Source organism: Triturus cristatus, chromosome 4_2 (genome assembly GCF_964204655.1).
Source record: "Triturus cristatus chromosome 4_2, aTriCri1.1, whole genome shotgun sequence".
NCBI lineage: Eukaryota > Metazoa > Chordata > Amphibia > Caudata > Salamandridae > Triturus > Triturus cristatus.
Genome location: NC_140586.1, coordinates 827518809 through 828672241, shown reverse-complemented (window position 1 = coordinate 828672241; position 1153433 = coordinate 827518809). Strand labels below are relative to the sequence as shown.

Sequence of the window (1153433 nt, the reverse complement as noted above, 5' to 3'; positions counted from 1 at the left end):
GACAGACACCTTGCGGTGTCGCCTTTGCGGTTTCCTGGCGCTGATACTCATACTGCTGTGGAACCCCTCCTGGCTTTCCCTGTGAAGTGTCCACTCCTGGGCACCCCCAGGGTGAAGCCAGGCATCCTTAGCGCTGTTGGGGCCGGTGTGGAGGCTAAGCAAGCTATTGCCCAGAGTTGCAGCGTGGGGCCCGTGATTAGAATAGGCACCGAGGCGAGAATAGACAGGTCCGAGGAAATTGAGCCCGAGCCCCGCCGAGGCGGGAATCGAACCCTGGTCCCTGGCCAGAACTCTGCTTCAGGATCTGCCGCTCTAACCATTGAGCCACACTCCTCCACGAGGAGTGTACTAGTACTGCATTTGCTCATAATGCAGTCCTTCGGCAGTCTCTGCCCTCCCTGTTACTGTCACTGCATTACAACCAATGTCGTGAATAACACCCTGTTTGTGATCATAGTGCTAGCATTCATAACCATTGCCACTGGAATTATGCTGCAGGAGAGGACAAAATTGTGAGCTAAAGTTGACTGAATTATGCAACAAGCAAAGACAAATTATGCAGTGCAATGCAGCACATTTTTTGGGAGATATTACTTCATTATTTTGTCATTATTGTCCATTTTAACACTGCTTTAGCAAATGATTCACCTCATTAGTACGATCTTTAACACTAAAATACAGCAATGAGTTACTGAAAGGTGACCAGTCAACCTTTACGAAGGTCCTTCACTGCACGGAAACACAGGTCACTGCATTTTTAGTAACGTTTAATCCGTTTACCCTAGAAACATGTTTTTTTTTTAAATCTTCAAAATAAGCAGCAGTTGATGAATTATTTGACAAATGTGACAAATCCACAATTTTGCTAAAAGTAGCAGCCGCAGAATGTCATAATTCCAGTGGCCCTGCTTATAATGACTTACCTGACGTTGCAGCAGCTGTCATCAGTAATAGCCTTCCTATGAACAGAGGCTGGGGCACATAACCCGCTACCTGTCATTGCATCCATTGTCATTAATACTGCTGCATCTGTTGTTACAGATAATGCCACTAATAACAACCCTCCTAGGATTGCTCCCACTGTCACTAATACTGCCTCACTTGTCATTGCAGCAGTTCCCACAAATAAGGCCATTCCCATCTTTGTAGTTGTTGTCACTACTAGTGCCCTACCTGTGATTACATTCATTGTCACTTTTACTGCCATATTTATCATTGGCCCTGCTATGAATAATGCCTGACATTATGTTACGTCACTAATAATGCTCCACCTATCACTGCAGGAGCTGCCATGCATTAATAATGCCAGGCCTGGTATTGCATTCTGAATCATTAGTAACATCCTATTTGTCATTGATGCCGCTGCCTCTAATAATGCTCTGTCTTTGCGCTAACAGTGTCATGTCTGTCAATGCAGCTGCTGTCACTAGCGCACTACCTGTCATTGCATTCGTTGTTAGTATAAATTCCCTCAGTCATTCCCTCTGCTGTTAATAAGAGTGCCATACCCATCATTTCAGATACAGCCATTGTCACAGTTAATGCCCTGTCTGTCATTGCAACCAGTGTTCCTCTCTCTTACAATGCCCTGTCTATGATTGCAACCACTTGCTCTTACAATTCACTGTCTGTCACTTTAGCTAGACCTCATCACTACACACTCGCTCTTACAATGCCCTGTCTGTGATTGCAACCACTTGCTCTTACAATGGCCTGTCTGTCACGGCAACCACTCGCAGTCGCAGTCCATGCAGGTAACAGCGGTGGGGAGGTGGGGCCGGGTGGAGGGGGATTCCGACGGACCGCCCCACCACTGTTACCTGCACGGACCGTGGCTGACCACTCGCTCTTACAATGCCCTTTCTGTCACAGAAACCACTCACTCTTATAATGACCTGTTTGCCATTGAAACCACTCACTCATACAATGCCCTGTCTGAGATTGCAACCTCTCTCTATAACAATGCTGTGTCTGTAATTGCAACCACTTTCTCTTACAATGCCCTATATGTCATTGCAACCACTCTCTCTTATAATGCCCTGTCTGTCACTGTAGCCCCTCTCTCTTAGTGCCCTATTTATCATTGCAGGAGCTGGTTTTAGCAATGTCTTACATGTTACAATATCCACTATCACTGAAACTACCCTACTTGTCCCTAGTAATGCACTGTCTATGGTTGCAGCGATTGTCACTTATAGTGACTAGTTAGAAGGCTTCTCTTCCTTCACCTCCATCTCTGCCTGGACCCAAACGACCACCGAAGACACCAAATCAACCATGAAAGGCATCCACTCAGGAGCACCCACAGACCCGTGCCCTCCACACATCTTCCACAGAGCTGCCGCCGCCATCACCCGGAACTACGACACACCATCAACACTATGTTCAAAACTGGCACCTTCCCTAACTACTGGAAACTCGCAGAAGTCAAGCCCCTGCTCAAGAAGCTCACGGTAGACCCTTTGGACCTCAAGGAATACTGACCCATCTCCCTCCTGCCCTTCGCAGCCAAAGTCACAGAGAAGACGGTCAATGCCCAACTTACAAAATTAATTGAAGAGAACTCCATCCAAGACCCCTCACAATCCAGATTCCGCAGCAACCATTGCACCGAGACAGCCCTACTCACCACCACAAATGACATCCGCACCCTCCACGAACAAGGCCACACCACAGCCCTGATTCTACTCGACCTCTCCGCAGCCTCCAACACCGTCTCCCACCACATACTCACCGCCAGACTCCATGAAGTCGGCATAAGGAACAGCCCCCGAATGGCTCTGCTCCTTCATCACGGGCAGGACCCAAAGAATCAGACTGCCACCCTTCCTCTCAGAACTCACAGAGATCAACTGTGGAGTGCCCCGAAGAGCATCACTCAGCCCAACAAATTCAACATCTACATGGCTCCCCGCCGCCATCGTCAGACAGCACGGACTCAACATAGTCTCCTTCGCTAACAACACCCACCTCATCCTCTCCCTCACCAAAGACCCCGCCACCACCAGACTCTGCTTTCAGGAAGGTATGAAGGACGTCGCATCCTGGATGTGCAGACGCTTTCTGAAGCTCAACTCGGAGAATGCAGAGGTCCTCGTCCTCGCAACCTCCCCCACCACCTGGGATAGCACCTGGTGGCCCACTGCCCTCGGCAGCCTGCCCACCCCCCACTGACCACGCCCAGAACCTTAGCATCGTTCTCAACTCCTCCATTTCCATGATCCGACAGGTCAACGCCGCGCCTCTACCTGCTTCAATAACCTCCGAATCCTTTGCAAGACCTTCAAATAGACCCCCCTCCCCGAATCAAGAAAAACCGTCAGCCACGCACTCATAATCAGCAGATTAGACTACGGAAACACCCTCTTCGCTGGAATCAACAAGTTCCTACTCCGCAAACTGCAGACCAACAGAACACCGCAGCCAGACTCGTCCTCGGCATCCTTAGGCAAGAGCACATCACCCAACACCTGCAAGACCTCCACTTGTTCCCCGTCGAGAAGAGAATAACTTTCAAGATACTTACTTACCCATGCCTACAAATGCCTCCACATCACCAGACCCCAATACCTCAATGAGAGAATGTCCTTCCATGCACCCAAATGAAACCTCCGGTCCCCCGACCTCACCCTCGCTGAAACCCTGCCCATCAGCAGAGCCAGACCGGGCAGAAGGGTCTTCTCTTACATTGCGTTCAAGACCCGGAATAAGCTTTCGCTTGACATCAGACGCACCCCCTCTCTGAACATCTTCAGGAAGACACTCAAGACCTGGCTATTTGACTGAAGGGAGCTGCATCCCCCCTCCACTTGAGACCCTCACGGGTGAGTAGCGCGCTTACAATTCCCTGATTGATTGACCTCCACCCTCTGGTAAGACCCCCCCCCTTGTCCCGATACTGGTCACTCACTCTTGGAGTTCAGGAAAGAGTTCAGTTGAGAACCTCCTTATTTCCATCCCAGCTTCAATTTGGTACCCTGAACCTCTCACACAGGTAATACAGACAATCTACACAGATGTGTGAACTAATAAGACACCAGACACTCAGACCCTTCAAGCTCTGCTCCTGTGATGCAAATATACTCTGCTCCTATTGATGTATAACCTACCTGCTAATAGCCAAACAACATGTTACCCAGTGCAAGGGCCTGCCATGCACCTGCAAACATCACATGACTCAGTGCAGTTCTATGTTCTGTGTACCCTACTGCACTGCCTTCTGGGGCGCAGTTCCTGCTTTACAATAATCACCAATGACTATAAATGACAGTGCCCTACCTGCCATCACAGTGTCTTTAACTATTAATAGTTAATTGTAGCCACTAGCACTAACCCCTGCTGATACTAATGCCCTACCTGTCATTACAGCCCCAACTTTTGTTAAAAGTTCATTGTAGCCACTAGCACTAACCCCCACTGATATTAATGCCATACCTGCCATTACAGTGCCTATTACTGATAATAGTTCATGGTAGCTGCTGCCACTAACCCTCTGCTGCTAATAATGCCCTCCTTGCTACAGCTGCCATCACAAACATTTCCATACTTCTCATTACAGCTCCTCTACCGACTGCCCCTGCTCCCTGTTTATCATTGCTCTGCAGACATAGTGGTCTATTTACTAAGATTAAATGCCGTATTTGCGTCACAAAAGTGATGCAAATTCTTTTGTTACCTATCTACTTTCCAACGTAAAACCAGTTTTACTCTGGAAAATCAGTTGAAAGTAATGCAAAGCAGCGCATAGCGCTGCTTTGCATTACGTAGCGCCAAGAGGGCATGCTTTGGGTGGTGCATGTGATGGAGCAGGTAAAACATTTTGTATACCTTCTCTAATTTGCATGTAATTAATTACGTAATCATTTTTAAATTAATTTAATTAACATGTCTGCAGTGAAATTTATTAATCCACTTTTGCACCTTGATAAACATGAGCTACACGTGGGACTAAATTGCTAATTGCATGGCAGAATAATTAATTAATTAACTATAGTACTGCTCCAACGTGAAAGGGGGGGCAAATTTACATGTCCTCCCTGTGTCAGAGACCCGTCGTCACGCTAACTCATTCATACAAGCATTCATTGGTGGGGCCCCTTAACACCAACACTCATACGTTTCTCTCACGAGTCTGCACACAGGAGGAACGATGCGCTGGACTTGTGGGGGGGTACCTTATTACCTATAGGGAAGAAAAATTATATTACAGAATATACATATTTACATCAACACCTATAGGATCCCAACCTTAACATCAAGGCACTCCACCACTTGGTCGATGGACCAATTAGTTGGACTGGTTGATGGTGATTTAGAACCAGCTAAAACACATTAAAGCTTCAGAATCCTCTAATAACCTATTGGAAGAGCCACAAACTCATTTTTTCTGTTAATCATTCATTTGTTTCTCTAAATTTTGTTTGCAATCATATAATTAGCATTTCGGTCAATCAAAGTTGAATTTCAGTCAATCAACACAAATTGCATGACATTTTATATTTACCTATTCTTGCTATCCGGATCTTTTCTAGTTCAATTGGCTCTGCATAAACCAAATTCTTTGCTCAATTGTCCCAATAGAAAGCAGGCCAAGACTCAAAAGTCCGGGAAAGTTCTTTGCTCAACACGACACAGTCCCAAAGATCTCCAAAGGACCAGATAATCATGCAAGCATGTCAGTATGCAGCTCGTCTGTCGTTGCCTATGGAGGTGGCGTGAAATGGAATGGTATGGAATGGTAACCCCTCCCTATTCTACTACCCATTTTATAATAAAATTCTGGGTAACATGAAACATTTCTTGGGCTATGAGGGAATTCGATTGGTCCATTTGGCGAAATTTGTAATATCGTCCAGTTTTCCCACTGACTTGGGTTCTCAGAGAAGTTGCTGGGTCACTTCCTCGGTCTATGTCATACTCATGCAACATTGTTGATTCCTGGTTGTGTGTGACTATTGTTTCCTCCGGACAAGCTTCACTGACTGAAGTTTGGCAGTCCTCCATGTTCCTATCCTTGACCAGGAACACTGTGCTCTGAATTGAGGATGCCTGGAGATCTACGGAGACATCCGAGTCTGCGCAGTAGACGTCGCGCTCACGAGACGGTGGCCACTTCCGAACTCCATTTTGAATGTCATGTCTTGGTAGGCCCGAATGCCAACTTAAGCAAAACAAACACAAAGGATAATTAATATGCGGAAATGGAGATTCTAATGTTAAACCCACACTAATCCCTTTATGTATTAGTATTTTCCTAGCTTATAGCGACATTTAAAGCAATAATACTCACCATTTTGCATCAACAGGAACAAAACGTCACCAAAGCAACATAAATCACGCAATATTCTATCACCACACATACTATTGTTAATAGGCGTACCACAATTAGTTATTAGAGTTATTCTGCCATGCAAATAGCAATGAGTCCCGCATGTGATTTGTGTTTACCAAAAATGCAAATTGTTGGTTAGTATAACACAGCACACTGTTAATTCAAATTAAAATATAAATTGATTACGTAATTAGTATTTTCATGCAAAATAGAGAATGTATACAAAATTTTGCGTTACCTGCTCCATCAATCCCCCCTTTGGTGATTTTTAATATCACCATAAATTTCCTTAAATTTTGATGTATAATAGAAATGAATTCAGTTCTCTTAAGTTTTGTTAGGTCACATGATTGTTTCCCCTGTTTCATCCTCTCTTGTCTTTTTATATACATTCTATTTCCATTCTTCTAATTCTATATCTTCCATTTCTCTTTCCTTTCTTTCTTTCTCTCTTTTCTTAGCAGCTTCTCTTTTTATGTGTTTTTGTAATTTCCTTCTTTTGCTACATAAACATCCTAGTCTCAAAATTAATACTAAAAATATCACACATGTTACCGGAATTAGAATTTTACCAATAAATATACTACCTAATTTTACTAAAAAGTCTTTAATAGTAGAAAACCCTTTTCCAATCTTTTCCCAAACACCTTCAACCTCCAATGGAACAATCTCCTCGTGTAAATCAGTTATGTTCTTAATGTATGTCTTTAAATCTTGACTTTCATCAGGAATATAAGTACAACAATGTTGAACCTTCAGCATTCCACAGACTCCTCCCTCTTTAGCCAAAATAATATCAAGGGCAAGTCGATTTTGCATCACCATGGCTCGCATGGCAACCATTTCTGTATTTACTAATAAAAATCCTCCTGCAGTGCTTGTCGATAAGCGAACCACTACTGTAGACAATTTTCTAATTTTGTGTGCATTCAGAGATATTCCAACGGCTGATATCAGTGCACCAAAAATATCCCCTACAATTTCTGACCAACTTTCCCTCCTTCTACGTGTTAGTTGTCTACCTATATCATGCGCACCATCTTTTCCCCTTCCCACATGAAATATCTTTGGGAAGACCAAGCCTAGGTAACATGCGCCATACCAATGGTCCGGTAATCGATAATAAGCTTTTGTTCCCACAGATAAAATATAATCCAGGGAATACCAGATCATTTCCTCCTTTAAATCCCCATCCACCCATGATTCTATAAGTATCATGGCAGTCACTCGCACCTATGAAGTAATTATCATATAAAGTTTGATTTCTTCTAATGCACAATTTCCCTTTCTGAGGCCAATCTAAAGCGATAGCTGGACTAGTTTCTCCTTTCAAATGTTTTTCTCTTTCAATGTCCCAGACTGTCTTTTCTTCCTTTCCCTCAGGTATCTTCCTTTTCATTTGGATTCTCTTTTCTTCTACCATATCTAGAAAAGTCTTTTCTTCTCTCTTCAAACTACAAGTGAGATTATTTCTAAATACTGATTCTAAGGTTAATTCTCTAGTTTCTAAGAAAAAATCACCTACAACGTTACCAGGTTTTACTCTATTCAGTTCAAGAACTACAGGTACTTGTGAAATTTTTTTATCTACATCAGAAAAATATTATTCTAGTTTCCCTGTTTTATAAAACAAACTTGCTAATACACTACATGTTATTCCATATGTCACTGGAAGGTGATGGTAAGTAACTCCCTCAGACACTGATGCAGGTAACTGCATGCAGACATAGCAGTCTCTCACATCCATTGTTTTTACATATTCATACAGCAATTTTGAGAAAACATTGTTAGAAAAATCAGTTATGGACCTATCTTTATGTAAGTAAGTTCTATCTATTCCTTTAGTCGGAAGAATATCATTAATCTTTTCTACATTAGACTTATTCTCGCTATGACCTTCTATCATCTCAAACGTTACTTTGAATGAAACTATTAAAGCTAACGCACTCCACAGAAGCATTAGTAATCCTGTACAACAACAACAACACACCATGCACCATCTTCGAAGGAACACACATGTAGATTTTTTACTTTCTGTGTTTGCCATTTCGGAAAATGATCAGTGTCTTTTGACTTAGCCTCATCTACACACAACTAGTTTTGTCTAAACCCAAGGCTCTAGGCGCCTACTTGGTTCTTTTCGGTTATGTCTCTTATTCGGTATTTTCAAATTTTTCTTCTGGAACACCTTGGTTTCCTCAATTTGGCATTTGATCGTCTTTCACTTTACTCTCACAGTCATGATTCAGAATTTGCTGAACATCCGTCTCTTCCCCGATGTCGGATAAGATAACTCTTCGTCTTCCTCAACCATTTCTGGTATAGTCACCCCTAGATCCCCTTGGCTGTCTGCTTCCTCTTGTACTTCAGGAAGTGCCACGTATGACCATTCTGGTGACTTATACTTTTGGTTGGGTTTCTTAATCCGTTTTCATTTCTCTGATGGTGTCTGTTCAATATCTTTTGATTTCTCTTGGCTAGACACCTCATTCTTTTGTTCAGCTCTAGATGACTTTACTCGTGTCAATTGGTATCTTAATCTCTTTATCTTGTTTGGCCAAACTTCCTCCTTTGCTGGCCTTTTCAACTTATTTCCCTTTTCACTTCTCTCAGTTCTCCATGCTCTTTTCCTCAGAACTCGACCTTCCTGTACTTCTTCATCACTGTCCTCAGATTCAGTTCCACCTTGACTCTTACTTTCAGTAGTTTTTCTTTCCACAACTTCCTTTTTCTTATCTACTTCTGTCCCTCCTCGTGTTTCTTCCACACAACCTTCCTGCTGACTAACTGTCCCTTCTTCTACCTGGATGTGTTGATTAACTACACCTCCTCGAGGTTCTTCCGCAACAATCTTTCCCTCTCTCTCTGTATCTAGTACCTCACCATCTACCTCTGTTATTTCAGGTGGAATTTCTCTTGTTTTTACATGCGGAGCTTTTTTACCAAGAATTTCTTTGACAGTCTATTCACTGTTTTCGTTTACTCTTTCATGTACTTGTACAGTATCTGACTCTGAGCTAGTGTCAGAAATCTGCAATCTCCTTCTTAATGGTAGATTCTCTGGTGCTATAACTGGACTTGATTCTAACTCCGCCCTTTCAGGAGCTGGTCTTGTTCTTGTTTCTTCTGAATCTGACTCGGAACTGGTATCAGATTCTTCAAAGTATTCTTCTTCACTGTTATCCACTGGATTTGGAATTCGCAAGGTATGACTAGCATGAATCCAATTCTTCACTCCTGCACATTTCACAGCTGTCGTCGTGGTCAAGATTACCTGACGTGGTTTACCCCACCGTGGGACCAGACAATTTCTTCTTCTATGCACTTTAACTCTCACCCAGTCACCTGGACTTAGATCATGAGCTGGCTTCTTTTCAAGAGTGGTTGCATCCGATCCAACCTGATGAAACACAGAATGAACGGAATTAGCCAACCCCTTGCAATAATCCAACACCAAGTCATCAGATATAGGCAATAGTTTGTTGACAGGAATGAAAACATGTCTCATTGCCCTCCCCATTACTATTTCATGGGGACTCAATCCAGTATTCCTATCAGGGATAGATCTAATAGTCATGAGCAATAGAGGCAAGACATCAGGCCATTTCAAACCTGTGGCTAAACACATTCTTCCCAATCTATTTTTAATGGTGCCATTTACTTGTTCCACCACACCAGAAGCCTCTGGGCGATAAGCACAATGCAGTTTCTGTTCTACATTCAATGCTTCACATATCAGTTTCATGATTTCATTATGAAAATGCTTTCCTCTATCTGATTCGATCGTGACTGGAAAACCAAATCTGGGAATGAACTCTCTCAATAGTAGTTTTGCTACAGTAATTCCATCACTCCTTCTTGTCGGGTATGCTTCCACCCATCGAGAAAATTGACAAACTACCACTGGAACATACCTCAGTCTATTGCAAGGGGGTATTTCAATGAAGTCAATCTGCATTCTTGTGAAAGGCCCTCCTTCTCGTCCTATCGTTCCTAGACTCACCACTGTTTTCCTTCCAGGATTATATTGTTGACATATAAGGCATCTCTGACATAGGCTCTCAGCTACAAGTCTAAACTTGGCATTATACCATGTCTGTTTGAAAAGTCTGATCATAGCATCCCTTCCTACATGTGCTTGTCCATGATACATCCGTGCCATGGTAGAGACCATGCTATCAGGCATGGCTGGTCTTCCATCCCGATAAACCCAAACATGATCTGTCTCTCGAGGTGCACATCCTGCTTTTATCCACTGTTTCCTTTCCTCATCTCCTGCTTCTTCTTGTAACTACCTTACCTCCTACCATGTATTCACAGTGTTAGTAAAAAGCAAGGGACATGAATTCATTTCTTTTTCCCTTCCACGATGCACTGAATTCTGGTTTCGTGCACAATATTGTGCCATGTCATTGGCAAACTCGTTCCCCGCTGATAAATAGTCAGCGTTTTTTGAATGTGCAGCACATTTTACTACTGCCAATTGCTTAGGCAGCTGTATCGCCTCAAGCAACTTTCCAACCACTTCTGTATTCCTTATAGGAGTTCCACTCAATGTCAAAAATCCTCTTTGGCACCAAATTTGCCCAAAGTCATGCACCACACCAAAGCCGTACTGACTATCATTAATCACAGTGACTCTCGGGTTCTTTCCCAACTTGCACGCTCTTGTTAATGCATATAGTTCAGCAACCTCGGCTGATTTTACTCCTTTCAGACAAGATGCTTTCAATACAACTGCTACAGTACACACTGCGTACGCTGCACTCAAAATCCCCTCATCTGTTCTCAAGCATGACCCATCCACAAACATCACATAGTCACTTTCTGTCAGAGGTACATCTTTTATATCAGGGCGTGGCTTAGTACAAAAATCAAGCACTTCCAAACAGTTATGATCCATATCATCCCTGACTTCCACATTCTCAGCATCAGGTAACAATGTTGAAGGGTTCACATTCAGACACCTCACAAGGCTCACATTCGTTGCACCTAAAATGACTTTCTCATACTTAGTTAGACTATGCGTCATAAACTGTGTGCGACTCCTAGTTAAAAGGATCGCCACATCATGAGGCACAAACACTTTCACAGGATATCCCATCACAATTCCTTCACTCTGTTCCAGGCTTTTACAAGTAGCTGCTACAGCTTTCAAACAACCAGGTAATGCCACAGCTACAGGATCTAATATAGCTGAAAAATATTCAATTGGTCTTCTCAATTTTCCATGTTTCTGTACTAGCACGGAAAGCGCACACCCATTTCTTTCGCTGCAATAGAGCTCAAACTCTTTTTCATAGTCAGGCATGCCAAGAGCTGGGGCTTTACACAAACCATCTCTCAATTGTTTAAAAGCCTTCAACTCCTCGTTATTCAACTCAATAGGGTCTTTCACATCGCTCTTCATCAAACGTACCAAAGGTTTTGCAATCAATGAGAAATTACTAATCCACTGACGGCAATATCCAACCATTCCAAGAAACATTCTCACCTCTCTTTGAGTCATTGGGGCTCTCATTCCTTTGATTATCCTGATTCTATCTGCAGTCACTCTTCTTAGCCCTTTTTCAATTTTATGACCTAAATACTGTACTTCTTTTTGACAAAATTGCAACTTTGATGGGGATACTTTAAGTCCTCAATCTGCTAAATGATTTAGTAATGCAACTGTATCCACTACGCAAGGTTCTCGAGTTCTCGATGCCACCAAGAGGTCATCGATATATTGGACTAGTACCGAACTTTCGGACATTTTTAAATCTTCTAGGGACTTCTTCAGAATCTGATTAAATATCAATGGACTTTCTGTATACCCTTATGGGATTCAGCACCATGCCAAAGTACGTTCACCAAACCGGAACGCAAAAATCTGTTGGCTATAAGGGTGCAATGGAATAGAAAAGAAAGCATGACACAAGTCAATGACTGCGTACTATTCTGCATCATGAGGAATCTGATATAGAATCACAGAAGTATTTGGTACGATGGGACAGCATGATACAACAATTCTATTCACCTTTCTCAGGTCTTGTACTATCCTGAAAGTTATGTAAGGTTTTTTCAGACCCATAATTGGCGAATTGCATGGACTTCTCATTATTTCTCTTAAAATGCCTTGTTCAATCATTCTGTCTATTATAGGAGTAACTCCTGCAATTATTTTCGTGTCAATTTATACTGTGTAATATTTAGGTAACTTACTCCTTCCTTTACATTAATTCTTACGGGATCTACAATTCTCATTAATCCCACATCTTCTCCCGTGAAATCCCATACCTCAGTTTTCACTGTTTTCTTCAATTCCTGAGGCAATTCCTCTGGGTCAAATACAGCAAATGCCTCAGTCACTTCGGTTTCCATATTAGCTATAGTCATTTTGTACAGTACATCCTCATCAGGAGTCTCAAAGTCTATGCCATCAGGAGTACAGAAAATTGTGCAGTTCATCTTACACAGCAAGTCCCGTCCTAACAAATTTACAGTGCTGGTATCGCACACGACAAAACGGTGCATCTCGGAAAATTTCCCTATTTTGACCTTAACTGGTTCAGTAAGATACGTTTTTATCTGTCTGTTTGAAACTCCAACTACTTGCATTGTCTCATCCGAGAGAGGAAGATTTTTCACATCAGCTGATCTAACAGTTGAACGAGTAGCACCAGTATCTACTAGGAAAGTAATGTTTTCGTCATTTACCTTTCCCTCCACAAAAGGGCCTGTCTGGTCTACTTCCAGAGTTGCGCCAAGTACACACTCTTCTTCCTCTCCTCGGCACCGTCAATAACTCTCTTCTGACTCACTCTCATCGCGTTGCAGCCAATACTGCGAAACAGCACTAGCGCGCTGCAGCTTAGTTACCTGTTCTTCGGTGTAGAATCCTGTTTCATTATTGTATCTCTGAGGGTTTATGCTCTGTGGAAAAGGCGGTTTTGGCACCTGACACTGTTGGGCAACAACCTGCTGCTGTCGCTGTGGTTGACAACTCACCTCATTCTGCACCTGTGGATTCAATGATGCATTATCGCCATTAGCACTTGGGGGTAAGTTACACTCGGATTTCCAATGCCCTATCTTTCCGCAGTTATGATATGGCCACTTCTTTTTGGCTTCTTCTAAGGGAATCTGTCCTTTTCCCTTCCCAATATTGGGTTTTTGTTTCATATGGCTCATGCCATTTGCCTGTTCAATCAGTTGGGCTTCCTGTCTTTCTGCCACTTTTACTTGATCCCACATGGCTTTTTCTTTTAACTTACGTTACTTGGCTTCAATCTCATCGCTAAAATATTTTGCATGCCTTAATACTTCGTCTATTTTTTTATTTTGCCAATCCACAGTATGCTGTTTAATCATTTCACTTACTTCAGATTGCAACCCGTACACAAATCGATATACAAAATGACTTAAATCTTTCTCACTCAAATTTCCATCACCATTGTACTGTTTAAAAGCCAATAACAATCTCTCATAATAGGCATGTACAGATTATTTTACTTCTTGGTGAGTTCTATCAATCTTTACCCAATCAGTATCTTTTGAAGGTACTTTATTTTTCAAGAAGGTAACTACCTGTTCGTATTTTCTCATTACCTCTGGATCAGGAGCACCTGTTTTAGGATCTCTAGGGTATTCCTGAGTAGGCCAACCTATTGTAATTTTACATTCTGCCCATAAATCTGCTGGCAAAATTATGTCAAATAGACTGTTCAAATCAATCCACAGTACTTTTGATAATTTGACAAACCTGTCTACCTGCCTGTACCACTCCACCGGCTTGTCGCGCAAACAGGGAAAGTCATTTGTAAATGATAAAATGTCCTGTCTAGTCCAGGGGACATGCACGTAGCCTCCTCCTGGAATCTCCCTCATGGGACACTCAGTTACCACTTTCTCCTTTTCTCTTACTGGAAAAGCGGCAAACAATTTGTCAGTTGCGTCATCTTGTTTCCGAAACCACCTGCTCTTCCATTTATCTACATCGCCCCATTTTCTCAGTAAAACAATTAGCTCTTTAATTTGAGTTATTCTTCCTGCAGTATTCAGATTCTCAATGTCCTTCTCAGCAAAGTCTACTCTGTATGGTATCTGTAATGACTTTATTTTCTCAAAATCGATACCCATTTCACTCGCTACTTCTTCCAATTTTTCATGCAAGTTTCTTGCTCTCCATGTTATACTTTTACATAGAAACATTAGTTCTTCATCCTGATATGCTTTTAACTTTTCTGTGGGAATAGTTCCTACGATTAATTCTTCTAAAGTTATTTTTAATTTTGCCACATCTAAAGGTCGAGGCTCAGCATCTTTTTGCTGTAAACTCCTTAACCATTCACTTAGTTCATCAGAAGTGGGACCTACAGGAATTATTTCACTCTTTGGTGATCCTGGTACTGATTCTGTCGTATTTAGTGTTTTATTCGTTATGCTCTGATTCACTGTCAAATTTTTAGGAGTACTTAATCCAGAAGTTCCTACCACTTTTCCCCATGGATTTTCTCCTGAATCTCTTTTTTCCGTTTCGGCTTGCTTATTACTGTTGTAAGGGATCGTTAGACAATGTTCACTATCCTTTTGTTTATCGAAAATAGGCGTCACTGGTCCTATTGTTACAGGAACAGTTACAGCTTCCATATTTTTGGTCAATTTCCTAATCTTTTCAGTTAATTCCAAAGTAGTTCTGGCTAATTCAGCTGAGTTCTCATTTGTCATTCTACCAGGTTGCGTATTTTCTGATTCTTTAAATGGAATATTTTTCCCTACCTCAGGTGGCGTTGACTCGAATTTTATATTTTGTGGTGCCTCTTTTACTGGCGCACTTGGTGTCAACAACGTAGAATTTGTTTGGTACGGGGGAGGATTTTTATAAAACATGTCCTCGAGTACATCATCCTCCGACTCATTCAAATCATACTTGTAGCCTTCTGATCCTGTATTGTTTCTCTTCTCTGCACATTTTCTACTACTAGTCTCTTCAGCATTTCTCATGGGGAACATCCCATCAGCCATATTCGCACTCTGTCATCTTCTCATTCTACATCGCCCCATTTTCTCAGTAAAACAATTAGCTCTTTAATTTGAGTTATTCTTCCTGCAGTATTCAGATTCTCAATGTCCTTCTCAGCAAAGTCTACTCTGTATGGTTTCTGTAATGACTTTATTTTCTCAAAATCAATACCCATTTCACTCGCTACTTCTTCCAATTTTTCATGCAAGTTTCTCGCTCTCCATGTTATACTTTTACATAGAAACGTTAGTTCTTCATCCTGATATGCTTTTAACTTTTCTGTGGGAATAGTTCCTACGATTAATTCTTCTAAAGTTATTTTTAATTTTGCCACATCTAAAGGTCGAGGCTCAGCATCTTTTTGCTGTACACTCCTTAACCATTCACTTAGTTCATCAGAAGTGGGACCTACAGGAATTATTTCACTCTTTGGTGATCCTGGTACTGATTCTGTCGTATTTAGTGTTTTTTCGTTATGCTCTGATTCACTGTCATAATTTTAGGAGTACTTAATCCAGAAGTTCCTACCACTTTTCCCCATGGATTTTCTCCTGAATCTCTTTTTTCCGTTTCGGCTTGCTTATTACTGTTGTAAGGGATCGTTAGACAATGTTCACTATCCTTTTGTTTATCGAAAATAGGCGTCACTGGTCCTATTGTTACAGGAACAGTTACAGCTTCCATATTTTTGGTCAATTTCCTAATCTTTTCAGTTAATTCCAAAGTAATTCTGGCTAATTCAGCTGAGTTCTCATTTGTCATTCTACTAGGTTGCGTATTTTCTGATTCTTTAAATGGAATATTTTTCCCTACCTCAGGTGGCGTTGACTCAAATTTTATATTTTGTGGTGCCTCTTTTACTGGCGCACTTGGTGTCAACAACGTAGAATTTGTTTGGTACGGGGGAGGATTTTTATAAAACATGTCCTCGAGTACATCATCCTCCGACTCATTCAAACCATACTTGTAGCCTTCTGACCCTGTATTGTTTCTCTTCTCTGCAACTTTTCTACTACTAGTCTCTTCAGCATTTCTCATGGGGAACATCCCATCAGCCATATTCGCACTCCGTCATCTTCTCATTCTGTCATCATGATTTTCCTGACCACACGGTCTACCAAATATGTATTTATACCTTCCGCCACTCTGCTGTCGCTCTCTTTCATACATCTTCCCATTCTGTCAATGATTCAAACTGAGTAGGTCTAGGTCTCGGTTCTAGTCTCATCATCCTTTCTCTTAAGTTCCTTAATACCGCTAAATTAAATGAACCATGTTCTGGAAACGCTAAAACTCCATCATCTTTTGTATACTTTGCCCAATTATCTAGCCAAATACACGTATGATATCCATATTTTGCAACCATGAAGGATACGGGCGATTTTGGTGGAGCAAAGCAACTATCCCTCTCTAGTCACAATCGGTTTATCCTTTTTGAATAAGTTCTTAATCTTTCCAAACCAGGACTTTTTCTCTTTTTCTGGTGGATAATTTTCCTTATTCGGTATCGCTAGATTTCCTCTACGACTATTCTGTGGTCTTATCCAATCGTAGCGCGATTCACACTAACGCACCAATCAGGGGCGTCTATGTCACTTTTGCAACTCTTCCAATCCCAGCGCGACTTACACTAACGCACCAATCTGGAGCGTCTTCATCACCCTGTCACTTCTCCACTCCTAGCGCGGCGTACACCAACGCACCAATCCGGAGCATCTACGTTTCTTAATAGCTGGCCAATCCCAGCGCGGTTTTTCTGAAGTCAGCTTTTCTCGCTACTCCTGCTTCTGCTGACCCCTCCTTTACAAAATTTATCGGCAAAATTTTCTTCACGTTCTCTTTCACTCAAAATCTGTTAGTAACGACATAAAAACAACACCATTGTCCGCTTCGCTAAATTAAAGAGATCGTTTTTGACCTTTTTCACAAGATTTCCGTATTTCTCGAGAGCAGCGCTTACCTCTGCCCTACCACGGAATTATTCCATTTGCCGATAAAGTAGAACTTCCCTCTACCTTACCTTTCTAACAAGCATTAGCTAACCGTTTCTCTGGAGATAAAACACATGTGGAGACTACACTGCTCCGGAGAATTAAGGCCAGAGTTTCATAATAAAGCCGAATGCTTTTTTACTTACACATATTCATACGGAAAATGTAGTTCATTTACACAAGAATCCTGTATTTCTCGAGAGCAGCGCTTACCTCTACCCTTCCACAGAATTATTTCATTCGCCGATAAAGTAGCACTTCCCTCTACTTTACCCTTCTGACAAGCTTAGGGGAGACTTATTACCTTTCCAGTGATAAGCGTAATAGGAGCTCACAATTGACTCCTGTTATTTAAGACCGAAATTTCACAGGTCGCCTTCGCTATCCATACACCACTTTCACACAGAAATCCATACCAATAACACACGACGATGTTACCAATTCGGACCCAGACAATGCGTTGTGCGACTCCAATCGTGACACGTTTTCCCCGTGTACCTACAGGGCAACAAGACAATACACCGTGCGACTTCACTTGTCACACGTTTTCCCCATGTACCTACAGGACATCCAACTTCCTACATCCCAGATGTTTTCAGAAACAACATAGAACGCGATGCGACTCAACATAGAGTGTTAGAACATTAACCAAAAATCACTCAATAATCAATAATCAGAAATCAATAAGCAATAATCACCCAACCAATGAAATAAAAGCATAACTCTGCTACCAGAAAAACTGCTGCAGCGCGAAAGGGGGGGCAAATTTACATGTGCTCCCTGCATCACAGACCCGTCGTCACGCTAACTCATTCACACACGCATTCATTGGTGGGGCCCATAACACCAACACTCATACGTTTCTCTCACGAGTCTGCACACAGGAGGAACGATGCGCTGGACATGTGGGGGGGTACCTTATTACCTATAGGGAAGAAAACTTATATTGCAGAATATACATATTTACATCAACGCCTATAGGATCCCAACCTTAACATCAAGGCACTCCACCACTTGGTCGATGGACCAATTAGTTGGACTGGTTGATAGTGATTTAGAAGCAGCTAAAACACATTAAAGCTTCAGAATCCTCTAAGATCCTATTGGAAGAACCACATACTCATTATTTCTGTTAATCATTCATTTGTTTATCTAAATTTTGTTTGCAATCATATAATTAGCATTTCGGTCAATCAAAGTTGAATTTCAGTCAATCAACACAAATTGCATGACATTTTATATTTTCCTATTCTTGCTATCGGGATCTTTTCTAGTTCAATTGGCTCTGCATAAACCAAATTCTTTGCTCAATTGTCCCAATAGAAAGCAGGCCAAGACTCAAAAGTCCGGGAAAGATCTTTGCTCAACACGACACAGTCCCAAAGATCTCCAAAGGACCAGATAATCGTGCAAGCATGTCAGTATGCAGCTCGTCTGTCGTTGCCTATGGAGGTGGCGTGAAATGGAATGGTATGGAATGGTAACTCCTACCTATTCTACTACCCATTTTATAATAAAATTCTGGGTAACATGAAACATTTCTTGGGCTATGAGGGAATTCGATTGGTCCATATGGCGAAATTTGTAATATCGTCCAGTTTTCCCACTGACTTGGGTTCTCAGAGAAGTTGCTGGGTCACTTCCTTGGTCTATGTCATACTCATGCACCATTGTTGATTCCTGGTTGTGTGTGACAATTGTTTGCTCCAGACAAGCTTCACTGACTGAAGTTTGGCAGTCCTCCATGTTCCTATCCTTGACCAGGAACACTGTGCTCTGAATTGAGGATGCCTGGAGATCTACGGAGCCATCCGAGTCTGCGCAGTAGACGTCGCGCTCACGAGACGGTGGCCACTTCTGAACTCCATTTTGAATGTCATGGCTTGGTAGGCCTGAATGACAACTTAAGCAAACCAAACACAAAGGATAATTAATATGCGGAAATGGAGATTCTAATGTTAAACCCACTCTAATCACTTTATGTATTAGTATATTCCTAACTTATAGCGACATTTAAAGCAATAATACTCACCATTTGGCATCAACAGGAACGCAAACGTCACCAAAGCAACATAAATCATGCAATATTCTATCACCACACATACTATTGTTAATAGGCGTACCACAATTAGTTATTAGAGTTATTCTGCCATGCAAATAGCAATGAGTCCCGCGTGTTATTTGTGTTTACCAAAAATGCAAATTGTTGGTTAGTATAACACAGCACACTGTTAATTCAAATTAAAATATAAATCGATTACGTAATTAGTATTTTCATGCAAAATAGAGAATGTATACAAAATTTTGCGTTACCTGCTCCATCAGTACACAAACTAATCTTAGATTGTGGTGAAATAGTAGGATTGCATAATTTATGTTGCTTTGTTATTGTCTGTGCTTTAAATACATTAAATGATAAGTATTATTGCTTTAAATGTTGCTACAGCTAGGGAAATACTAATACACATTGGGATTAGTGTGGGTTTAAACATTAGAAGCTTCATTTCTATATTTTAATTACTGTTATGTCTGTTTTTGCTTAAGTTGGCATTCTGGCCAACTAGGCCGCAGTACCCAAGATGACGGTCTCTGAAGAAGATGCCACCATGTGAGAGCAATAATTTCTGCGCATGATCGGATGTCTCTGGAGATCACCAAATGACCCGAATTTGTGACACTGTGTTCCCTGTCAAGGATAGGGACTTGTTTGCCTGCCAATAGACGACGGTGTGGGAACAGCGGAAAGGACAATACAGAACCTGTGGAGAGATTACATCTTTTCCTCGAACTGTTACATTCGCTGCTCTCGCCTGGGAGCTAAATGAACCTTATAAAATGTGCGCCTTTTTATGCCAAGTCTTTATGAAGAACCAGTTTTGCCCTGGGAAACTTTTAGAAAATTACAGATAACCCCGAACTGTGCAATCAGAACATTTCTCTACCCCTAAAATGTTGCATGTTAATATGAAGTAAGAGGGAAAAGGGTATATAAAACCCTCATCCGCCATTGGGGGGGTGGTCATCGAGTTTGATTTTCATGGCGTTGGGTCTGCATTGAGCTGGTGGCGATTAATGGCTTGCCTTGGGTTTATTTGGGTTTTGGGAGAGAAGTTTGCAGTGCATCCTATATTTCGACTGACGGTTTGATTCTTTGCTGTGGATCAGACAGCCTGTCCTGGGAGTTGTACCTGAGAAAGGGGATGACTTTCTGTTTGATCAGAATCCATCATCGTTGGCAAATTGGTAATTAATTGACTGTGCTTTCTAAATTCATGTTTATTTACTAAATGCTTGATTTCTTCTTTAAATTATACTAAATTTATATTATGAGCTGAAGTGAATAAATGCTAACGCAGAGAATTTTATTAGATAAACAATTATTGAAATAATAAGAAATTAGTTTGTGGTTCTTTAATTAAGTACAGAAAATAGCTAATGTTTCCTAGGCTTTAATTGTGTTTTAGCGGGTTCTAATTCACCATCAACCAGTCCAATTAATTGGTCCATCTACCAAGTGGTGGAGTGCCTTGATGTTAAGGTCAGGATTCTAAAGAGGTATATGTACAATGTGTAAATAATGTAAAAGAAATGTAATCCTGATAGGTAATAAGGTACCCACATGTCCAGCGCTTTTCTCCTGTGTACAGATTTGGGTGAGACTTATTGAATGGCGAGTGAGTGTTGGCGTTATGGGCCCCACCAATGAATGAGTGTATGAATGAATGTTGTGGTTAAGAATCTGTGACATAGGGAGAATAGGACAATGTTACCACTTGCGCTGCATCACATGGGTGTCCCCATGCAAACACCCAAGATTTCTGACGAAAAACCCTATTTACTTAAAAAAGTAGACAAGGTTTAGCATCAGAAAATAACGTCCATTTCAGATAGGCGCAATGAAGGGGAAATGTTTTTTTCCTCCTTTATTTTCTGACTTTGCACATGTGCTGCACTGTAGAGCACACATACAAAGTGAGAACATGTTTAAAGTTAGTCTAGGCATAGTTTTTCTCCAACGTGTAGCTCAGGAGCTCCTGGTTGCTCGCCAGTACCCTGGAACTAACTCCCTGTAGTGCAGCCCAGCACAATAAGTAATTCAGAAGGTCTAGCTGTTTAAATGATGGGAGCACTACACATCTCTACTCTCAAACAGTGTTTTTTGTTGTTGTCGCCACAAGCAAGATATTCTTTGAGTATACTTACCCAATAAGGAATGTGTGTATTTGAAAGAAAACACATTTTGAAAAAGTAATATGCCAACATTTGAAAACCAATGCATTACAAATACAAAATATATTTAAAGCTGCTCTTTGAAAAAAAATTCAAACTGAGTTGGGGATGTTTATAGATGTTAGTTTATCCTTTATACCAGTGCTCATTTTCTCCTAAGGCTGTTATTTCATTAGTCATGTGGAAGCATTTTATATTGCTAAAGCTTTGCCTGACCATGCTGTTAGTAACTTCACTATTTCTTATGTGTCGGGTGGTTGGTGGTCTTCTACAACATCAAGTTTTAAATATCGTCCTGAAAAAATATTGTATCCAGAGTATCGGCGATGACAATATCATGAAGGTAAGTATTTATAGAATTTTTTTATTTTATTTACGTTTTTAACTCCACTTCTATTCATCTTGACGATATGTGCACCTTCACGGTACGTAGATGTGGAGTTAAGAATAGTAAAACTATACTTATGTATTCATGCATACTTTCATCAAATTGTACTAGTCATGCGGCAGGGTTGTGGAGGTGCGACTGGGCCCTGTGGCATTGATCTGACCTACGCGGACTTTGCTCTGCACGGATGCTGGACCCCGGGTCCTGGAAGTACCAAGCCAGTGATTGTGCAGCCCTCTAGGGCTGACCTGCCCTGACCGCCTTAGAGCTTTGTGTCTGAGTTTGTGGGGGGAGTACGAGGTAAACCGCGCTGTGGCAGTTGAAGATCATTGCTCCGAGGCCACTGGGGACATCTGGTCGAGGGTGCCACTCCCTGAAGGTGAGCACCTTAGAGACATTGGCAGATACAGAATTCCTCCCCGTGATACTTCCACAAGGCCAATTACATTGACCGGCCTACGCTGGCACGTGCTGAGCGGTGTCCGCACCTTCCCTGCTCACCAGAGACAAGCGGTGCCCTCATGTCGTGAGGGGGGCGCACAAAAACAGGTGTCTGAGGTATTGCGGCCCCACCCCCGCAGACCCGGGCCCAGGCTGACAAGATGGCGGGCTCGGACGTAGTGGATACAATGTCGCACACATTAGATGCGGTATTAGCGGCAGTTGAGAATCTTGGGGAAACCATGAACCAGATCCGCACCTCCCTCGAAGACAAAATTGATAAAGTGGCAGTCGACCTCACCCTACTTCATGCAGATCACCGAAAACTGGTAGATCGCACTGCTTCCGCCAAGGAGGTCATTGCTGATGTCTCTCCACGCGTCTCCACAGCAGGGAAGCAGATTGAGAGCCTCCTTGACAGGGTCGACTTCTTGGAGGTTAGGGCTGAGGACGCAGAAGGCCGCTTCCGACGCAACAATATACGCGTGGTAGGCCTACCGGAGGGAATGGAAGGGAGAGATGCGGTGGCCTACACGGAACAGTGGATTCGATTGTTGCTACCTGAGGGCACCCTTTTCCTGTACTTTGTTGTGGCGTGAGTGCATAGAGTACCTGCCAGGCCTCCCCCACCGGGCTCCAACCCTCATCCACTTTTGATCCGCTTACTGAATTACAGGGACAGAGACGCAGTACTTCAAGGTACAAGGAAGCTACAGGAGGTTCAAGTAGATAACCACAAAATCATGTTCTTTCCGGACTATATGATGAAAGTCCAGAGGCAGCGCTATTCCTTTATGGCAGTGAAGTGGCGACTCAGACAATGTGATCTCAAGTACTCGTTGTTATTTCCGGCGATACTCAGGGTGATTGCGAATGGGAAAACTTATTTCTTTAACACCTCGGTGGGGGCGGAAGAATGGCTGAACACTTACAGTTCCTCAGGGTGTGGGACATCTACCGTAAGCTGGAGAGAGTTTTTTATTTTTTTAAATTTTATTTATTAGCATTTTACAGGACTCGCCCCATCCAGAACAATTGACAACATACAGACTGTAGGACTACCACATTCTTCATCCAGTACATTACAAATACACAGTGACACCTTAAAAATATGATCAATTGCAATTTACCATGTGATGCACAATTAAACAGTTTGATTCACTCGTAAATACTCAACCAGATATTTCCAATAGTCTCTAGGCTTGGATCCAGTGGGCAGCTCCTCCTCATATGTTTGTAGAGCATCCTGACAGTAGGCCATATCTTCAAGCCAATGTTTGGTGGCTGGGGCTTTCTTACTACCCCAACATAATGAAATTCTGCTTTTGGCTAAAAGTAAGGCTATGACACAGAATTTACGCTTAGTAGCGCGAACACCCTGGATGAGACCCAACAGACAGGTATGAATCGTGCATTCAATGTTGACACCCACCATCCTCCCCAGCATCTCCACAACTTGAACCCAATATACATTGATTGGCCTGCAATACCATGCCAGGTGCATAAAATTGGCCTCATCCTCACCACATCTCTGGCATCGGGCATCCGAGCGTAAGCCATATTTACAAAGCCTGGAGGGAGTGTGATAGGTTTGATGCAAGTATTTATAATGTAAAATGCATAGATTGCCATTTGGTGTGAGCATGCTCGTTAGAGCGCAGCAATTTGACCATTCCTCCTCCGTGATAGGGTCATCAAGGTTATCATTCCATCTCATTAAAGCCTTATGCGTATTGTCATCTATGTTCTCCTGTAATTTAGTGTATAGTTTCGACGACACCATATGTGTGCAACGTGTGTCAGTGATCAGCAATTGCAGCGTTTTTAATTCCGGCGGTTCAGCGGGGTAAGATGGATATAGCTTCTTGATGGCTCCCTGCAACTTATAATACGTGAATCTAAAGAGTAATGTCTGATTGCAAATATATGTGAGGTCTTTAGGTTTGATAAAGGTGCCATTATTGTATAAATCCCCCAACTTATCAATACTCACTTGCTTGAGTAGTCTTATTCCTACGTATTCCCGAGTGACTGATATTTCCGGATGATGATGCAGAGGCATCGCAGGTGCATATAGTGGCAGTTTACGTGCCAACCTACCCATCTTTCGCCTCGCTGCATTAGTGGCATCAATTGTATTAATGTCTCGGGAGTGCAGTGGGGGCCGCTTATAGGGCAAAATAGCTGTCAGTGGTGTTGGGTGTGTATCACCCTCTTCTATTGCCACATGTGTTAGGTAGGGGACTGTGATACCAATAGTGCGCATACTGCACTTGCGCACGTAAGTAATAAAGAAGAAAATCCGGAACCTTGAACCCCCCTCTGGACTAGGGTAGAGCAAGGGAGCGTAGTTCAATTTGGGCCTGTTTACCTGCCCATATCAGTCGCGTTACCATGGCATTCAATCTTGTAAATACCATAGCCGGAGGCGTGATAGGAATGTTATTAAAAAGGTACAGTAATTTGGGCAATACGACCATCTGAACATTGGCCAGTCGATCCGCCAATGTTAGTGGGAGCTGTATCCAGCGCCTTATTTTGTCCTCCAGTGCATCTATTACTCTCCCGTAATTTGTGCGGATCACATTTTCTGGTTCTCGGTGGTACCAGATGCCGAAGTATTTGACAGGGTCTGTCTGCCATTCAAGTGGGAACTCTGTGGGATGTGGCTGCGTAGTGTCTGTTAGGGGTATAATGAGAGATTTGGTCCAGTTAATTTGGAGCCCAGAGTGATGGCCGAATTTGATATACTCTCTCAGCAAAGGGGCCAGATACACATCAGGGTCCCGCACATATAGCACCATGTCGTCTGCGTATAAAGAGATATGTAACGGCCTTTGTGGGAATTGAAGTGCTGAGTAATGATGACCCTGCCGTATTTTGCACGCCAACGGCTCAAGTGCTATTGCAAAAAGCAATGGGGACAACAGGCACCCCTGCCTGGTGCCGCGTGCAATTGGTATGGCATCTGACACATACTTGTTAACCCTGATTCGCGCTGTAGGTGCTGTGTATAGTATTTGAATCCACCGTAGGTAGATTGGTGGAAACCCCATTCGCTGCAATACAGTGTGAAGATACGGCCCTTCTATTGAATCAAATGCTTTTGCTGCATCCAAAATGACTTCAGCAGCTTTCGTGGACGGGGTCAGGTAGTGTGACAGCGCAAATAGCGTTCTTGTGTTATGAGATGTTGACCTACTTGGTATAAATCCTGACTGATCCGGGAGTACAAGATTCGTCATTAGGGGTTGTAGACGCTTTGCAAGAAGTTTGGCTAGTATTTTAGTGTCCACGTTTATTAATGATAAAGGCCTATAGGAATCACATTGTTCCGGATCTTTGTTTGGTTTCAAGAGGGCAATAATCTTGCCTTCTCTTAATGTGGGGGGTAATATATGTTTGGCATGGGCGTCTCCGTACATTTCTACAAGGTGGTGTGCCAGCTGGTCTGCAAATGCCTTATAAAATTCGGAGGTAAAGCCATCCGGGCCTGGTGCTTTGCCATTTGGGAGGGACCTAATTACTTCAGTTACTTCCTCCACTGTTACCGGCAGGGAAAGATATTCTCTCTGCGTGTCCGATAGCCATGCAATCGCCACATCTTCCATCTAGGTCATAATTTCCGAGGGTGGAGCAGTATTTTGCGATGCATATATCTCACTATATGTTCCCATGAACGCCTGTAGTATATTTTGTGGATTGTTTTGGAGGTCGCCTTTGTTATCTGTAATGGCCAGGACCATTTGTGGTGTGTGGCCCGAACAAATTTTGTTCGCTAATACTCAACCTGGTCTTCCCCCTTCACCGTATGAGCGTGCAATTTGGCGTTTCGCTAAATACTTAAGTTCGTCATCTGCAAATGATTGATATTCCGTCATGACATTTCTAATATCACCCAATGTCTTTGCACTATGTGTGCATGCATATTCCCGTTCCAGCGCTTCTAGTGTGGCCCCCCGCTTGCTAAGTTGCTCGCGTATATCTTTTAATATTCCAGCGCTGGTGCTAATACATATGCCTCTTATGGTGGCTTTAAAGGCTTCCCACAGTAAACTCGAGTCTTCAGGGGATGGCTGATTTAACATGAAATAGTCTGTGATAGCCTGGCTAATTGTTTCAGTGTATACAGAATCTAGCAAAGCCTTTGCGTTGAATTTCCAGATATGCGGTGTGTAGTGTGGAATGTCTATAGTCAGTAGCACAGGATTGTGATCAGAGAGGGTTTTAGGCAGATGGCGTATATGTCGTGTCCAGGACGCTAGTTCCTCTGTTCCTAGCCAGTAATCAATGCGGGACTAGCTGTTATGTATTACTGAGGTATGAGTGGCCTCCCTACCCCTAGGGTTCCAGGTTATCCAGAGATCAATCAAGTGCGTGTCAGACATAAGATCCTGCAACATTCCTACAGCTCGTCTGTGTGGCTCATTTGAACCGTCCGATCTATCTAATTTGTCATTTAAAGCTAGATTTAAGTCTCCACCCCAAAGCAGCGACATTTCGGGCAGTTCATTAATTTTCCGCCAGATTAATTTAAAAAAATTGGGGTCATCCACATTTGGACCATATGTGTTTATTAAAGCCAGCCGCTGCCCCTGATACGTCCTGTTATAATGACATATCGGCCTAGTTCATCTATGATAGTGCTATCTATAGCAAACTGCGTTCCTTTCCTTACCAAAATCATTACTCCCCTACAGTATGTAGAGTATGCCGAGCTGTGAACCGTTTCCTCCCATTTTTTCCCAATATTACTCTTGTGCGTGGGGGAAGATGAGTTTCTTGGAGAAGGGCAATGTCAATATGAAGCCTGTCAAAATAAGCAAACATCTGGCGTATCTTTTTTGGGTTGTGAAGACCCCTAACATTCCATATCACCATATTTATGTGTGTTGGTTGTAATCTACCTATACCCGGTGTTAGGAGCTACCGTATAAAATATAGCTTTCTAGTACTCGCCAAGTGTGCACCCATTGTTACTATTAGCATCTTGATGTCAATAAACATATTAGCAGTAATCTGGATATCCGCAATGTGTCTCAAGCACCACAGTCTGCAGAACAGTCTCCATCCCCATCCCACCCAATACCCTCCCACTTTGCCAAAGCCACACTCCAAACTGCAACAACAACGTACCAAACATTTGGTGGGGAGCACCCGCCTGGGGGGATCCGCCAAGAGTACACAACTTCATCCAGCGTAGTGGATGTGGTCGGGGGTTACAATAATAGTGCATATATAAAGTCTTCCTTAATCCTGACAGATATTGTAGGAGGTACCTCCGATAGTCAGATCTGACTGACATATGGGGTAATACACCCTATAGTACCCTCAATCATTACGCATCTATTTACTGTGTGCCATCTAGTAAGGAAGCACAATCTATGATATACCAATCCGCGAGGGTCCTTCCCAGTGATCATACTTGTGGACCGCATGCAAATCTATAACATTAGTGTGATTTACAATTGTTGTAGTCTTTGGTTTTTCATACTGAATAGGCCGAGCTGTCCTCATACCTAGCATCCGTTATTCCTACTTGGAATATGTTAATGCATGCGCAGTTCATACATTACCACCGCAAGAGGTCAGTGCAGATTGTCTTTACAGCGGCTGGGTCACAAGTCTTACATCAATCATCAGTAGCTATGATGTAGCGGAGTCTCACATCTGTCGCCAAGACCACAGCAACAGAGCATAGTCTGCCGATTGTCCCAACCTGCTGTCCATCTTGTACTCCATAGTAGGTGTCGCATGCCATATGACAGCTCCTGCAATCAACTCCAGTCTCTTCAGACATCCACGGCAACGTTTAGTTGAGGTGAGTGTCCCAGTTTACCATGGATTATTCACCATCTTGATCCTGTTCAGTGCGCTTCTGCTCCTTAAGCTTATTCATCACTTTTTTAAGGAAGTCCTGTGCTGCTTTTGGAGTCTGAAGAACCGTGGTCTGCCCATCTTGCGTCACCCTCAGCCTAGCCGGGTATAACATTGCATACTCAATACCCAGCTCACAAAGTTTCTTTTTTGCAGGGTTGAAGTCCTTGCATGCCGCTTGCACCATCATAGTGAAATCAGGATAAAAGGCTAGGGTGTTGCCCTGATAAGTAATTTGCTGCTTTTCCCTTGCCAGCCTCAGAATTGCATCCCGGTCTCTGTAGTTGAGAACCCGTGCAATGATGCGACGAGGTGGAGTGCCCAGCGGCGGTTTTGGGGCTAAGGATCTGTGTGCCCGCTCTATGAGCAGCATCGCTGAGAAGCTCTCAGCACCAAAGATGTCTCGCAACATTGCTTCCACATACGTTTCCATTTTCCCCGTATTTGTGGTCTCGGGTACACCCACAATTCTAAATCCTCAGCTTTGTTTTTTATCACCTCCAGAATCCTCTCCATTTCCGTACATTTGCGAGTCGTAGTGTGCGATTCATCCTCCACCGCTGTTATGCGATCTTCGGCCGCATCTAGGCGTTCACCTTGTTTGTCCAGCTTCGTGGATATGTTATCTACCCTATGAGTGAGCGAATCCAATTTTCCATTGATGTCTTGCAGACTTTGCTGTATTGCCTGGAGCACACTTTCCATGGCCTTACTCAACGTGCCTTCTGCCTCCAGTTCCGTATCTGAATGCGCCATCGCCCCCTTAGTATTATGCTTAGTTTCAAAAGTTAATTTCGACTGCTGTCTATCTGGCTTACCCATTGCACCCAAAAGTCAGCCCCGCTGGCAGTCACAGCAGACGATGTTTATTTATCACCACTACTGCAGTCCTGTAAGACCTCCGGTTAGGCGCAGTGTACACAACGCCAGTGGTGTGATACGCAATCAAAGGTTAGATCATCCAACAGACATATGTTGATAGCGCAATATGAAGATACAGCAGCAATTACTGGCTAGGCATAAAGGGGCTTTCTGTAATTCTAACTGCTCCCAACAGTACTGGCAATACCGCAGTCTGTGTGGTTCCCTTCAGTGAGCTGGAGAAAATCGCTAACTCACACTGCTGTCATTTCCTGGGCACAGCAGCTCGGCAATAGTGTCAGATGCTCCTTAACCACAATAATGAGACGCTAGCAGGGTGTTCCATCGTGAGGTTCCCATGCAGGCAGACACATGATATAGTGCCTGATAGGCATCAGCACCACCGATCTTTATTATACAGTAGGATCTGGGGCACACTTCCTGAAGTCTATTGTCCGCACCATCACACTTCATCGCTTGGATGAGCCACCTCTGCCCCTCTGTATTGGGTGGCTGCAAATGAATAGGCTCCTCAGGCAATCAGCATATTCTTCGCACAGACGCCTCATGAGTTACCGGCAATTCCCCTGCTATGGCTCTTCTCACTCAGCATGCGCAGCAAGGGGAGCTGTTGTGTATTGAGATCGCACACATGATAAAAATCACAAATGAAACACAGGAACCAGCACGCGGGGCACACCTTGATTATGCACGCTTTCCCGTACCTCCACAGCTGCTCGTTTAAGTCATGCTAACAGACCGCCAGCTCCTTCTCCGATGTACGGGCCCGCCATTTTGTAAAGCCCGAAGCGCCTCTTAGCGTGCAGTCAACGAAGCCTTTTACACGATCTCAGCCACTCAACCGGCCCGTCTGCTGTCTCATCGAGGTTCGCCTAGTGCCAGCAGCGCGAGCCAGCATGAGGAGCGATGCCAGACATTCAATCTGCCCTCGTCTCAGGATTTAGCCGCTCCGAGCCGTTAACTCCCTGGGCGCCGCCATTTTGAAAATACCTGACTTTCACCTCATGCTGATTTTGATTCACAATTTACTCACCGTCTGGGTAGTTTCCGCTCTTCCCAATGCAGTGTTCCTGCTGCCGGGTGATTTCAACGCCTCACGGTTTATTTTGTTGTTAATTTAGCATCCGCATCACGCTCTTTTTTCGCCGATAAGGATCTCGACCGGCGGAGCTGTCTTAAGAGGCAGCCATCCCGCAGTGCGCCCTCTAGTGCCCCCCCAAGCAGGAGAGAGTTGACATCTGATGCCTACTCACGACGTCGCCGCAGGAGACGCAGGAAGTCCCAGTCCCCCAGCTCTCGCTCCCTTGGCCCGGCCCCGGAATTGATCCTAAGTGGCCAACAACAAGCCCTGCAGGCAGTGGTGGACATCAGTGGGACGCAAGACGAAGAGACTAATTCAACTTCCGATCGACAAGAACCGCCAAGTGACGATGAACCTTAGACCGTTTTTTTGCCTCCCAAGCCTCCGGTGATCTGCCCCGGATCACCCCGCAGACTTCTAATGAGATAGTTTGAACCTTGGACGCATCTATGTTCTGCCTTTCATATGTAGCTCTCGCAGCCCAGGACAAGACTGTTATCTACTGTCACGCAAGTATCGGGGTTCCTATATTTGTCTTCTGCATTGTATTCCCTGATCTGAGATGCTGGGGTCTTATTATTGTGCTGCTGCTGTTGCTGCAACGGGTGGGTTGCCGGGGACTGATGGATCGATTAGATTCAGGACATCTAGGCAGGTTGTCGGGTGGCACCTGCTCCCAAGGGAACATCAATTATGTTATAGATGTAGCACCCCAGACAATATGAGTTAGGCCGGGGCAATTGAGGTAGCCAGAGGAGACGTATCCCACGCTATTTTTATTTAGTATATTGCTGTGCATATTGGTCCCCCCCAGATGTTGACTGTATGCTACTTTTGTTCTTTGTTTGGGCGGTTGCCTGTTGCACACTCGTCCATCTGGTATTTCCTATTATATATAGTTTGAATGTTTGCTTTGCCATCCATCACATCACGCAATATGCAGACCACTCGCCCCGTTTGTACAGCAGCGACAACTCTGCACGTATTTACGCAACTCCACTATTGGCTGTCCTCACCCCTTGGCCTGATGGAACATGGTGCGTTGCTTTTTCTCAGTCTCCATGGCCCCAAAACGGATAGGTACATGGAATGTGCGGGGTCTGCATGACCCGTCACGACGATACCACATTTATTCATATCTGAAATGCCACCATATACACATAGCCTTACTCCAGGAGACACGCATACATAAACCTGAGGTGTCCCGGTTACATAGGCATTGGAGGGGACAACTGTATGCTACAGGATACTCGGTGTATGCACGGGGGTACTGGTGTGGGTTAGACCAGGGACCCCTTTTCGAGTAGTAGATTCATGTATTGACATGGAGGGTAGATATGTCATTGTCAAAGGTACCCTAGATGGCAGACCTGTGATCGTTGCCTCGCTATATGCTCCTAATACTGACCATGCTGCTTATTTTGCACTTGTTTCTCACAAACTGGCCAGATGGCATGATACTCGGCGGGGATTACAATAGTGTATTGAATGTCTCATTGGACCGCTCTTTTCCTCCCTTGCCTGGTACAGCCACACACACGACAATGAAAGCACTGAACAACTGGGCAACGCACTGACATTTGACAGATTCCTGGCGCCATCGTCACCCGCTGGACAGGGTATACTCCTACTATTCGGGAGCACATGGCCTTCACGTGCGGCTGGATCGCTTTATGGTGACCTCTGATCTTTTACCTGGAGTTATAGGGTCACACTACATGGGGCATACACACCCAGACCACAATCCTCACGTGTTGGAGTTGGAATGGGAGGAAGGGATCCCACCGATCCCAGTTTGGCGGCTTCAGCCGGATGCACTACTGCATGCACCCTTTCGGTACTTATTGGCCACCACTGTAGCACAGTATTTTGACGAAAATGCCGGCTCTGCCTCAACGCCGCTGCTGGAGTGGGACGCTCCAAAAGTGGTTGTACGGGGACACTGTTTGCGAGCAGGAAGCCGCTAGGGGATCCCCTTGACGGCTTGATTGCCACAGAGAGGAACATGCGCGACTGTTAGAGCGGTTGCGATGCCTTAACTATGCAGCACATTCGGCGCGGACGCATCATATGGGGGACAAGGCGGGGAAGCTACTCATATGGCTTGTCCATCAGAGCTAGTCGTCAGCTCCGATAACGTCGGTACGTATGGCACGGGGGGTATAGCATATACGCAACGAGACATACACGATGCGTTTGTGTCACACTATCGGGACCTGTATAAGTCTCACACACAGGCCTCACCCGAGGAGCTGCGGCTTTATCTGTAGGGGATAGCGTTGCCACACCCCACGCATGCTCAGAAAGCGGAACTAAACGACCCCCTGCTCCCGCTGGAAGTTTGAGACAACATATTCTCACTCTCTAACGGGAAGGCGCCGGGTCCGGCTGGACTGCAGACGGAATTCTATAAAGCGTACACACACATCCTTGTACCTCAATTGCTGAAAGTGTTTGAGACAGCGATTGATGAATCCACTCTTGCGGACACTCAAAATGAGGCCTTACTGGTATCTCCACTCAAACCCGATAAGAATCCTGAGTCCTTAGGCTCTCATCGCCCGTTAGCGCTACTGAACACCGACTACAAGATATTTGTGTCCATACTTGCGACTCGTCTCTCACCCACTGTAAAATCTTTAGTGCATCTCGACCAAAATGGCTTTGTGCCCACTAGGAGCACATCGCTCAACATTCGTAGACTGTTCAGACTTCAACACTACACAACACATACATGGCCTCGATCCGGATGTCTGGTACTGGACCTGGAGAAAGTTTTTGACTCTTTGGAGTGGCCCTATCTGGCAGCGGTTCTCCGCAAATATGATCTTGGAGATCATCACATGAGAATGATTCAACTATTATACCAACGGCCTATAGTTAGGGCCAGGACCGGCAAGCTCCTCTCAGAGCCTATTCGGGTCAGACAGGGGACGCGCCAGGGTGCCCCATGTCCCTGCTGCTCTTCTCCTTAGCCATGGAACCGCTAGCGGAGGTACTTCGTAATGGTAGTGAGGCATTGGGCATTGACTTAGGAGACAGGGAACATGCTGTTTCCCTTTACGCTGATGACTTACTCTTGTGTGTTCCAGATATTCATAACATCCCGACATCTATAGCTGAGGCACTTGCAGCCTTTGAGGCAGTGTCAGTTCTCCGGGTCAATTAGGCAAAATCGGGGGTTTATCCCTTCAGCACCGACACGATCGAGACTGAAGTTCTCTTCGGTGGCACTCGTCTCCCGTGGTATTCTACCACGTTTCGCTACCTTGGTATCTTCATTTACAAAACACCCGAAGATTTATTAGACGGCAACTTAACACAGGCGATATCAGCGGTCAGGGCACAGGTGCACTTCTGGAAGACGCTTCCACTAACTGTCATGAGCCTCATTGCCCTGATCAAGATGATCGTCCTCCCAAAACTTCCATATTATTTCTCAAATCTTCCAGTGTATGTCCCAACCAAAATATTCAGCGAACTGGAATATATATTGTGAGTCTAAATCTGGAACAAGGGCAGGCCCCGTGTAGCATTATGGAAACTATATGCCCCAGTCAGTCAAGGAGGACTGGCAGTCCCTAATCTGGAGCTGTACTATATAGCGGCTCAGTTACAGTGGGTGACAACATGGCTTGTGGCAGGGGATTGGAGGACATGGCGACTTTACACCGACCCTGCACCCAATCACAAATCTGCCACCTCTTTCATCCCATCGCTAGGCCCCCGTGGCCATCTCAGTTCCACCTAGCGCTGGCATACAAGTGCTACAGTCGAGGCCTACTTCTCACCCGGGCAACACTCCCGTACGCCCCAATACTTCCACTCCTGGGGACGCCCAGGGGGAGGGCTGGTACTTCCGAAGAAGCTCTTAGTCATTGGCATGCAGCAGAAGTGGATACCCTGGGCGACCTCTATTCAGATGGCATGCTCCATACTTTTGCTGCCCTGGCAGGGGACAGTGGGCTACCGGCAGGACAATTTCTATTGCATACCTCCTTGATCAGAGACCTGTCAGCCTCTTGGGGAGACATGACGACTGAGCCACCCACGCACCTGTTAATTCAATACCTACATGTCATGGGGGCGGGCTCCCACCTAGTGCACTGGCTAGTGACAGCTCTTCTTACACATACACTGAAACCAATGTTGAGTCTCTGCATCCGTTGGGAGGAAAGTAGGGGCGCACCCTGGACGGAGAAGGAGTGGAATGCCATCTTGGCCAGTTCTGCACGCATCCCGAGAAGCTCTAAATTTAAGCAGATACAAACATATATTGTACAACGAGCATATCTCTCGCCTGATAATATAAACAGATACTTCACCATCAATACATCTGCATGTCCCCGATGCCAGCAACTAAATGCACACCTACTCCATATGTTGTGGTCTTGCGCCTCCTTACACAACTATTGGTAGACAGTAGCCACGATACTTGCACGCTGCACTGAAATCCCCCTGCCACACACGTGGGAAGTCCATATATTAGGGCTCTACGCCAGATCCAAAAAGAACAGAGTCACGTCTTGGTTCTGGTATCTAGGGTTAATAGTAACAAAACGCTTAATTATTAAAAGATGGAAACACAGTACACCCCGGAAACGATAAGCTGGGAGAGATCGCTCATGGTCTGGGCGCAGGCAGAAAGTATCACATTACATAGAGAGGAAACAGCGGGACTTCGCAAATACCCCATCGCACAATGTTGGGATAACATCTTCACAAACTTTACAAATGGGACAGATGAAAACAACACAAATACCCCTCCCGCCAATACCTAACCTAATCTTAGTTGCTCCCATACTTGGAGTTATCACTGCACTCACGGACACGGCCAAGTTTTTGCGTAATGGACTACCAATCACCCTCCTAACTCCTCGGCACACATAACCAAGACTTTGATGGTAGAGGTTCTCAATTCTTTCTGAATTCAAACGTAATTTTGGTGAGCTGCTGCAGAATCCGGATTGAGATGAGCATGTGTGGATTTAGTGATGTTATGTATATTCTTTCTGTTGTAAAGTGATGGCAATCTTTTCTTTTCTTCTTTCTTATTTCTTGTTAATTTGAAGGCTTGATTATTGTATATGTCTTATTGGTTCATCCTGTTACTTCATCTACATATACTCCCGGAATACGATTAGTTCCAATACGAGCCCCTGTATTTCAAGTGACTGTTTGAATCTAGACACCTGTAGTGGACATCTGGGGTAATAGGATGCACTCATTATATAAAGGGCACCACTGTCTGTTAATCGGATTCCGCATAGGACCCCGGATGGTAGCGGGAAGTAGCATGCAGTATTTCATGATCATGAGCCATCTGCATATACAACGTAATAGTTATTACATATTGTTTTTTTCACTATCCGGTACTCTACACTATCAAGATAACTGTTTTCATGCTATGATTTCGTATGTGTAGATGTGCTATTTTTGCAAATGTTAATTTGTTACACGATTCAAAAAGGAAAAATACCAATAAAGATATTTAAACAAAAAAAATCAAATTGTACTAGTCTTTTTTTTTTTTTTTTTTTTTTTTTTTTTGAAACCGTTTATTGCAGTTCGTAAAAGTTACAGGTATGGGCCTACAACCATCCGGCCGGCCGCTAGAATGACAAAAACATATTGCACACATACAGTAAAAGTCTCTAGGCAGTGCAGAGCAGTGAAACAGGAGTAATCAATGGTGCAGGCCACACAGCTCCAAGCCCACAGTACGGTTCCCTTTTCTTGAAACAAAACAACACCAAAAAACCACACCCGCAAGGCAACCCGCGATCCAAAATAACAGCACGTGCTCCATAAGTGGGGGATCCAAACCAGCAGCAGAACTCCGGAGAGGGGAATGGGAATAGATCAGGGACTGGGGGACCGCGCGCCCGCGGCTGAGGGAGGGGGGCCGTCTAGGGAGACGGAGCAGGCGAGGCAGCCGGTAGCAGTGGTGGCTCACAAATACCCCCGCGGTAGGCGTTCCAGGGGCCCCAGAGTTTCACCCACGCCCCAGGCTTACCTCTCGCCACATACACCACCTTTTCACGAAACATACACCAATCCATATGCTCTTTCCAGGCCGACACCGCAGGGGGCCTCTGGGATCCCCACAATTGAGCAATGTCGCGCTTGGCTATAAATTGTACTAGTCTTATTCTGGTTTTGGTATTTTGGCATAACACAATATTTTGTCACTTTATATAGTGAGATACATCTGGGTGGCCACCACTATATTAATTCTGCAAGGTGTGGTCACCATGGGGATTGTATTTGATGTGGCTCTACAGCAGGACCAGTCAAAGCCATTAGTAGCTCAGGGCTGTGTTCATTGATCAGAAGTAGTTCTCGTTATTGAAAAGTCTGGAGACCCCTGATCTTGCCCCTCATGTTTTCATTTGAGGAGGTTCTTGCTTGCTGCCACTGCCTGCACACTCAATTTAAATTTCTTGGGATTCTTTCTTGCTGCGACTACATAGACCATGAAGTTTTAATTTAAAAGGGTTCTTGCTGGTTGCCACCATCTGGACCCTCAGTTTTAAGTTCAATTGGTTCTTGCAGCTGCCACTGTCTGAAGTTCTGAGTTTTCATATAAAACAATTCTGGTTCTGACCTGATTGTGACCATGTACATCTGCCAGAGCTGGCAGCTGCTACCGCTCCCTCGTCCTTTGGTACGTCTGTCACTGCCCTTGGTAGCCAGGATCTCAGGAGCCATCGAGGCTGTGGCAGGAACAGAAAGTATGAAGAGCTTCAAGCCATGTTTACTTGCTGCAGTGTCCACTAGTTGCCCTTTTCTTAGCTCCTCAGCAACAAATAGGAGGCTTTGAGTAGCTAATAGTGGGCAAGACAAGGGGTCACCCTTGTGATGGCCTAGAAGATCAAATAATGCTCTACTGCGTTGCGAGACATTTTTGTAAATATACTGCTAAGATTTAATGGTGTTGGGATCTTGCATGTCGCCAGTGTCAGGGTCCTATTTTTGCTGCCAGTGGGATCTGGCTGGTTGACAGTGCCTGAGCCCTCAGTTAAAATGACAGTTTGGTTTGAGAACGGGACACAACACAGAGACGGCGTTAATAAAAACCACTGAGAAGATCCGAAAAACATTAGACGGCGGGGGGTCGGCAGCCCTTGTTCTCCTCGACCTGTCCGCGGCGTTTGACACCGTGGACCATTCGACCTTGGTCAAATGATTAAAAACCAACGGGATAGGAGGAAGGGCACTTTCCCTCTTAAAATCATTTCTTTTGGCCCAAACTCAAACTGTGCAACTGGGCAAGTTTAAATCAGCACCCTTCATCCTGCCATGTGGAGTGCCGCAGGGGTCCTCATTGAGCCCCACGCTTTTTAACATTTACGTTTCTGAATTTGCCTCTCTGATTAGAAGCTTTAACTTATGTCCAACTTCCTACGCCGACGGCACTCAGTTGGTCATCTCAGCAGTGGATAAGGACATTAACTATTCAACCAAAATCTATGACTGTATGGTTTCTCTGAGCGATTGGATGGGCAGGCACTGCCTAATGCTGAACTCAGGAAAAACTGAGGTGGTGCTATTTGGGAACCTCTCCCCTCAATGGTCGCCAGTATGGTGGCCGGACACATTGGGCATGACTCCTACTCCAGTGGCTAAGGCCAAGAACCTGGGGGTTATTATAGATGATAAAATCAACATGAAGTCTCAAGTCTCTAGTGTGGTTTCCGCTGCTTTTCTCACTATGAAAATGCTGCGGAAAATCCTGCCTTTCCTTCCAATAAATACTAGAAAAATTGTGATGACCTCTCTTGTATTATCTAAATTGGACTATTGTAATGGATTGTATATCAATCTACAATCCAATTTACTTAGAAGGTTGCAGGCAGTAAAAAACGCTGCAGCTAGACTGGTCCTGGATGCCCCTAAATATCAGTCTATTAGTGCAAGCATTCAGGAATTGCACTGGCTACCAGTCGGCCAGAGGATCAAATTTAAAACTCTTTGCACGGCCTTTAAGGCGCTGCATGGAGAAGGTCCACGTTTCTTGAAGGACCTTTTTTATTGGCACTCCCCTAACAGAGCGCTTCGCTCAGCCAATGCCTTCCTTATGCTCACCCCCAGAATTAAAAAGACTAATTGGGAGGAAGGAGCTACAACACTATTAAGGAGTGGAATGCCCTTCCGTTACCTCATAGGAAATCTTCGTCCCTGTTTGAGTTCAGGAAACTACTCAAAACATGGCTTTTCAGATATTAGTTTTCCTATCACATTTTTGGATATGGTTTTGGAGACCGTGAGCGCCTAGACACCTTCGGGTAGTAGTCCGCATAATAAATTGTTGTAACATAACATAACATAACAGTGAGATCTTTGCTGTCCGTGCCTAGGGCCTCATTTTTAATGACTGCAAGATCCTACTTGCTGACAGTGTCTGGGCCCTAATTTTTAATCATAGTTTGGTCTACCTTGCTGATAGTGCCTGGATATTATTTTTAATGAGACTGGCATCTTGCCTGCTGACAGAGAGGTGATTGTCAATTTAATGGCATCAGGATTTTGCTTGCAGACAGTGCCTGGGATCTCAGTTTTAACGATGGCAAAATCCTGCTTCCTGGCTGTGCCGGGCCCTCAGTTTTAATGACAGTGATATCTTGCTTGCTGACATTTTTAATTACTACAAGATCCTGCTTGGTGACAGTGCCTGGGACCTCACTTTGACTCAAAACTGCAAACTATTTGTAATTTATGCTATGCTATTTCTTTGCATAATATCTACTGAATTATGTAGAGTGGTGCTGAACAGCGGCGGCTCCTCCACTAAGGCGGAGGAGCGTCGCTCTACCGCTCTATGAGCAGTGCAAAGGAAAAATAAAATGATAATAACACAACGTTATTATCATTTTATTTTTAGTATAATGGAGCCAGGTTAGGGTGGGGCGGGACTGGGCTCGTGTCAGAGGGAGGAGTGGTTGGTGCACCATAAGTGCGCATGATGGTTTGGCCGGACATCTTGGGCCAGCCAAACCGTCATGCACACTTAGCATGTTCTCCACCCGACTGTGTTGCACAGCCTGGGTGGAGAACATGCACAGGCTCCCACTTCCTGTCTGAGCGCCAAACCAGGCCGCTCAGACCGATCATGAAGCTGCTGTCATGCTGGTGACAGCAGCGTCGTGATTGGCTAGGGCAGTCTGGGAGCCTGGGTTCTGCCGGGAGCTAGGAAAACAGCGAGGATGGAGGAGAGGCAGCATCTGGTGCCCGGCGACCAGCAGGTAAGTCTTCTTTTTAAAAAAAAAATCTACACCCTCTCCCCCCTGGCGCAGTAATGACGCATTGCTGAAGCGTGTCGGTAAACTGAAAGAACTCCAGCAATGTGTCATTACACATGGGGCGAGTCCAATGTAAAAGGCCCTATGTCACTCCTTACGCCTGCATCGTGACACACATCACCCACAGGCTGATGGTCCCAACACAGGGGAGCACCAATATCCCTCCACAGACAAAGCTGCTGACTGTGCTGCACCTGTTGGCCTCTGGTACCTTCCAACCAACAACTGCCAGAGTCGGAGGAGTCTTACAGCCGGCCCTATCAAAGTTCATCACACCTGTCCTGGATGACATCCTCAGCTTCAAACCTCAGTACCTTCACTTCCCCAACACTGCGCAGGAACAGCTGGAGACAAAGCAAGGCTTCTACCCCATAGCCAGATTTCCGGCTGTGTTGGGGGCAAATTACTGCACACATGTTTCACTTGTGCCCCCTGCGCAGTCTGCACACCACAACTGCAACAGAAAGCACATGCATTACATCAATGTACAGGCAATAGTTGATCAACGGGGCCTCTTCACCAATGTTGTCGCCAACTACCCAGGCAATGTGCATGATTCCTTCATCTTCCGACCGTCCATCATCAAACAGCACTTCCAGGATAGGACATATGGAACGGGACTGCTCGTTGGTAAGTAACAAATCAACACAACACACATCCCACAGCCAACTACGCACAAAGCACATCAGTGGGGATGCACACGTGCCCAAGCCACATTCGACATGTCAGACCACCTACCAGACACGACTACATCACTCCATGGTCATCCGGGCTACTCCCTGAGGGCTGGCTTATACTCACCCCACGCACAGCCAGCACAGGCGTCACTGTATTAGTGGGCCTGCCATCACATCCTGCCGAACCAAGTATTGACTCTATTCTCCCTGCACTGTTACAGGTGATCAAGGATATGCACTCTGCCCTTGGATGATGACACCCCTCCGGGACCCGAACACACCGGCCCAGAGGCAGTACAATGCGGCCCACATACGCACCAGGGGCATCGTTGAACGCACATTTGGCGTGCTGAAGTCATGTTTCAGGTGCCTGGACTGCACAGGTGGGAAGCTCCTGTACAGCCCGGACGTCTTTTGCAAGATGATCGTTGCACGTTGTGTGTTGCACAACATCTGTGTTCGCACCAGGGCCCCATGGATCTCAGTTCCAGAGGTACTGAACGATGATGATGTTGATGGGACAGGAGTGCCACATCCCACTGCAGCTGCGGCAGGAATGGCCCGTAGGAACTACATCATTGACACCTACTTCTCATGAGCAGGTCACATTGTGTCGGTCCGTGGCAATCATGGGACAGTAGTAGATGTCCAATTGCACTGCATGTGTGAATAAAACATTTTTGCAGGTTACAGGTTGGAATTGTGCGTTGTCATGTTACATATCCCTGGGGTTACAGATGTGATTTGCCTGGTTGTGCACATTTGCCAAACCAGTTGTGTCCTGTGTTCAGTTGTGGAGGGGTTGCTGTTTGTAGCAGTATGTAGCCAATGTCGAGGTGCCCTTTTGCTTATGTGCATAGGCTGTACGGTGGGTGTGTCACTCCAGCGGCTCAGGTTTGTCTGCCACTGGTCTATTTCATGCGGTGTGCCTGTGGGTTCTGTCCTTCCACGGTGCTTGGATGTTGTGGTGTGCATGTTGTCCTCTGCAGTTGGCCAGGGTGCATCTGTGGTACTTCCCTGTCGCTGTATTTTGTTCAGTGCCATTTTCCGTATGCTGTTCCTGTGCTTGTTCCCGCATTGCGCTTGAGTATTGCTGCCCTCGCGCTGCTTATCCCTGCTTTCCTCATCACGGAAGGGCTCATTGCATATTTTCTGGTGTTGTAGTTTGTGTTCTTATCTCCGTCTGGGTGGTTGTATCGTGGACATTGTACGCGTTATCTGGTGTCTATTGCATGCTACTGCCTTGTTGTGAATCCCACGTTGTCATGGGGTTATTTTCCCACGATGGGCTGCGATATGGAAAGTTGCGTTACGCTACTCATGTGGTAGTTATCACACATTCTTGTGAATATACCCCCAGGTTTTCCATGGTTGTAATTTTTGCGCTGCCTCCTATTTACGCACCCTTGTAAATAGGGGACAACGCCAAAATCAAAGGGTGTTGCGGTGGAACGCCCACCGCAACACCCATTACCCACCCCTTTCACGCTAAGTTTAGCATGAAAGGGGGCCTTTTTTACAAGGTGGCATTAAGCCACCCTAAGTGGCTTAACGCTGCCTTGTAAATAAGGCAAAGCTCCTATCGCCACAGGAACGTCGCTAAAAGCGGCATTCCTGTGGCGATAGGGGCTTGTAAATTTGCCCCGATGTTTTTTCATCATTTTATAAAAATATTCAAAATACGAAATAATCTGCAAAACATCAAAATATATATAAAAAATAGAAGTGCCCAGCAGCCCAGGCGCACAAGTTCTGAAACTCAAGCCCACTCCTTTTCAGGCGGCTGTACACAAGTGATCAAGAAAAAATGCTGTTACTCACAGGGCAGCCAATATATGAAGTGTACTGAGTTGACCCATTGCCCCATGCTGTTAGCTGTGGTGAGCACAAGCAAAATGTGACAGAGAGTTGAACTGACCAAAGGTAAGTAAATGTATATCATAGTCATAATTACTTGACTACCAGAAAATTGAGGAAGGGAATATCGAGGGCAAGTATATATATAATATTTAAGTTTTCAATATTGACTAGTAGCTAATATCCTCTGCATGGTATGTAGTTAGCTTTTCGTTACATTTATATACATTTATATTGTACATAATTTAATGTAAATAACAATAATTCAACATACCTTATAAAAATATATACAATAATACCACACCTGTAATTAACATACCTTGTATATCGTTGTGTTATTATACTTTATTTGGATATAAAAAAAAATATCCTTAAAAGAACTCCTTATAAATACAGCAGCGATACACATTATAAAAGAACCATAACATAAGAATACTAATTCTTAAAATTTCAAATTACATTAAAAAAAACTACACTGGTGAATTTTTGATAAAAGAGCAAGATATGCAGATAACAATATCAATGACAATTAAAATACATTTGATTTCAGGTATTAACAATCAGCCGTAACTGCAATACAATGTTTCATAGAGTAGCAGCAGGATATACAGGAGAGCAGTCAAATAAGATCAATTTTAGCAGCATTAAAATGATTACAATGTAGTAAGGGATAGCTCCTAAAAGGGGGCATGATGGCAAACCCTTCCCGTTACAGCCTAAGGGTGCAGTATGCATGTCGTGTAAAGATTGTAAAAGCAATATTTAGAGCTGTATTTTCTGGCATTAATGCTGCAATAATTGCTTGTCTGCACGACCGGATTCCCAACCTGTTCCACTCAGTTTTCAATTTACGTCTACATAGTGACATAAAAGTGGGACAAAGGCATACTATGTGAACCAAGGTTTCAGGGGTCGTGCCGCACCCTCTGCACATTACATCCTCTGACAAACGGCGCCAGGCGGGCATGTCCTATAAAAATTGCCAATCGCCCAGTCTGACGGCCATAAAGCTACGTTTTAGGTGCCAGGAGTAAGTGCAGGATAAGTAGGAGGCAGGAGATAACCGACCATACGAGCTCATTGTAGCCCATGCGTGTCTGCGTTTGGCAAAGTGGGCTTTATCAATAATCAGGGACCTTATCCGAATACATTTCTTAATGCTAGTTTTAAATGCTAACCTACTAGGGTTAAGGTCCCATAGGGCACACACAGACAGTTCTTGGATCGAATCCTTAAAGAAACGGCTATAGGAGCCGCATAGGTTTTTCTGGGAAATGTCCAGCCAAATTAAAGACTACAATGAGCCTGTATTTGCTTGTCTCATTTTATGGCACAAATTTAAATACGGTCCCGAGCTAGAGATTTCATAGTTTGGTATGCCCAATTCAAGTCTAATCTGAGCAGCAGAGGCAGTTTTGGGCAGATGAAGAGTTTTTTTTATAGATTTTGGTCACATGTTGGTTTAAAGAGGAGTTTAATTTCCCCCTAAAAATCTCAACCCCGTATGTCAGTACCGGCCAAATGTTTGCTCTCATAACTTCCAGTAATGGAGATAGACTTGGGCCGGACAAAGATCTTGAAAGCTTGCAAAAATTCACCTGTAGATTCATGGCTTTTACTGAAATGGCCTTGTGCTGGTTATTGAAGTTTCCCCTGGAGTCAAGATTGACCCCTAGATATTTATATGCATTGCCTATTGTAAGACTCATGTTATTATACAGCCATCCACCTCCGCGGTAACATTTTCTACCAAAGATAACCACTTGGGTTTTCTTTAGATTAACCTCTAGACTATTCGTGGTGGTATATGTGTCTAGTCTATTTAGTAGCCTTTGAAGCCCTACCCGTGTCAGACTGAAAAGGACCAGGTCATCAGCATATAAAAGATTACTTATTGATACACCTCCCATCTTGGGAGGGTGGCTGTTTGTTTCTTCAAGGGAAGAAGGCAGGTCCGCTATGAACAAATTAAAAAGGAGGGGGGCCAGCACACATCCCTGTTTAACTCCTCTAGATGTCATAATTTTCCAAGAGAGATGTGTGCCGGTCCCCAACTTCACTTGCACCCATGTGCCCGAGTGCAATTGGATGATAGCATCCAAAAGTTTGGCTGGGATCCCCCATTTTTTCAATTTTGCCCAGAGGGCAGCCCTTGGTACCCGATCAAATGCAGCTTTAAAATCTACAAAGCAGCAAAAGATCACCCTAGAAGTAACTAATGCTTTGTCAACGATTATGGACAGTGTCAGTAAGTTAGTCAAAGTGCCGGAGTTAGCGGAAAAGCCGGTTTGATTAATTGGAATCAAGTTGTTCTGCTCAGTCCAAGACCTCAGCTCTTCCAGTAGGATTCCAGCATAAAACTTGGACTCGATGTCTAGTAGGGCAATTAATCTATAGTTGTTTGGCGAGGCATGAGAGCCTGACTTATAGACCGGGTGGATTATTGCCCCTCGCCATGAATCCGGTATAGTTGAACTTGTCCACACGAAGTTGAAAAGATTAGTTAGGTATCTTGACCATTGGTCAATGTTTGATTTAAACAAGGGCTGTGGGAGGCCGTTAGGACCCGGAGCGCCGTCTGTTCTTGCTTTTGATAGAACTTTGGTAACCATTTCTAGGCTGACCTGAAGATTTTCACTGCGTGGGTCCAAACAGTCCATGGGCTTGCTCCAGATCAAATGTGAGTTTGTTAATGTTGGGTTAGAAGCACATGAGAATGTAGTCTCTAAGACCTCAGAGGCCCTAAAATGGTCTGTCAGATAGGCGAACCAATCATCTTCTGCAATGTTTGCTGACCCAAATTTAGAAAAGCTGGAGTTTTGGCGGTTGATTAATGCCCAGAATCTTCTAGAGTTAGAGTTTTTGCTCTCCCATAGAAGTTTAAACCAAAATTGACCTAGATGGCGCCTTTTATCAATTTGTATAGCCTCCCTTGTATATCGGTAATTCTGGGTGTGGTATTGATGAAGGGATTTTCAAATAGGACTCATAATTAGCCCAATAGTGGTGGGACCCAACAAAGGAGTGACAAAACAGAGAATATACTAATATCTCTCCAATATTACCTCTTCTGACCATTATCTTGTCTCCATTACCTCTACAGCAGCAGTAAAGCATCAGTCATTGCATTGTGCACAGTACATCATAGAATGGATAAATATAATTAAATAAGGTGATAATTACTGTTCAGTTCTTTCAAAGTAATTTAACTTATTGCATTTAAATATAATTAAAATGCAATTAAATTAATAAAATGTTGTTGAAAATAATATAACAAAATATTTTCCAAAGGTGGTGTTTAAGCTTAGTATTGGGGTTGCATCAAATTAATTATAACTACATTAAAACATATATTTACCATTGGTGGAGTTAGGGTTCAGATTACGTTTGATATTAGAATATAGGCTGGGGATAGCATATAGTTAGGGTTCATGAGTTTTGAAATCTAATGAAAGTAATTTTAATTAGGTTAATATAACTACATTTAATTTAATAAAGGTTCATTTAAATTATTACTGATAAGGCATAACATTAGGGTAAAATTCAGGGTTCGGCATTAGCAATGAGGTAAAGGTCTTGGGGGCATATCAGCAACAACCGGCGATAATTATCGCTAAGCGCACTTAGCGCTAGGGTAATTATCGACGGCTAGCATGGATGTTTATCTCTGAGATAGCGTGCTATTAGCAACGCTTATCTCAAAAGCGATAAAAATCCTCACGCTAACTGCCTAACGTGAGATTATCCCTGGAAACCAAGCGATAATCTCACGAAGTTTGGCGTTTGCTTGATGATAGGGCCTCACATACTTAGCCATGATAACCATCTTCCATAGGATATCATGGCTAAGTCAGTCCTGAAGCAGGCGTAAGGAAAGTAGCTGTTGGACTTGGCCCTTTTTCCCTGAATTTTTTCGTTTTTGTAGTGTTAAGGTGCAGGTGCTCCCTTCACCCAAGATGGCTGCCACAGGCCCCTGCTACTGCAGAGTGGCCTGTTCTAGTAGCACCCTAGCTGCCAGGAGCTGGCTGGAACCCCACAACAATGTTGCGACTCCAGCCCGCCTTTTTGTCCCATAGGTAGAGTGGGGAAGCTCCTGGAATGTGCTGGAACCTTCTAGAAGGGAGGTGTGGTTTTTCTTTTGCCGCCATGGCCAGAGGTCACCTGACCTAGGGCTACTTAAGTGAGGGAGGGATTTTTTTTGTGTTGAGTTGGCCAGTGGGGTGAAGCAGAGCTGGAAGAATCCACCAGGAGTGTAGGCGGTAGGGCCTAGCCAGGGACGTATGCCTCTGAGAGTGACAGGATTTAGGTGCTGCCTCTTAAGTGAGTGAGGGACCCTGTGAAACCCACTGATCTTGCCCAGCAGTAGGAGGACCCAGAGAACCTCTGCCCAGCCTGACTAGGAAGGACCTAGTCGCCTTCTCCATCCCTACCCCCCTGTAACAGAACCCCTTTAAGGGCGCCAGATACATGTGCGCCAACCAGACTTCATCTAACATCTGAGAACAGAGACTTATATGCCAAGCACTGAGACTGCGTATCCAGATTGAACTCTAAACTCATCTGTCAAACACTGAGACTGCGTGTCCAGATTGAACTCTAAAACTTATATGCCAAGCGCTGAGACTGCGTGTCCAGACTGACCCCTGAAGCCGTATGCAAAGCAGATTGAAGAGCCACCGGGGATCGACCAGGTATTAGCGCTGTGACCCCTGCGCTCCCTGACCTGGTCTGGGACCCCCGGCAGCGTGCTCCGCTGAGCGCGGAACCCCCATCCTTAACTTGAGCACCCCCCTGTGACGTGGAAGCCAGCGCGCTCACCGCCGCGGCCCGGAGGCCGGAAGAAGTGCACTGCAGAGTCGCGAGGCCCGTGAGAAGCCCGGGGCCCCGCCGCTGCCGTCGCAGCTGTGTGAGAAGGTGCGCGAGGCCTGGGCCGAGTTTCCCCATCGTCGCTGGAGCGGACGCCTTCCGACGCCGAGAACGAGGTAAGCCCGGAGGCTGGGATTGTCCCTGGTGCGCCCCCTACTGGTTGGGAGCCACACCGCACCCTCCGCCCGGGTCCCCTCTCCTTGGGAGTTCCCCCCTGTCATCGTGACGGAGAGACCCCGCCGAGGGATCCTTTCCTTGTGCCCCCTTGAACAGTACTGAAGCGTGGTGCCCTACGAACTGCACCGGAGCTGGGAGACTCGCTCCGCAAGTCCCGTGCGCTCCCTGCGGACAGCCCCCGTGTGAAGCATTGACTGCCCCGGAGTACGAGTAGCGCTCTGATAGCCCTGTTCCGACCTGAAATGCTAAACACCCGTACTCACGAGTAGCGCTATGTTATCTCTGCTCCGTAGTGAAATGCTGAATGTCATTGCTCACGAGTAGCGCTCTGTTATTCATGTGCCATATTGAAGTGCTACGTGCTATTGATTACGAGTAGCGCTCTGTTATTCATGTTCCATATTGAAGTGCTAAATGTCCTTGACTACGAGTAGCTCTCTGTGCTAGATGCCCCGTTCTGAGGTCGTCACCAATTAGTGCGCCTAGCGCTATAATCACCCCCCTAAGGCGCTACAGGAGAGTGAGGCGCGCGAGTACATATACGTGAATGGTAATTGTATCTCAGGCAGTACTGATATTTCATGAATTGCATCTAGGGTATGACCAACTTTTATAGCTCCTGACTGACATGTATATCGCTAGGAATTGTGTTATCAGCTTATGAAATGTACTGCTACCTCATGAACTGCATCTAACGTGATCTACTTGGATAAACTTGAGTATTTACAGAACTCCTCCAGTGTGGCGTCACTTATTGTGTGTGTTCCGCGTCCCATGTGAGGTGCGTGTTGTATGGTTGCTTTACACACAGACCTTTGGTGGCCCGACCGCTCGTGTCACGTTACCGCCCCATAGGGCCTGGAGACCCCAGGTCCTACATTGTTGGCGAGCGGTGGGATCCTTAGGACCTGTGACCATACAGCACCATTCCGTGAGGCGGAGGGCGCCACAATTAAACGCCTAATTGTTCCAGAGCTCTGAAACCATTGATTGCTGCATTGTTATTTCCACTGTCCAGGTTGAGAGTACAAGAAGCCTGGTTAGCTGAGAACTGTTGCCTATCCCCTAGGAATTTTTCTCCTTAGTGTCTAGGTCCCCACCTGCCAGAATGGAATTCCGGTTAGCTGACCTCGAGGGGTACTCGGTGAAGCAACTAAGGGAGTTCGGGCAGGGGATGAGGGTGCCTGGGGTACGGAGGGCCAAAGGACCGGAACTCCGCACCGCCATTAGGGCATGGGTAGAGGCCCACCCAGAAGGGAAAGAGGATGAGGGACAGGAGGCGCCAGATGCACCTCAGGAGGAGAGCGCCCAGGAAGTACTAGACATCGTAAATGTAGATATGCCGGAAAATGTGCCCCCAGGGAGACGTTCTGGGGCCAGTAGTAGGACAGGGTCTAGAAGGAGCGCGTCTCCAGAGGAGTATGAGGACAGGAGGGAAGAGAGGCAATTAAAATGGGAGCTAGCGAAATTAGAACATGAAAGAGAAAGGGAAAGAGAGAACAAGAAATGGGCAATGGAGGAAAAGAGGATGGCGCACGAGCTTCGGCTGAAGGAGTTGGAACTGCGTGCCCTCCAGATGAATGTGTCCAGTGAGGACACTGGTGGCAGCATACCCAAAGCTCCACAGGAGCTAGAATTTTATTTACCCCAGGATGACATCACCAGGGTGTCTGAGGAGGCATTGGTGGGTGACCCTGAAGGGGGTGGTGCAGGGATCTTCCAACTCAGCGAGGTGGGGGAGGTTGCAGATAGCCCAGCTAGGTCCCAGGGAGAGAGGGTTGTAGGGCCTCACGACCTATCCATAGGAAGGAGTGAGACGGGGAGGTGTCCCGAGGTGCCCCAACCGCAGTCTCAGGGCCTGGAGAGTTCCGCAAGGGAGCCCCAGGTTGGGAGCCTAGGCTGTCCCGATGTGCCGCCCGAGGAAAGGGAGCCCCTAGTGTCAGGAGGACCCAGGGCGACTGTAACCAGCGCGCCTGAGGTTCTGGGGTTGGCCCAGTCGCAGGGTTTAGATCCTGGGCTGGGGTGCCAGGCTCAGGGGTTGCCCGACCTGGCGGTTGGGGCACCTGTTAACCGTGTCCCCCCAGGAGTAACTTCCAGGGGTACCTTTCCAGGTGGGAGGGTGCGGAACTCTGGGAGGGGGTGCAGAGGGAGGAAGGTCTCGCCTCGGGCACCGGCTCAGCCAAAGGGTTTAGGCCCTAGGTTGGGGAATCAGTTGAAGGGTCAAGGCCCTGTACTGAGGAGACAGTGGTGGTCTGAGGGTGCCTCGCAGGGTAGGGTGAGGAACCCCAGAAGGAGAGTTAGCGGGAGGAGAGCCTCGCCCCTGAAGGCTGGTCAGCCTAAGGGTGTGGACCCCAGGTGGAAGGACCAGAGGCAGTTTAGGACTGCAAGGAAGAGTAGGAGAGTGGTCATCGGGCACTACAGGCCTGGGGCTACTGCCCCCCACTCTGCGAGACCACGAGGGCCAGAGACATCTGGATGGCCCAGGGGCCGGTCCTAGCCACAACTAGCTAGGGAGCCCCAGTGGGGTGGTTTCGTTGGTCCAGGAAGGATTGAGAGGGAACCATCGGGTTCCAGAGTGGAAGAGAATCTGCAGTTGCGGGCCTGCGTCCACCTTTTCTCGCCCCAAGCAGGGAAGACCATCAAGGCATTGATCGGTCTACCCTGGCTTTTGGCTGGAAGGGGGTTATGTTGGACTTGGCCCTTTTTCCCTGAATTTTTTCGTTTTTGTAGTGTTAAGGTGCAGGTGCTCCCTTCACCCAAGATGGCTGCCACAGGCCCCTGCTACTGCAGAGTGGCCTGTTCTAGTAGCACCCTAGCTGCCAGGAGCTGGCTGGAACCCCACAACAATGTTGCGACTCCAGCCCGCCTTTTTGTCCCATAGGTAGAGTGGGGAAGCTCCTGGAATGTGCTGGAACCTTCTAGAAGGGAGGTGTGGTTTTTCTTTTGCCGCCTTGGCCAGAGGTCACCTGACCTAGGGCTACTTAAGTGAGGGAGGGAATTTTTTGTGTTGAGTTGGCCAGAGGGGTAAAGCAGAGCTGGAAGAATCCACCAGGAGTGTAGGCGGTAGGGCCTAGCCAGGGACGTATGCCTCTGAGAGTGACAGAATTTAGGTGCTGCCTCTTAAGTGAGTGAGGGACCCTGTGAAACCCACTGATCTTGCCCAGCAGTAGGAGGACCCAGAGAACCTCTGCCCAGCCTGACTAGGAAGGACCTAGTCGCCTTCTCCATCCCTACACCCCTGTAACAGAACCCCTTTAAGGGTGCCAGATACATCTGCGCCAACCAGACTTCATCTAACATCTGAGAACAGAGACTTATATGCCAAGCACTGAGACTTCGTGTCCAGATTGAACTCTAAACTCATCTGTCAAACACTGAGACTGCGTGTCCAGATTGAACTCTAAAACTTATATGCCAAGCGCTGAGACTGCGTGTCCAGACTGACCCCTGAAGCCGTATGCAAAGCAGATTGAAGAGCCACCGGGGATCGACCAGGTATTAGCGCTGTGACCCCTGCGCTCCCTGACCTGGTCTGGGACCCCCGGCAGCGTGCTCCGCTGAGCGCGGAACCCCCATCCTTAACTTGAGCACCTCCCTGTGACGTGGAAGCCAGCGCGCTCACCGCCGCGGCCCGGAGGCCGGAAGAAGTGCCCTGCAGAGTCGCGAGGCCCGTGAGAAGCCCGGGGGCCCGCTGCTGCCGTCGCAGCTGTGTGAGAAGGTGTGCGAGGCCTGGGCCGAGGTTCCCCATCGTCGCTGGAGCGGACGCCTTCCGACGCCGAGAACGAGGTAAGCCCGGAGGCTGGGATTGTCCCTGGTGCGCCCCCTACTGGTTGGGAGCCACACCGCACCCTCAGCCCGGGTCCCCTCTCCGTGGGAGTTCCCCCCTGTCATCGCGACGAAGAGACCCCGCCAAGGGATCCTTTCCTTGTGCCCCCTTGAACAGTACTGAAGCGTGGTGCCCTACGAACTGCACCGGAGCTGGGAGACTCGCTCCGCAAGTCCCGTGCGCTCCCTGCGGACAGCCCCCGTGTGAAGCATTGACTGCCCCGGAGTACGAGTAGCGCTCTGATAGCCCTGTTCCGACCTGAAGTGCTAAACATCCGTACTCATGAGTAGCTCTATGTTATCTCTGCTCCGTAGTGAAATGCTGAATGTCATTGCTCACGAGTAGCGCTCTGTTATTCATGTGCCATATTGAAGTGCTACGTGCTATTGATTACGAGTAGCGCTCTGTTATTCATGTTCCATATTGAAGTGCTCAATGTCCTTGACTACGAGTAGCTCTCTGTGCTAGATGCCCCGTTCTGAGGTCGTCACCGATTAGCGCGCCTAGCGCTATAATCACCCCCCTAAGGCGCTATAGGAGAGTGAGGCGCGCGAGTACATATACGTGAATGGTAATTGTATCTCAGGCAGTACTGATATTTCATGAATTGCATCTAGGGTATGACCAACTTTTATAGCTCCTGACTGACATGTATATCGCTAGGAATTGTGTTATCAGCTTATGAAATGTACTGCTACCTCACGAACTGCATCTAACGTGATCTACTTGGATAAACTTGAGTATTTACAGAACTCCTCCAGTGTGGCGTCACTTATTGTGTGTGTTCCGCGTCCCATGTGAGGTGCGTGTTGTATGGTTGCTTTACACACAGACCTTTGGTGGCCCGACCGCTCGTGTCACGTTACCGCCCCATAGGGCCTGGAGACCCCAGGTCCTACAGTAGCGATAACAGGGGTTATCGCTACTTTTCCTGCCGCTATGCTTCATAGCATGGGGCTTGATGATAGGAGAAATGTCGCTTAGCGACATTTCTCCTGTCATGTCAGGTCAGGAACGCCCACTTTGCATCTCATTAGAGATGCAAAGCTGGGCATTAGGAATTCCTACGCTAACGCAAGTTTTCACGCATTTGCGTGGTCTTGCTAATTAGGCGATAAAATTATCGCCGCTTTTCGGCCGAAAACGGCCGCAAAAGCGGCGATAATTCTATTGCCTCGCCTTGCTGATATGCCCCGTAATGAGGAAATGATTTGGAGGTAATGGTAAAATTGTCGAAGGATAACTGGAGTGGTAATTAATTGTATTGCAACAACTAGACTTCCATATTTTCCTTACTTGTTTAAAATGAAATGGACCAGATACTCAATATGTATGTTGGTATCAAAGAACAGTAGGTATCCGTTGGCAGCACGGTTATACAACACTTCGGTGAGGTTGATAATAATGACAAACAATCATATTTCATCCAGTGGCAATCTTTTGGTATCCCGCAAACTTTTAAAAACTTGGTTGTTTAATATCTAGCCCGAACTCACTTTTTGTTCTTCCTTTTCTGGTTAGCTAATTCAGCAGGACCGCCGCGCCTAGGCACCCTCGGGTATTAGTGCGCGTTATAAATTTCTATTTCATTTCATTTCACTAGTTCATATGCCACCTCATGGTAAGCATATATTTACTATTCTTACCTCTATTTCTACTTTCCTATACTTGCCTAACTTACCTTGCGATGTAGTGGTTCGGTCCATATAGTGGACTCAATATTCTTGTCAGAATGCAACGCGTGCAATATTGCGAGAACCAACTCTATTGACCATGGCAGTTTGAGGTCTACCCAAGGTTAAAAACTAGACACGAGCACTTTGCCTCATGGTTTTTATTTTGGACATTATTACCCACCTTCCACACTGTTATGAGGCGTCCCCCCATCCACTATTTCCATCGCAGTACATGAGGAGCACTTCTTGGATATTAAGAAGAGCCAATATTGAGAAAAATCCACGTATCACTAACAGGACCTTTTGCAAACTGCCAACACACTAATCTTCCAAAAGCGTCACTACTAGCGGAAAACACCAAGCCAGCCCAAGCAACTTGGTAGCACAACAAACAGGCTAAACACTGACAAGGAAGGCACCCACCAAAGCTGCCTGACAGCAACAAGAAGCCAGGGTTAAAAATGGAATTGGCAAACAAGGAGAAAGAGAATAAACAGCAGGGAGTGGGATCCTCCCAGCATTACTTTAGTTATAGAATTTTACTTCTGAGATGTAACAACACACAGAGCATAAGTCCTTTGCCTCTTATTTAACACCTCAAGACTACCCTGGATACCATCAACCAATGACTGAGCAGAATGGCTATAAATGACAGCCAACTTTTTCTGTTCATGGAATGTCCATCTAGCAGAGTCAACTTGCCTGGACAAGGATCTAAAGCTGGAACCACTCTATAGAGACTTCATCTCCCCAAAGATGGCATATTGGCACCACACCCGTAGATGAACTCGGCAACACTATGCCGGCACCATGTTACTCTTCACCTGTCCTTTGCCATCAATTCTGACTCCTCCGCATTCTTTTGTGCGCCGCACGTCGGAACCCTCAGGCTGAAGTTGACCTGCACTCCCACTGCCCATTGGAGAACAGCATCTCAGAAGCACCACAAATGACTCATAATAATAGGTCAAGAAAAGGCTGGTGCAGCCAACCATTCCACCATCCAGCTCTGTAGGTGAGCCACATGAGGCCGCTCTGGTTGGCACTTGCCACTATGGTCCATTTATAGAGACTAATCTTCAACCCTTTTGAAAATGGCGTCAAAGTCAACCTGTGTCAGGAGGAGCTGCTCTTCAGCTTCTCTGGTGGCTTTCATGGGCACCGAGGGCGAAGTCAGTAGGTTTGGGCACACTGTCAGGGCATCATGGATCTGAGCGTGGTGGAATAAGATTTACATGTTGAAAGTCGAACGGGCAAATAGAAAACCCCTGTGGCACTCCACATCCGACAGGCTGTGATCTTTGTGCTCACGACAATCCTCGTGATGACTCAGCACTGACGAAGGCATTGTGATGGATTCATTTTTAGAGTTAGTGGTTTTCATGACAACTTTACTTTCACTTTTTGACAAAATTATAATGCTCTTTTGCTGTAAATGGCAAATTATTCTGTTACTATGAGTAATCGACAGTGACACTTTTCCTTTTTGCTGATTTGCAATTGTGATAGCCATCATTACGATGTAAGTGAAAATGCATATTACCAATAGGGTCAGGGTTTTTCGGCAAAAGGTGGCAGTGCTCCTGTCTGGGATCTCACTCACAGGAGGAAGGATATGATTTAGTCTGAGTTCCTATTCCAGCATGACTGAGCCTGTGCCAGGACCCCCTATCTCTGTACGTAGGCTCCTGAATCCTGGGTCCTTAAGGAGTCCACTTGGGTTCTCTCCTTCTTGGAAACTGAAGTTGTGCATTGAGGGGTTTAATTGGATGATGTTTCTTCTAAGGTGTGCTCTTCAGTGTCTAGCTTCTACCTCAATGACATGGATTGTGACTTGGATCTTGACCAGCCATGGCGGCCATTATCTTGTCCCTGATACGCCACCCATGGGTGGTAGTACAGGGCAGGTGATGCCAGAGGCTGTTGTTTTTCTTACATGCTCTCTGCTTGGCCTGGTCCTGGATTTCTCTGAGGCACAGTGTTAGCACGCCTTTGGAACGCGTACATCCTAGCTCATACGGCTTTGGGTATGCACAGCTCTGGCTCGCCAAGGCTATCCCACTACACATTTCCTCCTGAATTGCTGCTAGGAGAGACCTCCGTGAATGCACACTTGCGGGTTTGTGCCTGTCATCCTTCTCTGACCCTCTCCTATTGGCTTAGTTCTCTTGCCCAATCCTCTTTCCTCACTCTACTGCCTGTCACAGTTCCCTTGTATCTTCCCATTCTTAACCTCTTCACCTTCTCTACCTTCTCTGTGGCAACAACTCATTTTCCTGTTTTCATTTCTTTCAGCTACGTTCCCTGCCAACTTCCTGTATGTTTCCCCTTTTTCCACTGGCACCCCAGTGGTGTATAGCTACAGCTGAGAATTGGAATGTGGGGGCAGAGTTACTAACATTTTGTGCTGGGTTTGTGTAACAAAAGTGACGCAAACCAACACAATATTTTTATTTTGCATTTACTTTTTGTTGGAGGGAGGACCACCGGGGATTCGGGGAGACTATTCCGGGGCACCTTCCTACCGCACAAGTATAGCCGAGCGCCGCTGAGAAGCCCCTGCAGGGGGGGGGGTCCTTCTCCTATGATCGTACTAGGCCCAGTAACACCACCACACAGGACTCAATATCGGTTGCTTGACTTGGTTCTTTATCAGAAAAAGTAGTACGTTCAATATTTACAGTGGGATCGAGGGATCCAGTAAGAGTCTCAATGTCTCAAAGGGAAGAGGGTTGCGGGACAGTCTCAGTACCAACCAGGTACGGGGAAGGGGGCTCTGTGCCAGACCTTGGATGCTGTCTCAGAGCGGCTTGGTCGAGGAGAGCCGCGACGGCGTCAGCAGGGCTCGGGTGGTGGTTCCGCTTGGGTCGAGCCGCGACACAGTCAGCAGGGCTCCGGTGGTAGGTCCGCTTCGGTCGAGCCGCGACACAGTCAGCTGGGCTCTGATGGCAAGTTCACAAGGTCGGGCCGCGACGGCGTCAGCAGGGCCCCAAAGGTTCGTAAAGGTCTTGTAGGTACGAAGGAGCCGCGACGTCGTCAGCAGGGCTCAACAGGTAGTTTCAGGCAGAGTCTTCCTCCGTAGGGTCAGCCGCGATCCGATCAGCAGGGCTCTTGACTCCAGGATACAACTTCTGTCCTGTTGTCGGGTCGCCCCAGATATAGGACTGGAGCCCTTTGATGTCCGGACCCTTGCGCCCAGAGGGGGCGGAGAGGCCGGGTGGGGAGCGGCCAGACGCCCAGCAGGAGAGGCGCCAGGCCCCAGAGAGCTGTGGGGCGATCGCACCTAGGTGTGGAAGAACGGTTGGGGGTCCCATCGATACTGCCCTCCGCCGGGAGTAGGAAGGGTTCACGTGGTATCCCCCGGGCCAGGGGTTGGCGCCTCGATGTCGGGCCTCGCTGGGACGGAGGCCGGGTGAAGCGGGGTCACACAGGTGGTCACGTGGAGTGACGTATAGTCCAAAATGGAGGAGCACCGAGGTGCATAGGACCTCGTGCGGCTTAGCGTGGGGAAACAGGACCACGCCACGAGGCCGGCTCCCACACTTTTCAGTGTCAATCATGTGCTGGAAAGTTACCTGAAAGAAATACAAACAGGCAATGTTTGTGGTATCATCAGGGAATTCAACCGTAAAAACCGATCCACCTAGCCATAAAACAGGCCCACAAATTGCTAAAAAAACTGGCCCACACACTGATCTGTCAAACCAGCCTATCGGGCACTGCATTGTATTCTTATAAGCCACTCCGACCCTGGCACAAGGGAGTGACAAGAGAGTGCCATTAGTTAGCAGATAAGGCACTTTCCTGCTCTCTCCCTTCTACACAACACAGCGAAGCAACACTGGTTGCTACGCAGCACACCATGAGTTTTTAGTAAACATACCCTGTGGTGTCAGTAATGATGCATATGGTCCACATCCTCTTATTGTTGGCTCGGTTCCCTCTGTCGTCTGCTGGGTTGGTGGTTGTGCTGATGTTGGTATTATAATTGCTTTGGCAGTTGTATTAGATGGACTTTTGCCCTAGTGTTCAGTGGATGAATGTATTACAGTGGACTGTGGCCTTTGCAATGATGGTACGAGTGGACATGTGCTAAAGCAGTATGTGCCCTGGTGTAGTTCTGGGGCCGTATCATACATACAGCGCATTTTCCTTTTTTGCGCTGGGCGCATCTTTTGATAGGTCCGCCCGTATTAGGATGAATGCGTTGCCCCCAGGGCAGAGGCGAAATAGCGCTGCCCCCAGGGCAATACATTCATGTAAAAAACAGAGTGGCTGCTTTGAAGTCACTTTGTGTTTCACTGTGGAGGCAGAAACCCGCCTGCACTTTGAAGGGGGATTAGAGATCCCCTTGCAGGTGGGTGTAGTAAGTGACTTGAGCCGTCTGCAAGGGGATATCTGGAGGATCCATGGGATTCCAATTTCCCCCTTCTAGAGGGCTGCCATTAGGGGGCGCACTGACAGTGCACCACATTTTAGGTGGCGTACTGCCAGTGCTGCTTCTGACAGCTTCATTGATCCTGCACACGCATCTATAATACGGCGCGGGCACAGAGGCAAAGGGATTCCCTCATTTGCATGGGGCCATTCCTCCAGGCAAATTAGATAACGCCCTCAGAGGATAGCGCTGGTGCTTTATGTGTGCCAGCACTATTGGTATTACAGAAGGGGACGCACATCGTCTGAGGCCCATTCTGTAATACCAAAGTGCCCGGGGGTGCACAAAGCTGGTGCAAACGCCCATTGCGCCCCTGGGGCACTTCCGTAACACGGCTCCTGGTGTCTACGTGTATGTGCTCCACGTGTTGATATCACTAATGTGCTGTGTGGGGCATGGAATGTACCCATTGGGATTAGTTCAATATCCTCAGCTCTGTGCACTTGTTCAGCGGTGTTGGGTGATGCGGCCCGTTCCTCTGGAATAACGTGGCTTATCTGCGGGGAGAGCCCTCCTCCTGTGTACTCAGCGTGGCATCTGTCAGTGGCCACCTCACTCCTTGGAAGCTGTTCCACCACCTTATAACTCAATAGAGATGGTGGAACTCTTGACACAGCGCTGAGCCTCTGAATCCTGCAGGTGGATGCCATGCAGCCAGTGCAATCTTAAGAATATTCGGGGCACTGGGCAAGAAATATTTTGGGGCCCCCTGTTAGGATGAAATTAGAATTTTATTACCCATTTTCTTCTCATTTAAGCCTAACTGATGGCAAACAATTGTGAATTATATTATTGCATTCACAAAAAAACAGCTGAAGTATTTCCTGGAACACCAAAATTCCTAAAAAAGGAAACTTAGGGGCATGTTTGGAAGACCGGCGAAAAAATTATCGCCGTTTTAGCGGCAGGGAACTGCCGCTAAAACGGCGATAATGGGCTTGCTAATATGCGTTATAGAATTCAAATAGAAGCCCAGGTTAGATGTCCTAACCTGGGCTTCTATTGGAATTCTATAACGCATATTAGCGAGCCCATTATCGCCGGTCTTGCTAATGTGCCCCTTAGTAGTGAAAGTCAGAAGTAGAAATAGGCAGAGAGGGGACTGAGAGTAAAGATCACTTTCCCAGGGGGTAGCTCTTTCTATCTCTCTAACAAACACCCCCCCCCTTCCCCCCCCCCCTCCCCCACCCCCTCCCCCCCCCCCCTCCACCACTCCCCATCACCCTCCTCCCTCCCAGGGCAAGCAATCCAAATAAAGCTGGTCAGGTCATTTCACTTTTTCTTCGTAATGGTAGACCTATTTAATAAGCATAGGTGCCTAGTATTTGTTCAGCAATAAAGGTGCTTCAGAGCGCTTGATCCGAGATGTTAGCACGGGATTGCAGGCAGAGAGTGTTGAGTTGGCGAGTAGTCAGTTCAAGCGGGCCTTTCTGCAGAAGGAGCGGTACCCAAGGGCTCTCGTGCAGCTGCCACAGAGCTCCAGAGAACGGCGGGGGCACGTGTTTTGTGATGACCCTGGCCAGCTGCATGTATGTGTAGACCAAGGGTGCCTGGTCCTGATTGCAGCGCAGACAGTGACGTGGTTCACGTATGCAGTCAATTCCTCGTTATCAATAAACTCGGTCCAGTGTATCATTCGCTGAACCAGCGGGTTCTGTTCCAGGCGGCTGTTCTCTGAGGCGAGCAAACTCCTTCCCGCGCAGAGGCGGGAGTGCCCTCGCAGCCCTTCTGACTTAAGAACGAGGGCTCTGCCAACCTCGGCTGGCATGCTGGTGGACGAGCAGCCGGTTTTAATTTATCGATAAGTGCCTTCATCATTTGGCCACACGCTTGGCATGTTCGTTGATCAAAGCAGAATTGTTCTTGGCGCCCAGAGATGGCGAGGGCTCGCGCGTTGCCCAGGAGAGGAGGTGTTTAGTGGTGGGCTGCAGGGCTGTGCAGAAACCACACTGTATGTGGCCACCCAGGAGGCATGGGGGGTGGGCAGGCTTCCCTGGCGTGCGCTCATGTGTTCTTCGTGCTGCACACGTGCTAACCAGCGCTTATTTACTCCTGCTGATACTTACTCCATCTTTTCACTCAATACGCACCAGTTGTGGCTGATCTGCACATCTAGTTTTGCAGGCACATGCATCAAGCTAGGATTTTGTGAGTCCTTAATTGTGAATATTAAGGATTCGCAATTAAGGACTTGCAAAATCCTATGCATGTAGGAATCGCTTCCTACACATTCCTTATTCGCAACTCGCAAAAAGCGAGTAGCAAATGAGGAATAGCTTCCCATTCATTCCTTTGGGCCTACAGGCCCATAGGAATGAATGGGAAATTGCAAGCGCAATTTGCGAGTACCAATTTCAAGGGTGTCAAAAGGACACCCTGTTGCACCCCTGAAATTCATCTGTGCACACATGTTGCGCACACACATGTCTCAAGGACATGTGTGTGTGTACTGTGTAACCTACAACTTTGAAAAATGCACTTTAGTGCATTTTTCAAGTTTTGGAAAATTACCATGAAGTCATGGTAATTTGCGCCCCCTAATAGCGAAATCGCTACTTCAAAGTGGTTCTTGCATTGCATTTAAGGAATCGCAATTAATTGCGAATTCTCAAATTGCGAGGGCCTTGACCCTTGATGCATTGCAAAAGCTAATTTTGCGATCGCAAACGGACGATTTTTACGAATTGCACTGTTTGCGATCGCAAAAAGCTTTGATGCATGTGCCAGTTGGTGCTTTGGCAGACTGTATCACAGTGGTCTGCAGATGTGCAACCGAAATATATTGTGTTCAATGTTCTTCTTTTCTCTACTATTCAGGATTGGTGCCCAGAGGCTGCAACTTACATCAGATGCCACTCTCTCCCCTTTCGTATAGCTCCTCTGCGTGAGCCTCATTCTCTAGACGCTAGGAATCCTTATTTGGTCTCATCTGCTCAAGAAAGGTACATAACTCCCAGCAGGGCTTACACAGCCAATGTTCTTATCCTGATGGTGTCTGGTGCCATACCTTGGGCCTAGTGCCTTGTGCACCTCCTTCTTTCTGTGAGCTTTACACCACAATAGTTGTTCCACTCTGGTCCACAAGGCACTAGAGAAAGTCAAAGACACCAAAGGACCATATCGAAGCGACCAAGATAGGTTCACCTTCATCATCTTCATATGTAAGGTTGATACCCTATAAGTCGGGGTGTCCAACCTAGGTCCATGGAGCAGATCCACGCCGGAATTACAGGTGAAGGTGCATAGTCAGTCCTTATCCTCAAAACCTGGCATTGAACAAGTCTTCTTCGGTCTACATTGCTCACTTCCATCCTAAGGGATGCACATTCTGCCCCAGAGATAAACAGAGTAGGAAGAGATCACAGTAAAAAGGTGTTCGCTAATCTGGAGCTCAGCAGGTCATGGTCACTAGCAACAGTGACAGTGAACTCCCCAGTCAGCAGGTTTCACATTCAAACAGCCAGTCTGCGCCTTTAACTCCTTTTGTTCAAGGTGGCAACAACCTCAAGGTGGGATCACCTTGAGAAGGCACACCACGGTCAGCATAGTTGACTTGGAACCTCTTTAGATAGATAATCGAAAATGATCTTATGGCCGATTGTGGCTACCTTGAAATCATTCCTGGCCTTCCCTGGCAACAACGAAGTCTGCGGTACTCCGATCCTTGGCGCAGTAGGTGGTGAACGAGGCGCTCTTCTTGTTCTGTGTGCAGCAGAGAGCTAGTGTGGTGTTCCCCTGTCTTGTGTGTGGAAGAAGATGTTGTACAGTGATGTGGTTGATCAGTAGCGTAACAAAATTTGAGGGGGTCCCCTGCAAAGTAAAATGGAGACCCTTTCCCCCCATGCCAAGTCAGGCTAGGGGCCCGCCACCCATGCAGAGTGCCTGAAGGGACTCCCTGGAGCTCGGCCCCCGCACCACAGGGACTGGGGGGGCTAATGTTACACCACTGTGGGAGATGCTGTGCTGTAGTGTTGGTTTATTTCCATGGTGTCTGCTAACCTCTTTATGTTTGTTTTCAGTTATGGGCTAATGAGGTTGTACGCACCCGACTGCCTAAGCTAGTGTCAGTCTGTTGTTCCTGCTTAGGGTTTCCTAAGAAACTTTGGGGCATATCATCAAGGACCGGCAATAATTATCGCTAAACGCACTTAGCGCTAGGATAATTATCGCCGGGTAACGTGGAATTTTATCGCTGAGATAGCGTGCTATTAGCAACGCTTATCTCAAAAGCGATAAAATTCCAAGCACTAACTGCCAAATGTGAGATTATCGCTGGAAATCCAGTGATAATCTCACAAAGTTTGGCGATAGCTTGATGAGAGGGCAAGGCATACTTAGCCATGATAGCCACCTTACACAGGATATCATGGCTAAGTCAGTCTTGAAGCAGGCGTAAGGAAAGTAGCGATAGCAGAGGTTATCGCTACTTTGCTTGTCGCTCTGCAGGTTAGCATGCCCATTGATAATTGGAGAAATGTCGCTTAGCGACATTTCTCCAGTTATGTCAGGGCAGGAACGCCCACTTTGCATCTCATTAGAGATGCAAAGCTGGGCGTTTAGAAAACAGGTGCTAATGCAAGGATTCACGCGATAGTGTGACCTTGCTGATTAGGCGATAAAATTATCGCCGCTTTTCGTCCGAAAACGGACACAAAAGCGGCGATAATTTCTTATCGCCTCGTTGATGATATGCCCCTAGGTGTGTTCCCCATTGCTAACATTGCTATTCCTTCCATGCCCTGCCCTGTCTGGGCAGTGTGGTCTTAGAATGCTGGCGTGTCACTGATACCCTGGGTTGGCAGAGAGAGACTTGGCTGAGTAGGGTGGATGCTGCTCCTGGTAAGTGTTCTGTTGAGAGACATGTCTTCTGCAATAAACCTACTACATATTTTGTATAGCATAACATCCCCCTGCAGAGGGCTATAAGAGGCGTCAAAGGCCCTCTTTCCAAGTTACAGGCCCGAGTCTCAGCTGAGGGACTATAATGAAAGAGAGGGTCTTTACCAACTGGTATAGCCTGAGGCAGAAGGGTTTTAAGGCTATTAGAACACTCCACCAACTCGGGGTAAAATGTTCTAAAATAAACAAGGAGAAAAAGACAAGCATTGGGCATGTTTGAACAGAAGGTCTAGATCAGCCAATATTAGTCCTGAGCCACCCCATTGTCCTCACTGGAGCTCTCGACATTCCTGTGTAGTAATGTAGCGGTATACCCTGCTGCCAAGCGCCGTACCAGTCTTTCCAGGACCTCCACCTGAGTTACATGCATGAGGTATTTGAACAAAATATCAATTTTTAAATACTGCGATACATAAATATCAACACAGAAATATTGTTAATGCTGAAATATTGTGGTACAGAATATCTTTGGCAAGAAGATTTTTTGGGGGTCAAGAATATAGCTGTTTTCTTTAATATAGTATTACAAAATATCGTTTTTATTGATTGACTGTGTTTTAGTTAATTTATTATTGTATGTGTTAGTATTGTTATTTTTTTTTAATATCTAGTTTGTCATTTTAAGTGTTTTTAATGTAATTAGTTGTTTATAGTGTAGTGGCAGTTTGTTGAGATTGTAGGGCAATAGGGTGGGAAGTTATTCAAAATGTAAATAAAAAATATTTAATGGTAATTTGTTTGTAATTGTTAATGAATAATTTACTTGATTTTTAAGTTCATTATTTATTTGGTATATATTTTTTATATTAATTTGTTAATTTCCATTTTCATTTTATGTTTAATAATAATAAGTAAGTTATACGTTAGTAGCAGTTTGTTAGGATTGCAGGGGAACAGGGTGGTAAGTTAATTAACATATAAATAATTACAATTCAATGGTGGTTAGAACACAGCATGCAGGGACACTCATGAACGGGGAGGGGGCACAGCATGCATGGACAATCAGGAACTGGGAGTGGACACAACATACAGGTACACGTGTGAACAGGGAGTGGGCACAGTATGCAGGCGCGCACATGAACGGGAAGGGGGCACAGCATGCAGGCACATGTGTGAACAGGAAGTGAGCACAGCATGCAGGGACGCACATGAACGGGAAGGGGGCACAGCATGCAGGGAGAATCATGAACTGGTAGTGGACACAGCATGCAGGTACACTCGTGAACTGGGAGTGGGCACAGCATGCAGGGACACTCATGAACAGGGAGTGGGCACAGCATGCAGGTACACATGTGAACAGGTAGTGGGCACAGCATGTAGGGACATTTGTGAACAGGTAGTGGGCACAGCATGCAGGGACACTCATGAACAGGGAGTGGGCACAGCATGCAGGGACACTCGTGAACTGGGAGTGGGCACAGCATGAAGGGACACCTCATGAACAGGGAGTGGGCACAGCATGCAGGTACACATGTGAACAGGGAGTGGGCACAGCATGCAGGTACACGTGTGAACAGGGAGTGGGCACAGCATGCAGGTACACGTGTGAGCAGGGAGTGGGCACAGCATGCAGGGGCGCAAATGAACGGGAAGGGGGTACAGCATGCAGGGAGAATCATGAACTTGGATTGGACACAGCATGCAGGTACACGTGTGAACAGGGAGTGGGCATAGCATGCATGTACACGTGTGACCAGGGAGTGTACAGAGCATGCAGGTACACATGTGAACTGGGAGTAGACATAGCATGCAGGTACACATGTGAACTGGGAGTGGACACAGCATGCAGGGACACTTGTGAACAGGGAGTGGGCACAGCATGAAGGGACACCTCATGAACAGGGAGTGGGCACAGCATGCAGGTACATGTGTGAACAGGGAGTGGGCACAGCATGCAGGTACACGTGTGACCAGGGAGTGTACAGAGCATGCAGGGACACTTGTGAACTGGGAGTGGGCACAGCATGCAGGGACACCTTATGAACAGGGAGTGGGCACAGCATGCAGGGACGCACATGAACGGGAAGGGGGCACAGCATGCAGGTACACGTGTGAACAGGGAGTGGGCACAGCATGCAGGGACGCACATGAACGGGAAGGGGGCACAGCATGCAGGTACACGTGTGAACAGGGAGTGGGCACAGCATGCAGGGACGCACATGAACGGGAAGGGGGCACAGCATGCAGGGAGAATCATGAACTAGAAGTGGACACAGCATGCAGGGACACTCGTGAACTGGGAGGGGGCACAGCATGCAGGGACACTCGTGAACAGGGAGTGGGCACAGCATGCAGGTACACATGTGAACAGGTAGTGGGCACAGCATGCAGGGACATTTGTGAACAGGTAGTGGGCACAGCATGAAGGAACACCTCATGAACAGGGAGTGGGCACAGCATGCAGGTACACGTGTGACCAGGGAGTGTACAGAGCATGCAGGAACACTCGTGAACTGGGAGTGGGCACAGCATGCAGGTACACTTGTGAACAGGGAGTGGGCACAGCATGAAGGGACACCTCATGAACAGGGAGTGGGCAGAGCATGCAGGTACACGTGTGAACAGGGAGTGGGCACAACAGCATGCAGGGGCGCACATGAACGGGAAGGGGGCACAGCATGCAGGTGCACGTGTGAACAGGGAGTGGGCACAGCATGCAGGGACGCACATGAACGGGAAGGAGGCACAGCATGCAGGGACACTCGTGAACTGGTAGTGGACACAGCATGCAGGTACACGTGTGACCAGGGAGTGTACAGAGCATGCAGGGACACTCGTGAACAGGGAGTGGGCACAGCATGCAGGTACACGTGTGAACAGGGAGTGGGCACAGCATGCAGGTACACGTGTGAACAGGGAGTGGGCACAGCATGCAGGGGCGAAAATGAACGGGAAGGGGGCACAGCATGCAGGGAGAATCATGAACTTGGATTGGACACAGCATGCAGGGACACTCGTGAACAGGGAGTGTACAGAGCATGCAGGGACACTCGTGAACAGGGAGTGTACAGAGCATGCAGGGACACTCATGAACAGGGAGTGGGCACAGCATGCAGGTACATGTGTGAACAGGGAGTGGGCACAGCATGCAGGTACACGTGTGACCAGGGAGTGTACAGAGCATGCAGGGACACTTGTGAACAGGGAGTGGGAACAGCATGAAGGGACACCTTATGAACAGGGAGTGGGCACAGCATGCAGGTACACGTGTGAACAGGGAGTGGGCACAGCATGCAGGGACGCACATGAACGGGAAGGGGGCACAGCATGCAGGTACACGTGTGAACAGGGAGTGGGCACAGCATGCAGGGACGCACATGAACGGGAAGGGGGCACAGCATGCAGGGAGAATCATGAACTAGAAGTGGACACAGCATGCAGGGACACTCGTGAACTGGGAGGGGGCACAGCATGCAGGGACACTCATGAACAGGGAGTGGGCACAGCATGCAGGTACACATGTGAACAGGTAGTGGGCACAGCATGCAGGGACATTTGTGAACAGGTAGTGGGCACAGCATGAAGGAACACCTCATGAACAGGGAGTGGGCACAGCATGAAGGGACACCTCATGAACAGGGAGTGGGCACAGCATGCAGGTACACGTGTGACCAGGGAGTGTACAGAGCATGCAGGAACACTCGTGAACTGGGAGTGGGCACAGCATGCAGGTACACTTGTGAACAGGGAGTGGGCACAGCATGAAGGGACACCTCATGAACAGGGAGTGGGCAGAGCATGCAGGTACACGTGTGAACAGGGAGTGGGCACAACAGCATGCAGGGGCGCACATGAACGGGAAGGGGGCACAGCATGCAGGTGCACGTGTGAACAGGGAGTGGGCACAGCATGCAGGGACGCACATGAACGGGAAGGAGGCACAGCATGCAGGGACACTCGTGAACTGGTAGTGGACACAGCATGCAGGTACACGTGTGACCAGGGAGTGTACAGAGCATGCAGGGACACTCGTGAACAGGGAGTGGGCACAGCATGCAGGTACACGTGTGAACAGGGAGTGGGCACAGCATGCAGGTACACGTGTGAACAGGGAGTGGGCACAGCATGCAGGGGCGAAAATGAACGGGAAGGGGGCACAGCATGCAGGGAGAATCATGAACTTGGATTGGACACAGCATGCAGGGACACTCGTGAACAGGGAGTGTACAGAGCATGCAGGGACACTCGTGAACAGGGAGTGTACAGAGCATGCAGGGACACTCATGAACAGGGAGTGGGCACAGCATGCAGGGACACTCATGAACAGGGAGTGTACAGAGCATGCAGGGACACTCGTGAACTGGGAGTGGGCACAGCATGCAGGGACACTCATGAACAGGGAGTGGGCACAGCATGCAGGGACACTCATGAACAGGGAGTGTACAGAGCATGCAGGGACACTCGTGAACTGGGAGTGGGCACAGCATGCAGGGACACTCATGAACCGGGAGTGGGCACAGCATGCAGGGACACTCATGAACAGGGAGTGTACAGAGCATGAGAGCGACACTCATGAACAGGGAGTGGGCATAGCATGCAGGGACACTCATGAACAGGGAGTGTACAGAGCATGAGAGCGACACTCATGAACAGGGAGTGGGCACAGCATGCAGGGACACTCATGAACTGGGAGTGTACAGAGCATGCAGGGACACTCATGAACTGGGAGTGGGCACAGCATGCAGGGACACTCATGAACCGGGAGTGGGCACAGCATGCAGGGACACTCATGAACAGGGAGTGTACAGAGCATGAGAGCGACACTCATGAACAGGGAGTGGGCATAGCATGCAGGGACACTCATGAACAGGGAGTGTACAGAGCATGAGAGCGACACTCATGAACAGGGAGTGGGCACAGCATGCAGGGACACTCATGAACTGGGAGTGTACAGAGCATGCAGGGACACTCGTAAACTGGCAGTGGGCACAGCATGCAGGGACACTCGTGAACAGGGAGTGGGCACAGCATGCAGGTACACGTGTGAACAGGTAGTGGGCACAGCATGCAGGGACACTTGTGAACAGGAAGTGGGCACAGCATGAAGGGACACCTCATGAACAGGGAGTGGGCACAGCATGCAGGTACACATGTGAACAGGGAGTGGGCACAGCATGCAGGTACACCCCATGAACAGGGAGTGGGCACAGCATGCAGGTATACGTGTGAGCAGGGAGTGGGCACAGTATGCAGGGGCGCAAATGAACGGGAAGGGGGTACAGCATGCAGGGAGAATCATGAAATCGGATTGGACACAGCATGCAGGTACACGTGTGACCAGGGAGTGTACAGAGCATGCAGGGACACTCGTGAACTGGGAGTGGGCACAGCATGCAGGTACACGTGTGAACAGGGAGTGGGCACAGCATGCAGGTACACGTGTGAACAGGGAGTGGGCACAGCATGCAGGTACACGTGTGAACAGGGAGTGGGCACAGCATGCAGGTACACGTGTGAACAGGGAGTGGGCACAGCATGCAGGTACACGTGTGAGCATGGAGTGGGCACAGCATGCATGGATACTCGTGGTTGTGGCCAGTGGTGGGAAGTGGTGTAGAAGCGGTCATTGGCCCTGGGATCTGCTTATGGTGCTGCTAGTCTAGGGGCACAGCAGTGGCATTTGTGTGATCTGCTGCCGACATGTGTTTATTTGTAAAGAGCCATGTAGTGTGCATGTACTTTGCCAAATGGTGCATTGCTATTGGTCCTGGTTCTGTGTACACACATGACTGTTGTTATCCTTTGTTAGGCCTCTCCCTTGTGTGATGGTTCTTAGCTGTTTAGGACCCATAGGCCGCACCCAGCATTTCTTCCATCACACCCACACATTTTGTTTTGTGAGGGTTTAGCGTTCCAGTCATTTTTCACCTCACTCAAGGCACAGGCACCCCAAGTGCGCCTCCCCTCTGCACCCTGGCTCTGTTCCCATGCATGGCTCGCCCCTGTCCCGTCTGTTTTTTCATGCTCAAATGTATCGAACGAAGCCCCCTCTCCTTCCCCTTACACTTTTTTTCAGAAGCACATTCATTTTTTTCATGTCATTTACACAGCCCCTTAGCGCACAGGAGAATGTGCCTGGTGGTCCCACTTGCACTGACTGACCCGCATGACAATCTTCGTTAACAATACATTGGATTTGTGTTCATGAAACCAATGAATGGTGTCTCCGGGGACGAGGGGCATAGATCATATTACGTAATTCTATTTCCTGCGGCCATACTGTATGTTTGCCGCACAATTCAATAAGAGAACAAAGAAAAGGGACATTCTAGTGCAGATACAAGCAGCGTGTTCAAAAGCACCCTTCCGAAGAAGTTCAAAGCCTGATTAATTAGATTAGTACACAAACACACACCCACACGGAGCCACAAAGGTCTCTCTCTTTCTCTCACACACACACACACACACGCACGCACGCACACACACACACACAGAGCCACAAAGGTCTCATCTGTGAACCCTCCCTCTCTCTCTCTCTCTCACACACACACACAAACACACAGAGCCACAAAGGTATCTCTCTCTCTCACACACACACACACACAAACACACACCCACACAGAGCCACAAAGGTCTCTCTCTCCCACACACACACACAAACACACACCCACACAGAGCCACCAAGGTCTCTCTCTCACACACACACACAAACACACACCCACACAGAGCCACAAAGGTCTCTCTCTCTCTCACACACACACACACACACACACACACACACACACACACAGAGCCACAAAGGTCTATCTCTCTCACACACACACACAAACACACACCCACACAGAGCCACAAAGTTCTCTCTCTCACACACACACACATACACAAACACACACCCACACAGAGCCACAAAGGTCTCTCTCTCTCACACACACACACACACACATAAACACCCACCCACACAGACAGCCACAAAGGTTTAATCTGTGATCCCTCTCTCTCTCTCTCTCTCTCTCTCTCTCTCTCTCTCTCTCTATCTCACACACACACATGCATCTTATTTTGTGTATTCTGAGGCGCACACACATGCCAAAGATCTCATTCTTTGAATCCACCCTCTCTCTCTCGCTCTCTCACACACCTCAATGTTCTCATCCGTTGATCACTCACACACTTAAAGACATTAAAAAATATCTCAATCTGTGAATCCTTTCTACCTCTCTCTCACCCATAACACACCTCATTCTGTAAATACACCGTCTCTTTCTCTCTCTCTCACACACACCTCAAAGGCCTCATTCTGTGTCCACTCTCACACAAAGACACATCACAAAAATATAATTCTGTGAATTTTCTCCCTCTCCCTCTCACACACACAAGCACACAACTCAAAGGTACCAGCTTGTAAATCTTCACAAATACACACCTCAAATGTCTAATTCTGTGAGCTGTTGCACACACATACTTATTCTCGCTCTCATACAAACACCTCATCCTATGAGCTCCCCTACACAAACTCACAGACACACCACAAAAGCTTCTCAAACACGGCTACCTCACGCCCTCATTCTGTGAGTTGTTGTGCTCACATACCTAAACATACACCCATTCACATACACACACCTCAAAGTTCTCATCCTGTGAATCTTCACACATAAACAAACTCACACATGTGTCTTATTCAGTGCTTCAAAAGGAAATGTAGGAGTGCAGGTACTCACTCTTTAGAGTACCTGTTTTCTACTGAGAAGTTACTGTACTCTCCCATTAAATATATTTCAGCAGTGCTGAGAAGTGCAGGTACTCTCCCTTTCAAATTTAAGAAGTGCAGGCACTCAGTACCGGTCAGTACCTGCCCATTTAAAGCACTGGCTCTTATTCCATGAACCCTTACACACATGTCCCCAAGATCTAATTCTCTGAATAGTAATACACGCGTAGCTCCACGCACACATAAACCTAGGGCTCGTTGTGTGAACCAACACACACACACACCTCTAACGTGACATTCTTTGTGTTCTCGTGCAGGCATACACACCAAAAAAGTATCGCGAGTTTGGCTGCGCTAAAGTGCCGTTAACTCGGCGATTGCTCCTTGAGAATATGGCCCACAGAGTATTGCGTGAAAGGGGCACATATTTACAAGGTCATGAAAAGCCACGCAGGGTGGCTTTACGTGGCCTTGTAAATAAGGGCAGGCACACTGCAATGCTGGTGCGTCCAATAAAGTGACGCACCGGTGGCGCAATTGGCTTTTGAAAAAGCCCCTCAGTGTGTGAATTGGTCCCTATATGTCCTTGCATGTATGCGCAAACATTTATGTGGACATACACTCACAAACATACACACACACACCAGCTCCAAGGTCTCATCCAGCGACTCTTTGCCACAGTGGTACAAGGCCAGACCCGTCTCCGGTGAAGGCTTTCTCCCTGCAATGATAAATAACACTTCATCACTATAGGGGTGAGGTGTCCCCTCAAAATATCAAACCTCTTGCAAAAACGATACATGGAAGGAGATTGGTGCCGTATGTGAAACTCTTGAGCCCCTCCAATATTTAACAGCCAATTGGGAGTATAGAGTCAGGGAGGCACCATTTTTTCAAAGGTGCAACTTCTGTCTATAAGTACTCACATACCCCAGTGATCTGCAATAAAGATAACTAACAAACAGCAGAGAGGGTGCAAGCTACAAGCATGTTCAGATACAAAAAGGCACAAAGAAATGATGGTAACTCAAGTCAAATATTCATACTTGCCAACCCTACTTGCTTTTAGATACAAGTTAGTACTTTGGGGCAAAACCACAGCCTACAGAGTTATTGGAGTTATCTTACTGTTTTTGTACTGTTTGGTTGAAGCTGTGGATTTAAACTGTTAGGAGGTAAAAGCCAGCTCTCAGATTTGGTAGAGAATAGGTAAACTCCTTCTGAAAGCCACCTAGTAGCTTGAAATGTGTCCATTTCAGCTACTACTGGAGCTATTGACTGACAACACTGGACGACATTAATGTGTTTGCTGTTGAAGATATATGTTTGTACGGTTAAGGCCGCCCACAGAGCTCAAATGACACTCAATCATTTAATATATATATTTCTTATGATGTCCTTTCCTCTGAGTTGGGCCCAATATAATTTGATGTTATTTCCTGTGATGTCCTCATTGGGCCTAAAGACACAAGCTGTCATCTATGGTGATGTCATCGTTATGCTAAATTGGTAGCTTTGACACCTGAAATCCTATTTCATTTTGCTCATTGTATTTATACAAATCTGGATCTTTCCCAAGACCCAGAAGATGTTCTTCAGAGAAGAGTTGTCTTTCTTGTGCTGAACATAAATGCTATTCCATTGGTTCATGGGAAAAAGAACCAGTGGGCATCAGCTTGTCTGGAACATGCTCAGAGTACATGGTAAAGATATCCATGGACGTATCAGGGTTTCCAGATTTTAGAGATCTGACCTCGCTATTCCACCAGAATAACACAAACCAAGACAGGAGTCAAAACAATGCAGTTGCCATATTCCCATTCAAGCCCACTATCTTTTGTCACTCTGAAAGAGCACCACCCTGCAAGAAGCAAACTGGCCCCCTCACTTTATCACTCTGATAAATCACTATTCAATATCTATTTCCAAATACATGGGGAAATCAAAAGAGTGGAAACTGCATTCCTCAATGTGCCCTTCATCAAAATCTAAGAATGGGTTGAGACATTCCAACAACCATTGGTGGGGAGGAATTTTGTGGACAGCTCTTGGACTTTTTATCCATAGACCTGTCCACCAGTGTGATCCATTCCAATGAGATTCCTGATAGGTTCTGTAGCGTCCTCCCCAGCCCGGTAGCATGTAAATGAAGTGCAAAACACACGGAGCTAGGTATTACACATCTGTATTCTCTATAGTGTAACTGTTAACTGACATATACTGCGTTATGAAGTTTATTAACTACATCCAATCACTTACGAGACTACGGTGTCCATTAGGGACCATAAGGGCCCCTCCCTCCATAATACACAAGACACTACACCTCCCTCTTTGCTAAATAAAAAGTGCAAACTAAAAAAACATGTGTACATCATAGTTCCTCAATGAGTCATCGAGGCGCTCTAACCACTTTTCCAGATCTTGCAGTGTGAGGCTGAGCAAACAGAGGAGAAACAACAGCAGCAGGCACTGGTGATCTAGACACTGATATAGTTCTGGGGCTTTCCTGTCCTTCTGATGACAAAGTCTCACTCTGGACATCGGGAGCCAACAGACTCCGAGGTAGGTGCTTGAAATGTGAGGAGTCCCTTGTTTTTTTTTTTTTTTTTTTTATTTATTTAATAATTTTATTCAGCAGTGTCAGCAATACAAAAAAATCTCATATAGGCCAAAGATTCATACATCTCAAAACCAAAAAAAATCATTTTAAGACATTCACAGATATTATAACTGTTCACCACCAGACAGCCACTTGGTAATCGGAGCCCACAGTTGCTCCCCGAATTGTTTTCTTCTATGTCCCTTTAATTTATATAAAGCAACTTCCATGTGATATAGAGCAAGGATCCTAGACCTCCATTCAGAAAAAGAGGGTGGATCTGAACTTAGCCACTTCGTGGTGACACAGAGGCGAATTACAGCCATACTCAAAAATAAGAAGCCCCTCTGTGGTGCCAGCCTTCTATTATTTACCAGTTCAGGCTCAGTTCCAAATAACACTAAACCCGAATTGAGTATTATCGAAAGTTCTAAAGCAGAGTTCAGGAAAAGTTGCACTTCGCCAAGAAAATGGGTTAATGAGGGACAAAAAAAGAACATGTGTGCAGCCTCCGCTGCGCTCTCACCACAGCGCGCACATTTGTCCCCTCTTCCCACTTTCCATTTTGCAAGCTTGGCTGGAGTATAATAAAGATCGAAAACTGACATAAAGCACTGGCTCTTTAAACTCCCTGAAAACAAGATAGTGCTTGCCATTTCTAGCGACTCCTGCAAGTCTAAATTCTGAATCCCTATCTTCCTATTCCATTTAAGTTCCTGGATTTGGAGGTCATCATGCTGGCCACGGCTAGCCTCTTTGTATAGCTGAGATAGATTCATCTTAAAACTTAACACTTTAAGTATCGGGATTCCCTCTAGTGAACATATACCGTCTGCGATAGCTTTATCTACATAGCTACGCAGCTGTAAGTATTTAAAAAAATCCCCCCTTCCCAAATTAAATTTTTCACTCACTGAAGCATAGGGCATTAGTTGGCCATGTTCACATATATCCCCCAGAGTCCTGATACCGGCCAGCCGCCACTTCCGAGCAACAGAGTCCATAAGGACTATGGACAGAGCCCCAGGAAGCCCAATCGGTGTATAAACATTAACTTTATTTATCCCACACAGCAAGCCTATCTTTTTCCAAACATAAAAAGCTGCGGCCAAGACCTTAAATCTAGTTTTTTTGTAGTAGCTAGGTTCAATAACTCTAACTAGTAAGTACCGTGCTTCAATGCCGAGAATCATTTCAAAAATAGAAGGGGTTACTGCCGAATCCGTAAGAGCCCTTTCACCATAAATCAAAATACGACAGTATTGAAGCATCGAAACATAATAATACAAACGAAAATTTGGAATGGCCCACCCACCTCGACTAAATGGCATAGAGAGCCATTTCATGGCTCTTCTTGACCTTTTATAACTCCAAAGGAACCGAGAGCAGAGTCTATCTATCTTCACAAATAAGGAATTAGGAAAAATTAACGGAATCGCCCTAAATATATACAGAAACTTCGGAAAGATCATCATTTTGATTACATTGCTTCTTCCATAAAGTGATAAGTGCAGGTGATCCAGTCTCTCCAGAGTCCTATCAGACTCTAATATTATAGGGTCAGCGTTCAGGGCTGGGACTTCCTCGACTTTCGCTGAAATTCTAATACCCAAATATACAGCCTGATCAACTAATAAATTAAGATCAGCTGGACATCCCTTTTCTGAATGCAAGACCTGAGTCTTAGTCAGATTTAATTTATATCCTGAATACCTGCCAAAATCACTCGTCAAGCTCTCAATTCTATCTAGCGCTTGAACAACGTCACTAGTCAGAACTGCTATGTCGTCAGCATAAGCTAACACTTTAACCTCATGTAGCCGAGGTTTGACAGGAGTAATTAGCAAGTCGCATTCCAGCTTATAAATCAGTGGCTCTATATACAGAGCGAAGAGCAAAGGAGAGCAGGGACACCCTTGACGTGTGCCCCTCCACACCTTAAACTCCTCAGTTACCAGCCCAGAAACCCTTACCACTGCCTCCGGCTTTATATACATAGTCTGTATGGCCTTCACAAATTCGGGAGGGAACCCCTTCCAACTAAGCACTGCCCACAGGTAGGCCCAGGAGACCCTGTCAAATGCCTTCTCAGCATCTAACAGGGCCACCCCGACCCGTGACCCAGTCGCCTGCGCCCAATCCAGAAGAGATATAACCCGACTAACATGATCTGTGGTGCCTCGTCCTGCAATAAAACCATGCTGTCGTGGTGAGACTATTGACACAATAATTTTCGAGATTCTCACAGCAAGAATTTTTGAGTAGATTTTGCTGTCTGCATTAATTAAAGAAATAGGCCGATATGAGCCTAGTTGGAGCCCGTCTTTCCCTTTTTTCTTAAAAACCATAATAATCGTTTTGGACCAAGACTCTGGCGGAGAGCCCTTAAAAGCATATTGCAACAGCTTCAACAGCTCTGCCCCCAACTCGCCCCAAAACCTCCTATATATCTCCAAGGGTATTCGATCCGTACCCATCGCCTTGCCACAGGGGAGTGAAAAAATAGCGGTCTGAACTTCTTCCAACGTTATTGGAGACACCAAACTATTCCTCTGTTCTTCTGACAGAGAGGTAGAATCAATCCCTGCTAAAAAGCTTTCCGCCTTTTCAGTGCCCTCAGTGTCCTCATTGCGATAGAGATTCTCATAAAATACTTGAAAGGCTTTCCTCACACCAATTGGGGTTGTCTGAGTTATTCCCTGCATGTCTTTAATCTTCAAGATTTTATTCTGAACCTCCCTTTGTCGCAGTCGATTAGCTAAAACCTTGCCAGACTGCTCACCATGCTCATAACATTCCCTTTTGTGAATCTGAAACTTAGCTGCCACCTCCTCAGCAAACTGTTGATATACAACTGACCTATGAATAGCTAATTTTCGTAATATCTCCGTTAAATCCCGTCCTTCTTTAATATATTTATCCAGCTCACATTCAGTATTGTTTAGGTCCTTTATACGTTTATCTAGAACCGATTTATTATTCTTGCGCTTATGAGCGACAAAACTGAGGGTCTCCCCCCTAAGTCCCGCCTTAAATGCATCCCAAACGGTTCCTGCAGATGCTGTGTTCCTATTTATCTCAAAAAAACTAGGTATCCAGGCCTTAATATGGCTACAATACTCCGGATCCAGCAGAACTTTCCTGTCAAACGTCCACTCAGAGTTTCGCGGGGTACCTATATCAAACTCAATTTTTAAGACTACAGGGTTATGGTCGGATATAAACCTAGGCAGTGTAAAGACCCTCGCATTTCCAAGCAGGGAATATGAGACAAAAAAATAGTCCAACCGAACCAGTTTTTTATGGGGGGCTGAGAAATACGTGTACCCCAGTTGATTAGCATTTAATTCAATCCATGCATCGGCTAATCCTTGATCCAAAACCAAGCCGCGCAAACTTCTAAACACTCTAGGTTTCCTGCCATAATAAGCCGGGCGACCTATAGCATCAAATCTTTCATTTAAATGTATGTTCAGATCCCCACAGATTATGAACGGCTGAGCCCAGGTAGACAATTCTAGGTTAATTTTATCAAAAAATTCAGATTCATCCAGATTTGGACCATACACAGTACATATTGTAAGCTTTACACTATTAACAACAACTTCAGCCATTGCCCAGCGCCCCCAATTATCCTCTTTATGTTTCCTAACAATTAATATCCCCTTCTTAGACAAAATAGCCACCCCTCTAAGATTTGTTGACTGGCGTGAGCAGGTAACCAATTCCATTCCCAGACCCCTAAACCACCCTCTATTCACCCACGCTATATGCGTCTCTTGTAGACACAAAACATCCCATGACATAGCCTGGATTATACTGGCCAAAACCCTTCTCTTATTAGGGTCATTTAACCCACATATATTAAGAGAACAGACTGTGAATTTTAATCTTTTATGATACTGTATACTAAGCCCTCCAAGTCACATCTCTCTCCCCAATACTCCCCGCCCTTTACAAACATCTTCGCTTCTCTGGCCAAACTGATCATTGCATATATAGCAAATAACTTAACATTCCTAAACAAATAAGTTAATGGGCTCCCTTCAAACCAAGCAAAAGATTGTGCCTCCACTGCTGAAATTTTTACCCCCCCCCTACACCTACACCTACTACCCCTACATCCCCCTACCCTGTGCAACCCCCCCCACCAACCCCACCACTCCGCCCCCCCCCTCCCCCTCCCCAGTGCCTTACCAACCCCATGAGGCATAAGGGATCTCGTCCCTTGCGATGTAGAGTCGGGCTCCAGGCTTCCCACTCCCCTCGCTTACTAACTCCAAACCAGACTGGCTCTATTGAGCAAAAACCAGAGAAAAAATCTAATAACCACACACAGTCACGCCATTGATTACTTAAGGGTCTGCAGAAACTCCTTAGCAGACAGTTCATCAGAGAACATCATTGTCCGACCTTTATCAACAATCTTCAGCCTGGAAGGATTCTGCAGGTATACTTGTACACCTTTAGCCTGAAACTGCGGGATCAGCTGCCGCATCCTCCATCTGAGATCAACAGTAGGCTGGCAAAAATCAGGCCTCACGAAAAAGTCACAATCCTTGGCATGACCTTTCTTGTTGGGACGCGCAATATCATAAAGGGCTTCGCGAGCCAGAAAGTTATTAAGCGATATAAGAATAGCTCGAGGATAAGAGCTCTCACTCGACTTTTTCCTCTGAACAGCCGGGAAACGATGGGCTCGTTGTATCTCCGCTCGCCAATCCCACTGTGTGAGACCTGGAAAAGCCTCCTCAAATAGTTCGGCAACAAATTTACGCACGTCCAATCCCTCTTTGCCCTCGGGGACCCCCAAAATTCTTAGATTGTTGCGTCTTAAACGGTTTTCCAAATCCGTCAATTTCCAAAAAACGTCATCTCTGTGAGCCTTTATAGAGCCGGTGATTTCTCTCTGCTTTGTAAGATCATCCTCCAAGACAGATATGCGGGACTCGGCCTCACTGATTCTGTTAGACATATCTGTGCATGTCTTCACTACCCTCCGAATTGAGTTCTGGATTTTCTTGGACGAATTCTGCATGCGAATACTTTCGGCCTGAGTTTCCGCCCTATGCGCAACAATCAAGTCATAGATAGTAGCCAGTGTTACTTCACCATTCTCTGCACATGTACCAGCAGCCCCAGCCAGGGATAATAACTGGGTCTCTGAAGAAGGCATAGCTGTGTTTGGGGAGCCCTCATAGTCCCAAGAATGTGACACGTCTGACCCAGGTGGGCTCTCGGCCCCTTCGGCTGTGACCATAACGCCGCTTGTGGTCTCTGACATCTCTTGTTCCCCATGGTTCTGGAGTTTCCTTTGCTTCAGGGAGCCTTTCATTTTGCCCCCACTGATGCCAATACCTAGGCCAGGTACTTCCATCCCCTCATCTACAATGCTCTCATCAGAAGAGTGATCAGATAGGGAGAAGAAATCATCAGCACTAGACAACTTATCAAGGGGCTCACTTAACTCTGTAGCGCGATGTAAGTCTACCATATTTGAGGTGATTAAAGTACCCATTGGAGCGTCAAGTGCATCATATGCCATCCTAATTCTTCCATCAGGACTAGGAATCTCAGTCGAGCCCTGGCTTACTCCTCCACCATCATCCGTAATTTTAGCAATAGCATTATCAATGCATAATTCCATTGCCAGTAAGGGAACTTCATTTCCCACAATGCAGCAGGAAGAAACATCATTGCCCGGCCCTGGTGTTGTAGATACTGCAGCTGCCTCGGCCCCCACCGATTTTGCACTCTCCACACTCACCGGGACCAAGACATCAGTCACCCGATCGTCCACACCCAGAGCTGGCTTCGCGCAAAGTGCTGAGTCACTTCCTCGATTCTTCCTGCTTGTTTTTTGCGTGAACATTACAGGTATAGTCGATATAGGTGGACACCGCGCTTGAGGTGAGCCTAGAGGCTCAGCAGTGAAATCCTTCCGAGGCCCCTTGCCCAGACCTTCCGAATCTTCCTGCTCTCCCGCTACATTGATTGGGATAGGGCCCCCCTTACTTTGTCCCACGGCTGCAGCATTAACGGGGTTAGCGGCATTTGCAGCCAGGCGCGTCTTGATCGGAGTGCCGGTCTGTGCAGCGGTTACTCGCGGTCTCGCTGTTCTCGCTGTGCGAGACGTCGACTTCGCTGCCATTGCTACTACGTCGTAGCCCAGGAATCTTTGTTTGAGACGCCGGCAACTCAGGTAGGTGAGCAAATAAAGGGGGTCAATAACCAACGATGGCAGCCACAACATCAGTTCACTGCGCGCCCAAATTCCATTAGATTAATCCGCTTGGTAGAATAGAGCACAGTATATAATCAGCTAACACCGAAGGGAGTGAGGAGCAACCCGCTCAGCCGACCAGCGATGCGGCCGCCATCTTGCCTCCTCGTGAGGAGTCCCTTGTAATGGATTTTCCAGGATGGTGAGCAGTCACCATGTGTCCCTTACTGGTCACAACTTGCAATGGATCGAATGGAGCATCAGATTTGCATTTATGCCTCTGCATGACATGAACACAGTCTACTTTCTAAAACGTGATGTACCGAGCATGGTGACACATGTCTGCATAAGTCTTCATTCTGGACTTGTGAGATGAATCAGAGAGTCCAACTTTCTGAGGATCAATGGTTCTTTCAGTGATCCACTACGCAGCTTGGTACCCATGGCTCCCACAAACATCAAAGTGGCTTTTGCCAGTTACAAAATGGAAGGTAGATCTGTAGGCACAAAGAGTGGAATGATGAACGGACTTGAGCTCAAGTTCCTCGAGCACAGCACGCTAGACAGTCTTCTTAAGAGTGCTCATAAAATGTTCAATGAAGCCATTAGCCTGGGGCCATAAAGGTGTGCTTTTCTGATGCTTGATATTCAAATGAGTAAGAGAGTCTTTGAATTCCCGACCATTTAATGGTGGCTATTGTCAGATTTCAGAATGGATGGAACACCCCAGGTTGCAAATATGCCTTGAATCTTTCAATTACTCGATTATGAGTGATTGACGAGAGGTCCTCCAGAAGAAACAGGGAGTGCTCATCTACTATTACTATGAGGCAATGACCATTTTCAAGGGCTACAAAGAAATTATTTAAAGTTTTCTCCCAGATTTGTCTTGGACGATCTGATATGTTCGAAGGATGCTGTGTTATTTTTGGGAGGTAAGCATTTAAACAAATGACAAGCCTGGAGTTCTCTCTCATCAAGATGAGGGAACCATACACGGTCTCAAAGGGCTCGCTTTGGGGTGACAATTCCACAATTCCATGATGTCCATCATGTGCCACTTCAATGACTAGCTGTCGTAGACTTTCAGAAAGTACAGTTTTCGACCTTGTCAAGATATTCCCTTCTTGTGTAATGGACAGTTCATCATGCACATTCTTGAATTTCTGATATTCACTGTCATTATCAAGAGATCAGGCATGTGTTCGCCAGGATTGATGCATAATAATGTCTTTGAGGATGAGCATATTCCTGTCTGCATTAGTAGCAGCACTTATTTGCTTCACAGACACAGCTGCAGGAGGGCTGAATTTCATAATAAAGTTAAAGTAGGTCTTGGACATTTTGGAAGGGGTACCCTGGCACTGCAGTGGCACTCGAGAAAAGTAGTCGGCAGGGTTTTGATCTTTTCCCGGCCGGTGCACAATGATGTAGTCAAACTCTTTCAGTCTTAGGCAACTTGGCCTTTGGGTTGCAAAAATAGTAATTAATGCTTGGTGATCAGTAACATGCATAAAATGTTTCCTATACAGAAACACATGAAAGTGTTCACAGGCTCACACTACAGCTAGGCTTTCTTTCTCAGGTTGCGAGTAAGCTCTTTCAGTCTGTGACAAACTTCTGCTAGCATAAGCTACAATACGCCTTTGCACATTTGCATGTCCACTATGTTGGGTAAGAATCACGCCCAAGCCCACTGGGCTGGCATCCACAACAATCTCTGTATGCAATTTTGGATGCAAGTAAGCCATCTCAGTAGAGCTTATGCCGCCTACATCTAAGCCCACGGATATTTGGGCGCCGTTGCGATGCTATCTCCTAGCTGGGGCGACTGCCACGGACGACGTGTTATCGGCTGAGTGATCCCGGCCTGATGTCCTCGGGTGCGGTCGGGAGTGGCTGCCCTGGGCTACTGACATGGTATGCTAGCACTGTGGGCGCTGTAGATATGGGCCGCAGATCCGACCGACATGTTGTGCTCTTATTGTGGGGTGAGTTGTGTTGGGGTGCCCCCCCCTGGGGTGTGGGAGCCATGCGCTGACTTCTTTGGGTGATTAACTGGATGTTGTTCTGCACTGGTCTATGCTGCTGGTCTCGCCAACAATGCCTGAAATGTATTACCTTTTCTTACTCCACGCCTTCTATGTATCAATACTGTGGATTTTATGTACTCTTTGTCACTCTTTTGAATACAGCTGTATGTTTTGCTCTAAAGTTTCAAATATAAAATTAAAAAAAAAAAACCAAAAGTAAGCCATCTCAGTAGCATTTTCAATTGCATGGTTAATTGTCTTGAAACTTTGTTCACCCTCCCGTGACACCTGAATTTAAACATTCCGTTTTGTTCACTCTCTCAATGGGGCACTCACAGTGGCAAAGTCATGGATGTCCCTGGAACAGTAGCTGGCCATGCTAAGAAAAGGACGCAGCATGGTTACATCTTGTGGAGGTGAGGTAGATAACAAAGCCTGAACCCTGGCTGGTTCTGGAGTCATTCTCCCTTCCGAGAAAATGTGGCCAAAGATTTTTTATTTTGTTTTATGAAACATCACACTTTTCAGCATTCAACTTGAGACCTGCATCAGCAAGTGGACAGCACACTTGTGTAAGGGCTCTATCATGTTCCTTTTGTGTGGCCCCAAATTCTAGTATATCATTGCTGTGATTTAAAGCATGTGTGAAAAGCTGTATAATGCGATGAATGACATCTTGAAAAAGTTCGGCAGCTGAAGACACTCCTTTACAATATTTTGACGATTGGCAGCGCAGCAAGCCTTTCTGCTGCACTGCCTTTCTGCTGCGCTGCCAGGAGGCATGAATGAGCCATATCTAGAAAATATGGCGCATTCCTGTCCTTATCCCTTGTCACTGAATGGACTGCCATGCGCCAACGCAGACACCCTTGTGCCATGGTGCAAGGATGTCTGTGTTGTAGGATTGATTGCTTTTGTGCAGGAAGACACTTTCCTGCACAAAAACAATCACAAGAGTTGTTTTCCTCTTTCTATTTGAGCTGCAGAATGCAGCACATATAGAACAAGCATTTACAATGCAATGGTCTCGGCAATATTCTAGGTAGAGCTATTGGTATTGCTCATTATTTTTTTATCATTTTTGTATCCCTAAATAAATGGCATTGTCATTTCTATTGGCATTAGTTTTTTTTTTGCATATGTGATACCTATTGCATTAGCAGAGAGAGAGTGAGGTAGTAAGATAGAGAGAGAGAGTGAGGTATTGAAATAGAGAGTGAGGTAGTGAGAGAGAGTGAGGTAGATTGAGAGTGAGGTAGTGAAAGAGTGAGTTAGTGAGTGAGGTATTTTCTGACGTAGTGAGATAGAAACAGTGAGTGATGTTGTGAGATAGAGAAAGAGTGAGGTAGTGAGATAGAGAGAGTGAATTAGTGAGTTAGAAAGAGAGAGTGAATTTGCGAGGTAGTGGGAGAGTGATGTAGTGAAGTTTTGAGAGAGTGTGTTGTGATATAGTGAGGCAGTGAGAGTGAGATAGAAATAGATAGTGATGTAGTGAAAGAGAGTGAGGTAATGAGATAGAGAGAGTCAAGTTTTTAAGTAGTGTGTTAGAGTGAGAGATAGTTACTGTGGTAGTGATATTGTGTTGCTGTGAGAAAGAGAGAGTTGAGTAGTGAGTTAGAGAGTGAGGTAGAGAGTTAGTGAGAGAGAGTGTAGTATAGTGAGAGATAGTGAGGTAGTGAGAGATAGTGAGGTAGTGAGAGAGAGAGTTAGGGAGAGAGAGTGACGTAGTGAGAGAGCCAACCCCACACACATACAGAACCATCCACACAGAGCCACACACATACAAAGTGTATCCCCCAGACATATATACAGAGCCACACCTACAGAGTCAGCCAGACACAGATAGAGAGCTATCCACACAAATATTCAGAGCTACAGACATCCACATACAGAGCCACTGACTTACACATACAGAGCTAGCCAGAGACATAGTCACTTAACACACATACCGAGCTAGCCACATAAAGATACTGAGCCATCTATACACACACAGAGGCACCTATGCACTTTTTGAGCTACACATACACTGAGACACACACACGCACAACTACACACATAGAACCACACAGACATACAAAGACTTACACATACTGAGCCACACAGAGCCACCAACACACACAGAGACACCCACACAGAGCCACCCACACACACATTGAGCCTCCCACACACACATTGAGCCTCCCACAGACACATTGAGCCTCCCCCACACACACAGAGCCACCCACACACACACAGAGCCACCCACACACACACAGAGCCACCCACACACACACACTTCAATGAAAGCAACTACGATTTCTAATACAGCATTATTTAAATAATTATTGGCTCCGTTACGGAGCTCTCAACACAAACTAAATTGTTGCTGCTAAAGATCAGGAATTTAGTTGCTGACTCACCTGGGCATCCTCCATAATAAATTGACGCCGGGACCCCGAGGGTCTCACTTAACCCAGACAGGAGCGTAGGGTGGGGGGGAGAGCCCAGGAGAAGGGAGAGGCCGAGAGTATGCAGCAGCGCTGAGGCGAGAGAGGGCGAGGGGACAAATCACCCAAGCGGCAGGCCGCAGATTCTCCCGGAGCAGGCCCATCCGTCAGAGCTGCACGTCACGTCACGGGGTAGCTTCGGCCCGCCATGAACACCACCATCTTTAGCCCGAGGAGAGGGAGCGAGCGCCAGGGGGAGGAGAGCGAACAGCGCCAGCCGTAGAGAACAGGGGGAGGAGACCAGAGCAGCAGCCGGACACAGGAGCACTGAGGGAGCCATAGCTCAAAGTAGCTGAAATGCGAGACAGATTGCATTGCAAATGCTTGTTTATACAGTCGGAGATCTCCAGTTCTCTTGTGTTGGTGAGAGTATCTCATTCAGTCCTTTATTTCTTTCTGGCACTTCGAGCGCTGCAGAAGGAAAGCAAAACTACAATTCCCACAATGCAAAGAAAACACACGGTGTGAGAGCACCACAGAGCTCTCTGTAACTGATTGATTCCTGCCCACTAAGTCCAGTTAACTATACTAGTTGCACAGAGAGCCAGTGATAGCGCTGTCCACCTTTGGAGCTGAAATCATTCTTAACAAGTACTCAGTGAGAATTACTTGGATGAAGCACAAAGTTAGGGTTTGCCCTGGTAGAAGGAACCTGCCTCCCAGTGTGCACCCATCTCCAGGTCAGGAGTGCACTGGGGCTCTTAGTGGAGGTTTTGCCACTGACGCCGTAATTTCTTTTATCGGTTTGGGTTTCGACCCGAAAGTTGCATTTACAGAGATGTGGAATACGTCGCTTTAGCCCTGGTCAGAGGCGCAAATGTCGCTGCAAAATTGTCCAGAACGTTTTGAAATTGGACCCTTGCAATGTACGTAATCTGACCCGCGGCTCCCAGCCTCCATTCTCTAGGCGGCTTGTGGCTCATCACCTCGCACTCCCCACCTCCGACTCCCTCCCCCTCTCCCCCCCGAGTAAAGAGGTAGGGATGGAAAAGAAGAATCAGTGAGACATTCTTGGCATATCTGAAGGAGTAAAGAAACCGGCTCTACAGGTTTTTCTACAGCAGCTGATCTGCAAATGCCTAGGTTGAAGATCGCCCCAAGATTAGTACAGGCGGAGAAGGATAGGGTACTCCAACATTTTCAGAGCGAATGCGCCGCTGTGTGCGTCCTGCCAGTTGGTGCTGTGTGCAGTGGGGCTTACACTGGGGCAGTCCTCCGGTAGCGCTAGGAAAATGAGCGCCGATCTATGCTGGAATATACAGGGTCGTAGTGTCTATAGCAAGACAGGAGGAGGCCGGCGTTGGCGGGGGCAATCAGGCACGGTCCATGCTGCGCGAGAATCTCACCTCTCCCACCAGCACTCCAGTAAACGTCCGATCGACCCCCCCCGGCTCACCCACGGACCCTGTCCCCGCGGGGCCGCAGATGGAAGCAAGCTCTGGTGATGCAGCTCCGGCGGTGCTGGCCGAGGCTACGCCGTGCTGGATAGGTGGGAAGGGGGGTGAGGGAATGCGCCGCAAAGGATACGCACCCGATACACTCACCGCACAAGATGTTGAAACCAGGCAGTGAGTCACGTTCTCCGCTGCTAGGAGCGGTGCGGTGGGCTCCTCTGGTCGTGGCGCAGGCAGATGCCTACGTAGGCTGCGCCTCCTTTATCCAATCGGGGTCGGATTGCGATGTGCAGCTCCTTCCGCTGGACCTCGCCAGGCATCGACGTACTCCCCGTTGGGTCAGCCAAGAAGATCCTCGCGGCCAGACGATAGCGAAAAAATGGCGGATGGAAGCTTCAAAACTTTTTCGGATTCGGGGGCGTGTTCCTGCTGTTCTAAAAGGGCGTGGCTAAAAAGTGGAAAGAACAGCACGGAACACGCCCCCGAATCTGAAAAAGACGGAGCCTATTTGGAGGGATGGCTCTCTCCTCCAATGGCTGGCCTCCGTTTAGGAAGCCAGACAATGGAGGAGAGGCGGGCTAAAGAGCCACTCTCAGAAACATTAAATCTCTGACTTCCGGTTCTGCCTTCGGCAGACCGGACGGTCCTCGACCTAAAAAGGAAAAACGAGAAGAAATAATGACATTTCTCCTCATTCAGCCTCCCTTATGCCTCCCCTATGGAGGTGTAGGAATCTGACGCATTCCCAGGTTTACAAAACCTTGTAAATCTATCTGGGAATGTGTCAGGTTACATAGATGAACCATAGGGGCTTATCTATAAACCCTTTGCACCGTCAGTGAGTCACTTTTTTTTTTACTCACAGGCGGCGCAGTGTGCCTGCCCATATTTCCAAGGCCAAGTAAAGCCGCTCTGTTTTTATGCTTTCATGGCTTTGTAAATATTCCCCTTTCACGCATTACTCTATGTGAAAGGGGCATTCCATAGGTGTTGCTGTGGGTGTTCCTACGCAACATCCATGGAACCTGACGAATTCCCAGATATCTGCAGCACACATAGAGAGAGGAAAACACCGCTTGGGATTATTTTTGTGCAGGTAGAGACACCTTTCTGCACAAAACAATCAACCCTACAATGCAGACAGTCTTTTGCCATGGGGCAAGGGTGCCTGCATTGGCAAATAGCAGCCCATTGAGCACCAGCACAGCGGAAAAGGACAGGAATGCACTGTATCTAATAGATATGGCACATTCCTGCCCGATTCTTTTGAAGCATGGCAGGGCAGTAGGATGTTTTACTGTCCTCCTGTTTGGAAAAATATTGTAAATGTTGCATGTGGAACATCCCTTTTACGCATGAAAGGGGGTCCTATTTACAAGGCCATGAAAAGCCAAGCAGGGTGGCTTTATGTGGCCTTGTAAATATGGGCAGGCACATTGCGCCGCTGAGGTGACGCATTGGCGACACAATGGGCTTCTAAATAAGCCCCTTAAACTTTTGTATCTGAACAAACTAACATGAGATAAAAATGTAGCAATGTACTGCAATTTTTTTCCAGTTTGAAGTTGATGATATCCTTTGTTCAGGTCAAGGTGTGAAAAGATTTTGCCACCATTCAACTGGGTAATTCTTTCGGCAATGTGCAGACCTAGGTGTCCTTCTCTTTCGATTGCCGTGTTTGCATGACAAATTTCTACACTGATACGCACATACCCTCCACCGTCCTTTTTAGATGCCATTACTATAGGTGACACACAAGGCATTGGACCAGTAGAGCAGTTCTCTACTTTTAGCAGTGTCTCAATTTCTTTTTCAACAGCTTCTTGTAGATGAAAGGTAATTCGACAATGTTGTTGAGCAACAGAATGAATGTCCTCATTAATATGGAGCTGCACTTCATTGTCTTAAGTTTTCCTAGTCCATGAAACAATGATGGAAAGTGATTCACTATGTCGTGATGAGCTCTCATAGTGTAGTTCACCGAAATTAGTCCCATGTCAGCAGCAGTGCTAAAGCTGAGCAAACATGCACTCAACTAAATACCCTGGAGGACATGGATTGAGGTTTGTACCTTCGTCTTTTTATGTTTCATAGTCGCCATAAATGAACCTTGACATTGCAGTGGTGTTGAGGCTGTATACTTGGGTTTTTGGTGTGAGACGGCACCAGAGAGAATTCATGGTACTTTTGGGCTGGCATGACATTTATCGATGCACCACTATCTATGTTAAACGGTATATAGCAACCATTAATCTTCAACTTTATTTTGGGACAGTGTCCAAATGAATGTTGTGATTTTACTTGTCGATTCTTTTCCAACTTGTATTCTTTCTTGTAAGAAATCAGACGTACATGCGCATAGATTGCAGAAGTCAGCATCAACATCGCACACTCATCTTCTTCACTGTCGCTCAACAGTGATGTCGAAGAACGTTTCAATGAGGAAATAGATGACAATCAGCCTCTTTCAGTTTCTACTTGCCTCGACGGATGTTGACATTTATGTCGGTGGGCATGACTTGAACGCTTTGAGAACTTTCTGGCAGCCATCTTGTCTTCATGGCGGGCCACACTGGCAGCCATTTTGTCTTCATGATGTGACCCACTCACATTTTCTCTTGCTTTGCAAACTGTTACAAAATGGTTCTCTGTACCACAGCCTTTACATATCTGCCCAATGGCAGACATTTACCTTCATGTGGAAAGGAAAATCCACATCGAAAACACAGCTTCTTCTTCAGAGACCACTTTGTGGTCTTCTACCTGGTGTTTTTTCTGGCTTTTCATATTCAATGCCGATTCACTCTGGGCTCCTCCAGCCTCCATGTGAGCGGCTTGCTTGTCGGTACGTTCTACAACTCTGGCCGCCATGAGCACACGCTCCAGACTGAGCGCTTCTCTCAGCATTCGGCATCCGAAGGAATCAGACAGGCAACCATCTATTGCTCTTAGATGAATGGCTTCTTTGTCCTTGAATTTGTTGAAGTTACAGTGTTTGATATGCATTTCAAGTCTTTCGACAAATTCATCCATTGTTTCATCATCTTTTTGTTTCTCTTGATTGAAGATGTATCTTTTACAGTCAACATTTTGCAGTGGATTGAATTTGGTGTTCAGCATTTCTCAGTGGCAGCTGCCACGAACAAAAAGTGGTATGGCGGGGGAGGGGGTGCGTGGGGGGAGTTTAATAATAATTATTTTTTTTTAAAAGGAGACTTACATGAAGCTGCAGGCCACCTCCCACATCATGCCTCGGTGTCCTTCTTCCTGGTAGCATCAGAGGCTCTCTGTGCAATCCCTGCGCTGCTCTCATGCAATGAGAGCAGAGTAGACATTGGCCTGAGCGGGCTGCTATGACGCACCCCTCAGGACAGGAAGTCTGTGCTTTTTATCTAACCTGGCTATTCAATACAGCTGGATTGACAAAACCTAAGTGCACATGTGTGTTTGGCTGGCCTGAAACAGCTGGCCAGACACAAATGCGCACTTAGAAGTGCGCAAACCAGTCCTCTTCACCCCTCCCATGGCCCTGGCCCCCCCCATGCTTGCTGGCTCAGCAATAGGTGAAAAATAAAACAATGATAGCATGTCATTTTATTTTTTTACCTGCTGGCTTTGAACCAGTGGGGAGATGCTCCTATGCCATTGCGGAGGAGCCGCCCCTGGCATTTCTTTCATTTGACGGTACAAGGTTTCCTTATCTCTGGGTATTTTCTTTATCACTTCTTTCACTCCATCAACTTCTAAGTTTTTTACATATTTGATGATCTTTTAGCCATCTGCTTCTTCCAGCGCATTAATAAAGTAATTGAAAGCTTCGATCCAGAAAGTCCATCTTAAGCCAATATTCTGCTTCTTGGCAACATCGAAAGCTGATGATGGTTTTAGGATGGTGGCCGTGCCGTATCAGGCGCTATCTTTGGCAGCCATGAAGTAGTTGACAAATCACACTATTCCGACCACCGCTCACTGCCTTTTTTTCAGTCCAACAGAATTTGTGCTTATGCTTGGGTTGCTGCACCTGGTGCTGCGGTCAGATGACTCTCTTTACTCAAAATTTTGGGTAAGTCGGCACTTGTTTCTTGTATCTGAGGTGCACCGCCCTTGATGTTTCTTCACACTTTCTTACACTGGGTTGAACTCTGCCTCTTATTGCTTATCTACTTCTGCTCGCATCACTCCCTGACACCTGGCTGTCACCGCGTCTTGCGCTTTCTGTACCTGGTTGATACTGCCTTTAATGTTTACACGCTGTATACATGATGGCTCTGTGTTAGGTTGTGATGTTGCTCTTCTTATCTCGGTAGCATTAGCAATTTTCTGACTGACGATAAATGAAACTTTCCTTGTGACCTCCACTGTCTTCAAAGGTCTCGTACTGGCTGGAGTTGCACTTTGACTCAACATATGCCAACCGTCGATTCTTCACTTCAACTGAGGCACAAGTGGCATGCATGAGCAGCAGTCGCGGCTACTGCCACTATGGAGTGGGGGGGGGGAGACAGGGCAGCAGGAGCGTCGGACGAGAATGGGGGGGTTAAATTTTACTTTTTTAAGTACCTGTTCCTGTGGCCGCCTTGCGCTTCGCTGCTCCTCCGTTCTGCTGCTCCAGCAGTCCTTGGGACAACAGACTCCCCATCCAAACCAGATGCGGCTCTCATACTATGAGAGCAGCACAGCGATTGGGCTGAGCGGGCTGGTTTTATACTACAGCCGGCTTAGAGAAACCTAAGTGCGCATGTCTGTTTGGCTGGCCTAGGACGGCCGGCCACATAGACATGCACACTTAGAAATGCACAACACTCCTCCTCCCCCTCCCATGGCCTGGCCCCACCCCCCCTACACACGCTGGCTCAGAGCCAGCAGCTGAAAAATAAAACAATAGTAAAATATCATTTTATTTGTCAGCGGCTGGCTCTGAGCCAGTGGGGCAACGCTTCTCCCCCATTGCGGAGGAGCCGCCGTTGAAGAGCAGTTTGTTGGACATCAGCAAACTCTCTGGGAGAGCACTCTTGACTCTTCGGGTTGCAGGGTTTACGGATCCCCTATCTCGTCGTCAGTTGTAGTGTCCTTCCCAACTCGGTAGTATGTAAGTTCACCATACACGGAGCTCGGTATTACACGTCTTTATTCTCTAGTGTGTATCCGTTCCCTGACACATACTTCGCCATGAATTTTATTAACTGCATCCAATCATTTACATCACTAGCCTACGGAGTCCGTTAGGGTCCATAGGGATCTTGTGCTCTATAACACACAAGACTCTACAGGTTCCTGCAAGAATTTGAACCCTCCACCAATCATTGGGTGAGTTTCATTCTGGTCTAAAGTCGAAGGGGCATATTATCAAGCCCAATTTCGCCGCTTTATCGTCCGTTTTCGGCCAAAAAGCGGCGATTTAAATATCGCACTATTATCAAGGACACGCTAACGCGTGTTTCCTTGAGTTTGCAGCCGTCTTATCTCCACTTTGCATGTCAGCGATATATATCGCTAATGACATGCAAAGTAGGCGTTCCTGACTCCTTAGAAACAGTCGCAAACACAACTTCCCTCTATTATCAATGCCCGCACTTATTGCTGGAAATTAACGCCTGAAAAAAACTTGACTTAACCATCTTTACAATGGGGGGTGGATTGTTAGGTTAAGGACATACTTGCCTATTAGCAAGCTTTTCTTTAGTGCAGTTAATTTAGCGCTGGAATTCTCATGCTATTGCTGGTTTAACACGCTATCGCTGGATTTCCTATCACCTTTGCGATACGCGTTGATAATACCGAGCTATCACGGCGAGAAAATCCAGCGATAGCCGGCGATAAAAGAAACAGCGCTAAGCGTGCTTTGCGATAATTATCGCATATCGTTGATAATATGCCCCCAAGTCTTGATGGACACAAAAAGGCATTTTAGTGTTCTGGTTACGCTGTTGCACAACTCGCAAACTAAAGGTCCATATCAGGGCAAAAAAGATTCTAGGATGACTGGACAACTTCAACGCGAGGCAACTTTAAAAGAATCCTCTGTTCCACACATTCATCTGCTTAGTCCAAAGCTGCCACATGGGGAGAAAAGAGTGACTTTGGTTGGGTTCTCTGACTCTCAGCGAGAGCATTGATGATGCTTGCATGCCAGAATATTTTTAGAATATCATCTGACATGAATATCATATCTTAAATATAGTCTCTTTGGTTATAGATTTTCTATCATTAACCCAAATGGAGGGATAATTCTGTAAATGTATTTAAGACATTATATTCATGTTATACGATAGTCTGTCAATGATATTCTGGTACCATACGTAGGGGCATATTAACAAGCCAGGCGATAAAATTATCGCCTTTTTAGCGGCAGGAAACTGCCGCTAAAACGGCGATAATGGGCTTGATAATATGCTCTATGGAATTCCAATTGAAGCTCAGGTTAGATGTCCTTCACATCTAACATGGGCTTCAATTGGAATTCCATAGAGCATATTATCAAGCCCATTATCGCCGTTTTAGCAGTAGCTTTCTGCCGCTAAAGCGGCGATAATTTTATCGCCTGGCTTGTTAATATGCCCCCTAGATACCTCATTTGTACTCCAAGTCCGTCCTGCAGAAACCAGGAAGGAACTGATGTATTGCATAGGCATTGTAAGAAAACTCCACCTCTTTATGATGTTCCACCCTTTTCTTGTCCTTTTCGAGTCCTTAGGTTTGTGACCACTCATGTCGTCTGAATTGATATATTTGCCCCGCATGAGCCTAGTTAGATCCCTCTACTGGCCCTCCTGTGACCAGCGTAGCTCAAGAAGATTCCAATGGATTCATACTCAAAGCTGAGACATGAGTGGGAGGCCTGGGCTGGGCGCACGGAGTAGCCTGCGTGTACATATTCCGTATGAGAGTGAGCTAGTGTTGCAACGATGAGGGTGGATGAGAGATTATGAAGACGGAATGGAGGTTGGAGTGTGTGCTGGAGCACAACACTCCACCATCTGTAGGCAGTGATGTGGACAGGTGAAGGGAGGAAGATATTCTGACAAGAACTATAAGGCTAACACTATGCTCAAAGCAGAGATGCTTTAAGGCAAGAACAAAGTGGACTCTGGGCCTGGGCCCCAGCTTATTAAGGCACCCCTTGGAGGGGAGGGACCCTTCACAAGTGTCTGGGTCTACTGAGTTCTGCTGACATCATTTGGAAATTTCATGATATGCTTGTTACACAATATTCCTGAAATTGCAGCATTAAGCCACTTTGTGTAATTACACGCCATTCACATTCTATGTTCCATTTGTGGTCAAAATTGACAGCGAAAGTACAGGAACAACAGAATGCGAGCGACTATTGTTCACTATTTTTTTGTTTGTACGTTCTTTTAGCATGTAATGTGCACTTTTTTTTATAACCAACTTTATTGAAGGTTTTGTGGCAAGACACATAGCATCACAGTTCACAAAAATACAATGTACCCGCACAACAGTAGAGCAAGCCCAGCCATCAATATTGCAAAACAATCCAGGGCCAAATCGACAATCCGTGATAGCTACACCATTTCCCCCATATTCTGGCAGGTTTCTCCTGGTGCACACACCAGTCCATCCCCTTGCGCCAACACTTGGCGGTGGTTTTTGCTGCTTCCAGGTACCAGCCACATCCCGTTTAGCGAAGAACATGCCCTCCCCAAAAAGATTTACTCAGCCTGGGAGCCTCCAGTCTCCTCCACCAACCCCAATAGCACACAACAGGGTATGAATGCTAGGGTGTGTCCCAAGACAGAGGAGAGTACACACCCCACCTCCCCCAAAAATGCCTCAACAACGGACACTCCCATGCTGTATGGAAGAAGTTTGCAGCTGGGAGCATGCTTCGCATGCATACTGCCTGAGTGTCTGGGAGCAAATGCTGCAGGCATCGCGGGTGAGGTAAGTCGCGTGCAGATAATTGGATCGAACCATACGCAGCCAATTCAAGGGGTGCCACTCAGGCCTCCCTCCATTCCGCTTCATGTAGTTCTCCCACCCTGGCTTCCCACCTCTGCCAAGCTCACTCAAGGCAGTCTGGGGAATGAATTATCAGCGAACAAAAGATCATAGAAATTGCACCTTTACCTAAACGCCCAAAGAAAACCTTTGCCTCAAGCAGACTAAACTTGGGTAGCAAATCTTCCTCGAGAGTGTGGGCTGGCAGGGCGTAATTAAAGGTAACAAAAGAACTGTGAGATGGTCAGGGAATATCTGGCCTTTAGGTCCTAAAATGTCACAAGGTTGCTTCCCTTGTAGATGTCCTCCAGATAGGAAATCCCAAATCGGTCCCACGGGACAAAGCCCTCCAGAAACGAGAGCTGATTAAGCCAAGTTCCCTGCTATATAGGGGTCATCTCAGTGAGTCAGCAGTCAGTGAGACAGAGAGCTGCCCTACAGCAGGTAAGGGACACCTACACCTGTGTGCTAGAAGGTAGTGTGGTGGGCAGCCATGACCCATATAGAAGATCAAGCAGACTCCTCGAATGAATCTCCAGACGGTATGCCAGGGTCAACCCACCCACCAGTGAACCAGTCATTAATCAGTACCAAGTGGGCTGCGAGGTAGTATAGATAAATGTCCGATAGACCCTTGCCACAGTCAAAGGGGGATCTGCAAACTGACTCAAAAGCTGCCCTGTGCCAACCGCTCGCCCGCATAAAATTGGTGATCTTGACGGTCAGGGAATGAAACCATTTGGTGGGTTGGGGGTGAGGTAGGGATAGATGCCCAGATTATAAAGGTATCCCGACAGGCACACCATCTTAAAGAGGGCAGTACTTCCCATGGAATTCAGTGGCAGAGGTGCCCAGCAGCCCAGGTTGTGCAATGCGTCCTTTTGCAATTCACGTTCATCTGTGCCTAATTTCACATACTTTTGACATAATTCTGCAAACGCGAAATAAGCAAATCCTACACAAAATTACTGAGAATGCTGCTTCAACATAGGTTATTTTAAATACCATTTTCATTTAATATATTGTGGATTATTGGTACAGTGAGGTTGTATGTGGGAATGTGATACAGAAAGTTTGCAGAGAAATTATAAACTAATATTTTTAAAACCGTACAAATGTATAAAACTTTATATGAAAACAGTACCTCACTTATGAGGAAAGGTTACCCCAGTATTGAAGACACACACCAGTAGGTAGCCTTCTCATATATATCTCTCTCTATATATATATATATGTATTTATATATATATATATGTATATGTACATATACATATATGTATACATATATATGCCAATAACAACTGATTTTGCTAACACGAACCCTGTTGTGCGAGTCACTTTCTTTGTGCAAAATGTGCCCACGGAATTTCCGAACACATATATATATATATATATATATATATATATATATATATATATATATATATAAAAGAAGAAGGTTGCCCCTAGGTGAACCGCACTCCCAGGAGGTACGTAATGATCAGGGAGAGTCAGGCTGTGAACCCTCGCGTCTCCAGTCCTGACGCGTTTCGAGACTACGCTCTTCATCATAGATCATAGGTAACTGCAAATAACCACCAACACTCCGAATTTCCAGATCCTTCCCTTTATAATTATTCACAAGCACGCTCAGGTGAGCACATTGATGGGCATTATGGGACTGGAAGTTCATTATCATTGTTTCCCAAGTGGGCTGCTGGCAGATTGCAGAAATAAGAAACGCTACAGCTCCCAGTTCTGCAGTCCAGTACGGTTGCACAACTCTGGCCAGTCTTCCCAAGATCTCAACAGCCCCACTGAAAGCTTGTCTTAATGCGGCCACAAGACTTCTAACTGGATCCCAAAAATTCGACCACATCACCCCTCACTTGAAAGTACTCAACTTGTTGCCTTACGAAGCAAGAGTACAATTTAAGTTGGCATGTATCACTCACAAAGCGATACATTACTATACACCAGTGTACCTAGCTCAGAAAATCACACTATCAGGAGGATGCCGTGTCTCCAGGAGCCATGGAGATCTACTACTGAAACGGGCCGTTTTCATAAGAAAAGAACTTATGACCGAGCGTTTTCTGGTGCAGCTTCGAGAATTTAGAACTCTCTCCATCCTAAGATTAGAAGAATCCCGTCCATCTCTGCATTAAAAAATGAAGCAAAATCTTATTATATGAGTAAATACCTCCCATAATCTCAACAGACTCGCCATCATCATGGATCTTTCATGATCATATACATGCTACCTCTCTTCGAACATTAACCTTTTTATGGTCTTGTATATATGTATATTTGTTTTGCTCTAAATCATTGTTCAACAACTGATGACTTGGTAACATAACTGTTTTTGGAAATGCAAATGTAAAGCGCTCTGATACCCTACTCATGGTCATGTTCGCGCTATATAAAACACCAAATAAATACAAATTAAAATAAATTACAAGGCGGCGTTAAGCCACTTAATGTTCACGCAGGACTTAGCATGAATGAGGCGCGCAATGGGTGTTGGTGTGTGCGTTCCGCCGCAACACCAATTGCTTTGATGCTGCCCCATATTTACAAGGCATGGGACAGTGCCAAAAATATTGCCAGGCAAAACCTGGTCTAAAGCAGGCGATACGAGAAGAAATGTTTCATTTATCCTCAAATTTTGCTCTTTCCATGTGTGCTGCATTCTACAAATCACCTATAAAGATTGTTTATGTGCAGGAAGATGTCCTTGGAAAGCGAGTAAGCCCTATACGGAGGAAATAGATGAGCAGTGCAAGTATCCCAGGGGCATATCACCATCAAACTGCGATAAACATCGCAGAGTGCACATAGCGTGAATTTGCATAACGCCGGCTATCGCCGGAATTAATCGCCGAGATAAAGCGTTATTATCAACGCTTATTCCACGGCGATAAAAATCCTGGAGATAGCGGCGTTATGAGGGAACAGCGCTGGAAATCCAGCGATGCAAGTACAAGCGCTAAGGGAATCCTTGTTAATTGGGAGATGTGCATTTAGGTTTAGAATCCATCCACCTCCCATTATAAATATAGCTAAGTCTGACATTTAGCAGACGTTAGCTGATGGCGATAACCGTGGTTAGCTCCGTTTTTTATGTCGCTATGGGAATCAGGGTCTGACTTGATGATACCGCGATGTGCGGTTAGCGACTTTTCCAGGGTTGTTTCCAGAGGGAATGCCTAGGGAACGCCTACTTTGCATGTCTTTAGCGATTATTATCGCTGACATGCAAAGCGGCATTGACACGGGCGCTATTGCCAGCAAGCCATCGCTAACAGCTGTTAGCGACAGCTTGCTGATAGGGCGATAAAAATATCGCCGCTTTAGCAGCAAAAAGTGCTGCTAAAGTGGCGATATTGCCCTTGATGATATGCCCGCCAGTTCTTTAATCAAGTGCTGGAAAAACTTGGAGGATCTCCACCCAGGGTAGGGGAGGCTCTGTCTAACTTTTCCAAAGTGGACTGGATTTAGCAGAGCCATTTCTGAAGTAGCAAAAAGAAGACAACCTTCATAAAATGACTTTATCTTTTATACCTATTCCCAATTACGTGGTGGGGTGTTTGGAACATGTAGTAGACTACAGTATATTGTGGGGTACACCTACAACATTTCTAAAGGGGCCTAGTTTCACTAGATAAGGCCTGGTGAGAGCAGAACAAGAACTACTGGAAAACATTCCAGAAAGCCTTCCAAATCAGCATAAATTAATAAAAAATGACACATTTGTGCCCAACCCTCATCAACCTCTATGAGGGCAGATGCTCTCTATTGAAAGTTATTGGAGCACTGCTACCTTTGAGTGGGCATGTTTGATATTAGCTGATTCAGTTTTACTTTTGGATACTTTTTCATGCTATCTCCATTATCTATATTTTTCCACTATACATGTTGGCATATAAACTATGGGGCAGATTTACAAGGAACTGACCCTTCTGCACGGATACTCAGTTTCCTTGCGCCAGCGCCAAATGTCCTTCCGCCACCATGGATGCGCTGTATTTACAATACAGTGCTCCATGGTGCAAGGATTAACAGAAGCGTCAGAAATTCTGGCGCATCTGTCGGCCCAAAAGTGATGCATTGCTGGAGTTGTTCATGAAAGTGACGCAACTCCAGCAATGCGCTACAATAGATAGGAGAGTCCAATTCAAAAAGCCCTGCATCATGCCTTACGCCTGGTCTCAGCAGGCATAGGGATTTTGACTCAGTGAAGGCATAGAGGGATGCAGTGAAATGTTGTAAATTTCACTGCATCAGTTCTACATGGCTTTTTGCGTGGAAACACCCACCCTACATACACTATACCTGATGCAGGTATAATGTGACGCAGGACTTTACAACATGACGCATCTCCCTAGATGCGTCACGTTGTAAATTGGCCGCATTTTTTGCACCGCCGTTGCGTCAAAAAAAGTGGCACAATGGCGGTGCAAAGAGGAGCAAGGGGCTTGTAAATCTGCTCCTTTCTTTTCAATCTTAGACATATTTTTCTTAGAACTCAAACAAAAGCCACCCAGTGATGCCCAGATAAGACAGCATATGGCTACTGGAGCTCAGCAGCACCACCCACCAGCTCCAATCAATACACAATCCTATTAACCTACCAGGCAATGCACAAGCCAAGTAACCCAGTAAACATATTGACAAGCCCTCCAGCTACAGTCCGCAAACTTGCATTACATAGAATTATGAACCACAATACGCATTGACTATATTCATTCATCTGCCAACAAACCACAACTCAGAATCAGTGCCACATTCTGGTCTGTGAAGGAATCCTCACAACCAAGGCAGCTGACGCTGTGGACAATAGCTAATTTGTACCACTAATTAAATAAATACAGGGGAACAAGGTTTTTCATAGCAACTTGGCACCAGTACTGTTGAATATTGGCACTGCCGAATGCTGAGGTTGCTGAATACCAAGACAGACGAGTTTTGATTCCACCTTGTTCCTCTTTCTGCCACCTCCATACAATTCCAGGGGTATATTTACTAGGAAATGGTGAAGCACGGTAGTGCAAGCAATTTGCCAGCGCCGCTCTGTGTCATTTAAAAAATGCAGGGATGCACTGTATTTACAACAATACGGCACGCTCCTGTGATTTTCCTTGTGCTAGTGCTAAACAAAGCTGCATAGAGCCAACACAGACACCCTTGTTCCATAGTGCAAGTGTTCCCACATTGCAAGGATGGTTCCCTGCAATGCTGGCACCCGTGCATCATAGTGCAAAGGTGTCTAGGTTTCAGGGATGATTGTTTATGTGCAGGAAGGGACACCTTCCTGCACATTAACAATCTTCAAAGACAATTTGCTCTTTCTATGTGTACTGCAGAATGCAGCACACATTAGAGGGCAAAAGCGAGGAGAAATAAAAGTATTTCTCCTCATTGTGCCAATCTAATGCCTGCAGTTCAGTGGTGTTAGATTTTGGTGCTGCCTCAGATTTACAGATCCTTGCAAATCAGGAGCGGCATAAAAAAACTCTGCGCCTACTTCTATTCTCTCCTCTTATAATCCATCTTGCTCTGAGATACTTGCTTACTTTAGAGTTCTAGCATACACAGCGATTATAAGACACAGCTTCCATGATACCCAAGCTCTGTCAAGCCCAATGAGTTCTATCTTCCAGTGTTTACATTCACATCATTCACCATATCCTCTATTTTTGTATTTCTGTATCCAAATTGGAAAGTGGTTGCTATTTATCAATTATACTTGAAATATGTATTTCTTCATTGCCATTTTCTATGGTTTCTGGGGTGTGCAGCTTCCATTTGTGTCACAGAGCCTCTGCAATACGGCTCCATTTGTATGTGTTTTCTTATTAAATGGCAATAACATTTTAAAGAACAAAAAAAAAAAATCAACGAGTATTGCAGTGGAATACCAACAGCAACACCCATTACACGCCCCATTCACGCAGATATCTGTGTAAAGGGGGACAATATTAACAAAGCGGTATTAAGCCACGCAAAGTAGCTTAACGCTACTTTGTAAATATGGAGCAGGGCATTGAGCCACCAGAACACCTCTGGCCAAGTTACTATTGACTCTCTGCTACTTACATGAAACATGGTTGTCTTTGTGGGTCCTTTTGATTAGGCAGTGTCGGAAATCAGCCACCACCCACATTGAGGCTTTGACTTCTCTCTCACAGGCTGCCAGAGGGTATTCCTGCAAGTCCCTGTTTCTTTGATTGCACAAACATTGATCTTCACTGCATTTAGACCAAGATCTTCTATCATTTTCCATCATGGTTGTGCCTCTTTTGTGGCTTAGGCAAGACGCGAAATGTTAGTTGGTATTTACTAAGCCACGCAAGCATCGCCTTGATGCTTGCGTGGAAGGTAGAGGTGTCCCGAGCGGGACCCATAGCACTGTGTTGTATTTTAAACGCTGCAACAGTTATTTTAAAGTACTTGGCAACATTTGTCATTTTAATCTCTGTTAACATATTTACTGTTTTTCTTGAACCCCCGCATTTGTAAAGAACCCATAGCCGCATTGCGACTTGCAATTACATTGTTGTTCCATTATTAAACAAGCATTGGCATAGCCAATAGGTCTCGCCTTTGGGACCTTATAAGTGTTTAGCCATGCAACAGTTGGTGTTGTTGCACCAAGGATATTGTGCTGCATAACTAAATGCTTATAAGGTCCCAAAAGCGAGACCTATTGGCTATGCCAATGCTTTTTTTTTTTATGGGTGCACATAGAGGCAATGAGGTCGATGTGTTTCAACAATCTAACACCACTTTGTTTTAAAAGGCTCTGCACCACCTGAGCAGCAGAAGAGTTGACAGTTAGTTATCGATTTTGCATTGTAAACTGTGGGGAGTTCATTTTATGCCTTTTTCCCTTTGAAGCCTGTTCATTTCTCATCTCTCTCGCCAACAGTTTGTAAATCCTTTATACCCATCACAAATGCCTCTCTTGGGCCATCAATTCGGTTAATTCTTTGCATCGTGCAGCATGTATCCATTCATCCAAGTGCAAAGGATGGTCTCCAAGATGCACAGAATTCCTGCCTGATCAATATTTATGATCGAGCCTTCCTTCTGCAAACCCTTGTGACCAGCAGACCTCCATCTCTGCATTTGCAAAGTGACATTTAACGGATAGAGGTTGCAGGCAGATATGAAAAGTTGTGAAATGCACAGTTCTCAATGATGCAGAATTGTAAGCTTAGAACCCTCAAGAACTTTGCAAAGGGAAAAAAGCAGGTAATTTAAGGAAAAAGGGGAACAAAGTGGGAAAAGGGCCGGCATCACTAGGGAAAGCATCTCAACTGCTGATGCCCAGTGTCCCGAATACGCCAAGCCTCTCAGCAGCCGCAAGTCGCTTCGTCCTTGGAGAGGTGGTAGTCTGCTATGGCGGAGAATGGATAAGATGTGTCTGTCGAGCCGCCAGCTTTGCAGTGTTTCTCTGCTGCAGCTCATGGCAAAGGCCTGCTCATCAGCTATTTCCATGCAGTCATAGTTCCTGCCCACCTTAGAGAAGAGATCTTGCTGCAGAAGGCAGAGCAGGTCCCAGGATGCTTGTTTCCGGTCCAGGGAAGACCTGGCTTGGCAGTTCGGGCTGGACTGTTCCCATGAGGATCAAGGTCAGGACTGGTTTGCATATGGCTGGATCTGAACTGGGGTGGCAATGGATTTAAGCCAGATCTCCTGACGGGGAGTGAATGTTTGATTTGTTACGCATTCCGTCAATCGTTTGTGTGCCTTTTGCTAAATTTTGTATCAGGTGAAGTCAGGTGAAATTCAAACTTCTGGGGCCGATAGCGGCAATGCTAATAGGTCACATTGTGAGCGGAATAGTGGTGGGGGCTAGTGCTTTAAATGGGCCGGTACTCACCGGTACGGAGTACCGCCACTTTTTTATTTTCTCCCTTTGTGTACCGGAACTTTTCCTTGGCCAAGGAGAGTACCGGTACTCTTAGTCGGGCAGGGCAGGCTGGGGACTGTGCAGCTGCACAAAAAGTGCTCTGCTCAACTGCTGCCGAAAAAGAGAAGGCAGAATGGAGGGAGGGTCAGTTTACACCTTTAAATGGAGCCGCTGCTGAGCAATCCCGCAGCGGATCATTTGCATCACTTCAGGGCTGTTTAGGGTTGTGGATGCCCTGCGGCCCTTTGTGAATGAAAGTGAAGGGTCCAATCAGACCCTGCCCAGTCAATCACACTGTAGGTGTGGGACTCTGAGCCTATCCCCACCCCGCAATCTCATTTACTTACAGCGTGACTCCAGAGATGAATGCACCTCTCAGCACCAGTCTACAGGGAGGTTTGGGGGGAGTGGATTACTCACCGCCCAGCATTGGATTGGGTAGTCGGACAGATGGGATGGTTCCTAAATGGTCTTTTCTTCACTGCTCCCCATCCAGGCTCGCGCCCTGAAGCTATAGTTGGCTGGGAAAGGGGGAGAGTAAGTGACTTGGCCTCGCTGAGGGCCTGTTGTTAGCACCTACGCTCCAGTGTCTTTCAGGCCTTGGTGGGGTGTTTATGTTTGCATAGGCTGTGAGGCATCTTTCCCAGATAGGAAAATTGAGAGGATGTAATGTTAGGGTCAGAGCTGCTGAATAAGGAACTATGGAAATAGGTCTGAGTCCCAGCTTCAGCTCAACATCCTGTGATTCTGGGCAAATGACTTAATTGTCCAATGCCTAAAAAATAAATGAATTTGATTTTCGGTAATGTAACCGGTGCTCATGTAATCTCTGCCCTTGGGCCTAGTTCACCTTACATAAATAAAAGTACAATAAAAAAAGAATCTTCTGTTTGCTCATGCTTTCAGAGTCTGCAAAGGCTGCCACATAATAATGAGAGCGGATTATTTATACAATGATACAAAAGTGTGTATTTCTTCAACATGGCTTTTCTTCCTTTTTTTATCTTTAACCAAAAGTCACGGGTCATTAAAGCAGCTATACACCACATTTTAAACTGCTTTCACCTTATGTTTACTGTGTAAACTTTAAAGTGCATATCGATCAGAGGAGAAAGTACCAGCTTTAGGTGATTTTTTTCATTTTTTATTCCGGCACGGACATTCGAATACTGGTAATGCCGGTTAAAAAACGGCCGGTGTCAAACATAGGCAGATTAGGAGTTGCGGCCACTCTATTTCACCTCGCCCGCCTGGCCAAAATGTAGTGCTTCTAGTTTTCGCCGATATTTCTGGATCTATGAGCTTTAAAATACATAATTTATCAAACATCTGTCTAAAAATGAGCCCAATGAGATTTGCAGTTTCAGGAACAGGCGTGATCCGGGAATGTGGGTGACATTTTTGTTGGTGCCCAGGCAGAATTGTGATCCCAATCCGACGCTGCTGCTACCATATATTGGGGGTTTATCATTCAGCTGGGCTGTCCATTGTAGGGCAGGCAGAAAGTCCATCAGCATGCACACTACTGTCCCTACCCGTCCCTGCCCACCTGTGTCCAGTTGACAAGTATCACATGCTAATCCGAATTGCAGTATTAATCTGGTTAAGTGATGTGCATGCTCCAATTGTCCCATTAACGTTTCAAGGGGCAGAGTGCGCTAAAGCAAGAAAACTGGGAATCCACTACATATTTCTCTAACAGAACTTTGGGATGGAGTAATTTAGACAGACTTGAGGTTCGGAGGAAAAACTGATTCTACAGTTTTGGGTTTAATCCTTTGTAGTATGAAAAGATTTGAAAATACCAAAAGGACCCATTCAAGCAGCGAGTACTCTACAAACATCAATGATATCCACCTACCAACAATTAATTAAATTCCCTTGCCATTAAGTTCAGGGTCGAATGTCTTTAGTTTAGTAGCCCATTGAAAAATGAACTCCATCATAGGTTTTGTAATCTGCAACCTCGTCTCATGTTTGCATGTCTTTTATTGTGTGCATGAATATTGGTTTTTCTGACTTTTGAAAGATTATTGTGGACAAGGGGTGTCCACCATAGGTGCAGAAGGGCCAGTTCGAGTTCAGGTTTTCTGGCTATTAACATGAGGTAATTGTGCAAGCTAATTATATGAATCAAATTGTTTGTGAGTGGTCGTGAATGTGTGTGAGTTTTTTATGTGATGGGTGAATATGTGTGTATAAACATGTTCAGTCTGGGAAGACAAGCTCACAACCAACTAATAGAGTACAGCCGGGTCTGTGTGAACCAGAGGCAGCATAAGTCCATACTACAGGGTTTGGCAGACTGAGGGTGAGAGGCAGATGACCCGCAGAACACAAGATAAAGATCCTCCAGGCATGGGAGAGCAGGCAGTCAATGAATACTGCAGGTGTTCAAGCAAGGGAATGGGGGGTGTTCAAGCACGGATGCTAGGGGTTCAACAGACTGTGGATAATAAACAGGTTTCCTTGGCACTGAAAAAGAGGTGTTGAATAAAATCTCATGGATTTTGAGACACAGAAGAAGATGGCCAAGAAAAACAAAGGGGAATGAGTGGCTTGAAAAAGAATGGTCTTCAAAATAACGCACTCTCATGATACGTACTGACTTTAATGTTTATGACTAGTGTGATTGTTTTCAGGTGTGACCTTCTCACATTCTGGCACTTCCTCAAACCCTTTAAAAAAAAATTATTTTGTCTTTACTGAGCCTCTCACACCATAGGTGATCTTGAAAAGGTGTGATTATGCATGAAGCGTGGTCTTGTCTTATTTTTGAAAAACCGATGACCTCATACAACTTAAAGGACTCTCCAGTATAAGAAAAAACACAGGGGCATATTATCAAGCACGGAGTTAAAATTATCGCCGCTTTAGCGGCAGCAAACTGCTGCTAAAGCGGCAATAATGGGCTTGATAATATGCCCATGAGAATTCCCATAGAAGCCCATGTTCACACCACAACATGGGCTTCTATGGGAATTCTCAAGGGCATATTATCAAGCCCATTATCGCCGCTTTAGTGGCAGATTTCTGCCGCTAAAGCGGCGATATTTTTAACTCCATTTCTTGATAATATGCCCCACAGTTCTCTTAGCCCAGGCCAGCATCTCTCTAAAAAGGTACTATAGAATGTTTGATGTCAGACGGGGTTTTGAGATCTAGTGTGACAGTATTCATTAGATGGCCTCTTTAATTTGTTTGTGTGTTTTTCAATGATCGGTATCAAGACACAGAGGTGAGTTTGCCTGTGTTTCATATTGCAGTAAAGCTAAGATTTAATTACATTTGGTGAAAATCAACACAGCCTTTGCATTCTGTGCCACTTATACAGCCAGAGTCTCTGTTGTTTGAGGAAGTCAGGTTGCGCATAAAGTCCAGACTGCACATAAAGTCCAGACCGTGCATAAAGTCTTTTGTTGGTGATCCATTATTTTGGAAAGAAGAGAAGCAGGGGTGGAACCTTCTTTGTTTTTTTCACCTTCCATATGAAGCTCTTTTCTGAAACCAAAATGTTTTTTCCTCAATGTCTACGATTGTACTATCTGGAGGGATGTTGTAGGGAACACCCAAATGCTAGAAAATTGTACTAACATCTCTTTTGCATCTCTCCAATGCTCAGGAGGCCTGGTCTATGCTACAAAATCTTCTTTACAATCCCATGGTCTCCTGACCTTTAGGTGCCCACTGTACCTACAATGTGATGGATGTATCCATCCTTTACATGCTTTGCACATCTTCAGTTTGCTTTATACAAGCTGTACTTGCCTCTCCCACAGACCAAGATTACTTGCTTTACTCAACAAGTCATCATCTAGGCCATCATGTGCTCACCTGTGCTTGACTCACCCATCCTGTAGTTTCCTTGGCAACCCTTGCGCTTGGCTCTTCCACTCTATATTGACAAACCGTGTTTGGTTTCAACCTGCCTTAACTGCTCCATCCTTTCTCTCCTCACAATTCTCACCTAACCCAGCCAGCTCAAGGCACATTTGCCCTGTGCTTGCCTTGCTTACCCTGGTGCCTCTCGTTGTTCATTTCACATTGACATACGCTAGTTCAACTCATCCCATTGCGTTCATCTCAGCCATTTATATAAGCCATACATGTGTCACCACTCTAGTTCCCTGTAATCACATCACTTGCCCTTTGCTCACTTCGGGTACCTCGTGCGCCCATTGAAGGAGCTGTGGATGGCTTTGATTGACCATAGTGGGTGCCTGCTGTATAATAGATGATGGCTGAGACAGTATTGTAGTCTGATTTGTGTTGAAGACCAGATTGAAAATATTCCCTTTATTTTGGGTTGGTTCTGTGACTTCACTTTTGATGTTTACTGTGTGAAAAGTGGAGGAGGCAACAGAGAGGAAAAGGATGTGAAGATGCAAGGTGCAAGCTGTACCCTAAAGAATGGAGGCCAAAGTGAATAGGCCTACGTTAGCCAGGTTTCTTAGTCAAATTGCCTACAATAGCTGTTGTTGTGCGCAATAAGAACATTCATGACTTTTATGTTTCATATGTGCATAGGCTCAGAGACAATCTGCATTGGTATGCCATTCCCACAATAATAAACGTAACCTTTGGCACATGGGAGGAAAACCAAATACTCTACAGATAGCAGAAATCTTTCTGTATTATCAAGCACAATTGGTACAGAGAAAATGTGGCTCCCATTAAATGTCTGCCTCCAAGCTCCACCTCTAGCCCCGCCCACAATTGCCCTTCCTCCATTCACTGCTTAAATTGATGAGTACCTGCACTTATTTTTTCCCATTTAAAGCACTGGTGGGGGCAGATAGTGGATAGTAGGAATGATACATGCATCCAGAGACTCAAAGCTACCATACACAGGATGCAAGCTGTTTCCTCCATGGCTGTCTGGAAGCTTTCAATCCTTGAGCAATCACAAGCATTGATACATTTCCATGTGAATCACAAGGAATGGGTGAAAGCCGTTTTACTTCCCAATCTCCTGCAATTCACAAGGAATAGCATTTCGCTTTGCAAAGAACTTTGCAAATCTAATTTTTTTTAATGCCTTGCATTTTTGCTTTTATCTCTTGCAGAGCTTGCCACTTTACACACTGCATACATTGTAACAGTGATAAACAATTCATATATTCGACTTTCTTTTTGCCCACTGAAATCTTTACACTCAGGATCACTATGGTCTCTCACATCTTTTCAGATGTTCTCTGTACCCTCTCTTCTTTCACAGCCTGTATTTTTACTTGTGTCCCTCTTTCTTTGCTTCTCTAATCAGTATTGCCCTGATCGTGGGTTTCTGCACAGTAGCACACTAAGAATACAATGGGTCCTGTTGCAAACAAGGAAAATGGCTCCTCTGACCGCTGGTGGGGTGGAGAAATGCAGCAATTTTCAGGGTACAAAGGGCTCCTCAGGGACCTGAACCTCAATGCCACTGCACCTGCTGCACCCCAGCGCCACTGCGCCTGCTGCACCAATTATAACTATGCCCCGGTTCTTGCAGCCCTTGTGTTCTGCTATTCTCAAAAAGGTTCAGACAGGACAAACCTATTGTCAAATGCTTTATGAGAACATAAGCTTTCAGAGTTGTTGATATGTATCAGTTCACCAACTAACATGTATGTATTGTACATGGGTCACCCTCTTAGTCATACTTTGCCATTAAAAAGCATTGCATCAACAGGCAGGATAGGCATGAAGCAAAATTGCTGGAATGACTGAGAAAGGTCCCACTCCCAAAGTGCTTAGGAAACACTTCTTCAAGTCCTACTTCGATTGAAGCTAGCCCCCCTCCTTCCTTGAGGTCAAGTGGTATTTGCCCTCCATTAACTCTAAAAATCTTCTCTTTCTCTATTACTACTGAGTGCTGGCTCATCAATGTGCTGTATGTACATTAGTACCTAGAAGCAATGGAGTCTCAGCAAGACAGCATTCATAAAAAACAATTGTCAATGCATTCATTCACCCACAGTCCTTGGAACAAACCAACAGAAATTCAATCGCAACACAAAAATGATGGGTCTCATCTCTGATTGCCTAGATTGAAACTAAACTTATCCCATGATCACTGCCTTGTATCATCAGTCTGCACTCCTGAACATTATCACTGTAAAACATCCGGAGTCTCTGGGTGCGCAGATCCACCTGGGAGTGCAGATCCTGGACATTTACACCTACCACTAGCCATTCCGTTCTCCACCTGCCAGTTTGTGATTCTTAAATTAAAAAAAAAATCCAAGATTTGCAAACAATCAGCTAGTGTTAGAAAATAACTTCTATCCATTCGCCCTTGTTTCTGAAAACTGTGTAATCCCTGATTTAGTATTCCTGAGTTAAAGGAGATGCAGGAATAACAAATTGCCTGGGTTTCCTACCCGAAAGCTAAGAGCTTGTGAAATTTCTGGTTGGGAAATGACTGAAAAAAGTAAATTTGCTGAGCTGATTGGGTGTGGTATCCAATTCCTGTGGTAATTCCCCACTTACCTAATGGTGTGAATGGATAGCCTCCAAGTCACACACGTTTGTATGCTTGCAGTTTACATCTCACAACTGTAATGTCAGCACATATTGGTCACAACAGGAGAGTTTAATGCAAGATTGTTTGTCATAGAGACCGATCAAAACAGAGAGGCTCTAGTCTCCAAAAAAGCCATCGATTTAAGGTGTTGTGTCTCTCAGGGCACCACAAAATGTCATGGCTGTGTTGCTTGGACGCTCGTGGTGTTCGTCCATACTCACTAGAGAACTGTGGCTGGAGGTGGGGGTGTGGCAGAGGGTGGTGGATAATTGGTGCCACTTGCCATTTCTAACAAGCATCGCGGCACCGACGCTTTACTTTTAATGTTAAAAGTAAAGCGTGGGTGACGCGATTATACCAAAAGTAAAGAAATAGATGTTTTTTTCTATTTCTTTACTTTTGGTATAATCGCGGAACCCGCGCTTTACTTATAACATTAAAAGTAAAGCGCGGGTGCCGCGATTATACCAAAAGTAAAGAAATAGAAAAAAAATCTATTTCTTTACTCTTGATATAATCGCGGCACCCGCGCTTTACTTTTAATGTTAAAAGTAAAGCGCGGGTGCCGCAATTATAGCAAAAGTAAAGAAATAGATTTTTTTTTCTATTTCTTTACTTTTGGTATAATCGCGGCACCCGCGCTTTACTTATAGCATCAAAAGTAAAGCGCGGGTGCCGCGATTATACCAAAAGAAAAGAAAAAAAGCGGCACTGAAAGCGATCGCATCGCGATCGCTATTGTCAACAACTAGTGGTGCGCGCGCACCACAAAAGAGCGGGGGAGGGAGCGCGGCAGCGACAGAAAGGCGAACGTGCGCTGCTGCGTGTGCTAGCCACTGTCGGGAGTGGGCATAGCAAAGGCGGGACATGCGCCCGCCTTTGCCCAATCACGTGCCTTTTTTGTAAAAAGAAAACACGCGAAAGCCAATGCCTGACGGCGAAAGCTGATCACACGCACGACCGTGTGGTCAGCTTTCAAAACCCCATACAAAAGGGCTCTCGCTGTGCGAGCAGTGTTCCGCACTGCAACGCAGGCGCGAGCCCTAAAAACCTTACTGGGTAGCAGAGCGGCGTATGCTTTGCATCGGCTGGTAGGCAGGTACCATAGAGTGCGGTAGAGAGGTAGAGTTACCCCTCTCTACCATAGAGTGCACTCATAGCAACAGAGGTCAGCAGTCTAGTTATTTGGTCCCACACTCTTAAATGAAGGTGGGGCAGCGGCCGCACAGCGGGAGTGCCACTGGCACGCCGAAGGCATGCCAAAGGCAAGCCCGTCTGCTCCCGTTCGCGCCTGAATGGGCCCAGGGGACAGGAACCCTGCCCCAATCACATGGATCACCTAATCCGTTAAGGAATTACACAGTTTTAGGCTTCCCTGTGAAACTGAATGCGAGAAGGGCTGGCAATTTGTAAGTGAGCTAACACTAGATAAGGTTTGTCAACATTGTAACCTGGAGATAAAAATCCCGGTAAAGTCCAAGACAATCAAGCCCAACTTGCACAAGGAGTTGCAGGCATGGAGGCTAGGCTTAATTAATTGCCGCTTACTGCCCAAACACAAAACGAAAATGTTTCTGTTACTAGAGAAATCTAATCTAGATTAAGAATAGGCATAGTTGGAGTACCACTACACAGAATTGTGAACTCTCTCCCAACTCCGTTTGGTCTCACCCCTTTAATAAAAGAGAAACCTCATATACCCTTGATACAACAACAAGTAACTCTATCATTACATGCAAAAATGCATGTAGTCATCTCACAAAAGTGAACATGAAAATAGAGCAAGCAGTGAGAGAGGTGATGATTTTGGTGTCCTCACTAACCTAGGGAGAGAACTAAGCAGATGCCTTGAACACAAAGAGCACATCATGCTGAAATGATTCTGTGGTGGTCCCATCCTCCTAGGACCACCCCAAGCACAGTTATGAGCAATAATACAATCCCAACCAAATGCCCTCCAAAGCACTATGGGACGATATTCTAGAGTGCAGTGAATATTATAGTACCCAATATCAAAACATTCCTCAGGGGGCAGGCTTCCGGGCTCAGCTGAGAGCTAATACTATAATATTCACTAAACTCTAGAATCTCGCCCCATAATGCTTTGCTGAGCCCTTGGTTGGCATTGTATTTTTGCCCATAACTTTGCTTGGGGTGGTCCTAGGAGGATGGGAATCGTTCAGCATGATGTGCTCTTTGTGTTCAAGGCATCTGCGTGCCCTCCCCCTAGGTTAGGGGTGACCCCAAAATCATCACCTCTCTCATTGCCTGATATTTTTCAAAGTTCACTATTGTGAATTGGTTATATGTTTTTTAGCATGTAAAGATAAAGTTGTTTTTTCAAAGGGTTGTGAGTGCAGTAGCTAACTTTGCTACATGATCGAATTTATTGTATGAATTCCATGTTGAAATGCGTAGTTCATTGCTTGCTGTCTTATTTATTACAGAAAGTTGGCTTAGGGAGTTCCAACCCAGACATTGTAATGGCCTTCCCATCAGGATACTAAATATTCAGATTAGACCGCATAGGGCAGGTGGGTGGCAGGCTGGCCATCTTGATATAAAGTGGGCCATCTTGATATAAAGTGAGTTTAACTGCACTATCAATGCCCTCCCCATCCAGCCTTAAATTTTGAATTTCCTTATCACCAACGTACAACTTTTCAGGGCTTCTAATTTATAGACCACCGGGCCCCTATGGAGAGTTTCTAGAGAGCCTGCCCGATTTTCTCACCAGTATCTTGGTAAAGAAAAACTATATCACCATAGTAGGGGCCCTAAACCTACACGTCAAGGACCAGAACCTCCCCAGCGTCAAAAGGCTGCTGCTAGATCGCGAGGTCCTGCAACTCTCCCAGTTGGTCATGTCTGCCACACACATCAAGGGCCATATTTTTGACTTAGTAATATCAAATGACCCTAGCATCTTAGTCGCCCCGACAATACCAGTGCCCTGGTCAGATCACCACCTCATTCCATTCAATCTAGGCAATAGAGCAAGAGAGCAGGTAAAGTCCCCTCCTGCAGTAGATACGAAGAAAAGAAGCTGGGCCAAGTTGAACACAGAGGCCTGGGGGAACGTCCTAGCGGGCATGGCCACACTGAACACCTGAGACACAGGAAACAGTTGAAGAAGCACATTCTAGTTGGGAAACTTGGATCACTCAATCACTGGACTAAATAGCCCCCAAAACCTCTTTTAAATCAAAAGCCAGTCCCAAAATGGTGTCATGGTTTAACATCCAACAAGTCTTCTTAAAGAAAAACTTCAAAAAAACTGAAAGGGACTGGAGGAAAACACATGATCCACAACTCAAAACCAAGCATAAGGTAGCCATTAGACTATATCACAAAAGCATTAAAGAAGCACAGGCCAAATTCTTTGAGGAAAAAATTAGCCAGGCACAGAATTCCTCAAAGGAACTGTTTGCGGTAGTCAAGTCCCTAACGTCTCCAGCTCAAGATACTCATCCAACGGAGGCCTCGGAGGAGAGATGCAATGTCCTACCACCTACTTCCTCACAAAAGTTACAGACATCTACAGCACCTTTATGACTGTGAGAGAAATACCCCCAAGGCAGGAAGGGAATCAGGCGCAGAAAGCCCCCCATAAACCATTATTATTCTCCCCCTAGTTCACACAGAGGAGGTGAAACTACTGATGGATAAGGTGAGGTCAGGCTCGCCACTAGACCCTGCCCAGCTGCACATTCTGAAAAACGTCACAAATACCCTCCTTCCTACACTAGTTAAGATCATGAACCTGTCTCTTGAGTTGGGCATAGTTCTAGGGGCTTGGAAGCATGCTATAATTAGACCTCTGCTCAAAAAACCCAACTTAGACTCAGCACAATTAGGGAACTACCAACCCATCTCAATGCTGCCATGTGTCGGGATGCTACTGAAAAAACACATAAATGGAGTGCTGACAGAGTTCTTGGATATGAACCAATGCCTCCACCACACGCAGATGGGATTTTGTGCACAGCACAGTGCAGAATTAGCTTTATTAACCGTGGTAGAGGAACTCAAAATGTCGCTGGACCAGGAAAGCTCAGCAGCTTTACTACTTCTGGACCTGAGTGCAGAGTTCGACATGGTGGTTCACCACATTTTGCGAAACAGACTTTCGGCCATCGGTGTCCAAGGTAACACTCTACAGTGCCTGGCTTCATTTCTGGAAGGGAGAACTTTTGGAAAACAATCTCCTCTCCAGCACGATGCCTCTGACCTGCGGGGTGCGGCAGGGCTCCTCGCTGAGTCCCACGCTGTTTAATGTCTATAGGGAGCCAATATCATGGATATCCCAAGAGTTCGACGTTTCTATGACATCCTACGCCGATAATACCCAGTTGGTGATTTCCTTAGATCCCAGAACCAACAGGGACTCCGCTAGGCTAGTTCTCTGAATGGAAAGAGTGATGGCATGGGTGACAAACTGCTGTTTAACGGGGATAAAACTGAGCTAATGGTCCTCTGGAAGAAGGCAGGCCCTAGGCCGTCAATCAGCTGGCCCAACTGCCTTAGTAACCCACCCACTCCGAAGGATTCTATCATAAATCTGGGTTTCTGGCTCGAAAAGGATCTATCGATGGTGACCTAAGCCAAGAAACTAGTAAGCACCTGTTTCAGACTACTTAGAACGCTCCACAAAATTCTGGAGCGTATTCCCATACAGCTTAGGAAAACAGTAGTCCAATCCCTGGTCACGTCACACCTGGACTACGGAAATTCACTTTTCCTAGGGGCGCCGAAATACGTGATTAACAGACTTCAGGTGGTCCAGAACGCAGCAGCAAGGCTACTGTGCAAGGTCCTAATCCGGGAGTCCTCTGGGGTACCTACACACCAAACTGTTTTGACCAATGTATTGTGCTCAGAACGTGATGCATTATATGTTCAGTATGATTAAAAATACTCTGAATATGCTTAAATACTGTCTGTAATTCATTTATCAGGTGATGTTGATATTTGATATAATTGTTGTGCTTCCACTGGGCCCATCCCCCTTATTGTATCATAGTTCATCCAGGTCCCAGTGACTGTTTGGGTTTACCCCATTATTGTATAACCAAATCCAGGAGTCAGCCAGGAAGCATCCCAAAGCACTCCACTGGCTTCCGGTGGATACCAGAATCAAATTCAAGGTACTGGTTATGACGCACAGAGCGCTACACAACATGGGTCCAAGTAACATAACATAAAGTCAGAAACCTGGCGACTCTATATGTTACAAATAGGAACCTGAGATCCGGCTCCGAACGACTGATAAAAACGACAAAAATTAGGAGAGCCAGGTGGGGAGGCAGATCCTTCTCTCATCTAGCACCCAAGTTGTGGAATTCATTACCACGCGAATCTTGAATCCTGACCAAGGAAGCAGCATCCGGGAAGTCGATCAAAACATGGTTGTTTAATCAGCATCACTATCTTTTCTCTAGCCTCACCTAGCATCAGTCTCTTAGCGCTGGGAAGCCCTCAGGCAGCTACGCGCTCTACAAATCATTGAATTGAATTGCCTGGTAAAGAAAATGGAACGCAACGCAGCCCTTTGCGCTGCGTGTATTACACTGCATCGGGGGTGTCCCATGGGTGTTCCCAAGCATCCATCCATTGATTCTGGCACATTCCTGGATTTACTAAAGCTAGTAAACTTTGGAATGCGTCAAAATGCTACGCCTTTCCAGGTGAGGCATAACAAGGAGAAATATCTTTATGTACAAGATTGATTTTGTGATGGAAGGTACCCTTTCCTGCACCAAAGCAATCCTGCCTGCATGTAAGCGCTAGGAGGGAGCCTAAGAGCACTATATCCTAGCAGATATGGCACATTTCAGCTCTCTCTCGTTCATTAAGCGCAGCAGAGTATTTTTACTTGCTGCCTTGCTATGCGTGAACTTTTGTTAAATATGCCCCACAGGACATAACGTTGGATGGTGCTTACTCTAGGGTCTTAACACAGGCTCCTGCAGCTATGGGGGCCCGCAGTCATTCAGGGGCCCCCGACCCTTCAGAGAGCCCCCATTCAGCCCAAGCCAAGGAATATTTCTGTGATATGGGAGGCTCCAGGACACCCTCTCACATTCTGTGGGCCCCCATCATTTTGTGTTACTCCACTGGCTTTCTCAGGTGTATCTGCTGCTGCAGATGAATAATGCTTGTGGGGACTCTGGCTGCGACAAACCTTAAAATATTGTATTATTTTATGAGTTCCGTTCCAGAATTGTCTTTATCACCGTGGCCTTGCAGCCACTGTGGGGCTTATTTACAAGCCCCTTACGCCGCTGGTACGTCACTTTTTCCCATATTAAAAGTGACACACCGGTGGCACAAGGGGCTTGTAAATAAACCCCCATGTGTGCACTAGTGTGCTTTAAGAATGCTGTTGGCCAGCCCACTTTCTTCAAATGTTTATTGAGGGAAGCTTAGCCTGCTCATCCTATCTTGCAACAACCCTTACTCACTTGCATGCTCTATGTTTTTGGTGGTTTGGTGCCAGTATATTGTAATCCTACCCTTACAAGATGCATATAAAGCCCAGTCAGTGCAGTGTAGAGCTGGATAGTAGGGCAGCTTCCAAGTGCTGGCATTGGTACAATAGCATGCAGACTGGATGAGCTTCATGGTCTATCTGGGATGTTCCCTTCCACATGAGTGCTTTTGGCTTTCCACGCTTCTGTTGCCCTGAACATGTGCATTCACCCACTTAAACATCGCTGCCGAGCAACTGAATTAAATCAATTGCCCATATAACTTGCTGGTGTTTTTAATTAGTGTGTGCGTTTTTATTTTTCTGCCTAAATGAAATGTATTTAAGCTCAAATATAGTATCCCTCCAGCTACAGAGCCCAGTGTGCAAAACTGCAAAACAGCGATGCATGAAGAGTGAAAAATAGGACAGCATCAGGGGGCATATTTACAAGGGCATTGCACCACAGGAACATCACTTTTAACAACGTTCTGGTGGCGCAGTGCCCTGCTCTTTATGTGAACCCACAATAAGTTAATAGTAAAGCAAAAGCAATATAGGTCTAGAGGGATACTCACTAGTATAGGCGCAGTGCCCTGCTCCATATTTACAAAGTGCATTTAAACCACTTTTTGTAAATATGGTACCCTTTCACGCAGATATCTGCATGAAAGGGCCGTGCAGTGGGTGTTACTGTGGGCGTTCCACTGCAGCGCCCATTGTTTTTTTATGCTGCCACAGATTTACAAGGAGGTGTAAATTTAAGGCAGTGCCAAAAGCGAATGCCATGCAAGAGCAGGCATTAGAATGGTGATACGTGGAGAAATACTTTTTTTTCTCCTCGTTTTTGGTTTTTCTATGCGTGCTGCAATCTGCATCACACATAGAAAGGGCAAAATACCATGAATGATTGTTTATGTGCATGAAGGTGTCCCTTCCTGCACATAAACAATAATTGTATAATGAAGATTTGCTATTTCTATGTGGGCTGCATTCTGCAGCACACATAGAAGTAACAAATCACCATTATTGATTGTTTATGTGCAGGAAGGGAGACCTTCCTGCACATAAACAATCATTCCCTGCAACGCAGGCATCCTTGCACTTTGGTGCAAGGGCGTCTGCATTGGCGCTAGGCAACTAATTTTAGCGCCAGCACTAGGGGAAACACAGGGGTGCGCCATATTTCTTTGTAAATACAGCGCATCACTGCATTTTGGAAATGTCGTGCACGGCGCAGCCAAATTTGTCGCAGTTCCGCGCTCCGACATTTCCTTGCACATATGACCCCAGATTTAGCAAGAGTCACTTGCTGATGATATCACTGGTACTGCTTGCACTAAAAATGGCTGTCCTGCATGATTCTTAGCCTTGCACTATGGAATGTATGATGATACAACGCGTACAATCACAACGCAGTATGTTACATCGTGGTCTTGACAACGCAAGTCGTTACATCGACTTGCGTTGGAGAGCACTGGATTTAGGAATAGTGTGAATTACTATTCCAACTGCAGTCTACGCACAGTAGGGAATTCACACTATTCCTTAGTCTAGAGCACCCTCCAGTGCAAGTCAGTGTAACGACTTGCGTTGTCAAAACCACGATGTAACCATACCGCCTTGTAATGGTTGCGTGGTAAAGGATGTTTCCCTGCACTATGGCCTAAAGGTGAACTAGGACTATAGTGTAAAAGTTTTACTTTAAGGAGCACACCCTCCAGTACAAGCTCTTTTATGTAGGCATTTGCATGTGAGTCACATGTGTAAAATCTGTGCTTTCATGTCATGGAAAGTATACATCATATGCACACGTATATCAGGTGATACATCGCTTAAACCTTTGATCGTGCCTTGTTTCACTTGGCACTAGGATTGACACAAAGCTTTGACCCAACACCTATGCTTTTTGTGCTGTTCTGCCTCAGACATGGCTCCTTTACAGAAACTCTGTCTTGCAGCAGTCAGATGGTGGGTCTCAGTTAATATTTTAACTCTCAGCCCAGCAATGACTTAAGTCTTACTGATACTCACTCACCTCTTTGGGCTTCTGTAAGCTGGCCCACTCTAGGCACCCCATCCCACTCTGGTTAATTCTGAGTGGATTCTAGGTCTAAAGTTGGCCACAAGCTGTCTCTTGAAGACCAAGGCGCTTCAGTATGTCGTCCATGTGGCCCTCATTTAAGAGACCTCCACCACATTTTTGCTTTTCTCGAACCGCACCTATATGTGCCCCTGACAACAGGAAAAGTATTCACTTTGGAGTATCTGAGTAAGCGAGTGATCCATAACGCACGTATGAGACTCCTGGCAACTCAGCAAAAATGGAGCCATATCTTTCCTATTCTGCATCCCTAAACCTGGGGCCAGAATTCCAAAGAGTTCACACCACACAGTATAGCAAGTAAAGTTACTGTGCTGCCTTGCGTGAATGGGAGAGGACAGAACCTAACCATAGGCACTGAGAAGTGATGCAGTTCTGCTCTCTCCCTGCTTTGGTGTACCTTTGGCAGCCATATTCCTAGCGCAACCTTTGGACCACGGTGCAAGGGTATCTGCGTTGTGGTTCTACTGGAAGGGTTGGAAAACTATTAGGCATATTTATAAGCCCCTATTGCCACAGGACCGTCACTTTTAAAGACTTTCCTAATAAGCATGAAAGGGGTGGTCACTGGGTTTTGCGGTGGGCATACAACCGCAAAACTCATTGATTTCGATGCTGCCCCCTATTTACAAGCATGGCGTAAATAGGAGGCAGCGCTAAAATTATGACCAAAAAAAAACCTGGTCTTAACATGGAAAAAGGAGAAATGCTTTATTTTACCTCGTTTGTGCTGTTTCTATGTGCACTGCATTGTGCAGAACACATAGAAAAAGCAAAACGCTGCATTGTGCAGCACACATAGATACAGCAAAACGTCATGCTTGATTGTTTATGTTTATATGCAGGAAGATATCCCTTTCTGCACATAAAAAATCATATTTTCCAACTAGTATGCCCTAGGCCCTTTATGGGATATTTCATGAATAGCCGCCCTTGCCTGGTATATAGGTAGTTTAGTAAGACACCATGACAACAGAGTTCTAATTTAACATCGCAGACCACATTGAGTGATCCTGGGCAAATAATTATATCTTATTTGCCAAAATTCGCAGGTTTTAGGTACAGGTGTCTGACCTGTACCTTGCTCAGAGCACCCTGCAAGAATCCAAATTTGGCACCCATCCCTCCCCCCACTTTTCTTTGGTCCTAAATCATAGGAAAAATTGCTGCAGGAAGCTCAACTGACCCTGCCCCACGCTAACCTCGCCCCACGCAAGCATATGCTAAAGACAGCCCCTAAACAGGTCTATCCAGGCCTAAACAGGGCCGGACTGGCCATAGCAGGCCCCGGGCATTTCCCCAGTGGGCAGCTAGGGTAGGCCATTTCTGTTACCTGGGGCCAGCAATATCGGCCCACTGTAACAAAATCATCAGAAACCGGCTCTAGCAAACAGCTCGGCCGCACCCCCCCCACCCCCACTCCCCCACCCACCGGCAGAGCTGTTTGCCAGGGCCGGTTTCGGTACCCAGTCCGGCCCTGGTACTAGGCGCTATCATTAAAAATGCTGAATAATTCTTGTGTAACTCTTTTCTTCTTAATCATTCTTTTTTGACTGGCTGGGCAGGTTGAGGCTAAATGCCGTGGCCCTGTCCCTGTTGCACAGGGTGTGGGTACAAGTGTTTGTCCTGGCACTTGATTTGAGGGAGACACATGTGGGCATTATGTTTTACTGTACTAGTCCGGGGGTGGGGGGAAGTTTACGGTTGGGGGTTATATGTTTTGGTGTGTGCTGTTGCAGGTGTGCAGGATGGTTGTGTATTGCTAATCGTGGGGCAGTTCCTTGCAGTATTACCACAAACATTTGAGGGATAGGTACAGATTCTTGACTTGGAATATCAAGGATTCGGGCTCGTACACCATGCAATACAGGGTGTTATCTTTTCTGAAACGTCATAACATTAATGTGGCTTGCCTACAGGAGACCCACTTGAGGGTTACAGGAGCCTAAAAAGTAGCTAAGTACAAGTGTCAGATGTATCATGCCTCTTACTCCATGTACACCAGGGGAGTTTTGATTTGAGTGGCGCCTGGGACGCCGGTTTTGCTGACATACTCGGAGGCGAATGTTGGGGGTCACTGTTTGTTTATACAGGGCTCGGTGGACAGGCAGGATGTTTCCATCCTGAATACATTTGCAGCTAATACCAATGACCCCAATTTCTTTTATGGTATTCAAGTGTTGGTCAGTCAGGAGGTGGATGGGCTCTGCTTTGGTTGGGTGACTTCAACTGTGGGATGGATGGTGATCTGAATGGCTTCTGCCCCGGCGGGGTGTGAAGCCTCGCATGAATACTGTATTGAAGGTGGTGATGCATAACCTGGGGCTTGCTTATGTATGTAGGTCGCATTTTGTGTAGCGTCAGGTTTATACTTGTCACTCCCTTACACACAACGCATATAGCAGATTGGATCGGGTGTTGCTGGCTGGGCTCCCAGTGGACAAGAGAGTGACTGTGTCCTACCTGGCAAGGTTTTTATCTCGATTCAACACACGGAATCCTCGGGTCTGAGAACACACATATGTATGCCTGAAGAAGAGACAGCAAAGATGATCTCAACGCGCTACTAAGGGGATCCCTTACTTACGATGTAATCCCATCACCCACCGAGGTGGAACCGGATGCGCCTGTCATACCAATCCATTCAGTTGTCTTCTCGTCTGAAGGATTTATTATATCCTAAATCGTGTAGGAATAAAAAACATCCCTGAGCTCCTCCCTCACAGTGAGGGGTTAGTAGTCCTTGGTGGGGCCGGGGTTCTCCGTCAAGTGGAGAATCCCAGATGATGAAGCATGCCACCTCGGTGGGTGATGGGGTACGTCCTAATTAAGCGATCCCCTTAGTAGCACACTGAGTTCATCTTTCCTGTCTCTTCTTCAGGCATATATATATATATATGTGTTCTCAGACCGGAGGATTCCGTGTGTTAAATCGTTATTGTTATTGGGATACAATGCTCGCTGGTCTTTAAATTCCCTAGGACCCCCCTCATCTGTGTTGTTTCAAGGTTTTTATTTCACCAAATCACTGTTAGCTGTGAGATAGGTTGGGGTGCTGCACCAAAGTAAAGAGCGCTCAGGAGATTCCCAGCGGATGTACTCTACAATGTGGGGGTAGGGAGGCGCTGCCTCTCTCACTGACAGAATATATGTATCACAATTGGGGAAGTAAGTCCTGCAGGGCCAGTGAATGGGAGACTATGAAGGCAGTGCTTCGGGCCAGTGTATGGGATTGACGTGCGGGGTACGGTGGTAATTCGGGAGGGAGCTCAGGGAGACAGAAGCAGAACTTGCGGAACTGCAGACTGGGGAACTGTATGTCAGGGTGAGACAGAGAGAGTAGGCAGCAATGCAACGCCCAATAGCGGACATATGGAACAGATTGGACAGGTTCACTCTGATGCACTATCCACAGCGTCTGCAGAGGGAAGGCAACAAATCGGGGAAGCGCCTGGCCTTGATATTGCATAGGGAAGAAAGGGTGGCCCCGGTTATAAACTTGAGGGAGGCGGATGGAGTTCTGATTGCCACTCCGGTGGCGGTGGTGGATATGTTTTGGCAGCACCAGGGGGTTTCGGGAGATTACTCAGGCAGGAATACAGGACTTTCTAGGGCGTCTCATTTTCCTGAGGGTTGGCGAGGAGGTGAGTCTTGGATCGGAACCTGACTTCACGTTGGAAGAGTTGAGGGTGGTGCTAAATCTGCTCCCTAAGCATAAAGCTCATGGGGAGGGGTGGAGTTCCGGCCGAGTTTTACCATGCTTTTTTGGCCATTCTCACATAAGGTCTCCTGGAAGTACATCTGGAGACGCGAGACAGTGGGGCATTGCCCCAACCATGCAGTAATGGGAAATATGCATAATGCTTATGCCTGGAGGGGATAAGTCAGACTCTGTGGTGTTTCGTCCTCCTACTACATTAAACACCGATGTGGAGGTCTTTTGTAAAATGTTAGCTAGCCGTCTGAGCCCTGTTATGGGAGGGTTAGTCAACGAGGGTCAGGGTGGGTTTATCCCGGGCCGTAATACCGGCATGAACCTGAGAAGACTCACACATATTTTACATGAGGCGCAGGGGCGGATGAGGAAAAGGCCCTAATGGCAGTGGACATAGAAATGGCGTTTCAATACTGTTGACTTGGGGTATCTATTGAAAGTCCAGCAGGTTATAGGTTTTGGCCCAAAATTCCATGAATGGATTCGATTACTTTATACGAGCCTTAGTGCAAGGATAAGGGTGGGAAACTACACTGGCATTTGCTCTGGCATTGGAGCCCCTGGGGATCAGGGTTCAATGGGATCTGTCTCGGTGGGTCATGGAGTTGGGACTGACGAGACACCTTGTATCGCTATATGGAGATGATGCACTGTTGTATCCCAGGGCGCTTCTGGAGTCGCTTAGAGAGTTCTTGCATATTTTAGATCAATTCAGGGAAGTTTCGGGATGGTGATTGAACAGAAGGAAATAACTGTTGTTTCCAAAAGTGGCACTGGTGGGAAACCTACAGGAGGACCTTCTGGACTTGGGTCTCCGGTGGTAGCTGAATAGGTTTCGTAACCTGGGAATTATAGTTGTTCACTCACAGAAGGCCCAGATACAATATAATTTGCGCATGGTCGTGGACTCCCTTTGGTCCTCGGTCACCTTTAAGAATGCCTTCCTCTGTCGCTTATGGGCAGGAGCACTGTCTCCAAGATGGTGCTCTTACCATGTTGTCTTTATACGATATAGCATTCTCTTTGCCCTCTGCCCACTTGGATGTTTAGTTAATTGGATTCCCTGATTACTTAGCTGTTATGAGCGGGCAAATGCAGTAGGTTGGCCAGAGCTAAGTTGATGAGAAGCTATGAGGAAGGAGGGTTTGAGGTACTGCGTTTGGAGTTTTTGTTTTGCAGCAGTGATGCAGCATGCGGCCTGATGGTTAGCGGTGGGAAGTGACTGGGAAAAACATCTGATGGAGGGGACTGTTTGTGGGGAGGACCTACCAGCAATATTGATGGAGGGGTCGGGGTGTTAGCGGACTCGCCATATGTGGTCAGGCAGACAGCCCGAGTGTGACAGAGGTTGGTACGCGTGATACTTCAAAGAGCGACCTTTCATCGAGAAATACCAGTATGAATATTTACTCTGATTTGACGCATGAAAACCAACATGACCTATCAGGCCTGGCGGGAGGAGGGGGTTGTGATAATTGGGGCAACTGATATCCATATGAGACGTTTATCTTTTTTGAGGATACGAGGATGGCATTTGGAGTGTGACCTGATCACTTCTTGCATAATGCGGGCCTGGAAAGTTTGGCCCAAAGGCCTAGGGGACTTTCCCCTTCCTGTGTAAGGCATCTTGGGGGGCATATTCTCAAAGACTCATTGTCGATTTAGCGGCACTTTTCCACCACGAAAGTGGTGATAGATTTATCGCCCCATTCACAAGCCTGCTCTAACAGCCGACATTGTCAGTTTACCTGCGATAGCTGCCGCTAAAAACATCGCCAGGGCTGACAGCGACAACTAACACTAATCATATGCAGAGCTGGCGTTCCCGTCCAAAAAACCACGATAACACCACTTTGCGATATTCTCAACGACGAGCCAGTTCGACGATGCGGGCCAAAAACAGGTGATAAGGTACGTTAGCAGCAGGGACTTAAGACCTGCTTTTTTCTGGTCTTAAGTAGGACGAAAACCTGCAGTAGAAAGGAAGCCCAGCCCAGAGCCACATCTGAAGACCAACAGATGCCATGGAGCTACCAATCATGCAGCTTGGAGACCCAAGAGGGCCACAACCGACACCGCCACCACCCCCAGGACCACCCCCCTGGACTACCACCGAGGCAGTGCAGAACAAGACAGCGGACCTTCCAAAAATGCACCAGTCTCAGAGACTTCATGCCAGAGGATGTCATTGCCCACTACAGGCTCAAAGGACAAACATCCTCCGCATTCTGACCCACATTGCCCACAGGCTGACAGTACCAACACAGTGGGCAACCAATATCCCTCTGCATACAAAGCTGTTGGCTGTGCTGCACTTGTTGGCCTCTGGTACCTTCCAACCAACAACTGCCAGAGTCAGATGAGTCTCACAGCCAGCCCTATCAAAGTTCCTCACACCTGTCTTGGATGCCATCATCAGCTTGATACCCCAGCACCTTCACTTCCCCCACACTGCGCAGGAACAGCTGGAGACCAAGCAAGGCTTCTACGCCATAGCTGGCTTCCCGCACATGTTGGGGGCAATTGACTGCACACATGTCCTACTTGGGCCCCCTGGCGACACTGCACAAAATTACCGCAACAGAAAGCACACGCATTCCATCAATGTGCAGGCAATAGTGGACCACCGGGGACTGTTCACCAATGTTGTTGCCAACTTCCCAGGCAGTGTGCATGATTCCTACATCTTCCAACAGTCCATCATCAACCAGCGCTTCCAGATGTCATCTTTGGAAATGGACTGCTCATTGGAAAGTACCAACGGAACACACCACACACCTCAACTCCACGATCATACAACTCACAACTGTGGGAATGCACACATAAGAAAATCACATACAACATGCCAAACAACATGTCCACCTACCAAACACGACAACACAAGTAACTGTGGTAACAGGGGCCAGAGATGTAGATAAACCATCCCCAAAGGCATAGCCCCTCTGCCACACAATCGCAGAATGTGGGGAGAGGTAGGAACCAAGAATGTGCGAAGGAGGCAAGTGATTCATGAATAGGAATGTACACAATGACAAGTGTGGCGGTGATGTGCTGGACAGTCTTGAGTATGCAGAGCACAGACATGTCCATGTGGACATATACTGCTGGTGTTTGTAGTGTTGTGGACAGTGGACGCAACCATGTTACCTAAGGCAGTGGGGAAGACCTTGGACATGTAGCTTTGTCGCCCCCTCTGTAAGCGTAAGCATAGTGGGCTGAGCCGGCGTACGCCAGTCCAGCATAGGAATGTGAATAAATAGCCCAGGGCTCTGGGCGTGGTTCACTTCCCGGATGGCCACCAAAGTAACTACTGCGGGTGTCTCTGTTGTCCACCATATCCTGACCATAGGCCTACACACACATGGCCGACCACCTTCAATGGACAAATCTACACTGGCCATGAGGTGGCTACGTCACACGCCACCCGGCGCACATCTCGTCATCCTCTGCAGGGGCATGTCTGCCAGGGCGGCGCCCCTCACCCTGCCACGATGCCACCACCGTGACCGGTGGTGCCTGCGTGATCCTGTGCACCTGCTGCACCCCAGCCTGCTGGTCCCCAAACCCATCCGCACCCAACGGTGATTGCCCGCACCTGCTTACCCAGGCCTCACTGCTCACCTGCCGCCACCGGCGTGTCTCCAAGAGGATCCACCACGTGCAAGTGCAATCTTCAAGCTGGAGACCCGGCAGCTTGGCAGCCTCCTTAGCCGATCGCTGGCTTCCACGCAATAAGCTCCCAGCGCACCCTGCGGCACCTCACCGCAGAGTGCTGTGTGTGCTGACTGCTCCCTCCAGCCTACACTGCGATCCAGCAGGTCTCACACAAATCAAATCCAGTCAGAACCTCCAGGCCTACTGCATCAGCGCAGGCTCAAAACCCGCTCAGCTCTTCCGGTGGACCTACCTCAGTGCACCGCAAGTCATCGTCCAGCCTCCAGGCCACTGCATCATCGCAGGCTGCACACCCGCTCAGCTCTTCCGGTGGGCCAATCTCAGTGCACCGCAAGTCATCGTCCCGTGGGACCTCCCCACGAGTCCACCTCCAGCAGCCAACAGCATGTCCTTGGTAACGCCACTGGAGCCCTTCACAGTCATGGGGCCACCCCCGTCCCAGGCAGGCCGCTGGAAAGCCTGGGTGTAATGTCTGGAGACGAACTCCGAAGCGCACGACATCCCTGTGCCATGGCGGCAGCCCACGGTAGGCGTGTGAGGAGTGTGAAGAAATGGCCCGGGGCTCTGGGCATGGTTCAGTTCTGGGCTGGCCACAAAAGTAACTATGGCGTGTGTCTCAGTTGTAATGTCGGCACCACCCGGCCCTTAATCGACAATCTTGCAATGTAGCATGCACCCGGAGGGCGGGCTTGCCTGAATGGATAAATAAAAGAGCGCAAGACCATTCGGGGTCTTGGCTCATACATGCCAACTGTTTTGTGTGTATCTTTATTGCCACAGCATAAGCCAAAGGCCTAGCCCCAATTGCAGCACGAGTTCAGCCAGGCCTGAACTCTACATCTGTGTCCGCCCTATCCTTACCATAGGCCTACACACACATGGCCACCCACCTTCAACGGCGTAACATTACAGTGTTGTCAGGCTTGCGGACATGCTCAGACAGGCATGACAATAGTGTGCCGTAGGAGTGCAAGTGATGCAACCGCACAGCGCACACAAGTAAATAGGCTCGGGGGAGGGAGGAGCAGCTGTGAGGCTACGTAATACACATTGATCCCGCACATTTTCCATAAGCAATACATGGCAAACATGAATCCAGAAGTAGCACAAATCCCACGCCAATAAACCTGTGAGTCTGCCAACACAGCATACAGAACCACCAATTTACACTAATCTCACTTACCTCTCACTTGATCAAGGATATGCACTCTGCCCGTGGATGATAACACCCCTCCGAGCCCCAAACACCCCAGTCCAGTGGCAGTACAATGTGGCCCACAAACGCACCAGGGGCATTTCTGAGCGCACATTTGGCGTGGTAAAGTCACGTTTCAGGTGCCTGGACATCACAGGTGGAAGACTCCTGTACAGCCCAGAAATAGTGTGCAAGATGATCATTGCATGTTGTGTATTGCACAACATATGTGTATGCACCAATGCCCAATGGATCCAGGTGTCAGATGCACTGGACAATGATGAGGAAAATGAAGCAGGTGGACCACACCCCACTGCAGCTGCAGCAGGAATAGCCCGAAGGAACACAATCATTAACAATTTCTTCGCATGAGCACGTCACATTGTGACTGTCCTTAGCAATCACGGAACAGTACAAAATGACCACATGAACAGCATGTGCAAATAAATTCATTAGAAACACACATTCCCTGTGTGCATGTCAGTCCTCTGCATTAACATATCACTCTGACAAGTGTAAGTGCAACATTAAGTGCTAAAAGTCTCACGAATAGCAAAAAGATGGTGGGTATGTCACCTCTGTACAGAGAGACTGTTCAGGGCGTCACGTATTCGAAATGCTATTTCAGGATGTCAAATGTAGTACCAAGTCCCACTCATCAGCGTATCACATGTTTACAAAAACATGACATGAAGGCTGTCATTGGTGTCCAACAAAAGACAACAGGGTGTCATTTGGGGTCAAATATGAACCACCCTGATGCAGAGAAGCACCCTGTAACTCAAGTCCCACAACATGAGCAACATGGACATAAGGGGGATGACGTCAAGGGTTGTTTGTGCACGTGAATGTGTCAGAGTGTGACCTGCTCCTTTACAGATGTGGTCCACACTCAGCCACCTCAGCGTTGTGGATTGCACCATGTCATGATAATTGGACTGCAGCCATGCTAATCGTCATGCAGTGTCACTTGCATTGTCAGTGTGGCTTATGGACCCGGAGTTATGCTGGGTTCAGCACATGCGCATGGGTTTGTTGTGAGATTAGTGATGTGTGGCGAGGGCTCCCTCTGGGCACATTGTCGACGGCAGAGCCGAACTGGCCGTAGCGGGCACCGGGCAATCCCCCGGTGCGCCGCACGGGTGGGTGCCGATTTTGGGCTCCTGGGGGCCGTTTTTGTTACAGGACCGTTTTTGCAGAATAGCTGCAAAATCGGCCCTGTAACAAAATCGGACGAAAACCGGCCCTGGCAAAGAGCTTGGCGGCACCCTCAAGCCCCGGGGGGTGCCGGCCGAGCACTTTGCCAGGGCCGGTTTTGGTTCCCAGTCCGGCCCTGGTCGACGGGGGCCCACTTGCTGTTTCTATGTGTGCTGCAGTATGCCAAGGATATCAGGGACATGATCCAGAGTCATTGTGGGTGTGCACTGTGCTATACTTAATTGTGCATGTGTGCCATTGAGCCCATCTCCCCCCGTCCCCCCAGTCCCTGGTCATTACTCACCCTGTTGCTGTTGGGTCAGGTCATGATGAGCAGTGTCCGGTCCCCCAACTCCTGCCACCGTATCCCCACTGATGACTGTGGACACCATTTCCTCCATCTCATCCAGCTCCTGCTGTGGGGCTGGACTCCCATCTCTGGTCTGCATTGCTGCTTTCCGGTTGTTAGCGAGTTTCAGCCTGGTTTTGTGCTTCACATCATTCCAGCTCTTCTTGGCACTTCACTCCGACTGCATTCACCTTGGCCAAGATGGACTGCCATATTGCATTTTTAGTTGGCAATGACACAGTGGAGGTGATGAACAGTTGTTGGTGGTGTTCTATCACCTCCGTAATCAGGATCTTGTTTTCCTTCGGACTGAATCGCGGGTTCCTCTTCTTCTTCTCCTTGCCCTTCTCCTTCCCCGAGATCCCTAGCTGGTCCTCTGGGGGGTTTGTGAGGTTTTGTTTGGCCTCTGTAGTTGCTCCAGCTTCCTCCATGGTGCTTCTCAGTTGTTTGGTTTTTGGGTTTTTTTTGCAGCTTGTATGGTGATTTTTCCCGCCTGACGTGGGAATAACAAGCCAGGCGCTGCTTATCGCTGTTATTTTTATCGCTGTTGGGCCCATCGCTACTGTTTTTACATTCGGGTTTCCTTTTTGATTAACATCCCGGCAATTTTAACACGGACATTTGATGCTTTATTAAGAAACTATCGCCTGTTGCCAGCTGGTTGACAATACGCTATTAACATGGCGTTAGTTTCCTGCGATAGACGGCGTTGTGTATAATTGCATTAACCTAGGTTGGTGATAATTATCGCCCGTTTTTGAGAATATCCCCCTGGGGGTCATGTTGTCTTGTGAAATGGGGAGAGACCTGGTATCACTGCTTTATAAGGCTATTGGGGCAGATGTAGCCCATGGGCTCTTGTGGACTTGAGAGGCCTTGGAGTCGGAGTTGGGGGAGCCTATGGCAGATGAGGTCTGGGCGAGAGTATGCACTCTGACTAGAACAGTCTCTAGTAATCTGTGGTTTAAGCTAATCCATTTTAACTTTCTTCATCGCACTTACATGACACCATTAGCACTAAGCCTTGTTTATCCGTATAGAGCTTCTACATGCCCCCACTGTAGTTTTGTAGGGGCATATTTTATGCACTTGGTTTGGGGTTGACCGCTGGTGTATGCTTATTGGACACTTGTTGTGGATAGACTTGTAGGCATCACGGCCATGCTGGGTACCCGTACGCCCAAGTTTTGCCTTCTGGGCAGCTTAGTGAGACCCAAAGGGAAGAAAATGGCATAGAAGTTTCTGCAATTAACGCTGGTGTTTGCCAGAAGGCACGTTGCTATTGTACGGATGGGGAAGGGGGCACCGTCGGTGGACCACTGGGAGAAGGATGCGGTGGAGTGGTCAATGGCAAAATAGGTACATATGAAGAGTAGTAGAACCGATGAAAAGCTATAGGATGATGTGAAAGTAGGGATGTCATTGTGTGACAGATTTCTGGCTCCCATGGGAGACCTCAGTGAAGAAGATGTGAACACTGACCCCTAGAGGTGTGGGAGTTCACTCCTGATGTAACACCGTTTATTGCTTGCCTCGTGGCTGCACATCCCTTGTACTCCAATGTCATTGTGTGGATTTATAATTGAACGCGTGTCCTATGTGAAGTACTGTGACTTGATTGATGTGATTGTACCAACTGGCAAAGGTAATGGTGGATTTGTGTACAAACTTCTTGCTGCACCCAATTTTTAACGCACTGTATGTGTGATGTTGTTTGTGCATTATGTCATTGATTAAAAAAAAGTAAAAGCAATATATAGGTATATAATATTTTATTTTGTCTCAATGATATGCACTATATGATTTATTCGAGGTGTCACCTTTTGGGACATTAAGGGGTAGATTTATCAAAATTTCACGCAGGGCAATAAGCCACTATCTTGTGCTGCACTGAATGAAAGGGAAAGGGCAGGAATGTCTGTAGTTAACGCTTCACAGCACATTTTGGTCCTTTACTTACGCTGGTGCCCTTTTGGCTGGCTAGTGCCAATGCAATCAACCTTGCACCGTGGTGCAAAGAGGCCTGCATTGTAGGCAGGATTGTGTTTGTGCAGTAAGGGGCACCTTCCTGCTCAAAAATAATCTTCAGAGGGATTTTCCTCTTTGTAAGTGTGCTGCGATATACAGCACACTTCAACAGAGGAAGCAAAGAGGAGAAATAAAGCTATTTCTCCTCATTGCACCTCCCCTGGGGAGGCGTAGCATTGTGACGCATTCTCAGGTTTATCAGTGTTTGTCAATCAGGGAATCCTCCAAATCCATGGGTGGATGCGTGGGAACACCCCTGCTCCACCCATGGAACGCCTTCCTGGAGCAGAGTAACTCAACGCATCGATTAGCACTTGCGTTACTTCAGATTTATCGAACCACTCAAGGTCATGCAAGGTGGCCTTCGTGGCTTCATAAATCTAACCTGGGTTTTGGTTCACCCTTGCACCCCTTGCGCGGCAAAAGGGTGACGGAAGACCCATGATAAATTTGACCCTCAATATACTGAGGGGCATATTTATGAACCACTTGCGCTGCTGAAGCGTCACTTTTTGTGCAAGTGTGCCTGCGTAGGTGCTAGGCTGACGAAAAGGCTCCAGCTCATGGGCAAAGGACAGGAATGCACCCTATTGCATACATACAGTGCATTCCTTTCCTCTCACTTTTGCGTAGGGCAGTGCAGTGAGCTGACTCCTGTGCTGGCCTATACCAAATCCCCATAAATGAGGGCCTTCATGAATGTATAGTTTTCGTAAATGATCCCCCTGTTGGCCATTTACTTTAACGCCGCTTTGTAAATATGGTACCTTTTACGCAGGTATCTGCGTGAAAGGGGCGTGCAATGGGTATTGCTGTGGGCGTTACACCGCAACACCTATTGCTTTTTTACATTGCCCCAGATTTACAAGGATGTGTAAATCTGAGGCAGCGCCAAAAACTAACGTTAGATTGGCGCAACAAGAAGAAATATTATCATTCCTCCTCGTTCTTGCTTTTTCTATGTGCGTTGCATTCTGCAGCAAACATATGGGCTTAATGCCACCGGAGCGCCACTTTTTCTGACGCTCCGGTGGCATTGCTCTCTACCTCATTTTTACACGGTGGCATTAAGCCACTTAATGTGGCTTAACTCCACCTTGTAAATATGCCCCTTACTGCAGCAGTAACCTGCAGCAAAGAGGTGGGCAAAGGGTGTTGATGGGGGCATTCCACCGCAACACCCATTGCTTTTTGATGCTGTCCCATATTTTCAAGGATGGGGCAGCGCCAGAAACTGAGATCAGGTATAACCTGGTCTTAGGATGGCGATAAGGGGAGAAATTATTAATTTCTCTTCGTATTGGTTTCTTTTTATGCGTGCTGTATTCTGTAGTAGACATATAAACAGTAAATTGTCTTTAAAGATTGTTTAGTGTAGGAAGTTGTCCATTCCTGCACATAAACAATCGCCCCCTGCAGCACAGGCACCCTAGCAACATGGCATGAGGGGGCCTGCGCTGGCGCTAGGCTGCTTTTTCAGCGCTAGGGGAATGCAAGGGTGCGCTGCGTTTCTGTAAATATGGTGCATCCCTGCAGTTAAAAAATTTCAGAGTGTGGCGTTACCAATTTTGGAGTAACACCACGCTCCGACTTGTTATTGTAACCACCCCCATAGAAAGAGTAAAACGCCATTTATTATTGTTTATGTGCAGGAAGGTACGCCTTCCTGCACATAAATAATCATCCCTGCAACGCGGGCACCCTTGCACTATTGTGCAAGGGTGCCTTGTGTTGGCGTTAGGCAGCTATTTTAGTGCTAGGTAAAACACAGGGGTGCACTGTATTCTTGTAAATAGGGCGCATCCCTGCGTTTTGGAAATGACGCAGTGCGGCGCTGCAAAATGTTCCGCAGTGCCTTGCTGCGCCATATCCTTGTACATATACCACCTGGTGTGACTGACTCTTGCGAACCTCCCTGGGAAGTCAGAAGACCTTTCCTATATCAAGATCCACCCATTTTCATGTAGACCATGGCATCTAAAAGCAGGGAAAAAGTGGGCACTTAAAGCAGAGAAAAAGTGGGTATAAAGTGCCGCCTCGGATTGTTGGTTTTGTGAATGATCGGGAGGTGTGATATTTTAAATCATGCCCACCTACCGTGTACTTGTGACGTCAAGTCATTACAGTTTTCTGAAAGTGTATCCGTATTTTCTTTGATACGTCATTCGACCTGTTATTGCAGTGCGTGTTATGGACACTAGGTGTCAGGAGCAGCCTAGGTAGAGATTTTTTCACGCGGTCTCTTGTTCTAGGGAGCGTTTAGTTAACTGTGCTATCATGATAATGATTATAACGATAACCATGTAGCGCATACTCCGCCGTTAGTTGCTGCTGGGCGCTTGAGTGATAGTGTTTTATTATTATCTCGCCCAGTGGTGTTCTTTTTTAATGTAAGTATTCATTAGCGTGCGAACCTAGCACAGTGATGAAAGGATGAGATGGCCCTGCTGGGATTCAAACCTGCGGGCTTCCAGACTCGGGTTGGTGATTCTCAGGGGTGTAGCTTAAGGGGGTTGTTTGGAGAGTTACACCTCCCTAATAAATGTATACTGAAGTCAATAGTTGAGAACATATGCCTTCAGTCAGGTATGGCGAGGTGTCTGTAGGAATTCACCAGGATTGTTTATGCACACACAGTATAAAATACACACACACACAATCTCTTTTTGTTTTGAAGTTCTTTAAAAAAAAATGGTTATTTTACAAAACATTTTGTTTTAAATCCTGCTAGCAATCTGCACTGCTCTCCATTTCCACGGCCCCTTAAGTCCCCCTCATGTCCTGCTTCTCAGATAATGTAGGTAAACAAGATATGCCAGCGTGATTGTTGGGAAATCTGAAGCTCACGGCCCCCGCATTTTTTATGTTTTGCACTTTATTCCACCCGTCACACGTTTAATTTTAGACCCAATGAAACTAATTTAACAAAATAAAAATATTTAAAATATACTACCAGCTATTTTTAAATAATTTAAGCAATTGTATGAGTATTAAACAAATACATTCAGATTTTTGTTAACAGTTTTTATAGTGTGGAAATAATCGTAAATTCTAAAAAAATAAAAAGGCATGAGTATTTTAGGCGGTTTAGCTGTTAAGTAAAACCTCGATTGGGTTTCACTGTCACTTACTGAGTAAGGAAAAGCCCCCCATTTCACCAGGAATTCAATACTGTACTGAAAGACAAAGAAAGTCCTGATTGTGTTCCAATTATCTTCACATGTTTGCAGGTGTGAAAATGTGCAACTTCAGAATGGAATACCTAAAAAGGGAATAAAATAGTGTTGATTTAATGCTTGTCTTTCATACTGTACAGTGCTCCGCTTCCTTTTGGCTAGGTTTGCTCTGTAGAAATGCCACATACATACATACATACATACATACATACATACTTGGATAAATAGGTCATCATTTGACTCAGATCTTGAGGAATGTTCATGTTGCATTTATTTAAATACTAGCAGATATAACTTTCTACAACAAGTTCCATTAATTCATGTAGGACTTGGCCCTCTCTGCAGTGTCACACCCAAACGTTTTGCCTTCATGCCTCCTGTTTTCTGAGCCCGTCCTTGTTGGTTTTAGGACTCTGGGCACGTTATCACTGCTAAAGAGCTTGTGCTCTTGCCTTTCAACATAGTGAAATGGGCTTTCACCAAATTGGCACATTTAATTTACTTTTAAGTCAATAATAAAGTGGTACTACAGGTACACAGGACCTGTAAATTCTATGCTACCAGTGGGCATGTAGCACTGATTATGCCACCCACTTAAGTAGCCTTTTAAAACATACCTCAGTCCTGTGTACACATGTATTGTATTGTAATTGCATTTGTATAGCGCTTACTACCCCTGACGAGGCGTCGAAGTGCTTTTCGGTGAGTAGCACGCTACTCCGGGACCCATAGAGGATTAGTGTTGAATTAGTATAGTGAAACATGCAAGTGGTAGATATGTTAGTCAGTTATTTGGATTCGGAAGGATAGAAGAGGAAAAAAGGTTTGTATTTATATTGCGCTTCTTACACCTGATGGGGTGTGGAAGCACTTTTTTTTGGTGAGTAGCACGCTACTCCGGAAACCCATAAAGGATTAGTGATGAATTAGTATGGTGAAATATGAAAGTAATTTGAGTGGTGGATATTAGTCAGTTATTTGGAGGGAGAAGGATAGTGGAGGGATAGAAGGGAAAAAAAGGTTTGCATTCATATAGCGCCTGTTACCCCTGATGGGGTGTTGAAGCGCTTTTCTGGCGAGTAGCAGGCTACTCCGGAACCCATAAAGGATTAGTGTTGAAAATTAGTATAGTGAAATATGAAGTCATTTGAGTGGTGGATATGTTAGTCAGTTATTTGAATTGAGAAGGGTTCGAGAGGGGTAAAAAAGGGAAAAAGGTTTGTATTTATATATCACTTGTAAACCTGATGAGGTGTTGAAACGCTTTGTTGGCGAGTAGCACGCTACTCTGGAACCCATAAAGGATTAGTGGTGAATTAGTATAGTGGAAAGTGGATTTAGAGAAGTGAACATGTTAGTCTGCAATTTTTTTCGAAAAGGATAGTGGAGGGATAGAAGAGCGAAAGATTTCTTTTTTTTAGGTCATAGCAGTAGGAGGAGGCTTTTGGATGAGTAAAAAGGGTTTTTTGAGGGGAAGACTCAGAGGTAAGAGCTTAGAAAGGTTTGTTTTGGGGGATCGGTATAGTAAAAGAGGTGTCAGATGATGCAAGGAGGGATAGAGTAGGAGAGAGTCAAGAAAGAGTTATTTTGGGGAACATAGTAGTGGTATGGGGTTTGGGATAAATGAGAGAGTGGGTGTAGAGGATATAATGATAGATGTATAGGGTGAGAGATAGGGTAGTGCATTGGAAAGAGTAGTAGAAAGAAGTTTGAGATGAGTCAGACAGTTGGGCTAGAAGATATATTGAGAGAAGAATAGGCTGAGAAATAGGGTAGTGCATTGGAAATGCTAAATTAGAAGAAAGTGATAATTATATAGATCCATAAGTGCATTGAAAGTATATAGATGCATAAAGGAGGTAAGTATATGCAGATTAAAGATATTGATAGAGGTACAGGATGAGAGATAGGGTAGTGCATTGGATATGCTTTTTCAGGAGAAAAGTAACAGACACACTGATCCAAGTACATGGAGGTACATAGATGCACAATGGAAACAAGGACATATAGACCAAAGATGATTTTTTTTGTGTTTGTTTTTATAACATCATTATTCTACATGTTTATACAAAGCAATACACAAAGATAAGTACATATCTGTAGTGAAAATAAATGCTTATATACAGAGGGACACATACATAGGGTAGGCATTAATGAATGGGAAAATGGGCAGCATGGCTGTGTTTGTAGTTTTAAACTTTCATTTCGACCTGGCTACCTGAACCTTCCTTTTTAATACAAATAAGTCACCCCTAAGGTAGGCCCTAAACAGCCCAATCGAGAGGGTGCAGTGTATTTAAAAAGTTGCACAACTACTTTTAAGTTTTGTATGTCCTTTTGCACTACTGGAAGGCCTGCCACTCCTATAGGATAACATTGGGTTACCTTATTACATTTAATAAGTGATAACTTTTGATTGGGATTGGGAAGGAATGTCGAGTTTGGTCTCTAAAGGGCTGTAATTTAAAACCCTCTTTAACGCCACATTTTAAGTCACAATTCTGAAAAGTGCACTTTCTTCTCCTAACCATTTGGTGCCTGAAGCTTGCCCCTGGGTCAGATGACGGTGTGAGTGGAGGCTGGCCTTTGTATATTCCTCTCTGACTGCCACACAATAGAGAGATTGGGTGGTGGCAGGATGGACCATTTTGGCATAATAGGGTAGCAGAGCTGTCACCTACCACACTTGTACTTCAAAGGGGCTGCCTCAGCACACTCACAAAGGGCTTCACACTAAGTCATTGTGCCCCCAGACAACCAGGGCAGGGAGACGGGCAATTCTAGACACTTCTGTAAGGGGAAAACTCCAGAAGCTTCCCCTACTTCAAAGGAGACTCGGGTATAAAAGTAGGACCCTTAGACCCACTCTTCAGTTCACTTCTTGACCTACAGAGGAATAGTCAGATGAGTGCCCTGCTCTCTGTGGCCTGGTGTGTACTTCAGAGGACTGCCCTGCTGCCTGGTGCCGCTGTGTGCCCACAGAGCACTACCCTGCAACTTTAGATCTGCTTTTCTGGTTCCATCCAGGACTTCCAAAGTGACTCCAAAGGCTAGTTGGCTGGCCTCCTGATCACAGCCTCAGGGACAGAAAAGGCTCCATCCAACTTGAACCTGCACCTGGACCAAGCCCGAGTGAGTACTAACCCTCCAGGTGGTACCCCTCCAGTCCTGGAACCTTGGAAGTGGGGTTAAAGGTGCTGTGCCAGCCTAACTGAAGGTTCCACCAAATCCAGCATAAAGTGACTCAAAGCCCCACAAAGCAACACCGCATAGACAGCACATCTAGGAAATACGGTTAACCCTGGGCGTAGCACTATGCTACGCTCACGGAGCATACAAAGTTGGTACTACTACGTCCTACGCTAAATGCACGTAGCACAGTGCAGAAACTGTGCTAAAACGTGTAGCATAGCGTAGCAGCAAAATCAACAACACCCACAAATGCTTTGATTAAGCATTTTTACATGCTAAAAAGCATATCACCAATTCACAGAAGTGAATTTTGACATGGAAATATTAGGCAATGAAAGAGGTGATGATTTTGGGGTCCCCCCTAACCTAGGGAGGACCAAGCAGATGCCTTGAACACAAAGAGCATATCATGCTGGTGAACGATTCAGTGGTGGTCCCATCCTCCTAGGACCACCCCAAGCACACTTATGGGCAAAAATACAATCCCAACCAAAGGCCCTGCAAAGCATTATGGTACGAGATTAGCAGTGGGCAGTGAATATTATAGTGTCCAATATCAAAATAATTCTACAAAGTGAAGTTATTTTTTATTTTATTTATTTTTATTTAGAAAGCGCAAAATTAGAAAACGGGCTCAATTATATAAACCTCGATAGCTTTGAACCCCAACTTTAACTGAATCCCCAGTTATTTGGATCCTCCCTGGACTTCAGGGAACACAGGGGCATATTAGCAAGACCGGCGATAATGGGCTTGCTAATATGCGTTATAGAATTCCAATAGAAGCCCAGGTTAGATGTCTTGCACATCTAACCTGGGCTTCTATTGGAATTCTATAACGCATATTAGCAAGCACATTATCGCCGTTTTAGCGGCAGTTTCCTGTCGCTAAAACGGCGATAATTTTATCGCCGGTCTTGCCAATATGCCCCACATTTTCCCAAAAAACATAGACAAGCTGGTACCAGCCCTCTCTCCCTGCAGACTGTTAAGTGTTTGGGGGAAGTGTGAGCATAGATCCCCTTGCCTACATTGAGCAGGGACATGATGAGTACAACGAGTAACACAGTGATTGGAGTAATCTGTGAGAAATGGATGTTCCTCTTAGGAGCAGAGGTAGTTAAAGTCCAACTATATGGTTGTGCGTTCTTGCAGCTTGAAGAACAATGGAATGGAAAATATTTCAAACCAACCAGTCCTCCAATCTCTAACTTGGAAGCTTTCAAGCAGTGTTACCAACATGTATCCAGCATGAATAGGACACGTTACAACACAAATTTTTACAACGCATGCCTTTACAACACGGTTTTTACATCGCAACATCCATTACAATGCATGATTTTACAACGCATGCCATCACAATGCATTTTTAGAAATGACACTTACAACGCATTCCACTACAACGCATACCATTGCAACGCATAATACTTTTTTTTGCAACAGTAGTGTAAGTGGTGGATAGTGTAGGGGTAAAAATTACAATTCCCACTCCAGTGAGTGCAACAGTAGGGTAAGTGTTGGATATTGTAGGGGTAAATACTACAATTCCCACTCCAGTGAGTGCAACAGTAGGGTAAATGTTGGATATTGTAGTGGTAAACATTACTATTTCCCATTACTTACCTTATAATGCATTGTAATGGCATGCGTTGTAATGGCTGCGTTGTAATGGCATGCGATGTAAAGGATGTTGCGTTGTAATGACTGCGTTGTAACGGTAGTGCGTTGTAATGACTGCGTTGTAATGGTTGTTTCCCATCCAGCACCAGATGCGCAGGAGCTAATTCCCAATCAGTTGATGATCATCTGCTTTCTCCTGAAGTCTAAGGTGGAGCTGCATATAATAAGTGTAAATTTGGAAGATAATGTCATTACTACTGTGGATTTTGGCCATTTTGGCCACATTGGTCTTGAAGCGTAGGTACTTATGATGAATATGGCAGGCAGGGTAATCGGCACCAGGATTGGATTTCTTCTACGTCACAAGGGAAACCCTTTTATTGATGGTTCAATGTGTGAACACCATCACTGAATCATTTCTTACCCCCTGCTTTACTAACAAATGTACTGCAGCATATCAGAAGCCCAGAATATTGAAACGTGCTCAGTTTTTCAAGAGTACTTACTGAGAATCTCAGAATCTCAAACAAAGCAAGCAGCAGACATTTTCCATCTGTGCAGCCAGGATCTGGAACAACATCCCTGTATTCATCAAAACAGCTCCAGTTTAGGAAAGATGAAGAAGCAGCCCTTCAAGGAACACCACACCTCAATGCAATAGCAGAACACTTCTGCACACAGATTCCAGACACCTCTCCTTTCACTAGTTGACTCTATGCTTGCATTAGACCTTGTACAGTGCCCTGTTGCCTTCGGCTAGGCTTGCTCTAAACAAATCCCACATACAAAAATACTTACAATCTCAGTTGATGGGTATCCAAGGAGAATATTGAGAGATTAAAACACTTGTGCGAAGGCTTGTGGGTATGTAATATTGAAATGTTTAGTCCAGTTAGAGGAAACCATTGGGATTCTGGTGTCGGACAGGCAGCTGGCCAAGGCAAAGAGACTCACACAATAATAGTCTGAGAAATTTCTATCAGTATTCAATTAAAACAACATATTGAGGCCGTGGCATACGTCATGCGCAGATTGCTGAATACGTTATGAAATGCCAAGGCAGTCCTTTTTTCAATGTACCCCTATGTACAAGAGGTGGAGGATTCACCATCCCCCATACTGAGGTTTCCAAGCAAAAAGTTATTTCTTTTTCTTTTCCTTTCTGTCTGTTCCTTGTCTTCTTTCTCTACCTTTTCTACTTTCTTCTTTTTTCTCTCTTTTTTGCTTTTTATTTCTTTTTTCTCCCTTCTTTCTCACTTTCGTCCATCTTTTTTCATTTGCTCCTTTCTCTGCTTAATATTTCTCATTTTTTCTTAATTTAATTCCCTTTCTCTTTTCTGCTGTTTCCTTATCGTCAATTAATTCTCTATTTGTCTACTTTCTTCCGATCTCTCTCTCTTTTCTGTACTTTTGTTTTTCTGTTCTGTTTTGCCATATTTCTCTTTCTTCCTTTTTCTCTTTCCTTTTCTCTCTTTCTCTGTCTCTTTCTTTCTTTGATTCTCTCTTACTTTCTACGTTTGCCCTTTTTTTCTCTCTTTTAGTCTCCATATCTTTTTTCTTTCTCACCTTCTTTCACTCTTCTGTTATTGTTTTGAATCTCATACTTTCTTTTTAACTTTCTTTATTGTGTTGTCTCTTTTTTACCCCTCATATTTCTTTCTTCTTCACTAACCTTTTCTTCTTCTTTTCTTCACTACTCTCTGTCTTTTTACTTATTTTTATTTCTTTCAGTACGTCCATCTTTTCTTTAAGAGCGCTTAGCTTCTTAAAGCAATCTCTTCAGCATTAATCTGTGTGCCACATTGCATGATGGGAATAGCCTGTGGTGGCTGCAGAGATTTGTTTACTTGTAGAGAGCCCTGAAGTCTTCATGTGCTTTGGAAAATGTATTATTACTAACAGTTTTAGTTAAGGGTACATTGTAGATGTTAAAAAAGAACTTCAACCAATGGAGTTCAGGGCAACTATCCAAATAGTGGAGGTCCTTTGGGTCCAAGATATCAACATGTATCTACTCCTTGTTGTGAGTGTAAGTTGAGCAGTGGGCTTGGAGAAGCATGGGAGCTCACATCACTCATCACTCCCTTTGGATCTGGATTGCAAGGTCAGTGACGCCCTGATTGATGAACAATCCCGCTCTACAGACAATAAAGCACTCAACTCAAATGCCACTACATGTTGCCTACGTGTTAAAACACTGACGTAGTATGGCACCAATGCCATAGCCATGTGTATCTGGAGTGCTGGCTGAAAGGACACGAATGCACCATATTTTGCAAATACAGTTCATTTCTGTCCTTTTGAATTGGCGTAGGGCAGTGCATCAAAATGACTCGTGGCACTGCCCTGTGCCAATTCTTTGTAAAATATGCCCCAGAGTTTCAAGGACCCTATATACTTTCCTCTGTTTTCATGACCTCTGAGACTAGGTGTTGTAATGGCATTGTCAGGAGTATCGGTTGTTACCCCTCGTTAACCCTAGTTGACGTCCGTAAAGGTTATGAAGGTCATGGCACAGTGGTCCTGGAACCTTTTTAGGTCTCGCCTGAGCCAGTGCATGCGTTGGTCTGGCGAGACATTTAGTGAGTGGGCTTCAGAAATCCGACCACAAGCTTTTGCTTGTGGCCTAAAGTTTGCGGTTACGCGCGTGGGCACGTGCACAGCCATTTGGCTTTTCTCTCTCGTTCGCGGGCAACCTTACACTCGCGGGACGCTGCAGCTGCTTTCACTTTTGCTGCCACGCACGTGTTTTTTTAAATTTCCTTTCAGCGCGCACACACACAACTCCCGGGCTTAGTGCTTTCACCTGATATTGTCAGATTACATTACATTAGGCCACACACACTTTCCTGTCCAGCATAATTATAGCGCAAACTTGAACCAAGGGCATTATAGCCCTTCACACGAAAATCAGCTCCCCTTACACAACAGTTTTTCAGCACAGTGTAACGAAGCGATTTGCACGGAATCACAAGATGCTGCGCCTGAGCTGAGATTCTAACCTAGTTACCCAGTTCTAACATCCGCAGTCCTAGCCCCAACAAGTGTGATATTAGGAGATTTGTCATAAGAAGAAGCACTCCCTGAGCTGTGAATACGTAGTGCTTTCACCTGATATGATCCGATTACATTACATTAGGCCATCTAATTACATTACATTAGGCCACACCCGCTTGCCTGTCCCGCATAATTATAGCGCAACCTTGAACCAAGGGCATTGTAGCGCTTAACAAGGAAATCAGCTCCCCTTACACACCAATTTTTAAGCACAGTGTAACGAAGCGATTTGCACGGAATCACAAGATGCTGCGCCTGAGCCGAGATTCTAACCTAGTTACCCAGTTCTAACATCCGTAGCCCCAGCCGCAACATGTGTGATATTAGGAGAATTGTCAGAAGAAGAAGCACTCCCTGAGCTGTGAATACGTAGTGCTTTCACCTGATATTGTCCGATTACATTACATTAGGCCACACCCGCTTGCCTGTCCTGCATAATTATAGCGCAAAGTTGAACCAAGGGCATTATAGCGCTTCACACGGAAATCAGCTCCCCTTACACAACAGTTTTTAAGCACAGTGTAACTAACTCAGCGCCACCACAGCCTCACTCAGGGCCACCACAGCATCACTCAGGGCCACCACAGCATCACTCAGCAACACCACAGAATCACTCAGGGCCACCACAGCATCACTCAGCACCACCACAGCATCACTCAGGGCCACCACAGCATCACTCAGCACCACAACAATATTACTCAGCACCACCACAGCATCGCTCAGCACCACCACAGCATCACTCAGCGCCACCACAGCATCACTCAGCGCTACCACAGCATCACTCAGCATCGCCTTTGCACTAGTACACCACCACATCATCATCACTCAGCAAGACCTGAGTATCATTCAGCATCACCTCAGCATCGTCTCCGCACCAGTCACCACCACGACCACCACTACCAACTCAGTATCCCTCAGCAGCACCTCAGCCTGCTCTCGAAATCTGGCATCTGTTGATTCTCCCCTAGCGTCTGGCCACTGCTAGTAGTTCCCAACCTTCACCCTCCAATTGTTTATGCCCCCTCACAAAAAAAGCTTTAACAAACAACCATTGGAATAGGCAGAAACAAGTTGCCAGCATTGCAAAAACAAAAGAAAACTGAGAACATTTTTTATTGTAAATACTTTTTTTCATATGGTTGTTCAGTTGTACATAATGCCTTCTTGGTCATATATAAGTTAACAAAAATGCTTCTGACACTTTTTTATTAAAACTTTTCAGCAAGCTGCAGAGCAGCCACACTTCTCTACAGCACAGCTTAAAGACATTGGCAAAGTCAATAGCTCTGGCTAAACACTTATAAGGCCCCAAAGGCGAGACCTATTGGCTATGCCAATGCTTGTTATGTCAAGTCACTCTGCCTTCTTCTATGACAACTGATTTTCTGTATTGCTGTTCATTGACTCTGAGTACATGTATGCAAAGTAAAACATTGCAAGTAAGAACTTCCTCTGTGTGTTCCCAGATTCAAACAGCCCAGCTTGGGTGGGCGAGCACTGAAGTCTCTAGGGCTGAAGAATTGGAAAACACTTACATTTCAGATTCAGGGACATCTTAATTTTAGAAGGGCCATGAAAACTAAGCTGTTCTGTAGATATAAGTCTTCTTTACATTCAAATTCCTTACTTCTGGCTTGTCTTGTTCAGTTCCAACGAGCTCTTTCGATTGTGTAAGTACTTTACCGATAATACATGAAATTAAATTAAATAAAGATTTCAGAAACCTTTTGGGAGGGGTGATATTGATAGACCAAAACAATGCTTTGTGTTGTTTATTCATTCTTTTATTGTCTTACAATCGCATTTCTACAATTTAAACGTTACAATGGTCATGCTCAAAGCTCCCTTTTAAAAGAACTGTCAAGGACCGCCCTTCCATTGCCTAACGTTGTAGATGGTGTTCTTAGTAACTCCTCTCTGTCAATTGGGGAATTCCCTGGAGGCTTGAACACATCCTCCATTAACCCTATTCTAAATAAGGACTTGATCAATTTAAAGTCCAATATCAATCAGTCCCTTTGTAGGGAAACGTATCGCAGTTTTCACCTGTTTTTCCTCCATCATCGAGCAACATTGGCCACTATCTAGTAGACAGACCGACTCAGGCCCACAAGACATATGGAATTACCACGAATCTTCACCTCGGATGACCTCAACAACGCCCCAGCTACTAATGATGTTGCGGTTTTCTTCTACTAAGCCTATCATTTGTATTAAAAAAGAACCAAAGAATGATGGATTTAACCCAGATCTGTTGACTGGGGGTGAATGTTTTGATTTGTTCTGCATTCCGTCCATCAATAGTTCCTTTTGCATTTATCATTTGTATTCGACACATTTGAACGCCAACTATGAACCCAAAGACTCTGTGACACTGGTACCTGGGTCAAAGTGCTGCCATGGATAACACTCTACCTGAAGGACAGATCCCAAGTTAACTCCAAGCCCTATTCTTGTCATGTAGGCGTCCCACGGGGCTGAACAATCGCACCCTCACATTTAAATGCCTTTGTAGCCCCACTTCCTGACCTTGTGACCTCTTTTAACCTCATATACTGCAACTGTGCTGATGACACTTAGACCTTAAAACTGGAACAATCTTCCGAATTTTAGACTTCCAAACTTGCCAAATGCATAATGCCTCTGAAACACTGAATGCTACAGAATCATCTCATATTTATCTCCTAAAAAACTGAAATTATTTACATCCTTGTAGCAACTGGAAATGAGACTACTTCTGGAGAATGAAGTAAAAAGAAGCAAACAGGCTTGATCATGCCCATTCATCATGGACTTAAAGTTAAACATAAGTCAATTGAACTTATTCATATCCATTTATGAACCAGAGCCTTAAATTCAAATCCAAATTAACAAAGTGACAAAAGACTTGTTCCAGCCAAAGAGAATACTTTGACTTTTACTCTCCCACCGAGGCCTCTCGCCCTGTGTACAGGAGTCACTGGCCTTGGTGGTGTCCCATCTGGACCATTCCAAGGAGCTCTACCCTGGACTCTACAAAAGTACTCCGTAATTTACAAAGAATCCAGACCGTGGCCGCCACTCAATTCCTTAACTTGACAGAAACACATTATCCCTCTCTAGAAATAAAGCTCTTCACTGCCTACATGTAGCAACAAGACTGGCCTTCAAAGCCCTTTGGAGAACATAGCTTCTCTACAATTCAAACTCGAAATATACAGTCAAAGGAGTATCCTTATGTCAAGGACGGTCCATGTCCGATTACAGCCCCTCATCAAAAGACACATCTACGTGAAAACTCAATCTCAGAGCAGACATGTAGGTTTAGGGATACTTTTCAAAAGATGATAACAATTGTCAACATCAAAAACAAGCTACTCCTAGAATGGGTAAAGCCCTGGTGTGCGCCACCACCATCTGGTTGCATCTTTGTGTTCTTGCTGCTTGACTTGCCATCCACACTATTATTTTGGTTTCTTTTTAAAATGTTGTGGTTGCCCTTTTAATTCCATTTTGTATTACCCTGACACTTTGACCCAGGTTAAGAAATATTTTTCATTGGGTTTGCGCCACAAAAGTAACACAAACCAGCTCAAAATGTTTTTTTTGCATTTATTTTGGAGCGCAAAACTTGTTTGATGCTGGAAAATTGCCTGAAAGTAACACAAAGCAGCGCAAAGTGTATTCCATGGGAAGATCATGGGCATTTCCATGCAACCACCCATGGTTCTTGACGAAAAACCCTATTTGCTAAAATTAGTAGACAGGTTTTGCTCACAAAAATAACCCCATTTAACCAGGCATTGAAAAGTAGAATTGCTTTTATTTCTCCTAACTCCGCTTTTCATGTGTGCTACACTGTACAGCCTACTCCGATGAGGAAAAAGTTGTAAAGTCTGTCTATGTGTAGGATTTTGCACTGGAAGGACACCCTTCCAGTAAAAAACCCATGGTAGACTCAAGCAGACACCTTTGCACTGTGGCGCAAAGGTGTGTGAGTGGGGCTCGGCAGCCTGATTGTGCGCCAGCGCCAGGGAAATCTGTAGATATGGTGCTTTCCAGCTCTCTCCCTGTCACGCAACGCCCTCAGCAACTCTGCGTGCTGCACTGCGTTTTGTGAAAGACTTAATTATCTGGGCCTCAACTTCTCATTCTTACACTTCATCGCATGACTTTAAGATCTGTAACCCACATTCCCTGTGATCTCTTCACGGAGCGGTAATCTACAGAGCGATCGGTGCTCACTATTACAAGTGCACGAGGCATGGTTTAACAATAGACCTGATAATCATTTTGCCAATTTTTGCAATCCTGTTTCCTTCATTGAATGTGTGTAACAAAGATTTGCTTCACAGGCCACAACAGTCGAACGTGTCCCTGATGAAGGACCTCTAAAAAGGTCTGAAACGTATTGGAGTTTACAACAGAGCTGCTCATAAAGATTTGCTTACTTAAACACAGTTATTGAGTTTATCACATGTGGATTATTGTGTCCTTGACAAGTCTCTATCAGTCATTCATTATTGATGTCTTTTAGTAACAACAAAACAATGTAAAAAAATAATTAAGCGTGAAGCACGAATTAACTCGTATGCAAATAAGGATTACTTATTGCAAATCTTGTGCTTACGTAAGACATATCTGGGGTGCACAATACTACAACCTCACAATAATCAACAACTTTGTCCTATCAATGGACTAGCAAAGTAATATCTACTTATGTGACTACTTCAAAAGTGCTTTGGGGCCTGAACAAGAGGTAGGAAAGTGTTCTAAAACACTACATTACAACACAACACAACACAATACAAGCAGACTTCTCGGTCAGATCAGACCCGGAGGTTGTTTCCACATGTTGTGCAGGTGTTGGGACAACACTTGATCCTTGCCTCTTTGAATGCCAGATTTTCATCGCCTCTGCTTCCGGTCACCAGAATCTTGGGGTTGGCCTCATTTAGACCCAGGAAGTTCTCACCATGTGCCCTAGACACAGAGGGGCATATTTATAATAACTGACGCATCCCTGCATATCAACAGGGATGCGGCAGTTATTTTGCGCCCCAGCTCCGCCACCATGGATGCGCAGCATTTATAATGCGGCGCACCATGAGCAAAAACGGCACAGATGCGTCACGCATCTATGCCGTAAAAGTGGCACATTGCTGGAGTTGCGTCGCAAGCGCGACGCAGCTCCAGCAATGGTCTGGGGGGCCCTATCTGCACAATGCTGCGTCAATCCTTACGCCTGCTTCAAGGAGGCGCAGGGTTTTGACGCAGCATGGGCTCAAAAGTGACTGAGTGAAATCTTGTAGATTTCACTCAGCCACTTTTAGGAGGCGTTCCTGCGCCGGAACGCCCCCACCTGCCCTGGAACGCCTACATGTGGCGCAGGGCTTTACAACGTGACGCATCTCCCAGATGCGTCACGTTGTAAATACCCCGCACCATGGCGCAGGATTTGCGCCGCTGCTGCGTCACAAAAGTGACGCAACGGTGGCGTAAATGAGGCGCAAGTCAAACATAAATCTGCCCCAGAATTTTTGTTTTGATGATGTCCAGGGATCAAGGGAGATGTGTTTGTCATCTTCCCTGGGAGACTGTGTGAACGGTGCTTGTATGGCATGTCAGAGTTGGGCCGTGTGAGCTGGCAAGTCTGCTGCGAGTGGAACACAGAGGTGTGCAGAAGGCATGCAAACCCAACCCCAGGCCTTTCTGCAGGGCACACAGATTGACAGTCCTGCATACATGCCAAGGCCAGTTGTTGCAAACGTGGGGAAGTGTTACATGTGCAGTGGGTAGAAAAAGGGCATGTTTGTCTCATGGAATGAGAGACTACAGAAGAAAACCTTGGAAAGGGATACTGGGAGTGTCTAGGCCGCTACCCCTTCCACAGACCGTTGTACTGTTTTACCCAGTATCATGTTTTGAGAATGAAAAAAATAAACATTTTAGTTTACCTGTTTTAAACCACGCCCTGAATTACACAGACTACGCCTTAGTTACGCTGCTTTCACCCCTCCCCCCAACTTTTTTAATCCTACTTAAAGCACGGACTAAAGGTCACTGGGCAGCCCTGATACACCATTGTGGGAGGGCTCAGTGCAGGATTTTGAATGACAGGTGAAGGGCCAGCCTAGGAGGACGCACTGAAACGGAAGTGCACTTGAGAGTCGGTTGATTGACAGCTCAAGCGTGCACAGGCTGCTCGAGGACACAAAGGGCCTTGAAATGAAATGAGAGACCGGGCTCCTGCGCGACAACTCACGAAGGACAGCACACCCCGCGTGACAAGACATCACTGCACCAGGCAAAGATTTATACTTGTTTAATTAATGTCAGGCATCCTTTACACAAGGGGGACTGACAGGTACCCTTTCTCACGCTTGTTTATGGACTATTCACTGACACTCACTTCGACTTAATGCGTGAAACTACCTTCTGAAATGTGGGTTCGACGGATGTTCTTTGTCGTTTGACTTGTGGGAGAAGAGGTGAAACGCCGGAAGTATCATACATAAATGTAAAAAAAAATGTGGAAGCAATGAACAAAATTGACAGGCTGCAGAAGAGGCAAGTAATATTAACATTATTTTCTCCGGCGTTTAAACCCTTTATTTATATTTTTAAACACGGATTTCATACGGTAAAGAATACATTAATAAATCCATATTTTTAAAGCGCAAACTACTCACCCTTACGGGTCTCAAGGCGCTGGGGGCCGTCGTGGAAAATAAGTGAGCTATTGCCCAGAGTCACATGGTGCTGAGCTGAGCTGCCGCCGGAGCCGGGGATCGAACCGTGAACCCTGTGCTCCGAAGTCAGGTGCGCTGCACCACACCTCGCCAGTGAACTCATCAGTATGTATTAATGTATTTGATGCAGGATGCTGCGCCCAAGTGCTTCAAGTGCAAGCATCAGCGCTGCCTGAGAACGTGGCGGAGGAGCGTCGCCCCACTGCTTTTCAGCAGTGCAAATGAAGGAAAAATGAAATGATAATAACTCGATGTTATTATCATTTTATTTTTTCCTGCGGGGCGGGGCTGCTCTGCTCTACTCACAGAGCAGGGGGAGGAGTGGTGGGCACTGTGTAAGTGCGCATAAATGTTTGGCTGGGCGTCTCAGGCCGACCAGTCATGCGCACTTTGCAGGTTCTCCCCCAGGCTATATTACAGCCTGGGGGAGAACATGTCCAGGCTTCCAGTCCCCATCTGAGCTCCGAACCACGGCGCTCTGACCAATCACAACACCGCAGCTTTGTGGTTGGCTTAGGAGAGCCTGGGTGCTTCCTGTTCCGGCCTGATGCAGAAGAGAGATGGAGGAGAGACGCTGCACTAAGGTAAGTTTTATTTTTATTTTTTCCATCCGCCTGCCACTCCCGATCCGTTCCGGCCGCCACTGGCCATAACATGCTTTCTTTTGAAGGACACATTCAGGGTCGGGCTGGTCTACAAGGCAATCAGGCAGTGCCCAAAAGGCTGGTCTGACAGGTCAGTGTGTGGGTCGGTTTGTGGCTGTTTGCTGGGCCAGTTTTTACTGGTAATGTATCTGATATTACCACAAACATTTCCTGCAGCAAAGGGGGAGGGGGGGTGTGGCTAGCCGGCCATCATGGTGGCTGTGAGCTCGTAGTGCTCTAACTGTTAACCCCAGTAATCCGCCATAATTATCCTTCACGTGCGCCATCCACGTCTGCAACCAGCGGAATCTGACAGCCGAGATGCGGTGCAACCCGGGGGACCCCTCAGGGTGCCGATTTCTTGGAGGAAGACGTTGAAGTAGACAGGGGAAGAATTGCGGCCTGTGAGCAGCGAAGCAGTGAGGCAAAGAGCCCGGCTGGGAGGCGGCTGCCCATGTGGTCAAGCAGATCGGCTCGGAATATATGGAGCCAGTGCAGCGGGGGCTGAGGTACCCTGCCAGCGCTTTGAGAAGGGAGATCGCATGCGGCGACAGCGAGAAAGGTGAGGAGCCTGGTGATGCGGCCCCCAGACCGGGAGGGAGACTGAGTGCGGCGCGTGGGCCGCTGTCTCGAGTGAAGAAGACGTCAGGGCAATCCCAGTCGGTACAGGGAGCGGGAGGCCCCCGAGGGACGTACTGACCCGCCCTGGGTGAAATACGCAGCGGGAGCGGAGTGCCTGACCCACCGAAGGTCAGCACAGCCTACCGAGACTGAAGCAGACCTGGTGGGAGGCACGCCGGGGACGGCGACACTACGGAGGCAGAGGCTGAGGTGGAAGCCGATGGGGGCACTGCGGCCTATGGGAGGTGCGGCGGTGAGATGGCACTCCCTCACGGAAAGCGGACGTCCGCGCTGACAGCCAACTCGTAGTGCGGCGCACAGACCAAGGGAGGCGAGAGCTGGGGCGCGCTCCCTGTGATATCCTGCCCCGGGTGAAAGAAGGACGGAGCAGATGCCAGGGACATCCCAGTAGGTGAGGGGAGTGGGAGGCTCCCTGGAGGCACACCGATCAGCCCTGTGAGACGCACGGAGTAGAATCAAGGTGCCCGACCCACGTAAGAGCCGCGCGGCTGGCCAGGATAGGCCTGGACCTGAACGGGGGGTCCCCAGGGATTGTGACAGTGCGGAGGTAGCGGACGCAAGGGAAAGGAGTCTCCGGGCTCAACTGAGCCCTGCGAGCTGGGGAGGGACCCCGTGCATGGACCTCTGGGTGGCATTAGGGCCCATAGACTGCCACTGAGAACATTGCGTGCCCACACCTGCGCAGGACTGCGGTAGTAGCTCTGTGGACAGGCGGTTTGCACAGAGGCACAGAAGATTGATGGGGGCCCCCTCGACGGTCTCCGGTCACTGAGGACATAAGGTCACAGCTACGGAGGTCCCATGGCTCAGGTGCGCAGGGGAGCACACCTGGGCTGCAGTGGAAGGAGCCCGATGACGTAACTCTGGGTGAGGACTGCAAGGACTGATTGCACGCGTGGGCCGCATACTCCCGGCAGCGGACTACGCCGGGGGTCGGACATGTAGAGGGCACGAGGAGGAGATCGCAAGAGAAATCACAGCTAATACCCTGGGCCCTACAAGGCGGGTGGGATATTCGCTAGCCCACTACACGATGGGGCAGACGAAGGGCACTCCTGTGCAGAACAGTGGCAAGATCTGGATATGTTTGTCATCTGGGGGGCTTCCGAGGCGACTCGGCGACGGACTGGTGGGTTCAGGCATGTGAGCAGAGGGAGCAGGGGTGAACCACTGGGCGCGCCACGTGCACACACTATCCTTAGTACAGTGAATGCGAGCATAAACTGCGAGTTGAAGTGACCTGCCCTCCCCACGTACTGAACTTCACCCAAACCCTGCCAACCACGGGGCTCCGGCATCAGGGAAGCAAACTGCCCAGCGACAAGATGGAGATGCGATGAACAAAGTGACAATTGCTATTGCCACTGGCGGGTGACAGTTACCTCTGATGCAGCAGGCGGAGCGATGGGACGCTTTTGGAGCTGCCTCTGCTAGCCCGCATTGCCCAAATATCCTACACACGCGCCAGAGGCCGTGGCAGTCAGACTCGCAGGAGGTCCTGGTGTGAGAGGAGAACCCCGACTGTCGCAGCTTGGACGTGCAAAGCACATAGCGAACAAGGAGGGAACGAGGCCGGGAACTTGCCAGTTGAGGCCGAGATAGGAGGTAACCAAGGGACAAGTAATACCAGGGGCGCGCGCATCCGTGCCTGTCGGTTTCTTCGTTGGGGCCCCCAACACACTCACGTTGTTCACTGCGAAACTCACCAAGCGGCAGCTGCGAATGCCCTCGGCGCAACAACACGTGATGGGGTGCATGAGAGCCAAAATGCAGCAGGGACCGCTGCGAGCTGGCAACCTGGACTCTCAGCGTACGAGGGAGGAGAACGAAGTGGAGCCAGCGTCCGCAGCACTGGCAGCCAAAATAGATTCCGTTCTGGCGGCTGTGGAGAGAATAGGGACTACACTAGAACAAACCAGGATGTCCTTGGAAACGCGGATCGATGAGGTCACGTCTGACTTTACGCTTCTACATGCGGATCACCGCAAACTAACTGACAAGGTTGCTGCTCAGGGTCAAGTGCTTCAAGATCTTCAACCGGTTACTCACAGTCATGCAGCTGCATTACAAGATATGATGGAGCGGATACATGCCCTAGAAGACAGGCCGGAGGATGCGGAAGGATGCGGAAGGACGCTCGCGGCGAAACAACATTAGAGTGGTGGGATTGCCGGAAGGGGAAGAAGGCAGGCACCCTGAACAGAATATAGAGACCTGGCTGCGAGACCTACTTCCGCAGGGAACGCTATCGAAACAGTTTGCGGTGGAAAGGGCCCACCGGGTGCCAGCCCAGAGGCCTCAACCAGGAGCCAGACCGCGACCGTTCCTGTTCAAACTTCTTAATTACAGGGATAGAGACGCGGTACTGTGGGAGACACAGAAATTGGACGAACTGACAGTGGGCAGCAGCCGCATTATGCTTTTCCCTGATTACACCGCCCTGGTGCAGCGCCGTAGGAGCAACTATACGACGGTGAAGCGACAACTCCGGGAGCTAGAGCTCCCCTACTCCCTGTTGTTCCCTGCCAGGCTGCGGGTAGTGGTGAAGGGTAAAACACACTTCTTTGACACACCTGCGGAGATGTGGGACTGGCTGGAAGAATCGGGTCTCTGGAAGGGGAAGAGGCCTCAAGAACCGGAGGATGGAGACACTGTCGGCAGGAGAGGCAGGCGCCGACCATGCCGCAGGGCGCACCGCAGGGCGCACTGCGGAGCGGCGACCAGAATGGTGGCCCCAAGTCCACAGTGGATGAGAAAGGAGCAGCAAAATGTCCTGGAAGCGGTCACGATCTTTGGCGCACCGACCAGTCCAGCCTATCTGGACCCTTCTATGCAACAGACGGTGGTGTCAAGTGGAGCGTCGACGCCATCGACCGAACTCTCCGAAGAACTATGTATTCCGGTGGTCACCCCGCAAACTGCAGATGATATCATATGATAAGTCTGATGCCATGAACACTGTAGATAGCCGCACACGCAATAACTGTATTGAGGGCTGCGCTGGTTTGGGTGTGCTGTGGAAGGGGTCGGGGGGGACTGGCGGGACACTGGGTGCGCCTACTGGTGGGCTGCTACTAGGGCTCTGCCTCATTCATGTCAAACCACATGGTGGGTCCTTGAGGGGGTGGCCCTTATATACGCGCAGCTGCCTCGTGCCGCCGCTCGAGGGCTGCTGTCTAAGCAAGCTGGGATAATGGGTTTCCATATGGCACACCACATACGTGGGACATGAGGGGGACGGATATGACAGGTTGCTTACCGCGCACACACCCCATCAGCCCATACACTGACCTAGTCCTTTTTCCCCATGCATGGTCACATAGTTTGGACGGACAACATCGAGATGTCCGCCCCACACGTTATGTTCTTGCTAGTTCTTAAGTTGTTATGGTTATCGCAGACTGCTTCGCATGCATCTGGGCGTGCTCGAAGCTTCCAAAACTACATCCCGCCTCTTGTCCCCCAGCAGATAACACACCCTAACAATGGCAAGAGTTAATAAGATCACATGGAACATACGCGGTATGCACACACCCTCGCGCAGATATTCCATATTTGCTTATCTTCACAGACACTCAGTCGGCATCGCCGTATTACAGGAGACACACCTAACACAGCTAGAGCTCAAACGTCTGCGTAGGCGCTGGATGGGCCAAGTGTACTGCACCGTGTCTTCCGCGCATGCTAGGGGCACACTCGTTTGGGTCAGGGCAGGTGTTCCATTTGTTAGCACAGACACGGTAGTAGACCCGGAAGGCAGATACACCTTGGTGCGTGGAATGCTTAATGGTCAGCAAATATTGCTGGCATCGATATACGCTCCAAATGCTCATCAATAGCCATTCCTGACACAGCTGTTGCATGTGCTCACGCCATACGCTGGTCTCCCCTGGCTGCTAGGCGGAGACTTCAACTCAGTACTCGACATACATATGGACAGATCCTTCCCCCCTCTCCGGGTCACGACTGCGAGATCTAATGCACAGGTGCTCACGGATTGGCTTTCACACTGGGCATTACTGGATGTGTGGCGGGTCCTCCATCCAGCAGAACGTGTTTACTCCTACTATTCCGCGACACATGACCTGCATGTCCGGTTGGATAGGGTGGTGGGGCCCCAGTCTCTACTACTGTTAATTGAGGCCTCGGAATATCTCGGCCGGACACACTCCGATCATAACCCCTTGCAGATTCGCATCAGTTGGGTGGCTGATCGACCCCCTATCCCCACATGGCGACTCCAACCCAGTGCGTTGGAAGACCCTGAGTTCCGCTCGTCATTGGGGACGGCTATTCTGACATACTTTCAACAGAATGAAGGCACGGCCAGCAGCGCACTAGTGGAGTGGGATGCCCTCAAACAACAATTAGAGGTCACTGCTTAGGTGCCACCTGGAACGTAAGGAAACAGCTGTCGACGGCTATCGCTCGTATTGAATCCCAATTACTGCAATACGAGTGTGGGGGGGAGGGGGGAGGTAGACAGTCGAGCCGCCTGGAGGACCTTCGGACGCAACTAGTGGAGCTCCTAGAACAACTGCGGTGCTATAATTATGCAGCCCATACCGCCCGCACCCATGCTACAGTGGACAGAGCGCGCCGCTTACTCACTTGGCTGTCGAAGCAAGATAATGCTCGTGCTCCGATTGCGGCGATACGCACACGGGCGGGAGACCTGGTGTATACGCAGATCCACAAGGTCATGGTGGCCCACTATGCACAGCTGTACCGATCACACATTCACTGTTCGGGCCTCGAGCTAAGGGCATTCCTGGAAAGGATCCAGTTGCCCACGGCCTCGGCCGAACATCAGGAGATGCTTAACTGCTCCTTAACCCTGGAAGAGATAGGAGAGGCTGTTGCATCCCTGGCATCTGGGAAAGCACCAGGGCCGGACGGCATACCGGCTGAATTTTATAAAGCCTATCGAGAGTCCTTAGTGCCGCAACTACATGTGCTCTATTCCAAGGCACTGGAGGAGGGCGCACTTCCCCCTTCGATGCGCGAGGCGTACTTGGTGTCCCTGCTGAAGCCCAACCGTGACCCGACGGTCTTGGGATCTTATCGACCGCTGGCGCTTCTGAATGCGGACTATAAAATACTCACCAAAGTTCTGGCAGAGCGTTTGGTGCCAGTGGTCTAGGCCCTAATCCACAGCGACCAAAACCTGCAGATGATATCATATGATAAGTCTGATGCCATGAACACTGTAGATAGCCGCACACGCAATAACTGTATTGAGGGCTGCGCTGGTTTGGGTGTGCTGTGGAAGGGGTCGGGGGGGACTGGCGGGACACTGGGTGCGCCTACTGGTGGGCTGCTACTAGGGCTCTGCCTCATTCATGTCAAACCACATGGTGGGTCCTTGAGGGGGTGGCCCTTATATACGCGCAGCTGCCTCGTGCCGCCGCTCGAGGGCTGCTGTCTAAGCAAGCTGGGATAATGGGTTTCCATATGGCGCACCACATACGTGGGACATGAGGGGGACGGATATGACAGGTTGCTTACCGCGCACACACCCCATCAGCCCATACACTGACCTAGTCCTTTTTCCCCATGCATGGTCACATAGTTTGGACGGACAACATCGAGATGTCCGCCCCACACGTTATGTTCTTGCTAGTTCTTAAGTTGTTATGGTTATCGCAGACTGCTTCGCATGCATCTGGGCGTGCTCGAAGCTTCCAAAACTACATCCCGCCTCTTGTCCCCCAGCAGATAACACACCCTAACAATGGCAAGAGTTAATAAGATCACATGGAACATACGCGGTATGCACACACCCTCGCGCAGATATTCCATATTTGCTTATCTTCACAGACACTCAGTCGGCATCGCCGTATTACAGGAGACACACCTAACACAGCTAGAGCTCAAACGTCTGCGTAGGCGCTGGATGGGCCAAGTGTACTGCACCGTGTCTTCCGCGCATGCTAGGGGCACACTCGTTTGGGTCAGGGCAGGTGTTCCATTTGTTAGCACAGACACGGTAGTAGACCCGGAAGGCAGATACACCTTGGTGCGTGGAATGCTTAATGGTCAGCAAATATTGCTGGCATCGATATACGCTCCAAATGCTCATCAATAGCCATTCCTGACACAGCTGTTGCATGTGCTCACGCCATACGCTGGTCTCCCCTGGCTGCTAGGCGGAGACTTCAACTCAGTACTCGACATACATATGGACAGATCCTTCCCCCCTCTCCGGGTCACGACTGCGAGATCTAATGCACAGGTGCTCACGGATTGGCTTTCACACTGGGCATTACTGGATGTGTGGCGGGTCCTCCATCCAGCAGAACGTGTTTACTCCTACTATTCCGCGACACATGACCTGCATGTCCGGTTGGATAGGGTGGTGGGGCCCCAGTCTCTACTACTGTTAATTGAGGCCTCGGAATATCTCGGCCGGACACACTCCGATCATAACCCCTTGCAGATTCGCATCAGTTGGGTGGCTGATCGACCCCCTATCCCCACATGGCGACTCCAACCCAGTGCGTTGGAAGACCCTGAGTTCCGCTCGTCATTGGGGACGGCTATTCTGACATACTTTCAACAGAATGAAGGCACGGCCAGCAGCGCACTAGTGGAGTGGGATGCCCTCAAACAACAATTAGAGGTCACTGCTTAGGTGCCACCTGGAACGTAAGGAAACAGCTGTCGACGGCTATCGCTCGTATTGAATCCCAATTACTGCAATACGAGTGTGGGGGGGAGGGGGGAGGTAGACAGTCGAGCCGCCTGGAGGACCTTCGGACGCAACTAGTGGAGCTCCTAGAACAACTGCGGTGCTATAATTATGCAGCCCATACCGCCCGCACCCATGCTACAGTGGACAGAGCGCGCCGCTTACTCACTTGGCTGTCGAAGCAAGATAATGCTCGTGCTCCGATTGCGGCGATACGCACACGGGCGGGAGACCTGGTGTATACGCAGATCCACAAGGTCATGGTGGCCCACTATGCACAGCTGTACCGATCACACATTCACTGTTCGGGCCTCGAGCTAAGGGCATTCCTGGAAAGGATCCAGTTGCCCACGGCCTCGGCCGAACATCAGGAGATGCTTAACTGCTCCTTAACCCTGGAAGAGATAGGAGAGGCTGTTGCATCCCTGGCATCTGGGAAAGCACCAGGGCCGGACGGCATACCGGCTGAATTTTATAAAGCCTATCGAGAGTCCTTAGTGCCGCAACTACATGTGCTCTATTCCAAGGCACTGGAGGAGGGCGCACTTCCCCCTTCGATGCGCGAGGCGTACTTGGTGTCCCTGCTGAAGCCCAACCGTGACCCGACGGTCTTGGGATCTTATCGACCGCTGGCGCTTCTGAATGCGGACTATAAAATACTCACCAAAGTTCTGGCAGAGCGTTTGGTGCCAGTGGTCTAGGCCCTAATCCACAGCGACCAAAACGTGTTTGTGCCTAAGCGGAGTACGTCCCTGAACCTGCGGAGATTCTTCAGAGTTGCGGCTGAAAGCGTCAAAGAATGGCCCAGAGCAGGATGCCTAGTGCTGGACTTAGAGAAGGCCTTTGATTGTTTGGAATGGAGGTATTTGTCAGCATTATTGCAGCACTATGATCTAGGGGCGGAATTTCTACTTATGTCATGTTATGTTAAAACGTTTTATAGAGCGCAACAGCTGCCTCAGCTAAGAGGCGTCCCGGCGCTAAGCAACAGAAAAGCAATATGCAAAAAACGATCAACGCCTACAAACACGGGAACAAGAATGTCTTAATTGCTTTCCTAAAATGGAGATAATTAGTAAGCCCCCGAATGTGGACCGGCATAGAGCTCCACAGCAGGGCAGCTCTACTCCGAAAGGAGCGCCCGCCAGCGCGGGCTCTCCTCACTCGGAGGATCATTACTAAACATTGTCCCATAGATTGAAGTGATCGTGTGAGAGTATAAGGTAAAAGAAGATCAGACTAAATATGGGGAGATGCCAGCTTCAGAATTTTAAAGGCAATACAAAGTGCCTTAAACTCAATTTGCCTGGCTACAGGTAGCCAGTGAAGGCGACGGATAGCATTGGTCACTGGACAAGTTAGCCCAGGAGAGATCTAGCGGCCGCATTCTGGACTCTCTGTAGCCTCTGGATTTCAGATTTATTTGCTCCTAAATATAGTGAGCAGGCATAATCAAGCCTTGACAAGATCAGGGCCTGAATAATGGTCTGCCTAGTTGTAGCATCAAAGAAGGCCATAATAGATTTAAGCCCGCGCAGCAGACCAAAACAAGTGCCTGCCACCTTTTTCGTCTGGATCTGAAAATTAAGTGAGCTCTCCATCCAAACCCCCAGGTTCTTTACTACCGACTTGGGAGTAGGTGCTGTACCTAGGCTAGCAGGCCACCACAGGTCACTCCAGCGGCCATGGTTCCCTCCCACCAACAACACCTCAGACTTGTTAGTATTCAGTTGTAGACAGTTGGCGGTCATCCACTCGGCGACAGCCGAGAGGTCGCCCTGAAATTTCCTGGCGTCCTGCTCGGGGTCACTCGAGAGATCCACCACCAACTGAGTGTCGTCGGCATAAGAAACCATGGTCAACCGCCTGCTCCTGGCAACCTCCGCCAAAGGTTGAACATAAAGATTAAAGAGCAGGGGGCTCAAGGATGAGCCCTGTGGGACCCCCTCATCAATAGGAAATGTGCCAGAAGCAAAAGGGGGGCGGCTACCTGAAACGTCCTGTCGGCCAGGAAGGAGGACAGCCATCTGAGAGCTAGCCCAGAGACTCCAGCCTCAGATAAGCGATTCAGCAAGATGACATGAGACACAGTGTCAAACACGGCACTGTGATCCAAAAGGATCAGCGCCGACGTCTGCCCTGCGTCTAAGGCCGTCCACAGATGTTCAGTTACAGCCAAAAGTGCTGACTCGGTACTATGACCGGGTCGGAAGCCGTTTTGAGAAGGGTCAAATCTCCGATGTACAGTAAAGAAATCCGTAAGAAGGGAGGTGATATAGGCCTCAGTGATTTTCGTAACCCAAGGTAGAAGGGAGATCGGACGAAAGCTTTCTGGTTTATGGGCATCTAAGGAAGGTTTCTTAAGCAACGGAAGGACCCTAGCCTGTTTCCAGGCCCTGGGCACAACTGCCTCACTCAGAGACCCATTGATCACTGTTTCCAAAGGGTTAATAATGATAGACAATATTTTTTTAAATTGGTCAGGTTTCAAAGGGTCAATAGGAGAGCCTGATTTGACCTTGGAGCAGAGTGTCAGTAACAGCTCTTGTGTTATAGGAGGAAAATCTTCAAGGACCCCGTCAATAGGTTTGCAAGAGGTCACAGAAAGGCCTATGGGGACCATAGGAAAACTTTTATAAATGTCCTCAATCTTCTTAATGAAGAAGTTGGCCAGTTCTTCGCACTGCGAGTCAGAAGTAATCCCTGAACCTACGGCGTCCTTCTGAGTTTTAAGCCCCGTCACTACAGAGAAGATAGTCTTGGCCGCGTTAGAGCTACCCCTGATCTGCTCGGCATAGAATGCCCTATGATAGCGCTTAACAGCAGCGCGATAGAGAGCCTTGGAAGAAGGGTCAACGTCCCATCGCCAGGCTCTCTCCAACTTCTTACAAAGCTTACGTGAGTCAGCTAGTTAAGCATTATACCAGGGGTTGGATTTGTTAAGCCGATTCCTAGGCACCCTAGCAGGAATAAAAGCATCCAGCGGCCGCAAATCCAATCGGAAAAGATAGAATAAGCCTCATTAGGGTCAGCTGGAATGACCGGAGAGGTAGCTGCAAGATGGCTTTGGAAGTGTTCCCAGCTCAGTTTGTGCCAAGGGCACTTGACAGACGAGGTGCTGACTGATTTGCGTGCTGGCAAAATATCATGGATCACCATGGTGACTAAATAGTGGTCAGACCAATCCATAGGATCCGGAACAAGGACCTCAAGAGATGATATGTTAGTAAAAACAGGATCAAGTAGGTGCCCAGCCACATGAGTGGGGCCGGGGACCCGTTGCACGAGCTGACATGCCATGAGATCAGCCAAAAAAGATATCACAGTAGGGTCAGAATCATTTTCTAAGTGCAAATTGAGATCGCCTATGACAGAGAAATTGGAGGCATTGATCGCTAAAGTACTAACTATCTCAGGCAGGGCAGCTCAGAACTCTGTAGACGGACCCGGAGGACGGTAAATCAATAGTCCTGACATCGTGTAATTGCAATTAAAGGTTGTTTTAAAAGAAGCACATTCACAATCAGCAACAATCTGTTTGATAAAGGTGCAAGGAAACTTGGTTTTAAGGATAATTGCAATGCCACCTCCTCTCGTAGGTCTATTAAGAGTGTGAATCATATAGTCTTCTGGAAGAGCGAGTACTTGCTCCGTCACCATATCCTCTGAGAGCCAGGTCTCAGTAAGAAATAAAACGTCAGGAGACCTGTCCTCCAAAAGGTAATGAACATCAGCGAAATGTTTAACAAGCGAGCGACAATTGAGCAAGCAGACCAATACTGAGGAACGGGAAGAGGGGTTGATGGATTTGACCGGGATTAAAGAAGAGAAGCCGCAGCAAAAACACCCAAAAAGGGCCCTCTAAGCCGCCCTGCTGAAGTTGAGAACACTTCGTTACATGCCTCTCGATTGCAAGCAGCTCAGACTGAGAGTAAGCATACCCAGTTCTACGCAAACTGGTAGCGTGTCCGGCGCCCGGCGACAGTCCGGCGCGGACGGGCACAGACGGGCTTGCCTTTGGCGCGCTGCCGGCACGCCCGCTGCGCGCGACCGCTGCGCGGCCTGGCACCTATGGTGAATTTAAATCAACCCCCAGGAAGCGGAAATGAGGGGAGGGGGGAGGAGCCGCATCACTCTGCCGGGACCGGCAACCCACCAAACCCGGAACTGGAGTGCCAGACAATAAAGCAGCAAGATATGGAGGAGGAGTAGTGAATGCCGGTAAGCCTCTTTTAGTGGTGTATCAGCAAGTTCACGCAGAGCAGGAGCAAGTAAATAAATAAAAACAATTTTTCTAACAACCTCAGTTACAGTCCTAACAATAGTTAAAAACAAAAATGACAGCCTACGATTTAGCGTAGAGCCCTCAATTACAGCGCGGCTGGGCACCTATGGTGAATTTAAAGCAACCCCCAGGAAGCAGAAATGAGGGGAGGGGGGAGGAGCCGCATCCCTCTGCCGGGACCGGCAACCCACCCAACCCGGAACTGGAGTGCCAGACAATGAAGCAGCAAGATATGGAGGAGTAGTAGTGAATGCCGGTAAGCCTCTTTTAGTGGTGTATCAGCAAGTGCGCGCAGAGCAGGAGCAAGTAAATAAATTAAAACAATCTTTCTAACAACCTCAGTTACAGTCCTAACAATAGTTAAAAACAAAAATGACAGCCTACGATTTAGCATAGAGCCCTCAAATGGTAGGCCTCTTATATAGAAACCCCACGGTACGGGTAAGGTTAGGTCGCAACATATTTGAAGCTGTGCCGGTGTGCAGGGGCACTACACAGGGGTGCCCACTGTCACCACTCCTGTTTGCGTTGGCAATTGAACCTCTAGCGGCGGCCCTTCGTGTAATGGGGGGGAGGGTATACTGCTGGGAGACGCAACACATCAGGTGTCGCTATATGCAGATGACCTGCTGGTTTACGTGAGAGATATCGAGCATATCCCGGCTCAGCTGGCACTCATTCTACGTGATTTTGCAACTATCTCGGGACTACAGGTAAATGCCAGCAAATCCTGTATATACGCGTTCGGAGGGGGTAGGCAGGATCCTGGGTACAAACTTAATGGAACGGGAGTGGCGTGAAAGGAGGACACCTTCCGATACCTGGGAATACAAATATACCGTCAACCGCTGGACCTATTTGATGGAAATGTGGGTAGAGCTGTGGCGGCTATTAAGTCGCAGATGCGTTTCTGGGGCACGTTGCCGCTGACAGTCACGGGCAGGGTGGCACTGCCCAAAATGGTGATCATTCCTAGACTATTGTACTAGTTTGCCAATCTGCCATTATACATACCGGCGGCCTTTTTTGCCACGTTCTCTAAGCTGCTCCGGGATTTCATCTGGGGGGGTAGCCGACACAGGTTGTCACTAGCGAAATTATATCTACCCACAGATCAGGGGGGCTAGCGGCGCCCTGCTTAGAGCACTACTACTTAGCAGCGCAGTTGCAATGGATCGCTCACTGGTTTGCAGATAGGGGTCGTGAGGACACGGCGACGGTGCTGCCCCCGTACTCTCTGGAACGGCTTCTTACGCTTTTCCATCCAGCTGTCAGATGCGCGACGCCAACACCGCTCCTCCTGAGGGTGGCGTATAAATGCTATTGCAGAAGCCTATTTCTTACCAGAAATCTGATCCCCTACGCGCCTGCGTTACCATTAGAGGGCTCTCCCAGGAGGGTACAGACACTCACCCCTCTAGCTCTGGCGCGTTGGAGGGAGGCTGATATACAGACTTTAGGGGACCTGTATCGAGACGGCTCGTTGGCAACGTACGATTCGTTAGTGGAGGAGGAGGGGCTTCCGCCAGGGCAATTCCTCATGCATCGCTCCCTAGTCGCAACTCTGACTCCTAAATGGGGGGATATGTCCACGGAGCCGAAACAACACCATACCATACAACACCTTCACGTTATGGGGCGCGGTAGACACTTGGTCCGCTGGTTAGCAGCGTCCTTACGCGCACACGCAGCGATTACACTGGAGCCACTCTGACGCAAGTGGGAAGCCGATCTGGGGAGGCCATTAGAAGACAGGGAGTGGGAGTGGGAGCGGGTATTGAAGGGGCCAGTGTGCATCCCCAGGAATATGAGGCTCCGACAGATTCAGCTGTTCATAGTACATAGGGCATACCTCACGCCGGAGGCTATCAATAGGTATTTCCACCGGGCGGATGCGGTGTGCCCCAGGTGCATGGAGCCTGGGGTGGGTCTTGTTCACATGCTATGGAGCTGCCACAGGATACGCCCTTACTGGAGCGCGATCACTGAACTGCTACGTATTAGTACTGGTCGTAATTTACCCTTTGAAGGGGAGGTGTATCTGCTGCACCAGTTTCGTAGAACCCCAGCCATGAAGGTGACATCTAGGTTTCTGGATCTGGGAATAGTGGTAGCCAAATGATTACTCACCAGACGATGGAAGGCCCGGGACCCGCCCCACGTGCAGGCATGGGGACACTCGTTTTACGCATGGGCTAGGGCAGAGGGGACCGCCATCAGGAGGGAGGAAACGCTGGATTTAAGGAAGGAGCCATTAGTGGCTCAATGGGAAGGGCTACTCCAGGCATTCCAGAGAAGGGGGAAGGGGAACACATAAGGGGACAGCCTGAGGGGAGAGACGTAGGTCCAGGGTAGACACCAGAGTCAAAAAGGTGGGTGCGGATGCGCTGTTCCATGTTTCAGGTTTCATGCTCCATACACGGGTCATCCGCAGCAACATCAGGGGAGAAGATGATAAGTGCCATTGTGGGGAGATAATAGCTTAGTGTAATGCTGGGTAGGGCTGCTGGGGAGGACAGGATGGGGGGTGGAATGGAGACATTGTCACTAGCGCCTGTCTGGGTTGGGATTGTTAGGTGTTAACTGTTTTTACATTGCTGTGTCTGTTAGCCAGTTCATGAGAAAATAACAGAAGGACTTATACACGGGGCTCTTGAAACTATGCAGTCGTTGAGTAGGGATGCATCCCACGCAGAGCAAGAACTGAATGCTATTCCTGTATTCTACCTGGTACGACGGTTGTGCCAGGGACAGGTATGAGTCCAAATATATATGCTATGGGAACTGGTACCTATAGCGATTTGGTGACACCATGCATGAAGTGTAAATTGTTTATGATGCATCACAAGTACCTGTAACCTTTAAAATTTCAATAAAATAGATTAAAAAAAAAAACCAACATTTCCTGCAGCAAATATGCATGTAGCGTCTCAGAACTTGAAAAGCACCTAGACAGCTGGTCTTTACAATCTCAAACTGCCCTGATTTGATCATGTTGGCCACATTTTAGCTATCTGATGCGCTAATGGGGGGCGGACCTATTCTCTGTCCCAGTCTGACCCTGCTCACATCTCCCTGTCATAAACATTTGCTTCCCTTTTTTAACCACGAAGTTAGGAGCGAACACAGGAGATTAAACACTGGATCATAAAATAACAAGTGTGGGGGTGGGGAGTAGCAAATGTTAAATTTTTCTGAGGGACCTTCTGAAACAGGTGCAGGTTACTTGGTGCGCCACGCTTCAATAAAACTTAACATCAGAAAGTAGGGCCCATCAATGTGCGCCTGTTTAAAAAAGCAACCCGGCACTGGGGCGTTTTTGGGAAAAAAAACTATTTAACTGCTATAAGGGCACCACAGCCATGAACGTCGAGTCACCATAATGCTAGGGTAGCGGAAGGTGACATCATGCACATGTGGACCTTAATGATGTTACAGGAAGTGAGATCATATGAACCTTGACCTTGCCAGGAAATGATGTCACATGAGCTTAACCCTGACAACATCACAATAATTGACTGAGCTGATGTTCCATAATAACTGTATAATCAATATTCATTCATTAGAACTTTATTTCAGCACATTTAGCCATAAAAGCACAGTTTAAAATAGTAATTTAAAATTGAATAAAATGGTTAAAAAGGAGAAAAAAAGTATCTACATTCCACGCTCTGGAGCAGCATTTCCAAGCATCAGCCATCTTGGAAGACAGGACATAAAGTGCTTGTGCAATGTGCATTTAGAGGCTATTTCCAAGCAATATTTGGCTCCTTTTTGTGTTAAAATTTTAAAGTTGCGCTACACATAGAGATGGTGACTAAGAAAACAGAATAGCAATGCATTTACTCAGCCAGCATATTTGCCTCCAATTATCAACATGGTATTAAGGTAAAACCACAAACATTAGGGGGCAATGATCTATATACATTCCATGTCAGGGAATGTTGGTCATTAAGAATAATTCTGTTATCTCCAGAGCACCCAAATAAATACAGTATGTGCGAAAATCATCAATTAAAATATATCATAGACAATTGTCATTTCTATTTGCAGACTTATTTAAGATGGCTCTGTGTGTGCACCACATGGTAAATAAAAAGCGTTAAATTGAAAAAACAATGGGCATGCGCGTGTCAGATTTTAGAATCCTATACACGTAGCGAAAATGTCTAGACCCCAAATTCCTACAAAGTTGAAGTAGCCATCGCGACCTTGCCTTCCTGTAGCCCTGACAGAAAAAGATCACATGGAGATCAGTCTCATCTGTGTTGAAACACGCAGGGCACTCTACGTTTGTGTAGCCTTCCCACTTTTTTGTAAATGAACGCAGCGGAAGGACTCCATACCTGAATTGCAGATAAAGCTTCTTAGCCAAGAGCGGCTGTATGTCATCCAACACTGGTTCTAAGATGTATATACTTTTTACTTCCAGAAACTAAGCAGTCAGTCGCCCCACTGAGGGTCTCCTTTCCAACTGGGTGAGTTCATGGTCTCTATAACTCTCTACCAAGGCTTTTCTGGACGTCATTTGAGAGAATTCTTCTGCATTGTGCCACAGACTGCCCCAACCCACATGTTTTCTTGACATACAACAGCCAAGACAACTTCCCTGCACCTCGCAGCCCCATGACATCAATCAGTTCTTCTAGTTCAGGGGTGGACCACAGGCGCCGCCAGTATAATATAGGTCTAAGAGCAGCTTCTTCCTCAATGGGTCTGATCCCTAGATCCATACGTAGAGGTGTTAGTTGTGTGCTAGGTGGCAATCCCATAAGTTGTCTGGCGAATAAATTCTCAGTACGGGCTAACTGGCCAGATGGACAGTGCACCCATAGTTCTGCTCCATAGAGTGGAGCCGTCCTGGCCTGAGTCTTGTAAATTTCCACCACAGTACTCACTAGTTTTTCAGAGCAAGTCCTATATAGTTTTAAAATACTCTCCATAGTCTGGGATAGTTCTAAGCCTATTTTACTGATTTGGGCTCCCCAATCCATTCTCTCTGTCAATGTGATTCCCAGGTACTCAAATATGGATACCCTCTCTAGGGGACTTCCATCCAGACAAGAGTTTGGGCGAGTGGTGTTACCTTCAATAAAACGTAACATCCGAAAGTATGGCCCGTCAATGAGCGCCTGTTAAAAAAAGCAACCCGCCACTGGGGCATTTTTGGGAAAATGAACAGGAACTATTTGACTGCTATAAGGGCACCACAGCCATGAACGTCGAGTCACCATCATGCTAGGTTAGCGGAAGGTGACATCATGCACATGTGGACCTTAATGATGGTACAGGAAGTGAGATCAAATGAACCTTGACCTTGCCAGGTTATGATGTCACATGAGCTTAACCCTGACAACATCACAATAATTGACTTAGCTGATGTTCCATAATAACTGTATAATCATTATATCAACACAATACAAACGTCTATTTTAGATTTCACCTATATTATGCTGCTGTCATGATAAGCCAGGCAACATTACTAATTTTTTTTTATTTTACATGAAAGGTTATGTGTTTGTCTAAAGACGATACAGTGTCACAAAACACCCAACATCTGGTTTAGAGACACACAAAGAAACATTTATATCAATACCCCTATGAAAAAAGCTCACTTGAATGTCCTCTCTGTAGATCCCCAACTTGACATAAACGCTAGCCCAGACTAATTTGATGACTGCATGGAAGCCTAGCAGTGGAATTTGCACCGCTCAAGAGCACGCGCAGCAGACCCAAACTTTCCCTGCCTTGACTCTCAAAAGACGTTTATCAGGAAGTATCTCAGAAAGCAGGAGAAAGAATGGATACAAGCATGGAGTCTGGCTAGGCGGAGAACTGTAGGAAAATGCTACCAAGGTCACATTTTCAAAGCCAAGTCAACTCATATCAGATCCACCTCGGCGCTGCAAAGAACACATCGAAATCTCTATTGGAAGTGATTAGCAGTCCAACAAGCCCTCATCCAGGACTACGCTGATGACTCCTGAGGCCCCGTGCAATGCATGTGCGGAGTCTTTCGACGTAGAATCTATAGTCCTTTCCCTACCGGCCATCTCTGAAAACAATAGCAGAGTATAATTTAACCCTCAAAGCACTGTGGTCCTGGTATCCTTTTGTCCCAGAGTCAGAACTACTCCAGACAACAGCTAAAGTGAAACTATCAAATCATTGTCCCTGGTTCTATCAGTAAACATCTCGCCAGTTCCTACCTTTTTTGGTACACCATGATAAACCCTGCCCGAAAACAAGGTACTTAACTGGACTGTCTAAAAGTTGTCCAAATAGCTCTTCTTTAAAAAATATAAAAGTAATCACTGGCTCCCAATCGCCTAAACAACTTCCATCCATTTTCTATCCATCACTTCTTAGTTACGGTTATAGAAAGCTGCGCTGCCTTCCGTCTGTCATTTCACATCCATACAAAATGACCTCATTAGACACCCTCCAATCTGGCTTTAGATTCTGTAAATCTGATGACTCATTCAGCATCCTTGACTCTGGAGACCCATGTCTTCCCTGGCCTCTCAGCTGTCTTTGACACATCAACCACCACACTTTGTTCTTCATCCGGAGGAATCAAATGGGCACCAGTGGGGTAGTTCTTGACTGGTTCACCTCTTATCTGATGAACAGTTCACAAGTAGTGAAAATAGGAGCCCCGTCTCCAACCACGTCAGCTTGCAACAAGGGGCCTTTCATCCCTCGATCCTATCACCAACCCGGTTTATTCTTTTTTTGAGTCACTATGTGATAGGTTTAGGAGTTCGGGGGGGGGGGGTTCTTTTTCACCTGGATGCTGATGGTACCCAGATCTACATGAAGGTCTTATTCCTGGATGACATCCTCCTTCTCTGTAACACCGTGGCAAGAAGTCAAACATTGTTCTACTCAGCACCTTAAACCTATCCCTGCAAAAACAGAAATCCTTCTAATATCACTGAAGAAATCGACACTATCTGCACAAGTGTGAATAGAATCCCTCCCTGCCCCACACTGACATCCCACCATTGAGCAGAATGCCCAGTCGCTTGTCTCCATCCCCAACAGTCAGCGTGACCTCTACAGTCAAATCACGCCCATGGCTAAGAGCGCTTGCTTCCAGTGAAGGCTTCTCCGGGGATCAGGTAGCTTGTTCCAGAACAAGATTTGCAGTCGGCTGCTCAGGTGTTGGTTCCAGACTAGACTACGGAAACTTGCTCCTTTCTGGCATCCCTAGCACACACTTAGCTCCACTCTTTGCAGAATGCATGCAGGAGCATGCAGCAGTTTGCTTTGTTAAGGGCCACAAGAAATCTGACCACATCCCACCCATCCCGATATACCTCCGATGGCTTCCAACTGAGGCGAGAGCTCAATTTAAAACTGCCTCCACTACAAACAACACCCTACAGGCCGTCCTCTTCGTCCATCTACCCGACTGGAAAATCTCAGGTGTACAAAGGGGTTTAATAAAGGCACAACCCCTTCTCCTGGAGATTTCCCAACTTCATACGAGAACACAACACGAACCAATCATTCTTGAGAAGCACTACAAAAATCTGGCGCTCCCTTCCTCTCACTTCTTGTGAAGCCCCATGCCATGCTGCCATCCACAAAGAACTTTAGATCCTTCTCTTTGAAAGACTCTGGGGCTTAACCTATCGATGCTCTCCCACGCACCATACAAGACACCCGAGGATCCTGCTGTCTGGTTTTTCTCTTTTTCTTGTGCTTTATCGCTAATGTACTTTACTGACGATTGCTTGACATGGTCCACTTGTAAAGCCCTCTGATGCCCTCTGGCCATGTTCGTGCTGGATAGAATCATATGACTAAATAAATAAATACATCAATAACTGTAACTCATGGGTGCTCTGCTAGGCCAAGAATTACATAAAGTATGCCAGTGCCAGAATGTTGCCATTTGAGCCATCCAAATACCACCAGTGACCCTTCTGTCAAAACTTAACTATAGTATGTCAGGGCCAGCATTTTGTCATGCTTGCCTCGTTCCATGTGCCAGGGTGTTCCTCCATTATGCCAAGAACTACCTCCAAAATGCTAACGCCAGCAGTTTGCTAAAGGTGCTCCGTACATCACGAATTTCCAGCAGTATGCCAGTGCCACCTTTGGCCCTATGGCAAGAATTACCTCCAGTATGCCAGTGCCACCATTGGCCCTATGGCAAGAATGACCTCCAGTGTCAACATGTTGCCATGGGTGTCCCATATGCCGAGAAATACTTCTGGTATGCCAGTGCCAGGATTTTGTCACGGGTGTCTGTCTTGCTAAGAATCGCATCCAATATGCCAGCACCACTGTTTTGCCATGGGGCATCCATAAGCCACAAATTACCTTCAGTATTCCACAACAGCAGATTCACAGGCCAACACCACATTCTCACTCACTTTCACCTACATTCACTCACTCATACTCACTCCCTCTTTTGCACTGGCTTTCTCTTGCTCATCTGGTGATCTAAAAAAAATGGATGGTTTGAGCAGTGTTTTAGGAAAGATAATTTGTAAATTTCAGTTTTTGTTTGAGGGAAAGATCCACTTAAAGAAGGAACATTAACAAGTAAAGCATGCATTTCAGTAATGCATACATTTCAGTGACTAATGCAGCATTTTACTCAAGCAAAGTGAAGAAATGATTTGAAGATTGTCTCACTATGCATTGCAAACCTTTCATTTTAGCTTTCATACTAAAAGTATTCAGAGGTGAACAAAATGTTTAGATGAGCTAAGCTTCTGCTTTGAAAGCATTCTTTCGACCTGCCAGCCCTGTCCGCATCAGGTTGAATTAGGGGCGAAGCAATCATTATTATGGGACCGTCTGGCCTATTATTATGCCCATTTGGTCCGGGCTAGTGACTATGGCCCTGACAATATAGATACCAATGTGCAAGTGAGTGCAAAGTGAAGGCATTTTCATGACATTGTGATTGGCGGGGCCCTGTGAAGGGATTGGGGTAGAATGTGTACGATGACTTATAGGCAAGGGCTGCCAACGAGACCTGTTATACTCCGCGAATGGCATAAATACTGTTGCGAAAATATTGAGTTGCAAGAATATCATGTCAACATTTTGGTCATGTCAAAAATATTGTAGAACAGAATACAGAAGCTAAGAATATTGTTTATTTATAAAATATCTTTCAATACATACTATATAGAATATAGTTTACTATAGTTGTGTTAAATATAATTTTAAATGACTTTAATATATATTAGTTATTAAAATAATTGTAGGAGTAGTATGAATATAGTAATTGTTGTATAACATTTTTTTTTAAATTTAATTAGCCATTTATAATTTAGTAGAGAGTTGTTAGGTATGTAGGGGAATAGGGTGGAACTTCATTGAAATTATGAATTATTGTTTTGCATTTATAATTATGTTTATATTAATTACTTATTTAATTGGCAATTAATCATAGAAACTATGCAATTAATTGTTTTTTAATTGTTTAATTGTATTTTATGATTTTTGATGTGTCATTTACATTTTCAATAGTTTTGTTACTAAATTATAATTTAGTAGTGGGTTGTAGGGTCATAGGATAGTAAGTTATTTGGACAATTTTGTGTTTTTAAAATAATTGTTTATGTGAATTAAATATTGATTGGTGATTGTGCACATTTTTTAACTGATTATTTGTTATACCAATAATTTGTTTTATTTTAATTAAAAGTTAATTCATTGATAAGTGCATTTAATAATACACTTTTAAAAATTAATTTTATATTTATTGTTTCATTTAATTTATTGTAATTAATTAATATTGTAATGCTATTGTTGTTTTATTTATACATAAATGTTTTTTTTGTTGGTATTTTCTGTGGATAGTAGCGAGGGAAATGTATTCATTTTAAATGTATTTTGTTTGATAGTTGTTAAATTGCATCTGAATTACTAAATTACATTTTATTTTATTTATGTATGATAAAGATGTTTTATTTTAAATATGTTTTAATTCTATTCATGTTGTTAGGTACTTAAAAGTTATTTTTTAAATGTTAGGAATTTGGTAAATGTACCTTTCCTAAGGTAACTTTTTCACACATTTTTGCGTGGGAAAGTTGTGGCATCACCGGGTTCACACAAATTTCCCACCACCCAGCGTTCCCCCAGGTCTCCCGATAAAAATGGTGCCTCACTTGTGTGGGAGGCCCAAGTACCCGCGACAGGCAAGGGCCCAAAACATTTTTTGATAGGCAATGTTGATGTCGCCTCACCACATTTTGGGCCCTTGCCTGTCGCGGGTACTTAGGCCTCCCACACAAGTGAGACACCATTTTTATCGGGAGACCTGGGGGAACGCTGGGTGGTGGGAAATTTGTGTGAGCCCTGTGATGCCACAACTTTCCCACGCAAAAATGTGTGAAAACGGTGATTTTTTTCAGCTATAATTGAGGTTTGCAGGGGATTCTGGGTAAGGAAACGTTGGGGATCGACGCAAGCCATACCTCCCTGGAAGCCCCCGGGTGTCTAGTTTTCAGAAATGTGTGGGTTAGGTAGGTTTCCCTGGATGGCCACCGAGCAGGGGGCCAAAAACCCAGGTGACCTCCCTTGCAAAACCAGGTGGTTTTAGAGCCAGGCAATTTTGATGTCGCCTCACTATGTTTTGGGCCCTTGCCTGTCGCGGATACTTGGGGCTCCCACACAAGTGAGGCACCATTTTTATCGGGAGACCTGGGGGAACGCTGGGTGGTGGGAAATTTGTGTGAGCCCGGTGATGCCACAACTTTCCCACACAAAAATGTGTGAAAAAAGGGAATTTTTCAGCTAAAATTGAGGTTTTCAGGGGATTCTGGGTAAGGAAACGTTGGGGGATCCACGCAAGCCATACCTCCCTGGAAGCCCCCGGGTGTCTAGTTTTCAGAAATGTGTGGGTTTGGTTGGTTTCCCTAGTTGCCGGCAGAGCTAGGGTTCACAAACTACAGCTAGGCACTTTGCCAAAAAAGGGTCATTTTTCACTGCGAAATTGAGGTGTGACCACATTGCATTTTGCGCCGTTTCCTGTCCCGGGCAATAGGCCAACCCACACAAGTGAGGTACCATTTTTCTCGTAAGACTTTGGGGAACGTGGGGTAGGTCGAAATTTCTGGATCCACGCAGATTTCAGAACTTTCCACCACAGAAATGTGGGGAAAATTTCTTTTTTTTGACAATTTTTTAGGTTTGCAAGGGATTCTGGGTAACAGAACCTGGTGGGAGGCAGTCAAGACACCTCATCCTGGATTCCCCTGAGTGTCTAGTTTTCAAAAATGTATAGGTTTGCTAGGTTTCCCTAGGTGTCGGCAGAGCTAGGGTTTAAAAACCTACAGCTAGGCACTTTGCCAAAAAAGGGTAATTTTTCACTGCGAACTTGAGGTGTGACCACGTTGCGTTTTGCGCCGTTTCCTGTCGCGGGCACTAGGCTGACCCACACAAGTGAGGTACCATTTTTCTCGTAAGACTTTGGAGAACGCGGGTGGGTGGAAATTTGTGGATCCACGCAGATTTCAGAACTTTCCACCACAGAAATGTGAGGAAAATGTGGTTCCTTTGACAATTTTTTAGGTTTGCAAGGGATTCTGGGTAACAGAACCTGGTGGGAGGCAGCTAAGTCACCCCATCCTGGATTCCCCTGCGTGTCTAGTTTTCAAAAATTTATAGGTTTGCTAGGTTTCCCAAGATGCCGGCAGAGCTAGGGTTCAAAAACTACAGCTAGGCACTTTGCCAAAAAAGGGTCATTTTTCACTGCGAAATTGAGGTGTGACCACGTTGCGTTTTGCGCCGTTTCCTGTTGCGGGCTCTAGGCCAACCCGTACAAGTGAGGTACCATTTTTCTCGTAAGACTTTGGGGAACGTGGGGTGGGTGAAAATTTGTGGATCCATGCAGATTCCAGAACTTTCCACCACAGAAATGTGGGGAAATTGTGGTTTTTTGGACAATTGTTTAGGTTTGCGAGGGATTCTGGGTAACAGACCCTGGTGGAAGGCAGTCAAGTCACCCCGTCCTGGATTCCCCTGGGTGGCAAGTTTTCAAAAATGTATAGGTTTGCTAGGTTTCCCTAGGTGTCGGCAGAGCTAGGGTTTAAAAACCTACAGCTAGGCACTTTGCCAAAAAAGGGTAATTTTTCACTGCGAACTTGAGGTGTGACCACGTTGCGTTTTGCGCCGTTTCCTGTCGCGGGCACTAGGCCGACCCACACAAGTGAGGTACCATTTTTCTCGTAAGACTTTGGACAACGCGGGTGGGTGGAAATTTGTGGATCCACGCAGAGTTCAGAACTTTCCACCACAGAAATGTGAGGAAAATGTGGTTCCTTTGACAATTTTTTAGGTTTGCAAGGGATTCTGGGTAACAGAACCTGGTGGGAGGCAGCTAAGTCACCCCATCCTGGATTCCCCTGCGTGTCTAGTTTTCAAAAATGTATAGGTTTGCTAGGTTTCCCAAGATGCCGGCAGAGCTAGGGTTCAAAAACTACAGCTAGGCACTTTGCCAAAAAAGGGTCATTTTTCACTGCGAAATTGAGGTGTGACCACGTTGCGTTTTGCGCCGTTTCCTGTTGCGGGCTCTAGGCCAACCCGTACAAGTGAGGTACCATTTTTCTCGTAAGACTTTGGGGAACGTGGGGTGGGTGGAAATTTGTGGATCCATGCAGATTCCAGAACTTTCCACCACAGAAATGTGGGGAAATTGTGGTTTTTTGGACAATTGTTTAGGTTTGCGAGGGATTCTGGGTAACAGACCCTGGTGGAAGGCAGTCAAGTCACCCCATCCTGGATTCCCCTGGGTGGCACGTTTTCAAAAATGTATAGGTTTGCTAGGTCTCCCTAGGTGCCGGCAGAGCTAGGGTTCAGAAACTACAGCTAGGCACTTTGCCAAAAAAGGGTCATTTTTCACTGCGAAATTGAGGTGTGACCACGTTGCATTTTGCGCCGTTTCCTGTCGCGGGCACTAGGCCAACTCACACAAGTGAGGTACCATTGTTCTCGGAAGACTTTGGGGAACGCGTGGTGGGTGGAAATTTGTGGATCCATGCAGATTCCAGAACTTTCCACCACAGAAATGTGGGGAAAATTTGTTTTTTTCCCACTTGTTTAGGTTTGCAAGGGATTCTGGGTAATAGAACGTGGTGGGACGCAGCTAATTCACCCCATCCTGGATTCCCCTGGGTGTCTAGTTTTCAAAAATGTATAGGTTTGCTAGGTTTCCCTAGGTTCCGGCCGACCTATGGTTAAAAAACGACAGCTAGGCACTTTGCATAAAAAGGGTCATTTTTCACTGCGAAATTGAGGTGTTACCACGTTGCGTTTTGCGCCGTTTCCAGTCGCGGACACTAGGCCGACCCACACAAGTGAGGCACCATTTTTCTCGTAAGACTTTGGGGAAAGAGGGGTGGGTGAAATTTGTGGATCCACGCAGATTCCAGAACTTTCCACCACAGAAATGTGCGGGAAGTGTGTTTATTTTTTTTTTAGGTTTGCAAGGGATTCTGGGTAACAGAACTTGGTGGGAGGCAGTTAAGTCACTATATCCTGGATTCCCCTGGGTGTCTAGTTTTCAAAAATGTATAGGTTTGCTAGGTTTCCCTAGGTGCCGGCAGAGCGAGTGTTCAAAAACTACAGCTAGACACTTCGCAAAAAAAGGGAACGTTTTCATTGTGAAAATGCGGTGTGTTCACGTTGGGTTTTGATCCATTTCCTGTCGTGGGCACTATGCCTACCCACACAAGTGAGGTACCATTTTCATCGGAAGACTTAGGGTAATTCAGATTTGTAAAGCAACTGTTATTACCTATTGATTTTTTATGCATTTCTGCCTTCCAAATGAAAGACATTGTGTAAAAAAGAAGTCATTTTGAAAAATGACCGATAATTCTCATGCTAGTATTTGCACATTTTCAAAATTGGGAATACTCATATGTACTGTTTCTAAACTCTATAAATTTTTCCCATTTCAGAAATACATAGGTGTCTTTCATACCGATTTTTCCATGTATACATTTTCCCACAATAATTGCTATATAACCGGAACATAATAAAAAACCATTGCAAATTGCTGCTCAGTTTTTGACTCCGGGTTCGTCGGGTTCTTGGTGAACCTACAAGTCCTATATATCCCCACAACCAGGAAGGTCCAGCGAATGTAATGGTATATTGCTTTCAAAGAGCTGTCATAATTAGAAGAAGTTACAGGTGAAAACGTTGTCACAAAAGGCTGTTTTTTTCAACTAATTTTCAATTTTTACTATATTTAACTGTTAGTTTCTATAAAGAAACCTTGATGGATTTACACAAATGACCCCTTGCTGAATTCAAAATTTTGTCTACGTTTCTAAAATGTATAGCTTCCCAGGATCCATTATTGCTTTCACACCCATTTCTACCATTAACTGGAAGGAGGTTAAAAGCACAAAAAATAGCAAAAATAGGCTATGTCCCAGAAAAATGCCAAAACTGTGTAAAAAATGTTGATTTTCTGACAAACGTCTGTCATTCCCTAAAAGCTGGGGAAATGGTGATTTCAGCCCCACAAACCGTTGTTTGCAGAGAAAAAAAACTCAAATGCTTTCATTTGCAGCCTGTTTTTCCTAATTTTCCCCCCAAAAACTAATTTTTGCTGTATTGTGGCTAATTTCTGGGACCCCTCCAGGGGAATCCACAAACCCTGGGTGCCTTTAGAATCCCCATGATGTTGGAAGAAAAGGACGCAAATTTGGCGTGGATACCTTATGTGGTCAAAAAGTTACAGGGACCTAAGTGCGCACTACCCCAAATAGCCCAAAAAAGGCGTCGCACAGTGGGGGGAAAGGCCTAGCAGCGAAGGGGTTAATGTACTATACTTTAAGAAATATATATTTTCTAGAGACTATAGACAAGTAACACAAGCTGGCTCAAATCGACCTGGCTTTTGGAAATGTACTAAGTTCAGGGCATGTGAACATGGAACAAACAGAACCACTTACAAGCTGAATATTAGAAACCAAGGAGCACAGCACATGCAATATACATTTTATGGCTTATGTTTTAGAATGCCAGTGTGGCAAACAGTATGAGGGAAGCACTGTTAATAAAATGAAATTGATGAACTTACAACACATTCGAGCTATAATGAACCAGGACTTCTCTTATCCCATATCCAAACACTTTTGGGAAGAGTATGAAGGTAACACCAAAGAGATACGCTACTTTGGAATCAAACACATCAGAATAGAAGACGGGGAAGTGATCGAAAATTGGCATTAAGAATGGAGCCACACCTAATTATCTTGATGGAATGGAAGCTCCCCTGGGACATATTTTGGATGCTGAACTGCACGTTCACTAATGAAATATTTTGATGTTCCTTTGTCTGAATGATCATTAACACAATGTTCGCTTGTGTCTACCTAAGGGATCATTGTAATAGTATAGGATCAACTTAGAAAAGACAATGATTTGGGTGTCCCTCGAGATCACAGCTGAAACTGCAGATTTGTTTTGATTTTTTTTTACCCAGGGAGGGTCTCTCTGGGTCCATCCATAGGGCCTAGGGTGGCAGGGTATCCCTACAGTGCCCCCTTATATATATTTTTTTTTACATAATCAGGACAGGGGACTAAGTCTCTGAGTCATGTAATGGCTGCCAGAAACATTTCTCAAGTTGCTGGCAGCCAGTCAGAGTGCTCATTCCTGCGGAAGTCTGACCCTCGTTGCAGCGGGATGGCCCAAAAGAAATGAAGTTCCCTGGGCCAATGGGGAATGCTCTATTTTTGAATTGTAAAAAGAACAATTGATGGGCAGAATGTTAAACAATGTCACACACTCACCCCCAGTCAGAGATCTGGGCCTAAATCCATCATTTTATTTTGCTCACCAAGTCATTCCAGTTTGGACCCAGTCTTATGCAAATCAGTCTTGACTCTGCTACCCATGGGAACAGTCCAGCCAGAACTGCCAGGCCTCCCTGGACCAAAAACAAGCATTCTATGACCGGTTTCGGGGTGTCACCCCTCATCAGCCAGGATAGCTTGAACCCAGTTGCATGGCGACCACGAGACCCACATCTGGGTATTACAGTCCCAATTCGGGGGACAAATGCAAAAAGAACAATTGATTGAAGGAATGCTGAACAATGTCAAACACTCACCCCCCCATCAGAGATCTGGACCTAAATCCATAATTTTTTGCTCACCACACCATTCCAGTTTGGACCCTGCCATATGCAAACCAGTCTTTACCCTGCTCCCCATGGGAACAATCCAGCCCAAACTATCATGCCAGGTTTTCCGTGGCCCGGAAACAAGCATCCTAGGACCGGTTTCGGGGTATTACCCCATATCAGCCAGGATCTCTTGAATCCAGTGACATGGTGAGCACAGGAACCCTGTTTGGGCATACCCATCCCGCTTTGGGGTGACAAATGCAAAAAGAACAATTGACGGACGGAATGCTGGTCGTTCTTGCTCACAGAAACCCGGGGATGAGTGGAGCCAACCAAGGCGCTGGCTCCACTGCAGCGCTAGACCTCGAATGACAATGCTCCCTCATCTCATTGGAAAACTTTAACAGACGTGGCAAAGTACAGCACAGGGCAAAGTTGAAGACGTCTTTCATTTCTTACTCTTCTTTTTCTTGAAGGACTTACCCGAGTGACCCAACGACTTTGAGTGTGACAAAATTATCGAGCTCCTGCGATGCTTCCAGGACTTTCCTCTCGACTGGGAATGAGATAGTTGTGGCATCGCACATCGAGCCACCAAAAGCTTGAGGGAGCACTCGCTCGACTGGGTCTTCGGGTGCATGGCGCTGCAGTCGGCACAGTCCTTCAGGCCATGTCCGGATCTGTGCTCTGGCATAGTTAGAAAAGAACTGACAGCGCACTGGAGTGGCACCTATATAGGCACCGTGCATGTCATTTTGGGTGGAGATGATGCCACATGGAGCTGAACTATGCCACATACCGGTTTCAGGGGTACGGCTCGAAAACCTTTCCAGATCCATTCTGATGCTAGGGGATAATTCTAAGGTAAGGAATCTGCAGCTAGAGATATTATCCATCAGAAAATATTTTTTCAAACCACAACCGTAATGGAGCTGTGAAAACACGTCCAAAACCGAAGGCAGAAAAAAAAGATTCTGAGGTGGAGTCTGTGTCCTGGTCCACAGTAGGTTTCAGGGGATGTTATCATGAGAGTTTTCAAACTCTAAACGTATTCTCCCAAGCAAGCTCTGAGCCCAACACACAGTAGATGGCAGGAGTGTGCAGAGCATGTGACCTAGTGCAGCACACGCTGCAAACCTAATGCTAGCTAAATAATACAATATCTTTAATATAAATATTTTATTTACCCCAGAAAAGTAGAAGTAGAAAAGAATTCGTGTGACAATGCTACCATACAAGAAGTAATTCGAACCAGAAGGATGAACAAATGACAGCAGGAACATTCAGCAACAAAGTTTCAAGAGGGAGTGAAAACTAATGGTTAGCTTATAAGCAGATGGAGAGTGAGCTTTCAGTCTCAGTGGAAGGACTGTCGATTGCTACAGAAAGGTCTTACTGAAATAAGAGCTCAGACACAGGGGCATGGTAGCAGCAGCAACAACAACAAACATATGATTGAAAATGACTGGTTTCGAGGTGGATTCGGTAGTGGATGAAATGATACCCTGTCATTTATGTTAAGCACTGGAAACCTAATCCACCAGTGAAGTTAATCTTTTTTTTTTAAACAGATTTTATTGGGGTTACACTCATCACATTGTACACATCTGTTTCAGTGAGTCTCGCTCGTATAAATTCTTACATCATTGTCTTCCTCCCTCTGTTATTGTTCGTATCCCAACTCCCACCCCCCCCAACATGAGTCGCTTCACTGTTAACTGTTAGTTCCATGTGTGTGTGATTATGCTTTTGGGGGTACTGTCTGTGGGGGGGGGGGGGGGTCACATTGTAAGTTAGAGGCCATCTTTTCCTACACTCTCTGGTCAATTATTCCATTTCCTTTTATCTCTGGTGATGTAGGACGCGAGGTATTCGCTGCCGCTTCGTCCGAGTCAATTGTCCGTAGGTTGTCTCCTAATCTCCCTCAAGCCCTTGCTGGGTCCAGTGTTCCTATGCCTCGTCCCGCTTCTCACAGCAGAATTCTGCCTTCAAAGTTCGCCCATCTTTCTAGCTCCCTTTTCCATACCTCTGTTCACCAGTGAGGTTAATCATGTGGGAACTTTCAGAACACGCGTTCACCACAGCGGTAGACTTCAAAACACCAATACGTCTGGGCCGTTATTGTTTGTCATTATTGAGGAGTATTCATGGTTTCCCAATGTAGGCAAGTGACGTCACCTTCTACCATTTTAACATTTTTGGGCAAAGTGTACATGAAAAGGGAAAGACAAGTCATTTTTTAAGTCTGACAAAGGGACATCCTTTTGTGGAACAGAATTTAGACCGTTTATGAGTTATACGGGAAAATTACTCCTTTATGGCCACTGGCATGGCTGAACAAGCATTTACAATGCAATGGTCTCGGCATTGGTAAAGTTAGAGGTATTGGCATTGCTCATGACATTATTTTTGTTTATGTTTTTGTTTTTAAAACATTTAAAGAAACGGCATTGTTATTTACAATGTCAATAGCTTAATCACTCTCCAATGCGAGACCTATTGCATTTGCACCCACACACAGATTAAGCTATTGACATTGTAAATAACAATGCCGTTTCTTTACATGTTTTAAAAACATAAACGAAAATAATGTCATGAGCAATTCCAATAGCTCTAACTTTAACAATGCCGAGACCGTTGCATTGTAAATGCTTGTTATAATGATCCCCACAATGCAGAGAAAAAAACTTGGATTGGAGCAGTTCATCATGCATGCATGGGAAGCTTGGCAGGGCAGAGGGAATTGACCCTGTTCTGTACCAGTGATTTGGGCAGTTTCTGTGTACACATAATCCCTGTATTTACCAAACTGTAACATGGTTTTTATGCGTGTCATGTCCTCTGCTATGAACTGTCATTAAGGGTGCAAGGCTGTTGTCCTGGGTTTGCATTTAAAAACTTTTGAATTGCATTCTGGGAGTTGTAGTCCTAGATCAGTTCACTGGATACAAGTGACTGCACAAACTTGGAAACGGTGATTTGTAAAAGAAAAGCCCTGGACTGCAGCAGCACGCCCTTGAATATACCCAGTCGCTCGGTATCCTTAATTTCCACATCTTTCCCGCTGGCCCCATGTCCGGTGTGTGACTTTCAGCCATCCCGCGCTTTTCACTTCAGGCATTACAAAGAAGCATGCGTTGGTGCAGTTGTGTACCAGAACGGAAGTGGCTGATGGACACCATGTGAAGGGGGTGGCGGGGTTGGGGTGGGGACAGTGGTGCTGGAATAATCTTCAGAGTGGCTGTGCTGTCGTCAATGTTATGTCAATCTGGGTAAATCATTTAACCTCCCCAAGCCCATTGACGGTGCATGGATACCCTCACGGGTGACAAGCCGCACTATATAAATCCACAAATGAATTATTTATTGAAATTACAAAAAGGTTTCAATCTCCTTCCATCCCTAGGAGGGTAAAGTGGATTATGCCAGATGCAGGCATGGATGTGGTCTGCTTCTGAGTACATTTAAGAGGTGCTATGGCCTCCAAAGCTGTCACAGTGGGACGGAAAATGGAGACTATTATGAATGCAAAAGACTGGTCGTTAGAAACAACCTTGGAGAAATGTTTACTTCAAGCTCATTTCCAATGCGCTGTCCTTAGTGATAAGTTGGCGTTGAACATGCATATTCTTCTCCTCCAACCCTGACACAGAATGTAAAATTTTCAAGCCATCAAAAGGAATGTTTCAAAGGACACTGAGGCGAGGATTATTTCTACCAGGAAACTTAGGTGAAAGATTTTTCCCACCACGAGTTACTTCATTAAGAATACGTTTATTAAAATTCTGTGATAGCATTTTTGCAATATAAGTCCATGAAAATATCATGTTTTATTATGTAAAATGTTATATAGAGTAAAAAAATTGTTTTTTTATAATGTGTTTATTAAAGATGACAACTGAATTGATATATGTGTGCTGAAAGAACTGGGTTATGGATTTGTATCTTTTTTCTAGGATTGGATCAGAGGAATGAACACTGAGTCGAAGGGAGGTTAAGAATTCCTCGCAAGAAAAAATAAGACATTATGATTTGGACAGGGGAATTATGATGCAAGGACTACTGTGTTTGGTGGAATGCGTGGTTACTGTGCTGCATGATTATTTCCGTGTTCTTTGGAATATGTACTTGGTAACAACTGCTGTTATATGAAACTAAGGAAAGACAGGCATAACCCTCGTCTGTGTCCTTAATCTAATTAAAACTTTCCATCTCAATAGGTAGGATATTTTACATTATACACCTTTACCTGTACACAAATGTGACAGAAAGGTAAAATAAAGTCACGTTGCAATTAAAAAAAAAACATCGGCTGTGTGCAACCAAAATTCAGTGTTGGCAGGACTTAGATCACATACTTAAATCTCATGCTTAGGTTGAACAGATGATTCCATGTCAACAAGACTGTTTTCCTAGTTATGGGCTTTTCTTTTACCAGTAATCACGTTCATGTGTATTAGTGCAACCGGCTTACTAGTATCAAATCCCAGGTGTGGGAAAAGTGTCCGGGTGACAATGAGTCACAAAGGAGCTACTCTGCGATAAAGCGTTGCGAGTCGTGTCACTGAGCTTGAACGAGGATATTTCTGGGGGGACATCTATTGAGATCAGCTTTTATATTGGCCTAGGTATAGTTACCTTCCAAGATAACTGAGGCTGGAATTCTGGAACACTGACTTGGCTTTAAAGGAGCATCGAAATTCTTTCAATGAGTCCAATTCTTGGGTCAAACTCGTGGAGGAGGGCTGGTATGATCTCGCATATTTTGGAAGGATCAGGCGCGCAACACCCATTGGACTGACAGGGCTTCAGCCCCCCCCCCGTCGTGTGTGGCAGCCCGGGATGAGACACTTTCCCGGGCAGAAAAGCAGCCGCACCCGAGCACTTCACAGGTCTTTAGAAAGACCATTTGCATGTTAATGAGGCCGTGCTGTTGTTTCACCCCTTCTAAGAGCCCCTGCAGCTCCACTCTGCCTATTGCTTAAAGTTCAGCCCCCCCCCGAAATTTGGCTCTAGTTGCACCTCTGGGAAGGATCATCACCGTGTCAAGCACTCTGAACATACTTTAACACCCGTCACCTCTCAGGTATTCATTTCTTAACATGCCCCTACAAAAAATGCTCCTCCTACCTGCTGCGGTGTATGGGGGGGGGGGGGTCAACGAAACATCGGATTACTTCCGGTAGTCGTCCGAAAACTTCCGCCCGAAACAAAACAAAGGAGGTATCTGCGAGGTAGACATAAAGAAAGGACTACAATTTTCTCGGTGTCCAGTTCGGAATTGGCTAATTAGGATATCTAACCAGTAGCCGTCCTTTTAGTATGTGGTTATTTTCTCGTGGTATTTTTACAGCAGGGCATGCTTATTTATTGCTGGTAAAATCTCCGAACACGCACGTGCAAGGATAGCTCTTTCCGCTCTCCAACGTTTATCGGGATTTCACTGGCGCTAGTAACTACATTGACCGCACTCCATGACAGGGAAGACGGACTATGGGGCATATCAACAAAGAATACTGATGAATATCGCTGGGCGGGTTTAGCTCGGATTAGCATAACGCCGGTTTTCGCCGGATTTATTCTTCTGAGTTTATGTTTAGCCCAATAACCAGAAACCCTTATAGCACAACGAGATACAACAGAAAGCATTTATAACTGGTCAGATGGAACACTCGCGCGGGCCGGGTCAAATATTTACGTATCAATGCCATACTCGAAGCGTAGTTTGTGCGTGGCTCTCAGTACGCTAAAGGGAGAGCATTTACTACAAAAAGTAAACAACGTCATATGGTGCAGCTGCGGAGTTAGTCGGCTGGCCCTGTGTGTACATGCTGCCGGGAATCGCCCTGAACACCACCGCCTTTCTCCGAGGCACAGCAAAAATGCCTCGGAGAAAGGGAGCGTCCTTTTCGGATTTGGGGGCGTGTTTTGCTGTTGTCTCCTCCCTGAGACTTCTCGCAAAAAACACGCCCCCTGATCCGAAAAGGACGGGGCATAATCGGAGTGACTGGACCTCTTCTCCAGTGGCTGGCCAGCATTTAAGAGGCCAGCCAATGGAGAACAGGAGAGAAGAGGGGCGGGTGCAAGCCCCTCTTCTCAAAGACATTAAATCTCCGGACTTCCGGTCTGCCGACCGGATGGTCCCGAGACCTAAAAATGAATGGCCACCATTAGAAAAAAGTCAGCAAGGCCAGTTAATGCAAAGAATGAGGCATCAAGGAGCAGCTCACGCGCCTTGTGGCTACAGAGCAGCTCCACATGCTTCGACAGAGAAGTCCTCAGAGTTCATGTTTGGTCACACCAGAGACTCAGCTTCGACAAATTTGATGCAACACACATTCTGAACATGAATCTATTTAAAAAATTGATCAGAAAATAACACGCAAATTTAAGAAATAAATATATTGATGCTGAAAGGCAGACAGAAAAATTGGATATCAGAACTGGAGACTTGGTCCCACTACCAGTGAAACAAACTCAGCTGAGAAAAACTAACACACCACTCAGAAGCACATATTCCCAAAAAGCCGCTACCGGGATCTGGCTATGGGAATCAGCTTGCATTGGGCCTTCCAGGAGTGCAGGAAGACACAAGTCTAATATCAGAAGACTAGTAGTTTGCCGAAAAATAATCCCAAGGAGGAAGCTCGTGTATTTGAAAAAAGTCACGTGCGGGCAAGTGGTGTACACATTCGCAAATCTGTGAGAACTGTGTGGTGACCGCAGCATCAAACTCAACAAATGTGATGAAACCAATAGTTGACGATGTTATTTTGTCTTATATTCCTCCTTCTCCTCTTAGTTATGTTGTTTAATTAAAGTAAAAAGGTATAGGGGCATATGTATCAACCGATTTTGTATTCGCAAACGCTGCGAATCGCAAAAAAACAGAGTTTGCGAATACAAAATCGCAAAAGGAGATGTATGAGGCATTTCAGCCTCGCAATCTTAAGGAATCGCTAAATTTGCGATTTCTTAAGTTTGCGTAAGCATTTAAGAAATCGCAAATTGCGATTTCTTAAATGCAATGTAACACGCACCCAAGTTGTGCGATTTCTCCTTAAGAAATCGCAAATTACCACCAACTTCAAGTTGGTGGTAAATTGCGATTTCTTTGAAATATGCCCTTTTTTCAAATTTCAAAGTGCCATGTGGTGCACATACATGCCCTTAGGGCATGTATGTGCGCCATATGTGCACAGATGCTGATTTCAGGGGTGCATCAGGGTGTCATCATGACACCCTTGCACCTTTGAAATTATTCTCAATTTGCGATTAGCAAATAGCGAATCGCAAATTGAGAAGGACTTCCCATTCATTGCTATGGGCCTCCTGACCCATAGGAATGAATGGGAAGGTATTCCTTAATTGCGATTTCGCAATTTGCTAATCGCAATTAAGGAATTTTAAGAAATCGCAAAAGTTGTGCAATTTTTTAACTACATCCCGTTTTGCAATTCTCAAATAGCGATTCTCAAAAAATCGCTATTTGAGAATCGCAAATGGAGATGTTGATACATATGCCCCATAATGTTTAACAACTTTTTGCATTTTTGATTATGACCAAGCTAGAGCTTGCAGCTCTTAAACTTTAGGAGGCATCATCAGGTCTGTAACAAAAAAAGTTCCCAGCAGTTGAGGCCTGGGAGAGCATTGAGAAAACCTCACTTAATGTATCAGAAGTACGTTCACCCTTGTGCACAGCAGCATGCCTCTTAACAGATGAAAAGATATTTAAGGAGTTTTGTGAGTGCAAACGGATGGGACAAAAAGTAACAAAAATATCCACCTATGATATACATCAAACAGACTGTATTTAGTTAACAAAACTAAGCATTTCAGAATGGCCACCACTGTAGAGGCAGGAGACAGGGCTTGCACGTGAGAAGTGACGCAACTTGAAATAAGAGAAAGCAGCAGGACTTTAGACCCAAAGGGAAAGAGTGGGGACAAAAGCACTGATAAAACAATGAAGTGCCACGAAGAGAAAGCCAGTGCCAAAAATTCAGCGTTCGCTGTGTCATATATTTTTAGGTCGAGCCTGGCAGCGCATGTGCTGCTTTGCGAAGCGTGCTGTATTCAGGCTCCACCTCCAGCTCCACCTATCTTTTCAATTGGCTCCTGTTACTGTTGTTCCTAAATGGTTGCTTTTCATTCATGAATAAGCTTAGTAGTCCCTCCTTATACAGCCCTGTATGCATTTGTAACCTCCCATAAGGACTGCACTTTTTACTTGTGTTGTTACACGGTTTGTTTTATCTACAGTCTGTGAGCACCATTTTCTTTAATGATTTTCCCCTATTGCAGGCACAAGGTTTTTTCCTGCAAGGGTGCCCGCTTTGCTTCCAGGCTACGGTTTCAGCACGGCGCCCGCTTTTACATTTTTATTAACAATAGGGGCAACTTAACAAACAAATGCTTATTTTTTGTAAAAGCGCCCCATACCGCGCTTTAACTTTAATGGCGTCCGCGCACCTTTCTTTATATGAGCCGCGACTAAGGAAAGGGGCATTGCCGCCATTAAAGTGAAAGTGCAGCATGGGACACTTAAAAAAAAAAAAAAAAAAAACATTTGTTTGTCAACTTGACAAAACAAATGCGTTTTATTCTGAAAGCGACCCATACCGCACTTTCACTACTCTTTTGACGAGCCACTACTAAAGAAAGGGGCATGCCTGCAATTAAAGTGAAAGCGCAGCATGGGGTGCTTTAACAAGGATTTGCAATGCAATAGGTCTTGCATGTGCGAGACTTTAAGCTATTGGCATTGTAAATGACAATGCCTTTTATTTATGTCTCGTTTAATTAAACATAAATAAAAGGCATTGGCATTTACAATGCCAATAGCTTAAACACTCGCGAATGTAAGACCTATTGTATCTGTCACAAAACGGTTAGATACCGGAGGGTCAGAGGGAACAATTTTAAAGACCGCACAGGATTGAATCCCCAAACAAAGTACTAAAGACACTGGAAATCCTGAGGTCTAAAATGGCAAAGAAGAAAGATGGAAAGGTGGTGTGTGAAATGAGAAACAAAATCCTAATGTACGTGGTGAAAGGGCAATCCCTTAGGAACGTAGTCAATCACTCACCCCGGGTAACAAACCCCATCACATGGGATTTTCATCCCAAAGAAAAATCTCAAACTCTCAGGGGGCCAAAGGCCCCTCTACGAGAGGTAAGAGCTCAACGATGTTTGTGTTTTGCACTGAAAGGTGGACTAAATTCACAAATGAACTAGATAGAAGTTGGTGTTGCCCAACTGTCTCAAGCATTCGGAGCGATAAGCGGTGGTATCCATGATAACGGTGGCGCCACCCTTATCAGCCGGCTTGATCATTATGGAGTCATCAGAGGTAAGGGAGCGCAAAGCTAGGCGCTCTGATTTAGTCAGGTTTTGGTATTGGCGGTTTTCTGAAACACAGGAGGAGGATACCTGTGAGGTCACTGCTTTTTCAAACGTGAGTACCTGTGGAGGGACTTGACTGGGCAAGGGATTAAAGGTGGATTTATTGCGCAAGCCCGTATTCAAGTCATGGTCATCAAAAGAGGTACTGGGTTCAGCACGAAAAAAGAAATTCAAGCGAATCTTTCTGAAGAAATGAGCGAGTTCTTGATTTATGGAGAACATATCTCCTTTAAAGGAAGGAACAAATCCTAATCCTTTGTTCAGGAGGGACTTTTCATCCTGTGTGAGAACTCTGCTGGATAAATTGATGACTAGGTTGTGCTCGTGCTCGTACTCGGGACTACTGGAGTGTCCCTCGAGCTCGATGATGGAGTTCCTTGTTGTTGATCTGCCCAATGGACTTGGTTCCGTCTCCTTCCCCTTGACCTTCCTCGGCCAAACCAGGTCCTGATGAAAGCCGAGCCTAGTTAGGCGCCACGGCTGAAACATGTTGACCACTATCTTATATATTGCTCCATTGATTACATTGAATTAGTGGGGCTCTCACTTCTTTTAATCTAGCATCGGCACGGCGGTGTTCTAGAGAGTCCTCCTGGCCGTCCCGTAACTAGTTTTAACACACTCTTATTGTACTATTATTTCATCAGCACTGCACTCCCTACTCACACCCAGTTCATTTGTGAATTTAGTCCACCTTTCAGTGCAAAACACAAACATCGTTGAGCTCTTACCTCTCGTAGAGGGGCCTTTGGCCCCCTGAGAGTTTGAGATTTTTCTTTGGGATGAAAATCCCATGTGATGGGGTTTGTTACCCGGGGTGAGTGATTGACTACGTTCCTAAGGGATTGCCCTTTCACCACGTACATTAGGATTTTGTTTCTCATTTCACACACCACCTTTCCATCTTTCTTCTTTGCCATTTTAGACCTCAGGATTTCCAGTGTCTTTAGACCTATTGTATTGCAAATATTTGTTTTTTCTTATGGCATGTGGGGGGAGGTAATACAGGCAACAGGAGGGAAAAAGCAACACAGACAATAGGAAGTAGGGGGTGGGAGGAAAGAAACAATACACACGGGTGGGGGGTGGTAGGGTAAGAAGCAACATGGACAAGGGTGGGAGGGAAACGAGCAACACTGACAAGAGTGGGGGTGTGGGAGTCAAACAACCAACACGGACAACGGGTGGGAGGGGAAGAAGCAACATGGCCAGGAAGCATAAAGAAAAGAAATAGTGCCGGACTCTCAGCAAGCTGAGGCTTGACAGTGGAAGGACACTAATCAGAGTAAATCGATCAGTCCTTGGTCAGTGCTCAAAATCAAAGAATAGGAAGTGACATCAGTGCTCACCAATTAGGGGGCAGCAAAAAAGAGGGACAATGAAGCTAATGAATTGTAAGCCCCTTATCGAAATTACATATTGCAGTGACAGTCCAAGCGCTGTCATCAGGCGAGACCTAAAATGAGAATAGTGAAATGGGCAGGTGATAAGCACACCAGGAAGAAGCTCAAATAGTGTGTGCGGTGTGGAGGATGCGAGGATCTCTCTGCAATAACACTAATGAAAGAAACAAGTGTAAACAAAAAATAACAACAGAACAGAGACACAAAAAACACCTTTAAGGTGAAATGTCAGACTCTTGCTGTTTACAACACATTTCACAACATATTTATTTGGACAATTGGAGGCCCGACATTACTGTGCTCCTTTTTGTTATCCCAACAACATGACTATGTATAATCAAATTGTGTGCTCTTAAAAACAGAACCATAAATGGAAGAATGATGAACTATGATGTTTTATGTTTCATATTTCTATTGAAGTGCCATGTGGCCAGGGTTTTAGGTGAGATGTGTGTGGGGGGTGAAGTTCTAAAAGGGACATGGCCTATATCATCAAGGGAATGACTTAAGTATGTAAATTAAAAATCTGTGCTTGCCATAGTGTGCCACACACTGGTATTTTGCTGCTTCTCTGTGCTTTCTCTTATTGCACACAAATATATAACTCAACTGACAACCACAGACAAAGCCTACAGCTGGGCTCGTTTTAGGTGTCTGCTAGCTGTATAAGGTAAATAACAACAATTTGCTGTAAATAATATTGAAAATGATTCAATTCTAAAATTGTGAGACTGAATTAAACATTACTGAGGTTTGTGGAAAAGAGTGTCTCAATTACTCCCGCTATTCCCTTCACACCACATTCCCCTGCAATCTACGTCAGACACGTGCGCCCTTTCCTCTTCACTTCTTTCTAAAACCCTCCATCTGTATATCTCACACCTCAGCACTTTACTCTTCAGTCTCATGTATGTACTTTCTCGCATCTCCTTCACTTCACCACCCCAAACACTTAACACACCCACTCACCTGTAAGCAATGCATTTTCTTTAATTGTCACCCTGTGAATACATTAGCAACTGTCATATGTAACAATTTCTCTGTGTGCTCTGCAGAGAGGGCAAATATCGGATGACCGGGTATTCCGAACACCTTTTTGACCCAGTGACTGCCTCTGTGAGAAACTCCCACTGACTTCAGCCTCAACTCCAGAGCTCTCAATCATAGTCCATTATAAATGCACGTGTGACTCTGTTCAAAGTATGCACTGCATACGAGTAATAGGTTTCACAAACCAAAACTATAGAAACAACATCTTCCAAAAAATAACAATCTTATGGAATGGAAATTAAGGGGCCTATTATCGTGGCAGGCGGATCTCCACCGCACGACCGGCAGTGGCGATCCGCCTGCCAAAACTCCCCTGCCAGACGACCATTTACCCCCCCACCACATTAGCATGACTGGGGTACCGCGGCAGACTGAAAAACCGACCGCCGCTTTTCCGCCGGCAGGCAATCGTCACGGGGTGGAGGGCTGCACTTGGGGGGTACCCATGGTACCCCCCTACATTGGCATTCACAAGGTGCCTGTCACGTTGTGCATGCCAATGCACAACATGCATTTTTAACATTGTGGCGGGTGCTGCTTACAGCACCGCCTGCCACAATGTTAAATATGCAGGATGCGACCGCCAGGGTGGCGGTCGCATCCTAATGGGCACAGCGGGACCGTTACGGCGGCGGGAGAAGTTTGTCCACCCGCCATTGTAATGGGCCCCTAAGTGTTTTCGGTGAAATATACACAGGAACTAATATCGCTGACTTGGATTAGCCGAACATGTTTTACTTTCATTGCTCAGAAATTGGGACTGGTTAGGACCCGCTTCAATATTAGCTTTTAATTAAGAACGAGTATGAGACCAGGAGGAAGCTGGCCCACTTAAAAACCTGCATGTGGAACATTTATTGACTAGAGAAAATATTAAATTGTATACACCCCATCACAAGAATCTAGAGTTCCATCAAATGTTAAAAATGCGGCCCAGCCTCCGAAGACCTTAGGACAACTGGCCACCTGCTTTGAACTTGAAGTTTTGAGCAAATGTTTCTAGCAGCTCCCCAAAAAAGACTATTGTGCAGTTGATGCTCATGCTAACCATTGATCATATAGCGACTGTTTCAAGACTATAGGTGACAAAGTAAACTCCTGCTGAGAAAGAAGTCACTTTTTGGTGACGCAGTCTAATTTCAAATACATGGTTGGAGCTTCATCGAGGGGCACCTTAGGTATATTACTTTGTGCACCAGAGAGCCCCTCATTAAAACCCACGGGGTTGACTTCAGCTGTGATACTTAGGCCAAACTGGGCGGCGTGCCGAAAAAAAACATTTCTTCACCATTTAGCAGTTACCACCCACAAAAGTGCTTAAGAAGCAGTGTGACTTGCATCCAATGAACCCTGATGAAAGCAAGGAAAATGGAGCAGGATCCCCAGATTTGGCAGACAAAAGACAGCCAATAATTGGGAGCCAGTGGCACCTCAGATCCCCTCGACCCAGAATCACTGCACCTGCTGCACTAATAATGGCTACACCCCTGGTGTCTTGGTGATAAGTTTTTAGCTGCACTTTGTAGTGATGTTAATCCACTTACTCATACTAATTCCCAATATGTCGTCATTTTAAGTTTGTGGGTGTGCCAAGAGGCCAAAGTTGGATTGAATGGAACGGCGTTAATGGCTTACCATCTATGGCTCTAAAGCAAATATCCACATAGCAGTAATCAAGCCGAGCAGAGCTGCTGGTAAGTTCTCTCCATGTCACTAACCACCACACTAAATGTGTAGACCCAGCATGGTTTGCTCTCCAGCACAGTTTTAAACATGTCACTACTGAAAGATTTTTTTTTTTTCAATGATTTTCAAATAAAGATCTGAGTCCCCATGTCCTTTTCCACAGTGTTTGGCTAGTTTGGTAGAGGACCGCTGTCACCGGTTGTTACTTCAGTGTTCCCTAATCCTGGTCTTAATCTTCCTTGCCTATGTACCTCAATGTACAGAAGCATTTGTTCAGAAAAACTATATTTTTGGAGTTACAGTTGGTGTGATCACTCTGCTCCCATGGGGTTGTTAAACTGAGGTCATTTGTTGTAGTATTTCTTTTAAAGGGACGAGGGGTTTCTCGAAGTTCAAATCATTACTCGTTGGAATCCGCCAGTTCTTAGTGATCATTTTCCTAACTTCTTTGCAGACGTTACTAGATGTACTTACACAGGTTAGATCTTTTTGTTTCCTTAATCTTATTTTATAAAAGGATCTCACTGTGGTTATTTCTGACCCTTTTATTGGCCCTCTGAATCAATCCCCCGTAGTAGTGTCTGCCTATAAATTTGGTGCGAGTACAGCTGACACTTTTTTGTAATCTTCTACCTTGGAGCAATTCCTCTCAACACGGAGGAACTGTCCCCACTGGCAGGTTTTCCCTAAGCTCAGCGAGGGGTGTGCACTTTCAAAGTGAAGAAGACTATTCTTGTCTGTAGGCTTTGCGTAAAGTTTGGTAATTAATCTGCCCATTCTGCTTTTATAGTTATATCAAGGAAGGGTATTTCCTCTTTACTTGTGGTTATGGTAAACTGTAGGAATTGGTTTTGATTGTTCAACCATTCCAAAAAGGGTGTTGCTCTCTCTAGGCTACCATGCCAGATGAATAATTCATCTGCAATTTATGTACGTCTTGTTCGAAGGGGTTATTGTTCTATATAGGTGTTGTTGTTCAAACCAGAGTACGTACAAACGAGGTGTACTTGCCTCAAACGTGTTGTAAATATATGGTCTTTGAACTTAGAAAAGATTTTAGTTAGGCCCAAGTGGGATAGCTGTATGATTAAGTCAACTGGGGCTTTTGAAGGGACAATCCTTTTCAGAAAGGATGTCTTTGATAACTCATAAGCTATCCTCTAGCGGTATTCTCGTGTACAATTCTCTGCTTGTGAATTTTTGGCAGGGTTTAAAGGTAGGGTATTCTGGGTTTTTAGGCAGTCAAAAACTAAGCCTCTTTCCTAGTAATTCCTTCCTTCATTCTTTGCTAGTACCAATGATGTTGCAATTTCTTTTTGTACTGCTTCAGTGGGATTTCTTTGTAATATCTTGTAGTTCCTTGTTTTCTCTCAATATTGTTAAGCATGCTTTTCTATATTCTTCAGCAGACTGGATCACAATGGCACCACCTTTGTCAGCTGTCAATATCGAGGCATTGTACACAAACATACCCCAAGAGGGAAGCCTACAAATTACCAAAGGCATCCTATCTGAAAAGGATTGGCTCTTCGGGCTCTGGTCGACTGGATCATGCAGCTAGCCTGCTTGACCCCGACTAAAACTTCAAGTTCTAAGACCCAATCTATTTACAACAACATGGAACTTCAATGGCAGATTCGGACGTGTAATAATTTGAACCCTGAGAATCCCCTCTTCTCCTAGCCACAGGAACCCCTCTTTTCCTTGCTTAGGAACCTCTTAGTCCACACAAGACCAAAAGGAAATGTCACTACAACCCAGGACACTCTGTGGGGCTTCCCAAGGGTTGCAGGCGATTACCCTGTGACCAATGTGTGGTGTGTTTCCTTACTCAACACACTACGATGAACTGACCTCAATTTAACAACACCATGGAAGCAGAGAAATCACACCAACTGTAACCCCAAAAATATAGCTTATCTAATCGAATGCCCATGTAAAGTGAGGTACATAGGCATGGAGTAGAGAAAGATTACGGACTGGGGAACAAAGAAGCAACATCCTGTGCCAGAAGTCCTCTACCAAACACTAGGTTATGTTATGTTGTGTTAAAAGTATTTATTAAGCGCATGTACAGCAAGCGGTATCATGGCGCTGAAAGTAAAGGGGATGCTGCATCGACGAGACCGTTGGCTTACTCATATGCCTGGGAAAACAGCCAGGTCTTAAGCTATTACCTAAACTGCGCATAAGGGGTCACGGACCTCAATTCTGCAGGAAGCGAGTTCCAGAATTGCGGAGCCAGGACCGTAAATCTGAGCACCCCCCCCATGCTTTTTGTGTTTAAATGAGGGAGTGGTCAATAGGTTCAGATTGGAAGAACGCATTTCCTGGGAAGGGTTATAGCACTGGATCCTTGAGGAAATGAATGCTGGGCTATTTCCGGCAAGAGGTTTAAAGATGGTACATCCCAGCTTAAAGGCAGAACATTTAGCCACCGGAAGCCAATGTAGACTCTTCATCAAAGGTTTAACATGATGTCATCTAGGCTGACAGAAGATTAACCTGGCAGCTTGGTTTTGCACCAACTGCAAGCGATGTAATTGATATGCTGGGATACCAACATATAATGAATTGGCATAATCAATACGAGAGATTACCACAGCTAGAGTGACCAAAGTCAAGGCCTCAGTGGTCAGGAATCTACTGATCTTCCGGATTCTTCGCAGATGGAAAAAGCAAGCAGAAACCACTGAGCCAATCTGAGCCTTCATGGACAGATCATTACTAATCACAATCCCCAAGCTCTTAACAGAACCTGCTGGAAGCGGGGGGGTACCCAGCAATGGTGGCCAAAAATTAGAATTCCACGGGTTTACTGGTCCTTCTGTAAGAATTAGTTCAGTTTTACCAGGATTTAGTTTCAACTGATTGTCATTCATCCAATCACTGATAAAACTCAAGATAGACTGGAAATTAGACACCGAAAAAATTGAAGAATTAATATCAAAACACCAGCTGTAGATCGTCGGCATAGTTAAAGGTTTCGACCATTCTTTCGCACAGAGACCAGATCAAAGGTAATAGTTACAAGTTAGAAGGAAGGGGCAAAAGGGAAGACCTCTGGGACGCCCCACAGGTCAATTTCATGTTTTTTAGAAGAGAAATTGGCAAGGCGAACAGCTTGAAATCGGTTACTGAGAAAGGAAGAGATCCACTTCAACGCCAGACCCTGGATCCCGGTATTGCAGACACGGTCGATCAGGAGACCATAATCGATCATGGGGGAAAAGGACATGGAGATTCAGTCAGATCTTTATTGGACAATTATTGAAAGAAATCACAAATTTAAAACTCTGATGGAGCGCAAAAAACGGGGGTCTAGACTTGGGACAAACCAATATGGCCTAAACTATTAAATTCCCTGGAATCAGCTCAAATCTCTGTAAAAGTCTTTTTCATAGTAGATTACAGATGAGTGGGCTACAGATCCTCCCCCCATTTCCTATGTCAATTTTTCTGACCCAAATACTTGCCCCAACACCTTGCTAGCCACCAGTACCTTGGGTTTCTAACACTTGATATATTGCGTTCACTACAAGTGCCTATGTATGCTAAAGTATGAGCTTAACCCCTCCACTGCTAGGTCTTTCCCCCCCTGTGCTAAGCCTTTTTATGGCTATTTGGGGTAGTTCGCGCTTAGGCCCCTGTAACGTTTTGACAACATAAGGTATCCACGCCAAATTTGCGTCCTTTTCTTCCTACATCATGGGGATTCTAAAGGTACCCAGGGTTTGTGGATTCCCCTGGAGGGGACCCAGAAATTAGCTAATATACAGCAAAAGAAATTTGGGGGGGGGGGGTGGGGAATGGGAAAAAGTGCCTCAAATGAAAGCATCTGGTTTTTCCCTGCAAATGGTATCAACAAAGGGGTTGTGGGCTGAAATCACAGTTTTCCCAGCCTTTAGGGGCTGACAGACTTTTGTCAGAAAACCAACATTATTTTTACAAAGTTTTAGCATTTTACTATGACACAAATGGGTACAAAAGCAATAATGGATCCTGGAAAGCTAAACATTTTAGAAAAGTTGACACAATTCTGACTTCTGCAAGAGGTCATTTGTGTAGATCCTTCAAAGTTTCTTTATAGAAACTAACAGTTGAAAATAGGAAAAATTGAGAATGAGTTGGAAAAAACCAGCCATTTGTGCCAGCGTTTTCACCTGTAACGTCTTCTAATTATGACAGATGTTTGAAAGCAATATACCATTACATCCGCTGGACGTTTCTGGTTGTGGGGATATATAGGACTTGTAGGTTCACCAAGAACCCGACGAACCCAGAGCCAATAACTGAGCAGCATCTTGCAATGGTTTTTTATTTTGTACCGGGTATGTAGCAATTAATTTGGGAATATATATATATGCACACCAACCTACTGGAAGGTATAAATCAAATGGGAAAATAACTGCAAGTCCCAGCGTGCACCTGAATACCACGTATGGTGAAAAGGCACACCTGAGGCCAGGTAACTAATTTTGAATGGCGCAGGGGACTGTGGGAATCCTGCAAAAGTGTGTGCATTTAAGCTGCCTCTGAGGAAAGAGCATGAGAGCTCTGAAACGCGTCAGGCAAGGGGACAGAAACTATCGGACTGGCAATGCTTGCTCCTTTAAATAAATGATTTTGTGAAATCACTGGCTGGAGGAGTGCGTCTCTTGTTGCAGGGGCACCTTTGAGAAGAGATTTACACACGGCAGGTCCCGCCGTGAAGAGTTCGCACCGCCCTTGGAAAATGCAAAGGGATCGTCTTTCCTGAACCTTTCAGGGAAAGTATGACGGCGCAGCCACGTTTTTATTGTGGAACAAGACTTGGCAGTCTGAAGCCCACTGGAGGGCTGACATTGGTCCTCAAAATCGTTTTTATGCACACCAACCTACTGGAAGGTATAAATCAAATGGGAAAATAACTGCAAGTCCCAGCGTGCACCTGAATACCACGTATGGTGAAAAGGCACACCTGAGGCCAGGTAACTAATTTTGAATGGCGCAGGGGACTGTGGGAATCCTGCAAAAGTGTGTGCATTTAAGCTGCCTCTGAGGAAAGAGCATGAGAGCTCTGAAACGCGTCAGGCAAGGGGACAGAAACTATCGGACTGGCAATGCTTGCTCCTTTAAATAAATGATTTTGTGAAATCACTGGCTGGAGGAGTGCGTCTCTTGTTGCAGGGGCACCTTTGAGAAGATATATATATATATATATATAGTAAAAAATCAGGATGAAAGACACCTATGTATTTCTGAAATTGGAACAAAATATAGCGTTTAGAAACAGTAGCTATTTGCACATTACTGAAATTGTGAGTACCCATACTAGCATGAGAATTATAGGGCATTTTTCAAAGTGACTTCTTTTTTACAGATTGTCTTTCATTTGGAAGGCAGAAATGCATCGAAAGTCAATAGGTAATAGCAGTTGCTCTACAATTCTGTGTTACCCTAAGTTTCCCGATAAAATAGTACCTCACTTGTGTGGGTAGGCTTAATGCCCGCGACAGGAAACGGCTCAAAACGCAATGTGGACACACTTCATTTTTACAGTGAAAACTGACCCTTTTTAGGTCGAGCCTAGCATTGCAGCGCAGGCGCTGCACGCTTTGTGAGGCATATTGTATTAGGGTACGTTTAAGAAGTGGAGTGGAAGCCCGCCCATCTTTTTCATTGGCTTGTGTCATCGTCCATGGTAAATGATGGCTTCCGATTGATAATGAGACTTCTTAGTCCCTCCTTGTTACCGCCCTGTCTCCTTTTGTGGCCGCCCATCAGGACTGGATCTTTTATTTGCTGCGTTACACGGTCTCCTTCATTTGGTCTGTCAGCACTTTTTTTTCATTAGGGGCTTTGGCAAAGGTGGCGTATGTTTATTTTTTTTCATGCACTTTGACCACTGGTCTGGAATTTCAATTATTACACGGACATGTACAGTGTTAGAAGGTAAAGAGAGGTCACTTCTGTGCATCTCTGCTCATCCAATCATTGGCCCCTTTCATAGTGAACGAAATTGTCACCTCCTTGGTGGGACGGACCACAGTTGTCCTGGGCAGATCCATTGATTGCTCGACGACCCGCAGAAGGCAAAGCCTGGGCCCTTCCCTGCCCCAAGGGTGGTGGGGCTGGTACTGTGGCTGCTAAACTGACCCCTCCCTGACGGACGGGGCGCCAGACTCGCTGCTGAGATCTGTGAGCGGCGGTCAGGGCTGGGGGTGCTGGCCCACTCGGCTCCCTCCCATCCTGCAGACAGATGGCTTTTACAAGGCCCCAATGGGGCGGGTGCTGCAGAGCTCCGCCGCTGTCCTGGATACAGGGGTGACGGCAGCCAACTGCTTCCTGTGTGCAAACAGTTTCTTACTGGGAGCAGGAGTGAGGGCAGTGAGACCAGGCAGCAAGCAGGAGAAGAGAGGGGCCTGGGGCTCGTGGACCCAGAGTGAGACTGTTGGCAAGATACGGTGAGTGCTGCGGAGTACGAGACACACAGACACAGCGTGGACCACTGCAGGAGCAAAGCGAGGCCCCAAAAATAGCTGCTCCATGTACAGCAGCCGGTACACTGTGCACCCATGGACAGTGCATGTGTACAGCACAGTGGTGCTGTGTCTGACTGCACAAGTCAACCTTAACTTCCCATTGGTGCAGCAGGTACAGTGGCACCGTGAACCAGAGGCCTAAGGGCCGGCTCAACCCCAATAGTTGTATTTTATAACTCAAACAGCATTTCCTTCCTTTGGCAAGGGCTCATGGCACTGTCCACGCTACTGACACTAGTACTGTTTCACGTTAAATCAGCCTTTTTCATTTGACTATAGAGGTTGTCCCTCTGGTGGATTTGTGACACTCGTCTCCCCCCTGGTTGCGTTTTTCACTCGTTATTTTATTCCCTTGTAGGCTGGGGTGTTTCTGACCCGTAGAAGTTTGTTTCTTTTAGGGTAGCCTGGCGCTTTTGGAAATGTCGATATATATTTTTTTAAATCTTAATTTTTGCAAAGATTGTTCTTATTTTTTCCACCTCAAACCTCCTGTATTATGGTAACGCACACCAGCGATGATAATTAACTTTTATGTGTCACAAGAGCAAAATGGGAAGTTGTTGTACAAGGGAAACTGATGCGAGTTTATTACCCTTCAGCACTCACATAGGGTGGGTTAACGTCAGTGTGATCCAGCACTGTGCTGAACTTTGAGAGCTGCGCCCACCCCCGTATACCAAGCCAGAGCCTCTAATAACAGTTCTTCCCGGACTGTATTCAAATGCGGTGCTTGACATTTTAAAAGTAGGACTGAGGTCCGGTGAAACTTGGAGTGTTTAAAAGCAAACTCCTCCAGTTGTCAGTATATCAACTGACGTTCATGGGGTAAAATCAGGGCTTCTGAAATTATGCGGCAGGGGAGGGTCAAATCATGCGTCCTGGTTGAGCAAATTATGCGGCAAGTAAAGGTAAATTTTGCTGTATTTGTGTGGCAGTATTACTTCATTATTTTGTATTTTTTCAACTTCTAATCACTGTCAGGGCATTGATTGCGCCTCATTAGTACCAGTTTAATACCCACATATAGTAATAAGCTACAGAAAGGTGAGGAGTCAACCTTTGCAAGGGCCCTCTAGTGCCGTGCAACACATGTTGCTGCGTTTTTGGTAACTTTTGAACCATTTGAGGAAGAAACAATTTTTTGGTTTAAAATCTGCAGATTATGAGGCAGATGATGGATTATGTGACAAATGCGGCAAATCTACACTTATGCAAAAATCGCCACAGCATCACAATTACTTAATTCTAGCGGCCCTGGTTCAAATGCTCACTGTAGCGCTCTTTCATGAACGCCCTAAGGGCCAAGAGCATCAAGTTTGTGGTGTTTTCTCCATCCTTGGGGTCAGGGTTCAGGTCCTAAGAAAGAAGTAGGGGGGACTTACTAAGTTCGGCAGAATGGGTGTGACATCACAGGAAGTGACATCACCTTGTGTGACAACACAGAAAGTGACATCATGGCACATGACTTCGCATGTGGCATCACAAGAAGTGACATCGCAATTCATGACGTCACAAGAAGTGACAACCGATCTTAAAACCTTGCCTATGTTTAGCAGTTCTGTCATGAGTACATTTGAGCACAATACAATATTTAACAAATGAGATTTTACATTGTTGTGCCAAAATATTGAGGCAAGCCCGACACAAAATCTGGGCCTCAATTTATACCGTTTTTTAACCCTGCCACAATGAAATTAGCAACAAGGAGAAATGTGGCATAAATATGTCCTGCCTAATTGGTTGCATTGTCTGTATTTTTAAATATCTTATGGGGTTAAGGCACCTGCTGGAGACATCTTTGTGTGCCAGCTAAATCTCAGGGAATAATAATAAGATAACTCTGGAGGATGACTTTTTTGTTGGAGAGATCTGTGTTTTCCTAGTTCCAGCTTTGAATCATAATAGCAAGGAGGGTTAATATGTCTCCTGAAAAGCACATTTTGTAACCTGCAGATGACAGATTTTTATTTTATGTAACTGGGCAAGTGGGTTACTGCTTTTAACCTCTTCCCTGCTAGGCCTCCCCCACCCCCCACTGTGCTAAGCCTTTTTGTTGGCTATTTGGGGTAGTTTGCGCTTAGGCCCCTGTAACTTTTTCACCACATAAGGTATCCACGCCATATTTGCGTACTTTGTCTTTTTTGAAAAAAAGGAGTGACTAATGAGAGCCACGGGCCCGCATACCAGCTCTCAATTAGTTCAGGGAGTCAATACTGGTTGCACTTCTTTTCCCAATGTAAGCACATCACTTACTTACACCGTAAGGATTCCTCGTCGGCACGGTTACTCGTTCCAGGATTCAGAGCTGGTATGCGGGCCCGTGGCTCTCATTAGTCACTCCTTTTTTCAAAAAAGACAAAGTCCGGGGAAAGTGAACGCAGACCCTTGATGCCCTGATGAATTTGCCGCAAATTTGATAAGGCAATGAAACATGTTGGCCATTCCTGAATGTGGTTACATGACATGACCGTGTTTTTAACCTTGGGATAACTCACACAACGGAATAAAGAAATTGGAATTATATATGTGAGCCAGACCTAATTTTATTTAAAGACTTGACGGGTCTTTTTTTGTTCCTTTTTGGTTTTGGGGTTTTCAAAAATTCTTTTTACACTTTTTACACTTTCCTAAATGGGACACACATTTTCCTTTATGAGAAAGATATCGATGATGATAAAATCGTGAGCAAACTGGTGAAAACCTGCCAGCAGCTCCTTTGGTGTTGTGCACGTGAGATACTTTCTCATTTTTCACTTTATTTTTTATTTTATTTTTTGCACCACAGTCACTTATGGAGATTGGTTGAGTGATTCTATACATGGTTGGTTACCTTCACCGTTTTGGAATTAGTAAAGTTTAAGTTGTATGGCAGCAGGGATTTAATGATAGTTCATGAGAAGAACTATGTATGAAGGAGTAAGATATCTTTACATTACCCTCCTAGGAATCCCATGTAATTAATTGATTTAAAGGAGTGCCTTGATGTTACCAGGTCTATTTTGTTGTATTACAGTTTGAGTGGAGGGTGGCCTGGTATGCATTTTCCCTCTTTTGCTCCTAATTTGAATATAAACTTCTCCTAATTATGACAGTTCTTTGAAAGCAATATACCATTACATCCGCAGGACCTTACTGGTTGTGGGGATATATAGAACTTGTAGGTTCACCAATAACCCGATTAACCCAGAGCCAAAAACTGAGCAACGACTTGCAATGGTTTTTTATTATGTAGTGGGTATAAAGCAATTACTCTGGGAAAATGTATACATGGAAAAATTGGTATGAAAGACACCTATGTATTTCTGAAATGGGAACAAAATATAGAGTTTAGAAATAGTAGATATTTGCACATTTCCGAAATTGGGAACACTCATACTAGCATGAGAATTATCAGTCATTTTTCAAAATGACTTCTTTTTTACACATTCTTTCATTTGGAAGGCAGAAATGCATTGAAAGTCAATAGGTAATGATCTCCAGTGTGCGTTTTGGCAAGATGGCGGCTGAGTGAGGTCCTCCGTTACTCACCCCCGCAGCTCTCCCGGTGTTCCCTGAAAGAACGAGGCAATAAGGCTCTCTCACCTGGCGACGCTGGTAATGCGTGAAGGAGGTACCGGTTGGCCTTTGTTGGGCGGATGGTGCAGAGGCTGCCTCCAATCGGCGACCAGACGATCGCTGACGGGAAACTTGCAGGACGCAGACCGGTGGAGACGCTGGGAGTCCCTCGCACGGCTCCTCCTGCCGGCGGCTGCCGGCAGCGGGATTACGGACGTAAGGGCGGCGCTGCTAGGCAACGCAGACGCTGGGAAACCCAGAGAATTCAGATTGCAGCTAGCAGATCAGATGGCGGCTCGCGGAGCTCGCAGCAAGACCCGCTCAACAGTACCGGTAATTTCCGCAGCCACACAACCCGAATCGAAGAAGAAAGCTGAAGGTGACAAGATGAAACATGAATGTCAAACGGGTAAGGGCGGAAAACAAGAAATGAACAAAAACTCTTTGCCAAAAAACTGTTACCTAGGGGATCAGAACAAAAAACAGTTAGCTAGAACAAGCCTGTTTCCAACCAAGAACATAACTGAATCTGAAAAAAGACAAGTCTTCCCAAAGGATTTAAATGACATAACTGATAAATTAATTGAAAACGCTACCCCTTTTAATCCTGAGTTACCTGTCACAGACTTTCTAGGCTCCAGTATCACTCCAGTCAATATGCCTGAGATTAGCAACACGCGGATTTCATGGGGATCCACCGGTGATACAACTGTATTAGATACACCGGGACTGGGCAAACAACCAGGGGAGGTGGAGGCCTGCACCAGAGGAAACACCTTCGATGTGGTCATTCCAGATGAGACCCCAGGTGTAGATCTAGAAGCTCCTATCTCTACTTTCTCCCTTCCCTCCATCAAAAAAGGGAAGCAGATGCTGGGGGAGAACAACCAGGAGGCAGGTTACCTCTCCCCAGACCCTCAAGAAAACTTTTATTCTTTAAACAAGGAGTCCGGAGATTCAGAAAATGTGTCTTTAAGCTCTAACAGCGATGGGGAGCGAGATGAGGATACGTCTACAAGTTATTGTAGCCAGCAAGAGGGGTGGGGGGGGGGGAATACCCAAGAAAACTAAGAGGCTTTCAGACGGAAAAAAGGGTCCTCAGAGACGGAAAACGACGGAAGAAGAGAGAGAGGGAGAGCGAAGATGGGATTATTCAGACACACAGGTATTGCCCGATAGTGGTGTATACGGGAGTGTGAACGGGAAAGTACCCAGAAAACAATCAGCGAGTCTGTCCGCTCAGAAAGACTGACTTACCCTATCCATGATTCTACAGTCTCTTAAATTATTTCAAGATGAAACTAAGCAGGAGAACCGGCAAGCCAGAGTGGCCTCAAAAAAAATACAGGGCTCGATCAGGAAAGTCAGGAAGACCTGCACAGAGATTGTGGAAAGGTTACGTTTACTGGAGAATCGCACCGAGCTGTTGGAAACCACGGTGGAAACCATAAAAAAAACTACTACTTTTCAAGAAAGTACCCTGAACGACGTAATGTGGAAACTGGAAGAGGCGGAAAATCGGCAGCGCCGTAATAACCTGAGGCTTCTCGGAATTCCGGAGAATAGCGAAGGAGAGGACATCAGGAAGTTCACTATTAATTTGTTAAAGAGCTCTCTACCTGAATTGAGTCATTGGGAGTGGGATAGAGAAATTCAGCAAGTCCATAGATTTCCCCTAAACATTTCAAGACGACGCCCAAATGACCAACAGTACCCAAGAGCAATTTTAATTTTGGGGGGAAATTTTCTTATGCGACAATCCGTCTTTGAACTAGCAAGACCTGACAAGAAAAGGAACTGGGAGAACTTTTCATACTTTGTTCGTCCAGATTTTGCTCACGCCACAGTTAAGAGGAGATGGCGGCTTAGACAGTTGATTGCGCCCTTCCAGAAAGCGGGCGCTACTGTCTTCCTACAAAATGCCGCTAAATTAAAAGTTAACTTTCAAGGACAGTACCTGTATTTTACTTCTGAAATTCAAGCGCAGAAATTGTTAGAAGAAATTACCACATGTAAAAAAAAAAAAGGGGGAATGAGAACAAGCAATAGACATTAAGATGTGTAACATTGATTTCCGGTGGTCTGCTCTACAGTTGCCTCTTCGGGACAAGGGTATTTTTTTAGCTGATACTCAAATGTCCGCTCCTCTAAGATACGGGGGGAGAAAGTCGGAGAAAGGAGAGAAGAAGAAGGGGGCAAATTAAACAAAATATATATATATATATATATATATATATATATATATATATATATATATATATAGATATATATAATAAAAGGGAGAAGAAAGGGAGAAGGTGGAGAGAAGGGAAAATTAAAAAAAATAATTAAAAAAAGAGAGGGGATTGAATGATTATAGCGAAGGTAAAAAAAAAATTTTTTAAAAGAGAGCCGCGGGGGGTGGGGTGAGGATGTAAATAGTCGCCATCATAACAGGCTCAGGATTGAGCCTGATTGCCTACATAGTGGTGGGGGTTAAAGGGGGGGCGAGGGGTTGGGGGGGGTGAAGCTCAGATCAGGGTCCTTGCTATTTTTTACAAATCTTATGTCCAACGTAGAAATCGGCACTAAGGGGAGAAAATACAGAAAAGGGATCAATACAGAGAAGTCAAGTAAACATTTATCAGAGATAGAAAAATATCAGTATGGATAAGTTAAAAATCTTGACGATCAACATTTGTGGCCTCAATGATGAAAATAAAAGACAAAGAGTGGCCATCGGGCTACAAATATCTGGAGCTAATATTCTTTGTGTCCAAGAAACACATATGGAGGGGTCACAAATTAATCTGCTTTATAATTTGGGTTTTAAACTCATTATAGCCACAACACAAGGGGCTAGGGCAAAGGGTGTCGCTATTCTGGGGAAAGCAGGTATGGTACAATTTACTCGATCTATGTCTGATAAATATGGTTGTTGGGCTATCACAGAGTGTCAGCTGTACAACGGAGGTAAAATGACAATTTGTACAATATATAGCAATATTAGTGATGACCCCGTAGTCCTGGATCACACATCTAATGAACTTGTACACTGGTCACTCCCTGTAATAATCTGTGGGGATTTTAATATAAATTTACCTAGCGATTGGTCAGAGGAGTCTGGTTTCAAGTATAAAGGCAGAAAGCCAAGAGTCTTTCAAGCTCTTAAAAACGTATGCCTAACTCATGGTCTCAGACAGCTGGCAGGCGGAATATCCAAACAACCCGGGTTGTTCCTATTCCTATCCACATGCACGTCATGCAAGGTTGGATTATTTTCTGGTCTCTAGCATTCTAGCCGCTAGCTGTTCTATTGAAAAATTACCAAGGGTACTTTCCGACCACAATCCTCTTCTCTTAACTATCGAAATTGGACCAACAAGGCATAATAATAAAACATGGACTTTTGAAGGAGCATTATTAACAAACAAGTCGTACTGTCAGTCTATGCGACAGTGAATCCCTAGATTCCTAGTAGAAAATATAGGTAGTGCACCAATCGAGATTGTTTGGGACACCCTCAAAGCTGGATTCAGAGGTGAAACACTTCGATTCTCATTGAATGCTAATAAAAAAGCAAAACAAGAAATGAAAATACTTCACAATAACATAGCTATTGCAGAAGGAGGGTTAACTAAAGCCATCCAGGAGGGAAGAGACATTGAAAATGAGCTAAGACAGATTTCAATCGCTAAAAATGGTGTTATAGATGTATTAACGGCAAGAGCTATCGATAGAGCTGCAACATATAAGGAATAGATTTACGAACTGAATGGACAAGTCGGACATCAGCTAGCAGTACGCGCCCGAGAACTTAGCACCGCTACTTCTATTAAGATGATTCGGGATCCAGAAGCAGGGTTAATGGCAGATCCTGATGCAATTAGAACTGCCTTTCACAAATTTTACCAGGCTTTCTACAGCGATGATGATGCGGATATACAGTTGGATGCAATTAACGAATATATTAATCAAGATAGCCCAATGAGTCTAAAAAGTAGTGATTCAGAAAGTATGGATGCCATCCCGCAATGGGAGGAAATTCTTCTCGCATTGAATAGCCTTGCTTCAGGTAAAGCAGCGGGTATGGATGGGATTCTCACTGAATTTTATGTCAAATTCTTCCCCCAAGTGAAGAATATATTAGCAGAATTGGTTGCACATATATTTCTAGGGGGACGACCCCCAGGGTCATGGTCAATGGCCAAAATTGTAGTATTTCTAAAAAAAACTAAGATCCTACAGAACTCGGGTCGTACCGCCCAATTACTTTAATAACTAGTGACTCCAAAATCTACGCTAAGTTACTTGCTTTACGATTAGCTCTGAATATACATAAAATCGTATCAGTTCGGCAACATGGGTTCATCCCGGGCAGAGACACCACCGATCATATCCAGAGAGTAATCTCATTGTTTGACTGGTGTGCAGTTTCAGGAGACCCTATGGCACTTATACTTTTAGATGCTGAAAAAGCTTTCGATAGGGTCTCCTGGAAATATTTGTGGATAGTTATGGCTAGATGTGGTATCGGGGATTCCTTTATCACAGCGGTACAGATGTTGTACAAGGATCTGTCTGCCGTTGTTATGGTGAATGGGTCAATATCAGAACCATTGTCTATTACCAGAGGTACAAGGCAGGGGTGTTCGTGTTCGCCCCTTTTATTTGCTATATATAATCGACCCATTTATCCGAAGATTGGATAACAATGCATTGATACCACCCATCTGGATAAGAGATCAGGCCACAAAAACGCTAGCATACACGGATGATATCGCGCTGGTTACCAGTGACCCAGTGATCTCGGTCGCGGTGATTGAGGAGGAAGCTATTGGCCAAATATCCAGTTATAAACTTAATCAAACCAAAACTCAGATCGTCCTCAACAGTAATATTGAGATGACTGATACACGGGTAACCGAGAAAGCCATATATCTAGGCGTGAGTATAAGGGCCAAAATAGAGAATTTAGTTAATGATAATATCGATCCATTAATGCAACGTACAAAAAAGGATTTGATTAGGAGTAACAATCTTCATCTATCTATCGGGGGCCGGTGCAACTTGATAAAAATGTTTTTTCTGCCTAGATTTTTATATTTTTTCAGATCAATCTGTCTAGGATTTCCACCACAATTATTTAAAGATATGGATAGCATGTTTTCTAGATTCATATCGGGGTATAAGAAACCACGAAGAGCCTTACGAACTATTACCCTCCCTAAAGATAGGGGGCATGACCTTGCCTAATCTTAAATTATACTATTGGGCTACCATCTTAAAATATTGTATCAAGTTATTATTTACTATAGAGCACCTAGCAGTGAAGGGGATATTCAACTCACCACAAGAGCTTCTGCTAGGAAATTAATCTAGAGGTTGCTTCTGGCGTCATCTCAATGATAATTACTTTAAAAAAGTGAAATTTAAGTCCTGGAATTCCGTGAGAAAAGTTGCCAGTATTGGATGATTATCTTACTATACTCCAATCTATAAAAATAGTCATCTCCCTGGGGTTTTTAATGATTCATGCATGGAAAGATGGGTGCAGAATGGGATCACACAACTTGGATGTTTTTATACGACATTAGGAATCAATTTTTTGGGTGAATTACAGTTGGAATATAAACTAGATCAACGTGATTTCATTAAATTTTTGCAAAGTCGTGATTTTCTCTTAAAAAGAGGGGGGGGGGTGTATCATTCCAAAAGGTTCAGTTAATGGAGAATAGGTCTATGAAAACCAATGTCAAAATAGGAGAGATCTATGAACAATTGATCCTTTGGTACCCCGATGATCTGGGCAAATATATAACTAAATGGCAGGCCAAACTTGGTGTTTCGGCGGAAATTGTCCATCAATCCTTCTTAATATATCAGTCCATTTTAATGTCTACTAAGTTGCAGGCTCAATTTTACAAAACCTTTTTTTCTATATTATACTCCCTATAAGATCGCTAAATGGGGGACTGGGAAGGGAACCACATGCCCTCGATGTGACCTAGTCGAAGCCGACAGCGTTCATATATTTGCTACTTACACTGAATTAACATCAGTAGTGACCGATATTTCAGCCTTTCTTTCGGAAGTTTTTAATACAAGAATAGAAATCTACGTCGAAGAGATTATGTTAGGTGTAGCCAATATTCCAAGACCGAAATATATGCAAGGGCTGTTATTCGTTGCTGTGCCTGTCTTCAAAATATGTATTGCGTCAGCATGGCTTGATACAAATGCGCCAGTGTTTCAACAATGGAGATCTCGTTTGTTGGCCACCTGTAGTTTAGAGGTAGCCATCTATAAAAAAAAAAGGGCTACTGTAAGTGCAAAAAAGGACTCGCAATATGGGATCCGGTTTTGCAATGGTTACAGAGACAGAGGGGAAATACTTAAGTCATACTCGTCTAAATATAAATTACAGTCTTGTATTATGTTATGTTTTGCATCGATTATAACTGTTTTCTTATTTTTTCTTCTCCTCCCACTGTGTTATTCTTTGACCAATATCCAATTAAAGGGAATTCTGTAATTCTTTCTGTTTATATAGGGCCGATCTGATCTGGGGTGGGGGGGGGGGGCGGGGTATCGGGTGGGATTGTATTTTGTAATGGAAAAATTCTTCAATAAAGATTGGTTTAAAAAAAAAAAAGAGAGTCAATAGGTAATAACGGTTGCTTTACAAATCTGAATTACCCTAAGTCTCCTGATAAAAATGGTACCTCACTTGTGTGGGTAGACCTAGTGCCCACGACAGGAAATAGCGCAAAACGCAACGTGAACACACCACAATTTCACAATGAAAAATTACACTTTTTTTGCAAAGTGCCTAGCTGTAGTTTTTTTTAACCCTAGCTCTGCCAGCACCTAGGGAAACCTAGCAACCCTATACATTTTTGAAAACTAGACACCCAGGGAAATACAGGATGGGGTGACTTGACTGGCTCTCACCAGGTTCTGTTACCCAGAATCCTTTGCAAACCAAAAAAAAAAAAAAGAAGTTACAAAAAACACATTTTCCTCACATTTCTGTTGTGGAAAGATCTGGAATCTGCGTGGACCACAGATTTCCACCCACCCTGCAATCCCCAAAGTCTTCCCGAGAAAAATGGAACCTCACTTGCATGGGTAGGCCTAATGCCCGTGACAGTAAACGGCACAAAAAGCAACATGGACACACCACAATTTCACAGTGAAAAATGACCCTTTTTTGGTAAAGTGCCTAGCTGTATTTCTTGAACCCTAGCTTTGCCGGTACCTAGGGAAACCTAGCAAACCTATATATTTTTGAAAACTTCCCACCCAGGGGAATCCAGGGTGGGGTGACTTGACTGCCTTCCACCAGGTTCTGTTACCCAGAATCCCTTGCAAACCTAAAACATTGACCAAAAAAACCCACATTTTCCTCACATTTCAGTGGTGGAAAGTTCTGGAATCTGCGTGGATCCACAAATTTCCCCGCGTTCCCCAAAGTCTTCCGAGAAAAATGGTACCTCACTTGTGTGGGTAGGCTTAGTGCCCGCAACATGAAACGCCGCAAAACGCAACGTGAACACACCACAATTTCACAGTGAAAAATGACCCTTTTTTGGCAAAGTGCCTAGCTGTAGCTTTTGAACCCTAGCTCTGCCGGCAAACCTATACATTTTTTAAAAATAGACATCCAGGGGAATCCAGGATGGGGTGACAGGAAGGCTGTAATTTTTGCTGGGGTGGGGGCATGGGCATGCCCGTTTTGGGCAGCCCCCACCCTAATTCAAATTTGCCCCCCAAAAAACCCTGGCATTTAGTGGGCTTTCTGCCCGATTGGGGGCTGAATTGAAACACTGAATTTAGCCCATTTCTTGATGGGGGGAGCGAAGACCCTTGCCCAAGGGGCCGCTCCCCCCTCCCTGGTGTCTAGTGGGTGGATCCCCACTGGGGAGGGGTACCATTGGAAGGGGGAGATTCTCCCCTTTCCAATGATACCTCTCCCGTCTTTCTACGTGCCCGGGGGGCTGTGATAGCCCCCTGAGCACATAGAAAGTGAAACTGAAATGAGCCTAAAGGCTTGTTTTGGTTTCTGTACAATGACGACAGAGCGACGTGCGCGCTGCTCTTCATGGCACAGAAACCAGGGAGGGGGGCCTCGAAGCTGGAGAAGCTCTTCCCCAGCTCCCAAGCTCACAGGGGTGAAAAAGAAATCCCTCTGCTGTCTGCAGCAGAGGGATTTCAGGCCCCTGGCCTCATGACGGAATGGTTCCATCATGAGCACAGGCGCACTGATGCTCATGACGGAACCATTCCGTCATGAGCATCGAAGGGGTTAAGAAAGAGATCCTTTTGTTACTTTTAGTTATTAAATTTCAATCCTTCTCATATCTTAAAGTGAGGTGTGGAGGACAGGTGGCTCCTACACCTTGTAAATCTCACTGTCTCATATAACATGTCCTTTATATTGCTGTTCACACATATGACCTATTGCCAATGTATAATCTGTACGTGTGATTTAAAGCACTCCGACTCCCTGCATTGGGATGAGTAGGGCTAAAGTGCTCTAAAACAAATACAACATAGTGGCATTTAAATACTGGGACAGACCAACGCACCTGCCATTCTTACAGTGTATACATACCTCTTATATACATGGACAGAACAAAGTAAAAAGCATTTTTAGGTCAAGCCTAGCGGCAGCATGCATGCGCTGCTCACTTTGCGAGGCATGCAGTAGTCGAGTATGCTGTGGAAGCCTCGCCTTCTCTCCGCCCCATATTTTTGATTGGCTGGTATCATTGTGCTTGGTAAATGCTGGTTTCCAATTGATAATGAGGCTTGCTATTCCCTCCTTGTTACTGCCCTGTCGCCATTTGTTACCTCCCATGTGACTGGATCTTTTCCATGTGGCGTTACACGTTTTTTTTCATAAATCTGATAAAACAATTTTTTTCTTTTTTATTGCTGCGTGGTCCGCTTTCACTTTAGCGGCGGTGCTTGTTTAATTAATTTGTTGTGGGGGCCGAAAGGGAGCGTTTCTACTCACTAATCTAACAAGCATTTGCCATGCAATAGGTCTCACTTTTACGCGAGTTTGAGCTATTGACATTGCAAATAACAATGCCTTTTATTTTTGTTTTCATTTTTATAACATAAAGGAAAGGCAGTGTCATTTACAATGCCAATATCTTAAACTTGCTTAAATGCGAGACCTATTCCATTGCAAATGCTTGTTTTGCAAAGTGTCTAGCTGTAGATTTTGAACCCTAGCTCTGCCGGCACCTAGGAAAACCTAGCAAACCTATACATTTTTGAAAACTAGACTCCCAGCAGAATCCAGGATGGGGTGACTTATCTGGCTCTCTGATGCCTATAGGTCTTTCTGCCCCCTACCCTGGAGCCAGATAGGTGTTTTTGCCCTATCTGCCGGGATGGGGAGGGGGGGGGGGGGCAGAAAGACTGTGGCTATTTTGTTTGGGGGTGGGCATTGGCATACCCATTCTAGCCAGCCCCCACCGATACGTATATTGAAATAAAAATTCCTCAAGCCTTGTGGGCTTTCTGCTGGGGGGGTAGATCAGGGGCTACTGCCCTCATCTGCCTCCCTTGGGGGGGGGGGGGGGCAGAAAGACTGTGGCAATTTGGGGGGGGGTGGGTTGGGGGCATTGGCATGCCTAGTCTGGGCAGCCACCACCCCGAACTTTGGAAAAATAAATCCCTGGTGCCTAGTGGGCTTTCTGCCTCCGGGAGGGGTGGGGGGAGGGCAGATAAGGCGCTATTGCCCCATCTGCCTCCCAGGGGGGCAGAAAAACGGTACCATTTTTTTTGGGGTGGGGGCATTGGCATGCTGTTCTGGGCAGCCCCCACCCCTATGTATAAAAAAAAAAAATCAGTGGCTATTGCCCTCGTCTGCCTCCTGGGGGGCAGAAAGTCTATTGCCTTCTTTGGGGGGTAGAGTGGGGGCATTGGGATGCCCATTCTGGCAGCCCCCACCCCTGGCCTATAGAAAGATAAGCCCTGGGGTCTAGGGTGCTTTCTGCCCCCCCCCCCCGGTTGGCACATTGGGGGCTACTGCCCCCATCTGCCTCCCCGGGGGGGGGGGGGGGGGGCAGAAAGATTGTCTGTGCCCAAAATGTATGGGGGGGAGCAAAGGCCCTTGCCCAAGGGGCTCCTCCATGCTCGCAGGTGCTAGTGGGTGGATCCCTGCTTGGGAACCGCCCTCCTGGGGTGATCCCCAAGCAGGGATCCACTATGGAAGGGTACCATTAGAAAGGGGAGATTCTCTCCTTTCCAATGATATCTCTCCCATGTGTTTCGGTGCTCGGGGGCTGAGATAGCCCCACAAGCACCGAAACTGTGAAACTGAAACTAAGTTTCAGTTTCATTTTCATTGCAATGACAATCGCGCTCTTCATTGCAAGGAAAACCAAAAATAGGCCTGGGGAGGTTGGGGAAGCTCTTCCCCACTTCCCAAGGCAAAAAAAGGGGAAATCCATCTGCTGTCTGAAGCAGATGGATTTTCTGAGCCTATGCTCATGACAGAATGGTTCAGTCATGAGCACAGGAGCTCATGACAGAACCTTTCCATCATGGGCACCCAAAGGGCTAATTACTGGAGTTGAGTTGTATTTATCTTCCTCTCCAGACATGGGTCGTATATCTAATGCCTACCATTCATGCAGTCATTGTAGAGCTCTGGCAGTCCTTTTCAGTGTTTTTGTATGTAATATACTGACCGCTCAACAGTTTCTTGTGGTCTGCTCATAAGACACAAATTCTTAAGATCACTGGGGGTGCACACCATCCGCAATGACATGATTACGCCATCACACCCCCCACAAACGCTGTGCATAGGTCAGCTTCTTAATACATTGCCTCTCAGATGTCAGACTATGCCAGAGCCAGCAGGAGCAAGGACACGATTAGGTTTATGGCTAGTGTGACACCCTTGAACACGGGACTACAAGAAAATTTGTTTTTTATCCCTACATTCACCACACTATATATAATGTCCTTTACTTGTTTTGCTTATTGGCATATGTTCTGACTTTACCTACTATCAGTGTGTCACTACAGGTTCACACCTCCCTCCTCCTCCCATGTTGACTATAACAATTCAAAAAGAACAATTGATGGACAGAATGCTGAACAATGTCTTACATGCACCCCAGTACAGAGATCTGGGCCTAAATCCATTGGTTTTTTTTGCTCTTCATGCCATCCAGTTTGAATCCAGCCATATGCAAATCAGTCGTGACCCTGCACCCAATGGGAACAGTCCAGCCCGAACTGCCAGGGTCCTCCCTGGACTGGAAACTAGCATCCTAGGACCAGTTTCCGGGTTTCACCCCTCATCAGCCACTGGATTCAAGCTGGCCTGATGCTTGTTTACGGTTCAGGGAAGACCTGGCATTGCAGTTCGGGCTGGACTGTTCCCATGAGGCACAGGGTCAAGACTGATTTGCATATAGCTGGGTCTGAACTGAGGTGGCGAAGTGAGCTAAAGAACGATGATGGATTAAACTTAGATCTGTGACTGGGGGGCGAGTGTCTGAAAAGTTTCAGCGCTCCTTCCATTATCTCCTTGTGTTTGCCTATAACGATTCCTCAGTAGGGTAAGATTGCTTATATCTATATGTATGTCTCAAGTATGTGTCTTTTATATACACATTGCGATTTTTTAGTCATTACCAATGAAAACATCGATGGGCATGTAACTGTGTGCTTCTCCACAGCATGAATTCACCTACCGCACTGATGAAACGGTAAAAATGTGAGTTATTGTGTTTTACAGAGGAGCCATTGGAGTGCTGTTAACTTATTCAGCATTACTACTGTGGATTTTACCACATTCGTAGAGATAATGAATCCACCTGAATATACATGTGTGTTACTTTCCTTACAAGGATCAAGACTGAATACCGCTGCAGTTGTATGGGCTAGTAAGCCAGTTCTTTCATGTAATCTGTGTTTTATGGAGGTGTGTCCCCCTTTAATTGAGAGGTAGACAGGAGATAAGACTTTGGGGCACTTGTTTGTGCTGATGAATGCCCAGGACCTTAGGTGGCCATCCTTTCAGGGGCTGAAGCATGTTGACAGAAGTATAGGGCAATAGGATCATTATCCCCCGATTTTTACCTTCATATTTGGCTTTCAATCATACCTGAACATGTAGCAGTAAAGGGATACATTGGCTATTCAAGGTATTTTTATTCTCTACAACAGGGGTTCCCCAACCTGTGGTCCGGGGACTCCTGGGTGTCCGTTAAGCCTCCTCAGGGGGTCCGCAAACTACTTAAAAATATATATATATTAACAGTTTAATAAAGTGTGTGTAAATAAAAGTGCACAGTCAAAAAATGTTAAACATACTGTAAACGTGAGGGACCTTGAAATTGGAGGTTAAAAATGTAATTAGTTCTGATGGGTTGTCAAGGCAAGATTAGTGTATTCTGATTCTTGGAGGAAAAAATTCCAATTCAAAGCAAGTTGATTTAAACGTGAGCTAGTCCTTTATTTGCACTCATACATAGGGGTGGGTATGAGAAAAAACCAAGGGGTGGCACAGCCAACACGTGTTTCGCCCCCTACATGGCCTATAGGCCTGGGGCTTCTTCAGGGCTGTTCATTTTAAGGGTAGGTAAAAAACATTTGGGATATGCGAATGCATATGACATGTTAAGCACAAGAGTTAAAGAGAAAACAGGCCAGTGAGTCAAAATGTAAGAACGTTAATGGGAGAAGAAAACAGAAAGAACAATAAGATACACATTTAGGAGTAATGTTTAACAACGGAGAATTAGTAGGGAAAAGGATAGTGCGTTTTATAGAAGAAAGCCAAAGGAAAAAAGAAGGGGGGTTTGTTTTAATTATTTGGAGAGGTCACGTGAGGGTTAGTGTGGACGGTACAGTAGGTATCAAGAATAAGTAAGTTAAAGGTACAGTGTGTGACATATTATAGGATACAATACAATATTGTGCATGTCCATATTAGAGAAAGAAGAATCACAGGACGTAATGGAGGTCATCAAGACCAAAGAAGTCAAAGGTTCCATATGCCACAGATCATTCGAGTGTATACACAGAAACATTGTCATATATCGAGAAAAATACGTTATTTGTATCAATTTACAGGGTAAATGTAATGTGATCCACATACGCGTAACGGTATGAAATTTTCGACAAGTCATAGAGTATGGAACACGAGAGTGAATAAATAACAGTGCCAAAAAAGTATACATTGGTGAAGAACGGCAATGACGAAACGTATATATGACACATTGTGGGCCAACAAAACATTAAAGTTTGGTGTGTAAATAAGTAAAAGTTATATATTTACAGGTTTGTACCGGGTCATGGGCATCAGGGTGATGAGTTGATATTGCGTCGGTAGGGTTTGTCACGAGAGAGAGGATTTAAATTAGTCTTTATAATGGAACTGGTCGTAGCGCATGCAAGGCGAGTATGGTGATATCTCAATTATAGACGAGAAAAGTGAGAAGGCTTAAAGCCAAGTGGTCGTGATTCAGTGATCAGGTAAAATCAGGTGGCGTGGTTGTTGTGTAATAAAAAGCTCGAGGTGAGTATCTTGGTTGGTTGTACGCGAGATCGTGAATAGGGTAATCAAGGAGGGAATTTACAGGCGTCTGAATCATTCGAAAGAGTTCATTAACGTGCACTAGGTATTTCATGCGTGAACTTATAAATCGGCCGTCAAAAAGTCGAGGTCGGCAGCACGGCAAATTGTGGTCCCAAACGGGATAGACGTATTTATATTTACGTGGCGCGGTATTGTGAGGGCATATGTAAAAGGTTGAGCGTGCTCTTGAATGATGAAGTTAAGTAGAAACTGATAATACAGTGGTGACAAGACTTGACGTGATTACAGCAAGACGTGATCAGAGAGGCGTTTTCACTGTGCGTGTTTAATTTTAAATTTAAAAGTATAACAAAATACGAGTATTGTGGTCGTGCAGATTTATATTTTACAGTGATGGTATTCGTGACGAGTGAGGTATTTAAGCGTTAGAGGCAAGGAAGGGCAGAGTAGAGCTTACCGGGTATTACTGAAAATGGACGTTTCCACGATGTGCTAGAAAGATATAGTCGGATTCTAAGGGGAGGGGATCAAAAAGGAGAAAAGAAATCCTTAGTTCAAAGAAGGAGGTAAAGCCGACGGGAGTAACTGCTTCGTTGCAATGCTTACCTCAAATCTTGGCTAATGCCCGGTACGAGTGTTCTGTTTCATTCAGTTCTGTTTGTGCGCTTAGCGGAGGCAGCGTAAATAGCGGGGCTCATGGAAGGACATCCGGGTCGGGACCCGGAAGTGGCCTGGTTCGTGCGGGAGCGCCATTTTGGATAGGGAAGGGGACGGGGGAGGTAGATTGGCCGTTTAGATGTCATGTTAGTAGTCAAGGACAAATAAAGTTTCTAGTAAGAAAAATTATAAGGATTTAGTTGAGTTGAAAGGGGCCAATGGATCATTGGCCATTCAAGAAGGTGCGTAGAAATATAAAGCGAAATTCTAGGGGATACCAAGGGTCGGACTGTGGAATGGTTCTGGATATATAGTGTAGATTTTGTACAAAATACTATTCAGACACATTTCCAGGGGAATGAGAGGAAATTCTAGGTTTTAAGATAGGGATGTTAATCATAATGGTTTCACACCCTAGGGAGAAAAAACAATCAGAAAAGGTGGACATTCAGTTAATACAATTAGTCATCTCCCAGCCATACATGCATTTCTGCATCTTTGTTGAGTCCTAGTTCAGTTGTTTTGAAGTTCATGATCAGCTCGCTTTCGCGTCTGCGAAGTCTCAGTTCTCGGTTTCCTCCTCTTTTGGTCTGGTGTACAATTTCCAGTCCATAGAAGATGAAATCCTTTTTGTGTTGATGTTTGTCTGCAAAATGTTCCGTCAGGGGGTGACCGGATGTGTGTTTGTGGATATTACGGTAATGTTCTTGTATCCGGATACGTAGGGGTCGGATTGTACTCCCGATGTATGGTAGGTTGCATGGACAAAGGATCACATAAATGCAAAATTTGCTATTGCAATCAATCCATTCTTTTATTGTGAATTCTTTTCCTTGTGTCATTGGTATCTTTTTGGTTTTGTCGCGGCTCAGTTTACAGACACTACAGTTCTTGCAGGTATGGTATCCTGGCGGTCTGTCTAGAAAGGTGGTAACTTGTTTGCGTTTATCCTCAAATTCTGATTTGCACAGTATGTCTTTTAGGTTCGGGGCACGTCTGAAGGTTATCTTTGACGGCCGATTTATAAGTTCACGCATGAAATACCTAGTGCACGTTAATGAACTCTTTCGAATGATTCAGACGCCTGTAAATTCCCTCCTTGATTACCCTATTCACGATCTCGCGTACAACCAACCAAGATACTCACCTCGAGCATTTTATTACACAACAACCACGCCACCTGATTTTACCTGATCACTGAATCACGACCACTTGGCTTTAAGCCTTCTCACTTTTCTCGTCTATAATTGAGATATCACCATACTCGCCTTGCATGCGCTACGACCAGTTCCATTATAAAGACTAATTTAAATCCTCTCTCTCGTGACAAACCCTACCGACGCAATATCAACTCATCACCCTGATGCCCATGACCCGGTACAAACCTGTAAATATATAACTTTTACTTATTTACACACCAAACTTTAATGTTTTGTTGGCCCACAATGTGTCATATATACGTTTCGTCATTGCCGTTCTTCACCAATGTATACTTTTTTGGCACTGTTATTTATTCACTCTCGTGTTCCATACTCTATGACTTGTCGAAAATTTCATACCGTTACGCGTATGTGGATCACATTACATTTACCCTGTAAATTGATACAAATAACGTATTTTTCTCGATATATGACAATGTTTCTGTGTATACACTCGAATGATCTGTGGCATATGGAACCTTTGACTTCTTTGGTCTTGATGACCTCCATTACGTCCTGTGATTCTTCTTTCTCTAATATGGACATGCACAATATTGTATTGTATCCTATAATATGTCACACACTGTACCTTTAACTTACTTATTCTTGATACCTACTGTACCGTCCACACTAACCCTCACGTGACCTCTCCAAATAATTAAAACAAACCCCCCTTCTTTTTTCCTTTGGCTTTCTTCTATAAAACGCACTATCCTTTTCCCTACTAATTCTCCGTTGTTAAACATTACTCCTAAATGTGTATCTTATTGTTCTTTCTGTTTTCTTCTCCCATTAACGTTCTTACATTTTGACTCACTGGCCTGTTTTCTCTTTAACTCTTGTGCTTAACATGTCATATGCATTCGCATATCCCAAATGTTTTTTACCTACCCTTAAAATGAACAGCCCTGAAGAAGCCCCAGGCCTATAGGCCATGTAGGGGGCGAAACACGTGTTGGCTGTGCCACCCCTTGGTTTTTTCTCATACCCACCCCTATGTATGAGTGCAAATAAAGGACTAGCTCACGTTTAAATCAACTTGCTTTGAATTGGAATTTTTTCCTCCAAGAATCAGAATACACTAATCTTGCCTTGACAACCCATCAGAACTTTTGCTAAAACTAGGGGGATAGGGGTTTCCCCCTGTCATTGGGCAAGAACCAGTACCTCTCGACTAACGCTTATTACCTGGCGAGTAAGGGATAGGGGCCTTTCTCCCCTCTTCCGAAGAAAAACTAAAAATGTAATTAGTATTCTTAGATTGATTTGTGGGCGCAGTGCAGGTGCATCAAATAAAATATAAAACAAAACCCTGGCTGATAGTCAAGCCCATTTTGGTTTTTAGGGACCAGAATGAGACCCGATGATGAAACATGCCACTACTCGAGAGGATGATGGTCTATCAAATGAACACATTTCTGCTCCAGTGCTGAGGGCATCACCTTTGAGTGTGTGACTATCAGAAATATCCACTGGGCGGAGATATCCATTAGTGTGTGTTACCAGACAGATCCTCCGCCACAGCCAATGACAACATTCTATTGAAAATTCACTATCCACTTCTAGGGATGTTCCAAACGGTGAGTGGAATGGGGAGGACCCGAATTCTCATCCCTGCTTCCCAGTGTGGTCTCCCCTGTGATTCCAAGTAAGACCTTTTGATCTCCTCGAATTTCAGCAGCATTAAAACCAGTCCAACCTTAAATATTTACCAAATGTAAAAAGAACCGGACATTTACAAATTCACTGATGGAACTGGAACCCCCGCCCCAGGGAGCCATGGCACTCCCCAGGCGGCCGGCACAGCCTCACACACGTCCACAGTGCACCCTTCACTGGCCTGTTCAGTTCTTCAGCCGGTGAAACCCCAGTAAGGAAGGTAAAGGCTGCAGGCCCGGCTCTCGGCTGCCCTGACATTACCAGGCAATTAGAAGCAAGGGTACAAGAATGGAGGCGCGCCTCTCACCTGCTTCCCTTCCAGGCCGGAGTCACTGCGAGTAAAATAAATAGTGATGTTTTAAAGTACTAAGCTGAGCAGATACGACCCTGAAGTAATGGAGCGGACCAGCCGCTATAACCCGCAGGTCTCGTATCTAATCACCCGAGGAACATTTCAAGAGCCGTTTGCCATTCCCCCAAGTCATAAAATGAATTTATAGTTTTGTATTAATTTGAGTAAAATGAAACTGGCTCCTTGTGTTAATAGCTGCAGGGAAGGAAGATGCCGGATTCAAAGGGCTCCCCCAAGGCTGAAGAAAATGGTCTTGAACAATTGCTTTCTATGACATTTCCGATAGCGGGAGCCGCTGCGGTTAATCCCGCTAATTTCAACCCTGGCGGCGGGGACATTAGCAGGAGCAGAGCAGTGTATTCTGCACCTTGGGACCGACATCGACCCTAGTGTGCGAATTCTGGGGCAACCCCCAGATCGGGTGACCGAGGGGCTATTCTCCAAATCGAGGGCACCACGGGTACTTTGAGGGCAAGCATTTGACGCCCCATATTATTAATAGTACTGGGATTGTTAGAAGGTGGTTCTGACACTATGGGCCGCCCGGATTTTTTGCTTTTTGAGCACCTAATTGTTGAGCTTTTACTGTGGGGGAGCCTCATAAGTTGGGACTCACCCACAGTGAACTCAGGATGTAAGTGACTGCATGGGGATTTTACTGGTGTTCCCCTGGCTTGACCAGGCCACTGCGCAGCAGCTGGAGTAAGGGAAACCGGGCTGGTTACATGCAGACACATGTGTACATGCGTGTGCACACGTGTACGGGCTGCGCAGGGGAGATTCCTAGCGTGCGCAGTCAAAGGAGCAGCTACAAAGTGAATGGTGTGGCAGGACTTATGCAGTATTGGATGGTGATATGGAATAGGCTTTATACGCTGGAAAGAAACATGCCAGGGAAAGTCAGTGTGTTTTACTGTGTTTTCACTTCATCTTTTCCCTAAGGGAATGTGGGGCCCATGGCTAAATTAACTTCCACAAGGCCTACAGTTTCCAGACATGCACTAAAGTCCATTGTATTGGAGATGAAAATAAATATTCTGCAGAGTCCAAAGTCATATTTGTACTGCTTTTGGGTCATCCAGAACTGTCATATTTCTGTGAGCCAGCCAGGACCAGACCCAGGCTGAGGGCTGACCTCAGCTGGATGGATTGATAACCTTTCTTCCACAAGCTAGGGCCTCCTCTCCACGAAGAGAAGATGGGAGGGGCTACAGGCTCATCAATTAGCAGCTGTCACTGGGTGCCAGGCACCAGGCTGCACCAAGGAGCGAAGGCAGCGTGGGGGATGAGGCTTCAGAAATGTGGCCAGAAACCCTGGAGGACACCATTTTGAACAAGCTCAGAGGCTGGACAAGAAGGAGGGAGCAGGGGCAGGGACGTGATGTGTCGCTGTTTGATAGGACCAACAGAGACTTCCTGCCAGCCCCCTACTCAACTTTTAAAAAGTGCTTGCACAGGAAGAGAAGGGCTCTCTGGGGTGTGGTCTGCTGAGGGTGAAGGTGCTGGAGCCTGGTGCAATGGGCAGTTGGAAGGAGAGACCCCCTGACTGCCCCCAGGACCCTATCAGCACCAGAAGAAGAGCCCAGGACTGGTGCACAGAAGCAGGGGCCTCTGCGCAGGGAGAACAGAGTCCCAGAAGGGGAGCCTGGCAAAAGGCTGGCGCAGGGAGCCAGTGAAGACAGCACACTGCTGAATCTACCCTCTCAGAGTCCCAGAGGGCAGAGGAGAGTGTTCCCAGTGGCGGGGGCTGGTAAAGAGGTGCATGAAGCGCCCCATAATCCGTCGCCGGGCATTTGGAAATATGCCGTTTTGGTGCTTTGTGGCCCCCAGAGGAGGGGGGTCACCCTCACTTGTGAAAAGGTGCTGGGGGAGCCCAGTCTCTCCCCCCCCCCCCAGCACAAAGAAATCTGCCATTTTGGTGCCTGGTGGCCCCCAGAGGAGGGGGTCACCCTCACGTGTGAAAAGGGGTGCAGGGGGGCTGCAGGAGCACGCAGTCTCCCCCAGCAGAAGGAAGAACAGTCCACCCCTAAGTTTCACGGGGCATCTGAAAGAATAACCTCTCAAAGGCTCAGCCAGCCTTTAACACCTTCTTGGCTGGAACTTATGTTCTACAGCTGAGGGTGTACTATGAAGTGCATCACGGAGTGAAGGGCTGAGTTGGGGGATGTCTGGAGAAGGGCATCGCCTGGAGGTGAAGTGGTGTAATTGCACCGAAATGCATTTACTATTGGTTATTTCTTTTTAGGTGGACTGAAATTCACATGTGTAAAGTGAAGTACCTGTGTAAGGTGATGTTAAGCTAAATGGAGTTATGTTGCTGGACCTTCCTGCTAGGGGGGTCTGGCTGTATTTACGTAATCCCATGCTTTTACCTGGGATTCCATTTAAAGTGAAGAGGCACACTGCAGGAGAAGTGTAGTTGCCAGGAGTACTTCTTTTGAAGGGACTGTAAGTCACATGTGTAAGGAGATGTCATAAGCCAAGTGGGGTTATGTTGCCAGACAGTCCTGCTAGGGTGTCTGGCTGTATATGCGCAATCCTGTGATTTCATCTGTGATGCCCTTAGGGGCTGTAATTGCAATGCATTCCAATGGTCAACCAAGGTGATGAGTACTGTCATTCTAAAGTGTGCGTAAACATGGATTCTTGCTGCTGCGCTTAGGTGAAGACCCCAGACTGCTTGCCCTTAAGATATAGAGGTGCATACTTTATGGTCAGTAGGAGATGCTCAGTCAGGGTCATGTGTCACCAAGGCAGGTTTACCCCTTTTTAATGCTTGTTGAGGTAATGGGGTGGGTCGCCACTGGGATGGTGCCAGTGCGCAGGGCCCTCGCTCCATGTTATGTTCAACTAACTGCATTGGGGCCAGTTGATGTGCATACATGGGACTGGTGGTACTAGACCCCCACCACCCCCGCGGGAGGGGTGGAGATGTTATGCAATGTCACAAAGTAATTCCAACAGCTTGTGTATTTGTAAATTGGTGCATAGTATTGAGTGGTGTGTGTGTGTGTGTTTAATAAATGTACTCTTACTTTTATAAAGCAAAGTACAGACTGGACAATCGATTGAGTGTTATTTTTGTGCACCTGCAAATGGCGATTACTAGCCCACACCACCTCCCTTGAGTAAGCCTCAGACTGCTCTGCAACGCTACCCTCTGAGAGTCAGGCGCTACAATTGGGTGTTTGGTTCCTAGTGAAGGACAAATGTAGTCCTGTTATTTGTGCAGGCCTCACAGATGCTGCCTCGTTTTCCAACATTGGTGTCTAGCAGCGGGAAACATAGTATCCCATTCTGGTGTGCATTTATAGCATTTGATAAGTCCAGTTTTGCCACACATTACCTATGCAGCAATGAGCAAATGGAAGAGCGCAAGGCTCTGAGATAGGTTCAAAGTTTTGGTTATGTGAACTAAAGGTATAGGAAAGGAAAGCCCAGCGCCCATATGTGTCATGTGAAGTTATTATGGTTTAAATGTAAGCTGTATTGATATGACTGCGCTATGTTGATTATAATGTGCTAGCGGGATGGTGCTTTACAGGAAATTATTGCATACAAATGTTCTAAGCCATATTGTACACCTTTGAACCCTAACACTACACCTACATGAGGAGGGTGTCTCCTCAAGAGATGGGGACAGACTCTGATACCTACATCACAGGTGGGGGTGTAGGGGTGGATTGACCTTCAAGGGGGACAGGAGAAGTAGGGGTCCTGGGAGGTTCCCGCGCTTTTTAAGGGCAGGGAGGGTTTCCACAGGAGGGCCCCCAGATATCGTTCCCCCACTGGAAGTTTCTTGCTAATGGCGCAGGCCAAAACCACTGGAAGGGTGGGGCAGGAGGTTTCTTTACCCCTGGTAGTAGCGCCCCAGGGGTTCCCATGGTGGGGGACCCCAAGAACCTTTTCCCACAGTGGGAGGAGGGTGTGGTAGAGTTGAGTGTCAGGCAGGTCCCCCAGGTTAACTGGTGGGGAGGTGAGCAACCCAGGGGTGGCCCCTGGTAGTGGGTGTCCCCCAAGGAGGGTAGTTCTTGAGTGATAGTGTGTAGTTGTAGCCCCTAGGTAGGCTAGGTAACTGACCCAGTGGAGATCTGAGTGGGGGCGATGTGCTCCCTAGTTTCCAGGGGAAGGGTTAGTGGTGGATCCTGAGGTGTCGGGGTCGGGTGGCCGGTGACCAGTCCGGTAGGTCCGGTGGGACTTGAACCCCAGGACCAGGAGCTGGTGGAGGGAACCTGAAGTGGAGGCTGGGGCGAGGCCTAGCCGGTAACCAGTCAGGTATGTCCTGTGGGACTTGGACCCAAGGACCAAGAGCATGTGGGTCTTCCCCCAGCTGGAGGCAGGAGGTGGACTTCTGTCAGGTAGTACCACCCTGAACACAGGTGGGGCCTATCTTAAGTGAAGGGACCCTGTGTTTCGTGAAAGGGTGGTGCAGGCCTAGCCGGGATCTTTAGGGTCCCTGGCTGAGAGTGGTAGTACTACCCTGAAGGCAGGTGGGGCCTATCTTAAGTGAAGGGACCCTGCTCTTCATAAGGGGTGGTGCAGGCCTTCCAGGGACCATGTAGGTCCCTGGGCGGTCTCCCAAGGCGCTGCAGGGAGACCAGGGAGAACCATGAGAGGTGGGCCTGGGTCTAGCTAACTCGGGACCCACAGGCTCTCTAAGGGTACTCCGGGAGGAGAGCGCACCTCTCGGAGGGAAGGGTACATAGGCCATGTTCTTGCAGCGGAGAACAAGGAAGGGGTCTAGGTTCCCGGGGTAGTTTCCGGGTGGAGCTACTGACGGGGGGAATGATCTGTAGGATGTCTGATGAGGCACCCTCAGTGTTCCTCCCTGGCACTGCCAGTGTGGTGGCGAGACCGGTCTGAGGTCCCATCAGGGAGCCAGGCCAGTGGCCAAAGAGTGCTTTTCTGTGTGGGGAAGCACAAGTGGCTGTGCTTTCTTTAGGGAAGACAGTCATCCCGAGAGGGTGGTGGCAGCAGAATGTCCTCAGCGGCAGGGTGAGGGTCCAGAGAGATTGCATCTTTGGGGTGCAAGGACCAAACGGAGCGAGGGTACTGGTTGGAACAAACTCTGGAAGGGAGACCAGCTAGTGACCCAGGGGATGGGATTTAGACCTATCCCAGAAGACCGCATCGGTGCTGAGGCACTGGACCCTTGTCCGGAGAAGTGGTAGGCATAGTGTTGCATGCCCAAGGGCAAAGGTGAGCATAGTTAGGCTGAGTCCATGTAGACCATGAGTGACCTAGAGGTATCTAACCTAGAGCCCGGAGGGTTCTTAGGGTAGTCTGGGATCCCTGTCATGGGTGGAGATTTCATGGGTGGGAGGAGTAGGTGGTCTAAGCGGATAACTGGTCAGTAAGGGGGGTCTGGTCAGAACCCCTTATAACTAGTTATCGCTGACTACGGGAAGTGTACCCATGTAGAGTGGCTACTTCTTCCCTGTAGGAATCAGCTGGGCGCGGCGTGTGTTAGAAGGTGGTTCCGACACTATGGGCCGCCCGGATTTTTTGATTTTTGAGCACCTAATTGTTGAGCTTTTACTGTGGGGGAGCCTCATAAGTTGGGACTCACCCACAGTGAACTCAGGATGTAAGAGACTGCATGGGGATTTTACTGGTGTTCCCCTGGCTTGACCAGGCCACTGCGCAGCAGCTGGAGTAAGGGACACCGGGCTGGTTACATGCAGACACATGTGTACATGCGTGTGCACACGTGTTCGGGCTGCGCAGGGGAGATTCCTAGCGTGCGCAGTCCAGGAGCAGCTACAAAGTGAATGGTGTGGCAGGACTTATGCAGTATTGGATGGTGATATGGAATAGGCTTTATACGCTGGAAAGAAACATGCCAGGGAAAGTCAGTGTGTTTTACTGTGTTTTCACTTCATCATTTCCCTAAGGGAATGTGGGGCCCATGGCTAAATTAACTTCCACAAGGCCTACAGTTTCCAGACATGCACTAAAGTCCATTGTATTGGAGGTGAAAAGAAATATTCTGCAGAGTCCAAAGTCATATTTGTACTGCTTTTGGGTCATCCAGAACTGTCATATTTCTGTGAGCCAGCCAGGACCAGACCAAGGCTGAGGGCTGACCTCAGCTGGATGGATTGATAACCTTTCTTCCACAAGCTAGGGCCTCCTCTCCACGTAGAGAAGATGGGAGGGGCTACAGGCTCATCAATTAGCAGCTGTCACTGGGTGCCAGGCACCAGGCTGCACCAAGGAGAGAAGGCAGTGTGGGGGGTGAGGCTTCAGACATGTGGCCAGAAACCCTGGAGGACACCATTTTGAACAAGCTCAGAGGCTGGACAAGGAGGGGGCAGGGACGTGATGCTTGCACAGGAAGAGAAGGGCTCTCTGTAGTGTGGTCTGCTGAGGGTGAAGGTGCTGGAGCCTGGTGCAATGGGCAGTTGGAAGGAGAGACCCCCTGACTGCCCCCAGGACCCTATCAGCACCAGAAGAAGAGCCCAGGACTGGTGCACAGAAGCAGGGGCCTCTGCGCAGGGAGAACAGAGTCCCAGAAGGGGAGCCTGGCAAAAGGCTGGCGCAGGGAGCCAGTGAAGGGAGCCAGTGAAGACAGCACACTGCTGAATCTACCCTCTCAGAGTCCCATAGGGCAGAGGAGAGTGTTCCCAGTGGCGGGGGCTGGTATAGAGGAGCATGAAGCGCCCCATAATGCGTCGCCAGGCATTTGGAAATCTGACGTTTTGGTGCTTTGTGGCCCCCAGAGGAGGGGGGGGGTGGGGGTGTCACCCTCACTTGTGAAAAGGTGCTGGGGGAGCTGCTGGAGAGGCCCAGTCTCCCCCCCCCCCCCCCCCCCAGCACGAAGAAATCTGCCATTTTGGTGCCTGGTGGCCCCCAGAGGAGGGGGTCACCCTCACGTGTGAAAAGGGGTGCAAAGTAATTCAGACAGCTTATGTATATTTGTAAATTGGTGCATAGTATTGAGTGGTGTGTGTGTTTAATAAATGTACTCTTACTTTTATAAACAAAGTACAGACTGGACAATCAATTATTGAGTGTTATTTTTGTGCACCTGCAAATGGCGATTACTAGCCCACACCACCTCCCTTGAGTAAGCCTCAGACTGCTCTGCAACGCTACCCTCTGAGAGTCAGGCGCTACAATTGGGTGTTTGGTTCCCAGTGAAGGACAAATGTAGTCATGTTATTTGTGCAGGCCTCACAGATGCTGCCTCGTTTTCCAACAGGGATGAAAATGAAAGTGGCAGCGAAAGCTCCAGGTGACGTCCGACATCAGACTCGCTTGGAAGCACCAGCAGGCACATGGCCACCAACATGTCTAGCGAACAAACCGCATGCTTTGGCTTTGACAGACTGGTCATGTGCCCAAGGAAATGGTTGTAATCAACCTTGAGGTACTGATGATGCTTTCAATAGAATGTAGAGTGCATCATCAGAACCCAGGCATAGTTGTACTGAAATCTACTTTTAATGTGAGTAGGACGGCCTGGCACCCTGAGCCCGTTTCTTCCATGCTTTTAAGTGGACATATACTTAGCTGGAAAGAGACACTCCTTGCCCACAAAAGTGCCGTGCACGGCAGCAGACCACAGCACAGAAGGTCACATAGTGCGGTGGCAGTAGAGTTTGTTTTTATCCTGGATGCATAGTGTGTCGACTGGAGGACAATACACAGGCTAGACAACATGACAAACGCACATTAAGAGGTACAGTGAGTGCAGCCTGGTGCAAGAATGAGTCCTAAGAATTGTAGCCACTTTCGAGCATGCGTAGGTTTTTAAAGCAGAAAGAGGAGATGGCACGACGGTAACAGAGTTATTTCCAGTTGTATGGGACTAGGAGTGAGAATTAGCGGAACTGTAAGCAGCACAGGGAGGTTTAGGGATACCAAATACATGTAGGTTAGTCAAGCGAAGGCTCCAAGAAGGCACATGCTCTGGCGGCCTTTGAGATCGGCAGCTGGGGGGATAGCATTCATTAGCCACGATAGAGGAGTTTGCAAGTTGCCCTCTTTTGCAGAGTCGGCTAATTTGGTGAGGGCAGATGTGAGAGTGGGGTCATGAGGGTTATAAAGAGCTCAAGGCAGAGTGCAGTGCTTGTTCTGGTGAAGGGAGGAGTGCAGACGAAGGCCAACAAGTTGGCTGTTGCATAGAAAATGGGCGAATGCGATAGGCATGTGAGGGCAGATTGTAGGATTATTAAGAACCTTGGTATGTCGAAGCCGGTCATGATACAATTAACCCTTTTTGAAAGGCAAAATTAGGAAGCAATTGTCTTCCTTTTTAGAATCAGGTGACTGAGTACTCCCCTAGCAACAGCTCAAACAACTTCCTGCTTCAGTCACCCTGTCCTGCAAAGTATATGTACTTAGCTGCTGGCTGGAATGAAGAAAAATACACGGCATAACATTAAACCATTTATATTATTATATGTATATATAACATATATACACGTTCGTTTATTTCCTTTCATTTTTCCCCTTTCCTAATGTCAAAACAATTGCAGAACTGAGAAAAATGCATTTAATGTTCTCGGCTTTTCATTTTTGAAGGTTGTCCTTCAATAAAATGCTTAACAAAATAAAAAATGCAATCAGAGAACAAAAATGCCACGGATTAGTATGTAGTTTTCAAGAGTCTATTCCATTTATACACAACATTGTAAACATATATAATTTATATCACATGTGCTTCGTTTATACACTTGTCTTTACGTGTCCTTTTCTCTTTCTTAGTTCACGAGACGATCGCAAGAAAAGAAGACAACACAGTTACAGGTTACTGACTATCCCCCGGTCGGTCCGGCGGGATGGTACCGTCCTTGCCCACCCCCAGGACTGCGGCACTGTAGCAGCCGAGGACGGCATTGGAGCTCCTCCTCAGATACTCCACGGTTGGCAGGGCTTGAGGTGTAAACAATCACAGGGCGGAAGTCGCGGGGCGGGCCTGGATAGCGGTTCCGGGGTCACACGCAGCATGTGTTTGCACAAACGTCTCCACGACGGCTCCCAAAGAAGTGGAAGATTGTGAAGCCGAGGGTTCATTTGCCCTCTTCTCTGTACCGGTTAAATACACTTCTGAAGTCCCGGCACGCTCCTGTTCCATTGTCAGTGCTGCTCGCTTGGAGTCCTTTTAGGTATAACATGGGCTGGAAAGTCTTGAGCCCTCCCGTCCCTCCTCTGCAGGGGAACCACTCAGTGTCCAGAAGTGAGAGTAGGGGGGCTTGTTCCACGGGTCTGGCCACAACGCCCCCTGCGTCTTTCATAAGTAAATGCGCCGCAGGTCCCCTGGGGATGTGATGGTGTTGCACTGGGGGCACAGCTTCTTTGCACCCTGAAACGACAAAAAAAAACTGGTCAGAAGGTGTCCCCATGGGGGCATATGGACTTCTGGATTTGGGTACATGTGTGGCGCGGTCCTTCGCAAGGCAAGGGCTTATGTCATATATAAGGTAAAATTTACTTAGCATCCACTATGCAGGTATACCAGTGCTCACCACCTGGACCCAAGAAAACGAAAGGTATGGTCTATAAAATTATGTATAGAAAATGATTGCCATCAAACAATGAAGTCGGAGTTTACACGAATCAAACTACACTAAATAAATGATCAGAACGTCTACGAATAAAAGCCCAGTGATCAGTGATGGTCAGTTTCTAGGGCACAGGAACCTCGGTCCCCTCATTCATCCGGGACCTTCCTGAGCACAACCAGATTTGTTTTTTACTGCCATTGATGAGAAACATTTATTTGTATACCTTCATCCACAAGGATCGCAGAATGAGCTATTTATAAAGTAATGACACTTTATCCCCCAGATAATAAAATATTCAAAGCAAACAAGCTTGTGTCATGACCTAGAAAAAGAAATCACCGACATATGCCAAGGCATTTTACAAATTAAAGAAATGCTTATGTCAATTTCGAACTGAATCATTAAATCTCAGGCAGATGTCGATGATACTTTCCAATAAATGTTTCTTCTTAGTTTGTGCAGAGCTCCGATAACTGTTGGAACGTTAAATAACTTAAAATAAGGCCAGTATCTACACACCCACTTAGCCAAACATGTTTTAGGTTTAACAATATTTTATTTGTAATTCTGCCTTGAAAAGTGCAATCAAATGTGCAGCCTGAGAAAAACAGAGCCGTGTTTCTAAGAAGGAGAAGAGAGTGAACTTCTAGGTATCTTTTATTGCTATATACAGGGAATGGGACTTTATGGAGGCGCCCTAGCCCTTAGGAAGGAGGTTTTCCATTCATGGACATAAACAAGTGTGCCACATAAACAGGAGCCGTGGCCTGACTGGCAGCTCTGCATTCTTCCCTCGAATAACCCCTGCCATTTCCTACAATTAATGGTGCTCGAACTACAGAATATTTTTAAAAAACGTAAATATCTATGACGTGACAAACAAGGAACAATGTGTCCGCAAAACACAGAAAAACGCGAACCCATTTGGAACCAACAATTTATCTTATCGATCACTCTCCAAATAGTGCATTGAAAAGACCTAAATCTGATTCAGAAGTTACTTCTTTCTCCCATCAAGTGCATTGTATGTAGCCCGTGGTTGTTGCAATTCACAGCTCTTGAAGTCCGAATTCTGTTATTATCGGAGACTGTGAAAAAACGTATTTCCTAAACCTCTTCTACAGCACTTGTACACTTAAGGGTTGATTTATTTTCTGTTTACAATGGCAGATTTCAGGAATTGCCAATATGGCAACTTTCTGTATGTGTTATCTTTCATTTCAACATCTTCAGTTAACCATTATACAAGAAGAAAACTCAGACCTGCTCAGATTTCCTTGTGCAAACCTGTTTCACAGATTGCCGAGTTACGCATTCGTGCAGACACTCTATTTCAAACTGTTTTTGTATTTCCAATCTTCATAATTTTAAAGCAGTGTTTTCTGAAAGTGCAGGGCTAGATAAGAAGACTTCAGTTTATACAGAAACCGATCAAACATAAAAAGAATAAGGAGTGCAACACCCAGCCGCTCGGTTAACGGCCAGCTCCAATGCCATGGTGGTTTTGACACCAATAAAAAGATATATAGTACATACTGAACATTTTAATAAATTCTAAGGGAGATGCACTCACAGTGCCTCAAAGACAGGCACTTGTTCACGCTCCCCAACGAAGAACGAAACAAAATGTGGTCTGATCGCACAACTAGACACAAACTTGCCCAGAGCAATACGTTTATGATAATGATGATTAAGTGCAGTGCATTCATACCACAATACAAATATGTGTAATAGTACGGATTAATGACGAGAAGAGCAATTTTCTACGTAGTTTAAAGCCACCCAGTTACTCAAGGTGCAACAAAACGACAGGATCATAGCTCCAGATCCGAGGGCCAAGGCAGAGCACTGACGGAAAGAGTCCACCCTTGTCGAGGGCCAGTGCAAGATGCCTTGTACTGCCCACCACAATCAAAGGCTAAGCACAGAGTCTGCAGCCTCCCTTACCGTCGGTAGCACCCTGTCCACTGGATACTCTCATTTAACTATAGATTCCTCGCCTATTGAAGGTCTCCAGGCACCAGAGTGGAGCCGTATTTTTATCAAGCAATTGTTCCTACCCACTGGCAGGTGGGGCCATTGTTCTTTGAGGTGGTCTTGTGCGTGAAGGGCAAGACATAACCTCTATGAATAATATGCATTACCCACTCATCTAATGTGATAGCTTTTCTGCAGCGTAAGAAAAATCGAATCCTGTCCCCTTCTAGCTAAGCATACCTGAGGAAGAGGAAATCAAAGTGGCCTGTAAGCAACTACAGCGGGTGAGGAGGAAGATAAGGGTGGTTGTTCTTGCTGGTGGCCACGACCTACGGCTACCACCACATCCATCTAGAGTCATGAAAAGTCACGGCTAGCTGCTGTACAGGAAGCAAGAGTTCACGCTGGCTACAAGCTAGGCCTTACCAGTATTTCCAGTACTGCTGGTGAAACGGACAGACCAGTGACAGCAAACCCAAAGAGCAGGCTCAGACATGGAGTCTTTAAACCGTTCTAAAGCAGAGTCAGTCTTTTCTCAGAAAAGTCCAGAATAGTAAAAAGACAGGACGCAGAGGGGGGCCTGCAGTCAAATGAAAATCTGTTGTACCTATCCAAGCATGATGCCTAATCAGAACACTGGGGCAAATGGTACAGTCTACAAAATCCGTTGTGTCAATACATTTCACAGTGTCTTGACTATCCTAAATTGGTTGGGCAAAGGTGTCCCTGAAAGTATGGGCAAGATCTTGCAGGCCATGAGAGCGATATATATATATATATATATATATATATATATATATATATATATATATATATATATATATATATATATATATATATATATTTTCTATCATACATACATATATACATACACACACAACACAATTGCTTGCTGTGAAGGAGCCCGACCAGGTACATCTAATCTTGCCATCATTTATTCAAGGAAAGCACATTTTACAGCTCAGTGCTTCGACTGAAATTTAGTCCTTCCCGACGAGTTTCCTGTCACCCGACACTTAATCATGGGTTCAGGGCTTCTGTGAGTTTAGCGGCCCAGCTTGAGCCGCGGAGGAAGCCCCGCTGCACTTCGTGCAGTCCCGCTAGTACGCCAATCGACGCAGTAGCTGATGGGAAGGTGACAGCCTTTTGGAGGATGTAAGCAGCACCTTTTACAACGACAGTGTGTTCGCAACCCACTGGGGATGTATTTAAACAAGTGAACTGAACGGCGGCTCACTGGAGAAGATTCAGGCACTACAAGGACCAACAGGCCACGGGGGTGGCCACGCCCATAGGGGTGGGAGATCTAACCATTATAAAGGCCTGCCTTCGCCAGTTTCAGAACTCACAGAAGCCCTGAACCCATGATTACGTGTCGGGTGACACAAAAGGCGTCGGGAAGGACTAAATTTCAGTCGAAGCACCGAGCTGTGAAATGTGCTTTCCTTGAATAAATGATGGCAAGATTAGATGTACCTGGCTGGGCTCCTTCACAGCAAGCAATTGTTTCGGAGTGATATATATATATATCTCAGACAGCTAGAATCCCACTATATACTGCTTCTGGACACAAAGATGCCTAATGGTCTTTATACTGGGAAAGACATGCATAACTTTCTATAACACTGTAAGAACTGGTTATCTCTGGTGTCTGTGTAACGTTTGATGTCCCCCCCCCCTTTTTTTTTTTTTTTACTGTATCCATGTTTACATTGAGGTATTTTAGTGTTGGCTTTCATTTTATCGTTCTTTTAGCCAGTTCGTTCTTTGGTTTTAACCGATTTTTAACCTATGGGTTGTGATTGGGTTTTTACTGAGGTTTGTATCTGGATTTTTTGGACGATTTTATGGATGTTGCACTAATTTTTACTTCACAGCTTTTTACCACCTTAAAGCATAAAATCTCATCTATTAATTTGTTCTTTACTGCTGCTAGTGTTCTGCTATTTTGCACATGTTTTGCAGAAATATGCACTGGTGCACTTGCACTTTATATTATACTTAGACTTTTATTCGTTGTTTAACAATTGTTTTAGAATGTTTAATATTAATACGTTTTTAGCATGACGTAATCCCTTTATTTATTGCACTTGCAATGTATTGGAGATTAACATTTTCCATTTATTAATTAATTAGATGAGAAAATGTATGCTATTAGCAGCTATATATCAAGCTTAGTGACTTCTATACATTCTATTTTCTATACGAAGAATAATGTCGTCAAACCTTATGGGATCTATTATTTTACCATCACTGTGCATTAAATATACCTAGTATGAAATCTGCAGTAATAAGAAAGAAGAATGAAAATAAGAAATTACGTATTAATGAATATACTTTGCCTTTCACGCTCATTCTCATATTTTGAATTGTTTGGATATATTTTGTCAATTTGAGAGAAATGCTATGGCCTCTCTTATATATATATATATATATATATTTTTTTTTCTCTTATACATTTCTCTTCCTTTAATTTTCTGTTTACTTCTTGTTTACATTTGAGTTTTTTAATTTTCTTGGACCTCTGTAACAGAGGCCAATTTATCTTACCAGTGGATTTGTGATCAGTGTATGACCAAGACTTTAAGAGGTTTAGGTTTAACCACTATGGTATTATTGTCAACAATTTAATTATTGCTTTTGAAACATTATTGTGCTAGGAGATGAAGTATCTCTCATTTCGTTTCTTTGGTCTTGTGACGTTTGCTGTTTGTCTGTCTCAATTCCATTGGTTTACACTGGAGGAGGAATGATGTTTTGCACTATATCTGTCTCGATTGGTTCAAGGTGTGTCATGTGATCAAGGCCGCGGCAACACGGCCGAAACGTGTCATGCCGATTAAGGAATAAAATTGCACTATATACTACGTTCAGCGTGCTGTGGTCTGTACCTGTGCTCTTTTACAGTTTGGACCTGGGGGAAATCCTGTTATCTATCTATCTATATCTCCAATCAGACACAAAGCCAGTGAATATTAACTGTTTGAAAAATGTGAATGGGTTTGATATAAAGACAAGGAATGATTATACATATCCCCGATAACAATGTTGACAAAATTCATATGAAATAGATCGATGTGAGACATTTTACTGAATAAGCTTTCAAAGAGGCACCACTGAGATCAATGGCTCAATTGGCATTATGATTCATTGTCAATTATTACGTTTTTGAGTATATTTATGTTGGAGCACTTGGTGAAATATTGTGGTATAAAAAGGTAAAAAAATAAAAATATTAATGTTTTTTATAAATATGGCTGTCAAATCTATTTTAATGTATAAATTCTGGATAAACTACAACTCCCAGAATTCGTAGTGGCTCACTGCAGGAAGTGATGTATTCACATTAGCAAGCCCTATGTAAACGGAAGATGTTGCCGCCTTTGTGTAATCCTTACCCGTGAACAAGATCTCTGTGTATATTGAAACGCGTTGGGTTGCTGGCACGCTGGTTAATAAAGACTGCTGTAGCAGCGTGAAATGACTCGGAGTTAATTTGTATCACAACACGCATCCGCGAGTAGAATGCTCTCTTGGGATGGATATATATATCCAAGAAACAGTGGTCACAGAGCTACGGGCCAAGCTGGTGGAAGACAACACCCTTTTGCCAAATTAGTCAATCTGGTGGCGCACAAGGGAATACATTAAGGTTGACCTTACTTGTGAAAGATTGGACCACCAAGCTCTAAGAAGTTGGGTGCTGAGTCAAAGGCCGACTCTCCAGTGGCTGGCCTAGGTTGCCTAGCTATTGAGCAAATGACAGAGGGAGCTGTACAGGGTTTTGTCCATGATGCCACAAGAGAGTCTCTTAAGACCTCATTAAGTGGTAACAAGGGCTCGGACGTAGCCGGCCGAGTAGGCAGATGTCCACAAATAGGTTTGTGCTTTTGTCTCAGTTGGCAGTTATTGATATAGTACTTATAATTACCAGCAGAAAACAACCACAGAAGAGGCACTTTCCTCGAGAAATGTGTTTGGCAAGGTAACATTTTATAAATTCATATATAGCTCAGCATCAGTATAATAAAGGGTAGTAAGTTGTCCACCTACTCACTGGCATTGTTATGTGGAACATTTTGGAGCCTTCAAGTACATCGCAATCACAGCTGTACAGAGCCACCAGCATCCGGTACTACTGGCAACGAGGAAGAGGCTTCTTATCATCCAAGAATGGAGGAGGATGCACTTTGGCTATCTCTTAGTGAGACATGGGCCTCATGCGAGCCGATGTTGGCTTCGTATCAGGAATTGGCACAAGCGTGAATCCTGGGCAGGCAACCCTGGAGTCAGGATCAGCGCCAGATCAATCAGGACTTGTGTTGCTTATATGGACCAAAAGGGTCAGTCAGTGCCAGGGGAAGTACAACTAAGGGTCCCTAGCTGACACTGCATCAAAAATCTGCAGCATAAACCTCTTTGAACGCCATCTGCTACAGGGTCAATGATGGCCTGAAAGATTCGGCGCATGCCAGGACCAACCATGGGATGGGCTTGGAGGTGAACGAAACCTGCAGTGTCGTATCTTTAAATTGTTGCTGTTTCACCAGTGCGCGCAAGTGGCGAGAGGGAGAGGAGTGCTCCGTAAAGGCACAAGTCAAGCTTTGATTTATCCGACACCTTGGAGCGAGATCTGGAATCGGTACAGGCATGGCTCCCTGACTTGGAGCTGGAGCAGATCCGTTGATTGGAGTACAATCTGCCCTGATTTTTGTCCTGCAATTCAAAGTGTCCCTTCATGCTTCATGAGTGCCTTCCAGTACATCATGGAGCACATGTCAGATACTACAATTCATGACCGAACCTAGACATCCCAGGCAGACGACGTGTGGATTTGTGTGACCAGCTTCTGCTTCGGAAAGTCGTAGCACGGCTTAAAGGCCGCCGAGACATGCGCCTCCGTGCCATTACTTCCAGAGGCAATAGGGGTCTAGTAGAGCTTGACGGCATCCCTACTGGCACAAGAGCAGTTTTGCAGCGTGAATCTTTCTGGATTCAGTATGCTGTGCATTATTCGCGGTCTGGTGGTTGGGTCCGGAATCGTAGTCTTTTTTCCTTTTTTTTTTTTTGTAGCCCAGGTGGGCGTCGACGTCCCAACATCAGGGGCAAGCCTGGCAGACTCGGCTCTACCCCATCTCACACAACATGATTAAACCATGCCTTTATCACCGGTAGCTGCATTTCACGTCTCTTTGGGCACAATCCTAAGGATGGATGATATCAAACATATACAGTGGGAGCCCTTTGTGACCTCAGCCGAGGACCTGTTATCGCGTGCAGAGTTTCCCAAAGCTCATTTGCAGCGGGTGCGGACAGAACCCCCTTCCTGGGAGTCCACAAGGGTGCTCCAAAGCTTCTCACGTGTACGTGCACGCCAGTGCGCGCAAGGACCAGGGCCGGAAGCGGGACTCCGCATAACGTCAGCACCTGCCAGCTGGCATCACTAAACTGTTCCCTTGAAATACAAATATAAAACACAATGTTTTACAGTAAGTCGCACCTGCCTAAAGCTGGTCCCCTGGGTGTCTGAGTGTGCTTTCATGTGCCTGCTGTAAAAGCACGAGTTGCCAGTACAATTCTCTTCCCCGTTGCTTCTATTAAACTTAAACAAATTGTTTATTGAAGAACACAATGCCGGGGGAACGTAGGAACGCGCTGGCTTTCGCTCCACCAAACCTGTGCCCGGAAGGGGGCGGGTGGGGGCTGTGGCATGCGCTCATATTTTCAGGGAGACACGGCCGCGATTATTAAACACGCTCTCCCACAGCTCTCGGGCTTGTTAAAAGAACAAATACCTCTGTTGGTGGAGGGAGCGAAGAGATACCTTAATTGGAACAATGCAGATTTGGAAAGTTATTAAAGCGCCGCGGCCAGCTGCTCTGTGCAAGTCATTACATTTATAAATGGGGAGGAAAGAAAGTGGGGGCTGCGGGGCGAGCCTGTGGAGGAAACACTCGCCTTAACAAGATTACACAGGGACTTTGATCGGGACACAAAAGCAGCAGGGTATTCCAGGCCTTTACAGCGGCCCCGGGCTCCGTTTTAATGGTTCCATTAGTAACAAGCCATGGCCAGGCACGCTGCATTTCAGCCCTTTAAAAGTGGGAGCAGTGCAAAAGCCTCGCCAGTAATAAAGTGCCGGGCTGGGGAACAGATGAGAGGACCCTTATTAATTGCTTCCCGGCACGAGTGCCAAGTTCTCGGTGCGGCTGGCGGGTTCCACACCCTGCCTGTCCCCGGGCCTTCGTTAACGAGGGATCGGCGCGGCCTCAATCCCACAAATAACCAGCCCGAGAGGAAACGGCGAACGAGCCAAAACGGTTACGTGTGTGGTGGAAAGCGGTGACCGCCCCTGCCGGAGCTGGAATGGGCAGTGCGAGCCCCAGTGGTGGCCAGCTGCCACCGGACAACGCGTGGCAGGGAAGGAGCCCATCAAATCAGAGAGGAAACGCAGACACTTGGAGCTAGAAAGCGGCCTCCTAGAAGGGTTCTGTGCTAACGAACGAACGGCGAGAGAGCAGAGCTATGTTCAATGCAGGACGCATGGGGGCACTATACCCAGGTGGTGGCACTGGAGCAAGGGGTTCCAGTATAAACTGGAGGGGCGGGGGAGATGCGAGTGCTCCTTGGCGGACCTGGTGCACCGATCGCTTGGAGATGGGAAGAACGAGGCGCATGACATCTCAACGGAGAAGAACGGAGGGCACTGTTTGCAGTTAGACCCGCGCTTTCTTGACGTGCTTACCCGGTGAAGCAATACATAGTGGGCCGGATGGCGCGCGCGGCTAATGACCGCCCCTGTAGTCGCCCGGTCAAGTCTCCATTGGGCCATTCTGCTACAATTCACAGAACCTGGAACTGCGCCTTGCAACTTAATAAAGACATTAGTAAAAGTATGGTGTCCTTTACAATGTATTTTCTCCAATGTAGTAGCGGGGGACAGCTCTGCGCTCGGTCGGCACTGGAGAAGCTAATGCAGTCTCTCTAGCACAGTCCTTCCTTTTACTCTCTTTCCCTTACACTTGTAGGGTGATCACTACAGTTTCATGGCTAACTTATTTGTAAGGACAATCCATATGGTCGCTAGAAAGCAACTACTTTTCTCTTTACAGCGCTCTTGCAACGGTTGGACTAGTTGAAATATGTAAACAAACCCCTTTCAACCTCATCAAGACATCAACCACAGGCGCTGCCCGACCTGGCATTCAGCTGAGGTCACCCGTAAAAAGGCCTCATTTTACTACTATTCCTTCTTTGTTGTTGTGCCCAAGAGGTGATACTAGCAGTGCACAAACTGATTGGAAACAAAACTCAAATAGGCCAGAGGCTAGGATTTTAGATGGATGCTGGTAACAAGGCTCACAGGCCATGGCCAACCCACTGCCAGTCAATGGAGCCCAACTACTTCATGTTTCCGAGGCCTGCAAGCCAACCACAACATATCGAAAATATGAGAAGCTATTTCAAAGTTTTACTTCCAGCAGTTTGCAACATCCTGCAAATTTACATTTTCCACATCCAACCAATCCCCTACATTACTCCTGTGCTTGGACTGCATCTCAGTCATGATCTGTTCAGTTGCACCTCGATGCCAACATACTATACTCTACTATTAATGCAACGCGCAGTGTGCCACTATAGTGTTCTTCCAAGGCAGTTCTATCTAAGCCTCCTCTTGATTGCATGAACCCGCTCTTTTTCTCAGTGCCACATTCGGAATACAGTAATGGCAGCGTCTGCTGCACTGCTGGTGCTGACAAGCCCTATGTGGCCTCCTTCCAGACAAGGTGTTCTCAGCAGTTTATAGTGGACTACTAATAATTAGGACAACAAAAGAGACACGCGCTCAAGGCCTGAAGCCCAAGCTGGTTCCAAATAGCTCCAGACTGCTGCAACACCAGTTACACCAAATAAATAATTGAAATATATTTAACTTGACAATAATTTAATTGGAGCAGGACAGCAGCACATACAAATGTTTCAACACATCTGCTTCCCAAACACTTCTTCCAGGTTTCACCAACACACAAATAAGGGCCGGAAAAAGAAATCAATTGTGCCCTCACCAGAGTGCGGAGCCAGCATTCCTCACAGTGTACATGCCAGCACTGGATCGACGTGAGGGGCATCGTGTACGAGTCCTGGAAGAAAAGAGACAGGATGTGTTACTTGAGAAGACAAGCCAAAACCAAACCATTCAGTGTGAGATATATATATATATATCTGCAAGCAAGGTATGGAGGGATTAAAGCTTACCAAAGCAGAAGGTTCCACCTAGTAGAACGAAATTGCTACTTACCCGTAGGACTAGTTTTGCAGCTTAACCCTTTCCATGTGACGTCACGGTGGGCGTGTGCGGAGGACAGCCGGGGGGCCGCTCGAACCACGCCTGCTCATTATTTTACCCGCAACGCGGCAGAATTTGCTCCGCGGTCAAAAGGTTAAAGACCTTTCTGGATTCACATTCTGTGCATTATTCCACCATCTAGTGGTTGGGTCTGGAATTTTTTCTTTATAGTAGGAGCCCCCCCCCCCCCCCTTCCTTTCTTGCGGCTAGGTGTCGGCGGTCCCCACCATTTGGTGCTTGTTCCAGCCTTTTCAGACGTCAGATACCTCTTGTTCACCATCGTCAGATTTTTTGTGAGTACGAGCTTCTTGTTATTGTACTGAATAACGTACCTCTGTTTACTTGTGCTGCCTCATTACTTGCATGTGAATCCAGAAAATTCGTTAAGCTGAAAAACTACTCCTACATGTAACCATTTTGTTTTGCAGTGTGAATCTTTTCTGGATTCACATGCTGTGCATTGATCTTGTAGTGGTTTCTTCATTGTGGTGGGTAGGTTGAAGATGAGGTTGAGCTTGTAAATAGATGTTTTTGAACTCTTTGCCCTACTTGAGCTTTTCTGTTCACTTGTACATTAATGCAATAATGCTTTGTGAAGGTGTGTATTGATGATCACGTGGCGGCCATGCATATGTCGTTAAGAGGAACGTTGGTTTGAAAGGCTATTGTTGCTCCTTGCTTTCTTGTTGAGTGCACTCTTGGTTTGACTTCTAGTTGCATGCCGGCTTTTTTGTGACATTTGAGCTGTTATTCACATTGCAATGTGGTCATTTGTAAATGGTTCTCCTTTACTGTTGACTGCGAATGAAGCTCTCTCTGCTCGAGTCTTTGGATTTTGGAAAAACCTAGTATTCGAATAGCTTGAAATATGTGAAAACGTGAGATGACCCTTAGAAGGAATCGTTGGTTAGTCCTCATGACTACTCTGTCTTTGTGTATTTGCATGTACGGTCCCTGTATGGGGAGTGCTTGTAGTTCACTTACTCTAAGAAGCAACGTCATCGCTGTTAGAAACACTTTATAGCGAGACAAATTTCAAGGTTGCTTTATGGATTAGTTCAAAAGGTTCCTTCATTAAATTTGTCAGTACCACATTTTAATTCCATGTGGGTGTTGGTGTACTCCTTAGTGGTGCCATTCTTTTTGCTCCTTCCAGAAATCTTTTGATTATTGGGGCAGTGAACAAACTTCTTCCCATGCAACCCCTTGTGTAGGCTAGTATTGCTGCCAGATGTACTTTTAATGATGCACAAGTTAGGCTTTCCCCAAACAGGTGTGTTAGATATTGGATTACTGTAGTTTCACGTTTTCTTTTGAAACAGACTGTATATAAGACTTCAATGAGTGCATCTTTTACATTTTGCTGTGTAACATTTTCTAGTTGTGGAGGACTGCCATTGATTTTTCTGGTAGTCCCAAGTGACCACATTCTAAGTCTTCAAGAGCCAAACCACTAGACTAAATAGGTTTGGTTCTGGGTGAAGAACCTTTCCTCCTTCCACAGACAGCAGGTATTGTAACACTGGCAGTGTCTACGTGTGCCATCTCCATTAGATCTGAGTACCAAGTTTGTCTTACCTGCTGTGGAGCTACGAGTAGGAGCGTCATCTGTGATCATCTCCATTTGTAGATTACTCTGGAGAATAGGGTGATCGGGGGAAAGTGTAAGCAAATTTCCCGGACCAGTTTATCAACAGCGCATTCGCTAGGGAATGAGGGTGTGGGTGGCAGGATGCAAAGTATTGGCATTTCCCACTTTTTGAACACTTTTTCTATCACTGTTTGATTCATCTGAGATGGATGCTTGTCTGCCGAGTTGTCTGTTACCACGTTATCTACTCCTGGAAAGTGTTATCACGGTTATTGTTTTCTGTCTCTGAAAGGCCCATTTCCTTATCCGTTGCTTGTTGTGGTAAATCGTTGCTGTATTGCCTGTCTGAATTTGTATTGATTTGTTCCAGAATTGCTGCTGAAAAGCTTTTGATGCTATGAACACTGTTTTCAACTCTAGTTGTTAAATATGTTGGACTGATCCTTGTGGTTTCCATAATCCTTTGATGTGGAGTTTCCCATACAAGTTCCCTATCCAATATGTGAGGCACCTGTGGTAATGGTCACTGTTGGAGCGGTTGTCATAAAGGGTCTTCCTTCTGTTACATTTTTCTTGTTCCACCATCTAAATTTCCTTCCAGCGAACCGCTGCTTGTGACTATTGGCTCTGTATCCATTCTTGGATCGGTTTCATGTGTAGACTGGCATGTGGCATTAGTGGTACGCAGGAAGCAATCATTACTAATAACCTCATCACAGTACTCACTGTCAGACTGACCCTTCCGGTAACGGAGAACTATTTGAGTTATAGCTTGGACTCATCTCGCATGGAAAATCCTTCGCTTGGAGTGTGTTTATTTTTGCTCCCAAGTACAAATTCTGTTGTTCTGGAGTAGGTGGAGACTTCTCCATATTTAACTTGAATCTGTGTAATGGGGCCATCACTGTTTTTATGTAGTTTTTAGGTCGAGCATTCAAGACCTCTTGTATATACTTAAGGACATACTTATATGTGTATGTACTTTGTGGGCTCTGGAGATCAGCCCTAAGACTGGTCTGCTTCCGCTTAGGGACTTTTTTTCTGTTCAACTGCCTCTATTTGACTGTCTTGATAGAAAACGACCAGTAGATGTCGGTAAAATACCAGAATTGATTTGTGCTTAGGGACTCTTTAAAATGTTTTTGGCAACTGCCTCCATTTAACGTTCTTGATAGAAAACGACCAGCAGAGGTCAGTAAAATACCAGAATCACTTTAGCATTCTCTAGATTCCAGTCCATAGAAATGGTCTTCCATGTGCACCAGTAGACAATATTTTTTTCAAATCTTGTATTTTTAGTGATATGACCACCGAAGGCCCTGATTCTATATTAAAAACAGGGCTTTGAACTATAACATTTCCCGCTGAAAGGCAATATTTCTCTCCATGTGCCCCCATACATGGCGTGTAAGGCAGTTTGGTGCTTACTTTCCCTCCATGTTAAAGGACAGTAGATGTTTCAGCACCCAGGCTAATGTGCTGCATAGCTAAATACATATAAGGTCTCAAAGGCTAAACCGATTGCATTGCAAATGCTTGTTGCACTTGCTGTCACCAACCAGTCATCTAATTAGGGTTAAACATGTATTCCCTTTTTTCCCCCTCAGGTGAGCGGCTACAGTTGGCAGGCACTTTGTGAATACTCTGGGAGCTGTCTTTATGCCAGAGGGCAGTAACCTGAATTGGTAATGTGTTTTATTGATCACAAACCACAAGAACTTCTTGTATTCTGGAGTCATTGGAATCTTTAGATAGCCATCTTTAGGTCTATTGTTGCCATGTAATCCCCTTGTTGGAGTAGAGTGTTGACTTCCTGTAGGATTGTCATTTTGATCCATGTGTTCTTATAAAGGTGTTTATAAAGCAGAGGTCTTGTATTGGCTGCAGTTTTTTGTTTAGGTTTGGGATTAGGAAGCAAGTCTGATTTTTCTACAGGGAAAATAGTTTTTCTGCTGTTTGCTTTTATAGCAATTCCTTTACTTTCTTTTGAAGATACGTCCTTTCTTCCTAAATATGCGTGTTGGGTTTTGGGTTGTGTGCTGGTGGGAGTTTACAGTTCTATGCAGTATCCATGTTAGTTTGTCTACGAATGGCGTGTCGCTATGGTGCGTAGAGTTGTCACTTCTGTGACGCGGTCTTTGGATGGTTCGTGGTTTGAAAGGTTTGCGGAGATGCCTCAGTTTGAAAACCACCTTTTCCTGAAGGTCTTCTAGTGGGTGCCGATCTCCTTTGTTGGCTGCTTAACTGTAGGGCCCCTATTGATTTGGCTGCATCATTATCTTTTCTAATCTGCTGCAGTGTCGTCTGCTGACTTTCTGAACAAATGTTTTCCATTGAAAGGGCTGTTGATGTTGGCTTGCCCTTCGTTTTTGAAGCCTGATATTCTTAGCCATGCATGCAGTCTATAATGTGGTTCTAGTTACCAACTGTCTTGCCACTGTCTCTGCGGCATCCAATGCAGACTTTAGGCATGTGTGGCTATGCTTTTCCCCTCCCCAGCTAGGGCATTTTCTCTCTTTTGAGATTGTTCAGGCAGGTCATCAACTCTGCCATCTCCTCCCAGGTTTGATGGCCTTATCGGTTTAGCAAGGTGTTGTAGTTTGCTATTCTCCACTTGGTTGCTACTCCTCTTTCACATTTTCTTCCTACCATGTCTATCCTTTTTCTTGCTCTATACGGAGGAAGCCCAGATGTGGCTGGGATATTTGCCCTCTTTCTGGCTGTACCTACTATGATGAGTCTGCTACCACACAGACCCAGATGTATGGCGGGTCTTTAGAGGAGTATTTATATATTTTCTCCACCATGGGGAGTAACTGACCTGCAGGTTGTTCGCTCCTTTAACGCCTCTCTTCCCTGATACAAGATGCTTAGGAGCATTGAGAGGAATTTTTTTGTTTTGAGGGCATTAGTGCCTCCAGTAAGAATCAGGTCTGTGTCTTTTCTTCGTCCAGTTGTACTGCATAGCATTCAGCTGCCTTTATGACTAGTGGATTGTGCATGGTCAGATCATCAGGGGGCGATGGCCCAGAAGGACATGCGTCTATAACTTCCTTTGGGAGTCTGCCTCGAAATCTTGCCACACTTCTGCGACGCCTTCGGTCTCTTCTAGATCTGTAAAAAGACCATGTTCTTCTGTCTCATCCTCCTCATAGAAGAGTACCTGTTCTTCTTGAGGCTCTGGTGTCAAAGAGGGTCCACTTCCCCAGAATCTTTATCCTCTCCTGTGCCTTCCATCAAAGGTTTTGATATTATTCAAAATGCCTGTAAGGAGGCGTTGAATTCTTTTTTCTTTTGAAGGACAGCAGCTATTTCGGCTACAAGCAGTCTTTTCTTGTGCTCTATTTTGAGTGTGCATTCTTTGGCATAGAGTGCAGGTGTCGTTCTCTTTTTCGACACTGAAGATTCGGCTGCTGTTGGATGAGCCGCTGTCTTTTTTGTGGCTCCGATTGTCTTTCGCGGTGTATGTATTTTCAGAAGCTTTCCCAGCTGGTGTATACTCTGTATGGGACAGGAGGGGTTCTTTGTGCCTTAGTTTGCCTTCGGTTAGTGAAATTTTCAGTGCCGAGGCAGACTTCTGTTGTCAGGAGTCCAACGTTTTCAGCACTACCGCTACCATGTTTTCCTTTTGACTTCCTATATTCTTTTTCAACGTTGATGTTATCTTGTTCACTCGACAACCCCAAATCTGTAAGTGAGGCTTTTTTTTTGCCCCGCCATTGCGTAATTTTGATTGTTATTCAATGGAATCCTCTTATAATACCCCTTTTCTTTCGATATTCCGTAGATTTTCTTTGATGAAAAACCCAGTTTGCTGCTTCTTATTCCTTCTGTAGCTTTTGAGATCTTCACAATGCTTCCAGAACCAATGGCGGAAAAAAAAGAATCTGAAGATGGTAAACAAGAGTGAGACTTCCACGGAGGACGTATAACATCAGAAGAGGCTGGAACAAGCACCAAATGGTGAGGACCGTCGATGCCCAGCAGCAGAAAAAAAGGGGAGGGGGAGGGAGGAAAAATAGGACTACTATATTTAAAATAGTCCAGACCCAAACACTGGATGGCAGAACAATGCACAGAATGTGAATCCAGAAAAACTTTCACGCTGCAAAACGAAAAGTTTCTTACCTGTCGGTGTAGTTTTGCAGCTTGAAGATCTTTCTGGATTCACTATGCTGTGCATTATTCCGCGATCTTGTGGTTGGGTCCGGATTCGTAGTCTTTTCTTTGTTTTTTTTTTTTTTTTTTTTGTAGCCCAGGTGGGCGTCGACGTCCACCATTTGGTGCACCTCCCGTGACGTCGTCGTGCTTCCTGCGGAAGTCCCACCTTTGGGGCGCCATCTTCGGGTTCTTTTTTCCCTGTTTTTTTTTTTTTTTTTTTTTTAACCCTAGGCGATGGATTAATCCTTTTGTCCATATTTCTGTACGTATCCACTTTTTTGATCCTATCCATTTCACCCCCTCTTCCTCCAGCCTCATCTTCCTGGCGGAGGTGGGTGGGTTCGCTAGTGAATCCAGAAAGATCTTCAAGCTGCAAAACTACACCGACAGGTAAGAAACTTTTCGTTTTGCAGCGTGAATCTTTCTGGATTCACTATGCTGTGCATAGATTTTGTAGCGGTTTTCCTATTTTTGTGGTGGCTGGGTGGAAGATGATCGCTGGTCGTTGAAAATGTGTTGTAGCACCTTCTGTCCGACCTGTGCTTCCTTATTCATTTGAATGTCCACGCAGTAGTGCTTTGTGAACGTGTGCACAGATGCCCAAGTTGCTGCGAGACAAATGTCTTGGATGGGCGTGTTTGCCAGGAAGGCAACTGTGGCCCCCTTCTTCCTTGTGGAGTGAGCTTGTGGCCCCTCCGTTAGCTCCTGTCCAGCCTGTTTGTGACAGAATTGGATAGTGAGGGCAATCCACCTAGCGATGGTGCCCTTGGTCACTGGTCTACCCATGAAGCTAGTAGCAAAGGACACAAACAGCTGCTTCGACTTCCTGAGTTCTTTGGTTCTTTCAATGTAGTGCATCACCGCTCTTCTGGCATCGAGGGTGTGCAGGGCCTTTTCTGCATTTGTAGTCGGGTTTTGGAAGAAACTCGGTATCTGTATACTCTGATTCATGTGAAACGCCGACACTACCTTGGGCATGAAGTGTGGGTCCGTCCTCAGGACTACCCTGTCCTTGTGAATTTGAATGTAGGGCTCCTGTAGCGTTAGTGCTTGAAGCTCGCTCACTCTGCGTAGTGAGGTTATGGCCACTAGAAAGGCAGTCTTCATCGTCAACATTTGTAGATTGGCCTTGTGAATGGGTTCAAACGGCGCCTTCATGAGCTCCGTCAGAACCACGTTTAAATTCCATGCCGGCGGCGGCAACCTTTTCGGGGGTGCCATTCTTTTGGCTCCCTCCATGAATCTCTTCACCACCTGCGAGCTGAAGAAACTTCCACCCTTCTCACCTCTGGTGTAGGCAACGATCGCTGCTAGGTGCACCCTTAGGGAGCTCGAGCAGAGGTTACTCTTTAGAAGGTGTGTGAGGTACCTCAGCACCGTTGAGTCTCTTGTCATTCTGTTGTGCAGGCCCTTCTTCCTGCACCACACCGTGAATCTCTTCCACTTTGCGCTGTAGCACTTTCTTGTAGTAGGTTTCCTTGCCTCCCGTAGCACTCGCATAGTGCTCTGAGGTAACCTTAGGTGTGCGAACTCTAGGTCTTCAGGAGCCATGCTGCTAGGTTGAGGGTCTCTGGCTCTGGGTGCAGGACCTCCCCGTTTTGCATTGAGAGCAGGTCTTTTCTTCGCTCGAACCTGTACGGATTGCCTTGCGCCATTTCTTGAATCTGTGAGAACCATGTCTGCCTCGCCCACTGTGGGGCCACCAGGATCAGAGTCATGTTGCTGGTTCTGCACTTGTCGAGCACTCTGTGCAACAGGGGTATCGGTGGAAAGGCGTAGGCAAATGTCCTCGACCAGCTTATCCATAGGGCATTTCCCTTGGATTGCTGATCTGGTTGCCTGGACGCGAAGCTTTGGCATTTTGCATTGTGGCGTGTTGCAAAAAGGTCTATTGTGGGAGTCCCCCATCTCCGGAAGAGTTTCTCCGTTTCCTGGCCATTGAGCTCCCACTCGTGCGATGCTGAGGTCTGCCTGCTCAGCCAGTCTGCCTCCACATTGTCCTTCCCCGGTAGGTGAATTGCCAGTAGATCTATCCTGAGAGGTATGGCCCATCTCCAAATCTCCTGAGCTAGGGATGAGAGGGGAAACGACTGTGTCCCCCCTTGTTTGTTGATGTAGAACATCGCCGTGGTGTTGTCTGTCTGCACCAACACCCTCTGCCCGCACAGGTGTCTCTGGAATGCCTTCAGGGCTAGCAGTATTGTTTTCAACTCGAGGTAGTTGATGTGGCGGACCGCGTCTGCCGGAGCCCATAGACCCCTCACTCTGAGGTTGTCCATGTGCGCTCCCCATCCCATCTGCGATGCGTCCGTGGTAATGGTCACTGTTGGGCTTGGTGGTGTCAGGCTTCTCCCTGTTGTTATGTTGTCTCTGTTCCACCAAGTTATCTCCTCCTGCACTGCGTGCGTAACAACCACTAGATCCTCCCAACTTCCGTTTGCTTGTGACCATTGCTGTTGCAGCCATTCCTGGAATGGTCTCATGTGCAGGCGTACATTCGGCACCAGCTGGATACAGGACGCCATCATCCCCATCATCTTGCTCACCGCCCTCACTGTCAGAGCTCGCCCCTTCTGGTAGAGCTGCGTCTCCTTCAGTAGGGCATCTGTCCTCCTGTCGCTGGGCACTACTGTACTGTTGAGGGAGTTGATCTGTGCCCCCAGGAAAATCTTTACCTGCTCCGGTTCCAGCGATGATTTTCCCCAGTGGATGGAAAATCCCAGATTTGTGAGGGTGTCCGTTACGCGTTTTGCGTGCCTCTCGCACTTCTCGCGTGAGTTTGCCTTGACCAGCCAGTCGTCCAAGTAGGGGTATACGTGTATGCCCTGCTTTCGTAGGTGTGCCGCTACCGCCGACAGGCATTTTGTAAAGACCCTTGGCGCTGATTTTAATCCGAAGGCCAGGGTTGTGAACTGGTAGTGTTCCTGTTCGATGTTGAATCTTAGAAGGCCCTTGTGCCTTCTGTTTATTGGGATGTGAAGGTAGGCATCCTTGAGGTCCACGGTGACCATGAAGTCCCCTTCTCTTATCTGTGGCAGTACCTCCTGCAGTGAAGTCATTTTGAACCTTTGTGTTTTGACGAACTTGTTTAGGTACCGGAGGTCCAGTATGGGTCTGAGGTCTCCGTCTACCTTCGGAACCACGAAGTAGTTTGAGTAGACCCCTTTGTTGCGTTCCCTGAACGGCACTGTCTCTATGGCTCCCTTTTGCAGGAGTTTCCGTGTTTCTTCTCTGAGTATTGCCAGTTCTTGGGCCGATCTCTGTCTTTCCTTCGGCTTTCTGTTTGGAGGTCTTTTCTCCAAGTCTACGCAGTATCCGTACTGCACGATGTTCCGTATCCACTTGTCTGTGGTTATGCGCCGCCACTCCTGAAGGTAGAACCTCAGCCTTCCGCCTACCGGTGACGTATGCTCGTAGGCTCTTGGATCTTCTCTTCCCCCTGATGACACCTTTTTGCGCCTCACCCTTGGGGGCCTGACGAGGGTGGGCGTCTTCTTGCGTGCTGAGTCACTTCGAGGAGGGCTGATCGCCCCCTCTCCTCCTTTGGCCACGTCCGTTCCCTCTCCCTCGAAAGGACTGGCCCCGAGGTTGATATTGCCAGCTTTGCTTCTGCTGACTTTGTCCGTGACCTTCGCCCTGCTGACCTTGTTGGAACGCCTGGTGCGACGTCCCCTGTTGGCTTCCACCCCTACCGTAGGGTCTCCTCGAGGGATTTCCTCGTCTCATTCCCCTCAGCTGCAGGGCCCCCATGGACCTCGCTGTCTCGTTCTCCTTCTTGAGCTGGGTGAGCTTCTCGTCCACCGTTGCTCCGAACAGTGTCTCTCCGTTGAAGGGAGTGCCCAGGATGTTGTTCTGCACTTCCGGTTTGAATCCCGAGATTCTTAGCCATGCATGCCTCCTTTCTGTGACCCCTATGGCCATGAGTCTTGCTGAAGTCTCTGCCCCATCCAACGCCGTCTTTATACAGGAGTTGGCGATGTTCTTGCCTTCATCTACCAGGTGAGAGGCTCTCTGGCGGTATTCTTCGGGGAGGTGCTTTACTAGCTCCCCCATTTCATCCCAGTGTTGGTACTGGTGTCTATTTAGGAGTGCATTTGAATTCGCCATGCGCCAGTGCATTGCGGCGTTCCTCTCGACCTTTCTGCCTGTGAGGTCGATTCTCCTGCTCTCTTTATCTGGAGGTGGGCCCGAGGTTGCTGGCACGTTGGCCCTTCTCCTGGCCGTGGAGGCAATGATGGAGTCTGCGGTGACGCTACCCTTGATGTAAGGTGGGTCCAGGGAGGAGTGTTTATACTTTTTCTCTGTCCTGGGCGTGATCGACCGACAGGTGGCAGGCTCCTTGAAGGCTTCTCTCCCCTGGTTCATCACGCTTTGTAGCATGGGGAGGAACTGGTTCCTAGTCTGGATGGGGAGCAGTGTTTCGACGAGAAAATCTGCTTTCGGCCTCTCCTCGTCGAGCTTGACGCCGAAGGCCATTGCTGCGCTCTTCACCACCATATTGTACACCCCGATGTCGTCTGGTGGCGAAGGCCTCGAGGGGTACGTGTCCACGGCCTCCTCCGGGTTTTCGGTGTCGAGATCTTGCCATTCGACGTCGTTGCCGGTAGATGTCGCCGATTCGAAGAACGATTGTTGGTCTTCTTCCTCGGCTTCTTCCTCATAATAGGGCTCCTCTTCCTCTTCGAGGTCCCTTGTCAGCCCTTCGGCGTCGAACTCCTCCTCGACTTCGACGACGTCCGCCGCTGAAACCGTTGGAATCTTGAATTCCTTCATCCTGGCGTCGAACTCCTTCTTCCTTTGAAGGATGTTCTCCATTTCGGCCTCGAGCCGCCTCTTCTTTTTCTCCATTTCGGAGATGCTTTCGGCGTCGACCGCGGGCCTTTTCGATGAAACTTGCGTCGACGTCGAACGTTCTTTCTGCGTCGATCGGCCCGTTTCATGGGATGATTTCGACGACCCTTGCCTTTCGGCGTCTTTCTGCGCCAGGGAGTCCTTTTGTAAGGATCCGCTGGGCCTTTTGTCCGAAGTTCCCCCTTTGGACGTCGAAGTTTTCGGCGCCGGGGCTCCCTTCGTGGACCTTGACTCAGTTTTTCTCGAGTCACCCTCGTGTTTGAGGTGTTTTTTGATTTGCGCTCGACGATTCTCTTACCTCGTCTTCTTTCTTCTTGTCGGTCTCTACGACCGTGAAGTTTTCGGCTGCCTCGGCGACGTTGTCCTCGTCGTCCGTGTCGAGGCCCAGCGCGTAGAGTGTCGGGGGTTTTCCTTGGCCCTCCATGTTGGCGTTGGCTCTCCTCTGCCTCTCTCTCACCCTGAGTGTCTTCGGCGCGAAGACTGAGCAGGCGTTGCAGTCGATACTCTGATGATCCACCGGTAGGCAGAGGTTGCAGACCGGATGCAGGTCTTTCTGCGCGAACTTGTGGTGGCAGTTTGGGCAGAACTTGAATGGCGTCTTGTCCATTTCGCTCAGGGTCTCTGAGCGTGCATTCTCCAAGGTTGTCGAAGAAAAAGGCTCGCTGGTCTTCTTTCTTCGCGTTCCTGTCGAAATCTGTTCTTTCCTGATGTCTTCTCTTGATTCTATCGATGAAACTCGCTTTTCTTCCTTCTTCCTCCGAGTGAACTTCTGGAGCTTCCCGATGACGATCCAGACCCAACGGCGGAAAAAAGAATCTGAAGATGGCGCCCCAAAGGTGGGACTTCCGCAGGAAGCACGACGACGTCACGGGAGGTGCACCAAATGGTGGACGTCGACGCCCACCTGGGCTACAAAAAAAAAAAAAAAAAAAACCAAAGAAAAGACTACGAATCCGGACCCAACCACAAGATCGCGGAATAATGCACAGCATAGTGAATCCAGAAAGATTCACGCTGCAAAATTCAAGTACCTCCTAATCTCCTTAATGAGAAGAATCTGAGCAAGAGCATCTGTCTGGGAACAATCACTGCTACTATATACAGGGTGCAGCCATTCGAAGGACACAGGAGAAGGTGACCCACCGGCTCAATTTTGTGAAATCATTGTGCGAACCATGCTTAGGTTGCTACAATGAAGGGCTCTATTGGATGGATGAGTAGTAAATAGTAGGTTTGCTATGATAAATGATTATTCATTTATCAGTGAGTGTCGTGTCCCTCTGTAGTGAATAAATAAACTAAGATTTTGCAGAGAGAGATGTGCAAGCGAGGCTCCCTCCAAACACAGCAGTAGAAATGACCTGTTGTCAGTATACATTCATTCCACTGATTCCCAAATGAAAGCAAGTCGATTTTTATGAAGAAACCCATAACTAGTCCCTACACTGCTCCTGGCGCCCGAAGGGCTCTTTTTTGAAGAGACCAGTGCACTGCAACGGAGCTCCAGTACCAAGTAAGTAAAAACTCATGCCTCCAATCGACAAATCAGCAGCATGAGTGAGAGGGCATGGTACAAGGTAGGCGAGGTGAGAGGGTACTGTGGTCTCTGTACACAGTGGCAACTGAAACACTGTTCCAGTATGGAGCCCTTTACAACCTGAGTCCCTAGGATACAGAGCTATGTATTGCACAGATTCTGGGAAGAAGGCTAATAGGCAATGAGAAGCAAATACAAATGACCCAACAGCCTAAGAGCACAAACTGGCCTGCATACGTAGAGGTACTGCAATATGACTCCAAGAGATACTGATTTTAAAAGATCTGAACATATTTGAGTTTACGGTTGCATTCAGTTCTGAAATGCTTTAACAGACTATTGAGGCACATGCGAAAGTTAGTACTGTACGAGTCAAGAGCCCACCTACCAAGGCCACTGTTGATCTGTTCAGAAAGAACAGATCAACTACCATCCAAGGTAAAAGGCTCACTTTGAAAGGCACCATCAACACAAGTGCTTGGCTTTGGTGCAAGTAGACTACTATATGGATTTAGCCTGTGTCGGAGTTGAGATAATGGAGTCCTTTAAAGCACTGTAATTTGCTAAATCATTTTTTTTATAAATAACAGAAAGAGGCTAAAGGGAAGTGCATTAAACCAATCAACATTTCTCTTGATGCTTTCCTTGGATATAATGATTCGACCTTTTTTCATTTTTTTTTTTTTTTTAAACTTACAAGAAACTACAGATGCCTCAAGTCTTCCAAAGAATAAAATATTGCGTACAGCTTTGATTTCATTTGAATAGTGTTGTACCACTCGGAGTTGTATTCACCCAAACATCAAAGATGTTGATAATATTCGAAATGCCTTTAAGAAGGCGTCAAATTCCTTTTTCTCTTGAAGGATAGCAGCTTGAGGCTAGAAATTTGACTGAAGGGAGAGACGTTGAGACTCTTTGGACGGTCAGAGATATGGAGCCTCCGCGTTTCTTCAAATACTGCCATACTTTCACATTAGTGGAAGAGAAAGAAGTTAAAATAAGAAGCTCACTAATATCAACACTGAAATCTAGCCAAGAGGACCCAGCTACTTATGCTGCATTGGGGACCACTTCCATGAAAAACTTAGTAGGCCTCACTGGCTTTTGACAGGAAGAAGAAATATGCTACTGAACTGAAACAATAGTTTGACAGCTTGGCTTTCTGCTTTAAATTCACATCCTGTGCATTATCTGACCATCCAATAGTTGGGTTCGGAAAAAAAAGTTGAGTATTTATTCTTTATATTGAGCATTGAAAATCAGCAAAGTCATTATGACTAATGAGGACGTTAATCATAAGCCCACTATGCCACTGTATGAGACCACTTTCCTAAGATCTCATTTTCAAACCAGATTCTCCGTGGTCAACGAGACCGGAGTCCACAACCTGTGTCCAGGTGCCCTTGCAAAAGCTTTTCTAGTTTATGGGCTAGAAAGAAGGAGGATCTAATTCTAGCAGAATGTTTCATTTCATGACTGATAAGGCAATCTTTCCCAGGTTAAGGAGCACGCTTCCCAATATAGCTTTCTGAGTTGGAATTGAATAATTCTGTGTGTTAACGTGAAAATCCCAGCATGTGACAAACTGGATGGCATGACCTCTTGATTACTGCATAAGCTAAGATACCTTGGGACCCTTTGGTGACAGGTACGGAGATGGTTTTAATTGAGAACTTAATCGGTCCCATCAGTGGGATAAACAGATCACCCTATTGTAGTATGAGGTCTATGGTCACCAAACATATGCCAACTATACATACACACTGTATTACTCGTTTTCCAAAAAGTGGGTGCTCATCATGCTATGGGAATGAGAGAAAAAGTTAACACATTACAAAAGATGATGCATTACCAATGTTTGCCTTTTCAGGACTTCTGTCAAACAAAATTCTTGTGTATTTTTTCTTAAAATCGAGAAAGTGGTCAAATATAAAAGGTTCCGCTGAGTTACGGGAGAAAGGGATGTTTTAGCTATGCACTTTTATAAAGAATACGATTATATTTTTACTCACCTATATGATTTAATAGTCTCACATGTAAAGGAGATCAACAAGACTCGATGTCAAAGTTCAACATTTTATTTTTTTAAGTTTAGGAAGCAAAATTGATTTGTATATAAAGTGGGAGGTTCAATAGGAATATAAAACAAAGTGGTGTCAACTGCAACTAATGCTAAGTAGGTTGTATTCATCCAAACGTCTGGTAGAGTTTACCTTTTTGGGGGCCAAGCAAGAATCTGCGGTGTAGGTGAATTAAGACAAGAGGAACGGTTGGGCCCCCAGTTGATTCCCCCCCTTCCCCACCAGGGTCAGTGCAGCACAGGGCAATGTTACTTATCGTGTAAGCATATATTTGTAGCATGTAGTGCTGTAGATTTCCATGCTCTGGATACTTCTACCATCTAGTATTGAGCTTGGACGTTTGCAAGTTAATTTTCTTAGAAGAAGTCTTCGAGTCAGGGGTTGTACTGCGACTCCTCCCTTAATGGGTAATTGGTATGGGCACCAACTCCGTGTTAATTGTTTTTTTGCACAGCAGGTGAGAGCATTATGAAGTGGTGATTAAACGTGACATGGTGACCACGCATATTTTAAGTGTAAGGAATAGAGGAGATACCTTTAGCAGACACCAGCTCTGGGAAGGAGTTTGGAGCATTTGAATCCTCAGGACTATACGCTACAAACAGATGCTTACATTGTAACATTTTCCTTCATAGCATGTGCGGCTGTGGATGCACATGCTTTGCTTAGAATGTAAAGCTGTAAGGATGGGGACAACTTGGTCAGCCTTGAGAGAATCAGGAATAGAGCCTTGTAGGGGGGAGGCGTTGATTATTGAGGTCCAGGAAGGGATGATAGCCTGAGAGGTGGCAGCTAGGCAGTTAGAAGGGAGAGGATCATTGTAGTGATTGTTCGGGTTTAAGGAGGCAAGAATTTGAGATAGAGTGATTGTCATAGAGTTTAAAGTAGGACCAGTGCGCTTGGTTTTTGGGTGAGGTTTGGGAAAACAGTGCGAAGAGGTAGAGCTGGCAGATTTTGTTGGCGAGTTGCGGATTTAAGTTCATTTCCTAGGGCAGAGATTTTGTCGCAGAAGGAGGACGAAAATTCCCCGCTTGATATTAGGGGTTTAGGTGTTTCTTTGGAGGTTTTCACTAGTTTGTTGGATTGGCGTTCTCAAGTTCAGTTCGGAAGAATTCTTTTTTAGAGTTGAGGATTTTCTTATTGTAGGGCACTTCTGGCCTGGCAGAGAAGTTTTAGACGGGGCTGCTGATGGGTGTTGTTTCCAGTTTCGTTCGGTCTGTCGAAGGGATCTCCTCTCCTTGTTGAGGGATCCGTTGAACCAGGGATTCCTGTCTTTGATCTGGGTTCTTTTTAATTTTAGTGGAGCAAGGTCATCGAGAATGTCGGATATAGTTGAGGAATAATGATCTGCTAGATTGTTGACCAAGGTGCATTGGGGGGGGGGGGGGGGGTGGAGAGTTCTGTCTCACAACTGCCAGTTTCCCGTGATCAAGGTTCTTGGTGTCTCTAACCCATCGTTTGGGAATCACAGGTTGTGGTGTCCATGTCTTGTGAGTGCTAGGCAGGAGGAAGGTGATGGTGTGGTGGTCAGACCAATCCCAAGGGTCAATAGAGATAAGTTTGACTGCCGATTCCTTAGCAATGATCCAGTCAAGGTTGGCACCTTTCGAATGAGTAGGGAGAGAGCAGGCTTGGGTAAGGGCTTGACAACCAAGAAGTCTGATGGAGTTTACTGGAGGGTCCTTAGGATCATTCCAATGCAAGTTGAAGTCGCCAAGGAAGATGTCTTAGAGTTTGGAGAAACCTTGGCTGTGATGATTTCCATGAGGAGGTCCGTGAAGGTGTCATTCTTGCCTGGGGGGTGGTAAAAGATGTGAAGTCTGCACAGTTGGGAGGTTTTGTTGGAAATGGAGAGTGCGAGGTATTCGCAGAAGTCTGTAGGGTCCACCGGCAGTTCCATAACAATAAGGTTAGAGCGGTAGATGCAGGCAATGCCTCCCCCTTTTTTCTTGGAGTGCCTGTCCATCCTCACGATTTTGTAATTGGGCGGGACTAAGAGGTCTAGGTAGGGCGATGAGGATTCCTTTAGCCAAGATTCAGTCAAGATCGCGAAGTCCGATTTATGTCTCAGGATGAGGTTGGTGACATCAGATGCATGCTTTACAGCTGACCGGCAGTTTATTAGGAGGCCAGCTAGCGAGGGGTAGGAGTGAGTGTCAAGGGTAGATGCAGAGATGGGGACTCTAGCTAGGTTGCTACTGACCACCCCTCTGATGCGGAGGGTAGTAGATCTGTTAGGGTAAGTTACTTACCTGTAATTCTAGTTCTCTTCCAGGGGTATCCTCATCAAAGTCATAAGCACTGAATATTCCCGCCCATGTGCGGGGACCCCGGAAATAATAAAATTATATATGTAAAAAACATACATATATACAGCTCTGTATATGTATAAACATATATCATTTTTTCCAAGCAAATGCAGCTCCCATAAAAGGCTAGGCAATGTAAATATACACATCCAATAACACACATATATCTATATATATGTATAAAGGTATAACAATACACCCAAATCTCTTTTTTTTTTTTTTTTTTTTTTTTTAATGAGGTAAACACTCATGAGAAAGCAAAAAATAAAGAGAACAAACTGTGGAAAAACACAGATGTATAACACATTGCCAGCCTGCAGGCTGCATTGCAATACAATACCATAGAGACTAAAAAGCCCTGTACAGGTAAAAACTGGCACCGTGCCTTTAAGGCAGCCCTGACTTCCATATCCCATCATGCCTCAGGGGTGACAGTTAGGTCAGTTGTTCTTTGCGGGACCGTAGTCCTAAACACAAAGATATACCTTTTCCATAATGAATAATACACCTCTTCTCATTTGCCTGGGGAGGTGGGTGGGTTGCTTATGACTTTGATGAGGATACCCCTGGAAGAGAACTAGAATTACAGGTAAGTAACTTACCCTTCTCTTCCAGGGGATCCTCATCAATAGTCATAAGCACTGAATAGAGTAGCAAGCTCCCCTTCCACCAGCAGGCAAATGAAACTAAGGTTGTATCACCCATGGAGAAAAAGAATCATGAAAATGATTATGTTTGGAACAGATTCCTCAAGGAGGCTTGTCCTACTTGAGTGTCTGCCCTGGTGTCCGAATCCAGACAATAATGCCTGGTAAAAGTGTGGACAGATCTCCAAGTGGCTGCCTTGCAGATCTCGGAGAGTGGGACATTATTGAGAAAAGCCGCGGTAGCCGCTTTTCCTCTTGTCGAATGCGCTTTAGGGCGCGCCCCCAATGGTTTCTGAGCCAGTTGGTAGGCCAAAGTAATACTAGAAACAATCCACCTAGCAATGGACCGTTTGGATGCAGCAAAGCCCATACGGACAATCCCATAGTTCACAAACAATTGGTCAGATTTCCTGATATTCTTAGTCCTATCTAGGTAGAATTTTAGGACCCTTCTGACATCCAGAGAATGCAACGCCCTCTCTGCCGGAGAGGAGGGGTTGGGAAAAAAGGTTGGTAAGGAGATGGCTTGGTTTACATGAAACTCCGATACCACCTTGGGTAGGAACGAAGGGTGAGTTCTCATCACCACCCTATTTAGATGAAAAACAGTGTAGGGTTCTTTAGAACAGAGGGCCTGTATCTCACTGACCCTCCGTGCTGAAGTGATGGCTATTAAAAATGCTGTCTTCCATGTGAGGTGCTGTAGGGTAGCCTTATGAATAGGCTCAAAAGGTGAACCCATGAGCTTCGACAGAACCAAGTTTAGCTCCCAGGAAGGAGAGGGAGGTCTAACAGGGGGATAGACTTTCTTGAGTCCTTGCAAGAAATCCTTCACTACCTGCACTTTAAAAAATGACTGCTGTGAAGGCGAACGCCTGTATGCTGTTATGGCTGCTAGGTGAACCTTTATGGAAGAAAATTTCAACCCTGCCCTTGCTAAATGTAGAAGATAGGGCAAAATTACATCCTCCTGGCATTTAGTGGGATCATAATGATGCTGAGCACACCATATATAAAATCTTTTCCACTTACAGAAGTAGGAGTGTCTTGTCGAAGGCCTCCTGGCTTCCTTCAGTATGGACATACACTCTTGAGGGAGGTTCAGATGGCCATACTGGAGGACTTCAGGAGCCATGCTGTTAAGCTCAGCGAGGGAAGGCTGGGATGGTAAATCTTCCCCTGCATCTTGGATAACAAGTCCGGCCTGCACGGCAGCCGCTTGTGGGGGCGGATCGACATGTGTAGGAGATCCGTGTACCACCACTGCCTCGGCCAGTCCGGTGCTATGAGTATCATCTTGGCAGATGAATTCTGTAGCTTGGTCACCACCTTGGGAATTAGTGGGAGAGGCGGAAAAGCGTACACAAATGTCATTGACCAATTGATCAAAAGGGCATTCCCTAGGGATCCTGGTCGATGGTATCTTGAGGCGAAGCCTCGGCATTTTGTGTTTTGCTCGTCCGCGAAGAGGTCCACTTGCGGGCGCCCCCATTCCCCGAAGATGTCTCCTAACACTTCGTCGTTGATTACCCAGTCCTCTGGCTCTTGAAAATGCCGACTGAGCAAGTCTGCTTGCACGTTGAGTTCTCCTGGTAGGTGCACCGCTTTCAATGAGATGTTCCTTGCTAGGATCCAGTGCCACAGGGACTGAGCTTCCAGCGAGAGCGTTCTGGATCGAGTACCCCCCTGCTTGTTCAGGTAGTACATTGTGGTGGTATTGTCCGTCTGTACTAGAATGGTACTCGTCGTTATCGCAGGTAGGAACGCTTTGAGGGCTAGGTGGACCGCCCTGAGCTCCAGCATGTTGATGTGGTACAACTGTTCGCTGCTGGACCACCGTCCTTGAGTTTGCAGAGTCCCAAAATGCGCACCCCATCCCTGAAGGGATGCGTCGGTGATTAAGGTCTGAGTTGGGGGCTCTTGATGGAAAAGAATCCCCACTTGCAGATTCCTTGGCTTCAGCCACCACTTGATTGACTGTTTGGCTGCAGAGGAGAGGCAAACCTTTTCTTCCCACAGAGAGTTCCTTTGATCCCATTTGTCCTCGAGATCTTGCTGGAGAGGACGCATCCTTAGCCTGGCATTGGGCACTAGGAAGATGCAGGATGCCATGGCCCCTAGCAGAGATGAGATTTGCCTTGCCGACGACAGATTGCTGGTCATAATCTGTCTGCCTTTTAGCATAATGGATGACTGTCTTTCCTCCGAAGGAAACACTTTTCCTACTACGGAGTCTATAGTTGCACCCAGGTAGTGTATTCTCTGCGTTGGTGAAAAATTGGACTTTTTGACATTCACTCTGAGACCCAACCTGCGACATAAGTTCAGGCATAGCGACAGCTGTGTCCGCACATTCTGTGGCGATGAGCCCTTTATTAGCCAGTCGTCTAGGTAGGGATAGACGAAGACTCCTGCGCGCCTCAGGGCAGCCGCTACTACTGCCACGCATTTTGTGAATACTCGAGGAGCTGACTTCAGGCCAAATGGGAGGACTTTGAACTGATAGTGAGCGTTGCCTACCACAAACCTGAGAAATTTTCGATGATTCCTTAGGATGGGAATATGGAAATATGCATCCTGAAGGTCCAGTGAACACATCCAATCGCCCATCCGGAGAAGAGGATATATTTGGTGGAGCGCCAGCATGCGAAATTTTTCCTTTCTTATGTGCTTGTTCAGTATCCGTAGGTCTAAAATGGGTCTGAACTCCGCCTTCACACTCCTCTTTTGGATGAGAAAATATCTGGAGTAAACTCCCTTTCCTCTCTGGTTTATGGGCACTTTCTCTATTGCAGATTTGAGTAGTAGCGTCGCTACCTCCTCTCTGAGCTGCTTTAGATGCTGGGATGACTTGACAGGAGGAATCGATGGGGGGTGACTTTTGAAACGAAGCGAGTACCCATGACGCAGTATATTGAGTACCCACTTGTCCTTTGTGATTGTCTGCCACTCTGGAAGATGATGCGCAACACTTCCTCCCACCGGAGCGGTGGACAGCATCGGAGGAAGCGGTTTCTCATTGCTTCCCCGGTGCTTTGTTTCCAGCATTAGACTGCCTGTTGTTACCTCGTCCCCTGGATGGCTTGCGGGACTGGTATTGCTGTTTCTTTTGACCTTGCTGGTCCTGGTTCTTTTGCCAATGAGGGGTTTGAACCCTCTGTTGGTAATTGCGCCTGTCATTTCCCTTGCGGCGTCGAAACTCTTTCCTCTTTTCAAGCCCGACTGCTTTCATGGTCTCCAGCTCTGCTTTCATACGGGCCATTTCCTCGTCTGCATGGGACCCAAAAAGAGAACTACCGGAGAAAGGCAGATTTAAAATTCTTGCCTGCGCTTCCGGTTTCAGGGCCGTCAATCTAAGCCAGGATGATCTTCTGGCTGTGACTCCATGTGCATATTCATGCGCTGCCAGTGTTGCCCCATCCGCCGCTGCACTTATGATCTGGTTAGAGACTAGACTCCCCTCATGCAAAATCTCTTCAAAGTCCCGTCTGTCCTCTGATGGAACTTTTTCAACGAACCTCTGAAGAGAGTCCCATAGTGACCTATCATAGCGCCCCAGAAGAGCCGAGGCACTTGCCACCTTCAAGCTTGAGGATGCTGAGCCGCAAACTTTCCTCCCCCAGGAGTCTTGCGTTTTACTGTCCTTATCTGGTGGCACCGTTGAAGAGCCAGCTACTGCATGCGTCTTCCTGGCAGCGGCGGTGATGACAGAGTCCGGTGGAGGATCTGTTTTAAGGAATAGCGGATCCTCCGGAGCTGGACGGTACTTTTTTAGAATTCTCGCCGGCGCCGTTTTGGTGGTTGCTGGCGTGAGAAAGATATCCATTACCGGTTGTAGCAAACCGGGGACTAATGGCAACAACGGGCGTGTCACTGTGCGCTCATGAAGAGTTTCAAAAATTATGGATGTGGTGGTCTCCTGAACCGGCATAGGGATACTTAATTTTGTAGCTCCTCTACACAACACTTCTTGAAATGTAGAAATGTCATCTACCGGAGATACCCGAGAGGGTGGCGTCTCCGAGAGTGTCGGTGAATAATCCCTTTTGGATGATCTGGAAGAAGGGGAGGTAGAAGGGGTCCTACGGCGCCTTCTCTCTGATCTGGTCGACTCTCTTCTGAGGGAGGCAGACCTGGATCGCCTTCTTGGTGCTCGAGAGTGACTTCGGGATTCTCTTTCTCGAGATCTTGGTCTGATCGGTGTCGCTGGGAATACCACGCCCCTTATTCTTGTTAGCGATGCCTTTATTGTGTCTGTCATAGCAGGGTCCTGAGGCATCTCCCTTACGGGACTTTGAGGCACAGCATTGTCCTCCTCCTGCGAACTTTCTCTTGCAGGAACTGGAGATTGATGTACAAGCTCTGGTGATGCTGACCTTGAACCTGAGCCCTCTGATCCTGAAGGCGAGATAGAAATGATACGCGGTGACTCCGGAGCTGTATATATCAGTCTATGAGGAGATTTTCGCCTTGAGACTGGTCGAATTGTGAGGCGAATATGTGAAACCTCCTGCGTACCCTCAACAGAGGGCTGCCTCGACGGTGATAAGCCTATCACCGGAGATCTTTGACTCGAATCTTCGAGGCTCCGAGCTTCCTGTCTCGACGTCGAGATTACCTTCGACGGAGGCTTCATGTACCTCACCAAAGCTTTGGAGACCTGTGAGGACGGAGGCACCTGCCTCAACGTCGACTCCGACGGAGGCCTCTGCCTCGACGTCGACTCCGACGGAGGCCTCTGCCTCGACGTCGACTCCGACGGAGGCTCCTGCCTCGACGTCGACTCCGACGGAGGCTCCTGCCTCGACGTCGGCCCTGACGGAGGCGTCTGCCTCGACGTCACTCCTGACGGAGACTTCTGTCTCGACGTCGAAAGCTCCGACGACGTCGAAAGCCTCCTCGCCGTCGAACGATGTTTCCTCGACGGCGATCTTGATCTTGACGGCGATCTTGGTCTCGACGTCGACTGTGGAGATCGTCTACGTTCTTCTCGCGACGTCGAATGATGTCTCGCCGACCTCGACGTCGAACGATGTCTTTCTTTCGACGACGAACGATATCTCTGTGCAGACGTCGATCGATCTTCTCTCGACGTCGACAGATGCTTCTTCGACGTTGAACTATGGCGCCGAGTCCTCGACGCCGAGCTTTTAGACGCCGTCGACGTCGAACGCATCCTCTTCGACGCTGAATATAAAGTCGACGTCGATTTTCTCTTTGCAGCATGACTTCCCCTTGACTCCTCACCTCTCAGCGACGATCCCGCCGCTGGAGTCTTCGACGCCGAGCCCGACGTCGATGGAGAGCAAACAGGGACCAACTGCTTCGACGTCGACCGTTCTGCTAGGCCATACAGCCTAATCCTCTCCCTCTCCTTTAAAGTCCTTTTGGAAAGGTCTTCACAATGACGACATGTTGCTGGAGAGTGAGAGTCCGGCAGACAGATGATACACACCTCATGTGTGTCTGACGCAGCCTTCTTTTTTCCACAAGATGGGCATGGAACAAATAAAGAAGGCATTTTTCTGACAAAATGGTTGAAAAATCAGTCAGAAAAACACAGGATACTGACTTCCTCACAGAAATTGTAAGAAGAAGTCCAAAAAAATCTTAAAGTTGTTATAATTTTTGACTAAAGAGTCAAAAAAGAAGAGAGCTGAATTCCAGGGTCCTGACTGAAGGAGCCGGAAAGAACAACTGACCTAACTGTCACCCCTGAGGCATGATGGGATATGGAAGTCAGGGCTGCCTTAAAGGCACGGTGCCAGTTTTTACCTGTACAGGGCTTTTTAGTCTCTATGGTATTGTATTGCAATGCAGCCTGCAGGCTGGCAATGTGTTATACATCTGTGTTTTTCCACAGTTTGTTCTCTTTATTTTTTGCTTTCTCATGAGTGTTTACCTCATTAAAAAAAAAAAAAAAAAAAAAAAAAAAGAGATTTGGGTGTATTGTTATACCTTTATACATATATATAGATATATGTGTGTTATTGGATGTGTATATTTACATTGCCTAGCCTTTTATGGGAGCTGCATTTGCTTGGAAAAAATGATATATGTTTATACATATACAGAGCTGTATATATGTATGTTTTTTACATATATAATTTTATTATTTCCGGGGTCCCCGCACATGGGCGGGAATATTCAGTGCTTATGACTATTGATGAGGATCCCCTGGAAGAGAAGGGCTGGTTGCAACCGTGCAGATAGGGTGTTCTTTCTTCAGGTCTGAGGGGCAGGAGGATGTCGAGGCAGAATCGTAGCTAATGAGGAGGTCACCCACTTCTTCCTCCCTCACTGAGGTCTGATGGGTTAAGCATCCCAGGGGTGGGTTTGTAGGTATGGAGGAGGGCAAGAATTTCCTCCTCCGAGAAGTGGCAGGGCTGCTTGCGGGGGCGCAAGCATCTCAGGGATAGTGGTAGTGGGTGAATGAGGGGCTTAGTGTAGGGGATGTGGGTCGCGTTCTGAGAGAGCCAGAGATTCGAGAAGGAGAGTTCGGTGAGGTGAAGGAGGTGCTTTAGGTCCAGAATGGACTTTTGAATGCTCAGTGTTAATTCGGTGGCACTGCGGTGGAGATTATCAATATCTCTAAGAGAGGTAGGTTCTGGCAGGTAGGGGGCCAGTTGCATGCGAGCGATTCTGATAGAATGTGCTGGAAGCCTAGAGGTGGGTTCAGGCGGGCCGGGTGCCGGTTGCATGCGAGCGATTCTGATGGTGTGCCGAAAACCTAGTGGTGGGGCTAGGTCGATCAGTGTCCCTATGAGAGGGACGATCTTGAGGGCAGGGGGCCAAAGGGGTGAGAGCGATTCTGTCCGACAGAGCTGGCAGCCTAGTGGAGGGGCTAGATCGACCAGAGTCATGGGCACTCGTAGAGTTTTCAATATTAGTGTTGTGGTCCCTAGTAGACGTTTCAGTAGCCCGGAGTGCGGGAAGATTATGCAGGCAGGAGTTTAAGGGTTTGGAAAATGCTGGTAGCGTGATAGTGGGGCTAGGTTGGCTCGAGATGTGGGCCCTAGGGGGAGTTTCGGAAGCCGACTGAGGGGAGCGCTTGTAGGCCTAAGTTCGGTGGTATGGGCGCGCAGTGGTTGGCATGCGTTGGTGACAAGGTAGCAGGGCAGGGTCGCCCAGTGACGTGGTCACTGGCATGTGTGGTTAATGAGAGGCTAGGTGCACTTGGCGGATTAGGCGAGACTGGGTAGGATTGTGAACATATTTTTTAAGGAGGGTGAAGAGATCCGCAAATTTGATGAGGTCTTTGGGAGGCCCTTGAATCAGGATAATGCCACTGTTGTACAAGGTGATGGTGAGGTCAGCACGCAGGTTTGCAGATGGAGTGATCGTGAGTTTTTTTCCATGAGGGATGTTCCTGGCTACCTGTACTTTGAGGAGGCTCGAGAAGGCATTGCGCCAGTGACGTTTTCCTGGAGTGGAAGATGAGGTCGTTAATAACAGTGCCCTTGTCCACGCAGAGACTAAGATCAGATATCAGGGTCTCAGGATGCCTTTTCAGGATGGAGTGTTTGAGGGATTTAGAGGCGGATTTGGAGAGATTAAGAGGATAGATAACAGTGTAGTAGTTGACTCCCGTGGAGGTCAGGCAGGGCTCTGCCATGCTGAGGAAAGTGATGAGACTACCGCCCCAGCGGTCAGTTTGCGTGGTGAAATAGATCAGCAGGTCTGCCCTACCATCAAGGTTTACTTAGGGAATGTGCTACCATGCCAAGATGCCCCATCTTAAATGAGCAGCGAAAGAGCAAATGCACGGGCTGTTAATCATATGCCCATGCCAAGGTGGGGGTTTACCAGGTCTCTTTCAGTAGAATAAGTTAAACATATGCCCATGTCAAGATGGCCGCTACAGAAGTCCTCTTTCTGTTATTATGGGGAGCTTCAGGTTCAGTCCTCTTTCTATTGTTGTGAAAGCTTAGGTCAGTCCTCTTTCACTTACTATGAATAGGGGCATGTGAGGACAGCTTCTATCATGCAATGCAAGCGTCTTCAAAATGGATGAGCCAGCACACAAAAAGTCAAGATGGCCCTCCAAATCAGCCTCAATCCCAAAAGTGCACACAATGTAAGCGTCTCTCAAGTGTCCAAGCCAGCACATACAAAATCAGCCACCAAAGGTTCACAGTGTGTAGCGTGGCACTAACCATCTGTTAGGTCTGGGCAGTCAACGGATACTTCGCAAGTAGGCGTGCCCGGACCCAAGTCAGAGGGTCTCAGGCGAGACGCCCTGCGGTGCGCTCCCGGTTCCTTTAGGCAATTCGGGTCAGGGCGGACCGCCGATTGAAGTAGTCCACAGGGCACGATCGTCCGCACTTCGAGGAAAACCCACAGCCGATCAGCGCACCAGCCGGCTCCTCGCTGGGGCGCCGTGAGGAAAACGGCATCAAAGGCGGGCTCAACACCAGCCCGGGTCTCGGTGAACAGGGGCTGGGTTCCACCTGAAATCGCGGGCTGACTGGCAATCAGCACAAGTCACAACCCCAAAGTGCCACGGACAGCGGGAAGAAGCAGACTCCTGCAACCGGGGACTCGGTCAGTACCTCGCCGGGCGTCATGCAGGCTCAGCCAGTCCAGCTGAGGACGTCGCGGCAAGCAAGGCCAACTCCTCACCGGGGCACCACGAACCCGACAGAAGATTCGCTGGACGATGCCACCGGCAAAAGAAATCGAGGACCCGTTTCACCTCAGGGCGTTGCGGTGTCTCCACAGGAAGCGATCCAGATGGTCGGCGTCTGGGCGAATGCAGCGACCTTCCCACAGAGATCTCCGATGCAGGTAAGCCAAAATTCTCGAAGCTTGATGGTCCAGAATCGCAGCTTGCAGTACTTCTGTGGAGTGCTGCAGCGAGATGTGGATGACAGGGTTATCTGGGGATAGTTACCGATTTTGGTGATCCCCAACATGGGAGCTCTGAGGCAGAGCTCCTACCTAGCGGCCATCTTGTTTGCAGATGCACATAGTTTGGTTAAGGTGGTAAGGGAAGATTATCTTCAGGAGGAACTTGGTATTAGCTCGGAGACTGACCCTCTCCCTGTGCACTTGAATGAAGGGCTCTTGCAGGGTGGGTGTCTGTGCAGCTCACAGACGTGTCTGAGGTAGGTCATGACTATGAGGAAGGCCACCTTCCACAAAAGGAACTGTAAAGGGGAATAGTAAACGTGTTACAAAGGGGGGGGGATCTATGAGCCTGGTTAGAACACCATTAAGATTACATGCAGGGTGGGGGGCACCCAGGGAGGTATTATCTGCTTAAGGCCCTCCATAAATGACAGGGATCCTAAATAAAGAAGAACGCTCTCTATTTTACATGTAAGCAGCAATAGTAGTCCAGTGTAACCGTACAGAAGGGTAGGCGAGTCCAGACTTCTGCAGATGCAAAGGTAGCAAATAATGAATAGGACCATAGGCTATTGAGAGTCAAATTGCTTAGGGATGCAATATTGGACAAACCTTTTACACATGTGGCATAACACACCTGGGTAGTAGGCCCGCTGGCATCAAGCAGGATAGTCATGCACTCATGTGGAAGATGAAGACAGCCAAACTCAAAGATCTTAGGTGCCAGAACACCTGTCTGGGGTCTGGGTACTTAATTCGGACTAGGATCTGGGTGAGAAGGTTGAGGCTGTTTGGGAATAGGTCCAGGATTGACCTGAGGGAACAATCCTTCTTGAGCATGAGACAGTAGAGAATGCAGATGTCCTTACCACAGTGGTGATGGAGCACCCCCTCTAGGGCGCCATTAAAAAGAGCTTTGACCTCTTCTTTGAGTGGGTGAAGATGTTCGAGACCAAGGGCATGTTTTCAGGGGTAGAGGCTGGTGTGAAAGGTTAAGCTGTGAAGAAGGACTACAAGAACCCACAGATCTGAGGTGATTTACCTCATGCAGACACCCTTGGTGTAGCCAATGCTCGCCTGCTGGTGGAAGACCTGCTGTTGCTTACGAAAAGGAGTAAGGCTGATCGGGGAGGTGGCTTTCCTTTTTCCTCGACGCTGCTGCCTCCAAAAGGGGCCCCTAGTAGATGAAGTCTGAAGGGCACCAATTTACTTTGCAATGACTGTGTCCTTCCATTTTTTTCTCCAGCTTTTTGTCCCCAGATGGAAGGTTGAGGAGACTGAGCTGTTGGTCCTCCGGTTTGAACCCCCCTGGGGCTTACTCCCCGGTAGACTGTCTGCAGCATCCGAGGCACAATGGATGTTGACGGAGATGATCGTGCCCATGGACACCCCCCTAAGACCACCACACTACCTTTGTTCTACAGAAGAATGAATATCCAGGAGCCCAACCTCAGACAAGAGAATAAGTGTGGGGAAAATACACTGTCTCTAGAACCTCCAGCAGTAAAAGATTACTATAGTCCACTCATGCAGAATGTATGCTTTGCAGATGTAAAAGCTTGAACGGAGCCAATGCCAAAACCTAGACAGCAAATTAATCAGCACAAAAAATACACCATATTATGTTCAATGCCAAAATGGGGAGAGCTACAGAGGATACAAAAAACACAGGGCACCTATATGCTTGTCCAGAAGTAGCGAGCTGTGCAGACATACAATGGGGCCCAAGGTACAAGATTGGCGGTCCATGCATCCACCGCCCAGCAGCCTCTCACCCACTCTCCTGCCGACAAACAATGCACACACATTTCCTTACTGATGGCCAGGACAGAACACAACTCACCATGCAAATGAGGCATTTGTAGCGGTCCCCGCGGGAGAGCTGCCTCTCGAGTTCTCGGATGCGGGCCTTGAGTGCTTCAAACGTGGTCACGGCAGAGTCTTCTGTAATTCTACAAAAATAACGAGAAAAAAAACAGTCAGGAGAGGCAGCTAGACTAAAAGCAGGACATGAAAACACCAAGGAGAGAGTAGGATAGCGGGAAACCAAGGAAGATAAGGTAGTTAACGGCTTGACTGATCAGTGAAGGCAGTGGACCGCAGTAGGACTGGACTGGCCTGTTGCTCAGTGTAGCACTGCCTGGGGGCCAGTTTTAAAGTGCCAGTGTGTGGGATGTGTTGGTGCTGTGACGGCCCAGAGGACCAAAACACTGGGCATTTCAAACTGGCCCATCTGGCAGCGCCAGACACCCAAGGGGCCAGTCCAAAACTGAACCAGTAAACAAGAGTGAAGGTGAAAGTGTCATGAATCAGTGCTTTGTGAGAATGCTGTAAAACTAACAGCCGACACACAGGCCGTGGTGTGGAATGGTGGAGCAACCAAAAGAATAAAAAAAAAAAAAAAACTTGGAGACACACAGCAAAGAGCAGTGGGAAAACTGGGCTGCGAGAGCTCCAGCTGGCAGGGAAATTAAAAGATAACCCTCAATATCTGCGTATGTAGTTTCCTGAATCAGCCTCTAGGAATGCCTTTTCCAGACATGCGCATTAGCGCGGCAGGTAACCGCTTCTCAAGAGGAAACGCGTGTTTACATCCTGCATCCAAGACAAAGGTGGAAATAGTCGAGAATCAATAAGCAGGAACGTAATGAAGCAGCGAGCTTCGAACTTAAGTACGGACAAGTACCAGCCTCCTCCACAACGAGATGATTAACTTATGTTTGGTGCCGTAAGACGTGTAAAACGGCGCAGATGGAACCTTCCAAGGACGCATTCAAATGTCTCACTCTGGAGCTAAATAAACCAGGGCACTGTTCACCTTGAGGCTCGGTGCTGTGACTGGCTGCAGACTAGACCTGTGCCTCCCCAAGGCACGAGTCCTTCATAAGCAGGCTGTCAGCGGGATCCCTGGGCTCTTCGAGGAGGGCAAGTCAGTGCTAGTTTCTGGGATGCCAGAAACCAGCACTATACGTCCTTCTGTCTACACCTGGACCCTCATTTCTGAGGCTACTGGACAGGCCCTGTATGCAAGCCAATCAGCAGAACGACATGCAGTCTGAGGATAGCTTAACCATTAGACAATCCATCAGATAACCAAGTGCCTGGAAAACAACAAGCAAACCAATAACACACACAAAAAAACAAGCATTTGTAATGCAATAGGTCTCGCAGTTACGAGAGTTTAAGCTATTGGCATTGTAAATTACAATGCCTTTTATTTAGGTTTTTAAAAAGAAAACAAAAATAAAAGGCATTGTTATTTGCAATGCCAAAAGCTCAAACTCGCGTCAATGCGCGACCTATTGCATTGTAAATGCTTATTTAATGCTCTGGGCGACTTGAGAACGTTAATTCCTTCAGCTGCCTTCTAAAACTAGCAAAATTAAGCAGTGATTAATGCGCTGTAAGATATCTGTATGTAACCTGCATGTTACAGGCTCGCCTCATAGAACGGCGGACTCAGCCTATCATCTTTTTACAGTAGACCACAATGAATGCTGCCTCATTTGCTAATAATTACACTTTTTAAGCACCAATGTACAAATCCTTTTGTGATGTGCACTGTATAAACAATCACGACATAAGTGAGCAAAACATTCTCACCGTTATTTACATGACATCAGGTTAACCCCCTTCCTTCAGTTCCTGCCCATAATTCTGTTACTTACAGACGCATTATTTAATATTGCCTGTAATATGAATTGCTTTCCAGAATAATGACATTACTGCCTGCTTCACAATAAAATATACATCTGTCTTCTTTTTAACAAGCCATGCGGCACAGCATCCGTTATGCTGTTCAGCATGGCTTGAACCCTTTGCAGAACCAATAGTACCCATAGACGAGGCCTATTGGCTTTGACAATGCTTCCTTGAGCGCGTCGTCACTGGGACATGTAGATCTTTAATAAAATTCCACATCCTTTCTGTACAGGGGAAAGCCATACCTCGAGAAGAAAGGTTCCCCTTTTCTACGCTACCATTAACGATACATGCCTTAAGCATCTGGACTTTGACGACATACAACTTCCGATGTTTGTGCTATCCAAAGAATGAGTAAATAAAAACACAAAAATGTAAAAATGTGGTTGACAGGATGCTGCATGTTAGATGAGGGGGCAATGTAGGCTGCCAGTTAGTGATCTACATCAGGAAAATAAATGTTAACAATTGATTTGTAAACAGTAGTGCCCAGAATGGAACTGTAAGGGAGCCGTCGAAAAACGATATTTTGGATTTTTTCACTTTTTGAAGTTTTAGATGGCACAAACTCAACCCAAAAGCATTGTGGCGATTTACGTGACCACTTTCCACAAGGTCAGACTCCTTTTGCTTTCCCGCTCTGAGAGATTAAGTGATTTGCCCAGAATCACAGAATGTTGAACGACGCCGGGAATAGAACCTTGTTGTCCACATCCAAAGAAAGCAGCGTCGGACGTTAGGCGCAGCTCATCCTCTGGGTTGATGAGGATTCCCCAATTTCATTATGTATGTTACATTACACTGACTGGACGAAAGTCTGTTATCACGGCAGTTGCTCACCTGACTCAGGACTCCTGAGCGGATACACTGAGTCAGCATTAATGCAGTGGCCGACGGCTGCACCGGGTCCTATGGGTTGGAAGACTCCATCAGTAAACATACAGAGACTGGTCCGTTTCCTTCTCAACAGTCTCCCAAGTTTCCGCCAAGCCTGGAAACAACAAGCTGTCTCCGCGTGCACATCTCCTGTCCGCGCAGGCACAGCGAGCAGGAGACAGGGAGGGACAGGAGATGTGCACGCGTACACATGACCCGTACGGAACAGGAGATGTGCACACGTACACATGACCCGTACGCGTGCACATCTCCTGTCCCCCTTCGGACGCAAAACCCACAACAATAGATCTCGCCAAGGCGAAGAGCGCATGCGCTGCGTCGCTAGGCGAGACCTAACAAGACTGCCTGGTAGGAGGGAGTTTTTTGGTAACTGCTATTGACCAGCTATTCAAGAATAACCAGATGAACCAACAACATAAAAAATAGATGTGACCGAAAAGGAGGATTCCTGGCAGAAGAGAGTTGCCTGGGGGCTGACATATACCAGCGAGCCAGGAATACACAGCAGAGCCAACACCACCAAAACACGACTGCCTGAAAAAGAGGATGCCTGGCAGAAGGGAGTTGTTTGAGTACTGATATTTACAAGTGCGTCAGGAATAAACAGCAGAGCCAACAACAGCAAAAGATGACTGCCTGAGATGGAGGATTCCTGGCAGAAGGCAGTTGTTTGGGGGCTGACATTTACAAGCGAGCAAGGAATACACAGTAAAGCCAACAGCAGCAAAACACGATTGCCTGAAAAGGAGGATTCCTGGCAGCGGAGAGTTGTCTGGGGGCTGACATTTACCAGCGAGTCAGGAATACACAACTGAGCCAACAACAGCAAAACATGATTGCTTGAGATGGAGGATGCCTGACAGAAGAGTTGTTTGTGGGCTGACATCTACAAGCGAACGAGGAAAGCCAACAACAGCTAAACATGACTGTCTGAAAAGGTGTATGCCAGGCAGAAGGGAGATGTTTGAGGGCAGATATTTACAAGCGAGTCAGGAATACACAACAGAGCCAACACCACCAAAACATGACTGCCTGGAAAGGAGGATGCCTGGCAGAAGGGAGCTGTTTGGGGGCGGATAGTTACAAGCGAGTCAGAAGGGGACAAAGTTACTCACGATTCCGGACAGTGAGGTACTGGCATTGTAGGAACAACTATTCCCATGGACTGCTAGCAAAATGCCTGGTTGAGAGGTATTGGATGGAAGCCTCATCAGGCCTATTGGGAGCAGGTATGATCACAGACGCATGCACAGTGGAGGGTGGGACCAGGGCATGAAGTATCAAACAAAATAAAGACACTCCATCGAGTCACCAAATGCTCTAGAAGTATACAGTTCACAAGTCATAAACATGAGGTGCTAGCTTCATCATTTTGATGAAATCCAATGTGCATCACCTTGGAACATTACACTGATAACTCTGTGCATGCAGTGCCTCAAACTGCATGCGGAGATACACTGATAATCCACAAGTGGTCAGATTTATGACCATTCAATTTTGCTGGTCACAAATTGTGATTTTTTGCAACTCGCAAAACGGAATGTACTAATGTGTCTCAGACACATTTAGCGATTCCCAATGAGCTCACGAATGACTTGCCAATATCCATGAGGTAGGTTGCAATTTGCGACCCATAGGGAATTGCCAGAACTCACAGGGATTGTGGCCGGCTGGGGTCAGCAAACTACCATACCTGCGACTGCTTTTTAAAAAAGAAAAAGAAAATGTTTTGGTTTTCTTTTTTAAGAATAGACAGTGGTCAGTTAGATCACTGCCTGCTCTTAAAAAAAACGTTTTCACTGCCAGTCACAAAGGGGAAGGGTCCTGCGATTGTTGTGCAACAGCAAATGCGATAGCAAAACAATTGTTCTTGGCCTGGCGACTCGCTTTTAGGAAGGGATGCCTTTGACACGCCCCTTCCTAATAGTGACTTGCAAACCCTATTTTGGCACTATGTAATAGGTTACGGACTAGCAAAATAGGGTTTGTGCTACAACCCTTTATGGCAGTTGCAAGTGGCCCGATTTTTCATTTGCGACCGCTGAGAACAGTCGTACATCTGGCCAAGATCTCTGCAATGTAAGTTGCGATGAAAGGTCCTGTACACCTACAAGTCTGTAGATTGTCAGTAAGTCCGACGGATGGTTCAATATCGTCAGCAAAGCAAAGAGATGGGGCGCAGAGACACAGTGGAGACCACTTAGCGGGGGGTCTAAAGCCTGACACTGAAGTGAATGAGAGTAGATTGTCAGCAGGGAGGGGGGGGCACTTACTGGAACAGGTTGTCTAGCCTTGTGACAGGTACATAAATGCTCAGATGTCAGTCTTTCACGGTTCCGACAGGTTTAAAGGAGAGATGGTTGAAAGGGAACTGGAGGAGGTGTGAGCAAGAACATCCCTGGTCTCATACTGAAGTCATTACTGTGTCAAGAGGAGGGAGCACACAGCCATATTTAAAGCGACCATGCGGCAAATTGCATCAGGCTGTGGAAGATGGCCCTTGGCGCAGCGTAGTGTCATCCCTCTATAGGCAGCATGCTGGTTCCACTCTTATTTCCTAGTCCTTGGTCCCCACAGGCAGAACCTGGAGCAGGATGACCTAGCTGTCGCCATCCTTCTTCGTTCTCCTCTGCTGCTCACCGGTCGAAGGTTGGAGGGTCTCGTTTAGCACACTTGACTTTTTTTAGAGCACAGTGCCGCACTCAACGTGCAAAAAAGCTGGACAGGGATATTAAAGTGTGCAGAGAGCAGGCACCCAGAAGCAGGTTAGCCTGTGATACCGTTGTGCTTCATGATGTACAAATACTTCACTATTTGCTTCCACGATCTGGGGTAAACACAGGTAGAAAAGCGACTATAGCAGAAACAGCAATGAGGACAATGCTTTAGACAAAAATAATTGTTCCCTATTATTATTATACCACCTATTGGCAGATATTTAAATCTTTCTGCTGATCCCATTTTAAACTATGTACGCATTTTATTGACTACTATCCCCTATTTTGAGAGCTATGTAAACTTTTGAAAATCAACACAAGTGCGGTCTGCAGATTTTAAAACAGAAACAAAGATGTAAAGAAAAAAACATTGATAAAGCCAATAGCTCTCTCTTCTGTGACAGCTATTGGCTTTGGGAATGTCTTTTAGCCATATTGTACAGTTTTTTGCTACAGATGCCCGGTTTCGCCTCCCGAAAAGCACTGCATCCCATGAGCACTTGCGTGAACTCCACAGCACTGCTAGATCTGCGTACAAAAGTGATGGTTGTGTGCTAAGCTTCGATACTTTGGAGCAAGAGGTGGTATGTGCATTGTACATGTGCCAGGAGAAGTTTATTGATTTTGCTTTGCACAGTGCTTTAGGACATTTAAACTGCATGCGGGGGTGAGTGTTGAGGATTTTACATGATGTGTGGTGATGCCACACTGCTCTTGACATATTAGAAGAGCCCTAACCTGATGTTGTGTAGGTGCTGTAGTTAAGGATCTTCACATTGTAAGTGCATGATACAGGTATTGTGGTGTACCTATGCGTATGCGAGAAGGATGAATACCACCAAACTTATGTGGATCGCATGCAGAGTGAGAAACCACACTTTTCTCTAGCATGCAGGCAGACAGGCTAATGCCTGAACACAGCACACCACAGAAGGCTTAGAACCTCTGAAGATTGGGCCCAGCATGGGCAGACAACACCACTGGGGTGTTCGTGGTGAGGTCCTACTAGTGCCTGGCCTGAAAAAGCCTGCTCCAATTGATCATCAGTAGGGCTGCGCAATAGGGCCCTCGTTAGATGCAAATGACTGCAGCTCCGAGCATGTCATGCTGCAGAGAACCTGCGCAATCAATGACAGAGCTATTGATTTAGGTATTATCACTCCATATGCTTCAGACATGGTTAAATATACATTTACTAGCAGTGCCCTCATCACATCTCAAAACGGCATGGACTCGCCGGGCTGGGAGCCGCTGCCGAGCTGAAGGTCCGCTCAGACCCGTCCTCCGGCAGCAAAGGGGTGACCTATGGGCCCTTCACCAGATCCACTGGTTAAACGAATGATGCCAGAGCGAGCTATGGGCTCAACGCACGGTCCTTACACGAAGGGACCAAGATCAGGGAGCAGATTAGATTAGTGCTAAGAGTAGAAGGAGACATCAGTGGAATCATGGATTCTGTGTCCTGTCCGCGAGCAGTGGTGGCAGAGATCATGTATGACCTGTGGGTCCTGCACCTGAACTACTGGTTAAAGGAATGATGCCAGAGCGAGCTATGGGCTCAATGCACGGTCCTTACACGAAGGTACCAAGATCTGGGAGCACTTTACATTAGCGCTAAGAGTAGCCGCCCTGTCTACGTGCAGTGCTCAGACATGCTTCGGTGTGGGATATGAGAGAGGGACGCGCACAAGACAAGGAATCCAAACCCAGACACAGGACAGTGCGCCAGCAGCGGTTATGGGAGATAGGGGCTTCAGATAGCAGACCTGCAGAGGTGTGCCCAAACACCTCTTTAGATGGGAGGTGAAGGCTAGATACGAAGCCACGTAAGGCAGCCCGCAGAGGTGTGCCCCAATACCTCTTTAGATGGGAGGTGAAGGCTAGCTACTGAGTCATGTAAGGCAGCCCGCAGAGGTGTGCCCCAATATCTCTTTAGATGGGAGGTGAAGGCTAGCTACGAAGCCATGTAAGGCAGCCCGCGGAGGTGTGCCCCAATACCTCTTTAGATGGGAGGTGAAGGCTAGATACGAAGCCACGTAAGGCAGCCCGCAGAGGTGTGCCCCAATACCTCTTTAGATGGGAGGTGAAGGCTAGCTACTGAGTCATGTAAGGCACACGTAGAGGTGTGCCCCAATATCTCTTTAGATGGGAGGTGAAGGCTAGCTACGAAGCCATGTAAGGCAGGCAGCAGAGGTGTGTCCCAATAGCTCTTTAGATGGGAGGTGAAGGCTAGCTACGAAGCCATGTAAGACAGTCCCGTATAGGTGTGCCCCAACACCTCTTTAGATGAGGTGAAGGCTAGATACGAAGCCACGTAAGGTAGACCCGTGGAGGTGTGCCCCAATATCTCTTTAGATGGGAGGTGAAGACTAGCTACTGAGTCATGTAAGGCAGCCCTCAGAGGTGTGTCCCAATACCTCTTAAGATGGGAGGTGAAGACTAGCTACGAAGCCAAGTAAGGCAGACTGAAGTACAAACTAAGGACTAGGCCAGAACAGAAAGGCGAGAGTCTCTGCTGAAGGGAGCACACACAAGGGAAAAAATGAAGGTAGATCATGTACTAGAGTAACTCAAGCATAAACAAGGAACAAACTCGGAAGGAGCACCCCAGAGCAGAAAGATAAATAAAATAAAAGGTGCACAGGTGAAAAAATACACCCATCTAAGAGAACAAGGGGCAGGAACACACACAGGGGTGTGTACCAAGGGAAGGACACACCCCTAGAAGATGAAAGCAGGTGTACAGCAATATCCGAGCCCCCCCCCCCCCCAACAACATTGGGGAGTGGTAAGAAGAGAAACGCAAGTGTACAGTGATGGGCACTGATTTAGCAGATTAAAGATAAGCTAAGGGACTCATAGGTGCAAAAGGTTAAAGAGCACAAGAAAAAATATGTTGGCACAAACATCTCACAACACGGGGTGTTTGGACGATGGCATTAGACAATACAAACAGATATACAACCCCTTGACCTGGGTGCAAATGGACCAATACAAAGCAACACTCAACGGGGGAGACATGCAAAGAGATCTCCCCAATGAAAAAAGGGATTAATAGGCATACAAATGAAAGCAGCAGCAGCAGGCGAAGGATGAGGAGAGTTTTGGAGGCTGCAGGTGTACAGGATGTCGCGAAAAAAGACCCCACCCACAGACCTCTGCACTGGGAAATGAAGGTCCCACATGAGGGCCCACTGTGTGCACAAATACACGAATATCAGTGGGAAGTGTGTGAAACAAGACGTCATTGAGTGGTAAGAAGAAAACACACCAGTGTGAACAGTGAAAGGACAGAACCAGTAGATAAGGGGGGGGGGGGGAGCCATGAAAAAGTAAAGTGAGAGTCACAGCTGGAGGCAAGGTCTGTGCAGCAGTACTTCTCAGGAAATGTCATGTGTATTTATCCAGAGTAAATCCCAGTCGTACCAGCACTACCACCGAACCACCCTGCTCCACTGGTCAGCTGGGGCCGGGGGAACTCGTTGCCCAGTGTCTTCCAAAGAGCCATTTGTCAAATAATAGCTCTCGCGTATTCTGGGCCTTCACATTAAACTGAGCAATCCTTGCATGGAGTCCCTGTGGACACCGCAGCCAATTCTCCTTATTAAAATACCAAAGATTTCCATCGACTCAGCCCTAGGCTTGATCAATAAAATACTTATCCAAAAAAAGTTAGTAACGATGTCAAATGTGCGCATTAACCCTTACTAACAACAAAAGACTGGGAATCCAGCAGTGATGGCGCAGGGCTCCGCCAGCTGCCTCCGAACCCCGAAGGACATCCAATAAGTCTCAACTCGGCGACTGCCACAGAGTTCTTGGGCCACTTTCCAACCAAAATCTCATTTCCTCAGCCACTTCCTGTCCCACGCCACAGTCCAGGGGTCACGGGCCAAGCACCAACGCAGGAGTCGGGGGCTAGGACCAGACTGAGGACTCTCCATCCATGTTTTAAACCCTGCGGTCCTTGGAATATAACCTTAGAAGCCAACTAAGGTGAAGTACACAATTTGTGGTCCTTGGATATCATCCCTACAAGGGGTGGCAAGTTACAGATGTATTCCCTTAGGATTTAATTTGAAGTTAAGAGAACCATCAGGAGATTTGGCAAATGCCTGTTCCCATAATGGGCGTGAGGGCCGGAGGGTTATCCTGGCCTGGCCGCGAACTAGACTGTATGCTCAAGGGAAAAAGCATGGAACCAGTGGAATAAAGAGGGCTGTCATAATGGAAGGTGCTAGGTAGCCCCCCTCCTCCCCAATCAGGATACCCCCCACGGAAAGTGGGACAAACAAAGGAAGCAGAGGGTGAAGCCCGCAAAAGGGAGAGAGCGTGCAAAGAACGGACCAATGATTGGTGGGCATGCTAAGCAAATGGACCAATACGATGGGTGGCCCGTAGAAGATTTTAAGGTCACCAAAAGCGGGGATAAGGAAACTAAGGCGGTGGCAGGACGGCATTATGTTGTACAAGTAGCATGGACAAGATTTGTAAGAGCAGAGGACAACTTCATGGAAGGAAAAAACAACAGTACTGCACAACTACATTTCTAGTTGAAGGAGTAGGAACTTTCATATACTTTAAACCTCTCACTGACCAGTGCAGATGGCTTACAGACCCTGTGTGGACCATTGTACGAGGACAATCTGAAACTCACATTCTTTGCTGGGCTGTCATATAGAATTGTTATAAAACAGGCCTTTTGTAATTCAGCAGAAAATTAAAATATTACTCACAATTATTTTTTTTCTGGGAAAAGCAAAAATCGCTGTTAACCAGGCTGGCCTGTCCTGCACAATGGGTCACCTTTTTGTTGCGCTATAGTTTGATATGCCCTTGCAGTCTAGTGAAGCAGAAAGGAACAATTCTAGCTGGTAGTTCCCATTACTGTTTAGTGTAATGGGACAGTTCTAGCTGGTAGTTCCCATTACTGTTTAGTGTAATGGGACAGTTCTAGCTGGTAGTTCCCATTACTGTTTAGTGTAATGGAACAGTTCTAGCTGGTAGTTCCCATTATTGTTTAATGCAATGGGACAATTCTAGCTGGTAGTTTCCACCACTGTTTAGTGTAATAAGGCAGTTGCAGATAGTAGTTTCCACCTCTGCTTAGTGTAATGAGTAGGGGTGGGCAACAAATTCCACTCTGCCGGCGGAGTTTGCAGAGTTTTATCCTCTCTGCGTTATGCTTGTAAGATGGCGTTGCGGCAAAGCTTCACCAGCTGCTGCGTGACAGATGTTTGCTTTGGCAGCTCACCACCTTATAGTTGGTGAGCAAGAATTGACGTACCCAGGCTTGGTTTTCGGAAGCTAGGGCAGCACCTGGCGAGATTTTCTCAACGCGGTAATGGGACAGTTCAAGCTGGTAGTCTCCATCACCGTTTGGTGTAATAAGACAGTTCCAGATGAGTTACCATCGCTGTTTATGGAATGAGACCGCTCCAGCTGAAAGTTTCCGCCACTATTTAAATGTAATGGGACAGTTCCAGGTGGTAGTCTCCATCACTGCATAGTGTGACGAGAGAGCTCCAGACGGTAGTTTGCATCACTGTTTAGTGTGACGAGAGAGCTCCAGACGGTAGTTTGCATCACTGTTTAGTGTGACGAGAGAGCTCCAGACGGTAGTTTGCATCACTGTTTAGTGTGACGAGAGAGCTCCAGACGGTAGTTTGCATCACGGTTTAGTGTAAGGAGACAGTTCAGGTTGGTAGTTTCCAATTTCCACCACGGTTCAGTGTAATGGAACAGTTCTAGCTGGTAGTTGCCATCACCGTTCACGGTGCCACTTCATTCCAGTGACGCAGAAGGGGACAGCTCCGGCTGGAAGTTCAGCCCGGCACCAACATCCAACTTCATATCAAAAAGGAACTCCACGTCTGAACTGTACCGAGCCCCACAGCTCCACTCCTGGGACTCCTGCACCGCTCCAACGACACATGGGACCGGAGGCAGGAAGAGCGCATGTGCACCCCAACACCAGTCACACGTACCAGAGGGCATCCTCTCCTCCACCCCCGGGCACCTGATGTTGCCTCAAGTGAATCCATCCGCGCTCCTTTCCAAGACATCTCACTGAGGCCAGAGCTCAGCGGTGACAGTGGATTTCACACGGCTGTGGGTACCGCATCGATCCGCACTCAAGGAGCAAGGCCACAAATGAAAGCGAGCAGCATCAATGCAAGAGCAACAGGACGAGGACGGGGGCGGAGGCCAGTCCGGGCCCCGGGCAAGCCAGTCATTCGGCGGAGACTGGGGCCGGACTCTGCTCTTGAGGCAGGTGTGAGAAGTTGGCCTGGTATATGATGTTCACTAGTTAAAGCGACCAACTTGTACCATGCCAAGCAACCCTTATGGTGTGGTTGTAAGTCAACCTTTTCGGACTAGCTGCCCTAGTGGTAGCGTAGGCTAAGCAGTCTTTGAGGCTAAACTCGTGAAGCGTGTTAAGTCAGCTGTTTTACCAAATGGAACCCCCTTTTATACCAATGAAAGGACACCACACAGATATATATTCAAAATATATATGTATTTATTTCTCAAAGTAACCCCTAGTCTCTTTATGAGCACAGGAGCACAAATCGTCAAACAAGATTACAGTAGAATACACAGAAGTTGCACTTTATATGGATAGGCCCTGGTGGCCGCTCGAACCATATACTAAAATAGTGGTATAAGTACCACGAACAGAAAAGGGAAAAGGCCTAGGGCCTCTAGAATCGCTGGGCCTACAAGGAGCTAACTTCAGTTAGTGACCAGGAGGTCCACGGGTGGCGTGTGCAGAGCAAATAGTCACACGCGTGCTCCCATAGGTTTCAATGGGTGCGTAAAAAGTACAAAGTTACTGCAAAGAGGATCTTCCGGATGGACTAGGAACTCAAGATTTGGAACACAGGCACTAGAGATGTAATACTACACTTGGGCACAGGAGTGCCAGCTTTACCTCACCCACAGGAAGCGGGTGCATAGGCCTCGAAGTGCGTCGGGTTTCTTCTATCTGTTCCGTGGAGCCTGTGGACAAAGATGCTGCAGGCGGTCGGTCCGAGAGAGATGCGGTGGATCCAAGAGTGGATCGGAGATGTTGAAGACCTGTAAGCAGAGGGGACAGTGTTCACAGTCACTAGCCAGTGACCAGCGTGGCACCAGGTGGGTACCAGGCAATGTCGGGTGCAAACAGGAAGAAAGGTGTAGCTTGTCTCTGCAGCCACGTGGTCCCTGGAGGTCGACGACGTCCAGGAGTCGGTTCACGAGCTGTCCCACGCAGGCTCTCGCTGTCGGCGGTGTCGGCGACTTGATCGAAGCAAACAAGCCTTGGCAAAAGCAATTGTTGTAGGAGATGAAATAAGCTGATGGTTCTGACCAGCAAGGTCAGAGGGACTGCTCCTTTGGAGGGGAGCAAGGGCCAGTCTGGAGCAACCAGACCAGCGGTGTATTTCGTAAAGTTAGTCGCCAAGATGGCTACTAGCCAGCGGGCCAGCAACCGGTTAGGCGCGTCGAGTGGCAAAATGCAGAAGGGCCCCACGCAGATCGTGGAGATGCTGGAGGGCTCACCTTTGGTGCAGATGCTGCTCGAGGGTTGGGCTTCTCAGATCCCAAAGCACAACTTGGAGGGAGCCTCGGTTGTTGCACTTGTCAGCTTGTCGTGGTCGTTTCAAGATGGCTGGCTCCACGTATCTCGGTGCCTCCACGGGTCTCCTCTTTTCAGGGACTGTGGATCGGGCGGTGAGAGGTCTGGAGGTCCAGGTCTTGTCAGTCTCTGGGCTCGGGCTCCGGCGGGAGGCGGCGGCAAAGCAGACGTTGATTCGCTGGATGGTGCTTGCGTTAGCAAGGTGGTCACTCCCTGACCACAGGGGAGATTTCCTTCAGTCTTCTGTGCAGCAGAATGTCGAAGTTCCCGTCTTCTTCTTAGTTTCAAGTTGATTCCAGGATGTCTGAAGTCTTAGGACACAGCTCCTACCTTTAAGCGGATTCTAGGGGCCGGACTACCTGCTAGGTCCCTCCCTAAGGGTGGGACCAGGAAGGGGGGTGGTTACACCCCCAATCCTTTGTCCAGCTCGCCCCAGGCCCGGGACTGGTGTGCCCCAGGACCGGTTTGAACTGGCATATGCACCGAGGCTCCTTGTGAGCCACAGGCATGTCTGGTTTCTTTTAAGCCCTACCTGACCAATACACAAAATCCTGTCTGGGGTGGTGCATGCACCTCCCCTGGCAGGAAACCCTTTGTCCACACCTCCCAAGCTGGAAGGACTCCCAGCAGCAGGAGGGCAGACTTGTGTCTGTGGTGGCAGCATCCATTTTGTGGAGCTGAGGCTATGTCTGATTTTACCCGGGTTTCAGGTACTGTACATGTCGTGTCCCTCTAGAAGGGTGGAATGCTAAGGGGTTAGTATTCCAATTCGTATGACACCTTACTCGACATGTTTTGATAAAGCCAAACCAAAGATGGCATTTAACCGCGAGGTTCATAATGCACTTAAGAGTATATGGTATGACGATATCTGGAAACAGTAGAAGGAAGTTGTTCCGACCACTGCAGACAGGCTCAGCTCATGCCAGAGCACCATCTCACATGGAACCAAGCACTCTGCCTTCAGGATTGTTAAGGCCTGCCATAGGAGTGACTTATAGGTTAACATGTGTCCCATTTAAGGTTAGGTATAGGTATACTACACCTAAGTAAGAGGTGATTACACCAACTTACCCCAGCTGAGTGATCAGCCAGTTGTGTCAAATTGTTAGGCCAAGCCTGGGGTGGCATAATACATGCTTCAGCCCCTGGCAGGCCTTGGGTACACCAATGCCCTGGGTACCTAGTGTACACTGGTACAGGGGCTGACAGGGTGATCCAACCAATTGGGTATGTACCTAGGGTACATGGAGTCCATTTTAAAGAGAGAACAGCCAGGCTGAGATCCTGAATAGCAGGACCTCAGGCCAACTAAGTCGAAAAACCAGCTAGACACTAGGCAAAAATGTGGGGGTAACCATAGTCAGATATCCACCTTCCTACAGCAGGAAAGCAGGCTGGTGGCCCGAGGGCACCTTCCATGCCCTCTTCTATATATTGGTGGTGCTTTGTAGACCACTACATGTCACTTTGGGCTCACTCCAGAGCGCTAGCCCCAACACTCAGAACTATGGGGGCTAGAAAAGAGCAGGTACCCCCCCCACTAGAGCCCGACAGCCACCAGCACATCCCAACAGCCCAGGTTCCCCGGACCGCAGAGGTGAATGCTTCATGGCCCAACTTCAACTATGGTTTTCAAAATCAAGCGTGACACCCGTCTTCACATACCTGCTTTTATCAACTCTCAACGTCGGATGTTTCTGCCGAAGCAAGACTGAGTTAAGTTACTTCTGCGAAAACGGAATACGCGATCAAGGCCAGTATCTGAGGAAGACAGGCTTCATTAGAGGGCATTTTATATTGCCCACTAACGAAAAAAAATAAAAACTATTTTTAGGAGGGTGGGGGGGCGGGGGTCATCTAAAAGCCGGAGACTTTATATGGGTAATTTCGGAGCAGGACAGGACTCAAAGAAGGTAATTGACCACTGGCCAATCACTCACCTGAGCGCCGAGGTCGATAGACAAGCCAAACCTGACAGGGCGCCGAGCATTCCATGATGATCTACTCATCCCACCTCGTGCTAAGACCTCCTGTGAGCAGGCTCGAGAGGGCAAGGGTCAGGAGAAAGGAGCCTCTCCGGCTGCTGCCTGAAGTTCGCGGCTGGGTCAGCTCAGGTCAGAGGGGCCTCTTCCTGCAGTAGAAGCAGCTCGCAGGTACCGATGGACAACCAGCCATCCGGGAGGGCACCATAGGAGGCAATGTGACCCCTCGCAGCGCCGATGCACCGTTCATGGAAGCAGGTCTGCATTCGCAGACGGCAATGGAAACTATTGTCTAGAAGGACCGACAACTGAAAAACAAGCAATGGCAAAGCCAATGTCTGGCGTTGGCTGCCAGCCTTTGAATTTGTCAATGCTTCTTTATTTGGTCATGATTTTTGCAAAAATGTATGACCTCATATTAAAAAAATGGCTCAAAAGGCAACATTTTTTGGGGGCCTCAAAGAGCACACTTAGCACAGTAATCCTTGGCACTGAAGGAACCTACTAAGAGTGCAGACGGCTTCACTCGCTGAGACATTAGCCAATCACTTCAGTGGGTCCTGTACATCCTTTATGAATGAGAACAAGGGCTTCTAAAGTGAAAGGAAATGAAAACCCAGCAGAAGGCCTGCTCACACGAAGCACAGTGGCCGAAACATCATAGGGGGCTTTGTGTAGGGGCAAGTCAACAACATGCCATTGGTGGCCTGAGTGCTATAAAACAGCAACTCGGGGCACTTGGTCCGGAAAAGCAGAACAGGTAGCACAGCAGTACCAAGTAGTGTCAATGTGCCACATTATCCAGATGTGTGGCAGCACCGAGTGACCCACCATGCCCGCTTCTAGTTAACAGAGATACAGCACCTAGCATAAGCGATCTGCAGACATTGATCTATGTAGTCACAAGTATATTTTTAAAAGGTTATCTTGTAACTAACTTACATCACAAATGCACACCCCCTACATATCCCCCCACCCCCCAATATTCAATGCATGCATTCTTCTCTTTGACTCTCCAGCCAGTGATTAATGATCTTGTCGTTCTGATTTATGACCGACCCCCGACAGATTAGAGCCCCTCCCCGCCCTGCCACTGGAAGCACTCTGCTGCCCAACTCTGGGGGCCCGGCCAAACAGCACTGGAAATATGGGCGAATTATTAAATAAACATTCATGCGTCGTGTCTCATGCCATCTTCGGCCCGCCGTCTGGTGGCCCCCTCCCACGCTGACACCCAACAGCTGGTGATTCATGGGGAGGCTGGCGAAAATGTTTCATGTCGTATATCATGCCGCCGGCGCGCTCCCTGCCCTGACGGAGATAAACTGATCGACCACAGCCGGCTGCAATGAATTTATGACAACACAAAATTGAGGAAAACAAATGGGCGCTGACCCGCTGGGGCCAGGAAGCAGGACTCCTTCCCTGGCCTGCAATCTAGTTTGGTGGCAGGAAGCAAAATTGAACATTGGCACTCTGAATTAAGATGCTGGCCTGTAACCTTTAGGGGAGGTGGGGGAGGGGGGCACGTGGGACCCTCCCCGCTCCTGGAGATGGGAGCACAGCCACGGAGACAACTTCGTTAAGGACTGTGGGAAGGATGGACTTCAGTCTGAGGCTGCCAGCTATTCATCTTGAGCCCGACTTAACTAGTGTCACTTCGGGATGATGGAATCCGCGGTCTGCCAAAGGATGACGTGGGTCACGCCAGTCCGAGAGGTGAAGGCGTTCCCAGCCGCACCCAACAGTAACACAACTTTCATTTCCACAGACTGCACAAGTTCCGTGATGTCTATATGCGGCAGTCACTATCAAAGTGCATAAGTATGGAAATGACCACCTAAGCACTGGCACTTTACGACCGCGGGCGCATCCCTCTCCACTGCTTTTGCACACCTGTGCCATTTCAGACAGGACCAGTTTTCTCACACTGCCAGGCCTGTGACCTCTAAACATAGTCCAGTGTTTCCGTCATTTACAACTGGAATGGCATTGCTTGTGGGTCCCTGGCAGAGACCAGTTGAAACAAGATATAAAGGAATGCGCCTACAGCGCTTACCAGTGGTAAAGAAGGATTCCAGACTTTCCATTCAACACTTTAATTGGGCGGTTTACAAACAATTGGTAGGAATTATATGAAAATATTTTTGAAAGACTAAAATAATTACTCTTTTTGTCAAGCAAGTTTTTCAGGACCTAATAAGCAGTGCCAGAATAATTCAAACTAAGTGAATTTAGAATAGGTTCACGTTTTAAAACATGGAGAGACACTGCAAAGATGAAAGCTAGAGTTGGTCTCACAAGGAGGCACACATCCGATCGTTAGATACTGCAACAACGGTCCGGTGGGACTCCTTTCTCACAATAGCGCTCGCATATTTCCAAGGTAAACAGTTACATTCCATCATTCCTAAATGATAGAATGATGCCGAACTAGAGTGCAGGGCACGTTCCTCTGTTCCCACAAGTAATGTATTTGATTTGTAGGGACACGGTGCAGTATACATTGCTGTGTAATAACTGTGCAGAAGACAGTGTTCCAACGGTGAACATGCATTCAAACATACATAAGAGTCACAGTACAAAGTCCAAGATTGCAAGATAATTTGGAACAAATGGAATCGGCGACACTAACAGTGCCTAACATATCTCCTCTTGAAACCAATCCTAAAACAAAGGGTGGGGGTGTCGAAGTTTCGACCCATGTCAAATTGTCAGTCTTCACCAGGAACGCGGTCATCTAATGGCCCACTCGGTGTGTGAGCACAGGGGCACCCACAGTAGCCACCACCAAAATATTCCAAACTATAGAGGATGGGTACTCGCATAGCCTTTGCCCATTCCACACTCTCACGTCTGAGTCCATGAATTCACCACTTGCCACAGAGTGTGCCACCATGTCTTGTCCACACTACCGCCAACACGGAGTTCAATGACGGCGGCAGCGTGGACAGGACACACACTTTGGCAAGTGGCGCATTAGTCAGAGGACCGAGAATATAGGACAGGTATTCTTGGAAGGGAGTCCCAGGGGACAATTGTTGCTTTCTAGTATGGCTACCTTGGTCCTCGTGGGCATATATGGCCGTCCTTCATTGGTTTACATGCTAAACAATGCAGACAGCTGGTAAGGGGAACCACCAAGCTATCCTAAGACAAGTCTGAGATGGCTACACTTACCCGCCAATGGGTCCCTAACAGTTTTGTTTACAGAAGTACACTACAGAAGTGAAATTAGCCCGTTTGATTCAAAAGCTTCCACCTGGTTAAAAACTGAAAAGATGAAGCGGAGAATGCCTTGTGCTGCTGATGGCCCTTTTCCCCCGCTTGCTGATGATCCTAGCAGTGACCCAGCAGAGAATGGGTTTTCATTTTAGACGTGGGGAAGGTGAAGCAGCCTGGTGATGTTGGCAGGGCGCAAAGAAGAAACTTCAAGACGTTAGAGCAGACTGCAAGTGAATGTAGCTTATTCGTATTGTCTCAATGGTGCTGAGGGATCCCAAACAAACCAGGACAGTGGTGACTGTGAGCACGAAGGCTCATACGAGCACATGGATACCAGTAGCCTGGTCGTACTGGGCACTGTACAGAAAACCCTTTTCTTGTCACATGCACAAGCCAAGCCTGAAACTCATGGGGCGGTTGATGGGGCATATGAAAGTTCCACAAGGATAAGTTACTTACCTGTAATCCAAGTTCTCTTCCAGGGGTATACTCATTAAAGTCATAAGCAGTGAATTATCCCCGCCCACGATCCCGGAGTGAGTATGTATGTATGATATATATATATAAATGTATATATACACACACACACATACATGAACATACATATACAGGTGTATGTCCAGACCATAAAGTATATAATACTTCCAAACCCATACACCTACATATGTATGCCTACCTACATATATGTAAACATGCAGCCCAACAATCCAAAACTAGGGCAAACAGACATTACATTAGTTTTACATGTCTGAAAATAAGCCTCTCAAAACTCGTTGTAATAGAGACCATACACTGTAGTGGTTTAATACCTTAATCCTTTATTTTCCAGAAAAAGGATGAACATTTAATTGTAGGCAGTTTGACCCATAGGCTGCATAAGAATATTTGTCCTGGTACAGAAAAGAGAACTTGCACCTGCCTTTAAGGCTTCCCAGATTCTAAACACTTTGCCTTTAAGACCTCCAGGGAACACTCTGCTTCCAGCATGCCCCACAGGTGACAGGTCAGTTCTTTTTGTAACGGCGAACTAAACCACTTTAAACCATGTACTAACATTGCTCGTCCGCGGAGGAGGGAGGGGTGCTTATGACTTTGATGAGTATACCCCTGGAAGAGAACTAGGATTACAGGTAAGCAACTTATCCTTCTTTTCCAGGGGATACTCATCAATAGTCATAAGCAGTGAATAGAATAGGCAAGCCCATACCCCACACTTCTCGGACGAGCAATCCAGCACTAGGAATAAAAAAACAATGATACAGTTTAAACAGACAATCACCCAAACAGATTCCTCAGGGATGCACATCCAACTTGAGCATCTGCCCGAGCATCTAAATCTAAGCAGTAATGGCGCGAAAAGGTATGAACAGACCACCATGTAACTGCTTTGCAGATTTCTGCAATGGGATTGTTCCTGAGGAGGGCCGTAGTAGAAGCCTTTCCTCTGGTTGAATGTGCGTTAGGCCTTCCCTGAAGAGACTTATTAGCCAACTGATCAGCCAAAGAAATGCAGGAAACTATCCACCTTGAAATTGACCTTTTAGAAGCTGCTAAACCTGTATTAACAAAACCATAGTTGACAAACAATCGGTCCGTCCGTCCTTATTCCTTTGGTCTTGTCCAGATAAAACTTCAACACTCTTTTAAGGTCTAAAGAGTGTAGGGCCCTTTCAGGAGGAGTAGAAGGATTAGAGAAAAACATAGGTAAGGTGATCCCCTGATTAATTTGGAAATCTGAGACCACTTTCAGCAGAAAACTAGGATGAGTTCTGAGAACTACCCTATTTGAATGAAAAACAGTGTAGGGTTCCTTACAACACAAAGCTTGTAACTCGCTGACTCTACGAGCTGATGTAATAGCTACCAAAAAAGCCACTTTCCAGGACAAGTGCTGCAGGGAGGACGTGTGTATTGGTTCAAAAGGTGCGCCCATCAGTTTGGTAAGGACCACGTTGAGCTCCCACGGAGGAGAAGGGGCTCGTACTGGAGGATACACCTTTTTCAACCCTTGTAGAAAATCCTTCACCACTGGCATCTGGAAAAAAGAACCCTGCGTGGGTGACTTCCTATATGCCATAATTGCTGCTAAGTGTACCTTAATAGATGTGAACTGCAGGCCCGACTTAGCCAGGTGTAAAAGATACGGCAAAATGACCTGTTCTTGTCCTCTAACCGGGTCATGACCATTATTCAAGCACCATATGTAAAAACGCTTCCATTTGAAAGCATAGGAAGCCCTGGTGGAAGGTCTAACAGCTTCCTTAAGGATGTTCATACAGTCCGCTGGCAAGTCTAAGTGTCCATACTGCAAGACTTCAGGAGCCATGCTGTCAGACTGAGTGAAGAGAGGTTGGGGTGAAACTCTCCCCTGACTCTTGGACAGCAGATCCGGATGGTAAGGCAATCTCCGGTGTGTAACCACGGAGAGTTATAGAAGTTCCGGGTACCACCACTGGCGCGGCCACTCCGGAGCGATCAGAATCATCCTGGAGTTGGTCTTGTAGAACTTGGTGATCACTGCTGGAATGAGAGGCAGTGGAGGAAAAGCGTAGAGTAAGCTCTGAGACCATTTTATCAACAGAGCATTCCCGCTTGAGCCTGGTTGGTGAAACCTGGATGCGTAGACCGGGCATTTGGCGTTTGTTGCGTCTGCGAACAAGTCTATGTCCGGTACTCCCCATCTTCGAAAGATATCCTGAGCCACCTCGGAGTTTCGCACCCCATCGTGCGCTTCAGTGAACTCTCAGCTGAGGAAGTCCGCTTGAACTTTTAGAACGCCTGGCACATGGACTGCCGTGATGGTGAGGTGTGGTGCCAGTAGCCACTTCCAAATGGTTTGTGCCTCCTGGGGCAGAGTTCTGGACCTGGTGCCTCCCTGCTTGTTCAGATAAAACATTGTCGTGGTGTTGTCTGTCTGAATCAAGAGGGAGCTGGACTGAAGGGATGGAAAGAAGGACTTGAGGGCTAACTGGACGACCCTCAACTCCAGCAAGCTGATATGATATCCCCGGTGATCCAAATGAGCACCCTAACCTTGTAGTGAGGAGTCTAACTATGGTCGGAGTCTCTTGATGGAAGGGAACACCTTTCATTAGATGTGACCGCTTTGTCCACCACATGATGGAGTCCCTGGCAGACTGTGGGAGAGTAATCTGATGCTCCCAACTGCCCGACGCTTGCACCCACTGGTCTTCCAGAGCCTGCTGCAGGGGACGCATGTGCAATCTGGCATTGGGGACGATGAATATGCAGGAAGCCATGGATCCCAGGAGAGAGGACACTTGTCTGACCGTCGGGTGGTGTGACTGCAGAAGATCTCGGCATTTCATCCTTATCGATGAAAATCTCTCCGGCGAAGGGCACACGCTTGCCTCCACGGTGTCCAGCGATGACCCTAGGTAGGGAATTTTTGGGGTCGGATTGAGAATCGATTTTTTGAAATGTACTTGTAGATCCAACTTGTGTAGTAATTGGAGACTGTCGGAGAGATTCGTCTGGAGTAGAGATGGAGTGGAACTCTTCAGGAGCCAGTCGTCTAGGTACGGATAAATGAATATTTTCCGCCTGCGGAGAAAAGCCGCCACCACTGCCATGCACTTTGAAAATGTCCGTGGGGCTGACTTGAGACCGAATGGTAGGACTCAGAACTGAAAATGGCGTAGAGCAATTTGAAAACGGAAACATTTCCGATGTTTCCTGGACACCGGAATGTGGAAATGGGCGTCTTGCAGATCTATGGAGCACATCCAGTCCACTTGGTGTAAATGTGGGAAGATCTGGTGCAGGGCAAGCATCCAAAACTTTTATTTTCGGATATATTTGTTCAAGATGTGTAGGTCCAGAATTGGTCTGTACTCCACTGACGGACCTCTTTTTTCGACCAGGAAATAGAGAGTATATCCCCTGGCGCCTCTGATGAACAGGAATGTATTCTATGGCTTTTTTCTGCAGAAGACTGTTTACTTCCTCGTGTAGAACGTGATGACACAAGCAGAGTCCTCCGCTCGGAGGAACCGAAGGTGGTGAGGCCTTGAACCGTAGCAAATATCCATTCTTGACAATATTCAACACCCATTTGTCGTCGGTTATATGTCTCCACTCCTCCATATGTCATGCGATACTTCTTCCTACCCGAGTGGCCAACATGTTTAGAGGAAGCACTCTCTCCTTGCTTCAATGGCTGCTTTGAGGTAGAGGTCTGCTGCTTATTGTTCCCTCTTCCTCTACCTGGTCTCCGTTGCTGAAAGTGAGACCTCTGCTGCTGCTGGGGACCCTGAGACGACCACTGAGAGGTTTGACCCCTCTGTTGGAATGGGCGTGCATCGTAGGAGCGAAAAAGTCTGCAAAATTAGTTCCGTTTCTCAAGCCCCACAGCTTTCACCGTGTCCAATTCTGCTTTCATCTTTGCCATTTCGTTGTCTGCATGCGGCCCAAAGAGAGAAGACCCATTGAAAGGCAGATTGGTGATCTTCCGTTGAACCCCGGTGATAGAAGGTGGTTCCGACACTATGGGCCGCCCGGATTTTTCGCTTTTTGAGCACCTAATTGTTGAGCTTTTACTGTGAGGGAGCCTCATAAGTTGGGACTCACCCACAGTGAACTCAGGATGTAAGAGACTGCATGGGGATTTTACTGGTGTTCCCCTGGCCTGACCAGGCCACTGTGCAGCAGCTGGAGTAAGGGACACCGGGCTGGTATCATGCAGACACATGTGTACACGCGTGTGCACACGTGTACGGGCTGCGCAGGGGAGATTCCTAGCGTGCGCAGTCCAGGAGCAGCTACAAAGTGAATGGTGTGGCAGGACTTATGCAGTATTGGGTGGTGACGTGGAATAGGCTTTATGCCCTGGAAAGAAACATGCCAGGGAAAGTCAGTGTGTTTTACTGTGTTTTCACTTCATTAGTCCCCTATGGGTATGTGGGGCCCATGGCTAAATTAACTTCCATTAGGCCTACAGATTCCAGACACACACTTAAGTCCAATGTAGCGAATGTGAAAATAAGTATTCTGCAGAGTCCAAAGTCATATTTGTACTGCTTTTGGGTCATCCAGAACTGTCATATTTCTCTGAGCCACCCAGGACCGGACCCAGGCTAAGGGCTGACCTCAGCTGGATGGATTGATAACCTTTCTTCCACAAGCTAGGGCCTCCTCTCCACGAAGAGAAGATGGGAGGGGCTACAGGTTCATCAATTAGCAGCTGTCACTTGGTGCCAGGCACCAGGCTGCACCTAGGAGGGAAGGTAGCGTGGGCGAAAGGGGCTTCAGAGACAGGTGGCCAGAAACCCTGGACGACGCCATTTTGAACAAGCTCAGAGGCTGGACAAGGAGGGAGCAGGTGTAGGGATGTGATGTGTCGCTGTTTGATAGGACCAGCAGAGACTTCCTGCCAGCCCCCTACTCAACTTTTAAAAAGTGCTTGCACAGGAAGAGAAGGTCTCTCTGGGGTGTGGTCTGCTGAGGGCGAAGGTGCTGGAGCCTAGCGCAATGGGCAGTTGGAAGGAGAGACCCCCTGACTGCCCCCAGGACCCTATCAGCACCAGAAGAAGAGCCCAGGACTGGTGCACAGAAGCAGGGGCCTCTGCGCAGGGAGAAGTGAGGCCCAGAAGGAGAGCCTGGCGAAAGGCTGGCGCAGGGAGCCAGTGAAGACAGCACCCTGCTGAATCAGAGACCCTGAGGGCGGAGGAGAGTGTTCCCAGTGGCTGGGGCTGGTAAAGAGGAGCATGAAGCGCTCCATAATTCCTCGCCAGGCATTTGGAAATCTGCCGTTTTGGTGCTTTGTGGCCCCCAGAGGAGGGGGTCACCCTCACTTGTGAAAAGGTGCTGGGGGAGCTGCAGGAGCACCGCAGTCTCCCCCAGCATAAAGAAGAACAGTCCACCCCTAAGTTTCACGGGGCATCCGAAAGAATAACCCCTCAAGGGCTCAGCCAGCCTTTAACACCTTTTAGGATGGAACTTATGTTCTACAGCTGAGGGTGTACTATGTAGTGCATCATGGAGTGAAGGGCTGAGTTGGGGATGTCTGGAGAAGGGCATCCCCTGGAGGTGAAGTGGTGTAATTGCACTGAAATGCATTTACTATTGGTTATTTCTTTTTAGGTGGACTGAAAGTCACATGTGTAAAGTGAAGTACCTGTGTAAGGTGATGTTAAGCTAAATGGAGTTATGTTGCTGGACCTTCCTGCCAGGGGGTCTGGCTGTATTTACGTAATCCCATGCTTTTACCTGTGATTCCTTTTAAAGTGAAGAGGCGCACTGCAGGAGAAGTGTAGTTGCCAGGAGTACTTCTTTTGAAGGGACTGTAAGTCACATGTGTAAGGAGATGTCATAAGCCAAGTGGGGCTATGTTGCCAGACAGTCCTGCTAGGGTGTCTGGCTGTATATGCGCAATCCTGTGATTTCATCTGTGATGCCCTTAGGGGCTGTATTTGCAATGCATTCAAATGATCAACCAAGGTGATGAGTACTGTCATTCTAAAGTGTGCGTTAACATGGATTCTTGCTGCTGCGCTTAGGTGAAGACCCCAGACTGCTAGCCCTTAAGACATAGAGGTGCATACTTTATGGTCAGCAGGAGATGCTCAGTCAGGGTCATGTGTCACCAAGGCAGGTTTACCCCTTTTTAAATGCTTGTTGAGGTAATGGGGTGGGTCGCCACTGGGATGGTGCCAGTGCGCAGGGCCCTCGCTCCAGGTTATGTTCAACTAACTGCATTGGGGGCAAGTTGATGTGCATACACGGGAGTGGTGGTACTAGACCCCACCCCCCCTGCGGGAGGGGTGGAGATGTTATGCAATGTCACAAAGTAATTCCAACAGCTTATGTATATTTGTAAATTAGTGCATAGTTTTGAGTGGAGTGTGTGTGTTTAATAAATGTACTCTTAATTTTATAAAGCAAAGTACAGACTGGACAATCAATTATTGAGTGTTATTTTTGTGCACCTGCAAATGGCGATTACTAGCCCACACCACCTCCCTTGAGTAAGCCTCAGACTGCTCTGCAACGCTACCCCCTGAGAGTCAGGCACTACAATTGGGTGTTTGGTTCCCAGTAAAGGACAAATGTAGTCATGTTATTTGTGCAGGCCTCACAGATGCTGCCTCGTTTTCCAACAGAGGTTTGGTCCTTTACTCCGCAGTTGCGGGTATCTTCACCCTTTGATACAGACGGACTTAAGATTGCGTCCAGATCTGATATCCTTTTTGATTATATCACTTTACCACAGCAGCAGCATCAACCTTTAGGTCCAGACGAAAGCTTGGTCCAAATATGGACTTTTTAGGCTGAAACATGTTGACCACCATCCACCACACCAAAGCGGTTTAAATCCATACCGCAGGTGCACTGCTCTTTCAATCCTGACAGTAGGCATAGCTGAATTAAAAGTTTTGTTCCATGCTCGTTAGTTTTAGACTTCACACTTTTTCACAATTAGTTCTTTTTTTCACATTTATTTGCGCTGCGACCTCACTCACACATTTGGCTTATCATATGTGGGTTTAGAATACCCTTTTACATCCTAAAAAAAACATCCCAGAGCTCCTCACTCTCAGTGAAGGGGTTGTAGCCCTCAAAGGAACTAGTTGTTTCCTTTGGGAGGAGAATCCCTATGATGAAGCATGTCACTTCTGGTGAGTGAGGGATATCGTCCTGTTAAGGGATCTGCCCATGGATACTTCTGTGAGCACTAGTTAAGGGATCTTGGACTACCCAACACATCCTTCAATTAATATGGGGAAGTGCTATCAGGTTACAATTTATTAATCATTCATTTTTTGCACGTTTGGACCCTAGGATTTCTGTATGTTTGGTAGTACCCGTGGGCAGCCAGATCAGCCAAATCAGCAGAAGCGCTAATTACCTGATTCGCCACTAGACCTCCCTCTTCCAGTGTATCTCGAAAGTCCTGCTGATCTTCTTCTGGTAGTTTGTCCGCAAAGCAGCTCAGAGAATCCCACAAGGATCTATCATACCTCCCCAGCGGAGCGGAGGCACTGATGACCTTCAAAAAAGATGCAGACGCGTTGCACATCCTTCTACCTATAGAGTCCACCAATTTGCTATCCGTATCCGAGGGTGCCGAGGAGGACGACATAGATGAGTGCGTCTTCCTAGCTGCCGCCACAATGATGGAATCCAGAGGAGAATCAGATCGAAGAAATAATGGATCTTGGTCAGGAGCCTTGTATTTCTTCGCTGTCCGTGAGGGAACAGAGCCCACTGTTGCTGGTGTCAAGAAAGTCTGTGTAGCCAGTTCGATAAGGCCAGGGGCAAGAGGAAGCAAAGGCTGGACTGAAGAGCGGTGATGGAGCGTCTCAAAAATTACTGAGCAGGTAACAACAGGAACAGACAGTGATGTTCAACTTCTTCGCTCCTCTACACAGAACCTCATTGAACGTGCTGAGATCATCAATTGGCGACACTTTGAAAGGAGGTGTAGTCGTAAATGTTGGAGAATAATCTCTGAGCGAAGACCTGGCGGAAGAAGACCAGGTGGGAGACCTCTGTCGCCTTTTCTCCGGAGAAGAATGATAAGAGTGAGAACTGTCCCTTGATCGAACATGGCGGGTATGTAGAGAGCGCAATGTGTGCGGACTCCTTCTGGAAGAAACCACAGACTGATCTTGATCTTCGTGGTGTTCTTCTTGGAGCCTCATTATGGGGTGGAGAATCCCATGACAGACGTGAAGGAATAGGTATGGGAAAAATCCGACTACGGGCTACTGAGAGCCTTACACTTCCTACGTCGTGCCTCCTCACTAACCACCGGAGAGCCCTCCGGGGAGACTTGGACAATATTAAGTCCTGGAGACGATCCAGACCTTGAGGGCGATCGAGATGCAGCTCTAACCTCCTCCGAGGCTTCGACGTCGACCCGTGCTTCTCTCTCGACGCCAACCTGTGCTTCTCTCTCGACGTGGGGGGACGCCTGGAAGGAGTTAGGGACCTTGCAGTCCTCAACGGCGACTTCGCCCTCCTCAAAGAGGACCTCGACAGTCTATGATGTCGTGGTGACTTCGACGGCGAGCGCTCTCGCCTCACCGACAGACTTCAATGCCCACGTCGTCGACTGACCTCGAGACTCCTTAGCCGACAGCAAACTTCTCGACCTCGACCTACAAGGAGGCGATGGAGAGTGCCTCGACGTCGATGGATGTTTAGACGTCGATCGACCCACATCTTGAACAACCTCGAGCCCGAGGCAGTATGCTTCGACGTAGAGGCCTTTCGACGACGGAGACTCACACCGTCTCGACGTCGGAGACTGGGTAGGCCGCTTCTTCGACGGCTGTAACGACGTCGACGGGAATCACTCAGGAATCTGCCTTTTCCTCGATGTTGCAGAGGCAGAATGATGCTGGCGTGGATGTTCCTGATGAGAGGAGGGCTCTTGACACGCAATGCCACTTTCCAACCGGACTGTTCCTCTCTCCAGAACAGCTTGAAGGCGAATCCTTTCACTGTCGCAAAGAGTCCTTGCAGAAAACTTCTGACAGTGATAACAAGAGTCTATCTTGTGACTGGAAGGAAGACAGGCGATACATACAGAGTGTGGATAAGAGATGGCCATCTTCTTTCCACAGGCTGGACATTTGCGGAAAAGAGCCGGCATTCTGGCAGGAAAATATAAAGATGTTCTATCAAAAAATGATAAACCTCTGCCAGCACAGGAACCGCAAAAAAACACCAAGAGGAAAAACAATTCCTGACAGAAAAGTCAGTAAACTGTCGAGCTCAAGCTCCAGGATCCTCACAGAAGGAGCCGGAAAGAAGAACTGACCTGTCACCTGTGGGGCACGCTGGGAGCAGAGTGTTCCCTGTAGGTCTTAAAGGAAAAGTGTTTAGAATCTTGGAAGCCTTAAAGGCAGGTGGCAGTTCTCTTTTCTGTACCAGGACAGTTATTCTTATGCAGCCTGTGGACCAAACTGTCTACAATTACATGTTCATCCTTTTTCTGGAAAATAAAGGATTCCGGAATGAAACCATTACAGTGTATGGTCTCTATTACAAGGAGTTTTGAGAGGCTTACTTTCATACATGTAAAACTGATGTGTTTTTGGCTGTTTGCCCTGGTTTTGGATTGTTGTTGGGGCTGCATGTTTACATGTAGGTAGGCATACATATGTAGGTGTATGGGTTTGGAAGGGGGGTGTGTGTGTACATATATATTAATATCTCTATATATATAGATCTGTATATATATATCTGTATGCTCCGGGATCCCGCACATGGGCGGGGATAATTCACTGCTTATGACTATTGATGAGTATCCCCTGGAAGAGAACGATGCTTAGGGTCAAGAGTTGCTTCAATCTTATTGGAATGAAACACTGAAGAGGAAAATGGGCAAAAGGTCTGGTCAGCCTGGAAGCCTGAGGCAACTAGATTAGGAAGCAAGGATGGGTAAACACATGAACCCAACTTGACTCTTTCTATACATGGTTCAGGAGGTAAGCAGCCTGCAGTTAACCAAGTCACACACTTGAAGTAATGGCCACAGTGGAGGGGCGCTTCCTGTCAAAGGCGTAAAGGACATGCTGACAAGGATTCAAGTGGGGCTTTGTTATCCATCATTGTTAAACAACTTCCAAACCACAGACAATTAGCATCTGCAAAGGACGCATTAAATAACACAAGAACTTTTTATATGGCTAGGCTTGAAAGGGGAATATTCTATGGATCACGCCTGCCAACCCTAGCTGGCAACACATACCTAGCATGTACACGTGGGATATGTGTTCCAATCAAACAAGTGCTTTGCAGTTTTACCCTGGAAATCATTAAGTGAACGCGGATCCTTCAGCTCCAGAACATTGGAATCTTCCCACCAGAGAGCTGATCTCTAAAGACACTTGTAGGACTTGTAGCCAACAAGACATCATTCTGAAAATCTCAATCCCAAGAGGCACAGCCTGCTCCATGAAACCACAGCAACAAGTGATCAGCTACAATGGAACCTCGTCCTCAGAGGCAGAATAATACAGTCAGTAGCATGGGCGTGAGCGAGGCAGGCTATTGAAATGCAGGATATGGATGACGCTAACTCCCAGGACTCGCTCAACTGGGCTGATCCAAGCTCAATGGAAGCAGGGCAGAAGACCACAGCGCTCAAAGTATATTGTACACAGGCCATGCAGACAGCTGCACTATCAAGCCAAACCTCCCCACTGCCAATGCATGGTTAAGTGTAGGCAAAGCCACGGCAGCGACCACATGTGAGCAGCCATCTTGGAGTTATAGAAAACAATGTTACCAGACTGTCTCCCTCGGTGATGATCTTTACCAATGCTTACGACACAAGCACTAGAAAAGCCAATAGGGGCAATGGGAAATAACATCTTAGAGGTGGAGGATAGAGACACAGGAGAAGGTGGTACAGAGGTGGAGAATAGGGATGTGGCGCGAGAGAAATGGCTAGCATTAGCAGTGCTCGATGTTGGTCGGGGAAGACGATAGATGGGGATGGGGGGAGCAATAAGGAGGGAATGAGAGGAGGGAAATAAAAGATTGACTGAGGAGAGCGAAGGGGAGGGAGCGAGAGAGGTGGGAAGGAGCAGGACATAAACTCATTGAATACTAAATTCAAACTGCATGACAAACATGGAAAAAAATTGTCCTCCCAATGTCAGCCGTAGGATACACTCAACCAATCAAAAAATAGGGCAAAAACTAAGTGTTCTGGGGATGTGACAAACACAATAATAGGCAGAAAGGTAGCCGCTCCACTAAGTAGAACCAAATGCTGGAGCTGCCTGATAAAGGCGAACTTTGTTTTTTTTCCTTTCCCAGGAGAGTTTTTTTATTTATTTAGAATGAAATAAATCAGGAGTGGGGCCTGAATGAAGTTCTTCACCCGAGCCCCATAGAAGCTCTGACAAGTCTGGATGGAACCAAGTGTGGCAGGCAACGATCAGCACTTTCAAGAAGGGAATGAAATTGTACATTGGGATTTAGGAGGCGGCAGTTACTATAGTCCAAGGTGCCTATGAAGGGGGATATGACCAGGGTCCTGGGAAGAAGGGATTGTGAAGTGATGGAGTCCAAATTGACAGCTTCCAAAACGAATCACATAGAACATATACACATACACACACACACACACACACATATATATATATATATATATATATATTTATATTTGTGTAACAAAACATTTTCCTAAAGTTTTGAATTCACAAAGCTTTGGTCATGAAACATTGTCCTCTCCAGAGACGAATAAAGGAAACAGAAAGAAAACAAACATATGGAGAAGGTGGAAGGTAAAGCAGAGGAGGCAGCCAGTGAGGAGACGCAAGCCACGGAACGCATGCAGTAAGCTGCCAGAATGGGTGGATACAGAGAGGCTGAGGCGAGGAGAGCCGTGACATTTGCTAGGTGTGTGGAGGGGCTGGGAGGGATGCACAGGTCTCTGCCAGGTGGGGAATGCTGTCCACATGAGCTGCTGCAGCAACCCACACCTGCAGTGCCACGCTGATCTTCATGTTAACACAGCGTGAAGGTACAAGACTGCAGAATGTTTGCATTGTTTAGGTTTCTTTCTAATACTGGACTCAAATAAGCAGCAAAGTGGAGAACTTCATTTTGGAAAACATTGTTGCTGCTTTGGTATGGACACCCTCCCACTCAAAGGACCACCATCGCCGGACCCCGAGACCGCTCCTTGGACGTCGCCGGCCCCCTCAATGTAGGGACGGACATGTTTGGGCTAACATGCTGGCTTTGGGCCGGACTTTAGCTTTCTATTAATATTGTTTCTTTTATTTTGCGCATTTGATACTCTGTCAACATCGGTCCACAGAACAGCAGAACGCTTCACCCAGAACAGATGTGCGACCGCTGGAGCATCTCAACATGCGGCGTTGCGTGGGCCGTTGTGCTGTGTCCATCTGAGACCAGATCACAGAACGAGGATGTGTGGAGGGGCAAAGAGGGAGTAACTGAGACAGACACTGTACTGCTGATGCTTTCATATTTAAGTTACACGTTTACAATCCGAAACTTAGGGAGACCACGTTATTTGCCCAGAATCGCAGGCTGTTCCAGTCATGTTCCATGGGACCCGAGCTCAATAGATTTATTTAAAATGCTGCCCGTACGACCTTTCGAGGGTCCCTCGCAGTTCTTCAGGGGGCTCCTAAACAGCATCGCTATTCAGCGCATGCTCCGTGAAGCTAAATGCTCCCTCTGCACTCCGGGACCCCGGAAACGACCCTCTATTGGCATTTCTGTGTGCTTACAGGGTCTCCGAGCTCAGGAGAAACCATATACAGCACTGCCGAAAGCAACCAAGTCCAAAAACAACCCTACCGGCAGAAACTCCCTCACATCTCCTTCCTTCAGTGGCTGCAGCATAAACTCGCGGGCGAAAAGTCCGCTTTGCTTTGGGGGTCGAGTGGTAGGGGGATGATGTGAAAACTCATCCTGTGTGGGTTGCCCCCACACCCCAACACGTGTCACATCGTCGCACCCTTCAGAGCTGATATCACACCTGTAGTGGCTTCTCTGGCTCACACAAATTACACCTGCCAAGGCTGTCAGCCCAATTCATTTTTTTGACCAAGAAAAAAGAGGGGAGGGGTGCGGGGGCAGCGCGTGAGAAGGATGCAGTCCTCAAAATGCAGTGATGAATAAACACAATTGCTGTGAGCCGTCACCCACAGCTGACAAAGGTGATAAACCGCGGCGCTTCGGAACACTTTCCTGCAAATGCTAATAAGCGCCTACATGTCGTTTAACACGCCAATCAATAATGGCAGGATCTAAAAGCAGAAATTAGAGATATGAAAAATGAAGGCAGGCCATTTCCGACTCAGAACTTCAGAGGCGCGCGCGGCCGAAAACAAGAAAAATGAAACCAATTTAGCTCCAGATTAAGAAACAGAAAACTCAAGATGAATCAATTTAGCCTGCACACTAGGTCACCATACATCACGGCTCTGGGCTGGATTGGGAACCTGCCAGCCGGTGCAAATTCAGTCCTCGGAGCCACCCCATCCCGCTCAATGCTCATGAGGCATGATGATAACAAACACTGCATTTATCAGATGCACACAGACTCGAGGCTACACATCGCAGCGCTCGGCGAGCCTGGCGAGGAACTGGGGCAAAAGCAAGCAGGCCACAGGCAGACCTGCAGCGCCCTCAGAGATCCTGGGGACAGGGGCATCAGAACCACTGAAGGCTCCATGAGCCTCTCCCTTCGTCTTCGTCTCGTCTGCTAAAATTAAGAGCCCTCGAATCTAACCTCCCAAAAATATTCCAGGGTTTCAAGGGGGTTTTCAGAGATCTAAGGGGGCACGGAAGAATCGGACCCATTCAAAAGTCCACGAGCAACCCTCATCTTAGTCTTGCGAACAAGCCCCAGGCTTGCAACAATCGCACCTAGAGGATCTCTGCGTCCGCCCAAAGTAAGAGTCTTCAATTCCAAACTTAAACTATCCCAGGGTCTAAAGTTTTTTCCCCCAGCGATCTGAAGGCAGGAGGAGGCATCAGACCCATTCAAGACTTCACCTACACTGGTCTGTGAAGCATCAGGAGCATTTACGATACTCTTAGTGCGTTTACCCTAAAGGCAGCCAAAGTTCTCTAAGCTCTCCAAAAGTAAGAGCCCTCAAATCTAAACTCCAGCAAATATTCTAGGGTTAAAGGGGGTGTTCAGAGATTGGATGGGCCAAGAAGGCATCAGAACCATTCAAGACTCCGTGAACAACCCTTAGTCTCGCCGACAAGCTCTAGCCTGCCAACATTCACAGCTAGAGGACCTCGGCGGATGCCAAAAGTAAGAGCCCTCAATTCCAACCTCCAACAAATATTTCAGGGTCTAAGGGGGTGTTCAGATATCTGAAGGAACAAGAAGGCATCAGGACCATTCAAGACTTCATGTACACTCTTCTGTCGCTGCGAAGCATCAGCTTGCCAACACTTATGATACTCGTCACGTGTTTACCCTAAAGACAGCTAGAGCACACTCTGCCTGCCAACAATAAGAGCCCTCAATTCCAACCTTTAACTAATATTCCAGGGTCTCAACGAGATTTTCAGATACCCGAGGGGAAAAGGAGGCACCAGAACTATTGGAGACTCCATGAGCGCCCCTTCATTTTAGTTTTGCAGACAAGCTCCAGCCTGAAATCATTCATAGCTATAAGATCTCTGCATCCGCCAAACCCAAGAGCCTTCAATTCCAAATACTCCAAGGTCTCTCAAGGGGGTTGAAGTGGCATGTGTATTTGAGTATTGCACTTAATTGCTATGCAGCTCGCGCTAAACAAGTCACAACAGTCGGCAATGTAATACCTGTGGGTGGGCAGGAATGTGCAATACAGAATGTGACACCCTACATCGCCCTATCTCCCTCCCCCCCACCCCACCGGCCACCATCCTCCCTAGTCTGGTCTCCACTCACTTTTCAATGTCGCTGTTTTTGCAAGTCTTCGGCAGCGGCTCCAGTTTACTGCTCTCACCGTTACTCGTGGAGGGCATTTCTATAAGGCAAAGAGATTTCACACATTATGATCTTTGACCACACAATGCCTACAACTGATGAAGAGCTAGGGCACATGAGATATCCACATTCAGGTCTACATTAAGCTCAAGAGTGTCTGATGCACGCAGCCAGAAGCCAGTGTCCTTAATGCTGCTCGTCAACACAGCGGTTTGGGGCGAGTGTAGTGTATGAGGGTATCAGACTCTCGATGGCTGACGCCAACACCGGTCAAGGATTCTTAGCCAAGTGCATATTAACACAAGGGGAGATTGGGTGCAGATTTACACAGCACACTAACGCAAGACAACGCCTAAAGACCATGCTAAATCATTTCTGGGCACTGCCCGTATACTAAAGATTTTGCATCTTTTGTGCGTGAATATTGCAGCCTCAGTAGTACACTATGTTACAGACTCTGTCCAATCAATGCCAGCCTTTCAGAAGCACCAGCTGTGAGACAAACTGGTGATTCTAAAAACCGATCAGTGGATCCTAACATTACAGGCCTTTTACAAATGGTGTGCCCTGGTGAATGAGACATAGATTAAAGGCCAAAGGGAAGCCCAACGAACCCTGTGCAATCAGGAAGTTTCATGCAATACAACTGACAAGTAGTTAGGCAGGAAGAAAGTCTCTACATGAATGTGCAACACCAGGAAGGTGGAAGGTGTTGGCCCAGGGTGAACGGTGCCACAGTCCAAAAGTTTCAAAGTCAGTGCAGTCTCATATGCAAATTGTAGATCAACATATCCCACCGTCTCTCCCAAGGGGCTACTCTGTTCCCGATGCACAGAAGAACCTGCGCTGCCCATCCACACATCCACATTCACACAACTCAAGCAGCAAAAGCAGAACCCTCAGTAAGACAACACAGGTTTCAACTCACCGTCGCTGGCCCATTTTGAAAATTCTGGGGTTATTCGGGTGCTGGGCGTTCCACCGCTAGAAGGGGAACAAAAAAGTCATCCAATTAACATCTGTACTTAGAGCAGTCTTCAGCCATAACACCTGCTAAACAGAAGCATGCCACATGCGGTGGAACATTTTAAAACTCGCAAGATACTGCCCCCTCCCCCGCAAAACTGCAGCCAAACAAGGACAGCCTTTCTACCACCCAGAACGTTGTCACAGTGCCATTAAACTCTGGAGCACGTCTCCAAAAGAGTTAGCTGAAGATCACATTGGTAGTGGAGACGAGTGTTGACTCTACACGTTCATGTGCAAAACCATCTGTTTTGCTTCGGCTGTTCCAGTAATTGTTGGGCAGCACAGTTACAAACAATCTTTGAGACCAACAGGTAAAACTCAATTTCCTTCTCTCGCACACGTTGCCTCCTCGTTGGCTGCATCTAAGGGATTTGGCATCAGCGAATTAAGCCTATCAGATTATATGCTTTGGCAGAGAGGCTACCACAGCTGTGAAGTGAAACTACTGCAATCTGTGAAGAAGTAAATATCAGGCAGAAGCCTGTTCATTACACCTGGGCTTCCCTGGTGAGTCTCCACAGTCTGGAGTGTGGGCCCAAATACTTCCTTCAGAGCTACCGGCACGCTGCCAAATAACAGGTTACTGATTACCAAGACTACTTGGTCTTCTTTTCCACCACCCTGCACTTCCTCTCCTTACCCAACTCCTGCAGGTTCTGGTTCATTACTGCTCACTCCCTCTTCACCGATTTCCTATAGTTCTCCCTTTGCTTGCTCTTCTCTCCTCCAGATGAAAAATAAGGGCCAGACCCTAAAATGAGTGCTTGTGGCTGCGACACGCCACCACCAGCACAAGTTAAGCACAGGGCATGAGAATGTCGCCTCCTCTAACTCCGCTATTAATATCCCCACTACTTTCTCTGACCCAGACAAGGAACCCAGGGTCAACCTCAGATCGGTTAATAAGGGAAAACCTACTCCAAATAACTACAGCTCATCATGAAGAGATTGACACCTCCCCTCATATTAATTCGATGTTACTCCGCTGCAGATCGGCTGTGAAACATGCTGCTGACATCTCTGCACTCATTATTGCGCAAGATTTGGACTTATTGATTCTTACAGCAACCTGGCTCAACGATGCCTCCTCCCCTGTTCGACATCTTAATCCCGCCTGATTATGCAATTATCAGATGTGTTCGTCTGGTGAAAATGGGGGGCAAGCATCGCATGCATTTATCGCTCCAGCCTATCTATAAAACAATCTCAGAATGCTTTGCTATCTTCCTGTGAGCAACTAGTGACAGAAATTTAGAATAAGGGTAAGATTGTCTGTGTGCTTCACACGATTTATCACCCGCCAGGTGACAATTTGCTCTTCATAAAGCAAATCATGGAGGTCATTAGCTCGTGTTCGGATCAACTATACCATATCTTCCTCTGAGACTTTAACCTACATTGGAATGACACCAATGATCTTTTAGTCCGCTCCTTTAAGAATTTCCTCTCCGATCTCAACTTCTCTCAGGTCTGTAAGGGACCTACCAACAACAAAGGCGCCACTCTCGACCTCATTATTGCTAAAGACAATATCATTCAACTGGGTGACATCCTACCATGTGACTGGTTGGATCATTATCAAATTTCCTTCCATATACTGGATAAGATCACTCGCAGAAAGGGACAACTGTTTAAAGCTAAACAATTGTCTCGCAACATGAGACGTCAACATCAATGCTCCAACTTCCATCACTATGATTAGACATCAATCCCCCTAACATGACCAACCTGGACGATCTTTCCGATCATTACATTAGCACTGTGGCTAATATTTTTGACACCATTGCACCGAAACAACTCAAAAGGATTCCTCTCAAATGATCCAAACCTTGGTTTAATGGTTCCCTAAATGACGAACGCCGTAAACTTAGGCTTTCAGAGAGGATCTGGAGAAATGAGCCATCCACCACTAGCCTCTATCAGCTACGGAAAATGAGAAGTACCTACAACAAAAACATCTGCAATGCTAAAACTGACCATTTCAGGGCACTGTTGGACAACGCTAAAAACAGACCCAAGATGCTATTTGAAATCATCAAACAGCAAGCAAACCCCGCTTCCAACCCCACCTTGTCTCTCTGGACTCCTCTTCCTGAGGGGGGGGGGGGGGGAGGACCTCAGTGCACTTTTGTGAAAAAAAACAGGAAAATTGAACTGGAGCTGCAACCTATCACTCGAAAGGTGCGGCCTCTAATCCACACATCATCAGCGGAGCTTAAGCTTCCCACGGCAGTCTCCTTACTCTCTAGTTGTTCTCTCAAAAATGACGCCTCTTGGAATTCCTTTATCCTCCCAGATTTCACAGAGCTACTCCACAACATGGCAACTCTAAAACCTGCCAATCACTTCAGCAATCCACTGCCTGCTAAATTTTTTAAAGACCTAAATTCGGCCATTCTTCCTCTTTGGTAAAGGATCATTCATGAATCTCTCCTGCAGGGGAGCATCCCTGATTGCCTGAAAATTGGGCAAGTATCTCCCATCCCTAAGAAGCCTAACACCGATTTATCTGATCCCAATAACTCCCGGCCAATCACCAGCATCATGACTCTAGCCAAACTGCTTGAGAAATGCGTCCACAAGCAGCTCAGCAACCAAATCGAAAAAAATTCAGCTACTCGACCTTTATCAATCCAGTTTTAGAGCAGGGCCCAGCACTGAAACTGCTCTAACTCACATTGTGGAGGACGCCCTAAAATCCCTTGATCAAAATGTCCCTAGTCTTCTGATCTTTCTTGACCTGTCCTCTGCATTTGAAACCATCAAACATGAAAACTTGATTAAGCTTCTTCAACATAGGATAGGTCTCTTGGGCCCGGTCCTAAAGTGGTTTACCTCCTTCTTACATAGCCGCACACAAAGGATTAAACTCAACCATTCCCTTGCATCCAGTACCCCGGTCAGGATTGGAGTGCCGCAAGGATCCGCACTCTCGCCCACGCTCTTCAACCTTTTTATGGAACCACTTACTGTCATTCTGAACCATTCTAACATTTATTACCACATGTACGCGGATGACACGCAACTTTACTTGAAGATTTCCTCTCCGGATGACATTAAACTTTAAATGAGGCTCTCTCACAAACGCAAAAATAGTTAGCCCAGAACCATCTTTTGCTGAATACTCTCAAAACTGGATTCCTGCTGATTGCCCCCCACAATCACTCTGCACCTACCCTGGACTGGCTGAAACAACTTACAGCCCTTAACTGCAACTCTCACGTGATTGACTCCGCTAAATCGTTAGGCAGTACCTTGGACAAATACCTTAATATGCAAGCTCCCATCAGTGCTACTATTAGGGGTGCCAACTTTCATCTTAACACCCTTAAGAAAATCACGCCTTTCCTTCCGCCTGAAGACTTACGGCCTGCAGTACAATCCCTGGTGATCTTGTGACTGGAATATGGTCTGGTGACACTTGCGGGGCTTCCTAAAGCGAGCTTGGCCCCTCTCAGAGCAACTCTCAACGCATCGGCCAGGCTCATAACAGGCTCCAAAAAACACAATCACATTACACTTGACCTTTTGCATCTTAACTGGCTGTCTATTAAAGCGAGGATACGTTTTAAAATAGCTTGCCTACCGCATAAAGCCTTGCATTACAACACTCCGGCTTATCTGGCGAACCAGCTTGTTCTTTCTGGCTTGGGTCGGAACTTCAGAAGTACTTACACCCTACTCTTGAAACCTTCCAAATTCAAAAAGAAAAGTACATACAAACGTGCCTTCTCCAGTCTTACTACTAGAATTTGGAATTCTCTGCCTACTGAGATTAGAGCCAATCCTTCCACTGGGTCTTTCAAGAAACAGTCTAAATGGCTTTTCCTGAGTGAACATTAACTGCATCAACTCGTACTCTTTCCCAAGTCCCCTTCACAGATTTAACAATTATTCTAACATGCTGTTCGTAATTTATTTTATGCTTGTTTGGTAAATTGTTATTTTACGCCAGGGCCCTTCTGAAACTATACTAGCTGGGCCGACTAAAGATTTGTAATTTATTTTACTATATTGTTCCGAGTCACTTTATAATTGTTCTGCTGAATGATAAAGGAAATCTTTTGCACTCTTGAGCTCGTCTGTAACTGAACTAGCGGGACCCACTACTCGGTCACGGACCTGGATTGTTTACTCCTTGTTGTTTTGACAGTGTTGACCACCATTGTACTGAGTTTATTCATGGTTTCGCCTCTTTTACAGCGCTCCGATACCCGCAAGTGTCATGTTCGTGCTTTATAAAACTTTTCAAATAAATAAATAAATGTGCAACAGAAGAACCCAGGAGGATGAACTTCTCATGGTTTATCTCATACTGCGTGACCGCAGGCAGTGGCGGTTAACTTATGCGTGTTCAGCTCCTAGACTAAAGTCCTTTCAGTAGGTACAGACCGCTGCAGGACGTAAAATAGCAATCCCTGCCCCAATGTGCCAAGAAAGAAGTCCACCCTTCAGAGCCTCAAGCAACAGACCTCCAGTGGAGGCTGCGAGCTTTGCCTGTGCGCACACAGGGGTCACTTGTAGTAAACCCCCAGTAGAGACTGCAAGCTGCGCCTGTGCGCACACACAGACCTCATGTATTAAAACCCCAGTAGAGGCTGCGCCTGCGCGCACACAGGGGGCCTCTAGTAGTAAACCCCAGTAGAGGCTGCGCCTGCGCGGACACACAGTCCTCTGGTAGTAAACCCCCAGTAGAGATTGCAAGCTACGCCTGTGCGCACACATAGACCTCATGTATTAAAACCCCAGTAGAGGCTGCGCCTGCGCGCACACAGGGGGCCTCTAGTAGTAAACCCCAGTAGAGGCTGCGCCTGCGCGGACACACAGGCCTCTGGTAGTAAACCCCCAGTAGAGACTGCAAGCTGCGCCTGTGCGCGCACACAGACCTCATGTATTAAAACCCCAGTAGAGGCTGCGCTTGTGCGCACAAAAAGGGGCCTCTGGTAGTAAACCCCCAGTAAAGGCTGCGCCTTTGCGCGCACACAGGGGGCCTTGCATGAAAGCCCCAGTAGAAGCTGGACCTGTGAGCACATATGGGCCTCGTGTATTAAACCTGCAGTAGAGGCTGCGCCTGTGCGCACACACGGGCCTCGTGTATTAAACCCGCAATGGAGGCAGTGCCTGTCCGCACACACATGGGCCTCCCGTAGTAAACCCCTAGTAGAGGCTGCGAGCTGCGCCTGTGCGCACACACGGGCATCTGGTAGTAAACCTCCTCTAAGCACAAGAGTAACCCCCATCCCCCCGGCCCCCCCCATTGTCATTCTAAACACGTAGGGCACTAAGTAATAAAAGGAGCAGGTGGGGATGCACATAGAAACATACAAACCACTCCAGCCTGAATGGGGCCACCAGCATCGCTCTAGCGTCATCCACACGTACTTTTCCAAGCGCGTGGGACAATGTCTGCTTTGGAATCGGAAAGGCACAAGTTGAACCCCCGCAATTTAGAATGTCTATACCACATTTCCATTCGAGGGAGTGAAACAAGCAGATCTGGTTATTTTGTGTTTTTTAGGTAACGTAACTTCGTCTTTCACTATACTTAAAAGCGCTGGAAGGGCATTCTACTCATGATCCTCAGTACTACCATGCAATTCATAAAAAAAACATACAAATAAACCCATCAACAGAAAATTGAAAGAAGTATGAAAAGGTGGGACAAAAAGCCACGCAGATGACACAATATTGGTTTATGTGTGGTGGTTTTACAGAGCGTGCGTGCGTTCCGCCCAAGGACATGGGAGCGCTTAACATGTGCACCACATTGCACAAGATCAGGTTCGTGGGTTTTTTTTTAGTCATGAGGATTCCCTGCGGCCATACCCCAATACAAGTATGTAGCAAAATACTGATGAATTGTTGAATGTCGGTGTCCATTCAACTATTCATCAGAAACCATATACATATATTATCATATGAAATACCCCAAAAAGACCTGCACAGCTGCTCAAAGCTGCACGCATACCGAAAAACCGTGAAGTGCACGATGGTCTCAGCACACTATAAACTTATTTTGACTTGTACTTAAGTGGTTGTCTATTTACGTCACCTCTTCGGATAGGTCTGTAAAACTTCCCTTTTGTTCCCAAGTTTTGTCCTGAATTTAGACCTTCTGTCCTGAATGTTTACACTCCCCGTCCTGAGTTTGCACCCATGCCAGTTGGTCACCCTAGTTTCTGGTAGTAAATCGCCAGTAAAGGCTGCGCCTGTGCGTACACAGGTTAAGAGTAGGAGACAGCCACTGGGACCTGGGCCTACGGTACTTCACAAGAGACCACTGGTTCGCGTTAGCCCATCTGCGGAGCAGTGCTGCCACCAAGCGGCCACCGCGCAGAGGCGAAAATGCACATTTTAGTCATAATCGGTTACTAATAACTAGGGCTACAAATATGTGCGGGTTTACAGAATAAAGCAAGGCATTGTACACCAGAAAATGGAAGCATCTCGCGGTTTCACTAACTAGCACTGAGAGACGTCAGATGTAACACCCACTGAGCATGTCTAGTAGGCTATGGGCTGGGTCCCCCTCCCCTTCCTCTGCGCTCTTAGCCTCTTACCTGGTAGAACGTGAGCTTCAGCTCTTCCGAGCAGGAAGAAGGGAGGGTGCAAGGGAGAGACCGGAAGAGGTAAAGAGCAGAGAGACGCGCGCGGTAGACCCTGCTGCCGAGAGCCCCCGGCGACGGATATGCCCGCAGAGAAGGTTGATCTGTGCCTGGCCTCTTCGCTGGCACACACTGCTACTGAAAGGCTGGCACACACGGCTACTGAAAGGCTGGCGCGGGGAAACAACTCGCAGACACACTCCGACCCTTTCTCAGAGCCCACACCCCCCAGCTAGAGGCGGCTGCAGCTTACTTCAGAACAGCTCCGCGGAGGGCCTCCCGCTCCTTGGCTTCGGCGGGCTCCTCGCCCGTGCAGGGGATGATGTCCGCCTCGGTGTACCTGGGCGCAGGTGTTAAGGAAGCATGGGATGTCCAACAGTGGCGAGCCCGACCTGCTCTCACCACAGCTGCACAGGGGCAGGGCTGGGATGTCAGCAGAGGGCCATTACTGCTCCGGCAATTACTCAAAGAGAATCCTTAGTATTACACTTCGGAAGGTCGAAAGCATCATAAAAACGCCCTCAACAAGAACACACCAATATGTAACGCAGTGTTTAGCGCCGTCAGCTACAATGCTTCAACATAGATTTCACCCGTGTCTCACAATAAAGAAGATGTATACAACAACAGGGAAAGGGGGGGGATTATCTCAGCAAAGCTATAGGTCAGCCATACATTACTGGATCCCCGTACATTTCCCCTTCTCCCAGGAACACTCTTCAGACCTTTTCAGGTTAGGTTTGGCCTTAGTGGAGACCCTTTGTTTTCAATAACAACACATACAGGAGTTTAAGCCCTCCCTCTTCGTCCACTGGTCTTCTGTGGCGTCATTCACACTTGCTTCGGCCCACCACAGCATAGAGCCGGAGGGCACAGGGCCAGCCCCCTTCAGCCACTGGCTCGCCTGACTGAGTGACCGCATCATGCACAGCGTGCACATTTCAGTGCTAGGCATTGCTAGTGCAACGTGCGCTTTACATAAATAGTCAATATAATTTGGCTTTTACACAATGTTTGGTTTCATACAATATGTGCCTTTGTACAAAAAAACCAAAAGAACTGGCAAATCCAAAACTTAAACAGCAAAGACCAACTGCCTTTGCCAAAGCTGTTTTGTCAAGAGTTCTAGATCACCGACTTATCGAAATGTAACCATTTTCATTTTCACATAGATAGATCTTTCACATTTTTCTACTTTAGAACACGAGTGGTTTGAAAGATTGATTTTTGTTTTTATCATGACAGCTGATATGAATACCACACACGCTTGAAATCTACCACAAGTCACAGGTGCTCATCTCAGAATGCATTAAAGATTTAACAAATCCATCACTCACTCTCAGACTAACTGGAACAGTTCTGTGACGAAACAACCCCCCCTTACGTCGGACTGCTGAAATGAACAAGCAGTGGCAAAGTCAGTAAGTCTGCACTGGAAAGTAGGTGCAGTGGTTTCATTTAAAAAAAATAGTTTTATTGCAAACGTATGCCATAAAATGCAAAGGAAAACATTCTGCACTCTAAACGTAACAATGTGTTTGAAGTACATTTGTAAAACAAAATAAACAATACTTTCACTTATAATTTTAAAACAGTATGGGAACTTCCTAGCAGGCAGGTTTACTAAAAACAGGTTTAAAATTCTTTTTATTTGTACGGCACTTCACAGGAAATTTACTGATGGCCTTGAATTACTAGAAAATGAAGGCATCGTTTAAACAGGTAAGGATGAATAAAGAATAAAAAAGAATAAAAAAAAAAAAAAAAGGAAAGGAAAAAAGGACAAGATAACTATAGTACTGGCCCACGAGCCCCTGCACTGAAGTTCTATTCTTTTACGGGGATCTGCACAATTAGTAGAAAAACGTCATCACTAAGAGAAAGAGTCAATGGCTGAAGTGGACATGCCCACTCCTCCTCTGTATGCTGTGGTAGGCGGAAGCAACATTTGATTGACGGTAGAAGAGTCCAATGGATAACGAGGACTGACCTAAAGGCCCTCTTCATTATGTAAACATGTATGTATTGTATTGTTTTCTAGAAATTACTTTGAATACAACAGTCTTAAAACCGCAAAAGCTGCCTAGGCCAGACCTAGAGAGGGATAAAAAAAAAATTAAGAGAACGCTTCAACAAAAAGTGTAAGCTCTAAATACAATACCCTGCAAATGTTCCATTCCTCGCCGGATGTAATGCTCTTTATTGGCCTACTTAATAATTACACAAAGATGTTCAACTCCATTAACTTTCCAAATCAAACTCATTTTTGATGTAACACTAGAGACAGGACCCGAGGTGTTGAAAGCTAATGTCCTGGAATACTTCGCCTGGTCCAATAAAAGGTATTATAACCCCCTCAGTATAATTCTGACAGATTAACACATAAAACAGCACGATACAAAGGCCGGTTTTACGTGGTTATTACAAAGCCATTACTCTAGGGACAGCTGCAATCGCATTTTTTAGGCCTGTCTTAGCAGACAGTGCAAGGTGTCTGCTGGCGAAAATACCTGGACAGCTTACAGTGGGCTTAGAGCCTGCCCATTGTTTACCACTGGTTGGATTTCCCACTCATTTTCTTGCTTTTTACTTATACGCTTGTCTGAGCTTCACTTTCCCTTGTGTTTGTCCCTCCACTGGAGCAGGGACGCAAATACGTGTACCTTCCACTGCTCAACTTTAATGCACTCCTTTTTTCCCTTTTAGAGTAAGTACCCCACGAGAGTGCCCGTCTTTCCAGACATCTTACTTGTGCACAGCGACATCCACCGTGCTCCGCGTTCTCTCCCTCGCCCCCTCCATGTTGTTCTAACCCTCATGAGCTTCTCTTGCCACATTGCTTTCTTGCCAGAGGGCAACAGGTTCATGTTCCCACTCTCTAGCCGACGTGCTTCCTCACCCAAAGCTCCATGTTCCTCTCTCACCAATGTTGCTCACCCCGCCCTACCTATTGCTTCCTCCTCCATTTGCACCCACCCTGTGTTGCTTCAGCCCCCTCCACACAGTGTTGATTTTTCCCCCTCACCCCCATCATATCCCTCCGCTTCGCCTCCTACCATCCGTGTCTCAAACTAAACAACCATTTTGTGATATATATATATATATATATATATATATATATATATATATATATATATTTTTTTTTTTAAATGGAAGGATCCAACTCAGATTAGTACATAAAAAGAAGGAAGAAAAGCCCCAGCGCCATTTCGTAACACACTTCTACAAAATGAGGTGGATGGATGCATCATAGTGGCTTTTTCTTGTTTGAGGACTCTTTTTTCAAGCTGCACAGTATCTGGGATTCAGTACATCATCACTAAAACTATTAGCAAAGTCAACAGGTCCCAAAGGCACGGCACTCTGGATAGTGCCTGATACTACCACCTTGCAGTTTTGCAGCACTGCACTAAATACAATCATTTAAAAATATGCAATACTGTACTAGCCCCACAGGCTTTGGAACTTGCAAACTAACTCACCCAGAGATCTCGCAACCAGACACAATAAACCACTAAGTTTTCAAAATGACTACAGACTAGTAGAGCTAGCCCTTACACATTTTGGTTAACCGCCGAGAAAGCCATGCAAGGACATCATGATCTATGCTTGTAGGATACTAATGACTTTAAATGATTATGCTGTCCTTTACCCAGGGATTTGAAGTTGTACCTAGCAAAATTTAAGAGGAGATGCCACGTGATGAGCAAAACTATGATGGATTTAATCCAGATCTCTTGACGGGGGGTGACTGTAATGATTTGTTCTGCATTCTGTCCACGATTGTGTCTTTTTTGCTTTCTTGCCCTAAGTGCGCCGGGTATGCCCAGACGTGGGTCCCGGGCTCACTGTGCCACTGGATTCAAGCTACCCTGGCTGATCAGGGGTGTAACTCCGAAACCGGTCCTAGGAAGCTTTTTTCCGGTCCAGGGAGGACATGGCTTGGCAGTTCGGGCTGGACTGTTCCCATGAGGCACAGGGTCAAGACTGATTTGCATATGGCCAGGTGTAAACTGAGGTGGCATGGTGAGCAAAAGAACAATGGATTTAACCCAGATCTCTTGACTGAAGGTGAATAGTTTGATTTGTCCATCAATTGTGTGTCTTTTACATGCTCCTTACTAACCAGGCAGTTGGGTACTTGGTGTGATATTACAAGTTAGTCATCCAAAGCCTCCAACTTTCCTAACTTAGAAAATACAGGTCAAATGGGAGGTGGTGCACCATTTGAGCCAAACAGAACACAATATATATTAATGTCCAGACAGGTTCATCTTAAGAGAAGTATCAATTTAATAAACACCTGAAAATTTCAATACACATTTAGAAGAATGGTAGAAGTCTCAATGCCCCTACCCATGACGTATTAAAATTAAGGGACATGTTTTTTAGGGTGAAGGTTCTGTTCCATTGTCTAGTTATGAACATGGGTACAATTGGTTCATCCATTTGTGAGGAACAAGGGTTCATAAGCAAATGGCATTAGTGCAGTACTGATACCGTAGTTGGTAGCCACAGGAGCAACAAGAGTCTTGGGTCTCTTGGTGGTGAAACGGAGAGAGTGTTGTCTAATCTGCAAATAGGAAATTTGTAATCTGGGCCGAAGAGACTGCGTCCAGTCCACAAACATAGAATCAAGGGCAGCGGTCAGGCAGACAATGGACCTCTGCAGGTAGCACAGGGGGACCTTCTAGTATGGTTCGCAGACACTTCAATATCCACACCAACAAAAGAGGGGTGGGTTTCAAGTTAGCAAAAGTTATCCGGTGGTGCAGTAAAACTGAACTCAACCGCACAGTTTCCACTACTAGCATCTGATGGTAGCATCCTGCTATTTCTTTGCACGGTTACTGGGTGGGCTTCAAGGTGGTTGGCCTATTGCCTCCTTGGTTTACACTGAATTCAGTGCTCACATTTGTGGTGCCGTCGATCTTTGGAGGCCTTCATTCTCAGAAAAAGATCAGCAGGTGGCTTAGTTTGGATCACCTTTGTGTATGCCAGGCACAAGAAAAACAGTCCCATATAAGGAGTTCCTTTCTGAAGATGTTCGGTAGATTTTATGTTCATTTTAGCACTTACTTGGGGACGCTGTTTCTTCTGGAAAGCTTATGTGTTATCCCACAGAGCAAGAAAGATTTTGTGGTGGGGTTGGGGGGGGAATCAGACACAGGGACGATAGACCATAGACGTGGGCACAAGAGTCAAACAAGGGAACCTAGGTCACAAGCGAAATCCAGTGGTGAGAGGTATGTCTGTAGGGAACGAAACTTACTTTTGCTATGTTAATGATTCGCAGTGTTCATGCAAACAGTCCTCAAACACCCAGAGTGAGGAAAAAGGGGTATTGTTTTGGTGTGGAAGTCGGCAGCACTCACTCTTGTGGACAGCCATGCGATACCGCTACAGGCAAGAATTACAGTCACATACATCAAGCAAGCTGAGGAGGGTTGGTCTTCCAACAACATCTGCAGTTGAAGCTTTTTGTACCTCCAGTAGAACACTAGATTTGGTGCACAGGTAGCACCTTAGATAAGAGCCTCCACAGATGCAGCATAAGAATAAATATGTGGGAGCGTCAAATACGGACGAGGGGACAGGCAGGCCATATTGAAAAAAATGGCAGAACAAAACTAGTATGCCACTGGCCAACTCAAATCTCTCACAAAGAACAGAAGCCACATGTCGCACGTGGAGACTCTACCTATTGTAGAAAACCTGTAACTGCCTAACCTCCAGCCCACAGCCTTAGCAAGGGAATCTGAAACTATCACTGCAAGGGGTAATGGGGCACACTAGCAGATTGTGCATAATTCAATGGAGTACATACATTATTCTGCAGGCTCTAGGGCCTGCCTCCCATTAGCTGGTTAATAGTGTAACTGAGTGACATCACAACCATCCCCTTTCTCAAAGGACTTCGATAGTAACCTCATTACTATTAACTACACAAACATCAGGTGTTTTCTTGTATTTTGTACAGAACACACGCCTAGCCCAGAGAGTGCGCGAGCATGCTTGCTCGTACAGGAGTCAGTCAAAAGGATACTGGGGCTTCCCGTACTCCAAGGTGTCGTCACCATCCACATCCAGGTCAGCATCGCTGTCGTGGTTCTCTTTGCTGCTACACATAATAAACCCCGACCCTGTTGGAGAGACCAAAGAACAGACGAGAACATATTGAGAACCTTTAAGTGACCATCTCCACCAGGTTCCCCACTTTAGAAGTGTTTTTTTCAATGAGGTTCGAGACGCTGGATGCTTGATAAATAAATAAGACAGAAGAGAACTACCTACCTCCGACACCTTTACTATGTCACTCCCTTCCGTAGACAAAAGACCTGCTCAAAAGGCAGCCTGAGGGGCCCTTCTGAAAGTGTAACCAACACCACTGGTCATTGCACCAGTCAACAGGAGCAGGTTACATCATCCCTTTCTGTGGTCCATCAGGTACTTGAAAGCTGCTGAGAGTCCACTTTAACAAGAGAGTTTCAACTAGTAAAAATAAAAATGCATGCACATCAGAGAACGGCTCCGGAACACTTGAAAGAATTTTAGTTTTAAGGGGTAGGGCTATACCCATACCAAGATGTCAGGTTGGTGATGCGCCTTAGAGGAAGAATCCGGTCCAGTGCATTATGCAGCAACCCATGAGCAGAATAATCGAGTCCGGGCACATATAAGCAAATGCAGCATTTTATAGCGCCTATATTGCACACAAATGGTGCAATTCACAGGCTATTAGAGCGGTTTGTGCTGGCCCAGACCCATGTGGAAATGCATTCGTACTGGTCCGAATCAATGTGCTATTTCCTGGCTAGGTTTCCCTTAATGATTTTTAATTCTAAAAGGTAAAGTTAACTTCAAACTGTGGTACAGTCGAGAACATGGCCCAGCCTCTCTCCAGAGCTCCTAGTCGGTAGAGAAGTTATGGAGCTTGTCAGGGTTTATAATTAAGGCTATTTACTCGCTGAGGCACTCTTGATGCCCAAGCCTAAGGTTAAAACCAATCAGAGGCGGCTTAAGGATGACCCTTTCAAGTTTGATGAGAACAGAAGCTATCAAATAAACTGATAAAAGAAATCACTATCCTGGGCAATGACAGCGAAAAAGGTGGAATCACTGGCACTGTTAACTAAAGGAGTTCCTCAAAGTAGCCCGACGAACCTCCATCAGAAGATTTCAGAGATGGTGTCTGCTCAATTCCAACACCTCAAAATGGAGAGGACTGCAACCAGAGCGAGATTAATACAGATTTGCAAGTGATAGGAAAGAAGCTTGGCACAAATGAAGAGGACAATATTCTTCAGAGTCAGGAGATGGAACACACACACAGGAGACCTGCTCAAAGATGGAAAGAGAATTAAAGGACTTGAGAGATAAATGCTTAGATCTAGAAGATCTATCTAGATGTGACAATATCAGCATTTGTAACTTCAGAGAATGGGAGGAAGAAACTCCTGGAGAAATTCTGTGCAAACCTTTTCAGTGCAATTCTGCAGAAGGATGACTCCTACCATATTCCTATGGAAAGAGCACACAGAGTTGCACCCAGAGAGAGGAACTAGGACGTGTCCCAGAGATATCTTGGTTAAACTGGGGTCATCACCCCTCAAGGATACAATCATTCAAGAGTCGAAAAAAAAAAAGATGCATTCTCTTTTGAAGGGAATGTTCCGACTTTGTTCCGAGATATCTCTCAAGCCACTTCAAATAGAAAACATTCTCTTTCCAATAAAAGCAGAATTACGAAAAAGACAGGTTTGATCCAGGTGGACTTTTCCGTCTGGTTTGTGGTTTCAAATGGAACCAAAAACTCCCCTAATATGGTGAGGTATATGAGGGCTAGGAGGTCCCGAGTTTATCAGAAGATCCCAAACCAGAATCACAACCCCTCGGCAGGATATATGGAAAAACCAAGCCCTGAAAAGAGGCAAACATATAAATAGTAAAAGCAGTGACTATGTGGCTGTAACTAATCATTGCCCTTCTGTGTGGACTCAATTTTAAGCAATACATCTTCATGTAGAAAACATTCATATTTTGACAAAGATACACCCCGTGGAGGAAAATGTAGCCTGATTAATATGATACTGCACACAGAACAAGTCATCATCTTTATTCGGTCATATTAAAAATAACCATAAAAGCACATATAGATACATAAATAAAAAGATACTACAAAATATCATAATTTAAAATTCCAAATAATTTCTTCGCAATCCTGGAATAAGATGAGAATGCATAAAAAATATATAAAAAATAAGACATTTCATATCGCAGATGTGGTTACATTTTGATTGCTGGTCGAACTCAGTGGACTACATATCATCCCCTTCCTTTTACTCATGCAGGCCCATAGGAATGTTGCTAATCTCTTTAGGCGATCCGAGTGTGGGAGGTAAATGGAGTGAAAGCAGACTAGGACACGTGTCATTAACTTCGAGATAGATCTATTCCCTCCCTATATTTCACAAGTTAATGTTGATTGTTCGCTATGTTGGATAGGATTGTGAAAGGACAGCCCGTGGGATGCGGGGTTATTCAAGGAGAGGGGTACGAACAACCATAAACTTCACAAAATGCCAAAAACGGACAAGGGAAAATGGCCAGTTGAATAAGAGTGTGAACCATCCTTATTAAACCGTTGAGAGTGAAAATACTTCCATGGGACGTGAAAGGGCTTAATTCACCTGTTAAAAGTCACAAAAGATCGTGAGCTCAGAGAGAAGAGAAACCAGATGTGTTCTGTCTATTGGAGACGCATCGGACTAAACAAGATACTAGATTGATGAGGCTGGAGATGTACACCACTCAATATTTAGCTGTTGTCTCCTCAAAGACCAAGTGCTATTATTTCTATCTACAACCCAAACACCAGTTAAGAGTGGTTTATACTCTCTACATTAAACCTTGTGATGGTAGGAAATCTAGAGACACCTGAATACTTGGGGACTTTAACTTAGTCTCGAACACAACACTAAACAGACACCTTCACGACAGACATACCCATGGAGTGAGAGTACGAGACTGAGAACAGAATTCTGTGAATTATGCCTGGTCTATATTAGGAGGACGACTCTCCCTTATGATTTCTCCGGTACATTTTTCTCCTGCATTCAGCATTCATAATACAGCTGATCTGGGGGGGGGGAGGGTCACATTCACTTTTGAGGGAAACCAAACTCAGGCATTGGATTAATAACTATTTCAGACCACACGCTGGTAACATGTCCAACTGAATTGGATGCTAAACCAAACAAAAAGAGGAACTTAGAAGTTCAAGAGAACCTTTCAAAACTTGTCAAAAAAATTAAATCGGTGATGCGAGCCTTTCAACAATAAGCAGAATGATAACATTTTGTAGGCAGTTCTATGGGATGCTTTTAAGGCCTATGGTTAGAGACCAGTGTATCTCGGCTAAAATCAAACAAATAAGTGTGGGGAAACTAATCAGACAAACAGTAGGAGGAGTTGAGGTAAGATGAACACAGATATTAAGCTAAGGACTTACCCATTTATCAGCCACTGAAAAATGCGAAAAAGCACACCTGTGTTTCAAGTAGAAGTTTTATGATAAATTCAATAAGGCCGATTGTCTGCTGACAAGATGACTTAAAATAGCTGGTACAAATAGTAAGAATGCTGCTACTGGATTCCTTTGTGTGCGGCCGGGCTTGTGCTCCGCTGAGCACACTTGTGCTGACTTTTCCCTTCAACCTCACGACCGGCCGGGCTTGGCTCCGCCGATAGGGACTTCATCTCCCAGCATTCCAGGGTGACCAGGTGACGCTCCCGCTGACGAGCTTTCCCGCGCCTGGAGGCGTTTAAATCTGAGGGCGGTTGCTCGTCCCGCGAGGACGCGCGCGGGACGCGCCGGGCTAAGCCCGGGCAAAGGGCGGGCCCTCTGTGGCCCTCAGAGGCACAAGGAGGCCGGGCTGGGCCACGTCCATTTACTATTGATAGAACACGTGGGTACTGGTTATGTATCACATATACGAGCTTTGGTTGTAAACTTGTGACTATTGTAGTGGTATTCGGACTGTGCAGGATACACACGTTGATTAGTGTGGTGGTTGTGTAGCACATTGGATAACATCGTAACTGATATATATGAGGTTCATTGTTTCTATGAGTAGGTAACTGCTGTTTACCAAACACAGATCAATATCTGGCCACCTAGTTTTAATTATATTGGGTGAAAGTGGGTTGTCTACATAAAGAGTGTCATGGCTACTAAACCGAAAACTAGATCAACCAAGAGTAAAGCGAGCACCCCGCTGATTACGTCAAATGGCTTATCTAATACTGATACTCTTGTCGGGTATCCTGCACCCCCAACGGCCATTGATTTAATGTTGCGAAAGGTCATTGGGGCAGTAAATGGGGAAATTGAACGCACCCAGAGACGCCTATCAATGACCCCTACGCAAAATCCCCATATTCAAACACACAGTAGTCCTCTGCAAGCCTCACAAGTAAATCTTTGTGATAGCCTGCTAGGTAATAGCCCAGATATTTCAATGAAAATTTACCTTGCGGCCAGCAGCTGATAGAGGCCGATTCACCTACTGGTAAGGTAACAAAAAAACTTAATTCTACTAAATCTAGTCTGCCCAAAAGAGGTTCCAAGATCACGCAAGCAAAGAAGTCAAAACCTTCCAATAAGGGTGGGAGGAAAAAATTGATAGAGGATGAGCTTATAGAAGTAGATACACCAACTTCACTAAATCCTCCAGGATGGCTACAATCAGTTATAGCTGATTTGCAAAAACATCTAGAAAACTTCATCACTGCTCAAATAAAGCCACTCATTAGTAAACTAGATAAAATTACTAATGAGCTCCATAAACAGGCGAAGCTGAAGGAAAGTAACTCCAACCCTATTGGAAATTTAACTTCAACTGTAATTCCCTCCTCAAGGCCATTTCCCATGGATAATGCTAGCACTAGAAGTGAGCTATGCGTTACTGCCCAGGTTCATGCTCCATCTATAACCGTAGACCAGTTACACGATAGAGGTCGCCCTGAAAACACTGAAGATTGTCACCCTATAAATAAAGATCAGCCTAGGAGACTGCAGATAAAGCCAGGGCAGGTTGTGTCCCACGAGCAGGTGGACGTATGGCAGAAAGTACCTGTTAGTAAGGGTAAAACCCACCCTTCCCCCCTGGAGCAAACCTACCCCCCGAAGCAAGCCCCTATGTTGTGATTTTCGCTGGGGCTCCTGAACTTGGGGAGGGCCAAATGAGGCACACCTAGAGTTAAAAAACAAGATTATATACTGGTTAAATATACACAGACCTCTTCAAGGGAGGGAAAGGGGAGAAATCATCCATGTAAGAAGAGTACCATGGTTGGGCAATAGAGGAAAAGACATTGAAGGGGATTGCATTATTGCAAATTTTAGGAACCCAAAGCTAGTGGAGTATATACTGGGAAATTATAACAAAAATGCAACCAGCACTATTCGAACTATGCCTCTGGCCTATTTTTATCCCAGAAATGGCCCTGTGCACCCTCTGGCTCACAATTTAGGTGGGAAAGGAGGAGGAACAGATGGAGGTTGGAGAAGGAATAGTGAATACAGCTATTTACCACTATTAAACTCAATTGGCCCGCAGTGGGAGAACAGATTTAGCCCCCTTCAATCACTGGACGAAAATGATTGACTGACTAAGTCAGAGGTATGCTTGGGAGGGAAGGAAATAAAGACACCTACGGAAATAAATGAATTATCAGAGGGAATGCACATATCAAATGACCTAGAAATCGGCCCCCAAAGCCAGACTGGGGAGAAGCTAGATCCACTATTAGAAGGGAGGGAGGTACATGAATTGGTTACTCATGATTTAAGGCTGTCCGGGACACAAGGGCCAAGAGTGAAAATAACATCCTGGAACATTGCAGGCCTAGCTGGGAAAATAAGCAATACAGAATGGAGGAATCAACTAAGGGACTCCCATATAATAGCTCTACAGGAGACATGGGTAGTTGAGCCCAATAATTATCATTTAGAGGGGTATAAGTGCTTTTTTGTACCAGCTCAGGAGAGTAGGGCTGGTAGAGCAAAGGGAGGTCTAATAATATACGCTGATGTTAACCTAAAGGGGAGTTGGGACTGTGTCTTCTTGGACCTCAGATAACTTGCAAGCAGTAACCTTCCAGGGACAGGGGCTGAGGGTACAATTATTTAACCTCTATAACCCGGGCCCAGGAAGTGGCACTAATGCCGTGTTGGAGGAATTAGATCTTAGACTACAACAGGAGTCTGATCTAAGAAAAGGTGGAGATAACCTATTTGTCCTCCTAATGGGGGATCTAAATTGTCATCTTTGCGCACGTTTGACACCGGTAACTACCCATTGGGATCTTTGTCCATATAAAAAGGGCCCACATTTGGAGCACACAGCTGAGGGTATATTCATATCAAAAATACTAGGGAGGCATTCACTAGTACATACTATTGATTTGGTAATCCCAGATCCAGAGGGCATCTTGATACCGACTTTTAAAGGAAGGGGATGTTCGTCTAATATAGACTACATTTTTATATCCACCTTCGCTAAAGATCTGATCGGGATGGTAAATACCAAATGGAGTGCCTTCAGCGATCATAACCCTTTGGTTATAGAAATACCGTATAAGGATTATACTAAAATGAATAAACAGCTGGATATTATTTTACAACCTACCGATCAGGGAAGGCGGTTAAAATGGACAAAAATCAATGCCCCTGAATTCTATATTGCTCTGGTGCAAAAGGGGAGAAAGTGGCTTGAGGAGTGTTTAGACCTCCAAATAGAGGGAGTTGACTTAGTTGCCGCTTTCAGGGAGCTAACGGAATGCGCTGGGAAACTATTGGTGGCAAAAGGTTCTAGAAAAATAGTGACTCACCCAAGATGGTTTGATGTAAATTGTGCTCGAGCACTAAGAAATCTAAAGTCAAGCCTTAAGGTAAATCCAAGGGACATAGTGGAGGTGGCAAAGCATAGGAAAATCTATAGAACTAAGATCCTAGAAAGAAAAGCCACATTAAAAGCGGAATTATGGGCTGATTTAAGAGAGGCTGGTGAAAACAGAGATTTCACTGAATTTTGGAAGATTATAAATAGGCCCTCTCTTTATGATTGTAATACACCGGTCGTCAGCACAAATATACTCCCACAGCAATGGGTAGTTCATTTTGAGAAGCTTTACAATCATCCCAAGGTCTGTAAACAAGAAGGGGAATGGGTTGGCAACAGGAATGAGGCGCAGGACTTTACACTCACTGAGATCACGCAAGCAATTAATGGACTAACTTCAAACAAAGCACCTGGGCCAGATGGTACTCCCCCAGATTTGTATAAAAGTAATGTTGATTTGTGGGCACCTATTTTAATGAGAGTGCTAAACGCAGCCATCAAAACAGGACTCCCGAGGTCATGGTCTACTGCCTTAATAGTTCCTATTTTTAAAAAAGGAAATAAGGACAACCCCCAATGCTATAGACCTATATCATGGATTGATGTTTCGGCTAAAATATTGGGGCGAGTGGTTTTAAATCGTTTAATGGCCTGGACAGAAGAACAGCACACAATAGCTGACACCCAGTATGGTTTTAGAGCGGGGAAATCGACCAGTGATCAATGTTTAAATCTATATCTACTGGTCGCTAAATATACTTGTGCAAGTAATGGGACCATTTACATGGGATTTATGGACCTAGCAGCGGCCTTCGATAATGTGAACAGAAGCAAGCTTTGGGAAATGATGACTTCTTTGGGGATTGATCAGGGATTGATAAACATTCTGAGAGAGCTACACTGGAACACTACGGCGAGGGTTCGCTATAGTATGGAGGGGGGACAAACTGATACCTTCCCATGTTCAAGTGGAGTAAGGCAGGGGTGCATTCTTGCCCCCTTCCTATTATCACTATATATAAATGACCTGGAGTCAACCCTCGTAGCCAAGTTAGCCGATTGTCCTAGGGTAGGAAAGCGCCAAATACCAGTCCTCCTATATGCGGATGACACGGTCCTCCTTGCCCGGACACCGCGAAGTCTCCAAATATTGATTAATGGTTTTGTAGACTTTATGGAAAAATTAGATTTGTCTGTCAATCTGACTAAGTCATTTGCGTTGATCGCAGGTAAAAAAACGATTAAAAAACCAATATTCAATATTGGGACTCATGTTATGGATATAGTAACCACCTTCCCGTATCTAGGCCTACTGTTTGATCGTAAAATTCAATTTGATAAGTTGGTGGAGGAACGCTGCTCCAAATTAGTTTCGTCAGGTGGTGCAATCATGAATTTCGCACAAAGATTAGGTTGCTGGTCTCCCGAGCAAGTAATGACCTTATATAACTCAATAAGTATAGCCAAAGCGGTATACGGAGCAGAGGTGTGGGGCTTCAGGGATGTTAAACAGCTACAAATGGAAGAAGATAAATGTATTCGTAGAATCCTGAAGTTCCCACACACGATACCAGCTGAAATTGCACACTCTGAACTTGGTATCCCATACATTGCTGATTTGGTCAAAACTAAACCAGTTTTGGCTTGGCTCAGCATTTGGGCAAACCCGGATGCTGAACTAAGCAAGGAAATTCTTAATGATTGCTTACAAAGAGATAAAGGAATGTCAATCCCATGGCTGAAATATGTTAAAGTTACTTTAGAATCTGTAGGCCAGAACACACTTTAGCTCCCCTGCTCTAATTTCAAGAAATAGTAAAACACAAATCAAAAGATTGTTGCTGGATAAAATGGAATCCCTCAGGGAGTCTAAAGCGCTCACACTAAAACGCTCAGTGGTAGCGCATTGTCTAGTTAAGGAGACAGTGGGTATGGAACCCTATCTATTCCTGTTGCACAATCAACAGGATAGATTTTTAATGTGTCGTTTTAGGCTCAATTTGTTGCATCATATTTTATCTTATCCATTTGGTTTTACTGCAACTATTGAGCAGAAGGGTGCCTGCGGCTGCGACAACCTGTCTCCGCAGGACACCCTTCATTTTGTATTATTGTGTCCATTTTATTGTTTCCCTAGACGCATGTTTTTAATTGATATTTTAAAATGTGGAAAATTTCGACATGCAAAGGTAGCCTTGTTGTTCCTCCAAAAAGCAAGTGATATGTATACTTTATGTTCAGTGATAAGCTTTTTGAAAGCTGCAGTAAGATTAAGGAACACTAGAGACTAATTCACTATTCGTACTCATATGAATTGTAACAGTTCGGCTGATGGTTATTTTTATATTAATGAAATGTATAATTATACACGTTGTTGTATTTTTAATATGTACTTTTTATGATGATTTTTTTAACCATCGAAATAAAGAATTTGAACTGAACTGATAAATTCAATAAGGCCGATTCTCTGCTGACAAGATGACTTAAAATAGCTGGTACAAATAGTAAGAATTCCCAACATAAAGGATCACGCAGGGGTAATTCGGCAAAGATAATCAACAAAAAGGTAAATATTCCAACATTAGTATAAAACTTTCCAGGCTGAGAAGCGAATGGATGATACCAAAGTAGAAGGCTTTCCTACAATCCCTTCAGTTACCTAAACTAAACACTGCTGTTAGAGAAACACTGTAGCTCTCTATATCTCAGAAGTCTTCTTTGGTTTAAAAACACTAACCCTTAATTAAAAACCTGGTCCCGATGGACTTTCAAACTCTTTTTAATCAGCATTATTCCCCATAGAGACAGCTATCTTTAATTTGTTCCTACAATCTAAAACGGCAACAACCACCACAGCGGAAGTGAACATTCACAACCCTAGTAGATTTGCAGAGCTTTTCTCATTCAACAGACCATCGCCCTTCTAAACCCAGATGTAATTTAAAAAAAAAAATGTTTTAACAAGAATATGAATGAATAGACTTTTACCAGATCACCATCTTTAATTCACCCCGACGAATCGGGTGTAACCCAATAGGCAAGCATCAGATAAAATTAGACGGGTGCTTCATCCGAGACCTCAAATTAGCATTAAATTCACATGGCCATAGTATTTCTTAAAGCAGAAAAAGCACTATATTGAGTCAACTGACAATGTTTGAATCAAATGTTAAAAAAAAAAAGGCCAATTACCAGCTCCATACACCCAAAATGCGTAATAATAGGGTGAAGTCTTCCCTGATTAGACTAAAGAGGACAAAACAGGGGTGCCCTCTCTCACCCCTTATTTTTGCCTTAACTATCAAACAATGAATTGCTAAACCTTGGGATGCATCAGAGGTAGAAGGAATGCCTTTAAGGGATGACCAGCATAAAATAGTTATTTTCTGAGGATGCTTTACTTCCATTGATACATCACAAGCGATCTATTGGTCCCGCGTGCCTTTATAGAGCAATGTAGTGTCATTTCAGACTTGAAAATCAACCTAGGAAACCACTGAGAGTAGGACTAAATTGAACACCCAGGAAGCATTTTTCTAATATGTAGGGGGTCCAATGGGCAACAGATGACGGAGTACACAGCCACTTATATTACCCCCATCATTATCTATGCTATATAAAGCCAACTATCCTTAGACTGTCACCTTAAGACCCACCTTTCGGCACTGGAGTCCTTGGTCGGTCTCCCGAGTGGGAAGGGTCAGCACAGTTAAAATGAGTATTCTACAGTGTTTATATTTATTTCAAGCACTTGCCACAGCAATCTCTCCTAAAACTTTGGGGGCAACTACAAAAAGCAACAGATGTGTTTCTGTAAGCAGACACGAGTCCTAGAATAATTTGAAAGCAGCTACAGAGTCTAGAGGCCTTGCAATGCCTGATCTAGATATGCTCTATTTAGAAGCACATCTCCACATTCCTTTTAAATGGTCACTTTTCGAATGTGAGAAGCACAGGGTACATATGGAAGCTGCAATCCTGAGTAGAAATACATTGGCTGTGGAGTAGTTTTGTAAGAAAAACCACCCTCCAATAGGATATCTCTGTTCTTTTGAGATCTACACCAGAGGTAAAAGGACAGACTGGCAAGACCAAAGGCTATTTGACTTTCTTCTGCACATTCCCCCCCCATGTTTTTAGGTCTCGCCTGAACAGCACATGCACTGCAGGACGTATTGTCTACAATTGAGTGAGCTTACAACGCACTCACGGCATATTATTACTTGAATCCGTTGTCACTCTCACTTGCAGTCTTTTTGTTGCTTACCTCCCATATGCTTCCCTTCCTTTTTTGTGTTAGCTCCTCTCTGGAGCATGAACCACATGTATGCATTCTTCCTAGTCTTTGTCATTCTGCGTCTTTTTGCAATTTTATAAGTGTTTCATTATTATTTCAGGATGTGCAATGTTGTCTTCCTACTTTTAACACAGGCCCAGGTCTTCTTATTTATGATTAGGGCTCAGGGTTTTATGGTATTTATTTTTTGACATTTGCGTCTATTTATCCATTTTTCTTTTTTGCTAATTTTTTCTGTATTTATCCATTTTTATGTAGTATTTTCTGTATAAATAAAGCTGCAATGGGTATTTTTCCACATTTATTTAACTGATAAATGTATACTCGCATATGAATGTCCAACAGGTTTCAGCAGTATACAGGGTAATAGCGTTATCTGAAAACACTTGCATTGTGGAATAGCATAAATAACTTTAGATCTGCAGTAAATTAGGCTTAATTACGAAATCTATTGCCTTTTCCCATCTCTCCTACCTCTCAATCAGTACACCTACTGACCTGACTCATGATTGACAGTAGAAAATAAATTGTCCAAAGAAGGCATATTTTCCGTATTTAAAAATACAGACAAGAAAACAAATAGTTTTCAGTCTGTATTTATCTGTAAAAATCAGTAAAAACTGAAAACTGGGAACCCTATTTATGATGCTTTCATCCGATCAGCCATCTCTATTGATGCTTTAACTATGCTACTGTACACCACACCACTAACTTTTAGCCAACTGAAAAGCAGCCATGCTGTACCACACGGATGGAAGACATTGGCAAAACCAATAGCTCTCAAGCAGGCTTTGCTATTGCTTGCAAAACTCCGATTTCTCTCCTGGAATTAAAGGGGATCATTTTAAGCAGCTGGAAAAAAAAGGGTCTGTCGGATGCAGAGGGAGAGCTCTATTAAGTTGGTGCACTGCAATTTTGAAGTGTGTTGGGTATTGTAGTGAATGACAGTTGAGATCAGTGTCTATTATGGTGGCCCTCATATTCGACCACAGGAAAAATATGCGAATACTTAAAGAACCAACATAAAACTGATCAATAGTTGCTACATTTCAATGAACTGAAAAGGTGGGAATGAGTTTCCTGAGAAAGAGTGCTCGACCATGCTTGCTGCTATACGAGACCGAAAGGGGAACCAGGGAATTAAAAGTAATCTGGAATCGCTAAGTAGATTCACATCACCAGATCGATAAGCAGTGCTGACAGCAGATCAGAGGAATGTCGCTATCTTGCCAATAACGACATCGCGTTGAGGAGCCAAGAGAGAAAACCGTGCTCCCAAATGCAACCCAGCATGAAGCCGCAAGCCCGACACGCAGCTGAAAGCAACAGCATGGTCACTGAGGCCCCACAACCAAAGCAGGCTTATTTAAATAATTAATCTGATGGCCACGCGCCGTTCTGCCATGGATGGGGCGAGGAGCACAAATGTCAGAACCGAGAGATCCTAATTTGAACAAAACTGCCCCGTTTCCCTCCCATTAGCCCAAATTAATTCTAGTTATTCCAAGGCCAGTCAGGACAAACACAATCCAGTTAATTTAATCAATTGAACAGCATATCGATCAGAGTACTGGAGTACTGTTTATTTATGAGCAGGAAAACGTTGAGAAAGAAAATCGCGATAAATGAACATTTACCGTGCACAATCTACTGTACAGAAAATATATTTCTGATAAATGCCGTGCTTTGGGTTACATTTTAATGCAGTTAACATCAAGTGGAAATAAATATTTTCTAAAAACGAAAAGGGAGAGGTACGGCAGATAAGGGAAGTACAACGCTCAGGTCAGTGCAGACAACAGGTACCTCAGCAGCACCTGGGTCACGAAGTGTAATTCGATTGTGGAGCCAACCCCCATCTCGAACAAATATCCAAGGTACAGCAACAAAGGCCGATTCCAGACAGGGTTAAAACGGAGCTCTGAGTTTGGGCCAGAGTGGAGATGGTGGTGGCGGGTCACGGGACAACACACATAATATGGCGCTTTACAAGCGCGCCTTGTAAGTTTCCAAGCGAGATTAGTTACAGATCTGTTCAGGGTGTCTTTTGTAAACTCTATTGATTGGGCAGCTGACAGCCGCGCCGAGTGCGGGTGCTCGAGCGATCAATGGGACCGCGCTGTCACCTGCCTGTTGGCTGAACAGTTGACAATGCAATTATCCAGTGCGGAGACAGGGAGTTGGCGTGCGTCAAACACACTTAGGCAGCTTCCGGGCGCCGCGGTGTAATGCGTCAGTGCGCTGCGCGCGCGGCACGCAGGTGGGCAGAGGGGGCCCGGGCCTGGTCAGCGCCACCGCACGGCCTCAGCCTAGATCTGCCTGATACTTTCTGACAGGTGTGTGACTGCTCAGAGGCACCGACAGCGGTGGATTAACTGGAGTTTGTGTATTCAAATGGGCACCAATACAAACAGGATGTTTGTGAATCAAGTGCCAGCCCGGAGCCCGGGGGAGAGGCGAGGAGGATCTGTGCACGTTTTCATTTGATAATAAAAACTGGCGATTCAATGGGATAGCAACTTCCTGCGTGGGAAGGGAGTACAGCCAGCAGGTGCTTGCTTGGAGCTTCACAGACGTTTTAGGGTGTCTTTTTAAAGTTTATCAAAAATATTAAGAATGAGAATAGCTACGCTGTTCGGAGCATGGCACTGGATTGTATCCTAGCTGACTGAATATTAAAATGACATTAAAATAGTTTTTGGTCAATCCAGCCATAGAGATCAAAAGAACAGGTGCTCGGTAGGCGACTAGATAGTAATAACAAATGATCACAAAAAACAAGCACATTTGAGACCTAGTGGCTTTGTAAATGCTTTTACCCATTCTGTAAAGCATCATCAATGTTGTGTAGCACGCCTAATTTAAAATTAAAATAAAAAGTTTGAGGTGGGCGGTTGCATAGTTTTGTACGCATGCACACCAGACATGCACGCTGCTACAAAATGACACCAATAATGCTAATCCAAGGTGGATCAGAAAACAAATACGGGTGAGGTGGAGCAACGCCGGGTAGTGGGATGAAGAGGGTATGAAGGGGAGAAGCAACACTGTTGTAAGGACAAGGAATCAATACGGAGCACAGGGGTGGGGAGAAAACAACAGCAAGATCGCAATATAGAGCAGGCAGATGGGAAGCACCTGGGTGAGAAAGCAACGGGGGGGGGTGAAATGTGCAGTACAAGTTCTGGAGCTATTGGCAAAAAGCACATGAAGTCAACGGAGTCCAAAAATTAATAGTAGCAAAGGCTGCATATGACAATTCTCGAACAGCACAACACTGATTTTACGTAGGACTAACCCTACCATCCTCTTTAATAAACCACTGACGTTACATTCCTAATGTGCTGAAATTAAACAAAGCGCTCAGAGCTCTATCAGGGGTTTTAAGTGCTTATACAGATCTGTGCCATACATACTGTATGAAAAATGCAGATAATACAAGGAACAAAAGGACAGTTAGGGAAGGATCATCATAATCACAGAATACATGCAAGAGATGACTGAAAGAGACGGGAAAGCAAGAAAGAAAGACTTATTTCAATTCAGATGAAGTAACTTAGAAGTCTTCCAGCATTAGACAATGGAAAGAGGTAGAGATGAAGCAGGTGGAAAAAAGGAAATGGCGATTTGTCTAGAGGTTGAAGAGGCGGGAGGGATGGTAATAGGGTTCTCCATACACTGTAGCGTTGGTAGCATAGGCAACACCAAAGAGAAGTAGGCAGCATTGACATCTGTCGAAGGAAGAGCAGGAGGAACTGGCAGGCAAAATAAACTCAGAACAAACTTAAACGGGAATATTAAAATACATAAAAAGGAATAAGAAACAGAAAGGCGATTCCCGAAGAAGCAATGTCAGGCCTCAAGACACTTTAGGATGGAGATCTGATAGAGTTCATCAAGCCGCCTTTGGGAAACTTTGGAAAAATCAGACCACTACAGCGTAACTCCAGGTAAACGTGCTTTAGCCTCAGAAGCAAAATTACTTCCTGTATCTGCGCACTGGAACTTGGGACCGGGGGTGACCTTCAAAAGTGGTAGGCGTAATCCTTGGCCCGAATTCCAAAGAGCATTTTCTTGAAGGGCTCTGCCCCACTTTCTTGCACTAAGTTTACTGTCTCACTCAGTCTCACTAATTCGCACAGTCGCACTTATTTTACTCAGGCCCACTCAGTTCCACTCATTCTGAATTACTCAGTCTTACTGTCACCCCAGTCTCACAAACAGTAACACTCAATGTCATTCTCCCTCACATTCATTCTCACACATACTTGTCTTACTGTCACTCATTCTCACTCACCTACTGGCTACTTCACTGACTCTCACTTTAACTCACACAAACATGCTCACAGTGCTGGAATGGTGCAGGCACCTTCGTTCACTTGTGTCAGCAATCAAACAATCTCAGTTTGTTGCTGGACCCGACACAGGTCTGCATTTTAACTCACACAAACATGCTCACAGTGCTGGAATGGTGCAGGCACCTTCGTTCACTTGTGTCAGCAATCAAACAATCTCAGTTTGTTGCTGGACCCGACACAGGTCTGCATTTTATTTTTATTATGTCAAGAATTAATAATGAGTCACTCTTGATACAAGAAAAATGGACCGCAAAACAAAGAGGGTGTAGTGTAGCTGTGGAGCCCATAAGGTGGTGGGGGGGGGGGGGGGGGGGAGGTAGTCACTGGTCCATCAAACCAATCCATCCACTAAATCATCTATCCTTTCAATTATCCACACCCTTCCATTCATCCATCCAATCATCCATCCATCCATCCACCCACCCAACCTTTGCTCCATCTATCCATCATCCTCCCTTTGGGTCATACATCTATCCACCCTTTCACTCAGCCATTCACCCATTCCTCCACCCTTTCACCCATTCCTCCACCCTTTCACCCATTCCTCCACCCTTACACCCATTCACCTATTCACCCATTCATCAACCCACCCATCCCTCCCTCCCTCAAGGTACCATTTACTCAGCCATCCATCCTTTCATCCAGCTCTCCATTTACCATTTACTCAGCCATCCATCCTTACATCCATCTACCCTGCCTTTTACTCATCCATCCATCCATCCATCCATCCATCCGTTTTACTCATCCATTTTTACATACATCCTTTAACTCATCCATCCTTTTGCTCATCAATTCATACTTTCCCTCCTCTATCCCTCCACTCATCCTTTCATTTACACATCCATCCATCTACCCTTCCACTCATCCATCCATTCATTCATTCTACCATCCATCAACCCATCCTATCACTCCATCCATTCACTCAATCATACATCATCCCTGCCTTTCACTGTTCCATTCTTTTATCATCCTTTCACATTCATCCATGCATCTATCATCCACCATTCATTCCATCCATCCACCCACTCTTTCTTTCACTCATTCACCATTCCAAGTTAATGATGAGCCTTTGCTTGCCGAGCTCCAGACAGAAGGGGCCCAACAAGAACCCCACTTCACTGTGGCTGTGGTGGGGGGGGGGGGGGGGGACAAGGGGGGGGGGGGGTTGATGATACCCCTGGTGCAGGCAGAAGCTTAACTGCACACTTACCTCTTAGTACATAGGTGGAATTGTTGTCCACAGCTAGTTACTTCACTCTCTTGGGTGTCTATGGCCAAGATATGCAGCTGAGCACAACAGAGTGCTCCTTAAGGTTATGTTTTTTCTCCCATCGTATATCCTTCCCCTCTGTGGCGACCGACAACTTGTTTCCACCCACTCCCTCATTGTCTCGTCTGCCTGCCCCACCACCAGCCACTGAAGTGGATGGAGTTTTGGAACTCCTCCCAGGGCCACTGTTTATGCGCCCCAAAAGTAATCGGATCACTTGTGTTATCTTCAGTTGCTCTGTATCTACGTCCCTATTCTTGCCTCTCCCCGGAGGGTGGCAGGGCAACGCCCCTTTCCCCATGTACACCAGGCGCCCCTGCTTGGGACCTAATTTTATGATCAAGTACAGCAAAGGCTTCACTGAAAGGAGTGGCGCAAAAATACAAACTTTTCTTTTCTGATGACATTTTTAGAACTTTGTGTTACTTGTAAAGACAACCAAACACATTATATTTTAAGACCATAGCCTTCTATCGTGAACTGTACAACTAATTACTTGTGGTCTACGGTTACGAGTTGTGGCAATCGAACACACAAACCATTAAAAAATAGGTACTTGGTATGAGAAACAGAAGTAACACATGGAAATAGTAGTTTCCGATCCGGTTTCCTTTGTGTTAAAGCAAGGAAACGAGTGGTTGGTATTCGATGGAAAGTGGCTTATAACGGGGTACATCTGACAAGTGGGTTTTCTATCGTGGTGCTCTGTTTTTATGTACCTGAATATGGGGTTGAATAATGGATGCAACAAAACAAAAATGTGTGAAACTTTTCACCAACGTTGTAATTCAAACATTCAATTTTCAGAACAATGAAGATACTTTTTCCCCAAATAATCACAATGTGTTGTGACAGAAAATCTAGCAGCATTAACAGGGAGCAAAGAGCTGTCCCGTGCAATCCCTTGCACATATCACCACCACTGCACCGTCTCCTTCTGGTTTGAAATGGTGCCTCAAAACAACGCTTGCGCCGCCAAAGCACTACATGGAGCAGTCACTGTAAAGATGGCCAAAGACTTCTCTTCCAAAAGTCAGGCTTTGCAAGGCTCAATGGCAATGTCGCATGTGCCTGGCAGGAGGTGAGAGGGTCTAGCGCCCAGTCTCCAACCAGAGGCACGCTCCCAAAGGCTCACCTGGGATGGCACATGTGCCTGGCAGGAGGCGAGAGGGCCTAGCGCCCAGTCTCCAATCAGAGGAAAGCTCTGCAAGGCTCACCTACGTTGCCCACGTGACTGGAGGCGAGAGGGCCTAGCGCCCAGTCTCCAACCAGAGGCAGGCTCTGCAAGGATCACCTGGGATGGCGAATGTGCCAGGCTGGAGGCGAGAGGGCCTAGCGCCCAGTCTCCAATCAGAAGCAGGCTCTGCAAGGCTCACTCACCTGCGATGGTGCATGTGCCTGGCAGGAGGTGAAAGGTCCTAGCGCCCAGTTTCCAACCAGAGGCAGGCTTTGCAAGGCTCACTCACCTGCGATGGCGCATGTGCCTGGCTGGAGGCGAGGGCCTAGCGCCTAGTCTCCAACCAGAGGCAGGCTCTGCAACGCTCACCTGCGATGGCGCATGTGCCTGGAAGGAGGCGAGAGGGCCTAGCGCCCAGTCTCCAACCAGAGGCAGGCACTGCAAGGCTCACTCACCTGCGATGGCGCATGTGCCTGGCAGGAGACGAGAGGGCCTAGCGCCCAGTACCCAACCAGAGGCAGGCACTGCAAGGCTCACTCACCCGCCATGGTGCATGTGCCAGGCAGGAGGCGAGAGGGCCTAGCGCCCAGTATCCAAACAGTACCCAGCAGGGATGACAATCTGTTCTATCAACGAATGTCGCACGCACTTTAAAAATGGTACTTGCCGCTTACTGGCTCGTCCCTTGTCTGTCTCCCTTCCAGTGAAGTTGACTGGACGGCTTCCCGAAGCTGGCGTTATCACTCCCTCTAACCGCTCTTGGCAGGCAATCTAATTCCCCCTGAAAAGGTCAGCGCCATTTTAACTGCCTTTCAATCACATTAAGCACGCTGCTGCTCGTGCTGGGAGCGGCGCGCCTTCAGCTCCTCGGTGGAAGGCCGATCGATACCCTGACACAGCGCCTGTTCTCTGCTATCCCCTTTCCTTACAAACTCTGTCTTCTGACGAAATGGAGCATGGTGTCAATCGACCCCCCGGGGTCCCCTACAAAAAGTACAAGGGATGGGACCACTGCCTTGTCCTCGCCGGCCTGAAATAACAAACACGCCTGCACCGAAGGGCTGGCGGCCGCCATCCTCTGGAAGGATCGTGATGCTGCATGAAGAGGAAGATCTCCCCGCCGCCAGCCGATGCCACAGGCTGTGTCGATGCCTGCTTCCTCCAGAGCCTCTGCTTACCCTCGACTCTACATCTGTGCTCGCTACACCAGTCGGCCCCAGCCTGCCTCGCCTTCTTAACGTTCATAAGTCATGACTGGATGAAAAGAGCTTCCAAAATCCTCCCCTCCTTGTATTGTAAGAAAAAACAACCTTCCCATAGTGTACGCTAAACTGATTTTAACCACTGGGCAAACCCGTTAAAGGGATAGACAGAGAGCAGGGGCAGCAGTGCTACAGAGCAGGCGCGCAACACCCATTGGACTCAAAGGGCTTCACCCCCCCCCCACCCCACCCGTCGTGTGTGGCGCCCGGGATGAGACAGCTTCCCGGGCACGCACAGCCGCACCCGAGCATTTCACAGGTCTTTAAAAGACCATTTGCATGTTGATGAGGCCTCGCTGCTGTTTCACTCCTAAGAGCCCCTGCAGCTCCACGCTGCCTATTGCTGAAAGATTCAGCCCCCCCCCCCCTCGCCCCGAAATTTTTTCTTACACCCCCCCCCCCCCCCCCCCCCCGAAATTTGGCTCTAGTTGCGCCTCTGCTACAGACGATGGCATCTGGAGATAGACTGGCACCGGGATACACAGAGCAGGAGGCAGCAGCGCTACAGACGATGGCTTCTGAAGAACAGACTGGCACCGGGATACCCTGAGAGCAGGAGGCTGCAGCACTACAGACAGTGGCATCTTAGAACAGACTGGCACACCCAGAGAGCAGGAGGCAGCAGCGCTACAGACAGTGGGATCTGAAGAACAGACTGGCACTAGGATACCATGAGAGCAGGAGGCTGCAGCCATACAGACGATGGCTTCTGAAGAACAGACTGGCATTGGGATATCCTGAGAGGAGGCGGCTGGGGCTCTAGAGACGATAGCTTCTGAAGAACAGACTGGCACTAGGATACAAATTGAGCAGTAGGCTGAATCAATACAGACAATGGCATTTGAAGAACAGATAGGTACTGGGATACCCGGATTGCAGGAGGCTGAAGCGCTACAGATGTGTTTTAAATAACAGATGGATACTGGGTAATGAGACGCCTTTTGCAGAGGTTGGAGTGTTGGAGCACAGTGTACCTGGGTCCAAACTGGGGTGGTGTGGTAAGCAAAAGAATGATGGATTAAACCCAGATCCTTATCACTGGGGGTGAATGTTTGCTTTGACCAGCATTCCATCCATCAATTGTTTTATTTGTCGCCCTAAGTGGGAAGGGTATGCCCAGACGTGGGTCCCGTGCTCACTGCACCACTGGATTCAAGCTAGCCTGGCTGATGAAGGGTGATGCCCTGAAACCAGTCCCAGGATGCTGGTTTCTGGTACAGGGAGGACCTGGCTTGGCAGTTCGGGCTGGACTGCTCCCATAAGGAAAAGGGTCAAGACCGATTTGAATATGGTTGGGTTCAAACTTGGGTGGTGTGGTGAGCAAAAGAACGATGGATTAAGCCCAGATCCTTGTGACAGGGGGTGAATGTTTGCATTGTCCGGAATTTCATTAATCAATTGTTTCTTTGGCATTTGGTGTCCTACCTGAAGCATTCAAGTCAGCAGAGAAGAGAAATTAAGACTCAAGAAGTGCTGGCACCACTCCGCTCTCTGCTGTGGAACCCGTGCAATTCTCAAGAGCAAACAAAGTGGTCATTAACCGAACCACAGCGAACTCTGATCCAAACAATTAATTCTTCTGAAGCCAGAAATTGTACTAACTGATGCATATACTTCAGGTGTCCCAGAATGAAAACAAATGACCCATCTCAGGAATACAGACGTGTGATCACATTTTGTGAGCAAGGAGTTATTCACTTTGTAGATTTACAAATATCTTTTCCTGGTCTTTGAAAGTGCTCATGACATGCTACTACCTGCCTCACCATCAGGACTGTTACAGACTCGCCTCCCTCTCCTTCACAAGAGGTTCACCTGCAGTAAAGGATTCTGCCTTCAAGAGAAAGAATGAAAGTGCATTATCACCACCTACAAGGTCCCTTGCTTTCCTATACACCAGGCATCGGCTTAGGTAACAACTATTTCATATGGCTATGAAAGAATACATCCTTCTTTTCCCCATTCCATTAGTTGTTGTGTGCTTTGAAGTGGCATGCCTCCTCCGAGTGCTTTCCTTAAGAATTCTGCCCACTACCCAAAACAATTGAACGCCAAGGCATGGCATGCAAGTTCTCTTCCAGGGGATCCTCATCAAAGTCATAAGCACATGAATATTCCCACCCATCCGCGGGACCCCGGAAACATAAAACATATATGTGGAAACCATATATGTAGATATATATCGCCATCTATATATAACAATAAACCCACAAAGCAGCCTTCCATATACTAGAAACGCTGAGCAATGTTGTAAGAATTTCCCTTGCACATAAATACAATTCCAATAAAGCAGGGAGAAAGAAAACACATTTAAAAAAACTGCTTTAATGCACAGCAGAAATCATAATCCTGCAAAGAGGAATGAAAGAACATTGCCAGCACATAGGCTGCATTGTAGAAACATCAGTGTAGAAAGCTGAAATGCTAACCCACAGAAACATACAGAATAAACTGGCACCGTGCCTTTAGGCAACCATGACCCCTAGCTTCCAATCATGCCTCAGGCGTGACAGTTAGGTAAGTTCTTTCCGGCTCCTTCTGTCAGGACCCCAGTAACTTCAGCTCTCAGTTTTTTCCGATTTCTGTCAGAAATTACTACTTATTTTTTGTCACAAACCTTTTGCCTCGACATCTTTTTGCTGTTGAAGCACTTTTCTACCATTTTTGAGAGAGTTGAGCATAATTTTCCATTCAAATATGTCCTCTCTTTTTGACTCTTGACCTTCCTGTGGCAAGAAGAAGGCTAAAACAGACTCCCATCCGGTCTGTATTCTTTGCCTTCCTTCTGATCATGCTCCCAAGACTTGCCAGCATTGCCAGTCGCTGTCCAAAAGAACACTGAAGGACAGAGAGAGGATGCGCCTCTATGGGCTGGCTGAGAAGGGAAAAACACCTTCAAGATGCAGGTCTCCGATAAAGAAGAGGAAAGAGAGAGCCAGATCTTCATCTAGAAGTAAGGTTCCAGTCTGCTCTCCATCGGCGTCGGGCTCGGCGCCTCAAATATCTTCATCGGCAGCGAAAACATCGACGAAGAGACCATCGGCGGCAGGCTCGCCGTCGAGAGAACACCGGTCGTCGATGAAGACTGCAGGTACGTCGGATCCTCCGCCGTCGTCGTCAACCCGGCGACGATGAGTCGTTCTCCATTGGTGTGGGCTCGTCAAGGGATAGTTCTCCGCTGTCGCCGTCAGGTCGGTGTTCGACGGCGAGACATGCTCCGCAGTCGCCGAGTCATCGGCGATTGACATCGAAGCAGGCGTCTCCGTTGCCGTCAACTAGGCAGCGGTCAACGTCGAGACGTGCCTAGATCTTAGTTGACGACGACGACAGACTAGTCGTCGAGAACTAGGGTCAAGTACACGTGCCGTCGTTCGGCGTCGAGATGGCGGTCTCCATAGACGGCGAGAAGTGCTCCGATCTGGACTCCGCTGGCTTCCAGTAGACATTCAGCGTCGAGAGAGAGAGATCTGAATGGCCTAAAGACACGACGTCGAGAAGGATTTCTCCATCGATTCGTACTTCGTTGGGGTCTCCTGCACACTCAACGTCGAAGGCGCAGTCTGTTGGGTCCAGGTGTTCAACGTCACATCATACAACGTCGAAACACAAGGAGAGGTCGATGTCAAGGAGAAGATCCCGCTCTAAGGATTTACCAGAGATGGTGACGCAGAGTCGGTCGACGTCGAGACACTCCCCATCGACATCGCATCATTCATCAAGACACCGATCATGCTCCAGAGGTCGCAGAGAGTCCTCTCATTCTATTATGAGCTCTCCCAAGACGCTCGACATCATGCAACTCTTCTGCTCATTCTACAGAGCAACCAAGAACATCTCCAAGAGGCTCTCCAAGGAGACAGCGGTCTCCTTCCATTAATCTTTCGCCCAGATGGCTTCAACCTCTCCATCACTGGCAGAAAGAACCCTCTAGTCATGCTCCGCGGCCTATGGACTATTCCAGTCCACTGCACAGATCCCCGCTACGGCGTCTGGTGCAGGAGGTGGACAGGTCCCCCACTACTCAGACAAGGGATCACAGAGGCAAATCTCTGGAGCATAGATCAACTCATGCTCATCACAAAAGGCGGAGAACACCACCTTGGTCATCGTCTTCGACGCACTCTTCCAAAAGGGACTACTCTCCTACCCTTACGGATAGCCCTCCCTCTAGAGTGCCACCAATCGATGATGTTAACACCTTCCATGATGTCCTCGCTAGAGGAGCACAGAAGCTAAGCATAGTCATGTCAGCTCCTCAGACCACCACTTCAATCATTCGAGACCCTCCATCAGAGGTCTGCGGCTAGACCATTACTCCCTCTAGTCCCTGGTCTCCTTGAACCGGTAATGGACATCTTCCTCACCCCATCCTCGATTAAGGCAGCTCCGGCTCGGATCCTGAAAAAATACAAACCTGCTGCATCGGATCCTCTTTTTCTGAAATCAGATCCTCCACCGGATTCATTTACCATCCCAGGATTCTTGGGGGAGAAAGGCCTGCGGCTCTGCAGCATCTTCTCTGAAGGTGTCTAGTGTTGCTGCCCTGCTGGGCCGTTACGACAGGTACTTATGAGATGAGATTCGCTGGAGCGTTTTAAAGAGAAACTGCCAAGGGAGGATGAACAAGACTTCTCAGAGATTCTCCAATAAGGGGTGCTGGTAGCCAATCAGGTAATCAGCACAGCAGCGGATGGGGCTTCTTTGGCTGCACACTCATATGCACATGGAATATGCGCACAGAGGACTTCCTGGTTGCGCCTAATAGCTTTGAAACCGGAAGCTTAACAACGTATTTTGAACCTTCCATTTTCGGGTAACTTCCTTTTTGTATCGCACCTTGATGAGGAAATAGCCAGAACGAAGGCCGAGTTGGATGCACTAAAGGCTGTGGGCCTTGAGAAGAAAAAGGAGTTCAAACGACGCTACAGGCCCTATAATCGCAAAAATTACTAACAGAGGGTTCAAACTCCGCAATGGTCGCAAAACAAAACAAATCTCAATACCAAGGTCATCGTTCCTCGAGAGGCAGAGGAGGACATCAACAACAGTCCTCTTCAACAGCAAAAACTCGAGGCAAGCAATTATTTTTTGCTTCCTCTAACACAGTTGCACACTCCAGTGGGAGGCAATATTTCAAATTGCATAAAAGAGTGGCGCAACATCACCAAAGACCAGTGGGTGCTAAATATACTGCGCAATGGGTACGGGCTACGTTTCTGCGCGCCTCCAAGAGACATGTATCCAATAAGGTCACGTCCTCAACACCTGGAACTGCTGCGTCAGGAAGTGTCGACCTTTCTGAAGAAACTAGCCATAAAAGACGTCCCTCCTGCCCAGAGAGGAAAAGGAGTCTACTCCAGATATTTCCTGGTTTTGAAAAAAGACCAAGCAAACAAGTTTAGACCTATTCTAGATTTCCGATCTCTGAACAAGTTCATCCGAAAGAAGAAGTTTCGTATGTTGGCGCTCCATCAAATATTTCCACATCTGAGGAAAGGAGATTGGATGTGTTCGGTGGATCTCCAAGATGTGTACTTTCACATTCCAATTGCCCCACAGCATTGCAAGTTCCTGCAATTCATGGTAGGCGCGAAATATTACCAGTTCAGAGTCTTACTGTTCGGCCTCAAACCTGCACCACGTGTATTCACGAAATGCATGGCAGTGGTGGCGGCAGCATTACATCGCCAAGGCCTGTTTGTGTATCCATGCCTGGACGACTGGCTGTTGAAGGGATCATCTCCTCACATGGTGCAGAACCACTACCACATCTGCCTAGATCTCCTTCACTGCTTGGGCCTTCATATGAACATGGAAAAATCAGTTCATTAGCCCACTCAATCGCTCCACTATCTGGGCTCCACCTTGGACTCCGGCCTAGGAAAAGTGTTTCCTTTGGAGGAGAGACTTATCAATGAGAAACAAAATCAATATCATCCTTCCAGCACATCAACCATCAGTAAGGCAAGTGGCATCTTTACTGGGGTCGATGGCCTCTTGCATATTTCTCATACCCAACTCCAGATTGAGAATGAGACCGTTGCAGCAGGATCTGGAGGACAAATGGGACCAATCCTCGGGTCATTGAGAAGACCGAATTCTCCTCTCTCAAGCAGGGAAGAAGTCCATTCTCAGGTGGGCTCAGCCAAAGAATCTTCTAGTGGGAGACCCATTCAATCAACCTCTGCCAAAACAATCCCTCATCACAGATGCGTCTCTTCAGGGATGGGGAGCGCAACTGGGTCAATTGCAGACTCAGAGCAGATGGACCAGCAAGGAGCAGACCTATCATATCAACATGTTAGAGCTGCGGGCAGTTCATTTGGCTCTCAGGGCATTCCATCCGTCGATTCAGTCCGAGTCAATTCTGATACAAACGTACAATACAACCACCATGTATTACTTGAACAAACAAGGTGGAACACTCTCACCCTGGGTCTCTGGAATCTCAAGCTAACTAGCACTGGCTGCTGGCCAGGAACCTCTTGATCACGGCAGTGCATCTGCCAGGAGAACAGAACGTGCGAGCAGACGCTCTCAGTCGACACTTCGAAGAACAAGAAGACTGGGTGATCAACGATGAGGTGGTGGCGGACATTTTTCATCAATGGGGTCGTCCATCCATCGATCTCTTTGCAGACGATCTAAACAGAAAATGACACGCCTTCGTGTCTCGATTTTACCGATCAGGAAAGAGAGGGAATGTTCTTTTGATAGACTGGTCCAGGACATTTGCATATGTTTTTTCGCTCCTTCCTCTCATCCCGAAGGTGGTGACCAAGCTCATCCGATCCAGAATGAAGAGGATCCTGATAGCACCGGACTGGCGTCGCCAATGGTGGTATCTGGACCCATTACAGCTCTTGATCTGTCCGCACAGGAGACTCCCGTGCAGGCCGGACCTTCTGTCCAAAATGGGAGGGAAGATTCTGCACCCCAGCCTTCCCTCACTGAGCTTAGCAGCATGGCTCCTGAGGTCCTGCAGTAAGGACATTTGAACCTCCCTCAGGATTGCATGGACATTTTGAGGGAGTCAAAGACCATCCACAAGAACTTCTTACTCTTAAATGGAAAAGATTTTACTTGTGGTGTATGCGTAATGGTTGGAGTCCAATTAGCGGGCAAGAAGAGGTAATTTTGCCGTATCTGCTATACTTGGCCAAATCTGGTTTGAAATACACGTCCATAAAAGTTCATTTGGCGGCCATTACAGCCTTTCGAAAATCACCTAACCAACCTGCTTTATTTTAGCTTCAGGTGGTCAAGGACTTCCTTCAGGGGTTGAAGAAAGTGTATCCCCCTGTCTGACCTCCTTCCCCTCCTTGGGAGTTGAATCTAGTTTTGTCAAAATTAATGGGTCCTCCTTTCGAACCCATTCATAAGGCCACATTACAACACCTTACATGGAAAGTAGCGTTCCTGGTGGTTATTACATCAGCACGCAGTGAGTGAAATCCAAGCACTTTGTTCTAAGGAACTGTATACGGTTTACCATCACAATAGGGTGGTTTGGAGGACTCGCCCTTCTTTCCTACCCAAAGTAGTGTCTGACTTTCATGTCAGACAATTTCTTTCCCCTCTTTTTTTCCGAATCCTTCTACACCAGCAGAAAGGTCTCTTCACTCATTAGACCTCAAGAGGGTTCTCAAATTCTATTTGGAGGGAACAAAATCCATTAGAAAGGCTGATCATTGTTTGTAAACTACGGCTCTGTTATTCCAGGCTTTCCAGCCTCCAAACGATCCATTTCAAGGTGGATAGTGTACTGTATTAAATTGGCTTACCAATTAGCGAACAAGCCTCTGTTAGCCTCCCCTAAAGCTCACTCTACTAGGGGGAAGGCTGCTACAATAGCTTTCTTAAACAATGTACCAATGGCCGAGATGTGCAAGGCTGCAACTTGGAAATCGGTTCATACGTTTACCAGGCATTACTGTCTGTATTCTGACTCCAGAGCGGATACCCAAGTAGGCCAAGCCTCCTTGAGGAATCTGTTCCAATGCTAGCTTATTTGGAGTCTTTGTAATGTTTTCTTTACAATGTATCTTTATTGTACACTTGTCACTTGCCCGCAGGAGGAGGGGGATGGGCTTTCTATTCATGTGCTTATGACTATTGATGAGGATCCCCTGGAAGAGAAGGATAAGTTACTTACCTGTAATCCTAGTTCTCTTCCAGGGGTATCCTCATCAAAGACATAAGCAACCCACCCGCCTCCCTGGACAAGTGATCAAGAAACAGGTCATCTCTTTGTGCCCTGGCCTTCAGATCTCCGCAAAGAACAACTGACCTGTCACCCGTGAGGCATGATGGGAAGCTAGGGGTCATGGCTGCCTTAAAGGCACAGTGCCAGTTTATTCTGTGTGTTTCTGTGGATTAGCATTTCAGCTTCTACACTGATGTTTCTACAATGCAGCCTATGTGCTGGCAATGTTCTTTCATTCCTCTTTGCAGGATTATGATTTCTACGGTGCATTAGAGCAGTTTTTCAAATGCGTTTTCTTTCGCCCTGCTTTATTTGAATTGTATTCATGTGCAAGGGAAATTCTTACAACATTGCTCAGCATTTCTAGTATATGGAAGGCTGCATTGTGTGTTTATTGTTATATACATATATATGGATATATATAGAGCTACATATATGGTTTCCACATATATGTTTTATATGTTTCCGGGGTCCCGAGCATGGGCGGGAATATTCATGTGCTTGTGACTTTGATGAGGATACCCCTGGAAGAGAACTAGGATTACAGGTAAGTAACTTATCCTTATTGTCTGAATCTGGTCTTGAGGGTCTTCAGTAAAAATTCAGCGCACACTTTGCAATCTTTGGCGTAGTGGTTCTTTGGCAGACAGATTGCCCACCTTGTGAGGATCCCTCTATGCAAACCTGTGGTTGCAGTCGCAGCAGAATTTTGTGGGGGCATTTTTCATGACCCATTGCTACCTCCTTTCTATGCATTTTTCAGCCACGTAGCACTCCCCGTAAAGATAGAGATGGCTCCCCTTTTCTGCACCCTCAATTCTTCTTGCGGCTTCTAGTGTTTTTTGGTGTTTTCCTGATGTAGACTACCGTCTTGTCAAAGTTTTTCCCAATAGTCTTCCAAGCTCCTCTGGTGGGAAAAAGAATCAGAAGATGGCAACCACACACAGCAACTTCCAGAGCGCCATCTAATTTCACTCAGGGAACGGACTTACCAGCAAATGTTGGCCAACAACGCCCACACCCAAAAATATTCAAGAAAGAAAGAAGAGATAAGGACCACACACAATTTCAGACCCAACCACTAGATGGTGGAATAGATGCAAAGCATGTGAAACCAGAAAACGAGTCATGCTGCAAAACTCTAGTTTCACCTCCATCAGGTACACTTGGCAGCCACCAACATACACTGCAAGAAAGGTTGTGTATGTGTAGTAGTTCACCATTAGTTATACCTCATATATAGTAATTGTTGTAAAATGTCCATTACCATCACACCACAGACACATGCTTCCATCCAACTGCCCAATGTTACTCTGGCTTGTACCATTGACTGCGAGGATTCCGAGTCCACTGGCATCCGCTTGCATATGTGCAAGGAGATTTTAGAGAATAGCATGATGCAGTTTAGTGATGTACATTTTAATTCTGCTCACACGTCCAACATGAATACCCTGGGACAAGGCTTACAGTACAGTGACACCGACTAGTATTAAAGACGACAAATAAACAGACTTCAGACCCATGATCCTTCATAACTAGATACAAGAAATTGCTCTAGAAACAAGAGCTTATTCTCCTTCATCGAGCTGATCATGCATCACCCTTGTTGCCCACACAAACCAGACAGTGCCCTCTTTTGCCTTAGTTGCCTGGTGCAGTAGGTTTGTGTCCTTCTTCCTCTCCTACTCATACACACAATGCCTTAAAATACTACTTCTGCTGTGCATTTGATGTAGCCCTTCATAATGTATCTTGTTAGTAGTCTCACACCACTGTGTGGTGTTGTCATTCATTTCAGAATCCTTGCCATTTCCCCAGCCACAATCTTAAACCAGCTCCACATTCTACCCATGTGAATTTTTAGTGTGCCTGTCATTGGCACCGATATGAAATGAGAAACAAACGTGCTTTTTCTCTTGCCAGTAGGCCCTGCTGGGCCTGCGCTTAGTCAGCCTGTCACCTTGTTGCATCCATTAAAATGACCTGTACGGCGGGAGGGATGACTGAGTGGCAACAGATGGATGTTAATGCATCATTCCAGAGACGTCCATTCTCCAGGCACCTTTCCTCAGTCAGCCAGCCCTTTTTAAAAGAGTGTTGGTTATGTGTTGGAGGAAAATCTGCCATCCCACCTAAACAAAGAAGCTTGTGCTACAGAGCTCCAGTGGCAAGCTCATCTGAGCTAGGACGAAATATGAACACACAAGGTCAACATCACAGAGCAAGCAACATGTCCAGTGAGTGTGTGTCAGCATAGATTTTCATCACACTTTATGTAGTTAACGGCATACCTTTTATTAAGAACTAATTACTTATTTATTTTCTATTTCAGCTTTTATAGGAGTGAAGGGTCTTGCCCACTGTGGCCACTACTCAAGCTCTGCAATCTAGGTACAGTCCTGAAGCCCAAGGACTGGAGACATGAAGTACGTCTCCATACAACTCGTTCTCTCCTGTAGACAACTTCCCCAACTGAAGGAGAAGTGGCGCAATGGGGTGGGTGGCGTGGGTAGCGTGTGAACAAGTGCACAGTTTACCCACACAAAAGGTCGATTTAGAGATTGAGAGATTGAGATGTTTTTCGTATTCCTTATCTTCGTCAGAGATTAAATTACAAATACTTGATGTCAACGATCAGGTACATGGACAGTCAACTACAATCCATCCAAGGACAGAAAAAAATCATGTTTAGCGTTCCAATCTCTTCTCCTGTCCACCAACTTTATTTTCCAAGATGATGTTAGTTATAAATATCCTCCATAGAATTTAAATAAGTCGCGTAGTTTTTAATCACACCTTCACTTTTAACTCAAAACGCTAAGATGACAACGAGGGACTTATTTCAAACCCTCACTTGTCAAAGTGGTGGCCTCTCATACAACAGGACACAGACATGTCTTGAACAACTGTAAAATGAGACATCCAGTATCGAAAAACAATTTCAACATCTTGAAGTAGAACTGGCATTATGGAAGAGAAAAAAACGCGAAAACAGAGAGGAGCTTATTCAAGCACAAATATTCCTAATAGTGTTCAGACAAAAACCAAGAACACTGCAAATACATGCTACCCATGTTCCAACCCACCTCCTGTCACTTAACCAGAGGACCAGATTATAACTCAGTTAGGGCTGGACACAAACACCTTAATTTAAGTGGGCAATGAAAAATGCACAAGTGAAAACTCTGCACGTTACATTTGTGAGACAGGGTGTGGAAACGGCTGCTGCCCGAGCTACTTTGTCCTGTATGCTGAACAATCCACCTCCAAGAAGGTAAGGACAGAGGCTTCATGTTGTCCCCAGTGTGAAAGACACATGAAAACCATTAATAAATGGTGGGAGGAGACAAGTAAAGAGCGTGCTAAGACACTTAAGAACCAGACCTCCATGGGAATCACATACAAGAGGGTGTCAGACCCTGCGGGTCCATCTGGATACAAACTATGGTACGGAAACACACTTAATATTAGCCCAGCCGTGTTAGCGAACATACTAACACAGAGTGAACATACTAACAATAATAGCCAAGTGAATCATATTTACCCCGGAAGCCACCTTCCAGAAGGGTAGTGGCTCGTACCCTCTTCTGGCCACACCATTCATACTCTTCGAAGCGGGTCCCATTCTCATTGTCAATGTCCACAGAGTCGTCTTCGTTCATGCAAGAGCCTTCCCTCTGTAGTAGAGAGGGAAAAAGGAGTGAGCAACAGCAACATGGAGCATTTGTGAGCATTGACTGCAAAATAACTGGCTAGCCTAGAAGTAGTGAAGCCCGCCCGCCTTGTAAGACAGATGTGATATGGCAACAAATAAAGCAGAAAGTCAGGTCAATGGGGTTCTAAATGCCCCATGCAAAGTGAACCAGAGTATGGCAAAGTGAGCCCACTATGTATAATGCCGTGAAATATGCCAGGGATATCATCCTATTTTCTGCTGTTTGCACCAGCACGATAAGTGTGCCAGACACAAGAGGAGGCATTACACATTGTTATCTAAGGCAGAAATGTGCTACGGCAGAGTGCAGCTCCCACAAATAATGTGGTGTAGGGTGTGGATATAACTGTTGGAAGGTATCAAGCAATGGGAAATAAACCACAGCGCGTGTAATGTAACAGAAGAGAGGGTAACTAACAAAAAACACAGATTGCCAAGGCTGGGAAATGCTACCAGTCAGAGTGATGTGCACCAAGGTCAGAGTTCAAGACGTGTGCCATGGATAATCTGCCAATGCTGAGAGGTAGAAACCAGTTACTTACCTGCAATTATAGTTCTGTAGAGCTTCAAGACGTATATGATATGCACAATTCTGCCTTCTGGTGGTTGGGTTCAGAAGGCTTTTAAAACATTTCTTAGTGAGTCTGAGTCAACACAGGCAGAGCCCTTTTATGAAGTCAACAGTAATCCCACAATGCCCACAATCTCCTTCCACGAACATCCTGCAATTGAAAGGTCTGCATGTGAATCTAAAAAAGTATCGAGCTGTAAGCCATAATTACAGGTAACTGCTTTCTTTTGTAGCGGGAAATATCTTCTAGATTCACACACTTTGCACAGACTGTAGTGGAATGGTTACTTACTTCTTGGTATAGTTCTGCAGCACTAAGATTTTTCTGGATTTATATGCTGTCCACTGCCATCTAGCGATTAGATCTGGAATATTTTTCTGTTTGTTTGCTTTTTTAGGTCTCGGCCTGGCGAAAGCATCGCATGCGCGGATTCTTGGAATCGATATGATTCCAGAAGTCGTGTCGCGGCTCCGCCTCAATTTGTACGTGTCATAGATTAGGCAAAACACACAGTAATGATTGCACCGGAGGCAATCATTACACTGAAGGTTGCCACCCTGTCCTATTTTGGCCCCGCCCACCGGGGTTTGATCTTTTACTTGCGGCGGGAGACAGTGTCTCTCAATTAGCCGCCAAGCACTTTTTTTCGTATTACGAGTTTGCCTTCAACAATGGCTGACGCGCTTTTTATGTCTCCATTCTTGGCTTGGTTTTTTTGCTGGCATTGTTTTTTTTCCTAAGAACTCGCAGTATCACCAAGGTCCTGAGGATCCTTTGTACTTTTCCGCAAGTGTGCAGCGTGCCGGACGACAGGACATTACTAACTGCATGATAAAGGAAGGATAGAAAGTTAAAAAGGTTGAGGAGGAATGCGATTGAGACAGTAGGAGGGGGAGATGAAAGCAGGGCACTAAAGGGGTGGATGGAATCAAAAGCAGAGAGCAGGGAAGAGACAATGAGATAGAGAAGTATGAAAGCAAAGGATGGAGAGAGGAGGCGTGAGAAAGAGTACTATGAGTGTCCTGGTCTGTAAAACGGAAAGAGAGGATAGTGCCTCAAACACACTTATTTGGCTTCCTTGTGCTATATCAGAGTGAAGATTTGAGTTAGGAGCCGACGTAGAATCCCCCAATTCTGGAACCAACAATTGGTTTCCTTATCTGATTTGCTTAATCTTTTCCAGATAGTACATGGCTGCCTTATGAACGTCAAGCGTATGGACAATCCTTTCTGCATTTGTCTTTGGGTGCCGGAAAAACCCTGGCAGCTGAATGGTGTGTTCTACTGTCCGCGAGACCTTTCTTGCACCAATGGCCATCCCTCTTCCACTTTGCGGCAGAGCAGTGCCTTGCACATGGCCTTCTGGCTTCCCTCAGAATGTCTATTCTCCAAGACTCAGATGTCCAAACTAGGTTTTCAGGAGCCAAGCTGTTAGGCGGAGGTTTCTTGGCTCAGGGTGACAGACCTGTCCCCTTTGCATGACAGAAGGTCATCTGATGCGGGCAGCTTTATTGCTTTTCCCCGCAAGATCTCCCACAGGTCTCTGTCATGGGAAACTCATTACACTTGTTTATCACAAGCGATACAAGTGAAATTGGGGGGGAAAAGAGTAAGCAAACTTTACTGACAAACTGCATTCCCCAGGGACTAGTGGGGCAGATGCCAAAATGCAAAGTTTTGGCATTTTGCGTTTTTTTGGGGTGTGCCACACTGCTGGAAAAACTTTTCTAAAGCTCACTTTTTTTCCCCATTCATGCGAGACGCTTGCCTGTCTAGTTAGTCAGTCCTCCTCTATGTTTTGTATACCCGATATGTATTTTGCCATCGGGTCTTTGAATAACCCATTTCCGAATAGCTTAGGCTAGTTTTAACACATATGACCATGGTAATCCTTGCTTTTTGAAGTAAAACTATGTGGCCATGTTGTCCATATGAATTTGTACCGTCTTCCTGTTTACTTACGTCTGAAAAGCCATTAGTGCCAGGAAAACGGACTTCACTTTCAGCACATATGTGTGTTTTACTGCTTCCCTTATTTTCCACTGGTCCTTTGTGAGCTCCTCATCCCACGCAAGACAAATCTGTAGTGATGGTTACTGATTAAGTTGGCTGTACAAAAGGCCTGCCTGCCTCTACATTCAAGTTTCACCATGCCATCTCCTACTGTACCTTCTGAGTAACAACCACTCTATCCCCCCCCCCCATTGTTGAGAGCATTAATTTTCAATCTATTTGTGAATTGGTCTCAAATGAATGTCGAATTAATAGGAGTCTGCACAGCGGTCAATGCCTGCATACATTTTCTATGGGGAATGCTTTTGCCCACATGGAATTTTATCTTCATACTAGAAAGATCTTTTCCTACTCCAGTATTGGGGACAAGGTTTCCAAATTTATTTAGAAACCGAGCTGTTGCAGTGTATGAATGACTGCATTTATGCTCCTTCGGCATTGTGTGAACGAGGTTGCCTTTAATAACTAGTCTTCTAGACAAGGGTACGCTTGTGCTCACAGGCTTCTCACAAGAGCTGCTACCACAGTCAGACATTCTCGGTGCTGACATTATACCAAAAGGAAGTACAATGAATTGAAATTTATAACAAATCAACAAAATCTTTTGTGTTTCTTGTTTTTGGCACATGCAGATAGACGTTCTTGAGGTCTAGATCTCAATGTAGAGCTCTTTCCACAGGACAGACGACCTCTTGAAGTGTTGTCATCCTGCATTTCTGTCTCTTTATAAATTTAAGAAACGAAGGTCCAGAATTGGTCTTAAGTGTTTTGTTTCGTTTTGGCACTAGGAAATACACTGATTCCCTAGATAGTCTCTTCCTTTGGTACCATTTATATTGCTTGTTTTTTTAAATTTTTTTTAAAAGAGTTCCTTGGTGCATTTTCTCGTTCTTGGCCTCCTACTTAGAGACTTTTTTTCTAAGGAGTTCATTACAGTAACTGTGTTGAATATTATTCAGTATCCATTTGTTGGAGGTGACTGACCTCCATTACTGTAGGAAACCTGTTTTCCATTCCACCTCCTCCCCCCCACTGCCTAAGTGTGATGTAGCAGCACACTCCTTTGAAGTCACTTGCTCGGAGAAGGGCTGGCAATATGTTGAAGGGAACTGCCACTGTGCTGGTGTTGAAAGGCATTCAACTATTTGTTAGTATGAAGTCTCCTCTTCCCGACGGCTCTCTCATAGCACTGGTCCCCCTTCTCATGTCACTGTGAAACATCAGGGTTTCCATGGTCTTTTCTTGTCATTATTCTTTATATCTGGTCGATGGTGTAATCTAATGCTGATGTAAACAACTGCTCTCCAGTGAAGGGGGAGTTAATAATAAACGGACTGCACCTCATGTATAAAGGCCGATACTCGTAACCAGGTGTGCCTCTTCAGGGTGGTGCCAGCACATGCGTGCAGAGAAGATTTGAGACAAGTACTGGAAACAGCCTTGCTTTGTTCTATTATGGTGTTTGTCTTCCTCCTGTATAGGTCAGGGAGAGGTTTCATTAACTCCTCAATTTCCTCCAACTGTTGATGGCCGCATCAATTAAAGAGTACATTCGAGTTGGCTATCTTCCATTGTGCGGCAACTGCTGTCTCTATGTTGTGTCCCACCAACTCCACCCATTAGCTTTCCTTTTCTGGTGGTGGGCCATTGACATAGGAACACTGGCTCTCTTTCTGGTCGTGGAAACAATGATTGAATCTGCCACTAAAGTGACTTTTATATACAAGGGGTCCTTTGATGAGTGCTTATAATTTTCTCTACCTTTGGAGTTACAGTTCTCTAAACGCCTCCTTATATTGATCAAGAAGGCTCTGGAGCACAGAACAGTATAGAAGGGATTTGTGATGGCAAAGGAGTTTTGAGAAGAAAAGAGGCCTGTGACTGTTCTTCCTCTAACTGCACTCTATGTTTTTCTACAGCTCTTTTAATCAAATCACTTCACATTACGATGTCATTGGGATGAAGACCTCGAGGTGTAGGAATTAATACCCTCCCCTGGTGAATCTGTGTTTGTTTTTTTTTGTTTTTTTAGTTTTATAAGCGCAAACTTGACTTGAAGGCTTCAGAGCGCTTTGCAGGAGCATTAGTTGCATTATAGACAGGCATTTATTTTTGTGAGGCACAGGGAGATGAGTGATCTGCCCAGAATCACATGATTTTGAGCGTCCCTGCTGAAGCTTGAACACGGTTCCCCAGCTTCAAGGTCGACTGCTCTAGTGGTTAGGCCACATCCTCTCCCCCTGTTGATCTCTCACTATTCTTCCGTGACACTCTAGAGGTCTTGAAAAATCCTTGCTCATGCATTTCTTTCTCCCGTTTCCGCTCTTGGGGTTCAGGTGTAATTGGTGGCTGTAGTACAATGTGTTACTCCTTGTCTTCCTTTACTTCATTTCTTTTTGCAGAGATTCGATAAACTTTCATGGATTTGTCAAAATCCCTCTTCTTCTGGAGGATCACAGCCATTTGGTCCTCGAGGAGTCTTTTTTTCTATTGATCTCGAGCGCTCTTTGTTCGTCACCGCGAGTACAGACGCCGCCTTTCTCTTTGGGGTTGGCGTGTCTTGCTTCGGCTCCTTCTCCCATCAGTCCCAAACGCTTCTCGGTGTCAAACCTCCATTGGTGTTCTTGTGTTAGGAGATGTGAGGTTCTTTTTGATTTGACCTCCTTTCGTTTCTTGATGGTTCAGAGTCAAGGGTGTCTTCGAGACCGAATGCTTCAGCTCAAGCCCACTATACCTTTGAGGCGACACCTGAACAGGTTTCTTGTTGTCTACCTCGCTCTGCGCCTTCTTCAGCAGCTCTTTTTGGTACTCAACTGTGTATTTTTTTTTTTTTTTTTTACATCAGACCTCTCTTCTTGCTCTTTCTCAGTGTCCTCAATGTTTTCTTCATCCTTGCTTGAAAGGCCAAGGTCCCTGAGCAAACGTTCAACTTTCTTCTGTCTCGGCATCATGTTATAATGCGTTTACCTCAGTATTTCCCTGGTACTTCATATATTTGGCTGGAACTTGGCACACGTCTTAGTGCAACCTTAAGGTGACACTTGACAGAATCTAAAGGGAGGGGGAGCGGGTATCAATTTCCCTCAATGATTCCAGTCCCTCTGGATGCGCATTATTTGTCCTCACGGTCGACTACCATCATGGTGCAACCACCTTATTTTGGTGATACCTGGTTGGTGGGTATCCTTGGAGAGTACTTTTCTTGAGTGAGTTTTTTTCACAGTCTTCCAGCAGTTCTACTCGATAATCAGTCAAATATTCCCCCAAATGTCAACGATCTAGGAGCTCTGGCTTTTGTGTCTGGAGGGGGGAGAGGGTGTAGGTGAACGGCAAGCGAGTAACCAGAGGCAGATTCTCTAGAGTTACTGCCCCTTGGTTTACCTCTGCCTTAAAAAAGGTATTTAGTTGTAGCTGCCTCTATGTGGATTTTGAAAACTAGCTGCACCCAATTTAATTTTGTGCCTTTCTGTTGTAAACCTGTCTCTCCTGCTCATCCTCGTTTAGAGATTCCTTTTTCGAAGGAAGGTCTGTACACCTGCAGGGCCCCCGTGGCCTTGGTTGTGTAGCTTGCTTCACTGCCTCCTGAGTCAGGTCCACCCCTGGGCTGAAAAGTGTGTTGCCCGTGAGGGACATTTTGATTGACTGGACCACTAGTTTGAACACGGTGATGCGCAGCCCTGCACTCATGCGTGCCTCCTCACTACTGTGCTGGTTACAAGCTGCCTGCTCATTGTATCAGCAGCGTTTAAGCCCAACTAAAGGCAGGAGTGGGCAATGCTTTTGCCTTCTTCAACCAGTCTTCTAGACCTCTTCTGGTACTCCTCTGGGATATGCGACATAAGGTCCTCTACGTCCTTCCAGTGCTGGTGAGCATGATTTGTTTAGCAGAGCATTAGAGTTGGGTATTCACAATTGCGTGGCAGTTGTCTTTTCAATTTCCTGTCCACTTTGTCCCTTTCACTCTCCTCGTCTAAGGCTCCATGAATGCGGGTGACGAGCTTAGTGCCAAAAAATTGGCTTGTAAGCAATTAGAGAGAGTATGGCGTAAAAAGTATGCTGATGCAGATAAGGAAAGATATAAACTTTGCATCACTACTTATAAGCAATCGCTATTAGAAGCAAAAAAAAAAAAAAAAAAAAAAAAAAAAAAAAAAGTTATTTTCAACACAAATAGCTCTAGCCAAATCCAACTCAAAGGAACTTTTTAAAACTATCAAAAAACTGTCTACCTCGAATGCTCCTAAAAATCATGGCAACCCAGAATTCTGAAACAAAATTGCTGATTTCTTCAAGCATAGAGTTGAAATCATTTTCTCTTCTTTTACCAAAGCCAAGAAAATGGCACAGATGAGGTCGAATATGAAGGGACTGAACAATCGTGGTTCTCCATGGATATTTGACCAATTAGCACCCCTGGAGTTATCTGAGACGACTAAGGTCCTGAACTCGATTCAATCAGGAGCCCCTAATGATCCTAAAGGGGATGATGGACGGAGCGTTTGAGCAAATCAAACACTCATCCCCAGTCAACTGATCTGGGTTTAATCCATCATCATTCTTTAGCTCACTCCACCACCCCAGTTCAGACATGGCCATATGCAAATCAGTCTGACCCTGTGCCTCATGGGAACAGTCCAGCCCGAACTGCCAAGCTATGTCTTCCCTCGACCGGAAACAAGCATCCTGGGACCGGTTTCGGGTTCATAACCCTCATCAGCCAGGCTATGAATCCAGTGGCAAAGTGAGCAAGGGACCCACGTATGGGCATACCCTGCCAACTTCGGGCGAACAAAGCGATACCAAAGGGGATGATGGACGGAGCGTTTGAGCAAATCAAACTCTCACCCCCAGTCAACTGATCTGGGTTTAATCCATCATCATTCTTTAGCTCACTCCACCCAAAAAAAAAAAAACGATGGATTCAGGCCCATATCTCTGTGCTGGGGTGAATGTATGACATTGTTCTGCATTCTGTTCATCAACTGTTGTTTTTGCATTTGTCACCCCGAGGTGGAATGGTATGCCCAGACGTGGGTCCCGTGCTCACCATGCCACTGGAATCAAGCTATCCTGACTGAAGAGGGGTGAAACCCCGAAACCGGTCCAGGGATGCTTGTTTCCAGTCCAGGGAGGACCGGTCTTGGCAGGTCATAAAGTTCAGGAACAATCCTCGGGTGTGGACACCGGAGTGGTGGTCAAAGGACCTTGGTTCTGGCCCCATACCCACAAGAAAAGCCGAAAACCTTGGGGTATCGGTGGACAATAAACTTACCATGGGTGGTTAGGCCACATCCTCTCCCCCTGTTGATCTCTCACTATTCTTCCGTGACACTCTAGAGGTCTTGAAAAATCCTTGCTCATGCATTTCTTTCTCCTGTTTCCGCTCTTGGGGTTCAGGTGTAATTGGTGGCTGTAGTACAATGTGTTACTCCTTGTCTTCCTTTACTTCATTTCTTTTTGCAGAGATTCGATAAACTTTCATGGATTTGTCAAAATCCCTCTTCTTCTGGAGGATCACAGTCATTTGGTCCTCGAGGAGTCTTTTTTTCTATTGATCTCGAGCGCTCTTTGTTCATCACCGCGAGTACAGACGCCGCCTTTCTCTTTGGGGTTGGCGTGTCTTGTATGGGCTCCTTCTCCCCTCAGTCCCAAACGCTTCTCGGTGTCAAACCTCCATTGGTGTTCTTGTGTTAGGAGATGTGAGGTTCTTTTTGATTTGACCTCCTTTCGTTTCTTGATGGTTCAGAGTCAAGGGTGTCTTCGGTGTCTTAGAGACCGAATGCTTCAGCTCAAGCCCACTATACCTTTGAGGTGACACCTGAACAGGTTTCTTGTGGTCTACCTCGCGCTGCGCCTTCTTCAGCAGCTCTTTTTGGTGCTCAACTGTGTATTTTTTTTTTTTTTTTTTACATCAGACCTCTCTTCTTGCTCTTTCTCAGTGTCCTCAATGTTTTCTTCATCCTTGCTTGAAAGGCAAAGGTCCCTGAGCAAACGTTCAACTTTTGGTGATTTCAGCATGCTTAATGGTTCTCAGAATCATAAGTAAAATTAAGATCTTTTTGACTGAGAGCAATCTCAAGACAGTGGCGACGGCCCTTATACTGTCGCGTTTGGATTGGCCTATATCTTAATATCCAAAAACAACATATGAATAGGCTTCAACTAGTCCAAAACGCAGCGGCCAGATTGCTGTCTGGAACACCGAAATTTGTTTCCGTGAAAGAAGAGCTTAAAAAATTGCACTGGTTATCTGTAAAACAAAGAAATAGTTTCAAGGCATTATGTACCATTTTTTAAGGCCAGCGATGGAACTGGTTCGGACTTCCTTAGGTAAAAATTCCTATGGTATGTCCCTGGTAGAATGCTATGGTCTACCGGTGCCAAACAAGTGCAAGTCCCTACTTTAAAAAAAGTTAACTGGGGAGGCAGGGGTTTCATTTCCTGTGCCTCTAGAGCTTGGAATGAGCTTCCTTTTCATCTTAGGAATGCCCCGGATCTCCTCTCCTTTCGGAAGGGTTTGAAGACATGGCTCTTCACACAGTAGCATACATTCATTTTCCCCAGAAACCAGTACTTAGCGCCAGGACACCCCAGGGTGCGCTCTACAAGTGCAAATAACATAACATGGTCCTTTTTCGCGCAGTGCTTAATATCAATGAGTCTACCTCAACAAGTCCTTGGATATACTAGGAGTCCTTGGTGGATGCCTTCTATGGGATATATGTGCCCATCTCCTCCTATAAGGAATCTGCCGTGACATCCTCCCATAAGGATTCCTCCTCGAGCATGTGAACGCCTCTCCTTCGAGTTACTCCATGTAAATGTATACTCCTCTTTTCCTGTCCCTGTGTCCTATTCAACATCATGCTAGAACAGTTTTTCCTGCTCTGCAGTCTGTGTGTCCTGTCTCTGCTTTATAACCCTTAAAGCCTTTGGATCCCTGTATGGGGCCATAGTTGCTTTCTTTTTGTACAACACGTTTTCTATTTTCAACCTCCAATACCCTCTTTTCTCTCAACTTAGAGGACGTTTGAGGTTTTGCTGTCCTTTTGGGACTTGACATTCGAAGACATCTTCCCCTGCTTTCTCCTTCGCACTCAATCACCTCACCCGGTAGCACCAACTGCCAGACTGCATTTATTTCTATGCATTAGAATCTCGGCTTTAGGCAGCGAGCATGGAAAACAGACCTCTGTCAAGAGAACATGCTTGTCATTTAGGGCCGACTTTCGGAGGCAGTTCGGGCAGAACTTAATAATCTTTCTTGTACTCTAAAATGGCATCATTAATCTAATAGCATCAAAAAGCCCAGGAATTCCACATGGATTTGAAACTATTTTCAGACTACATCGAATTACCTCCTATATCCTTCTTTACCAACAAACCCTGAAAAACATCTCTCCAGCACAGATGTCGATTTCAGTGACTTCCTTCTAGCACATTCAATTTTTCCCTTGTGGTCTTCATAACTGTCTTAGACAAAAAAGTAGGGATCTCTCGATGAACCTTCGCCCTCAATGGTGGAAAAAAAGAATCTAAGACGGTGAGCACACACATTCTGGGATTGCAATCAACATCATACAAGAGAAGAGATTCAACTATGTTGACGCCCACTGACAAAAAAAAAAAGTTTTATAACAAACACTTTGGGAACCAACCACTTGAAGGCAGAATTGTGCAAAGCATGTAAAAATAGAGATTTCAAAAGTATTTCTTTCTCTCCTGCCTATTTACTCACATTTACTCAGCACGCTTTCCTGTCTCTAACCTGACTCCATACTACAGCAGTCCACGTCTTTGAAGATGGCAAACTTTGCCAGCCCACAAGAGAAACATGTTAAGACCCCTAAATAGCCAACAGCCAGGTAAAATATTTTGTTATGTTAGGATATGCACGTGGACAGCTTGAATCGTATAAAAATTTGAAATAGCCTATATTGTGTTCGTTGCTACCAGCCCAGAGCCCCAGGACATTAAACAGGAAAAGGAATATGGATCTGAATCCATGCACTAAACCCAAATGAGATAATCTGCATAATCAACGCAGGCCCGGAACACCCAACTAACCGGTTTACTGCCGCAAAGACTAAAAATATTTATTATCCAGGGTAATGATCTGAGCGACAGTTCTCATGGACCACCAGTTCCATGGAAATTCTCTCCACCAGCCTTTTAAAATGAGATGCTAGAGAGAGAGCCCACAATACACAACGAGGTTTAAAGAAAAAAAAATGCGTTGAAAAAAGGGATAGCCGAGGTTGTACCATAAAAATGTAAAGAGTGCTTAAATCTTCCATATGCACTGCAGTAGATTTTCTGAGGGTCTCTCAAAAGGCAGAAATGGAACTCATTATTGATGTCAGTGGGGCCCAAGGCCTCATGAAAGGTGGGTGGAAGAACGTACTCCCAAAGCCTCATTTTCACCACCTGAACAGACCATGCTTTTCACATCCCACGAAATCCCATCCTAGCATCCGCATGAGAGTCACCAATTTTGATGAGTGATTGAGCATGTCCTTTAAGTATGAATCTTGTAGTCTGACATACATGTTCTTTGGTACTGCTTTCTATTATGCCCTAGATGGCACTTGAAGAAATCGAATATGGTATACTTAAAATATTGTGGAATAGCAAGATCTGAACATTTACATGAAACATCCATCATACCAATGCAAACATGTTAAAGCAAAACGAAAGCAAAAAGTATGGAGAAAAAGGTGAGACCAAGGCAAATAGTGTGGGCAATAGCTACAGTATTGCTAAGAATGTGCAGCAATCGGCAGGGTAAAGTTAACAGCATGGACAATATTGAGAACAAGGAAATAAACACGAAAATATAAGAGGCCAAAACAGTGTGAAGAAATAGTGGAAAGAAAACAAATAGTGAGATATCAGTGGCACCAAAGCAGTCAATGAGCCCCAAGCAAACAGTCAAGGGTAAACTAAAATCTGAGTGTATGAACTATTGTGACTGCAGCAACCACTGCAAAAGACTAGAGAGATTCAAGGTCAAAGAATGTGAGCAAGAGACCACTCCCAACAGGATGGCCGTAATCACAGGCCACAGCAACAAAGAGCAGAACAAAATCTGCCAGTTCTAAGCCAGCTGAACCGAGCAATAAAGATCCAACGGAAATGCATTCTCACTGACATGACCAAATGTTTTCACTTATGCTTTTTTTAACACTTCCCCAAATTCCCACGGTGCTGAGGAAGTTGAAGATGGACCACTGTTTTATGATTCTGATTGCCCCGGCATGGTCAGAACAATTCTAGTGAAGTGGCCCGTTTAGACTGTCCACCAATATAGTTAAAAATCCATCCCTAGCTCCTCAACAGATGGCAGCTTTTCCAACACAACCTGAAGTCACTCAATCGGACAGCTTGGTTTCTCACCACTTAGATTTTGTTTGCCTCAACATACAGCTGCTTGAAGAGAGATATTTCCTCAAGCACCTGTTACAACAAAGCTTATAACACTAAATGAAAGAGCTTCTGCAAATGGCTCAAGGACAGAGGGCTTAACTTTATATCGATACACCTCATCAGGTACTGCACAGTCTCAAATACTCACTGGTCACAGTTAACCTGGCTGCAATTTCGAGATTTCGGATTGCATTATCATTATTTTCTGAATGGGCACTTCAAACAAATTATGAAGGGCCTTTTTAGGGCTTTCCATCCTGTGCAACAGGATTTAAAGAAAAGTGATTGGTCAGTTGATGCCGCTTCCTTTTGACTTAATCCATAATATACTTCTGAAATACATCTCATGGAACACTGCACTGTTGCTGGCTCTCACTTCAGCAAGTAAGGTTAGTGAGCCACTAGCATCCGCCATCAAAGAACGATACCTCTGTTTTACAGAGGATAAGGTCACCTTAGGCTCATGCCCCAGGTCCAATAGGATTTGTACCTAAATTAACATGTAATAATTTGTTCCCTCTATTCTAATTCATTCTTCGTTCCCTCTTTTCTAATTCATTCATGTCAGTGGAAAGATCTTTGCATTCACTATATGTCCAGATGCAACAGGTTCTGCATAGACCAGACTAACGACTTTTTTCTTAGGATAATTTATTTTGGCTATCCACCCACTCAAGGGCCAATTGATTGTCCAAGCAAGGAACTGCCCCTTGCTGTCAATCTGCATTACTTTTTGTCATAGTAAAGCCAATTCCTACTTCAAGGAAGAGGAGGTGCATTCCATGAGAAGCATGGCAACTACTGCTATGCTGGAGTGTCTCCAAGACATTTGCTAAGCAACCATTTGGAAAAGCAGCAATACTTTCACTAAGCACTATTGCTAAGATATAAATGCAATGGCTAACGCTTCAGTGAATCAAGTAGGTCTACTTAACAGGTTTCAGTAAGTTGAGGCTGGTTCTTGTTATATTCCTATTCAATGTACTGCTTGCTATTTAGATTTAATCATGTAAATCTATAAAAGATCCAATGATGGAGCAGAAAACAGTAACTTGTCACTCCAATTCTTCAGCATTAGGATCCTTCATAGATTCACATGTGACCCATTCTCCTCCACAGTCATAGGGTCACTATCTATTTTCTATATCGCTCACACTTCTGCTGTGAAATCTGAACTATGGGACCCTCTAGGGGAGTGAAGAGCTCAGCACCTCCTCCTAACTGGCTGAAGTATGGGCAGTTCAAATGAGTTAGATGTGCTATTAAACAAATACAGTTATTGGGCCTATGGTCTGTAACACAGCCTATTGCTATTTAAATATTCCATGGATCAAGGAACGTATCAAGAATGTGAATATATGAAATATCCAATGCTGGAGAAGGGGGATAGTTTCCTTACAGCAGAGGCGACCCCTCAGCCTGTACCAAACCACAATCAGACCAACACAGACTGCCATTATTTTAGAAGAAAGTAATATTTTTTTACCACAAATGTGTAGGGCAGCGTTACCCATTTACATTTTTTTTTAAATACATACTTTCGGACCTGGAGTGCTCTCAATACACAGCACAGTCCAATCTGTGCTTCAAAATATACAATTGTGCTGTGAAGTACCCTCATTAAAATGACAATGTACTAATGTGTAGATTTGAATAGTCCAAGATTCAAATAGGTCCAGATGCAGACAAATTGTCCTGCTCGCAAAAAAAAAAAACCCATTCCGAAAGAGCAAATACATTTGCAATAATAATTAAAAAAAAGTTCACAGAACTCAGTCACACCTACCCATAGGGCAGGGTAGTGTTAAGGCAAACGAGATACTGGCCATTTAGGAAACTGTTAATTTACATGCCGTCACGATAAGGCTAACGTAGAAGAGTGAGGAGGAGGAGACAGAAGAATTGATGCTGGCAGGAGCTAGCCCTACGGCAGTTCTACCTGGGTGAGGCACAGTTCCACATGCCTACTCATGTCCTGCTCTGATCCGGACAGAGGACGACTGCAGAGAGGACATACCTGGCCCTCGTCTTGCTTCCTCCGTTTCATTTTCCCAATCCGAGCTGCAGCAAAGGGAGAAAGAAAGAAGGCTGTTAACTGCTATATTTCCACTTACAATGTGCTCTCACATGCAGGTACAATTACAACATGGTAACAGAAACCAACCACACACGTCATCTTAGTGTGTCCATTCAAAAATGCCCCATATCACTCTATACAGGTAACCAACAAAATTCTATGAAAATCACACAGGACCTCCCCCATCAAATACGAAAAAATATAGCCATACCATCAGCCAATAGGCTAACCTCCAACTACAGTAAAAAAATAAGCATTCAAAAAAAAAAAAAAAAAAAAAAAAAAAAACACAAACTGCTCAAGAAGAAAAATATCCTCGCACCCTCACTCAAAAAGAGCTACAAAATAAAAATATATTTCAAGGCAAAATGTTTAGAAAATTGTAACTGCATATCTATCATGAAGCACCCTCCAAAAAGGTTACATAGGCCACATTAAAAAAGTAACATCTGAAAAGCACTAGGTCTCTATGTACACATGATAGAAACAATCTGTACATGCAAGTAACTAATCTACAAAGCAAAGCAGAGACCCTCAGCTCAAAACAATCAGATAAAATCCTATTTTGTTCCAGCACATTAACCATTTCCTGTAGTATGTAACGCTCTGAAGAGCACCCTCCCCATTCCTACTCCTATACTGCCAATTTGACATGTTATCAGACTGCAAAGGGTAGATTTTAACGCTGGGATACTCAAGACACAATCCTGACCAGCCCACGTGGCTTGCTTTCTCACTTGCAAGACATTTTCGAGCAGCCTAAGCAACAGCTTCTACTAAATAGATCTATTATCAAAATAAAAGTGATATTGCAATGTTACAGACCCAACAGTCTCTCACTTATTTTCAGAGCCAGTAAAACAAACCTACATAAGCAAGCAAAAAGAGAAACTATCTACGTAGAGGACGTCAAGTATTTCACACATTCAGCAAGTAAACAACAGACAGAAAACTGCAGAGCACAGACGAGAGGGACTCAAAATGGCGAGGTGGAGGAGGAAACAACCACACCGACAGCCTCTTGGATGTTTACTGAGACTTCCAGCAGTGGCAGTATAAGTGCCAGTGCCATCAGTGCCAAACGTCCTGCACAAAAATTATATTTTCTGGGATCTCCGAATGGGTACGTTTTATGCATTTCATATTCTTTATCACTGCAAAACAGCATTATGGTAAAAGGGCATGTAGCTTTTATCTTTGACAAGAGTTTCAAGTGTTCAAACATCTTAAATGGGGGGCAGCCGCAGAAGACTGGCAGTTGGGGGGAGAGCTGTTAATAGTTTACACCGTGGGAGTTTATGATACATGAATACCTGGGATGAAGAGAGAAAAAGGAATATATTTAGAACAAATAAACAGCAAATTAATTGGAAAGGGAAGTAGGGAAGAGAAGGAGGAACCAAAGGCGAGAGAAGAGATCAACTATGGCTCAAGACTATGCAGGGGAGGTGTGTCAGGAAACGACCAGCCTAAACAGACCTGGCAGTACTGATCTCCTGTCACATTCATGAGACCATGTCACCAGGCTCTGCCTGCAATTCCAAGTTATGAACGTGTCGCCTCGCCACACTGCCATTGATGGCAGCAGCCCTGGATGCTAAATTCAGCCACCACTTTTAATTAGCACACCAGAGATGGAGCACTTCCCATGGCAAGAAGACAGGAGGGAAACTTGTGTGCAGCTATCCCAAAGGGGATGCAGATTAGGGAACACGCAAACTGGACAGCAGCATGGTTAATTAATTGGGACGAATGCGGTCATCTGTAATTAGCACCATGATCCTCGAGCACACACTACTGTCTCATAGGCAAAGTTTTCAACTCTGCTCTAAACAGAATAGATTAGGCAGAACATGATCAAGACAAAAGGGCCAGCTATTGCAGAAGCACAAAGATGTGATGGATTTCCAAGGATAGAATGCAATTAGGTTCCATATGAAATCTCGCCAAGGTCTTCACTAACCTCGCTGGCCACTGCTACCTTTTCCTCCCTGCAAGATTCCACTTGGTGTCAGAAACGTCCAATATCCCTTAATATACAGCTCTGGCATAAGAAATTCCCGGACAGAACTTTTGCAGCCAAGAATCAGAAAACAAATTCATAATCCAGCTCAAAAGATGCATTTTATCTCCCTTGCGTTCCTTATCTTACAAATTTGGAAGCAGATAGGAACAGACTAAATACTAAAAAGCATCAGAACAGCCCATTCACGGTGGAAGCCTAGAGGGATTCAGTTTCCTGCACTAAACAAGACTTCTCACTAATTTTTATCAGATCCCTCTCTCGCCTCTATAGACGTTTCTGTGCCAAAAGCGCTCAGTCTGCCAATTCAGAAAGTCCACACTATTTTCTGTCATGTGCTGAAGGGGCCTGCAACACTGAAAGCAATAGGTGCAAAACAGAGCTTGAAAAAGGAGGAGATGGAAACTGTTACACCCCACCTCAAATAGCATCCATCTCTAGAGATTTTGGATCACGTCACAGGAGTGTTTTAATCTCACTCTCTTTCTGCTGGCTGTATCCTTTCGCCTCCAATGGAATGCATGAGTAACTCTTTTAGATCTGAAAACTATACTTCATTGTCCACATTTAATAATGTTATCTTATTCATTCCTAGTTTACACAATTCTTTTTATTGCTCAACTGCAAGGGTCAAAACCGATTGGCTTTGTCAAAGCTGTTTGTTTATAGGGTAGGAACTAAAGTAACAAATTACAATAACTCAATAGGGATAGTCTTTCCAAATTCACACATTGCCCATGTACCACATCTATGAGTGTCTTTGTGCGGACAATAATTAACCACAAAGCAGCACATATTACCATACCTTTGGGAAGTAATCTGAAGCATGACAAGACTTCATCAATTCAGAAGTGACTTTTTTCAAGATACAATAGTACTCTTCCCCTTCTCCAAACAGCATAATCTAATTTTTCCAACACAGGACTAAGCCCGCTCATCTGCCCTAAGCAATACTGGCTCCCAGTACAAGGAAACTAAATGCTGGTCACAATCTTTCAAGCCAAACACAGACTGGGCTTGATCAACAATCAAGCTAATAGCTCCTACAATGAAGAACATGGCGGATCAAACCAGACAGAGTACACATGTTCTAAGCAGAGCCGCAGTGACAGAACGTTCGGATGCACTCCAGGACTTCTTACCCGCATTCAAGAAAGAAAAATACCACAGGCACCTACTCCACCCCACTCATTTTCAGCAGCCTAAAACTTGAGCATCCACCACCAGACAGCATCTGAGTATGGATGCTACACTAAGCCTTGTCTGTATTGAAGGGCCATTCAACGTGGAAGCCTAGAGGGAAAAAGAGTTTTGATATACATATAGTAAGACATAATGGATGACTTTTAACAGACCAATCAAACTATATGGCACAAAGACCACTAGGTGACATAATCAGAAACACAGAGGAATTATGCAATATGCTGTAAATTCTCTTGTTGAAATGACAATTACCCAAGAGGCATGACACATCCTCTAGGCAAATTAAAAAGGGTGGGTGGTGAATTATAAAATGTCCTTTAGCTGGCTAGGTGAACACCAGAAGAAAACCAATACAATACAGGGAGAATCTGTGTTGCAGTGGCCCAGTTGAGGATCTTGCATCCTGCAGAACTTTTCTTCTCCCGCCTCCAGGACTTGATCAGAACTGTGCAACAGGGACTAATCTCTTAACCTCTCTGCACCATCATTTTCTTTTTAAATTTGTTCTGTAATTATGTTATATGAAAATGAATAATGCAACCATAATTTACACAGATGATCCAGAATGGTCTCCAGGCTCCTGCTGATGAAGATCAGACCGCTCTGCTCCTTAGGTAGGTTCACACTATCCTCCCAATAAAAATGAAGAGAAGACAAACAGGACACCACAGGGAGATACCACCTGTAGAGCTCCAATGAAGGACGAGTACTACACTCTGTAAGCTGGTAACATGAAAATAAATGTGGCACAAATCAAGAGACCGCTAGTACACTGCAGGGTTAATTTTTCTGCAGAACTCAAAGATGGAAAGATTCTGAGATTTTCATTAAATGGTAAAGTGAAAGCCGGCAGACTGCACCTTCAGAGCTCCATCAAGTCAGCGGTTCTACATTTAACAACCAGGCTCGAAAATGTCCCTTGCTTACTTAAACAGTGAGATTTATCCTAGGGCAACAGAATTCTGGGGACTGCAAGTCCTGCATGGCGAGAGGGTTTAAAGACATAGCCGCTGACCACTTACTGGACTTGGTTTCATTTTTGGTGCTGCCATTAAAGGCCAGGTGATAGAGAAGTGACATTTGTGCACTGCTTCATTCATACTGCAAGTCAATAAGGAAGGGTTGCCTGCCAATTCATAAGGCAGGCTGCATAAAAATCCTTACTGTTGCCGGAGCACAGACCTTAACATGTCACTGCAGCTGGGAACATCTACCACAGACCCAAGTACTACATGTTCAACAAGAATGAGGACACGAAGAGACATCAGCTCGGAACGAACATCTGTTAATAAGCATTTCACTGTGTTACGTGACCGAGAAGGCCCAAACTACTGCGCTGCCTAGTGACTAAATACCTCCAAGAATAACCATTAACTCTTAACGTGGTGATGGGGTTGAATCACTGTCCTCCTCCAATTGAGGGACACCCTCCTAACTGTAAGAAAAAGCACTTACAACGTAATGGTGCTGGCAACTCCCCATGTCCTTTTATTTGACCGGCAAGATCTCCTTCAACCTGTCCACAAAGATGTCCACTGACGTGAGATATACTTCAGACACGTCAAACTTCTTCTAGAATTACTTTTGTATAACAAAAGTGGTCTCCAATCGGTCTTCCTACCGTTGACATTTCAAAAACATTTAATTCAGGACAACCTTTTAAACTGTACTCAAAATATTCAAATTAGCTACCTTCTGACGAGCAATGAACTATAAGGAGTAAGAGGAGGAACAGGCTAAATATAACCTGGACACTGATGATGTACAACACAGCTCTGTACATCTGTGCCAGATCAATAGTCCTAGGCACAAGTATAGCCTTCGCTTAGACATGGCTGCATGATCAGTGACAAATAGCATTTCAGGCAGCTGTCACCCAGTTGGTGGTAAAAATCATTCGTCAGGCGTCGATAATGTGTATTCATACTGTCTAGCATCCTCCAAGACATGGATGTCAAAGCTTTAGCTAGCAGAGATGTTTCTCTTTCATAGCGCTATATTTTAAGACCCAATACACCGCACTAACCAGAAAGAATGGGGTAGAGGGACACTGCTGATGTAGCCCGCTGGTCAGAGTACGCACCTTTTGTCTGTACAGAACATCAGTATCATTTGACTTGCAGAAAGTGATCTGAACCGTTTGGCTTCTTCGATTTTGACAGTAAATACTTTGGACAAAGGTTGGATAAAAAAGGAGCAGCTTTGACACAGCACAAAAAAAAAAAAAACACAGGCATGAGGCTACTGTCACAGTTGGGATGGTGGCAAGCTCACAGGTCGCAGGCCAGCTACTGTAAGCACACAAGCCGTGCAGAACTTAGTCTTCTCTTTTTGAACTTTTTTTAACCGGACGATAATATCCAAGAAAAGCTTAACTGTACCAATGAAATATACTTCATTATCTTTCAACATATTAAGTACAACTAACTTATTAAATTGGAAATGTTCATAATTTCCTCTTGTGCACTTTAAAGGAATAGTAAATAGGACTCAAGCGTCAACACCAGTTAAGTGTAATGAGAAGTTAAGTTGGAAAAGAGAAAATCTGAAATTAAAAAACAATTCTTATAACCTTAATGATGTTTCAATATTATTCCCACACAGGGAGGACAATTTAGTGTTATCCAAGGTTTATTCCCAGACAACCATACAATTCCAAAGTTCATCCTCAGACATCCATACAATTACAAACAGCGACTAATTTGAAATGTCTGAAGATCACCACATAATTTGCACAAAATACGTTCAAAGACTCCCTCAAAGTCCCACAGTATAGCAATTTAAGAACAATTACATCATATCCCAAGGGCTTCAGTGGTAAGGGAGATGCTACTGAACATCCATTGGCCAATTGCTGCTCACTTGCTGGTTGCTCTTCAACTAAAAGCAAAGCTTAGTTGAGATCAACTAAATATGTCTAGCTTTAACTTTGTGCTGCTACACCGGAAGGGTAAAAACAGCAGTGCTGATACTTCACAGGTTCTCTCTTCTGTGTTTTTTTTTAAATCGTCCAAAAGCTTTTCTACAGCAAGTGGAGAGCCTCCAGTTTCAGTTTCGCAGTCTTTTTGGGTCACATTTTGACACACTGTAAAATGCAGGAGAGCCCTGTCCTCTCATCTGCCACCAAGTCTGTATGACCCTTTTCTGTTCAGCTGGTAACGGTGTATGAGAGTGCCACTTAGTGATAGTGACAGCTCTCAGCTCTGCTACATAACAAACAATGTTGCAAGATTCTGGTGTCAAATTTTGCTTCTCCTATGCTCCTTTCCACTGGAGGGAAAAACTGAGAAGAACAAGCACTGGCAATGCCAATAGGTCAGACTTTAAAGAAATGTTGTATGATAATATGAAGCATTACAAGTAGATAGCACTGGAATGGGTATGTATTGTGTGGAAGCCAATAACTGTAAAATAAAATTGGTGGAGATTAAAAGGTCAATCGCAGTTGTAGTGTTCAATCAGCCCCAAAAATCCACTGCCCTCCTCCCATCCTTGCTGCTCCCTCAGAAAGGCAAACGCCATAAATTAGTTATATAAGACACTTTTACAGCATTACAGTATTGTGTGTGCTCCTTAAAGTTCAAGCTCAAGCAGCTGGATTAAATAAACAAAATTACCAGCGTTGTGTGGAGGGCAAGCACTTTTATTGCGGGAGTACACAACTTCTGCCCAATCAAAACACATACTCCAGGCTCCCAATGTGTGGCGAAGCCAAAGCCTCCCTCTTCTTGCAATTCTCACATAATTGTCCGACGACAGGTGCGCTGTCAAGCTAGACCATAAAAAGGAAGTATCTTATCTTTAACACCAAGTTAAACGGTGCTGTTGTCATGCTGTAGTGTGGAAGGGATCTTCTCAGCGACCTGAAGTTAGTCACCAATGAAATGTTAATTATTATTATTTTTGCAGCTCCATTACCATTGAGGATTTCTCGTGAAAATATAGCCGGTCCAAAATTAACTTCTTTATACACCCAACTCTTGAAGTTGAACGTTTAAGAATCTATTCTGTTTAAACCCTGTCGTCAACTGATGATAGACCCCATGAAAGAGCTGTCTGGAAAGACAAGGGTGCAGCAGCAAGCATGCAAGGACAAATATACTGACAGACTGACACAGCGCCTAATATACATGAGCAAATATCTGCAGGGGCATATGAAGCATCAAGTGCATATATATGAATAGCAGTATGAACACTTTGCCACTGGATTCAAGCTAGCCTGGCTGATGAAGGATGTTACCCAGAAACCGGTCCCAGGATTATTGTTTCGGGTTCAGGGAAGACCTGGCTTGGCAGTTCGGGCTGGACTGTTCCCATGAGAAACAGGGTCAAGATTGATTTGCATGTGGCTGTGTCTGAATGGGGTGGTAAAGTGAGCTAAAGAATGATGATGGATTCAACCTGTGACTGGGGGTGAGTGTCTGAAAAGTTTCAGCGCTCCATCCATCTCCTCCTTGTGTTTGCTTTAGAAGTATGAACAGAACACAGCAGTAAAGCAGAGTAGTCAAAGGAGATCAAGGCATCCACGAAAACATGGCCAAACACTGCCCATTCATGAGCCCAATTGCAACTGCAGAAATGGACATCACACAGACACGGATGAAGATGTTCCCAGTTCAGTGGTAAAGGTGGAAATAACAGTAATGTGAGGATTGTGTGCATGTGGCCTCTATTCATAGTGCTAGATAGAGAAAAGCACAATGCTTCAGCACACTTGAACATTTCACATGTTCTCTTGTGCTGTGCCTACGCGCCCCATTTAAGCTCTTGGAGCACATGTTCTACCACGGGGCTAAAAGACTAAACTGCATACGTGCTTCAGTCACAGTGTTAACAGTGCACTGAAAGAAACTCCTACTTCTGTAGATCTCTTTCTACATCGTATATTGTTGACTATATTCGAGCATGTAGATTCCACTGTTATGCTGCTCATCAGTTGTCTGCACAGGGCATATCACACCCAAAGACTGCTTCAAAGTTCTGAAGGAGAACAGAGAGGGTAATGTTGGGCAAGATAAGAAAGAGGCACAAAAAAGGGAAAATTGGGGCACTACTAGCCTCCTTTGCGCTCTTCACAATGGGTAGCATTGCAATTGCGTAAATGCAGATACTGCCTGGCTACTTTAACGCTTATCGGCACTACAGATCTCCCTCTCCCAGGGCTTATTCCGGAAACTGAATACAATCATCTCCGGTCTGATATGAGGGGAGGAAGAGAATGGCTCTTCAGAACCTGTATGCCCCACTGGAGAGAGGAGGCCTGGGAGGGCCTCACTACGAACTGAAATGTTCCACCGCCGCAATGTTAAAGTGCCTGGATGCGACGGCCATGGTGGCGGTCGCATTCTAATGTGAGGTGCGGGACCGCCGCCTTACAGGCGGGCAGTTCCAGGCACCACTACGATGGCAGGCAGACTAGAATCCGCCCGCCATTGTAATCACCCCCTTAGTGCCCAAGCACTCGAAAACGAAGTCCAAACACAATCATTTGAATGATCACAATCTTGGTTATCTTTGTCACTGTTGGTTCAAATAAAAGACAGAAGTTAAAGAATTTGTTTATTCAACTCGTGAAAAGGAGGTTCTTAAAGGTCCTTATTATAATATGCTTAAGTCAATTTTGACCTGGTTTGCAGGTTCCAGGACGCTAAGAGCATGCACAACTGAGAAATTTTGCTCAGGATACTTAAAGGTTTCATGCTCTCAGGATTTCTATGAACATATGCTTAAATGAAGGATTGATTTACACAGGCTGAACATGACCGTACTTATTAAATCATAATCTTCTAAATTGATCTTGAAATTAACTTAAGCAGATTATAATAAGGACCTCTAAAGACATCTTTTTCACGAGTTGAATAAACATAATTTGGATCAATATTGACTTGCCTAGTCTACTGGCAACAACGGACATATTGTTTCTCAGTGACTATCATCTTAGCCCTGAAGAAGTCACCACATTGTGACGAAACACGTGTTGGCTGTTTCTGTGTTGAATATACGCTGCGGATCAACAAATTCTTTTACTTCTGTCTTTCATTTGAACCAACAGTGACAAAGATAACCAAGATTGGGATCATTCAAATTATTGTATTTGGACTTCTTTTTTGAGTGCTTGGTACTAAGTTCTTTCATGTCTGCGTAGAGGTATATACCAACATGTTTTTAGACACCGATGGTAGTAGGATGCTATTGTACCATTACAGCACCACTTACATACGTTTAAAATAAATCTCATATATTCCATATACTGTGTGGATTGAGATGTGTTGTCTTCTAAACCACTACTACCTCCCTTAAATTTGATACTTAAGAATATGAGAAGTACATTAACCCAGGGAGCGCCCAGAGTCCAAAACTGTACTGCGTTTTATGCAATGATTAATGGATGCTCTGACGTAAACACCTGAATGTATCTGTCCATTATATGTAAAACCTTTATAAAGAGTAAACTGTGAAGAAGAAGAAAAGGCACTACAAGGTAAGGTGTGTGTGTGTCTTTGTGCCGATAGCACCCCCACAAACTGCTGCTTGGACATACAACCCATTTCCATTCTGATCAAAGCACAAGTACAGACCTGTTTAGGGTTATGAAGCCATCTTAACGCTGAAAGCGCACCAATGGCAGCTTGGAGAGATGCACAATTGTGATGCTGAAAGTTGACATGTCTGCTTTTCACGTGCAGTCGAAACTGTGAGCAAGGTAGACATAGTGCATGTACGAAGACTAAAGTCCACAAGTTGAGCTGCAAGTCAGTGTACAAGTCTTTTCTTCAGAATACTTAAATCTTGCACATGGAAACTCCGTTTTACACATATGCATTTTTCTGTGGTGCTAAAAGTGTACAAACACAGGAGTAATTGGGATGTATGTATGTATGTGTGTGTGTCAGGAGCTAAAACACCAAAATCGGTTTGGCTGTAAGACTAGGACTAATCACTACAGAACCAAAATCACTACACTATATGCAACTAAAAAAGATATGCTCCCCAGAATGCTCTTAAAGTCATACAGGCATTTTAGAAGCAAGCACAATCCTTGAATACTTTTAAGATATTTTTAACAGAGAACCTCAAGTTCCAGAGTTCCTGTAGCAGCAGACACCTTGGGTGTGGATCTTGGTATGAAAGAAGACTACATTCAGAGACCCTTGCTCAGTGTTGGTGATTTAGGCAGTCCAATAGCAAGAGAGAGGTGGAGAATCGGGCACCTTACTGGACATCACAAATCCTTTGGAGCGGAGGTACAGCAGACACCAAAGACCATGAAGGGAGAGGTGGTGTTCTGGTGGTGGCAAGTAAAAGAGCGGTAGTGCACACATTTGTGACAATCTAAAAGTTACTTGTTGTGCCATATTAAGACCCGTGTGTAACACAGGGGAACATCCAAATAGAATCGCTTGACAGTTATAAACTAAAAGGCAAGTTTGAGTAGCAAATTGAAGAAACAAATTATATTAAGGCTCTCTTGAATCACTCGACAAATCACAAAATGTGTATTGACTATGACCACCAAACGGAAGCTTAGACTCATGAAGAATGGGCTGTTGAAGATCTAGAAGTGGTTAGATTTTATGCAGTACTTTAGCAACCCTCATTACACCTGCAGAAATCGACAACAGTGTAAAGACTGATATGCAGCACTGAAGTGATATATCATTGTTCATTATATGGATGTTAGAAATTAACTAGTTTTACTAAGATGTCATGCTGACCTTTGTATTTCCATTTTACAGTCAGCTCAGAAGTTAAACAGAAAAGTAGATCTTTAAATCATTATCGCAGTTGGTGTCGGAGTCTAAAAAAAGCACCACAGATAACGTGTAGTTGGAATATTGTATGCTTGGCTATAGTATATAGTTTCCAATAGCCATAAGTAACATCTCGTTTGTGCTTTTAAGGTCTCCCTCCTGTTCCCAGTCCCTCATCTAGCAACACTAATCCTCTGATCTTGTACAACTTCAGAGTTGGTGGTGCCAGAAAGTGGCCTTAATGAGCAACAAGTCAATTCTGGTGAAGACATCAGACATTTCAGTTTGCTGGTATTTGTAGAGCATAAATCTTGTTCAAGAACAATGGAGCACTGTTCAGGAGGGAGAGACCCTGCGATGACACAATTATTGGGGGAAGGTCACTGGTAGACTGTCATGTCAGGCATATTACTCCTTGACGAGATGTCTTTTTTTCTCAATTATTAGAGAGTTGTGGCTGATCTGACATCGATAGGGATGCTGTTTCAGATCCTAGGAGTACAAATGGAGAAGATCTGCCTTCTGTGTATTTTTCCTTATTGCAGCGTTTGTGTCCATTCTGGCAAAACCCAAACTCCTGGTCTGGTGGTGCCCCCCAGACCTGGCTAGTTTGCTAGTCCGGCAAGTTAGTGTCTTGAGGAGGACGTAAAAATTATTACGCTAGGAACTTGATGAGGATGTCACAAATAATTCAGTTCATCTTGAAGATGACTCGGCTCGTAAGGGGGACCCAAGTGCAGGTCTTTTATGATGGAGGCTATGGGATTGCCTTTCTGCAAGTCCTTCATCAGCTTAGGCTGCTAAATGAAGAAAACTCTTAAAGATACAAGAGTAGTGTTAGACCTGGCATATCTTGGCATGATTGGCGGTGACTTTTTGCCTCTACCTCCCTTGTTTTTAGGTGCTTTGGGTACTTTGCCACTGCTGATCAGTGTCAAAGTACAAGGGTTCCCTGTGTAAAGTGTAATGGCGATTAGCTGGCCATGATTGCTATGTTTGCCTTACTGGTAAAGTCCCTAGTGATGTGCACTATGTGTGCATGGGCTAGTAATGCCAAGACGCGCAGAGAAAGAAACTCAGGCCTTCAGTGTAGTGCCTGCGCGCAGAGTGCTAACTTAGCATGTTGTCCTGAAAAGTGTAACCACTTGTCAGGCCTTACTTTCCCTTTTGCATACACAGTGAGCACCCCTGTGGTAGGTCCTAGGTAACCCCTGGGCAGGGTGCAGTTTAGGTAAAAGGCAGGCCATATACTGGAGGTGTGTGCTATGTCCTGACAGTGAAAAACACTCCCATTTCGTTTTCACTGGTAAAAGGCCATCCTGCCCATAGGACAGAAAAGGGGAGGCTGGGTATTTTGTTAGCCTAGTTTCCTGTAAGCCTATAATGGAGAGGTGAAGTTTAGTATGTATGAACTCACAGTGTCATAACACATCTTTCTAGGAAGGTGGTTTTGTCACTGTGTTCAGAAACCACTCTTTTAGAAAGTGGCTGAGTTTTTTGTGCTTTAAACATTTGTGGGTCTCTGCTGAATGTGGATTGACTGTCTGGATCTGAGAGGTGTGAGGAGCTGGGAGAGGTCTTGACCCAGGGAGGGGTTGAGATGGCATCAGGCTGGCCCGCATCTGGAGAGTAGGGGGGGGTTGGAGAAGCCCCGGAGGTGAAAAGGCCTGGGCTGGTGCTATAAACCACTTGACCCATCGCTTGCTGAGTGATTAAGGATCCAGACCCCCAGTATCAAAGGGAGAAAGGTGACACTGGGAGGGAGACACCCAGAACTGATTTAGGGAGTGCTCAGGGACCCCTGAGCACAATGAACTTCAAAGACATTGAGGGGTATAACTATCAGAGCTGAAACCCCTGAACATGGGAATGGAACAGAAATGGACTGAGATTGAAAAGGCTTGGACCCGTTTTTGTGGTCAAGAGTAACCTCTGCTAAAGAAGGAGTAACTGAAGAGACTTCCTTGCTTCGTGATCTGGGGCTGTTCTGCAGTTTGCTGCTCTAACTAAGGAAGAGGCTGTTGGGACAGTGCTTGGAGGTGCTGGGTCTCCCTGCTCAACGAAGACTGTGCTTAGTAACCTCAAGGGCCCGAGGACACACGGAGGAGAAGTGAGACTCAGACGCACGTGGTGCGTGTCGAGGTGCACCGCAGGCGTTCGTGAAGAGCGCCTGGTCAGCGTGTGCACCGAAGCTGGAGTGAGACTCGGATGCGCAGGGTGCGTGTCGTGGTACACCGCAGGTGCTGGTGAGGAGCGTCTGGTCAGCATGTGCATCAGAGGCGAAGTGGGTCTCGGATACGCAGGGTGCGTATCGTGGTGTACAGGAGGCATTGGTGAGGAGCGCCTGACCAATGTGTGCATTGGAAGTGGAGTGAGCCTCGGACGCACAGGGTGCGTGTCGGGGTGCATCGAAGGCTTTGGTGAAGAGCGCCTGGTGACCGAGTGCATCGGAGAAGTGAGGCTCGGACACAGTGATCGTGTCGAGGTGCGGCCGAACGAGTTGGTGAAGAGCGCCTGGATATCGGAGCACCGGAGTTGGACTAAGTCTCAGTGAAGCCGCGTGCGTTGGTGTAACCGGAGACTGTGGAGGTGATCGGTTGATCAACGTGTGCCACGGAAAAAAGTGAGTCAGTGCGGTGAGCGTTTCTTGGTGCCAACTGAGACCGCAAGGAGGAGTGCCTGGTGAGCGTGCACTCGGAGTCGACATGAAGTCCCATCAGAGCTGTGTGGCTTCATGCCAGAGGAGACCGGAGGGTGCGGTGGTGACCGTGCACCCAGAGTAAAAGTAATCTCAGGGGCGTGGGGTACGTGTGCCCTGTGGCCGCCTGAGACCTTCCTAAAAGTCGCATCCCAGAGCGGCAGCCCTGGAAGAGCTGAGTTGCCAGGCCGAGCCGCTGAGACCCGTTGAGAGTTTTCTGCACGGCAGGCCCAGTTCAAGGGTGGAGGAGAGGAGAGTGGGGTCACGCCCCCAGGTAAGGTGGATCACTACCTGGGCAGGGTGCGGGCTTGGAGGGACACTCTCACAGCATCTCAGTCCTTCCGACAACGTGAGCCTTTTGTTTCGGCTCAGAGTGAGGCCCGTACTGACGAAAGGAGTGGCAGTACAGGGGCCAGAGTGATAAGCTGTACTCTGTGTCGTCGTTGAACCGTGTGGGGGGCAACTGTTATCGAAGAGGCTGATTGTCACAGAACACATTGCCAATATTGCTGCTAATGAACTGCCAGACTGTCTTAGGACGCCTGACATCATTATTGCTTAACGAAGTACACGATTGTAGCGCTACGCATGGCATTAATTCTCCTTTACCAAGTACATGATTGTAGCGGCCCGCATTGCATTATTCCTTAACTGCAAAGTACATGATTGTAGCGGCCCACATTGCATTGTTCCTTCATTGCAACGTACGTGATTGGGGTGTGACGCATTGCATTATTCCTTCATTGTGCAGTACATAAAGGTAGCGGTACGCTTTGCATTATTTCTCCCATTGCAGGCACCGGGTTGTATCGTTACGCATTGTAATATATCTCCTTTGCCCAGCACAGGATTATATCGTTGCGCAGTGCAATATTGTTTGTCTATTGCAACATGTGTGATTCTAGCATTGCGACCAGTATAGCATTTTGAAAGTGGTGGTTGGGATTTGAACCTACCAGCCACCCGGAACGAATATTAACCTTAATTCTATGCTGGCTTATGTATATCTTTATGTATAAAGTTTATACTCGTTTCTATCAAACTCGTGTGGAGTCCATTTGTGGTGTCACCAGGGGGTTGATGTGGGCGTGGTTGCACATACTGAACATTCGTGCCTTGGAGATAGGCCTGGCTGCTCGTGCCAAGCTACTAAGGGGGTGAGCAGGGCTATCTCAAACTGTGTCTTTACTTGGCCTAACGTTGAGTGGGGAGCCCCAGGTCGCACACTTGGTGACAGTAGTGTGAGACTGGGACTCTGGCTTCCAACAAGTAGCATCAGGAAGACTGCTGAGCAGCCATCCAGATGAGAGACGAATAGAGATTAATACGATACAGTAAGACAGCCGATTGTAAATTGCTATTTGGAAGGGGTCTTCTAAACAAGCCCTTTTCAAACTACAATTCTATACATAATCGCGAACTCAAATTATGATTTGGAAACGTGTTAATGAAATGCAATTTGATTGTAATAAATCTGAAAGTTCGTTTAACGGTTGCAGAAGGTCCAATTTTGCAAATTGGACCATTGGCGACTGCAAAAATAATTAGACATCTGTAACTGATGCTCCGGTCTGCAACACAGATCCAAGAGTTTCCTTGTGGAGGTTAAAGATAACCGGATGAATGAGGACGCCCTAGATTATTCTGCAGGAGTGCCTGCGACATTGTGGAGCCCATCTGCACATGCTGGTGCCAGTTAGTATGGTAGGAACAGAATCATTTCAAGAAAGTGCCTGAAAACACAGTATTTTCAGAGTGTTGATCAAAGCCGGAGGGTTGACTGCGTCAAAAGCTGCAGAGCTGAAGAAGGACTAGGAGGCAAGGTTCATTCCTCTTGTTGAGAAGCCTTCATCAACTATTTGAAGCCTGGCTGTCCCAGTTCTGCAACATGGTCTGAAGCCTGAAGAAAAAAAATAATATATATTTATTTATTCTTGTTGATGAGCTCCTGTAGCTGAATAAAGACATCATTCGCAATGGTTTTTTCTTGAGAACAGAAGGTGGGTAATAGCACAGACGTTGATAGGGTGAGCTGGATCCCAGCATTGTTTCTTTAACAAGGGAAGGATCTGACCAAACCTAAGGTCATCTGGTTAACAGAGGCAATAGCAATGTCAAAAAGGGAGGGGAGGGTCTCGCCTTGTAACCATTTGATGATGGAAGAAGGAAAAGCTAGGGCCTTCATAGGAGATTGCCTTAAAGAGTTCAGGATAGCTGAAAATCCATGTGCAAGATTGGATTGGTGGTCAGGTGATGGGCCATGGAATCGATAAGGACGATGGATCAGATTTTGTCAATCTTCTTGATAAAGAAGTGGGTGATGGTGTTGCATTTGTCGAGTGTAGCAGGGACTGCGGGATCTAGTAGAGAACTGGTGCTGTGTGACAGCCTTAAAAATAACTTTTCTCCTGCTGGTTGCTTCAGTATTTGTGGTTTAGTAGGAAAAGGCCTTATCTCCAATGATGAGGGATTGGCTATTAGAGCGGAGTGTGTTGAGTGGACAAGGTCATCCAAGAGTTTTGATCTTCTACGTTTCTTATTCTGTTTTTGTATGGTATGTTTATTAATGTATACAAGGTTGCTGAGGGCTTCAATATGGTTGACTGGGAAGCATTGCATTCAACATTCATTCTTACAGTGGTATTGTACATGTTGAGCAGAGTACTGACTGTTTGCGACCGAGTGTTCTGTCAGATTCTTCTTGGATTTCTTCCGGATGGATGCCTTATATGGTGTGGAAGGTTGTTGCATATCTAAATATAGATATGCATCCTTACTATGGAGCAGAGAGTATCCCAACACTGCTGCCTATATAGAGGCATGTATGTGACTTCCCTATGAGGCTTAATGCACAATGTAGGTGTTTACTGAAATATATATGTAAAATTTTCTTAGACACAGGCATACACACTAACATAGCTTTCTATTGGCTTACAGCACAAACCATATTAAATCAGTCCACTCGCCCAAAGGAAGGATAAATTAGTGAATCCTCTGGAGCTGCAAGCACAAAAGAACATCTATGCATTTACATGGCCTCTCCTTTTTATTGAAAGCAAGTGTTCTATTTATAACAATGCGGGCCTATTTTTTAGTGTTGAAAATACATCAAACTGATTTTCATGCTCCCTAAATATAATGACATATGGGCCACCTTTATGGGAATTGTAATACATGTACCCTAATGAGCATGCTTAGAAAGGAATACCTACTCCATGGAATTCAGTGCATGTATAGACCTGGAAGAACTCTCTCGCTGGTGTCATAAGTATACATTGACCATGTGAAAGATTTAATCAACTTGAACAGAACTCCAAATGACAGCATGTTGGCGACTGGTTAATCGATTAGACCTATGTAGTGCTTTTATTAACTCTTTCACATGGGGAATGGTGTTGAAAGAGATACAGCAGTGTGCAATATATATGATGCATGTTTTGTACTTTTTGCCCTTACAGTGTTGCCCCTGAAGAATGGACAGATTAGTCCCGAAATGCATTGGGCTTAATTCATCTACGTTGAAATGTGTACAGTTCTTCTTTCAATAATATTTTTGGGTCATGTTAAATGATATGAACTGTATAAGATACAATTATTGTATTAATTTTCATCAAGTGGTTTACCAGAGTAAAAATTTAATTATCAAAAAGAGTTTTTGAAGAATTATTAGTTAAATGTATAATAAAAAAATTGTTTGAACAATTGTATATCAAAAAAGGTAGTGCAAGCTTGAGTCCAGGAGGCAGGTGAGCAGGCTGGGCCCCTTTTCATTAGTCACTCGGTGTGAATAGGTACACGCCAACAAGCTTTGTACACTGATCGAATTCCTTGCTTATTAAGATTATCAATTGAAAATAGGTGAGCATAGCCCACAATCAGTATATTAGCATCCTTTACCTTCACTTGGACTGTAGCACCCAAAGATTACAATGTCGTTTGACTCTATAGCAACAATTACAGACAACAGAGCCACAACAAGAGCTTATACGTCAGAACAGGCATCTGAAATTTATGGACTCATCCAAGAAGTCAACACCTTGAATGCACACAGTGGATCTATCAGTCACCAACTAAAACAACTTGAATTCATTACCATACGTGAACTCAACCAAAGGCTTCATGCATCAACATTAATACAATACCATAAGGTCAAAAGAATTCCACGAGGTTTGAGGTTGGCAATTAAACCCATGCTATATCGCTTACAACACAACCCTGAATTCATGGAAAAGTGGTATCAAATACTTAACAAATGCTCCTTAGATCGAATCCTTCTTATAGTGGAGGAACAAGCTAAAACCATTGAAGAATTGAATGAGGAAATAGTAAGCATCCACACTGATTTGTCAACTAGGATGCCAGAAGATGAGTGGAAGAAGTTCTTAGACGAACTAAACATTAAATTAGGTGTATATGGCAAAGAACTTCAAGAAACAAAGTTGCGCAAATTTAAGCGCGACACAATAGATTACAAGCTCAATGAGGCATACACCTGAGCAGAGGTGTATGTTATTTTATGTTAAAATTATTTGTAACGCGCACTATCACCATCGGTTTCTTGGCGCTCATTGACAGGTAACGTGATCCAGGATGAGAGGGTTAGTCATATGCGGATTGAAAAAGCAGGGTTTTTAAAAGTCTGCGGAAACAGTCGTACTTTGGGCAGAGACGGAGTGAAGGTGGCAGGGAGTTCCAGGTGGAGGAGGCCTGGACAGAAAAGCTCAAGCCACCGTGCTTTTTCCTTTTAAATTTGGGGACCTCAAGGAGATTAAATGATGCTGAGCGAAGAACTCTAGAAGGGATGTGACGGGTCAAGCCCGAAGAGATGAACGCGGGGGCTGCATCCGAGAGGGCCTTGAAGGTAGAACATGCCAGTTTGAAAATGCAACGTTTGGAAATAGGGAGCCAATGCAGACTATGGAGGAGGGGAGTGACGTGCTGATGTTTGGGCTGGCGGAAAATCAGGCGGGCAGCTTGATTCTGCACCAGCTGTAGTCGGTGAAGGTGGCATGCAGGAATTCCCGCGTACAGCATGTTGGCATAGTCGAGCCTGGAGGTGATGAGTGCAATGACAACTTGGGTCAGGGCTTCTTTGGTGAGAAACCTGCTGATCTTGCGGATCCGCCTGAGGTGGAAGAAGCAGGCTGAGGTGACCGCGTTGATTTGCGGTCTCATCGAAAGATCTTCAGAAATGATCACCCCCAGGCTTTTGACTGAGCTCACAGGAGTGGGTGCTGTCCCCAGAGATGTTGGCCAGAAGGTGGAATTCCATGGGTGATTGGGGCCTCCTACCAGGACGAGCTCAGTGTTGGTAGGGTTCAGCTTTAAGTGGCTGTGGTACATCCACTCCGCAATGGTCAGCATGGTGGACTGGAAGTTAAGACGGGAGGAAGGAAGGGAATCTATGGGAAAAATTAACTGGAGGTCGTCCGCGTAGTTAAAAATTGTGACCGGGGAGTTGCGGAGGGAGGCTAAGAGGGGTTGGAGATACAAATTGAAAAGAAGAGGGGATAGTGCAGAGCCCTGTGGGACGCCGCAGGGAAGGGATGTGTAGGGTGCGGAAAAAGTGAAAAGATGGACGGACTGTGATCGCTGGTGAAGGAAAGATCTGAGCCAGTCAAGGGCCACTCCCTGAATGCCGGCATTGTGGACACGGTCGATCAAGATGGTGTGATCGACCGTGTCGAATGCCGCCGAGAGATCTAATAGGACAAGGGCCTGGGAGGTGTTATTGTCAGCGCCCTTCCTGAGGGTGTCCATGACTGCTACTATGACCGCCTCGGTGGAGTGGAGGGGTCTGAATCCCGCTTGAGGGTCCAAGAAGGAGGATTTCTCTATGAAAGAGCTCAGGCAGCGGGTGACGTAGGTCTCCAGAATCTTTCCTAGGTAGGGGCGGAGGGAAATGGGTCTGTAGTTGCTGAGTATTGTGGGATCTGCGTTGGGTTTCTTTAGGATAGGTAAGATGGCAGCTTGCTTGAAGGAAAGAGGGACCTCCCCAGTAGCAAGAGAGTTGTTAAGTAGTGCTAGGGGGGGGCCTGGACATGCGAGAAAGGCTTCTCTCAGGATCTGCGGGGGGCAACAATCATTGGGGGATCCCGAACTGACTTTGTGAAGGAGTGAGGCGAATTCTTGTAAAGAGATAGGTGGAAACTCCGACAAGGTGCTGGTATTTCTAGGGGGAAGAGGAGGGGGAATAGGAGATGCCGGGGTCGGGATGTTGTTTTTTATTGTTGTAATTTTCTCTATGAAGTAGGAGTTTAGCGAGTAACAGAGGGTTTGGGTCGGCTGGGGTTGGGGGGTGACCCTATCCGGCAAGGAGAGCTCATTTACAATTGAAAAAATATCTTTCGTTTTGTTGTTTGAGTCCAGGATTATTTGTGAGAAATATGCCGTCTTAGCTGCCAGGATAGATTGTTTATAAGATTTTAAAGCCTCAGTGTAGACAAGTTTAAGCTGTGGGTAATAGTGGCGACGCCAGCGGCGTTCAGCTTGCCGTAGGGCAAGTTTGTCCGCTTTGAGTTGGTCCGTAAACCATCGTTGTGCGTCGTGGGGGCGCTTAGCTTTGATCTTTTTTAAAGGGGCTACTTTGTCACTAGCCTGACGTATCCATTCATCAAGATTGTCAGCCTGATCCTCTAGTGAGGTCAAAGACGTGGGTGCAGTAGAAGCCAGTGAGTCGTGAAATTCAGGCAGATTGGCTCTTTTCCAGTTGCGAGCCATAAGATTCTTAATACGGGGGGGGGGGGGGAGGACACAGAGTGTGCAGATGTAAGTGAAAGGAGATTAAGTAATGGTCAGACCAGGAGCAAGGGAGAACTGAAGGAGGTGAAATGTCGAGGTTAGATGTCCAGACTTGGTCGAGGATATGACCTTTCTGATGGGTGGGGGTGTGAATGTGTTGGGAGAGATTCATGCCTTTTAGAAGGTCTGTGAATTCCACAGACGATTGGCTTTCATGGACATCAGAAGGCCAATAATTAAAGTCACCAATCACCACGATGTTAGCGTGGTTGATTGCTAATTGGGCGATAGAGTCGCTGAAGAGTTTGGGAAAGAGAGGCATATAGTCGGGGGGGGTCTATATACAAGAACACAAATAAAAGACGACTTAGGGGAGGTAAATTTTAGTGCTAAGTAATCAGTTTTAGGGATAGAAGTCACCGTGATCTCGGAGAAGATATGTTCAGAGCGGATGATAGCCGCCACTCCGCCACCAGTCTTCCCCGCGGGCCGGTTGGCGTGCATAGTGTAGTATCCCGTAGGGATTGCTGCGAGAATGTCGGGGGCTGAGTCTTCAGTGATCCAGGTTTCTGCTAGGAGAAGGATATCGATGGAGCTCCGATGCAATAGTTGGAAGATCTCAAGCTGATGGCGGATAAGGGAACGGGTATTAAGATAGTAAATCAGTAAAGAGGCGGAGATCTGCGGTAGTGAGGGGGAAGGGTCGTGAAGAGAATCAAGTGCCGAGAAGTCAGATGGAACAAATATGCCACATGCCTGAGCCGCTCTGACAGCACGGGCGGGAATGGGTCCTGAGGATTTGAGTCTCAGGAGATCGGAGGAGGAATAAGAGAAAGATTGGGCATTACGACAGGGCCCTGGTCGGCCGCGGACGGGCGCAGACGGGCTTGACTTGTGCGCGACTTCGGCGCGAAGTCGGCGCTCCCGCTGCGCTCGTCCGCTGCGCTTCCTCCATACTGCCATTAAATACTAGGGGGTGAGGGAGCACTAGACCGCTAACCTGCGAAGGTTTCGTGCAGGGCGGAAGTGGTGTCACGAGCAGGAAGTGACGCTCCTCAAGCTGACCCTCCGCACAAACGGCACAGAGCCGGGGCGGAACGGGGTCACGAGGGAAAGGAAATGCAGGTAAGTGCAAGAAGTGCAAATTACAATTTTAAAATGCTTTCTAGGCGTGCTATTAAAATCAGCAGCAAAATACAGTTTTTTAAAAACAGCGTCCACAACAACACACAACCGCAGCCTAGATCGCCGCGTTTGTCGCCCAGCGTCAATTTACAAGAAGATCAAATACATCGTCAGAAGAGAGTATAGCAACTCTCAGAGATACAGATACGGCTAGAATGCCAGTAAAACGCTCACAATTTCTCACAAATGATGGAATCATGGACAAAGCAGGATCTTCAGGACAACAAGTTTCTTTTTTGTCTCAGGCACCGGATTTGGATCATCCACCAGATGTGAACATGATGAAAAAAAGCAGAAAACAAGGAGGAAAAAGAAAAGGACAAAGAAAAGGACAATGGGGAGAAAGGCTTGAGGAGTCAAACCAAACCCTCCTAATCAATATATCGTCCCATACATTGACGACAAAAGTAATTACAATCCTAAACAAAGGGATTTAGTTTGTTCCTACGTACTCCGGTTCCTTATTTGAAAATAAATTTGCTTTATACAAATGAGGATTCTCAGACTCCGGAACTTTGACAATATTATTCCTCTACAAGATCAACTAGAAGAACATACGAAGGAGTTTAAACCCAAAAGTAATTTCGAGGCCCCAGTATCGCCTAAGACTTTAGATCTATTTGAATCATTAGTACACAAAGATCTTCAAAAATTGAACAACAAGAGAAAGAAGACTTCATCTAGTAACTTTAGTCGAGCAGAAAAAGCATCCTAGCCCAATTGGCGAAAAGGGAGGAAATTACTTTCCAAAAAGCAGACAAAGGAGGGGCACTTGTTCTGATGGACACAGACTTATACGAAATGAAAGTTAACGCGCATGTCAATGACACAAATACATATTTGCTTCTGGACAAAGATCCGACACTTGAGTTATTAAAGCTTCTCAAAAACATCATTGATAAAGCTTTAGACATGAAGTGGATAAATGAGAACACGGCCAGATATCGGACTACAAAATTTCCACGCAGACCCAAACTGTATATGCTACCAAAAGTACACAAAAATCTGTTGGACCCGTCATTCTGACCTATTGTGTCTGGGTGTGGATCTGTATTTGAACAAGCAGGTACATTCATTGATTTCTTTCTCCAACCGATGGTCCAATCTTGGCATACGTATATCCAGGACACTTCAAACTTTGTCGTGAAACTTGAAAATGTAGATTTGACATCAATGAATGAATGTATACTATGCACGACTGATGTAGTTGCCTTATATACATCCATAGCTCATTCAGAAGGTCTTGAAGCCTTAGAATGGTCTTTACTTCGTCAAGCTGAAATTGGAACAAATCAAATATTTTTACTGGAACTAACGCACTTCTGTCTACACCACAGTTATTTTGAATGGGCAAACAAATTCTATGTACAATTAAACGGAACTTCAATGGGGTTTGCAGGTACCCCATCGTATGCCAGCACGTTTATGGCCAAATTTGAGGATGAACACATTTCAACAACCAGACCGGACAGAACACCTGCGATTCTTTTGTAGGTACATAGAGGACATATTTCTAATCTGGACTGGCACAGAAAGTAAAGTGATAGAGAAAACAGTCAACTGGACACAAAGAACCCCAGGATTGACTTTACCCATACGATGAGTAGAACTAAGGTTTCATTTTTGGATGTCTGGGTTGGCATCAGTGAACTAGGTATTTACACCAGCTTGTATCAAAAACCCACAGACAGAAATAGTTTGCTTCATTTCCAAAGCTTTCAAACATCCACGTTGCTCAAAAATCAAGGGTTTAGTTTCAAAAGACACTCAATGCCTTGGGAGCATCCTGCATTTTAAAAAGAAATATGCAAAACGTGGTTATCCAGCAGAACTATTAGACAGATCGGCAACAAAAGCACCAGCACAAGACAGAAGAGCGCTACTATAGAAAAAACAAAAACAAAAAAATTAAATTCAACAAGCTGTTTGTGTCCAAATTCACAACTAATTCACAGAAAACATGCAACATTATTTGCGGAAGAGGTGTGGCGCCGCGGCCAGGGCGACTGACTCCGGAATCTGGGGATCATGGTTCGAGCCCCGGCGCCGGTGGCAGATTAGCCCAGCACCATGTGACTCTGGGCAATAGCTTGCTTAATCTTCCCAACGGCCCCAAGCGCAAAGAGACCCTTACGGGTGATTGTTCGCGCTTTACAAATGTGGAATATTATTAAAGATGGGAACTTTTACAGCAAGAACCTGACTTATGGTATATTTGCAACAAGACCTTTATTCGCCTATACTAGAACTAAGAATATCAAAGAGATTCTTGCCACAAAAACCACCACTCATAAGGGATGCCGCAGGAATGCGAAAATGTTTAAATTGCGTACATTGCAATAATGTAATGCCAGGAAATACGATCTCACATCCACAGGCGACAAGTGCAGCTTCATTATACAGGAGATTGCAATACGGACAATGTAATATATGCAATAAAATGTCCGTGTGGTATGTTGTAAATACGATGATTGATTATGTTGTATATAGGCAAAACCGAAAGAAAATTGAAAACACGCATTTCTGAACATAAAAGCAGAATACGTAATAAAAACACAACTTCGTCTTTAGCGACACATTGGTCTAATAACCATCATACGATAGCTCAGATTGAATTCCAGATAGTTGAAAAAGTTCTAGAAACTCCAGGTTTGGATGTGAACAAACGCTTACTTCAGAGAGACCTTTTGGATAAAACACTTAGGTACACTTAATCCAGGAGGTCTTAATGACCGAAAATAAATTAGTTTTTTTATATAAAATATTGTATGGGAGTTGACCAGTGATGTGGTAGGATATCATGTATGTAGTATATTTTCTTGAACAATGACATGAATATTTTCCTTTGAGTATTTCATCCAAATTATGATACCAATGTCACGCTGTCTGACTGCTTAAATCATATTGAATTGTTATTCTTTATCGTTTTCTCATTACTCATCTCTTTGTTTTGGATTCTTTTTTCCTCGCTCCATCTTTTTATCCTTTCTCGCTCGTGTTTACACTCTTATATGGAACTTAATTTGGATTTGAATGATCTCTGTTCATTTTAGTGATTAATTTACAGCCGATGAGAGCTGCTCACGTATTTTCTGAGGCTCTATTTTCATTGTAGTTAGGCAAATTGTCTCTTTTCAAGACGGGAGCTTGAATACAGAGTACTGCGGTGTCCGTGGTTGTCCTAGCAACATCATTGCTATAAAGCTTGTGCGTAAAAAAATTGAGGTGAGAATCCTTCGTCATGTGATTTAGAGCGTGACTCTAAATAGCCTGTCAGAATAAGAGTTTGACGTACTGATGTCTTTTTGTCATGCGACTATTCCTCACAGAGAAGACCAGGCGGAAGGCTTTGTTGGTGGAGTTGGTGCGCAAATCCGGCAGTGTTGTCTCAGTCAGAGCGGTAAGAGTAATTTATTGAGAGTGTAGTCTAGTTTCGCTTTATTATAAATTGTTTGGGCAAAGAAGTTGCTTATTTTTGATTCCTCTTTTGTTCTAGGAGCACGGGGTTAAGTTTAGACCGCATCAGCGGGTACGAGATAGTCGTCTTGTTTGTACACACAATGCGGCACGTTTAAAGTAAAGAGGCATCAGCATTTTAATTCCGGCTATTTTTAAACTGTTTCTAGCAGTGAATTCCCCACGTATTTTGGTAGCGTATGTCCGTAAGGTCGCATGGACTTAAAAGTTTCATATAGAGTGAGCAAAAATGTTGAGTATTATTTATTTTGGTGATGGTCTCTCGCGTTTCCTTTTTATCTCTTTTCTTTTATCCTGTTTCTTCTTTATTTTCATATTTCTTTTTCAACTTTGCTCTCACATTGGGTCACTTACACAACAGGTATCTTTTTACCAAAAAATCATGTCGTTTGGAGTTCTGTTCAAGTTGATTAACTCTTTCCCATGGGGAATGGTGTTGAAAGAGACACAGCAGTGTGCAATATATAGGACGCATGTTTTGTACTTTTTGTTCTTACAGTGTTTCCCCTAAAGAAGGGACAGATTAGTCCCAAAATGCATTGGGACTAATTCATCGACGTTGAAATGTGTACAGATCTTTCAAGAATATTTTTTGGTCATTTTAAATGAGATGAACTGTATAAGATACAATTATTGTATTAATTAGTTTACCATGGAGTAAAAATGTAAATATCAAAAAGAGTTATTAGTTAAATGTAGATTAAAAAATTGTTTGAACAATTGTATATCAAAAAAAGTAGTACATGCTTGAGTCCAGCAGGCAGGTGAGCAGGCTGCCCCTCCACCCTTTTCATAAGTATACATGCCAGCATAGCTGTTTAGATACAGTTCTTTGCCATTATGCTTCATTAAAATATATACACACACACACACATCTAGTTAGCAGACCATTCAATTTTTGTTTACATAAAGATACATACAAGAACACTGTGAGAAAAATAACAAAGTTATGTATCCATGTTGTGCCATATAAAAAAAGTGGCCTAGCAGATGGGTGAACTCAATCTATGAAGCAGTGGCCAGAACACTAACAAAACTGTTCAGATACATGCATGACCAATGAATACGGCACTTAACATAAGCATGCAAACAGTGCTGCATAAACAAAAGGACTGATTGGGGGGGAAGGTTCTAGCAAGATGGGGAAACTAGAGGTTCCTGTACAATGAGAATGTACCAACAGGAGAATCACCAAGCGACTTGCTAGACACTTCTTATCCACAGAGTCAAACCTTTGCATTTCAGATAGAAGTACCACTACTTCACAGTGTTTGCTTCATGTACTCCTCATAATCATGAATATTCCTGCAGTAGTAAAAAGCATGACACAACCGCGAACATGCTACAGAGGTCAGAATCATACTATCCAGAGGAAGGAACTCTGACTACGCAGCAATGCTGTAGACCTGCCAGCAACCTCCTGGAAGTAGGTACAAACTTTAATATTATAATTTGCACATTTTAAGGGCAGACTCAAGGTACATTTTCAAAGTTTAATAATGCATTACTACTCACCCAAATGAGGCTAGATTCAGGCGGGTTTTAAACGTATTTGCTTTTAACTGCCATACTTCACAGTTGAATGGCCAATGGAGACCAAGAAAGGAAGTGCCTCAAACATGAATTATGGGTTTGTAAAACTCCACCTTTCCTCAAAGCAAAATTAACAGAACTTTTTGAAAAATTATTAATTATGGTCTGAATAACCAATATCTAAAGATTCATTCTAGGCCTGCAAGCTCTAGTTTGTAAGTCTCTAATATAAATTGCTGCAACAATTCAGACCCAACTTGGGGGCCTATTAGGATGGCGCATCTTAGCGGGAACGGGACTGCCCGCATGCCAGGTGCCGGTCCCGCACCCCTGATCATGATGCGACCGCCACCGCGGCTGTAGCATCTGGCATTTTAACATTGTGGCGGGTGCTGCTGGCTGCAGCGCCCGCCGCAATGGTAAAATGCCATGTTGTGCATTTCCATGCACAACGTGGCAGGCACTGCGCGGTGCCTGCCTCCTTGTGCATGGACATGTAGGAGGTGCACCCCCCCCTTGAAAACATTGAATCTTACACCAGAACACTACACTGCACTCCAAATAAAATTAATAAAAAACAAAGATTTGGATTTAAGCGTAGCAAGCTCTCTTTCAGCCTTGGGTTAAACAGGCGTAGACCGGCAGCCCGTACATCTGAAATACTTAGGTATTTGGTCGAATTACATTACTGAGACACAGGTCCTCAACAAAATCACTACTCTTCTAGACGAATCATCCCCTAGGTAAATCTCTTGAGGGGGTAGAGTAGAAACTGTCAAAATGATGCTAACACCAATTCTTAATTAATAACTAAGCAGGTTTGTGATCAGATTTCTTTAAGAAGTTGGACGAAAATTCTACAATTGTTCTAGACATCAAAAATATAAATGCAGAAACATAAGAAAGGTATCAACATTGCAAACTTCTACAATTTCCAGTCAGCGTACCTGGCTTGCCAAGGCAACAAGCGGTTTCTCCCAGACAACCCAATACCCCAGGATGGCTATAAGCTATCGTACAGTGTACGAATGGAGGGGTGTGTGTGTGTTTGTGTGTATATATATATATATATATATATACACACACACACACACACAATATTGATTTTGCAGCCTCTTTAACTAAGCAGATACTCAATGTGCTCTGCTCTTCAAGTATTCTAGTGAACACTGGTTCAGCCATTAAAAAACTGGACTCCAAATTCAACATGCAAATGAACAAATCCATTATGATGTCCAGTTGGGATAATATAAAAATGCTTGGCATAATGATTAAATGTGAACATTGGATTAGAAAAGAAATATCATTAACACAAGAATGCGGTAATCAGGAATTCCCCATCAAGTTTTCCAGAAATCCAAACAGGGTACGGATTAGATAATTTGCAGTTTCACAGCTTGTTTAAACGAGAATCTGCAATTCCCAAAATGGGACTATTATCAAAACCTCATCTCCAGGAACTATGAGAGAAACTGGAAAGTCAAGGTTACTTTATTTGGAAGACATACATTCCATGACTTGATCACTCAAACTGAATCTGAAAACATAACTAAAATAAAAACAAATGTTGTCAAATCCAAAAGGAAAAAGAAAAGCTGTGACTCAAATGCATGAATGTGGTGTGCACAAATTATGCCATGTCATTCCATAAGCACGTGCATGCATGATGATGTATGCATGCACACATCACACACGCAAGTGCCCATGGGATGACATTGGTGCCATTTTGTATTTTTTATTTCTTGTTCGGAGATAATCATGGACGCAACTCGGGGCAGTAAATAATAATTTTATATTATAAAATTACTGGATTTTTTTTTTTAATATAGCATTATGGCATAAATTATAAGGTGCTAGACCCTGCAAAAAAATTGGAACAAAAATCATTCTAAGGATCAAAAGGGTGGGGATAGCACCGGAGGAGAGAGTAGAGGGAGCAACAGACGACCTTGAGGAGGGGTGGTAATAAAAGATAAAAAATAAATTAAAACAAGCATTTGCAATGCAATAGGTCTCGCATTATTAAAGTTTGAGCTATTGGCATTGCTAAATAATGCAACACCAATAGCTCAAACTTTAATAATGCGAGACCTATTGCATTGCAAATGCTGGTTATAAATGTGCCCCTGTGTATATGCATCAATCACTGCTGTTTTTAATGTTTTTGATATTATCACCCAACCCTGTTTACCAACATCAGAAAAAAGAAAATCGGAGTCTGCCTTGCTAAGATGGAGGCCTGGTATGCCATGGCCTTCTGTAAACAGGATATAGGACCCCTGACACTGCTGCGTCTTACAAATATGGATCACCTGAATGTACCCCCCTTCAACTCTCGAAGGGAATGCAATATTATTATTATTTTGAGTTTCATATAGCGCTAGCTAGACCCGAAGGCATCAGAGCGCTTTACATGTTATGTGAATGCACAGACCACTGCAGTAGGGCCATTGACACACTGCACAATACCGAGTTTCTTTGGAATTAGCAACCAAGAAAGCTTAGCACTGCCACGCGCAGCACATCCCCATCTTCAGCGCTCCTAGAAGGCTGCAAGGAGCTGCATTGCCATGTTCTGATTGACAGACGTTGATCCATCGTCTTACAGGTTTTTCGGAACACAGTGAACGCACTTTACCCGATATTGCAGCACCAGAAAGGCAATGATATATAAAGCGGCCCCCCATACATGTCATTGATGAATGTACACATGAATGATTTTACATACGCGTATAGAAGAGTGCCCACTTTGTTCCTTTATATCTGAGAGCAGGGTGCATTGTTATGGAATAAAAAGAGCTTCTGTAAAAAAAAAAATAAAGACCGTTCCAAGATCTGAAACCTGTTGCCATAGCAACTGTGCAATGGTCCAGTGCGATACGCTCAAGACCGTACGGACCTTGGGGGGCGGGGGGGGGGGAGGCTGTGGTGCTGTGTCAGGTGGGCAGTCAGGGCAGCCTGGCCCAGTGACCCCATCCGCTTCCCTCAGGAAGGGGGTTGGGGTAGTGTGGTGGGAGAGTGGCGTCTCCTGCAGAAGGGCTGCCAGGCCTCCGGCTCGAGCCCCGGCTGGGACTGTGTAAAAGGCAGCAGCTGCTGAGGGGGAGCAGAGTGCTGTAGAGGCGGCTGGTGAGAGGAACAGGCAAGGAGAGACTCGAGCAGAGGGAGGCTTGGCAGGGGTGGGGAGAGCACAGAGGAGGGGAGACACGGAGCAAGCAGAGGCTTGTAGCAAGGGGAGTCCAGTCCAGGAGGAGGCGTGGTTCAAATGGGAGCACAGAGGGAGGAAGGCATGGTGCTAAGGGGCAAGCACGGAAATGGCACCTTTGGAGCTTCACAAACCTGCAGGCGGAGGGCGGTGCTTGAGGGTCACGCTGAGGTCTGTGGCATCGCCGGATATCTGAGAGGTGGTCAGGCAGGCAAAAAAGAAAGGCGAAAGCGATCGCTAATGTAAAATATAAAAAAAGGACGCCCGTGAGTGGTGCACACGCGCGCCACATGTGTTTCCAATTATCGCGCCAGTGTCTGGGCACGATAATTGAAAACATATGGGCTTTGGTGCGCGTAACAGACACCAATAGGCCACGGGCGGAGCAATGCGCCCGCCTTTGGCCTATTGCGTGCTCCGCTGTAAAAAACACACACACAAAGCCCAATAGCGGAACCAAAAAGGAAAAGCACACGCACGTGCGTGTGCAATTCCAGGGTCCGTATTCAAACCCCGGACCAGAGGGCTCTCGCCTGCACGAGCACTGCTGCGCAGTGCAACGCAGGGCGCGAGCCCTAAAAATAGAGCCAGGGCACACAGCGTGGGAGAGGAGGTAGCAACATGAGTGGTGGAAACAACGGACGGTTGAGGGAGGGATGGAGTAACACAAAGCAACAAAGCATGCAGAGAGAGGGTATTTCAGGGGGGAGCAGCACGAGAGAGAGAAAAAAAAAAAAACACAATCACGGAGTGTCAATGAAAAGAATAGTTCCCCGAATGAAAGGATACAAGCCATCCAAACAAAATGAACTATACCGCGTGGGGGTGCACGAGAACGGTAAGAAAAGCCATTGAATAATAAACAAGCATATGCAGGGACAATAAAAACAACCAATGGTAAACAACGGGCTGCCTCCAAGCCCAGTACGTTTTTTGAATGTTCCACCAGAGGTCTTTGTAGAAAAGACACTTAATAATTGCCTGTAGTAGAGACTGAAAGAGTAGACCCAATTACGAATCAATTTTTCTCAATACAGAGCCACAAATTTGAACATCTACCTTTACATTCAGAATACCTTCAACTGTGGCACAAGTTTGTTTTTTCACAATTCAAAGCATACTTGACTCAGCTAGGCTTAAACTGGACATCCTTCAGATGTATGAATTATAGAATTGCCAGGAATCTGTGGGATGGGTGGGGAACTGCATATGCATGTCAATACTTAAATGTCATTTGGCTCAAGATTACTACATGCATCGACATACCCAACTTTTCCTCTTCGAAAAAAGCAAATCACCTACTACTCGACTAATTAACTGTCTCTCAAAATAATTTTCTCTGAATGGAAATCAGCATGGAAGAGGTCGGTCTTTACATACTAGGCATGCCTATGCTTTCTGTATAGCCAGACAACCCAACTCTCCAGCAGACCTAGCAAAACAATAATAATCATCTTTGTGAAATAAGCTGGATACGTACCTACAAGATAAGAAAACCTCCTATTTATACCTTCCACCCAAGTACCAGTTAAACTGTCATCTCAATCATACCCCCCTCTCTTTTCGGTTCAAATACTACACAATACAACAGACGCTTAAGCATAATGGCTTAAAAACATCCAATCCACTTTATTATCATGAGAAACATGGAACAATCTTGCGACTAACCATTTACATTATTTATTTGCCTACGGCTGTCCTACATGTAATGCCACATTAAAAACACTATTATATATAAATTTACTGTAACATTATTGGCCAGAAAATCAATTAATGTGATTGCATGTGCATATTGCACACTGATCCATGCACTGAGATTGTGTTGACAGTCACTGGAATAACCAAGAAAAAATTTCCCCAAGGATTCACAGTAACTCTCCCTAAAATGTTGTTTGTTTCTCTTTTGCTTGCTTGTTATTTTCTAATCTTATCTTAAATATTTTAAAATGAATAAAACTGTGTAATACACAAGAAAGCTGTAGATCCTCTGCGTGGATGGTATTACCCCAGTCACTGGAAAGTATTAACACAAACTCCTGCACCAAGGCAGTAATGCCTCAGTACCTGGTTTATATGAAACCTTGAAACTCTGAAGCCTTCATGGTTTTACCCCGAATGTTTATTTAATTGTTCAGCTGGGGTTTTGAGACCAAAAGGTAACAGTCACTGTGGATGGTCCTTTAAATTCAGTGTTCAGATGCCCACTCACTGTCAGAAATGCCAGCTGTCAAATAAAGTCTGGCATGAAAACTTGTTATCTACTCTGGAAAAGCCTGCATTGTTACTGTACCTTCAAGGTAACTCTGTAACGTGGACAGTGAGTGGAGAACTTAAGTAAAAAATGCAATTTAGTGCTATATGAATGCAAACCTTTCTTCCCCTTCTATCCCTCCGCTATCCTTCTCACTCCAAATAACGGACTAATATCCACCACTCAAAATACAAACCTTTTTTCCTCTTCTATCCTTCCGAACCCAAATAACTGACTAACCTATCCACCACTTAAAATGTACTTGCATGTTTCACTATACTAATTCAACACTAATCCTCTATGGGTCCTGGAGTAGCGTGCTACTCGACGAAAAAGCGCTTTGACGCCTCGTCAGGAGTAGTAAGCGCTATACAAATGCAATACAATGCAATTTACCAAAAGCTCAAATAATTGTCAAACAAATGTGCGGAATCACTCACCATTCAGTCGGGTCTGCCTATTGGCTCTGACTCGCAGGAAAGTCTGGAGGGAAGAAAACACAAAGCTATGTAAATGCAAATAACCAATAAGCACGCTATATGCATTAAAGCTTAAACTGACAGTTCACTAGCTCCCAAACAAACTACCATTGTTATCCAAAGTGCTCCTCAACACCATTATCAACCTTACCTAGGAACGTATTCATTTTCAGTCCTATCACAGAGCTAAAGCTCACTCTAGCCTTCTCCATGGTAAGCCACGCTATCCTTTTTCAAGGTTAATCCCACTACATATGCCTTAACTCCTTTTACCTCTATGGATACTGTGTTCACATAGCAGGTTTTATTGATTTGGAGGGTATTACAAACATTTAAGGTCAAGCTCAAAAAATGCAGAACGTTTGCTACAAAATTTCTGCTTGATCTCTTAAAGGGCCAATAGAGCAGCAGGCTTACTCTACAAGCATTTTTTTTCCCAATTCCAACCCCTTTTCTCTACTTGCAAATTAATTATTTTGTTCATTATCCCTTTCGCACAATAGTGACAGTATAACCCCTTTGCATTACTACACTTCCCTGTGAACCATCCTGTGGTAAGGATACCATAGCAAATTAACCGGTTTCCTCACAATCTGATTACAATGGCTTTAGACACTTTAAAAAAGAACATATTTGTACATAATTTTTACCTCTCAATAATTGGCATTACACAGCTTATGAGGTCTGTTGAAGCTTATTTTAAGGAGAATATAAAACATTACCCATGTTTTATATGTATAAGTAATGGCTATGAAAATGATATATCTCTGTATTTGCTCTGCCTCAAAGCTTCGTTGTCAAATCACTAACCTCGTGGGCCTCCTCAGCCCTACAGAAAACCTTAAATAAATAAAATGCAAAAAAACATACCAAGCCTAACAATTATAATCTTTCTTAAATCTTGCAGCCCTTTGGACAAAGCTCGAGAATCGTTTCTGCTACGTAGGATGGAGTCGTAAGTGATGTTTGCTATAGATGACTTACGGTGGGAAGCAAACGATGGTGGTGCCCTGAGTTGGTTTTACTACACACATCGCACATCTTTGCCACACAATCTTGCTTTACTGCCTTAAAAACAGTCCGACCCACTGAGCCCTGGAGTGGATACACTGCTCACTGTAACCGACCCCCATCACTCTAATGTACACGAGCTTACAAATAGTGTACAATCACAGCCTCCACCCTCTATAAAATGTTATATAGATGCTGCCACCGACAACATGGGCTTGTAAACAGACATGAGCCTATGTAGCTCTTCGAATTCTCGCCTTGATAGCTCAATGCAGGTGATGTGGATCCCTGCACCTTGTTGCATGGCATTTCTTAGGTCCTCTACCAACCTCCTCTCTATGTATTGGGGGTTATGGCCCCCTGCTTACAGCAGCATTGAATAGGGTAAAGCACATTCATTAATATTAGCATTGAAATATCTCTAACGCTACCAAGGCTTTGTTGTGAGCTTTCGGGCTCTCTGCGCCCGTTCAACTTGTTCTATCGAGTATTGGGGGAGGAGGCGGGGGGTCGCGGGGGGTCCTTTTCCTTTAGGTAATCCGCGAGTATCTCTTTGTGGCTCTACAAAATGCGCCTTTTTCTGCCCCACTAAATAGGATGTTTCCAACCCCCTCTAGGGTCATGCAATAGGAGGACTTCCTCTCTCTTGCCCAGCCATTCAAGCACAGCCTCTCTCCCCGCCAACAACGGGGAACGCACACTGCAGAACAGGGTCTCTGTTAATACTGTATATTCTGACTCTCACTCACTTCCTCTCGACCGACAGGCCTCTGCTCACTCTGCATGTCGGGCCCGTAGGCTGCTCACAGCGCGGCTCGGGAGGGGGTGAGAGTCGCGCCTCGGCGGTGCAGCTGCAGAGGGCTCTCAGGCAATCGAGGAGGCGATGCGGGTGGATTGCAGCAGCCACTTCTGGCTGTATCAGCGCCCTGCAGCAGCCATGTTTGGTATGGTCATGTGACCGTGTGACGTGAGGTGAAAGGTCGCGAGATTAAGAGGACGTAACAACACCAGCGTGGTTACTATAGCAACAGCCGCGCCGCAGCAGACCGTGGGACTCGCGAAGAACCGGAAGAAGTCTGCAGTAAACAAAGCACTAACTAATCTACGAAACTAAGGTACGTTAGGGCGCCTGCGCCTTGCAGTCACGTGGTTCTAGTCTCAGATTGTGCTCGTACACATTCAATTGTCTCAGTCTCGAAATGAAACGAATTCAAGACGGACTAAAAAAAATTATGGGGAAAGTCAAAATTCAGGACAAAGGGTCGAAATTCAAGACAAAGAGTCAGAACAAAAGGAGGAGTGGTCATACCCCACTGGTTTAGCAATGCACTGATTTACAATGTTTTATATTGCACTTATTCACTGTGTTCTGTATGAGATTGCCTATGCTACATTCAGATGGTGGATTATGTCCTTGTTCAATAGTAAATTGATGCTCTTAAGCATGGTATCAAGGGCATCACACCTATACTCAAATATACCCAATCTTTCTCTGAGAGAAATCAACAGCAACATTTTGATTAGGTTTCTAAACATTTCAATAGACATGCAAACAGTTAGGGAAACATTAAACACTTTCTGCTAGTTTAGGCGGCTCCTCCGCTATGGCTTTGGAGCGTTGCGCCGCCCCACTGCTTTCTTGCAGTGCGAGAAGCAGAAACACAAAATTGTAATAACTAAAAGTTATTACCATTTTATGTTTGCTTTGGGGGTAGGCGGGGCTGCTCTGCTCTCTCAGGGGGGTGGAGGGGGTGGTGTGCCCACTCCTGAGTGCGCAAAGACAGTTTGGTTGGCCCTCGCGGGCCGCCCAAACCAGTCATGCACACTTTGCCCATCTCCATGCAGGCTGAGAGCATGCCCACCCCATAAGCCCCTGGCTGGGTGCCTTCCCGACCAATCACAACACTACATGCAACGTTGTGATTGGCTTAGGGGAGGGAGCCTGGCTGCCTGCTTTCTGTTCCTATCAGAGGCAGGAGAGCAGGAGCAGAGAAGACGCAGAACCCGGCCTCAAGGTGAGTTTTAGTATTTATTTTTTATTAACCCCCGTGCGACCTCCCCATGACCCCCCCCCCCCCCCCCCCGCGTGGCCCACCCACCCACGAGCCATGCCGGCCACAACTGAGTTTAGGTGAGTTGAACAAGCAGATCTTGTTCAACTGACCTTCCACTAGATGTCAAACCTAAAAATATTAATAATAAGGCAGAGCAGATGGTGCGGGTGACAGTATCAAACCAAATTTCAGGATGTGAGGTACCCACAAATTGTCAGTAGTCTCCCAGCACCAAGAATGCTCGACTGCTGCATTAGAGTGTGCGTCAGGGACGCTATATTTATCTCAGGACTGGAAGCCCGACTAACAGAGAGAGAAATAAAGAGCAGGATGAAGTCAAGATCAGATGGGAGATCCGCAGCATCTGATTCAAAGGGTACTTGCTAAGAACCGGATACACAAGAAAGAGAAGATCAAGGCAGGACAATTCCTAAAATCAGAAAGGACATTCATGACTACTGGAAAGTATTTTGCACTTGGAGAGAAGTGTCAGCAAAGAGGCCAGAAACAAAAAAGGCACTCTTAAGTGGTTGAATAAGCAGTAGACCAAAATGCAAGAGGGGGGACAAGGAGCTGTTGGAAATAGGTCCTGTACCGATGCTCCTAAAGGTAATGCATAAACACTGTAATTGGTATCAGTTCCTAGATGAGAAAGAGGGAGAGCATACAACAACCTGGTCGGTTGTGAGTGGCATAAGGTGTCTCCGAAATAGGTGTGAGTGTGCAAAGAAAGGAAGAGGTACTCCTGTGTGTTCATTGTTGTGCCCTCATACACCCTTGCAAGTGTACAGCATCATCATTGGGCACTGCTCTTCATTGGGTGGCACTGCAGTCCCTCACGGGCCCTACTCGAGGGCTCTCTGACGGAGATCTTTTAGGAGTTGCCGCATTTGTGCGTGTGGGTCAAGTGGTGATAGTGAGTGAAAATAAAAGAACCCAGTAGGTAGGTACCCTGGTCAGTTTATTAGGGTGTCCTCTGGATTAGGCTAAAAATATAACGGGGATGGAGACGCAAATTATGCAGAATGAGAGGGGAAACAAATCAAATCGATCCCGCTGCTCTCAACCCGTGTGGTAGTGTCACTAAAGTGTTAGATGTGGAAAAGGGTTGACATGTTTCGCGCTATGAGTTGGTCCCTAGTGGCACCCTGAGCACTTCATCAGGACCAGTGAAATGAGAGAGAATATGGTGAGAATCAGGGATAGAGACGCCCTATATTCCCACCAAACCTTCGGTGAGGTTTTGGTAAACAGGTACTGTTATCGGGACACGTTATTATACGTGGGCCCTTTTCTCAGCCCTCCCCAGATTAAAGATGGGCTGCTTCAGCGGTAACTCGGGTAGAAAGAGGCAGTTTTTGTCTTTCTTCCGTGTTTAGGAAACCTACCCGTCCGTCTTGGAGGACTGGTCCTGATGAAGCGCACAGGAAACCACTAGGGACCAACTCATAGCGCGAAACATGTCGACCCTTTCCCATATATAACACTTTAATGACACTACCACACGGGTTGAGAGCAGCGGAATCGATTTGCTTTGTTTCCCCTCTCATTCTGCATAATTTGCGTCTCCATCCCCCGTTATATTTTTAGCCTAATCCAGAGGACCCCCTAATAAACTGACCAGGGTACCTACTGGGTTATTTTATTTTCACTCACTATCATCCACTTGACCCACATGCACAAATGCGGTAACTCCTAAAAGATCTCCGTCAGAGAGCCCTAGAGTAGGGCCCGTGAGGGACTGCAGCGCCACCCCCATGAGGAGCAGTGTCCAATGATGATGTTGTACACTTGCAAGGGTGTGTGAGGGCACAACATTTAACACACAGGAGTACCTCTTTCTTTCTTTGCACACTCAAACCTATTTCGGAGACACCTTATGCCACTCACAACCGACCAGGTTGTTGTATGCTCTCCCTCTTTCTCTTCTAGCAACTGATAACAATTACAGTGTTTATGAATAAGCAGTACCCTCCCACCCTGGCAAACTCTGCCAGGTCGATGGTCATTGGTAGTGCTTCTGGAGGCGGGAAGTGGCTGACTCCTTGGAATGTTGAGCCCTGGGCAATTGCCTACTCTGTCCATGTCTTAAAATGGCTCTGCAGTCGAGCCAAGCCTGAACCAGTGGTCTGGCTCATCCCTATGTGCCAAAGGAGCATGCAGAACCTTCAAAATACTTGGGATACAAATTACACAATAAACAAAATAAAAGGACAGGATAAAGACTTAAAATGTAGAAAGTGTTTCTTTAACAATTGGAAGTGTTTCAATTTAGTATATTAGATCACAGCATTGCATTAACATTTATTTTAAATGGAAGTTTCTAAACATGAACTTTAAAACATTTACTAACCCCCCCTCCGCCCCCTGGCACGGCCATGTGTGAAAAAAGTGTACGAATTGTCAGGTGTCACTTATGTTATGGCCAATAATATTTTTATGGATGGAGAAACATTAGAAGCTACTGAAGCATATACAAGTGAGGTTTTTACACAGGGTCCATCTTGAACTGAATTACTTGAATGTGCTCTTCTCGAATGTCACTATCAAGTAAACTAAACACATGAAATCACTTGATTTGACCTAAATCACACAATTTAGTCTTGCAGGTGACCCGGGATTTTAACCCAGGTTCCATAGTCACACATAGTCCAATTAAACAACTGACTAGATCACTTTCTTTTTCTTAATTCCCTTTTGCACCAGAGTACAATGTTTTTGTACAATTCTGTCAGATGAATATACCACTGTATTAAGTAAATACAGATCACAGGTTGATTTGACACAATGTTTAAAAAAAAAAAGGTACATAGTGAAGGTGAAGGACTGGAGGACAACATATGCTAACATCACTGGCTTTCTCAGTGGTCGACGGGCATTCAAAAAGTTTACTATGATCCTGAGTGCAGTGGGGATGTGGTCAGTGAGCGTGGAGTCGGAATCCAAGGCGTAGCTAAAAAGAACAAAATATTCTGTGACTATTTTTTTTATCTTTCACTATAAGGTAAATGCATATAAAATAATGCACACCTTAAAAGAAAAATAAAGGGGCATTTTAAACAATGAGTGGGACATGCACTGTTTTATGTTATGAAACCTTTGTTGGTTAATGGGATCCCTGCAGATGAATGTGTGTGCAACAGAAGCTCACATGACTGAATTCTGTCTGGTTCAGAAGGGAATAGTGACTTGTGTATTTTTAGTGCTCGGAGGTCCCTGCACGTCACAGAAATGTATTTTAAATTCGCATTACCCACAGCATAACATAGGCCTACACCAAATGTCGATATAAATTTAGGCTAAAATCAAAAAACTGTTTTGAAAGTGTACATTTTAGAAATATGTAGATCACACCTAGTGCAAACATTTTTACATCTGTACTTTAAAAGCAGCACTCCACAACTCAGCTTGGAACACCCCCTACAGTACTTCTCAAAAATAATAAATCTTCAGAAGCTGCGAAGGAGATGGGAATCGGAGATGGGGGAGATGGATGATTTGGACTGGGAGATGGCATTGATGCATCCCCGCGAAGTAGCCATCAGATCGCGCCTCAGGCTAATTCAATACAAATATTTACACAAGGCATACTACGATAGAGCGCGGTTGCACCGCATTGGAAGGGCTGAAACACCCACATGCTTGCGTTGTCTAGGGTCGAAAGGTACATTTTATCATACGGTTTGGGAGTGCTCCGAGATTCAAAGGTATTGGATGACTCTGATGGGGAAGTTGGAGAGTGTCCTGGGGGCGGAGATCCCACTCACCCCCTCGTTTGTCTTATTGGGAATATCCACAGATATTGACCTCCCTAAGCCTGGGTTGGTCCTGCTGCAGCTGGGGTTGGTGGTCGGAAAATGGGACATAGCCAGGAAATGGGGGGCCGCTTAGGGACCATCTCTTGTTGAGTGGAGAAAGAGCATGGACATGTATATGCTAGGTGAGAAGACAACATACAAGGCACAGGGCTGCCCCAAAAAGTTTTGGAAAATATGGAAGCCTTGGCTTGCACACTATGGACTCTCGCTCTCTGACTCACAATGATTACACAAGGCCGGATATGTGGTTGGAGGGGTGGGACGGGATACGCAATAATGCTCTGACACATGATAGCATTGTTTGATTCCTCTTTACTGCTGATTGGACACGCTGCTGATGTTTATTGGAAAATAAATGCTTATGTATCTAATTGGTATTCATTGTTGTTGTTTTGCAATCAGAGAATATGTCAATAAAAATATTTATAAAAAAAAAAATACTTTGTCTTCAGGAAGTTAAAAGTTTTTCCATCAATTAACAGCACCTCTACTGGCTCACAAGCAACCTTTACATTTTCAGATTAACCAACTGCACAGGTCTACATTTCTTTTCAGGTGGCCGGCACCCTGGTGAGAAGGCTTGTTTCTTGTTTATGTGTCTGCCCCTCTCAGGATCACAGCACAGGAGACATCAGCTGATGCATTTGAAGTGTAACATGGGTGTTTTAGTACAAAGGCTAAAATTATGGACAGATGCTGTCCGTTGAATTCTTATTGGGACACAAATAGACCTACCACATGCATAAAAATGAGGTAGGTCACAATTTGTGACCCGTTAGGAATCGCTGGGATGTCTGTGATTGTGTTTAAATAAAGCAATCTTTTTTATTTTTTATGCAGGATGCATTTTAAAAGAAAAAAAGAACCTTTGCATTTACATTTTTTAAGAGTAAGGAAGTATTTGTTTTCAACTCTCAAAGGGGGAAGGGGCCCCCTGAGGACCCCTTCCCATTTGCAAATGGGCTACCACCTCTTTCAAGGAGTCGATAAAATATAAATGTTTTGAGACCATAACTCAATCACGAAACATTCATACATCCAGTGCTTTAAATGGGCCGGTACTGTCCGGTACGAAGTACCAGCACTTTTTTATTTTGAGGAGGAGAGTACTGGCACTTCTCAGAAACAGGCAGGTACTCTGCTACAGAGTACCTGCACCTTTATTTGTCCATTTCAAGCACTGCATACATCCCATTTAGATCCAATGTTTAGAAGAGACCCCATACACATGTCCCTTCCAAATACCAAATTGCAAACACACATTGCAATTCGGTAATATGTTACCGAATGCAATTTGTGTTTTGTACATATGTAAAAGCATTTTTGTGTTCAGAAACTGCCCTATTGACTGTTTCTGACCACAAAATGCTTAGTTCATGTGGCCCTAGGTTCCTGAGGAAGTCATCATGTTTAGCTTTTTTGTGCTTTTATGTAGTCCAGAATGTATAAGTTGTATAAGCAAGACTACAATAACGAGATACTCTTAAAAGTAGGTATTCAGACATGGACTGCAGACGCTCTAAGTGTGTCACACAAATTCACATGAGCAGACCACAGCCACTTGAAAGCAACCGGCGGTGGACACAAACTTCAGCACTTACACAGCCACCAAGACATTTATTTATTTATGGATTTTTATATAGCGTGGACATTACCCAAAGGCGTTAAAGCGCTTTACGATAAAACAGGTTTCATTACGAGAGATACAAAATTGCAAGCAGTTACTGGTTACAATAATTACGAAAGGAACAAGGGGGAGGGTCGGACCAAAGGGATATTTGCTTGTTTCAGTTGTTACAAAGGAACATATTGTATACAGTTTATAAAAGAAGGCAGGTGGTGAGGGTAGCAGCAGCATGGTAAAGTGAGACAGGAGTATTGCAATTGGATTCTGTCGTGGGTACATTATCTTGGAGGAGATTGGCTAAGGGAGCAGCTAGCAAAAATACCTTTGTAGGAGAAGAGCTTTCAGCTCCTTATGGAAGGTCTGCAATGAGGTGGTGCTACATAGTTTTGGGGTAAGGAGTTCCATTGCACTATCTGAGAAGGATTGTGCCATGAGTCATTCCTTTGTTAAGGTAAGGGTCTCCAACAACAAAGCTTCTGCATTTTGCGATTGTCTAGTGCTTCCCGAATGCTTCAGTTTGTTCATTAGGTAGCAAAGAGTGGATGTTGTGTAAGGCCTTGTGGGTGATAACAGCAGTCTCATAACTTGTCCTGGCTGCAAAGGGGAGTAAGTGACAGTGATGAGTATTGGAGAGATATGGTTGTTTCTTTTCGCCCCATAGACGAGGCATGAAGCTGAATGTAAAACTTATTTCAGAGGGGAGAGGTGGGTCTTGGGGAAATCTGCCAAAAAAGAATTACAACAGTTGATTCTGGCGGGAACTAGTGATTGAACAAGACTTTTCAGTTCCTGCTCGGGAATGTAGTTGTGGATTTTCCAAAGAATGTATAGTTGATATAGCTCTTTCCTGGCCATGGTGCTGATTTCGGTTTGAAGGGTGAGCCTTTTATCCAGAGTGACCCCAGAGATTCGGACACAGTCAACAATGGTGGGTATGCTGTTGAGGATGTTGAGTGTGTCTATCCAGGATTGTACCGGGTTTGGAAGGTTTTAGTTTTAGGTTGTCGGAAGTCATCCAGTCTTAAACGGAGCTTAAGGTGTTGGCAAGATTAGAGTTGTCATTTGTGGATTAGACCTTTAGGTAGAGCTGCGTGTCATCTGCATATGGATGGTATAGGATTTCCGCCTTTCTAAGTAGGACTCTGAAAGGTTCAATATAAAGACTGAATAGGGTAGGAGCAAGGATAAGAACCCTGTCGGCCTTCTGTAAAGATAGACAGTCGTCAATTTTAAATTTCTGCGATCTGCCCATTAGGAAGGATTCAAACCATTTTAGGACCACGTTGTCAATGCCCATCCGATTTTGAAGTGTGTCTAGAAGCCTATGGTGATTTATTGTATCAAAAGCTGCTGGCAAGTTGAGTAGAAAAACGCATAATATTTCCTTGGTTAATTATGTGGATGACACACAGTTGATTCTGTCTCTTAACAACAATCAGTTGTGTGGAAATTGTACAATGGATGAGTGCAAACTAACTTAAACTAAACGGGGACAAGACAGAATCTCTGTGTTGCTCAGCGAACAAGATCCTGATGCCACTACTCTCAAATCTTCGGCTATTACCGGAGGCAGTACGCAACCTTTGAGTTATCTTTGATGACTGTCTATCTTTAGAGAAGCACGTCAATAAAGTGGCCGGTGTCTGGTTCGCAATGCTTTGTGGCCTCAGAAAATTATTTCTGGCTCTACCTGCTCATGCTAAAGCCTTAATTGCGCACAGTATTATCCTCAGTAGACTGGACTACTGTAACGCTCTTATTTTAGAAGCCCCAGATTACCTGATTAGGAGGCTATACGGAGTTCAGGTGGCTTCAGTCAAACTGATGCTGAATAGAACATGGAGATCCTCCATCTCCAATGCTCTTAGGGAACTTTATTGGTTAACAGTAGAGCAAAGGATTGTATTCATATCTATGTGTATTATTTCCAAAGCTCTACAGAAGAAAGGCCCAGTAGCGCTGAAATGTAGACTGAGAATATATGCCCTGGGGAGGGCTCTTTGGTCAGCAAATGCAAATTTATACAGGAAGATAAGTTCCGGAAGGTTAGACATGGGGATAGCACTTTCACAGTGAAAGCTGCACAGCTTTGGAAGTGAATGCTGTCCATTCTAAGAGCTCAGACGAATTAGCTGAAATTTAGGAAAGCCTCGAAGACCAGGCTGTTCCAGAATTGTTCTTGATGTTCCTTAATAACTGAATGCTTACGTTTTGGTAACGTTTCTAGTTTTCTCCCCACTTGTAGGAAATTACTGCTCCTTGCGCCAGGATACCAGTCTGGTCACAGTGCGCTCTATAAATACTATAAATAAATAAAGAGGCAGGAGCGGCGCCAGTCGGACACATAGAGCATAGTAAACAAACTGAAGCAGTGCTGTTTAGGTATTGCATCCTTGATTGCAGCTGGATTGGAATTTGTCCAGAAAGTTATTGTCTTTGATGTGTTGGGTGAGTTGTTCAGCTACACATCTTTCGATGCTTTCGGTGATAAGGTCAAAGTTATTGAGATCATTAACATCTGCTAAGGGGTTTTTGAGAAGCTTGGTGACTTGGCTTGTTATAAGGGAATGAGTAAAAAAGATCCATGGCTGAGAGAGAGGTTTACTGGTTTTGTTCAATAGGTGAGCAAGATCTTTGGAAATGGTACTTGAAATAGGGTCCACAAAATGATTTGAGAGTTGGTTTTCATGATGTTTTTAAGTAAGATGCCCTCCTCGATAATGTCAAAGGTTTGCTGGATGTTCTTGGCTTTGTAAACCATGGTGGTTATAGGATGCTCATCTTGACATAGGAACGATTTCACTTTTGAATCAGAAAATTGTACAAACTCATCTGCTTTCTTGAAGTGGTTATTGAGTTTGGAGGAAGCGGGCGTGGGAGGGCTGGTTGCTGTTTTGCTCAACTCGAAGAGTTGTTTCGGTCGATTTTTGCCTGAGTCAAGAAGGGATTTGAAGTGAATTGATTTCTTACGGAATATGTACTCACATTCACAGAGCACAGCCCGTGCAAACCCTCCCCCCTACACACATAATCACGCCCACAATTATGTGGCTCCACGAATCATGATGGCGAAAGAAGATGTTTAAGACTGTAATCCATTATTAAGGACAATGCAGATTTAGAAGGGCTATGAACATTTTATAATGAGTTTGACAACAATGGACAGTGAGAGCTATATACCTGTTTACACATTGCTACTCTATATTTGTAACTAATATAACTGCTTCTCATGTAATTTTGGTTTTCTATTGTAAAGTGCTCCAATGTCTTTGGATAATGTCCGCACTATATATGATTGGATAAATAAATAAGGAGGCATTTTTGCTTGTTAAGAGGTCAAAATAATCTAGAAGACAGTGACAGCATCCTAGTGATGGTGAGATACTAAGTATATTACGTATACATATTCCTACACAACATCAGCACATGCAAGGAGACTAAGCACACAATATGTTTCAGCACAGACACATATACTGACACGTGCTTCAGCAAAAGTGCAGCTACCGGTGTGCACTCACCTTAACACATACTTTGTCACCAAACACTGCCTCACACAAGCACAGCTCTGGAGTACACACCCAGTCCCCCCATACTTTTTCTGTCTCCGCAATGCACTCCAGCAGGGGTACAACAAGACTTGAACATTTGGTGGAAGGTTAAGATATAGAACAGCAGGTGAACAGCTATCTGTAAGCCTGAGTCTATAGGGGCAATTAATTCCAACATATATGCAAATTTTGTATTTTAAAGTACAATGGGTTAGAAACGGTGGTCAAAGTATAACAGGATTTAACATTTACAGGGGGTAATGGGTTCTCGCTTAAGGGCGTTTGGCATGATGAATGTCAAACATTGTACTTTAATACACATTGGGCCACTAGATCTGCCAGAATGTGGATTTTCTGGTTCTAGTTTATGGAATTTATCAATGGCAAATTGGTGTATTCTAAAACTGAATCGTTCCAGCATAATGCAACTTTAAAAATGTTTACTAAATGTTCGCGCATCCTTTGAACTAAAGTTAGTTTGACAAAAATGGTAAGAAATGGTACAGTAGAAGCACAATTATTTCAGTTATTGTTCTTTTCATACTGCATTTAATTGCAAATAATGTATTTACACTATTTGCAAGTTAGGATGTTAGTACTGGGAACAACTCTCTTGCTGCCATGAAGTAATAATGTTTGACTTTTATGCACTACAACAGACAAAATATATATTTCATGGTACTTACTACATGATAATACTGAGTTCCAACTCCCATCAAATATTGTTGGTTTTGATATTCCTGATCCATCAGATACTGTGAAATGCTGCCCACAATTGCAAAGATGTTAGCTGCATTAACTCATGTGAAGCACAGAGTCTAAGCACAACGCATGAGTACTCAATGCAGCACAGAACTAAAACCCACATTTACAAAATACCCATCAGCACAGGTGACAGTGTACTATTAAATTAAAAAAAAGTCTTTATAAAAAAACAACTGGCAGTAGTGCATGAAGAATAACGTAAGATGGTATGGTGAGCGGATTTCAGTAACAATCTAGTAGAGCAGATGGGATAGTAAAATAAGACTTCTTTGGGCAATGCTCAGAAGCAGCACAGAGTCTTGCAGAAGGATTGATGTCGCTAAATCAGAAACAGAACTATTTAAAAGTTCTGAACAAACAGGAGCAATCAGAGTGAGGAGAAGTGTGAGTTGCAGAGATACTCAGTTCTATTGTGTTGCAACAGGATAGTGAAATCCTAGAGAGGTTTGGCTGTAGAGTCTGTAAAACAAGTAGGCAGTCTATATTATCACTATGGGCTGCCCTACTATACCTTGAACAGTGAATTAAGATGTCTACCTCTTTGTCAACCCTTGATTCCTCTCACTGCCACCAAAGTGCTGTCTAGCTCATTCCCTCTCGTGTCCTCTTGCCCTCCCCCACTCCCTAATATGTTTTCTTTTAATTTCTTTCCTTCCTGTTGGCCAGGCACTTAAAAGTGCCTCTCAATAAACCACCATTGCTCATTCAGTGTTGTGGCGAAGACCACTACAACCATTAATTTCCTTCCTCATTCCCTCAATCTTGACCCCTCCTTTCCTCTCTGCTGGTTCCACTTTTCTGTCTCACCAGTCTCCTCTCATACTCTCAGCACACCCTCCCCTCTCTTTCCTTCTCCCAATATTTGTCTCTCAGTCTTTCTCCCACCCATCTTAATCTTCTCTGGGTCTCTCTTCAGTATATTTTTCTAGGTTTCTTTTAGGAAGTACTGAACGGAGAAGGATGTATGGGGAAGGGATGAGGAAAAATGGATTTGCAAAAAGGAAGGTTTGAGGGAGGACTAGAATAGGGGCTATATGGTGGAGTATAAGGGGGAACCCTGAAAGTAGATGGTTGGAGAGGAAGGAGGGATACAAAGAGATTGATGAGAGAGACAAAGGGCTGAAGAGAGTTTGGGTTACCTTATTCTATAGGGTGGCCTGAAGCCTCTTCTTTTCTTGTCTTACAACTATCTAGCCTTACCGTCCCTTGATCCATCTTCCTGTAGCCAGATTCCTATGAGTATGGATACGTGTGGTAGAGGAACCTGTGATTTGTTTCTTTTCTGCTGGTTTACAGTGGTCCTTTGATAGGCCTAGTTAAACTCTTGATTTAGATGTCCTCATTTTCCCATTATAATGAATTAATGCAATGTTGTGTGCATGTGGGTCAGTTATATGTAAGCTATCTGGTTAGCAATGATTCTGATATGAATGTTGGTGAGAGAATATGGTGTTTTATGTGCCTTGTTTTGTGTGGATGATGAGAAGGATGAGGATTAGGATGAGGAGGAGGATGAGATAAGGGGCCATATGTATCAACACATTTCCCCATAGACACAGATTAGGCAAAACCCTTTGATACATCTGGCCCAAGGAGAATGAGGAGGGGGTGCAGAGGATGATGACGAGCAGCATGAGAGTAAGAACAATAAAGATAAGGACAATGAGGACAACGAGGAGGGTAATGAAGTTGATGAAAATGTCAAGGAGGGGAATTAAGAGGATGACAATGGCGACAATAAAGTGGATGATAAGGGTGAGGATGATGATGACAGGGAGTACGTCTAATGTGTCCTTTAGGTGTAGGGAAACATATAAAGATAATTTGATGTGGACATCTTTCTGAGGTGGCAATCCTTAGCCATCTGTGGGAGTGATGGTATATGTTTTCAAAAAGAATGGCCGACCTCAGAACTTACAGGGTAGTTAAGGGTTATCTTCCTAGAAAATTCGCTGAAATGGAATCCAAAAGTATGTCTTTAAATCAAACATGGCCAGTGATGCTGAATTAAAAATCCTAACATTGATTTTTAAGAACACACAGATTTGATTGTGGGCCTGGGCCTTCCCCCTGCAATCTGTTTGATATTTGCTAAACTATGCTTGTTTTATAGTTTATTGGGCCCGTCTAACAGGTGAAAACCTGATACAGCAAAAATATCTTTACATTTTTGCATTGAACAAATATTGGCCCAGCAAAGATCCAGATATAAGTGTGCTTTACAATGCCTCCTGGCTAGGATGGGTTTCCATTCTCATAAATTCACAGACTAAGCATCTTAACGTCTTTTGCCTCTTCTCTTTCTCCTTTGTCTAGCCATGACTCGCTTATCCTCCTCTTATTTCTTTTACTCTCTCCACATGCTCCTCCCATTCCTTCTGTTCTCCGAGTTTCTTCTTCTTTATGCCTCTTTTTTCTCACTATTAGCTGCCTTTTCTATCCATGGTCTCCCTAAATTTTTTTTAACTCCCGTTTTTACTCTTGTTTCTCCCCCTCTTTCTCTTTTCTACCCTTTCAGGCTGTTTTCTTTCTGTCCCTCTTTTGTCTCCCAACTTAATCACTCCCCTCTTTTTCGGTACCATCCTTCTCAACAGTGAAATGGACATTAAATGATGAGGGTGGTTTAACTTTCACCTCAGTAAATACACTTTCAGCAATTAATGTACATTTACAGACGTGTGTACGGTATCTGCAAGACATCACATTTACAGCAATGGACTAAATACGTAAAAGTGAACTGACCAAAAAATAATCAATAATCATACTGGAAAAACACAGTATTTTTTGTACATGCCTTCAATTAATCTGACAAGAAAAGTTTCGCTACTGAGACTGCATAGCCTCATACTATGTACTACATAACCCTACTTAGTTACTGGTCTTCACTTAACACAGTGTTTCCAATGAGAGTAGCACACCACATGGTCAACTTAGTCACCGTTATTCACTTCAAATAATGCTCCCATTGGGAGTTAAAGGAATAATGGCTGCACAGAGAAACAATGCAAGGATTATCCAGGCAATGGGCAAACATTTTTTTTGCCTGTAGCACTTTCTCCTTCTCTTCAAAAATCACTTTCCCAGCAAATGGGTTAATATTATGCAGCCCCAGCTGCAATATTGCACTTTGCGTTGCCCACTGCGGGTGTCAACATGGCTGTCTTGACCAACCTTATGAATGTGTATGCCCTGGATGCACACTTCAGTACTTAAAAATATATATGTCTAATACGTTATGTGTCATATAGCACATGCTTGCCAAATACTTTGCCTCTTCACACTTTGGTGCAATAGTGAGTTTATCCAAGTGGGGGGAACACATTAGAGAAATTCCGAGGACAAGCCTTGGGTCTAATATGTAAGTGTGCTGTCCAGTGGGTGCAGACTGCCTTTGCAGCACTGGATACAGCAGATTTTGTTTCATTTTCAGTCCTGCACATTATAAAGTCACAATACTGTCACATATACTCACATTAGACCTAGGTCAAGCTTTAAATATGCTGTCAAGTGCTTGGGATTTTTTGCCCAAAAGGACATTAATCTGAGCAGAAAATGTCCTGCAACTACAACAAAAGCGCAGTTGAGACACATTTTCTCCTTGACCAGTCTCACACTGGTATTGCATGTGACTTTTGCACACAAGGTGTACTCTCACATTACAGTTTCGTACAAGGTTCTGGGCAAGTACTGTCTAAATGTGCGAAATTTTGTGAAAATTACAAATATCTGGAAAAATGCCATTTTTCCCACCCCTAACACATATATGCACATGCATGTTATCTACAGGAAGAAGAAGAATTAAAAGAACTCTATGCTAGAATGCAACATTTTTTTTGTAGAGTTTTGGTTCAAATGGCGGCACAGTTTATGAATGCCCTCAAACCACAAAGGAGAAAAAATGCGGATTGCTACCAAGATTTATTTTCATGCATACTTTTATTTGTCTTATGTACGAAAATCACTTTTCAGAATGTTTCCTTCTTTCCCTGAATTTAACATTGATAGTACCTTCCTTATTCTGTCTTTTCTTTTAATGGGAGCATTACATGACACCCCTGTTGAATGTTTGGGAATGAGGCCCTGGCGGTTTTCTAACCCTGGAACACTTTAAGTAGCCTTTGCAAGAAATTACTATTATGTAAGTGAAACAATATGGCTGAGAGATTGGGGGCCAAGTGATGCAATTAACGAAATAAAAAAATACACGGGGGGCTATAGAGCTATAAATGGCTCTCTGAGGACGAGGTCCATGAGACTGGGCTTCAACCTGTCTGTCCCAGTCCAGCCCACGGAAGCAGGCAGGGCTAAAGCCCTTTCAGCCCAATGAGTGTTGCGCTCACGCACTCCAGTCATTTGTATACATGGAGGCATCCCCAGTGAACATGCGCCCACGTACTCCAGTCCCTAGTAAACATGGCAGCATCCCAGGTGAGCATGCACCCACCTACTCCTGTCCCTAGTAAACATGGCGGCATCCCCAGTGAACATGCACACACACAAATCCAGACACTAGTACACAGCTATGCTCACCCTGTCCTTAGAACACAGCACTTGTATACCGCAGCACAGGGAAACTAGCATTTAGGTGCCATGAGCAATACTTTAAAAAGTAGCCGTTCTTGAGGCAGGGATGGATGCTGGTTTTCTACCCCTAAGGTTGACGGATTTCACTCAAGAATGGTACGGTCTAGTCTCAGTTGACATTCTTTGGCTCTCATCATCAACATAGGATCCAAAGCAGGAGGACGATAAAAAAGCAGTGCAAACAGAGTCTGCTACATGTGTGGGGTCAAAGTGGTAAGGCACAGCCATAATGTCATAGTAATCAAGTGTCTGTAATAGTGGTCATGAGCCAAAAGTTCTGGTGTGTCCAGTGCTTAATTTGAGCTGGTGGCTTCTGGTGCTCAGCACCAGCACTTAATTGCCAACACTGGCGCTTGACAGTTTGCCAAAAGGTGGCGCTGACTGGCTAATTTAGAGATTACTACAACAACAAGTAATTATTAATCCAATATACATTAAAAATGACCATTACGTGCCGCCCAAGTCATTCTTTTAGTTTTGGGAGTTTGAATTAGTCTGAACTGTCACACTTGTAAGAGTGTGATGGTTAGTAGTTGTGTAGGTACTGTCATTGGCAGCGCTGGCAGGGTCAATGTGTAGTGCAAGCTGCAGTGGCCTACTGACAAGAGTCCTGGCACTTGGTCACACTGATAGACTGGCCTGAAGTGATCATACCTCTTAACTATATGGAAATCATCTTACTTCTTGGGAAGAAGGTGCACAAATTCCTCTCAAGATTCTGTGATGGCACAAATGAAGAGGCCCAACAGGACAGATGAATTGGCTGTGTTTCTGGTGGGAGATAAGATGTAGCACACTTCCTTATCAAAAGAATTTATTCTCATCTGAGGTCACTGCCTTGGTATTATCTTTTCTGAAGTGTTCCAAACTGGAGCCATCAACCATGGACCCACCTGTGCCCACCTTATTCCAATCTCCCCTCCTTCCTAGCTCACCAGTTACCACCGATCGGACACAGGACTGGCCAACCCTGAACCCCACTGACCGCAAACTCGAGGAACTCAAAAATATCAAACCCCGCCCCTATACCAATAACTGTCCAAAAAGGCTTGTTCATTTACTATATCATCTTTTCAATCATTTAATTCAAAAACTGGCTGTAACAAATGTAATTTTTCCTTTTAGTTAAACAGGCTGCATAAAAAAAGATTGCTTTATTTAAAGGCAACAGACATGGTGGTCTGCTGACCTCAGCTGGCAACCATGACTGTGACTCTGGCTAATCATAGTGGTTTGCAATTTGTGACCTACCTTATGCATATTAATGAGGTAGACTGAATTATTGCCCACTAGGATTTTGTATTTTGTGTACCAACCTATTATTACATAGATTGGTTCACAAAATTCCAATCCATTAGTTCGAAGTCAGTGCACAAATTGAAAACACTTCTACTGAACGCAGTTTAGTAAATTTCACATAAGAAATTGCAAATCGATGATTTGCAATTTACAATTTGCTTTTTGTAATATTAGTACACCAGGCCCCATTACCTCAGACGTTTCCTTTTTTTCAGAGTGCCCTCAACCCTAAAAACCTCTTTCAATGAGTAGGCAGTACCACTGCTGATGAAGGAATTGTAGATAGCCATACCTTTGACCCTCACAGACATGCACTGGGATTGTAGACAGTCTGGCTTCTGAATAATGGCTTTTCACTGTCTCTTTCCAGCGTACACCACAAGAGAGGTAGAAGGTTCAGCTTAGCCATCAGCAAGCAAAGTCATACAAAGAATCATTGACATCATGCCATACTGTGGCAGTCTTAACTGTCAGTGCCTAGTCATTAACCTTACTGTGAGAGTTATTTTAAATATTGTTTTGACTGCGTATGATATACATAGGACAATGTGTTAATTTTTTTTTACTGCGTATGCAAAAACATATGACAATGTGTTCTCAATTCTTAAAAATGTTTGCCACACATCTGAAACCACAAAATCTTAAAGCGTCTTCTTCTGAGGGCAACATTAAAATCAACAACATTGATAGGGGCAGGGATCCGGATATTTAGTAAAACAAGTGAACATGTAGAATTTGTATGCATTTGATGTAATTGTATCGAATTTTATCTCTGAATTTCCATTGCAAATTGTGGATTTTTAGAGGCAAAAAACATTTTCAAGGTACATGTAACTTACTTTTTCTGTGCTTTCTTTTTCAAAAATGTGTTTTCTATATTTCTACCGAATTAGCATCAAACTGTTTTCTTGTGACCACTAGCTATTTATTTGAAACCCAATGCCACGACATATCGTGTTCTATGAAAAAGGACACCTCTCTTTATCTGGACTTAAGAGGTATTGGAAAATGCACTCTTCCTTTTCTCTCAATGAGTACTTACATCGTCTAGAATTTAGATAGAAGAGATGTTGTATGAACCGACAAGCAGGCTTCCTCCAGTTTTCCTCCAAGAGGTGACCTACACACAACTATAAACCTACAAAATTATACACTTATAGAGCATAGAGCTGGGGCCTCCAGGTAACTATTTCAAAAGAGGGTCCGTTCCACCCACAGTGCTTAATGATCTACAGCATACGGAACACCTTTTATGATGTTTGCACCGAAAAGCCTCTTGAAACCATGGGTAAAAGTAAGCACCACACATTCATCAGTCATACATCTTGGAACATCTTCAAACATAAACAGTGACTGATGTATGGGTTCACACCAGGGAAGGTAGAAGGAAAACCTATAACTGTGACAGTACCACACGTGCCTCGGGTAAATTAAATATTATATGACATCTAAAAAGCATTCTTCTCAAGGATGTCCTGCACAAAGGGGCAGACCAGGGACCTTAAATGTGGTTTAATCTGAAGAGGGGTGACTAGAGTTGGTCCGATATGGTTTTGTTACTCATCAAGTACATGGAAGATCACCAATCCCGTAATTATGTCAAGATCGCCCGACAAAGCCTCCTAGAACTTCACAACCAATTGGCAACACACTTTTTCAATGGTTGCCCCTGGTTCCTGGGATTTGTCAATAAAACTGATGCCATGTGTGCAAAGGGTTCCTATAATACCTATAATGAAAAGCCACTACAGGATAAAGCATGCTATTGACAATGCAGTAACACGATCCATACAGTAAAGCAGATTGTATTTTTAATCTATTTCAAATGAGATGTGCTCTCTATTGCAGAGAAATTTGACTGTTGTTGTTAGGTCTCTGGCTATCTCTAAACCGATTGTGATTGTGTTTGGTGTAGATCTCCTCCCTATGAATATGCCTTCAATGACTTCAGAAAATCCAAAATACGGCAGAGTCCAATGGTGCTCTGCTATCTTTAGTATTTCCTCTTTCAATTGCTGTAAGGTGACAGTTTGTTTTACTTTGGTGTCCGTGCCTGGAGCTGAAGTCTTTACAAATGCCTTACTGATTCTTCGCAAGGCAGGTTAACTACAGCAGTGAAATCTTCTAACTATTTGCATGTTTTTTTTGTTTTTTGGGGCGGAGTTTTATATAGCTCGAACTCGACCCGAAGGTATCAGAGCGCTTTACATGAGCACCGGTTGCGTTACAGACTGACAACTTCATTATGTTAGGCATGGGGATATTAAGTGATTTGCCCAGAATCACAGGATGTTTAGCGTCCCTGGCAGACTCAAACCCAGTTCCCCAGCTCCGAGGTCTACCGCTCTAGCCGTTAGGCCACATCCTCTCTCCCATGTTGTGTAGGTGCCTCACAGTTTTGTTTTCACAAAGATACACAATATTTGGCTTCTTGTCCTATTGTTTGCAATATGAACGCAAGCCACAATCTTGGGAGGCTTTATTTACCATGAAAGGCCTTTCATATCTTACCTTAACTCTATGGAGACTGAACAAAGATAGAGTGATATAAAGCATGAGTAGTAATTGAAAAATTGCACTCACGTTTCATTAAGTTTTTTTTATAAATATACCTGACTCTGAATGAACAGGATCAGAGAGAAAACTTACCATTTGTCCAAAGGAGTTTTTGTCTCATTACAACCGATCACAAACAGCAGCTGAGGCTTCACTGAGAGCGTTGCACCAGTGATCGGCACTGCTTTGCCAAAAGCATACACAAATAAAAGAAGCACAGAGGCGAGCGAGCAAGGTAGTTCAAGATTAGCATCAGTGATCGCATGGAGAGAAATACAAGGAGCTACATCTGACTGTCTAGAAGTGAGGAGGAATAGTGGGGAAATATTTGGAACAACAGAATATCCCGTGGGTATAAATATGGAAGAGGAGATGACCATTGTACAGACAGACTCTTCAAATAAAAGTCCGGATTAACACAATAAAATCCTTTACAGAAGAGATGGTGAATGCATGGGACAGGCAGAGGGAAATAAAACAGTTGAAGTAATGCTAGACCTGGAGACTGTTCAGAATCTACTATCAGAAGGCCTGGAAACCGGCAGACTTAATGTGCCTGGGCCTGTGGATTCTTAGGTGCTGTTATTTTCAAAGTAAAAAAAATATATATGCTTATTTGGAAACTTTCCTTAACCATTGTGTTACAAAACATATAATTCATAACATTTTAAAGCAGTTTTCAAAATGAACGAGACTGCATATGAAATTTGCATTAAAACAATTCACTTCTTATCATGATCCTTGTGAAGTGCACAGTGGTATTCTAGTGAAATTCTAGTTGTTTTAGGTTCAGTCAGTATTCATGTATGAGACTGGTTGTGAAACTCCCCATCTCTGTAGGACACAGACATAGAGTCCAAACGTGCGAAGGTGTCCAAAACAGACTCTTCCCATTCATGGAGCTCCACAGCCGGTACCCGTCTCTCGCTCCCACGCAGAGCCTGCGGTTGATCACCTGCACTGTTGGTGTAGAACTGACACCATGCGCATTCTGATGATGTACACGGGCCCACAGAGCACTAAAACCACAGCTCGTAGGGAGCATGCAGAACACAATATACGCTGGTGCTCGTACGTGCTGCACAAGTGATGTTCAGAGAGCAGTTCATTTACAGAATTCACGTTATTGCCTCTCACAATGAGTGCTTCTATCTTCAAATAACTCCTGCTGGATCTGCTCTTAATATTGTTTGTACTTGATGTAGTCTGTGTTTAACCAGGAGGTTCCACTGAGACCGAAGGCTTGCGCTCTTGAGCTACGTCTGCTGCAGATGGCTATAGCCCATTAAGTCTTATTCCTTGTAGTTTATACTGGGCTGATCTTAGGACACATTAGGTTGATGGCAGCCAAGGGCTGGTTCCATTCTCTTAACATACTCTTTTGGTGCCCCCTTTAGTCTAATATTGTGGCTTCTAGTTCTAGGAAGACTCTTCCGCTGAGACCTGCAATAAGTCTATTCCCTTTTCGTTGTGAATAGTCTGTATAACACACAAGCTGTATGCCAGTGTCTACATGTTGAAACTTCCAAGCCTCTTATCCTGCGCTCTCGGGACTGTCTCCGATCGATGTTTAACCTTTTGGAGACTTCAGTGTGACACAGCTTAGATACAGGAGGAACGTGAGAAAGGTGAACACTGGGGTTGTGAAAGAGCGAACCCGAGAAAGAGGGCGTCTTGTTAGGATAACATACATTTTAAGGGTTTGAATGTGTCCTAGTTATTTAAAGAGGCCATTAAATCATGGAAGGGTGAAGATTTTCATCCTCTCTCGCGACTCTGTTTATTCCTTCTTCTGTCTCACTCTGGATCAACTTTGTGTGTATGTGTCTGTGTTCCTGCAGGCCTCGTGGTGCAAGTCAGGAGCAGTAATGCACCCCTGAGTCCAAGGGTGCCATCAACGCCCTCTTTAGCAGCTTGTGGATGAGTGGATGCCAGTGGGGAGTTCTGTATAATGTCAAACATTTCATTCACATCTACTACTCTCTAATCGAGACCAGTGTCACTTAATTGAAGCTCATAAATATCACTGATGGAGCTGTGGGGTCAGGAGTGGGGAACACATAACACAAGAGAGCACAAAAAGAAGGGATGGAGGAAGAGGTTGTGTGGAGAGATGGATGGAGAGAAGGACGGATTGTGAGAAGGAAGAAACGAACAGGGATGGATGGAAAAAAGGATAGAAACATAGGTGGCTAATGAAGTGGAGAATGGATACATAGAGGGATGGAGAAAAGTAAGGAAATGTGGACGAAGGTAGAATGGACAAGTGAGGGACTGAAGGAAGGATGAACAAACACAGAAAAAAGAATGAATTGAGAGATGGGCAGATGGAAAAAAAGACAGAAAGAAGGAAAGATGCATGAACAGGTGGATGAAAAAAGACAGAATAAAGAATCAACATATGTAAGAAAAGAAGAATAGACACATGGCTATACCCCCAAATGAGAGCCTGGCTCCCTCACATCACTTGCTCGCCCAGTACGTTTGTGGGTAGGGTTCAAAGCGAGGGTATTACATGTTTCTGGCTATACTATTGCCTTAGTCCACCGCTAAATACCATATACTTTACTGGTGCTTATATCAGCTCCCTTACTCTTGTCAGCTCATATCAACTAAACCACTTTAACCTTTCGTAACTGAAAAGAGATTGGAACAAAGTTATGCTTCTGATTTGGGGTGGGAGGGTTTAAGTGTGAATCCCAAGTGTGGACAGAAGGTTTGAGTTTTCAGAATCACTCTGAGAGCTTTCATTACATCACCTGCGGTGTTCTTCCTTCATTGAGGAAATGCTGTTTTCCTGTGTGTCCAGAAGGCCCGGGATTGGAGCCACACTTCTCACTCTAACATCTTTACCATACTGATCAATTCTAGCTACTGAAGTCTAGCAGTACTTCCCTTGTGAGATCTATAGCCGTGCAAACTCTGCTAATCCAAGAGTTTGTCTGATTGCTTATAGGTAAGCTCAGAAATGTGGCAGAGTTCATTCTTAATGTGCATCTGCCCAGTTCAAGAAAAGTCAATGACTGGCTTTATATAGTAAGCTCTACTGATGGATAGATGGCTTCTAAGCACTCCCAATTTTAGTAGACAAGTAAACACAAGCTATAAACATGGAAGCACCATCAGGCGTGACTCTCGGATGTGCTGTCTTCCAGAAGTAATTTTCAGTTTGCGCATCGTACATTAAAAAAAAGCACGGCAACAGCCAGAGGATGTTGCTATTTAATTTGCCTTCATCAGTAATAAGTGGGAAATATGTGCTCATAGGTATTCCCAAATACCTTGTTTTAGAGACAAATGAAAATGTCACTGCCAGTTAATCAGCCTCCCTAGGAGTGATGTAGGCTGCTGCTAGTCTCATAGCTACAACCTTTCCAGCATACATTTCAAGACAGAATAGCCAACAGACTTATTTAAAAAACAAACAAAAAGCAAACAGACCCCACCTAGTACTTCTAGCACTTCTTGACAGCTATTTTTAATGTAGCCTCACTGAACCGCTAGGATTTCCATATATAAATATAAAATGTCATACCTTTCGGTGTGCCCCCTGAATATCAAATCAATAACATCGACGGTGCAGAGTATCAAGGACAGAATATCGAAAATAAAATATTGACAGGTAAGTTTAGATTTTCTATACCTAACTCCACATATATGTACCTACACAGTACATATATCTTCAAGGTACGTAGATGTGGAGTTAGGAATAGTAAATCTCTACTTCCCTATATGCACTTACCTTTCGATATTTTGTACCTTGTTATTCTGTCCTCGATATTAGGATTGCACAATATTGTTGTTGTCCATTTTCAGTAGTACAATCCAACTTTCATTTGCAATCTTGGGTTCAAACAGAAGATTTGTGTTGTTTTTTGTCAGGATATTGCAAAAGATAACTCTTGTTGAAGAACAAGTTACTTACCTTCAGTAAAGCCTCATCTGGTAGATCTCAATCTAGCCGCAGATTCCTTACCTTAGAATTATCCCCAGATGTTCGACTGGACCCGGAAATCTTTTTGTGAGTAGTATCCCTGGACACCAGTAGGTGGTGTCATTAGCTCCAAGTGATATTGTGGTGCCTATATAGGCACCACCCCAGCGGAATTCCACGCCAGAAGCTTTCAGCCACGAAAACACTGACCACTGGAGTGGAAATCTAGGGCCCTCAATGGGGAACAGTCCTGCCCCAGAAATCCGTTCGCAAAGCAGGGAAAATAGGGGGGTCTGAATGAAATCTGTGGCTAGGTAGAGTATCTACCAGATAAGGTGTTGCTGAAGGTAAGTTACTGTTCATCGGATAGAGACTTCAAGCTGCAGATTCCTTACCTTAAAATAGATCCACAAGCAATACAGCCCCAGAGGTGGGTCTGCAAAACTGATTGCCATTAGATAGTCCTACAGGACCAAATGAGCAAAGTGCCCATCCTGATGGACCTGACTGTCCAGACAGCAGTGCTATGTGAATTTGTGCTGAGAAGCCCACATTGCTGTCTGGCAGTTATCCAGGCCCGAAACTCTGCGAGCTAATGCAGTGGTTGCAGCATTAGCTCTGGTGGAATGAGCAAGCAAACCCTCAGGGGGTTGCTTCTTGAGCAATGCATAGAAGATCCTAATGTAGAGCATGATCCATCGGGAGAGGGTCCACTTCTGAACGGCTCTTCTCTTCTGCGCTCCGACATACCCCACAAAGAGTTGGTTATCCACCCGGGACTCTCTTGTGTGGTCAAGGTAGAATGACAATGCCCTTTTTGGGTCCCGTCAGTGAAGTCACTCCTCTCCTTTAGAGTGATGTGGTAGAGCTTAAAAAGTAGGCATGGTGATAGACTACCCTACAGGAAAAGGAGTAACCACTTATGGCAGAAACAAAGCTCTAGTGCAAAGAAACAGCTTGTCTGGGTAGATGTTCTGGTATGGAGGCTTAAAAGACAAAACATGAAGCTGACCCTCTGGGCAGATGTTATTGCCACCAGGAAGGCTGTCTTGATGGAAATGAGCCTGAGAGCACAGTTGTGCAAGGGCTTAAAGAGAGTGCACATCTAGAACGTCAGAATTAGATTAAGATTAAGGTTCCCCTGAGGCATGATGAAGGGTAAAGGAGGAAACATTTGTTGCAAACCTTTCAAGAACCTATGTATAATAGGGGATTTGGAAAGTGAGGGGAAGGATAAAAAGAAGGACCTGAGAGAGATGAACATAAATAGTGTCAACCTGTTTCTCAGCACACCATGCCACAAACTTGCCCTAACAGCAGGCATATACAGTTTTGGTGGAGGGATGTCTGGCTGCCAAAATAACATCGTGGACTTTGGGAGGGAGGTCGAAAACTATCAACTGTCGGTGCTCAATCTCAACACATGCAGGGGAACTGTTCAACGGTTCGGGTGGAGAGCCCTCCCCTGCTGCTGTGACAGTAGATCCTCCCAAAGGGGAAGTCTGATCGGAAGACCGATGGCCATGCTCAACAGCTCTGGATAACAAACCCTCCAAGCCCCGTCTGGAGCCACAAGGATGACTTGGGCCCGGCTGTTCTTGATTTTCTTGAGAACTCTGCGCAGAAGTGGTAGGGGTGGAAAGGCGTACAGGAGGCCTGAGCCCTCCTCGAGACAAAAAGTGTCTCTGAACTAGAGCCACCTTGAAAACTCCAGCGTGCAGAACTGCTGACATTGCACAATCACGGCAGTGGTGAACCGATCTAACCAAGGCTCTCCCCAATGCTGAAAGAGATCTTGCACCACCTCCAGATGGAAACACGACTCATGACCTGCTAGGAATCTTGAGCTGAGTTTGTCCACCCTAGCGAGGCATAGAACCACCAGGGATATGCCCTGATGTTCCAGCCACATCCAGAGATGTAGGGCCTCTAGACAAACGGGTCCATGACCCCACGCTGTCCTGTTTGGAGCAGTACCACATGGCAGTGGTATTGTCAGTGAACACCTATACTAGCCTTCTCTTGATGGAGGGTAGAGAAGCTTTTAGAGAAGCTTTCAGTGCCAGTGGGATTGCCCGAATCTCCAGAGGGCTGATATGGAGTCTGGATTCTGCCAGAGACCAGAGTATCCTCTGATCTCCACCTCTCCCAGATTTCCACCTCAGCCCAGTAGTGACGCTTCTGTCACCACTGTGAGGTCTAGTTGAGGAAGGGAGAGAGGTCTGCCACTGACCCAATTACGGCTTGTTAATCACCACTGTAGATCTTTTGCAGTACCCACAGAGAGCTGGACCAGGTCAGAGAGATTCCCCTGATGCTCGGCCCAGTGGAACTTCAGGTCCCACTACAGATCCCACAAATGCCAGCAGGCAAGTGTCACAAGCAGGATGCACAAGACCATGGGTCTCAGCAGCCTCAGAGTCAGTCTCACTGAAATCCAGGATAGAGGATGAAACATCGGTATCACAGCCTGAATATCCTGGACTCGCCATTCGGGAGGATAGGCCCAAAACTGCACCATGTCCAGAACAATTCCGATGAAAGGGAGCATCTGAGAGGAAGTCAAATGTGAGTTTGGCACATTGAAAGTGAGCCCTAGCGAATGCAGGCAATCCACCATAGACTAGAGGGGGGAGACAACATCATGGGACAAGTCGACCTTCAACAGCCAGTCACCGAGACTGGGGAGGACTGCCTCCCCTAATCTCCAAAGAAGAGCTGCAACCACCACCATAACCTTGATGAACACCCAAGGAGCGCTAGTAAGGCCAAAAGGGAGCAATGCAAATGGAAAGTGCTCATGGGCCACAGTGAACTGCAGGTAGCGCCTGTGGACAGGCAGGACGGGAATATGGAAATATGCATCCTGCAAGTCCAATGGTTCCTTCTAGTCTCCCGGGTCCAGGGCAGACAGGACTTGAGCAAGCGTGAGCATTTTGAACTTCTCCTCCTTGAGGAAGAAATTGTGAGGGCGCAGGTCAAGAATAGGACGAAGGGCGCCATCCTTCTTGGGCACCACAGAGTAGTGGGAATAGCAACCATGACCTACGCCTGATGTCTGCACTTTCTCTATGGCTCTCTTGGCCAAGAGAGCCATCACAGAGATGGTCCTCTGTCAGCCTGTCGCAAGCAGGTGGCATGGATGCAGGAGTAGTCACAAAGGGGAGGGAATACCCCTTTGCACAATGGCCCCTTCGGGACAATCGGTCTAATGCTATGGACCTCCAGGTGGGCCGGTGATGGCATTTGCTGACTCCCACTCCGTGCCCATGATGGTAAGAGGGCAAACTAAAGGGGCTTGGAGGCTGCCGGGGGGTTGGTGGACTGGCCCGACCTCAGGCTGTCCGACCTAGGAGGTCTGTGGGTAATATGTCCCTGGCCATTCAAAGGCTGGAAAGCTTGCACGCCATGGTGGCTGGGCATGTAAAGACATCACTAGAAGCCCCTTCTTTGGCTGCAAAAAGCAGACTGGGGTTGGCGAGGGGCGATGGAAAGGCCCAAGGACCAGGCTGTACTCTGCTATCCTTGAAGCGCACCAGCGCTGAGTTCGCCTTGTCTCCGAAGAGACGGGAGCCATCAAAGGTCATGTCCATAAGTGATGCTTGGACATCCCCCGAAAAGCCAGTTGTTCTCAGCCTGGCATGGCACCGTAAGGCCACTGTTGATGAAACCTCTCTGCCTAGCGAATAAGTGGTATCCAGTCCACATCTGATTGTGAACTTAGCAGCATCTCTGCCATCAGCAACAGCTTGGGAAAGGATGGTCTGTGCCTCCTCCGGAACAATGGACAACACCTGCGCAACTGAACCCCATAGAGCATGGGAGTAACGGCCCAAAAGGCACACAATGTTCACAGACCGCTTTGCCAGACTGCTGGAAGAAAACATATTCTTGCCTAAGGTGTCCAGTCTTTTAGATTCCCTATCCTGTGGGCGGTAGGGAATGTGCCAGGATTTACACGGGAAGTAGAGGCTTGGACCACCAAGCTCTCTATGTTAGGGTGTTGTTTGAGGAAGTTGGGGTCTTCTGGGGCAGGGTGGTGGAGGTGGGCAATCGTCCTATTCACAGGAGCCCCTGTGCTGGGCTTGGACAAGTCCCAAGGACGTCTGTAAGGGCTTCATTAATTGGAGAAGCGGCTCTGAGGAGGTCACTCCTGGCTGAAGCACCTCTGTCAAGACGTTTGTTGTGAATGCCACTGAGGGCTGGCTAAAATCCAGGACCTTGGCCACCCTTTGCACCACTGTAGCAAACAAATAGCGTTGTTTGCTATGGTGGTGCAAAGGGTGGCCAACCTCCATCCTCCTTAGCCATGGTGGGGGGAGAAAGTATGCCAGCATCTGGGGAAATGTCCAGTCCTCTGCCTAGTCCTCACACCAGCCCATGTTGGGATCTAAAGGATGGTATTCTTCAGGTTTAAGCGACCCCTCCCAATCCTCCTTGAGCCCTAGCCCATAGGAATAGGCCTCAGGCTCTGGCCTGGAAGGCATTGATCTAGTCCATCGACACCCCTCCGACTCCGTGTCGAATTTGAAGGCGTCTGCGGCGCCAGCATCCCGACCTGCACCACAGAAGGTCGAGATGATATGATCGGCCCTGGGCCGGATCCATCTGTTGGTCCAAGGGGCCTGACTGGCGCAGAGGGCGGAACCACTTGCAGGGAACCAGTAGAAGCAATTTCTGAACCCGCGGGGCCCAAAGGCAGCTCAAATATTAGGCGCATGTCCTCAAAAACTCCCAAAGTTGAGTGGGGGTCGCTCTGGCTCCCAAAAACTAGGGGAGGCGCAGAGCCAGCCCACCCGCAGGCTCAACCTGCGAGCCCAGCCTCCAAAGACTTTCTCATCTCGTCTGAAGACGGCCAGGCGAAGTTGAAGGCCTCTTCGACTTCTTGTTCTTTTTTCTCTTGTGGAACTTACCCGCATGGCCCAACGACTTTGAGTGCAGTGAGGAGTTTGGGCTCCGTGACTAATCCCGGGACCTTCCTCTCAACTGGGATTGAGCTGATGTCAGTGCTCTGAGGTGGCGCCTATATAGGCACTGCCCACGTCACTTCCCGCATGGACGCCACGTCCGATGCCATGTGTAGTCTTACAATCCCTCCAAACCAGCATGCAGGGATACTAATCACAATAAATTTTCGGATCTAGTCTGACGACTGGGGATAATTCTAAAGTAAGGAATCTGCGGCTAATAATCTATATCAGATTTGCTGTGTTTATGCATTTGCCTCTTGCTCTCTGCCCCACATTCTAAATGTAAAGCCTTACCATACATACTTCATATATTTTGGTGGGAGGTTTTTTTTTACTTGAAGGGGCAATCTAGTCTCCAAGTATTGAGTATGTATTTGTCTACACAGAGGGAGTGTTTGGAGTGATAGCTTTGTCCACAGCTTGATTACGTGCTGGTCTGGGCCACCAAGCACTGTATGCTGTCCCTTGGACAGTCATTTACAACGCTTCACGGTAGGAAACCGCTCTGTTTTGCTCTGCTTTGAGTGGTTTGCAATTTCATAGGTGTCAGAGCTTGAATGCTGCACCTACATATTTGGCGGTAATGGCTCTCGGATCGAACTGTGCTGACCTGCCTCAAATGACAGGGTGATGGGCAGGCAGTGTTTCTTCGGGACAGGCTGCCACAGGATGCGTTATGTCTGAAGCATACTTCTGTGTCTTCGGTTAAACTGTTGTTGCTCTCTTGGGCTGCTATTCTGACAATAGTAAGATGCACACTTACTGTCAAGTTAATTTATTTGATTATAAGTATAATCATGAAGTGCGAGTGCAGGCAATACATGCTTCACAAAACACATTTTCACTATGCATATTAAAAACAACGTGAGACCACAGCTTTTCACAGCAGAGTATAAGGGTGTGCATAAGCACCAAGTGCAAATACAAAACAGTACATAATGGCAAGCACGTTTGAGACAAATTGAAAAAAGCATAAAACGTCTATATCTAAGGGCAGGTTTTAAAAAAAAAAGGACCCTACAGCATAGCAAACTTCATCCTCATTTAAGAGTTGTAAGAAACAGAGAGCAGGTCTACGTTCCATAACATGATGCTACCTCAACAATTGAATTAAAAAGCGTTTCGAATAAATGAGATAAAAACCACTAAAAAGACGAAGTGGAACAAGGATTGGGTCGACTGCCCGTCATAAGGGCTAATGCAGATGGAGGCCTTGTCATACTGGCCCCTAGGAAAACACAGCTGCAAGCGTACGACCCCCAATCCAATACGTGTCAGCAAGACCTTCTCCCACTGCCCAGCTACTGTAGTCAAATAATATACCAGGCCAGGTGATGTATGAAGCATCATACACTCCCTTCTAGAATGTTTAATCAATGCCTCCAGCTTTCTTTCGTGACACCTTTTAGCCAAGAAAGCTGATTTGAACATGGAGCTGCCTTGTTTACTTATCCCAGTAGGGTTAAGAAAGAGCTGAAACAAGCCCCAAATCTTGAAAAGCTCCTTTAACACATGAGAGCCAGGCTATTTTAAGGCCCTTGTCACGTTGTAGGCAGTCACTAATAATGGAGCGATTAAGGCCAGCTTGGGGATTCTGCCACATCAAGAGCCACAGTGAAAGAGGAGCCAATTTAATAAAATCCTCCAGAAACGGGATGTCCAATTCCTCGTGGCATGCATAGCAAGAACAGAGGGAGGGGACACACGAGGCGGCGAAGTCTGCATTTCTCCACTTACAAAATGCCAGTGTTCGAGTGGCGCCTGTCACCCACTCCTTAGGAAGCCACTGGCACCCAATTACCGATTATAAATTTCAGTCAAGGAAACAAAACATAAAAAATGAAAAAAAAGACGCCTGCTGCCAATTGCTGATGAGATGTTAAAAAGAGCCCCCGCCGACTGCCTACATTTTTGGCTGCAGATTGAAAGGTTTCTGCTCCACAAGTATAAAGAGCCATAACTACCTCTAAATAAGGAACGTTGCAAACCCTCTGTAGGTGATTGTCATTGATACTAATAGTTCTCTAGTTTATTTGGGTGGAGGTGCGTGACCCGCACACCGTATTTCGAGATTGTGAAGAATTAGTCTCCCGATCTAGGTCAGTCATAAAGTCTGAGAATGCATCCATTAGGCATCCCAGGCTCCTGGGAGTACATGCCAGCAAGACTGCATCATTCCCATAAAGGGAAGATGGAATCAGTCTGGGAACATCCGGGGCACTCTGAACCCAAAGATTATTCAATTTATTGATATAAAAAGAGAATCAAATTGTGACCATAACTCAACCCAGATGGATTCCATGCTTCAAGCTGAAAGCGGGAAATTATTTATCTTCAGGTCTAAAACAAACCCTGGCCTCCAAATTCCTGTGTGAGTCAGAGACAAAAAACACTAAAGGGGCATTGCGACCCAGATCCAGAAGGATTTTCCCGAGGAGGTTTACCCGATCAAATGCACACTTCGTCCATTTGGAAAGAAGACTGGCTTGAGTTGACCTTAAAATAATCATGTCTGAAATTGTCAGATCTGCACATATCCCAGAGCCAATGACTTGTGCAACTGATCTGTTCCAATGCCTAACGAGTACCAAAGAAGTACTCTTTTTGGCTCTGCCTTGCTTTGAGGTCGTTGCTGCAATTACATTTCCTAGACTTGGAAAAAAAGAATTTGTTGCTATGAACTTGGTTTCTGCAGCTAATAGATGGAACTATGTGCAGTTCATTTTGCAGTGTATCAATAATTAAAAATAAACAATTATGTAGCATATCAGAATGAAGAATCACCCTAGCAACAGTCCTAACACTCGCACTATGCAAAAAAGAACTATTGATGGACAGAATGCAGAACAATGTCATACATTCACCCCAGTACAGAGATCTGGGCCTAAATCCATCGTTTTTTTGCTCACCATGCCATTCCAGTTTGGACCCAGCCATATGCAAATCAGTCTTGACCCTGACTCCAGTTTTTCCTAAAGATCTTATGAAGAGCCTGGTGCTGGCGGTTGTATGCTAGAATTAGTCTTATTGGCTCTTTACCATGTACAGGAGGAACACTGTTTTTTTTTAGGAATGTGATTGGCTTTGACAATAGCTTTGTCTAATATGGTGGCACTATAACCTCTAGCCAGAAATCTCTACTGGCATTTTGTGCTATGATGCATTCTGACTCAGTACTGCATATTCGTCTGATGCGCAGCATCTCCCCGAAGGGGATACTACGAATCAGGTGCCCTGGATGATGGCTGTCCACGTGTTTAACGGTGTTGCCAGCCGTGGGCTTCCTGAACAGTTTGGTCTCCAATTTATTGTTACTGACAAAAACCTCAACATCTAGAAAACAGACTAGTTCTTGACTCAGATTGCCTGTGAACTGTAAGTTGACTGTGTTGACATTGATCAATTCAATGAAGTCTAAAACCTGTTGTTTAGTGCCTCTCCAAATTAAAAATACATCATCGATATAACTATACCAATGAATTATATGGCTAATGGCGACTTAATGGTGTTGTTTGTGGAGGACCTGTTCCTCCCACATGCCCATGTGCAGGCAGGCATAGCTCGGGGACAAAGAGGCCCCCATGGCAACACCTCTAACCTGTTGGAATAGTTGGTTAAGAAACATGAAAAAGTTGTTGTTAAGACATGTTGAAATCATGGAAATTAACATCTTATTATGATTACACTTGTGGATGGGTCTCTTGCCTAGATAATGTTTAATGGCTTTTAGACCGTCCTGATGGTGTATACTAGTGTAAAGAGATGTAACGTCCAGAGTTGTTAACCAGTCAGCAGAGTCCCATGAAACCCCTTCCAATGTTCTCAGGAAATCACCAGTATCTTGGACAAAAGATGGCAAAGCCTTCACATGTTCCTGTAAGAAGGAGCCAATATAGATGGACGTGTTTTCCATCAGGCTCTTGCGCGCCGATATAATGGGCCTCCCAGGTTTTTTTTTTATCACACTTATGTATCTTGGGGATGAAATATATTGCAGGGATCACAGGATGATCATTTTTGAGATATTTGAATTCATCTTGACTTAATAGTCCTGCGCCCTTCCAGGTTACCAACTGTGCATAGAATTCAAATCGTGCCTGCTTGACAGTGCCAATGTCACACCTCTTGTAACATTGGCCATCATTGAGTTGTTCAAAAGCTTCCTCAAGATACAATTCCCTGGGCCATAACACCACGTTACCCCCTTTATCCGACTAGCGAACTATGATGTTGTTGTTCGCCTGTAGTTTTTTCATAAGTTGGATGTAGCAATTGTTTTTTGGTGTGTGTTTGTAATGGTCGCGCATTGTGATGGTATAGAGTCTTTTCAATTCCGCAATAGAAAGTTCATGGAAAATGTCCAAATTATCATGTAACATCAAGGGAGTAAATGTTGACTTTGGTTTGAAATTGGTGTTGCCAGGCATATTCAAATTGATCTGTTCCTCACCCAGGTCCACGTCTGAAATCTCATTGTTTAATTGTTGCGGGTCCTGTAATAGCGGCAAATCTTTTACAGTTAGATCAAACATGCTGCCGCTGGACTGACCAGTCGATGGCTTACAAATCTTGTGTTCAGCTTTATTTGATAAAAAGAATTTGCGGTGCTTCAATTTGCGTGTGTATTTATATAGATCTATCCACGTTTGTGCATAATTGAAGTTGCTGGCTGAGCTGAATGTTAACCCTAAAGACAGGACTCGCAATTCGGCTTGGCTTAGGTTAGTGTCAGTAAGAATTATGACAGTTAGAGATGACCCTTTTGGGCCGCTTGCATCAATTGTACTGTTCATTTCTTGTTCCATTTTCTGTTGGCATTGGTTTTTCTGTTTGGCTTGCCATTTGAGGTTGCATTGCCGTCGCTCCCTGCGCCTTTTGTTGTTTCTTTGACATTGTTTACATTTGTCCTCCTGGGTCGTAGTGTATCACGTCGATCCTGGCACCAGGGAGAATTTAGTAAACCCCAACCTTGGGACCTGTTGATTTTGTTCGGTGTCAGACTTACTGTCAGGCTGTGAGCTAAGGTCTGATAGGGAAGAAGCCATTTGAGGGGTACTGGCATCTACAGGCGGCAATGAGGGTTGCTGTTTGGAGGCCTTGATAGCATTACATTTCCTGGCGAAGGTAAATACTCGCCCTTGTTGATAATCTATCTTATCTCTCTGAAATTTGTATGCTTCCCGCTTTTTGATGATGTCCTCCTCTTTATGTAGCCTAGTTTGCATCTCTTCCCTATATTTTGTACAATTAGCTGGGGTTTCCAAAGCGCTAATTTCATTGTTCAATTCGTCAATTTTTAATTGTAAAGACACACGGTCACTCTCAGCATATTTGACCAAAATGGTAACCAACCTGCGGGATGAATCAAGATTACACTCCGCCCACTCCATGAGCATGTTAGGGTCAGGTTGCTCATAGCTGGGCGCCAACATAATACGGAGCCCACGGGGGATACGGCCAACCTCTAGGTATCGAGACCGTGAGCGGTGCTCCCACCATTTAGACTGTTCTGCCCACATTAGCTTTTCCAGTCTTTTAAACACCTCTCACAAATTCCGGCTCCCAACCTGCGGGGCCGTGGCTTGTACTGCAGATGATGGCTCTCCGGCCGGTGAGTCATCACACAGTTCATTGGCCGCCTCCTCTCTACTCCTCGAGGCGTCAGCGGACATTTTTGCAGTAACAGGACATATATTCAAATGCAGCCTGCATTTTAAGAAACATATCCAGGCCTTTCACAAATGAAAACAGATGTGTACCTACTGAAAAGTCTATTTTGATTCCTACTTTAAAACAAGAGTATGGCATCAAGATCCGCTTTAATAATATGGTGCACATTTTCACTGAAAAACATGCCTGTTTTTAGTTTTGTGATTAAAGCAAATGCTGGGAATACTATTATTAGTGAATGGCAGTTCAAATGTAACCATGAAGGGCTGAAATTGCAAAGGTAAATATACACATGTATATTTACTCACATGTATTTTTACTTCTACACCAAAGTGTAATGCTCCACTTTTTGCTATTCACTATTCCTAAGTGACGAGTTAAACCTAAGTTTAGACTTATATGTCTCTGCCCCCTTAAATGAGGGGCTTGGACATTCTGCAACCATTTTTGACCTGTTGGTGGAGCTCTTTACCACAAGGGTTGAGATCACCCTATGGAAAAATATGGGGACATTTATTAAAGCTTCTTGTTTTTATTGAAACAATAATAAAATATTTAATGTGTAATATCAATGTAAAATAATTTAAAATAGTTATTATAAACCTGGAAATAATAAAATAACATTTTACAGCACACTAACTCATTAAATTAGGTTTGTATTAAATAATTAAATAATGTAAATATTTTATTTTAATTTATAAATACACATTTTTAGATGATAGTTTAAAAAAATAATCACCCTCACTAACATTTGTATTTTTATTTGATATTTTAGTGAATGTGGTTGAAAGTTACAAACCTATGTATATATTTTTAAATTAAATTATCTTCGTAAATATTTTAAAGTAAATGAATCAATAATTATATCTTTTATATATTTGTGTGTTGTCAAACTAATTTAATTTATTTAACATTAGTTCCTATGGGGTGTTATTTTAATTCCTCTCTGATGTTTTCTTTATGGCTGGAGTACATTTAAGTCTGTTTTGACAACTTTAGGGCTGTAGTACCTTTAGAAGTGAAGGATCACTGTTGAGGTGCCCGGTGGGATGGGCACCTCCATCAGACCCACCAGACTTATAGGAAACCATTCCTGAAGCCGCAGGGGCTCTCCCCAGCCGATACTATATTATTTACTGCACTCTAGAATCTCGTCCCATAATGCTTTGCGGGGCCTTTGGTTGGGATTGTATATTTGCCCATAACTTTTCTTTGGGTGGCCATAGGAGGATGGGACCACCACCGACTCGTTCAGCATTATGTGCTCTTTGTGTTCAAAGCAACTGCCTGGTCCTCTCCCTAGGTTAGGGGGGACCCCAAAAGCATCACCTCACTGCTTGCTTTATTTCCAATCTCACTTTTGTGAGGTGACTTTATGTTCTTTAGCATGTAAAGGTAGAGTTGCTTTACCAAGGGTGTGTGAGATTCCCATTTTATTAATTGGAATGGAGCAGAGCGGAGTTTCGCTGAGTTTTTTTTTCATTCCGTGGAACTCGGCCTAGTGGCACTCTGTCCACCCTTAAAATGTACCTAAACATTTCCCACTAAATAGAAATGAGTCCCTATTTTCCCACCATTCTCCCTCCTAAATTTATAACTAATTTGTGTACATATGTAAGCTAGAGGTCGCCAGCGGTAGGTTTGTTAATTGCTTTGTAGTAAATGCGTAGTACTGCTGTAGTACTAGTGTACGTATTACAAGATGCAGTTTGTGAATCTGTTCCTATGACAGCAGCTTAATGTATGACAATCAGGCGCATTTATACATTGAGCCCCGTTTGAGCTTTGTTAGTGTCATACTTGACAAGCTTTAAGAAGCTTAAGCAAGGCCAATACTAATACATTTCAATGGTATGGCAGGAAAGATATTGGAAATGTTTTTACTACACAGAAAGCACCCCTTTGAAAATATAGATGCAATACAGCCTCTCCCCAATCTCCTTCGAACGTTTATCCATGAAATTCATTACTGGACCAAGATGCTTTATTTTACCTTCTTATTTTTTAAAATATATGAGCCAAAAATTCCTTCCTGGAGCCATAGTGAAAACAAAGAGAGAATGAGCTTCTCACAGGTTTTAGCAACCATGTATTATCCCTCATCCCCATCATACACAGGTAGAAGAACAGACAGACCCACCAACCTGGTATCGGTCTGAGTGATGGAGGTCATCTGTAGAGCGGGGCGAGGCAGTGGGCGAGTCCCCTTCACGTTTGATGGAGGCTGATAACAGAACCGACTGCAAGAGAGAAGAGAGAAAAAGACAGGACAAGTGGTTAGACAAAGGTGTGCAGGGTCTTTATGGAAGTGCAGGACCAAAGGTGTTGTTTAAGGTCAGTGGGCTGGAGATGGTATATGGTCAGTGGATTAGATGTGGTGTGTTGTCAGCGGAGATGGTGTAGAGGCAACAGTAGATATGCAGGTAGAGGTGGATGTGTATGATCAATATCCCAGTAACAGTGGTGAAGATGTAGGGTCTGCCGTGGTGGTGCAAGATCACAACACTATCTGTGCTGTGTGCCAGATGACCCTTCAAAAGTCCCACACCCTAGCACCAACAATTGACGAGCAGGCACTATGTCAGCTTTCTGGTGTACATTGACCACTGAGCACACCCCATAGTACATTCTCTAGCTGTGCCAACCTCACTTTCACATACATGTTACCACCACCTAGTACATGAGCTCTTCTGTGTGCAAAGGTCACCCTTCTTGGAGACTCAAGCGTCACATATGATTTGACACGGGCCGTGTCATAGTACTATTTTTCTTCACTTCCAGCCATGTTGCACAGCAGCCGCATACGTCAGAACTTTAATGACGAGGAAGAAACAAGGATGTGGATGAAACCTTGGCTGGAGCAGCTGCCACCTGCCCCTTACCTTTTGCACCAGCACTTTTCACCTCATGAAGAGCAACTAAAAACATATATATTTTGTACCTCTTAATAGGATGGCTGTTTATTTGTGGCTGGGCCATATGGTTATTAGAACGTGATTGTGACTTGGTTTGAAGCTGCTGCCCATCTGTGTGTTGAATCTAAAGAAGTGAAACCAAAATACGCTAAAGCCATTTGAGCTGTCTGGAGCGACCGTCAAAATGAAACCAACTGCCGTTACTGACGAATGAAAACCAGAGCAATGAAAGTTAGTTAGGAGGAAGCCAACCAATGGTAAGTAATGGGTGGGCTCCAAGCCCTTTTTAGGTTTAAAAAAAAAAAAAAAAATAGATCTCACAGGGACAACATATGCAGTCTCACGCGAGACATAGAAATAATTTTAATAAATAAAATACTTTTTTTTTTTACTTTTCTCTTTCAGTATGTATAGCTATTGGGAATATTGGGTTGGTTTTAAGACAATATCGGAGTGACTCCACTGGCTGCCAGTTCGTCAACGGGTAAGGTATAAGGCATTGACGCTAACGCACCAAGCCTGGGTACGTTAATGAACGGATTAAGGAATATAGCCCAAGGGAGGCTTCTGCGCTCCAGCATTGCCAGATTTATCATGGTTTCTCGCTTTCAAAGACAATGGAAGAGAGGCGCTTCCTTCACGTTTGAGCAGCAGGTATGTGGGATCAGCTGCCTGCTTACCTGAAGTCTATCTTGGAGGAAGGAAAATTTAAAAAGAAATTGAGAACACTCTTATTCAGACTTAAGTGATGTCAGGATATCAGCGAATCTTCGCAGGGATTTCCAGCAAAGCCTAAAAGTGCCGGACACTCTTTTGAGAAGCTGTGTGCTACAGAACTATCCTTCATTTAGTCATTCATAATTATAACACTTTTTGCAACATTCAATCCTTTAAGTCATACATGGATTCTATAACAAAGCAATGCATTTTTCCATTGCAGCACATGAAACCAAGTTGTTTTTATTGAGTGAGAGCTTGACCCTAACATAGCCTCCTAATTGCTTTTTCTATTTACAAATTTAGGTGTTTAATCTCCAAGATGGCCGCCCTAAAGTCTTGTCAGGTCGCAGCTTTTTTAGCCCCCTCCAGGATACTGCTTAAGGCCGGTCGCCCGCCTGCTGGTCTCTACTGCTGCAGCCGGTGTTGGCATCAAACTCTGATGGCCCTCGCCCAACACAGCGGAATCAGGCCATTTCATCCCTTGCAATGGAAAGTGTTCCCACCTTCCTGTGGGCCCTTTCCTTATGATGGACTCAACTTGGAGCCTGCAGCTTCAGGTTAATGCAGACAGGGAGACTTTGCATTCAGCTCTGTTCCTCACGCCATGTGCTCACGCTGTGCTAGTATAGTTAGTTTATACAGTGTTGTGTAGTATTTATATGTTGTGATGTTGGTATATCTCTTTATTAGCATTTGCGCAGTGCATACTGCCATTGAAATGCGTTGAGATATATTCAGGGAGCTCTGTGACTGACATGAAATGTGTCCTCTCCAGCTTCAGCTGGACCGGCTCACTGCTCACTCACTAGTTGCCAACCTGACTCCGATGCAGATGGAACCGGTTTTGAGCCCCCTGGCTGCCACACCGCTCATTGCCCATGGTCTTCCTGCCCAGCATTGGCACTGGAGCCAGTGTCAACATGAAGCTCCTCGCCCTCCTGGACCGCTCACTGCCCACCATCCTCCTGCCAGCCATCTCCGTTGCATAATATACCATGTGCATTTATAAAGCTCATGTTCAGCTAGAAGGGTATCTTGGTGCTGAATAACAGATGTTTATTGCTAACCAACTCAATAGTACTCCTTTTATCGAACTTAGAAGGATGATAGACTGAGAGGACCCCAAGGATTTGAACCTGTGACCATGAGGTCAAACACAGGCCCTTACAGTGGACACATTAGTCCACGAAGCCACCAGACAATGTTTCCATGAAGAACTGCCCCCTGCTGCAGCATTCACTGCACTCAACCAATGCCCTGATGAAGCCAAGCGTGCTCCGGGGAATCAGGTACACTTGCTGCTTCTTAAGTGAAGATTGAGAAACCTTTTGAGGATAGATGCACGGCATTCTTTTACTACAAAAGCCATTTTCATGGGCGCACAACTGTCTAAGCAAATACTCAGCGGTCCTCAGACAGAAAGCAAAAATGATAGCGCTCCGGCAGAAACTGGAGCCAGACAACTCTTCTCTGGCCTTCACGGCCACACCTGTAGGACACTTCTCGCAAATCCTCCTTACCATCCGGGGAGGACTTCAGGCACAATGGCGCGCCGTCCTTGCAGCGGCCCTCGCTACAACAGAGCGCACAAGCCCTCCCTCTTCCTACTTAGAGCAAAAATGCATCTACCTTCACCCATTCAAACCCACCATCCACCATAAAACCTACAAGGCCCTCTCTAGCATACTCTGACAAATACAGAGAAAACCCACCGGAGTACCATGTACAACTGTACACAAGCACTGGCAAAGGCAATAGATCTGGCCTGCAAACATAGTCACGGGCAAAAGATGTTTACATGCATAAGCACATTAAAGCCAGACCTACCGGCTTTGCCAATGCTTGTTGTGTTCAGGGGGAGGGTGACTTGGCTCGCTTAACATGCTAGGCGGCTCTTGCCAATAGCAGTGGTTCCACACAATTTAAAAATAGACAGTTTATTAATGTAAGCTGCAAGCGTATGTAGAGGAGCCCGCAGACTGACATCTTTGGGATTAGTTTAGCCTGCGTTTCGCCAGAGGTCAGCGGCTGGCGCGGCCGAGGGATGTGGAATAAATGGGCCCACCGTTTCTCCCTGGCCCGCATGCTAAAAACGAATACATAACGTTTAATTTACTGTCCTCCTCGCTAGGGCAACCATTTTTCACATAATAATATTGAATTAGACTTAGAGTGGCCAGAAAAAATCCTGTTCTTGGCTTCTTTTCCCTCGAAACAGTGGCTGCCAAGATGCAGGGACTCTCCTCCTATCCGTGTAGTGTGACTGTTTCTAGTGCACGTTCATGGTTTTCAAACTTATTTTCTTCTCTTATTTTCTTTTGTGGTGACGAGCTTAGATATTCTCCAATAAATTCCTATTTGCTCCTTTATGTTGATCATGGAAACATACATCAGTCAAACGCAGGTAATTGCTAATTTTGGCCACATTACCTTGTAGACAAGGTCTAAGCTATCTCCCTGGAAGAGGAAAAAGGAAAAGGGATGCTCTGAATAATATTAATAAAAGTTTTCGCATGTACCATGGAGGTTCTGCCTGATATGGCGCAATGTTATGGGCTGTGCTCTTCCGGTACCCACTAGATGACCCCCTTTGGCAGCGGCTCAACCATTTAAATGATCAAAATGATTAGATGGCCTCATCCGATTTACCGCCCAACCCTCCTAGCGGTCCATGTGCATTTGTCTAGTTGTATATTGGTGCAATGGCATCACAAAAACACCCCAGCAATCCGGCAACTCCAGAAATATAATTGTCTTGTGCATGAACAACAGGGAGGCTGAGGAACACTGCCAATTACCCAGGTATAAATGTACTCAAACCTCTTTCTTTACAGTCCGCACAGAAAGTTCACAAACTCCCCAAATCATTTTACAAAAATGAAAGAAAAACCTCAGATTCTGCCTAGGGCCTGACATATCACTCAGCTGAGTCCTGCACAGAGATGAATGTCACACTAGTCTGTCTGCGCTCAAATGCCAGCATGCGAAGTAAGAGTGGAACCTTGCGTTGCATTTCAGTATCTATAGCTGTTGCCATAAACTAGACAGGATCACCTTTGTTGGCTTTTTTTTCAGAATGGTGCCCATTTTTGTCTCCATGCCTGGGCTGTGTCTCCGAGAGGTACCCTAGCTGGTATTTATCATCAGGGGCGTAGCTTGGTCAGGGGGTAAATCTCAAATTTCCTAACAGAAAAAGCAGGGGCCACAGGGTGAATGGGAGCGATGACAGGGGTGAAGGATGGGCCCTTCACATGAGGAGCAGGGTCAATGCTGACTGCATTAGCTGGGCCTCTGGAGCTTGGCAGATAGGTACTCCTTTGCAACAGAGACAGAGTACCCTGAAGGCCAAACTCATGGTCCACCCACCTGATTTTGAGTCGGGCAGACTCAAAGTTTTATGCTGATGGTGTAAAGTTTACACAATCAGTGGAAAACGTCTTCCGAACAGAGTAAGTGACCATGGTGGGGATGAGGTGGGGGAAGCGATCTGACCAGCTGCCTTCCAGCTGCCTTATTTAGAGTAGACAGTCGAAGGACTTTTACATTTTTAGGTCTCGCCTGGCTGTAGCAGCGCGCATGCGCTGTTCTTGCCAGGCGAGGGCTTCTTGGAATCAATACGATTCCAGAAGCTCGCTTTCTGTTGCGCCCGTGTTTTGCATTGGTGCGCGTCATTTTGCGTCACCAATTATGCAAAACTGGGTGTTACGATTGTCCAGGAGGCTTTTTCGTCCCTCCTGGTTACCACCCTGTCCACTTTTGGCCCTGCCCACCGGGACTGGATCTTTTACTTGCAACGGGAGACATTGTCTCTTAATTAGCCGCTAAGCACTTTTTTCTTTTCTTTGTGAGCCACTCTCACTGCAGGCATGACGTGTTTTTTTTTATTAACGGAGAATTGCGCTTTAAATTTTAAATGCAGTACTGGGCTGTACAGAGCCCACATTGCTGGGCGTGCCCTACATGAACGGATATTTATTTGTTGTTTAGTGTGCAGTACTGGGCTGTACTGAGCCCTCATTGCTGTGCGTGCGCTACATGAACGGATATAATAGGCTCTTGCTCTACAAGGTCTGCCGGCTGTTTGTTTAGCAAATTCATACAGCGCAAACTGAACTCAACAGTAGTAGAGACCTTTACAAGACACCCGGTTACATTACATGAGCCACTCTCACTGCAGGCACGACGTGTTTTTTTTAAATTAATGGAGCATTGCGCTTTAATGCGTTTTAAATTTTTAATGCAGTACTGGGCTGTACAGAGCCCACATTGCTGGGCGTGCCCTACATGAACGGATATTTATTTGTTGTTTAGTGTGCAGTACTGGGCCCTCATTGCTGTGCGTGCGCTACATGAACGGATATAATAGGGTCTTGCTCTACAAGGTAAATGTATAGGTATTTATATAGCGCCAATCACCACTACGGGTATCTCAGCGCTGTACTCATACCGCTGAAGGAACCCTTCCTGGCTTTCCATGTGAGGTGTCCACTCCTGGGCACCCCCATGGTGAGGCCAGGCATCCCAGCGCTGTTGGGGCCATTGTGGAGATTAAGCAAGCTATTTCCCAGAGTTGCAGCGTGGGACCCATGATTAGAATAGGCACTGAGGCGAGAATATCTGGTCCGCGGAATTTATAGCCCGAGACCCTGCCGCGACGGGAATCGAACCCTGGTCCCGGACCAGTGCTCTGCATCGAGGTCTGCCGCTCTAACCATTGAGCCACACTTCTCCACAGGTCTGCTGGCTGTTTGTTTAGCAAATTCATACAGCGCAAACTGAACTCAAGAGTAGTAGAGACCTTTACAAGACACCCAGTTACATTACACAAAAGCACATTCACACAGGAACACATTGCCTTTTAGAAGGCACGGGAGATTAACTAATTTGCCCAGAATCACACATTGGTAAGCCAACGCCGTGACTCGAACAACACCAGCTTCCACACGCGATCATCATGCTTGATTAATCAATTAATCGCATGCGATCATCATGTGTGATTAATCAATTAATCTCCCCATGGTCCTCCTGTTTACTAAAAACGGGGTGCTAAGGAACATTCACATAAGCTATAAGAAGGGACCACCCCGTTAAATCTGTTTCGTGTTCTATCTACTCGCCGTTTTTTGTTTCTAATATTCAGCCTCTTTCTGCTCTCCCATGTCCCCCCTTTGAGAGCCTCCTCTCCTTCCGCATTCTGCTAGCACCCTCCTACCCAATAGTCGTCCACCACCACCACCACGTGCACCATCACGTCCACCACCACCACCACATCCACCACCATGTCCACCACGTCCACCAAGTCCACCACCACGTCCACCACCACCACGTCCACCACATCCACCACCACGACGTCCACCACATCCACCACAATGTCCACCACCACCACGTCCACCACATCCACCACCACCACCACGTCCACCACCACCATGTCCACCACCACATCCACCACCAACACGTTCACCACCACCAGGTCCACCACCACCACGTCCACCATGTCCACCACCACGTCCACCACCACCACCATGTCCACCACCACCACCACAACGTCCACCACCACCACGTCCACCACCACCACATCCACCACCACCGCGTCCACCACCATGTCCACCACGTCCACCACCACCAACTCCACCACCCCCACCACACCCAGCACCACCACGTCCATCACCATGTCCACCACCACCATGTCCACCACCCGCACCACCACCACGTCCACCACCACCATGTCCACCACCACCTCCATGTCCACCACCACCACGTCCACCACCACCAACTCCACCCCCCCCACCACACCCAGCACCACCACGTCCATCACCATGTCCACCACCACCATGTCCACCACCCGCACCACCACCACGTCCACCACCACCACGTCCACCACCACCACATCCACCACCACCACCATGTCCACAACCACCATGTCCACCACCACCACCAACGTCCACCACCACCACGTCCACGACCACCATGTCCACCACGTCCACCACCACCACATCCACCACCACCACCACGTCCACCACCACCACCATGTCCACCACCACGACGTCCACCATCACCACGTCCACCACCACCACCACGTCCACCACCACCACCTTCACCACCACCACCATGTCCACCACCACCGCGTCCAACACCACCACCACGTCCACCACATCCACCAGAACGTCCACCACCACCACCACCACCACGTCCACCACCACCATATTCACCACCACCACGTCCACCACCACCACCCCATCCACCACCATGTCCACCACCACCATGTCCACCACCACATCTACCACCACGTCCACCCCCACCACATCCACCACCACGTCCACCCCCACCACGTCCACCACCACCACATCCACCACCACCACGTCCACCACCACCATGTCCACCACCACCACATGCACCACCACCACCACATCCACCACCACCATATCCACCAGCACCATGTCCACCAGCACCACGTCCACCACCACCACGTCCACCACCACCACGTCCACCACCCCCATGTCCACCACCACCACGTCCCCACCACCACCACCACCAGGTCCACCACCACCACCAGTAACAGGTAAAGTGTCACTGGAGGGCAGGGGTAATAGGAGTGTCAACTCCGGCTGTACATGGGACATTTAAGGATGCATTGGGTGCGAGAAGACGGGAATAGGGGCTAGAACTTCATTAAGTTAAAGACATTTGCTTTGCTGTACAATACCATTAGCAATGCAAATGGCTTTAACTTAATCAAAGGCGAGACCTATTTCATTTTCAATGCTAGTTTTTACTGTCTGTCACCACCAGGTATATTGGGACAGTCAAAATAGAAAAATTACCTTCATTCCATGGGAGTGAATTCCCATGGTGTAGGGGTCATCAGTATTTATTTTTCAAAAACAAACTCCCGCTTTGGAAGTTTGTTTTTGAAAAATAAAAAAACTCTGGAAAAGTCTGACGGCTGGCCGTTATGTTTGATGGAGCCGGCGACCAAATGTTCCTACATTTACAGGAACCGCCATGATGGTAGCTCATAAATCTAGCCTTCACCTTTTCAGTAAACCTTATTTTTTGATCAAACTAATATTTTTTTATATACCAATAATGTTCACTGTTTGTCGATCCGGGGGCCATACCATTACTGTCCGCTGCTTACCCTATCAGGTCTGGATTGGTGAATTCTATTATCTGACCAGTTGAGGCTATGCTATTTCAGTAAAACACTTTGTTTGACTAAATAGGTTTTGTTTTTCTAGACACATCCCCTTTATCCACCCACTCAGTCCAATCTCTTGGTATAGTGGTCCAATGAAGGCCTCCTTAGTATCAACCAGAATATGCACGAACAAAGCAGCTGACTCTTGACAGATAGAAGTCTGGTTATTGTCAGCTTCAACAGGCTGCAAGACACAATTATTACCTATAGATGATGTGTGTAGAACTGTTGGGAGTGCATGATTGATGCCATCACACTCATGCCTTTGAACCTGGCTTATTGTGCAGTTTGCTGATGAAGGCTCGTTTGCACCTTCTTGTTTCCCACCATAGATGCCAGCATGGAAGGTAGGACAGTAGTTCGCTTCCATTGGACCCAAAGATGTATCCTTCTTTCTCAGCCCCTAAAAACATGCAGCTCTCATGTTCACCTTCCTCATATAACCGAAAGGAGTTTTAAGTGCTACAAACTTCTTTTGTAAAAATGTTGTTCTATACGATTGTAAAGTATGGAAGCTTTACTTTAGCAGGCAAGTCATTGCTAGCACTCCCTCAAGCTCAGCTTCAAGAGCACACCATCTGCCTATACCCATCAGTCCACAACTATACAACCGGGATATCTCAAGGCCTGGGCTCACCTCTATCTCTGCAGGTCAACACGTCAATCAACTCTCATAACTCCAAGGCTGCTTCCTACCGCTCGCAGGAAACACACACAAGCCATCCCGGATCGTTACCTATTCCATCACCTGGAGACCCTACTAACTGAGCTCGAAAGGCCCTTTATCCGACACAGAGCACCGTCACATTGAGCACTCGTCATGAGTACCAAATCTAGATGAGCTTTGATGTGAGGAGGAGCTCGAGATAACAGCACTTACGTGCTTGAAACATGGGACCAACTCAGGGTCCTAGTCTGCATCAAAGTCCAAACTTTAAGAGTCCTTTTATGGAAACAATGTAATCTCAATAGCAGCCCAGCCGACCCCACTCTTCCCGCCACCAGAGTCTGACATCAGGCACTCATTTGCACCAATAATGAGGCCTCATGTTGAGCACACAACCAAGGGATTGTGAGGATGGCGATGCTTTTACCGAGATATATGGTTTCATTGTTAGTTTGTGTACTGGATGGAGGGAAAAGAAGACAGCAAGGGGGACAAAGGGCCTATGTGAACAATGGCCTGCCTTGTCCTTTGTATCGGGGGATATCTGTGGTGCCTCTGTTGTAGAGCATGGCTGTCTCTTCCTGGGTGGCTTGGAGCATTGCCCCAGTGGTTCACCTGCCACATATTCTGCATTTGATAGCAGGACCATTATCAGAGCACTAAAAGTGGCATTACGCCTATGTGGAAAAGGAATTTCCAGGAGGAATGGAAAACAACCCCTCTAACCAATATGGTCCCAATGGAGTCTTTTGTGTGGATGGGAGACATACAGCCTCCTCCGAGTTTGTGGGATGGGCTTATAAAGCGAAAAAGCACAGAATGGGGGGCACACAGACAGTGAGTGTGTAGAGGATAGGCACAGTGACAGGAATTATGAGGCGTTCAAGTGGGCGTGGATAGTGTGTGAGGAACTGCGGGTCTTTGTCAGACAGTGTGGGGATCCTGGGACTCAAGGCAGACACTATGAGGAGCTCTGGGTTCCTGGAGTGTGCAGTGGTTGGGTATATGGAGAGGAAGTATGAGGAGCATAAGTCTCATCATTATAGTGGGAGGAACCTGGGGCTAACAGACAGACAATATGTAGAGCTCTGGGTGAATGGAGATGTAGCCTGAGGAGGCTGGGCACATGCACAGAAGTAGGAGCAGCTTATTTTGCAATGCAAAAGGGAGAGGGCCTTGGGGCCCTTAGTCAGATAGTGAGTAGCTGGCGAGTATGAGGAATTCTGGGTGCCTAGACAGACAGTGTAAATATGCTGGGCACAGGATCAGGAAATCTGTGAAGCTTACATTGCAATGATAGAGTGTGGGGAGCTTGGGGTGTTTGGTCTCTAGATGCATGGACTGACAGAACGAGGAGCGTAAGGATCTCTAGATGCATGGACGGACAGTGTGAGGAGCTTGGGGCACATCAGGGACAGCGTAAGGATCTCTATATGCACAGACAGCGTGGGGAGCTTGGGGTGCATCAGGGACAATGTAAGGATCTCTAGATGCATGGACAGACAGCGTGGGGAGCTTGTGGTACATCAGAGGCAGTGTAAGGATCTCTAGATGCACAGATAGACAGCGTGGGGAGCTTGGGGTGCATCCGGGACAGTGTAAGAATCTCTAGATGCACAGACAGACTGCGTGGGGAGCTTGGGGTACATCAGAGGCAGTGTAAAGATCTCTAGATGCATGGACAAACAGCGTGGGGAGCTTGGGGTACATCAGAGGCAGTGTAAGGATCTCTAGATGCATGGACAAACAGCGTGGGGAGCTTAGGGTACTTCAGAGACAGTGTAAGGATCTCTAGATGCACAGACAGACAGCGTGGGGAGCTTGGGGTGCATCCGGGACAGTGTAAGAATCTCTAGATGCACAGACAGACAGCGTGGGGAGCTTGGGGTACATCAGAGGCAGTGTAAAGATCTCTAGATGCATGGACAAACAGCGTGGGGAGCTTAGGGTACTTCAGAGACAGTGTAAGGATCTCTAGATGCATGGACAGTCAGCTTCGGGCACATGGGCAGAATGTGTGAGGAGCTTCAAACACGTGTTAAAGACCAAGATCTTGGGGCATATGGATAAGGCAAATTAGGAGCCTGGGACATTTTGAACACAGTATTAGTCATTCCGGCGACATAAATAGGCAGTAGAAAGGACTTTAGGCATGTGAAAAGAAGGTGACTGATTTCACGCACTGGCACTGACCATGACAAAAGCACTGACAGACAGCTGCCGAAACCAGACCTAAAAACACATAGTGTTTGTTGTTTTTCAACCTTTAAAGGAGAAAAGATACGTTTACTTTTGGTGTGCAGGAAGTGAAGGCAGAGTATGTGTGTGTGGCGATGCCAATAGTACCCTGGCCATTCGCATACAGTGTGTACTGTACTGGGTGCAAATACTGCATTTTTTGTTCAGAAGTGTTTATTCTTCCGTTTCCGTTTCTACATTTCCACAGAGATCATTCTAGAGGACGACTTTGACCTTTTGAGAGGGCAGTCATTTGCTCAAGATCACAGTGCTTACTTAACAAGGCTGAACTAGGAGACACCAGTCTTCTGATTATCACCTGACCACCGTGAATGCAGTGCGGACGAGGGAAGTAAAAGTCCCGGGCCGAGCCAGTACTTAGAAAAAGAATTCACAGATATAATCACCTCTGGCTCCAGTCAGCACATCCATGTAACATATTTCTGAGACTTCAACCGCTGACATCAGCACAAAGACAATGAAGGAATACTTCTTCATACACTTGAATAATGGACATTAAGTAGATAACCACCGAGCCAACCAACTCAAAAAGGGAACACACTTCTTTGACCACAACTTCATCTGCATTCCATTCAAAGCCCTGAAACCCCTGGAAATGACAGAACACTTCGGTGTAACCAGTGCTTTAAATGGACAGGTACTCTCCCTGTAATGAGTACCTATACTCCTCAGCACTGCTACAATATCTTTAATGGGAGCATATCTGCACTTCTCAGGAGCAAACAGGTACTTTAAAGAGTGAGTACATGCACTTCTACGTTTCTATTTAAAGCACTAGCTGTATCCTTTTCCATCTTTCACATATCTTATTTGCTTTGAGGACAGTCAAAAAGAGAAAACTAGCATTCAGCTCTTTCAAAAAACTCCCTGTGGATGGACTCTCCAAGAAGTAATCATCAATCTGTTTAACTCGCTCCAGCCCACATCAGATGTTAGCACACTTCTCAACATCTACAACACAACAATGAAAAACCATGAGGAACTCGACACTTCATTGAAAACACAATCCTGCAAATCTGAGCCCTCAGCACCATGGTACTCCCAAGAAAACTCAGAGTACAAGCATACCGCATGCAGCCAAGAAAAGAAATTGGAAAACGACCAATTTCCTTGATGAACTCAGACAACCTAAAGCATTCCACTCTGCACAACGTCCTCCCACCTCCAAATTAAAAGCCACCTCTACAAGACTACCAACAACATGGGCAAGGCACTCTTCAATGCTGTCAAGCACAGCGTCAATCTAGTCGCACACCTGCAAATCCCATCCTCAGTCAAAAAACGTAGCACCCTCCGGCACTTCTTTACCAAGAAAATCCACCAAATCTCATTGCATATTGACAATGCAAAACTGGCCTACACTCCACTTTTATCCCTTATCGCTGCACCCCAAAATAGACTGTTTTCAACCTCCTCTTTCACGCTAAAAACACCAACATCCCGTTCTCACTAAAGGCCACTCCCTATGAAGGTGACAGTCTACCGTGATCCATCATCCTCAACCTCTACATAGCTAGATTCACCCTCAACACAGACCTCACATACAAAGAACACATCACCAAGAAAACCAAGACAGCTTACCAGCAGCTTGTCCTCTTAAAGAAAATTAGCTCTTTATTCTGCAACCAATTTTAGCACAACAGTGCAAACCCTGGTCTTCTCACACCTGGATGGAAGCAATTCTCAGCTCAACAAACTACCAGACATAACGTTGGCACCCCTTAAAGGAATCCAACAAGCTGTGGCCCATCGTGCCAACAGCTTGAATAAATGTAACTAGATCACCCCACCAGTGTAGGCACAACATTGTCTAGGCAGTCAGTCTTGCGTCACCTTCAAAACCTGCTGCACCACCTATACGTCACCAGAAAGTATACCCCAATATAATTGGTGAAGCAAATAATCACCTGAGGGACACAATGCCACCAGGTGCCAGGAAATTGCCAGTCTGAAGACAAGGAAATGCAAGCAGGAGAAATCTAGAAGACTGCCTGTCTCCATCCATGCACTGAGGATCTGAGCCAATACACACATCAGCTTCAAAACTGGCCCAGCGTTCCTCCAATTCAGAAAATGCTGAAGACATGCGTTCTCAATTAACATTACCCTCTTATTCAGAAGAACTTTTCAAGTACCTCGTTAACAATCTGATTTGTACTCTTGGGCTCTTATCCACTGACCGAGCTGTCTAACTAGGTCTACACTAAGCAACTATTATTACATATATTATACAGGTCAGGCACTCACAGTGGGATGCTACCACTATCGTACAAAATGCATTAAGCGGACCAGCTGATGAAGGATGCCACACTATATCTCAAAACCCAAGTAAACATCACTAAATAAAGGAACAGTGTAGAATGGTTATTGTTGGTGATTGTTAGTGATGTAGTACTGGGTCAAGAGATCTGTTTGTTATGAGGTTTAGTTTATAGGGTGTGCATTATTTGATTGCCTGTATTTTTGATTGTCATGCTTATCAGACTGCACCATGCGAAGTCTTTAGAATGTTGTGAGAAATGATCTCGACAATGCCTGGCTGTAACAGATCGAGAAAGCTCTCCCACAGATGGCATAATGTCCTCGGTCCAGCCTGGCAGCTGTGAGTGGTAGGTCCCGTACATTAGGAATAAACTTGATTGTGCTGCAACTCGGACCAAGGGTCTTTACTCATCTTTACACTGTCCTTATTGCTTCACTCTGTGGTGTGTTTAATACTGTGTTACCTTGTCCTGGAAAGGTCTGGATAAGTGAATCCCACAGCCGAAGCAGGGTGTCTTGATCCAAGGACCACTATGGCCCCTCTCTGAACTGACAGCACAGCTTTGTTCTCTTAGATTGGTTGCATCTCACATGACACATAAGAACTACATTCACTCGTACGGCCTACATCACATTACTATGCTCTGATTATTAAAAACATATTATAACTGATTTTAATAACTCCACAGTCACACCAAAGAAAGGGTGGGGGGTGAGTTTGTTCACTTAGGGTCACCATATGAGCTCTAACTCCCATAACAGCTACTAAATAATTAGTCCTTTAATTGGTTCAATTAATTCTCAATTCTCCAAACTGCATTTCTCTGGATAGCCCGCTAATCTTCTCTGCCACTAATCACATTCTTATTGTAGTTGTTTTATTATAACAATCCACTGTAGATGCTCAAGGCCCAGGAAAGGTAGCTAAGTAGTGGTTTCAGACGGATAATGACAAGGAACAGGTAGGCTTTGCTTGGCCTCGATTGGCTAGTGAACATCACATGCCTCAAACGACTGGCAGTACTACAGGTAACTTTATTGAAATATGACTACCCACTCCCAGACTATTTCATTCCCCCTCGCTGCTTCACTCTCCTGCTTAGTTCCCAAAAAATAAAGTCCAGTTATCAAGTTTATGAGTTTTGAAAAATAAATGGTGTGAACATTTAATTTTTCATGGAAACCCGAAATTAAATCAACTCTCTCTTAAAATATATGTTGTCTGTGGAAGGTGAGCCTATAAAGCAGGGCCACTGGAATTATGCAATTGAGTGGTCGCAGCGATTTTTGCATAGCTATAGTTTTGCCACATAATCCATCATCTGCTGCATAATCTGCAGATTTTAACAAAAAATAATTCTAGCTCAAACAGTTCAAAGGGTACTAAAAACGCAGCAGCATGTGTTACCGTGCAGTGGAAGGCCTTTCTGTAGCACATTACTACATTTGGGTATTAATGAGGTGCACCCGATGCCCAATCAGTGCAAACTAGAGTAAAAAGTACAAAATAATGAAGTCATATTATTAATAAATGTGCCGCCGCACGCCCTATAATTTGCCCATTCTTGCCACATACGTTATGAAACCCTGCCGCATAATTTGTCCCTCTCCTGCCCCATGATTCTGGTGGCCCTGCCTATAAGGTACCCGCAGGATGAAGACGTCTGTCGCACAGGGTCTGCGCACACCGCTCCGGTCACCTGCCTGGCTTCCAATGTACCTAACCTCCCCCTTTCTGAATCACCCTCTGCTGCTCAGGCCCTCTCCGTGGCGGTTATAAACCCCGAGAAGATGAGTCTCAGCGTTACACCCGGGGCAGACGGAATAAAAAAAAGGTCACCCTCGCTTTTTAAACATGGACCAAAAAGCTGTAAAATGTGTTTTGAAAAAAAAATGCCGGTATTAAATCATGACTTTTCGCCTGGCTCGGCTCATTAAAAGTGGCCTTTTGGAAGGTAAAATTATCATTGTAAGCGATAAGATCTTTAAGAAAATAATTCACTGCTTCTGCAGCCTTTAATATGATAGCCGCCATCGGCTAATTTTTTTCTTAATGGCAACGAGGCTATCAATCTTGGCCGTCACACCTGCCCTCCCTCCCCACTCCCTTCACACAGCTCCCTTTCCACCTCCTCCTGGCAGGCCTGGCACTGACTAATTTTGCTGAAATAATTTTGTCCTAGCCTTTTCCGCGTCTAAGGAAATGTACCTCCTGCACTTAATCTGCACCCGAACGCCATAACTTCAGAGTAACCGCGGTGACAGTATCACAGAATGTAGCGACACATCCCCTAATAGACAGGCTGTAGAGCACTGTGCAGTACACGTGCGGGTACTCTCCTCATGCAGAGCACTGTGCAGTACACGTGCGGGTACTCTCCTCATGCAGAGCACTGTGCGTGGGGGTACTCTCCTCATGCAGAGCACTGTGCAGTACACATGCGGATACTCTCCTCATGCAGAGCACTGTGCAGTACACTTGCGGGTACTCTCCTCATGCAGAGCACCATGCAGTGCACGTACGGGTACTCTTTTCATGCAGAGCACCATGCTGTACTCTCCTCATGCAGAGCACCACGTGGTACACATGGGTGTCCTCTCCTCATGCACAGCATCACGGGGTACACATGGTTGTCCTCTCCTCATGTAGAGCACCACACCGTACATGTGGATGTACTCTCCTCATACAGAGCACCGCATAGTACAGGTGGGGGGTACTCTCTCTATGCAGAGCACCATGCTGCACACACGGCTGTACTCTCCTCATGCAGAGCACCATGCGGTACACGTGGGTGTACTCTTTTCATGCAGAGGACCATGCTGTACTCTCCTCATGCAGAGCACCGTGCTGTACTCTCCTCATGCAGAGCATCATGCAGTACACATGGGTGTACTCTTTTCCTGCAGTGCTAGCAAATGATGGACGGAATCCATCGTTTTTTTGCTCACCATGCCACCTCAGTTTAGACAAAGTCATATACAAATCAGTCTTGACCCTGTGCCTCATGGGAACAGTCCAGACTAAACTGCCAATCCAGGTCCTCCCTGGACTGGAAACAAGTATTTTGGGACTGGTTTCTAGGTATTACCCTTCATCAGCCAGGCTAGCTTGAATCCAGTGGCACAGTGAGCAAGGGTCCCATGTCTTGGCATACCCAACCACTTAGGGTGAAAAGTGCTAAGCAAACAAATGATGGACGGAATGCTGAATAAATTGTACATTCATCCCCAGTCAAGAGATCTGGGTTAAATCCATTGTTCTTTTGCTCACCATGCCACACCAGTTTAGACCCAGCCATATGCAAATCAGTCTTGACACTGTGCCTCATGGGAACAGTCCAGGCCGAACTGCCAAGTCATCCTTGGACCGGTTTCTGGGTATTACCCTTCATCAGCCAGGCTAGCTTGAATCCAGTGGCACAGTGAGCAAGGGACACACGTCTGGGCATACCCAACCCACTTAGGGTGAAAAGTGCTACGCAAACAAATGATGGACGGAATGTTGAATAAATCATACATTCACCCCCTGTCAAGAGATCAGACCGATGAAGGGTAATAGCCAGAAACCGGTCCAAGGATGCTTGTTTCCGGTCCAGGGAGGACCTGGCTTGGCAGTTCGGTCTGGACTGTTCCCATGAGGCATAGGGTCAAGACTCATTTGCATATGGCTGGGTCGAAACTGGGGTGGCATGGTGAGCAAAAGAATGATGGATTTAACCCAGATCTCGGGACTGGGGGTGAATGTATGATTTATTCAGCATTCTGTCCATTATTTGTTTGCGTAGCTCTTTTCATGCAGAGCACCATGCTGTACTCTCCTCATGCAGACCACAGTGCTGTACTCTCCTCAAGCAGAGCACCACACGGTACACATGGGTATCCTCGCCTCATGCAGAGCACCACATTGTACACATGGGTGTCCTCTCCTCATGCAGAGCATCACGCGATACACATGGTTGTCCTCTCCTCATGTAGAGCACCACGCCGTACACGTGGGTGTACTCTCCTCATACAGAGCACAACACGGTACAGGTGGGGGGTACTCTCTCTATGCAGACCCCCATGCTGCACACATGGTTGTACTCTCCTCATGCAGAGCACCGTGCTGTACTCTCCTCATGCAGACCAGCACACGGTACACATGGGTATCCTCTCCTCATGCAGAGCACCACGCGGTAAACATGGTTGCCCTCTCCTTATGTGGAGCACCACGCCGTACACATGGATGTACTCTCCTCATACAGAGCACTACATGGTACAGGTGGGGGGTACTCTCTTTATGCAGAGCACCATGCTGCACACACAGCTGTACTCTCCACATGCAGAGCACCGTGCTGTACTCTGCTCATGCAGACCACAACACTGTACACATGGGTATCCTCGCCTCATGCAGAGCACCACGTAGTACACATGGGTGTCCTCGCCTCATGCAGAGCACCACACCGTACACATGGTTGTCCTCTTCTCATGTAGAGCACCACGCCGTACACGTGGATGTACTCTCCTCATACAGAGCACCACGTGGTACAGGTGGGGGGGTACTCTCTCTATGCAGAGCACCATGCTGTACACACGGCTGTACTCTCCTCATGAAGAGCACCGTGCAGTACACGTGGGTGTACTCTTTTCATGCAGAGCACCATGCTGTACTCTCCTTATGCAGAGTACCACATGGTACACATGGGTATCCTTGCCTCATGCAGAGCACCACGTGGTACACATGGATATACTCTCTGCACGCAGAGCACCATGCGGTACACATGGGGGTACTCTCCTCAATCAGAGCACCATGCTGCACTCAGGGATTGCATCACACAATATAGAGCACTGTGCTGTTGAAATAAACATCCTCTCTCTCCCAGAGAGCATAATGATGTACACATGGGAATACACCTATCATATGGGCATGCAATCCCTCATACAGAGAACCAAGCTGTACAGAGGAACCTGCATCACATAATATTGGGCACAATGATGTATGCGTGGTGATACATGCATTCATATGGAGCACAAGGATGTACACATGCCCATAGTGCCCACTTAGTGAGAGCACTAAGCAGTACACATCACATAAGACACCGTACTGTACACTTGATCATACACCCCCTGACACAGAGCAAAGTACTGTACACTTGGCCATACAGTCCCTCACACAGAGATCATGCTGTACACATGGACATACACTCCCGCACACAGAGAATCACGCTGTACACTAGACCCTACCCTCCCTTATGCAGAGCAGCATGCTGTAAATATGGTCATACCCCTCTTAACATAGAGCACAATGCTATACACATGGCCATACACCCACTCACAGAGCACTCCACGCAGTAGACATGGGTATATGCTCTCTAACAGAAAGAACAATGCTGTACACATGGCCATACACTCACTTATATAGAACATCATGCGGTATATATACGGTCATACACTGCTTAACATACAACAAACACCATGCTTTACAATTGGCCATACACCCACTCACAGAGATCTCCGTGAAGAACACAAGGGTATATGCTCCCTCAGAGAAAGAACAGCGCTCTAACCATGGCCATACACTCACTTATGTAGAACACCATACTGTATATTCAGTAATTCTCCACTTAACATAGAGCACTATGCTATACACACGGCAATACACCCCCTTAAATACACATGACCATACACTGCCTTATGTAGAGCACAATGCTGACTATGCACCCCTTATATAGAGAACCATGCTCTACACATGGCCTGGACATACCCCTGTAAGAAATTGGATTACTGTTTAGGTTGGTGACTGCCCACCTAAAGGAATAATCACAAACATTGTCAAGGTCAACAATCAAAGTCACTAAATTAACTTGAGCTCAACTCTCTGGTAGCTATGGTACAGCGAAGCTTGGCTTAACGTATGGCAATGTGAAAATATTTATGCAGTATCAAAACAATAATAAAGTGAAAATTCAAAACGGTAAGAATCCCAAACCGAATTAGAGTACAATTTAATAATCAAAATGACACCAAAATAACACAAATCCAATATGGGGAACCCGAGATAGAAAGTTTTAAAGTTTTAAGTAGAAATAGCACCAAAAAGCACAAAACACCAATGATGATCAATGGTTGCAGTAGACCGATATCTTGGTGCAAATTGCAGCTAACCTCGATGGAACACAGGCCGAATACACCAACTAGGTTTATAGAACCCGGAGGCCCCCAAGTCGTGCCTAACCTCCCCTACCACAAGAACCCCATGAGTCCATGACAAACACATACACTTGTGTTTTGGGAGGAAAACAGGCCATGTTTATTAACCTAACTTCATCCAAAACATGACATAGAATTTTTAAATTGCTTCCTAATATTAACATAGACAACATTGCAATCATGGAATATAATGTGTTTACAATTTTTAACACCAACATCTTAACCGAAATGTGCTCATATTTACAAGAAAACAGTTAGGCAGCTAAAACAGCTCGAAATCACATTGGAATTATTTAATCCAGCACTAAGGGACCAGTCAGTCTGCACCCAGGGAGAATCACACAGGTGTAACTCACCTGCATCCATGAGGGGTGGTCCCTAGCCATCTGATCCTTGTCGGCAACCCTAAGGGGCCCACCCCTTCTACACCAGGCCGTCTGCGGGGCTCACAGGGTGTAACCAGAGGCGACAGCCCCATGCCTGGATTGTCTAACTGTGTGCCCATGCCGCAAGCTGGTGTAAACATTCTCTCTGGTGGTCAGCCCACTGTCTCCCCCCAGACTTCTTTCCACTCCCACCGCTGTGCACGCCAAAAGGCTGGGGCCCGGGCCACTGCACCCTAAATAAGCACCCCACAGCAGGTGGGAGCGGAAGTGACGCCACACTCCTGAGCCGCCGTCCACACCTGGAGAAGTTCAAGGCCTTTTGGATAAATTTGATGCCCTTCCCTCCACTAAGGCCATAGAGTCGGGGACAGTCCTCGAGAAGGGGGATGGAGCCAGCCCGTGTAGACCCTGGGTCCTAATGCCGAGCGATGGTAAGTCATCACACTTGCTCATACAGGTTAAAGATTTAATATTCTAACTTAGTCTTTTGAGTCTCAATCCACTACAGGAGTAAACTTCTAAGGCCCCCAGGACCTTGGTGGAGGCACTGAGATAGTCACAATGTGTACGGCAGAGGGCATCAGCAGGGTCCAGTCCAGGTCCAGTTGCCACTGGTCATCTGGATACTTCCAGGATAGAATCTCTTATAGCTTGTTTTATTCCTGTAGATTTAACAGGAGGTCAGCTTTATGACCCTTGGAGTCCAATTTTTTGACCTGGGTACAAGAGCAGTTCCAGTCCCTCAGTGCTCCTCTCAGGTCACAGTCAGCAGGTCCAGTCCTCTTCTGATCTTTCACAGGTACATTAAGTGTTCTGAAGTATATATATATTTTTTTAATTTTACTGAGTTTTATATAGCACGAACTTGACCCGAAGGTATCGGGTATCAGAGTGCTTTACATAGCACCAGTTGCGTTACATGAGAACACAGAAGTACGAGCCTTGAGTTCACAAATTTATGCCTGGCACTAGCTAGTGGGTGGGAATGACTACTGTACATTCCCTAACCAATGGGGTAAAGGTTCCGGGGCCACCCCTGCCCACCTTGGGTGTTTTCAAGATTGAAAAGGTCTTTGGCCACATGAAACTTGGGCTCTGATGCCTGAGTGTGTGTGGGGAGTAAAATAGGGTAATCCAAGTGCCCTACCACATCTAACACTAACATCCAGTTTTAGGCACGAATTATACCTACAATAAAGCCAGAGACAGACGTCTGGTAGAACAAAAGCAGAGTCCTTCAGAAACCAGGCAGAGAATCCAAAAGAATTGTCTGGGCACCCTATTACCTCCCCTTTCAAGTGCGCCCCAAATGCTCTTATGTAAACCCAGGTGCAGAAGATTGGTAGGACAAAATCAGAGTCCTTCCAGAACCAGACAGTGGATCCACAAGAATTGTCTTGGCATCATGTTCTCTCCCTTTTCAAGTGTGCCCCAAGTGTAATATGTGAAGCCAGCAGAGCTATCAAGCAGGATTTAACATGTATTGTCAGAGAAGATGTCCAAAGCTCTTATTCTGCATATTCTGTGGTGTTCTAAGGAGTCATCGTCGCCAATTCTGATCAGCCTTTAGTTTGCTACCGGAAGGCATTTCACACCTGTTCCCACCTATTGAAGGCTAATTACTGACTGGGAGAAGTTAGAGAGCCAATGCAAATCAGCCCCCGGGAAAGACAGGCAGGGAAAAGGCAACTTCATAAAAGTAATTTTTCCTAAATATTTAATAAAAATTCGACTTCACCATTGAATTGGATTTTTAATAACTATCAAAAATTGTTGTTTAATTATTTTTCTAGCTGGTGCTATTCCGAAGATACAGTATTTGTATTTTAATCTGTACTCTGATTTTCTACATAGGAAAGCTAGGCCTGCTACAGTGAAAATAGTCTCTACCCTTCAATACCATGCCTTGTGGGCTACATAGGGGTGACTTATTAATATTTAAAAGGGAAATGTTAGCCTGTTAAAAGGGAATATTTTGACATGTCGAATTGCAATGTTTTCAATTCTACAGTGACGCTACAACAGCAGGCCTGAAGTCATGTTTGCAATGCCACTGTAGTCGATGGCACCATAACTGATGCAGTCCACTAGTGGCATTTAACTTCTAGGCCGTGAGTACATTTTGTACCAAATACAACAGACTTACAGGGTTGGCCACGCAGTAAAGTTGGATTTCCCTCACCCACTATCACATACAGTGCCATGCTGTACTACACAAGGCCATTGCCGCTCACATAGAACTCAATGTTGTAAAGATGGACAAACACCACCTCACATTGAGCACACTACTGTATGCATCACTGTACAGCCCTTCACACAGATCACAGTAGTATACACATAGGCATACACAACCCTCACAGAGCACCATGCTGTACAGACAGGTGTACGCCCTCTATGGAGAGTAGCAAACAAATGGTACAGATTGCTAATGTATCACATCTGTTCTGTTTTCAGACGTAGGCTGTGCGAGCAGCTCTTTTATCATAGATGTGGTGCCTTTGCAGTGCAGGAATTTAGGATGATTAGGGAGTAATATCTGTGTATTGTGTTATTTACATTTAACAAGAGGGGAGGTGGCAGGATCTTCCACATCTAAGTAGAGGAGTCCCAGGTTTATATGCCTTTCTGTTAGTGTCAGAGCACTACAGAAAGGAACTATTACCACAAGGTACTCTGGAGACGGGGAATATGATGCGAATCTGCTTATCAGCATAACTCTGGCTATCCTTTACCAGTGCTGTTCATTTTTCCTCAGATAAAGAGACCTTCGAAACTCTCACAGTGGAGGAAAGCAAGTTAGTCTCAGAGTTGTCCATTCAAAAAGCATTTTTAGATAAAAAATAAGCACAGTAAATAACATAACAGGAAAAAGCTCCTCTAATTTTTGGTACAATAAATGATAACGTAGCTACAACCCTGAAATATCAGGTTGGATCAGGCTACCACAGAGGTTCCTAATAGAACCACCATTCTTCACTCCTTCCGTCATCCTCCCTCCATACCCTCATTACAACAGCCCCATGTACACTGTTATTACAGCCCCTGCACACGTTTACCAGCTGCTCAAAACAGGGTGTAAATGTGTGTGTTAAACCCCACATAAAAGGGAATACCATGCAGAATACAGCCAGTTAAATCCAGCTCTGCACAGTAATTCCCCATTCCATGGGGTATATCCCATAATTGCATAGTACTGGTGATTGCTACCTCACAGTACTGGTAGGGATGCAACTAGTGAGGGGAACCATCGTGAGATACTTAAAGTGCCTGGGGCTAGGCCAAAAGAGATAAAAGGCCTAGTTAGCACATCCCATCAAATCTACAGATACACAGGTGGGTACTTCACCAAACTTTAATTTCAACATCAGAGGGAGAATGCAAGTTTCCATTGGAATGGATCTTGAAGAAAAACCTTCTTTTTATTCTTAGCTACTGAAAGATTGTGTAATGAATTCTACCATCATCATCATTTATGGACGGATCTATGCCACTACTTGTTACATTGGCCGTACTGAGTCACCTATTTAAAAGCTTCAAGGTGTTCGGACTATGGCAGCATGACTTGTCATGCATTTTAAGGAAACTTGATAGGATCTCCGAGGCTCACCACAGGATGCACTGGTTTCCAGTTTCTAGAAGAATCCATTATGTGGCACTCTACTTTGCCCTCATAGACTATTATGAAACTGGCACCCTGACGCTTATGTGTTTGCTTCCAAGTTTAAGCGATCACTACATTTGGCTCTTCCCTTCTGCTATCAGTCCCCCATTTTAGAAAAGACTTGAAGGGTTGGTAGAGGGGATATTCCTTCTCTTTTGTTGCTTCTTCTATTTGGAATGAGTGCAGGCTTGGACTTTGCAAAATAGAGGACCTTTCTATTTTAGAAAGGCTGTTAAACGTCATCCATTTTATTGATTATCTTGATATATTTTCTAATGTTGTTATTTCAGCGCCAAGATGCTTTAGGGCATTTTTGCATTTTATAAGTAACAACTCATATGTTGCATGGATAGGTTTTCAGTATATTTAGTGGGTGTTCTCAGGCATTGAACACAGGGCTGCCGGCAATTTTTAGAAGAAGTCGAGCAGAAGTGATGGGTTGTAGCTCTTGTCCTTTGGAGATGGACCACTGTCGCTTGAGAGATAGCTCCGGCGTCTGGTGCCTGAGTTCCAGGTAGTGTGAGACATTACTCAGCTATGTGAGACCTGAACATATCATTAATGTCTAACCAGAGGCATGCCTCTGCCACCCAAAGCAAACTTCTCTATGAACTGTTTCTCACAGTGCATTGTAAGACAGATAAAGAATTTGCTTTAACTTATACCTTGTTTTCCCCCGAGATGTTGTCTATGCAGATAGCAGTACACCAGTTCTCCCCTTGTACATGCTTTGCATCGCTGTGCCCTGCCCCTTCAAGCTAACTTAGTAGCACAATGCTTGTGAAACGTTATTCTGCCGCCATAGCCATGGTCTCTCAAAAGCAGAATAATTCTGATATTGTGTAAAAAGACTGTGCATTGAAACACTACTTTGTGCACTAATTGTTCTAGTTTTACAATGGCAAACTAATAACCAAGTTGTATGTGTGGTGTCTCTCTTGTTGCCCATTCAAAGATGTTTCGTTATCTAGCCTAGGCAGATTGTTATAATTAGTAAAGACATTTAAAATCAGTCATTATAGAGCATTCAGTCATTATTCTCAAAAGAATTTTGGAGATATTGGTAACAACTGTCACATTTTGCAATACACATTGCTCCTGCAGGTTTTTAACACAACTTTGACATTTTATTGGATTTTTAGATGTATTGTGGTGGGGCTTCAGAACAGCATTGAAAGCATGGTTATTGTTATTATAACTTACTGTGCTGTTATGATGCACTGCTTCTGTTGAAGTGACCTCTGTGCCAATCAGTCACACACTCTCTGTGTTCTGGAGTTTGAAGGAATACTTGTGTCCTTTGCATATGTGCTGTTATGATGCACTGCTTCTGTTGAAGTGACCTCTGTGCCAATCAGTCACACACTCTGTGTTATGGAGTTTGAAGGAATACTTGTGTCCTTTGCATATGTGCTGTTATGATGCACTGCTTCTGTTGAAGTGACCTCTTTTCCAATCAGTCACACACTCTGTGTTCTGGAGTTTGAAGGAATACTTGTGTCCTTTGCATATGTGCTGTTATGATGCACTGCTTCTGTTGAAGTGACCTCTGTGCCAATCAGTCACACACTCTGTGTTCTGGAGTTTGAAGGAATACTTGTGTCCTTTGCATATGTGCTGTTATGATGCACTGCTTCTGTTGAAGTGACCTCTGTGCCAATCAGTCACACACTCTATGTGTTCTGGAGTTTGAAGGAATACTTGTGTCATTTGCATATGTGCTGTTATGATGCACTGCTTCTGTTGAAGTGACCTCTGTGCCAATCAGTCACACACTCTATGTGTTCTGGAGTTTGAAGGAATACTTGTGTCCTTTGCATATGTGCTGTTATGATGCACTGCTTCTGTTGAAGTGACCTCTGTGCCAATCAGTCACACACTCTATGTTCTGGAGTTTGAAGGAATACTTGTGTCCTTTGCATATGTGCTGTTATGATGCACTGCTTCTGTTGAAGTGACCTCTGTGCCAATCAGTCACACACTCTGTGTTCTGGAGTTTGAAGGAATACTTGTGTCCTTTGCATATGTGCTGTTATGATGCACTGCTTCTGTTGAAGTGACCTCTTTGCCAATCAGTCACACCCTCTGTGTTCTGGAGTTTGAAGGAATACTTGTGTCCTTTGCATATGTGCTGTTATGATGCACTGCTTCTGTTGAAGTGACCTCTGTGCCAATCAGTCACACACTCTGTGTTCTGGAGTTTGAAGGAATACTTGTGTCCTTTGCATATGTGCTGTTATGATGCACTGCTTCTGTTGAAGTGACCTCTGTGCCAATCAGTCACACACTCTGTGTGTTCTGGAGTTTGAAGGAATACTTGTGTCCTTTGCATATGTGCTGTTATGATGCACTGCTTCTGTTGAAGTGACCTCTTTGCCAATCAGTCACACACTCTGTGTTCTGGAGTTTGAAGGAATACTTGTGTCCTTTGCATATGTGCTGTTATGATGCACTGCTTCTGTTGAAGTGACCTCTGTGCCAATCAGTCACACACTCTGTGTTCTGGAGTTTGAAGGAATACTTGTGTCCTTTGCATATGTGCTGTTATGATGCACTGCTTCTGTTGAAGTGACCTCTGTGCCAATCAGTCACACACTCTGTGTTCTGGAGTTTGAAGGAATACTTGTGTCCTTTGCATATGTGCTGTTATGATGCACTGCTTCTGTTGAAGTGACCTCTGTGCCAATCAGTCACACACTCTGTGTTCTGGAGTTTGAAGGAATACTTGTGTCCTTTGCATATGTGCTGTTATGATGCACTGCTTCTGTTGAAGTGACCTCTTTGCCAATCAGTCACACACTCTATGTGCTCTGGAGTTTGAAGGAATACTTGTGTCCTTTGCATATGTGCTGTTATGATGCACTGCTTCTGTTGAAGTGACCTCTGTGCCAATCAGTCACACACTCTGTGTTCTGGAGTTTGAAGGAATACTTGTGTCCTTTGCATATGTGCTGTTATGATGCACTGCTTCTGTTGAAGTGACCTCTTTGCCAATCAGTCACACACTCTGTGTTCTGGAGTTTGCAGGAATACTTGTGTCCTTTGCATATGTGCTGTTATGATGCACTGCTTCTGTTGAAGTGACCTCTTTGCCAATCAGTCACACACTCTGTGTTCTGGAGTTTGAAGGAATACTTGTGTCCTTTGCATATGTGCTGTTATGATGCACTGCTTCTGTTGAAGTGACCTCTGTGCCAATCAGTCACACACTCTGTGTTCTGGAGTTTGAAGGAATACTTGTGTCCTTTGCATATGTGCTGTTATGATGCACTGCTTCTGTTGAGGTGAACTCTGTGCCAATTAGTCACACACTCTGTGTTCTGGAGTTTGAAGGAATACTTCTGTCCTTTGCATATGTGCTGTTATGATGCACTGCTTCTGTTGAAGTGACCTCTTTGCCAATCAGTCACACACTCTGTGTGTTCTGGAGTTTGAAGGAATACTTGTGTCCTTTGCATATGTGCTGTTAGGATGCACTGCTTCTGTTGAAGTGACCTCTTTGCCAATCAGTCACACACTCTGTGTGTTCTGGAGTTTGAAGGAATACTTGTGTCCTTTGCATATGTGCTGTTATGATGCACTGCTTCTGTTGAAGTGACCTCTGTGCCAATCAGTCACACACTCTGTGTTCTGGAGTTTGAAGGAATACTTGTGTCCTTTGCATATGTGCTGTTATGATGCACTGCTTCTGTTGAAGTGACCTCTGTGCCAATCAGTCACACACTCTGTGTTCTGGAGTTTGAAGGAATACTTGTGTCCTTTGCATATGTGCTGTTATGATGCACTGCTTCTGTTGAAGTGACCTCTGTGCCAATCAGTCACACACTCTGTGTTCTGGAGTTTGAAGGAATACTTGTGTCCTTTGCATATGTGCTGTTATGATGCACTGCTTCTGTTGAAGTGACCTCTGTGCCAATCAGTCACACACTCTGTGTTCTGGAGTTTGAAGGAATACTTGTGTCCTTTGCATATGTGCTGTTATGATGCACTGCTTCTGTTGAAGTGACCTCTGTGCCAATCAGTCACACACTCTGTGTTCTGGAGTTTGAAGGAATACTTGTGTCCTTTGCATATGTGCTGTTATGATGCACTGCTTCTGTTGAAGTGACCTCTTTGCCAATCAGTCACACACTCTATGTGTTCTGGAGTTTGAAGGAATACTTGTGTCCTTTGCATATGTGCTGTTATGATGCACTGCTTCTGTTGAAGTGACCTCTGTGCCAATCAGTCACACACTCTGTGTTCTGGAGTTTGAAGGAATACTTGTGGCCTTTGCATATGTGCTGTTATGATGCACTGCTTCTGTTGAAGTGACCTCTTTGCCAATCAGTCACACACTCTGTGTTCTGGAGTTTGAAGGAATACTTGTGTCCTTTGCATATGTGCTGTTATGATGCACTGCTTCTGTTGAAGTGACCTCTGTGCCAATCAGTCACACACTCTGTGTTCTGGAGTTTGAAGGAATACTTGTGTCCTTTGCATATGTGCTGTTATGATGCACTGCTTCTGTTGAAGTGACCTCTGTGCCAATCAGTCACACACTCTGTGTGTTCTGGAGTTTGAAGGAATACTTGTGTCCTTTGCATATGTGCTGTTATGATGCACTGCTTCTGTTGAAGTGACCTCTGTGCCAATCAGTCACACACTCTGTGTTCTGGAGTTTGAAGGAATACTTGTGTCCTCTGCATATGTGCTGTTATGATGCACTGCTTCTGTTGAAGTGACCTCTTTGCCAATCAGTCACACACTCTATGTGTTCTGGAGTTTGAAGGAATACTTGTGTCCTTTGCATATGTGCTGTTATGATGCACTGCTTCTGTTGAAGTGACCTCTGTGCCAATCAGTCACACACTCTGTGTTCTGGAGTTTGAAGGAATACTTGTGTCCTTTGCATATGTGCTGTTATGATGCACTGCTTCTGTTGAAGTGACCTCTTTGCCAATCAGTCACACACACTGTGTTCTGGAGTTTGAAGGAATACTTGTGTCCTTTGCATATGTGCTGTTATGATGCACTGCTTCTGTTGAAGTGACCTCTGTGCCAATCAGTCACACACTCTGTGTTCTGGAGTTCGAAGGAATACTTGTGTCCTTTGCATATGTGCTGTTATGATGCACTGCTTCTGTTGAAGTGACCTCTTTGCCAAACAGTCACACACTCTGTGCTCTGGAGTTTGAAGGAATACTTGTGTCCTTTGCATATGTGCTGTTATGATGCACTGCTTCTGTTGAAGTGACCTCTTTTCCAATCAGTCACACACTCTGTGTTCTGGAGTTCGAAGGAATACTTGTGTCCTTTGCATATGTGCTGTTATGATGCACTGCTTCTGTTGAAGTGACCTCTGTGCCAATCAGTCACACACTCTGTGTTCTGGAGTTTGAAGGAATACTTGTGTCCTTTGCATATGTGCTGTTATGATGCACTGCTTCTGTTGAAGTGACCTCTTTGCCAATCAGTCACACACTCTGTGTGTTCTGGAGTTTGAAGGAATACTTGTGTCCTTTGCATATGTGCTGTTATGATGCACTGCTTCTGTTGAAGTGACCTCTTTGCCAATCAGTCACACACTCTGTGTGTTCTGGAGTTTGAAGGAATACTTGTGTCCTTTCCATATGTGCTGTTATGATGCACTGCTTCTGTTGAAGTGACCTCTGTGCCAATCAGTCACACACTCTATGTTCTGGAGTTTGAAGGAATACTTGTGTCCTTTGCATATGTGCTGTTATGATGCACTGCTTCTGTTGAAGTGACCTCTGTGCCAATCAGTCACACACTCTGTGTTCTGGAGTTTGAAGGAATACTTGTGTCCTTTGCATATGTGCTGTTATGATGCACTGCTTCTGTTGAAGTGACCTCTGTGCCAATCAGTCACACACTCTGTGTTCTGGAGTTTGAAGGAATACTTGTGTCCTTTGCATATGTGCTGTTATGATGCACTGTTTCTGTTGAAGTGACCTCTTTGCCAATCAGTCACACACTCTGTGTGTTCTGGAGTTTGAAGGAATACTTGTGGCCTTTGCATATGTGCTGTTATGATGCACTGCTTCTGTTGAAGTGACCTCTGTGCCAATCAGTCACACACTCTGTGTTCTGGAGTTTGAAGGAATACTTGTGTCCTTTGCATATGTGCTGTTATGATGCACTGCTTCTGTTGAAGTGACCTCTGTGCCAATCAGTCACACACTCTGTGTGTTCTGGAGTTTGAAGGAATACTTGTGTCCTTTGCATATGTGCTGTTATGATGCACTGCTTCTGTTGAAGTGACCTCTGTGACAATCAGTCACACACTCTATGTGTTCTGGAGTTTGAAGGAATACTTGTGTCCTTTGCATATGTGCTGTTATGATGCACTGCTTCTGTTGAAGTGACCTCTGTGCCAATCAGTCACACACTCTATGTTCTGGAGTTTGAAGGAATACTTGTGTCCTTTCCATATGTGCTGTTATGATGCACTGCTTCTGTTGAAGTGACCTCTTTGCCAATCAGTCACACACTCTATGTTCTGGAGTTTGAAGGAATACTTGTGTCCTTTGCATATGTGCTGTTATGATGCACTGCTTCTGTTGAAGTGACCTCTGTGCCAATCAGTCACACACTCTGTGTTCTGGAGTTTGAAGGAATACTTGTGTCCTTTGCATATGTGCTGTTATGATGCACTGCTTCTGTTGAAGTGACCTCTGTGCCAATCAGTCACACACTCTGTGTTCTGGAGTTTGAAGGAATACTTGTGTCCTTTGCATATGTGCTGTTATGATGCACTGCTTCTGTTGAAGTGACCTCTGTGCCAATCAGTCACACACTCTGTGTGTTCTGGAGTTTGAAGGAATACTTGTGTCCTTTGCATATGTGCTGTTATGATGCACTGCTTCTGTTGAAGTGACCTCTGTGCCAATCAGTCACACACTCTGTGTGTTCTGGAGTTTGAAGGAATACTTGTGTCCTTTGCATATGTGCTGTTATGATGCACTGCTTCTGTTGAAGTGACCTCTGTGCCAATCAGTCACACACTCTGTGTGTTCTGGAGTTTGAAGGAATACTTGTGTCCTTTGCATATGTGCTGTTATGATGCACTGCTTCTGTTGAAGTGACCTCTGTGCCAATCAGTCACACACTCTGTGTGTTCTGGAGTTTGAAGGAATACTTGTGTCCTTTGCATATGTGCTGTTATGATGCACTGCTTCTGTTGAAGTGACCTCTGTGCCAATCAGTCACACACTCTGTGTTCTGTAGTTTGAAGGAATACTTGTGGCCTTTGCATATGTGCTGTTATGATGCACTGCTTCTGTTGAAGTGACCTCTTTGCCAATCAGTCACACACTCTGTGTTCCGGAGTTTGAAGGAATACTTGTGGCCTTTGCATATGTGCTGTTATGATGCACTGCTTCTGTTGAAGTGACCTCTTTGCCAATCAGTCACACACTCTGTGTTCTGGAGTTTGAAGGAATACTTGTGTCCTTTGCATATGTGCTGTTATGATGCACTGCTTCTGTTGAAGTGACCTCTGTGCCAATCAGTCACACACTCTGTGTGTTCTGGAGTTTGAAGGAATACTTGTGTCCTTTGCATATGTGCTGTTATGATGCACTGCTTCTGTTGAAGTGACCTCTGTGCCAATCAGTCACACACTCTGTGTTCTGGAGTTTGAAGGAATACTTGTGTCCTTTGCATATGTGCTGTTATGATGCACTGCTTCTGTTGGAGTGACCTCTTTTCCAATCAGTCACACACTCTGTGTTCTGGAGTTTGAAGGAATACTTGTGTCCTTTGCATATGTGCTGTTATGATGCACTGCTTCTGTTGAAGTGACCTCTGTGCCAATCAGTCACACACTCTGTGTTCTGGAGTTTGAAGGAATACTTGTGTCCTTTGCATATGTGCTGTTATGATGCACTGCTTCTGTTGAAGTGACCTCTGTGCCAATCAGTCACACACTCTGTGTTCTGGAGTTTGAAGGAATACTTGTGTCCTTTGCATATGTGCTGTTATGATGCACTGCTTCTGTTGAAGTGACCTCTGTGCCAATCAGTCACACACTCTATGTGTTCTGGAGTTTGAAGGAATACTTGTGTCCTTTGCATATGTGCTGTTATGATGCACTGCTTCTGTTGAAGTGACCTCTGTGCCAATCAGTCACACACTCTGTGTTCTGGAGTTTGAAGGAATACTTGTGTCCTTTGCATATGTGCTGTTATGATGCACTGCTTCTGTTGAAGTGACCTCTTTGCCAATCAGTCACACACTCTGTGTGTTCTGGAGTTTGAAGGAATACTTGTGTCCTTTGCATATGTGCTGTTATGATGCACTGCTTCTGTTGAAGTGACCTCTTTGCCAATCAGCCACACACTCTGTGTGTTCTGGAGTTTGAAGGAATACTTGTGTCCTTTGCATATGTGCTGTTATGATGCACTGCTTCTGTTGAAGTGACCTCTGTGCCAATCAGTCACACACTCTATGTTCTGGAGTTTGAAGGAATACTTGTGTCCTTTGCATATGTGCTGTTATGATGCACTGCTTCTGTTGAAGTGACCTCTGTGCCAATCAGTCACACACTCTGTGTTCTGGAGTTTGAAAGAATACTTGTGTCCTTTGCATATGTGCTGTTATGATGCACTGCTTCTGTTGAAGTGACCTCTGTGCCAATCAGTCACACACTCTGTGTTCTGGAGTTTGAAGGAATACTTGTGTCCTTTGCATATGTGCTGTTATGATGCACTGCTTCTGTTGAAGTGACCTCTGTGCCAATCAGTCACACACTCTGTGTTCTGGAGTTTGAAGGAATACTTGTGTCCTTTGCATATGTGCTGTTATGATGCACTGCTTCTGTTGAAGTGACCTCTGTGCCAATCAGTCACACACTCTGTGTGTTCTGGAGTTTGAAGGAATACTTGTGTCCTTTGCATATGTGCTGTTATGATGCACTGCTTCTGTTGAAGTGACCTCTTTGCCAATCAGTCACACACTCTGTGTGTTCTGGAGTTTGAAGGAATACTTGTGTCCTTTGCATATGTGCTGTTATGATGCACTGCTTCTGTTGAAGTGACCTCTGTGCCAATCAGTCACACACTCTGTGTTCTGGAGTTTGAAGGAATACTTGTGTCCTTTGCATATGTGCTGTTATGATGCACTGCTTCCGTTGAAGTGACCTCTGTGCCAATCAGTCACACACTCTGTGTTCTGGAGTTTGAAGGAATACTTGTGTCCTTTGCATATGTGCTGTTATGATGCACTGCTTCTGTTGAAGTGACCTCTTTGCCAATCAGTCACACACTCTATGTGTTCTGGAGTTTGAAGGAATACTTGTGTCCTTTGCATATGTGCTGTTATGATGCACTGCTCTGTTGAAGTGACCTCTGTGCCAATCAGTCACACACTCTGTGTTCTGGAGTTTGAAGGAATACTTGTGTCCTTTGCATATGTGCTGTTATGATGCACTGCTTCTGTTGAAGTGACCTCTTTGCCAATCAGTCACACACTCTGTGTTCTGGAGTTTGAAGGAATACTTGTGTCCTTTGCATATGTGCTGTTATGATGCACTGCTTCTGTTGAAGTGACCTCTTTGCCAATCAGTCACACACTCTGTGTTCTGGAGTTTGAAGGAATACTTGTGTCCTTTGCATATGTGCTGTTATGATGCACTGCTTCTGTTGAAGTGACCTCTGTGCCAATCAGTCACACACTCTGTGTTCTGGAGTTTGAAGGAATACTTGTGTCCTTTGCATATGTGCTGTTATGATGCACTGCTTCTGTTGAGGTGAACTCTGTGCCAATCAGTCACACACTCTGTGTTCTGGAGTTTGAAGGAATACTTCTGTCCTTTGCATATGTGCTGTTATGATGCACTGCTTCTGTTGAAGTGACCTCTTTGCCAATCAGTCACACACTCTGTGTGTTCTGGAGTTTGAAGGAATACTTGTGTCCTTTGCATATGTGCTGTTAGGATGCACTGCTTCTGTTGAAGTGACCTCTTTGCCAATCAGTCACACACTCTGTGTGTTCTGTAGTTTGAAGGAATACTTGTGTCCTTTGCATATGTGCTGTTATGATGCACTGCTTCTGTTGAAGTGACCTCTGTGCCAATCAGTCACACACTCTGTGTTCTGGAGTTTGAAGGAATACTTGTGTCCTTTGCATATGTGCTGTTATGATGCACTGCTTCTGTTGAAGTGACCTCTGTGCCAATCAGTCACACACTCTGTGTTCTGGAGTTTGAAGGAATACTTGTGTCCTTTGCATATGTGCTGTTATGATGCACTGCTTCTGTTGAAGTGACCTCTGTGCCAATCAGTCACACACTCTGTGTTCTGGAGTTTGAAGGAATACTTGTGTCCTTTGCATATGTGCTGTTATGATGCACTGCTTCTGTTGAAGTGACCTCTGTGCCAATCAGTCACACACTCTGTGTTCTGGAGTTTGAAGGAATACTTGTGTCCTTTGCATATGTGCTGTTATGATGCACTGCTTCTGTTGAAGTGACCTCTTTGCCAATCAGTCACACACTCTATGTGTTCTGGAGTTTGAAGGAATACTTGTGTCCTTTGCATATGTGCTGTTATGATGCACTGCTTCTGTTGAAGTGACCTCTGTGCCAATCAGTCACACACTCTGTGTTCTGGAGTTTGAAGGAATACTTGTGGCCTTTGCATATGTGCTGTTATGATGCACTACTTCTGTTGAAGTGACCTCTTTGCCAATCATTCACACACTCTGTGTTCTGGAGTTTGAAGGAATACTTGTGTCCTTTGCATATGTGCTGTTATGATGCACTGCTTCTGTTGAAGTGACCTCTGTGCCAATCAGTCACACACTCTGTGTTCTGGAGTTTGAAGGAATACTTGTGTCCTTTGCATATGTGCTGTTATGATGCACTGCTTCTGTTGAAGTGACCTCTGTGCCAATCCGTCACACACTCTGTGTGTTCTGGAGTTTGAAGGAATACTTGTGTCCTTTGCATATGTGCTGTTATGATGCACTGCTTCTGTTGAAGTGACCTCTGTGCCAATCAGTCACACACTCTGTGTTCTGGAGTTTGAAGGAATACTTGTGGCCTTTGCATATGTGTTGTTATGATGCACTACTTCTGTTGAAGTGACCTCTTTGCCAATCAGTCACACACTCTGTGTTCTGGAGTTTGAAGGAATACTTGTGTCCTTTGCATATGTGCTGTTATGATGCACTGCTTCTGTTGAAGTGACCTCTGTGCCAATCAGTCACACACTCTGTGTTCTGGAGTTTGAAGGAATACTTGTGTCCTTTGCATATGTGCTGTTATGATGCACTGCTTCTGTTGAAGTGACCTCTGTGCCAATCAGTCACACACTCTGTGTGTTCTGGAGTTTGAAGGAATACTTGTGTCCTTTGCATATGTGCTGTTATGATGCACTGCTTCTGTTGAAGTGACCTCTGTGCCAATCAGTCACACACTCTGTGTTCTGGAGTTTGAAGGAATACTTGTGTCCTTTGCATATGTGCTGTTATGATGCACTGCTTCTGTTGAAGTGACCTCTTTGCCAATCAGTCACACACTCTATGTGTTCTGGAGTTTGAAGGAATACTTGTGTCCTTTGCATATGTGCTGTTATGATGCACTGCTTCTGTTGAAGTGACCTCTGTGCCAATCAGTCACACACTCTGTGTTCTGGAGTTTGAAGGAATACTTGTGTCCTTTGCATATGTGCTGTTATGATGCACTGCTTCTGTTGAAGTGACCTCTTTGCCAATCAGTCACACACTCTGTGTTCTGGAGTTTGAAGGAATACTTGTGTCCTTTGCATATGTGCTGTTATGATGCACTGCTTCTGTTGAAGTGACCTCTGTGCCAATCAGTCACACACTCTGTGTTCTGGAGTTCGAAGGAATACTTGTGTCCTTTGCATATGTGCTGTTATGATGCACTGCTTCTGTTGAAGTGACCTCTTTGCCAATCAGTCACACACTCTGTGTTCTGGAGTTTGAAGGAATACTTGTGTCCTTTGCATATGTGCTGTTATGATGCACTGCTTCTGTTGAAGTGACCTCTTTTCCAATCAGTCACACACTCTGTGTTCTGGAGTTCGAAGGAATACTTGTGTCCTTTGCATATGTGCTGTTATGATGCACTGCTTCTGTTGAAGTGACCTCTGTGCCAATCAGTCACACACTCTGTGTTCTGGAGTTTGAAGGAATACTTGTGTCCTTTGCATATGTGCTGTTATGATGCACTGCTTCTGTTGAAGTGACCTCTTTGCCAATCAGTCACACACTCTGTGTGTTCTGGAGTTTGAAGGAATACTTGTGTCCTTTGCATATGTGCTGTTATGATGCACTGCTTCTGTTGAAGTGACCTCTTTGCCAATCAGCCACACACTCTGTGTGTTCTGGAGTTCGAAGGAATACTTGTGTCCTTTGCATATGTGCTGTTATGATGCACTGCTTCTGTTGAAGTGACCTCTGTGCCAATCAGTCACACACTCTGTGTTCTGGAGTTTGAATGAATACTTGTGTCCTTTGCATATGTGCTGTTATGATGCACTGCTTCTGTTGAAGTGACCTCTTTGCCAATCAGTCACACACTCTGTGTGTTCTGGAGTTTGAAGGAATACTTGTGTCCTTTGCATATGTGCTGTTATGATGCACTGCTTCTGTTGAAGTGACCTCTTTGCCAATCAGCCACACACTCTGTGTGTTCTGGAGTTTGAAGGAATACTTGTGTCCTTTGCATATGTGCTGTTATGATGCACTGCTTCTGTTGAAGTGACCTCTGTGCCAATCAGTCACACACTCTGTGTTCTGGAGTTTGAAGGAATACTTGTGTCCTTTGCATATGTGCTGTTATGATGCACTGCTTCTGTTGAAGTGACCTCTGTGCCAATCAGTCACACACTCTATGTTCTGGAGTTTGAAGGAATACTTGTGTCCTTTGCATATGTGCTGTTATGATGCACTGCTTCTGTTGAAGTGACCTCTGTGCCAATCAGTCACACACTCTGTGTTCTGGAGTTTGAAGGAATACTTGTGTCCTTTGCATATGTGCTGTTATGATGCACTGCTTCTGTTGAAGTGACCTCTGTGCCAATCAGTCACACACTCTGTGTGTTCTGGAGTTTGAAGGAATACTTGTGTCCTTTGCATATGTGCTGTTATGATGCACTGCTTCTGTTGAAGTGACCTCTGTGCCAATCAGTCACACACTCTGTGTGTTCTGGAGTTTGAAGGAATACTTGTGTCCTTTGCATATGTGCTGTTATGATGCACTGCTTCTGTTGAAGTGACCTCTGTGCCAATCAGTCACACACTCTGTGTGTTCTGGAGTTTGAAGGAATACTTGTGTCCTTTGCATATGTGCTGTTATGATGCACTGCTTCTGTTGAAGTGACCTCTGTGCCAATCAGTCACACACTCTGTGTTCTGGAGTTTGAAGGAATACTTGTGTCCTTTGCATATGTGCTGTTATGATGCACTGCTTCTGTTGAAGTGACCTCTGTGCCAATCAGTCACACACTCTGTGTTCTGGAGTTTGAAGGAATACTTGTGTCCTTTGCATATGTGCTGTTATGATGCACTGCTTCTGTTGAAGTGACCTCTGTGCCAATCAGTCACACACTCTGTGTTCTGGAGTTTGAAGGAATACTTGTGTCCTTTGCATATGTGCTGTTATGATGCACTGCTTCTGTTGAAGTGACCTCTTTGCCAATCAGTCACACACTCTATGTGTTCTGGAGTTTGAAGGAATACTTGTGTCCTTTGCATATGTGCTGTTATGATGCACTGCTTCTGTTGAAGTGACCTCTGTGCCAATCAGTCACACACTCTGTGTTCTGGAGTTTGAAGGAATACTTGTGGCCTTTGCATATGTGCTGTTATGATGCACTACTTCTGTTGAAGTGACCTCTTTGCCAATCATTCACACACTCTGTGTTCTGGAGTTTGAAGGAATACTTGTGTCCTTTGCATATGTGCTGTTATGATGCACTGCTTCTGTTGAAGTGACCTCTGTGCCAATCAGTCACACACTCTGTGTTCTGGAGTTTGAAGGAATACTTGTGTCCTTTGCATATGTGCTGTTATGATGCACTGCTTCTGTTGAAGTGACCTCTGTGCCAATCCGTCACACACTCTGTGTGTTCTGGAGTTTGAAGGAATACTTGTGTCCTTTGCATATGTGCTGTTATGATGCACTGCTTCTGTTGAAGTGACCTCTGTGCCAATCAGTCACACACTCTGTGTTCTGGAGTTTGAAGGAATACTTGTGGCCTTTGCATATGTGCTGTTATGATGCACTACTTCTGTTGAAGTGACCTCTTTGCCAATCAGTCACACACTCTGTGTTCTGGAGTTTGAAGGAATACTTGTGTCCTTTGCATATGTGCTGTTATGATGCACTGCTTCTGTTGAAGTGACCTCTGTGCCAATCAGTCACACACTCTGTGTTCTGGAGTTTGAAGGAATACTTGTGTCCTTTGCATATGTGCTGTTATGATGCACTGCTTCTGTTGAAGTGACCTCTGTGCCAATCAGTCACACACTCTGTGTGTTCTGGAGTTTGAAGGAATACTTGTGTCCTTTGCATATGTGCTGTTATGATGCACTGCTTCTGTTGAAGTGACCTCTGTGCCAATCAGTCACACACTCTGTGTTCTGGAGTTTGAAGGAATACTTGTGTCCTTTGCATATGTGCTGTTATGATGCACTGCTTCTGTTGAAGTGACCTCTTTGCCAATCAGTCACACACTCTATGTGTTCTGGAGTTTGAAGGAATACTTGTGTCCTTTGCATATGTGCTGTTATGATGCACTGCTTCTGTTGAAGTGACCTCTGTGCCAATCAGTCACACACTCTGTGTTCTGGAGTTTGAAGGAATACTTGTGTCCTTTGCATATGTGCTGTTATGATGCACTGCTTCTGTTGAAGTGACCTCTTTGCCAATCAGTCACACACTCTGTGTTCTGGAGTTTGAAGGAATACTTGTGTCCTTTGCATATGTGCTGTTATGATGCACTGCTTCTGTTGAAGTGACCTCTGTGCCAATCAGTCACACACTCTGTGTTCTGGAGTTCGAAGGAATACTTGTGTCCTTTGCATATGTGCTGTTATGATGCACTGCTTCTGTTGAAGTGACCTCTTTGCCAATCAGTCACACACTCTGTGTTCTGGAGTTTGAAGGAATACTTGTGTCCTTTGCATATGTGCTGTTATGATGCACTGCTTCTGTTGAAGTGACCTCTGTGCCAATCAGTCACACACTCTGTGTTCTGGAGTTTGAAGGAATACTTGTGTCCTTTGCATATGTGCTGTTATGATGCACTGCTTCTGTTGAAGTGACCTCTTTGCCAATCAGTCACACACTCTGTGTGTTCTGGAGTTTGAAGGAATACTTGTGTCCTTTGCATATGTGCTGTTATGATGCACTGCTTCTGTTGAAGTGACCTCTTTGCCAATCAGCCACACACTCTGTGTGTTCTGGAGTTTGAAGGAATACTTGTGTCCTTTGCATATGTGCTGTTATGATGCACTGCTTCTGTTGAAGTGACCTCTGTGCCAATCAGTCACACACTCTGTGTTCTGGAGTTTGAAGGAATACTTGTGTCCTTTGCATATGTGCTGTTATGATGCACTGCTTCTGTTGAAGTGACCTCTGTGCCAATCAGTCACACACTCTATGTTCTGGAGTTTGAAGGAATACTTGTGTCCTTTGCATATGTGCTGTTATGATGCATTGCTTCTGTTGAAGTGACCTCTGTGCCAATCAGTCACACACTCTGTGTTCTGGAGTTCGAAGGAATACTTGTGTCCTTTGCATATGTGCTGTTATGATGCACTGCTTCTGTTGAAGTGACCTCTGTGCCAATCAGTCACACACTCTGTGTTCTGGAGTTTGAAGGAATACTTGTGTCCTTTGCATATGTGCTGTTATGATGCACTGCTTCTGTTGAAGTGACCTCTTTGCCAATCAGTCACACACTCTGTGTGTTCTGGAGTTTGAAGGAATACTTGTGTCCTTTGCATATGTGCTGTTATGATGCACTGCTTCTGTTGAAGTGACCTCTTTGCCAATCAGCCACACACTCTGTGTGTTCTGGAGTTTGAAGGAATACTTGTGTCCTTTGCATATGTGCTGTTATGATGCACTGCTTCTGTTGAAGTGACCTCTGTGCCAATCAGTCACACACTCTGTGTTCTGGAGTTTGAAGGAATACTTGTGTCCTTTGCATATGTGCTGTTATGATGCACTGCTTCTGTTGAAGTGACCTCTGTGCCAATCAGTCACACACTCTATGTTCTGGAGTTTGAAGGAATACTTGTGTCCTTTGCATATGTGCTGTTATGATGCATTGCTTCTGTTGAAGTGACCTCTGTGCCAATCAGTCACACACTCTGTGTTCTGGAGTTTGAAGGAATACTTGTGTCCTTTGCATATGTGCTGTTATGATGCACTGCTTCTGTTGAAGTGACCTCTGTGCCAATCAGTCACACACTCTGTGTTCTGGAGTTTGAAGGAATACTTGTGTCCTTTGCATATGTGCTGTTATGATGCACTGTTTCTGTTGAAGTGACCTCTTTGCCAATCAGTCACACACTCTATGTGTTCTGGAGTTTGAAGGAATACTTGTGTCCTTTGCATATGTGCTGTTATGATGCACTGCTTCTGTTGAAGTGACCTCTGTGCCAATCAGTCACACACTCTGTGTTCTGGAGTTTGAAGGAATACTTGTGGCCTTTGCATATGTGATGTTATGATGCACTGCTTCTGTTGAAGTGACCTCTTTGCCAATCAGTCACACACTCTGTGTTCTGGAGTTTGAAGGAATACTTGTGTCCTTTGCATATGTGCTGTTATGATGCACTGCTTCTGTTGAAGTGACCTCTGTGCCAATCAGTCACACACTCTGTGTTCTGGAGTTTGAAGGAATACTTGTGTCCTTTGCATATGTGCTGTTATGATGCACTGCTTCTGTTGAAGTGACCTCTGTGCCAATCAGTCACACACTCTGTGTGTTCTGGAGTTTGAAGGAATACTTGTGTCCTTTGCATATGTGCTGTTATGATGCACTGCTTCTGTTGAAGTGACCTCTGTGCCAGTCAGTCACACACTCTGTGTGTTCTGGAGATTGAAGGAATACTTGTGTCCTTTGCATATGTGCTGTTATGATGCACTGCTTCTGTTGAAGTGACCTCTGTGCCAATCAGTCACACACTCTGTGTGTTCTGGAGTTTGAAGGAATACTTGTGGCCTTTGCATATATGCTGTTATGATGCACTGCTTCTGTTGAAGTGACCTCTGTGCCAATCAGTCACACACTCTGTGTTCTGGAGTTTGAAGGAATACTTGTGTCCTTTGCATATGTGCTGTTATGATGCACTGCTTCTGTTGAAGTGACCTCTGTGCCAATCAGTCACACACTCTGTGTGTTCTGGAGTTTGAAGGAATACTTGTGTCCTTTGCATATGTGCTGTTATGATGCACTGCTTCTGTTGAAGTGACCTCTGTGCCAATCAGTCACACACTCTGTGTGTTCTGGAGTTTGAAGGAATACTTGTGTCCTTTGCATATGTGCTGTTATGATGCACTGCTTCTGTTGAAGTGACCTCTGTGCCAATCAGTCACACACTCTGTGTGTTCTGGAGTTTGAAGGAATACTTGTGTCCTTTGCATATGTGCTGTTATGATGCACTGCTTCTGTTGAAGTGACCTCTGTGCCAATCAGTCACACACTCTGTGTTCTGGAGTTTGAAGGAATACTTGTGGCCTTTGCATATGTGCTGTTATGATGCACTGCTTATGTTGAAGTGACCTCTTTGCCAATCAGTCACACACTCTGTGTTCTGGAGTTAGAAGGAATATTTGTGGCCTTTGCATATGTGCTGTTATGATGCACTGCTTCTGTTGAAGTGACCTCTTTGCCAATCAGTCACACACTCTGTGTTCTGGAGTTTGAAGGAATACTTGTGTCCTTTGCATATGTGCTGTTATGATGCACTGCTTCTGTTGAAGTGACCTCTGTGCCAATCAGTCACACACTCTGTGTTCTGGAGTTTGAAGGAATACTTGTGTCCTTTGCATATGTGCTGTTATGATGCACTGCTTCTGTTGAAGTGACCTCTGTGCCAATCAGTCACACACTCTGTGTGTTCTGGAGTTTGAAGGAATACTTGTGTCCTTTGCATATGTGCTGTTATGATGCACTGCTTCTGTGTAAGTGACCTGTGTGCCAATCAGTCACACACTCTGTGTTCTGGAGTTTGAAGGAATACTTGTGTCCTTTGCATATGTGCTGTTATGATGCACTGCTTCTGTTGAAGTGACCTCTTTGCCAATCAGTCACACACTCTATGTGTTCTGGAGTTTGAAGGAATACTTGTGTCCTTTGCATATGTGCTGTTATGATGCACTGCTTCTGTTGAAGTGACCTCTGTGCCAATCAGTCACACACTCTGTGTTCTGGAGTTTGAAGGAATACTTGTGTCCTTTGCATATGTGCTGTTATGATGCACTGCTTCTGTTGAAGTGACCTCTGTGCCAATCAGTCACACACTCTGTGTTCTGGAGTTTAAAGGAATACTTGTGTCCTTTGCATATGTGCTGTTATGATGCACTGCTTCTGTTGAAGTGACCTCTTTGCCAATCAGTCACACACTCTGTGTTCTGGAGTTTGAAGGAATACTTGTGTCCTTTGCATATGTGCTGTTATGATGCACTGCTTCTGTTGAAGTGACCTCTGTGCCAATCAGTCACACACTCTGTGTTCTGGAGTTTGAAGGAATACTTGTGTCCTTTGCATATGTGCTGTTATGATGCACTGCTTCTGTTGAAGTGACCTCTTTGCCAATCAGTCACACACTCTGTGTTCTGGAGTTTGAAGGAATACTTGTGGCCTTTGCATATGTGCTGTTATGATGCACTGCTTCTGTTGAAGTGACCTCTGTGCCAATCAGTCACACACTCTGTGTTCTGGAGTTTGAAGGAATACTTGTGTCCTTTGCATATGTGCTGTTATGATGCACTGCTTCTGTTGAAGTGACCTCTGTGCCAATCAGTCACACACTCTGTGTTCTGGAGTTTGAAGGAATACTTGTGTCCTTTGCATATGTGCTGTTATGATGCACTGCTTCTGTTGAAGTGACCTCTGTGACAATCAGTCACACACTCTATGTGTTCTGGAGTTTGAAGGAATACTTGTGTCCTTTGCATACTAGAACACCTTCTGTTGTAAAGTTCTTCCAAGGCTAATTTTTTTAGGCCAAGTGGCTTCCCCCATGCCTATAGCTCAGTCATCTGCAAAGTCACACTCAGCCTGTGCCACATTCTATATGCTGTCACTCACTGCCTGTGGCCTTATTCTTTGTGATGTCATACTTTCCTGCACTTTCATCCTCTGTGAAGTCATAACCCGCTTGTGGCTTCATTTTTTGTGCTGTCACACTCGGCCAGCAGTCTCGCCCTCTGTGATGTCACCCTCTGGGTACAGCCCGACACTGTGTGATGTCTAATGCAGTCTAATCCTCTGTGACGGCATTCCGAGCTGAAGCTCCTTCTTCTGGATCTCAAACCCAGCCTGTAACCCTGTACTCTGCAATGTCTGCCTCAGCCTGTTATCTGATATTCCGTCTTGACTGGCAGAAGTGGTAGGAGTGGAATTTGTCTCCTGAGTTACATTCCTCCTTTTTACTTAAAAGGACTCTTGAGCAACCTTGTGACTTTAGCGCGAGGACGCGCTGCTTATTCCCCCCATCTCTGTGTGCCGCTCTCAGACCTCCGCGCTCGGCCGCGGCGTTATCTCTCGTTAGTCCCTCATGCACGGGGTAGTGCGAACAGACTTCCTCCCTTGTTTCCCGAACTTGAACATTATTTCGCTCTTGGCTGCGCATTGACAGTCTGGGTGCGCACAATCACGCCTTCAATCCTCCACGGATACAAGAATCATTGTACGCGTCTACAACGCGATTATTGTTTAAACACTGCTGCTTGCTGGTTGAACTGTGGCACTCACCTGCTCTGAGTTTAACGCAGCTCGAGGGTCTTGGTCACGAATGCTTCGATGAACCGATCGTCTGCCTCTGCTTCCAGCGACCTGCCTCACACCAGCCCCATCTAGTGGAGAGAAGTGGAATAACTTTTGCCGTCAGGGGCAGAAGGAGCAGAGGCAGGGCCCCCTATTTTAGCCCTGCTACTAAGGTCCATTAATTACATACTGGTGCCGCTCGCTGGCGTGGACACAGGAGAACTCTGTCCCTCTTTTAAAATTTTACCATTGAGGAGTTTTAACCACGATATGTTGTGTGCTGTACTTGGAGCCCGTTTCCTGCTGGGACTGCGAGGACCAGGGTGCGCTGCTGTGCAACCAGATTGAGCGCACCTGGGCACTCTTCCCGGCTCCTCCTCCTCCTCTCTCGCCTACATAACGCCTCGCGGCCCCCGCTTTGCGGGAGCCGCTCGCTGGCGTGGACACAGGAGAACTCTGTCCCTCTTTTAAAATTTTACCATTGAGGAGTTTTTAACCACGATATCTTGTGTGCTGTACTTGGAGCCCGTTTCCTGCTGGGACTGCGAGGACCAGGGTGCGCTGCTGTGCAACCGGATTGAGCGCACCTGGGCACTCTTCCCAGCTCCTCCTCTTCCTATTTAATTCCCGCGCCTACTACCGCGTTGTGGGACGCGTTGCGGGGCGTAGTCCGGGGCGAAGCCCGGGCAAAGGGCGGGCCTGTTTAAGCCCGTTCAAGCACGGACAAGACCGGACCGGGCCCTGTCCCTTTCATCCACTCTGTCGCCCCGCACAAGGAAGTAAGTCATTATGGATACACGAGGCAAACTAACGAAATCACAACCGATAGTATCTGGAACACTGGATAATTTTATCATCAGGGCGAACTCTGTAATCCAAGGTGAATTGAATTTACTAGAAAGGCGTCTATCTGATGGAATTGCCAGTACACGTAGGTCTTCTCTGGGCTTAATCGCATCTGTAGGCTCTCCTACAAACCTCGATGACTCACAAGCAGCATTGATGGACAGTATTGATCGTACTATTGAATCTGTATTATGTGACTTAAGAGCTAGTTCCCCCTCATGTAGAGATACTCTTCAACCAATCCCGGAGGGTACGGATCATATTGTGCAATCTCGATTGCCGGATCAGATGCCAAATCGAGCACAGTATATTGAGGAGGGTGCTGTTCCAAAAAGAAAACGTGTGGGGGCCAATAAGAGAGGGAAAAAACCCAGACTTGATGGACCCCATACTAGTATTGTTAAAGCACCTATTCCAACATGTACTAGGCCTGCCCAAGTTAACAGCGGCATTCTCAAATCATCATTAGAACAAACTGTACTGACGCCTAACACACCCATACATGTCTCTGATTGTGATTCAGAACCCGAAGAGGCCTCCTGCCGATATAATGATATTGTAAAAACTGCTATCAAGGGTCTTCTTACTTCATTGTCTGCTAGGTTTGATGTAATTGACACTAGGCTCAAGGAAATAGAAAGGGTCGTTACAGCCCCGGCAAATGTTTCAGTGAGCGGAGCTAAACCGTGTGCTGTATGTGAAGCAAGAAAAGCGGAGTCACATTTTTCCTCCCTTTCTGCTCCCATGGGCTCTTCAAACCTACTCCAAAGGAAGGAAATCCTTCCACTTGGACCTCGTGATTCTATGTCAAATATACCAGAACCCATCCCAACTACTTCTCTGCTGGTATCCCCTGCCTTACAACATACATCCTTTGTGCATACTCAATGTCAATCACAATCCCAAACTAAGAACATAGTTACAGCACCCAACCCACAACATGCAGATTCGGACCAAAATAACAAGGATCCAAGAGCCAATACTAATTCAAATACGGCCCTAACAAATAGAAGAAATATAATCAATCTCCCACCAGAAGCCTCACCTTATGTCGTTGTTCTAACAGGGGTGCCGGAACTTGTTAATTCATCGCTTGAATCCTATGCATCTCTAAAAAACAAAGCCATTAACTGGCTCAATAAGCATAGGCCTGTCCCCCCAAATGTAAGGTCACAGGTCTTAATGGTTAGAAGGGTTCCTTGGCTCGGTAGCACCACAAAGAACATTAAGGGTGACTGTATTTTGGTCAATTTCAGCAACCGCCTAACAGCTCCCTATATTCTCAATTGGTCTGGTGGTAATAGCATTTCCCTTATCAATCCTCTGCCTCTGTCTTTTTTCTATCCCCCAAACCACACTCTTTCTCAGGATGACACGGATGATAATTGGTTTAAAGTCGGGGGCAACGGGGTTAGAGGCAGGCCTAGGCGCGTCCATTTCGATGAGCCTTTGTTTTCTGGCTATTCAACTTTTAACAGGTATGCCTGTCTCGAGGATGTCGATTGACTTCCCCAGGAAGGCTCTACTTCCGTTTTACCTCCTCCAGTGCTTCCACTCTCTAATTGCCATCCCATCCCCCCCGTTCTTACTCCTGCTTCTACTACCACCCCCACTTCTCCGAATTTGTGTGAGCTTCCCACTCGTAAAATTTTTGTAGCTCCTTCCAATTGCACAACAAAACATAAAGTGCTTTCATGGAATATAGCCGGTCTACCCAGTAAACTTGACTGCCCAATTTGGGGTTCCTTTATAGATCTCCACCAAATGTGTTGCTTTCAAGAAACCTGGGCAAGACAAGATTACCATCGACTGGGCTATGCTACCTACTCAATTCCGGCGGTGTGGGCCGGACGTGGCCGCCCCTCTGGCGGTCTGACTATTTGGGTTGCCACTCACTTAGGATGTACTGTCACTAAATTTGAAACTGGGTCTGATGATATTCTATGCTTAATATTGGATTGGGGCTTAGTTAATAAACTGGCGGTGATTAATGTATACGCCAGACCCGTGAATTTTTGTGCGGAATCCCGGGTGATTGAGGCCCTTTCGAATGTTTTAACTGGAATACCCGATCACACAACGCTTCTTATAGCTGGTGATTTTAACTCTCTTTTCGAACCACTCGAGGGCTTGGCGGATCAAATAAACTTGGAAGAGGACGAAATCTGGAATATTCCCCAGGTTTCTGGTCCAATGGCTAGGGCCTGGACACCTTTGGCTATCCAGATTACCTCCTTGACAATGGTCCACTCTATCAGGGCTTGTAATGGTCGAACTTTTCTGGATAACCCTCCTAAGCCCACATTTAATAAACCAGGTAGAGAGGCCAGGCTTGATTATATTTTTGTTCAAGCCAAGGACTGGAATAGAGTCCTTGATTTTCAAGTCATCCCAAGGGGGGAGAGCGACCACAATCCTCTTATATTGGATGTTTCCTTATCTGGTTTGTCCCCTCTAGTTTTAGCGTCACCACCTAATTCGGAGCCATCGGACTCAGCTATTCTTTCTAATAATAAGCGTAGAATTAAATGGTCTAAAATGGTTTGCAATGATAAAGAAATATCCCAAGTTTATGCTGCAGTCGCCTCGGTTTTAAATAATATAGCGGAGTTCCTAGAGCAGCATTCCCCTCCAAATTATCACGAGAAACTGGCAACTGCCCATCAGGAATTGTTTCTTATGCTGTCTGGGTTATTTAACCCTATTATTCCTCGTAAAAAGGGATTTGTCAACCAGCCTAACTGGTAAAATAAGACCTGCAGATCGGCAAAGAGCGATCTGCTCGGTGCTATAAAGGACAAAGCCTCCAAGGCTGATATCCAACATAAGAGACAGATTTATAGATCCCTGATACACTTTGCTAAATTGGAATGGGCTTCTGAAAATTGGGAGAATTTAACCTCTGCCCTAAAATCAAGAGATTCGAGGAGATTTTGGTTGATTGTATCTACCGGGACAACTGAACCTCCCGCAATTGTAATCAATAACATTGCCCCAGAAGCCTGGGAAACCCACTTTAGCACTCTTTATAGGGCCCCGTCGTCTGCCCCTGCGAGCCCACTACACGCAGTACCAACCTGGGACCACCTAATTTTTACGTTAACTGAAATCCAGCTTGCCATTTCCCAACTTCCTGCTGGGAAAGCACCAGGATTGGATGGGGTACCAGGTGATTTGTATAAACATGAACCTAGTGTATGGGCACCATATCTCACATTACTGTTTAACGCCATCCTCGACGGCCTGCCTATTCCCCCTACTTGGCTAGGCGCCGAAGTTGTGCCTATCTTTAAAAAAGGATCTCCACTGCTGCCAGGGAATTACAGGCCTATTAGCTTGATAGATGTTGCACAAAAACTTTTCTCGAGGCTGATCCTGAATCGTATTATGGATTGGGTTGAGTCATCTGAGATCTTGAGCAACTATCAAGCTGGCTTCCGAAAAAGCGTTTCCACAACTGACCAGATCTTTAGGTTGTGCATGCTCTATTGGAAAACAGTAAAGATAGAGGGGGGGTCCCTCTATACAGTTTTTGTCGATCTCCGCGCGGCTTTCGACCTAGTTCCCCGCATAAAATTATGGTCCGTGCTACTAGATTTAGGCCTTCCAGGGCCTTTCTTGCACATATTGGTGCGTCTCCATACTAACAATTATGCGAGGGTAAGATGTGGGAGAGGTGGCAGCCTTTCAGCTAGTTTTCCTGTTGAAAGGGGGGTAAGGCAGGGGTGTGTCCTGGCGCCCACCCTGTTTTGCCTTTATGTAAATGGTCTCATTTCTCACTTAAATGACGTACCCAATAGAGATGCTCCACGTCTTGCGGGTACTGGCATATCGGCCATTATGTTTGCCGATGATACGTTGCTTCTAGCCAAGACCCCTATGGGGCTACAACGTGTCTTGGATGGTTTTGTATCCTTTTGTAGTGATCGGGGGTTGGAGATCAATACGGCTAAAACCAAATTTATGATCTTCAACCCCCCTAGGTCTCTCCGACCTAATCCTACCATAAATGGAACCAGCTTAGAAAGAGTCCACACTTTCGAGTATTTGGGTCTAACACTAAATGAGAAAATGACCTGGTCTCACCATCAGATCAAATCAAATTTAAAGTTAAATCAAAGGGTAGGGGGAATCCTGAAACTATGGAACCAATCTATGACCCATCCGATTGGTCCGCCTCTGGAAATTTATAAAATGCAGGCTCGTGGGGCTTTAATTTATGGCGGCGAACTCTGGGGCATTGATTGCGCCCCTGAGATTGTCGCTACGGAGAACAAGTTCTTACGGAACCTGTCTGCCCTTCCATCTAGCACGCCGCTACTTCCCCTTAGGCTCGATATGGGACTAAGACCGATAAGGGAGGAACTCGGCGTGAAGCCTTTAACTTTTTGGAGGCGTCTCTGGACAACCCCTGAACTTTTGAGTTATCGCTCTGAACTTATGGAACTCTATCTTCATCCAGCCCTGGGTAAAATCCCATGGCTGAATTATGTCAAAAATGAACTTGCTAAGCTGGGTTTACAGACCCATTGGACAAAACCCTTAGAGACCTGTGCGACCATACCCCGTAAAGAACTTGTTGCACTTTACCACAATTTTAAGCTCTCGGCAACCCTTGCAAATGAGAACTTGGGATCAATGACCGCTACTTTTCTCATCACTAAGGATCACTATATATTGGAAACCGTCCTGAATGACATTAATCCTGTCACCCTGAGAAAACTATTTTTACAATGGCGATATAACGCACTACCAGTTAGAGCACTCACCAGTAGGTGGCACCCGCCTACCGCAAAAAATTGTCCAACATGCTCTAGTGAGCTGGAGGACGATATTCATTTAACGTTTTTTTGCCCTATGTACACTAAATCTAGGAAGAAATGGATTGCTCCCATTTGTAGGAGCTGGGGATTTAGACGACATTTAGATGCCTATAGGCTGCTGAAAAGTGATCTATCTCCTTCTACCGTTTTTGCTATTAGCAAGTACTTAGCAGCAATATGGTATATCAGAAGAATTCACCTGCCGAAATGAAATGTAAATTGTCTATCCTTGGCTAGGACTATGTCCCAATTCACTTTTTAATTGTATTCTCCCCAGTTTATAGTGTATTTTTTATCCATGAATGATTTTTCTCTTTAAGATAATTTGTCTGATTTAAATGTATTTGTATGTTTTCTTGTATGATTCATTGAATCGAAATAAAGATTTAAAGAAGAAGATATTCCTTCACAGCCTGTCACACTATGACTGCAGCTTTGTACTCTGTGATGTCAGACTCGGCCTGTGGGTTGGTATTTCTTCATGTCGCACACGAAATATCACACAAAGACAACAGTCTTGTAGTCTGTGACGTCACCCACAGTCTGCAGCCTCTTCCTTTGTGATGTCCTACTCATCCTCTGGCCTAGTATTCTGTGTTTTCAGACTCTTCCTACAGGCTTGTATTCTGAGATGGCACATATGGCCTGCATCCCCTTACTTTTTGACGGCAGACTCGACCTTTGCCATGGTATTCTGTAATGTCACGACCTGCACCCCTTTACTCTGTGACAGCAGACTCGACCTTTGGCCTGGTATTCTGTGATGTCACACACGGCCCGCAGCCTCGTCTTCTATGATGTCATACTTGCCCTATCATCTAGCATTCAGTAGTGTTGCACCTGGCCTGTCAAACACGGCCTGCAGCCTCGACTTCTGAGATGTCATACTTGGAATACAGCCCCGAAATCAGTGACGTCAGACTCGGCCTGGTATTCTCTGGTATCAGACGCTCCTGTCATTCATCTTCTCAGATGTCACAATTCCTGGTAGTTTGATACAAACTGATATTGTACACTTCCAGACAAAGTGCCCTGTATATACACATTCTAAACCGACAGCAGTAAGTTAACGGACAGAATAACAGACCCATAGCAGTTAGCAGGTACTACCATGCGTTCTGAAGTCCAGTCCGCGGAGAATGGCCAGCCCTAGACTCCAGCTTCCACCTAAAGGGGAATCTCAGCCACACACGAGAGCCGATCTCTTTAAACAATCCATCACGCTGCTGACAGCAGAACAAATAACTCGGCTTTTATATATATCTTCAGCCCTCTTTATCGCAGCCAAAAGTGTTTCCTGGCTGACATGTGCGGCTTTAACTCTGCTGTCTAAATAGGTACTTATCGGCGGGCGTCGAGGTGACGCCTTGACGTGCCTTGACGTGCGTTCTGCCGCGCGGCGGGAGCAGTCAGAGTGCGCCTAATAGCTGTTATCATGGCAGAGCGTAACCTGAAAGCAAGGAGGGATCCCGTCTCTGCAGCTGGCGGGGGAGGGGGCTCAGCAAGGGGGTGTTATTTCCCTGGTCCATTCTGTCCACGACCGAACTAAAGGCTATTGAAATGGGGTTCATGTGAAGCCACTGCATGGCGCAGGGACCAGGGAGGGCGGTGGAAACCTGCACCAACGAGGCCTGCTTGTAGCGATATTACCGAGGATTTGTGGCGCGTAAAAGCGCATTAAACCAGAGTCGGTAGACGGAGAGGCCAGCGTGTAAACTGCGCATAGTAATACCACTCAGCACCTGTGTAGCGCAAATCAAATTAAATTGTTTCTTGGCGCCTCAATAATCTGAGTTATCATTATTCAAGCGAACACTGCTCAATTTACCAACTGAACAAGGACGAAAGGCTGAGCTGGCCCTGCCTAGTCGAGTAAACTTCAGGATTTGCCTGGGCCTATCTCAACGAGCTCTCTCACCAGCTCGAGTGCCCTGGGTGGCCACTTGTGACCAGGCCGCTGTGTGGAGGGGGATGCCCGGCTTCCGGAAGGTTGGAGTGCTTCCACAAAATCCACCTCTTAAACACTCCGAAGTGCACAAATGGCCACATGGTGCCAGTGCTTCAGAGGGAGCTGCTCACACTCGTCCTGAAATGAGTGCTTCGGGAGATAGGAGTCCTTCAGGGAGATAGGAGTCCTTTAGGAGGGCAGGAGTCATTCAGAGGGAGCCGCACACACTCATCCTGAAATTAGTGCTTCGGGAAATAGGAGTCCTTCAGGGGGAAAACAGTCCTCTGGGGGATAGGAGTTCTTCGGGGGTAAAGGAGTCCTTCAGGGGTAAAGGAGTCTTTCAGGGAGACAGGAGTCCTTTAGGGGATAGGAGTCCTTTAAGAGGCTAGGAGTCCTTCAGGGGGATAGGAGTCCTTTAGGGGGCTAGGAGTCCTTCAGGGGGAGGGAGTCTTTCAGGGGGACTGGAGTCCTTCAGAGGGTGTAGTGCGCACACTCGTCTTGAAATGAGTCCTTCAGGTGGACTGGAATCCTTCAGTGGGGCAGGAGTCCTTCAGGGAGATCGGAGTCCTTCAGGGGTACAGGAGTTCTTTGGACAGGAGTTCTTCAGAGGGACAGTAGTCTTTTAGGCGGACATGAGTCCTTCAGGGGGATAAGCGTCCTTCAGGTGGACTGGAGTCCGTCAGGGGGAGAGGAGCCCTTCAGGTGGACAGGAGTCCTTCAGGGGGACAAGAGTCCTTCAGGTGGATAAGAGTCATTCAGGGGGACAGGAGTCCTTCAGGTGGATAGGAGTCATTCAGGGGGACAGGAGTCCTTCAAGGGGGCGGGAGTCCTTCAGGTGGACAGGAGTCTTTCAGGCAGACAGGAGTCCTTCAGGTGGATAGGAGTCATTCAGGGGGACAGAAGTCCTTCAGGTGGACTGGAGTCCTTCAGGGGGACAGGAGTCCTTCAGTGGGATAGGAGTCCTTCAGTGGGGCAGGAGTCCTTCAGGGAGATCGGAGTCCTTCAGCGGTACAGGAGTTCTTTGGACAGGAGTTCTTCAGAGGGACAGTAGTCTTTCAGGGGGACATGAGTCCTTCAGGGAGATAAGCGTCCTTCAGGTGGACTGGAGTCCGTCAGGGGGAGAGGAGCCCTTCAGGGGGACAAGAGTCCTTCAGGTGGATAAGAGTCATTCAGGGGGACAGGAATCCTTCAGAGGGACAGGAGTCCTTCAGGTGGATAGGAGTCATTCAGGGGGGCAGGAGTCCTTCAGAGGGACAGGAGTCCTTCAGGTGGATAGGAGTCATTCAGGGGGACAAGAGTCCTTCAGTGGGATAGGAGTCCTTCAGTGGGGCAGGAGTCCTTCAGGGAGATCGGAGTCCTTCAGCGGTACAGGAGTTCTTTGGACAGGAGTTCTTCAGAGGGACAGTAGTCTTTCAGGGGGACATGAGTCCTTCAGGGAGATAAGCGTCCTTCAGGTGGACTGGAGTCCGTCAGGGGGAGAGGAGCCCTTCAGGGGGACAAGAGTCCTTCAGGTGGATAAGAGTCATTCAGGGGGACAGGAATCCTTCAGAGGGACAGGAGTCCTTCAGGTGGATAGGAGTCATTCAGGGGGGCAGGAGTCCTTCAGAGGGACAGGAGTCCTTCAGGTGGATAGGAGTCATTCAGGGGGACAAGAGTCCTTCAGTGGGATAGGAGTCCTTCAGGGGGGCAGGAGTCCTTCAGGGAGATCGGAGTCGTTCAGGGGGACAGGAGTTCTTTGGACAGGAGTTCTTCAGAGGGACCGTAGTCTTTCAGGGGACAGGAGTCCTTCAGGGGGACAGGAGTCCTTCAAGGGGATAGGAGTCCTTCAAGGGGATAGGAGTCCTCCAGGGGGACAGGAGTCCTCCAGTTGGATAGGAGTCATTCAGGGGGACAGGAGTCCCTCAGGGGGATAAGAGTCCTTCAGGTGAACTGGAGTCCTTCAGGGGGAGAGGATCCCTTCAGGTGGCCTCTCCTCCCAAGGAGCCCACATTTTAAAGCATTGGAAAACATTGGCCTAACACCAAAGCTGTCTCCTTTGCTAGCCTTTCGATGAAAACCCTTAGTTGAAAGCTTGCCATCCATCTCAGGTGAAGAATGCCTCATTTCGAGTGGTTTACACCTTCCTTCGCCCAATTAAAAGAGGCGGAATCTACCACTTGCTTGTGGTGCATGTGAGAGCAAAATCCACCAAGTCAAAGTGTATCTTCTAATCTTCTTCTTATGAAATGGACTCACAGATCCCATGTTCAGGGTCCGCAGAGATTATTCTTCCTGGGTCCTGGGACACATTGATTGCCTCTGTAGCTCTTGAACTTTCAAGGTGAAGGCTCATCTTCATGCTCTTGTTTGTGCGTGAAAAGATCAAAGTCATTATCTACACTTTTAAAGAGTGTTTCTGTCCCTCTAAAACAGACGCATCCCAATGCCCCTCATTGGCATGTGCTGGCTCCCAGGCTAAGGAGCTCCTACGGTTGTGGAGATCACGTTCTGGGATGATGGTGTCTTGCTAAAGGCACTGAGTGGGTATTTACGTAAAGGATGGGGTCTAAAAGTGACCTGCTTGACCATGGCTGCTCCCCACCACGGAACATAGCCAGTCACGACATCTGCGGAGCTTTGTCTGCCCACCACAGGAGAGAAGCTGGCATGGCAGGAGTGTGGTGCCAGCCACTGTGGCAGTGTTACTGCATGGCACAGACACAGAGCTGTCCTGGAAGGGTGGACAGGTTCAGGGCTCTGTTTCCTGGGAACATTCTTTCTCTTGCATTAACCAGCTGCATGCGTTTGCACCACACTGATGTTTTCTACTTTAAACATATCTAGAGAGTTTTGGTGTAATTGAGTCAGAGCTGTTTTTATTCGGCACAGTCAGGTGAAGTGACAGCTCCTTCGCCAAGTCTGTGGTTTCTATCCAATTTCACTTTTTCTGAGACAGTTATCCATACCCTAAATCACAAAGATAACATAATGGTAATTTACACACAAAGTGCTTACGTGTGTCACTAGCCCCTCCGCGCAAACTTTCAGGTTGGAAGGAATGCCCAACAGGGGCACCCAGAGGGAGGAGAGAAAACTGCAATCTTTGCAATTTTATATAGCGCGGACATAGCCAAAAGGCTTCAGAGCGCTCTACAACAGTAGCAGGGTACAGGGTTAAAGAAGTTACAGTTACAAGAATTAAATTGAGACATTAACATCGGTAGCTACAACCAGAACAGATGTAGCAGATTAGTCAATGGCTAAACACAGTTTAAGCAACGATTAAGATGGTGGTGCCACATTATGGGGGTAGTTCATATCTTGGTGGAGAAAGTACTTAAGTCTGGTCGAGGGTGATTAACCAAGGTGTCTGTCAAATAGGAGGTGCTTGAGTTACTTTTTGAAGGTGGCTATGCAGGGTGTTCGGCGAAAGAAGGGAAGTAAGGAGTTCCAGCTTCTTGTGGCACTACCAGAGAATGACTGGCTCATGTACCATTCTCGACTGAAGGTGGGGGGGTGGTTCCAGGAGCAGGGATTGAGCATTTCTGTAACCCCTATTTGAGCTAAAGATTTTCAGTTTCTCGCGTAGATAGAAGGGTGAAGAGGAGTGCAGTGCTCTGTGGGTAATGCAGGTTGTTTTGAATTTGGCCTGCACTTCAGTGGGAGGCCATTGGAGGGCTAGAACGGCAGGGGAAATGTGGTCAAATTTCTTGAGACCTAAAACGAAGCACGCTGCTGCATGTAGTGTTGCTCTCATCAGCATATTCAGTAGAACATACCATCTCTGATAACACTGCCTTTCACCCCTCTTTTCCAATGAGCTTCAGCCTATGCATATACAACCTCTTGGACTTAGGGGAATCCAGGAGCAGGCTGTGTGCATTCCCACCACAGCGGCCCCCTGCACAGGCTCAAGCGAGCAGTGTCCACCGTTTACCGCCCTTCGAGCCGCTGTGATTTAATTTACTTTGACACGTTTCTATAAAATTTGAGCTAAGTTCGGTATGTGGCAGCAGTGTCTGGGCAGTGAGAGAGCAGTAGTGGGAGTGAGAGAGCAGTAGTGGGAGTGAGGTGAACATGATGTTGCAATGGTACAGAAGAGACTCTTAATGAGCAGTGTGCCCCCGTGTTAACATGCAGATGGCAGTGTGTATGCGTGGTGTGTGCAGGTGTTTGTGTACAGGAGTCTATGTGTGCTCATGTGCATGTATGTATGCTTTAGACTGTGAGTGTCTGGGCATGTTCCTAGTGTACGTATGTGCATGTGTACTTTTGTGTAGCTGCATGTGCGGCATTGGGGCATTTGTGTGTAGTTGCCTGTAGGTTTGTGTGTTCCGGGCATAGCTTCAGTGGGGGATTTGGGGTGTTACACCCACCTAATGAATGTATTATTTCGTAAATAGTTGGGTATAGGAGCTTTCAGTCGGGTTTGATAAGGCGTCGATCGAATTTCACTCAGGATTTTTAATACTCACTCAGAGAAAAACACACACACATGCACTCTCATCTCTGTTTTGAAGGTCTTAATACATGGTTATTTAGCAAAATACTGGTTTAAGTATCCCTCACAATCCGCACTCCTTTCCCTTTCCAGTGGACCTTAAGCCCCCCTCATGCACTACTTCTCATATAAGCCAACATGATTGTCGGAAAATCTGAAGCTCACACCCCCCTCAGTCTTACTGACCACGCTACTTCTCTGTGTGTGTCTGCATCTAAGTAGTTGTCCCTGCACGTGAGTTGTCATGGCTCTGCATGCAGGTCTGTGTGCATGAGTTTGTCCTAAGCATGTTTGTCTAATCACTTTCTATGAAAGCATTGGTGAGTTGAATTTGTATCTGAGTGCACATGTGTAGGTGCGTGTCCAAGACGGGTATGCTTCTTTGTGTACACGTCTGTGCGTCTGAGCATCTGCATGAGTTGTCTATTTATACATACATGAATATGTGAGCGCCCAAGTGCTTGCTTGCCTGTGGGGCGTGTATCATAAGGCATGTATATGAGCATGTGTGTTGTGCCTAATTTGAGCTGGTGATTTCCGATGCTTAGCACCAACACTTGTTAAGATTAACCACATGGTGGCGCTGTTTGCCTAATTAAGAGATGAGCACAACAACAGGTATTTAATAATTCAATATACATTAAACCGACTAGTACTTGCCACCCAAGCCATTATTCTAACTTTGGGGGCCTGGAATTGTCTGAACTGTCACACTTGTAGGTGTAAGATGGTTAGTACTGGTGTTGGTACTGTCACTGGCAGCACTAGCGGGGGCAATGGGTGGTGCAAGCTGCAGTGACCTCCTGACAAGTGCCATAGTACTTTTTTTTTTTTTTTTACAAACTAAGCACTGGTGTATGAATGTGCCGTGGTACAGTCGCTCCTTACCTTGGGTGTGCTGGGCATCATCACCTCCTTCAGCATGGAATTCTTACTGCCAACAGAGAAGGGACAGAAAAGAAGATGTCAGTTTATACCTGCGGCTTACCCGTTCAAGGGCTGTACCCTGTACTTCCCTCACCCCTTCCTGTTCGACATCCTTCAGCTGATGTAGGAGTATGAAACATTTACCACTCACCATCCTGATTGTACAAAGAGAGCAACATGCTCTGGAGCTGATCCGGTGTCTGGACAAAAGGGACAGACAATTAATCAAGGAAGGGGGGGGGGGGGATATGGGGTTTTACAGAGGTCCAGCATACATGCCCAAATGAAGTAAATCAATAAAGGTATGCAGTTCCTAATTGGGCAAGGGGAGACAGGTCAACTAGGGGGTGAAGCATCCTCACTTAATAGCAGGAAGGAAGGGGAATTCCTCCTTTTGGAATTAGGTCCCTCACACACCCAGCCAGCTGGGTGTCATGCTTCATCACAGGGGGTTCAATTTAGGTACAATGATCCTATGATGAAGCATGACACCCAGCTGGCTGGGTGTGTGAGCGCCCTAATTCCAAAAGAGGAATTCCCCTTCATTCCTGCTATTAAGTGAGGACGCTTCACCACCTAGTTGACCTGTCTCCCCTTGCCCAGTTAGGAACTGCATACCTTTATTGATTTACTTCAAAATGGACAGACTACATTTCACTACCTTATGATATCTGTATTTGTTTTTTTGTTTACTTTGCTTTTGTCAGCTATTTTGCTGGCGGGGTGACACTAGATCCGCAATATTTGGGATGACGTATTTCCCCAGTAACATATTCGCGACACTGCGTCTCCTGATGAGTTCTGTGGACATGCAGCAGCGCAAAGGATATGTCAAACAGAGCTATGATGTGACATTCCAATAACCTGATTATGTATATGTTAGGAATATGTTATTCTGTATAATGAGCCCGGAAAATATAGAAGAAAGATGCAATTTAAGTAATCGAAAATATATATGACATGCAGAGAATGTTATGAGAGGACATGTTCTATTAAACGAGATCTGAATTATTGAGCATGAATTTTTTACCTTGTTGAGAATTTTACATTTAGCAATCTGTGAATATGAAATGACCATATAATTAAAATTCTTTTTTTTCAATTTCACATTAAATGCCTTAGAGATTTATCCATAATTTGGGGGAAATTACAAGTCATTCAGAACATTTCAAGGCTTGGAAGCCCATTTCTTATGGAATAGTCTACAGCATTGCCAAGAACATTCAGTCTGAGCAATCTAAAGAGATTCCTGCTGAAGGTTTAGCAATATGTACAATGTAAATTTCAGTGGAATGGTTTAAAAAAAATAAGTTACTTACCTGTACACTGTGGTTCTCCAATATTGATATCTTTTATAGATTCACATGCTTGAATCTTCCCCGTCGTCATGGTGGGAGTCCCATGGTAAAAATAAAATAGCAGAATTAAAGCTTAACATTGAAACGCCCATAAGAATTCATTAACTTTAGTAACCAATAACCATAGTTATAAAACATCCAAACTCCAGCCAATCAGATCTTAGATCATAGAATCTCCTTCCCCTGCAGGGCCCCCACACCCTCAAATTTCGAGCACGAGTGCCCTAAGTAATGAAGAGGTATGGAAGGTGAACCTGAAGAGGAGAGGAGGGAGGGTCGCATGTGAATCCATAAAATATATCAATACGGGAGAACCACAGTGTACTGGTAAGTAACTTGTTTTTTCTCCAGTATTGTATCCTTTATAGATTCACATGCTTGAATCAGAATAGCAAGCAGTACTTACAAAAACAAAAGACCGAAGGTGGCTGGAAGGTGAACCATCCCACCATGCGACCCAAAAAACAATCTTCTGACATGAACTCACAATAATGCATATGAATACTAAAAGACATATATACATATATATTTATACAAAAATGGAAAATATTCGAGAATAACTGAAAAATGTTATCAAAACAAAGAGTAGACTTATATAATAAGGAACAGGCTTAAACATCATACCTTATGCGAATAAACGCCTCAAAGCAGCTTGACCAACTGCCATATCTGCCTTCTGCCAGGCATCTAAGCAGTAATGCTTTATGAAGGTATGGACGTTTGCTCACATCGCTGCCCTGCAGATATCCGGCAAGGACACCCCAGCGAACAGGGCGAAGGAAGCTGCCACCTTACGTGTTGAGTGCGCTGTGGCTTTGGCAACCAGAGGATGGCCAGCCCTCTCATGGCAAAAGAGAATAACTGATGACACCCAACCAGCGATAGACGCCCACGTCAAAGCCTGACCATTCCTAAGGGCAGAAAAAGAGACAAGTAACTAAGTAGACTTTCTGAAAGGTTGAGTCGTTTGCAAGTAGAATTTCAGACATCTTTTAATGTCCAGAGAATGGAATGCCCTCTGAGCTGGAGAAGAAGGAGCTGCAAAGAAGGAGGGCAAACCCACTGGTTCATTTAGATGAAATGCTGAAGGCACTTTAGGAATGAAAGATGGGTTTGTCTGAAGAATCATCTTGTCTGGAAAGAATTGAAGGTAAGGCTCCGTTGTCGTGAAGGCTTGGATCTCACTAACATGTCTTGCTGACATGATAGCTAACAGTAAGGCTACCTTCCTAGAGGGATACTTTAAGTCCCATTTGTGAATAGGTTCAAAAGGTGATTTTATAAGCTGCAATGCGACAGTATTTAACTGCCATTGTACTGGAGGACGTCTTACTGGAGGATAAACCCTGAAAAGTCCTCTCATAAATTCCTTTATTAGTCTATTAGACCACAGGGACAAAGAACCAGAAAGATGTCTGTAACTGGTAATTGCCGCCAAGTGAACCCTGATGGATGCATGTGCCAAACCAGCCTTGGCAAGAGATAATAGATAAGGCAAAACGTCCTCAGGTGAGGAAGAAAGCGGATCAAGAGAGTTCCTGGCACACCATATACAGAACCTTTTCCACTTGGTAGAGTAACATTTTATCATGGAGGGAGCACGAGCATTCTGTAGTATTGTTTGGCATTCCTCAGAAATGTTTATTCGCCCACATTCTGTGTGATGAGGAGCCTGGCTGTCAAGTTGAGCGTGCAAACCTGGGGTTGAACCACTTGACCCTGGTTCATGGAAAGGAGATTTACTTTTGGTTGCAAGTGAAGCGGAGGACACCTTGATAGGCGAAAATGCTCTGTGAACCAGTATTGTCGCGCCCATGCCAGGGCTATTAGAATGACACGGTAAGGTTCCCGTTTGATCTTTTGGAGAACTTTTGGAATGAGAGGAAATAGAGGGAATGCGTAGGCAAATGCACCCTCCCATGAGAAGTGGAAGGCATTTCCCAGAGAATCTGGTTGAGGGAACCTGCTGGCGAAGGATCTGCATTTTTTGTTGAGAGATGTAGCGAACAGATCTAGGGTTGGAAATCCCTAGCAGTGAAAAACCTTTTGCAACTGATCGTTGTCTAGTTCCCACTCGTGACACTCCCTTGTGTCTCTGCTGAGTGAATCCATCAAATCGTTCTGGACTCCTGGCACATGCTGAACCTGAATCAATATGTCCTTGGCTATCAGCCATTCCCAAATCTGTTGAGCCGGGATTGAGAGGGTCTGAGATCTTGTCCCTCCCTGCTTTAACAGATAAAACATGGTGGTGGTGTTGTCCGTACGGATCAGGATCGATGATCTCCTGATTTTTGGCAGGAATGCTTGTAGACCCAGAAAGACAGCTTTCTAAGAAATTTATGTGACACTGAGCTTCCTGAACAGACCATTTTCTGTGGACCTGCAATCTTTGCAGGTGATCCCCCCATCCGTCCATGGAAACATCTGATGTCATGGCCAACCTTGGTTTCTTCATGAGGAAAGAGAGACCTTGTGAAAGATTGTCTTTGAGCGTCCACCAGGAAATTGCTGAGACCATCCTTGAAGTGATTGATTTGACGTCCTCGAATAAGCCTTGAGATTGCCTCCATTGACCGTCAAGCTCTTGCTGGAGAGACCTCATACTTAAGCAACAATTTGGAATCAGTGGGATACAGGATGACATAATCCCTAGCATTGATTTGTATGTCCTTACTGAAATGCACCTTTTTGTGGACAGACCCTTCTCTGTTCTTTGCAGTCGTAGAATTCTTTCTTTTGTGGAAAAGGCTCTCGAGAGTGTAGTGTCCAGAGTTGCTCTTAGAAGCACTATTGACCTGGAGGGATCCAGGGAGGACTTCTCTTAGTTGATTCTGAGTCCCAGGGAGCGAAAGAGTTGGACACAGGCGTCCGTGGATCTCTTGGTGGCTTGAAGCGATGGGGCCTTGACCAACCAGTCATCTAGATAAGGGAATACTTGAGGACCTGTTCGCCGTAGAAAGGCCGCCACCAGAGCCAAGCACTTGGTGAAGACTCTTGGAGCCGATTTCATCCCAAAAGCAAGTACTCGAAATTGGTAATGGCACCCTGCCACCTCGAACCTCAGAAATTGACAATGTTTTGAGTTTATGGGATCATGAAAATATGCGTCCAGAAGATCCAGTGAAGACATATAGTTTCCTGTATCCATTAGAAGCAGAATTTCCTGGAGCGATAACATTCTGAAAGGTTGGGATTTGATGAACTTGTTCAGTGATCTTAAGTCCATTATCTGCCTCCATTTTCCCGTCTTTCTTTTGATCAAAAAGAAGTGGGAATAGAATCCCCGATTGTGTTGATCGGGCGGCCCTTCTTCGGTTGCATGCTTGGTTAGGAGCAACCGGACCTCCATCTTGAGAATACAGAGATGGCGATAAGAAGTCCTTTGTGGAAACATATTCCGAGGCTGTTCCAGGGTGTGACCATGGAGAAATACGTCTAAAATCCACTTGTCGGAAGATATACGTTAAAAGCAAACACAAGGAGATGATGGACGGAGCACTGAAACTTTTCAGACACTCACCCCCTGACACAGATCTGGGTTGAATCCATCATCATTCTTTAGCTCACTTCGCCACCTCAGTTCAGACCTAGCTATATGCAAATCAGCCTTGACCCTGTGCCTCATTGAACAGTCCAGCCCGAACTGCCAAGCCAGGTCTTCCCTGAACCGGAAACTAGCATCCTGGGACCGGTTTCTGGGTAACACCCTTCATCATTCAGGCTAACTTGAATCCAGTGGCAAAGTGAGCCAGGGACCCACGTCTGGGCATGCCCTGCCAACTTAGGGTGAACAAAGCAAACACAAGGAGATGATGGACGGAGCACTGAAACTTTTCACAATCACCCCTAGTCACAGATCTGGGTTGAATCCATCATCCTTCTTTAGCTCATTTGGCCACCTCAGTTCAAGACTGATTTACATATAGCTGTGTCTGAACTGGGGTGGCGAAGTGAGCTAAAGAACGATGATGGGTTCAACCCAGATCTGTGACTGGGGCTGAGTGTCTGAAAAGTTTCAGTGCTCCGTCCATCATCTCCTTGTGTTTGCTTTGTTTGACCTAGTGGCAGACTTAGATGGTGAGGTAGTGAGGTAGTTATTTCTCCATCTGATGAAACTCCACAACTTGCATCACAGGGTATCCTGAACCACAACTCTCAAGAAGATTTTTCTCCAGAATTGAAGAGGGGCTGTGGTAGCAGGGGCCTGTGAAACCTTATTGTCTCTTGTTAGAATTGTGAGCCCTACATCCAGATGGTTGGTGTTGAAGTGCTGCTGGTCTAGAGTAGGTTGATGCTAAGGTTTGCCGAAAGGGCTGAGAAGAGTACTGTGTAAAAAAAACCTGTTGGGGATAGGGCTGGAAATGCTGTTGAAGCTGAGGGTGAGAGAGATATTGACCTCTGCCTCTGCCCGGAAAGAAGAAAATCTTTTTTGCCGAAGGTTTACCATGGATTTAGCTGTCTCCGTATCCTTTTTGAATGATTGCAAAGCTTCATCCACATGCTTCCCGAATAGCAACTCACCATCGAAAGGCATGTAGAGAATTTTTGCCTCAACCTCCGGTCGAAAAGCAGTAACCTTCAACCACCCTTGCCGTCTCAGTACCACTGCTCCTGCATCTGTCTGAATGCTGTTGACAAAATGTCCATGGCCACGTCAATCATTTCCGAGGAAGCCTTTTCTCCCTCCAATAGCATCTCATGGGCCTCCTTCTTTTTGTCTTCTGGAAGGAATTCCAGCAAAGCCGAGATGTCGGACCACATCTGGCGGTCTACCTCCCAAGGATAGTTAAGGCACTGGAGGCTCTGATAGCAGTGGCTGACAAAGCGGAGAACCTTTTGCCGATGTTATCCAAACTACACCCTTCCTTGTCAGGGGGAGTTGAGCACGGAGAGGAAGGATTCTTTGACCTCCTTTGAGCTGCCTGCATAATGACCGAATCAGGCCGGGGATGCCTGATCAGGCAGGCAGGAGTGCTTCAGGTGCCTTGTACTTCTTGTCCAACTTTGGTACTACAGCAGGAATAGAAGCTGGCGTTTTCATTATTTTCAAGCCTTCTTGCTACAAGAAGTACACAATGGGGATGTAACGAGAGGAACGTTGTGTAGTAGGCTTAAAATCCTATAAAATCACTTGGTTTGTTTAACGGGCATAGGAAGGTTGAAGCGTCTGTAGGTGTGCTCTAGCAGACCGTGAAACCCAACGATATCTGCGGGCGGAGAGTCGGCTGAGAGTGGAGAAGGGGATGGTGGAGTGGGGATTGCATAGTTTTCCCACTCGTTGTGGATATCCTGGCCCAAACTTAATTCCCCTTCCTCCAACTGCTGGTCATCATCATCTTGACTTTGTGCAGGAACCTGAGCAGGAGTTGTTACAGTGCTCCTCTTCTGCAGCGAAGGTAGCACCCGCAATGCTGGAGTGGTGACTTCCTGAGTGGGAGGGGAAGGAGGAGCAGAATTCGCTTCCGGAAATCTTTTATAGTAGTCGTTGAGCATTAGCCAGAGGGCAGACACCAATGAAATGGGGACACTAATGAAGGGTTCTTGAGCTTGTTCTTCTTGCTCCTCATACGTATAGTGTTCTTGGAAAGGGTCTAAATGATGAGATGTGGGACGTTCCCTATCCTTAAAAGAATAGTCTCTTTCCAGATAAGTGGATGGATTCTCCATCATCTCTTCATCCTCTGAGTCCTGGTACTTTACTTGGAGTTGCGAAGGTCTGTAAGCAGGACCAAAGGGTCCATCATCTTCAGACTCTTGAAAATCTAGGAGGCGGGCAGGAGGCTGATGAGAAATCTTTGAAAAATCACGCATCAGGGACGGTGCCGGTTTCAGAAGCAGACCAATCTTCACCCTTGTCGACGGGGTCGTCGACGAGAAATTGATGCGAGTACTGACGGGATCATCGACGGGATTGCCGATGGGATCGTCGACGGAAGGATAGCTGTTGGTGGTGAATGAACCTGTTGAGCCGACGACGATGAAACTCTCGTCAACGGAGATGGCCTAACCGCGGTCGACGATGGGTATACCATCACCGCTGTCATCGACACGGCCGCCGTCGGCATCTTGACCGTCGACATAGTAGGTGTCACTGACGAAATCGTTGACGGAACGCCCACAGGACCAGAGCCGGAGGTCGTAGACGGTGATTTCTTCATCGATGAGTGTTTACTGTCAGTTGAAGAATCCCTGGGAGGAGATAGAGGAGTCGACAGAGGGGCAGAACCTGACCTCTGACGTGATGAGGAGGGACTAGACAGGCTCTTTTTATCTCCTTTCTCCTCAACTCTTTCCTTACTATGAGACCTGGACTTTTTTGGGATCCTTAAGAGATTAAGCAAATCCTTCTTCCTTTCTCTTCTTGGAGGAGGTATGGGGCTTATCCTCAGCCTCAGAATCAGAGTCCTTTGCTGCTTTCTTCCTTTGCAGCCAGAGAAGCAGCCTACCCTCATGGTCCTTCAGGGTTTTTGAGGAAAAAGTACGACAGTGCTTGTATTCTCTAGGCTTATGCTCTGGGTGAAGACAGTAGAGGCATTCTTTATGTGGGTCCTCAGAATAGAGTCTCGACTTTCCACAAGTCTTACAGGGCCTAAACAACTCTTTTTTAGAATCTGACATAATGAAGAACAAGCATTTACAATGCAATAGGTCTCACATTTACACAAGTTTAAGCTATTGGCATTGTAAATGACAATGCCTTTTATTTATGTTTTAAAAATGAAAACAAAAATAAAAGGCATTGTTATTTTCAATGTTAATAGCTCAAACTTGCGTAAATGCGAGACCTATTGCATTGCAAATGCTTGTTTGCTCTTTCAGATGAAAGGCGATGTACACAAATATATTCCCCAAAAAGGGACAGTTCTGGTGCTTGCGCCCTGCTGCAGGTGGAGGCAAACCTCACAGACCCCAGGGAAGTCCCATCCTTCCTCAGAAGGGACCCCGCGGGTATGCCCCATCCTCAGGAGGGGTCCAATAAGTCCTCTGTACCGGCTTCGTTTGAGTGTATTCAGAAAGGAGCGCGGTTTGAGTGGGGGTCCTCAAACGTCAGTCGGGAGTGAGATTGCGTGGCCTGAAACGTCAGCCATATGTTGCAGAAATATGCATCTACGGTGTGAAAGGCCCTTACAATTTTGAAATTGAATACGGCGATAAAAACAATCTCAGTTGCTCTTACTGATATTCAGACCGTTCGTGTTACACCCTGGTCATTTGTATTACTAATATTAAAATAACACTGTCGTGCATTCTCGATCTGGGGCGCTCTTTGTGCTGTTTTTAACTGCCACCATTCATTAGTCATCATGGCAAAAGTATACTCCCTGAACCACTCAGACAAGATCAATGGGGGACAGAGGGTGTGTTCCAAGTCCGGTAACGTGGAATTAAAAGTCTAGCCCCGCCAATGGACATAATGACAGCAGTTAAATTAGTTCACTCCCACTGTTTTGTGTGTAACCTGGAACTGCCTACCATATTTATCATCCTTCCCAGGCCGATAAACTAAGGAAGGATGAGCCTCACAGCAGCATGTTACTTAACAGCAGGGCGAAAATGCCTCTTGTGGGGTGCAATTAAGGAATTGTGCAGCGTTATTCTTATTTCGGAGCTCATCTTGGACAAATCGCTAGTCCCTTTCTCTCTTGAACTAAGTCGCTTGGAAAGGGAAGCAGAAAGATTCCTGCGTCCCATGTATGCCAGCTGTATGCCAGCTCTGTTTCTCCAAGAAACCCTCGCTACAGTATCCAGTTACAAATAGTTTTAACAAATTCTGTTCGCATATTACCTGCACTTTCCCCACCTGCTTAAAAGCTATGGAGGAACATATTTTAGACCCAAGTTGCATATTTAAACTATTTTTGGTGCTAAAGGGTTTCACTTTTCTTTAGTTAACCAACAGAACGGGTCTTTCCTTTTCAGCCGCCCCCCTCACAAAGGTTCATATCCTAAACAAGTATTTGTCGGAAATGGGTACAGCAGAAACTAGGTGACTCGTCAAATAGTTAACGTGGGACAGGTAGGTTTTCAGTTATATATAAACAAAAATAATCTATACATGCAAGGCCGAATTTAGAAGGAATCAGTGCATAAAACAAGGTTTGTTTCTATGATAGCGAATCTGAAATACAGGCACTCCAAGGCCAGGAAACTCTTTTTCGACCAACCGAATATAATACACTGTAGCCGGCCAAGGCATATCCACCCACTTAATTAACGCTAACTCCTTCAAAAGGAACATCTTTAGGAGGTGTGAGACCCCAAGTGCTCGCACATTGTACAGCCTTAACATACTCCCTCTAGCTACCCAATGCAGGCCAGAAACGAGGGAAGTAACCCCTAGAGATAACATGGTTGACTGTACAGGCCAGGGTCTAGGTGCTATGCACACAACACAATACAAAGACACACGTACCTCCGAACAGGTGAGGCGAAAGGTGCGAAGGGAGCGATCCGATGAGCAGCCGGGGCCCTCCGTGGCCAGCAGCGGTGCTGTCCCTGCCCCCCTCCTCGGGGGTGCTGCTGCCCAAGCCCTGAGAGCCGCTGCCACCACCCCCGCTGCTGCTGTTGGGGATGTTGAAGGAATACTGGGCCCGGGAGCCCACCGACTCAGGCGCCCACCCCCATGCTCCTAGTCCTGGGTCCCTGGAGGGTATGCTGGGAGGCGGCAAATACCTTGGTGGAAGAGGATCCCGAGCGGCCCTGCTGCGGGGGCACACCTGTTGCATACACCGGCCGGACCGACGCTGTTTAGAGCCCCGGTGCCCGCATGCTGCCGGCAGGCCGGTGGGTCCCGTTGCTGCTGGAGGGGATGTCCGAGCCCGAGTACGCCCTGGTGCGCCCATCTGAGGCGGGAGCGCTGCTCTGTTTACCGCCATGTCCCTGAGCCTCGCTTCCTGCTTTCACGCCGCGAGCCTTCGGCGAGAAAGGGAAGGACCAACAAGAATGCACCTGTATATCTGTCACGAAATCACATGCTATTCCCGGTACTATAAAATATTCAGCCCACGGAGCCGTCACGAGTGCAGCGGGGGCATTGTTTGAGCGCGCGAAAGTGAAAGCCGTGTGCATGCACATCTGCTGTCCGGTCGCAAGCTGACATTTCCAGAGAAGAGACGGCGTGAACATGTACATCGGCTGTCTGGGCAAGTGTCTGGGTCTGGTGGCTCAGTGGACTAATGCGTCCATTGCATGGGTCTGTGTTCAACCTCATGGTCACCGGTTCAAATCCCGGCGGGTCCACTCAGCCTTTCATCTATCTGAGGTCGTTAAAATGAGTACTATTGCGTTGGGTAACAATGAACATCTGTTTTTCAGCACCAAGAGACCTCTGGGTGAACGTGCGCTTTACAAATACATATGTTATGTTATGTTAAGTGCACATCTCCTGTCCCCCTTCGGCAACCAAGTCGACGATAATAGATCTCGCCAAGGCGAGCAGCGCATGTGCTGTGTCGTTAGGCGAGACCTAAAAATGGATACTCACTCTCCTGACTGGTACCTCAGAAGAACAAGCACTGGCATAGCCAATAGGTCTCGCGTTTGGGTTCTTATAAGTATTTAATTATGCAGCACAATATCCTTGGCGCAACATCAACTGTTGCATGGCTAAACACTTATAATGTCCCAAAGGCGAGACCTGTTGGCTATGCCAATGCTTGTTTTATATGGTCCACGAGAGGTCTTTCGCAAACCGACTAGGCAAGACCTAACAAAGGCACTGCTTAATTTGTAAACAAATAAGAGCCGGGGCCTTCATGATGAGGCCACCGCAATTTGCATCACACATTGCCAATAACAGAACTTAGACAACAACTAACCATCACACGGCTACAAGTGTGAGGATTCAGACTGTTCATGCCCCCCAAGCTTTAAAAATGGTTTGGGTGGCTGGTAGTAGTTGTTTTAAATATGTATTGAATTATTAAACATCTGTTTTCCTGCTCATCTTTAAATGAGCAGCTGTTCCAAGTGCCGGTAATTAAGTGCAGGTGCCGAGCTCCGGAAAGCACTGACTCAAATTAAGCACCATACCATCATTAAAGGTAAGAAATGCACTTGGATCAAGATACTTGTACAATGATATGACAACACTGAAGAGAAATGATGCTATCCATCTAATACACTAATGTTACAAAAAACGGAGGATTCGTCTGCTAAACAATTGACAATACTAACTGATTCACGCATACATAGGTAGCAGTGCGAAGTAGCACCTCTAGCTGCATCCCTCAAACATCCCGTGATTTGCAGGAGTATGCCGAGTGCGCTTGAAGAGAAGAATATATATATGCACGCTCTTCTCAAGAGCAGACCGCAATCTTACCTGGTTCAAATCTCTGCGAAATGTGCCCTGCCTTCAACAAAACACGTGATGAAAGTCCTACCCCGCGAGGCCGCCAGTACACCCCAATTCACAAGCATGTTCAGAGCACCCTCAAAAGGTATGACTTGCACATCCACACAGATTAGAGGAATGGACCAATAAGCAGGAAACCATTCCGAAACATTCCGAAACATTTGGGTCGAGTTCGCGCTAGATAAAAACTGCAACAAAAAAAAACACGCGGTGCTCCAAGTTAGTGGAGAAGACGGAAAATGAAGGTTACATAATCAGAAGCACCCCAATGAGTGGTAATGCAACGTCATTCTTATAATCTAGGAATCTTAAAGACGTTTCCAAAAGTATTTTGCACATTGCATATACCATATTGCAACACGCGTGCTCAACAACCCTCACCAGCTAACCTACTCTCAATTAAAGCATTCCATGGGCTTACCATAATGCCACCACCCCGATAGCCCCATCTTGTCAAATGTCGCCCAACTACCCAAGAACAGAAACGCCACTGTTACTATTTTCTGGTTTCACGCGTATTATCGAAAACTGAAAAACAAAAAAACACAGTGTGCAATGGAACACGTGGTCTCTACAACAGAAGGAAAATCCCAGTGACGTTTTGCCTATCTGGCAGCCTGACAATAGTATCAGAAGCTGGGGGAAACTGACCGTAAGCAGCTAGAAGCTCAAACCAGGGGAATTAATGCGCTACTCTCGCATCCTGCCCTGCGCGAGAATGCCGCCCACCAAGTCCACGGCGAACCTCTGGGAGACAGACGACTGAGTGTGTGCACAACCGGAGCTTCTTCGCACAGCCGATGGAGTTCTTTAAGAACCCTCCCCTGGGGGGACAGCGCAGTCTTGGATTGGGTGAAAGCATGTTGTCAGAGATTGGCTACTGCTTTAAAAAAAGAAAAATCTGGATCTTCATGACAAGAGCACTGTGTTGTCTGCACTATGTGTGATCTGTTATATGTATACTAATCACCTAATTCTTTTAGTACATTTCATTTCCCGTAAACTGAAATTGAGGCTACTGGTCAAATCTATTAAATATTTCATTATGTTTAATGCAAATTATCTTTTGTTGTTAAAGAGAAACTGATTAGCACATTTGGCTGAATGAAACCAATGAAACACACGTACTCTATTACCTATGTGTACCCTGGTTTCGGTTTGGCATAAGGATTTGTCCTGGTATATATATGTCCCTGCGCTGGAAACAATGTTTGCAGCAGGGGCATTCCTGAAATAATAAAGACAGACAAAGGACCCCAAACCCAATGGATGATTTAATCACTTGCATATGAAGACTAGTAAAATACTATGAGGGCAGCAAATTTCCAGTTGTTGAAGTTGCCCGCCTACACATCATAGAGCGATGCCAATCTGAAACACTGCGATGTAAATTGCTAAGAAAAAACTACACAGTTGAAGAAATATAAGAAATGGTGATGCATCGACAACCAAGCAGAGACGCAGGTAAAGAAGAGTTAGGCATGCAAAGCAAGTAAAAGAGAAAGGTCATTCGACCTAAAAGAGCAAGCAATGAGAAAAATGTGTAGAGAACAAGGAAACAGACTGAGATCTCGAAAACTCCGATCTCGGGAACACAAAAGCCAGATGAAAGAAAAGGACTGTCTCTTCAAAGAAGTATTGCTACCACTGCGGATAAATATATCTACATATGAAGGCACATGCTAGCAATAGAAAAGCCAGAGAGAATAAACATCACCATCGAGCAAAAGCTGTAAGAAGTTAATTGTGAGAGGGGGAGCAGGAGGAGAGCCCGCGAGTGGTGCGCACGCGCGCGCTGGGGAGAGCAGTCTGCTGTTTTTCGAAGCACATACTCTTGCTTGTGGCAGGCCGCCATGCACTCCCGCAAGCTGTATGCCGCCACAAGCACGAGTATGTGCTTTGAAAAAGAGCTGCACGACGGCTAAAGGTCTGCTATACATCGCATGAGCGCTTCTTAGGCGAGACCTAAAAATGAACACAGAGATAAATCTTTAGCTGGAGTTCAAAAGGGCAAAAGTAGAAACACTGTGACTGAGCAGAGCTCAGGGAGACTCCCTAGCACAGGACGTGTGGTAAGAAATCTAAGGGTATGGTGGCCCTTCAGAAAAAGGAGATTCTATGGTCTAAGCTCTGATTGGCAGGAGTTTGGATGTTTTATATCAATGTTTATTGGTTACTAAAGTTAATGAATTCTTATGGGCTTTTCAATGTTAAGCTTTAATACTGCTATTTTACTGTTACCGTGGCACTCCAACCATGACGACGGGGAAGATTCAAGCATGTGAATCTATAAAAGAAACAATACTGGAGAAACGTGTTTGCATTCCAACAAAATGTATATAGAATATGTAATTTCAAGTTGTACAGACATTTCCCAAGACATTACCATGCAACATTCTATGTAAACTTCCACTGACAATTTCAATGACATTTGAAGGGAAAAAGTGGTTTTGATTCATGTGCTTTACAGCAGAATTTCTAAATTGTTATTGAAATAAAACAACATTATCATGAATAAAGGATTTTCATTCCATGGACATTTCTGGAAATTCAGAAACGGCCAAGCATTTACTGCAGAATTTTCAGGAAAACATTTCAGAAAAAGGCTAATTTTATAGGAATTCCACAAAACAATAATAAAATATGTTTTACATCTACCAACATGTACATAGAAAGGAAAATAAAATGTACATATTGTGTAAAAAGTCCATTATGCTGCGGCTTATCCATTCTAGATTTCTGAATTAATCAGCTGGCAGAAATAATAACACTTATAAATATTAGCAATCTTGTATGAATCCTTTCAGAGGGAATCAGGGTGCTATGACACTATATATACAGTAAGTTAGAAACATATGGTTAAGCAAATAGCATGCTGCAAAACTCCACAGTGACTAACAATACCCCAAATCTGTATGGTTGGGGTACTTTACCCAACATATTGCGGATCAACAATGACTGGCTTTCTAAGCCTGTGACGAAAGGGGAGTAGACGTCTCCTCCAATGAAGCACCCCTACAGAGCGACCAATCTAACACAATATTATAAGCAGTAAAAAGGAGAAGAAAAGCTCAAAATATACTTCGCATACAGTTAAAAATCAAGTCAAAACCTGTCAAATTAGTTCATCGTTTTGTTCTGTGGTAATATTAAATGTATTAGCAGACTACAATTCAAAAGCAACAATTCAATACACTAAATTTATGTTGGTACGTAAGTATGTATGTATGTGTGTTGGGGGGATGCCATTTGCGCTGTGCGTTTTGCAAAAATGAACTCACTTGCACCCCAAAAGTGAAAGAACACGGGTAGGGCTTTGACAGTATCCGGAAGTTTTGATAAATACCTCTGTGTTATTGTCTCTTTACAATACCCTAACCAAGTGATGCTGTGTTCCGATGACTGCTGAGATGTGCCAGAGAGGGAATGATGGGAACCACGCAAGGATTAACCGTCTGTGACAGCACAAGCAGCATATCTACTGTAATCAGACTTTACGGTGTAATGTAATCGGAATTCTGATGCCTATGTCAGCACTCCCCGGGCATTTTTCTACTGTAACCTTCTCAGGAACTTATTTTGGGCTGAGAAAGTGTTCCTGGAAAACTCCAGCCTCCCTACGAGAAATCAGACCTCTAAACCCTTTCCAAAGGTGGCATTCACTTCTCGAGTTGAACTGTTTGTTACTGGTACTCACACATAATTGGTTGCATTACATCTATAAGGCTGCCGCAAGCAAAGTAGCACATAGACCCCAAAAGAGCCCAAACCACAACAAGGCCGAATCCTCAAAAGAAGGACCCTGTGCCCCAACATAGCATCACCTGGCTCCTAAAAAATGTCATATCTCTCTAACAAACTTGATCTCAGCCCCAAAAAGATAGTCCCATAGCCCCAAAAAGTTTAGCCTATCACAGGTCCATGTATAGCAACCAACATATGCCCCACAAATAGATCTAAATGGACCCTGTCTATGCCTCCAACCGATTCTCACATAGCTCACAACACTCTCCAATAGTCCAAGAGACCTTTGGAACACTCTCCAATAGTCCATGGCACTACTCACAATGCTCTGCATAGCCAGCCCTACCTGACTCTCACAAGCCCACCAACATGCTGTCCAGCCACCAAGCACAGCTTCATATGGCTCCAGCAGATGCTCACATACCCCTAGAAGAATGTCATACATCTCTCTAGAAGGCTTGGGAGCCCACCTTATGTTGCTAATGAGATTTCAAGCAGCCGATCAAAAGACACTCATGTAACTGTCAACCAACCCCAAGAGCACAGCTGCAATCAAATCCTGAACAACTCCAAAAAGACTATCACATATCCATCAAACCATTTCAGTGCTTCCTGCAGACCCCCAGAAAACCCAAACAGCAAGGCACACATATAACCTAAAAAAATCCTCACAAAGCCCCAACAGACCGTCGTAAGATCTTGATACCCTCAAATAGCTATAACAGTCAGCCACACAGCTCACAAAATACAATATGGTCCTAAAATATTATCACATAGCACCAACAGACATACATACCTACTTGCGGCCGATACAGCCTCAACATTCCCATTCAGACCCAAAAAACTCTTTCATTGTCTCAGCTGACATTGCCAGATTCCCCCAAACATTGACACAACCAGAACAGATATTAATTTATCTCCAGTATTCACACACCCAAAAATAACATTCCCACAGCCCTAACAGACACATAGTCGTAACAGACATTCTCATGACCTAAAAGACGCACACAGCCCCAAAAGACACTCAAGTCCGCCAGTAACTTGTCCTATGTACCATTTTGCACCCAGCATAAAAAGAAAGCAACCACGTGTTGTCCATTTTGTTTTACTAATCCTGGGTTGAAAACAACTTACAAAGGCAGACTACTTAAACTATTTAATGTGTAAGAAATAACAGTGAAAATAAAGTTTACTGAAACAAGAATAGTGCTTTAGAATACAATTAATATAAAATAACAAATTGAAAAATGTGAATGGGGTATTCAGGCCCCGATTCCTTGTTTGTTAATGTATTTATTTATTCATGAAGTTATACAGCCTACACGTTACCCAAAGGCGTTAGAGTGCTTTGCATAAAAAGTGACAAGATAAGAATAAATACCTACGTAAGCTTTACATAAGAACAAGTTAAATGATAATAAATAAGATAGTTTAAAGCAATTGAGCCAGCCAAAAAATTAGGGTGAAAACAATAAGTAACTCGAGAGAGTGAGCCACCCGTATCCAAGACAAGGCAAACAGAGTCTGGAATGGAAATGTTAAGGGACAGGATGTACGTAATGACACGGTGCATCCCATTGGTCAGCATGAATTCCCCAGTAGTCTCAGGAGAGGGAAGGGGCGAAGGGTGTTGATGCAGGAAAAGAGATTCTAGCATGGTGAAATAGTGATAAGACAGAGATCCGCCAGTGTGGAGTAAGTGAGGAGTAAGGGAGTCATTTGTCATAGGACAGAAGACACTGCACTGAAAGGACAAGTGGGAAGGGAGGGTTCAAAGGTCAGAGAAAGTCCTCGAGAGTTTTTCGAAGTGCCTGGTGTATCGAGCACAGGAAAAAGCCAGCCAAGGAGTAATTGGGTGAAAAAGAGCCGGAATTAAAAATATCTATGAAAGACAAGAGCTTTTATTTCAGCCTGGAAAGTACTCCGTGAAGTGGTGGTTCCTATGTCTGGGTGTCAGAAAGTATGAAAAGAGGGTTCTCCCTAAATTATAACTGTAAAGGCCAAACAAAAATTGGCAAAGCAAATAGGTCTGGCCTTGCAAGCTGACGTAGTCTTTTTTTGTGTTCTTTTATTGCAAACGAATGCTAAAGAAATAAACAAACCTCTATGCAAATGTGGGGACCATAAGCTTAAAATCAAAATTTGAAATAAAAAAAAACCATATAATTCTAATTGAACTGTGTGCTCTAGCAGGAAGATGTACCTACAACTATAGAACTCACTTTCAGTTTTAAAGCACAGCACATGAAATTACAATTATTATTGGAGCAAAGATTAGGTACTATTAGTTCTAAACACACAAGAATATTTAAAACACTAAATAAAAATGGACAAAGAATGGAAAGAAACCTGCGTATTTGACTTGCAAAAGGCTTTCATTCACAGTACAGGAGAGCCAGTAGCTACAGTGGTTGGCCCATTGGCCCATGCCGTGATGAGTGGAAGCAAAACATGACGGACGGTTGAACAGACCAATGGGTGAAGAGGAGTGACCCAAAACCCCTCTATTTATGTATGTATGTATATATGCGTGTGTGTGTATATGTGTGTACAAATATATATATATATGTACACACACATATAAATATTCATGTTTGTGTGCATTTTTTATGTATTCTTTCAATCAATCAACTAATCTTTATTTCGACTTGAAAAACCATAAAAGACAAATCACACGTCATAATAAAAACATATCCTTTCCCGAGGTATCGCTAGACCATTTGCATAAGTATTAGAAATTCATATTTTAAATACAGGACCTTTTTCTCTATTTATTTTTTTTAAACAGAAATAAACACAGTTAAAAAAAATTAAGCTTGTTAAATAAATAAAACATTGTGAGGAGTTCATAGTCAAATAACATTGTAAATAACCAGGGGCTATAAGTGACTATCTGACATCCTTTAAATACAACTGACTGGTAGGAGTTTAGTTAAAAATGCAAATGCTTTAAGTGCAACATTTAAACTTGGTATAACATTCCACTTATACTCTTTTACAAATTTTAAAGTGCAATAGCTGATACAAAAGGTAGATTTTATTATTTTCTAAGAAACCATAGTCAATTGGGCAGGTTCCTCCCAGAAGTGCTTCAACCCTAATTTATGGAACCAGCAACGAACATGCTTAAGCCACTGTAGACCTATACCGAACCTTAACATTTCCTCTAGCCCTTCTTTATAGTGGGCAAGTTCTACTGTAGACCACAGTCGCACCCAAAACAATAATGGTCTTAAGATCGTTTGATGATCTATACGTTTTACATTTAGGTCCATAACAATAGGGATTAGAGGTGTACGCTTTGGAAGGCGTAATAATTTCCTACAAAATGTGTTTTCTCCTACCGTAAAAGTGTTCTTACATGAGGGCCCCCATAATTCTGTCCCGTAAAGAGATGCCGATTGTTCCCTATACTTATATACCTCAAGTGCAGGGGATACTCCTTTGGAAATACTACTCTCATGTTTCTTTGCTATTGGTAGGGAGTTCTGAAGTAAAATAGTCTTACTTTTCTCCAATTGCAGTTTCCAGGTCATTTCAGTATCCAAGGTTATACCTAAATAGTTAAAATTGTGCACATATTCTATCTTCTGATTTTTGACAGTTAAGTTCTTTTGAAAAGACTTATGTGGATTAATCGCCATATATTTTGTCTTGATAGAGTTTATTTCCAGGCCCTCAGTCTTACAGTATGCACTAAATATTAAACATTGCAAACCTTTTGGAGTTTGTGATATTAAATTGGTATCGTCTGCATATAAAAGGGCTGGTACTGGCACCCCCCCTAACTTGGGAGAATCATGTTCGCAGCCCAATAAATACTTCGGAATATCATTTACATACAATGAAAATAGGGTGGGCACCAGCACACAGCCCTACCTTACACCCCTACTTACTCGAATTTGCTCAGTGAGCTCACCCCTCGGACCCCATCTAACCTTTGCATAATTATCCTCATGCAGCCTTATTATTTGCATGAGTATTTCCCCTGGAACCCCTTGATCTTTTAGGGATTTCCACAGCAGGTTTCTAGGGATGAGGTCGAAAGCGGCCTTTATGTCAACAAAGGCAATATACAGATGACCCTTCTTAAAAACTTGGCTCTAAAACCAGCCTGATATTTCGATAAAATACAATTCTTCTCAATCCAATCATTTAATTTTGTTAAAATTTGTCATGCATACATTTTTTGTAAAACATCTATTAAACTAATCGGTCGATAGTGCGAAGGGTCTTGGCGGTTACCTTTTTTAAAATGAGTTGTAATTTCAGCCGCTTTCCAAGATTACGGTATTAATGCACCCGCGGCGACTGAATTACAAAGAAGATTAATATAAGGGCCCCAAACATTTTTATCATGCCTCAATAGATCACCTGGTATCTTATCTGGGCCTTGTGCTTTCCCCGGTTTTACTGCATCAATTGCTGCCAGAGTATCTTCCAAAGTAAAGTGTAGAGGAGCTACACTTGGAGTTATTACATAATCTTGCAAATTAAATGTTGTATCACTCATCGAGGTTGAATAAAGACGGGAAAATGGTTGACCCAAGTTTTTGCGTCTAAAAAGAAGTCCTTACTACATCTTACCACTTTATTACCTTTTGATATCAATCGCCAGAAACCAGCATGATCTTTGGCTTTGGCTGCACTGATCAATTCAGTCCAGATATTGTCATCCCAATTTTTCTTAGTTTGTACTAATAATCTCTTATACTTATTCCTTTTCTCCCTTAAGGCCACGACGTTCTTTATTTTTGTAGCAAAAATAAGTTCTTTTTTTGCCTCACGGAACTCTTAATTATACCAGAGATTATCTAAATTACTTGTTTCAGTTTTCCCCTTTTTACATTCTTTCGGGATCCTGCTCAAAATAGGTTTCAAAGCATCTACCAGTGCACAATGTATATTTATAATTGGGAGAAATTGGAGAAATAGTGTCTACAAAAATGTTATAAATCTGCTTCATAGCCTTGTCGTTACCCACTATAAATGGCCATTTTAAGGCTCTACGATTATTGCTTAGTAATGGTTCAATGACACTACAATTAGTATCTCCATTATTCAGAGGAGGTAGTTGGAAAAATGAGCCGCTAGTGTCAAATGTAAGGGGTAATAGTCACTCTCAGTTCTAACCTCGACAACCAAATAATGTAAAATTGGCCACAGGCCAATAGATGCCAATATATAGTCAATACTGCTCTTACAATTGCTCCTAATAAATGTGGCAGCATTTGGACTATCAGATGGTAGTTGGCCATTACAAGCTCTGAGTCCATGTCCTGTCACCAATCTGGTCAGTTGTGAAACGGCAGCTGTACAGGGTACTACCGGGCTACTTTCCAGGTGGGGGGATATTATTTGCCATATCTTCCTCTTCGAAGATATTTTCAAATCCCACGACTGGTTCAAATTTACGATTAAAGTCACCCCCACGATAACCATTGCCCTTCAGTTAATTGAACATAAAAGTTGGTCTAACTGTTCTATCGTCAAAGATTCCTTACTAGCTGGACTCGGTCTGCTATAAATATTTATTACGTATAATTTCGTTTTATCCTGTGTTCAAATCTTCACTCCAACTAGGTCCTGTGATGGAAAATCCAACTGAGTTATGTCGACGCAAAGGGTAATTTTTACCCAAATAACAAGACCTCCTGAAGGCCTACCTGTAGCGGAGGGGATGGCATTAACGCTATATATTTTAAATCCAACTTTATGGGGAATTTCCAAAGCCCAGGTTTCTTGTAAAAGACATATTTCACTTTGTCAAATATATTCCTGCCATTCTGCATCCCTTAAATTCCTTTTCAGCCCCGCTATATTCCAAGATGTTAATCGTATTTCTAATTGCCCTTCCTCCCTGGATCCCTGATTGAGTGCAATTCCCATCTGATTCCTTGTTACAAAACTCAGTGTTTACCTACCGCTACATATGGAGTGGAAATTTGGGGCCACACGAACTGCAACAGCATCCAGGTAGAAGAAAATAGATTCTGTCGGAGAGTTTTGGGGGCACCGATTTGTTCTTCTTCCTTTATTTGCCATCATGAGTTAAAAAGACCTTTTATTGAGGACTACATCAGGACACGTCCAGTCATTTTCTGGATAAAAGTATGGCAAAATCCAGCAGCCACGTTAACTAGAGACATCATAGCTGATTGCCTTAATTGTAATAAGGGTAGCAATATACCATGGTTGGCGGCTGTCAAGGCTAGCCTGACCATTGTAAATCTGTCACATATTTTTACAGACCCAGGCAATATGGCAGGCATTAATAAAAAGATTATCCAGGGGGCCCTGTACGAATACTATGGCGACTTGAGGCGTAAACAAGAAACTTTGAAATCCTCGGTCGCCCGGTATATAACTATGGTGGATGCCAACGGCCCCCCACAAAACTTCCAGCTAGTTATCTTTTAAAGGCGACCAACCACTAGGAACGTAGCCTGCGCTTTCATCTTAGGACTGGCACTCTAAAATATTTACTTTGCTTTCCCTTAGGCTTCAATACTAATCTTGAGCAAATGCCCTGCCCTTGTGGAAATCGTGTCAGCCAATCCATGCAACACGCTTTATTTTTTTGTAATTTTCATCAAATATATAGCAAGCACCTGCTGATCCCTTTATTTAAGGCTTCGGCCATTACTGACTTTAAGGTGGCATACAGGGATATTGTCATGCTCAATGGGGAAAATTTAACTCTCCGTGTTAGCACCTTCCTGAGACTGGCTGTTCGCTCCCGCGCCTCTTTGAGCACAGTATAAACAGTTTTGATTGTATGCTCGATATCTGACTTAATCTTTATGCGGGCCGCATAATTTTATTGTATGGATTTTATTTTATTATGTTATGTGTCAAAGTGTCTGCATTTTAATATTTTATGCTGTTATATTTAAGCACCATATTGTTACTACCTCTGATTTAATGATCTAAATTATAGGCCCATGATGAATTTGTTGCATTGACCTTTTTGCACTGTGTATACATTTTTGTGTATTCATAGCTACGCGTTTATTGCACTAATTGTTTTTAACTTCTTATTTATGTATGTACCAATTTAATGTTGTTCTGGTATTCTTGTTCTGCACTTTAATGGATATTTTCTTGTATCCGAATAAAGAATGAATTGAATCGAAGTGAATTGATTACCATTGCCCTTCGGTTAATTGAACATAAAAGTTGGTCTAACTGTTCTATCGCTAAAGATTCCTTACTAGCTGGACTCTGTCTGCTATAAATATTTATTATGTATAATTTAGTTTTATCCTGTGTTCAAATCTTCACTCCAACTAGGTCCTGTGATTGAAAATCCAACTGAGTTATGTCGATGCATAGGGTAATTTTTACCCAAATAACAAGACCTCCTGAAGGCCTACCTCTAGCCGAGGGGATGGCATTAACGCTATATGTTTTAAATCCAACTTTATGGGGAATTTCCAAAGCCCATGTTTCTTGTAAAAGACATATTTCACTTTGTCCAATATATTCCTGCTATTCTGCATCCCTTAAATTCCTTTTCAGCCCCGCTATATTCCAAGATGTTAATCGTATTTCTAATTGCCCTTCCTCCCTGGATCACTGATTGAGTGCAATTCCCATCTGATTCCTTGTTCCAGAAACTTCATGACTATTAGTAACGGGATCAAAGGAACCCATTTCATTATTATGTAAAGGCTGGTTCACCTCAGCCATGTCCACACACTCGTCAAACAAGGGCACTAATGGTACATCTACAATTTCGTGGGACATGGCTGCACCCTGTTCCGTTCTCAAAAATAGCCCATCTTGGTCACCAATCCTCAGCTGAGGTCCTCCTACATTCCTATTCAAAATACTTAAATCGGTATCTGTCTTAATCTTAACTGCAGTTTGCTGGCTATCTTGAACATCAATTGGAAGATTTAATGCAGGGGCATCATAGTCATTGGAAAAGTATGATTCATATTTTAATAGTGATAGTGGTCAGTCTTGAGCGTTTAAATCTGAAGAAACCTGAAACCTATTAAACAAAGGAGTAGGGGCAGGTTTATTTGCAAAAGACCCAAATGGAGGTTTATAAAAAACACAAAGGGAGGGTGCAGTTACTGGTACTTTGGGTAAAAGTTAACTCACTAAAGCTTAATAAACAACGGACCATCTGTGGTCTGCAAAAATGTATCACAATGCAGTCACCATCAATACTCTTAGGGGATTGGCCAACGCACCCAACTCTGCGGACAATTAAGATCTCTTTTGTAGCAGACGGGAGGAATCTTTTATATTTAGTTAACCAGTCCACAGTTTTGTTACATAAATCAACCCACGACTCCCTCTGGTCCTCCCTGAGAGCACGGACACCAGCCAAAATTAGTACGTAGGGGCACGTAGCTGAAGGTAGACTCAGCACATCAGTATTGGGCTTGTAACAATTATTCCTTGAACCGTCTACTGTATTCCTAATCGAAGTACTCTGTATAGTGCCTGGAAATGAACATTCAAATTGAGTATTGTGCGAGCCCGTTTTAGATCCCTGGGATACTTTATGTGTCTTTCCTTTCATGATGCTATGGCTTAGCATAGGAGGTTCTTTAACTTTACCATCTAAACTTTGTGCGTTCGTAGTTGGATTAACATTTTCTGGTATTTTCAAGCCCTCCCCATCCGTAGCATCAGATTGCTGAATCATATTACTACCACTTAAATTATTTATAACAGTACGATCCATTATTTCCCATAAGAGGGAAAAGTTATTTCCAATCAGTTCATGAATAGAAGCTAGCACAGTTCACAAGGCAGATTCTCCAACAGTAGCAGTAGTAGCAATAGTATCCTCCCCAACAGCATCACGTCTTGATAAGGGAAAAGAAGTAACCACATCAGTCTTTGTACCAACAGAATTAGTCTTTAGTATACCATGGTCAATTGCAGAATTGGCAGATTGGGATCCCTTTATATTCCTTGTTTTTTGAGCGCCAGCACCCCACTTTCGTTTTACCGATGGCTTTATCACTTTTTTTGCTTCAGAAAATTTAGAAACCTGTGTTCTCGTAGCTATACAAGATGCCTCTGGGGTCGCAAATAAAGGTGAATCCGAAACCGACTCAGAGGAGATCAGTGACATATTTGGAGGTGTTACCGGCAAACACATTTGTACAGAATCTCCCAAATTGGAGTTAGGAATGCCCAGTGATGAACGTCTCTGTAAATTAGATGGATCTAAGGAAAGACGGCGTTCCGCGATTTCAATCTCATGAGTCAATAATGACTCCGCCCTAACAATGAATGCATCCAGAGTACCAGCTACTCCTTTGTATTTGTTCAAGGTATTCATGATGGGACTTCTGAACAAGCTCTAATTTTCGCAAGGAAAAAAAAAGAATCTTACAATGCAACGAGTGCTATATGTTTAAATTAAGGATATACAACAGTACCTGCACACTGCAGCTTGTATCAGTAACGCTATCCAAATGTCAGAAGGGGGGCCCAGCCAAGCCTCTTCTGGGCTCTGACGGGCGCAGACAGCCCGCCCTTGGCCCGCGGCCGCTTTTGAAGTGCCTCCTAGCGCTTAGTAATGACATTGGTTGCGGAGTGCCATGTAGTGCAGGCCGGGCGTTGCAGTCCCCTTGGACCGAGAATGGCGGACTGAGGCAGCAGGTAAGGGCAGATCACTGCAGGAAAAGCGAGACCCGCACCAAGCGACCCCGTGGCCGCTTTTGAGGCGCCTCCTAGCGCTTGGTAATGACGTTGGTGGCGGAGCACCACGTAGTGCAGGCCGGGCATTGCGGTCCCCTTGGACCGAGAATGGTGGACTGAGGCAGCAGGTAAGGGTAGACCACTGCAGGAAAAGCGAGACCCGCAACAAGCGAGCCCGCGGCCGCTTTTGAAGCGCCTCCTAGCGCTTAGTAATGACGTTGGTGAAGGAGCACCATGTATTGCAGGCCGGGCATTGCGATCCCCTTGGACCGAGAATGGCGGACTGAGGCAGCAGGTAAGGGCAGACCACTGCAGGAAAAGCGAGACCTGCACCAAGCGAGCCCGTGGCCGCTTTTGAAGCGCCTCCTAGCGCTTAGTAATGACGTTGGTGGCGGACCGCCAAGTTGTGCAGGCCGGGCATTGCGGTCCCCTTGGACCGAGAATGGTGGACTGAGGCAGCAGGTAAGGGCAGACCACTGCAGGAAAAGCGTATTATTTTAATTGCAGGGGCTGTCTACAGGGCAGACCTAAAAGGCATTTGATTTTAAGGATACAATCTTTATGGTACGTAATTAAGTCGTAGCAGGGCACAAGTCAGGGGTACACTCAGGTACACAGTGTACACCCACTGTTTTTACAGGGTGGAAGCCGTCCCCCCTGCCAAGTTTTGGGCCCCACAGAAATACGCTGAACTTGTCTCAGTGTCATTTTCAGACACCAGGACACGTTCAGCAGCGCCTGCATGTTGTCTGCTTTCATTCCCAGCAGCAACGTGCAGGCAGGGAGGGAGCATTTTGTCACCTCCAGCTGGGCCAAAGTTAAGGGGCCATCAGGCCTCCTTTTGTTTGAATATTGTGACTGGAGGCGGCCTGGAACCTCAGACTTAAATGCAGAGCTTTAACTGGGCTGGGTCTGAGCACTGGCAGTTTTTCAAAGCGGGCCTCGAAATGGGTCTCTATCGGGCTCTGTTTTGTGCCCTGGCACAGGCTGTCAGTTTTTTTCCGGACTGCAGTGACAGCAGGCACATCATGTGTGTGTGCTCACACTGCTCACTTCTCGCTAGAGGAGAAGTTACAACATGACGTCATGCCAGGTGAGCTTTGTAGGGGAAGTGAAATCCTTTCAAGAGAGTCATTTTCTCTCTGGATTTCCCTTCTCTTTTGAAATTCAGGAGCAGCAGCATTGTTGTGGGTGGGGTCACCAGGGCTTTAAGTGGAAGCTTTTTCAATTTTATTTACAAGCCATAGTTGCTGCTTATTTATCTAATGCAGCTAACAACCATTGACAAAGCCAATAGTCCTGACTTGTTGTAGGTATGATGTTACTTGTTGTATCATATATTTGGATGCAATGACCGAAACAGCAAAATACAAGTTGGGCGGCACACTATTCTAAGTGCCAGAGGCGCATCTAGAGCCAAATTTCAGCAATATCCACAGTGGAGATGCAGGGACTCTAAGAAGGGGTGAAAACACAACAAAGCCTTGTTAGCAAGTAAATGGTCTTTTAAAGACATGTGAAGTACTCGGGTGCAGCTGTGTTTGTGCCCATGAAGCTGTCTCAGCCGGGCTGACACACACGACGGGGGGTTGGGAGGGTGGGGCTGAAGCCCTTTGAGCCCAATGGGCGGTGCACGCCTGCTAAGCGCCGATTTTTAGCTTGCGTGTTTTAAGCCACACCCCTAATTACATTGGTCACGCCCCTTTGGGAAACCCTCCAGTTTTTTCATCCCTCTTAAAGCCCTGGTTAAATGTAAATGCTATGGAAGGGAAGCAAAGGCACACAGCTTGTTATCTCTTCACAAGTACTTAAGAGAGGCAGCTTTTGCCTTTGTTCAGTCCCTGTATATAATAGATGCATGCACTGTAAAAATGTCAGGTGAGTTGGTCTGTTCCAGTATTTATACAAATAACAATTTCAATAGCATTATTTTATTTCTTTTTTAGCACTATGCAACCCAATGTAGGATGTCAGAGCTCTTTACGTAACATACACATTATACATTGACAATAAAACATGTACATGTGTCAATCAATGTACAATATGAGTTACATGAGACAGTGAGGCTTACGAGGTGTAGGAGCCACATGTCCTTCATACCTCACTGTGGTCTTTTAGAAGGATTACAATTTATAAACTGAAGGTAACAAACAGATCTCTGTGTTAAAAGCAGTAACCTACTTTACTACCCACATAAAATAAAAATCTGTCATCTGTGTGTTAGATGATGTGCTTTGCAGGAGACACATTTACCTTGTCTACTACTTTGATTCAAATCTGGGACTTTACAAAACACAGATCTCTCCCGCAAGTGCATTATCCACCAAAGGTATCTCACCATTATTATTATTCCCTGAGGTTTACTGGGCACCTTCACAGCAGATGCCTTAACCCAAACAATTTTTTTTAAATGTAGACTTTGCAACCACTTAAGCATAACAGATCTACTACCATGCGTCTCCTTGTTGCCGATTTCTTTGTGGCAGTGTTTAAAAAAAATCATGTATTAGTAGAAGCCCAGATTTTGCGTCAGGATTGCGCAACTTTTTTTGCACAACCCCAATGCCAAACCTAATTTGTTAAATCCCATAAAGTGCTTAAATGTACTTATGAAATACCTGATAAACATGTGTGAGGTCCTAATATCTCATGTCACTTCTTGTGATGTCACTTCCAGTGAGGTCACTTCCTTTTGTGTTGTCACCAGCAGTGGCACGCATCGTGACATCATAGGCTGTGATGGCAACCGTCATGATTTCCCTTGCATACTGCCTAACCTCTTTAGTCCCCCCACTTCTTTTTTTAGGACTTCTGCCCTGAGTAGTAGGCCATAATAAAAGTGATTATGGATTTTCATTCAGCATTTTACGAGTTATTTAGGTTCTCTTCACTTCAAGAGAGAACATGTGGTGTTAGAGCCCGGGTAATAGTACATCATTGTCTGATGTGTCTAAAGTGCCAAGCAGTTGGGTCTACACTACAGAACTTCTTAGCAATCTGTTGGGCGCCAGCCACCTCGGACAGAGCAGTGTGGGCAGAACCGAGACATCTATTACACAAAAAACACACGCTAAACAAAATTGATAGGAAGAGGAAACATCTGTGAAATCGCATACTTTCTGTCTCATACCGTCAGATAGAAAGGCTGCCGCCAATGACGATTGATGAGAAAAAGAATTTGTTAATTTGCCCACTATTCTGTCAAACGCCCTGAAATGTAATGTACACACACATCCCTCGGGCCTCGCAGATGCTACAGATTTAATAAGGCCTCCCCCTTCCCGCCTCCTAAAAGCCCTACATATATTTGAAACAACTGCATATTAAAGTCCAACATCCCATACCGGACGGCAGCGTAATTTTTCGGCTTATTAAAGTAATCTTTCTCATGTAGATTCCCGGGCTAACACGCAGCAAACCGAATTAAGAAATAAATGATTTGGCCGTGATTCGATTTGTCACTCGCCACGCGGCACCTGCGGCGGTCCCACATCCTGAAATATGTGTCTGGTGATGGCCTGCACTTGTAGGAACATTGCACGGGCATGGCGACACCTCGCTAGCCCATGGGAAGGTGATGGATGGATGGGTGGGCGCGGGATTGTGCTTAATAACAGCATTTGTATGCAGGCCCACACCCCAAGCTGAGGATGAGGGATCGGGAGCCAGGAAGTATTAAAACGCCTGGCTAAACAGATGCTGACAATGGAACAAGACCTATCAAACAGGATCTAAGCTTCCAAGGCTTTGGGGCCCAAATCTGAGCACCCTGACACTGCACGCGCCCCGACCCAAGTGCGCCAATGTAGTGGGCATCCAGACATTGTTTGTATAAGGCTGCTCGCTTCTGAAGCCCGAAGACAGGAGATGTGACAAAAATCCTGCCGCTGTCATGTTCGCTTATTCAAGTGGCTCTCAGGGCCCCGGTGTGGGGCCGCGTCAGGGAGAAATTGAATTTAGCGGGTTGTAATCTGCCTTGAATTGGCAGATGGCCTAGTGTTATGAAATCAGGAGGGATGGAGAAGGTGTTTTACCCCCAGGGCAACGTGCCCGTGTTATCGCTGCCTCCTGTAGAGAAGTGGCTAAATAGGAAATTATTGAGCATGATTGAGTCTCAGATATGAAAAAGTGAATGTCCGTAGAGAGGCAGCGATAGCCAAGGCCTGGAGGCAGAGTTTGACTTGCTCTAGGTACAGAGCAATTGCTAAGCTGGACTTTCAAGTGATCCAAAGTGTGAATGACTGGTAAACCCTCTGAAAGCCTGGCAGAGTATCTCATTCCTCATGCGGCAACTGCTAGAGCTGTCTGCTCCACTAGGTCTCGACAAACTAACCTATTTGGAAATTAGAAAAATTCCTTACAGGCAGTGACTCTGAAAGGCTGGACCCTGGTGCCACAATAAGGCTTGGATACAATCATCCATGGGGTGGTGAATGAGTAAGGTTTATAATTCCTATGTGGCAACTCTTGAGCCCATTACCAACGCTTTTAGTTTCACATCCTGTAATAGCATCATCCAAGTCACCTTCCGGTTTGAGGGTGATCTTGGAGCCGATTCATACTTGGTTGAGAAAAGAACAACGGGAGCTCGGCACTCCTCTTCCAGGTAATACTGTTAGCAATTTTGGTTCCATTTATGATGCCAACCTTGCAGGCAGCTACTTGTTTCTTCGTTCTTGGTACCATTAAAAAGATTCAGCATCAGCTCACTTGGGATTCCTAACAGAACGTGGTCCAGGCTGTAATTCCTTGTCACCTGGTCTACAGGAACAAACTCTGCCTGACTCTTCCAAATCATATAGCCCGCTGCTGAGGGCTATACAGGTGCTAAAGGACCTGAACTTGAGTTATAAGCCCAAACTGCAGGGTGAGGTCCTATAACAAGGGTGAGGGCCTTTAACAAACGGTAAAGCTGAGGCAGAAGGGCTATAAGGCTATTAGAAAGATTTAAATTAAAAGGGAGAAGCAGAAAGACAAGCTTTGGAATGTTGGAGCAGAAGGCTCATACCAGCCATTATTAGCCCTGAGCCACTTTGTTGTCTTCAGTGGAGCTCCCAACATTCTAATGTTCTAGTATAGCCCACTGCAGATGGCTATACCGGTTGTTAAAGGCCCTAAACCCGAGTTATAGGCCCAAGCTTGTACCATCCATTATTAGCCCTGAGCCACTTTATTGTCTTCAGTGGAGCTCTTGACATTCTAATGTTCTAGTATAGCCCACTGCAGATGGCTATACCGGTTGCTAAAGACCCTAAACCCGTGTTATAGGCCCAAGCTTGTACCATCCATTATTAGCCCTGAGCCACTTTATTGTCTTCAGTGGAGCTCTTGACATTCTAATGTTCTAACATTCTTTCTAGACTGCAGACACTGCAGAATGCAGCTGCCAGGCTCTACCTTGCTTAAGATCCTGTCCCAAATCAGATCAGAATAATTCACTCATTTTTATGCAGAAACGGGTGCTTTTTAAAAAAAAAAAAAAATCTGCACCGTCTTTATAGGCTCTCAGGGGAGAGGACATGCTTTGTTTTCCAAATAAAGTGTAATTGCAACCAACATTGTCATATCCTGAGATAACCTACTGTCTTTCTTTTACAGGTACCAGAAGTCACACTGTTTCTCGTCTATCATGGGCATACACTTTGGAACAAACTTTGTCTATTTGCTTGATCCATCTCTGAGTCTGCTCTGCCAGCAGCTTACGATCTGTCTGTTCAACACAAAGTTTTAGTTTGTTTTCCAATATTTGGCTTGCACAGCTGTAACTGTTGGGGGGCAGGAAATGGTGCAGGTGTTAGTTGTGAAGTCAATCACGTACCTGGCCGAGGATGATGATAATAATGTTATTATTAGCAGTGGTGGTAGTAGGGGAAGCCGCTGAAACAATAACTATTATTATTGGTAGTAGTATTACAATTATTAATATCAATAATATTATTGTTGTTTTGGGTGTTATTATTACTACCACTACTATTATTTGTTTATGTATATTAATATTTGTTTTGTTTTTAAAACTTTTATTCAAAACAATTTTGATCATTTAAAGCAGGTTTACAGAAAGATATTAATTATATGCTGCCCAGTGCCAAGGCCCAAGTGGTTCTGTAATTGATTACTATCTTTTTACCTTGCAAACCTAGGCTCTCCTTCTTACCCAAATTGAATATAAAACAGCATATTGTGCCCCTCACTACCACGTAAATTCAGTGTGCCTATAATTACAATCATGCAGCCATCAAGCAGAATTTGCTCAATCAGAAGGACGAAAGCCTCGTTAGTATTTTGGATGGATTACCAGCTGATTTCAAATACTTTACCTGGGTGTAATGGCCCAGTCTCTTCGATTTTGTGGCCACGTTTTTAGATTTTGCTGTCCGGGATCACAAGTAAATTCCGTTCTCTTGGACGTTACAGATCCGTGCTTAGGGTTACCAGTAGACACTTCCACTAGGACACAACATCTGAGGCCTTGGTCTTTCTGTTTGTCCAAATAGTTCAGATCGCTCCAAATCACCGAGCACCTTTAGCCCAGAAGGCATTGAGGCATCTCCTAAGCCTTGCCCGCAGCCGTAGCTTAGGGCACTCTGGTCCTCGCCCACCTACACTGCTTCCGGTGCAGTACAGAACTGGTGTGAGTGGGTGACGGGGCTACCTGACAGACGGCACCACTAGTCACTTCTTGCTACCTGTCTGGATCCGAGCTGCCTTGTGCAGATTCAACTATGAAGCGTCTCTGTGGTTGATGATAATCACAAGCCTTATTTTGTATGTTATGTTACATTATACATGTGAATTTGTAATGTGCATGCCTGCTCTGACCAGGGTTTCCCAGTGTGCCTGACGCGACAGCAAGGAGGAGACACACAGGTCTCTGGCTCATAACAGCCAGGCCAAGCTGTTTCCTAAAAGTTTAGTAAGTGTCCTTACGGCAATGTGGCTTAACGGCTAGAGCGGCCGATTTTGAAGATTTGAGTCTGGCCGTAGACTCAAACATTCTGTAATTCTGGGCAATTCACTTAATCTCACTGTATCTATAAAAATGAATGTGTCAGTCTGCAATGCAACTGGTGCTCATGTAAACTGCACTGATACCTTAGGGTCGAGTTCGTGCTACATAAAACTGCTGAAAAAGAAATAAATAAAAAAGAGGCTGACCGGGAGTTTGTTCCACAACCATGAACGCAGAAGGAGCTGCCTCACTAACTTGTGCCACTGTCCCTTATTTTTGTAACACTCTACGCTCACTTAAAGAACGAGGGTCTGTTCATTATGTCCATTAATGTCACCATTTCCAGACTGCGGCGGGATAGCAAGGAAGAGACACAGAAGACAACACATGGCCGAGCGCCTGGAAGGTCGAACCGATGGGTCCGGTGGAAATTCATCATGCACCCAATTACAGCGTTAATTGGCAAAACCCTGGAATCAATTAATTCGCAAATTTTTTCAATTAAAACCCGAGATAAATCATAAGGACGTTATTAAAGAAAGGCCAAGCCTGTGAACCTCTTTTTCTGAAGGCATCAATGTTTTTTTTATTTAAATAATAATAAAATAAAAGACACGTCCAGCACGGGGAAAGCGCGCTTCCGAAGGCCCTGGCGCCCTTGAGTGTCTTTGCTCGACGATGGGGCTGTCATCAGCAGGACTGGGCTGAAGACAGATAAAAAAATATCGAGCGGCCAGACTCCCGGCCTTCTGCGGTATTGATCAGCCGGGAATTTAACTTGCAGTGCAGATCCTCGATGTCAGCCGGGCCGCGGGGCAAATTAAAAGCAGCTTGCTCGGAGGTGTCTCTTTGACACAGAGGGAAGGCGGCACGAGGCGGACGGCTGGGGGGAGAGGGAGACAACGAGAAGAAAGGCTGGAAAGAGCGGCCCCGAGGTGCATGCCGGGCCAGGCACGAGACGGAAGGGCCTGTAGAGGATGGGCGCAGGTCAGCGGAGCATTGACGTTTGATGGTGGCGATAACTGCAGGTGAGACCTTAGGATCGGTTATCGCTCAAAAGATTACCTGGTGCAGAAAGGGGATGGCAAGTAGCAGATTTGAGATGGTTTTCACAAATCGTTAGGAGCTGCGATAGGGTGCATCCGTGACATCTTGCGATTCAATTCAGAGGCTGCACAACCTTATGGAAAAGAGCTGGGCGGAGTTAAAATCGTATACTGGTGCACCCTAACCCAGCAGGCGTATGTCTCTCCTTTCAAAAGGAAATCTCACAAGAAATCCGCAGCTACTGGCCTGATTCCCTGCGGTCTGAGACAAACTATATCTAACTTACCTTATGGTGTGTTATGTTACTAAATGCACGGTTACTGAAGATGTTGGTAGGTATTACTAACACATAAACTACCAACAACAAGGCAGCTCTGCGGGAAGAATGCCTACTGTAGGCTTTCAGCTAACCTGCAGCTCAGAAGGCCAAACCCGACCTTCCATACATCCAACAAGGTGAATAATAATATTCTAGAAGTGCTCATCATGGTGTGCACTCTCGAGGCGCTTATTACATACACCACGTGCTTTAGAAGTATTCATTATGGTGTGCGCTGTTGTAACGCTTATTGTGCCCTGTACTCTATAAGCGCTCATTATGGCGTGTGCTCTAGAAGCCTCATTAAGGATGTTACTTACCTGTAATCCTAGTTCTCTTCCAGGGGTATACTCATCAAAGTCATAAGCATTGAATAGTCCCACCCACGTGCGGGGACCCCGGAGCAATAGCCAATAATATGCATATATCTACATATATATATACACATAAACACCCATACATATATATATAGATAATATGCATATATATACATATGCAGCCTGAAAACATGTTACTAGGATCAAAACTGCCACAATTGCATTGTAAATCTTTTACATTTGAAAAAATAAAGACATATAAGTCATGATATACTTATGATACATATAAAGAAAACTGCTTTGAGTTTGCGTTGAAACACACAACCTTTATTTTCAAAGGTAAAAAGGCAAGATCATAGAGGCAGATTAGCCTAGAAAGGCTACATATAGAAACAATTGGAAAACTGGCGCCGTGCCTTTAAGACCTCCAGGAACCCCCAGGCTCCCATCATGCACCACAGGTGACAGTTAGGTCAGTTTTTTTGGACGGCGTATAACAGTTTAATCACAGTATGGGTAACAGATACATATATAACGCCATGGTATTTATCTGGGGAGGAGGGAAGGGTGCTTATGACTTTAATGAGTATACCCCTGGAAGAGAAGTAGGATTACAGGTAAGTAACCTATCCTTCTCTTCCAGGGGATACTCATCAATAGTCATAAGCACTGAATAGAGTAGCAAGCCCATCCCTGTACCCTGCGGATGAATACCAGCATATCAAAACCATTTTACCAAAACATATATATTACCCAAACAAATTTCTCAAGGATGCTTGACCAAATTGAGCATCTGCTTGAGTGTCAGAATCAAGGCAGTAATGGTGTGCGAAAGTATGGACCGAACGCCATGTGGCTGTTTTACAAATTTCGTGAATAGGTACATTCCTAAGCATTGCTATCGTAGCAGCTTTGCCTCTTGTAGAATGCACCCTCGGCTTGCCCGGGAGCTGCTTATGTGCCAGTTGATAAGATAACATGATACATGATACTATCCATCTAGAAATGGACCTTTTAGGGGCAGGGAAACCTGTGTTCAATGGACCATAATTCACAAACAGTTGGTCAGACTTTCGTACACTTTTTGTTTTATCAAGTTAGAATTTTAACACTCTTTTTAAATCTAGAGAGTGCAGAGATCTCTCCGCAGGAGTGACAGGGTTTGCAAAGAAAGGTGGAAGAGTAACCGACTGGTTGATGTGAAACTCCGAGACCACCTTAGGAAGGAACCTCGGGTGAGTACGTAAAACCACTCTGTTTGTGTGAAAAACGAGATAAGGCTCTGTAGAGCATAAGGCTTGTATCTCGCTCACCTTGCGGGCAGATGTGATTGCCACGAGAAAAGCAGTCTTCCACGAAAAATGCTGAAGGGAAGCTTTGTGAATGGGTTCGAATGGGGGACCCATTAACTTAGAGAGGACCACATTAACCTCCCAGGAAGGTGATGGAGACCTAACGGGTGGGTAGACCTTTTGTAGACCCTCCAGGTAATCCTTAACAACTGGCATTTGAAAGAAGGAAGCCTGAGTGGGAGACTTTCTATGTGCTGTTATCGCTGCCAGGTGAACCTTTATGGAGGAGTATTGCAAACCTGCTTTGGCCAAATATAGTAAGTATGGTAACAGTACCTGTTCCTGACCTCAAAAAGGGTCATGACCCTCAGCAGTACACCACATGTAAAAACGCTTCCACTTAAAAGCATAAGACTTCCTCGTAGAAGGTCTCCTAGCCTCCTTCAAGATCTGCATGCAGTCTTGAGAGAGACCTAAATGTCCAAATGACCATATTGGATGAACTCAGGAGCCATGTTGCTAACCTCAGGGACGGTAGGTTGGGATGGAACACCTTGCCTCCCGCCCTGGTCAGCAGATCCGGATGACATGGCAACCTCCTGTGTGGTACTTTGGACAGATGAAGAAAGTCCGAGTACCACCACTGTCGAGGCCACTCTGGAGCAACCAGGATCATCTCTGTCTTGGAATAGTACAATTTCCTGATCACCATGGGAATGAGGGGAATTGGTGGAAAGTAATGTCTCTGACCAGTCTATCAATAGAGCATTCCCCTTGGATCCTGGTTGCGGGTACCTGGAGGCGATGACGCGGCATTTTGCGTTTTCTGCTGTCCGTGAAGAGATCGATGTCTGGTGTTCCCAAGTTGTGGAAGATGTCTTGCGCCACTTCTTTTTTTAGCACCCAGTCGTGTGCTTCTGCAAAATAACTGCTTAGGCCGTCCGCTTGGACGTTGAGGACTCCTGTTAAGTGAATTGCAGAGATTTTCATGTCTCGTGCCAGAATCCACTTCCAAATCGCCTGTGCTTCCAGCGACAGGGGTCTGGACCTGGTGCCCCCCTGCTTGTTCAGGTAGTACATCGTTGTTGTATTGTCCATCTGAACAAGCAGAGCAGTCGATTTGATGGAAGGAAAATAAAAAATTGAGAGCCAGATGCCCCGCTCTGAGCTCCAGAATGTTTATGTGGTATAGTTGCTCTTTCTCTGACCACATTCCTTGGATCTGTAGTGGCCCCATATGAGCACCCCATCCCTGAAGGGACGCATCCGTCACCAGAGTCTGCTTGGGCAGCTCCTGTTGAAAGGGGACTCCTACGATGAGATGAGTCCATCGCATCCACCATCTGATGGAGCGCCGGACAGACAGAGGTAGAGTTAAAGTGTCCTCCCAGCGATTGGAGATCTGGGACCACTGATCCTCTAGTCTGCTGTAGAGGTCTCATGGTGTTTGGAACTAGAAAAATGCACGAGGCCATCGAACCCAGTGGAGATGAGATCTGCCCGGCCGTGGGCTGGGCTATCTTTAGGACAGTCTCACACATGTGGCGAATGGATGATAGCCTCTCCTCCGAAGGATATGTTCTTGCGTTTACTGTGTCCAAAGTTGCGCCCAGGTAATGTATCCTCTGTGTTGGATTGAGGATGGATTTTTTTAAATTGACGTGGAGACCCAGCTAATGTAGTTGTTGCATGCAGTACGCGAGGTGCTGCTGTAGAAGACTTGGAGACGTACTCTTGAGAAGCCAGTCGTCTAGGTAAGGGTAGACGAAAATGTGTTTCTTCCTCAAGAAAGCACCTACTACAGCCATGCACTTTGAGAATGTGCGAGGAGCCGACTTCAGACCGAAGGGCAGGACAGTGAACTGGAAGTGGTCTAACTGGATGCGAAACCTTAGAAACTTTCGATGCTTTGGAGAGATTGAGATGTGGAAACAGGCATCCTGAAGATCTATGGAGCACATCCAGTCCCCTTGATGTAGATGTGGGATTATTTGATGTAATGCCAGCATTCTGAACCTCTCTCTCAGAATGAACTTGTTGAGAAGCATGAGATGTGGAAACAGGCATCTTGAAGATCTATGGAGCACATCCAGTCCCCTTGATGTAGATGTGGGATTATTTGATGTAATGCCAGCATTCTGAACCTCTCTCTCAGAATGAACTTGTTGAGAAGCCTCAGATCTAGTATAGGCCCGAACTCCTTGTTTGGACCTTTCTTTGGGACCAAAAAGTATCAGGAGTAGATCCCCGGTCGACGTTGATGCCATGGGACCTCCTCGATGGCCTCCTTTAGGAGTAGAGCGGACACTTCTTCTCTCAGAAGATTTATGTGATGGATGATAGTCTTTTGAGGAGGAATAGAAGGTGGAGGGGACTTGAACCTGATGGAATACCCGTTCCTCACAATATTGAGCACCCACTTGTCTAGTGTGATTTTGGTCCACTTCCAGGTAGAAACTAACACTTCCCCCCACCGGAGTGGGTAACGGAGTTAGGGGAAGCAAGCACTCACTGCTTCTGCTGTTGCTTGGCAGCAGGTGTGGATTGTCTGGAGTTCCCTCCTCGTCCTCTACCAGGACGACGCTGGTAGGACTGTGATCTTCCTTGATGTTGCTGGGAGGACCACTGAGGGGTTTGAACCCTCTGTTGGTATTGGCGCCAATCGTAAGGGCGGTATCGTCACCTGAAGTCCTTCCTCTTCTCAAGCCCAAACACCTTTACTGTATCCAGTTCGGTCTTCATCCTGGACATTTCGTCATCAGCATGAGAGCCGAAGAGCGATGTGCCATTGAAGGGGAGATTGAGAATATGATGTTGTGCCTCTGGCTTCAAACCCGTCAATCTCAGCCAGGCAGAGCGACGGGCACAAATCCAATGTGCATAACCATGGGCAGCTAAGTCAGAGGCATCAGCGGCTGCACTGTTGACCTGATTGGCCACCAGACCACCTTCATGAAGGATTTCCAGGAAATCTTGCTTGTCTTCTTTAGGAACCTTCTCAGAGAAGCATGAAAGAGAGACCCACAAAGAGCGGTCATACCGACCCAGTAAGGCGGAGGCGCTGGCTACCTTCATATAAGATGCCGAGGTGGTGCACATTCTCTTGCCAACTGAATCCATGGCCTTACTGTCTCTATCCGGGGGTACCGCAGATGATGCTGCTTCCGTCTGGTTCTTCCGTGCCGCTGAAACAATAACTGAGTCCGGTGGAGGGTCAGCCTTCAGAAAAAAGGGGTCCTTCTCAGGAGCCTTGTACTTTTTAGTGATCCGAGATGGGGCGCCCCCACCAATGCTGGAGTAAGAAACTTTTGAAGAGCAGGCTCTAGCAGGCCAGGCACTAGGGTAAGCAATGGTCTAGAGGAAGACCTTTGGTGAAGTGTTTCGAAGATGACTGACGTTTTAGTGGTGGAAACAGGCATTTCAATCTGAAGCTTTGCAGCCCCTCGACATAGAACCTCATTGAAGGTCAGGATATCATCAATGGGCGATATTCTACTCGGAGGAGTGGAAGAAAGAGTAGGAGAGTAATCTGCCTTGGAATCTGAAGACCACGAGGATGATCTATGGCTTCGTCTTCTAGGAGAGCGGTGGCGAGATCTGGGTGCCCGACTCCTAGGAGAACGTGATGAGCGCCTTTTCAAAGATGGGGACCTTTGTGGAGTGGCACGTCGCTCATGTCTTTCAGATGAGTGCACTGATTGAATTATAGGAGATCTGGATCTTGTAGAGGAACGTGGCAGTCTTGTAACCCTGCGAATCTTCCACTCTCTTATGTCCCCTAGCCATCTCGGGCAGATATTAGTTGCAGGGGCTGGAGATGGCACTGGTGAGGGTTCAGGAGTGACTTGCACTATCTGAAGTCCTGAGGAGGAAGAGGCACTCCTTGACGTCACCACCTGGGCGTCCCGCGTCGAGCGGTCTCTCGACGCCGCCCTAGGTCTCTTTGCAGGAGGAGATCTCCTCGACGTTGATCTCCTCGAAGTCGTCCTAGAGCGCGAACTTCTTGACCTCCCAGATACAGAGGGTGTTTTTCAAGATCTTGACGTCGATCTCCTCGATGGCGACCTCCTCGACGTCGATCCCCTTGGCGACGGATGCGTCGATGTCATGCTCCTTGACGGCGAATGCCTGTGCGGCGCGTCGACGGCGAACGACTGTGCCTCACCGGCATCGAGGCCCTCGGTGTTTGGCTCGACATCGATGCAAGTGGACCTCTCGACGTCGGCAGTGATCTCGACGTCGCCATAGCACCTCTCGGCGGCGGGCTTCGAAGTTGATGAGTCGACGTCGAGCCACGGCCTCTTGATGTCGTAGGCGAGCCAGACCTGGACCGCCTACGCTTTGGTGTCAACTTCTTCCTATGGGTCTTCTTACCTGAAGTCGGTTGCTTCGACGGCGAAGGACGCCTCGACATCGATTTCGACGCCGACTCGGAACACCAAGATATTTTGGATGTCGATCTGTCCCTCGACGGCGTGTGAGATGTTTCCCTTTCTCACCTTTCTCTTTGCGCTCCAGCCTTGGTTGAGAGGAGGGTTTCTTTGAGGGATGTTCTTCTCACCCACTTGCTGTTTCTTTTCCTCTCTCCTGCTTGGAGTGCAGCTTAATCTTCTCCCTTTCACTAAGGGTTCTTTTTGAAAATTGCAGTGGTAACACTGGTCTGGCTTGTGAGATGAAGGTAGACAAGCAATACAGACTGAGTGAGGGTCTGACTTAGCCATCTTTTTTCCACAGGCCGGGCACTTATTAAATAAGGCCGGCATTATGACAGGAAAAAATAGCCAAAAGTCAGAAAAAACAACAGAATTAGTAAGCTAAGTACTAAAGATGTCGAGTGAAACAAAAAAATTCACTTTAAACCAGAAAAATAGTGATAAAAATCACTAACTGGCGAGCTCAATGCTCCAGGATCCTCACAGAAGGAGCCGGAAAAAAGAACTGACCTAACTGTCGCCTGTGGTGCATGATGGGAGCCTGGGGGTTCCTGGAGGTCTTAAAGGCACAGCGCCAGTTTTCCAATTGTTTCTTTATGCAGCCTTTCTAGGCTAATCTGCCTCTATGATCTTGCCTTTTTACCTTTGAAAATAAAGGTTGTGTGTTTCAAAGCAAACCCAAAGCAGTTTTCTTTATATGTATCATAAGTATATCATGACTTATATGTCTTTATTTTTTTCAAATGTAAAAGATTTACAATGCAATTGTGGCAGTTTTGAGCCTAGTAACATGTTTTCAGGCTGCATATGTATATATATATGCAAATTATCTATATTTATATATATACATATATATTTATATATTTTTTTTTTGGGGGGGGATATTTATGTATATATATATAGAGAGATTGACAAAGGCTTCTACGAAGCCGAAACGCGTCTCTCGTATGTCCGGGTCGAGGGTGACCTGAAATAATAAAATAAACCATATTCCTAACAGCCTGATGTCCATGCCTTCTTCGTTGGAAGCATCTAAGGAAGCGGGATTGTTTGTTTATATATATATATATATATATATGTAGATATATGCATATTATTGGCTATTGCTCCGGGGTCCCCGCACGTGGGCAGGGACTATTCAGTGCTTATGACTATTGATGAGTATCCCCTGGAAGAGAAGTCATGTTCTCTAGAAAAGCTAATTATAGTTTGATCAATAGAAGTACTAATGACGCAAAGTGTCAAAATGCATTATGGCGTGTGCTCTAGAAGCACTGACAATAGAATGAACAGTATAAGCGCTCATTATGGCGTGTGTTTTAGAAGCCTCATGAAGGCATGTGTTCTAAAAACACTATTTATAGTTCGATCAGTAGAAATACTTATGGCTTGTGCTCCAGAAGCGCTCATTGTGGCGTGTGCTCGAGAAGCACTCATAGTTTGCACAGTTGAAGTACTTATGGAGTGAACTGTAGAAATGCATTATGGCGTGTGCTCTGGAAGCACTCATTTTGGAGTATGCTCTAGAAGCACTCATTATGGCTTGTGCTCTAGAAGCACTCATTATGGCTTGTGCTCTAGAAGCACTCATTATGGCTTGTGCTCTAGAAGCACTCGTTATGGCTTGTGCTCTAGAAGCACTCATTATGGAGTGTGCTCTAGAAGCACTCGTTATGGCTTGTGCTCTAGAAGCACTCATTATGGAGTGTGCTCTAGAAGCACTCGTTATGGCTTGTGCTCTAGAAGCACTCATTATGGCGTGTGCTCTAGAAGCACTCGTTACGGCTTGTGCTCTAGAAGCACTCATTATGGCATATGCTCTAGAAGCTCTCATTATGGCCTGTGCTCTAGAAATGCTCATCATGGCGTGTGTTCCAGAACTTCTCATTATGGTGTGTACTCTAGAAGCATCATTAAGGCATGTTCCCTAGAAGTACTCTTTACTCTTTATAGTTTGCACTGTATAAGTATTTATGGTGTGAACTGTAGAAATGCATTATGGTGCGTGCTCTTGAAGCGCTCATTATGGCCTGTGCTCTAGAAGCACTCATTATGGCTTGTGCTCTAGAAGCACTCATTATGGAGTGTGCTCTCGAAGCACTCATTATAGTTTGCACAGTTGAATTACTTACGGCGTGAACTGTAGAAGTGCATTATGGCGCGTGCTCTAGAAGCACTCATTATGGAGTGTGCTCTAGAAGCACTCATTATGGCTTGTGCTCTAGAAGCACTCATTATGGCTTGTGCTCTAGAAGCACTCATGGAGTGTGCTCTAGAAGCACTCATTATGGCTTGTGCTCTAGAAGCACGTATTATGGAGTGTGCTCTAGAAGCACGCATTATAGTTTGCACAGTTGAAGTACTTATGGCGTGAACTGTAGAAATGCATTATGGCGTGTGCTCTAGAAGCATTCATCATGGTGTGTGCTCTAGAAGCACTCATTATGGAGTGTGCTCTAGAAGCACTCGTTATGGCATATGCTCTATAAGCTCTCATTATGGCCTGTGCTCTGGAAGCGCTCATAATGGAATAAGCAATAGAAGCGCTCATCATGGCGTGTGTTCCAGAACTTCTCATTATGGCGTGTACTCTAGAAGCATCACTAAGACATATTCCCTAGAAGCACTCTTTATAGTTTGCACTGTATAAGTATTTATGGTGTGAACTGTAGAAATGCATTATGGCGCGTGCTCTTGAAGCGCTCATTATGGCCTGTGCTCTAGAAGCGCTCATAATGGAATGAACAATTGAAGCGCTCATTATGACATGTGCTCCAGAACTCCACATTATGGCGTCTGCTTATCTAGAAGTGCTCTTCGTAGTTTGCACTGTATAAGTACTTATGGCATGAACTGAAGACATGCATTATGGTGTGTGCTCCAGAAGTGCTCATTATGGCATGAACAGTAAAAGTGCTCATTATGACGTGTGCTGTAGAAGTGCTCGTTGTGGCATGAACAGAAGAAGGACATGTTCTCTCGAAGCACTATTTATGGTGTGCACTGGTGAAGTGCTGATTATAAAGTGTCCAGTACAAGTGTTCATTATGGCGTGTGCTCTACAAGTGTTCAACAAGGCGTGTTCTGCAGAAATCTTTATTGTGGTGCCTTTTTTGAAGCACTTAGTATATTGCCAGCAGTCGAAGTGCTCATTATTGCACTCACTGTAAAAGCACTTCTGAGGAACAACATGAAATGCTCTCCAGGGAAAGTGAACACACTGGTTTTGGCGCCACCTAGTGCCAACACCACGCTTCCTGCATTATTAAGGACCACTTCAGGCCTTCAGTTTTATTACTAAAAATGTGCTGTAATAGGGAGAGTGGAGCAAGAATGAGCTGGGGCTGGGGAGAAACATAGAGAGCAAGGGGGTATTTGAGTGGAGAAGCAGCACAAGAGAGAGAGATAGAGAACACAAAAATGAACTCCCAAGAAGTGCTGAGCAAAAAAGAAAAAAAGTAGTTCCCAGCATGTAAACAGGGGAAAAATACAAGTCATCCAATAATAAACATGGTGACAAAATTATGCTCCAAGGGAAGGACAAACACAGGAAGAGAAGGAAAGTCACCGAATAAGAAGCAAGCAAATGACATTGCCAAGAAGGGCCAGTCATTGGTAAGCAATGAACTGACCTAAAACCCTCTGTAAGTTTTGGTAGTGTCCACAAAACCAATTTGACAAAGGGGGAGACCTAAAAAAATGTATTTCAGAGGTTCTGCACTGTGCTCCTTACATGTAGTTTTGATTTGCTCAAGGGCAGATTATACAGTTTGCAGTTGTACCATGTCGCACGAGAAGCTAATTCACTCTAGTTTAGTTTGCATGTTGGGGCTTGCAGTCCTGCATTCACAAAGGTAAAACACATAAACCCAGGGCTGCATGCATGACTCTATGTTCCAAGGAAGCAGTGGAGAAGGGGGCGGATACATATGAATGGATATTTGAACTGAAATATTTGCATTTTCCATATGTGGAACTAAAAAGATCGCAAACGAGGTGCCTTTTACAAAACTGGTTTCATACCACAATTGTGCCAATCTCTCTTACATGGCAAATGAGAACAGCTCAAAATAACAATTTTATTAAATAAACCCTAGCCCACTCCCATGGTGTGATGAAGCCCAGGGAAGGAGAGTTCATATAAGCCTTGGCTGGGGGTCTCACCCTCCAGTATCAAGTACGAGCAGTTCCGCTAGACCATTGCGCATGTGCGGGAATCACACCTTCAAGTGTTATTCTGAAGCGGCGAGTAGTGTCTCTTTGGTACACTTGTTCTGTGGTGATTAGTTTCACTGTCATTCCTCAGCTTTGGACATCTCTGCCCCATGTACTTGATGCGCCCACCAGGGGTCAATCACCATTCTTTAGGTTTTGTCTTTTTCCTGAACTTAACACGTTTGTATGCCATTAAGTGGGTGAACAGAATGAATGGTGTGTGTGTGTGTGTGTGTGTGTGTGCGTGCGTGTGCGCGTGCGCGCGTGTGCGTGTGTGTGTGTGCGCGTGTGTGTTTATATGAAATCAAAGCTTACTCTCTCAACTTCCAGCCGGCGATAAGAGAGATCCGGACTCCAATTATGGGTGGCAAAAAAGGTTTTTATTCTATGCACAAAGCCGTTATGACGCGTTTCGGACAACACGGTGTCCTTGATCACATGCGGAAACGCAGTTCGCTTCTAATTTTTATGTTGCTGTGAATCACCTCCCCCGTGTCACATGGTAAATAGACACAGACATCATACTGTGTTGTGTCACCGAGAGTAGTCTGTTTTATATATATATATATAGATATATATAGTTGGAATGAGTCCCTCATTAACAATAGTGAACCTTTGCTGTGTGCCATTCACGTGTGGAGTGCCTGTTTGGATTCGGGACACGGATTCAAGTGTCCAAGATGGGACTGGCATACTCTTGAATTCGAGGATTTTGGCATAGAACATGTAATTTAAAAACTTCAATTTAAGTACCCACATTTGGGACTAGAAAGACAAAGAGGCAAAACTGTGATGTTTTTTTAGAATGCTCAAAGGATCACTGCCAGCAAAATTGACATGCCCTGAAGAAGTTCACAGTCATGAACAAAATGCGTTGGCTGAGGCTTTAATAATTTGAATATAAAAGATGAAAATCTAAAAGCTTTTTGGAATATAATATAAAGAAGCAACAAAGAAAATTGGTCACGGGAATTTGACTTTTTTTTAAATCTACAATTGTTTCTTTCTTGGGTGCACCACCACAGTAAATGAAATGTTGTGGTCTGCATGGCAGAGATATCCAGGAGAGGCAAACATTGTTAGGGTGTGCACCAGACAAACAGTTTTAGGGACTGAAAAGGGGGGGAGGTTAAAGTTATTATTACCTGACGTTTTTTGTATAAGTTGGAACGAAGGAGAACCAACTGACATATCAGAGAATGATGAGCCCATTTAATGTAATTTCCTAAGCATAGCAGCAAGACTTCGGACCCATTAAGGTATGGTAAGACATTGGGAGAAAGAAGTGGCCTATATTAAATAATCAATATTAAGTGTTGTTTAGCTAGATGCATGTATGCATATATGTGCGTACAAGAGAATATACATTTGCATTCATTTGGATGTCCATGTATATAGATACATATATTAAAGTGGCTGATTGGAGAAGATTCCTAAGACGTGTCACTGTAAAGGTTGAAGAGGCTGAACAGCACATCACCTATTTCAAGCCGTCTAGACGCTGTACTGACGGTGTGGTGAGGAAGTAAGAACATACCGAAAGTAGCATTGCAGACTTCTGAGCCAGTCGCTCTTTTCATCCCCAACCCCTTTCTCACTTGCCAGTGCATTACCAAAAGAAGGTTTCGGAGAGTTTTGGCGCAAGGAGGAATCGGAGGCACTGAGTGATATTCATCTGCTCCTGTGGAATCTCTGGCACAGAGTTAGTCCTGACACCTCCATATTTGCACTTGTTTGCAATAATTGGGGGGTTGTCAGTTATCACCACTCTCTAAATCAGGCTTTTTTAACTTTATTACGGACTGATAGAAAAAGCTCAGCTAAAATGACCTCATGAAAATACCAGTGATCTCTGGCGTATCTTGTGTACAAGCAATAATGGAAACAGATATGACTGTTGGAGTGAATGGGAGCCAGCAGTCTGTGGTTAATGCTGCCACACAGGGGGTCACAGGCACTCATTTTGGCTGTTGTTTTGCTGGATTTTTGCTGGACTACTAGTTTGCTGTATTTAATCGATAACTGCAGTATGCGAAATTTCACCTAAGGCGCTAGAGGCACTGTAACAGCTCACGCTGACTTTCCAAGATTGGGCTAAAGGGTGAAAAAATCGGCCAGGCTGCTGCTCGAGCAAACCACGCTGCAGCCCTTAGGAAAGATCTGGATCTGAATTTGAATCCGGAAACTGTGGAGATGTCAATCTGTGAGGCTGCCAAACAAGATCATCTTGGAGGTGTGTCTGTGGACCTCGACTCAAGCACCAGCATTAGCCCTTTATCTACTGCCTCTCCCAGGGCAGGTACCTTAGATCTGTCCAAGTTAAAGACAGTGACGCTGGTGGACTCAGCTGGGGAAACCAAGGATCTTAAAAACTATCCTTTAATTTTTAAACCCAAGCCTGGTTTGTCATCAGTGGTACAAGAGGCGACAGGGAATGGGCCCCCGTCAGTGGATAACCCTAGGAATTTGTGTAAGGATCGTAGTCTTAGGGATCCTACGGAGGGTAGTCACTCTATCTCTCCTTCTGCCTCTTTGCTTTTGCCTTCCTCTGGGGGGGGGGGGGCTCATCTGAACTACCTACTCCTGCGGAAGATGCCCTGACACCCCTAGTAGAGACTATATCCTTGGACCCACAGACTTTGCACTCCGAAGTAAGGCCCGAATTAACTCAGGACAATTCCTTTCAAGACAATAGATCATTTTCCATGCAACGGGATGCTAAGAGCCTCCTCAATTTGATTCTGGAGGAGATTCAAGAACTGAAAGCCTCCCAATCTGCTGAAGTCGCTGTAATTCATTCCAGTTTAACCACAATTGAAGAAAATATGGCTCAGGTCCCGGCACATCTTCTTGAGGCAGAGACTAGGATTTCGCAATTGTAAGACCAAGTCTTAACTATGAATAACAAAGTTGCCGCCTTCCAGAGCCAGAAATCAGCCTTGAAGTATAAACTGGAAGAGTTAGAGAATCATTCTAGACGCTCCAATCTCCGCATACTTGGAATTCCGGAAGGCCTTGAGGGACAGCAGACTCTATCATGGGTTGACTTATTTATTTTAAAAAATGTCCTTCCGGACTTTAATGGTGATCTTACTCTTTCGCGAGCCCATCGGGTGCCGGCACATCTACCTCCCAATGCTAAATTCTAACGGACCATCTTAGTTAACTTTGGGGATTTCAGGTTTAGGGAACAAATTTTAACCAAGGCCATAAAACAGCGACAGTTCACCTCAACAGAAGTCCCACTTTGTCGTATCTTCCTGGACATGTCGGCTTCTGCAGCCAAAAGGCGGAAGGAGTTTGTAAAAATGCTACATCTTTTTAAAGAGCAGGGAGCGCAGGCAATGATTGCTCAACACAGCAAGTTAAAAGTCCTAGTTAAAGGCAGATTCCATATTTTTTGCAACGTCCCGGAAGTGCAGGAATTACTGCAACAAATCTCGTTGGATAAACGTTAATGACCTACAGACTCTAACATGTCAATATAATGTTAAAGTGTCGATGTTATGAATGAACAAATGTAATTAATTATGTATTATCAACCTTTCCTCTTGCTGTCCTTTCCTTCTGCTAGTATATATTTGTAGATACTTGTAGATAGTCTGTTATCAGTTCTCTTTTTGGACCTGTCCTGTGTCTCTTCCGCTTGTTTTTTTCCCTTTTTGAAGGAAGGGGGGGGGGGGGAGGGAGACTGGTTGCACTAGGCACCAAGTCATAGCGCTAGTTAAGGGTGGGGAGCCTTTCAGATATGAGCAGGGACGGCAGTCTGCTCATGGTGGCTTCGGGAGCTGGGTGGGGTCACAGGGGTGGAAAAGGGAGCATGGGGAAAAAACGAAATCTATTTCTTAAATCCATACACATATACATCCATTTTTATTAATAGACTCACATTTTGCTAGATCTCAGATGGGAGCATATTTCTATCTATTTTGTTAGGTTGCACGGATATTACCTTGCCTGCTGCGGGCCATTGAGGCATAGGTTAAGACAGAAAATCCAGCGGCCATTTTAATACAAGAGACCCATATACCAGGAGGGAAACTACCAGATTTCCCAATGTTTAGGTCCTGGGCAGCTTACAGGGGCTTCTCCTCATCTTCGGCATCCCATCGGGGCACGGCGATTTTCCTTAGTAAAAAACTTCAGGCTGAAGTTGTTAATTTTGTTAATGATCAGAGTAGAAGGTGGTGTTGGGCCACCTGTAACCTAGGGGGCAGACTTTTAACTTTCGCCAGTATCTATGCCCCAGTGGAAGATAATCCAATGCTGTATGAGGAATTATTTCAATCTTTAAGTCAAGGACCTGGTGAATTGATCTTAGGGGAGAATTTAAATTTTTTTATGAACCCTAAAATCGACTCCTCTGCCTTGTCCAAAAAACAGGTAAAACCTAAAACTTTATGAGTTTTACAAAACTATGGTGTGACTCTGGACATACTGGATCCCTGGAGGGCAGTATTCCCAACTAAGATCGCCTATACTTGTTCATCAGGTAGATTTCGTACTTCGTCACGCATCGATTTTTTTCTTATTTCTAGGAGACTGATTTCTAGCAGGCAGAGAATCCTTCAGAATGGATTCTCGGATCATGCGATGGTGATTCTTGAGTTAGAGTTAGGTAAATACACTATGACCCCTAAAAGATGGATGCTATATAGGCAATATTTATAGAACTGGGTGCTCTTTATTAAAACTGAGATTAAAGAATTTTTTGAGCGAAATCATGGTTCTGCACCTCTGCACATGGTCTGGGACTCGCTTAAGGCTTTCATAAGGGGACTAGCCATAGGAAAGGATGCCGATAATCTTAGGAAAGATAAGGAAGAAAAGCGATTTTTAGAGCAGAAAGTGCAAAGGTCCTTTGACACATTTCTCAGCAGTCCCTCAGTTTTCAACCAGCGGCAGTTAGATCAGGCTAAACGGGATCTTAGTGAAAAACATTATCTCAAAAGTGAATCCTTTTATCAGCACCACAGGCAAAAAATGTACGAAGAGAGTAATTATACCGGGAGGTTTCTTGCGTGGCAGGCAAGGGAGCAGGCTGTAACTAACCATATCACTGCATTGAAATGTCCTATAACTGTTTACCGCACTGATGACCCGGTAGTAATCGGGGATATAATGTTACAACATTATAGGAACATATACGGCCAGCAACAGACCATTGATATGACATCCTTGAGAGACTTTCTCAAGAGACATGAATTGCCTGTACTCTCTGATGTGGAGAAAATGAGCATGGCGAGTCCTTTTATAAAAGATGAGCTGGAGGATGTCATTCAAAATCTCCCAAATGCCAAAACTTGTGGCCCGGACGGCCACCCGGCAGAATTTTTAAAAAACTTTTCTAGCACCATCTTGGATTATCTTTTATTGTTGGCCAACTCAGTTTTAGAAGGTGGAGTGATACCATTGTCATTCAGAAACGGGAATATAGTCCGTTTTTTAAAAAAAGGTAAGGATAGTGAAGATCCTAATTCTTATCGTTCCATCACGCTTTTAAATTCTGACTATAAAATAATTACTAAACTTTTATCCAATCGTTTTAATCGAATTGCTTTGCATTTGATTCACCCTGACCAAAATGGTTTTATTGCTGGTAGGCAGCTTGGGACTAATACGCACTATTTAGCGGAAGCGCTTGATTATTTTGAGACTCGGAAGATACCAGCTCTAGTCCTCCTTTTATATGCCGAAAAGGCATTCGACCTAGTCGTCTGGGAGACCTTTTTTTTTATTCTGGCAAATTTTGGCATACCTCCCAAAATCACGGGGTTGGTTCAGAAACTATACTTGAATGCAGAAGCCAACATAATCATTAACACCACGGAGGTAGGCCAAGTTAAGGTTAAACGGGGGACTAGACAAGGATGTCCACTGTCCCCGGTATTATTTGCCTTTTTTATTGAGCCATTGGCGATCGCCATTAGGAATAGTACGGATATTTGCCCTCCACTACCAACTATGGCAAAATTGAAATTATATGCCGACGATATCATGCTCATTCTAAAGCCTGAGAAGGAGGTCCAAGAAAAATCTTTTGAGATCTTTCAGCAATTTGAGTCGTTTGGTGGATATAAAATAAACTTAAAAAAGACAGAAATTATACAGTGTGGCGGAGAATCTATGGATTTAGATCTCGATATTCTTTCTTGTTTAAATATAAAACCAAAAAGATATCTTGGTGTTTATTTTTCGGCACAAATTACTGATTTATATGATTTGAATTACGCCCCACTTTTACGAAAAGTCCAGGATTCATTATTTTGATGGAATTCTCTTCCATTAACCATTTTAGGTAGGAGTGCATTCATTAAAATGTCTGTTGTTCTGCTATTTAATTCTCTCTTTTCGGCGATTCCCTGTGTCTTAATGAGTTCTTTTTTTACCAAAATAATGTTTACATCTTTTCTATGGGGAAAGAAGGTCCCCCGAATTGCATTTAGCACTTTATATGAGGAGCTGGAAAATGGAGGATTAGCTCTTCCAAATTTGAGGGATTATTATTTTGCATATTTTGCACAATATATGTCCAGATTTAAGCTAGAATTACAATCGGGTCCTTTTATTAACTATTTTATGAACTTAATCTGTAAAGAAAATCAGATCCACTGCCCATTAACTATTGTTAAATCTCCTAAATTAGTACGGTATAAGTGCGTACAGTGGTTTGTCCATAAACGCCAGGCCTTTTATAGAAGATATTCTATCCCCGCAATCAACTCCTCAACTCCGTTACCTGGCCCTATTTTACTATCTGGGATTACAGAATCATCAGTAATTACACAAAAATGGGCCAAGGCAGGATTTTGGAAAATTTCTGATTTTTTAAGGAATGGTAGATGGCTGAACATAGCCGAAATGTCTTATTTAATTCCAAATGACTTCTTTTTCCTTGGCTCATATAATATTTTTTGTAAGCTCCTGAGTAAACTTGATTTGGTCCAGATCATCGAATGTAAATGTTTAGTATATGATTTATTAGAAGATATGGTATTTAAGAAACTTGGGGAATGGAAAAAGCGTTTAGCCTCTAACAAGTATCGATTTGGAGGGGAAGGCCATACGAAATGGGCAAAACATGAGGAGATGGAAATCACAGCGAGCATGTGGTCAGCAGATAATAATCTCAATGTTAGCACGTTAAGGGGAGCCAATTGGCGAAGTATGTTGTTTTTTAGTAAATGGTTACTTTATAGAACTCCACTTTTTCTATCTAAGATTTATTCTAACCAATCAGCGCAGAGACTTTGTTGCCTTCATCATCCTAAAGCCAATTGGGCACATATTATATTACAATGCCCCTTGATTCAGAGGTTCTGGAATTACATTTTTTACAATCTGGAACTCGAATGCGGTATTTCAATAGGGTCGAATACTTGGCTAATAGTACTTGGCTATGACCCAGACCTTCTTCTCTCAGACAAGCTGATCAAATTATTATATATTGCAATGGCTGTAGCCAGATCACTTCTACTTCAGAGATGGCGATCAGATCTTATACCATCTATATATGAATGGGTCCAAAAAATGAAGCAAGTTAAAAAAAGTGAACGAACCCATGCATTGCGAATTGGTGGAATTAGGAAGTTTGAGAGGGTCTGGGCAGCTTATTTTGATTAAGATCTCAAAATGTAGCTTATCTTTTCGGAGGTATTCTCCGTATGTTTGACTCCTATATCTTGTAATACCAGTATCTTAATCTATTATACGACATTTGATATTCTCTTGTAATCTAGTTATATCAATGAATACAGGATGAATTAGTATTTTTCACATACTTGCTGATTTCTATGTATATGTTGAAAGCACCTATGGTTTAATCAATTGCTTAGTTTATATTAATGGTATGTATTAATGGTTGGCAGTGGATGCTGTTTTAGGATATTACGCGTTTTATGTTTTTTTAATACTGGCTTAAATGTTTATATTTTCCATCTTTATGGATTTTAGGATTTACACCCTTCCGGCAAATCGGTGCCATTTAACAATTCTGTATTATTTTTTTACATATTCAAGGAATTTTATGGATGTATTTATAGATAAAAAGCTTTTTGTTATATGGGTTTCAATAAGAAAAATGGAAAAAAAATGAAAAAATACTGCCACACATCAGGGGACCAGTGCTAGTTTCAGTGTTAGAACCGGCTGGCGCACTGTAACTTAAAAATACAGCACGGAGAGAAACGGAGCTATCCGGAGTAACACAGGATAGAAAGATATATTTCAATGGAGCCTTGGTTGAGGCAGCCCCTTGAAGGTTTCACTAACACAAGGGTCCGCTTGATGTAACAGGGCCTTCCTGGCGTGGAAGAGAGAAACAGCTCCTGAACGCTAGGGCCAATGATGTCTTGTGTCCAAGAACTACCCAGACCTTTAATCAGGATTTGGGGCCCAGAAACACAACAAAAATCTGCTGGAACCTTGTGGTTGGGGTTTGGAGCCTGTGACAAGGAAGAAAGGCGCGTATCTCGAAGTCTGCTAGTGGCAATAAAGCATTCATTCTGGAGGGGCAGGGGCAGGGCTTTAAGTGGAATAAAAAAAACTGGGGGTCTCTCAAAGGGGTGTGGCCAATGTAATTAAGGGTGTGGCTTAAAAGTAAATAAGCTAAAAATCTGAACATAGTGTGCTTCCCGACCTGTATTTTGCTGTTTCTGTCCTTGCATTCAGATATATGATACAACAAGTAACATCATACCTACAACAAGTCAGGACTACTGGCTTTGTCACTGGTTGTTAGTTGCATAAGATGAATAAGCAGCAACTATGGCTTGTATATAATATTGAAAAGCTTCCACTTAAAGCCCTGGTGACACCACGACAATGTTGCTGCTCCTGAGTTTCAAAAAGAGAAGGGAAATCCAGAGAGAAAAAGACTCTCTTTAAAGGATTTCCCTTCCTCTACAACGCTCACCACCATGCCGTAACTTCTCCACTATTGAGAAGTGAGCAGTTTGAGCACGCGCACATCGATGTGCATGTTGTCACTGCAGTCCGGAGAAAAACGGACCGCCTGTGCCAGGGCACAAAACAGAGTCCGATAGGGACCTGTTTCGAGCCCCCCTTTAAAAAACTACCGGTGCTCAGCACCAATGAGACCCGGCCCACTTAAAGCCCTGGCCAGGTGGGTGCATCCCTCCTGCTCTTCTGCATCTCTGCCACAAGTAACAGCTGAACAAGGGGGTGAGGGTGGCCATACCTCCTTCAGAGACAATCGCAATATTCTCAGACTAGAGACCCATTACTAGGGCCACCTGTTGGCGGACGGCCAGGCAGCGTTTAGGGCTGAGGGGTGGATAAGTGTACCCCGGGACACTCAGAGAACAGAACTGGGGGTACAGAGGCCCGAGGTCGGTACCAGCCAGATGCGCATGCGTTGAGGGAAGGGACGTGGGGGTCTTTTCAGAGAGGGGCAGGTGCAGCAGGTAGCACAGTGCCTCAAAGGGCATCCCCAGATAATCAGTGCCGAATGATTCTTGCTACGAGGCAGGACCACCTCTGTTGTTGTTAACAAGTACTCGCCATCATCACCAGTCAGGTGGTCAGGGCTCCATTGTGCCCTGACTGTGACACAGTGGTTCTTTGGGCAGCTCCACAGTATCTGTGGATTTAGACTCCAGGTAGCCCCCAAGTGGACTTTTTCAATTGTTCGGATTTTTTCTGTCCTGGGCACTCAGGTGGATAGCTTTCTAGCAAGTTCTCTCCGGGCAATCATTCTTGGAGAGACTGTCAGAGCTGCAGGGGCGGGGCGGGCACCGGGTTCTAGTGGGAGAGCACCGTTGCTTTCAACCCAGCAACAGTCGAGGTCTCTGCTATGGAACTCTGGCGGCATCTAGTGGCCAGAGAACATGGTGTGGAAGAGATGTCGTATTACATCCACTAGAAGGACCCACGCCTGGCAGAGGGGCACGTGAAAGCACTGGTATTCTAGAACACATTCAATACCCCTGTACAAGGCAGGTGGAGGGTAGTGCCACCGTGGGTAGTCACTATAAAACTTGTACAGTTCTGCTGTACTGCCGTTTGAGGGGTAGCACAGGTTGATGGCATCGCCTCTCCCTCGTACCCACGTAGGGAGCTGCAGATTGAGGGGTTTGCTCCTAGGAGGCAGTCCTTGCATCGGGAACACGTAAAGTTCGCACCAAAAGGATGGAAAGGGCTCTCGCCAGGCACGATGCAGACTCTACAGGAGGAGCGGGCAGCTAGGGGGGGCTCGAGTTAAACTACAAGGCTTTGAGTTCAAGTCACAGCTCTTCTCCCCGATGTTGTGTGAGTCTGGGCAGACCATTCGCACTGCTCTTCGTTTGACTCACTCTCACATACATGAAAAGGCAGGGGACTGCAAACGAGAGGGGTTCGGTGCGATGGGCGTTTTAACAGAACCGAGTCACCCAGAATGTGCAGTGCAAACGTGTCGAAATGGGTTGGGAGTAGTATTATAAAATGAATCTAGCACCCACTGCAGTCGCACTGCACCTCGAAGCACTTTTAAAACATGTGCTGCTTTGTCAGCTGGCTTGTTAGCTTGACCAGGAAACCTGCAAATAGGGTGTGGGGCGGAGAGAGTTAAATCTACGCAGAATACAAGGAAAAAGAAATTCCACACGGTTGTGTTTTTTTCAATTTGTCCCCTCGCCTTAACTCTTCGGGAGGGGGACAGGTGACACATTGTGAGCGGGGAGCGGAGCACGCATGTTAAACACTTCAGAAGCCACATATTGAATCGGCCTCCGGCAAGACATCTGCCTAATGTGAGGGCTTAAATATCCTTTCCCATTTTACATGCATTCAAGTCTCATTTGAGGGAAATGAAACGGTATTATTAAGGGCGGATTTTGCACAAATGGCCTGAATTTGACATGTCAGCTTCGATGAGGCTTTTACATATGTAACGCAGAGGAGGGTCGGCCGCAGCGACAGGCTCATCGAAAGCGCGGCGCCGGCTCCCAAATGAAATGTGCATGTGCTCGACCTGCGGCCCTCCCCTCCCCGCAGCACCCACGTCGATGGGGCGCTGCGAACCCACTTCGTGGCGCTATCCGCTTTCTGTCACGGCACACTACGCGCTGGTCGTAGGCCTCGATTGATCATTACCCTAACCTTGCTAAAACTTGAATTCACTTTACGAACAAGGCTTCTCTGCGGGTTTAAGGGCGATATAAAATAAATGTCTTTATCGTCCCTACCTTTCTAAGTCCCCGCCGCGGAGAGCCATTCGGGGCTCGGCTGAATGAGTACAAATGGCTCGGTGCTAATTCTCATCATGGCGGCGGCGCCTTGAGTGCTTTTAAACCAGCGCGCGGGGTTATGTGATTATTCTAGAATAAATAGTGCTCATCATCGGCTGCCAGGCCCCTGCTCGCTTAAACAGCCCTTCCAATTAACAGGTCCACCTAATGGATTTTAAAAATTAAGATTTCCGACGCCAGACTCGATATACATGCATCCGCTTTTTTCAGGTCTGGCCGAGAGACAGCTTTGCTCTCTCACTAGTCTCATGTTATCAAACAAATTATAAGCACACATCCATCCATAAATAGTGGAGCGCTGGGTCACCTCTCGTCGTCCTATGGTCTAACTCATACTGCACATTTTGCACGGAGGTGGGCTAGCCACTGAAAAGCCAGAGATGCCTGGCTCAGCACGAGGTCCTCCTGTTCATGGAACCCCTCACCGAACTTCTTCAAGCATCTAACGTGTACTACCACATGTACGCTGATGACACTCAATTATACCTCAAGATCAACACCTTAGAAGATATCCAACTGCTCAACAAAACGCTTGGAAATACCCAGATATGGCTGGCAAAACACCATCTCAAATTAAATGCCCAAAAAAACGAATTCCTGCTTATTGCTCCACCCGCTCAAGTCCCGGTGATGCAAGAGTGGATAAAACACCTTACGGCCCTCAACGTTCAACCAATCATCGTTGACTCAGCCAAATCACTGGGAATAACTCTTGACAGTAACCTCAATATGCAAAAACACATCAGCAATGCTACAAAGGGAGCTAACTACCAGATAAACACACTGAGGAAGATGAAACCTTTTCTACCAAGTAAGGACTTCAAGCAAGCTGTACAAGCACTAGTTATCCCCAGAGTGGAGTATGGAAGCGTCTCGCTTTGTGGCCTTCCCAAAGCAACCACGGCACCTCTAAGAGCATCAATCAATGCCGCAGCGAGACTCATCACCGGTTCTAAAAGAAATGTACACATCTCACCGGACCTCAAAGCACTGAATTGGCTTCCCCTGGAAGCCAGAATTCATTTAAAGATAGCATGTATGACGCATAAAGCCTTGCACTACAAAGCACCCAGATATCTAACGCAAAAGCTAACGATCTCTGGTGGGCTCAGATCTTCCAGAAGTGTGGAAAACTTATTACTAAAACCACAGCGATTCAACAAGAAAAAAACATATAACCGTACCTTCTCAGGGATGGCACCTAGAATTTGGAATGCGTTACCACCCGAAACCAGACTTAACCCCTCTATTGTCTCATTCAAAAAGGAAGTAAAATCAATTCTCATGGCCAAATTCACCTGAGGAAGGTCCTAAGTTTTTGCAATGAACTACTATAGCGCTGCCATCACCCTGACTAGGACAAGGGACCATCTAAGCAATTTGGACACTCCATCTTCCTGTTTCCTGACGCATGAGGATAGCGCCCTGATGTACCCGATAACTTTGCTTTTGTAACTCGTTTTTGTATAGATGCTACAATTTGCCTTTGGCTTATGTATAAAAACTTTATTTACTGTTAAGCGCTCTGATACCCGCAAGGGACTTGTCCGCGCTCTATAAAACTTTCAAATAAATAAAGAAATAAATAAGGCAAGGCGAGGTGGCCTTGTGGCTACAGCTGCAGACCCGTAACCTGGGGAGTTGGGTTTGAATCCAAGCCTGGGCTCTGCTTCCCATAAATCCCAGAAAATCTCTCTGTGCCGAAAAAATCCTCTTGCATCTAGTTTGTATTCTATTTTGATGTGGGGAGAGAATATGGCGTTTAAACTAGAGCTTCCGACAATAGAGCTGGGGAGCCAGGTTTGAGTCTGGGGAGCTAAACGTCCTGTGATTCTGGGCAAATCACTTGATCTCCCCGTGCCTAAAAAATGAATATGGCCTTTTGTAATGTAGCTGGTGCTCGTGTAAAGTGTGTCCAATACCTTCGAGTCGAGTTCGTGCTATAGAACACTAAACAAAACTTCTCTCATCTCCTTGAACAAGGTTTGGGCTATGTAAAATGTCCAAAAATAAAATGTGGATTCTACCAGTTGCCAACCATCTCACCTCATTCTCCAACAATCAGGTCAAAACATTAACCTTTTCTGTCAGAAAGAGATACCTATCTAATGGCTGAATGGCACAGTGTGAAACCAGAAAACCTGGGACCAATCCCGGTTTCCCTGCTTGACCAAATTTTGTAAACCTAGGCAAATGCTGTATTTCGCAAAGCCTCCTTTTGTTCATTATCACATATGAAAGCACCTTCAAATACGTGAGTTTAGGTTTTACGCTGTATAAAAACCTCTTATGTTTGATTTAATAGCCTATAATGTTTCTCCATCTATAAGAGTCTAGGCCACATATAGGCAGGGCCACAAGAAGTATGCAATTCTGTGACCACTGCTTTTTTTCTCATAATTATGGTTTTGCGCATTTGCCACATAATCCACTGTCTGCTGCATAATCTGCAGATTTAACAAAATGTTTCTAGCTCTAAATCATATGTTAATAAAAATGTGGCGGCACGTGTTTGATCACTCTAGAAGGCAATTTGCAAAGGTTAACTGGTTATCTTTCAATTGCTAATTTTTATTTTGGTTCTTAATCTGGTACTAATAAGGGGCAATATTTGCGTGCATAGCATTAACATGTGTACAAATCACAAAAAAACAAAATAACGCTGTCTAAAATGTGCTGCATTAAGTCACGTAATGTAACTTTTCCTACCGCATAATTGAGTTAAATTAAGTTTGTGCTCCCCTTCCTCATTATTCCAGTGGCCCTGAATTTAGTCAGGGCTACTGGAATGACAACTGGCTTCCTTCTTAATTCAGCAAAAGTATTGTCACCCGGGCGGAGGCAGGAATGATTCTCAGTTCATGTTTAAAAACTCTTGCTTTTAATAAATACTTCTCAATGTAGGATACCATCTGATGTACTGATGTGAAACGCTTCATTGTGTTCAAGAAATACACTTATTTGAATTTTGAAGACACTGTATCATACTCTAAAATGATGTTGCTTTGTAATGTTTACAGTGTGGTGTTTACCACAATGGATGTTATGACGTAAACCTTTACAATGCATGTAAGTACAACAAGGGCCCTTTTAAAGTGTTTTACAACATAGGCATTTACTATACAGGTGTGTATTGTTTAAACAGCATAATTATGCTACTTAAAAAAATAGTGTTTAAGGGTTAAGGGGTGGGGTATTAAAGGTTCAAGGTTGGGTAGAGGTAAAGGGATAAGGGTTTTTTAGGGTTTAGTTATGGGCAGAGGTAAAGGAGTTTTCGTGGTTCAGGGGCGAGTAGAGATAAAGAGAGGTAAGGGTTTTTTAGGTTTCAAGGGTAGCTAGAGGTAAAGGGGGTTATGGGTTTTTTAAACTTCAGAGGCAGGTAGAGGTAGAGGGTGTTTTTTTTAGGCCTCTGGGCAGGTTCCCCTCTAAAATCTCTCTCTATATGTATATAATGTAAATTAAAAAATAAGGCTGAATTTGGGAGTACTCCCCTTAAGAAAGATATATACACATATGTACGAATGTGTGTGTGTGTGTGTTATGAGTATGTCAGTGTGTGTATATATATATTGTATGTGTGTAAGTATACATATATAGATATATACATAATATTGATAATATATTACATTATATGTTTTATGTACATATATGATATCAGTTGTTACAACACATAATACCACGTTGTAAAACAACACAATGTAAAAATCTGTGGTAAATGCAGGTGTTGTAAACATCATGTGCTGTAACAACTAATATTCATAATGTTTGTTGCATGATTTTTAAGCCAAATATTTTCAGGGCTTAAACCCATGACTTGGCTCTGCCTCAGTTCTCCCTGTTATTATGTTGGTTCGCCTACCTCTAATTTTGCACCCACCCACCACTGCATACAGCATGAGGCATGGACAGCCCACATCAGCTATCGTGCACTGCAAATTACACAATTGTGCCTAATCACATGCACACTTCCAAATAAAGAGTAGTGCACTTTAGCGCCAGGGCTGTTGCCAATTCACTCAATTTATTCCTATTTTAGTCTCTTGTTCGCTTTCCTATTAAACACTTAGGGCCCGATTCACAAAGGTAAACTGAGACAAAGTCTAACTTTATGACTTTCGGTATTTATAAAGGGCATTTATGAGTAGTACATTTAGACTTTTGTCTCAGTTTAACTACATTTTGATCTTAAGTCTAACTGAGTGCAAACTTAAGTTAAACTGAGACAAAAGTCTAACTTTACTACTCGTAAAGGCCCTTTGTGAATACCAAAAGTGGTAAAGTTAGACTTTTGTCTCAGTTTAAGTCAAGTTTTGGTATTATGTCTATCTGAGACCAAAACTTAAGTTAGACTGAGACCAAAGTCTAACTTTACTACTCGTAAATGCCCTTTGTGAATACCGAAAGTTAGACTTTGTCTCAGTTTACCTTAGTGAATCGGGCCCTTAATTTCTGTTGCATGTGCTTGCAAAAAATAAATACAAAAAATAAATTGTACTCTAGTTAAGTCCCAACCTATTGGTTTTGTTAGATAATGCGGCAGTCTGGCTCAGGCTCCACATTGGCTGTGCAGAGCATGCTATATGGCTTGTGAGATATTGGAGGATATATATATATATATTTTTTTTAACTTGCATAGCAAAATGTTATGTATTAGGTCCCCCTCTGCTCCGTTGCTCCCAAAGCATGTGAAGTAGGCCACACCTAGAGGCATAAGCACCCAAATCAGTGCTTAATTTAAGCTGGTTGATTCAAGTGAGCGGTACCAGCCCTTAATTGTCAACACAGGCACTTATGACAATCTGCCAATTGGTAGCGCTGTCTGTTTAATTTAGAAATTAGCACAACAGTTATTTGTTGATTCAATGTATGTGAAAATGACGAATACCAAGCCATTCTTCCACCTTTTGGGGCATGGAATAGGCTAAATTGTCACATTAAAGAAGTGTGATGGTTAATTATTGTGATGCTACTATCATTGGCAGTGCTGGCCGTGGCAATGGGCGGTGCAAGCTGCAGTGACCTCCGAACGAGGGCCCTGGCACTTATTTGTTTTACAAATTAAGCAATGGTGCAAATCATGTCTGTGATTGTTTAAGATCTCAGAATTGCATCTTTTATCAGATGGCACAGGCCTGTCTGACTTGACCCTATAGTAAACATGAGGTGCTTTCAACAGAAATTTGTAATTTCTACCTCGTGGAACTAGATCTTGATTCTGTCTCTCAACTTCCTGAATAATGCAAAGTACCAGTCTGTACCTCAACCTGTTTGCCGTTGACATAGTCCAGCCTGTTGGAAAGCTCTCAATGTGACTAGAGGCTAGCCCTTCTGTACCTGTTTTCGTCATATGGGCAGACTTTGAACCCACAGTCAGGAATATTACATGATAGTACTTCGTCAAGACATGCACTGAGAGTATTAAAGTTTCGTTTTCCCAAGAGACATCCTCCATTACCAGGGGTGCTGCTTCCTGGCCAATCCACACTTCAGTCTGTAATCTGCATCTTACCTTTCTTTCCCACATTCCCCAACAGGGATTAATGCTTTCGGGATGATGAGTTTAAAACCAAACTAATGGGGCAGGAGTGGGGATGCGCATGCGCACCCTGGCTACCTTTAGTTTTGACACAAATTATGCCACCGGCTACAAGCGGGTGCTATTTCAATAGGTTGGGAATGGATGGAATTGAGTGAAATGTCTCTCGTGGCAGAATTGACCGCTAGAGGAACCCAAGTGATCGGCTGATAGGAATTAGAACTGCAGCACTTGCTCTTAGGGGAAAGTGCTGCTGGAGGAAGCAAGCAAGAGACAACAAAAACCACAACACTAGAAAATGGACCATTAGCATTCAAAACTTAGCAAGACAACATATGTTTGGTTGGGGGGGGGGGGGAGACCACCACATTACTCTTAATGGGTTTAGGCAAGGAGACTCTGAAGCATGAGACTGCAGTGCACAAGTCCGAGGCTGCATGAGGTAGATCTGGGGTGCGTTTAAATGTCTAGAGTTTGTCATTTGGGTGCCTGAAAGTGGAGGTTGAAGACAGCATGACAGTTTCATAAGATGAGACTGAGGAGGCATGAGATATTAAGTCCATTGCCTGAAGATAAGAAAGAGGTGGCATGAGATAGCAAGGCATGGGCCTGCAGGTGAGATTGAAGGGGCACGAGATAGCAAGGTCTGGGCCTGCAGGTGATATTGAAGGGGCACGAGATAGCAAGGCCTGGGCCTGCAGGTGAGATTGAAAGGCATGAGATATATAGCAAGGTCTAGGCCTACAGGTGAGACGGAAGAGACATTAGATAGCAAAGCCTGGGCCTGCAGGTGAGATTGAAGGGGCATGAGATATATAGCAAGGTCTGGGCCTGCAGGTGAGATTGAAGGGCACGAGCCATCAAGGTCTGGGCCTGCAGGTGAGACCGAAGGGACATGAGATAGCAAGGTCCGGGCCTGCAGGTGAGACTGAAAGGGCATGAAATAGCAAGGCCTGGGCCTGCAGGTGAGATTGATGGGACACGAGATAACAAGGACCGGGCCTGCAGGTGAGGTTGAAGAGGCCCAAAATTGCAAGGTCTGGGCCTGCAGGTGAGATTGAAGGGGGCATGAGATAGCAAGGCCTGGGCCTGCAGGTGAGATTGAAGGGGCATGAGATTGCAAGGTCTGGGCCTGCAGGTGAGATTGAAGGGGGCATGAGATAGCAAGGCCCGGGCCTGCAGGTGAGATTGAAGGGGCATGAGATAGCAAGGCCTGGGCCTGCAGGTGAGATTGAAGGGGCATGAGATTGCAAGGTCTGGGCCTGCAGGTGAGATTAAAGGGGCACGAGTTAGCAAGCCCTGGGCCTGCAGGTGAGATTGAAGGGGCAGGAGATAGCAAGGCCTGGGCCTGCAGGTGAGATTGAAAGGGCACGAGATAGCATGGTCTGGGCATGCAGGTGAGATTGAAGGGGCATGAGTTAGCAAGGCCTGGGTCTGCAGGTGAGATTGAAGGGGCATGAGATAGCAAGCCCTTGCCCTGCAGGTGGGATTGAAGTGACATGAGGTACCAAATTCTGGGCCTGCAGGTGAGATTGAGGGACATGAGATAGTAGGTTCTGGGCCTGCAGGTGAGACTGCGGGACATGAGATAGCAAGGACTGGGCCTGCAGGTGAGATTTAAGGGGCATGAAATAGCAAGGCCTGGGCCTGCAGGTGAGATTGAAGGGGCATGAGTTAGCAAGGCCTGGGTCTGCAGGTGAGATTGAAGGGGCATGAGATAGCAAGACCTTGCCCTGCAGGTGGGATTGAAGTGACATGAGATACCAAGTTCTGGGCCTGCAGGTGAGACTGAGGGACATGAGATAGCAAGGTCTGGGCCTGCAGCTGAGACTGAAGGGGCATGAGATAGCAAGGGGCATGAGATAGCAAGGCCTGGGCCTGCAGGTGAGATTGAAAGGGCACGAGATAGCATGGTCTGAGCCTGCAGGTGGGAATGAAGGGGCATGAGTTAGCAAGGCCTGGGTCTGCAGGTGAGATTGAAGGGGCATGAGATAGCAAGACCTTGCCCTGCAGGTGGGATTGAAGTGACATGAGATACCAAGTTCTGGGCCTGCAGGTGAGACTGAGGGACATGAGATAGCAAGGTCTGGGCCTGCAGCTGAGACTGAAGGGGCATGAGATAGCAAGGCCTGGGCCTGCAGGTGAGATTGAAAGGGCACGAGATAGCATGGTCTGAGCCTGCAGGTGAGATTGAAGGGGCATGAGTTAGCAATGCCTGGGTCTGCAGGTGAGATTGAAGGGGCATGAGATAGCAAGCCCTTGCCCTGCAGGTGGGATTGAAGTGACATGAGATACCAAGTTCTGGGCCTGCAGGTGAGACTGGGGGACATGAGATAGTAAGTTCTGTGCCTGCAGGTGAGACTGAGGGACATGAGATAGCAAGGTCTGGGCCTGCAGCTGAGACTGAAGTGGCATGAGATAGCAAGGCCTGGGCCTGCAGGTGAGATAGAAAGGGCACGAGATAGCATGGTCTGGGCCTGCAGGTGAGATTGAAGGGGTATGAGATAGCATGGTCTGGGCCTGCAGGTGAGATTGAAGGGGTATGAGATATATAGCAAGGTCTGGGCCTGCAGGTGATTTTGAAGGGACATGCAATAGCAAAATCTGGGCCTGCATGTGAGACTGAAAGCATCAGATAGCAAGGTCTGGGCCTGGTGGCTAGATTGAGAAAGTGTGAGATTGCAAGAGCTTGGCCTAGAGGTTTAACCGAGGAGGCATAGAATAAAGAGCAAGATCAGGGTCTCGAGGTTAGGTTGAGGAGGCCTGAGACAGCATGATCTGGGCCTGGAGGTGAGACCGAGCGTGAATGAGATAAGACACTATGGTCTGGGTCTGGCATAAGGCTTGACACTGAGAGAGCTGCCAAGATTGGTTTAAAGTGGGTGAAGGTCTGATGGGAGCTACAGATCGAAGTGAGGAGATTAAGGACTAATGGGGGTTGTGGGGTTCAGTGATGTTATCCACGTCAGATGGATGACAATAGCAACGTTTAAGCATTGCCAGGTAAGATGTATGTTGATAGGGGTTCTATGCAACGAGATGTGCCTCGCATTACATTGTTATCTTGTCAGTAAGAGCCTGGCATCCCAGCTGTCTGTGTTTGGTGGATGGTGCAGGAGGGGCGACGGGGATGGGAGGGTCCCAATCTGCATGGGGTACGTCAGGCCTCGCTAGTGACGGGCTTCCGTGGCCGCCCACTGGCCTTAATCCATGGCACAGATTAAATGTTATATATCATGGCGCAGAGCGGGTCGTTATTTAATAATTAATAAAGACCTTCTTCGCTCCAGCCCGGCCGAGGGAAGGAGCGCGGCCGCGGAGGTGTCAGCCCGAGCGCGTCTCTCGGTGACTCCGGCTCTTACTTAGAGGAATAAGGCCATCCGTTCTCACCTGTCATCTGGCCCACAAAGGCCCCTGTCAAGGCCTGTGATTTAGGCCTTCCTCTCTTTTCCCATTAAGGCGGCCTTCCCATCACCACCATTTAGCGGCGTTGCTCGGCGGTGGCCCGGCCGCCTGTGGGCCGCGTCCCTCTTCCTCGGTGCACCTGCCTTCCCTCATAGGCCACCGCGGCCACTAATTGCCTCCGTTCATTCCAACCTGCGCGTTCAGTTGCCGGGGCCTTTATGAAGTTGGAACGGACCCAAACGACGCCATAAATTACACACACGCACTGTGGCCGGTGCCGCACAAAGAAACAGGGCGTTCTTGCCTCATCTTGTGGATATGAGCTATAGCTGTGAGACTGCAAATCAGCCTCTCCTCTATTAACAACTAAAACCCCGCTACCTCCTCAGGAGGGTCACCTCAGACACGTGCCTTTCCCAAAACACGTGTTTTTGCTCCTCCCTCAGCCTCAAAAATATGCTTGGCCTCAGACAGTCCCTTATCCCCAGGCAGGCGAGTCTCATCAAACGTGCATCTATCTCAGAAACATGCTTCTTTCTGCCTCAGACAGTCTCTTATCCTCAGACAGACGCTTCTCACAAAACATGTTCCCCTGCCTCAGATACATGCTTCAGTCTCAGACAGTCCCTTCTCTCAGACAGGCGCTTCACTCAAATCATGCACTTCTGCCTCAGAAACATACTTCGACCTCAGACAGTGCCTTAGTCTCAAACAAGTGCTCCCCACAAAACATGTACTTCAGCCTCAGAAACATGCGTCAGCCTCAGACAGTCCCTTATTCTCAGACTCTCGAAACATGTACTTCTGCCTTAGTGACACGTTTCGGCCTCAGACAGATAGTCTGCTATCCTCAGACAGATGCTTCTCACAAAACATGTGCTTCAGCCTCAGACAGTCCCTTATTCTCAGACAGACGCTTTTAGCAAAAACATTTACTTCTGCCTTAGAAACACGTTTCGGCCTCAGACAGATAGTCTGTTATCCTCAGATAGATGCTTCTTACAAAACATGTGCTTCAGCCTCAGAAACATGCTTGGGCCTCAGACAGTCTCTTATCCTCAGAGGGGCAACTCTCACAAAACATGTGCTTCATCCTCAGAAACATGCTTTGGCCTCAGACAGACAGTCTCTCACCCTCAGACGGGGGCTTCTGACAAAACATGCACTTCCGCCTCAGAAACGTAATTTGGCCACAGGCAGACATGCTGTTATCCTCAGACAGGCGATTCTCACAAAACGTGCTTCAGCCTCAGAAACATGCTTCGGCCTGAGACAACCTGCTATCCTGAGACAGGCCCTTCTCACAAAACATGTACTGCGACTTGAGACAGTCTCTTATCCTCAGACAGGCCTACCTCACAAAACATGTACTTCGGCTTGAGACAGTCTCTTATCCTCAGACAGGCCCTTCTCACAAAACATGTACTTCGGCTTGAGACAGTCTCTTATCCTCAGACAGGCCTACCTCACAAAACATGTACTGCGGCTTGAGACAGTCTCTTATCCTCAGACAGGCCTACCTCACAAAACATGTACTTCGGCTTGAGACAGTCTCTTATCCTCAGACAGGCCCTTCTCACAAAACATGTACTTCGGCCTAAAAAACATGTACTTCGGCTTGAGACAGTGTCTTATCCACAGACAGGCCTACCTCACAAAACATGTGCTTCGACTTAAGAAGCATGAGACATTCTCTTATCCTCAGGCAGGCACTTCAACCACAGTTCAGTACTCGTCCCTCAAGCAGGTGCTTCTCAACCTAAGCACATGCTTCCCTCTGCCTCAGGCACATGCTTCTGCCAGGCAGGTGCTGTTCCTTCAGGCACTGAGTCTCCTAAAGTGTGCTTTTACCCCAGACACTCTCTTCTCAGATATGGCATTTTCCAATTAAATAACATTTTCCCAATATCATATGCTTCTCCTAGATACACGACTCTACTCCGAACACACACTTCTTCCAGACTTGCATTTCTCTCACCACAGACAAGTGCTTATCCCACGACAGGTTATTCTCCCCAGATACAGGCTTCTCCCCATAAATCTGTTTCTACCGAGACAAGTCCTTCACCCACCCCTAGATACACGCTTCTGAGCTGGCCGTGCTGCACGTCCAGACACGGGATTCTCCCCAGATATGTGCTTCTTCCCAGACACACGCTTCTGATGATTCCCCCAGACATGTGCTTCTTCCCAGACACACGCTTCTGATGATTCCCTCAGACATGTGCTTCTTCCCAGACGTGCGCTTCTGATCATCCCCCCAGACATGTGCTTCTTCCCAGACACACGCTTCTGATGATTCTCCCCTCAGACGTGTTTCTTCCTAGACACACGCTTCTGATGAATTCCCCAGACATGTGCTTCTTCACAGACACACGCTTCTGATGATTTCCCCTCAGACGTGTGCTTCTTCCCTGACACACGCTTCTGATGATTCTCCCCTCAGACAAGTCACATGTGCTTCTTCCCAGACCCACTCTTCTGATGATTCTCCCCTCAGACAAGTCACATGTGCTTCTTTCCAGACACACGCTTCTGATGATTCTCCCCTCAGGCAAGTCACATGTGCTTCTTTCCAGACACACCCTTCTGATTATTCTCTTTCTCAGACATGTGCTTCTTCCGAGACACACGCTTCTGATGATCCCACCAAGACATGTGCTTCTTCCCAAACACACGCTTCTGATTCCCCCAGACATGTACTGCTTCCCAGACATACACTTCTGATGGTTCTCCCCTCAAACAAGTCACATGTGCTTCTTCCCAGACACACGCTTCTGATGATCCCCCCAAAGACACGTGCTTCTAACCAGACACACACTTCTGATGATTCTCCCCTCAGACGTGCTTTTCCCTCAGAAACATGCCGAAAAGCTCACGTGCAGCACACCTAGACACAAGAATCTCCCCAGACGTACTTCTTCCCCAGACACACACTTCTCAGCTAGCCGTGCTTCACACGGATACACATACTTGTCACCCAGACACATGCTTCTGAGGTGACGGTGCTTCCCCCCAGATATGTGCTTTCCTCCCCTAGAACCCAGATTATCAACTAGCTGTGTGTCACATTCACACACTAACTGTACCCCATGCACGCTCTTCACCTGATGCACCCTTCTCCCTGTAACACACTGAGGTAATATTTAACCTCAAATAACCTGACTGTATTCAAGGTCTGGTGCCACCCTTAACCACCTTTCCATGGACTAGGTGCAGAGAGTTTGGTGACCCTCATGAGTTGGAGCACATTCATGAGGTGGTCTGCCAGGGCCGCGTGGTGCTGTCTAGTGGTACTCGAAGGCAGGAGAGGAATTGATTGAGGAGCACAGGTGCTGGGTGAGAATGGTTTGGTGGGTTGGAGAGACGTCACTTGCTTGTTTTCTTAGAACTGAAGAGAAGTAATTTGTTGACCCTCAGGGTCTGGGAAGGAATAGTTTGGCGATCCTCCAGAGCTGAGCATGGACCATTTGGTGATACTCACTGGCTGAAGAGAGTTTACTTGGTGGTTCTCTTGGAGCTGGATGAATAGTTTGGGGGCCGGCAGGGCAGAGGAGAGGTTCTCAGGTGGTCCTCATTGACTAGCGATAGATAGTCTTGTGGTATTAAAGAGAGAGGAAGCAAGTTGTGGTCCTCCAGGCCTGCGGTGTCATAGTTTGGTGGTACATCTGCACCTCTCCGGATAGTTTGGCATATCTAAAGGGTCTTTAAGATAATAAAGAGGCTGAGGTCCATACCTGATGTTCAGCTGAATTAGCTTGTCCATCTCTTGTTCCATGTGCTCCTGCAACTCCCCCGGCCGCAGCAGCATCTGGCAGATGGGGCAGATGGGGGCCTGGCTGTCAAATAAGGCCACCTTCTTCTTGCCTGTGAAGGAAGAAAGCAGAAAGTTGTAATGTGGGCTTCAGCGTATCCCCAACTCCTGCCCTTATCTGCCCACCATACACTCAGATCTACATTTTACCAACTCCCTGTTTATACTGGGACTATGTATTCAATGCACGGGTCTTCTGTGATCTACAGCTGCATGCTATGTGCTACATTGCCATATGGTTTATGTCATATATAAGAAATCTGAGCAGAGAAATATCTTTCCAGAGAAACCACAACAAAGAAAACCTGTTACATAGAAAAACTATTTTGTGAAACTGCAATAAAAAATAAAACTCAACGAAAAAGAATAGTCATTTGAAAATGCAGGCATAGTCTGTGATCTACAGGTGTATGCTGTTTGCTGATCCGCTACACATTTGTACTTTGATGGCCTCTTATTAGTAAGAATTTACACATGCTATATGAGTCTCTGGTGCACCACAGAACAGCTAGTCTTTTGTACCTCTGTGCTCTACCAAATGACGGCTGCTTTCCTACCCTAAAGGGTACTGGTGGTGTCTACTGTACGACTGGATGGCCTCCCTGCAGTACCATAAGATGGGCTCTTCCCCAAAAGGCAGTAAAACATTTGCACACCGAGAGAAAGGGAGCCTAGTGGATTACGAAGATCACACCAGGGGTCAAAGGTGACTCCACAACTCCCTCCCTGTTGCGTCTAAGCCTTTTTTTGTTACCCACGTTGAGAAACAGAGACCAGAACTAAACTCATGCACCAATCGAGAAGTCCCCTGAATTCAGAAAGCCACACTGCTGACATCACTCCCCGGGGACAGCTTCCTGGTACATTCCGGGTGAAGCACTGACCATGTTTTTTGTGATTATTCTGAGGAGCGAATAAAGGGAAACCAAGGTTACCACTTACTAAGGCTATTGTTGGTAATTTCAGGGGTGCTAGCTCTGCTGTCTAAGGGTAACAGACGGACTATCTGGAGACGTTCCTCTGCTCTCCACGGTAGCACCTCCAAATTAATGAGGCACGGGCCTGGCGTCTAAGGGCAGCATGGACTATTTTCTGTTTAAAGCAAGAGCCTGGAATGAGGCGAATGGCAGGTCAGGGGACCTAGAGTGTTAGTACGTCGACGTTTAGCAGTGATCTAAGGCACGGTGGTGTCTAAGGTTAGTGCCTGTAATATTTGGAGGGGTAGTTCTGTCTCAGGCTAGTGTCTGAACTATCATACGAGATGGTTCCATGTACCTCTGGAGCCTGTAATCATATATAGGATAGCTCTTCTATCGAAAGTGCGTGCCTGCACTATCATACGAGATGGGTACATCTACCCCTGGAGCCTGTAATCTTACATAGGATAGCTCTTCTATCGAAAGTGAGTGCCTGCACTATCATATGAGATGGGTACATTTACCCCTGGAGCCTGTAATCTTATATAGGATAGCTCTTCTATAGAAAGTGAGTGCCTGCACTATCATATGAGATGGGTACATCTACCCCTGGAGCCTGTAATCTTATATAGGATAGCTCTTCTATCGAAAGTGCGTGCCTGCACTATCATATGAGATGGGTACATCTATCCCTGGAGCCTGTAATCTTACATAGGAAGGCTCTTCTATCGAAAGTGAGTGCCTGCACTATCATGAGGGACCACTCTATTGTTTGATGACAGAGCATGTACTATCTCTAGGGGCAAAGTGCCTCTAATATCACGACAGATAGCTCTGATGTCTAAGGACAGAGCATTTAGTATCTGTAGGATTAGACCTGCTGTCTGAGACCAGAGTCCCTAGTAGCATGGGAAACAGCCCTGCTAAAGCCACAGAATGCAGTGCCCGGAGGTGCTCTGCTCTACAGCATGGGATCGAAAGATCATAGGGAATAAAGAATCTGTTTGAGGGTAGTTTCTGTCTGACGGGGTAGTTTAGCTGCGTTTATCAGGCACTAGCTTGTGAGATTGTGAGGGATCCCTTTGACGATTATCATCAAACAGATGGAGATTGCTAGAACCACTTGCAGCACAGCTCTCCCAGGCCTTCCCAACCCGCACCTCAGACAGCCGGAGAATTGCTCGCTGGACGGACACTCCTGCATGCTTAGCATTTCTACCGACTTGGTCTATGTCTCTTATCGAAATAAATAACCCAAGAAGGCTTGGGAAGAGTTGACAATGCAAGCTGTAAATTAGGCACCCTCCAAGCTATATCCAGAGCCTGACAACGTGTCATGTTTAGGAAAAATCCATACATTTGGGAGAGAGTGCGAGAGAGAGACCTGAGAGGGAGAGGAATGAGGTAAAGAGATGAGAAAGAAGGAGTAATGGTGAGAGGGAATGAGAGACCTAAAAACTGAGCTAAAAAGGAAACGGCTGAGATAGAGAAATCATTGACATAGTGGGTCTGACTGTAATTGCAATTGAAAAGATAAATAGGAAATATGTGCTTTGTGGCACGGCTAATATCACATTCCTTGTCAATGCTCAGCAGTGTAGGCCATATCCTACTAAGCTCCATTTATCCAGCTCGTCTTAGCAGTAGTGTGATGTTACGTTGCCCACTTGTGCACATGTTGCTAGTGGATGCAAAGGCAGTACCTTATAGAAGTGAATGAATAATTTCATTGATTCTCTCAACAGAAGATTGTATTGTAATTGCATTTATGTAATGTAAAATGTAAAATGTATTTCTATAGCGCTGCTATCACTCCATGGAGTATCTTGGCGCTCACCCAACCCAGATGGAAGAGTTGGAGGGAATAGACACAGTTTACGCTAAACACTACACATTTACACCATTGCTGCACAAGCTGCGTCGGAAAGAGAAAATACCCATGTTTTTAATGCCCTCCTAAACTGAGTTTCATGAGACAAGGATCGTAAGGAAAAAGGAAGCTTATTCCAAGCCTTGGCACCCAACACAGAGAGGGATTTACCGCCTTTGGTTGCTAGCTTGAATCTGGGGATTACAAGCAGATTCTGGCCCACAGCCCGTAGGCAACGTGAAGGATGGTAACGTCTGAAGCCATTACATAAGTATTTGGGTCCTTGAAGTTGAAAAGCCCTGAAAGTGATTAAAAGGATCTTAAAAAGAATCCTTTTGCCGATTGGTAGCCAATGAAGCGTGTTCAGTGCTACTGAGGCTGATGACTTACGTGGCCAACGTATTACTAGGCGGGCCGCTGCATGTTGGACCATTTGTAATCTGTGGAGTACCGATTTATTGGCTCCAGCATATAAGCTATTACAATAGTCCAACCTGGAAGTAATTAGGGCCACTGCGACTGTTTTCCTGGCTGGCAAAGGAAGAAAATCAAAAAACTTCCTTAAAGCTTTTATTATATGGAAGCAAGTGCCAGCTACGGCAACCGCTTGTTGTTTAAAGGACAGTTGGTTATCAAACTTGATGCCCAAATTACGGGCAGATGTAATAGTGTTAGGGGGGGCTTCTGCATCCTCAGGCCAGAAGATTTTCGGGGAAAACAAATTTTGCTTTCCAAATGGCAGGATTTCCGTTTTTCCAGCATTACATTTAAGGTGATTATCAGTCATCCAATTAAATGTTGCTGCTAGGCACTCTTTAAGATTTTCCTCAGCGCCAGACCGTTCACTGTCCAGTACTAGGATAAGAGTGTCGTCAGCATATGAGATTGTACTGATCTGAAAGGATGCAATCAGTTTTACCAGGGGAGCCATATACAGGTTAAAAAGTATAGGGCTTAAACTCGAACCCTGGGGAACTCCGAAGCTGAGGACCTTAGCTTCAGATTGGTAATGACCTAGCACTGTGATTTGGCGTCTGTCCCTGAGGAAGTTTCTAAGCCAAGCCAAGACCACTCCACCTACTCCTGCGGCAGCCAATTGGTCCACTAAGATGTTATGTGAGACCGTATCGAAGGCTGCCGACAGGTCGAGTAGGATTAAAACAGCCTTTTTTCCCTGGTCAATGGCCATGCGAAGGGTTTCTGCTGTAAACAGCAGGGCAGACTCGGTAGAGTGATTTGACCGAAACCCTGACTGATTTGGATGCAAAATATTATTTACTTCCAGGAAGCTCGTAAGCTGGTTATTCACGAACTTCTCTGTTAGTTTGGACATCAACGGGAGCAAGGAGATCGGGCGTAGGTTAGAAAGGGTGGTAGGGTCAGCTAGTGCCTTTTTCTGGAGTGGCTTGACAGCAGCAAGCTTCCAATCGTTGGGGACGTCTGCCGTGGCTAAGGATGAATTTATAATACCATTGATGATGGGATTAGTTACTACTACTAGGGTCTGTAGGACCAAAGGAGGGCAAGGATCAAAAAGGGATCCAGATTTACAGGCAAGAATAGCTTTGAGGGTATCTTCAAGGGAAACAGGAACAAATGTTTCCATGCAGGTTGGACACTTCACCCTCTCTGTTCTTTCAACAGCTCCTGGGATAGGGGATACTGAAGGAAAAGTCTTCACGATATCAAGGATTTTATTCTCAAAGTAGTCTGATATCTCATTACAGAGATTTTGAGACGGCGGAATTTCCTGCAGGAGAACTGATGGATTCATAAAATCCTTAACTATCTTGAAAATTTCCATTTGCTCTTGAGCTGCCATAGAGATGGCCTGTAGATAAAAGGCTTTCTTGGCTGACTTTATGCCTGCATGGTATTTTCTTCTAGCCCTTTTGTAGGTTTCGCGGGCAGTGACCTCGTAGTGCCTGCGCCACCTCCGTTCCAGTACTCTTAGTTCTCCCAATTCTGATCTCAGAACAGGTGAGAACCAGGGGACCTTCCTTTTAGTTTTAATAGAACTAGGATTCTTAAAACTGATAGGGCCTAATCGGTGACCTGCCGTGGTTATCCAGTCGCAGAATTTTTGATTGTCTGCAGAAGTGTTACCTGTTAACATCGGTATGCTAGTTGTAAGAGCGTCGATCACGTCAGGTCTACTGGGTAGTTTCTTCCAATTAGGTTTGCGAGGTAAATTAGATGTTATGGTATAATTTGTGGTGGTTACCAAAGTTCTATAATTTAATGAAATATAAAAAGGAATGAAAAAATGATCGGACCAGATCTGAGGGCAAGGGGGTTTAACTACAAGCCTGGTAGAATTGGAACAAATGCAATCCAATAAGTGACCTCCTAAGTGTGTATGTTCATGGGTCAGGAGAGTAAGTCCAAGTACATTAATAATATCCATAAAGCAATCGACTCCTGGATCTTTAGGGGAATCAAGGTGCAGATTTAAATCGCCCAATAAAGTAAAGTTGGAGAATCTGAGTGCTAAATCACTTAGTACTTCTCCCACAGTTTCCAAAAACTCCTTCGGGGAGCCCGGAGGGCGATAAATAAGTGCACCCGAAAGAGTGAACGAGTCATCAATACCCAAGGAAAAGGCTAGCGCTTACGCTCCTTTAATGTCAACCAGTTCATGGGAAGAACATTTTAAGGAGCTACGATAGATAATAGCAAGGCCCCCTCCCCGTTGTTCAATTCTATCTAGACGTTGGATAGAAAAACTCTGTGGGAGGGCTATAACTAGGTCAGGGTTACACCAAGGCTTAAGCCAGGTTTCTGTAATCAGAAGCAAGTCGAGCTCATTATCAATAATAAGATCATGTATGTTCTGGGCATTTTTACTGAGCGAGTGGGCATTAATTAGACCACCTCGCAATACCGAAGAATTAGAAGGTGTCTTAATAGTAGGATCGGAGAATAAGACAACCTTATCTTGCTCACAACATCCGAGGTCAGGCTGGTTGTCATGACATGAAACCTTAAGGCAATATGAATAAGGTACAGTACATGACGGTACAGGTACAGTCGACATACCTGTAATGGTGTGATGTAGATGTAGACTTCCGCAAGGTCTCCCGCCTCCGCGCCTCCATTTATATAGCCCTTACTACCCCTGACGAGGCGTCAAAGCACTTTTTCGGCGAGTAGCACACTACTCCGGAACCCATTAAGGATTAGTGTTGAATACATATAGTGAAATATGAAAATAATTTGAGTAGTGTATATGTTAGTCCGTTTTTTGGATTGAGAAGGATAGCGGAGGGACAGAACAGGGAAAAGGGTTTGCATTTATATAGTACTTGTTACCCCTGATGAGGTGTTGAAGCACTTTTTTCAGCAAGTAGCACGCTACTCTGGAACCCATAAAGAATTGGTGGTGAATTAGTATAGTGAAATATGAAATTAATTTGAGAAGTGGACATGTTAATCTGTTATTTGGATTGAAAAGGATAGTGGAGAGATAGAAGAGGGAAGGATTTAGATTTTTTCTTTTTTCTTGTTTTTTGTTTTGGAGGTCCTAGCAGTAGGAGGAGGCTTGGGATGAGTAAAAGGGATGTGGAGGGGAAGGGTTTAGAAAGTCTTGTTTTGGGCGATCGGTATAGTAAAAGAGGTATGAGATGATGCAAGGAGGGGTAGTGTAGGGAAGAGGCTAGAAAGGTTATTTTTGGTATCATGGTAGTGGTATGGGGTTTGGGATGAATGAGAGAGTGGAGGTAGAGGATATATTGATAGAGGTATAGGGTGAGAAATAGGGTAGTGCCTTGGAAAGAGTAGTAGAAAGAGATTTGAGATGCGTCAGAGAATTGAGGAAGAAGATATATTGAGAGAGGTATAGGGTGAGAAATAGGGTAGTGCATTGGATATTCTGAATGAGAAGAAAAGTAAAAAAAATATAGATCCATAAGTACACAGAAGGTATATAGATGCATAAAGGAAGTAAGTATATGTAGGTTAAAGATGCATTAAATAAACACCAGCTTTCAAATGTTGTTGTACTTAAAAATACATTTATTTGTTTTAAAACATAATTATTCTACACATTTACACAAAGCAATACACATATATATAGGTACATAGCTATAGAACAAATAAATGCTTATATACAGAGGGATATGCTGTATATGGCTGCCCTGGTGACATTTGTTTAGGTTCCTGTATCTAGGTGTTTAGAACAATGGCCCATTATGTGGAGAGTTAAACAGTGTGTTATGGAATGCACATTATCATCTGGTTAATTTCAGAGCTCTTCAGTTAAAGGTATGTAAAAAGGGTTTCAAATTGAAATATATATGTTTGTTGGAACATAAATAAAATACAACCTGCACAGAATTGCGGTCCGTGCTATATATATATATATATATTTGATCAATAATATACCTTATGGCGAGATGCTCCGCTTGAGACGTATATGCAGTAATGAAGTGGACCTACAAAAAGCCCAAATCGAGAGCAAAAATAGATTCCTCGAATGAGGGTATGCCCCTAACATCATCTCACAGGCTATTACTAAATCTATGAGTAGCTCTTGTGATGTTCTCGTTAGAGATAAACAGATACAGACAATCCCCTTTTCTTCTGCGATTAGCCCTACAGCCAAAGAATTCCGTCTGATTACGGGTTATAGTCGCCAACACAAAGCCATACAAAAAATTATACAAAATAATTGGCCGTTGGTACTTAATGATCCAGTAATAGGACCCCTACTTCCACAACGTGTGTCCATTACTTACAGCAAAGCACCCTCTATGAGGGATAGCTTAGTCACTACTAACCCTGAAATCATCGAAAATACAACTTGGCTGCAGACCCACAAGGGCTTTTTCAAATGTAAAACATGCAAAGCATGCATCTATGGAAAAAATACCAGTACATATACTACTCTGTTTTGCGATAGAGAGTATAAAATCCAAAAATTACTCACTTGTAAAACTGAATATGCTATTTATGTCTTAATGTGCCCATGTGACCTTAAATACATAGGTAGCACCAAACTTCAGATCCACAAAAGAGTCTTACAACATTTACGTGCCATCACTCAAGACAATACATATCCTGTAGCTCGCCATTTTAAAGAATTTCACCAGTCCAATATTAAATATTTGAGCTACTATGTGATTGACACAATATCTCCCAGTAGACGTGGTGGTGGCAGGGACCACAAACTGAGACAACTGGAGACTCGGTATATCATTCAATTGGATACTAAGTCTCCAGGTGGCCTCAATGTCACAGAAGATCTTCATACATGTCTGTAAATGATTGTTTTGACAACAGAAGATAGCACAGTTAACTTCAGGTTCCTGATTACATTTTATACTTTTGGCGCTACTATACATGTTAATCTGATCCGGCAATATGCACTGATATACTTTTAAGCTCAAGCAACTTAGGATCTTTATAAGGAATATTTTATTTGGAATGTGGTTTTTATGTATCTATCTATTTATTCATATTTATGACTATTTATTATGATATACATGTTTATTGATAATTGCAACTGTGTTGACATTATGCCCATTTGCACATATATATATATTTTATATGTATTTTATCTAAGCTAACATCTGCACTTCCATCGTTCCTTATCCTAAAAGTTTTAGGAGATATTCTTATTATTGCACTATGCACTTTATTAATAGCATTAGGTATATCGTATTTACATCTGCATATATATTTTTACAAATTTTGATACGTTGTTGCACTGACTATACATATGATATATGTGATTTTCCCTCCATTTTTACCATTCCATGAAACTTAATACAATTTGATATCAATTTGTGATTTCCTTTTGAAGATAATGGACTTCATTATATCCACCTTTGTGCTCTTTTCCTTTGATTTATTAGTACCGAAGTATGATATATGGCAATTATGGTGGTTTTAAATATTGAGTTTTCAACTAATTTTGAACGTGTAACAATAATGTTCGACTTTAGATTGCACGTGCTAATCCTTTACACGTCGTTAGCTCAAACTAAATCTATGTTCGATATACCAAATTTAGATAACCTTTTTGCCATATTTTGGTAGTTAGATTTATTTACTATTTTATTTGTGTGATTTTTATGATTTGAGGTATTTCACTGCAATACGACAGCACGTCCATTCTAAATCTTATAGCAAAATTGTCTAGACATCTTAAGCCATTTGGTCTTTATTTGTCCGTCTCCATCTAGTTTTTTGTGTTTCATATTTTCGTGATACCATGGTGAAAAAAATATAGAAAAGTACATATAAAACCGGTGACGTTTTGCAACTCAATCTTGAACACAGATGCGTGTATTTGACTGCACAATTGTGGAACCAACAGTATTTTACTGATTACTAATTTAAGTGCATCCTTTTTAAATGGACTTTGAACAATAAGAGGATAAATACTGGTGAAATGTTTAAAAATGAGTATGTTAACCGCTCTTTGGTCGTAAAAAAATGTATTTTACGTATCTATTCATGTGTAGTAGAGCAGGTTGTACATATTTATTTGCATTTTAAATATTTGCCGAATGTTGGTTCTTATTCCACTCGTATTGTATCCTATTTTGTCTATTTCTATGGATGTGAGACCATGTGACGTAGCTACGTTTTGCACTTGCACTTTAAAAATGTTTGTTGATTGGCTCCGACATGTCATGTGAACAAGGCTTTTGACGAGCTGAAACGCGTCATGGCGATGAGAGGAGTAAATTATTTCTAAGCACTTACTTCGGGTCTGTGTCCTACTTTGTTCGGCGAATATCGTATACCGGATTTGGAAAACAAGTAATATATATATGCACACGCAATCCCTCCAGCCGAAGAGATACAAACGGGACGGACTCTCGTATTCCTTTTTGCACCCAAACTACTGAACGGATCTACACTAAATCACAAAAAGCCTTATCTTCATACCAACATCCAGCTTCCTGCCAAATTTGGTGTAATTCCGTCCAGCAGTTTGAGCTGTAGGTGCGTTCAAAGGTATTTAACATGTGTAACACACTCCCCCCCTTTTTTTTCACAACCCCACTGCACAAAACACCCTGGAGTTTGGGATATATTCACCGGAAAACAAATTTGTATATCTGGGGACACAGATTACCCACGGATCCAACAGTCTCCCTGCTTTAAACTGATTGGCTCCGAACACTTTAACCAGGAAGTGTTGTCAACCATCTTGGGACTCAGCTTGAAGCCAAGTCCCCCAAAAAACTTTAAAAAGAAAGAAAAAGGGGCAAGGTAGGAATACCATGACCCCCCAGATATGGCGGGGAGGTCCCACAGTGACCCCAATGGGAATTAAAAAGAGATTTTTTAAAAACTTTTGCAGCAAATTCGAGTGTGGATCCGCGGCAAAATTGAAAAAATAATGTGCGGGTTCCCTCACTTCTTTTAAAGGAAGGAAGCCAGCAGGTGGGCCAAATTCCAGGGTCATATCAAATTAAAGGAGGGGAATGCATAGGACCCCAGGGGCCACCATCTCCCCAGGATATTTGTTATAAATTATGCGGGGGTGTCCGAATGGCAACCTCCGCTCCCCAGGACCCACAACTTCCCTGGGGCTCTGAATAGGGGCCGTGCAAAGCCCAACCAAGCCTTGGGGACCACCACCTCCCCTGGGCTCACTTATAAATGGAGCAGGGGGGCCACACAATTCCCCCGTGCCCCGGGGCCACCACCTCCCTTGGTCAAGATTTTTTATTAAACGGGGAGGGGGTGCATGGCCCCGCTACTGGGCCATTTTCAGCCCCGGGGACCACCACCTTCCCAGGGTGGCCTGTAAAGTGAAAGGAGGGGGGCTGTGCCACCCCCTCCTGCAGCTGATAATGGCCCTGAGGACTGCCATCACCCAAACCCGGCTCCTGCTATGTTCGGGGGGGGGGGCGGGCACACCCCGGGACATAGCTTTTTGATGTGGCTGGCTTTCCCACCAAGCCACAGCAAACGCTCAGCTTTCAGCAAGTGAGAGCGGAGAAATGCTCTCGCTTGCTGGAAGCACAGCATTTGCTTTGACACACGTTTAGCTGCATGTTTAGCACTGTTAGATAATGGTGAGCTAGCTCAGTGAGCTAAGAGCTTGCCATCAGTCCTGCAGTTCAAAGGTTTGAATTCTATAACAAACGCAGCCATTTGATCTTCTGAGGTTAATAAAAAAACCAAATAATACAAATAATACGCATTGCTCAAGTACCTAGAGACAGGTAAGCGTTTGATGATTACTACAAAAAATACCCATTGTTATTAATGGCTGTGCGAGATGCATCCCTGAAGGCGGAATCCAGGATGCCGATCTGAGACCCTGGATGTGCCTTGACAATGGCAAATGCACAGAAGAAGTAAAACAAAAAACCGAGCTTGCTTCGAAAGAGCATTCGTAAGGCTGACCCTGAAAAGCAAACTCTGTCCTTTAGTAATCCCGGCTCTGATTTAGGGAGCTTCCGTTCTGTGTGCTCGTCGACAGAAATATCCAGCCTGCGCGCTATTAATAGAGCTGCAAACAATGAGACACGTGCACCTATTAATAAGCCTAGAAATATTGAGGTCGGACTACCAAATGCTCCCGAACAAAGAGGCAATGCGCAGGATATCCTGTTTTCTTACATTTTTGACTCCTGCTGCGTTGAGCTGGAATGTCGCTCATCCCTATTGCAGCACGTGTGCAGAAGTCTCAAGCCAAGTTTATGGAGCCTATTCACAAACGGTACTTTTTAGTACTTGAAGTAGTACTACAGTAGGCCTTCTTACATACCAGAATATACTACTCACTCACCTTTGTGAAACGACCTCCACCTCTGCCACTCCTGTATTTTTTGTGCAGAGTTATTTCCCACATGTGCAAAGTGAGAGGGCTATGGTTAATAGGGGGGTGGTGGGGGGGAAGGGTGGCCTGGAAAATACTTACACCCAAATGGGAGGGGAGAGGAAAGTTACTACAGCAAAAAAGGTCTACAAACAGTACTAAATGCACTCCAGTACAGCCCTAAAGTAAGTGCAGCAGCAGCCATGGTCACACACAGGTACTGCAACACACTGCCATAAAAAGCAATTCTTTTTCTTATCATATATATATTAAAGTGTAACTTAAAAATTCCCACCAAGAGTAAAATTCGTATTTCTTATTTATTAATATGTCTAGAATTAATTTAAATTTTAAATTGGTTTTTAGCTTTTAACAAAAGTTTAAACATTTAATTGTAATACTAAAGTAATTTTATTATGACATTTTATACTATAATATACATTTATTAATTAGAGATACATTTTATGTATAATTTTTATATATACATTAGAATTTATGGATTGTATAATCATATCGATTATTGTTTCATGTTAAAATATGTATATAATTAAAATATGTATAATATTTTTACAAATTTTAATAATACATTTTTCAAAATCAAAATTAAGTGTTTAAACTTCTTTTGAAAACTTAAAAATAATGTATTTAATTCTATACATAATCTTTAATATAGTTCAATAAATAAACATTACAATTTCTCTCTATAATCTCTATGGGGACACCTCTGCCATTGTGGCGGAGGTCTCAATTTATGGGGCCAATTAGGATGTGGTCAGAAACGGACCGCATCGAAATGTCCCATTTGGATTCCTTTCCGACCGACCCATTTTGATGGAGTCGATCAGAAAGGAATCCGAACAGGAGAGCCCATCTGCCATTCGAAACCCACCAGTAATCCCTCGGGCGGCTCTTTCCGCCCGAGGGATTACAATGGCAGATTCCCACAGCCTTTCTGTGCCAGCCTTTCTGACACAGAAAGGATGTGGGAATCTGACTTTGGGGGCCCCCAGCAGGGCCCGATGGGTGCAAGTCTTCGGGATGGCAGCCTAGGGGGCATCTATGTTGCCTGCCATGGGGTACAGGGATGAACTGCACCTCAGCTCTTTACAATGAGAGCATGCATTTCAGTCGGAGTCCTGTAAAGGAGTCCTGTAAAGAACAGGAATGCGACCGAACATTGTTCGGTCGCATCCTATTTGCTAGGTTGGTACCGACGACAGGAGGTCATTCAGGCCCAGTTCCCAAATGATGTCGGACAGACTCAGGTCCTTCCGACATCGTAATCAGGCCCAATGTGTGAAACGTTATGAGTAGAAAATTTGCACTTGTAAATGCTGGTGTAGGAGTATACAGCAGGGGTGTGTAGACAAGTAACTCTACACCTAGAAGTAAGAACGTTAGTTACTTACTTCTAACTGTGGTTCTCCAAAATTAGTATCTTTCATAGATTCACATGCTTGAATCATTCACATTCGTCAAAGTGGGATCCCCACGATACCATAGTAAAGCAGTGTGGAATAGTACCATAGGCCATATTGACAATACAAAGTCAATTTAATAGCCTATCTATGTTCTTTTAAAAAAAGGACCAAACTTGAACTATAACAAATCAGGCAACAGTGCCCTCTGGAACACTTTCAACAGAGGCTGAGTCCCTCAGATTTTCAAAGCAAAAGTGGGAATAAATAATCCTGATCTATGAGGAGAGCCTCTAAGGGGAGGAGGGTAGGTCGCATGTGAATCTATGAAAGATACCAATACTAGAGACTGCAGTTACAGGTAAGTAACTAATTTTCTTCTCCAGTATTGGACCTTTCATAGATTCACATGCTCAAATCAGAGTAGCAAACAGTTTTGTATATAAACATGTAATAATTGAGGTACCCTCGGGGATGGTAGGTAACATTATAACACCTATGTATAGACACATGAAAATATATATTTAGATGCATGTACTAATCCTGATCTGGGTAGGGAGAGAGGGTAAGGTAGGACCTGCTCAGGTGATGCTTCTGAGGGATGCAGTCTAGATTGCTGACATCACAAGCAGAATATTTTCCATTTCAACCTGTATGTCTTGTTTGTTGATTCGACTCTTGCTTTGGCCAATAGTTCTCTACATTCTTGAAGGACATTTACATCTCGGAATTCGTTGAATTAAGGAGCCATGCGTGTAATTGGAGAGAGGCTGGTTCCGGGTGTAGGGTCTGGCCGTTGTTCCTTGTCAAGAGGGTTTGGATCTTGGGTAGGCGGATGGGATTGAACTCCAAGAGCAGCAGGAGCTTCGTAAACCAATACTGCCTGAGTCATTTGGCAGCTATTAAAATGAGACGACAGTCTCCATCTTAATCTTGGTGAGGATCCTAGGTATGAGATTGAAGGGGGAAAAGTGTGAGCATAAATTCTGGTCCATCTCATTGAAAGGACATTCCCCCATGACCTTGGGAGCAGTTATCGACTGATGTAGAAATGGCATTTGGCAATCTTGTCTGTTACGAAGAGATCCAATGCTGGTTTACCCCAGCATAAGAAGACCTTGTCCAACACTAGCAGATTAACTCCCTCTCATGACAACTGTCTTTGGTTACTGAGAGTGTCCGCCAAGGTGTTGTTCACTCCTGAATCGTTCTCAGCTTCTAGAGATATGTTGTAAGCTGTAAGCCAGTACCAAAGGGTTTCAGACTCCTGAGAGCGAGATAGACATCTTGTTCTCCACTGCTTGTTTATGTATGTATATATGTAATACATGCAGGTCATATTGTCTGTATGGACCACCAAGGAGTCTCCTGCAATTCGAGGCAGAAAGGCTTGAAGAGTGAGAAAAATCACGTTAAGCTCTAGACTTGGTGGCGCTGGTGCGGGTTCAGGAAATCTTATATAATCCTGCAGCAAGGCCTGTAGGTCCTGAAGTAGAGAAAATATGCATCTATATTTCATCTTGTCTAGGCTGAGGATGCGGTTGTTATTCATTGTGTTCATAATGCTGCCTAGGAGGGGCATAGTAAGATTTATAGTACTGCTCTTTGTCGTCATCATCTTCCTCCTGGTATTTCACCTGGAGCTCTGAAGGACTATGTGCATCCCCAAAAGTCCCGTCGTCATCCGATTCTTCTAAGTCCAGTAAGTGACTTGGTAGCAAAGGTGAGACCTTGCTTCCTTGGAGAGGTTACTTCAGGCCTTAAAGCAGTTTTTGTTATCTTTGTAATTTTAATCTTCGGCGACGACGTGAAGGTAAACTGAGGTGCCGACAGTAAGAGGTCCATCGTTTATGGTGCTTTCGTCAACGGTGCTGCTGTCGACAGTGTTGTTGTCAATGGTGCTGCAGGAGATGATGTTGCCATTGATGGAACTATTGTAGATGGCAACCACTAGTCAACAGTGTCTTCGTTGACGGTTTACTCATGGTGAATTCCACCATCGATGGTGACTTAGTGGAGGGAATCACCTTAGACAACGGAATAGGAGCATTAGTAGCTGCCATTGTTTAAGTCCTCAATGACGACAGCATTGTGGACGAAACGGTGGTGTCGGTCATCGTCGTCAATACCAGCGTCAACGGTGATGTTATCATAGACAGTGTTCTGAGAGGATTTTTTGTCTATGATGTTGATGGTTCTAAGGAGGGAAAATGTTTTCACTCCCCTTTCTTCACAGATGGAGTAGAGGGTTGGGAGGAGACCGCCCATGTGGAGATGAGCTTACGTTTCTGCTTTCTCAGGGGGTCCTTATGATGTACCTTCAAACCCTTTCTACTCTCCTCAGAAGCCCCGTGGTCAGAGGATCTTGACGTTTTGGGGGGTCTTGCAGATGAATCACTGTCCTCCTCAGAAGAGCTGAATGTTTGTGATTTTGACTTCTGTAGCCACAGAAGTAGCCTCCCCTCTCAAGGTTTTAGAAGAGATTGTGCAACAAATCTTGCACTCCTTTACCTGATGTTGAGGGTTGAGGAAATAGAGACAGTCTTTTTGTAGATCATCTATATGCAGCTTTTTTTTCCCACGGGACATGCAGGAACTGAAGAGGCCTCTCTTAGGAGACTCAGACATTGTAGATTTAGAAAAGTTGGAATATACTGGAAAAAACTGAGCAGAGCTCATGGACACTTCCTAGACACAATGTGCGGTAGAAAATCTGAGGGACTTAGCCTCTGTTGGGAGTGTTCTAAAGGGTGTTGTTGTCTGATTGGTTATAGTTCAGGTTTGGTCCTTTTTAAATAAAGGACATAGATAAGCTATTAAATTGACTTTGCATTGCCATTATGGCCTATGGCACTATTCCATACTGCTTTACTATAGTACCGTGGAACTCCCATTTCGACGACGGGGAATGATTTAGGCATGTGAACCTATGAAATCCAATACTGGAAAACTGCATTAAAAACTTTTCAATAGCAAAAAACTGTAAAGTTTCTTCTAGGTTTAGTATTAAATATACATGTGAGTAAATCTACAGATGTATACACCTTTGTGAATAGGCGCCTATGATCCTTACCTTGGAGGAAGGTAAATGTGTAAAAACAAGACACCCCCAACCCTGGTACAGTGCTTTTAATACCAACAAACTAGTGGTATATTCAAGCCACCTGGGACTTTGGGCTTGTGTGCTCTGAAACAAGCTATCCAACAAATGAACCAAACAGCAGGCGATGGTAAGGATGGGTTATTAAGGCAGTAATGTGTCGGCCTAGAAATTGGTTAATTTTAGGAAAGGTTGGTTGCACTGAAAGGCCTGACGCGACTTGATTCAACCCTGGCATCACTTCTGGTCATTGCTACAAAAAAACAAATGTCCAGTCTGCTGCTGTCATGTTATTGTGTTAAGTGCTCACTACCATTGTTGTGGCATCACAACATATTCTCAATATGAATGTGTGCAAACCTGGGAGTTCCATCAATAAATGGTGCCTTTTGTTACTTGTTGGTTGTAGTTGTATGGGGTTAGCAGAGTTTTTTCAGTGTTACGTTTAGCAGTGGTTCATGTACATTATTGTCAAAGTTAAAAGAGTTGACCTTGGAAGATTTTCGTAGGGTCTTACATTATTTGAATGGATGGGCACAATACTTCCTTGGGCGCCTGGTTATCCATTGCCTGTCCAGACTAAAATATAAATCGCAATCCACGTAGCTAAGTGTGTATTCGTGAGTGTGGTATATGTATGCTGCTTATGTTGTTTTTAGCATGTGAACAGATGTGGTGTCTTACCACCATCTTGCTAACAATTTGACGATTTTTGCTATGTTGGGCGAATGAGGTTGTTATGGTTCTGTCTAGCATGTGCTGGCCCAGGACAACCATTTTTGGTGCCTCTAGAACAATGGTGTGTGATGATATTTTTGAGCCAAGACTGCTGTTGGATATCAGATGATAAACATCTGATGCCACCTGCTAGCTGAGAAACCCAAATGAGAGAACATAACCAGAAAACGTTTCAACTGTTGACTTTCATCGATGCTCTATTCTCCTTTTCTGTCCTCCAGCTCTTTGTTTCTAAAAAAAAAAAGACACGTTTCCCACACACTGTAAATCTCTCCTGAGCGCTGAAGAAGCATTCCCTTTGGACTTGATTTTAAAAAACAGAGTGAGAATCTTCCAGTTAATTAAATGGAAAACATTTGGAAATAATATACGGTAGTACTTTGATGTTCAACGAATTTTTTTTTCTCATTTTCCAAGAACTACCTACTACGTTCTTGTCTACAGCCATGTGTGAGGAAATTGGGGAATGTTTGCCAGAGGTGTGGAGTAGAATATTTGGGTGACCACGGATGATAATCTTGAGCGTCACAATAAATATTTCAGTGGAATGGGTGTGGTAAGTGTTTCATCTTCAAAAGTAACACCCTATCAGCAAGAAATTGAAAAATATATAAAAGTGTTAAATAGTGACTGAAATAAAAGAAATGTACATATGCTACCCTACACAAGTGATAGGTTTTTTAAAACTTGTACTTGAAACACTTCTTACTATATTTACACAGAGAGATAGAGAGAGTGCGGGTAACCAGAGAAAAACATTACTCAAGATAAGTAAAGAAATGCACCTGGGCACTCAAATCTACTCCAAACTACCCCCTTCAATCTACCTCACTCCACTGCACTCCAATTTACCCCACGCTACTCCACTCAAATCTGCCCCACTTCAATCTACCCCTCCCCAATCTAAGCCACTAAATCTACCCCACTCCCGTCTACCCCTATCTACTCCACCCCAATCTACCCCTCTCCACCCCACCCCATTTTATCCCACTCCAACCGCCTCACTCTACTCCACTCCAATCCAAACCACTCCGCTCCAATCTACCCCATTCCAATTCAATCTACCCCACTCAACTCCAATCCAATTTACCCTACTCTAATCCACCCAATCTACCCCCTCCACTGCACCCTAATCTACCACACTACACTTAACTCCAAATTACCCCCACTCCACTTCACTCTTCACCAATCTATCTCACTCCACTGCAATCCAAGCTCGACTAAACTCCACTCTACCTCAATCTACCCCACTCCAATCTACCCACTCTAATCAACCCTATCTACCACACTCAATTTCTCTCTATCCAATGTACCCCACTACACTTAACTCCAATCTACCACATTCCACCCATATCTACCCCACTCCAGTCCAATCTAACCCATTCCACCCCAATCCACCCACTCCAACCTTCCATACTCCACTCCACCTCAAATTACCCATCCAATCCTCCCCACCCCAATCCACTCCACTCCACCGTAACCCAATCTACCCCACCCCATCCCAATATACCCCACACTACTCTATCCAACTCTACTCCACTCCAGCCTACCCAACTCCACTCCAATCTACCGCACTCTAAACTACTCCACTCCTATCGATTTCGCTCCAATCTACCCCTTTCCACTCAAATCTACCCACTTCGCACCAATCTACCCTACCATAATCCACCAATCTATTTCACTCAAATCTACCCCAATCCACTCTAACCCACTTAAATCAAATCGACTCCTCTCCACTCCTAACTACCCCACTGCACTCCAATTTATCCCACTCCAATCAACCTCACTCTACTCCAATCTACCCAAGTCCACTGCACTCCACTCTTCCCCAATCTTCCCCTCTCCAGTCCACCCCAATATATCCCACTCCACTCTACCCCGGTCTACCCCAATTCAATCTACTCCATTCCAGTCTACCCCACTTCACCCCAATCCACCTAAACCACTTCACCCCAATCTACCCCAATTCAATCTACTCCACACCACCACTCCGATCTGCCCCACTACAATCTACCCCACTCCAACCTACCCTACTTCACTCCACCCCAAACTACCCCACTTCAAACTACCTCAATCTACCCCACTCCATTATATTCTACCCTACTATAATCCACCCAATCTCCCCCACTCCAATCTACCCCCACTCCACTCCAATCTACCCCAATTAATCCCCTCCACTCTCCCTCAATCTACCTCACTCCACTCCAATCTAACCCAATATATCCCACTCCACTCTACCACAATCTACCCTAATCCTATCTACCCCACTCTAATCTACACCTGTCTGATTTCCTAGCCAATTAAAAATGTTAAGTTCATGTAGATATTTTCTTGCTGCCTTTGCCTCATGAAAGATCTTAAGCATCCCATTCAACAGCACCTTTAGCCGTGCTGGCTGCATTAATATAGCCCCTCTGCTTTAGTCGCAGGTCCGCCATAATCTCGACTCCTTCTGATGTCATGAAGTCGCAAATGCCATATCCAGAAAGAACTGAAACCCTCTGGAGACTTGAACTCTGTTGTTTTATCGCTTGTGGAAGAATCTTCTATCGAAATCAAAAGTCTCCAAAGTTCACTAACAGAATGTGTAGCTGTGCGGCATTGGCACACTCTGTGAATGGGACAAGATGCGCTTTCATAATCATTAGGTCAACTTTAAACTCTGTGAGAAAATGGGTTCTAATTAAGCTTTCTATAACTTCTACTTGTGAGGATGCCAATTCTTTCCTTTCAGGGATACCCACAAAACGCAGATTACATTTCCTTAAACAGCTCTCCTGGTCTTCCAGTTGGAGTTTGATTGACTTAATCTTCTTAGCTTGAAAGATATTTGCTGACTTGAGCTTTCCCTGGGTATCTTCCAAAGCAGAGATCTGTGTTTTCACTTTCTCCAACTGAGCCGAGTAGGAATCAGTTTTCTTCTCAAATTCCTCCATTTTAGCACACAGGGACTGAGACAGCTAATTTTGACTTTGTTTTAGCTTCTGTATCACCCCCAATATAGTGGTCAGCAGTGTCTCAATTTTAATATTACAGAGTTCAGCTACTGTATAAGCAAGAGTCTCTGTGGAGTCATTCATATCTTTTACAATGCTAGTTAGTCCTGGAGTTTCAGCAGAGGCTTGAAACACCTGGCACAGCTAGTGAGATACAGGTATATGTAGTGAGCTAGGTGCTGATTGAAGCACTTTGACCTCTGAATTGCTAACCTTGCCGAGCCCTTAACTAGACTGGCTATCATCCCTCCCCATGTCTCCACTTAACTCCAACTCTAGCAATTTTGAATTGGGGGAGGCACCTCTATTTAAATCCGGATTTGCACCTCCATTCCAGCTGAGATTGTCCAATCCCCTAACCGTAGGGGCATTATCATGGCTTGTCAGGCCACTTCTCACCACCTTGATGCTAAATACAGAATACATTCTGGAGCCACCCCCTTCAGTTCTTTTCCCCGGAATTGATTGCTTGGCAAGCTATTGGGTCATTGCCTGATCGTTTTGGTTAGCCTCAGTGCCCTCTGCCAGATATTTTTTAATTGTGGCGTAGTCTGGAACCAATGGCTGCTTCTGCGCCCTCAAACAATAAATAAAATGGGGACAAATGTAAAGGACTGCAAGGGGTTCAGTGAGCAAATGAGGAGCAAGTGGGGGAGAGGGTCAGTAGGAGCATCGGGGAATGGACGGAGTTAAAGGAGCAACAGGGGTGTTTGAGCCTAGGCAGAGGCAACAAAAAGTATACATAAAAAAGAAATTCCAGGGAGAGGTGGGGAAAACAATGGATGAGCTTGAGGTAGAGGAATCAGGAAGTAACACAAGGTGTGTTGGGCGGGTTTTTGGGCTAAGCAGCACACTAGTAAAAGAGCTATAAAACGTGTACAGTCTCATGAGGTGCAGGGAAAAAAAGCAAACAAGTAGTTCCCTGAATGTGAGCAGTGGGGTAATACAAGTCATTTTTTCAAAAGGAAGGATACAAATGCTAAGCTCCAGGGTAGGGACAAACACTAGAAGAGGAAGCCAAGCCATTAAAGAAGAAGAAAACTAATGAGAATAGCAACACACAGTCAGTGATAAGCAATGGGCGGGATCTAATCCCAATTTACGTTTTAGTATAGTCCACAAAGAAGTCTTTCACAAACAAACAGTTAAACGTTGGTTTTTTTGCAGTTTTATTTATCACAAACATCACCCGAAGGTACTGGAGCAATTTACATGAGCACCAGCTACATTACATAAGAACACCTTTTTTTATTAAGTGATTTGCCCAGAATCACAGGATGTTGAGACATAACCAGACTTGAACATGGTTACCCAGTCGGCAGTCTGGCCATTACGCCACATCCTCTCCCGAATTGTCTGGCAGGTTACAAATAAAAGGACTCCCTACAAACCAAACAGAAGGCCGGCCCCTGGGACACGTGTGAATGAGGAAGGGAATGAGAGACCTTGGGACGCAGGTAAGACAGGACTACATCCATTCTAAAGAGAACAATACCATTTGGTGCACGAGTGAAAGTCAGCCCTAGCCAATCCAAACAGAGTTGGCTAAAGGGCACTCCAGGCAATCCAAAAAGGATAATGGCCCTATAAACAGGTATCAGAGAGAATTCCATCTAACTAAAGGGGCGCTGTGATCCTAAGAATATATGTGAGGGACGACTCTGTCCAATCCAAAAGGCACACCTGCCCTTTGGACATGTGTGGGAGCCAACGCTCTCCAATCCAAAGAGAGAGTGGAACACATTGGCTGTACATGAGAGAGGCCTTCATCCAATCCAAGGTGAGTGTAGGATACATGGTGGAAGCATGTCACAAACCAAAAGGCTTCTATGCATTCATTAATACCTGGCCCTGGGGCAAGCGCAGGCCACACAAGAGAGTACTGGACTCACACATTCATTGAAGGGTGAGAATGCTAAGCCAGAGCCTTTAACGTGGCACATCTAGGGCCGAAGGGTGCTGTAAGTAGAAGCCATTAAAGCAAGAAGGGTTGGATATGCTCTGTCTCTTAAAGATGCACTGCAAAAGGGAAACACACTCTTATGTTACAATACATATCGGACGATCTTTAATGGGACACATTTACAATGTAACTGTCCATTTTTATTTCAAAGCCTTAAGTGACAAATTAAAAGCCCCTTTTTGTTACCACAATTTGATTGCACTTCGGACCATCTCAGACATTCTGAAAACGTTTTAAAAAGTGCAGTGACAATGAAACTGCTCACCCAACTAATATCACCCATCAGTGGGACTCGTTCTACTCGGACAACAAATCCAAGGGCTTCAGAACTAAAGGAGGCTTCGAGCAACCCTTTAACACAACATACAATACATAGGAGCCCTTCTTGGAAGGAGCACCATTCCTTGACATTAAAAGTGAGGTGCTGTGAGTCTAATTGCCCCTGCCCGTGTTAAGCACTGATATCGGCATGCATCCTGGGAAGAAATCCCGGAGAGACAGCATCCTCTCAAATGCTTCCTTTTCTTGCAGCCCCCATTTGTTTACCTTTACTTCAAAAGTATTTATTCGTGTATAAATTTGGGGAACAAAATGTACCATGAATTTTAAAAACTCTCGTTTTACTGCAATGGTTTTAAGTAACTATGCAATTAATTAATAAACTTACATTTAGTTCAAAATGCAGACTCTTTAGTCAACCCTCTGCTATGTTTGAGGAAGAAATACCTTTTTCTGGGGCATGTGAGTGGCTAGGGCACAGTAACGCTATGAAATATTGTGGGCCAGCATGGGAGGCTATCAAGCCTCACAAGTGACTGACTATAACCCAACCCTAGGGGCTTTCCGCTGCACCTACCGGAAAACGCTTGTAGTCCACTGAGCTTCAGGCTCAAACCCCACCCCCTCGCCCCCCATGCCAAATGTTACTTTCTCTCAGGGATGTCCAGAATAGGTGTGGGCTGGGCCCACACCAATTTACAAGGAGAACCACTGACTATGTAAACCAGTTGTATGTACATTTATCTTACTTGGCTATCCTGAAAATCTGACATGGATCCGGCACTCCTGTGCCCACGTTCTGCATCTCTCTCCCTGTTCATCCTGTGTCAGGAAGGATCTTGAATGTAACGCTTTCGAGGGGCAGACATTTCCTCAAGGCTTTACCGCCGAGCTTTCCAAGGCTTGAGGGGTGTAAAGCCGGTCATTAGGTATTTAGAGCAGGTCAGAAAGAGGTGGGGTTCCCCTATCAAGCTATCAGCTCCCGGCAGTCAAGATATGGCCGTCTTACAGGGGGATTTGAGGGCCATGCCCTTTTTTAAATATTCATTGCGCAGGCTGCATACTCTAAACCCAACTTAAATCTATGCAGCCGGCGCCTGGCTTATTCCTGGTTCATATCATGATGCTGCAGGCCCGTGGCAAGTTTAAGCACCAAAGAAAAGGGAGTTTAAAGGGTGCCCCCGGCACACTGACACTGCGTGGGCGCACCTCCAGGCTTGGAGTATGGATCCATGTAAATGGGAGCTGTCAGGAGAAGCAGAGCAGCCCTCTTGTCAAGGCCAAGGAAACACCTGGCTGATTTGTTTCTTTTCCCCGAGTATGTTTTTTCAGTAGTTTTGAACAGCGCCACGTGGTACCTTTCGGGAACTTAAGGGTGCTACACCACTAGTGAACACTAACTAGTGCCCTGGTTGGGACTAGCCAGTCACCACCCTTCCATATATTTCCTGACTGCTTCCATACAAGGTAATAAGAGGCAGCAGCAGACTGCTCCTTACAAGCAGCAAATGGGGCCTATTGGTCTGCAAGGAGAAGGTAAAATAGTGCTTTGCCCGTGGTGACAAAAAGCCTTGCAATGGGCCCTTGCATTCCGGTATGGGTTAGATATCTTTGTTAAAAGCAAATACTATGGAAACACCTCATTGCATAAACCATATAAGCAGATGGGCCAAGTGTACCACAGCTGAAAGGGACAAGAAGTACCACGCATGCCTACCAAAGGCTTCAGCCCTTATGAATGACAACGTCTCCCCACACTCAATAATGGACCTTAATAGGATGCTGCACCTAATGCATCTGTATTTATTTAAAAAGTTCATATAATATATATGCAGAGGATCAAAGCATAACATGTTATTTAATACCATTGGTGAGTGTGGAGGGGGGGGTGTGTGTGATACACGAGACGAAGCCTTTAGTAGCTCAGTATGCTCCTCCCCTTGATTAACAAAAGTAATAAATAACAAGTTACACTCTGCTCAACTCTATATATGGTTTATGCCACAAGGTTTTTACTATCTATGTAAAAAAGGAATTTAATGTAATTAATTTATCTTACTTAATCACACTGCTCTTTGACCCCACCACTAAATAAAGAGGCAAGTGGGATATATGAACTGCCTGACTGTGAACAGGCCCGGTTCTCCTCTTTCAGCCATACTGTAGATACTACTGGTCCCTTTCGCATAAATGTAACTGTGATCCCCTCGACATGCCATCTTATTAGCATGTCCAGTAATGATACCATCTCAGTAATGATACTAGCTTCTGATATTGCTGCATTCATTTTGAATTTGCTTACTTTATTTTATTTAATTTTAAAAAGTTTGAATTGTATTGTGAAAAAATATATTTAACCAAACGCATAATGCAAAGGGTAACATTGTGCAGTGAGGTAAAATCACAATCAGGAAGGCTTGTGACTATTAGAAGAGTTGCTTCCCCATGTAAAGTCATTGTGGCATGCAATCTGTGAGGCAGTAAACAGCGAGTTTCACAATTTAATTTAATTGTACTTTGGGAGTAACATGGAATTTGACCTTTGACTATAGTAAGAAATGTGTAAATGCATGCAACTTTTTAAATGCTTATATCAAAAAGGACAAAACTGATATACACTAAGCCAATGAAAACACACTTTCTGAGTAAAGTTCTACTTTCGTGTCAAATTTGGTGTACATATTTCCTATGGGAGCTAAAATGGGAAAACACCCTTTTTTCGCACCACCCACTCTTAACTTTATTCCCTCTGCAAGGATCTGCACACAAATTGGCATGCTCGAACTTTGGTGACTATGGCAAGTGACTGACATATTTGGTGCTTATCAGTCTGTCCATAGGGTCAAAAGTGATAGACAAATCTATGAGATCAAAAGTTGTAAGGGATTCAGCCTAAAGGCCTGAGCTGCCAACTTTGGAACTGGGGAACCAGGTTTGCATCTAGGCATTAGCTCAGCATGCTGCGATTATGGTTTAATCGCTTAATCTCCCTGTGCCTATAATAAAAAATGAATCTGACCTTGTATAACAATCTGGTGCTAGTGCAAAGCGCTCTGATGCACTTGTGTAGAGTTTGTGATAAAAAAGATGCCTTCTCAGTAGAAAATGCAGCTGAACCATGACAACATATTTTTATATATGTAAAATATATGTATGGAGATGCACAGAGTGTAATATGCTATTTATTACCATTGCTGAGTGTGGGGAAGGGCTTTGACTCACAAGAGATGAAGCGTTGAGTGAGTCATGATGCCCCTCCCTCAACAATGACAACAATAGCATAGTAAAATCTTTGCATCTGCATATATGGTTTATGCCAAGGTATTTTTTATGTGTACTTTTTTTTAACAAAATGTATTTTACCAACATAAAGGTTGCAAGGGTTTAAATTTGTGCAGTGTGGTAAATCATACAGAAGTGACTTTCTGTGCATTAGGAAAGTTGTTTCCTTCCTTGCATAAAGCAGTTGTTTCAGGTAAACTGTTAGGCAGTAAACATGTTCTACTCATGTCTATTTTAATGCAGTGTGATAATAAACTTGAATTTGACCTTTGCACTGTAGTAATATGTATGCAAATGCATGGTTATTAGTACATTTGCTCTAGATAGCGTGTTATTGGGTGACATTTATTTGCACTGCCATGACATAACTGATTCACAACATGTTTCCATTGAAAATGTATTTTTGGATTTGCCAGCTTGCTCAGCAGGCGGCACTCTAGCCCACAACTCATGTTAAAACGATTGAATAATCCACCCTGTAGCCAGTGCTTAAATTGACCTAGCTGTTTCCGGTGCTCAGCACAAGCACTTAATGTCAACACCGGCGACAGTCTGCCACAAGATGGTGCTATCTGGATAATTTAGAGATGACCACAACAACAGAAAATTATTAATTGTATAAACATTATAAAATGACTAATACCTGCCGCCCAAGGCATTCTTAAAGCTTTAGGGGCCTGGAATAGTCAGAATTGTCGCACTTGTAGGAGTGCGACGGTTAGTACTTGCGTTGTTACTATCAGTGGCAGCACAGCAGGGACAATGTGTGATGCAAGCTGCAGTGGCCTCCTGACGAGAGGCCTGGCACTTTTTTGGGGGGGAGACTGGGCTGTGCTGAGACTGGGGCTGCGCTGCATCTGCCCACCCTGTGCCCCCTGTCCCAGCCCCCTCGGCCAGCGAGGACCTGTGCAGAACGAGAAGTGCGGAAGGCGCTCATATTGAACTGTGGAAATAGATCCATCAGCCGGCACCTCTTCACCGGCACATGGCGGCGCATACGGAGTGGCTCGTCTCCTCCTCTGGCACTTTAGGCTTCAAGCTCTGGGCTCTTAAGTGACTTTGAGAAATGGCTAATCGATTATCGTGCTGCGGGGCCCTCTCCGAAGATTCAGGCCGGGAATGCGTGGGAGGCCTCTCGCAGGTGAGCTGCCACGAGCGGCCTGCTCTCTCCCGGAGGCCGCATCTCCCCCTGAGCACGGCCGCCTTTAATCCATCAACAGGCGATCAATGCTCGCTGTAATCAGCTCGTGTTCGAGAAATGTACACATGTTGGCAGAATCCCTTTGTTTAATCTCCAGATCAGAGAGGCCCCGTTCTACCGCCTCGCCGCCCTGTAAGCCAGCCGCCTGTGGGCCATCCTTTCCTATGGTACCCTGCAGTTCACACTCAAGGCCTGTGGTGGTACTCACGAAACCCTCACCGACTCCATCCCTGCCTGAAGGCCCTGGTTTTCATCCATGCAGGTGCCCTCCCTCACTCCTCCCAACCCTGAAGACGACCTGCCCATGGCATTACCCCATATGCTATCCTATAGTTTGCTGTAGTGTTTGCCACAAATTAGGGCATGCTGAAGAACTATCCCATAGTGAAGATCTCAGCCACCTACCGCCATTTTGAAAAGACCATTATTTGATCCACCAGGTTCATTTCCTAAAATGCTTTGTTGACCAAACCCTTAACAAATAACGCTCCAACACAAGGCAGCCCACTCAGCTACCTGACATGAGACTGAAAGAAATGAAACTAAAGTAATGATAAAAAAAAGAATGTGATATCTCCTCTATCTGTGTGAAAGCCGCCAGCAACACCCTTTGTTTAACAGACCCAAGAGCAATGGACCGCTCTCCAAAATTACCACCTTCAGACACTTCTTTCTGAAGATGGCTGAGAAATTGCTTCATTTCACAAGAAAGCTTTGCAAATTGAGGCATCATTTTAAGTTGTGGGTGTCATAGTGTTCCTGATCACCCCTACCCGTCACATCTCTCGATGACAGCGACAACATGTTATTTGTGCTAAAGGTGCAGATTTGTTTAAGACATGTACCCGCTGTTCAGCGCTTACTCGGCTGATTAGGGTGCAGTGAGATGGGTGCTCAGCCTCCTACCTCCCCGCCATTATAGAATCCCCACCACCTTGACCCAACAGGCAAGGGTCTGTCTCTGCAGAGACAGGCGCGGCGTAGCCTTGACGCAGCGCTACTTGACAACTACCTAGTGCAACCATCTTCAGCGCATTACCAGTGCAGCCTTATTCCCTCTACTTTTTCAATCGCTTACATTTACCAATTCCTCAACCACACATTTAGTTTTCTATATGAACAATCTCAGATTTCCGATCTCTGTATCACACGCCTGCTTTTTGCCCACTCCGAATTCAATCTGCCATGAGTCAAAACACTGTCTTCTCGTTGTATTTTTGTTATGCTATGCTACTGTTCTACAGAGAACCGTCTGCTCCTATAATGGCTTATTTTTAAAGTTGTGATACCTTCGCATGAAAACCTGCAGGGGATCCAATGTCTGTATACAGTGTGTGGGTGTCATGCCTAAGGCTGTGAATGACAACAGAAACGTGAGGTGCTGCTGGTGGCCCAGAGCGAAGACCAAGTTCCTTTGACCAAGCAGATGAGCTGGAAAGAATGGACTAGATCAGGTGAGCATTTATTTGTTATGTTTTCTATTGGGTGGACAAGTCTCCAGAAGGTGTCAGAAATCCTGGCAGTGTTTTGATAAGATGAGGTTTCACGGTCTTAGAGCTAACATCATCTTTTGGGTGGCTTCTCAGGAGTTAGAGTAGCGAGACACCTTGCAGAACTCAGTGCACTCAGCGCTGTATAATGAGTCTGAGTGATGGAAACTGGCTCGGGCGCATCTGACCTCAGCGATGGTGCTCACGCTCCCTCTTTTCTGTACTGGGAACGCTCTTATGGGTGGAAGTCCTGGTTTGGCAGGCAGATGCCAGACTGTTCATGCTTGCAGGGAGAAGGATGCATGCCTTTTAGGACTAACTCACCCTCTGCCAGACACCCAGATATGCCAAGCTTGCCCTATTTAACAGATTGTCCTGCTTGGGGTAATCTGCAAGCAGTGGTGAGCTACACATATTCTTGCCCAATCTTTCACCTAACCATGTCTCATCTTTCATCAGCGCTTAAAGTACTTCCTTTCCCAATGCTGGGCTATACAGATCCGAATCTAACGAGAAAAGCTTTGCTTTTTGTTTTCCCCCCCAAAAACCTTACACTAACTCTGTCGCTCTCCCTATCACTTAGTTGTCCCTTTCCTGACCTCTATTATTACTGATGTTCAGTCCTTAACCTTAACAGTAACCCCATTCCTAAATCTAACACTAACCATTGCCTTATCTCAAACCCAGACCTTACAAACACCCCTTTCCCAACAGTTATCCTGATACTGCCCTGTCAGGTTATGGAGTCTGCTAACCCTGACGACCATGAGGACGAAGCTGGGATGCCTTATTTGCCCTTGCCTTTGCTTGTTTTACAGCCCCTGACACATTCTGCCACCGCCTTGTATGCAGTTGACGACCCCGCAGGAAAATCCCTGCGAGCCCTTTAAGAGTTGGCGGTCAAGCGAGTCCGGGAGAGAAAAACCCACCACCTGGTGGGAGGAGTCGACGGGACCAGGAAGTGAAATTGACCCGGAAGAATCAGAGACGCCGTCTGCGTTATCGTGGAGAACCAAAGAAGGCAGTCAGACGACCAGAGAAGCCGCGGAGCATCCCAGATCTCAAGACGATGACCGAGACGTGATCCAGGAGGAGAAGACTCACCCAGAGGGCCCGGCAAAAGTGCCTGGAGACCACCGACCCCACAAGCCTCCCAGCCGCGTTCCTGGAGGAGCGTGGCTTACCCAGGTGCGTGCTCTGTTTCAGGGGCAAGGGCGGTGGGTAGGGGAGAGAACCCGGTCCTTCCTAGATGGGGAGGCAGTAAAATACTACCCCACGAGCCCAACCTAGGTCTCCTTGTATCCCCCGCGTACCTGGTGACGGGTTTCTTCTACACCTCACCGCATGACGGGTGCATGTCTCCCCCTCACTCCCTTTCCTACAATTGCGAAATAAGGCGACCAGACCGCTGATGCCTGTTTTTGTTTTCTCTTTTTATTTCCTTGTGGAATCTACCCAGACCTGGACAGATCGGAGATCAGTGGTGGAGCATACTGAACCCTAAAGAAGACGGGTAATTCCCCTATAGACCCACAGAACAGATTGGTTTTGTTATCCTGTGACTGTACAATATAAGCGCCTGTGCAATACAAACGGCAATCAAAGCGTTTGGACCCGCTTAACTGGCTCTTCCTTTGTTTGCCCCTCAACACACCCTAACCCAAACCTTGCCTCTGTTTTCCTATTCACTTCCACGGTTGTTTAAAATAAGTTGTTCTGAATTCCTTCAACTTGACCATTTGCTGGTGACATTTTTGTTCAATCAATCAATCAGTCAGACAGCATTTGTAAAGAGCGACACTGTCACCCCTAGGGGTATCTGGGTGCTGTGTCTCCGTTGAAAAGCCAGGTCTTGAGTCTCTTTCTGAAGTCTATCAGTGAGGGGGCCCCACGGAGCTGGAGGGGAAGGTCATTCCAGGTCTTGGCAGAGATGTAGGAGGAGTGGCCACCGCTGCGGCTGCGACAGATGCAGGGATGTGTGCGAGGGCGAGTGAAGAGGAGAGCCGATGTCTAGCGGGTTATTGGAAGTTCAGTCGTGGTTGAGGTAGGCGGGTCCCATGTTGTGGAGGGCTTTGTAAGCGTGCTGAGAATCTTAAACTGGCAACTCTTCTGGATGGGGAGCCAGTGGAGGTCTCTCAGGTGGGGCGATGTGGTTTTGGTTGTGGAGATCCAGGATGAGTCTGGCAGACGCATTCTGTATGGTCTGGGGTCTTATGAGGAGCTGGTTGGAAATGCTGGCACAAGTTCTGGCATATTCCAGCTCATGAGTGATGTGGAGCCCCCTGAGGGAGCAGATACTTTCTGGATGCTAAAGCAGGCTCTATTTCCATTAGTAACAAAGGTAATGGCTGGTGCCATGTAGGTTCAGCATGTCATGAGTCTGTAGCGCACCAGGTAGACCAGGCAGGCGGCCCTTGTCTACTGGCACATGCTGGATTTCGCTGCCACAACACGTGCACACGGGGAGGTCTGGAGCATGGACCCGCTAGAGTTTCAAGTGTTGAAATCATGAGAGGTGGCAAGAGTGTAAGTGGAAAGTCGATGCTCAGTTGACATCGCTGGCGGGATGATGCTGAAGAATTGGTACTTGATTTCACATATTCGCTGAGCGTGACTGATCTCTGTATCTGAGCTGTTGCTGGTGTCAGCTTCTTTTACACATGTTGGAACATGTTATTTCAAGGCCGACAGCGCTGGCGTGCCTCCACCGTGAGAGCATGAACTGGAATTAAGCGTCCTGTAAAAGCCACAATCCAGGTGTTGAGGTCCCAAATGACTCCAGGTCACAGGACGCAGCATTTGTAGTGTTGCACTTTTATAGACGATTGTAATGCTGCTCGGAAATGGAATCTTGGATTATTTAAACCAAAGTAATAGGACTAAAATACCAGATTACTTTGAAATATAAAGGAATTCCAGAACTGGGTACCAGGTGCCCAAGGCGGGATGATTCATCTGGTAATTGTACCAACGGCCCCATTTCTAACATTGCCTGCATTTAATTAGGGCACGTATTCAGAAGCGGGGAAAGTATGCTTGCTCCAACTTGAAAAAGCTGATGGTATTTCCAACTTTCTGAAATATTTGATACTGTTCCTCACAACATTTTAAAATGACTATATATGATTTCTGGTATGGTTCGTCAAAATTTAAAACCCAACATTATACTTTCATGATGATGTACTGTTATAATGTTGTACACAACAGTTAAAGTATGTTGGTCAGCAGCACATGTCATATAGCACACACCTATTCTAATGGTAAAAAGAGCACTGTACGGGATAAAGAGAAAAACGAAGTAATACAATACATCACTATAACAAAATTAAAACAACACTCTCACAAGAGTCCGAAAATCCAGAAACAAAAAAAAAAATACCCAGCAGCAGTGGCGGCTCCTCCAGGGAGTGCTGCAGGGCGATGGGGCGGGAAGGGGCAGGGCGCAGGGTAGTAAACTCCGTAATACAGCCAAACAGAGTTGAGTAAATAAATAAAAACAAATTACATTGCGCGCTGCATCGCCATTTTGGTGTTGCAGCGCACGCAATGTAATTTGTTTTATTTATTTACTCAACTCCGTTCGGCTGTATTCTGGAGTTCACTACCCCCCACCCTGCCCCTTCCCCACCCCGCCCCGCCCCACTGCCCCGCAGCACTCCCTCGAGGAGCCTCCACTGCGCAGCAGTACATTTCCCACTCCACATCCCAAAACAAGGCCCTCATGGAGATGGAAAGGAAGCCACAACCGAAGTACTAGCTCAGAACACCACCATGTTGGGGAACATAAAGGTATGGAGCTCCTGTTGAGAACACATATGTGAGAAAACATAGCAAAGCTTTTCAAAAAGTGTGTTAATGCTGAAGAAAATGCTTGCAGCTTGGTCTGAGTTTTGCTGCCTTATACCGTAAGGACCTCCAGCAAACCGGGCGATTTACTTTATTAAGTACGCAGGCCATCAGAGATTTGGAGCCTAGTACCAGTGTGTCAGTTGGCTTACATACATGAGGCCCTCTGCTGGTGGGAGGACATTCTCATCTTACTGTGGGAGGAGAATGACTCCTTTTATACCGAGCTTTGCTGGGGCAAATTCAGCAGTGTGGCAACTGGCTTACATTACATAACATGAGGCCCTCTGCTGGTGAGAGGTACAATGCACAGGATCATTGCTATTCATAAGTAAACGTTCAAAAGAAGATGGTGGAGCAGCACTTCCAGGTCAGTCACTCATCATAGTGCTGGGTGGGTAATCATAGATTGAAGAGACAAATATTATAAAAATGCAGAATTAAATACATCTGCTTCCAAAATGACTATCACGCATATCTCCGTACAGAATCATAGACCCAACCTCACTCTCACTAACACACATCCCTCCAATTGTAAAAGCACAGCAGGAAAGCATGCATTCTCCTACATCGCACCCAAAGCTTGGAACAAACTCCCTCAGCACATCAGAGCCTACTCCTCACTTCTTGAGTTCTGCAAGAAACTGAGGACCTGGCTATTCGAATGGCCATGTGGGGACCACTCGCCTTACTCCTGCTCTAGTGCCTGGATATCCTCACTGGTGATTAGCGTGCTCTACAAATCAATATAAGATAATTTATAAAAATACTGACTTGCACTAAAGCCCACAGTGACACACTTGCCCTCAAATGTACCAGGACTTGAGTTGGAATGGCTTAATAACTATTAGAGTTTAGCGGACGGTATGCTGCATCGAAATGTGTGGGATATCTCGTCTGCCATATTACAAGTGCCTGTCTGTGGCGTAACGAAAGTATAAGGGGCCCCCCTGCAATGTACACAGAAGGGCCCCCACTCCGCATTTAATCAGGCCTCAGACCGTAGTTCTGTTCTGAGGAGGCCCCCTGCAGCAGGGGGGCTCCCCCCGCACCGCGGGGGATGCGGGGCCTGTGTTACGCCCCAGGTGCCTGTGGGCTATAGTTCACTAGTTATACAGCAGACAGGACTTCCACCACGTTTGTGACAGGGTATGCTGTCTGCCAAACTCTAAATAAGGTCCTATGTCTTACAATGGGTGGGAAGTGAGTTCAGCTGGATTTAGAATTTAAAACAGATTGATTTTTCTGTAGTAAGATATTTAAATATGACGGATATGGTAGTAAGTGTTTCAGATACCAATGTTTTTGCAATTTATCTTTTCATGTGGAACCAGGTGCCAGCATTGAAACACTATTTAAAGCTATGAGAAGCATAAAGAATCGGTCATTGCATGGGGCAGCCACCTTTCTGTCTCTCTAGCTGTTTTGTTTTTAAATGTATTGATTGCTTATTTTCATGAGTGCATCATACAATGATATTCCACATGCCTTATGTTACATTATCCTCATATATGCAGTTTAATGCTTCAGGTATCAATGAGTACCATCGTCTTAGCAGTCGGGCTTGGGATTACTGCAGGTGCCATTGGAGTATGTCGTTAATGATAGCAATAAGTGTTTCATATTCAGAAATTGAAAAAAAATCAAACATCCAGTTGTGTCTGGCCCAGTAATAGAGGATTGTGCACTGTGAATGACTTCTCTCTAGTTTGCTTGATGTCAATTGTTCCTTCTTGTTCTTAAGGATCTTGTCCTTGATATTTGGCACCTGCATTACTTTTTGCTGTTGTTGGCTTTAGATATCTTTTGTACCTATATGTGCATTTTCCCTTCATGTGGGTGCTGGTACTTCGCATCATCCCTCCCTGGGACAATGTGATGTGTTTCTTCACCAGACCAGACCAGCATTGAGCTTCACACAACCTTCTACCTCCTCCCGTGATCTTCAGACGTATCTGGGTGAAAGCACTGTGATAACAGATTAGGGTGTCTCTTACTGTCCATCTCCTAGGGAGAAGGATAAAGCAAGGAGAGAAGTGTGTCCAACCTTTAACAATTTCATTGAAATACAGCCTTAAAGAAGCTTGCATACATTGTACGTTACAGTCCCATGCTACATACTACAAAATAAAATGTAACAAAATAATGGCATCTCAACACCGCCACCCATTTTTATTATCGTAATTTTTTATTTTGAATAAAATTATATAATTAATCGCAAAAATGTTAGTGTAACATTAACGCCAACAAAATTAAATCAGAAAAGTCACACTTTTGGAATTAAAATTAATTATTTTCACTAAGTTTTAATGAATGTTAATTTAGGTTTTAAGCAAGGATAGATTTTTGTGAATCTGTTATAAACAACAAAATGCATTAAAAGAACGTTAGCCAGAGACGTTGAGGGCTGAACATAATTTTACGAAAAATGGAATGTGACCCTTATTAATTGCTGGCGAACTTACATGTGACATTAGACATGACAAGGGTGGTGTCACACTTGACCTCCAGTGACAAACCATCAATGATGGAATCATGCACGCAGAAATCAACGCTCCAATCTCATGCGTGAACAGCTCTTCCGTTTCTTGTTTGTAATGTTATTTTTGTCTGTGTTAATGCAGGACTGCACGTAGGAGTATCCAAAGCAACACAAAAAAAGCCAAGGGTGCATTCACAACACACAAATGACATGGAATATTAACACCAACAACTACTCCCCTGCTTAAATCACTGACTACCTAGTAGGCAAAAGGTGGACTTGGGATGAGGACCTTCAGCCAGTGCCTGCCTCCTTTGGCACAGTGCTCAAAATGCAGGTCACCGTGCCTCAGTATCCTCTCTCAATGCAATCTTCCGAGGTAAGGCGCTGTGGTGCCATCAAGACAAGACCAGTAAGGGGCAGCCCCAACAAGCGAGGGCCATCATATGACATATGCCACCCCAGCCTTGCAGCCTTTAAGAGGGATGACCAGATAATCTCCCTATACCACCAACCTCTCTCTATTCCCAACCACAGACCAACGCTTATTACATGAAAATGGCTCCGTACTCCAGGACTAGGCTTGAAGTAACTAGCCACAGCACCCCCGCCGGTCAGCCAAGCACACCCAGCACATTCTACATCTGTTCCTTTCGCAATGGAAGTATTGCCACGCATGTAGTTCCTAGTATGTAGCTCCTAGTGTCCCTTTCAGTGGGGTCCAGGCTTAAAGTGTGCTAGGTCCATCTGCGTCTAAGACCTGGGAGCAATAAAAAAAACAGATACTGAAACAGGTCTGTATTGTGCCCTATATTCACGACCTTCCATTTTTAGCAATAAATGTAAAAACAAATTAAAGCAATCCATGTCAGCTATTTAGTTCCAATTTTTTCACGTTTTACTCAGTCTTTAATTCTCTAATAATGTTAGTGATTTCCAAGATTTTTTTTGTATTTTTTCTGTGTATTGTATTACTCTTGTATAGTGCTATATCTTAAACAGCTAACTATCATTGACACAGCCTATGGTCCTGTCTGGTTTTAGGCGTATGTCAGCTGTGTTATATATCTTGATGTAATAAGAGAAACCTCATAGAGGCACCAAAATACTGGTCCAGTAACACACTATGGGAATCACAGAAATTTAGGGGCATATTTACAATGCCCCTGCGACACTTTTAAGCCACCAGGTGTCACTTTTGTGACGATCCGGAGGCGCAGTGTTTCGGCCCAGGTCTTGTAAATATGGAACTAGGCAATGCCTTATTCTGAATGGAAGGGGCGTTCCATGGGTTTTACTGTGGGTGTTCCCACGCAACTCCCATGGTTTTTGACACTGCTCTAATTTACAACATAGAGTAAATCTGTGTCAGCCTCAAAACTAACACCTTCCCAAAGCAGGTATAACGAGGAGAAATGTTTAAATTTCTACTTGTTTTTTCCTCTATCCAGTTTTTTCCTCTATCCACATGTGCTGCATTCTGTAGCACATATAGAATGAGGAAACGCCTCTTTTGATTGTTTTGGTGCCTTCCTGCACAAAAATAATCATGCCAACAGCACAGACACCCTTGCACCATGCAAGGGAACTTGTGTTGGCGCTCAGCTGCAGTTTGTGCGCTGGCAGAAAGAAAAGGAGTGCACAGTATCTTGTAGATACGGCGCAATCCTGCCCATTTATTATGACGTAGGGCAGTGCAGCTAGAAAACTTGCAGAGCTGTCCTACGCCAAAATACTGTGAATATGCCCCTTAGTTTACATGTTAAGCCACGCCCTCAATTACATAGGCCTCGCCCCTTATAGAGTTTCCCCGCTTTTTTCATCCCACTTAAAGCCCTGAGTGGTGCTGTCTGGTGACTTGTCGTCGTGCCAGCAGTTGGCACCCCCCTCCCCTCTCTGTCAAAGAGTGCCATCAATCACCGGGGCAGGGGTGTATGAGAGGCAGCTGAGGCGTTAATGTTTTTCCTATAGACAGGCACATTATGTCCCCTGTGCTGCCTCGGTACACCGTGTTTACACCCTACTCCCTCTGGGGAGTAAATCAACCAAATTGATAGGGGCGATGATTAATTGTGCCTCCCGGCCCAATCTCCTGGAGCGGGCCTTGGAGGATGCTCTTGGGCGAGGGTGGCTGGGATGCGCAGGGCCTGGGCCGCGGCCCTCTCGCCAGTAGAGCTGACGTATCGGGCCAGCGCCCGGACATGGCGAGATGGATTTGAGCGCGGGGCCCGGGCCTGTCAGCCTTAAAGATGATGAATGGGGGTGGTGAGTTGGGGTGGCCCCCCTCGCGCCACCCCGCAGTAATGGAGATGGTTTAGCCGGGGAATGGGATGCTGGCCCGGTGATTCGACGTTAATCTCCGGATGCCGCTGAGGTGCCAGCGACTGATAACAAGGAAATGGGGCTGACACAATTTTTTAGCCGAGAGATTCTTCACAAAAATGCCAGACCTGGCGCAGGTCTGACAGGGCCTGATTGAATGGAGATGGGGGAGAGGGGAATGACAAGGGAGGGCGCTCCGGCGAGGGAGCCGCATGCAAAGATGGATCATTTCATTTTCCATTCTCACCATCCAGATTTATTACCATTTGCAGCGATTCCGGCTCAGCAGGCACTTGTCACTGCGCTGGACAGTGACAGACACAGCAGAGGGGGCTTCCCGGCCCTCTCTACCAGAGAGGGCAGGATCCGCTCCCAGTGGGCTTAAGGGGGCAGGATAGAGGCGCTGACGACTCAAAAGGCAGAGCTGCTGTTTTCAGTCCCCGTGCCCTCACACGGCATCAGTGACACAGACGCCTTGTTTGTACCTCCATGTCTTAAGGTGTGTCATCTGAGTGGCCCGCCCAGTTCCGTTGTCTCTTGCCTTTTAAAGCAGTCTGCCTTTCACTTCCATTTGCTGCATCCGCTTCTGTGTCTGCTCGTCAGGCATGGTGTGGCCTCGTCACGCATCGTGCCCCCACCCCACACGCAAAAGCTTTTCTTAATGCGTGTGTTCTGCAACAACGTCCCGCTGTGGTGATCTGCGCCCCCCTTGGCCTGCTATGGAAGAGCACTTCCTGAACTGAAACGTCGTTTATCCGGCGTGAGAAGAGGCCATAGGTGTTCTTCTCGGGCCTCAATCACCAGAAATTTTGGAAGGTAATAGTTTGTCCTGATGTCGCAGGTTATCAATTTGAAGCCTGGTATGGCCAGTCCAGCCTTTTACGCTTTCAAAGTTCATACAAGGAGTATCACTGAGCTGGGTTACTGGCACCTGTCACTTAAAGGCCAAGACAGAGGGCTCAGCTCTTGCCTTAAGAACGGACAGTATTACTCTCATCACTGCTGTTGGTGTTGGCAGTGACCCGTGGCAGTGATGCTTGGGGATATAGGTGGCGGCTGACAGGGTGGGGACGCGCTTCGAGTTCAAAGACCCTAAATCTAATCATACCTTGGTTCTAATGCCCCAGCGTGTCTCCACAGTGGAAGGAGGTCCAATTATGGACCCATTCCACTTAGGACAATAGGATTTTTCGGCCCTGATTCCCTCATTCCAAGCAGAGCATTTCCTGGTAGAGGGACATTTGTTGCGGCCCCTGGGGAGCGCTTATTGGATAAGGCTGTGATAAACAAATGAAGCACAGTTATAAATGGAGCTGTTTTGGCTACACAGGGCTCTCTCCTGCCAGCTGATGGCTAGGTTATGAATTGACATCCTAGCAGAAATCTATTCCACTGGTATTTCATCACTTAAGAGTGCCCTGCTGCAGCTGCTCGCTTGTCACCCATTGCCCAACCGCACTGAACTCCGGGAGCAGAAAGGATGGCCATCTATAGGGTCAAGATGACAACAATGTATATATTGGAGACCCTCCACGGGGAAACATCCACAAGGATGTCTTATGGTAGGAGCAAAGTGGGCAAATGCCCAGGTCCTCTACCTTACAAGAGCTAGCCTTGGAAAGTAAATATGCCTTTCCACAGCTGTCCTGTTCTCAGTCGAAACCTGTCTTCCTATCTCTGCATTTCTCGCCCTCTGACTCTGTCTCTCCTTACCCAGTATCGTCTTATGTATTTTTGGGGCCCCAGTCATGACGTATTTCAACTATTTTCTATGGCCCAGTTTCTGAAAGTTTAACATAGAACATATTATTCAATATTGTTTGGCATTTTAAGATCTTTAATAAGCAGAAGTGGTTAATAAAATTTAAAGTTGTACCAAACAGGGACACCTAAAATAAATCTTGTCAGCGCCCCAAAAATTTCTAAGATGGCATTGAACATCCCTTCACCCTCCACACTCCACACTCCAACTAAATCCACAACTACATGTTCACCTTTCAAAAGTCAAACAACGTTTGTGGGTTCCACCTCTTAGTCAAAAGGAGTCTGTCAACAATCACCCACTAGAACACAACAGCTTGTATCCGTTCCTCCAACATGAACCAAGATCACACAACACATCAACTACACATGCCACTGCATCAAGGAGAGGGTCCTCTCTTCGAATATATCAAAAGCAGAGGTAATTTTGTGAACAGTGAACCCAGAATATACTGCCATTCGTATCGCCACTTATGCCCATATGTAAGAAGCTATTCAGCATTTCTTAACAGACCGAATCGCTATGTTGGGCCGTTAAGAAATACTCAATAGCCTTTCCTTATGTACAAAGGGTAGAAACGCGGTCCCAAATAGTGATTTGTACTTCATAGGAATTGCATTTTGCGAATAACAAAATAGGTAATCGCAAATAGGGACTTCCTTTTTGCGATTTCCTAACCGCATGTACAAAGCATTTCCTAAATGCAAAATGGGAATTTAAGAGGTGCTGTTACCATCGAATTCAATCTGATAGTAACCAGGTGAAAATTAAACAAAGGCACTCACAATGCAGTTTTTGCAGTGCCATAGATCAGGCACTCGCCCGAGGGCTTTGGAGTGCTTCATATGAGCACCACTTTATTTTTATTTAGATTTAAGGGGGCACACTTTATTTTTATTTAGATTTAAGGGGGCACCTAGGCCCATAGTTACAATTGGTTTTGCATTTCCAAATTTGCAATTTCCTAGCGATTGTGACTCCATAGGAATCACTATTAGGAAATCGCAATTTTCGTACATTCCAATTTGAATTTTCTAAATAGCGATTCCTTAGGATTTGCTGTTGAGGAAATGGAAGTTTTGTACAACTGAAAGGCAAGTAGACATGCCCCCATAAGTGCTATAGAAGGACAAGCAAGAAAGCTATGCCGTTAGCCCTATAAATATGGAGATTAATCAGTTAGTTGATATAGAATAGGAGAGAAACACATACACTAGCAGTCCTCAACTGTAACATTGAAAGCGCGTTAAATACTTTAGCATTTGTGGACATCAGCAGTTAAGAACTATGATGATGATGTCATTATCGTATACCAGTAACTGATGTCATCTCACGTAACTATGTGGAGCTCTCAATGTAAGCATATCAAGTACATTATCAGTGCCAATGGAAGATATAGATGTGTAGTGAGCAGCAGTCCAGTAAAGAGAGAAATATTCCCTTGTTGTTATACTTAAAAGAGCATACAATGTTATGTCAAAAAATAAAAAGGGGGTGGGATATTCTATATCAAATGTTTATTATTCTCTTAAAAAACATGTTTATCCTTAAAACATACACAATCATAAAAACATTTCATGGTACATTAAATCACATTAGTAAAAACATCATATAATACACATTCATTTAATCTCAATCACATATACAATTGTAACCCAATTATAACCAGCATAAATGGAGACAGACAAAACTAAAAAGATCCAACTACTCTTTTTCAAATGCACATCAAGAGGAACCCTAAAATACAGCTTGTTACACGTGGATAAATCTGTGCATAATTGAATCTGTATTGGGGCTTTGATTGTGCAACTCCTCTGCGTCGACGCGTTTCGATGGCTCAATGGGATGCGACCATCTTTATCAAGACAACTTTATACTGTCTCCCTCCACAATACATGTAATTCCTAAAACAGACAAATACAAATAATTAATTCTACTGTTCTGGATTATCTATATTTCTCCCAATAGGGTTCTTAGAAATTTTTGGAGATTTTTCCGTGCTAGTAATCTTATGGGCCCTCTACTTGGTTGATTACATTCCAGTGGCCCTCTAATCCGATATGGCACATACTATTTAAATTACGCATACGTTATTAGGCTCTCAGTTCTACTATTAGCTTTTTTTAGTTGTTCGAACCAACCTACGTTTATCCTTCCCCACATTTGGGTGTAGTTCTATGAATTGATTCTACCTAAACTTATTTTTTACCTTTTTTCTCAATTGTTAGACTCAAGCGACTCCTCACCTGTATTATAAGAGACTTTCCTATGTGCTCCTGGCTCTGTAGATATTGAGCAAACACCAACTTGCCATATATGTTTCTCCTGATAAGTACAATGGTGTCTTGCCTATTGTCTGCAATAGAGGCAAAGAAATATGTAACATCACTTCAATACACTACCATCCTTGTTACTGGGCTAACTAAATAGTAACCGTGTCTCTGTTATTTGTCTGATAATTACCTTTTCGTTGGTATAAAAGGTGTATATATTTTAAAAAAAGTTTCTTCTTTGAGTTGATGGTGCCACTTAATCACACCAGGAAATTATATACACGTCTTCTTCTTTTCTACAGCGTGTCTACAAATAAAGAGGGAAGAGTGGGGGGAACACTATAAACATATTTAGTCTATACGCGATCAACAGTTTTACTTTTTACCATTTAAGCGTTTCTATTCCCTCACCTCAATTGCGCTGTGTTCTGTCCGTCGTGTTTGTTGCTGGATCGGAGCAAAATCGCTCTCTTGTTTTGGCATTTCCAATTTATAATTAGTAAACCTGTCTCTTATTGGTTTGCTACGCACACATGACTCGTACTCCAAAAAGCTCATTATTGTGCTGCACGTTTGGATTGGTTGCACGCTACACCTGACGTGTCTTCCATGGTGCATGCTCAAAAAGAATCTTACTAAGACACACAGGGATTGGTTGTGAACGGCACATCACTTTTTTTCTTTTTCCCTTTAGTGTGTTTTTTTCTTTTTTTCTTTATTTGTTTCTCAGTCCTAACTTTATTGTTTTCTCGCCGCGTTTAAGTATTGCATGGCCCTAGTAGGGAAGTCCAATGTGTCATAATCTTATTAACTCCTTTTCTTAGTACAACTACTGAAACCTAATGTCCGTGTGTCACCTAAATATTAAAAGCATTGCGTGATCAGGGAAGAATTTATAACCACGAATGTATGCTAATGGCTGCCATCTGCGTGTTATGCTTACCATATTATATTAACTATGTTATTTATACTTTATTATTTGTTCTTTGTTCCTAGTATACTAACTAGATATTTGTAAAGTAAATATGAGGTAAATGCAAGCAGCCTGACACAGACAGTTTGTCAAAAAGGCTTCTTTATAAAGTGCAAGTGCCTGAGGAATCAATTTTATCCTAAAACTCATCATATCTCTGTTTGTCAACTGTCTCATAGAGGCACCAGGGAATTCATAAGGTGGACAAGTCAACGGAAATTCTTAACGCTTAGGGCGGCTTTTGACATGTGGATTCCAGATAGGATGGATATACGCTTAGCATGACTCAGTGAGTAAGAGCTTCATCCAATCCTCTCTGGAGTTAAGGCCTTTCTCTACAGTATTGAGGTAGCAAATATACCATTGTTCTCTTTTCTTACGAGTGTACTCTGGATTGCCTCCTCTTCTATTCATCAAAATCTTTTCCAATATAAACCACTTAAAATCATTACAGTCATGGTTTGTTTTGACAAAGTGATCTACCAGGGGCGCATTCTCTTTTTTCGTTCTTATTGCCGATCTATGTTCTAGCAGACGAACACGTAGTTCCCTGCCCGTTTCCCCTACATAGCCTAACCCACATGGGCAGGTTAGAAGGTAGACGATGTTTTTACTGCGGCAGTTATTCAATGTAGTGCTTGTCAAGTTTTTACCAGCAAAGGTGATGTTTTTGCCTTCCAAGCATTGTGCACATATTGAGCAGGTGCCGCACTTATGGTTGCCCTTTGCTTTGTCGCCTTTTAGAGTGCTTTGTTTTTCCACTTCTCCTGGATATGTTCTCACCAGTGCATTTCTGATGGTTTTATTTCTCCTGAATGAGAACAGTGGTTTATTGAGCTGAATGTCAGTGCCATGGTTTAAAATTTTCCAATTCCTATTCACGATGTTTTTAATTTGATTGCTGATGTTTGAGAACTGAGTCACAAACACCACTCTCTCACTAGCTATATTTTTCTTCTCTTTTTCAACATCTAAGAGACTGTCTCTATTATAAAACCTAGCCCTTTTCAGGGAATTCTTTATTAATTTTTTGGGATAGCCTCTTGCTTGTAGCTTCATTTTTGTGATCTCTGCGTGGTGATAAAAATCTGCAATACTGGAACAGTTTCTACGCAGTCTTAAAAACTCCCCAAAGGGTATATTATCCTTCTGTGCATGGGGGTGGTTACTTGTATATTCAAGGAGAGTGTTCTTGTCAGTCGGTTTTGTAAAAAGTTCCACCTGAAGCTCGCTATTAGCCTCTTTGATTTTTATATCTAAGAAGTCTACACTGGTATCACTATAGTGAGCTGTGAACTTCAAATTGGGATCCCCCAAATTTAGCCATTCCAGGAATTCAGTTAACTCTGTACTGGCACCGTTCCATATGAAGATAATGTCATCTATGTAACGGTGCCAGCACGTGATGTTTTCATAAAAAGGGGCAACCTCATTGAAAATGTTGCGGCGTTCAAACTCGCCCACATAGAGACAGGCCAGACTGGGAGCACAGGTGGCTCCCATGCTGGTCCCTTTGGTTTGTAAATATAGTTCATCCTTGAATAAAAACATGTTATTTTTCAATACCATACGGACACAGGCTATGATAAAACCTTTGTCCCCTCCCTTCAGGTTTTCGTTGTTCAAGACTGTGGAGATAACCTCTATAGTGTCTTCCTGGGGTATATTAGTGTAAAGGGCTTCAATGTCTAGGGTGACCAAAATTTGGGTCACCCTGTTGAAGCCCTGCCCCTCAAAGATGGAAATTGCATGAGCCGTGTCCTTGAGATATGACCTTTGTTTTTGAACTATTGGTCTGAGAAATACATCTACATATTTGCTAAGTGGTTCTAAAGCTGGGCCGTTAAGAAATACTCAATAGCCTTTCCTTATGTACAAAGGGTAGAAACGCGGTCCCAAATAGTGATTTGTACTTCATAGGAATTGCATTTTGCGAATAACAAAATAGGTAATCGCAAATAGGGACTTCCTTTTTGCGATTTCCTAACCGCATGTACAAAGCATTTCCTAAATGCAAAATGGGAATTTAAGAGGTGCTGTTACCATCGAATTCAATCTGATAGTAACCAGGTGAAAATTAAACAAAGGCACTCACAATGCAGTTTTTGCAGTGCCATAGATCAGGCACTCGCCCGAGGGCTTTGGAGTGCTTCATATGAGCACCACTTTATTTTTATTTAGATTTAAGGGGGCACACTTTATTTTTATTTAGATTTAAGGGGGCACCTAGGCCCATAGTTACAATTGGTTTTGCATTTCCAAATTTGCAATTTCCTAGCGATTGTGACTCCATAGGAATCACTATTAGGAAATCGCAATTTTCGTACATTCCAATTTGAATTTTCTAAATAGCGATTCCTTAGGATTTGCTGTTGAGGAAATGGAAGTTTTGTACAACTGAAAGGCAAGTAGACATGCCCCCATAAGTGCTATAGAAGGACAAGCAAGAAAGCTATGCCGTTAGCCCTATAAATATGGAGATTAATCAGTTAGTTGATATAGAATAGGAGAGAAACACATACACTAGCAGTCCTCAACTGTAACATTGAAAGCGCGTTAAATACTTTAGCATTTGTGGACATCAGCAGTTAAGAACTATGATGATGATGTCATTATCGTATACCAGTAACTGATGTCATCTCACGTAACTATGTGGAGCTCTCAATGTAAGCATATCAAGTACATTATCAGTGCCAATGGAAGATATAGATGTGTAGTGAGCAGCAGTCCACCAGCCAGGGGCAGAGCGCACAGACGGACCAGCAACATTGGGTGCTGTAGCTAAGTCAGAATGTGAGAAATAAGGCCACATTAAGCGGGTGAGGCTTGTGGTTTGAGTACTGGTTTTGTAGGATCATCCCAATTTTGTGCATACGCTTTATGAGTACAACAAGATGCAATCACTAGCCTTTCACCTGGGTGATGACCCTAAGTGCGAAGTAGTGGATGGGCCTGAGAGCAACAAGCCAGGAGCTGCCCTTCCTGTTACTAGACATCCCCAGTCTCTCCAGGGCAGACTTCACATCACTCTTGGCCCGAGGAAACTTTAAAGGGGGACGTGTATTTATTTCCACTGAAAACGTGCACTCTGTTTGTTTCCTAGTCGATTAAGGAAGTATTGTAATGTGATGGAGCTGCAACCCTCCAGGTTTTTGTGTACTGTTCTCCCTGTCCGGTCTTCTCCAGTACGGTATTTCTAGAGGGTGCAGAACTCTCTAGAGCGCCTAGAAAAATAATACATTAGTGGAGAGCAGCAGATAGGGACAATATCAATGAATATATTATCAGTTAAAAGTTCTGAAACAAATGGCTGTGTTGGCAGGTTTCTCTCTGTCACCTCTCAGCTCTTTCCTTCCACATCCAAACGGCTCCAGCTTCGAGGCACTGCATTCACCCATCTAAACAATCCTCCTTAGGTGTGTGACTGAAGACAACTTGCACGAAGCTGTCTTACAGTCGGCAAAGCCCCAAGGTCACCAAGCGGGCCATCTTAAATAACCAACATCAAATAAAGAGAGAAAATAAACAGAATGTCCATGTTGAGGCTCACAGGGAAGTCGCAGCTCACGTGTTTTGTGCTAAATCCAGTTTTTCTTCCAAAAGTGCCTTGAAGGACCACTTTCTGGCTAAGTGCTGGCATTCAAGGCAGGCACGGAGTCTCGCAATGATAGATGGATTGACAGTTTCTTTGCAAAGATGGTAGGGCTGTGCCAGGGTAAGTCATACGCCTCTTCATATATACATTTCTGGGAGGACGAGACAGGGTCAGCAGTGCCGTACCTCTAAGAGCAAGGTACGTTTAAAGCCACGCACGGCAACACTGCCATGCCCCTCACATGACAAACTAAGCATTTTTAAGCAGCACTGCCATGCCTCTCTCGAGGCAGTGCAATAATTTCTAGGCAGCACGGCCACGTCTCTCTACAGGCAGTAAAAGTATTTCTAAGCAGCACTGCCACACCTCCCTCCAGGCAGCAAAAGCATTTCTAAGCCGCACTGCCACACCTCCCTCCAGGCAGCAAAAGCATTTCTAAGCAGCACTGTTACACCTCTCTCAAGGCAGCAAAAGCATTTCCAAGTAGCACTGCCACACCTCTCGCAAGTCAGTTCCAAGTAGCACTGCCATTCCTCTCTCAAGGTAATAAAAGCATTTCTAAAAAGTACTGCCACACATCCATCCAGGCAGTAAAAGCATTTCTGAGCCGTACTGCCACCCCTCTCTCAAGGCAGAACTAAGCAGCACTGCCATATCTCTCTCAATGCAGTAAAAGCCTTTCTAAGAAGCACAGCCACACCTCCTTCCAGGCAGTAAAAGCATTTCCTAGCAGCACTGCCATACCTCTCTCAAGGCAGTAAAAGCATTTCTAAGAAGCACTGCCACACCTCCTTCCAGGCAGTGAAAGCATTTCTAAGCAGCACTGCCACACCTCCCTCCAGGCAGCAAAGGTATTTCAATGTAGCACTGCCACACCTCCCTCCAGGCAGCAAAAGCATTTCTAAGCAGCACTGGCACACCTCCCTCTTGGCAGCAAAAGCATTTTTAAGCAGCACTGCCATTCCTCTCTCGAGATAGTACAAGCATTTCTAGGCAGCACTGCCACGTCTTTCTCCAGGCAGTAAAAGCATTTCTAAGCAGCACTGCCATACCTCCCTCCACGCAGCAAAAGCATTTCAAGGCAGCACTGCCTACACCTCCCTCCAGGCAGTAAAAGCATTTCTAAGCGGCACTGCCACACCTCCCTCAAGGCAGTAAAAGCATTTCTAAGCAGCACTGCCACACCTCCCTCCAGGCAGCAAAAGCATTTGTAAGCAGCACTTCCATTCCTCTCGAGAGATAGTACAAGCATTTCTAGGAAGCACTGTCACATCTCTCTCCAGGCAGTAAAAGCATTTCTAAGCAGCACTGCCACACCTCCCTCCAGGCAGTAAAAGCATTTCTAAGCAGCACTGCCACACCTCCCTCCAGGCAGCAAAAGCATTTCAAGGCAGCATTGCCACACCTCCCTCCAGGCAGCAATCCTCCCTCCAAAAGCATTCTCCCCCTGCAAAAGCATTTATAAGCAGCACGGCTACACCTCTCTCAAAGCAGTACTAAGCAGCACTGCCCATACCTCTCTCGAGCCAGTAAAAGCATTTCCAGGCAGCACTGCCATGCCCCTCTCAAGCCAGAAGTAAGCAGCACTGCCACACCTCTCTCAAGGCAGTAAAAACATTTCTAAGCAGCACTGCCAGACCTCTGTCGAGGCAGCAAAAGCATTTCCAAGTAGCACTGCCACACCCCTCTCAATGCAGTAAAAGCATTTCTAAGCAGCACTGTTACACCTCTCTCAAGGCAGCAAAAGCATTTCCAAGTAGCACTGCCACACCTCTCTCAAGTCAGCACCAAGCAGCACTGCCAAACCTCTCTCAAGGTAAACAAGCATTGGCATAGCCAATAGGTCTCGCTTTTGGGACCTTCTAAGTATTTAGTTATGCAGCACAATATCCTTGGTGCAACCACATCAACTGTTGCAAGGCTAAACACTTATAAGGTCTCAAAGGCGAGACCTATTGGCTATGCCAATGCTTGGTGTGGTTGTGTGTATGGTTGTGTGTGGTTGTGTGTGTGTGTGTGTGGTTGTAGTTGTGTGTGTGTGGTTGTGTGTGTGGTTGTGGGTGTGGGTGTGGTTGTGGGTGCGGTTGTGGGTGGCTGTGTGGTTGTGTGTGTGTGGATGTGTGCGTTGTGTGTGTGGTTGTGTGTGTGCGGTTTGGTGTGGTTGTGTGTTTGTGTGTGTGTGTATGGTTGTGGTTGTGTGTGTGCATGTGTGTGGTTGTGTGTGTGGTTGTGTGTGGGTGCGGTTGTGGGTGTGTGGATGGGTGTGGTTGTGGTTGTGTGTGTGGTTCTGTGTGTGGTAGCATGTGTGGTTGTGTGTGTGGTAGCATGTGTAGTTGTGTGTGGTTGTGTGTGTGATTGTGTGTATGTGGTTGTGTGTGTGGTTGTGTGTGTGGTTGTGTGTGTGGTTGTGTGTGTGTGGTTGTGTATGTGGTTGTGTGTGTTTGGTTGTGTGTGTGTGGTTGTGTGTGTATGGTTGTGTGTGATTGTGTATGTGGTTGTGGTTGTGTGTGGTTGTGTGTGGTTGTGTGTGTGTGTGTGTAAGTGTGGTTGTGGTTGGGTGTGGTTTTTTGTGTGGTTGTGTGTGTGGTTGTGTGTGTGTGGTTGTGTGTGTGGTTGTGGGTGTGGGTGTGCATTTGGTTGTGTGTGTGGTTGTGTGTGGGGTTGTGTGTGGTTGTGTGGTTGTGTGTGGTTGTGTGTGTGGTTGTGTGTATGTGTGTGGTTGTGTGTGTGTGGTTGTGTGGTTGTGCGTGTGGTTGTGTGTGTGGTTGTGGTTGTGTGTGTGATTGTGTGTGTGGTTGTGTTTGTGACAGTAATACTAAAAGGATCTCAAAATAAAAGAACACAAACATCGAGTTTGTGGAAAGAGAAAGCACGTTGTAAGTCAAACGGGCGCAGCAAAGCATTAACACAACAACAAAACAAACAAGATCACTTAGCGAACATGAAGCAGCCGCTGCGTTCAGAAATAAACACTGTGAACGTTGTCCAGTTTCACAGTAACATTTCCTTAATGGTCTTTAAGTCACAAAACAGTAATACTAAAAGCACGTTGTAAGTCAAACGGGCGCAGCAAAGCATTAACACAACAACATGTTCTTTGATGTTTGATGTTCTTTGAATGAGAACATCAAAGGGGCGCCACGAAAGTGATCGCGGGCGAAAGTGAAAGTGATCGTGGGCGCTTAGTGAGGATGACGAGGTTTGCCAGCCTCTGCTCCTAAGCGCGCGCCCACGCACATGCACTGTAGCTCTAGGCTGGCCATGGTAGCATTTTTTGAGCCCTCACAAAAAGTCTCGCCGGGGCAGCGCATGCGCTGGGTCAGGCGAGACCTAAAAAAGCATTTCTAAGAAGTACTGCCACGCCTCCATCCAGGCAGTAAAAGCATTTCTAAGCAGCACTGCTACACCTCTCTCAAGGTAGTAAAAGCATGTCTAAGCAGCACTACTACCCCTCTCTCAAGGCAGAACTAAACAGCACTGACAATCCATACCTCTCTCAGGGCAGTAAAATAATTTCTAAGAAGCACTGCCACACCTCCTTCCAGGCAGTAAAAGCACTTCTAATATGCTTCACCATACTCCTCTCAGTACAATAAAAGCATTTCCAAACAGAACTGCCATACCTCTCACATGCCAGTATAAGCATTTCTCAGCAGCACTACCATGCCTCTTGAAGGATAGCGAAACACATAGGTGATGGATGGAAAGCTTGAAGTGTCTCAAACTTCGGCAACTACGCAGGGTCACATTCCAGTCCACTGGTTTTAGGCTCGGCCTACAGACAACTGTTGAAGACCTACTGTTGGCAATACCAATTCTTACAGTGGGCTTCGGGCCAGCCCATTACTTAAAAGTGGTAGCATTTTTTTGTAGCTCTCATTTGCCTGCTTCATAGTCGAAGGCTTCTTTCCTCTTATTCTGTTTGTTCCACACCTGAATCATAGCTTCTTTAGCATCCTTTTGATTGGATTGTTTGTATACTTTCACTACTCACATTCAAGGAACTACTTTTTTCTTTCACCTTTGACGCTCCATGGGAGTGCATGTGTTTTTTTTCTCCCTCGTCTGCTGCATCCTGCCTCGAATCCCCCTGTTCTCCCTGTGTTGCTTGCCCCCGGACACCACAACATGTCCTTTAATTCCTCCACCGCTACCCATCCGAATTCTACAGTTTTTCCCAACACCCAAACCACCATACGCCCAGCTTCTCTGCTACTCCCGCCCACCTTGCTCTTGACGATCAGCAGCATTTCCAATCCCTCTCTACCTACTCTACTTTGGTCTCCCGCACATTCTCCCAGTGTCGTTTTGTGGGATTTTATTCCAGGGCCTGGCTGCTGCAAATTGCTGCCAGGCCCTCCTTTCTTAAAGGGGCCATTCAGCAACATGGAAAAATTTAGTTTTCTTTAAAAAGTTCTGCAACACTAACAATCATCAACAACTGGCATTCTTGAATTCTGCTGTGTTTGATACCATCTGCTTGAGTTTTGAGGTATACTTTAATATCATTCAGGGGGTGGCTCCCTTAAAATGTGCTTACACGCACTTAGCATTCTTTTTTTTTAAATGTACTGCTCCAAGATGGATGTCTATCTTGGAACAGCAAATAAAATAAAAACAACAGAGCGGCCGCATCCTGCCTTATGCCCGAGCTTGATCGATGACACATACACATGTAAGCATCATCATACTTTTCTATTTTGCAGATACTACACAACATCGGCAAACTTTTTTTGTTCTTTGTTTGCTGTTGCTGATCATCATTGGCAAAAAACATTACAACGCCATATGTCTAAACTGGAAGCCAAGAGACTTGACCTATGGAATTTGCCAGTGCTTGTTTCCCGTGAGACGAATGAGTCTGAAACTGCTCTGCGGTATTGTGTTTCCATTTAGAGAGGACCTGGCTTCTCAGTTCAAAATGTACTGTTCCTAGTGCTGCAGCCTTAAGTCTGATTTGCACATGGTTAATTCTTTGCAGGAGTGACATAGTGGCAGAAAAGTATGATGGACTGGAATGTGGCCCAAGAGAATGCTAATGACTGATACAAGCATTCCACCTATCACCGCTGAGTTAATTCAAACAAGACAGTGTATGCTGCTACTCTATTAGGACAGTAAACATATTTCTAAGCAGCTCTCAGCAGCGCTGTTACACCTCTAAGTTTAGATAGCACTACTACCACTTCTCAGCAGCACTGCCATGCTTCTAAAAGGGCAATGCTTGCAGCACTCATCAACACTATCATACCTCTAATCTAGTACAGAGCCACCACTTCTCAGCAGCACTGCCACTCTTCTAGAATGGCAGTTCAAGCAATTCTCAGCAGCATTGACATACCTCTTACACAAAAGCATCAGCACTTCTCCGAATGTCTCAGGGTTGATGAGTCAGAGATCATCTTTAATGTCTCCTCTCTATTGTAAGTCCTTTTCTGGTCACACTAGTAGCTCCCTGGGCCTCGTCTGTGGTTGTCATTAACTCACGACCTTCACTTTAGCAACTTGAGCAGGGGGTGGGCGTCACTGGACAGTTCTGTGTAATATTAAACATTTAGGACAATGTATGGCTCCATTGGCCGATCAGATTCTGGTATGCAAGAGGCTCATAATCAGATCTCTTACAGTGGAAGGAAAAAGGATTAGAGAGAAGAAAAGCTGATGAGAAAATGGAGAGAATGAATGAATGCAGAGATGTGTGGAGAAGAGGGTGGAGGGATGGATAACGAGAAATATGGGTGTAGAGAAGGATTAAGAGAGGGTGGATGGAGAGATGGATAGATGCTTGGAGAGGAGGATGAACGAATGAGTGAAGAGAAGGATTTAGAGAGGGTGGATGGAGAGATGGATAGATGCTTGGAGAGGAGGCCGAAGGGATGGGTGAAGAGAAGGATTTAGAGAGGGTAGGTGGAGAGATGGATAGATGCTTGGAGAGGAGGCCGAAGGGATGGGTGAAGAGAAGGATTTAGAGGGGGTGGATGGAGAGATGGATAGATGCTTGGAGAGGAGGCCGAAGGGATGGGTGAAGAGAAGGATTTAGAGAGGGCGGATGGAGAGATGGATAGATGCATGGAGAGGATGATGAAGGGATGGGAGAAGAAAAGGAACTAGAGAGGATGGATTGAGAGATGGATAGATGCATGGAGAGGATGATGAAGAGATGGGTGAAGAGAAGGATAGATGATGATGAGTGGATGGAGAAAAATAATTGATGGTGTGGTTGGAAAGAAAGTTGAATGGGTGATTAGAGAAGTAATGATGGAGAGACAGATCGAAGAATGAATGGAAGGCAAGAAAGAAGGATACATCATAGATAAAAAGCGAAGGGGAAAGATGATGGAGAGAAAGTTGGATGGGTGAATAGATGGATGGACAGATAGATGGAAAACTGGATAAAGGGGGAGAAAGAAGGACAAAGGACTGAAAGAAGGATGGAGGAAAGGAAAGAAAGGTATGACTTTCAGAATTCCCTCTAGGTGCAATTCACTAAACAACTGCAGGGTTTGACTGGTTCAGCCACTCTCTCAGAATTATTTGTGACATTGTTAAAAGTGGGGGGTATTTTCTTTTTATGACTGAAACTGTATTGGTGCTTTTCCAAATGTCTCAGGGTTTATAAGTCAGAGATCAGTTTCACTTTCTTATTTTCATTTCAAGTCCCCTCCTGGTCGCACTGGTAGCTCTCTAGGGCAAGATACAGTTGGACATGTACTGATACTTGTCAGAATATCTTGGGGTCGATAAGTCAGAGATCAGCTTCACTTTCTCCTCTCCTCTCCTTTTCCTATACTCTCCTGGTCACACTGGTACCTCCCTGGGTGTGGTCTGGTTGGACCTGTACAAGTACTACTCAGAAAGACTAGGTGTCGAGTCGAGGTCAGCGACAATTTCCCTTCATTTCAAGTCCTTTTCTGGACACACCGTAACCTCCCTGTGTCTTGTAAGGTTGGATGTGTACCAATACTTGTCAGAAGGTCTTGCGGTTGAAAAGTCAGATATGAGAATCACTTTCTCCTCTCCTTTTCAAGCCCTCTCCTGATCACACCTGTACCTCCCTGAGCCTGGTCTGATTGAACCTGTACTAGTACTACTCAGAAAGACTAGGGGGGTCATTATGATAGCAGGCGGATCGCCACCGCCCGTATGGCGGTGGCGATCCGCCCGCTAAACTCCTCCACCCACTTGACTTCCCCCTCCCCGCCACATTACGATGGTGGGGGGGGCCCCCGGTGGATGGGAAGACCATCTGCCGGTTTTCCGCCAGTAGGCAATCCGCCCGATTACCTACCGGGCGGAAAAGCCCAGGAATATGGTGGCGGTGCCCATATTAGGATGATGGCGGGGAATTGCCTTTCCATGGCGGATACTCCGCCATGGATAGGCAGGCTGTTTTGGCTTTGGGGGCTCGTTGTGGGTCCCCAGGGTGTTCAGGGGGGTGGGGGGTGCACAGTACCCCACCTGCATTGTCATGGACATGGTGGCAGGCACCTTGCGGTGCCTGTCACCTTGTGCATGACAATGCACACAGTGTATTCCCAGCATTGTGGCGGGCGGTGCTGTGAGCACCGCCCACCACAATGCTGGGAATGGAGGATGCCACCGCCACGGTGACGGTGGTATCCTAATTGCAGGTGCGGGATCGCCGCACAACTGGCGGCCGGTCCCAGCACCGCTAGTAGGGTGGCGGGCGGACTAAAGTCCGCCCACCATCCTAATGGGCCGCTAGGTGTTGAGTCGAGGTCAGCGACACTTTCCCTTCGTTTCAAGTCCCCTCCTGGTCGCACTGGTAGCGATACTTGTCAGAATGTCTGAGAGTCAATAAGTCAGAGATCAGCTTCTCTGTCTAATCTCCTTTTCAAGCACTCTCCTGGCCACACAAGGACCTCCCTGGGACTTGTCAGGTTGGACATGTACCGATACTTGTCAGAATGTCTTAGAGTCGATAAGTCAGAGATCAGCTTCTCTGTCTCCTCTCCTTTTCAAACCCTCTCCTGGTCACACAAGGACCTCCCTGGGTCTTGTCAGGTTGAATATGTACCGATACTTGTCAGAAGGTCATGGGGTCGATAAGTCAGAAATCATCTTCTCTGCCTTCTCTCCACTCCTTTTCAAGCACTCTCCTGATCACACCAGTACCTGTCTAGGTCTTGTCAGGTTGCATGTGTACCGATACTTGTCAGAATGTCTTGGGGTCGATTAGTCAGAGATCAGCTTCTCTGTCCCCTCTCCTCTCCATTTCAAGCCCTCTCCTGGTCACACCAGTACCTCCCTGGATCTTGTCAGGTTGGACATGTACCAATACTTGTCAGAAGGTCACGTGGTCGTTAAGTAAGAGGTCAGCTTCTCTGTCTCCTCTCCTTTTCAAGCCCCTTTCTGGTCACACCAGTACCTCCCTGAGTCTTGTCAGGTTGGACATGTACTGATACTTGTCAGAAGGTCATGGGGTCGATAAGTCAGAGATCAGCTTCTCTGTCCCCTCTTCAAGCCCTCTCCTGGTCATACCAGTACCTGTCTAGGTCTTGTCAGGTTGCATGTGTACCGATACTTGCATGTCTTGGGGTCGATAAGTCAGAGATCAGCTTCTCTGTTTCCTCTCCTCTCCTTTTCAAGCCCTCTCCTGGTCACACAAGGACCTCCCTGGCTCTTGTCAGTTTGGACATGTTAACGGACACTGTTATTTACCTTTATTCAATATGAGGAAGGACTCGGAGCATGATTCCAAACAGCTGCCATTCATCAATATGTAATCCCTCATAACATATCGGCATTTGCTATTCGCGGGCTGGAGCCCCGCGCCTGCTTTTATTACAGCCTCAGATCCATTATCCTGTAATACACTCGCCTGGCTGCGGCCTCCTGCCGTCCCCTGCCGCCTGCGGCCTGCATTTCAATATATGATGAATCAGTTCGCGTTACTCTCCTGTACGTCATAATTTGTCAGGATTAATAGGTGCGTCTTTGTGTACGGGAGGCCTAAACAAATCATACGTGTTTAATGCTGGGTGTCTCTATCACTTATTTATCGGTGCGCTCACAGACAGCATCAGCAGGGCCCTGTCCCTGCCAAGACGAATGAATCCTCCATATCGAAGCATCAGCCTGCTCTCTGATGGGCTGCTGAATGTGCATTGAAATGTCCAGTCTGCTGCTTAGAGTTTGCTGGTCTATAAGGAGCCTGGGGCACAGGGTGGCAAGTAAGACTGCTCTGGACACGTAATTAGAACTGTTGCTTCTTTCATTTATTTAGGTTTAAACAAACAATAAAAGGTACTAGCACATCAAATCAAAAACCAATAAGAGAGCAAAAACATCACTGTGAATTTAAAACCAGTGACAAAAATAACAAAAAAAGGACAGCATTTCAAGCTTTAGTCTTAAAGAAACACTACACCAATGTGCAAGGTGACACAAAGTATTTAAGGGATGCATGACAGACACTTCGTACTGGTGATGGTACCTCTGTACCACTAGGCAGAACTCACAAGAAGTGTGTGAACACACTGTATTTCAAGATCATCTGGCCCTCTTTTTTTACACTCAAAAATTGTTCCCACCGAAGTTTGTGTTAAAAAAAATAAACCCATTTTTCTACAATTTACATCAGTTAAATTCTGTTTAAGTAATACAATTTTGAGAGCAATCTCACTTTTAGGAGGTGAGCAGGGTAAGAAGCTCTACTGATGAACCTCAACCCTGACCCACAAAATTCTTACTTTCCCAAACAGCTGAGTTTGAGCGCCTCAGTCCTATCTTTGCAGCAATGACTGGACAGCGTCTTATGCAATACTGCTACAGCTTTTCCCTAGCCTACAGCAAAGCCTGCAATCTTGAGAAGTGCCGGTAGTCTCTCTTAAAAAAAATGTGCCAGTAGCTCGTACCAGTCAGTACCGGCCCATTTAAAGCACTGGTAATAGCCCCGCAAATGCTGTATTCCAAAAACATTTGAAACTGCCCAGAGGCCCATTCCAAAAAGCAAACTAAAACAGAACATTTTAACCCCTTGCATGCCCGCCCCTTTCCCCGCCCAGTGCCGCGCTTTTTATTAGCGGGCGGAGTTCATGACGAGCTGGACTCGTCATGGGCACAGCGCCACCGCAGCCCATGACGAGTCCAGCTCGTCATGGGCACTGAAGGGGTTAAAATCGTATTTGTTGTTTATTTTCGAACTGCATAAGGCGCAGAGAATTGTAATAAAAAAAAAACATGCACTTGGTAGCCGGCTGTTGGAAATGGCCCTTTTTGCAGGGTTATCCCCAAACTTTTTGCTTCTTCTTCCTATTTTTTCCTGACTTGTTTGTGTTGGTTTTAGGACTCTGGGCACTTTACCACTGCTAATCAGTGCTAAAGCGCAAACGCTCTCTGTGTAACGTGTGTTATGGATTGGTGTTTCAATGATTGGATATTTGATTTACTTGTTAGTCCCTAGTAAAGTGCACTGAGTGTGCCAGGGCCTGTAAATCAGATGCTACTAGTGGGCCTGCAGCACTGATTGTGCCACCCACGTGAGTAGCCTTATAAAGGTAACTCAGACCTGCCATTGCAGAGTCTGCGCGCAGTTGGTAACTGCCATGTCGACTTGGCCAGTGCATACAATTGCCAATCCCTAACCTTCCCTTTCCTTACATGTCAGGCACCCCTAAGGAAGGCCCAAGGTACCCCTGTGGGCAGGGTGCAGTGTATGTGAAAGGTAGGACATGCTCTGGTGTGTGTGGCATGTGAATTACAGCCCATTTCGTTTTTCACTATTGTAAATGTAAATGTCAAGGTACTTATAGAGCGCACTGTCACCAGACGGACACCTTGCGGTGTCGCCTTTGCGGTTTCCTGGCGCTGATACTCATACCGCTGTGCAACCCCTCCTGGCTTTCCCTGTGAAGTGTCCACTCCTGGGCACCCCCAGGGTGAAGCCAGGCATCCTTAGCGCTGTTGGGGCCGGTGTGGAGGCTAAGCAAGCTATTGCCCAGAGTTGCAGCGTGGGGCCCGTGATTAGAATAGGCACCGAGGCGAGAATAGACAGGTCCGAAGAAATTGAGCCCGAGCCCCGCCGAGGCAGGAATCGAACCCTGGTCCCTGGCCAGAACTCTGCTTCAGGGTCTGCCGCTCTAACCATTGAGCCACACTCCTCCACCTAAGGCTGCCTGTTCCCCATAGGACAGAATTGGAAGTTTGTTTATAACATCTTATAAATATAACTGGCCCTGGGAACTAGGTTGGAAAATAAAATGTAGTATGCCTGAACTCAGAATCTCAAGATTCATCTTTTAGTGAAGGTGATTTTTACTTTCTGTGTTTGAAAATACCACTTTTAGAAAGTAGGTATTTTCTTGCTCAGTCATCCCGTGTGCCTCTGCTGGAATGTGGATTGCCTGTCTGGGTTTTGGATGACAGAAGGCTGGGGGAGCAGGAGTGGCTCCAGATAGTCTAGGTGGGTCAGGAATGGGCTGAATAGACCTGGGCTGCGATGGGGGAAAGGAGAGGAGATTTCCTTGCACCTCAAAGGGCCTGGTCTGCCTCTGACAATGCCGTCTCCACCTCCTGCCAGGAAATTACACCAGAGAAGGCAGAACTGGTTCTGGCTGGGCACAGACACTCTCTGCCTAAGAGAGCAAAGGATTTTGTGATATAAATAGTGGGCCCAGACCCCTGAATATTAGAACTCTTTTGGATTAAGAAGACTTCCAAGAAGAAGAGCTGGAGAAGCTGTGAGGAGGAACTACCACTTTGCTGTATGCTTTGCTGTGTTGGCCTGCAGTTGCTGCTTCTGTCTTGGGCAGTGAAAGGACTGGACTGAACTTTCTGCAACCTACTTTGTGAGTTTCTCCAAGGGCTTGAGGTAGAGCTTGCCCCCTGTTCAAGAAGTCTCAGGAACAGCAAAGAGTTCAAGCTCTTCTGCCCTCAGCACTGGGGACTGTGTGTTTTGTGCTGCAACAGAAGAAAAGCAACTCAACAACGTCTACAATGCTGCTGCCGACTCAGTGTCCCAAAGGCACCACAGAGGGCACCGCCGCAACGCTGCGACCCTGGTCCCACCGACGACACCTGCTGATGCCGCCACCGAGCCGCTGCTTGCTCCGCGACCTGTGGGCACCGCACTCCACACCGACTCGCTTCACAACGACGCCTTGGCCTCCCCGATGACGCCGCTCCACGCCGAAATCGACGCCACAGCTTGCATCGTGGTTCGATGGCACTGCTCGTAAAATTACACGGCGCACCACCCTCATCCCACGCCACAGCCTTGGCCTACCGACGCCGGTGCCATCGACTCTAGTTCGTCAGCCAACGACAGCGCTTCAGCAACGACAACGCCGCTGCTTGCACCGTGACTTGCCAACACTGTGACGAGCACCGCCTTCATCTCGCACGCGACCCTGGTCTCACCAATGACGCCATCCGACGCTGCCACCGAGCCGCTGCCCGCACCACAACCTGAGGGCACCGCACGCAGCACCGTTGCACTTCGCACCACAGCAGACGACGCCTGCCAACGTCAGCGCTCCTGGCTCCAACAGAGAGGAGATCGACCTGCCCCGACGACTCCTACACCAACCTCCGGAACCGACGCCTGTGGACGCCGTGTTTACGGAAGCTGAACGAGAGGTCATCGACACCCTACATTTCTAAAAGGTACTGTTTGCGGGTCTCCCTGACACCGTAGCTGGCCTGCTATGCCGCAGTCAGCCAGAACTGTTTGGATTTGTTTGGTCACGACGCTGCGATAGCCCCAGACGGAGCTATCGACATCAAGGAACTATTTTTAAAGCATATTTTGATAAAAGAAGTTTTTGAAGTATTGTATTGTGGATTGTTTCGTTTTTGGTCTTGTTGTAAGTATATAAAATATTGGAAATGTTTCTAAACTGGTATGGTGTCCGTTTGTAGTGCTTACACTGTATTACTGTTGGTTACGTGCAAATGCTTACACACTGCCTCTAAGATAAACCTGACTGCTCGTGCCAAGCTACCAAGGGGGTGAGCAGGGGTTATTTTAGGAGTGTAACTCCTTTATCCTGACTAGAGTGGTGGTTTCTGCCTGGCTTTGGCACATGCCCTAGCCTGCCAAAAATCCCATTTTCTAACACCCGCTAATTTATACATGCATTCTTAATATGTAGCTATTTGTAGAAAATATCTGAACTTCCTAATTCGGCCACCGGGGGACGACTGCGATGTAAAAGAAACAAGCATGCAATGCAGCAGAGGAAAATACAGTCATTAGTCTGAAACACCATTTAAGATACAAGCACCAATCAAGATGCATACAGCAATATCGGCGTGGCTCGTGCCGGAAACACAACTTTAATCTGTGCACCAAAAATGTGTCCAGGAGGCTTATTTGCTAAAATAAAATCCCCAAATACCGTAAAGCAAGCAAGTCTGTAATGTTGCATTCTATCTTCCCAGCACAGTTCTGATGGCTGCTCCCCTAAAGATGCAACTGAAAGCAAAATAATTAGGAATACCATGAAGCTAAAACTTTGGGGATGGAAATTACGGATAATGAAACCGAGGTTCTGCTTTGTTCAGAGGGTTAGCCGTGTGGTGGGTATATTTGCCTGCAGCATTCGATCTATGTCTTTGTTACCTATTCCATACATCTTTAGCTTATGTATTTCCAGCTTTACTATGGCTTCGAAATACTATTAATCCTAATTTCTCTTGCTGGGATGGACATGTCCTCGGTATGACTCTGTAAAGTTTGCGTCCCTGCCCAATGTTAGACTGCAAATATAGGCATGACACATCTCTGCAAGGGTTTGAGTTTTGCCCCAGTGAACTTTGTCAGTAAAGTTTTGTCCGACATAATTACGGTCACAATATTCTGGTACAATACCAATAAAATATCAAGAAATGACGCAGGGCAACTCAAGAGATGGGCTTCTAGAAATAACATTCAGGGCTTTAAGTGCTGAGCACCGGCAGTTTTTTATAAGGGGGCTCGAACCGGGTCTCTATCAGGCTCTGATCCCCCCCCCCCCCCCCCCCCAGTTTTTTCATCCCACTGAAAGCCATGATAACATTCATATCTGAAAGAGGTGGTTGGGGACCCGTGAAATTTAGACATGGCACGAGTTACGATTGGTAAAGTCAAGAGCGGCAGCCCAGGTCGAAGTATGGCGATTCTCTTGATCAAGGACGAAGACACATTGCGGTGTATAGGACATCTTTTGTGTGTACAGGGATGTTTCATTGTCAATCTTCTTGTTAGGTGGTGAACCATAAATGAGGAAAAGTATTGCAAGGATAGCTGCCTACAGAAGGAGTAACTGTCCTCTCCTGAACTCCTGAACTGCATCCCGCAAGTAACAGCCTGCCTTGTGGAGTCTTCAGCCCAGCTGCCTGGATTCTAGGGAGCTAATCCTGCTGAAAACGCTGCATCTGCCTTGACAGAAGAGGCCACTTTGGAAGTGTGCCGCGTCAGGATGATTTTATCTAGAAGAGGAGTTCACAGCTGTGCCATGAGGACAGAGTTGTGACCAGCTATGCCAGACTCCGAGAGAGGATCATCTGTTGAGGATCCTTGTTTGATGACCCTGTCTAACCTTCAACAAGAACATGTGCATGCTCTGTTCTTCTTCCTGGCCTGGGAATGGTCAGCAGGATTGGCAAAGCAAGACTCGGGACTACAGATCCCTGCAACCCCTGTGACTAGCCAGTCAGCAGATGTACAGACATGTTCATTTGAAGCTCAGCTTCGTGGGAGCCCTGTGTACATGGCACATCTACCATGGGTCTTCAGGTGGCCCAGTCAAAGGGATCGCTGAGTTCTGTGGTAGGTCCCTTTGAAGTGGGCCACGTTGGAAATTCTTAACCACGAAATGTGGTTTTTTGTAGATGTGGCAGTTATAGATTGGTGGCTTTAATACATCCATAGTGAATTAATTGGTTTTAGAACTATCAGCCTTACATTGTTTAGGGTTTTTGAAGTGATGCAACTTCTAAAAATCGAAACTGCGTTTCGCAGCGAACTTGGTGCTCAGTTATGGGTTCAACCGTGAGAGGGCCCCAGGACACCATAAGCAAAAGGTTACATGTGACATAATTGAAGCCAGTAACCCCCTACTGCCCTGGGGCTCTTCACAGTAGCTCCCATAGTGCTGCAGGACATTTTGAATGTATTTTCTATATCATTCCACATCCGCTCTGTAAGGGGGAAGTTCTGTGTGTTTACTGTACTTTTTGTAAGAAACTATTTTCTCATGTTGCTCCGAGCCACCCACTATAACTCTAACTAATTCTGTGGATCGCAGGTATAAGAGTCATTCTTTACTTAAACACATGTGCCTCTTGGCTGAGGTTACCAAACGACTTAGTGTCACCAAAAACACAGTGTGTAACAGTCAATGTTCATTTAAAAATATAAAGCATTCTGGAAGTTGTAGCTCTAGTTCACGTCAGTTGATTCAACTGAACTAAGACACCTGAAAACAAAGATTTGGAAAAGAAAAGTAGAGTGGAGTTGTAGCCAAATGGGATGCAATTTAAACTTGGTATTTGCTTTTTACACCCAAAAGTTATTTAAAATATAAAAAAATGTTGCCTCCTGTAGGCAAATTTCTCAATAAAATCTTGTAAAATTGGTGTTCCAGGGATCCTGCATGTGTGCAGAGATATTTGACTGTTTATGAAATGGAGAGACGATTTCAGTGACGGAGAAGCTCGTCTATGCAAGGCGGACGTTTACAGTAATCACCATCTACGTAGAGTCATTATCAAGTAGTAGATGACTTTTACCCTTTGTACTGAGGTGACCGACTGAGTGATTCACTGACCTGGTACGTGCAGAAGAGGTTGGTTGATAAAGGGATCAGTCATGCTTTTATCACTGAAGTCTAGTAGCTCTAGTCTGGAGCCCTTTAGTCAGAAAGCTTTTAGTCACTGAGACAACATTTCAAGGCGGACAGTCAGGTTTCTAGGGCCTGCTGTTGCTTTTACTGGCTGGTCATATGTAGATCAAGACCAGTGTGTTGCAGCCTATGAGTGTTTCAGGCTTCCATGGGCCTGCAGGAGGGGCAGACGCAGAAGCTGGAGACCACAGATGGTAATGGAAACCCTTGTGGTGTTCCACATGAGAACAGACAACAAGCATTAGCATAGCCAATAGGTTTCGCCTTTGGGAACTTATAAGTATTTAGTTATGGAGCAGGTCCCAAAGGCTTTGAAGTTGGGAAACCAGATTCGAGTCTATAGGGTGGTTCAAAATTCCTGTGATTCTGGGCAAATCACGTAATCTCCCAGCGCCTCAATAAATCTGGTGCTGGTGCTCATGTAAAGCGCTTTTAACCTTCGGGTGGAGTTCGCGCTATATAAATCTGCAAAATTAAAATGAACATCTGATAAATCTCCTGTGGTTTTAAAAAAAAATTATTTTGATGAGCCTGAAGCGAGAATGTTTGTAATATTCAGAGTTTCCATGCGTTTGGAGCTCTGCAGTTTGTGTGACTCGTTGCGATCTCCATGAGACATGTAATCCTGTGCATGCACCCAGTTTCCATGCGTTCATTTTTATCAAGGAGTCCAAGTCACACTTTGGGGTTCGATCATCTACTACATTGGGGCGAAGTCTATCGCCCCTTCCCCACATTTTATGGATGTTGTTGCATTTGCAGTTTCACATCATCAATGTAGGCGCCATCTCAGAACGACACAGGTGGTCCCAATACCCACGGTGTGATTAGACTCCTTCATTTGTAATATGAAGAGAAGCCATGCACCTAACTCTTCAATCTTCCATTTGTAAAATGAAAGTTAACTCACAACCAATCGCAGACGCTCCAGGGTCCTACGTATTGATATTGTCGGGCTGCGCGCCGTCTTCGAACGGGTTAGAGACCGCCCTCCACCCAAGCCACCGTCCAACGCCTGGAAATGCTGTTGTATCCAGAACCAATACAGGCAGCACTGGCTGTACATTCAGGGTCACACGTGTCTTTGGAAGAAGGTGTAGGGATTTGTCGGAAAATGGGAACATGGAGCAGGCTTAACTCTCCCGGGGAGAGGGGATGCAATAGCGGCTAGTTCTGCTGATGGGCCAACTGAGGGGCCTGGTTCTAATCTCGGCGTGATTCTGGGCAAATTATTATCCCCGAGACTCTAAACAATGAATGTGCTTTTAATGTATTTATGTGCTCCTATGCAATGTAACTGGTGGTTACGTGTAGCACTCCTATACCTTAGGGTCAGGTTTTCGTTTAATAAAACAGAAAACAAAACCTGAAACAAGCAGGAAGTGGGATAAGGGAGGGGGTAGGGGGTAGGGCACGTCGCGCCTTCTAAGGGGAGAGAGGCACGCAGGCTGGCAAATGGTGTGCACTTTCGCGGCCGCTTTGATGTTCTCAGTGGCCGCGCGGCTCACTGAGAACATCAAAGCGGCCGCGAAATGATCACGCAGGCTGCCAAATGGTGCTCGCGCCCGGCGCATATGCACTGCATTTGGAGGCCTGAAAAGCACTAGTTTGCACTTCCAAATCCCCCGTTTACTAAAGCTATCGCCAGGGCAGCGCTAAAGCGCTGGCTCAGGCGAGACCTAAAAATGAAACACGAAGAACCCTAACCCGAGTCATTGTCATTGGTCAGATCGGTGTGGGGTGAACCAGGGTAGGAGGAATAGGGGACTTCTGCTGTTGTGTAAAGGCAGCAAAGTAGGATCCCGTTGTCCAGTGTGTCTGAAGCCAATCTGTCACCTTGTACTACTAGCAAGCAGGGCCAAACTGGCCGTAGCGGGCATCGGGCGTTTTCCCAGGAGGCTGGAAGGGTGGGGACGATTTTGCTGTGGCGGTGGATGCGGTGCTGCTATATTGGCCCCCAGTAACAGAAGCAGCAGGGGGGGCTGGTCCATCAACATTGCAAGGGCTGCTTTGGGTTCCCAGTCCAGCCCTGTTCGTAAGCATGCTTCAGACTCCAGGGCGGAGGCCCATATTTTTAGTAATGACTAGGGGTGGGCGGAATTTGCGAAAGTAACTTTCGCAAATTATTGCGAAAATGTTAAAAAATCTCCGCAGACACGCGGAAATATCGCGAAGATGCGGAAGATTTTTTTCCCGCCCGTTCGCGGTATTTTCTGCGTGGTCGCGGCTCGCCAACTTACCCATGCGGTTGCTCGCAGGCGCGGCCATCTTGTTTTCACTCTTCTCGCGGTGCATGATCGCGAGAAGAAAGACGTGATGGCGCGACCAATGACATTACTGCGGGCGCGAACTGTCGCGAGACAGCGCAAATGGCTACCAACAATCCAACATCTCGTGGAGAACGCGACCGGATCGGGAAAACTTGTCGGCGAACGCGGGGATTCAGGTAAGGCGATCACACGCGCGCGAGAATGTATTATTTTACAGCGCGAGCAAGAAACAAATTATCGCTAAACTGTGGAATGCGGAAATTTTGACATTTTCGTGCTCTCCGCGGAACGCGAAAATGTCAAATTATCGCAATTTCTGCGAGCGGAACGGAAATTTAGCCCAGGCCTAGTAATGACAGTGCAGATGGCAGGTCGAGCATATTCAGCAGGGCTTTAAGACAGATGAAAAAACTGGGGTGTCGCCCAGAGGGACGTGACAGGTGTAATTAAGGGCGTGGTTTGAAGATACTTAAGCTATAAATCTGTGATTAGCATAATGTGCCACTCGACTGGTATTCAGCTGCTTCTGTCATTGCATCCAGATATATAATACAACAAGTAACATTACACCTACAACATGCCAGGACTATTTGTTTCATCAATGGTTGCCAGTTGCAACAACTATGGCTTTGTTGTATATAATATTGAAAATGCTTGACTTCTGAAATGATGAGGCTGTGAAAGTACTATAACGAGTCTCTTTGAAGGTACCTCAAAGGCAGTGAGGAGTGGAACTGCTGCAGACTTAAGATTTGTTGTCACCCTGAAGGGGAGGACAAAACGTCAGAACCCGATAGGGACTCGTCTCAACACTTGCTTTTGAGAACTGTTGGTGGTGAGCATCAGCAGGACCCGGCCAACTTAAAGCCCTGATCTCAGAGAGTAGGATCGAGAAACTCAAAAGAATGGGACTCCAGGATATGCAGAAAGCGGAGAAGAGAGGGGAATGGTCAATATCCCTTTCTTTTACGTTTCTGGAAGCGATACTTCCTCTGAAAATCCGACTTAAGGATTGGTGCCCTCCCAGTCAGAAGCAGCTTAACATTCACAAGAAGACTGGGTGAGGGAAAGGAAACAGGGAACGGATCGGGAAGGGGGGGGGGGGGGTATGTAACCTCACATGGTGTGTCAGTCTGGGCCACACTTCCAGGGCTCACTGTGATTTCGTTCTTTTGGCCAAAGATAAAAGAACTCTTTTAAAAGGGGTTATATTTTAAGGTCCAGAAAATGCAAGTGTACTTTACCCCCTGCAGGGTCTTATGCTGAGATTATAAAAATTAAGTGGAAATTCGCACAGATGCTGGCCTATAAATTCTGGGCACTAATACGGGTCCGTCAATTGCACGTGTTCAAAGCCAAAGCGAGGAAACCTGATCCGTGGGACCAGAGCGCAATTACCGGGCCCTTTTCCACAGCTCCAGGGGTGTGGCCTGAGAGTCGCGGCGCGGCAACTTCAAACTGCCGTCGTCTGCCTCTTCCAGTCACTTCCCAACCTTTCTACATCTGTCGGAAACGTCACTCAGAACGACAGCCCTCCCCAGCACCGGGAAACGAACGATGACTATTGTGTACAGCTGCCAACTGGCTCCGAGTCACAAGACTGACATTCAGCCCTTCCTGGGCTTTCAGCTGTCAGCTCGGAGCACTCTGGGACTTGTAGTATCTGCACTTGCACCGTCTTATGTAAGGAGCTACACATTTCTGAACTCTTAGTGCTGCTGGACGCGCCACTGAGGGCAAACAAATACAATAAAAAATACCCTGAAAACCTAGCTGACAGCCCCACCATGCTTAGCGCTATTGGATGAAAAACAGGACTAGCTAAGAGACTCCCCCAAGTTTATTTAACCCAGGTTACAAACTCAAGAGTCGGAGAGCTTGAATAGTGGGTTCTATTATTATCAACTCAATGGCCTTCTTTTTATCGACATTGGAAAGATGAAAGACTGGATCTACTCTATTCTGATGCAAAGCTGTCGCCCAGTGCAGACGCTTAGCCCACTGAGATTGGATTCAGGCACGTCTGAGTGCGGAAACTGCTTGATAGATGAAAGAGAGTATGGTGAGCGTAGTGCACCTGAAGCCGCCGAGGGATGAGGGTACCAGCAAACCGGGGCACATTTCTCAACACACCTTTACTAATTCCGCATTCATCCTTCCCAGATCAAAAACATGAGCATCACTAAAATGGGTCAAAATGATGCGACTGCGTTTCCAGGCGCGGTTTAAGCGCTCAAAAAATACAAGCTATTATCGCTATGGTATGAAAGGAAACTGATGCAGCCGAAGTCAGTATTTTACGAAACTGACGGAACTCGTTGGGGGCGAGGAGAGAGACAGGGTAGTCAGCGGCGGCCCTGCGGAGCAAGAGAAAGGAGAGAGAGAGGTGAGAGGCAATACCCGGAGGAGGCAGAACTGCGAGGGCTCATGGTTTATTCTACAAAGCAGAGGGCTGCTCCGCCATCCCACAGACGGCCTCACCGCCCAGGATCAATTAGCATCAATTACCGACTTCATTTAATTGTCGTAGAAGATGAATTTGTCTTTTTTAGTCCTAAAGTAATGGGAGACCTTCAGCTTTTCTTTGGCAGCCGTGGCGTTTTACTAGGAATTTGAAGAAGGGAAGAAAGGACTGGGGGCAGAGACGGGCTTCCCTGCGGGGGGGGGGGGGGGCTTTCTGCTAGGAGAGTGGAGTACGAGCGGTCGATGCAAGATGAGTGAGGGAAGGGAGATCCGGGGCGTAGGAAGGATGGGTGGGTCCCTGCCAGGGGACTGATGGTAAGTCTGAGCCGCCCTTGCGGGGGGATGTGTTCTCAGCTAGAGCAGGTGGTTAAGAAGGCTGTCTGAAAGGGGAGTAGCTGAAGAGAGCTCCCTGTCATTGGTGTGGGGTTATGCCAGGACTTGACCAGCTGGGCCCACACCACCCACGCAACCCATTAAAGACATCACTCTAACTACTGTATGTGAAAAGGCACCGTATTTATTAACGAAATAGGAACCATAATAAACTAAAAACACAAGAATGTACACACAGTAGTCACCATAAGCCATCATTTAATCACCTACTGTAAAGGCAAATATCAACATCATATACTAAAGTCAGCCTTGCCAGCCTGTCTCCGCCCTCGCTCTCCATCCTGGTGAGAGCGACCATGGGAGGTGATACTAGGACAACACCAACACCGGAGTACCTGCCCTGATGTCCTGGTCAGACCTCTCCACCAATTCAAGACTGGGGAGTCCCACCTAGGCAGAGACAGCAGGGCCAGGAGTCCCATGGTCCGCACCGCCATACCATGTCATCTGCTGCATAATTTGCACATTTTACAAAAAAAGTAGTTTTTAGCTCAAACAGATCAAAAGTTACTAAAAATGCCACATCAAGTGTAGGGGTGCAGCAGAAGGCCCTTCGCAAAAGTTGAATGGTCACCTTTCAATTGTCTATTTCTGCACCTGAGAGTTCAACTGTTAATGGATGAGGTCGAACATTTGCCCAGACTGTGTTAACATGCCTAAAAAGACAAAGCAATGTAGTAATACAGTAACCAAATGTGCGCATTAAACTCCGTAATTTGCCTTTTCATGCCGCATATTTTAGTCAACCCTTCCACATAATTTAGCATAATTCCCGAGTCCAGGTTATGGCTTTTTCCTGCTATCACACTGGTCTGGCCTACACCTTCATTCCACCCCGTGACCCCACATATAGAACCAAGGTCCTATTAACCACTGAAAGGGATGGGTAGATGGGGAATAAGACCGAATTACACTCGATCACTATTTAGATAGAATTACACTCGATCACTATTTAAATAGAATTACGCTTGATCACTATTTAAATAATTAAGAACTCTCGCAATTGTAGGAAAGCTTGAGTTCATCACCACAGAGCCAGGAGCATAGCTTCCATTGGTGCAGCAGGTGTAGTAGCACCAGGGATCAAAGGGACCCACTGAACCCTTATTATTGCTGTATTTTATCATCGAGACAGCAGCCTGTGGGCCCATTTCCTTCCGTGCACTGCACTACTATGGCCCATGGCATAATGTGTATGTTACTGCACAGACACAGCATGGTAACACAGGCGCTCGGGCAATGCCCGAGGGGCTGGTGTCCTAGCTCCAGGTGTTGGCTGCTTTTTTGAGCAGTCTGGGGATGATTTGGATGGTTTCAGCATTGTTCGGATACCGCCAGTGGCCCAGTGGGTGCCTGAGTGGCCTTTCTGGAGGCAGATAGGTGCCCATTACCTCCCATTTAGGAACGGGCAGAGGTGTCACTCCCTTTCTTTCGCTGGGCCGGCCCATTAATATATGCATTTGAGCGGGGGCAGCGGGCCAGAGCAGAAGTGGCCTCACTTGCCTTGTTTTTAGGTGTATTTCACCAGTGTGGACTAATCTATGCATTTTTTATTAACCCTCCCCCCTTTTTTTTTTTTTCAATAAAATTTCACCGAAACAGCGTTTTGAGGAAAGGCAATACGCCAATGTGGGCCACTATTTTTTTTAGCGTGCCCATGCCGATTTTTAATCCCAATCCAACCCTGCACAGACACGCCCTGCTGTGATGTATTTCCCCCTCCAGACCGGCAACAGAAGTGCAAACCGGCCTGGAATGGAGGGGGTGCATGACAAATGCTTACCGCCAGAGCATCCAGTGAGCGTCAGTGGGCATCAACCCGTGCACCCCAGCCGAACTTCACACAGTCCATTTGGGATTATAAAGTGCTGCTTCAAATGGTGATCCCTTCAAGAGTAGCAGGTTAAGAATTTTTCCTCCGAGGAGACTGGGATGAGTATGTTCTCTGCCATGCAGGTGGGGTAAGAGAGCTCCCTGCCAGGGGTGTCAGGTAAGGGAGCTTCCTTCCAGGCAAGTTGGGTAAGAGTGGTTGGTTTACCGCCAGCTCTCTACCCGGGGAGTGGCGTTAAAGAGCTCACTGCAAGGACAGTAAGGTCCTTGTGGTCCTTTCTGGAGGTGCCTTCCCTTGCACTCCAGGACAGACTGTTCCCATGAGGGTACTGATTTGCATACGATGGGCTTTTCTCCACAGTGGTTTGGAGGACAAAAAACAAAGGACAGGACTGCGGCTCAAGTAAGTGCGAGCGCCTGAGATTAATGGAAGCATTCCATCCATCACCTTGTTATTGTTGCAGTTTATGGCTTTAAGTGCGATGGCTAGCCCCAGAAGTCGAATCTGTGATCACTATGCCATAGGACTCATGTGATACTTCACTGACGAGACCTAAGTAGCAGAGCTGGGGTTGCTTGGGATCCCATTTGGAAGGGGCCTCGCCTAGCAGTTCATGATGAATCGGTCCCATTAGGACCATGGTTGGTAATGATTTGCATACTCAAGGGTCTTTGTCTAGAGTGGCATGGTAGGAGAAAAACAATGGGGATTGGGGGAAAAAGGTTTCCTTGGAAGGGCGTGGGGATAAGAGTGGCTCAGGAGAGAGTTGGATAAGGGTTGTCCCTGGCATGGAATTGTGGATATGGGGTTCCCTGCAAGTTGCGTTGGGTAAGAGTACTAATTATGCTGTGACATTGGCTTGAGAGTGCTCACTATGCTGCAGTGACCGGTAGAAGGCAATTTGGTGGGAGTGTTTATCATGCTTTAACCAATTAAGTCTGATGTCTGTGGCATAGTGTCAGAGCAATTCCCTGAATACATGAAAGTTGCATTACTCACTATATAACTGGCAAATTTCAGGGATTTTTAGGTTTTGCATTGTATCAATAATGCCCCTTCAACTGAAGATTTTAAGCGAATTATGAGTGTTAAACAATGTATCCTTTCTTGGAACTTCTCCCTAAACTTTTTTTTGAGTAAATAAATACACGGAAAGCACACAAACACGTTTAGCAGGCCGCAGAAGCAACATTATTTGACAACTCGCCCTTGAAAGACACAAAAATAAAACACTTTTCTCACCTCTATTCTGCTCTTTTTTTCTCATCCCTCACTCCCGTCTGTCTTGTTATCCGGGCTGCGAATTAATTTTCGAAAACCACACTCCCAAGTGTTTACATTTTTCCCTCCCGGCAAGCAGGCCTTGGTAAACAATGAAAACCTACAGATGAAATTGAATTTATAACTGTATTATGGCGCCAGATAACGCCCTAAAATAATGCGCCGATAAGGAAATTCGATTTGACGGCTGCAGCACATCAAGCAGTACCATCTGCGGCCTTGCCTACTGCAGGCCACCATACTGTGTCAGCGGAGGTCGTATTTGTCCTTTAAATATTTCTGTGATTTTTCATTCTTATAGACATTGGGCCTGTTGCTGAAGGCGGCCAGTTTGGAGTTCTGTATTTGTGCATTTGGAGAAGTGTGTCAATAGTAAAATTGTAGTTGTTGCATTGTGTATATATAGGGAAGATTGCCAGATGGTAAATCTTAGATTTTACATCGCGCAAAAAATGTTGATCGGTACAAATTGGTATTTCACATTAGTGGGACATTCCGATGGGTGCAGTTTTGATTTTTAAATTTGCGCGCATAGTGAAGGGTTCGGATTGGTGGAGAGAGGGTGGAGTTGGGTGCTGGGGGGCACACGTGCTCATGCCGCTCCAGGCCTAGGGAGAAGGCGCTGACAGCTGCTGGCCGCCATCACTCATGTGAGGACACAGACCCAGCCAGCACTGCTGCAAGAAATTGAGTTTTCCTCACAAGGGACAATTGAGAAAATTAATAGGACATTAGCCAAGCTGTGACCTGCGAAACGAAGGTGGGGGGTGGGGAGGGTGGCAGCCCACACTCCCAGCCATGAAGAGGGTGTCATGGGAGGTGGAGGCTGCATTGTGTAGCAGTGGTTACAAGGAGGGCCCTGTCCCTGTGCATGGAACAGCACCCACTGTTCCCCTGGCGTCGAGTCGAGGGTCACCATGCTGCCGATTTCCCTGACGAGGACTCAGTGGCATAACAAAACTTGCCCCCCCCGCCCTCCGCAAGGTACATGGAGCACCCCCGCCCAGGACTCAATCAGAGCTCTCAGACCCCCTCCCCCCGCAGCTCGACCCCCTCCCCCTCCTCCCACCAGCACCGCCACCGCGAGCACGGTGACTAGTGAAAAACATGATTATATCAGATCTCTCAAAAACTCACACATGGCAGTCACATCAAATACCATCCAAACGGCTAGAAATAATTCCGGGAACTCCTTTAAATCCACCAAAAGAAGAATAAAGTGTATTTACATCTCACACACCGCAAACGACACTGTCGGTTTGTGTTGCATTAACATGTATAGTTGTTTTAGCATCCAGCTGACAGGTTTTCTTCATAAAGATGAAAGGATGGCTTGGCCCTGCTGGATTTCGGAGATAACCTAAAGGTTGGAAACAGATATCTGCAGCGTCTATTCAACCAACCCACTGACAGAGCTGAACCCGCCAATGAGAGTGCTGAGAACGAGAAACGCAATCTGGAGTGAAAAAACAGAGAAACAGTTCACAGGCAGTGGGCTGGGCAAATGCAACCCCCCCAACCCTCTGCAGCACAAACATAGAAGGTACAGAATGTAGGTTTAAGGCATCAACATGGACAAACGTAAAACTGGAATAACTATTTATGAAATTAAAATAGTACATCACAAACATTATCAAACATTCCAACGCCGCTCGCAGTGGTCTGCTAATACAAAAAGAAAGTAAATACATCTAAAAACTGTGCTCGAGTGCCAAGACCGACCTTGAGCATCCATTGTGGAACCTGCCTTGGCAACCACCAATTTAGTGCACTGTCCCTGTGGATTGCAAGGCCTGACCTGTTTGGACCCGTCCTGGGCAACCATTAATCGGAGACACATAGCCCCAAACTTCTCCACCCTGTGGACAATAAGGGGTGCAGTCAGAGTCCAAGATCATCCACCCCATGCCAGCTGCAAGTGAAATAAGGGTACCCCGACCCAACCCAAGTCATCAGTCGTCTCTAACAATCAAATGGCAATGTTCAAAATCAATAAGGGAGAAGAAAACAAGTTACTTACCTGTAACTACAGTTATCCAGTATTGGTATCTTTCATAGATTCACATGCCTTAATCATTCCCCGTCGACGAGATGGGAGTCCCACGGTAAAATACAAAAGCAGTGCCATAAGTAATAAATAGGCCAAAGGCTATATCTTAGTAGCCTATCTACGTCCTTAGAGGAAAAGGACCAAAAGTCAGCTCCAACCAATCAGCTACCAGCACCCTCTAGAACACCCCCAACAGAAGCAGTTCTCAGATTTTCCAGCAGGAGTGGGAAGTAAATATCCCCAAAATCACTGAGAACTGACTCCAAGGGGAGGAGGGTGGGTGCATGTGAATCTATGAAAGATACCAATACTGGATAACTGTAGTTACAGGTAAGTAACTTGTTTTCTTATCCAGTATTGGGGTATCTTTCATAGATTCACATGCCTGAATCAGAATAGCAAGCAGTACCCCAATTGTTCTGTCGTTTGCGGATGGTGGGAGACATGTATTCTAAAACTCCCAATGGACATCCATAACCTTGAAATATTGTAATGACAAAGCATAAAAAACAATTATCCTATAACAGAGATAGCAGATATCAGCATGATAAACGTATAAATTGGAGGGGGGCGTGGCCTGCAGCCGACGGGAATGGTCGCTCCTTAAAGCGGCTTCTCAGCCCTTGCCTTATTATCCGTAATTAATCCGTTCCCAGCCCGATTGATTCCCTCTATTCCACGGGAATCGCTTCTCACACCGATCCAGCGGACGAAAGTGGCACGAAGATCGAGCCCAGCTGTTGCTTAGTTGCGGACACAGCCCGGAGTGAGAGGCCGGCGGTCCCTCAAAATGGCGAACGGACCCAGGAGAGCGCCGAGTGAAGATGGACCCTCGTTGGCGGCCCCCGCGGCGATGCCACACTGCTGATGGACGGGCAGGGACTCCTGGGGCTCCGCCTGTGAGGTGACAGCGATCGTGCATCAACGGAGGAGGCGGTGAGCGTTGTCGGCGCTGGTGGCGTGGACAGAGTGGGGGACGGCTGTCTGGTGAGGCAAGCGTCCCGGGTTTGCAGCCTTCCCGCTGGAGCACCGGCTTACCCCTGAGGTGAAGGCACACCGCGGGCACCCGTAGGCACGAACTGAACACCACACAACTCGACCCTGAGGTGAGTGCACGCTAGATGCCCCAACCGCCGGACAGTGGTTGCATACAGCGACGCGACCCCACACATAATCGAGGCCCCGGCTTTGGGCCTCCTCGTCTGGGTGTTGGGCTTGGACCCCGGAGTGGACACAGATCGTCGTGGATGGGTCTGGCCTGGCACCTCTCCTTGCGGTAGGAGTTACACCTGCTATTGACTGCCTGGCCTCAACGCAGTGTTGGGGAGCCTTATATCGTGAAGCCGGCAGGGGTCGGAGGTGCGTGGACATCGGCCAGCCCCGAAATTGAGGCCGGCGCTTTTGGGCCTAATGAACTCTGCGGCCCCGGCTGTGGATGGGTCCTGAGGGTAGGCCCACTTGAGATGCGCGCATAGCCCTGAATCTTGGCACCTTCAACATGGGTGGTAGACAGAGTACGAGATTGTGGCTGCCATCGTAAGAACGCAAGACACAGGTCATTGCTCTCCATAATGCAGCCTGGGCGCGACCGAGGCCATCTTAGAGGACATTTGTGACCCAGCCCGCCTAGCCTCCCCCCAGCTGTGCACTGTGTTGTATCGAATTCTGACGGGGCCCTCCTCACTCTTTTGCATCACTAGACGGCGAACCGAGTGTTGTGCACCACTATAGCCCCCAGCCATCATTCTGCACAATCCGTATGTAGAAGGGGGATCTCCCATTGCGGAACAGTTCTGCACCCTGTCCCCCGCTGCGCTGGCAGAGACGGCGCACTCCCTCGAAGGCCACGCGCCATACTGATATTGCGAGACTCCTCTTTCTTTGCTGAGACAATCTGCGTGCGTCACCCCCTTCTCTGGCTGACTCACCTGGAACTCCGACAAGCCGACGGACGCTCACTCTTCCTCCGTGCAGGCGGCGGGTAGTAAGGGTGGGTCCCACCATCAGCTTTGCATATCCTCGAGGACTCCGGGGCTTCCTTGCATCCTCTTTACCAGCATGGGCGTGAACAAGGGGCTTAAGACTCAGACTCAGAAACAACTGGCTAAATTTGCCTGGTCTAAACATGGGGTGGACACCGAGACAACGACGGGGGACGTCTCTAAGACTTCGCAGCCCCGCTCCTCGTACAAGACCCTCCCTCTTGAGGAAGTTATGGAAGCTATCGCTGGGGTCCGAACGTCGCTGGAAACCAGAATTGACTCCGTAAATATAGAAGTCACACTCCTCCATGCAAACCTAAAGAAAATGGACTCAAGAGTGAAAGATGTAGAAATCACCGCGAAAGCCTTAGTCTCCGACACCTCTACTCTACAGCGGCAAGTCACTCAACTTCAAGACCAACAGAAAAAGATGGAAGAGCTCCTGGATGACTATGAAGGGAGGGCACGGCGGAACAACATCCGTATCGTAGAGGTCCTGGAAAAATCGGAGGGACCGGCGGTGGACCTATTTGTTACTTCTCTATCGAACAAGCCCATAGAGTTCCTGGCGGACGCCCAAAGCCTGGTGCCCTTCCTAGGCCTATAATCGCGAGAGTCTTTAATTTCCGAGATAGGGATGTCATCCTACAAACAGCAAGAGTGGGACCGCAAGTCAAGAGTGATAACGCAACTGTTACCTTCTTTCCAGACTTTACGGTCAAAGTCCAAGCCCAGAGGTGCAGCTTCACGGCGGTCAGACAAGCCCTGCGAGATAAAGAGATCAAGTACTCTATGCTATTCCCAGCCAAACTCAGAGTGGAATCCGAGGGGAAATCATGGTTGTTCCTCTCTCCGGAAGACGCATGGGAATGGCTTGAAGGATAGCGCCGAGTAGGGTAAATCGCCGGACAATAACAACACCAAAGATCCCCGTAGCAGCCAACGTGCTCCGCTGGTGTCGAATGACCGTCGCCTGGAAGATGACCCCATGGGGTGACATTGAGCTCCTATACTGACTTTTTCTTCATTCTCGCTGACTCTGTGGGGGGCCACGTAAAATCTTTGATTGGTCCACTACGGAATAACTGTGAGCACCATCCAAGACTCTACTAAGCAACATCATTGAGGCACCATGATTCATGTTGGGACCGCGACTCAGTGACTTTTGCTCCTAACAGTTTGTACTTTGCCTTTTTCCTAACGTTTATTTGGATTATGATTGGTCTACTAAGCAATGTTTCTTAATATGCTGTGAAATACACTATATTGCATTAGGCGAGGGGTGATGGTGGTTGGCCAGGCACCCTTCCAAAGATGGGGTGGGCGACAGGCACTCTGCCTTGTTGGGGAGTGGAGAGTTGTAATTCCACTGGCAGGGGGGCAGGGAGGGTGGACAGGGGTGGGAGAGGGGGGATAGGGGGGTTATTAGCTGTTATGGTTATTTTTCAACATAGCATTGTTTGTTACGTTTTCTTTGCACAGAACACACGAGTAGAAGGGTCATCGCTAGTCCACACGGCTACACACCATTATATGTCAGTAGGCGAGAGGGTTGGTACAAAGAAGCTCCTGTTATCACTCTGGTCCTATGCCACTTCTCATAGTTCAAGTCGCTGTCCTTGTTACCAGCACTGGCATGGGGCTTCACAATTGTTTCCTTCAATCACTGGCCATGGCGGACTCTAAAGATGTTAAATTGTCGATCTTAACATGGAATGTCAATTGGTTGGGTAGTAACATCAAGAACGGTATTATCTTGCAATACCTTAAACGGCACTCACCGGATCTGATCTTACTGCAAGAAACTCACCTGGTGGGCAACAGCTGTAAAGCTCTCCACAGATGGGGATACAAATTGGTAGTACATGCCGGGTTCACGTCTGGTTCTAGAGGTACGGGTATCCTTATTCGCAAAAGCCTGGCCCCTACTCCTACCCGTGTTTGGACTGATCCCCAAGGGAGGTTTGCTGTTCTAGAGGCAATCTGGGAAGGCATGCAACTGAATATCATCTCGGCCTATCTCCCACCAGCGCTAGGAAAAACAGCACTACAAGAACTAGGTAGAATAATCATTGATCTCCCCCCAGGCATTTTAGGTGAAGACTTTAACATGACTATGGACGACACTCTTGACAGACACCCCCCGTCACCATCTTCCAGACGCAATACCTCCATGGTGGATTTCTCCCAAGCCTTGGGACTCGTAGACATATGGAGATCGCTGAAGCCCAATAACATGCACTTCACATACTATTCCAATGCTCACAATAGCATGTTCCGCATTGACTATTTCCTCATGTTCTCTGCAGACATTGGACATTTCCGACATCCCCAAGGACTCCCGAGAGGCATCTCCGACCACTCTCCTCTGAGGGTTGATCTCACTTTCCACAGATGTTTTGCCCAAGGCCCATAATTATTAATCCATGGCTCCTAACGATCTCAGATATCAAAGACGACCTCCTCGAACATACGGAATATTATTTTACAGAAAATGTTGGCTCCGTGGACTCGGCAAACACTATTTTGGAGGCTTACAAAGCTGTAATTAAGGGTCGTGCCCTTGCCTTAAAAATTGGCTACCTTCGAAAACACAGCAAACAGCTGACCCAGATGGAGAGTGACCTTCTCCATCTGGAGACGGAATATAACACCTCTCCCACTGAAGCCGCAGCCCGCAACCTCCGAAATAGACAATTGGAATATAAAGCTCTTGCACGAGAAAAAGCCCAAGCTAGATTATTACATACACGCCATAGAGTCTACGAACTGGGCGAACGAGCCGGCAAAATGCTTGCATGGTTAGAAAGACGAGATCAAGAAACGAGAAGGTTCCCTGAAATCCTACTGGATGATGGGAGGCGAGTAACAGATCCTCAGGATGTAGCGGAGGCATTTGCAGATCACCTGGAGGCTGTATATACCTCTAGGACTACTTACTCCTCTGAAGACTCTTGTCAGTTCTTGGAAGAAATGACTCTACCTACGCTCTTCGACACTAACAGAGATGCCCTAGATGCAGATATTACGGCAGACAAGATCTGCAAGGCTATCTTTGCCATCAACTCCTGGAAAGCTATGGGGCCCAACGGGATCCCCATTGAATTTCTCAAAGGGATGGCCCTTAAAGTAGCTGCCCATCTAAAAAACATGTCTGACGAAAGTAGAGAGAAGGGCATTCTTCCCTTGGACCAACGAATGGTCTTCTTAGTTGTTATTCGTAAATCGGGTAAACCGGCGACGAATAGGGGTTCATACAGACCTATTTCTTTGATTAGTTCAGAAGCAAAGGTCCTGGCCAAACTTCTTGCATCTCGGCTCCTAATGATACTCCCATCTCTGGTCCATGACGACAAATCGAGATTTATACCAGGTCGGAATACCGCCCTCAATATTCGTCGGGTCCACAATGTCTTGGGTAGGCAGCCCTATCTGAGAGAAGACACGGTTATCCTGTCTTTGGACGCCACAATGGCGTTCGACTCGATAGAGTGGCCCTATCTCTTTGAAGTTTTGGCGAGGTTTGGCTTTGGCCCACGCTTCAATGGGTGGCGTTGCTATATAAGGATTTGCTAGGTCAAGTCAGGGTAAACAATCACGCTTCCCGCACATTTGCCTTGCGGAGTGGAACAAGACAAGGGTGTCCCCTGTCCCCCTTATTATTTGCATAGACCCTTGAACCGCTGGCCCACTGGATAAGACGAGACGCTTTTATAAGAGGACTGACAAGGAGCGAGGACATAGAAGACAAAATATCCCTCTACTCCGATGACATCCTCATATATCTAGCGTCCCCCCAGGCCTCCATCAACAGTTTATTACACATTTTCACTAACTTTGGCAAATACGCAGGATACACCATCAACTGGTCCAAATCGGTATTATCTGTGCTGCATGGCCCCCCGCCTCGTCTGCCTTGCGGGTATACGAAAGAACTAGCTACAGCAGGTTTTCAATATTTAGGCATTTATATTACCCCTGATCCCAAGTTGTTCTATGAACACAATCTTTTGAGCCCCCTCAAGCAGCTACAAGAAGATGTTAGACACTGGAGGTCGTTGCCCCTGTCCCTCCTGGGCAGGGCGGCTCTCTTTAAAATGCTGGCATTTCCCCGATTTTTATACATACTTCAAAACTGCCCATTTCCCGTTGCTGACAATTATTTTACCACCATAGAGGGGGAACTTCGTATATTGCTGTGAGATGGGAAGGCACCCCGTATTGCCCTAAAGAAGCTTACTAAAGGGTGGTATGACGGAGGTATAGCCCTTCCGGATTTACGCCTCTATTACTGGGCCTCACACCTAGTAGCAGTCAACAACTGGATTTATGGATCCCGGTCAAACCCGGCATTCCACCTAGAAAAGTACCAAATCGGATGTAAACTCTGCAATAACCTGCCTGACTCCTTCCAGACTCTGCGTGACCGTTGGCAGGCAGACTTGGGGTTGGTGGACGACGAGGACTGGCAGACAGCACTAATGTCCCCCAGGGAGACGGCTATACACCACCGCTTCCGCCTTATACAACTAAAAATAGTCCATAGGTCCTACCTCTCGGGAGTACTCCTGGCCAAAATAGGCAGCCGGGGGATGGATTGTGCCTCAGGGGCTACGGCCAAGAGGGTACCTTTTATCATATCCTGTGGGATTGTCCCCTTATACGCTCTTAATGGGATAGAACGACCAAGAAAATGACAGACACATTGGGTAAACACATTCAGCTATCGCCACAAATGGGGATTTTAAATATATGGAAACCTACCGACCTGACGGAAGTGGAGCAGCAATGGGTGGCACAAGGATACTTATTGGTAAAACGGGCTATAGCGATGCACTGGGGATCCAGCAGCCCACCGCTGACCATCGGGTGGGTGGCGGAGATGGACAGATGTATGATCGCGGAGAAGGAGGTATATAAACACAGAGGCTGCCCTAAAAAGTGGGACAAAAAATGGGGAGGTTGGAATGCCTTTAGGGGGAAATTTGTACTTCTCCCACAGAAGACATGGCGCTGAGAAAAACTAGACTTGGTGACCTCTTCCATCTCTGATATTTGTGGAGAAAAACATCGATATATTGTACTGTATAGCCTTTGATTCACACTGTGATAATGTACTGGTGATTCTGTGCTTTATGTTCAATAAAATTGTTAAATTTTTTTTTTTTTAACGTATAAATTGAGAAACATTGGAAGATGAACACTGTTAGCAATATAACAGTAAAGAAAAGCTAATAATAGAGAAGCCTTAAAGAAATGTAAAGAATCTGACCTTAGTGAAATAGATGGCGTAACACAGCTTGTCCAACAGCTGAATCCTCTCTTTGTGCAGACTGGAGGCAGTAGTGTCTTGTGAACGTGTGGACATTCTTCCATGTCGCAGCACAACATATTTTGTCCAGTGTAACCCCAGCAAACAAAGCTGTAGATGCAGCAATACTTCTGGTGGAGTGTGCCTTAGCCTTCACCGTGAGAGGTTTATTGGCTTTTTCGTGGCAGAATTGAATGGCAGATGTGACCCATCTGGCTATTATGGCTTTTGTTACTGCGGTTCTCTATTTTTCTTGACCGTAGGCCACTAACAGTTGATCCGTCTTTCTGATATCTTTTGTCTTTTGAAGATAACATTTCAAACACCTTTTTACATCCAATGCATGTAAAGCCCTTTCAGCTGGGCTGGATGGATTCGGAAAGAAAGTTTGCAGCATTACAGGTTCATTCAAGTGAAATTGCATGGGTACCTGTGGAATGAATTTAGGATTTGTCCTAAGGATTACGTAGTCCTGTGTAAAGCGTAAGAAGGGTTCTTTGATAGTAAAAGCCTGAATCTCACTAACCCTTCTTGCGGAAGTAAGAGCCAGCAAAAGGGCTACTTTCCATGTGAGGAATTTGAGTTCTGCTTTATGGACCGGTTCAAATGGTCGTCCCATTAGTTGTGCTAAAACCACATTGAGTTCCCACTCTGGAGGAGGTGCATGCACAGGAGGAAAAGTACGAAAAAGTCATCTCATGAATTCTTTTATAAAAGAAGATGAACATAAAGAAGGAAGCTGCGGAGATTTCCTGTACCCGCAAAGAGCAGCCAGGTGAACCTTGACTGACGAAAAAGTGAGGCCTGACTTGGCCAGTGAGAGCAAGTAAGGTATAATCTGTTCAGCAGGGGATTGAATTGGATTAACTTTATTGGTTTCACACCAACCAACAACAGAATCTTTTCCATTTTAAACAATATGTTTTGATAGTGCTTTCAGCACTATATTTAGACAGTATATCTCAACAGTCCTGTGAAATATTGAGGTCTTTGAACTCTAGGAATTCAAGAGCCATGCGTGCAAGTGCAGGGACTGTGGATCCGGATGGACTACCTGACCCTTGTTTCGTGATAACATCATCGTTGTTGGATGAAGGCGAATGGGTCTGTCTTGTGACAACAGAAGAAGCTCCTGGAACCAATATTGTCTGGGCCAACTGGGTGCAATCAGAATTAGACGGCAGCCCTCCAGTTTCATCTTGCTGAGCACCCTGGGGATCAATGGAATGGGGGGGGAAGCGTAGGCATAGATCCCAGACTAGCTCATTGAATGGGCATTCCCCCTTGACTCCAGTTGAGGGAACTTGCTGGCATAATATCTGCATTTCTTGTTCTCCTGCAATGCGAACAGATCCAGAGCAGGTTTGCCCCATGTCGGAAAGATTTTGTTCACCTGAGTTTGCTGTAACTCCCACTCGTGGCAGCCGGATTGAGACCTTCTTAGTGTATCTGCCAGAGTATTGTGCAGACCCCAGACATGCTCGGCTTTCAAGGATATGCCGTGGAACGTTGTCCATTCCCACAACTCCTGCGCTTCTTGGAAAAGCATCACATACTTTTTTCCTCCTTGTTTGTTTATGTAGTACATGCTGGTCATATTGTCGGTACAGACCAGCACTGAGGGACCTGCTATCCCTGGAAGGAAAGCCTGAAGAGACAAAAATACGGCGTGGAGTTCTAAACTGTTGATGTGTTGTTTCTGTATTTGAGACCACTTTCCCTGCATCTGCAAATCTTGCAGATGACCTCCCTATCCTTCCATGGAGGCATCTGTTGTCAAGACGAAATCCGGGATGTTTTGCAAAAAGGTGAGACCTTGGGCAAGATTTTTTGTTTGGGACCACCAATGGAGTGCCTTCACCATTCGTGCAGTTATTCGGATAACATCCTCGAAAGAACCCAATGCTTGTTGCCATTGTTTCTGTAATTCCTCTTAAAGAGGTCTCATCTTGAGCCACGCCAAAGGGACTAGGTTGATTGCTGAAAAGCACATCCCTAGGAGCGATTTGAATGTTCGAACAGAAACTTACTTTCTTTTTTAAATGGTTGACGCTAATTTGTGAAGGCGCATTTGATGGTCTTGAGACAAGAATGCTTTGCACTGGATGGTGTCCAGGGAAGCTCCCAGGAATGAAATGACCTGAGTTGGAAGCAAATTCGATTTGCCTTTGTCCAAAGTGAATCCCAGCGTATTGAACAGATGGAGACAAGTTGCTGTGGCAAGATTGGCTTCCTGCTCCGACGGAGCTTTGAGCAGCCAATCGTCGAGGTATGGGAAAACTTGGATCCCCGGGATCGTAAGGTTGCTGCTACTGGTGCTAAGCACTTGGTGAAAATCCGTGGCACTGATTTTAGGCCAAACAGGAGCACATTGAATTGATAGTGGGTGCCAGCCACTGTGAATCATAGATATTTTCGATGTTTTGGATGATTAGGGATATGAAAATAGGTGTCTTCCATGTCCAGAGAAGTCATGAAATCCCCTTCGTTTAAGCATCCCAGAATATCGGAAAGCATTACCATCCGGAATGTTTCTTTCTTGAGAAACTTGTTGAGTTTGCGGAGGTCCAGAATTGGTCGCCATTCTCCTGACTTCTTTCGATTAGGAAGAAACGAGAATAGAAACCTGTGCCTTTCTGCGTGGATGGTACTTCTCCTATCGCTTCCTTGAGGAGCATGATCAAGACTTCTTTGCACAATAAGTGAAGACGAGGAGGAGGGGGACCCCTGGGTGGAGTGATAGATGGTTTCTGGACAAATTCCAGTGTGTGACCCTTGGTGACTAGGTCCAGCACCCAGCGGTCTGAAGTGATCTTGTGCCACCCCTGTGCATAAGCAGAAATCTTCGCATCCACGGGTAGGGAGGGAATGTTGACTGGCACCTTGCGCAGCTCATTGCTTTCTGGCAGAGTCATGGCCTTGTTGCTGTGTTCGCTTACGGCCGCCCTGGCGAGAGAAACCAGCTGTTGATGACTGTTGGTAAGATGACTGATTGTAAAACTGGCGATATTGAGGCTGGTATTGACGATACTGTTAATTCAACTGATAGCCGCCTCGGTATGTTGTGAATCCTCGACCTCTGGCTCCTCTGAAAGGTACACGCCTATATTACAGAGTGTCTAGAGACTTTGCAGTGTCCGTGTCATTCTTTATTGCTAAAAGAGCGTCATCAATATGTTTCCCGAACAGAGAGTCCCCATCGTACGCCATGTCCAGGATCTTAGTCTGAACCTCAGGTCTGAAGGTAGTAGCTTTAAGCTACCCCTGGCGTCGAAGAACTGCTGCTCCAGCGAATTGCCGAAAGCTCGTGTTGGCGATGTCTAAGGCACAATCAATCATTTTGGAGGCAGCTCGTTCACCCTCTAATAAAATCTTGCGGGCCTCCTGTCTTTGTTCCTCCAGGATGAGATCTATCAATCCCGCCATATCTGACCACATTTGACAGTCATAACGGCCAATGATTGCCAAAGCATTAGCAGCTCTAATTGATGCCGCCGCCATAGAAGAGAAGTTCTTCCCCATAAGGTCCATACAACGTCCCTCTCTGTCTGGAGGGGTGGTAATAGGTGTTGCAGGGTTTTTTGAACGCCTTTGTGCGGCCTGAGATATGGCCGAATCTGGCCTCGGGTGTCCTATAAGGCAAGATGGACTGTCCTCTGGAGAGCGGTATTTTTTCTCTATACGAGGCATGGATGCTGGCGTCTTCATGATTTTTACGCCCTCCTGCCAGATGTAATCGATAATTGGAATAGAGCGTATGCCTTTTCTAGTGTCCTCCTTAAAATCATGCAAAAAAACAGTCTGTTTGCTTGACAGTAATAGGTAGTTGGAGCCTAGTTGCTGCTCTCTGCATCAAATTATGAAATCCTTTGATGTCTTCGGGAGGAGAATCAGAGGGTAAGTGCGGAGGCAGGGAGGATGTTTGGATTATATAATCATCCCAGGGATCCGGATCATTTGCCTGATTAGGCAATTCACCATCCTTAACTTCTTCATCCGAGGAGGAAGTGTCCTGGTGTCCGGTGTCAGGTGGACCCTGTGGAGGAACCGGTGTACTAGGTAAAGTAAGTTCTGGTACCGGAGCAGAAACCTCTACTTGAGGAAGTGGGTTCTCTGTTGGAATTTGTTGAGGAGGAAACCTTTGACGATACTCCGCCAACATAGCCTGCAGATCCTGAATAAGTGCTGGAGGAAGATGAGCCATCTCCCTATGGCGATATTCCTGTCTATGATGGAACTGATAAGCATGACTTGGTGCCATATATTGTTTGTGATAATAATGTTCCTCCTGGTAATTATCATCATCATCATCAATGTCTTGACATTTAACAATGAGCTCAGATGGACTATGAGCTACTCCATATGGACCCTCATCATCCTCATCCTCACAATCCTCATCTTCCACGAAACCCTCTAAAAGGTGGGATGGCAGTAGAAGAGAGACTTTACTATAGTACTGAAAAGGCTGTTGAAAAGGCCTCTGAAATGTCTTCAGTTGAGAAACTCTCGTCGACTGGGGCGTCAACGGTGCAGAAATAAGTATTGTAGGAAGGTCCCTCGTCGACGGTCCTGTCCTCGATGCTGGTAAGATCACAGGTGCATTCATCGACGTCTGCGAGCTCGTTGTCAACCAGGTCGTCGTCGACGGTGGTGCCGTCGTCAATGGCTCTGCCGTCGACGGTGTCCTCGTCGACGGTATCTTCGTCGATGATATCTTCGTCGGCGGTATCTTCGCGGATGGCTTCGACGATGGCCTCGTCGTAATAGTGATCCTCGTTGACGAGATAGAAGAGGAAATAGCCGTCATCGTGATAGTTGCCGTTGACGATGGCATAGACAACGTAGCACATATCATCGACGATGAAGGAACAGTCGGCGTCGACAAAGATTTTTTGAAGTGTTTTCTACTTACAGAGTCAGTAGAAGACGATCTTGGACGCTCTGTGAATGGTGTAGAGGGCGGAGACGACATTGGCTGAGAGGAATATTTGGAAATCCTCTCTTTATGAACAGGTTTATCCTGAGAAGTTTTAAGATGTTTTCTTCCCTCACCTGAGGAGCTTTCTTGAGATCTAGCCCTCTTACTAGATGTGGAAGTTCGGTCCTCTTCCTCAGCCGAAGAAGGAGGACGTTTGTTAGAAGACTTGAGCCATGAAAGTAATCTTGCCTCTCTGTCCCTTAGAGTCTTGCTGGGAAAGGTACGGCAGATCTTACAGTCTTTAGCCTCATGCTTAGGGTAGAGGCAATAAAGACAATCTTTATGAAGATCATCTACATGGACCCTCTTCTTCCCACAGGTCCTGCAGGAGTGGAAGAGGCCCTTTTTGTCAGACATACTTGCTTGAAGAGCTGAAGAGAAGAAAACTGAGAAGCACTCAGGGAGACTCCCTTCCACACGACGTGCGGTGAAAATCTGAGGAGAACTGCTTCTGTTGGGAGTGTTCTAGAGGGTGCTGGTAGCTGATTGGTTGGCGCTGACTTTTGGTCCTTTTCCTATAAGTACGTAGATAGGCTACATAGATATAGCCTTTAGCCTCTTTTGGCCTATTTATTACTTATGGCACTGCTTTTGTATTTTACCGTGGGGCTCCCATCTCGGTGACGGGGAATGAATCAGGCATGTGAATCTATGAAAGATACCCCAATACTGGATAACAGGGTGCTATTGCCCCACCTATCCCCTCATAGGACTAACAGAGGAAATGAAGTAAAACCATAGAAAAACATTCGCATCGTAAAAGGATCTGGACCTTACCAACCAAGTACCAGACTGGGTGGGTGAGACAAGAATTGGGGGTGGTGAACACCTCCCATGCGTGCGCTCCGCCTGCCCAGGAACCCAGGTATTTTGTAGGTGATGGAAGTGAAACATGCGTCAATGGAGCAAAGAGTCAAGCACAGTAGTGGGCCTGCTGCCATGGTAGCCTAAATGGCATGCTCCCTCGCTGGGATACCAACTTCGTAGCCTTGTTCTGCAACAATCACCCTGAAATCATTTTAATTTACTCAGGCTGCAGCATGCGCCCTAACCCCTAACCCCTCACCCCAAAAACTGTTTAAGATGAAAACGGTGAAAGGGATATTATTATGAAACTGTTCAAAGCATTCCAATACTAATAATACTAATAATTACAAATATTTATTCTAGACAATAGATTACAGTATGGGGGCCAAACTATGAAATGTCCTTCTAGACATTTTCAGAGGGAAGCAGATCAGGATCAGGTTTGAAATCTTTAAGAACTTTTCTGTTCAAGGCTTGTGTGATCTGTAGGTCTTGGATTTCTGAATCAGGATGCCACATTCTCTTGCTAATTTCTGCCTGCTTTGTTAAGTATATCCGGTAATCAAACCATATCCTGACAAGCACCTTCCCACAAATAGGATTGGAGTCAAACACAGTATTCATTTACTCGCAGAAAAAAGTTAGGGAATGTTGAATGTAAAAGTTTCCAACTATAAAACATCCAAATGTACTAAGTAATGAAAAGGGTACATTTTAATGAAAAATGTCTTGAAGGCCTAGAGTTGCAGATTTCCAGGCAAACACTTGCAGAGCTGAGTGGGCACTAGTGCACTGTGTCTCTCATCTCCACATGGTGGAGCTGCTTTTTTCCAATTTGTAACTTCTCTCTTAGTGACTGACCCACTGGAGAAGAGGAAAATGATAATCATTTAAAGATGGGCACTGCACATGCATGCATGAACATACATATACAAGATTTTCTTTGAATGACTTTGTATTGCTCTATGAAAATTATTTCAAATATTGCCACTGTGCATGCGTTTGCACGTGCAGCGGTCATCTTTGAATGATTCTTCTTAAAGCATAAGAAAACCCATTCAAAGATGGTCACCTTGTATGAATTGCATGTGCTGCGGCCATCTTTGAATCAATTCTGTTAAACCATAAAGAATTCAAAGATGGTAGCTAGGAATTCGTACACATGCACATACACAGCCACTATCTTGGAATGGTTTAAAAACGTTTTAAGATTGCGGACTGCCAATACAGTGGCAGGTGAGGGTTCCAGAAATTAAACATGACATTATCTTGAAACCTAAGATCATCATTCAGAAGGGCAGATCCTTGGAAAATTTAGTCTGCCTCCGCTATGTGGTACCTTTACAGGATTCTGGTACTTGGATACCATCCAGACAGTTGAACATTTTCACATTCAATGATTGTAATATGTATACATTTGGTAAAAACAAGGCAAAGAGTTTCATATACCACACCAAGAAGGAATGTGTGAGCCAACATTTTATCAATTGTAATACTCAGTTTATATATCATCGTTGTTGTTGTGAGTGTAATTTAATTTATGTTGGTAGCACAGTCCATACTTTTAAATCTCAGATTGAAGAACACGCTACAGCATTAAAGAACGGAAATACCAAATACCCCATGACCCTTCACTTCAATGAAAAACACAAGGGTGAATCTAAGTTATGGTTTCATGGAATTGATCACATATTGGTAAATGTAAGAAGTGGAGATATGGAATTACGCCTCAGACAAACTGAATCTAAATGGATATCCCACCTGAGATCAAAAGAAAATGGCCCTAATACCGATAGTAAATTTCACTATTTTTTTTAAATTTGAAATGAGATGGAGAGTGTTTTTATGCTTGCAATATTTTGGATGATGGGACATGCTTGCCTCTTCTCACGATTGCAAGGCCAACTCATCATGATGATAGTGTTGTAGATAATGAAAATTTGTGTGGTCGAATGATGATACAATGCAGGTTTGTGATTTTAAATATGTTGTCCCTTCAAATACTGCAATTTGATTGAGATACATATCAGATGGTGCTGCTCCTTACTTTCTCCCCATACCTCACACCTTCCTAGCATCAGAATGTGTAAGGTTGTTGAACAGATTTTGAGTTATATCTATCCAACACTGGTTGTTGGGAGTATAAAACCTGAGGTGATCTTAGCGAATTGTTTGTATTTGGAATTGGTGTTTTAATGGTTGATTACATTCCGACAGTAGACCACCCATCTATTGCAGGACATTTTTAAATAGCAGCCACAGATTAGCTCATTTTCAGAACAGACTTCTGACCCGGGATTATTCAGGTGTTCAGCATTACTAGTTCTACTAAAAGTATTTAAGGAGGGTGTTTTGAAGGTATCTTTTACTTTTCGTAGAAATGCTGAGTGCATGCCAGGACATGAGACACAAATTCTGGTGAGTCAAATTTGTTTTTCGAGTTTGCTTAGTTGTATTCTTAGGATGTGAGGATGTGAGAAATATATTTAAGTATAGGGCAGGAATAAGGAGTGTTAGTGATAAATCCAAATGAACTTTCATAAATGTAGGTATATATTTTTGCTTTTCTAATATCCATTGGTTTTAGAAATATTGAGACTTTTACCCTTTCTTTGACCTGTCGTTATTAGACGCCAGGCACAATGTGAGACAGTTAGTAAACTAAAAATGGCTTTGTGACTCTTGTGCCATGTAGGGTCATGGATGTTGCTTTTGAATCCCAGGATGATAAAGTGAGATGTACATTTTATTGGTTTTCCCCAAAATAGGATTGGAATTCGTGTAAGTTTATGCTTAAATGTATCTTACGTATTAGCTGTCAACACTTGATATACCCAATCCTGAATCTGTGGACAGAGGTGGGGAAAACAACTTGCCCAGTTTGACATTTTTGCACATTTTATTGTCTGATAAAACAGACTTTGGGCAAATAGAGAAGAAATTAAGATATAATAATATGGATGTGGCTATTTCAGACAAAAGGTGTCTTTCTTCTTGGATACACAGAGGAAACAGATCGCGTTTGAATTTATATGGTATGTGATGATAACTTTAGACATTTTTATACATATCAGTGATATTTGATTGAATCGCTTAAAGTATACGATTTTATTGAATATAATGACAGGGCACTATTGGAAAATCAGTTGTTGATTTTAATCATGTTTATATAAGCACACCATTGTCTGTGTCATATGGTGTTGGGTTATGGGTTGTGTATATAGAACACCATTATTTATGATATGTATGTATTTATGGCTATTATATATATGCTTAATGTATTGTATTTGCAGCCCTCAATAAGTTCTTTATTGAACCAAACATGTTGGCTGTGGCTGTAATTACTTTTACACAACAAAAAATGTTTTGAAATTAAATAAAGAAGTTACAAGAACGTCGGATACATTCATTGGACTTTGTGCTTTATTGTCCTGGGTGCACCGCTATACCCATTTTTATGTGTTTATCTGATGAGCAGAAGTATTATTAGAAGCTGCTACTTTGCAATGTGTGCACCAAATGCATGACTAAGGGTCAGTATTGGATGTGCGATTTGTATGACCAAGCCACTATGTTAAATTGTTTGAGGCATCTAAAGTTGATATTACTTGTACCTGTTTGAAACAAAACCTGTCCTTTGTACGACATAGTTAAATACGCCAAACCATACATTAAATAGTAATAGTTGAGTTCTTGTGAAAAACTAGCCCATAATGCCATCTTAGGGTTCTGGCGAGCTCTGGTATTACAGTGTCATTGATAATGTCACCAGAAACCTTGAGAAATTACAGACTTGAGGCCCAGAACAACTCCTAATTTTTTTTTATCACTTTCAAAACGCCAAGTTCTTAGCATCACTGCGCAGATATGAATGAATGAATCTATCAATTAATTTGATAACAGGCACGAATCACCCCAACCGGGTATCTCGGCGCACAGTCTGTCCAAAAAGGCTAAAACTAAATCTAAAACAGTAGAGTTTCTAGGGCTTTTCTAAATATGCTATAGTCAGGACAGGTAGAGGACATATAGAGAAGGAGAAGGAGCTGAGTGATGACATTCTATTGTGAAATTATATGAATGGAATGCCCAGCCCCACTCCAGCCTTCCCAACTCTTTTCATTTTCCATCTTTACACTCAGCTGTCCTGCCTACCCTTCCTCCGCTTGTCCCCATCATGTCTCCTCTGTCCACCCTCCTTTTCACCTGACTCCTACTCTACCCACACTCTCTCTCCCCTCTGCATGGCCTCTCCTCAGCCACCTTTCCCCAATTCTGCATCTCCTTCTCCACTGGCCCTTCTCGGCCAACCCTTTCTTTCTCCACAGTCCCTCCTCCCTTTCCTGTATGCATCTGCCCTCTCCACGCCCCCTTCATTGCACTCCTCCGCCTTCTCTCTCCTCCAGCCACCTCCATGCCAGGGAGATGAGACAGCAGGTTTGCACTCTCCTTACAGCCTGCATTTCACATGGCTGGATGGTGGTAATAATTACTCGAGGCAATTTACTACACCCAATCTGATGTTTTAACTAATCACCACTAATGGCAGACTCCAGTGGGCCATCAGGTTCATGTAGTTCCTACTGCCTACCACTCATTACCAGCTGTGTGCTTGAGCAGGCGGTGTATTTGTGTGCCAAGGTGGGTTGGGGCCGGTGGAACCGCGGTGTGGGAGGGTGAGGAGTAGTGTAGATCCCGGCAATGTGTGCGAGCGAGAAACAGGGCAGATATGGAGACAGCATAAGCAGGGGTTGTGCACCAGGGGACAGGATGGGGGCAAAACAGGAGAAGAATATAACATGAGCATGAACATGCTCTAAATGTGCGGCCAAGGATTGGATGGCGAGGATCAGGAGAGCGGATGCATGAACAGGAGAATATAAATGTGTGTGCAAGGCTGGGGTGAGGAGCAGAGAGAGAGATTTCATGAGCAGGCACAGTCTTTCTACCAGTGGCAAGAAGGCATATAGCATGGACAGATAGGGCTTGTGTGCTGAGGATGAGAGGGCAGATAGAATGAGTGTGTGTGTGCTGAGGCTGGGCACGAGGTGCAGGAAAGATATATAAAGAAAATATTAGCAGATGGGGATTTTATGGCAATGGTGAGAAGGGAGACAGCAACGACAGACAGGGGTGTGTTCTAAGGGTATGAGTGAAGAACAGATGAGATGCAGAAAGATAAGGGTGTCGGTGCCAAGGACAGAATAGAATGAGAAATAATGTGAGTGGGCAGGGGATTAGTGACAATAGATAGGGTGATAGGAATAACAGAAAAGAGAGAGGGAGACAACCTGAATATTCAAGCAGGAGGGGAAGAAGAACAGAAGAGATGTAATATGATCAAGATGTGGTGTGAATTTCTTGCCTTGAGTCGCGCCCTAATAGCAGCAGTTAGGTGAACAATGGGAAAGGGAATTTATTTTTGTAAATCCAGCCCTAAAAGATTTGGAGAAAGTCGAACTTTTCCCAAAATAGTCTAGGGGGATTATTTAGTATTCTAACTCGGGGCCTGGAATATTTGGGGGAAAGTTAAAAATGTCTCAGTATTTAAAGAAAAAGGTTTGACAAATTGCAATGTTACATTGCTAGAAAGTGCTGGCCTGGGTGTACAGCTCAAGGCAAAAAACGAGACATGCCCTGTATAGATGTTTTGGCGAGAAAAGAATGGGAAATACGGAGAAAAGGAAAGGGCTTTTACCAACGAACATTATAAGGAAAGCAGTGGAGCATGAATAAGTAAGACATAAGAAAAAAATCCCAAGAATGTAAGTCATTCCGGCAGTAGATGAGACAGGCAAAAGAGGGCCAGCGCCCTGATGCCATATTTAGACCAGATATAAAATCGCCATAGCACTGGGCTCTGTCTTACCCTTTGTGATTCCTGTCCGAACTTGACCTGCGTCCAGCATGCCCTCCTCTGTGGTGGACTCATGCCACCTTCTTTGTTCATCTTCTCGCACTGCCACATTTCTTTGTGATTTGATTGTTATGTTTTTTATTGACTTAACAATGAGGAGCAGGCTGATGTCAAAATGGTTGCATTATATAGTTTAGTTTTGGTTGTATTAATGTGGCAGACGGGTTAAGATTCCACTCTTGACCACCATAACTGTTAAGGATTCGTCTATGGCATTTATTCCATGTTTACCCAGAGTTGGCAAGCGGACTACAAGATATCCAAGGCAAGTGTCTCTCACCCCATACTCCTTGATGGTTGACACTCTAGATAGATATGCATTGGGGTGGGGGGCATGGGTCTGGGACCATTTCCCAGGCACATTCCATAGCTGTGCAGGTAGTTTTGCTCACAGATAGGAATGGGGTTTTTAATTGCATTGACCCATTTCTGGCTGTCGCTGGATTTTCAGTGTGAATATATAAATTGTTTGATTTTGTTACAAGATGCCTCTAAAGATAATGTTGTAAAATAAATATCTTGGGTTTAGCTTTATCATGTGGGAGGAGAGGCGAGCATATCACGACGCCTTCTCATCCTATTACAGATGACTACCCAGTAAAAAACAATACCTAGACCAAGCAAACCCAAACAACTGCAGATCAATCTCAAATGGACCGTACCTTGGACGACTGATAAAGAGTATCGTTCTCCCAGATTTTGAACTTCCTCTAAGAGAACATGCGCACTTTCGCCTAGTAGGAGGAAGAGGGGCTGAATCAGCCATGATCTCCATCTGGGATGACCCGATGCTAGTGTAGATAGTGCTGAACATCTACTTCTCAACTTATACGCAGTTTTTAACACTGTGCATCGCAACTCCCTTCAAAATAGATTATAGGAATTTGGCATTGAAGGAGGCATTCTCAACTGGATCTTCCCCTTCTTTAAGCACAAGTCTGGCATTACTTCAATGCCTCCTTTCACGTCTTCACTATATGACAGCAAGGCAGAAGTATCTAAAGGCTCAAGCTTTTACCCACTCTTAATCAACATCTACTTTCATCCCCTCACAGAACTCATCAGATCCATTCACCTCACATGTTATTACTATGGGGAACAACCTTTACAACGCAACTTTTACAACGCACTACCATTACAACGAAACTGTTACAACGCGAGTGCATTGACAACGCAGGACATTACAACGCAAGTCTTTACATCGACTTGCACTAGATGGCGTGCTAACATTAAAAATAGTGTAGTTTACTATCCCAACACCTTCCCTACTGTTACGTGGACTGGAGTTGGAATAGTAAATTACACTTTTTTAATGTTAGCACGCCATCTAGTGCAAGTCGATGTAAAGACTTGCGTTGTAATGTCCTGCGTTGTCAATGCACTCGCGTTGTAAAACTTTCGTTGTAACAGCATGCGTTGTAACAGCATGCGTTGTAACGTCATACATCCTATTACTATGCTGATGATACCCAGACAGTCGTAAAGCTGGGAATGCCTAATGATCATGAACCCTCTAAAGCAAGTGGTTGAGTTGAGGACCAAATATATGCACAATGAATAATGGAGGACTGTGGGGCAGTTTGTTATGAATTAACTTGTTTATTCGAAAAACAGAAATGATAAAATAAACAATACAATTTTGTTTGGAAAAAAAACAGAAACAAGGTGATAAGTCAGAAACTGACTACCGGATTCTCCAAAATGCCTTTGTGAACAGGCCCCATCGTGTGTACATTCACATGCGTGTGTGGCAGGCAGCCATCCTCTCGAGTGTATGGTGTAATTACACCAGCAGTACTTCTGTGAAGGGTGTGCCCTTCACTGCACATGGCAGATCAGTATTCTGACCGGCCCCTGATCCCATCAGCAGTGACATCTCTCCCCTCCCTGTCTCTGTTTGTCCAAGAGCTTAAGGTGATCTCGAGCCTATAGACAAGTGATAACTCCTGGCTGGAGAGAAAACCATTTAAGTGCTAAGCCCTTCCAGGGCTAGGGAGGATCATCCCCCTCGCTGGAGCTGTTAGCAGAGCACCTTGGGGGGGGGGGGGGAGATTCATCCTCATACAGAGGCCAATGTCAGGTATCTTGACACAAGGCTTCCTTCAGCAATACACTAAGGAGGTGTGGGGGAGGGCTAGGAGGAGTCAGCATGCCTCCTCGCACTGGATATCATTTCTGCAGACAGCAGGTAGGAGTGCAGGCATGCTTCCAGTACAGGCACTCCACTAGACTGCACCCTAGCACCCACTCAGCTGAGAACAGCCAGTCCACAGTCCTTCCACCAGTACCCCAGTACACCCACACGTAGGGCAATAAGAAACCTGTAGCCCTGCACCCTAGCACCCACTCAGCTGAGAACAGCCAGTCCACAGTCCTTCCACCAGCAACCCAGTACGCCCACACTTAGACAATAAGAAGCCTGCAGGCCTGCACCCTAGCACCCACTCAGCAGAGAACATGTAATGAGAAAGCCTGCACATCTGTAGATCGAATTTGCTTAATAAAACTAGAAAAATAAACAGGAAATGATTTTAAAGCATGGTCTAATATCTCTGAGAAACACGAGCACTTAAACAATTACGGGTTGCTCGACCTGAATCTCCAGTTAGCTCCAGGCCCAAAACATGCACTATATATATATATATATATTCACTGAAAAAACCATAGGTTTCACACATGTTATAGTTAGCTGTACATTTCACTCGTAAAAAACCAATGAAATTCCCGCGTTATAGTTAGTGCAGGCAACTATAACTCACGCGACCGCAATCCTCTGCTGATGCTAATACTGTATTTCGACACTTATTTGCCCATGTCTTCTTCCATTAAATTTTAGCTATACATATATTACAAATATTTTTTTTTCATAAAGACACATATGTCATCAGCAGAAGATTGCGGTCGCGTGAGTTATAGTTGCCTGCACTAACTATAACGCGGGAATTTCATTGGTTTTTTACGAGTGAAATGTACAGCTAACTATAACATGTGTGAAACCTATGGTTTTTTCAGTGAATTTGCAAGGTTTTTTTAATGCTAATTCCTAACTATAACGTGTGTGAAACCTATGGTTTTTTCAGTGAATTTGTACGGTTTTTTAAATGCTAAGTTACTTTACGCCATTCGTGGCGTGCGCGCCCAGTTAACGCAGTTCATTCCGTGCGCGCGCGGTGCGCTTCGCGCACCGTGCGTGCACAGTAAGCACGCGGTGCGCTTCGCGCACCGCGCGCCCACTTTACGCAGTTAGTGCCGTGCACGCACGGTGGTCACGCGGTGCGCTACGCGCACCACGTGCCCACGTTAAGCGGGATGGGCCATGTACGCACGATGCGCTTCGCGCACCGTGCGCACATGGGGGACATATTATGCGCATCTTTGTGAAATGTATTCTTTGTTAAATTCATAGCTGTAATATGCCATGCACAAATGGTGCCCTTCGGGCACCATTTGCACACGGGGTGGGGAGAATGTGGATAATTTATTTTTTTATACATTTTTACCGTACGCGTACGGTAAGCGTAATCGGCGATTTTCCGAAAAAAAAAAAATTTTTTTTTTTGGGCTTGGGGGTGGTTTGGGGACCCCTGTATCAATGCTGGGTGGTTAGGATCTCATGAAACTGCCTCTTTACACATTTTTGGGGTTCGTTTTTGCTGCCCAACTCAGGGAGCGAGAGAGAAAATGGCGGCCGCCGCTTCCTGGTTTCGACCGATTCGAATGTTTACTAAGACCTAAGAGCCAATCAAAATCGCGCTCGCGCACGCCACCGTACGCGTACGGTAAGCGCACCGTAAGCGCACCGTAAGCTGGCTCAGATATATATATTGATTTAAAGGCTATTTTCTCAGAATCTACTGAACAGATTTACACCAAACCTACAAAAGGCACTTCCTTGACCTGTAGACTACCTCTCTGCCAAATTTCAAGGAACTCTGTTCAGCCGTTCGGGCTGTAGCTGTGTCTAAAGGTCCTATGGAAAAATGCATGGGAAAAACACGTTTTGGGACCCCCCTTTTATCTCAGCCCCCGCTTCACGAATCCCCCCGAGACTTTCAGGGTAGGAGCGGAGCGTAGCGCCCCACCTATTTTGAAAAATTCGCAAGGATTCGTCGACCGGCGCCAAAGTTATTCAAAATAGAATGTTGCGGATTTCCTATGGAAACGTGGTCCTAACTATAACTACCTACTGGCGACCGCCAGTAGGTAATATATATATATATATATATATATATATATATATATATATATATATATATATATATATATATATATATATTTTTTTTTTTTTTTTGAAAAAAGCAAAGGTTAAAGTAACGTTATAGTTAAGTGTGATTAAAGATCAGTTTTTGTTAAAGTATCGTTATAGTTAGGTGAATATGACAGTGACAACATTGTTTTGAAAAAAAAAACACAGAAATTCACCAGTTATAGTTAGCAGAGCAGTGAATTTCTAGGTTTTTTATAACGTAAAGTAATATTTTCTTACCATAAGTAAAGCCAACCCCTTTGACCGTGCGTGGTGGGCCATTGGCCACAGGGAGGCAAACTCCCCACAGGGTCTTATGTTTTCCAAAGGTGAGGAGGGGCCACGTGGCCCTCTCCTCAAGCCTCATTAAACCCATTAGACCCTGGGGACTCCATCTCCCAGGGCCATATGTTTTTAAAGGGAAGAGGAGGCAAGTGGCCTCCCTCCCGAGCTTCATTAGGACCTGGGGACCCCACCCTAGGGCCTTATGTTCTTTAAATGGGAAGGGGACCAAGTGCCCTTCTCCCCGAGCCTTTAAAAGGCCCTGGGGACCCCATCCCGCAGGGCCATTTGTTTTCAAAAAAAGAGGGGGGGTGCTCAGCCCCTCTCCCCAAGACTATTTTGGCCCCAGGGACTCATTGTCGGGGCCAATGTGATAATTAAGAGGAGCGGGGCCGTGCAGTCCCTCCTCCTTCCGGCTAGGGGACCCATCCCCGTAGACCGCATTATTTAAAGGTGGGTGCACTGGTGCCCACCTTACACTCGTTGAGGACCATGGGGGAAGTCCCAGCCGGCTCTCTGCATGCTACAGGAGCTGGCATTGGTTGCGCCCACAGGGAGCAGCTATTTCAGCTGCTCCCTCTGGGCGGGAGCGATTTCTTGATCTGGTTCCCTGCCTGCATCAGTGCGCCCCCTCCCCTTATTGAATGGGGCCCGTGAATGAATTCCACTGGGCCTATAATGTCTCAGAGAGGGGGTGGCTTGCCCGCTCTGCTTAAACACTGGGGCCTTTGACTGAAGATTAAGGCCTGGCACCATATTTTTGTTTTTGATGCCACAGGAGTCTTGTGGAATCACTGCAGAAATTGCTGAGTTTTTTTTATTTTGGCCCTGGGGGTCCCTCTGGGTCCCCACCACCGGCCTAAGGGGGCAGGGTTTCCCTATCCTGCCCCCTTATATTTTTATTTACTACATCAGGACAGGGAGCTAAGTCTCCGATTCCTGTAATGGCTCCCAGAAAAAAAATTCTGATGTTGATGGCAACCAATCAGCGTGCTCGCTCCTGTGGGAGTTGGCCCGAGGGAAATAAAGCTCCCTGGGCCAATCAAAACACTTTATTTTTAAATTATGCTCCATGAGAGTCTTTCGTGCCTCTTGCAGAGCAAACAGTCCAGATATACAAATATTTTTGACCCTTCATTTCTAAAAAACTGCCGAATGGATTTTCGCTAAATCACAAAAAGCGCAATCTACAGACCAACATCTAGCTCCTTGACAAATTTGGTGTAATACCATTCAGCAGTTTTTGCTGAAGTGCTTCTTAAAGAAGTCTATGGAAAATGCAAGAGGATTTTGCTCTTTGGGAGCCCCCTCTTTTCTCAGCCCTGCTTAATGGCTCACCCCGAAACTTTCCATCCACAAACTATTCACAAAGTAGTACCTTTATGGGACGTTTAGTAGAAATTAGTTAAACAGGCCAAAGTTATTAACACAAAAAAATATTTTCCTATGGAACTGCTGACCTATCTATAACTACATAGTGGCGACAGCCAATATATATCTCATCGGCAAAATCTGCAGAGCGCTAATGCTTGTGTTTTTATTTATGCGACCAAAAGCTCAACGCGTTTCGGCTGTACAATAGCCTTGCTCATGATAACGGACGTGATGTTGGGTTAACAATATATACAAGAGGACTCTGAGAACAGCTTGTTTACTGACAGACATGGAAATATCGCAGACTGGACCCAATGATCCCTTTCCCAGTCAGCCCTTGCTGGCCTTTGAATCCCACATGATGAGTGAGCCAGGAAGACAGCTATAGTCTAGCTTGCTGTGGGACTGACCGGCCTAGTATTCCAATTTGGAGCCATTACTTCAAGTGGCACTAACAACGTTTTTATCTGTGCCCTTTAAATAAGCCCTGGGCACCCAGGCCGAGCTCTTGCACACAGAAGCCCAGCACAAGAGGCACTAAGCACAGAATAACATAACAGCACATGGTGCAAGACATTTGTTCACGCAGAAACTACTGAACTTCCAAGGACAATAGTACCATCAGATTATCACATCTATGTGCTGGTGTTAGAAAATCAGGGCCCCTTACCTTCCAGCCGCCATCACATTCCCAGCCCATGTACAGAGCTCCAGTGTATGGGCTGATCATAACGACAAGGTATACAGGAGGCACCACTGGCGGGATGGTGTCTCTGAGCTAACAGACATTAATGGTACTCATTGTGTGGCCCTTCACTGCCTTGACTCACTGTTCGTTTCGATACAGCAAAACATCTTCAAAAACATTTGCCAGGCTTTTGGCTGGTGCTAGATCTCAAATTAATGTGCCTCATTAAGAAAGTCTAGGAGGTGAGCATTGAGCTGTCACTATTTCCAGCATCAAAGCTGCTTCCCAGCAGCACGTGCATCAGAATAACAGCACTAGGGGATTCACACTTCAGATAAATCTGTGCTACAATTCATCCCAAGCATTGTCTGGGGACTGGTCCTGTCTTGGCCCACCACTGCTCAAGGGCTTTGTCCCCTTCTGAGTATTAGAAATCGAGGCTCTGCGTCAATGGTGGTCATTTCAATGGCTGTCATTGGAATGACAATGGGCATAAGCGACGCTTATCATCTCTGGCTCTGGATTGAGTCCCAGTGGGCAGAATGCCGCTGCCTACTACTCTATGGCTGATTGGAACACAGGGAGAGCCAATGGGATGCTCCACTGACCCAACGGGCATATCCTCTGTTATGCCTCATTCTGGGCCTGGATTTGATATTTCAGACCTAAGATTGGGTCTATCGAGTCAGTGCACAAGGATTAGAAAAGTGTGAATGAAGATGAAGTTGAGATCCATTGTTTGATGCATAAGTCCAAGCGTAAAACCAGCTGGGTAGTATTGAGAGCTGTACAAGACAACAGAGGAATCTAGGAACTTACACACATAGGAACAATGATGGGGGGTGGGACAGTTCAAGATAGTGAGCTGAGGTACAAGGGATTCCTTCTGCTGGGCCGAGAGACAAGGCAGCAAGGAGAGTCCGTAATGCTGGCTTGCCCCTTTCAGGAGGTGTCTCTTTACTGCTTTCTGCACTGCTGGTGTAAAGGCGCAATCCACATTAATGAATGAGTGAATGAGGCTTGTAAATCATGTAGCTACTCCCACAGGAGTGTCCCAGCGCTAACAGGTCAAGCTTCATAGGAGGGTCGCAAAGTCCAGGAAGAAAGAAGAAATGCAACCTACCTAAAGAGCCATGTCTTTAAATTTTTCCGGAACAGAAACTCTGTCCCTGAAAGCTTAAACTGAAGTGGAAGAGAGTTCTATAGCTTAGATGCAAGGAAGCTAAAAGAGCTCCCGCCAATACGAACTCTCTTCACTCTGGGAACCTGCACTAACATAGCCAGAGAGGACCTAAGACATCTGTGCAGTGAATAAGGTGTGATCAAGGAAAGCAGATAGGCCACACCTGTCTTCCTAAAAATTCTGTAACAGAAAAAGAGAGCTTTAAAAGCAAGGTGTTTCTTCACCGGCAGCCAATGAAGTTCATTAAGCGCGTGTCCATAGAAGATCGCTACAGGAGGTTTAGCAGGAGCAGGGCTACTGAATTTTAGACACACTGGAGTCTCATGAGCCTAGACTGATAAACTCCCAGATATAAAATGTTACAGTAATCTAACCAAGAAATTACTACTGCGTGGATCACTGTCTTCTGGGCAGAAATAGGTAGGAGCTTGATTATGTTTTTTAAGAGATTTCAAAACACCTGCCTGCTAAGGCAGTAGTTTGACTATCGAAGGTGAGATTCCTGTCAAACCAAAAGCCTAGGTTTCTAACCTTAGGCTTTGGCTCGGGAGCAGAGCCCAATGAGACAGGCCACCAAACAGGAGACCATATTGAAGGCTGCTTGCTGAGGAAAAGGACCTCTGTCTTACATGCGTTTAACTTCAGGAAGTTGAGGTCCATCCATTGAGCTACCTCTGACAAGAACGCCTTCAAACTGGTGGCCACAGTATCAGAATTCTACGACAGGGTGACAATCAATTGAGTATCATCAGCGCATGATATGAAATCAAAACCATAACGCTTGATGATACCTGCCAGGGAGCAAATATATAGGTTAAATAAGCTATGGCTCAATGAAGAGCCCTGTGACACCCCCTGCAGCAGTGGAACTGCCTGGGAACAGAAAGGCTTCTGTAAGAACTGAAAAGTACGGCCTTGCAAAAAAGACACCAGCCACTTTAAAGCCCTGTGGCCGACCCCGTAACCACTCAACCACTCTAATAAGCGGCTTGTGATGGCTGGATGTTATTTTAGATGCCCACTGAATTAAGGCTGAAAACTGGACTCCTGATTTTGTCCTGTTGGCATATCTGGGATTCTAGCCTGACAATGTTTTGGCTCTTTGTGCTACACTGGTTGCTTGAGATGGTTAGTTGTTCCCCCTTGTATGCTGATACAGCACTTCTTGCAGGTTTGGGGGTGACGCAGCAGGTTTCAAGTACGCATCCTATCAGGAGAGAAGTATTTGTCTACAATTGTGGAGTACACAAGGGGTTGGAGAGGTGGTGAGGTGAGATAGAGGCACGTGCATTTCTACAGGAACTTGTATTACGCCCTTGATTCCAAGGCATTGGGGGATCCGTCCATAATTGCATCATAGAATCAAAGGAGAATGGGGATTCCTAGTGAGAGGGCATTAGACTGTAATTTCCCTCATCTTCTGCAGTAACAATTTTTTGGAGCAACAAATAAGTAGTACAGGATTGGGTGACATAATCTATACCTACATTCGGCAAAAAGCATTGGGATTTAACAGAGGCATGTCAATGCTGAAATATACCACTACACTCCTAACGTTATACTCTTGGCCAAACTAGAAGTTAGTTCAAACGTTCGATCAACAGTGGGTTGTGGTCCCTGAGGTGAATCCTACCTAAACCAAAACTGCCGACACTTAAAAATGAGATATAAATCCAAATAGTGGTAGCACTCAAACTAAGCAATACAGAACGTTTCACAAGTGTGTGCGTTCACAAAGGCCACTCAGCATTGTGGTAGATGTAGTCCATGCATCTTTCATTTCGTTTTCATGCTTCTTTTAGCAGTAAGATACTAATCCCTTTTTAATGATAAATCTCCTTTCATTTAAACATGAAGGTAGTCCCCTATGTTATCCATCCTTGTACTGTAGTGAAAAAACAATATGGCCTGGACCTCAGACGAGGTGAGGAGTGAAACCAGTTGGCGACCAGGAGCGTTTGCACTTCACATGCTTAAATGTAATCCTAGTTTGGTCTCCAGCCACTTACTCTTGACATTAAACAACTTTTAGGATAAAGCGAGAACACAGAGGAATAAAATATATTCTATGGTATGCAGTAAAAAAGAAATATGTTAGCCCTAACCATTCACCTGTACATGAGCAACCCAGGAACCTGTTTTCAGGTATTTTAGCTAAACATCAAGGCCTGTGCAGTAGATGAAACTTCTCCATCTCCTGGAAAAGGCGCTTATCTGACACTGCCCCATGGGCATTGGCTGTGGGCTAAACTCTCCTGATGCTGGGTAGTGGCGGTAGTGGGAAATTATTCTTTTCTCCTGCTCACCTGGCCTATGAATCATTCCTCCTTGGTGGTTAGAAGGAAAGATCTAGGAAGTTCACAGAAAATATCAAATATGACCTTTACCTCATAGGTTCACATCAAGTCAGAATATGAAACGAGAACAGGTTTGATAAGGTTAATCATGGTTTACAATAGAGTGTAGCAGTTATTCCACATGGAAGGATAATATGCATAAGGATTAAGGCCAGGTGAAACATCAGCTTTAAATAAGGATTTACTCTTTCTCACAAAATTAGTGACCATATGGATAAACGTACATAGGGTCTGCTGCACCAGCCCACAGGATACTTTGCTCACATCTCTATTTGTGTAGTGGTGAGTCTCACAAACCTTCAGCACTAGACCCAAACAAGAGGTAAGCAAACAGATCTACTGAAAGGGACAACCCAAGATGACAGATGATAACTAAATACAGATGGGACAACCCTCTGTTCGGGGGTGAATGTTTGGCAATGTTCAGCATTCCATCCATCATTATTTTGTGTTGCTATAGTCGCCCTAAGTGAGAAGGGTATACCCAGACATGGGTACTATGTTCACTATGCCATTAAATTCAAACTAGCCTGGTTGATGAAGGGTGATACCCCAAAACTGGTCCCGGGGTGCTTTTCTCAGGCTGGTCTGGGAAGGACCTGGCCTGGCAGTTCAGGGTGGGCTGTTCCCATCAGCAGCAGGATCAACACTGATTTGCATATGTCTGGGTCCAAACTGGAAAGGCACGGTGAGCAAAAAACAATGGATTTAGGCCTGATCTCTGTCCTGGGGTTGAATGTTTGACAATGTTCAGCATTCCATCCATCATTTTGTTGTGTTACTACAACCCTAAGATGGACAGTATATCACTCAAAGAGGTAGACAGAAACACAAAATATAAGGTGTGTCACTGAATGCAGATGTGTCAGTCCAAATTTGGAGACTGCTTCACTGGGCATGGAAGAGGTACTCGAAAGACGTACAGCAGGACCCAGGGAACTTGGGGTCCTCCAGCGATGTAGGGTTGGTCATTCAGGAGAACAGTGATACTTTAAATAAGTAGGGTATGCCTCTCTGAAGAGAAGGGAGACTCTCAAGATGTAAGGTTTGTGATTCAATGCCAATGGCAGAACCCCAAGATAGAAAGAATAGCATGTAGCAGAAAAGAGAGAACCGCAAGATTTAGGGTTTATCACTCATGTGAAGCATCCAGCTCAGGCATATAAGCCACAGTGCAACTATTTATATACATCTATTTTTTGTATGTTGATTAAAATCTTGTAAATAGTACCCAACACAAGATTGAAAATTCCGACAATGTGCTATGAAACTGGCAATATGAGTCACATATTTGCCTATGTACCTAGATACTGATACAAGGAGATAAGGACCTGATCCCCATATTCCATTAACTGTCATGAAATTGACCCAAATAATCCAGGAAATTGAAATCCATGAATTTCCCCCAAGAAAACCATGAAATTCACCCAGTGAGCCAGGGTAGGCCTCTTGAGCTACTACCAAAATCCCTCAGCAAAGACCATCTTCCAGGCAGGACCAGGCAGGTGGATGGCATTGCTCAGGGCCCAATAGAGACAACGTGACTTAAAAGAATGGCATGGTAGCTTGCCTTAGGAAGAGACAGTGTCTAGGTCGCAAAACATGGCACAGTCGCACCTTGTTTCTCTCGTATGGGATTTCCATGTATAGTCATAAGCATTGAATAGTCCCGCCCACCGGCGGTGAACCCGAAGCACTATTTCCAATATATCTTCTTAAGTGCTGAAGTTCGCTTTCTTCAGGAAGACCTTGAATAGTAACGTAAAGTCACATAAAGTCATTGTGCAGTTTATAGAATTAGGCTACAGTGGCCACAATTCTTCATCTTGTAACAAAAGGGGAATATACGCATTATGTCCAATGCCCGGTGAAGCTGCTTGGTTCAGCTATTGAGGAGATCGGCTCTGGTTCATCTCCTTAGCCGTCACCTACCCAGCCGGACATTGGGCACAGTTTCTCCCCGTCTCCCTGTTTTCTCCCTTCCCTCCTCCTCCCATTACAAATTTTCTGTAACTCTGCCCTTTTTCTTTGTTTCCTATGTTTTGATTGCTCTAAAACATATGTAACGTGTTAACCTGTAACTCTGATACTCATGCAAAGTGCTCTGATACCTCCGGGTCTAGCCAGAGCTATATAAAACTCAAATAAATAAATAAATAAATAGAGGAAAGCACAGTAAATAAGACAAGATAAGAACAAGATTTAAAGACCTGTTTACAGAAAACGAGTTTGTGGAAGAATACAGTAAACAATGTTTGGGCAACGGGAGGGACAAACGTGAACTGGATAGCATAAAACAAATAAAGCCAGCAAATAGAAAGCCAAAAAATGTGAGCTACAAACCACGAAGCCAATAGAAAGCAACAGGCGGAATGCATTCCTAGGTCAACTTTCTGAATGTCCCCAAGATCTGTCTGGTAGGCTGTGACTTAAAAAGAGGTAGCAAAAAGAAGACCGGAGAAAAAGGGGGCAGAGGGGCAGGCAATAAAAAGATCTTGAGCCTTCGGGACAAGCACCTTCTGAACTCCAGGGGGAGCACTAGCACAGCTGCCCCCAGCCCTCCCATGCAGGGTGACGAAGCCATGTTGAATCCATCCTGCACCAGCTCCATCTGGCCAAGCTCTGCGATCAATAACATACTTAATATTCTCAGCGATGTGAGCCGCCGAAAGAGGAGGTGCAAAAACACATAAACGTGGACATTAAATGTTAATCATATCTACTTGAATTTGATTTTTTCCTTTTATGACTGATGGGAGATAATTATGGTCAGAGTCGTAAAAAAGAGGTTTACAGCAAAAAAGAATTGAGGCGCTGGCCTTACTTGATAAGAGATGTTCCAAAACTAAGAATAAAAGATGGGATCAAATTTAACACAGGTTCACTGCTTGCATATTCCTAATTTCCAAACAACCTATGCAGGGGGTGGGTGTATTAGCATCTGTCATTCTTTGCAGCACACTTAAAACTACTCAGTAGCGAGTGCATTCTCTGGCAGTTAGTGCCCGTGTGAAACAATAGGTTCTCTCCAGAATCTTACTTCTTTTAGGACTTGCATACACAGGAGCAGTTTGACCGAGATGACGCTATTGCTATTAAAAACCTTAAGCAATAACCTATTTTGTTAAAAATCAGTTCTTTTTAATAGATGACACTGGAATTCAAGGATTCGGCGGAAACTCCGTATGTTGTGTTTTGTTTATCATGCATCGCAAGAGTCGCACATATGGACTCTGCAGGTTATTCTTGAGTGTCTCTTGCATGCTAAAAAACCTCCACACATAAGCAAGGGTTATTTCTTATATGGTGCAGTTTATCGCGGGTTTCCCTGTTTCCTCAGCAGGCCCTGTGCTTGAGCAGAGGGTGACACAGTTCTAGGGCTACCTCCCTGATGATCAAGGATGATCAAGGACCAGGAGCGAGGGCTGACGAAGAGTCCAGATTTCAGTTTCACCAGCCTTGCCTGCCACATAGACCTGGGTGTCAGAGGTCACGGGTCCCACCCCAGGACACACCTCCTACCGCCCTCAATGTGGTCCAACTGCCAGCCTCCACCTCTGTCTGGATCAATACATCCAGCACCAGGAAACAAATTCACCTTATCTCCCAAACGGCACAATCAGTGTATAAAAGTAATGTTTATGGCCCCCTGTCAGAACTGGAATAAAGGGAAGCAGGCGAAAAGCCGAGCCTCACGCAGGCCCTTATCTGGGCTCGCAAGGCTCAGCAGCAGCTCCTTGTCTTTTGGACTCGGCACCTCGCTGCTCTTGTACAACCACCCATGCTGTAATCTGCCACACTAGTAGTGCATAAACAAACTTCGTCCTGATAAATGCGAGTCTGTGGAAGCCATAAAGTTATTAGCCTGATGCTTGCTTAGCTACTGCTTTGTGTGAAGATTTTCTGCTAATGCCCCATAGGCAGAGGTGTGTCCATAATTCTTGCAGGCTGTGGAGATTTCGGGGCCCCACCTTCTAGTGCAAATTGTGCCAAGATAAAAACAGAGAAGTGATTAGATACTGTTTACCATGAGGGTAACTAGCAGCAGTAAGCAGGCTTGGACTTGTACTTTCCCATTACAGGTATGAACTTACTGGTTCTGCATACGTGTGTCACTAGTTATTAAACATCAGCAAAGTCAAAATGTCTGTGTCTGATTTGCTAATACGAGCAGCATTAGCACATTAGAGCAACACACACGGGAGGACGCCAGCAGTAAAGGAAAAGGGAGAGCAATACTTGTAAAATATTTCCTCGAGAAGTTCAAAGCAAGCACTCGAGGCAGAAGGATACCTAGAAACAGCCAATAGAATTAGGTGATAGATAAGTACTTTACTGGGCTGAGCTACGACATGATTGACAAAATCTGAAGCCAAAAGCTAAAAGAATATGGTAGAAGAAAGCCAATGGTTGAAAGAGGCAGACGCATAGTCCATACTATGCATTTTGTTAGCAATAGTGGTGTGCGACTCTTGTGCTATCAAAACCTAGACCCAAAGTCCCGAGCTGGCTAAAAGTCCCCTCTAAGGGTCACTTTACCTCCATGTATTAGAGGTGTATTACTCTACATGGAAACAGGAAGCACGCCTGACCAATCGGGGTAGAGTCAGGCAGACATCAGCCCTCTCTACCAGCCCTGTCAGACTTTCAGAGACTTCAGCCTGTCAGCTTTTGCACCAGTTTCTCTTAAGCTAGTCTGCTTGACATGATAGCCGCCGGCTCTAGAAAGCTCATGGCATAGCATTAAATAGTATAGTCAGAACGTGATAGACTGAAATGCTTGAATCACTCCGAATCGCAGTCTGGCATTGCAGACAGGAATCATCATGGAGAAATCATGCTTGGCCATGCCCCAAAAACTACACTCCACCTCGAACTGCTAGATCACTTTCTGGATGGGAGCACAAAGGTTTTTCAAGTTAAATTGATGACGTGCCCCTGAGTCCTTAAGGCAAACAGTATGGAAATGCTTAAATCAGTGCAATGCAATAATCAGTGCATTTACATCCAGAGTCTAGCTTCATGAAAATCATTTGACTCTCTGCCCCGAAGGATGAAACCCAGCCTAAACGAGTGCATTTCAGCTTGGTGTTCACCTCTGAGTGGTGCACAGTCTGTTTACCTCCTGCCAGTTCCTTTGCCTCTGTGCCCACATCTGCAATACAGAGAGGGTGCAAAGGCAAAGTGTCCCCTCATTTGTGTGAGGACGCCACCATGAAAATGAGGAAATACGCCCCCCTGCTCAAAATATGCACTGGTGCGATCCTTAATCTAGAAGGGGCCACACAATCATCTGCGGCCCCTTCTATAATATCAGAGTGTCCCAGGGGTACAAGAAGCGGGGGCAAACACCTGTTGGGCCCTAGGGCACTTTTTTAATAGGCTCCAGGTATGCTTTAGCATGGCTAAAGGGCAGGTATGTTTGCAGTAAATTGAGGGTCCAGGGACAAGATATGTTTTGGGCTGAGGGCATGCCACCAGGTATGTTTGAGAGTAGATAAGGGTCTGGATCCAGGTGGGATTCGAAGGGAATGAAGTGCCCAACCTTTTTTTAATTTAAGGTAAAGAGTTCTCTTATTTTCTGTGAAAAGATAACCGTCCTGGTTAATTTAGAGAGCTGAAATGCTTCAGCTGAAGTGTAAGGCATGGAGTCTCCTGTGCTGTGAAACCGAGGGAGCAACAGACAGATAAATACGCCTTCTTGCCAGAGTGCCTGCTTACTTGAAAGAAATGTAAATGTGAACAACGGGTCAATTTGTACATGTAAGCTCCGAAGTCAGTATTGGCTTTGATTAATGGAATTACTTGACACCTCCTGATGATACAGATTTATTCTTTTTGAGTGGTATTGGATAGGTGAGCAGTGACGTGTGTGCTTTTTAAAGGGGCGTAACACAGAGTTTTGTGTTAGGCCCTAACTATTATCCACTGCTTCAACCAGGATTCAATTCCTTGGCTGTCTGGTTACAAACACAGACCTCTGCAGTGCATTAACTAACAGAGGTTTAATAAAGTATTATAGTGCATTTTCCAATGATTAACTTAACTTGCATTCTTTTTACATTTAAGCTGTGTGTTATTTTGTATGTATATGCCTGAAGATGAAAGACTGAAAAAAGTTATGCCATATTTTGTTTTGGTAGCCATGCCTTTAACCCCGCCCCTACACTTACTCGTCCCACCCCTATTGTGCACATCATCACAGTTATCTAACTTGTTTTTTAATGCACATCGACAGCCTGCCTGGATCCCAGGTAGGTTTGCAGCGAATTGAGGTGAGCATCTGTGCACTGGGCATATTTCCAATTCGAGCATACTGTCACATATGTTTTAGACTGGATAGTGGGTTGTACATAAGGTATGTTTGGGTTGAGGACCTGGACAGAAGACATATTTTGGACTCGGGTCAGTAGCATGGCCCCAAGTATGTTTCGGACTGGGAAAAGGATCCATGTTTTTTTGGGGCTTTGGTACATCAGGTGAATTTTGGAGCAGGATACAAGATATGGGTTGTATTTGGGAAGGAAAGCAAGCATGTTCTGGGCTTGTTTGGGGTGAGGATATAAGAGCATGCATGTTTTTAATTAAGGGCTGGGCAGCAGGTATGTTGGTTTGAGGTGAGGGGCAAGTTACTAGAACGAGAACTTAGTTCGCCAGTCTAAACCCATACATTTCAGGCCTTCTTCCTTCTGTAGTTTTATTCCCCAGGAGTCTGTTTTTTCTCTGCGTTTTTCTGCTGAAGCAATAAAAATAGAGAAAATCAACACCCAAATGATCTTGTTTATGGCGCCTAAATAAGCTGCATATGCATTATCCGTTAGGGCTTAATGAATTTATGACTTACTTTGGAATTTGACAAGAGCTGTAAAAAAGTAATTAACATTTATCAGTGTGTTTTCACACCCCTTTCACTCCCCTGCAGGAGCAGTGCTGGGCAGTGATCAATTATGTTTTTAATATTCTCAGACAGAGATTGTGCAGTTACAGTAGGGTCTGGAGAGCTCGGGATACGGTTGGCCCCAGCTGCCCTTCGATCTGTTTTTCCTCAACTGCACCATTAGCTTTGAAGACTGTTTTTTTGTCATGTCAGGGCCAGTGCCACCTCTGTGTCCTAGGGAGCTTTCCACGAAGGCTGGTGCCTCAGAAGGGCGAGCAGAGCTGGGGCAGAGTTAGTCACAAGTCAGGCAATGTCTTGAGCTCCCAGAAATCTATAATATGTACTTCACTACGTATGCCAGATTGGACAAATGTGCGGCAAAAATGAAAGGGAGGATCTATTTGGCGACAAAGTGGGGCCAATATACAAGGTTTAAGGGCATCTGGAAGGCTTAAACTACATTATCGATACATTACACTCACTGTATAATGTGCTCCGTTTTTAAAAAAATGTGCATACATTTTCATGAGTACTGTGCATAAATTACATATGCGATGCATTTAATTCACCGAAACAAACAACAGTGAGGTCAAACAACCTCCCTTCTGTCCCAAGGAGGAAACTTGCACATAGCCATCTGCAAAGTTTCCTCCAGGGGACGAATGGGCACTTTTTCAATGAGGGATAAGCTATTCTTTTAGAAATACTAAACAGGGGTGCTATCCTATCAGGAAAAACAGGAGCAAATCGTATGCCTCTGTTTTGTGACTCCCCAAACCAGGTAGGGATAGGCCATCATTTGCTTCGGCTGCCCAAAGCCACTCCCTAGACAGACACTGGCACAACCACTTTTTCATAAGTTACATTTAAGTTACAAGTTCCTAGGGTACTTCACGAACAAGCAGTTGCTGCTTACAAGTGTAAGTTGTACTTTCATATTCTGTTGAGAATTAGACGCATTTTATTAATGTGCAACCTATACATATTAAGTAGGCGTAAGTTCTTTTGGAAGTCAGTTTTCCTTTTGTTAATAGGCTATCAAGTAGTCAAAGGAACTTGTGAGCCAGATATGCTTGGCTTCGCCATTTATGTACTTGTACTAGGAAGGGAAGCAGAGGACAGCTTACACTCCATAAGGTGCAATCTCACAGGCCCTGTCCGTGAACTCATCCTTTTTCTCTGACAAGAGTGAACCCGCCCTGCAGGCCTTTGGGGAGGGAAGGCTAGTATGCACAAAGTCCTCTGGACAGTCTCCGGCTCAGTACACACGTTTCAAGCACATGTCCCTGGGTCTCATCAATCGAGGGAACCAATCCCGAGGCCGACCACACTGGAGACGCCTTCGCTTGACTCCCCGCATCACTTCCCACCATAACTTAGCGTTTTATCAACCTGAGTTGAGGCTGCCTTCACTTCTCCCAAAGGATTTGTTAGGACTGACACCTTATTCTAGAATGGCGTCGTTCACCATTCCCTGCATGACTTTACACACAGCAAGTGCTGCATTATAGTGGCACATCACTGTCTTGGTGATGTCAGAAAGGTAATCAAACAATGGGGTGAGTACAGAAACGTTTTAAGGCATGAGCAAAGTGGGCAACTTACCAGGGTCACCTTCTTCCCAGGACCTTGGGAAAGTGAACTTTCTCTCTATTAAACCTATGTCTATTCTATGTCACCCTCTAAACCTCTAAATCTCTCTTTACATATATGTAATCTTCTCTCTCTCTCTCTCTCTCTCTCTCTCCCCTCTCCCCCTCTCTATCTCTCTCTCCCCCCCCCCCAGTGTCATTGTAAGTATTTTTGGGGTCTCAGGCCAAACATATGATTTTTGTGACTGTGTCAACGTTTAACATATAGTTCAGTATTATTTGGCATCATGCCAGCTTGAAATAGCAGGAAATGGGTAATACAGTTTAAATTTGTTCCGATATGGACCCCCAAAATATGTCTTGCGTGGGGCCCCCAAAATGGGTTGAGAGAGTCCAATCCCTCACTCTAAGGACACTTTCATTGGACTGCTTTTTAGGAGTCCCAGTTAACAAGGGGGGGCTCTTGTAGTAGTGTGTGGTGTGGTATTGTAGTTCCATACTTTCTGGAATAAGAAAGAAGGAATGTTTAATCCATTATTTACAAATTTAAATGTAGGTTTATTTCAGAAGTAAATGACCCACGACTAGTCCCATTAGAAATTCAGTCTTCATCTGAACATCACCCAACATTCTAGAATCAGACAGAATTCTACATTTTCTTACATCACTATGTTCTATAAAGTTACAGCAACCACATAGACAATAATATATTACAATCAACTTACTACAGCTCTCAGCTGGTTTAGAAGGCTTCAATCAATTGTCTCTGTCAATAGTTAATGTTTTTACAGGCATTGATTGCCTCCGATTTGCATCTTAAGTAAGGATACTGTGTAAACCCAGGAAGCTGGAACACTGTGTCTCCCGCTGCCTTAATACTTGAGAACAGTTCACCACAGTGTGAGACTCACGGCCTGCGCCATCAACGGGAAATCATGGAGTGCTGGGTGATGATTGAGTTGAAGCAGGAAGTTCATAGGCCAAAATACAACTGAAGGCCAATGGTTTGTGAACAAATAAGGAGGTTAATCTTAATTGTGACTGCCCCTCTTGCATCAACCGGACACCTCTAGCCCAATAAAGTTATGTTCTCATGAATCTATTTCCAATGATTACCACCTGGCAGACATATCTGCAATTAAATATAGTATGAAACCTCGAGACTGTGCTGCCCTTGTTGGCAACAGAAAACACAGATGTTTCAGTGGTAGAATGTGTGCAGCCAGTCACTCCACTATATCTCTTCGAAGGTGGGCACTACATGCCTCACCCGCCATCTGTACTTGTGCCATATCTGGAAGTGCAAGCTTGGAGGCAAGAACTTCTGTCTCACTGAAAGGGTGATGAGTATGAACGGTGAACATGCACTCTGACCAATGCCTGTTCAGTCCATGACTTCCACCAAGAGCATTGAGGTGGTGGTTCCACGCAATACTGACCAAACAAGGGGGTACTTTTCAGTGTTCCAACTCAATCAGTGGACGTTCAATGAATGGATGTGCAATGTGACTTTCCACCATCAACAATACTGCTCCAGCCCTACCGGCCTTCGGTGGCACTGACCCCAAGGGCCTGTTCTCAAGTGTTCATCAAGTAAGTAACACCATTTCAGGGATTATCTGCCTCAGTGTTGAAAAATTCAACCTGCTTGATATCTAAGATACAACTACCAGAGCCTACTCAAACACCACATTCTTTTCTATATGTTCAATCCATTTTGTACATCTTTTCCTCAACACAATTTGTTTAGCTGGAAATGCTGGGTTAGGGTGTAGGAGTCAGGCCTCTGGCATCCGCCAGGGTATAGATTGAAGAGGTCACATACAAGGCGTAGAGGGGGATTCTTGTTGTAATCTTTCCCCTTGACAAGCTGTCAAAACACCATGAAAAAATGGGGCTTTTAACATTTTAAACTCTTTTTAAAGCGAGCAAAAGATTGCGAATGTGTGAAAGAAAGAGAAGGCGTAAAGGGAGCCAAGGCTTACCTTTAAGTCCATCAGTGCAATTGTGGTATTGGGATTTCTGGAACCCATGGCACCTATGACTGCCCACCACTCTAAAGCTCGTCTTCCACAGAGTACCCGTGTTACACCATATAAGCGATATCCTAACCTCACAGACATCACTGATGTCTTCATGGAAGGCATTTTAGATTGCAGATGAAAGACTTCCATTACAAGTAAAGCCATAAGAGAATTTTCTGGCCAGCTCTACATTTGTACAATCTGGAACAGAACTTTGTGGTGATGGAATATCAGGAGAATGGCGGCCTGCTGTTGTAGGGCAGTTTGGCCTTAAGATAGATGCATCCTACAGTGACATAACAGGCGTCCTAGACTCACACAGATCGTAGGGATTTATGTCTCAAATGAACTACCACGACCAACTAAGGACTGTGTGATGTCAAAAAACATAATAAAGGACTTCAAAGTGAAGTGCCGCAGAGAGATCACAAGACGTTTTCATGACACTGGAATGTAAGCAAAGCCATGTGTCACAAATATAGACAAAAGGCTTCAAAATACCAGAGTGATGAAAGACTTTATGATGTCAGTTATGGTGTCACAAAAAGAAAGATAAACCTAGAGAGGGGGAGAACGTAATGGCTACAGACAGCGGGATAAGCAAAATAAAGGGTGCCATCATGTGACATCACAGAGATGGACAAAGACCTTCTTATTACTACTTATGGATACGAGAGAGGCCGATGTAACCAAGAATGATAAAGGATGCCATGGTGTCACAGACATAGATAAATGGCTGGGTGAAGCAATGTTGATAAAAGGTCGCAAGGCTTGTTTTCTTTTTGGTATATTGCTTGTTGTGGACTGCAAATGTTTTCAGGCAAAGGGCAGAGACAGGAGGGTCTTTCAGTAAGCCTATATCTTATATGGGGGATGTCGTACAGACTGATGAAAGACTAATTGTTCCTATTATCATAGAGACTATTGGAGGATTTATGTTTCCTTTTACCATTAAGGCGAATGACGTTCTTCAGGTTCCTCATGTCATCAAGACCGATGGAATGGTATGTTAAATTGGTCTGTGGTGTGGTAGGTGACAGTATAACTAAGAATATAACATGTACTTATAAAGCACACTTTCACCTGAAAGGGCGTTTTGGCACTGAATAGCAGATGATTGTTGTTACCCAACTGACCAGTACTCATTTTTTCATCCTCAAAAGGCAAAAAGACTGAGCGGACCCACCAGGATTTGAACCTGTGACCATGACATCAAGCGAAGATGCCTGCAAATGTCACAGGCAGATATTAAGTGTAAGGGATTCATAGGGAAGCCATTGAGCAGAAGTGCGAACCAGCTGGAAAGGTGGGGACCAAAGGCTGGTGTAGTCAGATCAAACACAAAACTTCCAGGGAAGCAAGGTAGAACACCTTCCTGCCTATAGAAAGAGGTTCTAGAATAGAGTCTGTATCCAGAACCCAAACCACAAACAGGGATTTCATTGCACAAGACAAGCAGACACAGAAAGTGTGTGTGTCTTTTGACAATAGCCTTAAATTCACAGCACCATAATGGCACTAATGAGCTATACTCAAGATAAAGTTATTGTCAGATACTGATGTGTACATATAGACACAGGGGTGGAACCAGCACAACAAGCACTACACAGTAACCAGAGAGCACAAAGGAGAATTAGGCAAGCATGAAAGCCCATTAAAGCAAGGAATCAGAATGAAGGAGCTGGAAATTGTGCAAACATACAGCGCTTTCATAAAAACAGGGGACTAGGTTACAGCCAGCTATAAGTAGCATGGTGCCATTGGTAACAAGAAAACAACGCTGCACCCTGGATAAAGGGTGAACTGAGGAGCATAACGCACACACTTAAGAGCGCAGCAGAAAGATGGGCATAAAGAGAGGCTCATAAATTGCAGAGAGAGCTGGGGGAAGACCGAGCAGAGAGCAGTAGACTTACAGATGCCAGGCAGGTTGTAGGAAAGAGAGCAGGAACATGTCTTACCCTGGAACAGACAAGGCTGGTCTTGGTACATGAGTGACAACAGTACATGGCTCAAGAACAGGCTTTGTCAGAAGCCACAATAAAGTAGGGGGGTCATCTGAACAGTAAATGGAGGATTGCCAATCCACCAAGATGGAGGAGTTCCTGCCTCACCCCGCCCTGGGGAAGACCACCCACCACATTTTAAGTTACTTGCCACTGGGATGGGGAATTTCTGATGGAAGAGCTTCCATTGACATGGCAGGAGTACTTTCCTCAGAAACGTAATGACAGGTGGCGTCCATGTCATGGCAGCCTGCTCTGAATTATTTTGTTTGTGCGAAGCAAACCCCCAAAAGTGGAGTTTTATGTTGAACACATAAATAATAGCCCTAATTTGTAGGGAGTTTTCTGCCTGTGCGTTGGTGCTCATTCATTATTTTTCCCGCCCGTGCATGTTGGTATCAGCACCACGAAAATATGCATCGGAAGGCCAGCCATATACCAGGCCCTTGAAACCAGGTGCTGATATCTGCATCACTCCAAAAACAATAGAGAATACTAAGGGTGACTGTAATTAGTGTAATTTTCTGTAGCCAAATTACGTGAAATTTGCAGGGGGGTTGGCCAGATTACGCGGAATTACGCTAGGAGCGTAACTCGGCATTTAGCTCTATTTTCTTAGTGCAAAATGCACCCTCGTATCCAAAATGGACCTGAGGATGCATTTGGTGTTAAGGAAACAGCACTTAAGGCGACAGAACACAAACAGCAGCTGTTGCTAGGATTTTTATGGCAAATTACTCATAGCTACACAAACCGGCATAGTCGCATAATTTTGCATCAAAAGAGTAACGCAAAATCATCGAATTTACTCCGATTACTCCTGAGTAATTAACATTTCACTAGATAATACCAGCAAGATCCGGATATGGGTCTAATGATAGCAGCTGAACCATAGACGCCCTGCAGGCAGCGCCTCCCACAGGCAGGGTAGCTGAGTTGCAGCACGAGAGATCTCCAGACGTTGCTGAGCAGTTTACATTGTTGAAGGTTTTACGTACACATTGCTATTCTTTTCTTTTTACTCTTCCTTTCTTCGATATTAATAATGAAAGCCGAACAGAATATCCACATTGTGGCCTATCAGAGAAAGCACATTAGCCATATACCAGTTCACAATGCATCTTAAAACATGCACTGTACTTCTATCAATACCTTGTGCAAGAAGGAAGGTAGAATGTCCTCTGACAGGGGGGTCTGAGTCGTATATTAACTATAACCAGGGCCATTGGAATTATGCGATTTGTGCACAATTATAGATATGCCGCATTTGCCACATAATCCACCATCCGCTGTATAATCTGCAGATCTGAAGGGAAAAAAATGTTTTTAGCTCAAACGGTTCAAAAGTTACTACACATGCAGTGAGTGAAGTGTTGCTGCGCAGTGGAAGGCCCTTTGCAAAGCTTAACTGGTCACCTTCTGTTGCTTATTGCGATATTTGGCTCTTAAACTGGCACTGATGAGGTGCAAATAATGCCGACACATTGTTACTAAGTTTAAAAATGACAAAATAATGAAAGTAACAGTTTTACAAAATAAGCCGCATGATGCTGCATAATTTGCCTTTTCTTGCTGCGTAGTTTATTCAACCCTGCCGCATAACTTGGCCCTCTCCTGCCGATACTTCGAGTGGCCTTCTGCGCTGTACATGCGGGAGGTGCGAGTTTGGAGGGACACAGAGGGTAGAAGTTTCAAATGTCGAGGCTCCTGCAGTGTGATTTCCGAAGCGCAGAGCAAGGGACGGTCCATGGCGACTCTTCAGAAGTGAGTTAATAATTCAGGAGCTGATCGAGGTGCGAGGTGCGGAAGCGACCATGGCGCCCTTCGTCGAGCCCAAGGAGGCCGCTCTGTCTCCATCCATTTCTGAGATCAATGGACACACAAGCGGAGTCTTGTTCAAGCCCCCGTGTCTGCCCTGACTGCACACAGCCTTTCACACCTTCATTTCCATACGCAGTCGTGTCTGTAGGCTTCTTCTACAAGGCCTGCAGCACCCCTAATGCTAGCCCCATCCCGTGCGCCTCTTCAGCAGGGCCTGCAGCACCCCTAATGCTAGCCCCATCCCGTGCGCCTCTTCCGCAGGGCCTGCAGCACCCCTAATGCTAGCCCCATCCCGTGCGCCTCTCCCGCAGGGCCTGCAGCACCCCCAATGCTAGCCCCATCCCGTGCGCCTCTTCCGCAGGGCCTGCAGCACCCCTAATGCTAGCCCCATCCCGTGCGCCTCTCCCGCAGGGCCTGCAGCACCCCCAATGCTAGCCCCATCCCGTGCGCCTCTTCCGCAGGGTCTGCGGCACCCTAAATGCTAGCCCCATCCCGCGCGCCTCTTCCGCAGGGCCTGCAGCACCCCTAATGCTAGCCCCATCCCGTGCGCCTCTTCCGCAGGGCTGCAGCACCCCTAATGCTAGCCCCATCCTGTGCGCCTCTTCCGCAGGGCCTGCAGCACCCCTAATGCTAGCCCCATCCCGTGTGCCTTTTCCGCAAGGCCTGCAGTACCCCTAATGCTAGCCCCATCCCGTGCGCCTCTTCCGCAGGTCCTGCAGCACCCCTAATGCTAGCCCCATCCAAGCTGGCTTTCACCTTCCTGTTACGGTATCAATATTGGCTTCCTCCTGCTAGTACTCGTCATCTTAGCACAGCATCAGCACTGGCATTCTTCCAAGCACAGCACTGGCATTCCACCTAGCACAGCACTGGCATTCCTCCCAGCACAGCACTGGCATTCCTCCCAGCACAGCACTGGCATTACTCCTAGCACAGCACCAGTACTGATATTCCTACCAGCACAGCACTGGCATTACTCCTAGCACAGCACCAGTACTGACATTCCTCCTAGCACAGCACCATTACTGACATTCCTCCCAGCACAGCACTGGCATTACTCCTAGCACAGCACCAGGACTGGCATTCCTCCTAGCACAGCACCAGTACTGACATTCCTCCTAGCACAGCACCAGTACTGACATTCCTCCCAGCACAGCACTGGCATTACTCCTAGCACAGCACCATTACTGACATTCCTCCTAGCACAGCACCAGTGCTGACATTCCTCCTAGCACAGCACTGACATTCCTCCTAGCACAGCACTGGCATTCCTCCTAGCACAGCACCAGTGCTGACATTCCTCCTAGCACAGCATCAATACTAGCATTCTCCTAGCACAGCACTGGCATTCCTCCTAGCACAGCACTGGTATTCCTCCTAGCACAGCACCAGTACTGGCATTTCTCCTAGCACAGCATCAATACTGGCCTTCCTCCTAGCACAGCACCGGTACTGACATTCCTCCTAGCACAAGAAACAATTGATGGACAGAATGCTGGACAATGCAAACATTCACCCTCACTCACGAGGATCTGGGTTTAATCCATCATTCTTTTGCTCACCACACCTCCCCAGTATGGACACAGCCATATGCCAATCAGTCTTGACCCTGTGCCTCGTGGGAACAGTCCAGCCTGAACTGCCAAGCCAGGTCTTCCCTGGACCGGAAGCAAGCATCCTGGGACCGGTTTCAGGGCATCACCCTTCATCAGCCAGGCTAGCTTGAATCCAGTAGTGTCTCCCTAGCACAGCATCAGTATTTTCACTCATACTCTATCTAGCACAGCATCAGTACTGACATTCCTCTTAGCCTAGCATCAGTGTTGGCACTACTCCTAGCACAGCATCAGAATTTTCACTCATCATCCTAGCACACCATCATTATTGGCAAATAGAGAAAGAGAGATGTGGCTTACACACAGGTAGACAGTTGAGAGATAGAAAAAGAGGAAGTGACGGTGAGGTAGATTGATCTATAAATGAAGAGGTTGAGAGGGATAGTTGAGGTGAAGGGAGTGAATTGTGAGTAAGAGCGAGAGGCAAAGGAGATGTCAATAGTGATAAAGAGGTAGAGAAATACAGATAGTCAGAAAGAAGCATAATATTTACAGAGATGAAGGAAAGGGAACAGAGGTAGAATGAGAGAAAGATGAGAAGAGGTGAGGTAGTGTACCAATGGTGAGGTACATTTAGTGGTTAGGTTGTGACAGAGACAGCAATGGGTATAAAAGGTGAAGTAGTGAGGGATATGTGAGTTAGATAGAGAGAGAGATGAGATAAAGAGGTGGTGACGTAGAGAAAGATGAGATAGAGAGAGAAGGTGGCAGAGACATGGAGAGAGAGAGACAGGTGATGTAAATATAGAAACACGGTTGTGTAAGAGTAAAATAAATGGAGGCGAAATACATGGAAGTCAGATGGAAAAGTGCAGTGACGTGGAGAAAAAGGGATGAGGTAGAGAGAGGGGATTGAGGGAAATATAGATAGCCCTTGCAGCACAGTTACCTGTCCTGAGAGCACCTGAGTGTGTCCGGAGAAGGGGGCTCCATGTACTTTTCAGGGGACCCCCCTCAAGTTTCTTTAAGCCACTGGACAGGCTAGGTTTGCACACATGGGGATGATTCAGTTTTTTTTTAGCACAATGGAGGCCAGCAACCAAAGTTGCTTTTCTGATTTGCACAAGGGGGACAGAGCAGAGCTATTGCCAAGGTGCCCCACGGACTCGGGCGCGCCTTGACTATGGAGGTGTTCCGGTCCCTGCCAGAGGGGGTGGGGCTTGTGACTGTAGCGAATGACGCAATGACCACCAACCCCGATCACTCCAGGCATTGGCCCATTCGGGCAGTGTCCCGGAAGTGCTTCAAGCACTTCCGGGGCAGGGGGAGCTAGTTTATGCCGGTTCCCGACCCTTTAAAGGAGCAGCAGAGCAGCGAGCCAGTCTCTTTTGCACCGCTCACCACTCCCGTCACAGCGCGCTGCCAGCTGCCCCATCAGGGGCTTGGGAAAACCCTTTTTCTTCCTAGTTGTTACTGTTCTTTGGTTTGCTGCAAATGTTTGTCTGTCTAACATCTTTCCCTTGCAGTGGGCAACAGGTGTGGTAATTTTTGTATAGTATCCTTGGTCTGCGGTAATGGGGATAGGTGGGGGACAGCGGTCTCTCATGGACCTCGGGGGCTTACGGCCAGTTGGCTAGAAGGTTCGGGGGTAGGGAAGTGCACACTTCCAGCAGGCCTTTGCGGCCAATACCCGCACGGGCACATGGCGCCAAGCTAGCATAGCAGCGTAGCCCCTTGGGGGTGGTATTTGAGGGCCAGAGGTAGGTAACCTTCTGGGCAGACGGGCCTTCTGCACAAGGTCACTCCGCGGGGGGACCTCGCACGTAGTTGGACCAGTCATGATCCTACACGTAGGCTCAATGCAGGATACGCAGAGACAATGTATATTTTATTAGTTTAGGATTAGGAATGGCTATGTATTAGAATCTCTGTTAAGGTTAGCCATCCACAAATATTGTAATTAATATTGTATGGAGTGTTATAGGTTGTTTCTGCGTATTGAAATGAAATGAATTTGTTTTTTGATGTGTTGTTTTAGTAAATAAAAATACAGCTGGGGTTGTTACGACCCCTAACCCAAAATTGTTCTGATGGTAGTTGTGTGCGATCTGTGCCTCGGGGGTGGGGGGCAAGAGGGGAGGATGGTACCCCACGAGGGCCATGGGAATCGGGATGTTTAGGGGCGGGGACTCATTAATACCTGGCCATAATTATAAAAAACGGCCTTCTGCTACTCACTACTACTATGCTAGTGCACAACCTTAGCACCACGGTGCAGAGTTGTGTGTGTGTGCTTTCTATCACTGGATGTGTACTGCACAGATTCCCTTCCAGTACAAAATCCTATGCCAAGACGAATTCTTAAACATGCAGCCGACTGCATATCTGCTGTACAGTGCAGCAGATATGCAGTGTGCGAATATTGCAGAAATAAAACATTCTCCATGGTAGCGCCTGCTTCAGCGAGGCGTTATTGTTTGACGCAATTAAATAAATGTCAGAGTTTGGGTAACCTGAAGTCACGCCGTCACTTTATATCTGGCAAGACTGATAAGAGTCCATGTGATCGCCACAAAGAAAATTAAAATTTACTGTCTGGTTATAAAATGGAGCCATGAATGTCCTACTTGTTGCACTGCAATACCCAGGTCTGTGCCACTACTCAACGCAGTGTCCGACCGGAGAACAACAGCTACAATGAAGGAGAAACAGACCAAGAAGCAGAAGCAGTGCACCACCCAAAGGCCAAACAGGCACAGGAGTGAAGGGGTTCAACAGAAGCCAGTTGGGCAGCTGCATTGTTTCTGCTGCAGTATCATTGGGGCCGAGGAAGGATTCAGCATTCTACAGGCTTCAATTGTATTTTATTTCATTTTTTTTACCATTTCATTTTTATTTATCACACAAGGACCAAAGAAATGTGTTCCAGGGTTCCTACACACGGCTGAATCTGGTGAAGGATAACTCTATCCCTAGAATCAGAGTGGCTTACTTAAGAGAGGCCTGCGCTGCCGGGGTGTCACTATTTTTGACGCTCCGGCGGTGCTAGCCTCTTAATCTATCTAATGCGGCTCAAAGTCACTCTGCATGGCTTTGCGTTGCCTCATAGATATGGAGTAAGACAAAGCAGTGCAAGTCGCTACATTGCCTTACACTGCATCAAGGAGGCGTTTCATGGGCGTTGTGGTGAGTTTTGCCACGCAGCACCCATGGAAATTTGACGCTGCCCCAAATCTACTTAATCACGTAAACCTGGGGCAGCACCAAAACCTTACGCCTCCCCAGAGCAGGCGTAACGAGGAGAAATATTTTGTATTTTTCCTCGTTTTTTCCTCTTTCCATGTATGCTGCATTCTACAGCACACATAGAAAGAGGAAAACGCCTCTCTGGATTGTTTTTGTGCTGGAAGTTGTTTGTCCCTTCCTGCACAAAAACAGCAAATTGTGCATCAGATCAGGGGGAAAGGACAAAAATGCACCGTATTTCATAAATACGGTGCATTACTACCCTTTCATATTGGCGTAGGGCAGCGCAGCAAGAAGACTTGCCGCGCTACCCTATGCCACTTCCTCATAAATGAGACCCAGAGTACCAATGGACTGTCATTGCTACTTTACACTTTGCAGATTATTTAACTGAATTTTGCATAGACACATTAAAATAATTTTTAAAAGTCTTCTCAGGCCTCAGGAAAGAGGGTGGCTAGCACTGAAAGCCTTGGACCCCAAGACTGGGGCCTGCCAGCTGCTTCCATGGGCTGCATTTTGAGACAGATGTCTTTATTCAGCTGCCATCTGCTGGATGAGGGATCCTTCATGGGGTTGAAGGCATGCACTTTGATCGAGGGGGGGAAGAGAACTGGGAGGTGTGGCACAATATATTTAGGGCATCTCTTCCTGTGCACAGTAGCAGTTGAAAGCCTCAAAACCCCCAGTCCCCGAGCTCGTACTTTCACCCTCATATCTCCTGTGTGAAGCTAGTTCCAGTTCAGACCTAAGCTACTCCTGTGATTGTGCTGACGTGGCTGAGACGTGACAGCCCAGGGGATGGCACAGGCCCATCCAGCAATGTGGTATATGCTTACCAAATTATTTCTGACCAGCATTGTTTGATATTAGCTTACGGTTCCTGGATTGTGGTATAGTGACAAGCAGGAGTCTGGGTTCCATACCCTACAAAAGGTGGCCTGTCAAAAACGGTGGTGTCACTTTGTTTCATATAAAGGACCCGTGCCTTTATGCATAATGCCCACATTGGCTCTGGTGAACCTTGTCTTGTAGAAGTGAGGTGTCAAGGACCATACAGTAATAAGCGCATGGATTCTGGATGCCATACTCAATGATCACGAGTATTCTGATAAGCCTTTAACTGAGAACAGTGAGCAGTGAAGGATTCTGGAACAGTGACTACGTGGGCTTTGACCATCCTTGGATGGCGGCCTGCCCAGGGTGGTGGCATGGACTACGATGGACTATGACCAGCCTTGTACGATACATGTTTATCTACCCAGGATTGCAGCCAAGTTCCCAGATGGACTTTGGATTGAGAGCAATTGATCAGATGGACTTTGGATTGGGGCCTATTGATCAGATGGACTTTGGATTGAGGCCAATTAACCAGATGGACTTTAGATTGAGGCCAAGTGACTAGGTGGACTTTGGCTGGTCTTCTCTGATTAAGGTGACCAGGTCAGCGTTTCGATGTGGTGACCACATGGACTCTGCCCAGACTTGTCTGATATAAAGTAACCACATGACTTTAGGTCAGCCAAGCTGTGACACATGTACTTAATTTTCAGCAAAGTCCTCCAAAGCCCGAGGTATCAGCTGCTCTACTCTAGCACCATTCGGAAACCTTTCCAACACTCTTGGAAGCATCATGGAAGTACTACAATCTCAAAAAGACTTATTAGTTTGGATCTGCGTATTACATCCACTCTGTAAGCTTCATTTCAATTTGAAGGGTGTAGTACGGTCCGCTTTCTGAATCAAACCAGTCCCCCTTTCAGCTAGCTTCCCAATGTTGATGAGCGCAGGTTAGCAGTAACGGCTAGCACTTATAGGGATCTCGGGCTGTGGCCTTTTCTTGTAGGTCATAACTGCATGGAACACCCCTGGCTGGTTTCTCACATTTCACGGATATTTAAAGTTCTAGTTACCACTGACTTGCACAAGGCGCCAGATAGGAAAATGGCTCCTCTCTTGCCCTTTCTGTCACGCCCATTCGATCTTCCAGACGGATTGTGCTGGTTGTGCAGGCCACTGCCTGGCCACCCCATCTACGAGCACGCACCCAGCACCGCCCACCAAAGGCTAGCGCTCTGTCTCAGTGATTTAAAGGCCCACTCGTCAACACCAGTGACACGTTAAAAGGGAACTGAAGTGAACAGAATCCATCATGTCACTGACAGCAGGCATCAAAAATCACAAAGGAAGCCCTATATCATGCCATGGACCAGCTTCCACTCCAATGATCTACTGTGGGCCCCACAGCAGATTATTTATTAGTATTCTCTTTCAACTCCCCCCCTTCACCCACTTCTGGAGAGAGGGAAAATAACCTCAAGAGAATCAAAACATGGACTAGGCCTACCAACCTGAACCTGCCAGACAAACAATAACTAAACTGGGCGCAAGAGCACAGAGGCATGTGTCTATCAGGGTGGTAGAAACACTACATGGCCTTCTGGACAGACTAAAAGAACCAGTGCCAACCAGGGAGATAAAATGATCTGGAGCTCCCAAGGAGACAGAAAATATTATGCATTGTCCATGGAGACAGATAATAACAAGCATTGGCAAAGCCAATCTATCTGGCCTTTTACATAGCCACAGTTACCTCAAGTAAACCCTAGATGTCTTTTTCAAATCAGAAAAAACTGTGTAAAGTCTTTTAACAACACTGCAGCCCTTCAGAACTTTACTAAATGTCCCTCGCATGTCAGAAGCAACTGCTTAACAAGTCTGTCACAAAGCTCCAATAACTCACATAGTTCCTTAAGGTCCCTCTTGCTTGAGAAAGATGCAGTTGCTTAAAATGTTCTCCACAAAGTTGAGGGGGTGTGGCTTCAACATAAAAACGTACATATACACTTTTGTTATTCTAATGAGTTGTGCCTGATTTCAATAGGATAAGTAAATATGCCAATGCTGGTACATGATGATGAATCAATATCCCAATTTAAATGTCTTGATTATTATGAAACACTTATAAAGACAACCTAGTATATGTAGGTACTAGCAATCACTGGTAAGTCAAGTGCCTGCTACCATATTGTTGGGAAACTCGTTTTTTGAGTGGCACTATATGTTCCAGTAAGATGGCCACTGTCTTATGCTATAGGCTGTGTTATGAAGAAGCAAAATGCAAGCCAATAGATAAAGATATTTTGTGAACGTTATATATAAAAACACACACACATGTGTGTGTATGTATATATATATATTCACTGAAAAAACCATAGGTTTCACACATGTTATAGTTAGCTGGACATTTTACTGATAAAAAACCAATGAAATTCTCCCGTTATAGTTACTGTAGGCAACTATAACTCACGCGACCGCAATCCTCTGCTGATGCTAATACTGTATTTAGACACTTATTTGCCCATGTCTTCTTCCATTAAATTTTAGCTATACATATATTACAAATATTTTTTTTTCATAAAGACACATATGTCATCAGCAGAGGATTACGGTCGCGTGAGTTATAGTTGCCTACAGTAACTATAACGGGGGAATTTCATTGGTTTTTTATCAGTAAAATGTCCAGCTAACTATAACATGTGTGAAACCTATGGTTTTTTCAGTGAATTTGCACGGTTTTTTAAATGCTAAGTTACTTTACGCCATTTGTGGCGTGCGCGCCCACTTAACGCAGTTCGTTCCATGTGCCCACATTACGCTAGATGGGCCATGAACGCACGATGCGCTTCGCGCACCGTGCGCACATGGAGGACATATGATGAGCAAACTCTTAAATCTGCTTTTCATTTATTTTTTTTTATTTTTTTTACCGTACGCTTACCGTAAGCTTACGGTACGCGTACCCCGTGATTTTTTTTAAAATCAATAAATGTTTTTTTTGTACTTTTCTGTCCTTCTTTGACCCCCTTACAAATGTTAGGGGGTCTGTAACTCTCCTCATTGCCCCCTTTCCTTGTTTTCTCTGTTTTTTTTCTGAGTGAAACACACAAAATGGCGGCCGCCGCTTCCTGGTTTCGGCCGATTCGAATGTTTACTAAGATCTATGGGCCAATCAGAATCTCCTTCGCGCACGCCATGTTTCTTCCGTACGCTTACCGTAAGCTTACCGTACGCGTACCCCGTGATTTTTTTTAAAAATCAATAAATGTTTGTTTTGTACTTTACAGTCCTTCTTTGACCCCCTCACAAATGTAAGGGGGTCTGTAACTCTCCTCATTGCCCCCTTTTCTTGTTTTCACTCTTTTTTTTTCAGAGTGAAACACAGAAAATGGCGGCCGCCGCTTCCTGGTTTCGGCCGATTCGAATGTTTACTAAGATCTAAGAGCCAATCAGAATCGCGCTCGCGCACGCCACCGTACGCTTACCGTAAGCGTACGGTAAGCGTACCGTAAGCGGGCTCAGATATATATATTGATTTAAAGGCTATTTTCTCAGAATCTACTGAACAGATTTACACCAAACCTACAAAAGGCACTTCCTTGACCTAGGGACTACCTCTCTGCCAAATTTTGAGTAATTCTGTTCAGCCGTTCGGGCTGTAGCTCGTTCTAAAGGTCCTATGGAAAAATGCATGGGAAAAACGCGTTTTGGGACCCCCCTTTTATCTCAGCCCCCGCTTGACGGATCCCCCCGAGACTTTCAGGGTAGGAGCGGAGCGTAGCGCCCCACCTATTTTGAGAAATTCGCGAGGATTCGTCGACCGGCGCCAAAGTTATTCAAAATAGAATGTTGAGGTTTTCCTATGGAAACGTGGTCCTAACTATAACTACCTACTGGCGACCGCCAGTAGGTAATATATATATATATATATATATATATACATATGTGTGTGTGTGTATATATACATACACACACACGCATATATAGCAGGTTTGAGTATATAAAACAAGTTATATACCTTCAGTAACACCTTAACTGGTAGAAACTCCATCTAACCGCAGATTCTTTACCTTAGAGCGACACTTGACCCTACCTGGTAGGTCACTCCCCCGCCGCACAGCACCGCCTGTGGGTCTGCCACTGCTGAGTTAGGTTTGATTTCTCTTGTATTATCTGTACTGTTTACCGTTTTCTCTGTGCCTGGTACTGCTGTGCTTCTCCTCCCCCCATTGCCTGTACTTTCTCTGTGCCCCTTGTTCCCCCCCGATCCCCTCGCTGCCCGATTTAGCTCTATTCCTCTCGCTGCCCCGTGTCCCTCTGCCCGCTGTTCTTCCCCTCGCTGCCCGGTTCTGCCTCTGGTTCCCTCGCCGCCCCGTGCTCTCTGCCCTTTTGCGCTCTGTTCCCTCATTGCCCCGGTAACTCTGTGCCGCTTTTCCTTCTGTAACTCTCGCTGCCCCCTTACCTGTGCCTTTTGCCTTCTATGCCCCCGTCGTCCCGCTCCGCTCCCGCCGCTGCGTCCCCTGCGGCCCGCCCCCTGACTGCCCATTCGCTGCTCCTCCCTCCTACCTCCCAGCTGCTCCTCCCTCCCACCTCCACATATATGCCGGCCACTGCATGGCCGCGCCGCTGGCGTGCCAGAGGCGCACCAAAGGCAAGCCCGTCTGCGCCTGGACCGCGCCCAGCGCCAGAACCCCTGGCGCCAGAACATCCCCGTGGATGAACGACTCCTCCGCACCCGACAGCGCCATAGCCATCCCAGACGGCTACAAGATCACCCGCAGAGACCGCACCAACGGAGTCGGAGGAGGAATCGCCATCGTCCGCAAGAACAGCATCAGGGTCTCCACTAGCACAGACGACACCCTCAGCACCTCCGAACACATGCATTTCCAGATCCACAAAGACCCCAACTCCACCCTCAGAGGCACCCTCGTCTACCGACCCCCTGGACCCTGCCCGCAGTTCAGCGACTCCATCGCCGACTTCATCAGCACGCACGCCCTGACCTCCACCGACTACATCCTCCTTGGAGACCTGAACTTTCACCTTGAGAACAACAACGACAGCAACGCCACAACCCTGATCGACAACCTCGCCAACCTCGGATTGAGGCAACTCGTCACCACGCCCACCCACTCCGCTGGCCACACACTCGACCCCGTCTTCTCCTCAAGCCCGCACGTCTCCTTCAACCACACCACCGAACTCCTCTGGACCGACCACCGCTGCATCCACTTTACCTTCCAGAAACCCACCACACACCACCGCACCCAACAGATCCCCCGCCACTGCTGGAGCAAAATCACCGAAGATCAACTTCATGCAAACCTCGCTCTCAGCCCACCCACCGTACCCTCCAACACCTACGACGCTGCCCACAGCCTCAGACACTGGATCGAGGACTGCGCTAACACCCTCGCCCCGCTGAAGAAACACCCCTACAGAGACACCAGCAAGAGGGCCAGCTGGTTCACCCCAGAACTCCTAGCCTCCAAGCAAGCCTGCCGGAAGCTAGAGAAGAAACGGCACAATAAACAGAAACCGGTCAGCCTCGCAGCACACAAGGACGCCATCCGCATCCACCACCACCTCATCAAGGCTACCAAGAGGTCCTCCTTCAAAGACCGCCTCGACAACAACGCACACGACAGCAAGGAGCTCTTCAACATCGTGAAGGAACTCTCCAACCCCAGCTCCAACACCAACGGCATCCCACCGTCGCAAGCCCTGTGCGACTCCCTCGCCACCTTCTTCCACCGCAAGATAGCAGACATCCACGACAGCTTCAACACCCAGACAGCCCCAACAGACAGCAACACAACAGACTCTCCTCACATCATCGACTACGACCCCCTGCTAGCCTGGGCCAGCATCAGCATCGACGACACCATCAAGACCATGAGCACAATCCACTCCGGCTCTCCGTCAGACCCATTCCCGCACCACGTCTTCAACAAAGCAAGCAGCTCCATCGCACCCCACCTGCGCAACGTCATGAACCTCTCCCTCGAGATCGCGACCTTCCCAGAGAGCTGGAAACACGCCGAGATCAAAGCTCTACTCAAAAAACCCAAGGCAGACCCAAGAGACCTCAAGAACTTCTGACCCATCTCTCTGCTCCCCTTCCCAGCCAAAGTCATCGAGAAAATCGTCAATAAACAGCTAACCCGATACCTCAAAGAAAACAGAATCCTGGACCCTTCCCAGTCAGGGTTCCACAGCAACCACAGCACCGAGACCGCCCTCATCGCCGCCACCAACGACATTAGGACGCTGCTGGACAACGGTGAGACCGCAGCACTCATCCTCCTAGACCTCTCCGCCGCCTTCGACACCGTCTGCCACCGCACACTATGCGCACGCCTCCACGCCACAGGGATCCGAGACAAGGCTCTAGAATGGACCACATCCTTCCTCTCAGGCATAACCCAGAGCGTCCGCCTCCCCCCATTCTGATCCGAAGCCTCCAAGATCATCTGCGGCGTACCCCAGAGATCCTCCCTCAGCCCGACACTGTTCAACATCTACATGACCCCGCTTGCACACGTCGCCCGACAGCACGACCTCAACATAATCTCCTACGCCGACGACACGCAACTGATCCTCTCCCTCACCAAGGACCCCACCACCACCAAAGTCAACCTCTACGAAGGAATGAAGGCTGTCGCAGACTGGATGAGGGCCAGCCGCCTGAAGCTGAACTCGGACAAGACGAAGGTCCTCATCCTCGGCTCCAACCGTTCAGCTTGGGACGACTCCTGGTGGCCGACAGCACTGGGGACAGCCCCGACACCCACAGACCACGCACGCAACCTGGGAATCATCCTAGACTCAACGCTCTCAATAACCGAGCAAGTCAACGCCGTCTCCTCCTCCTGCTTCAACACCCTCCGCATGCTCCGCAAGATCTACAAATGGATCCCAACTGATACAAGAAAGACAGTCACCCAGGCCCTCGTCAGCAACAGACTTGACTACGGAAACGCCCTTTACGCGGGAGCCCCGACCAAGCTCATCAAACGACTGCAACGCATCCAAAACGCCTCGGCACGACTGATTCTCATCGTACCATGCCACAACCACATCACCCCCCACCTGAGAAACCTGCACTGGCTCCCTGTCAACAAGAGGATACCCTTCAAGCTCCTCATCCACGCACACAAGGCACTCCACAAGACCGGCCCTGCCTACCTCAACAGTAGTCTCTCCTTCTACATCCCCAACCGCCAGCTATGCTCCGCCGACCTCTCAATAGCCACCGTTCCGCGCATCCGAAGAACTACCACCGACGGGAGATCCTTTTCCCACCTCGCCGCCAAAACATGGAACACCCTCCCACTGAGCCTACGACAGACCCAAGACCTGCAGACCTTCAGGAGAACATTCAAGACCTGGCTGTTCGATCAGTAGCAGACCCCCCCCCCCCCCTTTCCCCCCCAGCGCCTTGAGACCCTTGCGGGTATGTAGTGCGCTTTACAAATGTTTGATTGATTGATTGATCCCCAGGCGTCAGACTGGATCTGGAAAGTTTTTGTGAGCAGTACCCCTGCATGCTGGTAGGTGGTGGTGTTCAGCTTTGCGTGGCATCGTAGCTGCATCTATGCCGGAAGTAACGTGCGTGTTGCCTATATAGGTGCCACCCAAGCGCGCTGACGTCAGTTCTTTTCTTCCTGCGCAGATCCTGAGAGAGCTACCCCAATCATACTTTTTTTCGACTTTTGTTGAAGTGTTTTTTTTATTTATTTATCTCCTGGTGTGGCAGAGATGTCCACGAGGAAGGCTGGCTTCAATCCCTGTGGTGCCTATCACTAGCAAATGTCGGTGACAGACCCGCACCACGTCTATATTAGGTGTCTTGAGCGTGACTATGATGCCAAGACCTGCGTCAATTATCGCGTCATGCACCCCAAGGCCTTGAGGGAGTGATCCCTCAAGCTCCTTGCAGCTCGACGTGCAATGCCACAACGGTCTTGATCCCGGTCAAGAGGAAAACCCCGGGATCGGTTGCAGAGACATTGATCTCTATTGCAGTCAAAGACATCCTACTCCGGTATGTCTCACAAGAAGAAGAAGAGCAAGAAGTCAAAAAGGACTCCGACTTCACCTCATCCATCAAAGTCGTCCAACGAGACGAGGGAGTGTCGTCACTTGAGACCTGGCTCCGGGGTGGAGCCTGCTCTTGGGCTGTCTCCCTGCCTCCCCAAGTTTCTGGGAGCCAGAGCAATTCCCGCACAACTCATTGATTTTATGAGACCATGCACCTCTTATTTGGGCGGCCCTTCCCTGCTGGAGACCCTTTGGGCCTGTAGATTTGGGAGGGGCCCCTTAATGGTTCCCCTTAAATCCATGGATGGACCTCCTCGACCTTCCCAAACGATGGTCCCAATATCGATGCTTCTGGTTTTCTCACAGAGCACCATATCCTGGAGTGCTTGGTGGTCCAAACCTCCACTTCCTGTGTAAATACTGATGCATTACATGATTCCAAAATGCTTTAAGTCAACATATGAGGGTGATATAGTGGCAACAGACCTCCTGATCCTATTGCAGAGCTTCCCAGTTAATAATCATTAATGAGTGATGTTTGATACCATGGGAGATCCAACATTTGAGGCCGAAAGATGGGCAATGGGAGGTGAGCCACTATTTACACCTGCTATATGGAGGGGCTATCCCATGGTCTCTGCCCCCAGCCATGAGGATGGTCCTCCAGACATGGAGAGAAACTGAGAAGAACATGGTGTGGTGGGGCAACAAACTAATGAGACTCCACTGTGGTCCGGGACACTCCTACAACAACTTGCTTCACTGTAAGTGTGAGAAGGTGGCCTGGTATATGATGTCCACTAATATAAGTGGGCACCTTGCACCAGTCCAGACAACCCTTATGGTTATTTAAGAGGTCTCAGGCAACCTTAGAAAGCTATCCAAGTGGTAGCTGTGGAGAGCAGCCTTCAGGCTTAGTCTTGAAGGAGTGTAAAGCAGCTTGTTTTACCAGAACGCAATCTTATAGTATAGATTAAATAAAAAAGAACCACACAAAGTATTTATAAAAATATGTATTAATTATATAACTCTATCTAGTACATTACAGTATCTCTCACACAGAGATAGACACAAAGCACACAATACTTTAGCAGAGAAATCACAGTAAATAGCACTAATACACAGTGGGCCCCAAGGGGGGGACCAAACCATATGCTAAGAAAGTGGTATAAGAACCACGACTCGAGTCAGGATGATGTCGAGAGGACGTAGAATTTCTGGTGACCCACAGACCCACCCAAGGTAAGTAGATAGGGACTCCACAGAGAGCGTGTGCAGTGTGTGAACAAGCCTGTGTGCTCCATACAAGTCTATGTGCAAGTTGCGGTTGAATTTTTAAAGAATAGGGACCCTTACCAGTGGACCCTGAAGAAACCCAGTTGAAGACAGAAGGTTGGAGAGCCACCACACACGTGGTTACCGTGGTATCCAAGTTACCCATCCCAGGGAATCCAGGTGCGTATGTGTGAAGTGGTGTCGGAAACCGCCGTCGAAGCCAATGGAGGACTTCAGGAAAGTGCTTCTGCTGTAAGAGGAGAAAGTGTCCGGAGGAATCCAAACGTCGATTCTTGAAGAGGAGTACCTGAAAGCAGAGGGGACAGAGTCTATGTCACTCTGGAGTGCCCAGAAGCCCTCTAAGACGAATGCCCTCATATGTCAGGTGCTTCAGTAAAGATGACGATGACCTTGAATCTGCAGCTAGGAGGACCAGGCGACACTGGGAATGACCAGGACCCAGATACGAGCTGTCCCACGAAGGATGTCAGGTCGGTGTCCGGCGGGAGCACCAACAAGCCTTGGCAAATGCAACCGACGCAGGAAGTCAAGAAGGTGCATGGTTGGGACCAGCAAGGTCCAGGAGACAAGCAGGGGAGTCAGGGCACTGAGAAATCAGGGGAGCCCAAGGAAAAACAAAGGTGACCCTCAAATGGACCCACAGGCCGGAGGCACAGGAGTCGCGAAAGGACCTCGAGCAGCTCACCAAAAGGAGCAGGCCACGGTGCCCACAAGGCGGTGTGGCTGAAGATCTTGGTGGAAGAAGTTGCCAGAGGTTGGGGCTACTTGAGCCCAATGCACTTATCGCAAAGTTGCCAACAAGCATTTGCACTTGCAAATGTACACAGTGAACAGAGGTTATGTTAATCCAGCCCCAACAAGGGATTTTACCCTCAAACTCGGTGAGAGGACAGCTCAGGGCTCGAGGGACGTAGAAAACCACCACCTGTGTTGTTGAACCCTTCGGAGTCCGCAGGAGCTCGGGATCAGCAGACCGGTCAACAGTTTTGAGGTGCCTGCAAATGTAGGGAAGTGACTCCTTCACTTCAAGGGAGATTCCGTCAAGTGTCTTGGGTGCTCCACAGGTCCTGCACGGATCCTGTATGGTGCACAGGCACAGACAATGCAGCAAACGGAAAGGGAGACTAAGTCAGGCCCAAACAAAGTCCAGCGAAGTCCAGAAAGCCCAGACAGTAGAAGTGTAGTGGTTTCAGTTCTGAATCTTATTCCACGACAAATCAGGTAAGCCCTTAAGTGTCCTAAGGAAAGGGTTGGGAAGATTCAGGGGACCCTCCCAGGGGAAGGTCTGGACAGGGGGGAGTTTACTCCCATGTCCTTTGTACAGTTTCGTGCCAGAGCGGGAACCAACGGCTCCCAGGACTAGTTTGAACTGGACTATGCACAGGGACACCAAATGTGCCCCTCATGCAGACTTTCTGGTGCTGGCAAGCGCACCCACCCAGCCCTAATACACTAAATATTGTCTGGGAAGTGGTCACACCTCCCTGTGACAGACAGGATGCCTAATGTTGTACCTTTCCCTGCTCGAGCTTGGCTCAGCAGCAGGAGGGCAGAAATGTGTCTCTGGTCAGCAGCAACCATTTTGTGCTGCCCAGGACTAGAATGCTGGCACTGGGAACACTGAGAGCCTAACAGAGGGCTCTTCCAGTGCTTGGAATCATACCTCCCACACCATTTACGGTGTGGGGGTATGATTCCAACATGTTTGATATCAAACATGATAGGATTCGTTGCAGCCGTTTTTGAGATGGTCATCGCGTGATTACACGGTGCACCTCTATATAGAATATGGCTGCTTCACTGACAACCCGCGAGAAAGGACATGTAGGCTGCAGGGGTGTCCTGCTCGTGCAGGGCCATCCTCTCACTTAGAAGCAAGCACCCTGCCTTCAAGATTATAAAGGCCTTCTATAGGGGTGACTTATAGGTTTTAAGTGCAGTGACCCTTAGATATAGTAAACCTATATCTTTAGTAAGTGGTGCATGCACCAACTTACACAGGCTGCAATGGCAGGCCTGTAGTTCCATTTTGAATGGTCTCTCATGGGTGGCATAATACATGCTTCAGCCCATGGGAGGCCTCTGGGATACCTATGCCCTGGGTAAATAGGTACCATATACTAGAGACTTATAAGGGTACCCCAGGATCCAATCTTGGATATACCTAAGTACTGAACACAAAAATGTAGGGAGAAAGCAGATAGACTGGGGTCGTGGTTAGCAGAATCCCAGTCAGACTAGTCAAAAACATCATCACAGCAAGCAAAAAGTGGGGTTAACCATTAGAAGCAGATCCTACTTTCCTACAGCAAGGCTTCAAACCATGGAATACCATAGGCATCTGGAAGGTGGGGGACTTGATGAAAGGAGGAACTTTTAAGTCCTTCGTGGACTTACAACATGAATATCAACTGCACGTTGCATGTTTTAAAGAGGCATGCAATTCAAACACGCACTTACACCATACATAAAAGACCAGGATGAGATACCAGAATACAGTCCTTTGTTCCCTAGTTATGAATTCAACAGATACATCTGAGCGCCTGAGGGAGGCCTGGGTTGCAGACTTTGGTCCACTGACGGACGACGACGGGAGGGAGGTGCGAGCCTCCCCTCGAGAGGCCTCTATCGCCTCTCAGTTTTGACTCATTTAATGGAAATACCTGCACAAAACATATTATACCCCCAAAAACTATGGATGATGGGAAGGGCAGGAACATCAAAATGCATAAGATGTGAAAGACAGGAGGATGACCGGCTACATTGTGTATGGGCCTGTGAACAACTGCTGCTCCTTTGGGAAAGTGTCCTGACATGCCTGGGGCAAGTGCTGGAATGGGGGCTGCCTAGAAATCCCAGATTACCGCAGTTACGTATAACAACTGCTTTGAACTGCACTAGATACCAGACCATACTACTATGGTTAGACCTGGTAGTAGTGAAAAGAGACATTGCCAAAAACTTGGAAGAGTTTGGAGACTCCATCGTTGGGAAATTGGAAGAAGGAGATGGACCACTGCATGAATCTAGAGATTCCAATAGAGGCTGCTCACAGAAACATCACAAAATATGGTTGGACTGGTGCCAATACAGGCGGATCCTTCAAGACCCAAGGGAGTACCTAACAAATACACTGGCTGCAGAAAGCAGGGCGTACAAAGGACACCGCCCACTCCGCGGGAAGGAGGAATTCAGTGAGAATGAAAAGGGCAGCCATAATGTACGACTGGGTTTACACTCTATTGCCAACATCAGTAAACTGTGGTGCATCAAGATATATTATTGGGCTACCTGTGTATCATTGCTTGGTCACTGAAATGTCGGTAATGCGAAACCCAATAAAATGTGTTATTAAAAAAGAACGATTTTAAAACTTTTTTTAAAGTTTGTGATTATACCCTACTATTTACAGGAACTTTAATTCACTGGTAACTACAAGGTCAATTAGATAGCGTATTTTGGCTGTTTATGGTGTAAGCTTTGTCTTTCATTAGAGGGGAGTGTTTTCTGCATACTGACAGTGCTTGTACAAAACTCTAATAGGGGAAATGCAGCTCCTCAAGTAGTTAATAGAGGGCTCTCTCAAGTCAGATACAAGTGGTTAAAATGTCACTCACAATCCCATTGGGGTCGTTGCTTCAACCTAAAAGTCTGCATATACACCCTAGCTACATTGAGGACTTATGCTCATGTTCAGTAGGATAAATATTTATACCAAAGTTGCTTCATAGGGAGGAATGAACATTGTAATTTGCAAAAAGTGTCTTGAGAGTTATGAAAATTGTTGATGTAACCCTACTATACACAGGGGAAAACAGTCATTGGGAAGGGCAAGTACCTAACAATTTCTATTTTGCCGGAACTATTTTTTAGATGTATGTGTACATGTGCAAGAACAAAATGCAGCTCCTTAAAGTGAAAGCATCCAATGGCTGGAGTGGACTGCTCTGTTGATCTGTACTATCTGGTGGGATGGGAGGGAGTATAATTTGAATGATACGTCAACAGACCAACGGTGAAAGAGTGTTAATTGGGAGCTCATATATATGTATGCATTTTTTGTATGATATTTTTTGGGAAAACAGAAGTCTGGCAGGACAGCTAAGGCTGTCTTTAGGACAGACCTAAAAATCTAGACAGGTAAGAGACAACTAACTTATGCCTGGCAAATAAAGGGAAACCTTTGCCTAAGGGAGAAGAGAGCAGAAATAACCTGTTCTAACTAAAGAGACAAAACACCCGAGTCTATCGGAGAGATTATTACCTGTGCCCGCCAGGAACTCCCTCCCAGCACCAGCTGAGTATGCGGGAGTGGTTTCTTGAGCCTTTGGCCTGTCACCCTCGGTGGGTTTTAAACTGAGGTCACACGCAGAGGCAACGTGTGATGACGTATTGGAGGCGGCGGAGAGGGATCGGACGACCAGCAACTTTGTGGCAGCGAACGAGTGAGTAGAAGTTAAAGTCATGGTGCCAATAACTCACGGCGGGCCTTCATGGTCTTCTGAGACATGGCTGGTGCTCCTCAAATGAGCAACCGAAAAGCAACCCCTGCTTTCCTTGTGAGTCTGTTCAAAACCTGAAGCTCAGCAAAAGCCATGTTCAGGAAATGCTTGCCCAACCACCACAGCGAGATTGCAGCACAATGAATCGGGGTGCAGGCTCGATACGCCCAGTCACCCTACTTTATTTCACCCCCACGAAGCCTTCCATAGCCCCGCAGCCCTTAAAGACGGCCCCACCCGCAAGATAGCTGGGATATTACTTCATATAACGCCATTCCCTGTCTAGACAAGATATCACACGCAGACTCGGCATTTCATCCTTCTAAAGTCGCTGGCGAGAGTAACATCGAGTTAAAATACTACAGCATGAGCACTATATAAAATACTGCTCAATTATTAGCTGGAGTTACGCTTCCATGTTAGGATTAGACACGTTGTCAATATTTGGTTTTCGCGCTGCCCGTCGCTAAGACTCGGCCACGGGGCGAAAGGGAGGGCTGAGTGGGCCACTGGGTGTGGGTGATAGAGGGCTTTCATCCTCTGGGCAGTGAGACAGGAGGAGGCTAACGAATCCTGATGGGCGAGGTGACCTTTTCCAAATGTCATATGTCATTGGATTTTATATCACGCGAGGACAATATGCCACTGGTATAAAAATCGCTTTTCCAATAGTATTACGTGCGCGTACAACGCAATGTGGGGGGAAACTAATCTTAAAATGGTCATACTAGGGAGGCCAGAAGATGGGTAGCGGACACAAGATGGCCTCCCGAGCCCTACTGGTCATCGGGCTTGAAACAGGAACATCAGCGTTTGGCAGAAGAGGTTCGGACTTCAGAGAAATGGGGAGATTTCCTAACAGGCACTGCCTCGGAAAGGACCTTGGGGTTGAGGAAAAGTCAATAGCATGGCACCTTGCATCCTGTTGGAAAAACGCCCCATTTACATTTATGGGCCAGGCTGGACACCTGCTTTTCCAGTGTACACTGCTTTCTGTAAGGAGGTGGATAGTTGAACAGAACGACAATGATGGAATCAGAGTGAGGTGCACTGAGGGAACCGGGGAAGGAGGGGGGAGTCTACTGCTCAGAAGTAAAGTGTAAGTCCCAGTGCATAGGGTGCTGACACTGGTGCACGCTTGTATGCGTGTCTGGACCCACGGGTATCGGGGTCCCTAGAAGTTAAGGGGTGGCATCACCAGCCTGGAGGTACGCCTAATCTAGATGCACTTGAACAGAGACAGTTAGGACTAGAGGCACGGGCGACAGGGACTGTCCGGAAGCACTGAGCATGGACTCAAGCTGGAGGCACAGGAGGCAGCCTCAGTTTGGAGAAATGTTTGAGACATGGTAATCAGCCCCATCTGGGCCTGGGAGATGCCGCAGCGACATGTCTAGTCTGGAGGCATGAGAACACATGGTCAGTCTTGAGACACGAGGACACAGGGTCAGTCTTGAGGCATGGGGGCACAGGGTCCGTCTTGAGGCACGGGGACACAGGGTCAGTCTTGAGGCATGGTACATAGCGTCAATCGAGGCACAAGGACACAGGGGCTGTCTTGAGGCACGAGGACACAGGGTCAGTCTTGAGGCGCGGTACACAGGGTCAGTATTGAGGCATGGGACACACTGTCAGTCTTGAGGCACGGGGACACAGGGTTAGTTTTGAGGCACGGTACACAGGGTCAATCTTGAGGCACAAGGACACAGGGTCCGTCTTGATGCGTGGCACATGCGGTCAGTCTTGAGGCATGGGACACAGGGTCAGTCTTGAGGCACGGGGACACAGGGTCAGTCTTGAGGCGAGGTACACATGGTCAGTCTTGAGTCAGGGTACACAGGGTCAGTCTTGAGGCACGGGGACACAGGGTCAATCTTGAGACGGGGTACACAGGGCCAGTCTTGAGTCGGGAAACACATGGTTATTCTTGAGGCGGGGTACCCAAGGTCAGTTTTGAGTCAGGGTACACAGGGTCAGTCTTGAGGCAAGGGGACAAATGGTCAGCCTTGAGGCACAGGACACAGGGTCAGTGTTGAGGCACGAGGACACAGTGTCCGTTTTGAGACCCAGGGTCAGTCTTGAGGCACAGGGACATAGGGTTAGTCTCGAGACACGGAGCACACAAGGACAGTCTTGAAGTGCAGTACACAGGGTCAGTCTTGAGGCACAAGGACACAGGGTCAGTCTTGAGGCATGGGGACACAGGGTCAATCTTGAGGCCGGCACACAGGGTCAGTCTTGAGGCATGGGGACACAGGGTCAGTCTTGAGGCATGGGTACACATGGTCAGTCTTGAGGCACAGGGATACTGGATTAATATTGAGGCAAGGTACATGGTGAGTATTGAGGCAAGGGGACACAGTGAGTCTTGAGACACTAGAGCACAGGATCAGAATTGAGGCGGGGACACGGTTACTCTTGAGGCAAGGGTACACAGGGCGAGTCTTGAGGCACAAGGACACAGGGTGAGACTTGAGTCACGGGAACACAGGGTGAGCCTTGAGGCACAAGGACACAGGGTGAGTCTTGAGTCACGGGGACACAGGGTCAGTCTTTAAAAAAAAATGTGTATTGCCATTTTTAACCTTAACATAGACATTGTATATATTGCAAATCATAGTGCACAACAAGAGTATTGTGGTTGCATAACACATTGTTATACAATGTCGTGAACTACCTAGTTTAGGATTATACAAAAGTACAATAGTAAAAAAAACTCACTGCCAACAGTTGGACGTACATGGAGGAATGTGCTTGGCAGCAGGTGATGACAATCAGTGTTAAAAATACTATCGAACAGGAATGCTTACAACTGCAATTAACAACAAGCATTGGGAAAGACAATAGGTCTCGCCTATGCAAGAGATATTGACTTTGCCAAAGTGTTTTAGCCATGTTGTACACCAGTGTGTTTGCTGTTTAGCATGGCTAAAAGTTAGTGGCATAAAGGAGAGTGGCATAGAGTGTCATAGAGTGGAATGGCAAAGAGAGGAGTAGAGTGTCATAGAGTGGAATGGCGAAAAGTGGAGTAGAGTGTTGTAGAGTGTAGGGGCAGAGAGTGTTGTGTATTGGAGTGGCATAGTGTGGAGTCGAGTAGTGTAACATACACTGGAGTGGCATAGAGTAGAGTGGACTGGTGTAGAGTGCATTGGGGTAGAGTGCTGCAGAGTATAGTGGCATAGAGTGCAGTGGCATTGAATTCAGTGGCGAGCAATGCAGCGCCGTAGAATGCAGTGGCGTCGATTATAGTGGAGTGGTGCAAAGTGCAGTGACATAGAGTGGAGAAGAATGGACCGGCATAGAATTGAGTGATGCAGAGGGCAGTGGCGCAGAGTAGAGTCGAGTGGCACAGAGTGCAGTAGCTTAGAGTGCAGAGTACAGTAGAGCGGCATAGAGTGCAGTGGGGTAGAGTGGTGCAGTGTAGAGTAGCATAGAGTGGTGAGGAATAGAGTTTAGTGCAGCAGAGTACAATGGCATAGAATGCAGTGGTGTAGAGTAGCATAGAGTGGTGTAGTGCAGAGTAGAGTGGCATAGAGTTCAGTGGTGGAAAGTGCAGTGTTGCAGAGCAGAATGTCAGAGTGCAATGGTTTAAAATGTAGCAGAGAGCAGTGGCATAGAGTACAGTGATGAGAGTAGAGTGCAGTGGCGCAGAGTGCAGTTGTGTAGAGTGCAGTGGTTAAGAGTACAGTGGCATAGACTGGAGTGGTGCGGAGTGGTGTAGAGTGGCGTAGAGTGCAGTGGCACAGAATAGATTGTTTCAGAGTAGAGTGAAGTGGAGTAGATTTGAGTGGTGCAGCGTAGAGTGCTGTTGCACAGAGTGGCATAGAGTGTAATGGCATAGAGTAAAGTTGTGTAGAGTGCAGTGGCATAGAGTGCAATGGTGCAGAATAGAATAACGTGGTGTACAGTGGTTTGGCTTAGAGTGCAGGGGCATACAGTTGAACTTTACAGAGTAAAGTGCATTGGCGTAGAGTGTATTGGCATAGAGTGAAGTGGCGTAGGGTGAAGTGTCACAGAGTGGCATAGAGTACAGTGGCGTAGAGTAAAATTGTGCAGAGTAGATTGGTGTGGCCTAGACTGGAGTGGTGTAGAGTGAAGTGGCGAAGAGTACAGTGGTGAAGAGTGCATTGGCATAGAGTTGAGTGCAACAGGGTAGAGTAGAGAGGTGTAGAGTGCAGTGGCGTACAGTGGCGTGGCATAGAGTGGAGTGGTACAGAGTGCAGTGATGTGGAGTGGTGCAGAGTAGAGTGCAGGGGTGAGGAGTAGGGCAGAGTAGAGTGGAGTGACACAGAGTTGAGCATGCATGGTGTGGTAGCACACTGCTATTACAGACAACACCTTTTCGGTTGAAATGACCATCACATTTGCACAGATATGCAGTTTTACTAATAAGAACTATAAAGTGCACAGACAAAAATATGTGGAAATTGCATCACCTAGTGTAATGATTTTTTTTATCATAATAAAGTATTTGTTTCCAACACACTTCAGAAATAACAAAAGATTTGTTTCATTTCTGCTTCTAATTCTGATCAAATCTGAAATGCATACACAGTTCATTTAACTGTTGGTGTGTGCTAAAATAAACCTCTTTCCTATCCCTAGTGTGGTGCAAGATTGTCACATAAATCGTCTAACTTTGAAGTCAGAGACAAAACATTAAAAAAATACCTTTGGAGGACAGCTCCTGATCACCAGCCCGTTTACAGAAATTGAAGATTCGGAAGGATACGGTAAATAAGGTTTGGGCAAGGGAAGGTACAAACTCAAGCTCAACAGCCTAAAAAAAAAATAAAGCCAGCAAATGGAAAGCAAGAAAACCAACAAACCACAAGCCAATGGCAAACAACGGGCAGAATGCATTCCTAGGTCAACTTTTTGAATGTCCCCAAGATGTCTTTAGAAACCCAGATAGCTGTCTGGTAGGCTGCGCCCTAAAAAAGATCCTACACTCGCTCAATGTGGCAGAGGTAGTGGCGCGATGAATGCAGCCAACAAGGGTGCAACCAAGGTTTTATATATACCTTGTACACAGGGCTAGTCATTGCCTCAAATGGATGGATATGTTGTAATGGGGGGAGCCTACAGAAAGCATTAAGCGGGTTGGTATGTGATTTGCAATCCTTCGCCGAGCTTCTCCAGGAGTGCATCCCAGGTATTGGAGATGGGCTATTTGCAGATACCTCTTATTTCCTCCCTATGCAATACTGCACTCTCCGCTTGTGTCCAGGCCACCATGGAAAGTGCCAATATGTAAAAGGTAGGGGGGGGTTGCCACTTTCCACTTAGGAGTGATCTGAAGCTTCGCCAAAATGAAGGCCAAGTCCATAAAACATACCATTCCTCTATTTTTCTTGTTTAAGCGTATGAGACATGGCAAACACACTGCCCAAGTATATACTATGGTTGGGTTCATGCATCGTGTCAGATGTGTGGTGACACCCCACCAATATTCAGTCAATGATGAGCAGGACCAAAGCATGTGTAGGAGATCCACGTCTGGAGTAAGACAAAGGGCTCCAGACATGCAGCATCAGTGTGGTTAAAATATCGATTCATTTTATGGAGAGTTAAATAGGCTCTGTGTAATATATAAAATTTTATTAATTTAGAGCGGACATTGCGAGACACCAGGGTAGGGTTAGCTAGGATCGTCTACCGTTCTTTGTCTGTACAATTGCGTTCCAAATCTGTATCCCAGTTCTGACACAATGCAGTTAGGGAGGTAGCCATGTGAGTGTGTAGGGAGCAGGCTATCCATCGAGTCAGGTGATGACCTATCCCCGTTACGTGCAGATATGGTATGAAAAGATGTTGTGGGAATTCCTGTTGTATATCTCCCCAGTACTGACCCATCACTTGGATAAAAGAAGCATGTAAGAGGAGTTGTCCCAGTGGAAGCTCAGAGTCAATAAGAAGTTCCTCTATGGGTAGGAGGATCCCATCCCGAGCCAGCAGCAAATTTGGCAAACAATTGTTCAGTGGTGGGCAGTACTATTTGAATATTATTAAAGTAGAGGAGCATGTCATCTGCATTGAGGGAGACAGAGTGTGTGCCATCTCCAAGAAGTATACCCCATTGTTGGCCTTGGGTACATAGAAGGTGGGTTAGGGGTTCCTGTGCCAAAGAAAGTAGGAGACGGGACAGCGGGCAACCCTGTTGAGTATCCCTCTGTATCTTTATAGGGTCTAATATGAGATATGGCATCCTATTTTAGCCCTGGCAGTAGGGTTGGAGTATAATAGTCTGACCAATCGGAAGAAAAGGGGCCCTAGACGATACAGTGAGCGAACCTCGAATAAATAGGGCCATTCCAGGGAATCAAATGCCTTATACAGCTCAAGTAACAGGAAAACACACGGAGATAATGGACAGAGTGCGGAAACTTTTCAAACACTCATCATCTCCTTGTGTTTGCTTTGTTCACCCTAAGTTGGCAGGGTATGCCCAGACATGGGTCCCTTGCTCATATTGCCACTGGATTCAAGCTAGCCTGGCTGATGAGGGGTGTTACCCCAAAACCGGTCCCAGGATGTTTATTTCTAGTCCAGGGAAGACATGGCTTGGCAGTTCGGGCTGGACTGTTCCCATGAGGCACAGAGTCACAACTGATTAGCATATAGCTGTGTCTGAACTGTGGTGGCGAAGTGAGCTAAAGAACGATGATATATTCAACCCAGATCTGTGACTGGGGGTGAGTGTTTGTAAAGTTTCATCACTCTGTCCTTCATCTCCTTGTGTTTGCTTTGTTTGCCCTAAGTTGGCAGGGTATGCCCAGACGTGGTTCCCTTGCTCACTTTGCCACTGGATTCAAGCTAGCCGGGCTTATGAGGGGTGTTACCCCAAAACCGGTCCCAGGATGCTTGTTTCCGGTCCAGGGAAGACATGGCTTGGCAGTTCGGGCTGAACTGTTCCCATGAGGCACAGGGTCAAGACTGATTTGTATATAGTTGTGTCTGAACTGAGGTGGCGAACTGAGCTAAATAACGATGATGGATTCAACCCAGATCTGTGACTGGCGCTGAGTGTTTGAAAAGTTTCAGCATTCAGTCCATCACATCTCCTTGTGTTTACAGGGTAGAGTAACCAGGTATCCGGGATTTTCAGGGACAGTCCCAGTTTTCCACCAGCAGTCCCAGCAGACTTCAGCAAATTCGGCTGACATCATGGTTTTAAGAGAGTTTTGATGGAAAACAGTATGAGGCACATTTTTATATGTTCCAAAGCAGGACTAATTAGCAGCTGTTATTAGAAAGAAGTTTAATTAACCCCTTCCCCGCTCATGACAGAACCGTTCCGTCATGAGCCACGGTTGCCGTGTGCTCATGACGGAACGGTTCCGTCATGACACGACCGTTGGCGGCCGCTCCGCCTACGCGGCGCTGTTTCCCCGCCTGTGCGGGGGGACAACGCAAATGGGCGGAGTCATGACGGAACCGTTCCGTCATGAGCACAGCTCAACCGTGGCTCATGACGGAGCGGCTCCGTCATGAGCACAGGCCCACCGCGCTGCCCCCCTGCCCCCCCCAGCGCTGCAGCGGAATGTCCGCAGCAGCGAAGGGGTTAAACGTTGTATTATTTTAAAAATTGCAGTTTATTTATTTTGTTTGTGTCTTTGTTGTGTTTTGAAGAGCACTGTAATTCTGCGCCGCTTGGTTGATGTCAAATGGCAGTCCTTTCTCTATTTTTGCTAAATTTCCTGGTTTTTGGTTTTCAAAATCTGGTCATTCTAACACAGTGTTAGTCCTGAGGCACGGGGACATAGGGTCAGACTTGAGACACAGGGACACAGGATAAGTCTTGAGGCATGGGGACACAGGGTCAGTGTTCAGGCATGAAACACCTCATGGTCTGGAGACATGGGATATGGCTTGTCTGAAGGCATGCATTACAGCTCAGTTTTGACTTGAGGTATGGGAAAAGGCCAAGTCTAAGGGCACGGGATACAACCCAGTGTGGGGGCCTGGAATATTGTCTCAATCTGGACATACGAGAGTGTGGCTCAGCTTCAAGGCCTGGAAGAGGCGCTCTGAAGGCTTGGGAGTCATCCCATTCTGGAGGTACAGGAGAGGAGGCCGCCGTGGAAGCCCCCAAGAAGGACCTGCAGTTCATTGAACCCTTTGTCTTTTTCAGGTAGCACTTTACACTGCCGTGAGTTTGGTTTGTGGAATAGATGCAGAGACGTTATAGGCATGGGCAAAGTGGGCTCTGTGAGTGTAAGTTCTAGGGCCGCAGCCTTCCAGGGAGGGCCCTCTGATGAAGCCAGTTCTGTTCTGCCCTGATGACCTTGAATAATTCTTAAAGAGATTGTTTTAAATACCGTTTTCCTTAATTTATTTTTAATGTGGGTGATATGTGAGCCTCTGTTGTAGACATTTTGCAGAGGAATGTCGTGCTTATGTTTCATGCAACATCCATAAAAAAAGTTTCTTTTAGATCAAAACAGGACCTCACATATGAGAAACGGGAGGATGGCTCAGAGATTATTTGCAGTAATGTTAGTGAGCTGCTGCTGTGTTACAATGTTGAAACACATCACTACCCTGAATATTGAATGTAAACACATTTTGAGTTTGGACGAGTGTCCCTGTGCACAGTCGTTGATTCGGCCACAGAGGGCATGAAAGAGCTGAAAATGGGTGATAAGTTCAAAGCTGTTCCTAACGGGGGTGCCAAAATACGTTTGGCCCCAGGTCCCCAGAAATCCTTAGAATGTCCCAGAATAGATGCACTTCTTCACACCAATCTCTACACACACAGGCTAGGGCGCATCCCAGCGGCTCACCCAGTGTCACGTCAGAGCATGGACACCGCAAAGCACTTTATAACAAAACACACAAGTTATTACTGCCCATTGTGTTATTATCATACAAGTTAATGTTATTACACGGCCGCGCCGCGGCCGGATGACACAGCTGTGAAGCTCTGCAGACGTGGGCCGGGCTGAGGCCAACCATGGCACGTCCAAAGGCTCCCGCACCCACCGCCCAGACCCAAAATATTTTTCTACATTTCTTTTTTTACTTAAATAAAAAGAATCCATTCCCAGCCCAAAAATAAAACAAAAATTCCAGACACACAATACCTAATGAGCGAGCCAAGTGGATGTGAACTTCTGCAGCCAGCTCCCTCGCTCGGCAAAGCCACCGGCCGGCTGAAATAACAAGACGGAGAGATCAGTGACAAGTCGCCCTTTGTTGACTTACATCTTTTTCTTTCTGTTTTTTTATTTCGCTTCGGACAATACCCCGGCGGCGGTACCCCGCGGTGCCAGTCCGGCCAGCGGCCGCAGCTGCAGCCTTGTTTACAGCAGCGGGTGAGCCCCGGGCGCGGGTGTGCTCTGAGGTAGGGTGGGCCGCTTCCTCTCCCTCCCACTGCGACCAAGGGAGCCGTGTCTCTCTCGGAGCGCTTTTCCTTCTTGGCTCTAACGTGTTCTGCCTGGGTTTACTGCATCCTTACACGTCTCAGGGTATTAATGCTGGTGGCTGAAAGCTACAACACACGTCTAGCAAGGCCGCATCTGTGCCAGGCTCTCAGGATAACCAGGAAGTACATTATTTCCTTTCACGTTCATTGTATTTAAGTGTGCACATTCTTAAATCCGGCATGGACTTGCCCCACTTGAGCCTAAGCTGGGTATCCCTGAGCTAAGGGCATCAACTGTGTATTAGGACCACTTAGCTGCGATGGTTGTTCAGCCTGCTTCTAATTGGTTCAAATGGAAATCTGTGCTCAAGCAGTTGAAGAGATTTTCCCAAGAACACAAAATGTGTTAAAGTGGGGAAGTCAAGTCTGAAGCCATGATGTAAACATGTTACACATGTGTTCAGCCACCCTGGTTTGAAGACCAGGGGTGAGGCGGCGCTATGTTTCGCGGTGGCTAGCATGACTGGGTCAAGAATGCTGCCTATGCCTCTGAACATCTGGCAGAGATGGGGTAGTGTGGGGAACATCAGGTACTTGCCTTATATCAAGTCAAATATTACTTTTTTCGATTTAACAGAAAATCATAAAAGGTAACAAATCAATAAAACCACCTAAACAGTACATCACATTTCATGAAGAAGAGTGAAACACCCCCCGCCCCCTAAAAAACACAATAAATAAAAACAGACATTACGATTAGCAAAAAGTTAAAGCTACTATAGAGCAGGCCTCACTTGCATAAAATTCATTGTTAGAAGGAGTGGACATTATATACTTATGGCGTAAATAAGCAAATATAGGGCAGATAAAAACAATATGCAAAGTGTCTTATATCAGTCCGCTTAGTTTCATCCCTGCACTGAACACAGCAAACACAGCAGCAGGAGTGGATTATGAACATAGCTTTGTATTCTACAATAACAACACACAATACACTACACAGCAGCACATGGTGACATAACACTGAGTCTACTGTAAAGGTGGGGGGGTCTAGGCGTTAATCCTTCCATACATTCACAGCGCTCAAGAGTCTGACACCATGAGCCAGTTCGGGTTTTTACAACAGCCCTCTCCATGCTGGAGTTTGTAGGCCCAGAACTACAACGAGAAGCACTGGTAAAGCCAGTAGGTCTGCCTTGCATTTTGTGTCCAGACTAGAGCATTATCAAAAGAACGCTGCAATGAAAAAAAACACAATATAAAATGCGGTTGTTTTTCTGCATACAACGCATCCATGGGAAAAATAATTGAATGTGTGATGATTACAAGTATTTTTGTGATGTACATTTGTCCCTCATCAATCACACTGCAAGGATTTCCTAGGAGATAGATTGATACACCAAACAGCCAATAGTGTGGCAGGCGCCACTACTCCGGCAGAGCCAAAGCCAACTCTATGTATATTTTAAAGAGATGTTAACAATAGGCTATGCAGACAGCTTCACTGTCAAGCCAGATCTAAAACTCGTGGCAGTACACGTTCTAGAATATAAAGCTGATGTTGAGCAGGCTGAAGGAGTTACGCCTAGCGTAGCGCTGGTGATTGTGTGCTTTCAACAGCCAAAATACACATTTTGATATGTTTATATCTATGGCAACATTTCACAAATGGTGCTCCAGGGCACATGGCTCTGTACTCTACCCACCCAGCTCTTGTTGGAACCCGTCGTACATGCAAACCGCTGTAATGCTTAGTTGGTCATTTATACAGCATTTTATGGCACTCAGTGGTCACTGCCACTCTAAGGTGTCCTCAAAGTGCTGGGGAGGCAGAGTGACAGGAGGGATGGAGAAGACGGACAAGAACACAAGATGGAGGCGACGAGGCAGAGGGAATTAGGAAGGAGCCTGGCAATGTTGGGTGTTTGCAGACAAACGTACTGGAACCCTGGTGGTGTACAGGTATCTTGAATTAACCACTTTGGGGTCCTCACCACTTCAGAGCCTTAGAAGGTGAGGAAGAGATGTAGCCAGAGTGAGGTCAGGGGTGAGGAAGTAGGTAGAGGGAGGCACAGCTTAGCAGCAAGCTTTCACCTGAGCAGGAACACACTTCACTTGCATACAAATCATGACTGCTTGGCAGTGGGAGACTGAGATGTTGGATTCTTTATCAGAATGAACGGCATGAATGGCCATGTGGTTCGCATCTACTGTAAACCTCTGTCTGAGACGTTGCTTAATTAATAGTGTTTAATAGTGTTGTATGGCCAGTACAATCCAAATCCATCAAACTGCCAGGAAATAGATCATAGTCCTTTAAGAGTAATAATGACCAAAACATCTTGTCCCATCATAGAAAGCAACAACGAGCCACTATTAATCCCGTCATAAAACCTGCCAATAGTGTCTCCTTGTACACCCGTTATATTAACAACAGCCAATAGAGCCTAGTCCAATCGTCTCACAGCAACAGCCAATAAAGCCCACCCCCCTTATTCAAACCAGATAAGTCCAGAGAACCTCCTTAATGCCTTCATAGCAACAGCCAGTCCCACCCGCTCCTGTGCCCATGGTAGGACCCAATACAATATACCCTCACATAGCAAGAGAATATCTGTTCCCGGCCAAAGTAACAACTGCCAATAGAAATCTTCCCACTATGAATGACAGCATTCACCTTCACTAGCACACCTAACACTGCAAATGTAAACCAGCCCCCCCATCCCAAGATGGCTGCCCCCATGCAAACTATCATCCCAGACCACATGACAGCAAGGCCCTCCCATTAACAGCATGCACAGTTCTCAATCTGAGCCTGACCAACGATCCTTTGAAATCTCATCAAAGCGCGCAAGGGCCCCCAGACTTCTCACCGCCTGAGGAGGGGGCGCTGGTCAGGAGAAGCCATGCCCCCGATTACTTTGTCTTCCGAATTGAGGAACATCCGTAACTGCTCCTCAGATAGCTCAATTAGTAAAGTGAATATATTATATAAAGTCGAAGAGATTAAACTATCATAGTCAGACCATAATTCCATGAAGAAGTCAGGGGAACAGATCCCTCTTATTAACTCTATAACAAATGTGATGAAAATGTTCAAACAGAATGTTAATGCAACCTTACGTGCGATTTTCCCAGGCGATTTTCTGCTGAAATATTTCTTTATTAATAGTAATTGAGGATATAAATTATGAATGAAGCGATTTTCTCCTTTCACCAGAAGAGACGTGCTAATGGCAATAATTCTTCATAATAATTTTTGGGAGAGTGGAAGGCGGGTGCTGGGCAGAGAGGTGGCGAGGGGTGACTTTAAGAAAAAGGGGACAAAAACATTAAGATCCTGTGGTATTGCCAATCGAATAACTCCAGTATCAGAGGGGTGGGGAGTTTCCCTTTGTGCCACTTGATGCCAAGTATCATAAGATACACTTTTTTGTGGACTTTAAGATTCATTGCATGATTCTTTCGTACACAGAGAGGGCACGCTGGATTTGATTGTTAAATAGGGACATGTGATCTTGCTTTAAAACAGTCTGTCACACGTTACAAGGTGGTGGAGTGATGGACATTTGGGGTCCTTCTGGGTATCAATGGTGTATGAGGTCCCATAGGTGTCTGTACCTTTACCAGTCCTCTGTAAGATGTCTTTCAAGCTCTGTAGGAGATTTATGGTCCACTTCTCGGTCTTACTTGAAGCGGGCACTACTCCCAAGCAGCCATGTACAATGGGTTCTATGCAGAGGTACAATAGTGAATTTTAAAGTTGGATTCTATAATTCCAGCTGACTTAATCTAATTTAGCAAAATCAACATTCGTACATTCTTTGGGATGTTAAGTGTTGGCCAGTCAATTAAATCTTCTGCAGCACAGCCCCTTACTACTGGTAGATGTCCTCATTGGCACAATCGCATGAGCAAACTTGCACTTACATCTTGTTAAAGCATTTCTCACCTTTAAGCCAGTCAATAACTGATCTTGCCAATACCTAGCACTGCTGGGCGACTCTGTGAAGTGTAATTCTGCAATCACTAATAATAAGGTTTTCACATTTTACTTTAATGATATCTGGGTGGCTTTTAAGAACTTTTGTAAGATACTTCACTAGATTGCATCTTTTATGCTGGAAAGACTTGGCATTATCTGCTGCCAAAATCTCTAGGCTTTTATGTTTTTTTGATTTTTTTTAGAATTGCACTATAGTCTTAATGATAAAGAGGCCAGAAAGTGGCTCTGTGATTTAGAGGGGCACTCCATGTGCACCCTCTTTGTTGAGGGTGACTATTGTCTGCTTACTGGGCTGTATCGGACTGACTGTGATTAGCGTAATATGATTACAGTAGCAGGATAGACCTTTTTACCTGATGAGTCCTGCTGGGCTCTTTCATATTTTTAAAATGGTCTGCCAGTCTCCCTGCAAATGGGTTCCTCACCCATCCATGTGAAGCATGGATGTCACGTCTGTCCACTACTTACCTCTGTAAATGATGCATGTAGAGAGCACATGACACATTTTGCTATTACCACACTCACTTGCATTCTGTGTTTGGTATATTCTAATGGTACCTAAGATGGAGGCTGGGAGAGAGAACTTGGAGAGCAAATGTGAATTGCATGGTTTCTCCCCAGAACACCCCGGAGATCCTTTGTAACGGGTCAGATTGAGGATTGCTAAGAAAATAGAGGATGCATCTGAAGGTAGGGAGTTCATCCCTTCCCATTTCCCAGCCCACTGTTCTCTAGAAGGGCCACTCCCCAGGTAACAGGTAGTTAAGTAGGGCAGCCTCCCTTGCTTTGTGCCCAACAGTGTTTTTGTAAGTTACTCCTGAGAGAAGACTCCTCGCTACATTCCACCTTCCTGCTGACATCCAAAGACACAGACTATGGCTAAGGTATTTTGTGAGCACTTAGCAAAAGGCAGAAACTGCCTGAAACCGATCTCAGAGAACATGAGATTCCATAATTACTGGTACTTTAATATAAAGATGAGACAAAAACTTCCAGTCAGTGTGCCAAGATATAGTTCACTGAATATAGGGTCTCCACACCAGTGGTGACCAAAAAACTGTTTGAGCTCCAGAGAAGGTGAACTATCACCAACTTCCCTTGCCAGGTTTGGGTGAGCACCTGGGAAAATTTGACCAGTCTTTCTTAGACGGAGAGAGTAAACTGGCTGCTCACGAGGAGCATTGGAGGTGCCCATGAATGAATAAGATGCTATGTCATCATTGCAACACTGGGAGTGTGCCAAGGGTGAGGCCGAAGGGCCCCAAAGTGTCTCCAGAGAGTAGGTGGCCAGTGCCCTGAAACATCTGGGAGCTAAAAAAAATTCCAACTGCAGTCCTTTGCTGTACTGCAAAGAAAACTACAAGCGAAATGAGAACATCAACCTCAACCAAGAAGAGGGCCCTAGCAAGAGGCATTTACTGCTGTCAACCGGCATGGGCACCTAGTCCATTTAGTTGGTGCGTTTTGCAACGTTCTCTGAGGAAGGAATCTAAGCTACAAGACTGGTAGGACCCCAAGAACTGCCACACTAGCGTAAGCTCCACTCTTGTGGTACTGATACAGTAGCTGACGATCCTAGTCTCCGAATATCAGCACCCTCGCTCCTTGGAGTGACCATGCCAGCTGGGCTGGGGCATTGATCTTGACATTGAGGCATGGTGGGCCATGAGAAATGGAAAGTCCTGCACTTGCTGATCAACAATGACAGCGGGCACTGCCTGCTCCCAAGCAAACTGGATGCAGCCACAAAGGTAATGGATTCCTGATTATTGTTCTCACCTGATCATATTTACAGTTTTATGTTGTGTGCGAAATGAGCAAAAAAACTTCTGATTTTTTAAAGAATAAGCACTGGCTGGAAATTGCTTTACTGATATGGTTTGGTGTTCTTGGAGCATTTTGGGCCTCTAGCCCCACAGCACCTCCCTGAGGTAGCTTTGGACTGCTTGCCTTCGCTACCCTGAGGGTAAAGGGCTGAAGCAGTGTGTGTACTTGTTGCTTAGCTTTGGGCTCAATATTAATGACACCTTCTGCCACCCTCCCTTTGATGGATCTGCATGAAACTAGCCATGCTGAACCCAAACTGGATAAACTATACTCAGTGATATTTAAATGTGGTAACATGAAGTATTATTGATCCATGTAATCTTTACAGTATGCGTTCTTGGAGATCTCTGCAGTGCTGTAATAAAGCCCAAGGTATAGACAAGAAAGTCAGTGTGATGCGTAGGGTATGATGAACAGCCTCAGCACAAACTGAGGCTTGGCAAGGGACACCCTTGCAGTGCCTCTTCGTTTGCCATCTGTGATATCACTGGATATTCAAACTTGGTGAAATAGCTCAGTGAGTTGAGCATGCATTATAGAAATGAAGATTCAAGTTGTCTCTTTTACCCTTCAACGTATAAGAAACAAGCATTATTAAGTTGGGTAAGTATGCTAGTGTCATGTATAACTTTGTTATTAATATACGTAATAATCCAGTTTGAGAGCAGTAAATCACACAATTATTAATACCCACATGAACTCCACTCAAGAAACCTTTTGAGTTTAATAGTACTCAACCTTCCTTCCTCAGAACGCATGAACGACGAGTTTCTGCTGCGGATGTTTCAATTTATGACCTGTAGATCCCAGGCAGATATCAGTAGTGAGCGCTTAACTCGGGGACATAGCCTGCCGGCATCTTTCAAGTGCGACGACAGAGCTCGCATGGAGTGCGATTCCTCAACCAGTGACTAACACAAAGGTTATCTGGATAGCCAGGAAGTGTGCAGTCCGCGGGGCGAGGTGACCTCTTGAACCGAGGTCACTTGCAATGATCCCTCCGGTCATCTGCTCCATCTCTGCCCAATCACTCTCAGGTTACTCCTTATTTATGCAACAATGGGTGCCAAATTTTCACGAAGCCCTTCCTTCATTGTCAATACCGTGGCCATTTGTGCGTACACGGCCGATTTTGATCCACAATTTATGATGTCTCACCACGGAAGTAAAGGCAGACAGGGTGCAGCACGGTGTGGAGATCTGAAGAACAGAGAAGTCCCTGGACAACAGCACACAGCAGCAGTTGCAATGAACCATTGACCAGGGCACAGGGCAGGTCCAGCAGAAATTTGGACCTGAGAAAGGTCTGCATGGCCAAGATGGCAGCTGGCATACCAACTTTTCACAGCTCAACCAACCAGGTCCTCGCTTTGAGAAAGAGGTTTAAAAACTCGATGCCCTTCAGAACCTACACAATGTGATAACATATTTTTGTCTTACTCTAGAGATTTTGTTAGCTTCAATAATCATCTTCTGTGTAAAAAAAATACCACTTGCCAAAGTCCCCACCGCATGGGAAGTTCACCTTTGTGTTGAAGGAATTTTGGTGGGGGTTAAACTGCTAAATTGTTAGTTAAGATAATACACCACACCCTAAGTGTAAATAAAAGGGTGTATGAAATGTAAGAACATTTTAATGAAGATCACTAAAAACATATATTTGCCTATATAGGGAAAGCTTATGTAATACGTTTCTATATTTAACAGGCACAACAATGTACATATTCATTTATTTAGCTTAAACTGGATTAATATTATATAATATATGTGAAGTGAAGGAATGTGTGTATGTCACAGAAGCAGAGATAGTCTTTAAGGGCAAAGGGCTCCCACTACCCACCTTTTTGTAGTCAGACACTATACATGTGCTAAATGCACAGGTGCCCGGCTGCCTGAGCTGAATTTTGCCGTCCCGAGGATTTCACAGCCCTCTGGGTGTGAACTCCTCAGTATGGCAAAGCACCTAAATGTCCTCTCCCTCATGATGTGGGGGAACATCATGATAGTCTCTGATCTGGGTGCTTCAGTTTTAAGCCCTGAAGGGCCCAGGGCCGAGTGTCTATCACTGACGCTTTGTCACAGAGTGGGGTGGGTGCACCAACTCTCACCGATATATGACCTGAACCTACTCTGTGACGAGTAAGGGACTGCCGAGGGCTTCCTCTCATTAGCTGACCAATGGTCAGCCAATGAAACAGCCAATGAAAGGAGGAGGCAGTCTCAGTCATCAGGAACCAAAAAGGCTTTCCTACCGAGACGCTGCAGCAGGTACGTTTTATGTTTATTAATGTTTCGTGTGTGCGTTTGTGTATGTATATTTGTAAGTGAGTGTTGTGAATGGGTGTGTGTGTGCATGTAAGGATGCGACTGTGTATGTGTGATTGTGTAGCCCGCTCACCCCTCCCTGCTCAAATTACTGGCTGCCACTGCACAGAGTATGTCACTGGCTGCTGAGCTCATGTTGCTGTTTTGAATATGGTGTGGACTGAAGATAGTTAATAGAAAAAAGCAAAATATGGTGTCACGCAATGGTTGAATTGTGTTCCTTTTACAGGAAGTTAATAATTAATTTGTTCAGTCATGCAGATATGTCGATATTTGTGTGCACGTTGCAAAGAAGATGGTAACTGTACCCAGTTGTTATGAGGTGTATTTTCACTTACTTCATTTATACCAGATTACTATTATATAATATACAACTAACACAGAACACTATTTTCCCCTGGTAAACCCGAATGCAGGTATAAAGCAATGATGCAGACTCAAATCACCTCCAATATCAACAGCAATAAGATGTGTAGGTCCAACCAGAATGGTGATTCTGAAACAAGAAGATGGAAAGGACTGGATACTGGAGGTGGTACGACTTAAGGTAAGATACAGCCATCAAACAGCCTTGTCTTCTCCTTCTGTGATATTGCATAAATAATGGAAAGACGAAGGAATAGCTGTATACCTATAGGACAGAAATTTGAGACCACAGGCATACAGGCAAGATAATTTGTCCAGCAATGCTTATCGTGATAAATGGTGGTAAAAAAATCTTCTTTGGAGTGATAGATGTCTCGTAATCGCCATGACGTGCTACAGGAGGGAAGCATTGCCACACTATAGTTTGCATGACAATGTCTGCATTGTATGGGAGACACGAGACTGCATATATCTCCCACGCTGATGTGAGACATTTGCTCATGGAACTCAAGGAAGAAAGTTAGAGAACATTCCCAGGTCGGCGGATGGGTCTATTGAAAAAAGAATGAAATGGACCTCTGGCTGAATTCACATATGCATTTACTTTATGGGGCCTTGTAGCTACTCGAGGAGGGACATATTTGTCTCTTCATCCTCTTGCCCACTCTATTTTCTCCTAAGCCTTTTTCTCTTCTTTCCGTGTTCTCCTTTTTCATTCTTTCTCCTTTATGATTTTCATCACTGCCTCAACTCTGGAGATGCCTTGGTCATCTTAATAAAGGTGTTATAGATGCCTACATGTTTTAAGTGGCTGGAAGGTGTGGGGGAATTCTTTTGTTTTGGGGTCCCTGAAAAAACAACTTTGAGAACTAATAATGGGACAACAGTGGAGACTGCAAAAGAAATGTAGTGCAGCGTAGTGTTGCAAGGCTCTGTTGGAACGTCTACTTGATGTGCACTTCCTTTGCTTGGATGCAGTCTATTCAATCATAGCAAACAAATTGGTGATGTGTATTTGTGCTGTGCATCAGGGCTATAGATGTTCGTGTGAAGTGTATATTTCTCTTTTGATTGCTTGAAAATCAATAAAATGCTAGTTAAAAAAAGAACCAGAGACTGTCCCCAGCCCAACCGGGGCCAAGAAGAGATAGGCCTAGGAAGCACACAGTCAGACCTACACCTCCTCCAACTCAACCGAGACAAAGCCAATAGACTTACTCCACGTTGGGTTACACATGGGTCTTATTTATTAAAAAAACATACAACAACACAAAATTCAAACACAAAGATAAAAAAAAAACTTCCAACAGTACTCAAGCATTAATAAAACTACACAGTTAGTGATTCTAACTAAAAAAACACAGTGTCAACTACCTAACAAACCTGGCGTTAACAGAAGTAATTACATAAACCACAATCACAGCACTAAAGCCAAACTCCACATTCTCATTCCATCCAACCTTCCAGAGGGTAATACCCCCCACGAAAATTAAAGGCAATTCGGGTACAACCACCACACGAGTCCCCCTTGCCCAACACTGCTACACAGCAGCACGCACCTATTACCTCCCTGCCCTTTTGTGAACAATACTGTCATGGACTGAAAATGCACAGAGACACCCCAGTCTAATTGCCTTCTCAACTTGGGATGTAGAAAAAGATTAAAATATTAATTCTCCCAGCCGCATAACACAACATGACCTCCCTTTGACTGAAGTTCATAATCGAGTGTGGTAATTTACAGATGATGCAGAGAGGCTGCACAGGGGAAAAAACACAAGCAAACTTTACACTAATTATTTAAACCTCCCTACTCCTGCAATCACCATCCTGTGTACGACTTCTAGATGTGTCACCTCCACAGCCTGGTGCCCGAAGAGGTAACCATCTCCCAAAATGAATCAATGCACCCAGGAAGGCGAACCAAGTCATTGCCCTCTTTCCCCTGGGAGACGAATGTGTGTCATTCTCCCTTGCCCCCTTCCCCACGGGGGTTTTTGCTTCCATTGAACTCATGAGAATAAAACACCTAAAAACAATGATTGTAGATGATAATTTCATGCTGGAAACAGTGTCGAATGACCTGGAGTGAGGTGGTCGCCCCATTCTAAGATTGGCTGAGGGTTCTGCTACCTCAAATATGAGCCTGCCGGTGTAGTGGCATAGTTCTGTTATTTAAAATGTAAGACTGTAAGATGTGGATTGGGGGCTGTGCTTTTAGAGCTGTAGAGAGGACTCTGCTATCTAAATTGTCAGCCTGTAAGGTTTGAAGGCGTCTTTTGTCCTAAATATTAGCCTATTGATGTTGGTTGAATATCACAATATTAAGGTCAAGAATAACGATGTGCACATATATCGATTGCAGAATATTGTCTATCTACCAGCATATCATCCAGGTCAGCATTCACAGGGAGGTGTAGATTTACTATTCTTAACTCCACATCTACTTACCTTGACAATATCTTGGTTGTTGATACTTTGGAGTTCACAAGTGCAGGTAGATATGTAAATTTTGATGTTGTGATACACCACCATAGATAGAGGTAGGCACGGCTTTGTTGTCTAAAATGTTAACCCGTAAGTTGTGGTTGAAGGGGTCTTCTAGCTAAAGTGTGAGCCTGCAGGTGTAGATGGAAAGCTTTGTTATCTAAATGTAAGTATTGTGTGCACGAAGGAAACACATGTAATCCCCAAACTACTGCACGTTCTCAAATACAAGTTAACGTTCCTGCCTCTGGCAATATTATAAGCAGCAGTAATTGAACTCTTGTTTTGTTTTCCTTATTGCATCATTTTGCGACTGCACCCCTCCTAAAACTCCTTCTCTCTTTAATAGACTGATGCTGAGACAAGAAGGCACTTCATTTGATAGTAATGTTGGGTTCTTAGCTGTCATAAGGCTCCCAGAGAGCACTATATGGTGATCTCACCTCCTGCCTAGTGTGGCCTGTTCTCATCACAGGAGTGATCCCTAACTTTGACCCTGTCCTCCTATAATGTGGAAGACCCGAGTTTACGGCACGGGAGACCTCCAGTAGGCAGAGAAAAATACAGGGCGGCAGTGGAACTGGTTGGCATTCTTAGCAAAGTTGTCAAATGTATGGGCCACATGAGTGGAAGGGCTTAGCAGCAGGAGGCTAGGCCTTTATTTCAACTTAAGGGAGGATATCTATACATGTGTGTCTGTGTGCAGTGTGCATGCATGCGTTAGCCTAGGCCTACACTCTTCCACACTCATTCCCCTAAGACTCCAAGCATGGATAGAAGAGAATGGCTTTGAGCTCCAATGTACAACACAGCTTGCCGACAGTGTACTACTGAGAACTCGGATCCTAGTTTCAACTGGCACCTGAGTGTCATTTTAGGCAGCTTGGTTTGCCCATCTGTGTTTCAGAGGTGAGCAGTGCGGGAGACCCCATTCGAGGAGATCTTTGCTGTGTATGAATAGTTAACATATTTTATCTAAAGTGTTTAATAAAGCGTGAACATGACCCGAGAGTATCAGAGCACTGTACATACATTTGGAAACAGTATCAAAGACCTAAAACATAAAAATCAACACCTAACATAAAACATAGAACATAAAACTAGACAAGATATGGCATGTTGTATCAGTGTAGTCCTCTTTTTTCTCACTGCATACAAATACTTGAAGCCCTGCATGTGGCTGACTCTTCCCCAGCCCGGTGGTGTCTTAGAGACCTCATGCTCTAAAGAATGTCCCTCAGTTTCCAATAGGTTTCCAATGACTACCCTAAAACGCAAGCCAGTTGAGGCCTACTCAGCTTCCCAGGCCACCCCTTTATTATCAGTGAAGTGAACATGGCAAACGCCCTCCAGCCTACATTCACATAAGTGCCACCCCACTACCACTCTTCGGGGACACTTAAGTTTCACAGGATTTAATATCTCGCCGACCCCCTCCTCTCTCCCGATGCCAGAGGGCACACTCACCCTGCCGCCAACCTCCCGCTCACCTCGCCCGAGCGGTGGCTAATGCGGTTAGGCCGATGGCATTAGCCTGCTGAAGAATAACCTGCCACCGAGGGCTGACACGTTATGAACGGCTCGGCCACCGTTCTTCAGAGGCGATTAGGAACAATTAATTGGTTTATCGCAGCGCTCCCTTTAAGGCGCCGGTCATAACTGTGTTACTGCACTTGTTAGCGGCTGACCCTCCCGTGTCCCTCCCTCTGATAATTCACCTCCCTGGAAACTCTGCCTTTTTGACCTGTTACCTCTGCCCCTTCCCAGCCCTCCCACTTCATACCCCTCATCCTATTCTTTCTGTATCTTGCCGGAAGGGGAGTCCGCTCCTTGATACAGCCCTAGTGTGAAGGTAACAAGAGAGGGGCTGGCATGAAGAGTCTTGTGTGGCATACCAGCAGCCCCTCTAGGCAATGTTTACAGTTTCTGTGTCAGCCTGCACTAAACATATGGTACAGATGGTGCAATGTTTACAGTCTGCCTGGGTATCTCCTACACTAAGCCCAATACCCACAGGCAGCACTGTTTACAGCCTGCTGGTGTATCTTCCTACACCAATCACAAGATCCAAATAGTGCACATTTTACATTCTGCTGATGCCGCCTGCTATTTGGAGTGCAGGATCCATGCAGGACACCTTTTACATCCCGCATATGCGTCTCTCTACCACAAGCACATTATCCAAATAATGGCCTGTTTGCAGTCTACCTCTGTATTTTTCTTCACCAGTCAGGATCCAAATAGAACACAGCTGACAGTCTGCAAGTGAATCCTCCTACACTAACCAGGCATTTAGGTCCAAATAGTGCAGTATTTACAATATGACTGAGTAGCTCCCCACACTAATAACAGGTTCTAAATAGTGCAATGTTTACAGTCTGCCCGAGTATCTCCCTACACTAATGACAGGTTCTAAATAGTGCAATGTTTACAGTCTGCCCGAGTATCTCCCTACACTAATGACAGGTTCTAAATAGGACAATGTTTACAGTCTGCCCGAGTATCTCCCTACACTAATGACAGGTTCTAAATAGGGCAATGTTTACAGTCTACCCGAGAATCTCCCTACACTAATGACAGGTTCTAAATAGGGCAATATTTACAGTCTGCCTGAGTATCTCCCTACACTAATCACAGGTTCTAAATAGGACAATGTTTACAGTCTGCCTGAGTGTCCCCCTACACTAATCACAGGATGCAAATAGGTCAGTTTACACTCTGTCCAAGTATTTCCATACACCAATCAAAGCATCCAAATAGGACAATGTTTATAGTCTGCCCGAGTATCTCTCAACCCTAATCACAAGTGCCAAATACTGCAATGTTTACAATCTGCCCGAGTATCTTCAGACAATCACACGCTCCAAATAGCGCAATGTTTACAGTCTGCCCAAGTATCTTCCGATAATCACAGGCTCCAAATAGTGCAATGTTTACAGTCTGCCTGAGTATCTTCTGACAATCACAAGCTCCAAATTGTGAAATGTTTACAGTCTGCCTGAGTATCTTCCGACAATCACAAGCTCCAAATAGTGCAATGTTTATAGTCTGCTAGAGTATCTTCTGACAAACACAAGCTCCTAATTGCGCAATGTTTACAGTTTTTCCAAAGTTTCTTCCGACAATCTCAAGCTCCAGATTGTGCAATGCTCACAGCCTGGCCATAATTATAAGATCAAACTGGTTCAATATTTACATTCTGCCAGTCTATCTTCCTGCGCCAATTAAGAGACCCAAATAGTGCACTGTTTATAGTCTGCTAGTCTATCTTCCTACATTAAGCACAATTTCCACACAGAGCTTCGATAGTGTACCCTTCAGCGCTACCCTCAAGATCGAGATAGTGCAGTGACTACAGTCTGCCTGTGTAGCTTCATACACTTATTGCAACATCTAAGTAGGACAATGTTTATAGTCTGCCAGTGTAGCTTCTAATATTTATCACAACACCCAAGTAATGCACTGTTTACAGTCTACCTGTGCATTTGGCAGTAATATATACAGGATAGAAATGCTAGATATGGAAAAAAATCTATAAGCCAAGCACCACCCTAGTTGGCCTTGAAGTTCTCTTTTGAAGTGCATCAGAACTCCTTAATTCTAGAAAAAGTTGTGTGATGTGCAATGACCTGACCTTATAGGTGACTTTTCAATTTGTTAACTATTAATATAGCGGTTAACAAATTGTACCATCTTTCCGCATGCAGAACTTCAGGAGCAAGAAAAAATGGGCAACTTTCACTGGATATCACTCATGCTTTTCATAATTTGTATAGACTACACAGAAAGTGGACTTGTATGTTGACGCTAACAACAACAGAAACTATTTAATTAGTAGTAAAACAGGACTAGGTTAGCAGTTTGCTCCTGACAAGGAACAACTTGAGCTCTCAGGATGAGGAACAACTTGAGCTCTTTGGACAGATATCAGATTTAAAAATATATAATTCCAAGGTATGAAAGCCCATTAAAATGTATGATGCCGATGAAGTGAGTTGAACTAAAGGGGATGATGGACGGAGTGTTGAACATTGCAAGCACTCACCCCCAGTCAACTGATCTGGGTTTAATCCATCATCATTCTTTAGATCACTCCGCCACCCCAGTTCAGACATGGCCATATGCAATCAGTCTGATCCTGTGCCTCATGGGAACAGTCTAGCCCGAACTGCCAAGCCATGTCTTCCTTGAACCGGAAACAAGCATCCATCAATTGGGTGTCTTTTGCCTTCTCACCTTAAGTGTGCCAGGTATGCCCAGATGTGGGTCCTGGGCTCACTGTGCCACTGGAATCAAGCCATCCTTGCTCAAGAGGGGTGAAACCCCGAAACCGGTCCTAGGATGCTTGTTTCCGGTCCAGGGAGGACCTGGCTTGGCAGTTCGGGCTGAACTGTTCCCACGAGGCACAGGGTCAAGACTGATTTGCATATGGCCAGGTCTAAACTGGGGTGGCATGGTGAGCAAAAGAATGATGGATATAACCCAGATCTCTTGACTGGGGGTGAATGTTTTGATTTGTTCTGCATTCCGTTGGGCGCAATATAGTCTGGAGAATGAAGGCTTGAGGTTTCTACAACGAAGTGTTGCTTTAGTGTTTTCCTAGTGAAGGAAAAATCAGTGTTTTCTCATTAGACAAGTACTTCACTCTATGGGAACGGCGGTTTCTGTTTTCCGTTGTTGAGCATGTGATGGTGACCCCCCAGATCCATAAATGTCTCTCTGTATGATAGAATAGGAAAATCAATCTAACAGTATCCGGTTGCCACATGTTGACATCATAATGAAGAAGTCCTTTGACACTTCCTTTCAGGTGAGCACTACTATGACTACAGGCAGCCAATCCCAGTTCAATTTACTTACAATCAAATGGCTTCAAATTGAATAGTTTGATATTGGGGCATTGAGGTGAAAGCAGATTATTTACTTACAATCAAATGGCTTCAAATTGAATAGTTTGATATTGGGGCATTGGGGTGAAAGCAGATTACCTCAGAGGGCATCACTTTTACTGTTAATAATGCATAACAGCATTTGTATAGTGTGCTTCTTGCACGGCCCTCATTACAAGTTGAGGTATTCACCAGGGGCGGCTCCTCTGCAATGGCGGAGGAGTCTCGCCCCACTGGCTCGGAACCAGCACCTGAAAATTCAAACAATATAATGTCATTGTTTTTTCGGTTGGTGCCTGAGCCAGCGTGCAGTAGGGAGGGGCAGGGCCGGGGAATTGGGAGGGGGTAGGAGGAGTGCAATGTGCACTTCTAAGTGCACATGCGTTTTTGGCCGGCTGTATTAGGCCGGCCAAACACACATGTGCTGCATTTAACACCCGGGCTGGAGAAAACCCACAGACACCCTGACCGGAGCGGAGCATCTTTTCCGACTGCCATGTACAAGACTTGGTATCTGCAGGTTGAGCTGCCATTCCCCATTCTGCTGAAATTTGCTACAGGGATACCACCTGGAATCATCGATTCCACCCCCTGGTATTCCTGCACTAAAGCTGGTCCAGTCTTAACAAGGGCTTTAGTGTAGGGCACCCCAACACTCAGTGTCTGGGTGCTCTGTAGATGTGTTTCTTGGGCAATCACTCAGCATAATCAATGTGGTCTGGTGTCGTGTTTGGTGAGTATGTTGAGTCTTTCCAATATTCTGTATAGTAATGGTTTGTGCTGGTCAGTTGCAAGCATCAGATGTGTCACTGTATTAGATCCAGTCAGGGCTCTTTGTGGTGAGTATGTGTATGGATAGATGAAGACCCATTAGCCTGAATATATTGTGGTGGCTTCCTATTAGGCACCTTCCCAATACTTAGGGCAACAAGGCAGGGAAGCGCACTCTCTCCACTGCTCTTCCTACTTGAATTGAAACTACTAGCAGTGGCAATTAGAAGGTGCGAGTATCTCAGGGGCATTGGTATTATGATAGGCTTGGTAAAGATAGTACAGTATGTAGATAATATTCTTCTTACAGTAAAATAATCTGAAAGGTAAAAATGATGCTGCCAGGCAAATAATGGTATCCTTTGGCCACTGGCGGCAACTGACAGCCACAACTGACCACCAATAATCAGCATTAGCCAACCTCAGCCTGGGGTTCTAAGTGGTACAGTTTAAACGGCCTCAGTAATACCATACCTTGCTGCCTCTTCAACTAGCAATGTCGGGTTGGTGGCTCAGCGGGATAAAGCATCCACTCCAGGCATCTGTGCTTGACATAATGGTCACAGGTTCAAATTCTGGTGGATCCATTTAACCTTTATTCCTTCCGCGGTTGATAGCATTAGTTCTATTGAGTTGGGTAACAACAAACGGATCTTATTTCAGCGCCAAGAGAGCATGTACTTTTAACTAAACATGTTATGTTCTCCCAGGTTAGTTAGTATGTTGCCAGAAGTAAAATATGCCCCTTTTAAGACACACTCCCTATCTCCTGAGCAGCACAGTGCGCGCAAGACATGCATTTGAGACTGCTGGCTCGATGGCTCTCTTCCCCCAGCACCCCCACCCCGCTCAGGTGAGATTTAAGACCCTCCTATATCTCCATCTGTAAATGGCCTCATAAAACTGACAGAAAGACGTAAGGAGGGACACCCATTAACATTTTATTACAAATCACCTCCAAGCCAGCAACTCTATTTAACCCGGGCTGAGGGGTGGGGGCGGGGGGGTCCAGAGACTGAACGATTGGAGGGGACCGGGGTAGATGTCTGCATGAGACTGAATGAAGACATCAGCGCTGGGAAGGCAGGCCTTGAGCAGGTCTAAAGGCGCTGCAGCAGAAGGTGACTTTCCCGCCACGCTAGCCGCCATCTCCAGGGAGGGGCGCCACAGACTTCGCCTGCTCCGAGCTCCTCCCGGTGGATCTTCCTTATGTATGTATTTATTTATGCGTTTTTATATAGCTCGACATTACCCAACGGTGTCAGAGCACTTTACAACAGAGCAAAGAACGTTACATGAGAAATGCAGAGTAACAGGGTAGTAGGTGACAATTTGTATACCTACTACAGTTACTAATGGTATTTGCAAATTACATTTATTATAGATTACATAATTAGAAAAGTTAAAGCAATTAAGGTTACACAACTACATTTTGCATATTTACAGAGTTAAAGGGGAACGGTCATTATAGCTTTCGAGAGTGTGATGTAACAGTCAGGTTGAGGCTATTAAATGCGAGGGCGTATGGGTGGTGGGGAGTTTGCGAGGAGTGTTATTGAGAAAAAATTATTTTGAAGAGAAAAGTCCTAAGGTACATTTTAAGATTTGGAAAAAGGTGGTGATTGCACCATAAGTCTTGTCGGAGGTTTGAGCAGCAGACGTTCAGCATTTCGTGAAGGCCTTGCAACACCTAATATCCTGAGTTTGTTTGCTAGGTAGGGAGGGGTGAAAGTGTGAATGGCTTTATGGGTGATATAAGCAGTCTTGTATATGGCCCTAATTCAAAAGGAAGCCAGCGGAGATTTATCAGCATAGGTGCGGACTTTTCTTTTGGTCCCGTAGATGAAATTTATACCCGAGTTGAAGATGAATTTTAGAGGAGGTTGGTGCGTCTTGGGAGGCCTGCAAGGAGAGAATTACAGTAGTCCAGTCTGGAGAGTACCAAAGATTGGACAAGCGTTTTCAAGTCTTGCTCAGGAATTTAACGTCAGATCCCCCAGAAAAGCGCAATTGGAAGCGAGCATTCCTGGACTGGAGTGCAAGCATGTAAGGTCAGCCCTGGTACCAAAAGAGGTGCAACGCTGGCCTAGGCTAGCTCCCCTCACATTGCAATTACTAGTGGCCCTGGCAAGGACAAGAAAACAAAGGCTCAACAGAGACAGTAGCTTTGTTTTTAAAGGGGAACCAAGCCTGACGCGTACCTGATTAAGCACCTGCAGTGCCAGCACTGCAACAGAACCAGCCTGACAGGGAATCTCCCATTTCTATGCCTGACACGTGTCTAACTCTGCCCAAGCCTGCAGCCTTGTAATAATCATTGACCTCCCCTTTTTCCAAGAGGGGAGTCAACAATTGTAGAGGATTCCATTACCCAGAATGCATTATGACAGGACAAGTATTGACAAAGCCAATCTTCGCCTTTATGACCTATTGGCTTTGCCAATGGTTTTTAGCCAAGTTGCACAGCATCGTCGATGTGGGGCATCATGGCTAAAGTAAAACAAAAAAAAACTTTTACGTTGGTGCCTGCATCATTTTGTAGGCGAACATACCGTGCATACGTGACTACTAAATAACGAGGCTGCTTTTTTTTGTATGTTTTCAGTTACTGTTCTGGGTTGGATCAGTGACTAAAAACTAAACAAAACATGCAAAAGCATTTAAATTGTTTTTTAAAGCATGGGGAGTGATATCAATGGGGGTAGGGGGGCAAAACAAACAGGGAGCCAAGCAATAGGGAGGGTTAGAAGCAACACGGGGCGGATGGGGAGCCACAAGCAACATGGGGAAGGCAAGAGCACATGTAAGCAATAAGGGGAGAGCAGGAAACACAGAAGCAGGAGGACACAAGCACCACAGGGAAGGGCGTGGCAGGATGCAACATAGAAAAGCACACGAGCAAGCACCAAGGGTGAGGGGGGCAGCACACAGGGACAGGCAGTGGCACAAGGGGGGGTAGAGAAGTACACAAGGGAGACAGCTCGGAAAAGACATGCATTCTGTGAGTGACTACACAAAAAGAATAAAGTAGCTCCCCAACATCGAGCACGGACAGCACACAAACACACATATGGTAAATAGGCAATGCACCATGAGAGGAAAAAAAACAAGGCTGAGAAGCTGGAACATGAATAAGAAGCAGGCACATAAGAGTGGCAAGAAAAACCAACCAATGGTAAGCAATGGGTGGGTTCCAACCCCTCCAAGTTCCTAACCCACATTATGTCTTGCAACAGACAGAGCATGCACCACATTGTCTAACAAATGCTCTATTCCCTAGGACTACACCAACCTCTCACACTTCATCTATCCCACAGCCCTCAGCACATCCTCTAGCACACCCTCTATTTTCTAGCATACACCATAGCTTTTAGAACACCCATCCCATAGAACACTCTTTATCTTTTATTGCTAGCACAGTCATCCTCAAGCATTCCCTCTATCAGCTAGCACATAATCTTCCCTGTAGCCCTCTCATTCTGTACAAATCTCAGTGTCGTCTAGTGCACACTCCATCTTCTAGCGCACATACATCATCCTCTTTTAGATCATCTGTCCTGCAGCACACCTCATCTTCTAGAGCAATCTCTTCTGGCAAACCCTCCATCCACTAGCGCATACTCAATCCTGTAACATGCCTCATACTCTAGGAGCCCCTCGATCTTGCAATGTACACGTCACCTATCCTCAACACATCCCCTCCTTAGCGTGCCCTCCATGCTTTAGCAGTCCTCAACCTCTATGCCTTGACACCACTTTAAAAGCATGCTTGCACAAGCTCCCTCTTTTCCCCAGGACACCTCCCCTGCTCCATCATCGCCTTCTCCCATTACCCAGAGACATACTCAGTATCCCAGTCACAGCCACCACTGAATGGCCTCAAGCACTTTGGAGGTTATGCGCCGGAAGGCTAATTCGAGCTGCCCTGTGCCGCTATATCTTCTTGGCTCCCCACAGAAGTATAAATCTGGTCACCATATTTCTAGGGATGGGCGAGCTCTGTGCTGCCTCCCACTATATATCTGCCTAATTAATGTTAGAAAAAGCAAAGCACTGCTTTTCCCACTCAATAAGCAGGCTGCTTGACTTTATTACTGCTTTCCTTTTTCACGTTTTCTGTCCAGCAATTTAAATCATCCTCAATTCCGGCTCCGGAGAAGGAAGGTTTGCCTCTAGCACTGGCATGCAGGCAGCTGGCATCACCAGACCATCATCTTGAATCAGAGGGCTAAGGGGAATGGGAGATTCCCAGCAGGGCGGTTGAGCCCATAGAGGATGGTATGGCTAGGACAGATTTAGCCTCTTGCCCAACACTACCATCCTTTTGTGGACAGCAGCCCTTTAAGGCATTTCCCTTCTAGGCTAGACTGTCTGAGGCTTGCCATCAGCAGTTCAACAGTGCCAGGTAGACAGACATCATGCAGTGACCATACTAAGCAATCCTCAAGCAAACAGGTGGACAGCCAGCTGTCATCATTAGATCAGGACTACATGACCTCCAGACAGACATGGAGCCATAATCTCCGAAAAGGTAGCATAAGGTTTGCAGAAATCGCCTAGGTAAGTCCTGCCAACTGCATGACTGAAAGGACTGCCCAACAGAAAAAAATAAGTCAAAAGAAATCTTCAATCAAAAAATGCAGAAGGAATCACCCAACGATCCTAAGATTGCAAGAGAAAGGGATGCTGGCTCCATCCGAATATGACAATGAATACTATTATGTAAACATAGAGAGGAAGCTAACCCTTTGGGGGAGAGACTGTGGCCTAACGGGCTAGGGCAGCTGATCTCAAATCTGGGGAACCGAGTTCAAGTCTTTGCAATGGCGCTCAAAATGCTCTAAATCTGGGCAAATCACTTAATCTCCCCGTGCCTAACAAATATGAAAGTGTCCTTGTGTAACGGAACTTGTGCTCATGTAAAGTGCTCTGATATCTTCGGATCAAATTCGCGCTATATAAAACTCCGGGGGAAAAAAGCATATTAAAGTCTGGTTTAGCTAGAAAATGACTGAGGCCCGATTTAAAGTTTAGTTGATATCCTGTCCATCCTATTACAAGTGTATTGGGATATAATAGTCGTGTAATAGGGTGGGCGGAATATCTGTCATATTTGTGATGGAGTAACCTATATGCCAAACTCTAAACAAGACTCTTTGTCTGGTATCAAAGTCATAGGCACACAAGTATTGGCAAAGCCAAAAGATCTAGCTCTGTCTGCCAGCGTTTGGGTTTGTAAATACTTGTTTTGGTTTGTCATGTTTTTTGTAAAACTTCCTGGTTGAGGTTTTGGGGATTGTTTCAACAATATTAAAAATATGGCTAAAATGTAAAAAAAAACGTTGTTTCAAGCACACATTGCCATAGTATTACCAGTTACTGAAGAGAACTACATAGCATGCAGATGTGTTCCTTGTGAAAGAGCAGTATGCTGTCACTCACTATGAAATTACCCAGTGGCTGAGGTGGGCTGATCCTCTGTCCCATTCTGTGGAGGACAGAATTAAAATGTGAATGGCACAACATCAGACCAATAGCTAAAGAGGGATGGCTGAAATCCCCTATAAGTAAGTATATTATATATACAAGATTTTAATAAAATCCAAAGGTCTTGTCTAACAGCAGACCTAAGTAGTCCTCAAGTCTTCATAAAAGGTCCCGTACCAGTTATTAGTTCAGGATATCCATTGACACAATTTTGATGGTTTCAGCAACAGATAAAGACAATGGATGCCAACAAGGACAAGATTATCAACAGATATAAATGTCATCCAAAAAAATGGAGAATAGCAACAGGATTAAAACGGGGGAACAATCGGTCCAGGAAAATTGTAGTGTCACACCAGTATGAACTATAACAATAAGTCAGGACAGAGGAACAGGCAGAAGCTAGTCAGGGCCAGGTAGGATATGATACCTTCTAGAAATGAATACCAAAACATCAATCAGGCATGGGTCAGGCGTAGATTAGTTTAGGAGCCAAAAAACAAAAAAAAAATTCAGGAACTGCTGCCACTGTCCGGGAGAAGCGTTGTGGAGCATGAAGATAAAAACAGGATGCTTATGTTGTCTCTCCTCCTGTGATGTCAGTGTACTCTATGGTTGCTTATGCTAGCTGTACCTCTGCACGCCCCATTGCTGCTGAGAAATGTGGTGCAGAGGCAGTTTTACTTATGTGCTGATATTGGTGATCACTGGGAAAAAATCTCCAATGGGATCTGGAAGCTGAACCCCTTCATTTGCCCATAGCAAGTGTGTTTGACACCCTCTGCCAGAGGAGAGGAGACACAGACATACCCCTGCATACAGAGACATACCCGTGCATACAAAGACATACCCCTGCAGATGAATAATATGTCAGGACCTGACAGGCAGATATCTTCTCAAAAGAGAAGGGAAGCCATTATCAATAGAGAGATGGCAGCAACCATTCCCAGATGGACAAACAGCTACATCAGCTCCTGACATACAGGGATCCGTTGTGTCTCCTGAGAAGCATGTACCCATCAAATGCAGATGGATAGTTGCCTAACATCTTCAGACAAAAGGGTGCTCCATAGAAACAGACATATGCATCTCATCTAAAGAGAGGCCTGTGTAAACAGGCAGCCATTACCTGTTGACATACGGGCAACCAGCATCTGAAGACAAGCATAAATCACTTTCAGGCAGGAAGGAACACATCATCTATAGTCAGACAAGCACATTTCATGTCCAGATAGGCATGCAGCAGTAAACTTTAAGAAGACATGCACGTGCCTTTTCAGGACATGCATCCATCATCTCCACATAAACAGGAGCTCATCAGCAACAGATAGACCCATAGTATCTCCAGAAAGGCACTCAGCATTAATAGTAAGTCCTGGTGCTCGTGTAAAGCGCTCTGATACCCGATTCGGGTCTAGTTCGCGCTATATAAAACTCTCAAAAAAAAAAAAACTATGACCACTACCAGCCATGACCCATCACGCCGTCCTGAATTCTTTGAAAAAGGTGGAGGAGTGGCAAAGGAAACCCACGAATAGCAGGTGCATTTTCTCTCCCTTTATCATTACATTTGGAGCGTTATCTTCTGCTCCTACAGAGGCTGGGGTCTATCTGCCAGCTGACTGCATGGAGCCAGGGAAAAGGCCAAAGAGTAACCATGTGGTGTCTGGCTGCAGCCGAAGCTCAAGCAAAACAAGGTGTTAAATGTCCACTAATTAGAAGTGTCAAAATACAAGCACCAGCAGCAGGCAGAGCATCCCAAACATGCAGCAAAGGGCAGGAATTCCTTGATATCGTTTAACAGTTGAGCTCAAGAAGGCGCAGAAGTTCCTGGGTGGGCCACAAACCCAGGCTGCAAGTGCAGGTGAGAAACAGCCCTCTGGGGCTCCTTCACTCCATCAGTGGGAGAGAAGCAGGGGTGAAGGTGCCTTTCTGGAGACAGTCAGAATGAAAGTTAGGGGTAGATTACATGAGGTGGAAGTGGAGGGATAGGTTGGGGAAGACAGGTGGGTTGAAACGTAGGTTAAGGAAGGCGAAGGGTGAATGTTAGGATGGGGTTCGAGGGAGTGAAGGACAGGATAGGGTTGGCAGTGAGGGGTAGGGAAAGATTACATAATGCGGGGACGGAGATTTGGGGAAGTTGGGGTGAATGATGGGTTGAAGGAGGCAGGGGGTGACGTGTAGGTTACCAGGGTAGAAACAAGTCTGGGTAGAGCCAGTCGGACGTACTGCATCCAAGAGGAGAGAGGAGTTGGCCTAATGGCTAGGGTGCTCGACCTCGGACCTGGGGAACTGGGTTCGAGTCTCGGTAATTGACACTGAACTTTCTGTGATTCTGGGCAAATCACTTAATCTCCCCGTGCCTAACAAAAAATGAATGTGTGTCCTCATGTAACGTAACTGGTGCTATGTAAAGCGCTCTGATACCTGATTGGATTCAGATCAAGTTTGCACTATATAAAACTCTGCAAAAAATAAAAGATATATGAGTGATCTTACCAGTCATTCCAGCCTTATGTATGACTGGCCTGCCTACAAATCTTTTTACTTACCAGCCTGTGGATGGCTACGAAAATTTCATTGTGAGATCTTTTTTTTCAGTGCACGAATCGAGGTTCATTAAACTCATTACATTTGCAGCATGAGCCAGCCTTAAGGCTGTCTGCACATATGAACAGTTATAAAGTACCATCGGTGGCCTGAGAAATACCTCAGGCCCTAGCAATTATAACACCTAACCACTGGCTTTAAAAACACCAAAAAGTGAAAAGAAACAAGAATCTGGTGCGCTTCATAAGAGCTACAAGCCATGTACTAAGACTTTCACTTGGAAAAATATATACAGACTAGTCCTTGACAAACATGGGAAATTGAAATCTGCAGTCTCCAACACAGAGCACAAGACTGCAGCTTCCAGTAGCGTAGATTTTTTTAAATATTATGTTACTTTTACAGTATTGTTAACATAGATTCAGGATATACAGCAGTTTAAGCACAAGGATGCTCACATCACTCACTAGTCCCTGGAAACTAGTTAAAACCCACCAAAGTGCTGAGTGAGATATATACCAATATCTCCATATGCCAATCCAGAAATAAAACTTAAAAACACCAACACCCAAATCGAGGAACTGGATACTGCCACTTATAAACCAGAGCATGGCATAAGGGGGCTAACTCTTTTCCAGCTCTACTGGCCTTGCAGATGACTCAGCTGTGGAATAGAGGAACGTTCTGTGGTGTGGAATAAAAAATATGAGAGAAGAATCTTATGCTTGAAACTGCGAGTCCATTGCTGTAGACAGTGGAGCTGACAAGCCCTAATCCAGGCTGCTCTTGTATTTGGCATATCGCGATAAAGCCTCCTCTCTCTATTCTTCTGTGTGGCTCCTAATTTACACCAACCTGCTTGGGAAGGGGTATATATTTCGCCTCAGCCTGTGCTAAAGACATCACAGTCATGCAAACATACTCATGCCTTCTTTAGGTGGTGCTGTTTTTTTGTTTTTTATTACCTTTTAAATTATTATTGCTTTTTGCAAATATATGCAAAATAAAAACATAAACAAATCGCAGCTTTGGCAAGACCTATTAGCTTTGGCAATGCTTGTTTTAAGGGGATCTGCCTAACGATCTTGTTTGCGTTTTAGTGTACCAAGGCTTTCCCCAATCTTTACATCTGAGGACTACATGAAACAATGACAAACACTTCTGGGTTTAGCTGCAGCAATCACGAGGTTATGCTTTTGGGCATAAAACGGTATCTGTTCAGTGGGTAAAACAAGGGGAAAGCTGGTTATATGAACATTCTAGCTGAAATCGTCACCAATATCCCGTTCCAAGATGGAACTGAAACAAATAAAAGGCTCTCCGTGTCAATGTAACATAAATCCAAGACAGCATATGACGCAACCGAATGCAGCTAAAAACGTGTGTAACTGGTGTCAACCGGAGTATTCATGTGGGTCAGATGCCTCTGGAGAGCAAGGTGCTAGAGAACCTTCTAGAAGGGTCTGGACTCTGGGGGAGGCGCGGTGCATGCCCCCACCACCTCCTGTTCAGTGTTAAGGTGAAGGGGTTAAGAGTGTTGTGATGTCGCTCCTCTGACAGTAATATGATTTCTGCTCGCCTCTCATGTCTATATTTATTCAGTTTTGTCAACACTCTGGGGTTGGTTGTTGCCCCCGCCCTCCTACCCTGGAAGTCCTGGGTATTGATCAGGCTCCTGCCCACTAATGGCACAGATCTAATTCCAGAGGCACTCACCCAAGCCGACCGAAGCCCCCCCTCACGCCCCCCTCCCCCCGCCCTCCTCCGTGTGGCCAAAATCAATGCTGCGGTGCCCCCTGAAAATGGGCCCTAATCACATCTGGGGATGTAACTTTCATTCATTTACATTCAGTATGTACACAAACACAGGCGTGCTCGCAGGGAGAGGGGCCCGCGCGGACGAAGGGTCCGGGAGAGGCCTGGGGTACGGGCGGAGACATCAAGACAGGCACCGGGAGGTAACGAGACAGACCAACAGGAAGAGACAGGCAGGGAGAGGCACAGAACACAGGGAGATATGAAGACGAAGAGACCTTAAACATAGACAGATAGGGGCAGAGACGCTAACAGACACGGGGACAGAAGGAGACACGCCAGAAGAAAGAGACACACGCAGGCAGGGTCAGGAAGAGGCAAAGAAAACGCGGAGTTGAGAAAATAAACATAGACAGATAAGTACAGAGAAGAAAACACAGACACGGGGACAGAACGAGACACACACCCACTAACAGGAAAAGACACACGCAGACACGAGCAGGAAGAGACAAAGATCACAGGGGGATTAAGAGACATTAAACATAGGCTGATATGGGCAGAGACGCCAACACAGACACAGGGACAGAACGAGACACACCAGGAGGAAGAGACACAGGTAGAAAGGGCAGGAAGAGATACAGAGCACAGTGAGATACGGAGATGAAGAGGCATTAAACATAGAAAGGCAGATAACATTAAGCAGATAGGGACATAGACACGCGAAATCAGGAACACTGTGACAGACAGAACATGGAACAAAGGGAGAAATACTGGCAGACAGGGCCGGAGACAAACATAGGCAGAGACAGAAGGCGTAAAGAAAGGTTTCATACAAACGAGAGAAGGCAAAGGTTCGGTGCACTGTGTTCTGGTGCCTACATTCTGCAGTACAAAATGACCTGCACGCAGTTACCCCCACGGAATTTCAAGTGGCAAAGAAGCCACGTAACCACTAGTCCTCAAATCGGTTGTATGTTGGGGTGACTAGATAGTGAGAAGCAAAAACCATGTCAGGCCAGACATAAGCAGTGGCGACCCCTCCGCTAAGGCGGAGGAGCGCCGACCCACTGCATTTTGGTCAGTGGGAAAAGGAAAAATAAAATGATGATAACAGTACGTCATTATCGTTTTATTTTTCCGCTGAGTCAGGCAGGTTTACGGGGTGAGGCGTGGCTGTCGTCACAGTCAGTAAGGGGAGGAGTGGTGGGCACTTAAGTGCGCATGTCTGATTGGCTGGCCGTCTTGGGCAGGCCAAAGAGTCATGCGTACTTTGCATGTTCCCCACCAGGTTGTAATGCACAGCCTGGTAGGAACATGCACAGGTTTACACTGCCTGTCAGAGCACCGAACCACGATGCTCAGACCAATCACAACGCTGCACTGCATCGTTGTGATTGGCGTAGGGGAGCCTGGGTGCGCTTCCTGCTTCAAGCAGGAGCAGAAGAGGACGAGGCGAGGCAGCGGTCCGGCAGCAAAGTAAGTAACGTTTTTTATTTATTTTTCTATTCCTACACCTCACCCATGGTACTAGGTGGCAGCCGCCACTGCATAAAAGCCTTTAGCCTTACTGGCCTTTCCCGGGTTTTTCATGCACACGTGTGTGTGTGGGGGGGGTGTGTGTGTGTGTGAGAGAGCACACAGCCAATTTCCTACTGCAATGCCTGAAATAGAGAGATACATTACTTAAATTATTGCAGTCTTTAGAGGCCCCTGGCAAAAGGATAGCATATGTTACAATTCTGCTTTGCAGGATGACTTGACCTTCCTCCCAAACACCAGGACATGTATTTTAATACAGGGCTTTAAGTGGGCCGAGTCTCACTGGTGCTGAGCCCAGCAGTTTTGTAAAGGGGTCCTCGAACCGGGTCTCTATTGGGCTCTGTTGTGTGCCCTGGCACAGGCGGTCCGTTATTTTCCGGACTGTAGTGACAGCAGGCACATCATGTGCGCTGCTCACACTGCTCACTTCTCACTAGTGGAGAAGTTAGGGCATGACGTCATGCCAGGTGAGCGTTGTAGGGGAAGGGAAATCCTTTAGAGAGATTCATTTTCTCTCTGGATTTCCCTTCTCTTTTTGAATCTCAGGAGCAGCAATATTGTCAAAATGGCACCAGGGATTTAAGTGGAAGCTTTTTCAATATTATATACAAGCCATAGTTGCTACATATTTATCTTATGCAACTAACATTGACAAAGCCAATAGTCCTGGCTTGTTGTAGGTATGATGTTACTTGTATCATATCTGCATGCAGTGACAGAAACATCAAAATAAATGTCGGGCGGAACACTATGCTAAACACAGATTTTTAGGTTAAGTGTTTTAAGCCACGCCCTTAATTACATTGTCCACGCCCCTTTATGAGACCCCACAGTTTTTTCATTCCACTTAAAGCCCTGATTTAATAGTAAGAAAAGCGTCGGAACGCCGGGACAGTCCTCAGAAAACCGGGACTGTCCAGGGAAATCCAGGATGTCTGGTCACCCTATAGTATGTACAAATATTGACTACAAAAGCATCGTGCTAACAGGATATCGTGGATAAAATACCAATGAGCAAAATATTGACAATGTGAGTCTATATAGGAAAGTATAGATTTACCATTCCTAACTGCACATGAAGAGATATATATCTTTAAGGTACATATATGTGGACTAAAGTAAACTAACATGCATATGCTCACCATGTCGATATTTGGGTCTGCATATTTTGTCTATGATATCCATATAGCACAATATACTACTGTCGATATTAAGGTGAATACCTTCAGATACTTTTTGGGCTGTGGTGTAAAACCTTACTGAGAAACACACACATTTGGTCTGATATTCTATGAATTATTCAGCAATAAATGCATCCCAGAATGTAGGCGTCAATAGATGTATTTTTTTGGGTGATTTTTTAGAGTGGCCACACTCGTAGAAAATGACCCTTGTGGGAGAAAGTGCAAAAGTCATGCACTTTGAAAAACAAGTCCAAATAATTACAGAAGCTGTCACAAAAATTGAGATAGTTGTCCTGTCAATTTCATAACTGAAACGCTGTTTGAGGCTGAATTGTTAAATGAAGAAATTGTTGAGTTTAATCGTCACTAGTAAAGTGTATTGACAATAAGGTGGTCCCAGGGGTCGAGGAACTAATTAACTAAAATACAGTTAATGCTTCACATGTGTTTTCTTGTTGACTGGGGTAACTCCAAAGGTCAACAATCTGCTATGTAGAAAAACAATACGTTTTTACAGTTTAAACATAGTATATGCGCACGTGAATAGACAGGGTGTGTTTTTGTAGATGCCACATTAAGCAGAAATTTCTTTTTTTCCCGGGTGCAATTTTAAGTCATATGGAGAAAAGTTGGAAAGGATGAAACTACTGAAAGAGCACACATGGATGGGGCCAAATGGCATTTGGCAAATGCGACAAAACAATGCAGCTATGCTTCATAGCATAAAAACCGATTGTCTGAAAAGCATGAACTGGCTTCAAATGGCATTTGATGTCCTGTGTCCCAGACAATTTTACGAGAGAAGCTACGATTTCAATGGGGCATCACTGTTCCAGTGTACTGCTGTTAGTACTACTCTTTCTCAGCACAAGAATATAAACACTGTGCCTCATGGGATTGTATAGTATGTTTCTCCAAATAAATCATTCTAATAAAGAGGCATGACAGATACAGATAATATGCAATTCAATTAATAGGTTATTTTAATATATATTATATATGAACTATCAATGTAGTGCTAATAGAGTTTTAAGATCCTTTCTTGTGTTCGACTAAGATACTTTACTCAGTATTGATAGGTCATTTCTAGGGCATTTTCTGTCCTGCAGATGCTCATAAAAGTTTCTTGCTGAGTCTGAATTCCCTCAGAGGTGTGATGTGGCCATTACACAAAACGTGAACAGTTTCCCTGCATCATAGACACACATTCCTCGTTTAGTTTTACTTTTCCTACTTCTGTACAGGTTACATATAAATTGCTTTATTTTTGTTTTTAAAAGTACACAAGTAAGAAAGCGGACAAGGGCCTATGTAATAGTTACTAGTGAGCTACATGCAGTTCATTAATGATCACACAGTTTTGGCAGTGCTTAGTACAACAGCGCAGTAAACCACAGCATTTGAAAGATTCAGGTGTCAGGACAAACGACAACGTAAATAATGTAAGTGTTAAATGCACCGATGGCAAATCTTAAGATTCCGTCGATGGCCAGTGAAGGCAGGGCCTCCCTCCCGCCCGTACCTCTTCTTCCATGAGTAATATCATTTCTTAAAGCAGCGGGAGTGTGATAGGGCTGGGTGGAAACTCGAGCCCTCTTCTAATCGCGTCAGCATGTTCCAAGGGATCCCTGCGCGATCAATGCGCTTCCTCACATTTGAGCTGTGCTGCCGGGCCTGTGCGAGCTGTGAGCCTGCAAGCCGCTCCGCTGGGGCCGACACGTGAGCTGCTGGATCAATGACCGAAAGGAAGAGCCATCAATGGCCTTCTCAGCTCTTCACAGCAGGGAGCAAATTGGAAGACTTGTCAGAAGTCACAACAGAGTCCAGGCTGAATGTCAGCAAGGTTAAACAGGCAGCCGCGTCATCTCTGGGGCGGGGCGGGAGGGAAGAGGATCCCGGCTCTCGGGGGTGAGGACCAAGAGAGAGATTATTCATAATATCCCCTTACATCTCCGCGCGCTAATCGTCAGGGGCCGAGACGAAGTGTCGCCGATCAGCCTCTTCATTCAATAATCCTGTCCCTCCATCTGTCTGCATTCTGTTGTCGGCCATCCTCCCTTCTATCCAGTGGTCGAAGTGGGGGGAAAAAGTAGGGGAGCTGTAGGCGGAGAATCAGAGGGCGGAAATAACCCGAGGATTAGGGCAGTGGGCGAAGTCAGAGGTGAGGGCCAGAAGGAGCAAAACATACACATTTTTAGTATTTGTTTTGCATTTCACTGGCCAGTTACAGCTCATTACGTTATTTAATTCAAATTGACATTAAAATACATTCACAAATTGGGATACGTATCCAATCACAGAATGTTCCAAATACACTTCAAAGTGCTATCACAAGCCATTTGTCTCTCAGCCGTGCAGTTTCTGTCATCAGCGCTTTTCCTCCCCTTTTCCACAAAAGTAGTTCAAACATGAGTGGCAAAATATCCTATTTTGCAAATGTTTTCCACATAATTATGGCGTTTCCATATTCGCTACATAATACATCATCTGCTGCATTATCTGACACATTTAACTAATACATTGTTTGTAGCTCAAACGGATCAAAAGTTACAAAAAATGTGACTTGTGTTACCAATGGGTGAGGCGGCCGGCATCAAGGGTCCTGGGACCTCAGGGACAGAGTCACTGTCGCTCTAGGGTGTGCTTCTTTGTATGCCTGCCGACAAGACTGGAGGTGAACTTCAGTATGGATTGCCTTGAAGATTAACCCACACTTGCCACCCCTAGGGTCCACCTGCTGATGCTAAGGCACCAGGGGGTATATTATCAAGAAACAGAGTTAAAATTATCGCCGCTTTAGCAGCAGAAAACTGCCGCTAAAGCGGCGATAATGGGCTTGATAATATGCCCTTGAGAATTCCAATAGAAGCCCATGTTCTGGTGTCAACATGGGCTTCTATTGGAATTCTCACGGGCATATTATCAAGCCCATTATCGCCGCTTTAGCGGCAGATTTCTGCCGCTAAAGCGGCGATAATTTTAACACCATGCTTGATAATATGCTCTCAGGGCTTTTAAGGTCCAGCTGGGCCTTCTAAGGTCTAGCAGGGGAATGTGCTCTCTCAGGAGAGTAGTCTGTTGGACTGGTCATAAAGGCTGAACCTGGTTCCCCAGTTCCAAATTTCGCATCTCTGGCCAAAGAAGTGCCACATCCTCTCCCCCACTGGACACCATACTGCCCCACTTAGAGAAAATCACACTGCCTTTAACTACTACCAAATTGTGCCCCTCTATAAACACCTAGATGAGATTCAATGCAAAATATACACTTGACAAGAGTAATACACTGGCTGAAAAAAGTAGCAACATTCTGGAAAAAGCAAACACTCATAGGGAATACAACTTAACACTTTTACACTCATTATTCAGAAATCAATGAGCGTTTTTGCCTGAAAAGTTAAGCACATGACTAAAGGGCTTGGAAGGGACCCGTTTCAATGTCCATTGCTTATATCCTTACAAAACATAGGCAGTGTGGTTTAAAAAGACCACCTCCCGGACACAGAGCTGTAGTACACATTTTATGAACTAAAATAGGGAAAACAACTGATAAGGATCACATTAAATGTTTTCCAATCCACTCATCAAGCAGGTATTGCAGTACCTCCATGAATGGCACACTTCCCCACTTGGGGAAAAATGCTGCTTAAAGAAAGATGAGAAAAGAAAAGTAGCGATTAATTGGCAAACGCTGTAAAGTGCCGCTAATGTGTTTAGGGGTGAATAAGATCAATCAGGCCAATTTGAGACCACTCTCTCTTGCTTTATGTAGTTATGTATTTATTGTTCAAAGGTTAAACCTTTTTTTCTCTCCTCCCGAGGCTGCATAGAAAAATGTCAGAAAAAGACATTTGCAGCAAAAGTGTTTCCTCTTTTTTTGGATCCATGTCGCAGGGGAACGAATGAAGGAAAGCAGAGGAAAGAAAAGTCTCAGTTTTCAACAAATGACCTGGAGCACAACAAAAAGGTAGAGAATAAGAGAAAGAGAGGGGGGTGGCTGCTAGCGGTGGAGCAGGAGAAGTGGACACTGTCCTTGACTTCTCTGGGCAAGAAGGAAACGACAGCCCTTTTCCTTCTGTGCCCGCCCGTCCTTGAACAGCCACGAACGGCCGGGCTATTTCGGCCGTCTTGGGACGCATATCTAAAATAATAAAGTTGGGGAACGGACTGTATTAAATTAAAGAATTAGGGGCACGCTGTGCCCTGCCGATCCCGCCCACTTCGACCACTGCTTCTATCCCCTTGTATCTATTAGCCTACTTTCTCACCCCGACGATCTGTCCATTTTGTCATCTCTTTCCCAAACCTTTCTTTGACCATCGTCTGGTCGGCAGTGGATGTCTGCACGATTCCACCCTCATTTGTCTGCTATTTGTCTCTGAGTTACTTTCCCCCACCACTTCTGTCTCTCACAAACCTTCTTATCCTTCAGTTTACCTCTTAGATCATTTCTCACCCTCCTGCTCTTCCTTCATTGACCTGACGATTAGATGTTTCTATCTGTCCTCCCATATTTTTTGGCTTTTTATATCCTTCTTTATCTATATTCCTGTATGTTACATCATCTGTTACCACTACCAACTTTTTCCCATTTGACTGTATGTTAGGTTATTTCTCTCACCCCTCCTTTATTCATGTCTATCAGTGAAATCATTTCCCCCCCTCTGTTACCCATCGGACTGTTGGATCATCGACCTAAGTCTTCTTATACTCGTTAGTCTATCTGTTATATCATAGCCCCTATTCTCCTTTATCCATTGAACTGTCTGTTAGATCATCTACCTAAGTGTTCCTTTTTTTGTTAGTCTGTCTGCTAAATCATAGCCTTCACTCTCCTTTCCCATTTGACAGTGGCGGCCAGCATGACTCGTGGGTGGTAGGGCGGGGGCGGGCACAGGGGTGGGGTGTGGGGGCACAGGGTTAAGCAATACAAAAAATAAAAATAAAACAAAAAATATACACTTAACTTGCCTCCGGGTCCCGCGTCTCTGCTCCTGCTCTCCTCGTGGAACTCGAAGAACAGGAAGCCAGGAAGAACAGCCGGGCTCCTCTGACCAATCACAACGCTGCAATGCAGCATTGTGATTGGTTCCGAGCATCCTGGTTCGGTGCTCAACCAGGGAATGGGGGCATGGGCATGTTCTCCACGTCGCTGTAATGCAGCCTGCATGGAGAACAGGGAAAGTGCACATGACTGTTTTGGGCGGCCAGAGAGGGCCGACCAAACAGTCACTGCGCACTTAGGAGTGGGTAAACCACTCCACTCCTGCATTGCTCCGAGAGCAAAGCAGGTCCGCCACCAGCCCATCCGCAAAGGAAACATAAAATGATAATAACTCAAAGTTATTATAATTTTATATTTCTTTACTTTGCACTGCTAAAAAGCAGTGGGACGGCGCTCCTCTGCCATAGCGAAGGAGCCACCACTACCATTGAGACTGTTAGATCATCTACCTAAGTCTTCCTTCATGCGTTAGTCTGTCAGAGCATAACCCCACTCTCCGTAACCCATCAGACTGTTAGAACATCGGTCTAAGTCTTCCTTTACCAGTTAACCTGTCTGTTAGATTATAGTCTGCACTCTCCTTTAAACATCAGACTGTCTGTCAGCTCATCTCCCCAGACCAATTTTGGAATGTACGTTGGATCATCTTTTCAACCACTTTTCTTTATTTATTACATAAATAAAGTCCTTGGAAAATAGTTACAGCGTATCGGAAAAACTATAGCTGTGTGATATTACAAGGCTCTGGTTAAGTCGAAGTGGTACTGTAAATCACTTGAAAGATCTTGGTGCTCAGATACAGATATAGACAGATATATAAACATATAATTGATCCTTATCCCATACCCCACATTAGTCTTCACATAATACAAATGCCCAAAAACCTGCTGAAGAACTGTTCCAAATAGTGAACCTGATGACACACCCTTCATTGAATACACAGCCAGGTACAACCATCTGAGGAGTTTTGTGAAACTCTGGCATCCTACTTTATCACCAAGAGCCAATTCATTCAATCTACAATTACCTTGGATCACTTTGTGGAGATCGCCAATCCGCTGACACATCCTAATATAATTGAGCCAACATTGGTCAACTTTCTCATCAGTTTCCTAGAAAGACTAAAGCCTTAATTTTAGCTATTAAATCAGCTTCTCCTTTGGATGCAGCTATAGTGTATATGGAAGTACATACTTTGGCCTCTGCAAAAATGGATCATATTAATTGCTAATTTTCCACAGCACATGTCCCAGAAATGTGGAAACGGGTCTCTATGCTTCTTCTTTTCAAAAAAACATTGTCCAATCCCAGTCTTTGTAGTAATTACTGGCCAATTTCACTCATTCATTTCCAATGTAAATGAAAAGGAAGTAATCCAACAACTGAACACATGTATTCAAGAAAATGATCTATTAGACACAATCAAGCAGGCTTCTGGGTCCATCATGGTACCAAATTAGCCCTCATTTCTATCTTTAACCACCTTCCTTTAATCCACGGCCCAGCAAGGCGTTGTTACAATATTCTCATAAGCCCTCTTAGCAAGTTTTGAAACCGTGTCCCAAACAGCCCTTCTTACGAGACTACACGAGGCTGGTATACATAATGCACAAGGCTTGTTAACCTCCTTCTTGGGCAACAGATTGAAAGCTGTGTCCCCACCTCCTTACAAATCTGAATTACAAAATGTCACTTTTGGTGTTCCCTAGGGCTCGTCATTCAGTCCTAATTCCTTTAAGTTATATATGATCCCCCTCAACCAGTTTAATAGATCTATTAGCCTCAAATTTAAATCTTATGCAGGCGGTATTCAGTTTAGCTTTATGATGGATCAACAACCTGCTACAGCCAGTATAACGTCCATTACCGTTTCACTGTGGTAGCTGCCTGGATGAACTACAACTGTCTAACACTCAACACAGATAAAACAGAGGTGACCATTGTAGGCACCAACCAATCCATTTATTCATCCTATAGGCAGCCATCCAACTTTGGTTCTTGCATCAACTAGTCACTGAAGCATGCAACGTAGGAGTCATCATTGATCAACTCCTAAATTTCCAAAGTTACATCTAGCAGTTTCTTCTATCTCAGAATTCTAAAAAAGTGTAGCCTTTTGCTCTCTCAAAAGATCCAATCTGTGGTTATCCAAGCCATCATTGGATCTTGACTAGATTATGGAAGTGCCTAATACCTACACTTTGCCAAATACAATCGTCAATGTCTTCAAGTGATCCAAAGTATTGTTGCTCAACTTTCATTTGGTCTTTTTCAAGACACTCCTGTTTCCATGCACCTTGTACAACTTCATGGGCTACTTATAATCAAAGGTTCTCTCTTTAAATGCATTTTCCTTTGCCATATAGCGTTCTATGGCCCCAGCCCTCAATTCATCAAAGGTCTATTCAGCTAATTTATGTACAATTCTAAAAATTCAACCTGTACATTAGAATGATAGTTCCGAATTCTTTACCTCCACTTCTACATGCAACCACCAACCATATTTCAGTGCCAGGAAATCCTAATCGGTAACAGTTGACTTAAAAAGAATTATCATAATATAACTTAATTTCTTCTTCAATCGTTTTTGTTTGTCAATCTGACCCTGACACCTTTCATTGTCAGCCTCAGTTTTTCAGCAAATAATGTCGGTCATGCTGAAAGGTATCAAAGGTTTGTCCATTTTTCAGGATGATGTTTTGATTTTTGCGCCAGATAGGCAGACACATGATTCTATACTTGAATAAGTGTTGGAAAGATTCCAGAAGAAGGGTGTAGTGTTAAGGAGAGATAAGTGTGTTTTCCTAACTGATAAGATTGAATATATTTGGGGCAATTGGTTTCCAGCAATCGCATCACCCCGAAATCTAGTCTGGTTGACAGTATTAACCAGACTAAGCCACCTGTGGACAAAGCTAGGCTTAAACCCTTTCTAGGATTTTGTTAATTTTATTAAAGATTCATTCAGAATTTTGCCCCTTGGTTGATATAATTGTCACGCATGCTTATGAAGGGAGTTACCTTTGTTTGGGATACGGAATGCCAAGAAGTGTTTGAGTGGGTGAAGTGCCAAATCGTTTCACCTAAAGTTTTGAAGCATTATGATCCTGATTTGCATTGTGTCCTGAAGGTTGCGGCCACCAATGTTGGTGTGGGGGTGGTGCTCAGTCAAGAGGAAGGTGGTGAAATAAGAACAATTGGTTATGCTGTATGGGTGTTAACAGGGGCTGACAAGCAATAGTCAGTGATTGAGAAAGAACTGTTAGCCTGTTGGTGGGCAGCTCTGAACTTTAGGAATTATGTGTGAGAAGAAAGTTAAAAATACAAACAGATCATAAACCTTTGATTTTTATCTTGAGTGGAAGAAATGCTAGAGAGTTTACCCCTCGTATTGCACGGTTGTCATCTAAGCTGTTGTAATTTGGTTTCATACTGGAGTACAGCCCTAGTATTGGAATTGCTGTGCTGACTGTTTGTCGTGAACTTCGTAATGTGCTGAGGAGGAGGGTGGTGAAGTAGACAAAAGACAAGGTGGATTGTTTGGTGGCTGCTGTTGATCTACTGGAAATGTGTGCCGTTTCTGAAGGTGAATGGCAGAAGGCGGTGGAAGAAGATTTTTCCATGAAGATGGTCATGAAATAACGTGGAGTCAGGGTGGCCTTGTGAGAGGAATCTTGATTTTGATTTTAAGACTTATGAAAGTGGCAGAAGATCTGTCAGTTGAGGATGGATTGTTGTTGAGAGCAGATAAGTTGGTACCACCTATTGTTCCGAGGAATGCTATTACTATCCATGCCCATGAATGTCATCTTGGGGCTACAATGACGAAGAAACGGGTGAGCATGTCCTTTTGGTGGTCTTCAATGCACAAGGAGATTGATGAGATTGTCAAGTAAAGTGTGATATGTGCTGGTAGTGACAAAAGCATGAAGTTGAGTACTCCTTTAAGTTCCATTTATTTGCCTGCTGCACCTTGGGAAAAGAAAGGAATTGACATTGTAGGACCTTTTAATAAATTAGCGCATTCATCCAAGTTTGCATTGGTCATGAAGGACTATTACACCAAGTGGCCGGAGGTTAAGTTTGTGAAAGAAGTCACATCAGGAGTGGTTGTTTACTTCTTGAAATATGTATTCCTTAAAGAAGGTTTCCCAGCTATGCCTGTTTCTGATAATGGTGCACAATTTGTGTCAGGTGAGGTGGGAAGTTTTTCGCAAATTAGTGGTGTAAAGCACCTGAAGAGCTTGCTGTATCACCCTCAAACCAATTGCCTGGTGGGAAGGATGATTCGGGTGCTCGGAGATTGTATACAGTGGGCTGTGAGCAATAAGTGAGTCGGGCTAATGCAGTTAGGGCAATGTTGTGGTGTTATCATATAACTCCACATGTTTCTACTGGGGTGTCACCATTTGAGTAGTTCTGCTGTCTCAGAGCTACCACAAGCTTTGCCCAGATTGGATGAATAAATGGGTCAAGCAAGGAAAGTAGACTGATGAAATTGTACAGAAGCACATAGAGTTGGTTCAGGAAAAACAAAAGAAGTATTTTGATGCAAGAAATAAAGTCAAAGATTTCGATATCAAAGTTGGAGACCACCTGTAAAGGTGCTGAAAGTGAAAGAGAATAGTGTGCAGACAGAGGGAGGTCAATGGTGGAATAGCTCTAGGTTGACTAGAGTGTTTGTTCGAAAACAAGATGGTTGTGCTGATGGTGTTGTGTGTGTTAAAACTAAGGAAGAAGCAAAGGGAGGTGGCGGTGTGAGGCGTAGTAACAGGGTAAGGAATGTTCCCTTGCACTTCCAATAATGATGATACTAGCAGTGTTTTGGGAGTGTTATTATGTACATTGTATTTATTTGATGTAGTTAGTCTTCTCCTGCTTCTTTTTTGGGCTCCTGGTTTTCCAGTGTTTTCTGGCTCCTTGTCTTCACCTTCATTCCTGGAGTCTCATCATCAACATCAGAGGTTTTTCCCTCCAGGGTTTTTCCTCTCTGGACTCCTTCTGGAGGGCACTGGCTGCTTAGACTTTCATTGTCGGCAGCTCCGTGGCTACCGGAAGGGGTCGCCCCTATCTCGGCCAAACCAGGACTTACAAGAACCGAAGCGGGGAACCGTCCCAACGCCTCGAGACTGGTAAGAAAGACTCTAAACCCGAGAGGGTGGAATCTTGGGGAACGACAGTTGGTGTTGGGCTTTTGCCTGAAAGAGTCTTTGGTGGCTCGTTTACCATGTGACTGAAGAATAACGGCATAAGCATGAGAATTATACTGTCTCCAGTCATCAGTTATGACAGTTTTCTAGCAAGGGACTGCCGTGTACTCTTAGACAGGGCACCCCTCATACACCTTGTCTCTCTATTCATTAGTATGTTCCCTGTTTGTCATTTAATTTCTCTCTTAAAACATCCCCATTCCTTCTTTGGCCATAGGCCTGTCTGTTGGGTTCTCTTCCCCACCCAGTCGTGCCCTTCGGTTTATTTGTCAGAACTGAAGCAGGGTCAGAATAAAACTTTCCCATCCATCACCATGAAAGGTTGAAGTGCCATCTTCATATGGCTTTGACATTTAAGTCCGAACATCTTCTGAAACATCTGTTTAGATACACAGGCCAGGGGCAGTAGAAACCACAGGAGATGTCTGGGCATGGTCAATGAAATGAAAATAAATTTGTACCGCGCAAAACTCAACCCGATGGACATCAATCAAAGATCAATAATAATTTACCATTAGTGGACGAAACATGGAACTGAGCTGCACTTTGCATTGCGTATTCCCCTCTGTCTCTCTGACGCCTTCCTCCATCAGGACCCCATGAGAATACACCGGACACAACAGATATATATGTACATCTATAGATTTAAAGAATGCATCCCCAAACACAAATAGGGAAGAGTGTTTTTTACAAAATATCAGCACTGGTTGCCCTCGTGTGCCCACGGAATCGAGCTGATGATGTGACATCCACATCATAATCAATTCACAACTGGTGATTGGGGCAATAGCACAAGCCACACATATAAAAGTAATTTGCTTAATTTGAATTCAAAGATCTTTTGAGGTGCACAAGAACCCCAAACCAGTCACCACACTCTCCAGAACAGGTGGCCCAAATTGACCCAAAATCTTATAAACATATACATCAGTGGATCTCAGCACTCTCCCTTGCATGTATCTCAAGCATCCATCAGAAGTCTGTGACGATTCTAGCAAAGGAGTCCATATCATGTCATAAATGTTATTCTTTATTGCTTTCAAAACTTCAGATCTTCCTAAACATTTCTCAAAACTTTACAGCCACTGTACAAATCTGATTTTACTGGAGCCGTAATGCAAGCTATGCTTATCACACACGAAATCCCAAGGAGTTGGATAATGTACAAAAAAAGCCAGCAGAAATATTAACTCAGGGTTTACGTGACAGATCACAAGGAGAGTGGAATACAGATATTCCTGTTGATTTATACTTCATTCCTTGGTGGCTGGGTCGAATAAAATTCAGTCAAGGAAATATACAGGCAGAAGCACAGGTACAGAAGCGGCCTGAAGAAGTTTGCAAGAACAAAACGCATTGGCTATTAAGCTTTATACAGTGGTTGTAAGGTTTGAGCAGTTTTTATGAATATATGGACTCCTTTTTTATAATTGTCACAGACCTATGGCAAATGCTTGAGATACATGCAAGAGATAGTGCTGAGATTCATGGTGGTGGCAGCAGGAATTCTCTGGATACAGGACCACCAGCTAAGTGAGTGCTGAAGTATACAAATCTTGTGTGATATTCTTGACAGTGACTGTGTCTGAAACAATTGAGGGAACTGCAATACATTGCTGCCTTTTACTGGTTCTTGTTCTTTTGTAATATTAACCCTTAAAATGGGCCATTCTTAGCGAGAAGCACAATTCCACCGTTCTTCTGCATGGCTCTGCTACCAACTCAGTCCATCTTGTATTCATTACTAGATCTAATTTACTTAATTATTTTTTACAGGGGCACTCCTAACAGCAAAATCATTGGAAATGCTAATGGGTCTGGTTTATAATGAAAAGTGCCTCTTCAGTTATTGGTGACTTTAAGAACACAATCCCTTATCATACATACACCCTGTCCTCCTTGCACTTGGGCACCAAATCATCCTTCTACTAGTTTGTTCTAACATTCACCCTCTCACTCATCCACAATAAACCACACAGGTACAAACTCAAGAAGCTGATGCAAGATAAATTAGAAGAAAAAAGAAGTAAAACGAAAAAAAGACACTGCATACCCATGGCATACATCCTTGCAATAAATAATAAGTTAAAAATGGCAGTGGGATGCCATCTTCGAATGGTATCGTGTTTATTGTTTCATTGTTTTAAAGTTCCAACATGGCTCCCATATTTAGACGGAACATGTCGGCCATCTTAGATCACTAAACAATGACACAGGCTTTAATATGTTGTAATCAAAAATCGCCTTTTAATGCCTATTGTCTTAAACATGCTTTTCACTATAACTAAGATAGCCCTTCTGCTTTTGCAATAACTTTTCATAACGAACAGATCAGACTTAGGGGCATCCAATATAATTGTTTACAATAAACCAATCAGCTCTATGCCCTTTATCACTCGCTTGATATCATACCCAACGCAGCTTTCCCACAATATATATAAAACACAATTATCAAAACAATATAAAACCACCTCCTAAGTGAGCCTGACAAGGATTCTCCTGGTACAATTATTCTACCCCCAGGGTTTGTCAGTGATTAACCAACACCAAAATATTTGCCTACTATGATAATATGTGTGATTCCATGCACCAAAATACCTGGCAACAGGCTTGAACTATGTCTAATAAATATCTGTCCTTGAAGGCCTATTGCCTTTAAAATGTGTTTTTCACAATAAATGAGTCAGTCCAACTATATTTGTTGCAACTCTTCGTAATATACATTTGGCATTCCCAATGAACAAATAAGGCCTATAGACTTTATCATTGGCATGTTACCATAAAAACAGACTTGCTGTATTAATCGTAAGGTTGCCTGCACAGCAATAATCACACATATATATGGCCATAACATTACAAACATGTACAGAATTGCACTTAACCAAAAAGTAAACAACCCTTTCAAACGAATCCTCACACTGAAAATCGAGTACCTCTTTTATTTATCAGAGATGGCAACCTTGGCAACCTCAATAATGTATTAAGTTCTCCATAATGAAATACGTTTTTCCAGACTTTAATACAGTGGGATAACAATCCGGCTTCAGAGGCCTACTGGCTTGAACAAATGTTTTTTCACAATAAATAAGTCAAACTTACTGACTTTTTCAAAACTGTTCACATTAAACACATCAGACCAATGCCGTACGCACTATGACACTGGCTTAACACAATAACAAATTCCGGCCTACTGTATTGAGCATAAGCTTTCTAACAGGTCATAAAGTTTATTACAATCACTCTTTTTCAGCGAAAGCACTCTGTTTCTTCCCAAAGAAAAGCAGTAGAAAGGAACATCATTGTGTGGGTGGAGGCAAAGCCATTCCTTTCAATTTACTGCTGCCAGCTCTTTTCCTGTTGATCTTAAAATGTCTGGCGACAGCTGGACTGGCAAGACAAACCTAAAAATCTAATGATCTTCCTATGATAGGAGCCACCAGCTCCCTCACTCTGTAATAGGGATGCTGGCTACAGCCAGAGTCAAAACAGTGATATGAAGATGCCACGCATTATCCTGAGATGTTTCACAGTAATGGAACCTTTAGCTTCCACTCCTGTGCCCAGGACACCCTACCCATCTTCGAAAAGGCAAGGGCCTGCTTCCATTTTCTCAGGCTGGCCCCTCATCCTTCTTGCGGTTAAATAGTCGGCTACATCCACCTGCTTTCCCAGCTGCATACCTGTAACCTCATCTGCGCTCTGGTAACATTGTTATGTCTGTCTTGATGTGTTTTAAGTTTTCCATCCACAGTGCCCTGATAAGTTCCCAAGAGACGCATCTATGCAAGCTACACTACATCATAGGGAAAACAAACAACCTGAAGAGGAACAAGTCAACGACGAAAGCCTCGCCCTGGTGCATAATTCATGTCTGTGCTTGCTTCAGCTACCTGTATCTTTTGCATAGGGCACAGATTACCTGGAGTACAGGTGTGCCTCTGTCCCGGCAGTGCACCATCTCTTGAATAAAGCAAGTGTTTTTAGAGGTCTGAGGTGTGAAGAAAATCGGCACATACACTGTGCCAGGTGTGAACCATAAGTAAGGAAGAAGGAGCGACTCCACCTTTAACTCGATAGGTTATTGCTCTGACATTCCAAAGATAATGCTAAAACAAAATGTCAATGTGTTACCAACCAAATTGCTGGGCCACCCTAAATCTGATGAATCATCTTTGTACCGACAGTTACATGAACCCTATCCGGACCAGGCCAATTCAACAATTTTCACCATCACTGGGCTTTCCCCCAGTGACAAAAATACTAAAAGTCCTTAACTCCAAAACTACCTACTGGAAAACATCCTTCTTAGCAATAGATTCCTGTCCCTCACAGATCCAATACAGTTCTGTAAATATTCTACATGAGTGGCTATCCATTCATAGTGCCTGCGGTAGGGTTGGAAGTGCTTCCTCCCTAGACCTCTCTGGTGAGTCTGAGATCACACAACATGTCATACTGATAAAGGTTTGGCAGGTTGACTGAAAGTGACGTTGAACTGTATCCAGCCTTTCTGCAAGGCCATACTCAGAGATTATTTTCGGGTCAGCACCACTCCCAAGAGCTCCCATGAACTTTGACTCACCTGTGGGGTACAGTGGTCTTTGTTCTGTTGGAACATTTGTCACTGTTTCGAGCTGTGCAATAAACATTTTCTTAAGAGCATGGCAATCAAGGTGAGTACAAGTAAATTAGCAGCCTCTTACCAAATAGCATTTTGTTGCTCTTCTGTGACACTGGAGAAATAGCTGATGCTGCCACCCCTTTCGTTTATGCACCTTAGGATGATACCTTCTTATGCCCTGATGTAGCATAGCTCTTGTGGCACAACAGGCACACGCTTTCTGACCTAAACATCCAAAAATGGATGTTCCAGAAATGACTGTTCGAATATCTCTAAATATGAATTGGAAGTGGTCAAAGCACAGACCAATGAACCCATCTTAAAAACACTTAACCTGCTCCACTCTCAATATTATATAGGTCAACTTCATGGCCAGATTGATCATCACGTCTCTTATCAAACAAACATTGCACCCATTTTCTATGGATCACTTAGGTGACACAGGAAACTAAAACTGCTCTACCTATGTGTGAGAGTTGTGCAATCCCCTTGTACCCCTCGTCTCAATGACTACAACACACTCTATGTGAACATCTGGGAGATGGGCCATGTTGTGCAGCTTGGTAACGACTCCCACAGCTGATATCATAGACGAATGTATGACGTTACAATGCAAACATTTACAACACTTGTCTTTACAATGCAGTTTTTACATCGCAACATCCATTACAACGCATGTTTTTACAATGTATGCCATTACAACGCATACCATTACAACGCATACCATTACATCGCATAATTTTGGGGGGGTAACAGTAGGGTAAGTGTTGGATAGTGTAGGGGTAAAAATTACTATTCCCACTCCAGTGAGTGCAACAGTAGTGTATGTGTTGGATAGTGTAGGGGTAAAAATTACTATTCCCACTCCGAAGAGTGCAACAGTAGGGTAAGTGTTGGATAGTGTAGGGGTTAAATGACTATTCCCACTCCAGTGAGTGCAACAGTAGGGTAAGTGTTGGATAGTGTAGGGGTAAAAACTATGCATTGTAATGGTATGTGTTGTACTGGCATGCGTTGTAGTGACATGCGTTGTAATGGCATGCGATGTAAAGGATGTTGCGATGTAATGACTACATTGTAAAGGTAGTGCGTTGTAATGACTGCGTTGTAAAGGTTGTTTCCCATCAGAGACTTACCTTATCTCACCCCATAACTGCACTGCATTGCCTGCAAAGTAAATAACGTTTTCATATGCTGCACCTGCAATCATGCACAAACCAGTCTACACAAAAATGGGTATTTGGCCTGTAAGCCGATTTGTTTCAACAAATTAGACCTACAAGAAAAAACATCAATCATTTTAATAGGAATCCCAGATACAAATAAAAGAGCTTATCTGGAAAACATGTATATGCCAATGGAAGTTCTCAAAGCCAACCATACCTGTGACTGGAACCCTGACAGCATTTTGAAAGCACCTAAATGAGCAGGGCGACTCTCACTTTGACCTGACAGTCCTGTGGTATCTGGCCCAATAGGCCCGAAGTTTACACCGATAGAGCCAGCTGAGGCATTGCCGATGTAAACCTAGCACTTACTCCCAACTCTAAACAGAGTGCAGGGGCCTCGAGAGTTCCAAAGCAGATGCACTGACGCTTTTCAGCAGTGCTCCTGCTTCACCAAACTCTAAATAAATGACTCCCCTTAAGCATAAACCAAAACACCCAATAATTATGAGTTATATTAATTAGACTTCATCTTAGTGTAAAACACACTGTGCTCATGAGGGGTACGAGACTCCGTTTTAGGCTTTGCCACCCATTGCTTATGGCCCATGCAAGACTCCATTTTATGCAAAAAGCACCCAATGATCATGAGGTACACATGAATCCCTGTTGAGCAAGACACTCAATGCTCAATGAGTATCCAAAACTCCATATTAGGGTATAACACTCATTGCTCAAAAGGTATACAAGACTCCATTTTAGGCAATGACACCCCACGCTCCTGAGGTGTGAAAGACTTCACTTTAGGCAATGACACTCAATGCTCAAGAGATATACAAGACTCCATTTTAGGTCACAACATCTAGTACCCATAAGGTATACAAGGCTCCATCTGCAGCTCCAAATCCATCGGCCATGAAGTATCATATATTTAATTTTAGGCTACGGCACACCTATGTACATGAAGTATACAGATTCTGAGGTCACAGCATACAGCCGCATGATTTGCCTGCTATTCCATCTAAGGCTATGGCCATCATAAACTAGACAACATTACGTCCAGGGGTATACTACCCAATGTTCATGAGTTTGTTGCTGAGGTCATAACACCAAGCCATCATGCTGCTCATAAGACTCCATTTGAGGATACGTCGTCATACACTCAAGACATACTGATGTGCCACCATCAAATTCCAAAACTAAAACAAAGAGTATTGTCTTACATTGTAGTTGCATTTAAATAGAGCTTACTACCCCGATGAGGTGCTGTAGCACTTTACGCCGGGCATCACACTGCTCCGGAACCCAAGGTTAGTGCTTATTCCAAAGTTACTGGTTATTATTGGCTATTGCGATTAGTCCTGTTCACACCAGCATCCATTCCATGCATTCACTCCAGTTTCTTTGTAGTAAATTAAATTAATAGGAGTTAAATGTGATCATTAGTCAGGAGTATGTGAACTCATGTAGATGGTTGGTGGGACTAACAGATGAGCTGGAGGAGGTTGGGTATTGTTGGGGTGCAGGGCTTGACTTAAAAAAAGAAAATCTGCAAAATCTGGAGCAAGTGTGTTTTAATGGTCAACCATAAGTTTGGCTCACAATATTAATTACAAAGTGAAGGGGGGCGAGGACACTTCCCGGGACAGTGGAAGTGTATTGGCTGCGTTCTTCTGGCTGGGGATGCAACGGCAGAGGTGAGAAGGATGGTGACAGGGTTCCCTTTAGAAATTCAGAGAAGACTTTCTTAGCAAAGGGCCTGCTGATTAGACTTCATGAAGGACAGAGTTTTACAGCTATTATTGCCATAACTACTGAAATTGTGCTCAGTTACTTGCTCTATTTGCAGCTTTTCATGCTGTGCAGCAGTAAAGTCACTAATTTCTAACACTGCCATATTAAAGATGCCTTTAAATAATGGTTCACAATCAACTCCCCCTTCCCTTCCACCGCCTTCCCACAGAGGGAGAGGGCTGGGTGACTGACAGCCGACACCTAGCGGAAAGCTCTGCAGAGAGGCCTTGGCGCCTGGCAGCAAACCTAATACCAGCATGTGCTGCACTCGCAGGTAAAAACATGGCGGGGTGGAAAGGAGGGGCGCTGAAGCCGGAGAAATCAAAGGGCCGGTGTTTGCAGGATGAGGGCCAGGGGGGCAACCTGAGCCTTTCATGTCTACACCACAGCGGCACAGGCAGTGTGAGCGTAGCTGGGGAGCCGCCACTCATCGCTGCCCCTAAGTGCCGTGCGGGCACTTAAGGCGTGGGATCAGGTTTAGGTGCAGCCTTGCTTGCCACCTGAAACCAGTGGCAGAGCGCAGGTTTGTATCGGGCACTGTTGCTGTCTGTGCTGCGGGCGGCTTGTGCTCCGACACCCGGTGTTTTGATGCATATCTGGTGTTTTGCCTTCTTTACTGATGATGTCTCCGAGTTGTTTGCCCGTGGCCCGAACATATAAACGTCACTTGTCCAGGCCCAGCGCACCCATGTGAGAGATATCTCCACGTTAGAGAGGGGCTGCAGCGCCACATTCAACAGCTCTGAGAACATGGAAGGCGCAGAATGTACTCTACTTTGAGGTCAGAATGGAGTGTACAAAGTTGGGCAGTCACACTATTATACACTGTGCTTAATTCTTGAGTTTGGGACAGAGTGAGTGACAGCAGTGAGTTTGATTCTTTGGTTTGTGACAGAGTGAACGAGGGCTGTGGGCTTCATTTTTGCATTCGTGACGGTGGACAAAGAAGTATGCTCGACTCGTGAGCCTGGGACACGGCAGACAAGTGCAGTGTCTTTGATACTTGAGCTTCAGGCAGAGTGCACAAGAGCAGTGAGCGGCAGCCTCGAGGTTGAGATACAGTGGATGCGGGAAGTGATCTGGACTCTCAAATCATGGGTAATGTTGGTAAAGGCACTGTGACTGATCCTTGGATTTGGCATAGAGTAGTCAGGCTGGGTTCTGTTTCCAGGGTTGTGATGGAGTGGGTGACGAAATTGTGCACCAGTGTTGGTAAAGTCGGAGAGCTTGATCCTCGATTTTGGGATAGAGTGGTGAGGAACAGTGTGGTTCTTGAATTTGGGACAGAGTGGGTGAAAGCAATGTCCTTGACCCTTGAATTTTATGGCTGAGTTGGTAAAGGGAGTGTGCTTGGTCCCTGAGTCTGGGGGAAAATGGGCCAGGCCAGTGTGTTTAATCATTGAGCATGACCGAGAGTTGGTAAGCAGACTGTGCTTGGAACAGAGTGGGTAAGGGCAGTGTGCTTGGTCCCCGAGTCTGGGGGAAAATGGGCCAGGCCAGTGTGTTTAATCATTGAGCATGACCGAGAGTTAGTAAGCAGACTGTGCTTGATCACGAAGTTTGGAACAGAGTGGGTAAGGGCAGTGTGCTTTGTCCCTGAGTCTGGGGGAGAATGGGCCAGGCCAGTGTGTTTAATCATTGAGCATGACCGAGAGTTGGTAAGCAGACTGTGCTTGATCACGAAGTTTGGAACAGAGTGGGTAAGGGCAGTGTGCTTGGTCCCTGAATCTGGGGCAAAATGGGTAAGGGTAGAATGGAGAGTGCACTTAACTCTTGAATTTGAGACAGGATTGGAAGGGCAGTATATTGCCCCCATAAGCTTGGAAAAGAGTGGGTCAGGACAGTCAGTTTGATCCCTGAATCCGGGACAGAGTGGGTGAGGACAGTGTGTGTGTGACAAGAGTTTGGTGCAGAGAGGGCAGTGGCGGCATGCTTGGTTCACGTGTTTATGACAGAGCAATCAAAAAGAGCGTGGTTGATTTCTGGGACTGTGTTGAAGTGGGTAAGGGTAGGGTTCTTATGTGTCCATGTTGAGACAGAATATGTAAAGTTACTATTTGGCCTGTATAAAATTGTAATTATGCCAAGTAATCGGAGTAATTTAGGTAATTTAGAGATACTCTTTTGATGCAAAATTTCTAAAAATGATGCTATTAGACGTATCACATAATTATGAGAAATTTGCCACAAAATCTTACTGAGGTAACACCGGAACAATGAACTTAGTGAGTGCGGACAGCTGCTGGCTGCTGCTGTTCGTGTTCTGTTGCATTCAGTACTATTTTCTTGGCGCAAAATACATCCTCAGGTCCATTTTGCTCTATCAAAATAGCGTTAAATGATGGGTTATGCTCCTGATTCAAATCTTTGTGATCTTGTGTAAGTTAGATGTAATTTTTGCGTAATCACGCTGCACCAAATTCTGAGAGTTACGCCCTCTTGGTACTGTTTTGTGTATTTTTATGTGCTTTTATGGTAAATCTAACCACAATAAAGCTTACTACAACAACAACAACAACTTAATTCTAGTGGGGAAGAATGGCGCATAAGGACAGTGTGCTTCTGGGAGAAATGGTAGAAGCACTGTGTTTAAATGCTGATATAGGGAATTCTAGCAGTGGTCAAAAGACACATTAAAGGTCAGTGTGTGGGCCAGCTATCTAGCTGTTGGGCCTGTTTTATGTTCTTGTGGGCCTGCTTTTACTGTTGATTTCCCTGATAATATCACAACCATTGACAGCAGCAAGGACAAATGCATGTGGTCTCGCATACGTTGCAAAACACCGATATAGCGTGTCTGTACAAATTCATGTCTGCCACGATTTGTAAATGTGGGACACTTTTTTAGTTATCTGATTTGCTAATGGGAGCCATTTACATGCTGGTGCTAAGGCCTGTTTTCTCTCTCATTCTGACCCTGGGAAAGACACACTTACAGGTTCCCGAAGGAAAGTGACTTCAGCTAAAAATCTAGACCTGCCAGAAAGTGTCAAAAATGGCACGTGCTCATGTGGCAGCCTGGCCTGGGTAGCAGCGTTTGCCACATGCCCTCCGTATTCCAGTGTGGTATCCGTTTAATAATGATAAACGGGCATTGTCGTGGGTACATTACAGGCGAAAAGACAACATAAAGGCTACATCCTTTTGGTCTCATACTTTCCAAAAGTGCGCTCCGTTCACCATGTGGCGCCATGTGCTTTCTTTTGAAGTCGGTGCACAAAGAGCTCTAAATAAATGTGTCAGAGGAAACTCCCAGAAGGCACCCCTCCCCCGTGGAGTGCGTTCAGTGCTGAGGGCAGTGTGTGCAGGGAGGGCGTCTAATGTCAGACTCTGCACTTGTCCTGATCAGAGTGTCCAGCACGACGTGGGTGGGGGAGCTTGTTTTCATAACATGCTTAACACATGTTTCTCTCCGGAGAACTGTTTATATCCCCTCAAGTTTCTTCTGCCTTCCCTCCCAGTGCAGCCTCATCCTTCAGCGGTAACAAGTGTCTTGGTGTTGTAGTTGGCAGTAGGTCCCGCCCGAGCAGTCCTGCTTTCTGACAAGGCTGTGAAAAGCTCGAGAGCAAATGTGAGCGCTGGCAAAGTAGAAAGGCAATGAGGCCCCAGAAAGACTACCATAATGGCGAGCAGGATACGGGGAGGGAATAATCCAACAGAGGAGTGCAAGCATGATTAACCCTTAATTACGGAAAATCAATTTACATTCCATTGACCATAATGAAAAGCATAACCCATATCATGGCGTTACTAAGCCGCAATATCGAAACTCAACAGGTACCAAAAATTCCATACTGAAATGTTTTGCTTGGTTCCCCAAAGATAAACTCCTTCTTTGATTCTTTTATACCTAAGCTCAATGTTCCCCTAATCGCTGGATCCATCCAAACAATGAGCTCAGTGCTCCACAGTCACACCCATGATGGCCGAGGTGGATGTTGAGGTGCTCCCACTCAATCCAGCCAAGATTTACTATTCTTAAAATTTGGGGGTACAGAGGGGCTGCCTACTGGCTCATCTAAGTAAAGTTCTTTGACACCCAGGACTGGGGTCCATTTTTCCTCTCACAACAGAATCCAAAATTCCCTCCCAAATATATGTGACCATGTACATTGCACACTCCTTCCATTGGATAGCTGGATAGATACACACCTCTGCAGCTTCCCTAGATTGTACCTGTCTGGTAGCTTGTTGCCACGACAGCTGAAATAAATGGTGGAAGCTGCACAAGCTTACCTTTTAATTCAAGCTAAGAACCTGTCTAAATTCCATATCTACGTCAGCGGTGTACGAAGTTCAATAACTTACAACTCTGCACATCTATTTGCTAAACTTTATCAGCTTTGCAAGCACCTCAGCAGATGTCTACCATCTGCCAGATCCACGTCATCTCATTACCTGCAGCCGAAAGCTACAGTACAGAACTTCTGGAGTTGTACAAAGGAATGACATGGCTGCCAAGCGGCAGCTATTGCGCTTCCTCACTGTCACTCAGGGTTGGGACAACAGGAAACCATAGCCCTTGCAGTCTGAAATCCTGTCAGTGGTGAGTCGAACGTCCAGATGCAGGGAATGGGTCGAGGTTGAAGTGAAGCTTTGCACTGGGCACAGTGGGAATATGTGTCCTTTTTCACAAATGGCGATATTTCCAGACTTAACCTGAGTACAATGGTAAAGTATTTCACATTACAAACGCCTAATCTAGATTCCCACATTTGAGGAAAACCCGTAAAGCCAACAACAGCCTGAACCACTGGCCCCCAAAAAGAACAGTGCATTTCAGTTTGATTGGTAAAGCTGAGGCTTTCCTCAACTGTTTTGAAGGCTCTTGTTTTGACATGAGCTCCTTAGACCTGCATTGTTTACCAGAGACCCCACTGCTATAAGAGGAGCCCTGCACTCTGACCAGCAAGGACACCGCAAGGTGCTATCCCAATGGAACCCGAATGCCATTGGCACCTCACATAAGATATGGTGGAGAGCTACAGTGACCTATCTTTTAAAGTGCAGGTGAGCTACGCCATCAGGTGCAGTGGCGTTGCCAAGGAAGCACTCTAACCTGCACCAATGATTGCTCTCAGGTGTTATGTGGACGTGTCCTTCCCACAGAATCCCAGTAATCACTACTTGCGGTGTGACCAATTTTCATCATCAGCCTCTGGTTTGAGACCTGGAAGCAGTGTCCCCAGGCCATTCTTAAAGGTCACCCATACTTTGGTGGGCTGAGTAGTGGGCCAAGCAGCCCAATGGCCCATGTGCCTGTGATATCTGCTTGTAAATCCTCTGTCACCTTTGGGTTTAACCAGCAGCCCAATCTTGGGCAATTTCCAATTAGACGAAGGATTCCCTCAGTGACAGGAACCCTGAGTTCAATGTTGTTACCGTAAATGGGGCTCGAGATATACCAGTAACAAATCCTAGATATGCCTTGGCTTAGTAAAAGACAGTCTAAGAAACCCTTAGCCTGCCAGCTTAAGAATGTATTGTCTGGGATGAGTAGTCAGTAGGGTACAGCCTTTTAGATTTTATGGGCTATCAAACCTGGTCAGCTGGGCCAGCCTCAAACAACCAAACACCCACAGAGCCAGATTTCCTTGACAAGGATCGCTATATTTTGAGATGTCTGCCACATTATCCTTGGTATCCCGGAGACACCAAACAAATAAATAGTGACTGGCTGATATAAAGACATCTGAGCTTTAATTAACAAATCTATATTTTAATTTGGACATGCGCCTATTCCAGAAAATAACTCCATATAAGGAGTCAATATTTTGAGTGTAAGCTTTGTATGTGGTACTTAACAGTAGTAACCTTTCACCATTAACTTCAAGGTAACTAAGGGACACTGCCATAGATATCAAACTCAAAACATTTTAGCACCCTAAACAGCTCAAGAGTTACCTGTGGTGATGAAATATATAGTATATCATTGGTCCATTATATCCTCTGCAAGGTATTTCATTGAACCAAATCACGTAGCAGAACGCGAAGCAGATTGCTGCACACAAACCTTCCTACTATAATTAACTATAAATTTCTTATTTTAACAGATAGGCCTAAAAATAACCTGGTACCAACATTCTTTCTGATTTTTGCTCCAAATTCATAAGATATTACTGAAGAGCTATTAGTTTTAAAGCAATAACCCTGTCTGGGCGTTCTTTGTTGTGTTTGTGATAACACCACCACCCAGGAGCAAGGCTGTGATTGCTCGACCATGTTACCCTGGAAAATCAAGGAGGCTTTGTAGGTGCAGTTTACCATTACAGATCTAATAACCAACATCTTCGTCAGTAAGGAACGCTTGGAGCCTCGCCTTTGCTACTTTCATGTGGTCCTCACAGTTTCTAGGATCTAAGACAAGGCGGCACACTACCCTAGTTATTACCCTAATCCTATCTGTGTTAATAAATAATGGCTGTTTTAATAACAGTTGAAAAGGTTATGCTTACTGTGTTATTTCGATTTTGCTATTACTATATAAAATGATAAACTGTCATCATTACATCAAGAGTAGCTCAGTCTAGACAACTATTTGACCTCAAGTCTCCCTGAACTCAAGCGGAGTCCCTCTCACTAGTTTACAATGTCCCTGATACATACAGATCTCCCTGAAATTGATATAATTACGCCAGCTTTCACTGAAAAAAACCTATTAAAGTTATATCGAAACTCCCTCCAACAGGTGTACTTAAGCAGACATGCATTTGCAGGTGAAAACATCGCTGTGCTTCCCTACAAAAATGTCCCTAGAATCCAGTTTACAAAGCTGTCTCTTTGGGCGGATTGTTCTGCTGTCTATTCTAAACCAGAATGCCACGCGCAGGAGCCTGTCTCCAGAACCCCTTGGTGCAGAGGTTGGGATGATGACTCTTGGTCCACCCTCCTCCACCAGCACTGCCACCTGCATGTACACAGCACTCCTCTCCAGCGTCCTGATTGTGAACCCTTATAGTGGTGCGGGAGTGAGGGCGGCGGTCCACGGGTGGGGGCTCCGAGGGTTAAACCGAGATGAGTCTTTGAGCAATCTGATACTTTAACATGCAGCCCCTCTGGTGTGGGCAGCTCCTGCTTTACAGCATTAGGGCAGCAACATTTCATGGAAAATTCAATAAATGCTCGGTACAGCCAGACGTCTGTAAACAAAGGGCTCCAAATCCGATCAGGCTGTGGTGGGCTCCCAGTAGCCTTTACTGGTACGAGTCCTGTAATGGGGGAGGTGGGGGCACGGGAGATGTGCATAGGGTGAAGTGAACGACTGATTAGGCACGGGACACTGTGGGATGGAGGGGAGGGGTGCATTACGTGGTGTATTTATACTAACACCAAGTCTTGGGTCATGATTTGTTGGGGAAGGGGGCTGTTTTTATTTCCAGTATGTCTCCCGATTTTTTCATGTAGAGAGTGCACTTCTCTCTCCAGACACCAGGAAATGTGCAGCGGAAATAGTCTTGCCTCCAGAGATTCTGCATTCTCTCCTATGTTACCCTGGCCTTTTCACCATCTCTGCCCCCACACTCGGTATCATTTAATGAACTTGCTTCGCTGTTTCGGTGAAGAATTCCCTTTTTTGCTAATTCTGAGCCCTCCCACTCCTTCCCGAAAGGACTTCGACTCACGGGTCTTTTCTCTCTATAAACACACTCTCTGGTACGATGTGCATTCCCTTTAGCAATCTGAATATTTTACGGATACCGACATACCATCTGCCATCACTGTATGCATTTAAATATACAGACATTTTTCTTTGGCCATTTCACCACCATTTGGAGGTCTGCCTCTGCCTTGTTAGTGATCTGACCCTTTGGAAGTCTGTCTCTGTATTGTTTCTGTTTCTGCTATCACCCTTTGGAAGCCTACCTCTGCCCTATTCCCAGTATACTAATTTGGAAACCTGTCTCTGCCCTGTTCCTGGTATCACCCTTTGGAAGACCACCTCTGCCTTGTTCCTGGTATCACCCTTTGGAAGCCCACCTCTGCCTGTTCCTGATCCATGTCTGTGAGTTATCATTTTGAAGCATGGCTTTCATCTTCTCTTTATTTGCACCACTTGGGAGACCGTCTATGCTTTGTTTCTGGTCCATGCAGTCACTTTCATCACCCCTTGTCATTGCCTGGCCAATGCTGATAGTCGAGACCCTGCTTGAATCGGACTCGTGAGAGGAGACTGTTGTAGGGAACTTGGTTGGCTTCGACAACAATATGGCATTGGTGCTTTACAGTGTGTGTTCGTGTGCACGAACATGTGCCCTACACATTCTGTTGTCTTTGATAGATGGTCGTGGGTGGATTCTTTGTTTATTTAGAAGTTGTGTATTGGCACGAACAATTCCTACAGGGCGTCAACGCACCTCACAAGAATCACAGGGTTTTCTGATACATTGGGAAGTTACACACCATCTTTAGGACTATATTTCACAGGAGTAGTTACAAAGAGAAAGACGTGCATTAAAAAACGTTCAACACGCGAAATCATATCTTAGAGTTAGTTTCTTCTTGTGCCATTTCCGTAAACTTCATGACCAGAGATGGAGGTATTTCACATGAGGCAACTTTCGGACAACCTACAAGATTAGTAATCTGACAAATTCAGCTATCATTTCAGAAACAGGTTATTTTAATAGATTGTCAAGTAACATTGGACGACCAAGATCTACTAGAAAGGTGACTGGGGTGCTTTTCAAGTATGGGGTATTTCAGGGAGCAAGAATTTACACAGTGTTCAGAATAAAGAGCTTCCTGCCGACCTCCTGCCGGTTGGAAGGTTAGAAGATGCATAGCAAGCTATTTTTTAACCAATTTCAAGACACTCGGTAGGTATGTAGGTTGCATGACCTCGTGCCATGTGGGGCTTCCGTTTTCTGCCCTGCTGCTCTGTGAATGTGGGCCCGCATGTAAACATCTCCTTACAGTTCATGTGCAGTGCCTCCCAGCACCCCTCTTTTCCCAGCGCCTCTTGTTTCCATTCCAGAAGAAAGGCATCGCTTTGTCATGTCATGTACAGCTGTTAACCTCCTAGCTGAAGCCGCCAGGACTGCTGGAGGAGGGGTTTCACCCTGCTCTTTATCTTCCTCTCTAAGGAAGGACAATGGGAGATCCCAGTCCTGATGTACTGGCCATAATGGAGCCACTAGCAGCTTCTTCGGACGACCACCCTGAACCCTCCTGCCGTCCAAGTGCAGCACCACCGCCCCCTGTCTCTTACCCAGCCGGGTGCACACAGTATACCTGACAACACAAGGCATCGCAGACTGCACAATAACTAGGGCCACTGGAATACTGTGGCAGGAAAGGGCCAAATTATGTGGCAGGATTGAATAAATTATGCGGCAAGAAAAGACAAATTATGCGGCGTCATTTTTTTTTTTTTTTAAACATAGTTTATTGGTTTTTTGTTGCACAACCACATATACAGCCTTACGCAAGTTGCTTCACCATCCGCCCCGCAAAGTAGGCACACGCCCCCAGCCAATCCTACCCTACTTAAGGAGGGTCATACAAGGCCCCTCCCGGCCTATGCGACGCATAGCCAATAAACTGCATAACAAAACCTCTATTTTTAACCCCCATACAGCTTCCCACTCCCTCCCCCTCCCGCGATCCTCCTCACCAACGCATGCGTCCATCTCTGCTCTCTAATATCATACAGTCCAAGGAATATCAATGATTCAAGTTATGTGATGTTCCCAGATTGCTCCGGGGTAGCCCCCTCATCCTCGGTTCGGTCATCGCCTTCTACCCCTGACTCACCCTCTCGCAGTGCCTGCACCAACGCCTCCCACGCAGCTGCAGCGTCCAGCGCCTTATCATCACTGCGCCTATGAGCCCATTGATACCGCAGTGCACCCTCGCTGGTGGCCCATTTAAGAAATTCCCCCTTCCATCGTTTGCCAGTCGGACCCACTGTTGCCTTCCATCTCCTCGTGATAAATTATGCGGCGTCATGCTGCACATTTTGTAATAGTATTACTTCAATATTTCATCACTTTTAAACTTGGTAACACTGTATGGACATTGGTTGTACCTCAATAGTACAAGTTTAACACCCAAATATTGCAGTATGCAACAGAAAGGTGACCAGTCCAGCTTTGCAAAGGGCCCCCTGCTGTGCTGCAACGTGTCGCTGCATTCTTAGTAACTTCTGAAGTGTTTTGCGCTGGAAACTATTTTTTTTGTTTAATTCTGCAGATTATGTAGGAGATGATGGTTTATATGGAAAATGCGGCAAATCTACAATTATGCAAAAATCGCAGCGGACAATCACATAATTCCAGAGACCCTGGCAATAACCCAGCATTCATTGCTGGAGCTACTCTTCCTACTCCACAGCTGACCAAAACACTTATCATACACTACCCCTCTGGTTCCAAGCCGACACTGCCGCCAGTCACAAACTGCTCCCTCACCTTCTTATCCATCTACTTCACTTCTGTCCACCACACAACCCTAACTTCCCATTCCTGCTTCCACCCTGCCACCACACTGATGCCACCTACCATGGCAGTCCTCAATGCCCACCCACAGTTCCTCTAAACTGCTGCCACTACTCAACTATGCGCTCTTACCCAGAAGATGTCTCACCACTAGCAGTTGAATTGCATTAAAAACAATATGAGAACTGTGATCATAAGTGCAATGGGGGTGGGGCGGTGAGCATGGGATCGTGGTCAAAGGTTGGCTAAAAAGCACAAAATATTCTGTAACTGTTTTGTTGGACTTTCAACTTCATATAACTACATATTAAATAATGCGCACTTTAAATTAGAAAATAAATACATGTGAAGCTATTCAGGAGATATGCACTATTTTAAGTTAGGAATCTCCTATTGGTTAATGGGATCACTGCAGATATCTGAGTGTAACCAGAGAGCCACATAATTGAATCCTGGTTGGTGCAGTGGGGAACAGTGACTTCAATCAATCAATCAATCAGGGGTTTATAAAGCGCGCTACTCACCCGTGAGGGTCTCAAGGCACTAGGGGGAGGGGGCGGCGGCTCCGGGTCAGTCGGAGAGCCAGGTCTTGAGGTTCTTCCTGAATGTGTGCAGAGTCGGGGAGCGTCTGATGTTCACAGGAAGTTCGTTCCATGTTTTCGCTGCGATGTAGGAGAAAGCCCTCCCGCCGGATCTGTTTCTGCGGATGCGGGGGACCAATGCCAGGGCGAGGTCGGCGGAGAGGGGTTTCCTCATGGGTATGTGGAAGGATAGTCTCTCGTTGAGGTATTTGGGTCCGATGTTGTTGAGGGATTTCTAGTCGTGGGTGAGGAGTGTGAAGGTGACCCTCTTTTCGACGGGGAGCCAGTGGAGGCCTCATAGGTGTTGGGTCATGTGCTTGTGGCGCGGTGTCCCGAGGACGAGTCTGGCTGCAGCGTTCTGGATGGTTTTGAGTTTCTGTAGAAGAGTTTTGTTGATTCCGGCATAGAGGGCGTTGCCGTAGTACAGTCTGCTGGTGATGAGTGCGTGGGTGATGGTCTTTCTGCAGTTGGGGGGATCCATTTGAAGGTCTTACGGAGGATGCGAAGGCAGTTGAAACTGGTGGAGGCGACGGCGTTGATCTGGCGGTTCATGGAGAGGGAGGAGTCCAGGATGTGCCGAGGTTCCGAGCGTGGTCTGTAGGGGTGGGTGGGCTCCCAAGGGCGGAGGGCCACCAGGTGTTGTTCCAGGCGCTGGTGCAGGGTCCGAGGATGAGGACGGTGTTGAAAGCTGCGGAGAGGTCTAGAAGGATGAGGGCTACTGTGTGTCCTTGATCCAGTAGCATGGGGATGCCGTCGGTGGCGGCGAGGAGGGTGGTTCCGGTACTGTGGTTGCTGCGGAATCCAGATTGGGAGGCATCCACGATTGCGTTCTCTTCTATGAAGGCGGTCAGCTGGGTGTTTACGATTCTCTTGGTGACTTTGGCCGCAAAGGGGAGGAGAGAGATGGGCCGGTAGTTTTTCAGGTCCGTAGGGTCGGCCTTAGGTTTCTTGAGGAGGGGCTTTACCTCTGCCTGTTCCAGTCGTCCGGGAAGATACCTGATCTGAGGGAGGCGTTGATGGTTCTTCCTAGTTCGAGTGCGGTGACAGTGGTGGCCCTGTGGAATATGTGTGGTGGGCAGGGGTCCGTAGGGGCACCTGAGCTGGTTTTCTTCATGGTCGCGGAGATGAGTTTGACGGTAGCGGGATCCCAGGACGTGATGGTAGGCTTATCGGCGGTGGTCGGTAGGGGATGGTGTTCGTCGTTGGTTCATTGAAGTTGTCGCAGAGGGCCTTGATCTTCATATGGAAGTAGGAGCTGAGCTTGTCACAGAGTTCCTGGGAGGGTGTGATGTCCATGGCTTCGCAGGTGGGTTTGGCGAACTGCTATATGACGTTGAACAGTTTCTTGGCATTGGTCACGTTGGTCTGGATTTTGTCTCTTAAGAAGGTCCGTTTGGTGTCTCTTATGCGTTGGTGGTATTCCTTCAGGGCGCTCTTGTGGTTGTTCAGTGGTTTCAAGGTTCCGCCAGGTTTTTTCTAGGTGTCTGCAGGAGTGTCTGGCTTCTTGAATATCTGTGGTGAACCAGGCTTTTAGAAGGCGATGTTTCACAGGGGGGCGGAGGGGTGCGAGTTTGTCAGTGCAGCTGGAGATCCAGCGGTGAAATTCTCTGGCTATGGAGTTGGTGTAGTTCGTGATGATGGGGGGTTTTGGAGGAGGGTGATGCTGAGGTGTTCCTCTGTGACCTTGCTCCAGTTCCGTTGTGGTGGGCGGGGTGGGTTTGGGTGCGGTGGTGGTGTTGAAAGTGAAATGGACGCAGTGGTGGTCAGTCCAGGTGCGCTGGGTGGTGTGGCTGAAGCGGATGTTAGTTCCTCCCGCGAAGATGGGGTCGAGGGTGTGACCCGCTCTGTGGGTGGGTGAGTTGACGATCTGCTTCAGTCCAAGGTTGGCGAGGAGAGTGGTGGAGTTGGGGTTGTTGCCATTGTCAAGGTGGAAATTCAGGTCCCCGAGTAGAATGTAGTCCGTGGAGGTGATGGCGTGGGGTGTGGCAAGCTCGGCGATGGTGTTTGCGTGGTGAATGCCAGGTCCTGGTGATCTGTAGTGAGGGTGCCGCGTAGCGTGGTCCTGGGGCTAGCTTGGATCTGAAACTGGAGGTGCTCTGTGTTGGAGATGGGGTCACTCATGCTGGATGTGGAGAGTCGGAGGGGGGTCTTGTGTGTGTTGGCGAGTCCTCCTCCTGGGCGGTGTGGACGGTCCTTTCTCTGGATCGTGTATCCATCGGGGATGGCCGTTGCGATGTCGGGGCCGGAGATGGCGTTGGTCCAGGTTTCCGTGAAGAATGTGACATCGGGCGAGAGGGTGGCGATCAGATCCCAGATCTCTACGGCGTGTCAGTGCGGGGAGCGAATGTTGAGAAGGATGCAAGTCAGGGTTTCGGTGGTGCGTGCATCGGGCGTGCCTTTGGTGGTCATGAGAGCTTCGTCGATGGTGAAGGATCTGCGGCAGGGTCTGCACGAGAACTGCCCGTGGGTGGTGTTGGGCGCGGATCTTGCGCAGTCGGCGTGTCTTCCGGGGTTGAGTGCGTTGAGGGTGGTTGAATCATAGCGGTGGGGCCTCAGAGAACCAGGGTTCCTGGCACTGGTCGTGGTCGGTTTGCGGACGGGCGCAGACGGGCTTGCCTTAGGCATGCCAGCAGCGCACCAGTGGCGCAACCGCACAGCGCCGCCATAATGTAGGGGAGAGGGGCGGAACCACAGCTGAGATGTGGGAGTGGGGCTGTAGGGGGAGGGATCAGAGGTCAGAGGTCAGCGGCGGTGGGAAATGGAGGGGGGACGAGGGGGAGCACCAGCAGGGCAAAGGGCAAAAGAGGGAATAGAAAAGAACCAGGCACACTAAAGACAAATAACAGCAGCAGGCAAATACAATTATACCAAAAGAAAAATAAGTCACAAAACGCGCTTGTGTATTTTTAGTTTTTTGAGGTCCCACCCTATGACAAACAGCACCTTGAATATCTAAGTCATAATTTTTAAACTTGCATTGCATACATTAGGCTGTAACTAAATATATGACATTCAGCTGGTAACAATCTTACAATATCTCTGAAAAAGTATATATCTTTGATATCAAGAAGCTTCAAGTGAACGTCATCAATTAAAGCCTATACCGCTTCCAAGAAGTCTTTACATTTACAGATTCACCAATTGCACACATTTACATTTCTTTCAGGCAGCAGGCAGTAAGCACCCTGGCACAAAAGCAGGTTTCTTACTTAGCCGTCTGTCCCTAACTTAGCTTCACACCTCAGGAGTCTCCCTCCTTTCTACTTCAGATGAGGCACGTCATCTGTCAGAATTAACCATCCATAACAGATGTCTTTTAATAAAAAGTAGGAGAAATGTTTTGTTAAATAGGTACATTGTGCCCCACAGATCCCACCCACTTCGACCTCTGTTCACCCCTCACCACCCCTTTGCGGTGAACAACTAAGCTGTTATACTCCCATGCATGCATCCACACAGCCTGACAGTAGGTGCAGCATCAGCTTATAAATATACAGTGTCTGAGAGTACAGGCTGAGATGTCACTGGTTACTATCTGAGGTGTCCTTGTCCTGCATTACCCGCACAATGCCGTGCACCACATTGGCGAAGAGGCCAGTGTGAGCGGCCACTTCTTCCATAAGTCAAACGCTGAGGTTGAGGTCCACGAGCCTTTGAGGAAGGACCGTGGGTAAAAAACGAGTTACTTACCTGTACACTATGGTTCTCCAGTATTATCTTTCATAGATTCACATGCTTGTATCTTCCCCGTCGTCATGGTGGGAGTCTCACGGTAACAGAATGACCACAGCAGTATAAGAAAAAACTGCATAGCAAAAATCCTGTAGGGAATCATCTTATTTGGTAACCAAACCTCATCATTATTTGGTCCAAGACTCAGCCAATCGGCTGCCAGCCCTGACATCACACTCCCCAGCAGAGCCTTCCTGCCTCAGATTTCCAGCCCCGAGTGCGAGACTAAAATACACCTAGAGACAATGAGGTTCTGCCTGAGAAATGGGGAGGTGGGCGGGCCGCATGTATATCTATGAAAGATAATACTGGAGAACCATAGTGTACAGGTAAGTAACTAGTTTTTTCTCCAGTATTCAATCTTTCATAGATTCACATGCTTGTATCAGAATAGCAAGCAGTACTTATCCCAAATTGCATTTCCAGGCTAGAACCCCCAATAAACAGTGGGCTCTGCTTTTTTTTTGTTTTTTGTATAGAATGTTAACATACATTACAGTTTTCAAAATATTTGTCTAAATATACAGATACATATATCTCTATATATACACATCCAAATATTCCATGATAAATACCTTCATGAAATTGATGCCGTAGAACCGCTTGTCCCACTGCTGCATCCTTTTTCCATGCCGTGTCCAGACAATAGTGTCTAGTAAAGGTGTGCGCATTTTTCCATGTCGCAGCCCTACAAATGTCTGGCAATGACACCCCTGCGAATAGAGCCGTAGAAGTTGCCATCTTCCTTGTGGAATGCGCACGTACTTTGTCTTGTAAAGGCTTTCCAGCTTTAACATGACACAAGGAGATTGCTGAAGATATCCACCTTGAGATACTAGATCTGGAGAGTGCCACACCTTTCTTGGGGCCAGCAAAGGCTACAGAGAGTTGATTTGTCTTTCTGAACGATTTCGTCTTATCGATGTAAAATTTCAGACATCGTTTAATGTCCAAAGAGTGTAAAGCTCTTTCTGTAGATGTTGAAGGGTCTTTAAAAAATGTAGGCAAAACCACCGGTTCATTCAGATGAAAGCTGGAGGGAACCTTAGGAATAAATTTGGGGTTTGTCCTCAGAATCACCCTGTCCTGCCTGAATTGAAGGAATGGTTCTGCAATTGAGAAAGCTTGGATCTCGCTGACCCTTCTTGCCGACGTCAGCGCTAATAGCAACGCTGTCTTCCATGAGATAAATTGCAATTCCGCCTTATGTATTGGCTCAAATGGCGGTTTCATTAGCTGTGCAAGAACCGTATTAAGTTGCCAAGGAACCACTGGTCTTTGAACTGGAGGGAACATTCTGAACAGCCCTCTGAGAAATTATTTAATAACTCTTTGGGACCACAGCGATGGTCAGTCATGAACTCTTGTGTACCTTGAAATAGCAGCCAAGTGTACTTTTATAGACATATGAGAGAGTCCAGATTTGGCCAACTTTAACAGATATGGAAGAATCTGATCAGAAGAGACTCGAAACGGATGTAGATCCTGAGATGCACACCAAAGACAAAATCTTTTCCATTTAGCCAAATATGTTTTGTTTGTAGAGATTGCTCGAGATCATGACAGAATCTCTCTGCACTCCTGAGGGATCTTTAACAGTTGGAACTCATGTTCGTGAGGTTCCATGCTGACAAGTTCAGCAATTCCAAATTTGGATGCAGTATCTGTCCACCGTTCATAGTTATCAGATCCTGTACTAATGGGAACTGTATCCTGGGTGTCACTGAAAGTCTGAGAAGTTCCGAGAACCACGCTTGTCTCGGCCACGCTGGGGCAATCAGAATCAGATGACACGGCTCTGATTTAATCTTTCTTACGACCTTCAATATTAGAGGAAAGGGCGGAAATGCATACGCAAACATCCCCGTCCAGCACATCTGTAGCGCATTGCCCCACGACCCTTTCTGCAGAAACCTGCTTGCAAAGTTTTTGCATTTCGAATTGTGGCGATCCGCGAACAGGTCTAACTTTGGAGTGCCCCATCTCTTGAAAACTTTGAAAAGTTGCTTTTGGTTCAGTTCCCACTTGTGAGAAATCTCGGACGATCTGCTCAGAATATCTGCTCTTGTGTTGTCTACCCCTGCAACATGTTGTACTTGAAGCGAGATGTTGTGATCTAGAAGCCACTTCCAAATTTCTTGTGCTTGCTTTGACAATATTTTTGATTTTGTACCCCCTTGTTTTAGAAGGTAAAACATGGACGTTGAGCTGTCTGTCTTCACAAGTACTGTTGAACCGCGAATCCTGGGAAGAAATGCTTTTAGGCCCAAGAACACGGCCCTTAGTTCCAGCAAGTTGATGTGGAGCTGCGTTTCGCACTTTGACCAGTGCCCCTGAATTTCGAGCTCCTGCAGATGCGCTCCCCAACCTTGAAGTGAAGCATCCGTCATCATTACGAAACTGTAGCTCTGTGATTCGAAAGTCAGTCCTTCCGCTAAATGATCTCTGATCTTCCACCATGACAGGGCCTTTCGCATCTGAGGAGTGATAACTATTCGATCTTCGAAGGATCCCTGCGACTGAATCCATTGCTTGTCTAGCAGTTCTTGTATAGGTCTCATGTGGAGTCTGCAATTTGAAAGCAGGTGGATACAAGAGGACATCATCCCCAACAACGACTTGTAGGTTCTTACTGAAACTGACTTTTTTATTTGCAACTGTGTTGTTAGCTTTATGATCTTTTGAATCCGTTCCTCTGAAGGATAAGCCTTCGCCTCCTCCGTGCAAATTAGAGCTCCCAGAAATTGAAGGGACTGCGATGGCCTGAGATGTGATTTTTCTAGGTTGACTCTGAGACCTAGGCGATTGAAAAGGTTCATGCAAACTTGAAGAGAGTGTTGGGCTTCCCTGAACGAACCACCTTTTATGAGCCAATCGTCCAGATAAGGGAAGATCTGGTGACCTTGAAGTCTTAGATGCGCTGCTATTGGCACCATACACTTCGTAAAGATTCTCGGCGCCGACTTTAGGCCAAAAGGCAATACTTTGAATTGATAATGGCGCCCCGCCACCATGAAGCGCAGAAATTTTCTGTGATTTATATGGATTGGGACGTGAAAATAAGTATCTAAGAGGTCCAGGGATGCCAAATAATCTCCTCTGCCAATCAGAAGGAGTATTTCCTGCAGCGATAGCATTCAAAATGATTTCTTTTGGATGAATTTGTTGAGACCTCTCAGGTCCATTACCTGTCTCCATTTTGATGTGTCTTTTTTCTTTATGAGAAAGAAATGCGAATAAAAGCCTTTCCCTCGTTGAAGCTGCGGAACTTCTTCTATCGCCTCCTTTTGTAGTAGCGCTAAAACTTCTGCCTTGAGGGCTGATAGATGTTCTTGTCTCCTGTGCAGAGGAGGCTGATTTGGAGGCTTTTGTACGAACTCCAGGGTATGGCCATGTTGAATCACATCCAAAACCCATCTGTCTGTCGTTATCGACAGCCAAGCTGGATAAAATGAAGTCAGGTAATGAATGCTGCTTCTCGGACAAGTGGCGGGTGCGTTGACCAAGTCATTGTCGGCGATTGGATTGCTGCGATTTACCTCTCGCAGATGATCTCCCTCTGGACTGTTGCTGATAAGTGTTTGTTGAACGAAATTGCTGATTATTTGAGTATTGGCGATATCCCTGCTGATTGTATGGCTGATATCTATTTGATTGAAAAGAAGATCTTTGCGTGAATTGTCCTCTGGATCCTCTCCTCCGAAAGGACTGGAACCTGCCCTGTTGAAGAGATCCTAGCGCCCGCGCTGTATCCGTGTCAGTTTTAATACTTTGGAGGGCATCATCTACATGCTTTCCTTATAGGTTCTCTCCGTCAAATGGCATGTCCACTATTTTAGCTTGCACTTCTGGTCTAAAAGAAGGGGCTTTAAGCCATCCTTGTCTTCGTAGGGTCACTGCACCTGCCATTTGTCTGAATGCCACTGAGGACAAATCCATAGCGATGTCTATGGATTCCGAGGCTGCCCTAGCCCCATCCTTTAGAATAGCAGCCGCTTCTTCTTTTTTATCCTCTGGCAGATGAGCTAGTAAAGGTGCAATATCACACCACATCTGCCTATTGAATCTGCTGATGAGGGCTAACGCATTCGAGGCCTTTATGGAAGACGCTGCCATCAACGCAAAACGCTTCCCTGCACCATCCATTCGTCTTCCCTCTTTGTCTGGGGGAACTGCTGAAGTAGAAACCGGATTAGAGTTCCTTTGGGCGGCCTGCATCACCACCGATTCCGGTCGCGGATGACCAATCAAACAGGCCGGAGAGGATTCTGGGGCTCTATATTTCTTCTCTATCCGAGGAACTGAAGCAGCCTCTGAAGCCGGGTTCCTCATTACTTTTAACCCTTCCTCCCAAATGTGAGCGATTATTGGTATGGACCGAATAGATTTGCGTGAATCCTCCTTGAAGTCATAGAGGAAACATTCGGCTTCCTGAACTGGAAGTGGAAGCTCAAATCTTTTTGACGCCTTCTCCATGATATCATGGAAACCTCCTATATCTTGTGGTGGAGACTGCGCCGGTGTCGGAGATGGAGACGGAGTAGTTGGGAGAATATATTGGTCCCATTCATCCTCAACCTGCGTATCTTGAAGAAGTTCTCCTTCTTCCGGTTGATCCGCGTCACTTTCCTCCAAATCGTCTCTAATTGTCACAATCAGAGGAGATCGAATTTTCTGAGAAGTAGTCTTGGGAGAGGAATGAGGTGGTTGCACCCGTGCAGGCTTATCTGAAGTTTTTGGCGCCTGAGTGTTAGCTTCAGGAAAACGCCGATAGTAGTCATTTATCATCAGCCGCAAGTCAGTTACTAAGGAAATCGGCATTGAGATAGTGTCCTCTCTACTATTAGGCTGAGGTTCTTCCTCTTCCTCGTAGTCATATGATTGCTGAAATGACTCATACCTCCTTGAATCCTGTGCAGGACGGTCTTGGAAAGAGAAGACTTCCTGAACCTCCTGATATTCTTCATTGTCCGTTTCCTGACTCTTAATCGGAAGTTGAGACGGACTATACGCCACTCCTGAAGACTCTTCATCTTCTGACTGCAATTCCAGCAGATTAGCCGGAGGAAGCGGAGAAATCTTTGTCCAGGCCGTAAAATCTGATGATTTAGCCTTCTTCGTCGACGAGCCCGTCGACGATGGAATAGATTTTAAAGATGTTGTCTTTATTTTGGGAGACTTAAAAGATGCCGTCGACGGAGCTCCCGTCGACGGAGATCTCGTCGACGTGGAAAGCTGGATTATCATCGACATAGTGGTCGTCGACGAAGTCATCGTCGACGAAGTCGTCGACGCTGACGATGGGGTCGTCGACGAGAACGAAACTGCCCTTCCCGTCGACGGGATCGTCGACGAGTTTTTCTTCGACGACGATGTCCTAGTCGTCACCATCGACGCAGCTGTCGTCGTTGAGATGGTAATCGTCGATGGAGTCGTCGTCGACGGAGTCGTCGACGGTTTTATAGAAATCACAGCCGGCGACGCCCCATTTTTCGTCGACGGAGCTGAGGAGATTTCTCTAGACTCTGTAAATTTTTTAAGAGGAGTATGAGGAAGTGAAGACGAAGAAGCCCCTTTGCCTTTTGTCTTTTGCTTTTTAAGCTTTGTGTTACCTTCAGAAGCAGAAGATTTCCTCTTTTCTGATAATCTAGATTCCTCTTCAGAGTCAGATTCTGAATTGACCTTCTTCTTTTGAAGCCACAGCAGAAGACGTGCCTCCCTGTCACGCAGGGTTTTCGCAGAAAAAGTTCTACAATGCTTACAGTCTTTAGGCACATGCTTTGGGTGCAGACAATATAAGCAGTCCTTGTGGGGGTCTTCAGAAAACAATCTAGGTTTTCCACAGGATCTGCAGGGCCTGAAGAGCCTCTTTTTAAAGCTTTCAGCCATAGTAAGCAAAAATATGAAGCACAGTACCTCAATCCAGTAAAGGGAATGAACTTCCAGATGAACAAGAGGTCAAAAGTTCACACAGGAACAAAACTGAGCAAAGCTCAGGGAGACTCCTCCTCACACGAAGGCGGTTGGAAATCTGAGGCAGGAAGGCTCTGCTGGGGAGTGTGATGTCAGGGCTGGCAGCCGATTGGCTGAGTCTTGCACCAAATAATGATGAGGTTTGGTTACCAAATAAGATGATCCCCTATGGGATTTTTGCTATGCAGTTTTTTCTTATACTGCTGTGGTCATTCTGTTACCGTGAGACTCCCACCATGACGACGGGGAAGATACAAGCATGTGAATCTATGAAAGATTGAATACTGGAGAACGTAGGCACGTGTGTACACGTTCCACGTTCCTAGCAGGAAATAGGGCGCCAGCATTTCAATGTGTGCCCCGCCTGAAAAAAAAAAGGCATGGAAAAAAAATGTGTTGGCCTTCCACACACGTGTGTAGGGGCTGAGATGACTGCACCCGTTTGGGCCTAATAGGATGTGCCCCCAGGCAGCAGTAACAACTGATCAGTGTGTACAACTATTACAAAAATAGCAACACCTTGTTGCAGAAAGCATGCATGTAGTAAGGCTGCTCAGAGACACAGGAGAGGATGGTTTTAGCATGGAAGATCACAAGAAGGTGCAGCTGTGGATACCCACGAGCGCTGCGGGATACTGGAAGTACCCTGACGCACGTGTGTCAATTGATCACAACCTCATAGAAGAAACATGCCTTGTGGGCAATACACCACTGGTGACAACAGCCAAGATGACATAGGCAACCTGCCCGGTGACAACCCAGGACCTACTGAGCTAAAAGATCGACGCCAAGAAAGCAAAATCACCAGATTCAGTTTCACTCTGAGCACCAGGTGGGAGGCCATATAAATCCATGACTTCCACTCAATGAACTGACTAATCCAGCAATGGCAGCACCAAGATGGCGGGTTTCGGAGGAGCATCTCAACAACTACTTTAAGACGTTTTTCTTCTATAAAGATATAAAACGAGCAATTCTGGCTATAACTTGATTTTATGCAAAAACAACTATTGGTGGACAGAATGCAGAACAATGTCATACATTCACCCCAGTACAGAGATCTGGGCCTAAATCCATCGTTTGTTTGCTCACCATGCCGTTCCAGCTTGAACCCAGCCATATGCAAATCAGTCTTGACCCTGTGCCTCATGGGAACAGTCCAGCCCGAACTGCCAAGCCAGGTCCTCCCTGGACTGGAAACAAGCATCCTAGGACCGGTTTCGGGGTTTCACCCCTCTTCAGCCAGGATAGCTTGATTCCAGTGGCATGGAGAGCAAGGGACCCACGTCTGGGCATACCCTTCCCACTCGGGGTGACAAATGCAAAAACAACTATTGATGGACAGAATGCATAACAATGTCATACATTCACCCCAGTACAGAGATCTGGGCCTAAATCCATCGTTTTTTTGCTCACCGTGCCGTTCCAGTTTGAACCCAGCCATATGCAAATCAGTCTTGACCCTGTGCCTCATGGGAACAGTCCAGCCCGAACTGCCAAGCCAGGTCCTCCCTGGACTGGGAACAAGCATCCTAGGACCGGTTTCGGGGTTTCACCCCTCTTCAGCCAGGATAGCTTGATTCCAGTGGCATGTAGAGCAAGGTACCCACGTCTGGGCATACCCTTCCCACTCGGGGTGACAAATGCAAAAACAACTATTGATTGACAGAATGCAGAACAATGTCATACATTCACATACTTGATTTTACCCACACAGCAAGTGAGAGGTAAGGTAAAGCTACTTGATGACGTAAACTATGATACTATTGTTGTTTTATTTATGTCAATGCACAACTTGCCTTGTTTGGTATTTTACACTGATTCTATTCAAAAAAATGTATTAAAAAAATAAATAACTACTTTAAGGCAAGATCGGGAACTGGTTATGCAGGGGAGGACATTGTAAAAATATTTTTCCACCTACTAACCACTGGAAGTGAAGGTGAACATGAAAAAGTAGTCACAGCACTGAACACACATTTTGAGGTGTAAATTGCAACATGCTAGGCAACAGGAGGGAGAATCCATTTGTGTTTTCTATGCAAGACTCTGAGATCTAGCAAGCACATATACCGAAGATGACCCAAACAAGATGCTACCTGCAGTACTTAATTTGAGCTGGTGGCTGCAGGTAGGAACCAGTGCTAGGGATCAGCACTTATTCCCTCATCAGATTTTATCCTAGAGCAAGAGAGTGAAAAACACACTAGTGGAAAGAAGGAGGTAGGAAAAACAGGAACCGCGACAAAGGTATAAAGAAGGAATCTGCAGAAATGAAAATAAAGAGGCTGCGAGTGTATGGTGGTGAAAAGGCAAAAGGTGGAATCAAGATTACACAGTGTTGGTATTCGTCACACCAACATACTATGAAGCCAACCACGGGCTTCTGAGCAATTTTTGGGACCTGACACCCTTTAATTTACAAATTAGGCTTTGGGTATATGCACAAATCATCCAGGGTTGTAGGTCAGCTATCTTCTGCGGATTCATCCTCAAGAAACTAGGCCTATCTCCAGATGAACTACTCTGGCAAGTTTGCATAAGTTGTCAAACACTTGAGCATAACAGATCGAAATGGCCTCCACAAAAACAGCAATCAAAGAAGATCCTAAAAACTATCGCCCATATCTTACACCACATAATACATGTGTGTATCAGACCACGTAAACATTTCTGCTTCTATGTAAATATAAGTGCCTATATAGGGGGTTTCCCCTGCTACTAATAACTACAATAAGTGCCATGTCTAAATATTTATGTATATATAAGTTAATCACAGTTATTTGAAACCATGAAAATGTACCACGTGTTAAATGTGAGAAGTAGACCATGTAAATATTGCAGCTTTAATGTACATATTGGTATTTAAATAGAGGGGTTTAAGCAAACAAATAAAACTTGAATAAGCATCATATGTATGTATGAATTTATGTATTTATCAATTATTTAAATATTCCTATTGTTAAACAAACCTCCTTTCCTTCCCATCCGTTCTTCCCCTTTGAGTCATCTCAAACTTTCTGACTACTATAAACTCACCGAACATCCTTTTCAATCTGTCACCACTCCTTCTTAAGTCAGGCCACCCATCTTAACAAGCACACACAGCCATTACTTACAAAACAACTTACTTCCTCCTCTTTTCAAATGCACTCCTCTCATTATATCCCTATCCCAAACCCTCCTAAACATACAAGAAATATAGAGCAGAATTCTATCACACAAGAGAAAAACAAACCAAAATGTTACTAACTTACTAATTACTAATATTGGGTTACAGAGTAGCGTGCTACTTGCCGCAAAAGTGCCCCAATGCCTCCTCAAGGGGTGTATGCGTGACATAAATACATTTACAATTTACAATCAAAAGGGAGATAGTTAAGGTCTTTAGGAAGTAACCCAGAAACAGAGAAGACACTAAGAGAGACCAGAGAAGATGAGGAAAACTGTAGCTATTACAGCTATTACAGACTACCACCACACCCTGCACGTGGGAAGACCTGCTTGAGCTATGGTCAACCACAATGTTTTTGATTCATGCGCATGTCCCTGATTCCAAGTGTGTTTTTGTGCTGCTGATCCTCAGTATGACTGTGATATTTATTAGACCAGGGAACCATTCCGGTATCTCTGACACGGGCCCTGGCAGACAGACCCAGTTCTTAGCCAGCAACAATGAAAAATTAACAATAACACAGGTAGCTGCACGAGGAGAAGCAGACACCGGGAAATAGGCGTGGAGACTCAGTTTTTCATACAGAATGGCACTGCAGGGGGCAAATTCTAACTGCCGTGTGAATATACCCCATGTAATGTTAACAACAGAAAGAGCATGATGGTAACTGCACAGCAACAAGCCGAAACAGGTACTCACAACGTTTCATTCTTCATAAATGGCAAGGATCAGTGAGTGAGCGTAGCCATGAACAAGAAGATTAACCTGATCCTGGTGCTACTGACTGGGAAGACATGGCTGCTAATCTGGTTTTCTGGTGAAGTCAGGCCTTCCGCCAGCACCTCCACCAAGCCAGCCAGAGAAAGAGCGGCACCGGCTCTGTCAGTGTCACCTGTCATTGACACCAGTGAGTGTCAAAGGGGTCGTAGCATCAGAGGCCATTCCAAAGGCTGAGGGTTTAGGTGAGGCATCCATGAAGACACCAAAACAATGAGCTTTTGTTTACGTTGAATTTGAAAACTATATTGGGGATATATGCTTTGAGACACCCAGCACTGGCACTGACACACATGCTTCTATTCAGCCTGACGCTGGACACTGCATCAGAGTATAAATAAACACTACCTGAGCAAACAGAGCTATTGGTTAATATATTGTGTTATTCTATGTGTATTTGTAAAGCACACTATAACCCGCGAGGGTATGCTTGTACTGGGTGTGTGTATGTGCCTAACCCTACCTAGAATCGAAGAGAAGGCTCTGGTGTAGCGAGGGAGGTCATTGCATGTTTTTGGAGTGACATAAGAGAACATCCATCTTCCTGATCTGGTTCTGTGTGTGCATGGGATGCTGGTGAGTAGAAGTCCTGTGAAGCGAATGCGTCTGTCTGGATGGTTGGTGGAAGGAGATGTGAATGTTCAGGTAGGTATGGCCTGAGTTAAGGAGTGCCATGAATGTGTGTGTGAGGAGTTTGAATTGAGCGTGTTTGTGTATTGGAAGCCAGTGTAGTTCCCCGAGGCGTGGTGTAATGTTAGTTGTGTGTGGGAGGTACAGATGAGTCTGGCTGCCAAGTTCTGGACGGTCTGTAGTCTGCTAGTGAGTTGCTTGGTGATCTCAGAGTAGAGGGTGTTCCCATAGTCCAACTTTACGGTGCTTAGGGCCTGAGTGACAGTTTTTCTTGTACTTCTTGGGAGCCATTTGAAGTTCTTCCCTAACATCTTCATAGTGTGGAAGCAGGATGCATTGATGGTGCTGACTTGTGCGGTCATGTCCAATCATGTCCAGGCCCAACACTACCTTTGCTCCCTCCTCCTCCACCCCAAATCTCACGTTCCACTTCCACTTCAATACCTGCTGCTCTCTCCCATCACCAAGACCAGCTCTGCTCTCTCCCGCTGCTGTGCCCCACGGCTCATCTTCCACCACCACTTCATTACCCACTGCTCCTTCCTATCACTATCACCAGTTCTACTGCCTTCCCCTCCTGTGCCCAACGACTTGCCTTCAACTACCACTTCACTACCCACTGCTCCCTCTCATCACCAGCACCAGCTCTGCTCCCTCTTCCCTTCTGTTCCCCACAACCCACCTTCCACTACCAATTCACTACCCCCTGCTCTCTCCCAGGTCAAGCACCAGGTCTGCTCCCTTCCCCTCCTGTGCCCCACCACTCACCTTCCAGTATCACTTAAGTACCCACTACTCCCTCCCATCATAGCTTTACTCCCTCCCCCTCCTGTGCCCAATGAATCACCTTCCATTACCATCTAACGGTTGTATGATGAAACCCTGTATGCAATTACCCTGCATGTCTTTACAACGCAGTCACTACCCTAACAGCGATGTTACCACGCATTACTTTACCACGCAAGTCAGTGCAACGACTTGCCTTAGGGGGACGCTGGACTTTGGAATAGTATAATTTATTATTCCAACTCCATTCTACGCAAAAGTGGAGAAGGTGTTGATCTTAAAATCCAACACCAGTCCAACAACGCGCCCCCTAAAGCAAGACATTGTAAGGACTTGTGGAGTAAAGGAACGCATGGTAACGTCACAGTCGGGGTAGTGACTGCGATGTGAAGGCAAGTCATTGTTCTGACAGCGGGATAAAGGAAGTTTCTCCCACTTACCTACCCACTGCTCCCTCTCATCACGAGCGCCAGAGCCAGCTCTGCTCCCTTCCCCTCCTATGGCCCATGGCTCACCTTCCACTACGATTCACTATCCACTGCTCTCTCCCAAGTTAAGCACCAGCTCTGCTCCCTTCCCCTCCTGTGCCCCACAACTCACCTTCCACCACACCCACCCTTCACTTTATACGGCCGCCTCAATACCCCATGCGCCCTTACAACCACTCCTGTCCCCACCACTCACCTTCTAACCACCTCAGTACTCTCCGTCCCCTCCCTTCCCCAGCAGCAGCTTTCCTGTCCCTCCCATGCACTTCTGCCCTACGCACCCAGGCCAGCCCCCACCTCCCTCAGCAGCAGGTGTCAGTGGGCATTAGGCACGCCTGGGTACTCGCGCTATAGAAACGCAAATCTGGCCTGTCCGGATGCGTTCCTCCCTTTTCGCAGGGGTGTGGAGGGGAGGGGAGGGGGATAAACAGTGCTGGGCCCATGGAGAGGCCTCAGTGCAAACAAAATAAGAAGAAAAGGGAGGCCTGGCTGGGAGGCATCTCCCCGGAAAGATCACCGTGCGCATCGGTCGTGCGTAACCACGCGCAGGCCAACTCGCGCCAAAGTGCGCATGTGACGCGCACCAAGTCTAAAACGTGGTATTTCATTGTTTGTTGCATATGGAGCACCGTATTTACATTACACATTCAGGCTCGGGGAGATTAAGTGATTTGCCCAGAATCACATGATGTGGACGCGACCTCGAGGCTCGACCCCTGGCTTCCTGCACTAGAGGCGGCAGCGCAGCCGACGGACCACATCCTTGGCCTCCCTGTTGAATGCACTGAGCAATGGTCGTGTGTTTCAGTTGTAGTCGAGAGTCTGTGCAACTGTGCGTGAAGGAGGTACACGGTTGTCAAAACACCGACAAGGCGAAAATAAAAGAAAATGCAGTGTTTATAGGTGAGCGGCGGGTTGGGGAAGTGAAGGAGATGGAAGGAAGCGCATGCAGCAGTGATGAAGCGAAAAGAGGTGAGATGTAAGATATGCAGATGGACAAGATGTGGAGAGAAAAGGGCGTAGAGAATCAACAGAGTCAACAAAACAAGCGTCACTGTGGCATCGTAATACTTCGGGCATCTCTGACAGGATCTATGACAATGCGGATTTAAGAAATTTACCGTTTTGCAGTTTGATTGTGAAGTTATTAACAGCTAAATGAATAATATCATTTAAATATTCCAAACAGAGACGTGAAACGTTGTATCACTTTCACGTGATTCGGCAAGTCTATTGTAACTAGTGGGACTTGTCTGGTGTTGTGTCTTCCAGTTCAGAGTGGACCTGAGATGCCATTTCATGCTAGATTTTTCCTATTGGGGCACAGCCAAGTCTAATTTGCATATGGCCGGTCTCTTTAGTGGCATGGTAGTAAAAAAAAAACATAGTGTGGTAAAAAACCAATGGTGTGGAATGCGACCCGAACAGTTACCAGAGGCAGTAACATCTGTAACTACTGCAGACATCATGTACCTTTGTATTTTCCACAGCAGGTGGCGCTGGGTCAGATCGGTCTATAGAGCAGTCTGGCAGTGCCCCAAGGGTTGATCCGATAGGTCAGGGTGTGGGTCGGTTTCTTGGCTGTTTGTGGGCCTGTTTTATGGTCTTCTGGCCCAGCTTTAACTGTTGGTGTCCCTGATATTGAAACAAACATTGTGTGCAACAAGCTCAAGTGTATGCAGTCTTCCATACTTTGCACACTTATACAGCGTGTTTTTAGAAGGTCAAAAGTGCCCCAATTGGCAACAGGGGCACTTATATTTTGGTGCCTAGGGCCTATTTCTGCCCCCGGTCCGACCATGTATGCAGGGCACAGAGTCTATGATGCAATGATTTCTCCAATCCCCCTCCCGCCCCCGGACCCCCCATCCCCCCAAAACTTTAGCGACTACTGCCTGGCAATTTCTCTACTTTTAACCTTACTCACTACCGCCGCCTATGGCCTGGAAATCTCCACTCCACAGAGCAGAAGCAATTCATTTCTCAGAGCACAAGTATAAATCCCCAATCTCGAACTCACCCATATGCAGTCTGTGCAATATTTGAGCACTTCCACTCGCGTGCCAGTGCACCCCACCCCCGTCCGTCAATGTATTCTTGTTGTTGAACTGCCATTAAAAAGCGCCAAGTGCCAGGCATTCAAATGCGCCGCAGCATACCAGGAATGACTATAAAGGAAGGGAGATAAAAGAAAGAAAGCTTTTTTTTAATCGCCAATAAAAGCGAAAATGTGGCCGGTTTGCCGGCAGTCAGCTGTGGGCTGCCTGGCACTCCGGGACTGTCTCTGGATCATAAATAACACCGTGGAAGCGGAGTGGGGGGCTGGTCCGGGGACGGATCTGAACACCCCACCACCAGCTCTTTTTCATTTTTGTCCATAAATCATCTCTTCGTGCGATAATATTTGTTTTTTCTAACGAGTCTCCTGTGATTCACTGCGAACGCAGCATCAGGGGCTGTCACCGTGTGATGTGTGGCACAGTTCCGGCCTTTTCCAAAACTGCCTGCTATACACATTTATCGAGCCGCCGTCTGCTAAGTGTTCATGCAGCTCCGTGCGCGCGTGGTTTGGTACAAATGTCTGCTAGAGCCCGGCCGCATCTCGGAGCATGTGCCCGCAGGTGTCCGCAGGTGTCTGTGGAAGGGGCAAGGCCTTTGGCGCGTCTCAATCACTCCCGTCCTCCTCTTCACAACCCTCTCTCCTGCAGTCCCTTCGTTAGACTTGTACTCTCTTTTATCCTTTAAATCTTCCTGAAACGCTCAATCTGCATATCTTACACCTCATCTCTTGCCTCTTCAGCACCCCCTTTTCAATTTGTCCTCTATGTATTTCTTTGTGTCTCATTCACTTCACCAAGCCCCCATACACACAAGGGCCCCGCTCATCTGAACGCACTGCATATTTTTTCATTTTCACTGTCAATATTTTAACAGCTGTGGACCTCCTTAACACATTTTCGCATATATTATCAAATACAATGGGCACACCCGACCATTGCTCCGTGGGCTCTGCAGCGAGGCCAAAGATTGGATGGGCATGTGTTCCACACCCCTTTATGACACAGACTGGCACTGTGAAAAATACACACTGACTTCGGCCTGAACTCCACAGCTGTCATCTGTGGCCCACCACAATTTGAACTCATACAGCGCCATAGGAGCGAAATTTGTTCACACTATGCAATATATATGCATACTTGCCTTCAGAATGACACAGTTATGCACGAAGGTTCCATCCCACCACGCCATGCGCTTGAGTATTTTTTTCCTCGGTTGGTGCTGCCAACAGTACAATTCCCTGACCATGGGCAGTGTGGGGGTCCATTACTACTACATTGTTCTGCTCACCACCTTCATATGGTCCAGTACTGCCTAATCCCCCTTCTCTCTTTAACTAACCACCCTTGGAGTGGGGACCCTCCCAGCCCCCAAGTAGCTCGCCGCCCCTCTTTCCCCCAAGGCAACCATTCAAAGACCACAGTTGTTTGGATTAGGGGTCGGAAACCCCGGCCATATTTTATTACATAAAATATCAAAAACATTAAAATTAATATTATTCACATTATGTACACAATACGCAGAAAGTCCATACATTGATAGGTACAGGATGTCAATTGGCTAGCCTTAACAGGCTTCTAATACATAGCCATTCCTATCGTAAGCTAAGCGATGAAATTATTATGTTTCTGCGTATCCCTGTTAGAGCCTACAGCAAGGTCAGTGACTGGCAGCCCCAGATCCAGATCAAGCTAAGTCCCAACCTAGTACCGGAGTGACTTTGCACAGGGGGCCCAACTTACCAGATGGATACCTCCCCCGGGCACCCACTACGCCCTCAACATTAACTCCATAAAGGGGGCCCTGCAGTTATGCGTCCTTGCGCCTTTGAGCACATGCACATGAGGGGTTTGGCCAACCAGCCTACTGGAAGCGAGGCTTCCCTTCCCCCTGCACCCTTCCAGCCTACCAGCTGTAACTGCCCCTGGAGTTCCATGAGAGACTATCTGTCCCCCCCCTCGGGCGTCCCCATTTGACAATGGTGATGCCCGCTAAGGACCGAAAACTATGCTCACCAATCATGACCTTACCGCCTGACCAAGGGGAACACATAAAATATGACAAAATAGATCTCCTGAAAATGAAAAGTTTAGTTAAAACAGAAAAACAGAAACACTTTTATTGCAAGACTATGACAAATCATCAATCAACAATACAATTAAGTATATTAAACCTTCTGTAATGGAAAAATATACATATTACATAATATTTCTGCCTTAGGGGATGGTGGGCAGGGAAAAAGAATCCTTTGTGCCTCCGATTGAGGCCCTGACCTGTTGTTGTGCAGCTGGCTGGGAAGAGGCGGAAAGAGAGACCGTTCTTGCTGCTCCCCAACCTTTTAAAACCCTTGTCGGGCAAGCCTGATGTTTGCTGCACGCACGAACTGGAAGTGCTACTAAGCGCTTCCGGTTCACACCTAACTCAGACAAACACCAGAGGGGGACGTCGGGGGGTGCCACGTCACTGCTGTGCGCGGCGCCCCCAGCCTCCCACCATACTGGCGGCGTGCCCAAGTCCATGCCCGCCTTCCAAGGAAGTTGCTTTCTTTATCTGGGATCTGTCACCTGTGTGGTCCCCTGATTTCCATTTTTGGAGAAGCTATTATTTGTTTACAGCTACAATGATCCTGAAAATAATTAAGTAAACCAGTTATCAATCATGAACTCCATCTCTTTAACACTGGGTCTTATTTGTTTGAGTGTTGTTTGGCACCACCAGTGGCCAGCTGCCACCTATCAAAGTGGTAGGGCGGCCATGGGGGGAGGGAAGGGGAATAAAATTAAAATAAAGACTTACCTGCTGCTCTGCTCCCTCTGCCGCCTGCCTCATTGCGCCTCTCGTCCAGCCCGGAAGTGGATGGGCCTAAAAGAACAGGCTCCCCACCCAAACCAGATGCTGCTCTCATGCTGTACCTAGCATTAAAACAGCAGCGCTAGGATTGGTCTGAGCGGTCTTGTTTACAGCTCAAACAGTGCCAGTAAGCCTGTGGATTTTCTCTAACCCGAGTGTGCAACAAAGCTGGGTTGGAGAAACATAACTGTGCATGTCTGTTTGGCCGGCCTAAGACGGCTGGCCAAACTAACATATGTGGACACTACTCCTCCCTGCCATGCCCGGCACCACCTGCCCTATACTCACTGCTTGGAATCCATTTCGGCTCAGACAGCGATAAATAAAATGATAATAACATTGAGTTATTATCCTATTATTTATCATCTGCTGGCTCTGAGAAGTGGGGTAACGCTCCTCTGCCATTATAGAGGAGCCACCCCTGGGTAGTATTAGTTTCAACTTCTTAAAAGTCAAAGCAGGCAAAATGCAAAAATGCAAGCAGCCTTTTAGTCATTAGCACGATAAAGGTGTATGTCATTGCCTTACTTCAGCTTCTCAATATTAATTTCAAAGTCAAGAAGCTACATCACGAGGACAAGCCCCATACCGAATCAACCAATATTACCCTAAAAAATGTTTCCACTTGTCTCGCTCACCTCAGAAGTACCTTGTCCTCACCTCTCAAGAGTCAAAACATGCAGATGAGCCTCATACTCTACAAATACACTGTCTTCAGTACAGTACAAGGACTTCATACTTCTTTACTCTTCTGTATCCAATATCTTTTGTTCAGTATTACTGCTCATCAGCTTAAAAAAACTCAAAAGTATGTCTAGTACATTACACTGATGAGCCAAAAATAGGACAAAACACTATCGTTTTTTTAATGTAAAGCACTAATCACCTACTGGTAAGTCAGAGTGTGTTGTCCCAAATATGACAGTACAGTGCCATACTTCTTTGATTACTAACCACATTGGTAAAGTTACAGTGACATTCTTTAGAAATGACTCGAGTAAAGAGCCCAGAGAATGGTCTTACAAGCAGCATAAACCTCAAGTAGAGGAAAGAGTGCCAAAACTTGGTAAAAGGTTTTCTATTTGCCAGCCGGCTTCTTAGAGAAGTCACCTCACTTGGGCTCTCAAATGGTGTACTATCAACACAAAATTGTAAGTGGGCAGGAGGAGTTTTGGGGCAACTGATGAAAGACATATGATAGTGCTTTTCATTAGACCAAAGATGCAAATCTCAATATAAACCAGAACCAGTCAGATGTGAATTTGTGGTTGCAGCATATGACGCTTAGGAAAGGGAAGAAAGAGGGGAAGGATAAATTGCTTACCTGTAATCCTAGTTCTCTTCCAGGGGAATCCTCATCAAAGTCATAAGCACTGAATATTCCCGCCCATGTGCGGGGACCCCGGAGCACTATATATATCTTGTACCTAGTACTTAGCATATATTTAAAAATATATACATATTATATATACATGTATATGTGTGTGCATATATATATATATATCCAAAGAACTCCTTCCCGTCTCGCTCACTCCCGTCGGCTGAAGAAAGACCACGGACCACATAGTTTATACTGCTGGCTATTTTATTGTTGCTCCCAACAGACCATAGTAGCCATGACGCGTTTCGTCCCTCACAGGGGACTTGATCACATGACATATATACACACAGACTGATAGATAGATAGATAGATAGATAGATAGATAGATAGATAGATAGATAGATAGATAGATAGATAGATAGCTCTGTAGCCTATAGAAAGGGTAAACAATGGCTGGATTACATCTACATCAGGTTTCTACCTGGTAAAGCGCAGCCAGGAAGACCTTCTTGCACAGATGCCATGTGCATAACCATGCGCGGTGAGGTCTAATGCATCCGCAGCTGCGCTGATGATCTAATTAGAAACCAAGCCGTCTCATTAAGTGTCTCCTGAAAATCCTTCCTATGTTCCTCAGGCAGTTTTTTAGTGAACTTGGCCAGCGAATCTGGGAGGGATCTATCGTATCATTCAAGCAGAGCTGAGAAACTAGCCACCTTCATGGAACATGCAGAGGTTCCACATATCTTTTTCCCTAGGGCATCCATCTGCTTGCTCTGTTGGTATGGTGGAACCAAAGAGGAGGAAGAGGCTGCAAAATGAGACTTCAGTGCAGACACTGCTGTGACCAAATCTGGAAGAGGGTCAGCTCTGAGGAATAGTGGATCTTGGTCAGGAGCCTTGTACTTTTTCAGGATCCGAGATAGCGCTGATCTTGAAGATGCTGCCATTAAAAACAGCTGGATCTAAGGCTCTATGAGTCCAGGCACTAGAGGCAAGAGTGGTCATCAGGCTGTTTTGTGATGCAGAGTTTTGAAGATCACAGAGGAGAACATCGTAGTCATAGGTATGTCTATATTCAGTTTTGTCGCACCTCTGATCAATACATCGTTAAATGTCAAGTGGTCATCTACCGTTAATACTCTTCCTGGCGGTGTATCAGAGAACGTAGAAGAATAGTTTCTCACAGAGGACTGGGATGTGGTGGACAAAGATGGTGTTCTCCTATGCCTAGATGAAACAGTCCGAGATCACTGGTTCCCACAAACATCCAAAAATAAAATCACAAGCAAATTTATAGATACGGGCTTATTTCTAGCCAAAAGAGATATAACCATGCACTGGAAAGCAAGACAAGGTCTAAATATAGCTAGATGGAAGAAAGAACTTACTAAGTGGACAGAGTGTGAAGGGATAGTTAGGATGCAGATAGAAAAACTAACAAAAAGCGAGAAGGAGCTGGAAGCAGCAAGAGCGTGGGAAATCCTGGTGGGCTTGATCCGGCTCCAAGAGGAGACTGATGATGAAGAATCGATAGGAGAGCCTCCGATAGGGGTAACCTAGGCCCTATACACTCCAGCCTACTAAATAGCCCTGGAGCGAGGGTTAGCACCCATAATCCATCACTGTCCGCATCTGCCAAGTGTTCCTAAAGTGGTACCTCTGTCCATCGCAAGGCACCGTCTGTAACAGCAGCACCTCACAAATGTGCAATCTGTTTATAAGTGACACGCCTGGGGGTTGGGGAGGGCTAGTTGGCGGGAGTTTGAAGTTAAATGTAACAATGTAGGTAATAACCCAAGAACTGGGAAAATGTGACCCCTGTGTACATGTGGGAGTTGGGAGGTCTCGGGAGTACAGCAATGACTTGATTCTATTTCACATGGTTGCACCATGGCGTTGCACGTATCAGAGATCAGCAACAAAATGAAACAGTGCGAGATCTTGCCCTTCTGGACCTTTACCTGGTTCTAGATGTTGTTCATGATCTAGAACAGTGGCGAAAAGGACTACTTGATCTCCTAGGAGATGGTTGTGGGCTCTTATGTGGTGTGGCTCTTGGAACCTTAGGATGCACTGATGGATTACCAGCAGAGAACCTCGGAGAAAGTGTTCTCTTGAGAGATGGTGTACAAGGCCTGGAGAAAGAGTATGCTTGAAAATACTCAAGAGTCCGATGTTGCAGATGCTGGTCTTTTTCTTTAACTTTCCAGCCACAGTGGCGAGATATTGACTTTTGACTGGGACCTGGACCTACCAGGTGATCAAGGTCTTGATTCCACCAAGCCAACTCAAAGGCTTTGGACTTTGGGGACATCAATTGAGGCTTTCTGCAAAAATTTTCTCGGTTGACGTCAACACGTGCTTCTCATTCAACATTTTTCTACAGGCCTCGACATCGACTGTGGCTTCGATGTCAATGAGTGCTTTGCTGATGGCACAAGTTACCGCAACAGTGTTGTCTACCTCGACCTCATGCCTTAAGTCGATAAATGTCACCTGGTTATCAACATTGACCGTGGCAGCTATGACTGTCTTAGCGCAGAGGAGTGTCTTGACGTTGACTGATGGTGCCTTATTGCCGGCTAAGTTGCATTCGACATTGAGCGTCAGGTGTGTTCCGACATCGAGCAATGAGCTTAACCCATATTCAGTGGTGTCTTCGACGGTGAACATACTGGTATCTTCCCCAAAGTCATATCTCTCAACGTCAACTGGCACCTCATGTTTTGGTGTTTTTCCTGAGATTTTCCTCTGGGGGGTTCATTTGGACAAGAGGACAGGCGTGGCCCATGCAGATAAGATCCAGGATGTGGTAGGGGGAGTCGACAGATGACAACGGGGTAAACTCACATTTTAAAAAGCGAAACCACTTAACTCACGCTCACGGCATCGGACAGTGATTTAGCGAGCGCAAGGTGAGTGGTTTTTGTTTTTTTAATTTAAGTTTACTCTGGCAGGCAGATAATGCAGATTGAATGAGGATCAGTCTGAACCTTCTTCATTCCACAGGAAGGACACTTCACAAAAAGCGAAGACATATTAGACAGAAAAAATTATGTTTTCTGTCAGAAAAAAGGTTGTCAGTGCGCCTGATTCTGGCAACTACCAAGTGAGAATATGTTGACAAAGATTTAAAAAGGTTTTGCTGACAATTTTTGTTAAAACAGGAGAGCTCAGAGCTCCCGGATCCTAGCTGAAGGAGACGGAAAAATGAACTGAACTAACTGTTACCTGTGGGGCATGCTGGGATACAAGGTGTACTATGAGATTCTTAAAGGCACAGTGTCAGGTTTATGTTTACTCTTTTAATGACAGCCTATTGGTTAACACTGTCTAATATTCCCTTTCGTTTTGCTTTTAACTAAGGGTTTGTGGAAGGCTTCCTATTGTCAGTTTTTCATTATTATTATGAACTGTATTGATTTATGTGGTTTTAAAAGAAAAGTAAATGTAATTTGGCCATTATTTATCCTTTCAATAGGCTGCTGATCTATCTATCTATCTATCTATCTATCTATCTATCTATCTATCTATCTATCTATCTATCTATCTATCTATCTATCTATCTATCTATCTATCTATCTATCTATCTATCTATCTATCTATCTATCTATCTATCTATCCATCCATCCATCCATCCATCCATCCATCCATCCATCCATCCATCCATCCATCCATCCATCCATCCATCCATCCATCCATCCATCCATCCATCCATCCATCCATCCATCCATCTATCTATCTATCTATCTATCTATCTATCTATCTATCTATCTATCTATCTATCTATCTATCTATCTATCTATCCATCTATCCATCTATCTATTGTTTACTATGTAAAGGTATATATATATATATATATATATATATATATATATATAAATTCACTGAAAAAACCATAGGTTTAACACATGTTATAGTTAGTGGAAATTTTACTGATAAAAAACCAATGAAATTGCCCCGTTATAGTTAGCGCAGGCAACTATAACTCACGCGACCGCAATCCTCTGCTGATGCTAATACTGTATTTAGACACTTATTTGCCCATGTCTTCTTCCATACATTTTTAGCTATACATATATTACAAATATTTTTTTTTCATAAAGACACATATGTCATCAGCAGAGGATTGCGGTCGCGTGAGTTATAGTTGCCTGCGCTAACTATAACGGGGCAATTTCATTGGTTTTTTATCAGTAAAATTTCCACTAACTATAACATGTGTGAAACCTATGGTTTTTTCAGTGAATTTGCAAGGTTTTTTAAATGCTAATTCCTAACTATAACGTGTGTGAAACCTATGGTTTTTTCAGTGAATTAGTACGGTTTTTTAAATGCTAAGTTTTTTTCCCTTATAATAAGCCCTGTACATTTGGTGGCCTACGGCCACCAAAAGCACAGGGGGTGGGGTAAGTGTGGATAGTGTTTTTTTCCATTGTAATAAGCCCAGCACATTTGGTGGCCTTCGGCCACCAAAAGCACAGGGGGTGGGGTAAGTGTGGATAGTGTTTTTTTTATTTTTATTTTTTTACCGTACGCTTACCGTAAGCGTACGGTAAGCGTACCCCGCGAAATTGCCGAAAAAAAAATAAAACCGTTTTTGCACTTGGGGGATGTTTGGGGACTCCCTCAACATGACTATGTGGGAGGGAGTTGTCAAAACAGCCCCTTTACATGTTTTTGGGCTTCCGATTTTAAAAATCTCTCTCAGTGCGAGAGACAAAATGGCGGCCGCCGCTTCCTGGTTTCGGCCGATTCGAATGTTTACTAAGATCTAAGAGCCAATCAGAATCGCGCTCGCGCACGCCACCGTACGCTTACCGTAAGCGTACGGTAAGCGTACCGTAAGCTGGCTCAGATATATATATTGATTTAAAGGCTATTTTCTCAGAATCTACTGAACAGATTTACACCAAACCTACAAAAGGCACTTCCTTGACCTAGGGACTACCTCTCTGCCAAATTTTGAGTAATTCTGTTCAGCCATTCGGGCTGTAGCTCGTTCTAAAGGTCCTATGGAAAAATGCATGGGAAAAACGCGTTTTGGGACCCCCCTTTTATCTCAGCCCCCGCTTGACGAATCCCCCCGAGACTTTCAGGGTAGGAGCGGAGCGTAGCGCCCCACCTATTTTGAGAAATTCGCGAGGATTCGTCGACCGGCGCCAAAGTTATTCAAAATAGAATGTTGAGGTTTTCCTATGGAAACGTGGTCCTAACTATAACTACCTACTGGCTATCGCCAGTAGGTAATATATATATATATATAAATAAAGAGCTCCAGGGTCTCGATCGTTGGCAGGCCTATTCAATGCTTGTGGCTATTGATGAGGATCCCCTGGAAGAGAACCAGTCTTTTCAGGCCGTTCAAGGTTTGAATGAAAAGAAGGGCACATGCTGAGCCATCAACACGTGAACTTGCACGCTGCCAGCCAGCACATGCAAGGCCAACAATAGCTACTCCTTCTGGTTACCCTCCCAACCTGAGTCCAAGTGTCTCAAGAAGTCCAACGAGAAGGACAGTAAAAAATGAGGGTGGGTCCCAATTAAACGGTAAAGCCAATTCCTCACTCAACCTGGATTTCATGACCCATTAGTTACATTCAAGGGTGGCTCAGCAGTTGTATTTTGGTTTCTGGTATGCTTTAGAGTCCCTGCCACTGGAGTTGATGTGGGTACTGTGAACGAAAAATAGCAGTTGGTGATAGCTAACACAGAGGTGTCTCTTACACAGTATCAAAAGGAGCTGTAGTTAGACAGAATAGTAGACCCATTGGTTACACCACCTTTCAAATGATGGTTCGTTCAACCTTTGAGATTGTAATGAAAAACGACCCTAAGGGGTTTAGACTACTTCATAAACTATCAGTACCTAAGGAAGCCTCAGTTATCAATGGCATAGACTCAGAACTCTACTAGGCAAAGTACGCATCAATGAACAAGGTAAATGAGGTCCTTAGGGCACTAGGGAAAAGAGCCCTCCTTGCTAAGGGGCACATTGATATTGCGTTCAGACTACCACCTGAGGATTTCTGGCTACCAGGTTTCCATTTTGATGTCTTGTTTTTCTACAAAAAGCACATGTCCATGGGATGTGGAGTACCTTTCGCATACTTAGAGCTTTTAACACCTTTTTGGAGTGAGCCTTCAAGCAGAAGCAAGCACTAGCATTTGTGCATCACCCAGTTAAGTGTCTTGATTTGTTTCAATCCAATTAAAACCCTTTTCCATCACACTTCAGAGTTACCAAAAAAAGTGTGCTTCATTTCCGCTTTCCTAACTGATGAATGTGTACAGTTCATTTACATTTATATGTGGTTGTGAGTTACAAAGAAATGACATACTACAACCTTTCCTGTGACACTACCTGTACCTCAGCCAGATTGTCACATCATTCATGTCACTTTTCTTTCTCTACCTGCAAGAGGAGTTTGTAAACACTAATCCGCATGCTTAAAAAACAGCAATTTGTCAGATAACATCTGTCTTTGAAACACAGCAAATATGAGAAGATAAACACAGAATTTAAAGACATTTTCATTTATTGCTTGGACTTTCGCAAACCACCAAAAATCGGACTGCGACCATCAGTTTGGGAAACACTGCTGTAGATTCTTTATTTCATTTTAAGAACGAAGGTTTCAGATGTTTCCACCTGGAAGCAAATGCAGAAACCACACAATTCTCCTCTTAGTGGTCAGTCCTACCAGACATTAGGGCATGTTCACAAGGACTTATCTCCGATTTATCTCCACCTTAACGTAACAAAAGTGGAGATATATTTAATACCCCATTCACAAGCAGGTGCAAACCGCAGACATTGCCAGTATTCCCGCGCTAACTGCCCCAAATGCTAACACCACGGTGAACACCACCAACTAACTCTAATGAGATGCAGAGTAGGCGAACCCGTGCAAAAACACATGAAAAAACAACACCACCACTTTCACAACAAACTGCCAGAACTGCGAAGCGAACCAAAAACTGGCGATAAGCCGCAGTGGCCACAGGTATTTAACACCTGCCTCAAGCAGGTGTAAAGACAGACACCTACCTGCAGTTGGCTACGGAGCTCCGCACACAGCCATACCCGAAGAATAAACTACGCCATGGAGCTACTCATCATGCAGCTCGGAGCCCCAACAGGGCCACAACACCCACCCCCACCACCCCTTGGACTGTCACCACCCCCAGGACCCTGACCCGCTCCCCCCGGACCACCACAGAGGCAGCATAGAGTAAGACAGCGGACCTACTGAAAACGCACCACTCTCACAGACCTACCGCCCGTGGAAGTCATTGCCCACTACAGGCTCAAAAGGACAACCATTCTCCCCATCATGACCCACATCGCCCACAGGCTGACGGTCCCAACAGAGCGGAGAACCAACATCCCTCCGCAGACAAAACTGCTGGCTGTGCTGCACCTGTTGGCCTCTGGTACCTTACAACCAACAACTGCCAGAGTCTGAGGAGTCTCACAGCCAGCCCTATCAAAGTTCATCACACCTGTCCTGGATGCCATCCTCAGCTTCACACCTCAGTACCTCCACTTCCCCAACACTGCACAGGAACAGCTGGAGACAAAGCAAGGCTTCTACGCCATAACCAGAATCCCAGCCGTGTTGGGGGCAATTGACTGCACACATGTTTCACTTGTGCCCCCTGCGGAGACTGCACACCACTACCGCAACAGAAAGCACACACATTCCATCAAATGTGCAGGCAATAGTGGATCACCGGGGACTCTTCACCAATGTTGTCGCCAACTACCCAGGCAGTGTGCACGATTCCTTCATCTTCCGACAGTCCATCATCAACCAGCACTTCCAGGATGGCACATATGGAAAGGGACTGCTCGTTGGTAAGTACCAAAGCAACACACCACACATCCCACAGCCAACAACACACAAAGCACATCAGTGGGGATGCACACATGCCCAAGCCACATTCCACATGTCAGACTACACAACCACCTACCAGACATGACTACATCACTCCATGGTCATCCGGGGCTACTCCCTGAGGGCTAGCTAGCACTCACCCCACACACAGCCAGCACAGGCGTCACTGTATTAGTGGGCCTGCCATCACATCATACCGAACCAAGTATTGACTCTTTTCACCCTGCACTGTCACAGGTGATCAAGGATATGCACTCTGCCCTTGGATGATGACACCCCTCCGAGACCCGAACACACCCGCCCAGAGTCAGTACAATGCGGCCCACATACAAACCAGGGGCATCGTTGAACGCACATTTGGCGTGTTAAAGTCATGTTTCAGGTGCCTGGACGGCACAGGTGGGAAGCTCCTGTACAGCCCGGACGTCGTGTGAAAGATGATCGTTGCATGTTGTGTGTTGCACAACATCTGTGTTCACACCAGGGTCCCATGGATCCCAGTTCCAGAGGTACCGAATGATGATGATGTTGATGGGGCATGTGTGCCACATCCCACTGCAGCTGCGGCAGGAATGGCCCGTAGGAACTACATCATTGACACCTACTTCTCATGAATACGTCACATTGTGTCGGTCCATGGCAATCATGGGACAGTAGTAGATGTCCAATTGCACTGCATGTGTGAATAAAACATTTTTGCAGGTTACAGGTTGGAATTGTGCATTGTCATGTTACATATCCCTGGGGTTACAGATGTGATGTGCCTGGTTGTGCACATTTGCCGATCCAGTTGTGTCCTGTGTTCAGTTGTGGAGGGGTTGCTGTTTGTACCGGAATGTTGCCAATGTCGAGGTGCACTTCTGCTTATGTGCATATGTTGTACGGTGGGTGTGTCGCTCCAGCGGCTCCGATTTGTCTGCCACTGGTCTATTTCATGCGGTGTGCCTGTGGGTTCTGTCCTTCCACGGTGCTTGGATGGTGTGGTGTGCATGTTGACGTCTGCAGTTGTCTAGGGTGCATCCATGGTACTCCGCTGTTGCTGTATTTTGTTCAGTGCAATTTTCCATATGCTGTTCCTGTGCTTGTTCCCGCATCGCGCGTGAGTATTGCTGCCCTCGCGCTGCTTATCCGTGCTTTCCTCATCGCGGAAGGGCTCATTGCATGTTTTCTGGTGTTGTGGTTTGTGTTTTTATCTCCGTCGGGGTGGTTATATCGCGTTATCTGGTGACTATCGCATGGTACCGCCATGTTGTGAATACCACGTTGTCACAGGTTATTTTCCCGCAATGGGCTGCGATATTAAAAGTTGCGTTACGCTACTCATGCAGTAGTTATCACGCGTTCTTGTGAATATACCCAATTGTCTCTGCCAGCCTAGCCCTTACAACCAGGAGGACATATGAAGGGAACATTAGCCATTATTTGACTGTCACAGAGGGACGGCCCAGGAACGGAAGGCCAGCTTAGGATCATTCTGGGTTGAGTTTTTGCTATGTTTGCAGGGTGAAGGAAAGTCTTTAGATTCTGCCTGCAGGCATGTTGTGGCATTGGCCTTTTTTTCAAAGATCGCAAGGGCCGGGGATTTTTCAGGCAACTTTCAGGGATGAGACTAGGTAGAAAATAAGAAACCAGACAATAATAGACTCTGGACATGCTTAGCAAAGTCATTAATTGCCTTTTATCTGCATGCTCGTCTTGTTATAAGGCTGTTTTATTGAAGGCAATCCCCTGTTTAACCTTTAATGGGGTTTTTAGTGTAGGAGAATTAGTCACACAGTCTAAGACTGACTGATATGGCGTCATCCACCTCTCCAATGTGTGCATGTTTTGAGTTCTAAGACCAAATTGATAGGGATGTGTCTGGGTCTTGGACAATCATCTGTGTGATGGGCTAGTGAATTCTTTTGTGTGGTGATCTACAACACAAAGCAAGGAGTGGCTGCTTGAGCTTTCAGTGGTTTGGTGTTGGAGGCCTGTGAGTTGGACATCTGAGGCACATCAGGGAGAAGGCATTGAGCAGGGGGTTTACACTGTCTAAGTTGTTCATCCTTCACATTGCAGGCAGCGATCTACCGGGCTGTGGCAGGAGGGACCTTATTGAATTGATAACTGCAGACATTTCCTTGCTTGTGCAAAGGATCCCAAAGGCAATAACAGCCTGGTCCTTCAGTATTCCCAGGACTGCCTGGAGATGATGGGAATTCGTAAAAGAACTCAATGATTTAGTGAGGTGGCTCAACAGGTTCATGGTTAAGCTCTTCCATACAGGGCATCCAAAATGTACTCTTTGTGGTTGCTTAAGGGGTCAGTGATTCTTGCACTTGGTCGGCACCTGGTGGCTAGGACATGGACACTTTGTCCAGAATCATCCTCTGAATGGTTGTAAGGGGTCCTTGGGGTTAGGGGCAGCTCTGGAATAATGTGGGAGTCTTCTTAAGAACAGGTCCCAAACCTCACTTTCGCTGCAATATACAACATATGACACAGGTTTTTGAGGTCTGATTACAATGTGGTATGAAAGAAGAAAATACTTGAGCTACTGGGTATCATAAGCCTAATTTAAATTGCTAAAAGTGTATTTAGATATGTAAATAATGGTCTAGGTAGGTTGCTCCTGCAGGGGTGCAAAATGGTTGGTAGAAATTCAAATGTTTGTTGTGTCCATTAACTGTACTTAATAAATTTGAATAGGAATGGTGTTCTTACACCTTACTTTTGCCTCAGATCCAGTCTGTAGGCTCTTCCTTGGCACCCCGGTAGCTTGCATGTACCTCTCATATCTATAAAAACAAGCATTGGCATAGCAAATAGGTCTCGCTTTTGGTACCTTATAAGTATTTAGTACACAATCCTTGGTGCAACAACATTAACTGTTGCATGGTTAAACACTTATAAGGCACCAAAGGTGAGACCTATTGGCTATGCCAATGCTTGTTCAGTGTTGGCAAGTTGACAGTGCACGTGCCTTTACTGCAAAGTACTTGAATGAATAAAAAACACGAGTGTCCTGGCGTGAGACCGCATGTTTTGGGGCGCAGCTCTCTTCCGAGAGCTCCAGAACACCAGCAGCCCACGAGCGCAATTTAAGTACCATGCTGCCCAATGCAACCAAAGAAAAGGGTACAACTTGCCCACTATGTGGGTACTAAAATGCAGCACGAACGGGGCGGCAGCGGGCGCCGCTAACCACTTGGCGTCTGTGCCACTGCACCTGCTGCACTAGTGATAGCAACAACATTCGCTGCAGGGCATGAAAGGGAAGGACTGTGGACTCGGGTACGAGGAAGAAGCAGTAACTCTTCAAACACACAGATGCTGGCCATGGGACCTGGGATTCGAGCCATTCATATGGAAGAATTTGGCATTTTTAGCGCACTTGCAGGCTTATTAAGAAGCAATAATTGAGCTGGTGCCCCATCCTGATATATTGAGTAAAAAAGTGGACCGGGACATAAAACGGGTGTGATTTATGGCCAGAGCAGGTGCGTTAAAGATCTCTTCTACGTCAACGAGATGATTGATTTTACATGCAAGCAGAAGTGCGTGGGATGTTAGGACACAACGACACAGCAGAGGAAACTGCTGTATGTTCTCTGTATATCGTTCTTTTTTTTATTCCAGTTTCTAAAAACGGTATACTTAAACAGGGGATGGGGTGAAAGACCGTAAGTAAAAAAGTAAAAGGGTGAGATGCTGAAAGATAGGAGGATCAGAAGAAAATGAGAACGGGAGACAATAAAAATAGAAGAAAAAGTAAAACAGCGGATGGATACTAGAAAAGGAGGATAATAAAAAATATATATATTAAAAGGATAATGAGACAGTAACATGGCTAACAGAAAACTCACGGACGCGCGGCCCGCAAAAGTCGCGATCAAGCGCGGCGAGAGAAGCGATCTGTGGTGGGGGAGGGGAAGAAGCGTGAGTTGTGTGATGGAGGAAAGACAGATGGCGGCTGCGCGCATGCACGCTCACATGCACGCAAGCTTTAGGCCACCAAGAGCCTGTGGCAGCACTTTGAAAACCTGCACACTAAATCTCTCGCAGAGCAGCGCATGCGCTGGCTCAGCGAGACCTAAAAACTGACCCTCATCTGGAGAGTGGAGAACATAGAAGTGGGTACAGGTAATCCCTTTGCGGCACTAGAATGGTTGCCTCTCACTTTTAGGAGGTTTTATGGTCTTCAGGGTGGGACTATAAATGAAAGTGATGTGGGTGGGGAGATTTCTGGTTTGAGGGCAGCAGTGGGCTCTATGGGCTTAAAAGACCAGCAGTGGGATAGCTCAACCTCTTTGTTCCTGTATGACCTCTACAGCTAGACCCTGCTGCAGTGATCTTCTCGCTCTTCTCTTCTGCATGATGGACAGCATATATATTCTCAGGCATGTGTATATGTTTTATGATGCTACTACGGCCTCATCATAATGACGTATGTTCTCTCATGCATCACAATGCAAGCAAGTGCACACACCCTTGGATGTGTTGTGATGCCAGAGCAGCCCCAGCACAATGAAGTATGTTCCCTCATGCATCACCATGCAAGCGTGTGCACACTCCATTATGGTTTTGTTTTAATTTACCATTTCAAGATGGTGGTTGCCCATCCCAAAGCAATAAATTAAAAAATATATAAAAAGAGATTTTTTTTTAAAGAAAGGTGCAGCCAGGCTGTAAGTTGCAGCTGACGGGCCCTACAAAAAAAGAGACAAAACATGTAAAGAAATTAATGCAACGGGTACAAGGAGTTTCAATGGTGGAGAGGGTAGGGGGTGGTCGAAGAAAGTAGATGCTGATGAGTAGCAAGGGCAGCATGGGGGTAGAAATGGAGGAGCCTGGGGTGTGCAACATGAACAGAGCAGTGAGGAAATGGATGTGAGGGCTAAGCAGCACACACAGTAGAGAACAACATAATACATGCACTTTCTTGGAGTCCCTGATGTGGACCAGTGGAAGGATACGAGTCAATCAAAAGCATGATAAAGAAACTGTACTCCAGGAAAGAGAAAATACATGAAGATGCGCCATGGATCCTCCTGACCACTAGGGGCGCGGAACATGTTGACTGACTAGAGTTGGACCCTAAAGAGGGAACTCACATCAGACTATAAGGGTACTTTATGACCCCATTAGTAGCATTTACCTATGAAGGTTTTTAATGCGACAGGGCGGTCCAGTTATTAAAAGTAGTTGGTGGCCTCCCTACCAGTTTTAACTCACATCATCAAACATGAGAAACCACCCCACCTAGACTCTATCTTGCATTCATCATACGGCATACCAATAAAATATCTTAGCCAACGTACCCCTTCTGGAGCCCCGTTGGGCATTGCCATGCCGGCCCAACGAGGAGCAATAGCCCTATGATGAAGCATGACATCCCTTTGGGATGTGTGAGGGCAACTTGAAACAGTCCTGCTGACTGCCACCGTTCATATGCCGGAGTCCTGCAGAACCTGTCGATATCTCCTATTTCTCTTTAGGAACAGTAGCCCTAATTTTTGTTTGTGACATGCATACTGCCAACATAATGTCATGGGGAACACTTACAGGTACATCACTGTGCTATACGCAGCACAAAGGCTAGACAAGCAATTAGTGACAGTCCCACTATGTGGGTACTAAAATGCAGCACGAACGGGGCGGCAGCGGGCGCCGCTAACCACTTGGCGTCTGTGCCACTGCACCTGCTGCACTAGTGATAGCAACAACATTCGCTGCAGGGCATGAAAGGGAAGGACTGTGGACTCGGGTACGAGGAAGAAGCAGTAACTCTTCAAACACACAGATGCTGGCCATGGGACCTGGGATTCGATCCATTCATATGGAAGAATTTGGCATTTTTAGCGCACTTGCAGGCTTATTAAGAAGCAATAATTGAGCTGGTGCCCCATCCTGATATATTGAGTAAAAAAGTGGACCGGGACATAAAACGGGTGTGATTTATGGCCAGAGCAGGTGCGTTAAAGATCTCTTCTACGTCAACGAGATGATTGATTTTACATGCAAGCAGAAGTGCGTGGGATGTTAGGACACAACGACACAGCAGAGGAAACTGCTGTATGTTCTCTGTATATCGTTCTTTTTTTTATTCCAGTTTCTAAAAACGGTATACTTAAACAGGGGATGGGGTGAAAGACCGTAAGTAAAAAAGTAAAAGGGTGAGATGCTGAAAGATAGGAGGATCAGAAGAAAATGAGAACGGGAGACAATAAAAATAGAAGAAAAAGTAAAACAGCGGATGGATAATAGAAAAGGAGGATAATAAAAAATATATATATTAAAAGGATAATGAGACAGTAACATGGCTAACAGAAAACTCACGGACGCGCGGCCCGCAAAAGTCGCGATCAAGCGCGGCGAGAGAAGCGATCTGTGGTGGGGGAGGGGAAGAAGCGTGAGTTGTGTGATGGAGGAAAGACAGATGGCGGCTGCGCGCATGCACGCTCACATGCACGCAAGCTTTAGGCCACCAAGAGCCTGTGGCAGCACTTTGAAAACCTGCACACTAAATCTCTCGCAGAGCAGCGCATGCGCTGGCTCAGCGAGACCTAAAAACTGACCCTCATCTGGAGAGTGGAGAACATAGAAGTGGGTACAGGTAATCCCTTTGCGGCACTAGAATGGTTGCCTCTCACTTTTAGGAGGTTTTATGGTCTTCAGGGTGGGACAATAAATGAAAGTGATGTGGGTGGGGAGATTTCTGGTTTGAGGGCAGCAGTGGGCTCTATGTGCTTAAAAGACCAGCAGTGGGATGGCTCAACCTCTTTGTTCCTGTATGACCTCTACAGCTAGACCCTGCTGCAGTGATCTTCCCTCTTTAGGGTCCAACTCTAGTCAGTCAACATGTTCCGCGCCCCTAGTGGTCAGGAGGATCCATGGCGCATCTTCATGTATTTTTTTCTTTCCTGGAGTACAGTTTCTTTATCATGCTTTTGATTGACTCGTATCCTTCCACTGGTCCACATCAGGGACTCCAAGAAAGTGCATGTATTATGTTGTTCTCTACTGTGTGTGCTGCTTAGCCCTCACATCCATTTCCTCACTGCTCTGTTCATGTTGCACACCCCAGGCTCCTCCATTTCTACCCCCATGCTCGTTGCTGCCAGTGTATCTTATCAGGAAGTTGATAAAACACCCCTTATTACACCAATGCATCCTAATAAATTGGAAACATCTCCCATTGAGCACAGTGTTTCTCACAGGAAGTTGGTATGACTCCCTGAATTTTCCCATTCGTTTTCCAAAGAAAATTGGCGATAATCACTCAATATGCCTAATGCATATCAAAAGGAAGCTGATAACTGCGCCTTCTAAAGCCCAATTACTGAGAATAAAAGCTTTTCAACAGGAAGTTGAAAAGCCCCAAACTGAGAGGTGTGCTTCTCAATGGGAAGTTGATAACAGTCCCATGCCAGAGTCCAATGTGGCTCAGCACGTTTGTTGTGATGTTCCATAAACGATACCAATATATTGAAAAGGAAGGCGGTGGTATTTCATTACTCAGACCAATGCATCTTGCAGGAAGTTGGTGATGGTCCCTCATTAAACTCAATGCATCGCAATAGGAAGATGGTGACAGTCTCTTATGGAAGCTAACGCACCTCAACAGGAAATTGATGGCAGTCTCTTACTGAGGCCAAGCATCTCAACGGAAAATTGATGATGCACCATTAGTATATTTGTTCCTAACACGTGCCAAACATGTTTGTGATTGTGATGAAAGCAGTGGGCTTGGTTCAGTCATATTAGCAGTCTCTCGCCCCCAAGGCCTCAGCTGCAAGATATTAATTATCCTGACTGCGGTACCCACACTGTGTCCTCGCAGTGTCCATTATTACTGTGATGATTATTACTGTACTACTTTCCTTTTTATAGCTAGCAGGTTTCCATAAAAGGAGCCGCAGAAGAAGAATGGACTCTGAGGCTGACCCATGAGGTTCAGGTAATTCCCTACCACACTCGACCAAACCCACAGCCTCCGTGGGAGCCCTGTGAGCTCAAAACCTGCTACCCGAGACATGCGCGCGAAGGGGTGGGTCAACAAATGCCGTCCTGGGCCCTGTGTTTTTTATACCCTCATCACGAGAGCGCCGTATAAAACCTCATAATATACTAGAACTTATGTGAACCTCATTTGCATGCTAATTACCGAGTGCTAACGGGGGTGAGGACGAGGCGGCGGATGGTGGGTGCCGTGGGCCTACAGTGGGAAGGGAGGGGGGCAGAAGTTTTGCGCCATTTCACATCATGCTAACAAGCTAATCCGGCGCGCCGTTAGCTCCTGATATACAACGTCTCATTAGTATTATAATAAAGTACATGAAACAACCATAAAACGTTATATACTGCACAAGTGTTGTTTTCTTGCCAATTATCTGCAGGCGGATTTATCACCGCAGCGTCCACGAATTCCCCAATGGTGAGGATCGGGACGAATAAAGAAGGTGTCGGTGGGGGGCGCTGGGCGAAAGATGGGGGGAGGGCGAGCTTTTATTTTCCAGAGGAGAAGAACATGTGTTTTCTTAAGTACCACTTATGTTTCTTTCTTTTTTTTCCGTTTCAAGTGCTTTCGTGAGGAGATGGTAGCAACATAAGCTTGAGACAGAGATGTGATGAAACCACAGAATGTAAGGTTGAGGCCCGGTCCCAGTCAAACTGCTGTGTTCATTCATGTAGGGTCAGGTGATAAGAAAAATCAACAATGACCTGCACTTTCTCACAGTTTATAAAAAGGTATATGATATTGGTAAAAATAGGTGGAAGAAATGATATAAAAATGTATGAGTTTTACAGATTGCTCACAAATTAGTGGAAGCGGATTTGCCATAACCTACTCAGTGTATGTATGTATATGGTACCTCTATAGCGCGAACCTAGCTAAAAGGAAGTGGAGCACTTTAACCATATAAAGACAAACTTAAAGTCAACAAGAGATAGGAGGGGGTAGCTGGTTTGTGGAAGGTTAATCCATTGTGATGTAGTGTTCTTTAAAGAGGTGACTTTTCAACTCTTTCCTAAATTGGACCATCGCTGGGGTGTCCCTGATGGATACAAAGATGTTGTCCCAGATCCTAGGTGCATAGATAAAAAGACCTGCTGTCTTGTTTTGCAGAATGATTGTGTCCTTGTTGCGGATGTGCCAAGAACCACCAGGGATGGTGAGCTTGCCTGCAAAACAAGGGGACAGGGGTGCTTAAGCAACAGTTATGTAAATTAAACCGCTGCTTTTAAAGATGGTGCAATCCCGCAAGGTACGCCAGTGGAGTTCCATCAGGATCGGAGGTGATGTGATCTTATTTCTTCTAGCCATATTTGAGATGTCCAGTGTGTAGGATGCCCTTAAGTGGTGCCAGTATGCAGTCTGGGAGGCCATGGTGTAGGGCAATACCACCATCCAGATACAAGAGAATAAGGGCTTGAACGGCACTTCTAAAATCACTTTATGAAAGAAATAGTTTGACTTTCTTTAGAAGAGAGGGCTGGTACCAGTCATCTTTTTTTGGCAATGTGTTCATCCGGGTGAGGTTGGTGTCCAGGGTGAACACAAGTGGCTTGGTAGTCAGTGAGGGTTGATGCCATCAAGGTTTATTTTATTGAGCCAGGTTTACACTGTATCTTTTTTGTTGTTTTTGGCAAATAATGGGAAATTTGTCTTGGTCAGAATGAGCTTTGGGTAGGTGCTAGAAATCCAGGTCTGGATGCAAATAGTGTGTTTGAGGTGTTAGATGTAACAAGCACGGGAGATTTTCAAGTAGAGTTGTATATCATCGACAGACTGCTGAATCTTGATACTTATATCTGTGAGTAAAAGTATCCGTGCTCCATGTAAAAGTAGAAAAGGATCAGAGACAGTTTGGAACTCTGGAGGACTCCACAGGTGATGGGGATCTTTACTGACCTATGGGTGGCCATGGGAACAAATTGATGTAGGTTGATGGTAGGAACAAAACTAGGGGTGGGCAATAAATATCTTTCCACCAGCAAAGCTCGCAGAGTTTTGCCCTCTCCGTGTTATGCTAGTAATGTGAGTTCTGGCAAAACCACGCCAAAGCCACTTGCCAGAGTTGTTTTTCGTGCACGGCTCACCAACAGTAAGTTGGAGAGCGAGAATTGTCATTCCCTAGTGCGATTTTTGGGTGCTAGGACAGCACCTAGCAAGATTTTCTCAACATGGGCGGTCGCAGTGAAAAAGTTGCCACTCAAGTAGGAAATCTATTTGAGTGGCAGCAAAGAAGCCTCTGACGCGCCGCATGGTGCTATTCGTGCTGATTTTGCAGTGCGGAACAAATTCCCGGCACTCAAAATCAGTGTGAGCAGTGTGTCGTGCCAATTCCACCCACTTGCGGACCTCTGCGGAATTTTGTGGAGTTTTCACATTACTCCTCGGAATTTGGCAAAGTGAAACTCCGTGAGTTGCACCCACCTCTAAAACCAGTCAAGGACAGTGCTGGTGAATCCTATTTGAGGCTCCAGAGTGCGTATGAGGGTGGTATGAGCAACTGTGTTGAAGGCAGATGAGAAGCTGAGAGAGCCAGGAACAGTAGGAGGCAGGGGTCATCTGTGGTCAAGTGGGCATTGTCTATGCAGTGTAAGGTAGTGGTCTTTGGGGCAGTCTCTGTACTGCAGCTTGGTCTGAAGCCAGGCCAGTAGTTGTGTAGGAGATGGTTAGTATTGATATGATCTTGGAGACGAACATAGACTGCTTTTTCAATGATATTGCTGATGAATGGCAGGTGAGTGATGGGTCCGTAGTTGGCAAGGTCATAAGGGTGGAGTGAGGTTTCTTTAGTAGTGGGAAGATCTGGCCTGTCTTGAGAGCATCTGGGAAGATGCTTTAAGTGAGGGAGACATTGACAATGGTAAGTACGTGTAAGAGACCATCCCCAGAAAGGGCTTTGATGAAAGACAATGGTAAGACATCATCTTCATAAGAAGTGGCTTTGAGGGTTTTAAGTATGTCAGCAAGATCTGGCAGAGATAGGGCTTTGAAGGCAATCTGGATCTGACGTAATAATGTAGAAACATTTTGGCACAAGCACAAGCTCTAGCAATGCCAAGTGGAAGCATTTCTGTATATGGTGCACGAATAATGGTCATCATCCACTGAAAATAAAACCTCAGCAAATCCTTCTGTATTTGACCTGGCAAACAGTGGTCTTAAATATTCTTCAGTCAGGATCCATCTGGCTGCAATTTTGAGATTTAGGAGAACTGAGTGGTGAATATGTTCTCTAATCTCTCAAAGAATCATAAAACAGTTAATTTAAGACTTTCTAGAGCTTTTCCACCGCTTTGACATCTACAACTTCAGGCAGTTGATGATGCCTCCTTTCGAGGAAAAACATAAAACAAATTCTAAATTTGTCTCATGGAAGACATCGTTTCTACTAGCATTAGCATCTGCGAGAAGAGTGGGAGGGATTCAAGCACTTACATCAAGGAACCATTCCTTTGGTTAACAAAGGGCAAAGTAATCTTAAGAACCAACCTCAAGTTTGTACCTAAGGTTCCTATTGACTTTCATTTGAATGAACCTGCCATTCTTTGATCTTTTTCTGAAATCCATCTATGCCAGCAGGAAGATTGTTATAATAGTTGGACATGTGTAGATGCCTCAGGTTCTAAATAGAAAAAACAATGGGCATAGGTACATGAGACCCGTTGTTTGTGTCTTTTGGACAATCATGTCTAGGTCGTACCCTGTCCAAGTAGGGGATAGCTCGTTGGCTCTCGGCTTGTATTTACTTCTATCATGCCAAGCCAAAGTGCCCACTCCAGGGAAACATGAGAGCACATTCCACCAGGAGCATGGTATCAACTGCTCCACTCTATGCTAGGGTGTCCTTGAAATAATCTTCTGTGAAGCTACCTGTAAGAGCCAGCACACATTTACGAAGCACTACCGCTTAGATATATATGCAAAAGCTGACTCAGCAGTTCTGAGAAACCTGTTCCAATAAAGGTAAGCCTGCTTTGGTTTTAATTTATAATGTGTACTGATTGCTTTTCTGGTTCAAACATGTGAATATATAAAAAATGCATGGTAGGAGAAAAAAATAGTTACTTGCCTGTAACTTTAGTTCTTCAACAATAGAATCTTACATATCTTCACATGCGACCCTTCCTCCTCCTCAGTAAAAGCCTCATCATATATTATTCTCACACATGTGCTTTGAAATCTGAGCTATGGTGGCCTCTAGGGGGAGTAGGAGAGCTTAAGCTTCCATCTCAATGGCTGAAATTTGGGTTCTTTTAAATGAGGTGGATGTGCTACCAAATATACTATGTTGTTTCAGGCCTATGGCCATTTTGCATTTTATACTGTATGTTATATATATATTTTATACAGTATAATGCTATTTTAATTTACCTGGGACTCCCAGCCTGAAGACGGTGAATGATTCAAGTGTGTGAATATACAAAATATCCAATGTTGGAAAAGAAACGCGTTACTTACCTGTAACAGCAGTTATCCAGTATTGGTGTCTTTCATAGATTCACATGCCTGAATCATTCCCCGTCGTCGAGACGGGAGCCTCCGGTACATAAAAAAGTAATGTCCTATAGACATACATAGAGAAAAATAGGCCTAAGGGCCTCCCCCTTAGCAGCCTATCCTAGTCCTTATGTAAAAAGGACCAAACTCTTAGAGTCAGCCAATCAGCTATCACCTCCCTCTAGAACCTTCCTGGCAGGAGCCTCAGTCCCTCAGATTTTCGTACGCACCAAGCTAGGTAGGCGTAATATAGTTAGAGAGAGGCGTGAGTCCTTCCAGGGGAGGCGGGAGGGTTGCATGTGAATCTATGAAAGACACCAATACTGGATAACTGCTGTTACAGGTAAGTAACGCGTTTCTTATCCAGTATTAGGGGTGTCTTTCATAGATTCACATGCCTGAATCAGAGTAGTTAGCAATACATTATGCACATTTCTGATGTAACATGCCATAAAGGTATTTGAGATAATACAGTATTATCATAACAGTTTGAAACATTGGCATACATCAAAACAGTAAAACAGTAAAGAATGTGCATACCAGGATGGCGGGATGCTGGAAGGCTCACCTCACTGGAACAGATGGCAAAGCACCGCCTGGCCCACTGCCGCATCCTTCGTAAGTTCGGCATCCAGGCAGTAGTGTCTGGAGAAGGTGTGCGGTGACTTCCACGTCGCCGCTCTACAGATGTCCAAAATTGGCACTCCAGCGAACAGCGCTGCTGATGTGGACATCGCTCTGGTGGAGTGTGCTTCCACCCTGTCTCGCAAAGGCCGTCCGGCCCCTTCATGGCAGAATGCTATTGCAGAAGAGATCCACCTTGCTCTGTTTTGTTAGAGGCATACCAAACCTTGGCCTGCTGTAGGCCACAAATAACTGCGATGACTTTCTGAAGGTTTTTGTCTTGTCTATATAAAACTTAAGACACCGTTTGAGATCCAGAGAGTGGAGCGTCCTTTCTGCTGCCGTGGTAGGGTTAGCGAAGAAGGAACGTAGGACCACCGGCTCGTTGAGGTGAAAGTCTGAAGGCACTTTCGGTATGAACTTGGGATTTGTCCTCAGCACCACCCTGTCCTGTTTGAACTGCATGAAGGGTTCCTGAATGGAGAGAGCTTGCAACTCGCTGACCCTCCTGGCAGATGTTAGAGCGAGTAACAGAGCCGTTTTCCATGAGATGTACTTGATGGAAGCTCGGTGAATGGGCTCAAAGGGGTGCTTCATGAGTTGGTTAAGGACCAAGTTTAGGTGCCATGTCGGCGGGACCCGTCGAGGTCTTGGAAAGGACCTATAAAGACCCTTAAGGAACTGTTTAATAAGTCTACTGGACCAGAGAGACGGGCCTTTGAAAGTCCTGGTAAAACGTGAAATTGCCGCCAGATGCACCTTTATGGATGCATGCGCTAATCCGGACTGTGCCAAGAGCAGGAGATATGGCAATATCTGTTCAGGCGTGATATGAAGTGGTCTCAGGCCCTTCTCCGAGCACCATACGCAGAAGCGCTTCCATTTGAGAGAGTAGGTTTTGTTGGTACTGTCCGCCCTTGCTCTTGCTAGCACGTCCCTGCATTCCTGCGGGATGTTCAAATGGCAGAACTCTCTGTGCTCAGGAGCCAGGCCGATAACCTGAGCGATTGCAGGTTCGGGAATTGCACCTGCCCGTTGGACATTGTCAGCAGGTTCGGGTGCTGTGTTAGACGAATCGGTGTCCTGATGGAGAGGCGATGAAGGTCCGAGAACCAGTGCTGCCTCGGCCAGTACGGGGCAATCAGGATTAGGGTACAGGGCTCCGCCTTCATCTTCCTGAGGACCCTGGGAATCATCGGGAACGGTGGAAAAGCGTACGCAAATACGCTGAACCAGCCTATGGAAAAGGCATTTCCGAGCGACTCCGGTTGGGGATGCCAGCTTGCGTAGCTTGGGCATTTGGCGTTCTCCCTGGTGGCGAACAAGTCGATTCCTGGGACCCCCCATTCCGCGAATACGTGTGTTAGTGCACTCTCGTTGAGCTCCCATTCGTGGGAGAGGGATTTCTGCCTGCTTAGGGCATCCGCAATGGTGTTGTCCTTTCCCGGGACGTAGTCCGCCCTGAGGGTGATCCCCTGGAGAACAAGCCAGTTCCAGATCTTTTGCGATTCGCGCGATAGAGTGAGCGAACGCGTTCCTCCCTGCTTGTTCAGATAGTGCATCGTCGTGGTGTTGTCCGTTCTGACGAGCACATGGGAGTTCTGGATGCGTGGTAAAAAGGCTTGCAGCGCTAGGTACACAGCCCTCAACTCCAGCAGATTGATATGGAGGCGTTGCTCCTGATCTGACCATTTGCCACTTACTCTGAGGTCCTGAAGGACAGCTCCCCAGCCCGCTAGAGATGCATCGGTGGTGATCACCAGTGGCGCTGCTGGAAGCAGGAACGGTAGTCCCCTTGACAGGTTTCTGCAATCCCTCCACCACTCGAGGCTTTTGGATATTTGCGGTGTTATGCTCATAATGTCCTCGAACGAACCTGTACTCTTGAGTCCACTGGTTCGTGAGAGCTTCCTGCAATGGACGCATCCACAGCCTGCAGTGAGGGATGAGTAGTATACAAGAAGACATCATTCCCAGGAGTGATTTGAAGGTGCGAACTCTTAGGGACTTCCTTGATGCCACCGCCGTGGCCAGCGATATGATCCTGTTTTTTCTTTCGTCTGAAGGAAATGCTCTTGCGCATTCCGTATTCAAGGTCGCCCCGAGGAAGGTGATGTTTCTTGTTGGGGACATATGTGATTTCTGAAGATTGAGAGTCAATCCTAGATGTTGGAAAAGATTGGTACAAGCGTTGGAGGATTTGGTTGCGCCTACAGCCGTGGGCGCCTTGACCAGCCAGTCGTCTAGGTAGGGGAAAACTTGGTGACCCATTTGACGTAGGAAAGCTGCCACAGGAGAAAGGCACTTGGTGAAAATCCGCGGAGCGGATTTGAGGCCAAACGGAAGGACCTTGAATTGGTAGTGCTGTCCTGCCACCTCGAAACGTAGAAACTTTCTGTGCCCCCTGAGTATCGGGATGTGATAGTAGGCATCCTGAAGATCCAAGGATGTCATGAAATCTCCTTCCTCTAGAATGCCTAGGATTTCTTGGAGCGTCACCATCCTGAACGACTGACTCTTCAGGAAAGAGTTGAGTGCCCTGAGATCTAGAATGGGCCTCCACTTCTTTTCTTTCTTGCGTATCAGAAAGAAGCGGGAGTAGAATCCTTTCTCCCTCTGAACCGATGGAACTCGCTCGATCGCTCCTTTCCTCAACATCTCCGATATTTCTCGGAGCAGCAGCCGCAGATGCCTGTGTGGAAACCTGCGGGGAGGGGTTGCAGGCGGGATGGTGGTAAATTCTAGGGAATGGCCGAATCTGAGGAGTTGGAGCACCCAACGATCTGAGGTGATGATGCGCCAATTTTTCAGGAAATGGGTAAATTTTCCTCCAATTTGTGAAGAAGGAGATGGTAGCTGGACTGGCTGGAGTAAGCGGTCACTGGCGTCCGCCAGTGCCCCTCTTTTGGTTCTTACCCTTGAAGTTAGATCTTCCGTAAGATGACTGTCGACCCTGTTGTTGCTTTTGCTGGTACTGGGTCTTATTCTGGAAAGAATACGAGGACCTATTCTGGAAGGATCCTCTGTAGGGGGACTGGCCTCTAGATTTGTTGCCCCGAAAGGACTGATTCCTTGCCTGCAAGGTTCCAAGCGCTCTAGCCGTGTCAGTGTCCTTTTTAATGGCTTGAAGCGCCTCGTCAATTTTATCTCCAAATAGATGCTGTCCGTCGAAGGGCATATCCAGCACCTTCGTCTGCACTTCCTGCCTGAACGATGTCGCCTTGAGCCATCCTTGGCGGCGCAGGACTGCAGCCCCAGCCAGTTGACGAAAGCCTGTCATTGCCACGTCTATGGCGCAGTCGATGATCTCGGCCGCAGAGGTCTGGCCCTCGGAAAGTAGTGCCTTCACCTCGTCCTGAACCCCGCTCGGAAGTTCTGCTAAATATGGGGCTATATCCTCCCAAAGTTGGCGGTTATAACGCCCTAAAAGGGCTATGGAATTGGCCACCTTGATGGTCATTGCCGAAGTGGTCGAAAACCTTTTGCCTATAGTGTTTAATTTTCTGCCTTCCTTGTCCCGTGGTGCTGACAGAGGCGAGGAGGGATTTCGAGAATTTTTCTGGGCCGCTTGGGTCACGACCGAATCCGGCTTTGGGTGGCCAGTCAAGCAAGCTGGTGCCGTGGACGGAGCTTTATACTTCTTATCCAGGCGTGGAACAACCGCAGGAACCGAAGCCGGCGTCAGCATTAGCTTCTTTCCCTGTTCCCAGAGAAAGTCGATGATAGGGATCGATTTGGTCGTCTTCTTCGTCTGCTCCTTAAAGTCATGGAGGAAGCACTCCGTCTCCGCCGACTCCATGACCATATGGAACCGCGCCGCAGCTCGTTCGACTACCTTATGAAAACCACCAATATCCACTGGCGGTGAATCAGCTTGGCGCGGTTGTGGGGAAGGTGGTGAAGATGCTACATACTCCTCCTCCTCATCCTGGTCCGATTGGTCTCCCTGGACCTCTCCTTCCTCTATCTCCTCAGCCTCCTCATCCGATGACTCTATCACTTGAGGTGGCGGTTTCTCGTGGCAGACCTGCGTAACCGGCCGTGATTGCCTTGGGGCTGTCGTTGGTGGGTTTGTAGTTGGCACTGGGACCCCTGTATCCAGCCTTGGTGGTTCCGGGAAACGTTGTTTGTAGTCCCTGATAAGGAACTTGAGGTCCTTAACTATTGCCAGAGGAAGGCATACCATTGGAGTGACCTCCGTGCGAACCTGCTCCTGGACGGGGCGCTCCTGCGCGCTTGTATCTTCCTGCTCCTCGTCCGTGCTTTGGCATTTGACATACAGTTCAGAAGGGGAAGTAGCCTGTTCAAAGAGCTCCTCTTCAGACTCTTCACTCTGCAGAATCTCCATAGGCAAATTGGTTTGAACCTTACTTGGAGATGTCGTTTCCGGTGTAATCTGTGGTCTGGACAGTTTGCCAGGGGCAGATCCTTGCACAGAAACCTCCGCGGTGTTCCGTCCCATGGACGATGACGACGTTCCCGTCGACGGCTCCGTCGTCGACGGTATGACTGTCACCAACGGTGTCCCCATCGACGATATTTTCGTCGTCGACGAAGTCTTCGTCGACGATGCGGTCGTCGACGATTCAGTCGTCGTCGACGCCTTCGTCGTCGACGCCTTCGTCGACGATGCTTTGGTCGTCGACATCTTCGTCGACATCTTCGTCGACGATGCCTTCGTCGTCGACGCGCTCGTCATCGACATCCTCGTCATCGACTCTTCCGTCGACGGAGGGCTCCTCATCGACGGGGTCGTCGTCGACGGGACCATCTTCGTCGTCGACGATGTTTTAGACGACGGCTTTAACAGTATAATGGACGAGATAGGGGTACCTGCTGACGATGATGAAGGGGTCGTCGTCGTCGACGAGAGGACCGACGCCGCTGTGGATGTGGACACGGTCGTCGTCGTTGTGGAGACATGTCCTGATGGCCTTTTTTGCGCCGAGGATGGTGTCGCAATTTTTGTGGCCGACAGAGTAGGCTTCTTGAAAGTGAGAGAGACTTTGTCAGACACTGAAGATTTTGAAGATCTTGCCTCTGAAGACTTCTTGTGTGTCTTCATAGGAGGAGCGTCTGAGGGGCCAGGAGATGTCATTCTCGGCCTCTTCAGGGAGACTTCAGAGGTTCCGGAAAAGCTCGCCTCTGAGGAAACCACACTGTCTCTGTCCTTGAGCCTGTCCAGCCAGATAAGCAGGCGGCCCTCCCTGTCTCTCAAGGTCTTATGTGGGAAAGACCTACATATTTTACAGTCCTTAGGGACGTGGTCCGGATAAAGGCAATACAAGCATAGTTCATGCTTGTCGTCCACATGAAGCCTCTTCTTCCCACATGAAGAGCAAGCCCTGAAAAGGGCTTTCTTCTGGGATTCAGACATGCCAGGAGTTGTAGATTAAACACTCACTGCAGCAAGAAGAGGCCTGAAGTAGTCAGCGTTGAAATCCTTGAAGAAGAAAGTCACCAAAAACGTGAACAATCTGGCTTGAGAGAGATCCTGAGGAGAACTCAGGTTGGAGACTCCCTAGCACAACGTGCGGTAGAAAATCTGAGGGACTGAGGCTCCTGCCAGGAAGGTTCTAGAGGGAGGTGATAGCTGATTGGCTGACTCTAAGAGTTTGGTCCTTTTTACATAAGGACTAGGATAGGCTGCTAAGGGGGAGGCCCTTAGGCCTATTTTTCTCTATGTATGTCTATAGGACATTACTTTTTTATGTACCGGAGGCTCCCGTCTCGACGACGGGGAATGATTCAGGCATGTGAATCTATGAAAGACACCCCTAATATTGGATAACAGGTGGGTCCGGCAGGGGTTTGATGCAGTGCTTGATTGTTTTAAACAGTGTTCTGCTTCTGTTGGTAGCTTCATTGATGGAGTTGGTATAATACTTTGCTTTTCCTGATGTGACGAGCCGTCTGCATGTTGCATAAATGGACTTCACTATCAAGATGTCCGCTGGAGTTTAATTTTTCTTCCATTTTCTTTCCAGTTTGCGGATAGAAAGTTTATTGTCAGCAATGTCTTTAGAGTACCAGGGATTTGAAGGTATTGGCTTGCACTTGTGTGTTGTAATTGGGTGTGCACGTTCGCATAGCTTTCCAAAAAATTGTTCATGTTGTTTAGAATGGTGCTGGTATCAGACGTGGAGTTAATAGTGTAAGACATGGGTTCAAGAATTAGGTTGTTTATGGAGAAGTCTTTAAACCATCTGAAGGTTTGGTCTTCCCTTCTTTGTTGACCCTGGTTTGTTGGTAGGATGCTGAGTAGAGAAATACGGATAGCAAGGTGGTCAGTCCAGTCCTGTACGAGGTTACCAAGGTATGGGTCGTTTGCATTGGATTGTTGGTGATGTAAAGAAGACATGTCAAAATGTGGACTTAGGAGTGTGTTGGTTGTTTGACGTGCTGTTCAACATTGAGTGTATTGATGAGGTTGAAGAGGGTCTAGCTTTTATTTTTAGCCTGTGTTGTCTGGAAAGTGTTGGCCTATCAGATGGGTGAGGTGGTGAGGAGATCGGAGAATTTGTCAATAAAGTCCTTGTTCTGACCAGGACACAAGAAGATTAGATGGTATGTGGCAGTTGGAGTTACAGATAGTAAAAATTGGCAGATCAGCAGCTCCATGGAGTTCAGTGATAGTGGGAGCAGTGCTTAATTTTAGCCAGTGGTAGCAGGTGGGGGTCCGCTGGTACTCATTTTTAGGGATCGGCATTTATTTATCAGCATTCAACTTTGACCCAGAGCAAGAGACAAGAAGGAAGAAAAGGGAAAAGGGGGAAGATACATACAAGAGAACATTGACAAGGAAGAAGGAGGAGATGGAAAAGAACCTGCAATAGTGAGTTAAAGGGGCAAGGAATGTATAGCTATGGATAACAGAGGCATGAGGTACACTAGAGACTAGACAGCCGTGGTCATTAGCAATCCTGATATTTGGCAGCATTGGCGACAGACTCTAAAAAATACTTTGAGTTTCATCACTTTTTATTTTTTAATTAAGCACTGCACTGGTTGGAAGGTGCCTTTAAAAGGACGGAAGGGATGTTACATGTCAACTGAATGTCAGGAAATCTGCTGCTTTCCCAGGATGCTGGTCCACCCTTGGCTGTACCACATGCACTATAGGACACTGCACATCAAACAGCTCTCAGCCAGACACAAGACAACAACACTAGTGCTAAACTAAGGTTCAAGCTGTAGATCATGTAGGGTATGTCTGCCACACTGAGCACTAAATTGGCAGACTGGAAGAGCCTAGCTACCATCGACATCACAAACTCTAGCAGGACTTCTTTTCATGAACCATCACTCACCCTTTACTTGTGTCTTCCGGAGCCCATTTGCTATGCAGTAAGTGACTGGGTGTGCACTATATACTAGTCAAGCACTGCATACATTCATTCACACATTTGCTTTCAAAATATTTAAAACCCCTTCGTGCTCCCAGTAGGATTGAAAAAGACACAACAAACTTAATTCAAATAAATATGTATTTCACGCTGTATATACGGGCAAGTAAAGATATTCTTGTAAAGACTGTGTCATTTGAGAAGTTTACTTACAAGCCAGGATCAAGCCCAAGAAGCATTTTCTCACAACACTCATATTAATCATACATAATCTAATGAAGAGAGGTGTCTAGCATATTACATACAGGAGGACAGAGTGCATGACAGATTTTAGAGAACACCACTTTGCAAACGGGTTCCATGTGAATTAATGTCATGTAAATATATCATACGGGAAATGGACATCTACGGTCTAAAAGCAGAAAGTCTTTTTGAACAATCACGGATAAGAGGTATTAAAGATGTTCAACAACCACAGACACTTTTCTACATTCTAGACCCGTGGGCCCGCACCTCCCCCGCTCTCACGATTCTTTGGTCTGGGACCTAATGGTAAAGATCAGTGGTGTAACACAGGCCCCGCAGACCCCATGGTGCGGGGGGAGCTCCAAGCTTCAGTGGGTCCCCCAGCACAGTACTCTGATCGGAGAGCTCCTGATTGAGTCCAGAGGGGGCCCCTCAATTTTCATTACGCCAGTGTGGAGGGCACGGTCCATAGGTCGGGCTTACTGCCCCTTGTCTCGTGAACAAGGGAGAGTACGACGGAGAGACGCAGTAAGGTCTGCCCAATGTCTGGTTGGGTAGGTGACGGCTGAAGGGGTAGTCCACAGCCCATCTCCTCTATAGCTATCAAGTAGCTCCACCGGGCATCGGCCAAAAAGCTAGGTCTCCACAGTCAGAGGTAGGTTCACAGATTCGGTATCCTGAAGGGTAGGCCGGATGGGGGATGTGATCGAGGTCTGGTCGAAGTCCGTTTTTTCTCAGAGGAGTAGCACGACATGGTAGGGACCACTGTGGCAGCCATCCTGGGGTCAGGCAAGGGATTCTGACCTTGGAGTTAGAAACAGCCGGTTCCCATTTTAGTCTTTCGCTCGAGGGGAGGGGGTGTTTGTTGTGCAATGGAGCAGCTTGAGGCCGTAGTCAAGTCAATGTCCACTTGCCTCCCGAGGAGGAGAGTATTTCTGCGTTATAGCTGCCACGGGGAAAGACGGACGCCATAATAGGATCAGGCGGGGGACCTCTAGTATCCCACTCGGTTGCTTGTGACGCTAAACGAGGACTTCCCTTGAGGTCTGAGTTGTTGCTGCTATTTCAAACAAATAGGCTGAGAATGAAATGATTGTCTCCACATGTCCCCAGTGCTGTGCTAGTTGATAAGATAACCCCAGCAGGAGCATAGAACCTTAGTGCAGCCAGGCAGATTCCAAGCAGGCCACATCCCAGGTGGGCCAGGGGTATAGTCCAACCTTTCTTTCACATCCCAGACTGAATGGAGACTAAATGTGTTTTATTGCAGCCCAACCCTTACAAGATGGCCGCCCCCAGAATATAGCCAGCGAAAATTCCTACTTTTCTTTTCACAGTCCAGACAATTAGGGCTTGAATCAAGGGACCCTTGACTACTAGGGAAATCAGCACTTTCTTTCCCCCAGACGTAGCGGATTCCCAAGCCCACTAAAGAGTCAGAAGTAGTGCCCAAACACATTGCCACAAAGAGAAGCCCAGGGAGAAGTCCCCCGATACAATGATAAGTTCCTCCCAGAGCATGGATAGAAGCTCAAGTCGAATATCTGCAGCGGGCGATGGCTTCCAGGCGTAGTGTTGTAAATATGTGAAGCAATCAGCCCCAGAACAGTTTCCTCAGGGCATAAAGCCCAGGCTCCCCTCCGCGTTGAGACCGCAATTCGGGGGGGGGGGGGGCGGGGGGGGGGGGCGGTCCTAAACAATCCGGTAGGTTTCTATGATCAGCCTCTGGGCCCCTGCTCAAAGCGTGATCCAAAACACCAGGGCTCTAACGTGTATTACAGCATATACATGCAAGAGCAGCACACGCCCGACAGTCCTCAAGGGACGGGAATGGCTCCGAGTGTACAATTTGGCGAGAGCCGTGAGACTGCACGGGTGTGCCCCGCATAAGATGTAGCACCTAACAGCCCACAACAGGGAGCCAACCTCCAGACTCCACCTGGTAGACTGACACTCTCTTTTCTCCGCACCACCACGAGCTGCACCGTGACCACGGAGGAAGGGGGATAAGACTCACCCATGCCGATCATCTGACCCAGCAGCCAGCGCCGGGGAGAGTACCTCCACGTTATCAGCGCTTGCACTGCCGCTCCTCTGCTCCCCACGTTCACGCGGTCAGGCTCGCACCGTCAGACCGTTCTTAAAAAATGATCCCCCTATTTCACGCAGAGCATTGCGTTGGGTTTCTAGATATCCGCAGTGTTCTGGTGTGCCAGGCTCATGCCGGTCAATGCTGCTCTGTGGGACATATTGTAGCAAGGGCGCTCGTTAATGTGTCTTTTCTTCACATAGGCTCCAGTCCTTCACTGTCATGCCGCCATCTTAGTATGAGGGCTGATTGAGATCTTTTCGTCCATTTGATTGCGCCCAGTATATTGCGCCTATATAGTATGCAATATCGCAGAAGAGCTCGCACTCACCAGCCTGCTCGCGATGGATGTGTTTTCAGGCTTGAAGGCTTATCGCCGGACTAATTTGCCTTCTTCTTTTATTCCGCTCCGATGTTCGCCGCCATTTTCTCGGCAGCTTTCTCAGGCAGGTCTTATCGCGCTTATTTCTCGGCTGTTCGGACGTATTTTCCCGTCATTCTGGCATTTATCTGTTCCGCCGAATTTCCGATCATGTTATTTACGGTCAGATCGATTCGGCATGGGTTCTTTCTGCCGATAAATTAGCAAATCGGCACTACGGCCAGCAGAGCAGCGCTAGCGCGCGGCCATCTTCAGTCAGTACTTTAGCCACTTAGAGTGGTAGCAAAGTGGCCACATTGATTTGATGCACACCCAAACACATTAGTGCCACTTTACCGAGTTTGCCAGTGAAGAATACTTTTGTCTTCTTGTCTTTCTTTGAACAGCATTGTTTTCCCTGGGCGGGGAGCACCAATCCTGGAGGTACTGCAATGCGTAGATTGGAAAAGAAAATGTGTACTGCACTGCGGCTCTGTGTTCAGGGATGTGGTCTTTTGACCATACTGCTTATATTTTGTAAGGATATAAGCAACAGACATTGAAATGGATTAATTCAGGCTCTGTAGTCATGTCCTTAACTTTTCAAGCAAAAACGCTTACTGATTTCTGAATAGTGAGTGTAAAAGCGATACAGTAACCATGTTGTTCCTGCTTAGATTTCACTTGCTTTACTTAATTTTGCATTCCCTATGACTGTTTTCTTTTTCCAGGATGTTGTTACTTTTTATTGTAGTCAGCATAATGCTCTTGTCTAGTGCGTTATTTAAATTGAGCCACATCCAGGTATTTATAGCGGGGCACCATTGGGTAGTAGTTGAAGTCAGTGCAAGTTTCTCCAAGTGGGGCAGTATGCGTTCAGTGGGGGAGAGGATATGGCACTATGGTCAGAGCTGCGCAATTTGGAACTGGGGAACCAGGTTCAGCCTTCATGACCAGTCCACCAGACCACTCTGCTGAGGGAGCATATTCCCATGCTAGACCTTAGAAGCCCTGGTGTCTTAGCACCAGCAGGTGCGGATTAACCTTCAAGGCTTGTCCACCAAAATACATACTGAAGTTCACCACCAGTTGTGCGGGCATGCCTATGAAATAGCACACCATAGAGCAACAGTGACTCTCTCACTGAGGTCACAGGACCCTTGAGAAGGGCCAGCTCTAGGGCGTTGCGACCGGTGTGACCGCACCAGGCGCTGACTTTGGGTGTGTGCACCGTGCTTGCAAGTATATTATGGTTTTTAAAGCCTTGCTACCTCCTTCCTGGACTCCAGAAATTTCCGACAACAATAAAAATGTTATGATAACACTGGTGAATAGTGTTCTTCCTAGAGAGAGATCAGAGTTTTGTCTAGTGGAAGTTTTGACTCATGGATAGGTAGCAGGGAGGGTTCGTGTGCCTGCTGCAAAGAACATGTACCATGCAGATCACAAAGTGAACATAATGTAAATAGGTCAGTGGGCTACTGCTTTTTTCAGAGAGATCCTTTTGTTACTTGCAGTTTATAAGTTAAAATCCTAACATAGAACAGTGAACTATTAACTGTAATCCAAGAGCTGCATACAAACTGCAAGGTATAAATTAGAGCATTATGTTTTTCCCCCAGTCTTTGATTATCGTAATGTTGAAAAAAGTGTTTTTTTAACATAAATCAATTCTGTTTATTAGAGAGAACCCCCCCCAACCATGGTATTTTAGTCTTAAATTCTGAGTTTGTGTTTCTCCAGACCAATCACTAATAAACTATTTAGCCTACTAGTATGGTTGTCATGTGACTCCTACACCTTGTAGTCCTTAGTCTAATACAACATTTTCTATACAGTGATTTACACACGTATAATTGATTGTCTCTGTGTAATGTGTGTGATGTAAAGTGCTCTGACACCCTACACTGTCATGAGTGGCGCTGTAAATCAAATTAAATCGTCTGAGAGAGAGTCTGATATGGAGACTTGAGGGGCACTGTTAAAGGATGGTAGTGGGGGAATCCATGGCAAAGGTGGTCATTGGCGGGCACTAACAAGCATTGTGGCACAGGGCGCCACCAGTTCGAAAACTGGCCCTGCTCTTGAGGCCAGTCCGTCTAACCCATTGGCACCTTCATTGGCCATGTTTCATCAGTATTACCTGCAACTCACCAGGGATCAGCAATGCAAGATTTGCATGCACACCAAACTACATTTGCAAACTTTACAGTCTCTCTGCTTCATTCACAAGCACTTTTAACATGTGCTGCCTGCTTTGGAGGCACTGGAATTATGCAGCAAAGGAGGGCAAAATTATGCCCCAGTGTTAACTAAATTATGCAGCAAAAAAAGGGTGCAGTGTAATGCAGTATATTTTCTGATATATTATTATTTTGACATTTGTACACATGCTATCAGTCTCTAGAAAGATGTTGCACTATTAGTACCAGTGTAACCTTCAAATACAGCAGTGAGAAAGGTGATCAGTCACCCTTTGCAAAGGGCGGTCCACTTTGCAGCAACACAAGTCACATTTTTTCGTAACTTTTGATCCGTTTGAGCTACAATTTATTAGTTAGAATAGTCAGATTATGCAACAGATCTTGTATTATGTGGCAAATATGGCAGAGCCATAATTATGTAGAAAAAATTAGCAAACTAGGATATTTTGCCATTCATGTTTGAACTGCTATTATGGAAAAAGGGAGGAGAAGTGCTGATGACAGAAACTCCATGGCTCAGAGACAAATGTCTTGTGCTTCCACTTTTAAGCGCATTTGGGACATTCTGTGTTTGGAAACATATCCCACTTTGTGAATGTATTTTAATGTCAATAACTCACATTAAACCTTAAATAATCATGTGTATCCATTGATTGAACTAAAAACCATAATAAGCTGTAACTGGGCAGTGAAATGCCAAACAAATAGTAAAAATTGGGATGTTTTGTGCATTCTGGCCACACCTCTGACTCCCCCACTGATCCAATCATTGGGTTATTGCCGCTCTCTGATTTTTACGCCCACAGTTCCCCTACTTTTTTTCCCCACTTCGAACACTGGGCATAGGTTACACTTTACCAGTGGAGCCCATGGGGCTGTAGCCCCTGGTCTTGCATCTTGTGGCCCCGGCAGCAGCACCATGTTGAAGCAGCGGAGCCAGGAGCAGGAAGGCAAGCAAACAGAGAACTGGAACCGCCCCTCAATGATGTAGGGGGTTGCACCTGTGGGATCCAAGCAGACTAGGGGAAGGAAGTCCTCAGTGCTGCAACAGTCATTGTTTTGCAGGAATCTCATGCAATCTTTATAAATATGGTCCTTGTCAAATTTGTGTACCCCAGTTCACATGATTGGTTTTGCACATGAAGATAATGTTGTTTTGTGTAATAATCATTGACAATCGTCTTATGATTATGTAACATGGGTCTGTTTTGGTAAGCTGAAAGTTATGTTTCTGATTTCTTCTGAATAAACATGACGCGTTATCTCAAACACTACTTGTTTTGTCATTGACTTGGTTGAGTTTGGGGGGGGAAGAGGTTCATACTGGGGGTCTCCGGGTTCTAATGCTATAAGTATAAATAGTGAGCATGCATGCACATTCTGACAGGGATGTGACTGGTTTCAACGATGGCAAGCAGGCAGGCATCTAGCAGAATAGACTGTATGTGTTTGTATTCTGCTGAACAGGGAGCTCAATCCACATATACCCTCATAAACGACTCACATATCATATAAATGGAACTCTTGGACATAGTAGGTGGTGATCCTTAAAGTCGGGAATGAATGTGGGTTTTTGGGATCTATGTTGGATGCCAAGGGGCATATTTACAACAAAATGGCACAGCACGGCACTGCAAGCAATTTAGCTTCACCACGCGGCATCATTTAAAAAACGCAGGGATGCACCATATTTACAAGAGTACGGCACACCCCTGTGTTTTCCCTTGCGCCAGTGCTCAAAAAGCTGCATTGCACCAGCACATGCTTCCTTGCACCATGGTGCAAGGGTCCATGCGTTTCAGGGATTGCCTGTGTTTGTGCAGGAAGTGACACCTTCCGGCACAAAAACATTTATTAATGGTGTTTTGTTCCTTCTATAGATTCTGCTACACACTTTAAAAAAGAGCAAAAAACGAGAAGAATTAAAAGTATGTCTCCTCTTTACGCCATTCTAATGCCTGCTTTTCAAGAGATTAGCTTTTGGTGCAGCCTCAGATTTAAATCTGGCGCAGCGTAAAAAGCAATGGGTGTTGCGTGGGGAATGCCCACAGCAACACCCATTGCACGCCATTTTGACACAGAAAATTCTGGTGAAGAGGGCCACATTCACAAGGCGGCGTTAAGCCACGCAAAGTGGCTAAGCTCTGCCTTGTAAATATTAGCCGGGCATTGCGCCACCGGAGCGCTGGAAAAAGTGATGCTCAAGGCCCTTGTAAATATGTTGGACGTTTTGGGCAGCGCACTCGAAAACAGAAGTGTTCAACAATATTGTACCAATGTGATAGTTTTGCTTAAGTCTTGCATGAGTGTTTTTGTTCAGAAAACAGTAGGACGAGAGTAATGATTATACACACTGAACAGACTGCATAAAATGTGCCCTAAACCTGCTCGATTGTTGCACCTAACTCGAAATGCCGTGCATGTTATAGTTACCCCCCATACCCACCCCCACTTTATCCCCCACCTCCCTGAGGGGGTGTGCAGCCGAATTAACCTGGAGCCCAAGTCTGGCATTCCCAAGCAACACCTTCCAGCGCGCTGCCCACCGGGATGCCCGCTGCTTCACTGGTGCTCCCGTGCCAGCGGGAGCCCAGTAATTGCCAGCATCAAGCGATAATTGCAAGAAAGGTCGTTTAGAGACAGAGGTGCCGGAAAAGGGCCGGCTTAACAGCCAGCGGCGCACACCTTTGATGTCGAGTAGTGCTCTGCAAGCACAAGGCCGCACTTTACCTCTGCTGTGCACAGTGGAAGAAAGTGTGCGGCGCCTGAGCATGAGCGTAAAACGGGACTGGCCTAAGGAGAAAGGTGTACCTGGAAAGCCGAGCAAGTGGGAGCCAGTTAGGGGCATGACAGGTGACAGTTGCAGGCGAGTTGTGGCAGAGTGCATCCCGTGCACTGTGACTAATACTATCCAGTACCCCTAAACATCTAGTCCAATTGCAGTTGAGTCCAGCAAGTGCATTGCTACTGTGCTTGGCCTCTGAAAAGCTAGTACAAATGTGGCACCTTCTTTCACGTGCATTGTGGACGTGCAGCCCCTCTGAAAGGCTAACACAACTGTCGCATGAGTTGTGAGTGGCAGCACCGTACCACAGCACTGAGGGCCTTTCTGCTGCGTGTGTCCCTTGTGAGGTCACTGTACTGGGGCACCGAGACCAGTCCTTTGTCTTACCGTAAGGACACCATGTCACTGTGAGTGGCAGCACCGTACAACGACACCGTTCTCTGCCCTTCCCTTATGAGGTCACGGCACTAAACAGTGAGGGTATTGCTTCTCTAGCTGACCCCGTATGAAGGGGGTCTATAGCAAAGGTGACAAGACTGTACCCGTCTTCTGATGCACTCCATCTACGGGGGCATCCTGTGACGTCCCGTGCCCCTAGTATGTAGCCATTCCTTCTCTGGGTACAAGATGTGAGAGGAACTTACCTTGCTCTGAAATCAGCTTTTAACAATGCGGCCAGCTTGCTGTGAGCCAGGGATGCACTGCTGAGTGCTAACACCCCCGCACTTCATATGCAGACTGTTTGCAAACAGCCCTATTTATTCGGGAGATTCTTCAGATTTCCAATGCTGTTTCGTCCCAGTGCCCTCTATATATTGGGATGCTAATGAAGGAAGGCTGAATCCGAGCTCTCTTCACGGGCTCCCCGGAGCATCTCCTTGGGTGCGCCCATTGTGTGTACAGGCCTTTCAAGAAGTGCAAATGCAAGATTATCTCCATGTGTGTCTAAAAGCCAAAGCCTTGAGTTCACGAAAATCTAACTTTGGAGCCCAAGCTTTAATCTTCCAGGAATCCTAGAACCTGTGGACTCCAAGCCATCGGTTCACAGGAGCCGACTGTCCCGTGGGGCTCCAGCCTTGGTTTCAAAAGTGTTCTCATGAGTCACTGGCAGCTCACAGACGTCCCTTGGAACAGGGAGCCCAAGACTTCTGTTCACATAAGTTACGTGCATTTGGACCCCAAAGTATTTTGTTTAAGGTGTCCACTGGATTCTGGGAGTGGTCTTCTATTGACAGTCACACAGCAGACTTTGAAGTGCGTCAAAACGGGTCCTTCATCTAGCAGGTGGCAATGCTGTTCTTATATAATCAGTGCTTAATTTATGCCAGCATTTGCTGGTGCTCAGCACTGGCACTTAATTATAAACATCAGCACTTATATTTGACAGTAAACCATGTGGTGGCGCCGTTTATCAATTTTTGTATGATGCACGTCAGTTTAACAACTAAATAAACATTTCAAAATAATCCTGAAGCGTCCAGGCCATTCTTACTGCTTTGACTGGGTTTGCATCGTCCATGCTGTCACATTTAGTGTGATGTTTAGTAGGGAGCATTTATTTATACTGGTATGTGGCAGCGATGGCAATTCTGATTGGTAGTGCAAGCTGCAGTGGCCCCTTGAACAATATATTGGGCCCTGGCACATGTTTATTTACAAATTAAGCACTGTATATAATGCTTCACTCCCCTAACTTGCCCTGGTGCTTAAGGCATTTTAGCGGAAGCCGAGGTTTTTGGGATGTGAAGATTTCTTTCATAAAAGGCTAATCCATGGAATGGACTGAAGGGGCAAGGAAAGTCATTCATATGTGACTGACTCTGACCCAGTCATGTATTACAGCTCCATTCACACAGTGCTTCAGAGTCATATCAGTCTCTTGGGGCAACTCCTGACATCCCTAGAGCCCAGTCTAACACAAGACATGAACCTAAAGTAGTGGTCGCCAAGGTCTCATGTGATCTTCTATGTTTTCTAAAGCAATCTCTATTGCCTGATAAGCTCATCTTTCTGTTCAGCCATTTTCTGACTCCACAGTACGCATGGTAGCACAGATGTGGACAGATGTGTGCACCGTTGGTTACCCCACAAGTACCAGCTAAGAAATGACCGCCAGGCACACTGTGGCACAGTTACTGATGGCAGGGACATCAATTTATTACAACCATGGATTGCAGCTGGGATCAATATATTTCACTATGTGACCACTAGGTATGCTTTTCACGCACTTCGGTGAGGTTTTAATGTTATTTAGTTTAAAAGGTATCCGCTTTGAAACTCTCACTGATGGGGTAATGGCTGTAATGGTCATTTTTGCGTGATACAGCACAGCTGCATGGCAGGATTAAAGTCCTACGAACACCTCTCAAGTCAAGTTCAGAAGCTCCCTATAAATAGGACTCTTTTCCCACTCATTCAGAATACGAGAGCCCCGTGAAAGTGGATGTGAGTATTTCTTTTGGAACAGGGCTGCATATGTGACAAAGTGCTGGATTTGTGCCAGCCAGCACAACAAGAGAAGAAGCTCCATGTCATGGTCTTTGCTAAGAAAAGGCCCTTGAAGGCACCTTCCTTATGGCAACACCACTTATATACGCAAGAAATCACTAGAATGCAGCAAATGAGCTCAAAAGAGGCTTTCTTACTTGGGGAAACATACATAAACGCCAATATATTTATATGCATGGGGCTCTTAAAAACCTTGCACCAAAGCTGCCCTGCATCCTCTTCTCCTGCAGGGGAAATACACGTCTTCCCATCCAGACATCCCATCCCATCCCATCCAAAATAAATAAATAATATAAATAAAAAGACTGAAAATGAGTCATTGGGATTTATCTGGCAACAGAAGCACAGGAAGCCCCTGTGTCATGAGGAGAGCACAGCACCACATCTTGTGGCCATTAAAACCTACCTCGTCAGAATATTTGACTCGTGAATCTGCAATAGAGCGTGAGTGAAAGCGTACAGAGAGGCAGCCCACCGGGTTGCATCAAGCCTTTTAAACATCATCACAGTCTGAATGGCAATGGCACGTTGGTCACTGCAATGATCTAAGAATATAACAAATAACTCTACTCTAGCAATAGGAACAGCTACTTCTGAGCAATATATATAAGAAAATGTGAGGGAGACCAGGAAGGGAGCTACACATTGCCTAACCTCTCAAGATTTGGATCAAGGATGAGACTGGGCAGTCAAATCTTTCTCACTTAACCTTCACACCAGCTCCCATGAACTAGTAGGGAACAGATGCAGTCTCCTCTTTCAATATTGTTGGGTCGAACTCACAACTTCAGGTTCTGATAAAAACTATTTAAAACATTTGCAGAGACAATGTGAGCCCTAAAATGATCATTATTATCAGAAGTTGGTAATCCCTCAATGATCTCCTGAGAAGGTAGTATCCTTTTGCCCTCAGTCCAGACTAATGCCCTGAGAAGGTGGTACAATAACAAGAGCTACAGTGTGACTCTCAATGGGCAAAAGGCCATCAGGGATATTAAATATACAAAAACCACTGGCCTGAGAAGGTGACAAATTCCCAAGGCCAAATATCCAGGGAGGTAGTAAACTCCAAAGGAAGAAGACGGAAAGCAAAACTTGAACTTAACCAAGAGATGAATAAAAATCCAACAAGTGGTAAGGCCTGTAAGGACCAATGTTCTGAGAAGGTAGATAAATGCAAAGAATCAAACCTCAGGTAAGGTGGAAGGCCTCAAAAAGGTGGTACCCGACCAATGACTAAAACTATCAAAATTTGGCAACTGTACAAGAAACAAGGCCATGCGAAGGCAGTAAACAGCCATGGTCAAATGCCATGAGGAGGTGGCTTGTCTACAAGAACCAAAGCCATTATGGGTAAACCCCCAAGGGCAATGCCCCAGCAAAGTTGTATGTCTACAAGAACCAAGGTAAGGACAAAGGGCTTGAGGAGGTGATAAACTTCAAGTTATACGTCACAAAGAAGGTGAGAATGCGATATGCGAAGACACAAGACCCAGATTTGGTTAAAACTCTAGCAAGGCACAACACATACAACGACCAGCAAAATGATATATTTCAAAAGAACAAAAGTCCTTAGGCGGTGATAAAGTTTAAAGGAACAACACATACCAAGGGCCAGTGAAGGCCATAAGCCTAGCAAGTGGCAAGGCTCAGAAAGGTTGGGAAATTGGTATTCCACCAGAACATAGACTAGAAAATATATTGGAGCCAAAATATCAAGGTCTGAATAACAAGAACCAAAATATTGTGAAGGTAAGGCTATATGGCTAAACTAAGCTAAGTTAAGTTCACATATATGTATCTTTACAATATATATATTTTCAAGGTAGTAGATGTGGAGTTAAGAATATTAATCTATGCTCACCTATTTATGCACTCACATTTTTGATATTTTGGTCCTCTCTATGTAGTCCTCAATCTTTTGGTGTTATGACAGTTTCCTACTGGATATTCTGATATGCAACTGGGAAATTTGTTGATTTTTCCAGTACACCAAGAAGGAAAATCACCCTACATAGGTTGCAAGACCAAAAGGTCCAAGACAGCAATACAGTCAATGCCTAACAACTACGGCTCTGAAATTGGTGGAAACCAAACGAGGTCTTGGGAAGGTGGCCAGGACAAAGGCCAACACAAATAGAAGGTGGTAAACCCAACAAAGGCCACAACAGAGAAAGAAGGAAACCCAGCAAGTGCAGAGGTCAGAGACGCAGGTATCCCCATCGCTCAGAAGACCCACGACTCAAAAGTGGTTACACTACTGGAGCCAAGGCCTCAAAAAGGTGGTAAACCCGACAAGGGACAAGGCTTGTGAAGGTGTTAAGCACTGCTCATATGTCCACTAAAAACTGACAGAGCATTTAGCTAGTTATCAGCACTTGTTCTCCTAACAGAGGGATGATTCCTTTTCAATTTTTTACAAGCTGAGGGAGATAGAGTGAACAAGAGAGAAGAGCGGGGAAGACAATAAGTGTTTTAAAACTGGCTTTCTGCATTTCCGAAGCTCAGTGAGAGCATCTCTCTGCTAACCCCCGATAAGCCCTGGGCTCTTAGCGTCTTAAATACCTTTGACAAGCTATACATTACGCCGCTAATAATTTGCCAAATTTGCGCCTATAATATGATATCTGTAAAACGTCTAGGACGGTAATGCGATTAGTGGCTTCAAATGAAATATCGAACATTCGGTGTTTAGGCCTGAATAGGGGAAGAAAGGAAAATAAATCAATTTCTCAAAGGCAGTAAGGAGCAGAAGAAGCCGACCAGCGTAATAAAAAAAAAACAGAGAGAGGCAGGAAGTAAGATAGAACAAAAAGGAATGTCGCTCAGGGAGGAGGGGGACAAGGAGAGAGAGGAACTTGGGTTTTGGAGATAAGGGATCAAGGGAAATAAGAACATAGAGGTGTGGCCAAGGATGGGATTGTTTTACTATAGAAAAGGGTGTAAGGGAAAAGGCAGGAACTGTGAGAGTAGAAGCACCGATAAAGGGGGTGAGAGAACAGAGGCAGCAGTAAAACGGGTTGCAGCAAAAAAGGAGACGAGAAGAAGTAGGAATAGCAAAGCAAACAGTTAAGATAAGAGGCAAGGAATGAAGACACGTGTGTATATATAGCAAAAGAAGGGGGGATGAAAGGAAGGAGGGAAAGGCTGGAAGAAGGAAAAGAGTGTTAATCTGCTTTCTTGTTTCCACTACTAACCAGCTTTTACATAGTGCACTGATACAAACTGTAGGCCTCACAGGGCTCACAAAATGTCGGGTTTCTGTTTGATCACACCTATTGGGGTTTAAGTTAAGTTTAATTGTCGATCAGGTCAAAATGAGGTTGTTCCATGTTTAGTTTGGTGAAGGTGTAGGAAGTGCACGTACCAAAGGACTTTACCAATTGTATCACAAGGTTGTATAGTTGTATTTTGCAGAACAGAAGTCATAGAGTGGTTGAAAGGCGACTTGTCAATTGCTAATTTAGAGAGCCGTGCTTTGTGTGTAGTTGTTGCTCTTCGTGATGAGTGGGCGGGTGTAGCTGGAGTGACAATTTCCAACTGGATGGCGTTAATTGTTTAGCGTGCCATACTCCATAACATGTATCGTAAATTCAATGTATGCCCCTGACAGAGAGAGTGTGGGTATCAGACTCCAAGAAAAAGGCAGCGCAGACGGAGAGAGGAGGGTGAAAGGGGGATCGGGGGATAACGTAAGAGTCTGTAAGGGCACGAGTAGGGTAAAATCTGGCTGCAGGAATTCCGAGTTCACTTTCCTTTGCTGCTGAAAACGTTTCCCCATTTCTCTTTTTTTTCGTACAAATTGGTTGAATACAAAGCTGTGAGATGGCATTTGGTCACTGTGGCAACTGCGGGGTTTGTTTGAAGGGGGTGGGAGGGGGCGGGACGGATCTTTTAACTCTCTGCACCCCCAAGCAGCACGGAGGTCCATAAAACACAGGAAGCCAAGTGACCACTTCTTCTAGGGTGGGCCTCGGGCCCCCCGCCCTCCCCCAGCCTCTCCGCCCCCGTCCCCCAGCAGAGGTGGGAGAGTCGTAATACACTAATTATCTGTTACTGCTGCTGGGAAGAAAATAGTAACTGTGACATACCAGGCTCTAGACTAAATAACAACAACCCACACCTGCAGGTTTACAGGCCGTTCCCAAGCCCTGGGCAGGACGAGGGGAGCCCAGTGCTCCGAGTGACCACTGTGGTAAGATAGTTGTCTGATAGGCTACCTCAGACAGGAAGGCCTCGTCGCCAAACACAACCTGCCACTGTCATTCTCAGGAAGAAGGATGAAGAGATTAATTGCACATTGTAACCCGAGCTGGGGAGGAAGAGGCAAACGGCTTTGAGCAGAAGTGTCCTAGCACGTGGGAGAGTGGGGAGGTGATGGAGACATTAGCAAGTAAAAACAAGCATTGGCATAGCCAATAGGTCTCGCCTTTGGGACCTTATAAGTGTATAGCAAGAGCTATTGGCTTTACCAATGTCTTTAAGCTATGTTGTAGAGCAGTGAGGCTGCTGTGCAGCATGTTGAAAAGTTATAATAAAAAAGTGTTATAAGCGTTTTTGTTACCTTATCTATAGAACCAAGAAATTATGTGCAATGAACAACCCTATTAAAAAAAGAATGAACACAAAAAATTTCTTCTCGTTTTTTTGTCCTTGCAATGCTGGCAAGTTCTTCTTGACTGTTCTAATGCTTGTTTGTTGTAGTTTTTTTGTTCTGGGGGTGGGGGAATAAACAAGGTGAGTGTGGAGGTTGGGAAATAGACCTGAATTACAACACGAGCAGACGGACACTAGGGGAGAATCAACAGAAGAACACCAGATTTCGAAGGCAGTCAGAGAGTTATATTGAGGTGCTGCAGAGGTGGTGGTGTGCTGATGCTGAGTGATGCTGAGGTGACGCTGAGTGATGATGTGGTGCTGAGGCATGCTGAGGTGGTGCTGCTGCACTGGTAATGAGCTGACGCTGTGGTGATGCTGAGGTGGGTCTGTGCTGGTGCTAAGGTGTGGTTGCATTGGTGGTGGTGCAGTGATGAGATGGTGCTATGCTGATTCTGTGCTGGTGCTGTGCTGATGCCGTGGTGGAGCTCAAGTGATGCTGGGGTGGTGCTGAGTCATGCTGAGGTGCTGCTGAGTCATGCTGAGTTGGTGCTGTGCTAAGGTGATGCTGCGCTGATGCTGAAGTGGTGCTGCGTTGGTGCTGAATTGCTGAGGTGGTGTTGCTCTGGTGCTTAGGTGGGTCTGCGCTGGTGCTGAGGTGCACTGATGTGGAGGTGGTCCTGTGTAATCACATGTATATAAAAATTGCAGAAGTCCTAATTGCATTGCACTTTTGTAAAAGAAAACAAGTGTTGATAATAACAGCAAAATCAAAGACGATAAAAATTGAGAGACCGTCAGTTCTACATATTGTAAGATTTGAATGTTTTTAATGATCATTTTGTATTACTTTTTTCAATGATTATTTTGTATCACTGATGATCGCTGGGCAAGGGCTGTGTCTCCCTGTCCTAGGACTGGAAACCTAGACCAAAGATCATCCAGGTAAATGGCTGCCTATTTTGTAACAGAAAGCATGAAGCCAAGCATGAAACCTGCAAAGTAAATTATAAACCTCAAAAAATTCTAATTGTGTTGTGTGATGCTCTCACACTACCAGCTCCATCACAATGTTATGCACAGCACCCCATTACACGATAAAAGCATCTCTCCCTTCACTCAGTCAAGACACAAAGAATCACAACAAATACAACGCTCTGCACCAACCGTGCACACCCCAATGGTCTGCACATGCGAAAATGGGCCCCATAACAATATACGAAAAGCTATAGAGATGCTACACAACACAATAGCAATGTGTCCAGTTTCAAATGGCAATTGCGGCAAAGACCGTACACACAGAAACTTCCTTTCCGCTGACCTTTAGTCCCCAACAAATTATCTCGCAGAAAAGGGGAATGTCCGAAGGGCCCGGCCTCAATCTTCCAACTCTCAGTTTAATGTTTACGAAATATTTGCATAAATCAATTAAGCGTTATATCCGCATTTAGGATTGCTACGCTTGATGTTTTATGTATCTGTTGAACACATTGTCCAAAATGTGTTAAAAATTCTGATTAAAGGCAGCATGAACAGAAACAGGGATAACAGAAACGTGAAACAGGAGGGAATAAAAATGAGTGAAATCCGGAAAGGTGGCAAAGAAGAGATTTGGGGCGGGGAAGGTCAAGGGGTGAAACAGTAAACAACGTAGTGCATAAATACGAGGTACCATGAAATGAGAAACTTGGGAGAAAAGGGATAGGTAATATTGGCCAAAGTGGCCTCAGGAGGGTGGTCAGGAGGATGAGCGGCTGCAGTGGGACCCTGAGGGATGAAAGATTAGTACATGGGAGTTTAGTGGATAGGAGGGAAGCTGGCGAAATTTTGGTCAGACGGGTGGGTGGAACAGGATCCATGGACTTGATATGTGTAAGTGTAAGAGCGGCAGTGTGACAAATGACTGTGGTGGTTTAGGAAGATGTGTAAAGAGGTGAAAGGACAATATTTGGAACCTGAGGCAGTGGACAACAGCAATGACAATCAACTGGATGAAGCGGTATCAAGAAGATTCTGCTGCATGGAAGGGCTGCAACTTGTATCTGGTACAGTGGAGAAGCAAAAGAGTAAAACAAAATAGTGAAGCATTGGTGAGACAAAAGGGTGGACTGGTGACAGTATATAGGGTGAATGTGGGACACAGTAGAGGCAGTAGGGTGAATGGAGTGATTGAAAAAGGTGAACGGGGGCATTAGAGGATCAACCTGGAAATCTGCGACCGAGGACGGGGTATGTGCGTGATTCCATGTCACTGGGACACAACGTTTACAGTCCTGATCTTTTTTCACTAAATAACTGTCCTCGTTTGTGTTAGCCCAGTTGGTTTAGAAGAAGGGAGAACTAAGCTTACTACAACTCACATAAATAATTTAGCCAGTGGGAAGGAATCAATATGTCCCTATGACAAAACAACCCTCGGAGGTTTCAGTTGGGGAAGCCTGGCGAGTGAAAGGTAAGTAAAAAGGAAAAGTGGAGGAGCAGAAAAAGAAAAACTGAACGGAAGAAGGGCAGGAAGAAGAAAACAAGATATGGAGGGTAATACATGATCTGACGGATTAAGCATTGAAGAAGCACCATAGAGCGTAAGGACAGCCAGGGGAATCTAAGGACGTTTGAGGAAACTAGAGGAAGCAGATTGAAGAAGCAGTTCATGGAGTTTGATAGATTGCAGGGTTAAGAAGGACCAACCAGAACAGTGGAAACATTGCAACAGGTTGGAGGACTGGTGGATCTGTAGGAGAATGTAAGCGAATGCAGCTGAGGCCCTACATTGTTCATATGGACAATAACTCACCTTTCTTTGTACCTGTCTTGCTCTCTCACACGCCTGCGCTCCAGAGACTCTTTCGTGCTGGCTGTCCTGCTCCCTAATCCCGCCCTTGTAACCCCACCCAGCAGAATTCCTACAAAGAGAGGAATACAAATAATAGCTGCCCGCGGCACTGAGAACGAACAGAGAATATAGTGAATAGAAAATAATATAAATAATTAATAATAATTAAAAAAAAGTGAATAGAAAATAGTGAATAGAGAATAGGCACTGAGTGAATAGCTGCCTGTGGCAGTGAGAATGTGAGAGGTAGGGCCGGGAGTAGATAGCACACAGCAGCTGTAGGCACACAGGTGGGGCAGTGGGGGGCTGGAGGAAAGGGGCGAAGCACTGAGGCTTGGCAAAAAAGAGTGGGGGCCAGTAGAGAATTCCAATCATGCGGCAAACATTTTAAGACCCAGACACCCATGTCTGCTACATACTCATGTCTGTCGCATACTATCACAAAGAGCGTGTCCACACAGTTCAGCAACACTGACACCTATTCCCAGCAAGAGAGAGGCTGTGGCATAAGCTCCAGAGCTGCCAACTTCGGACCTGGGTAATAGGGTTCGAATCTTGGCGTCGATAAAAGTGACCTAAAAAAAAACAAGCATTGGCCGCCTTCGCGGCAGCGAAAAAGAAGGCGATCGCCCGGGAATGGTGACGTAAAAAACAAGCATTGGCCGCATGGCAGAAAGTAAAATCACATGCACACAATGGTCCGAGGCAGTGCTAAAGTAACGTGGAGGGAGGGGTGAGAGACGAGGAGGGGAGAGGGCAGCAAGCAACGGAGGGGGTGGTGCGGCTGCAATAATGAACACGCTGAAAGCGTGCTCACGTGTCCATGAAAAAGGACGCGAGTGGTGCGTGCGGCAAAGGAAAGTCATAAAGGAAAGCCAGATGGCGCCTGATCGGGCGCTGAAAGCTGTCGGCTGCACATGTGCTCGCGCACGTAGCCGCAAGGGCTAGGCCAGCAAAAGCGTGTGGCAGCACTTTTAAAAGCCACTTACTAAATGTCTCGCAGAGCAGCGCATGCGCTGGCTCAGCGAGACCTAAAAAGGCTTGCAGCACTCTATATGGAGTGTGTGGGTCAGGGTCTCTCTTTGGAGCATTCATATTTACTGAACGACGTTTGAGTAATGAACTAGCGATGGTTATTCCAAAATTACAATCTTGGACGTACAGTGTTTTCTTGGATGTAACCACAGCTGACATGTTTCACTTTGGCGTGTACAGTCATCGAACTTTCTCAAGGCAATACTATTTTAATCAGAAAAAAATTCAAGAAATTGGGCAAAAATTGGTCACATTCAGATCGATGAGTGGACGTCTCTGCGATCGGTCAGGAGTGTCCATGTGGTCTCTTGAGTGCAGTGATGAGATAGAGATATTTGGATAGCTGCAGGGTATAAATCTAGAACAGCAGGCGTGGACATTCCTGAGGAGTAGGGCTTCTGGAGCAAGAGGTCCAGAGGCAGGACTTGAAGATGGTCCTGTCACAGATTTGAAGGATCAGCAGAAACACTAAGTTCTACAAAGGAAGGCAATGGACTGACGCTCTTTCCAGCAGGAGTGGGGTCCAAAAAAGTTAAGAGACACAAAAGAGTAACCAGAGTAAGTGCACAGACATAGTTGGGGACTAAGTGGAGTCTCAAGTCGAGATGGAGCCGAGAGCCTGTTGCTTTGAGCATGCCTCAGTGGATATATGGCTGGCAGCCAGTTGGTTAGCAGAGGAGTGTACATTATGGGATAAGTGGGACTGGATGGGGTTGTACTACATTAACATACAATGTCAGTAGGTAAAGCAGAGGTTGGGGAAAGGATGTACATTATAGAATGTGTCCGCATTTTGTACAGAGTGGAGTCTGAGGAATTCAATAATATGTGATTCCTTTTTGGCCTTCCTGTTTTTCTTTGGGCGTATTACGGAATGGGATGAGGTAGCTGGGGTAGCAGCACTCTATTCACCTCTTCTTGATCTGAACATTGTGGTTTATGGGTAGTTGAAGATTATTAACTGCCACATTTTCCCCAGTTTGGAACATGGAGGTAGACTCTCCTATAAGTGGAGGGGACTCTCGCCCTATGACGATGACAGCAACCCTTGTTTTGGATGGTTGCCCAGGACAGACCTGCAAAAAGGGTTATGTAGGACAATTATCGTGAGCGCAAACGTTATGATGCAATTGCTGGCTTCAATGTTACCAAGTGTTTTCATATCTGGCATCTTGAATACTATGCAAAGTTCTGGGTAAGGTGAATGCTAACCCTAAATCTGAACTGATAATTTCTGTAAATAATTTTAATGTACTCTGTATTAAATGGGGCATGGATCTATATCTACATACATGAGCTATCTGTGTACTCTTCAGGTGGGGAGAGTGTACATAGTATCGCCACATCCACTGCTTACAGTGTTGTCTGAATGAACAGGTTGTGGTTGGTTGTGGCTCTTTGGTTGATGGTAGGGTGCCCCTATAGGCCATACTGATTCTATGTAGATGCTAAAGTTTGTACCTCTGCTGGTTAGGCATAGGTTACATATTACAGGATGAGTTCTCAGTATGTCCAGTGTGGGGCTGGGCTGGTTATGACCTTGCTGGTCAGGGATCAGATCTGCACCATAGGACATATCATTGTTATGTATAGTTGGGATCTGAGGCCCTGTTTGGGTGCACAGTGTAAATCACATAATGAGTTTTCAGTATGTATGCTGTATTATCAATATAAATAAAATGAGGATGGTAATGGCCCTCTAGGTTGGGGGCAGTTTAGACATTATAAGGTGTGTCTTTGGTATGAACAGTGTGGTATCTGAGGCTTTGTTGGCAGTCTATTGGTTATATACTCCACTATGTATTATTATTATTATGTACAGCGTGCAGTTGGTTGTAGCACTGAATTTTGGTTTATGGTGTACATAATTTTGATGAGTTTTCAGTATGCGTGAGTATGATTGGTTGTTGCATTGTTGTTGCATTGTTAGTTTGGGGAGTGGAGCTGGGTGTATAAAACAGGACTTTTTCTGGTTGGAATGTGTGTGGTTGGTAGCTTGCGGCCCTGTTGATTAGTTTGTTGTACACAACAGTATGAATTATCGATAAAAGGTTTACAGCTGTGTTTTCTTGGATTCAGGCTTGAGCTGTGGTTGTTTGGGGCAGGTGGTGGTGGATCTTATTGCTTAGCGAATGAGCTGTTAGTACTGGGCGATGAGGAGGCGGTTAGAGAACAAATATAAGAAAGGTCATTTGAGCACCACAGCAAAATGTTTGACCATCTTCACCCAGAGACATACAAGAAATTGATGCTCACTGGAAGATGGTGGATACTGAGATATCAGGACCAAATGCAGGCATATCAGACAAAACTTTGTGTAGTTCACGACAGGCACAACTATTCTACAAGCTCCTGCAACACGCAGCTGAATAGATAATGTGTCACTCATGTTAAAACTCTTTCCTCTTCTAGCGTCCTAAATGACAGATTGTGAACACGTGCAAATGAATTCAAAATAACATGGAAGGACTGATGTGTCTTCCAAAATAGATGTCCTCTGGCCGATGAAATTAGTCCAAAATCCATGGTAGGTAAAGCAGAGAGTTGTGTCACATCAACAAAACTAGAGAGCACCCTAGTTCCTCCTGGCATATCCGAGGCCCATGAAGCAGAACATGGGGGTACTTCAAGTTGCTAATGTCTATGAAACGAAGGAAGGTCGCATCCTTCTCTGATGCAACCTACTTATCCTTCTGAGGAAGTTGGTTGTGGTTAACATAAGACTGCTGTCTACATACAAGAAATCAAACCAGGATGTGATTACTGTAAACGTAAGGAAATACTTTCCAAGCAGGTGAGCTGCACCTTTCTGCTTTAGGAGCAGATATGCAAATCCTTCAGAGAGTCAATACCAATTTCAGATCTTTCAAGTTTCCCAGGACCATGAGTGAATAGTTCACCCAATCCATGTTTGCGCTTTGCTTTCTGGAACTTGTAGTCCGGAATTACAAATGGTATCAACAAGACTACAGATCCCAGAGTGCACAGAAAAAAAACTGGACTGGTGGAGCTATTCACAGATGACCGCAGTAAACTTAAAAGCTCTGCAGTTTGGTACATGACTAGTGTAGTGTGGCTGTACAATACTGATCAGTGTACTTGTGTGCTTTGCTAATGATGTTAGAACAATGTAGCCTACAGTCGTGAGGATGTTATAGAGACAAGTGTAATTGCAATGTACTCATGCAGTATAGATAACCCATACAGTTCTACAGCGTTGGTAAGGTTCTGACAACACATACAGTTGTTCAGTACTGCTAATGTTATACAGGCCTAAGTGGTTGTACTGTGCTGAGTGATTTTTAGACAACCCATAAGGTGTATAGTGGTGATTAGTTTATGCAGAACTTTGTGGATGTACCATACTGATGAGGGTTTGACATCCCATACAACGTTACATTGTTGATGAGGTGACACAGACCTGAGTGGTTGTATTGTACTGATGAGGTTAGGACAGCCCATTAAATTTTACTGTGCTGAATAGGATACCACAGACCACAGTGGTTGTACTGTACTGAAAACCAATAAAGTTGCAAATTGTTAATGAAGTTACGCTGACCTAAGTTACTGTCCTGCTCTGATAATGGTTAGACAACCAATACAGTTGTACTTTTCTGAGGTTACGTGGATCTGAATGGTAGTACTGTATCAATGAGGTTTAGACTACCCAAACAGAAGTACAGTGCTGTTGATATTACTTGGACATAGGCACTGTACCGATGAGGTTTAGGCAACCCATACTGCTGCAGAGTGTTGATGAGGTTATGTGGACCTGAATGGGAGTATTGACCAATAAGGTTTAGACAATATATAAAGTTGTACTTTGCTGATGAAAATATGTGGCCTGAGAGGTTGTACTGTACTGATGAGGTTTAGACAAACCATACAGTTGTATTTTGTTGATGGTGTTATGCAGATGTGATTGTTTATACTATATTGATTAAGTTTAGACAAGCCATAATGATGTACTTAGCTGATGAGGTTATGCAGAACTGAGTGGTTGTATTGTACTGATGACGGTTAGACAATTGATGCAGTTGTACAGCATCTCTTTGTGTTAGGGGTCGGAAGACCCTCAGCTGTATTTATATTTACACACATACACACACAAAAATGTTTTACCATTAAACATTTTTGCACAGTAACCACATTGTTTACAACTTGTTTACAAGTGAGACATAGCCTTAGCAGATACTATAGTACATGGGAAACATGAGAATCGTCTAACCAGAACTAGTCTGTTCCTGTGCAACCAACAAAACATAACCATTCCGAGTCAGCTCATGACTGGCTCTGTGAACCTTCCTCTTACACCCACCCCCATCCAGAGGATGGGTCCCTCCTTATGGGAGGGCCCCCACCTTCCCTATTCTGTGCCGGAAGCTCTCCCTCCTTGGGAGCTCTTGTGCTGGGGAACCAGCTGCCCTTAGGATACCTCCCGCGGGCACGCCCTAAACCCAAGTTCTTCATCCCTCAAGGGCCTGCGTGGGTGGTTGCTAGGTAAGGACCGTGTGTCAGCGACTGTCCTGAACCCCCCACACCCCTGCAACCTCCTTTTGACTTCCTACCAGCACACCATGGAGGGTCCAGTGATGCTGATGTTAATTTGGTATAAAAGAATGCCGGAAAGGGACCCGAAGTGTCCCCTCCAATCATGACCTCACCCGCCAACCGGCTTAAAAGCGACAAATCAGGGAAAACACAACACATTGTATGCTAGAAGAAAAAGTGTTAGACATGGCATTATTTACATAAAATCCTCATCCCAATCAAATCCTGCAAAGAAAAAAAAAGGTTATCCTTATGCCCTACATCACCTAACCTTCCGCCACCGTACTCCCCCCCCCCTTGGCTCCTTTACTCTGGGGATGGTAGGTGGGGAAAATTGTTGAGCCCGTGCATCTCCTAAAGAACGTTGAGGCTGGGGCCACTACCAGTGCTGCGTGCAGCCTTGGGAGGGTTGGGGGCGTCGGGGATCATCTTTGGGCCATGTCCCTTCTTCAGTGGTGAGCAGGAGCAAAGAAACCTGCTTGCTTCTGTGTAGCACCTTATATAGGGGCGGGGCTGACCCAGCGTGACCCCGGGAGCACTTTAGTCCTTCTGGAGCAGCGCCAGAACCAGGCCAATCAGTGCCCTGTCTCAAATCCGGTCCCGGAGCAACTGCTGGTCCCCGGCTCCCTGCCATATTATCGTCTTTCCTGAGTGGAAGAGCCTCTGGAAATGTTACACAGACCAAGACTGCAAATAATGAATGCGCCTGAGACTATTGGGCTGTTTTCACAAAGTGATTGAATGTAGTCAAATCAAGGCCGGACTAGCCATTCAGCCACTTTGAAATTTTCCAAAGGGGGGCTCCAGGCTAGGACTAGGCTTTCAGAACAGGATGGGCTGCTACAACCGAACCATAAAATCCATCTTGGCCCACTCTAGCTCGGCCCTCTGAAGTGTGGAATTGGTTTGAATATTTTTGCAAGGGCTGTTTCTGGTTTTCAGTCTAACCCTGAGTCGAGTTACACACACTGCTACTGGAAAGAGGGCAGAGGCTGCACATTACTTATTAAACTGTCTTTCTGTCAGTAGCTGGGAGTACAAATCCCAGGTCAGCTACTTAACATACAGTGTGATCTTGGTCAACTCACTCAATTGTTAAGTGTCATGGCTCAGAAGTCACAGCGTCGCAAGACGGGAAGCACACCAACTGATCCCAGTGTAATCCCTTTGCCTTCCCTCCCTGCGTTCAATGAGGTGGTCCCAACATCACAGAAGGCCCAGGTGCTCCCCTGTCCGAGGCGGCCATGGAATCACCATTACAGGGATCACTTCTTGCGGCATCACGAGCCATTAAAGCCCAAGGCGCCCAGGGACCGGAGAGCGCAAAGAAGAAAGGGGCTGAGAGCCCCCCAACGACTTACCCAGATGTAGGGGCTCAGGATGTCGAGAGAGGGGGTGGGAGAGGAGTTGCCCCTATGGAACCAGCCCCAACCCTTCCAGACAAAAACATTCCCAAGCAATGAGAGAGCAGGCCCTCCCTGCGAGGAGAGACATCGCTTCAGTATCTGCTATATGCTGCTCAACAGAGGCCGTGTTTATTTTGCCACAGATGTTCTTTGGTTCCGCGAACTCCCAGCCCCCGCTGGCCGGCGGTTCAGCTCTGGTTAGGCCGAGGAGGCCAGGAAGTGCCTCTGCATACTTGATTTGGGCCAGTCAGGTGTATGACCGCCTGCCTTTCCCAACTGGAGCGAGGCCTTATTTCACTGCACAATTCCCAGCTCGTTCAGAGGATGTGGACTGAACTCTGCAGCACTGCCTCTGCTGTCCCTTGAAGTGTTCTGAAGTCTCGATCTAAATGTAGTCGAATGGAAGTCTGGGAGATAGAAGTATTATACTGCAATAATCTCACAGAATCCGAGAATATTTTAGGGACGTGCCCGGACCGAACCAGTAGCGGAAGGAGCTTCTGTCACCTTATATTTAGTATTAGTGTGACTCTGCCTGAAGTATTATGTCGTGTGCTGTAGAACAGATCACCTGCCTGAAAAACCATAGTCCAGCGACCATTACCAGGAGTCTTTTGGAACGAGAATGGCCTTCGTCTGTGCTTGGCAGAAATGGTAGCCAATGCATGGGGCTAAATCAGTAGGAGAATTCATGGGACAGTTGCAGAATATGCATCAATGTTTCTTTTTCATAAACTTAAATTCCAAACGATACAGGGGCAAAATCGCTAACTTGCATAAATATCTTCCCATAAAAAAATGTCAAGCTGTAATCACTGCATAAATCATGCTAACCTTGCTTCCCACATATTACAGCATAGGGTTAATTTACTTTCCTAACTAGTTCTAGAATGGTGTGAGCAAGTACCTGTTAGTGGGATTCGGTGCAGGTCGAACATTTGTAAGGAGATATTTTTATGAAAGGTAGACATTTTGATAGTTTATGCGTTGGAGTCTATGCTTTTACAAAAATGTTTTCTTACTCTTAATAAAGAGCTGGAGACCATGGCCCTCATTCTGGGGATGGGTGTTTCAGAAATACCGTCTCGGTGTACCTACTCCTGGAATTACTGATAACTCTAGTATTGGTAATTGCACTTACAAGCTGCATTAAGAATCTTAGGACCGCAGAAAGAAGGTGTCAGAGGGGTCTACAATATTCATGTTACAACAGGCAGGGAGATGCAGGGAATAATTGACAGTGGGGCCATTTTACGAAGAAAAGAGATTTGCATCTGCATTTGTACTGGCATTTTATGGGACTTTCCGTGTCTGTGAATTGGTTGGCAAATCCAAATCTGATCGTGAGGGAGGGCTTTAAGTGTACAATATTACTCTTTGGAGTTACCATGTAATCATTAGACGTTTGTGTCCCATGACAGATCAGAATGGGTAGGTTTTAATGTTACACCAAGAGGCCTCCAGCAGTCTGGGTTAACCAGAGCATAGACCTAGCCTTTCTTGGGCGTGCATCCTCAGATGTGATCAACAGCTCTACTGCTTCCTGAGAACAGTGACATATTAAGATATCAGTGTTCAAAGGTGCGCTTTTTTGTACTGGGGGGAAGGGACAGATCCTACAAATATTTTGCCACATTCATTCAGGATAGGTGCAGCAACTATGGGAGCAGAGGAAGGTCTTTGTGGGTGCAGCTTAAGAAAATAGGAAGATGGTCATTAACGTGCAACAAGCACTATGTGCATCCTGATTTACTGTAATTTGCAGCTCAGTCTATACCGCCCTCTGACCCAACAACGTAATAGTGCCCAAAAGCTTTACGTTTGTTTTAACAAAGGTGCCCTCAAGCTTTACCTGATCAAATGAAACCAATGTCTCCTTTTAGGGCCCGGTCCGGGGACAAAGATGGTGCAAATGGCATGGGAGCTTGGACAGAGGTTCCTTGGCCAAAAAGGAGCTCTCCAAAACCACCCCAGGTCCTCCAGAACAAATAACTCCATTCTCTGTGGTCACTGTGCAGGCCACTGTTCTCCTAGTGGATGGCGGCAGCAACTTCCACTACCTCTCCCAGCCACTGCAAGACCAACTTGCGGCATGGGAACCAGAAGCAAGGTGGTGGACTAGATGAAAAAGGTGACTGCCTGCTGACCCGCAATCTTGTGTCCTCTGGCACTACAGCGCCGTTCATATTGTTGATTCTCCCCCTTCTGGGGGACAGCCTCAGGATATTCTAGGACGGGCACCCTCTGGTGAGACCCACAGGTCTACGGGTGCAAGAAAACGGTGATGTATTAAGGTATCAGTTTTCAAAGATATTTTTCTTTTGTGCTGGGGTAGCAGGGCTAAATCTTACAAATATTTAGTTACAACTATTCAGATATGTCCAGCATCTATGACAGCAGGGCCTATCTTAAGTGAGGCGCAGATTGAGAAAATAGGGAGGTTGGTTGTCAGCATGTTCCAAGCACTGTGTGCATCCTGATTTACTGTAATTCTCACTTTGTTTTTTCCTCTGCTTTAATAGTAAGCCATGTTGTCCAACTTTGTATGGTAGTTGGTCACTCCTTCATTTAGCGCACAGTGATCCATTTACTACAAGCCAAGAACCAGAAATCAGAGCTGTTGATGACATTATTTCAGCTGGCTGAGCTTCAGTGGTCTGTGTTGGTTACAGCTGTGAGACACAGTGGGAGAAGTGAGAAGCCGCCAGATTCGGTACTCATCCACCTGGGGGAGGAGGGAGGGAATGATCCAACAACCTTAGAATAAACTGTTACGTATTCTCATATTAAGTTAATTTGTTCGGTTGGGTAGATCCTTTCCTGATTCGCTTACCGCGTTGTTTCACATGATCCAGAGAAAGAACTGGGGGTCAGGGGTGCTTGCTAGGGATGTCTCTGTCAGGTGCCTTAACGCTCTGATGACAAAACTCTGCAAAGGCAGGGGGCTACCAAGGTATATCGCACATAAACTATTGAAGGGTCCGATATATTTCAAGGCAATGGTGTTCATCTGTCTCCAAAGGGTAAAGATCAATTCATTGGCGCCTTGTGTAAGTTTGCTGCATCTTTCCTTGCGATTAGGGAGGGCAAAGGACATGGTTGCCCTGGTCGACCTTATGGCGCAAGGAATTATCTCCTATACCAATTCAGTATAACAAATTGTAAAGGAATAAAGGTTTGGATAGCATAGCACTGGAGTGTTTCTTCACATTTTCATTCCTTTTTAAATATATTCTAAGGGAGGGTGTGGGGCGTCATAGATGTGAGGCGCTGTGTAGTGATGGGGGTGACAGGACTTCAGACCCTGCTCTCACTGCTAGGATAAGACCCCTGAATCTGGTGGTTGTCGGAGGGGGTCCAGGACAGGTATCTGTTTGGGTGTTGGCTAAGGATTGCCTCCCAAAGACACCAGTGGTTTCTTTCACGGGAAGGTTGGATGGAGAGGGAATGAGAGAATCGGTTTCAGTGCTGTGATTTCTGCCCTTGGAACATATAAATACTTCTGTTGACGCTATGCTTGTCTTGGGAGTAGAAATGTTTTTAAGTCCGATTGAAAAACTGACTGTCAAATATGACCCACGTGTAAATTCAAGGTGGTTTAAGAATGCTGTCATTGTCTGGGTTAAGGGGATGTGGTGTGCTTACTTAACTGGGCAACTCCTAGGCCTACTGGTTAATGCAAAATGCAAAACCCCAAATCAATCTAGCCTGGAGGGATTCAAAACAAGGGGTACCCATAATGGAGAACTACTACACAACTCTCAACTCCCTGTTGCCTGGATCTGCTGTCTAGTGAAGCTTTGTTACTGTGCTGCGAGGCCTGCCTACATTTCCCAGTGGTGTAGATTCTGCTTCCTTGTTCCCGTTTCCTCCGCATCCGCTAGCTGTTCTCTTCATGCCAGGGCAGTCTGCCTCATCAGTGAATTCAAAAAGAGAAGCTAAGGAGGATTTGCTTTAATTGGCCACCACACCACTTGAAGGCCAGGCACAGTACAACAGGCTTCTTCAGCTCCTAGGGAGTATTCTGTTTTGATTAACTGAGGGGAGGGTGGGTGTACCACGATTTACAAATCGCAGTGGAAAATGAGGCAGGTCGAAAGTGCTGGCAGAGGCAGAAAAATGTATATCTATAAAATAATAAAAAAGAAAAAAAAGGGACAACCGTGCTGTTTCACCGTCCAAACATGTAATTTTGTGTAAATTTCTTTACTTTAAACATCTCACTTTTTTTTTTCCAAGCTGTGATATAGGCCCTGTCAAAGTCAGGGCCAATTATTGCTATTAAGAACCCATCATGTCACTGCCTCGCTCCCCCTATTACGAGGACCGCGCTTTCCAGAGCTATAATCTTCATTCACTTTCGCTCCGTCACTCCCAGAAGGAGCCAAATTGTACAAAAATAAATAAACAGATACATAAACCCTTGTTTTTCTACTCTCCTTGTCATGTGCATCATGAATGTTGGGACAATGCAAGGAAAAGGAGCACGAGAAACAGAAACTAATATGGCAGCACAATAAAAATCCATTTCTTTATTGAATGAGAACAAAGAATACTCCAATATTTCCTATTTATCAGAGCACACATTGTTTTAGGTGCTTTAATCAATAAGAGGAATACTCAACCAAATAAATACACTGATTTATTATTTAGGAATGGTTATTTACTTTATGTTATCAATACAAAAAAGGCCTGGCTGTTAAAAGGGTAAGTAACTTTTCTTTCCCAGGAAAGGCTTCTGACGTGGAGATATCTACCTCCAACCAGTCTCTAGCCCCGTGTCTAGTTTAGGCCACTCCTAGAACCCTTAATTCAAGTATCTTAAAAATGAACTGCAATCAATCAATCTGCAAATGAATATCCTACCCCACAACATGAGAGTAAAGAACACTTACAAAAAATAAGTGAAAGAGTAAGTGGGCACTTCACGCACGCAACACCAGGGAGGCTACCTGCAGGTTCTCACCAGTATGCCCACGTATTTCATAATTGGTTGCCCACTCACTGAAAAAATAGAATTGTGTCCAGTCGAGAAACAGAAAGAGCAGAACAGAAAGATTAACTGCCCCAAAACACAAACCCCATGATTTACAAAGAACAATGTGTTCCATCAAATTATAATTGAGATAAGACTCACAGTTATATTTGCCCTCTTTATTCACAATCGTGAGCTTATGCAAATTAAAAGCACAGCATGTTGCAAACCTTGTCAAAGTAGACCTACTGCAGTGCTTTTAATTTGAGTAAGCTCACGATTGTGAATAAAGAGGGCAAATCTAACTGTGAGTCTTATCTCAATTTTAATTTGATGGAACACATTGTTCTTTGTAAGTCACAGGGTTTGTGTTTTGGGGCAGTTAATCTTCCTGTTCTGCTCTTTCTGTTTCTCTACTGGACACAATTCTGTCTTTTCAGTGAGTGGGCAACCAATGATGAAATACGTGGGCATACCGGTGAGAACCTGCCGGTAGCCTCCCTGGTGTTGCGTATGTGAAGTGCCCACTTACTCTTGCACTTATTTTTTGTTTGTGTTCTTTACTCTCATGTTGTGGGATAGGATATTCATTTGCAGATTGATTGATTGCAGTTCATTTATAAGATACTTGAATTGGGGGTTCTAGGATTGGCCTAAACTAGACATGGGGCTAGAGACAGGTTGGAGGTAGATATCTCCAAGTCAGAAGCCTTTCCTGAGAGAGAAAAGTTACTTACCCTTTTAACAGCCAGGCCTTTTTTGTATTGATAACTGATGAGTGGAGGGCGGCCTGGCTGGTTTTCTCCCTCTAAAGCTCCTTGTTGTGAAGGATTTACTTTATGTTACCTATTTATTTCAAACAGTATCTTCTCTACCTGGCCTGTAAATATCCCGTGTTTTTTCTGTGGCACTTTATATCAGATGTTGACCTGTTCCAAGCACCACCAGATCTTGACAAACAATGAAAATGGGGAACAGAGAGATAATGGTATTTTGCACAGGATTACAAATTGGTCAAGTGGAGAAGACAAGAATTTAGCCAATTTTCAAGTTCCAGTGTCTGCAATTCAAGCTCTAAATTGCATCGTACGGTAACAGAATATCATGGCCTATGTGCAAAATATAGTTTAGGAAAAATACTGCTCCACTGGAGTGAATCCTACAAAATTTGCAAGTAATTGAAGTACTAGGCTTGTACTTAAAACATGACCATAAGATTAATTCTATAGAAGACCCACAAAGAACTGACAGCACAGCTCTGTGGGAAAGAACCGCGGAGATATGAACCATCCATAGAAGACCTATACAGTGGAAGCTTTAGTAGGAAAAGTCTACAGGGTGACAAAAGATCTGTCAAATGGACCCATAGAGAAGAAACTATAGTAGGAAAGGCTAATAAGAGAGCTACAGAAAGATCAAACATCTGTAGAAAGGGATCATAGAAAAGACCTTTCAATGAGAGAGGCCCACCAAGTGATGAACCGCCTATGGAAGGCACACTGAGTGATTAATACTCAATAGAAAGGGTCCATATAGAAGATATTTCAATGGGAGTGGCCGATAATGTGGTGAAACATCTCCAGAGGGCCCTTAAGGTGACATAAGAGGTATTCGAGGACCCTTAGAAAGGAAGCTGCAGTGGGAGAGACTGAGAGGAGTTTTCCTTGGAGAGGATAATGTGGTGAAACATCTCCAGAGGGTCCAAAAGGTGACACAACAGGTATTCGAGGACCCTTAGAAAGGAAGCTGCAGTGGGAGAGACTGAGATGAGTTTCCTATAGCAGAGGAAAACTAGAGAGATGATACATATGTAGGGGGCTAGTAGAGTGACAAAGCAGCTACAGAAGGCACACAGAAAGGAAGTGTTTTTGTCAGAGAGGCCCACAGTTTGACAAAGTGTGTATAGAAAGGGTCAATGTAGAAGAAATTCAACAGAAAAGAGTGGGAAAACATGTATGCAATGCCCAGAGAGAGAGTGCCATCTAACTTCACCATCCTCTGCATACCAGTCATGCCCATCAAAATTCTACATGCCAGGAGGAAACATTTCCTCTCTAGTGTCCCTTCAGCGTTTCTCTCACTGTTCCCCGAGCATCCAAACCTCCTTCCTTCTGTCAGAAGTATCACTTGTAGCTAAAACAAGAATGCATGCCAGAACAACAGCCACCAGCAAAAAAAGCCATCCAGCAAAAATTGCTTGACTGTGCAACTTAAATCGAGCCTCGATTAGATCTGAGCACGGACAAAGGGGGGCTGCTGGCAAGCAGCACAATCCACGGGTAATGGGCCTCACACAGCCCCCACACATGGACAGGCACATAAGTGACAGCTCACTGCTTCCTCCCAGAGACTTTTCTTCTCCACTGGCTGGGTCACCGGCTCTGGGGAAGCCAAGCTGCCTGTCATTGCCTTTCTCCTTCGCAGCAACAAAACGGCCCCTCCCTGGCTCATTTTCCAGTCTGAGTAGCAGCCACAGACCTTATTAAGAGAGGCGGGGGTGGGAGGAAGTCCAGCATGGCTGGTGGGCTGCTCTTGCCGCACTGCTGTCCTATAAAGCAGCCCGAACCATGACACAACAGCCCTTGTACCCAGTGTGTGGCTTTACGTGATATTGCCGATCTAATAGGTTACGTATTTTGTTTCACTTGCAACAGTGGTGTAACTAGAATCCATATCATCCAAGGAGGGCAAAATATGTGTCTCTGTCTTACTCTCATCTATCTACCCATCAACCAACCAGACGCTAACTGAGCAGCGGCTGGGTGGTCTCAAGGCCGAGGGCTGGGGCCGCGAGCAGGAAGTCCTGGCTTTCCCACCCCCTCCTGAGTCAAAAGCTCTCCCAATGTGAACTACAAATTGGCAGCGCCTAGTGGTGCCCCTTGGGTGGCACTGGGAGCCGTGAGCCGTTACCCAGTTAAGGGCTTTGCATAGTGGCTTGAGGATTTATACGTTTTCAGGCCATTTAACGCAGACAGGAAGAGTAATAACATGATATCTCCTAGTCAGTGCATGGTGTCAGGAAACAACTGAGACCTAAGCAAACTTTACTCTGAAGCTAAACCACGGCCAGTTCGATTCACTTATGCGCTTTACAAAAGCACACCACCATCAACTGCGAGGGATGCCCAGTAGAAAAAAAGATGGGGTGGAACGAAAGTGAAGCAAGAGTAGGGGAGTGAGGATAGACATCAGAAAGCAACAGAAAAGCTATGGAGCCCAATGCAATGACACGCAGACACATCCAGGGCAACGCGGACCGTGGAAGCATGGAACGAGCTTCTCCATGAGACCCTAATGTGTGATCTTAATCAGATCACTTGATCGACCTGTGTCTCATCTGTTGAAAGTGTGAGCGCCTAGAAACTAGTAGCATGCCAGCAGAGAAACCTTTCTACGATGGTGTGGCCAGGTGGGGAGTAAGCGCTTCACCTCACACAGACAGACCCCGAGCAATGTCCTGGCGCAATCTTGATGGGACTGGGGCGGGGTCTGGTGGCAACACGGAGTTACTGGAATAATTTCAATACAAAAGCAATACATAAATCTATATAGGGTGGCCCATCTCCCTCCCTGCTGGTCTCTTCCTAGAATATCAGTCTGAGCTGCTGGGACCAGCGTCTAATGCGCCTCCATCCCAGTGGGCCTTTCAGGGGCAGACTGAGCCCTGCATAGGCATCACCGCGGGCCCATCCGTCTCTGGGTCACATGCATTTGTCCAGCCACGGCCACCAATCGTGGCCCACATGACACGGAGTGGTTGCCTTGGACTTCAAGGGTGGTGGGAGCTGCATCTGCTGGTAGGATCCGGCCGGGGCAAAAAGAGGGAGCTCCACACTGAAGGGGAAGCAAGGTGGGGCAAGAAACGAAGGGGGATGGGGAAAACAGCGCCAGAACGGTTAACCTAATTCATCCCGCATGAATAACAAATAAAAGGGCAAGTTAATTGAAATTGCTGTGTAATGTCTTAGCTCCAGCACTCAACACTTGAGGACAGATGGTTAAATCACACAGGTCTGAATCTCCTCCCTCCCCCATCAGCTTGCACCCCTCCTCCACTCAGCGGGTAAAAAGAAACACGCACACAAACACGGCCACACGGAGGAGTAGCTTAAAAAAAGGAGAAAAAGGCAACTTGACACAAAGGCGCATTCTGCGTGGCTCTTTTCAAGCCAACGGACAATGGTTCCGACTTGATCCTTTCATAGAGGGGACTTTTCAGGGTCAGGAGACAGGCCAAAGTTGGGACTGGAGGCACGCCGGCCGTCCCTCTTCTATGTCCCTCTGTGTGGGGAACGCCCCTTCCTTAACGGCAGCTTTTAAGAGATTGTATTCGTCGGGGCTGGAGAGGGGCGCAGAAAGGGTTACTAATTACTATTTTGAAAAACATATTTTCAGAATCTAAAGTAAGGAACCGTATGAATGAAATGTTCTGGTGCACGGAAATATCCGGTTTCTCCTATATCTTGTAATACTTTTCCATAAGTCATGCATTTGGGCCCCCTGGCTCAAAATAAACACAACTAGACCCAATGGCAAAGAAAGTCGGGCTAGGCCATCCAATCTGCTTCTCTTCCCCCTACTCATGGAACAAAGCCACCTTGTCTTCAGCTTTACCATGTCTCACCACCGGCACCTGTTTCGGCCTCATACCGCCATTAACTGAGTTAACGTTTTTACCACAGCCACCCTAAAAAAGCTCAAAAATAGAAATGTATTTCCTTACTTTCAGGTTCAATAGTGAGGTTTCAGAGGGCCGGTGTTTATGGCAGAGCCTGTCGAGCCAGAATTCTTAAACAAGACATAGCCCAGACCTGAGAATTGCTCAGCACACGGCGGACATACAGCATGAGTAGAGTGGAGTAGTGTGGAGTGGAATAGATTGGAGTAGAGTGGAGTAGCGTGGCGTACAGTTATACAGTTTTGGGAAACTAAAGCGTCGACAGAGATGGCAGATAGGGTGAGAGCAACATAAATATAAGAAGCTGTATGCCTTTGTTAAAAGTAGGAAAGCACATGGCACGTCCAATAATATTACCGAAACGCTTATAAAAACATAGTGTGTTGCAAAAAGACGAGGAAGAATACATATTGTTGGTCCTTGCTCCAGGGAGGAGCAAACACAGTAAAGGAACTATGGGAGCTAAGCAAAAGAAAGATTGCAAATGAGAGCGATGAGGAAAACAACCAATGGTATGCTGTGGGTGGGTTGTAATCCCACTGAATAGTAAACAATATTTCTCACAGCATATGCGCTGTGTAGGCAAGACCCAAAAAGAATGCAGTATTAGCTCACTGAAATTTTTGTAGTGCTATTGAAATATTATCTTTAGTGGTGCAGTATGAGCTTTATTGTCTCAACTTGTTATATCATAAAAAGGCACACAGCAAACACCAGTCATTCAACATGAGAAGCTAGGCTAACATTTAAGAAAAGGTATTGTCCATTTTTCACAAGTAATTGGTCCTGATTATAAGTAGGTCAGAATTTTCTGACTCCTGAGCAAAGCCATGTTTGTGCAGAGGTTGGAATTCCAAGTTGTATGTAGCTTACTGAAGTGTGATAACTACTGAGTGCAATAAATTCTACCATCTTCGTTAAATTTCAGCAGGTCAAAACCTCTGTAATTTAACAAGGAAAATGAGAACAGTATGTACTGTGATATGGGGAATTTGGTGCAGTATGCACCGCCATCTACATGTATGACCGAATACTTAAGATTCGGGCAGTTAATCACACCTCATAAATTTCGAACCCAGAGGGGTCATATTTTAACAGGTGCGATGAGTACCACTAAGTAATTCAGGCCACTCCTTATCAGGGTCTTTGACTCCTGTCAGTCAGAAACCTGGAAGTGTAAAGGCTTCCAAATACCAAAAGAGCTCCAGAAAAATGGTGTGAATTTGCTATACAAAGGCACATACCTTAAAATAAAGTTACATTTTCTCAATTGGGGTGAACAATACCTCTAATTACCTGCACTGAAGGGATGAAAAGGAAGATAAACCAATACCTCCCCCTCTCTACCTCAATATCTCCCACGCTCCTCCTCATGTCCTCCCCTGTCCTGGCGCCCCTCTATCCCACTCAGCATATGGCTACTTACCCGCTTAGCTTTCAATCCAGAGAGGGTACTGGCTAGAAAGGAAAGGGATGAAAGGGGACAGCTCTAACTGGATTAACTCCACAATCCATGAACTTTACGAGGCTAAGAGATATCTAATTAAACCTTTCCATCCACTTGGGCCCTCTATTTTAATTTACCCCAGCACTTTGGCCCATTGTTGAATTAACATTGCACTATATATAAATCTTTGCTGGAAAGCAGCCTTTCTCTATTTCCATTGATGTTCATATTAGCACCATGCACATCTAGCTTTCATGTCAGGGATTAAACTATTTTTGTGCACCTTGCATAGTATTCATGAATGTCATTGGGGTTAGGTGTTTGTGTGCCCTCACTGATTTTCAATGCACAGCTGTATAAGGCAGTTTAGGGTACCAACAATTACAGTCAATTTTTGGACTAAAATGCAGCCATGTTTTCTGGGCCGCTTCTCCTCATTTGCATATAGCAACAGAGAATTCAGGTTAGGTTAGATCATGTTGTTGGAAGTTTCAAGACCTCAATTGGTCCTTTCTGAACCTGGTCTATCCTCACAAAGTTTCTACACCTTCCCTATTCTCTCCCAGTTTCTGAACCTACTCTATCCTTATGGAAACTGACATGAATTTATACGGTATTCTCAACTGGGATATCATCTTATGGTAGCCAAATACTGGCAATTTGTACACGGTTTCTGAACCTGATCTATCCTCCCCCAGTTTCTATACCTTTTCTAGTCTCTCCCAGCTTTTGAACCTACTCTTTCCTTGTAGAAACCGACATGAATTTTTGTGGTATCCTACCCTAGTACATCATCTTATGGAATCTTAACATGGTCAATTGTTGTACGGTTGCTGAACCCAGAATACCACTTACAATTTACAAACCTGGTCTGTCCTCATATAGCTTCTAAGCCAGGTCTGTCCTTGTATAGCTTCGAAGCCTGGTCTTTCTCTTTACAGTTTTCAAATCTGGTCTACCCTCGAACAGTTTCCAAAACAGGTTTGTCACGGTTCACTTTTCAAACTAGGTCTATCATTATACAGATTTCAACTGGGTCCATCAATATACTGATTAAAAACCTGGTATGTCCTTGTACAAGTTTCAAATATGGTGCCTCCTCGCACAGATTCCAAACCAGGTAGATCCTTGCATGCATTCCAAACCTGGTATTTCTTTGCACACATTCCAAATATGGTGCATTCTCGTACAGGTTTCAAACATGGACTGACCTCGCACAGTTTCTAAGACTGATCAATCAATGCCCGAATTGTGCTTAAGTTATTCTATGTGTATTTGTACAGCGCACTGTCTATCACCCACAAGGGTATCCAGCGCTGGTCCTATCGTCTTGGGGCAGACTGGCTAAGAGGCTGTGGGTATTTCCTTTCAATAGGGTTCTGTGTCTCAAAGTACAGTGGAGATGTGCTACGGTCAGTCACCAATGAGGCGTGTCCTAGAGATGGCTTAGGGAGCCAGTCAGTTGGTAAACGTTCCTCTCCATTTCTCTATAATACCCGCCTGCCACCGGACACCAAAGCTGCTAAAAGGCTGGAGTCAGCAAGGATGGGGTGGGGGAGGGTGGGGGCTCTAACAGGTTGGGAGGAGGGTGTGGGAGGGAAAAAACGAGGAAGAAAAGAGACAGAAAGAAAAACTCAGCAGCCCGCCTTGTCACATCGTTCACGCTCAGCCTTCTAATTTGCTGTTTGTATTCTGCTGCAGCCAGGGGAATGTTACGCTGGCTTAAGGGACAAATCAGATACAGAATAAAGGCCAGCACTCAACAGTGAAGCAATTACCAGCAGCTTCTGAGCCGCCACAGCCTCTTTTGAAGGCAGGCCGGTGTACCGACTTGTACCTTAACCCGTTCCTAATCACCATAAAGTTACCATTATTTACGGTACAAGGCATTAAATAACTAATGAAAACAGCAGTCCGGACCGGGGGCACGCCTGGGAAAACCCGCAGGAGACATAAGTTGGGCCCAGCTCGCCACGCAAGAGCTCAAGAGAGGTTGAGCCTTTTCAATTTCAACTGCAGGCCGCCACCCACTGTTCCAAAAATATGTGTGTCTGTGTGTATTATATATATATATATATATGTGTGTGTGTGTGTGTGTGTGTGTGTGTGTGTCTGTCTGTCTGTGTATATGTAAACACACACGTGTGTGTATGTATATATATCTTTATAGATAGATAGATAGATAGATAGATAGATAGATAGATAGATAGATAGATAGATAGATAGATAGATAGATAGATAGATAGAAACTGACAAAAGTAAAGGTTACAGGGAAGTTATAGTTAGCAAATATAATTTTAAAACAAGCGTTACAGGGGCGTTATAGTTAGGCTCAGAGTTCACTCGTGCAAAACCATAGAAATTCAGCAGTTGAAGTTACTTGAGCTAACTATAATTTACGCCTCACAATGTACTGCATATGACCTCACATATTACATTACTCATGACATGGTCAGTGACATCACTGATGACATCTGAAATTACATCAGGGATGACATCATCCAGTGATTGTGAGTGGTTTGTAAAAGTTCCTGAGTGTTAAACATATATACTAAGGTATCACAAAAGCTAAATGAGTTTTCTGTGTACTACTAATGAGTGATTTTATTTTGTAACATAGATTATGTGAGTGTCTGTGTAACTGTGCATCTCTGTATGTGAGGGGGGGTGTGGCTGTATGGGTGAATAAGTGGGAATGTGAGTACCTGTATGGGTAAGTGACTGTGTGAGTGTCTGTATGGGTGAGTGAGTGGGTGTGTAAGTGTTGTATGGATGAGTGAGTGAGTGGATATGTGAGAGACTGTACAGATGAGTGTGTGAGTTTTTGTATGGGTGAGTGAGTGGCTGTGTCAGTGGCTGCATGAGTGAGTGGCTCTATGAGCTAGTGAGTGGCTATTTGTATGGGTTTGTGAATGAGTATGTGACTGGTTGTTTGGGTGTGTGAGTGGGTTTATGAGATATTGCATGGAGGTGTGAGTGGGTCTGTGAGTGATGTCATTAGTGATGTAATCAGTGATGTAATTCGAGATGTCATCTATAATGTCACTGACCATTTCATGAGTGATGCAATATGTGAGGTCATAAGCAGTGCATTGCGGAGGCATACGTTATAGTTAGCTCAGGTAACTATAACTGCTGAATTTCTATGGTTTTGTACAAGTGAAAGCGGAGCCTAACTATAATGTCCCTGTAACCTTTGCTTTTTTCAGTGAAGTTCTAAGAGTTTTTAAATTCTACTTCCTAACTATAAAATCCCTGTAACCTTTGATTTCTTTCAGTGAATTTCTACTTTTTAATGCCATGTTGCCTCTTTCTGACCTTTATTTTGCTTATTTCTGCTTGTTTCTGACTTCTATTTTGCCTCTTTTTGCTCGTTTCTGATCTCTATTTTCCTTCTTTCTCCTCATTGCTGGCCTCTATTTTGCCTTTTTCTGCTCCTTTCTGACCTTCATTTTGCCTCTTGCTGCTCGTTTCTGAGCTCTATTTTACCTCTTTCTGCTTGCTTCTCACCTTTAGCTTGCCTCTTTCTGCTTGTCTCTCACCTTTAGCTTGCCTCTTTCTGCTCATTGCTGACCATTATTCTGCCTCTTTCAGCTCACTTCTGACGTTTATTCTGCCTCTTCCTACCTTTATTTTGCCTCTTTCTGCTCGTTTCTGACCTTTGTTCGGCCTCTTTCTGCTTGTTTCTGACCTTTGTTGTTCCTCTTTCTGCTAGTTTCTGACCTCTATTGAGCCTCTATCTGCTTGTTTCTGATGTTTATTCTGCCTCTTTCTGACCTTTATTTTGCCTCTTTCTGCTCAGGCTGACCTTTGTTCTGCCTCTTTTTGCTTGTTTTTGACCTTTGTTCTGCCTCTTTCTGCTCCTTTCTGACCTCTATTTTGCCTCTTTCTGCTTGTTTCTGACTTTTATTTTTGCCTCTTTTTGCAAAAGGGGCAGAATACAAGTCAAAAACGAGCAGAAGAAGGCAGAGTAAAGGTCAGAAACCAGCAGAAAGAGGAAAAATAAAGGTCAGTAAGAAGCAAAATAGAGGCCAGCAATGAGTAGAAAGAAGGAAAATAGAGATCAGAAACAAGCATTCTGATCTCTATTTTCCTTCTTTCTACTCATTGCTGGCCTCTATTTTGCTTCTTACTGACCTTTATTTTTCCTCTTTCTACTGGTTTCTGACCTTTACTCTGCCTTCTCCTGCTCGTTTTTGACTTGTATTCTGCCCCTTTTGCCTCTTTCAGTTCGTTTTTGACCTTCCTTCTGCCTCTTGCTGCTCGTTTCTGACCTCTATTTTACCTCTTTCTCCTCATTTCTGACCTATATTTAACTTCATTCTGCTCATTTCTGATCTTTGTTCTGCCTCTTTCTGCTCGTTTCTCACTTTTATTTTGCATCTTTCTTATTTTGCTTTTCTGCTTGTTTCTGACCTTTAGTCTGCCTCTTGCTGCTCCTTATTGACCTCTATTTTGCCTCTTTCTTCTAGTTGCTCACCTTTATTTAGCATAATTCTGCTCGTTGCTAACATTTATTTTGCCTCTTTCTGCTCATTTCTGACCTTTATTCTGCCTCTTGCTGGTCCTTACTGACCTCTATTTTGCCTCTTTCTGCTAATTTCTGACCTCTATTTTGCCTCTTTCTGCTCATTTCTGACCTTTATACTGCATACACCAATTCCCAAAAAGCTCGATTTCTGAACCAACAGCGACTTTTGTGTCAAATTTGGTGTAATTCCATTTAGCAGTTCGGGCTGTAGTTGTGTCTAAAATCGCTATGGGAATTTGCATGGCGAAAACATGTTTTGGGCCTCTCCCATTTTCTCGGCTCCCACTTGACGGATCACCTTGAAACTTTCAAGAGAGCAGCTGAAGTGAGCGTCGTACTAATTTAAAAAACTTTGTGAGGATTTGTCAAATGGCACCAAAGTTATTGGCAAAAGAACAAACACTCTTCTATGGAAACAAGGTCCTAACTATAACTAGCTACAGGTGACCGTCAGTAGGATGTATATATATATATATATATATATATATTTTTTTTTCTAATCAAAGTTCACAAGTTGACGCGCTCTCATGGCCAAGAATAAGGAATCCAGTTGATTTTGCACAAATCCATTTATTAGTAATAATAGGGCATAGTGACCACACCCTGACACATAGGTCGAAGGGGGCTAAAATGTAAAAAACAAATTGTTGGGAGAACCACAGTACCAGCAAGAGACCAGATCCTGCGGCTGCCATTGTGCAGGCCGTAGGCCATGCACAGGGGTGGTTGCTGCTTGCAGTTATCTACGGCCAGGCCCTGCGGCCAACCCCCACTACGCACGGCTGCACTCACAATACAAAGACAAGGCCAATGATTGTTTTCTCAGGCATAGCTTTTTCCCCCCACAAATCCGACCGTAGCCATGAAGTTGGTCTCAAGGGGATTGGCTCCCTGTAGGTGTGGGATATTTTTGTTTTTAACAGCAGACTCATGAATTTCCAGATGATCGGAAAACAAAAAAATGGTCCTATTCTTACCCCTCATGTATGCATAAACTACACATCGTGACTAACGATTCACAAGTCGTGACTCACAAGTTTAAAAGGCAGAGATATATAAATGTGTTAACTTTTTAAACAGTGTTTGAGAACTTTTTAAAATGTTAACGCCTCAAAAATTCTTGAATAGATTTACACCATACTAAAAAATACCTCTCTTTTTGGGTAAAGTTCTATTTTTATGCCATGTTCGATGTAAATCTGGTCAGTGGTATTTGCTATATCTTATGGAAAAAAATCCCACAGGAGTTTAAAATGGGAAATCACTGCTTTTTTCAATCCTCTTTAACTTTTTTCTTGGCATGCCGAAACTTAATTGACTGAGCAAGTAGATTGGCAAGTTTCAATCAAATTTGTCCCTGTGGTCAAAATTTATAGGTAAATCACAAACGCTTTTTCAGTGGAAACATCGTCACACACATGGCAAATACCACTGTGTAATATATGTATACCAAAAATAAATGTAGCCTAATAACACGACAGTTACAACTGTACTAATAAACACACTTGAACACATTTACTACTATAGTGCAAAGGTCAAAATCAACATTAGAAAACCTTTTTATTGCCTCATAGATTGCGAGTAACAATCACCATTCGCAGGGGGGTCGAAGAATTACCTGCTTAATGAGTATTAATCAGGTAAGTGGATATTTGCCATGGCTCTGAGAGTGACTTCAAACACTGGGTGGTGGCCTGTAAGGAGCAGCAAACAATCATCCTTGTTTTCAAAGCCAAAAGGGAAACCTTTTATTAAAGTAACCCAATCGTCCTTATAGCAACAGGTGCTACTTTTCAGAAAAAAATCCTGTTTCGGACAACATTTGAAGGAGTAGTCAGTTGTCCACTGAACCATTGCCAACTTCCCTAATGCCGTCCGACACAATTCCAAAAGGGGAAAATATCCAAAGGGGACAGCTTCTCATGTGCAAATGGGTCCCCATCTCTTTTTGTGAAGTCGGTCAACTTCTGAATGGTTAGCCACTACAACTATGGTCAGAAACCATTGATAAACCTCACTGCAATTTTCAAAGAGAAGGCAATAGCCCTATCACTCCCTTTCTAATTATTTCAAAATGAGTCACTAAACCCCTTTTGTGATTTGGAAAGTGCTTTCTAATTACAAAAGATGTTTAATACATTGTGAAATTTCATTTTGCGGTCACAAACCCTGCGTTGCAAACCCTGTATAATAAATAACTGTTAAAAATGTAGTTATGACCACTGTAAGTCGCCAGTTATGGTATGCAAAACAGACAACGTCTGCCATAACTCACATTCACTGCCATGTTTGAATCTTGCTAGATTACCCTTTTTTGCAGTGTCACTGGCAAATGAGTGTTTTCTGTACAGCGGGCGACATGGCATGTGCTGAGTGTGTTGCAAAACATAATTGCATGTTTCAGTTGTTTTGCATGTTTGCGCCAGAGTGGTAACTTTTAATGGTTACTTTTTCCCAACCTGTAGCAGCCAGCCAACCTGCGCTACAACTGCCTTTGGCAGTGCTCAGTGGGATCTGGAAGTGCTCAAATCTGGCAATGCTCAGAGGGATATTTGAACGAATATTAATTTTGTCGCTATTTTTACCTATGTATATTTTAACATTGATTTTTTTCATTAACTCATCCTCTACTCCGTTTGAAAGCACTCTGATGTCTACATGATGTGGTCTGAGCTATGCAAAACCATAAAGATATAACTGGCTGCAAGAGAGCAGGACCAAACTAACTCTGTGAATTAATTCCCTAAGGCAAACTGTCATTATGAAAATTAGAAGATCTGCTTAAGAGCATCAATTCTAAAAGGCTAGAGGGGTGGTGTGGTGTGGTGTCAGTCACATGGTAGTCAAGTCTGACAACTGATCGCCTCTACCCCAGCCACGCGAGCCTCTCAAGAAGCCTCTCAATCTCTCCGTTCGACTCAACCTCTGCCAAATCTGAGCCATCAGTGTCTCTATTCCACTCCATACAATAGATCAGATTAACAGTTGTTGCAGCGCAGCCAGTTGAAAGAGGTTGAAGATGTTGAAGTTCAATGGAGCAGGCAGTTCAACACCTAGCTATTACAGGTTTCAAAGTTAGTAATTCACAGTCACTGGGTAGCGCGTGTTGCCTTAGTGATCATGGAAGTGACCAGATTTTCAACAGCTAACTCTTAAGACAGTAGAGGGAGAAGGAATCATTGATTGCCTGTAATCCGAGGTCTCCTTCAGGCGAATCTCCACCGAAATCACAGGTGGTTGTAATGATATTTTTCCACGTACACCAGATGCAAATTTCATTTGAAGGTCTACAGCACTTTCATGGGTGCACATTGATCTTCTTTTTGAATGTACATACACCCTAAGGAATGTTCTAGTGCCCATATTAAAATTAGTTCAGCATCCAACCTACCAACAACAAAATAAGGACATTGAGATGAATTATCTGGTCTCTGAACTTGTAAAGGATATCCAGTTTACAGAGCAATCTTATGTGTAGATGCAGCAACAGGTGAAGAATGCCTGTGAACCACCATTGCTAGGGCCACCTTGGTGCTGGTAGGATCAGCATGGCCCTTGAGTATGTTAGCTTGATAATAAACACTGGTACCAGGGGAGTCAAGAGGGATAGGGTAGAAAAAGTTCACTGATCAAGTCATCCATAGGATATTGCCCTTTGTCTTTGGTTGGTAAAAGCTGGAAGAGAAGTCTAGGCATTTTGTATCTAACCCAAATTGCAGAAGATGTTGTGTAGAATAGTGTCATTTAGAACCCACTTGCGGTTTTCTTGGAAAATCCTGTTTAGTGAATCCACTTGAGCATTCTGAATGCTTGGTAGGTAAACTGCAGTGATCCTCAGTTTCCTGGCTTTGACCTTCTTCCAGACCAACTGCACTTCCTGTGACAATACTCTGGATCATGTTCCACCTTCTTTGCTCACGAAAAGCGTAGCTGTTGTATGGTCTGCTTGCACAAGAATGGAGTCTATCTTGAAGTGAAAGTCTTTCATGGTTAGGCGTACAGCTATTAGTTCCAGGAGATTGATATCACAGTGCATATCCCTAGGCAGCCATTTCCCTTGAATCTAAAGATGGTCCAAGTGATCAACCAAGCCAGTAAGTAAGGCATCAGTTACAACCCTTTGAATTTTAACATTCTGGTGGAAGTCCATGCCACAAAGGACATTTTAAGGTCAACATCACTACTGACGAGACTTGGGGGCCGATTACAAGGAGTGTCACAAAGCCTCCGACCTCAGGTCAGAGGGTTTCACTTCCAACCACCTAATTACAATCTAGGTGGTCAGAATTGAAACCGGATGGTCATTCCGGCTGGACCCATCGGCCAGTCAGATACTGGCCCGTAATCCCAATGGACGGCATTTCCGCTGTTGGGATTTGGATGCTCGTTTTCCCACAGGCTTTCCATGCCGGGCTTTCCAACATCGAAAGCCTGTCAAAAAGCGAGTTTGGGGGTCCCTCTATGCCTCTTGAGGTGCCTGTCACGCGGTGCAGGGATTTGCAGAATCTCCCATTTCCTTAAGGGAGCTTGTGCTTCGGTGGTTTACCGTTGCAACACAAGCTCCCATAGGGAAATGAGACCGCACCATGTGCGGTCGCATTGTAATTATGCCACCGGGAGCTCCGACCGGAGGTCGGGCTGTCCTAAATCTACGATGACGTCGGTCGGAGGCAACTCCGATCAACATCATAATCGGGCCCTGGGTAGTGTAAAGAGATAGGTTGAGTCTAACCTCCATTCTGCCTATGTACTAGCACTACTGGATTTCTAGGTACTGCTGCAATGATCTCATATGAACACGGGCATATGGAATCAGGAAAATGCAGGATGCCTTTGAACCTAAAAGAGAACCTAAAAGAGATTACATCTATCTTGCTGTAGTGTGGACCTTTTTCAGAAGATCGTGACAGTTTATAGAGATAGATAATAGTCGCTTCTCCAAAGCATACACTTTTTCATTTAATATGTGTAACACCGCTCCCAGGTAGTGGATGGGCTGCATGGGGGCTGGTGTCAATTTTCTGCGATTGACATGTAACCATGAAAAGCATATTGAGAGGTTGAGGCCTTGTTTAACTAATCCTCTGAATATGGAGAGACGCAGATCTTCTGTCTCTTGAGATACTCTTTCTGTATTAATATGTTTGCTGTTGAGACCAATAATGGATGTGAACTAATTTCGCTGACCTTTCTGCTTAACACTAAAGTAGCTGGAATAAACTCTAAATTCATTCTGGGAAACAGGAACCACTCCCATGACCTGCTTTTAAAAACAAATGTTGACTCCCTGCTGAGGTTTGTCCAGGTGGTGTTAGTGTGACTTATTTGGAGTTATTGTAGGTGGCAGGGTTCTCAACCTGAGACAGCAACCATTGTGCAAAATGTTCAAAACCCATTCGTCTTTTGGGATTTTCCTCCACTCTTACAAGTAGTTTGAAATACGCTTTCCACTGGAGTGGGTAATAGAACAAGGGGAAGTTAGAAGTCACTGCTTGCCTCCTGCGGAAGGTTTACTAGCTGCTGGCAATAGCTGTTGTCCACCTTTTCATTTAGAATTAATGCTTTTGCTGCTTTGTGAGTTGTATTTTTCTGTAGCTTAGATGGTATGGCCATCATAGACGTTCAAAGAAGTTTGGAATGAGAGGAAGGAGCAGTATCGGAGAAGTACTATGGTGTAAAGTTGTCAGCTCCACTAATCAAGACTTTCTAAAAAGTTTTGATGCCAACAATGGGGGAAATCCTGGATTTTGGTAAATCTGCCAAATTTGGAGAACATCTTCTGGTTCTTGATATTGAAAAGGAACAAGAAAACAAAATATACGTCCTTGAAGTACATCTGGAAAAACGTTTTGAGGAGATCTTCAACAGTGTCTAGAATGGCAAGAGTCATGTTTATAATGTCAACTAGAGTTTGATCTGCAAAGAGAACATGATCTTTGAGTAGAAGACTTGTATCTCCTCAGCAACGCCGTGTCAGGTAGACTGTGTGGTCTTAATGTTGGGGTTGTTTGTTGTTTCCTAGCAGCTGGAATAACTGACAGAATGAGCAGTGAAGTGGGACTTGGAGGAGAAATCTCCATCAACACAGTGGGGTAAGAAGGTTTATTGAGCTCTTAGAGGAGGAGAATCCAGTACTACAACCACATTGGTTGGGGTTTGGTAGAAGTGTAGGCCAGCGAATGCTCAGTATCTGAGATTAAATGCAGTCTCTGAGATTTCAGTTTGGAGCCCCATTCTGCAGACCGGTGAAGAGTGAGTTATGTATCAGTATACCTCGACACCTTCAACATCATAGACTCACTAAATGTGAAAAGTCTATACTTATTTGTCAACAATTGCCAATTCTAACCCAACTCGCCTTTCATCAGTTTGATGTAAGTGGCTAAGGTAATGCCCACACGTGGGTCCCCTGCTTGCTGTGCCACAGGATGCAAGCTATATCTCCCTCACGAGGTCCAATAAGTCTGAGGCCAATCTGGGGTGGCTTCTGTTCTCTGCTGGAGGGTTGGTTTGGCCTGACAGTTTGGGGTGGACTGTTCCAATGAGGAGCACGGTTTGTACTGATTTGCACAAGACGGACCTCCATCTAGAATGGTACAGTGGCCGAAAAAAATGGTTTAGAATGCTACCCACAGTGCTAGTCAGAGGTTTCGATTATTTGCAAGCACTCCCCCCCATCACTTTTACTTTCATGTGTTGGATAGTGGCTTTATGCTATTAAAAGGTTACTATAGTCAGCGGATTTCTCACAAATATTTAGCAATGCAACCTGAACTAAGTTGTTTAGAAATGTCACAAAAGGATACAGCTCCTCTTTATTGTGCCTCCGATATCATGAAAATGCAATTTAAAAAAAAACTCCTGCCAATATAGTCTAGAAAAAATTGCTTGACAATAATAATTATTTTCTATAGTTTTTAATAAAGGAAGACATGGAAACATATCACACTGGCCCCCAGGATGGTACATTTCCAATAATGGAGGACATAGATGTACATTATTTGTTCAAAATTAACTCTTCTAAAAAACATCTTGTTTGGAGATAATTTTAACCATTGGACTCAAATGAAATTTTACTAACAGAAGTTGAACATTTCACATTAAAACATATATTTTCTACACAAACAGGAGCTACATGTTGCCTCAACATAGGCACCTACAATCAGATTACTTTTGTACATTAAAATATTTTCTCCATACTTTAACCTGAAACCTTTGTACCACCACACCAGCAAAAGTTCTCGCTATTGTCTGTACGTGCGAAATAACGCACACATCAACACTTAAAAAAGACTATTCCATAAATGACTTTGCAAGCTCATCTCTTGCCGCTGAGACCAGGTGTGAACCATATAAGCACGTTTCAATCCTAACAGGGCTAAAAATAGACCCTTATCCTTCTGAGGTTGTTATATTGAGTACATTTTAGTCAGGTAACAGAAATACTTTTAATGTACAACAGTTAAAAACATATAAACAGGTGGTAATCAGAGAAAAAAAGGTTAATTATTCTTCACAGATAAATGGGGGGCGCTCGTATAACTTCTCCCCTTGTCACACTACAATGCTCAAACCCATTCAAACGTTTCCACTAGCTGTAAGAAACATTTGAATTTTCTACCTAAGCTCGCTGAATTAGCCTTCTTTACAATTATGTATTAAATTGTGAACAGCTATGTTCACACAAATGTGGCGATACTGGGGGCTGCTTGGTCACACTTTTTTTTTAATTTCAATATATTCTTTTAATTATCAAAACAGGGCAGCCATCCAAGGGTTGAATTGTGCAGATGACAACAATTTAATGTATCTATATGTGATTTATGTAATATAGTATAACTTTGTGTTTGTTGGAGTTAAAACAGGTAGACTTTTATAGACAGACGATTAATACGAGTCGATCTGTGGGAGAGAACAAGAGGCACACTCTCATTGGGATTGAGGTAAAGCTTGTACATGCATCTCTAATATTCAGGCTTACTAGGATGTCACTTTCCTCCTAAAAAATAGGTTTCACATTTTTGAAGGTACCCTTCAGAGTCCTCTGGTTTATTCCTTCACTTACCACCAGGAGGCTTGAGAACTACATCAAGAAACGTGGACACAGGATGACTAAGAGAACAATAAGCAGATATTAGGTCTAGAGTGAGGATTTATTCACTTTTGGTATTGTGTAAATTGTCAAAGACCTACATGTTTTTAACCACTGCCCATCTCCACTACCACATTTTTCTGGAATTAATCCATTAAGGATACGCAATATAATTGATTTCTCATTTGTATTTCAGTGCAGGCCTGACATTTGTCTTTGTGTAATGTGTCTGGTTACTAAATTGAATCCTTATTACCTCTCTGTAATCTTCCTGATCCTGCATCGGCTCCAGCTTTATCAGCAGGTGTAATGATAAGGCCGAAATCATTATCAAGGCTCAGCAAAGTACAGGCCTCTTTCCTAGTACATTGCTTCAACAAAGCTGCATAAATGATGGGTGGGTATCACAGATGCCTTGTGTTACCCAAAAACATTATAGCAACTTTACAAGGCGAACACAGGACCTTTGGATTTCATGCGTAAAAATACATTTTAATTATTATTTTGTGATATCATGAGTAGTTTATAGGGGTGTTATGGTTGCACATCTAACCATAACTGATAAATGCCTATGGTGTTTGTGTTTAAATCATAATCTTAACACCTCTACATATGCTGTTTAAGACAACACATAAGCCTATTTATGGATGTTTGTATGTACTCCCTGATGGAACAGGACCAGTGTCGGGTGTTTCCGGAAGATATAACAAGCTTGGGTTCAATTTCACTGATAACATGCCAAACACATTTGGATCCAGGAGAAATTATACTCTATAGAGACCAATACAAATACATATCTATGAGATCCCCTCTATGCATGGAACCTGGCTGAAGATGGGCTCCTTGTAAACCTATGTCTCATACATATTCATTATTTCTTATGGCATGAAGAAATGTAACAAATACTCCTGAAAGCCAAAAGAGTCCTAAAGGCAGAGGTGGCAGGTTTGTCTTTTCTGGTAGGAACACTGTATGTAGTGTACCTCAATGGCTTCAACAGGAAGCATTACCTACCTTGTCCGTCTTCCTCGCCACAGTCCTTACCAATTGAGCTACTCCATTGCTCGTGCACAGTGTTTTACCCATACCAAACCAGAAAGTAAACCCCACCCAATATGGCCTACTGGAAGTGGGTGACCGCATGACCATCCAGGTGGGGCTTACACTCAAACACTTCCTGAAACTGTCAAGCAGACCCAAGATTTAAAAAAAACATTAATTTCCTCTCACCTTCCATAGAAGGGAGGGAGTGTAGCACTGTGGTGAGGAAGACAATGACTTGGAGTAATGAAGACTACTGGTAAGTACCCAGGTTATTACAGCTGCTGAAGGCTAGGAAGTGCAAAGATATATATGTGTGTGAAGGACATGCACACTAACAGCCCTCATGTTCCCTACGAACAAGGTGCAGTACATACGGAACTGTAAATCTGTCTCCCGCAGCATCTTTTCCAGCAGCTGCCTGTCCATTCAGATCCCCAGTCTCGACATAGCTTCTAAATTATTCAAACGCTTCGAATGAGCACGCTTGATTAAGTTTTAATTTTAGCAAATTACCCGAGCAGGGGAAGCGGGAGAGGCAGTGAATCATCGCCCCCTTCGTTCTGTATTTATTTGGAAACAGGACGCCTCATTACAGACTGACTACTGGTAAACTAATCTACTCAGCAAAGGTGAACTTGTGCAAATAGTCGATACGTAAGAATGAGGACTCCTCTAGCAGGGGGAGATGGAGAAGGGAAGGAAGATGGGAGATGGAGTGAGGGTAGGAACAGAGGACATAGAACCTACAGCTAAAGATGGAGAGAAATCAAAAAGCGCCGAAGGCCAGAGGGCCGTTCAGAAAACAAGAAGATTTCTCAATTCGACGTTCAGAGCGAAACTGTGCTTCCTTTAGGACAACATATTATCCTACATCCATGCATTCTTCAAAGAAAGCCTTCACACGAAGTGCCTTCATGCAACATGTCCCATTACCTGACAGAATAACCACGCCAAGGGCAAGTATCTTGTGCCTCCATGATGGCCTTAAGAGATTTCATACCGAAAACAGCAGCCACCCTGTCCGGAGAGCCCTTGTGCATCAATATGTGATGAGAGGTGAAATCAGGCACCCTGACCAGAGACCTCAGTCATCATTGGGTGATGAGAAGTTACAATTAGGCACCTTGTTCAGAGTCCTGTGCATCATTGTGTGCTCAGAAATAACTGCAGACGCCCTGATCATATAGCCCTTGTGCATTACTGGGGGATGAGAAGTGATGTCGGTTACCCTGCCCAAAGTCTTTGTACAAAATTATGTGATCAGAAATTTCAGCAACCACTCTGACCACACAGTTCTTGTGCATCGCTGTAGGATGAGGAGTGACAGCAAGTATCCTGACCACAAAGTCCTTGTGCATCACTGTGTGATCAAAAGTGACAGAAACCACTCTGTACACGGAGTCCTTTTGCATCACAGTGTGATCAGAGGAGACATCAGCCATCCTGCACAGAGTGTCCAGGTGCATCACGGTGTGATCGGAAGTGACAGCAGCCAGCCTGTCACAGAGTCTTTGTGCATCAGACACCGTTCAGGCAGCCACAGGGCACGCAGAAGTTCTTCAGCCTCCACCAAGGGGGTGAGGCTATTTACTACTAATGTCCTGGGGTCTGCCTTACTATGGCTTTGCAACCGAAGACTAGTAAAACCCCTTTTACAGTTGATTCTTGGCTAGAGAGGGCGAGAAGCTATTGTTTGCTCAGGAAGGTAATGGGGGGTTTTCTCAGGAAGGTAATGGGGGGTTCGAGTTAAGAGTACAATAATAAACCAACAGACCGAATAAAGTTAATGTACAGCCCAGTGCTTGTCTTTGTAAGAAACAAAGTTTTTTAATCATACAGTTGTACACAATACTGCATACTCCAATAAACATATACTTAATAAGTGTCTGGGCGCTACTTCCTGTGGGCACTACACTTTCCCCGTTCTCTTAGACCCCCTTCCAGGGCTCTCCCTAGATACTGGGTCCCCTGCGCTCTAAGAATAATTAGGAGTAGGGAAAGTTTGGCTCAACTGCAGTCTCAATCATGCACAGTTCATAGGATGTGCTCAGTCGGTCTTACCCTTTCACAGGTAGAAGGGTCTCACGAGTCTCAACTAGCGCCCTGCACTCTCAGGGGTTCTCCTGCACACTTGTGGATTGCCGCTGAGAACCAGCATGCCTCTATTGCAGTCTCTTGGTCCAGATACGGGCCACATTTGACAGCTCATCTGTCCAGCAATCTCGTAATGGTTGCTGTGGTTGATACCATGAGGTTAATCGAGAGCCCGATCACGGCAGCCTGGATGGCCACGGTCTCAGCCTCCATAGATTACCCTTAGATCGCTAGGCCTGTAGCAATACAGTCCCGGCCAGACCATAGGTTGGCGAAGTCCCAGGGAGGTAGTCCTCTGCAAATGGCAGTGGTAGCCCACGTTCAGCTAACTACTCTGCAGATGCAGCCCTCAATCGGCCTTCAGCAGTGTGGCAGTTACAATCCTCACCTGGCCTTCAGCAATTCAGTAGTCACGCAATTGCAGCCCTGACTGGGCCTAAGGCAGTCACACGACTATGGTATAGGAGTTCCCGTCATGTATATTAGGTGCGAGGTTTTGTAAGGATAAAGAGTGGGAAGCAACTAAATACAATTATTTTACTATTAGGTAATTATTATTAATATTTTAATTGATGATTAATTATGTAAAATGTGTACATATAATTTAAAAAATATATTTAAGATGTGTGTTGTGTAGTTTGTATAGGTATAGGGTAGGAAGTTACTTAAGTAATAGCAAATTAAAAAATATGTAGTTTTCTTTTTTTAATGCTATGTGTTAATTGTTTTGTGCTTTCTAATTGTAAAAAATATTGTGTTTATCGGTTGTCATTAATTTGGGAATATACTTTGGTATTTTAATTATGACAATAATATTTGTACTAATTTATATGTATTAAAGATTGTAATAAATATCTCATTTGTTTATTTTTTGAATAAAATTATATTTATATAATCTTCCTATTTAAATATTTTTTTAATTGTTATTTAATCATGTTTTTTACATTTTTTACTTTTTTGATTGAACCACTTTGTGTGTAATGTTGCATAGAGTGTAGTCGAATAGTACATTTTACCCTTACCCAATCCAGCACTTTCCCTACTGTTGCACTGATTAAAGTGGGAAAAGTAATTTTTTACCCCTCTGCAATCCAACACTTTTCCTACTGTTGTACTGAGTGGAGTGGGAATAGTAAATGTTACCTCCCCGCAATCCAAGCCTTTCCCTACTGTTGCACTGAATGGAGGGGGGGCAGTAAATTTAACCCCTCTTCAATCCAACACTTTCCCTACTATTGCACTAACTGGAATGGGAATAGTAAAGTTTACCCCTCCATAATCCAGTACTTTACCTACTGTTACACTGACTGGATTGGGAATAGTACATTTTACCCCTCCGCAATCTAACACTGTCCCTACTATTGCACTGGCTGGAGTGGGAATAGTAAATTTTACCCCTCTCCAATTCAATACTTTCCCTACTGTTACACTGATTGGAGTGGGAAAAGTAAATTTCACCCCTCCCCAATCCAACACTTTCCCTACTGTTGCACTGACTGGAGTGGGAATAGTAAATGTAACCACTCCACAATCCAACACTTTCCGTACTGTTGCGCTGACTGGAGTGGGAATAGTAAATGTAACGACTCCGCAATCCAACACTTTCCCCACTGTTGCGCTGACTGGAGCGGGAATAGTACATTTTACCCCTCAGCAATCAGACACTTTCCCTACAGTTGCACTGACTGGAGTGGGAATAGTAAATGTAACCACTCCGCAATCCAACTCTTTCCCTACTGTTGCACTGACTGGAGCGGGAATAGTACATTTTACCCCTCAGCAATCCGACAATTTCCCTACAGTTGCACTGATTAGAGTGGGAATAATAAATGTTACCTCTCCGCAATCCAACACTTACCCTACTGTTGCACTGACTGGAGTGGCAATAGTAAATTTTACCCCTCCGCAATCCAACACTTTCCCTACTGTTGTAATGTCTGGAGTGAGAACAGTATATTTAACCCCTCTGCAATCCAACTCTTTCCCTACTGTTGCACTGACTGGAGTAGAAATAGTAAATGTTAACCCTCCCCCCACCCCCCATAATTCAACAATTTCCTTACTTTTGCACTGGGTGGAGTGGGAATAGTATATTTTACCTCTCCGTCCATCACCACCCCCTTTTGTACCGCTTTGTTCGCCATAAGTTGGCAGGGTATGCTCAGACGTGAGTCCCTTGCTCACTTTGCCACTGGATTCAAGCAAGCCTGGCTGAAGATGGCTGAAATGCCAGAAACCGGCCCTAGGAAGCTTGTTTCCTGTCCAGGGAAGGCATGGCTTGGCAGTTCGGGCTGGACTGTTCCCATGAGGCACAGGGTCAGACTGATTTGCATATGGCCATGTCTGAACTGGGGTGGCAGAGTGGGCTAAAGAACGGTGATGGATCAAACCCAGATCTGTTGACTGGGTGTGAGTATTTGATTGGTTCTGATGCTCCGTCCATCACCACCCCCTTTTGTACCGCTTTGTTCGCCGTAAGTTGGCAGGGTATGCTCAGACGTGAGTCCCTTGCTCACTTTGCCACTGGATTCAAGCAAGCCTGGCTGAAGACGGCTGAAATGCCAGAAACCGGTCCTAGGAAGCTTGTTTCCGGTCCAGGGAAGGCATGGCTTGGCAGTTCGGGCTGGACTGTTCCCATGAGGCACAGGGTCAGACTGATTTGCATATGGCCATGTCTGAACTGGGGTGGCAGAGTGGGCTAAAGAACGGTGATGGATCAAACCCAGATCTGTTGACTGGGTGTGAGTGTTTGATTGGTTCTGTAAGGGATACCAGAGACCTTGCCCGGACCGTCCTTGAAGGTCAATGTGTTATAACAAGTAAGATCACCCACTTTGCATGTAAGAGTCTTGTATGTCACTGTGTGGTGAGCAGCAAAAGCAGCCACCTGCCTGCAGAGTCTTGCATGTGTGATGAGGAGTGACAGCAGTCACAAGGTTCCGTATATACATGAAGACCACAGTGAGGTGAAGGGGCACAGCAGCCACACTATGTGTTATGAAGAATGAACGTTTGCAGGTCACTGTGTGATCAGTAGTGGCAGCAGTCACCCTGTCCACAAAGTTATTGTAGGGCATCATTTCGTCAACAGGAGAGATTGTCACTGGGAGGAACATCATGGTACCCATCCTGAAAGTATAGCTGCACCAAAACTGTTTAAAAATTGGGTCCTACTCTAGGACATCATCCCTTACTGGCACCTTGGCCTACACGTTTCACTGTGCAAGACTTATGGTGAGAGGGAGAGCCAGGTGTCCATAGCTAAACACTGTTCACCAGCCACAACTTCCGATGGGTCTCAAAGAGGTCTCTGAAGAGGAAGCTCTACAGAAGGGAGGACAAGGTAAAATTAAAGTTATGTCCAGGTGTGACTGGGGACTGAGAGCACTCTTGCGGGCATTTGGAACGTGAACAGAAGCACCAAATTCTGTTGCAGACAGAGGCCTTAACTTAGTCCATTTATTGAGGAATTGACTCCATGTAGGTAAAATCCTCACATCTTTATTCAATTAGACTAGCCAGGAGATGGAAGATGATCAGTTAACTTTGCAGAATGTGTGGGGCTACATTGATTGCTCCTCATGTGCACCCTTGAAATATTCTTGATCGACTTGAATTAGAAGTATTTTTCCACAGAAATATGCAAATTATGCAGCAGATGGTGGATTATGTGACAAGTGTGGCAAATTGCACATCATTTTAAAGGCCGTGGCTCTGTATCTACTCAGCACCATTCGAAAATGGTGGATGTCTCCTTGCAAATTTGTGAAAAACACCCAATCTAAGAAGGATCCAGACATTTACTCAGTGGTAAGCAAAACAATATATTGGCCCAAAGCATGTGAAGAACTATCTTCATAACTTCTCGTGTGTGTTTGACAATGGACGTGCTGCTTCCTGCTCACTTAAAGTTCATGTCCTGATTCTTATCAGTCACATTTGTTGGCCGTAAATGAACATCTAAAATTTTCCAAAGATTCTAGACTCAGTCACTCCAAGTATCTGCAAATTGCTCAAGTTGGAAGTAGCAGTTGTGGGTATGCTAGAGGACTGGTTCTGCAGATGCCTAACACTAAGTTCAATAAAAAAGAAACTATTATGTCCATCCATCCATGATGTATAAATTAAGCGTAATACATTGGGTAATAGTAACATCTGTTAGATTTCATTCTTAAAAATGGCACAAGTTCCATATGAAGCGCTATATGTATAAAACAAGTTATCATTATTGACAGAGAAAATAGAAAAATACAATATTTTATTGTGTGGCTCTATAAACATGAAGCATGTATCTATAGATAATGGACGATATTGTTGCATCCTCCGGTGAGACCTTCTTGCCCTGCTGTTTAATGTAGTTAGTCCAGACCATCCCCCGAGAGGACAGTTTATTACAGCAATTAAGACAAACATACTGTTAGATTCAGTAACTGGTTACAGAGTTTAGACATACCACCTATGTCATTAATCAAGCCTTTTCCAGAAGTGTAAATGATCTGGTGCCTACTTCCCAATCTATCGGCTCGCCACTCACAGGGCTTAGTGTTTAAATCCATAACTAAGGCTAAATTTCCTACGGTCACCTTCCTCTTTTGTGTGATTTTGCATTGTAAACACTGCCTAGTGGTTTTATGTATGTGCAAGAATTTTGGGTGTGAATTTTAATCTTCGTAGAAGCTAGAAACCGGACCTAGTGCACCAGGACTGAAGCACCCCACAGAAAAGTGTAGCCCTGCCTCTTTACTTTACTAGTGCTTAGGAGCTCTGATGAGAGTACTAAGAAAATCCTCATTGGAACAGCTGTCATGGTGTTGTTATGGAAGTGGGCACTTGGCCAGTACGGATTAAATTGATGGGGTTGTATGGGAGTACATACATTATTACATTTAAACAGAGCATAACCACCCATTGCCGTTGAGTCCCTCATCTATCGCTTTATTGGAAAACAATAAGGCTTTTTAAATATTTCAGAAATTAGAGTCATGTAGCACAGGTTGTTGATAAAATTCCTGGTGAGCCCATTTGTGGAGCTCTTCATCCAATTCTGGGACCCTTATTTAGAGTTATATGTCCAGTTCTGGGGCTTTTTTTCTGGAGTAATGCACTGAGTTTTTCAAACGTCAATTGGAGCATTATGCCCCTATCTGGATCTATCATCTAAAAAGCTACGTGTCCAGTGTCCATTTCTGAAACCTATATCTGGAGTAAGGTGTTCATCTCAGGGGTCTTTGTCTGGGCACATATGTTAAGTTCTGGAAACCTCACATGGAGTAATGTGCAGATATCTGGAGCCATCGTCTGTGGTTATGGGTATACTGTCCATTTCTAAAGAACGCATTTGGCGTTATGGAAAACCATATTGAGTACTGTTCACAAATCAGACGGTACAGAGAACCAATGTTTTAATTGTCCCTGTCTGGAAGCCACACATGAAACAGGTGTGCCCAGTCTCCGGGAGGGGGAGTTATGGGGAATAAGGTGCTACGTTCTGGAAACTGCATACACAATACTGTGCCTTATAGTGATTCAATGTGTCCAGAATGATAAAGGCGGATTGGAGACAAACCAGAGATGGGCGTTCCAATTGCAGAAAGGACAAATAATGTAAACATGCATACACTGAAAGAGACAGGACATAAAGCGCTGGTAAAACTCTCAAATTCGTAAAAGGGCACAGTGTAAGAGCCCTTACCAGTGAAAAGAAGCGTCTACAACTAGACGTAAAATTAAAAGAACAGATGTTGCTAGGTGAAAAAGATCATTTTAGGAAGCAGGGTTTTGGACTCTGTCCCAGCCCACTGGCATGTCAAACTCCTCCCCTGCTCCTTTTAACTATGTTTCCTTTTGTCAGCACGCTGCTTTCTGCCCTCCTATCCACAGGACGCTAACCCTGACCTATGTCCTGACTTTTCTTCATCTGGGTCTTTTCTTTTATATAGCTCCAGGACTTTTTGCTTTATTCCACTGTACCTTGTGCGTATTGGAAAGCATTGTTTGGAGCCCCTTTTCTCCTCTCCCTAACAAGAGTCAAACTCTCCCCATAGTCCACCCCCACATGTGTGTGTGCACACACACACACACCCCACCCCTCCAAGGGAGTAGCCATAAAATTAAAATACCCCCCACTACGAACTAAAGCTCTTATGGCACTAAGCAAAGCAAATCATCACAACCCTTCCCAGAAGAGCTCTCAAGTTTCCTCTTTCCAAGCATTTATCTATTCATCCTTTCAACGTTCACATACTGACATCCACCATTTCATTCTGTCATCCATCATTCAGTCTTTCACCATTCCACCCACCCTCTAATCCATATCCAACCTATTCATCCATCTCCCAACCTATCCATCAAACCTATCCATGCATCCATCATACTTTCACCATCCATCGATCATTACAGTCATCCATCGATCCTTTCAGTCTTCCATCTATCCTCTAACTCTTCTATCCATCCATCCTTTCACTCCACCCTTTCACTCCATCCATCCATACGCCCATCCTTTGCAGTTATCCCTCCACATTTTAACTCATCCCTCTATCTACTCACCCTCCCTTTCACTCAACCACCCATTATTTCACTCATTCATGCATTTACCCTATCATGCATCCCTTCACCCTCACTAATCCATCCATTTTATCACTCATCCATCCTTTCCCCATCCATCATCATTCTCTCTCATCAGCCATCCATCCACCCTTTAACTCATCCATCCATTCTTTCATCCATCCTTCCACCTCCCTTTTAGTTATGTTATGTTATGTTAACTGGGTTTATAAAGCGCTCAGCTGCTGCCTCAGCAAAAAGGCGTCCCGGCGCTAGCAGTAGAGGAGCAGAAACAACAAAAGGGCTCAGGCAGAAAGAAGGAAAAAAGAGAGACCGGAGAAGACAAGATTACAACACAGGAATCCATCAATCACCCTTTCATCCATCCATCCTCCCTTTCACTCATCAATGTATTATTTCACTCATCCATCCTTACATCTCCCCTTAATTCATTCATCCATTCATCTACCCATCCACCTTTGACTCACCCATCCATCCTTTCACTCACACATCCATCCATCCACCCATCCTTTCACTCACTCTCCTTTGTCAAGTTGCAGACAGAAAAGGACCATCAAGAACTTCAACCAAACTATAACTACTAAAGTTGGAGGGGTTCATGATGCCCCCACATCCATTCTTTCACTAATCTATCCATCCTTATCCTTTCGCTCATCCATCTACCCACCCTTTCACTCCATCCATCCATCTTTTCACTCCATACATTCACCATTTCATTCACGCATCCATACTTTCACTCACTCATGCATCCATACTTTCTCTTATCCATCTACCCTTTCACTCATCGATCCTTCCACTCATCCACCATCCCTTTCATCCACCCATCCATTCTTGCACTTATCCATCCACCCTTTTATCCATCCACCCTCTCTTTCACTCATCCAGCCATCCTTTCACTCATCCATCTTACCTCCATCCTTTCACTCATTTACCATCCACCCTTCAATCCACCCACCCGCCCACCCACTCTTACAACCACCTACCCACCCTTCCACATTATTCATGTGCCTTTGACTGCTGAGGTACAGACAGAAGAGACCCATCAAGAACTCCACCCCCGCTGTATCTGCTAAAGCGGGGTTCACTACGACCATGGAACATCCTGCTCTGCTAATTAGCACCCCATCTCATGGCCTCGACCGCTATCCCCCGACAAACGACAGGCAACGCGAGCCGAAAAGAAACGCACAGAACTGGTCATGTATGAAGAAAAAAAACGCGAGGAGATTATCACTTTCAATCTACCCTGGAGACTTTTCAAGACAGGGAAAAATACAATGCATGGGAAGGGAAAACAAAAGACGAGGACGGGTGGCTACTGGGAGACAAGACAGGGCCCCTGTATCAGCTTTTACAGAGGGTGATAGATTTTATTCATTGCCGCCTGACTTATCGCAGCCTTGTCTTTAATGAGCTGTAATAAGGGGAACATTTTGAAACAACACGGCGTCTCTATTTTATCCGGCAAACAGCTGTGTCATGCCCGTGGCAGCAGCGTGAATCATATCGGCCCGCCTGCATATGCTAACTTCCATGTAATTACCCTGGCACCTTAAATAAAGCCAGCGCTAAAGCTGTCGCTCAGATTACCGGCAAACGGTGGCAGTCCTCGTAACGGAGGTGCTATCATTACAATTAATATATCACGAGACGGGATTAAAGGCCTGGAAATCAAACCGCAGCTTTTCCAGAGGAGCCTAGCACAAGAGGAGACACGGGACGGGGAGGAGGGAGGCTTAAGAAGATGAGGAGAGAAGCAGGGGTGGGAGAATGGATGGATGAGACGAAGAGAGAGAAGGAAAAACGAAACTAAGGAAAGAAGTAGGGAAGGACAGCAAACAGGATGGGAAGGGAAAGGGACGGAACGAGGGGAAAGAAACGGAGGGCCAGGAGAGAGGTCAGGAGGAAGGAAATGAGTAGGGCCGACAGACAAACATAAAAAAAGGAAAGTCAAAAAGAAGAAAAAAATAAAGGATAAGAAAACAGCGGGAAGGACAGCAAACAGGATGGGAAGGGAAAGGAACGGAACGAGGGGAAAGAAACGAAGGAGGAACAGGATGGAGGTCAGAAGGAAGGAAATGAGTAGGGCCGACAGACAAACATAGAAAAAGTAAAGTTAAAAAAATATATAAATAAAGGGATAAGAAAACAGCAGAGAGCGCAATTAGGAGCAACACAGTGCCTGTGGGTGGGCGGGTGTCAGGAGAACCAGCACAGGGTGGAGAAAACTAGAAAATACATCATCTCTCTTGGACGGCTGAAAGAAAAATAAGAAAGTAGTTCCTTAAATGTAAGCTATGAAGGATACAAGTAATCCAGTCAAAAGAATGGTAAAGAGGCTATGTTTCCTGGAAGGGACAAATACAAGATGGACAAGGAAATAAACTGAATAAAAAGCAAGCAAATAAGAGTGATAACAAAGGCAATCAATGGAAAGAAATGGGTAAGGCCAAAGCCCATAAAGTTTTCAGTATAGTCCATAATAGGTTTTCACCTACCAGTCAGCTAAAAGGTGTCTGGTAGCTGGAACTAAAAATGTAAGATAAAGAAAATTATTAAAAGCAAAGCTAAATAAAGAAAGAATATAAACATAGAATGGAAGAGAGATATTTAAAAGAATGTGAGCAAGAGACAAATGAGAGAAAACATGAACAGGGAAATGGAGAAATGACTAAAAGAGAAAAAGAGAGACGGAAAGAAGATGAACAGAAAAATAATCCAAGCTGTAAAACAAGTTGATGAAAAAAAGAATATAAAAACAAAGGATAACAGAACAAAAATGAAATAGGATGGAAAGAAATAAAGAATGTAAGCAGTAAAACCAGGAAAGTGGTGAAAGGTAGAAAGAACTGAAAAAATAGTGAAAAAGAGAAAAGTAAGAGAAAAGAGAATGGAGGGAGGAAAGAAAGAAATACTGGAATAAAGGAAGAATCAATTAAATAAATGCAGGAAGATAGAAAGAAGAAAAGCAACAAAGTAAGCAGGCAAGAAACAAAAACATAAAAACTAAAAGGACAAAAATGGAATAAGCCAGAAATAAAAAATCAAGGTAAAAACTGTGAAAATTAAAATAAAAAAACAAGGGAAGATATTGAATGAAAAATAAGCATGTGATATTAAAAGTGACAGCTGAGTTACGTGTGATGTTAAAACAGTAGATGTGTGAGAGGAAGAACAAGGAAGAAAACAAAACATTAACATGTTTGTTTTACAGGAGAACATGGTTCTTTTACAGGAGAGAGAGAAAATACACCATACAAATCAAGTTCCGCACTAAGATGCATGATGAATGACCCTTAAAAGCTGATGTGGCTAGACCCCAAAGTAAATAAAATGCCTGACCAGCTGAAATGCTTAGATAGTATTCTTGACAGTCTCTCACAAATCCAGCGTCTAACATAAATGCAGATAAAACATCTAGTTCAACATGTAGGCCCTGCCTGGGATAGTCCCAAGAGCCTGCAAGGGGACCCCTTATCTAAAAGCTGAATGCATGGCAAGTATGCTGCAGTTTGTTTTCTTGACCATGAAACTCCACAACTAACTGATATATTTGAAAACCTCTAAAGTGAGAGTCCTAAAGCAACCGGCTTGAGATCTAAAGGTCAGGAACCACATTTTCGACAATCAGAAAACTGAAAATCAAGCCCTTTATTTAAGTTCAGTAAGCACACACTCAACATGGGACCTACCCTTGGGCTCCTTTTTATTGTTGCAGTGGACCAGGAGTAAATCAATCTGAATGGTCAGTCTTTTAGAACAGAGCGGCATTGCTTGATATGCAACTGACAATCCCCTACCTGGATATACCTAGTAGAGCAATCACCTGTGAAGAAATCTCTACATTTCTTTGTAGGCTAATCATCTTCTTTTTTATTTTGATTTGTCTACTAAAAACCCTCAAACTAATTATTCTGGATGAAGTAAACTTTAACCAACCATACCCCTGGAAGTGATAACAACCAAGGCATCAACCCTGCAACAATTACAACGGCCATCTGTGTCGCTGCAGTGGCTGCACCTTTAGGGTCAGTCAATCAAAAGCTTCGTAGCCAGGACATTAACAGAACAAAATCCTGGGACTGTAATACTGCAAATGTCCGCAAATGTTTCTAATAGCCAATATACAGGTAAACACAGTTGAACATTCTGCAAGTCGTACACCAGAGGACTTTGATGCATGCTGCACAGCCACAACTGTTTCTTGTGGAAAATTAAATTTACCTTTGTCAATGTGTGTTGTTATGTCGTAACTAAATTAATTTCGAATACTACCAGAAGCATGGTGACCACCAATCGGGCAATCAGCCATGGAAATGCTGGCAAAATGTATATTTGCACTAGTTGTTGGAAACACTAAAGTGGTGATTCAGCCTTACATCCGCCAGAAGTCAATAAAATCATAATCACAGCAGTCTGAAATACTGTTGATTTTGAAAACTTCATAAAATTGTGCAGGCACCCTAGATGGAGTTGTATGTATGGGCGTTGGTAGAGCAAATATTCATATTATGTAGCAGAAGAGCATTCGAGGATTATATTCATGAATGAATTTCAAGCAACACGAAAGAAAATAGCCAAAAAGTCCTATCTGAATTGAATATCTAACTATCCAGATCAGATAAATTTGATGTGATATAGACTCAGGAAAAGTATGTGACCCCCATCTGAATATTTAGTTGAATTATGACATTTGAAATTTTGATGCTCATAAAATTACCATAAGAAATGCACATGTCCACAAATACCATCCTTTCCATGGCCAAAAATAAATAAGTACTGGCCAAGCTAGTACATCTGAAATTGTCGCGCACGAATCTTACCTGCTGCTGTCTTGCTGGGGCTGCAGGTCCTGCCGTGAGGGGAACGGCGTTTTTACCATCGACTCCCGCCTGGAGGGCTGCGAATCTCTGGCATCGCCGTGAGGGGAACGGCCAGCGATACTTCATCTCCCATATTCCCCGGTCCCCGGCGCCTGTCATCCACGTCATCAGGCTGCGCCAGGGGGGATTAAAGCCCGCCTCCACACCCGCAGCGCGGGACGCGCACGAATCTTACCTGCTGCTGTCTTGCTGGGGCTGCAGGTCCTGCCGTGAGGGGAACGGCGTTTTTACCATCGACTCCCGCCTGGAGGGCTGCGAATCTCTGGCATCGCCGTGAGGGGAACGGCCAGCGATACTTCATCTCCCATATTCCCCGGTCCCCGGCGCCTGTCATCCACGTCATCAGGCTGCGCCAGGGGGGATTAAAGCCCGCCTCCACACCCGCAGCGCGGGACGCGCACGAATCTTACCTGCTGCTGTCTTGCTGGGGCTGCAGGTCCTGCCGTGAGGGGAACGGCGTTTTTACCATCGACTCCCGCCTGGAGGGCTGCGAATCTCTGGCATCGCCGTGAGGGGAACGGCCAGCGATACTTCATCTCCCATATTCCCCGGTCCCCGGCGCCTGTCATCCACGTCATCAGGCTGCGCCAGGGGGGATTAAAGCCCGCCTCCACACCCGCAGCGCGGGACGCGCGCGGGCGGCGCCGGACGAAGCCCGGACAAAGGGCGGGCCCTCTGAGGCCCTCAGAGGACCGAGTGAGGCCGGGACGGGGCCACCTCCTTTCAGTCACCTATTCGTTACAACTTGAAGGTACTGTTCATTGGTCCACTGGCCATCCCTCATTTGGGAACCGTGGGTACTGCTATTTAATTCCGGGACTATTTGCCTCTTAACTATAGTGTTCGCTACGTGTCATTAATATTTGTATCTGTAGCCCTGCGCAAAAACTCAAACCGCAGACAAGGGGTTATTATTCGTCAGCATGGCTCCAAGAGGCACCCGCAGCAAAACCGCCGCCGCTGTGACCGGCCCCATTGACCTTTTTATTTCTAAGGCCAATGATGCCATCAACCAGGGCATAAACTTACTAGAACGCAGGGTATCACAAGACTTGGCGCATGCCAAACGCTCTTCGCTTGGCCTTATTGCTACCGCCACTACACCTGCACAAATTATGCCTAACAACATTAGACCCCTACTTGATGTTTGTGCTGACATACACACCATTCCTAGCGAGGTTAACCTCTCAGCCTCAATTCCCCTGTTAGACACAGATACTGACACTAGCACAGACCTGGAAAAAACGCCAGATTTACTAATTAACCCCTCTCCTAAAGTACAATCTGCTGATAACACCAGGCATGTTAGAGGTAGGCGAGAGGGGGCAGTTCAAAAACTGAAGTTACCCGTACCCAAGCCCCGGATAACTAAGATCAGGAAATATGGCCGGGCACAAAAGAAACCTGGGAAAAATACCAACTCCGTCCCTGACAAAAATCACAACGCGACTAAGGTTACGGTAACACCTCAGAGGGACGACAGTGAAACTGTTCAGCAGGGCAGAACAACGAACACTAACGGAAACATAGATAAGGCATACGACCCCCTGTTGGAAAGATTGGGGGATTTATTAAGTATTTATTTATCCCCAATCGAAAATAGGCTTGCTCGACTAGAAAAACTGCTAGGTGAATTGAGCAACCCTCTTAAGATTTTTCTAAAGGGAGGTCCTACAATCAGTACAGAAAATAGTAATCCCACCAATATAGTAGGCCCCAAAACAACCATTTTACAAGTACCCCCAGTCGCCCCAAATAATGTAGATATAGCTGTACCTGTCGTGCTGGCCAATGGCCCAATTACAAAACAAAAAACAGTAACATCACACATTAACAGCAAATCTACGGATAAAAGAAAGGACCCTGGCATCTATACCACCGTGAATACCACACTCTCAACTGTGACCACTACAGGTCACCCTTCATATTCAATTCCCACAAGCAATCCTATCTTGCCCCAACCTATCCCAAAACCGCCCAGACAAGTTCCGGCCCGCATTAATCTTCCTCCGGAATGCGGTGCATATGTATTAGTGTTAGTAAACGTTACCAAACTAAGAGAGGATCAGGATGAAAATCCCACATCACTCAAAAATAAAACCCTGCACTGGCTAATTACCAACTGCAATTATCCGATTGATGGTGCAAGGGAGATTATTAACACACAGCGGGTGGGTTGGATTGGACCCCTTAGGAAAAAATTTGAGGGCGACTGTGTCATTGTTAGTTTTAGAAAACCACATTGGGCAGAGAAAACATTAGCTAACGCCCCTTTACCATCGCCATGGGAATTTAACACCACGCTCCTTCCCTTAGGTTATTTTTATCGACACTTGATATCCTCAGAACAAGCCACGGTTAACCCTCCTAACAACTTCCCCACTAACCCATACCAAGAGATGAATTTTGGTGCAAGGGTTAAATCACCCTTTTTTGCCCAAAACCAGAACTTAAATGCCGCCTCTTTTAACGACCTCAATTGGCATCCACAACCTCTAATGCCAATTCTTACCCCCAACCATCCACAACACTTTCAAGCCCCAACTATGCGTCAGAGCAATCACAGGGATAGGTCTTATCCAATCCCTAACCCACCCCAGTTTGCACAGACAACACAAGTCAGGCCAATGTACAACATCCCAACTTTTAATCGGTTCGACTATCTATCATCATTAGACGAACAGGATTGACTGAGCATACCCCTCAATAATGAATCATGCAAGAATGTAAAAGCCAGTAACCAAGAGGATGCCACAACTACAAACTCACTTGCATCACTCCACGCTAAAACAGTACTTCCAGAAATCATATTGTCGGATAGTACTCCGGCCATTCCAAAAGAATCAACCATTTATGATAAGGGGAATACTAGGTGCACATTTATTAATCAGGGGTTTAAACACGGTTTATCAATCCTAAGCTGGAATGTTGCAGGTTTAGAACCCAAGCTCTCTGACCCTGTTTGGACAGAACTAATTAAGGACATAGACATACTCATGTTCCAAGAGACCTGGGCTGTTGATAACCTGTACATCGAAGGCTACCATTGTTTCAGCCTGACGGCTTTAAAACCCAGTTTTGGTCGAGCGGTGGGTGGACTCTTTATGGGGATCAGAATCTTAGCAGGCGGTACAATTAATGTTTTGGAATCAGATAACCTAGCTAATTCCAATATTCAAATCCTGGAATATAAATTGAAATCAAAGACCACAATTTATTTAATCAATATGTACAATAATGATTTTAACGGTGTACCGAACAAAAATTTTGTTGCCTTATCTAAGGTTTTAAATATAATTGATTGTTCCATGTCAGTAGATATTAAGACTAGTATTCTGATTGGGGGAGATTTTAATGTGAAACTTATAGATAACTATGGATCCACTAACTTTGATCACTGTAATGACCGCAGGGGCCTGGAACTGATTAGTATACTCTCTGATTTTAATCTTGTTGATGTAATGAGCGTAGGGTATGATATGAATTTTCCCTATGCCCCGACGTTTAAGGGCAGGGATAACGGTTCAATTATCGATTACATTTTTGCATCACCTGTGTTAATTGACTGCTTAATCAAATCCTCTGTGGTGCAAACTTCCTTCAGCGATCATAATCCTTTGTTTGCTATTTTTAACCTCGCACCCAGTCCGATTTTTATGAATTTAAATGGAGCTAGGGATATTACACCCTCAATTGATGGCCTTCGCCTTAAATGGAGAGGAATTGATTGTGGGGCCATTATAGACACAATTCAGATGGCATATCCGGATCTATTGAAATGTCTCTCCTCACCTAACACAAATAATGAAAAACTGATTACTGATTTTGAAGCCTTATGCACCAATATAAAAACTCTCCTGTCAGTCCCACTCTCTACTGACCATAAAGAGCCACGGTGGTTCGATACATCTTGCTCCGTGGCCAATAGAGAGTTAAGAAAGGCCCTCTCTGCCAATCCCAGGTGTAAGGACGCTGTTCGAGCCGCTAGGAAAAACTATAAAGACAAAACATCGAAAAGGAAGGCAAATTTGCTCTCCGATCACTGGGACAAGCTGGTTATCAGCGCCAATCTGGGTGGCAGCGGCCCATTTTGGACGGCGGTTAGGAGAACGAGGGAAATGGGCAAAGAGCTTACTAAAATTAGTTGCAACATAACCAGTACAGCCTGGGAGACTCATTTTTCTAATATTTATGCTGCCCCCTCTGATGAGCAACCCCTCCCTAACTCGAACCAAACAGCAGGCTTAGAGATTTCTGACTCAGAAGTCAGGAAAGCTATTAAAGAGAGCCTAGGTAACAAGGCGCCCGGGCCAGATGGCCTTCCTATAGATATCCTCAAATTTAATGTTGATCTTTGGACTCCAATACTCTTAAATATTTTTAATAGTCTTCCACATGTAGCTATGCCTGCCACCTGGGCTACCAGTATTATTGTCCCCATTTATAAAAAGGGAGACAGGTCTGACCCAGTAAACTATCGTCCCATCTCCCTTCTGGACAATACTCTAAAAATACTAGGACGAATAATTTATAACAGGGTACTGTTATGGGCATCTGATTCTGACTTCTTAGACCCCTGCCAGATGGGGTTTAGGAGTGGGGTTGGAACAGTCGAGCAATGCCTAAACTTAAAATTGATAATAGATAAATACTGCATTGCCCGCTCATCCCCCGTTTACCTAGCTTTTATGGATCTCTCATCCGCATTCGATCTTGTGAATAGATCCAAGCTGTGGTTAACTCTCCTGTCAAATGGCCTCGATGCCACTCTTGTTAGATTCTTAGCCTATCTCCATACCGACTTGAAAGCTCGGGTACGTATTGGTATGGGCGGAGAGGTATCGGGAGCCATTAAGATAGGGAGGGGGGTGAGACAGGGGTGCGTTTTAGCACCCCTGTTGTTTATCATTTATATTAATGGCCTGTCCAACTGTTTAAAGAAAGCTACCCCCGATGTCCCAATCATTTTAGGAAATCCCCTGCCCGTACTTTTATATGCAGACGACGCTGTCCTTATGGCACGCACACCAAACGCCCTACGTCTGCTTGTACATAGTTTTGTAAATTTTATGGAGGGACTGGATCTAAAAGTTAATTTTAAAAAGTCTTTTATTATGCCTTGTGGGCCAGGCAAAAGGAAACTCGGCACTATTCAAATTGGAACAGATAAACTTGAATCTGTCCATAAGTTCCCTTATCTGGGGTTGGTTTTCGCTGCGAACGGCTCCTGGAGTGGGCATGTGGCCCACGCCACGAGCAAGTTCTCGAAAGCCAACAACTCCGTCCTGAGTCTCCCACGCCCCAAGAAAATTGGCGCCACTAAAGCTATTCTTAAAATTTTTAAATTACAGTGTTCCCCTGTTGCTACGTATGGAGCTGAAGTTTGGGGATCGGCCAGCAGCATTGGTATCCAAAGAGAGGAAAACCGCTTTTGCAGGAAACTGCTGGGAGCTCCAATTTCCTCTTCCAATTTCATCTGTCATAACGAACTTAACCTCCCATTCATAAACGACTTTATTAAAGCAAGACCAGCACTCTTCTGGATTAGAATCTGGAGGAATGAGGCTGCAGCCCTTACGCAAAACATCATTAGGGACTGCCTCAATAGTGATAAAGGCATACAGATCCCCTGGTTTAAAGAAGTTTTTAAAATATTTAATGAAATTGGAAGAGGTATCTTGTTTACAGAGCCAACGGCTATTGAACCAAAGGACAAACATGAGGTTCAAAAGGCACTCTATGCACTTTATCGTAATGAACGGCTTGGAATTGAACTACAGAAATCAGGGGTCAAAAAATACATTGGTAATGGTCTCTGTATGCAAATTATGCCATCCTACTTATTACTGCCTATGTCGAACTGGGAAAGATCCTTACTGTTTCGTCTAAGGGCAGGAACTGTTAAATTTCTGCTCTCTTTTCCTCTGGGGTATCAACATCATACTGCCCTTACTCCCTGCCCCTGTGACGGTACAAGCACTCAAGATGATTGGCATTTTTTTTTGTTTTTCTGTAAATATTATGTGAGATATACCAAATGGCTTTTATTCCCATACTTTAGAAAGCTCAGACCTCTTACACTCCAGGAATCCTATATGCTGTTGCTCACCCTGGACAATGATGAATTGACATTTCGCACTAGCACTTTTCTAAGACTAGCCATACGTGCACGTAAGACTATGGAAAGTCCTTGTAATCAGATCCAGTCAAAAAATACTACTGCTTAAACCTTATAAGTTAATGGAATTTACTGTTTATCTTCTGTATGAATTGTCTTGTCATTATGAAATGTAACTTATTCAACTGTTTTGTATTATGTGTATGTACATGATGTGTCGGTACTTTTATGAATTTTAACAAATTCGAATAAAGGTCTTTTGAAACTTGATCTGAAATTGTCTGCCAGCCTCTGGCTTTGCCAATGGTTGTTTAGTCATGGTTTTTGTAAACCTATGTTGTTGGGGAAATGCCATGCCCTCACCAATTAAAAAAGAGACCCCCAAAAAATTGGTTTAAAGTAAAATGGTTTTGCTATAAAAAACACATTGACACAGCAATCCCTAGTACTGAAGGGATCTAATTTTTGTGTGGATTTACTTCTTATGACACAAACTTCCATCACAAATTTGAACTCCAGATTTCCTAGTACATGCACTGTTAATGTTCCTCTCAAACTCTGCTGTATGTGCTAGCTTTTCCTATCACAGGCCTTAGTCACCAATCTCACCCATTTCTACTGTCCACTTTGGTACGTCACAAATCGAGCTAAGAAAGGCACAAATAAAGGTGCAGCAATAAAAGGTAAATCCACCCCTAAGCCAGTACAGCAACAGCTAGCACTACAGCATTATGGCCCGGGATATTGTGCAGCAAGAACTGACACTAGAATAACAGCCTTGATTAGGCGCCACAGTGCACCCAAGACTGACTCAACGATAATATCCTGGATGTGGCTAAATTGTGCATTAATTATTGACTCTAAGATATAACCAGGAATTGACTTAACGGTACATCACGGATTGATATTGGTAAAGAGTCAGGATGTGACAAATGTATGCGGCAAGGATGGAGAGTAGGATAAGAGCCAGGATTTGACTATGCTGGGCACCAAGAATAAAGACTAGAATAATAGCTGGGCTTTGACTAGATGGTGTACCAAGGATTTTAATGTGCTGTGGACATGGCATTGTATCTGGGATAATAGCCAGGACTTGATGGTACTGTGCACCAAGGATTACAACCAGAATAGTAGCAAAGGGTGGCTACAGTCTGCACCAAGGATTATTAGGGCAACAGCCAGGTTTTACTACACTAGGTAACAAGCATTGGCATAGACAATAGGTCTCGCCTTTGGGACCTTATAAGTGTTTAGCCATGCAACAGTTGCATAACTAAATACTTATAAGGTCCCAAAAGCGAGACCTATTGGCTATGCAAAGCGGCCGCGAAAGTGAAAGTGATCGCGATAGCCATCACGATCAAACATCAAAGCGGCCGCAAAAGTGAAAGTAATCGCGGTAAAGCGCGACGCGTGCACCCGCGCACATGCACTGTAGCTCTAGGCTGGCCTGGTAGTACATTTTGGAGCCCTCTCAATAAGTCTCGCCAGACCAGCGCATGCGCTGGGTCAGTCGAGACCTAAAAAGGGCTTTCCCCAGTAGAACAGCCAGGCATAATAGCTTGGTGTGGCAAAGAGGAGAAATAACTTGAGAATGAAAAGGGCTGAAACAAAATAAAAAAAAGTGTGCAGGATTGCTTTACCCAGAAAAAAAATGTAAGACTTGGAACGTCAGCCTTTAGGCAGGACTTGCCAGCAATGATTTTTGAGTGAATTCGAACAGTTTATGGAATAAGCCTAAAAACGCCCATTAAACTTGCATGGGACGATAACCGAACAGAAAATAGCAAGCTGTTTCCCAAAGTGGATACATAACACCTAAAAGGGTCAGGTGACACTCTTAGTCGTCTTCTTTAATTAATGGCATTTGTCAGCAGGAGGGCACATTGTGAAAAGTGGGCGACCAGCAAGAGTTTTCAGATCTACAGCTTTTTTGCAAGGCTGTCATAGCCACGCTTATTTAAAAACGTATGTGTAGATTCAGACTTTTTTTCGTACCGAAGGGACCAAAGAAGTAAAAAAAGAAAACCACAAATAAAAGCTGGAAATATCCCAACGCCCGGCAACCTATTCGAAAACATCCCAGCTCCATATGTTGCAGAAATTAAAGGCCGCATTCCCGCTTCCTAACGATGCTCTCGCAGAAAGTGTTCCACTGTAAAAGTTTATGATTTGAACCTGTATAGCCGCCAGCAAAGCACATGTTCACTGCCTTAAATTATAACTTAATCTATGTAGGATTTTGACTTTCCAGTTACTTTTTTGGAGACTGGGGGGGGGGAGAGGGGGTTGTCTGCAAAATTTGCGCCTTCACCTGTTGGCCTGGGAGGTAGTCCTCCGGGATACTGGGGCTCGGGCTTCCTGCCATGTGGTACTGAAACACCTTCAGGAGAAGTGGTGGAGAAGGCATTCAGGCCTCGGTCTGTGGCATCTACTTCAGCCCGGCAGGACTGGCATCGAGCCTGCACTGTGGGCCAAGAGTCAACCAGCCGAGGCTGTTGCTCATACAAAGGATGCATCCACTCATGCTTTTTCTTCAGCTCAACTCTGATTCTTGGCAGCTAGGCGATCCTCTGTCGTGTAGGACGCCTTCAACCGTTCCTGACTTTTTAGCGACCAGCACTTTGTATTCTGGGGCTTTCACTTTAGCTTTATATGTAAAAATCAAATGTGAGCCTAATAGCCTTAAAGTGTGTTCAGTGTTGAAGCACATGGCGGCTATAGGCATCTCATGCCTCTTAACTATAATGATAGCGTACCTCAACCTACGGTGTAATGTCACAATCTTTGCAATATGTAACATTAACAGTAGGGTTGGACTGGGACCAGGCACCACATTTCAAGTGACTCCCATTAGTGAATAAGCTAGCTAAAAAAAAAACATGTTTGCATACTGGGGCAGCTTTGAACTTGTAAAGACATGCTGTGTAAGTGTTTGGCGAGGTATAGAAACTGCATGTTTTTGAGCTTGCTGTGGGAGACCTTTATGGCAATATCAGGGATCCCAACAGTAAGAAACAGCCCACAAGACCATAACGCAGCCCACAAACAAGCATTGGCAGCGTCAATAGATCTGGCTTTATATGAACGTTGTATGGTAATGTGAAGCGTTACAATAAAATAGCATGGGAATAGATATATATTTGTGTGGCTGTAAAGAATTTTAGAATAATATTTGTGCTGCAGGTTAAAAGGTTATGTGGCAGTTGCACTGTCAAGCCAGACCTAGGAATCCATGTAAGTTAATGACTACCCTCCTCCCATAAGTTCTGCTATCAGAGAAAAACAACAAATTATCTTTGTATCTAAGACACTTTAATAGCATTCCAATGTCGTGTGTGCCTCCCTGAAAGTTCAAGCGTAGGCAGCTCAATAAATGAACAAAATGATCACAGCTACGTGGAGGGCAAGCACTTTTTTGTAGAAGCACACAACTTCTGCCCATTCAAAAAATGTACTCCTGGCTCCCAATGTGTGGGCGGAGCCGAAGCCCCTTTAGTAATGCTCACATAATTGTCTGGCAACTACTGCGCTGTTAAGCTAGACCATAAAAACCGTCCTACACTCTTTCAGTCCAGCCCTTTAGGTATTGCCACATTGCCCTATGGGGCAGTCCGACCCCAATTAACAGTAAACAGTATGTACCAGAGCAGTGCTGCATAGCACCCCAGGAAATCTATGGCCTCTCTGGTGCACTACCAAAAAAACTAGTAACATACATGGAACAATTATTTTTTTCTTAATGTTACAGCTTTGCATTTCAGAGCTCTAGGAACAGCGGATATTAATTATCATCACTCTAACTCAATGGAATTCACTTCAACGATATCCGAAGATAGAAAAACATGCCTGGTCCTCTCTAATATGAATCTGTGATCTACAAGATGCACAAACACCCTGGCTGCAAATGCTTAATCCACTGATCAGCTAATTTGCAAAATCGACTCCAGAAATCTACAAACCACGGACTCACACAGTATATAGCAGAGTGACATTCTTTACCAGTTTAGGAGGTTGCACGGACCACCATGAGACCCTCACCCTGAACAATGCTGGGAATTGTCCAATTTGCCTAGTTATCAGCAGAAAGCACTCCCTACTTTTGTCATGAGCCATCACAAAAAGGCTTAGTGGAATGATCTCTCCAAAGCTGGAAGGGTGACACAAGACACGCAGCGACACCTAGCAATGCAGGTTCTTGAGTGACAAGAGGCTCTGATCTGACACAGGATGAAACATAGCCAAATCTTCTTGTGAGTTAGATCCCTGAGTGACATATTCAAAGACCCAAAGCATTGCATGGCAGGGGTGAGCAGCTCACCCAGGTCTCTCCTTTTCCTTTGCATCCAGCACCTGTATATTTGTTTTTCTCACAATAACAGCAGCATATCAATTACAGATGTGGATGTCCTTCCCTAAAGAATGATGACAGGCTAACGCCTTGATTAGGTCATTGGAGTGAATGGCACCATTATAAAGTTGAAAGTACTCTGTGTGCATGCTTTCTTGGGATAGTTGGGAGGGATAAGGAAACAGGAGAACTGTTCATTTCCCAAGCACCAGGCGTGCACAGTGATGGGCTGGGGAGGGGGTGGGGGGGATGACTTGCTGATAGTGTGCCCAGAGTAGTTGTGAGAACCAGCCGCAGCCCGTGCAGGTTAGAGCGGTGAGGCAATGGGGCCGGGTGGGGGGGGATTTGGACAGATGACGAGAGGAAATTATTTATTTGATTTACCCTTGTCTTCGTCTGTCGAAATACACCACCCCCCCACACCCGGACCCACCGCTCTTACCTGCAGGAGCAGCAGCTGGTAAGAATGGCCAAGTGGATACATGAGGATTCCTTCAAATCTGCTTGGGTCTGAATGTCCTAGAAAGATAACCAGGTCTTCCGTAGTGCACGCGGAGAGGGAGGTGCCATGCAAATGGAGAACACCTTTGCCTCTGTGCCCATGCCATATTACAGACGTGGGTGCATAAGAAAACAAGTCACCAAGAGACGCATTGATTGTGGCCTATATTCAGAAAGATTCTGCAATGAGAAGGCATGACTTACTCTTGCAGCACTCCTGGCTTACTAATAAAGTCCAAGAGCAAGCTGGGAATACCTCTGGATTACTAATGGGATTCAGAAGTAAGCCAGTCAAACTACAAGAGTAAGTCACAGTTAATCATACCCCAGTCTTCGTGAATCTGAGCCAAAGTAATCATCCTGTGCAAAATCTGCAGAGGATCAGAACAGCGGAAAGCAACTGTGACTGAGAAAAATAAATTCAAAGGAGTAATAGGAATACCATGGAAACACAATTTCTAGAAATGGGCATAATGAATGAACATTTATGATGCACCACAACTGGTAAAAAACCCAACAATAAATTAATGAAAAGAGATGAATGTGTGTGTGTGTGTGGGCAGGGGGGATGCACAGAACTGCAGCAGTGCAGGGCCACTTCAGTTTGTGATGTATTTTTGTAAGTCAAAAATTCTTTTTATGAGTAAACACACCAAAGCGTCACTATCTTCTCGGTTTTAATTCCATGTATGCTTCCTTGCTGGTAGGTAGATGTTTGAGGGTTAAGGAGATTCACAGCTTGCACACACTCTGTCCTTTCGCTATAGTGAAGGGGAGTTAAAAGTCTGTTGATCTGTTCTTCCAGAGCCGAACGGTGCTGACTTTGCTCACAACCCTGTTTTGTTCTATAGCCTTAAATTTATTGTGCATTCTTGTCTGCTCCAGGTGTGTCACGTCACTAAGGCCATTTAACTGAGGATCGATTACACCTTCAGGCCAAGTGAACACATCCTCTAATGGTAAGGAGGGCAACTATGTCCTTCTGTCATTCAGCAATGCCAGGTCTATACCGCAGATGAGCTAAGAACAATGGTCGACCATCAGGTGATCATGCAGGAAGAGGTAATGTGCCAACTAGGGTGTGCTCAAGTAGGGAGTCGGAGGTGGCTGAGCAATAACAATCTATATTTCCATCATATATGTCACAAGTACAACAGAGTACCTGGTGACCACAGAGCTTGGTCCCCTTTTCTGTCTGGTTCAGAAGGCAAGGAACTTAGTGGTCATGCCAATGTCAACTTTAACTTTGAAATTTAAACCATTACAGTGTGGTCTACAGGGTTCAGGCAACTCAAAATACTGGGCAAGACGCGTCCCCTTCCAGCCCACGAACATTCATGCCCAGGTTAGGGTGACCACCTCAGCCCTTGTCTCTACAGACACTGTTTCCACTTTTTAGCTTTTCACATACAAACTATTGCTACATTGGGCATCAGTCTAATTGGTGCAATGGAAATAAACAAGACTTCAAGACCGAGTATGTATTCGCTTGTCACATACAAGCCTAAGAGTGCACACAGGGGCCGATTCACAGAACTAACTTAAGACAAAATCCTAAACTTATTACTTTTGGTATTCACAGAAGTTAGGATCTTGTCTTAAGTTTGTCTTAAGACAAACTTAAGACAGACTTAAGACAGTCTTACGACAGACTAAGACAGTCTTAAGACAGACTTAAGACAAACTTAAGACAAAATCCTAACTTAAGTCTGTCTTAAGTCTGTCTTAAGTTTGTCTTAAGTCTTTCTTAAGACTGTCTTAAGTCTGTCTTAAGACTGTCTTAAGTTTGTCTTAAGTTTGTCTTAAGACAAACTTAAGACACATTCCTAACTTCTGTGAATACCAAAAGTAGTAAGTTTAGGATTTTGTCTTAAGTTAGTTCTGTGAATTGGGCCCTCAGTGTCCATAATTACATGAATTAAGGTTGCCACCCTAGCCCAAGTGGTACGTACCTGCGTACTATCTCACATAGATTATTGTAACTAATTCTACCTGGGAGTCCCGACCATGGCTGTTAAGCTGTAAAAATTACAGAACTTGGAGGCTCACTTTGTCTGGAATTTGAAGCACCGAGGTCGTGTTTAGGCAGCCCATCTCTCTCGTAACTGGCTCCTGGCGAAGGAGTGGATATAATACAAAGCCTCTGTCTGATACACCAAGCTTTTCACCACACTGGATCAGTCTTTTATTCCAACAGGCTGTGGACCAGCATGAACATGAGCCCCCCACTTTCTCCAAAAGTTACACATAAACCAAATATAATTTTTAGAATTATGAGTCATATTTATTTGTTTTAAAAAACAGTGGTTAACTTGCACAACCATGTTATTCCTGTTAAAACATTATCCTGACAATTTAATTTAAGATTGTCATAAAACATGATTCGTTATTTTCGTAAGAAATATATTTACAGCTGACAGAAAAAATAGAGGTCATCATTGCCCCAGCCCAGAAACAATCTCACAGTAAATGCTTGACAGGTCTAATCCACTTCTGTGACCTTTATGGACGTCATTTAGGGGTCGCATCTGCGACCCCTAGCTTTTCCATTGCGACCCCTGGCAGTGTTCTTGAGACCCCTTGATTGGCAGGATGAAAAACAGAGCCAGAGAAGTGAAACAGGGCCCTATTGAATCCCGTTCTCTTTCTGCAACTCGCAAAGGCACCAAAGACACAGGCTTCTCCAATGCTGCTCACAGTGAAGCCCTGCTGAAGGCAGTGCTGAGCAAACCTGGTATGACCTCTCAGGGGGAAAGAGGCAGAAAGCCACTCTTGCAGGAAGAGTGCGGTTCAGGGATGTGCATAGTTTTTCAAGTGGATAGGCAAGGCATCTCGTCTGGACTAGCGAAAAGAGCTGGCAGTTCTAGACACAAACTTAACTCTCTAAACACCGCAATGCCTTCTATGAACTGTAAGTTTTTCAATTAACTAACGTGGCAGGAAGGGTGCCACAGAAACAACTTTTCTTAGTGCTGGCGCATTTCAGTGAACAATAATCAGCAAAATAAAGGATGACTGAAAACGAGTTTTTAGTTATGCAGGCCGATTGATGAGATTCTAGCATGGAAAGCTTTCAAGTCTTCTGCTGCGTTAAAAAAACACGAATTTTAATGCACTTCACGTCAAGGTGACTGTGCCCAGTGTTCTAATGAATTTATCAAATATAGAGATTAATGCCTAGCAAATGTAAGAATGTTTACATGCTCACGAAAAGCTACCAGTGGGTCCCATGTCATACGGTATGTGATACCATGATCCAGTCTTGGTTTTTCATCCAATAGCATTCTAGGACTTGACGTTTTCATGTGGGCATATTATTCAGGTAGTGCAAAAATCACAGCATGAAAGTTGCGCAATAAAAAGCAAGGACTCCTTGAAGGATGATGCCTCGTGGCAACCTTGCACTTCTTTCCCTTCACAATTGCCCTTAGCATCATGACATCATTTAGGGGGTGCCAGGGGCCATAGCTTTGACCCCTGGGTTGCCCCTTTCAACACCTGGCAATACCTTTGTGACCCTGACTTTAAAGGTGGTAAAATCGGTACCAAGAACACTGGGCCTGTCATTATACTAACAGTAAATAATATTGTATTATTTTCTATTAGTGTAATAAAACAATGCAACATACATAGCTGGAACGGGACCTTTGGTGGCAGCTGTGATGAGCAAAACTGGTTTTACATTTATGTTGTGTACGTGCTTGCGGGGAGAGTGTGTTTATATAAGAGAGTGTTTGTATGTTTCAAGATGTGTAAGCTTGTGTGTGAGTCAGTCAGTGACGGATAATGAGTGCGATTGTGTGAGAATGAGCGATTGAGAGTGAGAAGGTTAAGAGTGAATGCAAATGAGTGAGAAGGAATACTTGTCAGGTGGTGTAAGAGAGTAGGAGTGAGAATGAGTGTGAGTAAGTGAATGTGATTATGAGTGAGAATGTGATGTGATGCTTGCGAGTTTGCCAATGGCTTTGGCTTACTGAAGGTAATTATTGTCCTATAGAGACACTCAAGGCAAAATACTGGCGCTGGCATACTTGAGGGAATTCTTAGTATGATAGACAGATGATACAAGAGACTGACCCACTGTGGATAACTGTTGCCATAAAGAGCACTAATGGTAAAATACTACGTACTTCCATAAAATAGATAATTCATGGCATGTAGGACACCCATGGGAAAATATTGACATACCTGAGGCAGCGTTTGGCATGTGGATACTAGTGGCAAAATGCTTGTACTAGCGCTAACTCAGTGGATGTAATTCTTGGCATTAAGGTGGACAACCTGACTTATGGGAGGGTGGCATCTATGACAAAATGGCTGCCCTCACATACTGAAGTAACTTTTGATATAAGGGTCAACTATGGTATATGGGCAGCATAAATTGCAAAATACTAGCACAGGCAAATGTAATGTTATTTTTTGGTATAAGGGGTCACCCACAATAAAATGCTGCCCCGGGCAGGATGGAGGTAAACTTTGACATATGTGGTGCACCCATAGTATATTTCGAAAAAAAATGGGGTCAAATCCTGGGGAATGGCAGGTTTCATTAGCTTGGCAAACCATGAATGGACTTGAATATTTAATAAGTGCTCTTTCAGCGCTTCTTACATTTTAGCAAATTTATGTGAAAATGGGCATTAAAATGCACTGTATCACCCAGTCTTCTGAATTTCTTCCCCCGGTAACACAACCCCTCGAAGAGGTATGGTTTACTCTCTTCGCTTGCTCACTACAATTCAGGGACTTTCAAAGATCAAGTCAGCACACTAATTTAGGTGGTATCTAAAATAAACATTGGTACGTGCTATGCTGTTATAATAATGATTCAGTTATTATGGAACTTCAGTGGAGTCAAATGTTGGGATATTAGGGTCATTTGACGTGCATTCCTGGGACAATTCAGGCTCAAAGGGCAATATGATGTCACTTACTGTGATGTCATTAAGGTCAAAGGGTATGTGATGTCACTTCCGCTACCTCTGTCATTTTGGTTAATTGACGCCTATGGTGACCCTTAAAAATTAAAGGCTTAGATGACAGCCTTGTCATTGTTCTCCAGTACCTATACTCAGGGTCGGACTGGGAACTTAAAACAGTCCTGCCAAAACTGATCAATTCAGACCCCATGTGCAGACATGCTAATGCGAGCTAGAACCATAGCAACTCTTCCAAGTTGCAGTTGGGATCTCATAAGGTGCCAGGGGGCAAAAATTGTTCATACACAGCCTTCACCTGTCAAGCAGGTGTAAAGTTCCGGGAACAATACTTACTGTCCAACATGATCAAACAGGACATTAGCATAATCATATAATACACTAATTATGAACTACAGAATTACCAAGCACGTTCAAAGACTACCACTGCAAAAGTGAATTTAAAGGGACAGGAGGTTGGATTAATCATGGTGGTAGTCTGTCTCTGCTGGCGTATGAAGGCCAGGCAGAAGGGTGACCACAAGTTCCCCACGGCTTTATGGCTGCATGGACGCCCCTGAGGCCACAACTGATGATGCACTTCCAGCTCCCCCTGCTCCAATCGGACACGCTGAGGGTAAAACTCACACAACCTGCGAGAGTAGGGAAATGGAAGCTCTACACAATGCACATCATGCGTTGTACGTCTGGATGTGGGGGCCTCTGCCTGCCCAGCCTACTTTTGCCAACCCGGATGTGTTTTGGATTTGTGAAAGGTGGACTGTGCTGCCATTAGATTTTGCAATATGTGCAGTCTAAATCTCCAAGATCTAAGGGTCGGCTTCTTCCTTTGTCTCCTGCTTCAGAGAGGCTAAAGCTGAAGGATGCTCATTCGGAATGTTGGGTTCACACCAATTTCCTTATGCCAAATCTCAGACTTTGACATTTTTAAGTTTAAGATGTTTGAAACATTCTTATTCTGTCAAGTACTTTCCAAGTTCCTGTCCCTTTTCTCTTGTCCTCTTTTTGTTTTTTAAGGACTCCTATCACCATGACATCTCTGGCGATTGTATGCTTTACAAATAAATTAGTTAAATAATGTAACTAAAATGAGAACACATTACATTTCCAATAAACTTTTTTTTTTAAATACAAAAATAAACTTATTGGTAGGTCTACAAGGAACCTGAAATTTTCCATGACAGGTCATGAATGGGTCTATCACGTCAGGTAACTTAAACTCGTGGCTGACCCAGTCCTGGTGGCCTATGAAAGGCACCAGCCTATTGGGAAGTCTCTCACTTTGTATCTTGAGTGACACAACCAGTGACACCTGCATGTCATTCGTCAAGTTATTCCTCTATATGAGCGACCACGTTGCTTACTGAGACTTATAGCTTAGTGGACTGATGCATTCTCTACAGGAATTTCTATTTGACCTCACAGTCCCTGATTCGAATCCTGGCTAGGTGAATAAAATGAGCAGCTTTGAGTTGTTTAACAATAAGTATCTGTTATTTCAGTGCCAAGAGGCCGAAGGGTGAACATGCGCTTTACAAATACACGTTATGTTATGATATACCTAGAGACAAACTTGCTCTTGGATGACACACAGTACGGTTTCCGTAAATATCACGGCACAGAAACTGCCCTCCTCAAGGCAGCCGATGATATTAGAACCACTCGTGATCAGGGCATGACAGCGCTGCTTGTACTGTTAGATCTCTCGGCGGCTTTTGATACGGTCGACCACAAGATTCTGGTCGACCGTGTCAGGAAAAAGGGTATTGACCATTTGGCTAGAGAGTTGCTTTCATCTTTCCTAGCAGACAGAACTTAGGTGGTCACCCTGGGACCATATCAGTCAGCCAAGTTGTCGCTCCCGTGCGGGGTTCCCCAAGGCTCATCCCTGAGTCCGACGCTATTTAATATCTATGTGTCGGACCTGGCAAGTATAATAAAGGCATCTGGGATGAGCCTAACTTCCTACGCTGATGACACACAATTGGTATTGGCCATTAAGGATAAAGGGACGGAAGTGGCAGAACGCTTTCAAAATACCATGGGCCTGATAGGAGAGTGGATGGCAGGTAACTGCCTAAAGCTTAACTCCGACAAAACGGAGGTGGTCATCTTTGGACCCCTCTCGCCGACTTGGCCTACTCTTTGGTGGCCCCCCGAGTTCGGTACTCCACCCAATCCGACCTCCAAGGTTAGGAACTTGGGAATTATCTTTGATGATCATCTCAACTTTATGGCACATGCCAATAAAGTAGCAGCTACAGCCCATCACAAATTAAAGATGATAAGAAAAATCATGCCAGTTCTTCCAGATGCTGCGGCCAAAACTCTGGTCACCTCCTTGGTCCTACCTTCCTTGGATTATTGTAACTCGCTTTTTCTTAATAGTCAAACTAGAGTTACAAAAAAACTACAAACTATACAGAATGCGGCAGCACGCCTCCTGACAAGAACACCCAAGTTTGCACCCATCTCGGACACCATCAGGACACTCCACTGGTTAACTATCAAGAACAGGATCACTTTCAAATCTCTCTGTATAATTTATAAAACCCTACACGACCAAGGTCCACGCCCTCTTAAGGACCAACTTAAATGTTATAGACCAACGAGACAACTCAGATCCATGACTCATGATTATCTAGTGGTCCTACGCTCTAAAACTGTATCTTGGGGTGACCGCCGCTTTACGGTAGCAGCACCCAAGATTTGGAATATGCTGCCTCAGCACATTAGATCCAGCAAATCATTACTCCAGTTTCGCAAGAGCCTGAAAACATGGTTGTTCAACCAGTAAAACCCCCTGGTCTTTCCAATAATGAGGAGAGTCAGTCGTCTAGTCTAGCGCTGAGCCGCCCACGGGTATTCGTTCGCGCTTTATAAATGCCAAAATAAAATAAAATAAATAAATATTGAGATGCATGCTTTGGTTTAGTGCCCTGGGTTGCTCTGAGAGAGGCATTCTGTATCTGCTAGATTTTGGTACATGGTTATGATGTCACTATGCCCTCCAACTCCCATCCTGGTCACCACTCACACCATCGTGATCAAGCACAATGGAAAAAAATAGGACAGCTCTGTCTTCCACCCGGAAAAACAATGGAGGGTCTGAACCGACTAGAGATTTGCACCTCACTATAGCAGTTGACAACATCAGGCTACTTAACCCTTGCTGGGTAAGTGGCAGGCATACTGTCTTTCACTGGACAGAAGAGGATCACACCAGGGCAAGATAATAATAAGCAGCTGCTAGTCAAAGGTGGGGAAAAGAATTGTAATCTTGCGTGATGGGAAAGAGAGCAAGTAATTGAGTGAAGAAAGGAAGATGAAGTGCTCCAGGAGCATAACGTCTAGAGAACCTGTATAAGTAGGGAGTGCAGAGAGGAGCGTAGACTGACCAGAACCAGGAGAATGGAGGAATGTAAACAGGCACACAGAGTGACTGGAACAAGGAGTTGCTAATTATGTGAGCCTGGATATTTGATTACAAATACAGCTCTGAGTGAAGAGAACCAAGAAGAATATGAAATAATGTGATCCAGTATATAAGGTGAAGAGAAGCTGCTGGAGTATGTAGAGGAGAGTGGGGTGGTGGGAACCAGAAATGAGGAAGCATACAGAGTGACTGAAACGAGGTGGAAGAATTAGAGAATGACTGGAACCTGGAGAATGGAGCTAAGGTAATCGTCAGTATAGAATGTGGAGAGTAGCATGGAGTTATTGTGACAGGGGTAAGTGGAGAAGGGTATGGAGTTATCTAACAGGAGAACATGGTGGAGCATGAAACGAGGGGGTGCTGGAATAATATGGAGCAGGAAGAACCAAGAGGGAGAGAGATGTGGGGAATTCATGAAGGAGAAAAGAGTGATGCGTATATGGAGTGAGAAAGGAAATTCTTTGGGGATATTGTGCGAGCAAAACCAGGAGGAGTAGGCAACAAGGACAAGCTGTAGGTGTACGAAGCCAAGCTGGACTGGCCATTCTGCCACCTGGTGGGATGCACGCTATAAGGCTCCTTTCACAGCTGGACGGGCTTTTGAAGTTGCTACTTTGTAAATAAGAAAGTTTGATATGTGGATCTCTGTATAGGTCCAAATCAATAAATAAATGCCAGATAGTTGCTTCTCCCATCCATAGCCCCATTTAGTCGCTGCCTCCTCCACTTCAGGGTCGTCATGAACATTTGTGCCAGGGAAGGTTTTGACTACCCCTCCGGACCTGTAAGGAACAGCTAGAATGTGGACGTGTGCAGTACAAGAAGAAGTGGTAGAAGTAGGAAGGTGGGGTCAGAAGAAGGAAGTAGATTTTGGACAAAAACGGTGGGAGGAGAATCTGGATAACAGGAAAATAGGTGACAGTTAACAAGGCGGCGTAGATTGACCATGCCCACTGTGCAAGAGGTCTTGAAAGCATTCTACCACTGATGAGCCCCCACCTCCCCACGCCCCCATGTACCAGGAATAAACATAATTCCTTGAAGATGGGCCTAGTTGCAGATGGGAGCTGCGAAGCCCCAATCCATGTCACAAATGTCTCCAGGGCACAAGGCTTCTCTTGACACCCCCTTTCAAAGAGCGAACCCTCCAGGCCCCTAGACCCCCTTCCGAATAATCTGTCACTCGTGCCACTAAACGGTGTTATTAGCATTTCTCCCCGGTATTGACAGCTTGTCTCCTTCCTCCCAAGCAATGAGTGATTCCTGCAGGCGGCGGCCTACTACGGCCCAATCACCATGACAAACATATCGACAGAATGATATTAACAGCTGCCGAGCATTTACAGCCCTGTAAGTTATGCATCAACAATACATGAAGGTGGAGGCTGGGTGGCGGCGGGGGCACGAGGGCTGAAAGGGGGAGGGGGAAGGCCAAAAACAGAATCAGAGCAAATGATGGAGATTATTTATTTAGGCCCGCGTCAGTTGAAACTGTTCTTGCGCTTTAATTGCTTGCCACCGTCCTGAGCCAGTGGACGAAGTTCGCAATCTCCTCTCTTAAATTGAGCATTAATATTTCAGATATCTGAGCTCCTCCGTGCTGCATGCCTCTATTTATCTCTGGGGTCGACGGGAGCAATGGGAAGAATACAGATGTGCAGGTGGCTGTTCTGTTAATTTTTCTTGGCTTAAAGGGGGATTTTTATGGTAGGAGCAAAGTCTGGGATTAAGGCGTGAAGAAAATGGCCCTTTTCCTTCTCACTTGCCCCTTGAGCTGTCCGGCATATCTGACACCTGACAGGCCACGACCTGAACACATTGCCTGAACTTCTGTTCAGTAATCGTTTTCAGCTATCCTGCGAGTCTAGTCCCGAATTCTGTTCGACGAATAAGATTGTTTCTTAGATGTATGGCAATGCTGACCTGCAATAACTGGCTGTTTCAATCCTGGAATCCCCGTGCACAAACCTGTCAATGCAGCTTTTTTGTTAATTCTCATGGTTCCATTATTTAGTAAAATGTTTGTAGCACTAAAACCCTGACTTCAAGTTCCCTGCGTTAGCCTAAAATAACATGAATAGAGACCAGAGTCCATGTCAGTCCTTAAATGGAACGCACACGCCTAGCTGTCAGTCCAGCTCCATCCTTACACTTAACACATCGCTCTATCAGTCCACGTCAGTCCTTAGGCTATACGCCCCAAGTTTTCAGTCCATAGATCATCCTCATCAATCATCGACACACAGCTCTGTTAGTGCACATCAGTTCTTAGACCCACCACACAACTCTGTTAGTTCATGTCAACACTTAAGGCTCCATACACAACTCTGTCATTACAGAACCTGTAATTACAAACCTTAGCTTCAACGCACAGGTTTCAGACTGTGTCACTCCATAAATGTAGTACTCTGTCAGCACACGTCAATCCTTGAAGCTCATCACCAATATACCAGTCTTTGTCAGGCTTTAAACTCAACAGACAGGTCTGTCAGTACATACCAATCCTGCAGATTTAAAACACAGGTATATCAGCCTGTGTAACTACTTAGAATCAACACTGAAACTATGAAACACTTTTAGTGCCAAAACTCGACAAACAGCTTAGCGTGCCCACTTCACTCCTGACACCGAATGCACAGCTCTATCATCTCTTTTCAGTCATGAAGACAAATACACGGCTGTATGAACCCATCAGAGTTTTGTGGTGAAATATACAGTACAGTAATCCAATTTTAGGCCTCAGTACTAGTGCCTAAATGGAGAATTATGCCAGTCCACTTTAAACCATAGACTCCACACACAGTTGTGTCAGTCCATGTCAGTGCTTTTACATAGCCCACAGCTGTCAGTCCACATCAGTCCTTAGATTCCACATGCAGCTGAGTCAGTCTGTTTCAAACCATATTCTAAACACACAGCTGTGCCACTCCACATTGATCCTTATGCTCAACACACAGCTGTGTCAGTCCACGTCAGTCATTATAATCAACACAGAGCAGTCAGGCTACATGAGTCCTAATACTCAACACACAGATGCCAGACCACATCAAGCCTAATACTCAACACACAGCTGCGTCAGACCACATCAAGCCTAATACTCAACACACAGCTGCGTCACACCACATCAATCCTAAGACTCAACACACAGCTGCGCCGGACCACATCTATCCTAAGACTCAAAACCCAGCAGCCCTGGACCGCATCTATCCTAATACTCAACACACAGCTGCGTCAGACCACATCTATCCTAATACTTAACACACAGCAGCGTTGGACCGCATCTATCCTAATACCCAACACCCAGCAGCGTTGGACCGCATCTATCCTAATACTCAACACACAGCTGCGCCGGACCACATCTATCCTAAGACTCAAAACCCAGTAGCCCTGGACCGCATCTATCCTAATACTCAACACACAGCTGCGTCAGACCACATCTATCCTAATACTTAACACACAGCTGCGTCGGACCGCATCTATCCTAATACTCAACACCCAGCTGCGTCAGACCACATCTATCCTAATACTCAACACACAGCTGCGTCGGACCACATCTATCCTAAGACTCAACACCCAGCTGCGTCAGACCACATCTATCCTAATACTCAACAACACAGCTGCGTCAAACCGCTTCTATCCTAATACTTAACACACAGCTGCGTCGGACCGCATCTATCCTAATACTCAACACCCAGCTGCGTCAGACCATATCTATCCTAATACTCAACACCCAGCTGCGTCAGACCACATTTATCCTAATACTTAACACACAGCTGCGTCAGACCACATCTATCCTAATACTCAACACACAGTTGCGTCAAACCACATCTATCCTAATATTCAAAACACAGCTGCGTCAGACCACATCAATCCTAAGACTCAACACCCAGCTGCGTCAGACCACATCTATCCTAATACTCAACACCCAGCTGCGTCGGACCACATCTATCCTAATACTCAACACACAGCTGCGTTAGACCACCTCTATCCCAGTACTTAACACACAGCTGCGTCGGACCACATCTATCCAAATACAAAACACACAGCTGCGTCAGACCACATCTATCCTAATACTCAACACACAGCTGCATCAGACCACATCTATCCTAATACTCAACACACAGCTGCGTCAGACCACATCTATCCTAATACGCAGCACACATCTGCATCAGACCACATCAATTCTAATACGCAACACACAGCTGCGCCAGACCACATCTGTCTTAAGACTCAACACACAGCTGCGTCAGACCACATCTATCCTAAGACTCAACACAAAGCTGCGTCGGACCACATCTATCCTAATACTCAACACATAGCTGCGTTAGACAACATCAATCCTAATACTCAACACACAGCTGCGTCAGACCACATCAATCCTAATACGCAACACACAGCTGCGTCAGACCACATCTATCCTAAGACTCAACACACAGCTGCGTCGGACCACATCTATCCTAATACTCAACACATAGCTGCGTTAGACCACATCAATCCTAATACGCAACACACAGCTGCATCAGACCACATCAATCCTAATACGCAACACACAGCTGCGTCAGGCCACATCTATCCTAAGACTCAACACCCAGCTGCGTCGGACCACATCTATCCTAAGACTCAACATCCAGCAGCGTTGGACCGCATCTATCCTAATACTCAACACCCAGCAGCGTTGGACCGCATCTATCCTAATACCCAACACCCAGCAGCGCTGGACCGCTTCAATCCTAAAACTCAACACCCAGCTGCGTCGGACCACATCTATCCTAATACTCAACACATAGCTGCGTTAGACCACATCAATCCTAATATGCAACACACAGCTGCGTCAGACCACATCAATCCTAATACGCAACACACAGCTGCGTCAGACTACATCTATCCTAAGACTCAACACACAGCTGCGTCAGACCACATCTCTTCTACGCAATACAGAGTTGTGTCAGACCACATCGATCCTAATCTCAACAAACAGCTGTGTCAGTCCACGTCAGTCATTATAATCAACACACTGCTGTGTGAGTCCACATCAGTAGTTAGACTGCACACACACTTGTGTCAGACCACATCAATCCTAATTTCAACAAAGAGCTGTGTCAGACCACATCAATCCTAATATGCAACACACAGCTGCGTCAGACCACATCTATCCTAAGACTCAACACACAGCTGCGTCAGACCACATCTATTCTACGCAATACAGAGTTGTGTCAGACCACATCGATCCTAATCTCAACAAACAGCTGTGTCAGTCCACGTCAGTCATTATAATCAACACACCGCTGTGTGAGTCCACATCAGTAGTTAGACTGCACACACACTTGTGTCAGACCACATCCGCCCTAATATTTAACACATAGCTGTGTCAGCCCATAGCGGGTCAGATCCCGTCAGTCCTTGTACTCAAAACACAGATGTGTCAGTCCACATCATTTCTTAGACTCAACAGTCAACCCTGTCAGTCAACGTCAATCCTTAGACTGATCACACAGCTCTATCATCTCCTTTCATATCTTAGATAAAAATCACAGGTCTATCATCTATCGTCAGCCGCACTGCCCACAAAGACGCCATCCGCAACCACCACCACCTCATCAGGACCGCCAAAAGATCCTCCTTCACAGTCCGCCTTGACAACAACGCACACAACAGCAAGGAGCCCTTTACCATCGTGAAGCAACTCTCCAACCCCAGCTCCAACGCCACCTTCTTTCACCGGAAAATCACAGACATCCATGACAGCTTCAGACCCCGGACGACCCCTGCCGACCACACCACACCGAACCCACTGCACCCCACCGCCCACGACACCCTGGCTACCTGGGCCAATGTAAGCATCGAGGACACAATCAAGACCATGGGAACAATCCACTCCGGATCCCCATCCGACCCTCTCCCGCACCACATCTTCAACAAAGCCAGCAAGTCCACCGCTCCCAACCTGCACAAAACAATCAACCTGTCCTTCGAGACCGCCACCTTCCCCGAGATCTGGAAGCATGCAGAGATTAACGCCCTACTGAAGAAACCCAAGGCAGACCCTAGCGACCTCAAGAACTTCAGGCCCATCTCCTTGCTTCCGTTCCCAGCTAAAGTCATCAAGAAGATAGTAAACACCCAGCTCACCCGGCACCTCGAAGACAACAACATCCTAGACCCATCCCAATCAGGATTCTGCAGCAACCACAGCACCAAGACAGCCCTCATCGCCACCACAGACGACACCAGGATCCTGCTGGACAACGTCGAGACGGTTGCCCTCATCCTCCTGGACATCTCCGCCGCTTTCAACACCGTCTTCCACCTCACACTACACACACGCCTTCACGACTCAGGGATCCTTAACAAAGCCCTGGACTGGACCACCTCCTTCCTCTCCGGCAGAACGCAGAGAGTCCGCCTCCCCCCGTTCCGATCTGAGGCCTCCAAGATCATCTGTGGCGTCCCTCAAGGATCCTGCCTCAGCCCGACACTGTTCAACGTCTACATGGCACCACTAGCACGCATCGCCCGACAGCACGACCTCACATAATCTCATACGCCGATGACACTCAGCTGATCCTCTCCCTCACAAAGGACCCCCTCTCCACCAAATCCAACCTTCACCAGGGAATGAAGGCCGTCGCCGACTGGATGGAGGACAGCCGCCTCAAACTGAACATAGACAAGACAGAAATCCTCATCCTCGGATCCAACCCCTCCGCATGGAACGACTCCTGGTGGCCCACTTCACTGGGGTCCCCCCTGGCCCCCACCGACCACACACGCAACCTGGGAGTCATCCTCGACTCGAAATTCTCCATGACCAAACAAGTCAACGCAGTTTCCTCCACCTGTTTCAACACCCTCCGCATGCTCCACAAGATCTACAGATGGATCCCGACCAACACGAGGAAAACAGTCACCCAGGCCCTAGTCAGCAGCAGACTCGACTACGGAAACGCCCTCTACGCCGGAGCCCCGTCCAAGCTCATCAGCAGACTACAGAGAATCCAGAATACCTCCGCACGCCTGATCCTCAACGTCCCGCGCCGCAACCACATCATCCCCCACCTGAGGAACCTGCACTGGCTCCCCGTCGACAAAAGAATCTCCTCCAAACTCCTGATCCACGCACACAAAGCACTCTACAAAACCGGCCCAGTCTATCTCAACAGTCGACTCTCCTTCTACGTACCCAACAGGAACCTCCGCTCCGCTGACCACGCCCTGGCCACGGTCCCACGCATCCGGAGAACCACTTCCGGAGGCAGGTCCTTCTCCCATCGCGCCGCCAAGACCTGGAACACCCTCCCCCTCGGCCTGCGACAAACCGAAGACTTGCTATCTTTCTGGAGACAACTCAAGACCTGGCTCTTCGACCATTAACAGCACATCCCCTCCCCCCACCCAGCGCCTTGAAACCCTACCGGGTACATAGTGCGCTTTACAAATAATGTGATTAATTGATTGATTGAGTTTCAACACCCAATCAACGCTCAGCCCTGCCAATTCATTTCCTGTACAATACCCCCAAAAACGCTTTACCAAAACAGCTATGTTAAATCCTGCTACTCACCAAATATTTTCAAAACTGGGACCATTAATAGCTCTGCCAATAAAATTCAATTCTGACCTACAAAAGCTAATTCTTCTGTCCCACCACTATTCCAGTCCTACACTGTACTTCAACACATGTCACCCTCTGTGAACCCCAAAGAACCTGACAAAGAGGGACTCTAGCTTTTTGAAGCCAGGCATTTCTCTCTGGTGAATAGCATGGCTTGTAATGTTTTTCAAAAGGGATCGTGAATAAACACAAAATTGTAAAAATAAAATAGCCCAAGGGGCCCATTTAAAATTTGTTTTTTTTTCTTTTTCTTGGTATTCCACTTCTAAAAGCCTACATATTTTTTCTTTTTAGTTCAACATTTTTATTGACAACTTTAATAGCACAAACCCATATAAACCGGCGTATAAACATCCAGCAGCGTTCTAATAAAACCATCATAAGTAGGGAAGTAAAAATAAAGCCTTTGCAATAAATAACCAAAATTGAATAAATAAAAGAGGTAACATAATAGATACGTGTGCATTTTGTGTGTGAGGGCTGCGGGACCAGGCATGGAGTATTAGACAAGAACAAGGATTTTCACACCAGAGAAAAGGAGAAAAAAGTTCACAGTGTCCATCAGATGTAAAGAAGAGGATGTCTCCATGTCACACAACAGGAATTAATAATCGTTCAACTTTGACTAAATAGCAGCCCGAAACATTGGCATCTGACTGGCTGCTGGTTTATTTGGCTCTGGCTAGCAAGTGGACTTATCTGAGGAAGCCATGGTTTCCACTTCATTGCACAAAATTGTTAGCTGTCTGATCAGTGGGGATCAAGGAATCTTAAGCATCTCCTATCCCACTAATAGAGGTGTGAGAGTGAAGACGCCTTGGGTCGGAGGAAACTTACACTTGTCCTACTGCACCTCATTTGTGCAGTTGTAGGCAACTTCATCTAAAGATATCATTCCCATACATTCATTGCACTACCTTCAGACTTCTGCTTCCAAGCATTTCAAATAGGCTGTGGTAGCAATTTTCAGACCGAAAATGCACTTACATTTGTCAGAATGACGTTAAGCCATCCAGTACATTCATAGCCTTTTAAGAATATCTCCTTCACAGTGAGAAGTACCTCTACCTGGTTCATGCCGACTGCATGGAACAAGAATGTAAAGTTACATAAAGTAAAACAATACGTAAAGAAAAAAGCTAGCTAATGTGTTACCACAGATGCTCTGGAGAATAAGAAAACTTTATTGGCACATAATAGTATGAATATTAAAATAAAGGGGAGCAGATACTCCCTCAAAACTATTCTCAAAGCCATAGTTTGGGGTCTCTTTTGTCCCACCCTAGAGCTTTGCTGGGTGGCACACAATCAGTGTCTAGTTGGTCCCTGGCATTAAGGCGACATATATAGCCACACAAAAGGACTTCTTTAGTCATAAAACTATAATAGTAATTTACTTTTGTCCTACCCTTTTAATCTAGCTCTACTTTGCTGAAATGTTGTATGCATGTACGTGTTTCCTTACTTTTGGACCATTGTCTATTTCTGAATGTATCATATCCTTATGTTCTTAAAATCCCAATTTCCTCTTTATTTCCATTGTTGACTGTGGAGAGTGGCTATGGCTCACAAGAGGCGAGGCATCAAGTGTGTCACGATGCTCCTCCCTTCTCTCACCAATGATAATAAGTAGCATATTCCACGCTAGTGCTGATCCACTGCACATATATAGCAATATTTTATATTTAGCTGGTGTCAAAATATGGAAGCCTCGTCAACTTCTTTGATTGTAAACAGCTTCTGGTATGCAGTTCCTAATATAAAAATTGGTTGTTGAATAAGGTCTGCCCGGACCGGCCGAGTGAGGGGTAGGACAGACGCCGACCCACTTCCAGTGGTACCGACACTACACCTTAGTGTCTACACTGGCCGGTACTGTTGCGGTCCATCGCTGACCCTAATAGGGTTGTTTTCTGAACTACAGGTACCACCACTTTTTAGGGTACTGTAACGGTGGTAATTTCTCACTAATTATTGTTAATGACCACTACCAAAAAGTGTAGGTAGTCCCTTATTGGTCCTGAAGAACTGCCATCAATTTGATACAAGGGCATGAAACATGTCGACCGTTATCACTAGCGTAGAACCTCACACCATAGAGTGAATATACGCACATTGTTTATTTTATTTAGGGAAGTGGCCAATTTCATTAAAATTATCTTGAATGGACCATTTCTCCCTATTTTAATTTTACATTTCCTTACACATCACCATCACCTACACTGTTCTAGGGCCCCCAAACGCACTGCACCCAACGGCTTAAGGAATAAAGATCTCCGCCAAGTAGGCCCCATCACGGGCGCCTGAACGGGTATTGCAGCGCCGACCTGAGTAGGAGCAGACCCGATGATGAAGCATGACACCTAGCTGGCTGGGTGTGTGAGGGCCTTTTTCCTAAAAGGAGAAAAATCTCCTGAGTTCCTACTCCATTTGGAGCACTTAACCTTATTCAACAACCTGTTTTTATATTAGGAACTGCATACCAGTATTGTTTAGATATTTCCAGGGGCATGTATGCTGGACCTGAATAAATATTAGCCCTCCCTTCCCTCTCTTGGTTTAATTGTAAACAGCTTGTCAGTTTCTATTAATTATTACAGTTGTGAATATGAAATTCTAGAAAAAGTAAAAGTATAACAACGTCTAACTAAAAGACATGTTCCTGGCCTTGCAATAATTCAAATGATGCCTTCAGTTTATTCCTATTTATTTCACATCTGCATTTCTCCTTTCATGAATTATACGTCGGCAATGTCAGTTCATTGTCTCTTTTTAGGGGCAGTTGGAGAGGAACTATGAGTATGTGCCAGACCTGGTAAGGAACAGAGACAATAAGGTGGGGGGGGGTTGTATGTTGGCTTTTTGTTACTTCTACCACTGTCTCCTCCACAAGAATAGAGAAGGCACTGATCTGGTGAGTATGTTCAGCCTAAGTATACACACTGAGGTAAGTCATAATATGATTGGAAACGCACCGAGTTCTCCCTATTCCCCTCTCACTGTCTTTTGTCCATTAAGCAGGACACAGTTCCCTATTCAGAAGCTCTCTCCACCCGCTGGAGTCAGCTTACTAAAATTAAGTTCTTAGGCTGAGAAACGGGACAGGCTGAAATCCTTTTTGCCAATGAGCCTCTTAGGAATTTGTTTGCTGTCTGGAGAAGTGATACTGGGCTTTCAGAAACTGACTGGCCTGAGCCCAATATCAAGAAGATAATGGTCGCAGAGTTGCCTTCTATTATATTGGCGTTATGGCCAAGTTTGAGTGGAGAAGTGGGTGGAAAAGAAGACACTTTACTATAGAGAAGGAAGAAGAGGTAGGAATGTGAGCGGGGAAGTTCAAGCACTGACCTAGTGTGTATGGTTGTGGCAAATTCATGCTCTAGAGTACCCTGAAAAGGAAATTTTAAAAAAAGAGATGCGCCGAAAAACACTTGAAAAACACCTGAGTTTTGGAAGAGCACTTGTAGAACACCCAAAGAAAAAAGAAGCAGGCATGTGGGGTGTATGCATGATATGCATGTTATGGGCAGTATCGGAAACTATTTGTTTAAAGACTGAGCGGGTTATGGCCCAAGACTCATTCTTAAAGACCTGAGGAGTGCACGATGGCATACATTTTATAGTGGCAGACGTATGGGGTCTAGTGGGAATGTGTAGTTTAATGGAGCATGTGTGTAATCAGTGGTCGTCAGGGCACGGCGTTCCCCTACTTTTTTAATTTAATAGGATCTGTTACCCTACTTTTTTTTTTAAATGTGTCCTAGTGTTGCAGAAATAACCAAGGCCTATAGATAAGGCTCGGCCCTTCAGGGCAAAGTAGGGTGGGCAGAGAAGGAATAGTAAGCTGTCTCTTCCTTCTTGCCTAGAGCAGACAAGGACAGTGTCTACTTCTGCTGCTCTGCCCGTTCAGCTACCCCATCTCTCTCTCTTTCTTCCTCTTCCTCTTATTCCCTCTCTTTCTGTCTCTGTCTTGCTCCTCTTTACTTGCTAAAAGAGAACCGTGAGTTCAAGAAACCGCTTTACTTACCTCTCCTTTTCCTCATCCGTTCCCATATGAAATGGATCCAAAAAAGAAACAAACACTTGCTGGAAAACTTGTCTTTTTCTGACATTTTCTATTCCAAAGTGAAGCCTCGGGATGGATAGAAAAAAGGTTCAAAATACAAAAAATAACTAAATAAAACAAGACAGAGTGGTCGCAAAAGTGGCCAGACTGGTTTTATTTGCACGCAAACACAATGGTGCGACTTTACATAGTTTGCCAGGTAAATCTACTTTCTTTTGCTTGTCTTTCTTTGAACACACGGTTTTCCCTGATGTGGGGCCCGGAAAACGTTTGATGTAATCCTTATTAGCTTCTTTTAGTTTATAAAATGTATACTGCGGCTCTGTGTTCAGGGATGTGGTCTTTTTAAACCATACTGCTTTCATTTTGTACGGACATAAGCAATGGGCATTAAAATAGGTCCCTTTGTAATCATGTCCTAAACTTTTCAGTCAAAATCACTTATTGATTTCTGAATAATGAGTGTACAAGTGTTAAGGTAACCATGTTGTTCCTGCTTATATTTCACATGCTTTACATAATTTTGCATTCCTTATGAGTGTTTGCTTTTTCCAGGGTGTTATTACTTTTTTCAAGCAGCATATTACTTTGTCAATTGCATAATTTGAATTGAGTTGCATCCATGTGTTTATAGCGGGGCACATTTGGGTTGTAGCTGAAGGCAGTGCAAGTTTCTCTCAGTGGGGCAGTTTGGTGTTCAGTGGGTAGAGAGGATGTGGCACTGTGGCAAGAGCTGTCAAATTTGGAACTGCGGAACCAGATTTAGCCTTCATGACCAGTCCACCAACCCCTTTCCTGAGGGAGCTTATTCCCATGCTTGGCCTTAGAAGGCCCCACAAGACCTTAGAAGCCCTGGTGTCTTGACACCAGCAGGTGGACCCTAGTGGTGGCAAGTGTGGGTTACCATTGAAGAGTTGTCCACCACAATCCATACTGAAGCTCACCTCCAGTCAAGCGGGCAGGCCTACAAAGCAGCACACCCTAGAGCGACAGTGACTCTGTCACCGAGGTCACAGGACCCTTGAGGCCAGTTGAGGCCAGTCCGCCTCACCCATTGATACCTCCACTGGCCTTGTTTCAGCAGTAGTATTGCAACTCTTCAGGGATCAGCAATGTAGAATTTCCACAAACACCAAGCTGAGTTAGCAAATTTCAGAGTCTCTGCTTCATGCACAAGCTCTTTTAACATGTGCTGCCTGTTTGGGGGCACTGGAATTATGCAGCAGTAGAGAACAAAATGATGTCGCAGTGTTGACTAAATTATGCAGCAAAAAAAAGGCTGCAGCATAATGCAGTACATTTTCTGATACTTTATTATTTTGACATTTTTATACATACTAACAGTCTCTGCAAAGATTTTGCCTCATTAATACCAGTGCAACATACAAATGCATTAGTGAGAAAATGACCAGTCAGCCTTTGCAAGGGCCCTCTGCTTTGCAGCAACATAAGTCAAATTTTGTAGTAACTTTTGATCCGTTTGAGCTACAAACTTTTTTTAGTGTTAGTTAACATTGTAACATTATGAAGCAGGTGATCTACTATGTGGCAAATATAGCAGAGCTATAATTATGTGGAAAACATTTGCAAACAAGGCTATCTTGCCATTCATGTTTGAACTGCTCTGATGGAAAAAGGGAAGAGAAGTTCTCTCAGAGACAAATGGATTGTCATTCCACTTTTAAGTGTATTTGGGAGATTCTGTGATTGGAACTCTCCACTTTGTGAATATATTTTAATGTCAATAACTCATATTAAACTTTAAATAAACGTGTATCCATTGGTTGAATTAAATAACGTAATATGCTGTAACTGGTCAGTAAAATGCCAAACAAATACTAAAAATTGGGGTGCTTTTCTCTTTCTGGCCACACCTCTGATTCCGCCCATTGACCCAATCAGTAACAAAAGTGTGTGTAATAGGGAGGTGTGGTCGCATGGAGGAGATATGGCCTAATAGAGGAGGTTTGATGTAAAGGACGATGTATTATCTAATGAAGGATGTGTGTAATAGTTAAGAAGGTGTGGTGCAGTGGAGGAAGTGTGGTCTAGTGGAATAAGTGTTATTTAATGGAGGATGTGTGTAATAGTTGGGGAGGTAAGTAATAGCTAGGGAGGTGTGTGACAGTCGAGGAGGTATGTAATAGTCAGGGACGTGTTTAATAGTCAGGGCGGAGTGTAATATTGGAGAAGGTGTGGTGTAATGGACAGGTGTGGTCTGATGGAATGGGTGCCATCTAATGGAGGATGTGTGTAATAGGGAGGTGTGGTCTAGTGGAGCTGATGAGCAGCAAGATATATGGTCACACAGAGAAGGCGTAGGTTAGTGGAGATTGTGTAAATTAGTTGTGGATATGTTTGAAGGTGTAGTCAATGGAAATGGGTATGGTCTAGTAAGCAAGGTGTGATCTGTAGAGGATGTGTGGTCTTGTGGTGGCAATGTGGCTTAGCAGAGGTTTGCTATAGTGGAGTTGTAGTAGAGAGTCCAAGTCTTCAAGTCTCTGGTCAAACTAAAATATAGATTCATACATTGTCTGTACATGCCACTTATCCTTCAATAAACTCCTGTGCCCATATTCTAAACTAGGGCTACTTGAAGGAAAGGAGAAAACCCTAAATCATCGACTGCCTAAAGATCAGTAGGGGCTGGCACGGATCATGGGGGGGAAAGGGTTTAGAGAAAAAAAAACTTTGCTTATTAGCGTGTCCTTGTTGTCTCTCCTGCGCCTCGAGCCCAGCCCGAACAGAAGCAGGAAACACACAGGTTCCTCTAAGCCAATCACCATGCTGCTGTCAGCAGCATTGTGATTGGTCTATGTGCCGTGGTTCGGCACTCAGGCGGTGACTGGAAGCCTGTGCATGTTCTTCACCCAGGCTGTAATGCAGCTTGGTGGAGAACATGACTGTTTGGCCAGCCCAAGACGGCTGGCCAAACCTTCATGCGCACTTACAGACTGCCCACCACTCTTCCCCATTCTCTGCGGAGCAGCCTCGCCCTGCCCTGCAAAAGTGCCTAAGCAGGGAAAAATAAAATGATAATAACATACTGTTATTATCATTTTATTTTTCCTTTTTTACAGTGCTAAAAAGCAGTGGGGTGACGCTCCTCCACCTCAGGGAAGGAAATACCCCTGCTAAAGATGGCTGTGTTCCCCTTACTTCCGAACGTCAGAATGAGCCACACAGAAAGACTCCGGAGATGCAGTAACCCTTTAAACATGATATGTTCTTCCATTCTATGCTCTCCCTGGCTCAATTCTTGGAACTAAACCAAGAAAACAGGCTGGACTGACACAGAAATTACACCACAGGCGAAAAACACTAGCTGTAAAAACCAAGCAACCCCATCATCACCACTTAAACTGAGTTAACACACTTAGTGCAGCTAATTCGTATAATTAATATTTGATTGGAGATTATTGTATTTCTTAATTATGATACTTTGTCACGTTAATTATTGCAGTGAGTTGTGACAGCGGTTATTGCACCTCTGTCCTGGGGCCGTTAGGTGCAGATGAGTGGGTCAGCCCAGGTGCAGCAAAGAGGGGGTGCCCCACATCTATGAGGGAGCCAACCGTTTGAAGACAGAATGCCAAACAGTCTTGGAAAGAGGCTGGCTTTGGTTCAAGGGCGGCAGTGTGAAGGGACCTCTCTCTAGTAGTCAGGACTCCTGGCCTACAAGGAGGCGGGACTCTGACATGTACAGAGGACACACACACACCTTCAGCTTCAAGGCGCAGAAAGAGGAGCACTGTACAGATTGAGTATAGTATGCATCTGGAGTCCCTTCATAACCTGAACCGTGGTTAAGCGTGCATTTTCAGTGTTGCAATGTTGCATATGCAAATATTCTTCGTGTCTGGTATGGTATGTTTGTACCCTTAAATGGCCAACTTTGAGAAGTATTTTGCCTCTAGATCTGAAGTGCACCAAATGTGTTCTGCACTGAATGCTTCCAGAATGGTTCCTTCCTCGTCAGATACATTGTATTTCGGCATGGCATGCCATCATAGGCCAGCAGGAATTTGACTACATACTTGTTACATTTCAGAGCTAACACGTGCCAACCGTATGCATGTGAAGCAATTTTATAACATCTCCCGACCCCAACTATGCACAAAGCAATCACACAAAGGTATCAGTGAGCCAGCGCCGGGGAATCAGTTTCCCTCAAAGGACTGTATCCAGAGAAAGTGGTAGACTGTACAGTGAGTCCACAACTTTGCCTCCTGATCTATTGTGGCAAACTTTGGTAGACGGGTTTCTATTTGAGAAAACGGTCCACTGAGCGCGAACGGCCCATAAACAGTTTCCAGCTTTATATTTACGTGAATTTCTATTAGAACCCTCCTTCGTAATTCCAGCCCGCTTTGTATAGGAAAGAGAGAACAGAAGGTAAAGGCCCCGCACAGGGGGTTCTGCCACCCAGGATTCCTCGAAGCACAGCTGGGTGCTCTTGGGCAGCACTTATGCAGATGTCGCCTGCTCACCCGGCTGCTGCCTTTCTCCCTGCCAGCCTGACTCAGTCCTCACAAAGGCGCGCATGGCATAAGACGGAAGCGTGAGATTGGCATGGGGGCAGTTTCCCGCTCTTTCGGGTGCCAGCTAGAGGCCATGAAAAGGAAGCTGGACCGTACCCAGCTCCGACAGACAGAGGGAGACCACAGGCAGGCCTCTGCAACATCTGGATAAGCGCCGCTCGCATCTGCCAAGCTGCCGCAATATATAACAACTGCTGAAAAGAGGAACACGCTCGTTAGACCACGAGGATGGCTAGCAGCAATGAGCAGGAAGGAATGTGGGGGTTTCGGTAAGTTCTGAACGTCAAATCATACTTTTAAATTCACCTTATTGTATGAGTATGCGTGCGTGTACACCTAATGTGAACACCCTTGTGGTTGTGCATATCTTCCCTGCGAGTTAGGTGTGTGTGTGCGCGCACAGATGCGCGCATGTGAACAGTCTGCAGCACTACCCCCTCTATCTATGCCATGTGTGTGCGCATCTGTGCCATGTGTTTATGTCGAGGTGCAGTAACAAAAAGTATGAGAACTGTGATGCTGTATGCAGTGGGGTGTGGCTAAAAAAATAATATTCTGTACGTTTTTTTGGTCTTTCATCTTTAGGTAACTGCATATAAAATATTGCACAGCTTAAATGAAAAATAAATACAAGTTAAGTTAATCAGTGGGAAATGCACTATAGTACATAATGAAACCTCTATTAGTTAATGCATTGCAGGGTCTATGTGTGAAACCAGAGAGCCACAGAATTAAGGGCCACATTAATCATTACTTGATGCAGCGCAATGCAACAAGACAACTTGCTGCTCTGAGTTGCATCAAATTGAGTGGGCAGGAATGCGCCATATGTACTAAGATATGGCGCATTTCTCCTCATTGCACTTCTAGTGGGAAGATGTACAATTCTGATGCATTCCCAGGTTTTCCACAGGTAATTTTGCATGACTTAGTAAATCTGATTTAGGAATTGTGTTGCCCTTGACGCACCCTGCGAGACGCAACAGCAATGCAATCCTTTGATAAATCTGGGCCTGCAACTTGATTGGTGTAGTGGATAATAGTGGTATGTATTTGTAGTGCTACAAGGTCCCAGCCTGTGACAAAAAGCACTATGAATATGTAAGTCATTATTTTAAATTAGTATTACACACAGTATAAGATAGGCTGCTACAAAATGCGCAAAAAAGTTTAAGATAAAAAGGTGCTTCCAAAATATAGATTTTAGTAATACCCAGCCTGTATGTAGCTCAATTGTTTTATATAACTGTCCCTTAAAAGCACACAGCTCAGCTGGTAGCTCCCTTACAATATCTCTCAAAAATAATAAATCTGTGTTATCAGGAATCTTCAAGTGATTTCATCAGTTAAAGCCAATGCTGACTTCCAAGCACCCTTTACATTTGCAGATTAACCAGTTGCGCACATTTACTTTTCTTTCAGACAACAGGTACCCTGGCAAGAGGGCTTGTTTCTTGTTTAGCTGTCTGACCGCTTTTGGTTTCACAGCACTGGGGGACGGACTCCCTGCCTGACACTTCTGCTGAAGCATTTTAACTGTTGGCATTAACTGTCACTGGACGGTGGCTTTTCACAAAAGGTAGGGGAATTGTTTTTCATAAATGAAAAAAGTATGGGCACGTTGTGCCCCTACGAACCCCTCACTTGGATCTCTGTACATGCATGCACTGTGTGGACACTGTCTGCGCTAATGCTTTCCATGTTTATGACCATTGTGTGCACATCCCAGTGTGTGGGTGGGTGTATATGCTTGCACTGTATGTGTATTTGTACACACAGTCGGCAGTAATGCCTCCCGCATTTATGCCTTTACTGTAGATACCCTTCATGTATTCCTTGTGCCTGTGTATTACTTGGACATGAACGCACACTGTGTGTGTACTCACACACTGGTTAAGTGTGTCTGTGCACAAAGGAGTATTGGGTGGGTACTTGAGTGTGTGCTTCCAGTGCATGTGTACAACTAACCAACAGAGCCCAGCCTGCTTGCTACTGGAGAAGGCCTGCTCATAAGGCACAGGCTTCCTTGGAAATGCCTCCATTCTGCCACAGGCCAGTCTTTCTTTGTTGAGAGGATCAATGATGCGGCCTCCTTGCCATCCACATATCTTCTTGCACTGTGAAATGGCTTGGGTGACATGCAAATATCCAGATGCAATGAGAGCAATATGCTTTCTCTTAGCATTCTTGTGTGCGGTGAAGGGTTATGACTCACAGGGGGGCGGGTGAGCAGGAAGCCCCACCCTTTCTTCAACAGTGGTAATAAATAGCACATTTCTCTCGGAGGAGATGCATATATGGGTTGTGCTATGCTACTTTTCATATGTTGAAGTTATAGCTGGAGCTATTTAAACAGAGCCACTGTACAAGATGAAGTAAATGTAAATGAATAGAACCTCTACCGTGGTCGTAATACTCTATCTCTCCTGCGCTGGCTGGCGCAAAGCCCACCGGCAGCCCCCGGGCCTCCTGTAAATCAGCACACATTGGCCTAAAATTGCTGCCTGGCTCCCCTCAGGAAGGAAGCCAGTGCATCCACATTTTCTTCTTATTGTTGTAAGTTTTCCCCTTTCTCTCTTTCTTTCCTTCAGTTTGTTTTATTTTACTGCTCAGGAAGGAAGCTGGAGCTGCTGGGTGTTTCAAGTCAAAGAATGCGGATTACTCACCCTCTGTGGCCTAACTGCTTTCATCTCTGCCATTCCCTACCTTCAAGACACATAAGCCGCTCTCCCCTGCCCTGTCCCCCAGTCTAGTTTCCCAAGCTATGTTGTATTTAAAATTACCAGATGCCATTGTGTCAGCAGAAATACCACGGTGCAGAAGTATCCAACTTTAGTCCGTCTGGACTCACATTGCCCGAGAATGCAGTTGGTCACAAACAAAAGCCAAAAGTTTGCATTAATGGTCTAGGGCCATGGTATCTAAAAGAATGCATGTTCCATAAAGACCTGTCTGAAACAGCTGTCTTGTACATTAATAAATACAAGCTAATTCATCTTTGTGGAGACTAATGACATAGTGGTGCAATACACATGTACTGCCCAAGAGCAGTCACGCCTCCATGGCAGTAAGCTCACAGTTAATGAGACGTGTGCACTCGAGAGTGCACCAACAGTGAACTGGGCCAGTGGAGGGAGGGGAAGACGCTTTCAGGGCTAGAGAGTTTGCTTTCCAGCCTGCAGCGCACGACTATGTGTTGTGCTACAATCTGTCCACATCAGACTCCTTTCTAGAAGTTAGCAGATCCTCTTTTTACCTAACTCAATGGTATTCACGTCACCAGCCTTGGAAGAGGGCTCCGAAATCTCACAGCAAAGACTAGCAATAAACGCCTGCAACTGGTGCATTATCCCTCTCAGCTACTTTACCAGCACGTTGTCACTTGGATACAATCTCGCAGTGACTTTGTTGGACTGTCACTTGCCAGATGATGTCCATTCTCGCGCCTCTCCTTGAACACTGGCTCATGGCTTCCTGAACTGCACAATACAGCAGCAGCCAGGCCTTTCCTCCTAGATAGGCCCAGGCCCTATCTTTCGGATCTTCCGGCACAAATCAGCATGTTAGGTGGTGAGATACTCCTCGGGCTTTAACAATCGCCTCTTGAAAAGGGGTGTTTAACGCTTCGCCCAGAGCTGACATACATACAAACAAACGAAACTCGAACTTCTTAGCAGAGCTGCTTTATAGCTAATAGGGCAGGGAGGGCCGCCGGACCGGCATCTCTCAAGAGGGCTGTTATCCTTTAAATAGTGCAATAGCAGAACTTGCATGCGATTCTTTTTGTCATGTTCGTTTTAGGAAATGCCTGGCTGAATTGTGATGAAAGTGTGAATGGGTGCTTAGGCTGAAAGAAAGCACACACATTTTCCTTCAGCATTATAATTGGGGTGACTTATAGTTGGCAAGGGGTACCCAGCACTGTTTTTTCTCACTTTTTATGAACGGGTGGGGTGAACTGGTTGGCGCCTGAGGCTTCCTGAAGGAAGCTTGTGCCCACCCTCTCTTAGACTGATTGGCAGCCCCTCTGTTGAGGAGCCATTCTACTTGAGTGACAGACCGATCAGATCCCGCACTTGGAGGTCAGGTCAGCCAATAAAGGTTCAAGCTTTGACCAATGCTTTGGCCAAGGTTGATAAGAAAGCTGCTGTGCTGTTGTGGTCCCAGGCCAGGCTATCAAAGGTCACATCTGCAGAGACGCTACTCATTAAATATGCAGGGGGGTGAGCTCTTGATCTTGTGCAAAGAGTCATCAGCGACGGCTGCAGTCCACTGCATGGATAGTTAATCAGCGCACATAGCTGCCTGTCTCTGCTTTATCTACTCTATTGGCAAGGCTACTTGGCCTTCATAGGTGGCCCACCTATCTCGCAGGCCCCAATGACATCTGACTTGAGAGCATGTTTTCCACTTCACCACTCTATTAAGGCTTCATTTGGAAAGTCTTAGACCCGTATCTGTGTTCTCCCAGTGTCCATGTATGGAAGACTTTTTCCAATTGATACCAATGATATGATATTTCTAATTTCCAATGTATCTAGCAGTAATGAGCAGATACATTTTGTACCTTTAGCGTTGGGCCCCAAGGGGTGTGTGGAGCCACTCGTATCTCTTTATGTCTACCACAGAACTAAACGCCCTCTGCAGTACTAGGAGTCAGTGGCTACTCAGGTATATGGGGCCTTTCAGATAGCCTTGGGGCAATTTACAGGGAAGCAAATTAAATACTAAACCGGAGCCCTTGTAGCATCACTTGAAGGCACATCAAGCTAAGTTCCAAATGAGGGTCGACAGCATGGGCAGCTGCAGGCACCTACCATACACCATCCATCATGAAGGAAGGTACGTTTTGAGATGAGAGGGCTCATGCAAAGAGATAAAATAGAAAGTCTCACACAAGGAACTTTACAGTTACGGGAGATAAACGATGAAGGCTGAGAATTCAGGAATGTAAAACAAGGAATGCAGGCATGTAAACAGGCAAACACGTCACAGACCATGGACGTCCATGATGTGAATTTATTATTCATAAGTCTGTGGACAGCTGCACCAGTTAGATGGAGGACCAAAGTAAGAATTTCTGCAGAAAAACATTTTAAAAAACCCGATTTTTAAACACATGCACGAATTTGAATTCGTAATACCAATTACATTAGTTATGTCCTGTGCATGCCTAGTCCACTTCTATTTTCTTTTTTTTAGAATCTCTAACTTGAAGGGCATTGGCAGCATATGACATGAGATTTGTAAATGTTACATCTCCACTGCAGTCGTGTCAGGAGTTTAGTCAGGAGACATAGCTTCACACAGTTGCTCTGTCCCAGGTGTGCACACATAGAGCATGTGGTACACATGGAATCACCTCTCTGACTGCATGCGTGGTACACTGGGCTGCGAATGAAACCAACTCTTCCTGTCTGTCAAACAAATTAGATTAGTTTGTTAGTGACTAAATCTAGTACTTTACACCCTCTGCAACTTTTCTAACGTTTCCTAAATTCAAACCAAATTTGGAAAAACTATTCTCTTACGCCCATAAGCACAATCTAACCAAACATTGCTTAAGAAAACAAGATCTGCCGTTTTAGAGGATTACTTTAGTGACATAGGTTCTAGAGTTAGGTGATAGAATTCCTTCTTGTGAGAATGTACCTTCAAACTGTTTCCAGTGTTGGTTTAACATCTAACCTAAAAAACACCCGAAGGCCAGATTTGGACATGCCAGCAGGACACAAAACTGATGATCAATTCATAAATCAGTAAGATGTGATTATGGTCTCTATTAAATGATGTGCATTACTTAGTCTGCTCAGTTCCCACTGCAATATGGCGGCTGCTTCATGATGCAAATGAACTACAAAGAGTGCACGTAGGGTGCAATACATGCATCTATGTAACTTCTGATGCAGTTGATGGCTTCAAGTAGAGTATGGCTGGAGCAGTCGCCTTATTCCAAGGACGCCTGCTTGTCCCCCTTAAAGTGGGACAGAGGTAGTCTGACGCTGCTGGTTCACCTGAGAGACACGACCGATCATTCCAAACCCTATTCGAAATAGAGAAAAAGAATCGAACATCCAAACAGATTTCCTGCATCAACCTAGTGACTGATTGCAGTCAGATCCAAAGTAGAAGGTGCAAAGCTGACTCACAATGAAGGGCAGTTGTTTTTGCACTGTAAGAGGAGGGATCATATTGATGGCCCATTGATTCTCAATCTCACCCATGCAATGGACCATAAACAACCAGCGCACAACTGACACTGGAAGGATGCAGCTAGTCAAGCTGCTGTTGTCTGTTTACAGTTATGCGAGAAGGCAGTCACAATAGCAAGTCTCACTCATTTCCCCGGAAATCCAATACAAGACATGCTGCATGCATGTGCCAGCAGCAAAGATGGGGCAGGCTGGCACACACTGACAGGGACGGCCTGCATGAAGTCTGCTGCAAGGCCACTGGCCAGAGGAAGTACCACCAATCCACCCACCAGTATGATTATCCATTTGATGTGTGTGAAGCCATAGCAGTAGCTTATCATGAGTAAAATCAAAACCTCAGGTGAACTGGAGCCAAGTCTAGCCAGATGGGCAGACCTACAAAGACAACTCCAAACTGCCCTCCCTCCTTTTAACAGACTAAACATGTATTTATCCAGCAAAACAAATAAAACTCCCACCCCATTAAAAGGGGCACTCCAACGAATGGTGAAATGTAGGAACAAAGAGCACAAGCTGTTTACTTCTGAATTACAAAAAAGTCCAAGATCTGCTGCACCCCGGCGGTGTTTTGCATCAACAGCCTTCCATATACATCTCGGATATCCTACAGCTCTAACCACTGCTCTTCCCTCTTTGAATTTGAAACATTCTATAAATAAAATAAATCCAAGATCCTGAGGACCGCAAGGGATACTTTCAGCATCAGAAAGTGAGCAGCCTCTTTGTAGCCTATTGAAATTGCACAGGAGGTGAAGCGTTGAGTGTGAAGAGATGGATGACAAGTAGGAGGTGAGAAAAGGTGAGACAGACAAAGGAGAGAAGAAGGAAATAAGGAGTGGATGACAGCCCTGTGAGACAAAAAAAGAGTTGGCACTGGTAGGCACGACCGTTTTGCTAGACATAAATGAGTATTCTAGCATTTGCATTAATTGGACATAATACTCTGTAACAGGATGGAAATATTTGGGCTTCCTTCTTTAGAAGAAAACGTTCATCCCAGATATTGACAAATTGAAGATAGTTGAACTTGATGTCATCACTGTCTCTTTCAAACTCTACTCTAAATACGTAACAATGAAGATCGCGTCTGTGTTGCTGAGATTCCCAAACTAGAAATCACACGTCACTATGGTAATGTATGTTTTTTAGCTGTACAAACGCTTTGGTAATGGTTACTTAACTCTTAAGAATGTCAATTCACCTGGAGGAAAAAAGAACCAAGAAGTATCACCTTCCGAAACACCATGTTTTTTAAAAGTTTCCTTTAGGTCAAGACGTCTCTTGCTAAACTTTAACTCACGGTGCTTTCTAATTAGCATAGTTTGGTCCAGTCCTCCAAATACACATCCTACAACTGGAGCATGCTCCCACTGAGCTGCTGTGAAAACATTCTACCAATGTTTTATACCAGTTTCATTGTGTACCCAAAGGCCTTTAAAGACACAGTGTGTTCTAAAGAAAGGGAAGGGGCCCGATTCTCCCACAACCCTAAACATCACTGTGCACTAGCACAGTCTCCTTCTCCCTTGTTTGCTACCCAGTCAGGACACTCATTGAGAACCTTTTGTGGACATCTAGTACTGACAGTACCACATACCGAGTGAATAGTGTCATAGCCTAGTACAGTGTCAGTAGACCGACACTGCAGAGAGCCATTTTGAATTGATTTAAAAGTTGGGTAAATGACACTCTGAGGAACACTGAAATCAGCCACCACTGCTTGATGCCTGACTTCAGCCACCTCCAAAGTGATTTGTCTTTTCATACATAAGATACACTAAAAGGAATAGCTGCAATCCTGGCACGGACAAGCCATCACATGGAGTGTCCAGGGAATTTGTGGAGTTCAGCTAGGGAAGACCAGCATACGGCTATCTTGTTCTGTCAACGATCTGTAGTTTGACCCAACCTACTAACAGGAGCAAGATCACAGGTTTTGTCTTACAGCCACTGGAACTTATTTTTAAGTTAAAGCAAGACATCACCACATTCAGGGGTAACAAGAGAGAAATGAGAAATTGAAGAGAAGAATCAAGGAAAGTGAAATAAAAGAAGAAAAACAAGAAGAAGGGAAAGAGAACAAAAAGCAACAGTAAAAATATTAAGCAACAAAGAAATAAGTATAAATAAAAGAAGCAAAGACAAACAAATGGGTATGAAAGGAATGGAGAGCAAGAAAAGATGAGAGGAAAAAAAGTAGGCTGAAAGAAAGGAACTTAAGTCAAGGATTATTCATGGTTCGCATGGTATGGTGTTCACTCAGAGACCAAGGGTAGAGTCTCCACCATATATGCTCAGTATATTTCAGCTTTGTCATCTGTTCGGTCGTGAATTTTCACGAAAAATGCTTATGACGACGTAGTAGGACAATTTTCAGCAAAACTGATAACTACCAGCCAGCTCTCTGTTACAGTTGTAGGAGAGACTGGCTGGAATGTGTTTACACTTTTCAAACAAAAGCCACCTTTAAATTAATCTGCTAATGTTGCAATAAGCGTCTACCACTGCAGCATTCTGTTTATTCACATTCAGTTATTAGTAAAAATGTGCACACTCTGCCTGTGTTGTGATTTTGGGGTGAAACCCCTCAAACAAGTCAGCAAGATTTTGTGCTCACATAAATGTAAATTTTTGTGGGCCCCACCACACGATTTCCGTACACTTCATATCGGGCCACAGGATAGTGGCAGGGAAGGCCATATTTATGTCAGCAATAGGAAAACGTGGTGCACAACTGTCAGTGTTCTTTCTGTGAGACATTTCTTTTTTGAGAATTAGGATTCTTTACTGATACATTTTGTGCCTCTGTGGAGAGTCTAAACCCTGAGAGAAGTTTCCTTTTGACCTCAAGTACTCTGTTTCTCGCTCTTCGAAGTAAAAACAAAAAGACAAAAGTGGGAGTTTAGGTGCCACCACGAATAAGGTAGAAAAATAATAATTTCAAGTCCTCACTGTTTGTCTTCAGTGCTATGTACACACAAATTTCACCTAAACACCCCAAAAATAAAATGTCTTTTTATCCACGTGCTAAGTCGCAATAAACTGTAGAGGCCTGCATGAGAGATGCTCAAAGGAGCCTTGTGAATTAATTGGTTGAGTAATAATGCTCAACCATTCTAGTACAAGCCCCTGGAGAGCAGGCCAAGGGCTGGCGTCTGTGCTTTTTAGCCTTCGCTTCCTAGGTTGCAGGATCTTAGGGAGAAAATCCACCATTTCGTAGAATTCCTTTTAATCTCCTTATTTGTAGTAACTACGGAGTCCTTCTATGAATTGCAAAATTTCTTGGAGCCACAGATAATATAACAAAGCAATCTCAGAATCGAAAAGGTGGCTTTTTTAACCAGTGATAATAGCAATTTTGTCGTTGGGGCGCGAGATGTAAAATTCACTGGCAGCAGCTGTGCGGAAAAGAGACCGATGGCATATCTCAGAAACCAAGCGGCCCATAGATTTACAAGCCAGGCTGCTTTTTATGATGACTTTTATAGGAAAATGGGACATTCAGTTGAGGCAGAGGTCTTTAGCGTAGGAATTTTCTAACGCTGCTTAATTCAAGAAGACAGTCTGAGGAAGCATGGGCAAGGAGAAGAATAAAAGGGCTAGAACAGCTCTATCACATACCTAAGCATATCTATGTAGCTGGCACAGGATCGACACAGGAGAATAGAACAAGCGTGCCCGCTCCCTTGTTAAAATGCTCATCGTGAAGCAGCTTCTCTGCCTATTTAAGCGACCCTCTGGAAAACTTTCAAGGAGATGTCTCTTTCTAGATTTCAGTTTTTATTGGATGCTACGAGGTGACACATAGTGTGAGCGGTAAGCGCACATTAACTCATCAGAGCTCCCTACACAAAATTAAGATCATCAATATTCTCTGCTCGCAAATGTTGCTAATGGACAAGGGGTGTTTTTCCACCAATGTCTACAGCGGATACTGCCATAATGTAACCTTTACTGCCAGCCGCGGTCCGTGCAGGTAACAATGGTGGAGACGGGTTGGGGGGATTTCGAGGGACGATGCTGATGGAAAATTAAATAAATAATTAATTTTCCCTCAGCATCGTCCCTCTAAAATCTACCCCCCCCCTCCCCCACCTCGAACCCGGCCTCACCGCGCCATCGCTGTTACATGCACGGACCGCGGCTGTTTACTGCTCTGAAACTCGGCACCATGTACTTAAGCACCCAGGAGTGAGGAGCAAGAAGCCTGAGCTCCTTTCTCCTTCTCAGGCTGATGCCCACTGGTAGGAAGTGAGACTCTTCATGCTAGTCAATAACTTAAGAACATGTTATCTCCATCCAGAACCAAATCTGCACCCCAATTAGTCCCAAATCCTTAAAGGGGATTGCAGATAACATCATGCAACAATACACATTAGTCTAAACAGGAACAGCTTGGTGTTTTTTAAAAGTACCATTCATAGTTCATCACACAGCACTTTGCTCAGTCCCTGACATATAATGGGATCAGTACAATGTGTGCATCTGCTTCTAGGGTGGCCTGGCCTGCGCAGACGCCACATCAGCACTATGAAAAACTGAATATTTGTAAACCAAAGAGGCGCCTAATGGCACTTGAGGATAGAGTCTGAAGTGTCACTGTTCGAGGTGATATGCCCAATGACATTCAAACTCTTCCACGCTCTATAACATATTTACAAGTAAATGGTCACCCTTTTTAAAATTCATTTTAGGGGGACTACAGAAGAGGAGGTAACGCACCAAATTTACAGAATTTATCCATTCCGGGAAATGTATTTCTTTCTCAGCAATATATATCAATGTCAGAAAATACATGGGGTAAATTTCAGATTAAAGGAGACCTCTAGGTAATTTGAAAGAATCCCCCCAGATTTGCGGAGGCTTGGGCTGTATATTTAAGGCTAACAAACAATGATACTATTTGTTATTTACGATTTAGAAATCAGGAGAAACCATCTTACAGTAGTCACCTCAATATTAAATAAGTTCTTTGCTCACCTCCCCTTAGAGTGTGTAGATATCTGCTAGAAGCAGGCACTTCAAGGCTCCCGAAAGTCCAAAGCGATCTCAATGTTTGAATTGCTCACAATCATCTAAAGCCAACTGCGATCACAATTGTTAATAATAAAGCCTGCACTGTAGACAATCTCAGAGAAAAGCTGTAAAATGGCTACCAGTCTGATTACGCTGGCTAAGGTATCCCAAAACTCGGGCGCATCATTGAAAATATTCGAAAGAAGAAAAAACTTGTGACCTGAAAAAATGCTGTACAACAGGCAAGGACCGTTAATTCTCTTCTGAATATATTACACACCTGGCCCTTTGCCTGTCATTAAGCCCAGTGCATATTTCTGATGTGCGTCACAGACTACCTATGACTTAAGCATAGTAATATGTTTAACCGCATAAATAATATTCCTCTTACAAAGAGCTCGCCAAATCTCCACAACCCTACTCTGAATTTCATCAGCGTTCATAAAATGTGTGCTACTTTGTGGTGTACTATCACGCACACGGACAGGGATAACCATGAAGCAGGGTCTTCTTGGCACCTATCCCTGCAGTGATGTAGGCACACCCATCTGTCCAGAGAAGAGCAATAGTCCCAAAACCTTCTCACAAAGAAAACCTCCAGTCCGTCGAGCTGTGCAAGCCTGCGGAGCTATCAGAATGTAATGACAACAGAATCAGCATATAACCTAATAAGCTTGTAGGCCTAGGGCTCAGTCAGTCACATGGCATGTGCAAGGCAGGGCTCAACCACACGTTGTAATGCATTCCAGTCATTGTGCTTGAATATGGTGCCTCCCTTGCATAGGTTCCCAGATGTTTCAACGTCCCTGGAGATCAGCATACAAAAAGACTTGTAAGGGAGGCGTTAGAGTGAATCAGTAACTAGGTGAAGCCTTACCTAATTTAATAAATAAACTAACGTCTTTTGTAACCTGGTCTGCACACAGATTCCTGACGCTGTGCATAGTGTAAAAGATTCATTTTAAATAGTGTACATTTTAATCAAGCTGTTTATGGTAAAGCTGAATGGGAGACAAAAAAAAGTATGAAAGCGTAGAAATTACGATGCATGAAACATGGCCTCAAGGAAAGATTTTGAGGGTGATTTTGACAATGTTTTGACACTGGGTTCCTCAACAGTGTATGTTGGTTGGAAGTGGTGGTGTTGAAGCCATAGTCAGAAATAAATAAAAGGTCCCTAAGATGAAGGATGGGTGGATGCACATTCCAGAGGAATTCTCCCTGAGTTAGCAGCACGCAGCCACATTGTGAATGGCTACTGTGTTTCTGTATTTAGGAACAGAAGAGACTAGTTAGATCTGAAGGTGTGATTTGTAAAAAGGTTCAGCCTGCGCATGGGTTTTTAAAGCTCATAAATCCCTCATGCAGCCACCAGTGATACTTAAATAAACGGCTGCTATGAAAATAGCTGAGGTTCAACCACTTCAAGGAGCACCTAATCAAACAACAATATGGATCGCCCATGTTTTTTGATTGGAGATGCCCCTCTTGACCCCTCTTTAATAGCTATTTATCTACTGCAGCTTTACAGTGGGCCATTGCTCTCCCACTAGGTCTGATCTCCATATATTCCTTACATACACACATACATAAATCCATGCACGGTTACTCCCCAATTTGAATACAGTAAGGATCTTCCTGAGGACTCAGAGTCTAAAGAAAGTGGTGATGATCACATGAAATTACATACCCTGAATAGAAAAAATAGATTACAACTCAGCCACAAATCTATTCTGCCGAATCACAAATCCAAAATGCCAGATATCTCCTCTCCAATGCTCTTTGCGAGGTCCCTCTACAGGACTTCCACTGACACCCCTAGCACTTTAAGATGCGTGCTCATGTACAAAGTGTCCATCCTCCAGAACCCATCCCCTATTTTTGCTTGGACATACACTGCAGCCCTCAGAATAGATTTCAGATCTGGCACCATATTGTTAGTCCCAGTCAAAAATCCTACCAAGTTCTGTGTGGACAATCCAATCTCCTCCCGCACCTTCAGCACATTCGGCACTCCATTGATTAGGCCCTTTAGTTTCTGTTCTGTACAGCCACGGCCGCTGCAGGTAAGAGCAGTGGGGCGGGGGGGCTGGCTGTGGGGGATTTTGAGAGACGACCACGAGGGAAAATTAAATAAATAAGTAATTTTCCCTCGTGGTCGTCTCTCGAAATCCCCCCCAGCCGGCCCCACCGACCCATCGCTCTTACCTTCAGCGGCCGCGGCTGGTTCTCTAGCCCAGTAAATGCTTTATCATGCCAGATCTCTCCTGTATAACAGCCCCCAATTATGTGTGGACAGAAGATTAACCCTCTCCCTGAATGACAAGTCCACCTCCGCAGGTGATTCTGCCACAGTGTTCCATAGTTTACTCTTGGATTTCCCCCCACACAATAGGAAGAAGTGCTCTACCTTTTTCTTCTTACCTGCCACATTGGTTACACACTCAACCGCTCAAGCAATGGGCCCAGGGACTACGACCAGTCTGGTGATGATCACAGGCCACAAGGTGACTCTTTGCACTTTTCCAGGGCTACTTCCGGGTCAAACCAGAAAAGATGATGCCCACAGTGTTGGTCCTCCAATGGCAGAGGCACACACCCTCATTAGCCACAGGGACTTTCCATGTCCCTCCAACAAGCTTTCCTCTTCCCTGCCTGTCAACAGGCTCGTCCAGGCAGGCCCCTCTCCTGGCTAAACCTCAATGCATTCATCACACAAATCAGTCGCTGGTACACATTGAAGTCCGGTGTCCCTAAAATTAGCCACTCATTCACCTACCATTGGCAGCCCGCCCCAGGTTACCGCCTCCAGCGTTAATGGGTTCACACAGCAGCACAGCACCAGATAGATCAGGTACCACACAGGGATCAGAGTAACAGCTGGCTTCTCGGGATACTAAATTTCACCTCCAGTGGGCCCCACATTTATTCCAGTCTCAGCGCTCTGTTGCTACCCAGTTATGTTTGTGCTTTAGAAATTTCAAAACATACATATTCAATGTCAGAAAAAGGGTAGGAAAGATAGAAAGATACGGGTAAAATAGAAAAACAGACAGAGCTTGTTATCTATCTGGAGAGACAGGCAACCAAACAGGAAGAGGATGGATGAATCAATTGCTTCTTGATTTGGTCTCTTCGTGTTACTAAGATTGCAAGAAACGCAACTGTTTTAATGCATTGATTGCATTTATTTTCAGAGGTGCACTCTTACCAGATAAGGGTAAAATTAACACTCATGCACCAAAATGTACCTACCATAGGCTAGTGTAAACAAGCATTTACAATGCAATAGGTCTCGCATTTAGGCAAGTTTAAGCTATTGGCATTGTAAATGACAATGCCTTTTATTTATGTTTTGAAAACACAAATAAAAGGCATTGTTATTTGCAATGTCAATAGCTCAAACTAGCATAAATGCGAGACCTATTGCATTGCAAATGCTTGTTTTGGTAGGCACTGGGAGATTAAGTGCTTTGCACAGGATGAGGAGTCGACCCCAAGGCTCGAACCTTGGTTTCCCAGCTCCAAAGTCGGCAGTCTAGCCATGGGACTAGATCCTCTCCCCATGCTATTAATGTATTAGGATTGGTGTGCTCATTGAAGAACATATTACCTCCTCTAGAGAGTGGCCCGCACAGGGAGATTAAGTGCTTTGCTCAGAAGCACAGGATGAGGAGTCGACCCAAAGGCTCGAACCTTGGTTTCCCAGCTCCAAAGTCGGCAGTCTAGCCTTGGTACCAGATCCTCTCCCCATGCTATTAATGGATTAAGATTGGTTTGTTCATTGAAGAACATATTACCTCCTCCAGAGAGTGGCCCTGGAACCTCCAGGCCCAGATGGGTTACCCAGTCAGCTCGAAGAGTTAGCTGTTTTGTGAGATGAAATACTGAAGAGAAACTTTGCTGTGTTTGCGTTCCGACATCGCCATCTAGAGGCAATGCTACGACCTCAAGCGAAAGGCAGACCTCACTCACTCAATTAAATTCTCACTCGGAATCTTGCAATTCAAGGATAAGGGAAATGTGAATGCGAAAATAATATGGCTACCGTCCAGCAAAAACAATATAATGTAGAAAATTGTGTGCTTTGGTATCAAAATGTTCGTTCCACGTACAGCAAGCCACCCCGGCCACTGCAATACTTTGTAACACACTTCAGCCTTCCGGGCCAGGCTCGGCCAAGAGGTAATAAATAAATATGCAACCAGCGCTCGTGGTTGATTGCAAGTACTACATATTATGCCTAGTGTTGTCCATTACCTGCTCCACAGTAGCGCCCTACAATAACTAGTGCGCCCCGATATACAGGGGCCCTCTACATTGGCGATGAGGAGGAGCGAGCCTGTCTCGTGTACTGCCCTGGAGCAGCGTCCACTTGACCCCAAAAAGAAGCAAAGTACTCCGCTGGCCATGGAGTTGGTACTGGAAGCAGGTCAGAGACTGGAGGGAAACAGTCTGCGCGTCTCTGCCAGGCATCGTGTGTGGTGACGGCATCCCGGTCATGGAAGTCCTCTGCGGCACCAGTTAGTGTGGACCGTGGCTGGTGGGAAGCCATGGTGGTGTGGGCTCAGCAGTGTGAAGGTGAGGCGGCTGGGTGGGAAGCCAGCCATGGACGGCTGAGTCCTCTCCGTGCCGCGTGGGTGTGGCCGCTTCCCAGGAGAATGTACGGACGCATGAGGACTCCGAGACCAGGGTGAGGTCAACAAGAGAGTGCACAAGTGACGGCTGTTTGAGGCCAGTGGCAGCAAGTGTGAGGCGTGAGTTCCCTCTGGTGGTGGTGCGAGAGGAAAGTGCTAGGCCATCAGACGTGGAAGCGAGGGCTGATGAACCAAGCTGTCTCCGCGTGCACATCTCCTGTCCGCGCATGCACAGCGAGCAGGAAACAGGGAGGGACAGGATATGTGCATGCGTAAACATGACCTGTACGGGACAGGAGATGTGCACGCGTACACATGACCCGTACGCGTGCACATCTCCTGTCCCCCTTCGGCCAAGAAACCGGCGACAATAGATCTCGCCAAGGCGAGCAGCGCATGCGCTGCGTTGCTAGGCGAGACCTAAAAAAAAGGAGGATCTGTTTCCGTAGGGTGTCATGAATTGCCCTCTCATACCGCAACCAATTAGGCTTAGGTTGGTTGAGGTGTCAGTGGTATTTCATGGTAGACTTCAAAAACAAGTTGTTCATCTTACATCCTTTGTTTCTTATATTTGACTCTGACCCAAAATCCAGGAGTCATTGTGGGCTGTACCTTTCTACTGACAATCAACTAAAGGGTGCTCTTGCTCCTGGCCAGCACCGATTTCAGAGTCAAAGGCCTGGAGGGCAAACATTTTCCTTGTCTATGGTCTGTTGTTTTGTGTTTTTTAAGAAGCACAAGTAAAACTGAGTTGAAAAAAGAGAATAGAAGTAAACACTAAACTAGTTTCACAATCAAAACATGTTCAGGAGTGCTGAAAGGTACCGCAGACATCCAAAAAAAACAGGTTTTGCCCGAGATCTTTAGCAAAATCAATAGTGTGTATTGATTTTCAAAGTACCAGTACTACCAAGAATGAAATCAGCAGCTTAAAACAGTTGAGCAAAATATTGACCAGCACGAGCTGCTACAGATTATTTTATTTTTCTGCTCCGGCAACAGACTAATCCTTTTATGGTTTTAAAATAATTTCGTATTAACCCCTTAAATTATATGTTGTTGTAAGTACAATTATGCTACGCTGTTCCACATGAGGAAGCCGCACCATCCCAGGCATGGAACCAGGACTGAAACAGGCAAGTTATTTCAAGAAGCACCTTTGGACACAGATTATTTTGCCACACCGGGGTGGATTCCATAACAAAAAATAAAAACACATTTTTTAGTTTAGATCTAGAGATCTGCTTAAGAAACAGAAAATCTTAAACCCCCCAAATAGCAATTACAAGTTGTTTTCCTCAAAAGCAGGCGTTTCCTCTCAAAAAGTACCAAAACGTAGATGTCAAGTCCTCAAAAAAGACAAAATCAGCTTTGCTCACCACTAGCCATTTAAGAGGCTCCTCTGATTTTGGATGGTACGAAATGAATGTAACTGGCATCGACAAAAGTCTGTTGCTGAAGGCAGTAATATACCAGAGTCGCTGCTCCTACAAGCATGCAAAGATTTGAGGTTCATGGCAGGAACATTTTAACATTTTTGCGCCATATGCTGTCATCCAAAATGCTCTTACCTTTGCCACCACTGCTTGAATGTCTTACAGCCCATCTACTGATCAGAACATTTGTTTCAGTAACTTTTCTGTGTGTGTCCCCTTTGCTGTGGGAGTGATCGACAGAACTTTACCACTAGAAAATTCCTGCTCCTGCAGCACTGTCTCACCTATGTTCAATATCTGATTGTGTCTCAAAAATCAGTTAACACAGAATATGCCTCCGGCACCAAACATGATTTGGCTATCACAGTGGTTCACCATATACTCTTCTCACTATCCTTAGCAATTATAAAAAATCTTACTGTAACCCACAGAGAGAGCTTCATCCTTACAAGTTATTACCAGCTACTTCAGCAAATCTGAATATGCAACTCTTTTTATATGGTTAGTAGCTTTTTGTTCCTTTTGTCTTGATGTTAATAATAATTTTTAAAAACTGCAAATTGATGACACTTTATGATTTCTCAATAGAGTAATCACAATGAGCAGGCAGTGAATTGGGTGATATAAAACAGTGGGAATTTTATTTTTCACAAATGGCACCAAGTGATCATTGTTACGGGTGGAAAGTGCATCTATCATTTAATGTCATCATATGGAGTTAGAGTGTGATGATGGACAAGACCCAGGACAAACGCAGATATGTTTTTATTCAGGAACGGCTGGTGAATTCCTTCATCCAGGAGCAGAGGATGAATCACCGCCGACAAAGGTGCCTGGGCTACACAAATGTGAAAAACAACAGGGTTAAAGATAGAAACCCAATATATTGGTGGAACGCAGGAGTCGATTCTGCTGTCAGGGTGTAGGAATTTTCTCTTTGTAAACTACTTCTATTTTTCTTTGTGTGTTGGGAATAGGGTCAGTTACCACTGCTAATTCGGTACTTCAGACAAGAGTGTTAGGAAGAGAAACATTTAACATATAAATACAGACATCTGGCGACTCATAGCCTACTCATTTATCACTGTTCACCTGACCTCACAAAATATTCCATGCACTCTACACTTGGATAAAAATGTGAAAAATAATTCTAGACAGTCTATGAATTTGTTAAGTGGTAGAGTTAGAAGCAATAAACAAACTATGGGCACGACTGTTCTAAAGTTAATGAATTTGATTTTAATCTAGCTCTATTTTTGATTTTAGTTAGATCTAGCAAGAGAAACCGTGCAATGCACTAAATAGTGTGCAGAAAAAAGCACGAGCTCTTGCAAATACCAGAATTTATTGAGATGTCGGTTTCCAAAGCCTGAAGCGGCAGTCCCATCTTAGGACATCTCCAGCCTCCAAAACCTCACATTGTATGAGCTCTGTGACTAGGACAAGTCTCACTCTGGCAAGTCTACAATGGTTGAAAGGACAGCCATCCACGGACAGAAGAAAGAAAACATAGGGTACAATCAATGCCACAACAGACAGTGCATTAGATGTACGAGTGAGTGCGGTACCGTAGCTTGGTTGCTGTGTTCTGCTGTAGGCCGCGGGTGGGCCGGCCTCGCCTCCCCTCCACTCCGTTGGCGTCCGCCTTGCAGAGGTGATGCACTCCAGCCACAGGGGGAGGAGCCGCAGGCCTGGCGCAGCGTGGGCGAGGCCGGCTGGCCATAGGTCCACATCCAGAGGCTCGGCCTCCTCAGAAGCCACCGTGGCAGGCCTCCCTCTACCTGCTGCGGGCCTCGTATTAACAGCCGCAACAGCCATGATCAGGGTGGGAGAATGGTCGGGGGAGGAGGAAAAACAGGAGGGGAGGTAAAAAAAAAGATTTACCATCACTAGTTTTGAAATTGGTTACTATATATTTATATAAAATACAAAGAGTACTTTTGAGGGTAACATTTTACTGCTACTTGGCCCAAATTGACAGTCACTATTTATCTTGTCTGGCACTCCTAGTCATTGCATTAGCTTCAAGGCTTTCATTGCGGTTTAGTCCACAGTATGGGATCTTCATCATAGATAATAACACCTACTCACCCACATTTTAATTTAATATATTTGGATTTTATTTTAAGTTCTGATCCTATGACGGAAATGCTTGTTTGTCATCTCTGTCATTTCAAAAGCTTGCAATGAGGCTGAAAGACAGGTGAAAATAAAATAATCACAACATTTGTTTATTGTTTCTTTTAATTCTACTTTTATTGTGGTCTTTATTCATGGTCAATATTTCCAAATTTCTCAAATGTCTCTTTTATAATCTTACATCTTTTTTCCTGGCTAGATTTGCATTCTTTTTTCTTTGATAGTTTGCTCCTTGGTGGTCAGGCAGTGCTCATATATGGGATGCGTTAGCAACCAATAGAAATTTAAGAAGAAAGAAGGTGACTAATGACATGTTGGGTACAGTAAAGGGTGGACCTTTGTTTTGGTAGTGCAGTACCTTAGAAATCAGGTGTAGGATGCGGTAATACACATTATAACCACACATTCACTAAATACAAATAATAAATGTTAAATAAGGACACCAGGATGTCGTATAGGTCTATGGCCGGCTGTGTACACAAGATATTCTTTCTCTATCCATTTACACTAGTTTTGTGCGTCTTTTCGAGACCCCATGGTCGTGAAACTGACCCCACCTTACCCCTGCTGACAAAAATCTGCTTTCCCATTACTGGATCTGCAGGTGTGCAGCATAAACCCCGTATCCTCCAACACACACACGCATAAATACTTCCAGTGAATTACACGTTCAAACTTGTCACCCACTTCCTATGTGTGATTGTATTTTTACTGTCTTTTACATGTTTTTAAAATTCGGCATAATACAGATTATTCTTGCCTCCTGTGATAGAGAGAACTTTAATATCTGAAGCCATTGAAATTTTAACTGGGGTATAGAGCTATGTTTTGTGTGTGTGTGCATGTATGTGGGTGTGCATGGATGTGGGTGAGAGAGACTTCAATAGCTCCACAAGATCAAAAAAAGGGCAATCACATCTGTTACAATTCTTTTTCACAATTTATTGACGTACATTTTTTTCTTCAATTTGGTGGCTATGTCTCCCTCTCTTTCAAGCATGTGCATCACACATACAGAATCAGTACACTCTGGCCATAATTTGAGACATGCTCACTGAAAATCCAAAAGACATTACAACATTGCACGTGCAATCTCAGTTCCTACATGGTCCACTGTTCCATAAAGACCATAATAATCCTACTAGGGCATTTGGTCACTTATGGAAATGACTTCCTTTTTGAATGGAGCACAAATGCACATTGATAAACGTGTCAAGAAGCCTTGAATAGCTGTGCACACATAGGTACGCTACACATATGTAGTATACTCTCAACTATTACGTATGAATTGCATAGACAACAGGTGTGGTCTCCTGCTTAAGCCACTAACTGAAACCTAAGGGCTTGAGACTGAATCTGAAAATCGTGGGATTCTGGGCAAACCATTAAAAAAATGCAACTATGTCAAATATATCTGAGTAATTGAAAGATGTTGATCCCCGCTTGGGGTACAGAATCTTAATCGTCTCCTAAAATCCCTCATATTGTGTTGCACTCCCAAGCTAGGTTTGCGCTATATATACACCAATGCATGCATTTATAAATACCTCTCCTTATGACATCGGGATGCACAAGCAAGGACACTCTACAAATGCTCACCTGCTCATACAATAGAAAACATGTTTAACTGCTCTAAAAAGACTGAATACACAGACCACATTGAAGTAGCAAGCATACTTACACACATGCACATAATCACAAACCCAAATCTATAACAAGTATTTATGTTTTTCTCAGAAATTAACAAGTTATGCACGTTTGTATAGTAGAAGAAGAGTATAGTGGGTTCCCACTACTGTATGGCTTAAATTGCTTTTGGAATCTGAGTACCCTTTATGTTTCAGGGATTCTAAGAGACTGGAGTCAATGGGTTAAGTGGATATTGTGTTAGGTGAAACCACTGATTTCTTATTTAGAATTTGATCTGATAAATAAGAAAAAAATCAAATACATCAACTAGAAAAAAAATCTTATAAACAAGGTTTACAGCAAGCATTAAAGTTGGAAAAAGTAGAACATAATAAGTAATGCAATTCAATGACATACTGTTGGGCACCTCACTTAGTGGAAATTGATTAAATGATTTTTTAAACAAAGCCAGCCCCTGAAAATTACAGCATAAAGTGTGCCCTGGGTTGGGAATATGTATTACACATCCTTTATGGTAGTCCCTTGCAAACTAATGCGCCCTCGCCCACTAGGACTGCTGTCAATATTTGGAATGAATCCCACCGAGTAATGGGATGGATGAAAAAAATACTACCACGGCAATCTCCACTATGGATTGGTACTCTCCTGCCACAGGTAGCCACCTAAGATGGATTCAAGAGGTGGGATAAACAGGGTATGACAAACATGGGACATGTTACCACCAATACTGTACTTATAAACAAAGCCGGGGCGTGACATTTGGGCCCGGGGCCTCCATGGATCCACGCCCCACTCCTGCTCTTGTGACTCTTTGCCCAGGAGCAGGGGAGGACAGAGATCGCAATTCTGTACTCAAAACATGGTCGACCTTACAGTTGTTGTTTGGGATCTTCTGGGCCCAATTCTTCTGCTAGCTACAGCTATAAAATTCTCTATCACCATAATGCCGACCTGAATGGCATACTATAATCAACCCACTATGGGTAAAAATCACATCGATATTACTGCCTGACAAAAATATATGAAGGATTTATAAAACCTTGGTTATACATACCCAGATATGCTTATGGAACTCAGATTGACTTAGCTCAGATGGATAATACTGACTGGCAACCATCATTAATGTTACTCACAAAATAGCAGTTTCAGAATGCTATAGATTAGTACAATTTAGGTATTCACATCGACTTTATAGTACGTAAGAAAAATGTGGTGCCTAGGCAGAGTCCTCCCTCACGTGCCTAAGGTATCAGGACGGAACAGCAAGCTTCTTACATTTGACCTAAACTGACATAAGAAAGCCTTTGAGGGCTTAGGCCAGGGCCACGAGAATTATGCGATACTGTAGTTGCAACGTTTTTCTCATAATTATGGATTTGCCACATAATCCATCATCTGCTGCACAATTTAAAGATTTTAGCCACAAAACCATTGTGTCTACCTTGGATGGATCAAAAGTTACTGATAATGATGTTGCTTCGCTGTTGAAGGAACATCACAAAGGTTGAATGGTTACCTTTAGTTACTTATTGCTGTATTTAGGCATTAAATGGGTACTAATGAGGTGAAGTCTTAGTCTATACATATTTAAAAATAACAATGAAATGAAGGTAATACTTTCACAAAATGTGGTGCATTTGCTGCTTAAATGTTTTTTTTCTTGAAGCATAATTTATTGAATCCTGATGCATAAATTGTCCCTTCCCCGCTGCATAATTTCAGTGGCCCAGACTTGGGCCTAATCATTGCTAAAAGAGATTTTGTACAAACTGGGAGGGCAGCGAAAGCTCCTAATGTAGCTATATGTAAAGTAGGGCTGGATCCTTGTAGGGTTGCAGAGAAGCAGATCTATAAACTGAGAGGTTGCTTTAAGAAACATGTATGGATAGGGTGTGTGGATGGAAGAATGCTAACTTTGGAGTACTGATTCTACCCTGAAAATATGAACCTATAAGCCAAGTGTTAATGTACCATGTATTTGTAATATAAATGCCTACCTATAAATTCACTTCTATGTTTTATTGACGCTCCTAACATGGAATGGAAATAATGTGGTTTATTAAATTGTTAAATACTTCAGTTAAAATGATAAAGCAACCTTAGCTCCCCATTGTTTAGTTAGTAGGTATAAAAAAGCACTATCGGATAAATACAATGAATCTCTTTAGTCTACATCAAACGACTCTAAAATTTAATTTTAAATAAAATGCATAGCAGGCATAAAAAATATTAGTAAATAAACAACGCCAAAACAATGACAAAAAGATCCAGCAACAGACCAAATACGTTTACAAACAACGCATAAAGCAATAAAATATTAAAAAGAGAACATTTAAAGGCATACACCAGACACTCCCAACAACATACAAAAAAAACACACTAAGGAGATACAAATGTAACAGAAATACCCACATAATGGCATGCAATATTCTTGCTTAACATTATATTAAAGCAATCTACATTACACTCCCGTACTAAACCAGATAACATTATAATATTGGATAAAGTAGTAATAAAAAAAACATCAACAACTGAGAATTAGGTAAGGCTGCATTAGTACTTTAACATTTGAATTTCACTACATTGCAAAATTTACTTCATTAACTTTTAATTAATGTCTGTTGTTAACTTTAACGTTTTTTCAAAAGTTATTTTTCTAATTGGATAGTGGGTCAAAGTATTCAACACTACTCTCAAAAAATTCACAATTTCTTCTGTCCCATTTATTTTAATTGTTTGCAGTAAAAATATAACTTACGTATGTACATTTCCTACTAGCTCTGACTTTCAAAACATGCTATAAGCAGAAGAATATTCTACGAGAGTATTAAAGTGCAAACAACATTTGTGTTGTTTTTCACTTAATTGACTTGAACACACCGTCAGCACTTTGACTAGCAGGGTCAGCCTCTTGATGTCACTATCAGTGTTGTATATATTATTCTGACATATACATAGAGCTTCTGTGCATCAGCGATAGATATTTCAAGTGCCTTTTCACCGAAGGGCAACTCTAAGCACAGTGCCACTCTTCTGCTCCTGGTGACAGAGACACCAGGTAAGAGACACCACTGACAGCAGGTGTCAGAAAGGAATGTATGGCTGATATGCAGAGGTTGCTTCATATTTCGAAATCCTTGTACCAATGAGATCCATGTGGTCCCTCAATGCAAGCAATGTACTCATAAAAAAACACACAACAGCTGCAGAGTGGGCCTTTTCCTTCATTTTTCCCCCTAGTCAACCCCAATGCACTGGATCCCCTTCCTCACCCCCACATCCTCTATGAAAGCATTTCCAAGCAATCACCAGCCTAACTGAGGAGGAATACATCTCATCCTTCAACTCCCACACTACGCTGTCTTCCACCATCTCTTCTAAGATTTTTTTTTCTAATTTACATTGTTTGTACATAAGATATATCTCTGCAGTGTTTCCATCTCAGTTGATAACAAATGATGCATGTAGAGGCCTGAACAATCAGTGCGCATAACTAAAACCAATGCTGTAACCAGTTATACATAGGTATAGCTTACATTGTGCTCCGTTGTCTCTTGCAAGTGACAGCATGTAGTCAATACTGTTCCTTCGTAAAATATACTTTTGGAGTTTGCTTATAACTCTCCTGAAAAAATACTTCTTCTTCAAATTGGAGAATCAAAAAAGACATTTTGTACTATTGTGCAGATCACATTTGATGATCTTTGTCTGATCCGTTGAAACAGCGGGAAGCAAAAGCCAGTGTCTTGCAATCTAGCCTTCCACATAAGTGCTGTCCGTATTTTCTAATGAAACAGCCTCACCCATTTGCTCCAAATGCCATGCACTCAAAGGAGTCCCTGTAGCTTGATGTGCATTCACGTGTGACATGTGACATGTACACATAAGCTTAATAACACTAAACGGTTTTTGTATGTGTAAGAAATGTGTCCAACGGATCCCCGTGTCCCACCGGTCCTTTGCTTTTCACTTTTGAAATAAGTGTTCGTACTTGTAACGTGAAACAGCTACACTGTCACACAATTATATACTAACAACATCAGAATCAAATGCCTACTGAGAATTCACATGCAGTGCCGGCACATTTTCCTTGAAGGCATCTGGAGTCCAGCAAGAATTAAACATTACGTTCTGTGTATCACTTCTGGGTAGTCCACGACCCCTCCCGCACTAACTATTCCATTCCATTCAGACCGGCTGACTGGACAGGGAAGTGGGGACATCTCCCGACAGGTGAAATATCTGGGGACATCTCCCGACAGGTCAATGTCTCTGCTAAACTATCTGGTGCAGTGCTGTCAGCCACATGCAGGCAGCCAGCTATATGGTTGTCTGTCACCGCGCCCTACAGGTCCTAAAGAGGCAATGGTCTATCAGAAAACTTCTTACATGTCCCTAGACAAATCATTTCTATAACTCGCTCGCCTATATCTCAGCACAATTCAAATGGAATGGAAGAGCACCGAAGAATCAAACCTACCAAAAGAAGGCAAATAATTCAACAGATAAAGCAATGGCTCACGGTTGCAGTCTCACCATAGAGAACCCTTAGCCACTCAGCGATATATCAAAGCAAATTACCAATTTCAAGGATATGTCATGAGCAACAAGCTTTGCATGTACCCATCGCTGTGCCATTTGCCGGAGCAAACAATCTCACAAAAATAATGAAATCTAACATCATGGCAGCCTCTTAACGTGAGCCAAAAGATGCAGAGTAGGTGAGACAGCAGGGATTGTTCACTAGCTCACCTATTAGCCCAATGTCAAGAATGTGTGTGATTGTGTTGAAGTAAAGCCTTGCCTTTCTAGCTAAAAGTTCTTCTGCAATATCATGTTTTTTTTTTGTTTTTTTTTACAATACCACACACTGGGGAATATACATACCTTTCTAAAGTCGTGCGTGCACAGCTACATCTAGGATATATTCGCTACTGCTCTTCATCTCTCCACTGGTTTACTCCCTCCACTAGTTAGTTCTGCTGCATACTTGTGCCATCCTTTCCCACTATATGCACATGGATGACTAGACAGTTATTCCTAGCTGCGTATCTTAAATTGATTTTGGTGGTAGATGGACATTACATTAAGATAGGAAGTTAGAAGGGGCGCCAAATGTATTTAGTAGATAATACCAACATGTAACGCCATCATACACTTAGAGAGAACCATAAGATTCCTGTAATAAAGGGCTGTCAGCCAGAGGAGGGCACAACAAAGACTTAAAGGGGGCTGCATGAGAGACACCTTCCTGCAGACCCAAGCAAACTTCTGCACTGTTGAAATGTTTGTTGCCTCTGTTCAAGGAGCCCTTTTGAACATTTTGATCCATCTCTTAAGTACTCGTGGTCCTAGTGCAATATCATTCAGTAACTCCATTTCCCCCACTTGAGATTCTATAATGAAATCAATTAAATAACCAGGTTCGCCCCAAACTCACAGCGGGCCTTTTTGTGTACAGTTTTATACTGTGACAAAAAGATTAACATTGATTTGGCCTAATTTTTTTAACGTATGGAATAAGGAACTGCTGAAACTGCTAACTAATTGTGTGCTGTTTTTAAAACGCGAAAGACAGGAGTAAATGGCAAGCACAGATTTCTTGTTTAGTAAGCAATAGAAATGAGAGCAAAATAAACTGGTTCCACGTTTGCTGTAGAGTAGCTAAGAACAGAACATTCTTCTGTTCTTCAAATGAGATGGGTCTAAGATTTGCACAAAGTGAGTCTCATTTCTTTGCTGACCTAGAGTCATGATGAGCTGATCTGGGTTTGTTTTTTAATCGTGTAGAATTAGAATATACATGGGATGTTCACCAGAACCTCAGATATTTTGACAGATAAGTGTTCAATTCACCCAACATATTTTTCTGTGCGCTCTGTCAAGTGTGATTTGTGTGTCAGTCTCGCCAAAAATGTTCTTGAAATTATGTCGGTTTTTTTTAACGGTCATATAGAAAACAAGTCTGTATCAAAGGGGTATCGACTTGGGACTGTGAGAGATGCTGCCTGCCAGTTTCTTTTGCGATGCAAACGCTGACCATAACAATGAACTACTTAAGCAGAAACAAGGGTGCTTTTTGCTTCAATGGGCAAATGGGATTGCCTGAATCAGACATGAAGTAACCATAATTCTGCTTAAGACGTTTATATCCATGATCTGATGTCAGCATCGCTAATAAATTTCATCTGAATAATCTGAAAATGGACAAATACCAAAAAACAGTGCCTTTAGATTACATTGAAACATGTATTTCAGCAGATACCAAACAGTAACATAAATCGGACTTCGCTATTAAAGCAATGTATAAAATCAAAAAATGACAAAGTTGGTAAATTTGTGATGGTTAATGAGAACTAAAACTGATTTTATGGAAGAAACAAAACCCTTAGAATAAACAACACCAACAGTACAGAGGTTTTTCTACAACGCTGCTTTTTGAATACATGAGCACTGCTAGTATTGGCAGTTACTACATGATGTGAAAACATTAAATGTTGGTATTTCAAGGCTATCTCGGTGAGTTCCCTCAGCAATGTATGGCTGAACAGTATAACACTAGCAGAAAAGCTGTAAACAATGCTTTTACAAAAACATGGCATGTGCAATGCAAACTAAGAGGTGTCCAAAAGGATGAGGTACTCACATCTGTCATTACGATCTTCTGGGCTAGAGGACGTCTCCCTGTCAGATATCAGGCCAGAGACAGCAAAGAGTTTTTTCCCTGTGTCGTCAACCTTGAGCGAACTGGGGGAGCCAGATGGTATCTGACTCCCAAACTCATACTCCTTGCCATCAGCGTCTGAAAAGCGCAGGTGTGGAGAGTCATTCTCGTGGCAGTTCTTCAGCCGCTTGGCAGGTGTGAAAGCGGACTGGTAACTCTCCCGCTCTTCGTTGGAGGCAAATGGCCGGAATGCACCAACACCGCTGTGGTTTAGCATGGTGATAGGGGTGCAATCCAGGTTCGGGGGTGCAAACTGGGGGTGGAGGTGCAGCAGTGAGGGTGGAAAGTCACGGTTAGGAAAGCCACCGGGCACGCCCCCTTGCCGGTGATACATAGAGGCAAAAGTGTATGAGCCATTGGTGAAAGGAATGTGCACTTCTTTGTCCACTGACACTGGTACACCAAAAGGCCTAGGTTGTTGGCATGAAATGGAGGCATCACGGCTGGCTTCAGCTGTGGAGGCCAGGACCATCAGGGCTGGAGATGCCAAGGGGTTGGGCAGATAAGACGAACTCTCCATTTTGAATGCAGCCCTGTGTAAGTCCATGGTTTCTCTTGGTCCTCCACGGGATCACTAGTGATAATTGTAAGTTTCTCTGGAAAGGCACAGTGGTTCTAGTGTCAGAGAAAGCAGGGTGGGATCACTGCAGAATCATGCTTTCCTAAACCTGCAGAGAACACAAAAGACAAAGTATTAAGGATCACCATGGGGCTAATTTATCATGCAATCAGCAATAATTTTACTAAAATCGGTTGTACTCAAATGCTGACTCTCAAACCAGAAGATGAAGGAAGCATGAGATCTGTGCACAGTGGCATGGGCTATGCCAAACCCAGACCAAGAAACAGAAGTTATCTGAAGAGTTGAATCAAGAAAATCGAATATCAACATCATCTGTTAATTGTTATCGCTAATATATGAGCCTTGCTGGGAAACATATTCATCTTTCCTTACTCTTCACATTTTTCCCATGTTCTAACAAAGCAAAAGCAGAAAGAGATAATATTTTTGGGAGGTTGTTTAAATAGGGTATGATAACAGCGATAAAATATGTAAGCCTTCCTCCAAAATGACCTTAAAGATAGGCATTGCTCCGTTTCTTTAACTATAGATTTACTATCGCTGGTTCCCTAATACAGAAATGCATATATCCGTCCATCCTTTCATCCCTCAAACCCCCATCTATTCATCAGCCGTCCACTCGCTTCTCCCTACACACAGGAAGTCTTTATTTTTTGGGGGGGTACATGCTTTTGTATACTTTTTTATCTGTGAATGTTAGGTTGTCCTGAACGTAAGTATTGTAATTCTGTTTTTGACAGGGTTTAAACTCTTTATCATCATCCATCCAATTGTCTTCCAGAGTATGTAACTAATGGACAGAGGATCGGTAGGAGACAGAGCTCAGTTCCACAGTTACTTATGAGAATATCCCTAACAGAGAGTCAAAATCAATGTTGAATCCATTAGGGTAAAGCTCATTTCAAAAGTAACTAAAATACATATAAATTGAATAAATTCAAAATATTAGTAGTACTATAATGTATATAAATGGTATTCTGATGCTTTGTGGTTTATATATTACAAGCCTTATATGTGGAATTCAAATCTAAAGGAAAGTATCTGTCTCTTTGTACATGGAGGAGATGTAGTTGTTAATACACAAAGTTATACTGAGAAAATGCATGTTACGTATGTGTGCAGGGTTTAAGTTCAGGGGTAAATTGATAAAGATGACTCAAGAGTTTGTAAACGAAACGTTAAAAAAGGAAAATTACTTATAAATGTAAAAATGTTTATATGTACATTTGCTCATTCTATGCAAGTGTTTTAGTACCCACGTTTATATTATTTACACTATGTAACCACTGAGATTGCTAAATAAATGCTTTACTGAGCAGGAAGAAAGGTCCTATTATTTCACCAACGACTGGAACAGAATTAAAAATACTATTAAAGTGTAAATGTCTATTTATTGTATTCTAAGTGTCTGGTATGCACTCACACTACAAATTATATATCTGTAGGCACTTGGTGCATTCACTTGCTGGCCACAAGTTGCTTAGATTTCCAAGCAGATTGCTGTAAGTCGGTAAGTCTCAAAGTCTTTCTCAGTTTCCTGGGTCAGATATGAATTTTAGGGTGATCTGATGTCCAATGGGGGGGCTTGAGAGAGCAATTTGTTAGTAGTGGGCCATGCGAGAAGAATGCCAAAACCACTTGAAGTGATGTGCAATGTCCATGAGTTACAGAAACAACTTTCAAATTGTATTTGTACTTCTTCAGAGCTAAGCATTTCAAACAGAAATTGTGCATGTTCCTATATGGTGGCACCTTAAGAACAACAGCAAATCGAAGGTACCATACAGAAAGAGTGTGAAAACATGGTTGTTGTGGAATGGGAGATGACAAAATATAAGGAGAAAAATACTACATTGACTGCATGTTACATTATCCTACAGTGGCCAAGGCAGTAGAGCGGTCTGCAGCATTGCTGTTTCTCAGACCCGAGGAGGTGTGTTTTGAGGACAGACTTGAATGCAGGAAGAAAGGGATTTGCCGACAGTTCATTAGGGAGGACGTGCCAAGCAGTTCAAAAGACCTGATCCTGGTTCTGGGGCTGGGTGGGTTAGATACAGGCCAGCAATTGGTGTCATAGAGCACAGAGAGCTTGAAGGGGCATATCCCGATAAATGTAAAGGGAGGAAGTCGGTAGGGTGCTTTGTGCTGCCTTGAAGGAAAGGGTGAGGTACTTTAACAGTAAACGAAACCTATTGGTCTGTTGGAAGAACATAAAAAGCTTTTCTGGCACAATGTTTGGAAATGAAGCATACTAATTTCTGAGTGGGTACTAATGACCACACATAAGGGACTGCAATATAGGATTGTTTAGCAGAACAAATGTGTTATTAGAGTACATGGCGACAACAACTATGATTAGAAGATATTGCGATGCAGGCATGAAAGAATGTCCTTTCTGAGAACTATTATTAGAAAAATCAAGTAAAACGCAGTTTTGACTGCAACCGTTTAACTTAAGGGCAATGGTGTTGCCCATTTTACTAATGGAGTAGGAACAAATGGTCTGGATGGGTAAAAAAAATGTAAAGCTGTGAAAATGTGTCTCTCAGAAAGAAGTCAGGCCCTCATTTTAGGTTGAGCAACCTATATTCCTCCCATCAAAAATCATAACCATCTTTGAAACAGTAGAGCTGTCAAAAGCATGTTTGCATTATGCCTATTCCTGACTTTGCCCATGGGTACGAGTCTAAAAGGAGTAACAGTCAGTCTCAATTTCCCCAGTGGGTTCTATTGCTAACCCGTCAGACTACACTGCGGACTTAGAATGTGCAGGATCAAGCAGAGTGCTCGACACCTCTGATTTAAAAATAAGGCATAGTCAGCGCCACTGGAATTATGTGATTTTGTGGCTGTAGTGTTTCTCGCAGAAATATGGATCTGCCATAAAACCCATCATCTGCTGCATAATGTGCAAAAAGATACTTGTTTTTAGCTCAAATGTATCAAACGTTAGTAAAAACGTGGTGAAAAGCCCTATGGCAGAGGTTGGCTGGTCACATTTCTATTTCTTATTGCTGTATTTGGGTGCTAAACTGTTAATAATGAGGTGAAACCCTTGCTCAGACAGTGTTAACATGTGTAAAAATGACAAAATAATGAAGTAATACTATCATAAAATAAGCAGCACAATTTGCCTTCTCTTGCTGCATAAATTAGTCGACCCTGCTCCATAATTTAATCCTCTGTGCCGCATAATTCCAGATGCCCTGGATATAGCAAACTGAATTAAAGTGTATTTAACGTGAGTGTTTGGAAACAGAAATTGAAGCGTATCATTACACCAAAGGCTGGGCAGTACATTGTTGCAGATAATAAGAAACCAGCATGTAGTATACTTCTACAATCATGGATTCTGTAACAAAAGAAAGCTTATTCCTTTTTAACTGATATTGCATTGTTTGTTTTTACATAGATGTGATAATGTTTCTCCTTTTTATAGTCGTTATGGGCATGGCTTTTGACACATTTTTTTAACGTAGTACTCTTTAGTATTACCAGTCACTACTCAAGAATTTAAGCCAGTAATTCGCAATAGCGTAATATTAACGAGAACAAAACGAATTTGTTTTTTATGTGTTTTACAGCATTTGCTCTAAAGGCTTTGCATGGCTGTAATAAAAGGTGTTGCAATGACCCTACTCACTCCTGCTATTTTTCACAGCCATCAAAGACTGAAGACTGAGTTCACATACACACAGACCTGCAGAGGGCGATTGGGACGTGCACTCTGCGAGCCAGCAGGGTTTTTGTCATGTCAATGTTGCTATACTTTGAAGTTGTGCTTTGCACTTTAGTAATACCTGTGTGTTTATTAGTAGTGTTGCCCTAGATAAGGTGTTATTGGGCAGCATTTGTTTTCACTGCTGGCATCAATATTACGCCCGGTCTCATCTGGGTTAACGGGCTATACGCCTGTGTATTGCTACGGCATGAATATAAATATGTGGTATTGGTGTAGCGCCACAGTAGACCACAAGCAGTAAGAGCTGTACGCACGGACGCATCCCGTCCTGGCGTCCGACCCCTCAACGCCACTGGTTTCATCAGCAGGAGTGAGAGGGCTCTTTGGGCGAGCTCAAGCCAAACCCGTGGAACCTCACAGATCTCCACCTCGGGGGTGCACTGGGCCGAAACCTCACAGATCTCCACCTCGGGGGTGCACTGGGCCGAAACCTCACAGATCTCCACCTCAGGGGTGCACTGGGCCGAAACCTCCCAGATCTCCACCTCAGGGGTGCACTGGGCCGAAACCTCACAGATCTCCACCTCAGGGGTGCACTGGGCCGGGTACCTCGGAGTCCCGAAGCCCTTCAAATTGCTCTGCTCAGGAGGCCGTGTGACCGAAGTCGGAGGGCTCATGATGAAGACATGTTGGCTTGGGCTTTCCACCTCTTTGTGCTGGGCTCTAGTCGGCTCTATTGAACTTGCTTAGCGTTTATGTTTTTTCTTTTTTGTCTGCCTGCATATTTCAGCAGTCTGTGTTTAGATGACACACAGCACTTTTCAAAACACCTAAATAAACCGATTCTGGAGCGACGCGCAGTTGCTGCACACAATTTGAGGCTCGAATGGTCATAAACCATAATGATAATGTGGAGAAATCTCTGCGGAGTAGTTTGCATCAGTCTGATAAAAGAGCAACAAGCCCCACCAGGTATGAAGTAAATACATCTATGACCACAGATATATGTGGTTACCCAGAAAGTAACCCTAAACTATGTGCTGTCGCCGGTGGGTGGGTGTACTTTGGGTCAAGAACTCAGGCGCGAGTCAAGAGCAAAGAGTTTTGGGAGACACGTAGATGAACGCGGAAGGGATAACGTCGGTACTATCTGCACATTCCTATGAGCACAGTGACGGCGTCACAGCATTTCATCCCTTCAAGGAAAGAGGCCGCCGCTGCCGGGGCCTCTGTCCCGCTGGCGAGGCTTGGAGCCTGCGTTCCGCTGCAGGCCGGTTGAGAGCATCACGGTATCCTGTTCCTCATCCCAGGTGCTCACACCTGCTGCTGGTGGTCTGTTAACCCCGTCAGTTGTAGCGTTTGTTTTAATACTAGCTCTTTTTAATTGTAACCTGCCTCTGCAACGTGTCCCATTTCTATTCAGGGTCCCGGGGCTTTCCTATGAAATGAGCACGCTCCTCTTTCCTTCAGCCAGCGCTGTGTCTGTGCGTGCAGTGCTGCGCGGCGCTAGCGCACGCGCCTCGATGTGCACAATAGCCCTCCTTGTGAAAATAGTACACACAAAAAACTCGCAACCAGCAGCTGTGCTTTGGGGCACTTGAGGGCATCTGGAGCCACGATATTCCGTCAAACCCCAAAATAGAGAAATTCTAAATTACGAACACATGATAAATAGGTTTCGTACAATATGTGTCACCGGCTTCAGGGCGTATAAGTAATACAAGTTACTGGTTTCTGTATTCTGTACCACGTGGCAGACGATGTATTTCAACAAGTCGAAGTAATCATAAGATGACAATACAAAACACTGAAATAAATACATCTGATTTGAGGGCTTCGGAGTTCACAACAGAGTTGGCCGGCTGGTGTGAAATATGCCAGCCTCTTTCCTGGTTTGCCCACGCGTCTTTGACACACATCTTTCTTCTGAGCCCTGGTAGGTCACGCCATCAGCGGTTCCCGTGCTCTGTGGTCGCCTTCAGTGGTAGGCAGGAGGCAGAGACAGGTTTGAATCTCCCCTTTCAAGTTAATGACTAGCCCCCCAAACCGGCTTCAGAAGGAGCCAACGAGTCGGATCAATAAAAGAAATGAAAACTCGAGTGATGGGAAAGACAAAGGGTTTCGTTAATGGCGTCACCGTCAGAACCAAAATGCTATTTTATATGACAACTCAAACAGCAGAATTGTAATGTAAATATTCAGAAAATGTTCGTGCTGCTTACACCATTAACAGACACACTCGGTAGACGCTCTGTACCCTGAAAGAAACGGCTCGCTTTCAGTGTACCTCAGCACACACAGAAACAGAGAGAGGGCCGCTACCCAGACAGGGAGCTGGGGTGCTTTGCATCAAGGAATGTGAATCAAAGGCTGGGGCTCTGATCCCAGCTCCCCTGGGACACCACTTTGTGGGATCCTGGGCAGATTCGTGTATCTCACCACGCTTCAGTTCCTTTATCCGCCGAGGAAGGCTGAACACCGTGTAAACAACGAGACACTGACGTGTACGGATGTGTCGGCAAACGCAGGTCATATGCAGAGTAGTGTCAGTGTAGACCCACGGATCCCCCGCAGCCAGTCACACAGCTGTGTGCAGCGTGTTTGTACACACTGTTGATCCCACGCAGGGGGCTGGCAGCCTTTCTGCCGTGTGCCCGGTATCCGGGCTCCCCCCGCTGCTGCCCCCTCGTGTGCACAGCTCAGGATACATCTCTGGAGAATGGATCAGGGGAGCCACTCGGCGCTCCTAAATAGATTTGTAAGCCGCCTCCGATGAACCATTAACATTTAGCACAACATGTTAGCAGCACTTCCGACTGCTGTCGTCCTGGGGTGCTGGCCACTTAGCCTGCATGAACAGAGGGGGGTGGGCGGAGGGGCAGAGGGCGCTTCGCATACATCGCAGCCTGCTCTCTATGCCAAGGCTGCGTCCGTTCGTAGGTGGCATTTCTTGCACGGGGCGTGCCTCGCACGCGCGTGCGTGTAATCACAGGCAAAAGGCGAGGCGAGTTGCAAACCCGAGGGACCTCTGACTTCGAGGCACCTGTGGCTCATGGGCTTCTTCCAAAGATGAGCGCTTTAACTAGTTCCCGAGGAAGAGCTGGTGCATTCCCCGGCACCAGCATCGCCTTCCAAGTGCCCAGCGCCACGCCTGCTCTAAAGGTGTCTTTCAGCTGGCTCTGAGGCCGGAAGTTTCTGCTCTCCGCCAGCTCATGTCCTAATCGTTTCTAGCGGATCTTGGAGCAGCCCCCTTTAAGGCACGATCTTTACAGCTCTCTTTCAGGCGCTGGGAGATGTTCTGGTTCCGATGCGTTGTTATTGTTTTAGAAGCCGTGTTAGCCGCTGCGGCTTCATGTACGTTGCTTCTGCTTTATTTGAAGTTTTGCTGCAGACGCTATTCCTTTTTCACACTCAGACCTGCAGTTCACGTCGTTTAGTCCAGTCTCCCCGCCAGGTCTGAGACGCGGCATTTCTCTTCGTTTATCACTGCCCTGTAAGGCGCTGCTATGAGGCGCTGTTGGAGGTTGTCCACGCGCTTATCCGGGATGCAGCGGGACTCATCACCGCTCGCCATCTCCGTATGGAGACCTTGTAAGGTTCTTGGGCGAGATTGCAGATATGACAATCTCTATACGTGCACTGCACGAATGCTGAAGCGCGCCTATGCTTAGAGCACAGGAGTAGTGTAAGATCTACGCGTGTGAGGAGAGCGAGGAGAAGTAGAAATGCCAGATAGAAGAGCGGCGGGGACAGGACAGGTCACTCCGAACCCCCAGCAGCAGACTCTCTCACAGGGAAAGACACACGGAGAAACACATCGCCGAAAAAGGATTTCACGTGGAGAGAAGGAGACAGAAAGTTAACCATACTCGGGGGCTGAGGGAAAGAGCAAGGATGAGATAGAGGGATGGATGGACGGACGGACATTCTCTCGTTGCCTGTGTGCACAGAAACATTTAACACCCTTTAAGTTCAGCACCCAAGCCCAATGGGACGGGTTCTGCCTTCACCAGGGGTCTAAACTTAGAACATCTCACGAGGCCAGCAATAGACCCGCTGGCCTGCATCGCATCGTCCCACGGCTCCCACGGATTCTTCCTGAAGAAGGCAGGTTCAGGTCGGACTTCACACGTGACACCGCCCGACTGCCCAAGAGGGCCGGGTCCTCAGAGCAGAACAGCTGAGGTCCGGCTTCAGGGCAGCGAGACGGGCCAGGGCTGGGGCCCCCGCGACGCATCGAGTGTGGCAGGGGGTTAAGGACGGGCTAACCCCAGCTCCCGTCATGCACGCCGAATCTTTTTAATTTAGCACTTCGTGCAAATCCAGATTAAAATAACTCCGGCTATTGATCCGGCCAGTGGAATTGACATTAATTTTAGTTCACTTCTCACTTTGCAAAGAGATCGATGCCGAGTAATAACAGCTGACATCTCTGCTGAAAGGAGGAGAAAGGAGAGCCGACCAGAGAAATCGAAAATGCAACCAAATAAATCACAGGCCACTTTCCGGGGAGCAGAGTCGGTTCAGGCATGGCCAGGAGAAGGGGCGTGGGAGCCAGCCTGTGGAGGGGGCTGCCGGGGAATAGGGGTAGGAGCCAGAAGGGGCGCGCGAACCTGCCTGTGGAGGGGGCGCAGGGGCACCCCCCCCCCCCCCACCCTATAGAGGGCTAAATAAAGGGGGCATCTATCGTGTCTGCAGTCGCCTCCGTGACCCAGCTCAACTGTGTGTATTTTATTAAAACTAATGTAAGGCACCTAGATTTATTAACGGCAATTCATTCTGATTGAACTTCTACATATTAATGAATATATGAAATACATATTTATTTTATCCTGATTTATTTGTCTTTAGTTCAGACGAACAATATAACTAGCTAGGGTACAAAGAAGCGGGCGAGAGAGGAACGAGTGCTCCCGCAAATGAGTACTTTTTCTGCAAAGAAAAAGTTAATTACCATCTTTTGGATCTGAGGTGAGTCATTTAAAACATTTGCAATCACACAGGTAAAAATGACTGTGTGCATGTACGTGGGCGCGTGTGCTCTCAGTGCCTCATGGTCACAGTGGGCAGGACCCGTGTAAATCACTCGATACACCAACACCAACCCAGCCACCAAGGAACTTTTCAACAACAAATCCACGGAGGCCGGACCCTGGGCGCACAGGCCTCGTCTCTGAGCCAGAGAGCAGAGCCGTGTCCCCGTGCCAGACTCTTAACCAGGGGTCATGCAAGGATGGTCTTGGAGTGCAGGCCCGGGTCACTCGTGTCTGCCTGGGTTCCAAACATATAAACATAAGCAAAGCTCTGATGCATTTAATGAGAGGGGCAACCAAGCGCTCTAAGGCAGCTGCAGCAACCCCCCCCCCCCCCCCAGGGCTCATGACATCTCCAAAATAAGGCAGTATGGCTCTTCATTGTCAGCTATATATTTTTTTTTTATAAAGGTGCGAAATACCTGTGTGTCTGTCTGTCTGTCTGTCTGTCTGTCTGTCTGTCTATCTATCTATCTATCTATCTATCTATCTATCTATCTATCTATCTATCTCTATCTAGCTAGCTAGCTAGCTAGCTATCTAGCTATCTATCTAATCGAGAAAGACAGAGGGCAAGGTATCCAGGTTAGATGAGATTCTTGATCAAGCAAAGTACACCGGCACATGGAGCCCTCAAGAGGGGTCATTGAGTCAAACTGGCACTGACATCTGCTGCGACCTGCAGGTCACGGGCTAATATTCTAGCAAGGCCAACTCAAGCTTCCATTCTTCCGACGTTGGTAAATCGAGAGCAGTTTTAAGAAGATCTTTTCTATGGATGTTCTTGCATTTATGAAATGGTTACATCCCAACTTCAAATGTAATATGCAGTTTCTGAAAAGCCCCTCCTTTCGGCTCTCAGAGTATTCTTCAATCGAGTAATAACACCTGTTAATTACAGGAACGGACAGGCTGCAAAACTGCATTATGAAACGTATAGAAAAGAAGTAGACACACACAAACAAGGCAAACGCGAGTACATACACATACAAACAAATAAATAGGTCATTACTTTGCTATTTAAACCTTAAAATTAACGTTGAAATCTCTAGAGCAGCTTCCTATGATTTCCCCCATTTTTAGTAGCAGGATAAAGTATTTAAACGTTTTTCTTTTTGCAGCCTTCTGTAATTTTTTCCCAGACACTTATTTTACCCCTGCGTCACAAACCGGGCTGGGCGAGTCAAAAAATAGCCACCAGCAAAGCCAATCGACAATGGGTCTGACACAAAACATTGCAGACAAATCGATGTATTAGTCAACCGATTTAAGTGTATTTTCCGATACCGAAAAACAAATAAAGCTCTTCGGCTAAACCGCAGCGTATCATATGTGTTCTGTTTTCCAGTATAGAGTATTTTGTATTACTGTGGACGAATGGCGGCTATTTGCACAAATTGTCCTGCAAGAAAATAATCTTAAATATGATGGGTGCAGAGATTCGAGACACCTTTAATGATATATGTGTGGACTCGCTCCTCATTTCGAAAATATATATAAACGGTCCATATTGTTAAAAACACTGAATGCGGACAGATTCACGGGAGCCCTCGTTAATAAACAAATTATACATCCCAAAAATAATTTAAAAATAAACAGACAAGTGGATTTCCCAGACGGCTGGGAACAAATAAAGTCTAAACGACTTCCTCCTTTTATATTTACAGCAAACTCATTTGGAAGGGGAGGCGGACTGTAGTAACCAAAATAAAGTTAAAATGACAAAAATGGTTCACAGGCAGTAACGTTTTAAAACGGGTTTCATTTGTTGGAATCGGAGGCGGATCTGGCTTGGGGCAGAGGCGCACCCCGGGGCTGGCTGGAAGGACACACTGACGTGGACGGGCTGCGGCTGCGGTCCGCAGGGGCAGATGGAGGCCGCGAGCATGCACCGCTCTGGCGGACGCAGGGCCTGATTTATGGAAGTAAACACGAACTAGTGCCATGACAATGTGTCTTGTCTGCTAGTCAAGTGAGCGGCCGGAGTCTGGCCTGTCTGGGTGAAAATGTAGAACCCGAATCTATAAAAAACTAAAATCAGTAAATAATAAACTGTTGCAAGCATGCCGATTTGGGGTGTAGAAAAAAACGAAAAACAGAGGAGGAAAAGGGAGGTCACAATAAAAGCTAAGAATACAGTTACTGTTTAAGTCCCTCTCCGCGCACCTACACACACTTTAGAACGAATCCCTTACTTGGCTCCTTACATCTACTTATAACAAGAAATACGTAAACCTGCGCTCTCAATGCTCTCTGGGAGGCGGGATTCCGTGTTGTCTGTCTGGCTTGTATTTTAGGCTGGCTTTTCTCCGTCCGAGGTTTGCTTCCTCCCCCGGCCTGTTGAGCACAGCCTCAGACGGCACCGCTTGCACTATCCGGGCAAGGGGCGAAGAGATGCGCTCGGAGACCGCGTGAACGCGTGTCCGGGAAAGAAAACATAAAAAAATAAATAAAAGCGAAGTAGAAGTTAACAGAAGAAAAAACAAACGTCAACAAAAAGATGGCAGTCCGGTGCCAGGGCCTAGGATTCGATTCAAATCAGCCGAGATAAATAGAGATGAAAAATAACAAACAAGCGACAGGCGGCCACCCCTCTCTGGCAGGGGTTAGCTCCGTTCCACGCGGGGCGTGGGGACCCCTATTTCACGTGTTTCTCTCCATCTTTCGATCTACGTTCATTTGTGAAGGATCCACACAGCGGCAACGAGAAGCTTTCCTAACATCCTCGGTTTAGAAAGTTACAAGGGACGATTATCGAAGTCTTCCCATAGCCGTGCCCCAGAGGTCCCCGTCCCCCTGCTAGGCTGGCACACAGGGACCCAGACCAAAAAATGCACAGCACCCCCACGAAGTAGTATGTAATGGACACTGTGGAAGGGAGACGGGGCGCGCACCGTTATCTCCTCCGTGTTTCGGATGACACGTACTGCCTGTGTGACTGCCTTTCCCATCACCTCGAAGGGTGTCTTCCCTGTGCAAAAAAACACACTGTTTCTACCCCCAAAAAGCAAGAAGGACGAGACGAGGGGCTTCATAGAGACAACACAATTCTCTTCGAGCCGCGGCCCCTTATTCTCGGCCCAAGTTCTCCGTGCCTTAAACCCCACAGACAGGGAGTTCCCGGTCCGCCGGCTCGAGCGGGCAGAGCTGAAGGTTTTATTGCAACAATAAGTGACCATGGGCGCTTCCTGTGTGGGGTGGGGAGCTCAGCCCTTAGCGCCCCTTGAATCAGACAGTCCTAATGGGCCCTTTGTGAGGCGCACAGATGGGCTTTTATGTACATCCAGTCCTGGAGGTGAGGATTTAGGCGCCCGCGCCCCCTGCTTATTTACAAACTTTCATCCACCGTCCTCCCGCTACAAAGTTCATAAAAACAGCCCCGCGGGGCGCGAGACATCTTGTGAACATCCTCCGGTGCACCGTTTCTGGGGGGTCTGCGTGATTCTCATAAAAGAGACACATGTCTCCCCACCTACCTTGCCCTACCACTTACTCCTGAGTGGAAGTGTGGGGATCGTATTAAGGTGCAGCTCTCACTCCCCGTTGTTACCCCCTTAGTACCCGTTCTTTAAACAACAACAGACATCAAAAGTACGTTTTTCTGTGTGTTGCTCGGTGGTCCGGGAATGATGCATTTTTCATCATTTGTTCACTGCTGGCAGCAGGGCTCCCTGAAGCGGACATGTTCCATGTTTCGGTTTCTTTTTAAGGTCCGGGCTGCTTTTTATTATCTGACCTGCCTTCCCTACTCTCATGTTTTGAAAGAAGTGTAAGGAAATAACACTAGAAAGTTTGAATTTTAAGCTCAGACTGAAAGGGGTAAAGGGGTGGGAGTGGGTCAGAAGTAGCGAGCAGTGCTGTATAGACAGCTAAAACTGCCTGGAGGGTGCCAGTAAGGGTGGATTACGATGGTGTACAGAGAGCTGCGAGTGCCTGAATGATCGGAAAGAACAGTACTGTACAGGGAGCGAAGATTGTCTGGAGAGTGCCTGCAGGGGTAGGTAACAACCCTGCGCCTGGAGCTCAGAGTACCCGAAGAGTGCCTGTACGGGTAGATAACAGCACTGCACATGGAGCTAACAATACCTGGAGAGTGCCTGTATGGGTAGATTACGGCACTGCACATGGAGCTAACATTACCTGGAGAGTGCCTGTATGGGTAGATTACGGCACTGCACATGGAGCTAACATTACCTGGAGAGTGCCTGTTTGGGTAGATTACGGCACTGCACATGGAGCTAACATTACCTGGAGAGTGCCTGTATGGGTAGATTACGGCACTGCACATGGAGCTAACATTACCTGGAGAGTGCCTGTTTGGGTAGATTACGGCACTGCACATGGAGCTAACATTACCTGGAGAGTGCCTGTATGGGTAGATTACGGCACTGCACATGGAGCAGAGAACCTGGAGAGTGCCTGTACGGGTAGATTACGGCACTGCACATGGAGCAGAGAACCTGGAGAGTGCCGGTACGGGTAGATTAAGGCACTGCACATGGAGCAGAGAACCTGGAGAGTGCCTGTACGGGTAGATTACGGCACTGCACATGGAGCAGAGTACCTGGAGAGTGCCTTTACATGTAACAGTGCATGCAAGGGAGCCAAGACTGCCTGTAGAGTTGGCAGTCTTGGCAGTTCCTGCACGAGCAGATAACAGTACTGTCCATGGAGCTAAGGTTGCTTGGACAGTGCCTCTACGGGTAGATAACCGTACTGTGGAGTTTGCTAAAAACTGCCTGTGTAGACTGTCTGTACTGGCAGATAACATTATAGTATAGGAACGTATTATTGCTTGGAGTGTTCCTGTAAAGGTGCAGTTCGCAGGTGCCTACTGCCTGTACGGGTAGATAACAGTGTTGTCCGTACAGGGAGGTTCGATTGTTTGACGGGTGTCTGTATGGGAAAATAGCGCTTTCCATTGAGCTAAGAGTACCTGGAGAGTGTCTGTAAGGGGGGCGAAGATTACATGTAGAGTGCCTGCACGTTTAGATAACATTACTGTGCAGAGGGAGCTAAGTGTCCCTTTTCGGGTAGATAACAGTGCATGCAGGGGAGCGAAGAGAACACAGACGCGGGACTAACAGGTCACATGCGGGGATCTGAGAGTGCCTTTAGGTGTTCAGACAACATATACGGCCAGCTCAGAGGACACGGGGCGTGGGGCTAAGTGTCTGCGCCGGGAACTAAGTTAACGTGCACTGGAACTCAGTATGCCTTCACGGGAGCTCAGTGTGCCTGTAAGGAGAGACTGAGCTCTACAGTGACTCCTGCCCAGCGCCTGGGCTCGCTGCCCCACACTCCTGACACTCACCACCACGAGCAGGGAGCAATGGTTCCCCAAACATCCACCCCACCGACGCTGCTCTGATGGAATCAGTCGGGTTTCCGTCAGGTGAGCTCTCTGAATGAGCGGCCTCAGTTCCGAGCCGGACCGGGACAAGCAGAGCCAGGCAGGAGCTGTTATCAATGGGAGAAGAGTTCTTTCCATTCCTCGCTCCCAGAGCCGGGGCGGCGGGGCGCGGTGCCTGCAGACCCCCACAACTGGCAGGGGCAGCACAGCCCGCAGGTACCCACGGGGGCTCCAGTCCTGCCCGACCAGGAAGCTGCAGCAACGCTGCAGATGTGCACGGCCGCAAAAAAGTTCAGCACTGACTTCCTGAGCAGGACAACACGCCTCATCCCCACAAGCCCGCTACCCCGTTAAAAAGACACACGTGCACTCCAGTGGAGAGCGCTACTTACTGCTAGGAGTCCTCTTCTGCCTGCACTTCGTGCGCTGCCGTCGCCGCGGGAGGGAGTCCAGGCATACACTGTCCTCTTCCTGGGTGCAAGTTGCTCGTCCCACTGGATGCCGATTGTGCAATAAAGCTTCACCAGGGACCAGATTCCAAAAGGGGGAAAAAACAGCAGGAAAAAAACGTGCTTGTGCGCCAGAGAGTGAGGAAGCAGCTCTGCCTGTCGGTGCTGCTGGCTGTGATCAGTGACTGAGCTGCTGCACTAGTCTCAGGAGACTCCTGGCAGCTCACACGGACAGGCACACTCCACACTGCATCTATTAACGAGCAGCGAGGCAGCTCGGGAAATGGAGTCCAGGCCAAGGGGCGCTCGCAGCTGCGGCTGGAATCAAGTGCCTAGCACTCCAGCCGCCCGCTTACACACACACACGGGCTTCTTTAGTCTCAGAAAAACACATCCCTCCCTCCCATCCCCTCCCCCTCCCTCAGACTCGAGGCTTAAAGCTTTAACTTGTGCATTTAAAACAGCCACCACAGCACCTTGAAACCGTCCAACTCTGGAGGGACAGATCTAAATATGGAACCAGGGGCAGTTCATTTTATGTGTATGTCTGTATTTAAGAGGTGAAGAAGGAAATGTTCTCTGTGCCTTCCCGAGCATCCAGCGCCTGCACCCTTCCAAATGTCTGGTGTGTACAGCTCGTGAAGCTTGGACAGTAACATTCAAGGAGCTGCTCGAGGAACGACTACAACGCCTGCCTACTTAACAGCAGCATTTCACATTCTTGCTATATATTTTATACATATCACAGAGTGTGTTCAAGAAGGCATCATTAGGCATTACTCACTGTTTTTACAATCCAGAAACTGGCCGCGTCCTATTCTTTTTTAATAAGTTTCAGCGAGACAGGGGTACAGTCAACCCATTGAGGGGGGTGGCCGGCCATTGTTGGTGTTTTAAGATACTTTTTGTTTCTGAACTCCTATCTGATTTTTTTTTTTAATTACCGACATAAGAGCCTGCCAAGAAGCAGGGCCACTCGCTCGAGGCTAGGGAGTCTACTGTCAATCACAATATATACAAAGACATGCTCGGCTGTGTTACTACCTCTTGCGACCGCCCTAGTCCTCGCTCCTCCGGGCGCACGGAGCCATCTGAGAGTTGACCTCGAGGTGCTACATACACTAGAATGGTCTGTCAACTGGCAAAAATGGCACCTACAGACTGGCAGGATTTCTTCCAGTGATTTCTTTCTGTAAATGTGCAGCAGCAGCACCCTGTATGCTGGGGAAGTGCCCCCTGCTCAGGGATTGTTCTGTGTGTCTGTACTAGTCACAGACTGCCTGTTTATGCGCTCCTGGCTCTACACGCTCGGGGTGCACGCGCAAACATAAATCTCTCTATTATGGATGCTAATTGGAGGGGGTGGAAGTAAATGTCGCCCCAGAACACAGCTAAACACATCAGCCTGCCGTGATTTGTGAAGGGCAGAGTAGAGCTCTATGCGCAGCCGCAACCCCCCGGCCCACAGGCCCACGGCTGATAACAGAGGGACTCGTTCAAGTGCCCTTTGACTGCACCCGGTTACCTCCAATGACACGGGCAGGCGAATCTTCATCATGGGCTGATGGAAAATGGGACTTGGCGACAGAGACTGAACATTGCGATCTCCTCGTGCAAGGCGTATTGATAGGGAGCAAGGCTTCTTTACTGGGCTCGACCACGACATCAAATTACACGAGACCCGCACAGTGGCCCGCACAGTTCACTCCTGCCGCGTCGCTGCTGGAGCAATGGAAAGCACAAAGCATATATGGGCGACGGGGCCTTTAGCAAAGACGCACACACGGCGGTAAACGGAGGCGGGAGCAGCAGGGACATAGATGGGCGCTCGGGCAATGGCCCGCAGACCGTCGAGAGGACGGGGATGGGGATGGCGGATTGTACACACACAGCCCGGTAAGCGGGGCTAGAACGAATGGAACAAGGGCATGCAGTAAATATGGACTATATATTCCATTGTACGGATCACACAAAGGTATATAAGGGAGGAGGTGATCCCGAAAAAATGGCGCACCGAGAGGTACAGAAGGCGCGGGTGCCTGAAACAATCGTACATGTAGGCGCAAGGTGGAGGGAGGGGCATCCAGCGGGGTATTGGGGAGACGGGTTTCGAATACCTGCACACGTGGCAGTATATAGGACGGCGGAAGTCCGGAAACAGTGTTACACACAGCTGTGTGTGGGTGTCCTATAATGACGGTTTACCTAGCAGTATATGGAGGCGTCATGTGGCGATGGTAAAAGGAGCGCACATCAGCATTTTGGAGGGTGTCTGGAGCAATGGTACAGACAGCCTTCTTCAGAAGAGGATGCTGGACCAATGGTAAACAGAGAGGTATAATGGGGCCTGACCTGGACACTATCACACAGAGCGGTATATAGGGCAGGATGGATTCCTGACCCACTTGTACAGACAGTGGTATACAAACACTTCTGGAAAGGTATCAAAGACTTTAATGGTCTAGGCATCGTCTGAGGCCACCATAGCATACATAACATACATAACAGACTGTTCTGGTTAAAACACAACACCTCAAAAAAAGTCAAGAAAATGAAAAGATTAAAAATTCCTTGGCAAATATGTTCATTTCTGGGGACCCGCACACAAGTAAAACCACGCTTGAAGATCTGACATCATATTGTAAGAACAAATGACACAAAAGGCTCTTTCCTTAAAGGCCCGACAAACTCGTGTGGTTAAAGTACAGGAGGCCACTCATACAAGGGAGACATACATGTTCTGCAAAAGGAATGCCTGCATATGGTCCCATGTTGGCACTAATGGAATACGATTAAATCTCAGCAGCATAATTATGCTTCAATACCTATATTCAAGAAATCATTTTAGAGGGGGCTTGGCTTATGCGCCTACGCAAGATGGTGGCGGACTGCTGAGCTCAGTCTCCTCACGGAGCTCATGAGCTGATCAGGGCCGGACTGGGAACCAAAACCAACTCTGGCATAGTTCTCGGCTGGCCCCCCGGGGATTGGGGGTACGGTCGAGCAGTTTGCAAGGGCCAGTTTCTGCCGATTTTGTTACAGGGACCGATATTGCAGTTATGCTGCAAAACCAGCCTGGTAACAAAAACGGCCCCTAGGGGCCCAAAACCACCCCCCACCCTGGCGGCCCACTGAGGAAACACCTAGTGCCCACTACGGCCAGTCTGGCCCTGGAGGTGATTTTCGGCCGCATTGAGTCCTCGTTCTGCACTCCCAGGCTGGTTTTATGCCTCGCTATGTGGCAGCACACATGTGAGTCAGCGGGTGAGTCTGCAGCTCGCCTTTTTACTGACTTCACTGAGATGCTGCTCTTCGGAAGTGAGCAGCCGCCATTTTGTATGTGCAACATTCGTAATATCTCCTTGTACTTCTAATGCAGCAATCTACGCTTAGGTGAGCTTATCTCAATTTCAATTAACCAAGAACTCTGTGTGAGGGAAATTATTATGATATCATAAAGGAAGAATATATTTGGAATTGGATGTTGTCACGTGAATAAACAGGCAGGTTGACTTCTCCAGAGGTTGTTTCGGTCTGTGTCAAGCATCATTGGCATGCGGCTGATGAGAAGTATAAGAGCATTTCAGCAAAGGTTCTAGAGGGCGCCTTTTGTGGATGGAAGAAGCGAATGGTGCGGGAGAACAAGGGGGGTCATTGTTCCCACCCTTCATTTGCTCAGGATGTAGACTGAGATGTCTTGGATCCTCACGGATAGAGGCGCCATTTTGTCAGCGCATTTCTCATAATGTATCTCCTTTGGTATTGAATTTGGCAAAGAACACCTGGATCCTTGCAAATGAAACTTCATCTCCAGTTTTTCTTCAACCTTTATGCCTAATAACCCTAATACATATACTAATATATATAATTATTGTGTATATGTGTCATAACGGAACTACTGATTTGGTCCCACTTTTTCCTTCATGAGTTTGAGCCTGAGGGGATGTGAGTAAATGCACACATTGTGAGGCGATACTTCAGAAGTCATTTCACATCCGGTTTCCTTGCATATTTACAAGTTAGTGTGTACCTTTATAATTATCTACTTCATAGCTTGCTATGTTGTTATAATCCTGTCACCTGAGAATTAATTGTGACATTCATTAATACAGTGACTGAACCACCTTATAACTTCATTGAACTTTCTATCATTAATCACCTATATTATGAGCAGGATCTCTACTATTAAAAAGCTACCTCATCGACAGGTACATATCGTCATTATGGCTAGTGACTCTCTTAACATCACAAAAGCATCTTCATCTGGCACTAAACCTAAAAGAGCCAAAAATGATACTCCATCTCCGGTCCAGTCATCTTCTAATCCGGTATTGGATTCAATTTTAGAAGAACTTTGTGCGCTAAAAACATTCTTGAATACCACTAATGTAAAATTACAACTGTTTTAAGACAGATGGATCAACATGGAAGGTAAAATGCTCGAAATGGAACAACGTATAAGTAGTCTTCAGGATGTGACTACTAAAATACCCTTGCTGGAACAAGAAATTCATAAACTTAAACTACATACCGAGGATCTTGAAAATTGCAACAGAAGGAACAATCTTCAACTGTATGGTTTACCTGAAAATGTTGAAGCTCCTGATCTTCTTTCCTCCTTAAAGGCATTTTTGCCTGACCTTCTCTACCTTCAATCTTCTATCCCTCTTAAGATCCAGCGGGCACATTGTCTTGGTCGCCCTCAACCTCAATCTAACAGACCACGTGGTATCATAATGTTCTTCTTAGAATTCACCGAGCCAATGCATGTATTAATAGATGCCAGAGAAAAGCTTTGAATTGTCTGGTCATAACATCTTTATATCACAGGATCTTTCCAACGCAACCAAAGCCAGACGTAAAGAATTCCTATCACTTCGTCCGCAACTAAGATCCATGAAGATCCGTTATGGCATATTACATCCGTGTCTATGTAAAATTACATATGAAGGTGTCTTTCGCTCATTCGAAGATCCATCTAAGCTAAAATCGTTTCTGTAAACAATTACTAAGACACCTATGGACACAAATGCTCAATGTCCTTTACGAAAAAGTTACTTACTTACGGTAACAATATATCTGTAAGAGACATATATTAGTTATAGATTCCTTACCTTGTGAATTACCCCCAGGCGTCAGACTGGATCCGCAGAATTTTTCATCAGCAGTACCCCTGCGCGTCAAAAGGTGTCGTCGGTCGGCTCCATGTTTGTCGTTGGCATAGTGGTCGCCAGGATGACATCGCGGCAGCTACTTAGATGCCGCCCTCGCCCGCTGACATCAGTTCTGTACATGCCAGAAGCGCAGAGCCATGCACGACACTGACCACTGGTGCGCAAAACTAGGGCCCTGAAAGGAAATCCTTAACCCTAGAAGTCAGTTCGCAGAAACAGGGAGGATGGGTGGGGTGGTAAGGAATCTATAACTAATCTATGTCTCTTACAGATATATCATTATCTTGTTCATCTGAAAGAGACAATTAGTTATAGATTCCTTACCTTGTGAATAGATACCTTAGCAATACCAACCCCGGAGGTAGGTCTGCGAACCAAGTTCACACCAGAAAGTCCTGGAGAACAGAACGGCCAAAAAAGCCATCTCTCCGGACATGGCTGTCCAGACAGTAGTGCTTCGTGAACGTGTGCAGAGATGCCCGTGTCGCTGCCTGACAGATATCATTGAGGGAGGCTCCCCGTCCCAAAGCAATGGTAACTGCAGTCACCCTAGTGGAATGGGCACATAGCCCCACAGGAGGATCCTTCTTTGCCAAAGAATAGCAAGCTTTGATACACAAAACAACCCATCTACAGGGTGTCCTTTTGTGTATGGCCCGACCTTTTTTAGCACCCACGTAGCCAAGAAAGAGCTGATCATCCACCTGGAATTGTTTTGTGCGATCCAAATAAAAGGAAAGCGCACACTTTGGATCCTGACGGTGGAGCATCTCTTCCCCCTTAGAAGGATGCGGAGGCAGAAAGAAGGTGGGCAAAGTGATGGTTTGATCAATGTGGAAAGAAGTAACCACTTTGGAAAGAAAGGATGAACGAGTTCGAAGGACAACCTTGTCTGGATGAACAGCCAGAAAAGGAGTGTGAGGCGTCGGACGATCTGCCAGCCCGGAAGTGGGGAGAAAACGGACAGAACGCACACCCGACCCGAGAGACAGTCAGCGGTCTAGTAGCACTGGGGAAGACGACGGAACTCCCGTGATGTCATCGGCGGGAGTCCAACAAAGAGAGAGTGATCCGGAAGGAAAGGGAGCCGACGGCGAAAGGAGCGGAGCAGAGGAAACCAAAACGGAGGCGGAGGTGCGAGGAGAAGAAAGCGAAGTTTCTGAAGAGCTCGAGGCAGAAAGAAACAGCAGGCGCAAGACCACAGGAGTAGCGGATACAACGAGCGAACCCGGCGGCCCAGAGAAGAGGGAGAATGCCCCGGGTCCCTACGCCACGACCCAGAGTGCGGGTCGTGGCATAATGCGAGTACCATTGGGTGGAGCATTCTGGTGGGGGTGGTGGGAAGGTACGGGGTTTCTAAGACACAGTGTTACGATTAAAGATACAAACGGGCCAACCTTCACTGCTCACCTTGTCCCCTTCCCACACAACGCTCGGTGGTGGTGGTACCTAGAGTAAAAAGCGAAGAGCTTGGCACTAAATCGTGTTTATCCTTTGTCTTTTCCTCTCCCCTTTATCTCTTAGTGCCCTGGAAAGACGTGACAGAAACAGCCAGACCAGGACCAAGCCCTAAGAAGCCTGAGAAGACGGCCAGGGAGAACCCCTCCTTCAGCCCTGATCCAATTTAATTTAGGTTATACCTGACGTAAAGGACCATTGTTTGTTTGTTGTGTACAAAGGACAATACGGACCTTATGGGACTGAGAAACACAAGAGCCCGGAAATCATTGTCAAATAAAAGAATAAAACCCCTGAAATCCCGGTATTTTACACATGTGGTGTATTCTTCTGCTACCCGCGTCCCTGTCCCTCCTACAAGGAGGTTTTGAAGAAAGAGCTTGAAGCTCACTCACCCTGCGTGCAGAGGTGATGGCAACCAGAAAAGCAGTCTTCAAGGTCAGAAGCCTAAGAGGACAGTTGTGTAGAGGCTCAAAGGGAGCGCACATAAGATAAGTTGGAACTAAGTTCAAGTCCCAGTGGGGCATTACGAAGGGAACAGGAGGAAAAAAATAAGTAATGCCCTTAAGGAAGTGATTTACAACAGGGGACTTGAAAAGAGAAGGCTGATCGGGAAGCCTAAGGAAGGCTGAAATGGCTGTGAGTTAGCCCTTTAGAGTGCCAAGAGAACCCCTCCTTCAGCCCTGATCCAATTTAATTTAAGTTATACCTGACGTAAAGGACCATTGTTTGTTTGTTGTGTACAAAGGACAATACGGACGTTATGGGACTGAGAAACACAAGAGCCCGGAATTCATTGTCACATAAAAGAATAAAACCCCTGAAATCCCGATATTATACGCGTGTGGTGTATTCTTCTGCTACCCACGTCCCCGTCCCTCCTACAAAGTGGTGTCAGAAGTGGGATATCCCACCTATACCTGCGTGTTGCACCATGACACAGACCATGCCTGTTGAGGATGTCATTGCCCAATTAGCTGAGGGGCAGCGGCACCTACAGCTGGTCCTGGAACAGCTGGTCCTGGAACAGCAGTTCCAGACGGCACAAATGGACCGAGAAGCCCTGCAAGGGGCCCTTAGAAACCAGGCCGACTTGATCACTACGAACCAGCAGGTGCATGACACAGCAATCTTGAGCCTTACAGACGCCATTGTTAGTACCCGAGTTCACCCTAATGTCCCCAGCATGGTCCTTCATAAATTCCAAGAAGGGGACGATCCGGATTATTATATTTTTTACTTCGAAAGGGTAGCCACTACAGCAGCCTGGCCCCAAGAAAGGTGGAGTCAGTACATTGCCCCACTCCTTTCAGACGAGATACAAGCTGCTTATCAAGCAGCGAATCCTGCGGGTACCACAGCCTATGAGGACGTGAAAAGGCTATCCTCGAGAGGTTGGGATGCGACCAAGAACACTACAGGAGCCGATTCCGAAAAGAGAAGTGGGGACCGGGAGATAACCCTTGTGCCCTATATTACCGGATTAGAGACCTTGGGAATAGGTGGTTGTCTCCCCATACCTCATCGGTAGACGAAGTAGTAGAGAAAGTACACCTGGAACAGTTCTTGGAGGCCCTACCCCCCAGTACACGGTCATGGGTGAAACAACACCCCAACCTCTCCTACACGTCAGCGGTAGAAATTGCTTGTTCCTATCATAGGTCGCCTGATTTTAAGGATGGAATAGCACGGCCCCAGTACTACCCAATCTCAAAAGGCACTCCTAAACCTGAGTTTAAGCCCCAGTTGCCTCCCCGCTCGGTCCCTAGACCTGCATACCCGCCCCCTGGTCCTAGCGGGCAGGGACCACAGTGTTACAGTTGTGCGGAATGAGGGCATATAGCCAGACAGTGTCCTCACCGCATCCCAACAGCTGGACCAATGGAGTTGGGATACTCCCGGGGTCGTATATACGTAACAGGTAAGGGCCCTCATCAGTTTAGGAAGGAAGCCCTGCTTAATGGGAAGAGACAACAAGCCCTGCTAGACACCGGGTGCCACGTTACAGTAGTGGACGGCTCTTTGGTTTCCCCTCCCCAGTTAAAAGATACAGAACAAGTGAGGGTAACCTGTGTACACAGCGACACCAAAGCCTACCCAGTGGCTGAGGTCCTGTTAGAAGTAGACCAGGATCCCCAGTTATGAAGGGTAGGGGTGATACCCACCTTACCCAAAGCCGTTATCATAGAAACCGACCATCCTAAATTCCAGGAATATTTGGACAACACAAAAAGGGACGACAGGACCTGGCTGCAGGAGGCCCCTTATTGTGGAGTAGATTTAGAGGCCCCTAGTCCAAGACAAGAAAAAGCAGACAAGAGAGAAGAAAAGATAAGAGAGACTTTGCCCTTTCACAGCTATCATGTCCTGCCTTTCCTCTCTCCCTTACAGACACTGACAGAAAGAAACCAGCTAGCTTCCGTATGGCACAACGGGAGGACAACACCCTTACACATGCCTGGGAGCAAGTCCACAAACAAGAACCAGAGCAGGTAGGACCCTATTTCTTTGTAAAAAAAGGTCTACTGTATAGAGCTGTTAAAGGGGGGACACAGACGTGTACACAGTTGATAGTACCAACACCATTCAGGAAGCACGTACTTCTTTTGGCCCATAACAAGAGAGGGGGAGGACACTACGGTAAAGAAAACAAATTGAAATATCTCCTAGAGAAGTTCTATTGGCCAGGGCTATATAGGGACGTGGCCAAACACTGTGCTGCATGGGTTCGCTGCCAGTACACCAATCCTGGGGGGGTGGTTAAAGCCCCGTTACAGCCACTGCCCATCATAGATGTCCCTTTCAAGCGGGTGGGGATTGATCTGGTGGGACTCCTGACACCCTCGGCCAGAGGACAACGCTACATCCTAGTTATGTTGGACTACGCCAGCAGATACCCCGAGGCCTCCCTGCTATCAAGTATGACCACACCTGCGATAGCCCAAGCCATGATATCATTTTTCTCAAGGGTGGGGTTTCCATCAGAGATACTAACCGATCAAGGGACCCCCTTTATGTCTCGTCTAATGACACAAATGTGTACAATACTGGGCATTGATAAGATAAGAACCTCCGTTTATCACCCCCAAACAGACGGCCTTGTGGAGCGCTATAATAAGATGATCAAGAGCATGCTCCGCAAGGTCATCTCAGAGACTGGGAGAGATTGGGACCAGAAACTACCCCGGGTCCTCTTTGCGTTAAGGACCCACGAACAGCAGTCTACAGGATATTCTCCCTTCGAACTGGTGTTTGGACGGAAACCAAGGACCCTGCTTGACATGGCGGCAGAACAGTGGGAGGAGGAGGAGGACGAAGAGGGGAAACCCCTGTCACACTATGCCGCCGACCTTCGGTCTTCCCTAACTCAGTTATGGGGCCTTGTGCACAAGCACATGGAAGAGGCCCAAGGGGCCCAGAAACGGTATTACGACCGAAACAGTCGCCTACGCAAATTCTCCCCTGGCGACAAGGTCCTACTGTTGCTTCCTTCTATGGAGGACAAATTATTAACGAAGTGGCAAGGGCTGTATGTCATAGAAAGAAAAGTAACCCCAGTCACCTATAGCGTGTTGCTACCCCAACGAATCGGGGGACAACAGATATATCACATCAACCTGTTAAAAAAATGGGAAGACCCCTTACCATCCCACACCCCGGGAACCCCTGCTCATCTCACCTGTACCAATAAACCCTTGGAGTTACCCATCCTCTCGGTCCAGAAACCGGGGATCGAACCGGTACCCAAGGGAGACTGTCTATCATCCACACAAACTAATCAACTAACGTCACTACTAGAGACCTTTCCAGGTCTCTTTTCCACCAAATCAGGATTAACCACCATGGCCCACCACAACATTGTGTCCTTAGACAAAAAGATCGTACAACAGAAACCCTATTGTATCCTGGTAGCCCGTAGAGAAGCAGTAGAGAGGGAGTTTTCGGACATGCTTAATAAATCTAAAATCATCGAACCCTCCAGAGCAATTGGTGTTCCCCAGTGGTGCTTGTACCGAAGCCAGACGGGAGTCTGCGCTTTTGCATAGAATTCAGACAGGTAAACGCCATCACCAAATTCAATACATACCCCATGCCAAGAATAGACGAGATGGTCGAGCGCCTTGTAACGGCCAGATACATGTCAACCCATGACCTCACAAAAGGGTATTGGCAGATCCCTTTATCCCCCCGAGTCCAAGGAAAAGACAGCGTTCGTGACTCCCTCCGGTTTATATCACTTTAAGGTGCTCCCCTTTGGGTTACATGGGGCTCCGGCGGTGTTCCAAAGATTGATGGATCGCATACTCAAACCCCACAAAGGATACGCCGCAGCGTATCTTGACGACATCGTCATATACAGCCCAACGTGGGAAGAACATATCCAACACCTAGCGGCCGTATTCAGAGCAATTCAAAGAGCTGCCCTCACCATTAACCCAAAGAAATCACTGCTAGGGACCAATACGATCCAGTATTTGGGTTACACCAACAAGGAAGGACAGATATTTCCCCAGTTGGACAAAGTAGAGGCTATCAGAGCGCTTCCCAGGCCCACAACCAAACGAGACGTCCGTTCATTTTTGGGATTTATAGGCTACTACCGTAGATTCATACCCAATATCTCGTCCCCAGCCAGTCCCTTAACCGACCTCCTAGAAAAAAACAGTCATCCCACATACACACCTGGACACCAGAACACTAGACCAGCTTTACCACCCTAAAACATGCCATTTGTACAGCCCCAGTGTTACACTGCCCTGATTTCAACCACACGTTTGTTCTCCAAACCGATGCTTCAGGCCTCGGTCTGGGTGCCGTGCTATACCAACCTGACCATAGCAATGACCTAAAACCAGTATTGCATATCAGCAGGAAGCTCTTTGCACGAGAGGTGAACAATTCAACAATTGAGAAAGAATGCTTAACCATAAAATGGGCCATAGAGGCCCTACAGTATTACCTATTGGGATGGAGATTCATAGTTCTCATTGATCACGCTCCCCTTACCTGGCTCGCAAATAACAAAGACACCAACCCCTGTATCCTAAGATGGTTTCTTGCTTTACAACCCTTCTCTTTTCAGACTATCCAAAACCAGGGGACAAGACACCTGTTTTCTGAATGGCCCCAACGTCCATTCCAATGGGGGGAGATATGTGAGGAGTCGAACGATCTGCCACCCCGGAAGTGGGGAGAAAACGGACAGAACGCACACCCGACCCGAGAGACAGTCTGCGGTCTAGCAGCACTGGGGAAGACGACGGAACTCCCCGTGACGTCATCGGCGGGAGTCCAACAAAGAGAGAGGGATCCGGAAGGAAAGGGAGCAGACGGCGAAAGGAGCGGAGCAGAGGAAACCAAAACGGAGGCGGCAGTGCGAGGAGAAGAAAGCGGACAGAAAATCATCCCAAAGAGGCAGTCGGATCGGAGGATCGATGGCCATGTGTAACAGCTCGGGATACCAAACTCTTCATGCCCAATCCGGAGCCTGGTCGCGCTTGATCTTCTTCAGCACTCTAGGCAGAAGTGGTATAGGCGGAAAAGCGAATAGAAGACCGCAACTCCACTCGCGACGAAAAGCGTCGCCTAGCAAATGCCGCCTTGGAAATTCCAACATGCAGAATTGCTGACATTGCGCGTTCTCTTCGGTGGCGAATAGATCTAACCAAGGCTCTCCCCACTGCTGAAAGAGACCATGCGCCACCTCCAAGTGAAGATGCCATTCGTGATTCATCATGCACCTGCAGCTGAGTTCGTCCGCCCTGGCATTCAGAGGACCTGTCAGGTGTTGAACCACCAGGGATATGGCCTGATGCTCCAGCCATGTCCAGAGATGGAGATCCTCGTGATATAGGGTCCACAACCCCACCCCGCCCTGTTTGTTACAGTACCACATGGCGGTGGTGTTCCCGTGAACACCTGCACTACTCTTCCCCAGACAGAGGAAAGGAGTGCTTTGAGTGCAAGACAAATTACCCAAAGCTCCAGAAGGTTGATGTGGCGCCTTGACTCCGCCGGAGAACAGAGGCCTCTGATCTCCACATCCCTCATGTGGGCGCCCCATCTCAGAAGTGATGCATCGGTCACTACTATGAACTCTGGTTGGGGAAGGGAGATGGATCTGCCGTTGACACAATCCCGGTTTGTTAGCTACCATGGCAATTGGCGTGCAGTGCCCTCCAAGATCTGGATGCTATCGGACAGGTTCCCCTGATGCTGTGCCTACTGGAACTTCAAGTCCCACTGCAGAGCCCACATATGCCATCTGGCATGATCCACCAGCAGGATGCAGGAGGCCATCGGGCCCAGTAGCCACAGGGTCACCCTGACCGAAACCCGGGATAGAGGCTGAAAGATCCGAATCATAGCCTGAATATCCCAGACTCATTGCTCGGGAGGATAGACCCGAAACTGCGTTGTGTCCAGAACCGCTCTGATGAAAAGGAGCTTCTGAGAGGGAGTCAGGTGTGACTTTGGCACGTTGATCGAAAACCCCAGGGAATGCAGGAGGTCCGCAGTAGTCTGGAGGTGGGAGATGACAGCCTGGGGCGAGCCTGCCTTCAACAGCCAGTCGTCGAGATAGGGAAACGCTGGAACCCCTGATCTGCGCAGATGAGCTGCGACCACCACCATCACCTTTGTGAACACCCGAGGGGCACTGGTAAGGTCAAAGGGGAGCACGGTAAACTGAAAGTGCTCGTGGCCTACCGTGAACCGTAAGTAGTGCCTGTGGGCCGGCAGGACGAGGATGTAAAAATAGGCGTCCTGCAAGTCCAACGCTACCATCCAGTCTCCAGGGTCGAGGGCAGAAAGAACCTGAGCTAGCGTCATCATTTTGAACTTCTCCTTCAGAGATCCAAGATAGGACACAGGACTTTGTCCTTCTTGGGCACCAGAAAGTAGTGGGAATAGCAACCATGACCTACTTCCGGGGCAGGAACTCGCTCGATGGCCCCCTTGGCCAAGAGAACCATAACGTCCTGTATGAGAAGGGCCAGATGATCCTCCGACATGCAATGGTACTGAGGTGGCATGGCTGGGGGGGTAGTCTCGAAGGGGAGGGAGTAGCCCCTTCGGACTATTTGCAAAACCCTCCTGTCCGACATGATGGTGCGCCAGTGTGGGAGGTGATGGCAAATCCTGCCCCCCACTGGCGATTGGTGGCCCTGAAAGGTCGGATTATGAGGGTGGCGGTGGTGGACTGGCCTGCTCGCTGGCCCCCAGACTCATGACGGTGGGTCCCACGTCCCCGACCGCACAGAGGCTAAACAGCTTGCGCCGGCCTGTGGCTCTGGGTGGAACATGGCGGGGCACCCCTTCCGTAGCCACGAAAGGGACGAAAAGCAGACTGCGCAGGGCGGGTGGTGGAGAGGCCCAGGGACTTTGGCGTAGCCTGAGAGTCCTTGCAGCGCTCCAGCGCGTTGTCTACTTTGTCGCCGAACAGGCGACAGCCATCAAAGGGCATGTCCATAAGGGTCGCTTGGACATCCCTGGAAAAGCCAGTCGACCTCAGCCAGGCATAGTGTTGAAGGGCTACCGACATGGAAATCGTCCTGCCTAGCGTGTCAGCGGTGTCCAGCACACATCGGATGGTAAACTTGGCTGCGTCTCTCCCCTCGGCGACTGCACTGGACAGCATGGCCTGGGCCTCCTCCGGGCACTGCGGCAGCACCTGCACTACCGTATCCCACACAGAGTGGGTGTAACGGCCCAACAGACATGCGGTGTTTACCGACCCCAGTCCGAAGCTGGAGGAAGAAAACATCTTCTTCCCAAGGTGGTCCAGCTTTTTGGATTCCCTATCAGGTGGTGTGTTAGGGAATGCGCCTTGGGACATTGCGGCTTGGACCACCAAGCTCTCAGGGGTGGGGTGTTGGGAAAGGAAAGTGGGGTTGCCAGGGACGGGCAGTGGCATTGGGCAATCAACCTATCCACAGGAACCCCTGTGTTGTGCCTGGACAAGGTGCCCAAAAGGATGTCGGTAAAGGGCTTCATTAAATGGCAGCAGGGGCTCCAAAGAGCTCGCTGCCGGTTGACGCACCTCTGTCAGGAGGTTAGTCCTGACTGCCACCGTAGGTAGCTTGAGGTTGAGAACCTCATTCGCCTTGCGCAACACCACTGCGTAAGACGCTCCCTCCTCCATAGCCACGGAGGAGGAGACAACATGCCAAGGTCTGGGGAGGTATCCAGATCACTGGTTTCCCCCAGTTCCTCTCTCCAGTCCGCATCATATTCCAACTGGTCAGTCAAAGGGTCTTCAGACCCTCCCAGTCCTCCTCACCTTCCTCTGGTTGCCAATCTGGCCTGAAAGGAACACCAGGGTAGAACAAGGGCACAAAATTACCCGTCGGCGCTGGATTTGGCGTCGGTCGACACCGGTCCGGCTCTGTGTCTACATCAGGATGGAGGCCAGGGTCCACACCGGCTGGGGACACAACCGGCATCTGCTGCGGACGCGGTGCCAGTGGAATCAGCGCCAGAGGTGTTACAAGGTCGACAGGTGCCGATCCGGATCTAGGCCTGGATCTAAGGGGACCCTGCGGTGCTGGGGCCGGAGCCGCCGGCGTCGAAGGCCCAGGACCCCCAGCCGAGTCCGCGGGGTGCAAAGGAGCGCCAGCGGAGTCGGGCTGCCCACAGATGGCATGCATCGCTTCGTAAAAGCTTCAAAGCTGGGCAGGGGTCACTCCGTGTCCTGGGAAGGGAGGGAAACTCAGAGTCGAGCCATCGGGCTCTGCACACAGAGCCGCTGGATGGGCACCGCCCGCATCCCTCATTGCATCAGCCGACGGACGGGGAAAAGTCGAAGAGCGACGATGATTCTTCGACTTCTTCTTGTGCTTCAACTTACCTGAGGAGTGCGAAGACTTTGAAGAAGACTGGTGGCGGTGGCTCTGCGACCGGAACCTTGAACGGCGTGGAGCCGACTGCCGGGCTTCGAGAAGATTTCGGGACCTCTCCCGCAAAGACTTCGGATTCATGGTCCGGCAGTCGGAACACGACTTGGACTCGTGGTCGTGTTACAGGAAAAACAGGCCCACGCGGTGTGGATCCGTCATTGACATCAACCGTCGGCAGGAACCGCAAGCCTTAAAACCGGGCATCCCTACGCGAACCAGGAGTCGAGGACTCAAAACGGTGTAGACAAAAATGGCTCAAAAAAGTCAGTCAAAAAGTGACTGGAGCTCCACTCTCTCCGGATCTGCGCTGGCTGGCTCGGAAAAAGAAAGAACTGACGTCAGCGCGCGAGGGCGGAGTCTAAGTAGCTACCGCGACGTCATTCCGGCGACCACGACGCCAACGACGAAGGCAGAGCCAACTGATGCCACCTTTCAAAGCGCAGGGGTACTGCTGATGAAAAATTCTCCGGATCCAGTCTGACGCCTGGGGGTAATTCACAAGGTAAGGAATCTATAACTAGTTGTCTCTTTCAGATCTGTTAAATTGTTAATGCTTCTAGGCTTATTGTTTCTGGTTGTAATCTCTACTTTCTGCCATTCAAATATGGGTTATGCGGCCTGAGCAGCTCTATTTTTTACCTCTCTCAGTTTCCTTTCTCTCCGTTGTTGTTCTTGTTTCTGGGTGCTGACACGCCCGGTTCACGTTTCTTTCTCTTTTTACTTCAGATCTGGCTTTATGTCCTTGATCTGTACCTTTTTTTCTTTATTTCCTTTATTCTCTTCTCATTCTCTCTATCCCTATATCCTCTCTTTCACTCTCCTCTTTCTCTCCTACTTCCCTTTTCCTGTCTTTATATTTATACAAGTGCCTATTCGTTTTACTTCCTTATGTTCTTATTTATTTCGTCATGTTATTCGACTTTTGACGACCGGTATCTTTTTGTTTCCACTGTTGTCTTTGCCATTCGTCATCATTGTGCCTGTACCCTGTTTTTTAAACAACAACAGGTTTAATGTTGTATTGTGGAACGTCCGTGGTCTGGGTCATCCTGTTAAACATCAAAAGGTACTTTCTCACTTATCGAAACTTGATTGTCAAATTGCTTTTTTGCAAGAAATCCACTGTAATGATGTTGAATCATTCGAACTCAAATGTCAATGGGTGGGTCGGGTTGTTTTCTCTCCAGCTGTTAACCGTAAGGGTGGTGTAGCCATCCTATGTCATAAATCTCTGAAAATACAAACGAGAGGACGATGGGTAATGCTACGGTCTATAATAAACAGGTCACCTTCTTCAATATTTATGGGCTGGTTAAATCTGATCTGGATTTTTGGCACACTATTAAACTAAAATTATCTTCAATTTCTAACCCCAATATTATTGTTGCTGGAGATTTCAACAATTGGTTAGACCCCTTATCTGATAGAAAATCAAATTGTTAATTTAAACCAGAAAAATCATGTTAGAAATGGGGGTCTCTAGTTGGCAAGGGCTTGCACCATTGTCCAAATAGGGACCCTTCTTCCTAGTCAGGGTAAGGGAGTTACACTCCTAAAATAACCCCTGTCACCCCCTTGGTAGCTTGGCACAAGCAGTCAAGCTTATCTTAGAGGCAGTGTGTAAAGCATTTGCACATAACCCCCAGTAATACAGTGAAAGCACTACAAAAGGACACCACACCAGTTTAGAAAAATAGCCAATATTTTTATATACTTTAAGACAAGACCAAAAACAATAAAAATCCACAATACAGTACTTAAAAATCTACAGCTGTCAAAATAAGCTTTAAAAACTGTTCCTTGATGTTGATAGCTCCGTCCGGGGTTATCACGGCATTGTGAGCAAACAAATCCAAACAGTTCTGGCTGACCGCGGCGTCGTGGGTCAGCTACGGTGTAGGGAAGACCCGCAAACAGTACCTTTAGGAATGCAGGGCGTCGATGACCTCTCGTTGAGCTTCCAAAAACACGGCGTCCACAGGCGTCGGTTCCAGAGGTCGGTGCAGGTATCGTCGGGGCCCTCAAAGTCACACATGTTGCAAGTCGATCTCCTCTCTGATGGAGTTAGGAGCGCTGGCGATGACAGGCGTCGGGTGCTGCAGTGCCCTCAGGTCGCGGTGCGAGCACCGGGTCGGTGGCGGCGTCAGATGGCGTCATCGGTGAGATCAGAGTCGTGGTGCGAGATGAAGGCGGTGCTCATCAAGGTGCTGGCAGGTCATGGTGCAGGCATTGGCCTAGTAGTTTCTGAAGCGCTGTCGTCGGCTGACGAACTGGACTCGATTGCGCCGGCATCGTAGGCCAAGGCTGCGGTATCGGGATGAGGGCGGTGCGTCGTGTAACTTTATGAGCGGTGCCCTCGAACCACGGTACAAGCAGCGGCGTAGATTTCGGCATGGAGCGTCGTCGTCGGGGATACCAAGGCGTCGTCGTGAAGCGAAGCGGTGCGGAGTGCGGTGCCCACAGGTCGCGGTGCGAGCAGCAGCTCGGTGGCAGCATCAGCAAGCGTCGTCGGTAAGACAAGGGTCGTGGCGTTGTGGCAGTGCCCTCTGCGGTGCCACGGTGTTGTTGTGAAGCGAACTTGGTGCGGAGTCCACAGGTCACGGTGTGAGCAGCGGCTCGGTGGCGGCATCAGCAGGCAGCGTCTGTGAGACCAGGGTCACAGTGCGGCATTGCGGTGGTGCCCTCTGTGGTGCCTTAAAGACACGGAGTCGGCAGCGGCGTCGTAGATGTGGTCAAGTTGCTTTTCTTCTGTTGCAGCACAAAACACACAGTCCCCAATGGCAGAAGAGCTTGAAATCTTTGTAGGTCCTGAGACTTCTTGAATAAGGGGCAAGCTCTACCTCAAGCCCTTGGAGAAACTCTCAAAAGCAGATTGCAGAAAGTTCAGTCCAGTCCTTTCACTGCCCAAGACAGAAGCAGCCACTGCAGGTCCACACAGCAAAGCACACAGCAAAGTGGTAGTTCCTCCTCACAGCTTCTTCGGCTCTTCTTCTTGGCAGTCTTCTTGATCCAAAAGAGTTCTTAAGTTCAGGGGTCTGGGCCCCAATATTTATATCCAAAAATCTTTTGATCTCTTAGGCAGAGAGTGTCTGTGCCCAGCCAGAACCAGTTCTGCCTTCTCTGGTGTGAGTTCCTGGCAGGAGGTGGAGACGGCATTGTCAGACGCAGACCAGGCCGTTTGAGGTGCAAGAAATCTCCTCCCTCTTCCCCCATCGCAGCCCAGCTCTATCTAGCCCTTTCCTGACCCACCTAGACTATCTGGAGCCACTCTTGCTCCCCAGCCTTCTGTCATCCAAACCCAGACAGGCAATCCACATTCCAGCTGAGGCACACAGGATGACTGAGCAAGTAAAAACCTACTTTCTAAAAGTGGTATTTTCAAACACAGAATGTAAAAATCACCTCCACTAAAAGATGCATCTTTAGATTCTGAGTTCAGGTATACTAAACTTCATTTTCTTACCTAATTCCCCGGGCTCGTTATGTTTATAAGATGTTATCAACAAACTTCCCATTCTGTCCTATGGGGAACAGGTAGCTTTGCAATAGTGAAAAACGAAATTGGCTGTAATTCATTATCTGAGCATGCCACACACACCAGGGCATGTTCTGCCTTTCACATACACTGCACCCTGCCCACAGGAGTACCTTGGGCCTACCTTAGGGGTGCCTGACATGTAAGAAAAGGGAAGGTTAGGGACGGGCCAGAGAGTGCACGAGCCAAGTCGACATGGCAGTTGCAAACTGCGCACAGACTCTGCAATGGCAGGTCTGAGGTACCTTTTTCCGGGCTACTCACATAGGTGGCACAATCTGTGCTGCAGGCCCACGAGTAGCATTTGATTCACAGGCCCTGGCACACTCAGTGCACTTTACTAGGGACTGACAAGTAAACCAAACATCCAATCATGGAAACACAAATCCATAACATACTTTACCACAGGAGCACTTGCACTCTACCACTGATCAGCAGTGCAAAAAGTGCACAGAAACGCAATGCCAGCAAAAACAGAGTCAAAACTGGGAGGTCAGAAAGCAAAAACTCAGAGGAAACACGCCAAAAAGATGCCAAGTCTAACACATGTCCCTTCCAGCTGAAAGTAGGGAGAACAACCCATCCTCCTGGGAGTTCTCTTCACAAAGGCGGAAGAATCTGGACAGACAATCTGTATTGGTGTGTTCTGTGCCAGGACGGTATGGGAGATGGACCACCACAGTATCTTTGGATTCTCACCCTCATTTGCATCAACCATCTGAGGGGCCTGTGGTCTGTATGAACCCGGAGGTGAGTCCCTAACAGGTATGGTCTCAGCTTCTTCAGTGGCCAGACCACAGTGAAAGCTTCCCTTTCTATGGCACTCCACCTCTGTTCCCTGAGGAGTAGTCTCCGGTTAAGGAAGACTACAGGCTGGTCTAGGCCCTCTTCGTTCAGTTGTGAGAGCACCGCTCCCATCCCGTGCCCTAAAGCGTCAGTCTGCATGACAAATTCCTTGGAAAAGTCGGGTGCCTTGAGCATGGGTGCCGTGCACATGGCGGCCTTCAGGGCATCAAACACCTTCTGGCAGGACTCAGTCCAGATCACCTTCTTTGGCTGCTTCCTGGAAGTCAGCTCCGTTAGGGGGGCAACAATGGTGCCATATCCCTTAACAAACCTCCTGTAGTATCCGGTGAGTCCTAAGAATGCCCTCACCTCGGTCTGGATCTTGGGGGGTTCCCAAGCCAGAATGGTGTTAATCTTGGGTTGTAGGGGCACCACCTGGCCGCTTCCTAACTGGTGTCCCAAGTACACCACCGAACCCTGCCCAATCTGGCACTTACTTGCCTTGATCATGAGGCCTGCCCTCTGCAGCGCCTTCAACGCTTCCCCGAGGTGCTGCAAGTGTTCTTCCCAGCTGGAACGGAACACTGCGATGTCATCCAGGTAGGTGGCACTGAACCCCTCCAGCCCAGCCAACACCTGGTTGACCAGCCTCTGAAAGGTGGCAGGGGCATTCTTCAATTCCAAAGGGCATCACCCGGAACTGGTAATGTCCTTCTATGGTTGAAAATGCTGACCTCTCCTTGGCCCCATCGGTTAAGGCAATCTGCCTGTACCCGGACGTTAAAGCGAACGTGCTGAGGAACTTGGCAGCTCCCAACCAATCAATGGGCTCATCAGCTTTAGGGACGGGGTGGGCATCAGTCCTGGTGACAGCATTGAGCCCACGGTAGTCCACACAAAACTGCAGTTCTGGAGTAGCACCGGGTGTAGCAGCCTTTGGAACCAAGACCACTGGGCTGGCCCAATGACTGCTGGAAGGCTCGACCAACCCCTAACGCCAACATCTTAGAGACATCCCCTTTGATGCTGGCCTTGACCCGGTCAGTCAACCTGTAAATCTTATGCTTCAGAGGCGGGCTGTCACCGGTGTCCACGTCATGGGTAGACCAGTGAGTAACACCTGGGGTCAGGGAGAACAGTGGGGCAAACTGTCCCAGCAACCGGTGACAGTCACTCTGCTGCTCGGCGGTCAGTGTAGGGGAGAGGATCAATCAATCAAATCATTTGTAAAGCGCACTACTTACCCGTGAGGGGTTCAAGACGCTGAGGGGGGGGGGGGTGCTGCTGCTGCTACTGGTCGAAGAGCCAGGTCTTGAGTCGTCTTCTGAAGGTCAGCAGGTCTTCAGTTTGTCGTAGGTTGAGGGGGAGGGTGCTCCAGATCTTGGCGGCACGGTGGGAGAAGGACCTGCCTCCGGATGTGGTTCTGCGGATGCGCGGGACCGTTGCCAGGGCGTGGTCAGCGGAGCGGAGTTTCCTGTTGGGTACGTAGAAGGAGAGTCGACTGTTGAGATAGGCTGGGCCGGTTTTGTGGAGTGCCTTGTGTGCGTGGACCAGGAGCTTGAAGGAGATTCTTCTGTCGACGGGGAGCCAGTGCAGGTTTCTCAGGTGGGGGGTGATGTGGTCGCGGCGCGGGACGTCGAGGATTAGGCATGCAGATGCGTTCTGGGTTCTTTGCAGTCTGTTGATGAGCTTGGACGAGGCTCCGGCGTAGAGGGCGTTTCCGTAGTCGAGTCTGATGCTGACTAAGGCCTGGGTGACTGTTTTCCTCGTGTTTGTCGGGATCCATCTGTAGAACTTGCGGAGCATGCGGAGGGTGTTGAAGCAGGTGGAGGAGACTGCATTGACTTGTTTGGTCATGGTGAGTTTTGAGTCGAGGATGACTCCCAGGTTGCGTGCGTGGTTGGTAGGGGCTGGGGGTGTCCCCCGTGATGCAGGCCACCAGGAGTTGTCCCATGCTAAGGGGTTGGGCCCGAGGATGAGAATCTCCGTCTTGTCTGAGTTCAGTTTAAGACGGCTTTCCTTCATCCAGTCGGCGACGGCCTTCATTCCCTGGTGGAGGTTGGATTTGTCGGTGAGAGGGTCCTTGGTGAGGGAGAGGATCAGCTGCGTGTCGTCAGCGCAGGAGATTATGTTGAGGTTGTGCTGTCGGGAAATGCGTTCTAGTGGTGCCATGTAGACGTCGAACAGCATCGGGCTGAGGGAGGATCCCTGTGGGACGCCACAGATGATCTCGGAGGCTTCAGATCGGAACGGGGGGAGGCGGACTTTCTGAGTTCTGCCGGTGAGGAAGCACGTGGTCCAGTCCAAGGCCTTGTCACGGATCCTTGCGTCGTGGAGGCGCGTGCGTAGTGTGCGGTGGCAGACGGTGTCGAAGGCGGCGGAGAGATCCAGGAGGATGAGGGCCGCCGTCTCGCCGTTGTCTAGCAGGATCCTGATGTCGTCTGTGGCGGCGATGAGGGCGGTCTTGGTGCTGTGGTTGCTGCGGAATCCTGATTGGGAGGGGTCCAGGATGTTGTTGTCTTCGAGGTGACGGGAGAGCTGGATGTTAACTATCTTCTCGATGACCTTTGCTGGGAACGGAAGCAGGGAGATGGGCCGGAAGTTCTTGAGGTCGCTCGGATCCGCTTTGGGTTTCTTCAGTAGGATGTTGATCTCTGCGTGCTTCCAGTTCTCAGGGAAGGTAGCGGTCTCGAAGGAGAGGTTGATGATTGGATTGGGAATATGGTGTCGTCCATTGCTCCAGCAAAACGCACAATGTCCAAGAGGGAATCCCCTTCTGCTCCCTGGTTTTTGCAGGACCTTAGAGTAGAGAAGGCAGCGTGTAAGAGGCTAGAGAGGCTCTGGAGGGTAAATTACGGGACTCTGGAAAAATCCTGATACAAGGAAGCCTCCTATAAATTGCAGAAGGCTGTTAGAAAGGCCAAAAAACAGTTCTTTGCGGCTTCGATTAAGCAGGCAGAACATTCAAGCAAGGAAATCTTTAAGGTGGTTCAGTCCTTTTTTAAACCCAGGTGTATTGAGAAGGAGATACCTCCGTCGGTCACTTTGTGCAATAGCATTTCTGACTTCTTTGACCAAAAAATTAAGCGAGTTTATGAGTCCTTCGGCTCAGAGAGGAGGACGGTGAAGACAGATCGGGCTGTCAAAGAGCTGACTGGTGAATCTCTGGCTCAATTTCAGCCTATAGCTCTGACCTCGGTCATGCAGGAATTAAAACGCTGTAAGTCAGGATTACCTGACTGTGAGAAGTTGGCCTGATATATGATGTCACTAATTCCAGTGTACACCTTGTATCAGTCCAAACAACCCTTAAGGTGATTGGTTGTAAAGTCAACCTTATAGACCAGCTATCCTAGTGGTAACATGGACAAGAGCAGTCTTAGGCTAAACTCTGAATGGCATGTGAAGCCAGCTGTGATACCATATATAATCCCTTGAATACCAAATGAAAGGACACCACAACAGAAACCCTCAGCACTCTTTATGAGATTCGAGGTAAGTACAACACAGTCTTATTTAAGCATACATTAAGTCACACAGGTAAGTAATACAGTTAGGCCCTAGGGGCCACGCAAACCATATACTAAAGAAGTGGTATAAGGACCACTGTCACGGAAATAGAATAGGCCTAGGCCTAGGGAATCGCTGGGGCTACACTACACTACCTACAGTTAGGAAGGGGGAGGCCCACGGGATTCAGGTGCAGAGTGGAAACACTCACGCGTAATGCGTAAAAGTCAATAGACTCACTAGCAGTTAGAAATAAGCAGTTTTAGGACACTTCTGGTATAGCTAGAAAGTCGAGACTCGGAAACTAGACCCTAGGATAGTCAATACCCTTGTGAGCACCGAAGTACCCAAGTTACCTAGCCCACGGGCTGCGGGTGCATAGGTGTGAACTTGCGTCGGGTTTCGTCGTGGACTTCTATGAATGCCTGAAGGAAAGTTGCTGACAGGCAGTCAGTGAAGAGTGTCCGGTGGATCCCAAGGCTGGGATCAAGAAGAGAGGATACCTGCAAGCAGAAGGGACAGAGTCTGGGTCACTAGCCAGTGACCACGTGGAACCAGGAAGGAACCAGGCGATGTCGTGAAGATTGCAGGTGAAGAGGTGAAGCTTGTCGCAGCAGCCACGGGTACCAGGAGACGTCGAGGACGACCAGGACCAGGAGGCGAGCTGTCCCACGAAGGCTCTTGCTGTCGGCGGCATCGAAGTCGAACTAGGACTCACCAAGCCTTGGCAAGTGGAACCCACGAAGAATGGAGGACTTGCTTCTGGTGCAGACCAGGAAGGTCTGGGGTGCTTCTCCTTTGCAGAGGAGCGGGAGCCAGTCTGGAGGAGCCAAACCAGCAGTGAAGATTCAAAGGTGTGTCGTCGCAAAGGCCGCTAGCCAATGGGCAAGCAACTGGACAGACGCGGCAAGCAGGAAAATGCAGAAGAGCCCCACGCAAGACTCGTGGAGTGTGGGGGGCTGATCTTCGGTGCAGATGGTGCTTGGGGTTGGGGCTTCTCAATCCCCGGTGCACAACTTCGAGGGTACCTCAGAAGCTGCGCTGGAAGATACTCGCCACTTTTCCCAGGTAGCCGGTCCCACGTCTCTCGTCGCCTCCACGGATCTCAGCTCGGCTGTGGATGTGGATCAGGGTCGGAGAAGTCTGGAAGTCAAGGCTCTGGTCGGGCTCTGCAGTCGGTCCCTCGTAGAACTTCAGCAAAGCAAAGGGTAGGTCTCTTGATGGTGCCTGTTTGCACAGGGTAGCCACTCCTTGGCCACAAGGGAGATTCTTCAGTCTTCTTCTTTCGTCGAATGTCGAAGGTCCAGAGTTTCTGTTCAAGTTGCAGGTTCAGGATAATCTAATCTCCTGGGGCCCAGCTACCACACTTATACTAATCTGGGGGGCTGGGTTGCCTGCTAGGTCACGCCTTATGGGTGGGACCTGGGAGGGGGGCGGTTACACCCCCTTCCCTTTGTCCAGTTTCGCGCCAGGACTGGGGCTGGAGTGCCCCAGCACCGGTTTGAACTGGACTATACATGGGACACCTTGTGTGCCCCAGGCAGTGTCTCATTTCTTTCATCCCTCCCTGCCCCAATACACCAAGGCCTGTCTGGGGTGGTGCTCGCACCTCCCAAGGCAGGAAACCTATTGTCCAAGCCTCCCATGCCGGGATCACTCCCAGCAGCAGGAGGTCAGACTTGTGTCGTGGCAGCAGCATCCATTTTGTGATGCTGGGGCTCTGGTTAACTTTAACCGGGTAAGTAGGTTTCAACATGTCTTCTCCCTCTAGAAGGGAGGGATAATATCCTCATCTCCAGAAATGGGATGGGGGTATTATTCCAAAGTGTTAGACACCTTACACGACATGTTTTGATAAAGCCAAACCATAGTTACCAAAACCGTTTAAGATTATAAGGCACTTTAAGAGTATATGGTAGGCCATATCATAGAACAGCTATAAGGACATGGTTCCGAAAGCTGCAGACAGGCTCAGCTCATGCTAGAGCACCATCTCACATGTTACCAAGCACTCTGCCTCCAGGATTGTTAAGGCCTGTTATAGGAGTGGCTGATAGGTACACATGTGTCTATATATCAGGTAGGTATAGGAATACTACACCTAAGCAAGGGGTGATTACACAACCTTGCCCCAGCTGAGTGATCAGCCAGTTGTGTCAGAATGGAAGGCCAGGCCAGGGGTGGCATAATACATGCTGCAGCCCCTGGTAGGCCTAGGATACACCTATGCCCTTGGTACCTAAGGTACACTGTACAGGGGCCAATAAGGTGACCCTATCCAAATGGGTTATGCACCTAAAGTACATAGTATTAATTTAGAGAGAGAACAGCAGGGCTGTGGGTCTGATCAGCAGGCCCACAGCCACATCTAAGTCGAAAACCAGTAAAGCAAAAGCAAAAAGTGGGGGTGAACATAGAAAGCAGACCCTACTCTCCTACACAACCTCCCCCCCCCAAACTTAGGGACTTTAAACTAACCTTGACCAGTTGAGTCTTCATGTTCTAAGTGGAAATATCTGGAGAGTTCATCTGCATTGGCATGGTCAGTCACAGGTCTATGTTCCACTGTGAAGTCCATCCCCTGTAGGGAAATGGACCACCTAAGAAGTTTGGGATTTTCACCCTTCATCTGATTTAGCCACAAGAGGGGGTTATGGTCTGTCTGAATCTTGAAGTGAGTGCCAAACAAGTATGCCTCAGCTTCTTCAGGGCCCAAATAACAGCAAAGGCCTCCCTCTCAATAGCTGACCAACGTTTCTCTCTAGGGGTCAGCCTTCTACTTATAAAAGCAATGGGGTGGTCTTGACCATCTATATTAAGTTGTGAAAGAACAGCTCCCACACCCAACTCAGAAGCATCTGTCTGGACAATGAACTCTTTGGAGTAGTCTGGACTTTTCAGAATAGGTACACTGCACATGGCCTGCTTCAGGTCATCAAATGGTTTTTGACAGCTTACTGTCCACTGAACTTTCTTTGGCATTTTCTTGGAGGTCAAGTCATTAAGTGGTGTCACAATGGACCCATAGTTCTTAACAAACTTTCTGTAGTACCCAGGCAGGCCCAAGAAAGCTCTGACCTGAGTCTGGGTAGTTGGAGGAGTCCAGTCCTTTATGGTCTGGATCTTGCTCTCCAGTGGTTGAACCTGACCCCCACCAACTAGGTGGCCCAGGTATACAACCTTGCTCTGCCCTATCTGGCACTTAGTGGCCTTGATAGTGAGGCCTGCCTTTTGCAGGGCCTCTAAAACATTCCTCAGGTGGACCAGGTGATCCTCCCAGGTGGAGCTAAAGACAGCAATATCATCAAGATAAGCTGCACAGTAATCATCCAACCCAGTAAGGACTTGATTCACCAACCTTTGGAAAGTGGCAGGTGCATTCTTCAAACCAAAGGGCCTTACCACAAATTGATAATGTCCTCCTGGGGTCGAGAAAGCAGTTTTGGCTTTTGCATTCTGAGCTAGTCTGATTTGCCAGTAGCCTGCTGTCAGGTCAAATGTGCTCAAAAACTTAGCAGCTGCCAGTCTGTCAATGAGCTCATCTGCCCTAGGTATTGGGTGGGCATCTGTCCTAGTGACAGCATTGAGACCTCTGTAATCCACGCAAAACCTCATCTCTCTCTTACCATCTTGGGTGTGAGGTTTTGGCACAAGAACTACAGGACTAGCCCAAGGGCTCTCTGAAGGTTCAATGACTCCCAGCTCCAACATCTTTTGTACCTCAACTTTTATGCAGTCCCTGACATGGTCAGGTTGCCTGTAGATTTTACTCTTCACAGGCAGACTGTCACCAGTGTCCACCTCATGGGTGCACCAGTTTGTCTGACTTGGGGTCAGAGAGAACATATGTCTGTAGGATTGCAGAACTTGTCTGCAGTCCTGTTGCTGATGGACAGTGAGGCTGTCAGAAAAGACCACACCATCAACTGAGCCATCATCAGGGTTCTGAGTCAACAGGTCTGTGAGAGGGTCACTCTCTTCCTCCTGCCCCTCATCTGTAGCCATGAGTAAGCCCATGTCTGCCCTGTCAACATATGTCTTCAATCTGTTGACATGAAGCACCCTGTGGGGGCTTCTGGGAGTCCCAAGGTCCACCACGTAGGTGACTTCTCCCTTTTTCTCAACAATAGTGTGGGGTCCAGACCATTTGTCTTGGAGTGCTGCTGGGGCCACGGGCTCCAACACCCACACTTTCTGCCCTGGCTGGTAAACAGTCAGCACAGCCTTTTGGTCATGCCAAGCTTTTTGGAGTTCTTGGCTTGCCTCAAGGTTTTTAGAAGCCTTCTTCATATACTCTGCCATCCTGGAGCCGAGACCAAGTACGTAATCCACTATATCAAGTTTGGGTTGTCTGAGAGGTCTCTCCCATCCTTCCCTTACTAAACATAGGGGTCCTCTTACAGGATGCCCAAACAAAAGCTCAAAAGGGCTGTAGCCAACCCCCTTTTGTGGGACCTCTCTGTAAGCAAACAGAAGGCAGGGTAAAAGGATGTCCCATCTTCGCCTAAGCTTGTCTGGTAAACCTTTTATCATTCCCTTTAGGGTCTTGTTGAATCTCTCAACAAGCCCATTGCACTGTGGGCGATAGGGTGTGGTGAACTTGTAGTTCACACCACACTCCTTCCACATTGCAGTCAAATATCCTGACATGAAGTTGGCACCTCTGTCAGAAATGACCTCCTTTGGAAAGCCCACTCTGGAGAATACTCCAAGTAGGGCCCTTGCCACAACAGGAGCTGTTGTGGTCCTCAGGGGAATAGCTTCTGGATACCTGGTGGCATGGTCCACTATCACCAGTATGAATCTGTGCCCAGATGCTGTTTGTGGGTCCATTGGTCCTACAATATCTATGCCCACTCTTTCAAAGGGAACCCCCACCACAGGTAGTGGTATGAGTGGGGCCTTTGTGGTGCCACCTGATTTGCCACTGGCTTGGCAGGTGACACAGGAGCGACAAAACTCCTTGGTATCTTCTGACATATGGGGCCAGTGAAAGTGAGGGACAAGCCTGTCCCAAGTCTTGTTCTGGCCTAAGTGTCCTGCAAGGGGAATATCATGGGCCATGGTAAGAAGGAAGCCCCTGAACTTCAGTGGTATGACCAACCTCCTGGATGTACCAGGCTTGGGGTCTCTAGCCTCTGAATACAGCAGCCCTTCATCCCAATACACTCTATGGGTACCTTGAGCATTTCCTGCAGCCTCAGCAGCAGCCTGCTGTCTGAGGGGTCCAAGAGAGGGGCAGTCTAATTGTGCCTGCCTCAGATCTGCCCTTGAAGGTCCCCCTGTCCCAAGAAACTCAACCTGATCAGGTTCAAGTTCTTCTAGGACAGTTCCTTCAGGGCTCTCAGAATCATCCTCCTGTGAGGGCTGATCCACTACCCGAGGCAGGGTGGAAGGCACAGCCTTTACCCTACTGCTCTTTCTCTTGGGTTGTGACTGGTCCATAGTTCCAGGATCCAGCACTTGTTCAGTGGTGCACTTTTTGGGCTGTGACCTGGTCACAGCAAGGACATGTGCATCTATCCCCAGCATTTCTGCATGGGTCCTATACTCCACTTCAGACCAAACTGAAGTTTCAAGATCATTGCCCAGTAAACACTCTACAGGAAGGTCTGAACTAACAACAACGTTCTTGAGGCCAGTTACCCCTCCCCAGGAGAAGTTAACAATTGCCAAACTATGGGAGGTAGTGGCATTGCTAGCGTTGGTCACTAGGTAGTTCTCACCTAGTATGATCTGTCCAGGGTCCTCAAAGGCAGGTGTCATCATTGTGACACTAGCCCCAGTGTCCCTGTAGGCCTGAGCCATTCTTTGGTTGATAAAAGGAGTCTGTCTGTACTTGCCCAGGTTACTGGGGCCTACAGTAGAGGACAAAGCTAGGTCCCCATTACAGATCAGAACAGCCTGAGTAGGTATTCTGACTAGGCCAGAATCCTCCTCAGTTCCCAGGGTTAACCCTACTACACCCTTTTGCTGGGAACCACCACTTACAGCTGAACTAGGGGGTACAGTTGCCTTAGGGGCAATGGTGGCTGGGGGCTTATCCTTTTTGGTGCACTCACTAAACCAATGTGAGTTGGACTTACAATAGTTGCACCATGGTTTCTTTTGGCCATCTTTCTTTTTATCCTTTTCGGGACCACCCTCCCCCTGAGCCTTTTGGGGGCCTGGTGAAGACTTCTGGTCTTTTTGTTTCTTATCATTACCCTTCTGGTCTGCCTTTTTCTGATCACCTCCCTGGTTCTGGTTTTTCTGCTTAACTCTTGTCCTGACCCATCTATCTGCCTTCTTTCCCAATTCTTGGGGAGAAGTCAGATCAGAATCAATCAGGTGTTGATGCAGTAGCTGGTTTTGACAGTTGTTAAGGATTTGTTCTCTCATGATCAAATTATACAATCCTGTATAGTCCTTAACCTTACTTCCCACTAACCAGCCTTCCAGAGCCTTAGTAGCACAATCTACAAAGTCAGTCCAGTCCTGAGTCTGTGTCTTCTGGGTATCCCTGAACAACAACCTGTATTGTTCAGTGGTTAGACCAAACCCATCAATTAGAGCACTCTTCAGGACAGTTTAATTGTCTGCATCCTCATCACTAACTGTGAGGAGCTTGTCTCTACCTTTCTCAGAGAAGGAGAGCCACAAGATAGCTGCCCACTGACTTTGGGGTACCTGCTGTACTTTGCAAGCCCTCTCCAAAGCAGTTATCCATTTGTGGATGTCATCCCCACACTTGTAGAGAGGGACAATCTTGCTCAGGTTTCTATTATCATAGTTCCTGTCTCTATCCTTAGGGATATTGCTGCCACCACTTAACTTTTGCTCTCTAGCCAGAGCAAGCTTCTCCTTGGCAAGGGCAAGTTCTTCCCTCTCAATCCTTAGATTAGCTTCCCTCATTCTGGCTTCATGCTCTTTTCTCTGGGGGGAAGTCATTCCCCTGTGAGAAGAGGCATTAGAGATGCTAGAGACATGGGAGTGGATGGATTCCCTTGAAGGGGATCTGTCTCTCCTGCTTCTCTGGTTAAGCCCACTTGGGGGTCTGTATGGGGGGACCCCATGCAAACTCCCATGTAAGCTTAGGTTAGCCTGGCTAAGTCTTCCTACTTGGCCCTGGCTGTATACCTCCTCATCTGAAGTCCCATCTGACTCATCTGTAGTGGGTAGACCCTCCCCTGTACCTAGGGTACCAGCCTGTGAGGCCCTAAGAGCATCATATTCCTCTAGGATCTGTATTAGCTGAAAGAGGGTAGGGTTTGCACCCTGTTTTAACTTTCTGGAGGTACACAATTGTCTCATCTCCTGAAAAGTTAAGGTATCATATCTAGAGGGGATCTTTCTCAGACCTGCCCCTCCTGAGAGAGAATCTCCTTGATCTCCTCCCAGAGACATGATCTAGTGAGGGTGTGGTGTGTGCACCTACCTACACTAGTTGTTTCTACTAAACCTCTCTAGTAGTTGTAGTCAGGGTGTGCTAGGCCCTTCAACATACAACAACTAAGTCCAGTAGGACTTAAGTATTCTAATCTATGTTATATGTACCTAAACAATATCTGTGTGATCTTTTAATTTAGTATCTCAAGATTACAATGGTATTACAACAGCAAGCTCAGATCCCAACCGCTGCTCACCAATGTGAGAAGTTGGCCTGATGTATGATGTCACTAGTTCTAGTGTACACCTTATATCAGTCCAAACAACCCTTATGGTGATTGGTTGTAAAGTCAACCTTATAGACCAGCTATCCTAGTGGTAGCATGGACAAGAGCAGTCTTAGGCTAAACTCTGAATGGCATGTGAAGCCAGCTGTGATACCATATATAATCCCTTGAATACCAAATGAAAGGACACCACAACAGATATATATAAAATAAAGTGTATTTATTCTAGTCAAACCCTCAGCACTCTTTATGAGATTCGAGGTAAGTACAACACAGTCTTATTTAAGCATACATTAAGTCACACAGGTAAGTAATACAGTTAGGCCCTAGGGGCCACGCAAACCATATACTAAAGAAGTGGTATAAGGACCACTGTCACGGAAATAGAATAGGCCTAGGCCTAGGGAATCGCTGGGGCTACACTACACTACCAACAGTTAGGAAGTGGGAGGCCCACGGGATTCAGGTGCAGAGTGGAAACACTCACACGTAATGCGTAAAAGTCGATAGAATCACTAGCAGTTAGAAATAAGCAGTTTTAGGACACTTCTGGTATAGCTAGAAAGTCGAGACTCGGAAACTAGACCCTAGGATAGTCAATACCCTTGTGAGCACCGAAGTACCCAAGTTACCTAGCCCACGGGCTGCGGGTGCATAGGTGTGAACTTGCGTCGGGTTTCGTCGTGGACTTCTATGAATGCCTGAAGGAAAGTTGCTGACAGGCAGTAAGTGAAGAGTGTCCGGTGGATCCCAAGGCTGGGATCAAGAAGAGAGGATACCTGCAAGCAGAAGGGACAGAGTCTGGGTCACTAGCCAGTGACCACGTGGAACCAGGAAGGAACCAGGCGATGTCGTGAAGATTGCAGGTGAAGAGGTGAAGCTTGTCGCAGCAGCCACGGGTACCAGGAGATGTCGAGGACGACCTGGACCAGGAGGTGAGCTGTCCCATGAAGGCTCTTGCTGTCAGCGGCGTCGAAGTCGAACTAGGACTCACCAAGCCTTGGCAAGCGGAACCCATGAAGAATGGAGAACTTGCTTCTGGTGCAGACCAGGAAGGTCTGGGGTGCTTCTCTTTTGCAGAGGAGCGGGAGCCAGTCTGGAGGAGCCAAACCAGCAGTGAAGATTCAAAGGTGTGTCGTCGCAAAGGCCGCTAGCCAACGGGCAAGCAACCGGACAGACGCGGCAAGCAGGAAAATGCAGAAGGGCCCCACGCAGGACTCGTGGAGTGTGGGGGGCTGATCTTCGGTGCAGATGGTGCTTGGGGTTGGGGCTTCTCAATCCCCGGTGCACAACTTCGAGGGTACCTCAGAAGCTGCGCTGGAAGATACTTGCCACTTTTCCCAGGTAGCCGGTCCCACATCTCTCGTCACCTCCACGGATCTCAGCTCGGCTGTGGTTGTGGATCAGGGTCGGAGAAGTCTGGAAGTCAAGGCTCTGGTCGGGCTCTGCAGTCGGTCCCTCATAGAACTTCAGCAAAGCAAAGGGTAAGTCTCTTGATGGTGCCTGTTTGCACAGGGTAGCCACTCCTTGGCCACAAGGGAGATTCTTCAGTCTTCTTCTTTCGTCGAATGTCGAAGGTCCAGCGTTTCTGTTCAAGTTGCAGGTTCAGGATAATCTAATCTCCTGTGGCCCAGCTACCACACTTATACTAATCTGGGGGGCTGGGTTGCCTGCTAGGTCACGCCTTATGGGTGGGACCTGGGAGGGGGGTGGTTACACCCCCTTCCCTTTGTCCAGTTTCGCGCCAGGACTGGGGCTGGAGTGCCCCAGCACCGGTTTGAACTGGACTATGCATGGGACACCTTGTGTGCCCCAGGCAGTGTCTCGTTTCTTTCATCCCTCCCTGCCCCAATACACCAAGGCCTGTCTGGGGTGGTGCTCGCACCTCCCAAGGCAGGAAACCTATTGTCCAAGCCTCCCATGCCGGGATCACTCCCAGCAGCAGGAGGTCAGACTTGTGTCGTGGCAGCAGCATCCATTTTGTGATGCTGGGGCTCTAGTTAACTTTAACCGGGTAAGTAGGTTTCAACATGTCTTCTCCCTCTAGAAGGGAGGGATAATATCCTCATCCCCAGAAATGGGATGGGGGTATTATTCCAAAGTGTTAGACACCTTACACGACATGTTTTGATAAAGCCAAACCATAGTTACCATAACCGTTTAAGATTATAAGGCACTTTAAGAGTATATGGTAGGCCATATCATAGAACAGCTATAAGGACATGGTTCCGAAAGCTGCAGACAGGCTCAGCTCATGCTAGAGCACCATCTCACATGTTACCAAGCACTCTGCCTCCAGGATTTTTAAGGCCTGCCATAGGAGTGGCTGATAGGTACACATGTGTCTATATATCAGGTAGGTATAGGAATACTACACCTAAGCAAGGGGTGACTACACGACCTTGCCCCAGCTGAGTGATCAGCCAGTTGTGTTAGAATGGAAGGCCAGGCCAGGGGTGGCATAATACATGCTGCAGCCCCTGGTAGGCCTAGGATACACCTATGCCCTGGGTACCTAAGGTACACTGTACAGGGGCCAATAAGGTGACCCTAACCAAATGGGTTATGCACCTAAAGTACATAGTATTAATTTAGAGAGAGAACAGCAGGGCTGTGGGTCTGATCAGCAGGCCCACAGCCACATCTAAGTCGAAAACCAGTAAAGCAAAAGCAAAAAGTGGGGGTGAACATAGAAGGGAGACCCTACTCTCCTACACTGACGACCCATGTCCCCCCAAGCTTTGGAGCACAATGGCTGACTTTGTGGCTCCCACTATACAGCACATCTGGAATACGTCCATTTCCTCCGGGGTGTACCCGGAGATATGGAAACACGCCACCCTCCTCCCATTAAAGAAAAAACCAAATGGGGATCCCACGGACCTCAGTAACCTTCGTCCAATTTCTCTGCTGGCTGCCCGGGCAAAATGCTTGAGAAAGTAATCCAGCGGCAGCTAAGTAAATTTACGGAGGAAAATAGGATACTGCACAAGACGCAGTCAGGTTTTAGACCTGGCTTTAGCACCGAGACAGCACTGATTGAGGTGGCAGAGTCAGTAAGGTGGTCGATGGATTCAGGAGACTCAGCTATGCTAGTGCTCCTGGATCTATCGGCAGCTTTTGATACAGTTGACCACGCAAGGCTGTTAACGCGACTGGCAGAGGTTGGCCTCCATGACCAAGCGCTGGGCTGGATACAGTCATATCTGTCTCAGAGAACCCAGAAGGTGGCACTGAGGACGGTCTCTTCAGCACCTAAGGTGCTCAGTTGTGGCGTCCCTCAGGGATCGGCACTTAGCCCATTATTAATTAATATTTACCTGGCTCCGCTTTTTACGTTGATTGCCAATTGGGTGGTCAAGGCAATATCCTATGCCGATGACACCCAACTGGTATTTCCATATTCGGAGGTGTCAGAGGCAGCCTTGTCAAGCTTCAAGGGCTGTCTTCAAGACGTCGCGTGTTGGATGAACACCAACAAATTAAAACTTAATGCGGACAAGACGGAAGTGATTTTCTTCGGAAAAGGCTCCCCTCCCCCCTCTGAGCTTTGGTGGCCGACGGCAATGGGACCGGCCCCTTCTCCTAGCCAAACGGCAAAAAACCTGGGGGTGCGTTGGGACAATAACCTGTCCTTCGCCTTGCATATCCAACAGGTTGTTGGTTGCTGTCTAGGCAAGTTGAGGAATCTTCGGAAGATTCTGCGACTTCTACCAGAGAGTTGCCGAAAAACAGTAATCCATGCTACAGTAACATCAAGACTGGATTACGCTAACGGCCTCTATCTGGGCTTGCCAAAGTACCTAACTCAGCGATTGCAAATGGTCCAGAATGCGGCTGCGAGACTGTTAATGTGTATTCCATTCAAGCATTCAGTCTCTCCGCACCTTCTCTCACTTCACTGGCTACCTGTAGCCAGCAGGATCAAATTTAAGGCACTCACGCTGGCCTTTAGATCTTTGTATGGCACCTGCCCAAACTACCTGAGAGTTCGGTTGCCAAGATACACCCAGGCCCGCTCCCTTCGCTCCAACTGCCGCGTTCAGTTAGCAGTTCCACGAATAAAAAGGGCTCGGCTGGGAGGAAGAACCTTCTTGGCCAATGTGGCGGCGCTATGGATTTCCCTGCCCCCAAAGCTTCAGCAGGCCCCCCCGAATCCTGCTTTAAGCAGATGTTGAAGACTTGGCTCTTCACCCAACCACGCTAATTGCTTAAAATCGTATCTGTATCTATGCCTGCTCCTAGCGCCGGGAAAATGCTGTATTATTATTATTATTATGATGTTGCGCAGGTGGGGTGCGATGGACCTGCCGGCTTTGTTGAAGATGTGGTGTGGGAGTGGGTCGGACAAGGATCCGAAGTGGATTGTGCCCATGGTCTTGATTGTGTCCTCGATGCTCACGTTGGCCCAGGTTGTCAGGGAGTCGTGGTTGGTGGGGTGCGGTGGGTCTGGCGTGTCGAGGCCTGTAGGGGTCGTCCGGGGGTTGAAGCTGTCATGGATGTCGGTGATCTTGCGGTGAAAGAAGATGGCGAGGGAGTCGCACAGGGCTTGCGATGGCGGGATGTCGTTGGCGCTGGAGCTGGGGTTGGAGAGTTCCTTCATGATGTTGAAGAGCTTCTTGCTGTAGTGTGCATTGTTGTCAAGGCGGTCTGAGAAGGAGGTCCTTTTGGCGTTCCTGATGAGGTGGTGGTGGTTGCGGATGGCATCTTTGTGGGCAGCGCGGCTGTCCGGCGTCTTGTTGCTGTGCCATATGTTCTCCAATTTCCGGCAGGTGCGCTTTGAAGCGAGGAGTTCCGGGGTGAACCAGCTAGCTCTTTTGCTGGTGTCTCTGTTGGTGGGCTTTTTCAGCGGGGCTAAGGTGTTGGCGCAGTCGTTCATCCAGCGTCTGAGGGTGAGTGCACCATCGTCGGGGTTGGTGGGGTTGGTCGGTGGGTTGAATGCGAGGCTTGTCTGTAGTTGTTCTTCAGTGACTTTGCCCCAGCAGCGGCGGGGGATCTGTAGGGTGCGGTGGTGTGTGAGGGGTTTTCGGAAGAAGTGGATGCAGTGGTGGTCTGTCCAGGTGAGTTTGGAGGCGTGGCTGAAGGCAACGTGGGGGCTTGAGGAGAAGATGGCATCAAGCGTGTGACCGGCGATGTGGGTCGGTGTTGTGACAAGCAGTTTTAGTCCGAGGTTGGCGAGGCTGTCGATCAGGGTGGAAGAGTTGTTGTCGTTGTTGTTCTCCAGATAATAGTTCAGGTCTCCGAGGAGGATGTAATCGGTGGGGGTCAGCGCGTGCATGCTGATGAGGTCAGCGATGGAGTCGCAGAATTGTGGCCAGGGTCCTGGCGGTCTTTAGACGAGGGTGCCTCTTAGGGTGGTCTTGGGGTCCGTGTGGATCTGGAAGTGCATGTGTTCGGCAGTGCTGAGAGTGTCGTTGGTGTTTGTTGAGACCCTGATGGTGTTTTTGTGGACAATGGCGATTCCTCCTCCGGCTCCGTTGGTGCGGTCTCTGCAGGTGATCTTGTACTCGTCGGGGATGGCTATGGCGATGTCTGGAGAGGAGGCTTTGTTCATCCAGGTCTCGGTCAGGAAGGCGACGTCCGGGGATGCGGTGTCGAGTAGGTCCCAGAGCTCGACGGCGTGTTTGCGTGCGGAGCGGGTGTTGATCAGGATGCATCTGAGCTGGGTGGGATCCGTCATTGCGGGTGTCTCGGCGCCTTCGAGGCAGGAGAAGCTGCAGTTCCGGCAGGCGAAGGGACCGTGGGTGCGCTTTGGGGCGGCCTTGCAGCAGGTGTGGGTTCTTCCTGGGTTGAGAGCGACGAGAGTGTTGGCGTTGTAGCAGACGCGGTCTTCCTGGCTGGTGCGGGGGGCAGGGGTCAGGGAGAGGCTCACTCTCCTCTTCCACCCCGTCATCTGTCGCCAAGAGCATGCTCACTTCGGACCTCTCAAAGTGGGGTTTGAGGCGGTTCACGTGGAGGACCGTCAAAGGGTTCCGGGGAGCCTGCAAGTCCACCAGATAGGTGACATCACTTTTGCGCTCCACCACCTCAAACGGCCTAGTCCACTTGTCCTGCAAGGCACAAGGTTCCACTGAGGCCATGACCCGCACTTTTTACCCAGGTTGAAATTCGACCAGAGTGGCATTCTGGTCATACCACTTCTTCATTTCTTCCTGGCTTGATTCTAGGTTCGCCTGAGGGAGTCTCCTGAAGCGGGCAGTTTGGTTCCGGAAGGCCTGTATGTAACTAAACACATCCTGGGGATTTTCCTGGGAGCTGTCCCCCAGCCCTCCTTCACCAAACTCAGAGGTCCTCTCACAGGGTGACCATACAGAAGCTCAAAGGGGCTGAACCCAAGAGACTTCTGTTGAACCTCCCTGTAGGCAAAGAGAAGGCACGGCAAGTGGACATCCCACTTACGCCTCATGGGTTCTGTTAGACCCTTAATCATGCCCTTCAAGGTCTGGTTGAACCTCTCGACCAGACCGTTACCTTGTGGGTGGTAAGGAATGGTGAACTTATTTATTTTTAAGGTTTTATAGAGCGCAAACAAGATCCTTGCGGATATCAGAGCGCTTTACATTAAATCAGGCTAAATATACAAAACAGATAAATGCAGATAAGTCACGTATACATAACAACTCGTGCAAAGGGAAGCAATAGGGTACAGAACAAAACATATCCGTTGAGTCAGGTCAAGGTCAGATAAAGTGACTAGAGTGTATAGTTGGACCCTTGACATAGTAGGGATTACTGGTAAGGGTACAATTGATCTCCGGGTCTCTTTAGTCTATGATCAGGTGAATTTTGCCATGAGAATGGCTTTTACTTCCTTTTTGAAAGATGCGGTAGAAGCATTCAGTCTGGTTTCTGGGGGAAGTGCATTCCATATCCTGGGCGCCATCCCAGAGAAGGATCGTTTATACGTTTTTTTCTTGTTGAATCTTTGAGGTTTCAGTAGCAGGTTCGATTTGGGAAAAAGGGGGTGGTGATGGACAGAGTTTCTGAATGATGCAGAATACTCTTACCAAGTCAAGAGATCATGGTTTTAATCCATCACCGTTTTTTAGCTCACTGCACCATCCCAGCTCAGAACCTGGCTACATGCAAATTAGTCTGTACCTGTGCCAGTGCATGATGGGAACAGGGCAAACCAAACTACCAAGCCAATTCTTATACTGGGAAGGAAACAAGCTTCCGGGGACCGGTTTCTGGCATCACAGCCTTCGTCGGCCCGGCTTGCCTGAATCCTGATGGTGCAATGAGCAAGGGACTCACGTCTGAGCATACCCTCCCACACTGAGTGTGGATAAAAACGATTTGGGAAAAAGGGGGTGGTGATGGACAGAGTTTCTGAATGATGCAGAATACTCTTACCAAGTCAAGAGATCATGGTTTTAATCCATCACCGTTTTTTAGCTCACTGCACCATCCCAGCTCAGAACCTGGCTACATGCAAATTAGTCTGTACCTGTCCCAGTGCATGATGGGAACAGGGCAAACCAAACTACCAAGCCAATTCTTATACTGGGAAGGAAACAAGCTTCCGGGGACCGGTTTCTGGCATCACAGCCTTCGTCGGCCCGGCTTGCCTGAATCCTGATGGTGCAATGAGCAAGGGACTCACGTCTGAGCCTACCCTCCCACACTGAGTGTGGATAAAAACGATTTGGGAAAAAGGGGTTGGTGATGGACAGAGTTTCTGAATGATGCAGAATACTCTTACCAAGTCAAGAGATCATGGTTTTAATCCATCACCGTTTTTTTAGCTCACTGCACCATCCCAGCTCAGTAGCAGGTTCTCCACACTTCTTGAAGATCTTGACCCCCCAGAGATCGTCAATTTCTATGTGAGGTAGCTGTGTGTATTGTGATGTATAGCCTTATGCATCATGCAGGCTATTTTTAGGTGACTTCTGGCTTCAATCGGTAACCAATTCAAGGCTTTTAAGTCTGGGGAAATGTGGGATCTTCTTTTGGAACCGGTGATGAGTGTCGCTGCAGCGTTTATTGAGGCTCTTAGGGGTGTTGTTGTAGTTTTTGAGAGGCCACACAGAGAGACACTTCCGTACTCTACACGAGGGATGACTAGAGCTTGTACTGCCAGCTTGAAGTCATTGACTGGCAGAAATGGTTTCAGCTTCCTCAATGTGTTTATCTGGAAGTTTGCTCCCTTTGTTGCGTTGCTAATGTGTTTCTGCATAGTAAGGTTGCTGTCCAGAGTTATTCCCAAGGATTACGCTGAGTCCACAATGTTTGGTTGAACATTGAATGCAGTTAGATGTTTGATCAGGTCTTGCATAATGGGGACTTTGGCAGGAGGAGCTATAAGGAGAATTTCGGTTTTTATAGCGTTCAATTTGAGATGGCTTTCTGCCAGCCAAATCTGGGTGTTCCTGAGTGTTGTGTTAAGCAAATTAATGTCTTCTAGGGTGTGAATCTTAAAATAAAGTTGGTTGTCGTCGGCGTACATATGATATTGCACGTTAGACGCACGTAGCATTTTGGTGAGAAGTTCCAGGAACAGGTTAAACAGTGTCAGAGAAAGTGAGGACCCTTGCGGGACCCCCAGCGTAACTGGTACGGGTTTGAAAAGAGAGTTGTTGACCTTGAATTTTTGCGTGTGATTATGGAGAAAAGAGGTAAACCAGTTTAGCACTGATCCAGAAAGGCCCATTCTATGTTTCAGAAGATATATCAGAGTCTCGTGTTTGACAGTGTCAAAGGCTGAGGATAGGTCAAGCAGGATGAGTAGGCATGATTCGTTCTGATCAAGGATTTGTAGCGCATCATCAATAATGTGTGTCATAGCTGATTCAGTGCTGTGACCTGCTCTGAAGCCTGATTGGTGTTTGTTAAGAAGGACAAAGTGATCAATATGTTTAGTCAATTGGTGGTGTACACATTTTTCAAGTAATTTGGCCACGGTAGGAATATTGGAGATGGGACGATAGTTGTTTAGGTCCGTGGGGTCAGCTGTGGGTTTCTTTAGGACGGGTGATACCTGTCCGACTTTGAGGGAGTCCGGGATGCAGCCTTGTAGGAGTGAACTGTTAATGATTTTGGTCCAGAGAGGCAGAAGCCATGGGGTTAAGTCTTTAACAGCATTTGCCGGGCGAGGATCGGTGAGGTGATTGGCAGGCTTCAGGGCATTAAGAATCTTGCCTAAAGCTTCTTCACTGTAAGTAGAAAAGGATGACCAGGCTGCGCCGTTTTGTAAGTCAAACTTTGATGGGATTTGGTGTGGCGTGGTTGGTAGTGGAGGGGGGGGTGTTTGTGGGAGGACCTGAGAGTAGGAATAGGTCATTTAGGAGATCCTTCTTGATGTTGTCTGTCTTCTGATTAAAGAAGATAGAAAATTATTCGCAGTTGGGTTGCGGGCGGGCTATGTCCTTTAGCCGTTGCGGACCATCCTGAGATTGGGTATTGATAAGCTCAAAATGTTTTTGGGGACGATTTCTTGCTTGGTCTAGTTGGTGGCTGAAAAAGTCAGCTTTAGTGCGCTTAATCTTTCTATAATAAGCATTTCTCTTTTTCCTTAGTAACTTGAGGTGAGTAGAAGATGGGATTGATCTCCAGGTGCGTTCATGAGTTCTGAGAGACCGTCTATCCTCGTTAAGTAGACTGTTGTACCAGGGCTTAGAGTCTTAAGTGGAAACTCTCTTTAGTTGAAGGGGTGCTACCTCGTTAATTATCAAGGTCATAAAGTTGAGGTAGTGGTTGGTGAGATCATGGACGTCGGAAGATCCTGCGGGGGGCAGAAGAAGGTTGTAGCTGGAGGAGGGTAGTATGTTGGGGTTGAGTTTTTTCAAGTCTCTTTTCCAAATCTTTGGTTTTGTGGATTGAGTCGAGTTAAGTTTCAATGTTTCGTTGATAAAGAATGTGATAATATAATGGTCTGACCAGTCACAGGGTTGGATCGACTTCAACTGAATGACGTCACTTTTGGAGATTATTAGATCCAGGATTGAACCTTTTTTATGTGTAGGGCTGTTGCAAATTTGGGTAAGGGCTACATCATCGAGGAAGTGTTTGAGACTATTGACCACTGCATCATTGTGGTCGTTCCAATGGAGATTGAAGTTGCCCAGGAATATTTGGGTATTTTGCCATACGGTGTTCGTTGAAACCATATCCATGAGGTGTTCGGTGAAGATGAGGTTGTCCCTAGGTGGATGATAGATGATGTGTATCGAGCATACTGGTTTGCCGTTGCTGCTAATGTCGAGGCATAGGTATTCGCAAGAGGTGAATACAGGGGATATGGCTCTGTTTACATTGATGTTGCTACGATGTATACAGGCGATACCTCCCCCTATCTTATTGATTCTATCCAATCTAATGATGTTGTAGTTAGGGGGCACTAGAATGTCGATGAGTGGAGGATTCCGTTAGCCAGGTTTCAGTTAATATTATTAGGTCCAGGTCCTGTGAGATGATGAATTCCACTATATCCACTGCGAGTCTAGAGGCAGATCTACAATTTTGGAGAGTGCATTTAAGACGGGGTGTGATGAGGGAAGAAGTGGGGTCCTGAATGAGGGGGGACTCTTCTTAGGTTGTTATCGATGATCCCTCTATTGTTGTATGTAGAGGGCCTGTGTGGGTTGAGGGGGATAGTAGGTATGTACCTCTGATTGGGAGCTAAGGGGTTGGTAGGAGTGGGTTCATAGGAGTGAAGTAGAGAGAGAAGATCGCTCCCCGAAAACGGATTGATGCTTCGCCTTGGGCGGGTTAAGATATTACGGGAGGGAACTGTTTTCCAACTGGGTGGAGTGAGTTTCGAGGTGAAAGTTGGGTGATTCGGGCGCTCGCTAGATGTAGAAGTTCTTGGGGGAGTAGTGCACCATGACTGTCTCGACAACACCTCCTTAAAAGATTGGAGTTCCTTTTTTGATTTGGTGAAGTGCGGTCATAATCTCATCCAGTCTTGGGTCTGATGAGGTTAAGAGTGAGGTTGGTGGCTGTGATATGCGCATGTGAATGGCTGAGAAATGGTCCGGTTGGGTGTGTGACCCGGTGCAGGTATGAGTAGTGTTGGCGGCAATGTTGCGAATGTGGATGGATGAGTTGAAGATGTAGATGGTTGTGTTATGCATGTGGATGGTTGCGAAGTGGTCCAGTTGGCAGTGTGATCAGGTGCAGCTATGAGTAGTGTTGGAGGGAATGATGCGAGTGTGGATGGATGGGTTGTGGATGTAGATGGCTGAGTTGTGGGGGTGGCTGACTGGAGTGTGGGTGTGGGCGGGGTAATTGGGAGCGGGGTGTGTTCTGAGGGCAGCGAGTTTTCAGAGTGGAAATGGGGTGTCCTATTATGTGCAAACAACTGAACTGGGGGGGTGGCCGTGATGGGAGAGTACGTGTAATATGTAAGATTATGAGGCAAGGATGAGGTAATAGGGGAGATGGATTTGGGGTGGATGGTGTGAGGGGGATGGGAACTATGATCTTACACTGAGGGGGTTCACTATCAATTGGGGGAGCGTATGCTGTCTTAGACGTGCTGGGAGGTAGGATGTATGGGTTAGGTGAGGAGATTTGAGGTGTGAGGGGTAGTCTGTGTAGAGGTATCGTATGAATCAGATGCCAGAAGTGGGTGGGGTGGTAGAGGAGAGAGGTTTTCCGACGGGGTGGGAGGTGTTAAATCTTGTGTACTGGAGATGGGAGTAGAGTGGGTAACAGCTTGGGGTTTAGACACTGATTTTTTAATGATGGGGAAGATGTTGTCCAAGAGATTTAAACTACGATCAGTGGCTTGAATGAGGATAGTTCCGTTGTTGTAGATGGGGATGGTTGCAGTGGCTTGGAAGAGCTGGGAGGGGGAAATACAAATAACTAGACCATGCGCGATTTTCCTCGTGGAAGAGATTGATAGTGCATCTAGGAATGCTTTCCTCCATTGGTAAGAAATAGGGGTCAGCGAAGAGAGTTTCAGGGTAGTGTTTTATAAAATTGTGCTTGAATCGTTTGGCTGATTTTTTTGATAGGTTGGGGGGATAGATGATCTTGTAGGTGTGTGTGCCTGTGAGCTCCATGCTAAGACCAGCACAGAAGGTGAACTGGGATGGGGCACAAGGTGGGTATGAGCCTCGTAGGGGTGCGTGGAATGGGGCGAGGAGTGCATGGTGGTGGGAGGGTAAAGAAGGGTGAGGACAGCAAGAGGAGGTGGCTAACAAGTCATGGACTGAAGGAGAGATGGAGGGTTGGATCTCAGGTATACTGGTGGTTGCACCAAGGGTGCCGGGAGTAGAGTAGGATGGGGGAAAGAAAAAAGAAAAAAAACTTGTAAGTTACACCACACGCCTTCCACCGGGATGTCATATACGTAGATATGAAGTTGGTCTCCCAGTCAGAAACCACCTCTCTGGGGAATCCCACTCGGGAAAAGATCCCCATTAATGCCCGGCCCACCACTGGCGCTGTCGTCCTGAGAGGGATTTCCTCCGGGTACCGGGTGGTATGGTCCACCAAAACCAGGATGTACCTGTTGCCCATGGCTGTCTTGGGATCCAGTGGCCTCACAATGTCCATCCTTACCCTTTCAAAGGGTGGTCCAACAACCGGAATCGGTTGGAGAGGAGCTTTGACCTTCCTCCCACTCTTACCACTTGCCTGGTAAGTTTGGCAAGACCGGTAATGTCCATATGACTGCCTTCGCATTTGGCGCCAGAAGCAGTGGGTGACAAGCCTGTCAAAGGTCTTGTCCTGCCCAAAATGTCCTGCCAAAGGCACGTCATGAGCCAGGCCCAGTAGGAAGGTCTTGAAATGCTGAGGTACCACCAGCACATGGGCTGACCCAGGCTCAGCGACCTTAGGCTCACTATACAGGAGATCATTCTCCCAGTAGATCCAATGTGATCCGGACTGATCACCAGCTGCCTGGTCTGCAGCCTGCCGCCGCAGCCCCTCCAGAGAAGGGCACTCTTTCTGCTCCTTGCAGAATTCCTCCCTGGTGGGACCCCCTTTTTGCTGCCAATGGGTAGCCTCAGAGATCTCCCCCAGTTCAGCTACCTGCTCCCCTGTAGGCACTGGGGCGTCCCCCTCAAGGTCCACCTCCTCCCAATCCGGGGGAACTTCAGGAGCCGGTTTCCCTTGCCCCTTGCCCTTTCTCTTGGCAGGGACTTGGGCCACTGTTTCAGGCTCCAAGTCCTCTTGACCACCCTCTCTGGCGGCCATTGACTGAGTGGAAACACATGCCCACTCTGGCAACCCAAGCATCTCCAAGTTTGACCTGAGCTCAACATCCTTCCACAAGGACTGCTCCAGGTCATTACCTAGCAGACAATCTACAGGCATGGAAGGGCTCACAAACACCCTCAAAGGACCTGAGACCTCCCCCCCTTAAAGGGAACCTGCACGCCAGACACTGGCGCTCTGAATTGTCTACTGCAATTACTTGGTGGAATGCCCCTGGGACTACCTATCTCTCAGAGACCAGGTGACACCAGACTGAGGTCACACTGGCTCCAGTATCTCTGAGAGCCTCCACCCTTTTCCCATTGATGGTTACCGAGGTGCTGTATTTCCTTGTGTTAGGGTGCACCTGGTTTCCTGGGACCATCTCACTGTCCCCTAATGAGATGAGGGTCATTTCTGCGGAGTCCCCACCCTCCTGTCGGTACTCCTCTTCCTCCCCAAGCGCTACACTACCCAACACCTTGGACTGCCCATCACTGGGTGGCTGCGTCCCCTTGGTACACTTGGGGTCCCCCTTCATGTGGCCCACCTGGTCACATGCAAAACACCTGCGGGGGCCGGTCTTGGCAGGCTCCGGGGGGATGGGAACCTTTACCCTGGGTGTTAGTTTGGGGCCCTTTAGAAAACTCCGGTGCTTTACCCTTGTCCCCCCCACTATTCTGCTGGGGACCCTGCCCATCTTTGGCTGAGTCTCCCCCAAACGCTTTCTTGTGGACCCGGGTACTCACCCAGTGGTCCGCGTCCACAGCAAGCTTCCTGGGGTCAGTGATCTTACTATCAACTAGGTGCTGGCGCAGATCTGCAAAACATAGACTAGACAAGTGCTCCCATGCAATCAAATTGTAGAGCCCCGAGGAGGAGCCTAGCGCGCATCCAAGATGGTCGCGTGAGCACAGGGCTCCCCGGACCCTCGCTGCTCCTCGGAATTTATCCTGATAATATCCTGATGTGGTTTATGGAATCTGGGAGATGAAGACCGGCTGAGCACGTATCTCTTTTCAGAAATTGAATCGGACCTGGGAATCCTGAGTTATCGTTGTTAGAACTTTTGGGACCCACCCGACGGAGGTGCCCGGGGCGAAGGTGAACAGTGGAGCCGTGTCGCAATTGAACAACAGCGGCTGCAGCGCGGTGCCAGGGGCCGCTCGACCACTTTCGGTTTCACTTTCGGACCTCGGGGGGCTGGCCGGTGGAGCGCTTGAGGTGGCGGGGTGTATCCTTGGCCTCTGCACGAGGCTTTGTCTCCATCTGCCACTAGAGTGCCTATCGCCCTGGGTCCCCCCGCACCGCCATATTGTGGTCTCGGATGAGGCGCTAGTCTCCGGTGCCGGTGCCTCTGCTACTTTGATCGGCGGTCCCCTTCGGTGTCCGTGACCACATGGGGGGCAGGGGGGGCCCCGAGGGGCGTAAGACTAAGGCCTCCCTCCGTGGGGGATCGGTCCAGACCAACAACATGGACCGCTACACTCAGGGCAGAGGCTCCCCTGGAGCGGCCGGTCCCCCCCCGGACGCCACCGGTGGTGGCACGTCCGTCTCTTCGGAGCTTTCCCTACAGGATATCATGGGCGCCATTGATGGCATCAGGGAAACCATCGCCACGCAATACGAGGCCCTGGCCCGTAAAATCGGCACGGTGGCAATTGATGTCACCTTAATACGGGCGGATCTCTCCAAAACAAATGAGAGGGTTCAGGCTCTCGATGCGCGGACCTCCACCCTTGGGGCGGATGTGTCGGGCCTGCAAGCCGCGCTTGGTGACATCAAGGTGGTCAACGATCAGATGGCCCGGCGGCTGGAGGACTTCGAGGGACGGGCCCGACGCAACAACATCCGTGTCATAGGCGTACCGGAGTCCTCCGACGACCGCCCGGTTGACCTCCTGGTCGAGGAGCTCATCCTCCAACAATTGACCCCTGCTGGCTTGAGTAAGTTCTTTGCCGTGGAGCGGGCCCATCGAGTTCCGGGCGGTCGACCACGGCCGGGGGCCCCCCCGAGGCCTATCGTGGCCAAGCTGTTTTACTACAGAGACCGGGATGCGATTCTGCAGGCCTCACGTGTCCATGGCCCGGTTCGATATGAGAACTCATCCATTAACTTTTATCCGGACTTTACCCAACTGGTCCAGAAACAGCGGATGGGATTCCAGGGGGTGAAACGTCGTCTTCGTGAACTGGGCCTAAAGTACTCTATGCTCTACCCTGCAAAACTCCGAGTGGAACATGAGGATCGGACTGCCTTTTTTGACTCTCCTGTGGCCGTGAGTGACTGGCTGGACTCGCTGCCGGACAGAGGTGGCCGCCCCGGGCCCTCTGCAGGTGCCAACGGTGACGGGTCCCCTTTGGAGTGACTTTTGGTCCTTGATTTTGCCATTTTGCACTGTTCAGCTGGGTTGTACTTCTTTGGTTCATTGTGTCTTGCTAGGACCTGTGTGGGGGGCGGGCGGGGTCGGGTCCCTTTCCTCCTCCGGGGTCTTTTCGTAGAATGGGGTTAGTTGGGCGACAGGCACACTGCAAGTTGGGGGGGTTTTTTGGCCCGCAGGGGTGCAGGGTGGGGGGAGTTGGATGTTGGGGGGGGTGGGGGGGAAGGAGGGGTTGTTTTGTTGTGTGTTTTTTGTTTGTAGGGCGAGGTATTGATTTTTGTCCACCATCGGGAACTGTGCTGCTTACTGGGGGACCTTTGATTTATTGGAGGGGATGGGGGGGGGACGGGTTGAAGCTGATGTCATGGAACGTCAATGGGTTGGGGGACCGTATCAAACGGGGTGTAGTACTGCAGTACTTGCGTCGTCTGACTCCTGATGTGGTGTTTATCCAGGAGACGCATCTGGTTGGTAATGTCTGCCATGCAATGAATAGGGGGGGATACCGCCTCGTGGCGCATTCTGGTTTCACAACTGGCTCCAGGGGGGTGGGCATTCTCCTGCGATCCTCACTTCCGTTGGAGATCACCAGGGTAGTCTCAGATGACAGAGGGCGTTATGTGTGTCTGACTGGGAGGTGGGAGGGGCATCCCCTTGCCCTGGTCTCAGTTTATGTCCCCCCGGGCCTCCAGAACTCCACCTTCGCGGACTTGGGTCGAATGCTGCTTGAACTTCCGGACAGCCTTTTGCTTATGGGCGGGGACTTTAATTCGGTGGTCTCGGGTGACCTGGATCGTCACCCACCCAGGGCCCTCCCCGCTGCCCAGGCATGGCTAGGTGGTCTGTTGGAGACCTTCGGCCTGGTGGATAGTTGGCGATTAATGCATCCGACCCAATGTCAGTACACCTTTCACTCTGGGGCACATGGGAGTCTTTCTAGGTTAGACTATTTCCTTATGCCCGCGGCGCAGACTGGTCGAATTCGAGAGGTCAGGCACCTGGCGAGGGGTATCTCCGATCATTCCCCGCTGTGGCTGCTCTTTGACACCGAGTCGCGGTCTGCAGGGCGGATCGCCCCCATTAACCCGTGGTACTTGCGAGACCCTACGACTCGCGATAGCCTGGTTAAGGCTATGGACCAATACTTCCTTGAAAACGAGGGGTCGGTGTTGTCTGCAATGTCCCTGTGGGAAGCCTTTAAAACCGTAATCCGCGGACACGCCCTCTCCCAGATAGTGGTGGCTAAGAAGCTCAAGAGTGAGGCAGTGGTGAAGCTGGAGACTGACATCTCTGGGCTGGAGTCGGCCTTGGAGGAGGGTGTCACTCCGGACGGACTCCATGCCCTCAGCCTGAAACAGTTTGAATACAGGTCTCTTGTCACTGACGCTGCCAAAACTATGTATAGGGAGCAGCAGGGTCGATTGTATGATGCCGGTGACAAGGCGGGTAAGTTGATTGCGTGGCTGGACAAGAAGGAGAGAGTGAATCGTGTTGTCCCGGAGCTGCGTGTCTCGGATGGAGTGTGTGTGACTGAGCCTGGTGAGATTGTGGAATGTTTCGCCGACCACCTCCGGGCCGTGTACTCCCCGGTGACTGATAGGGATGAGGAAGACTCTTGCCTTCTACTGAGGGATATTGCTTTGCCCGGCCTGTCCGTCGAGAACCGTGAGCAGCTGGACGCCCCCTTGTCGGTAGATGAGATAGCAACTGCGATTCGATCCCTTCGCTCGGGCAAGGTCCCAACGGTCTACCTATCGAATTATATAAGTTGCGCCCGGATAAACTAGCGCCCTTCCTCCGTCGTATGTTCCAGGAGTCCCTTGAGGCAGGTTCCCTTCCTGTCGACCAGCGACTGGCCACGATAGTCGTGATCCCCAAGGAAGGTAAGCCGCGGGACCGCTGTGCCTCCTACAGGCCTATCTCACTGCTAAACGCAGAGCCTAAAATCCTGGCTAAAGTCCTCGCCAATCGTTTGTTGAGCGTCATCTGCGATCTGATTCATCCTGATCAATGCGGCTTCATCCCGCATCGCAACACCGCCCTCAACTTGCGGCGTCTTCATGGCGCCCTCGCCAGGGCGGAGTACCTCTCCGAACCAGCCGTGCTGGTTTCTTTAGACGCCACGATGGCCTTCGACACCATCGAGTGGCCGTTCCTCTGGGCTGTCTTGACCAAATTCGGCTTTGGGGAGGGGTTTCTTGGCTGGGTGAAGCTTCTCTACACGGGACCCATGGCTCAGGTGGTGGTGAATGGGCGGGTCTCTCGGCCCTTCGCGCTCGGTCGGGGTACGAGGCAGGGGTGCCCGTTGTCCCCTCTGCTCTTTGCTCTCGCCCTGGAGCCACTCGCCGCTTGGCTCCGCTGGGAGCCCTCGATCAAGGGGATCCGGTGGGCCCCGGGCTTCGAGGATCGGGTCTCGTTATATGCTGACGATATTCTCCTGTATCTTACCTCGCCGCGGCAGTCGCTTAACGTTCTCTTTGATGTTCTGACTTCCTACGGGAGAAATTCGGGTCTCACGATTAACTGGTCTAAATCCTGTGTCTATCCTATCTCCGGTGGCCCTCCTCTCTTGCCGCCTCGGCTTCCGATCCAAGTATCTCTGGCCGGCTTTAAATACCTGGGGATATACGTCTGGTTGGACCCGGTGGCTCGCTATGAGCAAAATCTCCTGCTTCCACTGCGGCGTTTGAGGGAAGACACGGCTCGGTGGTGTAGGCTGCCCTTGTCCCCGCTGGGTCGGGCAGCACTGTTTAAAATGATGTCCCTTCCCAGATTCCTCTATGCACTTCAGAACTCCTTCGATGTCATTCCAGTGGCCTACTTTCGGGAGGTGGAGAGCCTGCAGAGGAGACTGGTGTGGGACGGACGGGCGCGTATCGCCCTGGCCAAGCTTACTCTCCCCTGGTACGACGGGGGCATCGCGCTTCCCGACATTCGCAGGTATTATTGGGCCTCGCAGTTATCGGCCATTAACCATGCCACGTATGCGCCTGGCTTGAATCCGGCATATGAGATGGATAAATTCTTGCTTCCCGGCGGGAATTATAACAGGGCGCTTTACTCCCGCTCGGCTGGACGGACCCTGACGGGCCCTACTAAGATTGCGGTGCGGACCTGGAAGGCGGCCAATGTAGCCATGGGCTGGAGTGAGCGACTAACATGTGCTACTCCTTTATTTGCTTCCGACCGACTGGGGAGCCTCTGGACGACGAAAGGGTTTGACCGTTGGGACACGATTGGTATTAGTAGAGTGGGAGACCTATGGAGGAAGGGCGCGGTTAAGACCTTCGCGGCGCTCCAGAGCGAATACGAACTCACGGACAGGGAGTTCTTCCGATATGCCCAGGTTCGGCACGCCCTGCTCTCCGTCTTTGGGGAGGGGACTAATATCCCTGCCTCTTCGCCCCTCGAGGACCGCATACTCGATGGTCATGTCCCCGACAGTACTATCTCTTTAATCTATAAAAAACTTATTAATAATCGGGCTGACCTATTGGTGCGCCTTCGGGAGACGTGGACGGGGGATGGGGTGGAATTAGACGATGAGGACTGGCAGTCCGCACTGTCGTCCCCTAAGGAAGTAGCCATTCCAGCCCGTCTCCGCCTGGTCCAGTTAAAGATTCTCCACCGGGTGTATGTGACGGGTCCCCGTTTGGTCTCGATGGGATTCTCGGAAGATGGGCTCTGTAAGCGGGGTTGTGGGCTCAGTGCCACCTTTCTCCATATCCTTTGGGAGTGCCGCGAGGTGGCGGAATACTGGCGTCGGGTTCATGGGGTCATGGGACAAGTCACCGGAGTTGCGCTGCTACCGGAGGTGCGCCGCTGTGTCCTGAATGTGTGGGAGCCCAATGATTATAACGCGGCTCAGACTCGGTGGGCGGCCCTGGGGAACATGATTGCCAAGAGGGATATAGCGCAGCTTTGGGGCTCCCAGCGGCCTCCCACCGTGTCAGTATGGAAGGAGAACATGGACTGGTGTATGTTCAGGGAGAAGACTGTGTATGTGGCCCGTGGTAAACCCGGGGCATGGGGTAGAATTTGGGGGCAATGGAACGCATATCGTGGGGGTATCTGTGCTCCCCCCCTTGTGGACACCGATATTGCCTTGTCCCCCTGACCCTTGATAGTTCCCTGCAACTTGTTGTAATAATCGAATATAGATGTTCCTCTAACGTTACCCCCCCCGACCTTTCAGTGCTCCTTCCTCTTGATAGCTAATTGAAGGTCCGAAGTAGAGTCCCCCGGATGTAGCCTGACCCACGTTTTTTGCCCTTATGCCTCGCCTTTTGTTTTTTAGTTGTTATTTATGTTAAATTTATGTCTCCTGCCTCCTTCGAACTATCCGGAGCCTTTAACGGGGCTGGGCCCCAGGAGTCGCCTACTGCCTTAACTAATGTACGATCCTTTCTGAATCTAGCGGCCGGCCCTGGTGGTTGTAGGCCCATGCTTGTAACTGATTTATTGTTCAATAAAAATTTGGAAAAAAAAATAAATTGTAGAGCCCCTGAAAATCTGTCACATTACAGCCCTTCACCCAGCCATCCAGTGACCGGCAAAACACATCCACACATTCCAACCAAGTGTTGGCATTAGACTTCTTACTGGACCTGAACTGATCCCTGTACTTTTCAGGGGAAGACCATACTTAGTAAGAAGGGTGTCCTTCATGTTTGGATAGGTGAGGTGATACCCCTTACCCAAAGATATTAAAGTATCCCTTGCTTCTTCTGGGAAGAGAGGCCACAATCCTGCGCCCCAATTCTCCTCAGGGACCCCATTCATGTGGATTGCTGCCTTGTACCCTTGAAACCACCTTTGTAAGTCAACCCCTTTCTTGAATGCCTACATTCTTAGGGATGTGTACAATTCTGTCTGCCTGTCTTGATGAATTGCTGCCACCGTCTGAGCTGGGCCTACTTCTTAGCTCCAGCTCCTTAAGACCTCGCTCATGGTCTAAGAGCATCTTCCTTTCCTCCATGGCTATTCTTTTGTCTTCCCTCTCACTTTCTATCCTGAGTTTTCCAACTCGAACTGCCTTGCTTCCCGCCTGTCCTCCAGCTCCTCTGGGGACAGGCTACTGCTGCCTGGCCTGGAGGGTTCCCCCTCCCAAAAGCACATCCACCCTAGAAATAGGCTCCTCTGCCTCTCCCCTGAGATCACCAGATTGCCCACTTGCATTTCTGGCTGCTTTTGTAGCTCGTCCTTCCTAGTGAGGCCTCTGACTTGGACTTTAGGTTCTTGCAAATTGATTTAAATTCCCTAACATTGTAGGATTCCAACCTATCCTCCTCAAATGCAATTTTCCAGGGATGTAATAGATGATGCTCTTGATTCCGGCATGATGAAGTAGCAAGTTCAAGCTGGCAAGATCAAAAATAGGCCAAAAAGGAAATAGTATGTGGTACGTAATGGTCTGTGATATGGTAGTAGTGCACACCAATCACTGTAAGTCAAGTGCAAACGCAAGTCCTATCCTCACCGCTGACAACCAATGTTAGAAATGGGGGTCTCTAGTTGGCAAGGGCTTGCACCTTTGTCCAAATAGGGACCCTTCTTCCTAGTCAGGGTAAGGGAGTTACACTCCTAAAATAACCCCTGCTCACTGTAGGAGAGTAGGATCTGCTTCCATGGTTACCCTCACTTTTTGCTGATGATTCACTGTTTTTCGACTTTAGTCTGGCTGGGACCATGCTATTCAGGGCCCCAGCCTAGCTTCTTCCTCTCTAAATTGATTGCATGTACTTTAGGTATACTCCAGATTGGATTCTGGGGTACCCTTATAAGTCCCTAGTATATGGTATACTATAAACCCAGTGCATAGGTACCCCAGAGGCCTACCAGGGGCTGCAGCATGTATTGTGCCACCCCTGGGAAGCCATTTAAAATGACACAACAGGTCTGCTACAGCAGCCTGTGTAAGGTGGTGTATGCACCCCTTACTGAAATATAGGTTACCTATATCTCTCCATATCACTGCACATGTAAACCTGTCAGTCACCCCTATGGCAGGCCTTAACAATCCTGAAGGCAGGGTGCTGGGTTTCATGTGAGAGGGTGCCCATGCATGAGCAGAACCCCTCTGCAGCTTTCGGAACCTTTATTCCGGGGTTGTTTGTGATGCAGCCAAACCATATACTCTTAAGTGCACTATAACCTCGCAGTAAATGCTAACTTTGGAATGGCTGCATGGAAACATGTCGTGTTTGGTGTCAAACACCTTGGAATCATACCTCCACACCATTAACTGGTGTGGGAGGTATGATTCCACCCTACTAGAGGGAAAAACATGGCACCACCGATACACCCGGTACCATCTTAACAGACCCTGGAATCACAAAATGGATGCTGCCAGCCACAGACACGAGTCTGCCCTCCTGCTGCTGGACGAAACTCCGTCAGGGGAGGCCTGGACAATAGGTTTCCTGTCACAGGGAGGTGTGACCACCTCCCAGACAGGCTCTAGTGTATTGGGGCTGGGTGGGTGCACTCCAAGAGTGCTTTGATGTCTGCACTGGGAGCACATTTGGAATCCCTGTGCATAGTCCAGCACAAACCGCTTGCAGGGGCACTCAGCCCCTGCTCTGGCGCGAAACTGGACAAAGGACATGGGTGTAGCCAACCCTCTGTCCTGACTCTCCCACAGCTGGGTCCCCAGAGTTTGTCCCACCCCTTCCTTGGGTATACAGTAGGAAATCCTGACTACAGGACTTTAGATTTACCTGGACGAAACTCTGCAACAGAATCCCAGAACTCCTACTATCTACACGACGTTGGATGACCGAAGAATCTCCCTTGGAGTAAAGGAGTTACTCCCCTGCAAGGCAGGCACCAAAGGCGCATCTGTCCGGTTTGCATCGACGCGGCTCCTGAAGGACACCGACAATTTTGCAACACAGGAGGTGGGTGTCCAAGCTTCCCCGAGGCCGATCCGTGCTCCCAGCAACTCTGAGATCCAAAGCCCTTGTGGGGATCGTGCAACCCGAACCCCTGGACACTGTGCACATTTGCAGCAGCATATGCTTCTTGGCTATCCCTGAGGCTGTGCTTTGGGCTACTTGTAGTCCAGGCCCCAAGCAGAGATTCCACCGAAGATTGCTGGCCTACGCTCCTCAAGTGACCCGTGGGCTGGTGTACGAGTTACTTACCTTCGGTAACGATGTATCTGGTAGAGACGATTCTAGACACAGATTCCTTCACGTAGAATTATCACCAGGCGTGAGACTGGATCCGGAAACGTTTTGCCACAGCATCCCTGTGCGCCGGGGCGACACCACGCAACTCCGCCCAGGCATCGTCCGCGTACATGACGTCAGCGAGGTCACATAAGACCCGCCCCGGCGTGCCCACGTCAGTTTTCCGCACCACAAGGCGGAACCAGCAGATAAAAAACTGTGGGAGCATGGAAACAGTGTGCGAAGAGCAGAAAAATTGGAAAGAAACAGTGACTAACAACCCCACCAGGGTAGTGCCAACACCGCAGACCCCAAGGGCAGGGAAAGAGGAAGAACGAGCAGAAACCCGCACAGCCACCCTACAGCACATAGACAACCCCCCATCCCTGTGCCCCGAAGGGAAGAAAAGGCATAAAAGTCATGGCACATGGAGGAAGCCCACCCCCCTCATCCTGAGAAAGGAATGGGACCAGTCCCAAGACAGACAGGGACAACAAACCTCCAGCCACCCCAACCTAGAGGGTAACCACCCACAAGGTACAAGGGCAAGACAAGGCCAGATGGCCCTTAATCAGAGGATAGCAATGGAAGGAAGGGAGGGGAGGGAGGACAGGGAAAGCAATCCCCCCAAACCTGCAGTAGCCAGAGCAGTAGGGCACCGGAGCACCGGAACCCCATCCTCCAAAGAACCAAGGGAGGAATGAACCGCCCCCAGATGGAGCCACCCATCTAAAACAAGGAAGGCACTCACAGGAGACACAGCCCCCCACGGGAGGCGAGTACCGAAGACCAACCCAAGGGTCCTTGCAGAATAGGGGAGGAAGGGCGGGCCGTGAAAGAATCTGTGGCTAGAATTGTCTCTACCAGATACATCGTTACCGAAGGTAAGTAACTCGTATATCTGATAGAGACTACTAGCCGCAGATTCCTTCATGTAGAATAGATACCCTAGCAATACCCCCGGGAAGAAGGGTCTGCGAAAGGACCCCACCAGCCAAAGCAGAACAGAGGGCCCCACAGGGGACCAAATCTGTGGGCCAGGTAGAACCTCACCCCTGCCAGGCCAAGGGAACTCCCACAAGCAGAACCCCACCGACCCCAATAGGACGTAGGAGGGAAGGAAGGCTGAAGAGGCTCATACAATCACAGCAGAGGAACCAAGGGCAAGGACGGAGAGGCCGAAGCACCCCACTCCCCCACAAGGCAACATAGCTTCCGCCAAATGCCGAGACAGGAAGACGGAAGAAGAAGAAGAGGAAGCCTAGAGGGCCCAAAGAAACCAAGGAGAAAAAGGCGAGCCCATTCCAGATTGAGAGCAGCCTGCCAGCCACAACAAAGCCGGCAGCCAAGGCCAGAAGCAAGAAGAACAGCAGAGGCCCCAGGAAGATCAAGAAGGCAAGGGAGAACACAGTGATATCCCAGACCGCAGAACGGAAGCAGAGAGAGGCAGAGAGGCCCGGGCCACCACCACGAGTGGCCGCACACACGACCTCAGGAAGCAAAAGCAACCTACGTAAACACCATGGAGAACAGGTACCCGAAGGCGACCAGAACTCTCCAGCAGAGCGTGAGCCATATGACAGCTACCATAACCCCACATAGGGCACGTGAAGTCCCAATATATGGGAACCCGCTTTGGAAGAACTTCCGCAGCAGAGGAAGAAACAAAAGAACCACCGGGAAAAAAAGCATCCCAGCTACAGGCTTGACAGCAGCCCAAGCAAAGCAGAAGGCCCAATCTCAGGGCCAAGTCTGGGCAACAACTCCTGCACAACTCTCACACAACAACAAAGGGGCCGTCCAGCAGCCAACAGTGCCAAAGTCCCAAGGAAGGACGGAAACGGATGGAAAAACCTACTCCACAACTAGAACTGCCGGCCTAAGAAGGCCCAAAAGCAACCCTAACTCAGAAGTCACTGAGGAGGGGACAGAGGAGGACGGAGCCCTGCCAAGAGCCTCTAGATGGCAGAGTCGACTAGCGCATGAAACAACAGACTGCCATCAAATGGGAGATCAATGAGCCTCTACCGAATATTTTCGGGGAAGACGCTGTCCCAAAGCCATGAGGAAACCATGGCAAGGCCCAGCGCCTCAGAGACGTCAAGAGCGGAGCGGAGAATAAACGCCGCAAGCTCCCGGCCATCCAATGCATGGTGCCGCAAATCCACCTGAGCAGGCTCCTGGAATGCTGAAGACCCCAGAGACTCAGCCGAGTCCCATAAACAGGAGGAGGCCTTAAGGGCCTGCAGGGCTGTGCTGGTTGAGGCGAAAATGTTGCACCCCCAAGTGTCCAGCCAGTGGGCCTCTCTGGACGGCGGGGCCAACAGGGGCGGCAGGGAGGGAAAAGCAGCCCGCAGAAGGGGACTTATGGCTGAGGGGTGAACGGACAGGCACGTCGGTTCACGCGGCGTCGGAAGGTGCCGATGCAGGAGAAGCGGAGGCACTGGGTCCCCGGAGGCAGGACGCCTCCAAGCCCCCGTCAAGGCAGAAAAGAGCAAACCTTCAAAGGGAAGCAAGATTTCCCTTCAACCAGAGCCCTGGTGGAGGAACTCCAACAGATGGTCAGCCGGAAAGTAAGCCACCGGGTCACCCATGCGTAGGATGCCCACAGCCACATCCGTAGGGCCCCAAGGTGGAGAAAGCAGCTCTTCTGTGGGCGACGACTGCAAGCTAAGGCGGCCGTCCCCGAGGCCAAGCGGGGCGGGCAAGGGCCAGACCTGGAAGTCAGGAGGAGCCGAAGAATGAGGGACCTGCCGCTCTTCCAATGAACAGCCCTGCCTCCGGAAGGGCGGCAAGCCACCCTTCGACGCCAGTGAAAAGGACACCACACGGCGACCAGTCTCCGGGGAGGACAATACCAATATGAAGCCTGCCTCCGGAGAAGAAGGAGCGTCCGCAGACGAATCCGCGGTACGACCCCTGCGTGGAGCCGTAGAGTCCGCTGCCTGAGGTAGGACACCGGCACCATCCTACGTCGCCAGACAAGGGACCTCCAAGTCACCCCGCACCAGAGACCGGAGACCGGAGCGGGGACCGGAGTAGAGCTGGAGCTGTACTGGCCCCGGAGCGGCGCCGGGACGGCGCTGGTCCGACCCCCGCTGAGGCAACCACCTGCGTGGGGGAATGGGATGGGCCCGGGGAGGGGCCCGAAGCCCTCACCGGCCGCGGGCCAGAAGGAGGCGAAGGTCGCACGGCAACCCCTGTGGGGGCGCCGGGGATGATACAACCTCCGATTTGCCCTCCAATGAGGCAGCCGCCTGCGAGGGAGTACGAGAGGGGCCCGGAGAGGGACGAGGGGTCTGCCCTCGACCTCGACCCGGAGCGGGACGAGGAGGGGCCACTGACCCCTGTGGCTCTGCACAGTCCAACTGCTGCCGGCGCCATAGCGGCGTCACTTCGTCCTTAGACAGGACCACCCTGCCACGGGACCGAGAGGGGCTCGGGGATGCAACCTGAGCCCCGGCGACCTCCCGCGACACCACAGGGACCCAGCGGGGTTTGCGGTGAGGCAGAGATGCCGTGGCCTGAAGGAGGTGCCCCAGAGGAGCCGCACCGCAAGAGCACCACATCCTCCAAGCCTGGATCCGACATAGTCGGCGCCGGGGCCGGAGCCACCGGCAGCACCGCAGAGGGCCCTGCGCCAGGCGAGGGATCCGCCAATGTCCCAGGATGGGAAGGAGTAGGAGACACCAGCGAGGCATGCAAAGCCGCCGTGTAAGTCTCCATCTGGACTCTCGATGCCCCAACACTAGGAAACGGTAGATAGGACGACACGCGGGGCCGCATCACCCACGGAGAGTCCACGCCCCCGGTAGGCCGGAAACCAGCCCCCGGGGACGAACTGCGACACTTACCCACTGGGGAGCGACGCTCACGTGACATCGGAGAAAAGCGAGGACGACGACCACGGCCGGATCTGAAGCCGTCCGCCGAAGCAGACAGAGGGGAGGACGTCGACCTGGAGAGACGCGCCGAGAGAAGTTTCATTCAGCGCTCCTGCCACGACATCGGCTCCAACTTTTGGCACGCCCCACAATCTGAGGTGCTGTGATCCTCCCCCAAACACCACATGCAAATGAGGTGAGGGTCCGTCGTCGACATAAGACGCCCACAAAATGTGCAAGTTTTAAAGCCCGAAGGCATTCGTACACTGTTTTCACCAAAAAAGAATGGAAGAAAGGGGGCCTTAAACAGGCCTGCAGCAAAGAACGGATCCACGTTGTACGTGGAAAAGGAAAAAAACTGACGTGGGCGCGCCGGGCGGGTCTTATGTGACCTCACTAACGTCACGTACGCGGACGACGCCTGGGCGGAGTTGCGTGGTGTCGCCCCGCCCCCGGCGCGCAGGGATGCTGTGGCAAAAAGTTTACGGATCCAGTCTCACGCCTGGGGATAATTCTACGTGAAGGAATCTGCAGCTAGTAGTCTCTATCAGATATCTAGTGATTCCTCTCGAGGTCCCTTTGCGATCCCTTGTCTGTCAACTTGTGGGTCCCTGAGAAGGGTACTTTGACTTTCAATGGGCTTACCTGGTTTCTCCAGATGTGCCCTGACTCTCCATTGCTTGGGGAGTCCACAGGACCTTGCTGGTCTACACCAAAGCAATTTATCTCTCACCGCGTGGGTTGCTGTTGCCAAGGCTTATTGGTCTCCAGTCCGGAAACGGACCCCCCAGCACTCGACATCCTTCGTGGGACAGCTCGCCTGTGGACTGTGGTCATCGTCGACGCCTCCTGGTCCCCGTGACAGTGGAGTCAAGCTTCATCTCTTCGCACCTGAAACACCCGACATCTGTGGGCATTCGTCTATCGTGCCCCTGGTCACTGGCAAGTGACCCAGACTCTGTCCCATCTGCTTTCAGGTTCTTCCCATCTTCAATCCAGGCTTGGCTCACCCCGGACACTTCTCCTTTCCACGGCCGCAGCACTTTGCAGCACATCGCCATTAAAATCATTGACGAATCCCGACACCATTTGACACCTATGCACCGGCTTCCCTGGGTGAGGTAACATGAATGCTCCCATGGGGGCTGGCCCTTGAACCTCTAAGTCTCAAGATGTTTGCTCAAAGTCCTCTCCTGAGTGTCCTTATTCTTTAAAATTCCAACCGCGACTTTCCTATTGAATTTTACGGGGCTCGCGGCTGTGTTCTCACACTGCACATGTCCCCCGTGGGTCTCCTGTGTCACTGCCTTGCGTGGTTCCTTGTGGTCCCAGCGATTCTACGCGCTCTAGGCACTGTGTCTAGTCAAGTCGTGGTTCTTATACCACTTTCTTAATATATGGTTTGGTCTCCCCCTGGGGCCCATTGTATATTGTGCTATTTGCTGTCGTTTAATAACTGTAGTATTGTGTTACTTGCTCTCTAACTTCATAAAGAGGTTAGTAGAGAGTATTTAGAAATAAATACATATATTTTATATATATACCTTGTGTGGTTCTCATTTCTTTTAGTTATTCAAGAGGCCATAATCTGGTAAACAAGCTGCTTTACACTCCTTCAAGACTTAGCCTGAAGGCTGCTCTCCGTAGCTACCACTAGGACAGCTTTCAATAAAGGTTGTCTTAAACCTAATCATCAATAAGGGTTGTTTGGACTGGTGCAAGGTGCCCACTATAACTAGTGGACAGCATAATCCAGGCCAACTTCTCACACTCACCCCCTTGGTAGCTTGGCACGAGCAGTTAGGCTTATCTTATAGGCAATGTGTAAAGCATTTGCACATAACCCGCAGGAATACAGTGTAAGCACTACAAAAGCACACCACACCAGTTTAGAAAAATAGCCAATATTTTTTCTATACTTTAAGACAAGACTAAAAACAATAAGAATCCACAATACAGTACTTAAAAATCTACAGTTGTCAAAATAAGCCTTAAAAACAGTTCCTTGATGTTGATAGCTCTGTCCGGGGCTCTCACAGCGTTGTGAGCAAACAAATCCAAACAGTTCTGGCTGACAGCGGCATCATGGGCCAGCTACGGTGTCGGGAAGATCCGCAAACAGAACTTTTAGGAATGCAGGGCATCGATGACCTCTCGTTGAGCTTCCGAAAACACGGCATCCACAGGCGTTGGTTCCGGAGGTCGGTGCAGGAATCGTCGGGGTCCTCGAAGTCACACGCGTTCAGGTCAATCTCCTCTCTGATAGAGTCAGGAGCACGGGCGTCGGCAGGTGTCGGGTGCTACGGTGCGAAGTGCAGTGGTGCGGCGCGCAGTGCCTTCAGGTCGCGCTGTGCGAGCAGCGGCTCGGTGGCAGCATCAGATGGCGTCATTTGTGAGACCAGGGTCGCGGTGCGTGATGAAGGCAGTGCTTGTCACGGTGCTGCAGGTCACGGTGCAGGCAACGGCGTCGTCTTTGCTGAAGCGCTGTCATCGGCTGACGAACTGGAGTCGATGGCACCGGCGTCGGTAGGCCAAGGATGCGGTGCGGGATGAGTACGGTGCCTCGTGTAACTTTACGAGCGGTGCCCTCTAACCACGGTGCAAGTAGCGGCATAGATTTTGGCGTGGAGCGGTGTCGTCGGGGATACCAAGGCGTCATCATGAAGCGAGGCGGTGCGGGGTGTGGTGCCCAGAGGTCACGGCGCGAGCAGCGGCTCGGTGGCCGCATCAGCAGGCGTCGTCGGTGAGACCAGGGTTGCGGTGCGGCACTGCGGCGGTGCCCTCTGTGGTGCCACGGCGTCGTCGTGAAGCGAAGCCAGTGCAGAGTGCGGTGCCCACAGGTCGCAGTGCGAGCAGCGGCTCAGTGGCGGCGTCAGCAGGCATCGTCAGTGAGACCAGGGTCATGGTGAGGCGTTGTGGCAGTGCCCTCTGCTGTGCCTTCAAAACACGGAGTCGGCAGCGGCGTCGTAGACGTCGAGTTGCTTTTCTGCAACCCTGGGCAATGAACTCCGCTCCGCTAGCGGAAGCTGCGTAGATTTGATAACTACCATTTCATTGAAAACACAGAATTCATGCAAGAATTTTCATTCCTTTACGCAATGGAGTTGCCTTTGGTAAATCAACTTTACCTTTACATGCTCAAAAGCATATAACCAATTCACTAAAGTGAATTTTGAAAAACACCAGGCAATGGAAGAGGTGATTATTTTGGGGTCACCCCTTACCGATGCCTTGAACACAAAGAGCATATAATGCTGAACGGTGGTGGTCCCATCCTCCTAGGACCACCCCAAGCAAAGTTATGGGCAAAAATACAATGCCAACCAAAGGCCCAGCAAATCATTATGGGGATAGATTCTACAGTTTAGTGAATATTATAGTATTAGCTCTCAGCTGAGCCCAAGAGCCTACCCCTTGAGGAATGTTTCGATATTGGATTCTATAATATTCACTGCACTCTAGAATATCGTCCCATAATGCTTTGCAGGGCCTTTGGTTCGTATTGTATTTTTGCCCATATCTGTGCTTGGGGTGGTCCTAGGAGGATGGGACCACCACCGAATCATTTCAGCATGATGTGCTCTTTGTGTTCAAGGCATCTGCTTGGTCCTCTTCCTAGGTTAGGAAGGACCCCAAAATCATCACATCTTTCACTGCTTGCTATTTTTCATTTTTACTTTTGTGAGATGACTATATGCTTTTTAGCATGTAAAGCTAGAATTATTTATTGTTTAATTAAAGGCACTGCTTGCAATATTTTCATTTTTGTGAGATGGCGATATGTGTTTTAGCATGCAAAGATCATTTTTTTTGTTTTTACTAAATATATGTGAGATTTCTGTTTGAAACTTTTATGAATACACGACGGAAGTCATGCATAAACTCTGGAATAAGCTACTGCACTCACATTCCATTAATAAAACAATTTTACCTTTACATGCTACAAAGCATGTAACCAACTCAGAAAAGTGAGCTTTGAAAAATATCAGTCAATGAGATAGGTGATGATTTTGGTGTCCCCCGTAACCTACGGGGAGGACAAGCAGGTGCCTTGAACACAAAGAGCATATCATGCTCAACAATTGTGGTGGTCCCATTCTCCTATGACCACCCCAAGCAAAGTTATGGGCAAAAATATAATGCCAACCAAAGACCCAGCAAAGCATTATGGGGCGAGATTCTAGAGTTTAGTGAATATTATAGTATTAGCGCTCAGTTGAGCCCGAGAGACTGCCCCTTGAGGAATGTTTTGATATTGCATACCATATTATTCACTGCACTCTAGAATATTGTCCCATAATGCTTTGCAGGGCCTTTGGTTGGGATTGTATTTTTGCCCATAACTGTGCTTGGGGTGGTCCTAGGAGGATAGGACCACCACTGATTCATTTCAGCATGATGGGCTCTTTGTGTTCAAGGCATCTGCTTGGTCCTCTCCCTAGGTTAGGAAGGACCCCAACATCATCACCTCTCTCACTGCTTGCTGTATTTTTATTTTCATGTTTGTGAGATGATTATATGCATTTTAGCAGTGTAATAATAGAGTTACATGTCGTTTTACCAAGGGTATGAAAACAAGTTACTTACCTGTAACTACAGTTTTCCAGTATTGGTATCTTACATAGATTCACATGCCTGAATCATTCCCCGTCGCTGAGGCGGGAGTCCCACGGTAAATTAACAAAAGTAGTGCCGTAAGTAAATAATAGTAGTAGGCTAAAAGAAAAAAGTCTAAGGCCTAAATCTTAGTAACCTATCTACATCCGTATAGTAAAAAGAACCAAAAGTCGGCTCCAACCAATCAGCTACCAGCACCCTCTAGAACGCTCTCAGCGGAGGCAGTTCTCCTCAGATTTTCTTAGCACAAGTGGGAATAAGTATCCCAAATCATAGAGAACTGACTCGCCGGGAAGGAGGGTGGGTGCATGTGAATCTATGAAAGATACCGATACCAATACTGGATAACTGTAGTTACAGGTAAGTAACTTGTTTTCTTATCCAGTAATGGGGTATCTTTCATAGATTCACATGCCTGAATCAGAGTAGCAAGCAGTATACCAAATGTACTGTTGTTTGCGGATGGTGAGAGACAAGTGTTCATAAACTCCCAATCTGCATCCACAATAGTTGAACATTTTAAAATGACCAAGCCTTTAAGAAATCAAAAGCCATCGTAAAAGACATTACCGAAATAAAACATGAATACATAAATATTAATATATGGTTATATATATATATATATATCTACTTCTCTTTAAACATATAAATATGTATGTTGCATGAAACATGGTAGCATGAATATTGAAAGCAATAGAACAGCATAGAAAAAGAGAAAGAGTACCTGAAGCTGACCTTAATGAAAAAGATGGCGTAGGACAGCCTGTCCAACCGCTGCATCTTCTTGTTTTGCAGATTGAAGACAGTAATGCTTCGTGAACGTGTGGACATTTTTCCATGTCGCAGCACGACAGATATTTTCCAGAGTCACTCCAGCAAACAATGCTGTAGAAGATGCCATAGTTCTTGTAGAATGAGCTTTGGCTTTTCACTGTAAAGGTTTGTTGGCCTTGTCATGGCAGAAATGAATCGTAGATGCCAGCCATCTGGCAATTATTGCCTTTGTCACTGCAGCTCCAAGTGTTGCTTGACCATAGGCCACAAACAGTTGGTTGGAACGTCTGATGTCTTTAGTCTTCTGTAGGTAGAATTTTAAACAGAGCTTAACATCCAGAGAGTGTAATGCTCTTTCAGCTGGAGTGGATGTATTCGGAAAGAAAGTTCTTAATCTTACCTGTTCATTCAAATGAAATTGTGACAGTACTTTAGGGATGAATCTAGGATTTTTTCGAAGAGTTGCGTAGTCCTGAGTAAAATGTAAAAAGGGTTCCGTGATAGTGAAAGCTTGGATTTCACTAACCCTTCTTGCTGAAGTAAGAGCCAGTAAAAGGGCGACCTTCCAAGTGAGAAATTTGAGATCAGCTTTGTGGATCGGCTCAAATTGACTTTTCATTAATTGCGCTAGCACGGTGTTGAGTTCCCACTCTGGAGGGGGTGCCCGCACTGGAGGGAAGGCTCGGAAAAGCCCTTTCATGAATTGTTTGACAAGTGAAGACGAACAGAGAGAAGGAAGTTTAGCGCATTTTCTGAATCTGGAAAGAGCAGCAAGATGGACCTTGATCGATGAAAAGGTAAGCCCAGACTTAGCTAGAGAAAGCCAATAAGGGAGAATTTGTTCCGCAGGAGCTTGAACTGGGTGAATGTTATTCGCATCGCACCAACAGCAAAATCGCTTCCATTTTAGGCGATAAGTCTTGATTGTGCTCTGGGCACGAGATTTGGCCAAACTTTCACGACAGTCTGGTGAAATGTTGAGGTCCTTGAACTCTAAGAAATCAGGAGCCATGCGTGCAAGTGCAGGGACTGTGGGTCCGGATGAACCACTTAGCCTCTGTCCCTCGACAACATCGTAGGTGTCGGAAGAAGGTGAATGGGCTTGTCTTGAGACAATAGCAGAAGCACCTGAAACCAACACTACCTTTGCCAACGGGGTGCAATCAGAATTAGACGGCAACCCTCCAGCTTCATCTTGCGGAGCACTTTCAGGATCAATGGTATTGGGAGAAAAGCGTTTGCACAAATCCCTGACCATCGCATGGACAGGGCATTCCCCCTTGAGACCTGTTAAGGGAACCTGCTGGTATAGTATCGGCATTTCTTGTTCTCCCTCGTTGCGAATCGATCCAGTGCTGGTTTGCCCCAAGCCTGGAATACTCTGTTCGCCTGCTCCTGCTCCAGCCACCACTTGTGACAGTCCGATTGAGACCTGCTCAGCGTGTCCGTCAGAGTATTGTGGAGACCCCTGATGTGCTCGTCTCTCAGGGTTATCCCGTGGAATGTGACCCACTTCCACAATTCCTGAGCCTCCTGTGAGAGCGTAGCTGATTTTGTTCCTCTTTGCTTGTTGATGTAATACATGCTGGTCGTATTGTCGGTATGGACCAGCACTGAGGAACCCGCAATCCTTGGGAGGAACGCTTGCAGAGATAGAAAGATGGCACGGAGCTCCAGTCTGTTGATATGCTGCTGTTTGTGTACTTGAGACCATTTTCTTTGAATCTACAAATCTGTCACCAGGCAGGTCGCTCTCCCCATCCGCCACGCAGTCCCCTGTGGGTTGAACCTCCGTTGCCGCTTTTGCCGCCTGACTGCTTGCTCCCTTTTCTATTCTGTACCCCTGCGCTTGGCTTCTGTGCCACTTTGTTTTTTTCATTCTGTGCCCCTGTGTTTTGCTTTCTGTACCCCTGTGCTCTGTTGTCCCTCTCCCGCCGTCTTTTCCCGCCGTTTTTTTCCCTGGGTTTTCCCCGGGTTTTCCCCCACCGCTGAGCCCCTGCGGCCCCGCCCCCTTCACTCCCATTGGCCGCCCCGCTCCCACCTCCCAGCTGCTCCTCCCTCCCTCTGCCCTCATATGGAGGCCGCGAAGCGGTGGTAGAGAGTGACCTTTGACCCTGTCACCAGGCAGGTCGCTCCCCCCATCCGCCACGCAGCCCCCTGTGGGTTGAACCTCCGTTGCCGCTTTTGCCGCCTGACTGCTCGTTCCCTTTTTTATTCTGTACCCCTGCGCTTGGCTTCTGTGCCACTTTGTTTTTTCATTCTGTGCCCCTGTGTTTTGCTTTCTGTACCCCTGTGCTCTGTTGTCCCTCTCCCGCCGTCTTTTCCCGCTGTTTTTTTCCCTAGGTTTTCCCCGGGTTTTCCCCCGCCGCTGAGCCCTTGCGGCCCCGCCCCCTTCACTCCCATTGGCCACCCCGCTCTCACCTTCCACCTGCTCCTCCCACTGCCCTCATATGGAGGCCGCGAAGCGGTGGTAGAGAGTGACCTTTGACCCTGTCACCAGGCAGGTCGCTCCCCCCATCCGCCACGCAGCCCCCTGTGGGTTGAACCTCCGTTGCCGCTTTTGCCGTCTGACTGCTCGCTCCCTTTTTTATTCTGTACCCCTGCGCTTGGCTTCTGTGCCACTTTGTTTTTTCATTCTGTGCCCCTGTGTTTTACTTTCTGTACCCTTGTGCTCTGTTGTCCCTCTCCCGCCGTCTTTTCCCGCCGTTGTTTTCCCCGGGTTTCCCCCCGCCGCTGAGCCCCTGCGGCCCCGCCCCCTTCACTCCCATTGGCCGCCCCGCTCCCACCTCCCAGCTGCTCCTCCCTCCCTCTGCCCTCATATGGAGGCCGCGAAGCGGTGGTAGAGAGTGACCTTTGACCCTGTCACCAGGCAGGTCGCTCCCCCCATCCGCCACGCAGCCCCCTGTGGGTTGAACCTCCGTTGCCGCTTTTGCCGCCTGACTGCTCGTTCCCTTTTTTATTCTGTACCCCTGCGCTTGGCTTCTGTGCCACTTTGTTTTTTCATTCTGTGCCCCTGTGTTTTGCTTTCTGTACCCCTGTGCTCTGTTGTCCCTCTCCCGCCGTCTTTTCCCGCCGTTTTTTTTCCCCGGGTTTTCCCCCGCCGCTGAACCCCTGCGGCCCGCCCCCTTCACTCCCATTGGCCGCCCTGCTCCCACCTCCCAGCTGCTCCTCCCTCCCTCTGCCCTCATATGGAGGCCGCGAAGCGGTGGTAGAGAGTGACCTTTGACCCTGTCACCAGGCAGGTCGCTCCCCCCATCCGCCACGCAGCCCCCTGTGGGTTGAACCTCCATTGCCGCTTTTGCCGCCTGACTGCTCGCTCCCTTTTTTATTCTGTACCCCTGCGCTTGGCTTCTGTGCCACTTCGTTTTTTCATTCTGTGCCCCTGTGTTTTGCGTTCTGTACCCCTGTGCTCTGTTGTTCCTCTCCCGCCGTCTTTTCCTGCCGTTTTTTTCCCCCGGGTTTTCCCCCGCCGCTGAGCCCCTGCGGCCCCGCTCCCTTCACTCCCATTGGCCGCCCCGCTCCCATCTCCCAGCTGCTCCTCCCTCCCTCTGCCCTCATATGGAGGCCGCAAATCCCAAAGGCGCGCCTAAGGCAAGCCCGTGTGCGCCGTCCGCCTGGACCGCACCCAGCGCCAGAACCCCTGGACCCCGCACCCCCGCAACGCCAGACTGCACTACGACGCAAGCACCCTCCACGCACTCAACACCAGACGAGACCACCCCTGCTACCGGGCCACCCCGAAACGCACCCAGGGGCCTTTCACCTGCCGGAACTGCAGATTCACCAGCATCCAACCATCCACACCACCAGCCAAAGAACCCAACCACCTCCGCTGCATCCTCCTCAAAACCCGCTCCGCTCGCAAGCACGCCATCGAACTCTGGGACCTCCTAGACTCCACCGCCCCCGACGTCACCTTCCTGACGGAGACCTGGCTGAACGCCACCTCAGCACCAGACATCGCCATAGCCATCCCACAGGGCTACAAGATCTCCCGCAGAGACCGCACCAACGGAGTGGGAGGAGGAATCGTCATCATCCACAAAGACTCCATCAAAATCTCAACGAACACCGATGACACCCTCACCACTGCCGAGCACATGCACTTCCAGATCCACACCGACCCCAACACCACCCTCAGAGGAACTCTCATCTACAGACCTCCCGGACCCCGCCCACAGTTCAGTGACACGATTGCCGACCTCATCAGCAGCCACGCCCTGGCTTCCATGGACTACATCCTCCTCAGGGACCTGAACTTCCACCTCGAGAACAACAACGACACCAACTCCACTGCCCTGATCGACAACCTCGCCAACCTCGGACTCAAACAGCTCGTAACGACACCTACTCACGCCGCTGGACACACGCTCGACCCCATCTTCTCCGCAAGCCCCCACGTCTCCTTCAACCACACCACCGAACCACACTGGACCGACCACAGATGCGTTCACTTCACCTTCAGAAAACCCACCACACACCACCGCACCCAACAGCTATCATGCCGCTGTTGGGGCAAGGTCACCAAGGACCAACTGACTACCGCCCTCGCCATGAGACCACCCACCGACCCCACCGACCCAGACACTGCTGCGACCAACCTCACACAGTGGATCAACGACTGCGCCAACACCCTCGCCCCTCTCAAGACCTCTACAACCAACCACACCAACAAGAAAGCCGCCTGGTTCACCGAGGACCTCCGGATCTCCAAGCACACCTGTCGGAAGCTGGAGAAGAAATGGCTCCACGACCGAACACCAGACAACCACACAGCCCTCAAGAGCGCCGCCCGCAGACACCACCAACTCATCAGGACCGCCAAGAAGACCGCCTTCAAGGACCGCCTAGACAACAACGCACACAACAACAAAGAGCTCTTCAGCATCGTGAAAGAACTCTCCAACCCCAGCTCCAACACCAACGACATCCCGCCATCTCAAGACCTGTGCGACTCCCTGGCCACCTTCTTCCACCGCAAGATCACCGACATCCATGACAGCTTCAACTCCGACCCCCCCCGCACCCACCACTGAGTCCACCACCCCTGCGACTACCACTCGCACCAGTCGCCTGACCGTCTGGTCCAGCGTCAGCGCCGAAGACACCATAAAAACCATGAACTCCATGCACTCCGGATCCCCATCGGACCCCTGCCCTCACCACGTCTCCAACAAAGCCAGCGCAACCATCGCGCCCCACCTCCGGAAAACAATCAACTGTTCCTTCGAGACAGCAACCTTCCCAGAAAGCTGGAAGCACGCCGAGATCAACGCCCTTCTGAAGAAGCCTAATGCGGACCCCAAGGACCTCAAGAACGTCCGGCCCATCTCCCTGCTCCCTTTCCTGGCAAAAGTGACGAGAAGATTGTCAACAAACAGCTGACCCGCTACCTCAAAGTTAACAACATCCTGGACCCTTCCCAATCCGGTTTTCGCAGCAACCACAGCACCGAGACCGCCCTCATATCCGCCACTGATGACATCCGGACCCTGATGGACAAAGGAGAAACAGCCGCCCTCATCCTCCTGGACCTATCAGCAGCCTTTGACACGGTCTGCCACCGCACCCTATCAGCACGCCTCCATGACGCCGGTATCCAAGAGAAGGCCCTGGCCTGGACCACATCCTTCCTCTCCGGCAGAACCCAGAGCGTCCGCCTCCCACCCTTCCGCTCCAAAACCACCGAGATCATCTGCGGCATCCCACAGGGATCCTCCCTCAGCCCGACGCTGTTCAATATCTACATGGCCCCCCTCGCCCACGTCGCACGACAACACAACCTCAACATCATCTCCTACGCCGACGACACCCAGCTGATCATATCCCTCACCGAAGATCCCCACACCGCCAAAGCTAACCTCCACAGAGGAATGAAGGCCGTAGCCGACTGGATGAAGGACAGCAGACTGAAGCTGAACTCAGACAAGACAGAGGTCCTTTTTCTCGGACCCACCCCATCAGCCTGGGACGACTCTTGGTGGCCCACATCACTAGGCACAGCCCCGGAACCCACGGACCACGCACGCAACCTGGGGGTCATCCTCGACTCCACTCTCTCCATGACCAGGCAAGTCAATGCTGTCTCCGCGTCCTGCTTCAACACCCTCCGTATGCTCCGCAGGATCTTCAAATGGATCCCCCTCGACACGAGAAAAACCGTTACCCAGGCCCTCATCACCAACAGACTCGACTACGGGAACGCCCTCTACTCAGGAACTACAAACAAGCTCCTGAGATGACTCCAACGCATCCAGAACGCCTCGGCCCGACTCATCTTCGACGTCCCCCGCCGCAGCCACATCACACTCCACCTGAGAGGCCTGCACTGGCTCCCCGTCAACAAAAGGATCACCTTCAAGCTCCTGATCCACGCACACAAAGCACTGCACAACACCGGACCCACCTACCTCAACAACCGACTCAGCTTCCACACCCCCACCCGAAGCCTCCGCTCAGCCAACCTCGCCCTCGCCACAGTCCCTCGCATCCGAAAAACCACCGCCGGCGGCAGATCCTTCTCCTACCTCGCCGCCAAGACCTGGAACACTCTCCCCACCATCCTACGACAGACCCAGGACCTGCTGGCCTTCAGAAGACTCCTCAAGACCTGGCTCTTCGACCAGTAGCACCCCCCCCCCTCCCCAGCGCCTTGAGACCCACTCGGGTATGTAGCGCGCTTTACAAATGCAGTGATTGATTGATTGATTGCAGATGATCTCCCCATCCCTCCATGGAGGCATCGGTCGTTAAAACAAAGTCTGGAATGGTTTGTAGGAATGTGAGACCTTGGGCTAGATTCGTTGTTTGTGACCACCAATGCAGAGAATCTATCATGCCCGGCGTGATCTTGATGGAATCGTCGAATGAATCCAAACTTTGTTGCCATTGAAGGTGTAGCTCCTCCTGAAGAGGCCTCATTTTGAGCCGTGTCAAGGGTATGAGATTTATTGCAGAAGAGCACATCACCAGGAGTGAAGCAAACATCCTGACAGAAACTGACCTTCTTCTTGAACTTATAGTTGCTAATTTTTTGAGACGTTTTTGGCGGTCGTGTGAAAAGAATGCTTTGCACTGGACCGTGTCTAGCATTGCTCCATGAAAAGGAATGACTTGAAGTGGACGCAACTGCGCTTTGCTCTTGTTTAGAGTCAGCCCCAGAGAAGCAAAGAGATGGAGACATGCTGTTGTGGCAACCTTGGATTCATGTTCCGAAAGATCTTTGAGCCGACAATCGTCTATATATAGGGAACACTTGGATTCCTCAAGATCTCAATGCTCCTGCCACTGGTGCCAAGCACTTCGTGAAGATTCTTGGTGCAGATTTCAGCCCAAACGGGAGCACTTTGAACTGATAGTGGGCGCCAGCCACTGTGAAGCGAAGATATTTGCGATGTTTGGGGTGGATAGGGATGTAGAAATACGTATCTTCCATATCCAGAGAAGCCATAAAATCTCCTTTGTTTAAACAGCTTAAAATCTCGGAAAGCGTGACCATCCGGAAACTTCGCTTTTTGAGGAATTTGTTGAGCTTGCGTAGGTCTAGAATCGGTAGCCATTTCCCTGACTTCTTTTTGATCAGGAAGAAACGAGAATAGAAACCTGTTCCTTTTTGAGATGATGGAACCTTCTCTATCGCATTCTTGAGGCACATCGTTAAGGCTTCTTTGAATAATAAATGAAGATGAGGGGGATGGGGACCCCTGGGCGGAGTAGTAGGTGGGGAGGTGTGGCTCACTGGTTAGAGGCGGCAGATCCGCAAGCAGAGAATCGGCCAGGGACCAGGGTTCAATTCCCGACGCGGCAGGGTCGTGGACCAGGGTCAAAACGGACTTGATAATTCTCGCCTCGCTACCTACTCTAACCAGGAACACACTCGGCAACTCTGGGCATTAGCTTGCCTCATCTCCACAACGGCCCCCCACATTCGCCGGGGATGCCTGGTTTCACCTTGGAGATACCCAGGAGGGACCATCTCACAGGGATAGCCAGGACGGGTTCCCCAGCGGTCTACAGCGCCACGACGCCTCAGGGCAGCAGTGCGCTTTACAAGACACATACATTTACATTTACATACATTTTGTTTGATAAATTCCAGGGTGTGGCCGTTGGCGACTAGGTCCAGAGCCCATCGGTCTGAAGTAATTTCCTGCCACTTGTGAACAAAAGCTGAAATCTTCGCGCCCACGGGTATGGAGGGTAATTTGGTTGGCGCCCTGTGGAGATCACTGTTTCCTGTTAGCGTCTCTACTTTGATTCTGTGATCGCTTTCGACCACCCTGATGAGAGAAACTAGCCGTAGAGGATTGGCGGTATGACGACTGGTTGTAAGGCTGTCTATACTGAGATTGATACTGACTGTGTTGTTGGTTTTGGTATCCTCCTCTTGATGTAAAACCACGTCCTCTTGCGCCTCTGAAATATCCGCGGCTGTATTGAAGGGCGCCTAACGATCTAGCGGTAACCATTTCAGTTTTGATAGCTAGGAGGGCCTCATCAATGTGCTTACCAAACAAAGACTCTCCGTCATAGGCCATGTCCAGAATCTTTGTTTGTACCTCAGGTCTGAAAGTAGTGGCTTTAAGCCAGCCCTGGCGTCTAAGCTCTGCAGCCCCAGCGAAGTTGGTGTTCGCAATGTCCAGTGCGCAATCTATAGTTTCAGATGCAGCACGTTCTCCTTCCAACAGAATTTTCCTGGCTTCCTGTCTATGGTCTTCAGGGATAAGGTCAATGAGACCCGCCATATCTGACCACATTTGACAGTCATAACGGCCGATTATCGCTAGAGAGTTAGTAGCTCTAATAGAGGCCACTGCCATGGTAGAGAATTATTTGCCTATGAGATCCAGGCGACGTCCTTCCTTGTCAGGCCGTGTGGTAATAGGCACTGCAGGATTTTAGATCACTGTTGGGCGGCTTGCGAAATTACCGAATCTGGTCGTGGATGACCAATAAGACAAGATGGGCTGTTAGCAGGGGCACGTATTTTTTCTCTATGCGAGGAAGCACTGCCGGAATGGAAGCAGGCGTCTTCATGATCTTAACCCCCTCCTTCCAGATATAGTCTATGATGGGTACAGCTCGCGTGGTTTTCCTGGACTCCTCCTTGAAATCATGTAAAAAACACTCTGTCTGTTCGACCGTAACAGGCAGTTGGAATCTAGCTGCTGCCCACTGCATTAAATTATGAATGCCCCCGATGTCCTCAGGGGAGAATCAGAAGGTAGAGGAATAGGTGGAGAAGGCATCGGCATTATATAATCGTCCCAGGGATCTGTAATATGAGTATTTTCAGGTAATTCGCCCTCTTCAACCTCATCTTCAGAGGAGGTAGTGTCATGCTGCACCTGCTCAGAAGGACCTGAAGTATGAGCCGGTGTAACAGGAAACTCAGACTGAGGTAACGGATCAGGAACTACCACTGGTGGGGGTGGATTTTCTGAGACAGCCTGTTGTGGGGGAAACCTTTGACGGTAATCCGCCAGCATGGCCTGGAGATCCTGTATGAGCGTTGGAGGGAGGTGACTCATTTCCCTCTGGCGTGACTCCCTTCGATGAAATCTATGATGCGGAACCATAAGTTGTTCCTGGTAATATTGTCCCTGGTAATCATCTTCGTCGTCGTCATCCTGACACTTGATGTTAAGCTCAGAAGGATAGTGAGCTGTGCCAAATGGTCCCTCATCATCTTCGTTCTTATAATCATCATCTTCAACGTAAGTTTCTAAGAGGTGTGAAGGCAGAAGCGGAGAAATTTTACTATAATCCTGATGCCTTTGAAAAGTCTTGAGTTGGAAAGTCCAGACGATATGGGCGTTGACTGTGAAGGTATAACTATCAGCGTCGATACATTAGATTGAATTGGTAAATCCTTCGTCGACAGGCTCTTCGTCGACGGGATCGTCGTCGACGGGCTCTTCGTGGATGGTGTCTTCACTGATGGTGCCGCTGTCAACGGAACGGTCGTCGACGGAACAGTCGTCGATGGTGACATCGTCGACGGGACACACGTCGACGACGTAGACTTCGTCGATGATGATATCTTCGTTGACGGTGGAGGCTTCGTCGACGGTACCGTCGTTGATGGACTCGACGTCGACGTGGTCATCGACGGGGACTTCGTCGATGATTTCCTCATCGACGATTCTTCAAAAACAGGCTTTTTGGTCATGATTAAGATTCTGGTAGACAGAATAGGTGATGTAATGGCCGTCGTCGAGACAGTAGCTGTCGACGATGGAGCAGAAGAAGTCACAGAAATCGTCGACGATGGAGTCAAAGTGACAGATTTGACATGGCTTTTACTCATGGTTTTTGAAGTAGATGTCTTCTTAGACTCCTTGACCGATGTAGAGGGTGGAGACAGCGTTGACCCAGAGGACAGCTTAGGTGACCTCTGTGAATGGACAGAAACATCATGGGAAGATTTATGGTGTTTTCTTCCTTCACTTGAAGAGCTGTCATGGGATCTAGCTCTTTTGCTAGAAGTTGAGGCTCGGTCATCCTCCTCAGCCAAAGAGGATTTGAGCCATAAAAGCAGTCTTGCCTCTCTATCCCGAAGAGTCTTGTTAGGGAAAGTACGGCAGATCTTGCAATCCTTTGCCTCATGCTTAGGATAAAGGCAATAAATGCAGTCCTTATGTTGGTCATCAATATGGACCCTCTTCTTATCACAGGTCCTGCAGGGTTTGAACAGAGCTTTTCTGTCAGACATTCTGAAGAATTGAAGAGAAGAGACTGAGTGGCACTCAGGGAGACTCCTTTCCACAGGACGTGCGGTGAAAATCTGAGGAGAACTGCCTCTGCTGAGAGTGTTCTAGAGGGTGCTGGTAGCTGATTGGTTGGAGCTGACTTTTGGTCCTTTTTACTTTAAGGACGTAGATAGGATACTAAGGTTTAGGCCTTAAGCTTTTTTCTTTTAGCCTACTACTATTATTTACTTATGGCACTACTTTTGTAATTTACCGTGGGACTCCCGCCTCGGCGACGGGGAATGATTCAGGCATGTGAATCTATGAAAGATACCCCAATACTGGATAAGTGAGGTTTCTGTTTAATTAATTGTGGTGAGACAGGATGGAGTTGCGGAGCGGAATGAAATTCATGGAGTTTTTGATCAATTTCGCAGAATTCTGTGTAGTGGTATTCCGCCAACTACGCCCACCCTTACTTTTCTTCTGTTGCAGCACAAAAACACAGTCCCCAGTGCTGAGGGCAGAAGAGCTTGAAGTCTTTGTAGTTGCTAAGACTTCTTGAACAGGGGGCAAGCTCTACCTCAAGCCCTTGGAGAAACTCTCAAAAGCAGATTGCAGAAAGGTCTGTCCAGTCCTTTCACTGCCCAAGACAGAAGCAGCCACTGCAGGTCCACACAGCAAAGCACACAGCAAAGTGGTAGTTCCTCCTCACAGCTTCTCCGGCTCTTCTTCTTGGCAGTCTTCTTTATCCAAAAGAGTTCTAAAGTTCAGGGGTCTGGGCCCCAATATTAAATCCCAAAATCCTTTATCTCTTAGGCAGAGAGTGTCTGTGCCCAGCCAGAACCAGTTCTGCCTTCTCTGGTGTGAGTTCCTGGCAGGAGGTGGAGACGGCATTGTCAGACGCAGACCAGGGCCTTTGAGTTGCAAGGAAATCTCATCCCTCTTCCCCCATCACAGCCCAGGTCTATTCAGCCCTTTTGCTGACCCACCTAGACTACCTGGAGCCACTCCTGCCCCCCAGCCTTCTGTCATCCAAACCCAGACAGGCAATCCACATTCCAGCAGAGGCACACAGGATGACTGAGCAAGTAAATACCTACTTTCTAAAAGTGGTATTTTCAAACACAGAATGTAAAAATCACCTCCACTAAAAGATGCATCTTTAGATTCTGAGTTCAGGCATACTAAACTTCATTTTCTTACCTAATTTCCCGGGCTTGATATGTTTATAAGATGTTATAAACAAACTTCCCATTCTGTCCAATGGGGAACAGGTAGCCTTGCAATAGTGAAAAACAAAATTGGCTGTAGTTCACTATCAGGGCATGCCACACACACCAGGGCATGTCCTGCCTTTCACATACACTGCACCCTGTCCACAGGGGTACCTTGGGCCTACCTTAGGGGTGCCTAACATGTAAGGAAAGGGAAGGTTAGGGACGGGCCAGAGAGTGCATGAGCCAAGTCGACATGGGAGTTACAAACTCTGCAATGGCAGGTCTGAGGTATCTTTTTCTGGACTACTCACGTGGGTAGCACAATCCGTGCTGCAGGCCCACGAGAAGCATTTGATTCACAGGCCCTGGCACACTCAGTGCACTTTACTAGGGACTGACAAGTAAACCCAACATCCAATCATGGAAACACTAATCCATAACATACTTTACCACAGGAGAACTTGCACTTTACCACTGATCAGCTGTGCGAAAAGTGCGCAGAAAAGCTACGCCAGCAAACACAGAGTCAAAACCTGGAGGTCAGAAACTAAAAACTCAGGAGAAACACGCCAAAAAGATGCCAAGTCTAACAAATCACATAAAGCATTTCAAACTGTATTGCGTCTCGGCCACTTTATGATGCATGGAAAACTAGTAATCCTGATAAACATGAGTTCACATTCTTCTCAAATGTTCATCACATCATGTCTCGCATTGATTACATTTTGATCTCAAAACCTTTACTCCATTCTCTCCAATTTTCTGAGATTGGCTCCATTTTTATTTCTGATCATGCCCCTGTCTCAGTCTCTCTTGATTTGTCCCTCGTTACCCCCAAACATGCAAAATGGAGATATAACAAATCCTTACTATCCGACCAAACTTATATTTTAGATGCTACCTCCTTTTTAAGAGAATTGTTTCAGCTTAACAAATCAAGTGATACCTCTGTTCACAATAACTAGGATGCCTTTAAAGTCTCTTTTAGAGCCTTTACCATCACCTATACTGCCATAAAGAAAAAGTTATTAAATTCCCAATACCTTTCCCCCTCATACATTTCAAGACTCTTGAACACTCTTACTATGCTTCTACATCCCCTGTTCACCTCCAAGATCTCATCAATGCTAAATCTGAATTAAACAAGTTAGCTACAATTGATGCTAGTAAAATTCTACTTAAAATCAAATCAAAATATCATGGGGGTCAGAACAAAGTGGGTAGAATGTTGGCCAATTATCTAAAAGTCACATCGGAAAGGAAAACCATTGGACTTATTCGTAATGCCCTTACTAACAATTTACTACACTCTGACTCAGACATTTGTCAATGCGTTTCAGACCTATTATCACTCATTATACATGGGGGATACCCACCGTCCCGAAAATGACACTCAGTCGTTCTTTGATGATATCCCCTCTCCTCTCTCTATACTGGATACTATGACCCTCCTTGAAAAAGATATAACTCTTAAGGAGGTTTTCAATGCAATTAAATCTTTAAAGAGAGCTAAGGCTCCTGGTCCTGAATGTTTCTCTATTGAACTTATTTCTTCTTTTTCATCTAGTGTTGCACCACACTTACTTGAACTTTTCACCTCTTTTCTATTGCAATCTAAACCTGAAGGTTCCTTCCTTTATGATTTTATTGTAATTATACCCACATCTGATAAGGATTATTTCCTTTGTTAAAATTATTGCCCAATATCATTAATTAACTATGACTGCAAACATTTTGCAAAAATCCTTGCTAGATGATGTTGTACCCCTACTTATTAAATCTGATCAATCTGGTTTCATTAACGGTAGGCTCACTTCAGATAATGCTAGAATATTCTCTAATATTCTTGCTCTGGGGAGAAGATATCCTGACCTAGAAGTCTCTATGCTTAACTGTAATAGAGAGTGGATATATCTTACCAATATCTTTGTATACTTAACTCTCTGTACTTTTGTGTAGAACTTGTAATTCCAAAAAACGAAATAAAGAAAGAGTATGCCAATAACATATAAACTATCAGTTCTGTCTCTCCATGACTGACTTTGAAGCTATGTACTCTCGTGAAAGATGAGTCACAGTTTCAACTTGACATTTGTAGAGCTGCAACGTAACAAACAATTTACATTTTCTGTCATTCCCTAATCTTGGAAATTCATGCATGCATGCTAGAACTCTAATTCATTATTCGTGACATTTATATATACATGCACAACACAGGCCAGCCTAAGAATCCTACCTGTTTTGCTACACAATAAGCTTGGTAAAATTGATAACAAATCAAAGGCTGAGAAGAGTTCATACAAATGTTCCAGAAATGGTTTGTTCTCTTCCAGGGGATCCTCATTAATAATCATAAGCACAGAATAGTCCCGCCCACGCACGGTGACTCCGGAGCACTTATAAAATACATGTATGCATACATACACTAATCTAACAAAAACAATTTATACTCACAATTGCAGTCTATAAACAGGCTAAGAAGTCCAAATTTTATTTAAATTTTAACGAAGAAACCATTTAATTTTATATAGATCACTATAAAGTATAAGTGAACACAGTAATCTTCTCACAGACCTTTCTTCAAAATGAAAAAGAAATTAAAGAAAATAATTAGCCAATAAACTGCAAGGAATACATTCAGCTCGTACAACTGGTACTGTGACTTTAAAAACCTCACAGTACCCTTAGTATCCCATCATGCCCTGAAGGTGACAGTTAGGTTAGTTTGCTGGGCACTACACTTCCTTTCCTTAACCGACTGCAAGTGCTATGTCCAAGGCACATTGCTTTCACTATTTATCATGCTTCCATACTGATCTGCTGCTAAAAATGCTGATCGCTGCTTAAACCTATGAGTGTTGCTAATCACAAATACATTTGATCTGTTTTAATATTAAATTTGAAATGAAGTTCGTCCGCCACTTTTAAGGACTGTTTGGCTGCTGCTAATCATTTTTTATTCTGCTGTTGAAAATCCACATACATGTTTCATGTGATAATTATAGCACCGTCACTTCATCTATGTCAGTGTCTTAGACAGCGCATTGACATCTCAGGGGAAGCTCTTGGTCGACTCTCGGACTGCTCCCCTCCGCTCCCATCTCGCAACCTCGAGGGTGCCGCACTAGTTGTTGGGCCCAGGAGGAGCTTAGGAGGCGGGGCCTAGCTGAAGCTTTCCCTTATGTGAAGGCCCACGGCACAGACGCAACCACTGGGCAGTGTTGCCAGATTGGGCTACTTCCTGCACAATTGGGTGAAATTTTTCCCAATTGTGCGGGAAAAACCCATGCCTGGCAGGGGGCTACTTTTGGGCTGATATTAAGCCTGAGTGCGGAATTTACTGGCTGGGGCGGGCGCCGACCACAATGAGTCCGTGGCGTGCGCCTATCACAATGGCGCAGAAGGTCCAGTGGCAAATGAGCGCGCAGCGCGTGCTAACATCAGTGCAGCACAGTGCAAATCATTGGAGGAGGGCCCACCAGGGTTTGCCTGTGCGCACATGACCCCACCCACCCTCTACCCTCCCATCACACGAGTGCAGCCTGCACGTGAAATTGTGAAGTGCAGCGCTGCACACCTGCTGCTACACTAGCACATGCGCAGCGCTGCACCAGATCACCACCACCTAGCTTGGTAGTAGTGTGTGCGGGCCGATGTGAATCCCCAGGGCTGTCAATCTTGTGGCGCGCAAAAGTGCTACCAATGATTGACAGCCCTGCATGGCGCTGTTCCTGAAAATGCTGGCTGCCGCTGCAGGCAGTCTCGGCGCGCGCAGCACACTCAGCAGGGTGACGACTGGCGTCCGGACCGCACAATCGTGTCACAGTCATACTGTCTCGTCGTCATGGAAAAGACTGAGACAAAGTAAGTGACTGAGTGTGCCCACCAACGCTGCAACGGACAAGAAGAGTCCCACTCCAGGCCGGGGCCAGCCTGTGACTTCACTCCGAGTCCTCATTGCTGCCATAAGCAGCCCATTATGAATTGCCACGCTCGCCAGCTTTAAATTGCAGCAAATAGTAAGTGAAGTAATATATTCTCTGCTTTTGTTTTGTAAATCAGTCATTGTTATGCGGCTGGTAATTGTTGGCAGGGCAAGCTCCTTTCAGTGTTCTCATGACTCTGCACGTGTCTAACACCAGACAGGATCGGGCATTTGTGTTTTTCACAAGTCCTGCCGGGTCCTAGGATGTCATTGCTGCGATCCTTTTAGGGAGGGCATAGGCAAAATAAACTAATCGACTTGTTTCCTATCACGGTGAGGCTGTTTTTAAAAGACACACATAGCGCACTGTGTAAACTTAAGTTCTACTGCTGCTAGCATTTGCTCTTTGTGACTAAGGGTGGGCGTAGTGGGGCTACGTGAAGCAGCACGTAGTGTGCCCAAATCTACGCACACTACGCACTTCGCGTAGCCCCACTACGCGCCACCCGCCACCCACCCACCCTACTTTTAAAAGATAAAATGAATTTGTAATAAAGCAAATTAAAGGCACTTACCTGACGCGCGGCGTCTCCCGGGGCTCCCGCTTCCTGTTTTTCAATTTTCCTGACAAATGCGCATGCGCGGACGCCCGCGCATGCGCATTTCTTGCGAGAAATGCGCATGCGCGGGCGTCCGCGCATGCGCATTTGTCAGGAAAATTGAAAAACAGGAAGAGGGAGCCCCGGGAGACGCCGCGCGTCAGGTAAGTGCCTAATTTGCTTTATTACAAATTTATTTGAGCTTTTAAAAGTACGGCGGGCGGGAGGCGGGTGGTGGGCAGCAGGCAGCTACGCTTCGCCCACGTAGTGTACGTAGGCGCTGCCTGCTTCGCCTACTTCGAAAACTGCGAAGCAGGCAGCGCTACGTACACTACGTGGGCGAAGCGTAGTGTCGCGCCCAGGGTTATTTGTGACCCAGTCATGGTCTGGGAATTTTACACTGTCAGTGCAATTTCTCGGTGGTTCTGACAGCAGCAGTGGTGATCACAAGTGTAAAATCATGTAGGATTAGATTGTGGGTATACAATTGTTTGTCAGTAGGATCAGGTGATTTGCATCAGTTTCATTTTCTTTTTATAGCTTGTTCTTGCTTAAATGAGTGTCATTTCTTACGTCTATCTGTTTACATAACCTTAATTTCTTGTTTTAGCTCGCAAAAAAGTGTCACTCTTAGTGTCACACATTTAACAGTTGAATGTCATTCATAAGTACTCGGAAACCTTGAAAATGTCACACATAAGCACTCTTAAAACGTGGCAACTATGCAGTCTGTTTCCAAGTTGAATAGTGCCCTTCCATTTCAGGTGCTTTGCAATAGTTTTAAAATCTTCGTAGAGTTTCTCGTTGCTGAAATGGCTGCTATGCACTGTGTCACTTTTCTCTCGGGTCTCAGACTGTCTGGTGGTGCAGCCCTGTGCTGCTGTGGCCGTCAACTCGTGGGGCCTGGCCGCAGCATGTAGAAGCAAGCACAAATTGAAGTAAGTTCGTTTATAGTAAGAGTAGGAATGAGTGCTATAGGATAAGTAAAGCACTCTGAATCAGATGTTCTGTATAGACTTTTCATCTTTCATGTGAACATTTGCTGTTGTAAAGTGTTCTGCTAACTGTGGATCTAGCTATTGCTATATAATAATCTCAAATAAATAAGTGAAGGTTGCTGTGCTACTGTCTGTGTGTTACCTGTTCTGTGTGAGGGAAGCGCACATCTGCTGCCTCCAACACATGGCTGTGGCCGTAATGCCACATCCTCTCCCATAGGTGGTATTATTATTCAATTTAGGCAGAAGACTGCACATTTTGGAAGCTAAAAATTGTACTATTTTACATAATTACCTCTTAAAGTACCCCCTCGAAACAAAATACAAGTTAAAGGAGTAATTATTTTAACATGGGTTTGTCAATAAATCTCCCTCTTATTTGTTTCCAAATGTTGACAAATATGCTGTGGATGAAATAGAAGTGGAGGATGTCAGACTCCATTCGGGAAGGAGAGAGGGGGCTTGAGGGCTATGGGGTAAACGGGGGCTACTTGGCATTAACTTTGGGAGTTGCTTAAAATACAAATTAGAGGGAGCATTAATTAGCACATAATACTATTTCTGCCTTTCCTCAATCTCTGTGTTGTCTACTATTGTAGCTTTAGCAGTGCCTGTTACAAATTGCAATGTCACAGTGGTGACGGGTCATGTCAATCTTACAATCAACTCCCAGAAAACCCTCCCTCGGCCTAAAGAAAAACCCCCACCATTCTCCAAAAGTGGGGAACCATGAAAAACAACCCTAACCTCTGCACCCCTCTACCTTTTCCAGATGGCTAAACAAAGACCATAAATCCTTAAATTCATGGCTCACCAACACAGCCAATGAACTTGCACCCCCTGTTCGTCCCAACATGCGCCAGCCAAAACATTCTGTATCCTCATTCTCCCTGGCCCAAGTGGAACAAAAACTTAATTGCAAGTAGCTCGAATACAAATGGCATCAGGCCTACAAACCAGAAGATCTTTCCCAATTCAGCGAGGCAGAGAAAGCGTATCATGAGCGATTTCTGGCTTTCTTCGAGGACAAGATTCAGTCCATAAAAGACAAGTTCATTCCCACTTCCTTAATCGACCTGTTAGGCAATCCCCACTCTAGCAGCCCCCACAACACCTCACAGGTCAGGTTAAAACGCATTCCAGGAAACCTCCCGACTTCAATCGCCCCAAGCCATCTTCTCCTGCAAATCTGTCTCTCCCCGTGACCCGTTGCTTGCCATCCATACTACATGCAACCACAGACATGGTCAACCCAGTAATCAACCAGATTCTCAACCTATCTCTAGCCACAGCGGAAGTCCCCTCCACCTGGAAACTGGCAGTCGTTAAACCTCTTCAAAAAAGCCCCAAGCAAATCCTACCACCCTCACAAACCTCAGGCCTGTCTCCCTTCTTCCGCTATTAAGAAAAGTGCTTGAAAAGCTAGCCAATTACCTTCCTTGAAAATTCTAACTCACTTCACTTCTGATAATTCAGTTTCAGACCCAAACATTCCACTTAGTCAGCTCTACTTGAGGTCTCTGAAACATTAAATGACTCTGGATGCAGGGAACAATGCGGTGCTGATACTGCTGGATCTCTCTGCAGCATTCAATACCATCTCCCACCACATCCTTCTTCAGCGGATTAAAGAGATAAATCTCTCATAAGGCTTTCTCTTGGACCAAATAATTTCTGACTGATAGGAGACAAACAGTTATCTGGGGACAATTCTTTTCAACCAAAAGATCAGTTACCATGGGAGTGCTACAGGAATCCTACCTTAGTCCTGCCCTTTTCAATATCTAATTATTTATTTATTTATTTGATTTATTTTAAAGGTTTTCTATAGCGCTGGCTAGACCCAGAGGTATCAGAGCTCTTTACAGGAATGTGGGGAGGTACAGTATACAAAAACACTTGATAAGAAACATTGCAATAAGAGTCCATATAACCAAGAAAGCAGATACATATGAATGCTATTTTACAAAAGAACTCTATTAGGTAACTTGGGTAGTTCGAACTTAGGCTAGAGTAGGTGGGAGAGGGTGAGAGAGAAGAGATAGGAGGGAAACAGAGAGAGTAGGAATTAGGGGGGTTGAAAATCAGTGGGAGGTCGTGCTTGGGGCTAGAGGTCGTATGTAAATACAGAGAACAGGGAGGAGGGTTAGGGGGAAAAGAGTAGCATGAGGGTGGGGGGGTTAGGAGGGAGAGGGTGGAGAGGATAGAATTAGAGGGAAAATAGAGGGGACCCTGACGGGAGCGCAGAGTGTGAGAACAGTGTCAGAGGTAGGAAAATTATGGACCCCAGTATTTGTTGAGGAGGTATGTTTTGAGTTCTTTTTTTAAGTTGAAGTAGGAGGGGTTACAGCGTAGGTCTTTAGGCAGGGAATTCCAGATGGAGGGAGCGTTTCTGGAGAAGGAGCGAACTTGTGTGTGTTTCTTCTTTAACGGGGGGGGGGATAAGAATGAGGGCGATGGTGTTCCTCATCGGTCGGGCGCAGCCTGCTTTGTGGATTTTGTCTGAGTGGTAGCGTGGGGTGTTTTGGTGAAGGACTTTGTGCGTGATACATGCGATCTTATAGGTGGATCTGCCTTCAATGGGTAGCCATTTGAGGGTTTTCAAGGTGGGGGAGATGTGGTCGAAGCGTTTGTAGTCAGGGATGAGTCTAGCAGCTAGGTTGAGCACCGATTTGAGTGGAGCAAGGTGAACTTTTGGAGTCCCGGCGACGATGGCGTTACCATAGTCAATTCTCGACAAGACCAGTGATGGGACTATAGTTTTAAAGTCATCAGCCGGGATGAAGGGTTTAATGTTCTTGAGATGACGGAGAGTGAAGAGTGCTCATTTTGCTGAGGTTTTTATGTGTGGGTTGAGGGCAAGGCTATTATCAATGGTGATGCCAAGTGACTTAACTGAATTAGAAGTGGTGAGAGAGCAGTTGAGAGCATTAAGATCAGAGATCCAGTCTTGTATGGGGAGAGGGTTGTTTTTAGGCGAGAAGAGAATGATTTTGTTCTTTTAGGGTTAAGTTTGAAATAGTTATGGTGGAACCATGATTGGATCTTGGTCAGAGTGTCATTTAGGTGGAGGATATCAGAGTGGGATTTGATCTTATAGTAAAGTTGCTTGTCATCGGCATAGAGGTGGTAATTGATTCCTGCTTGTTTGAGGGTGAGGGGTTCCATGAAGAGGTTAAAGAGAGCAGGAGAGAGAATGGATCCCTGGGGGATACCGAGAAAGATCGGAGTAGAGTTGGAGAGGCAGTTCTCGATTTTGATTTGTTGGGTTCTGTGTTGGAGAAAGGAGGAAAACCAGTTGAGGACAAGGCCATTGAAGCCAAAGCGGACTTTAAGGGTATTTAGTAAGGCAGTGTGCTTAACAGTATCAAAAGCAGCGGATAGGTCGAGGAGAATGAGAAGGCATGACTCACCTTTGTCAAGTGAATGATGTATGTCGTACACTATATTGAGCATGGCAGATTCTGTGCTGAGCAGGGCGCATTTTTCTAGGGCTTTGGAGAGAAGAGGGAGGTTAGAGATGGGGCGGAGGTTATTTGGGTCGTTGGGATCTGCCTTAGGATTTTTGGGAATGGGTGTGATTTGAGCCAGTTGGAGGGAGGCGGGAACACACCCCGTGGCCAGGGAGGAGTTAATAATGGTGGTCCAAAAAGGGGCAATGATATGTTTAAGGTCTTGGACAAGGTTAGGGGCAGAGGGTCTTTGGTGTGGGAAGATGGTTTCAGCTTAGCGATGATGTTATAGCCTTTGTGTTCAGTGACAGGGAGAAAAGTATGCCAGGAGGCACTTTTTTTTTATGTTGCTGGGGGAGAGAAGGGTTGGGTTCCAGTGGCAAGGAATCGGAAGGGAGATGGGCAGGGACAGGGGGAGGATTTGGATGGGATGGAGATACTGGTGGAAAGTTATAAGAAGGTAGTGGGTAAGGAGAGAGCAGATTTAAGAGGAAGGTTTGGTCTATTTTGGTGATTTTATCAGAGAAGAACTTAGCAATTTCTTCACATTTCTCGTTTAGAGGCCGTCAGCTTTTGAGGGGCAGAGGATGTTTGGTTTTTGACGATGCTGAATAGTTCTCTAGGTCTATTTTTAGCCCTATCAAGCTGTGTGCGGAAGAAGCGGACTTTTCATTGAGGATGTGTTTTTTGTAGTTGGACCTAGCAGATCAGATGAGGGCTAGATGAGAGGGGGACGGATGTTGCCTCCATGTTCGTTCAGATTGTCTAAGAGAGCGCCTTTCGTTGTTGAGATCAGAGTTGAACCAGGATTTAGAAGGTATGTTTCTTGGGGTTTTAAGTTTGGGGGGGCAATTGGTCTAGGATCTCAGTAACTGAATTATTATAGTGTTCGGTGAGGGCGTTAGCATATGGGAGGGGGGTTAGCAGGAGTTGAGTTTTGATTTTCATTTGAGGTCACCGGGGGGGATAAGATGAAAGTTTCTGGTCAGTTTCTTGAGTTTGGTGCTTTTGGTGTTGGTGGGGTGGTCATGGTGTTGATCGTGAAAAGGATGAGGTGATGGTCGGACCAGTCGATCGGGATGATGCTGGCAAGTGACGACGGCATCGAGAGTGGCCCCTTTGGAGTTGGTTGGAGGGTGACAGATGTGCTTCAGGTCACTGATCGCTAGGAGATTCAAGAGGAGATAAACGGCATGGTCTTTGCTGTCATTCCAGTGGAGGTTGAAGTCTCCAAGGAAGAGGTTTTTGGAGTTGGAGAGTGAAGATTGGGTGAGGAGGTCAGAAAGTTCCTCAGCGAAGGGAAGGGATTCACCAGGAGGATGGTAAATGTTATGTAGGCGAATAGGGGGGGCGCCCTAGATTTTAAATGTGAATCTATGAAAGACACCAATACTGGAGAACCACAGTTTACAGGAAAGTAACATTTGTTCTTCTCCAGTAATGGGGTGTCTTTCATAGATTCACATGCTTGAATAGACTAGTGAGCAGTACTCTGCAGCCCGAAGAGGCAGTATCAAAGTTGTATGAAATACAATGACATTGTATGATAGAATCACAAAACGGATAACAACCCAAGGAGGAGAGAAGTAACAGAGGCTCACCTTATTTAAAGAGATTGCGAAGAACTGCTTGGCCCACTGCTGTATCGGCTTCGTTGATTGCATCCAGGCAGTAGTGCCTCGTGAAAGTCTGCCTGCTGGACCACGTAGCTGCCCGGCAGATCTGATGACTGGGCACACCAGCGAATAAGGCAGTGGATTAGGACATCGCCCTTGTAGAATGCACCCTCACTCCGGAAGGAAGAGGCTTGCCAGCTTTCTGATGGCAGAAAGATATCGCTGAAGAAATCCAACGTGCAAATGTTGGTTTGGTAACAGAATGTCCCCTACAGGTTCGCCCATAGGCAACGAACAGTTGATCAGAGTGGCGAAAGGGTGCCGTTCTGCTGATATAAAACTTGAGGCACCTCTATAAGTCCAAAAAATGCATATTCTGTTCCGCTGGAGATTGCGGATGAGGAAAAAGGTTTTTAAAATCACAGGTTCGTTAAGATGAAAGTCGGATGGCACCTTTGGCATGAAAGCTGGGTTAGTTCGAAGGATAACACAGTCCGATTTAAATTGGAGAAAAGGAGGCTGGATTGTGAAGGCGTGAATGTCACTTACACGACGAGAGGAAGTCAGAGCAAGCAGGAGGGCAACCTTCCAGGTCAAGAATTTTAAATCTGCTGAATGGATTGGCTTAAAGGGTGCCTTCATAAGTTGCGCCGAATGGGTGGAAACATCCGGAACAATCCCTTAAAGAATTGCTGAATCACTCTAGATGAATAGAGAGAGGAAGAGCCGTCCTGGCAAAAATGAGAAATTGCTGCCAAAAAGACTTTTAGAGTGGAATGAGACAGTCCTGACTGTGCCAACTGCAAAAAGAAAGGCAGAATCTGTGCCGGAGAAGCGTGCACTGGGTGGATGTTAGCAGATGAACACCAATGACAGAAATGTTTCCACTTTAGTTTGTATGTCTTCACCGTGGACGGTGCCCGCGCCCTGGTAAGAACCTCTCTGCAGGCAGGCGAAATATTCAAGTGAGCAAATTCAAGGTGCTCAGGTTCCAGGCCGACAGTTTGAGCGAACTGTGATTCGGATGGCAGATCCGACCATTGTTCATTGTTAGAAGGTCCGGCCGGGGGCGAAGAAGGATGGGCTCGCATTGTGAGAGGAGCAGTAACTCCGAGAACCATGCCTGCCGAGGCCACCGGGGAGCAATCAGGAGAATGTGACATGGTTGTCTCCGCATTTTCCACAACACTCGAGGTACCAGAGGGATTGGCGGAAAAGCGTAGGCAAATATCTTGCACCAGTCCATCGAAAGGGCATTCCCGCACGACCCGCTGTGGGGAAGCCAACTTGCGTAAGACTGGCATTTGCTGTTCTGTGGAGTTGCAAAGAGATCCAGGCCCGGGTGACCCCAGAGGCTGAAGACAAAGTCCAGAGTCGGCTGATGCAACTCCCACTCGTGGGTCGATGACGCGGACCGGCTGAGAGAATCCGCCAGAATTTTGGAAATGCCTTGTAGGTGGACTGCTGTGAGTGTGATCTGATGGAGTATGGCCCAATCCCAAATCTTCTGAGCCAGCTGGGAAAGCAGCGGAGATTTGGTACCGCCCTGCTTGTTTAGATAGTGCATGCTGGTGGTGATGTCTGTTTGAATGACCACTGATTCCCCTTGAAGCAGAAGTCGGAACGATTTGAGTGCAAGGAAGATCGCCATCAGTTCTAGCCTGCTGATGTGCCAAGAACGTTGGGACAGGTTTCATTTGACTTTGATGGACAATCCTTGAAGGTGACCGCCCCACCCTTCCAGGGAGGCCGAGTTCTGGAGCCTTTGCCAAGAAAGAAGTGCCGGCTGCGATGTTGCGAGGTTGCGTCCACCAGCACAGAGCTTGTGCCATGCGAGCGGTTACGAATATCCGGTCGCTGAATGAACCGGAGACCTGACGCCACTGCTTGTCCAGTTCTTCCTGAATTGAACGACTCTTCAGTCTGCAATTCGGGATCAAAGAAATGCAGGAGGACGCCATCCCCAGAAAGGACTTCAAAATGTGGACTGAAACGGACCGTTTTGATCTGATGTGAGCTGCGAGCTGCAGGATCCGTTTCTGCCGGTTGTCGGAAACAAAAGCCATGGCCATGGAGGTATTGAGAGTAGCGCCCAGGAAAGTTCTGTGAAGAGCTGGCGTGAACTGAGATTTTTGTATGTTGACTGACAGTCCCAGAGAGTGGAACAGAGTCCGACAAAACTGAGTGTCTAAGGATGCCTGATGTGGTAAATATTCTATTACCTGGACTGAATTTCATACGGAGTCTTAAATAAAATAGCTCAGAATAATAAGAGGCAGAATCCGTGGTATAAGAGGTTTCTGAATGGGCTTTATTCCAAAATGGCCGACTCGAGTCGCGGCCTTCAGGTTCCGTCACCACGGGGGTTCAGGAAGTGAAGTACATACTTTATTGACAGGAAATTGCTTTTATAGAACATACATTACAATGAAACCAATGTAGAAGGCGTAACAATTGATAAGAGAAACGATACTGTAAGTGCGTAACCGAAAATGGGCGTAATAAGGAGTAAAAAGAAACATGATTGGTTATGATGTTATGCATAGGTGGATCTATAAGATAATACTTGGCATAGATGCGCGCGCAGCGGCATGACGTGTAATTGACGTGTAACTAGGGGGTGAAGGGGACTTGACATTTAGCTCTACATGTGGAGACAAAAAGTCTGGGGGGTCAAGTCAACCTAATCCCAAATCATATCTAACATCCTATGTTTAAAGAACTATGTTATCCACAAGGAAGGACTCTCGGACAAAATCTATTCTATACTGACTGTGTGTGCGTGCACAAGCGTCTAAGTGTCTATATGAGATGCGAGAGGCAGAAACTTTCCATGGCAACAGGGCTATGATTTACTTGCATGAGGACAGAAAAAAACCGAGCCCTTTGCTTGGGAGCAAAAGGAAATGTTTACCTAAACTACTAGACAGGAATGCATCGGCTGAGGAGCAAAGTAGATAATTCGAAGGTGAAATACAGCTTCTTGGCAGGCAGGCGAAACTGGCCGAGGTAGGCACCGTTAGCTGCACAGGAAGTAGGACAAAGTTCATGGATACAGATGCGAGCTTAAACTGATGCTGTTAGAGGCAGAGAGCAGGGAAAGGCTTTGAGGACAGAATCGGGCCTACTCTGCCTGAACTGCAAAAATGGAGTAACTTAGCCATATAAAGTCGGTGGCCTTTCATACTTAGGAATCGAATATCCAGCCCATTGATGGCGGATCTGACAGAGGACATGTTGATGGTGGACGCACATGTGTTTGCGTCTTCGAAACTGGAACTGGAGGAAACATACATGTGTTTGTAACATGCACATAGAACCGTTGGGGTCCAAGATAGGGGACATAACTGATCAGGAAAATCCACATTTCCACATTCCCTCCTTGTCCCCTACTTGCCCTTCAAGAGATATCAATCTTCATTAGTCCATCGATTTGCTCATGGAGCATCATTTCTTCTTCTTTCTTCTTCCGGGATTTTGAACGAAAACCTTGATGTGGAATACACGATGTGGCACACAGACCACAAATCGCTGGTCCACATTGCAGGCATAAGCAGCAACTGAATAGTATAAGAAGGCCAATACCTAGGAAGGACAGAACTCTCCATCCCCAGGCTGATATCACACTCCAAAACCACCCGGACCACGTCCACGTGCCTGGATTCTCGTGTATCTGGCTCACAATCTTATGAAGGCGTGTTATAGCTTTATATACAGATGGCGAATTTTCTGGTATGAATATGCAGCAGCTGGATCCGATGACCCTACAAGCTCCGCCCCTATCGGCCAGGATGACGTCAAGGACAAGACGATTCTGGAGAACAACAATTCTCATCACCGATTGTTCCTCTGTCAGATTGCCTAGGGCGGCTATAGTCTCATTCACTACAGCTTCAAGAGTCTTGGTTAGCCTACGTATCAGCTTACTATTTGAAATTGTACCTATATAGGGAAAGATACCTTTATTGAAATCTACATACTTGTCCCATGCCGTCTCAGTATAATCGACAACTGGGAGATCTCTTCGCTCTCTATTGTGTACTAAATGAACATTTCGATAATAATCAGGAGGAGCTAGGAAAACAGGTGGCAAAAGGAATGCTATGTAACAGGTACCATCCCAATCTAGAGGCAGACGTATATATGCGGTCTGATCACATATAAAGTAGGAATGGCGAGAAGCTCTAAATGAAGATTTACCTTGATCACTATATTCTACTGTAGTAACGCATTTGCTATGGCCCATATGTATGGAACCAACTTTTCTTACACATAATTCACCCTTAACTGGAAATACTGACATAGTGGGCAGAATTAGTTCAACTTCGGATTCGACATTCAGAATCATAAGATTAGGTGTAAAATTACCTAATCCATACACTTCATTTTCTAGATCAGTTCCTGTTCTACTGGGGTGACCCTTCTTATCAGGGTAACAGACTTTGAATAAAACTAGATTCAGATTTCCCCATATCCAATGGTGTTGATAAACTGCTGTGTCTGAGTCTATGGAATTTAGTAAACTAAACCATGCTCCACAGGAGCCATTATGTGTGAACGGATGGGGGAAGAAAGGCAGAACTCCTTTGTTATTCTGATAGGGAGGGAGTCGGCCACACACCCAACAATTAGTGGCATTACTAGTCTGATGGGAATGGTGTAACATACTAATGAAAGTGTTATTACGCAGCGCAAGTCTATAGGATAATTCATGTGGGGGTAGGTCACTAAAAGAATGTTCATTAGTTATATTGAAAATATGTTTAGAAACAGGATAATACATATGCAACAATATACTTGCAGTAATTATTATAAAACTCAAGAAAAACAAAATTAATAATGTCACTATACAGTGGCTACGCAGTGCTTTACAGTATGCATGTCGTTTCAACATTGTTCTTGATTGTTCATGATTCAGACTCAAGGGATACATGTCGGGGACAGATTCAACCGCTTCACCTTGGAGAGGACTTAAACAATCAAATCGGCCGACGGCCTGGGTCTGAGTTTTAATTTATAAAGGTCTGTGCTACTGGCCTCAGCCAAAGGTAGCTTTGAGTCAATGGGTGAAGACACACGAGGAGGACTGTTTATATCCGAAGGAAGTCCATGAAATTTCTTGATGTGGCTTGAATGGATCCAACCCTTTCTTCCTTCGATCTTCACGGCTGTCCTTGTGGTCAACAGGACCAGCTTAGGTGTCTTCCACCTGGGCTCCAGTTGAGTCTTTCTGTCAAAGTTCCTCACAAGGACATAATCGCCCGGGATTACGTCATGGGGTTTCACCTCAGTGTTGTCAGGAAAGGCTGCAGCTACCTGTGAACGACAAGATTGTAGTGCAGACATCAAGGAAGCCAGGTAATCTGTCAGCATATTACAATCAACATCAGTTATTTTACGGGGTATAGGCGTCCCCCACATATTCGGTGGTCTACCAAAGATCACCTCATAAGGGGATAGCCCTGTTCGAGAGTGTGCTACCATTCTTATGTAAAATAGTGCAACTGGTAAGGCTACTATCCAGTCAACACCTTTCTCCTTACATATTTTTGACAATCTGATTTTCAAAATTTGATTATGTCGTTCCACGAGACCTGCTGCCTCGGGGTGTCGGACACAATGAAACTTCCACTGATATCCCAGCAAAAGTGAAACATGTTTCATTAATTCGGATGAGAAAGGCTGGCCGTTATCCGAATATACAACACGTGGTAAACCGTACCGTGGGAAGAATTCTCGAACTAGCTGCTTGGCAGTAGTCGGGGCAGTGTAATCCGATACTGGGTACGCTTCAGTCCATCGGGAAAGAGCGCAGACAACTACAAGAACATATTTGAATCCTCGACATCGTTCCATCTGGATATAATCCATCTGGAGGACTTCAAAAGCATGATCGGGAGGCTGAAATCCACCCTGCTCTACGGGAACACTTTTTCCTGGGTTGAACTGACAACATATCATACAGGTACGGACTTTTTGTTTAGCTGCAGTTCGTAGATGTTTATTAAACCAAATGTGTTGAATGCTGTCTAGCATAGCTTTTTCTCCTAAATGCGCCGGACTGTGAATTGTAGCTATAATGGCTTGGACCATAGAGTCAGGAAGAAACCATACAGATTTCTCCTTTGTCACCCATCCCTGATCTGTCTGGATCCCTCCTAGTTCAGTCCATTTCTTTATTTCTTCTGTTGTGGCATGTGACTGTATGTCAATTATATCAAGTGCGGGATCCTTAATCGTCATACACTGTATTGGTGTCCGAACTATTGTCTTTGTCATGTCGGATGTGCGAGTCTGAGCAGTCTGTTTAGCTGTTCTGTCAGCTAAATCATTGCCTTGAGAAATGATATCAGTAACCTTCATGTGTGCTTTACATTTCATAATCGATATAGCTGTGGGCAGATGGATTGCGTCTAACAAAGCATGAATGAGAGACCCATGCTGAATATGGGTCCCATGAGAAGTTAAATAACCCCTCTCTCGCCAAAGCACCCCGAAGTCATGTACAACTCCGAATGCATAACGTGAATCAGTGTATATGTTAACTTTCTTACTTGTGGCTTGAATACAGGCTTGTGTTAGAGCAATAAGTTCTGCTGCTTGGGCTGACAAAGTATCTATACAGTTTGTTTCAATAACCTCAGTGTCTGTTGTGACTGCATACGCGGCCACTAAATCTCCTGTACTTGTTCTCATGCACGATCCATCTACATATAACGTCAGGTCTGGATCTAACAATGGAACGTCTGTTAAGTCTTGTCTGGGTTTCGTCTTTATTTCAATAACTTCAACACAATCATGAGCTAGTGGGTCTGTTCCAATTACAGGTAAAAGTGTAGCAGGATTCAATGTATTACAACGTCGGATCTCTATGTGTGGCTGAAACAATGTCAGTTCATAACCGGTAAGTCTTGCTATGGTCAAGTGTTGTGTTTGCGTTCGGTTCACAAGAACTTCTACTGCATGTGGTACTTGTACTGTCAATGGATGTCCTAACACTATGGCATCGCTTTGTCTGATTGCTAAAGCTGTTGCTGCCACTGATTTCAGGCACGCAGGCAAAGCCTGAGCTACGGGATCTAATGTACTAGAGAAATAAGCACATGGCTTGTGTGATCCTGCTTGTTCCTGAGTGAGTACTGACAAGGCAGTACCTTCGCGTTCTGTAACAAAGAGTGTAAAATGTTTGCTGTAACATGGTGTCGCTAAAACAGGTGCTTGACATAGAGCTTTCTTTAAGCTTTCAAAAGCTTGTGTGTGATCCTGAGTCCAAGGGAGGACAGTCGATGTGGCTGCCTCCTGTGTTGTCAACTGAATGAGTGGTTTTGCTAGAAATGCGTACTGAGGGATCCACTGCCTACAATATGAAGTGAGGCCTATGAAAGCCCGCACCTCCTTTTGTGTCTTGGGTATTGACATGTTAGCAATTAACTGAATGCGATCTGGTGTAAGCTGCCTTCCCTCCTTGGACAGCGAGTGACCAAGATAAATAACTCGCTGGACACAGAATTGCAGCTTAGAAGGGGACACCTTGTGCCCCTTGTCGGCTAGAAAATGTAAAACTGTCAGAGAAGCCTTTTCACATTCGGGTTCGCTTCTCGCGGTGATCAGCAGATCATCGACATATTGAAGCAGTGCAGTGTTAACTGGCATGTGGATACTGTCGAGTTCTCGTTTCAGTGCTTGGCTATAGATGCTGGGGCTTTCTGTAAATCCTTGAGGAGCGCGTGAGAATTTAAAACTGCGCCCATTTAAACTGAATCCGAACAAATATTGACTTTCCGGATCTATGGGGACGCTGAAAAAGGCATTCTTGAGATCAATTACAGTAAAGAATGTTGCTTCGGAATCAATGGCTGTCAATAATGATGAGATATCGGGGACCACAGGGAATTGTGGCACAATGCATTTGTTTAATTCGCGTAAATCAATAACCAATCGATATACTGGCGGGGCTGTAGGATCTGTTCGTTTAAGAATCGGAATTATCGGTGAATTACATACATTGGAGTCTGTTTCTACAACTACTCCTTGGGCAATTAGCTCGTCAATGATTTGTAGTAAAGCCACTACAGCATCTTGTGGTAATTTGTATTGTCGCATTCGTGGTAGTACCACTCCTGCCTTTAATGTGACTCGGTATGGTGTAATGTTCATGCAACCAACATCAGTAGGGCCTTGTGCCCATAGATGTGCTGGTAAAGTCTGTAATCGGCGATCCATGTCTCTGGATACATAATGACCTTTAAAATCACGTAAAAACAATCTTACTCCTTCCGGAGAACAACTGATAATAGCCCCTAGGGCTTTCAATGTCTTTATACCTAACAGGTTTTCTGGACAAGATTTGGTAAGCAATAAATCAGTAGTTCGTGTCAAGGGACCAATCGTAAGTGGAAGTGGCTGTGATACCTCATTAACAATAGGCTTTCCTGAGAAACCAAGGGAAACATTTTGAGAGCCTGAGAGGGGTGCCCCTGGAACTTCACTACGCTTTATTGTTGTTCGACTTGCCCCCGTATCGAGTAAGAATTTTCTATCTTGACCTAATAATTCACTATGTACATAAGGTCCTTCTTGATCTACAGGAATCTCAATAAGGGGTAAGTCAACTTCCCTCTCTAGGCTAGTTCATGCGTAACGCTGATACTCAGGATATTCATACTGTGCAGTCTGATACATTTGTCGTGTTGTGGTTTGTGTGGCAGTAGCAGGCATCGGTGGTGCAGCTGGCACAAACTGTATGGGTTGTTGTGAGGCTGGCATAGACTGTTGCTGAGCTGGCATGGACTGTCCATGCTGCGTAGCTCCTTGTTCATTCTGATCCTGTTTGAGTGGTCGTGGTCTTTCTTTCGCAATACCTATAGCTATATTACGCTTCAGGACTTGACAATCGTGTACATAATGGCCTAGTTGTTTACAGTAATTGCATGTTCCCTTTACAGGAACTGCTGAATCTCCGGAATGTGTCACACCCTTTTTGTGACCATCCGCTGGTACTGTCTGGGAAACTAGCATTTTCATTTTTGTATCCTTCATACGTCTTTGTTCGTGTTCTTGTTCATCTCTAATTCTATTGTGATGATACTGTAACATTTGTAGCATTTGTGACGGAGTGTTACTTTGCCAGGTACTCTCAAATTTCAATATCCTATTCTTCACTGGAGGCAATGCATTTTCCACTAATTTTGTCACAAATAAATGTGGGTACGACTCACTACTTGCTTTTATACCACTATTTACACCAAAACATTTTTCAAATCGGGCATAATAATCACTTGTGTCTTCATCATGCTTTTGTTTACAGGCTGAGATTGCACCCCAATCTTCCTTTTTCGTAGTTAATAAACGTGGCAGTACTTGTACTAGTAAACCTGGTAATGCTTTAACTTTATCCCCGAGCCCTGAACCTGCAGTTCGGGCCCTTTCCTCTGCTTCTAATGCTGTCCAATCTATTTTTTGGTCTCCCACTTCGCACTCTTTTTCTTTCAGCTTTTCATAAATGCCAGCAGGCATTAGCACCTTTAATATCGTCATAATATCAGGATAGGTATACTCTCCCATCAGTAACATGTCTTTAATTTCTCGGTGAAAACCCGCTGGGTCTTTGTCATGACTGGGTACTACTTTCTTCATTTCTAACAATTCAATTTTTGTTATGGGTGTGTATACAAATACACGGTGAAACTGATTGTCTTCGCCTTTTATTGGGTGCACTTCTCGTAAGGGATTTTGTCTATCCATGTAATACGGCATTCTTTCCTTGCTGGGCAGCGAGAAAGGATCTGGGCTTACAAAAAGGACGTACTGTTTACGTGACACTAATATTTCTTTAATTAACTTGTTACTAGAACCTCTCCATCTATTCGTGAGTAGTTCAGTTAATATATCAGGTAAAGGACCAGGATCAGCATGTTGGCTCTTATATAATATAAGGAGTTGCTGAATCATATAGATTCCAGCTAAACGTTGTTCATCTGGACTGAGGTTAAAAAACGTGTGTGCTACGGTCTCATCACCGTATTTTCCAGGACTGTCAATCCAGTGGACGGCTGATCTGGCTAATTCTTGCTCATCCATGGAATCGAGGAGGTGGTAACCCCTTCGTTCTCGGAGTATTTTATCTGCGGCTTGAAACAAATGTTCAGGAGACTTCAGATTTATTATTGGCGTCGGATACGTCCTGCTATTATTTGGACATACAGAGTGTATTGGATCAGAAAAACATCTAGTATTATTACAGGATCTTCCTCTACCTACATAGGCTATGGTGTCTGACTGTCTTACGGAATCCCCTGATTCGGACATTTCATCTTGCTCGAACTCGTCTGTTTCCAATCTTTCTTCATGAATACGTTCTATTTCTTTACGGATCTTTCGGCACATGGCTATTATACAATTTTGCTTATCGTGTCTCCCTTCTGATATATTCTGGCTCCATCTTGTAAGAATAAGCATTGCATTCGGGTCTACCCCCGGTCGGTCTTGATTTCTGATCACACAGTTTATGAGGAAACGTAACAGTTCCCCCTGTATCTCTACTTTCTGGAATTCCATAGCTCTATTAATACATTCTGGATCTCGCCCTGTTTGAACAAAATGATATATTTTCTCTAGATGCGCAGTCATTCCTGGTAACTTCGCTAAATATCCTGCGGCTCGTCTGATGCGTAATGATGCCAGGACCATTTCGTCCTCTTTACCGACCACTGGGTCATATCTACAATCTATAAGAAGTTCCTTAAGCGCACGTTCACTTACGAATTTGGGTGTACGTGAATGCGCTGACTCTTGAAAAACAAGTTTATTTATTCTAGGTGGCGTAAAAGTATTGCTAGCACCTCCCGTGGCCCCATCTGGGGCGTCGGGTGTGAATGGATTCGTCGAACGTGACACAGCAACTATAGGTGTGGACACAGCCATGGAAGTACCTGTAGGGACAGATGCGGAGACAGATGTGCTTGCCGGAACTTGTGACTCGACTTGTTGCTGTAGGGATACGGGTGCTGGATCTTGGCGTTGGATCTCCCTGGTATGCAGTCTATGTGGGGCGGAATTAGCATACTCGGGAGCTACGTCATCTAAATATGAGGAAAGAAAAACATCTTCCGCTGTTCTAGGGTGCCCCTTAGGATGTGCCTTGATTGGAAACAATGGGGGTGGCAAGTCTTTTGGTATCTCTGGAGCAGCCTTAGGTAATCCTTCGGCTAGAAGGGGATACATACCATTCATAAGGGCATTTCTCTGTCTATCCACTTGTTCTGATTTCACTCTGATACCTTCCTCAATTAATAGATTTTCTTGGACTTTATTTGAACTTTCTTTACTCTTCTCTTCCTGTCTACGTGCTTTTTCTGTACGTCTATGAGATTCTTTACGCCATAACTCAACAGCGTCTTTCTGTGACTGTCTGACCTTTCTTTTCCATAATTCTTCCTCGACTTTCATGATGCACTCTGCATCCCAGGTTCCCGCTGCGGGCCACCTTTGACTTTCTGGCAATCCCTTGGTGTAATCTACCCATAAATCAAGAAATAATATAGCGTCTAAGCCATGTTTGTGATACATGAAGTGCCCTGGAGTATCCCTAGGAGGAATAGGGACGGCTTCTTCGAGTACCCCTTTCCTAGTAGTGATCTGTCTTAATTTCGAAAAGAGCGGCATATTGACAACTGATCCGATACTTAATTTTGAACACACTTAATACAAAAGCACACTAATGAACAACCATTCATACCACAATATGCAAGACGTTTAACACATTTAACATTAAACATTAAGACATTTTTTTTTTAACCTTTAAAATAAGCAGCAATGATGATCGTCTGCATGACTAAATCACCAAGCATAATTCTTGACAATAACTAGATACCTCGGAATACTTGATATACTGCTAAACAGTACATATACACTGCTAAACAGTGCAGACCGGATTTGTGTACCCAAATCCGTCTTGACCGGCACAACCTATGTGCGCGTCAACACGCCTCCCCGGCGATGGTACTCACAGGGTAGCTCCTTGAAACGGAAGGCCTCGGAGAATGGACTGGACTCGATGACTGCGGACATCGGACCCTCTGGACATCGGGACTTCGAAAACCTGGTGGGCCTCTGTATACCTTGGATCTTGCTCTCTCAGCTAGGCTCTGGTCGGGATACTTCGCACTTCTCACCGCCTCGTCTGGGTTGATCGCAGCCTCAGTCGCCCCCGCTTGACCGGAGGGAGCTACAGGAAATCCTGCTGGTACGCGTTATGGTCCGTCCAGCTGTGGCAGGAGACCGGGCCTGCAACGCACCGCCGGCGCGTGAGATGAGAAAGTGTCCCTGTTCGGGCGCCATTATGTGGTAAATATTCTATTACCTGGACTGAATTTCATACGGAGTCTTAAATAAAATAGCTCAGAATAATAAGAGGCAGAATCCGTGGTATAAGAGGTTTCTGAATGGGCTTTATTCCAAAATGGCCGACTCGAGTCGCGGCCTTCAGGTTCCGTCACCACGGGGGTTCAGGAAGTGAAGTACATACTTTATTGACAGGAAATTGCTTTTATAGAACATACATTACAATGAAACCAATGTAGAAGGCGTAACAATTGATAAGAGAAACGATACTGTAAGTGCGTAACCGAAAATGGGCGTAATAAGGAGTAAAAAGAAACATGATTGGTTATGATGTTATGCATAGGTGGATCTATAAGATAATACTTGGCATAGATGCGCGCGCAGCGGCATGACGTGTAATTGACGTGTAACTAGGGGGTGAAGGGGACTTGACATTTAGCTCTACATGTGGAGACAAAAAGTCTGGGGGGTCAAGTCAACCTAATCCCAAATCATATCTAACATCCTATGTTTAAAGAACTATGTTATCCACAAGGAAGGACTCTCGGACAAAATCTATTCTATACTGACTGTGTGTGCGTGCACAAGCGTCTAAGTGTCTATATGAGATGCGAGAGGCAGAAACTTTCCATGGCAACAGGGCTATGATTTACTTGCATGAGGACAGAAAAAAACCGAGCCCTTTGCTTGGGAGCAAAAGGAAATGTTTACCTAAACTACTAGACAGGAATGCATCGGCTGAGGAGCAAAGTAGATAATTCGAAGGTGAAATACAGCTTCTTGGCAGGCAGGCGAAACTGGCCGAGGTAGGCACCGTTAGCTGCACAGGAAGTAGGACAAAGTTCATGGATACAGATGCGAGCTTAAACTGATGCTGTTAGAGGCAGAGAGCAGGGAAAGGCTTTGAGGACAGAATCGGGCCTACTCTGCCTGAACTGCAAAAATGGAGTAACTTAGCCATATAAAGTCGGTGGCCTTTCATACTTAGGAATCGAATATCCAGCCCATTGATGGCGGATCTGACAGAGGACATGTTGATGGTGGACGCACATGTGTTTGTGTCTTCGAAACTGGAACTGGAGGAAACATACATGTGTTTGTAACATGCACATAGAACCGTTGGGGTCCAAGATAGGGGACATAACTGATCAGGAAAATCCACATTTCCACAGTAAGACTGAGACTTGATGAGACAATCGTCCAAATATGGGAAGATTTGAATACCTCGCAATCGCAGATAGGCCACCACCGGGGCGAGGACCTTCGTAAAGACCCGGGGGCGGAGAGGAGCCCAAAGGGCAGGACTCTGAATTGAAAGTCTCTCTGGCCTACACGGAAGCGCAGGTATTTCCTGTGGCGTGGTAGAATCGGCACATGGAAGTAGGCATCCTGAAGATCGATTGTTGACATGAAGTCGTCCTGACAGAGGAGCTGAAGAATTTCCCTCAGTGTAAGCATGCGGAAAGTCTGATCCTTTAGAAACTTGTTCAGAGCCCTCAGGTCGAGGATGGGGCGCCACTCTCCAGACTTCTTTAGCACGAGGAAAAAACAGGAATAGAAACCCAGCCCCTTCTGAGTCTTTGGAACCACTTCGATGGCTCCTTTTTTGAGCATGAGTTTGATCTGTTGGAAAAGCTCCTTGAGATGAGCAGGAGGAGGACCGGTTGGGGGGGTGTTCTGAGGGAATTTGACGAATTCTAGAGCATGGCCTTTTGAAACAATGTCCAACCCCAACGGTCTGAAGTTATTAGTGACCAATTTGAAAAGAATTTTGAGATTCGTCCTCCAACACGGAAAGGAGGGGCCTTGAGAGGAGGGGGTGTAAGCAAAGAAAGTCATTGTTTTTTGGAAGTGTTTCCTCGATAATTAGACTTTCCCTTGTAGGACTTATTAGTCTGTTGTCGATAAGACTGTGGGCTCTGGGAGGAAAAACGCTGATTTCCCTGACTGTATGAGCGGTATTGTGTTGATCCGCCACAAAAGGAGGAGGTGGTGCTGCGTCCGCGAGCACCCCGAAAAGCCTGTCTTTTAAACTGCAGCGTGCTAAGGGAACAAGCTGTTTCTGTGTCCTTCTTTATTGTTTGGAGCGCCTCATCCACGTGCTGGCCAAACAACGACTCCCCATCAAAGGGCATGTCAAGGATCTTCGCCTGAACTTCCTGACGAAAAGAAGTAGAGCGAAGCCAACCCTGCCTCCTTAAAACAGCTGCCCCAGCTAGCTGGCGAAAACTAGTTGAGTGGATATCCACAGAGCAATCGATGATCTCTGAAGATGCTCTTTCTCCCTCCTGAAGAATTTTGAGAGCGTCCGCTCTAGAGGGTTCTGGGATGAGGTTGATGAAAGTCGCCATGTCGGACCACATTTGGCGGTCGTAGCGACCCAAGATGGCCAGGGAATTCGCCGCCCTGACAGTTGTCGAGGCCATGGTTGAAAATGTTTTCCCAATGGCATCCAAGCGACGCCCATCACGGTCAGGTGGAGAGGTAAGCGGTGACGAGGGATTCTTTGAGCGACGCTGTGCTGCCTGGGTGATTACGGAATCCGGCTTTGTCTGGGATACCAGGCAAGCTGGAGAAGAGTCTGGAGCCTTATATTTCTTCTCCAACCGCGGGAGAACTGCCGGAATTGAATTTGGTGTTTTCATCAATTTTATACCCTCATTCCAAATGAAGGCAACTATGGGCACGGCTCGAACCTGTTTCTGCGGCTGGGTTTTTAAATCATATAGAAAACAATCCTCCTCTCTCACGACCATTGGGAGATGAAATCGCTGTGCCGCCCTTTCCATCAACTGATGGAAACCTGTAATATCAACCGGAGGAGAATTCACTGGTGACCTCGGAGGCGGAGAATGCGAATTGATCTGGTAATCGTCCCAATCGGCCATAGTGTCATCGTCATCACCCAGGAGTTCACCGTCTTCTGTATCAGGGTGACGTCAGCGTCACCCTCTGCAGGAGGTACTAGTATAGGAGCAGATGGTGTTGGTTCCACCGGCGGCTGAGGAGGAACTGGAATGTTCAGAGGCGCTTCTCATGGAGAGCCATGGGAAGAAGATGGGAAACGGCGATTGTAATCCTCTAGCATAAATTGGAGATTAGAAATGAGGGATAATGGCAACTGAGCCATCGGAACCTGCGCAGGAGATTCCTCCTCTTCCTCCTGATAGAAATGGTCCTCCTGGTCCTCATCGTCGAAATCTTGACATTTTATGAAAAGTTCCGATGGACTGCGTGCAGCCCGGAATGTGGTATGAATGTCATCATCCGAGGCAGAATCATCGTCATTGCCAGAGGGAAACAGTTGTGGCGGTGGTTGAGCGGCCGGTGGCACTGTAATGGACTCCAAAACAGTGTGACGATGCTGTAGAAGCGAATCGTCGACAGGAACAGGCGTTGGCGTAGAAACAGGCACCAATGGAAGAGATGCAAAATGTGGCGTGGACGAGAGACCTGCCGTCAACGAAAGAGCCAACGCCATCGACGAAACCACCGCCGACGAAGTCACCGCCGACGAAGCCACCACCGTCGATGAAGCCACCACCGTCGATGAAGCCACCACCGTCGACGATGCCGCCATCGACGCAGCCGCCGTCGACGAAGTCACCGTCGACGAAGCCACCACCGTCGACGAAGCCGCCATCGACGAAGCTGCCGTCGGCGAAGCCTTAGTCACCGATGACGAGGAGGATCTCTTTTTCTTGATCGTCGATGAAGATTTAGACGTCGACGGGACAGCCACAGGTTTCTTCGTCGTCGACGAAGATATTGGAATCACCGACGAGACAGCTTTCAAGGAGACACAAACTACCGTCTACGAAGATAGCGTTGACGAAGCCGCCGTCAACGGCATAGGGAACCTGCTGGAAACCGTCATCATGGACGATGTTGTAGAAGCAGCAGATTTCGTCGACGGAGTGACCGTCGACGAGCCCGTCGACGTTCTGGCACGTTTATGAATAGAAACATGCGCTGGGAGAGCCACAGTCACCTGAGAGTGAGATCTCGGGGGCGTGGGCGTAGCAGCAGAGTGTATTGGCACCTTACTAACCTCCAAAAGGTGAAGCTTTCTCTTTTTAAGAAAGGGGGAGGGCAAGTCCTGCACACTGCTACACTTAGAAGAGGCTCCAGTGCGTGTAGAAGCCACACTTTCGGCGTCAGAGAGAGGATTATCTGTAACCTTCAACTTCTGTTGCCACAGAAGGAGGCGGCCCTCTCTATCCTTTAGAGTTTTTCTTGAAAAAGTCCTCCAAATTTTACAGTTGCCTACCTGATGGTCAGGGTAGAGGCAGTATATACACTTTTCATGAGGGTCCTCTGAATAGAGCCTCAGCTTCCCACAAGAAGCACAAGGACGGAAAAGAGACTTCTTACTTGAAGACATCAGGAAAAGTTGAAGAAATCCAAAACCAGAGAAAAAACTGAGCAGAGCTCAGGGAGACTCTGTTCACACGACGTGCGGTAGAAAATCTGAGGGCCTGAGCTTCTGAGGAGAAGGTTCTAGAGGGTGCTTGCTCCTGATTGGCTGGAGTTTGGACTATAAAAACGACATGGATATGTCAGTAAAGTGATTCCGTTTTTCAATGCTTTCCTACGTGTCAATGTTATCCTATGGCACTTTTGACTTGGTATGTTATTTTAAACTATATGATGTTTATTTATATATGTATTTTATTCTTATATATTTATGTATGTATCTATATACATGAGGCTTATTGCTTTTTATGTACCGTGGGACTCCCACTTCGACGACGGGGAAAATTTAAGCACGTGAATCTATGAAAGACACCCCAATACTGGAGAAGTAGAGTGGTCATTGAGCCAAGTTTCCGCGAGGAAGGCAATGTCAATATCTTCGCTGAGGATGGTTTCAGCTATTTCAGTCGCATGCCGGACAGCTGAGCGGCAGTTGACTAGCATGCATGCGAGGGGTATCAGATTGTTTGTGGGGGGGCAAGTTTGAATAGTGGTAAGTTGTGTTGGGGGTCTAGGGGAGATGGGTGATGAAGGGATTCTGCTCGTCCCCAGGATCACGGGGATGGTAGAGTGTGGGGTGGAGGGGTCAGTAGGATAGTTAGGGAGGTAAGAGTTACAGAGGTCAAGGAGGTCTGACGGGGAGAGGTGGTTCGCGGCACGGGAACAGTTGCAGGAGGTGAAGGATCTCCAATGTTGAGGTTTAGAGGTGTTTGGTGAGTCATGGCTTGGGAAGATCCTGTGGTTAAGACGGATTTCAGAGGAGAGGGAGTTAAAATCTTTCCTGAGTTGAGCAAGTTCGGGCGACAGGTTAAGATTGATCCTGAGCTGGGAGAGTTCAGATGACAGGGAAAGGAGAGAGCTTTCAATGTTGGATAGAGTCTGAGTTAAAGGAGTGGTAGGGGCTGGAGGAGAGAAGGGGTTGGGGGAGGAGTAGGATCATATTTGTCTGGGGAGAGTGGTCTGTGGAGTATGAGAGTTGGGAGGCCGGGAGAGGGGTGGAGGGGTGTTTTCAGATTGGTGGACGAAGTGAGGTCCGAGTGGGCAGAAGTGGAGTGCAAAGAGTCGTAATCGGTGCTCTGAGATGCGATAGGGTCAAGAGGGGTAAAGGGGGAATAACAACCTGGTTAAGGGGGGGAAGGCAGTTAGGGAGAGGTGAAGTTGGGATGGGCAGTTGAATGATAGGAACTACGGGAGGAGGGTGCTGGGAGGGGGCATTGAGGTAGGGGGGTGTCTAGTGGTGGGTGGTGAGAAGTCATTAGGGAGATGAAGGGTTTGGGAGGCTTGGCAAAATGTTGAGGTGGACGAGGTATCTGTAGGGTGAGGGGTTTAGGGCAAAGAAGGGGAGGGTGTGAGGGGGTCAGTCAGTTAAGAGGGTAAAGAGTTAAGAGGAGGGATGGATAGCAGGGTTTGTGAGACATCATCATACGTGGTGGATGTGTCGGTGGGGTGAGGGGTTGAGGGTAAGGAATGGGAGGGCGAGAGGGAGTCAGTCTGTTGAGGGGGTGAAGAGTTAGGAGGTGGGATGGATAAAAGGTAGGAAAAGGTGTTCAAAGATAGTGAGGTCATTTTCAGAAGCCTGGATGAAGATGTTACCGGATTTGAAAATGGAGATATCTATTTCGCCAGGGAACGCATGAGAAGGGGAGGTGGACAATTTAAAACCGTATGGGATTTTACATGATTTAGTGATGGGGAGGTGGTGGAGGAAGATGCTTTTCCATTTGGAGGGACATTTGGAGTAAAAAATATAGTTGGTTTTAATTAAAGAGGAGAGGCTAAAGTAGTTATCGACAAAAAGATTTTCATGGTGACCAATAAGTAGTTTGTGTTTAAAGTTTTTCTTGGCGTTTTTGGAGAGATTAGGGGGGTAGAGGATGGACCATGAGTTCGGGCCATGTCTAGTGATGGGTGAGTCCTGTGGATTGAGTCTGTAGTCAGTTGTATTGTAGGGGTGTGTGAGGGGGGGCATGGTGATTAGGTTAAGGAAGCGAGGTGATGGGTAAGGAGGAGGGAGGGGAGGACTAGGTATAGATCATAGAGAGGTTGGAGGGTCAGAGTAGGAGCGGGGTGCAGGTGAGTGATTAGGGCCAGAGCCAGTAGTGGGGGGGTATAGAACATAGAGAGGTGGGAGGGTCAAAGTAGGAGCAGAATGCAGGTGAGTGGTAAGAGCCAGAGCCAGTAGTGTGGTGTGGGCCACGAAAGGGTGCAAGAGAAGAGGTGTAAAAAAGAGGGTCAGAAAGAGTATTAATCAGAGTAACAGAGGGGAAATAATTACAAAGAGTGAGAGCTTGTGGAGGTAAACAAATTTCGCTTAGAAGAGAGCAGGCTGGGGTCAGGGGAACATAATAAGGGGGTCGGTACAATTGAGGATTTAGTGAAAAACCAAGGGTGATACAGGCAATAAATAGTGAGCAATAGGTAAAATAGATAATAATTACAGTCGCATCCAATTTGAAGAAAACCACAATGGAAAACAGTAGAAAGAATACAGTGGATTCAGCCCATCGATAAGAGAGACAGTAGTTCTGCTTTTGTAGAATAGTTAGGTAGTAGGCCTATTAAAGGGAGTGGGGGTGACGGAGAGGAGGATTGAATGTCTGGAGCCCTGACATCAGCAAGGCTCAGGCAATGAGACCCTGTGTCTCAAGAGCGCAGCAGGGAAGTCTCACAAATGCTCAAGTAGGGGTAACGGAGGTGAGGAGTGAGTGTCAGAAGTCTCACATGCGCAAGTAGGGGTCACGGAGGAGAGGAGTGAGTGTCAGGAGCCGGGACATCAGCTAGGCTCAGGCATGGAGACCATGCATCTCAAGAGCGTTGCAGGGGTGTTAGACCTGTCAGCCCTTTGGGTGGTCCCTCCTCATCATTATTTATTTTGTCCCACTTTTGCCTCAAACCCTGTTTGAATTTTTCCTTTTTGGGAACCACCAGACTTTTTCGTGTTGCTGCAGATTCAGGGAGCCATTTTAGCTACCCCTGAAACTTCTGTCTGAGGGCCTGGAGCACAAAATGGTGGCCACCTGTGACATCACCAGCATCCACTGGAACCTACCAGCACCTTCCAGAACATTCCAGAACCCTGTGACAGTTGGAGGCGGTTTAGAATGTTGGGAAGCTAAGACAGAGAGTTGGCAGTTGGAGCTGGCAGTTGGCACCTGACTGGTGAAGGGTGAGCAGCACAAACTTGAAGGAGGAAGGAGTGAAGCAGCAGGGGTGGAAACTTGTGCCTGGAGTGGGGTCCATAAACCCACCCTTGATACTAGTCCCTACTGACGGAGCCCAGCCTAGAGCCCTGTGTGGGAAGAAGTCAGAAAAACCACCCTGAGGACCTGGACAGCAGGAACAGGCCTTAGAAACAAGAAAACAGCAAGATCCTGACCTGGAATCTGGTTTCCCTGAAGTCCGACGTCGAGTAGCCTAAGACCTGGAGCCCGAGGTGGAGAAGCGGCGCTGACTGGAAAAGCAGACGTCGTACCCGGAGCCGCCAGAGGTCGAGAGAGGGCGCCGTCAGAGGTCGTGAGGAATACCAGAGGTCGAGGAGGAAGTCACCCGAGGTCGAGTGAGCGGCGTCATCGGAGGAGTGAAGTCCGCCCTCCGGAGTCGTCGGAGACCGAGGTGAAGTGTAACGGAGGTCGGGAGTGAGGATCGCACTCCGGAGTCGCCGGAACCTGTAAGGATCGTGCCGGAGGTCGGGAGTGGAGGTCGCACTCCAGAGTCGCCGGAAACCTGAGGAGAGGAGCACCGGAGGTCGGGAGTGAGGATCGCACTCCGGAGCCGCCGGAAGTCGACATCGAGGCAAGGCCGGCCGACGTCATCGTATCCGAGGTCGCCATCGGACCGGAGCCGCCCGAAGTCGACATCGAGTAAAGACTGCCCGACGCCATCGAATCGGAGGTCGAGATCGAACCGAGGCCGCCGACATCGAGACCGGAGCCGCCTGCCGGCGTCGTCAAAGAACTGACATTGTGCCGAGGCCGCCGACATCGAACCGGAACCGCCTCACGGCATCGACACGACTCCAGCGGCGTCGGAGCATCAGAAAAAGGGCAGTAAGTGGAGTAGAGGGCGCCTAAGGCCCTGTGGAGACCTGAGAGACTGCTCTAAGGTGCCAGGGGTGAACTGGGACTAATCTAGAGAGGTTGTGTGGAGAGAGAGAGCCAGGTCTCTGGTATTTTCCCCCTTTATCTACCTCAGTTTAGGCCTCAGCCTTGTCCAAGCCAGGGAGTAGACACCCTCAAGCCTTCCACATCCCCACAAGCTGTGCCTGGGCCAAATCAGCCCTTAGGAATTCAAAAGTGATCTGATTCCATGAGTGTCACTGTCAGCTTTTAAGTATTTATTAGGGGCACTGTATTTATTGTATTTAACCTATTTATTGTTCCATTGTATTTATTGGTCCACAGTATTTATTGATGCACAATATTTATTGGTTACAGTATTTATTGCCTCAGAATATTTAATTGCCTGTCTGTATTGCACTTGTATTTATGCCTTCAGTATTTATGATCACCCCTATTTATTGAATCATTAAGCCAGTATTTAATTGACCTGCACTTTCAAAAAGTTTGTATATTGTGATTGTTATTTATTTTATCCAATCAGCAACTAAGAGAAAAAGAAGATAAAGAAAGGTATTTTCATAATTTTTACGGTGTAGAGTCGTTTTTGGAACGGATGCACGCATGGTTATTGTATGGGTATGTCGTATGCTTAGCACGGAGCCTGATTCCTGACCACTCGAGCCAAGCTACCACAGTGTGTCCGGAAGACCACCACCACCCTTCCGGTGTGGGAGTGGGGGTTTCCAACATAAATTGGTGTTCAGTGGTGGGATAGAGCTGTGCCTACGTATACTCAACAATAACTGTGGGTAGTCCATAGGCCTACACCGGGAGTTTTCTCAAAGCGGCCTTCCTAATTGTGGGTTTTTGTTTTTTCCAAATTTACTCTGGTGGTGGGAGGAGGTATTATTAAAGGTACCCCCCTGCATAGTTACTGCACAAAACCTGTCCTCTAACCTGAGTGGGCGAGATGGAGTTTGTACTAGAAAATCTAGAAACGTACACTGTGGCCCAACTCAGGGAGTTTTGCCAGCGGGAGGGGGTGTACTGTCCCCCAGGAGCAAAGAAGGGTGCACTCCAAACCAGCTTAAGGGCTTGGGGGGAGGCACGCCGAGAAAGCAAGGCTGAGGAGGAGGACAGGGATAGAGAGCCTGACACCGAGGGGGCTGAGATGTACCAACCTGAGGTGGGGAACCTGTCAGCAGGGCCCAGAACCATTTCTAGGAAGGGCAGCAGTGCCTCTAGCGGTGGCTTGTCTGAAGTGGAGCTAACAGACCGGAGGGAGAAAAGACAGCTCACATGGGACTTAGCAAGGCTGGAAAAGGAGAAGGAGGAGCAGAGGATGGCCCATGAATTACGACTGAAAGAAATAGATCTTCAGATCCTGAGAATCGGGGCACAACCTGTTCCTAATGGTGGCAGCCAAACCCAAGAGATCACCAGGGAACCTAAACCATACCTGCCAAAGGACATAGTAGCTAGCTATGGAGTGGGCGACGATATCGCCAAGTGGCTAGCGGCCTATGAGGTCTCGTTGAGGGCCCATGGGGTTCCAGAGAAGTACTGGGGAGGGGGATTGTACAAGTACATGCCTCCAGCTGGTAGGGATGCTTTATTGGCCCTCGAAGAGGATGAGCAGACCCACTACCCCACCATGAAACTGGCGCTCATAAGGAAGTTTGGACTAACACCTGAAAAGTACAGACAGAAGTTCAGGGGTAGTCACAAACTGGGCACACAGAATTGGGTGGACTTCCTGGACTATGCAAAGAAGGCACTGGAAGGTTGGATTCAGGGCAGTGAAGTGAGGAACTACGAGGGGTTGTTTGACCTAGTACTGAAGGAACACCTGCTCGAGAAATGTTTCCCTGAACTGCGGCAACACCTGGTGGATAGCAAGCTGACCAGTCCCCGGAAGCTTGCTGAGGAGGCGGACATTTGGGCTAGTACCCGGGTGTCCACAAGGGGGACTGGAGGGGATACTCAAAAGGCCGGACAGAAGAAAGAGGGAGGGGAAAAGAAAAAGGAGTTCTCCAAAGGCCCCCAAAATAACTTCCAAGGGAAGGGAACAGGATTCACCCCTAGGGCTAACCCACCCAGAAACCCTAATCCTGGCCAGAGTCAGCAGCCAAGGGTTGTCCATTGCTATGAGTGCGGTGGCGTTGGACACTATAAAGGAGATCCGAAGTGCTTGAAACGACCACCCCCTCCCATTGGAGGAAAGACCCCCGGAGTAGCTAGTGTAGTGCTCGGGGAGGAGATGCCCTTAACTAAGGGAAGGGAGTGGGCGGGTGTCACTTTAGTGTCCCTGGGAGAACGGGAGATGGTTCCTAAGATCCAGGTGCCCGCAAATACCGCAAAGTATGGGCAGTGGGTCACCATCAACGGCCAAAGAGGGGAGGCTCTGAGAGACACAGGAGCCAGTATGACTATGGTGCGTAGCCAACTGGTGTCTCCAGAGCAGGTAATTCCCGATGTACTCCACCCAGCCGCGATGGCTGACGGCAGAACAGGCCACTATCCAGTGGCCGAGGTTCCCTTTGAATGGGGGGGGGTTGCAGGTTCACTTCGAGTTGCCGTAAGCCCTGCCGTGCCAGTCGATTGTCTGCTGGGGAATGACATGGAGCACAACGCTTGGAAGGAGGTGGAATACCGGACTCACACCGAGATGCTGGGTACACCTGACTGGGCCTGTGTTAGCACAAGGTCCGCGACTACCCGAAGAGGGAGTTCATTTCGGCTGGAGCCTGGAACAAAGGCCCAGCCAGCTGCCAGTCAAGGGAAGAACCGAGGACAGGAGGAGCCTGCCTCGGCGTCCCCACCCCGTAGGACGGATAGGCCACCGGAGGTGGTGGACCAGGAGTCTGCGGTGGGGGACGTTACCAACCTGGAGGACCTACCCATCCCGGCCGGGTGGCACGTGGAGGGAGGCCCGTCCAGGGAGGAATTCTGCCAGGGCCAGAGGGAGTGCCCTACCCTTGAGGGGCTGAGGCGACAGGCCGAAGCCCAGGCAGCAGGGAACGTTGAAGGGAACTACAGTGTTTACTGGGAGGATGGCCTCCTCTACAGTGAACCCAAGGCACCCCTACACGGATCGTCACGAGCCTTGGTAGTTCCTCAACGTTATCGAGCCTTCCTTCTGGAGTTGGCTCACGAGATACCATTGGCAGGACACCTGGGGCAAGACAAGACCTTCGCCCGTCTTGTCCCACACTTTTATTGGCCTCAGATGAAAGTGTCGTCCGATACCTACTGCCGGACATGTGTGTCTTGCCAAGCCAGTGGGAAAACAGGGGTGAAGCTGAAAGCTCCCCTGGAACCACTTCCTGTCGTTAGCACCCCCTTTGAAAGGGTGGGCATCGACATTGTGGGTCCGTTAGATCCACCAACTACAGCTGGTCACAGGTTTATCCTGGTCCTGGTGGATCATGCCACACGGTACCCAGAGGCAATACCTCTGAGGACCATAACAGCACCTGTTGTGGCTAGGGCCCTGATGGGAATCTTTACCCGAGTGGGTTTTCCCAAGGAAGTTGTGTCCGACAGGGGGACCAACTTCATGTCAGCGTACATGCGGGCGATGTGGAAGGAGTGTGGAGTGACCTACCGGTTCACAACTCCTTACCACCCCCAGACAAATGGTCTGGTGGAGAGGTTTAACAAAACCTTGAAGGGCATGATCAGAAGTCTGCCTGAAAGCCTGCGGAGGAAATGGGACGTCCTCCTACCCTGTTTACTTTTTTCCTACAGGGAAGTGCCACAGAAGGGAGTGGGCTTCAGCCCCTTCGAGCTTCTGTATGGGCACCCTGTACGTGGACCTCTCAACCTGGTGAGAGACGGATGGGAAAGAACTCCCAGAAAGCTTCCCCAGGATGTGGTGAGCTACATGCTGGCCTTCCGGAGCCAAATGGCTAAGTTGTGGAAGCAAGCTTCTGACAACTTGGAAGCCAGCCAAGCAGTGATGAAGGCGTGGTATGACCACAATGCTCACCCGGTGGAGTTGGAGCCTGGCCAGAAGGTGTGGGTGATCGAACCAGGAGAGCTTAGTGCCCTCCAGGATCGCTGGTCAGGACCCTTTGAGGTGTTGGAGAAGAAGGGTAAGGCTACCTACTTGGTGGACCTGAAGACCCCTCGTCAGCCCCTGCGGGTGCTGCATGCCAACCGCCTCAAACCCCACCACGAGAGGCCCGAAGTCATCTTGATGATGGTGACTGACGGAGGAGAGGACGTGGAAAGCGAGCCTCTCCCTGATCTGTTTGCGTCTCAAGAGAAGGATGGGTCGGTGGAGGGAGTGATTCTCTCCCCATCTCTAACTCCTGAACAGCAGGAGGACTGTCGCCAGGTCCTGGGGCAGTACTCTTCGTTGTTCTCCCTTGTCCCGGGTAGGACTCACCTGTGCGTCCATGACGTGGACACAGGAGACAGCCCACCTGTGAAGTCCAAGATCTACCGGATGTCAGACAAGGTGAAGGCCAGCATTCATAGTGAAGTCACTAAGATGCTGGAGCTAGGAGTGATCGAACCTTCTAGCAGCCCCTGGTCCAGTCTGGTGGTGTTAGTACCAAAAGCTGCACCACCGGGTGCCCAACCAGAACTGAGGTTCTGTGTGGACTACCGGGGACTGAATTCAGTGACCAAAACTGATGCTCATCCGATCCCTAGGGCGGATGAATTGATTGACCGGCTAGGAGCTGCCCAATATCTAAGTACCTTTGACCTTACTTCAGGGTACTGGCAGATCTCTTTGACTGATGGAGCAAGGGAAAGGTCAGCCTTCTCCACGCCCAATGGCCACTACCAGTTCTGTGTGATGCCCTTTGGGCTCAAGAACGCACCTGCCACGTTTCAGCGCCTGGTAAACCAGATCCTCACCGGAATGGAGAGTTTCTCTGCTGCTTATCTGGATGACATAGCTGTCTTCAGTAACAGCTGGGAGGATCACTTGCGTCACCTGCAAGCTGTTCTCCAGGCCCTGAGACAAGCTGGATTGACGATCAAGGCCAGCAAGTGCCAGATCGGGCAGGGGTCGGTAGTGTACCTTGGACACTTGGTGGGTAGGGGAGCGGTGCAACCCCTCCAGGCGAAGATCGAGGCCATCATGGCCTGGGAACCCCCCAAGACTCAGACTGAGGTCCGAGCATTTTTGGGCCTCACGGGATACTACCGTCGCTTCGTGAAGGGATACGGTACCATCGTAGCCCCCCTCACGGAGCTCACGTCCAAGAAACAACCTCGACGGGTAGTCTGGACGGAGGCTTGTCAGCAAGCCTTTGAGAGATTGAAGAAAGCCATGTGCGAGGCCCCGGTCTTAAGGGCCCCAGACTTTTCCAAGGAGTTCATTGTCGAGCCAAGCTACCACAGTGTGTCCGGAAGACCACCACCACCCTTCCGGTGTGGGAGTGGGGGTTTCCAACAAGGGGACTCACAAAAGCGCAAGTAGATGTAGCGGAGGAGAGGAGTGAGTGTCTGGAGCCAGGACATCAATGAGGCTCAGGCATAGAGACCCTGTGTCTTCTAAGCGCAGCAGGGTTGTCGGCAAGAGAGCTTGGATTCCGTGTGCAGTGAGTCAGGGTGCCAAGGCGCCGTATCTCAGATCTCCATCAAGGTCTGGTCAGTGGGGGTACCAGGCTGTCGAACCGGATGCTGTGGTAGCGGCCATGGGTCTCACCTGATGGCGGTAAATGAGGAGAGGCTGCGCATCAGCGGGAGGCTGAGAATCCTAACAGAACAGAGTTAAAATATAATCTGAGGGAGTGCTAGTTGCCATTTTCTTTTTTCGAGCGTTTTAAGCCCGCTCGGTCCAGAGGTAGCGGCTTAGGATCTCACCTGATGGCAATAAATCCGGCGAGGCGGCACATCCGCGGGAGGCTGAGACCCTGTTCTGGGTCAGTGGAAGTCGCCATTTTCTTTTTTGTGGATTTAAGACCCGCTTGGTCCAGAGGGGTGCTCTTTCTCAGTGAGGCCCAGTGTGTCGTGGAAGCAGCACCACCGCGACATGGCCGGCGCAGACGCAGAATCGACGAGGCATCAATGCTTTTGAATCATATCCGGTAGGCGGGTCTCTGGGTCCACCGGGCCCTTCTGGGAGTGAGGAGGAAAGACGCCAAGGTCCAGACCGGTCGTGGCACTGTCCAGCAGGGCCAGTGCATAGCCAACCAGCCATGGCCGAGGTCCTCTGAAAACGAGAGGCCGGCTCCAAGAGGGAACAACCTCTCCAGAAGGGCCGTGAGGGAGATCCAGGCTCCTAGGCAGTTAAAACCAGTCAGGGTTAAGCAGATCCAAGGGGGTATGTCTCCGGCCCAGATCGGCCGCCTTTCTCTGCCCACAGCCGCAAAATGTCCCCCTGGTAGAAGGACGCCACAGGACCATGCCGGTGAGAGCGACGGAGGGCTCCGATGGTTGGCTTTGATCCAGATGCTGGTGGATGCAGTACGTTCAGGGCGCATTCAAGGAGTCTCCAGAGGTCGTGAGGAAGATCCTGGCTCTAGGTGGCTAAACCCAGTCGGGCCTAGCAGATCCACAGGGGGACGTCTCAGGTCCAAATCGTCCGTCTCTCTCTTCCCACGGCCGCAAAGTGTCCCTTTGGGAGGAGGGCGCTTCAGGACCGTGCCGGAGAGAGCAGCGGTGGGCTCTGACGGTCGGCCCCACTCCAGGTGCCGGGCGATGCAGTGCACCCAGGGCGCGCTCAAGGAGTCTCTGGAGGTCGCAGGAAATGGTAAGAATTCAATCCGTAGATTAAAAGATTTGTGATTCGGATGGGGGTCGGATGAGGGTCGGATGGCCGGGTAAACCAGGGGATAATTACCGATTTGGGAGTTCTCAACCCCGGAGCTCTTAGGTAGAGCTCCTATTCGGCAGACATCTTCCTTCTAGAATCTATGTGGCTCTCCTCATCTCCCTAATCACATCATATGGGATTGGGACCACTTCCTATGCTGATGACACACATTTGATTCTATCCATAGACACAAAATCATTGACCTCGAACTTCATTTTCAAAACTGTCTCTCTGATATCATCATCTGGATGCAAAACAATCACCTCAAATGCAACACCGACAAAACCGCAATGTTCCTCTTGGCAAATCCAATCCATTCTCCCCCATACAATGGTGGCCTAACTCTGTACACTCACCCCTGGCCACATGGAAGTAGCAAAATTGACACCGTCCTCTCATTCCAACCACGAGCCATGGCAGTGACAGGCATGTGTTTCAATCTAGTCAACTATCTACAAAAATACTTTCACTTCCTACCTCTAACTGTCAGGATGACTGTTGCATTCACCCTAATCACTTCAAGACTCGACTACTGCAATCATCTTTACGCAGACTGCTCTAAATTGCTAATTCACAAGCTCCAGATGGTTCAACATGCTGCAGCAAGACTGGTGCTGCAACTTTCTAAAGAATGCTCTGCTTCTGCAGCCCTGAGAAAACTACACTGGTTACTGATTCACAAAAGAATCCTTTTCAAGATCCTATTACTAGTCTTCAAAGCATTTAAAAACACTGAACCCAAATATATAATCTCTCGGTTCTGTCACTACAGGACCCAAAGAACGTTGAGATCCTCTGACGCAAACCTTTTAAGGCCTCCCTCTTATAGACTCAAATCCTAGGAGGGGGGGAGCCTTCATGGTGCTGGGCTCCAAAGCCTGGAACCAACTCCCCATCTCTCTCTGGGTCATCGACACCTGTTATGGAAGAAATAAAAAATGAAAACACGGCGCAACAGCAGACAACAGCAAAGATCGTCAGACAGCTATACGTGGTGAAAGAGCAGTGCAGGCCAAAAATGTGTGCTGATGAAAAAGAGGTGAAGAGTTTACTTGAGAACAGAGTGCATGACCTGTAAGGCCGTAGTTAATGGAAAACAAGTGTTTGACAAGCTTGAAGGAATTTATGGCCTTAGCACATATGCACACCAGCATGTATTCTGTGTTTTCAATATACTGAAACATGATTAGACAATGGGAGCAGGAGATGAATTAGCCAATGACACACAGAATCTGATAAGGAGCATGATGATTGAGCACACACACAAATAAACATGCATTCAGGGGGGAGGAGCCAAGCGCCGGAGCAAGATGGCCGCTTGATCTCCGGGCTCCGTAGCCGCCACCCCTGGGACCTATTATTCTGCCTGTGATCCTGTCCTGTAATGCCCGTATCTGGGAATAACCTTGCGAGCGGTGCTGAAGCCTGAAACTCCGGGGTCTGTGCCCCCACTGGCAGCTGAGTTCTCGGCGCTGTGGGCCGGGGCCTGTTCGAAATTCCTGAGCCGGGGGCTGGAGTGCTGAGGGAACTGCGAGGAAGTGTGGTGGAGGCGGCGGCATGGACCGGAAGTCGCCAGTCCGAGAGACGCCACTCCGCGGCAAGCAGCCGGCGTTCAGAGGCATAGAGATGGTCTCTTCCCTTCCGTCCCGCTGCGGAAACAGATCGTGACTTTCCCCTGGGTGGAGCGGAGACGCGGCGCGATATACGCCGGGGGACGCCACCGAGTGAACGTGAAGCCTGCGGCGCCGGCGCCGGAGGGAGCAGACACTCACTGTGTGGCTGGTGACTCGGCAGGGGCGTGCCGGGGCTGGGAGATAGACTTGATGTGGCCTCCCCTTCTGCTACCGGGGGCTAGGTGGCCGACTCTACCGGCGAGAATCGAATGAGAGACAGGAGAGCAGTGGCGACGCCAGAGAGGTGAGGCTGAGCTGTGGGTTCGGGCCGGAGGTCGCCGGTCCCGGTGGCAAGCACAAGCAAAAGGGCACTGCAGGCGGCGGTGGAGGGCGTTGGGGAGTTCGCTCCCCCCCCTGAGCTGGGACTACCCAAGGCGCTACACGGGAGATCTGGGAAACGGTGGCACACCACGGAGATTGTGGGAGACGACGGGGCGCAGCGGGGGACCTTCATGCCCTGGACCTCGAGCGGTGGGTGCTTGAGTCAGCCAGACGCCGCGGTGCGCTGCCGGCATACCGGAGAGGATCCCTTCGACTGGGGGCACGCACCGAGAGGTACCATCAGTATTGAGGCCCTGAGGGGGCTACAGAGGGATCGCCCCAGCCACGGGAGAGCAGTTACCGGCGGCAGCGAAATAAGTCGGAGGCCTGCCGGCGAAATGGGGAGCAGGGCGGAGGCCGAGAAGTCCCAGCCTAGAGTTGACAAGGGGACCAGGAAGATTCAGTCCACCAAATTAGACCGCTACACGTTGCCGAAGGACCCGTCGTCGGATCAGAGGCAGGGACTGAGTACCGGGAGGGACTCCGTGGGCCCCCCTCCGGAGCTGACTCTGCAGGATGTAATGGCCGCCATAGGAGGGGTCAAGTCATCCCTTGAACATAAGTTGGAGTCCGTGGAACACAAGCTGGACACGGTCTCCATAGAAGTCAATCTCATACGGACAGACCTCAATAAGGTAAACAAGAGAGTTAAAACTCTTGAGAGTAAAACGACCGGTCTGGTGGAGGATGTGACGCAACTCCAGCGCGAAGTCCAGGATCTCAAGAGCTTCCGTGACCTTGGACGATTATGAAGGGAAGTCTCGACGGAACAACGTCCGTATTTTGGGGGTGCTCGAAAAATCAGAGGGGCCCGCGCCGGACCTCTTTGTGGAGGACTTGGTTCTTAACCACCTTAAGCCCAAGGGGCTCGGAAAATTCTTTACCATCGAGCGGGCGCACCGGGTCCCGGGTGGGCGATCCAAGCCCGGAGCACCCCCACGCCCGCTGATCGCGCGAGTCCTCAATTTTAGAGATAGAGACGCTATCCTGCAGTCGGCCCGGGCGTCGGCCCCTCTGCGCTATGAGAATGTCACCCTCTCCTTCTTCCCGGACTTCACTCAGCTGGTACAGAAACAACGTAAGACATTTCTCGCTGTTAAGAAGCAACTCAGGGACAAAGGAATTAAGTACTCTATGATGTTCCCGGCGTGTTTGCGGGTGGAGAGTGAGGGGAGGGTGTGGTTCTTTGACACACCTGAAGTGGCTGCGGACTGGGTTGATGGTCTACGTGCTCACGGAACTGGAGGGCACCGCGGAGGCGAGGCTGAAGAGATGCAGCAACAGGTTTGAAGTCAGAGAGCGGACTAATGGGCATTGTGCAAGTGGTCAGGTATGGGGGTTGCGGACCCTGGACAGAGACATAATCAAAGGAAACATGGCATCGCAGCAATGGACAACTGGGGGACATTCAGGGTATAACTCCGTTAGAGATTGGGGTCCTGGGGGCGGTGGCTGGGCTGCCTCTTCGTTACTACATTTAGTTCTTGTTGGGGAGAGGATATGGGGCGACAGGCACTCTGCCAGTTTGTTATGGGGGACCCGATCAGCAGGGGTGCAGGGAGGGGGGGAGTGGGGGTGGGTGGGGGATTCGTGTTACAGTTGTGTTGGTTGTTGCAATGTGTTTTTCGACGACGTCAGAATGGTTAGCAGAGCGAGAGCGACTTCCGCAACGAAATGGTGATGAGCAATGAGCGGGGTTTGGGGTCAAGATCCTCAGCTGGAACGTAAACGGGTTGGGGGACAAATTAAAGCGGGGGATGGTGAGCCAGTTCGTCAGGGGACACGCCCCGGACGTAGTCCTCCTACAGGAAACACACCTAGTAGGGAATAAATGCATGGCCCTGCATAGGGAAGGGTACAAGATGGTGGCACACTCGGGATTCACTTCGGGGTCCCGAGGGGTGGGCATACTACTTAAGAATTCTTTCCCCTTTACAATCAAGGCCTCCTGGACGGAAGTCCGTGGCAGATATGTCGGGATCTCGGGCCAGTGGGTGGGGAGGACGGCTATGTTTATCTCCATTTATGTCCCACCCGGCTTGCAAGCAGACACTTTCAAAGATCTGGGCTCCATCTTTTTAACATTCCCGCTGGGTATCCTGGTGATGGGGGGAGATTTTAATGCGATGGTAGCTGGAGAGCTGGATAGGCACCCACCGTGAGACTTGCGACCCTCTCAGAAGTGGCTGGCAACCTTTCTGGACACAATGGGGTTGGTGGATGGGTGGCGTACCCTCAACCCTGATAGGACACAGTATACTCATGTATCGAGTGTACATCGCAGTCTGTCGCGCATTGAAAACATCCTTGTCCCAGCAGCGCAGGCCCATACCATTCAAGAGATTCGTCACCTGGGGCGGGGTATCTCAGATCACTCCCCCGTGTGGCTTCAATTGGAGATGGGACGCATCACGGTGGGCAGGATAGCTCCAATAAACCCATGGTACCTTAGGGATCCGAACATCCGCAAGAAAACTATTAAGGCTACTGATGATTACTTTCAAGAGAATGGGGGCTCGGTCGATTCTGCACAGGCGCTGTGGGAGGCTTACAAAACAGTCATTAGGGGAGAGGTTGTTTCTTCGATAGCAGGGAAAAAGAGGGAGAGACAGGCGGATCTGGTGAGAGCGGAGGAGGATGTGTTGCAGTCGGAGGAGGAGATAGCCCAGGGGGTGAACACGGAGGGCCTCCACAGGCTGAAGTTGAGGCAGGAGGAGTTTAATAGCGTTGCCAGGGATAGAGCGCGGGCGCAGTGTAGGGAGGTTCAGAGCAGAGTGTACGAACTGGGTGACAAGGCCGGGAAGTTGATAGCATGGCTGGATAGGAGGGAGTGGGCCTCGCGTTTGGTGCCCGAGATACAGGGAGACGGCTCGCTCCCTATCACCGAACCGCAGGCCATAGCTGACGCATTTGCCAACTATTACCACTCGGTCTATAGTACCTCCGGGGTCCACTCGGAGGAAGAGAAGAAACGCGTTACTTACCTGTAACAGCAGTTATCCAGTATTGGTGTCTTTCATAGATTCACATGCCTGAATCATTCCCCGTCGTCGAGACGGGAGCCTCCAGTACATAGAAAAGTAATGTCCTATAGACATACATAGAGAAAAATAGGCCTAAGGGCCTCCCCTTAGTAGCCTATCCTTGTCCTTATGTAAAAAGGACCAAACTCTTAGAGCCAGCCAATCAGCTATCACCTCCCTCTAGAACCTTCCTGACAGGAGCCTCAGTCCCTCAGATTTTCGTACGCACCAAGCTAGGTAGGCGTAATACAGTTAGAGAGAGACGTGAGTCCTTCCAGGGGAGGCGGGAGGGTTGCATGTGAATCTATGAAAGACACCAATACTGGATAACTGCTGTTACAGGTAAGTAACGCGTTTCTTATCCAGTATTAGGGGTGTCTTTCATAGATTCACATGCCTGAATCAGAGTAGTCAGCAATTCATTATGCACATTTCTGATGTAATCATGCCATATAGTCATTTTAGATAATACACATATTACCATGCGACTTTGAAACATTGGCATACATCAATATATCATAGCAGCAAGAGATGTGCATACCAGGATGGCGGGATGTTGGAAGGCTCACCTCACTGGAATAGATGGCGAAGCACCGCCTGGCCCACTGCTGCATCCTTCATAAGTTCAGCATCCAGGCAGTAGTGTCTGGAGAAGGTGTGCGGTGACTTCCACGTTGCCGCTCTACATATGTCCAAAATCGTCACTCCAGCGAACAGCGCTGCTTATGTGGACATCGCTCTGGTGGAAGGCGCTTTAACCCTAGCTCTCAAAGGCCGTCCGGCCCCGTCATGGCAGAATGCTATCGCTGAGGAGATCCACCTTGAGATGCTCTGTTTCGTTAGAGGCATACCCATCCTTGGCCTACTGTAGGCCACAAATAGCTGTGATGACTTCCTGAAGCTCTTTGTTTTGTCTATGTAAAACTTTAGACACCTTTTGAGGTCCAAGGAGTGTAGCGTCCTTTCTGCTGCGGTGGTAGGGTTTGCAAAGAAGGAACGTAGAACCATCGGTTCATTAAGGTAAAAGTCTGAAGGCACTTTCGGTATGAACTTGGGATTTGTCCTCAGCACCACCCTGTCCTGTTTGAACTGCATGAAGGGTTCCTGAATGGATAGAGCCTGTAGCTCGCTGACTCTCCTGGCAGATGTTAGAGCGAGCAGCAGAGCCGTTTCCCATGAGATGTACTTGATGGATGCTCGATGAATGGGCTCAAAAGGGTGCTTCATGAGTTGGTTAAGGACTAAATTGAGGTGCCATGTCGGTGGGACCCCTCTAGGTCTTGGGAAGGATCTATATAGTCCCTTTAGGAACTGCTTGATAAGCCTATTGGACCAGAGAGACGGTCCTTTGTAAGTCCTGGTGAATCGTGAAATGGCCGCCAGATGCACCTTTATGGATGCGTGCGCCAATCCTGACTGTGCCAAGTGTAGTAGATATGGCAATATCTGTTCGGGTGTGATATGGAGTGGTCTCAGGCCTTTCTCTAAACACCATGTGCAGAATCGTTTCCATTTTAGAGAGTACGTCTTGTTGGTACTGTCCGCTCTTGCTTTTGCCAGCACGTCCCTGCATTCCTGCGGGATGTTTAAATGACAGAACTCTCTGTGCTCAGGAGCCAGGCCGATAACCTGAGCGATTGCAGGTTCGGGTATTGCACCTGCCCGTTGGACATTGTCAGCAGGTTAGGGTGCTGCTTCAGACGAATCAGTGTCCTGATGGAGAGGCGATGAAGATCCGAGAACCAGTGCTGCCTCGGCCAGAACGGGGCAATTAGGATCAGGGTACAGGGCTCCGCCTTCATCTTCCTGAGAACCCTGGAAATCATCGGAAACGGTGGAAAAGCGTACGCAAATACGCTGAACCAACCTATGGAAAAAGCATTTCCGAGTGACCTTGGTTGGGGACGCCAGCTTGCGTAGTTTGGGCATTTGGCGTTCTCCTTGGTGGCAAACAGGTCGATTCCTGGGACTCCCCATTCTGAGAATATGTGATCCAGCGTACTCTTGTCGAGCTCCCATTCGTGGGAGAGGGATTTCTGTCTGCTTAGGGCGTCCGCAATGGTGTTGTCCTTGCCCGGGACATAGTCCACCCTGAGCGTGATCCCATGGAGTACAAGCCAGTTCCAGACCTTTTGCGATTCGCGTGATAGAGTGAGCGAACGCGTTCCTCCCTGTTTGTTGAGATAGTGCATCGTCGTGGTGTTGTCCGTTCTGACGAGCACATGGGAGTTCTGGATGCGTGGTAAAAAGGCTTGTAGCGCCAGATACACAGCCCTCAGTTCCAGAAGATTGATATGGAGTTGCTTCTCCTGATTTGTCCATTTGCCACTTACTTGGAGGTCCTGTAGGACGGCTCCCCAGCCTTCCAGGGATGCATCGGTGGTGATCACCAGAGGTGCTGCTGGAAGTAGGAATGGCAGTCCTATAGACAAATTCTTGTGATCTCTCCACCATTCCAGGCTCTTGGATATTTGCGGTGTTATCTTCACAATGTCTTCGAACGAACCTGTACTCTGTGTCCATTGGTTCGTGAGGGCTTCTTGCACTGGACGCATCCTGAGTCTGCAGTGAGGGATGAGGAGTATACAAGAAGACATCATTCCTAGGAGTGATTTGTAGGTTTGAACTCTTAGGGACTTCTTTGATGCCACAGCCGTGGCCAGAGATATTATTTTGTTTTTCCTTTCCTTTGAAGGAAATGCCCTTGCGCATTCCGTGTTCAAGGTCGCCCCGAGGAAGGTGATGTTTCTTGTTGGGGACATGCAGGATTTCTCGTGATTGAGAGTCAATCCTAGTTGTTGAAAAAGATTGGTGCAGGCGTTGGAGGATTCGGTCGCGCCTGCAGCTGAAGGTGCCTTTACCAGCCAGTCGTCGAGGTAGGGGAAGACTTGGTGACCCATTTGACGCAGGAAAGCTGCCACAGGTGAAAGGCACTTGGTGAAAATCCGCGGTGCGGATTTGAGGCCAAACGGTAGGACTTTGAATTGGTAGTGCTGTCTTGCCACCTCGAATCTCAGGAATTTTCTGTGCCCCATGAGTATCGGGATGTGGTAGTAGGCATCCTGGAGATCCAAAGATGTCATAAAATCTCCTTTTTCTAGAATGCCTAGTATTTCTTGGATCGTCACCATCCTGAACGACTGACTCTTCAGGAAAGAGTTGAGTGCCCTGAGGTCTAGTATGGGCCTCCACTTTTTCTCCTTCTTGCGTATTAGAAAGAAGCGGGAATAGAATCCTTTCCCTCTTTGAGACGATGGAACTCGCTCGATCGCTCCTTTCTTCAACATCGCAGATATTTCTTGGAGCAGCAGTCGTAGATGTTTGTGCAGAAGCCTGCGGGGAGGGGTTGCAGGTGGGATGGTGGTGAATTCCAGGGAATGGCCGAATCTTATTAATTGGAGTACCCAGCGATCTGTGGTGATGAGATGCCAATTTTCTAGGAAATGGGTACATTTTCCTCCAATCTTTAATGAGGGATATAGTTGCTGGACTGGCTGGAGTAATTGGTCACTGGCGTCCGCCAGTGCCCCTCTTCTGGTTTTTGCCCCTGAAGTTTGATCTCCCATAAGAAGTCTGACGACCTTGTTGCTGCTTCTGTTGGTACTGGGATTTATTCTGGTAGGAATACGAGGACCTATTTTGATAGGATCCCCTGTAGGAGGACTGGCCCCTGGATTTGTTGCCTCGAAAGGACTGACTCCTTGCCTGCAAAGTACCAAGTGCTCTAGCAGTATCAGTGTCTTTCTTGATCGCTTGGAGCGCCTCGTCAATCCTGTCCCCGAAAAGGTGTTGGCCGTCGAAGGGCATGTCCAGCACCTGAATGATGTTGCCTTCCATTATGACACAACTGGCTGATCACTCAGCTGGGGCAAGGTCGTGTAATCACCCCTTGCTTAGGTGTAGTATTCCTATACCTACCTTATATATAGACACATGTGTACCTATCAGCCACTCCTATGGCAGGCCTTAACAATCCTGGAGGCAGAGTGCTTGGTAACATGTGAGATAGTGCTCTAGCATGAGCTGAGCCTGTCTGCAGGTTTCGGAACCATGTCCTTATAGCTGTTCTATGATATAGCCTACCATATACTCTTAAAGTGCCTTATAATCTTAAACGGTTATGGTAACTATGGTTTGGCTTTATCAAAACATGTCGTGTAAGGTGTCTAACACTTTGGAATAATACCCTCATCCCATTTCTGGGGATGAGGATATTATCCCTCCCTTCTAGAGGGAGAAGACATGTTGAAACCTACTTACCCGGTTAAAGTTAACCAGAGCCCCAGCATCACAAAATGGATGCTGCTGCCACGACACAAGTCTGACCTCCTGCTGCTGGGAGTGATCCCGGCACGGGAGGCTTGGACAATAGGTTTCCTGCCGTGGGAGGTGCTAGCACCACCCCAGACAGGCCTTAGTGTATTGGGGCAGGGAGGGATGAAAGAAACGAGACACTGCCTGGGGCACACAAGGTGTCCCATGCATAGTCCAGTTCAAACCGGTGCTGGGGCACTCCAGCCCCAGTCCTGGCGCGAAACTGGACAAAGGGAAGGGGGTGTAACCACCCCCCTCCCAGGTCCCACCCATAAGGCGTGACCTAGCAGGCAACCCAGCCCCCCAGATTAGTATAAGAGTGGTTGCTGGGCCCCAGGAGATTAGATTATCCTGAACCTGCAACTTGAACAGAAACTCTGGACCTTCGACATTCAATGAAAGAAGAAGACTGAAGAATCTCCCTTGTGGCCAAGGAGTGGCTACCCTGTGCAAACAGGCACCATCAAGAGACTTACCCTTTGCTTTGCTGAAGTTCTATGAGGGACCGACTGCAGAGCCCGACCAGAGCCTTGACTTCCAGACTTCTCCGACCCTGATCCACATCCACAGCCGAGCTGAGATCCGTGGAGGCGACGAGAGACATGGGACCGGCTACCTGGGAAAAGTGGCGAGTATCTTCCAGCGCAGCTTCTGAGGCACCCTCGAAGTTGTGCACCGGGGATTGAGAAGCCCAAACCCCAAGCACCATCTGCACCGAAGATCAGCCCCCCACACTCCACGAGTCCTGCGTGGGGCCCTTCTGCATTTTCCTGCTTGCCGCGTCTGTCCGGTTGCTTGCCCGTTGGCTAGCGGCCTTTGCGACGACACACCTTTGAACTTCCACTGCTGGTTTGGCTCCTCCAGACTGACTCCTGCTCCTCTGCAGAAGAGAAGCACCCCAGACCTTCCTGGTCTGCACCAGAAGCAAGTCCTCCATTCTTCGTGGGTTCCGCTTGCCAAGGCTTGGTCAGTCCTAGTTCGACTTCGACGCCGCCGACAGCAAGAGCCTTCGTGGGACAGCTCGCCTCCTGGTCGTCCTCGACATCTCCTGGTACCCGTGGCTGCTGCGACAAGCTTCACCTCTCCACCTGCAATCTCCCGACATCGCCTGGTTCCTTCCTGGTTCCACGTGGTCACTGGCTAGTGACCCTGACTCTGTCCCTTCTGCTTTCAGGTATCCTTCCTTCTTGATCCCGGCCTTGGGATCCACCGGACACTCTTCACTGACTGCCTGTCAGCAACTTTCCTTCAGGCATCCATAGAAGTCCACGACGAAACCCGACGCAAGTTCACACCTATGCACCCGCAGCCCGTGGGCTAGGTAACTTGGGTACTCCGGTGCTCACAAGGGTATTGACTATCCTAGGGTCTAGTTTCCGAGTCTCGACTTTCTAGCTATACCAGAAGTGTCCTAAAACTGCTTATTTCAGAACTGTACTATTTCTATCGATTATACGCATTACGCGTGAGTGTTTCCACTCTGCACCTGAATCCTGTGGGCCTCCCACTTCCTAACCTTGGGTAGTGTAGTGTAGCCCCAGCGATTCCCTAGGCCTAGGCCTATCCTATTTCCGTGACAGTGGTCCTTATACCACTTCTTTAGTATATGGTTTGCGTGGCCCCTAGGGCCTAACTGTATTACTAACCTGTGTGACTTAATGTATGCTTGAATAAGACTGTGTTGTACTTACCTCGAATCTCATAAAGAGTGCTGAGGGTTTGACTAGAATAAATACACTTTATTTTATATATATCTGTTGTGGTGTCCTTTCATTTGGTATTCAAGGGATTATATATGGTATAACAGCTGGCTTCACATGCCATTCAGAGTTTAGCCTAAAACTGCTCTTGTCCATGCTACCACTAGGATAGCTGGTCTCTAAGGTTGACTTTACAACCAATCACCATAAGGGTTGTTTGGACTGATATAAGGTGTACACTAGAACTAGTGACATCATACATCAGGCCAACTTCTCACAGGTGGCACAATACATGCTGCAGCCCCTGGTAGGCCTAGGGTACCCCTATGCTCTGGGTACCTAAGGTACACTATACAAGGGGCATCAAGGTGATCCTTACCAATTGGGTTATGCACCTAAAGTAAATAGTATGAATTTAGAGAGAGAACAGCTGGGCTGTGGGTCTGATTGGCAGGCCCACAGCCACATCTAAGTCAAAAACCAGTGAAGCAAAAGCAAAAAGTGGGGGTGAACATAGAAAGCAGACCCTACTCTCCTACACAACCCCCCCCCCCAAACTTAGGGACATTAAACTGACCTTGACCAGTTGAGTCTTCATGTTCTAAGTGGAAATATCTGGAGAGTCCATCTGCATTGGCATGGTCAGTCCCAAGTCTATGTTCCACTGTGAAGTCCATCCCCTGTAGGGAAATGGACCACCTAAGAAGTTTGGGGTTTTCACCCTTCATCTGATTTGGCCACAAGAGGGGCTTATGGTCTGTCTGAATCTTGAAGTGAGTACCAAACAAGTATGGCCTCAGCTTCTTCAGGGCCCAAACCACAGCAAAGGCCTCCCTCTCAATAGCTGACCAACGTTACTCTCTAGGGGTCAGCCTTCTACTAATAAAAGCAATGGGCTGGTCTTGACATCCCAACTCAGAAGCATCTGTCTGGACAATGAACTCTTTGGAGTAGTCTGTGTAGGAGAGTAGGGTCTGCTATCCTATGGTCACCCCAAATTGTTGCTTTTGCTTCACTGGTTTTATGACTTAGTGTGGCTGTGGGCCTGCCAATCAGACCCATAGCCCTGCTGCTCTCTCCCTAAATTAATGCCAATGCACCCTAGGTGCATAACCAATTGGAACTGGTTCACCTTATTGGACCCTGTAACAGTGTACCCCAGGTACCCAGGGCATAGGTGTGTCCAAGGCCTACCAGGGGCTGCAGCATGTATTATGCCACCCCTGGCATGGCCTCACTATTTGACACAACTGTCTGATCGCTCAGCTGGGGTAAGTTGGTGTAATCACCTCTTACTTAGATATAGTATATCTATATCTAACATATATGGACACATGGTAACCTATCAGCCACTCCTAAGGCAGGCCTTAACAATCCTGGAGGCAGAGTGCTTGGTTTCATGTGAGATGGTGCTCTGGCATGAGGTGAGCCTGTCTGCAGCTTTCGGAACAACGTCCTTTAGCTATTTCATGATATTGCCCTACCATATACTCTTAAGTGCATTATGTACTTCGCGGTCAAATGCTAACTTTGGTTTGGCTTTATCAAAACACGTCGAGTAAGGTGTCATAAGGTGGAATACTACCCCCTCGCCAGTTCTGGCGACGGGGGTAGCATTCCACCCTTCCAGAGGGACACGACATGTACCTAACCTGAAACCCGGGTAAAGTTAGACAGAGCCTCAGCTTCACAAAATGGATGCTGCCACCACAGACACAAGTCTGCCCTCCTGCTGCTGGGAGTCCTTCCAGCTTGGGAGGTGTGGACAAAGGGTTTCCTGTCAGGGGAGGTGCTTGCACCACCCCAGACAGGATTTGGTGTAGTGGGTTAGGGAGGGCTGAATAGATTGAGACATGCCTGGGGCACACAAGGGGTCCCTGTGCATATGCCAGTTCAAACCGGAGCTGGGGCTCTCCAGCCCCAGTCCTGGCGCGAAACTGGACAAAGGAAAGGGGGTGTAACCACCCCCCTTCCTGGTCCCACCCAGAGGAGGGACCTAGCAGGTAATCCGGCCCCCTAGATTTGGAATAAGAGTAGGAGCTGTGTCCCAAGACTTCAGATCATCCTGAAACTCGACTTTAATGAGAAGAACTACTGGACTTCGACGTTCTGCTGCACAGAAGACTGAAGAGAATCTCCCTTGTGGCCAAGGAGTGACCACCCTTTGAATACAGGCACCATCCAGCAACTCAACGACTGCTTTGCCGCCGCCTCCCGCCGGAGACCGAGCCCAGAGCCCGACAAGGCCCAGACTCCCAGACATCTCTGAGCCAGATCCACAGTCCCTGCAAAGAAGAGACCCGTGGAGGCACCGAGAGACGTGGGACCGGCCATCTTGAAACGTCCATAACAAGCTGACTGCGCAGCACCTGAGGCATCCTCCATGCTGTGCTTTGGGCCCTGAGAAGCCCCAACACCAAGCAGCATTTGCACCAAAGATCAGCCCTCCAGCATCCACGAGATCTGCGTGGGGCCCTTTTGCCACTCGACGCGTCATCCCGGTTACTGGCCCGTTGGCTAGTGGCCATCTTGGCGACGAAATCTACAAACAATACCGCTGGTCTGGTTGCTCCAGACTGGCCCTTGCTCCTGTGAAAAGGAGCAGCCCCTCTGACCTTGCTGGTTAGAACACCAAGCTTTCATCGACTCCTGCGTGGCTTGCAGAAGCCAAGGCCTGTTTTCTCCAATCGAGAAGCTGACACCGCCATCAGCTAGAGCCTTCGTTGGACAGCTCGTGAGTGACTCCTGAACATTGTCGATCTCTTCACTTCCACGTGGCTGCAGAGACAAGCTTCCCTTCTTCACCTGTTGGCACCCGACATCGCCTGATTCCTTCCTGGTTCCACGCCGGTCACTGGCTAGTGACTTTGAACACTGTCCCCTCTGCTTACAGGTCGTCTACTCTTCAGATCCATCCTTGGATCCACCCGAACTCTTCCTGCCTGGCTGCCTGCAGCATCTTCATCCTCAGGCTCCATAGACCTGCACGACGAAACCCGACGCACTTTGACCCCTATGCACCTGCTTCCTGTGGGTGAGGTAACGCTGGCACTCCAGTGCTCCTGGGTAGAGAAACATCTCTAGTGTCTAGGTTTCAAGTTGTTAGGATCTGGTCCATCCGGAAGACTCCTTTTCCTTTAACTTTGTGACTTTTACGCACCCATTGAAATCAATAGGTGCGCGCGTGTAACTTTTAACACTGCACACGTATCCTGTGGGCCTCCTGGTCACTAACTACAGTTAGCTCCTTGTCGTCCCAGCGATTTCCAAGGCCCTAGGGCTTCCTTCCTTTCTATTCGTGGTTCTTATACCACTATTTTAGTATATGGTTTAGCTGGCCACCTGGCCCATCCATAATTGTGCAACTTTTGTATATTTAAACACTGCCTTGTTTTAACGAATGTGCTTCTGTGCTCATAAAGGGTATAGGGGATACTTTTAAGTAAATAAATACATATATATTTTGAATATATATCTGTGTGGTGTCCTTTCATTTGGTATTCAAGGAGGTTACACATGGTAAAACAGCTGGCTTCACATGCCCTCAAGACTTTAGCCTGCAGACTGCACTGTCCACGCTACCACTAGGATAGCTGGTCTATCAAGGTTGATTTCAACCACCACCATAAGGGTTGTTTGGCATGGTACAAGGTGATCACTAGAATTAGTGAGCAGCATATACCAGGCCAACTTCTCACAGTCTGGACTTTTCAGAATAGGTGCACTGCACATGGCCTGCTTCAGGTCATCAAATGCTGTTTGACAGCTTACTGTCCACTGAACTTTCTTTGGCATCTTCTTAGAGGTCAAGTCATTAAGTGGTGTCACAATGGACCCATAGTTCTTAACAAACTTTCTGTAGTACCCAGTCAGGCCCAAGAAAGTTCTGACCTGAGCCTGGGTAGTTGGAGGAGTCCAGTCCTTTATGGTCTGGATCTTGCTCTCCAGTGGTTGAACCTGACCCCCACCAACTAGGTGGCCCAGGAATACAACCTTGCTCTGCCCTATCTGGCACTTAGTGGCCTTGATAGTGAGGCCTGCCTTTTGCAGGGCCTCTAAAACATTCCTCAGGTGGACCAGGTGATCCTCCCAGGTGGAGCTAAAGACAGCAATATCATCAAGATAAGCTGCACAGTAGTCATCCAGACCTGTAAGGACTTGATTCACCAACCTTTGGAAAGTGGCAGGTGCATTCTTCAAAGCAAAGGGCATTACCGCAAATTGATAATGTCTTCCTGGGGTTGAGAAAGCAGTTTTGGCCTTTGCATTCTCAGCTAGTCTGATTTGCCAGTAGCCTCCTGTCAGGTCAAATGTACTCAAAAACTTGGCAGCTGCCAATCTGTCAATGAGCTCATCTGCCCTAGGTATTGGGTGGGCATCTGTCCTAGTGACAGCATTGAGACCTCTGTAATCCACGCAAAACCTCATCTCTCTCTTACCATCTTGGGTGTGAGGTTTTGGCACAAGGACTACAGGACTAGCCCAAGGGCTCTCTGAAGGTTCAATGACTCCCAGCTCCAACATCTTTTGGAGAATTCTAAAGGTGTGTCTGGGCGAGAGTTTTGAGTCTTAGGTTACAAGGGAAGAAATTTCCAAATCAGTGCAGGTAGATTCGATGATGTTTATTCATATATTCGTACTTTATTCGTCAAGTGTGAATAAAGAGAGAGATGGCACAGCCAACACGTGTTTCGCCCCCTACACAGCCATCCGGCCTGGGGCTTCCTCAGGGCTGTACATAAGCAAAGTAATATAACAATTTAAGTAGGATTCAGTTAGTGATGTGCGCATATCACACAAAGTTGTGGAAGGTAAGTATTGTGGGGTTAGTAGGAGGGAGAGATGAGGAAGGGAGAAGAGAAGTACAGAGTCAAGGTGCGAGAAGTGGAAGAGGTATATTTACAGGAGGTTAATGTAAAAATAACGGGAAGCATATGGGTGAGGAGTCACGATTTAATGGGGGTGTTGGAGCAGGGTAAAAAGTGAGGTTAAAAAGAAGTATGGTTGGAGTGGGAAGGAGTGGGTTAAACACAAGAGTTAAATTACATTGGATAATATGTATGCGACAGGGGAATTGCACCGGGTATTAGTCGTAGAAAGGTATAGGTTTTATGAGGTTTATTCATATTTATATCGTACCCAAAGTAAGTATAGGGTCATGCAATCGAGAATGAGTGTAACGGAAAGATAGAGTGTGTGGTAGGTTAGCAAGGAGTAACGATAGAGGTAGATTAGAGAGAATAATAAAAAGAAGAGAAGGTTGGCATTATACATATGTATGTCAATTATTACAATTGTAGGAGAAACGGGATTTAGAGAGAGATCAATTCAGGGTACATGATATACAGGGAGAGAGAGACAGTGTTACATATAATACTATTGACAGACCAACATACAAGAGGCGCGCGTATGAAAGACGCGTCAAAATAAAGGGAGAGTTGGCATTACACATATATTTGACAAGAATTACAATCATTGAAGAACGGGATTAGAGGGAGGTCGAATTAAAGCATATGAACATCGACGAGAAAGAGACAGTGTATGATATAATATCATTTACAGACCAAAAGAGAAGAGGAGCGCGTTTGAAAGACGAATAGTTAAGGATTTGAAATAGTTCCAGGGCAGTCGCGCAATCACCACAGAACAGGTTTTGTAGAGAGTACAGGCATATATGAGAGAAATGTTACCACATTGTATCCAAGCGTTATGTTTAGAGATTTTAGAGTTAGTAAGGACAGTCACAATGAAGTTGAGTAACAAAAGCAAGCGTATATTTACAGTATGATTGCGGCATCAGGGGCAGCAGGGTCATGGTTGGTATAGATTCATTGAAAGAAAAGAGATCGAAATTAGTATCTCTTGCTACTAGAGTCGGTTGAGAGCGTGGAAAAAGAAGGGGAAAACGGCGTGAGGAAGTGATCACGACTGGCAATGAGAGGGTGATTAAATAGATCGAGAGATCTGAGCGTCACATAATAAAAGCCTATTGGGGAGATGAGGGTTAAGTAAACGGTATCATGCATATGGATGTGGGAATGATAGTGACTGTAAACCAGTGACGGCAAATAGATAGAGACGGTCGCAAAGGATCGAATTACATGTGACTTCTAGGGTGGGGCGGTATTGGGAAGTGAGATGTGCTCATAACCGGTCGAAAACGACAAAATTGTGACACAAGACATGGTTGCCAACCACTCAGCAAAAATTGATCGTGGTCAGAGTGTGTTTAAGCTAAGAAGTGCACTTCGGGACATAGGTGGAGAATATCGTAGGGAGCTCATAATGTGATCCAAGGATCACTTACCGGGTAGTTTCGTAATGGTATTTCAATGAGGATAAAGGGTTTGTAAACCAGGGATTCTAAAAGGAAGAAGAACAAAGTTAAACTAATGTGACGAGTAAACTGAAAGTCTACTTGGGCACTAGGCTGGCAGTGGTTGTATTGCTTACCTCGAGTCTCGGCAAATGCCAGATACAGTAAGTTTCTTCGGCTTTACGCGGGTAGTGAAACCAAAACCAATGGCATCCATATACAAGTCGTGTGTTAGTGCTTCCGGGCGGTAACCCGGAAGGGACGAGGTTCATGCGCAAGGGCGCCATGTTAGAACGGGGTGATTTTGATAAAGAGACCGAACGGGAGGGTATTAGTAGGTAGGGCCATATTGGAACGGGGAGATTTCAAATAGGGAGGCCGGGCGGGAAGGTTTAGAAAAATTGGGCAAGACTGAATGAAAGTTATGAGTAAGTTATAAATGTGTGAGAAGAGTATTATTAAAAGAATTACGAGTAATTTGCATTTCAGGACATATCTGAGTTAAGTCAAACAGAAATAAATGGTAATAATTAAAAAAATGACAAGGTAAATACAGTAAAGCCAATCAGAGTACAATGAAGAATAGCACGGGATCAGGAGGGATCCAAGGTTGTTGTATAGGCAGTCCAATATTCGTAATATGAGGGTTCCTAGGTCTTATTCATTCACCAGATGGATGAGGGGTGTTACGATCGTACAGTAGGAATGTACAGTAAGGGAATAGTCTGGCTAGGAAGACGAGCTCTGCATTATGACTGAACAGAGTACAATTATGAAATGTTAGTCATCTCCTAGCCATACATGCATTTCCGCGTCTTTGTTTAGTCCCAGATCGGTTGTTTTATAGTTCATGATCAATTCACTTTCGCGTCTCCGTAGTCTGAGTTCACGGTTTCCCCCTCTCTTGGTTTGGTGTACAATTTCCAGACCGAAGAAGCGGAAGTCCTTTTGGTGGTGGTGTTTTTCCTCAAAGTGTTCAGTTAGTGGGTGGCCAGAGGTATGTTTATGGATATTGCGATAGTGTTCCTGAATCCGGATTTGTAGTGGTCGAATCGTGCTGCCAATGTATGGAAGGTTGCAGGGACAAATTATCACATAAATGCAGAATTTACTATTGAAGTCAATCCATTCTTTTATGACAAAATCCCTCCCTTGTGTTATTGGTATTCTTGGCATTTTATTACGACTCAGTTTGCAGATGCTGCAGTTTTTACATGTGCGGTATCCTGGGGGTCTGTCCAGGAATGTAGTGACTGTGTTCCGTTTGTCTACAAATTCGGACTTACATAGGATACCTTTCAGGTTTGGTGCACGTCTGAAAGTGATTTCTGGGTATGTTTTTAGATCTTTACTCAGGTTAGGTGTTTGTTTTAATAAGTGCCAATGTTTTTTTAGGCTTTGTCTTATTTGGTGATGGCCAATGTTGTAGTCGGTTATAAAGTGCATCATAGAATCATTCTTTTTTTCTTCTTTGTTTTGTAGGAGCATCTGTTTTCGTTCTATTTTGGCTACTGTGGTCATTGTGTTTTTTAATGTTGATTGTTCATATCCTCGTTGTGTTAGTCTTGATACAATTTCTTCTCCTTTTGTTTTAAAAACCTCGCCTTCGCTGCAATTTCTGCGTGTCCTTAACAGTTCCCCTTTTGGGATATTCTTAATGTTGTGTCGTGGGTGAAAGCTATCACGTAGAATGGAGTTTGCTGCTGTTTCTTTCCGATATAGTTTACTTTGTAAGGTGTTGTCCTTGACATAGAGTGTTACGTCAAGGAAGTTGATCTCTTTTTTGGAGAAGGTATGTGTTGTTTTTATTCCCCATGGGTTTTTGTCTAGTTGTTCCAAGAATCTTTTCAGAAGTGTCTCATCTCCTTGCCAGATACACAGGATGTCGTCAATGTATCGTTGCCATAGTACAATATGGGTGATGAAATCGGCAAATTCTGGGTCCCACAGCCAGAATTTTTCTACATGGCTCATAAAGATGCATGCGTATAGCGGCGCAAATTTGGCTCCCATGGCGGTACCGCGTCTCTGTCGGTATATTTTTCCATTGAAGCTAAAGACATTGTTTTCCAAACAGAAGTTCAGCATTTCAAGGGTCATTTTGTTACATTCCAGTAGGTTGGCTGATTGTGTCCATAGCGAGAGTTGTGCTGCAGTTAGACCATCGTGGTGCTCAATAGATGTATAGTGGGCTGACTATGTCTATGCAGACCAGTATGAAGTCTGGTTCCCAGGTTATATCTTGAAGTTTGTCAAGGATATCTTTTGTGTCCCGAATAAAGGATGGAATCTCTTTCATGAGTCCTTGTAATTTCCTATCCACATATTCGCCTATCCTTGAGCACGGTGAGTTAATACCTGCTATGATAGGTCTTCCAGGTGGGGGGGTAGATGCCTTTATGAATCTTGGGGAGGAGGTATAAAGTGAGCATGGTAGGATATGGAATGTACAGGAATGATTTCTCTGATTGGGATATGAGTCCCAAGGAGTACCATTTGTCAAGCATAGCAGTGATTGATTTAAGGATGTCTTTGGTGGGGTCGCTGGTGAGGAGTTCATAACAGGCGTTGTCAGCAAGTTGTCGATTCGCCTTCAGGATGTAGTCATCTATATGTAATGTTACTGGGTTTCCCCCCTTGTCTGCTTCTATAACGATCAGGTCTTTTCGTTCTTTTAGGTTTTTTATTGCCCTGCTCTCCTCTTGTGTGATGTTTTGTGGTAGATATTTAGATTTTCTTTGGTATTTGATGTGTTCGTGTTCTAGGTCGCGAATGACTGCCAAACGAAAGGCATCTATGCTACTACCTGCAGGTAATTGTGGTAAGAAGGTAGATTTTTTGGTTAATCTGCTATCTATGGAGAGATTAGTTTCTATTTCAAGTTCTAGTGCTGTTGTGGTGAGTGTGTCCGGATCGTCGTTTACCTCACTGAGGTCCACATGGTCTAGTTCTTGAATTGATAGTTCTGATGTTGTGGTCGTTACTGAAGGCTCGTATCTCATATATTTGTCAGCAAAGAACACTTTCAGTTTCAATCTGCGGATGAATTTGAACAGGTCTATTCGTGTTTTAGTTAGATTCCATGGGGCCGTTGGGAAGAACGTTCAGAAAGAGTTGAGGAAACTTTTTCCACTGAACCTGTAACCAATAGAAGCACAACGCCTAAACCTAACCCGACATCGGCAAGCAACACATTCCAAAACTTGGAATGTGCAGTCAAGAGAGAAACTAGTAAATGGTGGGAAGCAGAATCCCTCAAAAAATACCTTGAAGCTGACCGAATCCCTCGGGGGCTAAGAATACTCATCTTTCCCCCGTCTGACACCACCAACCCCCAATATAATAGTAAATGGGAAGAGAACCTCAAAGAATGTTCAAATAATATGATCAGGCAACTTATTGATCACGCACAAGAAGAATACAACCTAGCCAAAACTGAAGTAGACAACCTTAGCAAACACATTGAGGATTCTAATTGGGGAGAACTCACAAAAAAGAACTATGAGATACTCAACCAAATAATTGACGAATTCGAAGAAGATATCATTAAAAGAAAGAACCGTAAATTCAGAAGGGACCAACTTGATTATCAATTTGGAAGAGTATATACTTTTGCAAAAAAGTACGACACAAAACCACAGGATACATCCAATACCAATACTGCGGAACAACAGTCAGGAGCTACCACCAGCTCAGATATTGACTCACGCGCACCGGTACCAGAAGGCGACAATTCAAGATGCAAGGTCAATTTTTTAGAGGAGGTACTACGTTATCGACTCGGTATCAAAACTTCAAACACCACAAACACTTCAACCATGGGAGGATCCCAGCAATTTGGACGCCAACAGACCCCAACAATAGGCGTCACTACGAGATCAAGAAAAAAGGAGATGGACCGAAGGACATAACACCAACGAACCTTGTAAAGAACTTATCCCACATTCAACTATCAAACCAGGAAACTAATATTCTTAATAAAGGACTTTCCTTCTGCCCAACGGCCCCATGGAATCTAACTAAATTACGAATAGACCTGTTCAAATTCATCCGCAGATTGACACTGAAAGTGTTCTTTGCTGACAAATATATGAGACATGAGCCTTCAGTAACGACCACAACATCAGAACTATCAATTCAAGAACTACAACATGTGGACCTACTGACACACCTCAGTGAGGTAAACGACGATCTGGACACACTCACCACAACAGCACTAGAACTTGGAATAGAAACTAATCTCTCCATAGATAGCAGATTAACCAAAAAATCTACCTTCTGTCCACAATTACCTGCAGGTAATAGCATAGATGCCTTTCGTTTGGCAGTCATACGCGAACTAGAACACGAACACATCAAATACCAAAGAAAATCTAAATATCTACCACAAAACATCACACAAGAGGAGAGGAGGGCAATAAAAAACCTAAAAGAACTAAAAGACCTGATCGTTAAAGAAGCAGACAAGGGGGGAAACCCAGTAACATTACATATAGATGACTACATCCTGGAGGCGAATCGACAACTTGCTGACAACACCTGTTATGAACTCCTCACCAGCGACCCCACCAAAGACATCCTTAAATCAATCACTACTATGCTTGACAAATGGTACTCCTTGGGACTCACATCCCAATCAGAGAAATCATTCCTGTACATTCCATATCCTACCATGCCCACTTTATACCTCCTCCCCAAGATTCATAAAGGCATCTACCCCCCACCTGGAAGACCTATCATAGCAGGTATTAACTCACCGTGCTCAAGGATAGGCGAATATCTGGATAGGAAATTACAAGGACTCATGAAAGAGATTCCATCCTTTATTCGGGACACAAAAGATATCCTTGACAAACTTCAAGATATAACCTGGGAACCAGACTTCATACTGGTCTGCATAGACATAGTCAGCCTATATACATCTATTGAACACCACGATGGTCTAACTGCAGCACAACTCTCGCTATGGACACAATCAGCCAACCTACTGGAATGTAACAAAATGACCCTTGAAATGCTGAACTTCTGTTTGATAAACAATGTCTTTAGCTTCAATGGAAAAATACACCGACAGAGACGCGGTACCGCCATGGGAGCCAAATTTGCGCCGCCATACGCATGCATCTTTATGAGCCATGTAGAAAAATTCTGGCTGTGGGACCCAGAATTTGCCGATTTCAGCACACATATTGTACTATGGCAATGATACATTGACGACATCCTGTGTATCTGGCAAGGAGATGAGACACTTCTGAAAAGATTCTTGGAACAACTAGACAAAAACCCATGGGGAATAAAAACAACACATACCTTCTCCAAAAAAGAGATCAACTTCCTTGACGTAACACTCTATGTCAAGGACAACACCTTACAAAGTAAACTATATCGGAAAGAAACAGCAGCAAACTCCATTCTACGTGCTGATAGCTTTCACCCACGACACAACATTAAGAATATCCCAAAAGGGGAACTGTTAAGGACACGCAGAAATTGCAGCGAAGACGAGGTTTTTAAAACAAATGGAGAAGAAATTGTTTCAAGACTAACACAACGAGGATATGAACAATCAACATTAAAAAACACAATAACCACAGTAGCCAAAATAGAACGAAAACAGATGCTCCTACAAAACAAAGAAGAAAAAAAGAATGATTCTGTGATGCGCTTTATAACCGACTACAACATTGGCCATCGCCAAATAAGACAAAGCCTCAAATAACATTGGCACTTATTACAACAAACACCTAACCTGAGTAAAGATCTAAAAACATACCCAGAAATCACTTTCAGACATGCACCAAACCTGAAAGATATCCTATGTAAGTCCGAATTTGTAGACAAACGGAACACAGTCACTACATTCCTGGACAGACCCCCAGGATACCACACATGTAAAAACTGCAGCATCTGCAAACTGAGTCGTAATAAAATGACAAGAATACCAATAACACAAGGGAGGGATTTTGTCATAAAAGAATGGATTGACTGCAATAGTAAATTCTGCATTTATGTGATAATTTGTCCCTGCAACCTTCCATACATTGGCAGCACGATTCGACCACTACGAATCCGGATTCAGGAACACTATCCCAATATCCATAAACATACCTCTGGCCACCCACTAACTGAACACTTTGAGGAAAAACACCACCACCAAAAGGACTTCCGCTTCTTCAGTCTGGAAAATGTACACCAAACCAAGAGAGGGGGAAACCGTGAACTCAGACTACGGAGACGCGAAAGTGAATTGATCATGTACTATAAAACAACCGATCTGGGACTAAATAAAGACGCGGAAATGCATGTATGACTAGGAGATGACTAACATTTCATAATTGTACTCTGTTCAGTCATAATGCATATCTCGTCTTCCTAGCCAGACTATTCCCTTACTGTACATTCCTACAGTACGATCGTAACACCCCTCATCCATCTCGTGAATGAATAAGACCTAGGAACCCTCATATTACGAATATTGGACTGCCTATACAACAACCTTGGATCCCTCCTGATCCCGTGCTATTCTTCATTGTACTCTGATTGGCTTTACTGTATTTACCTTGTAATTTTTTTAATTATTACCATTTATTTCTGTTTGACTTAACTCAGATATGTCCTGAAATGCAAATTACTCGTAATTCTTTTAATAATACTCTTCTCACACATTTATAACTTACTCATAACTTTCATTCAGCCTTGCCCAATTTTTCTAAACCTTCCCGCCCGGCCTCCCTATTTGAAATCTCCCCGTTCCAATATGGCCCTACCTACTAATACCCTCCCGCTCGGTCTCTTTATCAAAATCACCCCGTTCTAACATGGCGCCCTTGCGCATGAACCTTGTCCCTTCCGGGTTACCGCCCGGAAGTACTAACACACGACTTGTATATGGATGCCGTTGGTTTTGGTTTCACTACCCGCGTAAAGCCTAAGAAACTCACCGTATCTGGCATTTGCCGAGACTCGAGGTAAGCAATACAACCACTGCCAGCCTAGTGCCCAAGTAGACTTTCAGTTTACTCGTCACATTAGTTTAACTTTGTTCTTCTTCCCTTTAGAATCCCTGGTTTACAAACCCTTTATCTTCATTGAAATACCATTACGAAACTACCCGGTAAGTGATCCTTGGATCACATTATGAGCTCCCTACGATATTCTCCACCTATGTCCCGAAGTGCACTTCTTAGCTTAAACACACTCTGACCACGATCAATTTTTGCTGAGTGGTTGGCAACCATGTCTTGTGTCACAATTTTGTCGTTTCAACCGGTTATGAGCACATCTCACTTCCCAATACCGCCCCACCCTAGAAGTCACATGTAATTCGATCCTTTCCGACCGTCTCTATCTATTTGCCGTCACTGGTTTACAGTCACAATCATTCCCACATCCATATGCATGATACGGTTTACTTAACCCTCATCTCCCCAATAGGCTTTTATTATGTGACGCTCAAATCTCTCGATCTATTTAATCACCCTCTCATTGCCAGTCGTGATAACTTCCTCACGCCGTTTTCCTCTTCTTTTTATACGCTCTCAACCGACTCTAGTAGCAAGAGATAGTAATTTCGATCTCTTTTCTTTCAATGAATCTATACCAACCATGCCCCTGATGCCGCAATCATACTGTAAATATACGCTTGCTTTTGTTACTCTACTTCACTGTGACTGTCCTTACTAACTCTAAAATCTCTAAACATAACGCTTGGATACAATGTGGTAACATTTCTCTCATATATGCCTGTATTCTCTACAAAACCTGTTCTGTGGTGATTGTGCGACTGCCCTGGAACTATTTCAAATCCTTAACTATTCGTCTTTCAAACGCGCTCCTCTTCTCTATTGGTCTGTAAATGATATTATATGATACACTGTCTCTTTCTCCTCGATGTTTATATGCTTTAATTCGACCTCCCTCTAATCCCGTTCTTCAATGATCGTAATTCTTGACAAACATATGTGCCATCTCCCTCTTTATTCACACTTGACGAATAAAGTACGAATATATGAATAAACATCATCGAATCTACCTGCACTGATTTGGAAATTTCTTCCCTTGTAACCTAAGACTCAAAACTCTCGCCCAGACACACCTTTAGAATTCTACTTCAAATTAGGGGGATAGGGGTCTCTCCCCCTGTTTCTGGGCAGAACCAGTACGAGAAGGACCTATGCTTATTATATGATTAGGAAGGGATTATGACTTTTTTCCCCCTCACTCACATGAACCAACATCTTTTGTACCTCGACTTTTATGCAGTCCCTGACATGGTCAGGTTGCCTGTAGATTTTACTCTTCACATGCAGACTGTCACCAGTGTCCACCTCATGGGTGCACCAGTTTGTCTGACTTGGGGTCAGAGAGAACATATGTCTGTAGGACTGCAGAACTCGTCTGCAGTCCTGTTGCTGATGATCAGTGAGGCTGTCAGAAAAGACCACACCATCAACTGAGCCATCATCAGGGTTCTGAGTCAAGGGGGGCGTGGCTTGGAGCCGCGGACGGCGGCCGTCTAACTCGCGAGTTCCGCAACCGAGCCCGCAATTCTCCTGAAAAAACGGTGCCCGGAACCCCCCGACCCACGCAGCCAGTGGTTGACGGGGCTGAGATCACTCGGTGCTGATCCGGAGGGGATTGCCTGCCGACGGACCACGTTCTGTCGATTGAAAGCCTGGCCGAGGCAGACAGAAACATCTCTCCCAAAATGGCGGGCCGACGGGACGATAGAGGTCCGGAGCCGATCGGAACGACGGAGTGCTGGAGCCCTGCTTAAACGCTCAGCGAGCAGCAGGCTGGAGGGCCACAGGGGTCGGAACACGAGCGTTTAGCTCAACGAGAGGAGAGACATACTGACCCCCCTGCCTCGCGACCGCATTGCGCTGCGGAGTCGGGGGAGACGAGGGGCCCGATATCGGTGGCGCTGCAACAATAGGGGGTGAGAAGGACAAGCGACTGCAGGTGAGTGCTCCCTGGAGGCACGGTCGCGATGGGTGGCCCCTTGCAACGCCCGAGGCCCGACCAAAGTCAAAATCCTGTCCTGCGGGGGCCCGCGGGCTGGCGGGGCCGCGCCTGCTGTGATCCCGAGGTGTGTCGGCGATCCTCGCCAGGCCCGAGGCCCACGGAACATTGGAGCCCTGCTGAGAGCAGCGGCGCTGGAGAACATTGCAGCTCTACCTACACTGGGAGAGTGGATCAGAATCCCTGGGACCCTACTCCCGTACAGGCGGCGCCTCCGTTGCGGTACACCAGAGGCCTATGGGGACCCTCCCTGATGCCGGGCCTGCACTGAGGGCAGAAGGGCAGTGACGCCAGGACAGTGCATAGCCGGGGGCGAACTGGAGCCTGCTGCAGGAGCACCTCGGTCTGGCGCGACAGCGGGCTCCCTGACACCCTGCGGGAGCAAGGAATGGACAATTAACCCGGTGCGCCCAGTGGTTCGGGAGACCGAGTGGCGAACCCCTAGAGGTCTGGCACCAAGGTAGCGCTGATAGCCAAGCCCTACGCTTCACTTCATAGTCCAGCACTGCTTGAGTAGAGACTGGCAGCCGTCCATTTCCCTTCCCCCCTTGGCGGTGTGGCGCGAGGCATAGCCACGCGGCAGCAGACCGGCCCTCTTCCACACTGATCTGAGGAGCTAGATGGTGCCCCACAGGCCCTGACCCCACGTCATACTGCCCCGCAGTTTGGGAGAGACGGGGACGGACCGGGGCGCGGCGGCTTAGTGGCCTATGGTGATCTGCGCAGGAGAGGCATCGGGGAGAGCTGTGGGAGTTGGCCGGCGTCAGCAATACAGCGGAGGTGAGGTCTGGGGCGCTTTGAGGACGCCACTGCATGGCATAGGATTAACATTGCTTGGGAGTGAGCGGGCCGCCGGCTTGCCCACTGAGGGCGCTTGGGCGCGGCCCCTCTCGGTGAGTGCCCCTAGCATCACTTTAAATCGGAAGAGGAGGGGGACCTGCCTCTGTGGTGACGCAGTATGGGGAAGCCAAGATGCAAGAAAGAGGGGTCTCAGCAACAGTCGGACACTGACCTCTCGGGTCACGGCGAACAGGAGGAACAGGACCAACTTCGCGACCCACAACTCCAACAGCAGCTAGACAAAATCCTGGCGGCGATAGTAGACACCAAAAACACGCTGCAGCAGGATATAGCGCAAGTGGCGACGGGCCTCGGGCTCCTGCGGGCGGACCATGGCAAGCTTGTGGACAGAGTTACAGGGGTGGAGGGTACGCTTCAGACCATGGCCCCACTGCACACTGCCCTCAAGGCTACTATGTCTGATGTCCTAGATCGTGTAGGGGCGCTGGAGAAGAGGGCGGAGGAGGCAGAAGGGCGCAACCGCCGGAACAACGTCCGCATAGTAGGGCTACTGGAAAAAACGGAGGGAGATGACATGGTGAAGTATGTGGAAGAATGGCTCAGGACGGTGGTGGCTCCGGAGGGCCTGTCGACCTTCTATTCGCTGGAAAGAGCTCACAGAGTGCCCGCTAGACCTCCCCAGCAGGGCCTCCAATACTCGCTGCTATTCCCAGCCAAACTAAGAATCATTGTGGATGGCTCCTCGAACTTTTTTGAGACGCCGGAAGACGCCTGTGCGTGGTTGGAACTATACAGAGCAGGAAAAGATGGTACGGAGCGTACTGCACGAACCCCTGCAGAGGTGCTGCAGCGGAGGCGGTCACGAAGCCCCGACGCCGATGAGGGAGCACGAGGGGTCCGCTCTCGCAGGAGGCAGAGGCGGAGCGGAGAGATGCGCTTGATGCGGTGATGGCGCTATCGAGCTCCCAGGGTCACCACTCTCCAGGGCGGATAGACTCGGACAAAAGCAAAGATGGTTCGGATGATGAACTGTCTGAAACAGACAGTACGCACCTTCCGCCAGTCACGCCGGCCCGGCGGACAGAATGCTGGACGAGGGTTAGAGCGGCGGTGAGGCTGCCTGTTGAGAACCACCCTGGACTTACTGGACTTGCCACTGCAGGTTTGACATGGGAGAGAGGATGGAGGGCAGCGGGGGGTTGGTGAGTGCAGGTGAGCATGGCGACAGGCGAGCCGGGAGAGGCAACTGGACCACGGCCCTGGTAATGGCATAGTCCCCTGAGTATAGCCTACTGAGACTGGTGGCTACTGAGCTGTGGGGAGGGAAGGGGGGCTACTGGGGGGGCTTGTTTATAATGGGCTCAGCGGGACAACGCGACTTGGAGAAACTAGGGCAGCTACCCGTTGGTAACCGGTCCCCCCTCGTTGCCCATAAGGCATGCCCACAGTGTCTGCTGTTGGGCCTAACAGTTGTTTCATGGAAGCCATGGTTTGGATGGGAGCTAGATGGGAGTTACTAGGTCCTGTTCTTGGGGGGGTGGGGGAATTGGGATTGTTGGGGGAATGTTGGGGAGGGGTCCACACCGATGGAATGGCGGAGGAATGTTATTGTTTCAGCAGAATACTATGGGAGAATGGCTGATTCAACAAATTTGCGATGTATAACCTGGAATGTGAGGGGGCTTCACACCATGACGAGACGACATAAGGTTCATGCTTACCTAATCCGCAGGGGAGTACACATCGCGCTACTCCAAGAAACACACTTAACGAAGGCAGAAGGTATTGCGCTGCAGCGTAGATGGAGGGGCCAGGTATTCAACACCACATACTCTGCATTTGCTAGAGGGAAGCTGATCTGGATTAGGGCGGGAGTCCCGTTTCAAGTGACTAGGCAAGTGGTTGATCCTGGGGGTAGGTACGTGGCTGTTGAGGGGAAGCTAAGAGGAAGGGACATCGCCTTTTGCAGTGTATACGCGCCCAATGTTGATCAGTTGGGCTTTCTGGCGGGGATGTCTGGAGCTTTAGCCCATTACTTAGCGTGCCCACTAGTGATGGGGGGGGGGGGGGACTTTAACTCCTTTATAGATGTTTCCCTAGATAGATCTCACCCACCCCTGGCAGACTCCCCGGTGCATCGCTTGACCAAGGGTAGACTAGATTGGCAGGTGCGCTGGGGACTGATAGACGCTTGGCGCGCGCAACACCCGGGAGACCGAGACTACTCCTATTATTCTGGCATGCATGAGCTACATGTCCGATTGGATGCGATACTCTGCTCCCCGACATTAATGCCGGCTATAGTGCGCACTGAATATCTAACCAGAACGATTTCTGATCATAACCCCCTGTTGTTTAGCATGGACTGGATGGCTGGAGTCTTGTGCGTTCCTACTTGGAAACTGAGACCCGAAGCGTTAGATGACCCACTGTTCCATGCAGCGCTAGAAGAGGGCATCACACACTATTTTGCAGACAATGCGGGCACGACTGCGACGAGGGCGACAGAATGGGATGCCTTCAAAGTTGTCATCAGGGGGCTCTGCATAGGGAAACATACGGGTATACGGAAAACACTTCTGGATGATCTGGCCAAAGCGGACTCCAAGCTGCGGCAGGCGGAGGTGACGAGGCCTGGCCACCCTGAGCTTCAGGAAGCGGTTAATGCAGCTAAAGAAGCGGTGGCAGTTGAAGTGCAGCGCTTGTGCAGCTTTGACCATAGAGCCTACATGTTGAGGGCCCATGCTGAGGGTGATAAGGCGGGGGCATTATTGGCTTGGTTAGCCAACCCCACAAAGAGGAGTTCCCCTATCCTGGCTATAGAGACGGCAGAGGGAGGAACGGTCTATACCCAAAACGAAATAATGCAGTGCTTCAAGCGCTATTATGAGACACTTTATAAAAGTAGATTAGAGGACGGGGACCCTGCCATCGACAATTTCTTGGATGAGCTGACATTTCCAGGACTGGACCAAGAGCAGGCGAAGGACTTGGGGAAAGGCATAGAGCCGGGAGAAATTCGAGAAGCCATCAAACGCATGGCTCGCAACAAAACACCGGGACTAGACGGATTGCCCATAGAATTCTATGGGAAATATGCTGACTTGCTGGTGCCGAGGCTCCAAGCAGTCTATAAAGAAGCCAGGGAATTAGGTCGGCTGCCCCAATCAATGCGCGAAGCGCTGGTGATCCCGTTATTGAAGCCAGGGAGGGAGAGTGAGAACGTGGCCTCCTATAGACCACTGTCGATGTTAACTGCCGACGATAAAATACTGAGTAGCATACTGGCGGCCCGTTTGCTGCAATACATGACCACGCTAGTCCATGAAGACCAAGCTGGTTTCATACCAACGCGCAACACGACTGCAAACATCAGGAGGTTGGTGCGCCTACTAGACGACGATCACCCAGAAGCACCAAAGCCAATGATACTATCAGTAGATATCGAGAAAGCTTTTGATAGCTTAGAATGGGGATATTTGTATAAAGTTTTGCGACGGTTTGGATTAGGAGAGGGTTATCTGCAATGGACGAAGGTACTATATACTTCGGCAGTGGCCAGAGTGAGAACGGGCTCATTGATCTCACCGAAATATCTGGTAGAACGTGGGACGAGACAGGGATGCCCGCTCTCCCCATTACTGTTCGCCTTGGCGGTGGAGCCCCTTGCGGCTAAGATTCGGACAGGTCAACACTATGGGGGCCTAGATAGTAGAGACGGACGACAGTACATATCGCTTTACGCAGACGACTTACTATTATTCCTTGATGACGCTGATAGGGCACTGGCGGGTGCGGAGAGCCTACTCTCCGATTTTGGGGACGTCTCGGGTCTGAGAGTTAATTGGTCTAAGACATGCCTGTTCCCGGTAAGACAGGGAGAGACTAGACCGGACATGTTTCGAGCGGTGCGATGGGAACCCACCTGCTTGAAATACCTCGGCGTACACATCTATCACACGACGGCAGATATGCTGGAGGGGAATGTGGGCCACAGTGTGCGAGCGCTGAGAGGGAGTATGGCCTTTTGGGCCACCCTTCCGTTGTCGGTGACGGGCCGCATATCCCTTTTGAAAATGGTGGCACTCCCTCGGTTATTATACTATTTTAGGATGCTGCCGGTGTGGATACCCAGCTCCACTTTCAGACTATTGAAATCGATGGTGGTATCTTTTCTCTGGGGTGCGGGAAGGCGTAGAGTAGCGCAGGCAACACTTATACGACCCAAGGCTGAAGGAGGACTGGCGGTCCCAGACTTTGAATTATACTATTTAGCGGCTCAATTGCAGATCTTCACACAAAACGTAGCACGGGTATTCCGGGGACCGGAAACCGGGAGGAGAGGAGGAACGCCGCGCCACGTCCTTTCATATATTGCCTTGCAGCAGAAACTAGAGCCCAGGGACCTTCTCACAGAGGAGATAACTCTCAGACTCTGCTGGAATCGGTCCCAACGCAGGGCAGGAGTGCTGCATCCATATGCGCCTGAGATACCGCTGGGAATGCTGACGGCGTTACCGCACGACGGAGATTGGTCGCAATTACAACTCTGGGAAGAAGCGGGACTGCAGGTGGTGGGGGATCTATATGAAGACGGGGTTCTGCTACCCTACCAAACTCTCCAAGAGAGATTTGATCTACCAAGGGGAGGTTTCTTGTTGCACGCAGCGCTTACTAGAGCGATTCATGCGCACTGGAGAGAGAGGCTGCTGGAGCCTAAGACGTCGATGGCCTGCCAGTACACCATGATGACGACAGGGACCTTCAAGGCGGTCACGTGCTCATATTCTAGAATGCTTCTTGAAAACCTGCCGCCCCTGGCTGTATTGAAGGGCAAATGGGAAACTGATCTAGGTAAAGATATCCCGGAGACGGCTTGGGCGCAGATAGTACGACGTGCCTGGAAGAGCACGAGGAACGCAAGGTTTCAGCTAGTGCACTTCTATATCCTCCACAGAGCATATTTGACACCTGGGAGAATCCAGAAATATTTTAAGGTCAAAGAGGCAGCGTGTCTCAGATGTACGAGAGCAGGGGTGGAATTGGAACATAAGATGTGGTCTTGCCCAGCGATGGGTCTTTACTGGAAGGAGGTGGGGGATACCCTGAATGAGGTGACAGAGAGGCGACTGGAGTTTGATATGGCCGTCAGTATACTACACTGGTTCCCCCACACGCCCAAGAATAAGATTACGAGTAAGTTCATAGATATGGGACTTCTATTAGCAAAACGAGAAATTACAAAACGTTGGAAAGCAACAGTGGGTCCCACCAGTAAAAGATGGAAGGGTGAATTTCTCAAATAGGCCACCAGTGAAAGCGCGCTGCGGTATCAATTGGCGCGCAGACGGAACGATGATAAGGCGCTAGAGGCGGTGGCTTAATGGGAGGCGCTAGTACAAACATTACGAGACTCTGAGTCAAACGATGACGGAGAAGGGCAGGTCATGGACGGGGGGATAGCCCCGGAACAAGAGGGGTACATCGCATAACTCAACACATAGCTATTCCTAGGACTGCATGATACGAGAGGACGGAGACGGCTACCTGCGTTGGTTGGTGGGGACTGAGGGAGGGGGAGGGAATGTCAAGTTTTCATAGTGTTTCAGTGTAGGGACTTAGGGGCATATGCATCAACATTAGCATTTGCGATTCCTTATTAGCGAAAAATAAGGAATCGCTAATAAGGAATAGCAAAAGGCTATGCATGTAGGAATCGCTATTCAAATAGCGATTCCTTAACATTCCTTATTACCGAATCGGTAATACCGAATCGGTAATAAGGAATACCTACCCATTCATTCCTATGGGCTTGGAGGCCCATAGGAATGAATGTAAAGCCATTCTGTATTAGCGATTCGGTATTACCGAATCGCTAATAGCTGGAGCACTTTCAAGGGTGCCAGGGTGTCAAAAGGACACCCTGTTGCACCCCTGAAAATGATATGTGCACATATGTTGCACACACACATGCTCTAAGGGCATGTGTGTGCGCAACATGACACTTTGAAAAATGCACAAAAGTGCATTTTTCAAAGTTTTTGCAAATTACCATGCAGTTCATCTTCATGGTAATTTGCTCCCCTTATTAGCGAAATCGCTAATTTTTTAACTTTGATGCATTGCATTTAAGGAATCTCACTTTGGGATTCCTTAAATGCAAGAGCTATTTAAGGAATCGGTATTTAAGGAATCCCTATTTAAAGAATCGCTATTTAAGGATTCCTTAAATACCGATTTCTGCTTTTGGGTTGATGCATTGGGATTGGGTATTTTCTACTTAATACCGGGAGCTAAGAAGGAATCGGTATTTTACCGACTGGATTTTGGCTTGATGCATAAGGGTGTCTGTTACGAAGGTTTCTTGGTTGATTTGACGCACAGCCCTGGAAGGACTCACATATCCTCGTACTATGCACTATATAGTTGGTGGGGGGCTTTGGATTAATCCTCAGGGAGTATGCTGATGAATATTGAGTATGGAGCTGTATGTGATTGTACAAAAAAACAATAAACTACGTGTTAAAAAAAAAAAAAAACAGGGTTCTGAGTCAACAGGTCCCTCTCTTCCTCCTGCCCCTCATCTGTAGCCATGAGTAAGCCCATGTCTGCCCTGTCAACATATGCCTTCAATCTGTTGACATGAAGCACCCTGTGGGGGCTTCTGGGAGTCCCAAGGTCCACCAAGTAGGTGACTTCTCCCTTTTGCTCAACAATAGTGTGGGGTCCAGACCATTTGTCTCGGAGTGCTGCTGGGGCCACTGGCTCCAACACCCACACTTTCTGCCCTGGCTGGTACACAGTCAGCATAGCCTTTTGGCCATGCCAAGGTTTTTGGAGTTCTTGGCTTGCCTCAAGGTTTTTAGAAGCCTTCTTCATATACTCTGCCATCCTGGAGCGGAGGCCAAGTACATAATCCACTATGTCCAGTTTGGGTTGTCTGAGAGGTCTCTCCCATCCTTCCCTTACTAAACACAGGGGTCCCCTTACAGGATGCCCAAACAAAAGCTCAAAAGGGCTGTAGCCAACCCCCTTTTGTGGGACCTCTCTGTAAGCAAATAGAAGGCAGGGTAAAAGGATGTCCCATCTCCGCCTAAGCTTGTCTGGTAAACCTGTTATCATCCCTTTTAGGGTCTTGTTGAATCTCTCCACAAGCCCATTGCACTGTGGGTGATAGGGTGTAGTGAACTTGTAGTTAACACCACACTCCTTCCACATTGCAGTCAAATATCCTGACATGAAGTTGGCACCTCTGTCAGAAATAACCTCCTTTGGAAAGCCCACTCTGGAGAATACTCCAAGTAGGGCCCTTGCTACAACAGGAGCTATTGTGGTCCTTAGGGGTATAGCTTCTGGATACCTGGTGGCATGGTCCACTATCACCAGTATGAATCTGTGCCCAGATGCTGTTTGGGGGTCCATTGGTCCTACAATGTCTATCCCCACTCTCTCAAAGGGAACCCCCACCACAGGTAGTGGTATGAGGGGGGCCTTTGTGGTACCACCTGATTTGCCACTGGCTTGGCAGGTGACACAGGAGCGACAAAACTCCTTGGTATCTTCTGACATGTGAGGCCAGTGAAAGTGAGGGACAAGTCTGTCCCAGGTCTTATTCTGGCCTAAGTGTCCTGCAAGGGGAATATCATGGGCCAAGGTAAGAAGGAAGCCTCTGAAACTCAATGGAATGAACAACCTCCTGGATGCACCAGGCTTGGGGTCTCTAGCCTCTGAGTACAGTAGCCCTTCATCCCAATACACTCTATGGGTACCTTGAGCATTCCCTGCAGCCTCAGCAGCAGCCTGCTGTCTGAGGAGTTCAAGAGAAGGATAGTCTAATTGTGCCTGTCTCAGATCTATCCTTGAAGGTCCCCCTGTCCTAAGAAACTCAACCTGATCAGGTTCCAGTTCTTCTAGGACAGTTCCTTCAGGGCTCTCAGAATCATCCTCCTGTGAGGGCTGATCCACCACCTGAGGCAGGGGGGAAGGCACAGCCTTTACCCTACTGCTCTTTCTCTTGGGCTGTGTCTGGTCCATTGTCCCAGGATCCAGCACTTGTTCAGTGTTGCACTTTTTGGCCTGTGACCTGGTCACAGCAAGGACATGTGCATCTATCCCCAGCATTTCTACATGGGTCCTATACTCCACTTCAGACCAAACTGAAGTTTCAAGGTCATTTCCCAACAGACACTCTACAGGAAGGTCTGAACTTACCACAACTTTCTTGAGGCCAGTTACCCCTCCCCAGGAGAAGTTAACAATTGCCACACTATGGGAAGTAGTGGCATTGGTAGCGTTGGTCACTAGGTAATTCTCACCTAGCATGATCTGTCCAGGGTCCACAAAGGCAGGTGTCACCATTGTGACACTAGCCCCAGTGTCCCTGTAGGCCTGAGCCATTCTTTTTTTTTTTTTTTTGTATTCCTCATATGCCACCAGATGAAAAGGGCAATCTAGATGGGGAGCCCCTTCCCCTCTGCCCCCAATATGTATGATGCGGTTCCGATGTTTAAAGCCCAGGGGGAGAAAGAGAAGGGTCTAACCCCACTAGCATTTTACTGTTTGCTCCGTCCACTCCAACCTTCTCTCACTGAGAGGCCCCTTAACGATGTTAGAGATTGAGCCCCAACAGTGCCCAGGTAAAATCATCGGAATACCTTCATCTGTTCCGCCAGGCCATTAGAGCTGCCCATATCTTTACACCACTTGAAGGATCACAAGCAATATCGGACTCACATACAAGGATGATGTGTTTCAAACAGTCTGGAAAAGTGGGTGCCTTCTCGTTTTTCCACGCCCTGCATATTTCTCGCCTAGCTAACAACATTACATAAAAAATAAATTTAGAGTCCATGTCACCATGTCGATATTCCTTAGCTAGCCCAAACAAGATTATCCTTGGAGTGATTGTAAATTATATATTTAATACTGCCGCGATAAATTCGCCTATTCTAGCCCAATAACTCACCAGTAATGGACAATCAACAAACATGTGTATGTCGTCAGAGGCGAGGAACCTGCAACGAGGGCATCGATGTTCTAGGTTTGTAAATCTTACTAATTTCTTAGGTGAGATGTATACTCTATACAGGGTAAACAAATGATTCCTTTTGAGTGTAGCTGACTTAACCACAGTGTGTAACATTGTAAAGGAATCCACCCACAGCTCCTGAAGATTGTTATGATCTAAATCAACCTGCTCACCCCATATTTTTAAGAGTTCGGCCTCTGGCACTTCTTCTTCAACCATCATGGCCCAATACCAAAAGGCCAGCTCTCTTTTCCAAGTCCCTTTCCTATTTACTAAATCAAACTTTGGATTAGGTGAACAAGACGCAGTGTGAGCAAAGTCATTAATTCACTATTAGTATGTAAGATGGATCGGGTTAAGTCTCTTAATGAATATCGCCCGGTGCATAGAACAACCTACTCCCTAGTATGATGAACTCCTCAAATAAAATTAAAATAATTAGCTGGAACGTGAACGGATTGAGAGATGGCAGGAAATTTAACAGAGTTTGTGAATTTTTGAGAAAATCAGGGGCACATATATGTCTTCTACAAGAGACCCACCTTAAGTTTCAAGAATGCAAGACTGCTTTCAGGAAACAAAGTTGGGTTCAGGATCTTCTTTGTTCTCATCAAAGTGGAAGTACAAGGGGGGTTGTGATGTTAATCCGGGTAAATAGTAAAATTAGAATTGAGAAACATGTTACTGACACGTCAGGTAGATGGCTGTCCGCATTGTTAATGGTAGATAGTCTTCCCTTGTCATGTGCTGTCTATTATGGTCCTAATCAAGATTGTTCAGAACATTTGGTCAAGTTAAAATCATCTCTTCTCTACCTAAATGCTCCCATTATTTTGGGGGGCGATTTTAACTTGGTTTTTGATAAAACCTTGGATAGGACTTCTAGGGCCACTATCACTCCTTTACCTAAAATGAAATTAGAACTTAAGAACATAATGAAAGACTTTAATTTACTAGATATTTTGGAGGGCTAGAAATATCAATTGTAGAGATTATTCTTATTATAGCCACAGATACAGACATCATTCCCGGATTGACTTTTTTTTGATAGATCAGATGCTACTTCCTCGAGTAGATTCCTCCACATTCCTGCTCTGCTCTCTGATCATTCGATCATTCGATGGTAGAATTAACAATTAAACCTGTAAAAGAAGTACAACTGAGAAGCTGGACTCTTGATAGGTCAATATTACAAATAGAAGAAGTAAAAACACGATTATTAATACAGATGGAAGAATATTTTAGGTTCAACTGTGGGTCCGCTGGTGCTCAGACTGTGTGGGAGGCCTTTAAGTCCTTTTTGAGGGGAATATTAACTTCACTCACGATTAGGAGAAACAGGGATAAAAGGAAAGCAGAAGCAGACTCTCTTAATAAAATTAAGCTGAAAGAACAACAATTTCAACTCGCTTCCCTAAAGCAATATCCTAACTCTGATGCAATACTAAACGAGTTGAATTCTTTAAAGGCAGAGTATCAGGCCCAGCTTGATAAAGCTATTAAGGAAAGATGGGATGCGAGTAGATTACAAAAATTTTCTTATGGGGAGAAGTGTGGTCGTCTCCTGGCCTGGAAGGCCAGAATAGATAGAGCTAAGAACCAAATTGCGAGTCTAATCATACAAGATACAGGGATTTTGACCTATGATAACGGTCAGATATTAGAGGAAGTCCAAAAATATATGTCAAGGATGTATGCAGAGCGTGGGGATTTTTCCCCTGAAAGAGCTGAAATGTGGCTTAATCAACTAGTCCTACCACATCTCACAGAAGCAGATAGGGTCTTTTTAAGCTCACCAATCAAAGAGGGAGAAGTATATAATCAACTAAAGAGCATGGCAAAAGGTAAAGCAGCAGGACTAGACGGGCTCCCAGTAGATGTGTATCAAATCACTCCAGAATTAATCGTACCGGGCCTCACAATCTTATTTAATAAAATACATCTTTCAGGTGAGGCTGTCCCACAAACATGGACTGAAGCGACAGTGACTCTAATATTAAAACCCAGTAAGGACCCCCAGACCGTTGAATCCTATCGGCCAATCTCGCCGTTGAATACTGACTATAAAATCTTTGCAGGTGTACTGGCAGCGAGATTGGCTAAGGTTATAAAATCAGTGGTTCACAGCGATCAGAGGGGCTTTATACCGGGTAGGCAGCTGAATGAGCTTACGTATCAGGCTATTGCTGCGATAGATGTCGCTACTAATGAAAAATCTCCCCTGACCATTGTGGCTATTGATGCCGCAAAGGCTTTCGACCAAGTTAATTGGTTCTATTTATGGGAAACATTAGCCGCATTCGGTATGCCATTGAACTTTATAGCCTCGATTCGATCCCTATATATTAGTCCCGAAGCTAAAATCCAAGTAAATGGCCTTCTTATCGATTGGGTACATATATCCCGTGGCACCAGACAGGGATGTCCCCTTTTGTTTAATTTATACATTGAACCTTTTGTTATTAAGCTGAGAGCAGATCCTGTTTTCAAACCTTTTAATATTGCGAGTTTGGAGCTGAAATTTGCTCTCTACGCGGATGACCTTTTAATGTTTACTCTGAATCCTGAAGAGGCTATCCCTAGACTTTTTGCTTGGGCAGAAGACTTTGGGGCAATCTCTGGCTACAAAATAAATAGAGAAAAGACCGAGCTGATGCAGTGGAACCAGCTTAAGAAGTATACTGCTGTCAAACCTAAGATGAGGTACCTGGCAATTCACTTAGTTCAAGATATTAATCAGCTATCTAAAATAAATCAGGGTAGAGTTTATAAGGAGATTTGTCATCTCCTACAACGCTGGTCTGGTCTCTCTCTTAATATATTCGGCAGAGTGAATTTCATAAAAATGGTTATTTTACCAAAAATCACCTACTTATTTAATTCTATCCCGTTAACTTTCAATCCGAAAGACATGGCTAAAATACAGGGGAAAATAGGTTCATTTATATGGAACTCCAAGTCACAGAGAATATCATGGAAGAAATTGAGGAGGAAACTAAAAATTGGGGGTCTCACCCTCCCAGATATACTCATTTACTGTCACTCGTTCCAACTAAAAAACTTTAGACGAATGGCTGATAAGGCAGACACTTCTGTTTTAGGCTGTCTATTTCAGGCATTGTTACATGCATTACCCCAAGGTCAGGAATACTTTCTGTTTAAATTCGGAGATCCCAGGTTTTATAAAAAAAAGTGAGAGTAAAGATTTTAACAGCAGCCCAAAAAAATTGGCTTTTTTTCAGGAAAAAGCTGGGAATTCCCTATTATGCTCCCCAGGCCCCGATTTGGGACTCCCCAGGGACTCCCGAGTGTTTAAAGGATCAACTAGCTCGCCCCTTGAGGTCGGCCGGTATAACACACTGGGGAGATCTTCTAAAGGATACGCAGCTTATGGATTGGGATTCTCTCTGTAGATTGACAGGGGGTACACTCACCAGGTTTAAATATTATCAACTATCGGGTTGGTGGGCAACTCTTGTGTCGACGTCTTGTTCACCTAATCCAAAGTTTGATTTAGTAAATAGGAAAGAGGCCTGAGCCATTCTATGATTGATAAAAGGAGTCTGTCTGTACTTGCCCAGGTTACTGGGACCCACAGTAGAGGACAAAGCTATGTCCCCATCACAGATCAGAACTGCCTGAGTTGGTATACTGACTAGGCCAGAATCCTCCTCAGTTCCCAGGGTTAACCCTACTACACCCTTTTGCTGGGAACCACCACTTACAGCTGGACTAGGGGGTACAGTTGCCTTAGGGGCAATGGTGGCTGGGGGCTTATCCTTTTTGGTGCACTCACTAAACCAATGTGAGTTTGACTTACATTAGTTGCACCATGGTTTCTTTTGGCCATCTTTCTTCTTATCCTTTTTGGAACCACCCTCCCCCTGAGCCTTTTGGGGGCCTGGTGAAGACTTCTGGTCTTTTTGTTTCTGATCATAACCCTTCTGGTCTGCCTTTTTCTGATCACCGCCCTGGTTCTGGTTTTTCTGCTTAACTCTAGTCCTGACCCACCTATCTGCCTTCTTTCCCAATTCCTGGGGAGAAGTTAGGTCAGAGTCAATCAAGTGTTGATGCAGCAGCTGGTTTTGACAGTTATTAAGGATTTGTTCTCTCATGATCAAATTATACAATCCTGTATAGTCCTTAACCTTACTACCCAATAACCAGCCTTCCAAAGCCTTAGTGGCACAATCTACAAAGTCAGTCCAGTCCTGAGTCTGTGTCCTCTGGGTATCCCTGAACAACAACCTGTATTGTTCAGTGGTTAGGCCAAACCCATCAATCAGAGCACTCTTCAGGACAGTGTAATTGTCAGCATCCTCATCACTAACTGTGAGGAGCTTGTCTCTACCTTTCTCAGAGAAGGAGAGCCACACGATAGCTGCCCACTGACTTTGGGGTACCTGCTGTACTTTGCAGGCTCTCTCCAAAGCAGTTATCCATTTGTGGATGTCATCCCCACACTTGTAGGGAGGGACAATCTTGCTCAGGTTTCTATTGTCATAGGTCCTGTCTCTATCCTTAGGGATATTGCTGCCACCAGTGGGATCTAACCCACTTAACTTCTGCTCTCTGGCCAGAGCAAGCTTCTCTTTGGCAAAGGCAAGTTCTTCCCATTCAATCCTAAGATTGGCTTCCCTCATTCTGGCCTGATGCTCTTTTCTCTGTGGAGAAGTCATTCCCCTGCGAGAAGAGGCATTGGAGCTATTAGAGACATGGGAGTGGATAGATTCCCTTGAAGGGGATCTTCCTCTCCTGCTTCTCTGGTTAAGTCCACTTGAGGGTCTGAATGGGGGGACCCCAGTCAGACTCCCATGTAGGCTTAAGTTAGCCTGGCTAAGTCTCCCAACTTGGACCTGGCTGTCTACCTCATCTTCTGAAGTCCCTTCTGACTCATCTGTAGTGGGTAGACCCTCACCTGTACCTAGGGTACTAACCTGGGAGGCTCTCTGAGCATCATACTCTTCTAAGATCTCCACTAGTTGGATGAGGGTAAGGTTTGAACCCTGTTTTACCTTTCTGGAGGTACACAATTGTCTCATCTCCTGAAAAGTTAGGGTATCATATCTGGAGGGTATCGTTTTAGGATCTACTTCTCCTGAGAGAGAATCAACTTGATCTCCTCTCAGAGACATGATTTAGTGAGGGTGTGGTGTGTGCACCTACCTACACTAGTTGTATCTACTAAACCTCTCTAGTAGTTGTAGTCAGGGTGTGCTAGGCCCTTCAACCTACAACAACTAAGTCCAGTTGGACTTAAGTATTTATAATCTATGTTATATGTACCTAACAATATCTGTGTGATCTTTCAATTTAGTATCTCAAGATTACAATGGTATTAACAACAGCAAGCTCAGATCCCAACCGCTGCTCACCAATGTGAGAAGTTGGCCTGATATATGATGTAACTAATTCTAGTGTACACCTTGTATCAGTCCAAACAACTCTTATGGTGATTGGTTGTAAAGTCAACCTTATAGACCAGCTATCCTAGTGGTAGCATGGACAAGAGCAGTCTTAGGCTAAACTCTGTATGGCATGTGAAGCCAGCTGTTATACCATTTGTAATCACTTGAATACCAAATGAAAGGACACCACAACAGATATATATAAAAATAGAATGTATTTATTTTAATCAAAATACCCTCAGCGCTCTTTATGAGATTCGAGGTAAGTACAACACAGTCTTATTTAAGCATACATTTAGTCACACAGGTAAGTAATACAGTTAGGCCCTAGGGGCCACGCAAACCATATACTAAGTAAGTGGTATAAGAACCACTGTCATGAACAGAGGATAGGCCTAGGCCTAGGGAATCGCTGGGGCTACACTATACTACCAAAGGTTAGGAAGTGGGCGGCCCACGGGATTCAGGTGCAGAGTGGAAACACTCACGCGTAATGCGTAAAAGTCGATAGAAATAGTAGTTATTAGAAATGAACAGTTTTAGGACACTTCTGGAATAGCTAGGAGATCGAGACTTGGAAACTAGACCCTATGATAGTCACTACCCTTGTGAGCACCGGAGTACTCAAGTTACCTAGCCCACGGGCTGCGGGTGCATAGGTGTGAACTTGCGTCGGGTTTCGTCGTTGACTCCTATGGATGCCTGAAGGAAAGTTACTGACAGGCAGTCAGTGAAGAGTGTCCGGTGGATCCCAAGGATGGAATCAAGAAGGAAGGATACCTGCAAGCAGAAGGGACAGAGTCTAGGTCACCAGCCAGGAGCCGGGAAGGAACCAGGAAGGAACCAGGCCATGTCGTGCAGATGCAGGTGAAGAGGTGAAGCTTGTCGCAGCAGCCACGGGTACCAGGAGACGTAGAGGACAACCAGGACCAGGAGGCGAGCTGTCCCACGAAGGCTCTAGCTGTCGGCGGCGTTGATGTCGAGTTAGGACCCAACAAGCCTTGGCAAGCGGAACCCACGCAGAATGGAGGACTTCCTTCTGGTGCAGACCAGGAAGGTCTGGGGTGCTTCTCTTTCACAGAGGAGCGAGTGCCAGTCTGGAGGAGCCGGACCAGCAAGGTGAAATCAAAGGTTCGTCGTCGCAGAGGTCACTAGCCAACGGGCCAGCAACCGGACAACACGTCGAGCAACTCAGGTGCAGAAGGGCCCCACGCAGAACACGTGAAATGTGGGGAGTTGATCTTCCTTGCAGATGGTGCTCGGGATGGGGGCTTCTCAATTCCCCAAGCACAGCCTCGAGGAAGTCTCAGAAGTCGCGCTAGTCAGTTACTAGCCACTTTTCCCAAGTCGCCGGTCCCACGTCCCTCGTCGCCTCCACGGGTCTCAGCTTTGTTGCAGATGTGGATCTGGGTCAGAGGTGTCTGGAAGTCTCGGCGCTGGTTAGTCTCTGCAGTCGTCCCTCGTAGGATCAGTCGCAAAGCAAGCAGCGGTCGCTGGATGGTGCCTGGTTGCCCAGGGTGGTCACTCCTTGGCCACAAGGGAGATTCTTCAGTCGTCTTCCTGAGGTCGAATGTCAAAGGTCCAGAGTTTCTGTTCAAGTTGCAGATTCAGGATAATCTAATTTTGCAGGGCTCAGCTACCTACTGATATACTGGGCTAGTGGGCTGGGCTACCTGCAAGGTCCCTCCTATGGGTGGGACCAGGAAGGGGAGTGGTTACACCCCCTTTCCTTTGTCCAGTTTCGCGCCAGAGCTGGGGCTGGAGTGCCCCAGCGCCGGTTTGAACTGGACTATGCATGGGACACCTTGTGTGCCCCAGGCAGTGTCTAGTTCTTTTCATCCCTCCCTGACCCAATACACTAAGTCTTGTCTGGGGTGGTGCTCGCAACTCCCAAGGCAGGAAACCTATTGTCCAAGCCTCCCTCGCTGGAAGGACTCCCAGCAGCAGGAGGTCAGACTTGTGTCTGTGGCAGCAGCATCCATTTAGCTGTCGGCGGAGGCGATGTCGAGTTGGGACACAACAGGCCTTGGCAAGCGCAACCCACGCAGAATGAAGGATTCGCTTCTGTTGCAGACCAGGAAGGCTTGAGGTGCTTCTCTTTCACAGAGAAGCAAGTGCCAGTCTGGAGGAGCCAAACCAGCGGTGGAAAGTTACAGGTTCGTCGTCGCAGAGGTCACTAGCCAACGGGCAAGCAACCGGACAGACGCGTTGAGCAGGAAAATGCAGAAGGGCCCCACGCAGAACTCGTGGAGTGTGGAGGGCTGATCTTCGGTGCAGATGGTGCTCGGGGTTGGGGCTTCTCAATCCCCAGAGCACAACTTCGAGGATGCCTCAGAAGCTGCGCTGGAAGCAAGTCGCCAATTTTCCCAGGTAGCCGGTCCCACGTCTCTCGTCGCCTCCACAGATCTCAGCTTTGCTGTGGATGTGGATCAGGGTCAGAGAAGTCTGAAAGTCAAGGCGCTGGTCGGGCTCTGCAGTTGGTTCATCGTAGAACATTGAGCAAAGCAAACAGCAGGTCGCTTGATGGTGCCTGTTTGCACATGGTGGTCACTCCTTGGCCACAAGGGAGATTCTTCAGTCTTCTTCCGTAGTCGAATGTCGAAGGTCCAGAGTTTCTGTTCAAGTTCAGTTATCAGGATAATCCAAAATCCTAGGGACTCAGCTCCCACTCTCATACTAATCTGGGGGGCTGGGTTACCTGCTAGGTCCCTCCTATGGGTGGGACCAGGGAGGGGGGTGGTTACACCCCCTTCCCTTTGTCCAGTTTCGCGCCAGGACTGGGGCTGGAGTTCCCCAGCACCGGTTTGAACTGGACTATGCATGGGACACCTTGTGTGCCCCAGGCAGTGTCTTGTTTCATTCATCCCTCCCTGCCCCAATACACTAAGGCCTGTCTAGGGTGCTGCTAGCACCTCCCAAGGCAGGAAACCTATTGTCCAAGCCTCCCTTGCTGGAAGGTCTCCCAGCAGCAGGAGGTCAGACTCGTGTCTGTGGCAGCAGCGTCCATTTTATGACGCTGGGGCTCTGGTTAACTTTAACCGGGTAGTAGGTCTTCAACATGTCTTCTCCCTCTAGAAGGGGGGAGTACTATCCTCACTGCCAGAAATGGGGTGGGGTAGTATTCCAAAGTGTTAGACACCTTACACAACATGTTTTGATAAAGCCAAACCATAGTTACCATAACCGCGAGGATTATAAGGCACTTTAAGAGTATATGGTAGGCGATATCATAGAACAGCTTTAAGGACATGGTTCCGAAAGCTGCAGACAGGCTCAGCTCATGCTAGAGCACCATCTCACATGTTACCAAGCACTCTGCCTTCAGGATTGTTAAGGCCTGCCATAGGAGTGACTGATAGGTTACCCATGTGTCTATATATAAGGTAGGTATAGGAATACTACACTTAAGCAAGGGGTGATTACACAACCTTGCCCCAGCTGAGTGATCAGCCAGTTGTGTCATAATGGAAGGCCAGCCAGGGGTGGCATAATACATGCTGCAGCCCCTGGTAGGTCTAGGGCACATATGCCCTGGGTACCTAAGGTACACTGTACAGGGTCCAAAAAGGTGATCCTTACCAATTGGGTTATTTACCTAAAGTACATAGTGTGAATTTAGAGAGAGAACAGCTGGACTGTGGGTCTGATTAGCAGGCCCACAGCCACATCTAAGTCGAAAACCAGTGAAGCAAAAGCAAAAAGTGGGGGTGAACATAGAAAGCAGACCCTACTCTCCTACATAACCCCCCCCCCCAAACTTAGGGACATTAAACTAACCTTGACCAGTTGAGTCTTCATGTTCTAAGTGGAAATATCTGGAGAGTCCATCTGTATTGGCATAGTCAGTCCCAGGTCTATGTTCCACTGTGAAGTCCATCCCCTGTAGGGAAATGGACCACCTAAGAAGTTTGGGATTTTCACCCTTCATCTGATTTAGCCACAAGAGGGGCTTATGGTCTGTCTGAATCTTGAAGTGAGTGCCAAACAGGTATGGCCTCAGCTTCTTCATGGCCCAAACCACAGCAAAGGCCTCCCTCTCAATGGCTGACCAACTGTGAGAAGTTGGCCTGATGTATGATATCACTAGTTCTTGTGTACACCTTATATCAGTCCAAACAACCCTTCTGGTGATTGGTTGTAAAGTCAACCTTATAGACCAGCTATCCTAGTGGTAGCATGGACAAGAGCAGTCTTAGGCTAAACTCTGAATGGCATGTGAAGCCAGCTGTTATACCATATATAATCCCTTGAATACCAAATGAAAGGACACCACAACAGATATATATATAAAATAAAGTGTATTTATTCTAGTCAAACCCTCAGCACTCTTTATGAGATTCGAGGTAAGTACAACACAGTCTTATTCAAGTATACATTAAGTCACACAGGTAAGTAATACAGTTAGGCCCTAGGGGCCACGCAAACCATATACTGAAGAAGTGGTATAAGGACCACTGTCACGGAAATAGGATAGGCCTAGGCCTAGGGAATCGCTGGGGCTACACTACACTACCCAAGGTTAGGAAGTGGGAGGCCCACGGGATTCAGGTGCAGAGTGGAAACACTCACGCGTAATGCGTATAATCGATAAAAATAGTACAGTTCTGAAATAAGCAGTTTTAGGACACTTCTGGTATAGCTAGAAAGTCGAGACTCGGAAACTAGACCCTAGGATAGTCAATACCCTTGTGAGCACCAGAGTACCCAAGTTACCTAGCCCACGGGCTGCGGGTGCATAGGTGTGAACTTGCGTCGGGTTTCGTCGTGGACTTCTATGGATGCCTGAAGGAAAGTTGCTGACAGGCAGTCAGTGAAGAGTGTCCGGTGGATCCCAAGGCCGGGATCAAGAAGGAAGGATACCTGCAAGCAGAAGGGACAGAGTCAGGGTCACTAGCCAGTGACCACGTGGAACCAGGATGGAACTAGGCGATGTCGGGAGATTGCAGGTGGAGAGGTGAAGCTTGTCGCAGCAGCCACGGGTACCAGGAGACATCGAGGACAACCAGGACCAGGAGGCGAGCTGTCCCACGAAGGCTCTTGCTGTCGGTGGCGTCGAAGTCGAACTAGGACTCACCAAGCCTTGGCAAGCGGAACCCACGAAGAATGGAGGACTTGCTTCTGGTGCAGACCAGGAAGGTCTGGGGTGCTTCTCTTCTGCAGAGGAGCAGGAGCCAGTCTGGAGGAGCCAAACCAGCAGTGGAAGTTCAAAGGTGTGTCGTCGCAAAGGCCGCTAGCCAACAGGCAAGCAACCGGACAGACCCGGCAAGCAGGAAAATGCAGAAGGGCCCCACGCAAGACTCATGGAGTGTGGGGGGCTGATCTTCGGTGCAGATGGTGCTTGGGGTTGGGGCTTCTCAATCCCCGGTGCACAACTTCGAGGGTGCCTCAGAAGCTGCGCTGGAAGATACTCGCCACTTTTCCCAGGTAGCCGGTCCCACGTCTCTCGTCGCCTCCACAGATCTCAGCTCGGCTGTGGATGTGGATCAGGGTCGGAGAAGTCTGGAAGTCAAGGCTCTGGTCGGGCTCTGCAGTCGGTCCCTCGTAGAACTTCAGCAAAGCAAAGGGTAAGTCTCTTGATGGTGCCTGTTTGCACAGGGTAGCCACTCCTTGGCCACAAGGGAGATTCTTCAGTCTTCTTCTTTCGTCGAATGTCGAAGGTCCAGAGTTTCTGTTCAAGTTGCAGGTTCAGGATGATCTAATTTAGCAGGGCCCAACTAGCTACTAATATACTGGGCTAGTGGGCTGGGCTACCTGCAAGGTCCCTCCTATGGGTGGGACCAGGAAGGGGAGTGGCTACACCCCCTTTCCTTTGTCCAGTTTCGTGCCAGAGCTGGGGCTGGAGTGCCCCAGAACCGGTTTGAACTGGACTATGCATGGAGCCCCTTGTGTGCCCCAGGCATGTCTCATTCCTTTCAGCCCTCCCTTCCCCAATACACTAAAGTCTGTTTGGGGAGGTGCTAGCACCTCCCCAAGCAGGAAACCTATTGTCCAAGCCTCCCTTGCCTGGATCACTCTCAGCAGCAGGAGGTCAGACTCGTGTGTGTGGCAGCAGCATCCATTTTGTGATGCTGAGGCTTTGGTTAGAGTTAAACAGAAAAGTAGGATTTTAACATTTCTCTCCCTCTAGAAGGGAGGAATAATATCCTCATCACCAGAAATGGTATGGGGGTATTATTCCAAAGTGTTAGACACCTTACACAACATGTTTTGATAAAGCCAAACCATAGTTACCATAACCGTTTAAGATTATAAGGCACTTTAAGAGTATATGGTAGGCTATATCATAGAACAGCTATAAGGACATGGTTCCGAAAGCTGCAGACAGGCTCAGCTCATGCTAGAGCACCATCTCACATGTTACCAAGCACTCTGCCTCCAGGATTGTTAAGGCCTGCCATAGGAGTGGCTGATAGGTACACATGTGTCTATTTTAAGGGTAGATATAGGTATACTATATCTAAGCAAGGGGTGATTACACAACCTTGCCCCAGCTGAGTGATCAGCCAGTTGTGTCTGATTGGAAGGCCAGACCAGGGGTGGCATAATACATGCTGCAGCCCCTGGGAGGCCTAGGGTACACCTATGCCCTGGGTACCTAGGGTACACTGTACAGGGTCCAATAAGGTGATCCTTACCAATTGTGTATGTACCTAGGGTACATGGAGTCCATTTTAAAGAGAGAGCAGACAGCCTGAGACCCTGAATGGCAGGATCTCAGGCCAACTAAGTCGAAAAACCAGCTAGACACTAGGCAAAAAGTTGGGGGTAACCATAGTCAGATATCCACCTTCCTACACAACCCCCCCCCCCAAACGAAAGGAGATAAGGCTGTGCTTGACAAGGTAAGCCTCTATTGCCTAAGTGGCCATATAAGGAAGAACCAGCACTGGCATGGTTACCCCCTATCTCATGGTCCACTAAGCAATCCCTCACCCTAAAGGTATCATAGGGTCTCCACCATAGGGAATCTCTACCTTTGGTGTGTCTTTGCAAAGTAAAAGGCTGGTGTTGAGATGGAGTACTGAAGTGAGTGTCCTCAAAGTGAGGCCTCAGCTTCCTCCAATCATACTCCACCATGGATGCCTTTCTTTCTTTAACTGAGTTGCACTGTGCTCTCAGGGTCAGCCTCTGGCTACCTAAAGCTGGAGGCCGGGTCCCTTTTGTGGGCTTACTGGAGGGACAGGTCAGGTTTGGAGCCCTAAGGTCCCATGTTTGCCTGTGCCCAACAGAATCCCTCTGGGGGAGGTCCCTAACTACCTGTAAGGGAGATCCCTCAGGAATGTTTTTAACCATCGCCTGGCTAGGGCTACTAGCCAGGCAATCCTCATTCTTTTGATGGGGGGGTTCTTGTGGACAGGGGCCCTCTTGGGGTCCACTGGCCTCCCTGACCTCTGCAGCCCTGGGCTGAATGAGGCAGGGTAGAGAGAGGCAGGCTACCTGCACCAGACTGGGTCCCACCTTGGAAGGGGCCACTGACATCAGAGGCTCTGACAGGCCAGGCCTGGCTACCTCTGGGGCAGTTCCTTCACAAGGGGTGAGGTCAGATCCCTGAAGAGGCTGACCTTTTCCTAATGTCTGGGGAGAGGGAGACTTTTCTTCCTCCCCACGTGGACTTCTATGGATGCCTGAAGGAAAGTTGCTGACAGGCAGTCAGTGAAGAGTGTCCGGTGGATCCCAAGGCCGGGATCAAGAAGGAAGGATACCTGCAAGCAGAAGGGACAGAGTCAGGGTCACTAGCCAGTGACCACATGGAACCAGGAAGGAACCAGGCGATGTTGGGAGATTGCAGGTGGAGAGGTGAAGCTTGTTGCAGCAGCCACGGGTACCAGGAGACGTCGAGGACGACCAGGACCAGGAGGCGAGCTGTCCCACGAAGGCTCTTGCTGTCGGCGGCGTCGAAGTCGAACTAGGACTCACCAAGCCTTGGCAAGTGGAACCCACAAAGAATGGAGGACTTGCTTCTGGTGCAGACCAGGAAGGTCTGGGGTGCTTCTCCTTTGCAGAGGAGCGGGAGCCAGTCTGGAGGAGCCAAACCAGCAGTGAAGATTCAAAGGTGTGTCGTCGCAAAGGCCGCTAGCCAACGGGCAAGCAACCGGATAGACGCGGCAAGCAGGAAAATGCAGAAGGGCCGCAAGCAGGACTCGTGGAGTGTGGGGGGCTGATTTTCGGTGCAGATGGTGCTTGGGGTTGGGGCTTCTCAATCCCCGGTGCACAACTTCGAGGGTGCCTCAGAAGCTGCGCTGGAAGATACTCGCCACTTTTCCCAGGTAGCCGGTCCCACGTCTCTCGTCGCCTCCACGGATCTCAGCTCGGCTGTGGATGTGGATCAGGGTCGGAGAAGTCTTGAAGTCAAGGCTCTGGTCGGGCTCTGCAGTCGGTCCCTCGTAGAACTTCAGCAAAGCAAAGGGTAAGTCTCTTGATGGTGCCTGTTTGCACAGGGTAGCCACTCCTTGGCCACAAGGGAGATTCTTCAGTCTTCTTCTTTCGTCGAATGTCGAAGGTCCAGAGTTTCTGTTCAAGTTGCAGGTTCAGGATAATCTAATTTAGCAGGGCCCAACTAGCTACTAATATACTGGGCTAGTGGGCTGGGCTACCTACAAGGTCCCTCCTATGGGTGGGACCAGGATGGGGAGTGGCTACACCCCCTTTCCTTTGTCCAGTTTCGCGCCAGAGCTGGGGCTGGAGTGCCCCAGCACCGGTTTGAACTGGACTATGCATGGAGCACCTTGTGTGCCCCAGGCATGTCTCATTCCTTTCAGCCCTCCCTGCCTCAATACACTAAAGTCTGTCTGGGGAGGTGCTAGCACCTTCCCAAGCAGGAAACCTATTGTCCAAGCCTCCCTTGCCGGGATCACTCCCAGCAGCAGGAGGTAAGACTCGTGTCTGTGGCAGCAGCATCCATTTTGTGATGCTGAGGCTTAAGTTAGAGTTAAACAGCAAAGTAGGATTTTAACATGTCTCTCCCTCTAGAAGGGAGGAATAATATCCTCATCACCAGAAATGGTATGGGGGTATTATTCCAAAGTGTTAGACACCTTACACGACATGTTTTGATAAAGCCAAACCATAGTTACCAAAACCGTTTAACCCCTTCAGCGCTGCGGGAATTCCCCCGCGGTGCTGAAGGGTTCGAGCGCGGGCGGGGCCATGACGGAACGGTTCCGTCATGAGCACAGCGCAACCGATGCTCATGACGGAACCGTTCCGTCATGGGCATGGAAGGGGTTAAGATTATAAGGCACTTTAAGAGTATATGGTAGGCTATATCATAGAACAGCTATAAGGACATGGTTCCGAAAGCTGCAGACAGGCTCAGCACATGCTAGAGCACCATCTCACATGTTACCAAGCACTCTGCCTCCAGGATTGTTAAGGCCTGCCATAGGAGTGGCTGATAGGTACACATGTGTCTATTTTAAGGGTAGATATAGGTATACTATATCTAAGCAAGGGGTGATTACACGACCTTGCCCCAGCTGAGTGATCAGCCAGTTGTGTCTGATTGGAAGGCCAGACCAGGGGTGGCATAATACATGCTGCAGCCCCTGGGAGGCCTAGGGTACACCTATGCCCTGGGTACCTAGGGTACACTGTACAGGGTCCAATAAGGTGATCCTTACCAATTGTGTATGTACCTAGGGTACATGGAGTCCATTTTAAAGAGAGAGCAGACAGCCTGAGACCCTGAATGGCAGGATCTCAGGCCAACTAAGTCGAAAAACCAGCTAGACACTAGGCAAAAAGTTGGGGGTAACCATAGTCAGATATCCACCTTCCTACACCAACGTTTCTCTCTAGGGGTCAGCCTTCTACTAATAAAAGCAATGGGCTGGTCTTGACCATCTATATTCAGTTGTGAAAGAACAGCTCCCACACCCAACTCAGAAGCATCTGTATGGACAATGAACTCTTTGGAGTAGTCTGGACTTTTCAGAATAGGTGCTGTGCACATGGCCTGCTTCAGGTCATCAAATGCTTTCTGACAGCTTACTGTCCACTGAACTTTATTTGGCATCTTCTTAGAGGTCAAGTCATTAAGTGGTGTCACAATGGACCCATAGTTCTTAACAAACTTTCTGTAGTACCCAGTCAGGCCCAAGAAAGCTCTGACCTGAGTCTGGGTAATGGGAGGAGTCCAGTTCTTCATGGTCTGGATCTTGCTCTCCAGTGGTTGAACCTGACCCCCACCTACTAGGTTGCCCAGGTACACAACCTTGCTCTGTATCTGGCACTTAGTGGCCTTGATAGTGAGGCCTGCCTTTTGCAGGGCCTCTAAAACATTCCTCAGGTGGACCAGGGGATCCTCCCAGGTGGAGCTAAAGACAGCAATATCATCAAGATAAGCTGCACAGTAGTCATCCAGACCTGTAAGGACTTGATTCACCAACCTTTGGAAAGTGGCAGTTGCATTCTTCAAACCAAAGGGCATCACCACAAATTGATAATGTCCTCCTGGGGTCGAGAAAGCAGTTTTGGCCTTTGCATTCTCAGCTAGTCTGATTTGCCAGTAGCCTGCTGTCATGTCAAATGTACTCAAAAACTTGCCAGCTGCCAATCTGTCAATGACCTTATCTGCCCTAGGTATTGGGTGGGCATCTGTCCTAGTGACAGCATTGAGACCTCTGTAATCCACGCAAAACCTCATCTCTCTCTTACCATCTTGGGTGTGAGGTTTTGGCACAAGAACTACAGGACTAGCCCAAGGGCTCTCTGAAGGTTCAATGACTCCCAGCTCCAACATCTTTTGTACCTCAATCTTTATGCAGTCCCTGACATGGTCAGGTTGCCTGTATATTTTCCTCTTCACAGGCAGACTGTCACCAGTGTCCACCTCATGGGTGCACCAGTTTGTCTGACTTGGGGTCAGAGAGAACATATGTCTGTAGGATTGCAGAACTTGTCTGCAGTCCTGTTGCTGATGGACAGTGAGGCTGTCAGAAAAGACCACACCATCAACTGAACCATCATCAGGGTTCTGAGTCAGCAGGTCTGGGAGAGGGTCACTCTCTTCCTCCTGCCCCTCATCTGTAGCCATGAGTAAGCCCATGTCTGCCCTGGCAACATATGCCTTTAACCTGTTGACATGAAGCACCCTGTGGGGGCTTTTGGGAGTCCCAAGGTCCACCAAGTAGGTGACTTCTCCCTTTTGTTCAACAATAGTGTGGGGTCCAGACCACTTGTCCTGGAGTGCTGCTGGGGCCACTGGCTCCAACACCCACACTTTCTGTCCTGGCTGGTATACAGTCAGCACAGCCTTATGGTCATGCCAAGCTTTTTGGAGTTCTTGGCTTGCCTCAAGGTTTTTAGAAGCCTTCTTCATATACTCTGCCATCCTGGAGCGGAGACCAAGTACATAATCAACTATGTCCAGTTTGGGTTGTCTGAGAGGTCTCTCACATCCTTCCCTTACAAAACACAGGGGTCCCCTTACAGGATGCCCAAACAAAAGCTCAAAAGGGCTGTAGCCAACCCCCTTTTGTGGGACCTCTCTGTAAGCAAACAGAAGGCAGGGTAAAAGGATGTCCCATCTTTGCCTAAGCTTGTCTGGTAAACCTTTTATCATCCCTTTTAGGGTCTTGTTGAATCTCTCCACAAGCCCATTGCACTGTGGGTGATAGGGTGTAGTAAATTTGTAGTTAAAACCACACTCCTTCCACATTGTAGTCAAATATCCTGACATGAAGTTGGCACCTCTGTCAGAAATAACCTCCTTTGGAAAGCCCACTCTGGAGAATACTCCAAGTAGGGCCCTTGCCACACCAGGAGCTGTTGTGGTCCTTAGGGGTATAGCTTCTGGATACCTGGTGGCATGGTCCACTATCACCAGTATGAATCTGTGCCCAGATGCTGTTTGGGGGTTCATTGGTCCTACAATGTCTATCCCTACTCTCTCAAAGGGAACCCCCACCACAGGTAGTGGTATGAGGGGGGCCTTTGTGGTGCCACCTGATTTGCCACTGGCTTGGCAGGTGACACAGGAGCGACAAAACTCCTTGGTATCTTCTGACATGTGAGGCCAGTGAAAGTGAGGGACAAGTCTGTCCCAGGTCTTATTCTGGCCTAAGTGTCCTGCAAGGGGAATATCATGGGCCAAGGTAAGAAGGAAGCCTCTGAAACTCAATGGTATGACCAACCTCCTGGATGTACCAGGCTTGGAGTCTCTAGCCTCTGAGTACAGTAGCCCTTCATCCCAATACACTCTATGGGAACCTTGAGCATTCCCTGCAGCCTCAGCAGCAGCCTGCTGTCTGAGGGGTTCAAGAGAAGGACAGTCTAATTGTGCCTGCCTCAGATCTGCCCTTGAAGGCCCCCCTGTCCCAAGAAACTCAACCTGGTCAGGTTCCAGTTCTTCTAGGACAGTTCCTTCAGGGCTCTCAGAATCATCCTCCTGTGAGGGCTGACTCTCTACCTGAGGCAGGGGGGAAGGCACAGCCTTAACCCTACTGCTCTTTCTCTTGGGTTGTGTCTGGTCCATTGTCCCAGGATCCAGCACTTGTTTAGTGTTGCACTTTTTGGCCTGTGACCTGGTCACAGCAAGGACATGTGCATCTATTCCCAGCATTTCTGCATGGGTCCTATACTCCACTTCAGCCTACACTGAAGTTTCAAGGTCATTTCCCAACAGACACTCTACAGGAAGATCTGAACTCACCACAACTTTCTTGAGGCCAGTTACCCCTCCCCAGGAGAAGTTAACAATTGCCACACTATGGGAGGTAGTGGCATTGCTAGCGTTGGTCACTATGTAGTTCTCACCTAGCACGATCTGTCCAGGGTCCACAAAGGCAGGTGTCACCATTGTGACACTAGCACCTGTGTCCCTGTAGGCCTGAGCCATTCTTTGGTTGATCAAAGGAGTCTGTCTGTACTTGCCCAGGTTACTGGGACCCACAGTAGAGGACAAAGCTATGTCCCCATCACAGATCAGAACAGCCTGAGTGGGTATTCTGACTAGGCCAGAATCCACTTCAGTTCCCAGGGTTAACCCTATTACACCCTTTTGCTGGGAACAACCACTTACAGCTGGACTAGGGGGTACAGTTGCCTTAGGGGCAATGGTGGTTGGGGGCTTGTCCTTTTTGGTGCACTCACTAAACCAATGTGAATTAGACTTACAATAGTTACACCAAGGTTTCTTTTGGCCATCTTTCTTTTTATCCTTTTTGGGACCACCCTCCCCCTGAGCCTTTTGGGGGCCTGGTGAAGACTTCTGGTCTTTTGATTTCTGCTCATTATCCTTCTGGTCTGCCTTTTTCTGATCACCGCCCTGGTTCTGGTTGTTCTGCTTAACTCTAGTCCTGACCCACCTATCTGCCTTCTTTCCAAATTCCTGGGGAGAAGTTAGGTCAGAGTCAATCAAGTGTTGATGCAGCAGCTGGTTTTGACAGTTGTTAAGTATTTGTTCTCTCATGATCAAATTATACAATCCTGTATAGTCCTTAACCTTACTACCCAATAACCAGCCTTGCAAAGCCTTAGTGGCACAATCTACAAAGTCAGTCCAGTCCTGAGTCTGTGTCTTCTGGGTATCCCTGAACAACAACCTGTATTGTTCAGTGGTTAGGCCAAACCCATCAATCAGAGCACTCTTCAGGACAGTGTAATTGTCAGCATCCTCATCACTAACTGTGAGGAGCTTGTCTCTACCTTTCTCAGAGAAGGAGAGCCACATGATAGCTGCCCACTGTGGGAATCAGGCCAATATATAAAGTTAGCATAACGTATCTAGGGTTGTGTCCTCCTCAATGTACATAGAACTGCTTCCTAAGATGGCTTATTCTTTATAGTACCCTCCATGATGGAAAGGGCCGAAAAGCCACAGTTCAGCATATTGGATCACGACTGACTAGGCCTAGGTCACGTGACTCTCTGCAAACACTATCTGTATGATTTAGCTTGTACCAGCCTCAAGACAGGGTGAATTGTATTTACGGCTGAGGCCCAAGGTCACATCTGCAGAAGGGAGTACTAAGCTAAATTCCTCTGTGCCCGAGACGAAAGGGAGTCACCCGGCCGACCTTCTTTGAACAAGATAGTAACCTTATACGGGCAGATGGTATGAGCTCATTTTAGGAGCTCTAGGACTAACTGGTACTTTTCCACTTGCAATGCTTTGTATGCTGAATCTGTAATGTATATAAGTGTTGTTCTGTCAAGGAGCCACACCTTCTGGGTGAGGTTCGATGGGGCTCCTCTGCGTAGAGTTCTGTTGTGGCCAATAAACGCTTGAACCTTCTTCGTTGCCAACTGCTTATTATTGATCTGACATCGCGGGCCACTGGTAAGTGTGGCCCTTGGGATTACTATTAGATTACTTCAGTTGGCAACCACGAAGGGACCCCGTGACAGGGTCTTCTCCCTCCCCGTAAACGGGTGAGAGGATCGGGGCGTCTTGGCCGGGCGGGCGGAGGGGAGTCTACGTCCGCTCCGCGCTCCCGCTCGGGGCACCCTCTGCTGCTAGTGACCCTTCACCGGGGTCCTACGGGCTGGATCCAGGAGCTGACTGTATTGATGGTAAGAAGTTGGCAGCGGAGAACGAACTTTCCTACCTGGGTGCACCCGGTGAGTAGTTTGTTTGTTTGAAACATGCGCTGTTGAGCGGTGCATTAGTTTGAAGAACGCGCTGTTGGGCGGTGCACTTGGAGCAGTTGACTGTATTTGATTTGAGGGGTCGTGAGTACCCCAGGAGAATTACAGAGGTCTTGCAGGGTGGTCCGGTAGGGACTGACTGTAGAGACTCCGCGGATCTTTTGTGATATTTCGAGATATTGATCAGATGCCTAGTTGTTACCTGTGAGTAATACGCGGCCGGATTGCACTCGGAAACGCCTGTGGCTCTAACTGGGCAGCCATGAGACACATCTGAAGTACGGCTTGGTCTACATCAGAATAGTCTCAGTGGTGAACCAGGAAGGTCATGGGATGGCCCGTAGTACAGTCCGTGGTCACCCCTGTCTGACCGTATTCTGCCAGTGTGGCTTGTCGTGATCGTGTTTATCCTTTTTGAATAATTCTCCACGAGCGGGAGTCGACGGGCTCCGTTCGTTTGTTTGGATGCATCAAATGTTGGTAGGGTGAACTGCAGAAAGTAATGTCGACATACATGTTATTTGTGGTGTAAAGTTTGTTATGTGGTATTTGCGTTTGTCTAACTAACCAACATGTCATGTTTCAGCAAATTGAATTGTTTTGGTTGTTGTTGTCGGACCAGCGACTCTCGGTTGGCCGAGAGTCAGCCTGCCCCTCCGGAGGGCAGTCCTAGTCATTTCATGTATGTGAAGCACGGAATTGCCCCCATATCGTTTAACACCCTGTGGCACAAGTATACCAAAGGTAATGAAGAGTTGCAGTGGCCGAAGACTGGTTCCTTTGATGAAAATAAAGTTGCCTTCTTACAGGAGCAACTATTCTCCAGGCGCAGCAGACAATCTATGTTTGATGCCTTAAACGCCTGGCAGAAAGAGGCCAAGCAAAGACGAATGAGGGGAGAGAAGTTGGCGAGAGCCAAGGCAGGGCAGACCGTAACTCAGAAGGCTGTAGCCTACGACAGAGCAAGGGTAGAGAAAGGAATCGATTGTATGAATCGGGAGTTTAGGTTAAAAGTTGACAAAAGTTATGTGTCCCGACCCAATGCAGAAGATGAGATAGAAGACCTGCATGCGACCGCCACCCCCGTATGTCCCGCAACGGTTGTATCCGGAGGTGACAGCTGCTGTCGTAGCGGCTGGGGCACAGGCTGTTGACCCAGCGCCGGCGCCGGTTGCCTCTCCAGCAAACTTAGTCGCGTCAGCGCCTCAGCCCCCCCTCCCTTGCGCCGATCGTTGATCATTCCCGACTGTCCTCTTCTGTCTCGGACAGTATGGCCCTATGGCCCAATTTGCTGTCGGCCTCGGCAGCTGAAACTCCACAGCTGTCCCCGGGGGCCATGTGTTCCCCTTCCGCCCTGACCTCTTCCTCCGCGAGTACAACTCCTTTTGCAGCTGTTTCAACTCCAGTACATCCGGCCGGTTCATTAGATGGTAGGAAGCTGTTCACTCGATCAGCCTTAGGGACAGAGGAGAAGGAAGCCATTGCAGTCCAGGCATCCCAGTGGATGCGGCAACCCATCTATACCTTGACCGACATATGGAACACTATGCGAGATTATGAACCAGTAATGCAGCAACACGCGCTGGCCCATATGGCCCAACACCTCATCTCATAATGGGAACAAGCCTATAGAGGGGATAGAGCTCCGGCCATTCTATATGATATTTGCACCCAGGCGCATAGATCTCAGCTGACTCCAGAAGCGGTGTATGGGAATGTGAACACTTTAGTCAATTACAGAATGCGCCTGCCCACAGCTAGTTCTGTAGGGGTACAGCAGTTCCCAATGTGTGAGGTGCACCCTATTTATCACCCCGAAGTAACTGAGATAATAGACGCACAAGAAGCGGTCACCCGCTCAAGGGTAGCCGCCCGTTTTCAGGAACAATGGGTATATACCCCCTGGAAACGAAGTGAGGTACTTTCTTTGAACTCAGTTGCCTGACCCCAGAAAAAACCCTACCGCATATTATAAGGAACTGACCGAAGCCGCCTCCTCGGCGGTGATGACACTGGCTGACATTGAGCTGTTCTTTGCTCTGTTGGTACCGGTGGATATATGGCGGCAGGTACATGAGCAGGATCATGTGACAGAGTTCGGAGGAACATGGGAACAATTGAGAGACTGGGACAGGGATCGTAAGCCAGGAGATAAGCCTAGAAGTGAGATATTGGCTTTACCGGAGAAAATAATAACCTATATGCATTCCTTAATTCCCCCCAGAAAGGTGGATTGGGACAAATTGACTGCATGTAAGCAGAAGAAAGACGAGAATGTGTCCGACTTCTTCACGAGGTTTGAGGGAGTTTTTATTGATTTTAGTGGGCAAGACCTGTCCAAGGAGGGTGGCATACGTTTGTTCGTCAACAGATTTGTAACTAATCTGTTGCCTGAGATATCGGCCCGACTTCAGGCTGCGGAGAGTACCTGGACTACGTCAACCCCCTCGACCATTCTGAGCATGGCCCAATACTATGAGCATCGAGAGAATGAGAGTAAGGAGAAGACGGAAAAGAGATCAAAGGACTTGAAAACTAGGGTATTGTTACAGCAAGTTGAGAGGGGACGCGGTAGGGGTAGGGGAATACAGAATTTCGCCCCGCGAGGAGCGGGGCCCGGACAGGGTGGGGGACGAACTGATTTAGGAATAAATCAGTGTGCCTTCTGTAACCAGGAAGGGCACTGGCGAGCACAGTGTCCATTGCTGCAAGCGCAGAATGGGGTTTCGAGGGGTCAAGGAAGAGGCCGTGGAGGTGGTCGCCGAGGTGGATATATACGAGACAAGACGGAGCTGAGCAAGGTGAGGATAGCCAGAATTATTTTGATCATGGTCGAGGAAAACAGTACTATAATGAAGGATGTGTAAGTAATGACTCGGCAAGTTACGGTGAGGCATAGGGAAGCCGAGGACAGAGTGAGGGACGTGTGTCAATTCCGATCGATCAAAACGGACCTTATGTACATACATGCTCTTCTAATGGATGCATCAGGTAAGTTTCTAGTTGATACAGGGGCTATGAATAGTTCTGTTTCACACGCCCTCGTCCCTGGGGCTGCTCTGTCTGGCCAGAATAATGTGTCTGTCGGTTTCTCCGGAACTCCAGTGGTAAGCCCCATCTCCCAACCTCTTTCTCTTAACTTGGGGCCTATTTCAATTGACTCACCCTTCCTTCTGACCTCGCAATGTGGGGAGAATCTTTTGGGTATGGACATACTGAAGAGGCTGTATGCCCGCATTTATTGCTCTCCTGATGGTGTTTACTTAACGATTAGGAAACCCTTACCTCCCTCTGCGCAATGTTTCTCTAAAACAGACCCTTTGCCCCCTGAGCTCGCCAAGATTCCACAGAGTCTCTGGGCTACTGGAGATACTGATGTAGGGTTGTTGAGCATACCACCCATTTCGATCACTCTGAAACAAAATGCTCGATTACCCAGAGTTCCGCAGTATAAAATTGCCCCCGCGGGGGAGCGGGCATTACTATCCATTGTCCACGATTTGATCCGCATGGGAGTGGTGGAAGAGACGATCTCTAACACGTAAAATAGCCCTATTCTCCCTATTCTTAAACGGGCCCCAATAGATCAGAGTCCTGATTATGCTGATACTTATCGTTTTATGATCGACCTGCGAGAAATCAACAAGATTGTTGTACCCCAATATCCTGTAGTGCCTGACATCACTACTATCCTGACTATGATACCCCCGACGGCTAAATTTTTCTCTGTCATTGATTTGAAAAACGCTTTTTTCAGTATCCCCATACATCAAGATAGCCGTTATCTTTTCGGATTCTCCTTAGGGGGTCGCAGCTTCAGATTTTGTCGCGCCCCACAGGGCTATACAGAGAGTCCTAGTATCTATAGCCAAGCGCTTAAAACATTGTTGGACACATTAACATTGCCACCCGGTAACGTTTTGGTGTAGTATGTGGATGATCTTCTCGTGGCCTCTGATACTGAGCATGGTTGCCGACTGGCGACTTCTGCCCTGTTACAGCACCTGGCAGACCATGGTAACAAGGTTTCGTTGTCTAAATTTCAATATTGTCGACCAGAGGTGACCTATCTCGGTCATCTCCTGTCGAAGGAGGGACGACGGCTAACCCCTGATCGTATTCTAACCATATCTAACATGCCTGTTCCTTGCACGCAACGTGATGTTCGCGCTTTGCTTGGTATAACTTCTTACTGTCGCCAATGGATCCCTAACTATTCCCTATTGACTAAACCTTTCTTGCATTTAATGACTAAAGACGTGCATGACCCTTTACCTTGGACAGCTGAATGTCAGAATGCTTTTGTTGCTCTGAAATCTGCTCTTTGTTCTGCTCCTGTGCTTGGCACCCCTGATTACCGGAAGCCTTTTGTACTCTATGTGCATGAGGTGGACGGTTGCTCGCTTTCAGTGTTAACACAAGGATTTGGTGGTAAGCAAAGACCTTGTGCATACTTTTCGGCGGTATTGGATAATGTCGCCAGGGCACTTCCCAGTTGTCTGAGAGCCACGGCTGCGGTTGCTGTGGCGATCCGACAATCGGAAGGGCTTGTCCTGAATACGGACCTGACAGTGATGGTGCCCCACGCTGTGGACGTATTATTGAACAGGACACAGACTCAGCACTTAACTAGTGCGCGTCTTACGGGGTACGAATTGACCCTGTTTGCACCACACATTACTATAAAACGTTGTGTCACCTTGAACCCTGCTACGCTACTACCCCTTCCCCCGGAGGATCATAGTCAAGATATACATGATTGCATATTCCGGACAGAAGAGGAAACGAAGGGGCGGATAGATTTGACAGACATTCCTTTATCTGACCCTCAAGGGGAATTGTATGTTGATGGCTCATGTTTCCGGCTACCCAATGGCACTACGACTGCCGCTTATGCGATAACCACGTTGCAAACAGTAGTTGAGACGGCCAAGGTACCTTATCGATCGGCCCAGGCTGCCAAGTTAGTCGCACTATTAAGGGCTTGTGAATTGGGTGAAGGGTTGAGGATAAATGTCTACACCGACAGCCAGTACGCCTTCGGCGTAGCACATAGCTTTGGAAGATTGTGGGCGGAGAGAGGTTTCCTTACATCCCATGGACAAAAGATACAGAATGGTCAATTGGTGTTGAGATTGTTAGCCGCCCTGACCCTGCCCCAAGCCATAGAAGTTGTTAAGTGCAGTGCGCACAAAGCAATAGTTGATGATGTGGGTAAGGGTAATTCGTTTGCAGACAGAACTGCTAAAGAGACTGCCCAATCTAATACCACCTCCATGTTTGTAGCAAGTTCTCATACCAGGATGATAGAGGCGGAGGCATTTAGTAACACTATAGACAGCGTAAGAGACTTGCAATCAGAAGCGACCCCTGAGGAACTACAATACTGGCAAGAGCAGATAGGGAAACTGGATGACAATGGATGTTGGGTTGATTTGTCTGAAAGATGTAGGTGGCTGCTACCGAACGCCTTTGTGACTGCGGTTGTGTCCATGGCACACAGTCCGGCACATGTGGGAATTCAAGTCATTTGCACAATCCTGGATCCTGTGTGGTATAATACCAACATTCACAGGGCTGCGAAGCATCTAGTTCAGAATTGCATGACTTGTCTACAACATAATCCTGGGGGTAGCATCCCTGTTTTGACTGGTAGCTTCGCGCCACCCATCCTACCTTTTGAGGTACTACAAATGGACTTCATTCAGTTTGAACGGGTTAATAATCTTAAGTATGTTTTGGTGGTGGTCTGTACGTTTAGCAAGTGGGTGGAGGCGTACCCTACCAAGGAGAATACCGCCTTAGCCACTGCAAAGGCCTTGGTAAAAGAATTCTTTCCCCGCTATGGGGTACCCCGGGTGATTTGGAGTGACAATGGGACACATTTCAATGCCGATCTGGTTAAACATGTTTGCAAGGGCCTGGCCATACAGCAGAAGTTTCACGCGGCTCGCCATCCCCAATCAGTAGGATTGGTGGAAAAATATAACGGAATCCTTAAATTAAAGCTGGCCAAGTTGCAGGACACCACAGGTCTAAAGTGGCCTGATCTCTTACCTATAGCTTTACTATCTGTAAGGGCCACTCCTCACTCCCGTAGTGGGATATCGCCATATGAGGTGATATTTGGTAGACCCGCTAATGTATGGGGCGTGCCGCGACCAAAATCCCTTAGAGACATCGAGTACCCTATGTTGGCAGACTACCTTTATGCACTAACTAAAGATCTTCGTTCCATTCATCAACAGATAACAGCAGCGCTGCAGCCTCTGCCGGAGGGTCCCGGACATGGTGTGGAGCCTGTACAGTGGGTTCTGGTTCGGAACTACCAACGGAAATCGAGTCTAGACCCACGCTGGACCAAGCCTTTCCAGGTGCTTCTGGCCACAAGGATGGCTGTGAAGGTCGAAGGGAAGCGGCATTGGATTCATGTGTCCCACCTCAAAAAGGTTCCTCTTCCCTTGCCGGATGATCACTGGGACCAAAGTGAGGTGTGGAGACCCGAAAGTGGCAAGTTAGCCGGAGAGTCACCTTCCCCGGACGCCCGAGGAGAAACGGATGGGCGAGAGGAGGGTGTCGTAAGTTCGGCGACATCTGTGAAAGGTAATCAGGCATCTGGGTCCACAACGGGTGACAAGAGAAGTCACGCACCCAATCCTTTACCTGACCCCACTGTGCCTGTTCTTTTCATTAATCCTGAAACACCGGGTCATGTTCGCTATAACCTGCGGCCCCGACCAAAGGCAAAGATCCCAGGCTCAGGCTAGAGAATGAGAGCGAGAGATCTGGGTAGCCTCTGGGAATAAGTAAAAACACTGGACTGAACCCGTTGAGAGCTTGGAACTTTTTGATGTTGCTGTGTTCAGAAAGAAGAGAGAGACATTGGTAGACTGGTGGGGCCCAGGTAGAGTTTTCCTTTCTTTGAAATTACCTGGAACAAGAGGAGTCTGCCTGTGAGGCTCTATAACGGACACAGGAAAGAAGCACCCTCCGGCAGGTTGGACTGCTTGTAGATTTTCTGTTTTCCCGAGTTTATAACTGGACTTTTAGTGAGAATGTACCCTTTTGGCCGTTTTGTCCCTGAAGAGGAGCGTCCCATAGTACACCGCCCTTTGCATCCACATTTGCCAATGTTTTCTACTTGGAGCTTGCTTGCCAAGATTGTTTTTATTGTCATAATAATTGTTTCTTTAATGTTATGTTTAGGAATGTTCATTTATTTAGAATTCCGTTATCCTGTACATACCCTGATAGCTACCACTCCCGTCCCCGAGGAGCACCATTTTCAGACTTTTGCCCCGCATAAAGAAAGGCACCGCCAGACCTATGTAAACAATGCCTTCATTGAAATGTTGCACCAAACCCACAGTTCAACGAATACCACAAACTGTTGGGTATGTGGGCTCCTCCCCTCAGTGATGCACAAGCATGATCTGTTCATTTCAATGCCATTGTCATATTTAGGCAGTTGTGAAGCATGGTTCAGATTATTGTCAATGATGTATGAACATTATGCTGTTGATGGACACCGGTTTTCAGAGAAAGACTATGATTTGATTCTGGCCTATATAGAAAGACATCAGGGATTCACCCCGAACGCCGAGGGTACGGACGGTACCCTGGATCCTACCGCTTGTATGAATGTATATATGGAACATGAGAATGACACCTGGTTAAGGGATGAGGTATCGGATTTCGTGTCCTTCAACTTTACTGAGTATTTTAGATATTTCCAGGAGCGGAATGTGTCAAATGACAAAGTCATCCCGGTCCCTGTGTTGAACAGTACGTCCTCCTTTTGCATACATGGTACTGGCCATTTAGTTGTTGGTTACAGTAGATGTAACTATAGCTATAGCTTACACACGTTTAGCAGCCCGCCTATACTCACCCCCCCGAACGTATATTTTGTATGTGGAGAAAATGCTTACACTTGGCTTCCGAGAGGATGGTCGGGTAAATGCTACTTGTCTTTCTTATATCCTCCTGTTTATATAGCGCCTTCTGATTATCACCGGTCTCACTCACTGAATCGGCGAAGCTTAAACTCAGTAAAAACTGACGGAGATGCCACCGACCAGACTGATACCCCTGCCCAACATTTTGTCGATATAATAAAGGGAGTTCTGCCTATATGGGGACCCATTGTGACCAGTAAGGAAATTAGGAGGCTGTCCCGAGTAGTAGAAGGAGTAATAAATACCACTGCTGGTATACTGACCAATATCACAGTCGAGCTTCAAGCGACCCAACTTGTGACGCTTCAGAACCGCCTTGTTTTAGATGTCATTCTAGCTGACCGTGGGGGAGCATGTAGAGTGATCGGCAGCTCCTGCTGTGTATATATACCTGACTCCGCCCCCTCAGTCCATCTGGCCATACAGAAGTTACATCGGTTGGCATCTGAGATTCACATGGAGACCGGAACCTGGTCTATTTCAGGCTGGTTTTGGGGTCTCCTTACCACTTGGGGTTGGAAGATCTTCATGTGCCTTCTAGGGATAGGAGGTTTCCTTTTCACTTGTTGTATCTGCATCCAATGTGGGCCTGCTTGTTGCTCTTATTGTGCCACCCAAGTCCGCCTTGCCTTACTGTTCTGCTTGGGTTTTCGGATCAGATAGAACCCGCTCATCAGAGCCTCACTAACCCAGCCAGAACGTTACCCCCTCCCTAGAACCTGTTTACAATAGTGCAACCACATATATCTACCACCTAAGGACAGGGGATTCCTACTATACATACCAAGACCATTATAATCGGCGGCCTCGCGATCCCACACGGATCCAGACCTCTCTGCCCATACGACAGTATCACAAGTGGCGGCCTCGCGATTCCACACGAATCCAGACCTCTCTACCCAGACGGCAGTCTCAGCACGATCGGCGGCCTCGCGATCCCATACGGATCCAGACCTCTCTGCCCATACAACAGTATCACAAGTGGCGGCCTCGCGATTCCACACGAATCCAGACCTCTCTACCCAGACGGCAGTCTCAGCACGATCGGCGGCCTCGCGATCCCATACGGATCCAGACCTCTCTGCCCATACGACAGTATCACAAGTGGCGGCCTCGCGATTCCACACAAATCCAGACCTCTCTACCCAGACGGCAGTCTCAGCACGATCGGCGGCCTCGCGATCCCATACGGATCCAGACCTCTCTGCCCATACGACAGTATCACAAGTGGCGGCCTCGCGATTCCACACGAATCCAGACCTCTCTACCCAGACGGCAGTCTCAGCACAATCGGCGGCCTCGCGATCCCCTACGGATCCAGACCTCTCTGCCCATACGACAGTATCACAAGTGGCGGCCTCGCGATCCCACACGGATCCAGACCTCTCTACCCAGACGGCAGTCTCAGCACAATCGGCGGCCTCGCGATCCCATACGGATCCAGACCTCTCTGCCCATACGACAGTATCACAAGTGGCGGCCTCGCGATTCCACACGGATCCAGACCTCTCTGCCCATACGACAGTATCACAAGTGGTGGCCTCGCGATTCCACACGGATCCAGACCTCTCTACCCAGACGGCAGTTTCAGCACAATCGGCGGCCTCGCGATCCCATACGGATCCAGACCTCTCTGCCCATACGACAGTATCACAAGTGGCGGCCTCGCGATTCCACACGAATCCAGACCTCTCTACCCAGACGGCAGTCTCAGCACAATCGGCGGCCTCGCGATCCCCTACGGATCCAGACCTCTCTGCCCATACGACAGTATCACAAGTGGCGGCCTCGCGATACCACACGGATCCAGACCTCTCTACCCAGACGGCAGTCTCAGCACAATCGGCGGCCTCGCGATCCCATACGGATCCAGACCTCTCTGCCCATATGACAGTATCACAAGTGGCGGCCTCGCGATCCTATACGAATCCAGACCTCTCTACCTAGACGGCAGTCTCATGCGACAGTTCATCCTATGATCACCATATCATACAAAAAGGGAATCAGTCTCACTATTCATCAGATCACACAAGGCCTGCCAGTTCGAGCATAGCCTGTTCTCAGGTTCGAGGGGCTCCTCTTTCCCCTATTCAGTTACCACTTACCTGATCAGGGTTAACATCTGTTCATGTAGCCGCAGCTGACTAGAAGAATAGGCTACCCTCTCATACAAGAACACACAGCACATGTTGGTTCACTACAAACTGGGTACTTTATTACTCATTACATACGCAATCACATAACATTACAATATAACACATAACCTGCAAAGGAAAGTGAAAGATTAAGTTGTACACTCTAATAAGAAAGGGTCGACATCACCTTAGTAGTATGTAGCCTGCACTCAGTGGTCATCTAGGTTCCCTTCTCGTCTGTGCCTCGGCTCGCCTGGAATCACCCTTCTCCGAGTCACTGGGACCTCTTCCTTATCGGCTACACTCTCCTCTCTGGCTATTCTGCTAGGAGAGCATCTGTCTCTCGGTTCTTCTCCGCCTTCAAGATGGCGTCTGTCTTCCCTGGAATAAGTAGTAGCTTTACTGCTAACGGCTAGATGCCGCCTACGGACTGAACATGTAACTGCCTCAGACTTTCACTAATATAGAGGTGCGTTTTCTCATGGAAAATTCCGGCCTGTAACCTGCCGCCCACCAAATTCTTGTACCTCCCCGTACCAAGGACACGTTCCCAGCCGGCCGGCCTGATGTAGTGTCTTCGGCATGAAGAAAAATACAATCCTTCGATAAGGGCCGGCCTGAACCGGTTCTCTCCAAGGGAATAACACCTCATAACTAAAACATTACATTTGACCTAGAAGCATCCCAAGCTGCCGGGGCAGAAAGAAAGATGGAGTCTCTCCCGTTTCAGGCCTACCAGGCCTGAATTCAGCACAGCTCCATGAAATACCCTTACTACAGGACAGGCCATCCCCAATACTAACGAATCTATCCCCTAGACTATGTGTGCAAGCCCCGATCCACGGGGAAGAGCACAGGATCACGTCGAAGTGCCTAGTAAATAGGCTCCATTCACTACTCTAACCCTTAGACTTGAATGGTAAGAGACTGAAGTCACATTTAATCATCTTTTCCTCACAAGAAGGCCGGGAAAATCGAGCAGAACATTTACCTACTCCTAAAGCAAATCCTGGTAAGATAAATGCTCAACTAGTTCAGAAAGAGATACAAGACATAATGCAAATAGATGAGGGAATTTTCGAAGAATAAACTCCATGAATAGCTACATTATGCTAAAAAGGGCCGTTCTGTGGGATTCAGGCCAATATATAAAGTTAGCATAACGTATCTAGGGTTGTGTCCTCCTCAATGTACATAGAACTGCTTCCTAAGATGGCTTATTCTTTATAGTACCCTGCATGATAGAAAGGGCCGAAAAGCCACAGTTCAGCCATATTGGATCACGACTGACCTGGCCTAGGTCACGTGACTCTCTGCAAACACTATCTGTATGATTTAGCTTGTACCAGCCTCAAAACAGGGTGAATTGTATTTACGGCTGAGGCCCAAGGTCACATCTGCAGAAGGGAGTACTAAGCTAAATTCCTCTGTGCCCGAGACGAAAGGGAGTCACCCGGTCGACCTTCTTTGAACAAGATAGTAACCTTATACGGGCAGATGGTATGAGCTCATTTTAGGAGCTCTAGGACTAACTGGTACTTTTCCACTTGCAATGCTTTGTATGCTGAATCTGTAATGTATATAAGTGTTGTTCTGTCAAGGAGCCAGCAGTCTTCGTCGGCACACCTTCTGGGTGAGGTTCGATGGGGCTCCTCTGCGTAGAGTTCTGTTGTGGCCAATAAACGCTTGAACCTTCTTCGTTGCCAACTGCTTATTATTGATCTGACATCGCGGGCCACTGGTAAGTGTGGCCCTTGGGATTACTATTAGATTACTTCACCACTGACTTTGGGGTACCTGCTGTACTTTGCAAGCTCTCTCCAAAGCAGTTATCCATTTGTGGATGTCATCCCCACACTTGTAGGGAGGGACAATCTTGCTCAGGTTTCTATTATCATAGGCCCTGTCTTTATCCTTAGGGATATTGCTGCCACCAATGGGTCCTAGCCCACTTAACTTTTGCTCTCTGGCCAGAGAAAGTCTCTCTTTGGCAATGGGCAAGTTCTTCCCTTTCAATCCTCGGATTGACTTCCCTCATTCTGGCCTGATGCTCTTTTCTCTGTGGAGAAGTCATTCCCCTGTGAGACGAGGCATTGGAGCTATTTGAGACATGAGAGTGGATAGATTCCCTTGAAGGGGATCTTCCTCTCCTGCTTCTCTGGTTAATTCCACTTGAGGGTCTGAATGGGGGAACCCCAGTCAGACTCCCATGTAGGCTTAAGTTAGCCTGGCTACGTCTCCTAACTTGGACCTGGCTGTCTACCTCATCTTCTGAAGTCCCTGCTGACTCTTCTTGATCAGTATTGTGAGGGGAATCTTCTGCAGAGGACAGACCCTCATTGGTACCTAAGGCACCACTCTGGGAGGCTTTCTGAGCATCATACTCTTCTAAGATCTCCACTAGATAAATGAGAGTAGGGTTTGAACCCTGTTTTAACTTTCTGGAGGTACACAATTGTCTCATCTCCTGAAAAGGTAGGGTATCATATCTAGAGGGTATCTTTCTAGGATATCCCCCTCCTGAGAGAGAATCAACTTGATCTCCTCTCAGAGACATGATCTAGTGAGGGTGTGGTGTGTGCACCTACCTACACTAGTTGTATCTACTAAAACCTCTCTAGTAGTTGTAGTCAGGGTGTGCTAGGCCCTTCAACCTACAACAACTAAGTTCAGTAGAACTTAAGTATTTATAAGCTATGTTATATGTACCTTACAAATATCTTTGTGATCTTTCAATTTGATATCTCAAGATTGCAATGGTATTACAACAGCAAGCTCAGATCCCAACCGCTGCTCACCAATGTGAGAAGTTGGCCTGATATATGATGTCACTAGTTCTAGTGTACACCTTGTATCAGTCCAAACAACCCTTATGGTGATTGGTTGTAAAGTCAACCTTATAGACCAGCTATCCTAGTGGTAGCATGGACAAGAGCAGTCTTAGGCTAAACTCTGTATGGAATGTGAAGCCAGCTGTTATACCATTTGTAATCACTTGAATACCAAATGAAAGGACACCACAACAGATATATATAAAAATAGAACGTATTTATTCTAATCAAAATACCCTCAGCACTCTTTATGAGATTCGAGATAAGTACAACACAGTCTTATTTAAGCATACATTTAGTCACACAGGTAAGTAATACAATTAGGCCCTAGGGGCCACGCAAACCATATACTAAGTAAGTGGTATAAGAACCACTGTCATGAACAGAGGATAGGCCTAGGCCTAGGGAATCGCTGGGGCTACACTATACTACCAAAGGTTAGGAAGTGGGAGGCCCACGGGATTCAGGTGCAGAGTGGAAACACTCACGCGTAATGCGTAAAAGTCGATAGAAATAGTAGTTATTAGAAATGAACAGTTTTAGGACACTTCTGGAATAGCTAGGAGATCGAGACTTGGAAACTAGACACTTGGATAGTCAATACCCTTGTGAGCACCGGAGTACTCAAGTTACCTAGCCCACGGGCTGCGGGTGCATAGGTGTGAACTTGCGTCGGGCTTCGTCGTCGACTCCTATGGATGCCTGAAGAAAGTTGCTGACAGGCAGTCAGTGAAGAGTGTCCGGTGGATTCCAAGGATGGAATCAGGAAGGAGGATACCTGCAAGCAGAGGGGACAGAGTCTAGGTCATCAGCCAGGAGCCGGGAAGGAACCAGGAAGAAACCAGGTGATGTCGTGAAGATGCAGGTGAAGAGGTGAAGCTTGTCGCAGCAGCCACGGGTACCAGGAGGGGTCGAGGATGACCAGAACCAGGAGTCGAGCTATCCCACAAGGGCTCTTGCTGTCGGCGGCGCCGATGTCGAGTTGGGACACAACAAGCCTTGGCAAGCGCAACCCACGCAGAATGAAGTATTCGCTTCTGTTACAGACCAGGAAGGCCTGAGGTGCTTCTCTTTCACAGGGAAGCAAGGGCCAGTTTGGAGGAGCCAAACCAGCAGGGGAAAGTTACAGGTTCGTCGTCGCAGAGGTCACTAGCCAACGGGCAAGCAACCGGACAGACGCGTTGAGCAGGAAAATGCAGAAGGGCCCCACGCAGAACTCGTGGAGTGTGGAGGGCTGATCTTCGGTGCAGATAGTGCTCGGGGTTGGGGCTTCTCAATCCCCAGAGCACAACTTCGAGGATGCCTCAGAAGCTGCGCTGGAAGCAAGTCGCCAATTTTCCCAGGTAGCCGGTCCCACGTCTCTCGTCGCCTCCACGGATCTCAGCTTTGCTGTGGATGTGGATCAGGGTCAGAGAAGTCTGGAAGTCAAGGCGCTGGTCGGGCTCTGCAGTCGGTTCCTCGTAGAACGTTGAGCAAAGCAAACGGCAGGTCGCTTGATGGTGCCTGTTTGCACAGGGTGGTCACTCCTTGGCCACAAGGGAGATTCTTCAGTCTTCTTCCGTAGTCGAATGTCGAAGGTCCAGAGTTTCTGTTCAAGTTCAGTTATCAGGATAATCCAAAGTCCTAGGGACTCAGCTCCCACTCTTATACTAATCTGGTGGGCTGGGTTACCTGCTAGGTCCCTCCTATGGGTGGGACCAGGGAGGGGGGTGGTTACACCCCCTTCCCTTTGTCCAGTTTCGCGCCAGGACTGGGGCTGGAGTGCTCCAGCACCGGTTTGAACTGGACTATGCATGGGACACCTTGTGTGCCCCAGGCAGTGTCTCGTTTCATTCATCCCTCCCTGCCCCAATACACTAAGGCCTGTCTAGGGTGGTGCTAGCACCTCCCAAGGCAGGAAACCTATTGTCCAAGCCTCCCTCGCTGGAAGGTCTCCCAGCAGCAGGAGGTCAGACTCGTGTCTGTGGCAGCAGCGTCCATTTTGTGACACTGGGGCTCTGGTTAACTTTAACCGGGTAGTAGGTCTTCAACATGTCTTCTCCCTCTAGAAGGGGGGAGTACTATCCTCACCGCCAGAAATGGGGTGAGGGTAGTATTCCAAAGTGTTAGACACCTTACACGACATGTTTTGATAAAGCCAAACCATAGTTACCATAACCGCGAGGATTATAAGGCACTTTAAGAGTATATGGTAGGCGATATCATAGAACAGCTATAAGGACATGGTTCCGAAAGCTGCAGACAGGCTCAGCTCATGCTAGAGCACCATCTCACATGTTACCAAGCACTCTGCCTTCAGGATTGTTAAGGCCTGCCATAGGAGTGACTGATAGGTTACCCATGTGTCTATATATAAGGTAGGTATAGGAATACTACACCTAAGCAAGGGGTGATTACACGGCCTTGCCCCAGCTGAGTGATCATCCAGTTGTGTCATAATGGAAGGCTAGCCAGGGGTGGCATAATACATGCTGCAGCCCCTGGTAGGTCTAGGGTACACCTATGCCCTGGGTACCTAAGGTACACTTTACAGGGTCCAAAAAGGTGATCCTTACCAATTGGGTTATGTACCTAAAGTACATAGTGTGAATTTAGAGAGAGAGAACAGCTGGGCAGTGGGTCTGATTAGCAGGCCCACAGCCACATCTAAGTCGAAAACCAGTGAAGCAAAAGCAAAAAGTGGGCTTGAACATAGAAAGCAGACCCTACTCTCCTACACTGGGTAGAGTCTCCTCTTTACAGGAACCGGCGGCCCTGGTTTCATTGGATGCTACCAATGCATTCGACATGGTCGAGTGGCCCACTCTGTTTGCGGTGCTGGGCAAATTTGGGTTCGGTCCGGAATTCCTGGGCTGGATCCGTCTCCTGTACGCCGGCCCGATGGCCCGGGTAATCGTGAACAATCGAAAATCCGGGGATTTCCCGCTGAGCAGAGGCACTCGCCATGGAAGCCCCCTGTCGCCGCTTCTATTCGCGTTGGCTCTAGAGCCATTGGCAGCCTGGGTCAGGCAGGACGGATCTATCAGGGGGCTGAGGTGGACCAATGACTGGGAGGATAAGATCTCCCTTTACGCAGACGATATTCTACTTTATTTCGCCGCTCCAAGGGCGTCTCTGATCTGCCTCTTGGACATACTAACCATCTTCGGTAGATACTCGGGTTTTACAGTTAATTGGTCCAAGTCGTTAATTTTTGTCCTGGCAGGCGATCCGCCTGAGATACCGCAGAGTTGTCCAATAACGATTGCTTCGGAGGGCTTCCGATATCTCGGGATTTATGTGACCCTGGATTCAAGATTGCGCTTTACTCGTAATTTATACCCGCCCCTGCAGCGCCTTAAGACAGATGTGGCGCGTTGGAGATCCCTCTCTCTTTCCATGCTGGGACGGGCGGTCCTCTTTAAGATGATGGCCCTCCCGCGCTTCCTGTATGCTCTCCAGAACACCCTGGATCCGGTCCCGATGTCCTACTTTAAGGAAATTGAAAGTCTCCAAAGAAGCCTCCTCTGGGACGGTAGACCCCGGATCGCATACACAAAGCTGACCCTGCATTGGTATGATGGGGGTATTGGTCTCCCCGACCTTAAAAAATACTACTGGGCATCCCAGCTGGCGGCGATCAACCACGGGATCTACTGCAGCCCGAATGATCCCGGGTACGATATGGATAGGTGGTTGCTTCCAGGGGGGCGACTATACCAGGGCTCTCTATGACAAGCCCGGCAGGTTCCCATTGACTGGCCCCACAGCACACGCAGTCCAGGTGTGGCACATAGTCAATAAACATCTGGGATGGGACGGTAAACTTACTCTGGCCACGCCGTTATGGAGCTCGGAGAAGCTAGGGAGCCTCTGGAAATCCAAGGGCTTTGATAAGTGGGATCTCATTGGGATCACACGAATCAAAGATGTGTGGGGGAAGGACATGATTTTGCCATTCGCATCCCTTAAAAAACAGTACAGCATGATGTACACTGGATATTATCGGTATCTCCAGATTCGTCACGCGTTACTGGCGCAGGTCCCTAGGGATGATACACTGCCAGAGGCTTCCCCGCTAGAGACCAGGGTGTTGGACGGGCACATCCCAGAGAAGACTATCTCCCTTATTTACAGGAAGTTAATCAACAATATGGAGGACCCCCTGCAGCTCCTTAAGAGCAAGTGGAACAGTGAAGGCCTGGAATTGGACGATGAAGACTGGCAAGAAGCGGTCTCCTCCCCGAGGGTGGTGGCAGCCCAAGCCAGGCTTAGATTAGTGCAGCTAAAAGTATTGCATAGGACTTATGTAACGGGCCCCGGGCTGGTGCGCATGGGGCGGGCGGAGAGTGGAGAGTGTAAACAGGGGGGCGGGGACACTAGAACCTTCATGCACATGCTGTGGAGCTGTCAGCAGATAGAGGCGTATTGGAGGGACATACATCGTACCATGCGGGCAGTATTAGGGGTAGAGATGCAGCCAGAGGCGCGACGGTGCTTGCTAAATGTTTGGTAGCCGACTGACCTCAACGCATGCACTAAGCAGTGGGCTACACTGGCGTTCATGATTGCTAAGAGAAACATCGTGCAATTGTGGGGTGCAGTCCAGCCGCCCCTTTTGGAAAGGTGGAAGGAGGATTTAGATTGGTGCACGTTTAGGGAAAAGTCGGTGTTTATTGCCAGGGGATGTCCCGGGAAGTGGAGCAGGGTGTGGGGAGCCTGGAACCATTATAGAGGGGATGTGTGTTCCCCACTGTTGGACCTGTCAGCCCTAGGGTGGTTTCCCCATCTATTTTTGATCGTGCCTCATTTTTTCCACCCTCATTTTGATGTTGGACTTAGGTCTCCGGGCGCCTTTTCATTGCCAATCAGTGTTAAGGTGCAGGTGCTCCCTTCTCCCAAGATGGCTGCCACAGACCCCTGCTACTGCAGAGTGGTCTTTATTAGTAGCACCCTAGCTGCCAGGAGCTGGCTGGAACCCCACAACAATGTTGCGACACCAGCCCGCCTTTTTTGTCCCATAGGTAGAATGGGGAAGCTCCTGGAATGTGCTGGAACCTTCTAGAAGGGAGGTGAGGTTTCACTTTTGCCGCCTTGGCTAGAGGTCACCTGACCTAGGGCTACTTAAGTGAGGGGGGAACTTTTTCTAGTTAGTTGGCCAGTGGGGTAAAGCAGAGCTGGAGAATCCACGCAGGAGTGTAGGCGGTAGGGCCTAGCCAGGGACTTATGCCTCTGAGAGTGACAGGATTTAGGTGCTGCCTCTTAAGTGAGTGAGGGATCCTGTGAAACCCACTGATCTTGCCCAGCAGTAGGAGGACCCAGGGAACCTCTGCCCAGCCTGACTAGGAAGGACCTAGTCGCCAACTCATTCCCTACCCCCAGGAACAGAACCCCCAAGGGCGCCAGAGACATCTGCGCCATTAAGACTTTACAGAACAACTGAATACTGAAGCTGAATGCTGTGACTTCGTGTCAAGACTGAACATCGAAACTACATGCCTAACCGATTGTGTTATCGCTGAGGATCAACCAGGTCTTAGCGCTGTGACCCCTGCGCTCCCTGACCAGGCCTGGGATCCCCGGCAGCGTGCTCCGTTGAGCGCGGAGCTCCCCAGCTTAATTTGTGCCCCCCCCGCGGCGTGGAGGCTGAAGCGCGCTCACCGCTGCGGCCCGGAGGCCGGAAGAGTGCCCCTCATCGAGGCGAGGCCCGCGGAGAAGCCCGGGGCCCGTCGCTGCCGTCGCAGCTGCTGAGAGAGGTGCGTGAGGCTGTGGCCTGCCCCCGTCGTGGAAGGATCAACTGCGGAGGCCGGAGCGGGGTTAGACGCCTCAAGACGTCGTGATCAAGGTAAGCCGGGAGGCTTGGGAAGGACCCCGGTGCGCCCCCTATCGACTGGGAGCAGCACCGCACCCTGAGACCCTGGTTCCCCCTCCGTGGGAGTCCCCCGTTAACCTCGGACTGTGACCCTTCCGAGGGATTGTCCCCCTGTTCTGCAGACTGTCAAGGAGCGCTGTGCCCCACGAACTGCACCGGAGCGCGAGAGGCTCGCTCCGTAAGAATCGTTGTGCTCCGTGAACTGCTCACTTCTGAAGTATTCATTGCTATTGATTACGAGTAGCGCTATGTTCTAAATGCTCCATTCTGAAGTATTCATTGCTATTGATTACGAGAAGCGCTATGTTCTAAATGCTCCGTTCTGAAGTATTCATTGCTATTGATTACGAGTAGCGTTATGTTCTAACGCTCAGTGCTGAAGTATTCACTGCTTACTGATTACGAGTAGCGTTATGTTCTAATGCTCAGTGCTGAAACATTCACTGCTTACTGATTACGAGTAGCGTTATGTTCTAATACTCAGTGCTGAAATATTCACTGCTTACTGGTTACGAGTGGCGCTATGTTCTAATGCTCTGCTCTGAAGTATGCACTGCGTGCTGGTTACGAGTGGCGCTATGTTCTAATGCTCTGCTCTGAAGGTGTTCGTCAGATTTGTCCCGAGGTGTACAAGGCCCGCTTAGCACGTAGAGCGCGGTGATCGTCACTGAGGCACTACAGGTAACCACGGTAGCGGTAGGCCCGCGAGGTCTGCCCTGGGTCCCTGCACGCCCCCAGGAGTGGCGCTACAATCCCCAAACCCTACCACGGGGAGTAAGATATACAAGGGTGGCCTAGAGCCTGCAGGAAACATACTGGTGAATAACCTACTGGTGAATATCATACTAGTGAATATCATACGGGTGAATATGGTGCTGGCGGATCAAACGCTGACATAAGTAAATTGCCATTGTCATCTCATTAACTGCATTTATATCTCATGGAGTGCATTTATATCCTATGAATTGCCTTGTTATCCCATGAACTGCATTTATCTTGAACTGCTGGATAAACTTGAGTTATTTGCATAAATCTCTACAGTGTGGCGTCCCTTATTGTGTGCCTTCCTTGCTTCAGAGGATGCGTGTGTTGTATGGTCGCTTTACACACAAGCCTTTGGGTGCCCAGCCGCTCGTGTCACGTTACCCCCTTAGGGCCTGGAGACCCCAGGTCTTACACCCACCCAGCCAGCAAGCGGAAGATGAGGCTTGTGAAACCCCCTAGCCGCAAAGAAACATTGCTTGTACAATATACTGTAATGAGAAATTGTTGCCGAAAAACAAAAATGAAGTCGCCTGCTAAGATGTAATTGATGTATCTCAGTCGAATTGGTTTAATAAAAAGAATTTACAAAAAAAACATGCATTCAATCCAAATGCACATGAATTCAAAAGTAGAAGAATGCTTAGTTTGTTAAGCATTGTTAGAACTGCAATAAAGGATGTGTAGAGAATTAGTTTAAAGTCTAGGCTCACAGGTGACCTCATGTTTTTCCATAACTAATGTGTACCAATATGTAACTACCTAGAAATTAATTGTTTGAACTTTTGTAACAAGCATTGTTTAACTGTGTATAAAAATAGCTGCCTGTGAAGCCGCAAATTTAGTCTGGCTGTTTACTTGTGTGAAGACGGTTGCTCTCCCTGTCACAACAGTAAAGAGCTGTTTTTACACTGCCAAGAGGAGTCTGTCTTTTTCTTCATTTTTAAGTGACCCTGCAACAGTTGGTAAGCTAGCCTAGGGGGTCCCTTTTGCCCTCAACCGCCTGCTGCCACCGCAGCACCACCTGCCCCTGCTGCATAGACCATTGTGCATCTTTGATGAGGTGAGCGGACACCGTGCTCTCTAAACTTCTGCCTATTCACTGGAGACAGGTAGGCTACAGGGAATGTCGTGTTTAACGCGAGGAAAACGTAGACTTTGTTCCATGTTTTTGTATATTGTATGACATGTCTCTTTTGGCAATGGAAAAGACAGACGTAGATATAAGGATATAAGAGAGATAAGGGTATCGTAAGCACAATTGTATACATGTGTTGATGTTGAAGGTGCTATATAATCAGTTAACATGTTTATCCCAATAGAAAGTTGGAAGTGGTCAATGTGGGTGATCTGAAGTTGGGTTGCCAATATATGTTCCAATATTTGACATGGTGGGACAGCTCAAAGGCTGATGTCGCTAAACTTTACCTCCAAGTCACATCTAATCAGTCGAATTGCCACCTGGACCTAATGTCCAGAAGTGATTTCATGTCTATGAGACGCAAGCTTTTAGGGTTATCCTCGCTAAGCGCAGAGGGAGGCGGTCATGGTTAGCTGATTGCATTTAAAGTGTAGAGGAGAAGAATGGTGATTCAAATTTAGAAGTAGTTAAAGTGTTTTTAAAATGTTGATGGTGAATGGGTGTGAGTGGAAATGTGGCCACAGAGTAATGTCATTGTAATGCATAATGTTTAATATATGATTTTTTCGATGCATTGACAGATGTTCTTGTTTATAAAGACTAGTAGGAAGTTTTTAAAAGAAAAATTAATATTGGTCAGACAGATAAAAAAGTTATATTGGAGAATTGTTAGAAATACGAGAAATTATTGAGACTCCCCTAGCGCATATGCAAAAGACTTTTCCAAATGATCAGAGAAAATAACAAAAATATTGTCAGGAGTGGTTTAAAGCCATTCAGAAATATGCATATCCCTGGCCAAAGGAAGGGACATTTGATGAAAAAATATTAGAACATATTGTTACACGTTTCAAAAGTAAATTTGCAGGAGCCAAATTGCAGGAGCCACCTCAGCTTTGTAGCAAGTCTTTTTTGAGAAGTATAAGAACTCCTCAAAAGTCGATACCCCCAGTACCCCATTAGCTCCCCTACCTTTGTATGACCCTATGAGTACATCTCTCAAGGTACCTGGTATATATCCACTGACGCTTCTACAAGACGCTGCATTGGGATCTGAGAACCTAGAAGTTGGGACCCCTTCACAATCTCCAAAAGAACTCCCAAATGTCACCCCACAAATGCCAAAGTCAAGATATATGAGCACTCTCAGACCAGAAGTAAGGGTGGGTGACTCTCAGTTTTTAAATCAACTAGAAGCACAGTTCACACTGCATTTAGATTTAGCCTCTCCCCAGGAGGATAGAGGGGAAAAGCAGAGTCCGGTAGACAGTGATGACCAGTCAGGTTTCATAAGCCACATCATACTTGTTACAAAAAAAATACATAACAGGCAGGGTAGTTGGGGAATGAATGTCTACCCCACAGCAAAGAAATACAGATGATAGTAGATGGAGTGACTTTGTGGACAGGGCTGCTAGTATGGCAAGATAGCCAACATCGCTACGAAGAGATAGGACTGTAGATAATCTACCACCTTGGCAGAAGGAGGAAAGGAATATAACAGTTTCACCAGAGAGTGTTCAGTAATGGTTGTCACAAAGTGAGGGTAGGAGAAATGTGAGAGAAGTGAGGAGAGAAAGATATTGTGATAATCTTTCAGGACTAGTTCAGCAAAGTTTTGGGAGGATGGCAAATAGAATATATATGTATGTAGATAATATGGGTGAAATACTTAGATCCCCAAAGGCTAGGCACTCCACTTATGATATAAATACTCAAGAAAGGACCCTTATAGGTTTAGATCATACAAAGGGTGCAAGGGGATTGTCTAATCGCATTGATACTAGAGAAGGAGAGCAGGATGTGTTCTCTAAAGCTAGGAAACCCCGAGTAACAGAGCGTGGGGAGTTTCAGTTTCAGGGAACACATGACTAGCCAGACCCCAGGATGCATTGTGTGAGGCTATGGGAGGACTGAAACTACATGATAGGCCAATGCAGCAGATGAGCGTTTAATCAGTTTTGAGCAGCGCAGTACTCACCCCTGGTAAGATAGTTGCTGAAGGAGAGACTAGTTGGCACAGTGTTGTGCCATATGTGGAAAAAGTGATACCAAAGGGGATGATGGACGGAGCGCTTGAGCAAATCAAACACTCACCCCCAGTCAACTGATCTGGGTTTAATCCATCATCATTCTTTAGCTCACTCCACCACCCCAGTTCAGACATGGCCATATGTAAATCAGTCTGACCCTGTGCCTCATGGCAACAGTCCAGCCCGAATTACCAAGCCATGTCTTCCCTGGACGGGAAACAAGCATCCTGGTACCGGTTTCGGGTTTATAACCCTCATCAGCCAGGCTATCTTGAATCCAGTGGCAAAGTGAGCAAGGGACCCACGTCTGGGCATACCCTGCCAACTTAGGGCGAACAAAGCAATACCAAAGGGGATGATGGACGGAGCGCTTGAGCAAATCAAACACTCACCCCCAGTCAACTGATCTGGGTTTAATCCATCATCATTCTTTAGCTCACTCCACCACCCCAGTTCAGACATGGCCATATGCAAATCAGTCTGACCCTGTGCCTCATGGGAACAGTTCAGCCCGAACTGCCAAGCCATGTCTTCCCTGGATGGGAAACAAGCATCATGGGACCGGTTTCGGGTTGATAACCCTGATCAGCCAGGCTATCTTGAATCCAGTGGCAAAGTGAGCAAGGGACCCACGTCTGGGCATACCCTGCCAACTTAGGGCAAACAAAGCGATACCAAAGGGGATGATGTGGAAAAAGTGCCAGAATGGACTGAAGGGTTAGCTCCACAATGAGTCCATGGCCTCAAGCCAGGTCCTTTGATCCACATGACATGACAAATGCTGAGGATTGCATTCTTTATGGTTAGGGAGATCCAGACTGGGATTATCCCTATATGTGGAAATGTTTGCACGTGTGGCAAAAATATGCAATTCTGCCAGCCTTGTATATTAGGTGCCCTTGATACGCAAGGGACGTGGGGCACCCCATTATATTCCTTGGCCACATATGGACAAAGAGAATCTTAAGAACTTGTGACAGCCGCTTACAAAGGGAGCAGGGAAATAGATCAGAGCTTTTGAAAAACAAACTGCAGGCATCACACTGGCAGAGGAGACATAGAAAGGTTGCTTAGCACTCTTATAGGAGATGAAACAGACACTGGTATCCAGAAATCTGGAGTGAGAAATTTTACTCTCACTGAGATTAGATATGATGGATCTCAATTTACCTTAGATAGAACAGTAGTTTGGGATCAGCTGATAAAAATGTACCCTGACAGGCTAGATATTGGGTCCCTCATGGCTCAATCAATGCAGCCAAATGAGGATTCTGGTCAGCTTCTCGGTAGGATGAAAGACAAATGGACCCAAGAAGTTTGTCAGGGTTGGGCAATAACAGGAAGAAATACTGTGTTATTTTACAATGTAGTAAATAAAGGGTTACCCTCTGATGTACAGGATAATCTTGATAACACAGTGGCATTGGAAGCCACGCCTTGGACAGACATACAGGAAAATATAATTCATTTTTGTAAGAAAAAGCAGGAGAAAGAGAGAAACAAGCAGGAAGTGACCGAGGAAGTAGCAGCAAAGCTAGCACAGTAAAAGTTGAAAAAGAAAGGACCAGTGGAAAGAGTTGTGGTAGCAGCCACCACTCAGATAACAGTAATATCTGTTGGATCGGTCTCAGGGGCCACCCAACAACAGTCCCACAACAGCAGTATAATGTAAGGGCACAAGAAAGTAGTAGAATAGTACAAGGAGGAATAGGAAGAAGCAGGATAGGTCCCCAAAGGATGGACCAAGTATGTCATTACTGTCACAGATATAGACATTTTATCAAAGATTGCAGAACTAAAATGGGATTAACAAAATAGAGTTTACAACCAGCCAGAAAATACAGCAGCACAGCCACAGTCAAACCCACAAATAATATATGTACCTCAGCGCCACTACAAAAACTGCAGCAATAATTAATGCCTCAAGCACAACAAGTCCTGCCACATTAAAGTTACCAAGAACCCCCAGTGGTGACTCCACCTCAAAGTGGACAAGGAAGTGTGACTGTGAGAGGAGGAAATCCTCTCCAGACAAATTATGTGGGAGGATACACACAATGAAGGTGCCCACAGAGTATTTCCATGTGTCTCGTATTGTCAGTGATGCACAGGCCAGATGAGGAACCCACTGTGACAGTAGCTATCAATAACAAGAGGTATACATTCCTCATAGATACAGGAGCAACTGAATGAATGAATGAATGAATGAATGAATACTTTTTTATATAGCGCATGGCTACCCTGGAGCATCCCAGCGCTGTAAGACCTGAGGGAAATTAGAGGACATTGTTAAACAAAAATGTCTTTAATTGCTTCCTAAAAGCGATGTGATTTGATCCTGTATTAGAGAGGGAGACTTCCAATCTCTAATAGATCAATGGACACACAAGGATTCTCTGGGGAAGTAATGAGGGTTCCATTTACTAAACCAGTGGAGATGGAAACAGGAGGGAGGTACATTGATGGCTATTTTATGTCTTCTCCAGCTGTCCCAGCTAATCTGTTAAGGAGAAATCTTATGGCCATGTATTTTGAGTCTGATGGTACCATGGTTTGTCTTACCCCTGGACTTTCGCCTTCCAGATTAAATCAGTTACATTAGATTCCTCTACTGGGGATCAAATCAGAGTTACTGGGAAAGGATGTCCAGGTACCTAAACAATTCCTTTTCCAGAGACAAGGGAAGGATTCTTGGATACCTGACACTGAATAAATATTGCAAATAGAGGCCTTAAAGGTAACACCAACATATGGCCAGTGGTGGCCGCCACAACCAACGAGTGGTGGGGTGGGTGGAGGGTGCGCATGAGGGGGGGTGCAGGGGAGGGGAAGCATGTGGGGTGAGGGGAGTGTAAGATAATATTTATTAAAAAAAAATATTCCTGAAGCCGACAGCAGCCTCCTGCGTTGTGTCACACTTCCTCTTCTCTTCTATTAACGGCAGCCTCTGGGACAGACTCCCATCCAATCCCTCTGCTGCTCTCCTAGGAGAGCAGTGCGGGATTAGCCTGAGCGGACTGAAAAGATGATCCACTCAGGCCAGGGAGTCTGTGGGGTTTATCCAGCTCAGCTGTTCAATTCAGCCAGGCTGGAAAAATCTAAGTGTGCATGTGTGTTTTTGTCGGCCTGAGACAGCCGGCTAAACACATATGTGCACATAGCACTCCTCCCCCTGTGCCCCACACTTCCCTACACAAGCTGGCTCAGAGCCGGCAAACGAAAAATAAAACAATGGTAGAACATCGTTTTATTTTTCATTTGCTGGTTGTGAGCCAGGCAGTGGGGCGACGCTCCTCTGCCATTGTGGAGGAGCCGCCCCTGCCAATGGCGCGCTTATAGCCAGTGACCATAACCATGTTTAGTGGACATGTGTTATATTCATTCAGCCAGGTAAAATGGTTAGGGAAATATTGGAGGTTCAACTGTTTAATACCAATTTCAAGAAAACAGTTATAGCCTTTCACCATAACATACCGTTGAGGACAGTATTAGAAGTAAGGATGCCCACACTAGATAGAGCTTTTGATTTTTTTAGGGAAACAGATCTTTCTCAAGTACCAGACACATTATGGACTAAACACTGCTTAAATTGTACAATTATAAGTGCTAGGGCTCTCAGCAGGAGACCACTGGAGCTTGCTACACACATTGCCCCTGCCATTCTGTCAATGATAGTAACAACACAACTACTAACCATCACACTCCTGCAATTGTGACACTTCGGACTATTCCAAGCCCCCAAAGTTATAAGAATGGCTTGGGCGGCAGACAATAGTCAGTTTTAGTGTATGATATATTAATAATTGATTGTTATTGTGTTAATCTCTAAATTACAATATATCAACAAGGACCTGCTCTGATACAGGACTTCTGTTTTTAAAAAAAACACAAACACAGTACTTAGCTGCTGTACTAATGGAATAGCTTCAAAATGCTACTCGAAGTGGAGTTTTGCTGTCCAATTTTAAGAAAAGTGTGTCTACCATCCCTACTTGAATCCCCTCCTACAAGTGCCCATTGGAAAAAATGTGTGAAGGTCTGAAAGTACCTCACGTAAGCACCACCAAAGGAGCTGCTGGTAGGTGCTCACCAGTATGCTCACGTTTTTATCATCAGTATCTTTCAAGACCAATATGAAATGTGTGAAAACGGTGTGGAACAAAGAAAACCTAATGATGTGTGATAAAACGGACCACACACGTTAATCATGTGCTATCCTACTGTGACCCCATAGAGCAAAGAAAAAAGAGAATTTTTTTCGCTTCACCAAGCTAAAAATGAGGTAGGACCCACTGGTGACACTGCCAACTTTAATCGAAGCCGTGGGCCACTCCGATTAAAAAACACACAATGTTGCAAATCACTCCAGATTAGAGAAGGCCAACATGTTTCATTGCCAAAGTAACTTACAGCAATTTCGTCAGGGCTCGGGGTCAGTCTTTAACATACATTATCACATCCACACGACTATAACTATTCTAAACAGGTGACCTTTTACCTAATAGCTTGCTCCTGTCTCTTCGACAGCAGGCTCTTGTTCTTCTATCAGAATTCCTGTACATAAACATGTCCCCAGGCATGGCAGAATTATTCTGTATAAGGGTCACCTCTTTTTTTTCATCCTTGGCCAACAGCCAGCTATGCATGATCGCACTTGTTTAGAAAAGCATTGGTGATTGTTTTCAAAACATTTATGATTGTTTTCAAAACATCCATGATTGTTTAAAATACATATTGATTTTAGAAAAAAACACGGAGTGACCACTTTAGTATAAAAGACCTCCCCCCCCCCCCCCGACAAGATAGAGGAGAATTCCTTCCAAGCTGAGACCGGGGTCCTGCATGCCGAATCTTCGACAAGCAGCGGTCTGACATCCCTTGCGGGTTGTTATCCTCGACGCAGAGACAGGGTCCTTCATTCCCAACCATCAGGTGAGGGGCTGGTTTTTCCCCAGGGTTTTCTTGGCTACAGATACACACAGCGATACACACCTACACATCCAGGTTAGGCTATGTAAATGTTAGCAAAATTACTTTGGGCGCGTATTTTAGGAATATGCAAGTGTTACTGTTGTTATCTGAACTGCTTTTGTTCATCTTATTAGCACTATGGTAGAAATGTATCTACTATTCATTATACTGGTACTAGCAATCTCTTTTGTATGCTTCTGTCTCCTGATTGTTGCAACACATATGTTTTACACAAGGCTGTTGCTGGACCAATACATTCTTATTGAAAAGTCCTAATCACCATCATGTGTGTTGTCTGAGAGAAAGCAAGCACGAGTGTCTGAGCGAAACGTACTGTACTGTTTTCCACGATCCCTGAGGAATCAGGGTTGTCATGTTCAGTGGTTCCCAGAGACTACCTACACCACTGTAGAATACAGGGGGGGTAGTAGCACTGGTCTAATGGCTGACATATCCTGTGGGGTGTCTGGAAGAGGTTGGGACACCTAGCCCTCAGTTTAGGTCATCCAAAACGCGCAGGTCCTGGGGGACTCCTAAGAACTACAAGACAGGGAGCCGCCAACATTGGTTTGGTGCTTATATTAACAGTTCAAATCTGAGTTGTTCAATCGTGCTTTCTCAGAAAGCCCTACTGACACCTTTTCAGAGACGTCTCAAGTGGGTAGGGAAATCCGTCTCAGCTGAGCAGGTATACTCTGTGTATTGGCTGCAGGTTTAGTAAGCTTGTAAGGATAAACGGTTGCTCACATTGTGCAAAACCCTACCTCTTAAACTTACTCTTCTTTTTTTTTAAATTACTGAGCTTGCGAGTAGCTCGGGGGAAGACGACGTTGCAAACGCTCTTAACATCACAGAGAACTGCAGACATGCAGTAACTATGAAATTTTTAGAACACGGTGTGCCGGCAACATGTGGCTGTGTTACCTTCGTGATTGAAGCACACAAGGTATTCAGGACAGAGGTATTCTATTCTTTGGTTCAGATCCCACCTGCAGATCCGGTGAACTAAATTGTTCCACACATACATTGCAGTTGAACCACCAGATGAATACATTCCATTCGAAGACATTGAAGTCCTGTTAACTTACCAGCAGCATAAATGCTGATTTAAAGGTGGCCTCCCATACACAATATCTGTCATGAGTCTCGGTCCACTCACCATCGAAGGAGTGATCTGGCCGGTCTTAGCGACATACACTCCACATCCCAAGATAGATAGACTACCGGTGGATGAAGTCTGTAAAATATACAAAGACATAGTCAGGCTATACAGACATATTGTCTAGTTCGTCATGTGAACATTAACAGTCCAACCTGCGAGAAATGCACCAGTTGGTCCACATCAGACCACACCTACAATTAACCCACAGACACTGAAATCAGTAATAGGGACAATTCCTTCCAAACTGGAGCAAATTCCGTTCTGGATAGCACAAACAATGACACAGCTGGAAGCAGTATTTCCCCATACGAGTCCGCAGGAAGAACATAGCATGCTAACCATTTGCTTGCCAATGGGGATGGATGCCTCGATTGAAGATTGTACCACTTGGGGAACAATCTTTTCTGCCGTTTACGTCAGAATACACGGTACTCCTTCCTTAGCAGTTGTTCCAGAAGTATTAAAACAAATACAGAATGAGTACAGGGCAGGACCTGCCCTGGACTTGGGAATGAAACTGATGGGTAATTCTGCCCAAGTCTCGGCAACAATGCTGAGTAACATAAAGGGGGAGGCTGCAGCAGTGGCCATACACAGCCACCTAAGGAAAATAACACCTAGAAATAGGGAGCGAGACTTACCAAAAATTATTGAAGAAACTTATGCTGAATTAGGTAGAGATAATTTGGGAACAAAAGCAGAGAATCCACAAATGATGGGTGGTCCTGACAAGGACAACTCAAAGCAAGCATCCACTTCTTCTAAAAAGAAATGGGAAAACAAAACATTCTAAAAATAACAATTCAGAAAAGAATTCACGATCTAGGGGTGGGTCTCCCCAACCGGAGTCCTCTGAAAAGAGGTACAACCTTAGGAATCGTGATAACATTAAAAAACCTGAGACGTATCAGGCACTGATGCGTGTTCCTTTTGTTCCTTCCAGGGTTCATAAAAAAACTCGGAGAGGGACGGCCGATCAGAACAAATGCAAGAAGATCCACCAAAGACAACAAGGGAAACACATCACACTTCAGATTACATTATCAAACAAGAAGAGCAACAGAAAGCAAAACCTCAATTCAAAAAGAAGAAAGTAGCTGGCTTAAAAATTAGAAATGCCCAGGTTACGGAGGACTCAGCTTCTGAATGGGGAATGGGCTCTGACAATGCTAGACAGCGCGGCAGAAGTAACAAAGCTCGTCAGAACCTGAAGGATTTTCTGGTGACAGCAGTATTGAATGAGCAAATCATGGTGGAAACATCTGATACCAGAGTTAGTGTCCCACATAGACTGTACATAATTACACTTCAAATAGAGGGGGACATCCCAAGAAAGGTTACAGGTCACTTTTGGGAGAACTTAACATATGTATATGACATACTGCTAGCAGAAAGAGATTGGCCGCCTGAGTTTGTGATGGATTGCCCAAAGGGAAAAGCGTAATTTTGCCTGCTTTCTCCGACCTCGTTCCAGAATCTTTAAAACATTCATACACGCAGGAGTGGGCGCTAGTGCTAGCTCTGGCATTATACCACAACCATGTAGGGTGGGACGTGGAGTTTACCTACCACGAAACCCCATTAAAATCTACTCCAAATCCATAGAGACAATTCCTATAAAAAACGATGCAAAAAGTCTGGTCAAAGAAATCTTAGACCAACTTGAATACCAAGGTGTGATTGAGACTTGCACCCCCCTGATGAATAAGCCTTTGTTTCCAGTAATGAATCCTGACAATTCATATTGTCTAGTTTTAGATTACCGACATTTAAACACATTCACACGAACATTTGCAGTTCAAAATGTACACAGTGCTGCATTAATGAATAACATTGTGCAGAAAAAATACAAAACAACATTAGATATCTCGAATGGATTCTTCTGCCAGAATATAGCTCCAGAAAGCAGAAATTTGACAGCATTTTCTGCACTCGGCACTCAGCGAAATTTTTGTTGTTTGTGTCAAGGGTATAAGGACAGTCCAGGTCTATTCTTAGCAAGAGTGTCAGAAATATTACAAACTTGCGATGAGGAGGCTGTGTCCTATGTAGATGGCAGCTACCTAACGGAAGATGAATTACTTCAACACTTGAGCAGGGTGATCAGTATAATTGTAGGATTTGTCAACTTTGCTACAAATTCAAGAAATCTAAAATTGCCCATCTCAATGTCCTGTTTTTGGGATATGAGCTATCAAGTGAAGGCAAGAGCCTGGCAGCCAACTTTCTAGAAAAGTGTGTGCTGCTCAAACCTCCCAAAAATCTAAAGGGTTTGCGATCCCTTTTAGTATTTCTGAATTTTGGCAGGACATACATTCTAGATTACGCAGAAAGAGTAAAACCTTTCTCGACTTACTCAGACCTGATTTCACATCACATCAGTGGACACAGCAATACACAGATACTCTCCGTTCAATCTAGGCTGACATGGTAGCATTTAAACATTTGCACACACGTGTTAATTCTGCGAATTTGGTGATCCGGGTTGTCCCCGGTATATCATGATATACTTACATCACATCCTAAGAAGGTGAGACAGTTCCAGTTACATACAAATCAGATTTATACACAAATGCTGAAATGCAATTTGTGGCAACAGAAAAAATACTTACCGCAGTACAGACTACTGTAGTGAGAGAAAGTTATCAACAGCAATGCGCCTCCCAGACCATGGATTTAAGTTTATTTTCAAATAAGAATCTACATGAGTCTCCCTATTCAGGTTCAAAGAATGAACATTTTGTCTTGTGTTCATTTTTTAATACAATATGGTGCCCCGTACTTGTTTTTCAAAAATCGTTTTTCAAGAAAAACTCTTTTGTCAGGAATTTGCAGAATTGGTCTTTATCTTTTTTTTCTTTATTTGAATTTATATACACATTTTCACATATACATGGGTTATTTACATACTACACCATGACAATACAAAACAATTGGTATGTAACATCATTTGAGAAATGTGTGACACTGTAACTTACACATATATTACCTTTACACAAAGTGACATATAGTTCTACAATACATATATACAACATATATTTACAAGTTCTTCACACCTCAAATCTTTTGAGTATGACTCCTGAATGTGACCAAGCATCTAGTGTTATTATTGGTGTCCTTCTACTGGTTAGGAAAAAAAGCTGCCGTTGCTGCAATCACTCGTTCTAGCACGAGGATAGACGGAAACATACTCATAGCTGTCAAAGCCTCACAGAACAGCACTGCCGTTTAAAGGGCTTTCCACTCAAATATTACTATAAATTAGATGCACAAAACACACTATATGCTCAAATTCCAGGAGTGGTAAACCACACACTGATCGCAGATTAGGTTTAATTCTAGATTCAGACAAGGGTCTGGGCTCTGCACACTCAGGAGTCACTGCTACAGTTTCATTACTAAAGCGCCTATTCTGGTGGCCAAGTTTGTCTAAACAAACAAAGGCTTATGTCTTAAAGTGTGACATCTGTCAGCAGATGAAAGGTTCCACCGTAGCACGGCCACCACAAACACTATTACTCATTTCCGACAGACCTCTCGCATGTGTCTATCTGGATCACTGCAGCCCTTTAAATTCAGACGGTGCTTACAAGTACATCTTGGTGGTAGTGGATTCATGCTCTAGATTTCTATGGGTTTGGCCTCAGCTCTTGGCTAACGCTCAAACTGTTATAAAGGATTTGCGAGTCTTTATCGGGACATATATCGGGACATATGCAATTGGCGCGTTACATTTAGACAGTGGCCCTGTGCATAGCTCTCAGGCTTGTAAGGAAGCCATGGAAGTTATGGGTGTGGCCTTGCGGTACTCCTCCTCCTACCATCCTGAGGGAAATTTGTTGGTGGAGAGGAAAAACCATAACCTAAAGTAATTCTTAACAGCAAGGGTATGAGGTGCGGGCGGTAGTTGGGTCAATCACCTATATGGGTTCCAGAGGCCACTGAATAATATGCCAAGAAAATTCCTTGGGAGGAGGTCCTCCCTATGAGAACCTGTTTGGAACAAGAATGTAGGTACCTGACCTCAATTGTGCCAGCACGGTGGTGGATGTTAAACCATTTGAAATGAATGATGGTTTGGCTGTTTTACAGGAACTCCATGAATTCTGGACATTACAAAGCAAAGTCTAAGTAAAACGCACAGCCACTGGGGAAGTGAAACCGGTTCTGGCAAGACCTGCCTGGGTCCCAAAGGTTGGGGACCTGGTTATAGAAAAGATTGTGGATAAGAAGGAGTTTCGGCAATCCTACAGAACACCTGTACCTGTCCTGGCGGTTCAAGGAACAAGAACATTATTTCTTCCACCTCTTGCCGGCCGAAAAGAAAAAAGATTCAACACCATTGATCTGATCATACCCCACTATGTGGCCGATTCTCAACAGCAGGCCACGTGGAGTCCTGAGTAGCCGCAGATCTCCTCTCCCCACTATACAGGAAGTTCAGATTGAAAGACAAATAACGGTCCAAGACTCCTCTGGTGCAAGATGCCGCAGTAGCCAATAACAAAGTACGAATAACAACTGTTGAAACTGAACAACATCCAAATGAAACTGAAACGCAAATTGCAATTCAACCCAATAATGAACTTTACATCAACATGTCTTCACAAGAAGCAACTACCAGTTCTACAAACCCTGCTGAGCTTCCAAGGATAAATCGAACTGCGTCTGGCTACTTCATCAACTTCGATGACTTTTCTTCAGATCCAAGTGAACCTGAACAAACGCCACCCATTTCTAAGAAAGAACAATTTCGACAATTCTATCTCTGGCTGAAAAGACTTACTTAGTGTCCCCTTGGCTGCATCTTTGGTTTGCATTAGGGATCCTGTTCCTGTTAATCTGGATTGGCATAGTAACTGTACTTTTCCTACTACTAAATGGACAGTACCTCTCACAACGCTCTGCAGTCCAACCTGTGAACTTGGTCTTGGAACCACATCCTTCATCACACCGTGTCGGGAGACCCGTGGGGTACAGGAACTGCTGACAACAACCTCCCCGATAGATTACACCTCTGACGTCCAGATGCTCTGTATACAGGCTGCAGGCGGTCCCTTTAACCTAACATGGAGAGCCCGGGAGGAGGAGTCCGGTGAAGCGACGTCATCCTCTATCCCCCTATCAGATGAGGACAACTTGAGGAGAGGACCTATAAGGTCCATTCCTACTCGGTCAAAAGGATTGCCAATGATGGGTAGGGGTCTTAGGGGCACCTTCGGAGGGGTATATTGATTCTTTTCTTGGCAAATGGCACTCTCTTGGCAATACTTATTTATCTGTGCATGGACCCCTGGCCAATAAAACTGTGTAATATGGACAGTTGTTTTCTCCGTCCCGCAATGACCTGCAAGGAGATGGGCATGGGCAAAGAAGAGGATCTGGACCCTACATCCCATCGGAACCAACAGCTGGGGTTCCTCGCCTTCTTTGGCTATATGGTATAGAAGATCATTCTGTTCTACGAAACAGGGATATGTTTTTCGTAGAGAGTCTTGCTTCTCTCTGGTACTCTGCCATGCATTACTGAGGGTGCTGTCATTTATTTGGGCTACTCTGAAGTGAGTTTCCATGGCCCAAGGCTCGGTGGCTAGGAGAGTATTGTGGGGGTTTTCTTTGCTGGAGTGACTTCTCAGGTTTCCTATCAGGAGACTATAAAAACAAGGATTATCTATGCCCAGTATGAGTTGTTCAGGAAAGGACGGCAGGACCCCTACCTCGGCCACGGTTTCTATGCCTTGCTCGGTTCGGATTATTACCCTGGCTATAGGGTAGTCCTTTATGTCGCCATGCACGTACCTAATACTAACAGACCTCCCTGGAATCAGTTGGGATTGGGGAACAAGCTCCTTCCTTACTACAGAGTGCCTACAACCTGAGTCTAGGAGGGCTGTTATTTTTTTGTTGTCCATACTTTTACATAATATACCGGTCCCATTTCCTGAGCGTAAAGAATGGATCGGGGCACATAATTAACATCCATCAGCTCTTCTTCCTGTTTCTCTTTTTTTCTTCTGCAGAATTTAGCAATGTGCCCCCACTCTCCGCAGTCAAAGCATTGGGGACCAGTAGAAGGAAAAGCGTCAGGTTTCACAATTCGCGACCTCAGGGGTTCAAAAGGGGGTTTGGTGGGCCTTCTTTCTGGTTTCATTGGTTGAGGTGCTTGTTGGGTTCTTTCGGGTTCTTTCACTATGTTGCGGTTCTGCGCCCTAGCATATGATGTGGCCATCTCTATGGCGTGCTCGAGGGTTAAAGCGGCATGTTGGCGAAGCCCCCTCTGTGTCCCATAATATATTTTGTCCATAATTTCGTCACAAGTGGTCTCCAGGGGTTTGAGCCACCGATCCGCGGCGTCTTTTAGTTTATAGAATAACGTCTCCGGGTGCGCCCCGTTCTTGCCTGAACTTAAGGTGATGAGACTCATCATCAACCCCCACGCGATCCATAATAAATTGCTTGACGTGTCCATAGGCAGCAGTACCGTCCCTATTGGCTATTTGGTATGCTGCCTGTGCTTAGCCCGTAAGCAAAGGGGCCAGGTAAAAAGGCCAGCGGTCTGCGGGCCAAGCGCTGGCCCTTGCAGCCCTCTATTAAGGAAAAAGGAAACAAGGTAGTCCCCAGGGACGTACTTCTGCAGGGGGATTACTGTTCCTGGCAACGCAGGTCCCCTCCCCTGACCTAAAGCCAACAACAGCTGTGAGTGCCCCTCGGCTAGTTTGGTTAAGTTCTCTACTTGCGTCTGTATTGCAGAGGTAAACACAGCCCGATCCATTTCAGCTTGGTTTGCATTTCTTTCCATTGCCCATTCTAACTTGCTTTGTCCTTCCTTTAATTGGTTTACCACGTTTTGCATCTTGTATCAGACAGAGTGTGCCCGCATTCTCCATCAAATTTGTCATGGGCCCAGGGAGAGGGAGTTCTCTAATGATATTATGCCCCAAAAAAGAAGATCAGACACTTTGGGTTTCTCTAGTGTCTCTATTTATTTTAATCAACCAAAAGAGAAAAGTAGTCTAGTTCAAAGGGGGCATTCCTGGAGTCTCCGTGTCTAGGAAGGAGTAGCTGGAACATGCTGATCTCCGTTGATGGTTAGGGAGTCCGAGAGGGAACAAGAACAAAACAAAAACAAACCATGAGTCAGTGGAAAAAAAGAGACACTTCTATTATCAGGGAAGGGGCTGTGAGGGAAAATCACCGAACACCGCCACCATGTGCAGCCCGGTCGGGAAAGCGGTGTCCACCCTCTAAGAGTTCCACTTTCCCTCTCAGTGTTTGGAGAATCCCCGTATGCGGAGACGTACCTGCTCCAGCCATGCTCCTCCTGGAGCGTGGCAGAGCAACGTGAAATTTCATTGGCCTCCTGGCTTTTCTTTGTCCTCCAGGACCTTCAGCGTGGCTTCCTGGCTTTCAGCTACCCGACGTCTTGTCCGGTCCTCAGGTGTGCTCTCCGTTTCCTCACATTCTCCTGCTGGCTCTTCCTCGCCTCTCTCTCGACGTGCGTCCTCTTCCGCTTTCTTTTTGGCGTCCTCATTTGATAGGGGGATAGAGGATGACGTCGCTCCACCGGACTCCTCCTCCCGGCCTCTCCACGTTAGGTTAAAGGGACCGCCTGCAGCCTGTACATGGAGCATCAGGGCATCAGAGGTGTAATCTAATGGGGAGCGTGTTTTCAGCAGTTCCTGTCCCCCACGGGTCTCCCGACACACCGTGAACAAAGAGACTTGTCCCTAGTAAACATTTCAGCAGCTCCAATACCGGATGGTATAGTTTGGGATAGGGTTTCAATGACTTCATTACCCCGAGTACACTCTGATAACTGGCACATTATGACTGTAAATAATATGCTTTCAGATTTTGAAAAATCTGCAGCATTTTCCTACAGAGAATTTGTATGAAGATACCCCTGACTACAATAGTATGTTTTGTTACAAGCACTATGGTCATCACTTTTTGCACAGAGCTAGTGTTCCACGCACTGTAAACAGTTATCACCAATGGGAACACTGCTCAACACCACTGAAAGGTAGTTCTGCCACATTTGCACAGAAATGTGCATACTTTTCAGGTTTCAATACATGAGACCCAATCTCATACTATTATAAGTTTGTACAGATAAATGCAACTGCAAAGAAAATGATGCTGACCAACATAAAGCTCATATATTCAGCACTTGTCATGTACCAACTGTCTATACAAGGTTTCAACTATTGGAGGGACAGGATAGACACAATATCCATCTGGGGGACGAAAGATTGGCAGGTTCAGGGAACAGGGGCTTTATATAGAGCTTGCCTCATGCCGTTACATATAGTATTCCTGAACAGAACAGTGCAACAAACTACCTGCTACGGGTTTGCAAAAATTAAAGACCTGAAAACACCACACATCTACTTATCCAAGACTATTGCAGGTATATCGAATGACACACTGATTAGTGAGGAAATGCTGGGTGCAAGGATACAAAATGGCACATACAATTCTTCAGCTCCCAATTGGAAGGGATGGTTGGTTTGGCCTATCGACACAAATAGGTGTCAAGCAAGATTCAAGGGTACCACCAGAGGGTTTAGTATCCATAGGTACGACCCATGCTATGTACACACAGATGACCCAGTGGTAGTGACTTCTTATAGTGTTGAGAAGTTGTGCTTAGAATAGCTAAAAACCTCGACACTACGACAGGTGAAACACCACTTGTCCCTTCTAGCTGACAACATGGATCTTAGGGATTTCTTGCTAGGTCCTAAAAAATCGCATAAGAAACACTTCTTGTTTGCCATCTATAATAAAATGTGGAATGTCTCCCAACAGGATGCTGCTGAGAGATTATGTGAAATTGATAGGATTAACCTAGAAAAGGCCCTGGCTGTAGTAGACAATGGTATGAGCACATTTTCTTCACGTATTTATTCACTGGGCAACATTGTGTCCTCTGCAATCGACATAATGGAACAAGATTTGCTTTTAACACTGCTTGGACACTGCAATCATTGCATTCAGGCCATGTGCCATGGAAATACATTAACAGCATAAGCTTGTTTTCGTTTTACAATCTGACTGACAGACAGTTGACTATGGCACGCAGCGATGAAAAGTACACCATGCTGCTCATTGAAAAATTAGAGAAGGTACCTTTCACAGTGAGTCACCGTATACTGAATGGTTAATTCATAGCTTTATCACACTGCGTATTACAACATTTCAGTTCCAATACTGCCTTAGATACATCCAAGCAGGCTGATATGAAGCGTTGGGTGAAGGGTTCATACAGGCAACCTGGGAGTTACCGTATAGATATATGTGCAGAAATAAGGACATTGAAGTTTTCTTAAGTGGTAAAGACTGCGGGAAAGCTTTAAGTGGGTCTTTAGTTTGCAAAGAAGTGTTGCTTCATGAACGTGTAATGCGTCGAAATCAAATTGATCTTGCTAGTTGAAAGGCTCCCCAGCTGCCGTGATTCATCCGGTTTTTGAATTGCTTTCAAATGGAAGTTATTTGGTGCTGAATGATCAATGCTGTTGTGGAATGATGCCAGGCATCGCATATCTAGTCACAGTAAACTTCGGGGTTGGTTGCTGTAAGCAAGTATTGTTTCTCCCAGCTCGCACAGTGAGGGAGACACCACTGTGGCCTTCATTGAATGTTTCCAGTATACAGTTTGATTCGCTGAGCAGACTGAAAGCCATGTTGTTTCAACAAAATGTGGCCTTAACTTCAGCCCCCGAGAATTTTGACCTCCAGGTTGCAAGGTCTTCAGTACAGATACAGGCCCTGGTCCGTACGAACTCCCCAATCTATTTTGGAGAAATGGTTCATCGTATCTTTAACATGTCTGATATGAGTGGGTTTGTACACTTATTTAAGCAACTTGGATCAGGTCTCTTAACCACCTTTCAGACCATCTTCCGAGTAATTCCAGCCTTCTATACACCCCGTTCTAGGAAGCGTTTTTGGAAGACTTCCTTTGTTCCTGCTTTCGGTAGCGGGCATCCTGATTTTAATACTCTTTCTTCGCAATGGACATCACAGTCCCTCAAGAAATGGAAAGAACACTCCTGGAACTACGTTGTTGTGAGCGCATGGTGTTCTACCTGAGTATGCCTCAGCTGCAAGAGCTGAGTGAGCATTGGTTCCTGTCTTTCAGACCGGTCTGGCTAGACTGTGTCCTGCCTGTGTTTCATTGCCTATTCTGCGGATTCGGCTGTGTGTTGGACCTGTGTCTGAAACTTCCATCGGTTGCGCCGCCGGCCATAGAAGCGCTACTGGCACCTTTACAGGCACACAAGTGCAGCTATCCACAAAGTATTCCCATGTCGATTATAGCATTTCTAGAGCCTCCATGGGATGCCTCTGCTCCTGGTGGAAGGGATATCGGCTCTGCTCCAGAAATACAGGCATCGGCATCAGGCGTGCAGGCATCTAACTCTTCTCTTGCGGCTGCTGTGGGAACCAGAGATGACCATCTTTGCTCATTGGATATGATTCTGGAAATTCTTGAGGGGCTGCCAACTGCAGATATGATGTTCAACGATGTTGAGTCTTCAGCGCAGGATTCTTAAAACAATCTGACCTCTCCTGTGCTGGGAACTGTTTGGCAATTTTTTAAAACATTTACCAAATTGAAGGTTGAGTGTGACTCTGTTTTATTTTGTCTTCTCGGCTCGGCTTCATGGCTATCAAGGTGCTCAGTGCAATAATCACAATATATACAAGTTTGGAGGACCTTATGAATGCTTTATCAGGGAAAAATAAATTTTCTTTTATGGACATTTTTCAGGCTTTTTAGTATGTTTTATTATAAATGATTTTATGCCTTTTAATAGCGTTAGCTTTATCATTACCTAGCTGACCTTGTTCACCTTTTGATGAGTGGATGTCATGTCTTTTAGGATAGTCCCATCATGTATACCCCATTTTACATATATTATCCCATCCACACGACTAATGATGGTAAACAGGTGACCTTTTACCTAATAGCTTGCTCCTGTCTCTTCGACACCTGGTGTCGGCCCGGAGAACCCACAGTCCGCCCACCGTTCGGGGGGGGGGGGGGGGCCAAGGGGAGTCCCAAAGCCCCACAGCACCATCTGGTTCCCCAGTCAGCACCATACTGGGTGCTGGCAGGAGCCGGCACCATTCCTTTGCTCCTGCTTTTTTAAAACTTTACTACAATTTGCAAAGCCACTGCAAATTGCAGGTAAAATTTCGACAAAAAACACCAGGCATGGGGGCGTGGCCTAGCTTCGAGGCAAGATGGACGCGTAGTGCCTCGGCTCCGCCGATAACCTCCTCCCAAACCAACATCCTGCTACTTATCCTGGCATCTAGAGGTGAAACCTGACTCTCCACGACTGGCGGTCCCGGCCCCTGCTTCGTGGAGCCTCGACGCTGCCTCCGGTCCAGAGAAACGGGCCCGTGGTTTTGGGCCCAGGGGTGTTCCCGCAGCCTGGGGTTAAAGTGTGCCTGGGCATCGGCGCGGCGCGGCAGGGAGGACGGCCGCTCTCCGCCGGAAGTCGCCGGTCTGCGGAGCGACACCTGGCAGCTGACAGCGCTGTGACGCCTGCCCTGAAATCTCCTTTGAGGGTGAGGGGCGCACCCCACATCGCT

General features: G+C 46.1%; 1 protein-coding gene and 1 long non-coding RNA gene across 8 annotated transcripts; one reads left to right on the top strand and one right to left on the bottom strand.

Annotated features, from left to right (window-relative positions):
- Positions 1-223012: 223012 nt before the first annotated feature.
- RNF220 (ring finger protein 220) lies at positions 223013-943823 on the bottom strand. 7 transcript variants are annotated; one of them, XM_085602785.1, is made up of 17 exons: positions 943580-943823; positions 928459-929204; positions 919592-919807; positions 693796-693864; positions 550274-550403; positions 482602-482647; positions 425528-425623; positions 387509-387551; positions 354945-354988; positions 340746-340878; positions 309773-309869; positions 303980-304066; positions 297021-297076; positions 296054-296132; positions 262341-262449; positions 234187-234261; positions 223013-223941 (listed from the first exon to the last, which is right to left on the bottom strand). In XM_085602785.1, exons 2-17 carry the CDS (start codon positions 929081-929083, stop codon positions 223870-223872), a joined length of 1977 nt encoding a protein of 658 aa, XP_085458911.1. In that variant the 5' UTR covers positions 929084-929204; positions 943580-943823; the 3' UTR covers positions 223013-223869. The 7 variants fall into 7 exon arrangements, with proteins under 7 accessions (XP_085458911.1, XP_085458909.1, XP_085458910.1 ...); XM_085602783.1 differs by having other exon boundaries at positions 354867-354988; positions 943580-943820; XM_085602784.1 differs by lacking the exon at positions 693796-693864 and having other exon boundaries at positions 354867-354988; positions 943580-943819.
- LOC146835124 (uncharacterized) lies at positions 515606-580182 on the top strand. Its single transcript, XR_014960687.1, has 4 exons — positions 515606-515751; positions 578209-578353; positions 579208-579577; positions 579849-580182. It is a non-coding gene; the product is annotated as an uncharacterized LOC146835124 (long non-coding RNA).
- Positions 943824-1153433: the final 209610 nt, after the last annotated feature.

What these genes read in the sequence shown, in the direction of transcription:
- RNF220 (XM_085602783.1), bottom strand. Translation starts at nt 929,083, where the DNA reads ATGGACTTACACAGGGCTGCATTCAAAATGGAGAGTTCGTCTTATCTG. An exon ending in TTCAAAATGGGCCAGCGACG is followed by an intron (nt 296,133 to 297,020) that starts GTGAGTTGAAAC and finishes TTTGCCTTATAG; the next exon opens with AAATGCCCTCCACGAGTAAC. An exon ending in ACAAATGCCTCATTTGCATG is followed by an intron (nt 234,262 to 262,340) that starts GTGAGTTGTGTT and finishes CTTTTCTTCCAG; the next exon opens with GACTCGTACACGATGCCCCT.